General features: G+C 41.1%; 1 protein-coding gene across 4 annotated transcripts; it reads left to right on the top strand.

The window, feature by feature from the left end:
* Window positions 1–65,426: 65,426 nt before the first annotated feature.
* Window positions 65,427–960,798, top strand: CTNND2 (catenin delta 2). Of its 4 annotated transcripts, none has more exons than XM_032861875.1 (23): window positions 65,427–65,590; window positions 217,286–217,422; window positions 400,710–400,822; window positions 553,730–553,764; window positions 554,155–554,271; window positions 570,857–571,029; window positions 585,207–585,774; window positions 607,328–607,522; window positions 618,330–618,585; window positions 718,636–718,768; window positions 752,695–752,908; window positions 794,707–794,890; window positions 832,385–832,502; window positions 837,515–837,700; window positions 849,946–850,119; window positions 862,781–862,855; window positions 863,911–864,061; window positions 912,746–912,956; window positions 918,621–918,705; window positions 942,394–942,520; window positions 945,797–945,928; window positions 952,116–952,189; window positions 959,618–960,421. In XM_032861875.1, the coding sequence occupies exons 1-23, from the start codon at window positions 65,554–65,556 to the stop codon at window positions 959,876–959,878; spliced, it is 3,756 nt and encodes a 1,251-aa protein (XP_032717766.1). In that variant the 5' UTR covers window positions 65,427–65,553; the 3' UTR covers window positions 959,879–960,421. The 4 variants fall into 4 exon arrangements, with proteins under 4 accessions (XP_032717766.1, XP_032717768.1, XP_032717770.1 ...); XM_032861879.1 differs by lacking the exon at window positions 65,427–65,590 and adding an exon at window positions 65,606–65,805 and having other exon boundaries at window positions 959,618–960,798; XM_032861877.1 differs by lacking the exon at window positions 862,781–862,855 and having other exon boundaries at window positions 65,429–65,590.
* Window positions 960,799–1,038,856: the final 78,058 nt, after the last annotated feature.

Genomic DNA, 1,038,856 nt, shown 5'->3' with positions numbered 1-1,038,856 from the left:
GAGCACTTTTTCATGTGTCTGTTGGCCATCTGGATGTCTTCTTTGCAGAAATGTCTGTTCATGTCTTCTGCCCATTTCTTGATTGGATTATTTGTTCTTTGGGTGTTGAGTTTGCAAAGTTCTTTATAGATTTTGGACACTAGCCCTTTATCTGATATGTCGTTTGCAAATATCTTCTCCCATTCTGTCAGTTGTCTTTTGGTTTTGGTAACTGTTTCCTTTGCTGTGCAAAAGCTTTTGATCTTGATAAAATCCCAATAGTTCATTTTTGCCCTTGCTTCCCTTGCCTTTGGCGATGTTTCTAGGAAGATGTTGCTGTGGCTGAGGTCGAAGAGGTTGCTGCCTGTGTTCTCCTCAAGGATTTTGATGGATTCCTTTCTCACATTGAGGTCCTTCATCCATTTTGAGTCTATTTTCATGTGTGGTGTAAGGAAATGATCCAATTTCATTTTTCTGCATGTGGCTGTCCAATTTTCCCAACACCATTTATTGAAGAGGCTGTCTTTTTTCCATTGGACATTCTTTCCTGCTTTGTCGAAGATTAGTTGACCATAGAGTTGAGGGTCTATTTCTGTGCTCTCTATTCTGTTCCATTGATCTATGTGTCTGTTTTTGTGCCAGTACCATGCTGTCTTGATGATGACAGCTTTGTAATAGAGCTTGAAGTCCGGAATTGTGATGCAACCAACTCTGGCTTTCTTTTTCAATATTCCTTTGGCTATTCGCGGTCTTTTCTGGTTCCATATAAATTTTAGGATTATTTGTTCCATTTCTTTGAAAAAAATGGATGGTACTTTGATAGGAATTGCATTAAATGTGTAGATTGCTTTAGGTAGCATAGACATTTTCACAATATTTATTCTTCCAATCCAGGAGTATGGAACATTTTTCAATTTCTTTGTGTCTTCCTCAATTTCTTTCATGAGTACTTTATAGTTTTCTGAGTATAGATTCTTAGTCTCTTTGGTTAGGTTTATTCCTAGGTATCTTATAGTTTTGGGTGCAATTGTAAATGGGATTGACTCCTTAATTTCTCTTTCTTCTGTCTTGTTGTTGGTGTAGAGAAATGCAACTGATTTCTGTGCATTGATTTCATATCCTGACACTTTACTGAATTCCTGTACAAGTTCTAGCAGTTTTGGAGTGGAGTCTTTTGGGTTTTCCACCTATAGTATCATATCATCTGCAAAGAGTGCTAGTTTGACTTCTTCTTTGCTGATTTGGATGCCTTTAATTTCCTTTTGTTGTCTGATTTCTGAGGCTAGGACTTCTAGTACTATGTTGAATAGCAGTGGTGATAATGGACATCCCTGCCGTGTTCCTGACCTTAGCGGAAAAGCTTTCGGTTTTTCTCCATTGAGAATGATATTTGCGGTGGGTTTTTCATAGATGGCTTTGATAATATTGAGGTATGCGCCCTCTATCCCTACACTTTGAAGAGTTTTGATCAGGAAGGGATGCTGTACTTTGTCAAATGCTTTTTCAGCATGTATTGAGAGTATCATATGGTTCTTGTTCTTTCTTTTATTAATGTGTTGTATCACATTGATTGATTTGCGGATGTTGAACCAAACTTGAAGCCCTGGAATAAATCCCACTTGGTCGTGGTGAATAATCCTTTTAATGTACTGTTGAATCCTATTGGCTAGTATTTTGGTGAGAACTTTTGCATCTGTGTTCATCAAGGATATTGGTCTGTAGTTCTCTTTTTTGATGGGATCCTTGTGTGGTTTTGGGATCAAGGTGATGCTGGCCTCATAAAATGAGTTGGGAAGTTTTCCTTCCATTTCTATTTTTTGGAACAGTTTCAGGAGAATAGGAATTAGTTCTTCTTTAAATGTTTGGTAGAATTCCCCTGGGAAGCCGTCTGGCCCTGGGCTTTTGTTTGTTTGGAGGTTTTTGATGACTGTTTCAATCTCCTTACTGGTTACGGATCTGTTCAGGCTTTCTATTTCTTCTTGGTTCAGTTGTGGTAGTTTATATGTCTCTAGGAATGCATCCATTTCTTCCAGATTGTCAAATTTGTTGGTGTAGAGTTGCTCATAGTATGTTCTTATAATTGTCTGTATTTCTTTGGTGTTAGTTGTGATCTCTCCTCTTTCATTCATGATTTTATTTATTTGGGTCCTTTCTCTTTTCTTTTTGATAAGTCTGGCCAGGGGTATATCAATCTTATTAATTCTTTCAAAGAACCAGCTCCTAGTTTCATTGATTTGTTCTATTGTTTTCTTGGTTTCTATTTCATTGATTTCTTCTCTGATCTTTATGATTTCTCTTCTCCTGCTGGGTTTAGGGTTTCTTTCTTGTTCTTTCTCCAGCTCCTTTAGGTGTAGGGTTAGGTTGTGTACCTGAGACCTTTCTTGTTTCTTGAGAAAGGCTTGTACCACTATATATTTTCCTGTCAGGACTGCCTTTGTTGTGTCCCACAGATTTTGAACTGTTGTGTTTTCATTATCATTTGTTTCCATGAATTTTTTCAATTCTTCTTAATTTCCTCGTTGACCCATTCATTCTTTAGAAGGATGCTGTTTAGTCTCCATGTATTTGGGTTCTTTCCAAATTTCCTCTTGTGATTGAGTTCTAGCTTCAGAGCATTGTGGTCTGAAAATATGCAGGGAGTGATCCCAATCTTTTGATACTGGTTGAGACCTGATTTAGGACCGAGGATGTGATCTATTCTGGAGAATGTTCCATGGGCACTAGAGAAGAATGTGTATTCTGTTGCTTTGGGATGAAATGTTCTGAATAGATATGTGATGTCCATCTGGTCCAGTGTGTCTTTTAAGGCCTTTATTTCCTTGTTGATCTTTTGCTTGGATGATCTGTCCATTTCAGTGAGGGGAGTGTTAAAGTCCCCTACTATTATTGTATTATTATTGATGCGTTTCTCTGATTTTGTTATTAACTGGTTTATATAGTTGGCTGCTCCCACATTAGGGGCATAGATATTTAAAATTGTTAGATCTTCTTGTTGGACAGATCCTTTGAGTATGATATAGTGTCCTTCCTAATCTCTTATTATAGTCTTTGGCGTAAAATCTAATTGATCTGATATAAGGATTGCCACTCCTGCTTTCTTCTGATGTCCACTAGCATGGTAAATTCTTTTCCACCCCCTCACTTTAAATATGGAGGTGTCTTCAGGCTTAAAATGAGTTTCTTGTAGGCAACATATAGATGGGTTTTGTTTTTTTATCCATTCTGATACCCTGTGTCTTTTGATTGGGGCATTTAGCCCATTAACATTCAGGGTAACTATTGAGAGATATGAATTTAGTGCCATTGTATTGCCTGTAAGGTGACTGTTATTGTATATTGTTTCTGTTCCTTTCTGATCTACTACTTTTAGGGTCTCTCTTTGCTTAGAGGACCCCTTTCAATATTTCCTGTAGAGCTGGCTTGGTGTTTGCAAATTCTTTCACTTTTTGTTTGTCCTGGAAGCTTTTAATCTCTCCTTCTATTTTCAATGATAGCCTAGCTGGATATGGTATTCTTGGCTGCATGTTTTTCTCGTTTAGTGCTCTGAATAGATCACGCCAGCTCTTTCTGGCCTGCCAGGTCTCTGTGGATAAGTCTGCTGCCAATCTAATATTTTTACCATTGTATGTTACAAACTTCTTTTCCCGGGCTGCTTTCAGGATTTTCTCTTTGTCACTAAGACTTGTAAATTTTACTATTAGGTGATGGGGTGTGGACCTATTCTTATTGATTTTGAGGGGGGTTCGCTGAACCTCCTGGATTTTGATGCTTGTTCCCTTTGCCATATTGGGGAAATTCTCTCCAATAATTCTCTCCAATATACCTTCTGCTCCCCTCTCTCTTTCTTCTTCTTCTGGAATCCCAATTATTCTAATGTTGTTTCGTCTTATGGTGTCACTTATCTCTCGAATTCTGCTCTCGTGGTCCAGTATCTGTTTGTCCCTCTTTTGCTCAGCTTCTTTATTCTCTCATTTGGTCTTCTATATGGCTAATTCTTTCTTCTGCCTCATTTATCCTAGCAGTGAGAGCCTCCATTTTTTATTGCACCTCATTAATAGCTTTTTTTATTTCAACTTGGTTAGATTTTAGTTCTTTCATTTCTCCAGAAAGGGCTTTTATATCTCCCGAGAGGGTTTCTCTACTATCTTCCATGCCTTTTTCAAGCCCGGTTAGAACCTTGAGACTCGTCATTCTGAACTCTAGATCTGACATATTACCAATGTCTGTATTGATTAGGTCCCTAGCCTTTGGTACTGCCTCTTGTTCTTTTTTTTGTGGTGACTTTTTCCACTTTGTCATTTTGTCCAGATAAGAGTATAAGAAGGAGCAAGTAAAATACTAAAAGGGTGGCAACAACCCCAGGAAAATATGCTTTAACCAAATCAGAAGAGATCCCAAATCATGAGAGGGGAGAAAGGGGATAAAAAGAGGTTCAGAAAATAAAAATAAAAAAAAGAATTAAAAAAAGAAAACGAATAAAGAAAAATATAAAAAGGAAAAAATATATATATATATTAGATAAACTAGTTTAAAACGTTAAAAAAGAAAAGGGTAAAAGTTAAAAAAATTTAGCAGAAGAAGAGAAAAAAAATTGAAAAAAAAAATAAATTAACTGCAAGGCTAAAGAATCATGGGGAGAAAGCCATGAGTTCCGTGCTTTGCTTTCTCCTCCTCTGGAATTCCGCTGCTCTCCTTGGTATTGAAACTGCAGTCCTTGGTAGGTGACCTTGGTCCTGGCTGGGTTTCTTGTTGATCTTCTAGGGGAGGGGCCTGTTGTAGTGATTCTCAAGTGTCTTTGCCCCAGGTGGAGTTGCACCGCCCTACCAGGGGCCGGGCTGAGTAATCCGCTCGGGTTCGCTTTCGGGAGCTTTTGTTCCCTGAGCGCTTTCCGTAGAGTCCGGAGGACGGGAAGGAAGATGGCGGCCTCCCAGTCTCCGAACCGGAGGAGCCGAGAGCCCGGGGACCCACTCCTCAGTGCGCCCTCAGAGAACAGCGCCCAATTACTCCCGTCACCCTGGCCTCCGGCCGCGCTCCGAGCTCACCGAGCCTGCGACCGGTTCAAGGTAAACCCGAGCTGAGAGTCACTCCTCGGCTCCGTCTCTGTAGCCGGCTTCCCCGTTCTAATACCTGCGAGCTCTGCGACACTCAGACACCCCCGATCCTTCTGTGACCCTGCGGGACCTGAGGCCACACTGGCCCCACGTGGGCTTCACCCCGGTTAAGCCTCTGGAGCGATGTCCCTCAGCGGAACAGACTTTTAAAAGTCCCGATTTTGTGCTCCGTGGCTCCGCCGCTTGCCGGGAGCCGGCCCCTCCCCCCGGGGTCTGTCCTCCCGTCCCTTTGGATTCACTTCTCCGCCAGTCCCACCTTTCAGAAAGTGGTTGATTTTCTGTTTCTAGAATTGCTGTTCTTCTTCTCTTCGCTCTCCCGTTGGATTTGTAGGTGTTTGCAATCTTTAGATAAGCTATCGAGCTGATCTCCCGCTACCCGAAGTAGTCTCAGCTGCTACTTCTCCGCCATCTCGACTCCTCCCCCTGAAAATAAATTTTTAAAAAATAATAAAATTTAAAAAAATAAAAACAGAAAATATGGAAAACAATCAAGAAGAAAGGAAAGACTACAAGAAAAACAGCAGCCAGATAAAAGATAAATACAAGAGTTCAGACTATGAACAGGTAGATCAGGGAAGAATTAAACGGCAAATCAACTTGTGAAATGATGTCCATATTCATAAATGCAATAAATAAATAAAATAAATGCAAATCAAACTAACATGGAGATGCTGGTTTTAGAAATCAACCTGGCCAAGGTTAAAAAAGATCGTAAATCAAAGTGCATCTGAGGTGCTGGGAAACCGGCCCTCCCTTATATGGCCGATTAATTTGCCAACAGGGGTGACCATTTTGGAGGACAATTTAACATTATCTAGGAGAATTTTAAAAGCGTGTACTGGTTCTTTCAACAGTTTCCCTGCTAGGAAGTTTTTGTCTATTCTCCACATAGCACCCTAAGGATCTTTATTTCCTGAGAGCAGAAACTCCCTGAGCAGAGGGGTTGGGTTTATTCCCTGCCAACGTTCTAGAAGGGCCTGGCACAGACTTTTTTGCTGAATCAATGAGTTAGTCAATTGTAGTATGGCTTGTACAGCGAAAGCTATAAATAAGCGTTGAATAAATAATCGATGATACTTCATGTAACATCATACAAAGGTTTCATTTTGCTCTTTAATGAGAAAGACCTGCATGACTGATCTCCGAGATTTTCAAGTTAAAGGCAGAGCACTATATTAACTATTTATTGAAAACGCTTTACTCAATAGTGACCATCAATAACATTTTTTTTACTGTTTCTTCAACCTCTAATGTGGGCTATCTTCCTGTCTTGGATTAAAAACTCAAACAGGTCTTCATAACTTGTCCTGTCACTCACAGATAATGAAAAGGCCTCAGGTCATTTGCAGACAAGCCACAGGTTGTTTCTGAAATAAAATCCACACTCCAAAGTCATACTGAGCTAATTCCACCATCTTTCCGTTTGCAACTCCCTCTCTCTTGTCTGGAAGTCTTGGGAGCTTACACAGCGGAGGGGGAAGAGCAAGGAGCCTTCCCTCTCCCTAAAGCCCCAAAGCTTGCTCCTTCCCGTCTCCTCTCCTCTTCCCCTGGGGCACCTGTGCCTTCCTTGCCAGAGCCACCAGGAGGGAGGGAGGGAGGAGGGGCGAAGGGCAGGCGCAGGTGCAAGCCCAGGCTATACCCTAACTTAGCAGAGGCCCCTGCTGCGAACCTCTCTCGCCTTCTTGGAGGCTCCCTCGTGCTCACCTGCACGTGCGCAGGACCGGCTCCCACGCAGAGCCGCTGGGGTGCTCTCCCCCCTCGCAGTGAGTCCTACCCCCTGGAAAAGCTCTCCTGAAACATCTCCTCCCGCTCCTCACCTCCGCCTGGGGCTCCAAAAGGGTCCACTACTTGCTCCTCTTTGTCAAAGACTCCGATGAGACGCCTCATGGAATTAAATCTTCATATCCAGATAAAGTGGAAGAATGAAGTTTGGGGCAACTCAAACCATCTGACGTGAAAAGTGGTTTAGGAATCGCGGTGCACTGCTGAGCTACAGGAAGTCTCGCTTAGATAAGTTCCTTCAGAGCCATTTTTCCTATTTTAGGCTCAGTCAGGTTAAAACAATTGTTAAAAATAACGTGTTTAGACAGTGCTGGCATTTGGGGCAAAAAGCCACATAATAATAATTTTTAAAAAAGCCTGGAGAAATGCTGTACTTTATCCATTTTTATTCTAAAATACAGGTTTTGCTTTTTAAATTAATAATAAGCACTATGCTTTATATAGCTTTATATTTTTATACATGGTATTTTGATAAGGGTTTTATAAAAATAAATACAAGCACATTTTAGAATGCCAAACATTGAAATTTGGCAACCTGTCTAGTGGATATAGCTACAGACAGAAGTGTAGGATGGTATATGTTTAAAAAAACAACAACAACAACTATTTTCAGCAGCTCTGCAATAACAAAACAAAAAAAATGTCTGAAACTCTTCCCTCTTCTGGACAATCCCTACCTAGACTTAACTCTGATAGATTGTGTGTTTTCACCCGGTGACAGGTGTATGAGACCTAGTAGAAATTTACAATTTACTTACACTTAAATTTTCTTTCATTTATAGAACATTCTTAACAACTAAGGGACAGAGTCAATTAATTAATAAAAGAACTGATTGAATTTAGCAACATAAATATACATAGGCCTAAAGTCTTCAGCAAAAGAGTCAAAAGACAGAACACAATTAAATAATTTACAGATATTTTTCAAAAATTTTTATAATATTTTTTCTATAAATTCCAAATTATCTGCAATGAATTTTTATTATTTTCTTCTAAGGATAACATTTTCAAAGATTTATTTGATAGCTAATGTATAAGGAATAATGAAGTGGGCATAAGACCAACACTCATGCACCTTGAAGAAAAATATTACTAGGTAAAAACAGTAAAACATAGCAAAGTGTTTTCCTCATATTATATTGCTATTGATTTAATACTAACTTTTACCTTTTTTAAATTAAACTCTACATCGAATGTAGGAATCGAACTTACAAACCCAAGATCAAAAGTTGCATGCTCTGTGGACTGAGCCAGCCAGAAGTCCCTAAAACTAACTTTGAATTTTAATCAGCTCTAGTGTTTTAATGTAAAATGTGCTTCCTTCATAAATATAATGTAGAACTCCTATTTCTAGCAATGTGTCTATCAGGTGACATAATCCAGAAAATCCTTTCCAGAAAAACTGTGTCCTGAAATGCTAGATGGTACGTTCAAACATGAGTTTAACTGCAGAGCTAAGGAAGTAGAAGAAACTATCATGTACCAAAAATGTGTAGGAATTAGAACAAGAAGTGGGAAACTGAGGGTGTTGTTACTGCAGCCATTCTGTGACTTCATAATTAAAAGGCTGAAACTCAGGTGTCTCCAAATGTAGGTGACATATCTTTGGGCTTGCAGAACGAGGGCTTGGAATTGGAACCCCACAAAAGTTGATGTCTTAAGAAACGGCACCCTCAGTGAAAGGACGGGTTATAGGAAGAAAAAGAAGTCAACCTTCCAGAAAAGGAGATAAGACATTTTTTTTTTTAACCTCTAGAATCTTAGAGATTTCCTTGCCCTGTGCGAGATCTCACAACAGTCTCAGTACCTGGTAGAGGTTGTAATGTCCTTTGTGCTTGGAGAGTCAAACAGGCCTCTTGGAGGAACACATTCTAGTGTGGCCATATAGGGTTCCCATAGACGAAACTCCAGAAAGTAAGAGCACAGTAAAAATAAATAAATAAATAAATGCAAAACGTGGGAAATGTTTTCAAAAATAAAAGTGAAAAATGTTTTTAAAAAATACTACCTTACTGGAGTTGTGAAAAATTGAGCAAATGTTTGCTATGACCCATAAGTCATTCCAGCATGAACTCTAAGTTTGAAAGTCCAAAGTCTCATCTGAATATCATCAAATCAGGGACACCTGGCTGGCTCAGTTGGTAGAGTTTGGAACTCTTGATCTCAGGGTTGTGAGTTCAAGCCCCATGTTGGGCATGGAGCTTACTTAAAAATAAGTATCATCTACATCAGATATGGGGGAGACCCCAGGTGTCATTCATTCAAGTTAAAATTATTCTCCATTTGTAAACCTATGAAAACAGACAAGTTATGTGCTTCCAAACACAGACAAGGGATAGAGCTTCCCATTCCAAAATGGAGAAGTAGGAAAGAAGGAAGGGACTGTGGACTCTGAGCAAGTCCAAAATAGAGCAAGGCAAACTGGATTGCTTTAGATCTTAAAGCTCAAGAATAAACCTGTTTGGTTCAGTGTCTGTCTTACAGGCCCTCCAAGGTGACAGCAACCCCCCCATGGCTCTATGTAGCCATGCAGACAGTGTGCCTCACTGTGTCTCTCTCTGTGGGCCTTGCCCCTGAGGCACTGGGTAGAGACCTCCAGGCTCCCTGTATCCTCAAACCAGAGAGGAAGTCCCACACTTGGTGGGCACCAACCCTTTCCACTGGGCCCGGACTGGAAATAGCCTGATTATCTGTGAGCCAATTAGGCGTCATTCTTCTATTTTCCCAAGAAATTGTGCATTTCACAACCATGTAGATTTGGTCCTGTCTCATAGAATCCAAGAAGCCCAACAGGCTGCCTTCATTTTGTGTCACCTGCTCTGCACATTTAAATCAAAGGGACAGAGTCTCTGCTAGTATAATCTCATCTCTATATATGGCTTCTGCTGAAAACAACATAAAAATAAGGAGGGATAGAAGTTCAGAAGAAATACATTTAAAACTTGAAAGTACCCATTAACACCACTTTGATTCAGGACGTTCTTAAGATGCGAAGAAATGGAATTAGAGGGAAAAATGGAATGAAATAAAAGTAAGAAAAATGAAACTGGAACAACAAATTACCATTATTTGTCCATGCTTCACTATAAAACCGTCTACACAGAAAATGCAAGTTTCTAAAAATAATAAGATAACTGAGCAAGGTTATTGGTTAAAAGATAAATATACTAAAAGTAATAGCAGATTAATTAGAAAAGTACGATTTAATTTTTTAGAACAAATATGAAGATAATTTTTAAAGATTTATTTTGAGACAGAGAGAGAGAGGGTGCAAGTTGTGTGAAGAGGGAGAGGGAGAGAAAGAATCTTAAGTGGACTCCCTGCTGAGCGTGGAGCCCGATGCGGGAGCTCAATCTCATGACCCTGAGATAATGACCTGAGGTAAAACCAAGAGTTGGACACTTAACTGACAAAGCCACCCAGGCACACCTAAAAATTACTTATTTATTTATTTGTAAATAAATAAAATATTTGTAATATTTTATTAATTTAATTAATTAATTAATGTAAATAATAATGTATTTTATAATACATTAATAATAATAAATGTAAATCATAATACATGTAAAAATAAATTAATTATTTAATAAATGTAAATAAATAAAATAAATATTTATTTCTTTGACAGAAAGAGACAGCGAGAGAGAGAACACAAGCAGGGGTTGGTGACAGAGGGAGAAGCAGGCTTCCTGCTGAACAGGGAGCCCGATGTGGGGCCCGATCCCAAGGACTCTGGGATCATGACCTAAGCCGAAGGCAGACGCTTAATAACTTAGCCACCTAGACGTCCCTAAAAATAATTTTTAAATGCCACTTACGACAGCAATAAAACATAAAATAACTATGAATAGACATAACAAAAGGTCTGCATGCATCTTATAGAGATAAATCACACATTTTAAAAGTACCCGGGTGTCTCTGTTGACTGAGCTGCTGATTCCTTGTTTCTACTCAGGTCATGATCTCAGGGTGCTGGAACAGAGTCCAACATCAGGCTCCGCCCTCAGTGGGAAGTCTGCTTGAGGATTCTCTTTCTCCCTCTCCCTCTGCTCCTAACCCCCACCCCGCTGCTGTGCAAACTTTCTCTCTCTCCATGAAAAAAATAAATCTTTCAAAAAATAAAAAGAAAAAAGTAACTTGAAAGGTTGCCATATGCACAGATTGGATACTAACATCTGTTATCAGCCAAGCACAAATCAATTCATAATTATAGACAAACTTCTGAAAAAATCAGGATCTGGATAATATTTTTGTGGCCTTTAGATAGGAAACTTTTTTTTAAGAAGACACAGGCAAAACATGAACAATAACAATAAAATTAAAAACAACTTTGCCTACAAAGACGTCTTCAAAAATATAAAAATGTAGCCTGCTTGTAAGAGCGCCTGACTCTGGCATCCCAAACAGACCACATTGGCCACTTTCTACTGACAAAATCCAAAGGCAGAGAAATGAGCAGTGGTGAAACAAGAAAGGAATTTATCTCAGTAAGTCCAACATCAACAAACAACACCAGGAAGATGGCCCAAGTGTGGAAAATACTTGCAGGTTTATATAAGGAAAATATGGAGCAAAAGTGAGTGGGTCTGTGCAGGTCCACAGAGGAGGTTAAGTGGATTATTGTCTTGGAGTCAATCGCAGAAGGAATCTTGCTGGCTCTGGGCAGTCCCTGCAGCCATCCGGGGATGCCATCCGGGGATGCTTTGCCCTCAGGGTCTTCTACCTGAGCTGAGGCACCAGCTGGAAAGGAGAACCCAATTAGGAAGTTCAAGGTCAAAATGGAGGCAGCCAACGTCCTCTTTCAAAAAAGGAACTTTCAGACTAAGATATTTGTAATGTGTACTTCCACAAGTAATTTATTTCTCAAAATAATAAAGAACTCCTAAATATAGAACAATAAACAGTCCAATGGGGGAAAAACAAAGGACAAAATATTCATCGGTCAGTTCACAGAGAGGAAATCCAAATGGCTGAGAAACATTTGAAAAGTTGTTCCACCCCTCAGGAACCAAAGACAGGTCTAAACTAGAGAAACGTAATAATTTAATGCTAAAGAGATGGCCAAAGATTCCACATGTTATTGAGGATATAGGCAATCAGATCTCTATGTCGGCTGTTGGGAGTATTAGTGGATACCTGATCTTTGAGAGCCAGTTTGACAATATCCAGAAATTTTTAAATGTTCATACACAATAACCTCAGAAATTCTGGACATTGGTATGTCCTAAAGAATGTCTCAGTCATTAGTGACGTGTATACCAATGCTCATAACGATTTCTCGTCTTTGGAAAATATCAGAAACAATATTAGTGTTCATCAGCAGGCAAATGGATAATAAAATGTGTTATATACTTGCAAAATAATAACATAAGCCAAAAGTTAATATTTTGAAGCCACATGCACTCACTTTAATAAACATAATTTGAGAGGTAAATGGTAGAATGTAGAAAAAAATTATAAAGTTTTAATATATGCAAAAAATAAACATCTATGAAAAACTGACACCAAAGGTAGGATCTGGTTATCTGTAGTAGAGAGAAGAGCTTCAACTGTCCCTTAATGTTTAATTCTCAAGTTGGGCCTGAATTATTTCAAATTGTAACTCAACATAAGTAAAGATAGCACAACCTACATAAAATTAAAATTTAATAGATGATTGCACATCTTTCTAAATATATAGAATATATGCAAGAATTTAATGTTATTTGAAACAGGTAACCTTAAATTGTAACTTTATCTTCAGATATAAAAATGTAGAAGTCACTAAAATTTTAATCATTATTATTATTTTCTTCCAATAGAAGTCATGATCTCTCATCTTTTCTCCATGGATATTCAGGTATCAAAACAGTAAAATGGGGGCACCTGGGTGGCTCAGGGGGTTAAAGCCTCTGCCTTCGGCTCAGGTCATGATCCCAGGGTCCTGGGATTGAGCCCCACATCGGGCTCTCTGATCGGTGGGGAGCCTGTTTCCCCATCTCTCTCTGCCTGTCTCTCTGCCTGTCTCTCTGCCTACTTGTGATCTCTGTCTGTCAAATAAATAAATAAAATCTTAAAAAAAAAAAACACAGTAAAATGACTTCACTGTGAACAATACTGAACATGATTGAAATCAGGCTCTACTCTAGCTTCCCGGAAAGTAAATAAAATGCCCTATGATTTTGATAATTGCAAAATGAGAATTATACATTCCTGGAAACCAATAAATGATTACAAATTAAAGCCATTTTTGTATGCAAAATAATATAATTGTGTGTAATTTTTATAAATTTAAATTAACATCTATGAATTATGTAAATACTGATTATTTACATGCTGACTCAATTTGAAGTTTAAAGTAATATGTGAGAGAAAAACCTTCAAGGTATTAATTAAATGACATAATATGCACTTGAAAGTCCATTTATAGTTTTTCAGTTAAACATGGTAAGCAGAAAGTTGTTGCTTTAAAATCAATAAAACAGAGCATCTGTGTGGCTCAGTTGGTTAAGCACCTGCCTTCAGCTCAGGTCGTGGTCCTAGGGTCCTGGGATCGTGTCCCCTGCCAGGCTCCCTGCTCAGTAGACGTCTGCTTCTCCCTCACCCTTTACCCCTCCCCTCTGTTAATGCTCTCTCATGCTCTCTCCTCTCCCTCTGCTTGTGTGCTCTCTCTCTCTAAAAAAAGTTAGAATCAGAACTCAACTCAACCTGAGAAAAATGTGAGGAATGAATTAGTAAAGATTAAAGCAGAAAGTGGCAGAAAAATTAGTAAGATCAATACAAAATTCCCATGGTTATTTCTTTGAAATCAAACAATAGAAGAGAACAGATGAGATAACCAATCAAAAATATTTCCAGAAGAAAAGCAGATATAAATTCACATATTATAGTCAGATTTATGTATAAATGTTTTCAAGAAACACAAAATCAGGAAGCTACATTCAACAATGCACTTTTTACCTTAAAAAATGACCTGAACAAGTTAAGTTTATTCCAGGAAGGCAGAGGTAGCTAAACATTTAGCAATCTATTAACACAGTTAATCGTAATAACACATTAAATAGAAAAAACTCATGAAAATAATCATAATAAAACCCCCATAAGAGATGGGGAAATTACTTGGAAAGACAACAGCCATTTATGAGCAGTTGCAAACTACTAAGAAACCGAGGCACTTCCTTATGACAATAAGTATATTCATTAAAATCCATAGCCAAAACTGTGTTTAATGGGAAAATGTTGGAAGCATTTATTTTGAAGTCAGAAACAAAACAGTGGTGACCACTGTGCAATAGTATAGAAATAAATATTATCCTATACAGTAACATTTTAAAATTGGTAAAATATTGGAGACTGGAAAGAAAAAAATAAAACTATCATCATTAAGAGAAAATACGTTTATTCAGGAAAGTACTAGAGGCAAACTGAATCAATCCTATGTTTCAGAGGGGCTGCTGCTTAGACGATCAATATGTAACAATAGGCAGCATTCGATGAATCAACTGTAACAATTCAAAAATTTGTTTAATAAAATAAAAATCTCATCCGTAGAACAACATAAAGTAGAAGGTACCTAAGTGTAAATCTTAGCAAATGATGAACAAAACTCCCACAGAAGAAATTATGAAGTCCAAATGTAAATACAGATGAGTTTGACATCAAAATTTGTACTATCCTGGGGCACCTAGGTGGCTCAGTGAGTTAAAACCTCTGCCTTCGGCTCAGGTCATGATCTCAGGGTCCTGGGATCGAGTCCCACATCAGGCTCTCTGCTTGGCAGGGAGCCTGCTTCCTCCTCTCTCTCTCTGACTGCCTTTCTGCCTACTTGTGATCTCTCTCTGTCAAATAAATAAATAAAATCTTAATAAATAAATAAAATAAATAAATAAATAAAATAAATAAAATAAAATAAATAAAAAAAAATTTGTACTATCCTGGGATCTTAGAATTAGAAAATGTCTTTTACAAAATCAAGCTGCATGCCTTGAACAAGTCTATAATATAGGTTTTTGAGGCTAGTTTCAAAACATTTTAATTGTGTTTGCTGCTAGAAAATCAAGTATGTGCTAAGATTGAAAAAAAGTAGTACTCCAAAGGTAACAGGTTACATATTGTCTAATTATAGTGAATATACAAATGTAAATAAGAAGTATGTTAGTTAATTTATAAGTGGCATGGCTAAAGGATCTTAAAAGCAGCCCAGGGGCGCCTGCGTAGCTCAGTTGTCTAAGTGTCTGACTTCTGTTCAGGTCATGATCTTGGGTCCTGGGATCGAGCCCCAAGTCACCAGGCTCCCTGCTCAGCAGAGACTCTGATTCTCCCTCTGCCTTTCTTCTGCCCTTCCCCCATCCCCATTGGTGCTCTCTCACACGCACGTTCTCTGTCAAATCAATGAATAAAATCTTAAAAAAAAAAAACAAAAAAAAAACAGCCCAAAGACTGCAATACATTTCCTGCTGACAGGCAAGCCCACAGGCGCTAATTTCAGTTGTCTTTCAGACTCGATTTCAGCAAATTCCTAGATCAAACTGACATCTCTCGCGATGCTGGGTTTATCTCCAGCATAAAAGTAGTGTGTCTGCAATTCTTAACTCCTTGTTTTAATGTGTTTTTTTTTTTTTCTGTGTGTGTTTGTGTGTGTGTGTGTGTTTTAATGAAACTCCAAAACCATAGATTTTCCCAGGTTTTGCCTGCTGTGGGGTTGGCTACAGAGCCTTCTCTCAAAAACAAACAAACAAACAAACAAACAAACAAAACACTGTCTCCAAATTGAATTCCACACTTAATGAACAAAACTTCACCGGTCCTAAGTACTTAGGTGTTAGCTACGATTTTCACAGAAAATATATAGAGTGGCTGTTATGCATTGGTTTAAAAGGACATGGTCCAAAGGGAGCCAGTTTGGAGGGGACAAGACTTCGGATGGGTCATTTCACTCCAGGTCAACAAATTTTTGCGGAGTGCTTCCTGAAGGAACGCAATGAGAAATTCTTCACCTCTGCTGAGTGTCATTTTAAACTACATTATCTTAGAATCACCATTGATTTTTGCTCATTTAATTATTTGTTTAAATCTTTATGTGTTCACATTTCATTGAAACCAAAGTATGCTTGTTTGTAAAATGACATTTTGCTACAGAAAGAACCTGTGCGTACAGAATTGTGACTTTTTCTTGAATAGGCGTTACGCCCGACATGGGGCTTGAATTCATGACCCCGAGATTAAAAGTCACATGCTCTATCAACTGAGCCAGCCAGGTACCCTGGAACTGTGATATTCTTAAGTCAAACGTCGACTTGGACTAAAATCATGCATTCTGGAGTTCAAATATCTAAAGTCAAGTCAATTCCAATATTGCCATTCATATTTTCCCCCCTCTGGATGATTAAGATAGAACTCTGGGCTCAGCTAATGGAAGCTTTGGGGGTGATTGAAGGACAGAAAATCCCATGAGGCTCCTTCACCAACAGGACTTGCTGAAGTCTGCAAACCATTCCCCTAAGAGATCTTTCCTGAGAAAATGTCTCCTCATTCTCTATTCCTGCTATCACTTACACAATTTTTCATCCAAATAAAGAGAAATAAATGTCCTATTTAACTGGCTAATCTCAAACAATAAGGAACAATAGCAACTGAAAGAAATGAACTATAAAGAAAAAAACAACAAATACATAAGTGGTCTTAGACCATTGACATCTCCAGTTTTCAACAGTCCATTAAATGTTTTAATGAAAATCAAGAACCTTTTCATTGCATATGGGGTTTCTATAGTTTTATATACTTGCAATTCTAACAAAAACAAAATTCATGATTTTGGACTAAAATTTAATATAAATTAGAAAACAAAGTTTGTATGGATATACATTTATTTATATATATGAACATTAATGCAGCTCTTCACACCAAGGGATCATGAACATTTAATGTGTGTTAGGCCAGGGGATTTTCAAATTATTTAAAACCAGTTTTGCACAACTTTGAAAAGAATAGTCTTTATAGTGTGCTTCTTATTTTTTGTGAAGAGAACAAATTCACTCTTCACCATTATGGCATCTAAATTTTTGAACAAAGAAGTCTCTCAAACACTAACTCTTTTAAAAAATGTTCAGAATGGCTAATACTCAAAATACTCCAAAAAGAGTTGGGATAATTGACTTCTGTATTTGCATAAATGACTTTTTATGATTCCTTTGACATCATCCCCTGGTAATGTCTTAATGTGCTTCTTCCCTAAATAATAAATTGATGTTTATTAGGGTCTGTAATCAAAGGAGCGAGACTGATACAAAGTGAAGGTCAAGCAAAGCTTTATTTCGCGCCAAGCATCGAGAATCAAACTGACAAGTCAGCGTCGTCTCTTGCAAAGAGGTGAACCCTCCCAGCCTCACAAACTAACTTTTATAGAGGTAGTTTAGCCGGGCTATACACAGGTGGCCAATGAGATTGCAATACACAGAGAAAACTGCACAATCATGCTAAGTCTGCCACACACAAAAAAAACTGCTAGGTAACACGGGTGGCCAACTGAATTTCAATTTACCCTAGTAGATATATGCGCACCCCACTGATTGGATGTCTTCACCTGGCCTGACCCACCCTTGTATCTAGGCTTTGCAAGTAAGTTCCTCTGGGAGGGGCAGGGTCAATCTAATTGTACTGCATAGGGTCAATCTAAGTTTACTGCAACAAAATGGCTCCCTCTGATTATGTAGGCCCTTACAATGTTGACTTGTACAAGAGTTCCTTAGTTGCAAATACTCTTGCTCAAAATCTACAAAAGATATAATGGTTTACTAATTTTCTTTTTATGTTCAGTTTTCCTAATCATGTAAATATTATTTTTTAATGGAAGTATAGTTGACATATAGCGTTGTATTAGTTTCAGGTGTACGACATATTTCAATATTTGTATATATTGTGGAATGATTACCACAATAAGTCTAGTTAACATCAATCACCATATATAGTTACAAAATATTTTTCTTATGATGACAACTTTTAAGATTTGCTCTCTTAGCAATGTTCAAATACGCAATACAGTATTGCTAACTGTAGTCATCATTGTGTACATTACTTTCCCATGACTTATTTACCTTAGAATTGGAAGTTTGTACATTTTGACCCCCTTGACCCATTTCACCATCACCCACTCCCACCTCTGACAGCCACTAGTTTGTTCTATCAAGGAGCTTGGGGTTTTGTTTGTTTGTTTGGGGACTTTAGGTCTTATTGTATAGATTCCATATATAAATAAGATCATATGGTATTTGTCTGTCTCTGTGTGACTTATTTTGCTCAGCACAGTGCATTTAAGGTCTCCATGTCATTAGAAATGGCAAGATTTCATTCTTTTTTATAGCCAAAAATATCCCATTATATACATATATACTGCATCCTTATCCAATCATCTATCAATGGACAGTTAGACGGCTTCCATATCTTGGCTATTATTAATAATGCTGCAATGAACATAGGGGAGCATATATGTTTTGAATTGATGTTTTTGTTTCCTTTGGATAACATCCAGCAGTGGAATTTGTAGATCAGAAGTTAGTTCTATTTTTATTTTTTTAAGATTTTTATTATTTCTTTGTTTGTTTGTTTGTTTAGAGAATACAAGCACAGGGAGGGGCAGAGGCAGAGAGAGAAAAATCTCAAGCAGACTCATGCTGAGGATGGAGCCCAGTGTGGGACTCAATCTCACGACCCTGAGATCATGATCTGAGCCAAAACCATGAGTCAGACACTTAACTGAATGAGCCACCCAGGTGAACCCTGTTTTTAATTTTTTGAGAAATCATATGGTTTTCCATAGTGGCTGCACCAATTTCCCACCAACAGTGCACAAGTGTTTCCTTTGCTACACATCCCGCTAGCACTTTTTTCTTATCATTTTGATGACAGCCATTCTGACAGGTGTGAGGGGGGATCTCACTGCACTTTTGATTTCTCGTCCCTGATGATCACTGATATTGAGCATCTTTTCATGTTATCTGTCAGCCATCTCTCGGTCTGCTTTGGAAAAGTGTCTACTCAGAACCTGAATATTATTTTTGAGGCTGTGAAAAGTAAAACTTCTTCTTAAGTAATTTATTATTTCTTCATAGATAACCCATAATGATAATGAGAGCTAAGTGCACATAAATCATGCATACTTAACACATAGAATTGGCCACACTTATATTTACTTTATTGGTTTTATAGTCCTCTGATGTGATTTTTAATTTAGAGAGAATTTTGGTTTTCTCAAGAAAAGAAAGAAATGAGCAATATTCTCTTGCGATCATCTGATACCTATGATCAATTGTATTTTATCTGGTATATGTGACCTTTTTATTACAGCAGCAGGAAAATATTGTAAGGTATTTTCATAAATCTTAAAAATCAGAACATTTGTATGCCAGAAATAGTGACACCGCCCTCCAATGCAGCACAGGCCAGTGGAGTTGGCTGAGGTTTGGAACCATCACAATGATACGGAACTCATTCAAAGGGGAGCATATTAGTATCTGAAATATTAGTTGAAAACTATTACAATCAAATTGAAGTTATATTAAAAAGCGATGGACTACTATATATCTAGGTGTTTCTGAAGCAGATGAATCTTGTGAAAATTCAGGAGAGAATCTTCACAGAATCTTCTCATGAAGAATGTGAAAAAAGGTTTCATTCATGTTATCTTAAAAAATGGTGCTTTATCTCAGTACTCTTGTATTTTAAGGACCATTTATGAATCCTCTCATGTCTGTGCAGAATTATAGTAATGTAAACCTGGGATTTTTTTAAAAAATAAAATGCTAAAGCCATAATAATATTAACAAAGACATTAACAATTCTAGTTTTAAAACATGATAGTCTGGGGGTGCCTGGGTGGCTCAGTGGGTTAAGCCTCTGCCTTCAGCTCAGGTCATGATCTCAAGATCCTGAGATCGAGCCTCTGAGATCGGGCTCTCTGCTCAGAAGGGAGCCTGTTTCCCCTCTCTCTCTCTCTGTCTGCCTCTCTGCCTACTTGTGATCTCTCTCTCTGGCAAATAAATAAATAAAATCTTAAAAAAAAAAAAAGTCTGTAATTTGGTCAAGCTAAAATGGTCTAATAAAACCTAAGGACAGGCATTCTTATTTTAATGACAGCGTTTTTTGCATAACAACAGTATGGAGACCAGCATAAGAGTAAATATATAAATAAATTCCGATGGATAAGCTGAGATGGAAATTGAGAAATATAAAATAAATAGAATATGAGCTTTGTGAAAAGAGGGTTTGTCACATCACTTAAAATGTGGAGTAATGGTACGTTTTGATGATATTAAGAAAAAAATGTTTTTAATAAGTAGATATCTCTAATAAAAACAGCAAAAATGTGTTAACGGAATATCAAACATTCTGAAATGATAACAACAATTTTACTTTGCTTAGCTGCCTGGAACAAAGTGGTAAGGTATGGTATGGGGTATGTCCACCATCTCCTAACAGGAGACTAGTGGTCAGTTTCCTAAGACTGCACCCCGGATTCACATCTGTACTCTCCAGTTGTTTGGGTTTCACAATCTTTATGTGACTGGCCAGCAACTAAGAAAATCAATTCAAAAACAGAAATCAATTTTTTGATATACGGAAAGGACTGTTTCCAAAATGTATGCTGCTTCAGTGATTGTGAGTTAATTGATCTTTTTATCCACTGTGAAAAAAAAAAAAAAAAACAGACTAACTCCATGCTTTTCTCTAAGGATGCTATGAGAAGTATTCTTCTCTCTTTGTAAGTTCATATTTTAAGCCAATTTTCTGGGGAAAAAAAATTAAGTATGAAACCTCCATCAATTCAATTATATAGTTAATTTTCTCCATAATTTCATTCAAATCTAAACTTTAGATGTGGAGGCCCGAGAAAAATCAAGGCCATCCCACCTCAGGTTTAGCCTTAGTATAAGTACAGTCATCCTGAGATGTGTCACAGGGGTGATGTCACATCAACCCCTGTGCGCAAGGGCTGAACTTTCCTTACTTTACTTTAGTTCCAGGAAGCCCCACCCTACTTTAGTTCCAGGAAGCCTCACCCTGCTTTGGTTCTGGAGACCCCCACCCTGCTTTAGTAACAGAAACCCATAAATACCCCTGCCTTAACTGAGCTCGGGGTCCAAGTCCCTACTCTGCTGTGTCGGGTATACGTGGGCCCAAGCTTAAGCTTGTCAAATAAACCCTCGTGTGATTGCATCAGTGCTTGGCTCCTTGGTGGTCTCTCAGATGTGAGAACTCGGGCACAACATAGAAATATTCTTCTCACAAGGTGTTTTTAAGGCGAAATTTCAAAGAAAAAATTGGGGGAGAACAAACTAACCACAAGAACATAAAACTTAGATTTTTAGATTTTTAGTGTTTTCCCTCACGCTGCTTTTGTGGAAAGGAATGAAATAGAGGTGGTAGAGTGTTGTTTTTCTATTGAGAGTTTGGGTGTGAGATTTATATATTTGTTTCCTTCTTTTGAGCAGTTGCAATAGAAGGAAAGCTATTGGAAAAAAAAACTCTGTGCAGGGTTTCATGGGCAAGAATTTAATCTGAGTACCAGATAGCATCAGGCTTGCAAGTGTCTGACATCTCTGCCCCAGGCTCTTCGCGTAAGTAATCTTCCCTTTCCGTTTCAATGAAATTTAGCACACAGCCTTACACGCCCCTTATTATGAAAGGGAGGAGGGGTAAATGAAAAGTGTTTTCCCACCTAATTAGATGCCAAAGGTGAAATCACCAAAATAAAACGAATCCTGACTTCCATGCAGAAAAAAATGACATATTTTACAGGTACATTTTGTGATATTTAGACTCCCATTCTTCATAAATTTAACACTGTACGTGCAAATCATCAATTGGGATTGTTTACTTTTCTGTGAATTATCTAAGTTCTGTGAATTTTCTCATATAAAAATATGTGAAAATAGCAGTACTGGAATTTTATCTTTAATAATATTTGTGGGAAAAAAATACTTAAATACCCCGATCTCTTAAGAGGGAGGAAATAACACGATGGAAATGGATTCAGAGCCATATATAAAATGCATGAATGGCTTTCAGAAATGACTCTAACTAAATATTTCTGACATTTTAAATGGGGCCCTTAGACAGAAACTGTTCTTTGCCTGCAAAGACAAGAATTTCTCTGATATTTGTTTTAAAACACTTTTTACTGGTTTATTTCAACAGCAGGTTAAAGTTTTCTAAGAATCATCTTTTCAGCTAATGATGTAACCTAGTTAATTATTTGTTAACAGCTTCGATTGTTTATTAAGACACCTACTAAAAGGGTTTCTGAACCCAATTTCAACGCAACAAGCAGTTCATGGACACTAGCTTGGTGTCCTACAATTTAAATCAATTCTGACCCTTTCTACACAGAGATGGCATCCAACCCCACAGGTGAAGGGCTCATTCCTGCAAGACTGTCCCCTCCTACCACTTTGGATTCCCAGCCCCAAAAGAGACAGAATGGCTACGGTTTAGAGATACCCAAGACGTCCTCCTCGAGTTCAATTAATTTGCTAGAGTAAATCCCAGAACTCAGAGAAAGATTCTACTTACTAGATTACTGGTCTATTATAAAAGGCTAGAACTCAGGAACAGCCAGCTGAAAGAGGTGCACAGGGCAAGGTCTGGGGAAAGGACATGCAGCTCCCATGGCCTTTCTGAACATGCCACTCCCCCCAGAACTCCACATGTTCACCAACCAGGAAACTCTCTGAATTCATCCTTTTTTATGGAGGTTTTATTACATAGATATGATTGATTCCATTGATTGACTAACTGGAGGTGATTGATTCAATATCCAGCCCCTTTCCCCTCCCCTGATGTCAGGGGGTTGGGATTGAAGGTTCCAACCAGTAACCACTTGGTTGGTTCTCTAGGTAAGCAGCCCCCATCCTTAGGGGCAAAAGTCACCTCATTATCATATCAAAAGGCATACTTAAAGGCTCTCAAACTTTAGGACAGTCCAAGGGTTTTGGGAGATCTCCTCTTCCAAGGCGATTCCAGTTTGGGGAACTGTGAGCCAGGGACTGTAGACAAAGACCAAATATATATTCCTGATAAATCACAATATCCCATGGACACATGTTCACACATAAACACCACAGATGTTCCCTCAAAATAATCTGAAACCATCATTTTATTGGTAAGAAAACTGAAGCATAGAAACATTAAGCGACTTGAACTTGCATCTGGATAACTACTAAGAGATTGAAACACAATAAAGTTCTAGTACAATGTTGGCTTCATCGTTCCATGATAAAATATGGCCTACCAATGCAGTCCTTGCTATTTTGGTTAAGCGTCAATTGATAAGTGTCAGTGAGAATAATCACAATAATTTGTTTTATGCTGTTTACCTTTCGTAAGGTAAACATCCTTGAAATGATAATGTAGATTGTCTAATGTCACAGATGGAAAAAAATAAGACAGGGAAAAATTGCCCGAAAAGGAAAGCAAATAACTAAGTATTCAAGTAAGAATTACAACTTAAATCTCTTAAAGAGAAATTTTATTCTGAGCTTTCTATAAAATAGTGTCAATGTCTATAAAATTATTTTTTTAGTATCACCACTGTGTAAGAAACTCATTGGCCAGATTTGCTTTCCATGGATTGTACCATTGTTTTTTATTAAGGCTTCATACAATAATAGATGCAAGGACCATTAAAATAAACATTGCTTCTGTCTCATTAATCTGTTTGATAACTCCTTTTATGCATATCAGACTATGTGACCTTTCTTTAAAAAATGAAATTTTAAGTGCACGAACCATACCAACCCCTTTCACAAATACTGGCATGACATTAATGGAATTAATGGGATTGTTCCATGGTATTATTATCATTTTTCCAGAGTATTCATACAGTCGCACATTAAGACAAGAGGTTACAGAGATCTAAAAATAATAGTCAGCAATCAGTACAAAACCATATTTGGATTCCCAGGTGTAATGCTGCAATATCTTCTGAATCCAATTCCTGAAGGGATAGGACACATTTACAGCAATTAAACAACACTCCCTTTTATCTCATGAAAGGGTGAAAATCTATTTTCGCAATCAGCTGCAATTATTGGTCCATTACCCTATTTTCCCTCTGAGGATTGTTCATGATCTTGGACCTTTAAACACATGAGCTCCCCAACACTTCAGCCTTAAGGGAATAGCCATCCAGGGTAAAGACAGCTCAGTAATGGCCAGTCGTGAAATAAAGATAGCGCTCTCAAGATAGGTTATCTTGGAATATTCAAGCAAATATGTAAAGTTAATAAAACCATTCCGAAAATGCACACCACAAGATAGATGACCAAACGTGGACTGATTATATCACTAGAAGTGGTATTCTGGAAAGTTGTGAGATAAACGGTAAAAATTAAGATTTGATAATCCACGCATAGACAGTATAGGGAAGTGCCCAGCACTCTTGTGGACAGGGGCTGCAGTAGCCTCAAAGTTAAAAGCAGAACTCTACCTGCCAAGAGATTTAGTGAGGAGGTCCGACAGGTAATGACTTCAAGGTGAGATGTGATTAACGTCCTATAAGTGGGGCAAACCATGCTGGACAGTTATAGCCACTTAAATCACTCCTGGCTGGAGTAGCCAGGGAACATTTAATAAAAAAAGGAACATTTCATCTGACTTTTATCCTTTCTGGGGGAATCTCAAAGATATCTGGACAAGTAAAATTTATGCCAATGCATTTTCTGATCCAGGGCAGGGTGGAAAGGCATCCCTAAGACTTGTACACCTCTCTGTTCCAGGCTATTATGAAAAAGTATTGAGACATCAATCTTAAGAAGGTTGCATAGCTACAACTCTCAAGCCAATAGGTTTCTGGTGGTAATAACATGGTATCCTTTGGTGGACAGAGGCCAAAAGATTGCTCTGTCCTCCTCGTATGCTCTATTACTTGACCCACCTTGGGACAAAGGTGAGAATGATTGCTTAGCACCATTTCTTACCTCTAGAAAAAGTGACTACATTTTCATAAAATAAATTGAGCCATCTGGGTGAATGCTGTCTGGGTTCATGTGAGTCATAGCTATTTCCACATTTCCTGAAATGTAATCCCACTGGTTAAAAATTCCCAAGATGGAAAAACAATCCCAGATATCACAGCTATACATTTTGTTTTTACCCAAGAGCTTCCTCTCCAGATATTGATCTAACTGGCTTCTCATGTCTCCCTTGAGCCAGCCGCATTCAAAATCATTACAGGGCACAGTAACAATGGTTTATAGCACACATGAGAAAGCAAGCATTGTTAGGAAGACTGAAAATTCTCTTATTTTCATGGTAATATCCAGCTTGCCCATTTGTTTTACCAAGGAATATTCTGGTGACTCAAAGGTTAGTTAAAGAATCCTTTACAACGTTACTAAAATAAAGACGAAAGAAGATGAGGCCAATCTTGCTTATGTATTTTGTTTATACCAAAGTAAAATACAGATCTCATCAGCAAGACCTTAAAGCTCTAACTTAGAAGTTTTTCCTTACAGTACTCTCCACAATAAATAAGTTTTTACTTCCTTCCTGAACTTAGGTCAGGAAGAAACATATTTTAGATCCTGCTTTAGTCTCTTTCCATCACTGCAGAGTTCAAGTTATTTTTACAACTTTAATTACTAATGTTTATCACATGTAGTACAAAATATTTTGATTTAAATTACATGTTTGAATAATTACATCACTTAATTCAGACATTTTTCTCCACAGTTTATTGTGTTTTGTTTTTTTTTCTATACCCTTTTCAGTACTTTCAAAGGAAACAATGCAAGGGGAGAGAAATAAGGGGCTTATTCAATGATAATCAAGATTTTTCATTACCTTTCCATTTACCTTACCTAACATAATCATTATAACTGAACATCAAAAATTTCCTGAAGTTTCTTCCTCTCATTAACACTGTGTTTTCCCTTTTTCCTATGCAGAAATTCCTATCATTCATTCAAGATTCACCTTAAATTCAAACTCTGTTCAGTATCTTTATAGAAATTAACTACTATGATATCAGAGCATATAATTTTGCCACAATCATAACATTTATCAAAGTTTAATTTGCCACTATCACTGGATTTTTAATTATTCCTACATATCTGCTAATGTTTATTGACACAATTATTCATTTTGTATTGTTTAACCAGTACTATTCATTTTCCCAGATTCTGTAAAGAAGAAAAGATGAGACAGAAATGGATATGGTGCTCATAAATCTTCCTCTTCAACAAGAAAAATTGGACATGTGCATCGGTATCTTTCATATGGAGCTGAGCACTTAAATTAACAAGGGAGACCCAGGTTAAGAGTTATAGGAGCTCATAAACAGGAAAGAAGAAGTATTAGGTGATGGTGAAGAGTACAGGGCACCACAGAGCTAGGAAGTTTGGGGTTCACTCTGACTAATAAAAGAAGTAAGTGAAAGTTTTCAAGAGAAGAGTTAAATGATCAGATCTAGCATTAAGGAAAATTTACCTGATGGTAATGGTTACATTGAATCAGGCAGAATGGCTGGGACGTGGGAGAGCGCTCTCCTACCTGAAATTGAGTGAGAACTTAAATTAGAGAGTGTCAGAAGTAAAGAAGAAGAAACAGATTTAAGATAATTTTAAAGGTAGGCTTAGTTGCACCTAAACACTGACTGATCAGGAGTAGGGGAGGTAGGGGTAGGAATCCGTGGTACCCCCACATCTTGGGAACTGAATGACTGAAAGATTTGGAAAAGGGATCAGACATACAAGAAAAGAAATGTGGGAAAGATGGCAATTTCAGATGGAACACCCAAGAATGAAGATCAGTAAGACATGCCTCTAAATTTCAGGAGTGTGAGCATACTTCCATCATAATAGATGACCACGAATTTAAATTTTACATAGAGAGATGTGAAACCATGCTATAAGGAGACTTTGAATGAGACATATGGAACGAAAGACAAGGTAGACCAAAGATACCCTTCCTGTCAAGCAGAATTATTACAAGGGAATTTATAGCAAGTTACAGTTACCCTGTAACCATACGGGTTAGGGTTTATCCAGGCTGAACTCCTGGATATCAGAGATGCATAATATTGACTTTTGAGAGGTCTTTATAGGCCAGACTTTCCAAACATATTTATGATATTTGATTATTCCTCAATCTGTGCCAAAAATTTTTTGTATGTTGTTACAGGGCAAATTAAGAGGAGTCAATGCATGCTTGAAAATTTCTGCTCCAATATTTGCTTATTTCTTTGCAAAAAATTTCTTTCTTAGCAACATAATATCTTTATGATAACGTTTCTCATAACGATGACTGAGAGGCTAATTATACAAATGGACAGTGGACAGACCATGTATGACAATAGAACTCTGTGTCACAGACTCTACAGAAATCAGCTCAGAAAGCCAACACCAACTCCTGCAACATTCGACCCAGAAAGAGTGGACCCTGGTCACTGACTACCAGCTTTCTTATTCTTCTGACTACTTCCAACTTGCGACCAACCAGAGAAAGCAAATATGTTACCCAGCTGATCATAGGCAATGCCCCACTTCTGGTCAACCTGCCTCCACTTCCCCATGCCAGCCATCCCCAGTTAGAGCATACCTGCCTTTTCTCATTATAAATCTTTCCCATTCCCCTGCTTACCCTTGAATTTCTGCCAAATCCAAGTGATGGTGGCTCTTTGCTCCAGCAAGCTCTGAATAAATAACTTTTTTTGTTTTTTTTGTTTTTGTCTACTTTTTTTTTTTTTAAATTTGGGTGGACTTTGTTTATTTCTGTGCTTTCCTGGAGAAATGATCTGCACTGTTTATCCTTGGCCCCCAACCTTCAAAAAGGGGTAGGACCCATAGAATCTCTTGGTGTCTTGCTGTTCATGGCTTGTCAAGTCTGCACCAACATGGTAAGTCAGCACCAGGTCGGCAATCTGGTCTCTTTGTGTTGAGCTCTTCAACTATTCTCAAGATACTTGCAATATTATAACAGAAGAGACTAGAATAAAGATTGTCTTACCAGTTGAAAAAAAAAGAAAGAGTGAAGATATTGATTTGTTCAATCAAAAGCATCAACAATATTGTCATCCCTCACTTCCCAGTGATATGTAACGCAAATATCACCAATTCCTTTCAAGCCATTTGTTTCATTGCAGTGGATTGTGCCTTTTTCAATATGCCTTTGTATCAGTACCATGAAGACCTTTTGGGCTTCACTGGGTAAAGATAACAATATATCCAAGTAATTATGTTCCATTGGTTCACAAAGGCCCCTCTTATTTTTCCCAGGTCCGCAATCAAGACATAAGAGATCTAAATTTCCTTTGTGATTTGGTTCTGGTACAATATGTAGAAGGTGTCCCACTATGCTGAAAGAAAGAAGCCTATAAAAAGGATGCCTGTTTATTTGGTCTCAGCCTTAGATGAAAAAAGAAATAATGTTGCAAAAAATAAATCACATTTTTACCAATTTTACAGTCCATTATTTAGGTGATGACCTATCTATGGAGAGAAAAAAATCCATTCAGTTTTGATAGAATAAAGACTATTCGGATGTGAGAGCGATCTGGCTGCGACATCTGTCACACCATTGACCACCAAAGGTTGATTCAGCTGATCTGGCTGGCTAGGCAGTTGTCACCGTCCTCCTTCACCGCTCCATGTGTGTCCCTCCCGAAGCTGCGCTCGGTCTAAGAAGATGACCTTCCCGGATAGAGGAGAGGACCAGAGAGGACCTTTATTCCATCAAGGGTATATAAGTAGCTGCACTCCCCTGCTAGGACCTTCAAACAAGCTCTCAAGAACATTTGTATGAGAACATAGGGGAGTCAAATTTCCAAGACTCCAGACACATCCAAATGAGGGGCTTCACGTGGCAGTCTGCCTTTCTAAAAAAAAAAAAAAAAAAAAAAAAAAGGAATAGACACCATTAACACTTCTTCAGCTCTTACAAAAGGACAAGTGGGAGGATTTCTAGGCTTATCTGGATATTGCAGATGTTGGGGGTCAATGATTTTCTGAGGCTGCAATACGTCTCTATGAATTGACTAAGTCCCCAGTAAGAGAACCTCTGCTTCGGGACAAAAACATGGACAGGTCTTCTGGAACCCGAAGAAGTTTCTTCAAAGGTTTCCTAACTACAAAACACTTTTGGTGTCTATTTGTGCATGACTGATTTGGACATGATTTTTGCCCTTTTGGTTTATGGGAACCATCAAAAACTCATCAGTTGGGCACCTGGGTGGCTCAGTTGGTTAAGCCTCTGCCTTCGGCTCAGGTCATGATCTCGGGGTTCTGGAATCGAGCCTCGCATCAGGCTTTCTGCTCAGCGGGGAGCCTGCTTCCTCCTCTCTCTCTACCTGCCTCTCTACCTACTTGTGATCTCTATCTGTCAAATAAATAAATAAAATTAAAAAAAAAAAAAAACTCATCAGTTACTACAGCCTTATCCTTAACTCAGTTGTGAAGCCTTATCCTTCTCATCTTTGGGAAACAGCTGCAGATGAAAAACTGGCTAGTAACTCTCTTGAACTAGTTGTAGGCTCCACACTTGATCCCATGGTTGTCAGACAACTAACTGAGAACATATAACACTTCTCAGCTAGCTAAGTAGCTCTGTAAGATGGTGTTACTTCCTTCCTCCCACATGGCTATTCACCTGGACGATACCCTGAATCCGGTCCCTGCCTGAAGAAGACGAACCTGAGGGTTATTTTTCATCAGTTAGGGAACTTTTGGTACCTCAATCAGGTGAGAATTAGAGATTCTCATTGGGAAACCTGAACTAATATTATCTGTTGATGGATCATACCTCAACATTGAAACTGAAGGTAATCAAGCAGGATGTGCTATCTCTAACTTACGTTGTCCTTTAGAATATAGACCTCTACCTGAGGTAAAAGCAGCCCAGATGGAAGAACTTATTGCACTCGCTAGAGCTTCTCAACCAGCCAGTCTGGAGAGTCCATATACATAGTGACAGCAAGTATGCTTCTGGAAACAACAGGGTTTCTCCTTAGCTGGAGACCCCTTCAAAAGTAAAAATGGTCTGCAATTTAGGGAACATTCATGCACTCCTACTTCTAGAGAGCTGACTATTAGAAAGCTACAGACCCATGTAAATGATAATATGGATGCTAAAAGAAATTCTCTAGCAGATCACTACATCAAATAGGAGTCTTAATCAAGGTTCTTCTTCTTTTTTTAAGAAAGAGAGAGAGAGAGAGAGCATGAGCAGAGGGAGGGGCAGAGGGAGAAGGAGTAGCAGACTCCCCACTGAGCATGGAGCTTGATTTGGAACTCCATTCCAAGACCCGGGTATCATGACCTGAACTAAAGGCAGAAGATTAACCAACTGATCCCCACAGGTGCTCCTAGCCAAGTTTATTCTATATAAAACCTCGAAGGAAAATCGCTGGAGGGATTCAAAGAGGTCATTACAAAATGCGATGCTTAGTCTTTGACTTTGAAAAAGAAGAATTTAAATAATCTGGTTGCATCCTGTACTCAGATAATTTCTGGCTCTGCCAAGGTAGATGCTTGGTAGTATCAGATGATTTCAAGTGGATATTGGCTAAATTTCTCCATGAAACTACTCATGGTACAGACAGATTGATTGTGATCTTAAGTCAATGTTCGTGGAGAAACTTTAGAAAGACAGCTGAGGTTATTTTCATGGCGTGTGTTACCTGTTGGCAGTGTAACTGTAAAGGAGACAAACACATGGCCAGGAACCAAAGATTCAAGGTCCCTATGTACACCTTCCAGGGGGTTTTTATTCAGGTTCTATTCTCCATGGGAAAATGTGTGTAAATATAAAAATATATTTTAGCAATTATGTAGCTATTTTCAGGATTGGTTGAAAATTTTCATTTCTGAAGACCTATAGTTATTATAGTTACTAAAAAGTTGCTGAATTTTGTTTCCAACCAGAGGCATGCCAACTTTTACATCACGTGAGTGAGACACACTTCATAGGACCCATTAAAAAGAACCCTATGAGACCTAAACACTTTCTCAAAAATGACCTTGCCTTTATTTACCACAATCTTTTGAAAAGGTTGAAGGAACAAGTTACATCCTTACCTTAGAACTGGCAATGCTTTCAGAAACCCCTGAGCTTCCTCCTCCAAAGGAAATCCCATTAGCCTTTACTGCCACATGGCTCAGTTTCTTGGAGTCCCATCGGTTATCTCCCTATGAATTGGTAACTGGAAGGCCAGTGACCTCAGGGATTTCACCTATAATACTAGGGTCTTTCCTGCTACATGAAGACATAGCAAAACACTGCAAGAAACTCATGTACTATACCTGGTCCAATCAACCAACAGCATCATCTTCCTAAAGAGCCTTTTCATAATCTTCAACCACAAGGTTTCATAGACTGGAAGAGACATCAGACAAAAATTTATCTTAAAACTCAATGAAAGTAATCTTTAACACCTTCAAATGGATTCTATCCACTTGCCATTCTCTGTGGGGTTTGAATTTGTTTTAGTTGCTGTATTTTTTTCGTTTTGCTCCCCACCTACAATACCCCCTTCCTTTTGGGTTCTGCCACCTCTCAAATCCTGCTCTATCTCCAGGTTTCATTCCCCTGACCAGTCAGCTCTTGTCTTTTCTCCTATGTTCACTACATCTCTGACTTCTTCAAATCCTAGCCCTGATAGGGCTGCCTAGAGGAGGAGGAGAAGTTGGGACTGAACTCCAGCCTGTCACTCTTAGTCATTCAGTACAATATGGCATTGAAATTCCAGGGAGTCAATCTTTAGGTTCACATATTACAATCAAAGAATCAATTAGGAACTCCACACACCTGGGAGACCATTCCAGTAGGGGATCCCACACCGAAGATTCTCAGAGATCCACTGCCCTCGTTTTACACCACAGGATGAGCCAGGAATCACCGAGATAAAATTGCCATCAAATGAGGCTGCGGGGAGTTACAACTGATGACATTTCCACTTGCACCTCCATGGACCAATGACTTTACACAAATCTATCTATAACCAGAAGAAGAACAAATTATTACGTCCATTTATTTACCCTTACTTGTCATCCAAAAGACACTAATGGAGATCCAACTGTAACCAACTAATGTAAGGCCTTGGTTCTGACCTTGTATAATAAATATCTTTTTTCCTGGGTATCCATGTGCTCCTACCAAATACTATTTCCTTTGTGTCCAAAATGCCTGGACCTGTTTTTCTCAGACCAACACCTCCTGCACTTAGGATAGTATTTCAAGATTTATCTGTACACGGAGACACTGAGTCCATAAATAACCAAGGCTGGAGAATCCAACTCAGACATGAGTTGCAAAATAAGGCTATATTTGATTATTCAGGCACTCTACCTGGGAGAAACACTGATTCATTGTTTATGTGAATGATCAGAGCAGTGTTCCCAGTAGGGGTGTGGGGAATGATACAAATAGGAAAGACTAGGAAATTTACTGCTAACTTTGGCAAATGTTATTGATGATAACCCTTTTAGCCATAGATGGAATATAGATCAGTCTCATCTAGTTGGCAGAAGTCATGATAGATAATTACATTGATCTAGATTTCTTGTTGGCTAGTCATTCATGGTGGCTTCTGTGCCATTGTTGATGTTTTTGTTGTGTTTGGATCAATGAAACGGAGAGGTTAAATAGGCTATACATCACTTTAAGGATAATGCTGTCTGGCTCTCTGCAGTTGATCCTCGTGCCCTATGGGATTTGTTCTCTTGATTGGGGTTTGGCGATTGGGGTTAATGATTCCAAAGCATCTTACAGACAAAGGCATTTGTTCATATTTAAATTTTTTTTATTATGTTATGTTTGTCATCAGACAATACATCATTAGTATTTAATGTAGTGTTCCATGATTCATTGTTTGTATATAACACCCAGTGCTCCTTGCAATATGTGCCCTCCTTAATACCCATCACTGGGCCAACCCATCCCCCCACCACCCTCTCCTCTAAAACCCTCAGTTTCTGAGTCCATAGTCTCTCATAGTTCATCTCCCCCTCTGATACCCCCCTTCATTTTTCCCTTCCTTCTCCTAATCTCTTCCATGCTATTCATCATGTCCCACATATAAGTGAAACCATATGGTAATTGTCTTTCTCTGCTTGACTTATTTCACTCAGCATAATCTCCTCCAGTCCCATCCATATTGATGTAAATGTTGGGTATTCATCCTTTCCTATGGGTAATATTCCATTGTATATATGAACCACATCTTCTTTATCTTTTTGTCTGTTGAAGGGCATCTCGGCTTCTTCCACAATATTTTTGTCATAGTGGTCCTGATGCTGATCTGTTGCATTCTATCCCAGAATCTTAAGTTCTTCTGTGTGGTTCCTCTCTCAACAAGTGATCACCATGATGATGTAACAGCAAAAAGGTCAAGCAAATCTCACGATACAGTTGACTAGTGAGACAACTGGACAGCCCACAAGCAGTAAAGATCTAGATCTCTAGCCTTCCCTGAACTGGTCAGCTGCTTGCAAGCTCAAGAGAGTAACCTTAAGGGGAGGGCTGAGATTTGAATATACAAATGAATATTGGGTTATACCAAGAGACAGTGACTGTTCCTTATATAACACTAGCACTCGGACCCACAATTTCTGCAGCTACCAGCCCAGGAAGCCAAGCCATTCCCCCTCTGAAGCACTTAGAACATTCAGGGCGTGTTTAATATCTGCCAGTTTCCCTACTGTTTCCTTCTATTTCCAACTCAGAGTCAATCATTTCTAGTTAGCTAGCCTCCAGCTATACCATGCCCACACCTCCAATCAGCCTCTCCTTATTTCTCTATGGCTTTCCTATGTCCATCCCTAACTCTGAGTCTCTGCCAAAGGCAGCAGGGGTACCATGGGCCACGCATCTTTTTATGCAATGAATTAGTCTAGACCCTCTGAGAGGCAGGTGACAGAATGGGATCAGATACATAGGAGATTTAAGGGGAGGAAACACCTATGCAGGAACATAACAAGAGACCTGGAGCTGGCTGGGAGAGTTCTCAGAGAGTGTCAGTGGACTGGCCCCTGTGAAGGAGAGCAGGAAGCCAGGAAGGCAGGAAGGAAGGATGCAAAGGAGGAGGAAGGCAGGGAGGGAGGAAAAGAGGGACCGAGGACTTAGACTATGCCAAGCCTGTACTAGGAAATGTAGTCTTGAAATGATGGCCTTCTGCATTCCTGCCAGTAGGAGCCCCATGTGGGAAGTATAGCCTTGGAGTGAATGCATTTTGGATTTCAGAGTGCAGCTGCTTGGGCCTTTGGCCAATGATGCTCCACAAAGCAGGAAATCCAAGTGGTTTGTTATGGGTAAATTGTGTCCTGACAAAATTCATGTTGAATTTCGAATTCCCAGAACTTAAAATGTAACCGTGTTTGGAGACAGCACCTTTAGAAAGGTAATTAAGTTAGAATGAGGCCAATAAGATGAGGCCCTAATCCTATGCAACTGGTGTCCTTATAAGAAAAAGAAGAGACACTTGGGGTTGTGCATGGACAGAGGAACAAGGATGTTGGGGCACAGGGAGAAGGCAGCCATCTGCAAACAAGGAGAAACCCAACTGGTTGACACCTTGGTCCTAGACTTCCAGTCTCCAAAACTGTGAGGAATAAGCTTGCTAGTCTAAGCCACTCAGACTGTGCTATTTTGTTATGGCATCCCTAGCAAAGTAACACCAGGTGCATTTTCAGGATGGCCATAAACACTATAAAATGTGGGTGTGTGTCAAGAAGCAAGTGTTAGCGAGGATGTGGAGAACAGGAACCCTTGTGCACTGTTGGTGGGAATGCAGACTGCTGCAGCCACTGTGGGAAACGATATGGAGTATCCTCAAAAAGTTAAAAATAGAGCTACTCTACAATCCAGTAATCACACTATTAGGTATTTACGCCCAAAATACAAAACCACTAATTTAAAGGGTTACATGCTTCAATATGTTTATTGCAGAATTATTTACAATAGCCAAATTATGGAAGCGTGTCTATTGATAGATGAATAAAGATTTAATATATGTATATATTTTATATACATAATATGTATAATGGAATATTATTCAGCCATAAAAAAGAAAGAAATCCTGCCATTTGCAACTACATGGATGGAGCTAGAGAAAAACAAAACAAGTCAGAGAAAGACAAATACCATATGGTTTCACTCATATGTGGAATTTAAGAAAGAAAACAAGTGAGAAAAAGGAAAAAAGGAGAGAGAGAGAGAAACCAAGAAATAGACTCTTAACTCTGGAGAACACGCTGATGGTTACCATGGGGGAAGAATGGTGGGGGGACAGGTGATGGGGATGAAGGAGGGCACTTTTTGTAATGAGCACCAGGTGACGCATGGGAGTGTGGGTGGAATCACTATATCGTACCCCTGAGCCAATATAACACGGTATGTTAACTATACCGGAATTAAAATTAAAAACTTAATGAAGGAAGAGAAAGGGGGGAAAATGGGTGTATGGATGGGTGTGAGTCTGTATGTGTGTGAATGTATATGTGTGTAGATATTCATTTCGTCCTCACAAGCCCCTATGAGAGAGTTACTATCATTAGCCTCCTTTTCTGAGGCGAATACAGCTTAAATTTGTCCCACTTCACGCTGCTCATAACTGGAGACAAGATTTGCACCCAAACAGTCTGGCTCTAGAGTCCTCTCAAGCATATGGTACCGTGCTTAATGTCATCGCATTATATCTCCAAATCCCAGCATTCCTCCTTGTTTTTCTACGCTCTGTATAACTTACTGGAGGTACTCTTACTTTTCTGCAATTAATTTTTTTTGGAAAAATGTAGGCTATAAATAACAAATAAAGGAATCTTTTTAAAAACTATTTTTAATTTTTTAGCCATGTGAAAAACCTGTAAGATTAAAACAAAATTATTTGATTCAGCAGTTCAGTTTGGTTCCATTTCATGCTAATCTGCATATGCGTGAAGGTCTTGATTTATTGGATCACCAGTGTTTATCCGTTCTATGCATCTTTTTGCATGCTGCTCAAGAAGTCTTTATTCTGTTCAGATCCCTCACATTTTATAATATAACATAATATAATTTTATAATTATTTTATGACATAAAATTTATAATTGTATATATTTATATATAATATATATTAATATATATAATGTATATAATATAGTATATATAATATACTTATTTTAACATCTTGTAGAATGCATTAAATTTACATGATTTATGATGCATATACAATATAAAAGTAGGTATAATTTATAATATACAGGTAATACAAAAATTAATGTCACATTCATTCCCTTTGCCTCAATCATGTTTCCCCTACGAGGAGCTAAAGTGGCTAGTGCTTTGACTTCCCTGTACTTCTCCAGGATTTATTCTAATCATAGGTCTTAGCATTTTATAAGATGCTGTAGCGGAAAGACACTACATTGGAGCAGGACCCAAAGATCTCTCACTGAATACCTTCTTTTTAAAAAAAAATTTTAGAAGACTATTTATTTGAGAGAGAGAGAAAAAGCATGAGCAGGGGTGGAGAAGCTGGGGCAGAGGGAGAAGCAGGCTCCCTGCTGAGCTGGATCCCAGGACCCTGGGATCATGACCTGAACCTAAGGCCGACACTGACTGAACCATGCAGGTGCTCCTAAGTACCTTCTCGTCCCTGGGAAAATTTCATCCTTCTCTAGGCCTCTTTTTTTTTTCCATCTGTAAAACGAAGAACTGGGAATAAAGGGGCCTTAACACAAGACAAGCGATGGGCCTAAGCCAAAACAACACCCTTCCCAACCCATGCTACCAGCACGTTTTCCTACGAACTTTCTATCACTTGGCAACCTGTGAGTCTCACTGCTGACCCATTCATTATGCTTTTGCAACCTACACAACCATCTTCGTTCAAATGATGAGCTCTTCACCAAGGATTTCAAAAGGGCAGGGGCTTCAATCAGCACGGAAGCTCGTACAAAGGAAAAAATGACCCTCAGGTGAATGTTTCCTAATCAGGTATTAAAGATAAGGGGGAGTCAGACACATTTCTGCCAAAAAAGCCCTAGCATAATGATATCTGAAAACTATCATCTCTATAGTAATGAACTAACTTTAAATATGGATTTATAACAATTACCATGTGGATATTAAAATTTTATTTATCACAATAAACTTGTACCTTGCTAGTGACCCAGTGGGCATTATTATAGGTGTACATTTTTGCCATTCATTGTTCACTGGTATCAAAAATTGCAGAAACCTTTTCCGAAAGGTACTGTATCACTTAATGCTCATTTTTAGTTATTGTGACTATTTCATCAAAGTATATTAGAAGCATAAAGTTGCATAAAACCCAAAAATAAATTTCATGTGAAAAAAAATCTAAAACCTGTCGTAGTTTTATAAACCTTGGTTTAGTATCCATGTTAATAACAAAAGTCTGTGTCAAACACTTCCTTTGCTTCTAGTAATCACATTTCCTATAGAATTGAGAGCAAAAGGACAATACTAACTCGTTTATGATTTGTTCTAAGTGTTCCTGTTGATTGTGTTTCCTTCCATGGTAATTTATATTACGCTGTGGTAAGATCAAATGATACTAGAATCCAGCAGCTTTTCTTCTCCGGGTTGAATTTTTTTCAACTAATGCAAAGTATACTTAAGTCCATTAAAAAAAAAATTTCCTTACACAGTAATTTTTAAATCATTAAATGTGATCTAATTCTCACTTTTACATCAAATTCAAATATATGAATGCAAAATATGAGCTTCCAGATTGTCACCAAGTTTTGGTCATCTGGAAATCTTTATTCCCAAGCTAATTTATATGGTCGGCATATAAAAGGTGATAAACACCTTAGGATCTGGTAAATCATTCCTTGAAAATGACACAACAATGGTACTGATAATTTTTGTACAACTTAACATGAACTTAACATGAAGCACTGTTTAAAGCATTCCAGTCATGGGATCCTCCTAGCATGACGTGATGAGGTAATACTACTGTTATTCTCTAACAAATGAGGACGCTAAACTCCAGCAAGAATTGTTTACTAAGCTGTGGTCATGCATCCAGTCTACATAGTTGAGCCCAGATTTCAGCCTGGGTAATAGTAGAATTAAAGGTAATATTTGAAGTCTCTATTGTGAAGCCTGTTTATCTGTGTAATTCAATCTAAGCCTCACAAAAACAGGAAAGTTAGATGAAGTATTACAAAAATCAGGAATGTTACGTTCAGTTTGAGTAAGTTTGTTACCCACAGGTGTTAAAAGGCTCATTGAGAATTGGAACATCTGTCATCTCTTAGACTAGTTCATTCTAGTTTATTTCAGGTTTAAAAGAAAGATCCTGACAAAATGGGTTTAAGAGAACAGGCATTTGTATTTGTTTCAACATTTGCTTAATGGTTCCAGTGCCCCTGAGGCTTTCTGGTCTCCAAAACGAAACTCATTTAATTTCTCCATTATTTAAAACACACATACACGGACCTGCATGGCTCAGTGGGTAAGACATCTAAATCTATTCAGGTCATGATCCTGGAGTCCCGGGATTGGGTCTCCCATCGGGCTGCCTGCTCAGGAGGGAGTCTGCTTCTTCCTCTGCCCCTCCCCCGGCTTGTATTCCCCCCGCCAAATAAATGAATAAAAATCTTTCTAAAAAATTAAATAAAACACGCATCCATATGTGCACACACAGGCAGATCTTTTCTAAAGTTACTTTCCAGTTGCAAACTTTTTATTTGTATTAAAACTGTGAGCTATCTTTATAAATAGTAACAAAGTCACAAGATAATTTCTGCTTATGCCAATGAAGCAAATAATTTAATTTTTCCTTGAATTACTGAATATTAATGCATGTTGTTTGCTTTAAATAGCACCTGTTACAGAAGAAACACAAAATATAATTTAATTGCCATATTAAATTCCTAAAAGTGTGCTGTGACACTTTCAATTTCAACATAAACATCCCCCGACATGGGGACAGGATTTTTCTTTTAATTATAAGTTGCCCATTTGCTCTCCCATTGGTTCAGGAGAATCATTAAGCATAGTGCAATCGTAGCTTACAGAAATAATTTTGAAATTTCAGTGCATAATTCCATCATTATAATTGTTGATAGAAAGCCACAGTGGGGGCGCCAGGGTGGCTCAGTGGGTTAAGCCTCTGCCTTCGGCTCAGGTCATGATCTCAGGGTCCTGGGATTGAGCCCCATATCGGGCTCTCTGCTCAGTGGGGAGCCTCCTTCGCTTCCTCTCTCTCTGCCTACCTGTGATCTCTGTCTGTCAAATGAATAAATAAAATCTTTAAAAAAAAAAAAAAAAGAAAGCCACAATGGTTTCCAATTTTGTAACATAGCTTCTTTCTGTGCCCCCTTCCATTCTGTTACTTAGAGACCTGTGTTAGAAATTCGTACTGCCTCTCCTTGGGGAGAGGGTGTTGTCCATGGGGAAACAGCTCGAGCCCTGACCCAGGCTGCACTCATGGATGGGACTGGAGGACATGATGCTAAATGAAATAAGTCAATAGAGAAAGTCGATTACCTTACGGTTTCACTTATTCATGGAACATAAGGAATAGCATGGAGGACATTAGGAAAAGGAAGGGAAAAATGGAGGGGGGAAATCTGAGTGGGAGGGGAACCATGAAAGATTATGGGCTCCAGGAAACAAACCCAGGGTTTTAGAAGGGAGGGTAGCCGGGAGATGGGAGGATAAAGGAGGGCACGGATAGCACTGTTGTACACAAACAATGAATCATGGAACACTACAACAAAAACTGATGATGTACTGTATGGTGACTAACATAACATAATAAAAAACAATTCTTAAAATTTAAAAAAAAAAAAAGGGCTGCACTTGGGAGGATGTGGATCTCTATCTTATGAATATTCATTGGGAAGAAGCCGCTCTTTGGGAAATGCAGACATAGAAAAGAAGGGTTAATTTAAGGGAATAGATACCAATCCTGTTTTCCTACAGGGCCATTGAGTTGTACTTTTGCGGCCAGGGGGTTATACTACATGTATTTTTTAAGATTTATTTATTTATTTTAGAGAGGAAGTGTGGGGGAAGTGTGGAAGGAAAGAATCTCTAGCAGATTTCTCACAGAGCTCAGAACCATATGTGGGGCTCGATCCCAAGACCCTGAGGTCATGACCTGAGCCAAAATCAAGAGTTGGGTGCTTAACGGATGGATCCTTCAGGCGCCCCTAACCTATTTTTTAAACAGCTTTATTGAGATATAATTGACCAACTGTAAGATATACCCATTAAAGTATACAATTCAATGGTTTTCAATATTTAACAAAAATTTCATCACCTCAAAAAAAAAAAAAAAAAACAAACCCTTGTAGCAGTCCCTTTGCATTGCCCTTCCCTACACCCAAGTTCCCACTTCAAGCAGCCACTAATTTACATTATTCTTTCTGGATTTGCCCATTTTTCCCTTTTTAAATAAATGGTATCATACAACATGTGGTCTTTCGTGATGGGCTTGTTGCACTTCACTCCCTCTATTGCTAAATACTATTCTGTTGTCTATGTAGATTACATTTTGTTTGTCACTTGATGGGCATTGGCTATTTCCACTGTTTAAATTATTATGACAAATGCTGTTGTGAATATTTCTATACAGGTTTTTGTGTAGATACGTAGTTTCATTTCTCTTGGATACCCAAGAGTGGGTCTCCTTTCCTAGAGTCTTAGGCCTCTGGATTTAGTTGCTAGATTCTACGGTAATTCTGTTATTACTTATTGCACACAAACAATGTATGAGTGTGTACACCATGTGTGGGGGAGTGGTACCCGAGGGTGTAATGGACTGTTTTATGAGACCACAGGAATAGAAGAGTCGTCAATGGAAATTAATTATAAATAGAGTCATATCCATTAACAAGAAATGTGTTTATCTGATGTTTCTTTACACCCAGAATAGACTTACAGGCCTGGCATTTATAGTTTGTGATTTTTTTTTAAATATTAAGTTAAAAGCACAATTCCTAACTTTAGTCACCTAAACAATATCTCAACTTTAAATTTCCCTTATTCCTCATTTCAGTGAAAATAACAATGTTGTGACATTGAAGACTTTCTTATTCTTTTAAGCTACATGTGTGTTTGGTATTAGTCAACAATGATGCCCCTGTTTTCTTTCTCCTGCCACAATCCATTCCTGCTCACATGCTTCGCTGGCTGAGAAAGACCAGCCTGCCCATCGGCTGTGGAATAACATCAGAATCCATTAGCTCCAGAGAAGCCATGGCACGACAAAGGCTGAGGGAAGGAGAGCCCGCCTCACTTCGGAGCTTGTCTGTCAAGCCCCACTTGGCAAGTATCGTCTGCTGAGGACAAGGAATGCTTGGAACCAGCAAGGGTTAGACTACAGATGAGGAGTTAGTTAGGGTGCATTACTATGTTAATAAATTCACCACATCAGACAGCAGGTCAATAAACAAATTATATAACGATCCCATTCAAGTTAAATTTTCAGCAACAATGGGCAGGTTTTCAAATGATTCCCTCCTTTAGATCCTTTCACTTACCTGTTAGTTGAAAATGCAAATCCAAGTCACTGATGCTTTTTACTCAGCTTCGTCTCTCTCATGGTGTTCTACAGAACTCCATTTCTGTTCACCACCCACTTTGACTCTATTTTCCTACTTCAACACCCAATTCATATTTTTCCAGTTATTGTTACATAATATAGGAATGGAATTCATGAATTCTAAGTATGAGAAAATTATGCTTGAAGAACGGGGACTGATACTTGCCCATAAGTGAGAGATTATTCGTCCAATTGCTCAGTTATTCTGATTGGTCTGGAAGAAACCTATATTTTCTGCTCTGGCTGCCATAACAAAATCCCAGAGTTTGGGTGCTTAAACAACAGAAACATAATTTCTTAAATTCTGGAGACTGGGAGTCCCAGATCATGGTTTGGAGACATTGGTTTCTGGGGAGAGCTCTTTTACCGACATATAGACAGCTGCCTTCTTGCTGTGACCTCTCCTGGCCTTTCTGTTGGTCACATGTGGGTGTGCACCTGTGAGAGAGAGAGAGAGATGGAGAGAACTTTAGTGTGTCCTCCTCTTATAAGGACATGGATCCCATCAGTTCAAGACCCTCACCCATGATGTCATCTAACCTTAATTACCTCCCGGAGACCCTATCTCTAACTACCATCACGTGGGGGGTTAGGGCCTCAACGTATGAATGAGGAGGTCACAGTTCAGTTCATTACCAAACCTAAGAAGTTTTGGGTCATTATACATAAACCAAAGTTGTGAATTTTCCCTTTTACCAATCACACAACATCAAGACTATATCTAGAGCCATCTACACATTCTAACTATGTGCTGATTATCTTATTTTTTTTTTTAAGATTTTATTTATTTGTCAGAGAGAGAGCAAGAGTGAGCACAGGCAGATAAATGGCAGGTAGAGGCAGAGGGAGAAGCAGGCTCCCTGCTGAGCAAGGAGCCCGATGTGGGACTCGATCCCAGGACGCTGGGATCATGACCTGAGCCGAAGGCAGCCGCTTAACCAACTGAGCCACCCAGGCGTCCCTGTGCTGATTATCTTATTAATGAGACTTTCACACATGCTGATACAGTAGTATTCATAAACCCACATCAACATTTACTTAAATACATACAATTTTTATTTGTCAACATCTCAAGAAAATTGGAATAAATAAATGAGACAAAGAAGGTATTTCCACGAAGATGATTAATTTTGAATTTTTAAAATAATGTTAATCTTGCAAAATTGCTATTGATGAAATTATCAATAATGTTCACTATTATTTCATATTTGTATGTATGAAGTATATACATTTTTAGTTGTTTTGTACATTGCTTATTGTTCAGAATTGTAATTGATGTGTCCTTATTTTGCTTTTTAAATGATGGGCAATGATGGGGTGCCTGGGTCGCTCAGTGGGTTAAGCATCTGCCTTCGGGTCAGGTCATGATTTCAGGGTCCCGAAATGGAGCGTCAGGCTCCCTGCTCTCAGAGGGGAACCTGCTTCTTCCTCTTCCTCTGTCCCTCCCTCTGTGCTCTCGCTCTCGAATAAATAAATTCTTTAAAAAAAAATAAAAACAAGTGATGGGCAATGAAAATGACCATTTGAAGTTTCTGTGTCTTATGGAAAACATGGTATTTGCAAAGATAAATCGTATCTGATATGGAGAAAATGTCTACGCAATTGCTGCTTGATAATCAAGACAAACTGGCTTCTGTAAAGCTGTTGCCAATATTCAGAAATATCTGTTTACCCATGCACTTTCCTTTCTTCAGCAAATTTAGACCAGCAAATTTAAACCACTTATTTACAGAACTTCTGGTGATATTTTGGTTTCTGAATATGATGTGAAGGCATGAAATTTTAGGCTGAAATTTGTACTATTAACAGCAAATCATTATTATTTCCATAATAACCTTCTACTGTTATGACCAAATTTTAAATTTTTGCATAATCTTTTCAGCTGATGGCAGATTTTATTCAACAAGTGACCTCTATTATTCAAGAGTAGATCTATATCAATAATGGGATATGTGTCAGTATTGGTGTGGTATTCTTAAACTTGCATTTATCTTTTTTTTTTTCTTTTTAGTTAAAAACAAATTATAATTAAAGCATAACCTTGGGTCTGAGGTTTCTTCCTAACTTTTGACCTTGGACAGATAACTTGTCTTCTTTAGGTTTCAGATGCAAAATAATGGGGTTTACCCAAATGATTTATAATATCCTTTTTAGATAAGACATTCTAGGATAATCATGTGAAATTAAAAACTAATTTTCTTCAGGCAACAAACACTTTAATCAGATTGATAAAAAAAAAAAAGTCTGTTTAATGGCAATCCTGACAAAACAGTGATTTTTAATTCAACCCTACTTCCTTTCAAAAAAAAAAAAAATCATGAACACAATCACAGCCACACACACATGTATTGGATTTAATAAAAATGTCAGTCTAAAATAAACAAAAGAAGAGTAAGGTTTGATCCAAAACACACTTGGAATATCTCTGTCCTGTCTCCTACGGTGTGAACAGGAATTGGGGAGAGCTGAAGCTCCAACGCTCCCCTGTTACCAACCTAGGTAAGAGGCTTGGAGAGCCTTCAGATAATTTTCTTGCTTGGCAACTTCGGGTACTTTTATGTAAGTATGTCGTTACGTGGGATTTTGCCTAAATGCAGGGGTAAAACGGATGGCGGTATTTCTGTCATGGAGGTGCTACCAGGATCCCATGAGAAAGGTGCTTAACACGGTACAAGTTCAGGTACCCAGCAAAGGCAAGCTGAAGTGGGTTCTGCCATCGCTTTGGTACCAATGGATTTTCCAAAATAACCACAAAAATGGTTTCTATCCCACCGCTCTTCCTAAGGTGGGACAGGCACTCCTCCCACAGATGAGAGCCAAGAGCCGTCTACTCCTCTCGCTAAACTTCTTCTGACTCAAACAAAAACAAAAAAAAAACTTCTTCTGACTCCACGGAAGAAGACCACGGAAGTGATGCTGCTTTCCTTCTGAGGCAAGGCCATTCAAGAGGACAGCCCCGCCCTCGCGCATGTGCATGCGCATGCGCACTGTCTCTCTGCCAGGGTCACCCTTCAAGAGCCTACCGCCAGCGTGTGAGGAAACCCAAACCACAGGGAGGGACCGTGCAAATGTCCCAGCTGTCCGTGCCAGCCAACAGCCAGGGTCAAACCTGAGTGAATAAGCCTCAAATTGTCCCAGCCACGCCTTACCTTCGTCATGCCTGGAGAGGGGAGGAGCCGTCCTCCTCTGAGTCTACTTCACCTCCTGGCCTGCGGAATCTCTAACAGGTCAGAGAAGGGTTCCTGTTGTTTTAAGCCACAAATATTGTGACAAGTGACTATACAGAAGAAGAGACCTGATACGACCAATTTTATTTTCTAAAGTGGTAAAACTTTTAACATGGACAATTCCCCATCCCACCCACACCCTTGCTACTGAATAAATGTTGACTGCCTTGAATTAGAGCAATTTTCGTTTCCCAAGCAGAGACTAGAGTGTCCTCCATGCACAGTGACCAGATAAAACTCTGGCTCTAATAGTGGGTCCCAAAAGGGGGCATAAACGTAGGCACAATATAATAAGACAAAAAAGTCATAATATAACTGTCTTATCTTTTTGTCAAGGGTCACTGGAAATGAGTTTAGTAAAAATCATATCATTTCTATGCAAAAAAACACTCTAATATATATGGTTCATTTCTTCGATTTGGTGGGAGGGGCATCCTCACTGGGCCTCAGGAAGTAGTACCCTGTAACCACCTGAGATAACACATAACAGAGTGGGATCCACTTTGTAGCAAAGGAGGTGAGGGAATGGGGCCATTTTCATGGTATTGACCAAGCTTATCGCATTCCTCACCCCAGAGCGGACGGATCAGCTGGACTGATGGAGTACCAGCCCCGAGGTGGTATGTCCCAAGGATGGGCGCTAGTCTCCCAGGACATGGTCTAGACTCAAGTCAAAGGCTTTTATACACTGCTGCGTCCCTGGGAAGAAGGAAACATGGGTCAGGAACCAAAGAGTAAAAAAGAGTACAAACAGGGTAGTCTCGGCTTGCAAATTGTGCTTTCTGTCCCCTTAACGGTGGACTCATCAGGCTTAGAAACCCTGGTCCCCAAGAGGGATCACTTCCACCAGGAACCACAGCCGACTGTCTCTGTCTCCAGGCTCTTTGGGGACAAAAGGAAATGTATTCATTTCCTCACTTTGCCACGGCAAATTAAAACCATAGGAAAGTAGCCTCTCACAATTCTGGAGTCTAGAAATGTGGGCTCGAGATGTCTTCAGGGCCTTGCTTCCTCTGAAGGCTCTAAGGAAGGATCTCTCCTTGCCTCTGCCAGCTTCTGATGGCTCCATGCAATGCTCAGCTTGCGACTGTGTCTCGCTGACTCTCCCTCTGTCTTCCCATGGCCTTCTCCCTTGTGTATGTCTGGGTGCCCTTTCCTCTTATAAGGGCAACAGCCATTGAATTTAGGACCCGCCCTAACCCGGTCTGACCTCACCCTAAGTTCATTGCTTAGAGTGTGCAAAGACTATTTCCAGATAAAGTCTCATTCTGAACTTCCAGATGATGTGAATGCTTGGGAGACACCGTTCACCCACTACAAGGAGTCACTGTTGGGGCAGAGGCCATTGACTTTGATGGTTAGGAGAGTTAGCAGATGTGTTACACACTGAAACTAGGAGTAACATCGTAAATATTAGAAAAGCCCTAAATAGGTAAGCTGTAGTTTTATTACTGTGTTGTGAATATCGATATTTTCTCAAATATAGTTAACTCTCTTTTTTTCTATTAAGATATAATTTACACTCAGTAAAATTACTTTTGGGAGTACAGATCTATGAATTTTCACACAGTCATTTGGAAAAATTTGTTAGCTCAAAGAAAAATCTAACTTCCAGGATTATATAGGAGCACAACTCTGTCCTAAATCATCTTGGTAACCCATATGGTGTTTACTCTGGCGGCTCATAATATTTCAAGGCAGGAGGGTCATATTTCATATGGGTGAAGACTGCAAAAGCCATTTTCCAAATTACAGAGAATTGGTGTTAAAAACTGCATCTGCACATGGGGTCAGGCTTCTGGATAATACTGCCTCCAAGATAAGGGATAGCATCACAAGTTCTCCTCCTACATAGCAGACCGGTGAGTTTGGATGCCATAAATACACTCCCCTTTGCTCACGAACAGGAACTTTGTCAATAAGTTGCCTGACCCCAGTATCTTCAAAATAATGGTTCTGGTCATGTTAGCCATGTGCCCAACCTTCAGTGTAGCCTGGAACAAAACCCCTTCCAAAGCAAGGCACTAGAACCAATTCACCTACAGGTTCGTCTTAGAGGCTTTATTAGTCTTACAAGCAGCCACTCTGCTTAGCCATGGTCTAAACAGTATTTCTTTGCTCTGTGATTATTCATGGGCCCAGATATGAGTGAGGTTTAAAGAGGAAAGTTTCAGGACGCCTGAGTGGCCCAGTGGGTTAAGCGTCTGTCTTTGGCTCAGGTCATGATCCTGGGGTCCTGGGATCAGGTCTCCTCACTCAGCAGGGAGCCTCCTTCTCCCACTGCCCCTCACCCTACTTGTGCTCTCTCTCTGACAAATAAATAAATAAATAGAATCTTTAAAAAATTTTTTTAGATTGAAGTTTCTTTAAAATAATTTTGTAGAAAAAAAGTGTGAGGAGGATGTTACTAGAGAATACATAGGCTTTTTTGGTTCTTCTTTCAACTCTGAAAACCCAGAGTTTTATTTTTCAAGCCCAAAAAGAGAAACGAAACAAAACAATACAAAAGAACAAGGTCATGTTTCAAAGTCCTGCTTGCCATGAAGTGGAAAATCTACCACCTACGTACCCAGTTAGCCTAGCATTGTGCCTTTCCTCCCAACAATGCCATAAGGCAGTAATGCAACACTATACACCAATTCCTCTTTACCCTCACTCAACAAGTATAGGTAGGCCGTTCATTATTGCATTCAGGGAATTTTCTGGTTTCCAGGAATACAAACATAAACACATGGAGCATATTGCTGAGAATATTAGTTAACATTTTTAATTTTTAAAATTAACAAATTAAGGGGTGCCTGGGTGGCTCAGTGGGTTAAAGCCTCTGCCTTCAGCTCAGGTCATGATCCCAAGGCCCTGGGATCGAGCCCCACATCTGGCTCTCTGCTCCATGGGGAGCCTGCTTCCTCCTCTCTCTCTGCCTGCCTCTCTGCCTACTTGTGATCTCTGTCAAATAAATAAATAAAATATTTTTTAAAAAAATTAAATTAAACAAGATTTTCCTGAAGACAGCAAGAAACACTTTGCCAAGAAAAAAAAAAAAAATAGAACTCTGTCCTGGATCCTAAAGAAGTGGGAGTACTGGCCCAAACAACCAAATCAGGGGGAGCAGATCAAGTTGAGGAAAGACATTCTACACAAAGAGAAATGATGACAAAAGACAGGAGAAATTGTGACCCTGTAATGCAAAATCTGGTTTTTTTTTTAAAGATTTTGTTTGTTTATTTGACAGAGAGAAAGAGAGTACAAGCAAGGGGAGCAGCTGGCAGGGGGAGAAACAGGCTCTCCAATCAAACAGGGAGCTGCTGTGGGGCTTGATCCCAGGACTCTGGGATCATGACCTGAGCAGAAGGTCATGATGCTTAACCAACCGAGCCACCCAGGCATGCCTGCAATGCAAAACCTGATAGGAAAATCTCATACAGAATATCATAGTTTTCTATGATATTAATTATGATATTAATATTATATGATATTAAACTTAGAAGTATTGAAATTCAGTGCAATGAGATTTGAAAAGATATATACGAATTCAAAAGGGAAGACACCAGACTGATTATTTGTTAACAATACAATTGACTACTTAGAAAGTCCAAAGGAAAAATCCACAAGCAACCATTAGAACTCATTAGAGAATTTAGGCAGGCTCTTGTTTCATGCTGTTACTGTATGATCCATGGTTGTTGGTAACGTTCTGTTTTCTAATTTGGATCCTCCTTTAGTTCGCTATCTTCCCTCAGCACATTACCTGATCGCTAAAAGCTCCGTTTCCCCCTATAGAGTTCTATTTGGATATCACCATTACTCTAACTTTCTGTACATCATGTAACCATTTGTGGGATTTATGAATCCCTTTTTCTCTTACATAAAAGTGAAACTACCGTGCCCTAAATTATAAAGATATGTGCCTTATTACCTGACTTTCCCACCAGTTTCGACTTTGTCTCTTATGCCAAATAGCATTTGTTAATGGGGTTCTCCCTAGGAACCATTGCTCTGCAAATTCTGCATTTCACTGCGAATGGAGAAGGAAACACACTGAGTCAAGATTCAGCTTGACAAAACTGAAGCAGGTATCCACTTCCCTTTGGGCAGTGCTGTCCCACTCCCAACAAAATCTGTTCTAAATCTCACGGGTTTATCAGAATATTTCAGTTGGGTGAAGGAAGGATAGACTTCAACATAATCTGTATGGGGAACATTCTTACGTAAAAAATCACATGCAGTTTCCATCATCCAGAGATGCCCTGCCTTATGTAAGTGGTCCCAAACTGTGCTCTGCATCATGTACAGAATCCCATGTTCTTTCTTTAGGGCTGGGCTTAATGACCAATGACAGAGAGAACATAATTAGATCTCTGTATAATGTGTTCTCATATATACTGTATTAGTTTACTAAGACTGCCATCACCATCTACTATAGACTGGGTGACTTAAAGAACAGATACGTTATTTTCTCATAGTTCTAGAGGCTGGAAGTCTTGAGACCAAGATGCCAGTAAGGTTGTATTCTTCTGAAATCTTTCTGCCTATCTTATAGATGGTCATCTTCTCTCTGTGTCTTCACATGGTATCTCTCCTTTATGTATGTTTGTGTTCTAATCTCCTCTTCCTATAAGGACACCAGTCATATTGGACTGGGGCCCACCTTAATGACCTCATTTTAACTTTATTTACCTCCTCCTATGTTCAAATTTAGCCACCTTTGTAGGGGCTGGGTTTAGGATTTCAACATATGAATTTGTGGGGCTGGGGAGTACAGCACAATTCAGTCCATACCATATACCAAACAAGCCTCTCCCAAAAGTCTTGTAATGTACATGGACTTGTCATAGACTGTCGTCATGTTGACTGATTCCTACACATTCTGTACACTTCATTTTCCAATCTGCTGGATGTTTCCAGGTACGTTTTGCTCATGATCTCTGGAAGAGAAAGAACAGTGATAACTTATTAGACTAATCCCAACCTATTCCCGAGGTCCAATGAATATATCGTAAGTACTTAGCCTTGAAGACGGTCCTCAATGACCACTCATCACTGTCCATCCAGATAAGCCAAATTGAATTTGTCTTCAAAGTTTGGTGTTTTGGAGGCATTTTAATTCAGATGAATCATCATATGAATTTGTTATGTTTTTATACCTGTATTTATTTACCTTGACAAGAAATGAAAGGAACGAAATGAAAACTGTCTTAGAGCTGGATTCCTGTGCCCCCAGGGTGACGCAGTATTAGCAGATACTACCTGCACACGCAGAAACTTCAAAGTTATAAAACTCAGAACATACATCGGCAGCTATCCCACCACATCTCTCCAGAAAGAGAGAGAGAAAGACTCTGGCTTTCGAGTCTAAATGGTCTCCAGGGAGAAGAGGAGAAAGTCTCTTAACTTGGAATGTAAGCAAATGACTCGGGACAATACAAAATCTCTAACTTCCAAATCATGTTTTCCATTCAACCATCCTTTAAGCCAGGTCACCAGTAACTTTTGTTCAGAAAGCCTTGATTGTGCAGAAATATGTAAAGATTCTTGGAGAATTGTTTCCCAGTGACAGTGCTTCCCCCACGTTACCATCAGCGCCAGACGATGGCTGGCAATATCGTACGGTCCCAAAGGAGCATCACCTTACCGAATCCACTGCAGGGTTCCAGCCCTTTGCTGTCTCTTCCACTTGGGCCCACAATTTAGTCAGTTTAGTTTATGTTCTTTCCCCACAGAAGGAATAGTTTTAAGGTCCAACCTACTGCTACAACACAAGGAATAGATGAAACATGGCCACTGTCTTAGTCAGCTTGGGCTACGATAACAAATTACTGTAGCTTAGAGAGCTTAAAAATAGACATTCATTTTTCACACTTCTTTAGGCTGGAAGTCCAGGATCAAGGTGCCAACATATTTGTATTCCTGGTGAATGTCCTCTTCCTGGTTTATGGATGACTGTCTTCTCACTGTGTTCTCATATGGCAGGAAGAGAGCTAGCTGGCTCCCTGGCTGCTTCTTATGAGGACACTAATGCCATTCTGAAGAGTAAAATCTGAAACTTGCCCCCATACATGGAAGGCAAGGAAAAAAACCAAAGGAAAGGCGGACCACTCCAGGTGGGTGGATGACAGGTTTAACAAGCAAAGGAACTTACCTATGATGCCCGCCTGTCTCAGGGGCCCCAGACAAGTAGATCTCCACACTTGCCCACCAGAATCATAAAAGTTTAAGTAGAGGTCTTAGCTGTGTTTGGTTATCTATTCAGTCCATATGGTCATAACAACATCCTCTCTCCAGGCTGCATCTTTGAAACGGCTCCTAGTGTGGGAATGGTGGGCAAAGCTTACATTCCAAGAGAGGGGATAATGTGAGGAGTCTCTAACTGCTCAGTCCAGCTCATGGGTCAACCAGTGGCCACATCCTCTCAATGACTTCCCTCTTTCCATGACTTAATATTGTTCCTTATCTCACCCCTTGCTGCCACAGTGACTTTCTTGCCACTTTTCTTTCTTTTTTTTTTTTTTTTAAAGATTTTATTTATTTATTTGAAAGAGAGAGAGACAGAGCGTGCATGAGCAGGGGAAGAGGCGGTGGGTAGCAGGAGGGAGAGAAGCAGACTTCCCACTGAGCAAGAAGCCCAATGTGGGGTGGGGCTCAGTCCCAGAACCCAGGTATCATGACCTGAGCCAAAGTCAGAGGCTTAACTACTGAGCCACCCTGGAGCCCCTGTCATTCTTTTTTTTTTAGGTTTTATTTATTTATTTGACAAAGACAGCGAGAAAGGGAACACAAGCAGGGGGAGTAGGAGAGGGAGAAGCAGCCTTCCAGCTGAGCAGGTATCCCTATGCAGAGCTTGATCCCAGGACCCTGAGATCATTACCTGAGCCGAAGGCACGTCATAATGACTGAGCCACCTAGGTGCCCCCGACCCCGCCATTCTTTATATTTACTATGACCCCTCTTTCTTAAGGCTTTACTGTTGCTGTGCTCTCTGCTTCTAGGCAGATACACATATCCTGATACAAAACTTTTTCTCTGACTGTATTCAAATCTGCGTTCAAATGTCACCTACTAAGAGAAGTGTCTCCTGAATGGTCCTTCAAAAGCAGGACTCTTTTCATCTTGAGCACCATTTCCTTCTCTATTTCTCCTCAGAGACCTTATCACTTACCAACTGGTAATATCATATGGAAAAATGAATTTCTGTGTTAACTGTCTTTCTCTCCCTCCAAAATACCCTTTGTATGAGAGAACTCATATTGCTGTATCCTCAGTTTCTAGAACATGGCCTGTCACTGAATTGGTATTTAGTAATTCTCTGATGAGCTGATGAATGAATGAGTGAATTAATGGTCCAAGGAAGTGAAATTGGAGAGTGATGGTTGAGAGACAACCAAGCCCCCTAGTGTCATTACAAGCAGTGGTAGCCAGCTTGAACAAACCCAGAATTAGTAAATGAGGGCCTTATTTAGAAACACAGAGGTGAACGCACTAAAAATAGATGAAGGAACTGTACTGTTTGGTATATTAGGCACACGGAATCAAAATTTAAAATCTAGGGTCAAAAACTTTTTAATGAATTAAGGAAATTAAAATTCCAACAAAATTTTATCCAGAAATACAGAGTTTCTAAGTAAAAGGCATATTAATGACCCATTGTTAAATTTTGCTGAGGGGTTTAAAAAGATCTTAGCTTTAAATGAAAATTACTTTTTTTTCAATATGGACTGAATTATGGGCACCTGGGTGGCTCAGTCAGTTGGGTGTCTGAGTTTTGATTTAGGCTCAGGTCATGATCTCAGAATTGTGGCATTGAGTCCCACATTGGACTCCACGCTCAGGGCAGAATCTGCTTGGGATTCTCTTTTTCTCTTCCCCTCTGCCCCACCCCTCACTAGTACACTCTCTAAATAAATAAATAAAATCTTTAAAAAATATAATAAATAGAGGAGACTTAATTAAATAAGCATAAGTACAATTTGGTTGATTATTCCTATTTTGGAATAATAGCTACAGTTGATTTACTTATTAAAGTTGATAAAACTGAAGTTTTCCCCCAAGAATTTAGTATTTCCAAGTATTTCTAGTTATTTCCAAGAATTTAGTAATTATTTACTGATAGTTCAGCAATGCTGATAAACAAAAGTACTTTATGCTTGATGGAGCAGAATCACATCAACTGAAAAGTATGAGAATTACAAAACCTAATGTATACATGTCAACCTGAAAAGTCTCTTAAAAATTGGTATAAATTAATGAATTTTAATAATAATATTAAAACTGGTTTAAAAATAATGATATAGGAGGGTTTAATTGTGCTAAGCTGAAAATTCCAGAAGAATACACTAAATTATGAGAGGGTACAATTAATGAGAAGCCAAGTCACCAGTGAGCTTGGATTTTAGGTGGAGATCAGGGATGACAGTCCCAAGAGTCACCAACAAGATGACTCTACATAGGGTTCTGGGTGGTGTCAGAGGACTGATGGGCACAGGAGACTGTAACTGGTGCTTCATTAGATGAAGTTAGCTTTCCACGAAGGTGGGGCATTAGATTAGCTGAAGTCACTGTTGCTCATCTCTGAAGGCACTAGGGGCAGCTTCCAATAGTTAGGAAACTTAACCTCCCCTTCAAGGCACTGGAAGGAAATTTCACTCTATGGATCGAATGGGATAGGAAGCAACGGGTCCCATTAACACTAGGACTGGAAGCAGTGAGCGCAGCCCTCGTACAGGGGATCACGGTGTAGGATCTGCCTTCCAAGCAAGAACTTGTTCATGCTATTGTTTTAACCTAAGGAAGGGATTTCACGTTTCTCTTCACTGAATTTCAGTTTGTTAATTTTAGAACACTGTGTTCATGATCTGAAATAGGTTTTGAGAGTCCCTGCTCTACCTTCCAGTTCTTTGACTTTCTTTCCTTGTGTGGCCAACCTGATGCTACAGTTTCTATGCCTTCGTTTAAACTTATAAGCTATAAGTATCACACAAGGCAAGGCCACTTACAAATCACTAGGAGGCCTCTTTTCAGGTTGATGTCTATGCATGAAACAATCCTACAAATCCATTTCACAGCAAAGTCAAACTGCTCTGTATCTTTCATACTTTTTTTGTGTGGAAGTGGTTTGCAAAACGTTTTATTCTGTGTCCTGTAAAAAGAAAGGCAGGAAAGTCCTAAGGAAGCTTCCTGATCTCTACTAGTGCAGGGATTCTGTTAAAAGGAGATAGGGATCACGATTTTGCCTTGTTCGTGCGTGTGTGCACACACACAGGCGTGTAGTATGAAAATGAAGGCACTCAGGCCAATAGGGATAAGCTTTTGCTTGGACATGGCTAAAAGGTCAGAGGTCAAGGTCATTCAGTACAGGGCCTCCTGAGATACCGGAGACCATCATAGCAGCCTAACGCATTAACATATATTACCACTGTGGGTTCTCAAAGAAAGGCTGAACTGTTTCCCGTGCTCTGCGGAATAAAAGGAAAAGGGGGCTTTCACAGATTTTGCATTACATAGATGAAGTTCGGAATGTTTTTCCAAATCTTGACATACATTGCAAACTAGTCACTAAAAATGTTATAATATGCAGTTCATGTGCATTTCTCCATCCTAACCTATCCCGAATAGTAAGGGAAGAAGGCTCAGCAAATTTGATAGGGGAATATTGGCCTTGCAAAGCTGTTTTAATTGTTTTGTGTCTCAGTATAAAATTCTTTATGATGAATATGAATTTTTTCATATTTTATGTATTTTATACATTTATATATGGGTATTATAAAGATACCATAACCACACACATAATCAATGATTTTAAGATTAAATCAATATGTAACTTATTCATAAATTAGGAAGAATAAAGTAATAAACATGCATCTACCCACCAACCAGCTTAAGAAGCGTGACCTTAGAAAAGACTATGGGAACTCCCTGGCTAAACCAGTAAGGTCCTACCTGGGATCCTCTTACTGTTGATGATACACACTGACTTACCTAGGGCACCATTCAGTTTAAGGATGTCACTTTCTCTATAATCAATTTCCATATATGCTTTTTTTCCCCTAGAATTTATATCCGCAATAACAGGACAGTGATATAAGAAGAGATTTTCCTTCTCTATGCCCTTTCCAAATTTCCCCTTTCGCCAACCTTACAACAAAAGGCATAACACTTATTCTAATTCTTTTTTATCATCATGAAATGTCCCCCTTTATCTCAGCAAATTCTTTTTCCTTTAAAGTTTTTTTAAGAATCTGATACTAAAATAGACATTCCAGTAATCTTTTGCTTACCTTTGGCATGATAGATCTCTTTCCATCCTTTAATTTTGGTATAGTTGTATCTTTGTTTTTAGCCTCCAGTAGGCTAAATACCTAATGCATTTTTTATTATATTCTGAAATTTTCAGATAATATTTTAAGAAGACATAGTTACATTATTTTTTCTCAAAAAGAATTGAGTTTTATGTTGGCAGACAGTAAAGTACCAAAGGAATACATTGATCTGTTAGGCCTTGTTTTAGGCTTTCTTTAAAGAAAGCTATTACAGTTTTGTTTTGTTTTGTTTTCACTGTATTTCTAGGTTGTAGCCATCAACCCTAAAGTGTGGCTAGCTTTTTGTATTAGTTTGCTAGGGTTGCCACACAAAATCCCACAGACTGGGCAGCTTAAACAACAGAAAATGTTTTTCCTCATAATTCTGGAGGCTGGAAGTCCAAGGTCAAGGTGTCGGAAGGGTAGGTTTCTCTGAGCTCTCTCTCCTTGGTTCACAGATGGCCATTGTCTCACTGTGTCCTCACATGGCCTTTGCTCCGTGTGCACACATGCCTGGTGACTCTTTTTCTTCCTCTAAGGACACTGGTCCTGTTGGATTAGGGCCCCATTCTTATGACCTCATTTAATCTTAGTGATTTCTTTCAAGGCTCTATCTTTAAATACAATCACACTGAGGGTTAGAATTTCAATATACGAATTTTGATGGAACACAATTCAGCCTATACAATCTATCGAGATGGCCTTTCTGAGATCTCAACTCAATCTTTGACTTGTTCATAAAGATTCTCCACCCTGGCTGAGCCTGACCACCAAACTCTCCATAGTAATGAGGACATTCCAGACTTAATCAATTCCCTGCCTCCCAGTAGCTATTCTCTGCCTCGTTTCTTATGGCGTCATGGTGGAGACCCAAAGGAGATCTCTATGTAAACTTCTGGATTTCTCTCTCCATGGCTGCTTCTTCTCCAGTACCTTCTTTCCTAAGTCCCAGTCACTTTCATAACCCCAAACTCTAATCTCTTCCTTCTTTGTCTAGTAAAACTACTGTTCTTTCTTGTATTCTATATAAGTGCACCATATCCCAGAAAATGTTCCCAGGGAGAAAATCTACATAAAATCCTTTGTGTGCCTCCTCTCTCTCAAGGATAGTACCTTTACACTGGAGGTTGTTCAATGGCTGAGACTTGTGTTTCCCATATTTTGTACATGGCGCAATAGATTTTATAGATATCTTAAAAACTGTTTTGATTGTATGCAATAGGTTTATATATATATATGTATATATATGTTGTTTATCACTTATGTGAAAATAATTCAACTTTCTTAAGTCGATTTATTTTGAAATAGCATAGATTAAGTTCCTAGCAAGATGAAGTTCCTATTTTCTATTTCTTTTTGTTACTTATTATGATTACTATTTTTTAGAGATGGAGAAAGAGAGAGAGAGAGAAAGAAGGGGGGAGGGGCAGAGGAAGAAAGAGAATCTTAAGCAGGCTCCATACCCAGCGTGGAGTCCACCACAAGGCTCAGTCTCACAACCCTGAGATCATGACCTGAGCCAAAACCAAGAGTCAGATGCTTCCCCAACTGAGCCCCCCAGGCGTCTGTAATTTTTCAACTCTGATTTAATTCCACTGTTGCCTGAGAATTTACCCTGAATGACTTCAATCATTTCAAACTTGCTATGGCTTGCTTTATAATCCAGCATATGGTTGGCTTTGTAAAATGTTACCTGTGCATTCAATATTTTGTGTATAATGGGCTAACAGAAACTTATTACTAAAATTAACTTCAGTTATATTTTTAAATTCTGTAATTCCCAGTGGATTATTTTTCATAGATTCCAGTTTTCAGGTGAATTTCTCCAATCTCTCTTTTCTCCTCTCTCTTCCTACATTCTTATACTCTCTTGGTCCTATTATTACTGCTTTCCATATGTTAAGTATATGCTAATTCCAATAGCTGAATTACCTGTGGGTCTGTTTCTATTATATATTTTTTGATTGGCTATTGGTCATTTGTTCCTGTCCCTGCATAACAAATTTTATGTTGGACCCTGCACAGTAAAAAGTTATGGAAGTTTGCCTGAAAGGGTTCATTTTTCCTGTTAGGTACATGATAACCTGGTTATCTCTAATCCAATCAAGGACTGAGCTGAATGGAGCTGAGTCCGTAGTAATTGAAAAATGTCCCCCCATGTCTGTTTTTCCTAGCTCTTAGGGAACAAGGTTCTAGGGATTTTAACTGAAAACCTGTTGGGTTTCCCAAGGCCACTACTCATGAAGGTCCTGAATGCAAATTCTTTTCTTCTCTGTACAGCAAGACTGTTAAAATTGTATTCTGATTTTCAGAGGCTCTTTTGCTCAGCTTTTTAGCCCTGTGCAGCTTCAGAAATCAGCTAAATGATGAAAGGAAAACCAGCCATGGATCAGGTTCAGTTCTCTACTCCTCCCTTCTCACTGGGATCTTGCTCAAGCTTCAGTTTGAAGCCCGATGAGACCAACAAGACCTCCACTGGCATCTGTGTCTCAAACAGTGGCCCTCTGCCCAGGAAAAGAGTCAAAACTCAGCCTCTTTCACTGCTTCCCAAGTTGGCAAAGGGAAAGCGGAGATACATAACATCAGTTCAAGGTCCGCATCCTCTTCTGTCTGGAATCTTGGCTCCTCTAGTCCTTTCTGCTTCAGCACGTTTCTGATAGTTTAGAGAAATAGTTTTGGTTTTTTTGTTCAAGAATACTAATTGTTTTTAGCAGAAGCATTGGGTTTCCACAAGCTATTCCATTCTACACAGAAGTAGGAGTCTGGTCTATTTTTCAATTGAGATGTATATAGTGTCAAATAATTTGAGAAAATAAACTTCATTAAGCCTTTATTTATCATGGGAGAAATTATGTAATATGAGCCAAACTGTATAAAATGGAAAATTGGCTATATAAAGAATGATCTAACCTTAGAAAAGGAAGTGGAGTCATGAAAAATGGAATGGGAAAATCACAGAAATATAATTTTAACTGAATAAGAGGATGTGCATTTGTGGATTATAATTAAACCAAACTGTTTGGTTCTGGATGATGAGATCATATTTTTTTCATCATTTTCTGCATTTTCTAATTTATTTATGATTGAGAATTTGTTACTTTTACAATAAGCAAAACTAAATGATCGTCCAAATACTTACACAGACATAATATTCAATTATTTGGAAGATTCCTTAAGAAGTCCTCCTACACTGACACTACTGAAAAGATGAAAATAAAATGAATGTGATTGCAAGAAACACAAAATATATCTGGTCATGTACTTATTCCATGTATACTGAAAAAGCCAGAGGATATAGGAGTTATTTGGTAACATTATTATCAACAGATAAATGAAATGGATAAATTGTGCAGAGCAGCCATACAAGGTAAACAGCAGACTTATGAAACAGTATGCTTTACAAAGCATGTAAAGAAATATACCATCAGGAGGTACGACAGCTAGGAAAGCCACTTGACTTGGTGTGAATACTATGTGTCTGTGAATTCCAGAAAACTCAGTGAGAACAATAATCACAACCAGTGTACAAAGTGAAGATCGGTGTCAACTCTCGTCATTAGTCTGTAAGATATAATTATTTGCATGTGAAAGTAACTTGTTGATGCTTGTTAGGAAAAAATGAATACGAAAAGTATTCGTAGGCAATGTGGTATTGCCTCTGAGTCTTGATGACTGAATAAGAAATGTGCGATCAGGTAATGTGAGTGCTTTGGTATAGCAGGAGAGGGAAAACAGAAGTAAGAGGGCGTTTTAATGTCATTCCTAATAGTAACCAGAAGTTTTGAATTGCTCATTGTGTGCCAGGCATGGTGCCATTTTTTTTTTAACCCTAGATTGATTAACGATTTCTCGCAACAGTCTGAGAGGAAGGATTTTGCTTACCTTATAGGTAAGAGAATGGGAAATTTAAGAATTTCATTTATTTAGTTAGTTTCAAATATTTTATTTATTTGGGGGAGAGAGAGTGTGAGAGGGAAAGACAGAGAGCACACGAGTGGGCAGAGAGAGGGGGAGAATGAGAAGCACGCTCCCCACTGAGCAGGGAGGCCGATGTGGGACCTGATCCCAGGACCCCAGGATCATGACCTGAGCCGAAGGCAGACAATTAACTACTGAGCCACCCAGGTGCCCCTGTGGCTCTTACTCTTATGGACAATTCCTGTTTGCAGTGCGGCAAGTTCAAGTCCAGCCTGCAATGTGCATTTCAGAATATAGGAAGAAGGAAGGAGTAAGCAGGAGTGGGGAGCATCCCTTTCACGAAAGCAAATCGTTCTCTGAAGCCTTCCTCAGACCTTCACGTTTGTGTGACAGATTACACAGAGCAGCAAGAGAGGCTGGGAAGTAAGTGTTTCATAGCTGGTCACGTGCAGCTTGGGACAAAATTTGGGTCTTGTACAAAAGGAAGATATGGAGGATAGACATTGGAATGGCAATCAGCAGTGATTTGGGCTTTAATCAAAAACATTTCAGCTTAATCAGAAGAATGAATTGAGAAAGTAGTGGATAAATGAATCTGAAAAGCCAAATCAAAGTTCTAAAGCAAAACAACACAATAAGCTGGTGATGTGGACAAATATTTAGAATTAAGGGAAGAAGCTCAATCTGAGTTTGTAAGACTGAGGGAAAAAAATCAGCATTAACTTGTGGATTCATCCTATATGTGCAGACAGGTTTTGAGACTTGTATACATGATTAATAATTATTTTTTACAGTCTACCGGATTCTAAAGGCTTGGTGATGAGATCCAAACTTTTCTTAATAAAACCAGTTTTTCTTCTTGGAGCTACAGTGTAAGTGATGATAATATACGCTATCGATCTTCTTAAGTGAATCATTTAGGTGCTTCATTCTTAAACCCAGTGAAACACAGTGCCCCACTTTTATAACAGATATCTGCCCACTTTGCTATCCTGAGAAGAGGTTTAACTGGTTTTTAAAGAACTATACTATACCCAACCTAAATATAAGGAAGAAATGAAAAAAAAAAAAAAGAAGTGAAAAAGAAATAAAAGAATAAAGGAAATGTATTTAAAATAAAAGATTATGTTTTTCTTCTTGGCCACAACTAGACTAGAAAAGCTAACCTTGGAGCACCTGGGTGGCTCAGTGGGTTAAGCCTCTGCCTTAGGGTCAGGTCATGATCCTGGGGTCCTGGGATTGAGCCCCGCATCAGGCTCTCTGCTCAGTGGGGAGCCTGCTTCCTCCTCTCTCTCTGCCTGCCTCTCTGCCTACTTGTGATCTCTGTCAAATTAATAAATAAAATCTTTAAAAAAGAAAAAAAGAAAAGCTATCATTGCCCCTGCGTGTAGCATCATTGTGATGGTAACGGCTGTAACAACAGACTAGTAGGGGAGTGTCCTTTGGGTGAGATGTTGCTCTGAATTTTACGAACAAGACTTGGTCAATTTCTGATCAAAACAATGTTAAATCTTTCCGTAATTTATATCTTCATGGCATTTCCATGCAAAAATACTTCTTGTAAACATGTAAAATGGAGTAACGTTGCAGGCTTATGTACTTCTGAATAGGTTCTTAACGCCAGTGGATAACTGCGTTACTGCGTCAGGAAGGATACAAGCAATTCTTCCTCCTGGAGGATTGTCCCGTACTGCAGAATGTTTACAAGGCATGGCCTGTGGGCACTAAATGTTAGTGACGATTTAAAAAATACCTTTTCACACATTTCTAAAATACTTCTTAAATAAGCAGTAATGATTCCATTAAGAATTATTATCTAGATGTTTGGTGTAAAAATTGAAATTTTGTTGATGAATTTAATACTAAATCAGCTCTGCCTTAGAATCGATCTGGAAAGAATGGATGCATTTGATAAGAACTCCCCTGTTCCATGCTTTGAATCTCGTTTTATGCAGCTTCTTCTTCCTATTCCTGTCCAGAGGCCTCAAGTCAGTCAATGTGGGGAGTCAGTTTCGTCATTCACTGGAAGAAGCTCATTAAGTCTATAAACATTGCCGATACATTAAATCATAGCATAAAGTTTCCTTCTCCTTGATACTAATATTTGTTACCAAGATTCTGTGCCCAGCTCCATCGTTTGATGTCTTCTTTCTTATGTGCCATTTGTCAATACCTGTCGACTTAGACTTCTGACCCACTGTCCGGTTTTGATCAATAATGCTTGACCTTCACTATGCCTGACCAGTCTACATTGAATTTAGATGTTTTGGCACCAGCTTATGATTTTTGAAACAAGTAGAGGCCTCCACTGGACACCTCACTGGTGCCCAACTCCTCCTTTCCGTCTGACTCCTGCTTCTGTTGTATCTCCAAGGACTCCAGCTCTCACCAAACACGCCCTCTCTGCCCCTCTCCTTGCTCTGCTTCTGCCTTGAGGGCTTATCCCCTCACCACGCTACCTATTTCCTGGCATGAAAAGCAAAATCCCTTGAAGAGACAAAAAACAATGAGAAAATATTGAGGAAAAGGAATTGAACAGAAGAATCATCAATGCCCCAAAGCAAAGAGACAATCAGAAAGAAATAACAACATTTGGGTGTGGTTACCTCCTCAGTGTGCTTCCTCTTCTCTTATCTCATGACCCCAAATTATAAATTCCCCAAGGACAGGGATCTGTCATTCTGTCTATTGTTTGCTATTGAGTCTCCAAATTTTGCCCGGTTTCTGAACCACAGTAGGTATTCAAACATCTGCTGATAAATGAATGAATACATGAGTGATGTCATCCTGAGGGGCAGCAGTAGTAAAAAGCAGTTCATGTGAAAGTGGGAAGTTGCTCATCAAGTCGTGAAATGACCCACACATTGATCTTAACCAAAATGGTTAAGTCAAATCAGTTAACTACTTTGAAAGCCTTTAAAAACAGAGTACCATTGTCCCTAACAATCTTTCATGATCAGCAATAGTGTTTACTAGCCCCCAAATATGTATATATAATGTATACAATGACATTACTTCTTTTTAAAATTTTTTAAAAGATTTTATTTATTTATTTGTCAGAGAGAGAGATGGCAGGAGCTGGGGGAGCAGCAGAGAGAGAAGCATGCTCCCCGCTCAGCAGGGAGCCCGATGAGGGGCTCCATCCCAGGACCCTAGAATCATGACCTGAACCTCTAAGGTGGACACTCAACCTACTGAGCCACCAGGGTGTCCCACAATGACATTATTTCTGAAGAAATTATTATGAATTTGATTTAAAATTCAAACTTGTCAGTTTTGAAAGCATGTCATTATGTTCCCTATTTAAATGCTGGACAGCAACAGCAATCACTCCCATTGTTAATTTCCCAAGTTAAGAAATTTCCATTTGTTTATCAATGCGTACTTCCCTTTAAAAAGACAGGAATATTATCTTTTTATTTGAACCTCAACAACAAAATATAGTGCTATATTTAAATTGCTTTGAATCAAACATTTCACTCTTCTAAAATTGGCACATTTTGAACTATAAAATAGAATATGTGCATTTATAAAAATATTTTGAATTATGGGGTTTCATGCTTAAAAATTAAATCAAAGTTCCATATGAAAACATATTTGTACCAAATTTTGGTAAGTGATTTGAAAAACCAAGAGATATGGTACTTACTATTTAGATATGAATTTTATATCCTATAACTCTTTTGATACATAAACAGAAAATAAAGATTTCTCATTTAGTGCTGAGTGCTCTAATTTGAATATAATAAGCTAATAATTTTCTGGTCTCCAAGTGAATTAGGGAATTCAGAATGTTCCTTTGTATGCGAACTTTCAGAAGCAGGAGGCAAAAGATGGCAGCAGTGAGTCGTTCCAAGACCTAACACTACACATAATAATTTTACTTTATATGTCACTATTATCTAATTGTGCATTTAATAATATCTGAAGTTACGAATTATTTTAGATGAATAGAAATCATAAATGTTCAAATGAAATTAGGCACAGAGCAAATCAAAGTAGTTCAGGGCTTCACCACCCTTCTTAAATATCCCCCTCATCCCGCTCTAAGGAAGTGTATTGGGACTGCCTGTGGGTGGTTTCCAAGGACTACGGCTAGTGGAAAGGATTCACCATTCCATTTCAAGAAATAACTCTAAGAAACTTAAGAAAATTGTTTTCCTTAGATCTATATAGCATAAGAGACACATATATTTCACATGGATGATAACAATGCACATACTTCCAAGTATAACTAACCTCCCCTTAACACCTCCCTCCACTATGACTTCTTGAATTAAAAGACGTGAAGAGGAAGAGGACACGTAAAAAAACAATTCCGACCCCCGACCCCCGAAGAAAATCTGACCGAGGGTAAGGTGAGCCCAGAGCATCCTTTAAAATATAATGTGGCCTAATGGATACAGGGGCTGCTTGCTAATTTGTCTTGTACCAAGTACTCCACAGTAATTGAACTGCCTTTCTGAGGACTGAAATAAAAAATATAGTTTAACACCTGCTGAAAACGGCCGTGCAGTGTCTTCTCTCACAGGGTTCAGGGGTCTTTAATAGGGAGCCGGCTTTAAAACTTGGAGCCAGGCCGGAGCACTACCTCTGGAGGTGACGCGGCGCCTGTATATACACCCCCCTGTCCTGGGGTTCGGAGATTAAAAAGGAACATTTGCACTATTGTCAAAAGTCCTTGTCTTAATACGCTGCTCCTTGCATTTATTTCTACCTATTTAACCTGCCTAAAACTTTTTTTTTCCTTTGCTTTTACTTCAAATCAGAGTTTAACAGAGAATAGCCCCGGATAAATATTCAAGTCATTTAACTTTCTTGGGTAATCTCTTCTGACATAAAAGAGAAGCACTTTGTTAGGGAGAATAATAAGTCCCCAAATCCCTCTGATTACAATTTCCTGTATTCTTTTATGCTTATCTGTGTCTCAGGGACCAGTTCTGGGGCTGGCTGGAGTGGAGATCACAATCTCAGACCTTCTGGGATCTACAGGGTCAGGGGTAGTGAATTGGGGCTTAATAATTAGTAGGAAGAGCATTTGCCCCTGGTCCCCCTGGGCAGGCTGCCCTCCCCCGCCCAAGTCTTCCGAAGGCAGTAGGGGAGAGCCCCGTCGTGATTTCTGAAACAGGGACACGGGTGAAGGCCCAGAGGACTTCCTTGGCACATGACATGGGTCTTGCTTTCTAGCAATTCTTTCACCGTTCACCACGGTGATTCTGCTTGCTTTATTTCACAGCAAGAGAGGCAAAGAGAAGTCTCAATGGTCAATGAGGTGTCAAACCGTGCGGTGATCAGGAAACCAGTCTGAAAGTGGAGAGAGCAATGCAGGATCTATAGGAAAACTGTGCAGAAGGAACAGGTACAGGTTTCCATTTTAGCCTGGGAAAGGGGGACGAGGAGGAAGAGGAGGTGCAGAAGTAGGAAGACACAAGATGGGGCGCGAGAGGAGTTGAACTTGGCGTGGCCATCTACTCTAGTGTCAGAGCGGACAAAGGTCCTTCTCGAAGTAAGTTTACGCACATTCCAGATTCAAAACCAGAGGGATTTTGTTTAAGAAGAAAGTCTGTCCATCGGCGAAAACATGCCTCATCTAAGTGCTGGAGGTGACCAAAACTGGACCGGCGGTGGGGAAGAGCGCAGACGGGTGTCCTGCCCTGCCTGCTCTAGAACTGCAGGATTTCAGAACGTTCACCTCCACCCAGTGGCATGCACGCTCAGCCTGCCCCCTACCTCCCCGAACGCACCCCCAGGCTGTTCTAGAACCCCCGCCACCCTTGCCCCTTTGTTTGCAGGCTGACATCTGCCCCACCACAATAAAGGGTCAGCTTCTTGCACGTGAACGAAGGAACCGGCCCCTTCCCTCCCCGGGGTTCCAGGCCTTCCCCGGGTCCCTTCCAGCTTTCTCCTGGTGGCGAGCATCCACCCATCTCGAGGCCAGGCAGTGCGTTCGCGAGGATGCTCGGCCCTCTCCCAACCCGCGGCCTCCTCCCCTCTCCCCTGCTGCTGCTGCTGCCGCTGCTGCCGCGAAAACCAGGAGAAGTGGAATGCGCACGGCGAAGCGCCGCGCGGTCGCGGCAGCACTGGGCATGCTCGGCGCCCAGGGCAGGTTTGGGCGGCGGGGCGGACGCTGCCTCACTAGCCGGGCGCCCGAGCGGGCCGCCGAGGCATAGGTGGAGGCTGAGGCTGCCGCGCGCCGCGGGAGGAGCCTCGCCCTCGGCGGCGGCCGCGGCGGCGGCGGCGGCGGCGGCGGCGGCACAGGTGGCGCGGGCCACGCGCGGGGCGCAGCACGGGAGCGCTCGGCGCCCGGCGCCGCGGCGGCCCCAGGCTCGCGCCCGCGGCGGCAACCGGCCGAGCGGAGCGGCGGGCGCGGGGGGCGGCGGCGGCGCCCGGAGCCCCGAGGAGCCTGGAGGAGCCCGGAGCCCGGAGCCGGTGGAGCCCGCGGAGCCCGCGGAGTCCGCGGAGCCGGGCAGGGGGCGCTGCGCTCGCCGCGCTCGGAGGGGCCGCCGGGCCGGGCGCCGCGCACTCGCGTCGGGAGCCGCCTCTCCCCCGCGGCGCTCGCCCCTGCTCCCCGCCAGTATCGCCCGTCCCGCGGCCGCGCTCAGACAACAAAAGCGGAAGATGCTGCAGTTGGGCAAGGTCAGGACCTTGCCCTGAAGCCGGGCGGCGGCGCGCACGCCTTTTCCCGGACTGAGGAGCTGTCGCCGGTGGCGGGTGCATGTTCTCCAGGAAGCAGTCGGGCGCCGCGCCGTTGGGTGAGTTGCTTTCGCTCGGCTGCCGGGGCCAGGCGCATCCTCCTCCTCGGCGCCGTCCTCCTCCTCGCCCTCCTCCTCCTCGCCGCCGCCGGTGGGGGTTGGTCCTCTGCTCCCGGCCGGCTGGCGGCCGCCGCGCGCTCCTGCCAGCCGGGGGAGGACTGCGATCGCGCCCTGTCCCCTCTCGGAAGACAGCTCTGCTTGGAATGGGGACCGGGGTTAGTGCCTTTCTCGGAGCGGTTAGCAAGTGGCTTCTTGCGTGCTCCCCCTCCCTGCCACCCCTCTCCCCCGGCGGAGGCGTATATAGGGCAACACCAACAATACTGCTCCCCGCCACCTTCAAGAACATACCCGTTGCCTTCATGACGTTCCTAATATACAGAGAAGACGGGGTGGGGGTGGGGAGGACTTCCCTCTAGTCTTTTGCCCTTATGTTCAATGTCATTACGATGTTTGGCTAGAACAAAATGGAAATACTTAGTCATATGCGTCCATGGCCGTTTCTTCGGTCTCCCGCTGCTTGCCAGACCCAGAGCCCCTTTGGTCTATATTTAGCGGTTTCAGAGGAAGCCTTTTCAGCTCGATTCACAGGTTTCGGGGGCTTCTGCGTCCTGACAATAGATAGCGAGGCTCTGGAAAGCGCCGCCTGAAACCCAGGTTCGGAACGCTTGTGCATGTGTGTGGGAGATTGCGATGCGATATTTGGGTGATCGGTAATTAATGGCTGAAAGCAAAGCTGCTTTTCTTTTTCGCCGACCTTCCTCTTATTCTGGTGTGTAATGTGTTTTCATCGATTGCTGCTCAGCTGGTTCGAGCCACTACGTTCAGAATTAAGTCACTGGAGAGGTGGTGCAGCCTCCTTGGTCCTGTGGTAGGAAAACAGTCTTAGGGATTTTGGGGGTGTGTGTGTATATGTGTGTGTGTGTCTATGTGTGTGTTTCCAACAAAGAACAGCTACTTCCAAAATGCCTAAAGTTGTGTTGAGATGTAAATGGAGGGGAAGTGAAGGGTGTGTTATGTACAGAAAAAGAGGGGCAGGTTGTGGATCCAAGATGTTTTGTTCCCCTTGTGTGCTTTGGTTGAACTGATCTGATTTGTTTTGGCCCTGAAAGGTGTTGTTAACATGCATGCCTAATGTTATCAAGCAAATACGTTGGTGTAGAAAAGGGATATGTTATAAGCCTGCTCTCGGGCCTGACGTGCATAGATTTTCACTTTTCGGAACTATGTGACCAATATTTAAGATGCTTGCAATTTTCTGCACCGACTTCCATGAAAATAGGGAGGTGGTCAAACTACGAAGAGTTCTCTCATTGTGCATCTTTCCCTCTAGCTCCGAGTCCGGTGGTAGCCCAGTCCCTCTCCTCGCAGTTAGTAATTCACCTACCGGTTTCAAAGGCTTCCAAGCTGCACCACTTCTAAAATCCCAGGGAGAAGTGTTTGATATGACTCATGTGGAATTACAGGGATGAACCTATGCGTGATTTGGGGGGCTCATTCTGGGAGAGTGAGCAGGCATCCTCAAATAGGGACTGGATGCTTTGAACTGCCTTAAATTCTTTGCCACACGCAGAATCCATTTTTAATGTTTCAGGGGAAAATGTTAAGTGGCATCCGTACTGCTCTGTGGGTCACAGGATCTCAGGACTTGAATGAAGATGCTTGTATTCCGAGTTAGATGGTGAAATTGGGAAGGCCTGTAATTATACAACTAGCAAGTCTCAGCGTTGCAGGAAGGACTGGCAAGCTGCATAGGGCTGGAGCCGGCTGAACGGTGTGGTTAGCTCTGTGTTCTACTGTGTTAGTTCCACCTTATTCACATCTAGAAAAACTCCCCAAGAGCGCTTTGAACACATTGTTGTGCTCGCTGCTTTGTTTTAATATAAAATTTCTTTCAAAAAGAAGCACAAAGTGAGGGAGACGCTCCTTTTCTTTCTTTCTTTCTTTTTTTTCCTTTTTCAGTCTGCTGTTCAGTTTTAAACATGACTCTTAAAGGACTAGTAGATGTTGTTCTGTGCTTAGGTTTGTGTGCAGAGAGCCGCCGAAGAGCATGGAGAAAACTACATGTGTTGTGTATGTGAGTTTTATGGTATATTGTGGCTTGAACGTGATACCACCTGATTGAATGGCAATTGTGGTAAGCACATGAGGTTGTTGCTCTAATAAAATTGTCATAGTCTTGTGGAAAGGAGTTATTTAATTTGGTGAATGTTTGTGTAGTTGTACAACCTAATCATTATAGATGTCACTAATGTTTTCATTGTAATAAAAGTCATGCACTGTCACATTACAATATTTCTATCAACTCCACATCTTCCGCAGTAGAATGCAAGCCAAGACTTTCTCCCAGTGAAATGGTTCATTGGGGAGAAAATGAAATTCCAATGAAATTAGTAGGAAAAGGCAATTTAAAGTTTTGTTAAAAAATTTCTAAGGATAATGTCACTTTCATAATGACCTTTAAACTTAAAAATGAAGGTAATCGTATTCTCAAATATAACGTTAGTTTTGACATACAATTGAATATGCAGGGCTCTCCTGAAAATATTAAAGAACTCGTTACTTCCCGTGGTGCTTTATCAAATTCTCTGTGATATGGTATGCATTTAGGTGGGATTGTTGGTGAGTTCTGTAATTTGATCAGGTTTTCCTTATGTATGAAAACAGTAAAAGCTTCCTTTAAAATCATTTTTTGTAATTTGTCTGTGAAGTCAGCTATACTTTCTGTGGTCCAGTGTATCTGGTTGTAACAAGCCCGTTGGACTAAAGTGGAAACTGTTGCATTGCGAACTGCCAAATTTATTTTTTTTCCTTCTTCTTTTTCTCATGACTATCCACAGAAGGTTTGGACAGTCATTTATATTGTTTCTCTGTGGAAACATTACTTTTACTTCTGTGGTGGGGAATTAGTGATGCTAGTATGCTCTTCCCGAAAAAAAAAATTTTTTTTAAATAAAGATTTTTATCTTTAGAAGATGTCACATAGTTGCGAGTATTTCAGCTGGACCACCGAATTCAGAGAATGAGTTCCTTCTGAATGACCATTCAGAGCGTGACTACCAAGAGAACTCAGGCAGATATTCTTAAATCCAGTATTGTCACAGAAGGTGTGGTACATGGGGTTTTTAATGGCTGATTCACAGGTTAGAAATACATTTTCAAGCCAAATTCTTTGTTGGCTTCCATGATGGTTTTCATCATTCATATTCCAAAGGTGTTCTCAGGACTTCGATGGCTTTGTGATAAGTGTTATGTGGATGTGGGTGAAAAGTTAATTTGAGTGGGAACAGTTCACGATACTTGTTGCTGGCTTCAAGTTTATCTGATTATATGCCAAAGCCACAGCTTTTTGTATTAATGTAAAATATTAAATGTGTCATAGATAAATAGCTTCTATCACATTGTCTGCCAGTCTAACCCACTGATTAATACGTTGCCTGGTTGGGTTTCATGAATCTAATTATGTTCACAAACAGTGCCTCTGACACAGGAAACTCACTGAACTATTTTATCGTACTGTGTTTTTAGTCCATTAAAAACGTTAAGACTCATAACAAAAATATGTAGTGATGACACTTCCAATTGTTTATCTTTTGATCATATAGCTGTTAAGTATGATCTCAAGCTCCATATCACAGTTAATTGATTTGTAGGAAATGTCTTAGCTATATTAGGATATTGAAGTTATACTCTATATCAATTAGTTTTTGACAAATTGCAAACAGTACTTTCTAGAAGCGTTTCATCTTAGATACATGTTCACGTGTATCCCTTGGTGAGGTTCCTGAGAAGTTATTTGCAAGGTGAATTACATCTTTTGGAATTATTATTCCATTAATTGTCATTTCATGTCAGAAATATTATTTCTAGAGGAAGAAGTTGGGCTTCAACCTACAAAGATTATTTATATGTGTGTGTGGGTGGGTGGGTGTGTGTGTTTGTATAATGTATAACCTCTATATTATATATAAAATACATATTTAAAATAATGAAACATGTTTATATTATAGAGCAATGCTGTTTGGGATTCTGCTTTGCATAGGTGTAGACAGAGGTGTGGAGCGAGCTCTGGCTTTGGGTGGATCCCAACTGTGTCTGTTTTTAGCTGTGTCCTTGACCATTTATGTTAGACTTAGACTTAAGCTCAGTTTATTTATTTTTTTTTCAGCTGTGAAATGGGTACAAAAGGAAAGGACAGAATATCTGAAGAGATTGATTTCAGAATAAAGTAGATAAAAGCATAAGTGGCTTGTAAATTATAATCATTTACGCAAACAAAGGAGACATGTATCTGTTTATTAAGAAAGATACTTATACTTCATTTATGTATTACTAAATGTTATACAGGTCTCCACCCTCTCTAACAAAAGCTATTAAATGGATATATTCTTTCCCTATTCCTATTGTAATATTATTTTATTATGTAGATTTGCATAAATATATTGAGTTTTCTGGTCTACAGCATACCAGTCCTTTACATTTTAAAATATATATTAGTTAAGCTAAAAGAAAAGCCAGTTATATCTCCCACCACCATTATTTAAAAAAAAAAGATTCTAGGGGCACCTGGGTGGCTCAGTCGGTTAAGCATCTGCCTTCGGCTCAGGTCATCCCAGGTTCCTGGGATGGAGCTCTGCTTTGGGCTCCCTACTCATTGGGGAGTCTGCTTCTCCCTCTCCCTCTCCCTCTGCCTCTCCCCCAGCTTGTGCTCTTTCTCTCTTGCTACTCTCTCTCTCTCAAATAAATAAATAAAATCTTAAATAGAAAAAGATTCTAATCAAAGAGTCAGAAATTATAAAACTTTGATGTTCTCTGTTAGTGTTATATCATTTACCCGATTAATAGAAAATTTTCTATAAGATTCGTACAAACGATATTATAGAGAGTTGAAGAAACATGACCTCCCTTTCTATGAGGTCACAATTTAAACATGTGCTCTGTTGGGAACCACAGGGAATGAATCCCATCGTAATATCATTGTAACAAAAAAGAAAGAAACCTTAAAGAGAAGACCCACACCCCCTATTAAAATCAACTTTTTGAAATAAAAGTGTGTGCACTGGTACCTTTTGGACAACACATGGTAATTTTCACTTGTTACCTCCCTCTGAGTACATTCAGTAAAGTGCCAGCTCCTCTGGGTTTGAACATGCCCAGCTCCTACAGAGGAGAAGCATGATCTTTAGCAACATAATTCTTACAAAAATAAAGTTTGGATGTATCTTAGAATTTGTTACAAAATGTGACCTATGTAACAAGAGACTAATTTATCTTAAGCCAGAAAGACATTTTGACAATAAATACGGTTATTTATATTCAAATTTATGTGTTGTTGTGGGAAGTGCCAATTATAAGTTACCAGAGTAAAATACGTGTTATAATAAAAGACCTTTCTGTTTTTTGGCTCAAAATAAGTGGTGAGCCAATTGTGTTTGGTTAAATAAATATAAGTGTCAAAACTTCTACATATTTCACATGATAACGTGTTACCGAGTGGGATGCTTAATTTGTAGCATTAGATGATGAAGAATAGGTAGAATTTAATTCTATCATTGAAATTAGCTAATACATTTATCCTGCGTAGGTAAGGGCTAGAGTTTTCTCATTAATAACTTTTTTTTTTTTTTTTTTGCTTAGTAGCTGTGATTATCATAACTGTCTTTCAAAAGTTGATACAGTAGGTATATATTAAGAAAATGCATTTTGTATACATGTTTTATATAGCTTATTCTTTTGGTTTGGAGATTTCAAGTAATCTTACAATGCTTATTGTAATCTTTTTTCTTTTAAATGTGCAACAACATAAATCACCAAAAAGGCATACATTTATGTTAAATTATAAAATGTGCCAAAATGTGGATTTGGGGTATCCTTAGGAAAGCATCCCAGGACCCTTACAGTTTCTGAAAGAAGTTGGTATTTTGAGAGAAAAAGAAGTAAAGGAGTAGCCACTATGGGTGAAATGATCAGTTTTGATTAGACGTAGCTGGGTGTGAGGCCAGATGACAGACAACCCAGGACCTTGGCCTTCTCCCTTCTTCTCTCCCCACAGGGACAGAGTTGTCTCTGAGCCCTAGAGTCAAGCTTTGTCTCTCTGCAGGCAGGAAGATCTCTAGAGGGAGGAAGGAAGGAACTAGCCAAGATGCTTCCTTTATTTTTCAGAAACAGAGAAAGTGAAGGGTTGGAGAGAGGCCAGAGTGTCACATGAATTAAGTTCCCTTTACCTGGAAAAATATCAGAAGTAGGCAAGAAGTGTTCCTCACTGACATGGTTTATAAAGAATTCTAGTTGTAGAATTCTGGATATAATAGCTTCCACAGTATTTTGCTTAGAAGTTGAACTCTTTAAATATTTTATGGTATTTTGACACTATATCAGGAATTATCAGGAGAGTGTCTAATGTCCTGGCTGATTTATAGAGAGTATGGTCCATGAAATTCAGCTGATTTATGTATTGCCAACTTAAAAATAACTCATTCTCCCTGTTCCCTCCCTGCTCTCCACATTAGACTTTGACTGTCAGTAATTGGATGGCCTTGTAAGTGGTGAGAATTGGGCATAAAAGGGACAGTGTCATAATCTGACTTCCCAAACCACATGTAAATAACAATTCATGCGAGCTGTTATCTACAGCACTTTTTACCCCAGTGTAGATAATTAGAGTTTGGTTGGTATTTAATGTTTAAACTTTTAATAGGACCAAAAATGGACACCATCAGGAAAGAAGAAAAAAGTGAATTTTTAAGTAAACATGGTGTTTTATTTGACTCCGAGCATGACTACTCAACCTTAAAAAAGCTTACTTCTTAAAATAAATTTTATTCTTCTCTCTCAAATATTTTGTTTGGACTCTCAAACATTAGAGTAACCTAGCAGTCTTTACCTTCAGAAATGCAATAATTTAATTTCCAGGAAGAGCAACTTCTTTGGCAGCAAACCAAGTCTCCCAAATCTAAGAAAACCAAAATCCAGTCTCTTGTCTCTAACACAGTCCTCTCTGGTGCTGACTCTTGTGGTTTTTACATTTTTTTTTTTTGGTTTTTGTTTTTTTGGGTCGCTGGATAAGGAGGTGGAGCAGAGCTCCAGAAAAGCAGAACGGTGAAATGGGCATCATCTGAAAAGTCTCAGAGACAGTAGAAATCATGTCATGTTTACCCAGGTCGAGAAAGGTGGTGCAGGGAGCTTGGGGCTTGTAGTGTGTGGATCAAACTCTTTGGTTTGAGTTGGGTTGCAAAAGAGTAATAATGTTCAGTGCCACCATAGGTGCATAAATAGAGTAAGACACCTCTATCCAAAGGGACATCACACAGTTAGGGGTTATCTCTTCCAAGAAACTGGGAAGTGTTCATGATACCGGAGGTGAAGAAGGTTAAGCAGAAAACTGTACTGAATATGATACCCAGCACACATACCCATAGACACACCCATACAAACACAATAACATAGTGTTAATGACAAAGTTTCAAGTGTTTTGCTCTTTGTTTATTATCTGTCCATCAAAAACACAATTGTTTGTTATGTGTTACACCATTATACAGAAAAAAAAAAAAAAGCATGCCTTTACATTTTGGAAAGAATATTATATTTCTGCTTTGGGAAAAATTTCGTTAATTAGCTGAATGCCTGGCTGGAACTAACAACATATATCCTTTGAGTGTATATTACATATATCCTGTTCAGTGCTACAACTTGATTTTCTCTGTTTTTAAATTAAGAGATGTACTGAGTTGGTTTAGCAAGTTGGTGTCTTCCTGAGAATTGTGCAGTGTATTAGTGAAATATTTTCTCTTTTTTGAATAATGTTTTATTCTTTTTTTGTTTTCAAAAGTAATGCTTTAGAAATTTGAAAATACAGGAGTGATGAAAGGAAGCTAAAGTTCATGCATGATCTCAAGTCACAGAAATTACTATTTTTAGTAGAAATGCTAATCCATATACATTTTTAAATTCAGAGGATTCCTCATATTCTGTTTTGTTACTGTTTAACATGTAAAGTGGCTTTTTTCATATAATTTGCATTCATTTTTAGTGTCTGTTTTCCATACCTTTACATAACATCATTTACTTAAATAACTTCCTATTTTGGGAGATTGGTGGCATTTTCATTTTTTGGTGGGATATATGATGCTGTGATTAAAGCTAAATAGTTCTCATCAGGCTATTTTCGGTAGGTTACTGCATAGATATGGATGTTTTCAAGGCTGTTGATATATGTTGTCAATTTGTCCTGCAGAAAGATTATGTAATTTACATTTCCTTCAGCGAGAGAGGAGTGTGCCAGTTTCCCCGTGATTTCAACAACTGGGTATTATAATTAAAAAAAAGACAAAACCCAGGCAACACATTCCAGTTAGGGGGAAAATTGTGTTTTCCTGTGATTTAATTTCCTTCTCTATGAATATGGCTAATGTTAAATCTTACATAAGTTTATGATGCTCTCGTAATTCTTTGTAAATTGTCTTTTTGTATCTTCTGCATATTTCTTAACTCGTTTTTGCCTCATTTCTTACTGATTTATATTATTTGTCTAAGGTAGTTGTATTACCCTTTGCCATGTTTTATCAGTTTATTCCTCATTTTAAAAACACAGTTCTGAAGCTTATAGTTAAATGTGTTCCTTTTTTCTGGGGGGCGGTGTCCTCTTTAAGGGAACATTTGCTTGCTCCCTGACTTTGTGTGTACCAGTAGTGAATATGGCTGTGGAGCAAATGGTGGAGGGAGTATTTAATAGTCGTAACTTGACTTGATTGAGTCCATATCTTGTCTATTTTTTTTTTAAGCAAGTGGATAAGTTACTATTGAGTGTCAATATTGATAATGGGGGGATAATTCCTGTGTTTTCAGGTTGTTCTGAAGGCAGGTCAAGACACTGTGGATCTCGGGGCGCCTGGGGTCTCAGTCAGTTATGCCTCTGACTCTTGGTTTCAGCCCAGGTCATGATCTCAAGGTTGCGAGATTGAGCCCCGTGTCAGGCTCTGTGCTTAGCATGGAGTCCTTGAGAGTCTCTGCCTCTCCCTCCACCTCTTCCCCTCCCCCACTGCACACACACATGCTCTTTCTCTCTAAAATAAGTAAGAAAAAATCTTATTAAAAAAAGAGACTGTTGACCTCACCTACACAACAGAGAACTTAGTATATTTGTGAATCTCAAACACCTTATTGACTATTTCTACTGTTAAACAATAAAGATCACGTATCTTTTCCCCTAATTCTGGCCTTTGCTTCCTCCACATGAAGCATAATTACACACCTGTACGGGCTCAGGGACCTAAACGTGACAGGCCAGCTCTTTGCCCCACCCTGGGGCTCACGGGTGGAAGCTGTGTGTCCTCCAGGTGGCCGCACCCAAGGGTGTTTCAGCCTGTTTGGGAAGAGTAAGTTAGGACGTCCTTCTTAGGCAGATATGTGATTTTCTATTTCACAGATCCCACAGAGATACATACATACATACATATATATATATATATATATATATATATGTATATATATATACACATATATATATATCTTAAGAAGAGTATTTATTTTAGAGAGGGTAAGGAGAGAACGAGCAGGGGGCAGTGGGAGAAGAGAGAGTTCTGAAGCAGACTCCCCGCTGAGCACAGAGCTCCATGCGGAGCTTTGATCCCAGGACACTGAGATCATGGCCTGAGCTGAAATCAAGAGGCAGATGGTTAACTGAATGGGCCACACAGGTGTCCCTATATGTATATTTCTATATCATATCCTATGTGTGCCCCCAAGTACATCATGTTCCTTTCTCTCTGGTCATATAGGACCATGCGTCTCTCCACCCCACTCCAGACTGGTCATCTGTCTTTTTATCATTGATCCTCAAATCCTAGGATATTAATTGGTGTATAGTAATTACTCCATGAATCATGATGGGCCATACATCCAGGCTTCTTTTCTTTTCTTTTCTTTTTTTTTAAAGATTTTATTTATTTGACAGAGAGAGGTCACAAGTAGGCAGAGAGGCCAGCAGAGAAAGAGAGGGAAGCAGGCTCCCTGCTGAGCAGAGAGCCCAATGCGGGACTCGATCCCAGGATCCTGAGATCATGACCTGAGCCAAAGGCAGAGGCTTAACCCACTGAGCCACCCAGGCGCCCCTCCAGTCTTGTTTCATTGTCAAAACTGGTTCATAAACAAGGGTTTGTTTAGTTGCTTTTGGTGCATTTTGGGTACTGGGCCACGGTGGCATTCTGGAGGGAATGCTGACTTAGAATTCTGAATTCTGGGATCCAGATTATGGAATCAGTTGCTTTCTCTTGTGACCTTGTATCTGGACCTATTTTGTCATTTGCTTCTTAGGGTCAGCCAACACTTACAGTATTTTTGTGGATGTGGTATGATAATCACAAATGCAGAAAGGCTTTGGGAAGCATTATCATAACAAGCACTTACGTATGAAATAGATTCCCTGAAATTTGTGTTGTGTCTCAAAATCAGGGTATTTTTTTTTTTTTTTTTGATAGGCTGGAGTCAAAAGATTTTCTTGTCTGTAAAACTAAATCTCTGGCCTCCATTATTAATGTGGTTATGAAATGCTTAATCCCCTAATGGTTGTGAAGATATGGCTACATTCCATGCCATTGGGTATCCCTTAGAGGAGGATTTCTCTTTTATCCATCCCTGGAAGTAATTCCTGCTATTGCCTTATACCACTTCAAAAATTGTGTCATACCAAATTGGCTCCAAAAAAGTTCTCTCTATTTTTTTTCTTTTTTGCACAGATATGTGCTGCTTAAAAGAGTAGTAAAAATGAAGCCCTATTGTTCCTCAGAGATTGAAGTCTGTAGAAATGTCCCCAGAATATTATTTTTTCTCCTGGTGGGCTGCCGAGTCTGGCGCCTGGAAGGCTTTATCAGAACAGTTTTAGAAGTGTGAACTGTAGCTGGCTTCCATTTTTTGAGCATATTTCCTTAAATACTTTGAACAAAATTTCAGAGAATTCTTATCACTCTAACTGTAGGCTGCCAATAGGAAGAAATCAAGTGTAAAGTTATGAAAAAAGCCTTAATTTGTTCCCCGTTCTCCAAACTTTTGAAGGAAGTGCCAGAGGGAACTTGGTAACCCCTCAGCGAGTGTGTTGCTCAGTGAGGAGTAAAGTTTTAGGGACTCAGGCTGAGAGGCTAAAGATGGCCTCTCTTTTTAATTTAGCTTTTTAATTATTTTAATTATTAAAATTATTTTAGTCATGCAGGTTGCGTGATGAATTGTAGTGATTCTTTGTTTCTTGGGGTAGCAGTTGGAAGTTCCTAGGGTGCTCGTAGCTTGTACATGTGAACCCCCGAACGAAACAGAGTGTAAGAGGATTTGGGGGAAGAGGAAACTGACCCTTGGGGAAACTTGGTCTTAGGTGACATCCCTCCTTCATCCACAAATACAGATGGTGGAGACAGAAGACTGTGTTCTGGTAACTTCTGATAGAGGGGTAAGCGGTTAGTAACTCCTGACTAGAAGCGTGGAAATTTTAAGCAGTGAGAGGGAGCAGGAAGCTTAAACTAGTTTTGGCCACTGGAGTTTTTGATGGGCCGGCCAACCGGGCATGGAGGAATCCATTCCGTGGACAGACTGGGCTGGGTATGAATTCTGAAGAAGTTTTAAATCTTTTTTTTTTTTTTTTTTTTTTAAAGATCTTATTTATTTATTTGACAGAGAGACACAGGCAGAGAGAGAGGAGGAAGCAGGCTCCCTGCCAAGCAGAGAGCCCGATGCGGGGTTTGATTCCAGGACCCTGGGACCATGACCTGAGCCGAAGGCAGAGGCTTAACCCACTGAGCCACCCAGGTGCCCTGCAAATATGTTTTAAAGAGTAGCAAATGGCAGGCTACTCCAGGGCCAGATGATCTGCACCCCTTTGGGTGGTCGAGCCATTTTCTCCAGTTGCAGAGTAGCTACCTCTGTCCTGCTCAAACCTGGGTTTCAAGCTCAGGTTGCCACGCCCCCTTATTTCCTGTCATTTCTCCGAAATCCTTCCCCCACGTGTGTGCCAACCCTGTTAAAATGTATTCTGTAATTGCAACTAAGACTCAAGAGCTTTCAGTACTGCACATAAAGACTTTACATTTTCACGGTGGAATACTATGCGTTAATGTGGCTTCCTGGTGACTCCTCAGAATATATGTTTTCTCCCAGTGGTTCGACCTCCAGAATGGCAGGTGAGAGAGGGGCGGGGAGTGCGGGGGGAGAGCAGGGTGACAGCCTGACCCGAGGTGCTATCTTGAGCTGAACGGGGTGTGGGAGGAAATAGAAGCAAAGCTAGTCCTTTGAGCTTCATAGCACGTTAGTCATTACAAGTGCTTCCCCATGTTTTATCTTTTGAAAGTGTGGCTGAGAATTTTGAAAACAATGGAACAGATTTTAGAACCAGTAGTAGGTTGTGTCATTTTTGCTTGTTCTCAGAGGCTCCTTAGGTGATAGTCATCTGAGTTGAAATATACATGCTGTTCCTTGCCCGTCACTCGTCATGGGAGCTGGTTGAGATGTGGGGATTCAGGATTTGGTGGCTAGAGGGTTTTTTTTTTCTTTTTAAATTTTATTTATCTATTTTTTTATTTAGCTCTGACCCGAAGAAGATGCTTTTGACCTCAGAGTTATTTTCAGTTTCTCCCATTGTTTGATGCCCTTGCTTTTTCTTCCTCTTACTTTTTAGAGCAAAGCGCTTTGTGGTCTGTGAGGGATCCTTCTCTTTCCTCTTGGGTGTACCTGATTAATTTTCAATATGTTTGCCCGTGATTTACAGTCAAGAGCTGCCTGTATACCGTAGGAGTCATTTCAGAGTTTCTGCTTCCTGGCTTTCCTGTCGGCAGAGCGGTGTTACCCCTGCGTTTACCGCTCACGTATCTCTGAAGTTGGGGGTCACTGGTTGGACTGCTTGGACCTCCGTTAGGAGGCAGGACAGTGTGGCCAGGTGGGTCATCCTGGTGCACGCAGGGGGCGCCCAGCTCTTGGCGTTGATGCCGGTGGCGTGTAGGAAAACTTGGCCATCGGCATGCTGAGACGCTAAGCTGCACGCACGCGTTAAGCTAAAAAATACAGATGCAGTGTGAGATTTCAGGTGTTGTGACGTGTGGACGTGCACGGAATTAGAGAGCATATCGTCATGTCAGAATTTGTGAAGCTGCTTGTGCTGCCCCAGAAGAAGATGGTAGAACATTTGGGCAGCGTGTGTCTAGGCTGAGTAGGGCACACGGCGCCATGCGCAGTGGCCATAAATGTTACCTAAATCCAAAAGTAAGAAGGTGCCGTGTTCCCCTCAGTCATAGACGTTAGGGAACATGTCCCATGGCTTGTCTGCTGCGGTGGTGGAAGGACTTCACTACGTGAAAACCCTGCAGGGGGCAGTCTTGCTCGCTCAGGCTGCCATAGCAAGATCCCAAGAGCTGGGGGGCCTGAAACAACAGACATCGATTTCTCACACTTGTGGAGGCTGGAGGTCCGAGGTCAAGGTGCGCACCGGATGGGGTCCCTGGGAGAGCTCTCTTCCTGGCTTGTAGATGACCCCTGTCTTTCTGTGTCCTCACATGGCATTTTTTTGTGCGTGTATTGTTCTCTCTTCCTCTTCTCTTAAGATCTCTAATCCCTTTAGGAGGACCTCATCTCATGACCTAATCTAACCCTAATTACCTCCAATTCCCCAGCTCCAGATATCATCCCATTAAAAGAGTAGGGCTTCAGCATATGCATTTTGTGGGGATGCAAACTTGCCACCCATACTGGCGACCACAGGGTAAAGCCAGCAAGGTCCCAGTGCCCAGGAAGGCCCAGATTCGGGGTGGCGGGTTTGAGGTGTTGGATATTGCAGTAGAACCTGAGGGAGTGGGCATCACCCACTGATGATCTGAGTCATTATTTAAGGCATCTTAAATGATTTTTTTTAGTTCACTTTAAGTGTTTTTCTTTGATTTATAAATTATAGAATGTGACACACGGAACAGTACGCTAGACAGAATACCTGGGTACAAATTTCCATATCGATTAACATACAGTATTCCAAAAGTCTTTTTTAAATAATATTTTTGAAAAAATTACATGGATGTTCCTCACCTTTGTTGAACCTGTCACTTCTTATCACCTTCACTCTCGAAAACGCTGATCCCAGCCCCCATCCCCTCACCAAGATTTCTGTAGCAGACTCCTGGCTGGCCAGCCTTTCCTGTGCTTCTTTGAGGTTCATCACCACCGGCACTTAGGTGGCTCATTTGGTTGGGTGTCTGCGTTCAGCTCAGGTCATGATCCCAGGGTCCTGGGATAGAGCCTCGTGTCAGGCTCCCTGCTCAGCAGGGAGCCTGCTTCTCCCTTTCCCCACCCCCTCTTGTGCTCTCGGTCGCCATCTCACTCTCTCAAATAAATAAATGAAATCTTTTAGAAAAATAAATGAAGTTCATCTCCATAACAGCTGGAGAGTTCCCTCTGTGTCCACTTGTATGTTGCCTTTGCTTAGAACCCTGGCAATGACACACACAGAAAAAAGTTCAACTCCTTCCTGTCTTACCTGACCTCCTTCCTCTCCCATTGGTTTGTTCCCTGGCAGCCACATTGGCTGTCTCTCTCTGTCTCTCCCGCACATCTCGCTAAAGCTCATCCTCCCTCCGGTTTCTCACCTGATACATACCCTGTTTTATTTTCTTCCCAACGTGTAAGAGAATTGGAAATTTTCTCATTTACTTATCAGTTTGCAAGTTTGTTTTCCTGTCTTTCCCCATTAGCATGCAACCTCTTTGAAGGCTGGTCATTAAAAAGACTTTGAAATTCATCTTATACTGATGTGGTAAAAGTAGGAACTGACCAGGATTAATGCCTCCCTGGCTTCAATATAGATATCTTATGTAGGATAAATTTTTAATATGCAGTAATATTGAATCCTATCACAGATATATGTTAAAACAGGAAGACAAGATAGAAGATAGATCATCTATCACTGAACGAATGTCAGAGGCCAAAGTGATGACTAGTTAGGAAGAGCTGATGCGTTTTCATGTGCGGATCTAATACAATGCTTTCACCTACCAGGTCGGCTGTCATGTGATTTCCTGGCATTCTCAAGTATAGCAGGCTGTTTCTCAAAGGCAGATTATCTCCTAGTAAATGGAATATAAACATGCCAGGAATTTTGTCGCACGAGGACATTAAACTTACTTCTAGAACAAAAGAATAGACATGTACAAAGTTTACTTTTTCCTTGAACAATATTCATCATCTTAGAGAAAGCAGAGAATAGGAAACACAGGGAAATGTTGGATTTAGAGGAGAACTTTTAGGATACTCGTTTGTTAAGACATTATCTTAAGAGAAAGTATTGATGAACGTAGGCAAAAATGGGAAAAGTGATCATATAGGATTATCAGAAGTAGATTTATTTTCTCAAGGTGAATTTATATTACATTCCCTGTTATATTTAAATTGAAGATACATTCTATGATCTGGAATATTGTCAACTGAAAGAAAAGTAAATTATTTTAAAATTATGACAACATTATCTAAATGGTACTCTTAGCATAAGCCCTTGAATGATATATGTTAGAAATTCTGTGACTTAATAAAGAATATATGTTAATGTGTCATGAACATATTAAAATATCAGAAGCCAATTTATGTGACTTCAAGAGTGATTTTTTTCGTGATTGCATACTTACTTTTATTTCATCTCATATGGGAAATGCCTGTAACTTGGAGTTAACATTAACAGAAAAGTAAGTTTTTGCTTTTCTAAACTTTCATATCTCACATTTGGACTCTGCTATCATGAAATCCTCTTTAAATTTAAATTAGCTAGGTCTTTAGTCAAATTATGTCTTTGAAAAATATAAAGCCTCCACATAGAAAATTAGCTTAAAGTTATTAAACTAGTATCATTAGATTGAGGAGATTTCTCTTAACTAACAGGACTATTTTAAGGTTTTTGTTTTATTTTGTATTGTTGTTACCCATTTAAGCAAAAATATGGATTAAATTATTTCTTATTGTATTGGCTGCATCTGTCTGCTCCTTTAGCTTTTGAATCAGTCCGTAAATCATCTGAAAGTAATTGACATAATTTAGTCTTGGGGAGAAATTTGGCGGTGTGTAACCAAAAAGGTGTCGTCTGGGTGCATGTTCAGATGCTGGTCTCCTCAGGAGATCAGTGGAAGAGGCATTCCATCTCCTTCTCACATGTTTGGCTGTTGACATTCAGCATGCTAATAACTTCATCTCTTGGTTTTGAATCTTATTCAAGGAGAGAAGTGGTACCTTCACCTGCTTGTGTCCCAAGGGCAGTACATGCCTTGAGAAGGTTTTCGTTTATGAGTCATTCTGGGAAATCCAGGCCTACATGGCTGTATCTTTGAGAGTTGTATCCTTGAGAACCATGTGAAATTGCAGACATGCAACTTTCGTTGACCTACAAAAATGGCAGTTGAAACCCAATCATTAATCTCATTAATCGAGGCACTAATTAATAATTGCAAAGTAACATGTATACTTTTTCCTTCTGCCATTCACCATTTAGTAGGTTAATAACAAATAAGAGATTCAAATTCTCTTGTGTTTTCAAGTACTTAGGGAGATGTGCCAACTCTTGGGTCATGGGGGAAGCCGCTGATTGGATTAAAGTTGGCAGGGCTAGAAAGAATTAACTTAAATCCCTGAGAAACTTACAGAACTGTCAGCTGGTGTGTTTGGCCCTAGGGAGTGGGATGCAGTCTGTCACTTTCTGCCATAGACAGTTACTGTTATCTTCATCATTGATTCAATCTCCTCTGGGTTTTTTGTTGTTCTTGTTGTTTTTGTTGTTTTGTTTAGCTTAGCTCTAAGCTTGTAATTTTTTTTTTTTTAAGCTATATAGAATTGATTGATTTAAAGGAAAACAAAAATGTTCTAATATTTTCATGAGACTCTTTTCTAAGTTTCAATGATTATTTTGTTCTTGAACTTTAAAATGTGACATGATCATTCTAAATTATGTTAGAATTCATATGAAAATGTCATTGATTTATATAATTGAAGCTCCTGAGTCTTGTCCAAATGTTTTCTTCAAACTGGATATGCTGGTAATACTGAATTGAGGGCATTAAAATACAATTTAGTTTCTAAGAATATAAGTAAGCAGTTTATAAAAATTGTCAATTAAAAAAATCCATCTGATACCCGTGATGTGATGGTTTGAAAATGGCGTTTGTCTTTTGTGACTTCTTCCCCAAAACTTATAGTTCCAGTCTAATCATATGAAAAATATCAGGCAAATCCCAAATGAGGGATGTTGTACAAAATATGTAGCTCAGTACTCCTTAGAACTTTCAAGGTCATCAAAAACGGGGAAAATCTGAGACCTGGTCAGAGCCAAGAGGAGCCCAAGGAGACGTTAAGACTAAATTTGGTATGGTGTCCTGGATGGGATCCTGGAATAGTGAAAGGACAGTAGGGAAAAAATAAGTAAATCTGAATAAAGTATGGGCTTTAGTTAATAATAATGTATCAATACTGGCTCATTAGTTGTAACAAATATACTAATGTAAGATGTCCATAATAGGGGAAATAGGGTGTGGAATTCTCCCTACCATTTCTGCAATTTTCTGTAAACCTAAAATGATCCTAAAACATAATGGTTGTTTTTCAAATCTGATTTTTAACACTGTAAATTTTTTAAATGCCTGCTCAAAGATTTCAGTAAAGGAAAGGATGATCTATTTTATTTTAATAGGCTTGGATGATATCCTAATATCTTGAAATTGTTAATACAAATTGATTTATTAACTATTCAATAGCAAATCAGCACAAAATATTTTTTATCACCAATGTTGTGGATTTATGGTTAAGGTGAAGGAAGGGAGGGAATGTCTCAAAATTACCGAAAAAAACATTAAAAACCTTTTTATTCAATGATGGCTTACAGTTATAAGATATAGGTAATGCAAAATTTGCAAAATTTCTTCCTTAATGTATTTTGTTTAGTTTATGGCTTTTATAGGAGCTAAGGGCATTGTCATTTGTTTTGAAAATACTTTAACAAATGAAAATATTTTAACAGGGAATCTTTGCTTCCTTCCATTTACAAAACCAGAAGCAAATGTAACTAATATTCATTTTATGAATTGTCTTACTGATAACTTTAAGGCCTTGTCCCTGGTCCTCTTACACAACCTACACAATCCTCAGGATGTACCTTTGTACCTAGTGTTAGAGTTGCCTGATTTACCAAGTGAAAATACAGGAGGCCTAGTAAAATACGAATTGCTGGTGATCAATAGTTTTGTTTTGTTTTCATGATAAATATGTCTTAGATATTGCGTGGGACACACTTATACTAAAAAAAACACTTGTTGTTTTCCGGAAATTCAGATTCAGCTGGACCTACCTGTGTGCAATCTGTTGGGCATGACAGGACCTGCAGTTCTCTTGCTTTAATAATACTGAAAATAATAATTATCAACGTTCTTGAGCTTTTAATATGTGCTTCAGACTCCCAACACTTTTCTTGTGATAGAAGACCTTCTTTTGGGTTTACTAATTCTTCAACATCATTATGTTTTTTTGTTTGTTTGTTTTTAAGATTTTATTTATTTATTTGACAGACAGAGATCACAAGTAGGCAGAGAAGCAGGCAGAGAGAGAGGAGGAAGCAGGCTCCCTGCTGAGCAGAGAGCCCTATGGGGCTGGATCCCAGGACCCTGGGATCATGACCTGAGCTGAAGGCAGAGGCTTTAACCCACTGAGCCACCCAGGTGCCCCTGTTTGTTTTTTTAAGAGAGAGAGCAAGCAAGACAGAGTGCATGCAAGAGTTGGGGAGAGGGGCAGAGAGAGAGAGAGAAAAAGAATCCCAAGTAGGCTTCATGCTCAGTGCAGAGCCCGACACGGGGCCGGATCTCACGACCCTGAGATCATGACCTGAGCAGAAATCAAGAGTTGGACACTTCACTTCACTGACTGAGCCATCCATGCACCCTTCAGTGTCACTGTCTTAAATCCATTTTCTTGTGCTAAGCCATTTAGTCTTAACCTTAACCCCAAGTGAACTCTTTAGAACTTTTGTTTTTCATTCACAACGGACTATTTCATAGTTTGTCTTTTACATTAATCATCTGTTAACTTGTCAGACATTGACCTTGAAGAAAGAATCTGTCCTAATCCTCTGGGCGCATCATACAAATGAGCATAATGTATTAAAAATTTTATGATTGAGTAAGGAGACTGTGTATTCATTAGATCAACTCAGTTATGCTGCTTTAACAGACAGCAGCCAAATTTCAGCAGTTTAAAAAGAGTAAAAGTTGGTACATCTTCAGCATTGGTTGGTGAAACGTGAGAGTGGAGGCTTGGATAATCCTAGGCACTCCCGGATCATCATCTTAGTGAATTCTTCCGTGATCACAGAGGTGGGGAGAGGGGAGTGGAAAATTGAGTCACCTATCACTCAGCCCTGTATTATCAGCCAGAGGGAGTTGTGTGGCGGTTCTCAAGTTTCACCGCTGAGGCAAGCTCGTCCTACCATATGCCCGAGGACAGGGAGAACTGGGATATTGGGGAGCAGCCCTCAATACAGCACAGGAAAAAAATACCGGTGGGGTCTTTGAAGGAGAGTTGGACAGCTTAGAAATACTTTAATTTTAGGAGTTATTCATGAGCCTACAGTTTTTATTGGGAAAACAAATTTTGCTTTGGGTATTCTGGTACATAAAATAAAAACCGAAGAATTTGTATAAAAGAAAGGAAAAAAAAATAAATGTCAAGGTCTCATTAATGGTCCAGAATAGGGCATGAGTCATGATTGGGAATAAATATTATGATAATGCGCTTAGATGAAATCGTAGCATACTCCAAAGTGGCCTTGCTGTTTTTCAATATTTCCATGAAAATGAACGTTTCTGGAAATGCTATTCCCACATGTTAAGAGAAGGCAGATCAAACTCTTCCTATATATGCATACATATGCACACGCACATATATATGTATATGCAAATGCATGTATATATAGTTTTTTAAAAATAAACTTGCAGACCTGATTTTTACATTTCATTTTGGTGGGAACAGCGGGGACGCTTGCCCGTCTTCAGTGTCTCTCTTCTCTCATCTCCGTTTGTTTGCTGCTGTGTACTGCCGCCCTGTCATTGCCCGGGCCCTCCTGTCCTTGCTGGCGCGTCTGTCGGTCCGGAGGACCCCAGGAGTCGGCGGTGGGGCGGTCGCGTCCCACCCCTCCCTTGGCTTCCGTCTGGCGCGCCCCTCCGTGCGCCACCGTCTCCATGGAAACCGCGGGCTGCTGGGCGGGCGGCTCTGCCGAGCGGTGCCGGGGGGCTGGAGCTGGCCGGGGCCGTCAGAGAGGGAGGAGGCCTTGAAGAGCCCTGGAAGAAGCTTCCCGTGTATTGCGGAGACGAGACCGAGAAACGTTATTAATTTGAGACCTCCAGGCTCGTGGCGAAACTCCCAGGGGGCCCGTCTCTGCTCACACCTTGCAGAAGGGCGCGCCGCACGCCCCGGCTCCGGGCGCCCGCGGGCTGGTGATCTCTGCTGGGGTCCGAGGACATTTGAGGAGGACGGAGGGAGGCCCAGGGCTGGGCAGCGGCTCCCGTGGAGCAGACCGCCAGGCTCTAATGAAATAATAATTGGGGAAAGACTAGACACCGGATGTCCCGGTCAGTGGTTTTCAGACTGCGGACTTCAGCTCAGGGCTCTGCAAATAAGTTCTCGCCACTTTTGCAGGTTTACAAGCGTGGGAGGAGGTTTCTGGTGGAATTGTACCGTTTGAGATCTGGGTGATGGAACACTGCCAAACATTTGCTTCTTCTGTCTTCTCGAAGCATCGCTCCACCCTGGCGATGGGAGGTGAACAGAAGTACAGATTCCTTCTGTTTCTCGGATTGCAATGAATCCTGCCCTCCTTGGACCCGACCTTTTCTCGGGGGAGCTCATCCCGGGACACACGAGCAACCTTTTACAAGAAATACACATAGTGGTGTGGAGAGAGAACACAGAGGGCAGAGAAGAAATCCTTTAGGGAAGAGAACTGAGGAAAATAGATAATATTTATAATAATTTTTTATAACTGTTATACTATGTTTATTAATACACATTGATGTAGTTTTTCAAGTATAAAATGAAAAATAATTCAGAAAAATGTAATTGCACTTTTGAGTGTCTCTTTTTCCAAAATTTCTATTCCCTTGTGTGTGCCTCTGTGGGTGTGTAAAGTAACATGTTAAGCTGGTCTATAAGGCACTTTTAAAAGAAGAAAGCTTGGATAGAAGATAATTTTCTTTTTTTTAAGATTTTATTTATTTATTTGACAGAGATCACAAGTAGGCAGAGAGGCAGGCAGAGAGAGAGGAAGGGAAGCAGGCTCCCTGCTGAGCAGAGAGCCCGATGTGGGGCTCAATCCCAGGACCCTGAGACCATGACCTGAGCGGAAGGCAGAGACTTTAACTCACTGAGCCACCCAGGTGACCCAGAAGATAATTTTTTTCAGTATTTCTTTTCTTCTTTCTTTCTCTCTCTCTCTCTTTCTTCCTTTCTTTCTTTCTAAGATTTTATTTATTTATTTGTCAGAGAGAGAGAGCAGCAGGCAGAGGGAGAAGCGGGTTACCCTCTGAGCAAGGATCCTGAGGTGGGACTGGATCCCAGGACCCTGGGATCACGACCCCAGCGGAAGGCAGTCACCTAACTGACTGATCCACCCAGGCATCCCCAGTATTTCCTTTCTTTCTTTCTTTCTTTCTTTTTTTTTTTTTAGAAAGGATGATGTATTTTTTTTTTAAGATTTTATTTATTTATTTGACAGACAGAGATCACAAGTAGGCAGAGAGGCAGGCAGAGAGAGAGAGGGGTGGAAGCAGGCTCCCCGCTGAGCAGAGAGCCTGATGTGGGGCTCCATCCCAGGACCCTGGGATCATGACCCGAGCCGAAGGCAGAGGCTTTAACCCACTGAGCCACCCAGGCGCCCCCAGTATTTTGTTTCTTATACGCAAGATTCATTTATGTGATTCCACCACACGGAAAGACGCAGAAGTTTACATGCTGCTCTTTGGCGCTTCCATATTTTTAGTTATTAAGTGGATTTATATGTCATTTTTTTCTAATTTGATGCTTGTAATTTGAAATTATATTTTTCTTGCCTATTCCTATAGCACCTTTTCCCAAATGCAAAAAAACATTAGTCCTTCTCATTTGATTGTCTAATGTCTTTGTCTTAAAGATCAGGGATACTCTCAAGAGAATATGATGATAATAATGATGAAGATCAGAATTATTTTTATTGAAAGTGAGGATTTTTCTTCCCAAACCTTTTATTTTCCAGCTGCGGATTGGGCAGCAATATGAAATAAAAGCTACTTAATAGACATTTTAAACATTGGAGATGATCTACAAACATATTTGAATATTGGTGATATAGTTTAAAAACTATTACCATATCTTTTGATAGCTGCTTCTTTTACAATTTAAATATTCTTTATTTCTTATATGCTTGATTTATAATGATAATTCAAAATTATTTTCAAATGTTGACTTTCAGACATCATAATAGATTTTAGAAAATGTAACCGAATATCAATTAAAACAACAAATAGCAAATTCAAAGAGTATAGCTAGTGTAGTATGTGCATTTAATGCACATATTAGAAAAGAAGAATAATTGATCATTAATGAGCTAAGGCTTCATCTTAAGAAATTAGGGGAAAAAAGGCAACGAGCAAAGTGAAAGAAAGCAGATACAAGCCAGCTATTACAAAAATGCATACTATAGTCATTCCTCAGTATGCTTTCGTGCTAGGAATTTGTTTTATCAGTCACCCACTACTACGTATTTACAACAGAGGGGATTTGATATAGGAGGGTGGGTACATAGCTGAGAGAAAAGCCGAGAAGTCAGATAAGGAGGCAGGGAAGTAACCTAGAGACTTAGCCTCAAGGGGCATGACTGCCATTAGCCTAGGTCCGTCATGTTCAACCAGGGTTTCTGCCTTCCCTCTTCCCCACCAGGAGACACTTAGCAATCTTTGGAGACATTTTGATTGTCATGGCTGGGTGGGAGGTCCTAGTGCATCTAGTAGATAGGGGCCAGGGATGCTGCTGAACATTCATGATGGGCAGGACAGCCCACATAATGAAGAACCACTTGGCCCCAAAAGGTCAGTAGTTTTGAGATTGAGAAGCAGTGGCCTTGAGAGATGGGAGAAGGCAGTGCCACCAGGATTCAAGGCCTGGAATTCCCAGGGGGACAGGACCATCCAGCCGGAGTCAAGCCACAGGAGGGGATGCAGCCGCTGTCAGAGAGGCTGCTGGAGGCGAGAGGAAGGAAGAATGATATTCCGTCTCTTTCCTCCTTCCTTCCAGCCAACCTCTTGGCAGGACCTCCCAGTGGCTGAACTCAGCTGGAAGCCTGCGCTTACAGATGCTTGCAAACACTGCCGGAGGGGCAAGCCAGGACGCTGGGCAGAGTCAGGAAGGTGCAGGGGTGGTTCTGAGGGCAGAGGGGAGGCGCCAGCCAGCAATTCCTGTAATTCCTAATATTAACAGATGGAGGAGGGGCCAGTGATCCTTTCAATCGGTGTTTAAAAAATAGCATGTTTCTAAAACTAGGTCGTAATTAATAATCTGTAGTAAACTAAGACTTAAAGTATATTCTTCACTTAAGTAATACTGAAATCCTGGGTTCATAGTATCATTTTAATCACAAAACCAAAAGTATATTTGCTCTCACCACTTCTTAGACCACAGATACCACAATAAGACAAGAAAAGACAAAAGAAGCAAGGGATTAGAAAAGAAGAGGCAACATTTACAAGTTATTTGCAGAGAATATAGATGTTTACATTAACTAAGGATTAACTATCAAAACTATGAAGCTATTTCAACAAGTTTTCTGGGTAAAATATCAGCATGTTAAGTATGGTTATTTCTTTCATGCTTGATTTATAGTGATAATTCAAAGTTAACTTTGAGACACCATAAGAAATTTGAGAAAATGTTTGTAACTCAATGCCAGTTAAGATGGAAAAAGTGTGAAGTAAAGCAGTGCTGGCTTTGAACACTTGTTCGGTCCACAGCATTAGCAAATGCTCATGAACGTACGGTATGTTTTTCAGAGCACCTTTTATTCAAATCCAGCTTTTGGACTATTTCTCTCAGCTTTACTTTCCATGCGATGTTACCTTTCTGTTTTGTTTAAATCTTTATGTGCATTTTTTTAAAAGATTTTATTTATTTATTTCACAGAGAGAGATCACAAGTAGGCAGAGAGGCAGGCAGAGAGAGAGGAGGAGACAGGCTCCCCGTTGAGCAGAGAGCCTGATGCGGGGCTCCATCCCAGGACCCTGAGATCATGACCTGAGCCGAAGGCAGAGGCTTAACCCACTGAGCCACCCAGGTGCCCCAAAATCTTTATGTGCATTTTAACGTGTGTGTGTTTGTATTTACACACCCACATGCACACAGAGTTTGTTGAAGGAATATGATTCTATTGATTTCAGCTCTGTGATTAAGTGTTAACCTTTTAGACTTTTTAAATGGATTCTTCCTATGAAACGCATTTGTAATCCAAGTTACCTTGTTGAAAGATGATGTATGCAATCAATAAATTCACAAATCCATATATTTATAACTATATGATTATGCACGTGACATAGTCTTTCGGTTCTTTCAGGGTAATAGAAATAGCAAACTCTTGCCTATCTTGTCTCCTACTTCTTTGTAGGAATAGCCCCGAGTTAAATATTTTATACAACGCTATTCATGATATGGCTGTTATAAAAATGGAGAATTCATATACCTTAAGATTTGGCCTGTTCAATTTTTTATCAAGTATGCTCCCTTAAGACCATTGTGGAAGCGAAAACATACCTGACGGAGAGCCAGCATTTGGCTTTGATGATCTCGATTGCTTTCTTGCTAATGTTCATGGTTTGGAAACTTAATGTGCTAGTGATTCTAGTAAAACCCAGGTCTGTTCAATTCACTAATCCTGATGCTGAGGTGTTTTGGCATGTTTTTTCTCTGCAAAGCTCTCAGGATTTTTGGTTGAGTTGTGTATTCTTAGAGCAACAGCCACAAGAAGCAGTGCCCTTGGACAAGTTCAATGGTGAATTTAGGGGCTTAGGAAGTGACATTTGAGGGTTCAGGGTAAAGGGTGTATTCGTGAAGCTGGAGAACTTGATACAAGAATAGACTAATAGCTAGTGTCTGTCGAGTGTTGGAAACTTAGTAGAACATAGGTTTCTGTCAGAATGATTTCACAATGTGGAAACCTTTGTTCCTAAATAGGTAAAGATTTAGCAGTTCTATAGGAAAATTATTTCCAAATTACCGAAATGAAAGATAAAGCCGAGAATCCTGTAAGAGGTTAAAAATATTTTGTTTTCCACTCATGCAAACCTCTTTGGAATTTGATAATTTTTTCAAACTTGTTTAAAAGTATCTACTTAATCACCAGAACATACATTTTTTTACATGCCTAACTTAAAGGGTGTCTGGGTTATACTTCCCTTTGAAAATTAGTGACTTATCTTGATTTAGTACAGGTTATCTGGGTGAGGGATTGTGATGCTAATTTCCCAAAGTAAATGTTATTACACTTCATTGGCTCAATGACATTAGATATTAATACCATGTTTTTGTGTGTTGTGGGGGTTATGATAAATTTCTCACAAAAAGGTCATAAGAAGGAGAGAATTTTATCATAAAAAGTTGCTATAATAACTTAGAAATAGGATAGGGGTTTAGTGTATGGTTAATGAATTCCAAAGTTTGCTTTCCACGCCCCCTCTTTTCTCTTAAAGCAAGTCTGTAAAAGTGCTCAACGTTGCATTCCCCGCTGACTAGCAGATCTTGAAAATATATGTCAGTCATGATATGACTGTCATGAGAATGGAAAATTTATATATTTGTACACAAAATGATAATTTAACCAAACTTATGATCCTTTTCCCACAAGTGGGGAAAAAAATACCAAAGTTGTTCTCTTTGGGACCCAGATAATGTTAGCAAAAATGGAAATGCAAGAAGTCTGATTTTTACAATTTAGAAGAAAATAGCACTGTCAAATGAAAGGAGAAATGTGGGATCTTTTATGTAGGTCTTACACATCAATTATGGAAGAGTTTCCCTGCAAAGAGTCTTGTGTCATCACAAAATGCTAGAGGATGCAGCAGGGAAGGTAGGATGTGCGATAACCAACATGGATTAAAAGTAAGCACCTTGAATGTTAGCAAACACGAAGCTAATATCTTGTTAAAAAAAAGCACGTGAGATATAGAAAAGAAAATAATTTTCGTATATATCATAATTTAAAACAATTATCGCATTAAATTCTTGTTTAAGAATTTAATTTGAAGGACAAATTTAAGACTAGTTATCAAATTTAGGACTAGCTATCAAATTTAAGACTAGTTACTGTTACCATAGGTTTTTCTCCACATATAACATATATACTCTTAAAAATAATAAAACACCTTCATATTCTTCCATAAAAATTAGTTAAGTATTTCTCTAGAAATCTGTAAATAAGTAGCTTATAAAAAGAAGAATATCTTTTATTTCATTTTATTTTTTTCAGTGTTTCAAGATTCATTGTTTATGCACCACCCAGTGCTCCATGCAATACGTGCCCTCCTTAATACCCACCTCTAGGCTCACCCAGCCTCTCACCCCCCTCCCCTCCAAAACCCTCAGTTTGTTTCTCAGAGTCCACAGTCTCCCATGGTTTGTCTCCCCCTCTGATTTTCCCCAACCCACTTCTCCTGTCCATCTGCCCATGTCCTCCGTGTTATTCCTTATGCTCCACAAATAAGTGAGAACATATGATAATTGACTCTGTCTGCTTGACTTATTTCTCTCAACATAATCTCCTCCAGTCCTGTCCATGTTGATTCAAAAGCTGGGAATTCATCCTTTCTGATGGAGGCATAATACTCCATAGTATATATGGACCATATCTTTTTTATCCATTCATCTGTTGAAGGGCATCTTGGCTCTTTCCAGAGTTTGGTGACTGTGGCCATTGCTGCTATGAACACTGGGGTACAGAGGGCCCTTCTTTTCACTATATTAGTGTCTTTGGGGTAAATACCCAGTAGTGCAATTGCAGGGTTATAGGGAAGCTCTATTTTTAATTTCTTAAGGAATCTCCACACTGTTTTCCAAAGTGGCTGCACCAACTTGCATTCCCACCAACAGTGTTAAGAGGGTTCCCCTTTTCTCCACATCCTCTCCAACACATGTTGTTTACTGTCTTGTTAATTTTGGCCATTTGTACTGGCGTAAGGTGGTATCTCAACATGGTTTTGATTTGAATCTCCCTGATGGCTACTGATGATGAACATTTTTTCATGTGTCTGTTAGCCATTTATATGCCTTCTTTGAAGAAGTGTCTGTTCATGTCTTCTGCCCATTTCTTGACGTGATTATCTGTATTGTGTGTGTTGGGTTTGAGGAGTTCTTTATAGATCTTAGATATCAGCCCTTTGTCTGTACTGTCTTTTGCGAATACCTTTCTTTGTTTTGTTGACTGTTTCCTTTGCTGTGCAGAAGCCTTTGATCTTGATGAAGTCCCAAAAGTTCATTTTCGCTTTTGCTTTCTTTGCGTTTGGAGACATATCTTGAAAGAAGTTGCTGTGGCCGATGTCGAAGAGGTTACTGCCTATGTTCTTCTCTATGATTTTAATAGATTCCTGCTTCCGTTGAGGTCTTTTATCCATTTTGAGTTTATCTTTGTGTATGGTATAAGAGAATGGTCAAGTTTTATTCTTCTACATCTAGCTGTCCAATTTTCCCAGCACCATTTATGGAAGAGGCTTTTTTTATCCCACTGGATATTTTCCCTGCTTTGTCGAAGATTATTTGACCATAGAGTTGCAGGTCCATATCTGGGTTCTCTGCTCTTTTCCACTGGTCTATGTGTCTGATTTTGTGCCAGTACCGTGCTGTCTTGGTGATCACAGCATTGTAGTAAAGCTTGAAATCAGACAACATAATGCCCCCAGTTTTGTTTTTCTTTTTCAACATTTCCTTAGCAATTCGGGGTCTCTTCTGGTTCCATACAAGTTTTAAGCTTGTTTGTTCCAGCTCAAAAAAGGAAGAATATCTTAAGTCCATGTTGGTTTTCCCATCACCTGTGCTCCCCTGGAGGAGGTAATAGTAGATGTTCTCCTATGTTCATTCTATTGCCTGCAATTCTCCCTTGCCAGCAGCGGGGGCGTCTCACCTGCTGGGCCTTCTAGGGGTGGACCAAGATTTGTTGAAGTAAACACACAAGGTGGCTGCCAAACTGCTCATGTTCTCCTTCTCCTCGCCTTCTTCTCGAGCGGGTGTCACAGGGGTAGCCTCTGTTCCGATCCTCGCCCAGTTGCTGGAAGTTTTGGAGGGGCTGGCTGTGGCTTCCCGTCCAAGCTGACTGTGGCCTCTAGCAGCAGTAAGGCAGGGGCTGTATTTTTCATTCTATCTGGTCTCTCTCGATTGGTTGAGAATGGGAAGGTGACTTACATGCAACATGTTCATATGGATTTTAACTTTGTGATAAAGCGGTAAATTCATATCTAGTCCATAAAATCTCCGGTGACTCAATTCGCCTTTAAAGATAAATTTATAGGGGTTATTGAGAGGAAACCTCTTTACCCACCCTTCCCCAAAATGTTTAATCATTTCTCCTTCCCAATAATGGAGTAGGAATTTTCAAGTGAAAACTCTTAGCGTAAATGTCTCTTATTTTAACTCATCTTGGTGCTCAAAGTGCATTGTGAAGAGTTTTCGTTTTAAAATTACTAAGATATTAACATCGCAAGGAGGGACCACACAGTCTGTGGAGATCATGTAGACACACAAGTAAAGCCTCTAGAGGGTGCCAGAAAGTCTGTCTTTGGTATAGTTGTTAAGATAAACTGTCAGTTAAGTTTCTAAAGGTTTCTCCATCTTTTTCTTTTCTGTAAAGAAATAGTTGGTTGTAAATCTAATGGTCCTGAAAAAATGAAACAGTAAACAGAAAGAAGGGAATCCATGAAATGAGACCATATTGAATTCATTTTGTGTAGGTTTGCTTCAAAGTGATAAAGGGAATCAGCTGTTTGGAGGTTTAGAATGTAAATGTCACAGTCATGAAACCGACACTACAATCAAATGACTAACTTAGTCTAGTCCTATCACTTTCTAGTGTCATAACCACTTCACTCCGAGGTTTGACAATAAAGGCTATTATTTGGCCATAAAACTAGAGATATTGGTTTGACATTGATGAGTTTATTGTTTCAAATTACTGTGGACTTAACTCTGCTTGTCTATTACATGCAATATTAATATTTTTGATGCAAAGTGAAGAGCATTTTTTTAAAATTTTATTTACTTATTTGACAGACAAGTATGCAGAGAGGCAGGCAGAGACAGAGAGAGGAGGAAGCAGGCTCCCCGCTGAGCAGAGAGCCCGATGTGGGGCTCGATCCCAGGACCCTGGGACCACGACCTGAGCCGAAGGCAGAGGTTTTAACCCACTGAGCCATCCAGGCGCCCCAAGTGAAGAACATTTTTAAGGTTAAAATATTTCTTTCCCCCACGTTTTCAAATGTTCTTTTCCTTCTTGGTAAGAATACTTTGAGTTTGGTGTGGACTGTTTGGTTTCTGGCTACCCAGCATTTTCCTGTTAATAGTGGCTACAAATAATCTGTGGGACCTTGGGTATCGCATTCAATTTTTTGGGGCCTCACATTCCTTGTCTCTAAAACAGTGCAGTCAGCTGCCTCTAGCATTAAGTGGTATTTACAGTCTTTATTTTATTATTACAAATGGAGGGCTTTTGATGTGCCAGGCATCATTTGTAGTCATTTACGTCATTAGCTCCTTGAACTCCCCCAGCGACCTGTGAGGTAGGCACCATTTTTGTCCATTGTACAGATGAAGAACCTGGGGCACAAGCCATGGAAACACGGGAGGTGGTGTTTTCAGCTGCTGTGACGAACTACCACAGGACACAGGGCTCAAGCTGCAGACATTTATCTCTCACAGTCCCGGAGGCTGGGGAGTTTCAGATCAAGATGCCCGTAGATCCAGTGCTGGGTGAGAGCCAGTTTCCTGGTTCCTAGATGGTTGTCTTCTGGCTGTGTCCTCATATAGCAGAAGGGGTGAGGAAGCTCTCTGGGGTTTCTTCTTAAGTCCCCTCTGTGAGGCTTCCACTTTCATGGCCTGATCACCGCCCAAAGGTCCCATCTCTAAATACCAGCACATTGAGGGCTGGGATTTCAACAGACGCATTTTGTGGGGGGCATGCAAACTTTAAGCACATTGTGGGTGACTTAGATGGAAACCTCATTGTTGGGTCTCCAGGGAGGGTTCATTTCCCACTAATTGATGTTAGGGACTTCTGTCTTGATCAATCGTAAATTCTGCCTCTGTACCTGACTTGGAATGTGTGGCTTTCCCTCTTGGTACCAGCTTTCATTTTCCTGCCAGCTCTTGCACGAGCATGTCCTGGGGCCAGCTCTGCGTGACTGGATTGAGTCAGCATGGGGAGGGAGCAACAGGCAGGGAAAAACATCCTCTGCTCCTCCCAGAGATGGAGGTGACAGATTTTTCTTGCTCTGCCTTGAAAAAGCAAGCTTAGCACCCTTCATGCATTTTTAGCACTTCCTTTTTACAGGGCATTGAGCTTCGGGAACTTTCTGTTTGTCATCAAGCTAATATTTAAGTCAGGGACCCTTGCAGAAGCATATTCCTGGTCGAGGACTCTGCCTGCAGAGAGGTCATGAGAACCGCTGTCTTTCCGTCCTCACTGAGAGAAATGAGTCTCGAGAAGGGTCCCCTTTCACATGGAGCAGGGTGTCCCCATCTCAGCGCTGATGTTCCTGTGAGCCCTGAAACTCCTCATGGTGCCGGCTGTCCTGGGCCCTGTGGGAGGCTGGGCGGCAGCGCTGGCTTCCCCCCACTAGATGCCACTAGTACCCCACCCTGCCCTTGTGCCCAACAGTCGTGTCTCTAGAGCTTGCTATGTGTCTCCTGGGTGGAGACACCACCCATGGATGAGAACCAAGATGTAGATTAATGGGGCTTCCGGTGGACCCCCTCCTCCCTGCCCCTTAGCAGCCCCACGCTCCCCCGCTGGCCCTCCCCATGAGGCTGTTCTGGGGGATGCAGCAGGTTCCAACATGGCGGCTTTTCCTGTTCCAGTCACCCTGAGTGTGTTTGCCGGGTGGTTATTGTGGCCCATCAAGGTCTCTGAAGTGTTCTCACAGGGCAGACATCTTGAGGTTTTCATCCCCCAAAGGATTAGCTGCTCTGCCAGGGAATTAAACTCCTGCTTCCTTATTATTATTTTTTTTTCCTTATTTTTGTTCCTCATACCTCTGTGCCCCCTTCAGGAGCTAAAAGAGGGAGTATGCTTGTGTTTGGCCTGATTGCTTTGTCTCTTCACTCTCAGGTGCACTCTTGGGCAAGATGCTTTTTAAACATACTTTTCTATTGTGGCAAAATATATAAAATATAAAATCTACCGTTTAAAGTATTTTTAAACGTATAGTTAAGTGGCATCGTGTATATTCGCAATGTTGTAGGACTATCATAACTGTCCGTTTCCAGAACTTTTCCTCCTTGCAAATAGAAGTTATGGACCCATAAAACAATAATTCCTTCTGCCCTCCCCCTCCCTGTCTCTCCCTGCTACCCGGGGGCAATCATTCATTCAACTTTTTGTCTCTATGAATTTGGCTATTGTGGATGCCTCCTATAAGTTGAATCTTACGGTGTTTGTGCTTTTTGTTTGACTTATTTCCTTTCACATGATGCTTTCCGGGTTCATCCGTGCTGTGGCATGCCTCAGAAATCCATCCCTTTTTGTAGGTGAATAATATGCCATTGCACATATAGACCATCTTTTGTTTATACATTCATCTACTGATGGACACTTGGGTTCTTTGCACCTTTTGGCTGTTGGGAATAGTGCCACTGTGAACATGGGTGTATCTTCTTGAGTCCTCGTTTTCAGTTATTTTGGGTGTTTAATGTGGTAGCTGTACCATTTTACAGTCCCATAGGCATTGTATACGAGTTAGAATTCTCACCAACACTTACTGCCCATTTTTAAAAATTATAGCCATCCTGATGGATATGAAATGATATCTCATTGTGGTTTTGATTTGCATCTCCCTAATCACTAATGACATTGGCCATGTTTTCATGTGCTTCTTGGCCATCTGTATAGTTTCTTTTACAGAAATGTTTATTCAGGTCTTTTCCCATTTCTTAAAAAAGATTTTCTTTATTTATTTGACAGAGATCATAAGTAGGCAGAGAGGCAGGCAGAGAGAGGGGGAAGCAGACTCCCCACTGAGCAGAGAGCCTGATATGGGGCTTGATCCCAGGACCCTGAGACCATGACCTGAGACAAAGGCAGAGGCTTTAACCCACTGAGCCACCCAGGCACCCCCCTTTTCCCATTTTTGAATTTTGTTGTCATTATTATTAGATTGGATACTTCTGAAGAACAGATAAATGGTCTTGATTCTGAATATCTCATCATCTAACCTTAGAGGCCGTTAGTTTGCTTCATTTAGTTGATCTGGATTTCATCTACTATTAGGAGGTGTCATAGCAGCTCTGTCCCGTCATGAGTGTTTCCCACCTGAGAGTGCTTTGAGGTGGGAATCCCCGCCAACACCGATCACAGTGGGACACACGCGGGCCTGATGAGCGGTCCAGCTTCAGATCTTAGTGGTGGTCAATGTGATCATCAAGCCACATCCCAGGGAGAGAGGCTGCAGGCCCACGACACCTGCTGCTCAGACTTGACTTCTTACTGTGGCCGTGCCTGCAGTGGGCATCCGCCCTCGTTCAGACTGGAGCGCTTGTACCCGCATCCCACTTCCCCTGCACCCACTTGTCTGTGGTGGTGTACACAACAGCATGGTAAGCCTTGACATGAGTCATACTTTCCATTTCTTGGTGAAAACTGAACTAAAATAGGGCTTATCCTAAGCATGTCTCATAAATGTGAGCATGGCAGGCTTTTCAAATGGAGCTGGAAATCCTGTGCAAATGGAGGCAACCCTTATAGTATCGATGAGAAGAAAAGAATAATGATGGTGAAGTGACTCACAAGAGGTCTCATGTGACTGTGAGTCTCAGAGCCAGTCCCCACCTCAGGACTGTGTCTGTGCTGCTGCTCCTCTGGAACAGCTGGTTTTTCTGGGTTGATTAAAGATGGCACCAAGGCCCTTCATATGGCACCCATCCCATGACGGTTGGGGGAAAGAATCTGATTGGGGTAGATCATGAAAGAAGAAATTTTAGATGTCCAGTGCTGTGTAGATTCAAACACTATTTTTAATATATTCTTAGAATTTATAAAATATAGAGTATCTTCTGTCACTACAATGTAAGTTGGAATTGTAATAGGTATATTGATAGATCTGTGATAGTTCGCATCTTAGGATCACAGCTCTGCTCCTGATTTTCGGGATGATGTGGGGGTTCGTGTCTGACTCTTTGAGACCTGCACAGGTGCTACTGTTGACTGAATGAGTCCACAAGGAGTCTTTCTGTCTGCCATGAAGGGCAAAAGTGATTGTGTTTTCACGTTACTCTAAGCTGTAATACAAAGTAATTCCAAAGGTAATGATTGTTCATCTAGAGAGTAACCTTCATGTTTCTGCCAGGGTGACAGAGCATCCTATTAATGGAATAGAATTGGCATCTCTATAGAGGAGAAAGAGAAAAATCTTTTTTTTTTTTTTTTTTAAGATTTATTTATTTAAGAGACAGCCAGCAAGAGCAGGAGCAGGGGGAGGGGCAGAGAGAGAGCAAGAATCTCAGGCAGACTCCCCACTGAGTGTGGAGCTCATTGACACAGGACTTGATATCATGACCCTGAGATCATGACCTGAGCCAAAATCAAGATTCGGACACTTGGGGCACCTGGGGGGCTCAGTGGGTTGAGCCTCTGCCTTCAGCTCAGGTCATGATCTCAGGGTCCTGGGACTGAGCTACACATTGGACTCTCTGCTCGACAGGGAGCCTGCTTCCTCCTCTCTCTGCCTACTTGTGATCTCTCTCTCTCTCTGTCAAATAAATAAATAAAATCTTAAAAAAAAAAAAAAAGATTCGGACACTTAACTTAAGAGTCACCCAGGCGCCCCTGAGAGAGAGAAAATCTTAAACAACTCATTAAAGTTCTGATTGGCTGATTATAATAATCTGAGATGTTCTTCTTCATCTGTAATGTTTTCCGTGATTCTGTATTTTCTTTCCCCAAATAAAAACAAAAACAGTAATTATTTCTTGCCTCAAATAATTATTGGACATTTTCCTGAAAAGTCTGAGCAAAGGGCAATTTTCCTGGCTAGAATCAATGTAAAATTATCACTGCAGTCTCCAGCAAGTTCATTCTTCTCCGGAATAACTCAACTTGTTGAAACGATCCCTGGCTCCACCAGATATCTTGCATGAGCTGACCAGCTGGATATGCTCGGCAAGGTCATCATGCCTTGGCAGTCCAGAAGGCATTGAAGAGAGCTGGGATCAGCGTCATGTGGTATTACATACAGACTTGTGATATTAAAACGAGGCTGGGTAGAGAAAATATAATGCCGTATCATCCATTTGTCACAATGATAGATGTACTTGCAGATATCCAGAAAAATTGTTACAGCTTATCTTCTGCTCCTGATAAGGTGTCAGGGAGGAAGAGACTGGGAGTGAGTTCATGATGACTGGAATCATGTATTGATCGGGACCACACAGAATAGCACGCCGTTATTGATCATTCTAAAGATTCTAAGAGAGGCCTAACGGCACGTGATTTCTCCCTCTCCCTGTGCATTTTTCATGAGTGGTAGTATAACTCGCTATTAGGCCAGGACAGGGAATATTATTCCATTGTGGCAAAAGCTTTTCTATTTGTCTACAGGGAAAATGCAGTAGAATGTCCACGATAAACATGTATTTAGCACTTAGGATGTGCCAAGCACTGTGCTGGACACTTCTATGTAAAATGTCCTTAAATTCTCCCAGTGGGTCTCTGAAATGCTTTTGCTTTTTAATTTCCTGTGTCGTAGAGATCTGCTAGGGCCTCCTGATTTTCAAATATGATTGACTTTGACCCATATCCCCATTTAGATGGCCATCAAATATGGGCATCTTCCACTGTACAATTTCTGTAAATGCTGGAGAGGCCACCAGCTCAGGCTTTGCTGTGAGCCAAGGCCCATGTCCTTGCGTGCCGTATCAGTTACAGCTGACTAGCTGACTATGTTTGTTTTCTGTTGCTTTTGTAACAAATTACCGCAACTTGTGTGGCTTAAAGCAACACAAATCCATTCTCTTACAGTTCCAGAAGTGAGAAGTCCGACGTAGGTCTCCTGGGGCTAAAATGAAGGTGTCCGCAGGGCCTTGTTTCTTTTTGGAGGCTCTAGGGGAGAATCCATGTCTTGCTTCTTCTGGCTGTTTGAGGCCACCCACATTCCTTCACTTGGGGCTCCTTGCTCCGCCTTCAGAGCCAGCGACAGCAGGCTGAGTCCTCATGTCACTCACCTTCAACTTCCTTTCCTGCTTCCTTGTTCCTTTTTCAGGATCCTGGTGATCACTTTGAGATATTTCAGGATAATTTCCCTATTTCCAAGTCAGCTGATTAGCAACCTCAATTCTGTCTTCAACTTTAACTCTTTTTTTTTTTTTTTTTGCATGTGACATAAAATATTCACAGGTTCCAGGGATTAGGATGTAGACATTTCTGAGGATTTTTGTTTGTCTCCCACAGAGATTTAACCTGTAAGTGAACGTCTAAGTCCTTTGCTGGCCTCTATTAATAAACTGTTTATCTTAATTATATCAGGAGTTTATTTAGCTTGTTGAAGGTTAAAGAAGTTAATGATTATACCCCCTCTCTTCCTCTTTCTCTCTTTTCCCTTTCTGGTTTTATTGATAAATTACCCTCCTTTTTCAAACCAGATAGTTCTTCCCTTCTCAGCTCTTGGAAATCTCTTTAGCCTAGTAGCAGATGAGCTACAAAAAAAATAAAATAAAATAAAATAAAAAAACAAAATAAAAATAGAGGAAGTTCAGAACAATAGATAATCTGTCTTGACAGAAACATTATGAATATGCTTTTTGCCATCTCCTATTCTCCATTTTTCAGACTAATATCAGTAATTGGGACTAGACAGATTAGCAAAGCATTGTAGACCACTGGTTCTGACCTGGCGATGATTTTGCCCCCAGGGGTTAGTAAGTACTGACTGGAGACATTCTGTTTGTCACAGCTGGGGGTTGGGTTGGTGGTGTTCCTGGCATCTGGTTTGTAGGGCCTGGGGATGCTACTTGATCCTTCTACCCACAGGAGAGCTGCTACAACAAAGAGTTATCTGATCTATACTCTTAGCAGCCCTGTGGTTGAAGAACTCTCCTGGAGGCTGTTATGGCTACACAGGGGGTCTGGGAAGGCCTCCTGAGTGCCAGTCCCAACCCTGCCAGACAACTATGGCTCCAGAGAAGATGACACTTTGTAGAAACCTCTGACTCTTCTTAGTTCCAAGATTATTGTATCTGTTTGAAGTGAATCATGTTCAGGGACTTGGAAATACCCAGAATGCCAGAATAAACAGAATTGCCTGTTTGGTGAGGCTTCCAGATTTCTTGGTAGCATGATGATGATTTCTATGAAATTGCTGCAATAGACATCTTTTAGAAGAGCAGCAAATTTGTCTGCGTTTAAAGTTAAATGACGATTTGTCTCTCTGAATTAAACCTTCTTTCCTTGAATTAGAGGTCAGTGAAGGCCCTCGCTGGGGGTGGCCCTGGGTCAGCTCTCGGAACCATACCTCTCATGTGGGAGGAGTGTCTTTCTCTGAATGATGAAGACAAATGATGTCAAGGCATAATTAGGAAGTGGAGATGCTGACCTGAGCAATGCCATAAAAAATAGCCAATATTCACAATCCATTTATAGTGAACCTAGAGAGAAGGCCCCAAACAAGGAAAGAACTGAAATGTGTTTTAAGTGGACCAGAAAGTAAACCTTAGGTAAGTGGATGTTAGCTTTAGGTATACTTCTGCTGATCTCAGATACCTTTCATACCTATTTCGAAGAGAATGTTGAAGGGAAGTCTGGAATTTAGAGGTGTAAATCCATCCCTTTGTCTCAGACAAGCATAACTCTGACTTTCTTTCATTGTGTACTATCTTTTATATAATATACTGCCTTTAAAACTGTGATTATGATATTCTCATATTCAGTTTGGACAGAAGTGGTGTTTTGATAGAAGCAGCAAAGTGTGGCTGGAGATGACAATTCTATGCTGATTATGTACTGTAAGTATTTACTGAGCAGTTGTTAGGTTGAGCTTCCGGTGCTCAGATCTTACTATTTTCGTAAAAATCAGCACTGAAATGAAGAGCCTCTCTCCCCTCCTGCTTTGACCATTTAACACATACACAAACACCTGTTGTCCTAATAATTGAATTTACTGCTGGAAGTTATTAATAATTTCATTGTCCTAGTAGCATCCGTCCATGTCATGTTCTTTCCAATCAAAAATAATTGGTTTGGAGGCTAGGGAAGCTATATTGTATGGGATCCTATTGTGATGTATCTGGCCCTATAATTTGATTTATGCCCATTGAAGAAAACCCTTTGAGATCTATAACCCTCTAGTTGTGAAAGAGCATATTTTTCAAGATATATCATTTATGCTAGGAAACAGCAATTGTTTGGCAATCAGGAGTTTTATTGAATATGCCTTTGCATCACAATGTGCGGGGTACTTTGGAGAATGTGTGTGAACATCAATATAACATTTATTCTCTTTAAGAGAAAGCTTTCAACTCTATTAGGAAGACATGATTCAAACGTGAACATTTTCATGTAAGTTCAGGGGTTAAATGAAATATGAGAAAATAGATGTGATCAGGTCGCACGGCTGAAATGGGGAGTGTGGGACACTATGGAGTCTCCTAGTCACATCTGATCTGTCCCACGGAGTCTCAAAGTCTCACTAATCTTTATGCTTTATTTTAGCCCTAAACTTTCTATCAAATGGATACAGAAAACTTTTTATTTTTATCTTACACATACTCAGTCTGTGTCATTTGTATTTCATTTTGACATACAATACTGCCCTTGCTTGTGTCACCTTATATTTATTCAAAAATGGATTAACAATAAATAGAAGGGAGTTTGAAAATCGTCAGGAAGCAAAAAATGGAAGAATTAGTTATGTGTCAAAAGAAATAGGTTGAAGTATAAACAAGATACAATGTTCTAGTGATCATGATAAAACGAAAACTCCTTTTTGAGGGAAGAGTGGGGGGTTAGAAAGAAGAGGAAGTGGCAGTAAAATGATTATATTTTAGTGGCTCTTCAAAATGTCAGCTAATTAGGATTTTAAGGTAGCATGCTAAAACTTCTATTTTGTACTGATTTTTAAAAAGATTTATTTATTTGAGAAAGAGAGAAGGAGACAGGCAGAGAGTACACAGGTGGGGAGAGGAGCAGGGGGAGAGGGTCAAGCAGACTCCCCACTGAGGAAGGGAGGCCAACGGGGCCCATACCAGGACCCCGAGATCATGACCTGAGTTGAAGTCAGATGCTTAACCGAGTGAGCCGCCCAGGCAGCCCTCTTTTGTACCAATGTTAAGAAATTTCTTCAGTTTCCTAATGCCCCACTTTACCAATGTGCTTTCAGGGTGAGCTCTTTGAAGAGATGGAATATAAGTTTATTTCAGAACCATAAAGCCTTCAAAGTAGGAAAAGGTCACATTAGTGAATACTTGGACAGATTCCATTATTCTAAAGGAAACCTCTTCAAAATGTAACCAACGGTCCTTAAAATACCATAGCAAACATGAATTACCTTAGCAAATATGAAATACCTTCACATTTACTAGTTTATCTTAGCTAAAATAGAAGACTCTCTGAGAAAAGTTTTATAACAGTCAGTCCATGGTTTGTGATATAAATGTGGATATTTGATTATATCAGCGGTTGGATGAAATCTTAATTTTTATCTGTTTAATCCCATTTCACTTAATTATAGAAAGTGATAAATGCTGTGAAAAAACATAGAACAAGGCCAGAGGGTTTGGGTATTAAAAGATAAGATGCATTATCTGAAATTCTAAATAGGGTCGTCAAGGTTGGCTGCAATGAGAAGGTATCATTTGACCTGAAGTTTCAGGAAAGTGGAGACATTGGCCTTGTGGATATCAGGGTGAAAGAAAATCAAGGAGACAGCTGATGAGGTCCCAAGATGCCAGAATGCCTAATGTACTCAAGGAATAACAAGGAGGCCAATTGTGGCTGCAGACAAGAAGGGTAAAATGAGGACGTGTAGTCATGACACCAGACTGGCAACGGGAGGACCAACGCAGCGGTTCTGTAGACCACCATGAGTGCACTTTGGGCTTCCACTCTGCTGAGTTTGGAGTAGAGATTCAATTCACATTTGGAAAGAATTCTCTGATTGCCCTGCAAAATCATATGGGGGCCATGGTGGAAGCAGGGCGCTCAGTAGGGAGGGTCTTGTGGAATCCAGATGAGAGATGCTAGTTTGGAAATTGGTGCACGGTTGGGGAGAGAAGTGATCATATTTGGGATATGTTCTGAAGGTCAGAGGACTTGCTGGCCAGTTGGACAAGGGGGTAAGAGACAGAGGGGTTGAAGATGACACAGCGACTGAAAGGATCGATGGGGTTGCCATCCAGTGAGAGGGGAGAGAGTGAAATTGGCAGTAGATCCCTTTTGTTATTATGTTGTGCTATGACATGTTATGTGACAGCAGTGTATCAGACATCGAGGTGGAGATGTCCAAGAGGGAGTAGGTTAACAGAAGTCTGGAGTGGAGCATGGAGGTCTCCGGGGAACATAAAATGAAGCCTGAGAACATCTATTTGGTAATCATATTTTGTCGATATGGAAGTGGACGGCATGTGTGTTGAAAATGTGTGTGTGTTTGTGTGTGTGGTTTCCATTCAAGTAGTTTTCTATGGGTTTATAGCTAAGAGGGCAGTAATAGTAAGAAAGTTCCAGTACCTTTTAGAATACTGTTCTTAAATAATGCTAGTTCGATTGTGTTTTGCAATAGAGAGGCTTCTGAAGAATCTTAATTCTTCAGCAACAAAAAGAAACCTCATGTTTTTTGGAGAGAAAAATTCTACTGTGGTAGTAAAATATAAATGACAATTTAGGCAGACTCATTGCTATGCTCTGTACTTAAAAACTTATGAGATGATGTCATGTTTTATGTGAGATCTTGGATTAGTGGGGATTTGCCAATCTTCTTCAAGACCCATGCATTTAAATGCCACATCACAGTAGCTGAGGTCACTGCTTGAACTAAAATAAAATAAATTAAAAGTTCTAATTGGTTTCCAAATTACTTGATTTAGCCTCTTTATAAATGTGTTATAAAATAAATTATAGTACTTGTTACAAAAATAAATAACAAAGCAACCTCTGATTTCCTTCGGATGTAATTGTTACAAGCAGTGAAGTTCTGTGTATGTTTTTTGCTTTTTCCTATTTTGTAACTGGAACACATCTTATGTACATTATGGAATTTTGGATGTAATCACCAGAAATCCAATTAAGATGCTAGAACAGTAAAATTTACAGATGAGCTTAAAAGTACTTAGCTCTAATAGGGAATTAGTTATAAACCTCTGCATTAAACATTACTGATCATGTATCTTTTGAAATGTTACCAAGTATGATATTAAAACCGTAGCATTCACAATTGAGCTCTAAAATGTACTAAAAAGGGAGTTACCCAACAAATGTGATTACAGAATTGACTAGCGGTGAAAATATTAGTAAAGCTGTAAAAGGAGTTTCACAGCAGCAAGTGCGAGTGCTGTTTTGCTTAGAATATGTGACACTTCTTACCAGAAGAATTGAACATGAGATTAAAATAGTTGTATAGCCAGTAAGTCATGGTTACAATCCATTTGTATTAAAAAAAAAAAAAACTTTGTGTTTTATTACAAATACACCATCTATACATTCATGTTCACTAAGGATTCAAAAGCATCACCGTGCTCTAGAATACTTAATGAAATCACTTGCCAGTTAATTCCACTGTGAGTGAGCAAGTATAATAGGGTAAGAGAACTGCTTTTTTAAAAAAATCAGCTTTAGAGCCAGAATTGGTTGCAAGAAGTAGCAATTTTTTCATTCTCAGTACTTCTGCAATTTCTGTTTTCATGGGAAATTGAAGTGGAAATGCTGAGATATTGATTGAATCACTGTGGCTCTGGCTTTTCCTGGCAGATTAGAAACCCAGGACAAACAAAGCAGAGTCCAGACTTGGAACTTCAAATTTACTGGCCAGTAAAATTGCTGAGTTTTTACATCTTTTATTGTAGCATGATCTGATCGAGCCATGGGTATTTTTAGAGACTTAACCTGGTTGATGGTGATTTATATGATGAACCAATGTATGGTTGACATTTGTGTAAACGTAGAGCAACAATTCAAACTAGATTGTTTTTTTTTTCCTCCTTATGTGCCAGTTCCCTTGTAAATATGGCAGATAAAGGAAGGAAGGACTTGGGGAAAATCCGTTTGCCTATTTCTGGTGGTCTCTACCCTGTGCTTATACTGTGGTAAAAGTCAGTATTGAGGACAGGGTGCTTAATACAAAATACATACGCCACCTGCCCGCGTGATACTAGGTAGGGGGAGGCAGGTGTGTTGATGAGAAAAAGGCTGAGGGGGGGAAAGAAGCATGAGGAACATAATCATCAAGAGGTGGAGAGTTCTGGAGAGAGTATGCGCGAGGACTCTAAGAGAAAACTTGGACCCTTCCCTAAATTGGCAGAAGGCCAATGAGATGCAAGCAGGCGACCAACACAGCCCTCCAGGGCCCTTAGGGATTCAGGAGGGCCAGGTGGTGCCATTCCGTGTTTCCTCCCAAGAACTGGGAATCCACTCTTCCTGCACTATCTTCATGGTCGCTGGGTCTGGTGATGGAAGCAAGGATGTCTCAATTACTTCAGGCATTGCGGTTGTTTAGTACATCTGGTTGTGTTCTGTTTTTCCAGACCTCTTGCTCTCTGGAGGTCTGCATGTGGATCTTAGCCGGCATGGAGTTGGTGTGAGTTGCAGGACCGGGTGTGATGTGTTCAGTGTGACCGCTGTGGCACAGAAGTGAGCTGCGTTGCTCATGGATGGAAAGAGAAGTCAGTGGTTAAAGGAAAGGGAAGATTCCCTACAGGGAAGGAGCTCAGGCTGGGTCTTAGCAGACAGTCCTGAAGGAGACGGATGCTATTGGAGTGGGTCCGAGTCTGAGTCTAGGGTCAGGTTGGATTCCCAGCCTGTTAGCTTTGCCACCTTGGAGACACCCTTCACTGTAGAACGTCACAGAGCTCGCTTCATTAGGGTTTTCTAATAAATGAGATAATACATGTAAAGCACTTAACCCTGGGGTGACGTACCTAAGGTTATTGAAATTATTAGCACTCCTTGTTTCTCCTACTACTTTTATCATTTGATTAAGTTGGTTACAAGAAGGGTGGACAGGCACAGAATAATTAATGCCTTGGAGTTAAGGATATACGTCCATGAAAAATGATCAGTAAGCGGGATTCACGATTCATGTAGAGTAGATAAGATTAGAGATGTGAGTAGGTAAGATCAGAAAAATAGGACAAATATTGGTATTTTATCCCTTCTATCATAATCTTACACTTGCAAACAGCAGTTCTGGGTTTATTCACTCAACAAACACTTCATGTTCTCAAGGTCACCCCACCCTCTGCCCGCTTACCCCACTCCGATCAACTGGGCATTTAACTGTCTCTAAAACTGTGGATCTGGTATCTTTAATGACATCCTCATAAGAAGGTATTCAATAGAACCAGCCATGCCACCTGTTTATATGTTATTAGAGTTGAGAGTTGTTCTCGTAAATGTCTAAGAAGAACTTTGAGGGATGCGTCTGTAACTAAGGTCACGTTAAACCTGGAGACAAGCATGAGAAACAAGCACGAGCAAACCTAGTATAAAGCTGGGTTTGAGCCGCACCGTGATTTCGTTCCATCATAGTCGCTTGGAGGGAATCAGCCCAGCCACCAAGTACACGCTTTAAGGAGTCCCGGACTTGCTGTGGGCCCATAAAACAGGTGTTCCCACAGAACCAACTGTGCAGATTTCCAGCAGGAAAGTCTCTCTCTCCCTTTCAGCCCTGCGCTGACCGCCAACGCCGGCCTTGTCAGCCTTTTGTGGATCCCAGTTGGAAGGTTTGTGTTGAAATCGTAATAAGTTGTATTGTGTGTCCCTCCTTTTCCTACATGTTCACGTACTATCTCAAAACACGTAAGAGGGCAGACAGGCATAATTTCTCTTATAGGGAGAGGATATTTTTTCATTAATAGCCCAGGTAGTGATTAAATAGGCACATATGTAGCTTAGCTCAAATTTATTGACTATGACACTAAGTAGTTAACCCATACTTAATGTATATGAGCTCTTCTGCTCGTTGACCCCGGAGATCAAAGACACCCTTATGAGTCAAGAGCTTTTTATATTATTCTGGGTCCAGATGACAAGATTTGCATTATTCATTAGAACATGAGTATAAAACTCATTGGCAGAGGGTGGTCAGATCACATCATTCTCCTTGGCAATTCTGTGTACCATGAAGAGCGTCTTCACCATGGTTGACAAGGACATGGCCCCTTTGGCAACTGGGTCCCCGCCACACTCTGCATTTCCTTGTTTCTCACACAGACTGGGTGTGCCTCAGTGCCTTTGAATGTGCCACACGTTCCCCACAAACAGGTTTGACACAGTCGTATACCTGGATATGGCTGGTCCGTCCTTATCATCCTGGGCTCCACGCCGTTGGAAGGCTCATTTCTGTATCTGTTTTCTTGAACAAGATTTTGTCATATGAGAGTAGAAAACACTGACATGGAAACTGGTGCTTTTAACATTTAGAATGAGCTTTAGTATTTAGGGAATTCAGCCTTGATATCCATAGTATGGGAGTGTTTTTTAAAGTACAACTCTCAAATGAAGGGTGTGAAATTTTAAAAATGTGTGTTCTCATATCAATAAATTGGACATCAATGTCTCTTTACTCACTGAGTGATCGTCACTCTGTAAGCAGATTGTTTGGGAATTTGATCGATTTGGGAATAAATAGTCTCATGTAACACGAACGGGATTCCCATCATCACGTTTGCATTTTGGTTTGCCCCCCTAAAGTGCTGTGATTTGGGTTTTGTTCCTCGTTGCTGGTCATTTCCCTTATAAAGCTCAAATATACCACCATCCAGACATACCTTCTGAGTATGTTACAAGAGCTCAGCTTCAGCCACGTTCTCAGTATCGTATCCCGTGCCAGTATGAGTTGAAGGGAGACGTGTCTTGGGGTGTACTTCTTTCACCCCGGGGTTGGATTCGACTCCCCTTGTGATTCATTCTGCAGGTTTGGTGGATGGCGGGAAACACAGCCTTTTTCAAAACCTCAGTAACTGTCCAGAGAAGGTAATGGAGACCAGTTCCTTGGGGTGACTCTCAAGTGCCAGTTACGTGTCCAGCCTCCTCCCCAGCAGCATCCCACGTGACCCCCTTTCCTGCCGCCACCCCTGACCAGCTGCAGCCGTTACCATTCCTTGTGTCGTTCTCTTCCAGAGCAGGCTCACTTTTTTCCTTGTCACAGCAGGAGCTATGTTCATCTTTGTAGTTTTTTCTTAGTCTTCCTGGGTCTGAATACCTCATCATCTTACAGACGCCTGGGGGTCGAGGTCTGTGTACTATCCTTTCTGTCTCTCCTCCCTTAGCATGGTGGCTCCCGTAGTTACTGCCGGGTGGATCCTTGTGAGTTGAAGGTGCTGTGCGCTACCAAACCAAATGCTATTTCTCAGCGAACCCTGTATTCCCTCAGTGTTTTCTAAAGATCTTTTCTTGCAATCACTCCCAATTCATCCCTTCACTAAAGCACTGAAGAGTCAAGTTCGATTCTCCGTCAGTCTCTCTTCTCCCTTGGGAGTCGATGGCTGAGGGCAGTGGTTCTCCAGCTTCGGCTCATGCCCCCAGGATCTGGGGGCTTCTTATAATTCGGACTGCTGGGTCCCAGACCCACAGTTTCCGACCCGGTTGGTTGGGGCGAAGGGCCAAGAAGGTGTGTCTGACCCGTTAGCGGGTGTGGGTACCTCCGTGCTGAAGCTGCTAAGCCAGAGGACGCTCGCTCCGTGGAAAACCTCAACGTTCGAGTGAAACATTGGCATTGAGTTGTGTGTATTTCATAGACCCCTTTGCCTTTAGGTTTGGACTTTCCACCTCATGAGAGAAGGGGCTTCCCCACCGCCTCGCCACTGGCCTTCCCCTAATTGGCAGGGAAAATGCTTTAATTTGCTGGATGCCTGAACTGAACTGGGTTTTGTTGGTTCGCCTCTGCTTGGTTGCCCAGAAGCTCTGGTGAGCACAGGTTGTCTAAGTGTCCCACAGGGAGTTGCTCATTTAATTCTAAGGGTTGTCTTCATTTTCCCGAAGTGAGGCAGTGAGGCGGTTGGTGTGAGGCCGTATACACGGCAAAGTTGGATGGACCAGGGGTTGAACCCAGGAAGTCTGGCTCCGGGGTCTGGGCCCTTCACCACTGTCCTCTGGTCTCTCTCTAGATAAAACAAAAACAACAACAACAAAAAACTGTTTTTGTTCTGGTTTCAACATGGGCCTTGATGCCTTCTCCACAAATCCTTTCAACATCTCCAGTTAGTCCCTGGTTTAAGATTGCCTTCTGGGCATCAGGATTTTTACGCTTGATGGGAAAACCTTGTTAACCATCGCTCTTTAAGGGCCTGTGTCTTAATCAGATTTATTTTGGTCTGTGAGTATAACCGTACACTACAATTATGGTATATTTTTATCACTTGCTTTATAAAAAATGACAGCACACAGCAAATGGCCCAGTTCAGAAAGGAACGGTGGGTCCTCTTATCATATGATCTTGCACTTTTGATTTTATGGTTTTACATGCATCATCATATTTGCTCGTAAGCATAAAAGCAACAACAAGAAGCCATGAGACATTACCATGGTTTTACAGAAAAGGAACTGAGTCTCAGGGAGTTTGAAGAAATTCTTCAACACCAAGTCGCAAGAATGGGACCCAGCCTCAGCTCTGGGATTTTAATTCTCAGTTCGGTATGAATTTCACTGCATATTAGGAACTTGTATTAAATGGAATTTACATTGAATTTTGCAAATTTTTAGGTGAGGTTTTGTAAGTGTTGAGTATAATATTTAGGTTAGATTTTTGAGTATTCGCCTATCCAACAAGTGTTTATTGAGCCTCTCGCTTGAGCAAGGCATTCTACTAGGTGCATAGAATATATTAGCAAACAAAACACAAAGACAGCTGTTACTGTGGTGTTCATACCATGCTGGTGGGAGACAGTAATAAGTAGTGAACATAAATGAGTAAATTTATTATATGTTAGAAGCTGACAAGTGTTGCAGAAAATAAAAGTAAAGCAATGCAGGGAAGAAAGGTGGAAGCAGATGTCATTGGGTAGTTAGGCAGAGGGGCAGTTAAGCAAGAAGTCGAGTTGGTGAGGGGCTTACCCATGGAGCTGGTTGGGAGAAGACTGGTCCAGGTGCAGAGAGCCATGGCGGGACAAAGGGCCACATATGGGAGTGGGTTTTAGGAATGGCAGGAAGATATGGCCATGAGGAGAATACCAGGGGAGTGCTTTAGAGAACTGATGCTCATGCAGATTTTCTAGGGCCCCATATGCCATTGAAGGTGTTGAAATAAGGATTGGCATGATCTGATGTAGACCTAGTTTGGTACTCTATTAAAAATAGACTGTAGGGATCTACAGTGCAGACTGTATCAAGCCAAGGGAATGATGATGGGCACTCAGACAAAGGACAGAGAACAGTAGAGGTGTGAGAGGGGACCAGCTAGATAGATCTGGGAGATCGAGGCAAGTGAATTACCTGATGGATTGGGTGTAAGGCGAGAGAGAAAAAGCTGAGTCAAGAGTGATTCCCAAGACTTTGACCTGCACAATTGTGAAGGATGGAGTTGGCACTGAATGAAAAAAAGGAGAATGTGGGTGGAACAGGTTTGAGAGGCAGATAAGCTTAAGAGATCAGCCTTGAGTTCCAAAGGCATCCAAATGTCAGTGTTGCGAAGATGGGGGCGGTTAGGCTTGGGGTCCTGGCTGGATATGGTGACCTGGAGTTCTTCAGCATCTGTTGCTATTTAATGCCCCCAGGATGAGATCTTCAAGGAGGTGAGTGCAATAGAGAAGAGGATATAGGACGCATGAGCCCTGAGACAGGTGTTGTTAGGGCGTCAGGGAGAGGAGGTAATGAATGCCAGTGAAGTAGGAGGAAAATCAGCCGAGTATGATGTCCATGAAGCCAGATAAGATTAGTCAAGACTTTGATGGTAAAGAGACCTGAAAACGCTGTAAAGAAGGCAGTGCTGAGAATTGCCATGAATTTAGCAAAAGGATGGTCACTGGGACCCCTACCAAAGCAGTTTTAGTGGAGTGTGGGGAGCGCGAACTGTGTGCGGTATCTCCTGTAGAATGGGAAACTCTGGGAGAGGTTGGGGAACAAGTGGATCCTTCAAGAAGTTGACTCAGTTCTCAATTTTGAGATGCTTTGATTAGGTTTCCTAGGTTGGAAAGTGATTTGATGATGTTCAATTCTTAGAAGAGTAAGTTTAAAAAGGAAAAGTTTCAAAAAGAAAAAAAAAAGACTTTGAAAGAAAGGTATAGAGAAACAGATGAGATAAAGAGGGAAAAGGAAGGAGACACATGGCAGGGACTCTCAGAAAGATCATAGGGACCTTAACCCATGAAAGGGCCCAAAAGGTCAGACATATGATCCAATCAGTTTCCTGTTCATTTCCAGCTGCCTCTTTTCTTTCTGATGAGTAATTAATTGAGTCTTCTGTGAACAAGTAATCACAATACATGTTTTGTAGCCCTCCATTACATTTCTTGTCTGCCTGTGCTTCAGAGGTATCCCATGAGCTGTTTCCAGAGAGGGCAGTGCAATTCCAAGATCTAAGAAATACGGTTTTCAAACTCCATTTAAGCAACAATGTTGAAGGTTTTAAAATTTAAATGTACAGTATCTTTTCACTAGGTGTACATTTTTGAGCTTGATTATGTTGTATAACCCCAGGGTATGTAGACCTTTTCCCATAGCTTCTCTGAGCTGAGATACTGTTGCAGGCCCCTTTAGGACAATGAGCTCTCAGCCCTTTTCACTGCTTGTTGCTGGTATACCTGGAAATGCCCTATGTTTACTCAAAGAAGTTTCTCACATGGGCTTCTCAGTTCTCTATTGATTCTTGTTATCATTCTATATTGCCATTAGACCATCACTTAGTGTCAAGGGACCATGAGGAAATAATGGTTCAAAGAAACCATTCATAGCATCAGCACAGTGGAGGGAAGAAAATAATGGTTCAGAACTGTATGGATTAAGCGTTGTCTATTACTGTTCAACAAGGATTCCATTATTTTTTTTTTCCTAGCTTGAAGAATGCACTTTTCTTTTTAATGCCTTTTGGACTTTTATAATCATAATCACCTTTGATTATAATGAATGGTTTTACAGGGAGCATATTGAGGTTAGTTGCTGGGTGACATTCTTGGGCTGAGCCTGGGGCCATTGCTCTTGGTGGGCACTGCAAAATATGTAATTAATGACTGAATGCTAATGAATCAAAGAGGTAAAGGAAAGAGGGAACAAACAAGGAATAATATTGGATACAGTTAAGGAGGAAGCAAGGTCAAGGTATGCAAGCTAATTCTTAATGTGGAGAGGGAGAACAGCCAGAGACGGGGAGGGAAAGAAGGCTTATGGCTGACTTGAGGTGGGAGAAGACATGCTATGACTGCCTGACTAAGAATCATACTGAAAATATTTAGCTGTCCTTTCTGGAAATCATGGAATGCGTTCAGCTGCCCTCTGTCCTAACCAATTATGTACCACTGATTAAAATATAAATAGCTTGTTCTGGTTAGGCTTTTGTGTATGAAGACTTAGATTTTTGAGATTACTTTTATGATCAGCACCCTATGAAACATACTGTGTTTACCAAAATCACAAATGGTGTTGTCCACTGCCAAAATGAAGACTTGGCAGCAACATGTAGGCCAAGCAAATTCCCAGGAACACAAACACTATTGCTGGTTGATTCAGTATTACAAGCAGAACACACCACTTCCGTGAGAAGGTTCTGGTTAGACTCTGTTGAATGACATTAAAAGTGGGATCACTACTCAGGCTCCGTGTTGATTAACAAGGCAGCAGAGCACCGACTGGTCCTGTTGACTGTGGATGGATGAAACCAATTACCGTCAGGCCCCAGAGTACAGTTAGGAAATTCCTTTAAGAAATAACTAGAGCTGAGGAAACAGAGCACCATTTCTTTCAATCATGAAAAGACTTTCCTTTTCCTGAAAGGTAGTGTTTGAGCCAAGATCTTTTTGATGGCATTTAAATATAATAAATCTGCTCCATGATAACCATGTATCCCACTGTTTGTTATATTTTATCCCTAAAGGTGTACGTTGTCATTGGTAAATGTATTAGGGTTCTCCTGAGAAACAACACACACACACACACACACACACACACACACACAGAATCGACCCTTGAACAACATGGGGGTTGGGGCACTGACCCCCTCGCGGTCAAATATTCACATAGTGTGATGATGTGGGCGTTAATTTATTTTCCTAAACAGCATCATCAAACACACTGTGCTGATGCTATGAATTTAAATTATAGTTACTGTGTTTTGTTTTATAATTTTAAAATTTATTTCTGTAATTGCTACAAATTTAAGAACAGTTAGACTAGTTGTATATTGTCTGTGTTTAGTGGAGTTTACAATACATGTATTTAAAATTAGAGGTCCTCTTTTTTTCTATTTAAGACACGCCATTTTAGACTATGTCATGGTTTTTCCTCTCATTGAGCCTGACAGAGTTTGAACAGAAGGGAGCACTTTGGTGAATAATTTTACCATTCATCTTTGACCAAAAGAAATTAAAGGTAGAAAGGACAGAAGGCAAAATTTTGCCTTGTACAGGATGAAATCTGTAACAATTATGTTTAGAAGTATAGAAAAGTTCTTATCACTAGAAGAATCTTAAATTCTCTTTGGTATCTTAAACTATATTAAAGATAAGCATTAAATAACAGAATTCTTCACAACAGCTCACTTTTAATATAATTAATATTGTTATTGAAAGTTGCTTTTTAATATATCACTTGTAATGCACAAGTAATTCATTGAGGAAGGTACCTATAGATACGTTGACATAGTTATGCTTTTCATTTAAAATCTTCAGTAACTATTTCCACATTGTTTATTTCTAAGTCTCCCTTAACGACACAGCAATTTTGCCTTCTGCACAGCATGAGGCAAAAATTTGATAAACCGTTCTTTGAAATGTTAAGCATTTTCTTGTCATTGTACTTGTATTTTTTCTCAAGCTGACAACATATGGTGTATTTCTAATTTTTCTACTAGGATTTCTTTTTTAGTGACTGACATACTTGATTTAAAAAAAATCACAAAATTCTTCAAGGAGGAATGGTAAAAGAAATAGTTGCTTTTTATATAAACCTATTTCTGGTTTGGTTCTTAGCATTTTATTAAGCATGTTCCCCTATCTGCCACTGTATTTTGAATTATACTTCTCTGTATTAGCCATTCATTCATTCATTAAACAAATTGTTATTGTTTATGGCCATATGTTGGTAGGCTGTAATTTAGGTACTGGGGAATGTGTAAATGTACAAAATGAAGTTTCTTTTTTCAGAAGGCTTCATGTTCTAGATGTTCTCATTTAATTTAGTTGATCCTCTGTTTATGCTTATCTAAATATAGACTCAATGCAATTTTTAGGCATCTAAACATTAAATATAGAGGTAAACACCCCTTAAATTTCTTCTTGCTTTCATATTCTACTGAATTTATTCATATTTAAATTTTCCATATTTATAAGTGTCAAGGCATACGTTGTATTCGTTACTGTATTCCTTCGTATTAGTGTTATAGGGCTGCTGTAACAATTCTACAGACTGGGTGGCTTAAATAACAAATTTATTATCTCACAATTCTGGAGGCTAGAAGTCTGCGATCCAGCTGTCCTTTGAGCGTTGTGAGGGAGAATGTATTCCACACCTCTTCTAACTTCTGAGGTTGCTGGCAATCTTTGGCTTTCCTTTGCTTCTACTGCCTCACCCCCTTACCTGCCTTCACTGTCACATGACATTCTCTGTGTATGCACGCCTTTTCTAATGGCATTCCTTTTCGGAGGACCCCAGTCACATTGCATTAAAGGCTCACCCTACTCCATAATGACCTTGTCTTAACTAATTATATCTGCAGTGGCCCTCTTTCCCTATAAGGTCTCATGCTGAGGTACTGAAGGTTAGGATACCAATGCAGGAATTTGTGGGGGAGATGCTGTTCAGTCCCTAAGCATCCCATGGAGTGGATGGTGACTGTTGTTTTCATTCATTGAACAAATATTTATTATGTACCTACTAAATTGTAGCATTATGCTACAGATAAGCAAGGCAGCAGTTACCTTTTTCAAAGACATGTTAAGGCCCTGATTTTTAAGGTTGATGGGCAGGTCATAATTAGAGTGATAGTAAGACCAGGGTTGACACCCCTGGTTATTTCACATACTAAAAGTTGGGACAGAAAGCTGGTTTCCATCTTGGCACAGCTTTCCTAGCACAACAGTGACTCCTTGGCACATCCTTCGCCATCAAACCGTTGGAGAGTCAGGTCTTTGCCATGCCCCATTAGATGACCCAGTTCTGGGCACATTCCAGCTCTCGTTTGCCAAGGCAGTAGCTCCCTGGGCACTCAGGTATAGAATAGTTCCCTCATCTCGTCTCACCTGCCTACTCATACTTACAGTAAGCCTCGTGACTCGCAAATTTGACTCAAACACAGCATGCAGCTTGAGTGAGACACTAGTAAGACTTAACCATACATGAGGTTTATTGGTGGGAAAGTAGTTTTTTAGGTGAATATAATGATTAATAAGAAAAATGGCTTAGCTCTTGGGATTTTTTTTTTTTTTTAAAGAACCATCAATGCATCAGAAAGCTGGCAACAGGATAAACATGGGATGTCTAAAATAGCTGAGATTAAAGTAAACAACAGGTGCTCCATGAATCCATCAGTTCTACAATTAAAAACAAAGTGATATAGACATTCTGGGTTATGCTACTTTATGCTAAAACAGATTTCCCAATTTTCAGAATGAGTGAAATAATTATAGCTGGGAGATAGCTTTCATTTTAATGGGAATCTGCAAATGCAAATCCTAATTTGCTTCAGGAGTTACGTTATTAGACTTTAAAATCTGGCACGGAATGTTGTGCGTGTGTGCGTGCGTGCATGTATTTCAGGCTATCCACTCCTTAGGAGGATTCGTAATGCATTCAAGATAGATGGCTTTATAAATTTTAAAAAGTCTTTGGGGGAACCGTTACACATCCTTCTTAGAAATATGTATTAAAAATATTTCTATAAGGATGTTCTTAAATATCACCTAGGTTTTATTTAGATAAATGTGGGTTTTCTCTGGTTAAATAAGAAGTCTTGTTTTTTTTCCCCCTTTCCATTTAAGTAGAAATAGGTAAAGGTAGAGCAAGGGGAGAACGGCAGTACAACGTCAGTGCCCTCATTAAGCTCTGAGCAGGTGAAAAGCTCAGTAATTTGACCATGATGAGAGCTAGGACTCAAATGGAGTTCTTTAGATTCTAAATGTAAATGAGACAGCAGTGTCTGAACCACTTTGGGTTAGAGATGTTTCATAATTTGAAGATAGATCAAACTACTCTTCAGATTCTCTGTGTCAGATCAAATAATATATTCTTTTATTTTGCCTTCAAAAACTGGTTCCTTTAAAACCAACCAAATGACCCTTGAAAAAATTTACTGTTTGAGATTTCGTTGATCCACATAGGATCAGAGTCCATCTCTTAGGACCACAAATCATCATTTGGCAATTTTTTAAAAGATTTTATTTATTTATTTGACAGAGTGAGACACAGCAAGAGAGGGAACACAAGCAGGGGGAGCGGGAGAGGGAGAAGCAGTCCTCCCGCAGAGTAGAGAGCCCGATGTGGGGCTTGATCCTGGGATCCTGGGATCATGACCTGAGCAGAAGGCAGAAGCTTAATGACTGAGCCACACAGGTGCCCCATCATTCAGCATTTTTAAGGGGCATCCAGAAGATGAACTACTCAGGACTAGTGAAATGCGAACCCCAATTTTTTCTCCTTACATTGGAGTCAGTATCAGATAGTTAATTTCTTTGCTATTATCTGCAATAGCATAATGGTGAGATAGATTTTTTTTTTGCTAAACTTTCTTGTCAGTCTTGGTTATATGTTGTTGGGATCAGTACTATGGACTCAGAGAAGATTTACTTATTTATTTTTTCCTTCTGCAATACTGAAGCAGGCTGGCTGGATACTTTGACAGTCTCAACATAAGCAATCTTTGTTCTAATAGATGATGTGTAATTTGTCCATGAGGACATTTATCAAGGGTAAGTGGCATCTTCAGGAAAGTGTTCATCTGCAATCAGGGATGTCGTTTCTTCTGCTCATGTTATCGCCTGGACTTCCACCCCACCAATCATTCTCTAAAGAGAAGATAAAATGAACTGCTGTAATTTTTCTCTGGAGAAGAAGAGTATATTGGGAACTGCTCATGAGATACTATTTTTTGATAGGTAGTTAGGTTTTCTTGTTTCTTTTTCATTGCTGTATTTTCAGATTCTTCTGTAAGACAAGAAATGCAACCTTTTCATGACTCTTCGATTCAGTGATGAAACTGTGGGAGTGATGACATTCTCTACTGGGCATTTTGGAAAAAGAGAAGATCCTTTGTCTGCCCTTGATCATGTAACAACGTTAAGGCCTGGTTGTAATCCTTGGTTTCAGACTGAGCCAAATTAATATTTCTCCCATACAGTGGTACTCCACATTCTGAAAAGAACTACCTGCCTCCTGGGGTTGTCTCCAAAGAAGTACTGTTCAGTAGAAGTAAAATGGGAACCACACAGGCAATTTACAATTTTTCCAGTAGCCTCGTTAAAAAATGCAAATAGAAACAGGTGAAATTAATTTTGAATTTGAATTAAACCAACACATCCAATGTACTATTTCAACATATTAAATATAAACAACTATTAAAGAGATACTTCACGATCTTTTTTTAGCTAAGTTTTTGCACTCAGGGTTGTGTTTTACACTTACAGAACACATTAATTCAGACTAGCTTCGTTTTAAGCGCTAAAGACATGTTGCTGGCTAGTGGCTGCCATGTAATGAATAGCACTTTCTGAACTAAACATTCCCGGTGCCTTTGGATAGTCTTGATAGTTTTAGAGGTTTTTGCTTGTCTCCTGTCATGATCTAACTGATCTTCATCAAATTGATGGTATTCTTATAATGCAGGTGTGGTCTCTCTAGGCTAGAGACTCACTTCGTCTGACCTGGTGAAGGGCCTGGAGTGCTGCATGCAGAATCACCTGGGAATCTTTTTAATCTCCAGAGTCTGATTGTGAACGTTGGAATGGATTCCAAGAGTCTGCATTTCAAACCAGCTACCAAGTGATGCTGATACATAGCTGGCCCAGGGACAACACTTTAAGTAGCAAGAGCCTTGGGTGATTGTTTGGGGGAACCTGTTATTATTGGTTATTCCAACTTACACTCACTACTGCTAAAATCTGTAAAGAATTTTGTGTGTGTATTGCTACCAAGCTTCTTTTTGCCATTCTTGTTTACTTGATTTGCTATTCCTTTGTATAGAATTTTGCACTTGTACTCATTGGTATATTTTACTAGATTCAGCCCGTCAAACTGGGCTTACGAGGTCACTGTGGATCCTAGTTCCTTGATTGATGAATTCAGAATAACTCCTCCTTTTATATAATCCCTGCTCCTGATACCATTTGCTCAGTATCATCCTTCATGTCATTTAAAAAAAAAAAAAAAAAAAAGTCAGGGGCTGCATTGAAATTGATTTCATGACGTCATTGATTTCATTGAAATTGATTTCATTAGTATTTTTCAGATTATAAGAATTTGGGGAGTAAATAGTTTACCAAATTAGATATTTCTGTCTCATTAACAAGCCAATGTGGAATCCTGATTCCTGCATAGTGTTCAGAAATATTGTGTCTATGGTGTTTCTTCAGTAAATGGTGCTGGGAAGATTGGATAGTCACATGCAAAAAAAAAGAAACTGGACCCCTGTCTTACACCATACACAAAAATTAACTCAAAATGGATTGAAGACTTGAATATAAGGCTGGAAACAATAAGACTCAGAAGAAAACACAGGTGGAAAGCTCGCTGATATCAGTCATAGCAATGATTTTTTGAATTGGATTCTATAAGCAAAGGCAACGAAAACAAATGGGACTACATCAAACTAAAAAGCTTCTGCACAGCAAAGGATTTGGTGAACAAAATGGAAAGGCAATCTATTGAATGGGAAAAAAATTTGCAAATTGCATATCTGATAAGGGGTTAATATCCAAAATATATAAAGAACTCCTACAAAGCAACAGCAAAACAAAAACAAAACAAAAACCCAAACAGTACAATTCAACAATAGGCAGAAGATCCGGTGAGATATTTTTCCAAAGAATACAAATGGCCAGCAAGTATATGAAAAGATGCTCAACATCACTAATCATTCAGGAAATGCAAATTAAAACTACAGTGAGATGTTACCTCACACATATTAGATTGGCTATTATCAAAAAGACAAGGAATAACAAGTGTTGGTGATGATATGGAGAAAGGGGAACCCTGCACACTATTGGTGGGAACTTAAATTGGTGCAGCCACCGTGGAAAACATTATGGAAGTTTTTTTTAAAAATTAAAAATAGAACTACCATATGATCTAATAATTCTACTACTGTGTATTTATCCAAGGAAAATGAAAACACTGATTTGAAAAGATGTATACACCCCTATGCTTATTGCAGAATTATTTACAATAACAAAGATGGAAGCAACCTAGTGTCTACTGATGGATGAATGGGTAAAGAAGATATGCTATCTACATACAGTGGAATATTGAACCATAAAAATTGAAAATTTGGTGTTTATGATAGTATGGGTAGGGCCTTCAGGACATTATGTTAAGTGAAATAAGTCAGAGAAAAAGACTGTATGATCTCACTTATATGTGGGATCTGGAGAAGAAAAACCATCCTCCCAAACCAAGCTTATCGATACGGAGAACAGGTTGATGGTTGCAAGAAGTGGGGGACCGGAGGTGGATAAAATGAGTGAAGGGGGCCAAAAGGCATAAGCTTCCAGTTATAACTAGGTCATGGGATGTGAAGAAAGAAAAGAAGAACTATTGTGTCTGTTGAATAAGGGTATTTACTATTTGAACACCTTATTAGATTAAAAAGGAGGAGACCTTGCTTCTAGAGGGGAAAGATTCACAAGGGAGTATAGCATGGTGATAGACTGATATATTGGTTCCACTGGAATCAGAGGGTCTTTGGATTAGCCAGTGGCATAAACTCTTCACTGTAAGGCTTACTTCTGAATAAAAAGTCTCCCAGTCGTAGAACTTCAGTGTTCGAAGGTCCATTAAATGCCATTCTCGGCCAATCCCTAATTTTACAGATCAGGAACCTTGGACATAAAGAAGGTATGTGATTTGTCCAGGCAAGTAGGCCAGTTTCAAGTCAAGCCATAATAAGTAATGTCACCTCTGCTGAAATGTCACCACCCCCTTCCCCCCCACGAGGCCTCTCCTGCCAGGGTCCACCCAGCTTGCTCTCCTTAATTTCCTTTTTCACCACTGTGACTTGCCTTTGCTATTTGTTCTGTCCGCCTCGCCTCTAGCATGGAAGCTCCAAGAGGACAGGCATTAATTATTTTACTTCCTTTGGCCTGGAGTCTACTGTGTGGTCTGAAAATATTTTTCTGATTTAATCAAGTCAAGGCCTAAATTCAGTGAACCACATTCCAGGTTTAGTTTATCCTTTCACTACAGTAGCTTCTGGGGCTGGTGGCTGGGGGTGTGCATGGTCTCATTATTTTCTTGTTGTTATTTTGTCTGGGATGAATTAATGCTAATCTGGGAGTCAGATGTCCTATAAGGCTGACGGTCATGTTGAAATTTGGTAAGGAACTGGCATGAGAAGAAATGGGTTTCTGAAATGAACTAGCAAGAAATGAGAGGGTGAAGGTCACATGTTGCAAGGTTATTTTGCCTTTTCTTTCATTGTTGTTTGTTGTGAGGAGTTGAAATGATTCTGTGAGCGTTCATAGAAAATTGGGTGATTTCTGGAGTAGGTTTCTCAGGTCTAAAATTGAGAAGGTGTCATTGGCCTTACAGGTTTGTAGTGAAAATTCAATAAAATCATGTATTTCAGGCATTCAGGATGGTGCTTAAAATAAGGTTTGTTATATTAATACCATTAACATGAAAATATCTTAAATATTTCTCTAGGATAATGAAAAAATTCTTAAAGCTTGTCAATGGCTACCTGTTGGGATAGGTATGTACATTTATTTATTTATTTAAAATTTAATTTATTTATTTGACAGGGAGATAGAGAGCACAAGTAGGCAGAGCAGCAGGGAGAGGGAGTGGGAGAAGCAGGCTCTCCACTGAACTAGGAGCCCAATGTGGGGCTCGATCCCAGGAACCTGGGATCATGACCTGAGCCAAAGGCAGAGGCTTAACCGACTGAGCCACCCAGGGGCCCCAGGTATGTACATTTAAAAAGGAAAGTTTCTAAATCATTTTCATCCATAGCACATGGATAAACAGATTTTGGCTGTTTCTTGTCTTAAAGTTGAATATATTTTTTACTGACGTTAACGCCTATTAAATCTATCATTTCCCCATTTCCTACTGAATATTAACCTCAGAATACCACCTCTGAAGACTCTTTACCCAGAACAGCCTGGCTTCCGATGCACAGACACCCATGATTCTTAAATAAAGTGGAGTGACACAGAATTATTTTGATGGGTCCAGTTTGCAGCATTTGAAGCCATATCTTCAAGTCTTTAAAACCAAGTCTGAATCAGTTTTTAATGAATGACCTGCCCACATAATGGTTGCTTCTTTGAAAAATATCAAGCACATAGAGCATATTTATTGTTTTGACCATTCAAGTCAGTGGGCCTCACACTTCTCTGGATGCCATACATAGATAAGAAATAAAACCACCCAGCAAGCGGAGATAATTTCGAGGCACACCTCTCCTTTCATAATGATCACATACAATCATGATCTTACACAGTATTATACAATCTTATATAATGATCTTCAACACATGGTAGTAAACAATGAATATTTTATAAACATTTACGATTTTTAAGCAATATTGTTGAGAGGTTTTTGTGTTGACCAAGTTGGTATTTAGGAAAGACATGCATTGTGTATCTGTGAGTTTTGGGATTTTGATTATTTGTTTGTTTTGGGTTGTTTAGAGTTCTGTTTGTCTCAGCAGAACACTTACATGTAGTTATTTTTTCCTCCTAATCAAAAATATTGCAGTAATCACAGACCTGTATCCCTGAAACAAACAATGCATTATATGTGAATTTAAAGAAAGAAAAAGAAAAAAATTGCAGTAAGTTTTTTAACTTTCTTAAGAATAAAGATATCAGATTTTTCAGTGGTTCATTTTCCCAGTAGAGATTATTTAAAGTGGAAGACTTGACCTTAGTATTCAGAGAATGATAACTTATATTTAAAATTCCTCTTTCCCAAATGTCCATCAACTGAGGAATGGGTGAAGATGTGGCATGTACACACAGTGGACTATTACTCAGCCATCAAAAAAGAATGAAATCTTGCCATTTGCAATGTGAACGGAGCTAGACTATATTATGCTAAGCGGAACAGTTAGCAAAAGACAAATACCATGTGATTTCACTTATATGTGGAATTTAAGAAACAAATGAACAGATGGACATAGGGGAAGGGGAAGATTAAGAGAGGAAGGCAAACCATAAGAGACTCTTAACCATAGAGAACCTACTGAGGGTTGCTGGAGGGGAGGTAGGTGGGGGATGGGCTGAGATGGGAGATGGATGTTAAGGAGGGCACTTGTGTTGAGCCCTGGGTGTTTTATGTAAGTGATAAGTCACTGAATTCTGCTCCTCAAACCAATATTACACTGTATGTTACCTAACCAGAATTTAAGTAAAAACTTGAAATAAACAAACATGAATAAATAAGTAAAATTCCTCTCTTTGTGTCAGTTTTAAAACAGAACCACAAATTTAGTTGTTTTTCTCTTGAATAGAGACTGGCTTTAGTGACTCAGTTCTAACCAGTACATTGCAGCAGAATCATCACTACCTAGGCTAGGTCACAAAGAGCTTTCCAGCTCTCTGTGCTTCTTTGTCTTTCTTTCTTTCTCTTCCTTTCCCTGGAGACACCCCCTTTGGAACCCTGAGCCTACATGTTAGACATCTGACAGCCTGAGGACAGCTTCTTGGAGAGACCTCATGAACAGGCCGCATAGATTGAGAGAGGTGCCCCAGGAGACCAAATGTTGCGCCTCCCGGCTGTCTGGCTTCCCACCCTGGGCATCAGATCTGTGAGAGGCTTCTAGACGCCGTCACTCAAGATCTGACTGCAGCCCCCTCTAAGAACCTGAGTTAATGAGCCCTACCTAGTTGAGCCCAAGTAACCCTTGGAGCCATGATAGATAGTAATAATTTAAAAAAATCATCGTTGATTTATATCACCTAATCTGGAGTAGTTTGTGACACAAGTAGACCACTCTGGAACACTGTTTCCTGAAAGGTTCTCATGAGGAGCCTGAGTTTGGTGACCATGAGTCAAGATATCCAAAACTGGAATGTGGTCCACGCCCCACCCTTGCAGGCTCCTAACAGACCACATTGACCCTTGGAAGGAAAGACTTCACTTCTTCAGGGGAATAGAGACTAGACCACCATGATATCGGTTCTTCTCTTAGGCTTTCATAGGTAAATATTCTGGACTGAATTAAATCAGATCTTTTAATATTGTATCATTCTGCTACCTTATTTCTGTAATATTAATTGGCTTGTGGCTTTCAGCCTTGGGTTGGAGTAGGATTTTCTTATTTTTAAATGTCTACTTTTAAGATGCACTATTTGGTGCTAACGTGGCAAAAAAGATGCTGACAAACATTTTTAAGATGCAGGTTTTAAGGCATAATCCCGAATCAAAGACATGAAAGGGTGAAAAAGTATATCTCCTAAATGGATGCAATATAATATTTAATATTGGTATCTCATTCCAGCAAAGAATATTAAAAATAAACAACATTTCAAGATAGGCTCAGGAAGTGGGGCATGAGTTGGGTCAGTCTGTTCTAGGGCCTGATTTTTACTCTACAACATAGGACTTAAGTCATCATTTACTCTAAACTTTCTGAGGCAGCTTAATCATAGTACCCCAGATCCATGGGAGGTTCCTTCACACGTCCCCATGTATCAGAATCTTTGCTGGAAGAGCTGATAAAGCGTAAAAAAAGGCAGATGTTTGTGTAGAGGGCCTGGGTCTCTGCATTTTTACCAAATCCCCTGCCGACTCCGATACACGACTGTCTGAGACCCATTCCTCTGGGACAGGTTTTCCCCCATACCTGGTAGAGAAAATGCAAAATAAATGTGCTTGCTGTCTTCAAAATCCTGCAAGGGCAGCCAGGGGAATGTACAAGCGTGGAGCTGGCACAAGAGGAATCCCAAGAGGCACGAGCGAATCCAGGAATCAATGATGGTGGAAGCAAAGGCCTGAGTTGCAGAGAATCCTGAGGCTCCTCTGTGGGGAGAGGGGGGAGTAGGAGATACGAGGCTCCATCTGGGGTGGTGGTAAGTGCAGGTTCTCTGAGAAGGGGACAGGAGGATTCAAGGGAGAGGAAGCACCAGGAACACAAGTGGTGTTTTGAGGACAGAAGCTGCATGTAAAACCATCCCCTACTCAGTGAGGGACCAGGGTCAGAAAGGGCAGAAAGTGCCTGGTTGTGTCCCGGGGGCTGAAGGTGAGAACAGCTGGTCGGACAGTGGCCATTGTAATGCCCACGAGGAGAGGGCCTGGAATTATGACTAAGAGCAAACGTATATACATTTGACGGTTTTCAGAATGGATTTCTTCTCAAAATATGACCCGAAATGCCAGTAACCAACTAGACTCTGAGGATATTTGTGACCAGAATTTGTGTACATTATTTTCTCCTGCTAGAACATGTTCTTGAGTCTTTGAGCTGAAAAACAGATTCAAGGAATGATGAAAAATTCTTTGAGAAAAGCGGAAACAAAAACTTCTTACTTCTTGTCTATAGGATCTGATTGGTCCCCAAAGATCCCTGTACTAAGAAAACAAAACAAAACAAAACAAAACAAAACTGAGGAAACATGGGCAGTTCCAGTTACATAAAACCCAGCAGTGAGGTCGGTGGTCTAACTGTTTGGCTCTGCGTTGAGAGTCTGGATCGCCCCCTCTTCTAGTGACCAGCCTTCCCTCCCTGCTCATCTGCCGGTTAAAGCAAAACATGAAAAACCTGATTTGCTCAAAATTCCATAAAAGCGCTAAGGTCATGAGGTGTTATCAGTTTTGTTCCTCAAATATTGGATCACTGGGAAAAAATGTCCCTACTGCATATTTACAATTTAGAAAGCCTTTGAGAAAGAAGCCAGTCTTCAAAGGCTACCTGTTGTCTGGCTCCATTTCTGTGGAATTTATGAGAGGATAAAACCCTGACGGAGAACAGGTCAGTGGGTTCCAGTGGTTAAGGGTGAGAGAGAAGGGGGTTCGACAAAGGGCCGAGGACATTTATTGGGTGGTCGATAAGCTCTTTGTCTTTATTGTGGGTGGCGGTGGCCACACAAACTTATACATGTGTTAGAATTGCTAGAACTGTACATAAAAAGTTAATTTTTACTACCTGTTAATTTTTTTAAAAATGTGATATCTAGAAAGGAGAATGTGTACTAATGGCAGAAGTTACACAAAAACTTACTCTACGGAGGAGATAAGGATTCCTCAGGCGAAACCCACCGCCGTGAATTTCCAAACTTTGCTGAAATTACAGGAACAGTGTTGTGTGTGTGTGTGTGTGTAGAATATTTATGTATGTAATATGCACGTATGTATATACACATATGTGTAATGTATTTATAGTTGAATTACAGTTGACAAAAATGGTATGTGACTTGTGAAAGTGAAAATCATACAGTCAGTATCATCTAAAGAAACATCTTGTAACACTCCTGACAAGACCCCCTGCTCCACGAACAGATGCAGTTCATACACTATTTCCTAAGAATGAACCTGTGGCGTGAGATGCTCTGAATTCATGATAAATAATCTCAGAAAAATTCTCCACTCATTAAGAGGGACAATGCAAGGAGTAAGTGCTGCAGACGTTCTAGCAACTGGTTTTGGTTTTACTTCTACATAAGTCCGTGAGCTTTTCTTCACTGGTTTCTATCTTAAATATTAGATTAACTGAATTTAATTTATGTGAGCCCCTATTAGATATTCTGTCAGAGCAGTTGGCTGGAAATGAATTATTTTAAACAGGTAAATTAATTTATCTTCCAGTGGTGGTGGTGTCTTTTTATTCTTCCCAATTACTGATAGTAAATTGGCATTTGTTATGTGTAGTGTGCCCGCTGTACTGAGCGGATCCTGTGAGTGGGACAGTTGAAAGACCTGTGAAATGAGGAGCTTTGGGGGTTCTTGCCCGCTGTATTTGTGGCTCTGGTTTCCAGTGTGGGAGTCAGAATCTCTTTCTGTGTGATGTGATGAGAGGTCACTCGCAATGGTATCCAACCCCAGGCCCCATAAGATACAAGGGTTCGTGTTTTCCGGTTTAACTGAGGCCTTCCCGGTCACTGGGGGTCTTCATATTCAGAAATCAGCCCTGGACAGTTACTTGTTTTGGCTTCTCATGTTACCCAGGGAAGAAAAATGAGAAGGCTCAGGAAAACTCAGTAGATACTGGGGCTCACAGGTGTTGTAGGGGAAGAGTAAGCCTGGGTGACGTGGGCGAGAGAGAAGCAGAGGGAGAGATCATGGTGTTATTTTGTAAATCATTTGTTTTCAAATGCATAGCTTTACAAAGGGGACCGTCTCAGTATTTTTGCAAGCATTTTGGTGGTGCAAATATTAAAATTGTCAGTTTTTTGGTCACTGCGCCTTATTTTATTCCCCAGATTTCCATTTCTTCACATCCTCATTCCCTTATTTTATTCCTCTTTTTCTTGGATTTTACCTCAGGCTACTCCCTGGCCGCTTGGAGAGTGAACTCTCCCCTTCTCTCCTCCAGGCTTCTCTGTCTCTCCCACAGATGTTTAGTTGGTGCTGACATCGTCCTTTTTATCTGTCATGTGATTAATATTTTTCAAAATTCAAGTTTGTTTCACAATACATTAAGGATGTGGTGTATGATATACATACCATAAGCCTCATAGTTTTGGGTTTAAATCTAGTGAGTTTTGACAAATGTGTACAGTCTTACAGCCTCGACCCAAAGTCAGATATGAACCAGTTATCATTCCGCAAAGCTCTGTCTTGCCCCACTGGAGTCACCCTCTCCCCCTGATCCCTAACCCCTGGAGAACTTATCTGATTTCTTTTCCTGTAATTTTGCCCTTTTCAAAGTGTCCTGGAAGAGATTCTTGCTGTGTACATATAACCTTTCATGTCTGCCTTCTTTCACTCAACATAATGTATTTGAGTTCTCCTGTGTTGTACCTTGTACCAAGAGTGTAACACAAACTTGCTGCATAGTATTCTGATGGATGTAGTCACTGTTTGTCTACTCACGCACTAGTTCATGGACTTACACGTTGTTTCCAGTTCTTAACTATTATGGATACATTCGCTCTAAACTTTTGCATACAGGTACCAGACACATGTTTTCCTTTCTTGAGTAGGTAGATGCCAAGGAGTGGGATTTTTGGTTCACATGCTTAGTGTGTTTTAATTAAAAAACAAACAAACAAAACACCAAACTCTTCCAAAATTGCTGTGCACTTTTCCATTCCCACCAGCAGTGTATGAAGATTTCCATTTCTTCACATCCTCGTCAGCACTCTGTGGTTTCAGTTTATTTCTGTTTTATGCATTTTAGTAAGTAGATTTCACTGTGGGTTTACTTTGTATTTCCCTAATAGCTACTGATGTTGCCCTCAGCACTGATTGCTTCTTCGGTAAAGTGTCGGTTCAAATCTTTTGCCAGTTTATTTATTCTGTTGTTCTGCTTTCCAGCAGTAAGAGCTTCTGTCTCCTGGATGCAAGTCTTTTATCAGCTATGTATTTTGGAAATACCTTCTTGTTCTTCATGTTCTTGACAGTATATCTCAGAATGCAACATATATATTTTAATGGAGTTCTGTTTTTTAATTTTTCTCTTACCTTTCATGTCATTTGTTTGGAATCTTTGTCTAACTCAGGCTATAAAGATTTTCTCTTATATTTTCTTCTAGGATTTTTTTTTAAAATTTTATTTATTTATTTGACACACACAGAGAGAGATCTCAAGTAGGCAGAGAGGCAGGCACAGGGAGAGGGGAAAGCAGGTTCCCCGCTGAGGAGAGAGCCCAATGTGGGGCTATCTCAGGACCCTGAGATCATGACCTGAGCCGAAGGCAGAGGCTTAACCCACTGAGCCACCCAGGTGCACCCTTCTTCTAGGATTTTTTACACATTAAATTTTACAGTAGGTTTGTGTTCCTTTTAAATTGATGTTTTGTATATATGGTGTGAGATTCTTTTTATGCATATTTTTAATAGTATGTGTGGTTTCAGCATCAGTTGTTGAGAAGACTTCCCTATCTCCAGTGAATTATGTCAGCATATTTGTCAAAAAGCAATTGACCCACATATATGAATGGGCATATATCTGAATTCTCTTCTAGTCACTCATTCTGTGTTTCTGTTCTTGTGTCAAAAAGACATGGCCCTAATTATTCTAGCTTCAACTTGGGTCTTAAATGAGGTAGTGTAAGTCCTCCAACATTACTCTTCTTTTTCAAAAAAAATTTTTTTTATTTATCTTGATCTTTCCCTTTACCGTGCAAAATTTTGTGTCAACCATCAATGTCTATAGCCACAACTGCTGAAATTTTGATTATGACTGCATTGAATTTATAGATTAATTTGGAGACATATAATACTGTGTTTTCCAATCCATGAAAAAAAATATACCTTTTAAAAAATTTCTCATGTAGGGCACCTGGGTAGCTCAGAAGTTTAAGTGTCTACCTTCAGCTCAGGACATGACCTCAGAGTCCTGGGATTGAGCTCTGCATTGGTCTCCCTGCTCAGCGAGAAGTCTTCTTTTCCCTCTAACTCTCTCTCTGTGCTCTCTCTCTCTCTCAAATAAATAAAATCTTAAAAAAAGATAAAAAATTTCCCACATCATTGCTTTATAATTTTCACTACATAAATCTTGAAATTATTTTATAATGTTTATCCCTATATATTTCATATGCTTGGATATTTTAAATGGAATTTTTAATTTCAATTTCCAATTGTTCATTGCAATATATATATATTTATATAATATTTCTTTATTAAGTGGAGTCCTGCTCTTTTGCTAAGCAATTTACTAATTCTAATAAGCTTTATGTAGTTTCTTTGGGAATCAGTACATAACCAATTATGTTGTCTTTGAGTAATTACTGCTTCATTTCTGTCTTTTGAAACAATGTATCTCTTATTTTTCTTCTGTATTTTACTTGCTAGACTCTCCAGTACAAAGTTAAGTAAAAGTGGTAAGAGTGTACATTCTTTTTTTAAAAAGATTTTATTTATTTATTTGAGATAGTGTGTGAGAGAGAGTATGAGTTGGGGGAGGGGAAGGAGAAAGGGAGAGGCAGAAGCAGGCAAGCAGACTCCCTGCTGAGCAGAGAGCCTGATGTGGGGCTCGATCCCAGGACCCTGAGATCATGACCTGAGCTGAAGGCAGATGCTTAACCTACTGAGCCACCTCGGCACTCCAGAGAGTGTACATTCTTACTGTGCATTCACTCTTAGGGGGAATCATCAAGTCTTTAATTATTCAGGGTGATTTTAGCCATAGGCTTTTTTCTAGATCTTTTTCAGACTGAGATTGTTCCCCTTCTAAGTCTGCAGAAAGTTTTTATTACGATGTTGAATTTGGTCAGGTGCTTTTTCATCATCTGCTTCCTGCAGTTGGTAGGATAGAGGGTTACCTCTTCTCTTCCTCCTCAAAGAGACACTTTTTGTTTCTGCTGCTGCCACCCCCCCACCCTTCCATCCAACCCAGAGTGAAAGCATTTGCTGACCTTCTGCAGTGTTTTTGCATACTGCGTGAAATGAGTCTGGGGATGAGGGCTGTGTTCTGTGCCTGTCGACTGAATTTTTAACTGGTACTAAGGACATTTATGGAGTGACTTCCTATTGGCAGAAACCATACTTATGTATCACTCATTTCCGTTCCAGTCTGGATGGATCCTGAGGGACCTGGTGACAAGAGCATCTGTCTAATAATATTTTTTAATTTAAAAATTTTTATCAATACTTATGAATATGTTTTCTGAAGTTCCAAATGTATATGTTTTCTAAAATTCTGTCTATATATAGTGGTGACATTATACATATTTTATAAGACTGCTGAAACTTACAATGAAATGTATTTATCACCCGAACGTGCCTTTTTCCCCTGTGTCTAAGGGCAGTGTAACTTCTTCCTTGAAGTTACATACCTTCTTTCCCTACCTTAATGTTCTGAACTCTCCACCAAGCCAACTTGACATATTTTAAATTTCTGTGATGCAGCAGCTTTAAACACCTTTCACGTATACTTCTCTATCAACAAAATCAGTGTTTTAAAAATTTATCATTTTAAGCATTATTTAAACCATTTTTTCCTACTTGCCATACTTAGAGATAATAATTATAACTCACCAATTAACTATCTAAAACAGGCAGATAGTCAAGCAATACAAACACAAAACTTGCCAATGCCTTTCTGGTAATGTGTCAAGCAGAGAAACTCCACATTTAGCTTGTTCGGCAGGGTGTTCAGGTGGGAAGAGGAATGCTTGATGGCTTAGTAATTTTCTTTTTGGTGATAGCAAAATTTATATAAACTGCCAGTACTGGGGGCGCCTGGGTGGCTCAGTGGGTTAAGGCCTCTGCCTTCGGCTCAGCTCATGATCCCAGGGTCCTAGGATCGAGCCCCACTTTGGGCTCTCTGCTCAGCGGGGAGCCTGCTTCTCCCTCTCTCTCTCTCTGCCTGCCTCTCTGCCTACTTGTGATCTCTCTCTCTGTCAAATAAATAAATAAGTAAACTCTTTAAAAAAATAATTGCCAGTACTGTTTTTATTATTTTTGCTATTGATGTTATTGTGAAAAGTGCTTAAGAGTGCAAAACTGTCTTTATTCCACTTTAACTTTATGCTCATGTTGTATCTATAGTAATAAAGAAATCTGTGATGAGGATGCTAGTGACAGCATCACTATGTACTCTTTGGAATTTAGTATTTAGAAGTGCCTCACATGGTGTATTACACTTTTCATGGAAACATTTCCCTGGACGTCATTCATAATTTCTACCAAAGATTTAACTTGACGTACTGTCATATAATACAGCACTAAAGTAGTACCAAATAGCCTAGAAACATTTTATATTTTATTATAAGTTAGGCCTTCATCCAAATTTATCACTGGTATGGGAATATTATTCTACCTTATGAAATTTTTATCATGTGAACGTATAACTTTAATTTGTTTAATGAAAATAAGCCATATAATAACTAAAAAATTCAGTGGTTTTACAATGACTGGTTCTTATACTTTCATTTTTATTCTCTTCAGATATGAAAATGTCCTCAGTGATTAATAATTTGGGCAGGCTACTAGTATGTTTCAGTAACCATGGCTGAAATGCTTTAGAAATAAGCTAAAAAATAAATAATGAGGCATTTTTCTTTGAAAATATTTGAGAACAAAATTGAGCCAATAAAATTCCTGACCAACTGTAATAACCCTCCCAATGTAACTCAGCCCAAACTCAAAAACACAGTAATTGGGGAAAATTGCATGCTTCATTAATGGTTTTCCTCAATTTGATCTTTTCATCTTCCTTTTGGAGGGCACTAGCATCAAAGTTTGAAATCTTCACCATGTGTAGCACTTTAATCCTTCCCATATTAATCAGTCTTTTACTTCTGAACATAATCCCCATTAATTTAGTTTGATATATATTTGAATTGTGATACAAGTATTAAAATTACGCTTACGATATGGATTCATGGTGAGAATTAAAAATAACTATCAGTAGCTAAAATAATTGAATTGTCTTAACAGCAATATTGCATGTATCCTCTATTTTATAACAAAAAGTGCAAACTTAGCAGCTTACAGCACTATATATTCATCATCTTATGCTTTCCGTGGGTAAGGAATTGGGCATGGCTTAGATGGGTGTTCTGCTTCTTCGTCTTTCACAAGACCTGAGTCATGATCCGCAGTTTTATCTGAAGGGTTGACGGGGGAAGGATGCACATCCATTCTCAATCATGAGTTCTTCGTAGAATTGAATTTCTTGCAAGTGGCAGATTGAGGTCTTCAGATCCTCATTGGTTTTTGGCCAGTGAAGTCCCTCAGTTCCTTGGCATGTTGGCCTCCCCAGTATGGCAGCTTCCTTCATCACTGTGTGCAAGCAAAGAACCAGTGGAGAGTCAAGTAGCAATACAGATTCACAGTCTTTAGCCTACTTGTGGAAATGACAGCCTACCCATGTTGTGTGTTGTGGGTTAGAGGAAAGTTATTCATAGGGCAGGATTTACACAAGGCTGTGAATACTGGGGTGTGGGGCCTATCATAGAGGCCATCTACTGTACTGAAATTAATCATTTTTTACACAAACCAGGTATTGTTTGAATCTTTCGTTAGACTATAATTCTTTATCCCGGAATTAAGTTGCTTTGAAGAATTTGACAGTCAGACATTGTTCATCATTTTTTTATCATGTCACCAGAATTTGTTCTCAGCCAGCTTTCTTCTCAATTCAAATTGTACCATAATTTATGACATCCTTACAAAACATGGTGTTAGAGATTCAGATCTAGACAGTTATTAGGAACTTAATGGAAGAGGTATAACATAGAGGGCAAAGTATGATTTTATTCCACTTCTCTTTCTGCCAGTTACTACACATCTCTGAGACTCATTTCTTCTCTTTCAAATGGAGATATCGGTGGCATCCTATTTCCTAGTTTTTAAAGTTTACATAAAATAATAAAAATAAAGCACTTAATGTAGTACTGGTATACCTTAGGTGCTACGTGAATGGGTTTATCAGTAATACATATATCACTACTTAAAGAATGAAGAATCCTTCCTATTGAGGAAAAACTCTTAGCTCACCCTTAGTAAACTCAATTTGTTGATTTCTTATTTTGGACACTTGGTTTATTTAAAGTTGTATTTAAGTGAAAATAGAATTTAAATGATTATTAGCTACTGAATTGTGATTGACAGAGGAGTCCTGTTTTTGGAGAAGCTTTCATAAATCCATCACTGTGGTCATATATTCAGATTTAATATTGTTAAGATGTCCATACTATCCAAAGTGATATACAATTTCAGCGTAATCCCTATAGGAATCCCAGTTGCATTTTTTGCAAACACAGAAAAACATCCTGAAATTTGAGTGGGACCACGAAAGACTCTAAACAGCCAAAGGAATCTTGAGAAGAAAGACAAAGAGGGAGGCATCACATTATCTGATTTCAAACTATTCCATGCTTATGGATTGGACGAACAAATATTGTGAAAATGTTTATACTACCTAAAGCAGTCTACACATTTAATGCAATCTCTATCAAAATACCATCAATTTTTTTCAAAGAAATGGAACAAATAATCCTAAAATTTATATGGAATCAGAAAAGACCCCCAATAGCCAGAGGAATATTGAAAAAGAAAACCAAAGTTAATGGCATCACAATTCCAGACTTCAAGCTCTATTACAAACCTGTAATCATCAAGACAGTATCGTACTGGCACAAAAACAGACACATAAATCAATGGAACAGAATAGAGAGCCCAGAAATGGACCTTGAACTCTATGGTCAACTAATCTTTGATAAATCAAGCAGGAAAGAATGTCCAATGGATAAAAGTCTCTTCAACTAATGGTATTGGGAAAATTGGACAGCCACATGCAGAAGAATGAAACGGGACCATTTCCTTACACTACACCCAAAAATAGACTCCAAATGGATGAAAGACCACAATGTGAGAAAGGAATCCATCAAAATCCTTGAGGAGAACACAGGTAGCAACCTCTTCGACCTCAGCTGCAAAAACTTCACCAAAGGCAAGGGAAGCCAGGGCAAAAATGAACTACTGGGACTTCATTAAGATCAAAGTTTTTGCATAGCAAAGGAATCAGTAAACAAAACCAAAAGACAACCGACAGAATGGGAGAAGATATTTACAAATGACATAACAGATAAAAGGCGAGTATCCAAAATCTACAAAAAAATGTATCAGTCTCAGTACCCAAAGAACAAATAATCCAATCAAGAAATGGGCAGAAAACATGAACAGACATTTCTGCAGAGAAGACATCCAAATGGCCAACAGACACATGAAAAAGTGCTCAACATCACTTGGTATCAGGGAAATACAAATCAAAACTATAGTGAGATACCACCTCACACCAGTCAGAATGCCTAAAATTAACAAGTCAGGAAATAATACATGTAGGCGAGGATGCAGAGAAAGGGAAACCCTCATACACTATTGGTGGGAATGCAAGCTGGTGCAGCCATTCTGGAAAACAGTATGTAGATTCCTCAAAATAGAGCTATTCTATAACTCAGCAAAGGCACTACTGGCTGGGTATTTACCCTAAAGATACAAATGTAGTGATCCGAAGGGGCACATGTACCCAGGTGTTTATAGCAGCAATGCCCACAATAGCCAAACCATTGAAAGAATCTAGATGTCCATCCACAGATGAATGGATAAAGAAGATGTGGTACATATATACAGTGGAATATTATGCGGCCATAAAAATGAAACCTTGCCATTTGCAATGACGTGGATGGAACTAGAGGGTATTATGCTAAGTGAAATAAGTCAATCAGAGAAAGACAATTATTGTATGATCTCTCTGATATGAGGAATTTGAGAGGCAGGGCAGGGGGTCATGGAGGTAGGGAGGGGAAAAAAATGAAACAAGATGGGATTGGGAAGGAGACAAACCATAGAGACTCTTAATCTCAGGAAACAAACTGAGGGTTGCTGGGGTGTGGGGGGTAGGGATAGGGTGGCTGGGTTATGGACATTGTTGGGGGGGTATATGCTATGGTGAGTGCTGTGAATTGTGTAAGACTGGTGATTCATAGACCTGTACCACTGAAACAAATAATACATTATATGTTAACCAAATCAAAACAAAACAAAACCTATAGTAATCAGAACAGTATGGTACTGGCATAGAAATAGATGAGTAGACCAATGGAACAAAATAGCCCAAAATAAACTCACACTTAAAAGTCAACTAATCTTCAACGGAAGTGTCAAGAAAACACAATGTGGAAAGGACAATCTCTTCAATAAAAGGTGATGGGATAACTGGATATCTGAATGCCAATGGATGAATTGGACCTCATATTATACCCTATGCAAAGATCAACTCAAATGGATTAAAGACTTGAGTTTAAGCCCTGAAACCGTTAAACTCCTAAAAGAAAAACATAGGGAGGAAGATTTTTGACATTGATTTGACAATGACTTTTTGTATGTGATACAAAAACACATGCCACACAAGCAAAAATAAACAAGTGGGACTGTATCATTCTAAAAACTTTTGTCTAGCAAAGGAAACCATTAAGAAAATGAAAGTACAACCATACATCTTATCGGGGGCTAATAGCCCAAATGTATAAGGAGCTTCTCAACTCAATAGCAAAATAAATGAATAAAAAAACACAAAAAAACAAATCTGATTAGAAAATGGTTAAGCACCTGAATATACATTTTTGCCACAGGTACATGAAAAGATGCTCGAAATCACTAATTATCAGAGGAATGTATATCAAAACCACCATGTGATATAACCTACCATCTGTTGCGATTACACGTGTTATTATAAAAAATTCAAAAGGAAACAGGTGTTGGTGAGGATGCAGAGAAGGGGAACCTCTGTTCACAGTTGCTGGGAATGTACTTTGGCACAGCCCCTATGCGAAGCAGCATGAGGGGTTCTCAAAAAACTAAAAATAAAACTACCATATGATCTAGCGGTTCCACTTCTGGTTTTATAGGCAAGGGAAATGGAATCAGTACCTTGAGGAGATATCTTCATTCTCATATTCATTGCAACATTATTCACAGTAACTAAGATATGGAAACAGCAAGGGTCCATCAACAGATGAGTAAAGAAAATGTGAAAAAAATGTATATACATACATAATTAAATATTAAGTCTTAAAAAATAGGGAAGTCTTGCCATTTGTAGCAACATGGATGAACCTAGAGGACATTATACTAGGGGAAAGAATCCAGGCACAGAAAGTCAAATACTGTATGATCTCACTTATATGTGGAATCTAAAGAAGCTATACTCAAAGAAAGTGAGAATAGAACCTTGGTTACCAGAGGCTGGCTGGCAGGAGGGAGAGAGGCAGGTCCGAGAAAGCCAAAGGCTGAGGCCTATTGAGGGCTCTTTCTTTAGCAATAAGAAAAGCGCTGGCGGGGCTCCTGGGTGGTTCAGTGGGTTAAGCCTCTGCCTTCGGCTCAGGTCATTTATCTTAGGGTCTGGGATGGAGCCCCTCATCGGGCTCTCTGCTCAGCGGGGAGCCTGCTTCCCCCTCTATCTCTGCCTGCCTCTCTGCCTACTTGTGATCTCCTGTCTGTCAAATAAATAAATAAAATCTTTAAAAAAAAAAAAAAAGAAAAGCACTGGCTTTGCTTGCTGCCTATAAGAACAGTCTCATGAAAGCACATCGTGAGGCTCTTTTCAGAGTGCAGGCTTGTTTACAGCTCTGCTGCGCGGCGGTGAGATCCCCACCGCAGGGCGCCAGTCGGAGGCTGCCACGACAGGTCTGCTGAGACTCTTCCTAGACAGTTTGCCGGAGGCGTTGCCAAGGCCAGGCAAAGGGGCCGGGGAGCCGAGGAGGCACCAAAGATTGCCTTGGTCCTGCTTCCTCCAAACCTCGAGAGGATTGAGAACACCTGTTGATTTACCCGAGTCTGTAGGGAAGATGAATTAATCCCTCCTCTTGAGAGACTGAGAAGAGACTATAAAGTTTCCCCGGTGTCCAACTTGTGTAGCAAAACCCAACAGAATGCCGAGGGAGAGCACCAGCAACCTTTAGCTCTCCAGCAGATGAACAGCCCGGAGCAGGGACTGTCGGAGCGTTCAGAGAGTCCATGTCCCTGTCCTTGCACCCAAGTCACATATCAGCCGTGCACCATCTTGGGAAGGAACAGGGAAAGGCCAGACCCTGAAATACTGAGTATTGATTATAGACATACAGGTGAAGGCTGCATTCGACTATTTAAATTATTTAATCTGGCTGTAGTCACCTCATTATAGTAAAATTTAATTTTCTACCAACTGATGGCTTCAGCTCAGGAAAATAAAAATAGTTATGGAGAATAAGAGATATACATGTTTTTAGGCTGCCACATGTGAATACATCACTCCAATAATTTTCTTTGTCCTTTCTGTAGTTAAATTATTTAAAGTATATTTAGTGTAATGTGCTAAAAACTGTAGCCAGTGGGTTACATGGATACACCCAAGTCCACAGGAAACAAGGGAAATCCTTTTGAATTGTTTTATTTTTTAAGGATTTATTTATTTATTTTAGAGAGAGAGAGAGAGCACAAGAAGGGGAGGGAGAGAGGGGGGTGGGGAGAGAGAGAAGCAGACTCCCTGTTGAGCGTGGAGCCCAGTACGGGACTGGATCTCAGGATCCTGAGATCATGACCTGAGCTGGGCGCCTAACCGACTGAGACACCCAGGTGCTCCCCCTCTTGAATTCTTTGCTTCACCTCTCCCCCCTCATCAGTTTGTCTTCAGGAAGACTCTAATGGAGAAGAGAGTAGTAAAAAGTTGTTAGTTGCTGCCTCATTGCTGCAGAATCCTGAACGCTCCTGGACCCCCTAGAAATCAGATAATTCCCCAAAAGTATTGGGAAAGAACATTACTTGAGGTATTGCGTTTCTTTTTCTTCCATTAAAATAAAGACAGATTTTGGTTTCCTTAAAATTCCGTATTCCCCTTTTCCCCCTCCCTCTCATATTCACAAAGCCCGGTTCACCACTATTAGTTAAATATTTATGGAACGCCTGCTGTGTGGACGTGGTTTGAAGTAGGCTGTCCGAGGGATGCAAAGCCCTTGCCCACGAGCAACCAGCCATCCACAAGGAGGGAAAATACTTAAGCTCCTTCATAAGCCTCTGCACGGATTCTAAAACAGAAAAATAGCTCTTGGAGACAAATTGTATCTCTTTCCCTCTGCTCTTCACCTGCTCGTCTACAGTTACCTGCTGAGGAGAGAAGCCCCTCTGTACCAAATCCCTGGCATCTTCATTGGGAAGTGGGCCGTGTGTGTAATCACAGTTAAGGCTCACTTTTAGCTGCATATGAGTTTTCCCTTTCTGATGTGCATCACTCACACACATTCTGGGGTCCACTCTTATTTTGTTACTCTTGCTTTATTCCAGTACTTTCTTGCCATTTCAACCAGACAGGACTTTGAGGTTAAGAATGCAAACGTTGCATAACCTTTCTGTGGAGACATAGCGTGGAGACTCCTGGTCCCTTTCAGATAGAGAAGCTGTCTGATTATTTTATTTTTTTTATTTAAACATTTTTTAAAAGATTTTATTTATTGGTTTGATAGAACAAAAGAGCACAAGCAGGGGGAGTGGCAGAGGAGAGGGAGGAGCAGTCTCCCCACTGAGCCTGGTGTGGGGCTCGATCCCAGGACCCTGAGATCATGACCTGAGCCAAAAGTAGGTGCTAAACTGACTGAGCCATCCAGGCACCCCAGAAGCTGATTTTAATAACGGCGCACGATTTTCATGTTTTAAGTCCGGCTTGATTCTGAATTTCCATCATAGCTACAGGTCAAATCTCCCCCCTCCCCTGACCAGTGGGCTGGAGTCATTGATGAATCACCAGGTCAGCCTGCTGTCGGCTCTCCTTCTCACTCTCTGTGCTCTTGGCTTCTCCAGTGCTGGGACGCGGGGGAAGGCCTGAGGGGTGGAGCAGCTGTATGGATGGCGGCCAACTGCGGGCCTTTGGTGTGGCCAGCATCCCCAGTGCTAGCTGTGCCTGAGCCCCTGATCCCTGGAGTTCTCGTGGTGACACACTCATGAACTCCCGGGAGTCTCTGCTTTCGCTAAGCTCCTCTGTGCACCGAAGACCCCTGGGCACATCTTATTTCTGTCTTCTCCTTGCCTCAGTGCTCAGCCTGTGGGGCAAGAGGCCTCCGAAAGGCACAGGCTCATTAACTTTGGTTTCCTTCAGGAAGCTGATGGGAACCTCACACTTTTCTCATCAAAGAAAGGATGAGCAGACTTAATCTGGTCTTGCTCTCTCTCCTCACCCTGGCCACGATGGCTGCTCCACGCCATGTATGTTTGCAGATTTCTCCAGACGTGAGACATGCGCCAGCCCCCAGGTGCATGGGTGGCCCCCAGACCCAGGGACACCTGCCAGGGCCTCAGAGCCCTTTGCACTCGAGTACCAGGGTGTTGCTCAAGGGCCCCAGCAGCTCAGCTGGCCTGCAGGGGACAGTGAGAAGCTGGCTCTCCTTTCAGATACTCCCTCATGTCCCAGTGGCTATCTTGGAGACCCAATTCGTGTCAGGTATAGGAGGGGAGACTTCCTCTCTGCTCTCCCAAAGTTAGCACACCCCATCCCTTAGCTAGTCTTGGAGGAGGCGGATGGCTACTCTTCTCAGCTGCTCTCCCTAGAAGACCTGCTCTGGGCTTTTCCCGAAATGCCCAGAGACCAGGAAGAGCTCCATTCTTTGTCCTGTGTATAACTAATTGCTGGCAGGAGCCCTTTACCTGAATGGCATACTTGATTTGGTTTTAATTAACATTTAATGTTAATTTTAATTCATTGGTATAGAAACTTCATGTTTTTCTATGATTTTGAATTAATTTAAGCTTCATTTTCATTTCATTCATGGCAATGTTCGTGTCATTTCTACATCTGGCTGTATATCACTCCTTGGTGATATCTGTCCTCTCTTAATGAAGGTTCATTTTGTAGGGATTTGGGTTTTTATATATAACTCACAGGCATAATTTCTTTAGCAAGTAGGATCCTGGCATCCACACAATTCTCATTAATGACAATCCTGTAAAATGAGAGAAGAGCTCAAAATAAGTTCTCCAATCATGTTTACTTTTTATAATATAAATCTGCTATTAAGTCCATCCCGGTCAATTACGGCTTCGCTGCCGCTGACCGTGATAGTGGAAACACCAGTTTACTTGTCTGGTTTAGAAATCTTGAATATAAACCTACACTGTAATCTCTCAGCCAGAATCAGAGTAGTATTGCTGCTGTACTTTCATTTGATATTTTACTTTATTTTGATCAAGTGGAGAACACTCTGTATTTGGGCTGCATTGCAGAGTCCTTTTTAGAATGAGACCTGGGGATTTCAAGCAAGATCCTTGACATTTGCCCATTAAAACTACAGCGTGGATATGATTCAAAGTAGCTTAGCCTCGACCAGCAGTAGCTCATCATTTGCTGTTTAACTTCCTCTTTTCACCTGGCCGAGTGCCATTTACTTTGCTTTTCCACATGTACTATGCTGTTCTCCATCCCAGGAACCTACAGTGCTGTCACTATTGCTTGCAAACTTTAAGATAAATTTTAGACAGATCTGCCTTACTGTTACAGAACTGTTTAAATTAGCCATCCATTATAGTGTTGATATACCCAATAGTGATAGCCCACCCACGTGGACTTGAACTACTATCGTCTACCATGTCTTTTAATTAAATGTGTGTCCACTGGGCCATCGAGATGTCTTCACTCTTACATATGAGATTTCTGGTTGTTCTCTGTAGGTACACAATAATGCATTCTGTTTTAAACTGTAGACACATTTTACACACATTATAAAATTTGAATTGGCATGATTTTAAGTGTTCTAGGTAGCACCTAACTGAACTTTGAAATGGTTGAATTTCATCAGTGTTAAAATGACATATGCTGAAATCATAGATACACAAAATAAATAAAATATATAGATGATGAAACAAATTTAGGTACATAGCAAGCATAAATTAAAAGATCCCAAAATTTTGACAATAACTTAATTCTATTAGCAATTTTATGGTAGCTGTGATAGATTATACTTCTCAGATAATTATTCAAATTATTATAGGATTTACCTAGAACAGTGAATAAGTGTGCCCATCAGTGACTTGTGGGAAAGCATGCAAATTATAGCTTCATTTTAAAGGCTTGTTAACATTTTGATTAAAACACCTATTTAAATGTTTGTTCTAAAACAGATGTGGACTATTCTAGAAAGTGGATGCTGACATAAAATGAGGTATATGGGGTACCTGGGTGGCTCAGTTGGTTAAGCAACTGCCTTCGGCTCAGGTTATGATCCTGGAGTCCCAGGATCAAGTCCCACATCAGGCCCTCTGCTCAACAGGGAGCTGGCTTCTCCCTCTGCCCCTCGCCCCTTTCATGCTCTCTCTCTCTCTCTCTCTCTCAAATAAATAAAATCTTTAAAGAAAAAAAAAATGAGGTATATGTATCACTAAAAATATCAGTTGCTAGGGAAGTATTTGAATAAGCATGTCAGTTCATACAAGACCCAATTGACAACAGAACTAGTTGAATATACTTCTGTAACAAGTGGTGGGGTATGAGAGTTATTCAAGCAGTGAAAATGATAAATAAAAAAGATATTTCAGATTATGAAGACATTCCAGGACTTGCGTGGCTAAGGCAGAGCTATGCTATTTCATTTTATTCTAGAAGAATGTAGCACAAATGAAATTCTAAAAAAGCCAGTTGTAAGGCTTTTATTAAGATGTATATCTGAGTGTGTGTGTAACTTTTTAAAAGTTATTTATTTATTTGGAGTGGGGAGATGGCAGTTTCAGGTTGCTTTGGTCCTGTAAAGCAGGAAAAATTCCATGCAGGATCAAGTAATCCTAGGAATTAATTGTTTGACATGTCTGAAAATTCTACTGGTATTGTGGGTTCAAGCATGGTTTGATCAGGGCTCCATTACATGTCTATGTGATTGCCTTCCCTTTTCCTCTTCTAAGAGGAAGCTTGATTCCAGGCGTCTTCCATTATCATAAAACAAAGGCTACAACAGTGCTGAATGCCACATTTCTAAATATATCTACTGCAGAAAGGGACCTCCTTTTTCTTGATCACCAAACAAAAGTACTCAGCTTTGCTTTTATTTTTCTATCTTAGGTTTTGCCCACATGTGAGTTGGTCACTGAGGTCAGTGAAATGACCTGCTTGGATCAGCTTAGACCTGGGTTACTGACCAGTTACTACTTCAGTTTTGTCACAGTGTGGCGATCAAGTCAATTCAACACAATAGCCATGGCCTCTGAAAAATGGACTAGGAAAGGAATAAATACCAGAGAGAACCCTACAGTGTCTACTCACGGGGAGAATGTGAAATAGGAAACTGGAAAAATAAATACAGGCCATGTCAGCCTCAGGATAGTCTCTAGGCTTGCAGTTATGGAAGGACAGAGGGAATCTGGTCTCTTTCCAAACTGACCTCCAAACTAAAGAATATGTTTTTCGCAGAATTAAGAAATGTTCTAATAGAACCTGAGACTAGAAATGGGGCTGGAATTGCAAGGATTGCAAATACACAGTAATGATAATGACATGCAGTTCTAATTAATGTAATTAATTTGATTCCTGCCCCTCAGGTACCTTCTCATCTTTATTCAGATGCTAGTGATCTCATCAGGGAGGACATCTTGCTCCACTCCATTTAAGAGAGCAACATGCCACCCAGCAATTCCAATTCTCTTTCCCTGCTTGGTTTCTCCTACACAGCTGGACATCCCTAATGTACTGGTTTATTTCAGTGTTTACTGTTCACTTCTCTCCTGTAGAAGATAAGCTCCACAGAGGGTAGGGATATTGGATTGTTTTTGAACATTCAATTGTAATAGTGCTTCCATTTGGTAGGTGTCTAGTAAATATATCGAGTATAGATACATTACCACATAGCCTTTTATTACGTTGCAGTAGCCCTTCAAGTTTATGAGGATGGCCATTTCACTGAAGATTTTTAAAGAAGATAAAGGGATAGAAAAGCACCCATGCATCTTTCTGAGGATGCCCCGTCTCATGCTGTTCCTTGTCTTCTTCTGTTCCTCCAAGGACCCAGTATGTTAGGTGACTCTGGCTGCTATAACAGAATACCACAGATGGGGGGTTTCACCCAGAGAAATTTCTTTTGTCCAAGTTCTGAGGGTGGACATCCAAGATCAAGGTTCTGGTCAACCCAGTTCCTGGTGGGGACTCTCTTCTGGACTTGTAGATGGCCACCTTCTTGCCATGTCCTCACATAGCCTTTCCTGAGCACATGGGAGCAGAGAGAGAGAGAGAGAGCGAGAGAGAGAGAGAGAGAGAGCACGAGAGTGAGGGAGCACACGTGAGCTGGCTGTCTGGTATCTGTTCCGTTAAGGACACTGATCCTGTTGGGTCAGGGCCCCATTCTAGGACCTCATTTAACCTTACCTCTTGCTTTCCTCCAAATACAGCCACCATGGGTTAGGGATCAACATATAAATTTGGGATGGAGATTTGGGAGGCACAAACAGCCCATAACAGACAGCTAACCTGTAGATCCAGTGTCTAGAAAGAAACGGAGCTATCAAGCCTTAAATTATATGTGACTTTACTAATCAGACTCTCTCATTATTCAGATGGGAGAATTCATGAATACTTATTCCCTTTGTCTTTAAGTGCCAAAATGAAAATAGATCAGAAACTTAATTGACCTTTCAGCTCTGAAGCAACGCCTAATATAAAACTAGGAGTCAGTTGGACCCTGTCTAATGCACATTGAAATTGGGTGGGTCTAGTTTTTAAAAGCACAAAATGGAAGCATTTGCCACCTGATGTCTTGACTTAGGCGAAGAGAACTTTTGATAGCCTATTACGTTTATTTGTGTTAATACATCATCTTATTTCATAACGGTCTTTAAAAAAAAAAATCTAGTCCAGGATCAGTCATTTGTGCTATATATGTGCAATCAGGATGACGATAAAATGGCCAAATCCTACCAACAATCATACCGACCCCCTAAACCTAGCATTGGCGATGGTGCTGTAAGTTCCCCAAGGAGTCTCTAACTACCTTCTCTGTAGTCAATGCTATCTACTCGGTTGTCAGTTAAGCAGCCTTGCTGTGCGGTGGAGAGAGCATGGCATATGCAGTCAGAAGGCCAAGGTCAGATTTGAGCTTAGCTGTCCACTGTGTGAGAAAATTTGTACCTGGGGTTCAGTTTCCTCCATGTTCCAGACCCCTAGGGTGCCCGGTTCCTAGGAAATCCAGCAAATATTTGTTGGCTGAATATAAAATCCCCTTATGTTCCTAGTAATGTCTTTTAAATGCAGACTTTTCATTTTTAAGATGATTTCATATGGCTTTTAATGTATAATGAGTACATCTAACTCAACAGACACTATGGTAAAGTCCAGATGATCCACACAAAATAGCATGCTGTGCATATAGATCTAAGAGCCGTTTTTACCACCGCATGTCACAAAGTATGTCTTTCTTTAAAAATAGGTCCTGGAGTACCGACTCCAGGTGCTGGCTCATTTACCCTAGGATTTTAGGCTCACATTTAGAGTGGTGTGACAGTACTTAATTAGCTGATTTAAGAGGTTCATTGCTTTTCATTTTAATCAATAGCCCTACCTGTATATACACACACACCCACATAAACACACTAGTAATTTGGTTGCTCTCCAAATTACAATCATGACTTGTAATAAGCATTAGAAACAAAGTTGTTTTTCACGTTAATGATTTTTCTGACACAACACAATTGATGTAATTGCAAATTATATTTTATAGTAAATGAAAAAAATGCTCATTTTTAATTTAGAAATCAACATTTGTTAAAAGTAGCAATCCACATTTAAAAATTTAACGCAATGCACATTTAATTTTCAAAACATTGCTTCAGGCAGTGGCTTGCTTGGCATTTCTTACAGTTTATCAGATTGCTTTTCAAAATTAAGCTAAAAATTAATTTACTATAGTAAATCCCTGAAAAAATTATGAATATCATCCCAGACTCCACAACCATCCTTAATGAGGGCCTTTCTTCTTTTTCATCATCAGTGTCATACTTATTCTTAATTGCTCTTTAAGCTTATGTCATAATCTTAGCAATTTAACTCAAATTAACGTGATCGCTCAGTTGGCAGCTTTAGCAAATGCTCAGGAAATGTACATAATACCATTTAAGACTAGTGTGCTGGATACTAGATATGGATTTTCTGTATAAAGCATAGTATATTATATGCAGATATTTCATAGAGTAAAGAATATGAAGTTCCACTTGGGTGCACATGGTGTTATATTTGGTTCTTGTATTTAGGATGCCAAGTTTTTCTGGGCGCATGATATTCTCAGTACTTAAGTAGGGTACTGTCAGATTCCATGCTTTTTCTTCGGAGACTGATACTTTCTTTGATTCATTTACTGTATCGTTAATGCCAGTGTTTATAGCTGATATTGTTTCTTAAGTTCTACCATTCCATAGAGAACTAGTGCAAGTTCCTCCCCGCCCTCGAAGACAGTGACTTCCCTCAAAGCCTGTGCTCTTCAACCAATATTGATCACACTGTGCGTTTGATGAAAGATGCATTAATTGTTTGCAGTTGGTTTTGGTTCTTCCCAACTGAACTGTGAGCCTTCAATGAGCTATGACCCGTTCCTATATGTTGGTGTAGAACAGAGTCTACTTTATCCTTGTGTACCCCTGGGGATAAGTCAATATTTGGTGATGATGACAAAATGTCACTTGAAGTTGGAGACCTGAGTCTACCCTGCCTCAGTTCCTTGTGCCTCCTTCCCCTGGCATAGCATATGCATTTCTGTCTTGGCTCACTCTTCATCATTTCTTAGATTCATGCTTTCATGGGAAGAGTTGAGTCAATTCACGGTTAGGTAATGAAATTAGGAGCATGCTCCTTGGTTTTTGAAATAACCTTCTCAGTACAGAGTCTAAGAAAAGATGACTAAGTTTGAATCCTGCCGCTTTATTGTGTGACACACATATATTTTTAAAATTTAGACTGTCCCGAAAAATTCATGTTTTATGTTCGATTGTGTTATGTATGGCTTTCCATCTCTTTGAAAGTGATATGATTCCATGGCATGCTAGAATAAGTGGATAACCCATTTAGAACTCAGTTGTGGCAAGAGGCTTAAAATAAGGTTGCCATAGTTAAAAACCTGATCATGGAGACATCCAGATTTCCCATCTGATCACCAAAAGTTTGTGCTTTCACAGTTTGCGTCAACATTTAGAAATTAGCTCAGTTCTCAACCTGCATCATTCCCAGGAAGTTAAATTCTGGGAATCCTCCTTCCATGAAAACCACAGATTGAAGTGTTCCCAAGCAGTCTCAGTGATGATAATTCTGACAGCTTTCCCTTCTTATTGGACTTGGGCTATTAGTGGCTCAAGTTAATTCCCTTTGAATCTTTTCAGATGTTTTATTGGCGGTCATCAGTACTCCCCTTCCTGCTTTCAGTGTCTTTTGTAATAATACATATAATGCGATTTGTAACCACTGAGCTTCTGGCCATGTGAATGTTGTGACGAAAATATGCTTTATATTTCAGTACGAGTCAGTTCTGCTGAAATGTTTGTAAACTGTGGTCCAGTGGATCCATGTTATTTATTGGAATAAATAACTGAAGAAGAGTGAAATCATGTTAAGAAATCTCACTGCCAGAGTTGGCATGTGTAGGTGATCGTTCACGGGCCAACTGGTGTGACAGGTGCAAGTTCTTAGTACCTTCCCTGTAATTTGGAGACGCACAAGGCTCTGAAAACCACATGTTCTTTCATGTGCTCATGGAAAAGTCATTAGGGACAACATCTCATGTGGACTGATGCACAGTTAAATATAGCCATTGTTTATCTCACTTAATGTGAATACTCAGCGTTTTAGCTCAGAAATACGAACAGATCCAGACCTTTCTGGGAGTGGTAGATAAAAATGGTAGATGCAGGTTTCTAAAGCCAAAAGCACACGAACATGAAAACACATCCAATTCCAAAGATACAGATAACCAAGTAGGGAGACTATAAAAGATGCAGGTTAATAACGGGTCCTCCCAAGAAAGTGATGGGGTCATGAGCAGGTGTAGGAAATGTCACTCTGGTTAGGGAAATGCAGAGATGTTGGTTCCTGTTGCTAACTCTGCCGGAAACGGCTGTGACTGACATCTTCCCTAGCGTTAGTGCCTGTAATAGAGAGACGAAACCAGTGCAGGTGAGTCTTCGGTGGTGGGCAGACCAGCGAGGAGGGGAAAATATTAAGAATGTGCCTAATTGTAACAGAACTCAACTTCTGGTAGCTCTGGAAAGCACCACACAGCAGTTGGCCTGAAACTGTTTGAAGGCCCAGAGCTGCAGATAAGTCCTGAGGGGATCCGATTCTAAACTGAGGAATTCCCAGTGAGGGTTAGGGCTAGTTTAAGCAGTGACTGATCTTAGGACTTACTGCTCTGTGCTGTTCTTGCCTGTGTGTATCTCTGTGCCCCGCTAGACCGTAAACTCTGAGCATAGAGGTTTCCATCTCTGGAGGGAGGGCTTCTCAGCTCCTGGCACATGGCCTGCCAGGTGGTGGGTGTTCAGGAAATGCTTAGAAATAAGTGAATGGAGTATGTTAAGTTATGCTCCAGTAACTGCAAGTCCGCACATTATATTTTAAATCTATGATGTTTAATGTGGTGCAGTAGCGTAGGGAAAGGGAGGAAAGTGGCCACGTGTTTCTAGAATCTCTTTGGACAGAGAAGTGGGATTTATTTTCAGACCGCAGTGCTTATGCCTTCCCATCTAAATTCTTATATAGCACGGTACCCCACATCTGATGTGAATTTCTGCTGTGATTCCTATTTTTCTTTTGTACCAAAGTGAAACATAAGGGTGAGAACCACTATAGAAAGCAGCATATAACCTACTCAGACACAACCATGAATAATACAAGGCAATTTATAGGCTTCACAGTTCTAATAATAATGGCCGTCTTAATCTATATTTGATAGGAAAAACAGGGCATGCATTTCCTTTTGGTTAAGTAAGTCCATGGGAATACGCAGACAGTACTGGTATGCCTTTGCTCCCCGGGTCTTGGTGCATGCCAGCTGCAGACTGAGTCCCGAGGGGAAACACGAAATGCTTTACACTTGTCTTCGCACATGCAAATCTACAGTGATCACGCGGCTGGCAATTCTAACGTTGTATTAGAGGAGGCCTGCGCTTTCCTGCGTTTCCAGTCCATTCTCCATGTAGAACACAACTCCCGAGCTGTGGGTTGTTTTGTAGCCCATTCCTCTGGATTTGGTAACCTCAGTACCATGGTTGTTGAAGTAATGCTGGGCAACGTTGGTGGCCGTCAGTATTTTTGAGCACTTCTTTATTTTCCGGGGCTACGGGATGCTCTAGGTTCATCTTGCCCCATCCCTGCTGCAGTCTTTAGAATCAGTCATATCTCCAGAGAAACCCGGGGTAGCCTAGTTTTAGGCCCTTTCTGCTGACTGGGCCAGAAAGTCTATGTGTGTATGTGGAGTATGTATACTTGTCTATAACTGTTTCCTTATGTATCAGTCTGTATCAATATGAAACCATACATTAGCTCCCTTTGTGTCTACACTCTACTTCTTTAATTACCATGCTCAGATCCTTCTACTTCCTCCCCTTGCTCATGTGTAACTTCCCACTCCAAATATGAGAAATCCTCCAAACCACCTGTCATCCATTTACTTAATTGTTCAATTACAGTTTACATTTCCAGCAGGAGCAGAATTGCTAGCCCGTAGCCCTATGGAAAACAACAGCTAGATTACAGTGCTTCTGGACAAACGATTTTCTCTCTAGTCCTGCAGTCTCCACTCACTTCCAAAGTTACTGAGGTCACAGTGTCTTTACCCTGCCGCCTTCAATGAGGTTACCCCACATCTGTAACACTGATAGATTGCTTTGTCACATTCTGCATTCCGCTCTTAGATTCCCTGATCTCCTCAATGAGTTTTAAACCTTGCACACACTAAGCATCCCTCTTGTGCCGTAAAGTTCTGTGGGTTTGTAAAAAAAAAATCAGTATTATCACGTCTCCACCATCACAGTTTCATAGAGAAAGTGCTTTAAGATATCCCTTGAATTGCGCTGTTGAGCCCTGTTTTCCTTCCTCAGAAGCCTTGGCAACCACAGATTTCTTTACCATCCCTGTAGTTTTGCTTTAACAAATATCATATATAGGTCTTCCTCAACTTATGATGGAGTCCCATCCCAATAAACCCATCATGAGTTTAAAATATCCTCAGTTGAAAATGCATTTTAATTCACTTGCTCTACTGATCAAGCTTAGCCCGTCCTACCTTAACCGTGCTCGAAATACTTCCATTACCCTACAGTGGGGCAAGTGGGGCAAGTCCGTCGAATGCAAAGCCTATTGGTAGCGCAGTTTGGGCTGTCGCGTGTCATTTACTGGATGCTCTACTGAAAGTGAGAAGGAGAATGTTTGGTTGGGCACAGATGGTTGTCAGTGTATCCGTTGTTGAACCTCGTGATCACGTGGCTGGCTCGCTGCCACTGTACAGGGTCATGATAGCTTAGGAAACGGTCAAAATTCCTTATTCAAAGTATGGTTTCTCCTGAATCCATATTGCTTTTGCACCATTGTAAAGTGTAAAAATTTTAAGTGGAACCATTGTAAGTTGGGACTTTCGGTATTTCGAATCAAAATATGTAGCCTTTCCAGACTGGCTTTCTTTCCTGTAACAATAAGCATTCATCCATCTCTTTTCATGGCATTGTAGCTCATTTTCTTTTTATTGATGAATAATGTTTCATTCTGCGGATACCCCAGTTTGTTTATTCGTTCACCTACTGAAGGAAACTTTGGTTGTTTCCAGCTTAGGTAACAACGAATGAGGCTGTTCATTGCAGCCTTCCTGAGATACAGCTGACACATATAACCTCTTAGAAATTTAATGTATTCAGTGGGATGATTGGACATGTTTTAAACATTCCCATGCAGGCTTCCCCCCAGCTCTGCTGAGATACAGTGACATGTAACACCGTGTAAATTTAATGTATACAATGTGATGATTGGACATGTTTTCAAATCCTTAGCGGAGGTAACTAAGAATATAATTGCTGGATAGTGTAGGAAGACTGTATGTCATTGCCAAATTGTCTTCCATAGCAGCTGAACTATTTTACATTCCCATCAGCAATGAACGAGAGTTCGCTTGTTCTGTATCTCTAAAAGAAATTGGTATTTATTAATTTTTAAGCCATTCTAATAGAAGTGTAGTCACATGTCATTTTTGTTCTAATTTGTAATGTCTTTTTTAAAAGGAGCTATGGCTTTTACTCGAAATAGTATCTATCTAGAAGTCCCTGCATCAGAGTCTCGGTCAACCTTACCCCAGAAAGTAGGAAGATTTTGAAAAAGTGGAGAAGTCACTAGACTCTTCAGCGTAAAAATTAGCAATTAAAATTTGTTAAGATTTTTTTTATGGATTAGATTGGAGCACGACAGAAAAGTGTAAGAAAAATCGAGCAGGATCGGGTCTGGGGAAGGGTGGACACTGGCCATAAAACGTAGAATTCAGGGAGGACTGGTGTAAAATTGTATGAGCCCTGAGATCTCTGCAACAGAAACAGGTTGTAGAACGGGAAATGAGCTCACCTCATACTGGAAGGACACCCGACAAGGACAGCCAGCGACACCCTGGAAAATGAGCTGCGGGAGGCACACGAAACAGAAAAGGCTTATTTCCATCATGTTTCACTAGCTTTCAGGTGGGTGGCTCTTGCTCTCACCCCTCAACCACTGAGTCACCGAGAAGTCCTGCTGAGCCCACCTCTGAAATGTCACTCAGCCCCCAGTCAGTAACTGGATGATGCCAACAGACTGTTTATTCAGTCTTGTACTTTTTAGGTCCTTTTCTCTATTGGAACCAAAATACTCTTTCAGAAACACAAAGTTAATTGGCTCAATGGCTCTTCGTTCTGTGAATGTCGGGATGTCTTAATTTGACTAAAAGACTTGTGCGAACCCATAGCCTTCTTTTTAAACCTTCTGTATATTAAAATTCCATCTTCCTCCTGTATATGTTCTGAGTATCTTGAAATGTGTCAAGGTCCCTCGTATTTGCTCCTTCAGGGCAAATCAAAGCCCCTACACTGTAAGTTTTTGAGAGCAGAGATCGCGTTTATTAGGAAATTACGTATACCAAGGACTCAAAGGTTGTGAGGTGAATGAATGCATATTTGATAAATGATATTTGTTACAATACAATTGACAATAAAAAGTAAAATCATCCAAATAACTAACCATAGGATGTTGTTAAATAAGTTAGGATAGAGCCGTGTAGTGGACTACCATGCGCTGTTAAAATCACATTTGGGTTGTATCCAACCTGGTAAAATATGTGCACTTTAATAAACAGTAAATAAAGCTATTTATATAGTATTCCAATATCAGACACATATGGGTGTAGACATGAGTTTGGAAAAAAGGTGTTAAAACATCAACACATTCACATCTCATGAGGGTCAGGATTATTTTCCTTTTTGTGTGCTTTTTCTGTATTTTCCGTATATTCTATCATCACTCATGGAATTGCTTATTTTTTTTCAAAATTTGCTATAAAATATATTTTCATTATTTAGAACACTATGTTCAGCCCAAAATAACTGATTATTGTTTAGTGATTTGATGTTGTAGGACTGCTTTTAGTTTTGACAATAGGGAAGTGCTAGTTTAGAATAAAAGTTTCACTTCTAAGTGCACAGTACAGTTAAGGGCATATAAGCAGATGTGAAAACCAAAAAAGCCAAAAAATAATTGCTACCTATGGAGAGAACCCAATTATGTACCTGGAATGTGCCAGCCATTCTCGTTTCAAATGTTTTTAGATACAATGTCCCCCCAGAAGCCCTGCAAAAATGGAAACTATAATTGCTGAATTATCATAGGTAGGGCTAGCACTGAGTTTAGATATCTCTGTCCCTGCTCAAATTAGGTTGTTCACAACTGAGCGAAAGCCTGGGTTTTGTTATTAAACACAGAGCGAAAAACAGATGTGAGATTTAAAAGAGATACAAAGCAACTGTATCATCGATTCAATGCTTTGTTTTTAGTAAACGCAGTTATCGCTGTTCCTCACCCTAGGTGAGCAAGAGTTTGCTCATTATTCCATTTGTTCTGTATTGGCTCAGAAAATAAAACCACTGTGCAAACTTGTACAAAAGCTCCAGGCTTAACTGGTACCTATCAGCTACCAAGACATTTTGCCAGTGTGCAGTCTAATGCAGAGAACAACAACAATGAAAGAATGTGTTCATTCTGGAAGATAAAATAGTAAAAGATAATTACGGAAGAACACCCTTGAAAGTGTCTAAACCATATATTATTTCTGTAGGAAATTAGGTTCTTAAATACCTTCTTTCTTTTTAGCTCTGGTAGATACAAAGAACACCCTCATGAGAAACAGTCACAAAACACTGGTGTTCCTCATTAGGTAATTAGCGTGTTACTCCTCGTCAACGACTGTATTTTCTGAGAGTCAGGAAAGTACGAGAAGGGAATTCCAAAATGTGTCTTATGATTTATACATGCCATAAAGTGGATAATCCTTTATTTTTGAGCTATAAGTATAGTACTCAATTTTAAATAAGAACCATCAGGCTTCCTGTTAGCCGAAGGTATTATGACAATGCTCTTCTGCTGTTTCTGCCTGATTATCTCAGTTTATTCCATTTTTATCAATCATTTCATATGTTGAAGAAGAGACAAGTGAAAATACAGTCATAAAAGCGTCTTTAGGTGACTGAAGGATATGCCATTTTCTCCACCGTAACCTGGATACACAACAGAGTGTCTGGGACACAGTAGGGCCATAGCAAGTGTCTGATGTGTGGATGGATACACTGAGGAAATCACGCTGGTCAGTTCTTTCCTTGTTATTTCTGTTAATTAGATCATCAGCCTCAATAACGTCTTAACGTCCTTAGTACTACGATTCCAATACTTACTGTGTCCTAGCTAGATTGAATTTTGAAGTGCATGTCTCCAGGTGTTTTATGTCATTAAGATTTTAACCACACAGATAGTATCCAATATCATTAGAAGCCCAGATACTTTTATGTCGTACCACATTGAGTCGTCTTTGCCTTCAGCTCTGCTCAAGAATTCCGTATTTGTTAATAGGTGGCCACATAGAGAGAGCCCACACTGACACTCTGTTACATGAGTCGTTATTTGAAGATTTAAATTCCATTCAACATTTACTCAGCATCTAACGTGTTCCAGGCTTTTCTCATATACTTTGTATCTTTAAGTCATCTCAATAGCCCATGAAGTGATATTATTACTCAAATTTTGGGGAACATGTTACTGAGGATAAGAAAAATGAATTCAGTTGTCTTACTAAGTAGCTGAGTGTGTGGCCACTCCAACATTGTTTAATATCAAAGTCTTACCACCCTGGTCTGTCCCTCTCGGAAATAATTTATGAACGAGTTTGGGGTAGTAAAAAATGTATGCAGTGTTTTGATATGAGTCTGAATCTCTGCTTTGCTGTTCATTCTATGACTTTGAGTAAATCATATAAACTCTCTCAGCCTCATTTTCTTCCTCTGCAAACCATACCTTGACTGGCACAATTTAAGTGCCACGTAAGTAGCATCCGTTACTACCTATACTGTTAGGACACGGTTTCATGATAAAATATCAGTAGCACATAAACAGCATCATCAGTGTTGTTTATGGTCATGGCATAAACGTAAACAACATGATCCTGGGGTCTGGGGACTGAGCCCCGAGTGGAGCTCCCTGCTCATTGGGGAGCCTGCTTCTCCCTCTCCCTCTGCTGCTCCCCACTGCTTGTGCTCATTCATGCCCTCTCTTTCTCTGTCTGTCCAAGAAATAAATAAAATCTTAAAAAAAAAAGAAATTAAAGATAGAAACCCAGAACGGGAAGCTAAATCAATGAGGTAGAAGATAAAATCATGATACACCTGGGAAATATGGGGAAACATTAAAGAGATAGAACAAGTACGTGACAGATGATGTAGGACCCAAAGGAAAAAGCACAGAAGTCTAAACTGGTTATACTGGTTTCCAAAGTGACAGAACATATGTCACAGACTAATTGCTGAGTATTTCCAAGGTGAAAAGAGGAATTTGGGTTTTCAATTGGAGAGATGTTATAGAGTCCTAAGAAAAAAAATAAAAATAAACCAGGACAAAGAGAATTTTTCATTCAATTTACAAACATTAGGAGAACATTAGTATATGGTGTAAGAATGTATACAGCCATGCATATTTACATATATATATTCCAGTGTTATTTTACTGATATTATAAAAATGAAAAATTTACCTAAATGTTTCTCCACAGATTCAGGACCACTTTTATTCTTGAGTGGAAGGCTGTGGTGTTGTGGAAATGTAGGAATGATGACAGTCAGTGATCTGGGCTGCTTTTATGAAGACACCATTCATTATATGAGCATCTGCGGCAGCAGGTGAAATACTTAACAAACCAAGCCATAATTTAGCCGTATCTTAAATGTTAATGCTCAACATTAATGCTCATAAGGAAAAGAAAAAGGTGAACATTCAATGTGCTTCCCTTATGCCTGCGTTGGAGCCCTGTTTCCCCAGGGTGGTGGTATGTGGAGGTGGGGCCTTTGGGCCGTGGTTGGGATTAGATGGAGACCTGGGACAGAGCCCTCGTGAGAGGGATCGGTGCCTTTGTAAGAGAGATCTTAACTGCTCTTCGCTCTCCACTGTGTGAGAAACAGCAGAACACCCCAACCAGGAAGCAGGCTTTTTCCAGACGCCGGGTCTGCTGCCACTGGGTCTGGGACTTGGAGCCTCCAGAACTGTGAGACGTCAATGTTTGTTTAAGCCACTCTGTCTGCGGTATTCCGTTACAGCAGCTGGAATGGACTCAGACAATCCCTAGGAGGGACTGATAGTGGCATAAAACAAGCACACAACTTCTTCTGCATGATCCACTATGGAGTCATGTGGTGACTTAGTATGAGGCGTTGTCTGTAGAGGAAGGGAAGACAGCTCATTCACAGTGACTAAAATATGCAGTGATCTGTAATAAACTTTCATCCAGTGGACATTGAAGAGATTTTATTTGAAAATATGTGTGCTCTTTTGTTTGATTTTTTCCGGTGATCATATTATTTGTACTCGTACGCAGGTTTACTATTCTCTGATTATGTGCCTTGGAGAAAAGCTGTATGCGCTCAGGAAATATTTCTTGACTGCATGAATGAAGGCTCTGGAGCAGGGCCCGTTTCTTCTGTGCATAGCATTTCTGTTGCAGACTGCATGAGTTCATTCATCTCTGAATTCCTTGGAGCACATTTACCTGTGGCACGCATTTAGCTAATCGAAGAACTGGTTATTGTAGTTGCTATTAAAGTATCCTCCTAATAACAATGATAAAATTATAAGTACCTCTGTTTAGGAAAGTGAAACATAATGGAGACCTCACACACTGAAATCTTAAAATGTGAATTGCGTTGAAACCCAGGCTGGCTTTTTTAGGGACGAATTGCATCTTTAATATGAATGTAATCACCCTGAAATGTGCGGTAATAGTTTCAGTGTGTATAGTGCTAAGTTCCTTAGGGAACATTGATAAAAGTAAGACGCATGAGGGGACGCTAACAAACTCAGGTTTGAATGCTGTTATTTCTATTTTAGGAGAAAGTTTGTTTTCAGTGGTTTAATAGTATATCAGTTTTAAAAAACTTTTTGGAAGATAAGCTGATTTTTCTGTGGCAATGCATTTCTAAAATATGAGCAAGTTTGAAAATATGTTGTCCAGCTTTTCGGAATTATCTACCATAAACTGAAGCCTACTTGTGTTGAATTTTATTTAAGAAAAGTATGTTTCTATTTATTTTCTTTCTAAAAGACTTTTTTTTTTTTTTTTAAAGATTTCCTTATTATTTTAGAGAGAGCGAGAGTGTGAAAGGAAGGGGCAGAGGGAGAGAGAGAATCCTGAAGCAGACTCTTCAGGGATCTCGGAGCCTGATGGGGAGCTGATCAGTCCCAGCACCCTGAGACCATAACCCGAACTGAAACCAAGAGTCAGACACTTAAGTGACTGTGCCTCCCAGTGCCCTGTGATAAGTGTACTCTTAATTCCCTTCGCCCATTTCACCCATCCCCCTGCCTACATCCCTTCTGGTAACCATGTGATTATTCTCTATAGTTAAGAGAACTATTTTTTTTTTTTTTTGGTTCATCTCTCTCTCTTTTTTCTTTGGTTTGTTTTGTTTCTTAAATTACATATATGAGTAAGATCAAATGGTATTTGTTGTTCTCTAACTGGCTTATTTCACCCAGCATTATACTCTCTAGATCCATCGATGTTGTTGGAAACAGCAAGTTTCACTCTTTTGTATGGCTGAATAATGTTCCATTAAAAAAAAAATATATATATATATATATATACACATACACACCCCACATCTTCATTATCCATTCATCCGTCCATGGACACTTGGCACTGCTTCCATTGTTTGGCTGTTGTTGATAATCCTGCTGTAAACCAAAGGGTGCATTTATCCCTTCTAATTAGAGCTTTCTATTTCTTTGGGTAAATACCCAGTAGTGCAATTACTGGATCACACGAAAGTTCTATTTTTAATTTTTTTGAGAACCCTCCATAGTGTCTTCCACAGTGGCTGCGCCAGTTTGCATTCCTACCAGCAGTGCAGGAGGGTGCCTTTTTCTCCACATCCTCTCCATCACTTGTTGTGATTTTTGATTTTTGATTTTTGCCATTCTGACAGGTGTGACATAATATTTCATTGTGGTTTTGATTTGCATTTCCCTGATGATAACTGACGTTGAACATTTCCATGTGTCTGTTGGCCATCTGGATGTCTTCTTTGGAGACATGTCTGTTCATGTCTTTTGCCCATTTTTAATTAGATTATTTGTTTTTTGGGGTGTTGAATTTTATAAGTTCTTTATATATTTTGGACACTAACCCCTTATAGGATATGTCATTTGTAAATATCTTCTCCCATTTGATAGGTTGTTTCCTTGGCTGTGTAGAAGGTATTTATTTTGGTGGAGTCCCAAGAGTTTATTTTATTTTTTAAAAGGTTTTATTTATTTATTTATTTATTTATTTATTTGAAAGAGAATGGGGAGAGAGGCAGAGGGGAAGGGAGAGAGAATTCCAGGTGAGTTCCACACTGAGCCCAGAGCCTGATATGGGACTTGATCTCCTGACCCTGAGATTAGGACCTCAGCTGAAACCAAGGATCCGACGACGAGTCACCCAGGCAGCCCACCCAATAGTTTATTTTTACTTTTGCTTCCCTTGCCTCAGGAATCATATCTAGAAAGATGTTGCTACTGCCAGTGTCAGAGAAATTACTGCCTGTTTTTTTCTTCTAGGATTTTTATGGTTTTAGATCTCACATGTAGGACTTTAATCCATTTTGAGTTTATTTTTGCGTATGGTGTAAGAATATAGTCTAGTTTCATTCTTTTGCATGTAGCTGTTCCGTTTTCCCAATACCATTTGTTGAAGAAATTTTTTCCCATTGTACATTCTTGCCTCCTTTGTCAAAGATTAATTGACCATATAACTGTGAGTTTATTTCTGGGCATTTTATTCTGTTCCATTGATCTATGAGTCTGTTTATGTGTCAGTACTATTCTGTTTTGATTACTACAGTTTTGTAATATAACTTGAAGTCTGGAATTTTGATGCTTCCTGCTTTTCTTTTCTTATTTTATTTCTTTTCAATGTTATAGAATTCATTATTTATGCACCACACCCAGTGCTCAATGTAATACGTGCCCTCCATAATACCCACCACCACCACCAGCTTTGCTTTTCTTTTTCAAGGTTGCTTTGTCTACTCAGGCAGGGTCTTTTGTGGTTCCGTACAAATTTTTGAGTTGTTTGTTCTAGTTCTGTGAAAAATTCTATTCTATTTAGATTTTGATAGGGATTGCATTAAATCTGTAGATTGCTTTGGATAGTATAGACAATTTAACAAGATTTGTTCTTCCGACCCATGAGCATGAAATGTCACACCTATTTTTCCTTTGTTCTCTTCCTCTGAGCTATTCTCTAAAATCTAAAATTCTCTAAAATCTTTAAATTCTTTAAAATACTTTAAAATAAATAGCTTATCCACATTCTTCTGCATATATAATTTATATGCTAGCCCGCTCATATGCTATTTTAATCTCCATACAAATTTCTATTGCCCATATTTGTCAGTGATATTCTAATTAGTGCACATATTTAAGATGAATTGTTTCATGAAAATATTGAATCATAAGCATAATTTCCTATTTAATTTAATATTTAGGGTAATATATTTTATAATTTATATTACCTAGAAATGCTCCCTTGTAATAGTTTTACATTATTATTCAGATTTACAAATAAACGGCAATCCATTGAAGATTTGCAAATGAGTAAATTGAGGTTTATAGAGGTTAACTTACTCAACACTCAGTAAGGAAAAAAATATTGGAAAAGCAAGAATTAATCTCAGGTATTTCTGATTTTTGAGACAGCATTCTTTATCTATGACTGAAATTGCCTGTTACCTCCTTTAAATTCTGCAGATTAAAGTAGCAATTATTTATACTGTCAGAGGTATGAATATATTCTGTGATTTATACCGTATTTTATATGCTGCATTGAATGTATTCAGTATGTTTTAATGCAAAACCTTTTAAAGCAAAACTTTTCTGCTGAATACTTAATGCAGAAAGATGTTTGCAACCATATAAATCCTCTGTATTTGTAGAAAATGTAATTAAAAGAGGTGGTGTGAGTTTTTACACACACATACACACACACACAAACACACACACACAGACTAGTGGTTTTCACAGAAACAGAAGGATTCTAATATAAAAGAAAATAAGCATTTGAAATATTTAAAGAAGTACGTTAATGTCTGCATTATTTTCTGGAAGCTCTAGTGGGGAATGTAGTTCCCTGTCTTTTCCAGATCCTAGATGCTGCCCACAGTGGCTTCTCATTGTTCTTGGATACAATCGCATCCACTGCAAACATGGAAAGCCTTGCTTCCGGACTTTCATTCCTTCCCTTTGGTTTGTGTCCTCACCTGTTAGTTTGGTGACTCTATTGTTCTCTTCAGTGTTCAGCTTAAGTGTTACTTCTTCCAGAGATCTTCTTTGACTCTCTAAATAAAGATGACCTCCACATTTGTTATCTCTGTCAAATTTCCCAGAATGGTGGGCATTAGGTATATGTGGGCACCCTTGGATCACAGCCCATTGGGGGTTGTCTAGCACAGTAGAATCACTCTGTTTTTGCTTCCAAATTGAATGACTTAATGAAAGAATAAGTGAATATTTATTTTCCTTGAAGACTGTTTGGGGTTTTGTTTTTTTTTTTTTTTCACCCAGTTGAATGAGTTTGTCAAAGGGGGGAAGTCAAAAATATGTGAGCAAATATGAGACTGCTGAAATATATGAAATATCGTGTTTGGAAAGAGAATAATAGTGAATTTGTTTTCTCTGGGACTAAAGACATGAATTTTCCTGCATTGAGGCTATAAAAATGAATACAGACGTTTAAGCCATTACACATGCAAAAGGACACCCAAGTAGATACTCTTTTTTTTTTTTTTTAAGATTTTATTTATTTATTTGACAGAGAGAGATCACAATTAGGCAGAGGAGCAGGCAGAGGGAGAGGGGAAGCAGGCTCCCTGCTGAGCAGAGAGCCCAATGCGGGGCTCGAGCTCAGGACCCTGAGATCATGGCCTGAGCCGAAGGCAGAGGCTTAACCCACTGAGCCACCCAGGTGCCCCCAAGTAGATATTCGTCACCCAGAATGACTTGGAGACCACACAGAGAGGGGAAACCCACCTGCTTGGGTCCTAACATTGATTTCCTTTCCTGTCAATCATGCATACATTGGAGAAAATGGGATAAAATCTAATTTTGTAAATGACTGGTGTTTATAATTCTTGCTCTCCCTACTGGTTTACCATTTATCATCTTCCCTTCCTGTTGAAAAATCAGCATCCCTTGTGGACAAAGATGTTTAAATACTTGCTTCCATATTGTAATTAATTCTAAATACTTTTAAGATATTCTGAACAAGGACGAGTCTACAGATGACAAAGCAAACCAGAGAGAGAAATACATCCTCACACAGCAAGACTCGAATCCTCTGGCATACTCTCATTGATCTCGGCTTTCCTGATCTGTGTTAGCACATAACATCTGTGTGCACAATTTAGCACCTAATTACTCCGTGCCTTGTGTCCATAGCTGTTGTTTTTCCGGTTCACAAACTCTTTTTTTCTGTTTAGCTCAGTTACTAAAATCTCAACAGACTGATTAAAAAAAAATCCAGTGGATGTATTAAAGTGAGAAGTAATAGTGCTTCATAACTTTGAGGACTTTATTTGGCTTGTTTGCTCATTCCTGTTTGAGAAGGAAAACTCTTTGGAAAACAATTAATATTGAAAACTTGGCTGTAAATAAAGTCGAGTAGGATCCTGGGTGGGCTCATGAAAGCACAGTCTCCCGAAGGTGGGATCGCCTGGGGTGCTGACCTGCCTTGGGAGGACAGGCTTCCCTGTGGTCCGCCAGTGAGGGCAGAGGCTATAAGACAATAAGCTTCCCAACTTTCATCGTATCTGATCTGTCAATTTAGAAAAAGTACTGGAATCAAGGTGAAACTGATACTGTTTCAGTGAAAATTCCTTCAATGGAAGTAACATCTAGGAATAACCGTATGGTTTGAAGAAACAGATTTGCAAGTAATTTTACGAGAAAGTGGAGCCAGTAGGATTGGCTGATGGATAGAATACTCTTGGTTTGCTGGGCCCCTGGAGTGAAGTGCCACATACTAGGTGACTTCAAATAACAGCCCTTTATTTTCTGGAAGTTAGAAGTCTGAAATCAAGTTGTCACCAGGGCTGTGCTCCCTCTGAAGTTATCAGGAAGGATCTGCTCCAGGCTTCTCTCCCAGCTGCTGGGAGTTCCTTGGCTGGTGGCAGAATTATTCCAGTGTTCACCTGGCATTGTCCCCGTGTGGGTGTGTGTGTCTAGGTCCACTTTCTCCTTTCTGTAAGGACCCCAGTCACATTGGATCGGAGACTCACGCTACTCTGTATGACCTTGTCTGAACTAATTACATCTGCACTTGACCTTATTTCCAGATAAGGCCACATTCTAAGGGATTGGCGGTGAGGAACTCAACATCTGAATTTGGGAGAGGGATATGATGTAACCCATAACCAATACTGTGTGTGAAATAAGGGTCAAGAGTGAGTCCGGGTTTTTCGGACTGGGCAACTAGAAAAAGGGAATTTGCTGTTGACGGGAAAGGAGAGACTGAGAGGAGCGAGTGGACAGGCGCATTCAGATGCAAGGCCCGTAGAGACAGCTTTCTATGAGTCCTAGTGAAGAGTGTGTTTAGAGTGAGGACCGAGGATCCCCTACCCCAATGAAACAAGAAATCACAAAATTGTTGTCTAATTCTCTGTCTCTGGAAATTTGTATCAGTAACTGACTGTGTGGGGAAAAAATATATTGATTGCATAAAATAATTTTTAACTATCCAAAGCATTTATAATTTTTCTTAAAGTGCATCATGGGTTAATCATGATATGTATTAAAGAGTTCTGCAAATGTGGCCTTCTTCCCCCCCTAAATAAATGTAGTTTGTGCATTTTATCCCTGAGTTAGTTTATCATTTCAAGTCTTGGCTGGCAAGAGTTTATTGGCTGTGAATGGGATCTGGCCAGGAAGCTTTCCTTAGGGAATGAGGAAATGGAAGCACAAAAGCAGCATTGTGCCCTGCTAGAATATTCTTCTTTTAAGAGGACATTGCTGTTTTATTGGTGGAAGTAACCATGGAATTTGATAATTAAAAGAAAGAAAAAGCAAAATTCCAGGCGACAAGAAGTGAGAATTTTATAAAAAGCCATGTCAAGCATGAATAATATCTTGAATACTCAATTCATTGGCCTTGATATGCTTCCTTTTAGACCCCTGCTGTAATTATATTTAAATTTCTGAAAGCTTTCACGCTTGTACAGAAATATACAGAGAAGAAGTGTCTCAGGACTTGTTCTCTCTCTTAAAGAAAGTTGCATACCATGTAATAATAAAATATTCGTGTTTTCCTTGAGTTAACCAATATTTTTGAATCCTTTGAAAATGGAAAGCAAAATACATGTCAGAACTAATTTGATGATACCAGTTTTGTGCTAATAATCATTGATAATGGATTTGCAATACCTATACATTTAGACAATTAAAAAAGATACGCATGTATGTTTTCAAGAAAATTGAATCTTGGTATTTGAATTGATTGGCATTGTCCTACAATTTTTGAGGGTAGAACAGTGTAATAATTATTATCAGTTCTTCCTAACTATGCAATTAGAGCACTGAGTTTGGCAGGACTTCTCTCATTTAAATTGATTATCACTGGAGAATAAAAACTTTGAGACCGCATGGTCCAGAGAAAACTGATGGTGAGAAATTCTGGTTTCATTCCCAGATTTAGAATTGCTCCATCATATGACTTGGAGAGCAAGTCAGTTAATTCTATTTGTAGAACATTAAACGCAGTCACCCACTTTCTTGGCATGCAGCGCACATCTTTGATCCCACTTGACCAGAGTGAAACCAGCATGACTGCATTTGGCTTCTCTGGAGTGTCCCATCAGATATACTAATGATCAATTTAACTTTCATCATCAATTATAAAATAGGGAGTGATGAGAAGGATGAAATTCTGGAGGTTGAGATTGACACTACCCAAGAAATTGCAGATTGGAAACTTTGGCAATAATGAATTGATGGGACAAAGGGGAGTTACAAGGCAAGAGAGTCTCAGTGCCTGAGATGCTTTTCTGTGTACCATGTTTGTGGCAGAGTTGGATTGGAGATTATGACCTGTTTAAGGTCACTGTGCCCTAAGAAGTTGTGTTTCTTTGGCAATGTTAGTTAAACACATTACCAATATATTCTAGCCATTAAAATTATACCAGTTACCAAGTGAATTAATGAGCATCGGATATAATTTTAGTTACTCTTGACTACATTTCGCCATTATGGCATAAATGGTTGTATTCTCTGTCCCCCTTCTAGCCATTACCCTTTTGTTCTGCTCGGTGCCCTGGTCAGATCATGTTCCTATTTTTGTCTTGCTCAGATCACATTTGACTGAGAATCAGCATTTTTTGTTGCTTGTGTTGTGCCTTCTTCCTCTTGGTTTATTCCATTGACAGCCTGGATCTCCAAGTTATTCCCTGATTCTGATCCACAAGACACCCCTGGGGTAGCATTAAAAGTAACTGAAACTATGTTACTTAAAACAACAGAAGTTTATTATCTTAGAGTTCTGCAGACTGAAGTCTGTAAACAAGTTTTGGCACAGGCTCCCTCTGAAGTTCTAAAAAAGGATCCTTTCTTGTCTCTTGTAGCTTCTGGTAGCCCCATGTGTTCCTTGGCTATAGACCCATCACTCTGGTCTCTGCCTCTGTCATCACCTGGTGTTCTCTCTGTGTGCCGCAGTGTTTACATCATCTTTCCTCTTTTTATAAGGACACCAGTCACATGGGATTAAAAGCCTCCCTTACTCCAGTCCTCATCTTAGCTAATTACATCTGCCAATATCCTATTTCTAGATAAGGCCACATTCACAAGTACTGGAAGGAATAAGTTCCCAGCATATATTTTGTGGGGTGCACAATTCAATCCAGAACAATTGCCTACTTGGCCTGTTGGCCCTACCACATGATTTTCATTCCCTCCACTGCCCTAGGATCTGAATCTGTTTTCTAGCGCCAGTTTATTCTCATAAGACTACCAGGAAGCTTTTTTTATGAGTGATATTTGTCTATTTCCTGTGTCAACCCTATGCATCACTCGACATGCAAAGATCAAGACTGTCATATTCAAAGAAAATTTTCTGTTTATGTCTACATTCATCAAAAAACCAAGATCGCCATTATTTGTAGAAAACCTTGTATATATCAGACACTCGGAGCATTAACTACTCAGCCCTTATAACAGTATCCCAAATAGGTATATCCATCCACTTTACAGAGGAGAATGTGGATCTCAGTCCACGTAGTAACAGACCACATCAGATCTGTAACTGTGTGACATTGCCATTTAAACTAGAGGGCTTCTGGGCTACATATTAAAATGTTCTTTGAACAGGCAGTGATGAGAATATGGTGGTCACTAAATGGGTGAAACACAGTCTGGGTGGGGGAATGAGAAGGCCAACAAGCCAGTTACAATGTAACTTGAGTTGGTTAACCAAAGATAGATTATTTTTTAAAAAATTTAATTTTATATAAGCAATATGGGACCCCAATACCCATACCGGAAATGAAAAACAGTAAATAAAATTATAGTTCAGCTTCATTTTTAAGCATTGGAGCAAAAATCCTATATAAAATTTAATCATATAAGTATAAAATAATCATACAAAAGTGAGTTTTATTTCAGATATGCAAGGATGGCTTAACATCAAAAAATTAATGAAACCTAGTATATTAATATTAATCATAAGAAAAGCCTATGACCATCTCCACAGATGCCCAAAATATACTAAAAATACCCAATCATAATTAAAGGAGAATTCTCTTACAGTTTTCAGCTATGGAATAAATAAATTACAGGAATAAAAGTTAGAACATAGGGAATATAGTCAATGATATGGTACAAGTACTGTGTGATGACAGATGATAGCTACAGTTGGAGGGGGTTTAGCATACCATATAGCAATGTTGAATCACTATGATGTACACCTGAAACCAGCGTGACTTTGTGTGTCACCTAGGCTTAAATAAAAAAAAAAAAAATTAACAATAAATACAAGCCATGGGAGACTGTGGACTCTGAGAAAGAAACTGAGGTTTTTGTCGGGGAGGGGGATGAGGGGTTGGGTGAGCCTGGTGGTAGGTATTAAGGAGAGCACGTATTGCATGGAGCACTGGGTGTGGTACATAAACAATGAATGCTGGAACACTGAAAAGAAATAAAATAAAATGGGAAAAAATAAATACAAATTCCTAAAAATCGTATCTTAGCAAAACATAGTAAAGACAGACATTCTTTAATTTCTCAAGGAGTTTCCAATAAGAAGTATCATATTTAGGAGTGCAATATTAAAAACACTTCCAATTTCATGCCTTATTTTACTTGTAATGTTCAAAATTATACTTGAGATATTAAGCAATCCTAACCATAGGGGATAGAAGAGGGAGAGAAACAAGAGACTTGCGATTATTTGTAGATTTCACAATTATACACCCAAAATACACAAAGGAATAACTGACAAGCTCTTATAACTCATAGACTGCGTCCACTAAGATACCCAGATCCAATCTCAAAACAAAAAGCCATAGCTTTCCTGTGTATCAGCCATAAATGACCAGAAAATATGAAAAGAAATGCAATCCCATCTATAAAAGCAATAAAATAATAGATACATAGAGTGAAATTCTAATAAAAGTATGTAAAATGTCTTGGGAGAAAAATACTAAATTTTATACAAGCCAAAATGACCAGAGAAAAGAGACATATATTGAGCTCATGAATGAATGAGAAGGCTCAGGATTGAAGCCTTGCATATGAAGGAAGGAATGCATCCCAATATATACATTTAATGCTCTTTCGTTCAAAAACTACAGTAAGATTTTTCAGTAGTGGAAAAAAGTTGATTAATAAAAATCACATGTAAAAGTAAATAAGCAAAACAATGCAATTATCATGATCATTATAGTAATGATAAGACAGCATGCACAAGCCTTATGCTGTTTTTTAAAATTTATATTTATTTATATTTATTTATTTTTTTAAGGTTTTATTTATTTATTTGACAAACAGAGATCTCAAGTAGGCAGAGAGGCAGGCTGAGAGAGAGAGGGGAGGAGGCAGGCTCCCTGCTGAGCAGAGAGCCCAATGCGGGGCTTGATCCCAGGACCCTGAGATCATGACCGGAGCTGAAGGCAGAGGCTTTAACCCACTGAGCCACCAAGGCACCCCTGGTTATTATTATTATTATTTTTTTTACATGAATTACCTTAGGTTCTTAAAACAATAATATAAGGATTAGAAATAGACTCCTACATGTATGAGAATTTCATATTTGCGAGGGATAGACGGAAGAGACTTTTCAGTTAGTGCTATCATGTGAATGTTATATCATTGGCTGTCTATATGAAAAAAAGTAAAATTAAATTTCTGTCTGCACACCATAAACAAATTCTGAGTTGAGTAAAGGTCTAGGTATTTTAAGAGCCTAAAAATTAGGTATGGTAGGGGTGCCTGGGTGGCTCAGTGGATTAAAGCCTCTGCCTTGGGCTCACTCAGGTCATGATCCCAGAGTCCTGGAATCGAGCCCCGCATCAGACTCTCTGCTCAGCAGGGAGCCTGCTTCCTTCTCTCTCTCTCTCTCTGCCTGCCTCTCTGCCTACTTGTGATCTCTGTCAAATGAATAAATCTTTTAAAAAATCTTTAAAAATTAGGTAAAGTGATGGAAATGTTTAACTTTGCATGTTTAGTGTCTTTATGGACAACAAAATAAAGTTTGAGAAATTTGACCATATTAATCCTGAAAACTTCTGGAGAAGAAAAGTCTTCATAGTTAAGGTTAAAAATCAAGGGATGGGGCAAGTGGGTGGCTCAGTTGATTAAGCATCTGACTCTTGATTTTGGCTTGGGTCATGATCTCAGGGTTCTGGGATCAAGTCCCACATCAGGCTCCATGCTCAAGGAGAGAGTCTGTTAGAGATTCTCTTTGTCTCCTTCTGCCTCTCTCCTTGATTGTGTCCACTTGTGTTCTCTCTCTCTTTCTTTCTTTCTCTAAAATAAATCTTTTTTTTTTAAGTCAAAGAATATGCAAATTAAAGCAACAATGAGATCTCTTACACATCTACTAGAATGGCCAAATTAAAAAATATTGTAACCCTAAATTTTGATGAAGATGTAGAAAAAGAACTCTATTTTATTGCTGTTGGGAATGCAGAAATGGTACAGCCACTTTCGAAGACAGTTTGGTGGTTTCTTACCGAACTCAATACGCTCTTACCGTAGGGTCCAACAACTGTGCTCCTTGATGTTTACACAAAGGAGGTGAAAATTTATGTCCACACAAAAAACCTGTACACAGTTGTTGGAAGCAGTTTCATTCATAATTGACAAAACTTGGAAGCAACCAAGATGTCCCTCAGTAGACGAATAGATAAACTGTGTCCATCTAATGAATGAACATTATCTAACACTAAAAAGAAATGAGCTATTGAGCCATAAAAAGACATGAAGTAAGCATGAATGTATATTGTTAAGTGAAAGAAGCCAATCTGAAAAGGCAACATACTCTATAATTCCATCTCTGTGATGTTATGGGAAAGGCAAACTATGGGGACAGTAAAATGATCAGTGATTGCCAGGGAGACAATGAAGGGGGAGGAATGAATAAGTGGAGTGTTGAGGATTCAGAGGGCAGTGAAAACACTTTGTATGAAATCATAATAATGGGTACATATAATTACATATTGGTGAGACCCCGGTGAATTTATAGCACTAAGAGTGAACTATAAGGTCAACTATGGACTTTGGGTGATAATGATGTGTCAATATAGATTCAACCATTGTAACAAATGTACTACTTTGGTGGGGGACCTTGATAATGAAGGTATGCCTGTTATAGAGCAAGGAGTATATGGGAAATCTCTATACCTTTTGCTCACTTTTACTGGGAACCTAAAACTGCTCTAAGAAAATAAATTTTTGATTAAAAAAAAAAGCTAATGGAGGGACATACTTATAACAGCAAAGAATAAATACCATGAATATTTTAAGAACTCCCATGAGTGAATATTCAGAAGTCACATATACTAATAAATCATCATAAAATGTGAAGAGGAATGGAAAAGAAAACACAAATGGACAGTATGCACAAGAAGACATGTTCAACCTTGCTTACATTCATAAAGTACAAATTAGAAGGATACAGAGTTTTCCAGGCATCAAGTTGGCATTAATTGATGTTCGATGATATAAAGATTAGCTGTAAGTGTGGGAACTCTGGGACCCAAAGTATAGAATAGCCATTTGGGAGGGCACTTTGGCAATATTATTTTAAATTTGACATTTGCGGGAGGGCCTGCGTGGTGCCATCGGCTCTGTGTTGGACTCTTGGTTTCAGCTCAGGGTGATCTCAGGGTCATGAGATCCAGCCCTGCATTGGGCTTCGCACTCAGCATGGAGTCTGCTTGGGACTCTCTCTCCCCTTCCTTCTGCCCCTCCACTGCCCACTCTCTTTCTTTCTTTCTAAAATTAATAAGTAAATCTTTAAAAAAATGAATTTGACATTCACATTCCTCATTCTCCAACAGCTTTCTAGATCAATGATTAAGAAAGTGTATCTCCACTCTAGTGGCATCATTATTATCTGGGACTAGGTTAGAAATGCAGCATTTCTGGCTTTTAGCAGGTGTTCCTGGTGATCCAGATGTCAAAATTGGACAACAACTCTTGGTTGTGCTGTTGGAATACTACTCTACAATTAAGAAAATATGGGATAGATCTATATGTTTTGCCATACGCAAGATATATTGTTGTCAACAAAGCAAGCTACAGAGCAGGACATGGAAGTCAGCCATTTATATAAGTGGTTCAGATAAGACTTCAGTTTTATTTCAAATGATTCTATTTGTTACGAAAGAAAAAGTATTCCATATGATATATGAGCATGAAAATGAACAACTACAAAAAGCCTTCCTAGGAATGACTAGACAGTGTAAACCAAATAGAACCATCATTGCCAAGTGGGCCATGTCTGTCATGATTTCCAAATTGGGCTATGCCCATACCATAAAGTACATGTTGGGCTTGTGGAGAATGTGTTAGTTATATAGCTTAAATGTACAGTTTTGACACCCCAAAACAAGAAAAAATAAAACTTTATTAGTTTTAAGTATGGATTGATGCAGGGACCTTTGCTTGTTCTATACATCCGACGGCCTATGAAATTGGTAGTGCACATATAAACTGAAAGAGTTGGAATTGTAGAATGGAATAATGTGCCTCAGTGGTTGTACATTGCCTTCAATGTATTCAGTTTAAATGGTGTCATAGAACATGTTCTTTTAATATTATTGAAACTTGATGATAATTTGTAATGGCTACTAAGGTTAAAAAGATTATTTCAGATAAATGTGAACAGATTAAACTATCACTAATGGAAAAGGTTGTAAACTTCAAATTTATGGAATAAAAAGCTTTCAAATTTTCCTCAATTTTCCTGTGATGACAGGTGGCTCTCCACAGTATGCTGCATTTTTGAAAACATATTAGGAAAGAAAACCCATTTTTAAAAGTGGATAAAGTTTGCCTTTAAAAGTAAAGAGCAAGTTAACTGCTTTTATAAATGAATTATGCTCTAGAAAGAGCATTTTGAATGTTTGAAAGAGCTTGGAATGTGTGATTAATCATTACGTGATTTTGTTGCTAAAATCATGTAAGCCTTTGTGTATTTTCTTGCTTATTTGCTTACTTAACAAATCCTGAAAAATCAACGTTCTGAACATTTTTGATTACTCAAACAATTTTATTGGAATTTGTACCCATTTGCTTCAAAATAGTAACATGAAACAACTGGACAACTGAATGACAGGAGTGGAAGTAAAAATTACTACCTCAAGTCTAGCAAAATATTCCTTAATAACAATTGACATTGGTCAATTATAAATTATCAAGCATGTGCAAAAAGGAGCACTCTGTCTCTGACCGCTGCATGGTTTCCTCCTTTGCTTTTCAGCTCCTGTCTGCTACCCTCTTTGAAGCTAAGCCCTATAATTCTGTATTTAGTCTCCCCAAAGCTGCCTTTTACTCTCCTTGCCTAATCCTACTCATGCATCTATCATTTTGGATTACTAAATGGAAGATGTAGAAAGGGCATCGCTGTCCTGTCATAAGTCTAGTTCAAGGAGCTGACTCACAATAACCAGGGTCACCTCTTAGGACTTACACAACATCTTGCATTTGCTATAGGATGCAATAATCATTTAACACAAAGCTTATTTCATTCACATTTTCAGCAAACACAAATACCTCAGATGAACAAAATGTAATTCCCTCAAAGAACTGGTGAACTAGGGAGAAAACAAGTTAATACAAAACAGTAAACAAGTGATGGGGAGAGCCTGAGGCCATATGGCTTATGTGACTAGCCAGGAGGAGAAAGGAATTAAGGAACATTTTCAACAGAAGTAATATTGGCCAGGAGGAAACAAGGGACATTCTAGGAATAAGTAAAAGCAGGAAAACGTGAAACAGTACGGTGTTGAGGGAAAATTTCTATAGTTTACTTTGCTATGGTAGAAAGCCTATCAGCAGCTGAGGAATCCTCTTGGTTTTAGGAAATTTTTTATTACTAAATTATAAATTTATGGTTCTCTGCCCTGGCTATGCGTCAGAATTGTCTGGGGCCCAAGTCCAAGACTACTTTAGGTTAGAGCTCAGGCACTAGATTTTTTTTTTTTTTACAAGATCTGTTAATTTTGAGGGGCTGAGATATCTGTGTATAAAGTGTCTTTGTTTAATATTCTTTTGATGTTGCAAGGCCTTCCTACAGTGATGTTTATCTATTTCAGTAGATATCTGCTATACCGAAGGCAGTACTCTTGTAGATTTGAATAGAGTACTAAGGATTCTTAGCATTGTCTTGAACATAAAGCTGGAAGTTAATTTAATGTAGAGGAATTACATTGATAATCAGATTGTGGAAATTCTGAATACCTTGTTAAGTTATTTAAAATTTAAATTGGTTAAAAAGTAGATGATCTTTGAACAAAACTAACTACAGTTAGTAGTTAAAAATTAGATGTGGCTCATAGAACATTCTCCATGATAGATCACATGGCAGGTCAGAAAACAAGTCTCAAATTCAAAACAACTGGGTTATTGAAGAAATAAAAGAAGAAATTAAAAAAAATAACCCAGAGAGAATTGAAAACAGAAATGCAACTTAATGGAATCTGGAATGCAGCAGAAGTGGTTCTAAGAGGGATATTCTTAGCAATACAGGCCTACCTCCAGAATTAAGAAACATCTCAAAAACTCTAACTTTACCCTTAAAGGAACTAAAAAAAGAATAAAAAAATGAAGCTTAAAGTTACAAGAAGAAGGAGATAATCAAGATCAGAATGGAAATAAATGAAATCAAGACTAAAAAGACAATAGAAAAGATCAGCAAGATTAAGAGCTGGTTTTTTTGAAAAGGTAAAAAATTGACAAACTTCCAGCTAGATTTACCAAAGAAAGAGGTTTCAAGTAAATAACATCAGAAAAGAAAGAGAAGTTACAAGTGATAACACAGATATACAAAGGATTTTAAAAGACTGATGTGAACAATTGTATGCCAACAATTGGACAATCTAGAAGAAATGGTAAATTCCTAAAGATGTACAATCTGTATAAGACTGAATCATGAAGAAATAGAAAGTCTGAATAGACTGATTACTATGAAAGAGATTGAGTCAGCAATCAAAAACCTCCCAACAAACAAAAGTCCAGGACCAGATGGGTTCATTGGTGAATTCTACCAAACATTCAAAGATTTAACACCTGTACTCAAACTATTCCAAAAAATTGAAAGGAGGGAAAGCTCCTTCTTCTTCTTCTCCTCCTCCTTCTCCTCCTCCTCCTCCTCCTCCTCCTTCTTCTTCTTCTTTTTTTTTAAGATTCTATTTATTTATTCATGAGAGAGAGAGAGGGAGAGAGGCAGAGGAAGAAGGAGAAGCAGGCTCCCCAAGGAGCAGGGAACCTGATGTGGGACTCAATCTCAGGACCCCAGGGTCATGACCCTAGCAGAAGGCAGGCAACTAATCATCCTAGCCACCCAGGTGCCCAGAAGAGGAGGGAATGCTTCTAACTCATTTTATGAATCCAATTTTAACGCTTATACCAAAACTAGACAAAAACACCACACAAAAAGAAAGAAAATTGTAGGCCAATATCCTTGATTTGCATAGAAGTAAAAATCCTCAACCAAATGTTAGCAAACTGAATTCAACAATGTATTAAAAGGATTGTATATATCACAATCAAGTGGGATTTATATCAGGGAGGGACAGATGGTTTATTTCTGCAAATTGATCAAAGTAATATACCACATTAACAAAATGAAGGATAAAAATCATATCATCTCGATATATGCAGAAAAAACATTTGACAAAATTTGAAATCTATTTATGATAAAACCTCTCAACAAAATAGGTATAGAGGGAAGTTATCTTCAACATAATAAAAACCACATATGACAAACCAACAGCTAATATCATACTCAAGGGTGAAAGGCTAAAAGCTTTTCCTCTAAGATCAGTAATATGGCAAGCATGCCCACTCTCTTCACTTTTTTTCTGTTGGAAGTCCTAGATACAGCAAGTAGGCAAGAAAAAGAAATAAAAGACTTTCATTCACATTGGAAAGAAAGAGATAAAACTGTCACTATTTATAGATGACATGTTACTATGTATAGAAAAACCTGAAGACCACCAAAAAAACTGTTAGAACTAATAAATGAATTCAGTACAGTTGCAGGATACAAAATTAGTATACAAAAGTCTGTTGTGTTCCTATACACTAATAACAAAATATTTAGAGAAATCAAGGAAACAATACTGTATTCAGTTGCATCAAAAAGAATAAAATATCTAGGACAAATTTAACCGAGAAGGTGAAAGACTTGTACACTGAAAACTATGAGACATTGGTAAAAGTAACTAAAGAAGACACAAATGAAAGATATTCCTTGCTCATGAATTGGAAAATTAATACTGTTAAGATGTCTATACTACACAAAGCAATCTACAGATTCAGTGGAGTCCCTATCAATCTTCCAAAGGCATTTTTCATAGAATAGAACAAATGTACCTAAAATTTGTTTGAAACCACGAAGATCCCAAATAGACAAAGCAATCTTGAGAAAGAAGAACAAAGAGGAACCATGGTCTTAGATTTCAAACTATGCTACAAAGCTGTAGTAATAAAAACAGTATGGTATTGGCATAAATACAGACACATAGGTCAATGGAACACAATAGAAAGGCTAGAAAAAAACCCACATATAGGAGCTCAATTAGTTGTGATAAAGAAGCCAAGAATACACAATGGGGAGAAAAAGTCTCTCAATAAATGGTGCTGAGAAAATTGGGCAGCTACCAAGAAAAGAATGAAACTGGACCACTGTCTTGCACCACCTACAAAAATTAACTTGAAATTGATTAAAGGCTTGAATGTAAGACCTGAAATGATAAAACTCCTAAAAGGAAACTTAGGCTGTAAACTTCTCCATCTTAGTGATTTTTTTTTTTTTTTTTTTTTTTTTGCATCTGACTCCAAAGGCAAGGACAGCAAAAGCAAAAATAAACAAATGGAAATACATGGAACTAAAAAGCTTCTCATAGTGAAGGAAATCAACAAAATGAAAAGGCAGCTTACAGTTTTGGGTTCCTTTCTGGGTTTTCTGTTTTGTTCTATTGATCTGTGTGTCTATTTTTGTGCCAGTACTGTACTATTTTGATCACTAGAGCTTTGTAATAAAACTTGAAGTCCAGAAGTGTGATGCCTCCAGCTTTGTTTTTCTTTTTCAAAGTTCCTTTGGCTATTCTTTACTGGTACTGTAAAATTTTAGGATTGTGTGTTCTAGCTCTAGTTGAAAAATGTTCTTGGTATTTTGGTAGGGATGGCATTATATGTGTGGATTGCTTTGGATAATATAACCATTTTGATAGTAATTGTTCTTCCAATCCAGGAGCATGGAATGTTTTTCTGTTTCTTTGTAGTATCTTCAATTTTTTTTTTATCAGAGTTTTATAATCAATTGATCTTCAACAAAAGAGGAAAGAATATCCAACGGGATAAAGACAGTCTCTTTCTTCAACAAATCATGTTAGGAAAACTGGATAGCAACATGGAAAAGAATGAAACTGGACCATATTCCTATCTCAACCAAAAAAAAAAAAATTGAAAATGAATTAAAGACCTAAATGTGAGCCTTGAAATCATAAAAATCCTAGAGGACAACACAGGCAGTATAGTAACCTCTTTGATATCTCTGTAGCAATTTCTTTCTAGATTGGTCTCCTGAGGCTAAGGAAACAACAAAAACAAACTATTGGGACTTCATCAAAATAAAAACTTCTACATAGCAAAGGAAGCAATCAACAAAACTAAAAGGTAACCTAGGGAATCGGAGAAGATATTTGAAAATGACATATGTGATAAAGGGTTAGTATCTGAAATATATAAAGAACTTATAAAACTGAATACTCAAAAAATGAATAATCCAGTTAAAAATGGGCAGAAGTCATGAACAGATATTTCTCCAAAGAAGACATCCAGATGACCAACAGACCTGCGAAAAGATATCCAACATCACTCATCATCAGGAATATATAACTCAAAACTACAATGAGATATCACCTCACACCTGTCAGAATGGCTAGAGTCAACAACATAAGAAATGGGTGTTGGTGAGGATGTGGGGAAAGGGGAACCCTCATGCGCTCTTAGTGGGAATGCAAACTGGGGCTGCCACTCTGGAAGGCAGTATGGAGATCTCTCAAAAAGTTAAAAATAGAGCTACCTTTTCACCTAGCAATTGCATTACTAGGTATTTACCCAAAGGATACAACAATACTAGTTCAGGGGCGCCTGGGTGGCTCAGTGGGTTAAAGTCTCTGCCTTCGGCTCGAGTCATGATCCCAGGATCCTGGGATCGAGTCCCACATCGGGTTCTCTGCTCAGTGGGGAGCCTGCTTCCTCCTCTCTCTGACTGCCTCTCTGCCTACTTGTGATCTATGTCTGTCAAATAAATAAATACACAAACAAATAAATAAATAAATCTAAAAAAAAAATACTAGTTCAAGGAATGCACTCACCCTGATGAAGATAGCCACATTATCTACAATAGCCAAATTATGGAAATAGCCCAAGTGCCCATCAATTTACAAATGGATAAGGAAGATGCTGTGTACATTTACACAATGGAGTATTTCTCAGCCATAAAAAGAATGAAATCTTGCCATTTGTAATGACACAGATGGAGCTAGAAAGTATAATGCTAAGCAAAATAAGTCAGTCAGAGAAAGATGAACACCATATGATTTCACTTATGTGCAATTTAAGGAACAAAACAAAGGTATGAAAGAGTGGAGACAAACAAACTCTTAACTATAGAGAATAATCCGATGGTAACCACAGGGGAGGTGGATAGGGGAATGGATAAAATAAGTGTTTAAGAATTGCATTTGCTGTGATAAGCCCCAGGTGTCATACAGAAGCATTGAATCACTATATTGTACACCTGAAACTAATATTATACTGTATGTTAAGTAACTTCAATTTAAATAAAAGCTTAAAAAAGGGCAATTAGGGGCACCTGGGTGGCTCAGTGGGTTAAGCCGCTGCCTTCGGCTCAGGTCATGATCTCAGGGTCCTGGGATCAAGTCCCGCATCAGGAGCTCTGCTCAGCAGGGAGCCTGCTTCCCTCTCTCTCTCTCTCTCTCTGCCTGCCTCTCTGCCTACTTATGATCTATCCCTGTCAAATAAATAAATAAAATCTTAAAAAAAAAAAGGCAACTAACCAAATGGTAGAAGTTAGTTGTAGATATCAATGGGGGTTAATATTCAAAATATATAAGGAATACTAACAACTCAAGAAAAAAACAAGTTGACTAAACAGTAAGTGGAGGATCCAAATAGACATTTTTCCAGTGAACAAATATAGATAGCCAATAGGCACATGAAAAGGTACTCAGCATCCCTAATCATCAGGGAAATGTAAATCAAAACCAAAAAGGGGTCACCTTATACATGTCAGAGGGGCTGTTATGAAATAGATAAGTTATAACAAGTGTTGGTAAGGATGTGGAGGAAAGGGAGTCCTTGTGTACATTGGTAACAATATCAGTTGGTGTAGGCACTATGAAGAACAGTATGGAGGCTCCTCAGTGACTTAATTCTACACCAGTAAGTTACATTGTATGTTAACTAACTGGAATTTAAATAAAAATTTAGAGAAAAATGAAAAAAAAAATCCCACCTAAAAATAGAACTATTGTATGATCTAGTAATTCCATTCCTGAGTATCTATTAAGAAAAATGAAAATGGTAATTCAAAAAGACTTGTGCACCCCTATGGCCATTACAGTATTATTTATGTTGGCTAAGATATGGAAACAATTTAAATGTTCATGGACGGATGAATGGATAAAGAAGAGGTGGTGTATATGTACAATGGAATATTACTCAACCATGAAAAAGAATGAAATCGTCTTGCAGTAACATGGTGGGATCTAGAAGGTATTATGCCAAGTAAAGTAAGTCCAAGAAAGACAAATACCACCTGATTTCACTTGCATTTGGAATCTAAAGAACAAAACCAAGAAAAACCAGACTCAGAGATAAAGGGAGCAGATTAATTGATAGCCAGAGTAGAGGTGAAGAGGGAAGTGGGGGGATGGGTGCAGCAAGAAGTACAAACTTCCAGTTATAAAATAAATAATCCAAGGGCATGTAATGTCAGAATGGGAAATATAATCAATAATATCATAGTAACTTTATGTGATGACAGGCGGTAACTAGACTTACTGAGACGATCATTTTACAATGTATACGAAGATCACGTCACTATGATGTACACCTCAAACTAATGTAATACCATATATCAACTATACTTCCATTAAAAAAAAATTAGATGTGGCCATCAGAAATCCTCTTGAAAATATTTTAAAATATAGTTCGAACAAGAGAAATTATCACTGCATTTCCAACATATCTTCTTCAAAAGCAGTGAGCTTGAAGTTGTACACATGAGTATCTACTGTGTATTCCTTGGGAAACTAGTCATTAATCAGAGCCCTGTTAATAAATATTAATTCTTTATAGTTCAGTGTAAAAGTACATTAAGATTGAACACATTCTCAATAGGAATGGGAAGTGGAAATATTCCCAGAGCAAAATACAACTGCATTTTAGGATGTGCTTTCACTCTTCTTTACCGAAACGTAAAAGATCACGCAAAAAGTAATCTTCCTTGAAATAATCTTTCCTAACTCATCTTCAAACTAGTGTCCCTGTCATTCAGGCATGCATACACATGGTTGCGCCCCCCTCCCCACACACACACTGAGAGCCCTTTATTAAGTGATGGGAATTTGTACTAAATCCAATGATTTCTAATATAAACAGTCAAAATTTTTAAATGGAGTTCCAGTAATCCTTTCTGTTAATTAAAAATGTTAAAATGCTCCCAATCCAGCCTACTAAGAAGAGAAAGTAAACTTCACAAATGCTTTGCATAGTTAGATCAATTACAGATGAGATGAGAAATGTCATAACTAGGGAACCTATTTCTCCGTGTGGCTCTGGTGCCTGAATAACCTCTGACTTCCACGACCATTTGTTTGATGTCCTGTACGTTTCTGAGTGTGTCAATTCTTTTTTAAGTGTTTCTTTTATTTTCAGTTGGTTAACATACAGTGTTATATTAGTTTCAGGGTACAATATAATGACTCAACACTTCCATGCATTGCCTGGTGTTCATTATGACAAGCACGCTCCTTAATCCCAATCACCCATTTCCCCCCTACCCCACCCACCTTGCCTCTGGGAACCATTAGTTTGTTCTCTACAGTTAAGAGTCCGTTCCTTGGTTTGCCTCCACTCTGTTCTTTTATACCTTTATTTAGTAAATTCCACGTAGGAGTGAAATCATAGGGTGTTTGTCTTTCTCTGACTGACTTATCTTGCTTAGCATTATGCTCTCTAGCTCCATCCATGTCATTGCAAATGGCAAGATTTCATTTTTTATGGCTGAGTAATATTCCACTGTGTATATATACACAGCATCTTCCTTATCCATTCATCAGTTGATGGGCACTTGGCCTAGTTCCATAATTTGGCTACTGTAGATAATCTGGCTATCTACATCAGGATGCATGCATCCCTTGAACTAGTATTTTTGTATCCTTTGGGTAAATACCTAGTAGTGCACTTGCTGGGTCCTAGAGTAGCTCTATTTTTAACTTTCTGAGAAACTTCCACACTGTTTTCCAGAGCTGCTGCACCAGTTTGCATTCCCACTAACAGTGAAAGAGGGTTTCTCTTTCTCCACATCCTCGCCAGCACCTGTTATTTCTTATGTTGTTGACTTTAGCCATTCTGACAGGTGTGAGGTGATACCCCATTGTAGTTTTGAGTTGTATTACCCTGATGGTGAGTGATGTTGAGCATCTTTTCACATGTCTATTGGCCATCTGGTTGCCTTCTTTGGAGAAATGTCTGCTCATGTCTTCTGCCCATTGTCAACTCTTGTCATCATTTTGCCCGAGGTTATGTCTTTTTCAACAAGGCAACAATGAATGTTAATTAGCTCCATATTTGTCCACTGATCCCCAAAGAAAGTCTACATTTCCCCCAGTGATTTCTGTAAACTGTTTTTCTACACAGCCGTAGCTCTGTGGATGTTGTATGTATTCCGTCTACTGAACACGGCTGTAATGCCCTGCTGTCTAAGTGGTTTTCCAAACCTCTTCCTTTGCTCTTCTAGCTTCTCTGCTAAAGTGTTCTCCCCTGCAGCATGCCATGGAGAGCCATCACCCAGGAAGTCCTGGGACTGGGATGATGACACTGGTACCCAGGGTCTTCACTCCCCCTGGTGGCCCTGGGAAAGAAACTAGGAATTTCCTGAGCAGTAGGCAGGATAATGGATTTTTTAGAAATCGAGCAGAAGGCATAATTGCAGGTGGCAAATGGGAAGAGCTGCTAAGATGAAATAGTAGTGCGTGTTTGGCCGTTACTACTGGAGATCACGACCATGACGCGGTGTTCAGTAGACTTAATATGTGCATGCAGTGGAGGAGAAACTTTCTGCTTGGCTTTCTTTTGCCACAGGAAGGCACACCAACTAGGGAAATATCCCTGACTTCTCTCAGCTACTTCTCTAATCCTCCCTTGGGTGACTGGGAAGACTGGGAGAAAGAATCGAACATGCCTGATCCCACATCTCTCTCCTCTTTGGGATCTACCTCTCCACTGCCCTGCTTCATAATTCACTAAGTTGGCCCCAGACAGCCTCAGTTGGTCCGGCTGTGTGTGTTATTAGCATTATTCAGTATTCACGTTCCTTCTGGCCCACAGCTGTTAGGCCACATTCTCCAAAGTCCACTAGACTAGCACTAACTGAATTTTACTATGTCCATTTTCCAGAATCTTGCATCAGTCTCTTCCTTGGTTCTAAAGTTAGGCATTAAACAGAAGCATGATTTTCTCAGCCCCCTAAAATATTAACATCATAGGTGTTGGGGAATTGGGTGTAATCAGAAGAAAGATCAGCACATAGGAGAGAAATAAATTCTTGATATAATGGACTATGATAACAAAATATGTGAAGATACTGAGCTCTTCATGGTGACCCTGGAGAGTCCAAAAATGAAAAAAAGGTTACATTAGGACCAAGCAAATGATTCTTTTGGAAATGTCTCTGATGGTATGTAATCATTATTAAAATAGTCCGGCAGTAGGTAATAAAGCATGAACATGTATATGAAAAACACACCTATATACACTCTAGATTTCATGTTTCCACACGGACATAAGGTGTACTGGATGAGGAGTTTAGGGGACTCTGCTGTAGTCATTTTTTTGACCTTATGAGTGCATGGTTTAAGTTTAGTCTTCAATGTCATTTCCTGAAAAGGAAATTCTAAATACAGCAAGTTCACAATTTTTTTTTTCGTAATCACTGGTAGCTTCACCCTGTGATTGTAATGCCTGTGTCCCTCTCCTCGCTTCATCTCATCATGTAGGCATTTTCTCATCCCTCTGGATCACAAGAACTGCGAGTGCAGTACAGTAAGGTACTTTGAGAGATAGAGAGACCACAGTCCCACAACTTCTATTACAGCAAATTGTTGTAATCACTCTACTGTATTAGTTCTTGTTGTTAATTCCTTACTGCGCCTCCATGGGTTCCCTCACATTCTACCTTCACAGGTTTGCTAGGTGTGGGCTCTCACTTAGGGGTGATGAGAGATGCTATACAGAATGTTCACCATGACCTCAGTAGGGATGTATGTGTAGGAAGAAAATCATAGTATATATAGGGTTTGATACTGCCATGGTTTTAGGCATCCACTGGGGGTCTTAGAATGTAACCCCCACGGATAAGGGGGGACTCTTGTAGCACCTTCTGTTGAACAACGAGCATTTAGAAAGTAGAGGGAGTTGTGTGTACCAATTCTATGCTATATGATCAGATGCACTGTAAGTGTGATTCAGTGGGGAGAAATTCAAAGGGAAAAAATTGCAAATAAATTTTGTTTTTTTTTAAGCACAGAAGAGAAATCAGTTGTAAACCTGTGAAAGTTATCTATTGTGTAAATTATCTGTTAAATAGATTTTAGAGAAAAGCAGATGTTTGCTCTTAGATGCCTCTCTTCGTTTCAAAACCCGTCTCAACATAGATTATGTTCAGAAGGCACCCTGTGGTTTGATCAAATACTCCTCCAGCTGTAAAATTCACTGCAAAAAGAAGAAGTGCAATCAAAAGCAAAAGCGAAACCTTGGGGAAGAGGGATTCTCAGCAGGGGATCATAAGCTGCCTGAGGGCAGGGCTGGGTTTCCTTCATTTCTCCACTTTCCTCGCCTTCCTCGGGATTTCTCAGTCCTCCGTTGTGGCTTTGGTTAAACTGTCAATACCCGGGAAGTGATCACCGTGGGGAATTGGTACATTAGAATGATGTGGTGGAAAAGGGCAGCCTGAAAGTGGAAAGGTAATGGACTTTTTAAAATTCAATGGGTTGGAGTTCAACAGTGGTTCTGTGAGGTTCCCGGCCCTGTAAATGAGATGCCTGTTCTCTGTCTTATCTGCTTGCTGGGAACATTGACACAATATTCCTACAACACCTCGTGACTGCAATTGATGTACTTCTTCTCTTCCACACCTGTATGGAAAACATTATCAGTGTATTTCGTTGAAAACAAACAAACAAACAAACAAACTAGTTGGCTTGCAACAAGATTAAGGAGGTTATAACCTTTGAATTTGAAGGAAATGGTGAGCCCTCTATTGATTAAAGAAATTCTCGTAGAAATCCATGGCCCCAGGTACCTCACTGTCCTTGTTCTCCACCCACTTGGAAATGACTGGCCAGGTGGGGTGGGCTCCTCGAGTCACTGGTGACACCACTGGCCTATCTTCTCGAAGTGCTGGCCTTAGTGAAGTCACAAGGAGGAAAGGCACCACCTACTTCAAACATCTCTGGTTTCAACTTTTTGTGCCACCTTTATTGTTCCATGGAAAAGCCCATGTCAGCCTCTCCCAATCTCCTCATGCCTCCCGTTGTTGGATACCTTGACAGCTTGTGTGTATAAGTGGGGGTAGGTGTGCTTGGTGGGGTTTTCTCTGGACTTGGGGGTTGGGGGTCCATGGATTCACTCACATTCTACCTTCACAGGTTTGCTAGTTGTGGGCTCTCACTTAGGGGTGATGGGAGGTGCTATTTTACAGAATGGCCACCAGAGCCTTGGCACTCCTCCAGGGCAAAGGGAGGATGCCTAGTGGCTTTTGGGGGCAGAGCAGTGTGAGCTGAGGCAATCTTCCTGTCTTCTCTAGGCAGAAGCAGCCTTTGGGAAGGCTGGAGGGTGTTCTCTTCCTGAGGTCATCATGATAATCACTGGCAGAGCAGGGAATGCTAGCATACAGTCAAGAGCCACATGTCCTTCTCCAGGCTCGCTGAAGGTGACTGTGGGGAAGAAGGGTCGTGAATGGCTGGCATTGCATTGAGTTTCTGGTTTTTGAGGGGTATGAAAGCTAGGTCCAGCCTGTGCCTCGGGGCTCCAAACTGTGCTGCAGGTGGCCGATTAGGTGGGAGCTCTCAGGTCCCCAGTGGACCCTGTGGTATTGTGTTCCCACACATGTGATTTGAAGGTCTAGAGGGTGTCATGTGGAGGAGGTCTACTGATGCTGAAGCAGATGCTCTGGTTTGAGCACCTCTCTCTCACATGGTATAGGAGAGCTTTATCTTTCCCCGAGCTTAATGAATGGGGGCCCTTTCCAGGAAGGAGACATCCTTCTTAACGGGGAAAGTCACATGAAGGCTCCCTCTTTTTCTTTATCCTTCTTTATTCTTTCCCAAATCCTAGAGGAGGAAAAGAGAGATGAGATAGGTTATGGGGCATAGCTTCCACCCTTCATATTCTAGAGAGAGGGAGATTAACTTGAGAATGATGTTGGAGCCTTAAAATTGACAAGTATTAAGTCCTATTAAGTGAAATTAGAGTGTTTTATTAACCAAAAGTCACTAAAAGTTTAATAAACTTAAGCTATTTTCAAGGAAATCTGCTACCCAGCAGGAATGGGAAGATTGACAAATCACAGCAGGTAGATGTTACTGAAAAAATAAAACCATTTGATATTGAAACATCAACAAGTGGTGATTCCTCATATAACCAAAGAAGATATTTTAAGTCTGGGAGAAGCTGTGGTAATAGCTGACCTCCATCTTTGCGACTCGTCGGGTCTTAGTAACTCATAACTGAAGTTAAAACGCATATTACATATGGACTAATGTCAGCAGCTTCCAGGTGCTGGGTCTCACAGAAGCTGCCTAGCATTCTCCCCTGAGGGCTTGTTTGTCCTGTTGGGTTACATGAGTAGGTAATTTAGCTAAACAGCATATAAACCAATGGAACAGGAAGGCAAAGTGAAAACCATTGTTTCTGGGAGAGCTACCGTAAATGCTAGAAGGTGAGAATACAAAGATAGCTGTTGGATTAGGGTGTAAGGCAATAAAAAGTATGGTAAAAAAAAAAAAATCACATAAGTCCAGAATTGGTCTGCACTCAATCTGTTTCACAGTTTTGATGTTTAATTTCCCACACCTCTTACAATTAATTAAAATGTGAGCTCACAGAAGATGTACCTTACAACACGGACCATGCATAAAGATGATGTTGCCCTTTTTTTTCTTAAGATTTATTTTTTTATTTTGGAGGTGGGGGAGGGGCAGAGGGCAGGGAGGGAGAGAACCTCCAACAGGTGCCCCCACTGAGCATGGAGCCTGATGCAGGGCTCCATCTCCAACCCTAAGATCATGATCTGAACCAAAGTCAAGAGTCAGATGCTTAACTGACTGACCCATCTAGACACCCCAATGATGTTGCCATCTGATCTGAGATTCAGACTTCAAAAGGGCCTTTCTTTCCATGAAAAGACGGGAGATTGAGTGTTTATCATGTTGTAAGCTTAAAAAAGAAATTAAATGATGTATCCAAAAAAGTCAATTTTTTTTTGCTTTGACTGATTTTTTTTATTTTTTAGCCTTTTTTCTAAGTAAACTTTCTTATTTTAGAACACTTCTAGATTTACAGAACTGTGAGAAAACAGTACAGAGAGTTTCCATGTGCTTTGCACTCAATTTTCCCTATGATTAACATCTTAACATTCTTATATTTCATTTGTCGCAATCAATGAATCAACATTGGTACATTATTACTAACTAAATTCCATTGTTTATTCAGTTTTCTTCAGTTTTTTTCCCAATATTGTGTATATGTTCTGGGGTCCCATCCAGGATATCATATTACATAGAGTATTTCTGTCTCTCAGTCTCCCTTTTGGTAGTGCGGTTTCTCTGACTTTCCTTATTTTTGATGACCATTGATGACTGTGACAGTTTTAGGGAGTGACAGCCAGGTATTTTTTAGAATATCCCTCCATTGGGGTTTTTCTGAAGTTTTTATCATGATTCAACTGAGGTTATGAGGTTTGGAAGGAAGACCGCGGATGGAGTGCCATTCCCATTAAGATTACTTCCTGTCAACATGACTTATTTCTATTGATGTTGACTTTGATCCCTTGGGGCTGGGGTTGCTGCTCAGAATCACCTGGAAGATTCACTGACCATTCACATTCTTGGGTCTGGAGTTTTTGTTTGTTTGTTTAAGATTTGCTTATTTGAGAGAGAGAGAGGTGCCGTGAGCACAGGGGCAGAAGGAGAGAGAAACCTCAAGCCAACTCCCCACTGAGTGCGGAGCCCAATGTGGGGCTTGGTCCCACAACCCTGAGATCATGACCTGAGCTGAAACCAAGAGTCAGACGCTTAACTGATTGAGCCACCTCTGGGCTTGGAGAGTTTGATTCCAAAGTTAAAAGCTACATTTGACTGATGGTTGGTTAAAATAGTGCAAGTAACCACCATTAAGATCTTTGAACTCTGAAATTCATTTATTCTAGGACCTCCTTAAAACCAAATATTAGGTGCTGAAACTTACATTTATGGTGTGGATCAGTAGTTCTCAAATCCTTAGGTACAACAGAATCAGAATCCTCTGGGAGAACTAATAAAGAGTACACACGAGCCTGAGGTCATTGAGAAAGCCAGGGCCCGTTTTTTCACCAAGGGTTTAAGGTGAATTCTGGCACAAGTCACCTTTGAGAACTGGAATGAAAATATTGGATGCAGGATCCTTTTGCTGTAGAGGACGTATATTGTTTCTTCTGACCAAGCACGGAGTTCTGTATTTCATGCAGAGTCCCCAAGATGTGTGGGAGAAGCCTGTCCTTCCTCAGTTTTTGTAGCTACTCCTGTCTCAGATTCAGCAGTGAAGCTTTGGCCCAGTCCTGGCCAGGGAACCAGCTCCATTTTCCTTGTCTCAGAACTTGATCCAGGGCTGGAAGCACGAACCAAGTTAATCTCATTAACTGAAGAGAATCAAATGAATGGGAACTAGGAATATAGACATCGCATCTCGCAAATTCAGTGTTTTGAACATTGACGTATGAAATGCCAAGGTAAACTTGACTCAAGAAGTGTTTTGTAATCAATAGTCAATGAACTGATTATTTAGTTATGGGCAAAATGCCATCTTTGGATTAATGATAGATGGCTATTGTTAAAATAATTGTGTACAAAAGCCCTGTTATTGAAAAGAGAGGTGATTCATGTGTAGCTGAGAGGCAAATTCACATGCCAAGAGATGTTTCTTGACTCTTTGCTCATGTGAAGGTCAATTATGGTAATTTATTTAAACAATTCATTGAGTATTAAAACAGAGTAATTGAAAGTAAAGATGTGCTTATACAATTAAGTGTTTGAAATAAAATTATAGCACACCTATATATGTCACCTATTTATTGAGACTTACTTAATGAAGAGGAATGCTTTTTAAGCAGTAATCATCCCTGGGTTATCCTTTTTGACAATGTAGATTTTATATATTGTTTTTATTGGAAGCACTAATGGCTAATAATATAACCTACCTAATTTTTTATTATGGAATGCCTTCTAGTTCTTAATTATTCAGTTATCATGACCATTATCATTAAGGACTTAAAACTAGAAAATGTTTAAAAATAAAAAAATTTCTATCTTCTGGTGTTCAAGATTTTGCCTCCCCACCCTCACTTTTTAAAGGCACATGAATTTTTTTTTTTTTTTTCCTACTTGATTACCTTGGGATCATCTCCGTGGGATAAAGTGTCACGTCATAGCCACAATCAGGTATATTTTGTAGGAGGTCCCAGTTGAGTCACTCAGCCTTAGTGAAGTTGAGTATGTTAACTAATCTTTCTAAGTCACAGTTTTCTCATCTAGGAAATGATAGGGATTTCGGATATTACATTTCTGATTCTGTGGATAAAAGTGATACATGAACAAGTCTCTCACATAGTATGTGTTCGAGTTATGCTAGCCATTTGGGGGTCTCCCAGACCGCATCTGTTACTTCTCCCCAACTCTGTTTCTGCAGAAGCATTTGCATGCTCAGCAGAGGTTTAGGATTAGGAATTAAATGAGCAGAAAATATTCTCTAAAATACATTGTCGGGAGAACGGAAGGTGACTGAAGGTGACGATTTTGAGTCCAAATGTTTTCAGCCGCCTTTTTCTTGCTAGCTGGCTGAGGAGGGGGATGTTTTTCCCTCTTTGCTCTGCCTTGCATCCTTATGACCCCAGCAAGAGCAAGATTTGGGGGCCTTTCCCACTGCCCTGGTGTCTTAGCTTCCTAAGGTGTCTGTAACAAGTCCCTGCAAATGGAGCTGCTTAAAGCAATAGAAATGGAATCTCTCTCAGTTCTGTAGGCTACAAGTCCTCAATGAATGTATCAGAAGGGCCAGACATTCTCCCCTCCAAGGCTCTAGGGAAGACCCCTACTACCTGCTTCAGCTGGTTGTGGGTAATCCTTGGCGTTCCCTGGCTTCTGGCAGCATCTTGTAGTCTCTTCCCCCATCATCACATGGCTTTCTTCTCTCTCTGTGTCTGTGTCTAGATTTTCCTCTAATGAAGGACACCGGTCATTGGATTCGCTTGCACCCCAATCCAGTATGACTTCATCTGACTTGATTATATACGCAACGACCTGGGACACCTGGATGGCCCAGTCCGTTCAGTGTCCAACTCTTGATTTTGGCTCAGATCACGATCTCAGGGTCATGACATAGGGGTCCATGCTCAGTGAGGAGTCAGCTTGCGATTCTCTCTCCCTCTCTTTCTGCCCCTCCCCCTGCATGTGCACTCTGTCTCTCAAAATAAATATACAGATCCTTAAAAGAATATATGCAAAGTCTCTATCTACAGATGTTCCAGGTTGATATAACTTTTGGGGTCTACTACTCAAGACACGAAGGCTTCAGACACACACTCCATCCCTAGTCCGTTCGGGAAACCAGGGCTTCTGACAGGAGAACAACACAAAGCCCTCGTGACGTTCTGTAGGAATGGAAAAGGCCAAGCTCTGCTTGTGGTACTATCCATAGCAACTCATTAGGTAAAATATCACAAGCTATAAATCTTCCATGGGGCCATATTTTCCATGAGAGAGTGATATCAGATAGGAAGAGAGCTGGGGGAAATGCAATGGAGGGACCCTCAAAATGGCTATCGAGAGCTCACCAGTATGATGATCTAAACCCTCCCGTGTGGTTTATCTCATCTCATCCCATCTCAGGAGAGTACTTCGTGTCCTCTCAGTTTTACAGATGAGGAAATGGATGTGTAAGTTCCATGACTTCTCCAAGGTCCTACAGCTAAGACATGGCACAGGAGAATTTTGTGTTCCATTTTCTCCAATGCAAATGACCAAGTTCCTTCCTGTTTGCTAAGGATTTAGGATACGTATCTTTTTTCCTCTTCTAATTGCCCACCAAATTTCTGTTCTCTTTTCTTATGTGAAGTAAAAATGGTGGAATAATTCCTGAAAAGACGGTGTGGTGAAAATGACACTTTCTCCACCCTTTAAAGTGGTGTTTGGTACTCACACATGTCCTCACCATCCTCTTTCTTTCGCTGTCTTTGATATAAACCCTTTCTGACTACTACCTAATAGTCAGACAAGATGTGCATTTTAAAGGATAGAAGGTGAGCTGGAATGGATTTGGGTGTAAGAAGTGACGTACTGGTAGGGGTGCTTGGGTGCCTCAGTCAGTTAAGTGTCTGCCTTCAGCTCAGGTCATGATCTGGGTTTCTGGGATCGCACCCCACAGCGGGCTCCCTACTCAGTGGGGAGCCTGCTTCTCCTTCTGCCACTCCCCCTGCTTGTGCGCTTTCTCTCTTGCTCACTCTCTCAAATAAATAAATAAAATCTTAAAAAAAAAAGTTTAATAAAAAAGAAGTGAGGTGCTGGTGACTGCATTTCCAGCGAAACAATGTCGTAGTCAGAAAAGTGCCAGCATTTGAAGTCATTATTAGGGACTGTCTCTTCTATATTCAGGATAAGAGTGTAAGGTAAAATGGACCAGTAGTCTACAGCTGAAAGAGTGAATACATTCCTTCAATCAAGACTAGTTATATATTATTTCCATTTCGCAAGTGACAATATAAATGAGTACTCATCGATACGGCCAACACATAAACCAATGATTCAGGCAAAACCAGTGTTGTTTTGTTCTCTGTCTACAAAGGAGCAAATTGATTTAGACTTGAAATATATTCCAATAAACTGTTCTGTGTCTTTATTGAATAATAAATGACACAGTATCATTAAGGTTTATTCAGTTGTTTTTTTAACTAATACCTAAATTTCCTTCTGCTCAGTAGTTTTGATAACCAGTTTCAATCCTGCAGATTAATGTACTATCTCTTCTTGCTTGACAACATATTCGGTATTTTATCTCCTCTAGCAAATTGTTTAGAACAACAAATACAAAACTGAAAAGATAATGTGTACGGATCAACCCTATTGTTTGTTCTCTGGTGTTAAAAAAAAAAAAAAAAGAATTTAATGGCTTCTCCATAATGATTTCCTTTTAAAACTGATGGGTATGAATTTGCATGTTTTCCCTCTGGTCCTTTATTTAGGTCCTCATATGTGAAAACTAGCCATAAAGCTAAACAAAATTGTCAGAGCTCGGTCCTTAAAAAGCACTTGGGGCCAAGGCTGCACTCGGTGTAAGCAATTCTGCATTGCAAGAGTATCTAAGTCACATGGCTATGCTGTTCCTTAGGAAAAAACTAACTGTTTTGAGTAATATTGGTAGTGCACAAAATATGAACCCTAAAAAGAAAGGAATTTTACTGCTTGAAAGAAATCACTGTATTTGTGTGGGGTTGCAGACGTATTTAATTGTACATGGGGATGCGTTGTTTTTCCTGTGACATTTTAAAAATGGGGTCGTGAACTCTAGCAGACTTTCCAGAGAAAGAGTGTGGTGCTCGGTGGCTGACACTACTCTTCGAAGTCGATTTCATGGTGGGCAGTCTCGGTTCTCAGAAGCTCCCTCTGTGATACTCTCACTCCCAACTTGCCGTTCATGCCAGAGTCCAATAGAGGATGAGGACTGGGGTCATCTATAGTCAGCTCTTTGAGGCATGGGTGCGTCTTCCTCAGCTGACCCACTACCTAATTTATTTCAGATTCTGAGGCCGTGGCGAACTTGAGTTATGATCAGTCTTTCTGAGAAGGTCTATTGAAAGAGGTAGAAGATGAATTCATGACATGTATTTTACCCCCAGAACCATATTCGAATAAAATATTTTAAAATTCTGCTGCAGATTTCTAGGTGCTCCGATTCCTGGTCTTACAGACCTTTGCTGTTATCTATTGAGCTTTCTGCAACACTTCATTTAACCAAAGGATTCAGTGGCCAAAAGATCAGAAGACTGTATCTGTTCTTTGAAAATTAAAAGGAATTTACCACCATTTAAAAGAAAAGAACCGCTGTGTGTTTAATCTATATTTTACTCTTTCAGGCAAATTTCTTTACCATGTAGTTTATATACCTCTTTGAGAATTTTATGTAAGTTTGAGACTTCTTAGTAAAATTTACAAATGCACAGGTATACAACTTTTCAGAGGCAATTTAAAATATTCAGAGTTTACTATAAGCCCTTGAACCCCAAGTCAAGAACTTTTATTTAAATTTTATGTTATTATTTTATTGTTATTATTATTAATTCTACCACCAGAAAGCTGAGACAAAAAGCCTACCACTTGACTTTATATTCTTTATCAAAATGAATTCAGTAGAGTTACAATTTTAAGTAAAAAAATAATACTTTAGAAATAGTTAAGAGAATGTTGGAAAATGAAATGCAGAAATCACAAAAAAGTCAAAGTTTGAATAAAGATTAAAAAATAAAAAAATAATTTATTTTATTTTAAATTTATCTTATTTCAGGTTTTTAGGGCAACCGTCTCAGGTCCCTTCCTTGGCCAGAGTTTTGTACTAACACTTTGCTAATGCTCAATTAGCCTTGCTTTGCTGCCCACCAAAGGAAAAAACAAAAACAAAAACAAAAATCAACCAACCAATTAAACAAACTTCAAATTTGTAAATAGCAAAATCGTTGTGAAATACACTGTCTGTGACAGATAGAAAAAAAAATAACTTGATACATAACTAGTTAGAAAGTTCATCTTTCTCCAATATAAGGAACAGTCTATAAGAAAACCACTGTCATGATGGTAGAAAAATGGGGAAGGACCGTGAATGAGCGAATTATAAAATAAGAAATAAATGTGTTCAAGACAATGTTCATTTGCCCTCGTAATTAAAGTATAATGTAACAATTTGTTCTCCAGATCAGCAGACTTGACCAAAAACCCCTGAGACCCAGCCTGGCATTCTGATAGGCCTCCTGAGCCCGTAAATCCATCGGCCTGCCTAAAGTGAAATTTTTCAATATGTCTCAAAAGCCCTGAAATGGTACATGGCTTGAGGCAGTAATCCCATCTCAAAGAATTTATTTGAGAAAGTAGATAAGACAACAAAGGTTTCTGTAGCACCCGCTTTTAATAGTGGAAAATTGGAGACAATTTAAATATTCAATAAAGCAGATGGAGTAGGTAATTACAATACGTCAGCCAATTAGATGTGATTGAGTCATTGCAGTGACACCGCTTCAGGTGATTACTAATATAGAAGGGGGTCAGGAAAAGATACTAATTGAAGACTGTATGTTACAAAGTAGCTATGGAAGTTTGTGTGTAGTTGTAAACATTATCAGATTATATATATATATTTCCACATATTAATGCTGGTTTTCTTTAAATGGTGTTGTTTTAAGTATTTTAACTCTACTCTTTTTAAAATTGCATTGCTGACTTGTATTTTCTGTTTTCTATTGTCCTTTGCTAATGAGATTGTTTTTAAAGTGTATGTGAATTCTAAAAAATAATGCTAAAGACATGGATGTATGAAAAATGTAGTCACTTCCAAGATGATAAGAAGTTGAGACTCCCGTTCCTTTTTATATTGTAAAGCTTTTCATTACATATACATGTGATTTTAATATATACATATATCATAGTGATTTTATAATCATAATTTTGAGTATATTAATAGGGATATTTGATTAGAATCCAGCTCATACATGTTTAAGAAAAGAACAGGTTCTTGTTTTGTTTTGTGAGGAGACAGCTGGGTCTTTCCTTATCCAAGAGGAGGAATGTGACTTTGTCAGGAAACAAATGAAACTAGTCACCTCTCTGCTCCTTTTTGGGCACTTGCCATATTCTCTCTCTCTGTCTCTTTCTTATTCTTTCTCTCTCTCTGTCTCCCCTCATCTTTCCTTCCATCTCTCTGCCTATCTGGTCTAGATGACGGGAGATTCAAGCAATCATTCCTCTCAGGCTCTGTAGTCTTAGAGCTGCGGCCATTGGAGAAAGATCTGGGTAGCCCCCAGATGCATAATCCTGGGTCAGGCTGTGTCTGTGGCAGGTGTCCATGGCCCGCCGGTTGGCTTTGGGGAAGGGATGCAGAATGCTCCAAGAAGAACATGTCACTTTCTTCCCACTCCCTGTGGATCATGGCGCACACAAGAGCAATTCCTTGATTACTGGGAAATAGTCAACCAAATTAAAAATGTGCGTCTACCATATCGAGCAGTCTTTTTGTTTTTTATTTATTTTTTTTTTGCCGAACACCTGACCCACTAAATCTGAGTCTTCCCTGGGATTTCAAGATCCTCGTATATTCCAATTATGTTTTATTTCATGTAGTATTAGTTCATTACCAAGCATTTGGATTAAGATTAGAATAATAGGTTGCACTCACATTCCACAAATACTAGTTCTCTGCTTTGAAGAATATGGAGATGAGGATTCAGTGCATCTCTGCCTCCCTAAGTCTGGATGCCGCTGGGAGGAGCTCCATAACACCCAGCAGGCTCTGTTTCTTCCTGCCTAACTTGGCACTGTGGCTTCTCCTCTCCAAGGACTTCATCAACTCAGAAAGGGCAGGGTGTTCTGAACAATTTAACCTGTGGTGGTAGTTTCCTTGAACAGTTCCTGCAGGCTGATTACGTTCTTTAAAGTTTTTAGCTATTTAGAATTTCATCGTTTTCCCCTGAGTTCTAGCAGAATAGAGTCCTAAAAATATACAGAAAGTTATTAAACCTGGAATTAGACTGCCAACGTATTTTCAAATCGAATGTTTAATTTCATAATTGGGAAATGATACATCTGCCTGGAGAAAATCAGTGGGGTTGGAAAACAAATTACGTGTCGACAGTGTTGGTACAGAGAAATTATACATATTTATGAATGGCCAAATCATCTTATTACTGGAATTTGAAAATATAATTATCAATCATTTATGAGGTAATGATTTCAACCGAATGCCTTATCCTGGGGCATGTATTTTACTTGTGTGTGAATTGACACATAGATGCTGTTCGTGTGCCGTACCTCTAGGTACCATCTCAGTTAATATTTAAATTTTTATTAATAGATTTCAGATTCTAGGGAATTATGTATCTGCTTCAGTGCTATGGCCAATAGATACTTTGTGAAATGATTAGTAAAATAAGTTTCCACTTTAAGTTTTAGAAGAATGCTATGCTTCATGATATTTTAATATTTCTGTGTAACATATACTTGAAGTACATTGTATGATTGTTTAGAGACCTATTAAAGTGAGATCCTTTAAGGATTTAGCTTTGCAGTCATAAATATGACAGGACGGTCTTCTCTTGATATGCTGTTATTGTAGTTCATTATAAATATAAGCGTGTTACCCATGCCGTTTACTTTTCATACTATTGGGATTGGTTGACGTCAGCCTTCAAGAAGATACTCTGTGGGCACCACCACTGGCCCCCACAAAGTCGCCGTGGAGACAGCCTCACTGCAGTTTCTGTCTGGGCTTTCAAAGCGAGGTATAGCGCAAATGGTTCCTTCGGTGACCCAGGCCTGGATCCCTGAAGGAACTCCAGAATTTGTAAATCTGATTTTCTGGTGTGCTGCCCAGAATTCTACATTTTTACCACAGTCCCCTGTGACTCTGCTGCATATGGATGTTTGAGACCCACTGACTTTATTCAGAGGGGAAATGCATCCATTATGTAATGTGTGAAAGTGAAAGCACAGAAAATGTTCTTTCTTTCCCTTTAAGAGAAATTGACTTTATTTTGGTAGCTGAGTGAGCATTTTCCTGCAGAAACATAAATCTGGGCAGAATAACTCCCTGCATCCTTCTATCACTGAATTCTCTGAATGCTGGAAAGACAGAGAAAGCACCCAGGCAGGATCCCAAAGATGAGGGAATCAGGACCTTTAGCAATCGTTTGTTCCTCTTGGGAGCATCTCAGTGATTCATACCCAGTGCTGGTTTGTCCTCAGAAATGAGTGCAGGTAGTTTCTGTCCGTCAACTGGAGACAGTGTGTGTTTGCAAATGCAGGGTGGTGTGTGCTGCTGAGAACCCTGGTTGCCCAGTCAAGCAGCCAGGGTTTGGGTGCAGCTTAGTCACGCATTGGTTCTATGAGCTTTGGAAATTCTTAGGCCCCCAGGTTCCTGGCTCTTTTCTAACATTCTGGTTGAGAAGGGGCTTCCGGATGGCGCTCGCTGCCCATGATTTAGTATAGTACATGCATAATACGGTACAGTTGCTGTTAGGAAGGCAATAGACTAAAAGGCCATAGAAAACCTAGTTCGTTGCTTTGTGGGGCTTCGTGCAAGAGGTTTTCATGTTTTGTACTGTAATTAGAAAAAAAAAATTGGTATGACAAGTCATGTCCACTTCCATTTTGGGTTGTTAATAGAAACAAAGGAATCTGTAATTTCAATCTAGAATTTTTGTATTTTAGTTAAGAATTTAGCAAAACATTAGTGGAATGTTCTTCTCATTGACCAGTAAAACTGTGGGTTATTATGTACAATATCTGTATCTGTTATATGTTTCTCTCTTTTCTTAATTAGACAAATATTATCCGAAGAATGTACAATGAAGTAGGTGGGGTACAGCAACAAAGACTGTGTCAACAGAAAGCACAGTGTGGTTTATCAGATGTCTGCCAAGTAAGCTTGCTTTCACTCTGCCTTCAGGACGCCTACCAAAGTGATCGTCGGTGCCTGGGCACTGGGAAACTAGTGCAGACTCAGGGAGAATTGTACTTTATGGCAGGCTGCTTGATTTGCATCCTCTAGGAATCCATTTTCAGGATTACATAAAGAGAGGCTAAAAACAGCTTGGAGGTTTACCAAAAGACAGTAAGATAAAAACAGGCATTCATCTGACTCACTCTGCAGTGGGGATATAACTCTTATTTGTGGCTTACTTCTAAATCATCTCTTGAGTGTAGCATATACTCGGTAGTCTTTTGTCTTAGAGGCAGAGGTGCTCAGGCACAAGCTCTGCATTTTTGTAAGCAGAGTTGGAGAAATTCGTTGGGTGTATATGAACAGACAAAGGCACAGACACAGCACACACACACTCTCACACCTGCAGTCTTAAAGGAATTAGCAGACATTGTGTAGCCACTGGTTTTCCTGCCATTAAAATAGTTTTAGAATAGTGGTTATATGGGGGCTGCCATATACAGTTGCACAGGATGTACACTCTACAACTCTAGGGGATGCTAGTCATCTACATCTGTGCTTCTCAGATGTGCTTTTATAGTCCTGTTACAGTGCTGATTTCATTTGGTTTCACGTGATAACCAGTGCTGCAGGAGTACAGACTACATGAGTAGTGAGTACCCAGATAACAACATGGGTGATAACCTCCAGAGTTGAATGGAAGGGCAGCCCTAGGGCTGAGCTAGGCTTACAGTGAGACACCACACTCCTGGCCACAACTGCATGCTAGAGACTGGTCAGTTTCTTGGTCTTCTCACCATTGGTGCATGCTACTAGCTGACTAACAAATGTTGCCCCAAAATACAGGCTAGGTTTTGATTTTATGTTACCGTACTTGAAAAAGTGAAGAGAAGAGAAGTAGAATTTATAGCATCTCAGTCCATGGGTGACAGGACTAAACAGCTTTCCTCCATGACTTGTAGGGGGCTCCCAACAGCATCCTGGTCTGAACTGAGGGTCAATTAAATCGTCCCCAGGCTTCCCATTCAACATCAAGGAGCTCCGGGCCACTACTATTATTATTCTTTAAGTTGCATGATTATCCCTATGTAATGCTTTCCAGTCTTTTTCCCTATGGGATGTGCATTCCTTTGCCAGCCTGTGACATATTGAATACAGAAGTACCTGTAAATATTTATTAGTAATTCAAAGTAAGTGTAATAGAAAAATAAAAATCATGTATAAGTTGAGTTCTCATGATAGGAGGGAAATTGTTAAAATGCCTGGTGTATGCGCTGGGGGATTTCCCAAAATCGAATCTTCCAGTTCTGGCTTCATGGTGTGTCTTTTGGAAAATTCAAGCTTTCGTTTCTGTCTTCTATTGCACCTCAGTTATTAAGAAATTGTATAAAAGCCACCACGTATAATGGAGCTATTCTAATATAGAGAATAGATACGCTTTACTATTTGAGTAATTGTTTTTCATTGAAATATTTTAATAACTGATTGTTAATAAATTATTTAAATCACTAAGTAGTTTTGACTCATTTTGGAGAAAACCCATGTTCATCAAAATGGGTTTCTTGGTGTCGATTCCTGCAATCTCCCATCTTTCGCCTTCTTTCTATCTCATTCAAACCCTTCATACACACAGGTGACTGCGGTAGTCTTATAACTGGGCTCTCCCGCAATCCTATGCCTTTTGTCAATGTCATCTTTAGGCTGCCTTTAGCATACAGTTTTCAGAATATTAGAATCTGACCTCGAAGGTCATTACCCCATGTATAAGATCCTCTAATTCATCGCCAGTTTCTTTAAGATATCTATAGAGTGCAAGCTCAAAATTGTGGATGCAAGACCCTCTGTGGCCTGGACCGTCCTTTCTTCCCAGTAGTATCTCCTAAGATTCCTTTCTTTGGGCCTTCGCTCTACTTTTCTGACTGCTTTGGTAGCTTAGAAACGTGTGTATGATTGTCCCACACCAGCCTACATGGTCCCTACGAATGGAGCTCCCTCCTCTCTACCCTCCCTCGGCCTGACTTCTGCCTATCCTGCAGGACTCAGTGTCCTGTTCCCCAGGCAGGCTCTTGACCTTGCCATCTCCCTTCAGATGAACTGACCTTGCCAACTCCCAAGATCTTTTGACTTTGCTTCTCTGCCTATGAGTCCCTGTGCTCCATGCATAAAATAGGGGCTCCATGAACACTGGCTGTATGAGGAAATTGGAGAAAGGAAAGAAGGAAGGGAGGTAAGAAGGAAGGGACGGAGGAAGGACAGGCCCTACCTGAAGAGAGATTTAGTGACTCACTTCTTGAGGATGGATCTTAAAATATTCACAGTGACTGAAAGAATCTTGAGAAGCTTACAGTCTTGGTTTCTGCCAGTTAGATGATATTCCTTGAATTGTATCAGGACATGTTTTTCCTTAGTATGAATATGACTTTTATTTATATGAATTGGATCTGCCATGTTGGCTACTAGATGGTAAGCACTTTGTGTACAAACTGCTTTTCTTGTTGACTTCTTGAGCCTCAGTGCCTAGAACAGTGGCCCTTGGAAAATACATTTGCCATTGCACCGTCAACCAGTGGTATTGCTACAACCAGGTTAAGCTGACTGAATGAAAGGTGTCGGGATCATTGATTGCAAGTCAAAGAACCACTGGTTTATTGTAAGAAAGGAAGCATTTGTTGGAACTATATGAGATGCCCTAAAAGAAAAGGAAATGTCCAAAAGCCAGGGTTTAAGAAGGTCAGGATCGAGGAGAACTTTAGGAATATAATAAGCACCAGGGACTAGTACACAGTGACTTTAGAGTGACCCCAGTGACAGCATAAAACTCAACTATTTTCTATCCTTGTTTCTATCCTAAGAGGAGCCCATTAGATTAGAGACATTCCCACAATTGGCCAGAAAATCATGTGGTATGTTAGTTTCTTATGGCTGCTGCAACAAATTACCACAAATTTCGTGGCTGAAACCAACACAAATTTAATATTCTGTAATTCTGGAAGTCAGGAGTCTAAACTGGAGGTGTTGATAGAGCTCCATTGGCTCTGGAGGCTCCTAGAAGAGAATCCATTTCCTTGCCTTTTCTACTTCTAGAAGCTACCCATATCCCATGCCTTGTGGCCCCCTCACATCCTCAAAGCCAGCAGCCACATCATTTCATCTTTTTCTATAGTTCTATCTCTTCTTTGACTCTTACTTTCCTGCATCCCTCTTCCATTAATAAGGATCCTTGTGATTATACTGGGTTCACCAAGGTGATGCAGGATAATCTGACCAGTGAAGGGCAACCTGACATCCATCTTCATGGATCCCTTTGCCATGTAATGTAACATACTCACAAGTTCAGGGGAATTGGAATGTGGACCGTTTGGGGGGCCATTATTTCACTTACCATCGGTGGGAACCCTTGATTGTGAACCTGGGGAATTTCACACAACCTAAGATGGATAATTCCCTCCAGGAAAATCAAAGTTCAGTTAATAAAAGCAGACAGAAGGGCTAAAGAGACAAAGATAATAGATTTTCATCACACATGTTGAAGATCATTATGTTTGTTTATTTTTAGCACCAAAAGTACATTCTAAATATGTTTATTCTTGTAGTGAGGATGTCTGAAGTTAGGTGAGTAAATTTGCCATTATGAAATGTTTCAAATAGCCCTCAAGTAAGTCATTGCCTTCTACTTTATTTCTCACTTTGGAAGCTTTTGCAACGGCAATTGGCCAAGTTCAGCAGACAATTAAAGCTAAGTCAGCATTCCTTCTGTTTCTTCTACAAAAAAGTTGCCGTAGTCCTTTGACCCATAGATCGTTGGGACGTTAATAAGCCAAATAACTGGTACAGAACAGCTACCCTCCAGCAATGAAATGGTTTAAAGGATTTTTAATCAGTTTACTTGTTTGCATAGGATTGCTTTGGCTTGGGCAATGGGGCAGAGCATAATAGCTCTAGGAAGTGCATTTCTCTCATTTCTGTTGCCTTTTATGAGCCTTTACTAACAGCCAGTAGAAAGGGCTTCTGTACCCTAGGTTAAGAACAGTTGTCCAGACATGGTTCAGTTGATGAATTCCCTTCCTTTCGCAAATCCAAATGTGTGATTTCAGATTCACAGATAAGCAGGAGAGAACGTGACACAGGGCAGTGTCTGGAGTTGACTCTATTTCCTGTATGGACTTGCTCCTGGTCATTCCAGGACCGCTGGACTCGTAATTTCTGATACCCTACATTAAACCCACAAGGTCATTGCAAAGTACAGGAATAAAAGCAAGCAAAGGAGAAACACGTTTGAACACTGTCATTTATCTTAAAGCAAGCTGTCATTTGGAAATAGTAATGCACCTTCATTTCGTCTTCCATTTCCTTCTTGAAATAATTCTTTTTTGGATCATTTCATGTCTTGGATAAGCAAGTGTTTCATATCGCACTTACGAGGGTTGAATCGTGTCGGATACTGCCTTTTGGTTCATTGTGCAAGAATGGAAGACTGGGAGCTTGCTCTGGACGTTACAGTATGTATCTAATAGCCAAAACTTATGGTTTCATTCTCTGCTCTATTAAAGTCTCAGGGTCTGACCTTGAAAATGTTACTTAGTTCCTATGTGCCTCATTACTCTCCCATTTATAAAATTTATCTGTGAAGAGTCCTGGCTCTCCATTGGGCTGCTTCCTCAAGGGCTGCTCCTATGCCTCCGTACTTTTTGCCACGTGCCAAGAAGAACATGTAGAATGGATGTCCTCGTTCCAGGGGGCTCCAGAATTGGGGATGTGAAATTGAGATTTCACCAAGCTATCCCAACAAAGACATGTATACCTGTTTTCATTTTTAAAGGTACATTTTATCTTCCACATAAAAAAAAAGCATTAAACATGTTAGAAGTCACATATGTGATCCCTTTTATGAAGATGGTGCTGAAAGCTAAGAGGGAGGCCCCTGCCCCTCTCAAAGCCGAAGCCAAAGCAAAGGCTTTGAAGGCCAAGAGAGTGGTGCTGAAAGGCGTCCACAGTCACAAGAAAGAGAGGATCTGCAGGGCACCTGTGTTCTGACAACCCAAGACTCTGCATCTCCGAAGGCAGCCCAAATAGCCTTGAAAGAGCACCCCCAGGACAAACAAGCTTGATCACTAGCCGTTGTCAAATTCCCCCCAACTACTGAGTCAGCCATGAAGAAAACCGAAGACAGCAGAACACTTGTATTCATTGTGGATGTCAAGGCCAACAAGCACCAGATCAGACAGGCTGTGAAGAAGCTCTAGGACATTGATGTGGCCAAGGTCAACACCTTGATCAGGCCTTATGTAGAGAAGAAGGCAAACGTTCGACTGGGCCCTGACTATGATGTTTTGGATGTCGCCAACAAAATTGGGTTCATCTAAACTGAGTCCAGGTGGCTAACTTTAAATATAATTTTTTTCACCACCAAAAAAAAAAAAAAAAAAAGAAGTCACATATGCGTGCGGATAACAGCGTTTTTCCTGTTATTGAATTGACCAGAACCACTTAACTCCCTTTGTGAGTCTGTCCCTCGATGTCTTAGTTCCCATATTTTTCTAATCTTGGGAGAGTCCAGTTTTCCGAATTTGCCTATGATGTCAAGTCATGTGGTCAATCTAAATTTTAAATTGGAGGATTTCTTGGTGACCAGTATGAGCTACAATTTTTTTTTTTTCTTGGTTGGGGGGAGGCGGATATAAAACTGTCTGTTGGAGACCTGGGTTTTAGACCCTGTACATGTTGAAAAGGCAGCTTGGTGAGGTAAAAAGCAGTTTCTTGTATTCAGACAAAGCTCATCGTCCATCTGAGGTTGGTTGTTCCTAAGTCATTATGTCATGACTCTAATAACTTGACTTTATGTATCTGTGCAGTATGATACAAATTCAAATATATAAGATTGAGATTCCATACTTCATTTTCGGTTTTCTCTAGTTACCTATCCAGTGATTAAAGCATGACTCAGTATTGTATACTCTTAAAAATAAAATCTACAATTACTCTTTTTAAAGATTTTATTTATTTATCTGTCAGAAAGACAGAGAATGAGCCCAAGCATGGGGAGCAGCAAGCAGAGGGAGAAGCAGGCTCCCCTCTGAGTAGGGAGCCCAACGTGGGGCTCGATCCCAGGACCCCGGATCATCATCTGAGCCAAAGGCAGATGCTTCCCTGACTGAGCCACCCAGGCATCCCTATAAATTAATTTTTGATTAATGATCTTCACCCTGTTTTGTTTAATTCATTCAGTATATAAATGGGACTTTAATCCTGTGTTCAAAGTTCAGAGAGGTTTGTTTTTTTTTTAAACAGTTAATTGAGAGACATTTTTTTCCCAATTGTGCAAATTATATGTGTGGTACACAGAAATTAGATAATGATTTTCCAATAAGATGATGTGTAGATTTGTTATTCTAAATTGAAATTCAGTCACTTGTATAATTTAAATTTAGCATCGTGCTTAGAGTACTTACTGTTTCATAAAAGCAGGCTATCAGTCTGCATTGCCTCATGCAATGCCATGAGCAGACATAAAGTCACAAGGGACCAGAGGCGGAACCCATGCAAAACAAAAGGTTCTTTCAAAATCTGGCATCGTTTTCTTTGGTGGAATTTCTGACATCAACAAGTCTCAGTAGCCTCTTGTTTCTTAATTAAGTTAATAAATGACTAATTGATCCGGTAAGTAAATGATTCCAGGCAAAGCAAATGCTCATACAATGTGAAGACCAACTAAATAATCACGTAGCCGAGAGGATGGGTTAAGAATGATCAATTTACTTACTACTCACTCACTCATTCATTCATTCATTCATTCACTCATTCAACAAATAAGTACTGAGACACTGGTTGGTAAAAACTCTTTTAATCAACAGATTGAGAACAGTCAGTAGAGAGAAATCATTTAAAATAGGGAATCATTTTTTAAAAAACTATTTAAAGCTGTATTCATTTGGTTTCAATTTAATTGTACCAGTGTTCACTAACCTTATAGAATCTGGATCATTGATTTAAATATGGGTCTGCGTGTCAGAGTGCTAAGAAAACTTTCTTATAGTGTCCTTCCCTACCCTAGTCTGTCCTCCTTGCATCCCCCAGGATTTCCCCTTTCCATTTCTTTAAAGTAAGGAAGGAACTCTAAGACATCTGCGAAGCATTTTGAAGAAAGAAATCTTTGATGTGTTTATAATTTTTCCCTAGCCCTTTGTAATCATCTCATCTACAATTATTCCATAGCTTTTTAAAATGGGTTACTGGGGGGGCACCTGGGTGGCTCAGTCGATTAAGTGTCTGCCTTCGGCTCAGGTCATGATCCTTTGGTCCTGGGATTGAGTCCCACATCAAGCTTCCAGCTCAGAAGGGTGTCTGCTTGTCTTTTTCCCTCTGCCCCTCCCCCCTGCTCATACTTTCTCTCTCTCTCTCTTTCTAATAAATAAATAAAGTCTTTTAAAAAATGGGTTACTGTAAAGGAGTTTCACAAAGTGTTAAAAAAATTATTCTTGATGAAATTTATATCTTCTTGGTTTACATATGTTTAATTAAATAATATAATCACAAGTTAAACTCGAATGAATGGATTTGGAGACAACATAGCTAACTTCTGGTGAGGGCAGGAGGGCCCCAGTCACAAGGAGGGCCTTGTGGAGTGGACAGGTGACCACAGGTGCAGTGGGAGCCAGTCAGGATAGGACACAATGGAGCCACTTAAAATAGCTTCTGAATGAATGCTGGTCATTGTCATCGGCACTGGACACCAAAATAAGCCTTCTGAAGGCATCCCGACTCACCAACTTCACTGTTTTACACAAATCCACATTTTATTTATTTTTGTGTTTTTTTTTCTTTTTTTATTGAGATAATTAACATGCAGTGTTACATTCGTTTTAGGTATACAACATAATGGCTCAGCCATTCTATCCATTGCTCCGTGCCTACCCCCAAAAGAATAGTCATATCTGTTACCAAACAAGGTTTTTACAATCTTCATCTGTATTGTCTATTCTCTACCTTTCATCTCCGTAACTTATTTATGTTGTAACTGAAGCTTGTACCTGTTAATCCCCTTTATCTGTCTCACCCACCCCTCCACCCATCTCCCCTCTGGCAACCACCAGTCTGTTCTCTGTATTTAAGAGTCTGCGTATTTTGGTCTCTTTTCCCTTTGTTCATTTGTTTTGTTTCTTAAATTTTACATGTGAGTGAAATCCCATGACATTTATGTTTCTCTGACTGACTTATTTCACTTAGCATTAGACCCTCCAGTCCATCCACTCTGTTGCAAATGGCAAGGGCTCACTTTTCTTTATGGCTGAGTAATAATTCCGTTGTGTATATTTGCCCCATAAAGAGGGACACTTTTGATCCATCTTCTATATAGAAATTCATTATTTTCCCCAAGACTCTTCTTCGTCTTCCTATTTATCATTTGCATCCAAAACTCAATGCCTAGTACTGAGCCTGACCCACATTTTGGTCAGTGAAATATTTTTAAAATTAATGAATTATTTTCTGAAATGGTATCGGTATTAAAAGATGTTCTACAGATGAGCAGCACATAGTGATTGAGAACCACAGACTGTGTGGCTTTAAACAGTAGTTCTTCCCCTTTTACTTAGGGGAAGATCACCTCTCTGGACCTGTTTCATTACCTGCAAAATGGGGATAATAATATAAGTGCAGCACAAAGTTGTATTAGTTGTGTTAGTGATGCTTAAGAGCCTAGAAGATCACATAGGAAGTACATAATTAATATTATTATACTGTCTTATAAAAAATATTTGTTCAGTTGTAACTTAAATTTTTAAATATGCTGCCATAGCTGATACCTGATTTGTTACAACCATATATTCATAGATACTATTCTTTTGTACACCTGTGAAGACTGTTATGACACAGTTCTCCATTTTTTATTGTTTTTCACCTAAGAAATACTTAGTTGTAAGAAAGGTAAATATAGGGTTTTTCTAACAAATTTTATATACTTAAACAGTGTTTAGATAATTGAGATTTTTATCAAATATCATCTTGATATATCTTTGAGTATTATTTTCTTAAGGCCCTTGAACTTTTGTATTAAAAAAAACTCAACCTCAAGTGCTTTTTATTGTGCTTTTAATAATCCCTGCAGGTTGCTAAGGGTTTTTTTTTGTTTTTTTTTTTTGCTTTTGGTTCATCTTTTTAAAAAGATTTTATTTATTTATTTATTTATTTATTTATTTATTTATGGAGTGAGCAGGGATGGGGGCAGAGGGAGAGAGATGGACAGAATCTCAAGCAGACTCTGTACTGAGCCTGGAGCCCAACCCTAAGATCATGACCTGAGCTGAACTGGTAGCTTAACTGAGTGAGCCACCCAGGCACCCCACTAAGGTTTTTATATTAGATCTTTAAAACTTTTTTCTCCTTTTAAAATAATAATATCCTTAATTAATTGAAATTTCATCTTTTAGAGATCACAAAAGTTCATCAACAAAATAGACACATGAGAAAATAGATTATAATCCAGCTTACTTTTGGACCTCTCCATCCAGAAAGATCAATAACAACACCAAAATACTGATACATTAAAAAGTAGGAGCTTCCTACCTAATTGGCAGAAATTGTATTTTTCTGTCTGGACATAAGGCCTCAGTTTCTTTATACAAGAGTTAAGCTTATTTTCTTCAAGTTGATTTATATATCTGAACTCTTATAATTGACTAATTTTATAACTAAATATTAAAATATGCGACCTCTCATTAAGGAATGACTTGTGTATTAGAGAGTGGTGCCTGCTGCTTGTGGGAGATGTTGTGAATATTTAGAAAAAGGAGAAAGAAGAAAGTGGGAGGTGGGAAGCCCAGTGCTGGAAAGAGACTTTTTCTCAAAGTTAGAATAATAATTAAATTGTGAAAGAAATAATTTTAAAAAATAAACTAGAAACATGATGCACATGGACTTGAAAATGATAAATATTACCTTTTTTAGATCGAGAATATGATATCATTACAAACAGACCTATTTACTCATATCTGAGATTTAAAATATGATATGATTATATAGAATAAGTGGAAACAGAGAGAAGTTTCTTTTCAGACAGCTTTGTTGAAAATTGCCTTCAGAGATCAGAATAAGCTTGATCTAAGGGATGATGGACTTCACAACACAGAAAAAAGATATTGGCATCAGGATGCCTTAGAAACAAGGCTCCCTCTTTTTAAGATCTCAAAAGTAATTAGTATCTTAGTGACACAGCCAAATTACCCAAAAAACCTTTCCTGAAACTCATGAGTGTTGTTTTATAGTCAGATTTGCAATGTAAAAGAACTGTTACATTCAAACACTGAGAATCCCAAGGTTTAATCAAAATAATATATGACCTGTACCCCTGAAACAAATAATAATTATATGTTAACAAAAAAAATAATAATACATGACAAAATGTCAGACATTCAGGTGAAAATCCTTGACCACTGTTGACTTCTGTCTTCACAAACTGGATTTGCTATTTTTATTTTTTCCAAGAATCATTGTTGTCCACTTGTAAAATGAAGTTAGTAGTAATTCCTTTTTCTCTTCGATGGATTGGAAGATTTTTATTTACAATTGCAGTAAAATGAATAAAGTGCTATAAGGGAAGCATAACACTCACTTGGCAAGTCATAGAGTAAAAGATGACTCGTGTTTCTCTGCGGTTGGAATCAGCTTCTTGTCTGATGGATTCTTGTGTTTTTTGTTTTTGTTTTCTTAAGATTTTATTTATTTATTTGAGATAGAGAGCAAGCAAGAAACACCATGAGCACAGGGGAGAGGCAAAGGGAGAGGGAGAAGCAGGCTCCCCACTGAGCAGAAATCCAGATGTGGGGCTCAGTCCCAGGACCCTGGGACCATGACCTGAGCTGAAGGCAGACACATAACCGACTGAGCCACAGAGATGCCCCTTGTCTGATGAATTCTATAGTTTAAAATGTCATTTGATGGACAGAAGAACTCACTACACATTTTTCCAAAGAAGGCATACAAATGGCCAACAGGTACATGAAAAGGTGCCAGCATCGTTAGTCATCAGAGAAATGCAAACCAAACCTTCACGTTGTTAGAAGGACCATCATCGAAAAGATAAGGGATAACAAGTGTTGGCAAAGATGTGGAGAAAAGGGAACCTTTATGTGCTGTTGCTGGGAATGTAAATTCTTGCAGCCACCATGGAAAACATTATGGAAGTTTTTCCAAAGATTAAAAATAGAACTACCATATGACCCAGCAGTTTCACTTATGAGTATATTTTGAAAGAAAATGAAAGTAGAATCTTGAGGAGAGATCACTCCCACATTCATTGCAGCATAACTTCCAGGAGCCAAGATATGCGAACAACTTCAGTGTCCATCAGTGGACACTTGGATGAGTGGATGGAGAAAATGTGGTGTGTTTGTGTCTGAGTGTGTGAGTGCATGTGTGTGTAAAATACATTCAGCCATGAAATAGAAGGGAATCCTGTCATTTCTGACAACATGAATAAAACTTGAAGACATTATTTAAGTGAAATAGGTCAGATAGAGAAAGACAAATATGATACACTGTCACCTATATGTGGCATCAAAAAATGCTTAACTCACAGAAACTAGTGAGACAGGAAACAAATTGGCCAAAAAAACAGAGCTAGGGATTGATAGTCACTTTTTCATAATATCCAATCATTCATCTATTTAAAATTATTTATTGATCACATACTAACATATTTGAATTCCCAAGGCGTATTTAATAAATATATATTCCGAAATATAAGAGAGGTTCTTTGCTATGTAACCTTCACCAGTGCGATGAAACCTCTTTACACACATGATTTAGATTTACTCTTTAATCAAAGCTTTACCTTTTTCTTGAAGTGTAGGTTGTAGTAAGCTAACTACATCACTTAAAACTTCAAAATTTCTTATGTGTGATAAAAATGTCAACATATCCTGGTAACTATCAAAAATTATTATGACTCTATTCAGTTTTTGTTTTCTGTATTTTTTTTTCCTATAAGGCTAGTAGAGACATTTATTTAGAAGATTTCTAAGTCTGTGACAGCAGCTGAAGTTGCGTAGGAGTAGTTGAAGCTCTGTTCTAGAATTAAATTTAAAACACTGATGGGCAGTTTCCCTGCTTTGTTGGATTAAACATGTTTTCTAAGGAGTGCAGATCCTTACAGTGCAAGATTTTGTCCCTGACTGCCCACTGATAGTACTTCTGGGAAAAACAAAACAAAACAACGTGTGGTTGAGTCTGGCATCTTGAGAAATTGTCAAGTGGCAGATACGTATCTGGAATCAATATGTAGGGCAAATTGCCGTAATTTGAATGGACACTTCCAAGTACGAGGAAGTGAGACCATGTTAGACGCCAGCGTGGGGCCAGCATTTGGGGACTTCCTGTTTCATAGCTTGTGACAATCAGCGTTGGTCGTTCAAGATAGTAAAATCGTTGTGGACCGGCTTTTGAGCATGATTTTTTTTTGGGTGGCCAGATTTTTGTCATATCACTGTGATTAAATAGTAGAACATGAAATGGAAACCTGCATTTTCGTTTCCAGTGTTGTCTGTTAGGGAGAATGTCTGAGGGGCGCACTTTCGCACCTGCAGGCTTGGACACGGTCGTTGAGCATCTTGCGAAGACAAGGGTTGGAGATGGTGGTGAGGCTTCCGAAGCTGTGGGGGCTGGGGGCGGGACTCCAGTGTTGGGGCATTTGGCAGTGACAGTGTGTTCTGGGCAGTCACAGTGTGTGACCAGCGCTGTCCTGGGAGCCGTGCTAAGCACGCTTCTCTGAAGTTTTCAGCGGGGACAATAGTCAGTCGACCACTGAGCCTCTTTATTATTGAATGTTTTAGAACTTTTCCTCCTATTCAGGGGGAGCCAACATTTAAGGTATTGTGCCCGCTTCCGTTTCCCTTCAGCTTACTGTTACTGTGATGGATCTGTAATTGCGGAATCTCGGACTTCCCTTCTCTGGCATAAGGAGAAATGTCCCTCCAGCTTAACAAACCCTTGCAACTGGCTGGTGAAAACAGCCTTGTTGTGTCTGAGGAGCTAGGATGGTCATTGATTTCGGAAGTGGGCCCCTGATTCTCAGTGATGATGCGCCCCCAAACTTTATATTGTTTTTTGTCATCATCATGAATTTCATCCAGATATGTTCCTACTTTAACATTATACGTTACCCACAGTCATTAATTTGAATATTTCTATTTTCATTGTCCCACAGCTGCATTTCTTCTTCTCTGCAGTCTTTTTAAGCAATTGAACAACATCAAACCCTTCCTCCTCCTATTACCTTTGTAACATGAACCTTCCTCAGGCTGTGCCTTTATCATGATGAACTGTAATGATCATACATCTTCCGGGATCTTAAAAATCTTTTAATGTTTTTGAAATTGGGATGCTTCTTAATGTGACTGTTGCTCCCCTTTTCCTCTAAGCCATCTGGGATGGATTTTCTGTCACTTGCAAATGAAAGCATTATTAAGTCCCAACAGCAGAGCAACTACCCCCAGTGCCCTCCCTCTCAGTGTTTCCAGGCTCATCCCTGATGTTCCCTGAACGCCAACCCCAGTGCTGCCTTTCCTGCCCTTCTCACCTCACTTTATAGATTAATTCTGATTCTTTTCTCTCTGCCAGTAATCCTCTGTCTTTCCAAAGTCGACCAGTCGAGCCACTTTCTTCTCTCCGCTGTTCCCGTCACTCGGGTTTGGGCACCCTGATTGCTGTCAGGTGAGATCCCACTATTAGTATCTTACCCATTGGGATCTGACCTCAGCTCGAGTGGGGCACAGTACACACCCCAGTTCCACCTTCAGGTTCTAAGCATGGATGGGGCAGGAGGGGCAACTACTCACCATCCCCTGCTGGCTCCTTTTCCAAAAGCCCCAGCCTTTCATACATCTTAAGATTGATAAGTTGTTGACTTAATGTCATATATAATGTCATAACGGCGTCGATGAAAATGCCTGAGATCACGCTTTAGGGGACAGGACCCTGAGACACCAGAAGACCCTCTCCTGTCCTCACTGACCTCATTTTGTTAGAACTCGGCTGTTGATGCGTCTGTGCCAAACATGAGCTCTCCTCTTCCTTCTTGCTCTGTAGTCTCTACAGAGCCTTCCTCTTTATGTCCAGACACAATTTATGTCACTAAGAATAACATTCAGGTGGGCCTTAAGTCTGTGGTGATGTTTAGGTTGGTCCCATCCTCCCCAACGATTGACGGCTCATGCAAGAGCACGAAGTGGATTTCCTGACTCGCTGGTTATGTTGAACTTCCTACCGTTCCCACTTCTCTGAGCGCGGGTAGAACCATCCTCCCCTTGTGTTCGACATGAGACTCTGACTCTCAGATTCCACGTCTCTCCTCCCAGTCATCATATCTTTCTCTACAGCTACAAGTGACCTCGTGTCTCTGATTCTGTGAGTAACATCTCATCCCTCACTGCCGAAGTGTCAGATAGGATTGGGCACGTGTCTACCTCCTGGCTTTGCCTTGGGGTTGCATATTCTAAATATGACTCAAAACTTCCTTGCATGGTGCTTTCCATAAATATTGCCAGATTCTGATTGTAAGTTGTGAGTGGCCAGCATCGAGTCCCAGAAACCTCAGATCCTTGTCTGATTGATGCCCCGACGCAAGGAGCCAGCAACCCAAGGGTATATACCTTCTTGGGCATTCGGTTGAGGCCAAGCCATACAGTAGTCCCCATCAGGTTTCAAAAAAGCGGCTTTCCTGAGTTGAAATTAAAAGGTGTCATAACAAATACCATTCAGAGAAATGCTCCTAATGCCAAGCCCATTTTACTTAATGTTACATGCTCTGCTAAGCGACCATTATTGATTTTACACTAACAGTTCATAGATTACCTCAACAAATATTTATTAATGGCTGCTGTATAGTAGAGACTGAGCTAGATGTGGGGCATCGAACACAGACCAAGACAAACTGAGCTTTTGCTCTAATTATACTGAATTTTGACGGCTATTAACTATTATAGTCTGCATATCATTAGGACAAGCTGTAATTTTAAATTTCTCTGTAAAAGGAAGAAATAAAGATGGATATACTTTGATGTGTGAAGAGAGCATCTGGGAGACAACAATGCTGTGTCTGTTTCTCTGCCTGTTGTTGGGTTTTGATATTCACGACATCCTAGCTGCAAATACAGAATTGCAGTTTTGAAGACCAGAGTGATTACACAAATGAGGTGTCTGCTGTTGTTTTTCACGTCACTAATTTATACGAATCTGCACACTCCCTGCAACGTAATATAAATAATATGCTTATGTTGCTTCTGCAGTTTCACAAGATCATAAACTTACTCATATCACCTGTAGAGTGAGTGGAAGGTTATAAAAATTCCATATGTTCAATTATATTCAATGTTAAAACATTAAATTGGACACATAAATGTGTGTGTTATATATGTGTACATATACATATGTGTATGGATATGTACATACATGTATGCACATATGTATATGTGTATATATGACAGTAATGTCTGGGGTATTCTAATGGCCAGTTTCTTTACTCACTTGCATGCAACCATAATGGAAAATTACGAAAGTGATGCCCCATGATGAGGTAAAGCCTAAAGTCAGTCTATTGCACTAATATGTTTGTGTTTTAGAACATAGGCTCAAGAACAGGGAGGGGCACTGTCTTGAAGAGGGCGGATACATGAGGGAAGGAAATAATTCTCGATGTGGCCATACACATGTGGGATTTGTTAGTTTGGTGTAAGAGTCAAGGAAGTTAATGTCTGAGAGTCTGGGTGGAAGCCATTGGCTAAAGCTGAAGGAAGATGAAAAGAATTCTAGGAGTTTCTAGCAACTTTAAAGAAAAAGATAAAAATGGAGATGCCTAAAGAAAAGGAAAAGGGGGAGAAAAGATGTGATACGCAGTGTTTAGAAGTCATCAGTCTTTACATTGCCTAATTCATATCAGACTGTAGCTTCTGACTTGAGCTGCTTAGCTGCCGAGAATTTAATGGCAAAGAAGAGTCACAGATAGATGTGTTTTGGGTTGTAAGTTTGCATGTCAGGTCATCTTCCATCACCCGAAATAGGTTTTACTCAGTGTCAACATTTTGGCTAATGGCCGGTCACTTAGACTGAACCCTGAAATCATCTGGACTCTGCTCTCTTTGCCTTACTACAACATGCATACCTATTAGTAATCCTGACAGTTTGTCCTTCAAAATGTATTTATGATCTGACCCCTTTTCATGACCTACTGCCAAGGAGTAAAGCTGCAGATGAAAGATTACATCCGGGAATAGACTATTGGTTATAGATCGATAGAACTTTCTGCAATGATGAAGATTTTCTACATTTGCGCATTTGTACATTTCTACATTGTATGTAGAAATACATGTAGAAGAACAATGTACAAATTGTACATTTCTACATTTGTAATTATCCAGTACAGTAGCCCCTGGCCACATGTGGTCATTGAGCACTTGAAATGTGAATAGTGCAACTAATAAACTGGTTTTTTAATGTTATTGCATTGTAAATAGCCATGTGTTGCTAGAGGATATCATATTAGACAATGCAAGTCTAGCTAATCAAATATTTAGCGAGTCCCGTAGTATGCAAGGGATTTGGAGATCCTGGACTTTGAAGTAGGTAGGACCTGCTAACCTGAAAGAAGAAAGAAGCAGGTCTCTGTGACAACAGAGTGTAAGGGTCTGGGCGTAACAGAATGAGAAGACAGTTGAAAGGGTAAGAGGTTATTATGGGTTATGCATTGGGAGGAGGAAAGACTTCAAGAGGGGAAAGACCTCCTCAGGGCCAAAGGAGCTTATCACTGAATTAGAGAGGAGGAGGAAATCAAAGTAATGGTGACAGGAGAATGCTCGATAGCTCATTGACTTGGATGATTGTGTGACACCAGAGTCCGTCAGTTAATTGACTTTGGCCATTGGATATCAAAATCTGTTGGTTTGCAAACTGGTCTCCATACTCAGAGGGCAGGGAGAGACTGAAGAAAGCAGCAGACAACTCTAGACTGGTAGGCGGCAGGTTGAATAAGTAAGTGAACTTATTTACAAGGTTCAGCTTGGGTGGTTACACGACAAGTAGATTTCCGCAGCCACTGGGCAGAATCTTAAAAGTTTACACAGGCCTTAACTGGGTTCAGTCATATACCCAGTATGGATAACCTCAACACCACATTTCTACCTCAAGGCTATATTCTTAGAGCAGCTTCTGAAAGTGGGGAAGGCAAGCCCACACACATCCCAAGGACAGAGCGGGGAGTAGGGAGCCTCCAATGGCCCGGGTCCAGCTCTGGGGTTAACTGTTTGTCATGTGTTCTTGATGATCTCCAGCAAAGCCACCCATTGCTGGGCAGAAGTGGCCAAAGAAGGAACAAATTTGAATTATCAAATATAAAATAAGAATTGCACTTTCTTTTTTGTGAGATGGAAGTTCATAAAATATGGCATTGAATGCAGCGCTTGAATTGGGAGCAAGAAAGAGAGTTTGGCCTTTTAAAGTGCACATAAGATTTTAACATGTTACCAAGTCTAATGTAACTTTACAGCGACTCAGGTCTGGGAAATAAAGGTTTAGAATATTTATTTGGACCTCATGAAATCTTATCACATACAGACATAAGAGTTCAAATTGAGAAGGACACTCTGCATTTGCGGGGCGGCCTGCCTCTACTATTCGTGTCATCCCGGCCAACTTTTCTAATGTGTTACCGCATCGTCTGTGAAAGTACTAGGGGGCGGTTCTTAAGAGAGCATTTGTCCTGCAGGCTTACTTCACATCCGTGGGGCACAACCTGCGTATAAGCTTTCATTTTTACTTGTTGCTGACTTGCAGCAGCTCATGCCTTTCTCCGAAGCTGTGTTTCATCTCGGATGCAGGAGTCAGCAGGGCGCTGGACCGGACGGAACCCCGGCCCCCATGCTGCATCTTGCTACCGTCGGTTCCCAGGGCCCCCCTGTACTTGCCTCACGGGGAAGCTGAGACCAGCCCAGCCCTGCTTATAGTAGCCTTCCCAGGCTGCCACAGTAGGATGCCCCACCCAGAGGGGCTTAAACAGCAGGCATGTCTTTTCTCACAGTTCTGGAGGCCCGAAGTCCAAGATCAAAGTGCCGGGTTGGTGTGCTTTTGCTGGGAGCACTCTTTGTGGTGGCCAGCTTCTCTCTGTGTCCTCGTAGGAGGGAGAGAAAGAGTCTTTTCCTCTTTTTGTAAGGACAACAGCCTTATAAACCCCACCCTGATACAGGCATTTAACCTTAATTACCTCCCTGAAGGCCCCGTGTCCAAATGCAGTGATACTGAGCATTAGGGTTTCAGTGTACGGATTTGGGGCAGGGGTGGGATCTGGGGTGGAGGGAAGAGTCAGTATAGCTGCTCCTGCTTCTGAGCGTGTCGGTATCACCAAGTCCAAATTCCAGCTCAGGAATTAGCAGATTAGCATCCGCTCGCGGGAGAAAGACTTCTTACCCGGTAGTTGTATAAAGAGGATGAAGAGATGTGAGAATCTGCGGGAAAATATCTGCTCTGCTCCTTGCCAAAGAGATCCAAAAAGCAAAGGGATGAATTCTTCTATATGGAATTGGGGAAGCAAGAGAGGATCCTGAGGGCTGGTGGTGTTAACAGGGCGGGGAGGGGACTTCTCATGGCAGTGCTGATGGGCCGTGTGATGAACCAGCCTAGTGGCAGGAAAATTTGTTTGGGCTCTCAGAGTCTCAACACGCACCACTTCCTCATTCCGCCAACACCACATCTAGGAATTTATTGAAAATGTCCCCATAAAAATGGGATAAAAATGGTAAAAGAATGTAAATTATGATGCATTGTGAATACTAGGTACTCACTACACTTTTAGCGTATGCACTGCCCAAGTGAGCACTTCGTTATGTTTTTAAACTATGGAATAATTTTTGTTGACATAAGAAATAATTCATGCTGGGGCGCCTGGGTGCCTCAGTCAGTGTAGCGTCTGCCTTCAGCTCAGGTCACGATCCTGGGGTCCTGGGATCAAGCCCCCGTTGGTAGGTGGGCTCCCTGCTCAGCGGGGAGTCTATCTCTCTCTTCCTCTGGCCCTCTGTCTGCTCCTATGCACACACACTCTCTCTCTCAAATAAATTAAAAAAAAAAAAAAGTTCATGATATGTTGCTGAACAAAAATTAAAAAAAAAAAAGGTACTACCTCAGTAGTACTCCATCATGTAAATCTTATTATACAGAATGAGTTAAATCAGAAAAAAAAAAAAATCCCATCAGAGAAACCTGTACCAAATACCTAAGTGTGAGTATCTGCCAGAATTACTGAGGTTGCTCTTCTTCCTTTTTTTTTTCTTTTCTTTTCTTTTGTCTCCCTACATTTTCCAGATTTCCTGGATTTAACACGGATTAACTACAAATCTTAGTGGATTCGTTCTAATGAAAACTAAAGTATTTCACCATTTCTTGCAAAGTCAGAAAGCTTCCAGCTTTTCACACTTGCCATTGGGCAGCCCACGGCTTGCTTCTGGTGGCTTTCACGTGGTTCTCCTTCTCTCCTTGTGCCGTGAGCTCAGACAGTGGAAGTTGGGCCATCTGACCCGTTCATATACAGGGATGGCCAATGGTTGAGTTAAGTCTGGACGTGAAAAATTACGAGGCATGGGAATTATCCCAAGTCATTTCTGTTCACTCATAGAGGCTGCCTTGGGTGTAGTGGCAGCTCCGCGTGGCGGGCTAAGCCCTGAAGCATTCACTTTTGTTCTGTTACTGCAGAAGGAGAAAGGGGGGTAGATAAACAGACTTTCTCATTTCGTAGAGTGTGTGGGTTGGAGTTGTCCAGTGCCCAAGGATATGCCTTGATTCATTGCGTATTAAATCCCGTGTTTTATTATGACAGGTTATGCTCATTCTTTTAAAAAATAACATTTTATAAAAATTGGCGTATAGACTAAGCATTTATGAGGCAGCAGCCCAGATTATGGGAAATAGGCTGACACATCAAAGGACTCTAAAATAGAAATAAAAAGGAAGAAAACCTGAGATCTAGGCCCAATTATATAAATAACTTTGGGACTGTAGATAGTTTCTTTGTCAAAAAACAGGTTGTCCAGAATACTCGTCCAGAATTTGGATTCACATGGGCCCAATAAAATTTAGAAACATGAAAGTGAAAGTAATGACTGAAAACCTGCAAGACTCCTTTCATGGCTTCAAGCTGTCCTTGTGTAGAGAGTGTCTCCTTTGGAAGCCACTGACATAGATACAAGTGGAGACGCAGGGTTGGGAAGGGGGGAGGCACTGCACCCAAGACTGCCTTTCCTTTCTTCTTGCTTTCTGCCCTTGTCCTCCTTCCCCCCACCTCTAAAACATTTCCTAATTAGAAGGGCTTGGCTTTCAGGCTGTGTTACCTGGCCACACCATTTGTTAATCTGTTTATCTAAATCCTTATAATCTCGATCAAATACTGCATATGAAAGCAAGTTGAGTAGGAAACTGTACTTTCTTCTTATCTTCCCAACCCCACCACCATAATTATTTAAATCACTTTCTTTCATCCTGTTGGTATCCATATCCTAAAATACCTTCTGTTTTTTAGCCAAGGTTGCATTTTGCTATACTATGTTTAATTTGGTCTTTACTCTTTGCTCACATCCTGCTTACTAATACTATTTTCCCCAACCCTCCTATAAATTCTGTTTGTAACAGATTTATCTTTCCAATGCTATTCTAATCCTCATTGGTAATATTATTAAAACAACTATTTAAAAGACAAAAACAAATCAAAACTAAGTTGGAATGCACAATGAGAAAATTAGATGACCAGTCTTTTCATATACTTTAAGGACAATTCCAGAATAGAACCCTTTTCAATTAACATCACCCTAAATTATTAACTATTAACAAATATATCACAGCACTGGGGTTCCTATGGAAATTTTGTTGCTTACTGTAAAACCCAGACTGCCCAGTTACAATATAATAGGAAATAGTTTTTTAACATTCACATAAGTCCGGTTCCTGGAGGGACATGTAATATGATAGCTTTAGGCAAGAAAACAACTTTTTTTTCCTCCCAGACTTTTATTTGAAGAGTGATTTTGTAGAGCCCTGGTAAAAATTGTCCTCCGTTAATTATTATTTCCTCTGCTGATAAGCATCACTAGGTAATATTTGTATCAAGTACTTTGGCTTACTGGTCTTACTTGTTTGAGAAAGATAATAAGAAAAAATAACTTTTGGGATGCTGTTTTTAAGCTGTATATGTCTGTCCATTTATGAATTGGGCTGCAGTAAAATGGTAGTTCAGCTGGCCTTTTTTTTTTTTTTTTTAGACTCAGTACTTCTTCATTTCTTTACTCTTTCTTATTATTTTATGTGCCTTTTACTTCTTATATCTCTTCTTCCACTTATCTCACATATAAAACACAGAGTTGTCCGCAGATCCTGCAATTTGTTTGAATTGATAGAGGAGAAGCCATTCTGTTTACTTGTATTGTTTCCTGTTCTGTAATGACGTCACTTGCTTTCTATGTAGTTCATGATTTTCATTTTTTCTAAAGAGCACTGCTGAAAGTTGCCTGATAGTTATGTCTGGGTGCAGTGGCCACATCCTGTTGCATTAAGCATGTCCTTTTGCCTTGCAGGAGCTATGCCTGTCCCAGACCAGCCTTCGTCAACCTCAGAGAAGACCAGCTCCCTGAGCCCTGGCCTGACCACCTCCAACGGGGATGGCTCCGAAACGGAAACCACCTCTGCCATCCTCGCCTCGGTCAAAGAACAGGTAGACACATTCCACTTTTGTGACCTACTTATGGGAATGTACGAGAAGTTGTTCTTGCAGATGAACAAGGATGACTCAGTGATAATGGAAGGAAATCATTATTTTCTGGCAGAATGTTGGTATTTCTTATAAAAATACTAAAATGGGACTATAATTGCTTTTGACTATGTTTTTAATGATGATTTAGGCAGTTTTCCTTGAAAAATATTCCATACCGGGGAAAGAACACTTTATAGTCAGAAATGCCTACTGGTGAAGTTATGGTAGATTTGGTGATGGACCTGACATTTAGTACAGTTATAGGTATGAGGCCAAATAATTGGTCTTTAGGAAATATAAAGTCTAAAAAAAAAAAAAAGAAAAAAAAAAGAAAGTCTAATCAACAACCAAAATAAATCCAGAAGTATGAAAAATTAGTATGGTGACAGCAGATGAATACTATATTGGGTCAAGGGAAATTGGTCTTTCTAGTGTTTCTGAGATTGTTCTGGAAGAATGCATTTTAGAATTTTCCCTATAAAATGAATTGCAGTCTGAGTGGTTCTTCCTCCAACATTACTTTGGCCTTATAAATGGCTAAGTAAGTAAAATCTGAAGTCTTGGATTTAAAAAACAATTTTCTTAAAAGTTGTGTTTCTTGCAAATAAAAGGTTATGGTAAATAATCAAAGAAAGCTGGAAAATCAAGATTTTTCTTTTCACTTCTTTTAGCATGTGCCGGAATATAAATCATAATTTAAAAAAAGATTAAGAAATCATCCTGTGTGTGGGGTTATATGCCTCGAGGGTGTGAATAAGCAACAGCACTGGTCAGGCTATCAACGGAGAAGCTGAGGGAGGATCCCCTGACAAAGGGATCAGTGATGCTGTCAGTCAAATGTTTGTCACCAGGGAAGGAAGTGTGCTGCTAAGTAGGGACACAAAGGAAAGCTGAATAGAGTAATTGGATAATCTGGTTTGTGAAAATGGTCAGTAAGTAGGGAACAGGCTGTATTGCTGGATTAGTTTGCTTCCAGAAACCCACTCATGCATGTTTGCTGATTATGTTTGAGGGGAAATAGAAGGAAGGAGCAAAGATTCGTGCCAGTTCCCATACTCAAGATACCCCTTTGTTAAAGTTGGTTTATGTCATGGTTTCTTTCTCATATATCTAGAAGTCTCGCTGGGCCACTAACTTTAGAGTATGGACAAAATGTAAGACAGGAGGAATAAATTTAATAAGAAAATGACAAGACCTATCTGATGACAACTTTAACATTTTTTTCAAAAGACATAAAGTAATTACAAATAAATGACAAAGCGTACTATGATCCTGTGTAGAAAAGCATGGTTATCATGATAATGTTACTCTCCCAAATTTAGATAAAAACTTTAGGCTGTTGTAATAAGATCTTGTGGCTGATTGTTTCTTTGGCAAACTGGATCAAACTATTTTAAAGATCATGTGGGAGCATAAATCTATGAGAGTTACAAGGAAATTTTAATAGAGAGATTTTATCTTACCATTCTCAACACTGTAGTGTCCAGTTGGCCCAAAGTGGAAAGAATGCCCTCTCTGTAGGACGTAACTGAGGGTTCAGAATCACAAGGACATATTCAACATAAAATAGTAGAAAAAAATAGGCCAAGAGAAAATATGTGCCAAAATATGACAAAGTGTTGATATAATTAATATATTAATGCTTCCTAATTTTGATGGGAAAAAAAGAAAAAAGCGAAATAACAGAATAGAAAACTAGGCAAAAAATGTGAACAGTAGTTCGCTGAAGAAAAATGCAAAAAACCAATGACTATATGGAAATGTTTTCCACTCTACTAATCAGAGATATAAAATTCAAGATGAAAATGTGATTTTCTTTGTTCTACCAAATAGACAAGCCTTAAAAAAATAGTATACATTATAATCTAACTAAAGTTTGAGGAAATGCACATTCTTTGTCATTCCATATGAGAATGTGCAACGCTGTAATCTTTGTTTAAAATGGTATATTGCTATGAACTGGCATTCACAGTGTTCAGTAACCTTTGATTAGTCATGCTTAGACATATGTAGTATAGAAATGGGTTATTTCGACCATAAGATTTTATGTATATGGATGTTTACTTCAAAATTATCTTGGATAGAAAAAAAGGAGAACAATATTGATTGATGAAGAATTGAAAAAAATATATCTTTCACATAAAGCTATATCCTTCTTATGTAATTATTAATAAAAATGAGTTAGAGCTATATATTACACCTTTGAAAAATTTATATTATCCTGTTTTTAAAAGATAATAATAAATATTTTGTGTTGTTTAGCGTATTTATAAACATCTAGACGAGTGTAGGAGAAAATAAATCAAACTGTTAACATTGGTTACTGTACATGCATAGAATTAGATGGAAGTAGGAATGGGCAGAGGGTATAGAGGACAGGGAAGACAATCCGAAATGGGAGAAAGAACTGGGAGACTGGAATACCTACCAGTTGGATTTGAATAATAGGAAATACCACGTGAGTTGAGATAGTGTTATCTGTAGTTGAAAGAGTGGATGAGCTACTTACAGCAAAAATACATTACTGTGAATAAAATGGCCTCCCCAAATCGTTGATGAGAATTTAATAAAAACTTACTGTGAAGAGTTTTTTCTTTTAATCAGAATAGGTCCATTGTCCATTTTTGGTTGGCAAAGGTGAGATTCCTTGTGGCCGGTAACTAACATGAGCAGGCATGAAAGCCTGTTCTGGAAACTGAGTAGAACGGCTTGAGGCACCTGCATTAGAGGCCTAGGCATCAGGTTTTGTGGGCAGCATCTGCCCAGGTGAAGGCAAAATCAACGAGTAGGTATGTCCCTGGGCTTCAATGGAGTAGCCTACTGCAGACAAGCAATATTTTCCTTCCCCAGAGATTTTGTCCAAAACTATTCTTAAGGTTTCCATCATCTCTTTTCCTGAGGTCTAGACTGTTATCTATGGAACTAAAGCTAAGTTAAATATATTTGAAAAAAAAAATAGCTGAGATGAAAGAAAAGCAACTTTAAAAGTTAATATCTTTTATGATTTTTAATGATTATATACATAATATATTTATAAGTCTTCTCATCTGAATATTGCTTGCCTGGTCCTTTTTAGGTGCTAAAGAGAAGTAGCTTTTTTTGACTAAAAATTCTATTTATTAAGTTAGAGGAGTTCAAGGAAAAAATTTTAAGGCATCACTCTTATGTCCTACCCTGGTCCTGTCTTCTTGGGTACCAGCTCTGTGGGAGAGAATTCATTTTCTATCAGAGGAGGCATATATTCTGAGCTAACTGCCAAGTAATAGGTTGGGTAATTTATTTACTCATGCATTAAATGTATTGAGCACTTTATATATGGAAAGTACAATAGAGGGTAATAAAGGAAGTACATGTATAAAGAAAACTCAGTTTGATAGTTTACTGAAATAAATTGTTATGACTAAGAACATAAGTTTTTTAGGCAGGCAGTTAACATTGCATAGAAATAAATTCTGGTTTATAACCACAGAATGAATTTAATTTATGACAAGCCCTAAGTCATGAAATGCATCAGCATTACATGTATGGTGTGACTGAGATATTTGTAAACCGAGTCCTAGAGTCCTTAAAACCAGCAACCATGGCTTGCTCAATGAAAAGGTGTTTGTTGATTTTTTTTTCTTTGTTCTAATTTCCCATCTTGATTGCTTTTTAACTGGTGAATTTTACACTTTTATATCAACAGAAATAGAACCATGATTTGTGTTACATTCTTCAAGTAACTTTCCTGTATTTCAGACATATCTGTCTCACTACCAAGTTACCATTAAGAGAGAAGAACCTAATTCCTTTTTCCTCTCCTGTGAGTGTCCTTCACCAGCAGAGGAGGGGAGGATGGAGGTCAGGCATGTGATGACTCTGATCACATGATTTGGATACATAACTAAGAGGGGTGATTGAAACTATTCATTACAAATAGCAGCCGATAAGATGGGGTGGCTTAAAGGGGTAAAAATGGTGAAGGAATTCTATTTTAAGGATGGGAGAGATCCCTATGATGATGACAATGACCCATAGAAAGAGAAATTAATGATGTTCTAGAAAGGAGGAATAATTTCGGTGCGAAAAGTCACCAAGTAGTTGAGAGCAAATGGGACCCAGTGTATCAGTGAAGAGAGTGGCTTTTGGGACAAAGACAGTTCATCCAGGAGAATGGGAGAGAGGCAAAAAAGTACATGGTCTTAGGTCCACTGATGGCTTGGTGTTGGAAACTCTACCCTTCTCATCAGATGGGCACAGACAGCTTGTTTGAGTTGGGCCTATTGGGAGTCTGAGGTGAGCTGGGCTGAGCAGAGGTGGAGGGGGAGAGATTGAAGGTGAGGGATGCAAGACAGTGTTTATAATGATGGATCTTGGAATCGAGAGGGCGTGGAAGTAGGTCAAAGAAAACTTGGTAGGGACAGCGCATTCGCAGTGAGTGTGTATCGATTGTGATAGCTTGGGAGATTTGTGCTTAAAATCCAGAATTTAAAAGTAATTATTGTTAATGTTGAGACCTAGGTTATGACTCCGGGAGATGAGATCAAAATGAGGAAAGAGAGAGAAACCTTTTTGACTTTGTGAAAGGAGGTGGTGAGTGATGATGATGTCAGAATAGTGGTGATGAGCAGTGAAGCCCTCCAGTTGCCCTCGATGGGGAGGGGACCCTGATGTTGCCACGTGCCTGTGAGAAGCACACTGAAGTCGGCTTGTGGGTTGTGTGGGAGTGCTCATCCTGATCTTCACCTGTGTGTTTTCATTGTTTTAATTGTTACAATGTTGGTCTGTACTTCGAGACAGGAATTTACATTCTCTCAAATTATGTGCCCTTTGTCTTTGTATTTTTGTCTTAAATCAACATGGTGCTCTTTTGCTCTTAAGAAAACCATGACTTTCCTAAAAAATATTTATTTCATAATAATATTTCTTCCTCTTCAGTTGACCATTGTTTGGTTTGATCATCGCCTATTTCCAAAGTTGGCATCTAAGCAATCTTCTTACATAAGCTAGAAAAATTATGGAGCATTTTAAGAAAACTTTAGAGCTCATATGGTTTAGTGACATTTATAAATTATTGTGGCCCAGATAAATGCATTTTTTTGGTAATGATTCTACCAGCAGAGTTCCTTTATTTATTTATTTATTTATTTATTTTTATTTACATTCAATTAGCTAATGTATAAGACATCGTTAGTTTCAGATGTACAAGTCAATAACTCATCAGTTGCATACAACCACCCAATGCTCATCACATCACATGCCGTCCTACAGCCCATCACCCAATTATCCCATCCCCCCACCCACCTCCACTCCAGCAAGCCTCAGTTTGTTTCCTATAGTTAAGAGTCTCACGGTTTGTCTCTCTCTCTGATTACTTCCCATTCAGTTTTCCCTCCTTTTGTCTATGGTCCTTTGCACCATTTCTTTTATTCCACATATGAGTAAAACCATATGATATTTGTCTTTCTCCGATTGACTTATTTCAGTCAGTTCTATCCAGGTCAATGTAAATGATAAGTATTCATCCTTTCTGATGGCTGAATAATATTCCATTGTGTGTATCTATACCACATCTTCTTTATCCACTCATCTGTCTATGGTCAGCATGGCTCTTTCCGTAGTTTATCTATTGTGGACATTGCTGTTATAAACATTGGGTTGCCCGTGTCCCTTCAGATCATTACATTTGTATCTTTGGGATAAATATCAGTAATGCAATTGCTGAGTTGTAGGGTAGCTCTATTTTCAACTTTTTGAGGAACCTCCATACTGTTTTCCAGAGTGGCTGCTCCAGCTTGCATTCCCACAAACAGTGTAGGAGGGTTCCCGTTTCTTCTCATCCTCGCCAACCTTTACTATTTCCTGACTTGTTAATTTAAGCCATTCAGACTGATGTGAGGTGGTATCTTACTGTGGTTTTGATTTGTATTCCCCTGATGCCATGTGATTTTGAGCATTTATTTTAGTGTCTGTTAGCCATTTGTATGTCTTCTTTGGAGAAATATCTGTTGATGTCGTCTGCCTGTTTCTTGACTGGATTATTTGTTTTTGGGTGTTGAGTTTCTTAAGTTCTTTATAGATCTTGGATATTAGTCCTTTATCTGATATGTCATTTGCAAATATCTTCTCTCATTCCATAGGTTGCCTTTTATTTATTTATTTATTTATTTATTTTTGATTTAATTTTATTTTTTCAGTGTTCCAAGATTCATTGTTTATGCGCCACACCCACTGCTCCCTCCTTAATACCCCCCAGGCTCTCCTAACCTTCCACTCCTCTCCCCTCCAAAACCTTCAGTTTGTTTCTCAGAGTCCACAGGTTTGTCTCCCCCTCTGATTTCATGGTTTGTCTCCCCCTCTGATTTCCCCCAATTCACTTTTCCTTTCCTTCTCCTAATGTCCTCCATGTTATTCCTTATGCTTCACAAGTAAATGAAACCATATGATAATTGACTTTCTCTGTTTGACTTATTTCACTCAGCATAATCTCCTCCAATCCCATCCATGTTGATACAAAAGTTGGGTATTCATCCTTTCTGATGGAGGCATAATATTCCATTGTATATATGGACCATATCTTCTTTATCCATTTGAAGGGCATCTTGGCTCTTTCCAGAGTTTGGCGACTGTGGCCATTGCTGCTATGAACATTGGGGTACACATGTTCCTTCTTTTCACTACATCTGTATTTTTGGGGTAAATAGGTTGCCTTTAGTTTTGTTGGCTGCTTCCTTTGCTGTGCAGAAGATTTTTATCTTGATGAAGTCCCAATAGTTCATTTTTGCTTCTGTTTCTCCTGCCTTTGGAGATGTGTCTAGCAAGAAGTTGCTGTGGCCAAGGTCAAAGAGGTTACTGCCTGTGTTCTCCTCTAGGATTTTGATGGATTCATGTCTCACATTTAGGTCTTTCACCAATTTTGAGTTTATTTTTGTGTATGATTTAAGGAAATGTTCCACTTTCATTCTTCTGTATATGGCTGTCCAATTTTCCCAGCACCACTTGTTGAAGAGGCTGTCCTTTTTCCATTGGATGTTCTTTCCTGCTTTGTTGAAAATTAGTTGACCAGAGAGTTGAGGGTCAATTCTGGGTTCTCTATTCTCTTCCATTGATCTATATGTCTGTTTTTGTGCCAGTACCATACTGTCTTGATGATTACAGCTCTGGTGACTAATCCTTTTTAAAGTACTGTTGGATCCTATTGGCTAATATCTTGGTGAGAATTTTTGCATCCATGTTCATCAGGGATATCGGTCTATAATTCTCCTTTTTAGTGAAGTCTTTGTCTGGTTTTGGGATCAAAGTAATGCTGGCCTCATAGAATTGAGTAGGGAAATTTTCTTTCCATTTCTGTTTTTTTGAAACAGCTTCCAAAGACTAGGTATTAGTTCTTCTTTAAATGTTTGGTAAATTTCCCCTGGGAAGACATTCAGCCCTGGGCTCTTGTTTGTTGCAAGATTTTTGATGACTGCTTCAATTTCCTTGCTTGTTATGGGTCTGTTTGCCTTTTCTGTTTCTTCCTGTTTCAGTTTTGGTAGTTTATACATTTCTAGGAATGCATCCAATTCTTCCAGATTGCCTAATTTGTTGGCATATAATTGCTCATAATATGTTCTTAAAATTGTTTGTATTTCCTTGGTGTTGGTCATGATCTCTTCTCTTTCATTCATGATTTTATTAATTTGGGTCCCCAAAGTACATTTATTAGTGAATACATTATATAGAAATTTCTAGGTATATAACACTGTATGCAAATATGTCATTTCATTGTATTTGTTTGGTAGTGTTATCAGATGTCAGCTATGTGCATAGGACTATGTTTCTCTGGGTGATAGATACATAGATTTAAAGTTTGCCTTCAACTATTTAGCAATGAAGTTAAAAATATGTCACACTTATTTATAAAATATTTTTTTAAAAATCATAGATGAAATTTTAAGAAAATTCTCTAGTCCATTTACTTAAAAACTCCAGGTGCTATATATTGATAAAAACATTCCTTAAGTTGATAGTATTTATAACCCTCGACACTATTGCTACAGTAACTTCTCTTGTTCCCTACATTCCATGAGGATTGCAGTCAAGTTCTTGATTTTAGAGGAATTTTGGGGTACCATTTTTTAAACTATCAATGACTTCTAAGTAATAAAATAGAAATTTTCTTGCTTTTAATCACTTCTCTTATTATACTTAATAAAGGAAAATAGGAGTAAAGGCATTTCTGAGCTCCCACTTGGGCAAAACTACTGCACAGAGTACTTTACATATGTTATATCATGTGAAAGCATTAAGAAAGCATTTTAAAAATTCATCTTACATAAAATCTAAAGAAATCTTGATAATTTATATTAGCTCATTGTGAAGATAGCATACCTTTATTTTTATGTAGCTTCTAAATTTATAATGTTTAAGTTTCATTAGTTCTGTATAGAAAGAATTTGATTGGGAAGGAGCATATTATAAAATGCTCCTTTAATTAGTCTTCTTCCAGTGTCTCATGTCATTGCCACGTCTTTCAGCATTATTATTGTCACTGTAATGTGCAACAATAGTTTCTGGTAATGCCATGTGGAAAATGACCTATAACTATTAATCAGTTTCCAAACTATGTCTTGGAAAAACATTTCATGGAAGTAATGACAAAATTATCAGCCATGAAAAAGAAGAAATTAAATCACCTTTAGGAAAGGTCAAGAAGATAGGGAGGGATTATCTGCAAAGACTAGTGAACTTTATATTCATTTAGTCAGAGAAAAAAGAATTATATTTATCGTAGTACCACAAGTTGAACTCTTTCTGTATTTTAATAAATTTATTAAAATTAAAATTAAATAAATTTTAATAAATTGAAATAAGAACTGCTTGATTGATGATTTTTTGATTTATTTCTTGAAATGCTTTGTTGGAGGCCACGATAAGGCTTGAGACGAGGACCAAACCAGGCTCTGACTTGTGTCTCCCTTTAAGTCCAAATGCCTTAATAAAGGGTTACGGACAGGAAAGGTTGAGTAGCACTGAGAAAGGGCCTGTGCTATGTGTCCTGCGCTCGCCTAGGTGACTTCCCACGCGTACTCCCTACAGAAGGGAACAATGTGGTCAGGGTCATAAATTATTAGTTGGTCCTTGTTGTTCCTGTACCTCCCATAATCCACTCCCTGGTTGATTGTAACTTCTTAGTATCAATAGTAGCTAATGGCATGAGCCGTGACTACCTGGCATCGCGAGATTTGTTTGTAGTTAATGTAAACTTGTTATAGGAACTTGCGGTTATCTGACTAGATACTGATGTATTACTCCTTCTATTGTGGTCTGCCTTATAAATGCTTGTAAGATGTGGAATAAAATTGACACTGTTGGACATCCTCCTCAGGGCTCCTCCTGCCCCCATCTCTTTGTCTCTTAATTTCTTTTCACCATCCTCTTACCTTCACGTTCCTGGTCGATTTGTCGCGCTGGCCGCGACAATCCTTGAATATCTTTCTTTTTTTTTTTTTTTTTTTTTCCATGAAAGAAAAGCATGTAGTGTTTCACTTCTTTTCATTGTTAGAACATGAACTATGGTGGGAACTGTGGGGGCCTTTTTCGAGAGGTGGATTGAGATAGGAAGGTGTAAGCTAGGAGTCTGTAGAACTGGGTGTTGGTAGAAGGTGTGTTTTGGAACAAGGAAGGGCAGATCTCAGAGTCAATAAGGATCAGAAAACTTTGTAGAGATCCCATACACAGACAGGGTGCAGATGACTGACCAAACTGTGTCTTTAGATTGGCAGCAAAACAAAGAAAGAAACCAAGTGGTGTGTTTAGAACTGAGGAGCTCCAAGTAGGAAGGAAAGGGAGTGATCAGGAGGCAGCAGACTGATTGAATCTGGTGGGTTTGATTGAAGCATCTCTGTTTCTTTGTGGATTCCGGATCTTTTGCACCACAGAGGTGATGATTGGAAACTACAGATAAAGGAGCAATAAGGATCCTAAGCCGCTTGTGGGAGATCTTGGAATTAGTGCCAGGAGTTCTAGTGGTGAGTGAAGAATTCTCGAATTGTGGATGGATCGTCTCCCTCCCTTCCTCCCCGCACCCACCATGCTTTTTGTATGTATTCTGTTCTTGCCTGTAAGTTATTTTGAATTTTTTCCTAAAACTTAATTTTTGCTTAAAACTTGACTTTGTAAGTCTTCTCAAGACACATGTATACTTACTCACCCTTTTAATCGCCCCAAATTCTATTCCAAGAATTAGTTCACTTGGATGCTATCTGCTGTCTTCTCTTTGAAGCTATTAGGAGTTGGGTTTTCTGGAGACTGGAGGCTATGATGGGAAAAATAAAAATGGGCTTAGCTTTTATACACTAAATTAGAAGATAAGCTTTTCATATGTGGGATTTTGTGACATGACCTTAGAGTGCATTTCTAGTGCCTCTTTTATATTTAGCATTAGAGTTCATTGCTAAATATTCTTCTATGGGGATGCCTGGGTGGCTTAGTCATTAAGTGTCTGCCTTCTGCTCAGCTTATGATCCCAGGGTCCTGGGATCCAGCCCTGCATTGGGCTCCCTACTCAGCAGGAAGCCTGCTTCTCCCTCTCCCATTCCTCCTGCTTGTGTTCCCTCTCTCGAAGTCTCTCTCTCTGTCAAATAAATAAATAGAATCCTAAAAAAAAAAGTCATATATGAAATCATATTTCTTTTAAATGATGTTAAATATATTATATTAAATATTACACATAATATTAAATATGTTATTAAAAGATTCTTTTAAATATAGTTTGAAAATTTCTACAAATTTTTCCATTATAAAGTAATTTTATGTGCATTGTGAAAATGTCTAAGAACTCAGTAAGGAATGAAGATAAAAATTTTATTTGAAAGTAATATGGCAGCTAGAGGTTGTGGCAAATATTTGGGAAGAGTTCCTTCTAAGATTTTTATATGAATATATAATTATTTGTACAAAATCTTTATTTTCCTTTAAAAATATTTTATACTTCTTTGTGCACTTAATATTATATCAAGAGTATTTTTTCATATCACTATTATATTAAAACCTTTTTTAATGGCTACATATGTAGATACACTGTGAGTTATTCAGCATTATAATTTTATTGAACTTTTCTATCCTTGTTGATCTGTTAGGTTGATTCAAGTTTCTCAGAATGAAACAAAAATGACATGTCGTACTTCCTTGTACATAAATCATTGGGTCTACTTTGACAGAAGTTGCCTGGAGCGAAGTTTTGATAAAGAGTTTAAAGACCCTTACAAACTCACTGGGAAAATATGTCATAATTAGTTACTGATAAGAGCCATGGGCAGGACATATGAAGCAGGAGCTCCAGGGGTATAATCGTCAGTGCCCATGCATAGGGTTTGCACAGAGTAGGAAATTGACAAGTAGAATGTACTAGAGGGAATAAATAGGGAAAACATGTTTAGTATTCAAAATAACTGTACCAAATATGGTAGAGATAGTGAAGACAAACATACAAAATACTATAGGACAGAGGAAACATTATTAAATAGTATCTCAAAATAACAAAAATGGTTTTAAAAAGGTTAGATATTAAATTTCCTTAGAATGTAACTATTCTTATAAAATATACATGACCTATTTCTGTAAACTAAGTAAAACTTATTTCATCAGAAATATAATTAAATAATGACTTATTCAGTATCTTCTGTTTATGACCAAAGAAACTCAAACTTTTAAAAAAATTTAGTTTATTTACCTAAAGCCATATAAGAAATTACCATGGAAGTTAAATGAGAAAACTAGCTTATTTTATTCTGAATCCAGTGCTCTTTTCACTAAACTACACTCTCCCATAATTTAATAATAAGCTTCAATATATTGTCTAATATTTTTCACAAGAGAGACATTTCTTTATGAGCAAGGTTTGCTGAGGTCAAGTTCATTGATGTCCCTGCCTGTGTAAGCTCCTATTTAACTAGGAAAAGAGAGGCAGATAAGTTCCTATCAATTTGATCTCCAATTTAATTTTGGCATCTGAAGGAATCATTAGTGAGACTCTAAACAAAAAGAATTCTAGGAACTTACACACCTCATAGTTAGTTCGTCTGTAGAGGAAGTGCAGTAGGAAAGGGGTACCGTGAGCTGACTGCCACAACAGTGTTTTCATTGGATGTTCTGTTTCCGAGAGTCAGTGGCGTGGTGGAAGTTCTCTCCAGCATGCTTCAGCGACACAGGTAAACACGCCCGTGACAGCGCATCCATCATGTTCAAGCTGCCGTCACTCACCGCCGTCATTAAAGGAATGTTCATGTCCCAGTCTCTAAATGAGCTGGCTCTATGGCCTGCTGCCATTAAAGGGGGAAAAAAAAAAAAAAAGGAAAGATCAGCATCTTTCTCTTTGATGTCAAGTTCTGACTTTCCATTCTGCTTATGGCCTCCGGAAGTAGCTGGCCACTTGCCTAATTAGTAGGAGAGGGAAGGACTCAATATTAAAATACAAAAACAAACGAACAGAAGTCCCTTTGGACAGGTCATCCTCAGCATTTCGTAGCCAATACTAAGTAGCTACATTCAGCCCCTCAGTAAATTTAGTTACCTGGGGGTGAGTTTTGCAGCTTGCACATCCTAGAAGGTCTGCTCGATGAAGACGTTTTATGTTCCAAATGGAAACTTAAAGTTCTGCAAAATTCAATCCAAGATTCTTTCATAATTGCAGGCAAGTCTGTTCTATTTTGGGAAGTAGAACTCTGAGGTGTCAAACAGGGGTGTTTAACTCTCTGAGTTGATTCCGAGTTCTTAGAGTACACTTGGAACCCTGTAGGTCAGCACTCGTACCCATCACCTCTGTGCAGACAAAAAATCAGCTTCGTACTGAGCCTACCCATTAGCTAATAGAGACACTTTTAATAACGGATACCACATACTCTAAGTACTTGTCAGAGGCCTGCAATTACCTGCTGCAGACCTCCTGTCAAAAGCCAGAGGCAATTTATTCTTAAAATTAATAATCTAGATTGTAAATTCTTTCTATTTTGGGAACTCTGCCCGTAACAGGAACAGCATCTCAGCCCTCCCTGGGAATGCCTTCCAAAAACATTTGGCTTTAATAACACTGCAGCAGTATGATGACTCTGTCTTTATGGAGACCCAAGATAAGAGATCACCATCCTGGGAGCTTTTCTGGATTGTGTGAAACCTGATACTGGAAACCCTTCTTACACTGTTGTCACTTGACTTAATGGAAATGAAATATTTTAGAATCACATGCATACTCCTACTATAATAATAGTCATGATAACAGTAACAGTGATAATTACTAAAAATTATAATTCTTTTTCTGAAAAACACCTAATTAATTAACCTATGGAGTAGGTCTGCGGCTGGGTCTCCCTTCCTTACTGTTGCATCACTGGCCCCTCAGAATGGTGTCAGACATAGAAGATGAGTCCAAAGTATTTGTGTTGAGGGTATGAGTTCACTAAGGAACTTACTGTGTTTTTCTGTTTCATTTCAGCTGAAAAGCTAATGTTCTGCTTAATCATCATAAAAAGCTTTAGTTGTGTGGTACGAAGTCTTATGTCCATTGTTGCATTGATCATATCCTTTTACCTTTACTTTCATGGTCGTGTTGGATTTGTGTCTTCCCCTTTGAGCTTCCTGTGTCTCATTTCAGAATTAGCTATTTACTTTGATGAATCCCAGGTTCCCTAATTACAATTTCTTCTATAAACAACCTAAATTGAGACTCATTTAATCAAGTGAAATGTCATATATTCAATTTAAGATGAGGGGTATTAACTTAAACATATCCTTCATTAATAAAATAGATAACCAGATGTCTTTTTTTTTTTTTTTAAGATTTTATTTACTTATTTGACAGAGAGAGACAGAGATCACAAGTAGGCAGAGAGGCAGGCAGAGAGAGAGGGAAAAGCAGGCTCCCTGCTGAGCAGAGCCCAACGTGGGGCTCGATCCCAGGACCCTGAGATCATGACCTGAGTCAAAGGCAGAGGCTTAGCCCACTGAGCCACCCAGGCGCCCCCAGATGTCTTTTTTTTCTTGAACTAGACTGTGTGTCTTATTTTAGCCCAAAACAAAACACTCCCTGTTAATACGTGAATCTGCAACTTCACTTATAAAAAACACGTAAATATCCACTACCTTTTGTTTATATGCAGCTATCCCAAATTTATCATTTTTTAAAAGATATTTCTTCCAATGATTTTTTCCTTTTTCTTTCAATGATTTTTAAGTGTTCTTTGAAAACATACTTTCCCCCAGAGTTTAGAACAGTTAAATGTGTGCTTATTATTATTTGCTTATCTTGTTTTCCTTTGTGTTTGGGAAACTTTTCACATATTTGTACTGGGTAAAGCTTTTAACATTGTAATATTAAAAATTGAATTATTGTGGATTTTGAAGTTTTTCTTTAGTTGCTGTTCATTTATATATATAATGGTGGTATGCCATAAGTGTTTTATATTTGTGGAGTTGTGTTTGCTGTTGTTGACTTTTTTTTTTTTTTTTTACATAGTAGCATAAGATATATTTTGAGCGTATTTATATGGAAGTTTCTGGACACAGAGAGAGCTTACTTCTCCATAACTGTATAAAGGAATAATGCCAGCCTTATCTCCAGGTTACAGGAAACAGAGTCTTCATATAAAAATGTTATAAGGATTTCTGTTGAATAATTATAAGTGCTATTGTAGCACATCTTGTATTAAGTCTTCAGCTCATTTGAGGGTTTATTTAGCAACATTCTCTTAGGGGAAAGCTCTACAAGGTGAAGATGGTGTCTTAAAACAGCCAGTTAATGAAAGCTATTGCGCTAAAACATAAAATTTAAGTACACGTCTATGTCAACACAGGAAGTGAACAGGTTGTTTTTTATGCTTTATAAAATATTTTTATTTATCCATATATTTTAGAGAGAGAGTGCATGTGAGTCGGGGGAGGAGCAGAGGGAGGAGGGAGGAATCTCAAGGAGACACTGTACAGAATGCAGAGCCCCACGCAGGGCTTGATCCCAGGACACCTAGATCCAGACCTGAGCTGAAATGAAGCATCCATCATTCAACCAACTGAGCCACCCAGACACCCCGAACACGTTATTTTTGTTAGAAATATAGATCTAATATAAACATTGCTGCATGGTGGATTGAAACAGGTGATTTTGGCAATATATTTACCTAAATATTCACTGTGGCAGGTTGTTTGCTTGTTGTTATTTTTAAAAGATTTATTTATTGGGGCGCCTGGGTGGCTCAGTGGGTTAAGCCTCTGACTTTAGCTCAGGTCATGATCTCAGGGTCCTGGGATCGAGCCCTGCATCAGGTGCTTTGCTCAGCAGGGAGTCTGCTTCCCCTCTCTCTTTGTCTGCCTCTCTGCCTACTTGTGATCTCTCTCTCTCTCTCTCTCTGTCAAATAAATAAATAAATAAATAAATAAATAAATAAAAACTTTAAACAAAGATTTATTTATTTATTTGAGATAGAGAAAGAGAATGGGACAGAGGGGCAGAGGGAGAGGGAGAGAATCCTCAAGCAGATTCCATGCTGAGTATGCAGCCAGACGCAGGGCTCGATCCCAGAACCCTGAGATCATGATCTGAGCCTCAATCAAGAGTCAGATGCTTATCTGACTGAGCCAGTTAGCACCCCTGGGGCAGATTGCTTTGTTGAAAAGTGGCTACAATGGTATTTCCCATCTCGTGACCTTCTTTGTTCTGATGTGAGTGTGACATTTCCCTGTTAATAGGCAGGTTCTGTAATTCCCTCTCCCTCACGTTAGGTGGGCTTGTGCCTGTGGCAGAAGTGATACCATGTGACTTTTGAGACTTAGGCACAACACACAGTTTATCTTCTATCTGGTTCCCTTGCCACACTCATTCTTAGAAACCAGCCACATGAAGTAAGTGTGGTTACATGGAGAGACACTCAGTGTGTGGGCACATGGCACCATCTGAGCTCCCAGCTGACACCAGATTTAACGTGCCAGTTGAGCCGTTGACGGTCCCCAGTCAAGAGTTTCCAATGGATGCCATATGGGGCAAAGACAGTTGGTTCTCACTGACGTTTGGAGACTGATGACCAAGATAAATGACTGTTGTAGTTTTAAGCCGGTAAGTTTCCAGGTGGTTTGCTACACAGAAGCAGGTAACTGACTCATGCTCATAAACCTCAGTTGTCTTAGACCACTCCTGTACCTTAATCTGCTTCTAAGTTTTGTGATTCTATACATCCTGAAGTTAGTCTTAACAAATACGCTTATGGAAATATAATTCACGTGCCATATACTTCACCCATTCAAGAGGTTTTCAGTATATCTGGAGTTCCGCAACCATGTCCACAGCCTAATTTTGATACATTTTTGTCCCCTCAGAAATAAATCCTGCACCCTTTAATAGTCCTTCCCCATTCCCCCCAAACCTCACAGCCCCGAGAGACAACTAATCTACTTTCTGTCTCTATAGATTTTTCTATTCTGGACATTTCATAAAAAACAAAATCATAAATGTATAGTCTTTTGTGAATGACTTCTTTCACTTCTCATGTTTCAGGGTTCGTCCATTTTGCGGTATACATCATTATGTCATTCCTTTTTATTTCCAAATGAGATCCCATTGTATGGCTGTATCTCATTTCATTTAACCATTCCTATGTTGGTGGCCTTTGAGGTTGTTTCTACCTTTTTGGTTCTTGGGAATAAAGTTGCTATGGCTAGTTGTATCTATTTTTGTATTTTTTTTTCTTTTGGGTAAATACCTAGGAATGGAAATGCTAGGTCATATGGTAACTCTAGGCTCAACAAATAAAACATTTAAATATTATATTTAAAAATATTTAGCAGTGTGTTTATGCAATAGAAAAGTAAGTTCCTAAACACGAGTTGTTGTAAGCCCAGAATTCCTGGGGCAGCTTACCAAGGCCTGTGAGGAGTCTAAAAGCCAAGCTGTGTTAAGTGTCAGGTAGAAGAGTCATTGATATTTGGTTTGCGGACTGTAGTGATATAGGGTAGGCTGGGAAGGAGGATGGAAAGAGTTGCCTTGAAATACTATGCAGGAGAAAATTTCTATCAGATAGGTATTACTCAACTGATAAGAGAATAGGATAAGGGACCGAAATTTGAGGGTGGCAGGTTTCAGTTTTGTGTCAGAAATGATTCTTAGTTGCAAACTTGGGCAACTTTAAGCTGTAAAGGAATAACTCAATGACTTAAGTAACTCTTGAAATATTTGGAAGGTCCAAAGCATCAGGCTTGGGGTTCATATTGCTAAGACTAATGACCAGTTTTGTTGTAAGTCTACCCTGGGGATGGGTTCAAAAGGTAGACATTTGCAAACATGGAAGAAATGTTCTCAGTGATGCTGGCAAATGACAAATTTTGAAAAGTACTGAAAAGCACAACTCATTACTTCTTTCTGTCTCTTCAGGAAATTCCGTTAACAATGTTCAGTGGCAGACCTTTTGACCAGGGTGTGGCAGCCCAGAAATGTACATGGCTGCCCATAAATGGACGGGAATCTGATGCCTGCAGCCTTGGATGGGACTGGGGGTGGCCTTTTACTGCCAGCTTTATTCATTGCCTTTTCATAGGATGCCCCAGATATATATGAAACTAAGATATGGCAATCCTACAATACTAGGAGATGAAAAGTTGGAACGCCTATGTACTGTTAACATTACCTAACAGCAATAAAAAACAAATAAAAGTCAGAGCAGCCTAAAAATTCAAAGAAAGAAATAGTGAATCTTTAGTCATCAGAATTAAGGATAATCTGAATGATTATCTGTCAGGGACTCACACTGGATAAAAGGTTTAACTAAATGGACTCAAGTCTCCTCCAAATGTTAAATACCTTTAAGTTTGGCATTCAACTTGCTAGTAAATAAAATCTATTTTTAATATTCAATTACTAAAGATAAATATTGCAAATTATTTGTAAAATATTGGCATACTTTAAATATATGCAGATTTTTAATACCTGCTAAGAGTCCTTTCTCAATTGTCTGAGATGTTAATAGTTTCTAAATATTTGGTGTCTTTCAACATACTATTACTATGTAGCATTAGAAATTATTGCCTTCATAATGAGTCCAGTTAACGACTTGAGCTAAGATATTTGGTGAACCTTTGATAATTTGGGGAAAAGGCAGTAGGCATTACTAGACAGAAAATGTTTCTTCCAGTTTCAGGGACAAGTTAAATTTTCAGAGCTTCTGTCATGGCACAGGGTAAAGTAGTAGTGGCTCCTCCTGAAGGTAAAGTGTGTCATCTTATTTTAAGGATTTATTCATAAGTGGATATGGGATTTGGGCCAATATTTGGTATGATGGGAAAAGTGATATGTTTGGCATCAATAGATTTGATTCACATTCCTCCAGCATTTTCTTATTGAATATCCTTGGTTAAGGTATATAATAATGTCTCTCTAAAACTAAGTTTGATTAACTACTAAAATGAAGATAGTTATCTCTCAAAGTTACGATGGAATGTATGTGAACTATAACACAAATTACATTGGTTAATACATCTATTATTCCATGGAAATCTATGCTCCTTAGTTGTTTTTTTTTTTTTTAAGATTTTATTTATTTATTTGACAGAAGAGACAGAGAGATCACAAGTAGGCAGAGAGGTAGCCAGAAAGAGGGAGGGAAGCAGGCTCCCCACTGAGTAGAGAGCCCAATTCGGGGCTCAATCCCAGGACCCTGGGACCATGACCTGAGCAGAAGGCAGAGGCTTAACCCACTGAGCCACCCAGGTGCCCTGCTCCTTAATTAGTTTTTATCAGCCTGACGAACTGTTCTTCACCAGTCCTTCTTTGACAATTAAACATGTATGCAATCTCAAACTTTGGATGAATTCATGAAACCCAAAGGTAAATCTGGGGTTTTCTGTGGTTAATTATAAACTTGTCAGAGAAGAATATACTTGGATGAGGACAAACGATAACAAAAGAACCTTTAGAGTTGTACTTACTGTCAGATTATTACCTGTGATCTTGTGTAAATGTAATACTGAGGAGAGTGCGAGAGGTATTTTGAAGCTCCTAATTACACTTAATTATATTAAATTTCAACTTTTAGGAGAATATGTAGATCATTTTTCTATGTCACTTTTCTTTATAATTAAATCCTTTATAAAGCAATAAAAAACAAATGGGTCTAGAACCCTTGATAATCATGTCATTTGTATTGCTGTGTTTTAAAATCTTCTGAAACTGCTGGCATGCAGGCATGCCCCAGTGCAGGACGGTGACATCAAGGAGTCTGGGTAAAATCAAAGAAACCAAGTTGTGTATTCTCATCTTGGTCTGCTCCTGGGTCAGTTGTTGTAACTGAGAGAAGAGAGAGGTCTTTTCTTTAGAAGCATAGGAACTGGACACCTGGGTGGCTCAGTCAGTTAAGTGTCTGCCTTCGGCTCAGGTCATAATCCCAAGGTCCTGGGATCGATCCTGCATCAGGCTCCCTGCTCAGCAGGGAGTCTGCTTCTCCCTATGCCTTCTGCTCCCCCTGCTTGTGCTCACTTACTCTTTCCCTCTTGCTCTCTCTCTGATAAATAAATTAAAAAATCTTAAAAAAAAAAAAATTGTAGGAGCTTAGAGCCAAAGATGACTAGAAGAATATTAGGCCTCAGGGTTTGCATAAATCTTGGGCCAGTTGGGATTCTCACAAAATGAAATAGGATACTCCAGGTAGTCCTAATTAAAATTCAAGGACATTAGTCACTATTTGAATTATTGTATGGAAAGCACTTCTGTGTCCCTTTGATGTATGTTCCTTTTGTATACTATAGGAAGGGCATTCCATAATGCCTGGGATATGGAAGCTACTTTTTATGCAGTGATTATGATTTTTAAAATGAAATTATTTTGTCAATTAATAAAATGACTAACAATAGTAATAAATTTGATTCTTAAGCACCAAAGTTGATTTGATTGTATAAAATCCATTCCAGGAGTTCTTTGCTATTAGACTATTTTATGTAAGTGAAATGAACCCACCCGTTTTATTCAGGTTTTTGGAATATTTTAAAAAGTGTTAATAGTTTAATGGAACTTACTTGCCTTTTCCAAAAATCTCTATTTGATAACAGAATTCCTATTGTCAAGACTCCAGTACTTTCCAATTTCATAACTGGTGGTGATTTAACTTTAGACTGAATGAATGAATGAATGTATGAATGGATAGCAATGGTTTAGAATTGTATGTAAAGAGAAAATAGTAAGACGAAATTTAATATATTTAGATAGAGTCAAAAATTGCAAGCTCATGATGTGAATATTTCAGTAGCAATAATCCCTCACATTTAATTATAAATACTTTAACCTGAGTAAATTATCTTCTTTATTCATACTAATGTGATATGTCTTGGTATTTGCTTGAATTTTACCTTTTTATACTGTGTACATAAAGGAATGAGTGAGAAATTGCATTTTCACCTTGTTAACTTCCCTCATATATGGTTTCATTATTTAAACTAATTAGCTTTGTGCATGACTAAATTGCTATTCTTTTTTTTTTTTTTTGGGCTTAGGATTTACATTTGTTTTAAGCATTATGACTTTATAATGATGCCGTGTCACTTCAGGCCTAATATATAGTAATCTAGAAGTATACTACAGGATATGAGATACCTTGGGGGTCCTGTCAGGCTCACCCTAACCCCTACTCTGTGTACAGTCCCAGGTACCCAGTGTTTCTGCTGTCCATGGAGGTTTGATGGCCTAGGAGTAAGTGACCTGAACAGATGTGGACACATCAGCCCATTTCTTTGGGTCTTTTTGTCCCAGCAACACATATTGAGTAGTGTCTGATGGTCTAACCAAGGAAATTTGGATAATTGGAAGCCTTCTTTTCTGACCTGCGAAGAAAGACAGATGCTTGGTTCAATTTCTTGAAAAATTCAGTAAGATATTTCAGGATCATTCTATAAATCACTTCTTTGTGGGGGTGCGGGAAGGTCATTGTTTTTTTGCTTCAACTCGTTCAACTTGAGCTTCTGTCACTTACAACCAAATGAATCCTGGCTAAATCATGTACTTGGGAATTGATATGGAAACTTTTTAAAGGCAGGGTTATAGGTTTTTTTTTTTGTCTTTTTCTCTCTATCATGCCATATATAACATGGTTTTAAAAGACTGTTTATGAGTTGAAACATTCCACAACGTTGACTTCTGGCAAGACCTCTAAGAACTGAATTCCTGCTAAAGAGCAGAATGGAGAAATGTGCTGTCCACGTGCAGCGCTGATGCGGACAGACCTCTGTAGTTGGTTATAGGACCTTTTCCTTGGGTGAAAAGACACGATCGACCAACAGGAGAGTTCGCGAGTTAGCTGTTTAAGTCAGCTACTTGTGAATACTTGTAAAAAAGTCATCACCAGAAACTAGTCAAGTTTTACTCATAGGAAACCATTATAGCATGACTGTTTGTTTGTTTGTTTTAATTTTTCTTTTTTTAAAGAAGTAGATTGTGATACAGAGGGGAGCAGTGACATTCTGAAGATGCATTGCTTTATGATGTCAATAAAGCCTTTGGTAGTCTCTTGTGACATTCTTCTGTAAAATGAGGAAAGGAGGAGTCTGTGCATAGCAGTAAACTGTTACCCAGAGATATTCAATTGGGCCCTTTCTTTTTCTTAAGAAAAAAAAAAAAAATCAGTCCTTCTGGACTTATAACAGTGGAGAGAAATTCGATCTAAGACAAATTCTGTCTCCCAAAAACCTAAGATATTTTATTTTTACATAGCTACTATTGTTGCTCCTAATCGTATAATTGTAATCGTAATAGCTAAGACTTACGTGCCATGATTAAACCTAGTGAGTTTTTATTCTTTATTTTCTGGAGTCCTTACAATTTACATGTGAGGAAGATTATATTATCCACATGTTAAGAGGAAGATGAGACCGTGAGTGATTTTGTAACTCGCTCAGATCTATTATATTTCAGAGAGGGATTCAAACTTCATTGCCTCGCCTTTGAAGCAGGTTCATTTCCATACCGCCTTACAAATGTGCATAAATGAAGTGGGCGATCAAGGCATCGAATGTTACGCTTTGTCACTTGCCTGAGTAAGGTATTAGAGAATCTGAGAGAGTGAAATTCAGGCTAGGATCTTTAGAAAAATTCAGAGGTTTTTGTTAAAAATGTCATTTTTCCTAGGAAGATAAAAAACATTTAAACACTTATTCACTCATTTGTTTCTTTGTCTGGAAGATTGATTCCAGTCAGTTTTTGCTGGGGTTTCCCTTTCTCATATTCTATCAATTTTACCTCCACAAAGAACACTCCTCCAGTCAAAATTACTCACTTTGTTTTCAGATACAGTCACAAGAGAAATCTTTCAGGTTCTCCTTAAAAATAAATGAAGCCATCACTCACAACAAAGCATGACCTCCCCACACAAGGAAATTAAATATAGAGGGTAATTTACAATTAAGCTAATATTTAACTTACTGTCAGAGCTACAGCCTTGTTTCTGACTGAAGGATCTGAGTGGGTATAACTCAGAATTCCCACGGGTCTCCCCTGCCCTACTTCTAGGAGAGCAGGTCGAGATGGCAAGGTTCAGTGTCAATGATTGAGTTCAGTAAACCACTTATTTCAGTCATAAAATACGTCCACATTTTCTTATAATTTGTACCCTAAGAATGATGGAGAATCGTACCTCTATGTTAAGTTGTATTTTTTCCCCTTGGAAATGGAACTGATTTTTAAATACTGCGATGATACTTAGGTTATTGGTCTAGAAGTCTCATCTTCCTAGTGGAAGTGGTAAGAGATGAACTGCTTCGTGTATGCACATATTTGCATTTTTTATGCATCAGAGACAAAATATCTCTCCAAAGAATAAATCATTTGAAAGCCAACTTTTCTAGTAAACAGTAGTAATAATAATAACAACAACAAATGGTGTTGGTGAAATTGCTCATTCTAGTTCATTTCTCTCATCCTAACATAAGAAAATGAAATACTGTTTACTTTTTCTGTCTGGTCATATCCAATATTATTTTTCATAAATATAAATTTCTGAAGTTCTCATTTGTCTCTTCTTTCCAATTAGCAACACGATGCACACACCATTTTTGTAACAAATGGAATAATCACTTTAGCTTCAGTATGATTCCTAGGCTCATATAGAAGAATTTATTATCCAGAAATAACCCTACTTTCATACACTGCTATTTACTACCATTTCCCCAGTTTTCCCATATAATTAAATTTAAAAAAATTGATCTTATACAAACTTTCCTTCCCAAACTAGTATTTTTGGTTTTTTTAAGCTCATTTTAAGCTACCAAGTGAGATAATTGTGGAAAGTTCCTAAATTCCAATTTCTAGAATGAATCAGTTTAATGTTATTTTATTCTGTTTGCTGTATGCAAAAGCAATCCTTATATCCCAAATTTATAAAAATATTATTTAAATTATATCCATTTACTCAGCATCATTGGAAAATGAGTTTCAAATAAATAAGAGAATATATTTATTTAGAATTTAACCTTTATTCATACTGTAGTATTTTTATTTAAATTATCTTTATAAAGTTTTGTTTTGTTTTGTTTTGTTTTTTAAGATAGGGGTGGGAGGCACAGAGGGAAAAGGAGAGAGAGACTCCCAAGTGGGTTCCATGCTCAGTATGGACCCCAGTGTGGGGCTTGATCTCGTGACTCTCAGATCATGACCTGAGCTGAAATCAAGAGTCAAGATGCTTTGACTGAGCCACCCAGGCGCCCCATAAAGTGATTTTTATCTTAACATTGCTCTGTCTTGTAGCAAATTAGGAACAAACACCAAAAACATTTCAGTGTTTTCTTGATGTCTTGGTGTTGTTACTGAGAGCACTAAATTTATCGAGTTTCATCCATAATTGTAGAAACAGGGCTATGAAACTTTAGAGAGATGGGCCTGTATCTCAGGAAAATCTCTGAGTTGCTTTGTTGAAAAATTCCTCGATACTTTTTAAAAAAATTATCTACCATTATATATATATATATATATACACACACACACACACACACACACACACACACACATATATATATATATATATATATAAAATATCTCAAATTATATATATGGTGAAAACATTTAGCGATGTGAGCTTCAGGTCCCTGAAACTTTCTGAACTGGTAATTGCCAAATAAAAGGTCAAAGCAATTTCTCCCCAGGTGATTTAATAGAAATGTTAGTTCGTATGAGTGTAATTTATAGTTTACTGACAACTTCAGCAAACATTGGTTTGATCTTGCCCTACATGATATGGTTGGCAGGGGACATTAGCCCATCTCACTCTCCAGGTGAAGAAACTGGAGAAGCACAGGGTTTAAGCATCTTCTCCAACAATGCAGGCAGCAGAAGCTCTAGATCCAAGATGAGAAGTCAGTGTTTGAATTCCTGGTAATAATAATATTCACTAGGACGCCTGGATGGCTCAGTTGGTTAAGCGACTGCCTTCAGCTCAGGTCATGATCCTAGAGTCCCGGGATCGAGTCCCACGTCGGGCTCCCAGCTCCATGGGGAGTCTGCTTCTCCTTCTGATCTTCTCCTCATTCATGCTCTCTCTCACTGTCTCTCTCTCAAATAAATAAATAAAATGTTTAAAAAATAATAATAATAATATTCACTAAAATTCATGGAGGGCTTACCCTGAGCCAAATACGTGTGCCACATATGTTATCTTAGTCCTGTCCACAAGGAAGCATCTCCAGTCATGATGCCCGTCTGACCCAGGAATGAACTGAGGTCTAATGAGGTAAGTTAACTGGCCTAATGCCATGTGGCTGGTATGTGGCAAAGCATGAATGCTTAAGATGTAAAGGTTCTCTATAACTGAAACTGTTGGGAAGTATATTTTATTACATTATTTAACTTCTCTATGCTTCTGTTTCCTTATCTGTTAGAGTTAATACTACTGCCCACACCTTAGGGTTGTGAGAATTTTGAAGTTAATATATGAAAAGACCTTAAAACTGTGCATGATATATAGTAAACACAAAATAAATATTTGCTTCTTTAAAAAATATTTTATTTATTTATTTGAGAGAGAGAAAGAGAAAGCATGAGGGGAGGGGAAAGGCAGAGGGAGAGGGAGAAGCAGGCACCCCAATGAGTACGGAGCCAGAGGTGGGGCTTGATTCCAGGACCCTGAGATCATGACTTGAGCCAAAGGCAGACACTTCACCAACTGAGCCACTTAGAGCCCCAATACTAGCTATTATTTTTATGTGATATTAGCCCAAGAATATCTGCTTATTTTTTTAATTTAAAAGGCAATAGTGAAGCCTGAACATGTATGCAGTATTACCTGGTATTAAACCAAATGAAACTGGCAGATACATTTGCATGTGTAAGTTGCATGTAATAAAAGTATCCTACGAGTTAAAATTAGGACTTTGCCAATGAAACGAAAGCCAGTGTCATCAAAATAGGACTAGTCATTGGTAAGAAGAATGTAAATCTCAGTGATACCCCTTTAAGAACCAAGTCAGTGAGAAAGACATTGGAAGACACAGAGTACTACCTGTGCAGATAATGTGGAATAAATGGTGATCAGAGCTCGTTTTCCTTCATATGTTTCTTTGATGTTAAGAGACAAGGAATCGGGTTGCACTGTGTTTTGTTTTTCCATGACAAAGAGTAAGAGTAATTTAGCACAGCTTTAATGTTAATACTTAGCTCAACCCTCATCCTCTATCCGCTGATGTGGGTACTGGGATGGTTCCGTGCTGAACTTCACCTGTACTTGCTGAACCAGGGAGCATGCCAAGGATGAAGGAAGCAGCAGGCTAAGACATCTTAGATGCATGGAGTTAAAGTTTATGATTGATCTTCATCAGTTCCTCTTTCCCAGATTTACCTTTGAAGAATTCTCTTTGTAAGTCAACGAAGGAGAAAGTATAGACACTTTTCATGTTGGGTTATTTTATTTTATTTTATTTTGCTCTATGTGAGATCACAGAAAAACTGGTCTAGGCTCTTTCACAACTATTTAACCATCAACTCCATTTTTAAAGTAACTTCCAAGAAGTATTTAGCTTTTCCCATAGACATAGTCCTGGATTCATATCTCAAAGCTGGAGCACAAATTCTTTAGAATGGTGGAAGACACTACCCAGTGAATATTAGACTTAACCCTTCTAAGCTCTGCAGATTTATTGGGATAGGATTTTGAGAACATCGGCTGAGGAACTTCGTAAGAAACTTGATAAATGAGATCACATATCACGTAGGACAAAGGATAACGAGTTACCCCTCCAGTAGGGTCTTGAGAAAATTTATCTGTTTTTTTCATTCAATCATATATAGTTTCACCCAATCAACAAACACGTATCCAGCTATTATATGGCAGAACTGGAAAGGTGAATGAAAACTTGTGCCTCTTTCAAGAAGTGTAAATAGTAGAGCAACAAAGAATGTAATGACTGATAACTCTGTCATTCTGAAATGAAGAACTCTGAGAAATGGGTTATATGATTGCACAGAAAGGGGATAGTGAGACGTAGCCTGGATCGGTGGAGAAGGGAGAGTGCCGTCATGGAATCTGGGTCTTGAAGATACAGTAGAAGCAAAAAGTAAAGGTAGCTGAGAGAAAAAAGCAGCCTACATACCTCCCTAAATTGTTTCCCCTCTAGTCACCATCCAGATCATAAAGATTGGGGGTTTCTTTCGTATGGCTGTGCTAAAATCAAAGAAATAATCCTAACAATAGTATTTGAGAGAAGGTTTATTACTTTTACCTGTAAGTGAACCTGTTAGAAACAATAAAGCCGTATGTGTTTCTGATGGGTAACATCCCCTTGAAGTAAAATCGGTCGACTATGAAAGTTTCCCCCAAACCCTCTCTTCTTGTCATTGTCTAGTCATTAAAGTTGCCGTGTCTAGTCGGCAGAATAGAGGCAGTGAAGCGAACTCACAGATTGGCAGTCTAAGGATAAAACCTGCAGTCCCCGGAGAGCAAGCAGTCCCTTAGAAGTTGCCAGCAGTAATTGTGGGGAGTTTGCTCTTGGCATCAGGGAAGTTCTGGGGCAGGCAATGCCACCGTGGAACTGCATGAGGACCAGGAAGATATACTTACCCAGTGATAGAGGGCTTGGGATCTCCACTCATCCATTTTTGTGTCTTAGTCTTCTGGGCCATCCTCTCGATCACGCCAACCTGAAAACTGGGCCACTTCCCTAGTAATAGAGAAAGAAAGTGAGTTCAAACAGGAGTTTTGATTCTGTTTTGCAGTGAAAAATCACGTTTAGAAGTGGTGATATGGTGGTGATGGTGGTGGTCATTGGTTTTAAAGCAAGGAGATTCTATAATCAGATTATCCTTTAGGAAAACAATGGCCCGAGCAGCTTTGTTGAGAATCATGTCAAGAGGTTAAGAGCTTTCACAAAGCTCCAAGAGAGAGAAAATGAGAGCCTAACCCAAGAAAGTAGCCCGGGGAATGGAGAGGGATATGGGAAAGCTGAAGGCATCAGGATTTACTCACGGGTTGGATGTGGACAGTCACAGGCAGGAGCTAGGGCATCCTTCTGGGTTAAACCTTCATGTGATTTAGGAAACGGAGACAAAGCAAAACAGTTCAAGATCCAAATTAATTGTTCCTGGATCTGTAAAGTCTCCCCAAGGAATAATCATCTCTTGCTTGCCTACACCTCTCTTGGGACCCTTAGCACTTTCTGACGGGTGTCAGAATTATCTGTGTATCTCTTCCTCTTAACCGAAGTGCAAGATCCCTATGGGTTTAGCTAAATCCCTAAAACGAAAATATTTTTATATTCCATATGTCACAGAATACGTAGTCCTCATGGATATTGAGTGAAACACTACAGGCATTTTCATAAATAACCTCTTGGTAATAATCTATCAATATGATTTTTTTTTGGTATCTCCACTTAATTTTATTGAAATGAGCATATTTATTATTTTTAAAATATACTTAGATGACAGTTTCATTATAAGATGCTTTAACTAACAAAATATGAGTTTAAATGTTAAAATATTAGTTCTTTACAAAAAGTTTCTGCATTAAAAATAGTCCATCTTATTCGTACAACATTATTTGCATTCTTTTTACGTGACCTGAATACTTTGTCTACCGTTTCAAACATAATGGGAGCAACTCTCCTTGTGCTGTGATTTTTGCTTTCTGCTTAACTTTTAACTTTGTACTCATTTCTGCAGTTCACCGTACGTTCTTAGTAAGCAGGAAAAAAATAAATTAAAATCACTCAGAAAGTGCTTGGCATTATTGTGTACAATTTTAGATGACAGCATTAGTTCATCATCCTATTTTATCTGACGTTTTGACAAGCGTCTTAGCAGATCAGAGAGAAGAGAGGCTTTTACATGATTAAATTGTACTAAGAAACACACACAGTATGTCACAGTGTAGTTGAGAATTTTCTCAGAATCAGTAATCGTTGAGTAAGAGGTAATTCACATCTCTGTATTAACTGGGCCTGGGAGTTATCTCCAACTGCTAATGTCCTTAAAGAGTAATGACTCTAAAAGCACTTTGAACTTGTAAAGTCTCTGCCAGACACTGCAGATTGGCCAAGATCAACCACCTTCTCCCTTCCCCACTTCTGCTCTAAAAACAGGAAAGCTAAATTTTACCTTCCAGCCTCTTCTGTAGGCAGGTGTGCACTGAGGCACAGATCTTACACAGACAAGAGCAGAAACCTCCTGAGTTTTCCGAGACACTTCTTGCTTTCCTGAAAATGGTGGATGCCCTGCCCTTCCGCATCATCCCCACCTCCAATGTGGACCAGTGCCTTGAACTACACTAGCTGCTCATGGTCCTTAGCTGGCCAGGACAGGGTGGGGAAGCATCCAGAAAGATGGAGCCTGGGTCTTGAGCATCCTTGAGCCACACCACAGCCACACCTGGACCAAACTCCTCCAGACTCATCATGCAAGAAAAATAAGCCTCTAGCTTTTAGACATCGTTACTCAGTTTGTATGGATGGACACATCCTAGCAAATACAACAGTAAGTGAATAAGAGTCATGTGAGTGTTGTAATTATTAGAAATACTCAAATCTCTGTAATGTCTGGGGAGAGTCACAATTAAACCCTTGCAGCAGGATGTAATCTTTTCTTAAAGCCTCTCACTGTGGGAGACTTTTCCGCCTCCTTTGGTAATGTTTAATGGCTTTCTTTCCTTAATAAGCGGAGGCACATTTTATATTATTCTAAAAATGAAATACAGCCGATTATGTTCCACTTGCTGTTTTCACATTTTACCGCTGATGAATCTACACAGCTATTCCTTAGGTTAAAAACAAAAGAAAACACCTTTTAAAACATATTTTTAATAATTAATATATTTCCTCTGGACATTTATGAGTTATTATTTAGTGTCATAATTAATGTCCTTCTAGCAAAATACAGAAGTTTAGAGTTAGAAAGTTCTTAGAAATATTTATTTCTGTCTTTTTACTTTCCCCTCCTCCTTAATAGTTTATTTACTTCAAAGTGCCTATGATTGTCTACTTCTCTTTCCTTGGAGAGTCAAGGCCAAAGTGATCGTAGCTGAATCATTTAATCACATGATGACTCATTTTCAATAAGAAATTAATTCATATTATGCAGAGGATGAGGATCCAGGAGTTCTAGCTCTGAATTTAGAAATATTATATTATATTAAAACTCTAACTCACTTTTATTCATATAGATCTGTTAATATAAAAATATAAACAATAAATTGTGATGTTGTATAAAGGCGGAAAAATTATTTTCTTTAATTATTTTGTATGGACATTTATAACTTCCACGCTTAGCAAAACAGTTGGTAAGTTTTGTAATAAGCTTTGAAGTTTGCGAAGTTATTTCCCATAAATTGACTCCTTATGTCCTCACATTAGCCTTATATCCATTTTCCAAATTAAAAACTGACTCAGAGGTGGCTGGGTGGCTCAGTCGTTTGAGTGTCTGCCTTTCGCTCAGGTCATGAGGTCCTGGGATGGAGCCCCCATCAGGCTCTCTGCTCCTAGGGAGTTTGCTTCTCCCTCTCCGTCTACCCTTCCCTTGCTCATGCTGTCTCTCATGCACTTGCTCACTGTCTCTCTTTTTCTCACAAATAAATGAATAAAATTTGTAAAATAAAATAAAAACTGTGACTCAGACATGTTAAATGATGTGCCCATAAACAAATCACAGAACTCCTAGCTGACAGACTGAAATTCAGATTCCAGTATTTGTACCCTTTTTAAGCAGCATGGCCGACTGTGTTTTACACTAGATCTTAGGCATTATGTATCTTTTATCTGAAAATTTATGTTCTTTTACCAACCTCTTTTTCCCCCATCTCCAAGCCTCTGGTAACTTTTCCATTCTCTTGTTTCTATGAGTTAGAAGTATTTATTTGTTTGTCTGTTTGTTTTTAATTCCATGTATAAGTATTACCATGAAGTATTTGTCTTTCTTTGGCTTATTTCCTATAGCATCATGTCCTGAAAGTCCATGTTGTTGCTAATGGCAGGGTTTCCTTACTTCTTGTTATTGAGTAACATTCCGTTGTGTGCATGTCCATTGATGGACGTTGTCAACCCTGTAGTTCCACCTTTAGTATATGCCTTCAGTGGAGATGAGCTTCAAGTTGTTTTTCCACTATGGAGATGAACTTGCTGATCTGACCAGTTCTCTTGCCAGAGCTCCCTGGTAACAACAGCTTGTATCAGAGCTCGGTAGCTACTGCAGGGCCGAGGCTCTGGGGCTCCTGCAGATGGACGGAGGAATGTTGAGAGCGTCTGCGGCAGCCTGTGATGTGGGTCCACTGGCACCTGCTCACACCTGCAGAGCCTCTGGTGCAACATCCGGAGCACCAGGGTGCCCTGCAATGAGGTCTCACCTCTTTGGCTGGAGGCTGGTGGTATTTTCGTTTCTTAATACCTGGACAGGCCTAGAACTTTGACACTCCAGTCAGCTCACAGGGTGGGGACTTTCAGTGCCAGCAAGAGTGCAACTTTTGCCCTCCAACAAGGTCCCAGGGTTCGGATCCTGTGGATTAAAAGTAATTGAACTTCTACCATTTAGTATATTCAGTGGAAGTCACCTGTCCTTTGTTCCCGGTTTGGGGCAGTGGCCCACATTTGAGGTGGACGTAAAGAAAAGAGAAAGGGATATCCTGCTGGACTACAGAGAATGGAAACTTAAAAATACATTTTCTAGATTCCTTTTCATTTATACTTTGAATTTGTTGGAGGTTTTTACCAGCTGGATCGCTTACTTGAGATGAAGAAGGCAGAAATGAGAGGGGGGCCATCCTCCCACCTCTGTGTGGGGATGAGGAGATTTTCTGCGGGACTTCATTGGGTGTATGTACATCAAGAGGAGGAAAAGTCTAGCAGGCCTGATCTGTTTCTGAAGTCACGAGTTGTCACAAGTGACCGTGATGGGATGCCTACTTTTCACCTTCTTATTCTAGTTGGCATCCCTGGTGAGCAAGTTCAGAAATAAAAAGGAACTAGTCATCCATCCATGCAACAACTGGATGAACCTCAAAAGCATTATAGTACCTGAAAGAAGACACACTTACAAAGCTACATAATATAGGATTCCACTTATAAGACATTCACAAAAAGACAAAACTATGGACAAAAATCATATTTGTGGATATCTGGGAGTCAGGAGGGGATATGACAAATGGGCAGGAAGATACTCTTTGGAGGAAAAAAGTATTCTGTATCTTGATTGTGGTGGTACTTATACAACTCTGTACATTTGTCGAAAATCTTAAAATCTTATACCCAAGAAAGGTGAATTTTGTCAAAAATTCTTAAATTTTACACTAAGAAGGGTGAATTTAACTGAATGTAAATTTTACCTCAGTAAACCTAACTTTTAAAACATGTTTGGAGAACACAGGTCTTGAGAAATCCTTCGCATCCCCATTCCCTCACCTGCCTATGTTTTATCACCAAGAAGCAAATCATACTAATGGACATGGTTTTAGGGTTTCATTTTTATTCTGTTTTTGAACACACGCATGATTTCACAGTTTCTGTGGGTCACAAGTCTGGATGTAGGTTAGCGGGGTCCTCTGCTCAGGATTCTACGTGGCTGCAATCAAGAGTGGGGGCTGATTTGGGCTCTCATCTGAAGGCTCAACTGAGGAAGAACCTGCTTTTATGTTCAGTCAGGTTATTAGCAGAATTCATTTCCTTGCACCTCTGAGTCTGAGGGCCCAGGCTACTTACTGGTTCGAGGCTGGAGGCTGCTCTCAGCAATTAGAGCCTACCCATGGATTCTTGAGATTTCACAGTCTCTAACCATGTGGGCTGCCCCATTTCAGCTGCTTATCTCATCAAGCCAGCCAGCGGTCTCTCAAGAGAAACTGTTAGCAAGATAGACTCTTAAATAATGTAGTGGGACATGCCTTTACTTTGCCATATACTGTTGGTTAGAAATAAGTCACAGGTTCTGCCCACGCTCAACAGGGGAGGATTCCATAAAAGTGTGGACACGGGAGACAGACATCATCGTTGGCACCCTAAAGTCTGTTGATTACAGTCACGAGGAGAAGAGCGAGGGGTTCACTGGTTACCCTAGAGAATCAGTTCTGGGCATGGTGGAAGTGGTTGGGAAATGGGGGAAGGTGGGACTGGGAGCTTTCTCAGGAGGAGGGAAGTGCTGAGCACAGAGGATGAGGGTTTAGCAGGGGATGAGTAGGGTAAAGTTTCAAGTTTGACACCACATTTCACTGTTTGCCTGGAGAGATGTCTACTCTCTCTGGAGACAATCTCAATTCAGACTTAAAAAAAAAATGGTATTTCAAGAGAATCAGAATGTACCTAGATCAATTAAAAAGTAAAGAGTAGAAGCTTCACATTTCTTTTTCTATCTCACAGCTCAGATATGTACTGGTTAGATTTTCAGATGTCTCATCCCAAATATTACTATTTTTATATGCCTACATATGCATATATTTTTACACAAATGGGATCTGGCTACATATGGTTTTGCAGCTTACTAAATTGTTTCTCTCCTCTGCCTTTTGCTTTTTCATTTTATATTGCTTCATCTTTTCTTTGTCTAATAATTATTTTCTTTGGATAGAGTCTGGCCCATGTTTAGCTCAAGAACGGCACTGGGTGGTGGAAGTGTAGTTTTGGCCAGAATACCACTCAGATACGTTCTCCATAAACAATCTGTATCATCCTTGGGTGAGAGGCTAAGGAACCCAGCATCCTGGCAGAGGGGCAGTGTGGTATTTGCTTCTTGTAGGCACCGATTGGCTATCTGGGGACAATTTATTCCTGTACCAGTGACAAATTTCAGCTTTTCAAATGCTTGCAGCTCTTTTCTCTCTTCTCCCATCTAGCTTCATCTCCAGACAATTTCTCTAGTTTAATTGCAGAAAATGGACCATTCAGTGATACACTGAAGATTCTCTCACTTAATTCCAGAGAAAGCTGCCTTTTGCTGAGCTAGCTCTGGAGAGAAACACGTTGGCTTTGGGTATCCTATGTTGAGTTTCATTAGGTGTGCATTGTTATGAAAATTTCCCTTTTTGTTACATGTGGTTATATTGATTGTTTCCTTTCATTTTCGGCAGGTTTCACCGAGAAGGAGCCAAGTAAATAAATATACTTTTATTAGGCAGCTTTCCTCCTTTTCCTAACTCTGAGCCTCAACTTAAACCACCAAGAGCCATATCGTAGTCAGGCTGGATAGAAGGTCACCAAAGGAACAAGCTGAGTATAAGCTAAATATATATTCGTTTCAATGTGAGCTTAAGTGCATTTGGGTTAAAGGTTACAGTCATTAGAGCTGATATGAATGGACTCCTCTAGGAGCAACGCATTCATTTCCAAACGTAAATGACCCCCACTAATGTTTGCTGTCGTCTGGGAACCAGAATTTGAGCTGTGTCCTGATGCTCACGGCCTGGGTCCAGAATCCCTGTGTCACTGAAGTGTCTCCCAACTCCCTACCAAGGGAGGACGCAGAGGCACTCATATTTTCCTCAGGTCCATGTTAAAGTTAACCATCTGCTATTCTCTGTCATCTGTCTCTTGACCTGAGTGAAAAATGGTATGTGTCACTTTAGTTCTCATTAGGTAGGCATCTGTACTCTGAGAAGACTTCTTAATTAATCATCAGGAAGTGAATGTCAGCCAAGGCCATGTATGGAATTGCTCTGAAGTGTGAGCTGTCTTCACACCTTTGTAGGTGGTCCTTTGAGGTCAAGCCGGAACAAGATTGATAGGAGAAGCGCTGTTGAGGCTTCTTAGATAATTAATTTCAAAGGAGTTTGACTACATCTAGTCTCCTAGTCTTTGCTATTAAAACAGCGTGTTCAAATTTCTGATTCAAAAGTCATTTCCTTTCTCCTTTTATATCTTCCTCATGAAAGATGCAAAAATTGGGGGACTGTGGCCTAGGGATGCCTTGAGATGAAGAGTCCAGTACATGTACTAAGACACTATATTGTCTTTTAAGATTCCATGACAACCCCTCAGACAAGATATAATTCTTTTAATTTTCTCCCTTGAGAATAATAGTCCTTTGCTGCTTCTTAAGTATCTCAGTTACTCATTGGTTCTGAACAGACACTTGATTCTGATGAGCAATGTGTATTTTGCATATTTATTCCAAATTTTTATTCTTTGGCAAATACACTAGATATCCAGATAAAGAATTGAATCCAGTCTTTTAAAAAATTGCCTGTGTTAGACCTGAAAGACTGAATGTCATATTAATTAAGTCATTCATTCATTCATTCATTCAATACTCCTATGAAATTATCTGTCTGCTCCTTGATGATAGTAGTAGAGATGATGTTTTCTTTCACTCTAAATCCTTGAGACAAGTAGAGGAATACCTCAAGTATAGCATTTGCTCAATAAACATTAGAATGAAAATTAATATATTATTTCAGAATACACTTGATGTTGATAGAAAAGTCAATCTACAGTGACAATACAGGTTTGCCTGTGAAGCCTGTGAGTGCCTCTGGGTTGCACTCTTACTTTACAAAACCCATTTAAGGGCAAGATGGGAGTATGTTGTTCTCAGTAAATAGTATGGTTCAGGTACCTCATAGATTTCCTGATGGTAAAGACACTGTTTTCCTGGTGAAAAAATGCACCAAGTAAATCAGACTTCAATGGTTGCCATCTCCAGATTCAAAGTTACCAAAACTGTAGCCTGGTTATAAACTTTGTTTGGACCATGTTAAGATTAAAACAAACAAACAAACAAATGGTTACCAATTACATATTTTTTATTTCTTTGGAAAATTTGTAAGTGTCAAACCACATTTTTCTTAGGAAGAATTGACTAGAGCTTTTAGCTCTTACCACTTTGAATGGAGCTTGTGGATTTTATGTAATTCCAGTTCCAACCAGCCCACTGTGTTAGTGTGCTTTACCTACCTGAACCTGTAGGAATTTGCTCTTGTGGTTCCTGAATGCTTTATCCTAGAATTTCCCTGTTCAGGTTTCTCCTATTGCCATGTTTTGGGGGGCTAACATTGAAGCATCTGTGTGTCAGGGAAACTGGTTACCAAAGTCGACATGATCAGGTACCGAGGCTCTTCTCCACGTTAAGTAAGGAACTTGGCTCTTTGGCCCAGTGTGGGGTCCTGAAGTCAGGACTGGTTTGTATCTGCAGAGATGAGATCCAGGAGCAATGGAGGAAACATCCCATGAAAAGGGGGACTCAATACCTTTGAGTAGAGAGAAAGAAACTGAGTTAACAACCTCATTTTTCTGGAAGAATACAGAATGGAAGATCCCCCATCTAAAGGGATTGCATTCACATCTAGGCATAAAAAGCCAGACAAGGCCTTCCCCTGAGATTTCTAACCCCACGACCCAATGAAGCAGTCTCTGAGCTTTGGAAACTGGTTGAGGAATGGTGACATCCTGTCGTTGCCTTTGCAATTGTGTGTGGAAGGAGGAAGAGAAGAAGGGCACTTTGGGTGGGTCGGTAGCACTAAATGATGTGGGAAAAGAATAGAAGTGGGTCAAGAAGAATGACTGGCCTTGACATGTGCCTTTTTGTTGGCAGGAAACACAATGAAACACGCACTCTCTGAACACTTCTGTCATGTGTTCTGTGTAACTCTTGGGCTGTGGATTGGGGGAGCTGGCATCTATGTGTAGGCTTGATACTGATTTTAAATAGTGTCCTTCAAAACAGGGAAATCAACTAGGAACTCCAGTCAGATATCAGGGGTTGGTAACTGTATTAATTATCCATTACTGCAGTAACTCTGTGTAACAACGACCACAAAATCTCAATGAAGCATTTATTGTTTACAGCCCTGAGGTGGTTAGCTCAGTTCTGCTGATTGGTATTGTATGCAGGCACATGACTGGGTGCAGCTCGATGTCACCCGGGGCAATTGGGCACCCAGGTTCCACTCATTGTGTTTTATTATTCTGTAGACTGGTCCTTGCTTATACTCACAGCAATGTTGAGGCTCCAGAGAGGACAAACCCAACAGCCAAAGAGCTTTGCTTGTGTCATGTTTCCATTACTAGAGACCCAGTGGGAGGGCACTGCAAAATTAATCCTCATTAAACTCTTGTGGAGTTAAGCCATTAAAATTTTTAGGGTATTTTGACTGCAGCATAACCCAGCATAACCCTTTAATGATAAAATCATTAAATATTTTCTCATCATTATTTTTACATCTCGGATGAAAAATTATATAGATAACAAATAGTTATGGTCATATATTTCTTAAGGATTTATATATAATCACGTATAAAACTTATCAGTAATAATTCTTTATTTCCTAGCGTAGTTTCAACAGTTGAGCTCAAAGTTAAATAAACATAAATATCCAATACATAAAAATTCATTGAGATGTTTGTATAATCACTTTGTGCAATATGTCTATTGACTGATTTTGATGTTATCATTGGGCTGTCTATAAAGTTTAGTTTGGATTTATCTATACTTCACAAATTTTATCTTGTAGTCGGCTATCAGTTCCCTGTATCTATCCGGCAGACTGGCTGAAATGTAGCCATTGTCTCTGATATCCAGTGATGATGGAATTCTTTACATGGAGGGTTCCTAGATGTTGGCATCGTCCTGGGGGCTCCTCTTAGGAGATTTCCTCATGAGATCTTAGTTCCTCTTAAAGAAATGGAAACTCAGAAAGTCTGCTGTACCTTCACACAAAGAGGAGAAATCTTTACCTGGGGCCCCCTGATTTTTTTAAAAGCCCCCTTTCAGACTTTGGACAATTCAGTTAGACACCACAGAAGATTATCCAATGCAGAATGGTCTCAGGTCATCATGGAATATTTAACTGAAATGAACATTTGTTTAATAAAACGACTGCCATTTGGTAATGTATGACATCCGTGAAACAAAGATCTTTTTAGAGTAATGCTGAATTTGCAGATTCTGTTTTCACCAACTTCTTAAGTATTCTCTAAGCAGAATAAGTTTACAACACAGCCCTGACTCTCCCATTTCAAGTAGATCACTTGTTTCTCTCTCTTTAGCTCAGTTGTTCAACTGGACTCTATTTTGGGATCTTCTTTTCTTCATCTTTCTGGCACTGTTGCATTTTCTAGAATTCCTGAGATCTGAGAATAATCTTCAACTCAACCAGTACCTCTGTTGACCTTTGGCCCCAGTGAGTGGATAGGTGACAGAAAAAAACAATGCCAGTCCAAGAGGATGCCACAGACCACAGCTGTGGAGTGCACACCGAAAGCTCACAAATGAGCGTTCACCGTGTGGTGGATTTTCACCATGGGTGGTCTTCCAGTTGCACTTACTAAACCAGAGGTTTGGCTTTTTATGTCATTCATCCCATAGCAGTAATCTCCTAAAGGTCAGGGGGACCTCCTTTTAAAAACTAAATCTTTGAATCAGAAATTAACTTTCAGTAGATATTGGTATGATGTTAAACACACACACACACACACACACACACACACACACACACACACACACATTTTAAAACCTAACACCTGAGTGATTTGGATTTGGACAAAGCCTCCAGGACCAGTAAAAATGGAGCTTCTGCAAAGCACTCAACCACCTCTGCTGTAAAAGAACGAGGTTGTACCACAATGGAAACCACTCTAGGAATGTGATTAAATTTACAGTCTGGTGTGCTGTGCTCATTTCATGCTCACCATTATAATTTGTAACTTTGCAAAAAAACTAATTAAAATTTTCCTTAAGCAAATATTTTCATTTTTGGGAAGAAGCTCATGGACTATTCATATGTCCACATGGCAAGAATTTAAAGAGAAGAGATAGCAATAAGAGGAAGAGGAAGTGGTCCAAAGTATTTTTTGGAGACTCCTCTTTCTCATTTTGTTCTTTCATCTTGACCCTCTTCTGTCCTTCTCATTGTATCTTTGAAGAATGTTACCTTTTTCCCTGTTTTCACTTACATTGCTGTAAATTTGCCAGTTTGACCCAATACTCTTCAGTGATTTAGACTTTCACTCAACTGCTCATGCTCTAAGAACATCTTAAACTTAGCACACCTGTAACTAATCTCATTTCTCCCTTGCCCCCAACCTCCTCTTGTCCTCACTTTAAGTCCTTAGATGACTCAGACATCCTTCTGATTCTCAAGCAGAAGGCCCAGGACCATGCCACACTTGTTCCTTCATTTCACACAGTGCTGTGTTACTGATTCATCCTTCTTACATCTTTAACATCTGCCCTCCTCCATCCCTACCTCCACTTAGTTCATGCTTCTGTGACTCCTAATTCTCCACGTTGTTTTTCAGTGGGCTCTTGTCCTCTACTTTGATTTGTTCCAAAGTATCCACAGAATGGCAGTGATGTTTCTGAACTATAAACCTGACCCTGTTGTCTCAGCGCTTAATATTATGATCGAATGGAACAAACTGTTCTACAGATACTCATTTAACAAATATTGACATCAATTAGTGCCAACCTTAAAAAGGTTGCTCTCTTTTTAAAAGAATAATTATATACTTCTAAATTATGAGTGGGTCAAAAAAGAAATCTCAAGAAAATTTTAAATATTTTTAACTAAACGAAAATGAAGACAATGTGCTGTACTTTATGGGACACCATGAAAGCAGTGCTTAGAGGGAAATTTATAGCATTGTATGCATCTACTATGCATATATGTATATTCATGTAGGGATCTAAAATCAATTAAGTTTCTAAAGTAAGAAGATCAAAATAAATCAAAAGTAAGCAGAAGTAAAAGAATAATAAGAATTAGAACAGTAATCAATGAAATTAAAAATAGGAAATGAATAGAGAAAATTAGTGAACCAAAAACTAGTTCTTCGAAAGACCAATAAAATGGATAAGCCTCTAGTCAGGCTAAGATAAAAAGAGAGAAGACATGAATGACTAATAACAAAAATGAAAGAAGGGATATCACTATAGAGCCCATGGAAATTGAAAGGATTGTAAAGGAATACTTATGAATAACTTGATGCTGACAAATTTGATAACTTGGTTGAAATGACACACAGTCTGCTAAAACTCGCACAGAAGAGAAAGGTGATCTGAATAGGCATATGTCTATTAAAGAAGTCAATCAATAACTAAAAGCATTCCAAAAAAGAAAGTCCTGAGCCTGTAAGAGCTCATTGGTGAGTTCCACCAAACTCTTAAGGAAAAATTTATAGTAATTCTCTATAATCTCTTCCAGAGGATAGAAGCAGATGGAATACTTTCTAAATCATTCTATTAGGCCAGCATTACACAGATGCCATAACCAGACAAAGACATTCCAAGAAAACTACAGACCAGTATCTCTCATGAGCATAGATGGAAAAATTCTCAACAAAATATTAGCAAATTGCATCCCAAAATGTATATAAGAATTATAGACCATGACTAAGTATGCAAAGCTGGTTCAATCAATATTTAAAAATGAATTAATGTAATTTATCATGTCAACAGGCTAGAAAAGAAAAGTTGCATGATAATATCAATATAGTCAGAAAAGTATTTGACAAAATCCAGAATCCATCAATGGTAAGACCTATCAGTAAATGAGGAATTGAAGAGAACTTCCTCAAATTGATAAAGAGTATCTATAAAAAAAAAATCTACAGGTCACATTATATTTAATGGTGAGAAACCTGAAGCTTCCCCAACGTAACTTGAAACTTCCTTGTTCCTTGTGGAAGGGATACCTGGTCATCACACCGTTTCAATATCATGTTGGAGTTTCTTGCTGATGCAATAAGTCAAGAAAAGAAAATATGAGGATTACAGATTGGGAAGGAAAAGACAGAGCTGTCTTTATTCAGGGATGACATGGTCATCTACATAGAAAATCCAAATGAGTTTACAGAAATGTTCTGGAACTAATAAGTGATTATAGCAGGGTTGCAGCATACAAAAATTAATATACAAACATCAGTTGCTTTCCTATACACTAACAATAAACATGTGGACTTTGAAAACACAATACCATGTACATTAGCATCAGGGAAAAACAAAAGACTTAGGTATAATTCTAAGAAAATAGGCTACAAACTGATGAACAAAATTAGAGAAGAACTAAATAAATGGAGAGGTGTTACATGTCTATGGATAGGAAAACTTAGTATCATTAAGATGTCAGTTCTTCCCAAATTGATGTGTAGATCCAGTGCAATCTCCATCGAAATCCCAACAAGTCATTTTGTGGATATCAACGCACTGATTCTAAAGTTTGTATGGAGAGGCAAAAGACAAAAATAGCCAACACAATACTAAGGGACAAACTTAGACTTCAAGACTTACTATAAAACTGCAGTAATCAAGGTGGTATGGTGTTGGTGAAAAAAATAGACATGTAGATCAATGGAACAGGATAGAGAGTCCAGAAGTACATCCTCATAAACGCAGTCAGTTGATCTTTGGCAAAGGAGTAAAGGGATCACAAAGATCGTCTCTTCGACAAATGGCACTGGAACAATTGGGCATGCAAAAAGGTAAATCTAGATACCAGCCTTACACCTTTGGCAAAAAGTAACTCAAAATGGGTTATAGACCTACATGTAAAATGCAAAACTGTAAAACTCCTAGAAGATAACGTAGGAGAAAACCTATATGACCTTGGGTATACAATGCCTTTTTTAGATACAAAACCAAAGACATGATCCATGAAAGAAATCACTGATCAGGTGGACTTCATTAAAACTTAAAACTTCTGCTCTACAAAGGACAATATCAAAAGAATTTGAAGACAAGCTATAGACTGGGAGAAAATATTTGGGAAAAACACATCATGATAAAGGACTGTTATCCAAAATACATAAAGAACTCTTAAAACTCAACAATAAGAGAACAAACAATCCATTAAAAAATGCACCAAAGACCTTAACAGACACCCGTTTCTCATACAAAGAAATATGTAAATATAATCATAGAAAAAGACGCAGCACTTCTTGTGTCATCAGGGAAGCTCAGATGTCACTAACGCCCCATTGGAATGCCCTGGTTCTGGAACTCTGACAAAGCTGACAAGGACGTCAATGTCTGAGGAGTCCTCAGGCATTGTTGGTGGGAATCCAAAATGGTGCTGCCACTTTGGAATACATTTTGATGTTTATTTACTAAACTAAAGATACTTTTACCATAGGATCCAGCAATCACACTCCCTGGTATTTCTCCAAAAGAGCTGAAAACTTAAGTCCTGACAGAAAACTGCACATGGATGTTTATAGCAGCTTTAGTCATAATTGGCCAACACTTGGAAGCAACCAAGCTGTCCTTCGGTAGGTGAATGGACCAATGGACGGTGATTCATCCAGACAATGGAATCTCATTCAGCACCAAAAAAAGAACTGAGTTATCGAGCCTTAAAAAGACATGGAGGAAATTTAATATTCCTAAGTGAAAGAAGCCAGCCTGAAAGGCTACATACTGTATGATTGAATTACATAACATTGTGGAAAAAGTGAAACTGTGTGGACAGTAAAAAGTTCAGTGGTTGTCTGGGCCAGAGGTCAGGGAGAGTTAACTAGTCAGAGCGCAGAGGCTGTTTAGGGTAGAGAAAAATACTTTTGTTTAGGGTAGAAAAAAATATGATAATATTATAATGACTAAAAACCCAAGGGTGAACTATTTAGTGCAAACTATGGAGTTTGGGCGATTATGACATGTCAGTGTAGGTCCGTATTTGGCAGAAAAAAAAAAATGTTCCGTCTTGGTGAGCGATGTTGACAATGAAGGAAGCTATGCCTGTATGGGGGCACTGGGGTCATGGTACATCTGTGGGCCCCTACTTTGTTGTAAGTCTAAAACCACTTCCAAAAAAAATTAGGTCTTAAAAAATAAAAAGTAAAAGAATAAATAGCTAGCTAGCAAGTTATAATTATGTGCATGCATATTATATATATATGTATATATATAAACACACAGACATATATGTGTAGTTAACTAAACCATAAATTGTAATATATTTTAATCGCATTTTATAATAGCACAGAATAATACTGTGGCAAAAGATAAAAGATGGGAAATATATCTATTGATATAAATTATGCTTGAATAATTATAACATTTATAGTTTAGAGTAAATGATGGAATATATTTATAAATTCTCTGAAGCTTCAGTTTTCTAAAATTAAATAATCTGCATAATAGATTATATCTGACAGTTCTTGTTTTAAGCTTTATTGTGATACTAGCTCCATTGTTTTTGTGATGTTTTAAATGAATTTATGTCTGGCTCAGTAGGATAAGAAAGAGGAATTTGTTCATATTAAAATCCGGTCCCTTATTCATTTCCAGTGCTCTGTAGAGAGAGAGGTATAACCTCAAGACAAAAAGCAAGTGTGCAATTTAGTTTAGAATAATGCATTACTTTAATATGAGAAATACAATTATTTATCCTCAGCATCAAGTAGATTTCATGGAGGGTTAGGTTGAGGAGCATTGCTTGTGAGGTTTTAAACTGTTTCTTAAATACACTGTGGTGGTTTCTTTCTTTCTAACCTCAGCATTTACCCTGGTTTAAACTCTTGTTTCTGATCTTCAGCAACCCCTGGCTCATCTCACCTTTTACACTCTCCTCCCCAACCCTCATGATCAATTTCTTTTTTTTTTTTTTTCAAAGATTTTATTTTATTTATTTGACAGAGAGAGAGAGATCACAAGCAGGCAGAGAGGCAGGCAGAGAGAGAGGAAAGGAAGCAGGCTCCCTGCTGGGCAGAGAGCCCGATGTCGGGCTCGATCCCAGGACCCTGGGATCATGACCTGAGCCGAAGGCAGAGGCTTAGCCCAAGGCAGAGGCTTAGCCCACTGAGCCACCCAGGCACTCCTTATGATCAATTAATATGTAGCAACCAAGAGGCATTTAAAAATAAAATCTGACCTGTATGTCTCCTGCTTTCAACCTTGCCGTGACTTTCCATTGTCTTAGAATAAAAGGCGAGTTCCTAACCATGGCTTTCCGTGTCACGGTCATGTCAGCTTCTCTTCTTTCCAGGAAAAGAGAAGTGGCCTTCCAGACTCAGGCTGTCAGAAGAGCTCTGTTTGGAATGCTTGCCTTTTTGTCATGGGTGATTGCCTCCCCAGGCTTCAGTTTAAATTACCCCTACTGGGAAAGGCCTTCCCTGGCAGCCCAGCAAGTCACGCCCTCTCCCCACCCCAAAACTACTCCACCACACTTGAAAAGTACAGAGATTAAGAACACAAACTCTGGCTTCAAATTACGCGGTAAAACCCCAAACTACCACTTTAAGATTATAGCACATCAAGAGATTCTGTAATCCCTCTGTCGTTCAGTTTCCTCACTTAAAAGGAAGGGATCATATCAGAGATGACTTATCTGATAAAGTTGAGGTTTTGAATGGGTTGAGATATGTCATGCACTGAGGACAGTGCCTGGCACATGGAAATCCTTATGTTAGTGATTATCACAGTACGTTGTTACTATCTTATAAAATAGAAAAGCATTCTCGGTGCATTTTAATTGCTTATTTTTTATTCCCTCTTCTCTAGTAACTAGGCAGGGACCATATCTGCCTTTTTCCCACTATTACGTTCCCAGCTATTCGTGGCACATAGGAGAACATCAGCAAGTACTTTCGAAGAACTGTGAACTGGGATCAGACTTTTGCAAATTAAATTAAACCATGTCGCTGAGGCTCAACTTTTTTTTTCCTTTTCTTTTCTTTTTTTTTTTTTTTGGAACGGTAAGTGGTGGAACAGCAGCCACTAATGGTTAGAACTGGGAGAGACCTAGCCCCTTCCTGACAACATCAATATAACAGCCTAAAGTGAAAGCGATTCTCAGAACAAAGTCTGCCATGCCTGCAGACATTCATAAAGCAAACATTGATCCTCAAGCAGGTACAAAAGAGTATCCAACTGTGAGATCAGATAGAATCCTATCAGGCAGGGTTGATCTTTAGCTAAAATGCACGGATACAACCACATGAGTAGCTAAATACCAGCCCTTCCTGCTGGTTGGTGTGTCATTCCTTCCTTAGCATCTGCAGGAGCTCAAACTGGATGCACCCCGAAAGGCTAAAAGCTGGCTGTGAATACCACTAATTTTACCCACGAAAACTCATTCTGGTTCAAATGATTGAAAATAGCTCCTGTTAATCAGATGTAAGGAGAACTCAAATCCTGACAGTAGTCTTCCTCTGGAGGGAGGGGCTTCTCCTTGGAAAGGGAGGTGACCAGTTGCTGGAACTCGAGATCCTGATTAGGGCATTTGACTCACTTGGCACTGTGGTTTACACTGGGAATCTACAAACCATAGCCTGTGGGCCAGACCTAGCTACTGCCTGTTTTCTTATGGTCTGTGGGTGGAGAATGATTTTTCACATTTTTAAGTGGTGGTGGGGTGGGGGAACCAAACTACTGTGACACGAAAATTTTATAAAATTCAAGTTTTAGCATCTATCAGCAAAGTTTTGTTGGAACACAGAACGTTCACATTTGTGCACGTGTATCTCAACTTTGGCATTGCCATGGTGGAGGTGAGTCGTTGGCATGGAAACATGGTGACCCAGGAATCCAGAATTACTTACTGTTATCCCTTTACAGAGTTTGTTGATCCTGGCTTACCCTAACAATGGGCTATTCGTGCCTAATATTTAACATCAACTACAGATATCTATAAAAAGTATAAAAATACTAGGGGCATCTAGGTAGCTCAGTAGGTTAGTGTCTGACTCCTGATTTTGGCTCAGGTCATGATCTCAGGGTCCTGGGATCAAGTCTCCCTCTCCACCCCCAACCTCTGGCTCAGCTCAGTAGGGAGTTTGCTTGTCTCCCTTTCCTTCTGCCCCTCCCCCTGCTCAAGAGACTCTCTCTCTCTCTCAAATAAAATAAATTAAAAACAAGTATAAAAATACTTGTAATAAATGTTGCAAAAGCTTAAATGATTCAGCCATTATAAGCAATATGAACCATTTTGGAAGACTGTTTAGTGACAATGAACAACATTCATGTATTACATGTTAAGAAGCAATGCAAAACTATATAATGTGATCAGCCCTAATATTTGATACATGTGTATATAGTATTACATAGGTTTATTATGAGAAAGAAATGGAGCAGATTAAGGGCTTATAGAAAACAGTATTTTACTTCTCTGTATTTATTGCCTAAATAAACCTATACTTATTCTAAATAAGCTTGCATCAGTTTTAAAATAGCAAGACTGTGTAACACTATAGGACATCAGACTGATGCCAAAGCTAAGTAAAAGGAAGTTTGCATAGTCTTCTTCATCAGTGAAGTAAACATGAGTGTGCCATAGTTAGGGAATGAAAATATTCCAGTTTTTCTCAAGAGATGGGAAAGCATTGTTATAATATTTAAATAGGACAGTGTCTCTTAATTTCTTGTTACTTATCCCTTCCATTATAAAAGAATGAAAGAAAAAGAAGAAAAAAAAAGAGAGAAAAGTCCTAAACCAATACACAGGACACAGTGCTATCAAGACAATGAAATCTTTTCCCCTCATTGCTTGCCGCTGAACAATAGCTTGGGTAGATTATGATAGGGTATTAAGTTCCTCTAAGGCCAGTTGCTAGACATTAGTCTCGAACAATAAGGCCAGTTGCTAGACGTTTGTCTTGAACAATAAGCAATGTGACAGGATTTGACAGAATTGACATTTTTAATAACATACTACTTAAGCCAACCGTGTGCGATCTCTTCTTCTGGGCTGCCTCTTCCTGATCTGACCTTTTATGATTATAACCTCCTATATCCCGGATTGAAGCTAGTGATTTTCTATCAACTTTCTATTTACTCAACCTCATCTAACATATTTCAGGCTCTTCTAACTGTTACGCAACCCAGTAATATCCATTTAAGGCCAGGCCTTTGTAGGTAAGATCTTTCAAAGTGACGTGCTATATACAGTATCTTTTGGATGGTTGCTCCACCAAATATGTTTAAGATGGTAGGAAAAGGTGGCAGACAGTGATTGGGAAAAACAGTATTCAGGATACTATTGAACAAAGGAAGGGGGGAGAGGGGAAGAGAAACAAAATTAGAAAATGTAATCCTTATAGGAGTATCTTGTATCTCCTGTTAGATACATAGTCAGTCCTTACTACTTGCAGATTCCATATTTGTGAATTTGTCTACGTGCTAAGTTTATTTGCAACTCCCAAGTCCATATTCACCTGTCCTTCGCAGTCAGTCATGGGACTTGTGCAGAGGGACAGATGATTTTAGCTCTCTGACATGTGCATTCCCAGCTGAGGTCAAGCGAGGCAACTGCACTGCCTTTGAGATATTAGGTAGAGGGAACATTTTTTTAGTCGAAGTTTCACCATATATAAAATTATTATTAGCTACGTAAGCTTTAGCTTGTGGAGAGCCACTTTGAAGTAAATGTTAACATAGAATGTGGAAGAAGGCGCTGAGAACATTACAGAAAAATACAGTTGCATGATTGGGAACCAAAATATTTCTCACGTTTTACATTATATGCTTAAAGTTTCCTTCAAAAACAATAAAATTTGTATCTGAACTGTGTATCTTGAGGATGAAAGCCACTTTTCAAAACATTGATGCTTCTGTCCAGGGTTTGTGTGTTTGGGCAAACTATACCTTTCAAAACTCACACTAAAGACCACATTCCATGATGTGTTAGCTAAACATACCATTTCTTTCCTGATACTTACTTGATGCACGTTCCTTTGTCCTAATCTTGTGGCGATCCCCTGTCCCATGGATTTTTAAAAAAATATGTATATTTTTTTATCCAAATCGTGCAGTTGTTGTCATGGTCAGAATCCTTACATCTTGTTAACTAAAGGGCACGTTTTCTTTCCATCATGTTTTCAGATTAGTAAGCTGTGATTGTTCTACGTGGAGTTATTAATTTCGTGTTAACCCATAGTGCCTAGAGCAGTGTCAATGGTCAAGTGTAGTGTTTTGGAAAGAAAGGCAGTACAGAATTGAGGACACAGGTTTCTTAAGGCAGAGCCCCTTTTAGCTGGAGTGAGTGAGTAATGTGTGCTTTTGTACTTGGTTTCACTGCTCTGTGTTCCTCTAAAGATGAAACAGCACAGGAGGGCCATGCAATTTTCCATAAATGTGCTTCCTTATTCATTTGTAACCTTGTCTGACAGATTTTTTGAACGTTCAGTTGTACTTTTAGGCTTGCGGTGTTGCTGCGTAAATATTTGTCAACAGTTACACGATTTGGAGCTGACACATCGGATTCCGTTCCCCTCCAGCTCACTCCTGGCATGGCTTTTACTTCCCCATCAAAGTGCAATTTTCTTTGACTTTGTCATTTTCATTTAAGTCATTCTACAATGGCGGAAATTTGAAAATTGCTCAGCTACGAATGATAATCTTTTAGAACTTATACTCAGGTTATAAGTTTCCCCCCCACTGAGGTGTGAATGGTGCTAAATATTTTCACGATTTTGTGTGGGAAAGAAGAAAAATGGTGATTCGTTCACATCGTTCATTTGTTATCCTCAAGCCAGGGATCGTAAGGCTACTGTGACAAGGGAACTTTGCTATCTTACAGTATATACTGTTGAACAGAGATGATAGGCTCCGTCATCCTCATAGCAAGTAGGAGGAAATAAATTTCTTTCCTTTAGCTTTCCAGATAATTTGATGTAACTGTTCCCTTATTTCTTTATGATCACAAACTCTTATAACTTCTCCTTGTCAACTGTTATGATATCACCATAATAAAAATGTAGACATGGTGTTGCTGGATAATATCCCTGTTAGACTGTTGGTAATACAGTGATTATTAGCCACATGCAATTGTGGCAAATTACAGGCAGGGGGAAAATGTAAGTCTCACTGTTTTCTGCAATGACGTTCACAAACTGATGTATTTACTCAAAGGCAACATTAAGATATGAACGTAGAGTGGAGTTTATTTCTGGTTTTAAGTGTTGATAGTTATTTAGACGGTAGAAAAAGATCTTTAATAAACATTTTATAATAAATTAAAAACTTAGTAAAATATCACATAATTTTTTTAAAAAGATTTTATTTATTTATTTAAGGGGGGAGGGCAGAGGGGGAGGGAGAAGGACAAGCAGACTCTGTGCTCACCATGGAGCCCACTAGCGGCTCTGATCTCAGGACCCTGAGATCACAACCTGAGCTGAAATTGAAGGGTCAGATGTTTAACTGACTGAGCCACCCAGGCACCCCAAATATCACAAAATTTTAACACAACACCATCCACAGATATACGGGGAAGAGATTTTTTTACTGACTCTTACCTTCATAGAACACTTCATTGTTTTCAATGTTCTACCATATAATTCATCCTGTAACAAAGCTTTAGCGTAGTTCCCACTTGCATGTTCCAGAATCTCATAGGTTGTAGACACAGAGTCTCTCCCAGATCTGAGCACAATGTTCATGAACATTGGACAGGTGCAATGGCTGATCTGCATTATATACTACAGATGGTCCTGCTACGCATCGGAAGTTGATGAAAATACAATGTAATAAAATGGGGTTTGGAGACTACACACCACCGCTAGTAACTCTGGTGTCAACATGGTTCTTTTGAGTCATCTTGGCAGCTCCTGCCAGCACTGCTTGTTTTGTGGTCCTCATGGTCTCCTTCGTTCAAAGAGTGCCTCCGTGTGTGATTCGTGAGTGCAGGATGGACTCACTTCCTGGTGACAATCTCCCTCTTCATCCCTCCTTCCTGCCGCCACCACCCCCCACCCCAGCACAAGTCTTGGTTGTCTTCTCCGTCTGTTCTCGGGGGTGTTTGTGCCTCACCTCAGCTTGGTTCTGCTGGGACCCTCTGCCACACTCTCAGGTCTTAAGAAGCTGTGCTGTTCCATAGGAGCAGCAGGGCCCCCTCACAGGTCGTGGCTTTCTAGTTACAGGGCTGAGCCTGCCATTAGCTGCTTGTTTTGGGGGCGGGGAGGGGGAGAGCTCAATTTTCTTTTTTGGAAAATGGAGATACTTAAATCAGAAAACACAGGGTTATTTTTGAGGCAGATTTAAATGATACATGCAAGAATTTTGAAAATTATAAAACAAAATAATTTTAGCAAATTCATCTAGTGTCTCTGAACCTCACTGCTGATCGAGCTGAAAATCCGAACCTGATGATGGCAGGAGACATGTGCTTCTGTTCCATCTCTGTCTTCGGAATCTTCTATGGTATAACCATCTCACTATGGCATCCACTCTTTTCATGGGTCTTCTGATTCATTTCTTTCTTGAAAGTTGATTCATTCTTTGTTGACCTGTCCCTGCATGCTTGTGTGCACCCCATAAATCACTGGGAATACTGAGATGAATAATTAGGCCTTGTGAGGCTGCGGAGCTGGGGGGCTGCCATAGTACGTGCCCAGGTGGAGGTACCAGATGCCCCCTGAGAGCAGAGACAGCGGGCTTCCCTCCCAGCCTGGAAGATTGAGCTGAAATTTCCCAGAATGGTTAAGTGATCGTATCTAGCAATAGAATAAAAATGGCATCCATAACCTGGCCCTCAAACCACAGCACGCCCCGCCTGACCACAGCCTTTCTCTGATTTCATTCTGACACTCACCCAGGCACGCAGGGCTTCAGCCTCGCTGGTGTGCCTGCCGCACCCCAGGCTTGCCAGCCACGTTCCATCTCATGGTCTTTGCTTTACTCTCTTTTCCGCCTCAGTTCTCTTCCCCAGACGTCCCTGTGGTTCACCTTCTTGTCTCCTTCATGTCTCTGATCAAAGGCCACTTTCTCCATAAAGTCCTCCCTGCCTGCTCTGCCTAAAATAACACTCCTGGCTAGCCCTGCTTTAGTTTTCTTCATGGTAATTTTTATTTCCAGACTATCTGGAAGTAAAATATCCATCTTTACTGGAATGTGTGCTTTGTGGGTGTCCCCCCCAAACCTGTTAACAGAGTTCACAGCCTGAAGTAGAATGCATTCTTAGCTCTTCAGAATAGGGACCTGCAGTATTACCAATGCATGAGCCAAGCATGGTGTGGACAGCTTTATGTGCATTCTCTCACTTGATGCTTAGAGCTGAGCTGTGAGCTAGGTCTAATTACTTCCTTCATGTTGCAGCAGAAACCATGGCTCTCCGAGGCACAATAGCTTGCCCACACCTCAGCTGGTGAGTGGTAGAAGGAGGTTTTGAAGCTTAGTAGACTGCTGCTGAGCCAGTATGCTGAATCTTTACCCTTAAATCTAGAAAGGAAAAAAAAAATATGGCATATTTGGGGCGCTCCTGCAGCTCGCTGTGATCGGGGTGGTGAGTGGGTAGGTGGTGCCAGGAATTGAGACTGGTGAAGCAGCAGGAGGCCCTTTGTTGGCTTCGTGACGCAGTCTGGTTTTTATACGTGACAGTTATTGAAGGATGCTGAGCTGGGGGTGATATGATCAGACTTGAGTTTTAGGAAGACGATGCCGGCTGGCTACAGAGTGAAGAACAAATCAGTGTTGCCTTTGGGATGCCAGCTGGGAGGTTATCAGAACAGTGTAGGCAAAAAAAGTAACAAAAAAACTAAAGTAGGTGAATGGCAGTGGAAATGGAGTGAGAGGTTGGAAGGCAAAATGGACTGCAGTGTGTGAAGTACGTATGGAGGGCAGGTGGGAGAGAGTCAGATGGCACATTTCTAGGATGGATGGAAGATGAGAGGTGCCACTTTCTTACCTTCTGGACTAGGTCTGCTTTCTTTATACTAAAAAAATAAAAATGCATATTACTAGATTATATATAGTTATTATATATAATGTTATTACATAATATTAAATAGTATATATACATTACTTCCAACAATAAACTGTGTTGTGAAATCTGCAAGCGTGCTAACATTTTGGAATGTATCACCTTCACACAATTCACTAGCTATAGCTGCCTCTTGAGGAGGAGCCAGAGATAGGAGCTCTGCGAATCCTGTCTGGAGTTCACAATCGCTCCTAGGAGAGCCCTCTGAATATGGCACACATAGAAGTAAATATAGTTTATTCCTTAGTGATAGCATCATCATTCTTATTATAATTTAACGGCACACCCTCCTTCTCTGCCACCTGTGAACAGCTCACCCCTCCCAAAGTCTGTTTTCCTAATTCTGCCTGGAAAAGAAAGATCTCTAAATGTAAAGGCACATGTCGACAACCAATGCAGTGGCCCGCTGTTGGTAGGTTCTTTTGTCTTGCCTGGCAAGATGGTCTCTTATTACATACTTTATTATATTTCACAGAATTTTCCAAAGTGCAGTCCTTCATGTAATTTAAAAAAAAAAAAAAAAAACCTTTTAAGCTAATTTACATAATGGATGTAAATGTTAAGGGGACTTCTTTTTAGGGAGGGTGGTAATTTAATGATAAATACTTTCAGTGCCTGATTTCATCTTCAAACTAGGGAAAATAATGCTGGTGAAGGTCTGATGTGTGGGAATTACATGAGATTTTGTTTATAGAGTTTCTGGGAACAGATCAATAATATTGCAAGTGTTCTTCAAATAGCATTTACTAATAGGATTGGTATCATCATTAAAGCGATTATTGTATTATTTATTGATGTAATTTAACCTACAAAAACCTTTCAGTCTCTACATGCAAAGCTTGCTGTCTTTAAAATTTCTGTATTAGGAAGTAAATGTTGAATTTAAGAATATGATCTTTGTTTAGTCAATTAAGACATAGTGAGAATTTATTTGAATAGTCAAAAACCCAGAGTCTATATTGTACCAACTAGGAAGCCATTATGCTCCTTGTCTGATAGTTGACATGCATTCAAATATGACCTAGTACTGGAGTAACCAGAAAGCTCAAGTTATTATAAATCTATTGTAAGAAAGCTATGAGGGGTGAGGTTGTGAGCTGTCCATGTGTTTATTATGATAGCTGCCATTTTTATTTCATTTTTAATGAAACTGAACCAGTTTGGGCTGCCCATGTGTTCCTCCAGTCACTCTGGGCCCCATGCTCACCACTTGGCACATACACTTCATCAGCTCCCATGTTTGAATAAGTGACTCCAAGTTCAGTGAAGAAACATGTCTGAGGGGTCAGTGTGGGATTGATATTACTGTATACTATCTTCTGGTTTTTGTAACACTCTGCTTTTCTTTTTCCTCTTTTTTTTTTAAGTTTTTTTTTTTTTTAAAGATTTTATTTATTTACTTGACAGAGATCACAAGCAGGCAGAGAGGCAGGCAGAGAGAGAGAGGGCGGGGGGGTGGGAACAGACTCCCCACTGAGCAGAAAGCCTGATATGGGGCTCGATCCCAAGACCCTGGGATCATAACTTGAGCTGGAGGCAGAGGCTTTAACCCACTGAACCACCCAGGCGCCCCACAATATGCTTTTCTAAAAATAATAATGCACTTATGTTAGACCATATGGAATTACTGAACTAGATTGTTTTGGACCCACAGAATGGCACTTTTGTTAGGTTCTGTCACTAATAAGATGACAGCAATAAGTTACACACCATGGTCTAATGATGGTTTCATGAGAGTGATCAGTCGGTCATCAGTTAATAGGGAGGAGGGGGGAGGAAAGGGTCATTCTCTGTTCCTCCTTGTTGAACTGTAGAGAGCAGCAAGTATTTTAAGAAAGGAAGTTCAAGGGGTTTCAGAAATATAGACCATTTTCCTATCTGTAAGGCAGTTCAATAAGGAGATAATCCACATAAAAATCTTAAAAAGCACAGGTAAGTGCCTTGTCAGAGTGATGCTCCGAGCTACAGTAATGAGAGGTACAACCAATGGACCGTGGTAAGAGTACTACAGTAAAAGAGTACTGGGGTATTGTCATACTCTGCAGCATCAAGCCTTTTAATAGCATACCTTGATTGTATTTTATCTGGACATTTATGATAAACCTAACACATTGTTCCTCCTTTTTTTTCTTTATGTAGTTTGTTAGGTTGCTTCTTGGGGGTTCTTCTCCAGTCTTCATTCTTTCCTTTGGTTCTGGTGTCTCACTTAGCAAAATTAAAACTGTGAATGTATAAAGAAGTTGTTAGGCACTCCTCCTGATGTGTTGGTCAGTATAGTGATCATTAACTGTGGTTTCGAAAGCCGTCTCGACCTTTTGGGGGGCAGGGAGATCTTTCTCCCTGTAGGAGCATTCCAGTTCTATTGACATCACTCACAGACTCTAAGATAACAACTTATCTCTGAAAGTGGTGGGATTCCCGTGAAAAGCCCTTCTCTCCCTAGACCTGTCTCTGAAATCATGCAGCCTTAACACTTGGACAGTCATAACATGTGAGACCCCCTGAGAGCACAGAGTTTATTTCCCCCAAACCCTTCATGCTACACTTGAGGCAATGGAGGTAGACGCAGGAAGTAGTGATTGGGGCTTTGACCTCAAGTCACTCCGAGTCTATCACTCAGTCATCATAATGGAAATATGCTGTCATGCTGCCCAGAGCTCTGTGCGTTGTTTCTCCATGGGGTCTCAACAGAGTTCTAGTTTGCCCTCGGTGATTTCAAGCTTTTTGAAGGAGAGAGATGGGAAAGTCACTGCAGCTCGTTAAGCTGATCTGTCTTCTGCACACTTCCACTTCCTGGCACATGTTTACCCTCAATGAAAAATTTAAGAAGCTACATGCTCATTCTCCCTTTGTGCACTCTATTTAGAACAGCCTTGTAGAAAAGAGAGGAAGAACACTCATGATTGGCAAAGTATCGTGCAAATGCAAAGCAGTCTTCAGTAATTTGAGGACCGCTAACTTCGGTTGTCCTAGGAACCACTAAAAGGATAGACAAGGGTTTTGGGGAAAAAATACCATTGTCTTTATACTGGATTTTAAATATTCTATTGATGGCTTTATGATGGGTTATAAATCAAGGTTGAAATCAGTGACCAAGGAGAAAGTAAATCTCAGGAGTATGTGAAGCCTGTTCCCGTTCTGCTGTTTGATGAGTAGTTTGTACAGTGCTCGTAATATTTAAAATTCTCCTCCATGAATTTCTTATCCTCTTTTTAGAGTTCACGTTCTTTTTTAATGATTTCATTTATTGATTTATTTGAGACAGTGAGAGAAAGAGCACGGGGAAGGGCAGAGGTGAGGGAGAAGCGGTTTCCCCCTGAGCAGGGAACCCCACGTGGGTCTCGATCCCAGGACCCTGAGATCATGAGCTGAGCCGAAGGCAGATGCTTCACTGACTGAGCCACCCAGGCACCCTAGAGTTCACATTTTGACATGAATACTTGATATTCTGTTTAATACATTGCTAATTTAAAAGAATTTTTAAGTGTCTTGAATCTCCATTATGTGTCTGTGGATTCCTAAGTGATACACAGCGAAGGTCAAACAAGGTATGTCAAAACGAATTAGGTGCCCCATAAGCACGTGACCGGTTAGCATTGCGAACTAATCCATAAGACATTGTGGGGTGACATTATAAATCATAGCATGACTGACTGGCAGATAAATAATGTGGGAATATGTTTTAAATTGTGTTGTGGGGCTGCATATTCTGGTTTGAGAAATTTACTAGCACTCCTTATTCAATCGTTACATTTTCTACGCATTTTCACTATAAATTTTAATTCCCCCTCCCTTCCTTTTCTTTCTCATTGATAGGTGTTTATTATGGTGCTATTTCAAGTTGGCGGAGTTGTGTTGGGGGTTATTTGTAAATCCCATTCGCGGGGCGCCTGGGTGGCTCCGCGGGTTAAGCCTCTGCCTTCACCTCGGGTCATGATCCCAAGGTCCTGGGATCGAGCCCCGCAATCGGGCTCTCTGCTCCGCGGAGAGCCTGCTTCCTCCTCTCTTTCCCTGCCTGCCTCTCTGCCTGCTTGTGATCTCTGTCAAATGAATAAATAAAATCTTTAAAATCAATCAATTAATCAATCAATCAATCCCATTCGGACCTCAGACTACCTGCCAACATACTGAGCTTCAAAATCTGGTTCTTCATTGCATTTCTTAACCAACTGAGCCACCCAGGGGCCCCGTTTTCTTTTTTTAAAGACTTTGTTGCATTTCTATCCAAGAACAAGGACCTTTGTATTTCCTGCACATGACACAGTTCTGGTGCATTTTAGCTGTTTAGGAATTTCAGGGGTGCCCCTGGGCCCAAGAACCGTCTCCTTGTACTGTTCACCTTCCATTTCTTGTGAAAGGTGTTAGGACTTACATGACATCCAAATTGCTGACCTTAGTAAATATAGCAAAAGGACTCTGGAGAAGGAAATAAAAGGAGGACCCTCGTTTTTTCTGTGACTCTTATACACACATGAAAATCCCTCCAGTATACATCCCGTGGGATCTTTTTCACTCTCCAGCACCCTCCAGCACCTCCTTGTTCACCCTCCAGCGTTGACATCCTCACACTCTTAGAGCATATCCAGAGATCACTGCTCCAATATGCAAATGGTGCTGGGCCAGTTGTTCTTGGCTCATCCAAGGACTATCGCATGTGGTGGGGGAGGGTTGCGGGGGGCAAGGGCAGCCTTAACACCTGGGCCTGTCTCTGTCATCTTTCCCCCATCTCTTGGTTCTAATAGATATTGTCCCCAGCCGAGCAGAAGAGCGCAGAGCTTTGGGTGCAGAGGATAACTTTCATGTGAAGATCTGACTGTCTAGGAGGAGAATAAACAGCCACCACACGCTAAGCCAGAGTGCGGCCTCTGTGGGTCTTCTCCGCCAACACCGGAGAGCATTCAGATGTGACACGACTTTGTGCTGTGACTCAGTGGCAGGAAGTCAGAGCTAGGCCCGTGTGCTGTTCCCAGGGACTTGCGGGAGTACAGACAGAGCACTTACCTGCACAGAAGGGCAACAAGCTGTTTCAGTCATTTCAGATGTAGACAGCTTGTCTGTTTCCTACTAAATTGTGATAATGACTTCACACGGTGGCCATGGGAATGCTGCTGAGAAAAATTAACCCCTTCCTGATAGGTCAGTAGATTTTCACAACGGGTAATTAGTACCCTTGTAGGTAGCTGGCAAGATTGGCCTTTCCGACAAGCATAAGCGGACTCATTTTAAGGAATTATGCATCAAATTATAACATGTATCTACGTGGAATGGTCAATGGTAATTACCTTGTGATAAATGACTCTATAATTATGATTACTGTGTAGTAATGGAAAATTGTTGGCTTGTGCAAATAAATTAGTCTTATGCTTTCTGTTGCATTTATTCTTCCTTCATTAACTTTCCCTGTTGGAAACGGAATGAGAATGTTTTGTTTCCTGAAGAGCCAGGATGGCTTAGGGAGTCCTTTAGCAGGTGCAGGGTAGAAGCACCATGGAAAAGGTAGCAAGATCAGGTTTGTTAGAGACACCAAAGCGGTACTGTGTGATCTGACCTCCATGTGGAATCTTAGGAAGCCAAAAGCGCAGAAACAGAGGCTACGGTGGTGGTGGCCAGGTGCTGTGGGGTGGGGGGAAAGGGGAGATGTTGGTCCAAAGGCACAAACGTCCAACTCTAAGATGAATGAGTTCTGGGGATCTATTGTACAGCATAGTAATTACAGTTAATAATACTGTACCGTATATTTGAAAGGTGCTAAGAGGGTAGATCTTAAATGTTCTCATCACAAATAAGAAATGGTAATTATGTGATGGGAGGCAGATGTGAGCTAAAGCTATGAAGGTAATCATTTTGCAAGACATAAATGTATCCAGTCAACACAGGGTACGCCTGAAACTTACACCATGTCATAAGTCAATTATATCTCAGTAAAGTTAGGGGGAAGAGGGAATGAAGGCAAGCCAGGAAAGAAAGAGGCACCAAAAAAGGCAGGACTTCCAAGTCAATGCTTTTGATATAAGCTTTTGATTAAAAAATAATAAAAAAAGCGGAGTTTTTCTTAAGGTCTGAAGTCTGCAACGGCGTGGATTCATTCATGTGAATACTTCTTGAGCGTCAGCCGTGGGCGCGGTTCCATTCCCGTCTTTCTTCATCCGCAGACTCTCTTCTATGCTATCGAACACTCCATCCTTCTTGAAATACGTTTCCTTGTTGAGTACAAGTAATTCTTTTTCTCTGAGTTTCCTCTTAGCCCCCCTGGCTCTTCTCTCTGTTTCCTTGGTCGGCTCAGTCTTCCCTCCCTAACCTTTAAATGTGGAATGATTTGCCCAAGGCTTGGTTGGAAACTTTGTTTGCCCCGGACCCTGCCCTTCTGAGATGAGCCCATTCCTGCCCTTTACCAACATCTCCGTTGCGTCAACAGCCCGGCCTCTCCGACTTCCTTGAGATCTTTATCGTTTCTCAGGCACCTCAACCTCAACGTGACCAAAACTGAAACTGTGGTTTCCTCTCCAAAACCTGGTCCTCCTTGAGCACTGCTCTCGCTAGCAAACGGTATCTGTACCTCCCCAGTTTCAAAAACTTAAATGGTGGGAGTCCCTCTTAGAACCTTGTCTTTCCTTGCTCCGTGTGGCCCATGGTGAGCAAGGCTGTTGGTTTGGGCTCCTGGCATTTCTTGACTATGCCCACACCTCTCACCTCCATAGCCGCCACGCTCATCTGTGCCATCATCTGGCCCTGTCCTCCTGTACTTTGACATCCCTCCCTGTTGGACATCCCCACATCCCCTCTTGCTCCTTCCCCATGTTCCTTGTAGGAGGTTGTTTGCAAAGCATGTTGTAGCTATTTTAAGACGGGGTCTCTTCAACTCAGCACTATTGGTGTTCAAGCCAGACAACTCTGTTGTTCTCTCCTGGGCAGGGAGGGTGTTTGCATCATCTCCGGTCTCTGCCCACGAGGGTAGGGCCAGTAGCATCCCACCCCTACAGTTCTGACAGCCCAAAACGTCTCCATTCCACCAAACGCCCTAGGGTAGGGAGGGACAGGGTGGGGCATTGTGGTCAAATCGCTCTAGTCGATAAAGGGATGCTCTACTCTAGGGATAAAGAGCAAAAAGCCTAAGTACAACCCTAGGTTCTTGCATTGGGTAAGCCCTACTTTGGCACCTCAGGCTTGTTTCCTGCCACCCCTCACTGTTCCCGCTCTGACCTCCTCACCGTTGTTGCAGGGCACACCGTGGTCTTTATGTCTCAGGATGTTTCCCTGTTTCCTTTGTCTGGACCCTTCTCCCTCACTCTCCCACCCCCCATTCTCTTGACCCTAGTAATCCCATGTTTCCTTTCTATCACACTTCAAACCCTGCTCTCCCCTCCAAAAGGAGCTTGCCCTGACCTCCAGAATAAGTCCTGGACCCTTCATCGTGCTTCACAGGCAATTGTGTTTTCTAAAATTCGTGGCAATTTTTGTGGCAACGCTGTGTCTGGCGAGTCTGTTGACGCCATTTTCCCAGCAGCATTTGTTCACTTCATGTCTCTGTGCCACGTTTGGCAGTCCCTGTGATGTTCCACATCTTTTCGTTATTTTTGTATTGGTCTTGGTGATCAGCAGTTAGAATGCACTGGAAGCTCCAACTGACGGTTAGCACTTTTTAGCAATAAAGTATTTTTTATTTAAGGTCCGTTTTTTAGGGATATCTGGGTGGCTTAGTCAGTTAAGCCTCTGCCTTCAGCTCAGGTCATGATCCCGGGGTCCTGGGACCAAGCCCCGCATCGGGCTCTCTGCTCCACAGGGAGCCTTTTTCTTCCTCTGCCTGTCTCTCCCCCTGCTTGTACATTCTCTCTCTGACAAATAAATAAATAAGTTTCTTTTTTAAAGGTACATTTTTAAAAGACATAATGGTATTGCACAGTTAATAGACTATAGTATAGTATAAACATACGTTTTAAGGGAAACCAAAAAATTCATTTGTCTTGTTTTATTGCAAAATTTGCTCTATTGTGGTCTGGAACTTAACGCACGATATCTCCAAGGTATGCCTGGACTTGGATTATGCTCTTTTCGGAACCCTTAAGTAATTGTACTTAAGAACACTCATCACGATGTAATTAAATTAATATATAGTTGTTGAATTTCTCCCTCCCTCACTGGAATGCAAAATTCTATGAGGGTAGGACCTGGACTTTCCCGTTTCACCAGTGCCCAGCATACTATGTGTCAGAAATATTATGGGGTCAAATTCACCAAATCATTACAGAGTGCGGTAGCCCCCCTGCCACCCCCCGCCCCTCCGAGTATCCACATCCTCACTCTCTGGACCATGAATATTGGTTTATATGGCCAAAGAACTTTTACAGATGTGATTAAAGGTCTTGAGATAGGAGATCATCCTAGATTACCTGGATTATCACGGAATGTGTTTGTAAGGGGGAGGCGGGGGTGGGGGAGCTGTAAGAAGAAGGCAGCGCTCTCACGGAGGGAACACACGACCTGGCTGCCAGAGACACAGAGGAAGGGCCGCGAGCCAAGGAATGCAGGCGACCTGTAGAAACAAGCAAGCCAGGGAGCTAGAGCCTCATCTAGAGACTCATCTAGAGACAGTACTAGTCCTGCTGGTACTTTGACATTAGCTCATGCAGCTGCTTTTGAGCTAACAACCTCCAGCACTTTGAGTGTGTTAAGCCCCTGTGCTAGTTTATGTGCTAGCTTACGACAGCAGCAACAGCAGATAAGGCAACAAGCAAAATTTCTAGCCATGATGCAATCTATAGAGAGAAGACAGTTTTTGGCATCAAAGACCTCATAATCTCAAAGTAAAAAATACGCATAATTATAGACAAGCTAAATGGGTCATAATTGAGGTACAAAGAATGTGCTGTTCTGGTGCAAGGGAAGGAGGAGGGATATCCTGTTCGATCAGAAAAGGCTTATTAGAAAGTCTGCCATTTAAAGGGGGCATAGAAGGACACATGGTGTTTGGATGCACAGAGATGATTTGAGGGAAATTCAGGCACCAGAAGGAGCTCGCCTGAGGGAAGGATGACGGAAAGTGTGAAGTATATTTGGGAAAAGGCCTAGTTTACCCTGAGTGTTGAATGTGCTGGAATTCCTTGAAATTAACCCAGTGATCTGAGTTTGGTAAGGTGGCCTGGGACAGATCACAGGATCTTGACTGACAACGAGCCAGTTTTCCCTTGTAGCCCGTGAAAAATCACCCAGGTTTCTGACCAGGGGATGAGATGGTGGAGCTCTGCCTTGAAAGCAAATCTTGATGCATTGTATAGTGTGCACTTGTTTTAGAGAGAGGTTGGAGGCAGGAAAACAGTGCTGGTGTCTAATCAGTCTCTAGGTTAGAGATAACTAGAGGAAGAAGAAGGGTAGTAGCAGAGAGAATAGAAACAAAGAAAGCATCTTAGAGATACGTGAGAAGTAGGAGCCACGGTGGTGTAATAGAAGGTTAGGAGCTCAAGGAGATACAGTATGTGAGAGTCTTGAACAAATATGGGTGCAAAAAGTAGAGAGGCTGATAAGGGTGGGGAAGGAAAGGGATCATCAGATTAGCCCCTTTGATTGCAGTCAATAACACAATTATTTTAGACTCTAGACCTAAAGCTTTGGGTTGTTGTTCAAGTTATTAGCTCCCAAGAGAGAGAGATCCCACCTGGGTAAGAAGCCCCTGACTTCAGAGTTTTTAGAGAAACCTGCTAATAATATAATCCAGCATAATGAACCTAAAGATGGTATGAAAATGAGACAGTAATCCATTACAGTTCTTTCCTTGTGACGAGAACGGGAAGCAGCCTCAGTTTTCATTCCCATGTTTCCGGTTTCGTAGGGTTGAGCACGAGGCCTGGCCCATGTTAGGTCCTGAAAAAATACTATCTAAATTGGCTGAAAACATAATTTGTCTGTAGGAGAAATAGAGTGTTTGTGCAGCCTCTTTGTGAGGGTCTGTCAGGATGGATGACTCCAGTCGTCAAGGGTACGGAGGTGACTCATGGGTCAGCAGACCGGACCTCATCTCCCTGACCAAAGGGTTTAGTTCCTGGATGGGCATCGTTCCGGGAAAGGCCAGTCAGAGCCCTCCATGGAGTGTGACATAGGGATGCGGAAGAACCGGAGTCCCTCTGCCACAGACGAGATGTTTGTGTGCGGTGCAAAATTCGTATGTGGAGACCTAATCCTCAGTGTGATAGCGTTTGGAGGGGGAGCCTTTGGGAAGGTGAGTGGGCCATGAGATGGAGTCCCTGTGAATGGGATTAGTGCCCCTAGAAGAGTCTCCACGGGGATCCCTGGTACCCTCCATCATGTGAAGACCCATGGGGAAGGCGGCACCAGAGCCTGACCGTGCCACCACCTTGATCTCGGACATCCCGGACTCCAGAACTATGAGAAATGAATTTGTGTTGTTTATTAGCCACCCAGTCTCTTCCTCTGGCATCCCACACTTTCAGAATGATGTAATCCCGGGAGCATTGGTGAACGTATTGCCACTGTGTGGAGTGTATGTAGATGTATCTGTCTGTGTGACCAAGCACAGGCCACTCAAGGGAAGAAATGGTCGGCCGGGATTGTGGGCAAGGAGGAGGGTCACACCCGCATGTCTGTCCCGGAGCCAGCCGTGCCAGTAACACATGGACTCTGCACCTCCCGTTTCCGCGAGCCAGTACATTTTACTTTCTTCTTGGGATGCCAGGGTGGCTCGTCTTAAGCATCTGCTTTCAGCTCAGGTCATGATCCCAGGGTCCTGGGATCGAGTCCCACATCGGGCTCCCTGCTTAGCGGGGAGCCTGCTTCTCCCTCTGCCTGCCGCTCTCCCTGCTTGTGCTCTCTGTCTCTCTCTTTATCTCTCTGGCAAATAAATAAATAAAATCTTAAAAAAGAAATTTTTAGTTTCTTCTTTAATTAAGCTGTAACTTGCCACAGTCTTTAAAATAGTGCTACTTTTTACCAAAGGAAGAAGAGCCTTCCCTCTTCCCGTGATCGGCACGGTTTGCATTGTTTTAGCCAGATTAATGTGTGGGGCAGTTGTTAAGGACAGGAAAGCTCGTGTTAAACATAATCCACTTGCTCATATCCGTGGTCAGTAGTGCTAGAGGGCTCTGCCTTAATAATATTTAATTTCCTAACCTAGGCTGATGATTGTTACGGCATTAACAAATCCTCCTTATTTCATTTGAAACCTTTCAAAGCCTCCACCATGTGCATCGTGGCCTTCTGAGCTGTCCAGATGAAGGATTGCTGGTTGGGGAGTTTTATTTTAACGCGGCTCAGCAGAGTTCCATAAGCTCTTGCCAATTCTATTATTGTAAAATACAGTTGTGAGGTTCTGAAGTCGCCACTCAGAAAACCCAGTCCCCTCTTGATAGAGAATGGATTTGTTAGGAGGCAGCCGTTTGATTAGCAAGTGAATGCATGTTCTGGCCAGAGGAGGACGCAACTCCCAGCCCGCCTAGGGAGGGTTGATCTGATACATTCATTTTCTAAAATATCTATCCTGATTATTTTCCTGATTGTGAAGGGAATCCTGACATTCCTGATTTGCTCAAGAGTGCTTACCGTCAAACTGCTAATGTGATAGTTGTTATTCTCCAAGGATCTGGGGTACAGTGGATGTTTTTCCTGCTCTGATGAAGATATCTTTCCCCTCTTTTTAGTTTATTACTTATTTCTGGGATGTTGGGCCAGAGTAATATTTTGAAAGAAATCCATTTCGAAAGCCAGTAAGGCCCCTGCAGTGTCCTGCTCAAAACTTCCTGGTTCAGATTAACTTGACCTTTGCCCCAGATCTGGATTTTGTGTTAGAAAGGTCAATAATGGGGCGCCTGGGTGGCTCAGTTGGTTAAGCGACTGCTTTCGGCTCGGCTCAGGTCATGATCCTGGAGTCGTGGGATCGAGTCCCGCATCAGGCTCCCAGCTCATGGGGAGTCTGCTTCTTTCTCTGATCTGCCCTCTCATGCTCTCTCACTCTCTCTCTCTCTCTCTCAAATAAATAAAATCTTTAAAAAAAATTATTTAGAAAGGTCGATAATGTCATCAGATAAGCACCTGTGAGATGCACATGTTTTGTGAGGAAACTACCTTTAATCCAAGTAGAATGTTCTCTTTCACATTTGTGAACAGCAGCAACAGAAGGAAAAAACAAAACAAAAACCAAACTTGAATACATGGATTTGCATAAGACCGCAAGTACATTTTTTAACTGCCCACATTTCTTAAATACAATATTGTACACCAGAGTTCTAAGTATTTCTACTCAAATCCATTTCCTTTTCTGCGTCTTGTTGTGTCTTCATATTAACCTGTGCTTCTAGGGAGTGGCAATCACTGTACAGTCTGTGGGATGTTGCTCTACTGGAAAATCACTGCAAATCGAAAAGAAAGGCCAGTATCAGCTAGGCAAGCTGGTAGAGAAACGAAGACTGGTTTGCAGTGGAAGCAAGTAACAGAGCACCCAGTTTCGAATGATTTTTTAGAGAGAAAGAGGTAATTTGGAGGAAGTGAAATGTCTGGTAAACTTAATATAATTTATTGGCTTTATATTAATTTACACAAAAGGGAACCAGATTCAGTATTAATCAGAGTAGTATGTTTCCTAAGAAAGGTTTTGGGATTAAGGATCAGAAGTCAAGCAAAACAGAATAGTAGAAAATCAGTAGAAAACTATTAATAGAAAACCTTGAGAACATTAAATACAATTTATCTGTTGCACAGAAGACTGGCTCGCGAGCCTTCTAATGCTGTGATAAAAGTTCTATGACAGAAAGATAAAATAGGGCACGAACTCATTTGGGACGAATGTTTTTTCAGGTACGAAAAGCCTACGCTAGCTCAGAGAGACTTGAGAGATGTAGATCTTGTTTTCTTTCTCTTTGATGAGCACCCCAGGACTGTGTGGACAGTGTAGTACTCTAATTGCTGTCCTAAAACTTCAGAGATTTACATCATCCATAAACACTCATCCATTCGCGGTGTCTGGCTCCCCACTGCTGATCTAAGCACAGCATCTCTTCCCACTCTCCTCTTCAACTCCTGTCCCCCGTCAATTGGGCTCTAAACCCTCAGGATTGATGTTGCTGAGGGTGTGCAAAACATTTATTTCACTGCTGTATTTTACGACTCTCTAAGAATTCCCCACCTCTCTCCTCAGTGACTGTGACCCACTTGAGAGGAACACAGCAACAGTGACAATATTAAGCCATGATGTACAGTTCCTGGCCACATCTAACAAAGCCTGTCTCTTTAGAAAGCAAGCTGCTGTATAAAGCTGTCTTTATACCAGAAAGGTGACAGAGAAAAAAGGGGAAATTGTATGGAAACACTTGGAAAATGTTACATGTACGTAGGACTTCCATTCTTTTTTTGTTTTTGTTTTTAATTCATATTTAGTGGGTTTACAAATATCTCATTCACAAGGAGAAGTTTTGGTTGTTGCTACTTCAGCAATCTCTTAAAAATCCATCTCGTTAGAAATCTCTTCAGGGTCACCTATGATTTGGACCAACATGTGAAATGCAAGGGAGGATGGAAGGAAAAGAATGCAGAGAGATACAAATTGGAGGTGGGGAGAGAAAGTCGGGGTTCTGGAGGACCGAGGAATGGTATCTCCCCTTGGGCTCTGACCGCTGGTTTTCCTCCCTTCTGTCCATCCCACTCCCTTGGATCCAAAATGTCTGTACTTGCCTGGTGAATGCAGGCTTTATTTAGATAAGTGTCTCTTGGCCATGCCAGTGGATGCTTCCAAAATGGGATAACAAAATTAAAACACGGGCCAGGGCGGGTACTGTGGAAAGTTTCTCTCCTGCTACACTTCATTTTACCTCATTGGTTTATTTCCCATTTCAAGTAGGAGTGTGGAAGATCAAGGCTCCTCCCCCTCCTCCTCCTCTTCCTTCTTTTTTTAGTAAATGCTCTATTTCCTTCAGTTTGCTGTTGTACAGAAGAGTTCCATCTGCAGTCTTACTTTGAATATTTGAATCAACTAAAAAATTCTGCTTTCCTTATAAAGAACTTAATGAAACTTGACCCGTGTTGTATCCAGTAGACCCTCTTAAAAACCCACTTTAATTTTGGCAGAAGCTAATGGTTTTCATTAAGAAAAACAAGCTGTAGATATTATTCCACTTTAAAATCTACTGGTGTACCTTATATTTGATATTCAAAAGACCCAGAAAGAGTCAACACGAAGACTTAACCAAATTGTATGGTTGTTTGGGACTTAAGGAGTCATTTACTCATTTTAATGTACAGATGACTTGTTCTGGTAATTGGATGTTTATATCTGTTTCCCAAACCTCTGAAATAAATATGGATTCATTTTTTTTAATGGGAATGAATATGCTCAGATCTGGTCAATGTGACTTAAATTGAATTGTTCTTCCCTAGATCTTGAACTTATTCCATCATAATTATGGTCTGGGGAGAAACAGGAATCAAAAACCTCACTCCTGAGCCAAGGCGTAGGACACTTCACTTTCCCTTTCTGTGGTTCTGATTTAGGATTTGTGTTGATCAATGGATAGAGCCTCCAACTAACATCAAAATTATATATATATTTTTCATTTTGTATCCCATTATCTCTCTATCTGAAGTTATGAATAATGTCCTGCTTAAAGTATCACTTCACTTTTAATGTAAACATCAGCTAAATTCCTAATATTGAATAAGTAAATCAGCATGCTGATATCAACTCGAATTCTTGACGCTTCTGGCTGGAGGTTATTACGAAACTTCCAGAACAATGAGAAAATGAAGACTAGACTCATTCCCAAATGTAAAGCAACAGCATCCCAAGTTAATTTTAACTCATAAAATGAAAGCATCTGCATAATTATTTACTGTAATTTGAAGTAAGTCTGCGCTCAATGTTTGAAGCAGCTTAAAAAAAAAAAAGACTGCAAAGCCACAGACATGCATTTGTGATAGAGTGACATTTATATCTGTATCTCTCTATATAGTGAGAACTATATCAATAAACAGACAGTTAAATATATATTTAGAGAGACAACTACAGGCATTAAAGACCAGCAGCAAGTAGGTTCTGCTCTCCAGCGGCTTCCTACTTACAGCGGGAAAATCAGACTGATCCTACCTACAGACTGCACAAGTTCCAGATTTTCCAGAAAAATCTGGAAGGAATGATGTGTTCTCAGAACACAAGTCCTGGGCTTCTTGATTGTATAACCTGTGATATAATCAACTAAAATGTGAGAGGAGATGCAGCTTTGTGTTCATCCCAGATTTGTGGACTTCCTATCAGTTTCATAGAAATGTGATTCTCTCTTCAGTGGGAAAGGAAGAAGAATTCATTCACTTTTACATCACAAAAGAGTATAAGACTCCTCAGTGCTTTCCTTCTTTTGTTAAGGCAGGAGCAGGCCTTGCCAGAGTCTCTGTCTCTGCTGCTCAGATGCAAAAGAGAACAATTTCAATAATGAGGCACACTTAGCTCCGATTTATGATTGCGTTACAGTGCACTTTTATTTTTACCCAAACATATTCCTTCAACTTAATCTGGGAAAAACTCTGTTTACTTTGTAATCTCTGACTATTGAAATAATTCCACTTATGAAAATTCCTTATAAAACTTCCTCTCCAGAGGGTAGAAGGGTATGGTGATCTTTCCAGACAAAAGCAGTTCTTAGTCTTTATCTTTTTCTTAAAGTACTTATTCCATTCTGGACCTTGTAAGGTTTGTCTTCCCCTTTGGGCTGATAAAAGCCCACTGATTCCAGATGTTCCTTCTAGAAACACATAGCCCTAGACCAGGGTGCATAGTTCAGCCAATGTAGTGAGGGTCAGATTTCAGTCTCTCATTACCTCTTCTTCCATTTGCTTTTTTGACAGTGCACGAACTGTGCAGCTGGAGCTGGAGGCTATAGTTTTATCTCAGGTTGCAATCGTGTACCTGCCTTTATATCCCTAACCCTTAGATTTGAGATTTACCTGTCATCTTTCATCTTCATCCTTCTCTAGTACAAATTCAGTGTTTGAAGTAAATTTAATCATCATATGGTCACTGCATACACATTTGGTGAAGAGCTCAGATCTTTGGAAATTGTTTATATTTCTTTGCTGGTAATACGTGTGATTTCTAAGTGGTGGTTAAGAAAATATGCTGCATTTTATTTTCTTCTGATGTAGTTAAGCTGTTAAATATTCAGCATGACATTGTATTTGTGAAGCAGGAGGGTAACTGGTCTGTTTGGAAGGACAAAGCAAAGGGACTCAGCCAAGGTTAGGCAGTGAGGTTGAGGGGACTGACATGCCGAGAGTCCTCTTGCCACGTAGCTGGTCCCCAAGTATACTTTTTACTCAGTTCTCAATTTTGCATCAGTGTTCAGCTAGAGAAAAGAAGAAGTTGATACTTTTTATTTAACATATGTGCAGTTATGTACATCTTTCATTATGGAATGTTAAAAGTATCCAGGTAATAACCATGTAATAACACATATAGCATTAAAATATAAAACCAAATTGCAACTCCAGAAAAGAAAAAAAAAGCCCTTAAATCACTTAGTGAAAAGAGAGAAAGCTCTTAAATCATGTAGTCTACTTTCCCCTCCAGCAAAATACCTAAATTCAGCCAAATGGTATTTGTGGAAGTGTAATAAGAATTACACATAGGTCTCAGGAGTTCTGTGTTTATTAAGTGGCTGATTGTGTGCTATGCAGAACCATCCATATCAGCCTGTACAATAGTACTTTAATATAGCTGTCATTAAGCCCAATTCTAGCAAGGAAGCCACTCGGCGTGGCTTGCTCACCATCTCGTATCTGCTAAGGGGTGAAGCTGAGATTCACAGGCTAATGTCCCATCCATTTCTCATTACTCATTATCATTTCTGTGAGCCATGTAATTTCACTACTGAACCCTAGACTAACATACAGGATGCACAGTCAGAAATACAAACTCAATGAAGACATTAGTTATTCAGAGGAACTCGGGTTGGGGTCGTTAATTTCCAGTTCACCCTCCCCCTCATCGTCTAAAGGCGGCCAGCACCTTGCATGTCAGAAAACTAAGTGACATCAAATATAAACATCTCAGTGATTCCTCAACCACAGGACCCGTTCCTCTACCCGGGGTTTCTCCTTTAATGTAGGGAGTTCACAATGCAATTCATTTGCTTTCAGTCCACACTTACGAATTAATCCTACAATGAAGGGAGACTTCATAATTTACTCCCCGAGCAAGATCTTTTGGAACAGTTCATTCTGTGGTGAATGGAAAACTACGTTGTCAATTCCAGTTTTGCCCGATAAGTATCCATGGGGGGAAATAGCAAGTCAAATGAATTAGAGCTGATTATTTGGTTGAAAATGATCTCAGCCATCTGAGACCCAGGAAATGAGCAAATGTTTTTCAGTGATAATTTTTGTTAATTAATTCATGAGTTTATGTTATGAAATTTAAGGGAAGGTGTCTGTTTTTATTTTTAAATATTTCCTTCACACAGTTGGTCATGAGAGTTCTTTTTCAGTTTTTCTCAAACTATGAAAAAGAAGTGATCTTTTCTTCAAACGCTGTTTTGATAATGATATATCCTTGAGTATTTGATAGACATATGACATTTTGAATAAAGATATTAATGTTAGCAACCAATTTCTATTATTAAGGAAGAACATTTTCATTAGCAACTTCGACTGAGGCCAGATCTCAATGAATTTCAAGACTAAATCTTTTTAATTAACTACTCTGTTGCTTTGAGATATGTTGGCAGCAAATGGAATTTGAAGAAGGAATGGCATCTGGTCTTGAGTTGGTTTCTACCGTCTTGGCTCACTAAGAAATGCTTCTTTGGAATGAGGCCAATCAAATCCTTTCTACCATCATTAAAATTAATTCCACAAACTAATTTAATTCAAGGACATAATAACTTAAGTTATTTAATCGTATTAGCCATGAATGTACTGGTAAAATAAAGAGTATTTTAAAATATTATTATTCTATATATCTAGTATCTTAAAATTATTTTGTTATTCTTCCTGGGTCAAATTCTGACTCCTCTTCTGGATTATTTTATTAGAAATAAACTTTGATTTATACAGAGTCCTTGGATTGAATATGCATGTTTTAAGGTGTACAAGTATAAAACTTGGTTTTATTACCCTTGCATTTATAAATATGACACTAGAATATAATATTTTAGGATGGTAATTAATTAAGGAGAATTTTTATCCTGTGTTAATTGAAAATACATTTATACATATGCAAAGGTAATATTTATTTATGGAATTAGGAGAATATCTTATTTCAATAGTTTCTCTGATTGTCATAATAAAGAAGGAGATCATTTTATTTTCTAGGAATAGATATCTTTTCTTCCAGTAATATCTTCACCCTACCTGTTAAACAACTCACTTGTTAATTTGACTCTGTTTTCCGTTGCATACATTGACAAGTTGTATATATTAAAATATCAGTTGCAAATGGGAATGGAAACACAATTTCAAGTTTAATATTTTCTCTTTACTGGGAAAATGGGATTCTCTTTTCATTATAGATTAATTTACAGACAGAGAACATTAGGGTAGTGGAGAACATTAGGATAATCTAATTGTTTTAAGTTTTTATTTCAAATCAATTATCTAGACACATTTTCTATAATGTCATGATCGTTCTATTTCCAGAAAGTCCAAATGCATGGAAGGCCATCTGCAATGACTTGAGGGTGGTGTGTTGAGTCTTGCCTTAATTAAGAACCAAATTTGAGACATTACTTTAAAATGAAAATCTTAAAAATAGCTAAGTACCATTTAGTGCCTTCCTCACTCCTATAACTCCCTTTAACTCCTGCCTTAATAAAATCTTGACATAATGCTCCAGTGTTTTCCTTCTGAAGTGGATCTAGACAGGAAATATTTTGGCTAATTTATTTGTTTGGTGATGACTTTTATCTAAGCAATTGTCTAGTAATCATGTTTATGCCTGTAGGATGAATTAAAATAAAAGCCTTAATTTGCTTTTCTTATTATCTATATCAGTTAGAAGGACTTACCTTTCACTCTGAACTTATTTCTGTCTCCGGAAGGTAATAAGAAAAGAACAAGTATGTTTTTTGCATCTCTGAACTAAAAATCTAAAATTCTTTCTTATTTGGTCTTTCTAATCAGGAGGAAGGATTTGCTTTCTAAAGTGAGGGGAAACAGCTCTCTTTCCATTTTTAGTATCCATAATGACTGACTTTCTTAATAGCCTGGCAAAGAAAAGTTTGCTGGCAAATTTAGATATGTGCTCTTATAAAACTCTCCTGTTTGCACATTTCTCACAACACATAAGAATAATTTTGAAATGGGAGGTGGTCCAAGATGGCCACACAGGAAGAACTACCTGAACTACCCCCCACTCGTGGGCACAGCAGATTTACAGCTACATATGGAACAGTTCCCACTGAAAAATAACTTACAACTAGCTGAACAGCTTCCACAACAAGGGATAAGAAAGCCCGCATGGAGACAGGTAGGAGAGATAAGGATGTGGACTTGCAAGAAAGCCCACCCTCATGCAGTGACACACAATAGGGAGGGATGTCATGAATCCTGAACTTCCCTGTAAGGAGTGAGGTGTTCATGCCCCAGATCAGGCACCCCAGCTCTTGAGATCTGCATGGAAGAGATGAGACCCCCCCAAACATGTGGCTTTGGAAACCAATGGGGTTCATACCAAGAGTTCTCAGGGGCTGTGGAGATCTGAAACATTTCTATCTAGGGGCATTCATATAGACTCATATTATCTCAGCAGGACCCAGCACAAAGGCAGCAGTTTGGGAGGTGACTGGATTATATGTGAAGGAGATTTATTTGTGAATCTGAAAGTATGTATACAAGGGGCAGGGGCCAGCTGGGACTTTCTTCAGAGACAGAGGTTCTGGTGAGTGCCAGTTTTGCTCTCTCCCTTTACCTTTCTAGCACAGGTGGATGGGCATGGAAAGAGACTTGCTAGAGCAATGGGTATGCCCCTCCCATAACACTCTTCTACGTGACCAAAGCTGAGGGAGTACCCCATCCCTAATGTGCATCACAGGCCTTGCTAGGACAGGATTCAGGTTTAATGCACAACCAGATACTACAGAGGCAATCAAAGGAGCCATAGGAAAGGAAGTGCCGTCTTGTGCTCTACCTTGGCCTCACTACAGCTTGCTGGTAATTCCTAGAAAGAAGTTTATACACTTGTCCAAATCCCTAATTCTTGCTGCTGTCTCCCAGGCAACAAATCCAGATCTGGTCTGGAGGTCTAGAGGGTCTACAATTGTATATTTACGTATGTTAAACGCTGCCACCTGAGGATCTGGCTTCCAGTCAGCCTGAAACTGGGCGCTGACTGAGGTTAATCCTTTGGAACATTGACAGGTCCTGGCACACCCTCAACAATTGGGGCCTCTCAAGCCTAAGTCAGACTACTTAGAGAATCCCAAAGGTTTGAGAGGGCAAGGTTGAACAAGGTTCATCTCCTACACAAGGCCATTTCTTCCTGACTGGGAAAGGTAGCTGTTTCACCTAATATGTAGAAGCAAACACAGAGAGTCAGGCAAAATGAAGAAGCAAAGGGATGTGCTTCAAATGAAAGAATAAGACAAAACCTTATAAAAAGACCTTAACGAAACAGAGATAAGTAATTTATCTGACAAAGAGTTCAAAATAATGGCCAGAATGTACCCAATGAACTCAAGAGAAGAATGGATGAAAATAGGGATAACTTCAGTGAAAAGATAATAAAACTAAGGAGGTACCAAACCGAAGTCACAGAGGTGAGGAATACAATAGCTATACTGAAAAACACACTAGAGAGGTTTAACAGCAGACTTGATAAAGCAGAACAGATCAGTCACCCAGAAGACAAGGCAATGGAACTCACTCAAACAGAACAGCAAGAAGAAAAAAATAATTGTAAAAAGCGAAGGTATCTTGGGGCGCCTGGGTGGCTCAGTGTTAAGCCTGCCTTCAGCTCAGGTCATGATCTCAGGGTCCTGGATCAAGCCCTTTTATTGGGCTGTCTGCTCAGTGGGGAGCCTGCTTCCACTTCTCTTTCTGCCTGCCCCACTGTCTACTTGGGATGTCTCTCTCTCTGTCAAGTCAATAAATATAAATAATATATAGAAAAATAAAAATATAGGAAAAAATAAATATAGAAAAATATAGAAATATAAATAAATATTTATAGAATATAAATATCTATTATATGTAAAATATAAATAAATAAAAATATAGAAAAAATAAATAAAAATATAGAAAAAATAAAAATATAGAAAAAATAAAAATTCTCTATATAAAAATATAGAAAAAAATATAGAAAAAAATAAAAAATAGAAAGTGAAGATATCTTAAAATACCTAGGAGAACAGACCAGCAGATAACATTCTCATTAGAGGGGTCCCAGAAGGAGAAGAGAGAGAAAAGGGGAGTCGCAACTTATCTAATGAAATAATGGTTGATAATGTTCTAAACCTGGGGAAGGAAACAAACATCTAGGTCCACGAAGCACAAGAGAATTCTAGATAAAATGAACCCAATGAGATCCATATCTAGATACATTATAATTAAAATGTGAAAATTTAAATATGAAGATAGAATCTTGAGAAAAACAACCTGTTATGTATAAAGGGAATCCCCCAAGACTATCAACTGATTTTTCAGCTGAAACTTTGTAGGCCAAAAAGGAGTAGCATGATATAGTCAAAGTTCTGAAAGGAAAATATGGAAACAAACAAACAGAAAACTTCCAAACTAGAATACTTGGCCTTGCAAAGCTGTTATTTAGAATTAATTTAGGAGAGTTAAAGACAATTATCATATGGTTTCACTCATATGTGGAATATAAAACAGGGCAGAAGACCATAGGGGAAGGGAGAGAAAACAAATGGGATATTATCCCAAGAGAGAGAAAAACCATGAGAGACTCTTAATTATAGGAAGCACACTGAGGGTTGCTGGAGAGGAGGTGGGTAGGCAATGGGGTAATTGGGTGATGGGCATCAAGAATGGCACGTGATATGATGAGCACTGGGTTTTATACACAATTGATAATTTATTGAACACCACACCTGAAACTAATGATGTACTATCAGTTGGATAATTGAATTTAAATTAAAAAAAAAAAAAAGTTTTCCAGACAAGGAAAATCAAAAGTAGTTTATCACCTGGAAACTTAACAACCACATATGATAAAAATATTCACCAAATTGAATATTGAGGGATCTCAGCACAATAAAGGGCATAAGTGAGAAACTGACAGTGAACGTCATAGTCCCTGGTGATCAGGAACATAATCAACTAAAACCAGGAACAAGACAAGGATGCCTCTCTTGCATCCTTGGGTGGACACAGTCTTAGCCATGGCAATTAGGCAAGAAAAAGAAAAGTTATTCGACTTGGAAAAGAAGTGGTAAAACTGACACCATCTGCAGATGGCATGATACTGTATAGAGAAAACCTTAAAGACACACCTAAAAAAACTGTGAGAACTAATAAATGAATTGAGTAATTTTGCTGGATACAAAATCGATATACGGAAATCTGTTGCATTTCTATGTGTTACTAATGAACTCTCAGAGAAATTAAGAAAACAAGCCCATGTATAATTCTATCAAAAAGAATAAAATATGTAAAAATGTATTTAACCAAAAGGTGAACGACCTGTACATTGAAAACTGTAAGACATTCATGCAAGAAGTTGAAGAGACCCAAATAAATGAAAATGTATTTCATACTCATAGATTGAATTAATATTATTAATGTGTCTGTATTTCTCAGGGAAGTCCCCAAATACAGAGGTCTCCCAATCAGAATTCCAGTGGCATTTCTCACAGAACAGAAAAAATGACTGGATTCTTGAGTGTGAGGTGAGACTCGTGTAGGTCCCAACTGTCTGCCTAGGAGTGGTTTTTCCAACGCTGCCACCAGGAGAGAATGGGGCCATCTCTCTGAGCCAAGAAGCAGACATCAAGGTTTGGTGCTGCTGGAATTTGAATAGCCGGGTAATCAGAGAGGAGGAAAATGTAAAATTTGCATGGGCTGGTCCCCTCATGCAGAGGGTGAGACTCTAAAAGGCTCTCAATAGAACAGCTGCTGTGGAACTCAGAGCTGAATGGAAATATCTGAGGTCATGTGGTACTGAGTGATTCTGGAGTCCTGGTCCATCCAGAAGGAAACAGCCATGCTGAGCCCCTGGAACATTCCTTCAAGACCACACAAAAGCCACATTTGGAAGTGCGAATCACAGCCAAGAGTCAGTCTGATAATCCAGTCTTAAAGAGAACAGAATGTGTTGGCACTATCAAATCATAACATCTGGCCTGACTCTGGGGGTGTTTTCCAGCCCCAGCTACCAATTCTCTGATTCTCTGGATACCAACTGGGTGTTCAGTAATTCAGTTCTGACACTAATAACCCAGAGTTGACATAGACCCTACAAATTAAAGACTCAGTCCAACAAGTCTGCTCTTCACTTCAGATGCCATTCACAAGCCCCAGGAGCCACCTGTACTGGTAGCCAGCTAACTATAAATATTTTGGTTCCCATAACCCCCTTCTCAGATCTCATAATTTGTTCAAATGATTCACAAAAGTCAGGAAAATGCTTTGTTACTGTTACTGGTTTAATATAAAGAATGCAACTGAGGAACAGCAAAATGGAAGAGATGTGTAGGCCTAGGTATGAATGGGGGTATGAAGGACTTTCATGCCCTCTTGGCCTGCATCACCTTCCCAGCATCTCACTGTGTTCACCACCCCAGAAGCTTTCTGAACCCCATCATTTAGGGCTTCAGAGAATTTTGTTGAGGTTTCATTACATAGGCATCATTGACTAAATCTTTGGCTACTGTTGATTAACTCAATCTTTGGCACCTCTCCCCTGCTCCATTTCCCCCATCCCCACATACGGGACTGGGGATAAAATTCCAAGCTCCTAATCAAGGCTTAGTCTTTCTGATAACCAGCCAACCTCCTGAAGGTACCTAGGAGCATGGGTTGCTTCTTTAGAACAGTAGACACTTCTATCACCCTTACCACTAAAGTAGTTTTAAGGGTTTTAGGAACTCTGTACCAGGAACCATATGGAAAGAATCAAGACATTCTGATTGTAATTCAACTGTCTGTTGGAAGACACACCGTATTTATTGGGACACAACACAACTCACACTTACTACCATGAATCATCAAAAAAGAGAAAAATATAGAAATATGGAAGATTAAATCCAACGTTATTAAAAATTATATTAAGTATAAATGGACTAAACATTCCATTTTAAGGATAGAAAATGTCATATCGGGTAAATATAAGACTAAACAGCATGCTGCCTTCAAGAGCTGTTCCTGAACTATAATGCCAGAGATATTTAAAATAAAACTGAAAAAGTTATATAATGCAAACAGTAAGCATAAAAAAGCTGGTGACAGATCACTAATTTAAATAATTGGTTAATAATTGACAAAGTAGGTTTTGAAGAAATAAGAATTAATAGAGATAAAGGATATCTTTACATAGATACAGAAAGATTTAACAATCTTAATGTGTATACACACAATAGCAGAACTGCAAAATACATGAAACAAAACCTGATAGAACTAAAGGAGAAATAGAAAATCTAGTTGCAGATTTCAAAATCCCTTTCTCAGTAACTAATACAAGTAAATGAAACTCGGTATGCATCCTGAAGGTTTAAACAATGCATGTGGTATTGTTGGAAAGATGATGTATCAGTGGAACACAAGGAAGTTGAGAAATCCACTTTACCTTCATCATCAATTGGTTTTCAAAAAAGACACCAAGGTATTTTGATGATGACAGGAAAATCTGTGACAGATGGAGAAGGGAAAGTCAGATATTTGTATAGGAAAAAAATTGACTTGACCATACCTCACACAACACACAAACATAAACTCAAGATGAATAATAGATTGAAAAGAAAAAGCTAATAGTATAAGGTTTCTGTGCTTTTCTATGATTTTCCTAATAGTGTCTTTTAATATGCATATTTTAAAACATTAATAAAATCTAGGGATGTCTGGGTGGCTCAGTCAGTTAAGTGTCTGGCTGGTCATTTGTGGTCAGGTCATGATCTCAGGCTCATGAAATTAGCCTTGCATAGGGCTCTGTGCTGAGCACGGACCCTGGGCTTGGAGCATGGTTAAGATTCTCTCTCCCCCTCTACCTCTGCTGCTTCCCCCAACTCATGCTCTCTTGCTCTCTCTCTCTCTCTCTCTCTCTCTCTCAAAAAAAAAAAAAAAATCTAAGTTAGATTTTTAAGAATTTATATCTTAAGAGCTCTTCTGTTCTCTGTAAGAAATCCTTTCCTATGGTAAGATTATTCTCTTATGATAAAGATAATACAGCAACTAGACTTTTCATACATTAGAAGTTGGAGTATAATCATTTTGAAGAAAATTTTGGTAGTTTGTAATAAACTTAACCATACAGCTACCATATGGCCCAGCGATTCTACTCCTAGATATTTACCCAAAGAAACGGAAACTTGGGACTAAAGAGATAGTGGCACTAGGATGTCGTAGTAACTTTATAATAATCGTCCTGGGCTGAAAATAACAAAAATACCTGTGATAGATAAGCACATTGTGGTAGAGTCATAGAATGGTCTGTTGCCCATCAATTAAAAATATAGACTTCTGAAACGTATGACAACATAAATGAATCTCAAAATATCATTTTGCTGAGCAAAAAATCCTGGACACAATTTATGAATGATTCCATTGTACAAAGTTTAAGCAAGCACAACTATATTATACTGCATGAAATTAGATAGTGGTTGAGGGCTGTATGCAAAGCGGCATGAGGATACTTCTACAGGTGATAGAAATGTTCTCTATTTTGATTCAAGTGTGAATTACATAGTTGTATGTATTTAAGAACTGATCAAATTGTATACTTAAGATGCGTGCATTTCACTTTAGGGAAATTTTATCTCAGGTTTTTTAAAAAAAGAAATATACTCAATAAATACAATTTGACCTGGGAGGGGGCGGGGTGGGGAAGAAATGAGAAAAAATACCCTTGAACTCCCCTTCTCTGCATTTTTGTCCTGTTCTTTTTAATTTTTTTTTCCTCCCATTTAAATTTTACCAGTCTTCCAAGCCCACTTCAGATGGCCTCTCCAGGAATTACCCTAGATCATATGTGTACATTCATATAACTATCAGAAATTATGGTGCCTTAAAACTATTTGTGTAAGTGATATATTTGCAGATATAAATGTATACCTCTTAAGGCCCATGATAAACCTATTCATTCAAGAGAAAATAATTAAACCAGGCATTGTGCTCAGAGTTGTAGAATTTAAGAGGAAAAAATATTATCTTAGGGTTTAAGGCTGTTTTCATTTTGAATGATTCTGTTCAGTGAATCAATCTATTATTAGAATTTAGTCCTCAACATTCATTTGACAAATATGGAAATATTACCTTCTATACTCAATAAAATGTTCCTAGGCATTAAGAATAACAAAGAACTTCTGCAACTCAACACCAAAAAACCCAAACAATTTGATTAAAAAGTGGACAGAAGACCCGAATAGATATTTTACCAAGGAAGATGTACAGATGGCCAACATACACATGAAAAGATGCTTGGGGCACCTGGGTGGCTCACTTGTTAAGCGTCTGCCTTCAGCTCAGGTCATGATCCCGGGGCCCTGGGATCAAGCCCCGCATCAGGCTCCCTGCTCAGCGGGAAGCCTGCTTCTTCCTTTCCCACTCCCCCTGCTTGTGTTCCCTCTCTCGCTCACTGTATCTCTCTCTGTCAAATAATAAATAAAATCTTAAAAAAAAAAAAAGAAAAGAAAAGATGCTCAACATCACTAATCATTGGAGAAATGCAGATTAAAACCACAATGAGTTAGCAACTTACATCTGTCATAATGGCTAAAATCAGAAAGACAAGAAACAACAAGTGTTGGCAAAGATGTGGAGAAGAAGGAGTGCTCGTGCACTGTTTGCGAAAATGTAGATTGCTGCAGCTACTGTGAAAAACAATATGGAAGTTCCTTAAAGAATTAAAAATAGAAATATCATGTGATCAAATAATTCCACTACTGGGTAATTATCAAACGAAAATGAAAACATTAATTCAAAAAGATATATGCACCTCTGTGTTTATTGCAGTATGATTTACAAGAGCTATCCTATGGAAGCCACCCAAGTGTCCATCAATAGATAAATATATACCACATCCTTATCCTTTTGTCTATTGATGAATTATAATGGAATTAGAATGGAGGATTATGCAGCCAAAAAAGAGATGAAGTCTTGTCATTTATGATAACATGGAGGGTAATATGCTAAGTGAAATAAGTCAGACAATGAAAGACAAATACCACATGATTTCACTTGTATGTGGAATCTTAAAAAAATGAGTGAATAAGGAAAGAAAAAACAGAATCAGACTATAAATACAGATAATTAATTGATGATTGCTAGAAGGGAAGGAGGTTGGACATGGGTAAAATGAGTGATAGAAATACAGACTTCCAGTTCTGAATAAGAGGTAGATTATAGAGAGTGTAGTCAATGATACTGTCATGGTGCTGGTTGGTGATAGCAGCTACGCTTGTCGTGAGCATAGCAGAGAGATGTCAAAATACCATGCTGTACCCCTGATAGAGAGCGTCCTCCTGAAACTAGTGTAACCTGGTGTGTCAACTGTACTCAAATACAAAATTTCAAAGGAAAGAATAACAACGATGTCTAATAAAATGAGGCTCATGACTTTAAGGCACTCACAATTAATGTTCAAGTCAGACAACTGAATAAATAACTTACAAAAATCCAGGCAAGTATCAAATACTACATAAGTTTAAAAGAAGCAGAATGGGAGAATGTTCTGCTTGGGGTGGATGGATGTGGGGATCTAAGCATAGACCTTGTAACCCTAAGGGCCTTACAGTATTGCTGAGATTCCATTGCTTTTGACGTGTAGAAATGACATTTGCATATGGTTCAAGGTAATATCTGTGAGAAAAGTGTTTCTGGCAAGAGGATAGATGGAAAGACCCCAAGGAAAACAAAGTGATTCGTTCAAGGAATGGAAAATTTAGTTCAGTTCCAGTAAGGCGAAACCGTGGGGTGAGAACAGAAACTGGAACAAAGTACAGAGTCAAAACCAAAGAGAAGAAACAAACATTAGGGAAAGAGAGAGAGAGGAAAGCCCTGAAACCAAGCCTCAGCATAATGTGACGGCCATAACCCAAGCTTCATTTGGTCTTTTCATGTCTTGATATTTTGGAGGCACCACAACACCCATTGAAGGAGAATCCCCTGAACAGGCATCACAAGCCCTTGTTCCCATGTTCCCTTGCTGCAGTCCTGGAGTTTTTGTTGGCTGATGCTCTTGGGGAAATATACGCACTAACACTGAAAGCTACAATGCACTAGCAAATACGAGAATTGTGCCCGGATATGTATAGTTCACACCTAAACTCTGCAGGAATAAAGGATCCATTCTAATAGCATGTACTATATTAAGAATATTTGGACAAAAATGAACTATTGGGATTTTATCAAGATCAAAAGCTTTTGCACAGCAAAGGAAACAGTTAACAAAACCAAAAGACAACTGACAGAATGGGAGAAGATATTTGCAAACGACATATCAGATAAAAGGCTAGTGTCCAGAATCTATAAAGAACTTAGCAAACTCAACACCCAAAGAACAAATAATCCAATCAAGAAATGGGCGGAAGACATGAACAGACATTTCTGCAAAGAAGACATCCAAATGGCCAACAGACACATGAAAAAGTGCTCCATATCACTCGGCATCAGGGAAATACAAATCAAAACCACAATGAGATACCACCTCACACCAGTCAGAATGGCTAAAATTAACAAGTCAGAAAATGACAGATGCTGGCGAGTATGCGGAGAAAGGGGAACCCTCCTACACTGTTGGTGGGAATGCAAGCCGGTGCAACCACTCTGGAAAACAGCATGGAGGTTCCTCAAAATGTTGAAAATAGAACTACCCTATGACCCAGCAATTGCACTGCTGGGTATTTACCCTAAAGATACAAATGTAGTGATCCGAAGGGGCACGTGCACCCAAATGTTTATAGCAGCAATGTCCACAATAGCCAAACTATGGAAAAAACCTAGATGTCCATCAACAGATGAATGGATAAAGAAGATGTGGTATATATACACAATGGAATACTATGGAGCCATCAAAAGAAATGAAATCTTGCCATTTGCGACAACGTGGATGGAACTAGAGGGTATCATGCTTAGCAAAATAAGTCAATCAGAGAAAGACAACTATCATATGATCTCCCTGATATGAGGGAGAGGAGATGCAACATGGGGGGTTAAGGGGGTAGGAGAAGAGTAAATGAAGCAAGATGGGATTGGGAGGGAGATAAACCATAAGTGACTCTTAATCTCACAAAACAAACTGAGGGTTGCTGGGGGGAGGGGGGATGGGAGGGGGGGTGGGGTTATGGACATTGGGTAGGGTATGTGCTATGGTGAGTGCTGTGAAGTGTGTAAACCTGGAGATTCACAGACCTGTACCCCTGGGGAAAAAAAAAATATATGTTTATAAAAAATAAAATTAAAAAAAAAAAGAATATTTGGAAAAAAAACAAAACAAAACAAACCCTACCATTTGTGTACTATCTACTGAAGTGAATCTTTAAAACTTTTTATTGAAATGTTAAATGATTCCTCAATGCTCATCATTTTATAATATCTAATTTATTCCAGATCTTAAAGTACTTTTTGGTTATCCTTTATAAACTAACTAAAAATGTGACTTGTTTTTATTACACAAAACCTCAGTTTATAAAACTTCAATTTCTATACGTGTTTTTGAAACACTTAGCATCCAGTAATGCCAACTGTCAGGAAATGTATTCAGAGGGAGCAGTGTAAATTTTTAATTCACTAATTTGTCACTTCCTCCCATCAGCAAATCAGCAGTCATTTATGGAGAGTTTACAAGCTAAGTGCATGGAGCCAGTGGGCTTAAGTGACTTTAAGACATTGACTATAATGTTTTTAGGACCTTGACAAAGATGAAGGATGTCAGGGTTTTCCAGTTTAGTCAGTTTCTCACTGAATATAGCAATACAGGAGAGAATAGAGAGACAGGTAATTAGGGCTCTCCAATAATGGATTCTGGCTTCTTGTTGGTTGTCAGTAAGTTGACTTGACTCCTTCTGATCCAGTCTAGAATGGCAGATGAACTCAGAATGCACCATCCCCATCGAGCTACCGTAATATCCATGATGTTGGGACAAGCTTTTCTTAATGCATATTTACTTGTTTCTTCTTTTTGCTCTTTGTCTTGACCTTCACTTCCAGTCATTCTATTCTTTGTCATCCATGGAAGTAGTTAGACCAATTTCATATAGTGAAGACGGGTCAGTGTGAACACCCATACCTATACATATAAGATATTTTTAGTAAGTATGTGTTATTTTCACTTGAGGAAAAGATATAAGTTTCACAATCTTTATAAAACTTGAAGAGGAAGCTTACTATAATTTGTGGTTATAGACTAGAAAATAAATGTTGTATAATGACTAGAGGAAAGATAGATAATATTTTTTGAAGAAATAAAAATTTTTCCTTAGTAATAAAAATAAACATTCTCCCAGAGGATGATTCTGAGAAGATGATTTTCACCTACTTTAAAGATAATTATAAGCATCTATATGACAAAAGTCATAGAGTTAATCAGAAATAACCCAGATTTTTATGTCACTTAAAATATAAAACGTTAAATTTGTGAGTATTTGAATTTAAGAGCAAGAGCCTTGTCAAAGGAACTTCTAAAATATTTTGATTAGTATGGCAGTGAAAATAAAGGCATTTAAAATGTACTTATAAAAATATTGTAATCTGAAAAATGACTTTTTGTATTGTCAGTCTTTAGACTAATTATCACTGCGTGTGACTAAATATCAGAATCACAAATACCATTTAAACTATTGCCAAAATCTGGGACACTTTAAAATTAAGACACACCGTTATTTTCTGTACCACTAAGAGAGACAGATGAAAGGAAGAAAGAAGGAAGAAGATAAGAAAAGGAAGGGAGGAAGGGAAATAGGGAAGTGGGACAGGAGGGAGGTGGAGAGGGAGGAAAGGAGAGAGAAAGAGAACAGGGAGAGAAAGGAGAGAGAGAGAAAGGAAGGAAGAAAGAGAAAGAAAAAAGGAAAGAGAGAAAGGAGGGAGGGAGAGAGGAAGAAAGGAGGAGGAAGGAGGGAGGGAGAGAGGGAAGGAAGGAAGGGAGGAAGAAAAAAGAAGGAGGGAAGAAGGAAGGAAGACTAGGACACAAAGTTTTTTTTTTTATTTTTAAGGTATTTAATTTTTAAGATTTTTTTTCATTTTATATCTATTGGAAAAGGTCTTTTAGACTCATCTTGACATACGTCCTTCATTTTCATGTTGTACATTCTTAAAGAATGGAAGGTATTGTTGCACATTCTTAAAAAATGAAAGTCCAAGTTCAATAAGTTGGTTCAGTACTTCCCAAAACTTTTCCACAGTCTTTCTCTTCTGACTCACTTTTGATGGTGTGTCATCAGCATCTGTTTTCCGCACACTACCATCCTCAAGGACACAGAAGTGGCGAGGACTCAGAATCTTTTTAAGAAGTGTTTCCCAGTTGCTTCTGTGATTGTCTTTTGAGCTGTTGTGACACATTCTGCAAGTTTTGTTTTCTTGATTTCACCAGAATATGTCACTGGAAGGTTTTCAGACAACAGCCAGAACTGCTATTCCTTCCTCAAAGTCCTTCAAGAGCGCTTTGAGTGAAACAGAGGGGCCTCTTTCCCACGTGTGCTGGACTTGAGAATAGCACCATGACCACCATCTATCTGCCTAAAAGGGACTGTAAGAAGCTGCTGTCTCGACGATGCATTCTGGTTTCAGAGATGTTAAAATGTGGCAAAGTGTGCATCTCAGAATCATTGGAATGAACTACGTTCTCATTCTTCTTTTTGTCACTATGGTTACATATTTAAATTCAGTGATGAATTTAGTGTAGTGTAGTGTGTCTTAGGAAGCTCTGCTTTCAAGTTCATCTGGACTGGAGAGAGCTCGAAGGCTTTTCCTAGGTTTCCACAGTTCATGGGTCGGTAGGAGTAAAAATCATCCTTTGAAATGGGGAGCTGGTGGCTTTGCTGGCCAGGAGAGCATTGACGTAGTCTTGGAAAAACCTCTGTGGTGACTGAGACGGGGAATCCAGGAAACAAAATACCTTTAACAAATATTCTGAAGACCAAAATTGGGGTTGTGTAGTGGCCCTCATCCACATTAATATGGACTATTCCTCCGGCAGTGCTCAGCAGAAAGTAGAGAAGCAGAGACGGTGTCGGGTTGGCTAATCAAGGTGGAGGTTTTCACCAGCAAGTGTAGAAGGAAAGTCTGAAGTCCCACACTCCTCTTATTTCTTGGATGTTTTATAATGTTATTGCAAAGGGTAATACCGCAAACAGAATTACGGAAAGAGCAGAGACCTAAAACTACTTATGGATTATGTTTCTGTGTAACGTGTATGGATTAAAACTGAACAGGCATACATAAATGTAGATTAAAAACTTCTGGATTCATCTTGCTTGAGATGTAGGTCTTCTTTGACCACAATGCTCTCATGCCAATTTATAGGCGTTTGTCTTTTCTGTAATTATACCTAAGTTCTACAATCCTGAAGATTTGGAAGGGAGTGATTCAGAGCTCCTTTAAAAAGCTAAAATGATTTTTTAAGAACTAAATCAAAGAGGAACCTGCAGCAGGAACAACCTTTACAGTGCTGCGATAAAAATAAGTCAAAGATCATTGACTCAGTACCTCCCATGTTAAAAACCAGTGAGTGTGTGTCATCACTGAAAGGGCGGAGGGGGGGAAGACAAAACAAAACCCAGAAACTTAGAAGCCTTGGAGCCACATTAGCGGCCATTTCAATTACTGAAACCACAAGTGTGTGTCATGTTTACTTCCTGGGTAACCATATATGAAATGTACGAAAGCTACTTAGGGTTGCTTCTAATGTGTTTGGATTGATCTCATTTGATTCCTAAGCCCTGATGAAAATAACCAATGGATATAGCAAAGCTTTCTGCCATGTGAATTGTGATTTATTTCAGTAAGTACATGACCTTGAGCTGAACAGTGCATGTCTTTCTTTAAAGTACCAATTAGTATAATTTATTATGGAATGCTTTTAAGTGAACTGGGAAGGATTAATCATGACAGGCATAAGATGCATAAACCCTCCCTCACACTTCTCCTTTTATTTACAAATACAAATTGTGCATTCATAGTGTGCAAACAGAACCCTACTGGGTAATATATAGCTGTCTTCGCAATTGAATAGGTTAGAGCCCTATTTTTCAGGATGTGGGGGGGGGGAGGGTATTGTACTCTTTCATAATAAAAGGTCTAGTGAATGATAATCAGTGACTGAATGTAAGATTCTCAGTGCCCAGTGTGTCCTTAACAGGTTAGACAGTACCCACATGGGGGAAAAAATTGCAGAACCTCTCTTACTAGAGGCATCCCAAGTGAAGTGGAATATAAAACAGGTATAGGTATGTCTAATACAGAATCTAGTTAAAATTGTTCAGGAACAAAAAAATTGTTCAGGAAGTACCAACCAAAACATTTTTTAAAAAAGAACATGAAAGTGGTAAGTTTTCATTATTGAGAAACAAAATCTAAATTTATTTTGATAAGCTTCCTAAATAACCTAGGGTAATTAACTGATTTATCATTTTCAACAGGATGGCAGAATAATTACAAAAACCAATGAACGCTTTCCTGTACACTAGCAATAACAAAACACAAATGGAAGGAGAAAAGTTCCCAGTCACTAATATCAATGGTATATGAAGAGGTAAAATATACTTTATCTGTGATTTGAACAATAGCTGAGAGGTTAGTGATCAAAAGTCATGGGTTCTGAAGCCAGCTAAGTATAGTAAAAATGTCAGCTTTGCCACTCAACAGCTATATGATATGAAGTCACTTAACTTAAGAAGACATCGCTGTGCCTTTCTGTGAAATGAAAATTATAACTATAAAGCTAATGCCATATGGTCTCTATAATTATTAGTTATATTAATAGTATAAAACTTTAAGGAAGAACATAAATAATTGGATAAAGAATAATCATAATATTGAATAGAAAGTCTTAGTATTCAACACTGTCAGTTCTCCCCAAATAAATATGTTAATTTAATCTAAATCTGAGCCCAATTTCTGCAAGAGTTTATATGAAAGAAGCCATGCACTGTAGTCATACAGGGTACGTATTTTAGAATCCGGTGTCCTGGGTTCCTTACTTAATGGTTCCAATTTTTATTTTTCTGATCTAAAAAGCAAATTTAATCATGATACCTCATATGATTAAATTTGATTATCTTTGTGTCAATAAAGCCTTTATACAGTGCCTGACTCATAAAAAGCAAGCCATAAGTAATAGGGAACTGTTGTTACCAGTATGTTTGGGAAATAAATTTTACGAAAAAAAAGTTGCACAAACGTTGCAAAGTTTTGTTTGTTTGGTTTTTAATAAGAGGAAGTAGGGTGGGAGGGGAGATTATTCTCCTGGACATGAAAATGTGTTACCCTTCCATTGCAGTTAGAACTGTGTGGCACAGGTTACATAATGAGAAGCTGAATGGAGCTGAAGATAAAAACAGAAGACAGTGATTAATAGAATATTTCTGTATATCAGTACTGATTTAAACATTTTACATGTCAATTAACCCTGAAAGTAGGGAGTTTTGTTCCCCCTGAGTTACAGAGGCACAGGGGGTTAAGTGACCTGCCCAAGGTGTATTGAGTGTTGGAGTGGGATTAGACCTGGGGATTTGCTTCTGGCATCCACACTCCCCTCCAAGGCACTAGGAGATTTTACTATTTAGTTGAGTTGAAATTTTCAATTGTTGGAGAATATATGAAGGGCTTGATAATTAGTGTTGGAATAACTAACCAATTGGGAGATACGCACACACACACAGAGACATATGTCATATGTATGTATCATGTGACTAAGTGTAGAATATAACTATATGTAAAATGTAGCTATATATAGAAAGAATGTAACTATACATGTACAATGTGACCGTACATAGAATGTAGCTACTTGTAGTCTATAGCTATATATAGTTCTATATATAGTTTTATATATATAGTTAGATTCTAGGAACCCAAATTCCAGATCAATAGATGATTTCAAAATGCTTAAATACAACTAAATAAACTTGGGGGGGGTTGGTAATCATGGGAAAGACTTTTCAGATTGTGGCAAGGTGTTAAGCGGAACCCAGATGGATCTGAAGATTCCTCTCCTCTGAAAAATGGATGGGTCAGTGGCTTCATTGGCATCAATTATCAAGAGTTGGTAACCTTGGAGAAAGTGGCTTTTGCGGAAGATATTTGAGCAAACATCCCTAAAAAGTGACAGCTGAGACACAGAGATAAACAGGGCAGGTCAAAACAACCCAGCTTTGGTGGCCTATATTTAGAGAGAGAACCTAGGCAGAATTTAATTCCATTCCGTTCAGTTCATCTCAGTGATATGAACACTGCTGTGTGCACTGCGCAGTGCTGTAAATACAGTAGTGGAAAAAATTAGTGTTTTCTCTGTCCTCATAAGGCCAGTTTACAGTCAACTGAAGAGACTGAAAATTGTATAGAAAGTATAATACAGAGTGTTAAGTGTTATAAGAGAAGTCCAGGGTGCTCTAGGATAAGAAGGCACTTAATCTAGATTTACACTTGTAGAAGGCTTCCATAGAAAACAGTATTTAGGATAAGATCTAAAGTTAAGTAAGAGGGGTGCCTGGGTGGCTCAGTTGGTTAAGCATCTGACTCGTGGTTTCAGATCAGGTCCTGATCTCAGTGTCCTGAAATCGAGCCCCACGTCAGTCTGTGCACTCAGCATGGAGTCTGCTTAAGATTCTCTCTCCCACTCTCTCTGTTCCTTCCGCTTCAGCACGCTCTCTTTCTCTAAAATAAATCTTATTTGTTTTTGTTTTAAATTAAGAAATAGCCAAGAGCTATGTCTGTTTGTGAACAGAAATCTATTTTATACAAGAGTTGAAGGTAGAGACCTGGATTTCTAAGGAAATAGGAAAATAAACAATTAGATATATGGGATGAGAATCAGGAGTGGGATCTTGCTGGATGTGTGGAACTGTGGTATCATTAAGTAAGCAAACAGTGATGGAAAACATGGGAAAGATCGTCAAGGGACAGAGTGTAGAGTTAGCACAGGTCCTATTGCAACACCGTGGGGAATTACCAACAGTTATGGGTGTTAACACATAAAATTCAACTGAGAAAATTTTGAAGATCTTGTTGTCTTTATTCAACAACTCATGAATTGGGCAGCATCCTACCTAAAAGAGAGGAAGGAGCTCTGATGAGCTATACAAAATGGAAGGCTTTATAGGCAATAGGAAGGGGGCAAAGAAGTTACTAGCACAGAATGGATTGTATAAGGCAAAGTCACCTTGCTTTGGGCAAACACAGGAATCTGTCCAGTGGATTACCTTCCTGGTGCTAACCAGAACATCCCAGACTGACTGACTAAGCTTACATTCTGGGACAGACTGAAACTTCAGTTAGGTTACGTGTTAAGTCTTGGTGAGGTGGGCTTAGCACAAGTGACTCCATTTTGGGTCTGTGGTTTCTTCTTTAGTACAGGACAGAGAAACCCAGAAAGTGATGTGAGAAAAGGGGAAAATCATATGAGGAGAACGCTGGGAGAGTGGATGTCATGGACAGCCAGTGGGAGAGGATCTCACTTGTATAGGGCAGGTGACACACAGTTGGCTGGTGTGAAGGCTCTGTCAGCAGAGTGGTTTACAAGGGTGCCAGACTCGAGAGGCTGGAGCAGTTGGGGGGCTGGGGGACTAGGGGCATAGAAGGACGGTCGGTGGAGTTGGGGTTGGACTCCATGCAGCATAGGCTATTTTTTCCAGGAGAAATCTTGTTGGTGGAACTCATAGATGAAGTAGGCAGATAGCCTGATTGGATATTTTGCTGGGCTGGTAATGAAAGGAAAATTGACAAAGAAGCTGGGAGGTGGGTAGTACCTGAGAAAAGCCAGCTGAGGCTTTTTGGTTTTTTTGTTTGTTTGTTTGTTTGTTTGTTTGTTTTTAATACAGCCTGGGGTCCAGCTAAGGAAGGACAGGTGTGAATAGCACTAGAGTTTGCTGGATGAGCAGAAAGGGCAACGGGACACGGACCGCAGTCATGGGTCAAATGCCACATAAGTACAAGAACACTTTTATTAGACAGAATGCACTGGTGGTCCCGCATGAATAGGAGGCTGGAAGGGAACAAAATACATGAGAGGGGAAGTCTTTCTGTGAGGATCCTCTAGAGACTTGGTGCCCCGTGCACACGCGGCTGCTTCATTGTCCTGGAAATACTATGAGGCGTATTAGGAGAGAAAGGAGGAGAGTGCCCCAGGTACTTGAGGACTGAAGAGTCCCTAAGTGTCAACAGTTTCCTGAGCACGGAGGGCCAGCCCGCTGGAGCAGTTTGGACCTTTGCAGTTGGGGGTTGTGACTGCAGTAGCAGGACTGGCAGCTTTGGGAAACTCACTGTCCTCAGACGTCCTCAAGATGGCTGTGTCAGAAGGCTCGGTCCTCTCACATGCCCAGGAAGCAGGAGATAGGAAAGAGGATTCTTCCTTAGCAGAAGAGGAACAAAAAGATGAATTAAACAAAAATACTGTAAAATATTGAATAAGCAATACTGGGTCCTAAGAAGTGGGAAACTAGGCATTTCCATGCGTTTTTGGTAGAAGGTTAATTGAAGAGAATTTGAAAGTATGAATCAGAATTTTTAAATGAACGTTATGAGTAGAGCCATTGGTGTGAACTTTTTCTAAAGAAATGTTCAGGCAAAAGCATAATGCCACACACTGAAGAAGGTGTGTTTCAGGATCTGTCATGGTGAGGTGGTAAAAGACTAGCTCTAGAAACTGAGCCTTCTGAATGTGGATCTCAGCTTTGCTATTGTTCTTGATGACTTTGGGCAATTTCTTCACATCTCATTTCAATGATATGTAAAATGGGTGAACTGATAATGATTGCTCAGAGAGTTCTGAGGGGGGCTGTGATGATACAGGTAAAGCTGAACACAGAAGCTGGATATAACATGGTAAGTGCCCAGTCCACTTTAATCATGCTAAAAAGGTAAGAGGGAGAGGATAAGAAGTGAGAAAAAGAGACATGAGGACAAGGGCAGGAGGAGAGTAAGATTAATCACAGCCAACTGGTGACGTAAAATAGAGTATATCTCTACAGTGGAATACTGTGCAGCCATAAGAGTTGTGTTCTGTATTTATGCATATGGAACTGTGGAAGATATGCTCTTTCCCCCATGATTTCAGTTTGTTTATCATATAAACACTGCTTTTATTTTGAAATTACAGTCTAACAGATGTAATTTTTTTCTTTGTATTTGCTTTTTATCTTTTTAAATCAATTTGTTGATGTATAGGTACACACAGTAAAAAGAAATCATTTTATGTTATTTGTTTATTTTTTTAAAATTGAGTTATAATTGACATATAGCATTATGTTAGTTTCAGGTGTGCAGTGTAATAATTTGACGTTTGTATATATTGCAAAATGATCACCACAATAAGCCTAGTTAACATCCATCACTACACATAGTTACAATTTTTTTGTGATAAGAACTTTTAAGATCTACTTTCTTAGCAACTTTCAAATATGCAGTACAGTTTTGTAAACTATAGTCAACATGCTCTACATTACTTCCTCATGAATTATTTATTTTATAACTGGAAATTTGTACCTTTAAAAAAAGAAGATTTTATTTATTTGAGACAGAGTGTGTGCACATGAGCAGGGCAGGGGCGGGCAAGGGCAGAGGGAGAGGGAGAAGCAGACTCCCAGCTGAGCAGGGCCTCAGACTCAGTGCTGCATCCCAGGACCCTGAGATCATGACCTAAGCTAAAGGCAGATGCTTAACCAACTGAGCCACCCAGGTGCCCCTGGAAATTTGTAACTTTTGACTTCCATTTTGCCCATCGGCCCCCAACGCTTACCTCTGACAAGAATCAGTCTGTCCTCTATTATCTATGAGTTTGTTTTTTTAGACACCATGTGTAAGTGAGATCATACTATTATTGTCTTTCTGTAACATATTTTACTTAGCATAATGCCCTCAAGTTCCACCCATGTTGTTGGCAAGTGGCAAGATATTCATTCTTTTTTGTAGCTGATTTATATTTGATTTGCATATGTGTGTGTATTAGAATATATATTCCGATATTACATATGGAATATCATTTACATATTCCATTATGCATATATTCATATTATATATGCATAAGTGTATGACATGTGATATATATGGTATGACACATATATGATGTTAAATGTATATATATACTCATTCACACACATACACACACACACACACATACCACATTTTCTTTATCCATTTGTCACCCAGTAGACATTTGTTTCCGTGTCTTAGCTGTTGTAAATAATATGCAATGAAAGTGGGGGGAGTGGTGGTGCTTTATCTTTTCTACTTAGTATTTTCATTTTCTTTGGATAAATATCTAGAAGTAGGTTTGCTGGATTATATGATAATTCTACTTTTAATTTTTTGAGCAGTGTCCATACTGTTTTCCATCATAGTTGCACCAATTTATATTCCAACCAATAGTGTAGAAGGTTCCCTTTTCTCTACACCTTGCCAATACTTATCTCTTACTTTGATCCTAGCCGTTCAAACAGGTATAAGGTGATATAGCTCATTGTGGTTTTGACTTAGATTGCCCTAATGATCAATAAACATCGTTTTTCATTAGTTGAACATGTTTTCATGTGCCTGTTCTTTGAATATATATTCTTTGGAAATATCTGTTCAGAGCTTCTGCCCATTTTTAGATCAGATTGGTTGTTGTTTTTTTTTTTAGAATTTATTTATTTGACAGAAATCACATTAGGGAGGGGGGGGGGGGGGGGGGGGGGGGCTCCCCGCTAAGCGGTGCTTGATCCCAGGAACCTGAGATCATGACCTGAGCCAAAGGCAGGGGCTTTAACCCACTGAACCAAGATTGGTTGTTTTTTTACTCTTGAATTGTATGAGCTCCTTATATATTTTAGATATTAATCTCTTAGAAATAGCGTTTGTGAGTATTTTCTCTCGTTCAAGAGGGTGTTTTTCAGTTCGTTGGTGACTTCTTTCGCTGTGCAGAAACTTCTTAGTTTGATGTAGTCCCACTCATTTGTTTTTGCTTCTGTTGCCTTTGCTTTTGGTGTAAACCGCCCCCCCATCATCAACTAAATAAATAGTATAATACCATTTTTAAATTTATTTTAAATTCTAGCTAGTTAACACACAGTGTACTGTCAGTTTCAGCTGTACAATATAGCAACTCAGCCCTTCATGCAACACCTGGTGCTCCTCACACGTGCTCTCCCTAGTCCCCATCACCTGTTTCCCGCATCTCCCTGCCCACCTCCCCCGGTCACTGTCAGTTTGTTTTCTGTACTTAAGAGCCTGTTTCTTGCTTTGTCTCTCTCTTTCTCTTATTTTTTGCCCTTTGCTTTTTTGTTTTGTTTCTTAAATTCCACATCTGAGTGAAATCATATGGTATTTGTCTTTTTCTGACTGCAAACCATTTTTTAATTTGAAAATTATTAGTTTTTAAAAGGTAGTAAATGTAAATACAAATGAACTTGTCCACTAGTCTGCTGTCCACTGTGCTTTTTCAGATGATATAATGGTTATTTTCCTTTCAATAGTGTTTATTTTTCTGAATATTTTGCAGTAAGGAGTTAATACTTACATGATCAGTAAGCTCAAATTTTTATTTTCCTTTTTTAAAAGGAAACACCCAAAAGTCCACAAATAATACAGGAAATGTGTCTGAAAGTGTTATTAATTAATTATTGCACCAAAGAGAGTCCCATTTTGCATGTAGGCTATGATGATTATTGACATATTCAAATACCCAAGTAAATAATGGTCAACGTATAGATTAATTTATCATAAGTAACTACAGAAAATGATGTTACTATCTCTTCTTTTAAAAAGTGCTTTGACAATGAACAAAATTTCTGGTATAACAGTTTTGTGTTATATAGCCTGTTTTGTATTCTGTTGGGTCATATAATATAATATAATGTGGAAGGAATCATTATGACTTAAAGTTTTTATATCAGAAAACATAAATAGTTTGCTCTGTGGTGGTTCAAAAACATCTACTAGGTTTCTGCCGTCAAACAAAATTACTTCTCTCAGGTGTATATTCAAAAAGTATTCATTCAAATGTGTTTAATACTTATTCTCAGTTTGACTCATAGGCGATGAGCATCAGTTGTTAATTGTATACATGAAAGGGCAAAGTCATCGATGGTGTGATGGACAATCATGATTGATTTTCTCTGTCATGATGTTTTTGTAAAACCAGAATTTAAAAAAAAAAAATTGCTGGGTATCATTCACACGATTTAATTATTACTGTAGTTAGAAATAACAATTACAATTGTTTGCCTAAAACCATTCTAGCTACTGAAAGCAAGTAAACAGATCAGTTTATTGCCATAAATACAGATCAGGTGACAGTGCGGTTCCTGTGTCCTGCGTCTGGCATGAGGGCTCCTATCAGGCTCCCACTGTCTGTTATCTATGCTGTTTTCACTTTTTCTTATTGACTCATTTATTGATTCGGCTATTAATGAAACTTTCCCACTGTGGCCGAAAGTAATGAAGTCGGTCTCCAGACTAAGTGATTTTATTGTACTTCGTGCGTTGAATATTTGGGAAAGGAAATCAAGGGCCTGCTTCCAGTCATTAGCCTGCCTGGTGGATTTGACAACGGGAATGGGTCATTTTTAAACATTCCCTTCTCCATGCAAAAATTTATCTTCAATAATAAGTATGAAATCAAATGGATATAATGACCTGAAGAAGAAGAGATGAAAATGAAATTTCATTGTACTTCGTATGCATGTTCAAGCTGATAAAAGCAAATATTACAGTGGAAAAAGGAAATAAGCAAGAGCTCAATATTTCTTCGTACATTAGAACAATTTTTGGAAAAAATTAGAGGGACACCTCAGTGGCTCCCTCACCTAAGCATCCAACTCTTGATCTAAGCTCAGGTCTTCATCTCAAGGTCGTGAGTTCAAGCCCCGAGTTGAGCTCCATGCTGCGTGTGGAGCCTACTTTAAAAATAATAATAAAAAAATAAAAAGGTTTACCATAAAAAAAATTTTTTTTTGCTATGTCAGAGTAATGAGCAACATTACAGTTTAGTGAGAAGTTGCAGTTATATAAGAATAACAGTTGAAGGGGCGCCGGGGTGGCACAGTTGGTTAAGTGGCTGACTTCTGGTTTCAGTTCAGGTTGTGATCTCAGGTTCAGGAGATTGAGCTCAGGGCGGAGTCTGCCTAAGACTCCCTCTCCCTCTGCTTGTGTCTCCCTCCTGCTTATGCTCCCTGTCTCTTTCTCCCTCCCCGCTCAAGTAAATAAATCTGAAAGAAATAACAATTGAAACATTTTCTATTGTAAAGTGGTTATTGAAACACAAGTAAAATGTTGCATGTATGACCTGAAATTTTCACACACACACAAAACAGTACGCCTGGTGGTTTGCAATCTGCTTTGCTCTTTTAAATTTGAATTACAAATAAAATGCAAAGTGCTTCTGAATGTAACTCAAGATTGGTTCCTTTGCCATTATGGTAACTGTATCATTCTGACTTAATCTAAATGCAAGACTCTATAGTTCCATGAGGCATTGGAGACCTAGTGTTCACCAACGCAAGTTCAGACCATCTGGACCCTTACAAAATTCCTCTAGAAACAAAAGCATGTACTGAGTCCACACACCCTTATTGCCGGTGCCCTAGTGCTCTGCCCGGGCACCCTGCCTCCTCTCTCCTTTTAGTCCTGGCAAGGGCAGCTGGCCTCCTGTCGCTTCTTAGCCTTCATCTCCCAGCCCCTCGTCCTCGCTCACTATACCTAATTCCAGTACCTGTCCTGTACACACAAGTGCAGACCAGTTTTGTTCTACCTCAGGGCCTTTGCACTGCTTCTTGCTCTTTCCAGAATGCACATCCCTCAGAAGCCCAGTTAGCCGGCTCCCTCCCCTCTTCCAACTCTTTGTTCCACGTCACCTTCCCAAGGACACCTACCTGGACCAGGTCTGCTTACATGCGCAACCTCCCTGTCCCTCACACTCTACTATTCTTGTTTAAAATACACGATTGGCAGCTTCCAAGAGAATATATAATTTGTTATTTATTACAGTAATTATTATTTGTTTTCTGTCTCCTGCTACTAGAATCTAAGTTCCATGAGGGCAGGGGGTTTGTATGTTTCCCTCACTGATGTAGTCCAAACTTCTGGGCAGGATCGGCACATAATAAATGCTCAATCAGTATTTTTTTAAAATATTTTATTAATTTATTGGAAAGATCGAGAGACAGAGAGTACACAGGCAGGGGGAGGGGCAGAGGGAGGAAGTGAGGCAGACTCCCCACTGAGCTGGGAGCCTGATGCGGGGCTCGATCCCAGGACCTGGAGATCATGACCTGAGCTGAAGGCAGACGCTTCACCGACTAAGCCACCCAGGCGCCCCTCAGTCAGTATTTGTTGAACGTCTTCCCCTCAATGTTTTACTCTGTGGCACTGGGGTACATTGTTGCTTCCACAACTTTGTGCCTTTTTTTTCACTGTTAAGAAACCATTTCCCTGGTTTTACACGTCAGGCCCGACAGGTACAATTTAATATTCACTGAGAACAACAAGCAAGGTATCACCTGAAGCCTTCTGGGAGAAAGATGTGATCACGTTATGCAGCATCAAGAAGAGGCTTTGGGGAATGTGACGGCATCATTGAACAGCATTATCATTTTTAAACACATAAATTGTTTCGTAAACCCTAAACGAATTCTTTTGACCATCTTGTGAGCAAGGCGAAAGTGAAGATTTCCTTCTGCTCTTGTTCTGACGAGGAGACAGATGCTGAAAGAGATTAAGTGCCTTTCTGATGGGAGGGACCTGGGCTCTGGTAGAAGAACCAACCATGGAGTGTTGTTTTCCTTGTTCCCAGGTCATTGAAGTTTCCTGTGTGTGCATTTAACTCTTGCGTTACAAACATGAGAGCAAAATGTAGGAGAGAGCTAAAATGCACCTATCTGACGATTTTGTGGTGTCAGGGAAACAAAACCATCCTGTAATTTCACAGGCGATCATGAGAGGTGATCACCTTTGCCAAAATTCTGTACTCGGGGTAGCCTTCATGGTGACCTTTCGGAAAGCCTCTCCCTAACACCTTGAACTCACCATTGTGAGTTCATGGTAAACCCTTGAGGTTTTTTGGTGTTTTTTTTTTTTTTTTAATTTTTGTTTTCGTTTTTTGTTGTTGGCATTGTTCTCGAATGAACGCTCCTCTCAGTGAAGTGTGGCTCTGGCATTTATCCCTCCACTGATCAGCAGAATTGATTGGGCCCGTTATTCCTTAATCACACCATCGATTGACAGAGGTGATCAGGCTCACTTCTCCTTCAGAAGCTCTGGGCGAGAGAATGACTTTGATAAACTGAAATGGCTGTTCTTTACCCAATGATGTCTGAGTAGCTAGACAGCCTTAAAGGTGGAAATATTGGGGCACTGGGTGCCTCAGTCGGTTAAGCGCCTGCCTTTGGCTCGGGTCATGATCCTCTGGACCCTGGGATCGAGCCCCACACCGGTCTCCCTGCTAAGTGGGGAGTCCTCCTGTCCGTCTCATTCACACTACTCTCTCTCAAATAAATTAATAAAATCTTTTTTTAAAAATGGAAATATTAAATGAAACAGTAGTAAGTGCTGGCAGAATGCTGCCGTATTATAAACAAACCCCTGTGCTCTTCTTTCCACATGTCATATGCCTGGTGTCCCAGTGCTCGCAAGGGTGTGAAGAGGAAGGCACGGCCCTTCCCAGCATGGCCATGGGGATGGGAGGCCTGGGGAATTTGTAGGCCTTCCTGAGGAAGCAGGACTGAACCCACATATGCATGACTCCAAATCCTGTCTCTTCACTCTTAATCGCAGTTAGAAAGCTACATCTCTTCCCTTGATAATGTAACACTGTGTCTGTTTCTAGGTATCTACTTAAATGTCAGGGATTGGAAGTCAGTCTGTTGGAACCCCAAGGGTTGTTAATTGCTAAGGTTGTGGTTGTTTGTGGTTGTCCAAAGCTATCCACAGCATGGTAATTCTATTCATTAAGTGAATCTCAAATAACTTAATATAATAAGTAAGGAAAAGAGATGGTCTGTGACTGCATATAATTTATGTGTACAGTAAAGTCACCAGTGACACTGAATTACTTAGGTATGTTTTTTCCCCCGTTTCATGATTTATTTGTTCCCAAAGAGTGCTTGTTCAAGATTTTTTTTTCTTATTGCATATTAAAGGAAGGGTACCATCACTAAAGCAGTCAGATAATGTGAGGGAAGCATGTATTGTTTTAATAAGATTTCCAAAGGAAGAGAATTCATCTTTAGGCTTGAACTTTGTCCTTTCAACATACAACAGTGCCCAAGAGATTTTTCTGGATCTTTTAAGATTTTTGTGTGTAAGAAATTACCTCTGTGTGATTCTGCTCAGGCACAGACCTGGCACTGTTTTTCTCTTGCTGAGGTTCTACGGGATTTCAGTCAGACTCATTGTCAAAGCAGGCTGTGGGCTTTGCCTTTTGTTGAAGCCACATGTGTCTCAGGTAATAACTACTTCAAGACTCTGTTGAGAAGGTCTAAACTTTAATCATTTCCTCCCTAGTTCCTATGCTGAGAGAAGGAAATTGTCTTCTGTGATAACTTAGACTTATTAAAGGCTCTGAGGAAAAATAGATCCCGTAGTTAAATTATTTGGAGAAATGGTACATATGATAGCCTTTTCTGACAGATTCTTAAGGTGCATTATCCCATTAGATGTTCCAGTGCACTTAAGTCCTCCTTATATAGTTTTCCATATTATTGAGCAATGTTTTTTTTTTCCTTTTATATGTAACAATGTAAAATCCAGTGGAATTACTGGTAATAACCGTACTGTTGAAGTAGAGACAGGATGCTGGAACAGTGAGCCTGTTATTAAGTTAAGGGTTTTCTTTTGGGCAGATGATATTTTAGAACACTCGAGGATTGTCTAAGTGTGGTGTAATCTGTGCTTCTCACATTTGACGGTCTACCTGAATCACCTGGCCGTTTTCGTGTAGATCGACAGGGCTCAGGTTTCCAATAAGCTCCTGGAGGAGGCCAAAGCTGCCAGAGGACAACAGTCTGAATAGCAAGAATTTAGATCAAGGTTCTAGCCCTTAGCACTATTGATATTTTCGACAGGATAATTCTTTGTTGAGCTTGGTGTCCTCTGTGTCATTGGCTTCTGCCCCTTTGATGATGGAATGGCTAGGTAGCCCCTCCTCACTCCAGTCTGGGCAACCAGAAATGTCTCTAGATGTTGTAAATGTCACTTGGAGACAGAATTGCCTTTCTTGAAAACCAGTGATTAAAATGGTTTATATCGAGACGTTCTGTCTCTTTGGTTTTGCAAGTATCCACACTCACTTGTGGCCAAGACCAGAAGGCTATTTAAATTGTTGTAGGTCAGGGAAATTTCTCCTTTTTCTTATAAAGCAAGGGGAAACTAGCCTTCTTCCATAGTTGGAGCCTGTGGGAGCCCATGCTTCTATTCAGTTACAGGGATAGCTGGTGTGCACTTGTTAACTTTTCCAAGGAACATATTTAGGATTCAAAGGGACTTTCAAGAACCAGAGAACAAAATGAACACTGGATACTTTAAGGGCTTGTGTAGAGCTCAGGAGGAGAACCGAGACACCCAGTCTATCACTGGAGTAGCGGTGATTGCTTAGACTAATGCTTAGTGCTTCTGGCTGATTTTTTTTTAAGTGAAAGTCAAACTAAGGCATAAACAAAGATGAACAAACATAAAAGGAAATACCTCAAGTTAGTGTTGCTAGCTTTCTGAGGAGCTGAGTTTTCTAGTGCAAGAGCCCTGGGCAGAATGTTTGGGAACCGATCACTGTCTGGGGGCGTATACGTTATAGCTCCAGGAGAAGAAGCTGTTGTACCCAGGCAAGGGCACAAGCCAGTAACTCCCGGAGGGATAGCTAGTAACAGGAAACCTGTACCCCTTCATCTGGCTCAACTCATCTAAAGCTCTAAGAATGTTTTAACAAAACTTAAATAAATCTGAAACTGTTTCATTTGGGGAAAAAAAAAAGAGGCCATTATCTTTTCTCATTAAATTCAAAGACTCTACAGACCAGTTCTTTACATTAGATTTTGTATTTGACGGTTATAAGGTATTACTTTTCTTGAGCAGAGTAAACCTGTATCCAAGTTACATTACTTTTCTGAGCCCCGATGGTCTTATAAAGTGAGGCTATATATAGATGAGATGATCCATGGGTCTCCCTCGGTTTCAAGTTAACACGTTTCAGTAATTCTGTAATAGGTTTTGAATGGAGGAAGGAGAAACACAAGCACGTGTGAAAACTAAATCATAAATAATTTTTTAAAGAGTTTATTTATCTGACAAACAGAGATCACAAGCAGGCAGAGAAGCAGGCAGAGAGAGGAGGGGAGGCAGGCTCCCTGCTAAGCCGAGAGCCCGATGTGGGCCTCGATCCCAGGACCCTGAGATCATGACCTGAGCTGAAGGCAGAGGCTTTAACCCACTGAACCACCCAGGCGCCCCATAAATAGTAATTTTTAAAAACATAAATGTGTAGATATTATAAGCAGTTATTATTTGGTGACTAGATTGATCAGCTGGTTTTTGAAGTATATCTTTTTTTGCTATTAAATATAAGAGTCATGATAATTTTCAAAATAAGGACTGGCACTCAGTGAGTTAGCAATTGATATGCCGAGTACTTTGTGTATGCCGGTATCCTTCTCAGTAACATGGTTCTGAGACCAAGGAGTTGGAATTGTATACTAAGATATTTTGATAAACAAGAAAGAAGCAATTCATAAAGGAGCAACTTGTCATATAACATTTTGAAGGAAAAATCATTGGGAGAAAATTATGTGTGAGGTATTGATTTACGTATTCTCCAGATAAAAGTGTTTCTGGAGTTTGAGCAAAAGCTAGCCTCTCCACTACCATGGGGCATTTGTAGTCATTTTTTTTTTTTTTCCCCAGAAAGGCTATTACCAGCATGGGTTTTTAGTATAGTTCTTTACTCACGAGTTATATGTTCTATTAAAATGGTTCATTGACAAGAACTCTGTTTAATACACTTTATATTAGTTATTTAAATAAAACTCAGTGGGCATTTAGAAATAGAATTAGATGCGCCTGGGTGGCTTAGTCAGTTGAGTGTTCAACTCTTGATTTCAGTTCAGGTTATAATCTCAGGGTTGTGGGATTGAGCCCCGCCTTGGGCTCTGTGCTCAGTAGGGTGTCTGCTTTTCTCTCTCTCAAGTAAAGAAATCTTTGATTAAAAAGAAGAAGAAGAAGACAGAGGAGGAGAAGGAGAAGAAGGGACACTTGGGTGACTCAGTCCATTAAGTGCCTGCCTTCAGCTCAGCTTATGATCCCAGGGTCCTGGGATTGAGTCCCGCATCAGCCTCCTTTCTCAGTGGGGAGTCTGCTTCTCCCTCTCCCTGCTTATACGCTCACTCACGCTCTCTCTCTCTGCCTGACAAATAAATAAATAAAATCTTAAATAAAAAAGAAACAGACCAAATTAACTAAATATTTTCCAAGGTCATGATTGCATTTCAAAGGTGTTATTTCTCTTTTAAAAACTTCACAGCCGGGGCACCTGGGTGGCTCAGTGGGTTAAGCCGCTGCCTTCGGCTCAGGTCATGATCTCAGGGTCCTGGGATCGAGCCCCGCATGGGACTCTCTGCTCAGCAGGGAGTCTGCTTCCTCCTCTCTCTCTGCCTGCCTCTCTGCCTACTTGTAATCTCTGTCTGTCAAATAAATAAATAAAATCTTTAAAAAAAAAAAAAACAAAACAAAAAAACTTCACAGCCACTAAATGAAATGGCTGTCTTACTATTCAGAATTTGCTACTTATTTGAGGTAATAACTCCTTTTTTTGTGCTGGTCACCCTCTTTCCCCCCTGGTTTCTGGATCATGATATTATTTATTCTTACAACAACCCAGCTGCACCTTGGAACCCAGAGAAATAAATTCTAAATGCAGAGAAGCCCACGTGAAGAATTGCCTCCAACTCGCCAACGGAAGGTCATTGCTTGATATTTATGTGGTCTCCAGTGCTCTTTCTTCATGCTCCACTCAACACCAGCGCGCACGTCTTAGGCTTACTTTCTGTGCATATTGAGGAATAGATCTGCTCCAAATGGTTGCACTCAAGCTGGTTCCCAAGATGACACACTTTATAATGTTTCAGAAGTGTCTTCCAGACTTGAACATTGGACCTGATTTTCTTTGATTAACAGTGTTCCACTATTCCAGGCAGTAGAGGTAGCTTGCCAAGTTGTACTCGAAGATGGGAAATAATCAACAGGGACTAGAAATACTCAACTGAAAGTCGCCCGCATGATCTTAAAGCCCTCTTATTGGTGCATAGTTGTCATTTGTACAAATTCTCCCACCACAAGTCTATATTCTTTTTTTAGTAAAAGGCTTATTTCTATAATTACTGAGAACTTCAAGTCTCTTCTATAACCAGGAGCTAGATGGATATAGCAAAGCACTGTCCTCCTTCACAAAATATATCCCAGAATAGGACGAAGGGGAAGACAAAGCTGGTATTTTCTGTAGAAGTATCCTGGGGCAAGAATAGGTTTGAGATTGGTGGTAGTTACAGCTATAAAATATTCTTTTTTTTTTTTTTTTTAAAGTAGGTCCCACAACCGTTGTGGGGCTTGAACTCATGACCTTGAGATGGTGAGTCATGTGCTCTACCGACAGAGTCAGCCAGGTGCCAAAGCTGTAAAATATTCTGTAGCCAGCTTCTACACAGGTTGATCTGGTGTGTGTCTGTGTGTTTCTCTGTGTGTGTATGCGCTGTTTAATTTCTATTGGAAATATAATATACATGGTAAGTAGGTTATTTTCAAAGGATCATCTGTAGTGTTCATTTAAGAGGCAGATTTTTCTCATTCTTCTTTCATCCCCTCGAAAACTCCCCTAAAGTGACAACTGCGTCATAAATGACTGGGGGTTCAGCTCCTAATGCTGGAAGGGCTTCAGAACATGAGGAGTTGAACCCATTCCTAGAAGACTTCAGATTAACGGGAGAGCTGTGATTTATGACGTGATGTAGAGGGAAGAGAAGGTCCTATCCCTTGCCAAACGGAGCTGGCATGGAGGGGCAGCGTGGGGTGAGGGCTGATCCCCTGGCGGGACCCAGGGAGGCTTCGGTCCCGAGCAGTGTGTCTGCAAAGCCAGACCGACAGGAGGCCTGAAATCATGCAGTTTAAAAAAAAAAATAGCCAATCTACATTATGAGAGAAAGAGTATCCTCTTTCCTGTGAGGGATTCATGGGACCAATTTCCTGTAATACAATCATAAAAACAAAACCGTGAACAGTAGAAGTAACGTGCGTATCGAGTGTCGAACTGTGGCTGGGAAGTTGTGGTGATTCTGAAAAGGAATCCAGAGCAATTTGGAAAGCCATGGAAGTTAATAATAGAAATGTCTTGTCCCCAACAAGCCCTCAGAAATTATGAATTTCTCTCTTTTCCAATCACAACTGATCTCCAAAAGCTCCCGTGAAATGATTTCAGGAAATAATAAACACAGTTCCTCATGAGCCTTACTTCTCTCCTCCATGTTCTATCTCCCACAAGCTTCCTAGCTCCCCAGCTCCTCTCAGAGGAGATAAACCTACGACTCCAGCTTCTCACTTTGCAGTCCGGTTGTCACCCTCTCAGTGACGGTGCTTTCTTCTCTCTAAAGATAACATTGAAACACACTACCCCCCACACTCCTTTTTGTTCCATTTTCTTGTGAGTCTTGCTTCATAACCTATTTTCCTTCTTAAAGCTTTAATAACTGCCTACCCCCTTCCATATTTTTTGCCTAAAAACATGCCCAAATCATTCCATCCATTTTAAATTTACAAGGGAAAAAAAGGCTTTGCTTATTTTTTTTCCCCTTTTCAAATTGTCCCTTCCTTGCTGTCACCACCACATGGCTTGAAGGGATGCTGAGTACTTTTTGCCTCTAATTCCTCATTTCCTATTGATCTCTTAACCTGTTGGCTTTGTCTTCCGCCCACGGTATGACATTAAAATTGCTCAAAAGGTTCCTGATCTCCAGGCTACCAAAATAATAGCCTCTTCTAGTTTCTTGACTATTGACCTATTGAAAGCATCTGATACTGTGGGCTGCACACTTAAGAAACTGCTTTTCACCCTGGCTTTTCTAGCATCATGGCTCTTATCCTTCCTTTCCCAAGGTTCCTCTCATTTCCATCACTGGCCCATTTTCTCCCAATTTTCCCTTAAATATTAAATGCCCTGTAATTCCACCCTCAACCTTCTTGTCACTTGTCACATACTTTCGGGGCCATTTCATTGTATCCTGTGTTCAACTACCACCTACTGAAAACAGGAAAATATTCAACTTTCCTTATCTTTCATAATTCAGTGTAGGATTGCATTGAAACAGCAACCTGTGTGTTGAGAACTCAGATTCTCTTTTGAAGGTTCCCTGGCTGGTCATCTCTCCTGCCTCCAGAGAAAGAGTTAGAGTAGAAGCGCACAGACTGAGAAGCAACACAGGAGCTCGCGCACACCCTTCACATCCTTATGGAACCAAAGGGAAAGATGCTTCTCTGGTTTCCGCTCCCCAGTGTCCTGAAATCTGAATTCACTAGAGAATCAGTTGTGAAGTTCCTGAGTTTTCAAGAAGGGGAGGCAGCTCGCCCTCTCTGTGGTTGTGTGTGTGAGCCCTAGTTCCACTGAGGCTAAGAGAATGCATTGGAAAAATATGCACCCAGGTTTTTTTTTTTTAAGGTAATATTACCTCCTTCTGGTGAGTGTATGGTTTCTTTAAGGTAGAGAAGATGGATCCTTTTGATCCCAGGAGTTAGGAAAGGAGGCATGGAAGCTGTGTGGGACAGAAACACAAGCCTGATTCTAACAGCCGGATATTGGACTAAGAACATAGCCAATGTCACAAGGCATGCCCAGGGCCTGGCACCGTGTCCCTTATGAGCTCTCAGCATCCACCAACTTACACGAAGACATTTCTCAGGTTGCTGGATGTGCCATGAACACCAGCACAGAGGAGATAGCCATCTTTCCACTATCATGGTGAAATTATTCATGTGCTTTACAAATAATTACCCACTCTGAATGACAGCCTCATAAAGAAACATTTTTCTCTTCCTGTAGGCCTGCTCAAGGAGAAAGATCAAGTATAATAAGATGGACTACAGGGACATCTGGGTGGCTCAGTCAGCTAGGTGTCCAACGTCATGATTTCGGCTCAGGTCATGATCTCAGGGTCCTGAGATCGAGCCCCGCATCTGGCTCCTCACTTAAGATTCTTTCTCTTCCTCTCCCTCTGCACCCCCCACAGTTGTGCACGTGCAATCTCTCAAATAAACAAATAGATCTTAAAAAAAAAAAAAAGATGGACTACAGCCGTATCTACTGAAAGTTACAGAGCCTCAGATCCAGCCCTCATTAAAGGAAGGAAATTATTTGATTCCCAATGAAAAGTTTTAAAAAATGGACAGAACTTTAGCTGAAAGGCACTGTTTTTAATAAGCTAACATAACTAGACAGTTATGCAATCAGACTAAAATTCTTGAAGAAAGTCTGTAGCTAACAGGAAAGTGTCTCATAAGGAATTCCAGTGCTAACCATAAATGTACAGGTTTGTTTTTGGACTCACAGTTCTGTTCTGCTCTATATTTCTTTCTTTTTTTCTTTTTTAAAGATTTTATTTTTATTTATTTGACAGAGAGAGAGATCACAAGTAGGCAGAGAGGCAGGCAGAGAGAGGGGGGGAAGCAGGCTCCCCGCTGCACAGAGAGCCAGATGCGGGGCTCGATGCCAGGATGCAGGGATCATGACCTGAGCCGAAGGCAGAGGCTTTAACTCACTGAGCCACCCAGGCGCCCCTCTGCTATCTACTACCATAAGTGGGATATTGATGCCTTCAACCAATATTGCTGACTTTTCTGTCTTCAATTCTGTGTTTTTCCTTTGTGTCTTTTGGGGGCTCTGTTGTTAGCTACATGTATTTTTGGAAATTTTATATCTTCCAGATGAATTGACCCTTTCTCATTAAAAATTCCCCATTTTATCTCTAGTAACCTTTATTGTTGAAAGCCTATTTTGTCTGGTATTAGGATTGCCTCTCTTTTTCCCCTGTTTGTACAGTAGACCTTTTTCACATCCACTTGCTTTCAGTCTCTTTGTATATTTCAATTAAGAGGATGTCCCTCTGGGCAGCATAGAGCTGGATCTCGTTTCTGTTTTCTCCAGCGTGACCATCTTTGTCTTTTGATTGGATTGTATTCATATCTATTCGGTTTGTTGTAGTTGTGTTGATATCTGCTGTGTTTTTTGTTTTGGTTTGTTTTCTGTGTGTCTCATGTCTTCTTTCATTCTCCTGTTCATCTTCCCCACTTCCTCAAGCTTTAAGCTAATATTTCCTAGTGTAACATTTTAATTTCTGTAATGATTATCTTACTACTTACTCATGTATTTATTTTTAAATATTTTATTTACTTATTTGACAAAGGGAGAACAAGATAGCACACAAGTGAGGTTATAGGGAAGAGAGAGAAGCAGACTCCCCACTACACAACAAGCCCAACATGGAGCTCCATCCCAGGACCCTGGGACCATGATCTTAGCTGAAGGAAGACACAACCCAACTGAGCCACCCAGCTGTGCCCTTACTCCTTTTGAAAAAATATTTTCTTAGTGGTTGCTGTAGAGCTGAAATATACAATAAGGGATGCCTGGGTGGCTCAGTTGGTTAAGCATCTGCCTTAGGCTCAAGTCATGATTCCGGGGTGCTGGGATCAAGCCCCACATCAGGCTCCCTGTTTCTCCCTCTGCCTCTGACCATCCCCCTGCTTATGCTCTCTCTCTGGAAAATAAATAAATGAATTGTTTTAAAATGAAATATAGGATTAACTTATGAGATTTATACTGACTTAATTCTAGTAAATTGTAGAAAAGTTATTCTTATATAGCTCATTTCCCTTTTCCCATTTTTTGTGCTGATATTGTTCTACATTCCACCACCAACAATGTGTGGTTATAAACACACTTTATACAATTTATATCTTTAGAAGAAAAGAAAACATGAATATGCTTACAGAATTTGTCATATTAATCCTTTTTTTTTAAACAATTTCTGGTTCTCATTGTTTGTTTCTGAGTATTTAGTATACCATCTAGTGTCATTTCTTTTCTTTCTTTCCTTCTTTCTTTTTTAACATTTTATTTATTTATTTGACAGAGAGAGAGAAACAGTGAGAGCAGGAACATAAGCAAGGGGCAGTGGGAGAAGAAGTAGGCATCCTAACAGGCAAGGAGTCCCATGGGGAGCTCAATCCCAGGACTGTGGGACCATGACCCAAGCCCAAGGTAGACACTTAACAACTGAGCCACCCAGGCGCCCCTCTAGTGTCATTTGTTACTCTAATAATGCATTTCTCTGTCTTTGTCCATTGTACTGTTTTTGTCAAGTAGACTATATTTGTATATGCTGTATTAGCAATATTGCAAAGATATACATATTGTTTTATGCAGATGCTTTTAAAGTCAATTAAAAAAAGAACAAGGAAGAAATAAGCATTTACACTTTTACAAGTACATAACTCCTTGAATGGAAGTTCTTTGATTTCTTTTTTAATTTTGATTCACATTAATGTCCAGTGTCATCTGCTTTTATCCTGAATAATTTTCCTTAGTATTTCTTGCAAGTGGGTGTGCTGGCAACAAATCTCTCAGTTTTTATTTATTTAAGAATGTCTTTATTTGACTTTCAACTTTGAAAGATGGTTTTGCTGGATATAAGATACTTGGTTGTGAGTTGTTTTTTTTTCCTTCCTTCCCATACTTGGAATATTTCCTGTCACTCCTTTCTTGCCTCCATTGTTTCAGGTCAGAAGTCAGCTGTTAATTTTATTGATTAATCTTCCTTATAAATAGGGTGTCATAGTTTCTCCTGCTGTTTTCAAGACTTCTTACTGTCTTTCTCTTTAAATATTACAACTATGATGTTTCTGGGTATGAATCTCTTTGAGTTTACCCTGCTTTTTTATTGAGCTGCTTGGATTTGCAGATAAATGTTTAACATTGACTCTGAAAAAGTTTAAAATAATTATTTGTTTGTTTGTTTTTCTATTTCATTTTATCTCTCCTGTCCTTCTGGTACTCCTTTTACATGTAGGGTGGAATGCGTAATGGTGTTCCCCAATTCTCTGAGGCTCTGTTCATGTTTCTCCATTCCTTCTTCTCCTGAATCTTGGGTTGTGTCATTTTTATTGGTCTGTCTTCAAGTTTACGGCATCTTGCTTCTGCCAGCCCCGATCTAGCATGGATCCCTTCTAGTGAATCTTTGATTTCACTGACTGTACTTTTCACCTCAAGAATTTACATTTGGTCCTCTTTGATAATTTATATGTATTGATATTCTGTGTTTGATTAGTCATTAGCCATACATTCCTTTTATCCTTTAAGCACAGTTTCCTTTAGTTCTTTGAACATGTTTGTACCAGCTGCTGTGAAATCTTTGTCTGCAAAATCTACCATCTGGACTCCTTCAGCAGCAGTTTTCCAATGTCTGCTTTCTTCCTCCTTTGAATGGTTCCCTGTTTCTTTGTATGTCTCATAGCTTTTCTTTTGACATTTTAAGTAATATAGTTCAGTCATTCTGGATACTGCTGCCTCCCAACCCCACACACACCTAGATTTGTTGTTTCTTTTGTTTGCTTGTTTATTTCTTTAGAAACTTAGTTGGGCTATTTCAGTGATGTTTGTTTCCCCTATTTAGCATCTGATGTTATTCCCCAGAAATGGCCTCCTTAGACATGTACACATTTCACCCTCACACTGTGGTTGACTTTCTTTGATTTCCCTAGACTTTGAGATTTGCTCCAACCCCAGGAAATGTCTTCCTAGCTCTCTCTTTCCTGGATTCTCTCTGGCAAACTTCAAGGTGGTCTACCACATTATTTATTGCTGTCATGGAACTGCCAGCCTTCTCTTAATTTCTCTCCACCAAGATCTTCATTGTTTTCAGTAAGCCCTTAGGCTTGAACTTCTCCATGCTCTGTTTCAAATATAGTCAATCCCTTTAGGGAGAACACAGGGGCTCTCTTGTTCTTAAACCTGTGTCTCCCTTTGTGCAGAACATCTGCACCAAAGCTCTGGCGGTGGGGTCCAGGAGAGTGGAAAAATTCTGGAGTGACACTGTTACTCTGTGAGAGCGGTGCTACACTGGGATGGAAATTCTTGTTCTTCTCAGCCTGCCTCTCCCAGTATGGAACCTCCTCCTTATAAGTGAGCTGGGACAAGACCAGTCAGAGCCAAACATTGGCAGCTTGTTCCATGTAGAATAGAGCTTCCACCCTACAAATTGAACTAGGTAAATGAAGACTGCTTCTGGCACCCTGGTCACATTTGCGTGAGATAGAGCTTCTGCAGGAATCAGGTGTGGGGATAAATAACACTGGCATTTCAGTCTTCCGGGAAAGAAAACATGGCCTTGGACATGGAGGTGATGAGAGAGAGAGGACTGTGATTTTTGCCCCAGGCATTCAGCGTAGAGCTTCCATCAGACTTATCTGGAGGGAGGGGAGTGTGCTATGGTTCAGATGCTGCAGATCCTCTTTTTCCCAAGATTTAGTAGATGATCTTAAGTAAAGTAAATGTTTCTCCATTTGTGATATGCCTTTTTAAAAAAAAGATATTTATTTATTTTTTTATTTAAGAGAGAGAGAGAGAGAGAGAGAGCAAGCATGAGAGGGGAAAAGGTCATAGGGAGACGCAGACTCCCCATGGAGCTGGGATCCCAATGCAGGACTTTATCCTGGGACTCCAGGATCATGACCTGAGCCAAAGACAGTTGCTTAACCAACTGAGCCACCCATGCTCCCTGTCATATGCCTCTAAGACAGTTTCCAGAGACTTTATATTAAATGGTTGCTGTTTTTTAAAAATCACTGTCACCAGTTGTTTGTTTCTCTGGGGAAGGGGCTCCTGGAATTCTTCATTCCTCCATTCTTGGAAGTGTTTCTCTACCACCATCCAGTTTTAGACTCTCCATTGCCCTAAAAAGTTCCTTCATGCCCTTTTCAAGTTAATTCCTGTTCCTAGCCTCAGTTTTAGGGAATCACTACTTTGCTTTCTGACTCTATAACTTCAAGGCCTTTCCTAAACAGTTCATAAAAATGGCATTGTACCATATGTAATCTTTTGCCTCTGGCCTCTACCATTTGTCATAATACTTTTGAGAGTTGGCCAAGTTTTAGCATGTATCAGTAGTTCACTCCTTTTAATTGCTGACTAATATTCCATTCTATAAATTTTCTACATTTTTTTTTTTTTACCCATTTGCCAGTTAATGAACATTTATATTATTTCCAATTTTGGTTTATTATGAATAATGCCTCTGTGAACATTTGCATGCACATCTTTGTGTAGACATAAATCTTCATTTTTCATGGCTATGTTCACAGAAATATAATTTCTGGGTATGGTGAGTTTATGTTTAATTTTTAAGAAACGGTCAAACTGTTTTCCAAAATGACTGTGTCATTCTTCATTCATCCACAAGCGAAGTGTGAATGTTACAGTTTTTCCACATCTCAGACAACATTTGTTATTATCTGTCTTTATTGCAGCGATTCTCGGGAGTGTGTAATGTTGCCTCCTTTTAACATTGTGATAATGAAATGGCTACTTTAATGCCCCGAAGTAACATCTTTTACATTTTTGGAAACTACAATAGATATCCTCTAAAGTATATGAAGAAACTAAATTTGGTCTAATGGGAAATTAGTATAATTGTTAGTTACCAGTATGATCTTAAGTGATATTATATATAATATTATTTAAATAACAATAGGTACTAAAAACGATGTACCATTCTCTTCAAGATCACACAAAGAAATATTTCAATTTAATGTTCTATAATGTTTAGACATAGGAAAGTATCTTTTTACCCTTACATAAAATTAATTCTTTTTATTTTAAGATTTTATTTATTTATTTGACACAGAGAGAGAGAGAGAGAGCACAAGTAGGCAGACCAAGCAGAGGGAGAGGGAGAAGCAGACTCCCTGCTGAGCAGGGAGCTCAATGTGGGGCTCAATTCCAGGACCCTTGGATAATGACCTGAGCAGATGCTTAACCAACTGAGCCACCCAAGCACCCCCATAAAATTGATTGTTAAGGACATATTTGGGCAATACCAAATTTAGAAATGCCATTTTTGTTTGATGAAGCATGTCTAATCCTTTTAGCTCATATTTTATTAAATTGCTCATCTTCAGTCTTAAAGCGTGTTATATTAGTAGGCATTAATTTAACTTGAAATTTCATGTCCTATATTGTTTTTTTCTTTTAATTTTTAAGTAACATATTTGGGAATGAAGGATATTCTTCTGTATCTTCAGATGGTCTGCATACGATCTTATGTTTGAGACAGGCATGAGGTGAATGCATGAAGAAATCCTACCTTCTAGGAAATTTGTCTAGAAATAGAGACAGGGAAATTACCTATTGTTTTTTCACTAAAATTTCTATTTGGGTGACTTTTATAGGCTCATAAAAATTTTAGAGATTAAACAGACCTTCAACATCATCTTGTCTATTCCTTTATTTTAGAAATGAGAAAACTGTGACTTGGCATCAGATTTTAGTTGTATGGAACTTTGAACCTTATAAAACTTCCTCTTATATTAAAAATAAATGTTTATGCTTCAGTGTAAACATGGTGAGCAACGTCTTTATCCATGGTAATATGTGGATGTCTTTGTGGTAACCTAATAATGCATTCCTTCATCTAGCTAGAATATTGTCAAGAAATTAATGCTTCCATTTGATGTTGTGAAATATAGACTGGAATATTTTAAAATTAAGTATCTTATTTTCAATATATAATTAAAATAGTAAGGCCTCCCTTTACCATATAATAAGATAAATTTCATAGTAATAAATCCATGTATACTTGTTCAGGAAAATACAGACAGCTCACTGCTGCAGAGGATTCCAGAAAGATCTCCATGAATATATGTGCCTTTGGTTTGTGATCAAAGTAGTATAACTTGCAAGGAGACTTGGCTTACTATGAGCAGAACATATAAAACTTCTGATGTCTTAAACATTAATTGTGAGAGAAAATCCTATAAAATTATAGAATAAAATGTTGGTGAGTATCTTAATGATGTCAGGATAGAAAATGCTTTCTTGAACAGACTTTTTAAAAAACAAAACAAAACAAAACAAAAATCACCAGAGAACCAGTTGACATAAGACTGCATCAGAACTAATATTTCCTTATTAGGGAGAGAATAATATATATATCAAACAATATATTATATATTAAGTAATATATATTAGATATATAATTAAGTTAAATTATATAATAAAATATATAATAAATAACTAGTATTTCCTTATTAGGGAGAGATAATGCTGCATCAGAACTAATATTTCCATTTTAGGGAGAGAATCGATCAAGGAGATTGCCCACTGAATTAGGAGCCCAATATGGAGCCCAATGTGGGGCACAATCCCACAACCCATGAGAACATGACCTGAGCCAAACCCAAGAGTCAGATGCTTAACCAGCTGAGCTACACAGACTCCCCCCACCCCCGAGTTAATATTTCTATTCAGTGACAGACAATGTCGGAAGGTTAACAGGTGTATGAGATAGGCAACTGAAAGAACACATGATTATTTACCAGAAGAGAAACAATATCTAGAATATATAAGGAAATGATATAAATGAAATTGTATTTTATTTTCAAAGATTTAATTTATTTATTTGAGAGAGATCAGGAGAGAGAGCAGAGAGCACAAGCGAGGAGGGGCTGGAGGGGGCAGAGGGAGAGAGAGAAGCAGACTCCCTGCTGAGCAAGGAGCCTAATGCGGGGCTCCATCCCAGGACCCTGGGATCATGACCTGAGCTGAAGGCAGATGTGTAACCAACTGAACCATCCAGATGCCCCTGAATAAAATTTTAGTTGGAAGAGTTTATTCTAGTAAAAAAAATGGAAAAAGCGAGTCAACAGACAAGTTGCAGAAGTCGAAACTGGAAATCCTTGTTAGTAATTTGTGCATATAATTAAAGAAAAAGATTACCAGTCAGTTTTGCAAAAGTCAGATGCTACCAAGTGCTGTCAGAAGTTTGGGAAACAGAATCCCACCTGTAGTCCCGGCCAGTCCCCTCACAAGCCAGGGGTCTGAGCAAGATGCTATGGGGTCTGCATGTCACCAGTGTCCTGCACTGCACCCTCCAGTATGTTACCAGGGACATTCTCCTGGCTCACAAGGAGACATGCGACAGGCACCGATCATAGCAGGGTTTGGAGATCCAGGGAACAGATTAGCCAAGCGTGATTCATGGAGAGCCCTGAACCCAGAGTAATGAATTAAATCTCTGTACAAGCACAGATACTCAGAAGCATAGTGTTGGGTGACAGAAGGGAAACCATTATAATTAAAGACACAATGTATCTTTTTTAAAGATACACATATAAGGAGACAGCCACATAGAGAATGGATTAGAAGGACTATATCAAATATTCCTCGCTGAGTTACTATGAGGGAACAAGAATTGAACTGAGCTGAAGGGGAGGATAACCAGAGCAAACACACACACACACACACACACACACACACACACACACACACGAACAAAAGCAACCATGCAAAAAAGAGCCACCTTTCAAAGACCAAAAGGAAGAGTTTAACTGGGGGGGAATCACACAGTTGCATTTCCATTTTTTCTTCTATAAAAAAGTGAGGTTAACTGTTGATTAATTTTAATTAATTAATTATTTTAATTAACTTTCTCAACAGTTAAATTAAGGCATTGCGTCTCATAGCCTGTTTGATTTGGGGACCAACTATATAGTAAACCATATATTATAAAGTATATATTAAGAGTTGAGTGAATGTTCAGATATAAACAATGTGTGCCTACAAACACACCATAAAATGGGTAATACTGTAAATGAGCAAAACAGCTACTAATTGCTTGGTGCTTGGTCACTATGTTGGGATCTCTCCTAATTGCTGCTGGTTTTTACTTGCTAAGTTCAAACTGTTCTGTTTTAGAGGTGGAAATGCTTATATAATTTCTAAACAAATCCCGTGATCGCTTTTAGTAATGTGAGAACCCTGGAGAACTTGAACAGCTGTGGGAGGTTTCTGAACCACCTGTGGAGAACAGCTGTTAGACTATGCACCCAACAGATCTGTCCCATCTCCTTCTGTGTCTTCATTGGCTTCAGGCTTTTTGACTCTCATATGAATTTTTCACTTTTCCAGGTTAGGCAGTGGATATGTAATGTGCAGTAATTCAAACAAATGCTTGATATGCATTTTTCCAAAAATATTGACATTGCATTTTCAAATCATAGTTTTAGCATTTTCACTTATTCTGCTTACTAGGTGATTGGCGGCTGTAGAATTGTGGATACTTAGAATGGGAAAGGAAATTTGGGGTTACCTGGTCAAATTGTTGGTCTGGTCCAGCTCCCTCGACTGGCATCATCCACCCTTAAATGAACATTCTCCTGTATAGAGTAATTCCCTGTCTGTTTCTGGATACTTGCAATTGATAAATGGTTTTTCCCATCAGCTCTTGTTTCATCTTCTGGAGACATGCAAAAAAGTAAAAGTCCAATTTGTAAATGACAGGTCTCTAGACATTTCAAGATGGCAGTCATGTCCTCTTAAGTCTTCTTGAAAGTTGTAACCATTGGGCCCTTTACCACCCTGGAGATGTAATTTGAACAACCATAATTTTTAAGAAGTAGAAAATGTGGGGCGCCTGGTTGGTTCAGTTGGTTAAGCGTCTGACTCTTGATTGAGGCTTCTGTCATGATCTCAGAGTTGTGAGATCAAGCCCACATTGGAACATCAAGCCTAGCAGGGAGTCTGCCTGAGATTCCTTTTCTCCCTCTCCCTCTGCCCCCATCCCCTCTCTAAAGTATAAAAAGTGATGAAGAATAACCAGCCTCCATAACCTGGATATAACACATCTATTAAGGCAACATCAAGTCTTATTAATATTTTGAGGGACCTAGCCACACCTAGACCTCCTTGAGAACCAATACAGCATGTTGGTCAAGAGAGTGGGCTTTATGGGCAGAGAGCTAAAGATGTTGCAATATGTCATTTTGCATGTTATTTGTGTTACGTTGGGCCGATGACTTAAAGCCCTCCCAGTTCCAAGTGCCACATCTTTTCACTGCAGGTTCTGCTATTGCTGCATTATGCTCTGCCATGTGGACTGAGCCAAGTGAAACTCTTAAAGTGCTTGTCCTTCAGCCAATGCAGAGCAACAGCTCAATGAATCTTTCCCATTAATTGTGGTCTTTGTGTTATGATATTAAGCTTCAGTGTCTTGATCTGGGACTATAAAATATTTTTGTCTGAAACTATGTTTTTTTACTTATTCTGAGTAAATTTCACCTTCTAGGATTTAACTCTTTTTTTGCAGCATGGTGAAAACTCATTGATTTCTTCTGTCATCCAAGTAATGCCCGCCCCTATCGAAATCAGGAATTAAGTAAGGAAGTTAGTTGGACGCTGTTAGCTAACTCCTTGTCATTTGAAGTTGTAAATACCCTTTCCATGTTTTCATTAAGTATCTACCTATATCTACTGTTACCCATAGTAAACTTTCTTTATTTGGGCTTCAGGACTTCATCTACAGCTCTCCTTAAGTATTTATTGATACTTTAATGCAAGCCAAACCTATGTCATCTTCTGAATCATGTTCTAGTAGAGGAGGCTAGTGCTCAGACAAATTGTTAAAAGCCTGTGATTCGCACGTAACAAAAGGGCACAGTAGAGAACATTTGTGCCATGGGACCACAGAGCAGCTGCTGGTGGCTCTACCTGGATTAACTAGGGTCTGCTTTGCAGTGTCGGCAACATCTGGTTGGGTCTTGAAGAATGATTAGAAATGACGAGAGTTAGAAAAGCATTGCAGGATACTACAAATAGTCTTCAAAGATGTTTGACTAATGTCCAGAAGCATTGTTTTCACACAGTTCCCTAGCCCTTCCAGAGCTAACAAATCTATCAAAAAGACAGAAGATCTTCCTTATGGGACTTGCTCTTCATGACCCAGTTTTGGAGCCTAGAGATCACCAGTAATTTTTCAAACGCTTTCCGAACACCTCTGCAAATTAACCCAAATTTTATTCACTGTCTCTCCTCTACCTGGCAGCTAAAAATAGATGAAGCAGGTTCCTAGCTTAGCAGAAATAGTGAAAGAGCCTGCAACACACCAAATAAGGAGAAAGAACAATTGGACACAGTTTTTTTTTTTTTAAACTTAGATTAAAGCATATAGATTAAAGCAGTGATGTGAGTGTGTGTATGTCTCATACTTCTACTTTCCTATTTGCTTGAAAAACTTAACGCAAAGTCTAGAGCAAATGGAAAGCACGCACCAGTGTATTTTTGTGGGTGGAATACATGACGTCATGGCCTTTTGTATCTGAGGTAGTGTTCATCTTGCTGCCTTTGCTCCTCTAAAGAGAGAACATTAATTACACAGTGGCAGCCACCAGAGACAAAGTCAGAGAGTGTAGCAAAACTGAAAACACATTCCAAGACCCAACCACTTAACAACTTGTTAAGTGACTTAAACACCCTGACTCTTCAATTTGTGTTGGTTGATGGAATATAATTTTGTAATTAGCAATGTGTACATTCCTAATATGATGGTGTTTTATATCATCTCAATGAATTATGCAAATGACTTACCTGTAAGCTCACATTTTAGTTCTTACCTCATTACTAAATATCACACATGCTATAGTGTTCACTTTTAAGACAATGCAATTAAAAACTTTAAATGAGGTGATCAGGAGGCCACAGCAAGCAATCAGCCTGAAATATGCAATCAAGTGGAGTGAGAGGTAAACACTGCTGAGTGTTTGAGGAAAGGTAGACAGGTTGGTTTTGCCATAGAAGGAAGGATGTGGGTGGAGGGAATGTCCCTTTGCTGTGCTTGCAATGGGAAGCTCCATAACCATTCTTGGATTCTAGCTGCATTGCATTTCCATTATGGAAATGGTTTATTCATATTAGGTTTATTTTGTGTTAGGTATCTGATATACTAGTACTTTGCACTCAGTCTTAAAGAGACTGATAATGTCATTCTATACTAGTTAGCAGAATATTAAAAAAAGATTAGATCCTTTGACTTCACATTGCTCTGTATTATTATTTTCCGACTTCTGACACCTGTGACTTTGCATCGGGGATGAGTCTAGCTGATTCGGAGGCGGTCAGCATAGATCGCATTCATCTTTTACCATGCTGTACCTGGACTATAAATCTGGGGCAGTTACTTCAAGGAGACTGGTTCCTCGTCTGCTAGTACTTTTCTCCTTCCCTCGTATTCTTTGTTGCTGAAGAAAGCTGCGTTGACTTTCATATTGCCCTCCTTTCTTCGGCAGTAGCAGCATTTCAATGATCCTGACAGTGTTTACACAAATGAGTGTTTTACTCTGAATGTGCTCAGCTGCCTTCCTGGGGCTCCTCTGGAATATGCATTTGGGGTGAAAAGAGTATGTTAGTAATTTTAGTTAAGGTTTAAAAATTAATTTATAGTCTGTATCTAAACTCTTAGCAAACACAGGATTGAAATTTTTTGTTGGCTTTATGGAGGTATAATTTACACAATCTTAAACTACCCGATTTTAAGAGTGTAATTCCACGAGTTTTTAACTCATGTGTTCAGTCCTGTAATCGCCAGCCCAAGCTGCCTAGGAAACCTTGCCACTGTTCTGGAAAGTTTCCTCGTGACCCTTGGTGATCAGTCCCCTCTGCCTTCAGCCTCTCACCCCTGGCCACCAATGATCTATTTTCTGTCACTCTACTTGTGCCTTTCCTGAAATTTTGTATGCATGTTCTCATAGAGTATTGGTCTTTGTGTCTGATTTCTTTTAGTTAGCCCAATACATCTATGTTCCTGAGTGTATCAGTGTTGTATCCTTTTTCTTTTCTTCGGATAGTATTTTATTGTATCTGTTTATCCAATCACCAGGTATGTCCATTTTTTGTGGATTATGAATAATGGAGCTGTTATGAACACTTAGGTACAAGTTCTCATTCCCTTGGGTAGACACCCAGAGGTAGAGTGGCTATGCCATATGCTATGTGCATTTTTATTTATTTTATTTTATTTTATTTTTTTTAGGAATCCACCAAACTGACTTCTAAAGTGACTCTCCCTTCTTGCTTTCCCACTGGAAGTCTGAGAGCTTCAGTTGCTCCAAGTCCTCACCAACACTTGGTCTTATCAGACTTCTCCATTTTTAGCAATTCTAGAGATTTGTTAGGGTACCTCACTGAGGCTTTAATTTGCATTTGTTTAGGGACTAAATATGCTGTGAATCTTTAAATATGCATATTTATCATCCATATATTTTATCTTTTAAAGCACTCATTCAAATCATTTGCCCATCTCTTTAATCAAGTTGTTTTAATATTATTATTGACTCTTAAGAGTTCTTTATATATTTTGGAAACAAATCTTATATCAGATGTATGTTCCAGTCTGCAGCTCCCCTTTTCAGTTTTTTAAGTGTTTTTTGAAGAGCGAAATTTGTAATTTTGATGAATTTCAATATATGCTTACTTTTATTGTATATTTCATTTGCATATGTCATAATATTTTCTTGAGATTTTTATTTATTTTATGAAAGAGAGAGAGAGCAAAGGAGCAGAGGGAAAGGGACAAGCAGACTCCACATTGAGCATGGAGCCTGATGTGGGGCTTGATCTCATGACCCTGAGATCATGACCTGAGCTGAAACTAAGAGTGAGACATTGAACAAACAGAGCCACCCCAGCGCCCTGGTAGATGTCATTTTAAAGAAATGTTTGTATGACCCACAGTCACAAAAATGTTCTCATATTTTGTGGTAGATGCTTTATAGTTTTTGGTTTTACGTTAACTCTATGATTCATATCAAATTAAGTTTTTTAAATCGTGTGAAATAAGGTAGAGATTTATTTCCCTTTTTTAAATCTTTGAATATGGTTATTTAGTTGTTCTAGCACCACTTATTAGAAATGGTGTCCTTTCCCCACTGAATGAGGCTGAGCCCTTTGTTGGGAATCAGTTGACCATGTGATGGGGTCTTTAAGTTTTACATTAACATGCTTTCTGCAATCATTCTATTAAGAAAGCTGTTAGAATGAATTTTTGAGGTCAAAGGCCCTTCCCCATGAAGACTAAAACTTAGATTCATAGCTGTTTTGTAAAATGTCACTGGTTAAATATTTTTATCTCTTTTTATGTTCTAACAATTTCAGCCATGTGGCCATTTCCCTGGATGCTACATACAATCTATTTTTGCTGACGTTTATTGTAATTTTGGTTTTTTGTTGTTGCTGGAATTTTTTGGTTTTGTTTCAGAGTTGGATGCTTCTAAATTATGAACCGTAAGTTGTAGTATTTCATGTATGTTCAAGTATAGCATCTGGCATAAAGTAGACTGTAAATAAATATCTGTTGAATGAGCGCACAATTGATAGATAAAATTTTAGTTACATCATCAAATTTCACTTTGAAACTTTTTTGGTAAAAATTTGGAACACTTGGGAAGAGGCAAATGAGCTGTCATGGAATTCTTATCATTAATTTTCCTGAATTGGAGAAGAATCATTATGCTTTATTTTACTTTTCTAATATCTTATAAACCAAGATCACACAAACACACCAAAAAAAACCCTTTAAAAAAATTCTTAGTAATTTTTTTTCTAAATATTGCTTTTCCATTCAAGTCTCCTTTTAGTTTTGTATTTGAAATTAAATCTGTTTAAGAAAATCACATCTGAAATTAAATCTCTAACAAAATACAACCTACACAGTATGTTTTGACTAATTACTGTCAATGAATAAAATGACACTATTGTCACCAGCTATTAAAAGGAATTCCATGTTGTCTTATGGGAATGAAAACAGCAGGATTATTCAATATTTTTACTTTTCCCTAGAGAGACATTTTATATTTGTGCCTTTTCCTTCTCGATAAGCCATTTGATGTGAGCTATTTCTTTACAATAAGTAAATAACCAGGAGCTCCCATATTGCCGAATGTTCAGTCTTGGTAAAGACATGATCTTTTCTCTTAAGAATTGTTAGCAATTTAAAAAAAAAAAAAGAATTGTTAGCAATGTATTATTCCGTACCATTCCTACCTAATTGATCACATTATATTCCAAATGTATATGCTTTGTGTTATTCCTTATTATATTTTCTTTGAGTCTCCTGAGCTCCAGGTTTTTTTTTTTAATTCGTTCTTAATTTCAATTCTTATTATAAATTTCATCCATATTATCCCTGTGCACAGGGGCACACACATGTGCACGGACACACACGTGCACACACACACAAGTATACATGATTTTGCAGCAAGAGGACTAACTAATCCAGTTTTAAACTGGTGGAAATAAACATTATATTCACCCCTTCTCATCTTTTAAAACTCAGTTTATTTATTTATTTTTTTTAAAGATTTTATTTATTTATTTGACAGAGATCACAAGTAGGCAGAGAGGCAGGCAGAGAGAGAGGGGGAAGCAAGCTCCCTGCTGAGCAGAAAGCCCAATGCGGGGGCTCAGTCCCAGGACCCTGGGATCACGACCTGAGCCGAAGGCTGAGGCTTAACCCACTGAGCCACCCAGGCGCCCTTTAAAACTCAGTTTAAATGCTAACTCCTCAAAAAACTTTCTAGAAAAAATTCTCTTCTTAGTCTGGATCACAGTGACTTAATGACTTTCTCCCTAAAGTTATTCTAATGTGTAATTTAAAAACTATATTTAACTGTGAATCCGTGCCTTCCAAAAAATGTAAGTTTTCTGAAGGTAGGGACCATTTGTCTTTCTTGCTTTGTTATCCCCATGATGCAGAATTGTGCGAAACACATTTAGAGGTTTAATAAGCATTAATTAATGAAATTAAAAACAAAGACATGTAAACTTTCTGAATGTTAGCATCTTTGTCTGCAAAAAGGAGAGGATAGAGCCATTCTGAAGATTCAAGGGGATCTTACCTACAAGCCCTCAGTATCCAGCACATAGCAAATACTTTGTGCATGTAAGATCACATGCCGTTTTCACTTCTTTACTTCTACAATTAAATAAAAATAATCCAGTGCAAATTCATGAATGTATGCTTCCCCTAATTTGATATTTTCCTCTATAAAATAAAGAGCAGTCTGCCCAGAGGTCAAAAGTCTCATTCACTGTATGGAACAAGGAATATTTCCACTGCAAAGTTTTCAAAGACCAACAGGGTAATTTAAATTTTCTTATTCTCATTCAGTTGGAGCAACTTGCCAGTAAATATTATCCTTATGAAGCCAAAAATAAACCTGTCATTTTGTTAATGTTACTTTGAAGGACATAATTACAGTAGACTAAAAATATCAACAATGAGAAAAAAAAGGTTTTAAGAAGTGGAAATCTTACATGCTTTGGAGTAGGTGCCTGTTTTATTCATTTTGAAACTAATGTGAAAGGTATCAGTGTTATTTACTAGTTTGCTTTTATCCCTTTAGAGTTTTTTTTTTTTTTCCCTCCCCTGATATAACTGTCTCAACTCCATTTTGAAGGTTCGAGTATATATAAATGCTTAAGAAGATACTGTTGTATGAAGGTGGGAAAGCTTTCAGATCCATGCTTTTATGCGGACAGTGTTGCCTCTGTCAAGGCCATGTCTTTCTAGAAAGCACTAGAAAGAGCCATAGGCAGTATTCTCATTTTAGCCATTGTAGCTGCAGGGTCAGTTCAATCAATCGTGCCATTTAGAATGATTGGAATAAAACCGTATCAACATAAAGGGTTCAGTTTATGAGCTGTCATGAATACAACTGACTTGTCTCTTTTAGACAAGGGCTCTTTTCAAGAAAATAGTCATTCTTATGTTATCTCATTCTTATGTTAACTACAAAATTTCTTAGCTGTATTTGCTTTCTGTTAATGTTTTACATGAAGCTGGCTAGTCTTTTAACCTGAATCAATGATCCAGTCATCATGTTTTATGTTGGTAAGAAAATAAGTTCATTTAATTTCTGGTCTTCATTTAAGGTAGATCTTTGTTTGGGAAACAATCTATTCAATGTAAATTCCTATATTTAAAAAAAAAACACCATAATTTTAAAGGATATTTAGAGCTTGAGGAACAGGTTACATTATTCCTTGCCAGGATTTTGGGTAATAATTGGTAAATCTGTAAGAAGACGCAGGTGTTCTTTTCTCTTTTCACTAAGTGAGCATGATAATTTAAATCCAGGATTTGAGGCCACATTACTACTATTTAAAGACTGTTGGATTTTAAGGTATCCCTTTGAAAAATCTGAATTTAATTTTATCTTAAAATGATGATGACCATTTCATTTAAAAGGAATATATTTTGTTTGTAGATTTTATGTGCAAGCCACAAAGGCTTTGGGATAAGGGATGGGAAGGTGCTTCAAGGTGGTCATGGAACAAGCCAACGATGGCAGGCAGAACTTAATGTAAATATAACCAACTGGAAATTTTTGCGGAACAGATTTTTTTCCACTGCCAAAATGTAGGTACCTGTAACTATCCACTAATGTGTGTGTATATATCTCTGTTTGTGTGTGTGTGTGTGTGTATGTATATATATCAAAGTTATTTTCTAAGAAGTGCAAATATGGTAGTCAGAATCTGATATTTATTTTATATAATTTACCTAATATCGATTTTACGTGTTTGCATATAGTAGAATTAGCTTAGAAAGAAACGTGACCGTGCACACAGGTGATCGTGTGTGTGTATGCACGTACGCAGACACACATCCATGTGGACTTGAATAAATGACAGTAAACCGGGACCTACAGCTGGCCTTCACCCCTGGCATGTGGCAGTTTCAAATGGCCCAAATACTGGCTGACAGTCATGTTTTCGATAGCCATAAACAGCTACGTGGGGTCCATATTGGGGTTCATATGCCGGAGCCCCAATTGCAGGCTTTTGGCATCAGCAAATGCGAGCAGGAGGGTATCAGAGCCACCAGGCTCCATGTCATCTGCTATTAGGAAAAGCAACTTTGGGATCCAGATCCAGAGGATGTGGGATGTTATGGGTTACAAGCATGGACTTAGCAACAGATACTAAAACGTGGCCCCAGTGACCTATTGTTTTAAAGTGTAGGTTTTATTATTATTCAGGTCTGATGAATTCAGCAGATGAGGAGTTGCCTGTCATTGAAGAGATAGTACTCACACTTCAGATAGCTCTGTGGAGGAGGTCACATTCCACACCATGAATTGCCTTGCAGGAAAAGGCCAGGATCTGTCAGGATGCGGAAGGATCAGGCAAATGTGGGCAAGAGCCTTTGTTGTGATTTCTGTGGTAAGGAGCCGGGTAGTCAGGGTTTGCAGGTTTAGGATTGGCTAGCTTCTAGAATAATGTCAGTGGGCTTCTGGGGGCAGGGTCTGTCCCAAATTGTCTGGTTTGCAGCTTCAGGGTAAATAAGGCAAAAGAATTTCAGACCTAAACGAGAGAGCCTGATAGAGGAGACCTTAGGGGTGTGGACGCAGGACTAGTTCATTTTCATATGAAAGGCACCTTCCAGGGAGAGTCCTTTACTATCTCTAGGAATTGGCTAGCCTTGGGAGAGGCAGTCTTTCCAAAGTCTGAAAGGCGCCAAGATGTCCAAGTGTCAGAAATACAGAAAATAAAAAAGACCTGATTAATCCCCCTGTGATACATGATACTCTAGGGAAAAATGACAATAATAACACAGACGCTACTATTTTCAGAGATTTTATTTGTGATTTATGAGATTTAAAAAAATCTAAAAATGCAAAACACCATTGATTAAACTTTTGTTGTTGTTGACATCTATATGTGTTTGATACATTATTTGAGACAATTCTTGAAAACGTTTTTAGAAACAAATAAAAAGCTCCATATATTAAATTCAAATTAATATAAACCAGAAATGAGTTATGCCATCAAATACAATGCAGCAACAGGAGTGAGTCACACCGTGTAAGACAGTATAGAAATGTAAGACGTTGGGAAGGATAGTGCGATGATAGCGTCAAAATTCATATGTAAGATGAGTCATGTGATTTCTCTTCTGTGAAATACCCAAATCACCACGGATTCAGATGCCCATTCCTTGAGCACCAACAGATGGCACCAGTCGTTAATGGAGAAGGATTCTGATTCTCGCTAAGGGAAAGAATTAGAAGTTCAGCTACGTGTACAGGGTTAACAAATGTGGATATTCTGAACAGTGTCCTTTTTATATACCTGCTTAAGCCAAAATGCTTACACCCTCTGTTTGGAATGTTTCCCTAAACTTCTCTGCTGTCACCGAAACAAGTTCTGAAATATAAAATATAGTACTTAGGAACCACATTGAGAGAGCAGACAGGTTCTGATCAGGAGGACTCTTGTTCATGAGATTAAAAAAGGCTAAATAATGAAAAACCCACCAGGACCACAAATCAGCTATGGTTTTGGACCACACGCAGGGCTAGGCAAAGGGAGGAAAATACACTGAGAGTCTATTTTGAATTGTTTTCATTTTTCACGTAAAGATTGTAATGCTTATCAAACAAGCCATACCCCAGAAAACCCCAGAAAGAAAATATTGGCTTTTTAAAAATGCTTATCTACGGGGCGCCTGGGTGGCTAAATGGGTTAAGCCTCTGCCTTCAGCTCCGGCCCTGATCTCAGGGTCCTGGGATCGAGCCTCGCATCAGGCTCTCTGCTCGGCGGGGAACCTGCCTCCCCCTGCCTCTCTGCCTACTTGTGATCTCTCTCTCTGTTAAATAAATAAATAAAATCTTAAAAAAAAAATAAAAATAAAAGTGCTTGTCTTATTAATTTTGCCCAATTCTTACGTGGATTTGAACATCTCCTGAAGTTATATAATTTATGAAGAAGAAGTTGGAGGGAAGCATAAAAATAGTTTCCAGTTAATCAATAATATGTTTCCTAGAACTGATTCTGTTTTTCACGAAAAAAAATAACATTGGTAAATTTGGTATTGGTTATTGGTAAAATATCGTGCTGAAAAAAACAAGGGGGCAAATGATGGCAAATGAGTGGAGGTTCATCCAATTCCTAAGAGGAACTTTGGGTGATGATTGTAATGCTCCTTTTAACTGGAAGAGGCTAGAATGATTTGATTATTAAGAAAACTACCTTTTGTAAATTGTGCCACGGATCAAGACTTTTTTTTTCTTGTTAACATCTCAGATGGTCAGAATATGGAAAAAGTGACAGGTTTAAGTAGTATTTCTACCAAATTACATGTATTATCACTGAAGTTCAAAATCTATAAGGGGTGTGTGTGGATGTACATATATGGTGAATGCTGTTTTATGAATATATTTTCCTGAAGCAATTAGCAGTATACTGTTAACAAGGCGTTGGGGAAAGAAGTGCTTCTAACTATTTGAATCCATACATAACCTAAACTAACATGAGGCTACATATCATGTTATTAATAATGGTAAATGTGAGGGGTTGCACATATCTTTGTGGAAACTTCGATGTGTTGATTCTGAGGGCTTCTCCTTGACCCCATTGTGTATGTGTGTGTGTATATATATATATATATATATATATAGAGAGAGAGAGAGAGAGAGAGTAATATCTTTATATTCAACAATTCTTATTTCAGAAATACATCTCTGTCCCAGGGTATTGTATAAGGGATTGTTGAGCTGTAATTGGTAGAGAACATGCTTTACTGTTTTTCAAATGATATGAAATGAACATCAAAACTTAAGTACCTGGAGGATGCCTGTGTGGCTCATTCGGTTAAGTGTCTGCCTTCGGCTCAGGTCATGACCCCAGGGTCCCTGGATCGAGCCCTGCATTGGGCTCCCTGCTCAGTGAGGAACCTCCTTCTCCTTCTCCCACTCCCCTGCTTCTGTTCCCTCCCTCGCTGTCTCCCTATGTCAAATAAATAAATAAAATTTTTAAAACAAAAATACTTAAGTACCTGGTGTGATCATATATGACTGGGACAAAGAAAACCTGATAGGTTTAATTACAGAGGGGCAGGAAAGAAGACAGAGATATAGAGTAAGTTGTAAAAATCCTAAATATGTGCCCAAAAAAGGGAGAAAAAACTTTAGGCAGATACATTAGCCGTCATTTTACAGAATATTACTATTACAAAACTTGTGCTAACATTAGTTTTCCTATCCATAAAGTGGGGACAGTCATAACTACTCTACAAATCTGAGTTGTTCCTAGGTGCCAAGGGATGGAAACTTCTGTCTGGGATAATAAGTCAGTGGTTCTATACCTCAAAACCCTTTCTAGGAAATTTACAGTGTCCATCAGCACATTCATGGTTCTGAGAATCGTATAATGAAGACCTTTGTTTAACTTTGGCCCAATATGTGCCAAAATTATTTCCCCATACTGCTTGTGGAAATACTGTTTCCTAGCAGACAGTTTGGGAAATGGCTCACATTCTGCAGGCAGCACACAGAAGAGCTAAGATCAAGAGTCCTATTTTATTCATATTCATATAGTAATGTGCTCCTGGTCTAAAAAAACAGCCCAGCATAGCAGCTGCCCTATAAATGTCTGGTTAGTGATCACATGAAAAATATTCTTATCAAAGTAGTCTTATCAAAATATTCTTAAACATACTCCGTAAGTGATGGATGAATGATGGATAAGCTAAGACATGGCAGCCTAGATGGCAAAAGATGAATCAAGTTTAGGGCCTGTGATATAAAGCACCTTGTAGGTGTTGGATGAGATGAGAATGAATCCAGCAAGTGAGAAGTGCCCGGGAAGATCTCGGCAGGGGTGAGAAATAATGAAGACGGTGTCACTAGAGGTAAATGAAGGGTCATATTTGACAGCCCCTCTTGAACTTGGAAATAAATGTAGGAGGCAAATGATCGAGAAGAGTCAAAGCTAACATCACGTGAGGTTTTTAGCCTGGGTGACAGGAAGAATGTAATGTTATGAACCAGGATAGGGAAGCTAGAAATAGGAGCATTTGTGTAAGGAAGAAACACATTGTTAAGAACATGATTGTCAGTAACCCCTTGGTTATCCATGGAGGTAGTAGATGATTGGAAATATATTCCTGGGATTTTACAGAATATTGAGGACAAGGAATGATCAGAAGTCTGATACAAATAGATATGACTGATGATGCTTTGGGAACAGACAAAATAATGGGACAAAATATATGAAGAAGAATTGGTTCTTGTAGGCAACACCGAGAACGCCTGCATTTAAAGGGAAGCAGGAAGGGATGAGAATTGGCAAAAATAAAAAGCATAGGGGTAGAAATTAGGATAGTATTAACATCAAGGCCAAGGTGTGTGAACTGTGTCTAGAAGGATGAGTCATCAACAGTCAGGTATAGCAGACGTGTACTTAAGTGTCTAAGAAGACAGCCACACTTGGGAATTAGGAAACCATTGGTCATGGTCAACAAAGGGTTTCTGTGGAGTAACAGTGGTGGATATTTTTGCAGTGGACCAAGATAGGGATGGATGAGAGGAATAGAAGGAAATATTTTTTGTTGCTTGACAAAAGTTGTAGTGGAAAGTGTTTTGCTTTTTTCTTTTAAAGATTTTATTTATTTATTTGACAGACAGAGATGACAACTAGACAGAGAGACAGGCAGAGAGAGAGGGAGAAGCAGGCTCTCCGCTGAGCAGAGAGCCCAATGCAGGGCTTGATCCCAACACCTGAGATCATGACCTGAGGTGAAGGCAGAGGGTTCATCCACTGAACCACCCAGGCGCCCCTGTAATGCAAAGTGTGTTTTAACAGCAACAACAACAACAGCAACAACAACAACAACAACAACAACAACAACAAAAGAAGAAGAAGAAGGAGGAGGAGGGGGAGGGGGAGGAGGAGGAGGAGGAGGAGGAGAAGAAGGAGGTTAAAGATAATCGTAAAAAGTGAGCATTTTGGTAGGGAAAGAAGGGCCCAATGGCGAGAAGGCAATTAGATATGAAAGAAAAGATAGGGTTAACTCAGTAAGCCAGGCCCTAAAGGTGGTCAGCAGAAAGGTGAGCACAATCCAGAGAGAGGGAGGAACAAGTCTTGGCTGTAGGAGGAAAGGAGGGAGGCTGTCTAAAGACCCAGATAGATTTTGAAATCCAGAGAAGTAAGAAATTGTTGCTGAGTTAATCATCTTTTGATAGTAAGGGTGAGTTTGGAGAGGGTAGGAGCTGGGGAGGTGGTTAGATCTCCAAGTGAATGGGGTGCTCCACAAACCCTTCAGAAAGAGTCCCACCTCGGGGTCTTTGGTAGGCTGGACTAGACACCTAAGAAGTTCCTCCTGGAGATATCTGCAAGGTTGTCTCTCTCCTCCAGGACATTGTTTCCTCTGCCCATTAACCTCATGGCTCTCCATCATAGGGCACAAGGTCAGTGGTCTCATGTTTAGCTTGCACAGCTATTGTATTCCAAGATATATATATATATATATATATTTGTTTAAAATGAGTTTATATGACCTACAATAAAGAAAACCAACTAGCAGTCGGAACATACGTTTTTCAGTTACTGCCCTATCCGCAACACATGTGATTTTTTGGTATTATTTGTTAATTTCTCTGGGGCTCGGTTTTCATTTACTCCAGTTTGGAATTTTTAAAATATATTTCTGAGAAATATCTTTGTCATTTCTAATTTCAGTATTTAATTTAAAAATTTACAGTCATGGGACATCTGGGTGTCTTGGTCGGTGAAGTGTCTGCCTTTAGCTCAGGTCATGATCTCAGGGTCCTGGGATCCAACCCCGTGTTGGGCTCTCTGCTCAGCATACAGTCTGCTTCTCCCTCTGCCTCTCCCCCTGCATGTGCTTTTTCTCTGTCTTAATTAAATAAGCAAAATCTTAAAAAAAATTATAGTCATGCTAAATTGCGTTTTCAATGAGTGACCTTACATTAATGTTAAGAATAGAGAGTATTTTAAATATTAATCCAATTAGGACTAGAAAATGCTTTCTGTTGAGTGCCCATTTTTTTTTTTTAAGTGACTTAGGACACATAATAGTAAATATTGCCCTTCAGTGTTTAATTGTTGCTGCTCTTGTTCCAGTTAAATAAGCATATATCCAAACTACTTAGTATGTTAAATATAACAAATTCTGGTTAATGCTGTAAGAAATAGATCTGATCTCTTCTACGTGTGTTTAATGAACATGAACAGCTATTTGAATTCTTGTTCAGATCCTACTGTATCCTAGTAAATGGTGTAAATAGTGAGAGAAGCACATACCCAATGACATTGCCCATTCCAATTGCTCTGTACAGTTATACTCTTAATGTTCTCACAATGACCCTCTGAGCCAGGTATCATTATCCTCCCTCTAGAGATGAGGAAATTGAAGACAAAGAGGTTACAGAATTTTCCAAGGTCACACTGATATCAGTGCCAGGCCTCTTCTGCCTCCCTTATCTGAACTTTCAACCCTATCTAACCCTGTTACCACCACCCCACAAAATGATGAAACACAGATATAGGTATCTATGTGCTGTGTCCCACTGTACCTCATTGAATTCACTTCCCTTAGAATATTCCGTGATGTAACAGGACCACAATTCCCTCCGGTTTCTCTTGATGAGCACTGGGGTTGTTTCTGAGTTTTTGCTCTTATGAACAATACTGCCAAGAAGAGTCTTGTATATGTCCTTGGCTTTACATTTTCCAGGAGTTTTTCTTCATTGTATGCGCAGGAGTCAGAGTTCGTCTCAAGAAGTTAATGCCTAATTGTTTACCCGAGTGGCTCTGTGAATCGTGCTCCTCTCAGCAGTAGAAGAACGTCTGTCGATTCATGTGTTCTGCGTCACTTGGGTTTCTTAATCTTGATAGACTGAAGTGGAAATCATTCATTTGTTGGGAAAAAAGGGAAGCGGTATTTGGTACAGAGGAAAAAATAGATCTTTAGCATCAACAGAATTTTCTGTTTGGCATCTCCGTCCTTCAGACTCACCGGAAGTCATAGCTCATGCACAATTTTTAACCTTTCCAAACGTCATTATGTACTTTTGTAGATTAAGGATATTTTATTTAATCTGTTAAACATAGTCACTGCATAATAGGCAATCAGTATAAATTCACTAAAAATGTGAGTGGCATGCAAATAATAAGAAGGATAATTGTACACACAGTATGAAGGAATTTACCTGCAATGTAATTACTGTTTCCTCTACAACAAACATATGGGGAAAAAGGTACACCATCAAGCAAGAAGTGATCTAAACTTTTTATCGACGTAGTCAAACTTATCCGACTGGCACGCATTTTGTTTTTGTCTCCATAAATTCATGTATATTTAAAGTTCGGTCCGGTGAACTGCTGTAGGTGCAAAGATAAAGAAGACTTGAAGGAACTGATAAATCCAATAAAGTGGAAATGGGGATCCTGTTGGTGAGTCAGAGATGGGCCAGCAACGGTATTGCTACCCTGGGTAGTTGATATGAAGATAGATGGCACTGAAGGTTGTGGAAACACAGTTTAAGGTCTAACCTAATCTCCTCACCATCCCCAAGCTGAGGAGGATAGGAATGCTGGTGGGAAAGGGGTGACGTGAATTAAGATTTCAGGGCTTGGTTCCTTGGGCTTTGTACATATGGTTATCTCTGGGAAATGTGTGTCTGCTAGTATCGAATTCAGTTCAGAAGCAGTTAATTTCCTGAAACAGAAAGATCAAATTAATACATAAAAATTAAGTTCAGAACATGTCAGTTATGGTATTTTTGAATGCCCAGATTGGAACTCAGGTTCATCTAGCTACTTAGCTCCTAGCAGCACTTTTCTCTCCTGGATTCTGTATAGCATGGTGGTCTTCAGGATATTTTCATATCATTTTGAAGGAAGCATCAGGGTTTACTTACATTTTTCATAGATGTCATTAAGAAATTTTAATAAGAAGGACTTCAAAAAGATTATTTTAATTTAAGCTTCAAACAATGACATAGACATAAACACACATACGGGAACGTCTACACAACTGTGGGAAAGAAGCAAGTCAGTCTGTAATTTCATCCCTTGTGTGAGCTACTGTTAACAGGATAATTGCTATGTGAATGCCATGTTGACATTTAAATAAAAACAACTCCAAAGCAAAATGGATTTTGGTTAAGAAAACTTGACATTGGCAAAAATTTATCAGAAAATGTCACAAAGAAGCAGGTTGGTACCACCTTCCACGTGTAGCTCATTGACAGCTTCATTGAGTTGAGAGGGGAAAAGTTGTGTTCAGGAAACTGATGCCAAACCCAGGACGGAAATTCTGTGACTCTGTTAAATACGGGACTTCATGTAAGTTTTTGTTAGTTGACCCTTAGAGAATGCTAGAAGTTTTGTTATATTTGGTTTTGTTTTTAGAAATAGAAGATTATTAAGCATTATAACCTCTTTAAAGCCATGCTTGCTATGAACAGTTGAACTTTACATTCAGATTTACTATATGACATGTAGCTTGAAGAAATAGAAACACATGTAGCTACGATTCAGCATATCTTGGCATAAATCTGCTTGTTTATGTCATTAGTAATTTAAGTATATTTCAAAGATACTGAATTGTTTAATATAACTTTTTAAAGATGATTAACTATTCCTTCTGGAAATTTCTGGTTTCTGTAAAGACAAAATTTCTAATTGAGAAGGATTGAGTAATAATATACTGAAAGATAAGATTTGTATTCAAACAGAAAGTTTTACTTTCAAGGGTTCATTTTATAAAATCACATCTTTTCCTGCCCAAGGTCAACACCATTCAGGTGACAGAACGGAGTGCCCCGTCTCTGGAATTTAGGATTTCCTAGCATGACTGTTCTTATGTACGCATTGTTAGATAGAAAGCTCTGTATCTCCACATTTTGTGAATTTCCTTTGTGGTCTAGTCTTGGAGAATGCCTAGTATCGGGACCTATGTCAATAGAAATAAAAAGGATGTGTTTTTCCTTTAATGTCAGATATTCCTTGATCACCTGTTTGTATTAAGAACACAATTAGGAAAAAGATACAATCCTTGCCCTCAAAGAACACTGACTTTGGAGGGGACTGGCGGTTAGAGACCAATGTTTATCATACAGTGGAGTGAGAGTCACAACAGGACATCTGCCGTGTGAGCATGGGGCGATCCCGTTCCTTGGGAGGACCAAGGCAGTCTCCTTATGGTCGCTAGCCCTTGAACTAGACAAGAGCTAATGTTTGCCAAACTGGCAAGGGGAGCAGCTTGTCAAGGGATTCCAGTTGAAGAAACTGACCTGGCAAGACCTGCAAAGTGGGACTGGGTGTTCCTGTGAGTGATGTGTCATTGTGGAGACACTCTAGGTTCTCAGGGTCTGGGTGCTAGAGAGGGCCCAGGAAGAGAAGAGCTGGTCGAGGTGTCCACCTCCTCTGTTCTGGGTTCGAGAACATTTTTATCATTGTATCCTGATACGCATCATATAAAATGGAGGTGCTGTGGGATCATTGAATGTGACAGTCAAGAAAGAATTCTTGAGATGCTGTACGGTGCAACTTAGTTAATTTTAAGTAGCGCAAGGACAGGACCCCTGGGCAGAAAGAGCTGCACTTTTGCTGGACGACGCTGGTGGTTCTATGCTCACTGCTCAACCGGGGAGTATTAGATCATAAATATTTTCTTCAAATTTCTACTCACAAAACTACTCACAAGATTTCTCTGGTGCTTATCATTCAGCTTGATCCTCACAATGAATGACACGTACGCGCCCTTGAAGAATGTAGGCACCAACACATATCTGATCCTTATCGAAATCATTCAGGATATAGGTCAGCCTTCTGGGTTAAAGGTGAACATTTTTCTGCTTCTGTCCCTCATCAGAAATACATAGACTCCATGATTAAGTGCGGGCTAACAATATTACTCCTAAATCTTGCTTAATATGAAACTTTGAAGGTAGAATTGACCCATTTGGTTGTTAGAGAGGATTTTTCTACCAGTTTAGACCCTAGATTTGTATCCTAATTTTCAGGTTCAAATTCTAGTCTACCTCTAGTTTATTTGGCCTTAAATGTCTTATTTCAGCAGATAGGAACTTCCTTTGATAGCTTGCAATAGAGTTTTCCCTAAACATGTATGCACCTAAAGCTCAACCAGCCAACAGTATAGCTGAATCTGTACTGTGTCATTCATATTAAAAACATGAATTTATCATACTCTCAGATATATGGAACTCTGGATGATCAACATATTTTTACTCTGATTGGTTCAGGCAGCATTTATGATAGTAATGTTCTATTGCTCAAAAGTTACGGATCATTAGCTAGAACCCAAAGGGTTTGCTTTAATATGCAGAGGAAGGAAAGTGTCTTAGTGGGGGATGGGTGCCCTGGGCTGAAAGTAAAAATCAACATAGCCCCCTGGCATTAAGATGTAGTGGTTTATGAACCCAGGAGACTCAATTTTTTTAGGTGTGTTTCTCTTCTCTGAAATGGAAACGCTGTTGAGATCCCAGGCACTTCATGGGGTTGTGGTGATTATCACATCTGATGATGCCCAGCTTCTCTTTTAAAGTATCTTGGAATGTTCAGCCATTTTTATAAATAAAAAAGTTCAGCTCATCTTTTCAACTAAACAGTTTGAAATCCTTAGTATTTTAACATATACTTCACAAAACAAGATGAAGATTTTGAATGTCATTTCCTTAAAATGCTTGTTCTTCCCAACCTAAACAAGGCATTGGGTTTTTACTTAGGACCCATCTATGAAGGTCATTACTTTCCTTGGGCTGGCTGGGCATTCCTCACCTGCTCTCCAGTGGAATGGCCTGGCAACGTCGTGTGTGCATCTAGAGGGAGCTCAGTGTATGGCCAGCTAACGGGGACTTAGTGTCCAGAACTAGCCATAAAACTCTTTGTCATTAGTGCTTCTGTTGTTACCATAAATCAACATAACAAATACTAGGACTGAAACCAAATTGCTGTCAAATAAATCACTTCTAAATTTCTCCTCATGTTTAAAGGAGGTCATTTTGTAGGTTACAAGATTCTCAAAGTGATTTTGTTAGGAAGAAGTTGTACTGATAAGAGGTTAGTAAGAATCTGGCCAAATGCAGGAAGTTTATTCTGACTAGGTTATGAGGTCAAGATCCTAACGCTGGGAGTGAGGGTGGGGGTCTCTCAGTTCAAGCCTCCCCTTGGAATCTGGCTTCAAACTTAAGGACACTTGGGCCAGGTTTTGTCTAGACACATCTTCCCAGGACTCAAACACAGTCAGACCCACAGACAAGGCATTCCTTCCTCTCATTTCATGGGTCAGTATGAGGCATTGTCTATCTCTACTGGGTCAAAAAACAAGTTTTGAAATTATTGGTATTGTAAAATAGACTGTCGTTCTCCCAGAAGTTCGAGAGAGGTCATTCTCCCATTAGGATGTCAGTGAAGGAGTAATAATTCTCACTAAGGTTAAGACTATCACAGTGGCAGAGGGTCAACTGAGATCCACTGATTTGGAGAGAAATCAATCTCTTAAAGAGCACAAACTAGAAAACAAAATAGCTAGAAGCTTAGGTCATCTGTTCAAAATTCTCAGAATATTCTTCAAAAAGGAAAACCCCTTCATATTTTGTGGAAAGTAAACAAAAACTAAACTACAACGGCTTATTCTGGGGGAGACAGATAATAAACATGAAGGCAAAAATCAACCACCAAAGATAAAAAATAATTAAGTAATATATATGATTTCAGGTCACGGTCCAGGGTATGAGGAAAATCAAGCACAGGGGCAATGAAATGAAGAGTGGGCAGGGAACAGCTAGCCAAGATTAGCCGAGGAGAGCCTTCTCTTGATGAGCAATGTCTGTGTTGCTTGGAGAAGAGCAGGGAGCAGCCAGGTGAGGGCCTGGGGAAAGAGTGGTCCAGACTGATGGGCCAGCTTCAGGGCTCTGAGGAAGACCCATGCCACATGTTTGGGGCTTAGTAAAAAGGGGAAAGAGTGGAAGCAGATAAGTCAGGGAAGTAGACAGAAATCAAATCCGGGTTCTCTACGAATGAGATGGTGATGGTGATGGTGATGAATTCATGGGAAGACCATTTGAAAATTTTAAGCAAAAGAATGAAATGTGATTAAAAATTGGAAAAACCCTGGATGCTCTGGAAAATAAGATTCTGAAGGCAGAGGGGGATGGGGCAAGAAGAGAAGGAGGAAAACCGGGAGAGATGCTATTGCAAAAATGCACACTAGGGATGATGGACTGGGTGGCATCAGTAGCGGTGATGTGAGGTGGAGTTCAGGATGTAGATTATAGGAGAAAACAACCTACCGAAACCCACCAGTGTATTTTCATAGGGTATAGGGTAAAGAGACTGGCCCAGAATCTCTTCTATGTTCTTCTCCCCAGGGACTGGATCCATGACAGTCCCATTTACAGAGATAAGGAAAGTTTGGGAGTGTGATTGGGATGGGGATAATAAGAGAAATTTAAAAAGTTCTCTTCTGGTCGTGTGAACTTAGAGAAATCTGGTGAATGAATACCCAGTGGAAATGGAAAGTAGGTGGTTGACTAGATCTGTCTGGAGCTCAGCGGGGAGGGCAGAGCTGGAGATGAAAGCATTGGGAATCATCAGCATATAGATGATGTTTAATGCCTTGGGCCTGGGTGCGATAACACTGTATTAATTTGCTCTTTCCAGTCATGTTGTTTTCTGGGTTTTTATGAATCATAGTTTTTCAGAATTTACCCGGGACTCTTCATAGCTTCCATTCCTCTGGATAGGTTCACATTTTATTTAGCATAATACATTAAACGAGCAGCTTCTATTTCTAGGTTTGTTGCAAATTGTTGATAAAACTCACAAGTGCTATATTTTATGAGTAGTTTTCCTTGGGTTCTTTTTTTATGGCTGTTAATGTGCTTGAGAATTTCTCATAATGCATAGTGTCAACTTTAAGCATATTCCTTGCATGGGACCTCATTATGTATAAATTTCTGCTTATAACAGAAGGCATGCTTCTTTTTAAAGTCGGGGGGGGTTTGATACCTGCTGTGTTCATAGACATTCAGCCCAAGTTTTCAGTTTCTTCCACTTGGGACGTTGACAGTTTGACATTTTTCACAGGTCTAAGTTAAATAAAACTGTATTTGAATAAATAAAAAAATATCATGGAGAAGTGGGTTCACAACTAAGACTTTTGAGCACTTTCCATAATTTTTCACGGAGAATTAATATTCAAATACTCATAAGTTGTGGCAATTGAATTGCAATCAACTTTAATATCTAATAAAAGAAATTTTAGCTTCTAAGTGAATTTATATGTGTTCATTGGTTTTTAAAAAATTGAATAATTAAAATTGTGTGATTGCTGTTGCAATTATTATAATAGACCATTTTTCCTTGATATATTTCATCTTTTATTTTAAAAGGGGTGGTAATATTATATGTGCCAAATATGGAAACCATACTCCTCAAAATATATCTGTACGGTTGCCTGGGGTCAACTTCACAATATTATGTGTGTGATTTAGTTAGGGCTGCTTTAACAAAGGACCATAAACCAGTGGCTTACACAACAGAAATTTATTGTCTCTCTCTTCTGGAGGCTAAAAGTTGACAAGGTATTGTTTCCTTCCGAGGCTGTGAGAGAGGACCTGTTCTGTGCTCTCCCCTGGCTCCTGGTGCTCTGCAGAAATCCTTGGTGTTCCCTGGCTTGTGCAAGCATCATCCTGATTTCTGCCTTTGATCTTTGGTGATGTTCCCCTAAGCTGATGTCTCTGTCCAAATTTCCCCTTTTTATAATGACTGCAGTCATTTTGGATTAGGGACCAACCACCATTCTGGCTTCATTTAAACTTGTTTATATCTCTGAAGATCCCATCTCCAATTATGGTCACATTCACATGTTCTGGAGATTAGCATGCCAGTGTATCTTTTTTTGGGGGGGGTGGGGGAGTGGGATATAATTCAACCCACAAAAGTATGTAACCTTCTTTCCTTTGTAACATTCCTATTTTTGCTTAGACATTGTTAATGAACAAATCCTGAAGATATTCTGTCTCTATCTATGTATATCCCTAGGGCACATATGTAGCCCCATTTATAGTTTTATGACACATTTATGAAGCCAGTTTACATCTCTGGCCCTGACCACTTCTCTGAGCTTCAAATTTGTCTTTCTGCCTGCCATCTTGTCACCTCCAACTGGATGAATGATAGCTACCTCAAATTTAAGATGTTCAAAACAAAATTTTTGTTTTCTATCCCCTTCCTCAAATGTTCTTACATCATTCTTCTCCAACTCAGTAAATGATCCTTCCATTCCCCTTCTCCGTCCCAAAGAGCTGAGTCACCCTCATGTGTCCCTTTTCTTTCTTCCCATCCAATATCTGTTCCATTACTGTGTTCATTTCATATTGTTGCTGTAACAAATTATCACAACTGAATAGCTTAAAATGATGCAATTTACTTATGTCACTGTCTCAGAAGTCTGACATAGATTTCATTGGGCTAAAATCAATGTGTCAGCAGGGCTGCATTCCTTCCTGGAGGTCCTGGGGGAGAATCTACTTCCCAGTTTATTTGTGTTTGTTGGATAAATTCAGTTCTGCATGGTTTGTAGGGTTGAGGTTTCCATTTCTTTGCTGGTTGGTGGTCACCCGTCATTCTAGCGTCCAGGGTCCGTCCACGAGTATTCTTTGGCTCAGGCTCTCTTCTTCCGTCCTCAAAGCCAGTAATGGTGCCTTTGAAACTCCCTGACCTCCTTTTCTGCCTCATCTTTTGCTTCTTCTGCCTTATCTCTCAGACTCAATCCAGAGAAAATTCTGGGCTTTTAAGGGCTCATGTGATTAAGTTGAGCCAACCTGGATAATCCAGAATAGTCTGTGTATTTTTAGGTCAACTCCTGTATAACTTTAATTCTTCTTCAAAGTTTCTCCAAAATAGAAATTGGTTGAAGGTTTGATTGAATAATCAGGGGACAGGAATTGGAGGCAGGGGGAGGGGCCTCTAATCCCTGTCACTACCATGTCCCTACCTGTTACTGCCACATGTCCTTTTAGCTCCACTTAGGACATTTTTTTGCTTTTCTTCCTCCACCACTATCACCATATTCCCAGCCACCATTACTGTTCCTGGATTGTTACCATATTGTCCTCACTCGATACCCCACATGACTTGTATGTTTTACCAGATCCAAGCAGGATTATTCCTTTATAGCTTGTGTTTTTCAAGGTAGTTTCACCTTAAATTTAACATATCTATTAGCATAATATGATAAATCTTTTTAGCATATTGTATTAAATCCTTTTGAAGAAATAAGGTCACTTACATCCCTCCAATGGCTTTCTTCAGAATCAAGTGAAAACCTTAAAATGGTCTTAGAAGTCTCTGTTTATGCCTATGAAGGCCTGATCACTTCATCGGACAATTTTATTTTCTTCATATCACTTATCACTGTGAGAAGCCATCTTTTTCATTTATTATGGATGTTAATAGTCTGTGACTCTTGTAATATCCAGTCTATTTTCTTCAGCATTGAATCTTCAGCTCCTAGAATACACTGACATTGTGATCATTCTAAATGTTTCTGTCCCTGTACAATTTAAATGACTTTCTTATGTATACATTTATTCTATAGCACATTCCTGTCTGTTCTGAGGGTGTCACTCTGCTTGGTACCCTCTTCTATGAACTGTGAAAAGAACTCTCCCTGATGAGATCCTCCTCTAGACACCATGAGGAATATATTAGACAAGCCTGCAACCCACCAAAACTTGTAGCTTTAGTTTCATTGTATTTCTATAACCTTTCATTGAACTATGGTGAACAAATCTTATTCTAGTTTTATAAATAAAGGAATGTCATTTAAGACAAATTGAGTAACCCAAGGAAACCAGGTGCTTAACTAGAACTCTGAGCCATTGACCCAAATTCCTTTCTCAGTCATACCAGCAGTGGGATTTATCCCAACTTCCTTGAAGCGCAAGTAAATAAATTAATTATTCAACTGTTTTTTTTTCCAAAAGTGAGTATATATCCTTTTCGTGTTCTGGTTTAATGTTTCTCTTTGCCACTTTTATCACCAACAGACATTAAATTATACAGCTGATAATGTGAGGCCAGGTGACAGAAGACTTTCCCGGGGCAATAAGGAAGGGAGGTTGGAAAGAGAAGATGATGTGCTGAAGGGTTTGGGGTCAGCATCTAAGGCTCCTTGTTCCTTTCTCTACTTCACCAGGATCCTAAGAGGAGGCAGGGATTCAATTCTTTCTTCTTGGGACCCAAACCCAACTGTGGCTTCTATACTTGTCATTATACAATTCCTAATCCTTGGAGGAATGAATGTAGGACTCCAAGCTAAAAAGCTGACCAAAAATGCTCCTGAAAATCTCCCTGTCACACCTCCACTGGTATAGGTAGGGTTATAAATGCCTCACTTCATTTCCTGCTTGATGTGACAAAACTAAGTGACTATTTGAATCAGGTACTTTCTCGGATTTGGGAAATGAATGCTTTAATTGGGGTCCAGGTAACATTAGTGCATTGTACCCATCTAGAGAAGGTTGATCCCAGGTTTTTTAGGACAGAAAGGAGGAACTAAGATTTGGAAAACTAGAGAATGTCAGAGCAAGGGGAAGGAGAATAAATACTGTTTGCCGAAGAGGGGAGTAAGCATTACTCAGCCATCAGAAAGGATAAATACCCACCATTTGCATTGACATGAATGGGGTAGACTTTGCTGCAATATTCAACCTCTGTCCATCTACATAGCCTTTTGCTTTTAGGGAAAATCATCTTCCTGGGTTTTACATTTTATGTTGCAGGAGCATGATAATCAAGACAATGCAGTACCTCTGTAATTAGCCATTTACTCTGGACTCCTCTGGGGCCTCCAGTCCTTCCCAACAGTGTGTGGCAGAATAATCTTGGTTACTTAAGACCACTCCGGGTTTTTCAGGAGTTCTAGTGCTGCACATGAAGTCCTGACAGTAACATCAAGAAGGGATAATGAAATTGAAAAACCTACCAGCTACTGTAACCATAATATTTCAAAGTGTATGTTTGTTTCATCGTATGTTCTTGTTAAATATATATACTTGGACTCTATTTTGAAAACTAGAATTGACAACTTTCGTTTTGCAAAAGTAGGCAGCCACTTTATTAATATGTTCAATGCGGGTGACAGTATGTTCAGTAGGTTTATGAAACTATGACATTTAGGCTTATATACTGATGGTGAGTTCGTGTTAGGTTTTGGGGGTAAAGGCATATAGGGTCACCAGTTTGTTGGGTAGTTATGCTCATTGTGAATGACCCTCTTTGAAATTCTTCTTGACTCTGAAGTATAGTAGAGAATGACCCAAGAAGCATCTTTACTTTTAAATTAACAAATGAGTAATTTATATTGTATTTATCAAAATAGTTTAATAAGTCATCTCATTGTGTTATAATGAACTGAATTTATCCCCTCATTGATTTTAGGCTGCCACTAGCACAGGAGAATTCTAGAAGGATGGCTTCAATCTACCACTACACATTAATATTATTTGCTTGAAAAATGGAAAGCAGTATGCTAGATTGTTGATTTTGGTGGTGTTGTTAGTATTTAAAGAGAAGCTGTCTCTTGGTTTCTGCCTCTTTCAAACCTGAATGTTGTAAGGTGACTCCATTAGTGCCCCCACTGGCTCAGCATGTCCATCTGGACAGACACTGGATGAGATGCTCTGGTCTCCATGGCCAGAGGGCAGTGCCCTTGTTTCTTGCTGTGACTGCCAAGGAGGTGTTTGAATCATGCTATCTAATGTTATTGTGTTTATTATGCATACTGACACACGTCCACGGGGAACTAACCAGAAAAGAAATCCTCATTCGTGTTGCTTCGGATTCTCACATCTTCCCAGATGACAGAAATCGTGGAGTTACTCGTGGTGCCAACAGTGACAAGAAAAATGTCTAATATATCACTACCCATACTTTCCTAATTATGATAATATTAATATCGAAGTGGTGATGTAAGGTATTGTGATGAGCCATTTTCATTGTTAAAATTAAATTATAATGGCATATTTTATAATAATAAAAAAAATCAAAAAAGAAATTCTATCATTCATTTCCAGAGGGAAAGAAATGGAATCTCACAGTGCTTTGATTGCACCCTTTCAGGAAAGTTCCTGCCTGCTTAAGCTTTAGGAACAGAGGATAGCTTGGCAGGGGTAGGTCACTGTTTGCCATTGGAAAAACTGTCTAGAGAGTTGGGGATTAGCGGAGAAGGGAGGTGAAGGGATTCAGGTGAATGTTTTGAAACATAGCACTAAGTGCTCTCTTTACCTAAGTATATTTTAATATGTGCCTGAGCACTTTTTTGTGATTAGTTTGCTAAGTTAACTTCCCAAATAAGAACTTTGATATAAATTAGCTTTCTGTTATTAAATTCACAATATCTTTCTGGTTTTAGATATTAATATCTAGTTGAAAGATTATTAAGATCAAAAGTGATAATTTATGTAAAACCATTTTGTAGAATATAAGGCAATAGATATTTATGTGGTTATCATTATGACATATTTTCTCATTTAGGAAGTATGAGTTATTAAAATCTTAATGAGTTGTGAGAAGTGAACAAACAAATATTAACAATTAAATCTAAGAAAATAATTTCAATAGCCTTACAATGACTAAGAGTTTTCAAACAGATCAAATTAGAATTTAGAGATCTACATTTTATTTTTTAATGAGCTGAATTAAATCTGTTCCAATTATTTATGGCTTATTATGATGGCTCTTCCTTTCAGAGACATTTTCTGCAGAAGAAAATAAAATTCATCACTAGGAATATACCATTCTCCATAGTATTGTAAGAAAGATTCTGTGCAAAAAGTTGAGGAGTGGAATCTGATAATGCCAAGTAGGTCAAAACAGAAAAAAAGAGAAGAAAAGAAAATTACTGCTATAAAAAAAATTTTTTTAAGATTTTACTTACTTGAGAAAGAGATCACAAGCAGGCAGAGAGACAGGCTGGTGGGGAGCAGGCTCCCCGCTGAGCAGAGAGCCCAATGTGGGGCTCCATCCCAGGACCCTGAGACCATGACCTGAGCTGAAGGCAAAGGCTTAACCCACTGAGCCACCCAGGTGCCCTAAAAAGCAAAATATGTGTAAAACTAGCGTTTTCCTATTGTCTCAAGTATTGTGTTGCTCAACACTACATGCATGTGAAATATTTGTATGCATGCCTGTCCATCCATGTAGATACAAAGTTCCGTGTTCCTCAGTCATTCTTTCATGTCAGGGATGAGATAATCATAGCTATTTCTACATACTGTATGACCCTGGAGAAATGTCCTTGCTGCTTTACACAAGCTGATTTGTAGTATTTGTTGGATTTAGAATTCTTTACATTCTTTCTATTTACTTCTCTGTTTGTCTGCCAGCTCTCAGTCTCCCCAGGAGACAGGAGTTCATAGATGCCTTCACAGTGTGGTTCCTTAGTGCATTCTTATCACCAATACTCTCATTACCTTCGACTTCTGTGCTATTACCACTGAATTAATTGCTGACATTTCCTTCCAGATCAAACCTTTCATTACCAACATCATTGTCTGGAAATGTTCTGCCCAATAATTTTGAAATACAATTTGCTGTGCTCATCTTCCTTTTAAAAGATATGCACATGTATTGGGTCAATTGTCAACATATTTTCTCAAGTTAGAAAAATAAAATGCACAGTGTACTTAATATAACTGTAGAAAATATTCAATACTTTTCTACATGGATTTTTTTTTATAGTTGCTTCAAATTTAGGTGGCAAAAAATGTTTTTCACATGCCAATTTAAATCACACACACACACACACACACACACACACACACCCACCAATACTGTGCCCACATACTGATATTCTAATGTAATAGTAATGCCCTAAGTCAGTAAATACTGCAGTGATTGTCTGGGGCATCCAGTAATGCCAGTGAGGAAAATAGAGGTGGGAGATAGAAAACTGGAAGTTTGAGTCATGTATTTCAGTCACAAGTCTTTTTTTTCCCCTTCAGATTCATATTTACATCTGTGCTTCAGAATTGGATAACAAACATTTATGGTCCCAGTATTTGAGATTTCCTGAAAGTAGGTACAATGATGCATTTTTGAGCTACCTCTTAGCTTTGGAATTTGGTAGCATGTACTTAAAGTATCAATTTAATGGTAATAGAATGTCATCAGAATATCAGAAGAAATTTGTACCTATCAGTCCCCTGCTATACAGTAAGTTTAATAAATTAGATAGCCATACCCAAGTGTCATTTTCCATCACGAAAATAATAAACCCTGTGTCCTATGAACCCTAGTGGAAAGTCTAAATTATAGTTCTTAAAAAAAAAAAAAAAGATTTTATTTATTTATTTTAGAGAGAGAGAGAGAGAGAGAGAGGAGAGAGAGCACAACTGGGGAGAAGGGCAAAGGGAGAGGGAGAAATAGGCTCCCCACTGAGCAGGGAGCCTGAAGCAGGACTCAATCCCAGGACCCTGAGATCATGACCTGAGCCGAAGGCAGACACTTAACCAACTGAGCCACCCAGGTGCCCTTCAATTATATTTCATTAATCCCTTTTCCATTGCCAGGTTCATCACTGAATTGCACTCCCAGGCATATATCTCAACTCTGGTACACATTGTCCTCATAGATAAGTAGAATTTCTAACCATTTTGGATTTTAGGAACTAGTGGAAGTAAAACAAACAAAAAAAAGGCAAAACCAAAATCCTTTGCCAGCCATCCATATCACCTTTTGGTGGGGGAAAGCTGTATTTGGTAATAACTACTGTTGGCAAGTTCAAGATTTCATTTATCAGGGATAATGAAAAATAAAAAAATGTCATTAAATTAGTATATGTAAACATGTTGACACCTAAAAAAAGTTCTAGAAGACACAAACTCCCCTCAAGATCTACTAGAAATAAAATGTCTGCTTGAGGAAGAAACTTGCCATGAAAGTTAACCTCACTTTTTTAACCTTTGTTTCTATCCATTTTCTAGTAAATATCACTGTGTCCTCATGATCTACTAAAGCACATTGTTCCATACATTTTTGTTGCTGTTGTAAGCACTGTACTTACTTTTGATGTTTATAAAAGTATGAGTATGAATGAATTCATAATGAATTAATGGATATTAACTGGCACTTATTGGTAAAATGTTTTGAGTAAGTCCTGTACAATTGTCATAGTGACAAAAGATATATTTCTTCAGCTCTTGGTCTTCAATTCTTTTTTTTTTTTAATTTATTTTTATTTTTTTATAAACATAAAATATATTATTAGCCCCAGGGGTACAGGTCTGTGAATCTCCAGGTTTACACACTTCACAGCACTCACCATAGCACATGCCTTCCCCAATGTCCATAACCCCACCACCATCTCCCAACCTCCCTCCCCGCAGCAACCCTCAGTTTGTTTTTTGAGATTAAGAGTCTCTTATGGTTTGTCTCCCTCCCGATCCCATCTTGTTTCATTTATTCTTTTCCTACCCCCCAAACCCCCCACATTGCATCTCCACTTCCTCATATCAGGGAGATCATATGATAGTTGTCTTTCTCCAGTTGACTTATTTCGCTAAACATAATACCCTCTAGTTCCATCCACATCATCGCAAATGGCAAGATTTCATTTCTTTTGATGGCTGCATAGTATCCCATTGTATATATATACCACATCTTCTTTATCCATTCATCTGTTAATGAGCATCTAGGTTTTTTCCATAGTTTGGCTATTGTGGACATTGCTGCTGTAAACATTTGGGTGCACGTGCCCCTTCAGATCACTACGTTTGTATCTTTAGGGTAAATACCCAGTAAATGCAATTGCTGGGTCATAGGGTAGCTCTATTTTCAACTTTTTGAGGAACCTCCATGCTGTTTTCCAGAGTGGTTGCACCAGCTTGCATTCCCACCAACAGTGTAGGAGGGTTCCCCTTTCTCCGCATACTCGCCAGCATCTGTCATTTCCTGACTTGTTAATTTTAGCCATTCTGACTGGTGTGAGGTGGTATCTCATTGTGGTTTTGATTTGTATTTCCCTGATGCCGAGTGATGTGGAGCATTTTTTCTTGTGTCTGTTGGCCTTCTGGTGTCTTCTTTGCAGAAATGTCTGTTCATGTGCTCTGCCCATTTCTTGATTGGATTATTTGTTCTTTGGGTGTTGAGTTTGCTAAGCTCTTTATAGATTTTGGATACAAGCCCTTTCTCTGATATGTCGTTTGCAAATATCTTCTCCCATTCTGTCAGTTGTCTTTTGGTTTTGTTGACTGTTTCCTTTGCTGTGCAAAAGCTTTTGATCTTGATGAAGTCCCCATAGTTCATTTTTGCCCTTGCTTCGCTTGTCTTTGGCGATGTTCCTAGGAAGAAGTTGCCTCGGCTGAGGTCGAAGAGATTGCTGCCTGTGTTCTCCTCAAGGATTTTGATGGATTCCTTTCTCACATTGAGGTCCTTCATCCATTTTGAGTCTATTTTCGTGTGTGGTATAAGGAAATGGTCCAGTTTCATTTTTCTGCATGTGGCTGTCCAATTTTCCCAACTTGGTCTTCAATTCTTACGTTAAAAATCTAAGTTACAGAAGATTCCTCTCTCCCATCAACTTGTAAACCTTCATATAGGAGTCTTAATAAAGGGGGAAGTGATATCTGTCTCCTTTTATTTAAGGAAGCACAACTAATTCATTCAAATGTAAGCAGATAAAGAATTTTTTAAAAGATGTATTTATTTATTTTTAGAGAGAAACCTTGGAGGAAGGGCAGAGGGAGAGAGAGAGAATCCCAGCTAGACACCATGGTGAGTGCAGAGCCCAATGTGAAGCTTGATCTCACAACTCTGAGATCATCACCTGAGCTGTTATCTAGAGTAAGATGCTTAGCCGACTGAGCCACACAGGCTCCCCAAGCAGATAAAAGAATTTTTAAATGTCTATATACAATATCAACCTTAATGACCTTTAAAATGATAGGCACAACCATAGTTGGTGAGGGATTACTTAGTAGGTCAAGTAGACTTGGGGCAGCCCCAGGATGCTGGCTCCCCTAGGCACCTGGACGAATTTTGGGAAACTGATGTTTCTCATCAGAACTTCCTTTCTTGGTACGAATTGGGGGGGGAGGTGGGTGTTCTGATTCTTCAGAGCTATTTAAACCCCCTCAGAACATGACAGTGCTATGGCTGTGCCACATGACCCCAGAAGACAAACTTAAAACCTTGCAGAGTTATAGGGATCTCCAGGGGTTAAGAACACAAGTACTTTTTTTTTTTTTAAGGTTTATTTATTCATTTGAGAGAGAAGGAGAGAGAGTGTGTGAGCAGGAAGAGAGGCAGAGGGAGAGAGAGACCAAAAAGCAGACTCCCCCAGAGCATGGAGCCCAATGCAAGGTTGGGTCCCAGGACCCTAGATCATGACCAGAGCTGAAATTAAGAGTCGGACCCTTAACCAACTGAACCACCCAGGTGCCCCAAGAACACGAGTTCTGAAGTTAAACTGCTTACATTCCATTGCAGGTTCTAATATTTAAAATCTGTGTGATTTGGGGCACATTACTTAATCTTAATGGAATTACTTAATTCCAAATGTCTCTTCTCATCTTTAAAATGAGATAGCAACTTGCTCCATTTGACTGTGTGCAGAAACAATTGCAAGATTCCACTCTATGCTTAAGCTGCCATTTTGGTACAACAAAAAACCCAGCTAGCCTCCTCACATGAGTATATGGACAAAGGCAGGTTCATGGGTGTTGAAAGTGAGTTCTTATTATTCAGTGGTGAGTTACCTACCCAAGAAAATGCCAGCTCGTCTCTTCCACAGTATTATTATTTTTTAATATTCCACAGTCCAGTTGTGGATTGAGGGAAACATATTTTTGGAGGCCAAATTTTGAACTTCAAAGAATGAGAGAACATAACGTTTATCGACAGAGCGAGGTGAGCCTCAGTTTTTCAGTGTCAGGGAACCATTTCATGCCAGATTGGTTGCTGTTATGAAGAGAGAAACCTTGGAATTTAGGAACTTTAAAGAAGTATATGCAAAGCTTATAGGCATCCTGATAAACACTTACTTCAAAAAACACCATATCCGTTCTAGAACCAGCTGAAATTGTAGAATACAGTCAAGGCCTCCATTTTTTGATCCTAGTATTTAGGCAACACTCAGAAATAGCGACGTATTCAAAACATCTTGTAGAAGAGTCTTCAAAATTCTCAAAAGACAGTGTATTATTTCAACAAATGACAAGGCACTGATTCTATTGTGATTCTCATCAGTTTAATATGAAATGTTATAATCTCCGCAAGCAAGGTCCTTTTAGCAAAGGTCAGCCTGGACTCGTTTAAGCCAGCTTCCTCCCCTGCTCCACAGGCATCCAACCCCACCATAGGACAAACAATGACTTTAGAGATTGTTCTTAGGTAGTAATGAAGAAATAGAACATAAAATATACTACAACTCATGAAAGATTGCTGACCAAAATTTAAATGTTTCAGTTAAAATAAAATAAAACAACAACAGCAACAAACACTGACTAGCAAACAAAGAGCACAGAGGACACTAGCCTCTTGGAATTATGGAAATACTGAGAATATTGAGCCAATTCTCTCGTGTGTAATTCCCAGCCCCGTGACAGAGCCGTTGGCCTTTGTATCTTAACTTTCCAAGATACAACTTAAATCTTAAGTTAGAGGACCCAGAATGTTCCAGGCTAAATGTAAGAACGTGTGCTAATACCCAGGGAGAATGTATCCTACAGGGAAAAATTACACCAAAGTGTCTATAGAATTCTGATTTAATTTATTGAAATGCATAATTGCAAGAATTTATTCCTTTGTTTTAAAGGTACCCCTCCAATTTCTTTGAACCTTATTTTATTTATTTTTTCTTTCTTTATTGATTGCAAAGAAATATTTTTAAAGTATTCTCTTTGGGTAGCGTCTTAGCCAAACACATTGTGGGAAGAACTTAAAATGCTTAGTCATGCGCGTTTTCTTGTTGGTATTCCTTGGGTACCTCAGCCTAGGGCAATGATGTAATACCCAAGTCCGCCCAAGAAACAGGGCCCACTCTGTTTTGACACAGTATTATTCATGATCACCACTTTATATAAATGTTGGAGAATATCGACTAAAGACGGAAGCTAATTATCCAAAAAAATCGCAACAAATGCTACTCTTAATGCTGGGAGATTAAGATACAGTGGTCTCAGTAGTCAGATGAATTGAGTTATTTCTTAGAAGAGAATGTCTTAAATATGCGCTTGAGATATGGTAAAGGGTAAAACATGATAGACGTTGTCCATTCTGCCATAAAAAGACTCTTCTTTGTAATTTAAAAATGTTGCGTTCTTCCAAGGGGTGTGTGTGTGTGTGTGTGTGTGCGCGCGCGCGCGAGAGAGAGAGAGAAGGTGAAAGACCGCTTTAAAAATGGAAACTCAGCATTTAAAAATGAGAATTCTGGGTTTGTTATTATTAATATTACTTAGAAAGTGCATATATTCATAGTAAAACTGACACATTGTGGCATTTTAGGACTGTTCTATAGAACAGGTGTGTTTCCGCCTCTAATTAATTAATGCATTAAAAATCGTGGTCTAAATTCATTTCTTCTGGAGTCTTTGCGGTTGTGCATTCAGTAGCTGGGGATTCCTGTCTCCAAGTTTTGTTTATGCCAAAAATATAAATTCAGACAGATTTCATGGATTGATAGTTGGACAACATTAGGAATGCCAAAGGGCTTGCTGAACCTTTCCCGGATGGTCAACTGTGCGTCCTATTTGAGAAACCAGGAGTGCTTTGAATACAGTGAAATTAATTTCATGCCAGAATAGAGCACTGCCCCCGAAAATCCTCTGGTCTTCTTAATCCCTCATTGCATGAGCTCTAACTTAAGGCACAGAGTGAAGGAAGGCATGTGACTTGCCCAGTGTGAAAGGTCCCAAATAACTCGAAGGTTATATCCCAGTAGGACAAATAATGAACACGATATATTTTATTAGGGGATTTAGTATATATAGCCTACATTCCTAGTTACAGAGGTCAAATTTACACTGATTCGCTATCATGAGCTTGTGTATGATGTCATGCGTTTCCAGCCTCCAGTCCCCAGTGTCCTACTTCTGACTGTGTGTGACACCAGGTAGCGATGGCTGAGAAACGGCAGGAAGCCTGGAGTTTCAAGTTCATCCAAGTAGCTGTCACTACCAGGGCCCTAGGCAAAAGGCCAGCATTGTTTGTTTGAGTTGCTTCCTCTTTCTTTTCTCCTCTTTCCCCTAATATGTCCTGCCATCCATTCTGGCCATGGGCAGCCGAGATAACTGCAGACTGCAAATGAAAAAAGGCTGAGCTGGCCCTAAAAATATTACTCCTGGTAACTCTTTAATTGCAGAAGGATCTTTGTGCTGAAGCCTCACCAGGCCCCTTGAAGGGCAGACTTAGCAATTTGGCTGTCAATCATTTGTAATTTTATACCTTAGAATCTGGAGGGATAATAAATAGAACTACAGAGTTTTATACTGGAACGCTGATTCTGAGAAAGTAAAAAGCCAAAATTTCAGGAAAGAGTCAAGTCTTTAAAAAAAAACAAAACTCTTCTAAAGATAGTTTTATGGAAAGCATAAAACTATTTGTATTATACTTACTTGGAAATCATTACAAAATCTGTCACTGTTTATAATGTTAAAGCTTTCCTATATTAATTAGTGCTACTTATTCTTTTATTTTGCTGTCAGTATTAGTAAACAAAAGTGGCTAGAACATCAAAATTCTTGGAGTATTATAAGGCGGTTTCTTTCTTTTTGGCCCAAGAAATTAGATCATTTGTGTAGAAGGGCACAACATAGTGAATTATTTTAAAACTGATGAGGCTGCAACAAATAGTGATTATTTCTTCTTTCTTTAGTTCTGCTTTTATTTTGTAAGACTTAAAAAGCTTATATTTTCATTTTTAAATAAATTGGTAAGAATATTGCTGGAAACCCCTGAGTTTGAATTGGTATTTTATTTTAGACTCAAGAACGTTAATAGGTAAATAATGTCCCTGTTTTCATTCATGTCTGGTATCTAGGACTGAAAATAATTTAGGACTTTGTTTCTTAAGAATAATAAACATTCAGAAAAGTGCATGCATCATGAAGTACAGCTTGCTCAAGGTCATGTGTGTAAGACTCAGCTGTATACTGTGTTTGGTTATTGGTTTTTTTTTTTTTGTTTTTTTTTTTTTTGCTGATTAGTATCTCATTGTGCACAGAGGCCATACTACATTTATTCTTGTTCAGGGGCATGTTAGTAGTGTCCATTTGGGGCTGATTTGAATATTGCTGGTATGAGCATCAGAGCAGATGTCTCTGGTGTGCTTATGGGCACCTTTCGGTTGAGTGTATACCTAGAAATAGAATTTCTTCCTTTTTTATTTTTTTAATTAACATATAATGTATTATTAGCCCCAGGGGTATAGGTCTGTGAATCGCCAGGTTTACACACTTCACAGCACTCACCATAGTACATACCCTCCCCAGTGTCCATAACCCCCACCACCCTCTCCCTCCCCCCGCCCAGCAACTCAGTTTGTTTTGTGAGATTAAGAGTCCCTCATTGTTTGTCTCCCTCTCTATCCCATCTTGTTTCATTTATTCTTTTCCTACCCCCCAACCCCCCCATGTTGCATCTCCACTTCCTCATTTCAGGGAGATCGTATGATAGTTGTCTTTCTCCGATTGACTTATTTCACTAAACGTGATACCCTCTAGTTCCATCCACATGGTCGCAAAAGGCAAGATTTCATTTCTTTTGATGGCTGCATTGTATATATACACCACATCTTCTTTATCCATTCATCTGTTGATGGACATCTAGGTTCTTTCCATAGTTTGGCTATTGTGGACATTGCTGCTATAAACATTCGGGTGCACGTGCCCCCTTCGGATCACTATGTTTGTATCTTTAGGGTAAATACCCTGTTGTGCAATTGCTAGGTCGTAGGGTAGCTCTATTTAGAAATAGAATTTCTGAGACACAGAGGATGCACGTGAAGAGCTGTAGAAGAGATTGAAAACCATCAAATTCATTTTGCTGTCTTACAGTTCCACTCACAGTCTGTGAAAGTTCTGGTAACGCCTGATATTTGTCAGTTTTTGGCACTTTGTCTCCTCTCTTTTTTGCTTTAACCATTCTAATGTGTGTTCCATGCCATTTTAAAGGCATTCCATGGACATCTTAAATTTTGTATCCCTTATGAGTAATAAAGTTAATCATATTTTCATTTGTTTATTGCCTGTGTGGATAGCCTCTCCTGTGAAGTGCTTGCTGATGTATTTTGAGCTTCTTAATATCAGGTTGCCTATCATATACTGTATTTTGGACTTTTGATGATGGTATAGAGATAGAGATAAATACAGACACACGTAAGGAATGAGAATATTTTTTCCCTCCAGTGCCCCTTCACTTTCTCGAAGGCATCTTGATAAGCAGCATTTTCCAATTTCACTATAGCCCAATTTATGCCTTTTTAATTCCTCTTATGGCTAGCACTTTTGCAGCCTGCATAAGGAAGCCTTGGTTTCTATAAGGCCATTCATGTGTTCCCTGTTTTACTGTCAAAGCTTTACTGTTCAATCTTTCACCTCTAGAATGATTCTCCATATGGCATTGATTTTTGTATATTTTTTGAGATGGAGGCCCAAGGTGCATTTTTTACCAGATAGACACCCAGGTGAAAGTACCATCTTCCCACTGTGTGGCACTTCCATGGTTCTCATAAATTAGATAAAAGTGTGATTTGGTGTCACAGTCTCTTCTGATCTAAGTTCTGTTGGATTCTTCTTACACAGATGTCCTGTGGTCTTAACTACTACTGCTTTGTAAGTGCCCTCTTATCTCACAGGTTCAGTCAGTCTCTAGATTTGTTTCTTTCCTTCAAGACCACTTGCTCTTCTTGGCCCTTTGCATTTTCATGTAAATTTTATTTTATTTATTTTTTTAAGGTTTTATTTACGTGAGAGAGAGAGAGCATGAGAGGGAGAAGCAGACTCCCTGCTGAGGAGAGAGCCCAATATGGGACTCAGTCGTGGGACTCTAAGATCATGACCTGAGCTGAAGGCATTCTCTTAACCAACTGTCCCCCATACACCCTCATGTAAATTTTAGAATCAACTATCTACTATCTCAGCCCCTCCCAACCCAGAAAAAAATCCAGGTTTGGATTAGAGTATTATTAAACCTTTCAGTTAACCCAAGGAAGCTGAAATCTACAATACTTAATCTACCAACCATAGCATGGTATATTTCTGCAATACCATCATTTGGGTCTGCTTTAATTTCAATAGCATTGTATAGTGTTTAGACAGGAGGTCTTAGATTACCTTCATGTGGATTTATTCCTAGATATTGGATATTTTTCTCTGCTATTTGTAAATGTTATTGTTGTTTAATGTCTTTATTGCTGATACCAGAAAGAAAATTGATGTGTTTATACACTGGCTTTTTGTTTTGACTTTATTGTTGAAGACCTCCAGTGCAATGTTAAATAGAGTGATGATAGCAGTGAATAACATCTCTAAAAAAAAGTTTTCAATATTTAACTCTGATTGTAATTTTTAGGAAGGTTTTTTTCATTATCAAACTGAAGGGATTCCTGTCTATGCCTAGTTTGCAGAGATGGTTTTTTCAGTTATGAATACTGTTGAATTTTGTGAAAGTCACATATTTAGGCCTTTTTAGAATTTAGTTTAAACTATTAATTATGGCTATTCCACAACGTTTAGTTTATTCTATTTCTTTTCTGGAAAAAGCAAAATCAACAAAAATGCAATACGTTAGTAATATAGTTCCATTTACAATTATAGTAGGAACAGAACTGGCCACAAATTCATATAAAGAATGGACACAGAATGTAACTATCACTTTTCAGATATCATACATTGTACAAATTTAATTTTTAAAAAAGATGAAGGAAGGAGGGAAATATGGAAGGGTGGGAGGGAAGAAGAGAAGGAGGGAAGAAGCAACGGCCATGACTCAGACACCTTCCCAGACACTGAGCTCTGAAGACATGAGGGGACACAGAGAAACAGGAAGTTCTGTGGAGGACAAGCTCCAGCAAGAGAGAATCATGTTGAAATGGGAGATGTTACAAGCACAACATCTTTAACCTTCACTTCACTCACACTCAACACCTTTCTTCTCCTAAGCAATAGCCAAGCCAAGGTGCGTTGTCATAATTCCCAAGGGAGTGATAAACTGAAGAGTTTAAATATAAGACAACAGATTGACACTATTACAAAAAAGTAGGAAAAAAAGAAATCAGAAAGAGGAGAAAGTAACATACCAGTCATATACAAAATGCAGAGAAAGTGTAACTCCAGGAAAATTATATTACCCCCAAGTAATATAAGAGAACATCAGCCGTAATGTTTTTATAGCCTGAAGAAAGTTAGAATCATGGAAAAAAATGAAATCAAAGAAAGGATAAGACAGATGTCAGGAAAGAAATAATAAGAGTAGGCAACACTGATGGAAAAATAGGAAAAAGTAAAGCCACCGCTTCAGTGAAACCACATCCAAGTCGTGGAGAAGCCTCAATATTGCAGAAATAAAGAGGACTGGCATGAGGAGATAGAACAGAAGAGAGGGGTAAAAAGACAACAAAAGCAACAAAAAAGATGATAGATGTGGAAGAGAGAAAACTGGGAACCAACGTGTGGGTGGTTGTTGTTCTTGCCTGGAGAACTCTTTTCTTAAAAGAGAGTCATGTTAGCCTGCTTTTTAGTTCTCTTCTTCAGTTTTCAGTGTCAGAAGGTATCTGAATGATGTATTCACAAAAATTGTATAACCATCTACATAAGGCCATGTGTCGTGCAAGTCAGGGTGCATCCTCTGAAGGTCAATGAAGGTCAATGGTGTTTCCAGAGGCACCAGGAACACCCAGTTTTGGGAGAACAATGCCCCCAGGAGGTATGGATATTTGCCTATTTTGCACCCAACAGAAAATCTTATCAAATATGAACTGACAGAAAATACTGGCATCCGTGAGCCGTTCTTGTAAACTGTGTTAAAGACAACATTGAGTCAATCAAGACTAAGATCAAGGTGCATGATTTAGGTCTAGACATACAACTATATTAAAAATGATTGGTGTATGGAGGGTGTGGGATCAGAGCTGCCCTTTATGAAAGTAGGAAGTTTGAATTTTTAATAAGAAGCTTATGCTGTTTTAAAAATAATCAAAACCTAGTTTTTAAAAGTCACCTTCTTTAGCTCTTATTTGAGCTAACACCAAAGATGATTCTTTTCAAACGAGGACTCCCAGCATTTCCTTTCAACATCATCAAGTATTATCCTAACAATTATAGTTGTATATTGTTTTAGAATTGAAGAAAGTACTTCTTAAGCAGGTAACATCTTGTTAATATACTGCGTCATTACATTGGGGTGCTAGGTCTGTTTTAAATAAGTTACCCTAGATCATCTAATTATAAAATGTGGACCTATGGTCCATTGGACACACAGCTGATAAAAATGTCTTTAAAATACATGGAAATCGTGGCTAGAGTAGAATCAAGTGAAAGGCTCAAAGGAGTTTTTTGAGGTAGTGCAATGGCTGGGAGTGGGTAGGGTGGATATTAGCATATAAAATTTAGCTTTAAAGTCAGCATCTGGACAAGTTCTCTTTCCTGTAAGCCTTCAGGTGTGCTAGAGTTTGCCATATTTTATACTTCTTTCGAGTTGCAATCTCCTTTCAAAAATAAAATAATCTGAATAAACTTACGTTTTTCAAACTGTCCCTTTTGAAATAAAAACTAGACCAGCTTTGAGTATGAACTCTAAGCAATCTCGAATCTATCTCTTTGCTTTTGAATTCACCAAGGAAACAAAGTCTAGATTCAGTCTGAGACTAATTTTATGATTCCGTGGGGTTTTCTTCTTTTCTCTTTTCCTTTTTTTTTTTTTTCTTTAACGTTGTGGCACGGATAGCTAAGGATCCAGATACACATTTAGGGCAAAGGAATGGAAAATCAGAAAACTAGAATTTGCTAAGCAGGCTAGTGGGAGGGTCCTTTTGTGATGAAATGTTGCATAAATAATGCCGATGGGGGTCTAAATTCACCGTTGCCATGGAGACCTTTGTGCCTGGCTGAACTCAATTCTTTTCTCTTCTAAGACCGCTACCACTAGGCTTGTGGTGTCTCTGATGCGTCTTGCTTTGCTTTCTCTGCAACTGTTTGGCGAGTGAAAGAAGAAATTAAACTATGATAATTCGGCATCCTGACTTTTTCGAGACTGGTCTTCTACTCCCTTCGTGATTTTTGAGCTTCTCTGGGGTTCCTTTCAGCCCCGGTTCAGGGAGGGAGGAGCAGGTGGGGAAGCGCGTGGGGAAGCGTCTGGAGCCGCTGCCGGGAAGGAGGGAAAAGTCACCCTTCATCTTTGTGACTAGTCCACTTGTTGGCCTGGACCGCAGTCTCCAGTATTTAAGGACTACTGGTCGCCCCAGGTAAAAGAGAAACAAAGTGAAAACGGGACGCATTTGTCTTTTTGATGCTTTCACTCTTGATGTTGTTTGTGTGATGATTTGTAGCTAAAGTTTTAAAGCTGTAGGTTGGGAATTATGGGTGGAAAACCCCGGGGGGGGACTTTGTTTCCGGTCTCATGGTTGCCAGTCAGTTTATTCAGTGTATTAATGTTGAAATTGTAAAAGCCAAGTGACCGAATTCAACAGGACGCCGTGGTAAGGATCCATGTGCCGTTTCTCTCTTAGGCAAGCATTATAACTGCTGGATAATTCTCTGTAGTAAAACTTGGTGTGTCGTAGATACATACTTTAGATTTCATGAAAGTTATGATTAGCCGTGTCAATACCCATTTGTAATTGAGAATTAAATAATTAAAAGTTGACTTGGAAATTGTGGGCTGCTTCCCGCGCTTCCCCCCACCGCCACACACACAATTAAATGGAGAACCTCGCTCAGGAAGAAATTAGTTGTTGAGAGTAGTAAAGGCCTGAACATCATCCAGCCAGTGTCACTGTGTAAAGTAACTAAAAATTCAGTGTATTGGACAGCTAACTTGTTGCATTGCATTCCCTGTCTTAACAGAGTACTTGGTTCTCAGTGATGAGCGTTGTATTAGAATTGGAATGCAATAATTGCATGTTTTGATCATTCTAAATGGTGTAAATGAGATGCACAAATCCCCTAATTACAGAAAACCTTTACCATACAAGCGTTTCCAGATTGCTTGTATTCACATAACTCATTGAAAGAATCATTGACCCAAATTTACAAAGACTTCATAGATTTCACCTCTTTTGCCACTTGAGTTTGGAAAATATTTGTGTACTCAACAGGTTGAAAAAACAAATTGATTTCAAAAAGCTGGGGGATTTAACAGGTGGCATTCTCTGGGAATTGTCTGTTAGATTGCTATATATTTATGAGATAGGCGTACTCTGTAGCATTGTAAGTAAAATGGAATGAGGACTCGAAATCTTTAGGTTTTTATTTTTAGTGTTTTCAAATGGATGGTAAGAGTGACAGAATGATTTCCAACTTAACTGTGACAATCACAAGATAGAATTTCTATTTGATTAATGTTATTTGAAATTTGAATGAATTTGTAGCTCAGATACTGAGGGCAAATAATGACTAAGTTGACATGAAGAAATTTTTTATTTTTATCAGGTGCATGTTCTGGCATGTGTTTTAAGATTTTAAGTGACTTGCATAGGTATGATTTATTTTAGAGAACCCAACAAAGACTTGAAGACTTGAAAATACTCTGGGAGTACCTCTTAGTAATTATTTCATTTCAATTAAAGTTAAAATTAAAATTATTTTGATCATATTAAAGTTAAGAAATCTTTTCATTTTTAAGTGATGGAGGCAAAATTCAAGGGTATTCACTGAGAAGAGATACTAAAGAAAACTTTGACCTTTGAAAATGTTTCCCATGCCTTGATCATTATTTAATAACACTGCCTACATGTAAAGGTAAATGGTCACGAAGCTTCACTTGGAGAATACAGTGTCTAGGCACTCACCCTTTGTGGAACACTGATGTCATGGATTCAAGAGACATCAGGTTGTCAAACTAGAGGGCACAGTATATGCATGTGACCCAAATAGTTTTTAAATAAATAACAAGTTACCCAACTCCGTGGTGTGATTGCCATTACTTCACATTGGTTAAATAGAAATATTTTATATGGGAAGAAAATTTAAACTATTTTTAAATTTGTTTTTTAATCCTGGTATTTATATGATGCGAATGCATCTGAGAGCTTAGTAAATCAGATCCTTCAGGGGCCATCCTAAACCATAAGCAGAGATCAAACAAAATGTGATTTCAAAGAAATATGCCTTTTGAGGCTATTCAAAGGCCAAATTGCAAAATGTCTCCTGGACTATTTACTCATAAGTTTTATGCACACAATTAAGAAGAATAGTTTTAATTGTGGAAAAAAAACCATATATATATATATATATATATATATACACACACATATACACACACATTCCCAGACAATTCCAGGATTGGCCCAACTCAGGATTACATTGATAGGTCTCAAAATTACAGCTAATACGGTTGACCAAAAGTTCCAGTTCAAATGGTTTAGGAACAACAAGGCTTGGTGTTTGTGTTTCTACAAGAAGCTTGTTAACATGTGAATTCTGAGTTAGAGCTCTTTTGTAATTCTTCTGTCTTGCCTTACCTTAAGTTCAGCAAATTCTTGTTGAGGCCCTCCCATGTGCTAAATACTGTATGCCACGCACCAGAATGGAAAGAGGTATTCCCTGGAGTCCATGAACTGAAACGTCTGGTCTGGATACAGATGTGAGAACTCCTAACTATGATGCAGTGAAACACCTGTTTTAGTGGAGTCATGGCCAAGGAGAGTGTGCCGCAGCGCTGTGCGCTATACAGGGCCTTCAAATACGGCCATTCATCCTGCCAGCCTGAGATGCAGAACGGTTAAGGGACGTTCACAATGTAACTGCTAAACAGTGACTATAAGGATAATTTCTAAATAGCAGCCAGAGAATGTCTTTGAAAACATAAATGCCATCATAGAGAGTCCAAGTCAAAGCCACGCAGTCTCTGAAGCCCCCTGATGAAGTGCCCCCACCACCCTGTCTCCCCCACATTTCCTAAGTCTTCCCTCTTGTGCCCTTTCCTCAGCATAGCAGACACTTCGCTTTTCATAGAACATGCTCCCGGCATGTGGCCTTTCATTTGGCATTTTTCTCTGCTGAAAACAGTGCAGCAGCCCCCCAGCCCTAATCCAGCCTCGATAGGCACATGCCCCCTCCCCACTGTGTCCCTCCCACTGAGGTCACCTTGTCAATGAGTCCAGTCTTGATCACCGTATTGAAATGACCTCCCCATATTGTTTTTGTTGTTTTTTTTAATTTTATTTTATTTATTCAACAGACAGATTATAAGTAGGCAGAGGGAGGCAGAGAGAGAGGGGGAAGCAGGCTCCCCGCTGAGCAGAGAGCCCGATGCGGGGCTCGATCCTAGGACCCTGGGATCGTGACCTGAGCCTAAGGCAGGGTCTTAACCCACTGAGCCACCCAGGTGCCCCTGGCCACATTGTTTTTCTCCAGCGCCTTTACCACAGGCATTGCTCTAAGTAATGCACTGGTCCATCTCGTTCAATCTCCATTTTCTCTGCCAGAATATAAACTTTACGAGGGCAGGGATTTTTGTCTGTCTTATTTTTTACTGAGGGATTCCCAGCCCCTACACCCATGCTTGCCTTATTTATGGAAGGGAAAAATGAAGAACTAAGTATAGATTTCCAGCGCCAGACAGACAGTGTTCTACTATGTTGTTGTTTTTGCAGATTATAAAAACAAGGTAGAAAATACTCGAATTTATCACTGGCCAGCCAATATTCTAACATAAGTGTGAGAGAAAGTGGTCAAATACAAGAGTTGTGCTCATAATTGATTGTGTACCAACACTCAGCCAAGTATCACAGAAGAGGGGTTGAGAATTTCCCTTCTAATCCATGGTCAGTGTCATCGGATGGATTCTTAGTGAGAAATCCCCGGGGTGTTCTCCCAGCTTCCCCCCACTAGCTGTGGAAACTTGACCGGTACTTTCTGCTTCAGTAGCCATCTGTTGCTTCCACTGTAAACTGTGTGGCTTCTACTGTAGTGCTCCACTGTCTCTGAGGTTCTGTGATTTATCTGCATATTCTCCAAAGCATTTTGTAAGGAACACGCAAAGAATTATACACAATCTCTACAATACGGTATCATCTATTTCTTTGTGCTCATAATGCTCATCAAGATGAGAAAAGAGACACTGTGACCTGGATTATTTATGTGCTCATATTCAGTCAGCAGTTCTGTTAAATAAAGTTCTGCTCAAAAGTCAGAATGCGTTGTGAGGATCCTGAGAATTACCAATCCATATAAATTACGTCCATGGCGGTGTCTCATACTGTGGCCATACGTGACGTTGGCTCACCTGGAGAGCATCACAACGGGGAGTACAGGTTTGCCTGTTGTGCCGCTAGTCACCTGCCTCTATCCTGTCAAGTTGTTCTTACCTTTGACAAGTTTAATTAAACTTAGCACTTAGAGTTTTAAAAATAAACTTCGCAAGCTCTAAGAATTTAATAAACACTACAGTGCGGCTAATTACACAGTAACCTTCTCCAGCGTGCAAATAATTTTTTTTTTTAAATGTGAGAGTTACTTCCTCGAGGAATGAATGTGTTGAGTTCCTCTGTGGCTTCCAATACTACTGGCTCATTTTTCAAGATGAAAAACTAATCATAAGCATTGGTCAGTTGTCTCCTTACTTCTGTATGAAGCAAAGAGATGGTTGTTGGAACCTTTGTGTTTCCTTAGGTCTCAGCTGCTGGTAGCATGTAAGGGTAATAGTTGGCTTCCTGGGCCTCCCACGAGGATAATTCCAAATAAGATTTTTTGTTGCATGGCTTCCACATCATTCACACATTCCTTCTTCGTGAATTTCAGCCTCAGCTCATTTCATGCTCGCGTGCTCTTCTGAACCAGCTTCTGGTAATTTCCGTCAACGTTTAAATAGAGTTTCTGTGAGAGAGACTATATTCAGTGTTGAAACGGAAGAGCAGTTAAATGTGGGTGTTAAGGTTGGGGCTCAGCTGCACCCGCATGATCACACAGCACTTCCGCCAGAAAACAGAAACTGTAAATATGGAGGGGAAGATGACAAAGGTTTATAGAGGGACACTTTGAGTGAGCTGTGGGGCTGTGGCTACATGCATAGGCCCAGGGGTTGTTGGGCCGTTTGGTTGTTGGCCCTCATGCTGGACTGGACATTAGTTTGTGGACTCTGGCATATTCTGGCTTCTACTTGGCAGATGTAGTGCACAAATACTGCTAAATGTCATACATTTCCCTTGTAGGGACTCACCTAATTTCTAGGCATATGACCTTAAATAAGAACTTTGAATTCTTTTGCTTAAAAATGTGTAAACCTGGGGCACCTGGGTAGTTCAGTCAGTTAAACATCCGACTCTTGATTTCAGCTTAGGTCATAATCTCAGGGTCGGGGGATCTAGCCCTATACAGGACTTCACGCTCACTCGGGAGTCTGCTTGAGATTCCCTCTCTTTGTCTCTCTCCCCCTCCCCCTGCTCACAAGCTCTCTCTCTCAAATAAATAAATATTTTTAAAAATGAAAATAAAAATGTGTAAACCGAGGACACCCGGTAGCTCAGTTGGTTGATGTCTGACTGACTCTTCGTTTCGGTTCAGATCATGCTCTCAGGGTCCTAAGATCAAGGCCACGTTGAGCTCCACACTCGGTGGGAAGTCCTCTTGAGGATTCTTTCCCTTTTCCTCTGCCCCTCCCCTAACTCATGCTCACTCTCTCTCTCTCAAATAAATAAATCTTAAAAAATAAAAAATAAAAATTTTACACTTGGGCCTTTTATTTGTTATTGCTCTGAAGTAATCACTGATAGACGTATTGAATAGACTTATTGAATTCAATCCTCACAAAGCCCCTGTGTGGTAGATATTGTCCCTGGACTATAGATGAGAAACATTAAGAGGAGTAATTATTTCATTATGTGTTATGTCTGAGATCACAGAAGAAAACTGTGCAAGACTTTGAATCCGCATATGCTTAACTCTGTAGCTTCCTCCCCTTTCATCCTTCGTCCAATGGCACTGTTGAGTTTAAACATCTCACTTAGATTCGGTGTTGATTTTTGCCTTTTTGTAGAGCCCCCGTCCCTGCATGGCATCTCTCTCCTTGTGTTTCTCTGCCGGTCGCCTCTCGCCAGGTGCTCCAGGCTGTTCTCCCTATTACTGTAAACAGATGGTTCAGCGCGATCATTCAGAATCCTACAGGGCCCGGAGCTCAGGGATTGGGAATGGTGTGCTAGGAGTACCTCTCTCAGAATCAGCTCGAGCATGGATTGTACAGGCAGCTTCCTGGCTCAGAGTCTCAGAGGCTGGGCTGCACATCTGTAATTCTAAGAGGGCCCCTAGAAGACTGCTGGACCCAGGGGCATTTGAGAGCCCCCCTATCTGATCTTACAGATGCAAAAACTGGCTGTGAGTGAGGAGGGTGGGAAGACAAGTTCGAGGTGGAGCCGAGCGTTCCCTGCCCAGAACTGGGGTGGGGGGGCAGGATAGAGACTAGGGGAGTCCCAGCTGCCACAGCGGAAACCCGTGGGTTCAAAGTGATAAGAGATTGAAGGGGTCAGTTGTATCTGGTTGATCTCAATCTCGTATTTTTCCAGTCCTACTCTCTGCCATGCTGTATTTGTTCATTCGCAGGAAAGAGAGAGACCGAGACACAGAGACGGAGGCAGACAGAGGGGAAAGGACTCTTAGCCCGATCTGGTGATGTCCTCTCCTTTCCTCAGTTTCCTTCTCCCTTCACTGCTCTCATTTGCAACCATTGTGTGGCGTGGCTGATTGCGTACGCTTGTGACCCCATGCAATAAGTCCGCGGATGCTGATATGTCTAGAGCGTCTCTTAAGGCTGTTTTAAATTAAATGGCATAACATAGTTATTATATAGCACTATTGACTGAGCCTCTCCTACTCGCTAGTCCCTGTCCTCAAGTCTAGGAATGAAGAACCACAAGACCACTCCGTCTGTGGAGCTGCCCTTCTAGTTGGGGCCAGAGGACAAATGACCGACTGCTGTTACTCTCACTCCCCCTCCCTTCAAAAGAACTACAGGGTGGGAGTAGAGTTCCTTATGGTGACCTAGAAGCTCTGCCCAACCCAATGAGACCTGACAAGTTTGTCCTGGGCAGTGCTCCGTGAGAACTTTCTCTTTACTCTCATTCTTAAAAAGAAGCCAGGTCAACAACTTTATTACCATCCTTGTCTATAGGGGATGTTGATGCCTTGGGGTGACTTTGAGAATATGTGCTTTCAGTGGAGACAGAATTCATAGCATATCTAACCAGGTGTGAAACAAGCCTCTTAGCTATGGGGTAGCAGGAAAAAATATGGGCCTGGGGGTCAGAGGCTGAGATTTATATTCTGGCCCCAGTGTGCTCCAATCGTAGGACTCTAAGAAAATGTGGGCATACTTGGTGCATAACGTTCTCTGCATCAGAAGAGTGACCCTCATCCCCTTGGCATAGGTGCACTGGGATGTCATTCGCGAAGCATAACTTCATGTGGTAACTTCCTCCTCCGTCCATGGAACAGCATTTCACCGGCTCAGGATCATCAGTGGCTACTCCTGGGCTGTAAGCATTTAGTTATTTTTGGTATTGCGTTATTCATCTTAGAACAATGTGGATGTTCCCGGCTTTTGAAGACAGAATTCTAAAGGGGTTTCAAGTGAGGAGGTGACTGTGTTACCCTAAGCCATGCAGCTGATGGTCAGAAAGTCCAGGCCTGGCGCCGCTGCGCTGTGCATGGTGCGGTCACGGATCGTCGTCAGCCTGAGTGCACTGCCAAAGATGGTGGTGGGTGAGGCCTCCTCCCAACTCTTCTTTTTCTTTTCTTTTTCTGTTGTTGCTTTTGATTTTTGGTTTGTTTGTGTGTTTACTTCTTTATTGGGATATATTTTGAGAAAGAGCAATTGAGTGCAATCAGCTCCAACTCTGGTATTCATTTTATTTCATTTTCTTTCCTTTCCCTGGTGTGTCCTGGGAGGGCTGTGAAGCTGCTGTCTCTACTTACTTAATCCCTCTGCACCTGAGTTTCCTTACCTGCAAAATTAGAGTCTTCAGCTCTGTGATCCCTTCCAAATGAATGGGATTTTATTATCTCTCCTGTAGGGGCTTCCTGGTGCCGAGGTAGGGTCAACTTTTAGCTGGGAGCAAAGATTAGCTAAGGTGGGCTCTCATCCGGGTCCCTGGATGAGCCTGTGTGTGTCTCTCACCCAGGGACCTCCAGCCTTTGCTAATTTCACTCCTCTAATCGGTTAGACTTTTGAGCAAGAACATCCATTGTGTGTCCATTTATTTGTACATGATGTAAATGCACGACTATATAAAAATCCATATGTTAGAAAATATGATAAAAATCTCACAGAGGTGAGAGAGGTGACAACAAGAGTTTAAAATGTAAGTTCACACCTGTACTTCTCCTACCCCAGGGAGTTGCCTTGTGCACCCCGCCTCAGAGCAGTGTTGCTCTGACTGAGCCTCACAGCTCAACAGTGTCAGGAAGTTAACAATCTTTCAGATTCAGAAGCTGAGATATGAGAAATAGGAATGTTTGTTCCAGCTCAGCCGTCGGTCCTCGTAGGACCCTCCTGCCTTGATTATAACCAGATTTGAGATCGTTGATAAAGATGATCATGCAGTCATGAAGGATTGTTCCTAATTTGTAAATGAGCACATAATTGCCTGCAGGCATTCTGCACCTAGGGGGCCAATGAGACAATGTCGAGATCACAGTGCGTTGCCTCTAGGTACTAGAAGACCATCGAAGGCTTATGTTGATCTTTGTATGCGACTTGTACCGGGCATGCATGTGCTTATATGTCCCTTTGGATTCACTGTTTAGTCGATGGTTATCAACAGGAAGGGAGACTGGTGGAAAAGCACTGAGCTGTGTACTTTCTTTTCAAAGCTATAATCAAAGAATTGGGCTGGGCTGATGTCTTCAGAGCAAGCTTAGAGAATTTGCAGGTTTTCAAGGCTAATAAAATATGCATACACTTTGTACAGAATTAGATTTCAAGAAAAGTCTAAAATCCTGAAAAAATATGAGATAAAACAAAAAGTTGAAAATTTGAAGACATGCCTACCCTCGTCTGTGGGCTCAAAGGTATCAAACGCAGAGATCTAACATGTATGGAAGTCTGGTTTTGTAGCAGTTTAGGACAAAAGCACCAAAGGTTTAGTTGACTTCAAATCTCAAATCAGGAAACTATTTGGCAAAGTTATGAAAGCTAATGTAATCTTAGGTTATATTAATGGACAGTCACTGTAACTTGTAAATAAACACATAAGACAGAATGGGAGTAGAGACGTTAGATTCTTAAGTACATATTCATCCTGTCATAAACTCAATGGACATAACCTAAGTATACTTTGAATTCTGGTCCCTTAACTTAGCAACTCCAGGTGATCTATTCTTCTCTTCCCTCATCTGTAGAATAGAAATAATAGTCCTTATAATAGTGGTATTATTAGTATTATTAAGAGTAGTAGTTCCTAGATCCCTAAGGGGTATTCATGCTACTGTGGGAAAAGAAGGAGAACATTGCTTTTCTAGGAAAATAATGGCCTAAGTTTATCAAAATGGGAAGGTTCTCCATGCTGCCTTTAGTAGGATATAATTCATTTTTCTTAACTAAATTCAAGTTCTGCAGTATTTATTAAATATGCATATCTTGTTGACTATTTGATTTCTGTCTGGACTACTGCTTTTCCCACTTGAATAGCCAGGGAAAAGTGTTCGGGAGAAAATGGACCTAATACGTGCCCAACAGCTGCTGGAATCCTAGCGGCTTGCCGCCTGGCTCAGCAGCCAGGAACGCTGGTATTCATTAGCTCTGCCCTCTCCATCAGGTAAAAACTGCACCTGATGGAAATTACAGTCCCCAGTTTCAGGGGACACACAGATAATTTGGCTGTTCCTAAAAAGGCATAAACAAAATATTGGCTAAGCACAGACAGATGTTATGGTTATACTCTGTACATGAATTCATGTACTTGAATTCACTTTAATGGAGTTGAGCTTATGGTGTAAGATCTTGCAGCTCATTATAACTAAGTTGTTATGGGCTGCTAATTTGCTAGAAGCTGCTGTATCATGAGCTAGCCCAACTGCCTTGATGGGTCTCCTGGTAGTTAATATGGATTAAATGTGAATCTTTTATTTTTTCCCCTGTGGTCTCACATAATGATATTAGCTTGTCTACCGTGTGACAAATTCAGTGTACCAGGAGCATCTGGTACACTATTCTTTATGACTGAAAATAAGCCTGCAAACTTGATCATGCACATCCATTAAGACACTTCCACATATTGGGGAGATATGGAACGGTGATGACCATGGAGGGGATTTATTGGCGACAGTTCATTTTGCTTCATTGTATAAGAACTATCTCAACAGTGGTACATTCATCAATGCTGCGTTCCTGCAAGTTCTTGCTTGATTATCAGGATGCAAGTATGGATATATTCCTGGTTAGACTGAACTTAATTTATTCCCAGCAGAGGAATTTCAAAAAAGAAATAAAAGGAGAAGAAACTGAATTTCCACAGCTTGAAGATAGGTCTGAATTCAGTCTTTTGAAGTTGATCTAGAAACGGACCACACTGAAATGTTCAGGACATGAAGCTACTTTAGTAAAGAGGGTATTTTTTTAATTGAAGGCATGGTATTGTAAGAAATGAGAAGTAGATTCAGATCCTGTTGTGTGCCATTTGGATTGCAAGAAGTTGATATAAAAGTGTTTTGCATATGTCACTACCTTTGCAGTGAAGAAATGTAAAACAAGAGGTGACCTACAGATGCATATTCTGTAACTTACCAAGAACAGGGCAAACCACTGGGCTAGTTGTCACTGTTGTTATTCTCTCTGCTTTAGCACTACCTGAGTAGTCTTGAATTATTCACTTAACCTCTCTGACTGCTAGTTCCCTCTTCTTTGCACAAAAGGATTATACTTCATATCCTATGTTCTTCCCTGGGCCATTTGAAGATAAAATAATTATAGTAACAATACAGCTGTTATTATACAAAGAGTAAAAATGTTACACTATTAGAGTACAATTGTAATAATAACTCCCTCTTACCTGATACCAGCCCTCTGGTAACCTCAGGCCCCTCAATCAGCGGTGGATGTGGCATTAGCAATTAAAAACCACTCTGGAGGCAATGAGGAACAGGAACTCTGAAAGGTACACACACACACACACACACACACACACACACACACACACACTAAATCACCGGAAAGAGATGTCAACAGTATAAATGAAGCGGAAGAGAAATGAGACTGTTTCTTTGGTTGTAGGAGCCAATAGCTGTGTGTGTCCATGGTGCCAGAGGACTTTCCTGTGTCCACCTGGTTACTAAGAAGCTCTGCAATAGATGGGAATTTAGGGACAGGCAAACTATCATCCTAGTAGGGCGATGTCCTTGTGATGTCGCATAGGATCCGTGTTAACTAAAGACCTTCAGATGTTAAAAAACAAAACTAAACAAAACAACCACCCAGTTAGAAGACATTAATTATTTTCTTATCAAAAGAATTCAGTAACATTTCAGAGGGTTTCTTAGTTGCAGTATGGAAAGAGATGAAGGTGGTGCATCACATTTCATGAATGAGGAAAATCAGGATCATTGTTGAGTATCAACCTGTTACTGAAGTCAAAACTTCCAATGTAATTTGCTTAGTATTCTATCTGGTCCTACATTCCAATCAAACTGTACTCTAATTACTCCCTGAAGCACTTACACACACAGTCAATATTTGTCTAATTCTGTGCTTTAAATCATGCTGTTTCTTCCATTTGTAATGCTTTTGCTCTACCTTTTCACATGGTCAAATAGTAACCTCTCACTTCCCACCCCAGGTGCCACCTTGTGCATGGATCATTATCCTTGAATTCCTTCTCCCCACTCTCTCCCATCTTCCCTAATTGGATGTTGCCCTTGAAATTCATTCATATCCGTCTCATCACAATTTAGCATTTTACCTTAAATGCTAAACTCCTTTACTAGATGCTAAATGCTTTACTAAATGCTAAACTCCTTTACTACCTCAACTCCTTTACTAGACTTAAATCTATCAACAAGATCTCTATCAGGGGTCTCCAGAGTGATAAGCAATAGGGTATATAGAGCTATTTAGAAAGAGATTTATTATGGGGTCAGAATACGGATCTTGGAAGTCCTACAACCTACAAGTTTCGTGCTCCACGAGAGCCAATGGTGTAATTGCTGTCCAAACTCAAATATCTGAGAATGAGGGGAGTCCATGGTGTAAGCTCTGGGCCAGGTCCAAAGGTCTAGACAATCAAGAGTGCCAGTGACTGAGGGCAAGAGAAGATGGATGTCCCAGCTCCCACAGAGAGAAAAAATTTGCCCTTCCTCCACCTTTTGTTCTATTCAAGCTCTCAATTGATTGGATGATGCCCACAGCATTGATAAGAGTGATCCTCTTAATCTACTAACATTCAAATGCCAAAGTCCTCCAGAAATACTTTTACAGACATCCCAAGAAATGATGTTTACCAGTGACCTGGGCATCCCTTAGCCCAGTCTGGTTGACACATAAAGTTAACCATCACACAATCCATACCTGAACCAGTTTTGTACCCATGTCTTTTCCTCTCTTTGTCATCCAGCACTTTGCAGAACACTTTGCCCATTAATATCAGCTGCCCTACTGTTACTTTATTCATTCATTCCATAAGTACTTATTTGGCACCCACTCTGCGGGTGGTATTAGAAATCTGGTTGAAAAATGGTAGCACTGTTTTTGCCTTGGAATTTAACATCATAAAAATAGTAACTCTGAAATAATTGAGACCTGTGGTTTGCTGGCAGGCAAGCAAGTATTGATGGCTCCATCCCCATCTACGGTTGGTGTTAGTGAAAAGGCGGTATTCCTTTTGCATTTCATTTATATACCATAGAAATCTGATATTGTGGTACCGAAGAGATATTAAGCAGCAGTGTCACCATACTATTTGGGACCAACTTGTATTTCTAGGGATCTAATGAGAGAACTTGCTGGAACATTGGTGCCACTGAAGAGACTTAAGACATCTCCTTGTCCTGAAATACTGATAGATACTCAACTCAAAGAGCTACCAGTAAAATTCACTAGAGAATTTTATGTTAGGAAGATGGTAAATCATGGGAAAACTTATTATTCTACCATGGAAATGTTACAGCGTAACAGTCTATGAAAATGGCAATTTTATAATTGAGGGTTTTTTAATATAAATTTTTTAGTTTGGCAAGAGAACTTTTGGGGGCTAAGCCAATAGAAAGCAAGTATCTACTGAAGCTTTTTGCAAAATCAGAGAGTGTTCTTTCCTGCTCTGAAAAGTGCTACATTCTTTTCTTGGTGGCCAAGCAAAAGTAATAATATCTTTGAACATGTAAGTAACTAGGTGGTAATTAGCATATACATATTGTTTAATTGTAACTAAACACTAGTAAAGTTTGGAAGAAAATCTGGTGAGAGGATTCAGTTTTTGTTAATTATTTTAAGTCATGTCTGTAATTTCAAGTTAATAATACTGTATTAACTTGCAAAAGCCTGTGTCTCTATAAACCAAAAAAAAAAAAAAATATGACCACCAATCAGATTATTTCAACACATTCAATTCAATATCAAGGCTTAATAGAGATATCATGATGCTTGTGGCAATAAATATTTCCTTTACTGTTATAGACTATTAAGCCATTGAAAGGTTAAATGTTAATAACTATTCATTTTTATTCTTAGGAAATAAAGAGTCACTGCAATTTTCTAAGTACATTAATAACAGAATCACATGTGTTAATTTTTTTAAGGATGACTTTTGGCTACGTTATGGAGAACAGACTGAAAGCAGTTATGAACAGGGGCAGACACTCTAATTAGGAAAATATGTTCAGGTCTCCAGGCAAGAGGTACTGGTAGTTAGAATTGGAGTGGTAACCATGGAGGGTAATGGACAGATTGGAGAATAGACTTGGTGGTTACAACTCCACTCTCAATTCCAGTATGGGTTTTCCTCCCACACTAAGTAATCATCTACCACCACCTGATTGTCTTTAAATTCTGACACTTTCTACCCAGAGACAGCAGCGTATCCCACAGGTTAACTACTCTGTCCTCCAAGATTTCCCCTCCCCCTGCCTCACCCATTTCAGATGCCAGGGGCAAGTCCTGGTTGTCACCTGTACTTCTAACAATTGACCAACTATAGATTGGGTTCAGTTATTTTCCTACAGATGCTCACAGAACTCAGAGAAACATTTTACTTACTGCATTACTGCTTGATTATTAAAAGGACATGGCTAGCAAACAGAGCAGGGCAAAGTGTGAGGAAAGGGGGTCAGAGCTTCGTGTTCTCTTTGAGTACATCATTCTCCCAAAATTTCCACAAGTTCACCAACCTAGAAGCTCTTTGAACCTCATCATTTGGGTTTTTATGGAGACTTCATTACCTAGGCACAATTGATCAGCTCATTGACCATTGATGATTAAACACAATCTCCAGTCCCTCTTCCCTTTCTAGAGGCTCCAGAGTTTGGGGCTGAAAGTTCCTACGCTCCAGTTACATTGTTGGTTCTCCTGGCAACCAACTCCCATCTTCTGGTGTGGTTCAAAAGTTGAAATTTCATTAACATTAAAAAAAAAAAAAAAAAGACACCATGTCATTCTTACCCCTTAGGATATATCAAGAGTTTGAGGAACTTTCACAGAAATGTGGTTGAAAAACAAATATATGTATTTCTTATTATAAATTATAATATCACAGTGGTATTTAATGATTTATTGTGTATGGCTGGAGAGGACAAAGTGCAGAATCATAAACACATTTGGGGATTAGGTAACTTGGGTAAATGAGAGTACTATTGACTGAGATAGGAAAACAACAGGGTGAGAACAGGTTTGCAAATTGTCTCTGATGTCGGTTTGGGACATGAACCTCTGAGTTTTCCAGAGTGGATGTCAGTGGCCATTTGTATGTACACCATTATTGGTTACTGAAGCTATGGGGTTTGATGAGATTATTTTTAAAAAGTCTAAGAAAATAGAAATCTTTAAAAATCCCAATGAAAGAGTAGCTTAAAAGAATAGGAGTAAGGGCAACCAGAGAGGTGGGGAGGAAAGCAGGAGAAGAGTGTATTGAAAACCATAAGAATAATTTGTTTCAGGAAGAAAGGAGAAGCCAACGAAGTAAAATACTAACAGTAGTAACATAAGTAAGTAAAATACTAACAGTACTGTTGGTGTATGGTAATGAGCTCATAAAGAATTATTCCCCTAGAATGAATGTCTAGCTATTTAACTTCCACAAAAGCATTGATTGAGAAAGGATAAATACTGGCCCTTTGTCAATCAAACATTTCTGTCCTAAATAGAATTATTGCAATAAATCTTATTCTGTAATTCAAGTTTGTTATACAAAAGACATATAATATGAGAGAGAGAGTGAAGGTACAAGCACAACTCATGGAAAAGTATAGAAATTTAGCATTGGAAATACCACAAAATCACTTAAACTCATCTTTTACATTTTGTCAGACACCTGAGTGAGTTGGCTCTATGTCCATACACTTTCTCATATTGACCCAAACTGTATTTTTTGAGGTCATGTATTACATCATTCATTCATCAATCCATTCACCGTTTATTGAATGTACTATATATTAGGTGAGAGGAAGGTGATCACATAAAGGCATGACTCGTACCATCAAGACATTTATGTTCCAAGAGAGAACTCAAACAGGTAATTAAGTGAATTCAATAAAGCATTGTTGTGCTATGAGAGTGGTGGTCATTTCTTGTTGTGTGTCAGGAGTGAGCTTGAGGCCAGGAATGTATTCATACAGAACAGATGGTAATTAAGTAAACGTTGAGATTCAACACCATAAAACTGAAAGTCAAAAGCATTTTTCCTAAGCTTAAGAACAGGGGAAGAGTGGGGAGGAGGAAATGGATATTTGGAGCAGTGGGCCCAGAGCGAGCACATGCAAAAATCCATTGGAGGAAATGCAAGTCATTGATCTTGGCAGAGCCTAGAGTTTTAGTACTTCTCTTTCACCCTTAAATACTGGAAGGCTGTTTTTGTCACTGTGTTGTAAACCTAGGCAAGGACGTTTGAGCATAACTTTCCCCATCCTCATTGCCCTCACTGGGTGTATCGGAGTTTCACATTGGCTCTCTTCAAGTTAAGGATCATTATTAGAAGAAAATATTTCAGTTATAGTATGAACGTGAACAGTACAATGAGTATAATTCTTCCAGTGGTTGGACATAATAATTCTAATATTTTATTTCTACAAAAGCAAGGAAAACTAAAAAGAGAGAGTATAAAATGGTAAGCTACAGTCATTCCTCATTAAGGAAGTTTCTGTTGTTCCTGATTCTATAACTTCCAATAAAGCAATGAGGCTGAATAATGCTAGATTTTTGAGGCAATGGAGTTCTGAACAGTTATAGCTAGCCTTTGAGTTCTACTCCCATCTAATCTTTGGGGAAGCCACTTAATATCTTTAAGGTTGAGATGTCTCAGACAATGGAGTACTTTATTGGATCAGTGTGAGGAATGAAAAATTAATGCATGTAAAGCACTTAAAGGAATATGATACATGGTAAGTAAATACTTAAAATATTGGGTGTTGTTTTTATGTGCTACTATCATAAATAGAATGGTCATTCCTAAGGAGATATGGGCATTACAATCACTAGTAGAAACTTTAAGATGTATGGGTCAGGACCTCATTACCTATAAATTTTTATTCTGTAGCTCTGGGTTCTGTACTGGGCATTTAAAAAGTGCTAAAGGTGCCTGGGTGGCTCACTTGGTCGGTTGAGTTTCTGACTCTTAATTTCGGTTCAGAGCATGACCTCAGGGTCATGAGATGGAGCCCCACGTTGGGATCCATGCTGAGTGTGGAGCCTACTTAAGATTCTCTCTCCCCCTCTCTCTGCCCTCCCCTATCCCTGCTCATAGGAGCATGCGCTCTCGCTCTCTCTCTCTCTCAAAAAAAAAAAAAAATCTAGAGATTATCAGGATATAGTTAAGAGTCACCAATATAATAGTATCACTAATTTTTTTAATGGAGCCCAGTGAATTTTTACATCGTTTTATACTACCAAGAACTATGGCCTTCTTTATTTCATGGAGTCCTGTCATGTAGATGAATTAAGTAAACTGTGGTAAACATGCTTTATTTGGATAACAAAGCATTTGGTAAAATAACATGTTAGAACAAAGCCAATAGAATCCTACAGACTGAAGGAGTTGGTCAGAAAGAGGTGTTTCTTTATATTTTTTATTTTATTGAAACCATTCTGGAAAGGTGCCTATGATTCTGCTTCAGGGTGCTGATTCCTGTCATCTGCTGTCTTGCTAGATGACCCAGAATGACACTGTGGTTGTTTAAAACATTAATCTGTCAGTTCTGTAAACTTTCACGGACAGCTCTTTGCCATAGTTTTTGACTCATCAGTGAGGTCTCCACAGCCTTACAGTTGACATTGATTTGTTCCATTCCATCCTGACATCATGGCTTTGTTCCTTCCAGATTTGTTGGACACTTTGCTGTAAGCTTCCTATCATTAGCCTGTCATTTGTGCCACCTTCCCTTCGATTTGGCTTCAGAACGTGTCTCAAGGGGATGAAATTAACATTGTGTGGCTATGAAGTCAACTCACTCATCTGAAATGGGATTTAAAGGTGGTGTGGGATAAAAGGTCACCTAGGATTATCTGATGGCACACATTCTTGATGGATGCAGAGATGTGGGACACTAGGAAGCAAAAAGTCATCTCCACAGTGGAAAACTGGTCTTTCATCCTTGTTGAAAAAGGACTCCAGCCAGAAGATAGAGAAATACAGTCCCGGAAATTATTGCATCCTAGAGCCTGAAGAGAGAGAGTGGTGATCTTCCCTTCTCTCATTTTATAGAGAGCTAGAACGATTGTGTTGGCGTTGGTGCTTCTGAGAACCAGGTATTAACACCTGGTTTGGGACATGGTCATGCTTGGGGGGGAAGTAGGAAGACCAACTGGTACAACGTAAAACACTCTTGCTCAGGGCTTTCAGCAAAGGGTTAGGTACAAAGGCCAAGGGCATTTTAGGTTCACTCTTACTCCTTTGCTCTAAGTCTCTAATTTCTTTTAGAAAAATGAACTGACCTCCAGGGAAAGAAGGTAAATTGAACTCTTTCTTAATATCTGCTCCCTCGCCAAAATGGCAATAGAGTTTTTAAAAGGGATAACACCACCAACTTAGAGAACGGATAAATAAAGAATGATATGTCACCATGTTTGCATGGCCATCAACTCAGAATTACTTCATGTACCATTAGAGAAAGCAACAAGTACTTCTAATTAAACTATAACATACTATCCAATGTAAGTCATATCAATTTAAGAGAGAGTAAACCCAGAAGTATTAAAGTGTGAAAAATCTTGGAACTGAGCAGTCTTAGAACTGCTAAAATAGGGTACATAGACAAGGTGGTAAATAACTTATCATATCTAAGAAAATAAGTCCTAAGCAGTAGAGAAGAAAGAGCATAGGCCAATTTATAAGGAAACTCTTGCAGATGTTTGTGGGAGTCGGCATATGGGGCATGAAGTCTAGCTTACAAACGGGAGATTGTTTGCAAATCTGTTTAAATATCAGTCAACCCCTAAATTCCTGACCCTATCATACAGAGCTAGACAGACTGCCCCCCCCCAACACTGGCAAAGACTAGAGGTAAATTATCTGAAGATGATGAAATTAGAGTCTCTTAACTCAGGGGTACAAGGAAGAGCGTTAAAGTGGGTATTGGAAGTTGGTAGGGGGAGTAAGTGAAATTTTACTTACTAAATTTTGAGGCTCTCCCTTTCACCCTGCCCCCAGCATCTACCCCTATACGGTTTTCAGAACAGGGTCAAACACATGTTCAAACTCAAAGCTGGAGCTTGAGAGAGCCTCCTCTGGGAGTTCTGCATGGAAGAATCATGCAGTGCTTCTCCTAGAAGAGCACAGCTTACCAGCTTTACTCACCAAGAGTCTGATCAGCTCTCTGAATTCCCACTCAAATAGAAGTAGCCCTCTGGAGACCTTGATATGTTCTAAAGCCTATAACATGAAAGACAGAGTCTAAAATAAACTGAAAATCCTCATAAAATAGGAACTATGCAAAGAGAAGAAAACATAACATTAACATCACAGAGAGAGAAAAGTTGATTTCACATAAAATAAATACTGGATGATAATGGAAAGGACTATTCAGAGAACAAAAAAGTAGGTCTTAGAAATTTAAAGTATAATAACATGAACGACCCAACCACTTGTTAGAGACTTATATGATTAAATTGAGGAACCTTTTCAGAAAGTAAAAGCGAAACATAAAAGAAATGGGCAGCTAGAAGAGAAATACTTTTAAATAAGAAGCCTAGGTGACCGATATAGATCTTACATCTGAAGAGTTAAAAAAAAAAAAACAAAAAAACGAGAAAATTTTTTAAGAAGGGATAAAAACATGAAAAAGTTTTCAGTAGTATTATGGAATAGCCTAGAACTGAATAATGTGAGTTTCTGGATTGAAAGTTCCCACTAACGGTTCTGAAGATGTCTAAAAATAGATTTATATCAAGACATATCACAATAAAATTTTAGAACACTAGAGACTAAGAAAAGATACACTTTTTCTGGGGAGAAGTGAAAGCAGATCTCACACAAAAAGATAATAAAAATTCAGAATGTTTCACACTTTTCACCAGCAACACCTGAAAGGCAGGAGATAATGAAGCACTAGCTCAAAACTCTAACAGAAAATTATTTCCAACCTAGAATTCTCTTCTTCTGTAACCAGCCTTAGAACCAAGTTTGAGAGTAGAATTAAAACTTATCAGATATGCAAGGTCTCAAAAAACGGCCTCCCACTCTCTTTCTCTCTAGAAAGGCATTTTCTACCAAAAAAGGAAATAAAGTAGGAAAATGAAGAAAGCAGCAGATCTAGAAAGAGGAAACCCACGTAAGAGAAGGACGAAGGAAATCCCCAGGATGGAGATGAAGGGAGGGGTTCACGACGATAGTGGGTAAAGAGGCCAGACTAGAGCAGATTGGAAGACACCAGAAGAGATTTCTTCAATAGATGGAACTGATACATTATTTCCTGTGTTTGATTTATGGAGAGAAGTTTATATCAATCAAGGGAAGTTTTGGTTTAGATTCATGACAAGTACATAGGCAGCAGAACAAACAACAGTAACAAAAAAGACAAGCCACTCATTTAGAGAAAACAAAATGTATATTTATGTTAAAAAAAGGTCATAGTACGAACCATGCCCATTGTGATACTGTTCTACCAAACATCGAAGTTTAGCTGGATGGGGAACACAGGGGAACATGAGAGAAGTGTCTACACACGATGGCGGATGGGGAAATAAAGTGAAATCCTCGTCTTCCACTATGGGAAATTAATTGATGATGCCTATAACTGAAAGCTTAAGAAATAATAATATTGGAAAGTTAATGGAGATATGGATATACAAATCAGAAAAAGGAGTTAAAAGTGCTTGCCTCTGAAGAAGAAACTTGACAAATATTTTACCCATTTCAATTTGTATATGTACAGACTGATTTGAAAACAGCAATGACAATTATTTTCCTTATACAGATAGAAATACAGCGGCCATTAGATTCTCTTTCTGTATATAATTTTTATATTTTTATATCATATTCATTTGTGTATTATATAATATACGTGATATGTATAATTACATATAATTATGTATAAAACATGTATAATTATATATAATACATGAATTGTATATTTTATATGTGTATAAAATCAAAGAGGCACTGACTGGAAAGAAAAAAAAAAGCAAAACAAGGTTTAAACAAAAGAAACATCACCTAGATAAACCTTTAACAGCTCTTTCAAGTAAGGATTGCACATTTTTATTACCATTAACGAGCCTACTGAATTCTAAGAATAACATATGATGGAGACATTTTATAGAACTGCTGATTTTTTTGAAGTCCTATGGAAGTTTTCTCAGATTCATTTATGGTCATGAAGTACCCACTTTGAGAAAAATTATTCTGTGACAAGCAGTTTGGCTATTTCATTCCAGGAAGCTTGAAACCAGGATCTTGGGTCATTTCTCCATCATTTACCTAGTTCCAACTGTATATCAGGCATTTTGCTCACAGATAAAATGATGACATTGGACCTAGTCTCTTGCTTAAGAAATTCACAGTCTAGGAAGGACACAGACCCTTGAAGAGAACATTGTAATGGAATACAAAAAGTACAAGAACAAAAATGTAAACTGATTATCATTGGATCACAGGTAGTAGCGTTAGACACTCCTGAGAAGTAGAGAGGACAGCAGCTGGCCATAAAAGGAAGGTAGACCTGTTGCTCATTTATAGGTTTTCTATTCTCATCTAGGTTAACCTAACAGGCCTTCTTTGAGACCTCATTTAAGAGAACCCCGGAGGGGCACCTGGGTGGCTCACTGGGTTAAGCCTCTGCCTTTGGCTCAGGTCATGATCTCAGGGTCCTGGGATCGAGCCCCGCCATAAGGCGCTCTGCTCAGTGCAGGGCCGGCTTCCCCCTCTCTTTCTGCCTGCCTCTCTGCCTACTTGTGATCTCTCTCTCTCTCTCTGTCAAATAAATAAAATCTTAAAAAAAGAGAGCAAGAGAGAGAGAACCCTGCCTGTGGCCTTCACTAACATGGTCAAACCTTTCAAATGCCATCACATTTCTTCTCCTTGCCTGCCACCATTCTGTTGCACACACGAGACTGCACAGCACCGCCATTTTGTGTCTGAGTAGGTGCTGGTCCCCTAGTTTTTACCTCTACAGGAGATGAGGTTGACAAGTTTTGATGCCCGAGACTGTGTCTTAGGACATGTTCTGAGTCCACATTCCCATTACATGGGATTGGTATAGTCAGTCTGAATCTTAAGTCACTAGATTCTAGCAATCAGATCTACTCTGTAGAAAATGTCTTCCACTGCCTAGAAGCTCATCCATCTTCTCCATTCTCCACATCTGTCCAATCTCTTTTCCATCTTCTCGTATTAGTAAAATTGTGGCAAAGCCATACTTATTGAATTCATTATTCAGTCTAAAACTTTTCCACTTTTCCACTTTCACAAATCCAGCTTGTATAGTCCCCACTGATGCTATTTCACAATGTTAAGTAAATTATTTATTGATGGAATTAATAAAACTATGTTTTCTGATATCAGTTTTCACACTGAGTTAGCTAAGCCCCCTCAAGAGTCTTTATATGCTTTTATCATTTTAAAAACATTTAACAAACTACATTTAATTAAGCTGAATTAATTATTAATTGTTAATTTAGGCTCTTTAGGAAAAAGTTATGAAACTATATGATAATTTTTCTTATAATCCTTGTGTTTTATGTGACTCAACGATGTGCTATTCTAGGAGTGAATATCCTTTAGATTTGGCTCTTAGTAAATTTTAATGAACTTTGGTATCATATATCTGTTACTTTTATAAAACTTTTTCTCTAAAACAAGATAATTTCCACATAGTGGGGAGATTTATTTTCTCTATCACTAGTTTGCTTTTTCTTCCAACTTCCCTTACCAAAGGATGTCTTCTTAATCCACACCCTAATGTTAATTCCCATGAAGTCCCAATTTCTCTGAACAATTTCTGCATCACATTTTTGGGCACAATTTTATTTATGCATAATTGATATAAAATAAACTGCCTATTTTTAATAGGCACAATTTGATGATTTTGAACATATACATGCACCCATGATATCATCACCACAATGAAGGTAATAAACATATCGACCCCATCCAAAAGTTTAGGACCCTTTTATTTATTTATTCATTCTTTGGTGATAAGAACATTTCATGTGAGATATACCATCTTAACAAATTTTTTAAGTGCACAACACTGTATTATTAATTGTAGGCACCATGTTGCCTGGCCGATCGCTAGAACTTGTTTGTCTTGTATAACTGAAACTTTATACCCATTGAACAACTCCCTATTTCCCCCACTCCCAAGTCCCTGGCAACCACTGTTCTGTTTTCTGCTTGACTCTTTCCACACTTCATATAAATGGAGTCTTGTGCTTTTTCTCCTCTGCACCTGACATCTTTGAGTTGGTAAAATGTTTTTCCAGGTCTATCCATGTTGAAGTGGATGGTGCAAGTTCCTTCTTTTCTGAGGGTAAATAATATTCCATTGTAAGGATCTACCATGTTTTCATTATGCAGTCGTCTGTTGTACATTTGAGTGGTTGGCATGTGTTGGCTATTGTGAATACTGCTGCGCCTGGGTGGCTCAGTTGCATAAGTGTCTGACTCTTCATTTCAGTTCCGGTCATAATCTCAGGGTTGTGAGATCGAGTCCCATGTGGGGCTCTGCACTAGGTGTGGCACCTACTTGGCATTCTCTCTCCCTCTGCCTCACCCTCCCCTCCCTCTTCCTCTTTAAAACAAAACGAAACTAGTGCTGGAGTGAACACAAGTGCAGATAACCTCCTCTAGATCCTGGTTTTAGTTCTTGCAGGTATACACCCAGGAGTGGGATTCCTGGATCATACGGTAATTCTTTTGTTAATATTTTAAGGAACCTCCTCACTATTTTACATGGTGACCGCACCAGTTTACATTCATACCAACAGCATGTAGGCATTTGATTTCTCTACATCCTTGCCAGTACTTGTTATCTTTTGTTTTCTTTGAGAACAGCCACTCTAACAGGTGTAAAGGGATATCTCATTATGGTTTTGATTGGTATTTCCTTGATTAGTGATATTGAGCATCTTTTTACATACGTGTTGGCCCCTTGTATGTCTTGTTAGGAGAAATGTCAATTCAAGTACTTTGTCCCTTTTTTTTTTTTTTTTTTTTGTACTGAGTTGTATGAGCTCCTTTCGTATTCTATAGGTTGTCTTTCCACTCTGTTGGCTGTTTCCTCTGCTAGAAGGAAAGGAAGATTTTCAGTTTCAGGTAGTCCTGCTTATCTACTTTTACTGTTGTTTCCTGTGGTTTTGGTGTCTTCACTTTTTAGAGCCCTATTTACACCACCACTTCTGCGCTGAAACTTCCTAGAAGACCATGCTAGTGGTCATTGCCCTGCTATGATTTTCCTCTTTATTTATTTATTTATGCTTCTTTTGTTCCTTCTACACTCCATATCCAAAATCTCCAAAGACATTTCTTTACTCTTCTTTTTTTTTTTTTAAGATTTATTTATTTATTTGAGAGAGAGAAAGAGAACACACATGAAGTGGGGGAGGGGCTGCTGGAGAGGGAGAGGACATCTCAAGCAAACTCCACACTGAACGTGCATTGAGGTGGGCTTGATCTCATGACCCCAAGATCACGACCTGAGCCAAAACCATGCTGGACACCCAACCAACTATGCCACCCAGGTGCCCCTTTCTTCACTCTTCTTATCTTTCCTTAATATCTCCCCTTCACTGACTTAATTTAGTAACACATATTCACTTGTAACTGGTATTACAAATTTCATGAAATTTATCCACATACTTTTATTTTTCCAGTTGATTTCTTGGGTACCCACTTGGCTTTATTAGCAACATTTGTCTCCTGAATGTTCTACCTCAAAGTCTCTAAGAAACCCAGGGAATTATTCAATTCTGAGAGGTCGGTCATCCCTCCAGACGTCAAATTGAGTCAGAACTGGAGAAGGTCGTCTTTCCGCCTACACCACAGCTTACGTAGCCACAGTGGAGCGGAAGCTCATTCATTGTTGTGATGATGCCCTAGGTGATTTTGTGGGTGCTGTTAGGCCACACGCATCTCTGAGTTTGAGAACAGTTGCAGCTACTCTAGCTCCCAATTCTAAGGTCAGTTTCCAATTCCAAGCATAATAGGTCCTGAGAGTTTCCAACCTGTGATATATTATGGTGAGAACAGCCCTCCCCATAAGCCTTTAGACCGTTGAGATGGGGTAAAGTAGGAAATGACTGTAATGTGAGCAAAAAGCAGAAGGCATTTCAGATTCTGGTCTCTACAGTTCGAAGAAATAAAAATTCTTTAAATAACAGGTCTTAATCTGAGTATGAATGAAATTGATAGTTTATATTGGCATCACATGCCCTCTATGTTAATGGACTGCTATGGCCTCTGAAACAAAAGAATTGAAAATACAGGGAAGATTTAGTCCAACCAATATTCATTAACTTCTTTAATGTTACCCCTTCTGTATGTCCAGACCTCCTAAACAACATCCTTTATCTCATTCTCTTTGCTATTTTGAAGGAAGAATTTCTTTCTCGGCCAAGGCTAAGCCTTTCACCTTAACATTTTTGTAAAGTAAGGAGAGAAAAAAAAAAAAAAAAGAAACCGTAGGAAATAGCAGTGTTATAATGAATATACAAGGTAATACATGTAGAGCACTTGGGTCCATGAAGACGTATATAGTTAACAGGTATTGATTGAGCAGCAACTATGTGCCAGAACTGCTCTAGACACTAGATACATCGGCAACACAGCAGGGAAAATTTCTGCCTTATATATGGTCCTAGAAACAAGGCACACAATAGTGAGTACTCAATAAAAAATTATTTCCCATTTTATTTTTATGTTTCGTGTTGTTATATGAATAAAATACAAGATTTTAGATGAAGAAGAGAAACTTTCTTTCTCCTTGAGGACTTTGACATTTACTATGTATTCCTTAGCAAAGCACAGGGGAAAATTCACTTAATTACTTTCTTGGTTCATATACAGGATGGCAAAGTAAACATTTATTGAGTGGCTATTTTAAAAAGGGAACATACTGATACCCATTTCCTTAATAAAGAAAATGTCAATTCAGTTAAAAAGTCATCATAATAAATGAAACAAACCAGTCCCCCAAAAGTAGCTGTTTGTTTTTAATCCTATACTAGTGAAGAACATTGAAAAGAACATGTAAAAGCTTAAGTATTTGCCTGGTTAGTAGCTCATTTAATATGAGTTTTTAAATATAGCAGAAAATATCCTTTTATACATCAAACAGGAAGGAAAATTGTGAATTCCTAAAAACCTTCCAGGTTTCAGCTCATAGAATAACAGGAGCCTGCCGGTACCTTCCCATCTGAAACAACAACACATACAGAAAATATGCAACACAGCTTTCAGGACTCTGAACTCTAAAGAGTGAAGAAGGTGGTTTCTAAGAGACACAAAGCAAAAAAAGGTGAGCCTGCAATTTCCCCAGCTACAACAGTGTAGAAAAGCAGACCCGCAGAGTCCGGGGGGCTCCCTGCACTGGGGAGGCAGCACTGACAGCCAGGGAGGAAAAGGGACTAGAATGTTTGGGGTAAAATACAAGAAGGGTGGTCGCTGCTCAGAAGGAGAACCCTTGAAATCTACAGAGGATCCACTTCTATTTTCATCTGAGACCTGAGCATCCTGTCTGTAAGGAGGCCGCCGGGGGCAGGGAAAGACCCACTTGAAAGGATGGGAGGAAACACTACCAACCAGGGGCCACAAGTACGTGCCCACACCTACCAGCCTAACTGGAAAACCCAGAATCCGTTGGACGCTGAGTACTTAGAAGAATCCTCCTAGGTAAAGTAGAGGAATTTGCCGAGGACAAAATGCTGCTCTCTCTCCCCAAAACAAATCTGAAATGCAAGACCCAAGTGTACCAAATTGCATCCAAAAAACTGTGCCCCAGAACAGAACTTAAAATATCTGTAGAAATATGAAGATACCCAGAGCACAATAAGGTAAAATTCAAAATGTTTTATGTTCAACCAAACATCACCATACGTGAGGAGGAGCAGAAACAGGACCCGTTCTGAGGGGAAAAATCAGTCGGCTGAAACTGAGCCAGATGCTAGCGTTAGCTAGTCGGGACATTAAAGTAGTTTTTATGTGTATGTTCCCTGTGTTCATAAAGTTGGGGGACATGGAAGATATAAAAGAGACCCAGGTGAAACTTCTAGAGGTGTTTGATTCATCAATGTCTGAGATAAAAATATATTCGACAAGATTAATAGTGGATCAGATACTGTAGGGGGGAGGAGTGATTAACTCGACACCAATGGACGCTGCTATCCAAAATGAAACACGGAGTGAGGGGGGAAAAAGAACCTTAAAAATGGGCAAAGAATCCCTGAGCTGTGGGGCTATTCCAAGTGACCTAATATGTATGTAACTGTAGTCACTGAAGGAGGGATGTTAGTGGGGAAAGGGGAGACAGTCTGAGGAATCAACGACTAAACGCTTTCCAGATCTAATGGAAAAGAAATCCACAGATCCAGGAAACCCAGTGAACCCCAAGCATAAGAAACATGTGGAAAACTATAGTAGGGAACATCGTCATCAGGTTGTTGACCAGGGATAAAGAGAACATCTTAAATGGAGGCAGAGAAAAAAAGACACTGTATAGACAAACAAATAATGAATACCATAGGGTTTTTTTTTGTCAGAAACAATAAACAGGAGGACAAAACGTCTTTCAAAAATGAGGGCAAAATAGTGTTGCTAGGCACGTAAAGCTGAGAGAATTCATCACCGAAAGAACCACATTCCAGGAAACATGAAAAGGAAGTCTCTCAGACAGAGGAGTGATGCCAGATGGAAATGCGGATCTACACAAAGTGATAAGGAGCCTGAAAATTGTGACTCGGTGTTTGGAAGGCAGCTTGTGTGAGGGTGTCTCGTCACCTCCCTCCATAACCCTGATGTGGAGGAAACGTGCAGTGAGACAACACCCACACGCATAATGACTTTCCATCTACCTATGAGGAATTCTATATGATCTTTAAGTATTGTTTTTAAGGTGATACCGTTCTAAAGGGATAGCTTGGTTTTCTGTTAGGACAGATTCTAGATAAAATATAAAGCCCAGAAATGAAAATCACTTAGAACCTGCATATTTTTGCGGAAAGGAACTGCCAAAAAAAAAAAAAAAAAAAAAGCTGTAGAACTTGCTGGGAGAAGAAGCAGAGATTAGGGGCACAACATGCATTCTGACAGAGGTGTTGGTATTTTTTCCTTACAAATAATCTTTGCTGTCCTTCAGAGTATGTAAGGATAAAGATGTGAGCTCCCACAACAACATGCTTCCTTAGTTTTAGAACTTGAAAGGGAAAAGTTGAGCTCCTGTGGGTAACATGTTTCTTTTTTTAATATTTTATTTGTTTGAAAGAGAGAGTGTGTGAACGAGAGAGAGTGCATGAGTAGGGGGAGAAGCAGAGGGAGAGGGAGAACCAGACTCCCCCTGAGCAGGAAGCCTGACGTGGGGCTCCATCCTGGGACTCCAGGATCGTGACCTGAGCTGAAGGCAGATGCTTAACTGACTGAGCCATCCCGGGTCCCCTTTTTAAGTGTTTCTTACTTAGTTCCCGAAAATAATGTTAAGAGAAAAGAAATCTGCTCTTGTGGAAAAGAACAAGGGAATTTTTAATATATGTGGAGGACACACCATATCCTACTTTTTAAAGGTTATCACCCAAGAGTGTCTCAGGATAGCAAAAACAATAAACTCCTCTTTCCTGGGAAGACAAATCTTTGCAATGTTAGGAGTTTTCATTCTCCCACGCTGACCTTTATTGTCAGTATTTTCCAGCATTTTTGTTTTCCCATACCCCAAACAAAACTGTGCAGGTAATTTGTTTTTATTTTTTTTTATTTTTTAAAATTTTATTTATTTATTTGACAGACAGAGATCACAAGCAGGCAGAGAGGCAGGCAGAGAGAGAGGAGGAAGCAGGCTCCCTGCTGAGCAGAGAGCCTGAAGCAGGGCTCGATCCCAGGACGCTGGGATCATGACCTGTGCCGAAGGCAGAGGCTTTAACCCACTGAGCCACCCAGGCGCCCCAGTAATTTGTTTTTTAAAGAAATCAAATGTAGTTTGATTATGTTGTAAAAACTTCTTCTGAATTTTTTAGTTAAAATACATGCTTTGGGGGTGCGTGGGTGGCTTAGTTGGTTAAGAAACTGCCTTCAGCCTAGGTCAGTCTCCCTCTGGCCTCTCTCCTCTCAAACTCCCTTTCTCTCTCATTCTCTCTCTCTCTCAAATAAATTAATAAAATATTTTTAAAAAATACTTGCTTTGCTATAACGTTTATTAAAAAAGCTTAAGTGCATGGAAAAATGAGACAAAGATTAAAGTGTGGTACAAAAGTCCTATAATTGGAACAGCTAAGATACTTGACATACTGATTGAATTATTCTTCATTAACGTTGATCCTTTAACAGTGGATTTCAGGCAGATTTGTAGAAGTATTCTTCATTGGTTTAACTGGGTTGTTTTAAGGTGATAGAGCAAATATCTCAAAGGATATTCACTTAGTAATTAGGCTATCAAGGGTCAGTATCATTCCCATTCTGCTGAAATTTAAAGCCTACAGAAGCAGAAGTTTAAGCGTGATTTCTCTTCAGTCAGCAATATGTAACAAGTAATGTTAGGGTCGAATTAGTAGAGAGAGGCAGCTAGAAGGCCTATGGGGAATAAACACAGTATTCCAAATGATAGAAAAGCTGTTTCTTTTAACATTTTACTGAATGTTACAATTTTAATGGAGGAGAATTAATATCTGTCAGGTGCTGGCCATCCGCCAAATAGTCCAGGCTGATTTTTCATGGTCGGTGCCTCATTAAATCCTTACCCCGACGTTAGGAAATAAGTATTGTCAACCCATTTTACAGATGATGAAGTTGATACTTACAAAGATTAAATCACTTACTGCAGGCCCTGCAGCCAGCAGAACCCAGGACTCTGATACATACTCAGATCCGTCTGAAGTGCAAATCCCTCTTGGATTTCACAGTGACATCCCCGGCTTCTCAAATTCAGCATCTCGGCAAATGTCATTTTTCCCCTTTGACCACCACATCATTTTGATGTGAATTCCACGTTGCAAAGTGGATGATAGAATTAATCTTTTTGGTGGCTTTATTTCAGGAATTACAGTTTGAGAGACTGACCCGAGAGCTGGAGGCAGAACGCCAGATCGTCGCCAGCCAACTGGAGCGATGCAAGCTTGGATCAGAGACGGGCAGCATGAGCAGCATCAGGTACTGGGCACCCTGCCTCCTTACACTTCTGGGCTGGTTGCTGCCAGGGAAAGGAAATTGTGGTGTTTATCTTCTCCTTACAAACCTGGCAGTGGATTTGGAACATTCAGTGAGACGTTGGAAGGGAATTATAACCAATCTGATTTAAGATGTTCAAAAGGTGTCCAAAATGCCTGATTTGTACTTGAAACTCTTTTTAACAAAATTAACACCTGACCTGAATGCAAATTACGTGTAATTTTGCACAAAGGAAGGCTTTGCATTGAGTCAACTCTCTGGAAAATCAGGAGATGCCATATCACAGTCTCTCAGTTCAGTTCTTTTTTTTTCCTAAATGAGCCAGAGGTGCAGGTTCCTAAAATGAAAGAGAACATTTCGATGTCACCTGTCTCGTTTGCTACTGTGTGATACTGAGTTGCAAAATCGTACCTCAAATATCAGCCACGCATGCAACTCTCCTGGGTAAAAATATTTTGAATTCATAGACAGAATAATTATTCAGTGAGGGGTTGGTTTGAGGTCTGAAAATGTTCAAAAACAAAACATGGTCACTGGACCACAAAATAAATTATCGACTCTAGGACCATGTTTTCATGTTAAAAATGTGTGTGTGTGTGTGTGTGTTGTGTGAAAGAAACAAAGTTACACAACTGTCATTTTCAGTGATGCATTGTACTTTCCTGTTATCTTGTTCTATGTCATGTTTTTGAGGTTCACATTTTAAGGGAGGTGTCTTCGTGAAGGAAACTTGCTGTGGCAGGTCAACTCCAACATTGTAGTGACTTAATAGCTGTGTCTCATTCATGCAACAGGTAGAGGTAGTGGGTGGTAGTCAGGGGGCTGCTTCTCTGCTTTCCCTCCCACAGTTATTAAGGACCAGCTTCTCTCTTGAGGGCTCTGCCATCCCCTATGACCTCACTGTCAGTTGTTTTGTCCATTGCATCATTGCACGTACAATCCATTGGTGCAAACCAGTCATGTGGCCTCTCATAGATGAAGGTTGGGCCACGGTCACTGTGCTCAGAGAGGAGCATGAGTCTGGTGATCTCTTAGCCACCTGCTGTGACAAAAGAATTAAAATGTCCTAGTATCTTTTGCTCTAACATATTTTGTCATTGTAAGAGTGCAATTGTAGTCAGAATGTTTCCTATTCGAGTCACTTGCCATCAGTCTTTTAAACATTGTTCTTTTTTTTTCTCCTTAACAATGGTGAATCTACATGGTTATCACTGTACTCTTGTTAGACTAGCCTGCTTGGACAGAATATCATTTTCTATTGCAACATTATTTTGGACCCGTGGAAGCATATCTACCTCTGCATCCAAGGACCTAGGTTATAAGTAGCTGTGATTCCTCAAACTGACTGGCCAAACACCCAAATTAACCAGAGGAGAATGGACCAAAAGCAAAACAAAACAAAAAAAGTGCATTGTGTTTACTCGAAATTGTTTTCAGAAGATTGACTGGTTGAAGATGGTAAGACTGAGGCAAGGAGAAAAATAATGTTTATAAATGTGTATTTGATTCATTCCATATGGTTGGACATATTTGAAGAGCTTTTTTTTCCTTCTTCAAATTTTTATTTAAATTCTAGTTAACATATAGTGGAATACTGATTTCAGGAGTAGAATTTAGTGATTCGTCACATACATGTAACGCCCAGTGCTCATCATAAGTGCCTTACTATCCACTGGCTAACTGAACATCATTTTTTTGAAGAAAAAATACTAAGAATTTGTAATAGCCAAATTGTAACCACATTTTGGAATAAGACCAGTGTGCAAATTGGGTCTTGAATTCTTCTGTAATCCAAGGCACAGAGTATACACCTCCCCCCCGCCACCCCAATCTGATTCTTTTTTTTTTTTTTTTTAATTTTAAAAGCTTTTGGTTAAAGGTGAGGTTTTTTTTCTACTTCCTGAGAAGCTAAGACTGTTAGGTTCCTATGTCCACACACACCACTGAATCGACGTCTGTTTTGCTTTGAAACCCACTGTTTCTCTATTGGTCAGATTACCTTTTTCCATTCTTATTTCTACCTTTCTGTGTGATATTTTTGCACACTGTACATCTTTTATTTCATTTCATCCCCTCCCCTCCCCAGCCCCAGCTCGGCACAGGTCTAGGGGACCATATTACATCCTGTGCTTCAATTTCCAACTTCTGATTGGGTCAGAAACAAATAATCTGATTCATCCAGTGACAGACTTTTAAGAAATTGGTCTTAATCTTGAGAAGGTGAAATAAGTGTCCTAAAATGGGTGACCTCTGATGGCAGGCAGTAGGAGATGGTGGCTGTGTGGGTTATGAGCCAGTGGAGGGGACTGTGGTGACGGATAGTAGCCCAACAGAGAGGCTCTGTTGTTCTGAAGGATAAAGACGCTAGCTCACTTACCATTCGACCTGGCTGCATTTCCGAGGTTGCCTCTATGAGACTACCTTTTTATTCTTAAGAACTTTCCTCCTCCCTCATTTGATTTGATTGAATTGATTTCTTTCCTTCGGTATCTTCTTTCCATCCAAGGTATTTTGGATGGAACCCACGTTGAGCTACAGAAGTAGACAGAAAAATTAGCCCCGACAACTTCTGATTCTTTATTCTATATCCTGTACCCCTGGCTCTCAGCCCACGATACACGATAATCCTGGGTTAAAAAAAAAAAAAATGTATTAAATGATAGTGTTAAGTGCAGATGACACTACCTAATTATTTCTCCTTGCCAGATAGTGATATGATGTCAGTTTTCATTAAGCCTGATTATTTTGTATACTGGAAATCTCTAATGTATGAATCTGCACTTGAGTAATACAAGCAATTTACTGATAATTCACTGGAGGAAAGTCTAATACGTAGCTTCCACTGTTCCTTTATTTATCATAGCCTAGTTGTTTGCTTGGCTTCAGAAATGCTCCTTCGGAAATTCCAGTCTTTATTAAGCACAATAGACTAACCTGGTTAGCACATCAAAAGGAGTATTTTTAAAAATGTTAAAAATAGAATATAAACAATTTTTTTGAAAAGGGAGAACAGGTAAAGATGCCTTTGATACTTTAGATGTTGTTTCCTAATCCTTAGGGATACTAGGGAGGGGAAAAGAGAGCTCCTTAGAGGAAATGAAAGAAAATCAAGTGTCTTTCAGACTTTTTAATGTAAGTGGTAAAAATGACTAGTAAATAGAGTTTAGTGTTTTCCTGCCTTCTACTGATGATAGGAAATTCTCTATCTCATTCCTAAGACCTTCTTCCTAGGCTTCACATTGACCTTTGAAATTCTTTGAACAACTTTGATTAGTGTGCATTTGTAGCAGTCTACAGTGTAATAGTCCACGAGTGGACACGTGAGAACATGGAGAGGTTGGAGAAGGGGAGGCGGGAGCTGCCCGCGTCACAGCTCGTCAGCTTCTGCATCCAGGCAGCCAGGGCACACGTAGCACAAGTAGGAACATGGTGACCTCTCTGACTCTTCACAGACTTTGCTAAACATCCACGTGGGTACTGAGGCTTCCAGAATTCAGATCAATGAGCGGGTTAAGTGTTACTGTTCTTCTACAGAGGAATTACTGGTGCTTCTTCCTGCACCTGCAGACGACCCACCATGTGCCTTATATCTTTCGGATCTTGGCTTTCCTGTTTCCAGCCCAATCCTTTCCATGCTGTTGGAACCTACTCTCTTCCCATGAGAAAGTTTGGTTCCATCCTTTCTCCCGGATTCCTCAGAACCAGCCAGACCTGAGTCAGGGACATTACTCATCCAGATGATGCCCTTTATTTACGGTCATGATCAGATCCCTTTGCTTAGTAGCTCACTCTCACTCCCTGGCCAGCTGGGATTACGTGGCTCTGCCCATCCCTCAGGTCTCGGCCTGTGCATGCTCTTGGTCTGGCAGCACTATAAGCTGTCCTGTCCCTCTAAGGCTGGGGGCCATGCACTGCTCTTCTCTGTCCCGTGGCCTGAGGACTTGTATATGCCTATGCCTTGGCCATGTTCTCCGCAGACTCTAGTAACATTCTGGCTCATCCTTCTGCCTGCAGTCTGCCTAGATCTGTCCCCCATGTGGGGTGTGATTGAGCTGCATACTACATAGAGCAAAACCATGTCCCTGAAGAACTCTTTCCCACTTCCATAGCCACACCACTCTTTTCCGTCTCAGAGCGCTAACCATGTGATCCCTTCTGTCTAGAATGTCTTCCTTCTTTCACTTGGTCACCTCCTCCTGAGGATCCAGTTACCCAGCCAGGGCTCACATCTTTGTGAGTGTCTTCTTGATCCGTCCAAATTGGACCAGGTGTCCCCTGCCTGCGGGTCATTAGGACTTATCAGAGCATTGGGGATGAGACTGTATTGACCCTTCCAGGAGTTCCCTGCCGCAGAATGTTTAACCTTCACTCGAAGAATGTAAGGGGATTTTCTGGAGTGCTACTGAGAATTTAAGGACATCAAAGTAGGTGACCCATCATATTCCTGATTCCGGCGGGCAGCAAGAACACAATGGCGGAGATCCTGAGCTCAAATCACAATTAGACCTATCTTACAGCCTGACTTATGGCCTCAAAAGCCTGACTCTCAGAAACCCTGCTGATGATGATGGTGTTTTATAACAGTGATGTCAGGCTCAGAAACAAAGGAAGTCAAAAATCCAAAGCTAGAGAGATTTGCCATGTAAGAAATTCTCCATTACCAGTTTTAAAGATGGAGGAGCTATGTGATTAGCAATTCCTATGGCTTATAAGAATGTCCCTGACTGACAGCCAGCAAGAAGAAGAGGAACTTGATGCTGTAACCAAAAGGAACTGAATTCATCTCACAGCCTGAATGATTATTCCCTTGAACCTCAAAAAAGAAAAGTAGCCCAGCAGAAACTCGGATGGTAACAGAGAACCCAACCATGCTACACACCTGAATTTTACAAAACTTACAAAACCGTTAGTTAAAAAAAAAAAAAAAAAAAAAAAAAAAGACATTGCTTTAAGCTACTCAGTTGGGGATAATTAGTGATAGGGCAATAGAAAAATGTGTACGATGCTTTTCAACTGGTTGTGCTAGATATATACTACAATAAGCTGAATTACAAATGTTTTCAGAAAAATAAACCTTATTCTATGACCATCAATATTTCATTCAAAAGTTTAATATGTATGGCCCTTTTTTATTTTTTTATGCATGTATGTATGTGTTTGGATTGGCGTGTCAAAATCATCTAGGGCTTTGATTCTATGAAATAGAGGTAGAGGTATTGACTGTGGAGTAGAGTCGTTATTTACTGCGGGATAGGACTACCAAATAAAGCAGTTATCTTTAGCCTCACCATTTTTATAATATAGATACCCAAGACTCTGACTGGTGTTGAATATCCTTAAAAAGGCAAAACATAATATGTAATATAAACTGCTTGCTCTATGTAAGATGATGCTCTTTCTTCCCCACAGACCAACTTTTGAATTTCTTGCAAACAAGTTTTCACAAAAGACTGCCATTTTGGGGAGAGTAGATGCAGAAGGAATTAATGTTGTACATATTACCAAAGGTCATTCTCTTTATTAACTAACTTCTGTGAGCTGAAGTGCCAGCAATTCTATAAACAGAGTCTAAAAATCTTGTCCACACTTACAAAGAATTAAGGCTTATTTCAGAGAAAATGTTGATTTCTGGTTAAATTAGTGGGAGGTGAAGAAACATTAGTCAAGTAATCACATCCTTTTTGTCAGAATGAAATGTATTTATTTAAAAGCATGATCACTGAACTTTCTTAAGGAATTAAATCATATGTGAATATAATTATAAGTAAAACATGTGCATTTTTTCATTATCCTGCAGGATATGATATTTAAACAAGTACTCACACTTACTGTTTTAAGATAAAGAAGGAATAAATTTGCCAAAGTATTTCATTTTGGAAATCACATAGCTTAAATAATTAAGTAATTACTTTAAAATGTTTTTCAAATGAATTTTTTTATTATATAGATATTTCTACACATACACACACTCCCAGATGAAGTCATTTAGCCCAAGGTAACATTCACTCAGAGCCACAGGATTCTAGATACTTATGCTGGTGAATACATGTTTGCTAGAAGGAGGAAAAATAATAACATTGAATCAGTCTTAATTGCTTTTTTTAGAATTTTATTTTTTTCATTAAATATCATTTTATTAGTTTCCATACTAGGAAATAAGCATTTCTCACACAGCTGAAGTACTACTCCTCCAGTAAATAAAGCCTAGCAATTTATTTGAACAGAACATTTAATTTATTGAGTTGGTAATCAAAATTAACATTGCAGTGGTATTTTCTAATTTTTTTAGAATGTCCTTTTCATATAAAAGCAGAAAAAAAATACAGGACTATAGACATATTTTCGAGGTTTTTCTTTCTATTGCTAATTTCTTAAAAAAAAAAAAAAAAAAAAAAAGTGTTTCTCTGTTTCCTTCCAAACTAAATTCCAGAGCAGAAATCTACCTCGAAAATGCTCCCAATTTTCTCAGGTCCCTTTGTGAATGCTTGTTCTTTTCTTAATCCCTGTACTACCATCTTTCCCCTTGACCAATTTTTTCCCCATTTTCCTAGCCTTTCCTTTTAATGCTAACGTTATTCCTTTAGGATTTCCTATTATAGTCTCTTTTTTTTCCTACGTAAATTAAGAAGAATATTCTAGACCACTTTCTGGTCCTCCGGAATCATCGCCATGCAGTACCATCCCACTTCTGCTCATGTCTCTACTCCAGAAAGTCGTTGCTCCTTTAAAAGGGAACCAGCCTTTCCCATCTCACCTAGAGTCCAAGTCCACTGTGCTGAGCCACTTCTAGATGGCACCCTGGTGTACTGTGAATTCCTGATCCAGTAAAACAATGTACAACGTGGCTTAAAGCTGCTACCTCCTGCTCACCTGTACTGAGAATTTCCTGAGCTTTCTCAGCCACTAAAAGTAGAAGCAGATACTGTCCTAGACTCTCAGTAATTCCTGGAGGGCAAGGACTAGGAGGATATGCCAAAGTCTTGGCCAGCTTGTGCTAACTGGTCACTTGATGAATGTAGAAATGAAAGAGTGGATATGTAGGATTTCTCTTACTGTTGTTTTCATTGTTCTTGTTTTGGAAAAAGCACCAGGCTTATTAAGCTATAAGGATTTCTATCTCTATATATTCCAGATATATATAGCATGTATCTCGTGTGTCGAATGGTTTATATTATCCTGACCTTACCAGATCAGAATATCACAGAATATCACATTTCAGTATTCATTCTAGTTAGTTCTCCCATGAGAATAGTACTCCATATTCCAGGCCCCGTTGGTTTGATGTACTCTATGCATGGTGTTGACTTAGTCTTGTCTTTTTACTCTCATCTCAGGAAGATGATGGTAACAGTGATAACTTTAATAATAATTTTTTTTTAAAGATCTCATTTATCTAGTTGAGAGAGACAGAGACAGCCAGAGAGAGCAGGAGTAGGCAGGAGAGAGAGAAGCAGCCTCTCTGCTGAGCTGGGAGCCCGATGCAGGACTCCATCCCAGGATTCTGGGATCATGACTTGAGCTGAAGGCAGCCACTTAACCAACTGAGCCACCCAGGTGCCCTAACTTTAATAACAATAATGGTAGTATTTTTGAGCAATTTTTATAGACCTGGTGTGGAAATGATTTACATAGATGATGCAATTTACTTCGAGCTGTAGATAACAACACTGAGATTCAGAGAGGGAAATTCAGTCTCCCATCATCCAACAGCTAGGACCAGGCACTGAGTTTTGAACCCAGGTGTCTTTACTTCCCAAGTACACATGTTAATACACCTTACTGCTACTCAGTCTTAAATTATGTTGTAAATTATGCTGTTATTCAGTCTTAAATTACCTTGTAAATTATGTATGTTCTAAATAACTATCTAAATGTCTCCAGTCCATTCTCATCCTAGAGATACAAACATTTTGGACTGATTTTGTGCTTATTTTTTCTCTACCCCCCACCCCGATCCCAGCGATTACAGCTATTTTGAATTCCTTCATCTGAATATATTTCTGAGATTCATTCTTACACAAATGAGGTAAAGAGTGTTAATCGCATATGTTATTACTGCTTTTAATTATATCCAGACTGTTCAGCATTCTCTTGCAAATTGCCAGTGGACAAATTATACTAATATTTATGTTTATAAAATGCTAGTTGTATTGTCTTAGTCTTTCAGGCTGCTCTAGCAGAGTACCATAGACTGAGTAGCTTATAAACAACATGAATTTATATCTCGTGCTTCTGGAGCTGGGAAATCCAAGGTCAAGGGCACAGCAAATTTGGTAGCTGATGAGGACCTGGTTCTGGGTTCACAGACAGCTTTTTTTGTGCTGTGTCCTCACTTGGCACAAGGGGTGGGGGAGCTCTCAGAGGCCTCCTTTATGAAGGCAGGAATTCCATTAATGAAAACTCCACCCGGTAACCTAATCACGTCCCAGAGGCCCCACCTCCAAATACCATCACAGAGAGGATTAGATTTCAACATCAAATAAGAGACTGGGAGAGACACAAACATTCAGGCTATAGTACATATTAAACAAGGTTTGCTAGATTTCTACAGGATAACAGATCGTCAGCTCTCCTGAAGATTTGATGTAGGTCCTAAGAAGGGATCAGTACCTAATATTTATAATCATTTACTATGTTTCTTACAGCAACTACCATATTTAACACTTTTGAATCAATTTTGAAGCCTGACTTCTTTCCAAAATGACATATTGAAAAACTAATGTTAACTTTACACCTAAAAACAATATACCAAGAGTGCCTGCGTGACTCAGTTGGTTAAGTGTCTGGCTTTGGATTAGATCATGATCCCGGGGTCCTGGGGTCCTGGGGTCCTGTGATTGCCTTCCCTGCTCATTGGGGACTCAGCTTCTGCCTCTCCCTCTCCCTCTGCCCTTCCCCCTGCTCATGTTCTTTCTCTCTCTCTCTCTCTCAAATAAAAATCTTAAAAAACAAAAACAATATACTAAATTTTATTTAGAGGTTTTGTATTGTAAAGGATATTTGGGGAAAACTAATTTTACAATTTAAAATTCTGATTGGTATAGAACTGAAAATCTTTATAAATTCAGTCTAGAATATTCTTTGTATTTTCTGTCATCTTTATCATTTCCTTTAACTCATGGATCTGAAAGATGAAATGGCAGTTTCATAGTTTAGAGCTGAATCCCATCACCGTGTTTTTAGATATTGCCTGGGTTTGCTAATTGTCCCAAATTTCACTTTTTAAAAAATCTACAATAGTGGAGCTACCACTTTTCTATAATTTTGCCAAGGTTAAATGAGAAATGTAAGTGAAGTACACATCACCTCACACATTGTTACTAGCGAATCCTATATATTTTTCCTTCTTGATGAATAAACAGATAATCTTTTTGTTGAGTCTCTTTCTTAATTTTTCTACCAACGCTAATAGAATGGTTCCTCTCACGATGGGCTAAAGTGACATGTCAAGGTAGCAACCACATTCGCCTCCTTTATCTTATAGACTAGACAGCGTCACAGAGACTGACACGTCAGAGTGGAAGACACCTTTCTCACAGCACAACTTACTGGGTCACTGGGCCTCGTGCTGGAGCTGGAGCTGAGACTTGGGCGATGGTGTGGTTGGAAAGTGAAGAGCAGTAATGCACTAACAACACCGGTGACAGGAAGTGCTCAATCAATTACGATCTGGAAGCCAGTGACTCTTTGAATGGATATTTTTTCAGACTGGGAGCAGCAAGAGATGAAGGCATTGACCAGAACATGCATGCTCATTACTTTCTCTGGCTGTTAAATATGGTGAGAGGTAGAAGTGCCCATTGATGAAGGCATTGACAGTGATGAAGGCATTGACAGAGGCAGTGTCCTGCCTCTGCTCAGATGCTAAGTGTTCAAGAGCTTTTACCCACTTTTTTCTGTTTATAATTGTTCATGCTCTTTTCAGGGGATTGGCAACCAGTGATATTTCAGGGGACAAAATAACAACGAGCATTCGATTCACTTAAGAAGAAAGATGTTCCGTGGTCATCACTGGGATGGCAGCAGCTCGCTGCCCACCATGAACATTGTATGTTCCAATTATTAGGATGGAAAGGCAGTGGAGCGCGCGCAGGAAAAGTGTTGTGGTGTGTATTTGAGGATATCCGTGGTCTTGGAACTACCACATTCAAGAGTTGCCTCGGGAAGGTCATGTGGGTTTTCTGGGCCTCTGTTTCCTCCTCTGTGAGGCAGAAGCATTGAGTTGTTCCTCCTCTCCACTTCTGTGCTCTTCGTCCCATTGGCACCTTCCTCTGTGGGCAGTGAGTCACATCGGACTATTTTAAGATGGTGACATTATGTGAACTTGAATAACAGATCTAATTAAGGAATGAGGATAGCAAGATGGTACCAGATAGATCTGGTGCTTCAGAGAAAGGCAGACAGATGTCTGTATATCCGTGGAAGTAGTTTTTTCATTATAAGAATCTCCACTTAGGCCAAGGTATGGATTTTACATTTGGGAAAGTACAGTCTAAAAGAAGTTTGTCCGTATATAATGTATAAACTGCCTCAGATGCCTTCGGTGTTTTCTAGTTTGGCTAAAAACTATGGTGAAGCTATGAAACCAGAAGAGAGGGTCCCACACTGAGAGGTCATGGGGAGTGGTCCTTTTAAGCCATTATCATTAGTCCCATGGGAAAAAGTGCTTATAGGGTAATTCTAAAGGCCTAACAGGTTAGTAAGCCCTCTTTATGCTTCAAATACGAGTATGACAAGGCTCCTGGCCTCCAGAGGCTTACTCTCAAACACAAAGAGCCACGTATAAGCAGGTGAAACATGATAAGATATGTTGATTCGTGAAGAGAACAGGAGGTGGCCGTGGGGGTAGTTTTATAGTGTAGGACTTGTGTCAAAGGAGCCAGAATAGAATTATGAAATTATTACTTTTTTTTTAATGTAAACATTTGGAAGGCTAAACCAACACTGGGCTTCACTTCTGTTGCAAGCAGTGCCCATTTGCAAGAAGCAATCTTTGATTTTTTTTTTTTTACTTCATGGAATGTGAATATCTTCTAATTCCCCTTTATCCAGGAGAAAGTATCATAGAATTTTAAATTTAAGAGATTGCTGTGTTAGCAGCAGGCAGCAAAGATGTTGCCTGTTTGTTGACAGTAAAGCTGTATTCATAAGCCCCAGTCTTCCCAAACATCTGTGTACTTAGTACCTCAAGAGCGGAGGAAGTTTAAAAATTGTCATACATTGTTGCTTAGTCTTCCGCACGCATTTGCAAATGTAACTCTCAGCAAGATTTTATGGAAAAGATCTAAGGAATTGACTGCCACCTCTACGCCAAAATTTAGCAATTAACCTTTTCTCTCTAATGTGTGAGTGACGGGATCCACCTGTGGCGACTCTGTCATTTTGACACTCTTCATTTAAGGTAAAGGGTCTCATTCTGTCTTTTGAAACTCATGTGTTCTCGTCACATCACAAATGCCCCACAGACATCGAAGCTCCAATTGAAGCAGGTGGCGTAGTGTGGTGATTCACGCGGTGGAGTGTTGGACCAGTAGGTTTGGGATCTGGATCTCAGCTCTGCATATTGTGACCCGTGTGACATTGGGAAATGTCCTCTGGATGCTCCATTTATCTATAGGTAAATTGGGGAGAGGTTTGTAGTGAAGATTAAAGATGAAAATAGGTTTAAAGCAATTAGTGTAGTGTTTGCCACTGAGCCAAGCATTCAGTATGTGAGAGCTCATTCTCTTCCTATTAATTTATTATTTTATGTAAGCACTGCAGTTATGACTCACTTGTCATATACACAAATAGGAAATATCCTCATTTTCACAGAGAAATGTTATTTATACCTTCTCTTCTTTTTTGCTGGTTTAGGGGCGATTATGATGATATCAAATTAACTGAAAACAATATTCCAACTATTGTCAGTCTCTGCCAGAGAACACCACAGTAAAATTATGTTCTTAAATTAATGTGTGAGGGATATGTATGTGATCATAAGAGCATAATGCACTGAAATATCGGTGGTCAGGAAACGGTCTCCTCACCACTGGAAACTGTATTGACCCTCAGGTGGATAGTTGCTCAAGATCACTATAATTTTGAGCAACCGCGTTCTACTATTAATGAACTTTGCTTACTGCCTTTGCAGCCTGAGATGAAGGTGAGAATAGAAAAAATCCTCGATGTTACCTGAACACTGGAATTGTTAGCATTTTTATTAAAACATCGAGGGTCTTTAAGGGATTGTGGAAACTAATGGTGTTCCGATGTCTGCGTGTCTGGTTGCTAATTCAGAGATGAATTGCCCGTGGCCATGTGGGTAGGTGGTCAGAGTCAACAACATAAGGACAACCATATAGGGACATGAATTTGTAAAGTTGTCTGTTATGAAAGGATGGAGCTCATGATCTCATTCCGTCCATCCTTCCATCCTCCCATTCGTTACGTATAAATCGTGGGCTTAATACACATAATATATTGTAATTGACACTGGAGTATAGCTCAGGATGAGGAAAGCAAATTGCCTGTTGTTAGATAGCCTCCATTCTTCATGCTACCTGAAGGATGTAACTTTACGTAGTAGGGATGATAACCAGATCTTTCCCTGGTTAAAGTTGTTGCTCTCTTTACCGTCTAAAACAAAACGTGGGTCAAACTCACCTTTATGTACGCGATCAACCATTTAGTACTAAGATAACACAGCAAATGCAAGACCCAAATTCAAGAGAGAGAATTAAATTTGCTCGATTCTATTTAAGTTACTCATTGGGGTGGAGATACAGAGGTGTATTTTAGGCTTAAACCTGACCATTTCAAATACTTATTATATTTGGATAATGAACTAGCATTCCAGTGGGAGAAAATTAATCAGAACTTAGTTTCGTGTGCAACTCATGGAGTCAGAACAAAGGAATAATAAACTAATGAAGAAGTAATGCTCCATAGAATATTTGAAAGTTTTTAAATAAATATTAAAAACTTCAAAAAAGGGAATTTTAAGAAATAAGATATAAAGGAGCTGGTAGTGTTTCTGTCAAGGGATTTGATTCGCCATTTTTCACAGATTTAACTTGCATTATTATTCCCAGGGAGAATTCTTTCATTTTCAGTGAGAAAAGTTAAAAAAATAAAATAAAATAAAACTCTGAGATGCTAATTGAGCACAATGATAAGATACTTCCAAATGAAAGTATTCTGTTAAAATGGATTGATGCCCTACTTTTTTTAAGTTAGCATTTTTTTAAAGATTTTTTTTTATCTGAGAGAGAGTGTGTGCCAGTGTGAGCAGAGGGAGAGGCAGGGGGAAGAGGGGGGAGTTCCAGAGCAGACTCCCCATTGAGTGGGGAGCCCAACACGGTCTCGCTCCCAGGACCCTGAAATCATTACCTGAGCTGAAATCAAGAGTCGGCCGCTTAACTGACTGAGGCACCCAGGGACCCCCAAAGTTACCAGTCTCTTAACAGAACTTTAGTTATGAAATGAAGAGAAGTTTTTGAAGATTGTCATACAGATAAAATGTTCAGAAACAAATCTTATATTTCAAGAAAGTGGCATATATGGGTATAATGAAATATATGACATATACGATTTGAGAATCTAGGGTATTTTTTGGTGCAGGATTTAAAGAATGCCACAACTCTCTACGGAGGAAGTAGAAATTGACCCATAGTTCGTGGAGACTCTTCTTGCCTTGCTCTCACCGCCTCTCGCACTGTCTCAGACAGAAACACTGGCCCGCATTTTGTGTCTATTCATTCCCTTGGATTTCTTTGTATTTCCCCATGTGTCTGCATGCAAATCTGCAAAATATTATTTGGCTTGCTTGTTTTCGATTCTTGCACAAGTAGATTACATATTTTTTTGCAACTTGCCTTTTTTTACTCAACTTTGTTTTTTTTAACCTTTGTTCGGATTGATCCATATTGATATGGGCGCTTGGGACTTACACATTGTTTTCACTGAGGCAGCCTAGTTCACCCCGTGGCTGTGCCATAACTCATCTCTCCTTGGTCTTGAGTAGAACATTTGCACCCTTTGCAAGCTTTGCTTTCAGAAACATATGGCTTGGAACATAATTATTATTTTTTTAATTTAACTATGTATTTTTTATTAACATACAACGTATTATTTGTTTCAGGAGTACAGGTCTGTGATTCATAAGTCTTACACAATTCACAGCACTCACCGTAGCACATACCCTCCCCTCAATGTCCATCACCCAGCAACCCTATCCTTCCCCCCCACCCCCAACAATCTTTAGTTTGTTTCCTGAGATTAAGAGTCTCTTATGGTTTGTCTCCCCTCTCTGGTTTCATCTTGTTTCATTTTTCCCTCCCTTCCCCTATGATCCTCTGTCTTGTTTCTCAAATACCTCATATCAGGGAGATCATATGATAATTGTCTTTCTCTGATTGACCTATTTCACTTAGCATAATACCCTCTAGTTTTTTTTTTTTTTTGATGGCTGCGTAGTATGTTCATCACAGATGAATGAATAAAGAAGATGTGGTATATATATACACACAACGGAATACTATGGGACATAATCATATGGACTCCTAGTGTAGGGATGCAAGTGTTTCTCCTGGACATGCACAGAGAGAGTGTGGGCGACTTGTACGATTTGCACATCTTTAAATTCCTCCATAATGCCAAAGAGCTTTGAGAAGTGGCTGTGCCAGTGTACATTCCCATCAGCAACGAATGGTCCAACTTTCCATTTATGCAGCAAAACTTGCTATTTCCCAAGTTTTCCTTTGTCCTATTGTCGCAGATGGGGTGGGTTTGAAGTTGGCATCTTCCTGACTTCCGCACTGATAGAGTTTTTTACACATTTATTAGCTGTTCATGTTTATTCTTCCATTAAACGTATATCTGTGTCTTTTGCACATTATTCTAATGGTGTTTTTCCTTTTTTTCTTAGCTCCTTTAATTCTCAGTATATTCAGAAATTAATCCTTTGTTAGTTGAATGAGCTACAACCAAGTTCTCCCGGATTGCGTTTCTTCACTCCTTCTGGTGTCCTTGGGTGCACAGAAGGGCTTCCTTGGTGTTGTTAGGGTTGATCACTGTGTTTTAGGATTCCTGCTTTTTGGAATCTTGTTTGAGGAATCTTACCTCCTAAGATAGCATCGAGGTAATTTCCTGTGATTTAATTTAATAATTATAAAGTTTCATCATTTCACATTAAAGCCTTTAATTCATTTGTAGCTGATTTTTTTTTGACATGACAGAAGGTAGAAATTTCATTTTCTTTTTTCCATGTAAATGACTGTCTCAGTAGCTATATTGAGTAGAATATCCTTTGTCTCATAACTTACTGTGTCATTTCTATCATGTGTCAAATCTGCACATATGTATGGTGTACTTCTGGGAAGATGGAGGGAGAATTACAGCATGATTATTTTGAGCTTCCTGTCTGTGAGCTTGATGTCAGTCCCTTTTATTTATCATCTTTCAATGACGTTTATGCACGTGTCTTAAAGTTCTTGCACTGTTCTTTGTTTCATTTATTCTTAGCTCCTTAGAGTTTCTGCCGCTCATAGAAACATTATTTTTTTTTAACAGGGTGCATCTTCTAAAAGTTTCTTTTTTATATGGAAATGCAATTGATTTTTATATACTGATTGAATACTAAGAGAACTCGATAAAGTCTTTTAACTACTTCTGTAATTTGTAGATTTCTTGAGGGTTTTTATGAGTAATCTTTGAAGATTACTGTGTTCTCTCCTTTTAAAATCTTTTAACTTTCACTTCGTTTTATTTTCTTTTTGTACTGGTGAGAAGTGGGGGAGAGTAGGCAACCTTTTCCATTTAATGGGATTCCTTTCATCTCTCTCACTGTAAGAACTGCTGGGAGGTTTTTTAAAACAACAACTTTATTGAGATGTAAACCACATACCATTCAAGTCATTCCTTTGAAGTGTAAGATTTCATGGCTTTCGGATATTTATAGTCTAGCAACCACCACCACATCAGTTTTTGTCATCACCCCCCAAAAGTTCCCCAGCTTTACATATTTACCTTTTCTGAACATGCCCTATAAATGGAATCATGTAATATGAAGTCTTTTCTGATGGGCGCTTTGAGGTAGCATAATACTGTCACAGTTCACCCATCTGTTCCCTGTATCAGTCCTTCATTTTTTTTTTTTATCACCCAAGAAGAGTCCATTGTATGGCTGTCGCATGCCTTATGTGTTCATTAATCAGTATTTGGACATTCAGATTCTTCCTATTTGGGGACATTATGAACATTCATATAAAAGTTTTCATGCAGGGGCACCTGGGTGGCTCAGTGGGTTAAGCCTCTGCCTTCCGCTCATGTCATGATCTCAGGGTCCTGGGATCGAGCCCCACATCGGGCTCCCTGCTGAGCAAGGACCCTGCTTCCTTCTCTCTCTCTCTCTGCCTGCCTCTCTGCCTACTTGTGATCTCTGTCTGTCAAATAAATAAATAAAATATATTTTGAAAAAGTTTTTATGCATACATATTTTTTTTTTAAATCTCTCTGGTGTATATTGCTATGAATGAAGTTGCTGTGTTCTTCTGTGTCTAATGTAGTTTTTCTTAATAGACTCATTTTATCTAAGTTCATTCCTATTACTTCTTAATTTGCTAAGTATTTCATTGTAAAGAACTATAAGATTAACTGTTGGGGTTACCAATACTGCATTCCTCTTCGTTGCTGAGTATTATCCCTTTGTTTAAATAGGTCACCGTTTGAGTTTTCATTCACCTCTTGCTTGACACTTGGGTTGTTTGCAGTTTTGCCATCTACAAATGAAGCTGCTATAAACAATTCTGATGTACGAGTCTTTGCATGACATACACTTTCTCTTCATTTGGGTAAATACATGAGGAATGGCTGGGTCCTGTAGCAGATGTACATTTTACTGTTGAAGAGAATGCCAAACTATTTCCAAAGTAGTTGTACCATTTCTGATCCTATCAGCAATATTATGAGAGTCCTGTTAGTCTATGTCGAAAATGCTTCTTTAAGCTATATTATCACTTCTACTAGTTCAGTTTGTCCTTACTCAAATTTGTCTTGGAATATCGGATGATCTTTTCTAACTATTATCTAACTATTTCTAACTATTCATTTCAAAGTCCCCTTTATATCTCTAAATATATTAAACAGGCTTGTTTTATATTCTGAGTCTGACAATTCCATTATCATGGAATTGTTTTTATATTCTGAGTCTGACAATTTCAATAAATCTGGCTCCCAGGGACTTATTTTCTCTTGTGGTTGAGACTTTCTGATTGTGGATTTATGTTCCTGGCAGCCCCTGTGTGGGAATTATTTAAAGTCTGAGGTTGAAGTGTGGTCTTCCAAGGAAGGTGTGTCATTTCTTCAGCCAAGTGTGGGAACCCCTGTTGACTGAAGACCACCTCAAGCCAAATGATCACCCGAGTGTGGAGAGCGCATCACGCATGGTAAAAATGGCCTCAAACACCGAGGCACAGGATGCTTCTGGTTTGCAGTGCTCACGGTTCTCCTTTGTGCTGAGACTGAGCTGATCAAGCACATGAGCCATACTTATTTTGACGGCTTCATTCCCACCTGTGGCTTTAAATGGCCGCTACTGACATCTTCCATCATTTTATCAGTGAACGAGTAAAACACAAGAAAATAAAGCAAAGCAAGATGGGATGAGAACAGATCCTCAAAGTATTTAGTGATTACAAACATGAGTTGTACAAGTAACAGGGAGCCGGATTTTAGTTGTAAGGATTCAGTTAAAAGAAGTACCTCTGCCCTAAAGGTCTACCCACCGGCCTGCCTTGTCTTCCTTACATCAGGAGACGCTTGTATATGTGGAGAACACTTACCTTGGGGGGAAAGCACATCTCATCACCTTTTTCGTCAATTCCTTCCTATTTCAACATAAAGAAGCATTTTTACAAGGCTGGAATCTGTACAGACTTAATCAATGTAGAAAATGAAAAGAGGACCCTGCCCATTTAGGCATTGTCCCTGTGTAGTTTTTGAAGTCAGACCTGAAGAGAGCTCAGCGATTCCGACAGACGTTGACGGTACAGTCTCATCTGCAAAAGTTGATTCCACATACTCGCCGTACCTGCTGGCAGCCCCAGAGCCCAGAGGAGATGTATACATTCTTACTGAGTTCTGCAGGTGCTAGACAATCACGTATCTTGCTTCTCCCGAATTTTGGTGTGAAAATCCAATGTTCCCAAATGAGTGCAGGAAATCAGAAATGAAGCACAGGGACGTTCCATGCCCCACCCCCAATGTTCTGCCTCTCTTTTCTTTACATCAGGTTTTGCAGGACCCGCATAAGTTGGAGGGAGGATGATGTTTTCTTATATTCCTATAGATAAGGCTTTGTGATATTCTGGAAGAGGTGGGGTTTTGATTCGCAGATTTAAAGAGTAAAAATGGAAGGCGTGCCTTTTTTAAGTGTATTGATAAATTGCCCGAGTTAAGAGTTGTACAGTGACTTTTTCATTTCTTTTGCAAGTATAATTATAAAAACTTGACTGGATTATATGCCTTCTTAAGTTTATTATTAAATACCTAATCATTTCACTACCTTCCCATTATTTAAAGAAGTTAATACACACAAAAGCATTTTTAAATAGTGAAGCACAACGTAAACAAAAGTTGTTAGGGAGAGCAGTAAAGCATTTTGCCTTTTTAGTGGCTCTATATCGCCCACTTAGGTTGGCAGTTGTAACAGTCAAATCATTTATCTTAAAAGTAAACCAAATTAATGCTCAAAACCCTCCTTCTGAGCGTTTACTCAGCAAAGAAGCAGAAAATCTGGAATGTTAGTTAAAAGGACGTTTGAAACGATGAATACCTAGACTCAATTTCCCATCTATGTCCCTGCCCCTCAGTCAGAGGTGGCTTTCCCCAGACAGTGGGTCCCTGCAGCATGACACGGGGTGAGGACTTAGAATCTGGCACAGTCCACTATTGGTTGTATTTACTGATTCTGAGACAGGAGAGCATCCTCTTGGGTTTCCTCTGAAGCAGCCTCTGACAGCTCACACTCTCAGCTGATGGAGCCGTTGAAACTACAGCACGCGTCCTTTAACAGAGGGACAAAAAGGATTTTCTGTTGGGGAGGGCCAAAAAAGGATCGATATAAAAGGGCCTTATTGTCCTCCAAAGACCAAAAAAACAAAACCAGTTATACAGTATCTCTTACGTCTTAAAATTGCAGTGGGTGAGTAGAGGGATGGCTGATGGAAAGGTCTAAAAAGACTTCTAAGGGTATTGATAAATGACAGAAATGGACAGATACGGTTCATGAGGATCTGGAAATTTGTCTCAAATGAAACTCAGCTGCTGGGGCCTGATATGCACTTGGGTTCAAGTACCCTGAGAAATGTTTACTGTAGTCAAATAGTAGAATCGGTTGGGTATAGGCAGCATATCCAAACGCTCCCTCATCCAACGGGGGAAAACAATTTCCTGCCCTTTATTTCTAGCTCCTTCTAGAAAAGTATAAACATGTTTGTAATTCTGTAAAGCTCGAAGCTTAGTTACACTTTTCCCCTGACCTCTCAAATCTCGTCACGAAGTTTCAGTCACTAAGTTTAATTTAGCAAATGTGTCCTCTTCCTTGATATTCTTTCATGGTGGTGGCTGAGGTTTGAGGAAATAAAAGAAACAGGAATGGTGATACTTTCCTGATTAGGCATGACAGCCTTGAGAAAGAACTTCTAATTGAATAACTTTTCTTTACGGTTATTTACCGTTATCCCAGACGACTGCAAACAACACGTGTGACCCCAGGAGTCAGCAGTTCTCGGTCCTGGCTGTGCTATTAGGACCACTTGGGAAGCTTTTAAAAACCCTGATTCCAGGACCCCAACCTCAGGGAGTCTAATTTCATTGGTCTGGGAAGGAGGTTAGGGACCCACAGCTTTGGGGTTGCCCCAGCGGAATCCACGTGCAACCAGCGACATGGGCTCCTGCTCCTGATCTAAAGCAGCCTTGAACCTTCGCTAAAGATGTCACTGCTGGGCACACTGTGTTTCAGGTCAGACCAGCAGCTTCCTGTTTTGTGATTGAGTTCTCGGTATCCCCACGAAAGGGCTAGGCCCCGAGTCTGCAAGAGACTCTTTGCAGCATTGGTCATTTTGAAATAATAGCAGTAATAATAATAATGATAGCAACTTGTATCCATTCAACCCTTGCCTGTTCTGAGCACGTGCTGTTAACTTACTTCATCCTCACACCAAACTACGAGGCAAGGATAAGGTATTATTATTTCCATTTGCAGGTAAGGGTAAACCAGTAGGAAAGAATTACATTGGGGATTTGAACATGGGCATTATGACCGCAAGTTGGGTCATAATTGACGTTCTTGCTCTTAACCAGCCTCTTGACCCACAACCATAACAATTTCCCGCAGTTCAGTCTACGTGAGAAAGATCTCGGTCGAGAGACTAGCAAGTCCCCATGCCGGGAATGTCCCTGCAGATATTGATGTGATAGGATTGGCTGGAGTAGGGCTGTGAATTCCACCGGCCATTGACATCACCCATGGCATGCCAATTTTTTCAGCATTACAGGGAGACCATGCTTGCAACTGAATGACTTGCTTGTCTAGACCGGGAAGCTATACTGATGGTCCCCGAAACAGCAACAGCACAGAGGGTCTCAGAAATCTCTAAACCACTTGTCAAGGGCAAGTTAAAAGAGGTGGCCAGAAGAGGATGCAGACAGTGCTTCCTTGGGGCTGAGGGCCTGCTGCTGCCAGGAGTGTGGGAAGGACTTGGGGAACCGAACCAGTAAGGCAGAACACGGGCCTGGCCCTCTTTCCCGAGGCAGCAGTCCCCAGGAAGGGGTAAGGACTCAAGCTTAGGGACACTCAACAGGTGACTGTTGTAGCCTCCAACCTGGAGTAACATCCAAGTCAAAGAACAGTCTTTCCAGGTCCACAATGTTTGATGAAACTTGCATCTCATTTCTGCACCGGTGCGCACCTGCAGAGCAGGACCCCAACATTTCCATCTTCGAATGCCCCCACAACCTGAGCAGAGGACACCAAGAGGCACTGGACTCTTGCGAGTTGACTTGACCTAAAGTATGCATCTGCGCTGAAGAACGCACTTAGGAAGCAACGATTAATGTCAATGACACTAATTTTAATCCATCTTAATAATAACTTCGGGGCTTAAAAAAACAGAGGGTACATGCTACACATCATTTCCGTAAGAATTATCCGTGACTTTTGGATTCCATTTAGCTGACATTATAGGCAGCCAGGTGAAAACCCGATTAGCCTCCTGGAAAACTATTGACGATTGTTCTGAGAGCTTTCTCATTCAAGAGAACATCCTGTGGATTTTTGGAGAGCTCTACAAAACAGAACACACAGGCCTAAGTGTTCCCAGCCAGTCTGATTAGGAAAGACTTTTCACAAAAAGGTAACTAACAAGACACAGGAAATAGATTACTTGCATTTCTCTTCATTAAGCATCTATATCTCAAATAGAATGTCACAGAGTAAAGATGGAATATATAGAATCACGTTGCTCAGCTGCCCCGTGACTGGTTTTCTTGGCATCCGGAACATGTGAGGAAAATAGCCGAAGCAGCACCATTAACGGCAGCGATTAATCTTGGAAATTAAGATCAAGGAAAAAAAATGATTATAATAAATCTCTCTGCCCTGTTTATACAGCCATCCTTTCTTTGATATGCTAAGAATACTAATAAGGTTAGTGGCCTTTGGTTAAATGAGCAAACTATTAGGTTGATGAAAGTGTTGGAAGGAGTTTAAGTTGGATGAGCCTTGCTTGTCGATGGCAAATTATTACACAATAGGCATAATTTGTATGCTTTGCCAAGTGCCCTGCAGAAACCCAGTGCATTTTTATTCCTTTGCCTGTTAGATTAAAATCCTGACTTCTAAAGGATTCTAATATAATTGGAGACTAATTCTACTGCTTGTTGAAATCAAGGCTGTGGTCAGTCGGCTCATCCCAGGGAAGGCATGGGGTGTCTGGACCCACTGCCATGTTGCTACTTGGAACAAACCAGAACAGGAAGGGGTAATCTGTTCCAAAATGGTCCTCATGCAAGTAGAGTTTCTTTGGATTTAGTTCAAATGGTAGATGGGCTCTTGAGTTGCTTTAGAATGTCTTAGGAACGTTGTAGATGAACTTAGAGAATCTTAAGTTGGCGATTAATGAACTCAACGGTAGCGCTTCTGATCCCACACTCTATATAATATTATTTTCCAGGAGAATGTAATGAAGAAATGTTCTTAAAAGCTTATGAGTATGTATTTTACAGTTTTCTTTTTCTTTATTTTTATGTAGGATGTTAAGATACGCTTTCCATAATCCTGTTTACTAAAGCTAATACCATGCTTTAAGTATATATTCTCATTGTTGTTCTTGCTCTTGGAAAGTGTACCTCCTTCTGAATCTCACCCTGTAAGGCCGTGTCCATTCCCCCAACCTAAATGTACATATTATCACTTGGTTATTACTTTCCTTTTCTATGTCAAAACAGAATAAAAGGGAAATAACATTTTTAGGGTAACTACTCTATAGGATGTTAATGCCCAACTCAAAAGAATCACATAATGTCCAAGAATGAATAGATTTTCAACACTCTGAGTTGTACAATGTATGTAAGTTCTATTCAACCCCATGTTTTTTGATTAAAATAAGATTTCTAGTTCCAATATTTGCTCTTCATTTTGCATAGAGTTACACCAAAAAGGATAATTTCAGCATTATTTTTATAATACTTTGTCTAAGGACAGATTTTGTTTTACCATGCCCAGATATCATAAAGATCATGAACTAACATTAAAGATAATTGGGTCATCCCAAAGTAGTGCTTTATAGCTGCTAACCAGCCTTTCCCTCACCATTTCAAATTAATCAATGCCTAAAACAAAGCCAGAAAACCATTGGAAATTCCTATCAATTAAAAGGGCCAATGATCTCTTCTGCCTTTATCCCAGTAGTTTGCAACCTTGAGACTGTATCCAAATGACCTGGAGAGCTGATTAAAGACTGATTGCTCTGCCCACCCTTCAATTTCTGATTCAGTGGATCTCAGATCAGGTCCAAGAATTCGTATTTCTAAGTTCCCAGCTGACGCCAGTACTGTGGGTCTGGGAGCCACAGTTTGAGAACCACTCCTTTAAACTATTAAATGTGTTTTTAAAGTAATAAGAGCTGATATTTATTATAAGAGTACTTACTATGGATCAAGGGCTCTTGAAGCATTTTACATATAGAATTGCATTTCATTCTTACAGCAAGATCACCCAGAAGGTTCTGGTTTTTGCCCCATTTTATATAATAATGGAGAATTAGAATGTCATAGAGTGCAGGATGCTTTTCTAAGTCCCCCAAACAGTAAGTAGCAGACCTAGCATTTGAACCCAGGAATAGAGGTCCAGAGCTCATGCTTGTAATACCTGGAGAAAAATGTCTTTGTAATTTAACCCTTCTATATATTTTACTAATTGTGTAATTTTCCCACTCCACATTTTTCATATGTCACCAATTGCGTTTTTCTGAGATGTGTCAAGCATGGAAATACCATTTTATAATATTCTGTGAGATTACAGACACTAATGCTTTTTGTTTTCTTTCAATCTATAAATATCTATAAATATTCAAGGAATAAACAAGGAAAAAAGCTGTTTCTCACAAGATTACACATTTTGGAAATGCTCATGTTATCATGGAGAGTAAAGAAAGAAGGGCAAGAAATTTCACACTCAGCGTGATGCTACCTATAGGGATAAATATGTACAGGAAACAAACAAATTTGAGAAGAAAACATACCATAGTGCTGACATGCACACTAGAGTGTGGGGTATTTGGGGTACTTTGAAAAACATTTTATACTATATTGTAGGCCGGTTCTTGGACAAGGTAGTATAGTTTAGCGAATCATTTTATTAGAATTCTTTTTGCATCGTAAATCAGTATAAATTAACTAATGTTCCATTAGAAGTAAATGCAGTTTTACTATTGTTATTATTTCTATTATTAGCTTCAGTAACAAAAGAAGAGAGAGAATCAGTTGTCACAGAAGTCTTCGAGGAAAAGCCAGCTTATGCATTTCTTAGAATCATTAGTTCACGAACAGGTCCCCATACTTCAACTCATTTTATTCTGATAATGACCTTCTAAAGAGGGAGGTTATCGCTCCCATGTTTGCACAAGGAGCCTGAGACTCATATTTTAAATGGTTGTTAGAACCCGTGAGGATCTCTGCCTCCTATCCTATGAGATACACTGTTACCCTACCAAAAACTAGGGAAACTGTGGATGTCCACGGTTATATGCAAAAACCTTGGGATCTTCCATTTTTCCAAAGATTATCAGTACTCATCGAATTGATTAAGGAAAATGAACTGGTGTGCAGACTGGAAACAAAGGGAAAGTGGAGGCAAAGGCTGTTTTTGCACTCCTGCATTTGCGAAAAAAGGGTGGCACGGATTTGGAGCACAGTGTAAGGGAGAGGCCTGTTTGGGTAAAAATGATCCCGTAAAATTCACTGTTGTGCGGAAGCCAGCATGCTGTGAATGCTTTCGTTCTTGGTACCAGTATGAATTCCTGGACTTCTCTGTAATGGTGTGCAAACCTCCTCTTCCTATAGTCCAGACTGCTAAACCCTTGCTTCTCAAATGGAGGTGCCAGGCCCAGGAATATCATCCCCCCGGGAACTTGTAAGACCCAGAGAGTCTCAAATCTGGGCTAATGTGAACACACAGCCGAGTTTGAGCGAAGTTGCCATCGGTAACACTAATGTCTCCATGAAGCCAAAGTAGCGGAACTGCCAAAGTAGGAGAGGGTATGGAGGTGGGAAGGGGAGGTCTTTGCTCAGTAGAGGCCACCGGGGAGAGGGGAGTTGTGCTGGGTGTCAAGGCTTAACTGCAAATGTGCTTCTCGGCCTCCTGGCTCCAGCTGGACCTCTGAGATGCAGTCAAGGCCAAAGAGTGCTCACCGTCTTAGGAGCTGCTGGCTTTTGCCCATGATTCCTGATGGATCTGCCAGGAAAACGTGTTTTCCCTGGGACAGCTATGGGCCACTGATTCCTACCCCAGGTGGAAGGAATCACTGAAGCCAAGTCCCACTAGGACCGACCCTGAGCATGATTTATCTTATAAGGCCATTAACTGATGACTCAGAAATATGAGCGCACCCTATCATGTGTTTCCTATTAAAGATGCTTGTCTATATAGGTATTTAAAAGTCTTACATTTGATGCGAAAATTAATGTAATCCACTATTTTAGAAAAGATAGGTGACCTATTATGCATGTGAATGTGAGCTCTTTTTGACTCCTCTTAGCTCCAAGTGTCTTTGTGAACTTGGATTTCCGCCTTTCCTCTTCTCAGCCCCCTGGGGCTGCCACTTCTTGTAAACACTAGTGGCTGATGTTAAAGTTTCTACTAATTGCCTTATCATTTCATAAAGAGGCATTAATTGCTAACAAAATTTCCTCTTTTCCTCTGAATTGCATACTCCTTTTATGCAAAATGACTACTTCAAATGCTTTTCCATCCCCCTTCTTTTTTTTTTTCCCCCATCAGTGGAGAAAAAAGCAAACCTTGGGGGACTGGAGGATATCTTTCGCCTCAGCCTCAGACTCTTTCTTGATAACCTAAAAATTTATTTTGTGAAATATTACTTGAAGTTTTATTTCTTGAGCTAGATATTCATTTTCCTCAAGCCCCTTCTTGATTTTCTTTTGTTATTGTGAGACTCTAGAAATTATTTGGAATGATAGAATGAAATATTTTTCTACACTACTTTTCTCCCCGTTCATTTCACCAATTTCATCCCATTTTTTTTAAAAGATTTTATTTATTTATTTGACAGAGAGATATCACAAGTAAGCAGAGAGGCAGGCAGAGAGAGAGGGAGAAGCAGGCTCCCCACTGAGCGGAGAGCCCGATTCGGAGCTCCATCCCAGGACTCTGAGATCATGACCTGAGCCGAAGGCAGAGGCTTAACCCACTGAGCCACCCAGGTGCCCCTCATCCCATTTTTTAAATCCTTCTGTCTTTTATAGACTACTCACCTCAACTCACATATGCGCCTAGAACACACATGATGTGCCACACACCACATACACATACACACACACACCCGCACCAGTAATCTCCGTAGACTCTAAAGGGGAAGGACTATGCCTGTTTTATTCATGCATTTTCAGTACCTCGGAAGGTGGATTCTCTATAGTAGATGCTTAGTAACTTAATAAAAGTTTGGTGTATAGATAAATCAAAGGTCTTTAAATCTTTTTGATTAAAAGAGTCTTTTGAAATTTAAAAATTGGAATTGTCTTGTTGAATGCTATCCCAAAAATAGTTGGAGATTAAAAATCTTGTTTTTCTAATAAATGCATATCTTTCAGGTTGGGTTCCATAGGAGGCTGACTCCAGTATGAAGGGTAACATGCAAGAGGCATACTGGGGGTGCTGCTGGTGTCAGCGCTGTAGGAGGGAAGGGAAAGGTGGGGAAGGGAAGGAAAAAGAACTGGGCAGAGGGAGAAGTTGGCTGTGGTGCAGCCACATCAAAGGCCCCGGATCAGCCTAGAGGGGAGCTCTAGGGCTTACTTGGGGCAAGAGGGCTGAACCTTAGATCCCCATGGTCAACCAGCCAGGGGATGCAGAATGCTCCAGGAAGGGAGCTGGACTGCTGTCGAACTCCCACTGGGGCACCAACCATGGAGTGCGATCTGGCAGCTACATTCCCAGCAGTTGGGAGAATAGAACAGGTCCTTCCTGAAGGGCATCTGGGCGGAGCATTGGGGAACATACTACAGTTAGTTCTGTTTTACAGTAATGTCACTGGTTTATTTAGCAGAAAAGCCAAATCAGTGACCAAAATCACCATTAAATGATACTGGTTGTAATCTTTGGTGAAAACAGCAGAATATAGATTTCTATGTGCAATAAGTCAACTGTGTAAAATATTCATAGGAAAAAAAGACTGGAAAAGCAGATCTCAAAATGATAAATGTCAGGGCACCTGGCCGGCCCAGTTAGGAGGGCATGCGACTCTTGGTCTCGAGGTCATGTTCAAGCTCCATGTTGGGTGTAGAAATTACTTTTAAAAAATGGCTAAACTGATGAGTGTTGTCTTCGTTTGGTTTTTATTTTATTCTTTATTTTTTTTTCTGTGTTATCCCAGTTTAATAATTACTCTTTACTACTTGATGGTTAAAAAGAATCCACCATAACCGTGGCTCACCCTGACTGTTTGAGTTCACCCTGTTGTCCCTCACGTCCCCATCCCTACCCTCCTAGATTTGATGGAGTTTATTTAGTCCCCCTCTTGTTGCCTTTGTTCCTACACTGCTGCCAGGGCCCTACTCCCATTTTCCATGGCCAGCCTTGCTCTTTTGGAGACAGTTCTGTCATCCATACTAGCCTGAGCCCCCCTCGATTGGTCCCTTTTTTGTAAAAGTAGAACATACCGTTCCAACAAGGTACCAATGTTTTCCATCCCTTCTCCTCCTCCAGCTGGAGTAAGCCAGTAATGATGGTTATGTCTACAGGATATTATTTTCATTGTTTGCAGGAGAGAAAACCATGCATTATATTGTCTGTAGACTAATTTATCTTAAAGTTACTTCAGTGTAAGCAGGGTGCTGATTGTGTGTGTGTGCAAGTTAATTTTTCACCCTAGGTTTGGGTAATTAGCAATTAAGAACCCCAATCAGGAGTGCCTAATCTAGGAATGGTCACCAGGCCCTCCAAATATGGGTACCATACTAATGGATTTCGCTGATAGAAAAGGGGTGCTGGAGACAGGTAGTCCTGGATGAGATGAGGAAGGTCAAAATACACATGCTACCCCTTTGTGCCAGGGGTGTCAGATTCTGGAAAACTGTTCACTGTAGACCTTGGAATGCAGGGCTCAGGGCTCAGGGCTTGAGGACTGAAGCCCTGTGGGTCCCATACCTCCCCAGCTCCTGAGGATTCGGTCTCTTGGGTTCATTTGGACAATGGCCATCTCTGCCACGGGAATGCTGCTGTGTCTGTCTTGCAGTGAATCTCTCTCTCCTGGGAAGTGGTGACCCCCAGGCCTGAAAGCAAAGAAGGGGATACTCCCCCAAGCCACAGACACAGGCTTTGTGACTTCTGTGTCTCCTGGGCAACTGATGCTTGAATATGAGGCCAAATTGGGTCTGAAACTGGATTACCTTAAACCATGTGATATGTGCGGCGACAGGATTATTTATCTCGCACCCATTTCTAAACACCTGATACTGATATTGATCAAAAAAATCTTTCAGTCTTTCAACTGGTATATATAGCATGTCTTTAGATATTACGAGCCATTCTGGAATTCCCATCTCACGTTTCCTTCCAAGCTGGAATCGTGCCCACTGCTTTGATAAAGAAAACTTTGTGGTGGGCACTCAGGAAGTTAAAACTAAAAGAACTATTGTAGTCTAGGAGAATCTAGGATGCCCATTTAGTAGAAACATTTTGGTATCTAAAACTAAGCAGACCCCAAGGTGCAGTGTAGCTTAGAGTATAACTTTAAAAAGGAGAATTATAGCAGATAGTGTGTAATTTTCAAGATAAATTACTATTTCTAAATAATATAGGAATGATGGAGTTATCAGAACAAAAGGATTTTATAATTATGTTCTAGGTACCTAAGTGCATATTGTTCTGGGCGATTTTAAAGACAATAAACCAAAGCAAGATCTTTCAAATCTGCAATTTTAGATTGTTTGAAAATACCATTAATCTCTTTACCACGCTTTTTTATGAAAATATTTCTAAATCTATTTGGAATTTTGCTCTGAATAAAGCTGGAGCTATCTGCATAATCTTGGGTTAACTCAGAAGTCCCCATTCATATTCATGGTTTTGCTAAAGATCTAGTAAATCCATTGCATGCTTAGTATTTAGGAGACTACAAAACCGGCTTCCAAACTAAGCTTTATTTGATTATGCTCCCGTGAGGATATTGCTTTTTATTGAAGCATTTTTTCTCTGTAAGTTTCTCTTGAGCACCAAGGCAGAGTTAAAAATAGATCAGAGGTGGCTGGAATTATGTAGAACCATAGTGTATATTTTTTATTTATGAACTATAGAAGAATTTCCCTTCTTTTTATCTCCTTTTTTTTTTTTAATATCTACAAATGAAATGCACTTCATTGAAAGAAGGCTTTGGCCTTTACAGAGCATTTGATTTTTTTTTAACAGAAATGAGATAGTTTGCTAACGTTCTCAAACGTAACGATATCTCCTTTAAAAAAAAATCTGTTTTTACACACCTGATAGAATATTCAGGCTAAGCATCATTCCCTCCTTTGATGGTGTGTTCATAATTAACGTTCCCACTTTCACTTGGAAAGGCCCTAGAATGGAAATGAATGGAAACAAGTCAAGCCTTGATTTCCATCTGCTTTGGGACACGGAGAGGCAACCCTTCCTTCTCCAGATCTCCCAGCCAGTGACTGCAGATATGGCCAGGCATCCTTCCTTCTTTTCTGCATTGCCATTTACTGCAAGCACCTCTCTGCCCAGATTAGCCCGGGGCTTCTCTTCTCAAATGTTTTCATCACTTCTCTGATGTTGATGTCAGCACAGGTCTGCTGCCCCCCTCTTGTCTGAGGTTCAGAAACCCAGTTGTATCTCCAGAAGCCAAAAGCATACTCTACCTAGTGATATAGTTTTGATGTAGTTTTGGAATGTAGGTGAGGTTTGGTGGATAAGGTCCAGAGGCCCAGAGCCGATAGCCAAGAATGAACTCTTGAGGCATCTTTGTTGCTAAACGGTGGTTTTACTTAAGCACAGGGACAGGACCTGTGGGCAGAAAGAGCTACAAAGGAGTTGTGAGGAGCAATTGAGTATATACGATGGGGGCGGGGGAGGTTAGGGACAAAGGGAGGTGTCCAAGAGGACTTGCATAAAGAAGACCCTCGGGATCCTGGAGGCCTTGCCATTATCAAGCTAGGGTTGTTTTTCCCTGTAGCAAAACCCTAACGTGAAGAAGGTTCCCTGGAAGAACGTCACACACATCGCACCCAGGAGCTGGGGGAATGGGGAGGTCGCAGGTAGTCAGCTTGTACTTTGTCCTCAGCTAGCCTTCTGCTAGCTCTGTCCAGCTATACACTGGTGCCAAACCCTGCCAACTCCTCCTGAGCCTGCCTCAGGTAAGATGGCCACTTCCACCTGGAATATGGGGCACCTTCTCAACCAGGACCTGCCCTGAGACTGGTGGGGACATGAGGACCCTTCTTATCAGCAGGGAGGTGGCCTTGGGTGGCTGCTAGTGTCAGCAAAGTCAATTACTTTGACTTTCTAAAATCTCCAAACGTGGAGGACTAACTCCTGAATGTACTGAATCAGAAATTTCATTTTTCAAATGAACTATTGGGAATAACGACTCCGCATTTCGTAGGTTGCTGTGTTTCCCCTGATGAACCCAAAGTAAGTTTACAGATGGAAAGCTGGCAAATCACTCTGTAAGAGCAAGGCTTTGAGACTCAAGAATAATCTGCATGTTCCAGAAAACCTTTGTGCATACAGCCCAAGGCAGGCTTGGCTTGAATTTATCAGGGATGCCTCCTTGATGGATGATGTTGTCATTTGACACCGAGTACAATTGCAGGAGTAACAATACATCCATTCTTCCTGAACCGTGGATGAGATGCCTGGGTTTAGAGACCAATTGTGAAAATGATAGTGATTGATAAGTCCTCTGGGAGCTATTACATGTGACTTTCTTTGTATGTATGCCCCCAGTGAGTGGTTTTTGTTTTTTTTTTTTAAGATTTTATTTATTTATTTGTCAGAGAGAGAGAGAGCACAAGCAGGTAGGATGGCAGGCAGAGGCAGAGAGAGAGAGAAGAAGGCTTCCTGCTGAGCAGGGAGCCCAACGTGGGACTCGATACCAGAATCCTGGGATCATGACCTGAGCTGAAGGCAGTGGCTTCACTGACTGAGCCACCCAGGCATCCTTGAGTGTTTTTTTTTTTTTTTAAACCATATCTGTTAATATTACTATGTTATGATATTATCCTAGTTTGTTTACTTTTTAGAGAAATCTGTTGGTAACCACGTCATAAACTGTGGTGGCTATCTACACGACACCCTAGGGCACCTATTAGGAAGACATTCCTAATGCAAATGTTGACTGTGTGTTTCTGTGTCCACTGTTCCCCTAACTGCCTTGGGAAATACAAAGCATAAGGTCTTCCTCTCTTCTTTAAGAGAATACAGTGAAATTTAGAAGACAAGCTTACATGAAATGTTAAATATGGGGACATGGTGGCTTAGAAGAGTGTCATCCAGTGACAGAGTTCTTGATGAGAAACTATAACTAATGGAACACATTAGAATGTCCCACAGATGCATAGCAGAATATCGTAAAAGGAGGTGTTGGTGGAATGGCCACTGACTCCATCAGAGCTCCTACTGATCTTAAGTGAAACATGCAATAAATAAGAAAGGTCATCTTTAGAACCTGCAGATTTAGGGAATTAGCTGAAGTAAGACAAGTTCAGAGAGACCTTAGAGGTGGGTGGGAAGGAGGGCGAGAGCCAAAGACAGGAACCAAGGGCATACTTGCAGGCATTCTTTTCAAATTTTAGTCGAGGCTGGCCAGGGGTACCATTGTGAGTGGTAGCCAGCAGCCTGTGCCTTGTGTGTGCCTCTCGGTTCATCCCATAGCCAGCACTGATGACAGACCTGGGGCAGCTGGGGGAGTCCTGTAGGTTTGTGTCTAAGAACATGGCCTCTGGCACCAGCCTGCCTGAGCTCCAGCCCAAGCTCTGCCCTCTACAGACCCAATGACGGGAGCATAACGTTCTACCTCTGGGGGCACTAGTTGTCTTCTTTCTTTTATTCTATTGTGGGAAGATAGACATAACTAAAATTTGCCACACAAACATGTTAGAGAGTACAATTCAGTTTCATTAAGTACACTCACGGTGCTGTGCAGCTGTCACCCTTGTCCATTTCTAGAACATTCTCATCTTCTAAAACTGAAGTTCTGTGCCCATTACATAACAATTCCCCATTCCGCTCTCCCCTAGCCTTAGTAATCTCTATTCTACCTTCAATCTCTATGAATTTGACTCTTCTAGGTACCTCATGTAAATGGAATTTTATATCTGTCTTTCTGTGACTGACTTATTTCACTTAGCATGATATCTTCAACGTTCACCCATGGTTGTAGCATATATCAGAATTGCATTCCTTTTTCGGGCTGAATAATATTCCATTCCCTGAAAAGACCACATTTTGTTTATCTGGCCACCTGTCGATGAATGTTTGCATTGTTTCTACCTATTGGCTACTGTGAGTAACGTCTCTGCGAACATAGGTGTTCAAGTATCGGTTTGAGTCTCTGCGCTCCTTTTTCTGTTGTTCTTTTTATTTTAGTATACCTAGAAGTGGAAATTGCTAGTTCAAATGGTATTTCTTTTTCTAAAATGATTCATTTTTTGAGAGAGACAGTGAGTGAGCATGGGGAGAGGGAGAGGGACGATCTCACGACCTGGAGATCACAACCTGGCCAAAACCAAGAATCAGTCGCCCCACCAGCTATGCCACCCAAGCGCCTCTCCAATGGTATTTCTGTGTTTACCTTTGTCCCTTAGTTTTCTTACAGATGAAACAGGGATGACCATAGTTCCTAATGAGCAGGGCTGTTTTTGAGGATTCAGCACTAGCATATATGAAGGGGGAGCTCTGTTCGGAGAGTATGGAGTATGGCGAGCTAGAGGGAGGTATGGCTGGTTGATTTCACCTGAAGGCGCAGCCTCCTGCAGCCTGTGTGCTGATCGCCTGGAGCGGCGTCTGACCATCAGGCCTTTTCCCACCCAAGCAGCAGGCAGCTGCTGGTCACTCTGGACAAGTCTTTGGAGACACACGCAGCTCGTGACCGTACTGTTCTCCCTCCAGCTTTTGATCTTTCTGGTCCCTCACAGCGAGGTAATGGAATTTGGGATGACCTTTTCTACAAAGCCTCGGATCTTAAATCAAAATGTTTAAACTGAACCTCTTCCTAAATTCTTGGGGAAAATCAAATAGGACGCTAGGTTTTTAATTTGAAAATGTTCTCCCCACTTCAAAAAGACAGTGTATCCATTTGTGCTGTCTGTCGATTTCACTCCGAAATATCGCAGGTGTTGGCAGGAGCCGCCTCGTGAAGGGGGGAGATCTGGAGAGAAAGTTTCCTGAGAATCAGCAGTCACTGAGAATCGATCATCCAGTAACCAACTCACATTGGTAATTGTGCTCTAAGTGCTACAACTTGGGCTGAGTTTGAAAAATCTCCTTTGATACAAAATTCTATCGTTGTAGATGTTTGACTGTAACTAAAAAGCACGAAGGCCGTCACTGTCACTAATGTATCTCTCACGAGGAAGTTGGGACCATCAACGGGTTCCTCAGTCTCACTGGGCAAAGGTCATCTTATGATAAGCACAGAAACCACTTCTAGCTTCATTAGACATCCTGCTTTTTTCTAGATTACAATCAGTTACATATCCTGTTTAAACCCCTGTGTCAAATAATATCATTCAGAGAATTCTGGGCATTGTCAGCCACGGATCAAGGAACACAGCCTAGAAAGGACGTGGGCAAAAAGACACCATGGCCGTCTTGCTTGTTTGTTCCTCCGCTCCCTTCACAGGACGGGAAACAGAGATAGGTTTGCAAAATGAATTGATTCTGCACACATAGTTTGACATACGATACAAGTTCTAGTGTGTATTGCCATCAGAGAATGTCTGTGCTATGTTTATTATGTTATGGGCAATAATTTTGCTCAAGTGTGTAGCTGCTTTGTTGAGAAAAGAAAAAAAAGGCTTTTTTTTTTTTTTTTCTGAGAGAGAAAGTTAAGAAAACAGACAGAAGCTATACTCCCCCCACCCCACCTATCCCCAATTCACTTCTAGCACCAGTCTGCCTAAAACTGCCTAAAATCCTCTGGAGAGGGCTTTGTAGAAGAAAGACACTTGTGCCCAGGGTTCTCCACACCTGCCATAGCACTGTTGGCTCCCCCCTCCCGTACTAAAGCCTCAAGGACTAGAGGGTCATTTCGCTGATCCTTCTAGACCCAGAACAACAATAAAAATCCTCTGTTTGCTGAGGCTTGAAATTCTGTGAGCCAGAGAACAAAAGCTTTGCATTCCGTAACTCACAGCAAGAATACTTTTGGTTTAATGTCGTAGTGTGTTTGGGTGGAAATCCGGGTGGAATACGTCAAAAAAAGCATTAAAATGACTTGGTTTTGTTAGAAGGTGAAAGGGCAGGCGTTGTGACTGAGTTCCCGAACTAGGAGCGGGTCAGGCAGAGGGACTGTGGGAAGGTGAGGACCCTGACCGGGGTTTGTGTAGGGTGGGATGCCAGGGCAGGGAAGGGGTTAGGGGTTAGACTTCGGAATCCCTAACGGGGCTTTTCAGCTTCTTCTGTCTGTCATCTTTGCTTTGTCTGAGACAGTTACCAAAGGAGCTGGCCCTCCAACGACTTACAGTCTCTGCCCGTCATGATGGATGAGGATCCCTTTTTAAACAAGGCTGACCTTGTATAACCAGGGCACTAATTGGCTGGAGAATCACTGTGACAATAACATAGATTAAAGCCCCCGGCCTCCGGGGCATGGGTGTAGGCCTGGCCTCTGCTCAGCCGATGAGCCTGGTGAAAAGGGAGATGCTCAGCGCAGGCAATCTGTACCCTCCATTCACAACGAGGGGAGGCAGTGTGTGCCGATCTTGTCGAAGGACAGACGATCTAGAGCTGAGTCCGAGGACCTAGCCATGGGAAGGTGGGCAGGATCTGGGTAAGTGAAGAGGAAACATTCCAGCCGGATAGTGGAGAGAAAGGGGGAGGAGGAAGGAGACCTACAGACAGACAGAGAAAGAGGGAGAGAGGAGAGAAAGAGGCAGACGGAGAGACAGAGAGCAGGTGGGGGTTGGCCATGGAGGTGGAGAGAGTGCATAGCACACCGATGCAGGAAGCCTTCCACACACTGGATCTTTTCAGACACCAGAGAATGGACCAGTCCATTCTTCTCATTACAGCCCCTTGGTAGATGGCCTGGGATTGTCACTGGTTCCTCTCTCAAGATGTGGACTTGCAGCCTGCGGTTCTCGGCACCCAAACCACAAAATGTGTGAATAGCTGAGAAATGCCCTTTTGTAAGTTGGGAATTACCTTGAGATAGAGTGTTAAAATAGAAATAGAGGGTTGAAGTGTCCTGTGTTGGGTAGTAAGGTTTAGGATCATTAATTGTTGAGGGATTGATGGTTATGTAATTATATCTTTTATATCTACTGGGAAATTATTTTTCAAAGGCATAGAAACACCTCCAAATAGAAACCATAAATAAGCCCCTTAAAAAACAATCTTATGTGATTTGAAATTAACACCATTCAGATATTGTAGAATGATTTGCTTTAGAGCTAGGCCAAATTTGGGGGAAAACGTGTGTCATCCTTCATAATTGTGTTGTCTGTTTACTTTTGAACAGAACCAGCATTTGTGGATTAAGTGTGAAATTAGTACCAGTTGTGGAGTTTTTTGAAGCTACGTGTTCATAGCAAGTGACATGCAGGTCACTGCGTATCATCAAGACTGATAGCTCCGCTGTAACTTCCTCATATCAGAGAGGTTGGACCATGTACCTTGAAAATGTCCTAGCTTTCCCACAGAAACTTGACTTTAAAAGTAATTAAAATGTATGTGCATTTCTCTACACATACAATAGTATTTATTGCATTCTTAGGCTGAGAAATTTCTGCCTGCACCTTTATCATCCAAGAGTGGTGCCTGTGCCTGTGTCTGTGGAGAAACAGGATTTAATTAGTCCTGGATAATGCCATCTGATACCTGCTCTGACTCTGTCGGCCATCTTGTCACCAGTAGGTGGTGAAGGGAATGATCGGGAAGTACTGGCTAATGGTATCTTTAGACTGCAGGAGAATCTCATTCACATGGAGAAGGACTTGGCCGGCTGCGGGGAATCCTCGTTGTGAGTGCTGATTTGATATTGTCTCCCTGCAGACAGAGCCTGGATAGAATGTTGAATTCTAAGATGGAGAAGAGAGTTGATTGTAGTCTGTGGCAAGTGCTTCCGGAGGGTGATGCTAGCAAAACACCAGATTGTAATGATGGTTATTATTGGAAACTGGGAGTTTTATAATTGGAAGTCACTGACAGGTTTCAGAAGAAAACTAATTCCTGGATATGAGGTGACTTATCCAAAATTATGAAGTCAAGACTCTACAGATGAATTCCTAGAACTTCCTACCCAGAGCCCTTTCTCTCCAACCACATAGTTTGGAGATCGAGTAATAAATTATACCTCCCTCAGTCTGTCATGCAAATTTTATAATCTTTATTCCAACACACACAGAATCAAAACTCTGTTTGAATGACAATGATAAAGAGACGACTTTCTTTAACATTTACCTATCCGTTTAATATTTAATATATTTTTTTAATTTTCACAGTCTTGATGCCAGTATTATGAGCCAGCAGTACACACACTTTAACATTGCCATGTAAACTCATCTCATACAACTGGAAAGACTACAGGTTATAGCAGCATCCTTTATACATGTTATCAGTTATCAGTAAAGGGCAAAAAAGGAGACTTTATAAATTATTCTTATTGGGAGTGGATCCAGTGTCACTTGTCATTGTAATGGAATATGTCACTTTCTTCATTTCCCTAATGGATGTTTCTCATTGGCTATGCACCATTCATTCGTGAGATCCATTGTATTTTCTGTCCCCAACACTATGCCCTGCCTCAGAAGGGATGCAACATGATCTTTGCCTCAGTGGAATTACGAAGGGGATGAATCATGACCAGCACTCATGTACAAAGTACATTTACTGTATACCTAATTTCTTCCATATACTGTCGCAACGAGATTACTGACAATATGTGACCGGCTCTTTTGAAGAATGCTAAGGAAGTTCATAGTTAGTGTTGATTAAGTATGTGCTGAATGGTGAGACGCCTCGGTGGTGCAGTCGGTTAAGCATCTGATTCTTGGTTTCAGCTCAGATCGTGATCTCAGGGTCGTGAGGTCGAGCCCCGCATCTAGCTCCACGCTCGGTTGGGAGTCTGCTTGAGATTCTCTCTCCCTCTGCCCCTCCTGTTCATGCTCTATCCCTCCCACTTTCTCTAAAATAAATAAATAAATCTTTAGAAGAAGAAGAAGAAGATATGTGTCGAGTGGTGATGGCAGAGAGGATGATGATGGCCACGGATTGAGCATTTACTATGAGTTAAGCACTGTGCTGAATGCCTCACCTGGATTCTTTCATTCGTCTTCAGAAAAACCCTTATTTCATTATAAGAATGATAGGGAAGAAACAGAGGCTTAGGTAGATTAAATAAATTGCTCAGGCATAATCACGGAAGGCTTAGTTAGAAAGAAGAGTCTTCTGGTAGGCAACGTGATGTTAAGATAGGATTTATTTGGCATTGAGATTCCTGGGGGGCATGCAGGACAAAATTAAAAATACTATGGGAAAGTAAATAACACTAAAAAATGTATGGCCATTTTAATTTTGAAATATTGTCTCATTTTTCTGGAATGCCCAATTTTCCTTTGATATAAATATTTATTGTATTTCAAAGTGGCAGTAAGTACATCATCTGCTTAAGCATTCAAAGTAGCATACGTCTCCTTCTCCATGAATTGAAATAGAAAATACAGAAAATAGGAAAACAATGAAAATTACATTAAGTAAACTATAAACCAAATCGCACAACGTTATAATTCCTTTTCCTTTATTTCTTTGGGTTGATATAATCACACCGTTCCATGGTGAAATGCACATCATTACCATCGTTAGCATTTCTCCTAGACAGAAATCCTGACTACATTAAGTCTGTTTATCGCAGGCTGCTAGGTGCTGAGCTCCGGCATATGGCGGATGAAATAGCACAGCTTCCCCACCAGAGCGCTGAGGATCAGCTGGAGATCAGGGCTGCCCATATGACTAGGGAAAGTGGGAGGCATGGTGGCTGATGAGTTGGCACTGGATGAAGCCAGTCAAAACTACAAGGGCCACAATTTTAGTCTACCCGGCATCAGCCAGGACTCAAAGGAAACTAAGGCCTCAGAGAGTCTTCTGCGTGACAAGCTGCTGTGACTGAAATCAAGGCCGGATGGTGAACTGTAGGCTTCTCAGAAACACCTGGTAAAGGGATCCTGCTACCATGAACTTGATCACTTTCATCTCGCTCTGCCTCTGTGAATTTTGGGATCCCTGCTCGATGAGATGGTGGTTAAATCCAGCGTGATTTAGTTGTCCTGTGCAGGATTTATACTCACAGCAAGCATCACCTGGCCCTTCTCTTTAATTTAGTTGATTCTAGGATTCAGTAGGGTCAGGGCCATGAGAATACTTGGAGTCAACTATTCTGATGTAGATTGGCCTACAAAATGGAATGCAGTGGGAGGCAAAGTGAGGACAGCTACGGAAGCTTTCTCAGAAAAGGTCCTCAGTCCACAGCTCCTCCTTACCTGTCAGGTCACAATTTTCCCAGGAAGAGGGGATTAAAGTTTATGTCTGTCTCACACTCCCTTCCTTCCTTTCTTCCTTCCCGCCTTCCATGCATCCACTCATCCACCCACCCTTCCATCCGAAAAACACCTGCTACATCCTTCCCTTGTGACTCAAGGTGCTTATGTACTGGCGTGGGGAGACAATAAACCAGTAAGCAAGGAAATAAAATCCAGATAATTTCAAACACTGTCTTGTGTCTCCCTGTGAAAGGACAAATGCAGAAGTCAAGGTGCCAGTGGTCTAGGACTATAGCACTCTAACAGTGAAGCCAAAGAAAGGAGCCCACAAAAGGGAATGAAAAGTAAACCATTAGAGCCTTTAAGTCACAACTGCTAAGAAGAGAGGATTCAAGGACGGATCTGTCAGGCATGTTCAATACTGCTTTAAAGACATGTACGATAAATCAGGACTGCTAACTGTTGGATATGCTAACATGGAAGTCATTAGGACCTGGTCAAGATCAATTTCAGTGAGACGGGGAGCATGAGAAAGTCCAAGAATGGAACACCTAAAGCAGTAGCACTTTTTTGAAAAGTTTTGCTGTAGGAAGAAGCAGGAAATGGTTGCCATTAAGAATGGATAAATCATGGGGTGCCTGGGTGGCTCAGTGGGTTAAAGCTTCTGACTTCGGCTCAGGTCATGATCCCAGGGTTCTGGGATAGAGCCCCACGTCAGACTCTCTGCTCAGCAAGGAGTCAGCTTCCCTTCCTCTCTCTATGCCTGCCTCTCTGCCTACTTGTGATCTCTGTCTGTCAAATAAATGAATAAAATCTTTAAAAAAAAGAATGGACAAATCAAACGTGTGGTCTATCAAATTATGCTGAGCTGAATTCTGTCTCCACTGTTTATGAACCTTGTTGCAATGGCCTAAGTGCCTAGCCTGACCCACCCTCAGTGACTTCATCCACACAATGATTTTAATAAGCCCTATTAAGGAAGGATGCAGGGAACTAAATATTTTCTTTTTTTTTTTTTAAGTTTTTTTTAAAGATCTTCTTTATTTGACAGAGAGAGATACAGCTAGAGAGAGAACACAAGCAGGGGGAGTGGGAGAGGGAGAAGCAGGCTTCCCATGGAACAGGGAGCCCAATTCGGGGCTGGGAGGCTTGATCCCAGGACCCTGGGATCATGACCTGAGCCAAAGGCAGATGCTCAACGAGTGAGCCACCCAGATGCCCCTTTCTTTTTTTCTTTTCTTTTTTTTTTTTTTTTTAAGATTTTATTTATTTATTTGACAGAGATCACAAGTAGGCAGAGAGGCAGACAGAGAGAGAGAAAGGAGAAAGCAGGCTCCCCGCGGAGCAGAGAGCCGATGTGGGGCTTGATCCCAGGACCCTGAGATCATGACCTGAGCTGAAGGCAGAGGCTTTAACTCACTGAGCCACCCAGGCACCCCTCTTTTTTTCTTTTAATTATATTTGCATGTGTGTTTGGAGGTAGAGGAAAGGGGCACAGAAAAAAAAAAAAAAAGCTCGAAGAAAAACCAGTAGATGTTTTGGAGTGACATTATATTATCTTAAAGTTAACTTAGGTAATACGGAAGTATCGTTACTCTATCTTGGAGAGACTTTTTAGCCATACTGAGAATTGCCTTAACTTGATTTTATATGCAAGAAATTTCCCTCCATTAGGATGATGTCAAGGCTTGACTTACTTATATTTCTCCTTAGATTTATTCGTGAAGTATATACCTTAGAGTAGTTAAAGTAGATGGGCTAGCGGAATAATCGCGTGATTTGAGCACAGTTTGTGCTGGGAATTCGGCAGTGTGCCCTTGCCACGTCTCCTATGGCACGTACGCACGGTGTGTGTGCTGCGTATTCAGAAGCGTGAACTTCTTGGTATTTGGAATGTTGTCATTCCTTTTGATATTCCAAAGTAGTCATGGTAATACACTTGCCCAAGAAATATATATTTCATATGAAAGCTTCACTTTAGGTGGTATTGACGATGTGCACGGGGCCCACTGAGATAGCTCCTCCCATTAACAACAGCAGCTACTGTGTTCATGTAAGAGGGCCATGCCACTAAGTAGATCATATTTTAAATTCATAACACCTTTTCGAGGTAGGAATGGTAAAAGAAGATCCCCCCTTTTCCCACTGCCAGGTTAAGTTCTTTGGCGTGATTGTTCGGTAGTAGGACAAATGATTAAAAGCAAGGCTCTCTGACGATCAGCGTGACACTTCCGTCTCTAGTGAGGCATCTGCATAATTAGATTGATTCTGTGCAAGCAGGAAAATGTCAAACACAGCTCACAACATTGTGCAAGTAGTTAGTCTTCATTCTAAATGCTTCCTAATGGCAGCCAAAACATCACTGGCTCAATTTACACCGTTTTTCAATGAGCAGAAAATGAGAATTTCAGCTCTAGCCGTTTCTCCATGCCAAAGAGGAAGTGGTTCTATGGCTGTGAAAATGATTTTTTTAATAAGAGCTTCGTGGAGATTAAGTTCACGTGCCATAAAATCTGTGCTTAAAAATGGCCGTTTCGGTGAGTTTTAGTATATTCCCACAGTTGTGTAATTATCATCACGAATATTAGAACACCTTCATTAACCCCCAAGGAAATGTTGGACCTATTACCTATCACTCCTCCTTCTCTTTTCCTCCCCCACCCTTCGCACCCAGAGCTGCTTTGGGGTCTCTATGTATTTGCCTCTTCCAAACCTTTCATATCAACGGAATTATACAATGTGTGATCTTTTAGAGCCAACTTCTTTAATTTATCACAATGTTTTCAAAGTTCATTTATTTTGTACACATATGAGTACTTCGTTCCTGTTTATGGCTGAATAAGACTCCATTGGATGGCTACACCACAACTTGTTGTTGCCCATTCATCAGGTGATGGACATTTGGTTGGTCTCCGACCTTTGACTCTTCTGAGTATCGCTACAGGAACATTCTACCAAGTTTTATGTGGGGCGGTGCTTTCCTTTATCATGGGAGAGCCTGAGGACTGGAATCGTTGGATCATATGCTCACTTTATATTGAATAATTTGAGGAACTGTCAGACACTTTTCCAAAGTGAAAGTACCATTTTACATTCCAAGAAGCAACAAAGAAGGGTTCAGATGTCTCAACATTCTTGCCAACACTTGTTAGTATCTTTTGATTTTATTTCTGCCATTTTAATAGATATGAAGTAGTATTGCATTTCCTAAATGACTAATAGTGTTGAAAAACTCTTCATGGGCTTATTGGCTATTTGTATATCTTTTCTGTAGAAATGTCTACCTAGATTTTATGTTTATTTTTCTTTAAAAATTTTTTTTCAAGATTTTATTTATTTATTTGACAGAGAGAGAGAGAGAGAGAGAGAGCACATGTAGGCAGAGAGGCAGGAAGAAAGAGAGAGGGAACCAGGCTCTTTGCTGAGCAGAAAGCCTGATGCGGGGCTCGATCCCAGGACTCTGTGATCATGACCTGAGGTGAAGGCAGAGGCTTAACCCACTGAGCCACCCAGGTGCCACTTATATCCATTTTTCAATTGGGTGATCTTCATACTGTTGATGTGCACACATTTCCTCCCACTTTATGATTTGTTATTTTACATTCTTAATGGAGATCATTAAGGTACAAATATTTTTAATTTTGGTAAGGTCCAATTATCCAGCTTAACTTTTGTTGCTCATATGTTGGATGCAGTATCTAAGAAACCATTTCCTAACCCAAAGTCATGAAAATTTACTCCTGCATTTTCTTCTAAAAGTTACATAGTTTTAGCTGTTACACGTAGGTCTATGATCTATTGTGTGTTAATTTTTACTCAGTGTGAAGGAAGAAGTCCAACTTCATTCTTTTCAATCTGGCTATCTGTTTGCCCAAAGACCTATTTTTCTATTTATTTACACATCTACCTTTATGTCAATATGTCATTGTTATGAATACTGCAGCCTTATAGAAATTCAGAAGTTGGGAAGCATAAATTCTCCACATTTGTTCTTTTTTGACTGTTCGACTATTCCTTGTCCTGTTCTTTTCATGTGAATTTTAGGATTGGCTTATGGATTTCTGCAAAAAAAGAAAAAAAAGAGCTGAGATTGTGTTGTAACTACTGATTAATTTTGGGAGTATTGCCATCTTTTTTTTTTTTTAATTTTTTTTTATTTAACACACAGAGAGAGAGAGAGAGAGAGATCACAAGAAGGCAGAGAGGCAGGCAGAAAGAGAGGAGGAGAAAGCAGGCTCCCTGCTGAGCAGAGAGCCCGATGTGGGGCTCGATCCCAGGACCCTGAGATCACGACCTGAGCCGAAAGCAGAGGCTTAACCCACTGAGCCACCCAGGCGCCCCGGGAGTATTGCCATCTTAACAATATTAAAATTTCCATTCTGTAAACATGGTGTGTCTTTGCATTTATTTTTATCTTCTTTGATTGCCTTCAGCAATTTTTTTCATTTTCAGTTTTGCCTTTCTTTTGTTATATTTATTCCTATTTTTTGATGCTGTCATAAGTGGGATTTTGTTCTTAACTTCACTTTGAAATCATTCATTGCTACTGTTTAGAAATGCGAATGATTTTTGTACATTGATCGTGTGTTCTACAACCTTGCTGGACTTATCAGTTCTAGATGTTGTTTTGTAGATTCCTAGGATTTTCTTTATGCAAGATCATATTATCTGTGAATAGCAACAGTCTTATTTCTTCCGTTCTCTAGATGCCTTTTGTTTCTTTCTCTTGCCTAATTTCCCTGGATATGTTCTTCATCCATGTTGAGTAGAAGCAATAACAGTGGACATCCTTGTGTTGGTCTTGATTTTAGGGATGATTTAAGATGTGATTATTTATATAGATATATGTTGGTGAAGACTCTGAAAATACAGTTTCTCCTGCTAACTTTAATAATAATGAAATTACTGTACTTCATAAGTAAATATTTTTGAGTTGAGTCAAACTAGTAAGTTTTTGATAAACTATACTAAAAGACTTCATTATAGATTTTATAAGTATTTTGCAGCCTTCTAACTAAAAATCTTACCTTTGAATATTTAGATTTCCCATGTAATTAACACATGCACTTCTGCTGAAATTCACAAGCGTGTTATTTTAAAGTGCAGTGTGGTGCCATGTTCATAAGAAGACATATTCTGTAGTGCTATAAAAATTACGCAATTGCATATTTTTGTTTTGCTTTTACATCCGGGATTATAAGATAAAAGCAAATCCAAGGTATGTTATGGCAAAGAAATGTACTATAACTCAACCTAGTTTGTCCCTTGATAATAAACATCTTGAAACTTCTTAACCCATCAACTAAATAACTCCATACACTTCTGTGTACTACCTAGGGGTGTGGAGCCCTTGCTGGTTAAGATGCATCATACGCTGAATTTCCATCCGAGACTGTAGTCTTCTCTTTTCTAATTTTTCACATTGCATTACTCTGGTCTTGTCAGCAGAAAGAGGATAGTAGCTTCATTTCGTCTGCAGGGTTTCACATCATTAACCTTCCAGTGTCACTTTTATTATACAAGGAAAATAAATGGACTAATATTTGAGGAAAAGCACTGCAGTATTCCCCATGCTGAGAAAACACACTTCCAGGGTGTGATGACCGTGATGCTTTTGTACAGGGAAACAGCCCCCTTTCATGAGGGAATTGGTTTTATTGGTGGGAATTAATGAGATGCATGGTTTTGTTTGTTTGTTTGTTTGCCATGCTTTTAGGGAAATTTGATTGATTTCTGTTCATATTATGGGACACAACCATTAGAACACATTCTTTTCATTGCTGCAATGCAAAAAGTATTTGAATGAATTCCATAGAAATATCATTGCATTTGACTTTTTGAGGAGCGTGTGTGTGCTTTTGCAACTCATGCAGAAGGGAGGTCAGCGTCTAAGCAAATGGGTACTTTAGAGATTTGTTTTAATATTTCCTGTGCATATGCCTAAAATGCCAACTTCCATGCACAACTGTCACTGTTTACATTCATGCAGCATTGCTTTTAGAGGTCACGCTGTGACATTTAAAGATGAGGAAATTTTTATATTGTAGACAGTTGAAAGGACACAGTACAATAAGCTTGACAGCTGATCATGCTTGAAATGTGTTATGCAATTATATAGAGAGAAAATGATTTTTAAATATTTGTATGTGTTCATACTCTTAAACATGTTAGTAACCCAAAATCCACCATGGGAATACAGCCAGCCATCAGGGAAAGAACACAACTAACTTCTTCCCCGAATAAGACATTTGGATACAACATCATTTTTAGAGGCTGAATTATCTTGCTTGGATAGCCATGTAGTAGGTTTTATCCCAAATCTTTTCAAATCAAATCAAATCTATTTTTATCTAATAGCATTTATCAAATCTATCAAAACTATTATAGCCAAGTACTGGTTCATTTCTTAAGTTACTTCTTTATCATCAGTGCCTGCAAATGGAATTGCTGGGTCAATAGCAGGTTTGTCCTTAGCGCATTTGATACCTATACACACTTTCTATTGTTGTACAATTTATTTGTTAATATATCTCTCCCTTTTTTAGATTACTGAGTCATGTGTCTCTGGACCAAGCAAAATAGTTGGTGTGGACTTAATAAATGTCCAGCGAATGGTTCCTCTTATAGTTAGACACATTTGGAAATTAGGACATAACTGACGCAATTTAAAAAACTATAGAACTGGGGTGCCTGAATGGCTTAGTCGGTTAAGCCACTGACTCTTGGTTTCAGTTCAGGTGGTGAGCTCAGGGTCGTGGGATCAAGCCCCACTATGGGCTCCAAGCCCCACGTCTGTCTCTGCGCTCAGCGGGGAACCTGCTTGTGGATTCTCTCTCTCCCTCTGCCCCGCTCCCACCCATGAGTGCATGCTCTCTCTCACAAGTAAATAAATCTTTACGAAAAAGAAACTTCTAGAACTAAATTGCTAGAAAATCAAGTCCAAAAAGATGTTTCAATCATTGATACCTGTTTGGTGATGTTCAGTTATATATTTTTACTCATCTTCAGTCTTTTCTCTAATAGAGATGGTTTCTAATTTCATTGTGAAAATCATAACTTTTAAGTGAAATGGTGAGATGCTGAAAAACTGAGTGCAGTTAAGTATCTAAGATAGAGACCCAAGAATGTAGGTAAATGCTAATCCTTTCTGCATCACACTGACCAAACGTTTTGCAGCCTATTTTCTGAAATAGATGTGAAAAGATTCAGAAATAGCAGACATGTTGAAATAGACCATGTTGTCAAGGATTTCACCATTTGTTTTTAGTTCCGGGCCAGTTTGTAGAACAAGCATTGCGTCACGTCATGAATTCATGTGCACGTGTTCGGCCCCTGGATCCTCACAGAGAGAAAGGGAAAAGGAAAGGGCATTTTTGTGGACTGTTCAGACCTGTAGCCACAAAGAGATAAACTAAGGCATGTGCACAGCTGGAGTGTAACCTAGTGGGCTACATCCTCCTGACACGGGTCTGTATGTGTCCCGTGTGCCCCTTCCCTGAATGCCTGGCAATCCGGCTTCCTGCGAGACCAGCAGCTTGGTGAAGAAAAGCAGCCATGAAAATGAAGTAGACCATGAACAAAAGTGGATGAGTTAGTGCAGCCATCAGGGTGTTCTGCAAGGGAAGACACATGAGTTTTGTGGTGCAAGGAAGAATGAAGTGAAGAAAGGAAGGCCTGGGGATTTAAATGAAAAGACTAGCTTTCTGCACTTGAGGGAACATGCGGTTTGTTTTCTTCTCCCGCTGCCTTGGGTGAAAGCCAACGATGTCGCTAACGAACTGAACGCTCGTGTTGTCTGACACGTTCTCATCATCACGATGCCAGGGGAAACCAAGGACTGGGAGAGAGCTATACTCCATCCCCCTGGGGCCCTCTGTAAATCAGTTGGTAATCACTTCCCATGTCACTACCTTGACCTGGGTACAGGGTGTGGGACCATCTGGAGAGGTGATGAAAGGCGAAGGAAAGCCATGCACCATGTCAGTAAAATTGAACCGTGAAGGATGAATAAAGTTTGTCAATTACAGAATGGAGGAAGTGACTTCAGGCCCTTGTGATACTGACACAAACGCATGAAAGCTAACATGGGTGGAGGTAGAGAAGCACGGGGATTTATGCCAGCAAACTCATGGCAGTCAAGGTCCAAAGACACTTATTTTACCTTTACTCTTTAGGAAAATTGATAGCAGAATTTTAGCCTTTAAAAAGTATAATAATGTAGATACTAACTGCCCAGATTTGATTTGGGGCAATAATTCTAGCTAACATGTATAGAGGCAGATTATAGGGAAGGAGGACTAAGGACAGACTCTATAGGATTGGGAGATAGATTGCCATGTAACTCACAGGGCCCAATTCAAAATGATTATGTGGTGTGTGTGGTTAGAAAATTATGAGGACTTTTAAGGTGACAACCCAGCATAAGATTGGAGATTAAACCAAGCATAGGATTCTGTGCACCTGCATGGGGTCATGTGTCCTTGAAGCCAACCCTGGTTGGGGAATAAGTGAGAGGTGAGATTAATCCAGAATACTTCTGTGCTTATGTTTGAATGTAAGGCATCATCGTCCCATTAAAGGAGAATTGAATTTCAGGAAGAAAATCTGCTTCATGAGGATGTAAAATATATTTGCCTTGATTTTGAGCTGACTTCAAAAACTATGCCTTGGTAATGTCCAGGGGCATTCAGAAGTATGAATACGGAGCTCAGAAGTGAGGTGAAATTTTAAAATAAAGAGCTGAGTATCAGCAATACGGAGGTGATCTATAATACCCACAAGAAAATCATATGGAATGAGAATAAATGTGACCAAGGGCAGAAGCTTATGGGACACCAGAGTTCTAAATGGGGGAGGATTTCTTAAGATGTCTTTTTTTTTTTCTTTTAATTTTTCAGTATTCCAGCCTCAAGCTCAGTTCTTAGTATATAAAGAGGAAATTAATGGACAGGAGAAAAATGGAAGATGAAATAATTATTTGGCACAAGATTCAGGTGTCCACTGCATTTTTAGAAATTAGATGATTCTTCCATTAACTGTCCACAAATGGGCTTGTTCATCAACCCCTGAATTTGGAGGAAATTTAATTAAATGGGAAATCCTTGAAGCCAGAGATTTTATCTTGGCTCTCTATTCCCATCCATCCTTGGATCCATCGCTCACCTTTGCTAACCTACACTTCCTCCTTAAGACAACTTTGGCGGTGGTGTGGGATTCCTGCCATCTTGAATCTTCTTGCCAGACATGGCTCTGGCTCAGTTATTCTAATTTCCTGACACATCCTGGGTTAAAACTTTGGTTTTGATCTTTGCCTACTACAAATAGAAACCAAATAGAATGATATGTCTGTGACTCATTAAATGTTAGATATTTTTTCTTAAGAAAGTGAAATGACCTTTAACATTTTCTGAGAAAACATGACAGAAGGGCTGCGAGTAATGACTCCTTTAAAGAATAACTCCAATCACCTCCCAGCAAGACAACATGAAATGCCACAGGGCTTTCACTGAATAAGGCCTTATTATCATAAAGTTCAGATTCTTGGACAGAGCACCACATTATCAAAGTTTCCTGTGTTGTCTTGTAGAGACTCGGCTACGTGTTCCTCTTTCATGATAAGATGATGAAAGCTGGAGACAGAATTTCTAGTCAAATGCATTTTAACGTGAGGCTATTTACTTTTTCCTTCCTTTGAGTTCTGTTTCTTATATAGTTTTTAATGCCCATCACAAATACTATGTACAATAGTGAGAGTCCTAGTAATAATTAATGAAAGAAAAGTACAAACGAAGGTTATCCAGTTACATAAGCATAACCACAAGGCAAGTTGTCATAACCGACACCTAAACAAACACAGTTCTTCTCTCAGAACAGTTGTTTACATGAGTGCTTCATGGACTCAGGATCATGGGAACCAAGGATCTTGCTAGATGCAGATTTTGTGTGACTAGTTTGGGGATGGAATCTGAGATACAGCATTTTTAACCAGCTCTTTGGTGAGTTCCATGTTCTTATCAAAGACTGCACTAAAGTGGCAAAGATTACAGTCTTTTTAACTAATTAATTAATTAATTATTTTAAATTAACATATGATGTATTATTTGCTTCAGGGGTACAGATCTGTGAATCATCAGGCTTACACATTTCACAGCACTCCCATAGCATACACCTCCCCAATGTCCATAACCCAGCTACAGTCTTAAGGCAAAATACGTTTTTGTGGGGGTTTTTTTAATTCTCTTTTTTGTAACTTGTGAAGCTTTGATTCTGTTCCTAAAAATTACAATAAGCATTTCTGGTCTGGTAGGAAGGGGAACCCCTCTAGAGAAGGTGAAAAAAAAATTTTTAAAGATTTTATTTATTTATTTGACAGAGATCAGAAATAGAGAGGCATACAGAGAGAGAGAGGAGGAAGCAGGCTCCCCACCAAGCAGAAAGCCCAATGTGGGGCTCAATCCCAGGACCCTGGGACCATGACCTGAGCCAAAGGTAGAGGCTTTAACCCACTTAGCCACCCAGGTGTTCTGAGAAGGTGAAAATTTTAAACATATTCCCCAGTAATGCCTATTTGGGATGATAGCTATATCTGTGCTAAAATTTCAATGTTTTTGCTTAAAGGGATTATTAGATCTACTTTGATGATTTTTTTCTACTTCAGAGATTCTATATGTGTTGTACATTAAAAAAATAGAACACTAATTTCTAATGTTAAAGGATAAACCAAGGCATATAAAGAAATTTAAAAGTTTGAGTGAAAATACATTCCATTAGGGCAGTGCCATATTGGAAGTGGTTAGTAACACTCTACTGACATCAATCACTGGGAAGGAAAAATGGAAGAAAATTATCACTTGGCTATACCTTAAAGCTTTGTTGGCTGTTTGTGATTGGTTGTCCGTAGCATTTTGATTTGAAAATCTTGTGGCATTTTTGGGCTTCGGTGTTGGTTGGCTTATGTAAGCCACCATAGTATTCAAGATTAGCCAAATGGCACCTCAGTGTAATAGCCTCCTTGTTTAATTAATTTAACACCTATTTATTTACCTCATATTTTATGTGGACATCTTTGTTACCCTCTTTCCCTATTGCTCAAACTCTCCACCCTATAATTATAAATATTCTCTACCCTGTAATTTATAAATATTCTCCTGCTTCCAAGCTCTTACAGGGTCTAGTCTTTAAGCCTCAAACTTTCATTACTTTTTTCCATTATTTACTTTCTTTTCCCCAAAGTCTACCCTTAGATGGGAGGAATAGGCTAAAAATAAAGCTGTTTTGAGCTAGATAAATGTTATAAACTATCCTATGGGATGGCTTTTTAAATAGTTTCGTGTGTGTGTGTGTGTGTGTGTGTGTGTGTGTGTGTTTATAGTTCCAGAACGTGTGTGATTTCTGGCATCCTCCGTCTGTTTTATAAGCACCTTTTAGAAGTCTAAATGCTTGTATTTACAGAGAGTTGTTTTCTTTAGCTAATAAAACTCAAACCTGTTCCCTGATGGGATGCCTTAGGGAAACCAAGAGAATACCGGCCTTTGGAATACCGACCTACTGGAAATGTGGTCTTTCTTATTAACACTTAGTTACTTGATCTTCATAGTGCCCTTTTGTGTTTTAAAGCAGCCGGTTGATTTTTGTCCTTAAAGAAAGTCAAAGCCATAAAAATATTACCTATGTCAAAATCCAAACTTGTTATACCACATTAAAGTCACCCCCAAAAATGATATTTCTTGTGATTTTATTCAATTCTAATAATATTACCTGTTATGTAGTTTTAAAGACAACTTGGACACTGTGCTGCATCCTGGAGAAATTTTTTATGTACGTTTATTTTTCTTTTGTAACTCAAAGTGGTTTTTTTTCTCATTTCTGTATGAATATTAAAACTTTTTCAGAGTGCAACATAGAAGAGATTTTTTTCACTTGATAATGTGTTGATATATGGTGTTTGGGACCATGTTAAAGAAAACCAATTTTCTCCTTTGCGTTATCATAGTGGAAGCAGGAGGGAAACAGTTTCCTCTCCAGCTCTCCATCTGTTGTTTCAATCAGAAGTCCCAGGACCCTGGTGATTGTTTGCTTACCAGACCATCAACATAAGTGCAAAGGGAAAAGTCAGGTCCCATATCAACCTAAAGCTTTGTATTTAAATGTGTATGTAGAAGAGAGACCCTTAGCTACAAAACAGACCTGTAGGTTATCCCTTAGAAAAAAAGAAATCTTTAAAAGCATAGTTTTTCTGGCCAAAGAAACCAGCCATTTCCAGTAGCTGAATTATTTCCCTAGAATAACTCTTCAGAGATGGTAAATATTATTTCACATACTTAAGATAATTCTAAGTCCTAACAGCCACCATATAAAATTGAGGACCTCAAGACAAAGAGAAACAGTAAATAATGTCACCTTCCTCCATAGCTAATGCTGACAAAATAGAATTCCACTGTGTTATATGTCCTAAGCATCCTGCCATTTAAGAATTTCCATATCCTCACCTGCTGAAGGTCAGCCCGCTCAGGGACCCTAAGTCCTCCTGAGCATTGCACCTGGGACCTCCCTGCCTGGGTTGTGGACTGTATCCTCCAGGGCTAGCCCTTGGACTCCTCTTGTCTCTAGGCTGCTGTTGCTGCTGATAATGCCCAGAAATGTGTCATCTGGGCAACTCCAGGTTACAATCAAGTTCCCAGAGCACTGATTGTTATAAAGTGTTGGGAAATCCCATGAGGAAGGGCATATACCCGCTCTCAGAGCAGTCTTCTGGCTGGCTGGGAGCCTATGCAGTCTTCTCAGCAGCCTCATAGGGTGGGGGAGGGGGAATGCACCATGTGCCTCTTTGCCACTTCCCTGAATCTGTGTGGCACTGCCCCTGTGCCAAGGAGGAAGAAGAAATCCCTTCCCCACGTAAAAACTCAGTTCCTTTTCTGCCTCTGGTGGATGGAGGTAGGACATTCACTTCTCTGAGTGAATCCCCTCCCCACCCCACCCCACAAGGTACATGCTAGACGCTGTAGCCTAGACAGGAGTGTTCTCAATCCCTTTGGGTCTCTGGAACAAAGCGCCACAGACCATGTGACTTATGAAAAAACAGAAGTTCATTTCTCACAGTTTTAAAGACTCAAAGTCCAAGATTAGAGAGCCATCATGGTTGGTTTCTGGTGAGACACCTCCTCCTGGTTCATAGATGGCCAACTTCTTGTTTTATTCTCATGGCAGAGAGAGGGGGAGTGAGCATCCTTGGGTCTCCTGTTAAGGGCACTAATCCCATTCAGGAGGGTTCCACCCTCATGGTCTAATTCATCTCTCAGAGGCCTCCCTCAAATACCATCACATTGAGGGTTAAGATTTCAACATATGAATCTGGGAGAGACTTAAGCATTCAGTTCATTGAAAAGACCATCACAATATACAAAGAGATTTTCCATTTGGCTTATCATTGTCTTAACCTCCTGGGTCTCCAACTATCTAATACAGGTTGTGTGGACCAAACTCAGTCCAATTTCTGGTCATAGGTTTTTGTTTAAGGAGAGTTCAGGAAAGGATCAGGCCACCCTCATTACCCAACTCACTCTATACCTTCAACCGAGATTTTTTTAGAACTCTTTGCACCAATTATGGACATCTATCACAGGCATAGAGCACTTTCATCCTCTGCATAGGTATCATCCTAAAAATATACCCAGTCCATATTACTAAACAACACTTAAAGTCCTCAACTGAAGTACCTACAAAGTTCTTATCTGCCTACCATCCATCTGCATGACCAAAAGAGCTCCCCAAAGCGATGTCCTCCTCAAAGATAGAATCTCAGTGCAAAGTCAGATTTCATTTGTCAGTCAGTATAAAATGTGGGACCTGCCATGCTTAAAACAATACTGTTCCAGGTTGGAATATTTTGAGACCCTTTCCCCAACAGAACACCCATCATGATTAGCTCAGAATATGAGTTAGTCACAGAAGGAAAAGGACTGCATCTTCCGCAGGTGTCCAGCATGTGCCACAAATATGAATCAGCCATTTGAGGGTTCTGGAACAATTGTCAGGATAAAGAATAAGCAGTTATTTTCCAACGTGGAGTGCAGTCATTTAGATGGAATCAAGCCCTTCCTTTTTTAGGTAGTCATTCCACAGACATTTCAGTACGGATGAGTCTGTGGTGGGGATTTTAATAACAGCAGAAGATAGACTTAGGTAAAATATAAGCTGTTTTCATCCTGTACACACACAAGTGTTCTGGGAGTGGAGAGTCAGATGATTAATGCATAATGAGGTGGTGAATACTAAAATAAAGGTGCAATGAAGCATGGTGAGAGGAGCCTGAGAGCAGGTTGGAGATGGCTTTAAAAGACTCTTGTGTTAAATGAGTGTGGAAAGGTCGTAGTTCTCTGGCAGCACCTTGCAGACCTCATTGTATGTTGGTATCCATAAAGAGAATGGCTAGAAATAGAAAATCTACCCATATACATATATTTGTATCCATATACTTTAATCATGTATTGAATATTTTCTGAACCATGGACACAAATGAAAGACCATTCTTCTGCAGGGATCAAAATGAGAATTTTGACACTTCTTGTCTACATGGCTTTTGGTAAGCAAATAATCAAAGCAGTGCTTACTTTTCTCAGAGTGGTTTCTTTTTTTTTATTTTTTATTTTTTTAAGATTTTATTTATTTGACAGAGATCACAAGTAGGCAGAGAGGCAGGCAGAGAGAGAGGGGGAAGCAGGCTCCCCGCTGAGCAGAGAGCCTGATGCAGGGCTCGATCCCAGGACCCTGAGATCATGACCTGAGCTGAAGGCAGAAACTTTAACCCACTGAGCCACCCAGGTGCCCCCACAGAGTGGTTTCGAATCTTCTTGTCCTATGTTGTATATGATAAAGAGACTGTTCTGTAATACCAGGCTGTTGATATTCTCACCAGAGACTTAGATCATGTCAAAAGATTCCACATATCTGCTAAGGAAAGAATATCAAGTTCTGGGAGAGAATCTGGTCTCTGGAAATTTGGGTTGACACAGTTTGCTTGTCCTACGAATGCAGTGTGGAGAGGCAAGGGGCTACACCTAAAGGAAAGTCAAATAAAATTGCCACGTGGACCATCTCTAGACCAAGTACCTGAAGGGCTTATACAGAGAGGAAGAAACTATCACAAACCCAGTAGGACTGAAAGTCCTAAGACAGTGGATGTCCCAAGTGGAGAGATGAAGGACATGGGATAATTCTCTAATAGTCACTGCTTCATGACTTTTGCCTGTAGCAGGAATATGTGAGTAATCTAGTACAAAGTGAGCCTACGTCAGACTCAGTGGAAGTCTGATCTTTACTTTTGAACAAAAGGTTTAAATTATAAGAAGACATAATAAATGAGCCAGTGTTGGCTCACACCTTTTTTGGGTATTTCTTGCCACACATTTTACAACACATTTCAAAATACCATTACTTACAATTACATTTATATATAGTGGAATACTTTCAACCATTTATTCATTTATTTTTTAACCCATCTACCACTGTGTTAAGTAAAATCAAGATAAGTAAAATCTGTAATGAGAATGTGGTTTATTAGAAGAGATAGATAAGTCTTTATATCTATGTATCTCTAGATTTTTCAAAGATTAATTTATGTGAGAGAGTGAGCACGCACATACACCAGCAGAGGGAGAGGCAGAGAGAGAGGGAGAGACAGTCTCAAGCAGACTGCACTGAGCATGGCAGCCTGGCTCCACAGGACTCGATCCCACCACCTGGGGTCATAAGCTGCACCGATATCACCAGTCGGATGTTTAACCAACTGAACCACCCAGTCACCCCTCCTCAAATTTCTATGTGTAGAACTACTTTTGAAAAATTTCTGTGGTGTTTATCGTTCAGCTTGGTATTAACTTGTATAGATATTTTTATATATGAATAAAAATACATTAATTATTAAATGCGGAAAATACATCTTTTGTGATAATTATGAGGAAATATCATGGAATGGAGAACGAAACTCTTAATTCCAAAAAAATTTATTAGGGAGAACATCAGGAAAGTGACACATCTTGAAATATAGTTAGGACTTTCATGATCAGAAATGGAAGCAAAGCCTATTTATGCCAAGGGAACCCAGTGACTCGAGTACTGGAGACGTGGGAAGGAGCCACATGCAGGGCCACACAGGTGCCTGCCTGCAATGGGGTGACATCAGATCATTTGGTGCTTAGAAGCCTGGATTTGGTTCCTCAGGGAGTAAAGAGCCACTGAAAGTTTCTGAGCCATTTAAAGACGTTATTGTGTAGGAACATAATTGGCAACCCTATAAGGGTATTTTAGAAATAAAGGGGAACTATGATGGGCCAGTACTCTGCAAGGCAGTCCATGTACAATATCTCAGTGAGGAGCCCACTGCAGTGGTACAGATGAAAGATGATGAGAGGCCAAAGTAGGTCGGTGACTATGTGAAAATAAGGAACACAGCTTAGCTTTAGGATTTAATTTTTAGGTATTACAGGGGAGGGTGGGAAGGATTTGGCAACTGATTGGATGTGAGGATTGTTTAGGAAGTAGAAAAGGACTCAGAAATTGATTGTTGGTCTCAGTAACTAAAGCTGTGGTCATTTTGTTCCTGAAGTAGGGCACTGGGGAGGAGAAACACTTTTTTGAATTTTAGGTAATGGATTAAGTTTTGGCCAAATTAAAGGTGACATCAGTGAGGTGGTATCTGGTCAGCAGTTACACAAGTTACCATTTGTGGTGGGTTTTCTTGGAGCTGGGTACTTGACGGTCATCGTCTTTTTTATAGCATAATGTTTATCATTTTTAATGATCTCTGATATTTTATTATTCACTAATGGGACCTAGATAATGGAAGAGTCTTAGTTGAGTAAGTATCTCAGAGCCACATAACTTGCTAGCGTTGGAGCCAAAATCTCACCTTGTGGCCCACCCCATTGGCCACTGCCCTGTGCTACCCCACAGTATGTACATTTAGAGCCTGAGAAATGTCAAGACTAACACTATAGAATTGAAAGTTAGACATTTATTCACAGCCTTTTTTGGTCCCCTGCCAGTGGCCATGTGTGCTGCTCTGAGCTGGGGACACCCAGACACCGCTGGCACCACCCTAAAAGTGTGAGCTGAAGTAAGACGCATGAATCAAAGACTTGTGAGCAGAAGGAAAAGAAGAAGATAAAGCAAAGCATGTTGGCAAGTTGGGTCAATAAAGGCATCACTGAAGAAGAGGGAAAACAAATAGGGAAAATGGTGGGCATCCGTCAGTACTCCAGAAAATAACATGATGAAAGAAGATTGTGAGAAGCTGAGTTTTAATTTGATGGTGTTTACACCTGTGGACCCCAGCCCACAGTGACGTTCGAGGAGACATAATAGACTAACATATGTAAGATTCCAAACATGAACAACAAAAAACAGATATAGGAGGACGGCTTAAGGGAGAAGTCAAATTGAGAAGAGGATTTTGTTTTGGTTTTTTTTGCCTCTGATTTTTGTTTTATTTTGATTCGCTTTTGTTTTCCTTTTGTTTTCTGACTCCACAAGTTGAGGTAAGGGGACAGTATGACAATGGACACGCTCTCTTGTTACGAAGTCAACAATGGGAGTAGGTGGTCAGGCAGCTGCAAAAGCTGGTTCAAACAGAAAATCATAAATAGGACACATGTGAACATTAAACCTGTTAACATGAACTGTATAAATGTTGATTTCATTGCTAACTTTTTGTTGAGGAGCCAGACTTTCACTTCACATGTGGGCCTGCTTTTTGCATTTCCTCACCACACAGCCTTAGAAATACAGCATCTGCCCCCAAGTTCTGCTTTCTCTCTTTTTTTTTTTTTTTTAAGATTTTATTTATTTGAGAGAGAACATGAGAGGGGCAAAGGTCAGAAGGAGAAGCAGACTCCCCATGGACTCCGGGATCATGACCTGAGCTGAAGGCAGTTGCTTAACCAACTGAGTCACCCAGATGCCCCTCCAGTTCTGCTTTCTTTAGAGAGAAGGGGACTTAGAGTTACCTGAATATAGATACTTTCTTGACTGTTGTGGTTTTTTTTTAATTCTTTCCATCTTCTGCCATTTTCTTTCTCACAAGTAATTCAACAATTTTTAATAATGGTCTTCCAGAGCATTAAACCTAGTTTTCATTAAAACATCAATTCCCCGGGGCGCCTGGGTGGCTCAGTGGGTTAAGCCGCTGCCTTCAGCTCAGGTCATGATCTCGGAGTCCTGGGATCGAGCCCCGCATCGGGCTCTCTGCTCAGCGGGGAGCCTGCTTCCTCCTCTCTCTGCCTGCCTCTCTGCCTGCTTGTGATCTCTCTGTCAAATAAATAAATAAATAAAATCTAAAAAAAAAAAAAAAAAAAAAAACATCAATTCCCCTAGAGTGTTCTTTAAAACTATTCCAAAAAATAGAAGAGACAGGAAAACTTCCAAACTCATTCTTTGAGGCCAGCATTACCCTGATACCAAAGCCAGATAAAAACATCACACAAAAAAGAGAACTATAAGCCATTATATCTGGTAAACACAGATGTAAAAATCCTCAACAAAATACTAACAAAGTGAATCCAATAATCCAATAATAAATTATAAAAATCATTCACCAGTCAACTGGGATTTATTCCTGGGATGCAAGCATGGGTTAGTATTCCCAAATCAGTCAGTGTGTGATACATTGCATCACTAGAAAGGATAAAAACCATATGGTCATTTGAATAGAAGCATAAAAATAAACACTTGACCAAGTACAACAATCAATTTATGATAAAAATGTCAACAAAGTAGGTTTAGAGGGAACATACCTCAACATAATGAAGGCTATCTATGAAAAACCCACAAGATACATCATACTCAATGATAAAAAAACTAAGCTTTTATCCTAAGGTCAGGAAGGAGACAAGGATGTCCACTCTTACCACTTCCTTTCAAAATAGTACTAAAAGTCCTAACCACAGCAATCAGACAAGAAGAAAGAAACAAAAGACATCCAAATTGGTAAAGAAGAAGTAAAAGTCTTATTATTTGCAGATGATATGATAATATATATGGAAAACCTGGCAGACTTCACCAAAAACCTAATAGAACTGATAAATGAATTCAGTAAAGTTGCAGGATACAAAATTAATGTACAGAAATCTGTTGCATTTCTATACAATAATTATGAGGCAGAAGAAAAAGAAATTAAAGAAAAAAAATCCCATTTATGATTGCTTGGAAAATAATAGAGTACCTAGGAATAAACTTAACCAAAGTGGTAGAAGACCTATACTCTGAAAACTATAAAACAATGATGAAAGAAATTGAAGACAACACAAAGAAATGGAAACATGTTCTACGCTTAAGGATTAGAAGAACCAGTATTATTAAAATGTCTATACTACCCAAAGCAATCTACACATTTAATATAACCCTTACTGAAATACCAACAACATTTTCACAGAACTGGGACAACAAGTCTAAAATTTGTGTGGACCCACAAAAGACCTTGAATAGCCAAAGCAGTCTTGAAAGCACATACACATACAAGCACACACCTGGAGGTATCACCGTTCCAGACTTCAAGTTATGTTACAAAGTTGTAATAAAACACAATGGTACTAGCACAAAAATAGATACTTAGATAATAGAACAGAACAGTAAACCTAGAAATAAACCCGCAGTTGTATGGTCAACTAATCTTCGACAAAGGGGACAAGAATATCCAATGGGAAAAAGATAGTCTCTTCAACAAATGGTATGGGAAAAACTGGACAGCTATATGCAAAAGAATGAAACAAGACCACTGTCTTATGCCATGCACAAATATAAATAGAAAATGAATTAAAGACCTACATGTGAGGTCTGAAACCATAAAAATCCTAGCAAAGAGCAAAGGCAGTGATGTCTCTCACATGGGATGCGGCACATTTTTCTAGATATATCTCCTGAGTCAAGGGAAACAAAAGCAAAAATAATCTATTGGGACTACATCAAAATGAAAAGCTTCTCCAAAGCAAAGGAAACAATCAACAAAAGTAAAAGGCAGCCTATGAAATGGGAGGAGATATTTGCAAATGACATATCGGTTAAAGGGTTAGTATCCAGTACATTTAAAGAACTGTTATAACTCAACACCCAAAAAACACATAATCCAAATTTAAAAAGGGCATAAGACTTGAACAGACATTTTTCCAAAGAAGACATCCAGTTGACCAACAGACGCATCAAAAGATGTCCAGCATCAATCATCATCAGGGATATGCAAATAAAAACTACAATGAGCTCTCACCTCACACTCTTAAGAATGGCTAAAATAAAATACACAAGAAATAAGAAGTGTTGGGGAAATTCTAGAGCAATAGGGCCCCTTACACACTGTTGTCAGGAATGCAAACTAGTGCAGCCACTATGAAAAATGATATGGAGATTCCTCAAAAAGTTAAAAAAGGAACTACCTTATGATCCAGTAATTGCACTACTAGGTATTTACTGGAAAAAAAAAAAAAAAGAAAGAAAGAAAAACAAACATTAATTCAAAGGAATACATGCACTCCTATTTGTATTGCAATTTACAATAACCAAATTATGAGAGCAACCCAAATATCCCTCAATAAATGAATGGATAAAGAAGGTGTGAGGTATGCGCAATGGAATATTACTCAGCCATAAAAAGAATGAAATCTTGCTACATGCAACAAATTGGATGGAGCTAGAGAGCATAATGCTAAGCAAAATAAGTCAGAGAAAGACAAATACCATATGATTTTACTCATGTGAAATTTAAGAACAAAACAAATAAGCCAAGGGGGGAAAAAAAAAAACAGGGAAACAAACCAAGAAACAGATTCTTAACAAAGAGAACAAACTGATGGTTACCAGAGGGGAGGAGAGAGGGGATGGGTAAAATAGGTGAAGGGCATTAAAGGTACATTTATTGTGATGAGTACTAATGGATAGAATTGTTGAATTACTGTATTGTACACATAAATTAATAGAACACTGCATGTTAACTATACTGGAATTAAAATTTAAAAATAAAAAATAATTTAAAAATAAAATGTAAAGAAAAAAAAAAAGAAAATAACTATATTGGCTCTGTTATTTGCACAATGAGATAGCCCACGGGATCGAAATGGCAATCTGGCATTGGAAAGGAATCCAGAGCTGCTGTCTGGAGCCTTCTGAGAAATTACCCTCTTGCAGGTAAGTGGAAAAGGCACAGTGTAGCAGAGGGTGTCAGCAGCAGCAATGAAGACAACAGAGGAAGCCCCATGCTTCACAATGAAGTTGCAGAGCCAGAACCTTGAGCAGAGCAAGGGCAATTAGAAGAAAATTAACACCAGCTGATTTCAGCAGAAAAGGAACTATCAGGTTACCAGTACATAAAAACAAGGATGGGCAGGTTGATGAGCAAGATGGAAATGACAGAGAGGATGAGGAAATGGGCCTGGAGGGTGATGATTTGAGTTGATGTCCTAGAAGTCTCAGAAGGACCAAACCACAAATAGCAACGAAGTTGCCCGGATGTTCCAGTCACCATCTTTGGCGCCATTAGACCCAACAATACTGTAAGAGAGCTCATTAGTCAGAAACAGTTAATAAATGACAAAATCAGGAAAATCTAATACGAATTATAGTTCCTAGTGATTTTCAAAGTTTGGCCCACACTTTGATGAAGGTGCTTAGAATAGCATCATTTCATGAAGTCCCCTCTTCTGTCAAAAACAGTTAACATGAGCAAAGATGGGGGTTGGGGTAGGGAATGTAAAGGTTTTTTTTTTAAAGTTATCTGAATAATTCAGATATAATTCAGAGTATATATAATAATAATTCAGAGTAATCTGATCAATCCCAGAGGACACTAGTAGTTGCCTCCCTTCTTCCTCATTGAGAAATACAGATTTTCTTCAAATGTTTACCCTTTCATGTGCTCATGGAAAGGAGTAAACCACTGTGGGTTTATGGGTTTAGTACAATTATGGGAACTCTGTTCCTCCTCAACATGTGACCAAATCCTGGTCTCTGGGGGGGAAGGAGTTTCGGAAAGAGTTTTCCTTGCTAATACAAAGAAGATTACTAGAGGACAGTCCTTTATCATCCAGACATTCTGTATCTACATGAGATGGCTGGAACTGAGGCAGCCATCTGGTAAACAAGAGAATAGAGGCCTAAAAACCAAATCAATATGCTTAACATGCTAAGATTCCACCTCTCAAGCCTGGATCTTGAATGATTTTTGTGAGATGAAGAATCATTCTGGAACTGTTGCTGTTTTATTTATTTATTTTCTACTGTGTTATGTTAGTCACCACACAATACATCATTAGTATTTGATGTAGTGTTCCAAGATTCGTTATTTATGTATAACACCCAGTGCTCCATGCAATATGTTTTAATAATAGGAATCATTTTTATTGGCTTTGTTATTAAACCATCTCAGTTAATATATGAGAACAGCACTGAAGAAAACAAACAAAAAACACAAGTCTCTTTCCAAAGAAATATTTCACCAATTATAGGATGACTCAAGACTTTCACAGCCACCAGGCAAGAAACAGGCTGTGTGGCTCAGGATAGCAGAGCAGAGGGAGATGGGAGAGAAAGAGCTCTTTAGACTACAGACTACAGCGTGAAAAGAAGGCCAGGTGTGGCCCCTGAGGGTGGGAACTGGGTCTGTTTTGAAAGGAATTCCACTCAAGAGACTTGCCAGGACATCTCAACCAAGAAGTCTGCGGGGACACTGTCATATGCTAAGGCTGGGTTTGGGGTTGGATCTTAGTGGGGGAATAGCAGGGAGATGTCGCCCAGGCCCCACATCCAGACAGCGGCCATCTGATGTTCTCTGGGGAACGTCTCTCCCACAGGGGAAGAAATCAGCTGCCGAGATCCATCCCCATGGGAGAGCATCAAGGCAGAGCCCCCACATTGCTCCTCAAGTCACACTCTCCCGACTGCAGTGTTCAACCCCCTCCCACCCACGTAGACCCTGACAGGGTGGGAAGCCTCAGCCTGTAAGTTTGGGGTATAAAGGGAAAGAGATGCAAGGCAGGGAAATCAAAGAGGTGTCAGACGCACCTCACTTCACCACAGCAGCCTCCCCAACTGAGGCAACGTCCTCACTTGGGAAGAGACTTGATGAAATTTTTTATATCTTTAAGAGTTTAGACTCTTTAAAGAAACTGGACATTTTAATAGGTGAAATTATCTTCTTTTATGATAATAAAGGACTTCTAAAATTATGATCTGAGTAATTAACATAGTAAAAAGATGAAGACTAGGAAGAGGAAGAAGACAGAGGAGAAAGAGGAAGAGATGGAGGAGAAAAGGAGGAGGGAAGAGACCCCCTGCCAATGATTTCATCCAAGAAATAGGTATTGGGGTGGGGGTCAATGAAAGAGTCAAATGCTCCATTTGCACTTCTTGTAGTTCTCTGGTTCACATGTACAAGTTACAAATAGTATCCAAAATTTTGGTTCAGCTTCTAGAGAATGGCCATTATAAATACAATGGTTCTCTTTTCATTCTCATTCATATCTTTTATGCTTTGACAATTATCTTTCAGGAGGAGGTAATAGCAAAGTCATTTAAATGGAAATACTGATTTAATTCAGGCAGAATCTTTTCTCTGTGAGTGATTTCCATGTTGCACTCCTCTCTGAATGGTAACCACTCCCAAGATCAGAGACTGGAAAAGGAGCTGAAGGAGAAAATACTTAGGTTTAGATATTTTTTTTTTCCTACCACCTATTTATTTATAACATTCTTATTTGCTCCAAAAATAGTCGTCAAAAGGCAAGTACAAGACATTGTGGAGGGTGTAAGTATGGGTAAGCCAGTTCACAGAAAAATAGTGCCCTATCTAACTGCAAAAATGTGTTGAGGTGGTCAGCTCTCTCTGGCTTGCCTGGAGTTTGGGTGAATTCTTTTTGTGTTTTCACCCTGACTAAAGCTGTCTTTGTGGGAGTTTAATATACCTGCACAGACCTGTTGCTTTTGAATACAAACAATGTCATAAGTTGCAGGTGTCTCCTTATGCCATTTGAATCCCTAATAAAGATGCATTTTTAATTTTTTTATTATGGTGCATTTTTATTGGCTTATTTTTGAAAACATATTACCATAATTGACAGCTTAAAAATTCATCCAAAATAAAAAAGCAAAAGTTTAAAGTAATAATACGTAAACCTCAAAGAAGTCACCTGTGACATCTGGGGCCACCTACGCAACTGATCTTTCAACTGAGGCAGTATTCCCAAACTAAGTGTGATGGCCCAAAGGAAATAAAGAGCTTACAGTCATAGTTCTTACTGGAGTAGTATATACCAAGGAACTAAAACTTGCAAGTCTTATTAAGCATGAAAATATTTCTTACCTTGTTCAGACACTAATAATACAGGAGGTATAATAGGCTGTCTGTATGGCATATATATTTGCAAGCTGTCTGTGATTGCTGGAGGGACAGATGGCAATCCAAAAATGCTAAGGGGTGACGTAGTCTGACCCCTCTGGAGCCATCAGTATGCCCTGGCTGCAATTTTTAGCTTTGTTTCTACTACGATGTACAGTTTCATTCATTGATACTGTTTCTAATGTAAATGTAATAATTTAGATGACAATGACATTTTCGTACACTGACAAAGGACATCATGAAGCTTTCATTAGAGCTCCGATTTGATGTCGAAGTCCAAATCGTACACCAGCATCGGCTTTTGCATCTCCAGTACTCCATTCATCTTATTTCTGTGGTGTGAAATACTCTTGGTGTCCATTTCTGACTGTAAAATTTCTACCCATATTTCAAGGTTCTCTCTTTGATGATGTTTTCTCTATCACACCGTTTTGGGGATGGGGAGCTTCCTTCTTCATCTTTCCATGAATATATAGTGGAGGAGAACACAGTGCAAGGGTTTCAGGTGTTGGCAAGGGTGCAAGACGGATTTAGTCAAGGTTCTGCAAAGGCCCGTGAGGATGGTGATCTATTTGCTGGTGGTGGACTCAGAGTGTCTGGGCTTTTTGTGCTGACTGATGTGAACAGAAGTAGAAGCAAACAGAGGTTATCCCTGGGGTTTTTCAAAATGGATGGTGGTAGTGCAGCACGCAGTGCTCTTGTGGTGGGTATGGAAAGCAAGGATAGAAGTTATGTGTGTGTGTGTGTGTCTTATTGTAGACACACATAATTTATTTATTTATCATCTATTTCTTATTTAGAAGTAATCCACAGACATGAATGGTCTTCAGCACTCACTGTGGTAGCTAAGTAACTAGCCTAGCCATTGCTTATGTTCCACAACCAGCACAACTGATATTAAATCCCTGTCTTCCAGCTCCCAAATCAAAACAACCATCAGCTAGAGCTAAACATGCATTGTGGGTTTTCTAGGATTCTCTTCCCCCACTAGACTGAGTTTCATTTCTTTGAAGAAACTTATCCGTTAGTTTAGCACACACATTCAACGATGGAAAGCACCTAAAAAAAAAAAGATGCCTGGCGCATAGTAGCTGCTTAATAACTGTTGAATTAGATTGAACCTATGAGTGTAAAAGTGGCTTCAAATTATGCTATAAGACCCTCTCAGTATTCAGAGACAGGGCTTTAGTAACTTCCACTTTGGGCAAGCTTGGGTGGTCCTTGGTCAGGTAAGAGACTTGGCTGTCACTCTCCATTGGCCAGGAGTGGGAGCTCTTGCCAGGAGCACAATGAGGTGTCATTCTCTTCTGGGCCAGTACGGGTTCTATCTGGAGAGAAACAATCTTGGAAGGTCCCACCTTGTCCTTGGAGTATGTGAAGCTCTGGGGCTTCCCCTCAGCTCTCAGGAATGGGTTGAAGAAAGATGCAGAGAAGCAAGTGTGTTTGGGACAAGAGCTATGCCTTTTCTTGCTTTTCTCTAGTGTTAGCTGAGCTTGTAACCAAAGAGATTTCACAAGTTGTTTACTGGAAGATAACTCTTAAGCGACTGCTAGAGTAGTCCCTCCTTTCTAGGAGTATCAAAATATGCTTGAGAGGCACAAAAAGTTTAAAAAAAAAAATCAAGAAAATTCAATAGAACAGATGTTTCCAGGCAGTTGTTGATTAATTGCAAATTAGAAGGCATTGACGGCTGACATGCCTATGTTCTGCCTGATGCGACTTTCACATCAGGGTTCATTAGGGTTTGTCTATATAAATCATCATCGTCATCATCACCGTCATCATCATCTTTAGTTTTCTGCCACTAGTAAATTTTGACTCTGCCTGAAAGGGTACCAAAAATGAATTCTGTTTAGGATCTTCAGATAAAATCATCATCTACTTCAAAATACATGACATTGCATATTTCACCGTCCAGTGTTCAATACATATTTTAGAATATGTAACTACTGGGATAGTAAGCTCTGGTCAGTATGCGCATTGACCGACGGGGGATAATTCCATGGGACGGTCACCTTCCCTGCAGCCATGAGATGTGAAATTGACTGAGATGCTTATTTCCTCTTGCTAAGCTGTTATATTTTGAGTCGTCAGATTTTTGACTGGTTATTTTTGTTATTGTTGTTTGTTTGTTTTGGATTACCAGTTTTAGAGTACCCGATAAGAACAAAATTCTCTAGAAGCTGAAATTGTCTGTGATAATGAATAGGAAAGAGAATTCTTAGTCCTTTGCCAATACAGAGAATATTTTGGTTTACATTGTGATGGGTTGTGGAGGGTTTGTTTACCTTAATCCATGAATTGATTATATATTATAATGACTGATGTACTGTTATTTTGAGTGATAAATTAAATTTATTTCTGATCAGCTTCAACCGATATTTGGGGCCTTGCCATTCATTAGGGTTTGTGCTAGATGATTCCATGCATGTCGTCTAGGTGCAGGATTTAGAATATGCTTTATTATAGCCTACCTGCTATTTAGAAAAGGAACAAATGATGGAAAGGGAGAGTCTCTTTATCAAAACGGGCTTGTTCCTTAGAAGAGAAATAAATCAGTGAAATAATGAAACAGCTCATAGTATAGAACAGATGAGGGAAGGTCAGATTGAAAGATAAAAATATGTCTTCCATTGATCCTGCTCTCCATGGAATGAGGGAATTCTCACAGACTCTGCACTCTTTTTACATCAAATGTAATAGAACAAAAAAGAAAGATCAGCTTTCTTGAATTCTCCAATTTTAAGGCCACATAAGATGGACAAAAAAATTCACTGATAGTATAAGGGATTTATTGTTCAAACCCAGAATGTGGAAGATGTTTTTTCTTTAGGAAAAAACTTGGGGGTGACTGGGTGGCTCAGTGGGTTAAGCCTCTGCCTTCAGCTCAGGTCATGATCTCAGGGTCCTGGAATCGAGTCCCACAATGGGCTCTCCGCTCAGCGGGGAGCCTGCTTCCCCTCCACCCCCGCCTGCCTCTCTCCCTACTTGTGATCTCACTGTCAAATAAACAAAAAAAGTCAAAAAAAATTTTTTTTACTCCTTTTAGAAACAAATCAATAAAAGGATAAGTAAGGAACTATTAAATAGAAGAGACTTTCAAGATATAAAAAGCAAATTAAGTATGCACACTTTCTGGATCCCAATTTGAACAAACCAGCTGTAAAAAAAAAAAAAAAAAAAACCAGCAACAACAACAAAAAAACCTCTTCAAGGTAAGGGAAATTTTAATATGAATTTAGTAGACGAAATGGAGGATTTTTACTAATTGACCTGGGAATATCTGCTAATTAAAATGATGGCATATCCTTATCCTGTAGGAATGTGCATTGCAGTTTTCATGGATGAAATAATAGGACACTTGGGATTTATTTTAAAATATTTTAGCCAAAAAAGTGAGGGAGGGGGAATAGATGCAACAGGGGGGCCAAAATGTTGACAATGATTGAGAACGGCACTATGGATATATTGAAGCCCTGGAAGCTTCTCTTTAAATGAGTATGAAAGTTTGAAATAAACCACATGCCAATGGATACACAGTATCCTGCACTAACCCAGCCTCTCACCTTCTTTCGGCCACCACTGAGCCTGCAGGGAAGTGAGCAATTAGATGCATACGACCGGGATAAGGCTTACGGGGATAAGGCTTCTCATCCGGAATGAAGGCAAGACCAGAACTGTTGTTCTAGAGATCACAGATGGGTTTCAGAATGATCTGCACTCCCTGCATGGCTATACCAGATTTTGATTTGAAAATTTTTTTCTGGCGAGATAGTTCATAAATTTCACTAGCTCCTCAAAGGTATTCGTGACCCACAAAATCTGAGATACACTAGATTACAGGAGTTCTAAAGCCTGTGTCAGCTCTAAATCTTATAAACCTGTCTATCTAAGAAGATATTTAATGGTGCTATTTTAAGAACTTCCTGCACAGTGGAAAGGACTTGAGATTTCGTGAAGTCTGCATTTTAATGTATTTAAATTTTTAGGCTATGAGAATGCTTAAGAGCCATTAGATGTATTAAAGAAAAAAATCGCATCGAGGTCTTATGCTGGTTGAACCATTAACACAATGGCCACATCTATCAATGCAATTTTCTCCCTTTTAGATACCTTTCAGTGTCATCCTGGAGTCTTTGTAGCCAAACCACACTGTTAAAAGATCTGCTTAAAGAAAATCCTTAAGAAGTGGGAAACATTATATGTTAAAATCCCCCATAAGAAAAAAAAAAAACCCACCTATACACAAGGGAGCGATCTTACTGGCTGTAAAGAAAGAACAAAAAATGTGCTAGGTAAAGTCTGAGATTTCACTAAGCTGGGAACTTAGATCATGCATGTGCTAACTTCTCAGTGCATTTCTTTTATGCCATTGCTGGTTATTGGTGTTTTACCTTTCTTTAAAAAAATAATTTTGCAGTAACATAATGGGTTTATCATGAAGCCTAGAGCAGTGCAGTCTGTGACATCAACCTGGCTCAAATCAGTTACGAAGTCATGGCCCAAACAGCCATCACTCAGCGTTGTTAGCATTAACACTGGTTCACATGCTGTGTCGGCTCCTGGCCATTACATTATCTGCCTCTTTCTTCTTGCTGTTGTCAAGCCTGGTGATGTACCGGAGCGGGACCAAACCTGAGCGTGCCCGTGTGCGTATGCACACGTGTGCCTGTGTGTTTGCAAGTGCATAAGTACATGTTTTGGGGGGGCGAGGGCAGTAAAGAGAGCAATTTTTAGTGTTAAAACTTTGCATTACTTGGTGCTGCAACAAAATTGCATAATAAACCAGCCTCCAGACCAGTGGCTTATCACTCCAAGCATTTGTTTTCACACTCCGAATTGTGCACGTCACTCGTGAACGAGGGTGACCGGCTGGGCTTCCCTCCAGGCTGCTGGCAGGGCTCAGATCAGTTCGCTGTGCTGCTGTCGTGGGCAGAGGAGGAAGGGGCATGGATCTCTCCGGTGGACAGCCGGAACCCCTGATGCCCATGTCACTTACACTCCCTTCCTCCTGGCTGCATCAGGTTGGTTGGCCAGGCCCCAGGTTTGCGGGGCACAGAAGCCTGTTCCAGCACCGCGGGGAGGGGCGGAGTACAGATTAGCTGAGAGTTAATCCAGTGTATCATTTCTTACAATATTATGCAAGTGTGTTAATTTTCTTGCTCGATTTATGGGTTATTTCTGACTTAGAAACGCTAGATTTATGGGTGAGTCATGCATACAAATCAGTGTCCAAGGAATAAAGCCCCTGGATCCAGTGTGGGTCACCTATCTTTTATTTCCTAATATAAAATTCTTCTTCCGTTTTATAATACTCCTTTTCTTGGCCCTGCCTTTTTTTTTTTTTTTTTTTTTTGAGAGAGAGAACAGGGTTGGGGGGGGGATAGGGAAAGGCGTTTGGGGGGCAGAGGGAAAGAGATAATATTAAGCACATTCCATGCCCAGTGCAGACCAGCACAGGGCTCAGTCTCATGGCGCTGAGGACATGACTTGAACTGAAATCGAGAGTAGGACATCTTAACCAACTGTGCCATTCAGGTGCTCCTGGGCCCTGCCTCTTTTTGCAAACTCTCCTCCTGTTACTCTTCCTTCACTCTCCACCTCCAAGTGGGTCTTGCAGTTCTCCAAAATGCACCTTGGTGCCTCAGGGCCTTTGCTCATACTGTCTCTACCACTTTACCCCTGATTCTTTGCCACAGAGAAGTCTACTTATCTTTCTGATTGCAGCTTAAGTATTACTCCTGAAGTGGTCTTCACCCACTACCCAATCTAATATGCCTCCGTGATGCTCAGAATACTGGGCCCCTTCCTTTGAAGCCCTAATTATTTCACATAGCTCTTTTGTGACCACACCCACCCTTCCCAACAATTCCCAACAAAGTGTCATTGTTGCAGAAGTGACATCTTTGTTCCCCGTTGCGTCTGAAGCACCCAGCCTGGAATTCAGGAAGAGAGCTGTCAGATGGATGATTGAGAACAGAATCCTGGAGTGGGGGATTCCTCTTTTCAAATGTACTGAGTTTATATGTTTGGAGACACGCAGACAGACCAGCATGAGTGTGAACCCCAGCTGTAGTCGTACCTAGACCTCTGTCCTTCTCATACGACCTGAGTTCTTTGTGCCTGTGAGCCCTACATAACGTTCCCTCAGTCTGACCTTGGGTTTGAGGAGTGGTGGAATGGTGCGTGCAAAGCTCCTTGCCCAGTGGGAGAGGCGGTCAAGTCCGGAAGTCCAGGAGGGGGCGCTTGTCTTTCTCTTACCCTGGGTGTGAAGTTAGGACCTCACTCATTCCCTGTTACCAGCATTGTAGAAAGGCGGTCACACCTCCTGCATTGTGTGATCAAACAGTGAGTGCACGGAGGTTCCAGAGGAAAGCAATGTTATGGGTGGCGTGTGGAACTAGGGGTCATGTATCCTACCATTTCCATGGGAAAACAAATTTGGGATTCAAAACCACTGGCTGAATAAAGGACCTTTGGAACACGGAGCATAAACAAGGGGCTTCTATTCGTGGTGCGCTCCCTTGATTGATAATAAAAAGGGAATTCTCTGTCCTCCCCAGTGACCTAGTCCTCTCCCAAGTTCAACAGTTAGGTATGCAGCATTCCAGCCAAGTTCCCGACTTGGGGACCAAGATGGGGGGAACCTCTGGAAGCCCTGACTGCATTTTCTTGAGCAATATTGTAGAACAAGCAGCTGCTTGCCAGGGGACAGCCCTGCCCTCTGCTCCAGGAGACCAAAGCGCAGCTCTGATTGTCCCAGCCCCGGGAAGAAATCTTACAATAAAACGTGGACCTGGGTCAGTCCTAGGATAAAAACCGATGTGTTCTCAGTGTGACATTTCTTACCACGAATGCTTTGATGATGGGGGGGGGAGTTTGAGGTTGGGGTCGGGTTTGGGGGGTGCACAGTATGTATCTGACAGAGAAGACTGCTGGATCTGGCCTGCTTGTTCTGGGGTCTGTTTCTTCCCCATAGTCCTGAGATTAACACATGAACTTCATGGTCCCCATTGCTTTTTCCTTCCTTACAGCAACAATAGATACATAAATTTTAAAAACAGTCTTGGCTATTTTTCTATCCAGGTAAGGAGGTATCCGTGCGGAGGCATTATGGGAATTGTTTCGTGTTCCTCTCTCAGTGCAGAATAATCATGATACAGCATCCTGGGAAAGTAAATTAATGAGGAAGAGCCTGGGAGGAAGGATATGGGCGAGGAGAGGAGTTGTGATAGCATCATAGGAAATGGCTTAAGAAACTACTGGCCTTGTGGTGCCCCTTGGGAGAAAGGATCTATGGAACCCTTGGGCTATGGGAGCCATGGAGTAGGTGTGGGGAGTCAGGGCAAAGAAGGAGCTGGGGAACGGGCACTGTGTGTCCCCTCAGTCACCTGTAAGGGTCAGCAGAGGTAGAACTTGGGTGAGTTCCTGGTGCAAAACTCACTTAAATCTCTGTTTCCTTGAGTTCTTTGGAAGCAGTCTGTTGCTCACAATCTGGACCCACTTTCTTTAAACTGCAGGTGCATTTTGGAAACTCTCTAATTTAAATCTTTGGTATGTGATGTGTTTGACTTGAATAAATAATTAGTTTAAGGGATGGAAGAAATCCTGTGAATATCAGTGACGCTACTGACTATCTCTTAAGACCACTGCCCGGTTTTTAAAGTGAAATAATTGACATTTAGTATACCATGAATAGTATTTCAACTTGTTAAAATATTTTGACGAATAAAAGATAATCATTTGACTGAAAAAGGGTTTTCAATTTCAAGACAGTCAGTTAAGTGAAGTTGTTATAAAAGCATGGGGCCTACTCTTAATACAATTATTGATCAGACAACAACTGTAGTTACTACAGTGGGTAAATTATTTTCTTAAGCATGTCTGTTCCTTCAGCCCAAAGGCAAATTAATTTTGGGAGAATGAGAGAGATTTTAAAGAGCTTATAAGAAAAGCAGAGAAGAGAAACTTGGCCCCTACTGCATTTAGAGAGTGAAATTAGTAATAGATACTCACAAATATGAGTAATCGATGATGAGATGGGACAGAAGTCTAAACAGAGTGTTGAGAACAGAAATGATAAGAAGACATCTTTTCTGCTCTAGATGATAAAAAATTACTTTTTATTGCCTCGATTGCAATCATAAGCATAGTATTAATTTGTCTGAACCTCAATAAAATATGGGACATTTCTCCCCTTCTGAAATGGATCTTTTCTACCTCCCTGTTAATGTTTGGAAAAATTATTTCATATCCGTGAATCTTCCTGAAACCTACCAAAGATTGCGGGGGTCGTCCCAATAAGAAGTCCTGGCATAACGGACTTGCTCTGATACTCGTGTGTTCGTTCCAGGCTCTCACTAAGCATTTCTCATGACTTCAAGCTTTCAGGAATGAGTGTGTGCTTCTCGGAAGAGCAACCAAAAGGTGGCAGCACCTCTTTGAAAATTATTTATGTTTGTATTTCTTATCAACATTTTTTTTAAATACCACTCATACAGATTTGAGCCGAGTTATAATAGGCATTTATAGATCAGAAAGCCCCCCTCCTTTGCAAAAAAAAAAAAAAAAAAGATGAATGTAGTAATAGCTATTGATAAAAATGGAGTTTCAAAAAATGTTTGTTTCCAATGAAGACTGGTCCTTCTCTTTAGCCAAATGGTCCATCATTTGTGAATTATGTAGCAACACACCCATTCCTTCTTCAATCAGAAAATCTTCTTGGGGTGACCTAATCATTAGTAATGGAAGGTTTAGAATCTTTCTTACCAGGATATTATGAAACGTGATCTATTCGTAAGAATCACAAATACGGGGCGCCTGGTGGCTCATTTGGTTAAGTGTTTGCCTTCAGCTTCCAGGGTCTAGGGTCCTAGGATCAGACTGAGCCCTGGATAGGGCTCGCTGCTCAGCATGGAGCCTGGCTTCTCCTTTTCCCCCACTCTCCCTCCTCCCCCCTACATACAGCTTGTGCTCTCTGGATCTCTCAAATAAAGAAATAAACTCTTAAAAAAAAAAAAAAGAATCACAAATAGGTCTTATTCCTGAGGGAGAGACACTGAATTAATAGTTCTTTAAATATTTTTCTTTAAGCACAAATTCTACCAGACTTTTTCATAAAAGATTTTAATCACTGTGATATTGACACCCACTCAAAGTCAAGTTTAAATTTGTTTTTCAAAATAATTCAGACATTCAAAATTCTAAGTTAACCCAGCTACAATTCTGTGTTTACCCTAGATTAACCTTTTTCAGATGCTTAGCCTTTCTCATATACTGAGAATTTACAGAGAAAATTAGCAAAGCCAAATCCAGAATTTTTCTTAAAACAATAGTTTTCTTCTCTTTAGTATGGCATTATGTAAAACCTCATTGATTCCCATAAAAGAAAGTCTGAGGATTAGCATTCTGTTTAAGGGAATTTCATTACTCTTAAGTGCTTATAGTTAACCTAAATTAAGCTAAGGAAGGCAACAGCCCCTGTCAAAGTCTTGCTTTGATATATGTAAGTGATAACTAGATATAAATACATGACTTTTAGACAATTCGATTGTCAGCTCCATTAAAGCAACAATACTATACTTTTCTGTGTTTTGCACGAATGTATAGAGAGTCAAGATGACATTCTGTATACAATCACAATAAATTCTAACATCAGTTTGTCAATTTAAGGAATTAAGTGACAAAAATGTATAGCTCCAAGAGGCCTTGAAGATCAGGGTTTCACTTCTGTTTAAAGATTGGAGATTTTCACATATGTTTCCATCTGAAATTTTTAGTGAGACTTTCTTCAGTAGTCCATTCTAAAACTTAGCCCAAAGAGATGAAGGTCTAGTTGCTTGCTGGGTGGGGAACCTATTGTCTCAGCCCCCTCCCTCTGCAGCCAGCTCACCCTGAGACAGGAAACCAGGGGCTCTGCTGACCTCAGGCTCAAAGGCACTGACTTGGTCCATCCCTTTTGTGTTCCAAAGGGCACATCAGGATGCAAATGGTTCAAAGCCATAGAAATCATTCATTAAAACCCAGTAATTGTATGAGTAATTGTGTGAATGAAAGCATACCTTTCATGTCATTGTATTATATTGTATGTTAATCCATTACTTTTTTTTAACAACAACAAAAAGCGGGGGCAGGTAAGAGAAAATCTAGATATAGATACCTGAGAATCAGTCCACAGAGGGCATATAGATAAGCATATCTACATATGGGTATATATATTTTCTGGTATTTACACAAACTTACAAATATGTGTAAAGCACACCTCCACCGTTAGATGAAACTTTCCTGGCACTGAGACAATAAGAAATGAAGAATGGATAGCATTCTCTAATGGGAAGAATACTAGTCTAGAAGCTAGTTGGAGGTAAATAGCCAACTGGTATACCCAGTTTCCATTTCACACATAAAAGTACTCAACAGCTTATTTCATGATTCCTCACACTGCAAAGGTTATGATCATTTTTGACAGCTGTCCTTGTTCTTTTTGAAAATATTTTTGCTAAGCAAGTTCTCATGCATGAAATAGCAGTGTTTTGGTGACAGCAGAGTGTCTAGAGAGAACCAAATGTTCAATGATAATTAGAAAGTGCATTACAAGTGGTTGCTGAGCTCCTAGATTCTGTCTCAAATATGTTATTTAAAACACCGACTGGGTAGCTGCTCGGAAATCCGACTTGTCACTTCAGCATCTCTCCATTTGGACATCAGCAACTGCTTCAAGGGTCTCCCCCACTCTGTCAGAGAACCAGAGTGCTTGCAAAGAGGAGGGTGTTGTTGTGATGACGTTTCAAGAGAGCCTTCCGTCTTTCTAGAGAAGCCACTGTAGGAGCAACATCTGTTCTCTCCAGGAGCATGTTCTGCATTTCTGTGGGGAAGGGTGAAGATTGTGGACTCTGCAGCCACATTCCTGGGTTGGAAGCCAGCTCTCTGCTGCCTCCTGATTCTGTGAACCCAGATAAGCTCTTGGACCTCTCTATGCCTCAAGCTTGCCCATCCATACATTGAGGCTGGTCTTAATAATGGTGCCTACCTCCTAGTGTTTTGGAGAAGATTGGATAGCATAGTATAGGGAAAGCACTAGGAACAGTGCCTGATTCACACTCTGCTATTGAACCGCTTGCCCTTCTTATAATACATGGTCCATCCCACTGCACATTCCAAATCCTGCCATTTATGTGAAAATGGAGTCCTCGTAGTATCAGAGCAGGTGGGTCCTAGATAGAAATGATTGTCATGATTGTGTAGTTCTGTGGAATTTAAAAAGTTTTAGGCTTTTAAAAAAAATTCACCTTTTCCACTTTTTCAAAAATCAAGTAATTAATAGTCACATTTGTCTTACTCTTTGATTTCTTAATGGTTACAGTTTCTATCATAAACAGTATCTCTTTTTAATGTGTTTTTTTGCATATTTTATTTCAAGGAGGGAATTTTCCAAAAATTCTTCAAGGCTTGTGGTTAACTGTGGTTATGTCTCCTGGTATGTTTATTAACATTTGAGAATGTGAGGTTGCAAATTATCTAAGCAATGAAAAGAATTTTTTTTTAACTCTGTGTGTGTGTGTGTATCCATACATGTATATGTTCTATATTTTTTTTTATTCTACAGCCACCATTTGTTGTCAGGCACAAGAACTGGAATAGAAAATTCAAAATGACAAGACTTAAGATATGTATTCTTTGTTAAAATTGTCTGGCATTTCATGGATCTCTTAGATCTTTTGGTTAGTACCTAGTCCATACTTGCCCAAGAGTAAATGTGTGATAAATGTGCATTTAATTTCAAAAGCTAGGAAAGAAATGAAAGTGATGGAAGCTAAATTTGTATTTTGTTTTAATGTTTATGGTTTATAAAGAGCACATAAGGGGTCAAACTCAACATATTTCTCAAAGTGTATTATCATTTTTAATAGGTGAAGCACAATTGGGCACGGTTGTCCCATTCTTTGTGAATATCTTGTCTCAAAAATGCAGGTGCATCATTTTGTTTTTCACAATGGAATTTTGAAACCCTGGTAGACCAGAGGTTTTAAAAATGCTGTCGCAGCTCTGTGTAGCAAAAAGTCAAATATTAACACGATAAAGACAGGAAGGGAAACCCTAACCAGAAGTATAGGTTTTGCTTTACATTTTGAGATTCCCTCAACCACCCTTAGCTTGAATACACATCGGGGATTTGACACACCTTCAGTGTGGCCTGGGGTTGATACTGGGCTGGCCAGGGAGCACTTTCTAGAAAATGAATCTGAGCCATTACTAGAGCAGGTGGAGCCAGAAGGCGTTGGCAGCCACACAATAAACCTAGAGCAGGATTTGCAGAGCCTGCCTTGTCATTTCATACGCAGCTGGGCCTGCAGATGATAAAAACGCTTTCCTAATAACAAACCTAGTATAAAAAACTATAAATAAAACTAATAACAATGGAATGTGTGTTAGGACACCTCAGCGAGCAAGCACAGAAAATAAATTTATGCGAATGTAAAAGTTGTGCGGGCCGCCGTGTGCCAGTCACTTCCTTGTTGCTCATTAACTTTGTTCTTCCCTGCGTATTTGGTTACATTATCTGGAACGCACCTCCCAACCTGTCCTGTTTCCATTTCACTCAAAGGAAGTTAAACTGTGTGTTGGAAGGCTCCACTATTCACATATTTATCCCTATTCAGTGATTTACTGAACTTATAAAAGGAAGAAGAGTTGACAACATAAGAAATTCAAATGGATTACCCAATCCGGCTGTATTTTTATAGCCTATACATTTTATCTAGAGAAATGACAGAAGAAGTATCTCTAGAGCGTAAAGTAAAAAGGGACAGGGAAGTATTGAGTGGACACCTCACCCCGGAAGACAGAAGGATGGCAAGTAAGCCCAGGGGAACATCCAACATTATGAACCATTGCGGGGGATGCCATTGAAAGCTGTAATGAGATAGTGCTTCACGCTTACCAGAATGGCTAAAATTTAATATTTTTTTTAAACCCTGGCAGTACTAGGTTCTGCTGAGAATGCAGAGGACCCAGATCTCTTAAACTCTACAGAAAGGAATACAAAATGCTACCGACTCTGGAAAACCATTTGTCAGTTTCTTATAAAGGGTAAACACATACTTTCCATAAGATCCATGATCAAATTTCTGGGCATTTACCCTAGAGAATTGAAAATGTATGTTTATACCAAGACAGTATATGATATGTATATGACAGTATATGATCCCACTTGATTTGTGATAGTCAAAAGATGGAGGCAACCCAAATGCCTTTAAGTGGGCAAACACTTCAACTTTTGATTGTCCACACCAGGAAGTACTCCCCAGCAGTAAAAAACAACCACTGATACATGTAACAACTTTAATGAATCCAAAGACATGGCCAAGTGAGAAAAAGCCAGTCAGAAAAGATTACAAGTGTATAACTATTTGCATAACATTCTCCAAAGACAATATCCTGAAGATGGAAAACAGATCAGTGATGACCAGGTGTTGTGGGTAGGGTGAAGGAGTGTGCAAAGAAATTTCATGAGGAAGGTTTTTAGGATGATGAAGCTGTTCTGTATCCAGATGACATGAATCTATAGATCTGCTCAAATTCACAAAACTATACACCACAAGAAAAAAAAAATCCTGTTTTTATTATATGGTAATTAAAAAAAAAAAACTTTTTAAGAAAACTCTACCCCCGATGGGGGACTCAAACTCATGACCTCGAGATCAAGAGTCACATGTTTTACTGAGTGAGGCAGCCAGGCACCCCTTTAAAAATATTTTTAAAATCATGGTTAGCATATTTCTATCTAAGCTGCTTAAAAGCTAAAGTCACATATGGAAAAGGTCAAATCAAGTGCAATTTCAGAAACTTAAAAAATACGTAATGAAATTATATTTTTTGGTTAACATGTTCTTTATCATCTTTGTAAAAGAGAAGGAACTGCAACTCAGGCAGGGCTTTCTAAGTGGCGGGGGTGGGGCGGTGCCATCTGGGGTGGTTGCAGGTGGCTCACGGATGAGCATTTTTATTTGAACAGTTGTACGTTTATTTCCGTAGGTAAAGACGTAACTAACATGTCAGATCCATAATTTCACAGATAGTGTGGCTTAAGAGCCATTAAATGGAAAAACAGAATAATTTAAGCCTATTGTGTCTGTGCATGCATGCGTGTGTGTGTGTGTGTGTGTGTGTGTGTGTGTGTATGTGTATTCAAAGACAGCCAAGAAAATTGACTGAAATCTAATAGATACTGAGCAGGTCATTATTTTTTGGTAACTAGCTTTTTAGATCATATGTAGTAGAAAAGAAAAGATTAAAAGGAAGAGCCCATATAGTCAGATTTTAAAGTGTACAGTAAAATAGTACTTTGCTTCTGGAAAAAAAAAAAAAGGAAGAAAATGTTATTCTGTTTAAAATTAATTGTGTCTTTGTTAGTGTGTGTTTTAAAGGCAAACTCTAAAGTGCAAAATGGGCAAGAGAAACCTACTTTCACATTTTACAAAATAAAAACTACATGTATAGGTAAGAAGAAATTCAAATAAATGTTTTGCCTTGGTTTTATCTATCTTAAATTATTTCTGACATGACCATTTAAATCCTCTATCCCATGTTCAGTCATTGATATTTCTTTTTTTTTTAAAGATTTTATTTATTTATTTGACAGAAAGTGAGAGAACACAAGTAGGCAGAGAGGCAGGCAGAGAGATAGGGAGAAGCAGGCTCCCAGCTGAGCAGAGAGCCCGATGAGGGGCTCCATCCCAGGACCCTGGGATCATGAACTGAGCTGAAAGCAGAGGCTTAACCCACTGAGCTACCCAGGTGCCCTGGATATTTCAATAAAGAAAAAAAAGAAACTCTTATTAACATACAAGTGAATAAAAATGTTTAACTGGTTTCATATTTTCACTGAACCAAGTAAAGAATTACTTTTATGGGAACGTAAGTATAGACATTAAAATAATTGAGCAATTTTACATGTTATCCAAAGCTTCAGGTTATTACTATGTGTTTCAATTGCTTCCAAATAAACTATGAGCATTATAAACTCTATTTAAAATTTCTAATAAGCAACAAGTAGGAAAAATTAACTAACAAATAGTTGATTATTCATATTCAATTTTAAATTATTTGGTATATAGCTTTGGTACAATTTTCTCAAATTAGAGATGATAAAAAGGTAGTTTCAGGGTACCTGGGTCATGCAGTGGGTTAAGCCTCTTGGACTTGGGATTTCAGCTCAGGTCCTGATCTCAGGGTCCTGGGATCGAGCCTCAGGTTGGGCTCCACATTCAGTGGGGAGTCTGCTTGGGATTCTGTCTCCCTCTTCTCTCTCTCTCTCAGAAGTAAATATATAAATCTTTAAAGGATAGTTTCATATGGAAGTGATACTAAGAGACTCTTTACATTTGGTATCACAGGGGAAGAACTAGTGATGGTTGTTGAATTGCTCTTTTCTCCCTCATTCTCTCCCTCCTTTATCTCCTCCCATCCTCTTTTTCCCTCCTTAACTCCCTCTGATTCCTACTCATTTTCTCTCCCTTCCTTTCTTCCACCCTTCCCTCTTTCCTTCTCTTTTGCCCTTCCTTTATTTCTTCCCTCCTTCTCCCTATCTTCTTTCTTCTTTCTTGGCTTCCTAGACGAGGAATTTCTGGATCATTAAGTATATGGCACTTTTTTTTCCTCTTCTGTGTTTACTGACACATTGATTTCCCAAAAGGTTCTGCCAGTTTAACCCAATATTGTGTGAGTGCCCACCTTCTGCCACGCGGGTGAAGCTGGATGTTATCAATCAGGGATAGCGCATTCTTAGATAAACTTTCATTTCCTTGATCACTGCCCAGAATGAACATGTTTCCGTCTGTCTGTAAGGAATTTCTAATTCTTCTTCAGTGAGTTGCCTGCTCATATGTTTTGACCATCGTTCCACTTGGCAGATGTCTTTTTTTTTTAAGATTTTATTTATTTATTTGACAGACAGAGATCACAAGTAGGCAGAGAGGCAGGCAGAGAGAGGGGGAACCAGGCTCCCCGCTGAGCAGAGATCCCAATGAGGGGCTCGATCCCAGGACCCTGAGATCATGACCTGAGCAGAGGCTTAACCCACTGAGCCACCCAGGTGCCCCGGCATATGTCTTTTGCTTCTTGATTGCCTGGGCTTCTTTCTGCACTATCTTTATTAGCTATCAATTATATACCTTGCAAAAAAATTTTAGTCTTTCGTATTTTGAATTGTTTGTGGTATCCTTGGACTTAGTGAAATCTTAATTTAATTTACTCGGCTTTATAACTTCTGCCTATTGCATCTTGCTTAGGAAGACCTTACAAAATAAAAATAATGGGCTCATATTTCTTCAGTTGCTTTCATAGTTATTTATTTTCTTATTTGGGGTTATTTTTAATATCATATGAGACAGAGATCCATGTTTCATTTTGTTTTGTTTTCCGAAAATGAGCATATAATATTCCTAAAATTTTATTTACTAAAAAATATCATCTACTAAATGTTTACATGCTATGGGTTCTTTTGTTTACATGGTTGTTTCCTTATTAATATGTGTGTCTACATCTGAACTTGTAACAAGCTACTTGACTTATCATCATTTGGGAGTATATTTTGATAACTGTGATAGGGCTTTTATTTTTTCTCCAAAAAACTACTTTGCTGAGGTTTGCGGGCATTCTTTCAGATGAATTTAGACTTGACTTTTCAAGTAAAGAAAGGGTCCAAGTAGAGTTACAGGAGATTGCATTGAATATACATATTCTAGTAAGAAGCGACATTTAAAAAAATATTATCTCTTTTTAGGAATATAATTTGTTTTCTAGTTGTGTTAAATCTTTTTGTTTTTTTTTTCTTCTTCATTGAAATTTGAGAGTTTAACTATATATTTCTTACTTATACCTTTCTCTTACATCTATTTCTAGACATTTTGAAATTTAATACTATGGTAAACCCACCCCCACACCCAGTAATGTGCATTAAGTTGTGTTTTTGCCAACATACAGAAAACTTACTGATTTGGTGTATATGTCATAACCTACCATTAAACTGACTTTCTTTTTTCTTTTTGGAGAGGTAGTTATTAAAGTTTTTTTCAGTTGATACTTTAAATTCTCCTAGGTATATGATAAACTCAAGTGTAAATAGTGAGAGTTTTGTATTTTTTTCTTTTTTAAAATTCTAATTCCAATAGTTGCCATACAGTGTTATATTTGTATTCTTCATATCACACCTTGTTTAGAAAGTGTTGGTAGACCCTCTAAGAGAGGGTTAGATACCCCTGGTGTGGGTCCAGATTGCTGACTCTGTGTGAACACTTCCAGTTTACGTTGTGCTTTTCATGTCATAAACGGCTCCATTTGGCTTGCTACTATTTGAATTAGAATCTTTGTTCTTCACAAATAATTTTTATTTGTCTGGTTTCTATGAGTTCTTGCTTGCCCCATATAATACCTCTGGATACTCTCTGTCATTCTCTATGCTCTGGAATAGTTAAAACAACAGGATAGAATATGTAGAATTACGATGGATAAATAAAGTATCTGAGAGAGGAAATTTCTCAGTAAACTGGAAGTTCAGTAAACTGGAAAGTCATGGTGAGGAACAAACCTATAACCTGGAGGCAAATCAGGGTTTAAATTTCAGGTCTGTCATTGACTCCAGTTTGACCTTTACAGCTTACCTACTTCCTCTCTAAGTGTAGGTCTCTAAAGTACAGGTCACAATAACATAGTTTCTTGAACTGCTCTCTGTATCTCTTTGGTAGCATATCCCCTAACACGTGAATAGGCTGCCCTGCTGGTCCACATCCATCAATTTTAATGTTCTGAATTAGATTATAAGAATCTTGAGCATTTTATATTTATGTTGAATCCCCTGAAACTTGTAACCTACAGAGGAGGCAGGCAGTACACTGTCTGATTAATTGAATTCCAGAACCGTCTTACTCTTTTTTTTCCCCTCACTTATTTCTCAGGTTATGATTCTTAATTTTGCTGGCATAATACATTTTATCCATTTGCCCAACATCAGTAGACTCTGGGGAACTCTACTATACTAGCCAAAGTCAGGAAGCTAATTTTTAAACCGTAGCTCAAATGCCTTCAATGTTGCCTTCTAGAAATGGAGAATATATTTGTCACCAAATTACTTATCCTCCATCAAAGGTGATCATTTTATGTTTCCTGTAAGAAAAGTTAATAATAAAAAATTGCTTTGTGAAGATGAAGTTCAAAAACAAAGACCAGTCAAACATGGGGACGGGACAGAGTTGGTCTTAGGTGACATCATCTTGGCACGGTAGAGGTCCATGGACTATGCTCTCCAGGGTATAGAGTCTGGCTTTCACAATGAGTCACTCTTGGTTACCTTTGGATAGAGTGTGTTCCCATGAAAGTCTAACCTTTATTTCTCAGTTTTCTGCTTCCAGATTCTGTCTTACATTAAATGCAACACACATTTACTAGCTCCTACAGAGGCTTTGTACTCCTGCCTCAGGTCTATGTGAGCCAAACGATGACGCTAGACCCAGTATCACCTCTGCACACAACACCATGGGACAGGTTCTGAAGTTTGTCAGGTGTGCTGATGGCGCATGTTGCCACAAAGACACAGCTCCTAGGGGGGACTTTGAATACTGAGTGAGAGTCCACAGGTTGAACAATAGAGGAAATGAATGAAGAAGAGAAAAGGCAAAGCCAAGGAGATGCACAAGGACTCAGCGTGTCCGTGGGGCATGGAGTGGCCCACGCTTTGGCGGCTAGACCATGGAGAGTGTGGTTGAGATGCAACCGGAAATCTGTCTGGAGAGAGCCAGCGGGGAATGCCACCATGTTGACCCAGACTGATTCTGGTCTCTTGTTCAGTGCCCATGTGTTAACTACCATTCTCAGCTCCTGTGAGTTACTCATATTAACAATCCAGTGTTCCTTCCTCTGGGTCAGCCTGCGAGTGAGAGGTCCATTCTGGTACATTTCTTTCTCCTGAGACTGTCTCCTGCCTCTCTTTCTGGTCTTCCTGTGCACTCCTAGGAGTTGACTTTCTTTTAATCTCTGTCGGGTACTTTCAATTTTCTGCATGAGAAACCATTCATTTGCCAGACATATACTGAGAATTAACTCCATGCCAAGAACATGCATTGCTGAACCGTAAGAGCAAGACTGTCTTGAGGAGCTTAGGGGGAAACCCCAGCATCATGCCTGAGTGAAGTAGAAAAGGTAGAAAGCAAAAGAGAGTGATGTCGAGCATGGAAAATCAGGGGTTACATGCTCCATCTAACAGCACACAGATTCTCTTTTTAAAACACCGAGCAGCACAATGAACCATGTCTTCCAGTTGGGTCCACTCCAACTTTAAATGCCATCTGCTCTCTGCCAACTGCCAAATATCTATCTCCAGCTCAGATTCTCCCTTGAACTCCAAATAGCCCAGAATTTTCTTTTGAACTCCACATTCCCTGAACTCCAAGCCGTGAACTCTCCTGGCTGCTTGGATGTCTCCTAGGCCTCTCACCATTCCCAAAAGTGAACTTTCCATCTCACCCATGGCAAACCTATTCTTTCCGCACCATCTTCTCCCAGCTAGAAAATAACAGTTCTGTACTTGCAGCTGCTCGGAGATGAAAACTCAGGTGTTATCCTTGATTCTTGCTTTTCATCACAACGAGTGTTTAATTTATTAAACCCATTGGCTCTAATCTCAAAAATTTTCCAGAATTCAGATCATTCTTTCTGCTTATCTGCTGCCATCTTAGTGCTGGGCGCCACTCTCCTCCATCTGTTTACACCTTTGTCCCTGAGCAAACTCATTACACACTAACAGCCAGAGGAGCCTGAAACATGTCCATCTATTTCGCTCCTCTGACCAACATCTCTCTATGGTTTCTCATCTCAGGGAAAAGTCCATGGCCTTACAATGGCATAAAAGAGCCTCATACACGATTCTGCTTTCTCCCTCTGCCCATTACCCTGACCTTCTCCATCTCTCCTCCCTGGCCCTGCCCCCATTCTCCCCCCCCCCGCCCAGCCCACCACCATCCACCCCACCTTCCTTTGTTTCAGCACCTGGGTCTTCTGCAGATAATCCATTTTCCAGCCAGGCTCAGCATCAGGACCTTGCATTTGCTAGAAATTTCTCTCCAGCCCCCTATTTTATACTCACTCTCTCATCTTTTTCAAGTCTTTCTTCAAATGTCACCTTCTCAGTGAGACTTTTTTTGGTAACCTACCAATCTCAGGTAACATTGGCCCACGCCAGGCCATCTCCACCTTCTCCCAAATTCCTGTTTCATTTTCCCCTCTAGTCCTTATCTGCCTGATTCACTATCTGCTCTAGTGATCTATTTATTGACAGTCTTTTCTCACTACAGTGTTAGCACCTTGAGGGCAGGGATTTTGGTCCTTTTACTCATTGCTTAGTTCATAGTACCTAGATTAGTGTCTGACACATAAAAGGCACCCAGTTATTCTACGTTTAATGAATGAGTAAGTGAATGCATATGGGAAACTTTGTCTTCATTGAATTAAGTATTCTTGCGGTAGGTGTTCAAAATACCTTATCATTCCAGTGTTGTTTGTAGGGGGGTGCATTTCACAAAGGGGCCTTCTTGTTTCCTATATGCCTATCCATAGAGACATAATATATTGGAGGTAGAAACTCCAGACTGAGAAGCTGCCAGAGAGATGGGACGGACAACGGTATACAGAGGATGGACCCTGGAAAGCACACAGTGCTGACTCCTGATGTCTTGAGGACAGTGCCATAGAGGCCAGAGCAGAACCAATTTCATGAATGAGTCTAGACTTAAGAGATGGGAGAGAGTTTGACTTCCTAATACCTTTTGAACTGGTACAAAGCCATGTTCCTCAGACCCAGGGTTCAGGCACTTCCCCAGCCCCTGAAGCTGTGTGCTAGTCTTAACCACTTATAGTCAAAAGACTATGCCAAGGAATTCACAAGGAATTCACAAAGAAATGTCATAATTAAAATCTTTCCAGACAGTGCATCCTGCGACTTACAGAGGCTGCTTGATGTCCATGATTCCAGTGTCTGATTCTGGTCTCCTTTGGCCTGTGACTCCACAGCTTGTCTGTCTATGACCGCAGAAAGTCATACATTTTATAACCCAACCCTGTCCACACAAATGTGGCTGTTAAAATGTAGAGGAGTCAGGCTTCCTATGTTTGAAGCACCTGGATAATTCCTATTTTTCAGGCTTCCTATCTTTGAAGCACCCAGATAATTCCTATTTTGCTCTTTTTTTTTTTTTTTTATTACTACTGTTTTCCTAATTCTGGCTGACAATGAGGATTAGTGTAAGACACACGAGAAACTACCCAAAGGCATGCAACATAGGGGGTAGGCGGCACAAGTCACAGTTAATCAAGACAAATACTATTTTAAGGCAATATTTATAAAAATCCAATTCAAGTGGGGGGGCCTGGGTGGCTCAGTTGGTGAAGCATTCGGCTCTTTATTTCAGCTCAGGTCTTGATCTCAGGGTCATGAGTTCAAGCCCCGAATTGGGCTCCATGCTGGGCGTGGAGCCTACTTTAAAACAAACAAACAAACAAAAATTCAAATTAAGGCAAGCAAGCCATAATCAATAACATAAAGAGATTTTTAAATAAAAACAGGCATTTGCATATTAGACAACCCTGCGTTAGAGTGCACCTTTCTGTTATCGTGTCCTCGACAGTCAGCTGGTAGGTTTATGAGGGTTGACAAAGGCATGCAAATTAGGAAGCATGGGATTTTATAGTCATGCTTTTTCACTGTAGAACTTCTTTTTGAAAGATTTTATTTATTCATTTGAGAGAGAGAGAGAGCGAGGGAGCACAGCCATGGGGAGAGGCAGAGGGAGAAGGAGAAGCAGACTTCCCACAGAGCAGGGAGCCCCACATGGGGCTTGATCCCAGGACCCTGAGCTCATGACCTGAACCTAAGGCAGATGCTTAACTTACTGAGCCACCCAGATGCCCCCACTGTAGAACTTTTATTAACTTTTACTATTTGCTTCAAAATATGAGAGTGTATCTTGATGAATGGGTCCAAGGGCTTATTTCTCCTTTCGCCTCAGACAGCATGACTCAGCACAATGGTGCTGGTTGTCTGATCTCTCCCTTGATCTCCCTTTCTATTAGTTGGAAAAAATAACAGCCCTAGTCCGTTGCCTGCCTTCCTCGGGTGTGTGGCTTCTGCCAGTGTGGAGGGTTTCTCTGACATCAACAGCTTCCCCTCCCACCAGTCTCCTAGACAGCCTACTCCAAACTCGTGCGTGGGGCTCTGCATAACTCCTTCTCTTCCAGGTTGTCTTTTATATGATTAATCTGTCTAACTATACATATGTACAAACACACACAGATACTTCTGAATCATAGAAAAGGCATATTTTATTTTAGGTTTAGTTAACAGAACCGTATCTACGTAGTTTCATCAGAATGAAGAGCTATTACTGAATCAGCGTTAGACATGACACGCTGGGAGTCTGAAGGGAGTTGTCCGAGCACCTAACTTACATCAGGGGAGTAGCATGTGGGAGAAGAAAGCTTGATAATCTGTTCCTTGAAATGACAGCCCAGGAGATACAAAGCTTAAGATGGTCTTTACTTTGCTGGTGGAAATCTTAAACCATGAAGAGATGACTGCCCCACCCAAAGTTCCTCAGAGCTGCAGTGGTGAATTAAAATTCCACGTTTGTTTCCTGCCCTGGTATTTAGTGTAATAGAATATCCTCCAGTGTTTTTTAAAATGCTGTCCCTGTTAAGTTTGTGAGGACAGCAGCAAGATTCCAAGTGAGATACACATAGAACATAGAGTTTCTTCCACTCACCATCTCTGAGCTGGGGGTCTAACCACTTGTGCCATTCTTGATGTTCAGATTTCGGCTAAGCAGATCCAAGAGTGGAGCACTTCCAAGTTCACAGTGAAATGCCAAAGTGATAACTGCCGTTGCTTTCAGGGAGCTGAGTACTCAAAGACCAGTGCAAACTTCACAGGACTGGGGAGGAAAATGCAGAATTATCACAGGCCAAGGGGGAGTTCAGCCTGTCAAGGGGAACACTGGTGTGGACCTCTGGGAAGTAATCAGGCAGCAGCAATGTGCCTGATTTAAGAAGATCTTAAAAGAAAGTCTGTTTTCTCTGGTTCAAATAAATGAACAGATGTGTCTGGTATGATCTGTTTTGACAAAGTGCTCCAAAGACACGGTGCTTAAAAAGTGAAAGAGCCACCGCTCCAGCAATTTCCATCTTCCCAGTGCCACACCGCCAGATTTTTCACAGCTGTCACTCGGGGAAGGACGGCCGTCCATGGAAGTGCAGGGCACGTGGACACGTCCAAAGCAGTGGGTAAAATGCAGGATCTCATGTTCAATCAGCTGTGTCCTGATAACCGCTTTGGTAAACTAGAGATCGAATTCAGAGGTCCCCACGCACAGCAAGGACAGTGGTCCCGTGATAAAATGGATACAGATGGATAAAATCGGCTGGGAGAAAATGAGCAGAAACTACAGTCTTCTCCGAAGTAGAAGAAAACAGAATATGCACACCCACATTCGTGCATCCCTGCTGTGAGTGTCTCGGATAAGTCAGGAGATGGAAAATAATTCTAGTAGACTTATTAAGAATAAATATGTTAATTTTTACTGAAGATATATATATTCATATATTCATATATATATATATATATATATATATATATATATATATATATATATATGTATGTATGTATGTATTGGGGGTAGAAACCCCAGATTGAGAAGCTGCCAGAGAGATAGGACAGACAACGGTATTATATATATATAATTTTTTATTTTTTTGCTGACTGAGTTCATCTAAGTTAATTCTAGTACCTCAAACTGGATGATTTAATATATAATGTCTCACTGTTTGACAGGAATCATATTTATTTGCTTGATTCAAATCCCCCGAAATTAGACAGCACAAGAATACAGGTGCCAATTGCCAGTGGTCCTGTATTTTACCAATGTTTTCATTTTCGTTCCCACCCAGATATTCTAAAGAAAAAGTGAAAGACATAGCCTAATGAGAAGAAATTCCTCACAGACCATAATAACCATAGTGGAAACGTAAACTCTGTATTGTCAAGATAGGTAATGTGGATTCAAACCATCAACATTTTCCCTTGGGTTGAGTCAGCCTTCGGAATAGGTGTCTGTCTGCTCCGTCTCGGATTACCCTCTCAGACTTGTCAAATTGTTACACTAACAGCGACAATACCACTTGCCACTTGCCTTTCAAAGAACAGGTCCTGCAGAGCTAAGAGTGAAAAATGGTTCCCAGGAGTTAATTATCGTCATAATTATGGTATAAATCATGACCTGCTAATAAAACAATGATATATCAAAGATCTGCTTGTAAAGCCATGAGACCGAGTCCACACAAAACTCATTCAATGCAGTCTCATTCTTCTTGACATTCAACTTACTCCAGCCAAGTCAGGGAAAAATATCACTGAAGGCCAATTATTTCCCTAGTCAACCGTTCTTCAGTGTGACTCTCCCAATGTTCTTTGTTAAGATACCCTTACACAAAAAGAGGCAAGTTTCATTTCAGGCCATTCAGAATTAACTAAGACCCATTCCGTTCCTGTACAATGTTATAATTTAGTTGGCAGGACAAGGCAAGCATAGAAATAAACTCTAACAATAAAATTATTACTTCAATAGTACACAATTCCCTATTGTGTTTTGTTTTGTTTTTTTTTACTGTAGTGTTAAAACCTTACATTTATAATAGCACTTCACGTTTCTGAAGTAAATTGGGCTATGCATTCCTTTAATTCCAACAATGACCATGTGAGTTTAGTATCTATCTCTTGCTCTACCCAGAGACAACATCCTCTGGCCATATCCCTGTACTGGACAGGAGGGGGATGTTATTATTTACAGAGGAAGAAATGTGGGAAAAGCTGTGACTAGAAAGCTCATTGGCCACATGGAAGTGTGCGGTTTTGAATGTGTGAAAATGGTATGGAATCAGCCGAGATCGTGTTTGCATTTTCCTCCATCTGGCCGTGGGATCGCCAGAGACTTTCCTTACCCATCTGAACCCTCCCCTGGCTCGCCTGAGAAACTTGGGTAATGATACCTGCCTTGCGTTATCATTGAAAAGTTTGAGTGCAGTTGTGCATGGAACTTACACATCATGTCGCTTGGCACCCAGTAAATGGTCCAAGCAGTAACTCTTACTGGTAATTATAGCTGAGCATAGAATGGTCAAGCGGGAATTGAAAGAGATCCTGAAACTCTGGAAAGTCATTAATAATGTAAGACTATTGATAGAGTTACAAGTCCTTAAGTGGATTTTCCAAGTTAATTAGTTTCCTGAATCATCTGGTTTGAGTCCATCCGGGTCGAGCCACATAAAGTCATCTATTTCTTTCCTTTATGTGAATATAGGACGTAAGATGCCCAAAGCCATTCTGGGTTTAAATATAGAAAGTGGGAGAATAAAAAGGTTTCACTGTGCCAGTCTCTGCTTCCGCATATCTGTTGACCCTCTGCGCCATACTACAAATTCCACTGCTCAGGTTTCTGTGTCTCGGGTTCTCATTTTGCCTCACTGGCCTTGGGAAATCTTAACACATTGAAGTCTGGCTGTTCCTTCTGTCTTGATCAGCGTTCACCCTTTATAGTGTGCTTCCCCTAAACTCCTGAAAGCGAGAGTCTAACCCAGCATTCTGCACATCCAAATGAGGCACGTAGAAAATACCCTGGAACCCTAACGGGGCATTTTTATGCCTTCGGTTGTTCACTTCTAGGCTCTAGGATAGAAGACAGTAAGAATTAGGCATGCAACCCCTTGAGTGGCTGGAATTTAATTTCTGGCAATGTGGTTTCTCAAGCAAGCTTTGACAAGTCATTTAGCCCCTTGGTCTCACAGGACCAAAAACAAAAACGAAAGACAAAAAACAACTCTTGTCAATTCTAAGCTCTCACTTTCTGCCAGTTTCCAGGCTACCTATGTGAGACAAAGCTCAGAAGGTAAATTGGCTTCTTTGCAGTGTGGAGGGAGGATGGTGGTAACACCTGAAACATGGCGGAATCGATAACCTGTACCTTAAAGACTTTCCATAGACGTCTGAGTGATGGTTCCAAAAATTCTCTTTGTGGAGGCAGCGTAGCTTTGTTGATCACACCTCAGCTTTGCTAGGCAAATGCAAAAATGGGTGGCAGCAAGTTGGCACAGAAGCATGGCTCTAGCGTGCAGAGCTGGTGAGAGGACACCTCAAGGGCACTCTGGAAGGTAATTTGTAATAATGCGGACAAGACCTGGGACACAGCCATAGGCAACTTGTTGAACTAGTGGGACTTAATCTCAGGGTCTCAGTTGGAACTCATATAATGACTTCAAAACCAAGAAATTGCCATTATCATGGTCTTCAAAGATAGGTCATAAGAGAAAACTATTTTTCCATCCAGTATCCACGGTGCTACTTCAAACCAGCCCATGATTTTTTTACCAGACGTATGCCAGGTGCCTTCTCTGTTGGTGCCCTCTCTCTGATTTGGTCTCTAGGAAAACCTCTAGTCCCCACCTCTCTTTTGAAAACCGTCCATGTTCCAAGGCCAAGGTCGAGTCCTACCTCCACTAAGGTGCATTTTTGATTCTCAATTTCTGTCTTACTCTATTTGGGTGGCTACAACAAAGCACCTTAGAGTGGGTGGCTTACAAACAAGAGAAATTTCTTTCTCACGGTTCCGAAGGCTCTGAGTTTGAGTCAGGGTGTCGGGATAGTCTGACTCTGGTGACAGTTGTCTTTGAGGTTACAGGGAGGGGGTTCGATATATGAATGTGGGGATGGACAGAAGCATTCAGTCCATAACATCCAAGCAACTCTTACCTTCTCTTCCTTCTGGGTTCTCCCAGGATCATTTTTGAAACTTGATTCTTAAGGTTACAAAAATATTTTTTGAGTGACAATATTTAAGTGCTTTTATGTTCCTCCTAATACACTGGAACATCCTTGTAAATCTTGCTCATTTGGGGAAGATGGGAGGGGAAGACACAGTACCTTCTTGCACAGTGCGTGGTGTAGGAGCTTGTAATTACTTAAATTGTTAAATAAACAAATAATTATCTAAATAACTGATTGAGGTCTTACCCATACAAACCATGCTGGATTGTTGTTTTTCTAATTTCACAGAATGTAAAAACCTACAGTTGCAAAGGTTCAGAGTTTTTCTATAGGCAAATGTCAGTGTAAACCAAATGATCATTTTTGCATATGTTGTCTTCCCTGTCCTCCAAGCAGCATGGATGGTTTTCTTAATGCTCATTTGTTACTTACCAAGGAAGAAAGAGCTCTTTAATTGCAGTCAGATTTGGTCACATGTGTGTGCAGGAGCTTAAAATCTGTGAGAAAATCTATGAGGGACAGGGCTATGTCCCACCCTGTCCCTGCACTAGGACCAGCACAATGTCTTGCATCAGCATGCCCACCGGAACAGCAGCATACGTTATCCTCTTATCCACAGTTGTCCTTGCTAACTTCCTTTTCACTTCTTGATTCAGTCATTGGTCTTCTCACAGTGTATTGACTATGCAGATACTTGGTGTATCCTCTCCATTGTGCTCCAGGACAGGTTTTTAACTGTCCCTTGATATGAATGTCTTTCCCGCAGTGCTGATGAAGCCATCCGCAGCCCTCCCCTCCACACCCCGCACCAGCCACCACCACCACACCTTGAGTGTACCAGTGATTTCTTCTCAAGGCAGTAAGAGCAAAGTTGCTTGGGCTCCCTCTTTTGGAAGGAGGCCACCAGCAGTGCCACTCCATTCAAAACTCAGTATCCCCTTCTCAAATGATAAGATGCCCTTGGGATGCCAGGTGTTGCTTATATTGTTATTACTTGGTCTAGAGAAAGCTTATTACTTACAATAAACCATGTGGACATTCAATACCAGAGTGAGCTAGAAGATGCTACAAGTCACATTTGCTTCTTATTGATTTTGCATTTGCTCTCTTCTCCCCTCCCCTGCCACTGGCTGGCTTCTGTTGGATGCCATAAAATCTTTGAGAATGTAATTGTCATCCCTTCTTCTTAAGTCCTTTACTCAAAAAATCTGGCTATAATATGAATCCCATTACTTTATTTCTTGAGTTCTGGCAATCTGTTTTGTATTTTCTGCTGAAGATTTTGACTTGCCACTAAATTTTGAGTACAGGCAACAGTACTAAAACTTAAGCACTAAAGGTCTCTTGTCTTCATCGAGACTGAGAAACCTTTTGGTTTTATCCATTTCACTCTCTGTATTGAACTTGATGTCACATAATTTCTGGTCAGTCTAACACTTTCACACTGTACATGTTTCCAAATTAGAAAATAGATTATAATATAAAGGTCAATAGTAGCCATAACTATGTATAAGAACCTGTTAGGAAAATTTAACAGTACAAGATCTCAAATTTAGAAGCAACGAAACTATAACATTCTTAGAAGTTATTTTAACTGAAAGTGTTTGGAAACTCAATGCAGAAATGTACAAAATCAATACACATGAACACTGAAAAGATGTAAATTCTCCCAAAGTACACTTATGGATTAATACAATTCCAGTTAAAGAAACAATTCATTAGGGATGAGTCAAGAATATAGGAAAGGAACATTAATCTAAGGTTTATCTGGGAAAATGAATTGGTGAAACTGAAAAAATTTAGGAAAACTGTAATGAGAGGTAAAATTTCCCTTCACTGTAATAGCAAAAAGCTAAAATAATTAGAACTGTGATACTGGTGCCAAGAATATTATACAAAGCAGCGGCAAAGCATGAGATAATTCTGTTGAAATATACTGCTGGTTATCCCATCTATTGTGAAGTAAGAATTAGCATGTTAGTAAGGGTTCTGTTAAGTTCAGTGTTTTCCAACAAGCATAAGAATGAAAAGAAAAGCCACCCTAAAAAAAAAAAAAAAAAAAAAAAACCTGAGGATGAGTAAGTTCTTATGTAAAAAGAGAGCCTCACACTGCGACACTTTGCTTTGTCCGCACTTAATTTTTAAAGCAAGAAATTAAACAGGTTTTAGGGATATCTTTAGATATTACAGTGTTTGCCTCTGAAAATAAATTAAAAGCTAAATTGTTTTACATATGGTAACAGGAAGACATTTGCTTTTACCAGCCTGTATTGTGGACGAAATGGAACCAGACTTCACTTCAACAATTTTAATATTTAAATAGTACCAAATTCCAGGCTCTTGTAGCTTTACTTTGGAACTAATTCTATATTCGACCTAATTCGTTTTCGTCATGACAGTGATATTTATTATTTTTGGCTCTGGTAACTCCTACTTGGAAATTAAGTCTTTACAATGACAGGAAGTTCCCATATCAATTTTTCTCAGAATGATTTTGGCACGATATTTAATGGACCAGTTTTTGGCCTTTATAGAATGAACTGTCTGAGCTTTTAAAAGTCACAGTCAATATGTGTCTATCAGATAGAGAGGGGCACACTAATTAGTAGCATGTGCTCTCGATTTGTTTAGTATTTATTGTCGGTAAATACCTTTATCAAAAGCAATATTCTCTTCCTGGAATGTGTTATTTACAGACGTTGATAGCATCACTGTTTTAAAGACAGTAGGGAGGAACAGCATTCTGAGTATAATCCGTTTCTTCCTAAAGAAAAAAAAAATGGAAGAAACGTTTTAATGCAGTAGGGAAATGTGTTTAATGGGAAATTAAACCTGTGTTTAATTTCATTTCTTAGACTAGAAAAATGTGTAATAAGGTGTTATGAAAAGAAAATAGAACACTAGATTATAAATTAGAAAATGTATTCAGATTATCGATTTTGAGCCAAGTAGTAGTTAAATTAGAAAGAAGGATTTGGAGACTGAGAAATCTGGGTCAAAGCTTGGTTCTGCCCTCCTAGTTGTATAATTGGGAGGATTCTTTTGACCAAGCCCAATCTCAGTTTTCGGGGAAATCAGTATATGCCACATCCGGATGATCTGAGGCATAAGTGAAGAAAAGCATCTGAATGCTTAGGATAGGGCTTTGCAAAGACTTTCAGCCCTCACTCCCAGGGGGCTGTTACTTTTTTCATGCTCTTTTCAGATAAAGACAGTGAATTTCTTATTCTCCCCGTGTAGAATGTTCCATCGATGTTGGCTGTCACAAAGCCACCGGGACCAGCGGAGGCTGTGAGATACTTTGTCTCTAGTCCATAGTTCAGGAGTTGGGCAAATAATAATTCCCGATCATTAAAGTCGACACCTCATAGGCGTACCTGGCCTCTCCCTGCAGCCGGAACAAGGGAGCGCAGGGTAATAGTAGCAGCGCAGGCTTCGTCTGCTTAGATATCCTGGGGTCAAGGCCCGACCTTCCCGCTCACTTATTAGCTGTGCACATTTGGACAAGCTTCCAATTCTTATCTCTAAAATGAAGGTTATCTTGGCTACTCCGCAATGCTAGATAATTCTCTTGTTTTATTGTGCCCCATATGATAAGGAGACCATAGCTTGATGCTCGAGGTTATCTGCCTGTGGTCATGGAGCTCGTCAGTGGTAAAGATTTAACCCAGATGTGTGAGGTCAGAATCCTTGCCCTTTCCTCTCTGCTTCTCAAACTTTCCTGGGTTCAGTGTTAAAGAGGGGTCAGGGTCCTTGAACGTGCAGTGAGTTAAACAATTAAATTAAAAGGCATAATTGGGGAGGACTCACACAGAGACTGGATCTTAAAAGGCAAGGAAAGTACGGATATAAGGAGAAGAGGAATACCTAAGTCCATTTAACTGTAACTTACGTAAGTATGTTTTTATTAGGGCTTGCATTGACTGTGATGAATATTCATGAGTGATGAGGCATATAACTCAGCAAACAAACTAGAATTCAGTATCAGATCTGGGTTCTTAAGGAAACCATGCATTTGGTGATCTTAGCATCATGAATCACAGGCTCTGAAATGAGTATTTGCATGATGTTGGAAATCGGCTCACTACATGGGGAAGAATTCATTTCATCTCAATATCAAGTCCTATAATTTCATAATCTGGAAAGTATATTGGTGACCATGACGAAGAGAAGTATTTCTCAAACAAGATACCCAAAGGCCAAAACCTGAGTAGAGAATTTGACGTATTGGACTACATCAAAATAAAAGATTACTGGTTTAAATAAGAACATCGTAAACAACGGTGGCAGGTGGGACAAGGTAGATGGCAACATGTAAAACTGATGGAAAGATTCACATCCAGAGTACACCAAGAAGTTTCTTACAGCTGCTAGAAGGGCAAAAATACACACATACAAACACACACAATACAAAGGGACAAAGGCTAATGTGAGACTGTTCACAATAGGAGGAAAACATATGCCAAGATGTGTAAAATAAGTTAGGTCTCACTAACTGATGTGGCTGATTTTATGTGTCAGCTTGACTGGCCATGGGATACAGGAACCCCGATACAGCAAGAATCAGAAATACAAATTAAAAGGAAGATGGTCCACTTTATAACTATCAACATGGGGAAGGTTCAAAAGTCAAATCATATGAAATCCTGGCCAGGACATGGGCAAACAGCTTACGGGAACAGGTATGGCCCCTCTGGAGCCAGACGAAAGATAGCCCCAGCACCGAGCTTATCCAGCTGGGGTATATACAAGGGAGAAATTCCCCCCATGGAACCATAAAGAGACTCAAGCCTGACATTAACTGTAGCGTTGGGTGTGGACTCCGAGGCTAGAAGCATGCTAGGTTCCATTATTTGAATCATGGATGAAAGAAAATATAGTCCATGAGCCCGAAGGACTGTTAAGCAGTCACCAGAAATAATGTTCTCAAAACATAATGTTGTTTTAAATTTTTTAAGTGTAGTATAGCATGCATGTGTTTTTAAAGTTATATGTGCAAAAATACTACCTTTTCTCTAATAAGCAGAGAGATGAATAAGATGGTTATCTGTTTAATACATTAGAGTGTGTGGGGATAGAGGAGCAGGGAAAAAAGTAATAAAATAAAATGGAACAGAAGAATGACTTTGTTGAAAGCCTTCTTAAGTGAATGCCATGAACCAGCGTGTGAGCTGTACAGGTCAGTGCACCCAGAATCCTGAAAGGGGAAAAAAACAAACAAACATTGCCTCAGCTTGGTGGTCAAGGTCAATGTCCACAGTGCTCAGTCATGCACATACCCTTGTTATGATGTGATGAACTTACCACTTTACCTCTGTGGTCTTCCTCCCTGAACCCATAATCCCAGTCTTATCATGAGAAAAAGTAAGTCAAATCCTAATAATGGGATATTTTATAAAATGTCTTACTACCACTCAAGAAAACTGTCAAAAATCGTCAAAGGCCAAAAAATAAAAGTCTGTGAAACTGTCCAAGAGGAGTTTAAGGAGACATGACAACTAACTGTACAGTCCTGGTGGATAGGTTCCTGGGACAGAAAAAGGATATTAGATAAAAGCTAAGGAAATCTTGATAAATTATGGCCTTTAGTTAGTGATAACAATATTGGTTTAATAATTGTGCTAAATATGCCATACTATATAAAATATTTATAAAAGGGGAAAAACTGAATGTGGGGAACTATATTAATTTTCCTAGTTTTTCTGTAAAGCTAAGATTATTCTAAAATATATAGTAAATTAGTGGGGGCAAGTTTGGAGTAGGATAACAGAATTATTTTACGCTGTACTAAGCAAGTTGGAATATATTTTGATTGTCTTTGGGAACCCCAGAAGTGCTGAGTCATAAAATATGAATTCTAGAAGCCCTCCGAAGGCTTGTGTGCAGAAGGAGCAGTAGATCAAGTAGGAGATCTTGGAAAGCTAGGTGAGATAATGCTGAGTCCCTGGACCAAAGCAACAGAAGCGAGAATGAGTAAGAGGCATGAGGCAAGACAATAAAGCATTGGAGTTAATAGCACTTAATCCCTGATGAAATGGGGTGGGTTGGTGAAAGGAGGGAAAGGTCTACCCTGGTGGTTTTCAAGTTGAAAACAGAACATTGGGAAACGTTTACAAAAGAAGAGAAAATGGTCTAAGGTTGTATTTCTAACATTACCGAAAACCATCCAGTGGGGAAGGCATGCTTGAACTCTGCAAAGGTGGAGAACATCTCATGGAACTGGACTGTGGGTTTTCTGGTCTGAACCACACAGGACTTAGAAGCTGCCTTTTGTCAGCCACAGTGATGAGATCGTCTCTGTTTGTAACGGGCTGTCAGTTGCTTGACTGACGTCTCTGAAAATGCATCCAGGTTTCTGTCCCCTGTTGCTCCCATAATTGCAGCAACTTTACACCTTTCTGGGCCGAAAGTGAATTAAGAGGATCCAGGTTTAGTGACTTGCTTCAATATTGAGTCATCCAGCTTCCGGCAACATGGCTGACTGCACTGATGTCAACTGGCCTTCTTTCTGCATACTAGAAACGTTTAGAAGTCATCAATAAAATATGACCCCAAAATTAATACATAGCTTATCTCCAAGGAAAGAAAAGGATATCTCCAGGCCCCAGAAATGGAGAAATCAAAGCCAATGGAACTTCAAATCAAGGCTCTGAGTTTGAGATCCAGGTATAAACCGAGAGGGAAGAGGACCAGATGCTCTACCCCCATAGCGATAGGCTGAATGTCTGTGTTTCCCTCTCCAAAATCCCATGTTAGAACTTAATCCCCAATGTGACCGTACTTGGAGGAAGGGTCTTTGGGAGGTGATTAGATCACAAGTGTGGAGCCTTATGAATGGCATAAAAGAGACCCCAGAAGCCCCTTCACTCCTTCTGCCAGGTGAGGCTACAATGAGGAGGGGGCCGTCTTGCAAGCCAGGAAGAGGGTTCTCACCAGAATCCAGGCAGTCTGTCACCCTGCTCTCAGACTTTCAGCCTTCAGAACTGTGAGAACTAATTTTCTCTTGTTTGTAAGCCTGTCGCTCTATAATGCTTTGTTAGAGAAGCCCCACCCAGAGAGAAGGATGCCATTTTAGCCTGGATGAGGAGGGAGCTCGAACCTCTCAACACACAGCCTGAGACTCAAAGTCTAGCCCCATCTCTGGAAGGAGCTAGAAGCTCTCTGGCCACTGGTTTGGAATCAACAGGGTGGCCTGCCCACCCAGGGCACTTTGATGGGGAAAACACTCTCCCTTGAGAGACCCAAACTCTAGACTGCTTGGAGGGTAGCGTCTGAATTTACATCCTGTGCGTCGTGCAGAAACCCAAGCTGAAAAGATTAAACCGAAGAGCTTCTCCAGAGCCCTTAGGTCCCAGCGTAGGCGTTGTAACACTTCTCTGGAAGGCCCTTCCACAAAGCAGATCATGCAAGACTCTCACGGGAAAGAAAGAGAAAGCGCTGTTGAACATGAGCTCAGAGTTAAAAATGTCAAGTGACGAGACGTGGGAGTCACCGTGAAGGAGTCAGGGATTTCAACAAACAGAATGATTAGCAATCCAGGAATCTGAGTTACTAGAGCAAACTTAAAGCAACAATAAAATAAGAAAGTATAAAAATTGAAAGAGGACCACATAGAATTTCTAGAAATGAGGAAATATAGTCACTAAAATTAAAGCCTCATGGGAATGTTTGAGTAACCCCAGTATTGTCAACATACCCATTGGGCATTTCAGAATAGGGGTCAACAGTGTGACAAACATCTTGGAAACTCCGTCTAGACACTGACTTGAAAATTTGCTGGTTTTTGATGGGTTCCTGCTTTCTGTGGTTTACGCATCCATGGAGCCGTTGAGATGGTTTCATTCTTTCCACAGATTTTTACCCTGAGTTTTTGTTGATTGAAAAGTACCTCATAATCTCATTCAGTTATTTATTTTTACTGAATAAATTTGACATATAACATTGTATAAGTTGAAAGTATACAGGGTGTTACTTTGGCAGATGAATCTGTTGTAACATGATTGCCCCGGTAGGGGTATTTCTCACATTACACAATTAAAGTACAGAATTATTGGGTATATTCATCACACTGTGCAATAGTTCTCCATAGCTTACCTACTACTTCTTACAAGTTTGTGCCTTAAACACCGTACTCTTACCCCGACACCCTATTCCCTGGTAAAATCACCATTTTACTCTCTGTTTTTTACAGGTTTGCCTTTAGTAGATTCCACATATAAATGAGATCATAGATATCATTTATACATGGATACGAGCTCATAGAGTACTGCCTTTCTCTGTCTTCCCTTTCTTGCTTAGCATAATGTGCTCAAGGTCCATCCATGTTGTCACAAATGAAAGGATAGCCTCCTTTCTCATACCCAACTAATATTCTGTACTGTTTATGTACCACATCTTTTTTATCCATTCATCCATTGATGGGCTTTTGGGTCATTTCCATATCTTGGCTGAATGTGAAATAACATGATAAACATCAGATACCTCTTTGGAATCCTGTTTTCTTTTCCTCTGGAAACATACCCAGGAGTAGGGATGCTGGATCGTATGTAGGTCTATTTTTAATGTTGCGAGAAACCTCCATACTGTTTTCCATAGTTGGTTGGACTGACTTACATTCCTGCAAACAATAGATAAGGGTTCTCTTTTCACCACATGCTCGCTGGCCCCTGTATGATCCCCCTTTTTAAATCCAAAGTGTCATAAGTGGACTTATTGTTCAACTTAATGAATTTCCATTTTATGCTTACACACAAAAAGTCACTTTTCTCCTCTCACCTTTTTCCCCATCAGCTAAAAAGACCTGACTGATATTTAGGAACTCTGATTCCGAAGGATCCCATAACCTGTCACATTCCCATAATTCCCTCTTTTGTGCACTGGGGACCACCTTGCTGCCGGGATACCTGACACCCTGATCACAGGACTAGTTTTCTTTTATCATTACTTGTGCCGCTTACTCTTATTCTCCACTGCTTTTGCCATTTCTTGGTGTCGATTAGAATAATGATCCCAGCTTGGCATTTTACACCGAAACAGTTTTAACTCTCTAATATGAATAAAAGAAGAAGAAACTAACAAATACATAGTTAAAAGAGGAAGAATAGCATAGCCGCACTAAAAGCTATCACACACCTTTATATAAAGATTTGATGTATTCATTTGTGAGAGAGAGAGAGAGAGAGAAAATACATGAGCAGGGGCAGAGGGAGAGGGAGAAGCAGACTCCCTACTGAGCAGGGAGCCCATGCGGGACTTGATCCCAGGACCCTGAGATCATGACGTGGGCAAAGGCAGAGCCACCCAGGTGTCCCTAAGATGCACTTTTTATCCTATTCTTTTTATAAACTAAATATAAAAACAGGTGTACTTACGTCTATGCCCCATAAAAGTACTATGCATATGGTAGATGTTTAAAGACACTTATTAAAGGTTTGAAATACCTCTGCATATCTAAAAAAAAAATGAAATGTTAGTTGCACGATACAGCTAACTGGTCAGAATCTGTTTTAAGAGTTTCTACCCTTAATACTAAGATTAAATTCCAATAATCACTGTTCAAATGACATTGAATTTTCTTTACGTAGAAAGATATTACCAGGAACCCAAATATATTTTTATAAAAAATCTAGTAAAAAGTACTTATTCATTTAGTTTTATACATACATAACATAGAGAAAACAAACAAAATTATATTTCAAAACCCAGAACATATTAAAAAATGTTTTATGCTCATGAGTATTCGGGGCAGGGGCAGGCCTGAAGCCAATAGCTCCTCACTCCAGACACATCCTAAATGTCCCGACCTTGGACATGTACCGAGACTAACACCAACATGGAAGAAGGAGAGAGAGGCATCTCAAGGGCCAGTTCCTTCCAAATCAAGCCATGCCAAGCAGAAACCACCCCAAAAGAGGAAGGTGGGGGACGAAGTGGTCACAGGGTAGGTCTGGCCTATCGTGTCCAGAGTAGGGACAGGCAAGCCTGGGAGGGTCTAGCTGTCCTCACTCTCTTGACGGAGTTGGCAGCCTGTGCAGCTCCATGGACACTCGCTGCACATCTGGGCAGCGGTGTGGGCACCAGCCTTCTGGGTCAGCTTCCACACTCTTTGCATGGCATCCATGAATCTCCTTGTGAGCAAGCAAATTCTGGTCCTGGGCAGCAGGACCCTATTCCAAGTTCTGTACCCCTGCTTCTAGACCACACTCAGGATACCTGGTACCCTGAGAAGATCGGCATGGCACAGTTCTCTTTCATTGTTAATTCCACCTGTGGAGCATCCCTGCTCCTGTACATGCAGGGGCAGAAACCTGACCACATAGAACATCATTTCCCCCCAAAAGGAGCTTGTCACAAAGAATCAATTGGGTGGGAGGGGGGAGGGGAAGTAGATGAGAAGGCACAAGTAACTTTCATACCGATGGCCTCACAGAACCACCGCTAACAGGGGCCTTGGACGTGCTGTCATCTCCCCAGTATCTCAGGAGTCTAGGGATAGGTACTCTCTTCAGCAAGTGATTCTTTACTGACCTTTTTACAGGCATTCTTTTTTTTTAAGTACATCAAGTTAGGATGGAGGGGGTAGCTGACAATACTTGAATCTTCAGAGAACGAGAAGAGAGAAGATTAAATTATGTATTATTCTTAGTATTTTTTTTACACTGGAATCCATAGATTTTCCTCAAAATGAGATGTGTCATAACCTAGTGTTGATTTGATTATAGAATTTGGAAGACACTAGCTAGTATGTTTTGCCATATTTTCTTCAATCTTTTTTCCAAAGGCAAGAGATCCAAAGGAACTCAATAATCCAACAGATGAGTTTCAAGATACTGATAGAAGGTCTGGAACTCAACGTAACTCTTCTGAATGAGTACCTTCCAGATGAATGGCTGCAGGAGAGAGCAGTCGGTTTTTAAGCATTGCTTTATCTTTATAAATTAGAAAATAAAAGTCCCATAAACTCCATTTTAGTTGTACTCCTCATCTGTTTCCATGACGTCGGCCATACGGGAAGCTTTTCCAAAAATGACCATCTGCACCTGCGGATTGACGCTGACTCCTGTCTCTGACTGCTTTCTGCATGAGGAAGCCAGCCTGGGCGGTGGCAGCACCCACATTTTTATAATGAAATTCCCAAGGAATAATAATAAAAAAAAAACTCCAGATGGATTTGGTCATCTTCTCGCCAGTATTTTTGGAGAGGCTAAACCAGACCAGCCTGCTAAATTTATTTAACCACCTTAATTGGTTTTAATATTTTTAGGGCCCAAACCATTTGGAAGGGGAAACAGATGTTGCATGATGGCTGTGAGGTTTTCAGGAGCTTGCGGCAGAAATAATTATGCATCAGGAACTGCACAGTCAAACGTGATCTTCTTTCGAGTCAGTTTGGCAAAAATAAAGGTGACAGGAAAGCTGTCTCACTTTTATCCGCTTAGTCCTTTGGTTTCAAAATTGGGACACGGATTATGAGGATGCCCAGGTGTACAGTTGCTGCATTTATCATGTTTCCTGTTTTTCCCATTTGCTAAAACTTACGCATCTTCATTCGCAGTCATTGACAGCGACCTCTTAACTGTGAAAGTAACAACCTGGACAGGAAGAGAACGCCAAAAAAAAAAAAAAAAAAGTCCAGTTTTGGATGTTTTGTATTATTTCTAGAAAAACTCTGAAAGAGTATACATAGTGAAAGCGTGTCAGTTTTTGGAATATATTGTAATACACTTAATGGGAAAAGTTAGGCATATTAATAACAATGTGAACAGTGATTTTGTGAGAACATAAAATGTTTTCAGTCCCTTTTAATGTCATTATTTAAGAAAAATGTGTCTTCCAAAAGACAAAAAACGGTTATGGTGATCATGAAGTCTGAAGAAAAAAATGGGGGAGGGGAAGAAGAGAAAAATATCCTTCTAATTTAGAAAAACAAAGCACATGAGGAAAAATCATTTGCAGATCTCTACCTGTACTCAAGGTGACTAGAGAAGGCATCTCCTCTTCCATGTTTGGTATTTGTAGTAAAGATAGCCACCATGACTGAAAGCCTGTTCCAAAACCATGATTGAATATTTGTAGCATTTTCGTTCATAAAGTATGTGAGTCGGTCTCAGCTCCTTTTGTCTCTTAAACCCCATATTCTACCCAGCAGCCAGTCCTGTCCCCTTACCTTCATCATCTAGCGGGATCATCCACTTCTCATCACCTCCTTACTCAACTGGCCCACCACCCTATCACGCCTGAATCACAGCCCAAAGTTGCCTTTGGGCCATGACTGGCCTCTCAGCTTCAGCAACTCCACGGTCCATTCTGAACACAAGAGTCGGTGTGATCCTTCAAAGCTTACGTCAGCTTGTTTGACTCCTTTGGCCAAGTACTTCTTGCTTCTCAGGATACTCAGATTAAATGTCAAAGTCCCAGTTAGGACTGAGCTTACCTTCAGATGTGGGCCGTTCCCGGGGCGGGTGGCACACAGCCCTTGGGGTGCTGTCTCCCCTGCGGGACGTTGAAGATGCTCTTTCCTCTACCTGGGACTCTCTTTCCATATCTCATCACCTGCTCCCTCTTAACACCTGCTTGGTGAAGCCCTCCCAATACTTTATTCAGATCTGAACACTTACCCTACATATCCCTGCTTCCTCTTTCTCACCTTCCAACATACTATATACTTTTTTACTTGTTTATTCCATCTAAGGTCCTCTCTCAATTACAGAAGTAGACATTTTTGTCTGTTTGGTTAACGACTGAATTTCCCTAAACATACCTAGAGGCCTAGGCACCTGGGGTGGGGGGGTCAATACAGCTGGTGAATGAAACAACCCTGTTTGAAGTTTAGTTTTTAAATCATACCATTTAGATGCAATCTCAAAAGTGAATTTTAGTTCTCAGTCACTACTAGTTAACAAAAGTTAAATCAACATAATTAAAATTGCTTCTAAATGAACACATTTTGCCAGTCTCTATAGAGCCTGCCTCACGGATCAGTTGAGAATGGAAAAGAAAGGCAGAAATCTGTCTCTCTCATTTACAGATTCACTTTCCCAGCTGCCAAAGTTTAGCCGGACCTGTAGTTCATAAACACTTGCCTCCCCTGCTTTCTACTTCATTAATAATAATAATAATATTAGAAATTGAGATAGTGCTTGGGTTTTGCATGACAAAAAAAGGTCCTTAAAATACATATATTTTATATTGAAAACACATGCATTTATACCTTTTTGGGTATCTGGTGCAACTATGGCCGGGGGTTTGTGCTCTCACTGAATCCTGGCAAAGAGTCAGTCAAAAGTTGAGAAAGTGGAAAATGATGCCAGGAAGTGCTTTCTTCTCCCTGCTAGGACCGAGTCACCACAAGTGATTCCTCAAAACACATAACTGGGACCCAGGTTCCCACGACACACATGTTCATAAGCCTGAAGTCTCTGGTGTAAATTTTTTATTAAAAACACAAGTGAAAGATACAAAAATGGTTGTACAAAAAGCCAAAACACCCAAAGAATAAATAATTAGCCCTCCTTGTGGATTTATAGGTATTTACTGCACAATTTAAGAGATGGATGGATGGACGGATGGATGGATGGATAGGTAGATAGACAGACAGATTGTCTTACCTCAGTACACACTTATAAGTACATTTTCAAGTTTCGTGCATAATTAACATGAGAAATAGTCCTAACAGTGTACCCTATACCCAAAATAGGATTATTATTTGAATACATTTTCTAACTTGGCCAAAAGCAATACAATATAATTACAGTACACTTGAAATGAAATGTTGAAGCGGGAGCACTTAAATTGGCAAAGCTATTATGTTGGACTTGTGCGATTAATCTCTGAGAGGAATGGCAAACAGATTTTTAATGAGTTTTAAATGTAGGACTAAGATTGATGGATAGTCCACACTTGGTATCAAGGCTGAGGAGCGTGCAAATGCAGGGAAGGAGAGCATCCACGCAAGGTCCAAATGGGACAGACGCAGTTTCGGGCGCTTAGCTGTGTTGTCCTTCTGCCTGTCTCTTTACACGATGACTGTTTATTTGCTGTAGAATAAAGTTGAGAAACGGACATTTTGGAATTGCGGCAGCTCCTTTATTTGTTGACATCTTTAATTATTCAAACAAAACACCCTACAATGTAAAAGTTACTTTCCAAGACCCTAAAAATAGAGTTTATTTCCCACTTATGTTTATAACTTTACTTCTTCTTTTTTTAAAACACTGTATTTATTTGAGAGAGAGAGAGCGTGAGCACGCAGCGGGAGGGGCAGAGGGAGAGGGAGAAGAAGGCTTCCTGCTGAACAGGGAGCCCCAGGTAGGGCTCAATCCCAGGACCCTGGGATCATGACCTGAGGCGAAGGCAGATGCTTAATCAACTGAACTATGCAGGTGCCCCTACTTCTTAAGTTTTTGGGTTTAGTTTTTGTGTTGATATTTTTTCCTCATTATAGCCTATTTCAATCCAGTTTGTTATTCTGAAGAAAAAAGTCAGTAGAATATTTCTTCCATAAGTGAGCCTATAATACCCTAAACCTGAAGTCCCGCGTCACAAATGGTGAACAAGTGTCCACGGCCATGGCAGGAGATGCGCACTGAAGAGCAGGGACACCAGGAGAGACCAAGGTCAGGACTCAAGTTGAGAAGAAATGTCTGGCAGGTATGAGTGCTTTTCAGTAGATCAAATCCAACGTCGATGCCAAGAAGTCAGGCCATGCCTGAAAGATCACCCAAGTCCTCTTCCTGGAGGTCACTGGAAGTGAGGTATAAATAACCTTGACTTTTAAAACTGCAGTCTCTCGAATCCTCAGCTCTTTGCTCTGGGCCAGGAATCAAGCTCTCGAGTATGTGTGGGCACAAGCGACTCGCAGAAGTGAGCTTAGATAGGTCCCTGGGTTATAATGAAAAAGATGGGCCGTTGTTCATCAGTAAGGCCAAATCCCAGGGATCTTCCGTGGAGATCTCAAAACCCCCTGCTACAATCTGAGTGTTTTTGCCCTCGTCCCCCAAATTCTTGTGTTGAGATTTTTAACTCCCAATGTGGTGGTATGAGGAGGTGAGGCCTTTGGCAGGGGTTGAGTTCACAAAGGTGGAGCCTTCAGGATGGGATTAGTGCTCTTGTAAGAGACCCACAGAGGTCCTTCACCATCTCCGCCATGTGAGGATACAGTGAGACATCTGGGACCTGGAAGAGGTTCCTCACCCAACCGGGCCGGCCCCCTGATTGAAGACTTCCAGAACAGGGGAAAATCAACATCGTTTATAAGCCATCTAGTCTGTGGTGTTTGGTACAGCAGCCCAAATGGGCATAAGACACCCCTAGGGATGGGTCACACCCAGAGTGTCTGTCCCAGAGTGTCTGTCCCCTCTACCCTTATTTTCCTCTGTCACTTTTTGTTCAGTTCAGACCACATGGCTCCATATAAACTGGGTATCAAATAACAGTGAAAGGTGTTGCTAATACTGCTTTTTAATCATAAAAAATTGTATTGTTAAATTTTTAAGCTTTCCCAGAATGTACATGGGTGCTACAGAGTATCTTTTAGAAGCAACGTATTGGTCCTTGTCTCTTTCCGATCTAAAATTATTTCTTGAAAAATTACTTCTTGAAAAATAATTTCCCCAAACCTTGACTGCAAACGTTTGAATTTTTTTGAAATGTCACTCTATTGTTTCCTTGTTTATGAGGAGCGTTGGCTCAGTGATCCATTCCAGCTTTGAAATTCAGTGGTTGTATAATACTTGCTCATTAGAGCGAGAACATGGTCAAGATGAGTTAAGTCAGTCTTATCGAGGGGACAGGAGTAACTGATTCCCCAGTGACCTTGACCTGTTGTCTGTGGGCTTAGTTCATACCAAGGAAAAGTCAATCAGAGAGTTCTTGAAGCTAGACCAGCTGGAGATATACTTCGTTCTAGTAGCTGGAAGGTTGATGAGAAATCTCTCACTCGGTCTTATTGGACTTCCTGCCCACCCAACCTGTTTCTCATTCCTTGGGTCTATTTTTAGGTTTAGTCTCCATTTCCTGTAGAATGGCTGGGTTGAGGCTGAGGTTGGAACTGTTGTATCTTGTGCATTCTCTGTGCATATCCAAGAGCATGTGCAGAAGAGATCTGAAAATGTCTCACTTATTTATCCATGTTGATCCACTCAACATGTATTTATTTAGTGATGCTTTTGTTCCACACACTTCCAGGGGCATGAGATTTAGCAGTAAACAAAAACAAGCAAAGTCTCCACCTTAATGAAATTCACACATAGTGAGGGGAGAAAGAAAATGGGGAACCATAGGAAAAAAAAAAAAAAAAACAGAACAAGGGAGGAAAGAGTGAAGTGATGGTTGCCATTTTATATATATAATAGCTGAAGTAAAATTATATTTGTACAGAGCCATCAGGAAGAAGAAAGAATGAGCTGTGTCTGAGGATAATATATTGAGGGTAGGAAGTGCAAAGGCCCTGAGGCACTTGAAGGAGAGCAGCCTGCAGGAATGGCCTGAAGGAGAGGGCAGATCTATGAATAGGTAGAAAAAGGCAGAAGAGCCACCTTTGGGGGTAGAATGGTAATCAATTAACGGGACCAGCATAGTGGAAAATGACAGAAGGTGAAGGTTTGGAGTCCTTATACACAAACATCTCAATATTAACAGATGAGTGAAATCTCATATGTCAATACTCAGGTTATTCTAATGTAAATCAAATTCAGAAATTGACTGGACAATTAAGAAAACAGATAACAAATATTAGATATAAACTCAGAGCTTTGTTCTTTGCATATTCTCCACTGAATTTCTTCATTAGGTCGTCTATATTCTGTTCCTTCCTGAGGTATTATTTCCTGGAGTTATTGTTTCCTGGGCTAGCCCTGTGCTCTCAGCGAGGTGGGAGACCTTTAGCACACTGAGTGAGGAATGCCAGGGTTTCACCTATGTAGGAGGCCTCCTCTGAGCATTTACAGAAGGGCTGTTGGCAGCAGAATGGCCCAGAAGTAAGACCATTAAATCTGTTGTCAAAGGGGCCCAAGAGCTCTGTCCATTCCAGTTGCGTGATCTTGTCAAAACGACGAAAACGATGGGTAAACATTGAGAACAGCTCAGCTCCATCAAAATTCTAAGCATGAATTTTGCAATCGAAGAAGAGTCACTTTATCAAATTGCTGGAGGTGTTGACCATTGGACCTCTTCTTGGTACACAGACCGTGGGGTCTGTGCCAGGCGAGGAAAGCATGTCTTCTAGGTAGGCTAGAAATTACATTCAAAAGCTTTTATTGTCATTTGTTCTGAAGTTCTCAGTGAGCTATCTTGTAATATCTTCCCGCAAGTTTGGGAACTGGCGATCTGTGGAGAAGAGGCGCTTCTCCTATCTGTTAGAGAAATGAAAGATCTCTCTGGAAACATTTTCCTTTCTGAGGGCTGAGGTAGTTAGTGGCGAATGCTGACAAAACTCCTGGAAGTCGGACAGTGTTAAGTCTACCGCCTTCTTTGTTTTGCTCTTCTTGGCTTTTAGGAAGGACAAAAGGGATGAATATCTTTGTCTTTAATACATTGTAGCTGGTGAGGTGAAGCAGCACCTTTCCCTCGATGGACGGCCGCGAAGGCGAACTTCCCATGCCGGGGTGTTAGTACTGAGGGGACTCCTTCTTACCACAGGAAGTGGAAAACTTGACACTGACACGGTTTAGGGAGACGAGATTTCAGTGACAGTCTAGGACTGCTTGTCCGGCTTGGAAGACAGTGTCCTCTTCACCCCTCCAGCATTTTTCACTCAAGAGTTGAAACTTTGTAACTCTGTAACCTGCGGAGTAAAACCACGGGAATGGAGACAAAACTCGGAACAGCCGGTGATTGCGCCAAGCCCTCTGCCAAGCAGGGTCCGTGTAGCTTCATTTCATTCCCCACTTACTAGCTCTTCCTCATAACAAATCTGTGAGTGAGACTAGCGCTATCATCTCTGCCTTTCTGTCGAATGAAGTGAGACGGAGCAGTTAAGGGGGTTCACCTGCTGCTCATCCGGGTGAAGGGCTGGTTTTAGGAATCGAGGAACCCAGAGTTCTTGCATTACACATATGACTCCCTCATTCCAAATGATCTCTCTGCAAAGCTGAAGTTTCTAGAATTGCGCACTCTGGTAGATGCTTTAACACAGTCTTCTAGCCCATCGTTTTACTTATCTTCTCCGCAGTGACAATCTCAAGTCCGATCTCCAAGACTGGAGGGGAGGTAAGACGAAAATAAGATAAATAAAAGTTGGGAACAGGAGGATCGGCCTTAAACAGTTAAACCCACTGCTTTGCGGCAGGGCTTCTAAGAGATTTCAATATGTTAATGAGCTTTCGGAATCGCCAAGAGGAAAGTAGAACCTCTGGTATTTTCCAAGTACACGTGGCCACCTCAGGGAGCATCTGTTAAGGTCTTGCGGTGCGCTGTTTTTTCCCCCCTGGTCCCAGTCAAGAAATAATGAACTAGAGAGGCAGGATGTGCTCTCTTTCTCTGCTTCCTTCCCAGTCTGTTCATCTGTTTCTGCTCAGAGACTGGAAGTTTTCACGAAGGGGATTTCACATTCGCCGATCTGCCTGGAAATCCCACATCAGGATGCTTGTGTGGACATGAACTTTAGGACAACTCACTCCTGCTCATATTTTCAGAGATTACAGTGTCCCCAGTTTTCTTCTATCAGAGTCCAACAGCTATTTAGGACTTCGCTTCCAACGCTGTATGTATAAAACTCCATCTCTGCCTCCCTCTGGGCATCAGTGTTGGGATATGGAACAACTCTTGCAGAAGTTACCCAAAAGATTTCCACAGAAATGCTCTGCCATTCTCTCAAAAGTCCACAGTCACATTTTTGAGCTTTGAAGTAAGCAAATTCTCAGGGATTTTTTTTTTTTTTTTGAGTTAAACATATTAGTGAAGACTGAAGAGAGTAGAATGAAGGTCAAAAGTTGAAGGACGTAGTAAGATGCTATTCATTAAGCCCAAATGAATGTCAGACTCTTTGGCTTTTTACACATATTAACTCATTTAATCGGAACAGCTCTTTGGGGACCATTCTCTTCCCATGATGTAGAAACTTGCCCTGCTAGTCAATTACAAAACTGGAACTGGTCCGAAGCCCAAGGGCCAGATTCTAGAGCCCATGTGAGAAACACTGTGCTGTTTTGTCTCTCATCAGTTTGTATGATTGTTGAGTTTCTAAGGGAGTTGGGAACATAAAGGGTCATAGAGAGGTAACAGTCGACTCCAATAGGCAGCTGAAATGGAGTGGAAGTATGCATCCCAGCACTGGAGACAGACAAGGAGCCATGTTCTTGGGTCTTGGAGTCACCCAAAATGATGACAAGAATCTGGTATGGATTCTATGAAACCACATCCTGTGCACGAATAGAAAGGCAGCCAAACATGCTTGCATTTGGGGACAGTCAAGCTCCCCCATCCCCACCCTTAGGAGGTACAGATACATTACCTGTCCTTTACCAATAGGAATCAGTGGGCATCCCGTTTACCCAGAAGACTGTTTGGAAAGAATGCCAACTGTAGAGTCAGGAGTCCTGGCATCAGCACTCCTTCTGTGACCTTGAACAAAATGTTGCCACTTCTGCTCTTAAAAATGCAGATGAGCCTACAGAAGGTGTCACGAATTAATGTGATGACATGTCAATTGTCATGCAAATATCACGTGGTGAATTAATATTGTTTCCCCATTGTGCAGCTGATATATATAGCAGTTCTGCTTCTAGAAAACTGTGCCTTGAGATCATCTGTACAAAAGTGTTCCTAGACCTCTAACTCTGGATATTTTCAGAAAAGACGAATTGCTGTAACATTTTTAAATAACAAAACATATTTGAAGCTGCCTTCCCAAGAATTGGGGGCAAATGAACAAGTGTGCAACTAAGTGCATGAGAAGCATTTTCTCTACTTACAGGGGATCTAGCTCTCTGCTGGGTCACAGCACCTGTGTCTAGCCACTGGTGTAAGATTATAATCTGTGCAGAACTTCCTGTTGCTATGAATAGAATACTCATAAAAACTTGAGGGTTTCGCTAAAACGGATCTCTATTAAATGGCCACCACACCCTGTCTTACAGAGCAAGCTTTTACATATGGGTTAAATCAACACTTGTCTCCTTGATGCAGGGAGGAAAACCAAACACAATCCCTCCCTTGGGGCACATCAAGAAGTTGTAGAACCCATTAAAATCTATTACCCAGATGATTGAATTAGATCCTAGATGAGTGATGACAATCACTGTGCATGTACCCAAGCGGGTAAAGACTGACATGCAATATTCAGGCTCATAGATGCGACACTGGGCAGAGACTCACTCATAAGAATATATGAAAGTTCCATTGCCTTTAGTTATATTAATTTAGTGGTATTCATTCTCTTGCAATATAAAAGATCCCACTTAAAATGAATAGATAGATACATAGATACACAATAAAGAAAGAAACAAACTTCTCATTGCCAATGGGGAAGATTTATGCCAACAGAAGGTAAGAGCCTAAGTAGTCTTGTGTTGTGTCTCAGAGGTGCCTCAACAAGCAGGCTTGGTTTTGATGGAAAGCAAAATGTTAAATCCCTCTTACCTGTGATCACTTCAGTTCTCAGCAGAACAAACCTTCCTTGATAAGGATTCGTTACCATCTCTTAGAGTAAAAAGTCATCCTTTCCCATGCCCTTCTTTCTCTCCTGTTAGAAATGTATGATCACTTCTTGAATGACAAAATGATTGATTTTTAAACCAACACATCAAAAACTGAAAAGCAAAAAGGAGGAAGGGGGAGGGAATGAGTCCCACAGAACTTTCTAAGCTGTCTCAGAAAAGAGGCTTTAAAGGTCACCTCCTGCCATTTAATTTGAAATTCCCCGTGGATGCTTGGAAATCTAAATCAAGATCAAGCTCATCGCGAGAGGGTAGGGGTGTGCCAGGACTGTGGGAGGCGTGGTGCTTCACACAAATATACGGGGTTTGGGTAAACTCTTCTCACTAACAACGGGAGGACCATGGTTCTAACACGTGTGTCCCGCGATAAGGCGAACTAGAAAAAAATTAGAAGGGGGTCCAGAAAACTGTTTTTATCACTCTAGCTGGCAAAACAAATGAGGTTATTTGCATGATGCTTCATCTTGGAAGCAAACAGAAAATAATACCAATTTAATTTCCCTTCCCTTCTTCCTCTCAGTAAAGCAGCTTTTACGATTGACTTCAATTCCATACTTTAGTCTTGCACTTGGCCCTTTGTACTACCCACGTTTGAATGGTTCCTGTCTACCCTGTTCAGCCTAGACCTAGAATGAGTTCAGCACTTCCACCTTCAATGTCATGATGCAAAATGGGAGTTTATCTGCCAACATTCAGTTTTCTAATACGGACGGTCCCCAACTTACGATGGTTCAATTTATGATTTTCTGATGGTGCGAAAGCAATACACATTCAGTAGAAACCATACTTCTTCTTACCATACTTTGGAGCTTTTCTCAGGCGCACAGTGTGGTGTCTGGTCCTCTCTTGTGGCGCGACCCCTGTCAGCCACGCAGTCACGGGGATCAACAATCTGTACGCTGACACTCATCTGTCCCCACACAGCCATTCTGTTTTTTCATTTTTAACAAACTACATGAATCAATACTTTGTTGTAAAATAGGCTTCCTGTTCGATGATTTTACCCAATGGTAGACTAACGTGGTGTTCTGAGCACATTTAAGGTAGGATAGGCTAAGCTATGGCATTCAGTAGGTGAAGTGTATTAAAATGCATTTTCCTCTTTACTTTCAACTTATGATGGGTTTCTCAGGATGTAACCTTATTGCAAACTGAACAAAATGCATACCCAGAAGTGTTCCATTCGTAAGAAAGAATCTGAAAGACTCCTCAAAAAAAAAAAAAAAAAAAAGAAAGAAAGAAAGAAAGAAAAAAATCAAGACACACAGAAAACCCACAAAACTTTCTGTTCTAGATTTTCTCCTACATTGTATCTTAAGATTATCTACGGAGAAATCAGAAGATTTTTGTAAACCGAGATTACATCTGATTTGCACACAAAATTGATTTAGAAAGTGTAAAAACAAAACAAATATTATGCTAATCATATTTTATTAGGTTTTTGTAAGTAGAATCCTAACGTCATCTAAGGCTTGTTACAGAGAATATGGGTTAACCTATGTGGAGAAGAATAAAGTAAATAATTTGCTACTAAACAGCTAATTGGGGGGTATCTGGGTGGCTCAGTCAGTTAAGTGTCTAACTCTTGATTTCAACTCAGGTCATGATCTCAGGATCATGAAATCAAGTCCCAGCCAGTGTTGGGATCTACACGGGGCATGGATCCTGCTTAGATTCTCTGTCTCTCCCTCTCCCTCTTGCCTTTCCTTCCCACCCCAGTTGTGCATGCTCTCTCTCTCTAAAAATAAGTAATTAGTTAATTCATTAATTAAAATAAATAAATGGATAAATGGTTAATTTGGCCTCTGGTTCCTTTTCAATGTGTTAAACCCTATAAAGTGTTAACGCTGGTTAGGTAAATTTCTATTTAGAACAGTGCTCCAGAAGCCGTGAAACGATCGTATTTCCATTTATTAAAGAAAATTAGGTATCATCCTATAGAAAATGACTTTCAAGCAGAGTAATATAAATCTAGCAGAAACCAATACAGTGGTCTTCACGAGGAAGAGTACAAGCCTGAGGGGAGGGAAAAAAGGGGGGAATTGTGTTATATCTTTACCTAATGAAAAACAAAATGCTTTATTTTTATTTATTTATTTTATTATTATTATTTTTTGGACAGAGAGAGATCACAAGTAGGCAGAGAGGCAGGCGGGGGGGGGGGAAGCAGGCTCCCCGCTGAGCAGAGAGACCGATGTGGGGCTTGATCCTAGGACCCTGGGATCATGACCTGAGCCGAAGGCAGAGGCTTAACCCACTAAGCCACCCAGCTGCCCCAACAAAATGCTTTAATTACACAAATGTAATTCTGAATTATTAATAATTTTATTTGCTTATTTGAGAGAAGGAGAGAGAGAGAGGGAGAGAGAACGTGTGAGAGGGGGAGAGAGACTGAGCAGGAGTTGGGGGAGGTGCAGAGGGTGAAGGACAAGCAGACTCCCTGCCGAGTGGGGATCCCAACGCCCGCCTTGATCCATGGAACCCAAGATCATGACTTGAGCCAAAGTCAGACGCTTAACCAACAGAGCCACCGAGGCGCCCCTTGGATTTGTTTTTAAAGAGGTGTTCCTTTTCGAGGGGAGGAGTAAGTACCCCATGGCTGGAAATGCTGGGGTGTATATTCTTTCGCTGCTATCCTAGAACCAGAATAGAGCCTTGCCTGGATGGAAGACTCTCCTGTTGGTGATCAGTAAATCTCGTGCTCCCTGACATTCTGAGTCTTATCTTCTTCGCTCAAACTCCACATAATTTACAATAAGCAGTGACGAATTAGCCAGTGATGGAAGCTGTGCAGGGCAAAGAGAAAGAAACTGCCGTCAGGTCCTCAGTAGACCCAGAAATGACACAGTTTCACCTTCCTGCAGTGTCCTTTCTCCAAAGAGAGCTCAAATGCTCTGCAGAACAGTTGGGGCAGCTTATAGCTCTGCGAATACTGAGGACGGCTTTAGGAAGACGGTCTTTAGTGGCGGAAATCAGCCTTTGTTATTAGCGATCCTAGACACGGCGCATTACCTCATGACTGGGTTGAAGGCTTATTAGTCGAGCGGTTGTGTCTCTTGTAAGAAGTGGCTTTTTTAGGAGAGAGACACTGTGGGGAGGGCACAAGTTCTGACGTCCCCGGCATCTTGTTTTAAACTCCAGCTTCCTTTGTCACTTTCTAGCTCCATAGCCTTTGGCAAATCCCTTTGGTTCCCTAGCCTGTAAAGTGGGGATGAGGTCTCCTGCTTTTCAGGGTAGTTGAAGGATTTCCAGTTGCATATGTGGGAGCACCTGAAACAGGCAGGGACTCATCACGACTGGCTGTCGACAAGTAGGAGCCACTCATGCGAATTCCTTCTCCGGGAGTTTCTTTCTTCAACCCAAAGTTGATCCATGTAATATACATGTGTTATGATGGAGTTCAAACATGTGCAGCTCAAACAAGTATATGCCCATAGCTTGTGTGTTTTAAGCCACAAAATTCTTAGATTTTCAATTAAATGAGCTATTTCAAAGCAAGTTTAGGTTTCTCCTTTGAGCTTTCTTTCTTTTTTTTCTTCCTGAAACCAACTGATATTATATACATTGTCTGGATACAGGTCAACATGCTTGTTGGCGTAACAGGCTACAGAGAATGAAAAGAGAACAAATAGGTCTTGAGAAATCTCATATCATCATGAACATCTAGATATATGTTGCTTTAAAAAAAAACAGATATTATTAAATCATGGTATTTGTTACTAGAACCCAAAACAAAGCCTTGAAGTTTCCTTAAGAGTTGAGTTGTAGAAAGTGAATTTCTTGGGGAAAGGAGCAACTTTACAGTAATTTCCCAGCTCCTCCCTAATTATCAGCATTTACAGTCATGTATATATATGTAAAGTTATTAAAATTATATGACCTAAAATAGTTGCACTTCTGAGAAACTTGAGATTCCTCGGCGTTTTTATTTTTTATTTTTTTAAAGATTTTATTTATTTGACAGACAGAGATCACAAGTAGGCAGAGAGGCAGGCAGAGAGAGAGGGGTGAAGCAAGCTTCCTGCTGAGCAGAGAGCCCAATGTGGGGCTCGAGCCCAGGACCCTGGGATCATGACCTGAGCGGAAGGCAGAGGCTTAACCCACTGAGGCACCCAGGCGCCCCTCCTTGGCATTTTTAAAAGGTTAAATCTCATTCATTTTTTGTTTAGGGGATTTTTTTTTTTTAAGAAAAATTATTGCTTAAAAGAAAAAGAAAAATCATAACATTTTTTAAAAATTTGGGGTTATATTTTTCCAAAGCAACTCAATTTTCCTTTGTAGAGCATTAAATGCATTTCTGTTTACCAATATATTCTCTTCATTAATTCAGAGACTTGCAATAAAACCGTATCAACCATAATAGTTGAAAGACTAAGCTAAAAAAAAAAAAAGCAAATATTGTATTCCATTTGCTCTTTTTATTGATGTTCTACAGCCTGGCCTTTCATACCATCTATGCCAGCATTGGGAGCTTAGCCCAGGGGCACGCAATAGCTCCTCCCCACGCAAACATTTAACATCACTGAAATAAGCTAATCCATTAAAGTTTCTTCCCGAAGCATCCTTAGCTTTAGAATTTACAGAATATGCCTGAAATTATCCTTGTAATCACCATGGGAAGTATCACTATTGGGACAAACAACAGACGAAAGCAATCTTTGGAATACTGCGGTTGCCAGTTGTATTTATTTGCACATAAATAATTAAAGGATAATCCTAAGTGGAAAGATATGCCATTAGACTTATTTTTTTTAATGAAAAATTGTGTTATTTACATGTGCTGTTTAATCTGAATAAGTCTTAATTTTCTGTTTCAAATTTAAAATAGACGTATTATGGGATTTAGAAAAACATATTAGATCATTAATGTAAGCACTATAGAAAAATAAGTTGAGAATGTCTTTCACGAGAAATAATACATCATTAGAATTTAGAGTCTTAGTCTGATGCTCTTGTAATACTACTAACCCTAAGATAATTGTGATGGAAAGTTTTCAAAGAATACAAGGCCTGTACCTGGCTCTGGCATGCACAACTGGGGGAGAAGAATTACACTGTACTGGGATGTTTCTAAAGCACTTGATTCTAGCTGTAGCTCTGCCACAAAAGAGGATGATGTTGGGAAGATATAACGTCTTTAGCCTTCAACTCTTATATTAAATGTGACTTTTGTACTAGATGAGCAACAATGCCTTTTTATTTTTATTTTTTGTGGATCAGGTTAAAGTCTTACATACATTAAAGCTATGGCTATTACACTTTAAAGGTAGATTTCTAATCCAGAAGTGTGTCAGTATCCTATGCACAAACCTCTCTCTATCATAAAAGAGACTCTGGTCCTAAAGTTGTTTTTTGTTTTGTTTTGTTTTGTTTTGTTTTTAAGCTTCTTTAAACCCCAGAATTTTTGCAACAGTAAAGTATTCTTTGTATTAAAGACCACTCTTATATTTTCTTCGTATGTCTACCCTGTATGACAACTTGTAGCAATGAAACTAGTCTATTAAGACTGATGTTAGGGGGCGCCCCTCTGCCTTTGGCTCAGGTCATAATCTCAGCGTCCTGGGATCCAGCCCCCCATCAGGCTCTCTGCTCAGCAGGGATCCTGCTTCCTCCTCTCTCTCTGCCTGCCTCTCTGCTTACTTGTGATCTCTGTCAAATAAATAAATAAAACCTTTAAAAAAATCATTTATTAAAAAAATAGATGTTAGGTATTTGAAAAAGAATAATGGATTATTAGTATATTTAATAATGGAAGAGTACTTATAAATAATTGCAGAAAAATACAAAAATCCTAATGGAAATGTATGCAAAGGACATGAACATGTAATCACCATGAAAAGAGTAAATATTTACAAGAGAAATAAAAATGGGGTCAAATTCTTAAAAATCAAAGAAGCCATAATTAAAAGAAGTGTTTACCAATTGAACATGTGGGTCCCTCAAAGCTTACAGATTGAAATCCTGACTCTAGTAGGATGGTACTGGGAGGTAGAGCCTTTGGGAGGTGATTAGGTCAGGAAGGGGAGCCGGCATGGATGGGATCAGGGCCCTTAAAAAAGGGCCTTAGAGCTTAAAAAGAGCTTAGAAAGCTCTTGCTTTCTCTCTATCAACTAAGGCTGTAAGAGGTCCCTGTGCAACCAGAACCAGATCGTTCTGGCACCCCAGTTTTTTATTTCCAGCCTCCAGAACTATGAAAAATAAATTTCTATTGTTCATCCACCATCCAGCCCTTATATTCTGCCTTAGCAATCCAGATCGAGACAAGAAGATACACCAGTCTTACCTACAAAATTGAGAAGTACATATTTTGAAATACTCAGTGCTAGCTTGGGTGCAGTGACCTCCATAACATTCACAAACTACAGGCAAGGAGAGAAAATTGTCTCAATTTTTCTTCTAAAAAAGTAGCAATATGTACAACACCCTTAAAAATGATTACAACCACAGTGTCATTTAATTCAGTTTGCAGACGTCAATTCGAAATTGATTTATATTTTAAAAATATATAAAACCATCCCTCCAATAAGAGGTGAGTAGTTAAAAAATTACAATGCATCCATTGATTACAGCATTATGCAACCATTAATTTTCAATATGATGATATCAGAAAAAATGTTGACAATAATGATAAGGAACAATACCACACATGCCTATTATAATACACTCTTGATGAACAGGATATCTCTACTTAGGTTGTATATTAATATAATTTTATATTTATATCTTTATCTCTGAAATATGGTTAATTTTTATCTTATCTATAAACTTATTATTTCTAAAACTTCAACAATAGCATGGATTGATTTGATAATCTGAAGAAAGGGCAAAGCCTGAACAGAATTCTCTCTCTAATATCGATAAATAAAGACATTTTTTGCCCCCCAAATATGAAGGAACTTGTTCATAAAATTGCTGCTTTGGAACATATTTCTAAATTTGAATCAGTCTCTTTCCAGAAAGACATGTTTTGCCTTGAAGATTTGATAATACAAGGTCCCATGAAGAAGCCCACCGCGCACTGGGGTTAGTGGAGCAGATGGGAGGGCCCGCTGGCTTCCCTTCCCTATACTAACATACTGGATGGATGGATGGTTGTGATGATTGACGATACGCCTCTCTCCAACAGTGTCAGCTCTTTTGAAGAGCTCTAAATGTTGCCCAGTGACACCATCACGGGAGGCATGACTGTTCCATTGCAGGTCCTGACAGTGCAGCCCAGCCTTTAGTCCTAGAGTATTGTAGGGCAATAAGGAGAACAACGTCTTTTGTACGTTTTGTGACAGGACTTGCCAGCGGCACTTTTGACTGGTCCAGATGACATGTATAGTGACTGGCCCAAGGAAAGAATCTTCTGGTGACATTTATAATACACATTACAGAAATATAAGAAGTGACTCATTTTATAAAAATGGCAGGTAGGTTGAGAAAGGTGCTGAAGCCAAGAGCTGCAGAAGGCAAGGAATGTGAGTATGTGAGATGCACAGTCCAGTGTAGACTAACCAGCCCCTTATTAATTCCGAGAAAGGATTTTCTACCACTCAGTTTTTGCTATTTCCATGAAAGGAAGGGCTATTTCCAGATTTCTTGGAGTAAGACCTTGCGTCATACTATCTGGCAACTGTAAAGATAATGAGTTCCTTGGAATGACGTTAAATTCAGTGGATCCAACAGAAGCTGTCTTACGTTCAGTCAACATTTACTGAGTGTCAGTTGGCCAGAGGGGTTGGTAGATATTGGGGATAGAGCAGTGAACAACACAAACTATCTTTACTCTCTTCATCAAAATAAAAAACTACACAGCAAAGAAAACAATTGATGTACCTAAAAATCAACCTGTGGAATGGGAGAAGATATTTGCAAATGACATATCTGATAAGGGGATAGTATCCAAAATATGTAAAGAACATATAAAACTCAATACCCAAAAGATGAACAATCCGATTAAAAAGATGGGCAGGAAACTTGAACATTTTTCCAAAGAAGATGCAAACAGACACGTGAAAAGATGCTCAATATCACTGATCATCAGGGAAATACAAATCAGAACTACAAGGAGATATCACTTCACACCTGTCAGAATCTACAACTAAAATCAACAACACACCAAACAACAGGTGTTGGTGAGAATGTGGAGAAGAAGAACCCTCTTGCATTATTGGTGGGAATGCAAACTGGTGCGGCCACACTGGAAAACAGTGCGAAATTTCCTCAGAGAGTTAAAAATAAAACCACCCTACAGTCCAGCAACTGCACTACTATTCACCCCCCCAATACAAAAATGCTAATTCAGTGAGATACATGCTCCCCAATGTGAATAGCAACATTATCTACAATAGCCAAAGTATGGAAGCAGCCCATGTGTCCATCAGCTGATGAATGGGTATAGGAGAAGTGGTATGTAAATACAATGGAATATCACTCAGCCATAAAAATGGAATCTTGCCATTTGCAACAACAGGGATAGAGCTACAGAGTTTTATGCTAAGTGAAATAAGTCAGTCAGAGAAAGACAAATACAGTCTGATTTCACGCATATGTAGAATTTGAGAAACAAAACAGCAAAGGGAAAAAAGAGAGAGAGAGAGAGAGGCAAACCAAGAAAAAGACCCTTAACTCCAGAGAACAAACTGATGGTTACCAGGGGGAGGTGGGTGGGGGATGGGTGAAAGAAATGATGGGAATGAAGGAGGGCATGTGAGGTGATGAGCCCTGAGTGTTGTATGGAAGTGTTGAATCACTATATTATACATCTGAAACTAGCATTACACTGTATCTTAACTAACTGGAATTTAAATAAAAACTTAAAAAAGAAACTATCTTTACTCTTGAGGAAAGTGTATTCTAGTAAGCATTACAGTTAATAGGTATCCCAGCAATAAATAATATAATTTATTAAATATAATGTTATTAATGAAACAATACAATTTCCAATAGAACAACGGAACATCTGAAAAAAGAATAATAACAATAGCCCATCAGTTAGGATGGTTTCAGCTGCAAGTAACAGGGAAACCAACACAACAAATTAATATCTCACTTTCTTGAAGTGACCACCAGAGCTGATTGTGACTCAGTGAAGTCATTACATTAGGGACCAGGGGATCTCAGAGTCTGCTTTTGTGTTCCCTGCTATCTTTATCCTCTCAATACACTACCCCCTTTTCCACCCTGACACTCAGATGGCTTCTGGCTTTTATAAGGCCGCCTGCTGTTTACCCACATTTGATGAGAGCTAGAAAGAGCTTCCTGATGAGGGCTAATCCAAACCTTATTGGCATCACAACGGCCAGTAACAATGTGGTTTTTGGCTGGAATGCTAGCTACAGCCACATGAGCTCATTGACAAAGCCTAAAGATGCTGAATTCTTCTGTGAATTCACTATTCATTTGAAACAGTTGATCAATTAATTTGCTTTCAAATACAAGGACAATGAAATGCTCATGAGACAAAAGCTTAGGTTTCTCTCATAAGTAATTGTATTATATCTGTAAGTAACTTTAAAATAATCAAATGCATTTTTATAACAGCATCCAAAACATTTATTTGGCCTCACCCTAAGCAGTAACAATGAATCCTTTGTGTTTTGATTAAAATTAACTTTCAATGAAAAGTTTAGATACCTAGACAATTTTGTTTTTTCTTTTTCATTCTTTGGGATTTATTAGCATCAGAACTCAAGTTCTAGGATTAAAAATTATGTGTTAGGCAAGATAAGGGTATTTTCTACCTTTCAATGAGGTGTTAGTATAGGAAGTAAGAACTTAAAATTAAATTAGATTCTTTTACTTGCATTTTTATATCTATTTTTAAATTAGATTCTTTTACTTGCATCACTACCTAATTCTTTTTTATTTAAGAAAAACAAAACAAAGCAAAATTAAACACACTAATAAAATGCTAACAAAGCAGTCAAACCTAACCCCTCTGAAGTGTTTGAAATATTATAATATGGTCTTATTTTTTTTTCTTGGTTCATGTTTAAGGATGGATGTGGCCCGTCTGTTGCCTACTGATTTTTTTAAAAACTAAATTTTAAAATAATTCCAACTAATCATTTAATAAACTTTACACATAAATCCATAAACTGAGTGTTCAGACTGATGGTATTCTAGATCCCATATCAATCATTATTGGAGTTCTACATTATTGTTAGCTATTATGAATCATTTGGTATAAACACATTTATCAGCAGTAACAGTTGAGCAGCATGGCTAATCTTCGAATGTGCACAGTTAGGATATAATTTTATTATTTTATGATTCCACACAGGGACTAATCCATCACCTCTTTTTTTTTTTTTTTAAGATTTATTTTAGAGAGAGAGTGTATGCAAGCACAGGCAGTGGCAGGGGGCAACAAAAGATGGAGAGAGAAGCTCAAGCAGGCTCCCTGCTGAGCACAGAACCCAAAGTGGGGCTGGATCCCATGGTCCTGGGATCATGATGTGAGCTGAAATCAAGAGTTGGAAGCTTAACCAACTCAACCATCCAGGTGTCCCTCCATCACCTTGTATCACACCATTAAGAAGATTCTGCCTCCTTCCTCCCTGACTTCGTCATCAGGAGAATTGAATATAATATAATTGTGTGTATTGGGAACTCTCTAAGTGGCTTACTTAGTTTATAAATAACCAGAGAGTCAGGATTCCTGGAATGCAGTCACAAGCAATTTTATTTTGTTCTCACTATCCCTTTAAAATGTATTCAGTGGGAGAACTCTTTCTTTGGCCCCTGTTTTTAACACAGCCCTTGTCAGCCAGGTGGCTGGTGAAAATATTTGTGTACTTCTGTTTGGGTTGATAGCAGCTGTCTGCCCTAACTACACCTCACCCAGCCACCAGCCAGTGACAGACCACCCAACGCCTCCCCTGTAACCGCCCTTCTTTCCAGCGCAGCAGTGAGAAGGCACAACCCGGAACCCAAGGGCTCTGCTCCGACCTTGACAATGGTTGCTCTCAGTGATTAGTGCCTAAGCCATACTGGTTGTTAACTTTTTTGACTATTTGGTTAATAAGTGGTTTTAAAGATTACTTTAATTTTTAAAACAGTCTCATTTGATACTTAGAATACCAACTCTCATAATCAAAACTTCATTCACAAGCATAGTTATTTGCTGTCCTTCTAGACAAGGTGTCCTATAGGAAGGGTTTTCTGCTGGCCGTCTGGGAGGGGAGTTATGGAGCCCCACAGAGGTGGGGGGGTGGGGCATGTGGCTAAGTGGGGAACAGGGAGGAAGGGACACCAAGGAGCTCTCCTGCAACCTTCTGCCTCTCTCTGTGGAGGTCGACCTCTTAAGATGCCTCTCATCCCTGACTCACTTTTATAACCCACATCAGGCTCGAGGAATCCACATCTCTTTCCCAACCAGTCTTGCAAAGTACAGCTCAACTTCTCTGCAGTCACCTTGCCTTCAGACCGCCCGTCAGCAGACAGGCAACCTACTTCTTGCCTTTTTTAACTTTTCCAGTTCAGAGTTAGATGATGAGTCCCTTGTTTACCCGCACAGTCTCTTCATGCTTGAGGCATGCAGAAGCGTCTTCCAGAAGGGCTCTGAGCATGACAAATCGTATACTGGCTTGTAAAGCTTCTTCTTGTAGCAAACCACACCCCCACCCCATGCCATTGGCCAGACGATGCTGCATGACTGATCTTAACCCTGCTGGGCATGAAATCTAAATCCTCCCCTACACCTGAGAGAAGGACTGGGATACTTGCAAGTCACAGAATTGGGTCCATTCAAAATTGGCATCTGAGTTTATATCTCGATTTGTGTTTTTGTTTTTGTTTTAGTTTTTGTTTTTGTTTTCGTGCGTGTATCTCACTTTGGTATGTGATCCCTGCCATTTTATGCCTGTGCCCAAATGTCCATTGAAATACTGTTACATTTACATTTAATTGTTTAAGACTGCATTTCAAACTGACATTTTATTTCAGAAAACTGGTTTTCTTGTTTTTATTTATAGAATTTACTGCCTAGCAAATAACCTATGTGTATTATAGAATGCTCACTTTCTTGTTTTAAATTCTGTTTTCCAGCACCTCTACCTTACCAACCCTGTTTAATTACTTTGGACAAAATTCTCCCCCCTGTAACCTCAAGGGCCCCTTAAGTGGGCCTTTACTAATACTGTGGGTTTTTTTGTTTGTTTGTTTGTTTGTTTGTTTTTGTTTTTTTCTTTTCGTTCACTGGAGTTCAGTCCTGTTATTTGGTTATCATCAGGATAGGGATCTTAGGAATGGGTGAAGAAAGGCAAAGAGAGCCCGTGTGGCAAAGCCAGGTTGTCTGACCCTGCTAAGGCACCTAGAGGAAGCCTCTCTGGGACCCCAGGACTCTCACAGATGGAAGGAGAGTCAGCCTGCCATTTAGTTTCTGTTATGGGTTCAGGCATGTCCTCCGCAAAATATATGTTGAAGTCCTAAACCCCAGAAACTGTGTGTTGCCTCATTTGGAAATAGGATCCTTGCAGATGTAGTCAAGTTAGGATGAGGTCATACTCCAATAGGGCAGGCCATCACCCAACATGTCTGACGTGTTTATGAGAAGAGGGACATTTGGACACACACACATGAAGAAGAAAATACTGTGTGGTGACCGGAGGCAGAGGTTGGAGTGATGCCTCACTAAGCCAAAGAATGCCCAGGGTCACCAGCAACCCCCAGAATCTAGAGGAAAAAAAAAAGATAGGATCCCTCTCTAGAGTCTTCAGAGAGAAGCTGTGCTTCTGATAACTTGACTTAAGATTTCTAGCCTCCAGAACTCTGAGAAAATACATTTCTATTGCTATCAGACACCCAGTTTGTGATACTTTGTTATATCAGCTGGAAGAAACCGTTCCCTCTTAGCTTTATGGGACAAACAGACCCTCGTACTCACTCAGAGTTGAAGGTGGTTCTTGACCATGAGCTCTCTGCTGGGCAATTCTTCACATTGTTCACACACACACACAACCCCCCCCCCCATCCTCACCCGATCCCTGCACCTGAGTACCAGCACTGTCCACAGGACCTCAGGGCAGATCAAGGCTTTGCCCATGCTTTGATCTCCCCAAGTCCCAGAGGGTAAGAGCAAGGGCCCTACAAGCGATCACATTCCCAGAGCTGGTCAATTACTTGTAACTACTGTTCCCGATACACGGACTGGTCCCATCTCACACTTCCTCATTTCCTCATTGCTCTCGGCGTAGACCTTGGTGCCTTGGTGCTGCTGAATTTGGGATGCACTGGACATCTCATTGAGCAGTGATTTAGAGAATCGCTTTGTCTACATGAAGATCCACAATTCTCTCCTGTTTTTTTTTGTTTTTTTTTTGCTTTAGTCATTTAAGGCAATTGAGGGAAAAAATCATGTTTCTTGTGAACATTTTTTTGTGTATATAGTTCTGAAGGGGATAAAATGCTTTGTGTATTGTCCACATCAGTCCCAAAAGTTATCAGGTGATACTAGGTCTCCTATAGCCCAGTGATTTACTTAGAACCCATATCACTTCCACAGTGCATTAGACCAGTTTTTGAGTTGTCTGTTATCTGCTTGGAAGTGTCTTAATCCTCCTGAAATCTGGCATTAAGTCAATGTCAGGGTAGACCAGTTAGCTTTTTCTAGTTACTGTTTCCAAGCTGAGTTAAACAAAGCCAATATTCTGCACAGCAGTGATGGAAAGTAATTAATCACTATATTTATCCATATGTGTAAATGAAGTAATGCCATTGTTAAGCAGCCAATAAACAGTTGGTGTCATTGTGGAATAAATGAATTAAGTAGAAGGAAACAAATGTTTATCCAATACATACTTTTTAATTATGCCCACCTAATAAGGTTGATACTATAATTCTGTCTCGGAAAAAATATCTGAAACTCACACTGTGTTTAAAAATCTTACTCAAGTTATTTCTTAACACTGTTGAGAAAGCACAGATTGAATTTGAGCCTGATTGTATGTGATTTCAAATGAAAAATGCTTCTTCTGGAGTAAGGTTTTCTCATTGTTTGGAGTGTTGGTAAATGTCACATTTGGTTTAGTCTGTCTTAGAGTTAACAGTGTATAACTTAAGAGAATGTAAAGGCAAGTAACAAACTACAAATCAAAATAGAGAGGAAAATAAAGATAGAAGTTTGGAAGAGAATTTTTAACTAGAAAAATCTTAATTAACAGTATCTCCCTACACATGCTTGTATAAAGATGCATATACATGTATTTGGAGACTGAAATCCAAGACTGGACTTGTTTTTTAAAACATAAGTGGCCTTCGTTGTATGCAATGTCGTCATACCAGTGCGTTTTCCTTGGGTCATGTCTATGGCTTTTCCTCCGTTGTATTTGAGGTAGAATGTGGCTATAAGCCAATTTGCTCTTTGGATAAATATTCCCGGTGTGTATTGTAATCACAGTCCCATGAGATGGAATGTATTACTCTTCGACTATCATGCTGATTCTTCTCCTAAATTTCATGAGTGATAAAAGTTCAAAGCCAAAAGACAACACATCTGAATTTACCCTATATTTGCCTCTCGGGCACCAAGAAAGCCTTTTACAAAGAAAAACACATTTCCCAAAACTGCTTGGGGTACTCCCCATAAGGAAATCTTTGAGTTTCTTCAAACTCACTCTTCCTTCTTCTACAGAGAGTAAATGAATAATTCTTTAGCCATCATGTCATATGTTTCCAATCAGTATTGACACAGTTGATTTTCTGTGCTTATTCAGTGTTATTGTTGATTGTGTTTTCATAATATTGAGCCACTAAAGCCAAATTTCCAGCAAACTAATTAGATAATGCTTTTGGGTATGCACAAGGAATTCTAATTTGTCAGTCTATCTGACATATACCTGTATCTGTATCTATATACTATTTTTTACAAAAAAAAAATGAATTAGAGAAAAAATACCAGTGCCCAACTTTTTGATAACATACCCATGTTCTGTTTGTCCATTGTAAGTAATGGAGATACTTGTACCTGTATAAAATGTATCTGTTTGGTAGATAAGTAATACGTTTTTCATGATTTTTCCTCAGAAGATATAGTAAAATACTGCATGGATATCTTTTCATTAAAATAAAGAAAAATTGGGGCACCTAGGTGGCTCAGTGGGTTAAGCCTCTGCCTTTGGCCCAGGTCATGATCTCATGGTCCTGGGATTGAGCCTCATGTTGGGCTCCCTGCACAGCGGGGACCCTATTTCTCCCCCTCCCTCTGCCCTTCCCACTCATGCTCACAGTCTCTTGCTCTTTCTCTCAAATGAATAAATAAAAAATCTTAAAAAAAATAAATGAAAAGAAAAGAAAGAAAAATTAAGCTATTGTTAAACAAAAGATGAGCTGGATGGAGTTTTTACATTCCCATAAAATCTAGATGCAGATTTGAGATGCTTATGTACAATTGTAAAACCAGAAAAGATTGAACACTTAATGGTTCAATGCCAAATGTTTACATAAAAGCATTATTATAAGAAGGGAACAATAAGTCACTGAAAAAATCTAGTTATTCTTTTGGTAAATTCAGCTGAATTTGATCAGAACAAAACAAAATAAACCAATTATATATAAACATGCAGAGTTTTAATATTTGAGAGAATTGCTTTTATAATTCTCCTGAGGAAAATAGGGGTAACAAAAAGTTGATTTATTTGTGGTTTACAAAGGGTAGAGTAGTTTTTCAACATTTCAATATGCTTGAACTTATTATTCATATATTTATGAAATTAGGAAGTTGATTTATTGAAAATTTCCAGTTTGTATTTGAGCATATAATTAAATCTTAATATTAAATTCAGATTTGTTTAAAAAGCTCTATATGATTAATACTTGAACTTTACCAAACTATTTATAAACACTGTTTTTGAAAGGAATTTATAAAATTCAGAACACTAAAACAGTTTTATTGTTTGTCCCTACAATGCCACTTCTAGAAATCTACTCAAAGACAATAATCAAAATGTTATAAAGATATTTATTACAGCAATATATATGCATTCATATATATAATGACATAGCTATAACATTTATTAAAATAAACATTTAACAAAAGTAAATTGGGAATAAACTAAATGATCAAAAGTGAGGTAAATTTTAAATGCTAAACAGTATATCCATATGGCTTGATATGTAGCCATTATAAATTATTTCTTCAGGGAATAAAGACAGGGAGAAATGCTGACAAAGGTGGCAAGTAAAAAAAAAAAAGTAGTATGATTTTAATTTTGAAAAATAAAAAGTAAGTATCTATAGAAAATACAAAATAAAAAAATAAATATAAAATAAAAATAAATATATAGAGGCACCTGGGTGGCTCAGTTGATTAAGCTTCTGCCTTTAGCTCTGGTATTGATCCCGGGGTCCTGGGATCCAGCCCTGCCATCGGGCTCCCCGTTCCACAGGGATTCTACTTCTCCCTCTCCCTTGGCCTGCCCCTCCCCTCTGCTTGTACTCTCGTCAAATAAATAAATAATCTTAAAAATAAATAAATATATATATAAAAATATAAATCAATAAAAATAAATTATATAAGGCATAAAATAAAAAAATAAATATATGCAATGAAACATTCATAATGATTGTCCCTGACTTACAGGACTAAGAGTGATTTTTTTTTTAACCTTTACTGAACTTCTAAATTTTTACCGTACATATGTAGTACTTTTATTTCTTTAAAAAAAAAATCTTGATAAATAATCAAAAGAACCTGGATTCGAAGGTACATAAAAGAACATCATCCCTGACAAGTTTGGGAAAAAAGTAGATTAGAAAACCTCATGGGCCTATTTGCTACTGCAATTTTTGGTTCAGATATTTAAAGATGAAAAAAAGCATAAGATAATTAGGGCCCAGAATTATGCTAATGGAAGCACATATTGGAGAAAATATCTTGTTAATAGTCACATTAACTGATGATTAAGGGAGAAGACAGTTTGACTGATAGACTTTCCTCCAGACACGATAATGGAGATGAGCTTTTGCCCAGCACCATCCCTGAGTTCAGTGTGAGATGACACCCATCCCTCATTGGAGATTTGAACAATTTTCCTTGTTTTAATTGTAAATATAATGAGCTCAATAATAAAATGGCTTACTAAGTAGTTTTTCCATTTGTATCAACTCTGTTGTGTACAACTGAAACTATACGTTGCAAGATTATACGTGGTTGAAAGAAAAATTCTAAAATGTCCCTAGTTTATTAGTTATTAATGTTATGACAGACTACAGTAACAAAAGTGATTACCAGACATGATCCTAGTGTAGTATTTTTTAAACTTTGCCTCAGAGCAAAAGTACCACTCTTGGGGCTCCTGGGTGACTCAGTCCTTAAGTGTCTTCCTTCAACTCAGGTCATGATCCTGGGGTCCTGGGATCGAGACCCGCATCAGACTCCCTGCTCAGTGGAAGCCTGCTTCTCCCTCTCGCACTCCCCCTGCTTGTGTTCCCTCTCTCACTGTCTCTCTCTGTCAAATAAATAAATAAAATCTTAAAAAAAAAAGAAGTACCACCCTTAAAAAAGAAATCTATGTAATTTATAATACATTGTGTTTTCAGTTCTTGGGATGAACGAAAACAGTCTTCTGATTCCAAAATTCTGTGTTTCTAACAACTATGGATATTTTCTATAAAGTTTATCTTTTCATGAAAAACAATCATGGACTAATTTATACTCTCCCTTTACATGATTCTTTTTTTTTTTTAAGATTTTTATTTATTTATTTGACAGACAGAGATCACAAGTAGGCAGAGAGGCAGGCAGAGAGAGAGGGGGAAGCAGGCTCCCCGCTGAGCAGAGAGCCCATGGGGCTCGATCCCAGGACCCTGGTCATGACCCGAGATGAAGCCAGAGGCTTTAACCCACTGAGCCACCCAGGCGCCCCTCCCTTTACATGATTCTATCCACATTGTATTTGTATATGAATGTGTTCAGCATGTGAAAGCTACAGTATACTTAGTTACAAAGTATATATTGACAAGTTTCTAGGTAATAGAGCGTCAGGAATAACTTTATCCATACTATCTGGAAGTTAAATTTTAATTTTTGGAGGGAATACATCTGTGTATATTTTCCTAAGGTGTACTTTATCATAAATATGTAAAGATATACATATTGGCCCTCTCACATTGTTCTCACATTGAATATAGGTACCTATATTTTATAATGTTGGTATTGTGAGCATTTCCAAATACTAGTTGCAAATCAAAATACACGTTAGTGTTCTCACTTTCTGATCACAAGGCTAGATTATTTCTCAGTAGTTCTCATTTGGGGATTTCCAACAGTCAACATGTTCTCATCCAATAATAGTACATAAGAATTTGGAAAAACATCTTATTTGCTCAGAGCTTTTCAGAGGAGTTGCAATATTCCCAAGGTAAATTGCCTGTCTTATTAATAGTTTTTAAAACCTGCACCCTAGGATCGTAACATATCACAGTTAAAGCTGCTAGGTGACTAAGAAAGTAGAAATTGAGCTTGAGGAGAATAAGAATCTACACAATTTATTTTTAAGTTTGAGATGAGATGCAACATGCAGAGAATTTTGATGCAGTGAACAGCACTTCTCCAACTACTAGAATCCTTGCCAAGTCACTATTTAGGATGCATTAAAATTAATGAGAGGATATGTAGAAATGAAGGGGGAAATGTTACATTGAGCAAATAATCCTCCAGATACTATTTTTACTTCAATATTAACAATGGAATATTTGAAATACCGGTTTGCTGAGAACTGTATGGTTCAAGGCAGTTGTCCTGGTATAACTGTTGATAGACATTCCCCCCACCCCCAATCTTTCTCTCCCAAAAGATGTACCAGTTTGGACCATACCATAAACTATTCCTGGGAAATTATTCACTCTTCATTTATCCCATCTTCTTCCATGGAGCCCATGAACAAAATCCTAAAGAAATAAAAGGGAAAGAGTGTTTGACTTCTTCTTTACAGCTAATGCGGGTGCCACAGAGCTTCTAGCTAACTCGTGGACAGAACTCATGGCCCCTCTCTGCAACTGGTACAGTCTATGGGATTCTCTGTCCCCGCCATCTCCAAGGAGTCCTCCAGGCTGTCTGCGATAATCCCCAAGAAATGATTTGATGCCAATTTAAGTATACTGAACGGTGACTGGAAAAAACATCATATGACCTCACTTTGAAGTTCAACATTATGAAAATGTGGAGCTGGTCGCAGAGACCCAAGAAACTTGTATTTTGCCACTAAGGCTTGGCTAGCATAGGAGTTGAGACCTCATATGGGGCTGCTTGCTTTTTCTACCAGGTCAATTCCATACTTGGAAAAGGCCTGTCTGCTGCTAGTTGTAGATACACACCTATCACGGTGGTGTGATTTACATCTCAAAGTCAACCCTGGATATTTCATTTGAAACTATTCTAAGTCCTTGAACATGTGTAACTTTAAGTTGCAATCACTTTTTAGCAGCTATGTTCATTTCCTCTGGGGAAAGGAATCAACACTAAAAAGAAGAATTACTTGTAGATTAGACTTTCATAAAAGAGGCATGTCCCTTAAGCAGGACTATGTGCTGTATTTCTTATGAAGTTAAAATTGAAGCATTTCTTTTGGAAAGAACTGAATCATGTTTTCCTAGACATTGATTAAATCATCTGATCTCAACTGGGCTATGGAGTAGGGACGTCAGTGATAATGCCAAGAAATCATTCATCTTGTATGAGACTATCCAAACATTCTCCCTTCCTAGACTATAGATCACTAAGACTAACTGTTGTGTTCAATTCTTGGTAGTTTGCTTCTTCTTACATTCTTTAAACCATATAACTCAGAATCTTTTGTCCAGGGTGATTGTGAAATTACGCACACATTTTTAACATAGGATCATACGTTTTTCTCAACACCACGTGTAGTAGTTCATATATGAGAACTTGGAAACTCCCTAACTCCTCCTGGAACCTCTCCCAGACAGCACACCCTATCCCCCATGTCAATTCCATACTCACAATGGCGACTCCTTATAAGTTCGCCCCCTGAATCCCCAGTCTCCAGAGGAGTACCTGGTACATTGTGGACACTCATACATATCTGTTGATTGAATGAATGAGCGAATGAACTGGAAAAAAAAAGTCTTTGAAAGGATTTTCGTAGTTGTATATGCTTGATGAGATTGCCTTTACCATGCCAGGAGCCTTGTGAGGATCCAGACTCCATTCTCCCATTTTTCGCACAACTAGTACAACCATAGGCAGCTGGCTATTTGGGGGGTACCTTTGAGATCCTCTCAGTGTTCCTCCCCAGCCAAAACTCATTAGCATCAGGTGTAGCTGGGCTGTGGGGTCCTCCAGTGTTGTCACGCAAACTGCACACACACCCTGAGATTGTGGAGCTGAGACCCTGCCCCACAGCCTGTACTGAACCTACAGGGAGCCACCCAGGTACTGTGTTTGAGACCCACCACCTCTGACCAAGCTATACTTGAGATAATTGTGTGAAGATGCTTGTGGGACATTCTTCCCACCATCTTCTTTAATCGGGCCATTCTACTACTCAGAAACTTCCAAGGGCGCCCACGTTTTTCCAGAATAAGTGCCGAATATTGGCAGTTGGGGTCACTCACAAATGGGCTTCAGCTTATCATCTGGGGCCATCTCTTACTATATCCCTTCGTTTCCTTCTGGAAGGTACCCTCCTTTGCTCCAGGCTACCAGGATAGGGTCTTTGCTACCCTTGGGTTCACACTCATGTCCTTAGTCGTCCTCAAACTCTCTTTCCCACTGCACCCAACCCACCTACCCCCAAATCCCACTTCCACTATTTGTTTCTCAGAATCCTCCTCAGCCTGTGCAGTCTGGCTCCCACGCCATGTCTCCTTTAGGTATTCCGCAGTTTCCTCCTTCACACGCAATCCTTCCCATCACTGAGCTTCTGATGCCTGGGGTCTTAGTCTTGGTGCCCACTGCAAGCCTGTCTTCACCACTGAATCCAGTGCACCTCGAGGACGGGACTGCTGATTGTCCTCTCCTCTCTCCGGTGCCTGGCACAGGCGATACCCAGATAAGGCACATGGAGATCGAGCCCCATGATCATGAATCTCTTGAGTCCATTTGATTTCTTATGCAAAAAGTGGAGAGTTGCTGTCGTGAACACACAGGGCTCCCCAAACCCAGAGTTCAATAAAACAAACATAAGCAGCTTATGGCTCAGTCTTTGAAGGGCTAAAATACCTAATAATTCAGCCAGTTTTGCTCTTGCATACAATGACAAGTGCACTGTTAGGTTTTTAGGGTGCTTCAGTATTTCCAGTAGGCACTCCAGAACGTTTCTTAAAAAGTGGTGGTTTTATTTTAAACTATTAAGAAAATATGTGGCTTCAAATGTGCATAGGTTTAGTGTGGTAGGCTAACCCATATTTCTGGATATCCATCATTTCCGATTGTAATTTAACATTTGAAGTCATGAGTGATGAGCTAAAATAAAATACAATGTCAATTAATTGAGGTGCTGTAGGTATTTAATTTCTATTACTTTTATCTTTCAATTTATAAGGGAGTCAATACCAGGAAACTAAAAGAGTTTAAAAGCATTTGTGTCATTTGTGTCATTTTGGAAGTCCACAAAAAACATGTGAGATTTTGTCAAATTCCATTTTCTAAATAAAATAGCTTCTATTGTGATCTTTGGTCTGAGATAAAGGGACAGATGGTTTACAAATGTTTCATTCTTTTCTGTGAACTCATCAAACCTAAGGAAAATTTAATGAACACTTTTGGAGAAGAACTGACCATTGCAATCTGCTGAATTCTAGATAAAGAAAAAGTAGGTATAGGGAAAAAATATTTTTTAAATGGTGTTCACAGGGGCACCTGAGTGGCTTAGTGGGTTAAGCCTCTGCTTTCAGCTCAGGTCATTATCTCAGGGTCCTGGGATCGAACCCCACATCGGGCTCTCTGCTCAGCCCGGAGCCTGGTTCCCTGCTCTCTCTCTCTGCCTGCCTCTCTGCCTACTCGTGATCTCTGTCTGTCAAATAAATAAAATCTTTAAAAAAAAATAAAAATAAATAAAAATAAATGGTGTTCACAGTGAGTCAGAAGGCCCTGCTAGTAAGTATGTTCTGTACAATCTGATTTTCTCTCTTCCAATAGAAATTGCATTTGTCACTTTTGACATTATACATCAGATTCTGGGTTTAGTCTTTCTCACTGAGGCATTGCTCTAATAAACATGCCTGACTGCAGATTATTTTCTTTTACTTGATTACTTCCAGGGAGGGTGAGCTTTCTCACTCTCTAGAATAAAATTCAACTCAGATAGCTCTATATAGAAAGGTCTTTATAACAAGTGAATTTTTCTCCCATTCACCTGTTGTCTATTTGTCCTATACCTACAAGTCACCGGCGGTGAAAGAAGGGAACTGTGTCTTGGAAGGGTTTGGCTTCACTCAGGGAGCTAGGAAATGGGAACATTTCACCTCCACTGAATTGGAGAGCAAGACCTGCTCTCCAGAGCAAACCTGGCCCAGAAAAAAAGTCCTGTAAGAAATTCTTCCATCCTTGGGCACCTGGGTGGCTCAGTAGGTTATGCCTCTGCTTTCGGCTCAGGTCATGATCCCAGGGTCCTGGAATCAAGCCCCGCATCGGGCTCTCTACTCAGCGGGGAGCCTGCTTCCTCCTCTCTCTCTCTCTGCCTGCCTCCCTGCCTACTTGTGATCTCTGCCTGTCAAATAAATAAATAAACTCTTAAAAAAAAAAAAAAGAAATTCTTCCATCCTTAAAGTTATTTGAATTACAAGACTTGAAAAATATAAGGTCAATTGACCTTCTTTCTAGCTGAATGTATGATCTGAAACCAATATTCACCCTATAAATACTACGAAATCTGTGATGTGGGGTCACACAGTAATTCAATGCATACTCCTTCAGTAGAACAGGCCGAACCAGTAAAACAGCGGGCCAAATCTGGCTTGCTGCCTGTTTTTATAAATAAAGTTTTATGGGAACTCAGGCCTGTTAGTTCGGGTGTTGTCTTTAAAAGCTCCTGCACCTGTGTACCACAGGCGAGTAACTACGACAGAGACCTTACTGCCCACAAAGCCTAACACAGCTCCCCTTTACAGAAGACGTTTGCCAGCCCCTAACTGGAAGATCAACCAATGCAGGCGTTCTCATCACACTGAGTAACTCAGATATTTCTGTAGTAAAATAAGTATTTCATTTTAGTTGAGTATTGGAGAAAGGCAATCTCAAGCGTGTTGTCAGTTATCGAGTGTGTATGTGACACCTGCGCACGCTCTATTTTCTATACAGTTACCCAGTTAGAGCAGGTTATATACGCTCCTTACTTGGGGAATTTGCTTTTTCCAATCACGTGAACGGACAGCATTATTGAGCCAGGAATATGGAATGCATTCTTTCCCCAATTGCTACTGCTCTAGGTAATTGTTTTCCAGCATTTCATTCTGGAGGGGCAGGGGAGAGACAAACTAAACACACAGGGCACCTGGGTGGCTCAGTCGGTTAAGTGTCTGATTCTTGATTTCTGCTCAGGTCATGATCTCAGGGTCGTGAGATTAAGTCCCATGTCTGGGAGCCTGCTTGAGATACTAGAAAGAGAGAGAGGAAGAGAGAAAGAAAGAGAAAGAGAGAGAGAAAGCAAGACAGGAAGAAAGAAAGAAAGAAAGAAATAGAAAGAAAGAAAGAAAGAAAGAAAGAGAGGGAGGGAGGAAAAGGAAGGAAGGGGAGAAAGGAAGGACGGAAGGAAGAAAAGAAGAGAGAGAGAGAAGGAAGGAAGGAAAAGAAAAAGTTAAACAGAAAAGTTGGAAGAATTTTACAGTGAATGTCCATATACCCACCACCTACCTCCACCAACAGTTTGATACACTTGATTAATCACATATGAATTCATCTATGGGCCACTCTAGGGTATGCTGTTTGTTATATAACAAATACTGTTTGTTATATGACAAATGTTATTTGTTGATGCATTTCAAAAACAAGTCACAGACATCAATACACAGCCCTCCCAGAAACTTCAACATACGTATCAATAACTAGAGTTTGATATTTTTTCCCACTTTCTATTTTTCCCCTTTGACGTACAACTTTCATATGAGGAAATGCACAAATCTCAAATGCACCATTCAACAAGGTTTAATAAAGGAAAAAAGTGGGTAACCCAAACCTCCAACAAGATGAAGACATTGCCCGTCACCCAGGAAGCTGGTCCGCGCCCCTTCCCTGCAAACCTCACCCCTGCTCTCTCACAGGAACTATTGCTTTTTTGGGTTTCTCCTCCCATACACTAGTTTTGCCTACTTGAGAATTCCGTATTAAATGGAACCAAGGGTATGTGTCATTTGCTGTCTTTTTTTTTTTTTTAAATGAAGAATTTCGGATTCATCATGCTTTTGGATATATGAATAGTGTTTTTGTTCACCATTTAGCAGCCTTCCTTGTATAAATATGACACAGATTACTTATCCATTCTCCTCTTGGTGAGCATTTGGATTCTTTCAGTTTGGGGCTATTATAAAAAAGCTGACAAGAACATTCTTGTACAAGTCTTTTTGTATGTGTATGTTTTGTATTTCTGGGGAAGATATCCAGGATTGATATCACCGGATCACTGAGTAGGTGTTTGTTTGGTTTTGTAAGAAGCTGCCTGAGTTGCAGGAGTCACACGCTCACCCAATGAGCCAGCCAGGCGCCCCCAAATATCACCATTGAATCTAAATTATGCTCCCCATCCCCATCCCAGCCTTTCACCACCAGCCCTGCAAGGGAAGAAGCATTTCTCCGGCCGAATTACATTCTGCAGAGCTTAGCTATAGTGTTTTCTAGAAATGTTTAACTGACTTAAATAAGTTATTGATTTTTATTTTTCTTTCATCTTCAGTTCCTGTTAGAAATCTGTCATGTCAATATTCCCATGGGATTCTCCTCCATTCTCCCATTCAGTTCTCTCCCATCATTTCTTGCAAGATCAGGCTCAAATCACGTTTCTACCCAGATATCTTTCTTGGTGAAATTCACTTCATTTTTTACCAAAGTCTTTGCCATCATATGCCCAGTTTATCTTAGCTTGTAACACTCTGTGTTACCTACTATTAATTTATAGTTTTATACATCATTTCCATGGCAAAGTGTATTTTTTCTCAAAGTCACAGGCCCTAAACATTTCACTTCCTTTTCAATCTCAATTCCAGAAACTCATGGTTTGGAGCATAACAGGTATGTATTCACTTTAACTCACTGAAGAATGAAATAAAATAGAAGATTAATTTACTCAGGATATAACCAAGCAGGTAGTTAAAGATTTCACCCTGTGTTTCTTTTTTCAATATTTATTTATTTTAGAGAGAGTGGGAGAGGGAGAGAGCACAAGTGAGCTGGGAGGGAGGGCAGAGGCAGAGAGAGAGAATCCTGAAGTAGACTTCCCGATGAGCACAGAGCCAGACACAGGCTCAATCCCAGGCCCCCCAAAAGCATGACCTGAGCTGAAATTTACAAAACATCGTTTTAATGATTCTGCTGCATTTTCATGGACTAAGCAGGTCATGGCCTGTCCAGAATCAAGGAAAAGGGTAGAAAGCGAACCCCCCCGCCCAGTGAATGAAGTGGCAGAATTTGTGGGTAACTGTGCTCCTCACATGCATTCCTGACATAAGTATATCTAGTTTAACTTGCTAGACTTGTTTAACGAGGATTAGCTGTTAACACAGGTGCTGCTGGGTATCAGTCCCAGAGCCAAGGGCTTGCCCTCTCTATGGACTTAACAGTGCTTTTTAAGTTGAATTCTCTTCGAGAGCTCTTTGTCATTTTACCTCAGCCTGCAGAGCGCAAGCTTGGGGGAGGCGAGCAGTGTAACACTTTCCACCAAAAGAGGACTCAGAAAGAGAAGAAGAAATTCTGCAAAAATCCTCTCCGAAATGACGTAACATCCATAAAGAAGAGCTGCCTAATACTATTTTATGTTATATAAAGCTGTTTCTACCGACCAATTCTCCAAAGGCAGTGTATATTTATTACTATTTTTTCAAGTAATGAGGATATCTTTCAAGGACCCAGGTCTGTTAAACTGCTCAATCCCAGTGAAATACACAGCCCAAATTTAGGACATGATAGGGTGCAGTTCTCGAGTGGTTCTCTAGAAGGAGAAGAAAAGTATGACCCCTATACTTCATTTTATTTTTCTAATTTTTTAAAGTATTTTATTTAAATTCCAGTTAATTAACATATACTGCTCTATTAGTTTCAGGTGTACAGTATAGTGCTTCAACACTTTCATATGTCACCCGGTGTTTGTCACTAGTACCCTCCTTCTTCCCCGTCACCTATGTCACCCGTAACCCCCACCCACTTCCTCTCTGGTGACCATCTGTTTGTTCTCTAGAGTTCAGAGTCTATTTCTTGATTTGTTTCTTTCTGGTTTTTTCCCCCTTTGCTTGTTTTGTTTTTTTCAAATCCCATGTATGAGTGAAATCATGTGATATTTGTCTTTCTCAAGCATGCTACTCTCTAGCCCTTTCCATACTGTTACAAATGGTGAGATGTCATTCTAAAATTTCCATTTTCCTATCTTATGCATAAGGTAAAATATGGGCATTTCTGTTCTCTGTTCTCTGACACACAATACTCTCTTAACTTCCAAATTAGGACAGAAAGAAAGTTATTGCTGTCAGTGGTTATGGTGGGATGGGGCGTGTCTGTGAATGCGTGTGTATATGGGCGTACATGTATACTTATGTTAATGGAAAAGGAGGTCTAAGTCGATGATGACGAAATAAAGAAAAGTGTTTTTGTCAGTTTTCTAAATTGATGTTCTGAATCTGGCTTGTCCAGTCACTTTGGGGAAGAGCAAGTCATTTCCCAGGATAGTGCATTAATTAAATAAAATTCTAAGTTTGGGAGAATTTGATTTTTGGTATTTTCTTAAATGTTGAATGTCAAAAAAGAGGAAAAGGAGTATGATTTTTTTTCTTCTTTTGACTTTCAGCCTGTATGAAAAAAAAAATCATACCACCCTTACTTAAACTATTTTAACTACTTAAACAATAAAGCAAGAGAAAATGGTGCCTGGGTGGCTCAGTCGGTTAAGCATCCGACTCCTGATTTCAGCTCAGGTTAAGATCTCAGGGTTGTGAGTTTGAGCCCCCGCCACCGCTGTCCAACTCCACGCTGGGCATGGAGACTGCTTAAGATTCTCTCTATCTGAAAGACAATTATCATATGATCTCCCTGACATGAGGAAGTTGAGAGGCAACGTGGAGGGTTTGGGGAGTAGGAAAAGAATAAATGAAACAAGATGGGATCGGGAGGAAGACAAACCAAAAGAGACTCTTAATCTCACAAAACAAACTGAAGGTTGCCGGGGGTGGGGGGGGTGGGGGAGTGGGGTTATGGACATTGGGAGGGTATGTGCTAGGGTGAGTGCTGTGAAATGTGTAAGCTTGATGATTCACAGACCTGTGCCCCTGGGGCTAATGATACATTATATGTTAATTAAAAAATTTAAAAAAAAAAAAGATTGTCTCTATCCCTCTGCCCTGCTCTCCTCTCATGCTCTGAGTACACATGCTCTCCTCTCTCAAAAAGAAAAAAAAAAAAATTAAAACAAAGCAAGAGAAGTATGTCTTCCCTGACTCTGGAGGAATGAGTTTATTATATTTTATCCCCTATCCCAACATTTTACTTCTTTTTGTGTTTTTTTATATTAACTCATAATAGTTAAAAAAAAAAAAAGTCACTTTACTTTTCAGTAGTGAATATGCAGATAAACACCATCAATTACAAATATAAAAAAAATTACATTTGTTTTTGTAGTTCTTTCTTTTTGAATAGGAAAAGAAAATGAAGAAAATCTCTACTCTGATTGGGGTGTAATTTTCCTCTGCATTGACAATGACCTGCAAGGGGGTGATAACCCATTTTTCTGGACTCTCATCATTTCACTTTTTTTTTTTAAGATTTTATTTATCTACGTATTCATGCATTCATTCAGTCATTCATTTGAGAGAGAGAAAGCAGAGAGAGAGTGTACAGGGGGAGAGCAGAAGGAAGGAGAAAAGGGCAAGAATGCCAAGCAGACTCCACGGTGAGCAGTGGGCACGATCTCACAATCCTGAGATCATTACCTGAGCAGAAACCAAGAGACAGACATTTAACGAACTAAGCCACCAGATGCCCTGCATCATTTCACCTTTTTAAGGCTTTTGGAAAAATCTATACAAAATGCCAATGTCTAGTTTCTGTGTTGCATTTTCTGCAAGAGGGGCTCATTAGAGTAATTTATCAGGGGCTCCTATGACTTAGAAATGGGTCCCATAGAGGCTAAACCAATACCACCAACTCATTTCATTTAGACCATTAAGCACATTAGGTGATGAAGATTTTGTCAGTTCCTCTCTAGCCGGATTAAACCAACAAATTAAAAATGAAGGATGTCCTCACTGCCTGTGAATTTCCTGAGCTTCTCCATCAAGGCTCCCTCTAGAGTCCTGATTTGCCCTATTGCCTTAAACCAACACGTAGGCCTCCGAAGTAGAACAGAGACATGCTCATGACAACTGCCCCGATGAGTTCTGATTTATCTGTGTATAATTGTCCCCAATTAGAAACCACTAGGAACACATCGTAGAACATTTATAAGTGAAAACAGTGTTTCATTTAGCAGGAAGCTTGAGTGAATGAAATATGATCATAGGCTTAATTAAGAAGAGGAAAATTAGTTTGCTCAAGTCCATAGGATGAACGGAATTTAACAATTAAGAAAAGGATTATTACATAGTGGTGAAAGATGTAGTGCTACTTGAAAATATAGATTTTTCCTACCCCTCCAGGGGAATAATTTTGCCCATTGCGGCCTTCTCTTGAATCCAGATATATACTGAACTTAAGAAAAAAAAATGGTAGTATGTAAATTTAGGTATATACAAATATAATTAAAGCTTCATTTTACAGAAAGACATGCTTTGATAATTTCATACATAGGGTAACTGACAGCAGCTGATTAGTGCTTGTCTTTATTCCAGTCGTGGTCATACAAATCGAAACACTCACTCAGGAGATTACTTTATTCCTCTGATGTTTTATGTTAGAAGTATAATAAAACTGCTTTAGTCTTTTTTTGTCACTATGCCTTTCTAAAGAAGAGAAAATTCAGTGAAACAAATAAAAGGCCATTTAGAATCTGAAGTGGAAGTCTTGACTTGTACTAACTGTGTTGATCTTCATTCACAAACAAATGTTTGATGAACGCTACTGTGGAATACAGAGATGAATACTGTTTGGTTTCTTGTCCTCAGGGAGCTCGAAGTCTAGCGAAGTATTAAAAACAAGTCATTGGGGGCGCCTGGGTGGCTCAGTCAGTTAAGTGTCTGCCTCCAGCACAGGTCGTGATCCCAGGGGTCCTGGGATTGAGCCCCATGTCAGGCTCTCTGCTCAGCGGGGAGTCTGCTTCTCCCTATATCCCTCCCCCCTTGCTCTCTCTCTCTCTCTCAAATAAATAAATAGTCACTGTAGTGCATTTTGATGAGGGATAAGGCTGCTCTGGGATCTGAGACGATGTAGAGCTTTAGTCAGCCTGGACATCTAATGCAGGTGGCTGAGGATGGGTCCTCAGAGTGGGTCAGGGGAGTCCTCACAGACCAAGCAGTTAATGCAGAGAAGCCTGAGTTTCAGGCAATGGGAAACCCTGAAGGCTTTTGACCTAGGGACTTCCACGATCCACTTTCTGCTTAAGGATGTGATTTCAGAGACATGGCGGATAACTGACGGGATCAAGAGAAGACAGCAGGCGTAGAATGGGAAAGAATTAGTTGGGTGGAGTGAATTGGGGGAGAGAGAGCAAGGACTCGTTGATATTCTCTTTGTGCCTAGGACTTTCACGTATGTTTTCATTTAATCCCCACAATAGCAGTCTGCGGTAGCTCATGTTTAAAGCCGGTTATATAATCTGCAACAATCAGTCAGAATGAAAACACGGCGTTTATTGTTTAAAAATCAGGGGGTGGACTGCCATTAAAGGTACTAAAAAGATAAGAAAGCTTTTTCCTTTCTCCCATGCATTCTCTCTCTCTCTCTCTTTCTCTCCCCACTCTGTGTCGTGATGTGTTTAATTTACTATGTAATGTCATTCTAAGTAAAGAAAAATTAAAAATTTAAACTATTGGCACAGATTTTACCGTTTATCTCTATATAGAGCAGTGCCAGATTTAAATGCAAAGATGGGAGAGCTGAATTTGTATGCAGAATCACTGAAATGATAAAATTACTATTTCATAGCCCATAGATGCATACGTACTTGGTTCTTAGCAGATCTGTGGAAACACCACACAAATTTACCTGGGTTTTTTTTCCCACTTTTCAGTATACACACATTCTACCAACATTTCTAACTGAACAGTAAGGAAGGACTGAGAGGAAATAGAACTCTGGGTTGCCCTATCTTTTCCTTTCCTTCTCGGTCATCATTTTCAGCATAAAGAGTTGGCAGACATAGGAGAGTAGCATGAGTAAGAAAGGATGCGATAGGGTTCCGTGACTATACATGGTTCTTAGAACATCATTGCCTTCTTCTTTCAAAGCAAGTTCTGGTTGGAAGGGTGAGCATGGCCTTTTCGGGCAGTCAGCACGCCTGCTTACTCCGTCATAACCATAACATGCTTACCTGGGACTCAGCTTGAGTCTTACGTAGCTCCCACAACACGGCACAGGTCCGATAGAACATTACAAGCAGTCTGTGAATGAGACAGCCCAGAGCAGAATGACACACATGTTGTGCATGTCCACTCCACTCACACACATGTTCCAGTGTTCCACTGGCAAAACACGGGGGCCCTCTGAGTGTGGGATAGTTGTAATCTGGGACCACGGCAAGGTCTTCCGCCCATGAAGCCCACCCTGGTAATGTTATCTCAGAACCTAGAAGGAGACTGAGGGTACAGAGGGGTGTGACTCTGCATGTTCCCCTCGGGCTGTGGGGAGTCTGTGGTGGTAATGAAAAAGTTAGTGATATTTGTGAAAGAACAGTATGGCAGACTTTATTCGAGGTGGGGGGCTGCTACAGTGGGGTTTGCAGTAGGGGGGAAAGATGGTACCCAACCCAGAATACTACAAGGAAAAATGGAAATTTAAAGCCAAGGAGCAGGGCAGGGGTCAGTGGATGGAAAGTTACTCAGAGGAACCATCAGGAGCAAGCGGGGGCAGGGGGATTCTGCCTACCTGACTGAAAAAGATTCATGCTGAAGGCAAGCTAGGTGAGCAGACATCACCTGGGATGCTAAGGACCTCAAAAACGATTTGGGGGAAGAGAACGCTTTAAATGTCTTAAGAACATTAATAGATATTCCAATTCATGGATTTTAAACCGGTTTTATACATTTGGCAGGCAGTACAATTGTTTCGTGAGCTCTCACGTTGAAATGCTCATTATTTCTTAAAAATAAGACTCAGAACAAATAAAGGCACCCTGTGGGGGCACCTGGGTGGCTCAGTCTTTGGGCGTCAGCCTTCGGCTCAGGTCATGATCCCAGGATCCTGGGATCGAGCCCTGCATCGGGTTCCAACCCCACTTCGGGCACTGTGCTGTGGAAAGGCTGCTTCTCCATCTTCCACTCCCTCTGCTTGTGTTCCCTCTCCCACTGTGTCTCTCTCTGTCAAATAATAAATTAAAAAAAAAAAAAGGCATCCTGTGGCGGGAAGATGGGGAAAAGATAGGGAGGCTGATCCAGCATTTCAGTTTCAAGCATCAGATAGTAAGTGCTGGAAAGAAGGCAACACTACCATAAATATGGAGAGCAGCACACAGAGGTAACCAAGGAAACCAATTTTCAGGAGTCGGGATAGTGGGTAGGGGGTTGCGGAAGCAGATTGGCACTGGGGCGGCTCCCCTGTGAATTAGCGGGAGGAGCGGGAACGTGTCTGCCAGGTGCAAGCCTAACTTTAATGAATACGCTTGCAGAGAGCCAATGAACTGTATCATGCGACGTCTCCTGGACTCACACAGAATGCACTCAGACTTGTATTTTGCTCTAGTATTGTAAGCCAAAATACTATTTTTAATTTTCCCCAAAAACATATGGCAGTGGAAGAGAACACAGGGTCCTGATGAGCAGGGAGCTTGGATATAATGGATGAATTTTCATTCAGAAGCAGCACGATCCCTTGCCTCTGATTGGCAGTGGGCAGTATGATTGGTATATTCTGCTCCAGGGATAATGCCTTCATTCACAGAACAAAGCAGAAAAGAGCCCAGGGCAGAGTCGCTTGAGTTCTGCCTACCCAGAACGAAGAATAAAAAGGATAATCAGAAGTTCGCAGTGGTTTCTTTTCTTCTTCTTTTTTTTTTTCTTATTTCCTCCTTCTGTCTTTGTTCCTTCTCTCCGTTCCCTTTACTCCACTCTTCCCAATGTTCTTTGAATTCTAGTTTAATTATTCATGGGAATAAATGAATGGCATATCGCATGTAGAGAAGACAGTTCAAGGAAGAGAAAAGAAAGCATACTGAACCCTACCCCACTATTTTTTTAACCTTTTTATTTTGAAAGGATTATAGAGTTATGGGTAATCACAAAATGAAATACACAGGGACATAGCCTGTAACTTCTCCCAGTTCCCATCAATGGCAGCATCAGTGGTGTGACTGTGGAATACAATATCACAACCAGGAAACTGACATTGGTTCCATCCTGTATTTCCTCCGTTTTAATTACCTGCATTCCTGTGTGTGTGTGTGTGTGTGTGTGTGTGTGTGTGTGTATGTAGTTCAGTGCAGCCTTATCCCATCGAAGCTTTGTGTAAGCACCACCACGAAATGGAGGGTGATTCCAGCACTGTCCTCTTCCCCTTTGTAGTCACACCCACACTCACCCTCCAGCCCAGAGCCCTGGCAACCACTGATCTAGTCTTCAGGTCTATAATTTTGTTATTTCAAGAATGTTATTTCTCTTTTTCACTCAGCAGAATTCCCTTCATATCCCTCCAAAGTGCCGTTGATACATCATCCATCAATAATCCATTTCTTTTTATCGCTGCCTTCTTCTCCTTGGTATGCATGTATTAGCTTCTTCAACCATTCACCTGTTGCAGAACACTTGGTTGTTTCTAGTTTGGGGCATTTGTGAATAAACTATCAGCATTTGTGTACCCATTACACGTTTGAACTGAACTTCAAATGGCTTCAGAAACCACTGCTGCTCATAGGAAGTGAAAGCTCTAGAAGGCCATGAGAGTTGTTCATGAACATTACGTGACTTCTGCTCCATAAGGACACTGAAATTGAAACTTATTTTTACAAATCATCTGTTGTTACTCGAAGACAGAAAACAAAAGATTCAGACTTCTCTTTTCTGTGAAAGAGGCAATGGTTATTTGCATAAATTTCCGTTAAATACCTAAGGGGTGTTAGCTTCTCTTATAGTAATAAAATCGTATCACTTTCAGTCAAATTCAATACCCAAGGTCTGACATATCTGTAATAGACAACACACTTAGGAAGAAGGAAGGCTGAAGAAAATCAGGGCATTTTATTTATTTATTTTTTAAAGATGTTATTTCTTTATTTGACAGAAAGAGAGCACAAGCAGGGGGAATGGCAGGCAGAAAAGGGAGAAGCAGCCCCCTCGATGAGCAGGGAGCCAAATGTGGGGCTCCCTCCCATGGTCCTGGGATTATGACCTGAGTCTAAGGCAGATGCTTAACCGACTGAGCCACCCAGGCACCCCAAATCATTGAATTTTAGAGGAACAGAGGAGTAAGGGACATCCCTCCACACACAATCTCACACAGGACCCCAAGAAGCTAAGAAAACATAAACTTGACCCCTCCTTTTGTCCAGAGATGTCCCCAATGCTAAGGAGCTCCCTTCATGGATCAGACCCTAACAGCAGAGATAATTTTGGAAGATTGAATACAAAGACTGAATTTTGGAACATCTGAGAACTTTCATATACGTACCACCTCTCAGCAAATAAAGCCACTACTCTTCTCTTCTTCTCCTGCCTACAAAATCAGTTATTAATGATCAAAGTGCAAAATGGCCATTGAGCTCTCTGTTCATTCTCAGGCTCCGTGAACGAAGCCCTGAGATTCACCAAAGATCGAGCCGTGGGCTGTGGCAACGTGTAATTCAGTAGAGGTATACACTTAGCACATAAACTGCATAAACGATTCAGTTTCTGGTAGTTTGGAAGACATTTCCAAATATTACAAGGTCTCAGAGTTATTTAATTAATAGTGTCCCTGGTCATCTACAGGGACATTTACTACCTCCCGGTTTATGGAATGCTCACAGACAAAAATATTCCGATAACTTTATTGTCTAACATGGCTGGCATTCAGAAACTTTGCTTCAACTCCTTCAAAATTCTGATGTGCTAGTGTAAGCATTTAAAAAACTATCTAACTCAGGCATGAGAAATCTCCCAGAAAAACCACAGAGGGGAAGCATATAATGCGAGAATTTTCTAGTTTGTAATTTACCAATTGTTCCTTCTTCTGAGATAGAATTCCATACACAATCAGTCTCTTGTGGCATAACTACAATTTACTCCAAAACTAGAAAAGCACGCGAAGAAGAGAAACTTGGAAGTACGTCTTTCCCATGGCGAGAGCTTGACTTTGTGTAGATAGTTTAGGGTGTTGAGCCGAGGGCTGATTCTTTGCGGTTCCCAGAAACTGTTAGTGCGTATTTTTGAAGGAATTAAAACAAAACAATTCTCGGTCGCTCCCTGTTGTGTGGCTCTGGCTGGCCAGCGCACAAACCTGACATTGTCACGGGACTCTGTGATAAATGTTGAGACCCGCGTGGGTCCTGGCTACAGTGTGGGAGCCTCTCTGGGTTGTTTCCATCATTTGTTAGTCCCCAACTCCAGCAAAATTAACTTAGGAATGTGAATTTCCCCTGCCTCAAACTAAGAAGAAATTAATAATAGCCACTTGGGTCTGATTTATTTTCTTCCAAGATTTTGAAAATAACAAATGGACTTTCAGGGTTTTGGGTATTTTTTGTTTTGTTTTGTTTTTAACTGTGGCAAATACAGGACCAGGTGCCCGCAGAGAAATTCAGTACAGGACTGATGGGCAAAATTATGGTTTCAAAGTGAATCATCTTTCGGTGGAAATCAGAGACTGCCTTTTTTTTCTTTACAGTGTTAGTGTAGAAAAAAAAAAAAGGTGAACAATTTAAATTGTGCAAAGCTTATCACGCACTGGTGTGATGGTATTTATTGGTATTTATTGGTCCTCAGCCCGGACGAGTTGAATTTCATGTGATGGACCTATCGAACTTTCGGTTCCGAGTTGACTGTGCTCCCAGCCTTCTGCTGTGCATGTGATACTGGCGCTTCCTTTTTGTTTATATTAATGTCTCCTACGCTCCCGCACTGTTCTGTGGGTTTTACGTACGTGGGTTTTCATAAGCTCCCTATGGCAAAGTCTAGTAAATCTCCATTTTATAAATGAGAAAACTGAGGCTTAAAGAGATTGAGTGTCATGCTCCAGGTCCTATGCACCTGTGCGCAGAAATGCCTCAAACACACTTTTTCATGCGATGGTTCTCCCAGCTTTGAGTGCTGGTCCCCCACACCCCCATCGGACTAGAGTCCCGAGTAGCTGACACTGCGTTCCCTGTTCTGTACACCCAAAGCCACCTCGGGCACTCACCGAGAATGTGTGATGACTTTGTTTCCCTTTTTTCCAGGACTGGCTGTCACTGACAGCCTGGGCATAGATGCCACCATGCCTGGGTATCTTCTTAATGCCCACTGTTCCCTTTTCCCCATGTCTGTTCCCCATTCCAACCTTCCCATGACAGACGGCAATGGCTCCAAAGGATAAAATAATCTACAGGTTATTTTAATATAATAAAATATTTTTTTAGTTTATTTTTAATGTAGATCAAATAACCTACAACTAAGTCATAACCTACAAGCCATAAACACCACTCTAACGATATGTAAAATTCCATATTTGCTCAAGACCTGCCAGACCCTGTTCACCTGATAAATACATCACTTGATACAAACTAATTTATTGAACTCTCCTGGTTTGGGAGCTCTGTGGCCCTCTGGCTATCTGTTGTAGCCCTATAAACATTTTTATAATAGCTGTAAAATATATTTCTAATGAGAGTAGGTAAAGCAGAAAGAGGTTGTAGGATCTAAGAAAGAAATCAACATGCCAGTTGCATGGCGGAGAGATTAGGACATTCATTTGGGAATATACCACGATACAGATAGCGACCACGAGGCAGTAGACTGAAGAGAAATCAGTTGCTCAGAAAATTCTGGGGGAAGCAGAGTTACTCAGCAAGCCTGACAGATATGGTCTGGGTACAGTGCACTGAGCTAAAAAGGCGGCACCTGCCAACCACCCAGGTCCTCGGGCTACCCCTTCTCAACATTCTCACGGAATGCGTGACATTTCCGCAGTAATGGGGAATTTGGACCAAGGTTATTCTGTCTTGCAAACCAGTGCCCTTCTTGTGATGTGTCTGCATGCAAAACTGTATATGAGGAAGGATTTTACGGTAGAGTTTAATTTTAGGTCACTCAGACGTAAACGTAAGGCCCCGGGTTCCCCCAGGCTAAATATTAGTTCTGAAACCATTCCCTTCACGCTAGTTTCTCTGGCTTCTGTTTTAGGTACATCGCTTAACTTGAAAGCAAACCAACAACAAAACCCTCATAGTTCCTTACCTTTATTTCATTTTGAATCAAATTGTGAGCAATGATAGGCCACGCGACACAGTGTAGGGACTGATGCTCTGGGCGTCAGAATGCTGAGAAAGGAAATCAGGAAAGATATTTGCGCCGGTTCATGTCAGACGGTCGAGCTCTGGAACTGCTTGGCTTCGTGTCTTTTCCTGATATTAAGTGAACTCTCTGAACGATCATCTGTTTGTTTGTTTATTTATTTATTTATTAGACGTAGCCTGGAGGTGGATATGGAGATTGTCCTGCTGGAGATGATGAGGGTGAAAATCACTTCTCGAGGATCTCAGAGGTTATGCTTTGGTTTAAACTAGTTTTTCCCCAACATCATACCCGCAGAACTTGAAAGTTATTGGTTGCTTGCTTGAAATGTTTAAGCTCATATCAAAATAGGAAAGGTGATCCTGTCACTTTTATCGCCTGAAAAATGGAGACAAAAATAATTAGATCTCTAAATCCGTTCTTTCCCTCTATTATTTGGACTTACCTCTTTCAGATTTTTTTTTTTTTTTGGCATTATTTGAATTTCAGCTGTGAGTGATTCTAACAGTGATGGGAATATTGTGTAGAGCTGAGTTACAAGGAGTTACCTAAGCATTTAACTAAACATTTAACTAAGCTTTTAACTAAACATAAATGTAAGAATCATGATGGTTTCCTATTCCAAGGACCTAAGGCATTCCTAAATTAATGTTAACATTTTCCCTCATTTTTCATGAGGCAAAACATGAAGGATAAAAGAGAAATTCCCTTTAGAAGAAATTCTCTTTCTTCCTTAGAGCTACCACCATAATGAATTTTGGTGTATCGTTTTAATCTGTATTTATATGATTTCCCTTGATGATAGATAGTTGAAAAACTAGTTTAAACTAAAAAAAAAATCTTTGTGTGTGTATATATATATATATATATACATGTGTATACATATGTGTATATATATATATATATATACATGTGTATACATATGTGTATATATATATACAATATTGTTTAGTCAGTGTTTTTAAGATTCACATGATTGGAATCAGGCAATACATGTGTGAAATTTGCATTTTCCACGCTATATTTTGCTTTTGAGACCTATATTGATACATTATGGTTTGGGCTAATTTAACTGCTGAATAGTGTTGATCCCATATATATGTCCTATATGCATGCAATCATATTATTATATTTGTCCATTCCCTATTACTGATCTCTTAGGTTGTTGCCATGGTTTTGCTACTGCCAACATGTGAGCGTGCACTGACGTGTCCAGGTGTCCAGGGCACAGGGGTATGCCTTTCCATGGAAACTCTGCCAACAAGCAGAATTACCGAGTGACCAGGCCTCTGCATATAAATCATTACCAATTATTGACTCATTGGACACCCAAGTGACTGATTTCCTCTTTCACGTGTAATGCGTGAGAGTTCCTTATTCCCCCACATCCTCTCCAACACAGAACACTGTCCGACTTTTTCATTGTTTGAACCCTGTGGAGAATAAAGAATTGCTGTCTGTTTAGTTTATATTCTTTCAATGGGTATAATAGGTTTGAGTATCTTTTAATGTGTTCAGTGACCATTGCTTGTTGATTTTTTTTCTTCTATGCATCAGCTATATGTAAATGTATGCATCTCTCTTCTATTTGACCTTTAATCTTTATCTTAAAATGATCTGTAGGAGTTATTTTAATGTTCCAGAGGCTAACCCTCTGTAAGTTACATGTCTTGCAAATGTCTTCTCCCGGGACATGGAAAGTTTTTTCAACTTGGTTTGTGGTTTTACATTTATTTTTTTGTTTTCATCACATAGAAGTTTAATTTTGATGTCACCAGATGTATGAATAGAATGGTAGTTTTGAATGCAGCCTCTAGAACAGGACATCCAGGGTCATAATCCCGTGCCCACTGTTTCCTGCAGGTGGGACCCCCCAGCAAGTTCTTGAACATCTTTTTATCTCAGTTTCATTAGCTGTAAAATGGGAAAGCAGTATATCTGTCTCAGAATATTGCCTGGTTTAAACTGAGAACAATCTAAGTGTTAGCTATTGGGATTTGCACTTAAAAAAAAAAAGATTTAATTTATTTACTTAGCAAGTGAGAGAGAGAAAGCATGAACGAGGAGGGGGGAGAGGCAGAGGGAGAGGGAGAAGCAGGCTATCCACTGAGCAGGGAGCCTGATGGGGGCCTCGAGATCATGACCTCAGCCTAAGGCAGACACTTAACCAACTGAGCCACCCAGGTGCCCCAGGATTTGTGCTTTTAATATATTATATATATATAATATATTATACTTATATAATATATTATATTTATATTTATATAATATACATTATATAAATATATTTAATATAATATATTTATACTTAATATAACTCTTCCCTAGCACTACTGATTTACACACATATATATGTATATGTTTAAAAGTTAAAAGTTGGTAGTCTTTGTTATAAATATGCATTTTGCTCCTAATAATTGGGTTCTGGAAATTGTACATAGTTATGTTTAAATACATACCGATTACTCTAAATTATATCTCTACTTTATTAAATTTAATTCTTTACAGATTACTTCTATTTCAAGAAACAGCATTCTGATAGCAAAGCAAATTTTATTTTCTAAAATTTAACATGCATAGAAGTTACAACTGCTTCAAAAATAACTTTTACATTATACTAAATTGAACAATACAATTGAGAGAAAGTTCACCATGAGTAATTCCTAAACAGCTGAAATAAGAATGTGAGGGATACAGGCATAGTCTGTGTTTATCGGATGAGTAGATAGTTTGTTTGCTTTTTAAAAAATCATCCATCCAAAAGCAGTTTTTAACAGAAGGAATCAAGTGTATAAGATATACAATTGCATAAATTTCCCTAACAGAGTGAAAAAAGCATGCACTTAATGGAAATAAAATCCAATCCAGGTTTCTCTTGGGACTTCTATTTTCTCTGATCAGTTATACTTTTAATGCATTTTAACTGTGCTAAAGGAATCAGGAAACCTTTTAAATGATTAATGCTCTTTTTCTGGCCAAAAGGAAGGTTTCCGTGCTTTGAGAGGCTAGTTTCATAGTCACTGGGAATGGCATTCTTTCAGTCGTGATACAAAATATCTCTTCTTGTTTCTGTTGCATCATAAAACAAACACTTTTGAAAGAGTTGAGCAAAAAAGTAAATATTATATAAAACTGGGATGTGTAGTCTTACACATAAAATCACCCATTATTGCGGACGAGCAGATACATCTCACAGGATGACTAAAAGCTGTCACACCACCTTATTTGTGTGAGAGTGACCCCGGACATTCTCTCCCTACGCAACACTGTGGAAATGGAAGGCAGAGAAGCAAGAAATACCTTACAGCTTCAAATACTGCCACAGTTCTGTATTACTCAGTGTGACATTTAGTCTACAGAAACAAACCCCCCTCCAGCGCAAGAGTTTTCACACAACAGTGCTTTATTTCTCACTCATGCTGTGTCTTCCCGGGGCTGGCAGGCATCTTCCTCCCTCCTACTCAGGGACCCATCTCAGCGGGGATCGGGAGAGAAAGAGAGCAGGAGGCTCTCACGCCTGCCCTTCTGTGCTTGGGGCAGGAAGTGGCACTTGTCACTTCCTCTCACAGGCCTTAACATGGCCCCCTCTGCGCGCACCGGGCATGAAGTGCACTCTTCCATGGGCCTGCAAGGAGAGGAGTGGCGAGTGCAGCGTCTTCTGTTGACTTCCTCTTATGGCTTGAGGTGGGAAGTCACTTGAGTGTGTCCCCCTCCATGACTTTTTATGGTGAGCTAGGAACATGAGCGTTGGAGTGGGACAGTTTCATTTAAGTCACTGTTGAGCAACTTGGGATCCGTGTGGTCAAATCATTTAACACCAATAACCCTTTATCTGCCATCTGTCAGAAGAGCATTGTGGTCAACAGGAATTAGTGGAGCCAAGGTATACAGTCCATCCTTTGTGAAGGGCTGTACTGGCCAAAGGAATGTAGCAGCTTAAAGATAGTAAATCCTGGAGGGTGGAAGGAGAGACCATTTGTATCGTATCAGAAAACTATTGTATCAGTTTCCCGGAGCTGCCATAACAAATTACCACAGCTGAGTGGCTTAAAACAACAACAACAACAAAAATGTAGTCTCCCAGTGTTGGAGGCTGGGAGTTCAAAATCAAGGTGTCAGCAGGGTTGTGTTCCCTATAAAGGTTTGGGAAGAGGAGAGGATCATTCCTTATTTCTTCCAGGTTCTGATGGCTCTAGAAATTCTTTGATGGTTCCAGCCATGTCTTGGCTTATAGATGCAGAACTCCAATCTCTGTTTTCACTTTCCTATAACCTTCTTTTCTGTGTCTTTCTCCATTTCTATCTCTTAGAAGGACAGATATCATGGGATCTAGGATGATCTCATCTGAAGACCTTTAACTTAATTACACCTGCAAATATGTTTTTTCCAATAAGTAGCCACACACGGTTTCCAGAGATTTAACGTGATCCTATCTTTTGGGAGAGGGGCACCATTCAGCCTACTACGAATATGAAAGCATTTTCTATTCCTGTTTAAAATGCCTCTTACTAACTGGCCGTGCATGCAGTTCTTAAAATAATGACTTTAGGATTACATTTCTGCTTTAAGTGTGAAACTTTGTAGTTCTATATTATCACTATATAGCTCACACCTTTTTGATACAAGAAGAAGTTGCATTGGATTGAATTTGTAAAGTCATCGTTTCATGTATCAGTCCTGTCTATAGTTTTCACCGTGGTGAAACCATTTCCCAGTTTGCTAAAATGGATTGGTTGAGGAGAAAGATCCCCTGTAAAAGTCACTTGTCCCTTAAAGGACGATCCTTGTGTTCATGTATATCAGTTATAACTTTTTCAAACACTGATTTATTCCAGAATTCCCTTCTCCTTGTCCCTCTGTAAATGTATTCAGAAGCCGTCTCTGTGGTAGAGATTAAAGGTCTCAAATCCACTTGCTGTTGTGGAACTGATGAGCTATTCACAGAAGCTCTTGATCAGAGTAAAGGTTTCAGTGAAATGAGTGTAGAAAATCATTCTCAAAATGATACCTGTCAGTAAGGGTGTCTAGATTTCTTACTGATTATTGACATCTGAAAAGGGGGCATGTGGAAAGTATTTGTATATATAATGAAAGAGTCATGCATATTTAGAAATTTTAAATTTATTTATTTATTTAATAAATCATTCAAAAGTTACCTACGTTGCCTCCATAGATGAACCCTGGGTAGTGTCTTTGACGTATCATGTATATGAACCACCCTTTCTACCTACGTCACCGTATCAGATGTATTGGTAAAGTGAGATTTTGGGAACTGTATATTCGCTGGGTGATAAAATGTTAAAATTTTTAAATTACCTCATTTAAACTAATAATCAGCTGAAAGGAAGTGCTTGTGTGACATGTCTGGAAGAAGGTATACATTTATCATATCTTCTTTGTAATGAACAAGGAGGCTATATCATTCCCAGACTACCTGACAATGTCTAATGAAACTAGTCAGCCTCATATTTTAAAGTAACTAAAATTGGGTAGAACAGCATTTGTGTAGAAGCTATTGTAAGGGATGAGTAGAATAGGTTGGGCTTTGTGAAAAAAAAAAGGGGGTGGGGGGGACCTAGCTACTCTCTGAAAATTACAGAACGGTGTCCATTTATAACATGCTAGTACCTGTGATAAAAGAGATATATATCAAATGGATTAAAGTTAAGATTGCATCAGAACAAAATCTCTTTTCTCAGTAAAGATTAATAATTAAGTAATTAACAAAAGTCACGCCTTGGAGCTAGTAGTGTTATTACTACTCTTACGCACTTCTGTGTCTCATAGTCCTTGGTTTCTAACCAGTGCGTTCTACCTGTGTGTTCTCTTTTTTACAGTTCAGCAGAAGAGCAGTTTCACTGGCAGTCACAAGGTAAGGCACGGTTTCTTGATGAAACTTACACTTATTTCTACCTTGTGTCTTTATTGATTGATTCCCTTGTGAACTTTAGGAAAAGACTGATAAAAATGGACACGATAACCCCACAACACTAAAGTTAAATGATGTTTTGATAGCTCATCATTTCCAAGAGTTAAGTTCTCTAAATTCCCTAGAAACTTTTATGTTTTTCCTGGATACATGGAATCGGCTGGCCTTGGCTTTTGCTACTGGTCGACCAAGAGTTACAGTGTGAAATGTAATGAGAACTTCACGGAGGAAATGTTTTTGGTTACGATACTTTTCGTTATTAAAGAGTAGCCTAAAGCTTTACTAATAACAATATTGTGTGTTCATTTATCACTTGAAAATATTGTATTTCAGATGGTCAAAAAGACATCGAAGACGAGCTTACAACAGGTCTTGAGCTGGTGGACTCCTGTATCCGATCACTGCAGGAATCAGGAATACTTGACCCACAGGATTATTCAACAGGTGAAAGTAAGTGAAGGGATAATTATGCTTGAAGACAATGAAAATATAAGAGTGTTCTTTATTCTCATATAATTGACACAATGAGTCATATCTAATAGGACCTCAGCCTGTGTTTATACTTGTTTTATTCATTTCACTCCACTCTTCCCTAATTCCTCCCCACATTCCCCCACCCCAATTCACATTAATTACAGGCTCTCTTAAATCAGTAATTGGCTCCTAGATCTCTCACCAGTTATTGCCGTAGTGGTGATTCTCACCGATACTCTGATCTCCTTTTTGGCATGTATCAAGACTCTCACCATGTATTTGTTTAATCAATACAGTGTCTGCTTTAAAATTAACCATGAATGCGTTACTTACACGGATCATTTTTGGTAGAGACCTTAACAGTATGACAATTATATAACAAAACAGAAGAACTCAATATAATATATGCAGTACTAAATACTTAACATTATGCTATAGTACTGTATGATAACCCCTTATATTTCTATATGTGGCCATCTTGCATTGCATATTAACCTCGGCAGAATATTTTAAAATTTTATTCATCTCTTCCTAATTATATATTTTTCAACCATAGTGGTTGAGGCATAGGAATAAAAGTGCTATGAATTGAAACGAGCTTCACTTTAATAAATCATAAAATTCTCTTGACTTAGTTTAATAAAATCCCACAAAAAGCCAAAAATTAAATCATTAAAACATATATTACCCCAATCATTTTCTATACCAGAACTCATTGGAACATTTTATTTCTTCATTTAAAAAAATAAAATTTCCTTGAATACCCACCAAGGTTTGTTATTTAAAAGGAAGATGTAAGAATAAGATAGTATTCTGGTTTTGAAACCATTAAACTTACACATTAATTCACTTTCTCTATGATTTTTATAATACCACTACTCTCAGGATAACATCATTTTGAGTATCTAACTGTATTTAAACCCATAGGTGTTCCCTCAATAAAACTCCTAAAATAAGATGCATGATTTGTAGTATCCTTGTACTCTGCATTTTATATTTAAAAATGTAGAATTATTATTTATCTTTCAGAGTCAATAAATATATCTCCTTTTAGGGGTAGGTACAGTTAGAGTTATACTTAATTAAGATACTTAATATACTTAATAATTAATAATAATAATATAATAATACACACACGTACTCACTTTGTTCAAGTAAAGAAAGCAAAGGTAAAATAAAATGTGCCTTGGGAGCAGGGGTGATATTAGATATTACATTTTTCCTATAATAATAGAGAAGCATATTCTATTGTGAGTTTAGGAGAGGGGATAACTTCAATACCCAGAAGGTGCAGAAAAAAGAAGGAAAAACTAAAATAAGAGACAAACCAGTTAATATGGAAGGAACGAATAGGTGAGCACACTCAATTCTTTGAAAAGGATAAAAATGCAAGTTTGTAATAAACAAAGATAAAATAATTATGTTTATAAGGGACACACTTGTATTAATGAAATAAATGTTGAAGTTACAGGAGCAAAGTAGCAACAGCAAATACCACAAACATGAACTGGGACTGGGAAGAATTTGTGAGATGAAGTGGAATTTAATGCAGAAGCCCTAAGCAGGGTCCAAAAAGAATTATTTAAGTGAAAGTGTCTTAACTTTTAAAGACACACTAAAAAGTGAACATGATGTACCAAACAATACAGTGTCTGGATATTAGAAAAAAATTACTGAGAATGAAAGGAGAAATCGGTAAAAAAAAAAAAAATTCTATTGTGAACATGTCAGTGCACATGTCTCAGAATCAGACAGAATACTAGAAGAAAAAGATGCATAAAATTGAAATAAATAATTAACAAACAAATGTAACTGATATATTTAAAAAGTTAGGGGTGCCTGGATGGCTCAGTGGGTTAAGCCTCTGCCTTCAGCTCAGGTCTCGATCTCAGGGTCCTGGGATCAAGCCCCACATCGGGCTCTCTGCTCAGCAGGGAGCCTGCTTACCCCTCCCTCTCAGCCTGGCTCTCTGCCTACTTGTGATCTCTGTCTGTCAAATAAATAAGATCTTTAAAAAAATAAAAAGATAAATCCACTGAATGATAATATATATTTGTTATACATGTTATACAGGAGATACTTATTTACTTTTTTAAAGATTTTATTTATTTATTTGATAGAAAGAGACACAGCAAGAGGGGGAGACACAGGCAGAGGAAGTGGGAGAGGGAGAAGAAGGCTTCCTGCCAAGCAGAGAGCCTGATGTAGGGCTCAATCCCAGGACCCTGGGATCATGACTTGAGTCGAAGGCAGATGCTTAAGGACTGAGCCACGCAGGCGTGCCCCAGGGGATGTCTATAAAACCTGATCAGCTGTTGGGCAGTAAAGAGAATCCTAAAAATTGAAAATTGTAGAGAGGCCGCATTCTGTAATAATAGTCCAGTAAAAGGAAAGGTAAATAAAATGGTAAAATATATTCACATTGAAATTAAGAAACAATAAATTTGGATCTACTAAATCAAAATACCAATAAAACAGAAAATTACATGCTATTTAAAAAGCAAATTAAGTAGCAATATTTTATAATGAAAACATAAGGGTATGGGGAAAAAACTGCACTCAGAATAAATCTTAACTTTATTATTAAAAATAAAGACAAGGTAAAGGAATGTTGTACTCGTTGGGGGGAAACCTTAAAAACAGCTAAATAAGCCAAAAGAAGCTAGGAAGATGGGAATAATACAAGCAATGTGGAGGGGCGCCTGGGTGGCTCAGTGGGTTAAGGCTCTGCCTTCGGCTCAGGTCATGATCTCAGGGTCCTGGGATGGAGCCCCGCATCGGGCTCTCTGCTCAGCGGGGAGCCTGCTTCCCCCTCCCTCTCTCCCTGCCTCTATGCCTACTTGTGATCTTTCTCTCTGTCAAATAAATAAATAAAATCTTTAAAAAAACAAATAAAATAAAAATTAAAAAAATAAGAGTAATGTGGAGATAAAGTAATATAAAGCAAAAGAGTAGAAGAGATAAATATAAGGAGAAAAGGAATAAATCTATGAACTTTTAAATAACTTCAAATCAACTAATAATCCTGAGCTTTCCTAATTGAGACACTGTGCTATGCGTGAGAGACGTGGAATGAATTTTTAGTGTACACTTTTGTTTTCCTGTAATACATGTTCAAAAATTATTTACAAAAGACATACCTTTGTTATAGGAACATTAAATACTCCAGTAGGGTTGGTTTTTTTTGTTTTTGTTTTTGGTTTTTTTTTGGAATGTATTTGGCAACTGCTGAATTTTTGTCTTTCAGAAAGATTAGTTACTTCGTTTTATTATGCACTGGGTTATCTTTTTGAAGACTCGTAGGATTTTAGCTGATTATTTTTCTTGCAGGCCCCTACCTCCTCGTTTGAGATAAGAAAAGTAACAAAGCAAACAAAACAAAAAACAGGTGATAAAATCACCACCCACAAATTTTATGCCAAAGGATCTAAACCACTGTGAGATGCGGAATATTGTTATTCTTACAATACCTTTGTTAACATTTCCAGGGTCACTTTGAGACTGAACTAATTGAGTAAAATTTAGGAGGTTCATTTAAAAATAGTAAGTGGGGAACTATCATTTCAGGGATCAATTATGACTAATTTTAATTGTTTAGATGGTCATAAAATGAAAGTCTCAATTGCTTTTGTATTTGTACCCAGTCGGGAAATCGAGTCTATTCAAAAGAGTTACACCAAAGAGACGTTAATTCCGGGACTATTGACAAAGGGGTGGGCAAGATTAAGGGAAGAGACATGTCTGGGGAGGTCCTCGGGTCGCAGCCGCAGAGGGAAGCCCTTACCACTATTGGTCCTGAAGGAAAAGTCCAGGGTATAGTCCAGGCAGAGCGAAGAGGCAGGCAGGAGCAGAAGAGTAAGTGTCCTCACCTTCTCCTCCCCCCTTCTGACGCCCTCGTGCCCCTTCTTGGCCAAATCCAATCCTAAACCAAAGAGCAGGGGACACCGTGAGACAGTGTATATGGAGACAAGGTCAGAGAAGACTGTGGGGAGCAAAGTAAATAATCAACACAGCCTCCCATTAAGCAGTGGAACAGCAGACCATGTTTATGCTCTTGTTGTATCAACTGAACACATAGGTAGTGACTTTCTGACACATCTCATATAATGAGTGTGAGCCCATCAGATTCTGAGTCCCCCGTTACAGTGATAACTCGATGGGTTCCTTCCTGGAAACAACATGAGGTGGGTCATGTTGAACTGTACCCGACACATGGCCTTTAAGAGCCAGGCTCTTAGCTCTCTCTCAGAACAGCACTAAACACAGTCTAAAATCCTTGAAAGGGACTGGACGACCAGTCTCAACCCCCAAGCCCACAGTGTTGAATTTGCCATGCTTAAAGGCCTTTGTTATTTTTCATTCCAAGGTCTGATTAAAATAAATGTGAAGCTTAGTAAATCCATCCTCTTGACCCTAAGGCAAGCAGTAACTGCTCTCCCATATTGACTATAGTTCATGTACTTATCCGTGTTTTCTAACACTTTACATTTTTTAAAAAGTGCTATCCTAAACAGTATGTAAATCATGTGTACAACCTTCGCCACCCTGACACTATTTCGTGGCTGCCAGATGTGTAATTTCAGTTCTAACAAATGCATGTCACAGAGTCACTGGGAGAATTTTTATTGCTTTCCTGGGGGTGAAAAATTACTGATAGAAGCTCAGGGCCATTAGGTTCTCACATAATATACAGCTTGACCTGAACTGCCATGGACTAAGCACCTTTTTTAATCCATGCATCTTGGGAGATAGAACCTCAGAGATAGGGTGATATATCTTACCCCAAAATTAACAAAAATATTTGCCAACCAAAATCAGAAATAGAATGGACAACTTGGGAGAAAATGACTTACATGTTTGTAGACAATGTTAATTTGCTTAAATATTGTATTTTGAAATAGTTATTATTTCTATCAATAGCATATTGACAAATTAAAATTCCACCATGTTCTCAAAAATCCCAGCATTCAGGAGGAAAAAGAAAAAAGAAAAACTTAGGAACTTAATATATTCTGAATGTTATGGTTAAAAAAAAAAAAAAGGAATGTTGTTCTGAGGTTTCAAATCATAATATATTCAAAAAAATCCAGAATCAGTCTTGTAGGTTACTGTTCTGTGCAGATAGAATATAAATAGAATAATCATACATAGTTGGACAGAGGTGAATGTATTATTTACTGTTGATTTACAATCTGTCATTTTTATTTAATTGCTGTGATTATACTTAATTGTTATGTAGTGAGAAAATTGTTGAGGGATCAAGTTACTATGATGCTGGAAGTATGACTCAATATATTCTTATTCAGTAATAATAGTAAAGGTAAGAGCCATCCTTATGAAGTGAATATTTTCATAATTCCTAGTAAGCCAAAGTGATTTAAGAGTATATGGTTTTTATAATAACTAAAATAATCAAAATGATAAATATATTGACCTTGTGGCTCACAGTATTGATATGCTCAGGGAAGAGAACTTGTTTGTTTTATTTCCTGTTATGGTGGAAACTAATCCTTAGTTAAACCCAACTTAGAGCTTCTGGGGAGGGATACAAGGTTACCCATCCCACCTTGGAGTCAGAAGCCCTGGGTTTAAGTCCTGACGCTCCCACCCCCCATTCTACCTGTGGTTGAAGACTTTCATCTGGACTCTGGAGACCCCAAGTCTTTCCCTGGAAATGCATTTATTCAAGTTATTTGAGTTCATCCTTGGATTGCTCATTTCCTGTGAAATCACTTTGGATTTTGAAATGCAAATGAGACAACCTCCTTTCCAGACGTTTGTCATGGTTCCAAGTCTAAAATTGTCCTTAGATACTATGTGCATCCATTTGTTCCCTCTCAGAATTCACTCACGCTAACTTCCTCCACTACCTTTGGTGTTGTAGGGCCCACAGGGAGTCAACAGTAGCAGAAATGGAAGACACTAGCAAAAGTCAAGGGAAAACACCCGGGTGGCACACAGGACATAGGAATACCCTCCTAGAAGCTATAAGTAGTTTCCCTTCTGGATACTACCTCTACCTGATTTTCAACTAATGTTCGATTTCTTTTTCTTTGATTTCCTTCTGTCACAGAGATGTGTAAAAAAATCTCTGGACTCTTCCAGTGTTCTCCTGTGGAAGGAGGGGATTTAAAATTTTATACAGCATATGTAGAGTTCTAAAACTTTTAATTGCCTGTATCTTAAAAAGAATATAGATGAATGCAAGACCATAACTAACTAACTAACTAACTAAATAAATAAATAAATAAATAAATAAAGGCAGGTTATATTTTTTCCAGAGAAGCAAATGTGGGAAGTGAAGGGATAGACAGGCATAAAGTACCAAGTGTTCCTTCTCCATCCCTGAAGCAAGGGAGAACATGAAACAAATTTCTCATTAAAAACATCATTCTCTGGAGACCTGGGTGGCTCAATCGGTTAAGCATCCAGCTCTTGATTTCAACTCAGGTCTTGATCTCAGGTTTGAGTTCAAGCTCTGAGTTGGACTCTGTGCTATGCGTGGAGCCTACTTAAATAAAACAAAATAAAACAAAACAACAAAACAAAAACCCTATCATTTCCACCTGTGTTCATAGGGTATCCTGGAATCAAGCACAAAGTTTAAAACCTGATGGAAATTTTTAATTTAAAAAAAAATTGGGTTTTGAAATTGTCAAGTTACCTCAGGTGCCCAGAACACAAATATGAGGATCAAACAAAAGCCAGTGAAAGTGAGGAAAGTATCAGAACTCGCGTGAGTATGAGAAAACTCGCATGTGTACCTCTTATTCCAAGTAAGTTTAAGCTGACAAATTTATCCGGAAGCCATAAGGAAGAAATGACCACTATAAATGGAAGAGATTAGTAGTTCCATTTAAACAAAAGTCAAAAAGTCAAGAAAAGGCAGAGAGGCTGAAAGCTCTCATGAGAAAGTCAGAGCCAGCACACTTTTTCTCAGGGGACAGTGGAAGAAGGGGTATCCTGGTAATACCTAGCGGAGACGTCTTGTGGGATTCCCACAGAAGTTCCAGCACTAACACGGGCCATGATCAAACAAGTCACTTCAACTGCAACTGATGTAATCAGCTCTTAACATGCTGGGGTTTTATTGTATCACTGCAAGCACAGTGGGCGTTACAGTCATTCATTTTTAAATGTATGTATTAAATACTTTTTCAAAGCACCACAAAGAGTCTCTGCCCTTGTGGCATTTGCGTGCTAGGCAGAGAAGGCTGAAATCAAGCAATGTGAAGGCTACAAGGCCAAGTAAACAATTGCTATAAGCGATGACAATGTCAGTAAGAGGCGGCATAGAATAGGGTTCTCAGTGTGTACTTGGGAATCCTGGGGCGTCCTGAGACCCTTTCAGAGGACCTGCAAAGGGATAAATTTCCACAGTAATCCTACGACCGTTACTTGTCTTTCCATGGTCATTATACCTGAGGGTAAGAAAGTCTCACAAGAGCAGAGTCAGTGGAGCTTTTCAGAATCTCCATTTTGGTGATGGCATCATTGCCATCTGTTTTTTAAACATTTTTCATTTTTAAAGCAGTAAATAGCGTTCTATACCACCCATATAAATAAAAGCTCTTTGTGGTCCTCAGTGATTTTTAAGAGCACGGAAGTGCTATGCGAGCTCCAGTTTTGAGAGCATAATCAAAGGGGCCAGGAAGATGTCCATGTGAACCGATGTCAGGAACAGGGACCTGAAAAAATGCACAGGCAAGCCACGCAGATTTCTAAGAAAAGGTCTGTGATTTGTGGCAAATAAAATGCTGGTTCTTAAAGTCAGTATATTCCACAAATTACAGTGTTTTCAGGATTTAGTTTTTAAATCCTATTTTCTTCTGAACTGATTTTTCTATTTCTTTTCACAATTATTGATAACAAGAAATATGAATCTATTATCTTTGGACAATTAATTTATGAAGAAATATGAATGATGCTCTTCCTCTCTGTGCTACATTAATTTTTTAAATGGTAAATACTCTGAAGATAAAAGTTTACAAGGAAATAGTTGGAAATTGTAATGAGCTATAAAAAATGCTCTTCTGTGATTATAACATCATATAAAAAATCCCATGCATAATAAAATTCTTGAGCTACACATTTTAAGCTAAAGTTATACATTTGAAGTTCATTTTGTGATGTCATTTTGTTCATTTCCCTCTATTGTATACAGATGTAAAGAAACTAAGTGAGTTATTGCATAGTGTGAATGCAGTAACGACCTTCTACTTATCCATATACAATAGACAAACTTGAAAAAGCCTACTAAATAAGCCAATAGCCATGACTGAATCTAAATCAGCTTAAACACTAAATGAGTACTTCTCTAATCCTGGGACCACTAGAGTTTTAATTTTCACATAAAGCATTACACATGGAAAGCAGGTGACCAGACAAAATTGATATTCTGCAGACAGACTAAGAAATGAAGTCTAGAAACACACCTGCGCATGGAACTGACACGTCACTCGGAGCTGCCTTGCATAATAAGCCTCTCGAGCTTTTTCCCTCAGTTGATTTTAGGGATGGTGGATGGACTTAACCACTATTTTCAGTGAAATTCTTTGGTGAAACTCCTACTTAGGAGCTGTTAAAGTTACTAATGAAGATTAGAAGAAAATAACCAGTTTAACACCACCAAGCACCTTAAGTTTAAGCTGACAAATTTATCCGGAAGCCATAAGGAAGAAGTGGCCTCTATAAATGGAAGTGATTAGTAGTTCCATTTAAATAAAAGTCAAGGGGTGCCTGGGTGGATCAGTCATTTACGCAACTGACCCTTTGTTTTGGCTCAGGTCCTGATCTCGTGGGTTGTGAGATCAAGCCCTGTATTGGTCTCCCTGCTCAGTGGGGAGTCTGCTTGAAGATTCTCTCCCTCTGCCCGTCCCCCCACTTGCTTGCTCACTGTTTCTCAAGTAAATAAATAAATATTTTCAAAAAATAAACAAAAGTCAATATTTTTACTTGTGCAATTAGATATGACTAAAGTGCTTTGAGCTTATTAAAATCAATTTGGTAATCTGACAACTTTTCTCATTGACAACTTTTCTTATTGATTTTGTGATCTCTAAAGCCCATTTGTGTATGTATATATAATTTCCACCAACTACTTCCTTTATTCTAATGCAATATTTTCTATAAAAAAAAAAGATTTTCTTTTTCTGTTTATTTGGTGTTGCTCTAAAAATTTGCTCTCATTTATTTTTTTTTAAGTTTTATTTATTTATTTGACAGAGAGATCACAAGTAGGCAGAGAGGCAGGCGGGGGTAGGGAGTGGGAAGCAGGATCCCTGCTGAGCAGAGAGCCCCAAGTGGGGCTCGATCCCAAGACCCTGAGATCATTACCTGAGCTGAAGGCAGAGGCTTTAACCCACTGAGCCACCCAGGTGCCCCATAAAAATTTACTCTCATTTAAAGCACAATAATACTTAACCTTCAAATCATTTTTTTTTCAGACATAGAGCGTGTGCATAATGGTGGGTGGGGCAGAGGGGGAGGGAGAGAATCCCAAGTGGGCTTCATGCCCAGTGTGGAGCCCGACACAGGGCTGGATCTCATGACCTTGAGATCATGACCTGAGCCAAAATCAAGAGTCAGATGCTTAACCGACTGAGCCACCCAGGCACCCCAACCGTCAAATCATTATTTAAATTAAAAAAAAAAAAAAGATTTTATTTATTTATTTGTTCAGAGTGAAAAGAGAGAGAGCGCACAAGTACGGGAAGCAGCAGGCAGAGGGAGAGGGAGAGGCAGACTCCCTGCTGAGCAAGGACCCTAACTGGGGGGCTCCATCCCAGAACCCTGGGATCATGACCTGAGCCGAAGGCAGCCACTCAACGGACTGAGCCCCCCAGGCGTCCCAACCTTCAAATCATTCTTAACCTTCCACAGATACTGCTTAGCGAGAGCATGGAAATGAACGCAGACTCTGTCAGTTATAGATGAATGTTGAATCTCGTTGACAGTTCTCACGGTCTACAAAAAGATAAGTTTCTGTAACATTTTGACAGAATCGATTTAACCTAAGAGTAAATGTTTCTAAATTTCCTGCCAAATGCACGTCTAAACAAAGCTACCAGTCAGGAGTCCGGTCCTGGAAGTGTCCCCCAGTTTGCGTGTTTATTATTCCTTTGATAATCCTGAACTAACAGCCTCAACAAAACCTTCATGGAGTCCCTGTTTGAGGCATTGCCTGATTCTAATAGTTTATCTTAGCTCATTCCTCTTAGTAGCACTTTTCTCTTTCATGGTAAAAATGATCCTTTGGAATTAAATCGGTAACTTAACCGCCCCTTAGACTCCCGGTCTGATTCTTGCGGCTTCAGCGCCCACTATTGGTGACTTTGGTAGCTACATCTCTGTCCTAAATCGTCACTTTCACATAATCAAACTTGGATCTTGGAAATTACCTAAGACCTAGGAAGATTCAGTTTGTCGGGTGATATTTGAGCCAGTATTGAAATCAAGCCCTTTCTACCTATGTAAATCCCCACCATCTCCTCCAACTCTGTAATGTAAAAAGTAAGCCCATCTTGCTCCAAAACAACAAGGCCACAACCCACACCAATTTTCCTTCTGGGGAATGTCGCATCGCTGGGAGTTTCTGCTTTCCCACTCTCGTTTGTGAATATTTGCTGGGTTCTGGGACAGGTGCTCAACTAAAGTTGGCCAGAGTTAGCAAGTCCCAGTAAATCATCTTAACTTAACTTGTAGAAAGAGAAGGCACGTGCCTGATGATGACAAGGGGGTCCTGTCTGTGGGGTTTTCTGAGGAGCCTCCCAAGCTCCGTGGCAGTGCTCGCAATTAGCCGAACAGTGACGTCACCTGGGCTCTCCTTCACTCCTGCCCACTTAGTCACCAAGTCCCCTTGAGCTTTTCTTTTAAGATGTCTCTTAACTGTGCGCCTCTCTCCCCCTTCCTAAAGTAGCCACCAGTTAAGATTTGCTCAGTTACCAAGAGTTTCCTTTCTCCTCCTGCTGCAGGAAATCCCTGGTGCTCGTCTCTCCCTTATCTTCGTAGAGCCCTGCTGCCTTCATTGCAAATGTTCAGAATTCTGCTTGCATCCTATTACCCTCTTTCTGGAGAACCTGTTGCTGTGTAATACTGTACAAATCTCTGTTAAGTCACTCAGATTCCTCTGAGTCTGGTCTGTTCAGAGGGTTATAGCAGCATGGTGGGGGTAAGGTGGATTTTCTTGGAGCTCTCAGGCATCAGGGCAGGCTGCATGGAGGAGGTGGCATTTAAACGGCTCTTTAAGGATGAGCTTTGAGGTTGACAGAGAAAGGGATCTCAGGCTGAGGGGACAGAGAGAACATTTGCTTTCTTGTCTCTTGGCTCGGACAACCAGGTTTTGTTCAGGTTTGTTTTTAATTTTAAGCAGGCCATTTTAATGATCTATGCCTCGAATGTCTCATTTATAAAATGAAAGCTCATGAGGTATTGCAGGAGAATGTTAAGTGATATATGGGACCGTACTGTAATAAGGTTTTCAGGACAAACAAATCCCAATCAAGGTTTTATTATGATCAGACCATGTGGCTATGTAATTAGATAATTAGATACTAGTACTAAAAACTGACATTTGTAAAGCAGTTTATAGTTTTCCAAGCGCTTTCACATCCATTATCGCATTAGGTGCTCAAATTTGCCAAGATTAAAATTTGCAGAGGCAGAATGACAGAGTGTGGTTAAGAACACATGCTCTGATGCCAGACACCTGGCTTGCTCGCAGCCCACTGTGTGGTCTCAGTTGGTGCGACCCTCAGTCCCGTAGAGGTAAAGGGGGATGGTGGCACCTTCTTCCCTGGGCCTTTGTGAAGATGCGGTGAGCTAACAGATATCAGCTGCTCCGGACAGTTCCTAGAACTTAGCAAGTACTCAGGGAAGGTCAGCTGGTATCATGAACCCTTCTCCCTACTCATCATATCCCTTTCATAAACACAGAGGTCTACTGAGTCCTAGTCCTGGATTTTGTGGCCTACAGAATGACTTAGCAATGCCATACTGTAGGCTTCTGGCCTTTTCCACGTTACTGCAAGATGCAAAAACGTTATTGCAAAACTTCATCCATAGTTGAATGAAGGTTCAGTTTTCTGGGACCGATATTTAGTTAAAGCAAGCATGGATTAGCAATTCCAGAAGTAGTCTTTTTAAACCTGTGCAAACAGAGTAAGAGTGTATCATCATGAAAACTCTCAAATTTCTAGCTCAGTTAGGAAGAAACAATATATTAAAATAGCGTATATATACGCTAATACGATCTATAAGTGAGTCTGAATTTTTATGTAGAAAATTAGCCTTTCAAGCTTTCTACCTGACGAGGCTGACCTCTGTCCCACTGATGGTGGACAGTAAGCTTCCCCAGCCAACAACCAGAGTCTCTAAGGAGAGGTTCATTGGAGAAGTACCCCAGCCTGGGGCATGAAGATTTCTCCTGCAAACAAATTCACTTCTCTTTAGGGGAGAATTTTTCAACCTTAAAGTATCGGTCTGTGTCTAGGACTTAATGCTGCTTGGATGGCAAACAGCAGCTACTCCTGGACTTGGGGATAGAAGATGAGGACTCGAGCCTCATTTTCATTTTTTCCAAGTGTATGACACTGGCTGACCAACCACTCAGCCTCTCCACGCTTCTCTTTGCATTTCTGAGAAATCACGAAAATGACTCAAAGAGAATTTTTTTTTTTTACAAGTTGCTATGTGGTTTCTAGTCAACTGATGATGTTGGAGACACTGAGATATTATCGAGATACTGATATTACAGAAAAGAGACGTGGCTACAGGTATCTTTCTAGGGTCCCTGGCTTGTTTTATGCCCCTCAACTCTGTCATTCCCTTAGACATTCTCCTCTCTGTCCAGCTGGAACTATTGTGTCTTGATCAGATCAAGGACAGATACTGTCTTGAATTTTATCTGTTTATCGGACAATTGTTTCGTCTCTTCTTCCTGGTGCCCTTGGACTGAGTCCTATCGAGCAGACCCCTGGGCTCAGCTTTGAGGACTGTCCCATAATGGGGAGGGGCCAGAACGAGCAAGGAGATCACAGTCAGCGTACTCACACCAGAGGGTGACTTGCTTTCCGTGTAGAACGTGGTGATCCACTGCTGCTCATACTTCAGGTTTCTTCTTGGAACAATTAATTACACTAAAGGCAACATTCAGTTTCCCTTCATGGAATTGGAAAGCCCAGGCTCTTCTCTCCGCAACTTAAAAAACCCTCTTCCACCACCATCATCCCCCAGGAGATAGCCTTCGTCTCCTCACGACTGTGGTCTAATATTACCTCTGGCCCAAGCCTCTAGCCAAGACTTGATGGAAAGTCAAAAGTTCCAGAGAGGGGGAAAAAAACACACCATAATTTAAAGCCCAAGACTGTAAGTGCTTTCGAAACCTCTGGAAAATTTGTATTTTCTACCTCAATGCACAGTAATGTTAATAAAGGTCATCAAGAGTTAGTTATATGTAAATTTGACTTCCATTATAAAGTAATTAAGGATTATCCTATAATTTTAACCTTTTCATATTCTCACATAGCTTTTCTCTCTAAAATTGGATTGAATAAATGCTATTCATCTGAAACCTAGTGAGCAATGGAAATCATTCGAAAAGGCACACACTGTTTTGGCTGTTGTCCTGACGGTTTTGCCCTTGCCGGGTGACATGTCAGTGCTGTAGTATTATGATACATTGCTCATTGTTGCAATTACCTGTGTCAGACTGCATCTAGGTCTCATGCTTGAGATGTGTGAACGAAGTAATGAGATAGAGAATCTCGGCTTGTTTTCGTTGAGTACGGATCAAATACACGACTGAGTCTGTAAAAGATGAGCCGACCTGATTATTTCATGGTGTATGTTTCAGGAGCACATAAATCACCTTTTTAATTGAAATGCCCTTGGAAAGGGACTTTAAATTGCCACCTTAAGGTCCTGCATGGAAAGCATTTGCAGGTTTCGTGATAATTTTATGAATCTATTTGGAATTTACAAAATTGTTGGACTTGCTAACTACAGAGGCTAGAAAGTTCATCAGAGCAAAGACATAGAGTCTTCTTAAAAGACAAATAACCAGGACCCACGGTTCTCTTGCTTTACAGATTATGTCCCACTACTGAGGCGCCTGGGTGGCTCAGTCGGTTAAGCATCTGCCTTCGGCTCAGGTCATGATCCCGGGGTCCTGGGACGGAGTCCTACGTCAGGTTCTCTGCTCATCGGGGAGCCTGCTTCTCCCTCTCTGCCCCTCCTAACTGCTTCTGCGCGCGTGCTCTCGCTCTTTCTTTTGCTCTCTTTCAAATAAATAAGTAAATATTATTAATAAATATTTATTATTTATATTAATTATACATAATACATTATCCATAATATATAATTATATAATATGTTGATTATGAATTATTAATATTCATTTATCAAAATAAATATTTTTTTAAAAATATCATGTCCAACTATTTAGAAGAAGCCAAAGATTTTGCTTTATTTGATTTCATTTTACTGACATTTCCAAAGTTCTGTGCACTGTTGTATCTGTTTGAACTTTCACCCCCCTGGAGATGTGCTATCACAGGGGAGGGGGCATGGCCAGGGAAAGCCATTACCTCAGAGGAGAAAGAAGCAGCCAAAGGAAGTCTCAGTGGGAAGCTGCCCATTGTCAGGTAGAGTGGTGACCCGTGACTTTAAAGGGCCTTTGCTCTTTCAGGAGAGCCCACTCTCCTCCACTGGGCTGTGATCTTCAGGAGGGTAGTGACCAAGGGGAAGGCCTTTGGCCACAGTTTGTTACTGGTTCCCCAGTACCTCCCTCTTCTTCCTCCTCCTTGCAGTGTCACCCTCTGGCCCTGCCCACATCACCCCGGCTCCTCTTCCTCCCACAGGCTCTCCTCTCTCTCAGCCTGGCCCTCGCCTGGGTCTCTTGACTCTGTCTCTGCACCTCGAAGTTTCCCCAGCAGCACCACCATTGTGGCAACCACAATGGAACTTTGACTGCACTCCCCATAGCGACGTCGTATTTCTGGTGATGAGGCCTATAATACTATCAGTATGGATTCAACGATTTTTTGCAGGCTATTGCAAACTTCACCATCTGTTATATACTGTTTGCTTCGGACTTTATTTTCTAAATTACAAGAAAAAGGATTGCAATTGTACTTTTGTTATGCTCTTCATGATGAAACTGGGACTGGATGGGAACATTTTTATATCCTTGCTTGACTTTTTTCCAGATTTCAAAATACCCAGTCTTACCTGTTTCAGTTAATTGGCTTATTATTCAGTATCTAATGGTGAGAATGTATGTTTGCGTTGTTCAGAAGCCTCACCAGGGAGTTAGAGGGAAGGTGGGGGAAGTTCTTAAATGGCCATCGCTACAGGAACTGATGCTTTTTAAGGAAGACGCCTTATTTTAATACAAAAAAGAAAAGGGCTCTTGCATGTTGAGTCTGTGGTCTCATTGGAAAGAAAGCCATGTTATAGTCTTGAGAAGAAAGAAGTAAGGAACTTGAAATTTGCCCACATTGATTAGAAATGATACTATGGTCTAAAACAGCCAACAGGGAAGATTAAGGATGGGTTAATGATTATACAATAGTCTATGTGTATATAATTATGCTCTTTCAAAAAAGAAGCAGCCTCATATGGTTAAGAGAGCATGAGAAACTTGGGTGCCAAGTCCTTCCCGCCCAACTCCCTCTACTCGCTCGCCCCAGACCCCTCTCCAGCCACACAATGGCATATAGCAGGTGCATACACGCTTTCTACTTCTCTGAACTCCCATAGTGAGTAGGAAATGAGATTAAAGAAATTTGCTTAAAAAGACAATGGGCAAACTTTTGTGAGGATCCCATCTAAACGGAAGGGAAGAAGATACAGCACAGCCTCTTATACAAAATATAATTAAATAGTACAGCCAGGCACTGGATCGCATTTCTCCTTCACTCACATTAACAGCACCAGCTTTAACACTGTATCTTCTCATTGTTCTCCTACTGTGCACTGCTGTGATGGCAGAGATAACCAGCCGTCAGATACCATGTGAAATCAGGGTGAATTCTCCATTGTTTGAAGACCTATTAATATTTTAAACACTGTCTACCCTTCAGGCACTGAGGTATTACATCACTGTACAATACAATCTGCCACTGGTGGGAAGGTTTCGAGTGTTTTAGCATCCTGATAATTAAGTAGGAGATATAATTATATTAATACAATTAATGTGAACCAAAAGATAGACTTTGGAATTATTTCAAATGTTTCTGATATTGTGTAATCCAGAAATAACTACTGGGATTAACCAATTTGTCTCAAAAGAAATGTCTCTATGTAGGTCAGGATGAGATCATTTGAAAAAAAAAAAAAACAAAAACAAAACTACTCTTTTTGAGAACTTTTAAACCGCCAAAAAAAATCTCATTTAAGAGCCGGAGTCAAATTATATGGTCATTTTAGTTCTCAGAATTCAAAGCATAGATGGCTGGAATCGTGTGCGTGTGATAATTCTAGGCTACTCTCAATAAATAATACATGTCATTTCTGCTTCACTGAGGCTGTCACTTACTGCTCTAAATGACTTTCAATGCAGGGCCCAGCCTGCTCTCCCAGAGTGCGCTTCAGCTCAATTCCAAACCCGAAGGGTCCTTCCAGTATCCGGCCGGCTACCATAGCAACCAGACCCTGGCCCTGAGTGAGACAGCCCCTTCGCAGCTCCCCGCCCGCAGCACGCAAGCCCGAGGTGCCGGCCAGGCCTTCAGCCAGGTACGTGTGGGGATGGGGGTGTCCGTGGGCTCCTAGGGAGCAGGTGGGGGAGCAGGGGCTGCCGCCAGCCGGCGGTGGTTCCCTCCTGCCTTTCTTAGGCATGCCCCGGAACTTGGAACTTAGGAGAGATGCCTTCAGGGCTGTGAGTGAAGGAAATGAGTAATAAAATAAGCTGATCGAGTAACACTGCATTGTAGATCTTCTCTCGAGGAGTTTCTGTGAATCGCTCGCGCTGTACCACCTTGTACCTACCGATCTCCGTGAATGTGTGTCTGGTTACTATTTCTGTGTCTCCGTGTGGCATAACTACTACATGCATTATGAGTCTGTGAGGGCACCGGGAACAAAGCTTTTACTCCTGGAAAAATAAAATAAAATAATAAGCATGACATAATTTGGGGGCCTCATCGCATCAAGGACCATGGTATTAATGGCTAATCAAGTATGCAGAACTCTTCTGAAGATAACTGATAGGGGTTTAGAAGTAGTTACCCTTTGCCGAGTGGGATTTTGAGATGTGCCTGGCATTGTGCCCTTACTCCTGTGGTTTCAGAACACAGATTTATCAGGTGCCGTTGAGATCGGATCTTGGTGAAAAGAAGTAGCTACGAACCCTAATTTTTTTTTTTTTTCAAGAAAGATGTAAATGTTGTTTGCATGCTAATTTGGGCATGCAGGCTGTATTGGATCGACCCACCAGAATTAATATATTGATCAGAGGGCTATGTTGTTTTTTCAGCTATTTTAAACTTACTTTAATCTCTGCATTTTTGCTGCTGGGATGAAGAACCCACAACCCTGAAAGTATCCCTTCCAGCTAATGAGCTGCATTTCATACTTTCTGCATTAATGCATAATCCCTCTCCCAGGAACCCTGCCCCAGCCTCTCTCCCCGTCCCGGGCTTCTAGAACAAGCAGACCCACCCATCTCTGTCACCAGTTTATTGTGACTAGGCATCCAAGAATCTTTCCAACTAAACTAAAAGCTACTTGAGGGCAGGGCTGTTTTGATCCTTTATCAGCAGCTCCTGGCCCTCTCCATGGCCCCCAAGAAATGTCTGCAGACAGGTAGGCAGCGAGATGGGAGCTAGGAATGGCATAGCTCACTCCGTCATCGGGAGATGCTTAGTTTAGGTGACATGGGCACAAGTGAAGCATAAACTGAAAGGTCTCAGGGCATTTCAATTATTAAATGATTGCCTCAGCAAGGTACTAAAAACCTGAGCACCTTCTTCAAGCAACACTCTTGTCCATCCGTGGCGTTCTAACTTTTACCTTCTTGTGATGCCAAGCTATAGGGTGTGTGAGTAAAAGGGAGTGGTAAATAATACATTCCACGGAGCAGAATGGCCTGATCCCTTGTTGTGTTCCAGTGTGGACCCTGGCTCAGGCGATGCATCTGTTTGGATGGAGAATGGAGGTGTGTGGGGCTGGAGAACGATGGTCCCTAAGTCACTGAGGGCAGGTCACATACACAGAGGCGACCCCTAGATCTCTACTGTTTCCCAGATCCCGGATCACTGTTCTATAAAAGCACTGGTCCGTTCTACCTCCCTGAAAGAAATGTGAAAGGGTATGTGAGGGAATACCCAAAACTGGTTTTTAATTTATTAGAAAAAAATTGTATGTACAAGTAAACATGCATTTATCATAAACACAAAATAGTCTTTATTGCTTCATGACAGAACACTATATGATGTTTGAAATATTGGGTGTTATTAGCATAGGAAATACCGTCAGATTTTTTTCAATCTAATTTTATTTTATTAAAAGATGAAATGGAAGCTGTATGATTTCATTCTGTAGGTTTATATTCCTTTTTCTCAAAAGTTCCCATTCTTTTTTTTTTAATATTTTTATTATTTATTTATTTGACAGAGAGAGAGAGATCACAAGTAGGCAGAGAGGCAGGCAGAGAGAGAGAGAGAGGGAAGCAGGCTCCCTGCTGAGCAGAGAGCCAGACGCAGGGCTCGATCCCAGGACCCTGAGACCATGACCTGAGCCAAAGGCAGAGGCTTAACCCACTGAGCCACCCAGGTGCCCCAAAAGCACCCATTCGTGAAAGGAAATATTTTTCTTCCCATCTATATGGACTCTTTGACCATGATACACTGGTTGTGGCAGAACATACATGATTTTGAATTCTTTGGAAGCACACAAGTGGGTGATAGCCCTTCATTTCTCCTTGTATCTGGCTATACTTCTAGGTCCAACAGACCACACTCAGAAATAAATATTTTATATTCAAATTAACCTCTGAAAGCTATGATTTGGGCTTTTACCAGTGTTCTAGAACTTCTAAGACATATAAGTAGTAAAACAATAAACTTCTACTTTGTTTTTTTTTTAAATCTTGAACTCACTTATTACTCATGTTTGGCTTTTTTTTTTTCCCCCATAAATATCTAAGACTCCGGTAATTTGAGTGGAAAACATTGAATCAAATATTTTAAAAATCTGAATTCCCATAGCTGAGCACCATGGAAAATAGAAATGTCAATATAAAATGAAAAATCAGTTAACTTACCAACTCATCTGTGAGCATCTTGTAAGCTCAGTTCATACATAGCTCTGTATGACTGACTGTTAAAGCAAAGCTTTCTTATACAATGAATAGCTACCATTTATTGAGCATGAAGACGTAAGCTGTTTCACATACATCCTCTTATTCTCCACAACGGAGCCGTATTAGCTTCTACACCTTAAAGATGGGGGGACTCAGGCTCATCACACGTAGAGACGTTGTCACATGCCATTTTATGGCAGCAGTAGTGAAAATGGGCACAAAATCTTGACTGAGTTGAAGTCTAGTGATTCTGGCCGTGTTTCATAGGTTTCCTTTTACTATTGACCATTTTAATTGAATTCGTCAGCAGCTCAAACCTATTAACAAGTCTATAAATGTGGACAAGCAATATGGCGGTTTATCTCCTTCCGTGTGGTAGGAGCTCTTCTTGGAGCTAATTCTGTCATCCACTAATTAACACGGGAGGAAAACAGTAGAGGCTCAGAAGGACAGGATGGGGCCTCACATTAAAAGTCTGTTTTAAAGTTTAATCAGAAAGTGTAACAAAGCTGTAAAGATATCAAAGCTCTGTATTTGAAGTCATCAGAGTTAATAGTTTGGAGACATCTATAAATGTTCACGTTCAAGGTGATATCGTAAGCTCGAGCGAAAGTGACTGGCGTGCTTGTTTACCATGGCAGGTGATGGGATGGAGAAGTCTGAACCTTTAAAGCAGGGGGTTGTTCCAATCCACTCGATGAACAGGATTGAGGCTGTTGGGCGAATATCTAAATACTATTTATTTTACGAAGTGGTAGATGTTGGTACCGTGATTTACTGTTAGCTTTCACGTGCTGCTGGATGAAAGGCATGTTTTATGGAACACCCCATGGGCACTGTGACTTCCCAATAACGTCAGAGAAGGGCTGAGCAAGTAAACCAGTATGTTTCTTCTGTATCTAGCATTGTACCTTGAAAGTAGAGAGGCCACTTCCCATCCTGGTGACATCTCCTTTGTTCAGATCATTGTGGGAATCCCTCTATTCCAGTGGTTTTGCTGAGCCCCGTGACACATTCTTTTCAATATTCGGAGTGGTGTGAAAGGTCATTTCTTCAAGGCTGGATTAATTTTTAGAATATCTTGTAGTTAGAGAGCGCCAAAAGGGCTAGGGAAATTCAAATTATTGCCAACCGATGCCAGACCAAGTTAATAAGGTCAATAATCAATCAACACAAAAATATTTCTTTTTTTTTTTTTAGTCTAAAAAATATGTGTAATTCTAAAGTAAAGCAAATGGTTTTCTGTCTGGCTCATAAATCATGTCAGAATGCAATTTCAAAGGAGTATCATGCATGTTGAAAGATTCTAATTTCAACTAAAAAATACTCTAGTTTATTCAACATAATAAATATTTGTGGAATAATTATCACCAGGGTCTACAGGAGGCCAATTGCCCTATCATATCAGTCCGCAGGTAAAATTATGAGGCATAGAAGGTGCAATAAAATATTAATTCTTTGCTGTTACCCAAACTAAAATCCTTGAAAGTCATTCTCCTCAGACTCTAAGTTGAGTACATAGGGCCGGAAGACACAAAAGGTAAGACTCTTCCCATCAGACCCCAAAGCCTTTCAGGGAAGTAACATGAGACAATTTATGGTTATTCATTCCCCCATCCTGCAAGCTCCGTACCCCATCCTCAAATACACTGTGCAGATCACCCCTCCTTCTCTCCGTCCTTTCCCCCTTCTCCCTCCAAGTTAACCTTGGCCTTTGTGTGACTCTTGTGAGGTCCCACAATTAAAGTCGAGCTGCTTTTCTAGGTACTTCTGTGCATCTGTGGGTTATTCTTTAATGTATCCAAGATGCTCTGTGTGTTTGTTGCGTGCTGTGAGCTGTCGTGGGTTCAGGATAAAGAAGTCAAGAAAAGGGGCACGGTCCCCACCCTCAAGGAACCCTAATTCTAGCAGCAGCCATGGAAACTCAGAAAACTGACCCTGGGAATAAGTAAATTACATAGCTCGTCAGAAAGCGATGATGTCTTTGAGGAGGAGATGAGGCAGAACAGGGTTAGGAGGATCCAAGGTGCGGAACGGGATGTGGCCTGGGGGGCCTTGTCCAGAAGGTAACAGCTGGGAAAGACCTGAAGGCGGAGAGACATCCAGCCAGGTGTGTGGCTGTCCTGGGGACAGTGAATGCAGCAGCTCCCAGATGAGGTGGCCCGGCATGTTGACAGAACATTTTTTTTTTTAAGATTCTATTTATTTATTTGACAGACAGCAATCACAAGTAGGCAGAGAGGCAGGCAGAGAGAGAGAGGGGGAAGCAGGTTCCCCGCTGAGCAGAGAGCCCGATGCAGGGCTCCATCCCAGGACCCTGAGATCATGACCTGAGCCGAAGGCAGAGGCTTAACCCACTGAGCCACCCAGGCGCCCCTGACAGAACATTTTGCAAGGAGGCCAAGGTGACTAAAGTTGGGCACAGGAGTTTTCGAAGGGCTGGGACACCCTGTGGGTTATTGTGAGGGTCTTGTCTTTTCCTGGAGGAGGCACAGCATGGCCTGACTCGTGGGTTGAAAGCATCATTCTGTTCTAGCGGAGGTAACGTCCTAAACTTAGTTTCATCGGGGTTTCTTCCCCTCAGATGGCCTCGCTGCAGGAGCAGAAACCAGACCCAGCTCATCTCCACTTGGCAAATATCTGGCCCGGGGTTCCCCAAGTGCTCATCAGGCTCCTCCATCCCCAGCCTTATTCTGTATTTTCCTGCCGCAGAGGTGGTGGGGAGGGAGCATACCGAGAAGCCCGCCCCCCTCCAGGCCCTGCCTGCTTCTGCTCACATTACCATTTCCAAGGGTTGTATGAAATGCTGGATACAAGACTTCAGGCATAGAGGAGTCCCTCGAGAAACGCTAGTCTCTCCCCCCGTGCACACATGCAGCAGTCTCACCAGGCACTTCTTCCCGCAAAGAAACCAAATATGTGAGAGATACGAAAGGGTGCGCCTGTATACAGGGGCACTGGCAGGAGCCTACAGATTTTAAAACCACTCTCACGTGCTTCAGCAGAATGGGAGTAAGTGTGTGCACATTTATAATCCCAGAAAATGCCTGCTTGCTACCAGAAATGAAGAATTGTATGATAATTTTGCAAAATAAAACTGGACAACAGTGGAGAGCCTAGAACAGCGGTAAACTTTTTCAGAAGGAACTTTGCCATTTCTTTTTGATCTGGCCTACTTTTTGGACGTGGCTTGACTTTTATGTCTTAAAAGTGCTCACTTAGACTATATCATTATTATAAATATACCATCTGCTCACTGGTGCTCATGGCGGGGCGTTCATTGAATTTGGATCATCACTAAAGTGGTGCAGTTTCATGTCAGGTCATTGTGAAGGTCAAGGGGATAGAGAGTTCTGTGGATGGTGGCTTGGTGGACAGAGATCCACATGGTGCAAAGGAGGAACAAATCCCCAGTAAACACCTATGTATTGGCCGTTGAATGGAAAGGGTCATACAGACATGTGGGATGACAGCCCTCTGGTTTGCTTAATTATGAGCGAAGTTGTTGTTTGGTAATATTTAGGAGCAGTGAAGTCACAGTGAACTTGGAAAACACAAAATCACAGGAACGTATTTAGTGTAGAATATATACTGTACCAAGCATTCAGAGGAGAAATCATGCCATTTTGTATAGTTTTCTTGGCATGTTTGTGGGAAATGGGCGGTTCCTTTGTTTTTAAGATAGTTTTCAGATGACCACTATTAGAAATCCTTTCTGGGGTGCCTGGGGCGCCCAGTGGGTTAAAGCCTCAGCCTTCGGCTCAGATCATGATCTCAGGGTCCTGGGATCAAGTCCCGCATCGGGCTCTCTGCTCAGCAGGGAGCCTGCTTCTTTTCCTCTCTCTCTGCCTGCCTCTGCCTACTTGTGATCTCTGTCAAATAAATAAATAAATAATCTTAAAAAAAAAAAAAAAGAAAGAAATCCTTTCTCCTTACTCTGCTTTAAAATCTTCCCCCTCCATTTTCTGCTTTCAGTATAAATATCTATAATCTGGCTTCAGTAATTGAAACATCTCTCATGGCAGGGAGGGTATGTGTTTGTTGTACTAGAGCAGTTCCTCCTCTAAGCAAATATTTGGCTTCTTAAAGCAAATACTGAATGAACCTCTTGCTGAAATAAAAATTTTTTGTAGTATATTTTTGCCAAGGCTTATTTGTTTTTTTAGAAAAAGTTGCCACCCAGAAATCCCTCCTTATATATTCTTTAAGATAAATTTATATAAGACATGTCCCTGTTTTTGTCTGTTTTTTCCATTGGTAGAGGCTTTTTTTAGAAGGATTTATTTATTTGCAAGGGGAGCTTGTGAGCAGGGGGGCGGGAGGAGCAGAGGGAGAGGGAGAGAGAATCTCAAGGAGACTCCCCACTGAGCAGGGACCCCCCCCCACCCCGCCGCCCCCACCGCAGGGCTCAATCCCAGGACCCTGAGATCATGACCTGAGCCGAAATCAAGAGTCAGACGCTTAACAGACCGAGCAACCCAGGCGCCCCTCCATTGGTAGAGCCTTTTAATGGCCATATGACAGCATCTTCTGAATATTTATTGATAACTACCCTAATCATACCTTTATTAAAGGGAGGGCAGAGGGTAGGAAAAACCATCCCCCAGGATGTAAAAATCGGAACCACCGGGTTTGTACTAGTGACTGGGAAACCCCGAGAAAATAGATGCAGTGTTCCCTCCTTCTCACTGCAGTGAAGGGCTGATAGGTTTGCAAGTGCCTCTGCTCCCTCCCTCCCAAGAAAGCAGTGAGAGTGGTCTCCATTTTTATCTCAAAGATTATAGCTCTTATGGCCCTTTTAATTGAGTTGTTCTCTTCTGGGGAAGGAATTCCTTCCAGACTCCTTGGTTTTTCAATTATGTTTTCTTTGCTCTGGGCACTACCTTTCAGTGTTAGTACAAGGTCACTGCCAGGTAGACCCTGCCCTTCTGTCTTCATCCAGCACTGATGACTCCAGGGATAGCCTGAACTGTGAACAGAAGCTGTCTCTTTGTGTTTCATGTTAGTTTTTCCCAAAACCAGTGTTCCTCGGGGAAATTGCTGGACAAGGCTCTTGATTTTATTTGGCTATTTCCAAAATCAAACCTTTCTCACGGTGCAAGGATTTTCTACCTTGGGACTTATTTTAAAGAGTGGCATTCCTTTTAAAGTTAATTTCAAAAGAGAAGATAACAAAACCGGGGGGGGGGGGGGGGCAATGATTGTAGTGTTCAAGCAAGTACATTTCATCCCAGAGGGTAAGTTCAAGGGCACAAAACTTACCTGGGAATGTAGATCCATTTTAATTGTGTTGTGTTGTAGGAGCATTTCAGACAATACCTAAATGAGACTGTTTGGCATTTGGAGGCGTGATTTCTCCTCATTTCCAAGTTGTCAGAGTAAAGGACTCTGTCCCCCGGAGTGTGCAGACTCACTCTAGGAAAGTTCTACATGCTCTCAGATGTTTTAACCAACAGCATGTAGCCAGTATTTCTAAATCCTGTTACCAGCTTGTCCTGGTTTAGAAATGTATTTCTTCAAAGATGTCATCTTAAAACCATGTCCAGTTTTTCAGTAGTTAAGAACTATTCAGGCTTCATAACTCATCGAACAAATATTCTCCAGTCATCGCTTTTATTTTCTTAGTTGCATTCCCTCAGACAGCTGCCCAGCCCCTTGCTCATCCAACCAGTGTCACCTCCCCACGTCGCTGCTCTTCCACGCCTGGCCGGACTCGCCCTGTTGCCTCTGCCTTCCTTGGAAATGCGCTTTCTGGCTTTGCCTCTCGTGGCATTGTTTTTGCCCAGGACCTCCTTAGCCTCCACAACCAGGAATCTCTGCGCCAGGAATTACTAGGCTCACCAGTCTGATGGTAATCCCAGGAAAATGAAAACGATGAGACAGCTGGTGGGGAACAGACAGCTGACCCCATGTCATCAGGCTCCCTCGGGGAAGCCTCGGAGAAGCCTCGGAGCAGGGTGTCCCGTTGCCCATTCCTGACAGCGTGGGCCTGGCTGCCCGGCATTCTGGGCAAATATTCCTCCTGACCCAGAGTTGGGGGCCTTGCTGACAATTCCGGGAAACTTGGCAGGTCTAAATGCATCTTCACGAGGGCTGCCCATAAATCATGGACCTGCTTTATACAATGTGGTGCTCACCACGGTGACACGGCTTACTCATGATCTGAAGTCAAGGTTCCCGACACAGCCTGAGCTGTCAAGTCTTCTGTTAACTGGCTGCCGCATAGCAGGCCTCTGTTGGGCTGTGTTTTTTATTTTGTTTTGTTTGTTTGTTGGTTGGTTGGTTGGTTCTTGTGGGTTGGTTTTGTTTGTTGTTGTTTTTGTGTTTGTTTGTTTGTTTTTGTCACTGACAGGTCTCCAAAGAATGAACATTAAGTTTCTGAGTTTGGGGAATTTTTTTCCCCTATGTCGCTCCATGCCCATCCCTGGACGGAAGATAAAATGTGAAGGGATGAGGAAGCAACTGCGCTCGGTGTTGAGGCCCATGCCACGTTCTGGTCCAAGACCGCCATATTTTCAGGGGCTCAGACTTCCAGAAAAGAACAATGTCATAATTGTAGGCCTGAAATTATTCTGTACAAATTATGACAAATCACAACTGTAATATGTTCTAGATCTGCCCCAACTGAAACTTATATGTAAAATCTTAGGCAAATGAAATATCTAAGAGCTTGGATAAGTTGTATGTATTGTTCATGTCTCCTTTTTTAAAAAAGATTTTTATTTGACAGACAGAGACAGTGAGTGGGAGCACAGCAGGGGGAAAGGGAGAGGGAGAAACAGGCTTCCCGCTGAGCAGGGAGCCCAATGTAGGGCTGGATCCCAGGACCCTGGAATTGTAACCTGAGCGGAAGACAGGCACTTAACGACTGAGCCACCTAGGTGCTCCCTTCATGTCTCATTTTTTTAAAATCTCTACCTTTTTTTTTTTTTAAACTTGAGATATAATATACATAAAGTATCCATTGGAACTAGAATGTTTCTTTTTTCTCTTGATGAATTTCCACAATGAGAAGTAAGGAAGGAAAGACATTTAGTGTACACCAAAGTCAGCCTATTGGAAACTATTTAATCAAAGTATTTACTTGACAATGTTCTACTTCCTTGTTAATTTCACATAGGTGAGTGTCCCATTTTGGAGGGGTTAGGAAAAACAAAGTAGCCCTTTGTGTTGGTCTCTTCCAAAGAGCTGAGAATGAAAATACCAACAGAAATTGTCCTTCTCAAAGGACAAGAGTATTAGGGGGCGATCTGCTCCAAGTATGTAGGAATTTTTATATTATTTTAAGGGTCCCATCATAAAAAGATTATTTCACTTCTTATTGCATTTTCAGATATCCTTAGGGAAGAAGGTATATAGTAATTAGTTTTTTGTTCATGTTGTTGTTTTGGGTTTGTTTTTTGTTTTTTTTTTTTTAAGTTTTGGAACTCTACCTTTAAAATTAGATTTACAGTTTTACAGTGTTAACATACTTTTTTTTTTAAAGATTTTATTTATTTGACAGAGAGAGATCACAAGTAGGCAGAGAGGCAGGCAGAGAGAGAGAGAGAGGAGGAAGCAGGCTCCCTGCCGAGCAGAGAGCCTGAGGTGGGGCTCGATCCCAGGAACCTGAGATCATGACCTGAGCCGAAGGCAGAGGCTTAACCCACTGAGCCACCCAGGTGCCCGTGTTAACATACTTTTAAAGTAGAATTGAGCTTTTATGACAGTAAAGTGGGTGACATTTTATCCATGTTAAAATCTGTTTATATTCTTTTTAACCCAGTGACCTAGGTAGTAATAAACCTAGGACTGAGGCATGGATTTTGTATCCTTAACTAGCTAAGAATTGCTAAATAAAATTACATAATGGAACAAAACAAACACAAGAGTGGAAACAAGCTCCCAAAAGACTACTCCTTTTGTCCAACTGATAACGGTAATAACAGAATTCTCTTTGTAACCAAAGAATAGTTCCTGGGCCTTTAGGACTCCATCCGAAGGGAGCCTAACACCCCTAGGTTATTTATTATAAACTGCAAAGGAGCTTATATCACAGTCCAGTAAGGTGGCCCAGCAGCCACATTTACCTATTGAAGTTCAAATTAATTAAAATATGTGTTAAAATCCAATGCCATTTTTAAGTACCCACTAGGGTCCTGTGTCTACTGGCTACCATACTGGGCAGTGCAGATATAAAACACTTTGAACAGGAACAATACCAATCTTAAAGAACTTGTAAAAAATTTTATTTCTTGTGTTTTAATTTTTTTCATGTAAAAAATGGCAAAATGTCACCAAGATCCTACAATATTTAAAAGATTTCTGAACTGGATGCTAGAGCCTGTCAAAATACCGGGAGCTGATATGGCAGTTCTCAAAACTTCCACAGCGTTGGGGGCTATTAAGGACTCTTTGGAGACAATAATATTTAGCATTTAGCGCTCCTGAGACTAGGTGTTCCAACAGACTGAAAGGGAAATTAAATGTGTGCCAAGGGTTATCAGCGGTTTTCCTAGGACCCGCATCATTCTAATGTTTAAATCCTAGAGTTCTACATAGCATTACTTTAATTTATATTACATATACTTTAGTATAGTTTAGTATTTGTATACTAATACACATACTAATAAGTATACTTTAGTATTTGTTGTATTAGAAATCATGCAACTTGGTAATGGAATAATTAATGTCACATAGGGTTATCATGAATGGTACATTTCCAAGACATAACACAAAGTATTTGTCCCGTTATAAGCAGGGGATTCTCCTTAGAGCCTCTGGGGTTCTCTCTCCTCCTTCTCCTGTGGGAAAGGTTTAGAGAAACTTCCTATCGTAGGCTTTTCTGCTACTTGTCAGCTGGGTTTTGCACAGCGGAATGTAGCTCAGGCCCCAGGAGGGCTTCAGGAAAAAAGTGAAGGAAGAAGGTCCCTGTCTGCTGCTATAGTGGTGGTTCTCCGTCACCCACATCCGCCTCCCTGGGGAGGTTGTTAGAAACTCAGGCTCTCGGGCTCACTCCAGACCCCTGCATCAGATCTAGATCTTCTAGACCGGGGGCTTTAAATTAGCAACCACCTTCAGAATTGTTAAAACAGCCCCTGGGCCCCTGTCCCAGAGCCTCCGATTCAATTAGGGTGGGCTGGTGCTGACTGTGGTGGGACCACACTCAGAAAACCAGTGCTCTGGGGAGAACTTGTTCGCCTATGTGGTTGCACATGGGAATCACCTGGAGAGCTTCCTAAAAGCCTGCTGCTGAGTCCCACCTCCAGAGATTGTGTGAATGGCTAAGGTATAGCCTGGATACTGAGATTTTTTTAAAAAGCTCACCACTCATGATAATACACAGTCAGGTTCGAGAAGCCCGGCCTGTGCATTTCTTGCTCAGAACTTCTACTGGGATGGAAGCAGCATTGGAAGTAAGCAGCTCCCTTCTGACGATTCTGGCAGATGCCGGAAGATATCTCAGGGCTCAGGAGGAGCTCTCGGGTTCTATCAAGCTTCTCCACCCATATAATCCTCACATAAACCCAGCCCCATTGCCAAAGACTTAGGACCGGCCTCATTAACTGTTCCTTTATTCTGCAAATATCCATGGTACCTCTACCATGAATCAGGCCTTACTGTAGTGTCTAGAGACATCTTAGTGAACAAAGATGTGGTAGTTCCATTTTCCTTTCACTCCTAATGTTAAATTCAAACTAATTCCTTCAGTGGTGTTAAAGGGAAACTAGAGCTGGACAGTAAAGTGGTGAACACAGATTTTATTCAGGGGAAAAAAAAAATTCCCTAGTAGAAGAAAAGAGACCTCGGTAGTGAACTAGGCTCTATCCTTACTTCAACAAGGAAAAGTGGGATTTGTGGCCAAGGGGCAGGGTAGAGTCAATGGGGAGAAAATTGCTAAGAGGAAACATCTGGGCAGGGGGCTCTGATTAAATCTCTGTCACAGGATTCTTGCTGAGAAGGCACCTGATGGTTGGGGCGGGTGGAGGGGGCATGAGGAACCCGGTGGGACCTGCAGGGTGATCCCCCAGCAAAGCACGGGGTGCCTCTGGGTAAACTGCCTCAGCAGGATTCTTGCTAAAACCAGATAACTTAAGAGATGAGCACAGAAACTCCCCAAACCAGGGGCTAATGGAGTAGAGAGTTCAAAGGAGCATGACTAGAGAAAATCTTTGTCAGTGCACTTATATAAAATTTACATACAGAAATAGGTAGAATACACATGTCACATATAATGCATACACACGCACACACACACACACAGTCTTTCGTCACTCTATTTCCTCTTATCCCACTGTCCTTAATAAAGGATTTTTATTTTACTCGACTAACTCCCTTGGATCTTCCCATGAACCAGACATCCAGATAACATTTGGAATGCGCTGTGTGTGCTGATGGCGGTGCCCAGGCTGTTCATTTGCCAATGGTCATTCCAAAACGGGTGGAGAGGCAGCGCTCAAACTTTTAATGGACGGCATCTGTTGCGTCTCTCTCCCCCCTCCCGCCACCTTACCCAATGCCTCCTTCCCACTCCGTTCCCACCCCTAATTTCGAAACCTTCCTTCCCAGTTTCTCTCTCTCAGCGCCCAGTCCTACCCGCTTTTCACACCAGTCTGCTCTCAAAAACCTTTCTGCTCCTCCGGGAAAGCCTGGAAGACCCCAGACCCCCTGCCCAGGAGTGTCTGACAATGCAGTGTTTTCATTCGGATGCAAATTTGTCTCTGGACAAGATTCAAGGAAAGTGCTTTCCCCTCCAGCCGTCTCTCCAGTCCACCCCAGCCCTTCTTGTCTTTTGTGTTCTTGTAAATAAATGAGAGGCAACTGGCTTTCAGTTTGAAGACACAGCTGCAGGGGGCTCTTAAAAGCCAGCTAGAGAGAGAGAGAGAGAGAGATGCCCAAAGATTTGTTGCCCACCGTTAAAAACTAGAAAAGGGAAGCTTTTTTAGTCTTTTATTTGCAATTGCTCTGATTCCTCTAGAAATGCTTTATTTATTTATTTTTTAAATAATTTAAGACCAAGGGTATTTATTTTGACTTGGAATTTTTCCCTCCTTTCAACCTTTCTGGTCCCAAAAGAAGAATCACCACGACAATAGCAACAGAATAAACTCTGAGAAGTAGGTTATTCTTGGTGTTCTCCAGATAAGTATGCAACTTAGCCCATTTTGGAGGTAGACACTGTATCCAGTGACATGACCGTGGGGGTGGGGCGGGGGATTTGGCGCCTCGAAGTCTCATCAGAACGAGCGGATCCTGACTGCCTTCAAGCAGATCCCCATGGCCCTAGGGGTGGCCTTTTAAAACCTTGAGGTGCCTAATGCGATGCCTCTGCTATTCCAGAAACGCCTTAGCTATGCAAGCAGCACACTGTCCCGCTCCCAGACGTGATTCCCGCCCCTCTGTCGGCCGGCCCAGGCCGGCCAGGGGTCCCTCCCGGGGGAAGAGACCGGGCGCGAGAAGGTCGTCCTGCGTCCCGCTCCCGCGGCGGTGCCGCCGAGCGCCCGAGGTGCCCCCTCCCTGGCCGGGGGCCGGGCCGCGCGGGGAAAGGTTGCGGGGGGCGGGGGAGGGAGGAGGCGGGGGGCTTTGCTTCCCGCTGGCTGAGCGCGCGTGTCCTCTCCTCTCCCGCGCACAGGGCACCACGAGCCGCGCGGCGCACCTGGCGGGGCCCGAGCCCGCGCCGCCGCCGCCGCCGCCGCCGCGGGAGCCGTTCGCGCCCAGCCTGGGCAGCGCCTTCCACCTGCCCGACGCGCCGCCCGCCGCCGCCGCCGCCGCCGCGCTCTACTACTCCAGCTCCACGCTGCCCGCGCCGCCGCGCGGGGGCTCCCCGCTGGCCGCGCCGCAGGGCGGCTCGCCCACCAAGCTGCAGCGCGGCGGCTCGGCCCCCGAGGGCGCCGCCTACGCCGCGCCGCGCGGCTCCTCGCCCAAGCAGTCGCCCAGCCGCCTGGCCAAGTCCTACAGCACCAGCTCGCCCATCAACATCGTCGTGTCCTCGGCCGGCCTGTCCCCGATCCGCGTGACCTCGCCCCCCACCGTGCAGTCCACCATCTCCTCCTCGCCCATCCACCAGCTGAGCTCCACCATCGGCACGTACGCCACCCTGTCGCCCACCAAGCGCCTGGTCCACGCGTCCGAGCAGTACAGCAAGCACTCGCAGGAGCTGTATGCCACGGCCACCCTCCAGAGGCCGGGCAGCCTGGCAGGTAACCGGCTCGCCCGGCACTTTCCGCGGCTTCGCCCGCGGGGGCGGGGGAGGAGGCGGGAGGGGACGCGACCCGGGCGCTCCGTAGGGGAGCGTGCGGGACGCCGCGGACCGCGGGCCCTGAGCCGCTCTCGAGCTGGGCGTGTCTCGGGGCCGGGGTGCCGCATCCGCAGGACGTGGGGAGAGCCGGGCGTCCCTAGGCTACGTTAGTGTCTAGACGAAAATATGCCCGTTACTTCTTTGAGAAGTAATGCAGTCTCAAACTAACGGCCTCTCAGTCTCTCTCTCTCGTGCCCCAATCCGAAGTCTAAGACATCCATAAAATTAAGTCAAGTTTAACAAAGACCCACGCACACCTGTTGATGATATCCAGAAGAAGAGCAAAGCAAATAAAAACTGTAGAATCTCTGTGATCACCTGTAGTTACCCACATGCTTTGTAGAAAAATGGGAGACTTTTCCCAAAGCAGCCATTCAGTTTACATAGATTTGCAGAGTAGTGAAAAAGTAACCAACGATTAATTGCCTTGAATTGGTACTACTTTGTTATGGCTCTAATTTCTTCAAAATTTTTAAAAATATTTTGTCTAAATTTAGTTACTGGGAGAAGCAAAGGACTCCCCCATATCCGTTGCATTTACATAGTATCCAGCAAGGGGGGAAAGTAACCATAAGGAAGTCCTTGAACTTGTTACCTGCTTACTATAGGGAAGAAGGGGTTGGGCTGGACGGCGTTTGTGATAAGAAACCTGCTTTTCTCTGCCAGTTGGGAAGAAGTGACATTTCTGTGGTCCTTATGCCCATCAAACACCAGGCTGAGCTGGGGATTCTCTGCTGGTATCACCATCTGCTCAAGCAAGCCACTGTGATTGAAAGACTAATGTTTTGTCTCCTAAAGCACCTGACAGCGAACCCAGATTTATTGTTGATTTTTTTTTCCTCTTATGAAAGTATTTGGTAATTGTGTCACTCTAGTAACAGATGCTGTGCTCATATGTTTCCTTTCTTGACATAAATAGATGACTGAAGATAAATAGGATAAAAAAAAAAAAAAAGGAACTTGTTGCATACAAGAGGCAGGTGTCCAAAGGCTGCTGTAATTCAGCACAGTAATTGCCAGTGTGGACCGGCCTGTTGTAACAGGATGCAGGCTGGAATTCCACTGCCGCCAAATTAAGCTAGCTGTGTTTTACTGAAATGAAAATATTCTCTCTCAGACTCTTTAAGAGCGTTTTGGAGGTAGCTGATTATTAATGCCGACCCAGCGGCTGAACCAAAGTTAAGGACTGGGGATTAGCAGTCTGGATGGCAGAGGTGGCTAGGAGACACACAGGGAAACTTTGTGTATGTAAGTTTGGAAGCACTGTTTCATGCACTTGTAAAATAAGTTACTAGATCAGGCAAGGAGTGGGGAGCCAACCTCAGAGCTTGTAGGGGACTGAAACCGCCCTCCTTGCCCTTCTCAGTGGCCACAGGGGGCAGATCCTGAGTCCCAGAGGGCCCTGTGGCTTGCCAACAGCCCTTTCATCTCCTGCGCAAACCTGGGGAAAGAAACCAAGAGTTTAGCTTACAGCTCTTTCTCCTGCTGATTATATATATATCCTAACCACGTGCTAGCTCCCCTCAATTGTCTTTGTGAAAATACGGAGTATGGGTCTGTTGGAGAGTTTGGGGAGTGTGAATGGGGCAGAAGGAAAGCCTCGCTGCTCTTTACATCACTGAATTTAGGAAGAGATTTTAAAAGTAAATATGTGGTGAAAATCGCTTATCCTCTGTAAAATCTTAAATGAATGTTTGAGAGTTTGATGTCGGGGTGTGTGTGTTTGGGGATAGGAAGGTGCTGGCCAGAGAGAGGAGCACTTCCCCGAGCTCCCACAATTCCTTGTGGCTTCTCTTGTCTCTTCTCTTGTCTCTGTTCCTCAGATTTTCTGACCATATTTCATCACGCCACCGGGTGGGGGGAAAAATCAACGTGCCATGGAGGATTCTTAATTTTAGAGCTACAATGAACGCTTTAATGTTTGAGTTATTTGTTCCCAATGCATGCTTTTAAATATGCATTTAAAGGTTTTTCTCATGCAAATTGCTGCTGATGGTTTTTGAGTTTAAAATTACTCTGTAACTCCGCATAAATTCTTGAGTGGAAGAAGATCCTATTGCCCCTTTAGAAATTAGAAAACGATGGCCCCGGAAAGGTATGGGGACAGACTCCAACTTTTGCAAGAAATCAGGAATAGTGGAGTTTGGGGACCCCACCCCTAATCTGCGTGCCTGATACCATTCCAGGCATCGGAAAGGTTGGGGCCACCCGGTTTGCTAATCGAAAGCACAATTGAAGTCAAGGCTGAAAAATAGCTTTTGGGTGTTCGGGGTTGTGATTTTGGAGATCGGTCACTGATAACTGTGAAGTACAAATATGGGCTAGAAAGTGACTTTCACTATTGAATGAGTTCATTCATTTAATAATAATTCAGCACCTCTTGCGTTCCAGCACTGATGTAGACCCTGGGGATACAGCAGTGACCAATACCAACCCAACTGCTTGGCCTCATTTCAAATGGAGAAGACAGAAAATCAGCAAGATAAGTAGTTTTGGTAGAGCGGCCAGGGAACGCTGTAATGCGAAGGTGACTTTCGAGTCCGTCATGAAGGAAGTGAGGGGGCTGACCATATTAATACCTGGGGAACCGCATGCTGAACAGAAGGACTAGCAAGTTCGAAGGATGGTAAAGGCAGATGCTGTTGATATGTTTGCAAAACAGCAAAGAGTCCAGTGGGGATGGATCAGGGGGAAGGAGGGCAAAGAAGTGACATGAGGTCAGCCAACAGAGCAGCCCGGTGGGAGTGAGCGGGAGAGCCTCGGAAGTCTTTTTTTTTTTTTTTTTTTAAGATTTTTTATTTATTTAACAGAGAGAGAGAGAGAGAGATCACAAGCAGGCAGAGAGCCAGGCAGAGAGAGAGGGGGAAGCAGGCTCCCTGCTGAGCAGAGAGCCCGATGTGGGGCTCGATCCCAGGACCCCGAGATCATGACCTGAGTCGAGGCAGAGGCTTAACTCACTGAGCCACCCAGGCGCCCCAAGCCTCAGAAGTCTTGTTGAGGACTTGAGGTGGCCGGCTGTGCCAAGTCCGTGGGAGCCATTGAGGACCTGAGCAGCGGAGTGACACAAGCTGACTTCATTTCTAACAGCGTCTCTCAGGCTGCTGTGGAGAATCCATTGTAAGGGATCGAGAGCAGAAGCCAGATTACCAGTAGGGGGTTATGGCAGTAAATGTAAGCAGGAGAGGATTATGACTTGGGTCAGGATGGTACAAAGGGAGGTTATAAAAAGTAGTATTCGGCCTCATATATACAGTAGAGCTGACCAGATTGTCTCATAGGCTAGACTGTCTCACAGACCCAACACCCAGAGCAGAGTCCCTGTGGGCTGAGGTGGGGCCCGCTAGAGGATGTAGTTGGATTAGAGGCGGTGCTAGTAAGTATGAAGATCTTGGTTTTGAACATGGGCTGTCTGTCCAACAGACTCAAAATATACATGAACTTAGACAACTGGATTCGTAGGTCAGAGTTCAGGGGAGAAGCCCAGGCTAGAGACTGACACAAGGGAGCCATAAGCAGGTGGATGGTATTGAAGACCATGGAGCTGCGGGAGATCGCCAGGGAGAAAGTGTAGAGAGAAGAGGTCCACGGACCAAACTGATTGGCCCCACAGATGCAAAGGTCTGGGAGCTGAGAAGGAGGCAGCAAAAGAGAGAGATAAACTGAAGTGTAGGTCAGTGTCGTTTCTGAGAAGCCAAGAGAAGAGTGTCTTGGAGCAGAAGGTCAGGATACTATGTCGAGTGCAATTAAGAAGTCAAGGCAAAGGAAGACTGTTCAGTGACTTTGTGGAAGAGTTTCAGTGAAGGATGGCGGGGGAACCCTCCCAAGGCAGAGGGATGGGAGGTGGGGATGGGGGATGGGGCGGGGCTGGTCCACAAAACAGGGGGAAGAGGAAAACTGGAGACTGGAAAAATGTGCACACTCTTTCCAAGCAGTTTTTATTGCTTAGCTACAATCGTCTGCAGAGATTCAAGGTTCTATCTGAGGATTTCAAACCATCAGTTGTAGGGGGCACTTGATAAAGAACATTCCCCTCCATTTTCCGCTACATCTTCCCAGTGGCCAAACTTCATAAAGTACGGGCAGAAATCTGGGAGTTCCAGCTGTCTGGGAAAACACCAAATTCAGATTAAACCTAGAAAAGTGTGATTTCTCAGGTGTTAGGTCATCAGGATGTAAAGCCGTCTTAAAATGTTTTCTTTCTACCTCCTCCTTTTCCTCCTTGGTAGGTCTTTTCATCATACAGTGGTGCCCCAGTGGAAATCCCACTCTGCCTTGTCCACGGTGTGCATAACACACCTTCTTGAAGTTGTTCTCCCATCTAGGGGATCACAGTAGTGTCTCTTTGTCTAATTTAGACGTAAATAAGGTAGCATGTAGAAGGTACTAGCACATTACTGGCCTCAGTAAAAGTCAATTTGTTTTATTTAATAATACCGCCATACTAACTGGGATGTGTACGGAAGAAGACATTCATTTTTGCTTCAGACACAAAGGAGATCTTTTGAGTCTGAAAACGTATTCATGTCTGTGTTGGACAAACATGGATGAGAGATCATCTTTGCCCTCAAGAGACCTGGTTTCAGAACAGACATGAATGGACAATCTTACCCCCTGTGCTGGGATCCAGTAGATGTTGGTTCTGGGGGACCCTCCTACAAGGGACATCTTACAGTGGTGTCAGATGTGGGCTGTGGACGCCTCCTTGATGTGGTAGCTCCAGAGCTGAGTGGTGTAGACGGAATAAGTGTGGAATGGTAGCTGGAACCAAGTCCAAGAGTAGAGAAGGTGGTGAGGGAGGGGTAGGGAGGGAGATGGGTAGAGAGTGCCAGCAGATCAGGGTTTCCTGTGCCAGAAATGGATGGTAGAGGTCATGGGGGAGAGGGTGCGGGGTTGGGGCGGGGGTGGGGGAATAGAGAGTAGAGGAGATGAGTAGAGTAGTAAAAGGCGTGTAATTTCGCCCCTCCCTCAGACAGCTGACATGATCCTGTTTGCACGTTAAAAATTCCATTCCGGGAACAGAGTGGAGGGTAGATTTACAAGAAGCAGGCAGGGAAACACTCGGGAAGGCATTGGAGTAGCCCATCCCTGCTCCTGGGGCTAGTTGTAGAAACTCCTCCTGCCCCCCACCCCCCATCCCCTCCACACACCTGTTTTGCAATGTGGCTGTTCAACAATCATGACTTACAACTGGTAGAGGAAGAAAACTAAATAAACAGCATAACTAGTTCTTAGATCTCTCCCTTGACAGATAGGTTGCTTAATTTTTTTTTCTTTTTGAGAGTTTAAGAGTTAAATTTATTCCCTTAGTGCATGATGAATAAAAGTATGTTTTGAAAAACCCCATACTGCCGTATGGGCATTGTGTCGGACACTTTGCAAACTGTATCTCGTGGTTTCCAACAACTTAAGGAAGAAGGTGTGATTTTTACGCATCCTACAGATTTGGAAACTGAGGCTTTTCGGTAAGAAATTCCTTACCTGGAGTTACTTGGCTTCGAAGTGAGGGGGATGTGATTTGAACCTAGATCACTTTTGAGTCCAGCTTCTCTAAACTCTTAAATGTGCATGATACAGGGGTAGAGGCAGTATATTTTTTTGTTATCAAAGAGAAACAACAAGAATATCGAAATACAGTGCCAGTTTTTAACTTATTTAAGTAACTAGCGATTTTGAAGAAAGCAAAAAATATCTCAACAATGTCTCAATATCCTGTTCAATATGACTTTACCAGTACCTGTTTTTTTGTTCTCTTTTGTAAAGGAAACAGCATGAGACTTTCATTTTCTGCTTTAGATTAATCCTATTAGAAGGAGAAATCTGAGTTGTAAATACATATTAAAGTTAAGTCAAACCTCAGACGCTTATTTTCAGGCAAAAAATGAAATGAATTAAAGGCAAATTCTTAAACAATGATTACAGTCAAAATTGGCTTCATAGGGACAAGAGTTTGGTCAAGGCATGTCCATCTCTGACCTCTGCCAAGTGGACTTAAACTGAGTATTTAGAGTCTCACATACTAGATAGAGATCCCAAATGCCGCATATTTGGGGATTTCCGCTCCATTCTTCGGCTTGTTAATGAAGCCAGGTGCACCTGTTGTAAGAAACGGAGAAGCCCTACCCAGTTCCATGTAAAAGCTTTGCAGGTTTTGCTGTCAGGTTTCAGAGGAAACTGGAATTCTATCCAAATAATGAGCAAGTTTGTTTAACACACAACCCTGGGGGCGTGGGCTGAATGCAACACGGTTTCTGGCTGCCACTGCTCCTTTCAGTAGCATTTCCCGGAGGTGATCTTTCCCTGACAGTGGACAATCACTCCATCAGTTTTCGTGAACTTTCTGCTCACCTGTAAGTAAAACAAAAATTTCTAGTTTAGATTTACTAATTTGAATGTGATCAGCCTGTGATATAAGTCAACATTTTAATCTTCTTTCAAGGGCGGCAAAGGCTAATTTTCAACCAGCACTTCCTTGTGGGGTGGGGTTGGACATAGACCTCGCTGGGGTCTCCTCCCCAGTCTCAGAAGTTCCAGGGCATTCCCTGCTGGCCATGCCCCTCAGGCTCAGCTTCTTCCTCAGAAGTTCTGGCTCTCCAAGCCCAGTCCCAGTCCGGGCTGTGTTCTAGACGAGCACCTAATATAGTCTCTCTCCTGCCTCCCAACCATCCTCCCCTGCCTCCGCCAACAAAGTGATTGTTCCATCAGCTGTTTGGCCTTTAGAGTTCTGGAACCTGTTTTTAAAAGCAGGGAACTCACACCCCAGTGGTCTCGTGGAAGCCCACTGTTTCCACACTTTCCCTCGGAGAGCACGGAGATGAAAATGTCTTCAGCAAATGTCCTTTGTACTTGTGGACCCCTGCCTCCATCTTCCTAGAGCCCAGGATGGACAGAAATGGTGATCAGACAGTCTTCATAAAGTCACTCTTGTTTTGGCGTCTGATTTCCGTCCTCTCTACGTCCACGCCAAAGTGGCAGCAAGGGAGACTGTCATTTTAGCATCCCATTATAATAAGTTAGTGGCTGGACCTGGAACTAAGTGTTTGGGATGCTGGGTGGCCCAGAAGGCCTACCTGATGTCTTTTCTTTTGATCCACAGAAACTAATACCTTCCCTTCCCACCACATGGCAGCCTTGTTAGTTAAAGTGGGGCAAACAGGTCTTTTTTGTACCTTTGTAGGAAAGTGACAACTTTATGTAGAATTCTAACAAAGCCTTTCCAGTATCACCGACACTTATATGACTTTAATTAGGAAAATATAAATTAAAAAATGAGACTGAGTCTTGGACAGTGGTTCAGGATGGCACACTCTGTCCATGCATCAGGCTCCCCTCTGTCCAGACCCTCAGAAAAAAAAAAAAAAAAAAGTACAAAATTACAGTGGGTAAGCCCTAAGAGAGACAAAAACACAGAAACCAGCAGGCCATAAATTTTCTAGAAAGCAAAATAGATAGGACTGATGAGCAATTAAAACATAGAATTTTCTCCCAAGAATCAGCTCTGTCATCATGGCGGTCTTCTGTGAGTTCTTAGACAGGCTCAGTTGTCAGAGTTGAGCTGGGATCTGGGGAGAGACATGGGGCTAACGATGGAGGGATTCACTGGAAGTCGGTGCTTGCCCCAACTTGAAGTCAGCTTCTTCCTCCCACTCACATACCCTCTCTGCTACCAAGATGGTGACCCTGCGGCCAGTGCTTACTCCAAGGGAAGCACAGGCGTGGTCTCCTGAAGAAACTGGACAAACTGAGAAAGTTAGGCTCTGGCTTGGCTGCGGGTGGCCTAGACGAAGTTTGAATTACACAGGCATGTGGGCGGTGTGCTGGAACAAGCCTGGGCTGCCCTTCTCCCCCTCATGCTCAAGGAAGGACGCCAACCCTCCCAGTCATGAATTCTAACTCAGGGTTGTTTAGTGGGGAATACTTCCATTTATGTTGTAGTAGGAGAAACAACGGCCTGGTTTTTCTTTCTCAAATATGATAAATTAGTAGGGATTACTGAGGAGTTGGGGAGAATTAGTGACATGAAAAAAAAAGAAATAGGAAAATGAACCACCTCTCAGAAGAAACACATAATTTACAGAATAAAAGAGATTAAAGGAAACAAGGAAAAACTTTAGAATCGGTACTGAGAAGGATTTAAGAAGATTTTGTGTTTGTTAAATAAGAACTGGCTGATACATGAGAGGATCAAAGAACAAGAAAATCTTTATAGGCTGCAAAAATATCGCTTCCCAAATAAAACATTTGATAGAATGAGTGGGAAATAGTCAAGGAAATCGAGTCCTCAGAAGGTAGCCATATAGGGAAGGAGACAGAAGCTCTGAGAGTAATGCAATGATAATGCACACAAGACACAGCCAAGAAATCTAACACTGGAGCCCCGGAAAGAGAATGGAGGGAAGCAAGCTACCCAAGAAGTAACATGGCCACCGTTCCTCAGGGCTGAGGGACCTGTACCTTCATAGGAAATGCTCTCCTGCTCAGAATAGGACATTTCCCCATTCTATGCCATGAAATTTCAAAGCCCCAGCATAAACACCCTAAGGCCACTGGAGGTAAATAAAACAGATGCCTCCAGATTTGCATTAGCAACACTGGTGGAGGGGGAGGGGTAAAGAACAACCAGGTGATGCCCTCAAAGTTCTGAGCAAAAGTTATTTTTAACCTGAAATTTATACCTAGATTTACCCATCTAAATTATCCATCTAAAGGCAGAATCAAATATTTTCAGCCTTGCTGGTACCGATAAAATGGATTTCCTATGCCCCTTTCCTAGAAAGTTGCAGCATTCGGTGGATGTGTCCCAGGTGAATAAGGGCATAAAACTCGAGAACACGGTGCCCAGGAAACAGTGCATGCTGACCAGCAGGGTGGTGCGGAGAAGTCTGGGGGTGGGGGGCGGGGGGAGGACATAGCTGGGCAGTAAGCTAGCAAACAAGGAAAGGTGGGACCTGCCACCTACATGTTGACAGTTGTCAATGTTGGCCTAAGTCCCAAAGAGTCTGGGTAATTTTAGTATCTGAGGGCTGAACGAGTGAAAGAACGAGGAAGAATAATGAGTGTAATTGCAGATGAGGAAAGAAGAATTGCTCTTGCATTGCTTTGGGTTCTACAAATCCAGGAGGCGATGGTTAAGAGCATGGTTGAGGCCAGGGAGACATGTGTGTGTCTGTTACTAGTTGGTTCCATCAGTTACCTTAGATAGTTGAGTTCAATTCAACAAGTCTTTCCTGAGCTCCTGCTTTGTGCTGAGTGTTCTAGGTGGTGGACACACGTCTGTAAACAACAGAGGCCAAAGGCCCTGTCCTCTTGGAGGTATGGTCTACTGTGGGTCAGATATCCTATAGTATGAAGAGTCATGGGGAAAAAGAGTAGGGATGTTGGAGGGTGGGGCAGGTGGGAAGCTCTCCATGATAGGGTGTCTATTGAGCAAACCCTTGAAGCAATGAGATAGGAAGCTATGTGTGTATCTGGAGAGGAATGGCCCAGGCAGAGGGAACAGCTAGTGCAAAGGTCCTGAGGTGAAACCATGCTTGGCCTGTTTGGGGAACAAAATGGGCCCTCTCTGAGATTGTGTATCTTTCGGTGGGGATAACAGTACTGTGACAATTACACAAGACATCACAAGGATCCTATGAGATGGAGCACTTCCTACCACTTGTTCATTGACGCACCCACAGTAAAGGACTCAGTGGATTTTAACTATTGTTACTGTGGACAACCATGGCATCAGCCAAGCTCTACTGGAATGTCAGATGTAAATAAGATGGAAGTGATCATTTCAGGGGTCTTTTAGGACTGGAAGGAGGGTAGGAGTGCCATTCGTTCCAAAGTAGCTTATAATGCTATGTCGTTGTGATACGAGCTAGGGGAGAGGCCCAAGGCCTGGAGCATCCCAAAAGGCACATCCTGATGGGGAGATCAGGAAAGGAAACAAGTCTTGGTGGAGGCAGCATCTGAGGTTGGGTTGAACAGAACACCGCTGTGACAGATGCAAACACAAGAGACCTATAGCTTGGGAGGGTCGGGTCTCAGTTATGAATGAACTGTCCAGTGGTGATGAGTCCTGATGGCTTTAAGGTCAGGCGTGGGCGCTGACGGCATGCCGGCTGCACACTGTCCAGGGTCTGCTCTCCTGCATTCCCTCGGAGAAGGTCTGACCACATTGGGGAGGCACTGGGGAGCTAGTGACAGCTTTCCTGAGAAGGATTTCTTTATCCCACTTTAAAAAAAATCTTTTTATCATTTTTCTGAAAATTTTACCTATATATCTATTTGAGAGAGAAAAAGCATGAGCAGGAGGAAGGGCAGAGGGAGGAGCAGACACTCCGCTGAGCAGGGAACGTGACGCTGGACTTGACCCCAGGACCCTGAGATCATCACCTGAGCCAAAGGTGGCTGCTTAACTGATTGAGCTGCCCAGGTGCCCTCACTTTTTTTTTTTTTTTTTTTTTAAATAAGGGGTCATGAGACATTTTTTGAAAGCATAAATTATCTGGAAGGCCCTGTAAGCTTCTTTTCACTTGAGGTCAAGGATCCCAGAAGGTTGCACGTGGACATTTGAGACATTGATTGGAGGCAGGGTGAGGGTGTGGGGAAAGTTTGAAGAGAAGCAGATTAAAATGGGACCAGTTCTGCTCCCCCCGCCCCTGAAGTGGACCAGCTCACGGGCAATTCCCTTCTCCCTCTTTGAGAACCAGACCAGGCTATGTGCCACCAAAAGCTTTGCTGGTCCTGAACCCTGAGAATCCATCTCGTGTTTCCTCAGCACTGCAGATCGGAGAGGTGGCAAGCAGAAACGGGTGTCTACCGGGCAGCCGCTTTGAGATATACTGTGCCATTGGGGGAGGGGAACGACAGAATGCGAGGAGACTATGTTTGGAGATGCACACAGAGTAATTAGGTCTGGAAGCCAGAACACAGGTGTACTGTTTGTTCTTGGCCATGCCCACGGTGCTTTCCTGGCCAGGTCCCCAGGACTCAGCCATGGGGAGAGCCTGGCGGATGTCCCACCCGGGGTGAGGGATTTCTCCTGCTCTTCCAGTCTCCGTGCTGCTGAACTTCATGTCAGCAGGACAATGGAGGTAAAATATTCCTGGGTCAGTTTTCATTGATAACTCCTTTTAGGTTCCAGGTGTCAGTTAATTTGAGCAAACGGACATCCGTGCTCGCCACTCACTTCACATGGGAGCACCAGTTGGATGGTGCATGTTAACGGAGAGGTCTACCTTAATAAACACAATGCGTTTCAGTATTTATTTTCTTTTTATCTAAGCAACCGGGATTATGTGGAGACCAGCTATTTTAGTAGATGTACAAATAGCCTTAAATAATTAATAACTTAAACATCTCTCAAAACGCAGTTTGCAGCCAAGGCTACATCAAAATCCCTCCTGCCACTGTATTTAACTAAGGTGCATTTTGCAGTTGTTAAGAATTTGCCCTGTATTTACTTCATGTATATATGTTCTAATACCTACATTTTTGCTGATCATATTTTGCATATTAAAAATAGGACAAAAATTACTATACGTACACTTATACACTTATATATTTATATACTATAAATACACTTATGTATTTATAGATACATGTAAAATTTTGCATTTCTCGTGGAATAACTAACACGAAATACCTGGACTCTCTAAAGCCTGATCCCACATGCATTTGTATGTATTTATTGTGGTGCTGGGTATTGCCAAAGAACTGATTTTGATACGAAGCAGAAAATACCCTGAATTACCTCGCAGTCCAGGCGGAGCATTTGAATCGTGGGCCTGTGGGCTCTCCGAGGGAAGCTAATGAGACCCCTGCATATTTCAGAACTCCTCAGCAAGCCTCTTCTAGTAGGTATTCAACAAATGCATTTCTCAAGATTTTAGTTTTAAGTGACCTCTCCACCCAACGTGGGGCTCGAACTTACAACCCCAAGATCAAGGATCATGTGCTCTACTAACTGAGCCCCCCCCCCCCCAGGAACCCTTCCACAGATATTTTTGACTGACCACTGTCCGGTGCAGGTGTTACATCCCACTGATAACCGGAAGTCGTCCGTAGCCTAGAGAGGAGCACAGCGATTCCAAGTTCTCAGAATGAGGGAGCCATTAAAAATGTACCAACAACTGCCAGAGAGACTCAGTTCAATGCCTCTCAAACATCTTTAAGATAAAATGTCTGTTTCCTCATCTCTGAGTTTCCCAAATCTTTAGAAAGTGGCTTCCTGGTATCTTTTAGGCTGTGGTTGCTGCATTCACAGAGGCAAGGACAGCAGTTCGTGGAATGTCACAGGCCGACCTATAGAGCAAACAGCTCTGTACACAGCTCTCGAGAAGAGATCATAAAAAACAGATTACGCCTATTCTGTGGAGTCTGTATACTGAGGACCTGGCCAGGATCCTGCAGGTAGAGAAACTTGGCAGCAAAGGGAACCCAAAGAAAACTATTTAATTATTTTGGTTGAGTGGACTTTAGTGGTCCCTCAAATTTCTGCTTGCTCTATAAGTATCTTCAAATAAATCTGATAGCATTGATTTTTGTCCTGTTGGGCTTCCTAGATGGTGTCTGGGCACACAGGTGCTGTGCCATTACAGAGGTCCCTTGCCCACATTGAATCTCAGCTGTTGTCTGCATTTCCTGGTGTTTCTGACTTCAGCCTTTGAGCTCCCCTAGAATGGACTGACAATGTGATAAAGTCAAAACCTCCTTTACAAGATAAGCTTCCCTTTAATAACTGATGCAGAAAAGGGAAGTCTGTATACATTTCTCTTTAGAATGAAGAAAATACACACACACACACACACACACACACACACACACAGGTACTCGGGTCTTACACTCATACACTCAGCTGGTTAGAAGCTTATCATACTACGGTCCCTCCATGACTGAACCAATTAGTTGGTCATTGTTGACATGACCAAAAACAGCCCCCATCACCTTGACAGCCTTCTAGCAAATACATAGTATTTGTTTTGCAATGCATGAGTCAACACAGATCGATTTCTTTACTGGGAAAGCATTACCTACATCACTACCAAGCCATACGAATTGGTGGTGCAGTCGTAAATTCTTTGGATAAAGAGAATGGGTGAGAAATAGGGTGGGAGAATTATAACTACACAGAGGTCTCATCAGAGTTGCTTTGTATGAGGGAATTAATTTTTTAATAAATGGAACGGTATTCCAGTGATAATTATGCATATAGAACGTAGTTACTGATTAGATTCTAAAACACACAATTATTAAAGCTTTTAACCAGAAAAGAATCAAGAAAAATTTTTAATCCTCCTAAAAACTATTTATTACACAACAGAACGTCTCTTCTCAGACTCTCTTCTTACATGCCAAATATTATGTCAAGTAAAATGATGAAAATTAAATAAAGTGTTGATTCAAGGGACTTAAAAAATGTAAATATAGAGCATGAGTAATCTGTGAAGCAGTCTACTTGCATCCTCCACCCCCCATAAATTATGTTGAAAGTCAATGGTATCTTCTTCTGGAATTACCAGCAGAGCCTCTTTGTGGGTGTTAGTCAGATACATAAAGGAGTAGGAGAATGATACAGGGAGAATACATTTTAACTTTGCATTATAAAAGCTAAATGATCTCTGGAAAGGAATTTGTACAGCCTCTCTGTGGTATAGCTAATTCAATCTGATTTAAAAAAAAAGACCTGAGTTTGAGATGCTGAGATGCTAAACACCTTAGTTCATGTACATTACAAAATATTTAAAGCACTTAATGAAGACAACTACTTAAGCCCACTTTTGTCTGATAAAGCCTTTTTCCTTATCTATCCATTGAGAGTTCCTCCTGTGCCCTTCGATGCGCACATACAACAAACAATGAAAACTCTGCTTCAGTTCTGAAGACTTGTGGTCTTTAGAAGCCAAAATTAGTCTGTCTGTCCTGCTTTGCCTCTCAACAAAAAAAGATGGGTCAGGAGCACCTTGTTTTGGCTTCTTTCCATGGAAATATCCATCGTTACCCATAGTAATTAGGTCCTGAAGCCAGACCACAGATGTACTGTTCGTGTATTGCACTGATGGGGTATTGAGAAGCAGCTGTCGAGAAATAAAATGACACTCATTGAATTTTATCTGCCTTGTTGATAGAGAAGAGCATCTATGTGAATATGAGACTGGCCATTAAAAACTCTGGCGAGTGACTAATTAATAAAGCACCAAATCATACACCGCTCTGCATCACTAGTTAATTAGGACAATAGGTAGCCATGCGTCCGGCTGCTGTCAGTTCCACCCAGAACAGGGCTTTCATTCTCCCGGCGGAAATATAGTTAGATGCAAATTTTAAACAGGAGACCCCCTCCGGGGTAAAATTAGCATTCACAGATTAAACTTGTTTACAAGTTAATGTCAGAAGACTTTAATTACAAGTCTGAAGGCAAATTACCGTTGCCCTTCTATACAAAGGTGTTACAATTCACAGTTCACCCCTGCTAATTTCTTATCTGCTATGTGTCTGCTGAGGACTTGAGGTGTCCAGGTGGAGTGTTTCTGGATGTCATTCTGTCAACTTCTTCCCGAACGTCTCTTACTGGGATCGTTGTGGTTACAGTGAAGTTACTGTCAGAAAGATTTCTCAGTGTTCACAGGATTTGTGATTGTCACTGCAAGGGCCCCACGCTCACTAGAGGTAGGAAATCCGGCATCCCCCAGCCCCAGTGTCCCTGCCCAGACATCACATGGCGTTCAACCGAAAGACATTTTCTGAGGACCCACAGAAATGAGAGGAATGGGAGAGGCAGGAAATGCCCTGCAGGGTGTGCATGTCTGTAGTCTGTGAACTTGGCAGGGGGGTCCTTCCTGCAAAGTTCAGAAACTCCACCTCCCTCCAAGAGGGGTTACTCCCTCCCGCCACATTCAAGAATGGATACTTCTATGAATGTTTTAAATCTCCAGCCTTAGGGACTCTGCTGAAGACCAAATCTTGACATGCATTCTTCAAGACCCCAAATCTGGCCCCAAATCTACCAGCTCTGACCCTGACCATTGAGAGCTAGAGCCATTCCTAGAGACACCTAGGAAGGGTTTGAGCCCTTTCGGTCCCTGGGCTCATCCCCTCAGGTCCTACTTCAGTAGACTGGAGTGGATCCCCGGCAGCAGTACTGTTAAAAAGCCTTCCAGGTGAACGCCACGTATGTCCTCCCAGGGTTGAGAAGCACCGAGCCGAACCCGTACATAGGCAGGCTCTGTGGCAGGCAGGGAACCTAGATACCTGCTTCCCCAGAATCCACCGGGAAGCATAGCAAAGCAGGAAACACACTCCAGCCCACCCAGATAACAAAAAGTCTGCCCTCTGCAGGAAAGATGTTTTTGTGGTTTTTTGGGTTTTTTTTTGTTGTTGTTATTGTTTTTGTTTTTCCCTTAGAAGCTAGCCTTCTCACAAAGCCTTTTACACATCCCTTAGTGTCTGGGCCTTGGGCACCTAGAACTAAGATCAGTCACTCTGCAGCATCCCACGTGGGGAAGCCTGACCCCAGCCAAGGCAAACCAAGGCAGCCAGTACGATGCCCACATGTAGCGGCCAGCACAGCCACACGCTGAAGCCAGGTTCCAGGGTCCATCATCTGGCTACACCTTGCACCTGCACCACTGTTGAGACACTCATGCTTGCTTCCTAAGGCTGGGAAAAATCAGGAAACCATATGGCTGCAGAAGGATGCCAAAGTTGAAGTCCTCTAAGCCATCGAGATAATGTGTCCGCAGCTAAACCAGGATGCCCTGGCTTCTCAAAGGATGGTCTGCAGACTAGCACCACCAGCATTGCCAGAGAACTTGTTAGAAATGCAGAACCTCAGGGCCTCCCCAACTGCCGCTGAGTCAGAACCAAAATTTTAATCAGGAGACCCATGACGATGGCTTTCGAAGAAGCCCTGAAATACATGGCTATTTCATTTGGAGCTACTTTTTACCCTGAAATAAAACAAAAGCCGGCAACGAGGACAGGTGCCAATCCACCATATTTAGCTGCCGTGTGTCACTGGTACTGGTCCCCATCTTAGGTGTGTTTCGACAGGCTCTTCTTTAACTTGGTGCTGGGTGTGGTTTTTGCCATAGTACTCCATCCTCTCCACTGCTGACACAGAATCCACGACAGCAAAAAAAACAAAAAACAAACAAACAAACAAACAAAAAAAAAACAGAGAAACGGGCCACCCTAAGAATGCAAAGATATCAGACATCACTCATTATACCCTGTGACCACTGTCTTGCTACTTTCCACACACCAGCCTGTCACGAAAGGAATTAGACAAAAGAAGCCTGTTTTTCTCACAGCTTGGGAAGAAATGCTCGTGGTTGGAGAGGAAATCCAAGAATGAGGGACACCTGCTATTATAGGGGACCAACTCCCATGGGCACCTGTATTGCTGCTTCCTGGCCAAGTGATTTTCACTTTTAAGTTATTCTCCATGGAAAATACTGGGGTCGCAATAGATTACAGTATTTGGTAAGAGGTGTGCGGAGGTTTCATAATTACATTAAGTTAAAAAGCCCATCACAAAGTGACTGGAACAAATCCTGTGTTTTATACCTTGTCAGAAACCGCATGAGCATTTAAGTCATTTGTGATAGCAGCAAAGTTTCCATTGTATACGAAAATCTAGGATTTATGAAGTCGATGAAACAGGGGGGCATCTTCCAAAGCTTTCCAAAACAGACTTTCCACGGAATCAATTTATATCATAAGATGGCCTCTTACGTTGAAATTATTAGGTTCCAATGCAGATTTTATCATTCAGTTTATATGAATTAGTAGTCTCCCTTCCAGACATCTGTCTGAAATATGGCTCATAGCCGGTATAGGAAATGTGTTCATATATTTTAACATTTGCAACAACTTAAGATGTCAAACTAATTCACTGAATTAACGATCATTTGAAAATGAAATTTAGCACATGGATGTAACTTGAGGTACATAGGAAATCTTTTGGGGCTCCTTTAAATACTGAAATTAACTTGTGAATTAGCATCAAAGTAGGGAGTAGGTTTTGGAATTTTGATTTGCATCAAAAGCAAAAACCAAGAATTAAACAAGCTAAGTCTTTATTATGGCAAGGTATCCCTCAGATCTAGGATGTAATATTTGTATCTTTCAGCAATTTACTTAGCACACATTTATAATACTGAATTGTTAACCAAAATTGCTTTTTATTTCTAAAAGTGCTTATTTCTTGGTATCATTTTCCCCTCTTGAATTTCATCATGACAAAACACTAAGCCAGAATTTTTAAGAGTTTCAGAATCCACAGAATAATTCTTCCATGGCCATAAACTACCCAAGAGCGCAGGCCTTTTGCCTGCATGGGCCAAGCTGCCTGGCCTCGTCACTCAGAGATGTCAATGTATCGTCAGGGGTCATATCCCTGAGATCAGTATTTGGATAAGGAAGAGATGTAGTGGCAATCTGCGAGGGGAAAATCTCTTCCCATTCCGAAACCACAGCTCTCTTTGGAATTTCTATTCTGCCCTTCCGAGATGCAGTTTCACTAATAAACATCGATGTATGAACTAGATTCACAATTTTTAAGAAAACTGAATGCTGAGATTTTACTTTGGACTTTCCTGCATAGCCCAGGAAGTTCATAGCTCTTTTTCTGAACATAGTTCTTTATCTCAGAAATGAAAACCCTTGTCTCGCCTCCGGTTCACACTCATGTTGAGTCGGCTTGCTCTGGCCAGCTGAACTTTGTGTCATTTAGGTCTTCATTTTCTCCTTCCATGTCTTTGCCAGTGAGCTCCTGCAGCTGGCTCCCGGATTGGAAGAGAAGAGACCAATGGCAGTATGTCCTTAAGAACCTAGTATTAATATATCCAAATGAAAACATGCAGATGCTTTTTTCTTTGCAAGAGCAAGTGAATTCACATGAAAGGGGAATAAATTAGTACAGAGATAGAAGAATGCAAATGGATCCCAATGGAAACCAGAATGCACTTCTTCCATTCTGTCCAGTAAAGGAATTGGTATAATGTAGTAGTAAATTATATTATTTGGAAAAAGCAAAAAATGATAAATTGAGTGTTGCAATATATTAGCTATTTTTCTCTCTCTTTTAAATATGCCTATCTCCTTTCTCCCTAGTTTATCTAGAACAGGCGTCTCTCAGAATCATGAAGTGAGGTGTTGCCCATTAAACACACATTGCCTCTACCTGCTTAGAGGGACCAAGTGTGAATCTTATGGGGTTGTGTCCAGGAATCAGTCTTTCAAAGGGTTTTCCCCAGATGATTCTTGGGGAAACAAATGAAGATTTGAGAACTAATCATGTTCTAAGGAATGAAAATTCAAAGACTGTGTGTGTGTGTGTGTGTGTGTGTGTGTGTGTGTGTGTGTGTAAAATTTGGGCTGAATACTACGTTGTGCAGTTCTCATGAGCTTTCCAGGTGTGATCTTCCATCGAATATTCCGACTCCCCTTGCTAATGTGGTTGCTAGTATTGTGAAATTGAGTTAAAAAGAAAATCTGTTCAGCTCCTACAACCAGTTGTTGTCCGAACTTACGAAGTGTCCATACACTAACTGTGTTTCTTTTTAAGGACAATATGGATTAAGTAGGTCCTAATAAGATCACTTCTATAAATACCATGAAATGAATCTCCTACAGAGGGCCTTGCTCATGCTGCTGATTCTCTCTGAGAAACACGTGGGTCTTCCTCCACTATGGCTCTTTCTCTGGCCAGGTTAAGTTTTCTGCTGAAATGCCAGATAAGCAAAAGGAACTTTTTTGGGCCACCTTATCAAAATAGTAGTCCCCCCACCAACACCTTGTCTGTTCTCCCCTTACCCTACTTATTTTCCGTACCTCTATCTCTGCACCTCCTTGAGTGGGATGACTTGTTTTCAAGGCCAGGGACCTTGTTTGTCTTAAGCATCCTGGCATCGTCCACTTCTTGAGGTTCCCCAGACACCTGGCCAATATGTATTGAGTGAATGAATCTCTTGATTGGTAAGGATTAACCGGTGCATAGGAACAGCACATATAAAATTCAGCATACAGAAATTTGTTTGCACCTCAGTCTAGAAGTGATAAAGGTCTCATATTCCTGGTCAGATGAAAACAGTGCCTGCCAGACTCTGACCCAAGGAAGGTGTGGTGTGGAGGAATGAGACAAGCCCTTCCAGCTCCATGATCATCTCCCGTGTCAAGGACTCCCTACAGATCTGTTGCTGGCTTCCTCCTGGATCAGCAAATGTTTGCAAGCTTTAATTTGCAGATTTAATTTATGCTTTCTAAAAAGGATCACACCTCTTCTTGGACATTTCAAAATTTCTTTGCCTTTTGGACTTCTTTCCTGAGATCTTTCCAATCATCCATTAAAAAGCAACACTAAGGTAAACTTTAAGATTCTTGCTCCTTGCCTGGGACCCTTAGTCATTAATGTCTGATTCGTGGTTCTAATGTAGATTTCCTCAATTGCAGTTAATGCTTATAACAGAAGCCCTCAGATCACGCCCTCAGATCACGCCACCCTTCAGAAGATCATCTGATCCTTTGGTTGCTTGTTTTGGGTGTTTTTAGAGACTTAGACTCAAAGAATGGTGATAAAGTTACAACTCTAAATCTACCAGTGATGGATAACTTTCATTTAACTCTACGACATTTGGATACAATGACTGTTTCCTTGCTTTTACACTCGTTAAGTCTTTGGCAATATTATCAAACCCTCCAGAAGAAGGAAGAATTGACAGCAGGAACTCAAGGCATCCCGTCCTTAAATATATTCCTGGAAACTATGAACATGAGATAATATTCAGTGTGATGTTGGCATTTGATAAATCAGATGCAATGAACCTAATTATGCAAAACAGTTATTTTGAATCTATCATTCATCTGAACGCTGTCTAAAACAGAACTTATTTAATTACTAGGAAACGGAAAGGTAAGGAACTTGCTAGCTCTTTTCCTTCCCTTTCCTCAAAACATTCTGTAATTTTTATTAACACTGAATTCGTAGAATTCTCAGCACTGTCTCAGTCATTCAGACGTGCTCTGTTTTGTTTATTTAAACAACCTGTGTAAAATCTACGGTTAAAATGGATTTCTCTGCCAGCAACTTCGGAACTCTCAAATGGGTTTTTCCTCAGAGATTCTCGGTGAGAGTATTAAAATCCTTGGGGTCACATGATCCCGAGGAAGCAGGAGAGTCGCTGAGCATTGAAGAATTTGATGCTAATGTGGTCACTAGGGAAAACCTTGGACCAGCTCACAGAGACAGAGCTGCCCACAGACACCAGCGACATCAAGGAATTCCACAACCCCGTTGCTTCAGACTGGAAGGGAGAGCTCCGAATTCGGGCCGTCCAGAGGCAGCTGGCAGCTGAATCCCAGCATGCCTTCTGGATCTCAGCTTTGAAGACTTAGCCGAAGGGTCTTTCCTGGCACCAGCTGTTAGCCGCACTGGGTTCTTGTGTGTGCTCTCCGCTCACCATCATTCGATAACCATCTCTCCTTGCTGTCCCACATCCTTCCTGGTCCCTCGGTGTCCTCCAGCCCAGCTGGCCCGGTGGAGAACATTCTCTGGGCACTTCGGCTCCTCTGATTCTGACAGTACCTAGGGGAAAATATTGGCTCTCAGTCAGCGTCTTCCTGCCTGGGTATCAGGTCAGCCTCTTAGCCCTCACGGAATGCTCTTTTGCTCATGTCTGCAGAAGCTCCCTGGCCCACAGCGTCGCTTCGAAGTGACACCTCTCCCCATACAATGCAACGAAGTGACACAGATGATGATTTACAAAGACTACCAGGTCCGGGGTGCGTAGCCTCAGCTTATGAATTAAACCAGTTAGGGACGGCCCTTTGTGCCTTTTTCAGAAGAGGGTAAACTACACGCAGGCACTTCGGTTTGGAGGCGGTAAGAGTAAAAATGTGACTTGCGTGTCTGTTCCTTTAAACTCTGCTTCTCTCAGGGAATTAGGCCGTTGTAGGTCAGGATATTCCAGTCCATTCATTCTCCAGGAGGAAACTGCTGACTAGAAGGAATTCTGCTTCACTTTTCAGGAACACCACCAGAACGGCTTGCCGTCATGGCTTATTCATTGGGTCATCCTTTCAAATTATCATTTCTGCAGCAAACTTGAAGGTGCAAGGGCTCTGGGATAATAAGAGGTTTTTGGGTCTGAATGGTCCGCCCCGTTCCTTTAGTGAGGAAGCCGGCCACGTTCGGTAGGCCGAGACAAGCCGGCCTTGTGCTGGGTGGTTTTATCTCCGAATCATTATCATCCTTATAGGGAGATCAGGTTTGGGAGCCGAGCGAGGCAGCTGGGTGATGCTGATAAGCCGATTAGCTCGACATATTGCTGCCATTTCATGTTATTCATTTGATTTTCTGCAGATTTCAACATTTCTGTGCAAAAAAAAAAAAAATTCAAATATGGCTTTGCTAAAGCGAGTTCTGTTTGGACGTCGGTCGGGGCTCAATGTCGCCTGTTAATTTCTTTCAGCTGGGTCGCGGGCCTCGTACAGCAGCCAGCACGGCCACCTGGGCCCAGAGCTTCGGGCTCTGCAGTCCCCGGAGCACCACATAGACCCCATCTATGAGGACCGCGTCTACCAGAAGCCCCCTATGAGGAGTCTCAGCCAGAGCCAGGGGGACCCTCTGCCGCCAGCACACACGGGCACTTACCGCACGAGCACAGGTGTGTATTTAAGACACGTCTGGGTGGCCTGTCCGTAGGGGCGGGGACATGGGGGGCAGCTCGGGACCCCATGAAAGGGCTGTGTGTGTGTGTGTGTGTCCCCGTCCACATCTGTGCCCTCTCTGCTCACAAGCATATGGTCTGCTTCTATCATTAACGTCTGGGATGATAAAGAGAAACCAAGTACGACTCGTTTAGCTACCTGAAGATATTTTAAATGCAAGAAGTTTAATGAGGGTTGTATGCTTCTGTTATCTAACAGGCACACTGAAAGAAAGAGTACTGATTTTTTGTATGTCATCATCCACATATTTAATGAATTTAAGTACTGCAACAAAGCCTCGTCATTACCCGGGATATAAAAGGCATGTGCCTAAGGCGTCTAAGTGTTCTTTAACAATAGCCTCACTAGTTGGCAAGCTTGGGGAAACCGTAGTTACTAAAAATGAAGCATGTCTTGTAGGGCCAACTGAGAATTTACTTCATAGACGCTATCAGGTGGAATCAGATGGAATTATTATTTAAAAGTCGAATATTGACAGTTGCCTATGATTCAATCAACCACAGGGCTCTCCTGGGTTAAATATGTATTTTGAATTGAGCACAGCCACAGGCTGGGCGAAGAAAGGCAAGTGTTTTCCAGAATATGTAGCCATTTGCAAAATAACCGGTCAAATGTCATGATTAAATGTGCTAGAGAGCCTTCATCTAACTACAAAATTGATATAATTAAGATGTTGAGAACTACACTTATTACAAAGCCTCCCATGGCTAAGTAAACTTAGAAAATATGATGCTGCCGGTTTGCACACAGCAGAGCTCTGTCCCTCACTTCAAATGACCCGTGTTACCCTGGAACAGGGCCTCGGGCATGGGAAAACTGAAGCTTTGATCCAGAACTTGGCACACACCTCCCTGCATCTTCAGACCATGGCAACTTCCAGTAACCACAAAGCAGAGCATAGCAATTTTGTTAACTGCATTATGATACTAAATTACACGTTTTGAAATGCAGGCCAGCGAAGTTGCTTTTATGGTTGATTATTGATATGTACATTTCAGTGTTTTACTGCATCATAAGAAGAAAGGCACAAAATGGCTTTCTTTCGTTTTTGACATCATAAATGCCATCCAATGTTAATAATACGTATCTTGGCTCAGATGCAAAAGAAGACCCATTTATTCTTCTGTCAGAATTTTCTCATCCTTTGGCCTGCTAGAACCACTCCTGTCTGAGGTTGGGCTATTTTAATGTAGAGCTGGCCACATATTAGTCACAAAGGTGGTTTTATGTCCACGGACCCCTTACAAGAGACAGAGATAACCTCAGCGATGCTCAGTATGTAATTTGTGAAGACACGGACCACAGAAGGGATTATGTTCATTTCTCTCTCCTGTATTCATAGGCTCTTAGAATTCTTTTCTTAATAAACTTGGGGGTTTTGCAAAAATTTATCTACACTAAGAAAAGAGTACTTCATTCTTCTATGTCACATTAATGACATGAGATGTTCATACTTTAAAAACCAATTAAAACAAAACAAAACTGGTGTTTTCTCTGAGCTCAGGGTCTGAAAACTCCAGCTCTGGGCCAAACCCGGCTGGACCACCTGTCTGAATCCTGCTCATGAGCTAAAGATGATTACTACCTTGTTAAACGGTTTATAGATGGAAGACGGGTAATATCTTCTGATGTGGAGAAGTTATAGGAAATGCAAATTGCAGTGTCTATAAAGTTCCTGGAACGCAGCCACTCCCATTTGTGCCCGTATCATTTCTAGCTGCTTCCAGGCCATCACAGCTAAGGTGTAGTTGTGACAGAGACCATATGGTTGGTAAAGCTGAGAATGTTTACTTTCTGGAAAAGTTTGCTGACCCCTGCTCTAAGCCATCAGCAGAGCACGGCGCTGAATGAAAGAACAAGGGCTTCATCCTTCCTATGAGGGAAGGCAGCAGGTCCTCTAAGTGTATCCGAGAAGAAGATTTGTTTGCCCGAGTTTTCTCAGGAACAGTAATCTCTGCCCCAGCAGAGAGCTGCTGAGGTCATGACATCTGGATATCCAAGACCCCACCCCAGCCTGTCCTTTTGAACTTGAGGCATTTTTGAGGACATCTGCTGATTTATGTAATAATATGGAAATTTCCAGAAATGCATGGATGGATGGGATGACAGGTGGGGAGAAACCGCCTCTCTCCAGCTCCCAAGTATAAAGCCACAGGTTCTTCCTCTTCAGCTCAGGTTACTCCCTGTTTCTACACTTAATGTATTTTATTTCATATCCTTACACTTTCTTAGCTAACCCCGTCTCTATCAGAACCCACATGTTCGAGAATATGCCGTTACCATGGAGGTATACCCTTTCCTTGTAAATTACATAGGTCTTAGACAATATTATCAAATTATATTTAGTAAAAGTCAAATTAACAGTTAATATCAAGGAACTTTCTAAGATTGTTTTCCTGTATTCGGGAGGTCATTTTCCACATCCGGTATTGTACACACCGCACACTCGAGACCTCTGGTGCAGGACTTTAAGAGGCTTCTGAGGCCAGAGCCGATACCCCGGTTTCTTTGGAGGAGAGGACAGTTTCTTATAGACCTGTTAGACTTGAAGTGTTAAGGGCCACTGACTTCTGGCTCGCATCCGTGGCTGAGGTGGTTCGAGGCACCCGTCTCCTGTCTTAGCCCTTGGGTAGCAGGACACTGACTGGATTCTCTTCAGTTTGACCCCTCAAGCACTTCCAGATGATACCTCAAGGAGAGTAAGCCAAGGGGCTGAAGGTTGCTTGCTCTTGTTCAAGTCTTGTTCAAGACTCAGGAAGGAAGACAAATGGACTTGCCTAAAAATATTAGGAAATTACAAGATGGTGCCATAGTATGGAGCGGGTGAGACAGGAAGACAGAGCACGTAGCGTGGTGCTGCTTCCGGGAATTGTTCCACATTCTTTGAATGTATTTACAAATCCTCAGAACCACCCCTTAAAGGAGGTACTGATAGGACGCTCACCTTACAGAACACAGAGGCAAGCAATATGGGGTCCTCTTCTCAAGGCCACACAGCTTATGTGGAGTCCGTCTTCAAACCTTCACATGCAGGCAGTCCTGCCCTGGGTCCTGGGCTCTTAACAGCCATCTTGGTTGGAACTGTGTGTGTTAAAGTCATCATTTACAAAGAAAATAAATACCCATCCATGTTCATTGTGGTTTTTGTATCCTGTCAATCAAAGAGTATCTGTTGAAGACTCACCATGTGCTAGATACACGGGCAGAGCCAAAGAAGCTTCTACTTACTCCTTGTCATCAAGCCCATTCAGTCTCATTCCATAATGGAACATGAACATAAGGAAAATTAACTGGCCATGGAAGGTAATATCTTAAGGGTTAGAACATTCCAGATGAAGCTGAAGACAAAGTGTGAATAAAAACACTAAACAATACATAGTATCTTTTAATTCCCAGATAACCCATAACTCCTGGTTGTGCCTTAGGTAACCTCCCCAACCCCCACCCTGGCCCAAAACCACGCTCCCCTGTTATCCGGCAGCAAGTAGAGGCTTGGCAGGTGCATGTACTTCATCCGAATCTGCCCTTGGCCATTGGGCACTGCAGCTGTGCTCCCCGCTGGCTCTGGTTCCCGGACACTGTTCTCAGCTCTGTGGCCTCTCTCCTTTCCCTGTCCTGCCTGGCCCTGTGCTGACCCTATCCCTGCATCTCCCTTACCCCAAACACCATGAAGGCTTTCCTCAGTAACAGACTATTCTAGAGCTGAGAGACATGGGGAGATGGATACATGGAGACACTCAGGACACAGCTGCAGGAATTGAAACTGAGACCTGTTAAAGCTTCCTAAACTTCCCCGCCAAAGGGGGTCCACTGGGAGATGCCTTCGTTAGCTTTCCCCCTCGGACTCAGCCTGCCGCCATCCTCATCCATCCTCCTCTCTGCCTGCCTCCTCCATGTCTCCTTGGCCGCCAGAGCAGCCACTCACCCCTGTTACTTACTGAAAGACTGATTTAAATCTCAGACACCCAACTCATACAAAGACAACGATCCACCTTTGGGTGTGCCGGAAGGTCTTCTGGGCTTTCTCAAACCGAAAAGCTACCTAACCACATGGTGAGAGGTCTTACACACGTGTGCTTACGTACATGTTAGGGAATCGGGTGCTACAATCCTGCTTCTGGCCTCTCTTCTGCTCCAGCCTTTGGGAGGTGAAACATACAAACGTGGTCCAGTACTCAACTGGAAATCTGTAGTACTTCATTCTGCAGAACGGGCAGGGCTGGGCCAGGGATCATGGTCTGGAGAGGGTCTTCTGCTCCTGACACCGACATTTCATGCTTCTGCACCCCAGCCTTTGTGAGATGAGACCTTTTCCCCCACCTACCTCCAACAGAAGGGAGCAGGCTCTGAGGGTGGCCTACTGGCCTTCCTCGGCCCAGACATGCTCTAGTAGGAAGGCAGAGGGCACGTAGAGCACCTGCCCGCATGCCTGAGGACAGGATTGAGAGAGAAGCCAGCATCGTGGCCCCAGAGATCCAGCAGCCTCCGAGAAGGTAAAAGAGTCACTTCCTGAATCAGCAGCATTATCTGCTCAGCAGGGCTCCCCAGAGAGCATCCCCTCACCAGACATGACAGTCACTCATTTCTTGTGGAGCCAGGAAATGAGGGAGGGGAGGCCACCATCATTGTCCCCTCCGTGTGCAGGGAGGCGGAATTGTGGGAGCTACAGCAGAAAAGGCAGGCCAGTGAGCCCGATGGTGGCAGGAATATGCCCACTTGCTCTTACGGGATCTCTACCCAGCATCTGACGCTTTACTTTCTGGCATGATGAAAATTTAAAGAGGCACACTTTTAACTTGGATGTCTGTTTAAATAAAACATACCTTTCATCTGGGATAAGGCTTGTCAAAACTGGAGCTTATATAGTAAGAGGCAGAGCCAGACAAGGAATATGGGATCTTCTTGGGCTTGCTGATGGTGAAGTCTATTAAGCAGAAACTAACATGAATTTTTGTTTCAAACTCAAACATACCAATAACTGTCAACTTAGGAGTCATGTGATTAATACAGATGCTTGACTCTGACACTCCCTTCCTCCCCCCAAAAAACATCTTTCTAACCTAATGAAAATGGCCAGTGTTTGCTGGACTGATGGTCACAGGAATTCACTTTGGGATGAATGGGTTTCTAAGTGAGTGGAGAAAACAGGCTTTCTGCGATGAACGTGTCAGTTTGTTTTTAAGAAAGAATGAACGATCAAAGGTATATTGCAAGGAGAAAATCTAAATATCTTTGAGGTTGACAAATACTACAACAGAAAAAGAAAGAATGTGATGAAAAATTTGCACGTATGGAGAAAATATTTTTTAAAAACTGAATTTTCTGCAACAGCAGCCAGTGTTTCATAAAGTTAGAGAGGCATTTCATAGACTCTTCCTATCCATAAAATTTTACTACTGTTGTTCAGTAACATAACAACATTTTCCATTAAAATCATCATTAGGGTCCACAAAAACGTGGATTATTAGCATTCATTACTTCTTAAATGCTTTTACTTCAAACTGTAAAAATGATTGCTTCCTCTTAGAACAAGTCAAATTAGATCCTCCAAAACCTCTTGTTTTTGTTTTGTTTTGACTTTTTTTTTTTTTTTTAAGTCTAGAAAGTCAGGAGCACATTATTACCCAATTGGAAATTTTTAATGAACCCAATGATAAGTATCATCTTAAAACCAGGAGAAGCTTCCAGATGTTTCCCTGTATCAAGCCACCTAAAGTGTAGTAAATAAAAAGTGTGATTGAGCTCAGCCGAAGGAAGACATCGTGTTTGCCGTAGAAATTGTTTATTGGCAAAATCCAGAAACATCCACATCCACACCAATCATAATGATTCTGTAACTACCAAAAATTCTGCAACGCCTCTTCCCACAAAGGTGACCATTGATGAAGTTAAACGGTGGTGTTAATACTGAGATCTGAGTAATATATAGAAGTGTTGATCACTGTATTGTACACCCGACTCATCTAACACTGTATGTGACCTATACTGGAATTAAAATGAAAATAAAAAGATTCCATTAAATTTACCCTGGAATATTTTCCCTCTGAGTTTAGCATGGATCAGCTTGTGCAGAGGGCAGAAAATTGGAAGATGTTCACAATCAGTTCTAGATAATAATACTGCTGGGGGTAGAGTGACTTGAGTATCAGGGGCCCCTGAGTCCTAAAATAACAGACTTGAACTCTCCTTAAGAGAGTTCATGGCCAAGTTCTGGGACCTGTTGTCACCTAAGCCATCCTTACTTTCTGAGCGTGCTGAGGAAATACTGTTTAATTGGCTTATTGTGTGCTCATTTTCTATTTATATAATGAGTAGAAACTTAATTTAGGTTTTCCTACCTCCGTATATGCAAATATACAGAAAAGCAAAGATAAGTAAGACAAAAACAAAAATTAGTGTTTTTTTTTCTTTTTGGTTGAACCTTACCTTATATCCGCCCCCCAGGTTTCTTCATGTGCCAGATTCTTATATTTTATTCTGTTCTCCTTTTTTGATTGTCAGTGAAGGATGGATGTAACCATCCATCATCATCAAAGTAGAAAGCCTGATGTATTAAAAAGCGTCCTCTTCCCCTCTTTCAAGCGAATATAGCAAATAAAACATCCCCCCCTTGTACAGTAGACCTTTATTTGTGTAGCTCTAAGGAAAACAGGAAATTTCGTGAACTGCATAGATGTCAGGGGAAGTATCAAGTCAGCTGCTGAAGAGGCTGCTTTTAAAATCTCCCCAAAGAGACCAGCAGCATGGTTCAGCGAGCGCTAAGAGCTTCTTGAGAGGAGAAGGGGCAGTCTGCGGAGCAGGTGGGAGGTGTTTAAAGAGCTGACGAAGCTCCTTCCACCTCAGTGGAAGATTCTGTGGAATTGAGCCATCCTGTAACACGGGTGAGCTGGTCAGCTGAGCTGTGAAGCTCAAATAAGAGAAAATGTGTAACCAGACAGAAATCCAGGAAGCGTCGTGTCCAGGGAAGTCTTTAATAATGTGGCCAGTATCTGCTTAGCCATACCAGTGGATAGCTGTGGTTTGCTGAGCCACGCTCAGGGCACAAAGGGAGAATTTACTGTATAATGTTAAGTCATTTTCCTGTTTCACCCTTAAAAAAAAATGACGCTGTCTTGTTACATGACACGTGGCTAGTCTGAGATCTCTTAGATTCTCACACATTTTCAAGATGATCCCATGACCTGCGCTTGAATATGGGGTGTTTTTCTCCCCATTTGTGCTGCCATTTTACGTTATTTTCGTTGCACTGATCAGTCTCGTTCCTTTTTTTTTCTTTATTTTTTTTAATTCGGCAGGACCAATTTGAATTCTAATTTTATGTTTTTAAATTCTCATCAGGTATCCTGCTTAGAGTGACTTAAAAGTTTAACCTGGGGATCCAGGAATGATCCTTCGGCAGGGCCATTTATCAAGGACCACGAATGCGATTGTGATTTTCTAATAAGATCTTTTTGGAATTTGTTCACCCCCTTAGATTTCATAGTCCACCCTCTTTTTTGTTAATATAGTGATACCAGTGATGAAACTAAGATTCAAACTGCTTTAAAATTAGAATAACAATAGGTATCCCTATTCTTCGATTTTTCTAGAAATGAACAAAGTTAGATTTTTCGGTGTAAAGAATTTTTCTCAATATTTTTCTGCCTATCCCAGTAAAGTCAACTTAAGGAAGAAATGGTGAAAATTTACACTCATTTTAAACAATTCTTCAATATAATATTCATGTTAATTCCTGTTATAAACCCGCCTCTCCCTTGTGCCTTTACCAGACACTTCCCTTAATTTTAAGCCTCTTATAAATCTTCTCACAACGTAAGTAGTTCCTGAACATGACGTTTGAAAGTTTTAAGCCTCAGTCCAGTTTACATGGTGGTTAAAAGTATGAACTCTGGAAGCAGGGTACGAGGGCTTGAATCCCTTCTCTAATGATATACCAGACAAACTCAGGCAAGTTACATAATCGTTCCGTGCCTCAGTTTCCCATCTGTGAAGTGTGAATGACATGTTCACTCTCATATAGGGTCGTTGGAGGGAAAAAAGCCCTGGCAGGAGCTCTGCACTCTGATACCCAGTGGCAAGGGTCTTCACCCCAGTACAGTGTGGACAATCTCTTTTTCTAATGTTAGCTGATTTCAACATTGTTGATAGTAAAAACAGCCAGAGCTCCTTTGTTCAACACTTTCTGCATATGAGATGCTTAATGCCTCTCGTGTGTCTTTAAAGCCAATAATGGTCCCAGAGGCCCTTTTGTTCTCTTTGTGCCGTAGTTAGGAAGCTGGAGCTTACAAAACTCAGTAACTCACTCATCCGATCCCAAGAATTGCCCAGAAGGCCTGGATGGGAACCCAATATGCTAACTACAGAAGCCAAGCTCTGAGTGCATTCCATGACCTGACCCTAAACGGGCCAAAGGGAAGCGCACAGACGAGCTTACCTCTACTCATAAACTCACCTCCACCTTGTCTTTCTCCTCCTCTACTGGGATGTTGCCTTCCTGGTTTTGCTTGATAAACTGCATCTCACAGCCCGCTTTCCCATTTGAATCCAGTGTTTTTAGAGTCTTAGCTGCTGGGAGTGCCTTTTTTACAACACTCATAATATTCTCTTTCGGTTTAAGGTCCCTTGAGAGTTTTTGGGCAGGGCTGGTCAATTGGTTCTCCTTATCTATACTATTTTTTTAACAAGTATTTTTTTTTTCCTAAGATTTCAATATTCTTTCCTGATCTCTGCTATGTTGTCCTCTTTTCCTGTTAATCGTACTTACTGAATTAATGATCAACACTTTCATATAGAAAAGGGTTTCTTTTCTGATATTAGGAACCATTTTTGGCAAGCTTAAATGTAGATATTACTTTCCTGAAGGAAAAAGAAATGCATTTATCTGGAGAATATCAGGTGTATTTGGTTTTCCCCTCTTGCCTTGGATTTGCTGCCTAGCTTGTCACAACTCTTCTAGAAAATGAAATTTTATTTGCCTCTGTGCATTTGTTCTTCCAAAAGCAAGGTTATGCCTGGCCTAAATTCTCAGCCCCTGTCACTGTAATATAAAGTACGTTGTTCATAAATTTTTAAGACATGAATTTTAATTACACATGTTTGTACTATTTTGGAGAAAATATAACTCTTCCAGAAATTGCAAATGAAGTAAGACACATTTTCTCTTTCCAAACTTAATGTTCATAGTCTCGGGTGATCATTTTGAAATCGAATCCATCAGGACAGTCGTCATCATTTCGAAGACTGCTTCTCGGAATATATGTACATTTTTTGTTTAGAAAGTTTTTCCTGAGTATCTTTCTACACTTCACCTTGTGACAGTGGCTCGTCTCCTAATCTGGGTTATTGTAAGGTTAAGTATTTCTGTTTGTTGGAAATGAGAAGCCTTGACCTCTTCATTAAAACTCAGTTCTCAGCCTGAGAATGTTTTCCTCCAGTTCACCTTACAACCTTTTTGTCATTTGACACAGTTTCCTTAATTTCTTTTAAAACATTGTTTGCTCAGTGTGACATCGTTTTGGATGTGTTTGATTTGGCATACATCCCCTAAAGTGACAGAGGACAAAATAAGCTTTACTGTCATCCTAAGCGTTCAGGAAGTCAGATTTGAGGGTTTTGACTTATAATTGAAACCTTCTTCCATAACAGAGACCCCATGGTGTAAGCAGCTGCACACAAACACTGGCTGCCTTTTGGCTGTCTTCTGGTCTGCGGTGCCAGGAAGCCATCGTACTGTCTAGGATTGGGCCTGGCTCGCCATTATTGCAACAATCCAAAACTGGTCACATGCCGTTAACAAGAAAAACACTCTTTCCCTTGTATAAGTTCATTACACCTTCATGTCAAATATTTTCGAGAATCAGATACAAAGAATGCCGTGAAACGAACTGGAAAGAATCCACGCAGCAAACAGAATTGAAATTCAGTTTGGAAACTGATCAAACTGACTTTAGCAACTGATGCACAAAATCTTCTCAAAACAATGCAGACGTTTTGAAAAGATGCAGATACTTCTGGAAAAGGCACGCCGGCTCCTTCATTTGTCTGTGTTGCTGTTGGGCAGGTCTTTGCCTTCTCCCACATGCCGGCCCTTCATGGAATTTGTCACCCTGACAGCTTTAGTCGAAGGAGAGGGCTGTGAACATCTTGGGGGAGTTGCTTTCCAGGAGCGAGAACAGCCCTGTGTTTAACGCCCCAGGACTAATTGTGGAAATGGGAGACTTGCCTCTCCCTCTCTCCCTCCACCCCCATGCGTGTGGTTTTTTTTCCCCTTTTATTCGGGAAAATTAACCACGTTACTGAGTTTGTTTTACACTCTTAATAAAATTAATGTAACATCACCTGAACGATCACACTTCCTGCATTTTCTCCCCTTGCACAACAAAGAACCATCTCTCCGTGACCCCTCGTAAGAGATTTCCAGGGATCCTCTGGGTTTGCATCTTCCGCGGAGCTTACGTGTGAGATGAACAAAGCTTCTCTGGGGTGTTGGTCAACAGTGAACACACAGGGTTGCATTTTCCCGGCCGCCAAGAGGCTTCTTTCTGAGACGGTGTGCTGGTGATCATGGTACGGGGTCGCCCTGAATGTATTGGTTCAAATATGACAGATTATTTTTTTTATTCTTCCAAACCTTCCCCCCCTTTTTTATCTTATGTGTGTAATTTTCCCCCTGCCTAGACCTGGTTAACCATTTCTGTGAGCAGGTCCTCAATTTTTTACTTTGTCCCTACTTTCCTGTCGTAGCCCCATCTTCCCCCGGTGTCGACTCCATCCCCTTGCAGCGCACAGGCAGCCAGCATGGTCCCCAGAACGCCGCCGCGGCCACCTTCCAGAGGGCCAGCTACGCCGCCGGCCCAGCCTCCAATTACGCCGACCCCTACCGACAGCTGCAGTATTGTCCCTCCGTCGAGTCTCCGTACAGCAAATCCGGCCCTGCCCTCCCGCCCGAAGGCACCTTGGCCAGATCCCCGTCCATCGATAGCATTCAGAAAGATCCCAGGTGGGTACCAAACCTTTTCTTTTCCCGACCTTGATGCCTGAAGCGCTTGTCCAGCCTGATATTGCTCCGGCGTTATTTCATTGACATCCCATTGCGACCTTCGTGTCGCTGGCTGAGCGTTAAAGGGTTGACTCCACGTTGGGTTCTATAATCTTTGGTTTGGTCTAGAGTAGGGGCATGGATCGTGGGCCTCTAGTATCTTCTGTGGCCCTTTGATCGGAGCATCAGCAGGTGCCGGAGATAGGAGCTCTTTGAGAAGATCAGGTGCGGTTCTCTTGTGTAGAGTGAAAATCGAGGATTGGGGGGTTGCGTCACTTGACTTCAGGTGGCACGGTCTGGGTGCTTGCTCGTCTCAGCGGGACCCCGCTTTGTCCCCGTGCATGCGTGTTTTCCGGTAGCAGAGTGTCAAGTGGTCCATCTTCCAGGTTATACCGAAAATGGAAAATTTAGAAAATCCGATTACCTTTATTTTTCTATGTCTGAAAGTAAACGTGAGGTTGAAGGAGTTTGGGTGTTGATAAAAACTTGGGCCTAAGGTGTCAAAGAAATTCTTCTCACCGAGCTGTGTTTCTCTTGGCTTTCTTTTCTCCTGCAGGGGTGAGAAATTTAACGGCGCTCTGCTTGTGAAGTTGGAATTGGTTAAATGATGTTTTATTCATAGCCGTTTGATTTATGCTGATAGAGTCGCATAAATATATATCTGCATCTGTGAATTTTATAGATATGTCAGATTTTTGGTATTTCTTTATAGCCGGGCATGTCACTTGGCTCTGGTAGGATACTTAAAATTCGTCTCAAGGAATTTTCTCTGATAGAGCACACGAGTGCGTGTATATTGTATTGGGTTTCATAGATTATTTTGTGAAAAGAAATCCCTCCTACAAATGTAAAAGGCTGAATGAGACCGTTTTATGTTTTTTTTTGTTTTGTTTTGTTTTGTTTTTTTTTTTGAGATAGCTACTTCCGCATTATTCAAACTGGCTTGGAGGGTCCGTGTTACATACTGTATTTGGTGAAACCTCCATTATTATAAAAATAAATTGTAACAAATACTCACTCTTAACTCCTGGAAATAAGAAGTATACCTGCATTTATATTGTGTAGTATCTGCTTATCCAGGTTTTTCAGTTTCAAAGGTCCTGAAATCTGCCCCAAATCCTTAAGTACTTTCGGCTCATGTGGATGGAATGTTCTTCAGATAACACCTCAACAGTCTATTTTTAAGTAATTTTTCTCTACATGCTCCTGGAAACCGATAGAAATAAAGGAATAGGAAACACAGGAATTGCTAAATAGAAAAATACATGATGAAATTGGCATTGTTGTATTTAACATTTTCTGTTTAAATGAGGATAAACATTTTATCTCTGAAGGAAAGGCTTTACATTTTCCTATTAGGGTAATAAGAGGCCAAATTTATTTTTTTCTCAAGCCACAGCTCAGTGTCTTTATTTTGTACTGCATATTAAATGCATTTTATTTTATTAAATGGTGTATCCTTCCCATTTCATATTACTATCATTTTTATAACCTTTTTTCTTCTTTAGTGAATTGTCATAGCTCTCTTACCTTTTTAAGTTACGGATTATAGCAATTATATTTACTGCGTGCCTACTATCAAACAAAACAGGATAACCAGTTAAAAATGTTACCATAAATAAGAAAATATTGACTACTAATTCTTTGTATGTGTAAAATGTATATGCAAGTCGTTGCATTATATGAATTACAAATTCACTCTTGTTTTCAGGAATGCTAATCATTAGCCTTAAATATGTGTTAAATCTGAAAAAAAAAAATCATACCACCATCTTAAGCCCAGAAATATCAACAAATGGGAACCATACCTGTAGAACCAGAACTGTATTGTTGTGACTTAATTAGTGCAAAAGGAACTAATCATCCAGCATCACGCAAAATGGATGGGGTTTAAAATATAATAATGCGGTAAGAGTTGTCTTAAAATGAGGGAATATGCCAACCTGTTCAGGTTTAATTGACAGACATTTCAGATCTAAAATTCAAGTCCAAAATCTAATGCTTCTTTTATGACAAGATTTTTGTGTCTTCCATTGGATAATAAATTTTGATTGTTATCAGGTGACCAATACCAGAACTAATAGGTTTAACCTCTGGGGTTCAAAATTGTTTATTTTAGCATTATGACTTATGATTTACACTTTTGCAGTCTTTACCCTTCTTTCAAGCTTCAGATTTTAAAGAGAATTTATTGTTTTATTTATCATTAAATACCAGAACATCTAAGTCTCTACTATTTCGAACATATGTTTCCAGCACATTATAATTCTCAAAGTTCCTTTACTTACATCTTTGATGTAATTCTCCTTTGAGGAAGGAAACTGATAGGTTTAGTGCTTTAAATAAATGGAGAATCCTAGTGGAAATGACACTGGAGATCACGTTGCCGGCTGGTGGGTATGTGGGCTAGAACCCATACTTTTAGGACATAGCAGCATGCATTGGCATGAACATTTTCATTTTTTTTATTAAAAAAAAAAAAGGAAAATGAAGGGATAGACTCCCATCTTTTATAATTTTTTTTTTTTTTCAGAAGGTGAGTGAATGGTGGTATGGGCGTGTATAGGAGTTTGGAATGATAAAGGAAATGATACAAATTGCCTAAATTGGTCTCCTTGCTCTGCTAATTGCTTATTGGGTCTGGGTTCTTTGTCTTATTTTTTATTTCTTTGACTTTCTTTGCTAATACCCACCTTATACATCTTACTGCAGACCTGTGTGTTTTCTCTATGGACGAATTTTAGTATTACTTGATGAGAAGTTTTCTAGAAAGTAGTGTCTTTTAACATAAGATTTTGAGATCTAGATAACCCCATTTCAGGGGTGCCTGGGTGACTCAGTCGTTAAGCATCTGCCTTCAGCTCAGGTCATGATCATCAAGCCCCACAGCAGGCTCTATGCTAGACAGTATGCCTGCTTCTCCCTCTCCCACTCCCCCTGCTTCTGTTCCCTCTCTCGCTGTGTCTCTCTCTGTCAAATAAATACATAAAATTAAGTTAAAAAAAGATAACCCCATTTCAGTCATTAGACTTAAAACCAGAAACTTCATTATCTCTCAATTCATCTAGGACACAAGATTTAAAAACTTGATTCCAAAGGCTTGGATTTTTCTGGCTTGCTTGGCTCAGTCATATACAATGGCAAAACTTAGGTCTTTTTGCTTTTAGGCTGCCCCCATGGTGTGCTCCAAGAAAGAATGCACAGATACCTTTTTATGCAGAGATGATAAAATCTAATTTCCTTTTTAAAGTCAGCAACAACTGAGGAAATTTCCATATGTATACATACATATATATATATATATATATATATATAAATTTTGCAACATTTGTCAAGAAGTTTTTATTTTTGAATTACATGTTATTTTCCATGAAATGTGAATTTCTTAAGCATTGTTGACACAGCTAATATATTTTCAATGCTATACCAAATGCTGAATTTTCTCAGCTATTGTTTTTAGACATCTAGGTCACATATAAATCTTAGCATCGATTTCGGCTCAGGTCATGATCAGGGTCCTGGAATCGAGCCCTGTGCTGAGTTCTATGCTCAGCATAGTATCTATTTGGGATTCTCTCTCTCTCTGCTTCTCCCTGTGCCCCTCCTCATCCTGGCACACGCGTTCTCTCTACATAAGTAAGTAAATAAATAAAATCTTTTAAAAAATAAAAATAAAAAAATGAAAGTACTATAAATGTTCTTGCCTATGAAAGGAAAGTTAGGACTTAGACATTTACTGACAGAACTTAACGTAGGTTCTGAATCGTAACAGGAATAGCGTCTCTTAATCCTGTTCGATTCATCACTTTCCAAGATAACTGTAGTTCCTGATGTACACCATCCCCAGCAATTCTGCAAACATGCTAAAAGGATCCAACTTATTATACACATGGTTTAAAGTTAAACTCCATCTTCTCTCTGTTATTCAACGTAGCAGAAATACACCTCTTCAGTGCCAAACTGGGGCCCAGATTTGTAACCGCCTTTCTGTTGATGCCATCAGATTTGTAGTCTGTAGAATCTTTTGTTTCAAGTCACAATATTTAAACAATAATATAAAAATATGCATTTTCTAAGGAATTGCCTAATTGCATTTCGACTCTATTTTATCAGTTATTTTAAGATGTTTCTGAAGTTATTTTACTACTGGGTGTTGTATTAGTAAATGTCATTACATAAGCCTGCTTATAAATATCTCATCAGTGGGTAAGCCTAGATTAAGACTGTTTTCCAAATACCGTCTCTCCATTGCCCACTACGAAACCAAACATACAGCATACATCGGGAAACAAAATATACCACAATAATGTTTTATAAAAGGTGAAGGTTTGAAAAGTATTTTTTAAAACTTTCTTAAAGTTTAAAGCATTATTATGTAACTTACGCAACATGGCCAAAGTGTTTCTAGTGAAGCAGTTACCTGGTTTTTTCATTGTCCAGTTCTCCCGAATGGTGAGATCTCTGGGGAGCTCGGTTTTCACTTCGACTGCTCTGTAATCTTTCATCTAACTGGGGGGAAATGCAGCATTCACAATTTAAAGACCATCAGAAGGTAAAGAGCACTTGGAAGCCATTTGCTCAGTGAGCCTAAAAGCAAGCTTAACAGTTGGCCTGAATGCCTCTCGCCACAGGCCTCTCACCATGTCTTGAAAGCGTCTTACTAATTCTTTGAGTAACTCGAGCCTTGTTTTATATTGATATAAAATCGGCACCTCTTCTAAGCTCACACCCTGATCTTCTTCCTGACCTTTGAAATCACATGAGAATACACCTACCCCTTTTCTCCAGGACACCCCTTGAGGCCAGTTCCAGCCTCCCTGCAGGACCCAGGCCTGCTGTCCCTGTGCTCACTGCGTCCCCTCCCTGAGTAGTCATTTCTGGGACCCTCATCTGGGAGTTGTGCAATGGCCTTGCTGGTCAGCTCCAGCATCCCCAGAAGTGCAGGAAGGGAGTGAGGGTTCCCTTGGGGCAACCTAGTCTCCTAGTACGTTTTCTTGGGAGTGAGATGAGAATGATGTTGGTGGCAGTGACGATGATAACCATGATTGTAAAAATAAATAATATATTTTCTACACAACGTTAAACATTTTTTAATATTTATTTGATTTTATTTAAGTTTTTGTTTAAAATTCCAGTTTGTTTAAATTCCAGTTAGTTTCTGGTGTGCACTATGGTGATTCAGCACTTCCAGATGTCACCTGGTGCTCATCACAAGTGCCCTCCTTTGGCCCCATCACCTATTTGCCGCCTCCCCCCATCCTCCTCCCTTTTGGTAACCATCTGTTTGTTCTGTATAGTTAAGAATCGGTTTCTTGGGTTTGCCTCTCTCTCTTTTTTCTCTTTTGCTCATTTCTTTTGTTTCTTGAGTTCCACATATGACTGAGACATGGTATTTTTCTTTCTCTAACTCACTTATTTTGCTTTGTAGTATACTCTCTAGCTGTATCCACGTCCTTGCAAATGGTAAGGTTTCACTTTTTATGGCTGAGTAATATTCCATTGCATATACACACACCACGTCTTTTTGTTGAACGGTCATAATTGATGGACACTTGGGCGGCTTCCATAATTCGGCTATTGGAGATAATGCTGCCGTAAACATCAGGGTGCATGTATCCCTTTGAATTAGTATTTTTGTATCCTTTGGATAAATACCCAGCAGTGCAATTGCCAGATCATGGGGTAGCTCAATTTTTAACTTTTTGAGGAACCTCCATACTGTTTTCCACAGTGGCTGCACGAGCTTGCATTCCCACCAACAGTGTAAGAGGGTTCTGCTTTCTCCACATCCTCGCCAACACCTGTCGTTTCTTGTGTTGCTGATTTTAGCCTTTCAGACCGGTGGGAGGTGACAGCTCATTGCATGTTTGATTTGCATTTTCCTGATGCTCAGGCTGTTTAGCATGTTTCCATGTGTCTGTTGGCCATCTGGATGTCTTCTTTGAAGAAATGTCTGTTCATGTCTTCTGCCATTTTATAATTGGATTATTCATTTTTTGGGTGTTAAGTTTTATAAGTTCCTTATGTATTTTGTATACTAGCCCTTTATCAGATGTCACTTGCAGATATCTTCTCCGGTTCTTCAGGTTGCCTTTGGGTTTTGTAGATCATTTCCTTCACTGGGCAAAAGCTTTCTATTTTGCTGAAGTCCCGATAGTTTACTTTTGGTTTTCTCTTGTATCAGGAGACATAGCTAGAAAGAAGTTGCTATGGTCAATGTGAGAGAAGTTGCTGCCTGTGTTCTCATCTAGGACTTTTATGGTTTTAGGTCTCACATTTAGGCCTTTAATCCATTTTGAATTTATTTTTATGTGTGGTGTAAGAGTGGTCCAGTTTCATTCCTCTGCGTGTTGCTGTCTGTTTTCCAACACCATTTGTTGAAGAGACTATCTTTTTCCCATTGTGTATTCTTTCCTGCTTTATTGAAGATTAATTGACTGTAAAACAACATTAAAATTTTTAAACACTCATTATTTAATTTAATTATCCCTAAATCCCTATGATACAAATCTTTATAGTGCCCATTTTACATATGAGGAAACTAAGGCTCAGAGAGCTGGAAATTGAATCCAGGCCTGTCCGAATTCAAACCCTATGTTTATAACTTCCATGAATACTGATATCAGTATTAACTTTACAACGAAATAAAATGCAGTCTTTTCACATGTGAATTCTGCAAAGCTATGAATTAATGATCCTTACCTTGAATTTTTAATTTTCTTTTTAACTTAAGTGAGGGCTTTACTTTTACTTCTTGTTGGCTGGTTCCATTATTCAATACTTCAGAAATCTCAGGGTCCCAATTTTGTTACCCAGTATAACTACTGTAACGTACTGCTCCATGTCCCTTGGAAGTAAGGAAGACACACATGTATGTCCTCAGCAAAGTTTTGTCAAGACATGGCTGGAGCTGGCCCAAGGGGAGAACCTTGTAGCTCTCATTCCTTGGACTCCTCCCTCCACGTCCATCTGAAGGCACCTGTGCTCTAGGTGACTTTCCAGTCATCCATTCTAGGATCCATTCCATATTCACCCATCCATTCTAGGATGAGCTCTGTAGGTGTAGGGACAGCATGAAAAGAGCTTCACTTTTTAAGGCGCTTTCAAAGTTACGTGAGAGAGAAAGGCATATCTAGAAATGACTGCAATGCCCTGGGTAAATAAGACAGACACAGTTAGAGAAGCGTGTTGGCGAAACTGAGTATTTGGCATAAACCTTGAGCAAGAGGTGATATTTACCTAAATGTGGTAGGAAGTTTTGAGACAGAGATAAGAGTTGGAAAGGAAAGGGGGGGCTGATGATGGAGGGGCAGGGCCCATTTGAAGCTCTCAGGCCTTGGGTGGGTTGGGGGTATGGAGGCTCTGGTGAGAAGCTATCTCTGAGTATTACCATCCACCCACCCAATCAGAATGGAAAATTTGCTTGCATCCCAAATGTGGATTCGTTCCTTAGAAACTATAAATATAGTGCATGAATTTCCTGTGACTGCCTTCACAAATTTATCACAAACTGAGTGGCTCGCACCAACAAAAAATTCATTCTCTCATGGTTCTCGAGGCCAAAAGTCCAAAACCAAGGTGTTGTCATGGGCCCCCAGGCCCCAGGGGACAGTCTAGCAACTTGCAGACCTGGCTGTCCCATGGATTGGGGCAACATCCCTCCAGTCTCTGTCCCAGTCCTCACACACGGTCTTCTCTCTCTCCCAGCCTCCTCTCCATGTCCTATAATGACACCAGTCATTGTGTTCAGGGTTCACACCAATGCAGTGTGGCCTCATCTTCATTATATCCACCAAAACCCCATTCTCCGAGAAAGTCACCTTCTGAGCTTCCACAGAGACATGGATTCTGGGGTGCCGGGGAGGGACCTTCTTCAACTAACTACATGTGCTTTAGTACACACTTACACTCTTTACCCTCTACAATAGTTGTACGCTAAAGATAGAACTTAAGACAGGCTATGTTAAGGGTAAAACAGAAGTTTTTAGGTTGGCTCATGGTCTTCATCAGGAAGACATTTTCTTCAAAAAGAGCAATATGGCCAATGTGGAAGGTCTGAGCTTGTCCCCTCTGTTCCTACGGCTTCAGAAGGCGGGTGTTCACTGCTGCAGGTATAGAGATGGGTGAACCGAGCTATTTTCTTGGCTTTGGGGCATGCTTGAGTGCCATGTTGTGAGAGTTGTTTTCAAGCCAGATAATATCATCCAAAACTTCACTTGGGCCAACACACCCCAACAGCTGCAGAGGGGCCCTGGGTGTGGGGCTCCTTTTTAGAAGGAAACCACCCACTCTCCTCCTGGGTAAAGCACAGCCTACACAGGGAAAGGGATTTGCAGCAAGTTGCCATTCTGGGAGTGATGCTCATGGGTTCTGCCCTTAGCATCCTTGTATGTAAAACAAATAACAAAAGTGCCTTCCTCATAAAGCTGTGAGGTAAGATGTGTTGACTCTAGCACCTTTGGAATCATTCCTCATGTGGGGAGGGGCCCATGGTCAGCTGCCTCAGTAAGGCAGACTTCCTGCCTCAGCCCCCAGCCCACCCCCTGGCCTTCTGCCCCCCACCCCCATCATCAGGACATCAGAAGATGGAAACATGGGGGAGGGCAGAGAAACTGGGGCTGTCTGGTTGGAAGGACAGGGGAGGCCCAGGAGCTGGGAGGCCAGGCTGGAAGGGGGTCTGGTGAGCCCAGAGCTGGAAGGCTAGGAGTAATTGAGAGCCCGGCCCTTGTAGCAGGAAACAGAATTGGAAGATGGGAGGGGAGATTTCACTGCAAAAGGATTTTTTTGTTTGTTTATTTTACAAAAGTCTCCTTTTCGGGATCCCTTTCATCAGTTTAAAGGAAAGCAGTGTTCTCACACAGTACTTGCGTGTGCCAGTATTGGTTTTCCCACCACCCAGAATACTCATTTTGCCTCCTGTCTTAAAAACCACTTGTAGAAGTTAACAGCTGCATTTTTACAACAGCAGCTCATTTCTAGTACTGCACCCCTACCTCGTTTATACCGAAGCACCTTCCGGCCAGGGCCCTCCGTGATACTGCGAGGTAAAGAGGGATGAAAAACCGGCAGTTGTGACCAACGAGCAGCTGTGCCCAGAGTACTAACGAGTTCATCATTAACGGAGAGCTCATCAGTTGTGGTGGTGGAAGTCTGTTTCGTGCTTTTCTGGTGTACAGTCTTGACTCTTGAGAACCAACTGCTTCTTTCCCCTCCCTCCACATGCTTTTGGTGAAACAGACTCTGCCCCAAGTGCAAGGATCAGCAGGCAGCTGACACCCTGCCGTGAGAGCTGACCTCCTGTAGGGCCCCCACCCAGTAGCCAGGCCTCCGGGTGTATGAGAGTCTGGGGAACCCATCTCTCTAAAGCAGCCCACATGCATTCTGGATGTCCCTACCTCGTTTGGGTCAAAAAGCCAAACCCAAGCTAGCTAGAGTCAGCAAATGGGAGCAAAATCTATTATATACGTTCTTCTCTGTGAAGTTTTCTGCCGCCCCCTCCCTCCCGCCCCCTGGCCAGTGGCCAGTCTCTCTGGAGCTGGCTCTGATGGGAAGAGCCCTGACCCGGTAAGAGAAACCAAGAGATCAGAGTGACGGAGTTAGCCCAGTTAGTCAGTCATTTCCCAAGGATGTCATCCTCTGCTCTGGGGAGGGTACTGATACTCCCAGTTATGCTGTATGGATTATGGGTCTGGGTACACATAGATTCTGTATATGTCTGTAGATACAGGTAGATAAAGTTTATGTGTGTATACACATACACACACACATAGTACATGTCTATATGTACAAATTATCTGTTTATTGGCTCTGCACATACTTAACCAGAGATAAGACCTACAGAATTTCCATAAGCATACACCATTATTACTGTGACAAAAGACACACAATAACAAGGAACTGATTTTCCTTCTTATCTCTCCGTGGGTCTGCTCTTTCGGCCCCATGCATTGGTTTTATTTTGTTTTACCACTTTTTTTTTAAGTCATTCTAAAAATATTCCATTCTTTGGAATATCCCATTCTTTAGAACCAATGGAATGTAATTTGGAACCGATGGAATGGAATATGCCATTGATATTCCATTGTTGATATCAATGTCGATAGAGTGTTAAAAATGGAAACTATAAATTCACAGAACCAGAGAAACTCAAGATTTGTTTCTTTTGCCGAAATATGGATCCATCGGAGTAGCTATAAGAACCTTGAAAAACGCATTCTGGTTGTTTGTGTATGTATTTAATAGGCATGCAGGAGGCTAAGCTCAACCTTTTGGAACTACGCATCGTTTAAAATGCTCTATGCTTCTCAGAGAACTCAACTCATTCTTTTGTGTGTGTATGTGTTTGTGTATTTTTAAAATTTTTTTTATAAACATATAATGTATTTTTAGCCCCAGGGGTACAGGTCTGTGAATCGCCAGGTTTACACACTTCACAGCACTCACCATAGCACATACCCTCCCCAGTGTCCATAACCCTACCACCCTCTCCACACCCCCACTCCCCCCCCAGCAACCCTCAGTTTGTTTTGTGAGATTAAGAGTCACTTATGGTTTGTCTTCCTCCCGATCCCATCTTGTTTCATTTATTCTTTTCCTACCCCCCAAGCCCACCACATTGCATCTCCACTTCCTCATATCAGGGAGATCATATGATAGTTGTCTTTCTCTGATTGACTTATTTCGCTAAGCGTAATACCCTCTAGTTCCAACCACGTTGTCGCAAGTGGCAAGATTTCATTTCTTCTGATGGCTGCATAGTATTCCATTGTGGATATATACCACATCTTCTTTATCCACTCATCTGTTGATGGACATCTAGGTTCTTTCCATAGTTTGGCTATTGTGGACATTGCTGCTATAAACATTTGGGTGCACGTGCCCCTTCGGATCACTACGTTTGTATCTTTAGGGTAAATACCCAGTAGTGCAATTGCTGGGTCATAGGGTAGCTCTATTTTCAACTTTTTGAGGAACCTCCATGCTGTTTTCCAGAGTGGTTGCACCGGCTTGCATTCCCACCAACAGTGTAGGAGGGTTCCCCTTTCTCTGCATCCTCGCCAGCCATCTGTCATTTCCTGACTTGTTAATTTTAGCCATTCTGACTGGTGTGAGGTGGTATCTCATTGTGGTTTTGATTTGTATTTCCCTGATGCCGAGTGATATGGAGCATTTTTTCATGTGTCTGTTGGCCATCTGGATGTCTTCTTTGCAGAAATGTCTGTTCATGTCGTCTGCCCATTTCTTGATTGGATTATTTGTTCTTTGGGTGTTGAGTTTGCTAAGCTCTTTATAGATTTTGGATACTAGCCCTTTCTCTGATATGTCGTTTGCAAATATCTTCTCCCATTCTGTCAGTTGTCTTTTGGTTTTGTTGACTGTTTCCTTTGCTGTGCAAAAGCTTTTGATCTTGATGAAGTCCCAATAGTTCATTTTTCTCCTTACTTCCCTTGCCTTTGGTGATGTTCCTAGGAAGAAGTTGCTGTGGCTGAGGTCAAAGAGGTTGCTGCCTGTGTTCTCCTCAAGGATTTTGATGGATTCCTTTCTCACATTGAGGTCCTTCAACCATTTTGAGTCCATTTTCTTGTGTGGTGTAAGGAAATAGTCCAATTTCATTTTTCTGCATGTGGCTGTCCAATTTTCCCAACACCATTTGTTGAAGAGGCTGTCTTTTTTCCATTGGACATTCTTTCCTGCTTTGTCGAAGATTAGTTGACCATAGAGTTGAGGGTCTATTTCTGGGCTCTCTATTCTGTTCCATTGATCTATGTGTCTGTTTTTGTGCCAGTACCATGCTGTCTTGATGATGACAGCTTTGTAATAGAGCTTGAAGTCCGGAATTGTGATGCCACCAACTTTGGCTTTTTTTTTTTTCATCTTTCTTCTGGCTATTTGAGGTCTTTTATGGTTCCATATAAATTTTAGGATTATTTGTTCCATTTCTTTGAAAAAAATGGATGGGATTTTGATAGGGATTGCATTAAATGTGTAGATTGCTTTAGGTAGCATAGACATCTTCACAACATTTATTCTTCCAATCCAGGAGTATGGAACATTTTTCAATTTCTTTGTGTCTTCCTCAATTTCTTTCATGAGTACTTTATAGTTTTCTGAGTATAGATTCTTTGCCTCTTTGGTTAGGTTCATTCCTAGGTATCTTATGGTTTGGGGTACAATTGTAAATGGGATTGACTCCTTAATTTCTCTTTCTTCTGTCTTGTTGTTGGTGTAAAGAAATGCAACTGATTTCTGTGCATTGATTTTCTATGCTGACACTTTACTGAGTTCCTCTGTGAGTTCTAGCAGTTTTGGAGTGGAGCCTTTTGGGTTTTCGACATATAGTATCATATCATCTGCAAAGAGTGATAGTTTGACTTCTTCTTTGCTGATTTGGATGCCTTTAATTTCTTTTTGTTGTCTGATTGCTGAGGCTAGGACTTCTAGTACTATGTTGAATAGCAGTGGTGATAAAGGACATCCCTGCCGTGTTCCTGACCTTAGCGGAAAAGCTTTCAGTTTTTCTCCATTGAGAATGGTATTTGCGGTGGGTTTTTCATAGATGGCTTTGATAATATTGATGTATGTGCCCTCTATCCCTACACTTTGGAGAGTTTTAATCAGGAAGGGATGCTGTACTTTGTCAAATGCTTTTTCAGCTACTATTAAGAGTATCATATGGTTCTTGTTCTTTCTTTTATTAATGTATTATATCACATTGATTGATTTGTGGATGTTGAACCAACCTTACAGCCCTGGAATAAATCCCACTTTGTCATGGTGAATAATCCTTTTAATGTACTGTTGGATCCTATTGGCTAGTATTTTGGTGAGAATCGCATCTGTTTATCAAGGATATTGGTCTGTAATTCTCTTTTTTGATGGGATCCTTGTCTAGTTTTGGGATCAAGGTGATGCTGGCCTCATAAAATGAGTTTGGAAGTTTTCCTTCCATTTCTATTTTTTGGAACAGTTTCAGGAGAAAAGGAATTAATTCTTCTTTAAATGTTTGGTAGAATTCAACTCGTTCTTAATTCAAAGAATCCCCCCCCCCTTTTTTTTTAATCTCCAACTTATCCTGCTATAACTATGCAAACCCTATTTCACTTTTGGCATATCTCAATTAATCAATCCTCAAAGCCTTCCTTGTTGACTCCACGGCATGCAAAATCTGAAATCCCTTTTGGTCATTTCATGTACAAACCAGTTTTAATATTTTTTCATGATGTCTTTTTTTTTAAATTTTATTTATTCATTTGACAGACAGAGATCACAAGTAGGCAGAGAGTCAGGCAGAGAGAGAGAGGAAGAGAAGCAGGCTCCCTGCTGAGCAGAGAGCCCAATGTGGGGCTTGATCCCAGGACCCTGAGATCATGACCTGAGCCGAAGGCAGAGGCTTTAACCCACTGAGCCACCCAGGCGCCCCTTTTCATAATGCCTTAAGTTACCTTTCTTCACCATCTGACTTTAAACATTTCATCGAGGACAAAAAGGGAGCATTCGGAACTTTATTGTCTTACAAGGCAGGTGGTAGTTGTCTGTCACTTTGTAACTAATGGGAATTAATTTTCGTTGCTTCTTGAGATATTCTACAGCTAATAGCGCTCATTAATTTGGGGGTACTGACATCGATAGAGATAAAATTAGCATTTTATAGTAAGAAAAATACATTTTAAGCTGAAATTTCTGCTTCTCGTGATACATTCCAGCTTGACAAATCTAGTAACCTAAATTCTTTCATGGGCTGGTGATCATGTTCCACCGTCTGAGCTGGATTGCTGAACCAAGTATGTTCTAGAGCCGAGTAATTCTATTCGGAAGAGTAGGAGGATAAAGAGGAGGAAGACCAGGAAGAGAAGGAGGACAAGAAAGAAACTGAGTGGGAAATTCAGCAGGAAATGCTCTTGCAATACACAATACATACTAAAGTACATCTCATTGAATGAGATGAAAGGTGTGTCTTCACTTAAAATTTCGTCCTAAAACATGGCCCCTGGGCCACCTGTTTTGGGATCCTCTTGAGAGAGGAACCCACTGTACCAAGAAAATCTTGGCCAAATATTTGCAGGCCAGCCCCTCAAGCGAGGGCCTTATTCTCCCCTCAGTTTCTCTCTCCTGAAGGATGTCACGATGAGACCAGAATGTTTCCTGTCAACTTTGGAACCTGGTTCAGTGATCCCCAACATTTTTGGAATTTGTACGCTAGTTCCATTTCAAAAGATCTGCGGGGTACCACTGTAGAGTGGCCAGTCTCCTACCTTGTGAATGGTCTCCTCCAACCACTGCTTAATACTTAGGAAAAGCCAACACGGAATAACCTTAGAATATAGGACGGTGTTCTCAATCAAATAAAATGGGTCTTATTTAAAAAACCAAAGTGGTTTGTAAATAGATGTTTGACAATCAGTGGCTTAGAAGCCGCAATGATAAAGAAATCACTTCTCTGAACACACGAGCAGTTTAAAATTAGCTCAAGATACTCACGTGCCTTCCAGTGAAGGTAGGACAGAGATCCTGGCTCTTTGCCTTACTTTGCTCTAGGTACTACTCTGAGTATATTTGCTGCACAAATGAATGACTAGAATGAAGGTATTTCTTCTGAATATTTTCACATATTTCAAAGCTGCAATAGTATGCTAAAATCATCATTTCTGGAAAATCTCCAGGTAACTAGCACCGTCTCTGGAATGAACAGAAATAAGGTTTGTGGTAACCAGCGCCCCGGACCCCCATCTCCTGGTGGCTCACACCTTCGTGTGGTCCCCACCCGCACCAAATCCAAGCCGGCAGCATCCCGCAGGAGTGACGGTGTGTGACTTCTGTGGGTAGGGAAGCCAGTGCAATGTCCTGAGGCGTTTAAGCAGCCCTGCGGAGAGGCCTCTGTGGAGGGGAGCCAAGCTGCCCACCATGCGCATAAGTTTCCTTCCAAGCACGTGACTGCCCGTGCCCTCATGCCTTTGGGCTTCTGGCTTAGATCCCAGACATCGTGGGGAAAGGACCCATCCTCCCTGCTGTTCCTTGTCTGGAACTCCTGACAAAGAAACTGTGAGATAATAAATTATTCTCATTTTCAGCTCCTAGATTATGGGATGATATGTTATACCTAATGGGACTGGTCATCTCACCAAAGTCAGCTTTCCTCCCAGTATCTCGTGTGAAACTCCCTTTCCCCTTTGTTATTTAAGAGAAACAAGCCAGGGGCGCCGGCTGGCTCAGTCAGCTAAGCGTCTGCCTTCGGCTCAGGTCACGATCCCAGGATCCTGGGATCGAGCCCCAAGTCGGCCTCTCTGTTCCGCGGGGAGCCTGCTTCTCCCTATGCCCCTCCCCCCACTAGTCCTCTCACTGTCTCTTACTCTCTCTCAAGTAAATAAAATCGTTAAAAGAAAAAGAAAAGAGCCAGAAATCGGAAACAGTCTAAGCGTCCATCAACATGAGTGGGTACATACACGTGCAGCACAGTATCAGCCTCAAGAAAGAGAAATTCTGCCCCACTCTCCAGCACGGATAAACCTGAAGACATCATGCCAGGGAAGCCAGTCACAAATGGACAGATGCTGTATAATTTCACACAGGAGGTACTCAGAGTCCTCAAAATAACTGAGACAGAAATTAGGATCATGGCTACCAGGGCGGAAGGGGAAATGGGGAGTTCACGTTTAATGAGTACGGAGTTTTGTTTGGAATGATGCAAAACATTCTGGAGGTGGACGGTGGTGACGGCTGCACAGAAATGGGAAGGTCCTTAATGCCACTGAACTCTATGCTTAAAATGGTAGAAATGGTAAGTTATATGTACACCTCACCACAACAAAAAGAGCAAAAAGGAAATGGAGAAAGGAAAGAGCCAGCTAAAGGCCGAGCCAGCTAAAGGCTGTGGAATGATCGCATTCCTGATATCCGGAAACTAAGGCCATTCAGAGTGACAGCAGGTGGGGGCCACAGAGAGGAACACGGAGCCGCAGTGGCCCCGGGGACTTGAACATGACTGCTTTCAAAACCGCGCCTTCCGCGGCTGCTGGGTGGCTCAGTCAGTTAGGCATCCAGGTCTCAAGTTCTGCTCCGGTCCTGAGCTCAGGGTCCTGGGATCCACGGAGCCCTGTGACCAGGCTCCGCGCTCAGCAGGGAGTCTGCTTGAGATTCTCTCTCCCCCGTCCCTCCTCCTGCTCACATGCACGCGCTCTTTCTCTCTCTGAAATAAATAAATAACCTTTAAAATAAAAACAAGACATCCTTAGTGCCCTCCACTACTTTATGGGCTCTCAGGCCCATTTTTAACATTTGTTTTTTCATTTTTTAAATTTAAATTAAATTCACCAATGCATAGTACATCAATTAGTTTTAGATGTAGTGTTCCACAGTTCATCAGTTGCCTATAACAACCAGTGCTCACCCCATCACGTGCCCTCCTTAATGCCCATCCCCCAGTTATCCCATCCCTCCCACCCATCACCCCTCCTGCAACCCTCAGTTTCTTTCCTAGAGTTAAGAGTCTCTCATGGTTTGTCTTCCTCTCTGACTTCTTCCCGTTCCATTTTCCCTCCCTTCCCTTATGGTTCTCTGTGCTGTTTCTTATGTTCCACATGTGAGTGAAGCTGTAGGATAATTGTATTTCTCCGGTTGACTTACTTCACTCAGCATAACACCCTCCAGTTCCTTCCACGTCCTTTCTGATGGCTCAGTAATATTCCATCGTGCGTGCATGCCTGTGTGTGCGTGTGTATGTGTGTGTGTGTACCACATCTTCTTTATCTGTTCTCTCAAGCCCATTTTTAAGTGGAACATACACCACATCCTACCCCATTTATTATTTGCCAAATATGTTACCTACATTTTATTTAATCTCTTGTCCACATTTTCTTAGGATTAAATAACATAAACATTACCTAATATATTAGCTATAAGACTTTGTTAAAAGAATGAATGTGAAGTACCTTTTTCAATGAGCTGACACAATATTATTCCATAGAACAAAAATAATTGTTAATATTATTGAGAACTAGTGCCTTGTGGTGATCAGTTTTAAGTATTTTCATTCATTTATTCTTCCCTTCAACAAGTATCTGTTGAGTACCAACAGCCAGCCAGGCAGCAGCATTCCGGATGCTAGAAACTTTCGGATAGGAGATGAGCTGGCAATATTAACTAGGAAAGAAGTAGGAGATTATGTCATTTAAAATCATATAAACTTAAAACTAAATCAAATTTAAATGAAACCTATCTGCTACGTTTTATTAAAAATTGCCTTTAGTAACTCATTCCACATAATTCTATGGTAATAACCTTAGGCTCTCCTACTGTGTTTTTTTCCTTTCAGAGCCCAAGTTCTATTTCATGACTTTTACTGGGGTTAATTTCCCCTTGCACTGAAAATGAAGGCAGTAACTCACACCTCAGAGGCCCTAAATCGGGAAGACTTCAACCAACATAAAGAAAGCAGACATGGAAAAAACATCCTGCTTCTCCCAAGAACCAATAGTATTCCTGTCCCTATCTCTCTTTGACAAAGAAGTCTGCTATATTTCAAGCCAGGCCATTTTATATTAGAAAAGAACTCATTAAGATAAGTGGCAATTAACATCTACGCCACAATAAAAGGGCTTCTGACATTAAAGAAGAAAATATAAAACATGGGCTCTTTTAGATAAACCAAAATGTTTCTGTGGGGGGCCTCGCAATGTATTTGCTGTGCTTTGTTTTGAAGATTACTAGAACATTAACAGATTTAAATTTGCTGTAAATCAGCTTCAAAGGCAATATTGTTGATATTGTAGAAGTGGCCATCAGCAAGACGTGCAGACACTGGGCGTGTCTGCTTGGCAGTGCACAGAGCACGAACATGCACACACGTGTGTACACACACACACACACACGTTGGACCTGCTCTGTTTAAGTAACTGCCAACCCTCGATGACTATAAATTTCCACTGTTACCCATTAGAAAGGAGAGGAGTTCCTGTTGCTTTAATAAAAATGAAGGCAAAGCTTGCAACATATAACAGGACCGTCCTGTACCTCGGCATGGAATGGCAGATCGTTCAAGCCGTCTACTGAAGTGCTTGTATGTAACATGCAACATGAGCTCATTCCCCAACATGAGAACTTACAAACGGCTACAAATAAAACTGCGCTCTGGTGATCGCAGTCAATAGGAGCTTGTAAGTTCCCAGAGGGCTGCGGAAGAGACGGGAAGCTGTCGCCACAGCCTCAGCCAGCAGGTCTCATTGAAAAACACATCACGGAGACAGATACAAAAGCTGCTTTGGGGCCACAGCAGGAACTCCGAGCAGGGCACTGAGACGTGTTCGCTGGGCCCTCGCACGGGGCTTTGCGGTGTGGGATCTTTCTTCCCCATCTCTGCTTTCCCTGACCTCTTTTCTCCTCTCCGTGTCTCTCAGCGCTCGCTGCCAGGGATGCTCCTGCGCCAGCTTCTGCCTTTCTGTCTCTTCTCTCTGCATCTCTCTCCAATTGTGAGTCACTCTGCAGTACCTTGAAATCGAACTTGCTCAGGATGGTTGTTCTAGAACGAAGTGGGTATCCCCCCCCATTCAAATGTTGAAGTCCCAACCCACCAGGACCTCAGAATGTAACCATATTGGAGAGAGGAGTTCACTGAAGAGATGATTACATTAAAAGGAGGCCATCGGGATGGGGTCCTACTCTAGTATGTCTGACTGGTGTTCTAAGAGAAAGGACCACGTGGGGACAGAGTGAGGAGGTAGCCATCTGCAAGCCGAGGAGAGAGAAGTCTTGGGAGAAACCAAACCCACCGACACCTCAACCTTGGATTCCTAGTTTCCAGAACGGGTAGAAAAGAAATGTTCAGGCTGTGGTAAAACTTTCTAGCACCTTCTGTAGAGCTTTGCCATCTAAAGTGTGGTCCAGGACCTTGGTGCTGGTTAGAAGTGTATATACCGCAGAGGGATCTGTATTTTAATAAGACGCCAGATGATTTCTGTGCACATTAAGACCTGCATCACTAATCTATACTGAGAAACTTTTCGCAAATACCACATCTGGTTTATTGCAGAAGTTAGAAATCAAGCCTTGACATTAAGGTGCTAGTCATATCTGACCTTATGAATGGGCTTTTTATTATACGGTAAAATTGGTGCCATGATAGGATCATTTGACTTTTGCAGACTTTGAGTTTTCTTGTATTTGCTCAAAAGTCTGAATTTAGGAACGCAGGTGTCCAATACAGTTGATAATGTGATCAGCAAAATGTAAACTCACTTTTTACAACATCACAGTATAGATTTATGAAAATATCACCTACTTTTTCTTAAAGTTCCCCACCAGGATTGATTCCCCTTATTTTTTATTTTTACAATAATTGTATTACATCTTTATCATTCTGCAACTTTTATTCACATAATTTGTCTTGGTGGTGCTTTCTGTCAGAACATGTAGACTGACTTTATTCATGTAACCACTGTGTCTAAAGCGTGAGATGTAACATGACTTATGTCATCACCGTCTCGTGGATTGTTTTCACAGACTCTCTTCGGGGAGCATTTTCTTTTGGTCATTTATTATCTGAGTATTGGAATTTATGAGAGGCTGCTGCCCCCTTTAAAACGTCAAAATTTTCAATTTGTCTCTCAAAGATAATCAGCATTTCTGACCCTCCCCAACCATAGCCAGATCCCCGTAATGTCTCCTTTTTTCTCCTGCTGAACCTGTCTCAGTGAGCAGAGGTCCTCGGAACAGATCCTGCCGCCATTGCTCACACTTGCTCAGAGCCTTGATCTTCCCCCTCTCTTTGCCCTTGACCTCCGTCAGATCTAATGCAATGTTCAGCCACATCAGGTCTCTGACTCACTTTAGTTGATGCATCTCCTTCCAGCCGCGATCCCTCAACACAGTTGTAGCTCTTCGTGCTCTGTCGTGAGCCAGGAAGAGCTTTGATGGTGTCTCTGTGAGTGCTTCGTACAAACCAGGTGGGCACACCCAGGCACGCTCAGCCTTGCACACCTCTCTGGCATGGGGACTGATTCAAGACCCTTCTCTGTGAACGAAGCACATCTCAGAGGATGCCTAGCCTCACAGTGCAGTGTGGAGCGCTTCAAAATGTAGAATCTGGGGCGCCTGGGTGGCTCAGTGGGTTAAGCCTCTGCCTTTGGCTCAAGTCATGATCCCAGGGTCCTGGGATCAAGCCCCACATAGGGCTCTCTGCTCAGTGGGGAGCCTGCTTTCCCCTCTCTCTCTCTGCCTGCCTCTCTGCCTACTTGGGATCTCTTTCTCTGTCAAATAAATAAATAAAATCTTAAAAAAAAAAAAAGAAATGTAGAATCCAAGACCTACTGCCCAGAATCTTCACTTTAATACGCTACCTCAGTGATGCATGTCACGTTGAAGTTTCAGGAGCCCCAATCAGATGGTCGGTGCCATCCAACTACTTTCTTTCTGCCTCATTAAGAAAGCACCTTAATATTTCTCACATATGGTTGCAGAGGTCACATCCCCCCAATGAAGAATCTGGGGTTTAGCTGTTAGGGAGCGTGGGGCTCTGGAGGGTGGGGCCACACAGCTAATCAGAGCCCTTGGGAGAGAGAGAAAGACTCACCTGGAAGGAGGCGATAGTTTCTTCTCTCTGATCATGATGCTTTCTGGGCTTTGGAATTGCAGTTGTATCCCCCAATTCTGGGCCGTTGGCTTTCAGGCTGAGATAGCGTGTCCCTGCAGTGAGTTCACTGAGCATTCCAAGGCAACCAATTTCAAGACACTCATTTTTCGCCAACATCTATCAGCTCTTTACCCATTCTGCCTTGTACCCTCAGCTCTCACGGTTTCTCATCACCTTCTTTACAAATAAAGGCCAACCTTCTCCTCATTCGGAGCCTCATGGCTCATTTCTATGAACCAAGTTTCTCCATCCTTGCATCTATAAAAGCCAGCAATAGAAAGATTAGTACTGACCTGTCTCATTCTAGCAAAACAGTATTCACTTGTGGATTCATAAACTTAATTTTTAAAACCCCACAACCATCTCATTAAGGGATGCATTTCCAAAAAATCGTGTTTCATGTTTAATAGCAACCTATCAGATTTTGTATGCATTAATAACCCTCTGTTTTGATCAGTTATGTCCTGACAATACCCATAATGACTCAAAGCAAAAGAAGAAATTCATAGTTAGATGTTCATGGGCATAGGAAATAAAGGATAGAGGTCATCTGGATAGGGTGTATGTGTTTATGTGTTGTTTTTTGTTTGTTTTTTAAGATTTTATTTATTTATTTGACAGAGAGACACAGCGAGAGAGGGGACCAAGTGAGGGTGGGGGGGGGGAGGGAGAGGGAGAAGCAGGCTTTCCGCCGAGCAGGGAGCCTGACTACGGGCCTTGATCCCAGGACCCCAGGATCATGACCTGAGCCAAAGACAGATGTTTAACGACTGAGCCACCCAGGCTCCCCTATGTGTTGTTTCAATGCAATATCAAGGTGCTGTCTTTTAATCTCCAGTAGATGGTTATTTTAAAGAGAAAGACCATGGAGGTTTCTTCAACAACAGAGAGTGCTTCGTAATCTAAATTTTATTGGGTCAAGCTCAGAGCCTTTCATTAAGACTGCAAAGGAAAATAAAACTTCTGAAGACTTCCATTAGGCTTGACCCCTGAACCAGTTTCTCAGAAGAAAGGAAATGCCTAGTGTCGGCTCTTGTTAAACACTAGTTCAGGCAAAGAGGGTGAGTTCTTGTGCTTCAGACTTTGATTTCCATTTAAGGCTTTCACTCTTCAGATAAAAAGGATCATGTGTTAGTTTGAAAGCTGGAAAAATTAAAGTTGGCCCCGAGTTTTCTGAGAAATCAGCACCCATTTTGTAGCAAATTTCAGAAGCAAACTATTTTAGCTGTAAAACAAATGGTTTCTTTCAATTAATACACAGCAAATGAGAATGTCTGGAGTTCTTTATAAACAATGGGCCAACTATAGTCCCCCCCCATCCTGTTACCCTCTCCATGGGCACAGCAGTGGCAGGCTGCCCTCCGGCTGAGAAGTGTGGGGCATTGCATCTTTTCAAGAAAGCCAGAATTCTCCCCTGCCAGTAACCTGAGGTGCCCCCAGCCTGTTAGGAGAGCCACCATTTGAGTTTTCTCATTGTTGTGAGAAAAAAGAGAAGCATGGGGAAACAGTCCCAGATCCTTCCTAGACTGTTAATGCCCGTGGAGAGAACGCTTTCTTTCTGTGATCATTGCAGTTGATGGGAAAAGTCTCTTCAGTAAGTTGTAACAACAGAAAAGGGCATGCAATTGCTTTTTAATATATGCTCTATACAGTTTCTATACTGTTTCAAGTGGCAGAGAACGACGGGCAGGCTGTCACTTAGAAAAGGTTCGACCCTATGCAGGGAGTAAGTGTTGCATGTTGGTATTACCCTGTAGGATTTCGACCTGATGGGGGAAGATTACCTGTAAAATGCTTCCAGCATTAGTCTGAGGGTTCTTCTCCATCATTTTCATCTCACATAAATATCAGCATAAGAAGAGGGTCCCCTGGGCTCACCCAGTCCCTCCTGCCTCCTACTGGGAGGTTTAGCCTCCTGCAGATCCTGTGCCTGTCTAGTCCAGAGTCAGAAAATATCCAAGACCCTCGTCTTCGAATTACAAGGACCCAGCATCATGCGGGGCCACCTGTCACCTAGGACCTGGCCTTTTCTGCATTGTCAATTTCCATTTTGTCCCTTACTTCCAATAACCAGGTGATGGCATGTTTCCCTGGGCCTGAGCCACACCTTGAAAACACAACACCACATCTCAGCACCCCTAAGGCAAGGTGCTTATGCAGCATCTCAGGTGTCATTCCCTCCTGGGGGCTGGAATCCTGTTCTTGGAACTTGATCCTTGCTAGTCAGGATTCTGTGCTGCCATGTGCTTATTTCTGTTGCCAAAGCCCACCTGCCAAGTTCTGTCCCCAATGCCAGCCCCTTTCCCGAGTGCTATATTGGCGCTTACTGGATAATTGTTCTGGGCACCTAGAAAGCATCGTATTTCATCTCTAAAGACACAAAATCCGTTCTTATTCCTTGTGTCTGCACCCTATGTAGCCTTCCACTTCCTAAGTTAAAAACCTCAGCGTGGTCGTCAAATCTTCCTTATCCTCCTCCTCACAAACGACAACACTGGCTATGGACTTTATCTCTGCAATATCTCTAGATGTCCTGGTCCACTCCCACTGCCTTCCCCTTAATGCAGACCCTTGTCATCACTTAGCCAGAAAGATGTGAAGCCTCTCACCTGGTCCCACAAGCCCCATCTCACTCCAGCATCTCACTCCACCCCATCTCACTCCACAAGCATCCCCCCCGCCACACCAGAAACACCATCTTCAAAACTAACTTGACTGTGGCATTCCCCTTCTTGGGAGCTTCCACTCATGCCTTGTCACCTACAGAGTTAATCTGCACTCTGAAATAAAACTATGTCCCACCCAAGCGTCTAACCCTGCCCCCACCCCCGGCTTCCCTGCCCTATCTGCCACATGGTCCAGCATACTGCTGTTATGTGACGTGACGTGTCCTTACAGCATGACTTTTTCCCAAGCTCACCTCTCTGTAATCCTCTTGCCCACCCCTTCTTTTCCTTCTGGAAGATTCAAACCAGCTTCCAATTTCAAGTATAATCTCTTTTGCCTCTCTCTGTGCTCCCCCTGGAGGGTCTGCCGAAATCTGCACATGTGTCTGAGGGAAGGGAGAAAGGAAGAGGAAAGAGAAAAACCCAGAGCCTTACAGGATTTGAGAAATCTTGAAGCACAAAAAAGATGTTCCAAAGGAACAGAGACTTGGCAAATGCCCAGTTTTTACACAAACATGCACAAAGATTGATTCTGGAGACAAGAGACCAGTATGGTTGAGATTTCTCTTTTAGGGAAAAAAATTCTGGAAAATACTAAGAGCCTTGGTCAGAAAGGGCGCCTGGGTGACTCAGTCAGATAGGCATCTGCCTTCGGCTCAGGTCATGATCTCAGGGTCCTGGAATCCAGTCCCGCATTGGGCTCCCTGCTCAGCAGGGAGCCTGCTTCTCCCTCTGCCCCTCCCCCGCTCATTTGCTTACACTCTCTTTAAAAAAAAAAAAAGGAATGTTGGTCAGCACATTGAAAAGACGGGCCACTAACAATCATCATATTTTTACTGAGATTGCATGATGACAAGCTAATGTAATTTAGGTTTTTAATGAAGTAATTCAATTCAAACATTAGGAGATGTTCATAGGTATGCCATATGTTTATTTCAAAAAAGCCCTTGAAAAAGTTTCTTATGTGTAAGGAAAAGTGTGGAGGAGGCATCAACTGGTGGTCATCGAGTGTGACCATCCGAGAGTCAACATTATATTCTTTAAACTAACACGGTCTTCCCTAAGAACGTCTTCCTTGCCTCTGTCTGGATCCATTTACCAATGGTACAGGCAACTTGATAGGTTCTTTGGCACATCACTTTCCTCGATCTTTCATTTGACAACCTTCATACTTTTTAACAATAGAACAGTACGGAGAACTCGTGATTCTCTTCTCTAAATTCACCGTGGTGTGTGAGAGGACCTCCCCCAAAGTCCAAGCCGGCGAGAGACAGCTTCGTGAAACTGTTCCTTCTCCTACAGAAGAGAAACCGAGAGGCTATCTTAAAATATTTGAATCTGAAAGAGAACTTTCTTTATTGTCTCACATCCTCTAAAACTCTCTTAAAGGTAAGGACAACGCAAACAAAAGCATGAATCACATGAAGTGAAAGTATCAACCGGGAGCCTTATTCGAGGCTCTCCGTGAGTTGCCAGGATGGGATGTTTTCTTCCTGGAGGGCGAGTTCAGAAACGAGGGGGACGGATCCATTCTAAACCCCCCCATTGCGGCCGGGTGGAGGGGAGGATAGCGTAGTCAGTTACCTGCTTCCTGCTTCTTGCCGTGGCGGAGTGACTCTTTCCTGGCTTATTGTTTGCCTTCGTGGGTCATGTGACTCAATGACATTGGAGAGGCTTTGAATTTAAGGGTCCGTGTGTGAAAAAGAAATCAGAAATAAATCGCCTGTGCTAAGAGGGTGCCTCGCATGGTCGTGAAATAAACTATACCAGGGACACAAATTGTCAACTTCTGGCCACAAAACTAAAGACTGTGTTACTTTGTGTCCTCTAATTTGTAACTGTGCAAGTAACCCTTTTAACAGAATACTCTGTAGCCATCTCTTGGGACGGAAGAGTAGGCACATACACAGAGTGGGTTCACAGAGGAGATTTTTAAAGTATTTAATTCACTCAAAAAAAAAATACGTACATGTGCTTTGTCTCCAGCTGAAGGAGAACACTCATACTTTGATAGAAACTTATTTGGACTTTGAATATAAATTTTGTCTTCTACCGTGCACATTTTTAAGTCTCTTGCTTATATAAAATACCTTTTTATCCTATAGCTGTCAAAATGAAAAGAGCTTACATAGGAAATGCATTCGCGAGGCCACTCAAAATACATATCATTGAGTGATTCTGTAAAATATTGAAAACATTAATCACCCCAGTGTAACTCTGCCGCTTTCATATATATACACAAATGACACTTCAATGAAACTCTCATGTGGGATAATGTATTTATGTCTGTCGCCAATCTTTTTTGGAAGCAATTCACAAGTGCTTATTATATAATATTATTATGCAACTACGCCTTCATTATGTCAAGAGATTCTCTGCAGCAAATACTGTGGTAACATTAAAATTACAGAGATGAGTAAGATGTATCCACATCTTCAAGGAACTTCGGGATGTCTGTGGGAAATGACAGATCTCCAGTTTCGGTCCTGTAATACACGCTGTGAAAATGCTAAGCACGGCTGCTCTGGGAGTTTGGGCAGGAGCGTTAATGAGCTTGGGAGATGGGGGAAACATTCTGGAGCTAATGGCATGAGGAAGGATGATTCCTAAGTCAGGCTCACAATGAGTTTCCCTCAAAAGGTGTGATGCACAGAGGAAGCACAAGTTATCTGGTATGGGAGATGCAGATTGGGTGGGGGAGGGCAGGACGGGGTGCCACCAGGGGACGAAGAGTGTGTGTGTGTGTGTGTGTGTGTGTGTGTGTGTGAGTGAGAGAGAGAGAGACAGAGACAGAGACAGACAGAGACAGAGAGAAAGACTGCGAGAGGCTCAGGAGGGTTGGGAACTGGGAGAGGCAAGTTTAGATTTCTTGTGTCTCCAATCCAGACCTAGTGGGAGTGTGGAAATGGGGTTGGAATCTGGAAGCTGGCCTCCACTTTCCCATCAGACATGGGAGGACAGTGCCATGAGCCAGCCTTCCCTGTTTAGAATCTCTTGACCAATGACCACATCCTAACCCAGTGCTTGTGTATCGGAAGGTGTGGGAGTTGGTATTTTTCTACCATCTTTGAAGCAAGACAGTCTGTGACCTCACACTTCCTATCATTTCTCTTTCAACTGTATTCCTTTACAGGTTTTATGAACTTTTCATAATCCCAACCTCCTATTTTTATTACATCATTATCAAAATGTCTTGTGGCGGTAAGGCCACAATTCTGGATGTCTTTTGCAGTGATCCCAGGACTTTCTTAAATGGCAGTATGTGCAGGCATGATGGGAAAGATTGTACTATGAGCAGTAAATCCCGGCTGTTGTCTCTGGCTTGACCACTGTTGCTTAAGCCTTTAAAGATGTCTCCAGAAGTCCCTGTCCCCTGGGCAAAGCAAGGTGGTAAACCAGATGACGGGTGGGCCGGCCTCCACCATGGGGAGCACAGTAGGCCTTCTGTAAAGTGCAATGCTGATTTGATGTAACAGCCTTTATTATCATATACATCTGCAAGTGACAAAAATGGAAGAGTAAATACCTTTTTAATGAGACAGCAGACATTGTAGAAAATCCCAATTTTAAAAATATTACCCATTTTTATGTCTATTTTTTGGATGGTTCGAAGTGTTTTAATTCTCTTTTGCTTCATGGTGGACACATTCCCATTTTAGTTTTATGTTACATGTGTTAGGAAAATAACAAAACTGGTTTTTAGGATGCATTGTTGATCCCTGCATTTATTTGAGGGAAAAAAGGGGATATTAGATGCAACTTTTCACATGGGAGATATCATTTACTGCATGAGACTTAGAAGGCATCTTCATTTCATCAAGCTGAAAGACAGATTGCATGAAACTGTGTTAAGTTCTGTTTCTTTCATCTTCCGAACTGATGCCACTTTTCAGCATTTCAGAAGATCAAAGAGTGCCTTTTTTTAGTTTCACCTCGAGATAATTTTCCGTTTCATTTCTTGGGCTGATTAAACGTTCAGTGTTGTGTACTGTTTTTTCCACCCACGGAGGTTTTTTAAAGTCTTAACTCAGTCACTAGTTTATGTGAGGGCAACAATATTTAGATTAACAAAAAAAAAAAAAAAAAACTGGCAAAAATACAAACAAAAAAGGAAGCGACTTTTCTTATGGGAGCAGAAGTGAAATATATTAAGATCCCCCCAAAAAACTCTTTTCCTGCCCAAACCTGTCAACAGAATTTACAAAACCAAAGAAAAAAGAGTCACATAAAATGGTGTATTTGACCTTGAATGTAGCTTCCTTTTGAGATTTGCTTTTCTTGTAAGTGGACCGACCAAGCCAGCTGAAGGTGATTTAGCGATGCCTGTGACTCTGGGGCTTGAATATCAACTCCGTGCAGAGCAGCGCAGGCCATTTCACAGGCGATTAGTGCCCTGAAGGATGAAGTCATTGTGCGCGCGTGTGTGCGTGTGTGTGTGTGTGCGTGTGTGTGTGCACACGTGTGGCTTCTGTCTGTAGGGCCGCAGACCTGACGGCTCTGTGGAAATAGGACACACACTACCCATGTTGAGTAAAATATGATATACCAAAATATTCTGATCAATTGAAGAAAATTGAAATAACGAGAAATTAAATATAGCAGTGGACTTAATCTGTGATTTGTCACACAAAAATAATTTGCGAATGACTTGGCAGGATTACTTTTAAATGGCATGTCTATGGAAAATACGTTTTAATTTCTCAGGATTTATTTTGCATACTCTTTTTAAAAAATATTTTATTTATTTATTTGACAGAGATCACAAGTAGGCAGAGAGGCAGGGAGAGAGAGAGAGAGAGAGGAGGAAGCAGGCTCCCCACCAAGCAGAGAGCCCGATGCGGGACTCGATCCCAGGACCCCGAGATCAGGACCTGAGCCGAAGGCAGAGGCTTTAACCCACTGAGCCACCCAGGCACCACTATTTTGCATACTCCTAAAAATATGGTTTATCACACAGAATCACGGTGTAAGTATTTAACTGTATTTGACAGATGCTTATCAAGCATCAACCATGGACCTGGCTTTGTTCCAGGTATTTGAAAATAGACACAGTTTCTATTCTGCTGGAGCTCACATAATAGTCTGGGGAAAGCGACATTAAACAAAGAAATACAGGTAGAGAGAATGTTCTGAAGGAAGTAAACTGAGATCAGGAGATTGAGAACGAAGAGGTTTGCTACTTCACACAGGGTATGTGGGGGAAAGCCTTTCCGTGGAAGCGACATTTGAATAGAGGCCCAAATAAGAGGTGGTGTCATCCAACAGGTGTCTGGGGAAGAGTCTTAGAGCTGGAGGGAGAGGGAGTGCAAGAGTCCTGAGGCATAAACCTGACTGGTAGATCTGAACTAGTTTATTGAAGGTGGAACCCATAGGATTTGCAGATGAAATGAATTTGGGGTTTTAGAAAAAGGGAGAAGGCAAGGACAACTGGGGTGGTTTTTGTCCTGAGTGGCTGAGAAGAACAAGCGTTCCGCTTGCTGAAATGGGAAATTCCAGGAGATCTGTAGGTTGGAAGGCAGGGATAGCAGACATGTGGAAGCAGTTTAGGGCTTGTCCATCCTGAGATGCTACTTTGTATCTAAGTGGAGGTGTGAAATTGGAGCTCCGGGGTAGGTTGGCTGGGGAGAAAAAACTTGGTGAGTCATCAGCATGTCAATCCCAACAGACTCCAGACTCTCTTGACAAGCAAGAAAAGATGTGCCAGAGCCAGTTCTCAGATTGTAAAAGTTTTGAGGAGAAGGGAATCCACCCAAGAAAACCCCGAGGAGGTGTCCAGAGTGAAGGAGGAGACCTAGGAGAGTGCTGTGTTCTGGAAGGCAAGAGAAAAAAGTAGCTAAGGGAGGAGGAAATAATCCTAAGTGCCACATGCTGCTGGCAAGACCAGTATGATGAGGACCAAGGATCGACCTTTTGATTTTTTTGTTGTTGTTTGTTTTTTTCTTTTTTCTTTTTTTTTTTTTTTTAATTATAAAAAATCAACCGTTTGATTTTGCAGCATGGGTTGTGGAGGGGAGAGAGCATGAGGTGCTAAAACTCTCAATTCTTGGATTCACCAAAATCTAGATGAGGAGCACAGACATCAAGTGACGATAAAATTCAGAGACGCAGTAGAGTGTGCTGTTGAGAGCATGTGAGCTCCCTTAGTGCCGTCCTCAGCTCATCTGGGTCCTGGCTGGCATGACCTTGGACAAGTCATTTCATCTCTTTATGATTCAGTTTGGTCAGATATAAAAATGAGGATAATAACAGCCCTTCATTATGATCACTTACAGGATTTCCACGTGGAATAATTAAGTTAATATATGCAAAACACTTAAAACAGTACCTAGCATTATATAGGTGTTTGCTGTAATGATTGATACTGTTATCCTCATGGGCATTTCTAGGAATTCTGCTCTAAAGGAGGGCAAAGAAAAGAAAATGGGACAGTACCTACAGGGAGGCATGGGGTCAAGAGTGTTTGTATGTCTGTGTGTATGTATTTTCTTGCTGTGTTTTATTTCAAGTAAGATATTTTACAGCACTTTTTTTTTTAAGATTTTATATATTTATTTGACAGAGAGAGAGTTCACAAGTAGGCAGAGAGGCAGGCAGAGAGAGAGGGGGTAAGCAAGCTTCCTGCTGAGCAGAGAGCCCAATGTGGTGTTCGATCCCAGGACCCTGGGATCATGACCTGAGCCAAACGCAGAGGCTTAACCCACTGAGCACCTCCGAGGCACCCCTTACAGCATATTTTAATGTTGGTGGGAATGCCCCCAGAAAAAGGATTAAAAGGTATGGTCCTTGCATCAGGGAGAAGGGATGGGTTTAGTGGAATCAAAGGAAACTGGGACACTTTATCCATTTTAATGGAAGAAATGGCTGAGCAGATGAGTACAGACATAGTAGGGCTGGAAAATCTGTTGAAGAGAGGGAGACTGCTTTAGTTCTCTCACTGAGAAAAAAACCCAGGAAGCTGGGTGATCAAGGAGCAGGGCAGGTGCATGGACCCGAGAACAGATGGGGGAAAAGAGGAAAAATTCAAAAGCTGTGTATTTTCATTGCCCAGCTACAAAAACCTATTACTCCCTGAATTTTCTGTGTTTGCTATAAATATATATCTTTATATATTTGCATATTAAAAATACTTTTAAATGAAAATAGCATCAATTCTAATTTCTCAGTCACTCTGAGGTTGTGATAACAATGAGAATTATAGAATAAAAACTGTCTTGATATCCATTTTTGTGATGAAAGAAAAATGCAAAACAAATTCAGCAGTATTTAATTATTCATAAATTAATATTTTAGAATCATGGAGTATAAAATAATTTAAGGACTCCACTAACCTCTAAATTGCATCGTCCTTAAATTAGTAAAATGATAGCGGAAAACTATACTCCTCCATTAAAGAGGTTGCCATATGGGATCATCCCTTTATCTACTCTACTTTTTAATAGTTCCATGTGGTATAAAGAGGAGCATAATTTTGAAAACATGAAACTGATGTCTCTCATTCCCAGTGAGCATCAGGTACTGGAGATGGCTGTTTTTACTCAGGGTTCTCATTGTGACCGCAACTGAGAAACTGGGAAATTAGAATTGTTAGTTATTTGTGTTAATCCTTTAAAATATGTACTCTCTAGTTAAATCCAAATTTCAGATAAGCGGTGATCCATGCAATACTTTGGACATACTTACAGTAGAAATCGATCTGTTGTTTATCTGAAATTCACATTTAACTGGGTGTCCTGTCCTGCGTTTATCTAGCAGCCTTGCAAGGCACACACTGGTAGCCTCCTCCCCCAGGATGGCCAAGTTATTTGTTTTTTAAGTGGTGAGGGCAGAACGAGGGGATCATTGCTTAGCTTTAAGTGTCAAACCGACATTTAAAAATAGTTGGTGGGTTTGGGTATGCCAGCAAGATTCCTCGCTTTTAAAAAGCCAGGCTGTGATATAGGTGCGCAAAGACTCATGGGGTCCCCACACCACAGCTTGGAGATGGACCAGAGAGCAGGCAGGAATCCAGAGAGAACCCCAGAGCAGATTTCGTGAATTTTCAAAAGAAATGTAAAGATGGAACAAGAATCAGAAGTTGAGAGATTCAGACGGGATGAGTTTGGGGTTTGCTTGCTGTTTGCTCCCCCCACAACCCCCCCCCCCCCCGAGCTTCAGCCAGGGCAGTAGGAGTTGAGACATGAAAACCCCAGGAAGGGGTTGGTGACTGCTCCCATGTGGAATTCTGGGGGGTTTGGGGGGGGACCCAAGCTGTGGTGTAGGAAAGCAGCATGGCAGCAGGAGACTTCCTCTTCCCCTCAGCCTTTGGGGCTTCAGATGTTTCCACAGCATTCCTGCAGAAGGGCCCAGAGGGTCAGAGGCTTGGAAGAGGGTCTCAGGACCAGAAAGGCTGAGAGGGGTGTGGACCTTATTGCTCGGGCCTTGGACTGCCCTTGACCTGAGCACTATGGCACTCTGGGGGCTTGCCGATGACCCCGGTTCTGCTTGGGGAGAAGATGCTCTCAACAACAGAGTGTTTTCCTCCTGGGGACAGAGTCGACTCTAACAGGAAAAGCACTAGACTCTGAACAAAATGGAAGAAAGTTTCAGGCCCAGCAGACGCAGCTCTGGGACAAATGGGAGCTGGTTCAGAGGGCAAAGGGAGTCACGTTTCTGCACCAAGGATCAACAGTGTGTGGATTCGGCCTGCGACAGTGGCAAGTGACAAGGGCAAAGGAGCTGTAAATCCCAGGTGCTGACAGGACGTGGTCAGTCTCCACAGAGGAGGTGGGGCGACCTTGGTCCTATTGGTGTTTTGAAATGGAGATGAAATTCAGTTACCAAATCCTCCAAGTCTGTGAAAAAGGCAGGTCAGGGTAGTGTGGGAGGATTTGAGAGTGTGTGTGTGTGCGCGCGCGCACGCGTGTGTGTTACAGGGTAGGGGAGGCGTGAGAGGGACCCGGCTGGGACCAACAGGGGAAAGTCAGAAAGAGAGAGGGAGGACAGGGAAGTTTGGGCCCCGTGGATGCTCTCCATGTGGAGGAGCAGTGGGCGTTGCTCGCGAAAGCACAGGCCGACTCCGCAGGTGTTAGGAGCGAGGACTGACAGAATCAGAGCCGAGTTGTAGGAAGATTACAGTGATTAGAGCGCGTAGGACGCAGTGAAGGGCTGGGTCCATGAGCTGTCACAAAAGATGACTTCGGGGTTTCAAACCTGAGAAAACAATGTTATAAATAGAAGCCATGAAGGCAGAAGGAGAAATTAAGTTTGAGGGGAAGATAAGGATTCACTTTAGAGGCGTCAGATATGATGTAGCGATACAGTCAATCAACCAAGATGTTTCGAGCACCTCCTGGGCACCGGGCCTGGCTCAGTGCCGGGTTACAGTGAACACGGCAATGAAGGCATTCGGACTCTGCCAGAGCAGGAGCCTCGGTAGGACTTAGTTTGGTGGAGTTTGGTGCAGCCTCTCCCCAGCACAGGTCCTATAGCCCATTGGAAGGGCTCGAGTATTTGTTAATAAAGAGCGTTACGACCACGCTTGTACATCCAGATGGAAAAGTCTAAGCAATTGTTGATGCTGGGATCGACATCAATATTGATTCCTTCTGGTTACTTCTGTCTTGAATGAAGCTATATTTATTTTTCAAAATAAGAGTGAAACCAACACCTACTTTTATAAAAGAAACAGACTTCACGTTGCACGTCACCACTGATTTTAAGTTTGTGATGAAAGGATCCTGGGGATAAGAGAGCCTGCTTTCTCTAAATCAGGATTAGCAAACTGCAAACCACAGGTCAGGTCCAGCCCACAACCTGTTTTTTAAAAAAGGTTTAAATAAAGTTTTATTGTAACACAGCCCCATTCATTCGTGTATGTATTGCCGTCAGCTACTCTTACACCCCAGGGGAAGGAGTAATTGTGAGAGACTGTCTTGCAAAGCCTAAGATGCTTACGGTTCGGCTCTCTAAAGGAAGCTGGCCCACCCCTGCTTCTAAACCCGTATGTGGTAAGTTAGCAGTAGGTTTGGAAACTCAGTAGCCTGACAGCTTTCTTTAAAAAAAAAAAAAAAAAAAATAGGAAGTATGATTGTAATCTAAGCAGAGGGTAATGTTGCTTAGACATACAATTTAAAACGCTAATTACACATCTGTACAGTAATTAAAACAAGGCTTTTAACAGGCAGCGCTCTGGATCCAGTGTAATGAATGTACTTAAGAGGAATACATTTTCTTTATTCTGAAAAGTCTTTTATAATTCACATTTTTTTATATAAGCAAATCAAGCTACTCATGTCTTCTATGGAATCACATTGGTTTTTTGTTTTTTTTCCCCCTAGAAAATGGTTCAGTGAGCGAGCAGTAGTTTAAAATGAGCATGAAACGATCCTCTTAAATAACGAATTAATATAATACAAATTGTTGTCAGTAAGAACAAACTTAAAAAGACAGACATTATCCAACTAGTTGAGTCTCCCTTGGCCCCTTTTAATTAATTAATTAATTAGTTAATTAATTAATTTTTGGCAATACATCTGTTCCAAAAGTGGGCCTCACGTGGTCTGTCTCATGCTGGGAATAAAAGGGCTCCCCCTCCAGCAGGTTGCCCAGACCAGTTGGCCTCTTTCCTTTGTGTTCCGTGCCCGTGAACACACACGTGCACACACGGGCACCAGTAGACATGGCTCTTTGTGGTTTGGGTGTGATCGGGGGCATAGGCCTCTGATCTCTCACTTCATTACTGACGTGAAAGCAGGGAGAAAAAGGCACAAAAACACTGAGTGTAGGATGTGTAAAGAATTCCTCTAGCCATGAAGACTCATTTGATCCAGGGCCCTGATAGAGGACTCTGGAAGGCAGTTCAGAAAAGGGGCTTCGAGAGCCCACTTTGAACAAAGTAGCCTCATTTAACTACCCTGTGGCCTCCTCAAGGGGACCGCGGTCACGTCTGTGCACATGTCCTAGCCACTGGTCAAAGCTCTGCTTCTAGGCTTCAGAGGTGAGCCCACACTCAGACCATGCGCCCTCTCCTGGAGTGGCACTCGAAAGGGAAATGCATCCCCAGGGAAGGTGGCAGTCTTCGATTTCAAGGCTAAATGCGGGAGTTGTCACTAGGGACAGAAGACCGGACAGTATGAATTGAAGATCAGACTTGGTTCTCCACGCCTTTCTTTTGCCACAATGCAAGCCAAAACCTTTGAGGTATTTTGGCATTTTGACTCAGCAACATGGTAAACGTTCAAGGCACCCCGCAGCCCTGTGTATGCGGTGGATATAAAACATACCCACCCATTTTAAAGAGACCCGGGCCTTGCCTTCCAGGGCCCAAGGTGAACTGTACATTCCAAAAAGATAGCAGATCAAGAAAGCTAAATTCCTTCTGTTTCCAAGGCAACTGAATGACAAATAGCTTGAGTCTTAATCCAATAGATGAGAAGATGATTCTGGTACATTTTCAATTAGAAAATGATGCTGGGAAAACAGACATTCCTGAATCTGCCCCATGCTGGCTCAAGGAGCCTATTTTCCTAATAGCCTTCTGAAAAGATGCCCTAACATCATTGATGGAACATTGACTCAGCCTCTGATCTGTTGCAGAAAATGAGGGCAGAAAAAAATAGAGAATATGATAACTGTACACGTTGCATTCTCACACTCATTTTATGAGACTGGTTGCAATGTCCCAGTGCCTTTCCTCATCAGTTTATATGCTCTTGAGAAAATATGCTGCTGGAGGAAAGAGGAGACCGGGGGATCAGAGCGGCTCCAGATCAGACATTTCCAACCAGCCTTGAAGGGTGAGTAGACTGGGACGGGAAGAGGAGGGACATTAGTCCCAGCAGACACGGAGTGAGGGAGATGGTCGGTGGTGGCAGCCAAGCGCTGCTTCGAGGAGGGCTACACGTGGCGTGGCCATGACAAGGAAGGACCGGGAAGCTGGAGGACAGTGCCGAGGTTTGGGAGATCCTCATTCTGGGAAATATGGACGTTATCTTGCAGGCAGGGTGATCTCAGTCACACTGTAGAAGTAGAAATCCAGCAGCGTGGATGAAAGGAGGAGGAGATGAGGCCGAGAGCCCATTCTTTACTTCACATGCACCTGTCGATCGAGAACAGTCATTTGTCCAGCGCTCCCCTCCAGCTGTCGCGTGCATCCATTCATCCGCGGCCAGCCGCACCTCCGTGTCAGCTCACGCCCCCCTCCCCCGCCTGTGCCCCTGTGACAGCCTCCTAGCCACAATTCCGGGCTCAGTCCCTTCTCCCCGTTCTTTTCCCAGCAGATGGAATGTTCCTTTTTCTGTTATGGAGGTCAGCATGCCCCTCCCCCACGCAGACCATCATAGTCTGCCCTTTACCTTTAAGATCAGGCCTGACGTCGTCCCAAAAATGCCCCATCGGACTGCGAGTTTGTTCGCCTGCCTGCCTCTCTTCTCGCCCCGGTGTCATGTACTCCTGCCTCCTGTGCATTGTGGGGCAGCCCCAGGGGCCTTTTCTCAGTGTCCTGACCGGGCCAGCAGGTGTCTACCCAATGGCCTTCCCATGTGTGCAGTAGGTGACATGGGGACACACGTAAGAAGATAATACAGGGTTAACCTGAGAGCTGGAGCCACCACCCTCTACTCCGGAAGGAAGGAGGGAGCACAGGAGGGACAAGGGGACCCAGCACAGGTGTCAGAGACTAGATGCCGTGATCGCACTCCTGGCTCTACTCCTCCCTTGCTGCGTGATCCCGGCGCATCTACGCAAATGCCGTATGTTCTAGGTGCCTCCTCTGTCGGGTAGAGATGATAATGCTGGTACCCGCCCCATTGAGCCATCATGAAGATGAAAGGAAGCAGTGTTCGAAACAGGCTTAGGACAATGCCTTGTCTGTAGCAAGAGCTGCGTCCATGTGTTAAATCAGCTCTGAGAGGGAGCAAAGATGTGAGGGAAGGAGGCGGCCAGGGCAGGCAAACCCAGGGACCGGAGATGCTTGTGGGACTGCCGACTGTGGCTAAGTTCACAGAATGCTGAGACTCATTCATTCATTCATTCATTCACTTGACAAACACATAGTTGCTGCATACTGTAAGGAACTAGGGAGACAGGGGGTCCCCAACTCGAGCTCAGTTCTAATCCTCACCATTTGGGCTGGTGGGAAATGCAGATGGAGAGATTGGCTGGATGCATGAAATGTGTTGAAAAAGAGGATCTGATTTCTGACCTCAGTGGACAGGAGGCAACAAGTGCACCTGCCAAGATCCTACTGGATGAAGGACAGGGGCAGGGGAAGGGGGTAGAAGGCAGGGTTGGAAGAAAGGGGGAGTGAGGGGTAGTGTTAGAGCTGAGACCCCTGCCCCTCCTTTGCAAGGAACCCTCCCTCCCATCACTACTTCTTGCCACTGTTCTCGTTGTAAGTAAATATCCCTTCCAGAAGCCCAGTCTTATATTTGCAGTTTCATATTTTTTATAGCGGGACCCAAAATTATTATATAAGTTTAGATCCACAAAATCCTAGATTTATCTGGGGATGGGAAGGCACTGCTGAGCATCCTTGAGGGACTAGAGAGGGAAGACAAACCTGTGTGGCAAGGAGTGGGGTGTGCGTGGGGCAGCCGACCGTGTCTGTGTGTGCACATGCCCGTGGGAGAAAGACTGATTCAAAAAAAAAAAAAAATCCAAAATTGTCCATTCAACATTTCACAAAGTATTTTAATAAAGTATTAATCCTCAGTGACCAGTAGATCAGGTACCATTATCTCCATTATCTCCTTCAGTCCTGCCAACAACCCATCAAAAAGAGTAATTTTATCCTCATTTTCACCTTTTTGAGGAAGCTCCACAGTTTTCCAGAGTGGTTGCACCAGCTTGCATTCCCACCAACAGTGTAGGAGGGTTTCCCCTTCTCCACAATCTCATCCACATCTGTCTTTTCCTGACTTGTTAATTTTAGCCATTCTGAGTGGTGTGAGGTGGTATCTCACTGTGGGTTTGATTTATATTTCCCTGATGCCGAGTGATGTTGAAGACTTTTTCATGTGGTATTACACTAAGCGGAGTAAGTCAATCAGAGAAAGATAATTATCATATGATCTCACTGATAAGTGGGAACTTGAGAAACAAGACAGAGGATCAGAGGGGAAGAGAGGAAAAAATGAAACAAGATGAAACCAGAGGGGGAGACACACCATGAGAGACTCTTAATCTCAGGAAACAAACTGAGGGTTGTTGGAGGGGAGAGGGGTGGGAGGGATGGGTTGGCTGGGTGATGGACTTTGGAGGGTGGTATGTGCTATGGTGAGTGCTGTGAATTGTGTAAGACTGATGATTCACAGACCTGTACCCCTGAAACAAATCATATATCATATGTTAATTAAAAAATAAAAAATTTAAAAATTTAAAAAATTTTAAAATAGGCTTTCTGTTAGAGGATTTTGCCCAAAGAACATAAGGCTGACAGAAGTGTTCTGAGAACATTTAAGGTAGGCTGGGCTAAGCTACAGTAGTGTAGTAGGTAAGGTGTATTTTCAGTTTACAGGACTTTCAATTTATGATAGGTTTATCACAATGTAACCCCACCATGAGGAGAGCTGTAGTCTCTTTACCCACACCAGTCCCAGTTTATATCCCTAATACCAGACTAAAGTTCAGGTCAACTGTATTTTTGAAAACCTGCTGAATACCAGACACTATACTAAGCATTGCATGGAAAAGAAAGGAAGTTTCTGGAACATTCCAATGGCTTCAAGATGTTCACCGTCTTAAAGAGAAAAGACACAAAGGAAACAGTAATCTGCACCCCCCCACTAAAGATAGAGTGATGAAGACAGTGCATTCAACCAGGGCTCAAAGCAGCCATCACTCCGGGTGTGGACGCTCAAAGACGACTCACTGGGCCAGAGAAGGGGGGATGGGGGTTTGCATCTAGAACAGCCTTCCTGACTCCTTTCTTTCTTTCTTTTTTTTTTTAACACTAAATGAAGTTACTTTTAATTCCCCCCCCCCACACACACACAGGGGAGGTACAATGGAAGGGTCGTAGTTAAGAGAAGATTTTAGGGATACTGGCCTTACCAAAATGTTCTGGTTTGGGGTGACTTGTATCTAGGTGGGTTTTTTTGTTTTGTCTTGTTTTGTTTTTCAGCATAACGGTATTCATTGTTTTTGCACCACACCCAGTGCTCCATGCAATACGTGCCCTCCCTAAGACCCACCATCTGGTTCCCCCAACCTCCCACCCCCCGTCCCTTCAAAACCCTCAGGTTCTTTTTCAGAGTCCATAGTCTCTCATGGTTCACCTCCCCTTCCAATTTCCCTCAACTCCCTTCTCCTCTCCATCTCCCCATGTCCTCCATGTTATTCGTTATGCTCCACAAATAAGTGAAACCATATGATAATTGACTCTCTCTGCTTGACTTATTTCATTCAGCATAATCTCTTCCAGTCCCATCCATGTTGCTACAAAAGTTGGGTGTTCATCCTTTCTGATGGAGGCATAATACTCCATAGTGTATATGGACCACATCTTCCTTATCCATTCGTCCATTGAAGGGCATCTTAGTTCTTTCCACAGTTTGGCAACCGTGGCCATTGCTGCTATAAACATTGGGGTACAGATGGCCCTTCTTTTCACTACATCTGTATCTTTGGGGTAAATACCCAGTAGTGCAATTGCAGGGTCATAGGGAAGCTCTATTTTTAATTTCTTGAGGAATCTCCACACTGTTCTCCAAAGTGGCTGCACCAACTTGCATTCCCACCAACAGTGTAAGAGGGTTCCCTTTTCTCCACATCCTCTCCAACACATGTTGTTTCCTGTCTTGCTAATTTTGGCCATTCTAACTGGTGTAAGGTGGTATCTCAACATGGTTTTAATTTGAATCCCCCTGATGGCTAGTGATGATGAACATTTTTTCATGTGTCTGATAGCCATTTGTATGTCTTCATTGGAGAAGTGTCTGTTCATATCTTCTGCCCATTTTTTTGATATGATTATCTATTTTGTGTGTGTTGAGTTTGAGGAGTTCTTTATAGATCCTGGATATCAACCTTTTGTCTGTACTATCATTTGCAAATATCTTCTCCTATTCTGTGGGTTGCCTCTTTGTTTTGTTGATTGTTTCCTTTGCTGTGCAGAAGCTTTTGATCTTGATGAAGTCCCAAAAGTTCATTTTCGCTTTTGTTTCCTTTGCCTTTGGAGACATATCTTGAAAGATGTTGCTGTGGCTGATATCGAAGAGGTTACTGTCTATGATCTCCTCTAGGATTCTGATGGATTCCTGTCTCACGTTGAGGTCTTTTATCCATTTTGAGTTTATCTTTGTGTAGGGTGTATGAGAATGGTTGAGTTTCATTCTTCTACATATAGCTTCCTGACTCCTTTCTAGATCGTCACCAGCTGATGCCTATGGAACAGGTAGCATAAGTTGGACGAGTTTACCTCTTTCATTTGCCCAGATTTTCCACCTGCTGCTATCAATAGCTCGAAGCAGCTTCACAGAGCTGGGATGCAGAGACCACATTCATGCTGGCCTGGTGACTCTGTAGCATGGTGTCTTCTCCAATGTCCGTAGGGAGCAGGTGGAAAAATCACTGAGCACCTGGGGAAACTTTGCTTTCCTCTGCAGCCTTTCTCTGAGTATCCTGAAGCCGTCAGCTTCTTGTGCCCACATTCAGTGTTTATAGGATATATCGTGTGCCTCTAGCATTGCCCCCTAGAAGTCAGTGCACCATCCCTTTCTCTCCCATGGCCCCATATAGATACATAGCACAAGCAGGGGCTATGGGGTATATGAAAACAATGACTTCTGTTGAAACAAGCAAATGTACCTCCAAGATTTCAACCAAGGGGAGCCCAGGGGGGCTCTCTTCAGGGGAAGAACAGCCATCTCCAGGGAGTGGTTTTCCCTCTGATTAGGGCTGACAGTCATACCTAGCTGTTAGGATCCACCACTTACTCTGAGAAATACAACCCCGTCCCTTCACCCTCTCAGGGTAGAGGAGATGAGCCAGTCTTTGGGAAAGATATTTTCCCAAAAGGACGGAGAACAGATACCAGTTAATTACAAAGCCAAAGCCAGTCATGCAAGCCAAGGAAAGTCAATTTCGTGTAGATTTCTGATTCAACAATGATCAAATTTGCTGTACAAGTCCCAGCTACAAATTCTCTAAGGATCCAGCTCCCACATTCTGACTTAGAATATTCCCTGCCCTCCTCTGATTTGACCAGTTTGCCTGGGGACACGTTCTGTCATTCACGTTGAAGCCAAGACAATAGAACATAACGGGTCAGTAAACGGTCAGCGTGTTCCAGGAGAAGTGTCATTTCCATAGAGAGATGATAGAAAAATCTAGGACAGTTGAGTTTCCAAAACAGAATCTTTGCTTTTTCCCTAGGGTACAAGGGGGGCAGAAAAGGGTAAGGCTTCCTATGGACATGGATGTGATTTTAATATTAAAAATGTACACTTTAGGATTAAAAGTGTTTTCACCCACTCCCTGTTCTTCTGCAAACTGTCCTTTATTTTAGTGCTGAGCAAAGAGTAAGGGTTTAGAAGTATCATTTCTTCTGTCTCAATGACTCTTAAGGGAAAAGAAATGCTTTATATTTTTTGAGGTGTTGAAGAAGAACAAAAAGAGTGGAAGATCATAAATTTGAGGGATTCCTTTAAAAACGGACTGCTTGTGGTTGTTCGTGTTAAATTTTTAAAATGATACAAACCCTCTGTGGTCCATGGTCCCCAAATAACCTTGGAACCACACTCTTAGGAATCTGTTGTGTTTTCTTCGGTCGCTCCGGTTGAGAGGACCAAAGCGGTTTCTGTTTGCTGGGCCCTCGCTAAAGGAGCAGGTATGGGAGGTCCGTATACTAAGATGTGAGTTCCTGTTGAGTTGTCTTCTTCTTCTGGCCCACCAGCATCTTTTTCTCTCTGTGACCTCACGGCGACACTTTGTTGCTGACCCTCCTGTCTGAGGACAATGTCCCTTCCTGCTCTCCATCTCCAGGCCTGCCCCTTATGAGGATGGGGCAGGAGTTGGGTATCTCAAAAGAGGGGCTGCCCAGGAGAGAGTGGGGTAGGGCAAAGAATGCCAGATAAAATTCTGGACATCCAGTCACATTTGAATTTCAGGTAAACAATGGACACACCATGCTTCCTTGGTTTATGTGGAATTGGGAGTAAAAAACAAAAACAAAAGCAAAAACTCATGTTCTGTCTCCATTCTGCTTCTTAAAGCTTGGCCTCATTTTCTCCCACTGCAGAATGAGGGTGACGGTATTAAGGTCTTAACCTTTTGAAACCAGATACATTACAAGAGCTTGGAATATGCTTGCAAATGCTAAATACACAAGCAGTAGTGAGGCTTTCCTAAGTTGAATAATGAAATGGTACCTTTAGACAAGTTGATGCAGAAAAGTCCAAACCCTGGGAACTGGTGGGTAAACAGAATGCAGTTGGCCCTTGAACAACATGGGTTTGAGCTGGACACGTCCACTTCTAGGCAGATTTTTTTTTTTTTTTTTTGATAAACAGAGTATGGGACTATAAGTGTATTTTCCTTGTGATTTTCTCAATAACATTTTCTCTGGCTTCCTTTATTGTGAGACTACAGTATATGACACATATAACATACAAAGTAAGTGTTAATCGATAGTTTATGTGATGGGTAAGACTTCTAATCGGCAGTAGGCTATTAGCAGTTAAGTTTCTGGTGAAATCAGAACTTAGGCATGGGTTTCCAATGGTGGAGGTTGGCACCTCAGCCCCAACATTGTTCAAGGTCCAACTCTAGAAAATCAGTTCAGAAAAGAGACAAGTAGAAAGAGACTTAGAAGAGTTGATGCGGAGCTGGCTTACACGTGTTGCTATCATTTTGTTCACTAGTAGAACAATTCACTGAAAAGACTCTCCTCAACTCATACCCAGGGTTAGCATGTATACGTTTGTACCGTACGAGTTCCTGTGCCATCGTGAGAGGAAGATGACCCAAGTAAATGCATTTACCAAGTGAATTCTAGTAAGTGACCAAACACCAGGCACTGTTCTCAAGGGTTAACCAGATGCAACTCATCGTAATTCTCAAAAAACACTGTGAAGTGGATCATGAGCTCCATTTTTCAGCTAAGGAAACTGAGACCCAGATGCACGTGTAACCCACTGAGCATCATCTAGACCATGGGAATGAAGCCTGGGTTCAAGGTAATAGTCCATGCCGTGAAGCACATCTTCAGTGCTAACTGTCCCCATGGCGCCTAAGCAAGGGAGAAGTTCCTTTTAAGGAACATGTTTGTAGATACGACTGCCAGAAACCAGGATCACAGAATTAATAGGACTAGATCAATAAGAGACAAAACTCAATGAGTGATATTACTTAGACATTTTTTTTAAAAGCAAAGCATGAAGGGTTTAGGAGAAAAGGAATTTTACTTTCCAGACATACACATTAATTTCCAAGCTACAGCATCTAATTGTGAAACAAAAGACAGCTATCCATTTCCTGAGGATTTCATTATAATGTAAAAATTGTCACACGTGTGGCAAGGCATGACGTCTTGATGACTGGGTGTGATAACAGTGGCCTAGATCCTTATGTAAAATTTGTGGGCTTTGAAATGCCATGTCATGGGGCACCTGGGTGGCTCAGTGGGTTAAGTCTCTGCCTTTGACTCGGGTCATGACCTCAGGGTTCTGGGATGGAGCCCCATGTTGGGCTTTCTGCTCGGCGGGGAGTCTGCTTCCTATTCTCTCTCTGCCTGCCTTTCTGCCTGCTTGTGATCTCTGTCTGTCAAATGAATAAATAAAAATCTTTCAAAAAAAAAAAAAAGGAAGGAAGAAAAGAAAGAAAGAAAGAAAGAAATGCAGTGTCACTTGGAGAAAGTGAAGACAGAGAACACTATAGGGCTATGCCCACTGCCGAGGCACTTTATTAGCTAACTTGTCCAGTGGGTAAGGCGCTAATTGATGTTGTGAACATGAGGACAGTGGAGTTTTCATTTACTCTCAATTATCGCTGTGAATTTTGAGGTGATAATAACCAAAAATGTGATCCTTGGCACATTTTTAGATGATGACAGGTGGAATAAATTTCTGCACCTGGGGGTGAAATCCAGACTCATGCCTACTTGGGCCTATCATTTCCTTGTCCCCTCCCCTCCCACTCGCATCCCCTGGGACAGAGGTCTTCAAACTCCTTGGTCTCCCACCCTCCCCTCCCCTTACATGCTTAACAGTGACAGGAGGTCGCAGGTCTTCTGTCTAGACGAGTCACATCTATCTGTATTTACTGCACAATTGAAAAGTGCTTAACCGTTTAATTTAATATATTCATGAAGAATTACTTTTAGAGTCATAATAACAAACCCATTACCTATTGATACAAATATTTCATTTAAGATAACTGTTTTGATGGTAGCTACAGTCGTGAGCTTAGCAAAAATATCAACATATCCAATCACTATGTTATAAACCTGAAACTAACAAAACTGTGTGTCAAATAGACTTCAATTAAAATTAATAAAAATAACTGTCTTTCCAAATACAGCATAATTTTATAACTTCGCAGATCTCTCCTGTCTAGCTTAATGGAGGACAACTGTGTTCTCCTATCTGCTTCTTTGTTCAGCCTGTTGTAAAATATTTTTTTGAAGTCTATGAAGAAAATCTGACCTTACGCACATACGTTCTTGGACAAGAAAGGAGGAGTATTTTCATAGCTTTTTGGGTAATTGTGGATCTTTTTTTATATGACACAAAACTAAGCTGTAGATTCGTAAAGCTTCGTTGAAATAAACAACTTAAAAACATAGCAGCGACCTTTCTGAGGTTTGGGGTTTAAAATCTATTGCTCGGTCTTGAATAGATTTTGAATGCTTTGAAGAGATCTTTTACCCTTGGGTGATATCGGCAAACATTGTGCTGAGTTACACAGATTTTCTACATATTGATATATTCATTATATGTTATATCTTTATATTCACTCTATAAAGTCAGATTTGTCATTGTTACCAACAGTCTCATCAGCAAGTCTTCAAGTACCGGGAGATTTTTAAATGCAGGCTTTCCCACCTTCTCATGCTTTTCACGAAAGTTGAAACTAGCCCTGGCGGCGCATTTTGTCCGTCATTTTCCTGAAAGTGAGAAGCTCACTTTGCCCACCATTGTCCTTAAGAAAATGCCTGCAAATCCCCAGGCCTAAATGACCATAGTTGGTCAGTCTTTTTTTTCCTAAGATTTTATTTATTCATTGAGAGAGGGGAAGAGAAAGAGAGAGAGAGAGAGAGAGAGGGAGAAAGATAGCACAAGCCGGGCTGGGGGAAGTATGGGGGGAGAGAGGCAGAGGCCGAGGGGGAAGCGGGCTCCCTGTTGAGCGAGGAGGAGTCCGATGCAGGACTCAATCCCAGAACCCTGGGATCATGACCTGAGCTGAAGGCAGACGCTAAACCAACGGAGCTGCCCAGGCACCCCTCTCTGTCAGTCTCTCAAGTAAAATTAGTGCCGCCTGAAAAGGCAGGTAGTTCATTTCACAACTCAACACGCACGTGAGTACTCTTCCCTCTTCTAGGAGAAGCCTGGAAGACAGAAGTGCTTTATGTGTGTTTGCATTTTATCCCCCAGAATATTAAAAAGATGTGCAATCAAGGGCCAAGCTTTAATCAAATTAATAATTTTTACTGCTGTGTCAAGGACATTCTTAATTGGAAGTGGCCTTTTTTTTCTTTTTAAAGGGTGAGTGTGTGACAGTGCAGCGTGTACTGGCTGGAGAGCAGTTTGATCTCACTGTCTCGCTCCCTTCTAAGATGCCAGCAGTTCCAGCCACAACTTCAGTGCCCACGTCAACAAAATTGAAAGTGCAAATAACATCTTAGTATCGTTATAAAAAGCATCTTAGCCGTGCGGATGTCCAGAAGGAGTCTGGGGGTTCCTGGACCAAATTTTAAGAACTTTTGCTCTAGATTACCCCCGGTCTGAGCCATTCCATGACTGCTTTGGATACAAGGAGAATTTTATAGAACAATTCACAACACTGCCCAAAGAAATTTTTTTTTTTTTTTTTTTTTAACAAACACCACCCATTTCTTGGATCGCGGTGTTTACTTTGCTTAATGCTTAAAGAAAATGGCAGTTACATTCTGCGGTGCAGTTTACGGAATTCCTACGAATAGCAAGGAGGTGTTTGAACCATTGGCTGTTTTTCCACTCAGCTGTATGCTACATATTAAGAGTAAATACAAACTTGGAAATGTTTTCAGAATTTAATTTTTATTTGCACACAGCGTGATCTACAATTTTAATTTCTTCGAGCGATGGTAATACTTTGCTTGCATTATAAAATAAATAGTTCTAAATGTGCAGCCAAGCATGTTAGATTTGTTTATGAGTCATTTTATTTTAAATAACACATTGGATAAATTAGATAAAAATAAGGTCCTTTGGGACGTTTTGTAAACATGGTCTTGTCTAACAGAAAGTGAATTATTTTATGCAAGTTTCTCTTTCCACAGAGTGTGCCTCAGCGATATCTTGAACTCTGCAGAGGAGCCCACAGGAATGGGGCGGGAGCCAACTGTGTGACCTTGTCCCAGTCTGGAAAGGTGTGAGGACAGGTCCTTCAGAGGAAATGACTGGAGTGGTTATGAACTTGGGTTTTAGGATCACAGACATTTTGGTTTGTGCTGCTGTTTATTATCTGGGTGATGTTGGACTCAGTACTCCATTTTTTTAAGGCTTGTTTTCACAGCGTTAACATGGGCTAATACCTGTATGGACCCCCAACTCTAGATGACTCCATAGCTACTCTGAGCATTCAGTGACTATAGGGCTAATAAGGGTGTTGGCCCCTTAGCCGGCACTTAGCTTATGAGTTTGCTCAGGCTGCCAAAGCTAAGGACCACAAACTGAGTGGCTTGTCCGGTGGAAATACACTGACTGACTCACAGTTCTGGAAGTGGAAGTCTGCAGTCAAGGTGTTGACAAGGTCACGGCCCTCCTGAAGGTGCTCGGCAAGGATCTGCTGCAGGTGTCTCAAGGACTTCTGGTAGTTCTTTGGCTTGTGACAGCAAAGCCCAAATTGCACGTGACATTTTCTCCCTGAACTGCCCCGTTATTAGAAGGACCCCAGGCATATTGGGTGAGGGGCCCACCCTACTCCAGGATGACTCCTCGTCTTAACTAATTATTCTCGCGATGCTCTGTTTCCCATAAGGGCACCTTCTGAAGGACTGGGGGTCAGGACTTCAACATCTGCATTTTGGAGGGTTACAACTCAACCTACAACCTTTAGCAAACCCTCAGTGATCGTAAGATTTTTTTTCTGTTGTTTTGTTGTTCTGTTACAATGCAGACAACTCTAAATGGAGAGTAGGAGAAGTTGGAACTAATTCTGAGGTTTCCGGTTTGGACAGCTGGAAAGATAGGTCGTACGTCCAGGAAGCAAGAGAGGACTTGAAAAGGGGAAAGCAGGGTCTGTGTGGGTGCAGGGAACAGGAGTCAGGGTGTGCATTTTTTTTTTTTAATTTAGGGAAAGTTTGTGTATCCAGTTGGTATATCAAGTCAAAATTGTAACTTCAAACCGGGGGGGAAACATGGGATTAAGATACGGTTTTGTCAATCGTCAGAAAACAAATATTTTCCCTGTATATTACATACACGTGTTTTCACTCATCCCACAGACGTTGATCAACTGCCTGTTTTGTACCAGGCGTTCAGGTAATTTTGTCCCAAGTTATCCAGTGTTGAAGGGGTTTGGGAAGCTGAGAATTCATAAAACTAGAGATGTTTTTGGGGAAAAAAATGAATAGATTCATCTGACAGTAGCCACCAGGGAATTCAAGAGATTCATCTGTAGAGACAGGTTGGAGCAGGTAGAGGAGGACCAGGGTTTTTTGAGTTTAAGATTTGTTTTGTTTGTTTGTTTGTTTTGTTTTGTTTTTTCCTAAAGGCAGTGGGACACTGTTGAGGGCTTGGAGCAGAAAACCGGCATGTGCCGGGCAATGTTTGTGGAAGAGCAATCCGGAAATAACCGTGCCCTGGACCGGAAGCGGAGGGCACTGGGACGGGGAGGCAGAAGGTGATGTGCTTCACCCACAAGAAGGATACAACGTGGGGCAGTGGTTAGGACAGAATCCGTGGAGGGAAATCATGAGACGCTGAGTGGGGACCACATAACGGGGAGAGGACAGTCACAGTCTACTACTATTACAGGATTTGTAGCCTAAGACAAGGGGAAAATGTGGTATGGCTGGGAGAAAAAAAAAAAGGGGGGGAGCTTGGGAGGGGAAGGATTTGTGGGAAGAAGTGGCTCTCAGGGTCTCAGGGTTAGACGGCTCGTCTCAGCTGGCAGCAGGTGCCAAGGGGAATAATCTCGAAACTGTGGTGAACCCGGGTCAGGAGCAGTCGCAGAGTGTCAGGAGAGCACGTGAGCCCAGCCAGGAAACATCACCGTTCCCCGCAGATGGTTAGTCTCCGCTTACTTTATCTGAGCCGCTCTGCAGGTATCCTGCTTCTCTCTTCCCAGTAGCGTAATCTGTCAAGACTCTCGTGCAGTTGAAATGTTAATTCTCTAGGACTCTGCTAAAATCAACAGTTTAATTAAACTTCACAAAACCAACTGCTGTCCCATGTCCCTTGTTCGGGGCCCCGTGTATCCCGCTTTGCTCTATGAAGGGAAAAAAACAACTAAGATTGCTTTCTGTTAAAACCATAAGGATCTTTTTTAAAAAGACCCAGATGCTGATTCATCTCTTAAAGTAGAAGAGGGATCTGAGCATGAGACTCAGACCAAAGTACCAAGTCGACTTCAGAGATCATGCAAAAGGACTGATAATGGGGGAAAACAGATGTTCTCAATGAAAGATATCCTTTTATATAATCCTTTTATAGTTTTTTAAAGGTCCTCTCTGAAGTTAATGATAGTTGCATTCAGGATTATTTATTCATCTGACATGGTGAAATTAGAGGTATTTACTCAGAGGAGGTCATTCGTATATAGATCAAACATTCTCAGCGTGAAAGTGACGGTTATTGAAAGGAATAAAACATGGTGGAAGTAGAAATGGTGAAAGGCAAGCCGTGATTTTTCTTGTTGAGCTGGAAGGCGAGTGCGAAAAGCATTGCCTGTGACTGTGAGCAGATCACAGGTGCTGGGAAGACACCCCCACGTGTATGTTCCGTGCAGCTCCTCTTGTGGGATGAGCTCCCAGCTGCACAGCTCACACGTAGTTCTCAACAAAATTAAAACCTATTTGGTTCTCCTATAGCTTAAAAATGCAGCTTAAGGCACAGCGGGTGCCCAGTCAGCCCAGGGGGTAAGGCACGCAACTCTTGATCACAGGGTTGTGAGTTCAAGCACCATGTTGGGTGTAGAACTCACTCAAAGCACACACGCACACAACTTAAGAGTCAGGATGCAAATTTAAGTTACTTAAAGAGACTTATTTTGCAATAGTGAATCATTGCTCTGAGTGGGGGAAAATTGATACAAATTAATATTATGGATGTAAAAGTAAAGATATTCTCTAGGAGCGTGCAGTAGACCTCCTTGGGTTTGTGTGTCCAAAGTAGCAGCTCTTTTACTTCTGAAAATTCATGTTTCTCCATACTCTCTCCACGTGGTTTTAATGGCTATGGCCATTTTTAGAGGCCATATGGTCATGGTGGTTTTCCAGAGTTGACCCATGGTTGTATCCCCTGCTCTGGGGTCAGTCCAGGTCGTGACACCACCAGGATTCAACACCTCACCCAGTCAGAGTCCCCAAGAGTCCTTCCCTGGCCCTTTTGGGCTTGGAACCAAAGAAGATGGTCTGCATTTATCTCCAGTGGTGAGGGCTGGGAAGCTGGAGCCCAGAGTGGCCTTGGCAGAGATGGGAGAAGCAGAGACTGGAGCAGGAAGGAGGGACCCTAGGGCTTCTTCCGAGCCTGATCTTCGTATGTTATGGACGTGCATGGGTTCCGGTGGAAGTGCTGCTGTTGTTGCTTGCTGCTTTTTCTTCACATGTTATCGCCACTTGCCTGTATAGGATCTTGACTGATCCAAACAAGGCCTCAAGAGCTGGAGCTGTGGGAGAATGCATCTGTGCCCGTGAGCAGAGCATGGCTTCGATGGTGAGGAGCGGCTCTGTTGTCAGTAGACTATGAATTACTTCCCCCAGTTCTCCACTGTTACTCTTTTAGCCAAACTTCCTTTGATAATCGGCTAATTACAAAATGCACAATGTTTTCATCTGGGTTACTAAACCATTGCTCTGTCCTGGAAAAACAGCATCAGAACCCAAGGTCAGGGTATGGGGGTCTACGACCATCTGATGGAAAATACAAGAGGGAGAATGTATTTTGTGCCTGTTGTGGACATTTGCTGATCCCTTGCAGGATGGGGTCAGGTGCTGTGTTCGGTGCTCTGCATACTAAGAAGAATGAAACAGGTTTCATCTTGAGCTCCCCCCAGCCCCAGCTGTGGGAAGAAATGGCGGCTGGGGATGGGTGGAGTAGACTGGAGCCGAGACGGGTGGGTTGGCGCCAGCTGCACAAGGGGCCCATTGCATGTAAAGGCTTGTGGTTACTCCTGGGGCCACAGAACAAGAAGCATGTGGTATAAGGAGCAGAACAGACAATTGGAAGGGGGGGAAAAAAGGCTCAAGTCTATAAGGGATAAAGAAATTGAATTGAAGCTATAGTTCTGCAACTCTTTGACTTTTAATGCATAGTCTGACTCTGAATATGAAACTATGATATTACTGAGAGGACAGACACCATCTTAGTAAATATTTTATGAAAAAAATAACAGGACACACAGTCTTTTACTTACATTGTCTTCTGTTAACTACGAACAGTAAGGGAATATGGAGCGTAGCATCTGATATTTTATCGTGAACTTGACATAGAATCACAAAAGTGTCTGAGAGGCAGGGAGGACTCCCACCATCATTCGTGTCTACTTCGTTATTTACCATGGAAGATAGGGAGACACAGAGAGGAGGTATGGGTTCTTCAAGTTCCCATGATGGCTAGTCTAGTGATTTTTAAACTGCAGATTTCAACCTATTAAGTTAGGGTCGTGAAATCAGTTTTGTGAAACATAGTGAGTGCTGAGAGAGAGAGAGATAATAGCAGAATGGGAATGCCAGATTGTATCTCATGTAGGAGGAGTAAAGTTTTGTGACCCTTTTATTCGTTTAGATATCCAATAACTATCTAGTAAATACAGATAAACATATGTATATGAATGCACATGCATATGCCTCTGGTTGCCAAGTAAAATGTACTTTTTAACGATAGGTTGCAAGAAAAAAGTCGTGGGGGATAAAATGGCAGCTAGGTCCTGTGGCCAGAGCCCCAGCGGAACTGTGGTCAGCTGACCAGTCAGCTGTTTGGCAGACATCAGGACTCTGGGGAGTCCGGGCTGTTGGTCTGCCCGTGGGGAACCCTCACCCCCTGCTGGCTGGCATCTTCTTACCTGGCATCTCCTTACCTCTTGGGCCGTGATTCCCCCTGCTTCTCTTCTCCTCTGTCCACCCTACTTTCACCGTGCAGCCTCATAGGTTCTTTGACAGTCTCTCCTCTGTAACTCTGTCCTAAGTCTGGACCCCTTATAGCAGAACCTGAGACAAGAATTTGGGTGCAGATCTTGTCTTTAGGAGGTGATCCCAGAAAGCAGGGGTGAGTGAGACAAGGAAGGAGGGAAGACTAACCTAAGGGTCCACCATCAAGGTCACTGCCAAAGGTATGGAGTGAGGGCCCGATCTGCTAGTCGTTCTCAGCAGCGTGAGCAGTGCCTGCGGTCGTGGTGACTCGGGGGTGGGGGCGAGGGCCATGGTGTGTTTACCACGAGCTTCCAGAGGCTGCAGGTTGCCTGGGAGCGTTAACTTCCTGCACTTCCGGACTGTGTGTGCCCGTAGCAAGGGGGCTGGCGTGGTTTTGCTGAAGGACCTCCGCACAAAGCTCCAAGACCACGGCAGCTGCCCGCGTGCTCCTCTGAGCTCCCAGTGAAGTGTCCCCTGCAGCGGAAGCTGAAATCAGAGGAGGCCACGAGGCATAAAATCTTCTGCTGTTCCCCCATGGCACCCAGAACATCTGTTCCACAATGGGGGCTTGGGCGCTTTTGACCTAGTAAAGTAAGAATGGCCAGAGGGCAGTCAGGACCCTGAGTCCTAACACAGCGTGTTCCTTCCACTGCCCCCTTCTCCTGCCACCACAGCAAATTGCAGTTTACAGATTCTTTGGCATATTCTTCTTTCGTGAGACTCATTTATCTGCTCTTCCCTTGAGTGCCCTTGTTTCGTGCTGTTGAAAACTGTATTTACAAGTGGAAATTATTTGTTTTTGACCCAGAAAAGCCATTTTTTCTATCTCATTTGAATTATTTATTTTTCTTTGAAGAATGCTCAACATAAAGGTTCATTTACATCCCCAGCTTCTCATAACTGATCACGTCAGGAATCCAGTAGTAAAGGCAGTCTGGAAATTCTGGGAGCTGCCGACAGGCAGGAGAGAGCACCAGGAGCCCGCATCCCTCCTGCGGCAGAGGCCGTGTTCAGATGGGCTTTCCCAGAACACTCATCTATCAGGCTTGTCTCCTGAAATGAGGACTCAGACAAAAGTGTTTTCATAAATGTAGGAAGATTTAGTGCCTTAGAACCTGCCTCTGCTCTTGCTTAAACTTTAACGTTTTCTTCTTCCTGGGAGGAATTTAGAAGTGCAAAATCCTAATTACAGACTTTTCAGATTTATAAACAAATACGTGTCATGCACAGTTGTCCAGAGCTCACTTTTTTAGACAGATGGTTCTTTCCTTATATGCAGATAATGGAGAAGCAGGGGAATTTGGTTACCCCTGTTAACCTTCATGTTTCCTGGGACTCAAGCTGATGTGTTGGACTGATGTCTGTCGTGGACGTAAAAATCAGCATTTGGCCTTCCGCTTGGATCCCCGATTGTCAAAATAAGGGTTCTGTTGTGGAAGAGACAGCTGATCTGCTCATTCCTTTTTCTTCCCGTGCCATGAAGATGACGGTTTAGGAGCCCATTACTTCTAGACCCAAGGGCTGTCTCTGCCTTTCTGTCCCCGCCAGGCAGCATCGTGCTGGAAAGCAGGGTCTGTGTCTTATTTAGCCGTGTCCCCAGAACCTAACACAGGGCCGGGCAAGTGACAGGGACATTTCCACTTTTAGCAGCAGGTGAAGTCATGGCACCCTTGACATTCCCAAGTAGCCCTTCTACCTTACAGCATAGACCCTGCTGTAGTTTTACATCTGCGTTCATTGTGTGATCCCATGTCATCAACCTGAAATACGATAGCATCCAAATTGCCCTAACCACTGTTGCATAGTCCCTTTAAAAAGCTTGTTCTTAACCCTCAGTCCCTTTCGGTCTTCCGGGCCGTTTCATTTCCATAATGAACATCAATTAGCTTACGTCTATGGTACCTTAAATGCTGGGCTGCCTCCCTGAATCCGTCCAGTGCTTGTGGCCTGTGGAACTACGTAGGCCAGAAGATCCGTACACCACCAAGCCCACTGCACAGATTCATGATAAAGTTCCTAAGTACCTGATGGCTGCCAGCCTGTATAGTAGTTAACACACGTAGGCTCACACAACACACAAAGAAAGACGGATTTACATCACAAGGATTTTAATTAGAATTTTAGTAGCATAACCCACGTGGTGTTAAAATTAATTAGCCATTGTTTCTCCCCAGTCATCATTAAGGAAATTACCTGAAGACACACTAGAAAATATTTCATGAGCTGTTTCTGTACAAAAAGAAGAACACGAACATAGATGATTTTCAATATAGCCACGTCATTTAGTGTTTGTGTCGCTTTCGGAATCCTGATCTCATAGGACCTTAAATACAGAGCAGGTGGTCTCCATGCCACATCCCCTGAAATTATTGGCATAATATTTTACGCAAAAAGAAAAAACAACTTGCAGCCATGGCTCTGCTGACAGTAGCCTAATAACTTAGAATGCACTGAATTATTTGTCATACCTGAATGATGTCTGACATGGTCCAAAAATCAGTACAGCATACTTTTCTCTAATTCATAATGAAAAAACACATTGTACATTTTAATACACATCAGAAAATAAATTATTATCTGTTGCAAAATAAAAATAAAATACGACAGCCTGAGGAAAATGGGTCATTTGCATTTATTGTACAACTGACTGATACGGAGTTTTTATTCTGATATAAAACTTTGGTATAGTCTTCGGAACTGGTCCAGTGATTCAAATTCTAATTGAGGAAAATCGACTCAACTTCTTATACTAGAAAGTGAAGCATACTCACTTTCTTAAAAAAAATGAAGCTCACTTTAGATGTAACTCTCAGAATTGTCTTGGTCTGTCCCCCAGCACTCTTTTCATGTTAATATGACTTTTTAAGCCCTGCCTGACAGCGCTGTCTTTATGCACACTGTCAGTTAAGCAGGAAACTATCTTACGCAGATCTGAATATGTCATTCACACCTGCATGTGCCCATTTACTGCTTTGTGCATTTCAAACATTTACATCTTCAGCATCTCTCTATGTCAGGCTTCTTCCAAGACGCAGAACCAACAGGGTGTCTGGCGAAGGAGAGAAAGACTCTTTATTTTAGGAATTGGTTCATGCATTTGTGAAGTGTTGGCAAGACCCAAATCATCAGGATCAGCCTGGAAATTTTGTAGGTTGTAGACCCAGGAAAGAGTTACAGTTTGAGGCCAGGGGAAGTCTGTTGGCAGAAGTCCCTCTTCATCCCAAAATGTCGGTCTTCTTAATCATGCCTTCATCTGATTAGATGAGCCCCAGCCACATTCTGAAGAACAGTCTGCTTTACTCAGTGTCTACTGGCTTGAATATTAATCTCACCTAAAAAAAAAAAAATACATTCGCAGAAACATCTAGAATAATGTTCGACCAGATATTTGAGTATCATGGCTTAGCCAAGTTGACACATAAAATTAACCATACAGCATCATATTATATCAGTGTGGGTATAGCTGGAGACACAGATCCACATGAAACTTCTTTTTCTGATTGAACATCCCCGTGGATGTGTGTGTATGCAGATTTCATGCATTTTCTCTGCTGTATAGTATTCCATGCATGTACAGACCACAATGCTTTTATCAGTTTCTTGATAGATGTTTAGATGGTTTCCATGCTCTTCTTGGTGGATATTTAGCAAATAATGACTATCCTTGCATGTGTGTCCTTGAATAAATGTGGGGCATCAAAATCCCTGGGCCAGAGGGATGTGCATCTTCAAATTTAAAAAGTGTTATTGTTATCTAAATGGTTGTGCCAATTTTCACCCTGCTATCAGTTTACAGCAGTTCTTTCTCATTCCATATGTGTCAACACTTGCTATTGTTAGCCTTTTAAATCTTTGCCCCTCAATGTTTCAGTTCTCTGTTTCAGTTTTCATTTCCCCAGTTATCCCCAGAGTCTAGCATGTGTTCAGAATTGTCCATTGTCTGTGAATTGCCTGTTTTATACCCTTTCCCATTTTACTCTTGGATTGCCTGTGAAGGTACTGGAATCAAGCCCCTGGATGAGGATCTCAAGTCTACTAGTCATGTGAAACTGTTCAAATCTAATCTTTATTATCTGTAGCTTCACTGAATCTTCAAAATAAGACTAATATCATTGTCAGAATTGTTGTAAATTCTTAATCAGTTAATATAGATAAGGTACTTAAGTGGGGTTAGTTCAATAAATGAAAGTCATTATTAATATATAGAGGAGGTATTTATATATTCTTGGTATTATCTAGATTCTAACATAGTCTCTCAATTCGTAACATGTTTTTTTTTTGTTTTTTTATACTTTTAAATTTTAATATATTCAGATTTTGTTCTTTCTATATTGTTTTTAAGAAATCACGCCCTTTGCTAAATTCATTGTATCATCCTCCTTTATTTTCTTATCAGAATATTTAAGATTTAATCCTTCAGATTTGTTGTCTAATGTATCTCAAACTTCTGGTTGGGTATGATGTGAGGTAGGGATCTAACTTTTCTTCTTTCATATCAATATCACTTCCTAGAAAAACATTTTTTTAGCACCTTTCCTTCTTTAATTTGTAATATTACTTTTGCCTTTATAATGCACCGTCATTATCTATATCCAACTATGCTATCTTATACACACTTATATTAAGGTGTGCATCCTTGATCATTTTAAGATTTTTTTTTTTATTTGACAGAGATCACAAGTAGGCAGAGTGGCAGGCAGAGAGAAGAGGAAGCAGGCTCCCCGCTGAGCGAGAGCCCGATGCTGGGCTCAATCCCAGGACCCTGAGATCATGACCTGGGCCAAAGGCAAAGGCTTTAACCCACTGAGCGACCCAGGCACCCCATCCTTGATCATTTTAAAAATGACCTTGGGTTTAATACATATGTGCAGGTCCAGCCATCCCATTCCCAGAAATACACCCCTGCCTGCTTCCAATCTTCAACTCCTTCTTCATTCCTATGGGGAACAGGAAAGCCCCAGGGCTCATAGAACCTGAGGAGGACTCAGGTTGGTAGGAGAGGAGGAAGCTGGAGCAAGGAGCAGGGGTTCTCTTTTATTTAGCTCTCCTACTGAAAGGCCCATTGTTGCAGAGTGACCACCTGCCTGCTCTCTGAAGGGAGGAGGGAAAACCCCCTGCTGTTTGGGTCCCTAAACTTAAAGGGGGCAGAAAATGCAGACTAGCACCGCATGCTAACATCCATGTACTCTTGTTATTCTCCTCCGGCCTTTTCCAGAACTCTTCTCCCTGGTCCAGAGGGAGTTCTGGTCTCCTCCCTCCCACCTTGAAGGCAGCCTGCGTTCCTCCCACTCCTGTGGCTCTTGGTAACTTCTCTAAACCAAGCTTGTGTTTGATTTACAAAACCAAGTTTTTCTTTAAAACTCCAAATTTAAGAGTTGGGCTTTTTTTTTTTTTTTCCTGTCAGAGCTCTTCTGACAAATACACTATGCTTGGGCTGTTAGACTAATATCTTCACTTCAAAAACTCTTCTTTGAAACCCAAAACAGGTTGGAGCATAATTGTACAAAGGATGTGATGTGTGCTCCTTTCCTTAATGCTCTAAGTACCTATCTTCCAGTATTTCCTAAAAGTCAGGAATGGCCAATGCAAATTACCCTAAAATTAAATAATAACGACATTCATAAGAATATATTGCAAAGAGAGGAGGTAAAAGGCATCCTAGAGGAATATTAGAAACAATACAGATTTCATTTAATAAAGGAATCAGACCAAAACTATTATCACACATTATATGGCTTTCCAATTCTGATTCGTACGAGCTGATTCTCAGATGGCATCTTCTGATTTAATCCACATGTACCAGCAGCTTCTTTACACATCAGTAGGGTGTTTAGGCCCAATTTAATTTCTCCTTCCAGTCACATGCTCTAACAATAAAGGGAAACACCAGTGTGAATAGTAATTCCTTTTTCAAAATCATGTTTTGAAGTTCAGAGGAGAGAGACAGGTTAAGTCCAGAATGGGAAAACCACTCAGCAGATAGAAGGCATTCCTCCCTGATTGGGTGGAGGGGACTCAGGAGGTTGTACGTATGTGGATGTTTAATAAGTATATGGTGCCCGTGAGCTTTGGCCTTTCTGTGCTCTTGTTCAGAAAGGCTTTTAGACTGGGGTCTGTCAGAGAGAACCAACTCTGGACTGTAGTTAAAGCAGCAAATATCCAGAAAAGATTGCAATAGGGGAAGAGAGGCCCATGTGTAAAACCCAGCTCCATTCTGAGTACAGACAACTGAGTGGGGATTGCCAAGGAGTGGGGCTGGGGTCAAGGAACAGAAGTTTCCTAAGAGCAGGAACCTAGGGTAGAGGGCTTCCTGCCAAACTGACATGGCAGGATCCTTGCAGAGGGCAACCAGGGTGCTCAAATCTCACCTGGTAGGGTGTGGAGAGGAGGAATTTGATCAGATATCAAGGGTGAGGTATTCTCTCCAAGCTGAGGAGCGGCTTCTTGCCAAAACCGACTCGGCCAAGGTCAAGGCCTACCTGAGAAAGGACTCAGAGAAGATGGACTTGAGCTCCATCAAGGAGTGTCTCTGACAGTCTATAGATGCTTGTGACACAAAGGCAGCCCAGTACTAGTTTCTGCTGTCACCCCGGCTCAGCCAGTCAGTGAGAGAGGCAGCATTCCCACCAAGGGCACATGTGTGCCTGTCTGCTGGAGCCTGAGAGGGAGGCCTTCCTGTGCAACCTCACAGAGGCTGGCATACCTACACCTGGCCTGCTCCCTGCCTTGGCCCACACCCCTGTGGCCCACATCAGCCCCTTTGAGCCCCCTGCCCCCCAACCTGCCCCACCCCCTACCTTGTGACCCCCCACCTGCACAGCTTACACCCCTCTCGGCCCACACCACCCTTGGTCTGCACCCCTGCAGCCCGCACCAGCTCCCTGATCCACATACCTTCACCCGACCCCCAACCTTGGGGCCCACATCCACACAGCCTACACCCTCCTTGGCCCACAACCCCCCACACCCAGCCTGCACCATCCCCTTGGCCTGCACCGCTGTGGCCTGCCCCAGACCCCCTGGCCCATACCCCTTCTTTGGCACACCTGCCCTCAGCCAGCACTGGTGGTAAAGGCTCTGCGCTGCCTCTTCCTACCATCAAACACTACAAAGGGCTACCATGTACCACATGCTCTCCATGAGGCCGAAGAACTCCCACAGCACCTGTTAGACACCATCCCACTGGCATTACCCACAGCGGTGGGGGAAAGGGGCGCAGGCCCGGCTTTTGTGCTGTGCTCTGCGGTGGGAGCCTGTGGGGTTTTCTGGGCAGACTGCCTCCATGTTAGAGGAAGAGTTTTATGGTAAAGTGTCCCAATAGCCTGTATTCCCAAAACTTGATTGGAAACCAACAGAACACAGTTTTGTACTAACCAGAGGAGGTGAACAGGTGCATGAGGCCAGTATTATCTAACTGCCAGCTTAGTCTGAGGCATTCATTTTCTTTAGTTTGGTAGAAATCAACTCAGTACTGATTTTTTTTTATACATGATTTAATTCTCCTCCTCCTCCTCCTCGTCCTCCTCCTCGTCCTCCTCTTCTTCTCACCCCCTTCCCTCCTTTCCCTTCCCCTCCTCGTCTTCCTCTTTGTGACACAAAGGCAGTGCAGTCCTAGTTTCTGCTGTCACCCTGCCTCAGCCAGCCAGTGAGAGAGGCAGGCTTCCTCCACTCTCCTCCCCCTCCCCTCCCCCTCCACTTCTTCTTCTATTTTAATCCCCCTCCTCCCCCTCCTCCCCCTCCTCCCCCTCCTCCTCCTCCTCCTCTTTCTTCTTCTTCTTCTTTTAGAAATTAATAAGCAACCACAGATGTATTTCTTTAAATTGGTCTCTTTGAGTTCCAAATGTATTGCTATCACTCTCCCTTTTTCCTCCTGTGTCCACAGTGACAGGAAGCAGGTACTGCTTTGCAGGTACTGCAAAACTTTGGTTTGCAGGTACTGCAAAACTTTGGTTTGCTAACTCTCTTTATACAGAAGGCAATACTGAGAATTTCTTTATCTGTACACTAGGCATGGACAAGTTATTACAGTTCCAGTACAAGACAGGAACAAAATCCATACCGTATCTTTACTAAAAACACAGGATTTTTCTAAAAGTTAACTAACGGATTAAGCAGTCCGGTTAAAAAAATTGCTCAGAATTTCTCCAGTAAACCTGGCTAAGAATAAGGGCTGCTAGAAGAGCCAATGATGGTTGTAAAGGTAGCAGCGTTTGGGGAAGATTTTAGGGCCAGCTTCTGAGTACTCAATTAGGTGAGCTTGCTGTGGTGCCTCTAGGGCCTTCAATGATCACTCTTTGATCTTGAAAAGATCTGAGGAAAAGGGAATGCTCTATGGGGGCAATATTTAACATGGTTTTCTGAGTTACGAGTAACGGTTCCCTGCCAAGTTGTATGATATGTGGATGGCACAGGAGCAGAGACATGAATTGTTGTTGGTTAAGGTTGTGGGTAAACCCGTATAACAAAAATGAAACAGTAATAATTTGTAAGTATTACATTTACTCATGGTTCATTGTTGTGTAAATATTAAGTGTAGGACTTGCATTTACTTATGAAAGCCTAGTTTTTATCCTAATTAATTGACTGGAAAAAGAAGTGGAAATCATATCCACCTGGGTGACCTAAGTAAATGTTAATTCCCAACGCTTAGGAAATGCACAACAGTTACACCTTAACAGTGCGTGTGTCTGGGCGCTCACCAGCAGTGGCTGTGTCGTTTATCCATAAACAGAGGCCACAGAAATCATTGGGGGCTTGCAGCCTATCAGAACCACTTTTTATCAATGCTTTACAAAAAGCTCTGTGAAGGGACACATGATTCTCTAGACCAAACCAGCCCTAAGAGCAGATATTTCTTTCCAGTGAGAAAAGGTATCAGTGCTCAACCCTTTGAGTCTCACTGTTAAGTACCTCTTCTTTGGTGCTTTAAAAACCAGTATATTTAGGGAAGTGAAATTACTTTATAAAATACTTTAATTGTGGATACCTGTCATTCTACATTTGTCCAAACCCACAGACTGTACATAACCAAGAATGAACCCTTTTTTTGAAGATTCCATTTATTATTTGAGAGGGAGAGAAAGAGAACACAAGAAGGAGGAGGGGGAAAAGGAAAAGCAGACTCCCCACTGAGCAGGGAGCCCGGGACCACAACCTGAGCCGAAGATAGGTGTCTAAACAGCTGAGCCACCCAGGCGCCCCAACCAAGAGTGAACCCTAGTGTAAACCTTGAACTTCAGGTGATCATGGTGTCCCAGTGTAGGTTTATCATTTATAACAAGTGTACCGCTCTGATGAGGGTGTTCATAATGGCTATGCATGTGTGGGGGCAGGGAGTATATAGGAAATTTCCATACCTTCTACTCAATTTTGCTATAAACCTAAAACTGATCTAAAAAATTAAGTCTCTTTAAAAAAAAATCAGTATTTGTTTAGTCTCTGCTTCAAGCCAGTCCCTCCTCTGGGTGCTGGGGTAGAAAGGTTAGAATCATCAGGCAAGAGGCTTGAATTGCCTCCTTTTGTGCTCACAAGATGTGGGCTGATGGTGCCTAGCCCACAGCCCTCCCACACACATCGAGTGCACAGCTGACAACCAGCCACGCTAACTTACCAGGTCCAATGCAGCTGAGTGGCCCCACGTTAAACAGCCTGGAACAGAGGGGAGCAGTCCCTTCTGAGCCCTGCCCATTTAGGACTTCCACATAAAATAAATGATTGTTGTTTTAACCTACTAAGTTTTGGAGCAGGTTTTTGGACTGAATGTATACCCACACAGTTCATGCTTGGAGGCCTTAACACCCAGTCCCTCAGAATGTGACTGCATTTGGACATTGGTCTTAAAAAGGGTGATTAAGTTTAAATGAGGTCATTAGTGGGCCCTAATCCAATATGGCTGGTGTCCTTATCAGAGGATATTTGAACAGAAGAGAGGCACCAAGGATGGGCATGCCCAGAAGAATGACCATGTGAGAACACAACAAGAGGTCAACCATCTGCAAGCCAAGGAGAGGCTCAGAAGAAACCAGTCTTGCTGACACCATGGTCTTGGCTTTCAGCCTCCAGAACCTTGAGAAAACTTGTGTAAGCCATCCAGTCTGTAGGATTTTGTTATGAAAGCCCTTACAATACCGATATACATGATTGGAAAACAGATCCAGTCTCCAAACATTGACTTAATTCTTGGAATCCTTCAAGTTTTCGCTATTGGCCATTCATTTCCTATTGCTTCGTAGAATACTTCATCCGAACATCGTCTGGTTTCAGTAGCACTCACATCTTTCATGGGGATAACAGTGTCAGTCAGTTAAAAGAACATTTTATAAAAGCTGATGGGTGTCATGAACTTCTCCTAATACATGGCTTACCCAAGTCTCTTTCAGTCTGCAGTGTAAACATACATGACCTTTCCTTTTTTCTCCAGCTTATCTTCTGTGGAATTTACTGGGCTTGTGTAATTATTTCTGAAAGGTGAAGAAAACATTTCCCCCAAGGAGCAAAGAGCCGCTATTATAAGGCCAAAAAAGATACAATGTTTGATATAGTTGGGGTTTGGGGGTGGATAGTGGCAGTTGACTAGCTACAAGTCCACTAATTCTGATTTACCTTGATAATTTTGTGTGTGGTGAACATCTTACCTACTATTTGAAAGAAGATAAATCCTCTTTTTTGTTGTTGTTGTTTTGGGTTCTTTTTTTCTTCTTTTGCCATCACTTTTCGGACAATGCAAACTGTTGCATGTGCTCCCACCTGGGTCAGGAATGAGACTTTCTCCACCCACTGCTATCCACATCTCTTCCGTGATTGCTCATTGTTGTACCCAGGTAGCTGAAGACGCACTATTGAACGGGTCAAGGGGTGGAAGGAAGAGACTTGGCTGGTTAATTTCACGGAGGGAAATTTTCGGGGGAAAATGGGGGAAGAAGAAGCCCGAGAAACACAACTGGAAGACATCTGGGGATTGCAATGGACTGTGGAAGAGATATGGGCAAGTAGAAAATTTCTTGCTATGGTCTGAATTGTGCCTCCTCAAAATTCATGTGTTGAAGCCCTAACCTCCTCCAAGTGACTGTATTTGGAGGCCAAGCCTTTAAACAGGTGATTAGGTTAAGTGAGGTCATTAGGGCAAAGCCCTGATCTGATAGACCAGGTGTTCTTTAAGAGAGGAAGAGAGGGGCGCCTGGGTGGCTCAGTGGGTTAAGCCTCTGCCTTCGGCTCAGGTCATGATCCAAGAGTTCTGGGATCAGGCCCCCCATCGGGCTCTCTGCTCAGTGGGGAGCCTGCTCCCTCCTATCTCTCTGCCTGCCTCTCTGCTCAGTGGGGAGCCTGCACCCTCCTATCTCTCTGCCTGCCTCTCTGCTCAGTGGGGAGCCTGCACCCTCCTATCTCTCTGCCTGCCTCTCTGCCTACTTGTTATCTCTGTCAAATAAATTTTTTTAAAAATCTTAAAAGAAGAAGAGATGTCAGAGCTCGCTCGCTCTCTCTCTCTCTCTCTCTGCAATGTGAGGTCACAGCAAGAAGGAAACTGTCTGCAAGTCAGGAAAAGAGCTCTCCCCAAAACTCAATCATGCTGGTGCCTGATCTTAGACTTGTAGTCTCCAGAACAATGACAGATTATGTCTGTTATTTAAGTCATTGAGTCTGAGATACTTTGTTATGGCAGCTGGAGCGCAGTAATTGATATCTGGTCTGCTTTGGGTAAATCAGTGTTAACCCCTCCTGGCCAATATTCCTTTTTATTTGCCATAAGAGATGGCTGGATTGTAAGTACTCTGAAATTCACAATGAATGCTGCTTGTATGGATGAGAAAGAAAAAAGCAGAAATTAATGATATCATTGAGGGCATCAGACTTTACATTGAGTGTGGTTGAGGTGTGGACCTCGACTCTTCCTACAAGAGAGATGGGGAAGCAGCAGAGGGGTTGAGCATGGGAGTGGCAGGATCTTAGCTCTGAGATGGATCACTCTGGCTACTTTCTTGAAAGTGGACTAGGGAGCAAGATTCAGAGCAGGGAGACGAGCAGAAAGGCTGTTGCCATAATCTGGGACAGAGGATGGTGGCTCAGGCCAGTGTGGTACAGGGTGGAAGTAATGAGAGGTCAGACTACAGATATATTTTGCAGGTGAGGCGCAGACTTCATGGACAGATCCGTGTAGGCTCTCAGCCCATGGTTCTGCATGATGGAGTAGTCATTAACTGAGATACCGAAAATGGTAAAAGGAGCAGTTCTGGAGGTGATGTCACCGCCGTAGTTTGGTCATGTTAAGTTTGTAACATCATAGACATCTAAGCCATGGTAGCTAATTCAGGAAGACAGCACATAGAATCAAGCAAACGTACGTTCTCATATGCCCAAGACAGTCCGATGTCTGCCTTTTCCCCAGTTTTGACCCCAAATTATATTGTCACCTTGTCTGCACCCTAGTGTGGCTGAAGTCATGGGACAGGATAGGAGCCCATGGGAGCAGATGAAGGTGAGGAAGAGAGAGACCGGGATGAGCTTGGAGCTGCTGTCATTTAGAAGATGAGCAATGAGAGAGAACCAGTCCAGGAAACAGCAGGGGCCCGTGAGCAGGACAGCAGCAAAGGGTGGGCCCCTAGAAGTTGCATAGAGGGACCTCTGGAGAAGGTCGCTCGGTGAAGGGAAGCCCCAGCACAGCATTTGGCCTCTTTTCTGTCCATCTTCACTTGTTTCCCTGGTGCTTTCACATGGACTGAACGCTTTAATCACCATCTGCGTTACAGTGATTGGACATGTATTTACCCCTACTTTGGCCAGGCTCCCATCCCCTCTCATGACAGCAGCCATAACCTTTCTCCTATGTCCCCTCCTCGTCAAAGTCCCTCTGGATACTAGAACGCCTTTTCCCATCTCTCCCTGCTCATTCCCTTGAGCACTTAGGACAACCAAGCATATTTTTATCCTTCCTGTTGCTTGGTTCATCACAGAATGCAAGTTCCATGGTGAAAGGACGACTTTTCTTTGTCCCGTGCCTGGCACATCTAGATGCTGCATGACTGTTTGTTGAATGGATGAATGACAGAAAAGGAAATGGGCCCTGTGAGCACTCAGAGGCAGGAGGGAGCTGAAGATTGTCTGGAGACAGACACTTGAGAGGGGACGCTCCTTAGTGTTGCCAAGAGGTTTAGTAGACTGACCACAGAGAAGCAGCTCTGGCTTCATATGTCACCGATGACAACCAGTGAATGTGTCCGGGGCAAGTGGCACAGAGACACCTGAGTTAACAGGAAGCTTGGTGTGGGATGTGGGGCCTTCATGAGAAGATGCTGATGCAGAACAGAGACATTGGTGTGGAGGTGAAGTTAATAAGAAAAGAGACAGAGAAGGGAGGACAGTGACTTTGCAGCACAAAGGAGGATGTGAGAGTTTGCTGAGAGGGAGAAGAGTATTGGTGGCATAGTGAGTCTCATAAGGAGTGTGTGCCTGGAAGCCACTGTCCCCTGAATCAGAGGCAAGGAAGCAGAGGGGACCAGGACAGCTTCATGGCGCCTAAAGCAGCATCTGGAAGCTGCCCCGTATAGTTTCTTGGACCAAAGCTATCCTGAAGTTCTTTTGTTTTTTTCTAATTAACAAGTGAGAAGAGAATGTTTTCTCTTCCAAGTCGGTTACTTACTCTTCCTTAAAGAAGGACATTATAAAATCAGGAAAAAAACACAACAAAACAATAATTTCTGTTCTTAATAAAATTGATAGTTTTAAAGGCTTCCATTTTCTTGAATAATGCTAGAGAATTAGAATTTCTTTTGAGCTGTGCTTAGATTGTGCTTTTAGCATTATTTTTTAAAATCTTTGTTCTCATTGGTCTAGAAAGGAAAACAAAAGGGAGGGGGGCACTTTCAAGTTGTTCTTACATTAAAGAGGATTTTCAGCGCTGCTTTTCTCTTTCTCTTCAAAAACATAGTACATTAACATCCTAGGGCTGCTGTAACAAATTGCCATCTGTGGCTTAAAGTAACATATTTTTTTTTCTCACATTGTGGAGGCCAGAGATCTGAAACCAAGGTGTCAGAGGGGCCTCCCTCCTTCCGAGGGCTCTAGGGAAGGATCCTTCCTCTTCCAGGTCCCCATGGTCTCAGGTGTTCCTTAGAGTGTGGCTGCCTCACTCCTAGCTCTGCCCCCATCTTCATGTGCCTTTTCCTCTGTGTATCTTTCTGTCCATATTCCCCTTCCTTCCTCTTACAAGGACACCAGTCCTTGGCTTGAGGGCCCAAGATCATCCAAGATGATTTCATCTTGAGACCCTGAGTTTAATTACCTCTGCAAAGACCCAATTTCAAGTAACGTCACATTCACAGGTACTGGACACTAGGACTTGGAAATATATGTTGGAGGGGGGCACTTTGCAACCCACTACATGTAATTTTGTAATTTGGGATGGGATTTATTTTGGGGGTTTATCATTACTTTTTGTTTTGGAAAGTCACTTCAGTTAAAATAATAATAGAGATAAATAAAGTTGTTTCAGTTTCAAAGAAACAATGGAGATCATTCTTCAATTTCATTTTTTAGATCATGCACAAGTAATGGATGACTTGGGAATTAAAATCAGATATCCAGCAATCTACAAATTGTATGTTTCTCTTGCTGACATTAAGTCGACTAGAAAACACAATTAGTAGAATGTCTTTTGAAGAAATACATTTTGTTCAGTGCATTCCCTCATGGATCAGCACAAAATAGAATCCTGATTAATTTGAAGTCATGTCAAACTTTAATTCTGGTTGTTTTGAATGATTGTTTCCCTTGAATATAGAGCTGTACGAGTTTATAAACAAGCGGGGAACAGAGGAGAGTTTACGATACGGGATGTAAGGCGGGAAATGATGTTTGTTTACTATCTAACTCGATTAAAACCCTGGAATCTCACTGCAATCAAGGGGAACCACTCATTAGTAGGGCAACCCAGACGGATGGATTACATATTACCTGTCTTATAGTCAGAGGCACTGAGAAGCAGGACACGTGCATAAAAAAAGCCAGCACACAGCTAAGAATCAATGGAGGCAGGATTTGAACCCGGTACCTTTGTCCCATTCCTGTCTCAGTACGTTCTTCTCACAGGCTTGCAACATGAAAATAGAGCAAGAGTCAGGAGCCTGGCTCTGTGCTGACTTCACCACTAAAGCTCTTATTGATCTGGGGCACCAGTCAAGATATGGTGCTCCATCAAGATGCAGGGTTTCGGGACACCTGACTCAATTAGTGGGGCATGAACTCCTTGATCTCAGGGTCATGAGTTTGAGCCCCATATTGGGCATAGAGATGACTTAAAAACAAAAATATGAGCCAGGCTTTGAATCTTCCCTCTGCTATTTGCTAGCTGCATGACCTGGGGTCCCTTACTTGTGCCTTCGTGCCTCAGTTTCTCCATCTGTAAAGTGGGGTTAATATTAGCCTCTGTCTCATAGCCTTGTGGGAGGATTACGGGGAGGGATTTATAGGTAAAGCACTTGCAGTGGTGCTTATGAAGCCCAGTGGAGGAGATCTGTTCCTCCCCTCATCTCACCCTGTGTGAGACATTTATTTATGTAGCTGGACTTCTCTCTCACCCCCAGCCCCCCCTCAACCCCAATAATGAGATCGCTCATGGTGCTGAAATGCCCTGAGAGGGCCAATGCCACTTAAGCCCAAAACGTACTTTTTTTTTTTTTCCAAAAGAAAGATTTTTGAAGTGTGCATTAGCTGTATAGGCAAAGAAATTTTATCATTTTGTTTTGTTTTTGTTTTTTTTAGATTTTCTTGTACATCTGTGGTTCTAGCTTTGCCTCATGCTTTGTCCTTGAAATGAAACTCTTTGGTAAACAGAAATAATCTTTGCTTGGAAAAAAAACCAACAACATTATTTTCATCAGAGGCTTAAGAACAACAATGAGCTATAACATGTATTCAAGGGGAAAATAATCATTATTAGACTTGATTGTTTGAATTTATAATCTACTTCCAGATAGCTCATATATTATTTAATCTATGTGGCAAGAGTGTATTAAATAAACCTTGTTTCAGGGAAATTCTTAACATGCTTTATTACTGTCTTTTTTTTTTAATCAGCCAGTTTTTTGTGGAAATTGTTTTATTTCTTTCTGCATATTTGTTTTCTAATTACTTTCCAAAATATGTTTGCAATTTGATACTGAACATTTTTTTCTACCTTAGGCTTGTCTAACATTTTTACTGATGAATGCTATTTATTTCACTGCGTGTTCACCTAAAATGGGGATTTAATAAGCTGGTAGTTTCACAAGAAAAAGTTATTATTTATAGCTAGAGCAGACACACATTCCACAAAAATTTTATGTATATATTTTTTAAGTAGGTTCCACGCCCAGTGCGGACAACCCTGAGGTCACGACCTGAGCTGAAATTAAGAGCCAGACGCTTAACCGACTGAGCCACCCCGGCGCCCCAACAAAAGTTTTAAAAGGGGCCAAAGCAGTCATACACATTGCCCCACATTAACCCAAAAGCTTTAAGAACAAGGCTTTGATTAATATATGTCCTGTGAAAATTAAGTAAGATTTCCAAAAATGTGTAAAATATTGACTACCGGATAAGTAAAACCATCACGATTATACCAGAAAGGTAATATTGGCTCATCCCCTAGTTAACAAGAGGACTAGTGATGAACACTGGTGGGGATTATTGTTTCCTAAGCATTTTCTAGAGAGAAGACTTATGGCAGTGGGAAAGGAGAGAGAAGAAGCAGGGGTAGTCAAAGAGGGAGGTAAAACATGGTAAAAATCGAAAGCAGAAAACAATTCCCCAGAATATCTATGTATTCATTCAAATTATGTGTTTCTCATGTTAAATTCGAAAGTCTCAACTTCCAAACAGGCAAAACCACTTTTTTAGATAAACACTCTGTGTATCAGAATGGGGTAAAACTTATTTTTCTAGTGGAAAATATACACAGAGAGCTAAATCATGCTGCGTTGTATCAGCCTAAAAACACGGAGGACTTCTTAAACGTAATAGATTCAAGGTTGTGCAATAATACCATTTATCTGTGCCCAAAAGTGGCAGTTACTCCGAACGCCATAGCCATTGCAAGGAAGACAGGAGCTACTCGTTTTCCTGAGAGATGCTTATTAAGTCGAATGTCTCCCACTACGGTCTGGCACACCTTCCCATCACACTGGGAATTAGGTGAAAAGCAATTTCATTGAACGAAAAGCCCAATTTCCACTGAGCTTGTGGCTCTTAATAAAATAAAAAGCAGAGTTATTTTTAACAAAAGCATCTGGCTTCCTTGGTGAAAGAGAAGGACTCATCTTTAGAGGAACAACTCTCCCAGGAATCAAGGGGACAGTTTTGCACCTGGAGCAAGGAGAGAGGCTCCTGTAGGTAGCTGTCAATCATACACCCACTGTGTTTATCGCCTGCGTGCTCAGCTGGTCACTGGAGTGTGGTTAGGGTTGCGATCAGATCACTACCTGAGCTGACAGGTGTGCTCATTTGTAATGACAGCAAGTTTTAAATGATGCTTTAATGAATGCATGGGTTGGCAAACCTTCTGTTAAGGGTTATATGGTCAATGTTTTAGGTTTTATGGGCAAAAGGCAGTTAGTGAATAATAGGTAGCTACTACAAAATTATTATTAATGAATTCTAAAATACAATAATCAAACACTAATAATGTTTATAATATGGGCTTTTCAGAAAGAATGGGGTTGTTTAGGAGAGACAACATTTTGCCTAATCTGAGTTCAAAATTAGTGTTCCCTGTCATTAAATCTACTGTAAGCGTTCATTTGTAAAAAAATCATTTTTACCTTATAAGCCACACAAAAGCAGAAGGTGGCCGAGATTTGGCCCAGGGGCTGACCCTGCTCTAATATATTATTGATTTTTTTGTGCTCACATGTATAATTCTAGTATTCTTCCCTGAGATACAAAGGTAGATTCTTTGTCTGACTATGTTTTAGTAAGGTAGCCCTTTGAGTCAGTGATTAAAATGAATTTCTACAATATTTTTATGAGATGTGTTTTGTCTCATAGATAGAATTCACGAGTCTGTGGCCTGACTGAATTAGCACAATTCTGTTTTCCAGCTGGGGACCACCCATGAGTGAGTAGTAAAATCAAGAGGATATTGACCAGCATCTAAAGGAACGATGGATAAAACAAAATAGAATAGAATAATTACAATTCCTATAGTAAGGAAGTTTGGTTTGCTGTTTTGGAAAAGGAGTGCTAAGTGTGTGTGCGTGCGTGTGCACCTAAGATACATTTTCATAATATATTTTTAAATATATGCAAAACACTGACAAGTATTTCCCTTTTCCAAAATAACATATTAAAAAAACGAAATAAAATCTGGATGCTGACAGAGGAACATTATCAAACACCTCCAGCTAGTGGATGCTAATAAATTACATCATAATTGGTGGGTATAAAATATTTTGAGTGTTTGTGGAGTGTTTGCCACTGTAGATGGTGAATGGTCAGATGAAGAAATAACATATTTCTGTCAGGACAGTAATCTCACATTGCTGCATTTTCTGATTTAAAGCATAAATTTTAGCACAAAAATAATCTAAACTCCTCCTCTATTTATTTGTCAGGAATTGATATTTTAAAAGTGATAACCACTTATCTTTATTAGTAAATGGGAATTATAGCTGCAAAGAAAATTAGTTTTGTAATATTTTAGCTTGCATTCTGAAAACAACTTAGGCATTGGTTGTATTACAAAATTTATCCCTTTCCCTCAAGTAAAAGTTGTTTTCTTCTTATGTTGAGTGGCATGGTCCATATCTCAGAATGAAGTCTTTTTTCTCTGTCTCTGTATTTCAGCCTCTCATTCGTTTCTCATTGAGCCAGTCCTTGGCAAGGACGCACCTGGTAATCGGACCCAAAGTTGCAGATGCCTAAAGGGACAACATGATCTTTCCCCAGGGATAATCTAAGGCAACCTTTCCCTCTTCATTTGAATATAAAATATTTCAGAAGGGCAGTGGGCCCACCTGAGAACCAAGATGAGTGTCCAGATAAAAGTGCACAGTTTTACCAATACACTGTTATCCTCATCATCTTCACGTGTCTCTGAAAAGTAGATCATGTGTATGGAGAACAGGAAAGGGGGAAAGGTTGAGTGAAGCAAGAGTTTAAATGAAACAATTTTAAAAATGAAAGCTTTTCCCCCCAGCCTAATTTTAGCCTTTAAAGGTAATTTTATGCAAATTGTCAAACAGTTTATATTTGATATGCAAAATTTTATATGTGATAAGTGAGTATGTATGATTATCTAGCTCTCTTATATTAATATATATGCATAGATATATACATACACTCGCATATACATATGTGTGTATATAAGTATCACATACACATATAATTGTACATATGTGTATAAATAAGTAAATTTTGTTACATACATATAAAATTTTTTAAACTGCAGATTGTGACACATCAGTGGATAGTAAAATGCTTTTGTTTGTCAAGACCTGTGTTTTGAAAAGAACTTAATGGAATAGAACAGAGTAGATCAGAAAAGGACATCTTTCAAAAGACATCAGCCTTAGTAAGGACATCTTTCTTTCGCTCTTAACTATACATATATTAGTACATGTGCTTGGGTCTGTGAGAACTGAATTACAGTAGAAATATCTCATATTGTGGCTCATTGCTAAAAACTTTTGAAAAGTGGTGCTAGAGTCATAGGGACGACAATGATTCGCATGTTCCTTTTATTCCTGTAGATATTTTATATTTTATTGCCAAATGCTAGAGCATTATAATTAGTAGATTGCTTCCTGGAAATGTATCATACAATTTAATTGAGATAAATGTTTTTATGTTTGGTTCCACATGGCATTCACACAAACTATTACTTGGTTAGCTTCTTCTATTTGCTGGTTACTGTAGGTTTCTCATCTGCTGTTTTAAGCTTTCTTGCAGTAACAAGGCTGAGAATTGGATTGCCATCATCCAATAATGCCAACCAAGGAAAGTCTAGAAGTAGAATATAAGACACTGATTTAGAGAGAAAAGAACTTGATACCTCCCTGATACGGCTTTCAAAGTTACCATGTGTTAAAGCAGGGATCTTGTATTTTTTATGAACATTCCATAATCTCTTGTCTCTCTGTTGAATAAAAATCGAGCCAGCCAGAAATCTGACACTGCACAAACATGAGAATTCTCACAGTTTAAATGTCACAATGGCTGGATTTATTTTATTACCATATTGTTTTCCTTTGAATGTATGCAAAAAGAGGGCTTTTAAAAATATGGTAATACACCTGACAAGTTAAAAAACTATTATGCATGATATTTCATCATTCGTTTTTAGCTAATGTATATTAACTACATGTAAATGCATTACTTACCGTGTGGGTCTCTGGGTATATAAATTAGTAGTTGCTTGCTAGAACTTTAGAAGTAACCTAGAAGTAACATAGTGGCAAAAATCCTACCGTACTTGCACTTTTTTTGTTTGTAAAAAAAAAAGAACCCCATATTAGTGAACAAATTCTAGTACATTCCAGTGGGAACAAATTCCAGTACATTCCAGCATTCATGGAAGGTAAACTCAAAACTGAGGGTTTAGATACAAATTTTATTCAAGTTCATTGTGAAGAATTTGTGACTTAGAATTCAGGAGGGGAGAAATAAAATGTTTGTGAATGTCCATGTTTTCCAAACATGGCACCTTTTGAAAAATAATTGTTATGAGATTAACATTCCCAATATTAACATAATTTTGAAGTTCAAGGCTCTGTGATCTATAATTTACAATCACTAGTATAATTTTTGTATTCTGTAGTTTTTAAAGGTTTCTGCCTTTTAGTTTCTGTTCTGTGAATGTAAATATTGATGATGTCCTACGTATTCTGAGGGGGAGGGCTTACTCCTGTAAAAATCATTCTGCAGTGTTCCAAAGTGCAAGTCTAGAGAGGACTCTGGCAGCAATTTCTAAAAGAGGCACTTTTTTTAAGTATTTACATTAATGGCAAACGTATATTATGAACTTCGTATGCATATAGTCATTGTTGAGATCAGAGCACGGGTTCCTTTGTATGAAACACACAAATCCATGTCTGATCCTTTGATCCTCTTACAATACTATAGGACAAATATGTGCTGTGGCTCAGTTAAATATGAGGTATGGACATAATGTGTATTTAGGTTGAAATTCTTAAGTGAAGAAATAGTGTGCCCTTTCCAAATGGAAGACTATTTTGATCAAGATCAGTAAATTGGAGAAAACACTTTTCCAACATTTCCCTTATAGCACAGAATGGATTTCAAATTTTTCAGATTTAAGGGCCCCAAGTGTTATGAAGTCATTTTCTTATATCTCTCAAAGCTTGGGAACAAGGAAAGGTGAGTGAATCAGCATCACTTGCTGGGGTGGGAATCGTTCTAAGGCCTGTCCCTGCCATTCCTCCTTCACTCCTCTGCATGCCTGTAGGCTAGATGCTGGCATATCCCCACTTTGCAGGTGACCAAATTAAGTCCCTGTACCTTGCTCATGGTCTCACAGCCATTAAGTGGAGGACCTGAGCTCAACCCAAGACAGGTTGCCTTCAGATGCCACACTCTTATCTATGTTGTATTTTTTTAATGAAACAGTTTGATAAAAGAAAAGACACAGAGTAAGCATTAATGCCATGATCAAAATGAATTCAGGTCAGTGCTGTTATCTAACATCCCATATATCTTCAGACACCTGTAAGAATACTACTGGAAAAGCTTTGGAACAGTATGAAGGTGGAAAAGGTCAATAGGCACCTTACTCACTGTTACAGAAATCCTATTTCCAAAAAAGAAACTAACCCATCATTTTAAAGAAATAAGTAGAAATCTAAGTAACTCTTCACACAAGACACATGAGTTCTAAATGGTTGAAAACTGACACTATGGAAAAATGCATACTGTGACAGTATAAATGAGCCTTCATTATATAATTTTTATTCCATTTAGTGTAAATAGTGTGATAATGCTTTACATGCCTTCATTGTTCATTTCAAATTGTACCTTTGGTGATGGAGGGAATTGATTAGGGACTTTACGGAAATGACTCTAAGTTTACTCAGAATTTTTTTGGCTTTAAGTTTCGGATATACATCTAGAAAAGGAAATACAGAAATATTTGAGATAGGAGACACATGTCCTGTGTCTCAAGGAATACCTGAACTTTCCAGAAGAACACCGACATCAGGCATGTCTAAAAGCCCCCATTTCATGCAGCGTCCCTGAATCCCACCTTTTGCCGTTACTGGGAGCACATCCCAAGCAGTGTTTCCTTGGGTTTCGCTGCCATTGGTTTGATAATCTGCTTCCTTTGTTGTTCTCTTATTTTTACATTTTTCTGCCCAACAGTGGCCATTTCTTACTCCCCTCAAGGCTCATTTTCTTAACTGTTGTTAGGATGCTGTTTCTTCTCTTTCCAAGTTGCAAACTCAGAGCAAGCAAATGCCTTGTTCTTTCCTCAGAATAACAAACAGAACCAATGAAGGGCTTGCTTGGTTAAAATGTTAAACCAAAAACATGGGCAGACTTTTTTTGTGAAATCATCGTAATAGTTAAACGTTTATGCAAAATATAATGACCTACTAGAACTGTTGATTTTCCTTTAAATCAGATGATTTTTATTTTTCTTAGGACAGATTTACAATACTTGCAAAATGTGTTTAGTCTCATTAAGTCACACTGTTAAGTGTTTGCCATTTCGGGGCCAAGCCAGTAGGAAGTCTCTGTCTTACTGTCAGTTGGTCTCCCACAAGGGAGCTTTGGAGAAAGGTCCTAGTTGCTTAAGATCCTTCAAGTTAATAAAAATCTCTAAAAGGTCTCATGTATCAGTGTCCCAGTTAATAACTAATGACATCTAGTGGTGGCAGGATTTGAGGTACCCAAAAGGCCATTCCCTGGGGGGTACAGATCCCAAATAAATTGTAGAGATGTTTTCATACCTCGGGCTAGACACTTAAAGACTAATGAGGTCGACCCCCCAGTACCACATGGCACAACTGACCCATCACCCGGCCCTGGGTAATGATGGAGGGTGAGCCCCCTGCTGTTCATGCCCTCTGGACAGTGGCGGGGGGTGGGAGTGTCCATCACATCGTTTCGTCAGGAGAGACATGCCCTTTCCAACATTCTCATTCATCGAAAGTAGACTTCAGATCATATGCGTACATTTGTGGCAATTCACGAGTAGGAAGCATTTGTCTCTCCTTGTGGTGTTTCCTTGAAGAGTTTCGACATGGGAAGCCAACCCATAATGGCAGCTTCTTTATTAAAATATGTGCAGTGGAAATTATGCTCATTAAGCTGGAGTGTAATTATAGACTAGAAAGATTCTTTGCAGGCTGAAGTGAATTGTTGTAGATAAATGTGCATTAACTTAATAGTGTGCAGCTAATTATGAAAAGTAAAGGAGAGGAAGAGAGGTGATCAGTTATGCGATGATTTAGAGATGCCGTTGTCCCAAGCGAACTCTCCCATTAAAGCGCAGGTATCCCGCCAATGAGAATTCTCCTACCGTTTATCGTGGATTTTCAATACCACAATTAAAACAGCCACCGGTGACTAATTAACCCATTTAACTCTGTTTGTCTGTGGCATTTATTACAGCAGAGTTAAATGCAATGACACTCTGCACCTTTATGTCCTCTTCTAAGCGCATTCGTGAAGTTAATTCCTTATTCTTTATTTGCGCTTCTGTGTACGTTTATGATAATTATGAAAACAAGGCAGGGATCCGTCGTCCCATTGTGATTTGCTGTGCTCAACTAAAGCTGCATTCTGGGAAATAAGTTCTTTTTACTTAGAATCAAGTAAGTTCAAGTGGTAGTCCTGTGTCTTTTGTTCCAAAGCGATCGGCTCCCGCAGTTGGAGACAGATGGCCATGATGCTGGGGTCCCATGAGGACAAAGTTGGTCATTTGCTCCTCGCAGCTAAAATTTCAGAAGTCTGGCGGTAAGGCGGGTTTCCTCAGTGCTACCTCTGCCCGCGACGCGAGAGGTAACTTTTATCAACACTGAGAATCTGTACAGTGACGCAGAGTGATTTTTCAATGAATTTCAGAAAATTTGGTTAACTTGGGCCTTTGATGTAAGCCTTTTATGTTAAGTACTTGTCTACTGTTGCTGATCTGGGGAGTCACTAAGTTGTTTTAAGGCCTGATCCTAGTATTTCAACATCAAGTTGACTTTCAGGAGGGGAAATTGTGAGTATATTAACTCGCTGATAGAGCTACAAAATCCAGTGGATTCCACACTGCTTTCCCTTTCTTTCCCATTTACCAGTACTAGTTGTGAGCTGAAAAGACGAAAGCCTGCTGGGGGTTCCCAGCTTGCTTGCTTGCTTTTTTAAATTTTTTTAATTTTTTTAGATTTTATTTATTTATTTGACAGAGAGAGATCACAAGTAGGCAGAGAGGCAGGCAGAGAGAGAAGGAAGCAGGCTCCCCACTGAGCAGACAGCCCGATGTGGGGCTCGATCCCAGGACCCTCGGATCATGACCTGAGCCGAAGGCAGAGGCTTTAACCCACTGAGCCACCCAGGCGCCCCCGCTCCCAGCTTCCTACAGCAACCTCAGAAGCCCAGAGGATTCGCCCTTAGGGATTCCTGCTGTCCAGAGAGAGGGAAACAAATGTCCCTTGGTTTGTTCAGTGGGATCCTGAGAGGCTGCCTTAATATCTGGAAGCCAGATAAAAATGCTAAGTGATTCTGTCCTTGGGAGAGTTCACTGCCTTTTCAGCGGTGGATTTTATAACTAGGTATTTGTCAGTCTCCATTGCACACCCCCGGGGAGGACACCGGGTAGCTTGCCAGGGCCTCAGCTCGGTGTCAGCATGCTACAAATAACGAATTATTCCGTCAGCAGGTTTGGTGAGGGGAACTCCCAGAATATAAAGAAGCTCACGCCCGCCCGCTTTGCCCACTTTGGGGCAAAACCAAGAGACCTGGCCTGTACACACAAAAGGCCAGGAGAGAATGCACACCCGTGGCCCTGTTACTTTCTTCTTTTTTTTTAAATTTACTTGAGAGAGAGAGAGAGAATGTGTGCACGCGCCGGCACACACATGAATGGAATGCGCGGAGGGTCAGAGGGAGAAGATGCCCTGCTGAGTAGGGGACTTGCGGGGAGGGCTTGATCCCAGGATCCCAAGGTCACGACCTTAGCCAACGAAGCCTCCCAAGCACCCCTCCCATTACCCTGTTTCTAACGTGTAATGGGTCACTTTCAGAACCTTCATTTTAGTAATTTTTAAACTTTTTGTCAGAGAGAAGGAAACCACCTTGAATCCCTTCTGGGCCAAGGTGAAGTACAAGTACACATAGGCAAGTGCGTGATTGCGGCTGGGTGTCCCACGGAAAATGCCCCCCCCACCGCCCCGCATCAACTCACATACAGAGCAAGACCCTTCTTTCCAAGACGTGTGAGCCAGTGACAGTTAAAATATCTAGAGTCCTAGTCTTGGGCTAGTTGTTATTAGAGAAGTATCAGAATGATTTAATAACCTTTGCACAGATTAATTCTTTGCCTACTAACTCATCCATTACACGTCTTGCTAACACCGAATTTAATGTTACTTCCTTAACAGTCACCAGTAACGTCAAAATCTTTATTTGTCACCTTTCCTTTTTTTCAGATTATTGGCTGCCCTCTTTATACAAAAATCTAAATTATGTGGCATTTGAAAATATTTTTATATTTCAGAAAAATTATTGTATCGATTTGCATAGGGTTTTCACTTGAGACTGTGTTTTCTGAACATTATACATTATAATGTATAATTATTTTTATACATTATGTTGGGAACATGTTATTTAATAGTGTCTTCTGGACCAGACCTTCCACAGAGTCTCACTACCAGGAAGTATCACTGTGTAACTTTTAACCTCTGCCTGAGTGAGTCTTTTTAAAACACGTTTGTATTCTTGCTCTGTTTTCTTCTCATTCTGATCTTTGTTTTCTACTCTTTACTCCTAACTACAGCGTTTCAGACAGTAAATATTAGACATGAACACAACTCCCAGGGAAGAGCCATCTCATTTTGCAGTGAAACAGCCCAGTGTAGCCCAGGGCCAGAGAGTGGCAGAGATGAGGGAAGTGGTATTTGCAGTATCTGTATTTTAGGGCAATTTCCAAGTGGCTTAAAAGAGTGTTTTGTATTCTTTTACGAGATATTTAGTCAGACGTGGCCACAAGAGGACACAGAGGCTCGGGAAAACAAAGTTTATTATAGTCCCAGGTCTTGGGGACGGGAGGCCCAGCATACCGTATGGAGTCCATGTGGGAGAAACCAGAGTGGTCAGGAAGCAGAAGATGGGAAGGGGAGCATAGCACTCGGGCCATGGCCTGTGTTAGAAAATGAAATTCAACTGATTAAATTGGATTTATTAAACAATTCATACATTGGGTGACATCACCCCTAGCAAGCAGAAAGGAGTTCTCCGGAACTGTAGGAAATGGAAGGATTGTATAGACAGAAACAGGGTGCAACAGTTAGCAAAAGAAACGTAAAGGATTGTGTGAGGTGAGGTCAGCTTCCCTGTGGGGAAGTTTGGGGGTCTCCTTAGGTGGATTGCCTTGTCGTCGTCCCTTGGAGGATAGAGAGGGCCCATGTGACAGATTACCTCATTGGTCCTGACCAGAAATTCCTCTCACCTGTTAAGACTGCATTTCTGGAAGAAATCAAAACTACAGTTTGGTTAGATTCTAAGCCCCAGGTTGGTGATTCCATTTTGGAGCTGTGGGAGGTTTTGTAACACCTTTATTGAGGTTCCTGTGGGAAAGTTAAGCAGGGCAGGGTGAACAATTGGATTGACGAGTTTGAGCAATTCCAGTGGGTTCTAAGTCTCTGGCTTCCTGATACCTGGCCCTGAGACGATGAGGTAGAGGAATTCTGCCTTAAAATTAGTATCCTGGGGTAGACAACTCAGACAGAGGAGGTATGGCCTTGGGTTGGTTGGTTTGCTTATCAAAGCCATGCTCCAGTCTCCACCATTTGCTTTCTCTAAGAAGGAGCCAGCCCTCCCACGAAGGAGCAGTCTCTCCGCAACCAGAAAGGTGTTTGAGACATCAGAGCCTCATAATATACAGAAAAATTTTAAAATATGCAGTGCAGTGTGTTTACCCCTTTTAAAATATTAGCAAAAATCATCAGAGATGAGCTCCCTGCTCGGCCACAGTCTTAATGCAGATGAGCGAGAACCATTCAACACCGTCCTGGGTGTTCTTAACAACAGAGTGTCTCACATGCTTCTTCGGAGACCTATCGCTGTTGTCTGGTGGTAAAGAATTTGACAACGTCACTGTGTCATTTGGACACATTGCGTTCTGGGTAGTTTCAAAATTCTTGTCGCGTGGGTGTTTTCATTAGTGTGAAAAGTGTCCTTGGATGAAACACCTGCAGAGGCCTTAAGAACAATGTAAGAAAACTCTTCCTACGGGCTGTAGTGATTTATTCCCGTACAACCATCCCCTCAAAATCTGCTGGCTTCCCACGACAAGGTGTTATAACGTCTTCGTTCTCTGAGTCCTTGGGGCTTGGCTGGGTCATCCTCACTTTGGTGTCCTCACAGGATGTGTAGGAAGCTGGCAGGACTGCAGTCCTGTAAGGGCCTCATGGGATGGGACATGGGAGGCAAGAAATGGTAATGTTCCCATTACCCTTCTGAGTTTTTGGCTGACACACGCCTCCCACCCCATAATAAAAGATAGATGAACAAGAGAAAAACAAATAAGTTTATTAACATGTATACTCATGGGAGAAACCCAGGAATACTTAACTCCCCAAGATGGCCCAAGCCCCAGTGTCACCTACCATCTCCAACTGAGGATAAGGATAGAGGAGGGGTGTGGGGAGAAGAGCTTGGGAAACTGTGGGAGGGTACCAGGAAAAGCCTGGTAAGCAAGGGGAAGGTTTGTGATGCGGATTTAAGCCCCTGTCTCCTCTGTTGGCAAATGTCTTGTAACTTACAATCATCCTCTCTTCCTGGTACAGAGAGGGGAACTTAAAAAGAGACACTTCCCTTCTAAATGTAAATTTCCTTCACCAAAGGGTAACTTCTACTCTGTTTTCAGAGCTTCTCCTGCATCTGCAGTTTCTCAGAAATAATCAGCTCAAATAATCCTAGGTCAAGGCAGCCTGTTCTGAGGCGGCCCATTCGGCGGCCCCCCAGGCCTCTGAGATGGTGCGCCATCATGCAGGCCATTGGCGCTGGTGGCCAGCTGGTAGCTGGGACACCTGACAGGAACGCATACTCCATGTGGCTGAGGTTCAAGGGGGACAATTGCAGAGTGAACGTCCCATGAGACTGAGGTGGAAGCCTCGAGGCCTCTGTTAGTTCAGGCAAATCCCTTAGCCCAGCTGGATTCATGGGAACGGACTCCAACTCTTGACGAGGAAGAGGTGTGAGGACTGTGCAGGGAAGGACCTGGAAGCTTCTTTGACTTCCTGTTCTACCGGACAGAGCCACCATTCAAGAGCTTCAGTAGAGGGCTCTCAGTTTCTCTTCGTTCTTGTTTTTATATTATACATCTGTATACAAGTATGTGTGTGTGTGTAAGTTTGCATAGGTATGCAAATGGGTATATATGTGTATGTATATATACATGTATGTACACACATGGAGCAATTTTCAGGAATTGTCTCATGCGATCATGGGGCTTAGCAAGTCTTCAATCTATAGTACAGGCTGGTGGGCTGGAATCGTAGGCAGGAGTTCATCCTGCAGAATTTCCTCAGGAAAGCTCACATTTACTCTTACAAACCTTCAGGTCCTTGGAGGTAGCCCGTTTACAGTTGGAAGATAATCTCCTTCCCTTTAAGTCAACTGGACTGTCAGTGTTAACCACATCTACACAATACCTTCAAGGCAACACCTAGACTAGTGTTTGATTCAATAACTGGGTAGTGTCACCTCATCAAGCTGACATTTGAAACTAACCATCACAACATCTATAAAAAAGACACACTAGTTCGTATAGTGCGATACATGAAGAGCGGGACAGAGACCCAAGAATCTTCTCACTGGCCGATCTTCTGTATGATCTTTCTGGGAAAGATCAGTAGGAGAAAAAGAATAAATGAAAATTATAGAGAATGTACAGAAAGTTTCTGTTTAAATAGACCTCAGTCAAAACTTTACAAAATATCAAAATAGGAATGTTTATAAATATGATCTAAAATTCTTGGGATGGTTGTAGTGTTTTTAATTTCCCGAATTTTAGAAGCATGATGGCCATTTCTCCTGGTCATGGTGAAGTTGACCTTCCTTCTTTCTACTTTCCAGGTATCTCAGATGCAGTGATTTCCTCCAAAGCTGAAAAAACTTAATACTTCTTGTAAATTATTCAATTAAAAAAAAAAGGTGTGAGTGTGCATGTGTGGGTGCATGGGCATGCACATGCACATGAAAGTGAAAAGAGCAGGCAAAGTGATACTTACTTACCATGATTGGCTCGTTTTATTTCCATAAGGAATTAGTGATTACCAGATTCTCTTGTCTTGGAGGAGGAATTGCAACACACAGGGCGTTTTCTGAGTCTCTTTAAGGTTTTCCTGTGTGACCTTGAATAATTTGCTTCCCCACCTGGTGTCTGAGCATATGCTCATCGTGCAGTGTTGACAAGTCAATGTTTTAGAGGGCTTTGGGGTGACCAGATGGAATCCACTGTGTTTCTGGGGAGAAAGGAGAGGAAAGCAGGGTCCAAGCCAGCCCCTCCAAATGTTCTTGCTCTGTCCGCTCTCCAGCCCCGCCGCCCTGCATGTCTGTCGCCTGCCTAACCGGTGGACCTTGTTACAATGTAACATATGCCAGGTTCCCTGATGGGAAGGGTTTTGCGCTGCTCTGATGTCTGGGGTTTATTAGAGAAAAATCTATTAAGCCTGAGGTATGAGGCTGGCTTCCTGCCGTCTCAGTGCTCGTGGAAGCAGCTCTGAAAGGATCTGACTTCCAGTGAAATCTAAGTTTGATTGAGATGCCAGATCAGTGGAAGAGCATTACTCTCCCCAGGAATGTAAGGACTGAAAATGCTCCACCAGCTCTACTCTGTGATCGAAAAGCATGTGGTGGGGTAATAGGAGAATGACGAAGACGTTAAAATACATGAGAAGAGTCATTTAGTACAGGGATTCCCAGACACTGCTTCTTGCAAATATGTGTGCTGACTGCAGAGCGACGTGTGAGGAACTGGCATAAAATAGTCATCTGTTCTCCAACAGTTTTATCAGCACGAAGAAGGCGTGACGTGCCCTGGAAGGCTTGTCAGCCAGCAGGCTGCACTAGGGTGCCTAATGACCTTCTGGAGTATCACACTTTGCCCGCCACCAGGTGGCCTGGGGTCCTCCAAACCTCATGCCGGGCTGACCCCTCTCAGTCACTTTTGTACCCGACACATAAGGTAGCAAGAGGGAACCTCTCTACACCCTCGCCTGTCTTTCTTTCATGTTCACAGTTCTAGACCAGGAACTCACTGGAATCCTTTCAGGAAACCTACTCTGCCTTTTGGCAGCCTTATCAGCAGAAAAGAAGTCAGCAGAGACCCATTAATGGGACCAAAAAGATTGGTCTGCCTGTGAGCTTTCTGTGGTACCATCAGAAATAGTCTCCTAACCAGTGGTTCTCGACAGGGGGGTAACTTGGGACCCTACCCACTGGGGATATGGAGCCATATCTGGAGACATTTTTTGGTTGTCAAAACTGGGAGGGGGATGCTATTGGTGTCTAGTTAGAGAGATTATCCAGAATGTCACTAACCCCAAGGATGAGAGACCCTGTCTTACTTGTGTGTCTCTTCCCTCTTAACTCCACCCTCAACTTCGCAGATGGAAACTTCTAGGGCTGTTCCTCACTATAGCAAATAATGCTTCATTGACACTCACTAAATACTCAGGGAGCAAATGAGTGAATGAATGGGGTCAGGGAGGGACGGTAGACAAGAGAACAAATAACTGTCAAGTTAGCCCTTAAATGATATTTGCATAAACAATCTGTGCTTTCTATTCTTGTTATTGCTTTTATCTTTGAAATGTTTTTATCCTGGAATCGTATCATCTGTTCACTGAGCACCTGACAGTAAAATAAGCCAGTATGCAAGCCACCGGGATCATAAAAATGAGTTGAGCATGGCATGACTCCTGCCTCCGGAGTCTACTTGCCTAGTGGAGAAAGCCATCATCAACCAATTAAACAGATCCATGTGAAATTTCAGCAGGAGCAGTGCTACACGTTCTGCTGACTCACCACAGAAGAAGCCTGGGAAATTTCCAGAGTGCCAAGAACTAGACAGTGTTTTCTCCAGAATGCTGTGCCCCACAGATGATATCATCAGTATCTGTGTTCCCATTCCAGTATCACCTATGGATATTATCAACTACTTTGTCATTGGGAAAGAGCTTTTAAGGTCCTAATTCTCAAGCAGGAGAGCATTTCAGCAGATGGGAAATGGCCCACGTGAGCAATGGAAGAAGTGACAGACCTGTGTAGGGACCTACACACAGTGCAGAAGGAAGAGGGAGGAAGGAGGGGGCAGCATACGGGGCTGTCCTGGAGCACAGTTTTCTGTGAGGCCCCGAGTACAATGTAGAGTTTCTAGAAGGTCAGTAAGACAGTCTAGTTTGCTTTAGAAGCGTTGCAGCAGTGGTGGTGTGCGGGATAAACTGGGGGCCAGTGGTTTCTCCAGCCTGGAGAGAGAGAGAGCCCATTAGGAAATATCACAGTTTCCAAAGCAAGAGGTAATGAGTCTGTGGGGTGTGGCTCCGGCGACAGGACTGCCTTGGAAATTGAGTTCACAGTTCCCGTGTCTGATTGTGTGCAGCGTGGTCAGTGAGAGGGAAGAACTGGGATATTATTCTATTATTTGCAGTATCATTTTTCCCAACACCTACTGAAGAACAGGTCCCTTAGAAGTATTTATGGTCTCCCGAGATGACAGTGTCTGTCCTTCCTTCTGTCCCCTTCTTCCCAGACTGGGTCACTTTTATGTTCACGACAACTTTATGGATTTTGCATTTCAGAGAAAATGAGACAAGGTTGAATTTTTCTTTAGGTTATAATATGGCGATTTTCCTTCCAAGAATCTTTTCCCAAAAATATATATTTCCACCCTAGCTGCACAACAAACACTAAAAAGGCCAGGATCCAAAGATGCTGCTTTGTCTCGCACTTGCCTCCCGAAAGCTCTGGTGGGGTTGTGTGTGAAACCAGGAAATACACATTTTCTTTCTGGGAACGATGTCTGGCAGTAGCAAGAGGCCCACCAGTAGCAGAAAGGAGCCTGGGAGTCCTTGCTGCCATTGGGACAAGGGCACATTCCCCAGAAAGTAAGGTTGTATTTCATCCCCTCCCCACACTGTTCATTCAGAACTCTTCCCCATCTTCTATTTAACCATCAAGGAAGTACTGAATCACACAATAGGCAGTAAGTGTAAAGTCTCAGATACTGCAAAGACTCAGAACAGAAACAGGTCAAGGCATATGTAGGAGAGCTCAGAGATGGCACACATAAGAGGAGAGGAAGGGAAGGTGTTTAAAACATATCCATAAACCTCTAGCTCTGGTGTCGTCCAGAATAAAGAACTTCGCAAACTCAGCAACCAACCAACCAAACAAACAAACCAAAAAACCAGTCAAGAAATGAGCAGAATACAGATTTTGAAGGATAACAGCAACTCAAGCCACCTGCCACAACTCTGAAATGGAGATGCTTGGCCGAGTTGGCGTGTTTCTCACCTAAGATGGTGCCTTCTGCAGTTTCTGCCTGGACTACCAGAATGTGCGTTGTATTTTAACCAACATTTTAACCAATTATATTCAAACCTGCAAAGGAGGATGATACCTGCTTTTCCTAACTCAGGAAATATTTTTAGATCTTACACACTTCTACTTGAAGTTAAAAAAAAAAAAAATTAGACCAAATCTCTGCTTGCTTATTTTTGTAACCACCTGCATAGAAGGAAGCTGAATGATTTCGCAGCTTAAGGAAATACACGTTTTCCATGACCTTAGTGGAAGAGAACCTTCCTGGAGATCTTGCCTCTGAGCATAGTCTACGCCTCTGAGCATAGTCTACACCTCTGATACTTACTCAAAGTCAGATTCTCTCTGAAGAGCACCAGGAAGTTCAAGTGTGCTCAATTCTGTTATGGCAAAGAGGACAGCATTCTGTGCACTCTGTATGATTAAATTCCTCCCTTGTGCCCACCAGAGCCCGCCTTCCTTAACCATCCCTGAGAACCACAGCCATGGAAGGGAGGGGCTCTGCTTCCTGCAGCCAGCGCAGGCTATGGACTCCCTGAAACCCAAGGTGACCCTCCATCTTCCTTCCAACAAACTGGGAAGGTCTCTCAAGTTCTCTGAACCACAATCTCCTCACCTATGAAGTAGAGATAATCACGGGCCCTGCCTCACAGGGTCATGGGGAAGAAAACTTAATTGCCCACCAATGTTTATAGAACGATGACAAGGGCTTATTACTCTGTATATTTGTTAAAGATTTTATTTATTTATTTGACTGACAGAGATCACAAGTAGGCAGAGAGGCAGACAGAGAGAGTGGGGGGAAGCAGGCTCCCTGCTTAGCAGAGAGCCTGATGCGGGGCTCAATCCCAGGACCCTGGGATCATGACCTGAGCCAAAGGCAGAGGCTTTAACCCACTGAGCCACCCAGGTGTCCCTATTACTCTGTATATTAAAGTTGGTTAATGTATGTAAATTTTATAAATCCAGTCAAAGTTTTAGCTTATTCGATTTATACAGGCATCATTTCCTGGATCCATTCAATGGAAGGCATTTTGCTGGCCATCAGGGGATCTTGATAGAAAATACTAAATAGTTTTGGGACGAGGTAATATATGACACCAATAAATACAGATGAATATAATGTGAACACACTGAAGATATGGAAAGATAATTGTTTTATACCAGACCTTGTTTAAAGAAAAGATCTGTTTTTAATTCCAACCAGCAGATTTTGATTGGTATAGCAAATCCCTATGGAAAACTTTAAAGAGGAAAACACTAAGGTTAGTAGAATAACACAAATTAGGAAAATGTTTTCTATCTGGATGGTGTTATTTATTGCACTTCAAGCAGAATAAATCTTTACAGACGTAAACCTCCAGACGGCCGATTGCATTTGACATCATAGTCATTAATTGAATGAATCCCATGTGACTTGCAAAAGCCAGAGAAATGCAGAACCTAATACGTTTGGAAGGAATTAGGAGGAATGCACCCCATGTGGGACCAAGTAAAATTCAGAGACCAGGTCAGGAAAGAAAGGAGAAGGATTGTGTTTCAGAGCTGATGGAGAACGTTGATCTTTCTCCAGGTAAGACTGCCCCTTCTCTGTTCCACCGCCTGACTCTGGGTCCTGGAATCCTTGGAATGAGGTTGCATGAAGCTGTAAATGGACAAAACATAAGAGAGATGTTTGCTTAAACATAATGTCATTGCTTTACCAAAGTCAGCAGCATAAAATGTTTCTGGGTCTTACCGATAATTTTCAAAAGATACGAGCTCTGATTTAAAGACAGAAAGCCATTGCCCTTGAGACATACATAATCGACGTGGGGTTGGTGCTAAATTAAATGAATTTTATCTTCTGATGAAATTTCTGAGGGATAGACGTGCATTCTAACTTCTAGTTGTTTGTAAAAATGACAATGAAAGGTGTTTGGTTGGACAATGCCGCCTCTTGGTGGGGAAGGTGGGTTTCAAAGTGAGTCTGCCCGAATGTTAGTTCTGTCTCCATCCCTTGATTGTCGCTGCGATCTCGGGCAAGTTGCTAAGGCTTCTGTGCCACAGAATAGGGGATCTGATGGGATCTGATGGGACCACCCTTGGGCGTAATGTGGTGGGTGTGAAGCAGGCGAGGCCCCCAGGGCCGTGGGGGGCACAGAGGACTCGCTTGACAAATGGGAGCTCCCACCATGTTGACTTCTCCTCGTACTAACAAAGTCAGGTCAGTGCTTACCGTAAAGTCCCGTTATTACATCTGTAATTCCAGCGCACACCAATCTAGAGCGCCTATTATGTTCACCTGAGAACGGTCTTCACGTCGCTGAACTTGTTTGCTTTCTGTGGGCCTCGTGTTTCTCCCGTGACCTCTTTCTCTGCGATCTAAGGCCATAGAGCCCCACAAACCCGGGAGAAAAGGCTGGAAGTGGGTATGAGAGAGGTCCCTTAAAATTAAGTTCAAGAAGGAAGACCTTGACAGTCATTTCAGACGGTGAAGGGCACACCAGATGTAGTCAGTGTTTTCAGTAATTGTGCTTGCCACCAAAACGGGGTACTTTTGTCGAGAACATCACATCCCATCCTACTGTACTCTTGCTAAGGTAAAAGAGAGAGAGAGAGAGAAGGCAAGCTACATGCTGGTGCCTTCCCCGAATTCCATTGTCAGCATTTGTTAACTAGGTAAGGAACCATTAAGGAATGCTGTAATTTAGGTCCTTAAAAGTCCTAAAACACTACCTTTCCAAACACTTACCAAAGGAAAAACTGTTACAAAGGAGGAAGAACCTTTTCCCAAATGACCAGAGTTTATGTTCACTGAACTTAACTACTGTTTTGCTTCATTGAAATCCTGAATTTAAATCTTACAAGATAAAACCTCCGGCCGTTAACATTGGGAAGGACCTTCATTTGCCACTCTTCCCAAACCACATTCCAAGGTGGCCCAGGACAACCAGGCAAACTCAGAGGGGCTCCTCCAGAGAGTCTCCGTTTTCAAGAGAAAGAAGCTCTCTGCCGGACACCAAGAGAAACATGAACTTGAGTTAGTGAGAGTTTCAAAATTCTGTTCTGCCAATGTTCCTTTTGATGACGTCATAACCGTGCAGACCTTCCATCCAGAGCATCACGAATGATTTACAGAGGACCCCATGAGCCAAGCAAGTTTGGGAGCCTCTCCGTTTACATCAAGTCAGTCTCTGCCCAGTTTCTGTATTCTGTCCCTTCCCACGATGAAAACATAAATGTGCTCAACAATTAGATATTAAATGAGCATTCTTCAAGATCCAAGTGATTTGTTTCCTTGTGGCTTCAGTTCACAGCTGTGGATGGAACTTAAAACATTCTGCTAGGGAATGAAGAAATGCTTAATGAAGAACTCATAATTCTTCATTAGTAAAAAAGAGAAAAGAAATGTTGTGGCACTTTTATTATTTGCATAAGTAAGACTAAACTTATCTGCCCCTTGCTCTTTTTTCCAGTAATCAGACGTATTCCATCAGCCTTGTCGGCCATCCTGCCCATTTTAAATTATAAATGTCTATGGCAGCCATAACAGAAAATATCTTTAACCTCACTGCAAACTTTTCAATTAATTTTCAAATTAATCACAGCCATTCTGCTGAGAGGTAGGCAGACACAGAGGTAATAAAAGCCGAGTCTAAGACTTTATCAATGGATAGAAATTAAAGGTAATGGGATACTATTATCTGGAAATGAATACCATCTCTCTCTCTCTCTCTCTCTTTTTTTTAAATCATGGCACTTTAAAAAGAAGTTTGCTAATGCGTTCATTTGCACAGATACGGAATTTTCCACGGTAGTGGTATACAGGTGCTCTGTCCGTATTCTTTTACCCATGACCTGCAGGGACTACCAATGAAACTCCGTTGTTGGTTATCTTATTCAAAATGCAGGGTAAATATGTATGTATCCCCCCCACATTTTATATTTAGGAAAATCCAGACACAAAAGTAAAGTAGAATATGGCAAAAGAAAATGCCTGCACGTGGGATGCCTTTGGATTTAATGTCTAGACGCGAGAAATACATGTGAATGGTCACTGGTCAGCGCACTTCTCTTTTTCTAGTATGAAGACTGTGCCCGAATTTATTCATAGCTTCTTTATGCTTCCTCTAAGGGCAAATTGAAGCAAACCTGTCTAGGTGTGTTTGGCTTGTGCTTTGACATAGGTGCTGGTGACTAACTGTTTGGAGTTGACCACTTTTGTTTTTTTCCTTCTCTGGCAGCTAAACAGTGACTATGCCCAAAAGCTTCCCTCCCATTCCTGATGCATTTCAGCAGCAGCAACAATAGAAAAATGCAAAGAGATGCAACCCACGGAGTCACTTATCAATACTTACATACGAATGTCAGACTTTCTGTCTCTGAAACTTTAAAATAACCAGCCAAGTATACAAAATAAATAAATAAATAAATAGGTAGCCAGAGTGTGGCTTCATGGGGACAAAGCAACTGGCTCCTTCTCTTCTCTTCCCTTCTCACGTGTGGTTCTGGCATCACGTTGACAGGGTTCAACAACGCTGCTCTGACCCCCAGAATGCCACTTCTCCAGAGGCGGAAAGGAAGATTAGCTCTGGCACCTTCGCTTCCTTTTCTGAGACCCCCTGAGTCTGCTGATTGGGCAGCCACTGGGAGCCAGGAGCTGGCCCGGCACCCACAGCTGGCCCGAGTGTTCTTTTGAACAGAAACAATTTCACAGAACACCAGCATCACACAAGGCCACACTGACGATGATGGGTCAAGGCAAAATCAAGACCCCTCCTTAGTCAGGTCTGAACACGAACCACACATGAATGTTGTCCACATCACATCCAGGCTGACTGGGATGTGTGACTGGCATGACGGCTCCTTCTTCACCAATCACAGTTTGAGCCTTGCTTTAGTCTTCCCTCCTAGATCTTTAAGAATCTTGAAGATACTGGGTCACATCCGGCAGCAGCCAATCCAGAACCAGCCCCTGCCCCAAAGTGGCTAGTGCAAGCCCAGATTCCCTAAATCTGCTCTAACACCATCTTATGGAAATACCCTGCAGCTCCGTTTGGGGTGGGGAGTGGGGGGAGTGTTCTTTCTTGTTGTTAGGAACAATAAGGCAACAACAATAAGTTGTTCAACCCCTGATGTGATCCTGATGGTCTTGGTTGGATCACGTTGACCTGGCTAATGATGTGATTTTTAAAGTTTACTCTTCTTGGGGTGCCTGGCTGGCTCAGTCCTTAGAGCGTGTGACTCTTGATCTTGGGACGGAGAGTTTGAGCCCCACATTGTGTATAGAGATTACTTCAATCAATCAATCAGTCAGTCAATCAATTAATTTTAAAAATTTTTTAAAAAGCTTACCTTTCTTGAATACCGTTCCCTTTTACCACATGACCCTGTGCTTATCAGGAAATTAATCCATTAGGCCATTTGAATAAGGGTCTTCTTCCTTCTTAAATAACATGCTTTCTCTGTTAGATAAGTCTGCTCCCATGTTATTGCCCACTACAGTCCAGAGGCAAAAATCAAGATTTGGAACTAGAGTCTGTGTGCATTGCTGAGCAGACTGATGGAGGCGGTATCTTGGCCAAATGTAACTGTGAATAAGCTTTGAACCTTGATAATTGACCACAAGGTCCCATGCACTAATCGGCTTCTGACCTTGGTCAAGTCACCAAATAGTCTGACCTGAGTTTCTCAGTCTACACAATAAGCATGGGAGATGCTAGCTGAAGTCCCTTGCGGTTCTGAAGTGTAAAGAAAAGCAAATAAACATGCATAAGGAAAGAAGACAGAAGGGCTTTAAAAGCAGCTGTGGCTTTTGTTGTTGTTGTTGTTCCCCTAGAGAGAGAGAGTGGGGGAGTCAGGAGAGAGGGATAGGGAGAATCCCAAGCAGGCTCCATGCCCAGCCCAATGCGGGGTTCCATCTCATGACCCTGAGATCGTGACTTGAGCCAAAATCAAGAGTTAGATGCTTTACTGACTGAGCCACCCAAGTGCCCCAGTTCTGGCATTTTTTGAATTACATCTTTTATTTGATGTATGGTTATTGCTTACTTAGAATCTGTCTTCTCTGCTAAATTATAAACAATTTGAGGTCAGGAGTCAATATTCCTATCCCCAGGACCTAAAGCTTTTCCTGATTCATAAAAAGACTTCTTAAATACTCATGGAAGGTGACGGTACGTGGGTAATATTTTCAGATGATTTGTTACTTCATTTTAAAGAATATCTTCAAACATCTTTCTCACTTGGTACCTCTTCTGGACCAAATTTTGTTAGATTCTTTTGAGATTTTCTTTAAAGGCAGTACCTCTGTTCAGTGTTATCTCCAATAAATTGAGTTGTCATTCTTTGGAGGACTAAAATAAGGTGACAAAAATGAAATTGTATGTGTGAAACATGCTACCAGCATTTGCAGGGCCAAAACCAACAACGAGTATCACTAGATACCACCGCTGGACTCCGCTTAGCAATCACCCCTCAAATATATACTCACAGTTTCCTTTCTAAAGACTCCGAGATAGGTGCCATGGACTATTTCTCACTTCCAGAATCATGGAGCCTAGCGTGCAGTCTTTGCAGATGGTGTTCTTGCTTATAGAATGTGTTTACCGGTATAATTATGGCTTTTATCAGAAGTTCAGAATTTTTCATAAGAATCATTAAAAGCTCCTTTTTAAAGATCTTTTTTCACAGAGAACTGTCAGGTGATATCATTACCTAATTTATAAGAAAGCGTGCTATGTTCTGTGATTTAGGCACAGTATATTTTTAGGTCATTTTAAATTTTATTTAATATTACATTTCCTTTAATACATATAATAAAACTTTTTTTTAAGATTTTATTTATTTATTTGACAGAGAGATCACAAGTAGGCAGAGAGGCAGGCAGAGAGAGAGGAGGAAGCAGGCTCCCCACTGAGCAGAGAGCCCGATGCAGGGCTCAATCCCAGGACCCTGGGATCATGACCTGAGCCGAAGGCAGAGGCTTTAACCCACTGAGCCACCCAGGTGCCCTATAATAAAACTTTTTGAGGGTGATCAAGGCCTTTCTGGCTTTTTCTCAAATTCCTAATCTAACGGTGGGGCAAAATCCTGATCGCTGCCGGTATTGACAAAGTAAACACCATTGGTCTAGAAACCTAGACTCACACACTCCTCACCTGGACTGTGAGCATCAGATCCCTCCCTGTGTTCCCACTGGAGGTGTGACAGGTCCAGGTGATTTTTCTAGGAAATATTGCAGGCTATTAATTTTAAAATGGGTACATAGGCATAGAATATAAACATTTTCCGTAAAGTCATTATGGCTTACAAGGAAAAGTTTATGGTACTAATTTGTCCTTTGTTCCCTTGGGCTATTACCACCATACACAGCCTGTTAGAATTTCCAGAGCAACTAAATGCTTATATGTAGGAAGTTGATTTTTCATTGTGGAACATATTTTATTGAAAAAGTCTAGTTGTGTTCACGGATAAAAAATAGTGTTTTGAATTTTATTGATACTGAATAGGTATTACAATGTAATTGATAATATTCTTTGCGATCTAACGGACTAATAGAATATTGAGGCACTTAATAGAAGCAGAAATTCCCTGGTACTTAAAATACATGAGATTTACAATGATAAATAATAGCATAAATTTTTGCTAATCATTTCTCATTGTTTCCCCCCTTGGTCCTAATCAACTGAACTCTGAGAAAAAGCCCATTGCTTGGCTAAGATTTATTTAAGGGCCTCTCACCTCCTGTCTGACATGCCCCACACATTCCTGCCTGAGGGTCTTGTCACTGTTTTCCTGTTCTGGAACATTCCTTCCACCCAGGACCACCTCCAGAGTCAGCTTCTCAAGGAGCTGACCCATAGCCACAGTATTCACAGTAACAACCCCCACCTAGCCCATGGGTCGTAGCTTGGGGCGCGAGCGCGCATATACCAGTATTGCCTCTCTCTGCTTTACTTTTCTCCTTACGCTTGTATTAGTGTCCTGTGGCTGCTGTGACAAAATACAACAAACAAGGTGGCTTAAAACAGAAATGAATTCTCTAACAGTTGAGGAGATCAGAAGTCAAGTCAAGGTGTCAGCAGAGTTCGCTCCTTCCAGAGGCTCTGAAGGAGAGAATGTTCATGCCTCCTTGCTTCCTGTGGTGCTGGTCAACCCTTGGCACCTGCTGGCTTAGAGCCACATCACGCCAGTTCCTGCCTCTGTCTGGACATTGGTTTCTCCTCCCTGTGTCTCTGTGTGTCCTCTTACGTGTCATATAAGGACTCTGTCATTGGATTGAGGGTCTGTCCTCATCTAGTAAGATCTCCTCATGATACATAATTACATCTGTAAAGACTATTTCAAATAAGGTTCCTTTCCGAAGTCCCATGTGGACCTGAATTGTTGAGGGGACACTCTTCAACCCAACACATGCTTAACGCCATATGACAAATAATATATTTTGCATTTAGTAAATTGCCAATCGCCATAAGAAAGTCGTTTCCAAGGACTGGAACTTTCACCATGTTCAGTATGGGATCTCCAACAGCTGGGTGCACGGTGGCCCCTCAGCGAACAATGGCTGGAGAAGTGAGTGGTTTAGAGCCAAATCCTTGGACAGAGCCAGAAGCCAGGCAGCCTGCAGGAATATGGTGGGATGTGAGGGCTGCTCAGGCTTCCAGAAATAAGCCGCAGGTCAGAGAGGTGGCGGATTCAAACATACAACCGAGAGACGGTGGTTGGTAAGTCACAGTATATCCCGGACCATCCATGATCACAGGGAGGACTCCCAGAGGCAGGAGTTGGAGGTGGTGCCTCTTGGGATGACCCAGGCAGCTCCCTCCGCCTTCCTGGAGTCTCGCCAGTCACGTGGTCTCTTGTCAGCTTAGAAAGGCCACGTCTGCATCTGGCTTCCTGGGGCTATAGCAAATTAACAGAAAGTTAATGATTTACAATAACACACACCGATCCTCTCACGGTCCTGAAGGCCAGAAGTCTGAAATCAGGTTCCCTGGGCCGTCATCAGCGGGTCAGTAGGTCCTGAGGTTCTAGGGGAAATTCCTTGTCCTTGTCCTTTTCCTCCTGGAACTGAGCTGCTTACATTTTGCGGCTCCTGGGCCCTGCCTCCGTCCTCCCAGACAACAACATAGTTTATGTCAGTGGTATGTTGCTTTCTTAGTCTATGCAAAGTCCATGGTGCCAAATAAGGTAGCATTTCACGGGTTGCAGGGATAAGAACCCGGGTCCCTTGGGGGCCCTTAATCAGCCTACCACGATATCCTAACCGGAGACCAGCCACAGATATGGGGACAGGTACAAGGAGTCCCAGAGTCTTCCTTCCTGATCTCCTAGTGCAGGAAGCAGTGGGATCCTGTGGTTCCGCTGAACTACAGGAATGGCCCCTTCTCTCCCCTATGAACTTCTCTGCTGAGGGCAGGCCTATTTGTAAGGAAAGAGTCAAATCTGAAACAAGCAGGTGTGCTGACCTTGTGCTCCCAACATTTGATTTCTCCCTCTTTTCGTACTTGATTTTTCATATGTTTTATGATATCATCATAGATGATTTGTGTGAGTTGCCTCAATAGTTCGTGAAAAGAGAAGGTATAATTAGTCATGCAGATCTTAGATAAAAGAGGATCGCCCCCACGGGGGAGGAGCTGGCTGGGAGGTCCCCGAGGGTATCCAGTCCCTGGGAGCAGAACGTGTCTACGAGCTGTATTGCTGTTCCGTGCGGAGAAAAGTCGAGAAATCATGGTTGAGTGAATTAATGCTTATGATGCTGTTTGGGGAATTACACGTTCCCCAAATGTAAAGCTTGGAGAGAGCCATTTTTTCCTAAAAACTAAAGCGATTGAGCTTGTTTTCTAGATAGTCCTAATTCCAAGGCTGCTGTTTATTTAAAAGCTAAGATGTGCTGTTTAAATATGATAAACCACAGAGGGCAGCTTTTGGTGTGTGCTATGAAATAGCCAGGAGCGAGGACGAAGGCTTTGATGCTTCCATGTGTTTCTCGCTGCATAAGATCTCCTTTGTCAACAATTAAAATATCTCCATTTTGTTGTAAAAATTTCCACCTATCTGACTTTCTTCAGACCACCAGCTCCGCTCCCCCAACCTTACCATCAAGACCAAAATCGAAAACAAAACAGTTGGTCTCACGGCTCTGGATGCAAAAGTTCAAGCCAATAGGGTCTTTAAAACTTTTGGTTAGAGTTCCAAAGTTTATAAATGGTGGGGATTTTCCTACCTTTAAGCAATGTCCAGACAGCCGCGCCCCAGTGGAAATTATATAACCTACAGTGAATGTGAGTCATGACCCTCCAACACTCTGAACCAAGTTGAGGCATGTTCCTCTGATTTTTGCTAGAAAATCAAATCTTGAACTCCCAAAGACTCTGGTTGTCCAGGGGCTCTTTTCAGTGAGGAAGTAAATTTGCTAAAATGTTGTGACAGTGTATCAACTTTTCAGTTTCTCTGCCAGCCTATCATAGAAACGGATTTCAAACTGTTTGCTATTTAGCTCTAAGCTGAGTGCTTGTAATTTTAACAACTCAGATAGTCCATATAAGAGTGAGGATTTTGTCACAATATTGTTGGTCTATGTGACAAGTTTTAATGGAGAAAAGGTTACATTTGCATATTCTCCAGTTCCATTAACATTTCGAAAGTGAAGCCCAGTCACAAACGAGAGAGGCGTTTGCTCCGGTAGAAAATGGTAGATGGTTCTTATTTCTGGTTCTTCTCTTCTTCCTCTAGTTGTCTATAATACTGGACTTTTCTCAAGCGTCCACACTGAATGCCCAACATTGCTCTAAGGAGTTCATATATAATATTTCTGATCATCCTATCAATCCTCTGTGGTTAGAATTATTACATCATTATGAGAGATGGACCCAATGAACATTTACTCCAAACAAAGAACGTGCCAGCCAGTGGAAATCCAGCAGCAAATCAGACACAGAGGGGAGGGGCCCAAGGCTACAGAGAGAGTTCATGGTAGAGCAGGATTGGAACCAACCCTGACTGCATCCAAAGAACTTTTGCCCACCAGGGTATTCTGCCGCTGGAGGGCGATCGGGGGCAAAAAAAGAAAAAAAAAATCATTTCAAAATGGCACCTTTGCATTAACAATTTTTACGACAAGCTAAAGTAGTGTCTGTCTTTATCCTTATATTCCTTCAAGTAAGTATCAATAAACACCATCAGTAAATGGTTATTTTTAAAAAATTAAATGGTATTGTATAAATTTCCAAAATACAGATGAATTTCCTTTAGGAAATAGTCTTAGGGTAACTATCTCTAGTATATTTCCAGCTGTCAATACCTTACCAACCACTTTCACATTTATTAGTTCATGTGTCATTTAAGACCATATCCCGTGAAATAGGTGGTGTTATTTGCTGTATTCGATCCATGGAAATCAAGACCAGCAAACACTGGGGGGCTCTCCTGTATTTATGGGCTAGAAGGGAGAAAGTCAGATGTTCAAGTTCTAAACGCTTTCTCAGTTAATTTTGACACCAAATCCTGGGTCCATTCTACTAAAATAATCAAGGAATGAAAGACTTACAACATGCTTACTCAGCATGAGGGGTCAGATCCATTCCGTGTTTAGACCAGAGTTTCTCAAGCCTGGCTCTCATGACAGTTTGGGGACAGATAAGTCTTTGTTGGGGAGGGTCATCCCGTCCATGATGAGCCATTGAACAGGATTCCTGGCTTCTCCCCTCTGGATGCCAAGAGTATCTTCCAGTTCAGTTGTGACAACCGAAATTGTCACCAAGCATTGCCAAATACTCCTGTGGACACTTTTTAAAACATATTTCTTTTTGAGACATTGTCTTTAAAAAATCCCCTGGTTAGACATTATTTCACGGCACTGATCCCAGCAGGCAACATAGTTGTGGAGTTAAATTTATCTATTTGAAAGCAGACTGCTAGTGTTATTTCGTCTCCACCACTTAAGTTTGTACCATCTGTGAGTCAAATTTCGTCCTCTGTAAAATGAAAATAAACCACATAAGACTACTTAAGGATGAAAGAGTTAAAGGTGCAAACAGGGAACCATGGCAACTGACGTTTAGTGCGCTCACATTATTACTTAAGGTGATTTTTCTGGCTGTTCCATAAGCCAAAACAAACCTGGTATTTCTTAGCTTTCTTCTTCACAATCCTGACTACAGACCAGAACCAGAATGTTTGTATTTGAATGAAAGGCCCTTTATGATCTCATCCTGGACTTGTTTTCCCCTTTGTCCACCCGTCCCCTCTCCCAGCCAGCCTTCCTTCCCACAGCCTGTTCTTAGCCATGCCCCAGCCAGGCTGAGCACACATCTTTTCCAAATCCCCCACCCCTCCACGAGCCCATGTGTCCACCCGTACTGCTATTCGTTGGTATTTGTCTTTTCCAGAGCTTGTCTTATGAATCCTTGAGGATTAAGACCTTATGTGAAGAAATCATATCATATACCAAACTCTGGCCCAAATGAGATGAATGTTTTATTTCCTCTGGGCCTCTGGTTCTTTCCCTGGAGTCTCTCTCCATGGGCAACAAAAAATCCAAACAATCTCATCGAAGTGAAAAAAAAGCCATTCCAGAAAAAGAGACTTCAATATGAATCATTCCCTAAACTTTGTGGGGAGGGGTGCTCCTTTAGCATCTCTCTTGTGAAACTGAAGAGAACATTTGAAAACATTAGTATCCTCTTCGACCATACCCACTGCCATGGCTGAGGCCGGGGAATGCCAGTTAGAAGAAACCAGAAGCAAATGTCCTGGACGTACCACTCACTCCAGCCCAATTCCTGGAAAGCTGGTTTAGGCTGGGAGACATCAAGTCATTTTAAACACTAACTTACTGTTGTCTTCAGTCTTTACCTGACTTTCTGACCTCTCTTGCCCCCTTTCACTTGGTCCCAGAGTACCCCCCCCAGAACCCCACTTTCACATGATCAGGACATGGTGGCTCCAGGAATTCCTTCACACTGTGGGAAAAATCATTTTCCCCGTGGAGCTTACAACAGAGAGAGTATGGGAGTGGGAATTAGTCACAAAAGTAATGGAAGAGAATTTCAGACAGTCCTGAGTATTGTGGATAAAATAGGGCAGTAGGTAAGATGACTCCAGGGGTCAGGCTTGTTTGGCTGGAAGTTTCCAGGAGTTGCCCTCCAAGACATATGACCTGTGACCTAATAGAGGCAAGAGAACACCAGGCAAAGACCCGAGGCAGAAGCATCCCCAAAGAACCAGGATCTTGAGAGGGGGACGGGAGTACCATTCTCAATAGGAAGGAAACTCTTTGGGGAGGTTGGGCTGGCAAGTCAGAAAAGGAAAGAGTCCTCCGTGTGGGCCTCCCAAGCCCCATGGAGGAGTCAGCTTTTTTCCTAGGTATAATGGGAAGCTGATGGAGTGTTTAAGACACAGAGATATGAGACTGATACATAAAAAGATTGCTCAGATGGGCAACATGGAGAATGATCGGGTGTGTGTGTGCGTGCGTGTGTGTGGGGGGGTGTGTGTGTGTAGAGGCGTGTCAGAGGAAGGGAGAACATTCCAGAATGACCAACTGGCCAGGGAAATGACCTCAGTAGAACAGAGGTAACACTCTCCCTGCCAAGATGCCTTCTTCACTCATTCCTTTGTGCCTTCATTCCTTCAGAGCCCATTTATGTCATCTTCGTTTAGTTCCAGGGTTGCCTTACGTGCTAGTTAACAAACATGACCATAAAGTTGTGGCCCTGGCCTCCTGGAACTTACCACAGGGTGGAGAGGGGGTAGTGCTTAGTCACAGTCCACAACACAGCCAGGGCACTCCCACCAGGACTGTGTGGAAGGGACTCACAGAGGGCTTTGCTGAGGAAATCCCAAAGAACCCAAGGCTCTGCATTTGAGTGAGAGGCCCCCAGAGCCAAGACCATTCCAGTTGGCAGGAGCAGAGGTGGGAGAGAGCACCACCCAGCTGTCAGCCAGTGTGGCCTGTGCAGGGAGCCCAGGGAGGCCATGGAACACAAGGCTGGCAAGGTGGGAGATGGCAGATCCAGCAAAGCCCGGCGAGCCATGGGAAGAGCCTGGTCTTTATGCCAATGACACTAAGAACCAGTGAAGGGTTTGAAGCAAGGAAGTGGCACAGTGAGGTTTGGGGTTTTGCCTATTTAGATACCTTAGAGAGGAAGAAGGGTAGGTGGAAGGTGACCGGCTTGGTCAGTGCAGTGGAAGGTGAGGAATAGATTTGGGAAGAGTGGTGGGGTAGAGGGGATGTCTGGGATTCTGGAAGTTACAAGCAGAGGCTGACAACAGCCTTGCTTTTGACCAAGAGTGAAGAGCTTAGACCCCTCCTGGACACATGATTCTTTAGAAAGTTAATCTGTTATGAGTTTGGGCTGTGTGTGTGCGTGTGTATGTGCACACGTGTATATTCATGCCTTTCCACAGATGAACCTATGTGCGTGCATCCGTGCTGCCCCAAAGACTAGAGCTCTTGTTCAAAAGACACTATTGATATATGCCATATAAGCCTAGTAGAGCAGGGTGCCTGGGTGACTCAGTTGGTTAAGCGACTGCTTTCAGCTCAGGTCAAGGTCCTGGTATCCCGGGATCGAGCCCTGCATGGGGCTCCCAGCTCTGTGTCGGGGTTGGGGGGGGCTGCTTCTCCCTCTGACCTTCTCTCCTGTCATGCTCTCTCTCACTCTCTCTCTCTTCTCTCTCAAATAAATAAATAAAATCTTTAAAAAAAATAAACCTAATAAAGGGGTTATTATCTGGTTAATAAAACAGGCTGAAATTAATTCTTTGCTAATCACTTTCTAATAGCACAGGCACACCTGAATTCATCTTAGCCATCAAGGGTCTATATTACACTGCTAATCTGAATTTGTAGGTATTCTGTAGATTCTTATTTTATTTGAACAAAGAATAGAATTTCAGTTGGCTGCTCTTCTAAGCAGAGGGACTGTGCTCTCTTGATGTTGCCGAGGTGGTTTAGATCATACCAGAGAAGGAAATTAAATTAAAAAGAAGAAGAGGCTTCCTGTGTTTCAATCCATAATTGTTTTTTTTACTTTGATCACATAGCTAAAAAGTTTCAGTAGTTTGCCTACTACTATCAGCAATCACTTATGGATATTTTGTAGCGGAGATACTACTGTCCTTTATGTCCTTTTGGAGAATATGTGTGGCTGTCTAAAATGTTACGTGAATTTATTAAATACTTAATGCACATTCAGTTGAATGCTGTTTTTTTCCAATAAAAACTGAGCCAAATCCAAAGGAGTCCTGTTGCCTATTGTCTTCAGAGCCCGTAAAGGCAGTGCTAACACGATTCAAGGTTTGCTGGACAACCTCTGCTAGTTGTGATAAAGGGAAGATAAAGAGAACAGGTTAAAATCTATGAGGACACTTTTAACCTTTGTCTGTTCCTTCTCTGCCCCATTTTTCATGACTTCTCTTCTCAGATGACAGCACTGACCTGGTATCAACAGGATGTACGCTTTTAAGTTGTTTTTCCAGGAGTAGAGTGGTTATTGTAAAGCCATCTCATTTCTCTCCCGCCCTCTCCGTTGGATAAATAGTACCCTTCTGTGGCATGTGGGTCAAGTTTTTATCTGTGGTCTCAGAGGTTGCTTTTTTATTTCTCTGTTAAAAATTGGTTCCTTGCTGCAGGATTGGAATCCCTACAGTTGGCCTGGTTACCTCCATGTCCTAGAGGGCCGAGCTGATTTATTTCATAAAACAATATTCCTTTGCATAATGGTACCATCAATCTTGTGTTTTAGGATGGACTTAAATGTCTCAGAGCATATTTGTTACATTAAATAAACAACCAGCTTCTTGGAGTAGCTCAGATGTGAAAAGGGGAATACAGGAGAAGACTGTGTAATGCAAAAAACTGATGATTAACATTGTATGGATAGACCTAACTCTTGAATTTCCTTTTATGACATCTTCCTGTTGCTCTCCTTTTATTCTGAGAGAATTGATTATGGAATCTGTTTATTTTTCTAGACGAGATTATGAAAACAGTAGCAACAATACTAATCATAAAAATAATAAAGATGGTGTCAAGTGCTATCACAACATTTTGGTTTGGACCCATCCAGTTATATATTCTCTGGTCTGGTAATTTAGCTAAATGCTGCACCTAAATCAGACCATTGAAATCATATATTAGGAAATTAACATGACCTTATAAATTCTCCATTTAGGCCCCAATAAAAAATGTATATATTAATAAAATCATGTGACACTTTAAGTTACTTTTTTGGTAATCTTTGTAAACATGTAACTTTAGTTGATACATTTAAGAGTTCATATGTATATATGTATATATATTCTACATATGATACATATGTGTATACACATATACACGTCCAAGCCATCTACTTATAGAAGTCATTTCCAGTGCTTTCAGTGGGTATGTGTGTAAGAAGACCAGAACCACCACTTGTGAAATAGTTTCTCATAAACTCTTAAGTGCATTTCATAAATGGGTTAATGGTGTGTTAACACCATGGGAAGATTCCTCTCTCATGTTCTCCTGCCTTCCTCTTGTTCAGAGAATTTGGATGGAGAGACCCGGAACTGCCGGAAGTGATTCAGATGCTCCAACACCAGTTTCCTTCGGTCCAGTCTAATGCTGCAGCCTACTTACAACACCTCTGCTTTGGAGACAATAAAATTAAAGCTGAGGTAAGCACTCATTGGATTCAGACATGCCTGGTGGCAGACTCATCATCCCCGAGGTCTTACAGGGTAGTGTTGAAAGGGGAAAGAAGAAGGAAAACTCAAGCTCTGTTTCCAAAGTTTAGATCCATATTTAAAACTGAAATGGCAATTTCTCTCTAATTAATTGGCATGTGTATACATGTAGTCTTCTTTTTTAATATTTGAATACTGAGGAGTAGGTGACCCAAGGTCACTGCAAGCATTAACACTAGATTTTCTGTGGGATTTGCCTCCCTCCTCCCGATTCCATCTCTGGAGTTATCTCTGCCTTGAAATCTTCAAGAAATACAAAGCAATCTTACTTTACAAGATTACTACAATCAACCTATAGTGTCATCTGTCCTTCCTGGAAAACTCACTTAGAGGAGGAGAACTTTAGGCAATAAACAAGCTTTGTGCTATAATCAAGAATTTTGAGCCATTTACAAAAGTACTAGTGAGTGTAATATGGATATATGTGGTCCACGAACGAGCATATTGTCTGTGTCCATTATGTAAACAATTGTTCACGTGCTTTGGTACTTGGAATATTTTGTATAATTTTGCCGCATGATGCTTCTGGAAAAGCAAAGTGGTCAGCATAGCTAATTCTGATTTTTTTAGACAAGGGACAAGTGTTTGCATATAAGCTGCTGAATAATCAATTTTTTAAAAAGATTTGCTAAACTATGAAGAGTCATCTCCATAGCATGGAAGCAATTTTGAGGATGAGTTGAAATTAGTTTAAGAGTGGAAAGAAGAACTTTGGAGATAAAATTGCAATTTATTATAGATGTTGCTTGCTTGCACTGGGATAGGAATAGCCTAACAGCTTTTCATTGTTTCTGTCTGTCTTCCACTGGGACTCAAAGGACTTACCAGAAAAGTTGCCTGTCTTTGTGGATTGAATATAGGGCAGTGGTTCTCATTCAGGTGTGATTTTTGCCCAGCTGACAACATCTGGAAACATTGGCGGTTGTCATGATTGGCGAGGGCTGTGGTGGGGCGGGTTAGGGCCGCTGGAACACCCTAAAGTTCACATGCACGGGGCAGCACCCATGACAAAGAATTCTTCAGTCCCAAAGGTCAACAGTGCCAACGTGGAGATAAAGAAAAATATTATTTATCTAAGATGCATTTAAAAGGTCAGAAACTGCTATTACAATTATATAAAATGATGTAAAAATAAATTAAGGTTACACAGCTTCTGTCCAGATGGAAATTTTCTCAGTCCTTCTGTGCCTTTAATAGAAAACAGAATAGCCACTCAAAGTGCCAGACAGATTTCTGATTAGGGGATTACATACCATCATTTTGCAAGGTCACAACCTAAAGGGCTTCTTGAAAGGCCACAGAAGCATTTGATTCCATGATTAGCATCAGGTTGGATCCAGGAGTATTGTGAGACCCCACCAAAGTGAGAACATGGTTCTGAAGTCAAGACTGCGGCCACCATGCATACACCCATAGCGTATGAGAAGGATTGAGTATGTGAGTATGGATTACTCACATAATGAGGCTTGTTGGAGTGGTCTGGGGGGTGGGGAGGCTCCCAAGCAGGACTGAAATTGACTTGAGAGCCAGAAAGGAACTTGGCTTGGGTTTTTATGATGATTAGGGGGTGGAGCCAGGGTGAGGGTTCTCCCATGTGGCTCGGGACTGGTGTGGTTTGAACTTCCTACTGAGGCCAAAGGAGGAAGACTCGAGCTTTCTTCTCACCTCGCTTAGATGTGGGCAGAGGTAAAGTGAGAGGCTTGAAAGTTGTCAGAAGCCAAACATCTCAACACAGAGTCTGAATCTTTATTATCAAGAGTCGTGTAGTCGGTTAGACAGTATAGACGTTGTGAAGTCACTGGTCCCACTGGTGTCTCCATGATCCTTGGACTGGCCTTGAAGCCTCTCATTGGCAGGGACACCCAGTGGCTGGCTGTGGACTTGGGCATCGGTCCCTGGGGCCGACAAGACAAGGTGCAGTGGAGGGGGGTGGGGGAGTGACTGGCACAGAGTCCCTGTCACACAGACACATCTTGCAGACTTGCTTCCCCGCTCACCAGCTGTGCCTCCTTGAACAAGCTGATTGTCCTCTCAATCCTCAAAATAGAGATACTGAAACCTCTGTTGCGAAGTCTTTGTGCGAACTACCCAACTTAATGTGTGCAGACCACTTAGTGCTCCCATATTCATTCCCCCATTCGTGTTCTTTTTTGGCCAGGAACACAGAACATTCCAGTTACTTTGTATCTTTTTTTATGTTCATCTTAAGTTCCTTTCTTTTACTTTATTTAAAATACCAGTTATTGTATTGTATGTCTGTGTGGGCACAAGTGATTATTTTTCCGATTTCCTTAGCTGCGGGTGTCCTCAAGGCTGCCGGGAGGGTCCTGCAGCAGCCGGCACATTACAGCAGTGGCTCATCTCATGGAGGTCAGCCCTTCACTGCACAGCCCTGCTCCCCGAGGGCTCCACACACAGCCAGGGCCTCATGGTAATCTTGTCCTGTCCCCTGGGAAGCTAGGATGAGGAAGTCGGGAAGAATGGTGTGGGACTGAGATCACCTGAGACCACGTGGGTAAAAGGAGAGTGAAGTTGGCAAAGATAAGCCAAAGGGACAGGGACGGTGCACACGCCTAAGTAAAGATTATTTATTTATTTATTTATTTGGGAGAGAGAGAAAGCAGAGTGGGGTGGGGGGCAGGGAAGAGGGAGAAGGAGATCCCCGCTGAGCAGGGAGCCCAATGCGGGGCTGGATCCCAGGACCCCAGGATCACGACCTGAGCCAAAGGCAAACGCTTCACGCGGTGAGCGCCCCCCACCCCGGCATCCAGCACACACCTAAATAAAACACCAGGTGAGCCATCTAGAGATTGCCTTTCTCGCTCCCTCAGTCACATGGGTAGCTCAGGTGCGTATAGACACACACAAACTCACACACGCACACTTACACACACATTACCCCTGATAGGGACTTGGCACAGTTGTGTCTTGAGTTGTCATCCCAATTCGGGCCCCAAACCATTCGCGATGGTTCTCCCTTCGTGAAGGATGGCTGCCTGTCATGTTTTCATACATAGGTATTGATTTTTGTAATTACCTGTTGTTCAGATACTAATCCTGCGGCACTCACCTTGCTGCTGTGCTCTGGCTCCTAGCCTTCCACTCGCATTTTATTGAACTGATTTCACTCTTCAGCCTACATTTCATTATTGGTATTGACTTTGCTCACACAATGGATAGACCATTGGACAAAAGGCAGAATTAAATCTCCTTTATGTGGAGGGTCATAAATCATGCCTTTCTACATTCCTCATTCCAGGGCTTTGTACGGTTTTCATGTAATGAAGCTAAGAAATTCAGCTCTGCTCCAAGTGATGCCTGATCTCATTGGTACAGAGTTGAGAATTCACTTCCGTAAATCAGCAGGTGAAAGCCCCGTCCCTAACTTTTCCCCTCGGTCTGGTGAACAAGGATTGGCCACAGCCCCCCAGGAGCAGATGGAGTCGAGGGGAGAGATCTGGGTTGGGCTAGTTGGCAACCACCAGTGACTGGGGGGTCTGCACACACAGGGTGCACAGACCCAGGCCGGAACATTCAGTTACAAATGAGACAAACAGATATTCCTCAAAGAGCTCCGAGCCAGACTGAGATGAGATCAGAACAAAAGCAGTTGAGGAACCACTAACGAGGCCTGGCGAAGGAGAAGGGGTAAGGATAGGGTCTGGACTGTTCCCGCAAACACACTGAGTTTGTACCGCTCATTATTATGGACCCCATGAGCATCTGATATTTGGGTGTCCTCCTGCTTCAGGGCAGAGACCTCAGTGGCCCCGATGGGTGTCGGTAATATTTGAACTATGTCTGCTACTACACTGTCTCCTACATTGCTGGGAACGTCACAATCCATTGAGCTTTACATCACCTACAGACTTGTGAGACACAAAAAATTTGGAGAAAAACAAAACAAACAAAACCCCCAAACACTCCAAAACAAAACAAAATAAAACTTGCTCACATGTATGTCCTACCAGCATCATTTAGGAAGTGCCTACGTGTTGATAATCTCTTAGCATTTTTCATAATCCTTTCTTTATTCTTTCTGGGAATTCCTTAGCTAGGAATATTAACAATACCCATTGATTTGGGGGTAATCCCAGGTACCTCTCATGGATTGTAATGCTCTGAGTTTGTTTATGTTCTGCCCATGTGCGAGTTAGGATGGCGCACAGGTGGGCACCCCATCCTCACACATGAACAATCACACACAGAAAAAGATCATGAGACACATGCTGTACGGCAGCATTCAAGTTCATTTGTCTCCTAGAAATTTTTTTTTAAAAAGTATTTTTACAGTTTCAAGTGAGAAGAAGATTCTCCTTAAAATTCAAAATCTTAGCTATTTTAATTTACTTTATAATAAACTAACAGGGGTGCCTGGATAGTTCTGTCAGTGAAGCATCTGCCTTTGGATCAGGTCATGATCTCAGCATCCTGGGATCGAGCTCAGCAGAGAGCCTGCTTCTCCCTCTCCCTCTGCCCCTCCTCCTGCTTGTGCTGTCTATGGCACACTCTCTCTCTCAAATAAATAAGTAAAATGTTTTTTAAAAATTAAAAAATAAACTAAGACGTGACATTTAATGGAATTTTAAAATTAATTTAATAAAAATTAAAAAATTTCAAACAATTTTTAAACGTATGTTCTTTTAAGCAGAGGACCATTCCTTTAAACAACATGCCGGTTCAACAGAACTGGAACTGTTTTGTAGGACTTTGTTATTAACGGACTCTGTCCACTTGTCTGTGATGGAGGGGACCGCTGACCCCTGCTGATGAAGATTTTTAGGGTTTTGACCAGATCACCTCTTCTTATAGAAGTTTATTAAATTGGCTTTGACTATCAAATTTGCAGCCAAAGTGTTCGAAAATCTCACTCAGTAAACTTTCACATTGCAGTGATCGGCACGATTGCTCGAGGAAACCACTACTGATTTTACTCTCTTAACTCCGGGCTTAACTCTGGGGAGTCTCCTTAGCATCCTGACACCAATGAAGCTATTTACTTTGTCATTTTTAAAGAAGGGGTGTGTTCATTTCCAGTGGGGAAATAAAGGAATTTACCAAATCCTGTTTTGAGTTAGTAGGGGAACCGAATACTGATAATATATAGATGCTATTTTTTTAAAGATTTTTATTTATTTATCAGAGAGAGAACATGTGGGGAATGGTGCAGAGGGAGAAGGAGAAGCAGGCTCCCTGCTCCCTGCTCCCTGATGCCAAGCTGGCTCCAGGATCCGGAGATCCTGACCTGAGCTGAAGGCAGAAGCTTAACCCCACCGGGGCCACCCAGGCACACCCAGATCCTATTTTGAAGGAATCTAAAACCTACAGGACAGACAGTATAAACCATGTAATATGACACCCTGTGTTAAGCACAACGGAACACCCCCCACCCCAGCATGTTAACAAAAGGCTCAAAACCAAGCCTGGGGAGTCAGAGAAAGCACCCTGCTTCCTAAAGTGATTGCATTGAATTTTAAATTAGAAGATCCCAGGGGCACCTAGGTGGCTCAGTGGGTTAAAGCCTCTGCCTTCGGCTCGGGTCATGATCCCAGGGTCCTGGGATGGAGCCCTGCATCAGGCTCTCTGCTCAGCAAGGAGCCTACTTCCTCCCTCTCTCTGCCTGCCTCTCTGCCTACTTGTGATCTCTGTCAGATGAATAAATAAAATCTTTAAAATAAATAAATAAATAAAAACTAGAAGATCCCAGAAAAATGTAGCCTAAGCCATATCCACTTAGAATTAACAGAAGAGGGCTTGGATTTAAGAATATCAGTCCTTGGGTGTGTGTGTGTGTGTGTGTGTGTGTGTGCACATGTCCATGTAGTTGCAACATCTTTATACCATTTACATTAATCTGTTTTTCCAAATTAGCACTATCTTTCTTGAGTGATGATAACAGAGATTAGTTTTTCTTTTCTTTTTTCCTTTCTTTTCTCTTCTCTTCTCCTCTCCTCTCTTCTCCTCTCCTCTTCCCTCCTCCTTCTCCTTCTTCTAGAGAGAGAGTGAGGGATGGGGGTAGGAGCAAAGGGGGGATGGGGAGAGAGTTCCAAGCAGACTCCACGCTGAGGGCAGTGCTCAATCTGAGGACCCAGAGGTTATGACCTAAACCTAAACCAAAACCAAGAGTCGGACGCCCAACCAACTGTGCCCCCAAGGTACCCCAGAATTTGTTTCTGTATATATGAATATGATCCCCCTTCCCCATAATTTTTACTTTATTCAGAGTGATTTAGAACATTCCATATGTTAAGAAAAATTTGACTTGTTCCTGTCTACTACACTTAAAGAGCTTCGTAATTTCTATTTTATCTTGGTTCTTTCTACCTCATCTAGTTGGAGAGAAGGTGCTATCCATCTTTTCAGCTGGTTGCCTTTGAGCCATTTCTTCTCTTTTCTTCATCATAAATTGTTCTGCATTGTTGAGGACAGAGCCTCTATTAGTTGCTAGATGTGAGTAGACAGTAAACCGCTGAGTATATGGCGTGGGCTCTGGAGCCAGGCTGCCTGCCCTTGAACCTGGCTCTTCTGCTCCGTAGCTCTGGGATCTTGGGCTAGTTTCTTTACCTGTCTGAGCCTCAGACTCCCACACCATCAAATGACATGGAGAACCCACAACACTCCAGAGAAAAAGCACACAGTCTGCCAACCAGAGTAAGTGCTTAAGGAAGGCAAGTTATTGTTAGTCTATGTTGAAAATATAAATTAAGGCAATCTCTTCCAAACCAGTAAATGTAAAACCGGTCTCCTAGTGTTACAGACAGAACGGTTTATGTATGCTGCTTTACGTGTATTTTTATCATTCACGTTTTGAAATCTGCTGTTGTCAACTGAAGACACTGGAGGCACATGCTGTGTGTGGGCCTCCACTGAGCCACTGTCTAAACAAGTAGATTCAACCACAGGCCTTTAGGAAATTAGAATCCAAAAAGTGTTTCTGTATGCCAACAGAGCAGAACACAGAAACGGGTCCAAATGCTTAATACGCTGCTATTAGATGAAGGTGGAATTTATGAGTATGTGCATTTGACAGATACTCACAAATCAGCTGTCCCGTTCCAGGCTCTCTTCCTGACATTACAGCAGTGAATGTGCTAGACTTAGGTGAGCAGTGGGTAGACGAGCACTCAGAGACAGAAACCCGTGCTCTGTCAGATGACGTCACGGAGAAAGCACAGCACAAGGATGAGGACAGAGGGTGATGGGGATGGGGAGATAGGGACCACTGCTATCTTCCATGAGGTGGTTGGGAAGGTCATCTCCAGGAAACAGGGTCAGAGCAGTGCCTGAAGGCTGAGAGAGAGAAAGGGAGAAACAACCATGGACTTAGTTCTCCGAGCATGAGTAATTATGCACAAAGCAGACACGCCCAAAGCAGGAGTATGCTTGCTTGTGCAGCAAGAGTGCATTAGTTTCTTGTGGCTGCTGTAACAAAGAACCACGAACAGGGTAACTTAAAACAACACAGATTTATTCTCCCATAATTCTGGAGGCCAGAAGCCAAAGATCAAGGTATGGGCAGGGCCAGGCTCCCTCTGAGATCTGGGTAGAATGAATACTCCCTTGCCTCTTCCAGCTTCTGGTGAGGGCCCTCAGTCCTTGGTGTTCCTTGACTTCTAGCTGCATCCCTCCAGGTTCTGCCTCTGACATGACAGGATCTCCTCTGTATACAAATCTGTGTCTCTATTTCCAGATAAGTTCCATTCATAGGTATAGGGAGTTAGGATTAACCTCTCATTTAGGCAGCATAATCCAACCCATAACAAAGAGTAACCAGGAGTGTGGATGGAACCTAGAAAGAGGGGTAGAAGATAAGATCAGAGAAGTCAGCATCCAGGGTTGGATCATGGAAATCTTGCAAGCCAAAGGCCTTGTCACCAACAAGGAGAAATCTGGACCTGTTTTTTGGCCAAGTGGTTGAGAAAGTAGCACATTTCAAGAAAGAATGCACTAAATGGTCATCAAAGATGGTAGCTGGTGATATGAATGATCAGGAGAAGGTGAGTGGACAAATGAGGTCGGTAGGACTGCCTGGATGCTTCGAAGGAGCTGTCAGAAAAGGAGGAAGGTGGCCTCTTGTAGTGATCTTAAAGTGATTAAGAAATTGTGATAAAAACCAAGTGGCTTATTATGTCTGAAGGAAATCTGGGTAGCTTCGGAGAGGCCATGGAAGCGTTTGGAATGACAGTGGCATAAAGAAGAAAGACTGGGAAAGCAGTAGTGTCTTGTCTCTACAACCAGCTGGAAACTTCTGGATGACAGGTGACAGGCCTGCATAAAGAGAAGGAAGGAGGCGGCGGCTCTAAGACCCGTTTCCAAAGTGCTTTGGGATCTTGTTATGTTTCATTATCATCATAGCAGAAGGAGGAAGAATGCGGACTGGTACCAGCTGTGCATACCAGGGGCAGGGGGAAGATTGGCTCTGGGTCCCAGGGAGCAGGTGGCCATGAGGAAGTTAAGGTTTTTCAGGGATTTCAGCTCTTATGAACACAGGAGAGGTGGTATATGATCCATGCCTGAAGGAATGAAGACAACCCAATATATATGTTTTTCATTTTCATGTAGGTTTGGCTTTTCACACATGAAAAGTGATAGAAGTGGTAGAATCATGAGTTATTGGGCCAGTGGTTCTGGTGGAAAGGGCCATGAGTCAACCTCAGTGGAGGATCGTAAGTGGGCAGTAGTGCTAATGGGCCGGGACAGACTTACAGCTAAGGAGGGCAGATAGGATTGCGCGGGGGTATACATCAACCGGGTGCCTAGGTCCCCATGCTGTGGAAGCCAAGTCAGAAGTACAATGTTTTTGGAATATGTGGGGAGAAGCATAGACAAAGGCATCCAGAGACATCAAAAGGTGGGAAAGCAGTGGCCTTCTTTATTTCAAGGAAAATGGGACTTGATGACACGGCAAAGATGTCTGGAGCGTGGTGGCCCTCTGTCACTCCCTGCCATGTACCTTTCTTTCTTCCACATTTCATGCTTCTCTCTCTCTGCCCTGCCAGCTCCATCTCTTGCCCCTTTTAGCTTTTCACCCTCCTCCTAAACCTGTGCCTGTCGTGGCATCTGTCAACTGTCCGGAAGTTTGTCCTGGCCTTGGTGACTTTCTCCAAGTGTTGAGGAGACTGAGGCTTTCTCTGACAAAGGTCTCTCCTCCTGATTGTCAGGGCCATCAGACATCAGTGTGACAGCTCTGTGTGACACACTAGATAAGTGCCTTCTCCTAGCCCCAGAGGTCACTCAGTAGACACCTCAGTAGGTATAGCTCCCTGCAGGGAAATAAGTTGATCATTACCAGAATCCAGTTGAAAGAGAGCCCAATTCTTGATGGGAGACGCCAGCCATAAGGACCTCATTAGTTTAATGACCACTTCCATTGAGAAGTTTCACAAGAGACCTGGGAGACAGAAGGAAAGGATGTTGGGAAAAGACTGGACATAGGACAGGAACAGCCCATAGTTTGTAGGTGGCAGCAAAAAGGAAGACTCACCTCTCATTCCCAGCCTGTCTACCCACTCAGCTTCCAAGCTGGTGAATGACCCAGTGACACCAGAGCACAGGGGAGATAGAGCACAGAGGTTCCGTCATATCTAATGAGCAAGAACCCTATTTCCTCAAGTTTAAGGCCCTTCGAGGAAAACCAACTGTGACAGGAGAGAAGAAACAGCATCAGAATGTGCAAAGGGAGCAAGAACCACCTGCTGCCCCAATTCTGTAAGTGTAGGTCAAACAGGCAAGACAGTCTTGGAGCCCGATTTTGTATGAAGAAACCTCTTTTCTCCCTTCTCCCCACCCTCTGACAGCAAAAAAGAAAGAACAAGGAGGGAGGAAGAAGGTGGGAAGTGAGCCAGGAAGCTGGAACTGGGTCCAGCCCTTAGGGAGAGTGGGATGTGGAGGAAGGGGGAGGGGCAAAGATGGAGGTTGTAAAGATGGACAGGCTTCATTCTTTATAACTGGAATGAGACTATTTTCATAAAGTAAAGTGAATGAAAGTTGAGAAATCAGACCGATGTGTTGAAGTGTAACCAGCCTACAGTGAGAGTCCTGATTAAAACCACCAGGTACAGAAGGTTGTCTTTACAAGACAGTGATGAGTCAGAGAGCAGGCTCCAAAAGTGGGTCATGACTTGGGAGCAGTGATGTAGCAGGTGTTTTTTCTAATGTCTGAAGTTTCCTAAAATTCACGTTGGGTTGTTTTCACTTTATTTGATCTTTGGGTCATGCTCTCCTGCTATTTTAGTGGCTTATCTTCTCATCAACCCCCATCCCCCAGCCAAAATGGTTCACTTTCTTTCCAGTAATTAATGAAGGAAACAAATAACCCATCTAAATGCCAGTCCGTTCCTGTATGGATCACAGGTAGGGGACCAGGATCTAACCTAGGGGTGCTCACCATGCCTTTTTTTTCTTGCACATTTCTGAATGGGATCTCCTGTGTCATGTTTTAGAGAAGACCTATAGCTGAAGAGCCAATCCTTCCTTCAGGGGCGTAGTCCAGGATGACCTCAACCTCAGCTCAACCTCAGCTTACCTTCACCGTTACGGTAGCTTTCTTTCTTTCACTCCTAGGAGAGGTCTCAGACCTCTGTCCTCCTGCTGACTCTTGGCTTCTCAGGGCTGGTGATTTGCCGATTAGCCTTCCGAGTGAGAAATCTCTCAACTGTTGAACCAAGGAAGATGGGTCTCGTTGATCTGTAGTCCTTTTTTGATTTTTCCCTTCCAGTCTCCAGGTTTTCTGGCTCACAGACTAGAGAGAAATTTTGTCAGAACACTGATAGGAACAACATAAGAACAACCCTGCACATCATGTCTGTGCAGACGTGGATTATAATGCACACACTTCTCCCTCTCCAGATTTCATGGCAGCTCTGGGCTTTCCTGTATTTTCATAACCTCTAGGGCATTGATCCAGCCTGAGTAAATGACCTTGCACCTGCCCTCCGAGAACCTCTAGCCACTTTTTCAACTTCACCAAGGCTATTTTTCCATTTGTTTCTAAATCCAAAGCTTCAGATCTCCCTGCAGTGGTGGCATTTACGAGTGTGTTAATGACACGCTCCCTTTGTGCTTGCATGTGCCATCTTGGAAGTGTTTAACGCCACTGGAGCCCGATACCATGGAGGACAAGAACCCCCTGACTTGAGTTAGAGCCTCAGTTGACTTAAGTGTAGGCAAATTTCTAATCACCCACATTTCAGTCACTCAAAATCAGATTCTTATCGGAAGAAATATGTCTTTACACCCAAACTCTCCCATAGGTGTTTTGCCATATCTCTTCCCTATTAGGGACACTTCATTATTACAGATGTTTCAAGAAAAGCTGTAGGTGATCATTATATGATGACTGTTCCTTTTTGGTAACTCCAGTGCACTTTTTAACCAAACCTCTAATATAAGTCAAAGAAAAAAAAAAACATTTATTTTGTTAAGAGCCCTTCAAAATTCAGATTGCTCTCCTGTATTTACAGTCATTTGTAATTAATGAGTAGGTATTAAATCTTTTGTTATTCATATTTAATTTTATGTATGGAAAGATTTCTGCATTTCTTTTGTACCTATACAGGCTGTCTTCAGTTTCCAAAGACTGCTTGAAAGAAACAGTCCTACAATTGACAATGTATTTTCCTTAGAAACAGTGGTATATAAGAAGACCAGGCTCCCCGGGACAGCTCACAAAAGCCTCATTAACCCAAAGCATCCTTGGACTATAGCCGTGGGTGAATAACACCATAATACCCAGTCTCTTTGTATTCATGGGCGGAAGCAAAAAGTGTTCCAGTCGGAATGGTAGGAACTCATCTCTAGTGCTTTACTGCTTAGAAGCCAGTGATCCCCACACAGTCCCCGTGGGTTCTGGGGTTAGAATAGAGACCATCCTTGCTGCAAACCATAGGTGATGGAATCTGCCATCTGGGGCAGGGGCCCAAGGAGGACAGAAGCAGACAAGAGAGAGCAGGGAGACCATGACAGTGCCATTTTTGGAAGGCGTGGGTAAGGTTTGAGAGACTCTATGAAGTGGACTGAATGAAGAGGGACTGGGGATGAAGGCCAGAAACTGGAGACCAGAAAATCAACCACGTGAGGCGTGGAAGCGCCTCAATGCATCACCCACAAATCTCGCTGACACCCCCCCAGACCTCACGGATGCCCTGCCACTCCCTTCATTTAATTCCGCTTTCCCCACTGTCCTTTCTGGTACTACCACTTACAGCTTTTGAGCCAGTTTCTCTCTTTTCTGGTCCACTAGGGAAGAAGAGACTTATATTCCCAGATGTCCTTCTATTCTTTTATTTATAATGCAAACACACCCGATTTTGATGATTCACAGAGATTTTTTTTACTGCTTTCTCAGGTGATAATAGTCATACAGGGAATAAAATGTTTCCCTCATAAATGTCACCCTTCTATTTTTCATTTCCATCTTGAAGACACAAATAATACCCCATTGGCAAATGGTAAAACAGTGGCTTGTACATTTGAGCAGAGAGCTTCCCTCAGATTGTCTCGTCGAGTTCTCCCTTCAAGGTGGAGCCATCCAGGGACTCCCAGGGAGAAGCAACTTGGAGCCAGGGAGGAGGAGTAAGAACTGGGTCCCCTGTTCGCAGACTGGAATAACCCCCATCCTCTTCTAAGGAGATACTGAAATCAGATCACAGGAGAAAGAACTCTATCAACAGAGACTCTAAAATTCCATCAACGTTCTTTTAGTAAAGGGTGAATCTGAATTCCTGTTCACTGGCTATTTCTTCCTTCTGCCGATAAAGATATTCCAGAATCATCCCTGGCACCACCGCATATACAACTAGATCTTTCCGGTGGTCCCCTAGAAGGCATCTCTGTTCAGAAACACACCTATCAACTCTGGCACACGAGGCAATAATATTCCTTTCCTCTCTTGCTGCTGATGAGTGCTTCATAGTGAAGGGACCTCATACCCATGGAGGCAATGATGGTGCCCATAAGCAAGCCACGACTTTACCAGTTGCTACCTCTTGGCTCAGCCTGCCAAGCACACCTGACACTCTATCACAGGATTTCACCAAACTCTACCACCTTTCCCAGGCACCATTGCCCTTTCTAATGGGTACCATTTTACCCTTGCATCAACCATCACTCATATGGTGCATGTGATCTTTAAAGCCTAAGAATATCCAAAATGGTGAGAACATCTCTGTACCACTCCTGATTTAATGTTTGTGTTTTTTCATATGAACCAAAACACACACACACCAAAATAAAGCAAAGACCATTTATTTTACTTATAACCTCCACATTTTGTATGGTCCAGGTAAGACTCCAAGGCAGACAGATCCAAGAGTTAAAAACCATGTTCTGTCTAGAATGATCCCTCTTCCTAACCAGTAAGGCTTTGCTACTGGATCCAGCTGCCTGGCTCACCCATTTCTCAGTTCCTCTTACAAACACATTTCGGAATCTAGGCCTCAAAGCTTGTTTGGCATGCCCAAAAAGGTCTTGGGAACAGCACTTACATCATTTAGGCTCAAATCCCTTGCCATGTACTTTGATTTACAAAGAAACTTAGCTGTCCAAAGCAGAAGAACTTGTCTCATCTCTAGTAGGTAGTGACTTTTGCTAAGTTCCCCAGCCTCCCAGTTTCTTATGGGGGAGCACACACCACTATTCCTATCAACCATGCAGGTAAGGGTCGAGTGGAATTGATACACAGACTCCAGACTCTGTTAAGGTGCTTTTGGGCAAACATGGAAACTGGAAGGAAAGGAGAGGATTCTGTAATGTCATCTTCTTAGTGTGAGACCATACAACCTTGTATCTATAAAGGAAAAGAACTTTCAGGGGAATATGTCCTTTATCCCCTGATTGTGAGTGGTTTGCAACATTATGTTGTATAGAAGTAATAATCCAAAGAAAAAGGGTTGCTTGCTTGACTCTTACCAGACAAGCAGGGATATCTGATGTTTATTTAACAAGGAAATAAAATCTGACACATAAAAAATATGAAAACTCAACTTAGCATGTCGATATCTACATTGCAGACAGGTGAGTCAGAGATGTGATGGGTGAACTTGCCTCCGGGTAGAATGTTCTCTTGAAATAGTAATCTGCCTTCCTTTACTCTCACCTGTCATTATTAGGCATGACCAGAGGGCCATGGATGTGGGACTGTAGAGGTTTGAAGGCAAAAGAACTGGGCAATTTTTCCAATGAATATAGTCAAGGATTCAGTTAAAAATTATTGCCAGGGATTTTGAGACCATGAATCAAAGACTAGTCTCCAGCGAATAGTGGCGATATCAGAGTTTGACGGAAGAAGTAGTAGTCACAGGTGGCAGCTGTGCTGCTGTAAGCTTTTGCATCCAATCCAAGAGCCTGTCCCTGTGGGCTGGGTAAAAACTGTGGTATGTGCAACTTACCCCAACAGGTAGAATCATCTGTATTCTCTCCAGCCCCATCACTGCCCCTAAAGAATGGCCTTATCGAGAACGGAAGCCAGCTTGATCAATCTGTGACCATGCCCCAAATCAAATGGGAGTGAATATCTTTTTGACTCAGACAGTGGATCGTAGGGTGATTTAGGGAGACCTCTCTAAGCAGACTCGCATATTTCTTAATTTTGTGACTAGGTGAAGATGTCCTAGAGAGAGCGAAGGCCCTCTAGCCAGACTTAACCATAAGGAGGGGCGTGTGGGTTAAACTGGCCTAAGCAGCCATGAGAAAATGAGGAATCACAGCTGTGGAAAAGATGGACAAATATGAGGCAAGGCAGCCTAGAATAGATTGGATTAGGGAGCTGTTTGTACGGTCATTAAAGAAAGAAATGGCAAAACCGTTGAATACGGGTTATATTAGTTATATTAGCTTCCTCTGGCCCCTGTAACACATCACTACAGACTTGGTAGCTTACGACAACAGAATGTTATGATCTTACTCTTCAGAGGTCAGAAATCTGAAATCCGTTTCCCTGGGCTGGAGTCAAGGTGTGAGTGGGGCTGTGCTATAGAGCCCTGTACGGTCTGTGCTATAGAACCCTGTAGGGGCTGTGCTGTAGAGCCCTATATGGAGAACTGGTCTCCTTGCTCTTCCAGCTTCTAGAGGCTGCCTATATACTCCTTGGCTCTGTGGCTTCTTCCTCCACCTTTTTTTTTTTTTTAATATCTTTTCAGCGTAACAGTATTCATTGTTTTTGCACCATACCCAGTGCTCCATGTAACACGTGCCCTCCTTAATACCCACCACCTGGCTCCCCCAACCTCCCACCCCCCGGCCCCTTCAAAATCCTCCGGTTGTCCACCTTTTTATTGTCATTCCAACTTCTGCTTCCGTCATCACGTGTCCTTTCTCTGACCCTGACCCTCCTGCCTCCCTCCTATAAGGACTGATGGGATTACGTTGGACCCGCACAGATAATCCAGAATAATCTTGCATCTCCAATTCCTTAATTTAATTGCAGTGGCTAAGGCCCTTCTGCTCTGTGGGGGCTTTATATATAATATATTCACAGGTTTCAGGGATTTTCACATCTTTGCCTGAGGGAAATTATTTAACCTACCGCATAAGTCCTTGTCCACTGATAAGATAAACTTAAATGTCTTGGAAGAAAAAAAAAATCAGAATAGGTGTTCTTCCCTCTCTTACAACATCTAGAAAATGTCATGTATTTGTGCTTAACTTCATTGATCTGGAAAAGATCCTGATGGAGGCTGAGAGAGAGAGGAGACACGGTGATCTTGGAAAAAGACTTGGATTCAACTCTTGCCGTAGCAGGAAGGGCAGATGTGAGTAGCAGGAATCAGTGTGAGGAGGGGTGAGGAGGATCTGGTGACCAGGTGACCCCACTGCAGGGAGGGGAGGTACTCTTGTCACATTCCCAGCAGAAGAGTTGAGGCCATAGGCTGAGCCTCATTCGATTGGCAAGAGGCTGGGAAACCATAGTTTCTGAGCTTCATCAATACGATTTTTTACCTGGCCATTGAACTAAAGAATTGGAGGTTGTTTGAAGAGAGAATGGGAAGGTAGCTGTTTTAAAAACAAAAGGTAACTTTTCATACCACTGGCTCAGACATAGCACATGAACAGATACAGCGACTTTATGCTCCCGTAACACATGAGGGGAACAGCTGTGGTAAAAATGTGCCATTAAGCCAGTTGGGATTGTGTAAAGTAATGAGAGCCCCTCAGCCAGCCAAGAGCCAACATCTCAAAACCAAACCAAGAAAGATTTCTTGGAGAGGTTCTGGCAATTTCTGCATTAACAATTAAACAATTTCTGCAGTAGAGACTGGTACCCTCATCCACAACACCTTATATGAAAGACCTATTTGACCAAACCAGTTAGCTTTTCTAGGTTGGCTTTATAGATTATCAGGGTCTAAACAGAATGGCTCTCCCACTGGCACTGACAGTATCCAGTATAGTTCAGGCTAATGAGGAAGCTCGATAGGCACTAGAGATTTCGGTGCTATCATTGATCTGGAATCAATCCATTGATATGGAATCAAAAAATTAGAATTTTTTCCAATTCCAGGTTCTGAAAGGAAGTCAATCTTGATTTGCCTCTCCCTGAAAGACCATGTAATCTATTCGAACAGTTCTCAGGCAAGGATATGTTACTGCCCTTACCTATGACCAGAACTCATATAAAGGGACTCAAACTTACCAATATAAAAGATACTCTAATCTATAGCTTTGATTATTAGTGATTACTGGGCTTATAAAAGAATGCGCTGACAAGATTGGAGCTGGCGTGGATTCATGACAAAATGAGACTGACTTATAAATTCTGCAGAATTATAAGGGATAACCCGACAAGGAAAATTTCAAGAATTGGGGATCTTTCCCAAATGATGAAAAATATTCCCCCACATGCCCCCCCTGAAATGAATAAGAAATATAATGTTTGGTAGAACTCCTTGGGTCCTGGAGAAGTCATAGCTTATCTGTGGGATATTATTAAGTCCCATTTAGGGAAAAAAAAGGGGGGGGGATTGAAAAGAAAGGAAAAAAAGAAAAATAAAGAAAGTCACTTTTGAAGATGATCCTAAAGAGCAAAGACTTCTTTAGATCTTCATTTGATAAGAGTTGAGTATAACCCTGAATGCCTAAGACCCACAAGCTGCTTTACCCAAACACTGACAGATGCTCAAAGAGGTCCGAATTCATGGCAAAAGCCAGTAGTGGCAACAGAAAACAGCCTTAAGACTGAACATACCGACTGAGTTTCCACCATCAGGTGTTTACTTTTAGAAAGACAACCAGTGGTTTGCTAACAGTGATTGCTTGCGTCTCTGAGAGTTATTTGAAACCCAAGATCCCTGTTAGACCTTGGAGAATATCAGAAAACATGGACATAAGAGAGTCTGGGTCAGGGATTTGCTTTAGGAACACTCTCAAGCTTGGTTATCCCAGAAGATGTCCACCAGAGGCATGAAGAGGAGCCCTCAGACCTGAGATTCTCCTTCTTTATCTCTTGTGGGGCTTCATTCTCTACGGAAGAGATCCCAGCCTAGGAGTCCTTATCGGAGCAAGTCCAGCAGTAAAAAGACTAGCAGAAAAGAGCAAGAAACAATGAAGGGAACACCATTGGAAGGCTGTTTCCTTCCAACCTTGTTTATGGAAGAGAACAGAAATCAGAACCACAACACCAGAGCATGTCTTCCTAGTTGACCAGGTTGTATTTTCTCCAATGATCTCTTGAGAAGGGGCTGGTGATAGTGAGTCATTCATGACTCATACAGACAGGGTCAACCATCCAGTGTGCAACCTGCCACATTAGGACTTTTTCTGTTGACTAGTTGGTTGGCTTTGTCTCACGGGTCCATTTCATCCTGATGCCCAGCTGTCCTCGAAAGCAAGTGTGCTGGTCATATGTTGGGAGAGCACCAACTCTCATGAAAATCTCCTTTCAAAATTTTCAAAGTAAATCATAATTTCCTCATTCAAATTTGCCATTTCCCCACCCCTGCAAGCATGGATATCCATATTAATAAATACCACACTGTTTTTCTATATTATCTTTAAGAGTTTTCCAAGCTAATGTTTCCCCCCTTTTTGCAAGTCTCCAGGATCTAGATTTAATTTTTCTGCAATAAGAAATGAATCTATAGATGATAATTTGTTTTGCAATTTAGATTTTTTTTCATTTTAGTGTCCTAAACCCTGAAGAGTGACAGCAGAATGTGAAGATTTTGAATTATGAATAATCTTCCTCATTGTTCTGACTTTTATCTGTTTCTCTACCACTGAGCCCAAGTTTACCTAATGGAAATTGGGTATTCAACCGTGGGCCTGAGAGCCACACTATTTCACATGATTTTATATCTTTTTTGCATTAAGGAAAACAAGCCATCTGCATATCTATAATTAGCTAATATATTCAGCATTGGCCCCTATAAACAAGATGCCAGTGTAAGGAATGCTGAAGCATTTTGTTCATAGTGTTGGCTTTCACTTGTGGGAAAAATTACTCTCACTTCATGAAATAAAAAGATATAAGAAAATCATTTTAAAATGTGTATAATGTTTGCTGAACTAGTGTCCTATTTATAGCCGTATAATATTCTAAGGCTCTCTGATCTCTTCTTTGGCACCAGAAATCTTTGTGCTGAAGTACTAATTTGCTTGGCACGTGACATTTGTCCAAAAGGGTAGACTGTGAAAATCGGCTTTATTTCAAAATTTTATTTTTTATTTTATTTTATTTTTTCAGTGTTCCAAGATTCATTGTTTATGCGCCACACCCAGTGCTCCATGCAATTCGTATCCTCCATAACAATCACCACCAGGCTCACCCAACCTCCCACCAACCTCCCCTCCACAACCCTCAGTTAGTTCCTCAGAGTCCACAGTCTCTCATGGCTCATCTCCCCTCCAGTTCCCCCCAAATCACTTCTCCTCTCCTTCTCCCAAAGTCCTCCATGTTATTTCTTATGCTCCACAAATCAGTGAAACCATGTGATAATTGACTCTCTCTGCTTGACTTATTTCACTTAGCAAAATCTCCTCCAAACCCGTCCATGTTGATACAGAAGTTGGGGATTCATCCTTTCCGATGGAGGCTTAATACTCCATAGTATATATGGACCACATCTTCTTTATCCATTAGTCTGTTAAGGGCAAATTGTGAAGTTTTGGTCAAAACAGCTTTCTGTCAAAAAATATGTGCCAAACATGGTACACCTGCTACGTACCATGTACTCCTCTTGACCCTGGACATTCAGCGGTGAGCAAATTAGACAAGATCTCTGCTCTCACCATGCGTATATCTCTCTAGGTGGGAACAGGGCATAAATCAACAGACAAGTGTGTGAAATAGATCAGAGGGTAAATGGGAACGAAGGAGGAATACTGAGAAGGGGAAGTAGACCAGCAGTAGAGGAAATGAGCCGCGGGGTGGATGGACTACTTTTGATGGTTAATCAGGTTGAGTGGACACTGGAGTGATAGAATGGAAGCCATTCTGTGGAGTCTGGCAGAACACATCTGGCCACTAAGGAAATTCCGGAAGCCCAGAGGAACAGAAACCAAAAGTGGATAAGAAAGACTGATGAGCAGTGGAAGCAGAAAGAGGACAGGGACTGATCACATAGGACCAAAGGCCAAGGTTAATGATCTTCTCAATGTGATGGGATCATTAGGAGATTTTTAAAAAAGATTTTATTATTCATTTGAGAGAGATAGAGACAGAGCACAAGCAGGGGGAGAGGCAGAGGGAGAGAGAGAGAGAGAGAGAGAGAGAGAGGCAGACTCCCCACTGAATTGGGAGCCCAACTAAGGGTTCAATCCCAGGACCTGGAGATCATGACCTGAACCTAAGGCAGACACTTAACCATCTGAGCCACCCAGGTGCCCCTCATTAGGAGATTTTGAGCAGGAGTGACATGGTGTTATAAAACCTGTTTTATACAGATTTAAAACACATATGTTTAAAAACGAATAAATGATTCTGCCGACTATGTGTGCAGAATTTTAAAACAAAATGAAATTATTCCCTAAGTCCCCTGCCTCTACCAGCCTATAAAAAAACTGAAAGTGTAGGGGCACCTAGGTGGCTCAGTGGGTTACCATCTGCCTTCGGCTCAGGTCATGATCCCAGGGATCTGGGATCGAGCCCCACATTGAGCTCTCTGCTCAGCAGGGAGCCTGCTTCCTCCTCTCTCTCTGCCTGCCTCTCTGCCTCCTTGTGTTCTTTATCTCTCTCTGTCAAATAAATAAATAAAATCTTAAAAAAAAAAAACCAAAATTATAATTATCGCCTTCCTTTTATCTGGAAAAATTTTATGCAAAAACACACATAATTCATTTGAAAATTATTAAATAATTAAAAATGCAAACAAAAGCATGTATGTATTCAGTAGTTTTTAAATGCATAATTAGAAAATGATAAATAAGAAAATACAGAAACGTGAATGTTTTAAGTCGGGAATTTCATATGTTGAAGATTTTTTTTAAGGCTTATTTATTTTAGAGAGGGTAGGGAGGGGCAGAGGGAGATGGAGAGAAGGCCTCAAGCAGACTCCCTGCTGAGCAGAGACCCTGATGCAGGGCTCGATCCCAGGATCCTGCCATCGTGACCTGAGCCAAAACCAAGAGGCAGATGCTTAACTGGCTAGGCCATCCAGGCTTTCCATGTTAGAGATTTTTTAAAAGAATCTAAGTGAGAAACTCTGCTGAGAGCTAACATCTGAAAATGGAGTAAAATCAGAGTATTTATCATTTGTAATTGGGATGCCAGCCTTCTAATCTTGTATATGCCAGGACTGCAGATATTTGAACTGAAATTATTAATGTAAAGAAATAACAATCTCCTGGGGTGCCTGGGTGGCTCAGTGGGTTAAAGCCTCTGCCTTCAGCTTGTGTCATGGTCCCGGGGTCCTGGGATCAAGCCCCACATCGGGACTCAGCAGGGAGCCTGCGTGCATCCTCCTCTCTTTCTGCCTGCCTCTCTGCCTGCTTGTGATCTCTCTCTCTGTCAAATAAATAAATAAAATCTTAAAAAAAAAAAAAAAGAACGATCTCCTTCAATCTCCATGGCTATTTATTGGAAGATAGAATATCAACAGGGTAGGTCCTCCAAACCCACAAGTCTCCAGGAGTTATAAGAAAAAGAAAATTATCATTACTACACAGTGTAAATTGGAATAAAATTATTGAAAGAAGTGAGTGAATCACATTTTTATGGGAGAAGGAAGAGGAGACATTCTGAACTACTTTCTCTCTTGAATATATACATATGCAGTATACTTGTTTATTTATACACACTTTTTATTTTATCATATGTATATTTATTTATGCATACATTATTTATTGTTACATATGTGTCTCATTATAATATATGTGCATGTAAATGTAGAGACATATGTGATTTAGTACTACTCTCTTACTAAAATCACCAAGAGAGAATTTCTGAGTTAAGCGCCCATGTGATACCTAGAATATCCAATTCTCCATCTCCATCAGGATGACACAGAGGTTCAGGATACATTGCACTGCCCTTGATGGGATTTCTTAGAACATAATTTTTTAAAATTCAGAGGTCACAGATGCACCAAAAACAAGTGTATTTTCTTATTATGCCAAGATCCAAGTGTCATAGAAATGTTCTGCTTGGGCTGATGGACAAAATGAAGAGTGAATAACATTTAATCAGCTGAAAAGTATTACCCAATAACTCGGATTTCAAGATGCCGTGTTGCAGACGGATTTCCCTGGTAACAGCTTTCTTTGTGTTCTGTAGAAATATGTGAGAAAATAAGGTTGACATGTTCCAGTTTGTGGATGCTCAAAAGAGCTGGTCACAGTGGTTGCATCTGACGGACGACTGGGGGGAGCTCTAGGGAGCTCTGAGTAGGGGCACCTATGGTTTTTCCTTCTACTCAGCTTCTAGGATCCCCTACAGCCTCCACCCACTGGTTCCATGGGGAGAGCTAACTGGAGAATCACAAGATGGAATTCTCCAGTCGCCCTGCGGGGACTCAGAGCACAGAGCTGTTGGAATAAGAAAAGCAAAGTAAATTTAAACAAATGACTGAGAGTTGTGGAAAACGGCATAGGCGTGTCAAACTATTTATGAATTTCCCTATGCAGGGAAAATGGTCAAGAATGTTTCCTATATAGGATACACTTCTCTACTACCCAAATGTCTCCTTTAAATGTCTCTCAAATTAATTCTCTTGCCTCATTGCCGCAACTTCCTATCTCATTCTTCTGCTCAGAAACTATGAGTGGATCCTCGCGTTCTGTCAATATTTCTTCAATATTCCTGTCAAAATATCCTGACCTCCAATATTTCTTGTTACATGGTGCTCCGTGCTGGCCTCAGTCTGGCCTCTTCCTGGCATCCCACAGCATTCCTTGCATCCTGCCTCTAGAAGAGGCTCTATGCAGGGAGACGCCATTCTCTGCCTCTTGTCTTCTCCAGCCTCGTGCTGGTCCATCTTCAGAGCCCTCATCCATGCAGGCTGCAGGAATTCCGGATGACTGGCCAAAGAAGCTTTCTGCAAACATTCTCTTCAATTCTGTGCTTTTTTCTTTAAAATCCCATAAATCTTGAGGTGCCAGGGTGGCTCAGTCAGTCAAGCTTCTGACTCGTGATTTCTTCTCTGGTCATGATCTCAAGTTCCTGAGATCGAGCCTCGCATGGGGCTGTGTGCTCAGCGGGGAGTCTGCTTGAGTTTCTCTCTCTGCTTCTTCCTCTGCCCCTCCCTCTGCTCACACACACATATACACTCTCTCTAAATAAATAAGAGCTTTGAATGAATAAATGAATGAATAAATAAATAAAATCCCATAAATCTTATATTCTATTTCATAAAGTATCTAAGTCCAATTATAAAAAGAATAATAATGTTTCTACCCACATACCCCTAGTCTTTGGGTAAACTTAAGGACAAAGAAGTTGTCCCACCATCCAATGTATTGATGCTTATTCTTTTCCCCCAGCCATACTGTACACACACCCCACCATAAGAAGTATGGACCCACTGCATCTCAAACATTTGAGTTTAATCATGTTTTAACTGTATGGTCCACCAGTTTTCAAACTTCTTAAAATCAGTTCAACTGTTATCTCTTCCAAACTAATTATTTAGCCCACTCTCACTTCTCAAGGAGGCTGGTTTCCATGCCCTTCCTGTGGGCTTTATAAGAAAACTTATTTGTTATATTTCACCTTATTTGTTCCTGTGAGTTTCTCACTTACTAGTCCATGAGATCCTCAAGGAACACAGAACAATGCTTATTACTAAGTATCAGTTGAGCTGAACTAGACTGAAATTCTTTCCTCGATCAGCCTTTAGTCCAGTAAATACTGGCTATTACTACCGCAGAAGAGTGTATGAACAGATACAACTTCAGAACATACGTACAGGTGACTTCATAACCTAAAATAAAAAAGACATTTGCATGGCAAGAAAACACTTAGGCAAATATTATATTCCATACAATTTTAGATGTACAATGAAGGTCTTACTTGGTACAGTTTAAAGGTTCAAAAATGTAGGTATTTAATTTTGAAATAAATGCATAGGAAAGTTTTCTTTACTTATCTATTATAACTCCTTTTGGAGAAATGTATTACATTTACTTTAATACTTATTATTTGTTATAACCATAGGCTATCTAAGATACAAATAATTTTTCTCTTTTTTCTATGTCTATATTTAGCATAATTTTATATTTTAGAAAGGTGTTATTTTCCATTTTGCAGTAACAAAAGAATAGCAATGTTTTAAATGTGTCCTTTTATAATGCCAATGAAATGGAAATTTAAATGAGAGGCTGTGTCTTTCATAAATGCTTTGCCATCTGTCAGTCAAATAAAAACTACTATGTGATGATTATCAACACATTTGTTTATTAAAATTAAAGGCCAACAGTCTTAGTCAATCACGATGCTTCCAGTTATATTTTCTTCCCTACCTGCAAAACAGAGCTAGAATTTGACTATTTCTTAGCACTCAGACTCCCATCAGTCCCATCTAAAGCTACCATGTTTCTTGCCCCTGGACCATCTCAGGCCTCTACCTGGTGTCCCTTCTTCTGCCTTTGGATCCCGACCATCTTCTTTCCACATGGCACATACAGGTGTCTTTAAACAAGTGTGTTCGGTCACCCCTCTTGGTCTCATCTTCCTCAGCATCAACCCAATGCCCTTAGAGCAGCTACAAGCCTCTGCCAGACCCAGCGCTGCTCTGCCTGGCAATCCCTCTCACCTCCTCTCTCCTTCACTGCACTCTAGCCACCTTGTTGTCCTTACACTTTCTCGGGACTTGCTGTCACTCCTTCATGGCCTTTGGTCTGTGTCTGAATGTCCCCTGACCATGGTACCCTGACCCACCACCTTCACGCCATCCCGCACACCCCACCCTTTTCTCCTGCTCTTTCTTCTTTATTGTTCTAATCGCTGGAGAGGATCCCAGTCTTTGAGGAGCTTAAACTTTATACATTGTGGTGGATCATCTTTAAGGATCCACATTATAACTAGAAAATTGCTAAGTCCTTCTCCAGATGAAGCTACCTCTGTTCTTCACTACTGACATGGTCCCATTGGTTGGTTCCTTTACTTCTGATTCCTCTCCAGGTATGTGGGCTCCGTTGAGGGAGGGGTTTCATTCATCTCATCCGCCTCCCGACAGACTAAGCGCTCCATAAACGTTATCCAGTGAGGGACTACCTCATCACTACGACAGTGAAAGTTTTGGGGGTGATATATGTGAGCTTCTGATGTGCACATTCTAAGATATTTTAATAATTTCCAAATAATTGCCTTACAGGGTTTGCATTTTCAGAATTGATGTGTTCACCTAAAATTCTCTTTGAGATGTGGAACAATATATGAATTTAACTTTGTCATTCGCAAATAGATTGACTGAATTCAATCCGGACTGTAGTAAGGGAGACTCTTATGGCAGGCATTGTCTGTGACTATCGCTGCGGTATTGTATTCCGTACCTACAAGGACAGCACAAACATTACGCCAGATAACAGAAACCATTAGACTTCTTTGGAACATGATGAATGTGTCTGAGTGAGGTCTTCAGAAAAGGAATGTATGGGATCACTTGAAATTCTTTCTTGTTAAAAAAGAAGAAGAAGAAGAAGAAAAGAAAAGTGGGGGCCTTTCTGGGGTGCTCTTGAAAAGGAGTGTAGAAGCTGGCCTTTGGAACACAGCTGTTCTGAGAATCTAGTTGTGATGCAGCATGTCAGCTTGGCCTCTGGATGGAAGGTTCTGAGGCTCTTTGGCCTCCATGCTGGCCTCTTTGGTGGGCAGCAAGATTTTCAGTGTTCATCCGTGTAGACAAACTGCACTTCATTCTCAGACAGGGAGATGTCTAGAAAACTTAACTGTTCGTTAGCAAAAAGGGGGATGGATAAGGCCAAGGACTGTGGGAAAAGTAATGTTTGTGGTATTTCAGGCAATTTGGTTGTTTTTTTGTTTTTTTGCTTCTTGGTTTTGGTTTTTGTTTTATTTTTTGGTGTCCTGTAAAATGCATCACTGTGTGGTCTCATGATTCACATGAGACCAAAATAAAGGTCTTTCTTCTCTTTTATGTCTTTAAAGAATGGGATCATGAGGATGATGAGAAGTGGAAATGTTGAATTGCTATAAAATAGATCATTTCAGAGATTTTCATGAGAAATGGTTTTCTTTAACCAGGAACCTGTTACCAAATCCATAACCAAATACAATATCAGCAACTTCTCTAAAATTGAGGATAGTAAAAAAGGAAAAATGTCCAGAATCACCCTTCAAGATGTTCCTGTTGTTAGAGGTGTAGGCAGTTGCCTTGGTGATGGTCCTCAGTGCCATCTGAGGACATGTTGAACGGGGTGGGAGCTGGGTTTGGAAATCCGTACAGGGTGACAAAGATTCTTGAACGTGGGGGTCTTTGCACTGGGAAGAATAAGGGAACATGAAACAACAGTAACAATGTATTCGCAGACTTCTTCATGTTTTCCATATGTTCAAAACCCAAATAGCTTTCTGCTAGACGTAGATGGAGATGAGGCTCAAACCCCTCCACACTCTACATCAGGACACATGAGTAGCACCTGGGAAATCTACATGAGACCAGAACATTCCTAGCCATTTAATTTGTTACCAGTTAGATCTTTTGTTACCAGTTGCATCATTTGCTACAAGTTGCATTTTTAAATTTGTTTATTAGAAACTAACTTGTTAAATCAAAACATGGTCTTTCTCTCTCTTTGCTTAATAATTCTCTGTATTTCAGAAAAGGATTTTCTTTTTTTTTTCTAATTAGTATCACCTCAGAATTATTTTTCAATGCCTTTTTTTTATCAGTAAATTTACCATAGCAAGAGAAACCACTGCACTTCTGTTCTTTTTAAAGATACAGATTAATTCACTCCTGTACTTCCTTGGAAATAAACCTAGCAAAATATGTCATGGGTACAATATTAATGGAGTACCTTTTGATATTTTTTAAATGACAAAAAAATGACTACAGTTCGTTCTAGAATAAATATATTCCTTATTTAATCTCATTAGTTATACACCAGATGAGATTAATTATCAGATAATAAACAGTCTACACACTAAATAAAATTTATAAAGCTATAACTCGGAACTGACTCTATCATACATTATATATCGTTATATTACTAAGTTAATTCATATATTGATCAGGCAATAAGTCAATTAGGAATACCCATTAACGAGTTAATACGGTGGGTAGTTCCTTGACAGATAATATTTGTTGAGCTCTTTGTTAAATAATTCACATTTGAAGTTTCATTGACTCCTGAAAACAACCCATGAGACAGGTTCACATTTTCCTCATGTTTTATAGACATTTAAGTAACGTGCCTCAGGGGACACCATCTGAAGAGAGGGAGAATGATGTGAACCTTGTTGCTCCCGCCTCAAAGCCAGCATCCCCCTCCAAACACTGCAGTACACGTGCTCTCTAACACGTTATAAAAGAAACATAATCTATCTTGGTTCACCTATGGAATGGAGAAAGCAGATCATTTTTCACAACTAAAGAGATATATTTTCTCTCAGAATTCCCCAAAATAATTTCTACCTTAAAACTAAAAAAGGAGGTGCCTGGGTGGCTCAGTGGGTTAAAGCCTCTGCCTTCGGCTCGGGTCATGATCCCAGGGTCCTGGGATCGAGCCCCACGTCGGGCTCTCTGCTTGGCGGGGAGCCTGCTTCCCCCCGTCTCTCTGCCTGCCTCTCTGCCTACCTGTGATCTCTGTCTGTCAAATAAACGAATAAAATCTTAAAAAAACAAAAACAAAAACAAAAAACAAAAACAAACAAACAAACAAACCTAAAAAAGACTTTGGCCTTTATCAGTTGTCCTTCTGGGTTGCTTGGTGGAAACTACAGGTACGCACATCAGTTCAGACTGTGTGGAAACACTGACCCGTTAACTGGCTTTACTCCAATGGCAAGGGGTGGAATTCACTGAGGTAAAATGTGTTTTTTACAAGCTGATAACTTTGCAGTTTCTACATTAAAATAGAAAAGTGAGTTTCAGTTACCTCTGGTTCAGCCTGTGGCTTCACATCCACCAACTTTGTATCTTCCAGTAGTTTCTTAAGCAGAGAAGATTTTTAATTTTTAAATACCAATAGGGAATAGAAAACAACTATATCTATTTTTTATTGTTTCAACCAACACCACTGAAAAATAACAGTTACTTAAGAATTGACTAAAATCACTGGGTCCAAATTACCTGTTTTCAGTCAGCTTTCCGTGAACCCTCTTGCAAACATTGTGAATTGATTGCTTACTAATTAGTAATGTGAGAGGAGGTGCTGTACATTACTAATCCCGCAGTCCATTATTAAAATTTACAGATCCAACTTAGTTTCTCTTAACACTAAACCAGAAACCCAAAGACATACCCACTTTAACACCAAGTAGATCCCTGAGAGGTACAGAAATATTTACCCAGGTCCTTAGCTATTTAGGGATCTTATTTCATAACCTGTAGGTTAAAAAATAGACTACTCCAGCCTCTTCTTTCTTCTCCTCTCTAGGTCCAAATTCCTACTCATTTCAGATGCAGAGTAAATGAGGAATCTCTTATTGTCAAGAACACCTGTAACCCATGCCCTCTGCATCTCACTATCCTCAAAGCAACTCTTCCTAGCATTTCTCTAAATGAAAATAGGTACCCCCCAAAGAGGAATTCTATTCCCTGGTAAAGTACTCTGTTACCCACTATCCATCATCATCATCATCATCATCATTGTATGAAGACTGCCGTGAGCTCACAGACACTGCTGTGATTGGATATGTTCTAGATTATTCATTGATGTTGATATCAATTTAAGGATAATAGCTAATTCATTGGTAAATACATTTTATTCTAAATAAATGCAGGTAATGGTAAGAGTGACAAGTTCTCCAAGTGGCAAGGGCCCATTTTTTTTGTGCAACAGGTGATATTGCATTACCTGCATTTTTCTTGTATTTAACTGCCCATCCGTTTGTTTCCTGATTTAAAAGACTTGTATATCTTCTGCCTCATCATGAAAAGGCAAGGAAGAAAACTCCTGCATCTTACTCTTGAATGATTTTTAGATACTTTTCGTTCCAGAGTTTAAATTATGAAAATAGGAGGTCCCTGTATGGCAAGGGTGTGGAGGCCACTTTCACTCTCCCCCGATACGAACTGGGTGAGCTTCATTGAGCACTGTGCCCACGCATCCCAGCCTTCATCCCCAAGAGACTGTCTGTGTCAGGTTGAAGAATGCTCTCTCTCTAAATGACCTGAAAGGACAGGCAGAAGGGCATCGTTTTTGCTTTGTTTGATTGGTTGATCTTTTTATTTCTTCTGCTGTGGGTTCATCAGCTTCCATCTTCCTTACTTCTAGGAGGCCACTCTCTCAATCTAGGTACCTGAAGTTCACAGCAAGGCATACAAATAAGTGTGAGCTGCTCACTTAGGAGCAGCTGACTGAAGTGGACCATCGATCAAGGATCATTCAGTTAATGAATTTATGGTTGTCTACTCCAGTTACGTATGAAAAGGCCTCTCCGGTCATTCCTCGAGTCTATTCAGTTCAGAAAAGTAGCAGATAGGAAATTTGTTCATTCCAGATCTAATTCAAGCCATTGCTTTGCCTGTGTATATTTCAACATTGCTGGTTTTTATTCAGTCATTGGTATTAATGTAAGCAAATCCAAATTGCAAGTCAGTTTTTTTTTAAAGATTTTATTTATTTATTTGATAAAGACATAGTGAGAAAGAGAACAGAAGCAGGGGGAGTAGGAAAGGGAGAAGCAGGCTTCCCATCGAGCAGGGAGCCTGATGTGGGGCTCGATCCCAGGACCCTGGGATCATGACCTGAGCTGAAGGCAGACGCCTAATGACTCAGCCACCCAGGTGCCCACACAAGTCAGTTTTAAAAGAGAAGGAAACACAATGATATACCACTATGAACTATTAGAATGGCCAAAAACAAAACAAAACAAACAAACAAACAAAAAAACAACCCTAGCAAACCTAAATGCTGACAAAGATGTAAAGCAACAAGAACTTTCATTAATTTCTGGTAGGAATGCAAAATGGTACAACTACTGTGGAAGACTGGCAGTTTTTTTACAAAACTAAACATACTCTAACTATACAATTCAGCAATTGTGCTCCTTGATATTGACAAAAAGGATTTGAAAACTTAGGTCTACACAAAAACATGCAAATGATTATGTATAGCAGCTTTATTCATGATTGCCAAAACTTGGAAGCAACCATGCTGTCCTTTAGTGGATTAATGGATATATAAAGTGCACTACATCCACACCAAGGAATATCATTCAATGCTAAAAAGAAATGAGCCATCGGGCCATGAAAAGACATGAGGAAATCTTAAATACGCAGTACTCGGTTAAAGAACCCACTCTGTAAAGGGTAGGTACTACGTGATTCCTACTCTGTGATATTCTGGAAAAGGCAAACCATGGCAGAAAAACATCATCAGTGGTTTCCAGGGGTTAGGGGAAGGAAGGGATGACTAGGAGGGCACAGAGCATTTCAGGGCAGTGGAATTATTCTGTATGATACTATAATGCTTGATACGTGCCATTATATGTTTTTCAAGACCCAGAGAATGCACAACTTGGAGAGTGAAGTCCACTGGAGACTGTGGACCTGGGATGATTATGATGTGTCATCATTTGTAACTAATGTACCACTCAGTACATGTGATAATGCAGGAGGCTGTGTATGGGTGGGGACAAGTGGAATATGGAAATTCTCTGTACTTTTTGCACAGTTTTGCTGTGAATGTAAAACTGCTCTAAAAATAATGTCTGTTTTAAAGTAGTAAAAATAACAGGGAGAAGGAAACTAACATGACAACCAACCACACTATTCTTCCATTCGTCTGATAAATATTTACTAACTTACTACCATTCGCAGATGTTCTTCTTCTTGTGCGTGCATTTTATTTGATTTTACATATATTAGATCTGATATTATATGACATTGGATTAGCATTGTTTTAATAAATATTAAACGTCACTTTTGAAGCACTTTGCATGAAGATGATGAGGAGAGAAAGGGGAACTCGCCTGGAATGATAGCATGTGGGCTAGACCACAGGCCCTACCAGCTGGGTGTGGAGTGCCTAATGGGGAGCATAAATGGAAAAGAGATCACTGGCCAGTTAGTGGGAGTAAACATGTCATTTCAAAGAAAAGAGTTCCCCCTGATCATTTTTCAAAGAGAAGTTGTACCTCATTAATGTTTAACGTAGGTTTCTTTGGAGTCTTTTAAGAGTTTAGGGCTAGTTATAAGAAGAAACAAGAAGTGGGAGCAGGGAGAAGTTAATGGGAGGCACGGTCCAGAAGAAAAGCAAAGCAGTGGGGAGGCACAGAGGACAGCATCCGGACCCACCCACAGCAACCCACAGCGCCTGGAAGTCCTGCCATGGATAGAGACCCTGCAAGGGACCTGAGAGTTCACTTGTCGCCTTCCTCCCTGATCCTTTTAGGATGGCAGGGGCAGCAGGAGGTGGCAGGACCAGCGGCCTGACCATCACATTTCATGTCTATGAACTCAGTTTTCACTCAAGTTTGGCTTTAGGATTCCTAAATTCTTAGATAAAATTCAACCCAAGAAAACTATAGTTATATATATATGAAAATATATATATATCCAGTGATGCCCCCCAAAATAAGCTTATCATCTTAGTTGTGTTTCTGTAAATATATTAATATAAAACTCAAGATTTCATTATAATTTTAGATGTATGACATTAACTAGGATCACACAGCAAACACTGTGTGTTTGGTTCACATTGTACCATTAAGAATTGATACTGTGTTTTGAATTCATTTTTCTTTTAATGCTTGAAATAATATTTTAATAGCTTAATGCATTAAGTCATGTATGAATAGGAAAATAAGTTATAAACTGGGGATACTAATTGTAGTATACAATATAGCTAAATATAAAGATACAGATAAGATAGATTGATTGACTTACTACACCATCTGCTTTTAATATATAACCAATCAGTGAACTGAAAAATAGCTTCTTTGCCTCTTTTTTTTTAAAGATTTTATTTATTTATTTGACAGACAGAGATCACAAGCAGGCAGAGAGGCAGGCAGAGAGAGAGAAAGGGAAGCAGGCTCCCTGCTGAGCAGAGAGCCTGATGTGGGGCTCGATTCCGGGAACCAGAGATCATGACCTGAGCCGAACCGAAGGCAGAGGCTTAACCCACTGAGCCACCCAGGCGCCCCTCTTTGCCTCCCTTTTTAATGGCTTCATCATTATGGAGATCATTAAACCCAAATATTTTTAAGTAAAGCATACACATGTAAATACACACGCAGAGAGAAAACAACACTCATAGTTTAAACTTCTGTACAAGTAGAACATCCTTTCTGAAGTATTACCCTAGTGTGGGTGTGGTTACAACCTAGGTACATGTATGGGACACATGTATAATGACTACAAACTGCATCCCTCTTGAGTGGGTGCCAAGCAAACACTGGTGAAACTCTACATTGGGGAAAAGTCGTTTTCTGCTTCTTTCTCACTTTTTTTTAATGGACCCAGTAACACCCGTAGCCACTTTCCCTGCGTGCACTCACCAACACAGGCTGTGCAGACACCTCACAAAGCTAACGTCCTCCTCCACAGCCCTGTCCTCCTGTCTTGCTGTCTGTCCTTCCCTCTTCCATCCCTGGTCCTTCCCACGGGATGTGAGATACATGAAACGCCATATTCATGTTCTCCAAATCAGGGACTCAGCCCAGGAATTCTGTGAGAGCTTCAGCTTTCTCTCTTTCATTTTGGGGGTGGATGAAAGTCAGTCCTACAAGCAGATTCTGAATTCTCAGATGGCCCACATCACATGGATGATGCAAGCTCCCGTTTTATCTGGAGGCTGTTGTGGGAAGTGCTGCAGTAGCCACCTGGAGACGGTCCTAGCCATTTGCAAAAGGGGATGGTGCTCCTGAAAAGAGAGAGATCACTTGATTTTGAAAAGCCAAGTTCCAACGAATCTTAGAAACATCACTGTCACTGGTAAAAGAGTCTCCCTCTCCATTCACTCAACAAATTTTTGTTCAACATCTGCTATGGGACTGGCACTGCTCTTGGGATTGGGATAGAGATCTGGGTGTGAACAAAAACAGACTTGCCCTCCAAGAACACACATTCTAACCAACAGTCAATGACAGTGAACATAATAAAGAAATTAGGGCAGGGATATGATGGATATGGGATATGATGAATTCTCTAACAGATTAAGGTAAAACAAGAATGCCGGCCTGGGATGAGGGTCTGGCTCAGGATTCAGTTTTAAATAGTGTGGTTGCAGTAACTTCACAGAGAAAGTCACATTTTCGCACCTTTGAAAGGGTGGGGATGTAGCCATGTGTCCAGCACATCTGTGGGATGAATGAGTTTTCTGTGATAAGAAAACTAAGTAGGGAAAGTGCCACATTATAACCATTTGCAATAAACCATAATTTTTTTTTTTTACAAACCATAATTTTTCAATCCCTGAGGGACATGGAAGTTAAAAAATGAAGACACTATTACTGAATGAATCATGTTATTTTTTTTCCATATAAATGAGAAATGTTCAAATACAGCTTTGCTAATGAAAGCTCCATGAAATGGTCAGTATGGTAATAGCCCACTGATTTTCCATTTTAATTTAAAAATTGATCTAAACATTAAAGGATAGCAAAGAGAAGACTTATCTAGAGACATATTGCAAGGTGGGTTTTTTTTTTTCCCTTTGCTTATTTTGAAAAATCAAAACTATTTTGGGTAAAAGGAACATCAAAATTTAATGTGATTTTTTGGTATTAAGCAGATACCTGAGTTAAGCATAACATGCGTTGGTCTTCGTGGTCTGTCTGTCATTGTGACTCTCTTATCTTCCTGGGCTTCTTAGATGAAAATCCTTGTGTTGGTTCTTCCAGTTTCTCATCAGCTTCTGGATTCTTTAAAATGTTGGGAGAATGTTCTGATTAAGCATAATTTTAACATGCTGTACTTCAGTCCCACAGCCCTTTAAGACAGTGCTTAAATTTAATAAGTCTCAGGAGCGAGAAGCTTCTCTTGCTCCTCCGTCTGCCTCATGCCATGAATATGGGCCATATTTAATAGAGAGAAATGTCCGAGACCTCCCTTTTGAGTGAAAATCACCTTTTCAAAATCTGTGACTTGAGGTATGTTTGAAATGTTATCAGTAGGATATGAAAACATGTGAAGGCAATTAAATCTAAGGAGAACACTGGTTGGTTTTCTTTTTTCCTTTGTGTGCTCTAAGTCAGTTCAGTGACATTAATTGTAGCCATGGCTCCGTACGAAAAACCTGTTTGGGTCTAAATGGTGCAAGCTTCCTCTCTAAGGCCAAAGTTGTTTCCTGTGCTCTTGCAGATAAGGAGACAAGGAGGCATCCAGCTCCTGGTGGACCTGCTGGACCATCGGATGACAGAAGTCCACCGTAGTGCCTGCGGAGCCTTGAGAAACTTGGTGTATGGGAAGGCCAACGATGATAACAAAATTGCCCTCAAAAACTGCGGTGGCATCCCAGCGCTGGTGAGGTTACTCCGCAAGACCACCGACCTGGAGATCCGGGAGCTGGTCACAGGTTAGAGTCCTTATTAACAGCACACCTGCCTCCCAAGATAAAGTCTCCATGATCCAACATGGTAGCAAACATGCTGACCAAGGATGGTGGTTGCAAGGCTTCCCGGGGGGGGCTGATACCATGGACAGTCCCAATACGCATGAGCTGAATGAGAGAATAAAAGGATATCTGATCTAACACCTATGGATTGACCAAGTGGGATCATTAGAATGCAGCCAACATAACCCTTCTAAAATTCTATGACCTGGTTTCAGTTTTGTCACTTGATTTAGAAGTAGCCCAGCACTGTACAACACCTACAGGTGATCATGAAAATGGCATTAAATAAGAATTGATAAAAGGATAAGATATGTGAGTTGTTATTAGTAAGGTGTATTTTCTGGTTTATAATGTGATTAAGAATGAGATCTCATCATACTTAATAGCTAATTTCTTGAAAAACATATTTATGCCTACTAGAAGTCCCTAGGTTATAGGATTACGTATTACATACATATTACATGTTACATACACATTACATATGGAATTTCTCTCACATACATGTATATATTTATGTATTATATATGTACATACATATTATGTTCATATACTATATTTGCATATATGTTTATAGTCGATATTTATATATTTACATGGAATTTTTCCAACGTGAACATGACAGCAAGCCTTTCTGTGAACACAGAACTCTTGAGTGTTGTAAAGAAGAGATCACTAGCACCTCAGGACGCCATGAGGATTTGATGAATGAGAACAGTGAAGCATTCAGCAGTACCTTTCCTGGCATATGTATGAACATTGGAATATCGTGTAAACATTAGCTTTCACTCTTGTCCCTAACCTTCTAAATGTGCACTTTTACTTGCTAGAGTGCTAGCAACATGAGTGGCCTCAGTAAGGGCTTTCAGAGTACTCTTCTCGATTATCTACATTGTTGTTTTAGGTGACATTTGGTTTTTTGTTCATCAACGTTCCCCTTTAAGTGTTTGGCAAATAGATTGCAAGACTGATTCTCAAAAAAGGATCTCTTAATTTGTCACGATGCCACTGGTCTTCTGTCTTGATTCCATAACTTTCTTGAAGCTATGCTTATGAGATACACGGGATCTTGTTATTTTTTTAAGAAAACACATTACTCAAGCTGAGAGTCATAAATATTTATTCAGGCTGAGATGAAATCTCCCAGGTGCAGTCTGTTTTCTTAAATTTACACCCTTTAAGATTATTGTCCCATCTCTTTCCCACTCTTAGCTAAATTAGAACTAGACCCCAATTACTTTCCTTTTGCTTTCTTTTTTGCATTTCTCTAAGTGGAGAATTGTCTTTGTAGAAAAAAAAAATTAGCTGTTAAGGTTATAGTGTTAATAAAGTGATGTTTCACACCAAACTAATATGGATCCGTTAAGGTAAAACTATTGTTACGTACATATTATGATTATAGGATAGTTTGGGGGGTGACGTAAATAATTGAAAGTATATGCTACCATTTGGGTTAGTAGACCCCATCCCTACTTTCCGATTGAGAGAAAGGCCTCCATGTGTGTGATGGAAAACATACACTGTGGTGTTTCTGTGCGTGAAGGCCTTGTCAGTGGGTGCCTGAGGCCCACAGAACTAGAGGAACACCGTCTCCCAAGCACATTTGGCTATGCGGAAGATGGAGTACTTGACATACAGACAGAGTACACGTGCCCTTTCTCCTGCTCCTTTGGGGAAGAACGAAGGTTCCTACCCATTGTCGCGTGATGACCCAGTGCTTTTGCGTCAGCATGTGCCAGTGGCCAAGACTCATTCCACGTCCCCTCCTGACTTCTGTCATGCTCGATCTAAGCCACTGGGCTGACTGGTTCCAGGGCGGCAGTCGCTGCTACTTCAGCAGATGTTTTATGCCATTCCAGAGGCACAGTCTTACTGTGCGCGGCTGCACTCCAGGCATGAAGTTTAAGTTTTTCAAAGACACAAGTTGTTAAAACATTTCAGTGGGTTGAAGCTCACGGTTTCTGGAGTTGCCGTGGTGGGCACTATTGAAACATGATAAGCACCTTAGCCGAGCTTCCGCTCTAGAAAAGGAAATCAGAACCCTCCACGTGCTAGTCCGTAGCAATAAAGCCTTCGTAACTCCCGTGCTGGCAGAAATCTGAGGGTGCCTGGAAACCAGTTCTGCTAACTTCTGTGTAGACGTGGCATGAATGATGCAGATCGAGCCAAGGCTGACTGCACGCTGCCTGAGCAAAAGTAAAATGAGGCAAATGAATTCACCTCAAAGAGCCTTAGAGGGTCATGTTCACCTTCAGCACCAGCCCAGCCCTCCTCTGCCCGAGTGAGCTATGAAAGCCTGGATTCTGTTGGCTCCGGGGGAGCTTTGGGAATCCAGCATTTTAGTAGAGCTAACTGATTTAACCTCGAGGACATCCAATCCCCCATTTGTCTTATCTGTCATTCTCTTTCCACTCCTCCTCTGAGACTCTTGTCTCCCCCCAAGTCTGGTAAATGCTTTGCTACGCTAAGCTCACACTGTCCATTCATCCTTAATTTTTCATGTGCTTTGGACTTTCTGCGGGTGTCCAGTGTGTGCTCATCCGTGGACATCTGCACGGGCAGCGCTGACGTCCCGCGGACCCACACGATGCTTCCACCAGAGCCCAGTGGGATGCTCCGTGGCGCTGTTTGGAATTGCCCCACCCATGCCTTGCTGGAGGCTAAATGTGAGAAGGGCTGTTGCTGACACACGTGTCTACATTTTAGAAACTTAATTAGATGAGCACTGAGGCTCATGATGGCTCTGGAGGATGGAGCCGTAAGAGTAAAAAGCCTCTCTTCACTGCTGTTGTCACTTTGTCACAGGGACACTTCTCAAAGCCTTTTCGGAATTAGGTTAGATATGCATGCATGAATTAATAAAGCAGTGATTTAAGTGAAACAACTATCCTCTTTACTTCCATTGTAATTCTGCAGCAGACCTAATAGAGAGTCTAGCAAGGACTAAGGACTCAGTATGTGACAGAACCCCTCAGTACAAGGGAGCTTACGCTCCTACCTTCTCCACCCTGAATACCAGCAAATGCATGAAAATCAATGTGTGTTAAAAATCTATATATATATAGGGGAAGGGAGGGTGAAGTACCCTTTGAGTTTCTCTTTGAGGTATTTACAAACTATGATGTCTTATAAACAGATATCAAAAAGAACAATGTTAGTGATTTTTAAAAAATAATAAAGCATGTTTCTAAATGAGATTTTAGATTAGACCTAGGCTATATAACCAGACAGATGTAGAACCAAATTATAAACAATAAAAGACTAAAAGAAAGAAATGTTCCTGCAGAGCTTTAAATTATTTACTGAGTATGCCTTGGCAAACTGTTTGAACTATAATAAAATGTAGAAATTTAGCTCTTTACATGCATTTACATTCAACACATAAGCACACACACTTAAAAAAATCTGCCTGTTTGCACGCAGTATCTATTCACAGCAGAATGTATTTTGCTTCTGCCTGGTAGGCCTTGCAATAAATAATGTTCTTCCTGTGCAATAATTACTATGAGATGATGATCAGAATTTTATTTAAATCCAGTTGAAACTATTATTACTCGAAACATCCTAAGCAAATAAACTTTGGTTACAAATGCTGCATGTCTTTTGCGCTTGACTAATATAATTTTTCTCTCTCTAAATATGGAAATAATCAACCTAAATTTTGAAGTGCCCAACTAAAAATTTCAGAATGCTTCACAAATCATAATAAACCACTTTTTATTAAACTATAAAACTTAATAAGTAACTTATATTTCTGTTGAAAGCAAGGGTCCTTAAGAGTTCTTATTCTCCAAGAGCAGAGTATATTCTTGCATTTTGTACATCAAATGTCCTTTTAATTAAAGAGATAGGCCTCAGTTTAACTATTTTACTTACTAGCATTAGGTCAGTTAATTTAATTTCCAGTCTAAGTTGAATTACATGCCCCCCAAATTCATATATTGAAGCCCTAATCCATAGCCCCTCAAAATGTGACTCAGATGTAATAAGTGAAGTTAGGGTACTAAAGTAGGGTGGGCTCTTAATCTGATATAGCTGGTGTCCTTACAAAAAGAAGAAATTTTAGACACAGCTACACACAGGGAGAAAGACATGTGAACATGAAGGCACAGATGGGGTAATGTTTCCTTGAGGCAAAGAAGGCCACAGCTAGCCTGAAAACACGAGAAGCCAGGAAAGAGGCAAGAAGCAAATTCTCCTCACAGTCTTGGAAGGAACAAATCCAGGTGTCATCTTGATCTTTGACTTCTAGCGTCCAGAACTGTGATAGTAAGTTTCTGTTGTTTTGGACATGCAATCGATGGTACTTTGTTATGGCAACCCTAGGAAACTAATATATACCCAGATCCAAAGGTCCTTCATCTTTTTCCAGATGTGTGCAGACACATTTGTTGGTCAAGGAAATAAAGCAGTGCAGATAAGTGTAAAACCATGAGGGCTTAATAGTTGGCCTAGAGATCAGTTGGCCTGATTTCTTAATGCATCTTTTTTAAAGTATTTACTTGTGAAGGATTGGAAGTGGGAAAGATGATAATTAAATGCATTTTCATATTTTCAATCAAAGTAATGGCTGTATATGGTCAAAAGGTGAAATCGGGGGCCCCTGGGTGGCTCAGTTGGTTAAGGGCCTGCCTTCAACTCAGGTCATGATCCCGGGGTCCTGAGATCGAGCCCTGCATCAGGCTCTCTGCTTAGCAGGGAGCCTGTTCTCCCTCTCCCTCTGCTCCTCCCCCTGCCTATGCTCTCTCTCTCCCTCTCTGTCAAATAAATAGATAAAATCTTAAAAAAAAAAAAAGATGAAATTGTATAAAGATGCTTATAAGAAAACAATAGTCCCCTGCTTCATCTGTCCTCTGGTATTAGGCACTCCCAGTCCCTAAGAAGTTTTCAGCCTCAATTTTTGCTTTGTTTTTTAGTTTTCTCATAGTTACTCCATGTCTTTAAATACTATGCTTATTTCACTCTATGTAAATCAATTATCATGGGCTTTTCTTACTGACTTTCCACTGTGATGGAGAGGATTTTTCACATATTCACTACTCATGCCTTCTCCTTTCCAAAATGGTGGGATTGTTATCTTTAGCTCCTCTGCAAATGCATCAGTACATCAAAGTTAAGCTTCTGTCCTTTGCATCTAATAAAGACATTATCTCATCACCCATTTTATAAGATAAGAATATTAGTGTTCTACGTCTTCACCCTTCTCCACAACCTCTGTCATCATATTTGACTTCTACATTGTCAAGTTTGAATATATTTGCAATCTATTCTATAACCATAGTTGGTCTTCCAAGGTTTTCTATAGCTCAATTCAAAAGTTGAAAGCCAGAGAGTAGCTTTTGCTTTATCATGGAAGAACAGAGCCATGTGGTACCCAGCCATCACATTTCTTTCCCAGCGGGTCCAAAGTGATGATTCTTGTCAAAGGAGTCATTTCTAGGATCATATCTTACAGATCCTTCATCGTCTACAATGCCTACCAACTCAACTTTGTGATTTTGGTCATCAGTTCCCTGGTTTTCCAAAAATCTCAGGAGCAGAATCCTCTATTTTGGGGGTAGAATTCGATGATTGCAACTGTTGCATTGCTTTCCAGAGTTGGGACATCTGTCTCCTAGATTCCAGGCCCTCCTCTCTCTTGGTTTATTCTCCTGTAAGTTTCACATGTTAAATAATTGACTAAAGTGATTAGGAGATAAAATTCTGAGTATGTCAGTATTAAATCCTAATACATGATTGATATTTATTAGATATGACTGGATAAAAATTATTTTTCTGAGGACTATTTTCTATAACTTAATTTTATCCCTGATGTATAATTTTATCCCTGATGTATAAAAGTCTATGATGAGATATCTAGGTTTGTGCTTTTTAAAAATTTCCTGGAATTGGATATTTCCATTTTAAAAAGTCATAACCTTCACTGCCAGAAAACTATCATTTTTTTAAATTGATTCATTTTCTCTATCCTTTCTTTTTAGAATTGTTGATAGGCAGATTTTGAACCTCTTGGACTTCAACTCTCATATCTTCATATATGATTTGGAGCCCTTTGTCTTTTTACCATGAGAGATTTCTCCAGCATCCAAAATTTCTCTCAACTTATCAATGAGGGTTTTTTTTTTTTTTGCAGGGATCTAGGGAGATATTACTATTATTAATATTAATAGATCATTATTTTAATTCTAAGAACTCTCTTTTGTGTTATTTTTTATAACCTCTATTCTTATTTTATGAATGTACACTATTCTTGCATTTCTCTAAGGATATTATTTAGAACCAAGGTTTGTTTTCCATTTATCATAAATCATCTCACCTTTCTCGGGTGTCATTTCTTTCTGTTTATTTTTACAGGAGTCTTTCTCATTAATTTTGCATGCTTTAAATGTGGATAGACCCTCAGTTCTGTTCTTTTTTTTTTTTTATGAAAGAAGTTTTTACTTCAGTGAAGGTTTATACACAGTGTAATTTCAAGTAGTTGAACACATTGCTATGCCCATATGCTTCTACATATAAGTTTACAAAACCATATATTTTTAAGGAACAATACTCTTGAGTGATGGTATATACTCAGTGAACTTTCAAATTGTAGAAACAGCCCAAGTGCCCACCAACTGGTGAATGGAGAAAGAAGATGTGGTATACACACACACACACACACACACACACACACAATAGAGTGTATACACACACACAATGGAATATCAGTGTTAAAAAAGGGTGAAATCTCTGCTTATTTTTAAAACAGAAAGAGTAGAGAGTTTGAGCTCTGTGCACATCAATGAAACTTATTAACTGTGAGCTTGGCTTCAGGTGAGCAGGTAGGTATGAGCTATTGTAATGGGGAGCCCTTCAAGTATCTTCATGAGGAGGAGGGCTTTTCTCTTAGGCTCAGATATCCACAATATCATTTCTGTTCTCCCTAGTGTGGACAGTCTCTTTGGAGAATAGTCTTTAGGGTTGTTTATATGTCTGGCCTATAGGGAGGAGCCAGTCATTTTCTGACTGCCAGGTGTTCTTTCCACCTGGGTAGGAGTGGATAGTGAGAGGGCAGGGCATTCTCCATGCACAGGCAGGAGTGGAGAAGGAGAGGGTGGGCAACTGCTTCCTTTCAATCAATCACCCTTTGGTAGTCCCCCTTCTCATTTCTCTGAGGAAGAATCTCCTTTAGGTTCCATTAAGACAGTCAGCCACCTCCTTGGATCACTGGGATGGAGTCCCCTCTGTGTTTATCCTGGGCTGTGCTGCCTTCCACTACCACTTCACCAGCCAGCTCACCTCCATCTGTTTTACATATTACAGAAATACAATATCTCATCTGCTGGATTGCTCCTTCCATTCTCTTCTTTGTTCCATAATGTTCCTATTAATAATCTCTTCCCTGCTTGAATTCTGAACAGTCTCGCAGATACCACAAAGTGTCAATATTATTAAGCATGGCCTCTTTTACTGACTAGAAGCCAAGTTGGAGGCATTCCGTAAGGTGTGTTAGCCAAGTGAGTTCACTGTTTCGAAAGGAGTCTAGGGTGTAACATTGACTAAACACCCTTCATGGAAAGAGACCCTGGAAGAGAGGGGAAGCATTTTCCCTATGGGCATCTTTCAGTCTGTTTTCTCTTATCCCTTTTGCTGTGACCACCTACAGGGCATGGCTCATCTCTGCAAAGCATCTCTGCAAAGCAGGTAAGCATTTTGTCAAAGGAGCATCTCCTCTACCTTCCGGAGCTTTTTGGAGATCACCTGGGACTCCTAGTGGGTGTTTCATATATTATATTAAGAGGTGCTGAAATGGGTCAGGATAGCACACCATTTAAATCAAATTCAGGGCCACTGTGTTCCCAAAGTATAAAATTAAATCCCAGATTTATTTTATATCCCAAATAATGTCCAGCCATGTTGACCATCATAGCATATCAGAGGTTCTGCCGTAAGATTAAACAGCATCACAGAGATAAAACTGAATAGAGACATTTTCAATAATGAAATGTCAACAATGTCGAGATGCCTCAAATGTGAATACAAACCCCACCAAATAGTGAATTCCCAAAGAGAAATTAAAAATCAAATTTCAACCCACTTTATGTTGAAGTCCAAAAACTTCAAAGGGATTAAAGCCTACAAATCAATGTCTTGCCCTTGTGTGTTAAAGTTCAAAGTCCACACTTCTTAAGTTAACTCAAGTATGAAAATCATCCTCCCCAGCTTTTCTCTTCTGCACAGCCTCCGCCAGAAGTTTCTCCGTCCTTCTTCCCTCTTTAGGTAGCCTAGGACTACCTCATGCTGGAATTGTTGAGGTACTTTCCAGGCCTCAACAGAAACATTGCTTCAGTGTCAACTGCTACCCATCTAACTGTCCAGGGGTGTGAACCCTGGTCCATGCCCATCACCGTAGAAAAGAAGCCATTTTAAGCCCTAAGAGCAATTATCCCAGACACAGATGTGTACCCCAAGGCCATGACAGCCACTCACTGAAGTCTGCTGTAGTCATGTATTTCTGCTACAACATATTTTTAAAAATCTAGTCATGTAAAACAGTGCAAGTTTATTACCTTCCAGTTCTGGAGGTTAGAAGTCCAACATAAGTCCCACTGAGCTAAAATTAGGATGTCAACACAGCTGTTTTCCTTTCTGGAGACTGTAGGGTATGGTCCTTGCCTCTTCCAGCTAATAGAGCTGCCCACATTCCTTGACTGGAGACCCACTTTCACTGTCTTCAAAGGTGGCAGCATTACATCTCTATTTTCATAGGTACATTTCCCTTTGACTTAACACCAGGAGTCGTTCTCTGCTTTTAAGGTCCTCTGTGATTAGGTGGGCCCATCTGGATAATCCAGGAGAATCTTTAGGATAATCCGCCCATCTTAAATTAATCACATCTTCAGTAAAAGGTCACATACCCACAGGTTCTGGACATTAAAACATGGACATTTTTAGAGGACCATTATTCTGCCAACCATTGTATTGGAGGGAAGATGAGTAATTAGAGACGTTTTTGGATTTAATCAGTTAGGAGGGGTCAGTCCGGTGGTGCCTGGCTTCCAGAATCCACCATTGGTGAACTTAAAATGAATGAGGAGATAAAATCCCAGCAAAAGGTTAATTTTGTTACTATGTATTTACCAGTTGAAGGGAAGATGAATCCACCCATGGAATTGGAAACATTGCTGCCATCTTGCAACATTTAGTTCCTGGCAGTGGAAGCAATCCCATGACTAGGCATCTCAGTGGGGCTTTGACTAGAAAAGCATGAGCAGTATAGGTGGTTGGGTAAAAGGGACTTATTATCAAGCTGAGACCTAGTTCCACGGTAGGAGCTGATAAAGTAGTCCAAGGAAGCCTTCACCTTCCTTGAGCGGGAAGTTGACATAGGCCAGGAGGCAGAGATCAGGAAGACAAGCTGGATAGGAAGCAGGGGAGAGCAAGGACCAGTAGGCACCCATGAGGATAGACAGGTACTCTCTTCTGCCTCTCATTGGCTGCATATTGGCTGCATGAGAGAAACACAGAAGCTGGCTCCTTTGGCCACAGAGTTCCACATGCTCCTGGCCCAGGATGTGGGGGAAGCTGTTTAAGAAGTGGGGGGGAGCTGACCACTCTGTGGCTGCCATTATCCCACCTGGAGAAGGGGAGGCAGCTGACTGATCTGACAGTTCCCCAATCTGTGGTAGGGCCTGGTGCCCTGGACCTACAGCTGTTAGAGTCCAGCGCCTGCTGCTTCCCTAGCACTTGCCACATGGCCTGCAGATTTCTCCTGTGAACATCCTTATCCCAGAAACCAGGAAGAGAATTCAGGAAGGTGTAGCTCCACCTCAGCTAGGGTGACACACTACAGACCCCCACACCGGCTCTTACTGCAGTGACTTCTTTCCCTCAACAAACCTGCAGAGTGGCCCTCAATAGCAGCTGGGGCTCTGTGCCACTCCAGTCTCCCTGCTTGTCAACGTTCCAGGCCCCAGGATCAGATCTTCCGTCAGCCCTTTCTGCCGCTCCCACTGGAGGTGCTTCTGTGCTCAATTTCCCTCTGTTGCTCTGCTACAAGTTTCGGGGAAGCTCAGTTGAGCTTCCGCCTGCTGGCCCTGCTTCTGCATTTGCACTCTGTTGTTTTGTCTTTTTGGGTTTTTTGGTTTTTGGGGTTTTTTTTTTTTTCGTTTTTTGGGTTGTTCTGTTTTGTTTTGTCTTCAGGAGAGCAGTGTTTGATGGCACTGAGTCCTGCCTTCCTTTACTTTTCCTTTGCTGAACGCATTGCTCTGGCGGCAACACGCCTTTCCAACTTTCTCCAGATTCCAGAGTAGGAGTTGTCAAACTTTTCCTGTGAAAGGCCGGATGATAACTATTTTAGCTTGCAAGCTATAGGGTCTCTGCTACAACTACTTGATTCTACCTGTATTGGGTGAAAACAGCTATAGACCGTACATAAAAAATTGGTCATAGCTAGGTCTCAATAAAACTCTGTATAAAAGCAAAAGCTAGCTCTCAGTCCATAGTGTATAGAACCCTCTCCTGTGCCCTCTTCCACACCAAGTTCTGAACAAAAATGAAGAGGAAAGCCACATTATCAACCCATTACTCTTGGAAGTCAGGTTGGAGGCCAGGCTGTAGGCCTGTTGGCCAAGTGGGTTGGCTAATACTGAAGCCCAGGATTAGGTAGAGGTGCCCACCAGCAGCAGCAGCTGGGTCAAGGAAGGCTTCCTCTTCCTCTACCAGCCCTGCAGGATGCATTCCCATGGAGACCGTGGGAACCAGAGTTTCCTCTGGCCACTCATTCCCAAGAGGAGGAAAGACAGACAGAGCTGAGCCAAAGCCATGCTCTGTAAGTCCCTCCTCCTTGCAGGGGAAGAATGAGTGAATATGCTCCAGGAAGAGTGCTTCACCCACAGTCTGGAAACAGCAGGCCTGGGGAAGGAGCAGTCAGCAGCGCCCCACTGAAGGGAAGAAGAGACAGTTGTCCGCAGTTGGTCTGCCTCTTGACCCCACCTCAATTCCTAACCAGCTCCCTATCACACATTCTTTGCAGAGATGTCTGCTCTTGTCTCCTCTAAATGGTCATTTTAACCATTATAAGGTTTTCTCGCTATAGCAGGTAGCCCAGTTATATCCAAAAGCAAATGGGAAGACTTAAAACCCTACACAGAGTACCACTTCTATTCCTCATTTCCTCCCCAGCCAGGCCAAGTCTAATCAAATTAGAAAATGTACACCATTGACTTCCCACTCACACCATTCTTAATTCCAGAGTTTAAAACCACTCTGGAGGCTTTAAGTCTAATTCATTCATCAAACAAATGTTTGTTGAGCATCTACTGTGTGGCAGCGAGGTTAGGTGCTTGGGCTACAGATGATTGGTGAATACCCAGGTAATCTGTAGCCATAGACCATAGCCATACCATAGGGTATGGCACTCTTCTTAATGGCCAGGATGCTGGTGCCTGTGTTCCAGGGAGCCAGGTGGAGGAAGGGAGAAAGAAAGGGCATGTTTGGGAGCGTCCTGCATTTCATGGAAAGAGGTGGACTGTATCGAAACTTTGAGTGTAGTTTTAATATCTATTAACAGAACCCTTGTGGAATGGTAGGGCTTAGGTTATGAGGGACAACACAGACAATAAACCTATAATTTCAGGGAGTGGCAAGTACTAGGATAAAAAATGGAGCAGGTTATGGGGATGAGAAAGTGACTTAGAATGAATCTCAGGGGCACCTGGGTGGCTCAGTCAGTTGAGTGTCTGACTCTTGATTTCAGCTTGGGTCAGGGTCTCAGAGCCCTGGGATCGAGCCCAGTGTAGGATACCAGCAGATGTTTACAGAGCTGATGTGTTACATTCTTTCTTCTTTTGATGTTCTCATTGCTCCCCAGGGTGCCTAATCTGAAAATCAAGATATTCTCTGCATTCTTATATTTCAAGAAGGGATGAGCAAATGATCCTGAATACTCACTCATTGTGCTAGGTGCCCTAGATCCATCCGCCCAGGCGACCCCTGAGGCGGGATTTAACTTGCTCTTGCTCTCCGTGTCACAGCTGAAATGCAGTACCTTCCCTAGTCCTGTTCCCAAAACCCATTCGTTTTATACCAATGATTTCCCAACTCCCCCAATCAAATTAAGATTTCTGGACCCCAAATCTCTAAGATAATATCCCGGGAATCCATATATTTAACAAGCCCCCTGGCAGTTGTCATGATCATGCCTGTTGGAGGAACATTGCTTTCTGCTCTCTCCAAGCCAACAATTAACCCCCTTGAGCAGCAGAGTGGCGAGGGGTGGGGAAGCACAGATATGTTTAGAGAGATGTCACTCTCACTTGTTGCTGACGGTAGCCAGATTATCCCAAGAAAACATCTGGCTCTTGTGTCACTTCTGCATAGTAGAATGAATTTGAGGTTACTGCTTATTTCCGTGTACTTGCTTGCTCATGGGAGAGAGAGAAAGAAAAGCGACTTCTAACAAAATAGCAGTAGTGGCTTGTGACAGTCCCCTTAGTGCCGCCCACTAAGCAGCGGTTACTGATGATGCTGTGGACTGGGGCGGGGCTTGCAACTCTCCTCTCTCCTTCCCTGCAAAAGCCACTGGGGTTTCACTAGAACCTCCGCACACTCATCGCCACACATGCTGTCTGGCACGCTGCCCAGGTAAATGCTGGATGTTCCCGGACCCCCTGAGTCTGCCTTCATCGCCCACCTCTGCTGTCACGGGTGCCGATGGTGTGAAACGGACCTGGGCTTCCCTACAATTAAGTTTCAGAGCCTGCCCAAACATTGTAGAGGTTCAAAGGCAAGTATTGCCAGGGGTGTTTTGTTCTGTTTATTTGCCCGGATGGAAATGTACAGCGCATTTGACTTGTTAGGTCTGACAATGCAGAACTGACTTGTGGCTCTACTTTGCGACTCACGAGTTACAAGTTAATTAGAAACACTTTTCCCTAATTATATTTGAGAGTTTGCTCTATTTGCTCTACAATTATCACAAAAATTACATTAACTAGTGTTAATGAACACAACATGGAAATCCCCACTGGATCCTGGAGGAAAGGGGAGAATTAAAGAATGCGTGCGTCCCCTGCCCAACACCGGGCTGCCTTTTCAACAGATGTTTTTATTTGTTATTCCCAGTGAAGTGTTCAACATAACTTCCTGGTTGTCCCTTAGAGGATGAAACTCAGCCTGCCGGGGGAGCAGGTGCCATCTTGCTCTGCGTGTGCTAACCTATGTTCCCTAGGGACTCCGTCTCCCAGTGGGCTGCCCATCGTGACCCAGGGCGTTTTTGCCTTCCCAGAAAGCTGGGCGCCATCCTGGCGGTACCCTCCCAAGGGAGGGCTCAGAAGAAGAATCTCTATGAAATGATTTCCGAGCTCAGGGACCTGCACCATAGAAACTGACACCAGAGAAAGAAGGAAGTTGCCCTGAGGAGCCGGCCTCCCTGTCCATCTCTGTTCTTTCCTGTGTTCCCCAGTATATATCCAAGCAACACTGCATGGAGAGTGGAGGGGAGGTAATAAAACAGAGAAATGATGTCTCCATAAGCTCCTTCCCCAAGGAGCTGTCAGTCAAGTATGAGAGAGGCTACACATGGATAGCTGTCCTACAAAGTAAGCCCTGAGAAAGGGCCAGGAGAGCTTAAAGGAGGAAAGAGAACTCTCAGTCAAGGAGATCAAGAAAGGAAGAAAGGCTTAACGAAGAAATTAATATTTATAGTGGGTTTTAAAGATGGACGTTGAGTTTGGCTTTCAGATAATGATAGCAGGAAAATAAAATATATTACAGAATCGCTCCTCGTTTTGTAAGAATGAGTTCAGTTGTGTCACTCCTGTGCATGTGTGAGGAAGCATATGCAGTCTTGCCCACATGCTCCTGCACAAAATAGACGCCTTCTGCATATCTGCTGTTGCTAACCTTCCTTGAACGCTGCTGGCTTCAGACAGTTCTGGTCTCTATCCTTCCCTATTTGCCTTTTAATCTAATACCCTTGACGAAGCCAAGCGCCTTTTTGGGGAAAGCAGTCATGGGGACGGTGCTTTATAATTATCTGCACAACTTGATTTGCTTCACACAACTCTTACGAGAGATAGTCCCAGGGTCACACGCTATTTTTTTTTCTTTTCAGCATAACAGTATTCATTGTTTTTGCACCACACCCAGTGCTCCATGCAATCCGTGCCCTCTCTAATGCCCACCACCTGGTTCCCCAACCTCCCATCCCCCACCCCTTCAAAACCCTCAGATTGTTTTTCAGAGTCCATAGTCTCTCATGGTTCCCCTCCCCTTCCAATTTCCCTCAACTCCCTTCTCCTCTCCATCTCCCCTTGTCCTCCATGCTATTTGTTATGCTCCACAAATAAGTGAAACCATATGATAATTGACTCTCTGCTTGACTTATTTCACTCAGCATAATCTCTTCTAGTCCCGTCCATGTTGCTACAAAAGTTGGGTATTCATCCTTTCTGAGGGAAGCATAATACTCCATAGTGTATATGGACCACATCTTCCTTAAGAGGAAGATGGGGTCACACGCTATTAATTTACCATAGTGAGCCAGAATGAACTTACTGTACAAATGACAGTTGTCCGACTTCAAAGTTTGGGAATTTTTTCAACTAATTTTAAAAACGTAGAGACTTAAGCAAGCGGTATTCAGCACTCCACATACAGCAGTTCCTTAACAAACACATTTAGTACTTAAAATAATGATACACGTTGGCTCAAAGTGCCCCTCGCTGGACACTCCATTTGGCTTTCATGCCTGTTGGATCGTGTGTGTGTGTGTGTGTGTGTGTGAGAGAGAGAGAGAGAGAGAGAGAGAGAGAGAGAGAAAATGGATTTTAATTCATAAACTCAATTCCATTTTCAAATGTCATACCTGCTCTGTTCACAAATATACCTGCTGAAGCCTATCTTTGCAGTTATTTAATTAAAAAATAGCCATGGACTCCAATCTGGATTCCAGATCTATTTAATACTTAACCACACTTGACATTCATTTAGTATCCGCGCAAAGAGTCTACTTCCATTCCTCACATTTTATGTTGAGATTTTTCTTTTTTAGATTAAAAGACATTGTCTTCCATATTTTCTTTTTCCCTCAAAATTCGCTCTCTCAAAAGTTAGTGAGAGACAGTTAAATGCTCAGAAATTTAAGGCTGGGAAATGGTGGTTACAAAGCAGTCAGAAATCACTTTTAGTAATAAAAAGAAGTCTTTAGTATTAACTGTAGGGAACTTTGTTTTTATTTTTGTTTGTTTTTTAAGTGATTTTTTTAGGCTGGATGGAGCAAATGTTTATTTTTTTCAGTTTGGTTATTTTTTAAATTGAAGTACCAATTAACATACAGTGTTATATTAGGTTCAAGTGTGTAATACATGACTCCCCCATTTCTATGCTTTACTCAGGCTCATCAGAATAAGTGTTCTCTGATCCCCATCACCTGTTTCACCCATCCCCCACCCACCTCCCCTCTGACAACCACCTGTTTGTTCTCTGTATTTAAGAGTCTGTATTTTGTGTCTTTTTTTCTTTTTGTTGTTTGTTAAATCGCACATATGAGTGAAGTCTTATTGTATTTGGCTTTATCTGGCCTGTTTCGCTTAGTGTTATACCCTCTGCGTCCATCCCTGTTGCTGCAAATGGCAAGAGTTCATTCTTTTTATGGCTGAGTAATATTCCAGTGTGTATGTTGTGTGTGTGTGAGAGACATGGAAGGACACTTGGGTTGCTTCCCTATCTTGGTTTTTGTGAATAATGAATGATACAGTAAACATAGGGGTGCATGTATCTTTTTGAATTAGGGTTTTCATATTCATTGGGTAAATAGCTAGTAGTGGAATTACTGGATAGTATGATAATTCTATTTTCAATTTTAAGGAACATCCATACTGTTTTCCATAGTGGCTACACCAGCTTGCATTCTCACCGACAGTGCAAGAGTGTCCCCCTTTCTCTGCATCCTTGCCAACAGCTGTTGTTTCTTGTCCTTTTGATTCTAGCCATCCTGACATGTGTGAGGTAATATTTCATTATGGTTTTGATTTGTATTTCCCTAAGGATTAATGATGTTGAACATCTTTTTATTTGTCTGTTGACCATCTGCAGGTCTTCTTGGGAAAAATATTAATTCAGGGCCATGGCACATTTTTAAATCAGATTATTTATTTTGGGGGATGTTGAGTTGTATAAGCTTTTTATATGTTTTGGATATTAACCCCTCATCAGATATATCATCTGCAAATACCTTCTCCCATTCAGTAGGTTTCCTTATTGTTTTGTTGATGGCTTCCTCTGCTGTGCAAAAGCTTTTTATTTAGTATACTTTTTTTTTTTTTTTTTTTTGCTTTTGTTTCCCATGCCTGAGGAGACTTCTATCTAGAAAAACATTCCTATGGCCAAAGTCAGAGAAATTACTGCCTATGTTTTCTTCTAGGAGTTTTATGGTTTTAGGTTTTTAATCCACTCTGATTTTATTTTTGTGTATGGTTTAAGAAAGTGGTCCTATTTCATTCTTTTGCATTTGTTGAAGAGTCTGTCTTTTCCCCACTATATATTCTTGCCTCCTTTTTCATAGATTAGTTGATCTTATAAGCATGGCTTTATTTCTCTCTATTCTGTCCCATTGATCTGGCTCTGTTTTTGTTCCAGCTTCATCCTGTTTTGATCACCTTGGCTTTGTATGTAGTGTATCCTGAAATCTACTATTGAGATACCTTCCACTTTGTTCTTCTTTCTCAAGACTGCCTTGGTTTTTCAGGAACTTTTGTGGTTTCAAACACATTTTAGGATCATTGGTTCTAGTTCTTTGAAAAATGCACTTGCTCCTTTCACAGGGATTGCATTAAATCTGTAGATTGCTTGGGATAGTATAGGCATTTTAACAATATTGATTCTTCCAACCCATGAGCATGGAATATCTTTCCACTTGTTTGTGTCATCTTCAATTTTGTTCATCAGTGTTTTATAGCTTTTGGAGTACAGGTCTTTGACCACTTTGGTTAAGTTTATTCCTAGGTATTTTATTCTTTTTGGTGCAATTGTACATGGAATTGTTTTCTCAATTTCTCTTTCTGTTACTTCATTATTAGTGTATAGAAATGCAAGAGATTTCTATATATTAATTTTGTATTCTGTGACTTGACCAAATTCATTTATCAGTTCTAGTGGTTTTTTGATGGAGTCTTCAGGGTTTTCTATATATGGTATTATGTCATCTACAAATAGTGAAAGTTTTACTTCTTCTTTACCAATCCAGGTACATTTTTCCTCTTTTTCTAATTTGATTGCTACAGCTAGGACTTCCAGTACTATGTTAAATAAAAGTGGTGAGAGTGGACATGCTTGTCTTATTCCTGATCTTAGAGGAAAAGCTTTTGATTTTTCACCATTGAGTATGATGTTAGCTGTGGGGTCTTCATAGATGGCCTTCACTATGTTGAGTATGTTCTCTGTCAACCTCCTTTACTGAGAGTTTTTATCATGAAGGGTGTTGTACTCTGACAGATGCTTTTTCTGCATCTGTTGAGATGATACGCAGTTTTTGGCCTTTCTCCTGTTGATGTGATGTATTACATTGATTGATTTGTGATTATTGAACTACCCTTGCATCCCTGGAACAAATCCCACTTGATCGTGATAAATTATTTCTTTTAATGTAATGTTGGATTCAGTTTGCTAATATTTGGTTGAGGATTTTGGCATCTTTTTAAGTGATTTTACAGTCTGGATGGAGCAGATGTTTAATTTTATATGAGTTCCAAGCTTGCTCACAACAATGAAAGAAAAGAAACAAAAAAAGAGAGAAGAAAACAAAATGCATTTGCTTTTCTTTGGCAGTGGAGTCTCAACTTGGGGGTATCTTTCTCAGACAGGGTATGTGTAGAAGCTTTTCTCTTTGCTTGTGACCCTGGAGGTGTTTTCGGATACATGTAATCACATTTAACACCCATCACATGTAACTGTCATTAAGAACATTCATAGGCAGGACAGTGTTAATTTGCTTTACCTTCCATGCCACTTTCCGTAGACTTCTTAATGTTTTGTTAAATTAACAGGAAGTAGAAATTTGTATTTAACACACAGTTGTGGTTATGGGATGAACATGAATCATTTAGGATTTTCAAGCAGTTTATCAATTTAATAATTTTCTGCAAAACTGCCCTTGCTATTAACTTAGCTATTGGAGTGTGCAAACACAGATGTGAAATTTTATTGTCATGTATAAACTTCACATTGAGCCCAACTAAGTATTTATAACTTGAACCCAGTGAAAATGGGATTGCAAAGGAAGAAATGATCACATGACCCCAGGATGGGAATTCTCCCACAAGCAAGCAAGTCTGATTAAGGAAGCCACACCATCAGTGAAAGGAAAGGAATTGCTCTCTACAGTTTGCTGATGAACCTCCACCAGGGTCTTATTAAAAGTCCCTTAACCTCCAAGGAGTCCTCTCAGCATCTCTAGGTAGCTCTGCTAAATGTAACACTCTCTGAGTTGCTATGGAAACAGCTATATCTATGCAAATTACTTTTTAAGAAATCATTAGGCCACCAAAAGTCTGCCTGATGTGTGAAATTTGCAAGGACTCCGGCCCACAGCTACCCTTGGCATTGTCTCTCCTCTCCCAACTCTCCCCAGCTTCTTTGGCCATTGCTTGTTTTCTACAAATACCACTGAATCCTTTCGAGAGATCACCAGCTATAAGAGCTGAGGGGTGGTGAGTGGAGGGCTGTCCCTTCCTGTCACGGTTTTGAGGGTTGTGGGTTGTGGAGGAATCAAATTTCCTGGACACAGATGGGGGAAATAAAGAGACTGCAGGTAAATCTATTTAAAATGCCAGCTGTCTCCCAACCACTTTCCTCCTCCAGTAAATAAAAGAGAGCGGCATACACATGCAGGCATTCCCGTGGAACGCATGTGCCCAAACATTCACTGGCACGCCGGTGGGCTTATACATGCACAACAGGCACGTAGCCCCTGTGTCCATTCCTCACACAGTCTCGTCTGCCACCCTCCTGGGCACAGTTCTGAGTTAGAACGACTGCTGTCCCCAGCTTCCTTTGGTGTATCTGCTTGATACACTGACTTGGCAGGAACCTGCACTGTGCTCCAGCTGGGTTTTGCAGCTTTCCCTGCTGGTCACCCTGCGCTGCTCCCCTGAGCATGGCCTGTCTGCTGATTGTCACAGTGTCACCTGCGGCTCACTGGGCAGAGTGCCGCCACAAGTGTCTGCCTTGAGCCCCCAGGAGGCTAGAGCTAGGAGGCGGTGTGTGACGCAGACAAGGAGCATGGCCCCGCTGCCCTTTGCATTATGGGTTGTTCTGGAATCCCTCAACAGCACCTCTTACACCCCAGGCATTACAAAAAGAGCCTTTTCCTCTTTACCTCTGTGCCTTTCTATGTCATTGGGCTGGAGACAGAGTCAAGTAGCAGCTCCCATCCAGGTCCCGAGTCCATATTTCCCATCACTGCGCTGTGCTCACGGGACCTGGTTTTCACTCAAACCAGCTCTCTCCTGGAGGACTTCCCCACCCCACCTGTCAGTCACTGCCTAGCTCTCCCGATCTGCCCAGATACGTCCAGATCCCCACAGTGCACAGGGCTTGAGCCCTTCCCCAGGACCCGGGGCCCACATCCTTCCAGCCTCTGCCAGCCCCAGACCTCCGGGCTGCCGGGAGTCCTCAGTCCTGTCTGAACTCAGCCGTGAAGCAGGGGTCAGCTCAGATTCCAGCCAGCGGTGCTGCCCAAGCTGAGCTCTCAGGTAAAGATGGAGAGGGGACTAGAGCCTCGGAAATCAGCCCACCTGCTTGTGGGCACCGTGATGCAGACACTACAATACAGGAGATGCATGAGCATCATTTATGGTTCAAGATGTAAAATTTATAAGTGAGTTCTCAACCATTATCTGTTTTTCTTTTAATGCTTTAACAATCAACCTATAATTCTATCTGCAAAGTAACACGTTCAGCCCACATTTTCCTACTTCCTTTGCTAGTAACAAAATCAGTGCCCTAGGCTCAGCCTTCCTTCCAACAAGGTCAGTGTTCTGAATTTTTTTCCTCTAAGAACAGAAACCTTACTGAGTTCATTATTCCCAGCAAGTGAAAAGGACAGTCATGGCCCCATGTGGGGTTGAGGGGAAAACATCCAAGGACTAACATCACCTGTCCCAAGCCAAAAGTGTTTCTTTGTTCCTGGTTTAAACAGAATCCATTTAGAATACAGATATGTGCTTTCTCCAACTGTGTGTGTATGTGTGTGTGTGTGTGTAAAGTTAGAGGTCATCCAGGCTTACTTATTTGAGGAATACTTTAAACTTTTAATGAAAGGATGTGAACTAGGTGAAAGGTCCCCAGACCTCGAATTTAAAGATCAGAATGTGATTTTTAAACACTACATCTCTTATAATAAAAATCCCTTCGTGAAAGTAATTGGAGGTATCATAGATTGTCAGCGTTCTATATGGAAATACATATATTTAAAGGCATAACCCATATTTTAAGTGATAGCCTTATCTTAGGTAATATAATGCACTGCTCTGCTTTTATCTCTAAAAAGAAATATTCATGTGATTTATCTTGAAACGTTTAAGCGTGCAGGGAAATGTGGCCTTCTGAATGAGAAAATTTAATCAAGCCATAAAAAATGGCTTATTACCAAATACACCAACTCCATAATTAATAAATAAATATAAAATGTCATCTCAATGAAAAGAAATTTTAAATAAGAATTTTTGAGCTATGAACTATTGTAGCTTTGGAGTTTCAGAGGATAAGTAAGACATAGGTCTTTCTTTTTTAAGAGATCTTTCTAGCAGATAAATTTAAATATAAGATCTACAGTGTATTTATCTTTGTTGTACCCAAAATCGGTAAACTCCAGGTAGAAATGATTAAATATGATTCCTCTGGGTCTAATTAATTTTAGTGATAAAATTTTATATACGATAAATTTCTAATTTTACAGACGCTTCTAAAAATAGTAAAATTCTAGGCTCTACTGACTTCCCTCATTTCAAATACTTTAGGCTTCTTCATTTGCTCTCCCCTTCATTTTATTGGTACATCTTTCAGCAGGAGGCATATTAATCATACTCCCCCTCCAGTATCGATATGGCAGATTTCCCATTCACGTTATGTAACAGAGACTGGATATCAACCCCCGTCACGAATATTCACCCATAAGCTCATCAAGGGCAGGGACAGTGTCGTAGTCATCTTTGTCTCGGTGATGCTCAACCTGGTACAAAGACGAAGTTTGGTAAATTTCTCCTGGATTAAGTTGTCGGAAACTCTGTTCCAGTTTCCCTCTTATTTTTTGAGCTGTCTATCTAATATCCAGACCTCACACCTACTCAAATAGGCAGCTAGCGACCACTGCCGTGTCCCCTTTCTGCTTACTGAGAGAGAGGATGACAATAGCGGCTGATGTGCCTGTTCACTGACTGCTCATCCATCTCCGATTTCATAATGAGAGCTTATGTCAGTTGTCCTGGGGGGCAGGTGTTAACGTTGCTGTGCAGAATGCCAGAACATGATTGCAAGGCTCAGAATGGGCAAAGGAGGATCACTTTTCCTTCTCCAACAGGAGGAACCTATCTTGAATTCAAGGCCAATTTTTTTTGTCTTTTTCAACTCTTCCTTTTCTACTTTATTACCTTCACCTCTACAAACACCGCCATTACCACCACCTCTACCATTTCTACCACCGCCGTCATCACCAACATCATCACCACCATCACCCCCTCTGCCACCATCGATACCTTCACTACCATCATACCAGTAGCTACCAGGAATTGATGTTACCTTATCTGCATTTATCTGATATAAATAACAGAGTTTTTTAATTAATTGATACATGTTTTCCTATACTTGAGCTGAGGATACTTTTCAACTAATGTGTGCTCTCATCACAAATGATAACTCAACTAAAGGAATCATTGACAGCGCTAATTATTGCCATAAAGAACAACTCAATATCAAAGATCACAAAGATTGTTTTTGCAAGATATTTTTCAGAATTTTAATGGAAGATATATGCATTTCTACCTAATAATTAATTGTATGTCACTTAATGAAGGCATTCATAGATCTAATAGCTCCAAACAAGACCAAAAGAAATGATGTCCCTCAGACTCTTACTTCCCCTAAATATTTTTTTTCTACTCTCTATGAGTTGATAGGTGAAAGCTGTCATAATCACTTATACATTTATTTTCTACATGCATGGGTAGATATATTTTGATTTAATTTTTCTATTGAGAAAATCTAGAGTCTCAAATAAATAGTACCTTAGATTCTGGAGTAAACCAAGAATTTTTTGATATTTTTTTAAAATAACAGTGTGAGTCCTGACTATAGATAGCTTGTTGGGTATCACGATGTTGTATATATAGAATTGGTAAGAACCTAAAGATCAAATGCCTTTAGTTTTTTTATTGAATATCAGTTTTCCTATCTAGACACTTAGGAACAAAAGGACAAGGATTTCCCTTGAGTGTAAGGCACAGAATATCTACAGCCCACTGTCTGCTTGGAACCCTAACTTCAACTTGTACAGTCCTCACTGAAAATGGAAGTGTTTTTGAATTTGTTGAGGTTAGCTACGGGATATAATATAGATCCATTTTTACAGGTGTTACAAAGTCCATCAGTTTATAACATTTAGCCACAGGAATGGGTGCCCAGACCTCATTAGCTCAGACCCAGAAGAGAAGTTCTACTTTATTGTTATTATCCTTTCTCTTAGTAAGAGTTATATAACAAACTTATTTGAAAAACGTTATCAGCGGATTCTACTACCTTAGTCTTTGATTATGTCATTTGCTCTCAACGGTGTCATTTGTTCTTATATCTGTTGGTTATGGGGAGAAACAGATGGTTGTTGAGTAGGACATGAATCCCTACTGTGGGGTGGGAACATTAATCTGACAGCAATGACATGATTGATTGGAATAAATAGCCTGGTTTGGTATAAACAAAGGTGGTGAGAACAGTTAGGGTATTGTGGTCTTTCAGGCTGGAAATAACGCTTCAGAATCATGAAAACAGAATCCAGTTCAGATGAGTTCCCTTTATTGCAAGCTAAGGAAACTGGGCTTTTGCAGTAGTGTGGTTGGAGAGAGGGGTGAAAATTACTAGATAGAAAAGTAGGAGCTCATGCCTTGAGTGAGTTTATCCTCCTCTTCAACTCTATCCATGTTACTGCCCTCAATCAACAAACACAATGGGATGGGTATACTTACTGAAGTGGACGGAGAGAGCTTTATGCTCTCAGACTCTGGCAACAGGGAACAGAGTTGGCCTTTGAAACTGTGTAAATGTTAGTATCCATTGTCAACAATGTATATGTCTGTCAGCTACAGGTTTCCAAAACCTTTATATACACTCTGTTTATAATTGTTTAAGTTTGCTCCTACCAAGAGAAAAGGTAAAGGTGGGAAATAGGAAGGACAGCTGTCACCTGGATTTTAAAAGGCAAGATTAGTCCTAGGAAACAAATTAATTAGAAGACGTCATTAAAAGTGGAATGTACGTGTCAGCAGACAAAGAGTCACAAAAAGCATAAATTAGAAATAGGAAAAAGAAGTAATGCTTGTAGGCATCAATACTGGTTCAGATAACTTCTGAATTCTTTAGGGTCTTCCTAACTTGGCAACTTTTAGTAGCTTTATTATGTGTTTATTCCCATGTGTGACCCAACTGGGGAATAAAATAATAACAAAAAATATGAACTGGCATTTCAGAAAACAACAGGCAAGCAGCTAATATGCTCATAAACAGAAGTTTAATTAAAAGGAATGCCAATGGGAAGGAGGCACCATGTTTGGCGTTCAGTCTCCAAAGATGGCGTGCGGCCTTGGCTGGGGACCACAAAGCCGTCTTGTTGGTGAAAGTCATGAGTTCTTCCTGGAGAACATTTTGGCAATGTGCCTCAATATTAAAATATGCAGACTCCTTACCCAGCAATTCAAGTTTTAGGAATTTATACTGAAGGCCTCCAGAGCAAGTGAACTAATGGAAAGCATTTAAAACATTCTCTGGCACCCAGTAAGAGCTGATGTTGGCAAAACAATTAGATACAACCTAAATATATATCAGTCCAAGACTGGATAAGATAGTTCATCAAACAGAACATGACCACACATTAAAAATTAAGATGTGGCTAGATATTTGTATATCAAAAAATATCTTTAGCATCTGTTGAATGCCGAAAGCAAATTAAACAACAAGTGTGCTGTGGGTCCATTTCTGTAAAATAACACATATCAGTGTATGATAAGCTTAGAGAGATGTACAAAAATGTATTCTTTGGGTGGATTTATTTTTTCCTTTTTTTTTTAAAACTTTTTTGTCCTTTTTACATAGACTGAAGATTTTAAGGTTATCATGTGTTAATTTTATAATTAAAAAAATAATACTATTAGCATCTCAGAGAATTTTCAAATATACACCAGAACAGGCATTTGGGGAAACTTAAAATTTGATAAAAAATTAATTTTTTTTTTTTTTTTACTCTGTATCCACACAGAGAAATTGTTAATGTCAAAAAAACCCAAAACAGATGCATTGTAAAATATGGTTTGAAGTCAAACCTAGAAATTCCACAATTTTGGCATAATGACTAAGTAAAAGTCGCCTTCAATTCTCGGGAAACAATGTAGTTTTTATACTAACCTGAGTGTTAGTCAACAGATAAATGCATTATATATGTTTTCCGCATATTCAATAATCTCTGTAAAAGTCATTTTATCAATTTTGTAATTTTACCTGAAGGAGCAATGCTGAATGTCACCTAGCATTTAAATAAGCAAGATTGTCACTTTTCCTAAATTGTTTTCTGAAAATCCTATTACACTTTACATTGCAAACATAATAGAGGCTTTGCCATCATGCATGCTTTGCGGCGCTCTGGTTCTGTTGCTGCTGCTTTGATTCCAGAAATACCTAAAATAAGTGATTTTATCCCCTCCTTTTGTTCATTCTGCTTATAGTCTCTGAATACAGCCTGTGATGGTCGGAACCATAACTCCTTTTCCTTTGTCCTCAATCAACCCATTGATGGGCCTAAAACAGATGCTTTTAAATGAGAACCGCAGGGAGGCAATTCATGAATGTGCATAAGAAAAGGAGAACCTAACCTTTCTGATTACCCGTGATATAAACAAACAAACAAACAAACTTCCGTGACTAACAGGAAGGTGTCAGCCCAGACTGAAGAGGAGCCCTGTTTCTCAAGGTTAACAGTTTGTGCAGCTAAAATTTTTATAGCACTTTTCTTCTTTATGCCAACCCACCTTCAGCATCAGACTCTTGAAGGTCCAGCCCTGGGCTTTTGGGTCTTTATTGGAATTCTGTTTCTGTGACTTCATCCCAGCCCGCAGCTCCGAAGACCATCTAAATGCAGAGGGCTCTAAATTTCTCGCTCTCGCTCTCGCTCTCACTCTCGCTCTCTCTGTCTTTCTCTCTCTGCTGTGCCCAGACTCGAGCATCCAGCTGCCTCTTGACATTGCCACTGGCTAACTGGCATCTCAAAGTTAGCACATCCCGAAGTGCAATCCCCGATTTCTGCCCCACCCCTCCATCCAGCCCCTGCAGTCCTTCTACCCGGCCAAAGGCTCTGTGTCATGCATGGTCACTTCCCTCTCTGCAGACCCGATGGTCTTCTCCCCGGTCAGCTCACTTCTTCCCTCATTCCACCAGAATGGTATCTTTAAAAACCAATCACCCTTTTCGGGGCAATGGAAATATTTTGGAACTAGAGGAGAGGAGATGGTTGCACATTCTAGTAAATGTACAATGGTTGTGGATTGGTGCGCTTTAAAATGGTTTATTGTAGGTTATGTAAATATCCTCTTAATTTAGGAAAAGTTTTGTTGTTTTTTTTAAAGCTCTCCTTGTAACTGGTGACTAGTTGGAAATGTGTCTTATACTTTGTTTTTTAGCGCTGTGAATGCACCAGGAAGGAATGAAACATAATAAAATATGTTGTGATGGTCACCCCACTGCACTTACGGATAAAAACAGAAATTTCTGGCCAAGGCATCTGAGGCCCTTCTTGGGCTGTGTCCCCTGCTCACCCACTTTAATCAGGGTTCCAGCAGGACATGTAAGGCACACTCAGCTAGGATTCTGGAGAGAATTTAATGAAGGTCCTTTTTTCCAAGGTGTGGACGAGTAAAGGGACCAAGCCACGGGTGGTCAGGCAGCTAGTGACTATCACCGGTGGAAGCAGTGAAGAGGAAGCAGTATTTCCAGAAGTCAGGAGTCATGGAGATGGGGTGCTGTACCCACAAAGGGCCTTAGCCCTATGGGCATAAGTGAGGATGGGGAGCATAGGGAATAGACACATCCCAGCACTCTCTCCTCTCGCTCTACCAGCAATTCTGCCTTTGGCTGAACCCAGCTGCAAGCCAGAGGGCTTGGGTGCCTGGAACACTCAGCCCAGGCACAGTTGGGTTTTGGGGGGTTTTGTTTTGTTTTTTTAAGAGCAATGATAGGGGTGCCTGAGTGACTCAATCGCTTAAGCGTCTGCCTTCGGCTCAAGTCATGATCTCAGCGCCCTGGGATTGATCCCTGCGTAGGGCTCCCTGCTCATAGGGGAGCCTGCTTCCCTCTCTCCCTCTGCCACTCTCCCTGCTTGTGCTCCTGCTGTCTTTCTCTATATATCAAATTGATAAATAAAATCTTAAAAAAAAAAAAAAAAAGCAATGGGAGTTGGTAGGAAACTGGAAAAATCAAATGCCTTGAATTCATAATTGAACATCAGTTTTCTTAAGACACCTAGAAACAAAAGCACAAGGGGTTTCCTTGAGGCTAAAGCATAGTGTCTACAACCCACTCTTGAAGCCTTAGGTTCATCCTTGCTGAAAATCCAGCTAAGCACAGAGGGAACAAGTAGAGTGTCCATTCCACCACCCCTCACCCTATCTGGCCATGCAGACCTTTTTTGTACTTCCTAATTAGGCTGTTCTCTCTGCCTGATTTAACTTTTATAAGAGATTTGCTGTCCTGATCTCAGCAGTCCCATGAAAGTTCCTTCGAGACCTGAGACCCCTGCCCCTTTGCCTACTCTCTCCCTAGCTGTGCAGAGGAGTTTCACCAAAATCTCCAAGGATTTGTGGAATTGAATTCTGGGCTGGCTTACTCTCTCTAAGGCTTGAAAGTGTCCTGCTAGACAAAGAATATCCTGTTTACTGAACGGATGAATGATCAAATCAATGAACAACTAAAGGACTGAGTGAAGTAGTTGGGTCATGACGACATCAGAGCACAAGATCTGAGGTCAGGAGCTCACTAATCACTCCCTTCTGTCAAAACAGGTAGTTTTTCTGGGTTCTTCACAAAGAAGTCACAGTGCAAGAAGGTGATAATGATGAACTCAGTGGAGTTCTCCATAGCTGAGATGTGATAACTTCCACTGGTTCTTCACCTTGCTAGTCTTACAAAAAAAAAAAAAAAAAAATTAAATTAAATTAAAAATGCTAGTGGCAGGGCCCACTTAGACCACTTATACCAGAATCCCTAGAGATGGTCCCTACACATACATATTTTTCTTAATTTCTCCATGATGGATAGGAAAACTACCATCTGGTGTAAGACCATGATTGCCCAAATGATATTTCCTTCTGACTGTTGAGAAATGCATTTTTTTTTTACTCAGTTAACTTACTAGCGGGCATCTACTATACAGCTGATCCTGTGGACATTAAGACTATCTTCATACCTATAAGTCCTTGTGCTCTCTCTCTCTTTCTGGATCCTTGGCTGCCTCACCCCCATTCCATGTCTAATTATTCTCATCCTTCAAGGGCCAACCAAAGACCCTCCCCTCTTCCAGGTAGACTTCTGAGATCCCTTCCCTTGGTGATCTCTTGTTACGTGAATTCTCATGGTACATCTTTTCTGACCATTGGTGGATTTTATCATACACAACCCAGTCATGTGAGTTTCACTTTTCACTGGACAAGGGCATGCTTTCTCTCTCCTCTCTCCCCAGGTAGACTCTGCTTTATTCACAGTTTTGTTTTCATAAGCATTCACAAAATATCTGCTGAAAAATTAAAACCATAGAAATGGCACAAGGAAATGGAAGTTTCCCCAAATCTCTAACTTGGGTAGAAGATTAGCATGGGGACTATGAGGGGGAAGGAAATATGTTTGGAGGAAAATATGCAGTAACAAATTACAGATGGTATTTATGTGGAGTTCTAGAAATGCAACTCAGAAATACAAATCTGAGAATGGTCAGCAGAGATAATAGTTGAGTCTTAATGTTCTTATCCACTGTCATCATATTTTCCATGAAAAATAACCTCGGAATAGAGTGTCTCTAAAAGGCAAGATAATCTGGACAATGAGAGCCTATATTTATATCCCAGCTCTTTCTCTCTTGTGTGTTACCTGTCCTTGGGAGAGTTTTGTAACCTCTTAAATCTTGAGTTACGAACCTGTAAAATGAAATCAATAGCAATACCTCTCTCCCAGGATTGGGGTAGGGAATTAATAAAACAATGCATGTGACATGGTAATGGTTCAGTAAATGAGGACTTGTGATTACCATTGATATTGTTATGATGGGGCAGCAGTATGAAACAGTTTTGATTTAATGGAAAATAAGACCTTGTTTTAAAATTAGTGTGGTAGATACAGAAAGGATTTGTTTTAAAATTGCCCTTCATCTCAGTCTGGGTTTTGTTCAGTATTTTCTCCATGGACGATTATAGCTGCAATTTTTAGTAGAGGTCAACAGAACTAAGGTTTGCTAGAGAAATCATTTGCAAAAGTTGTTTCAAAGTGGAATATTCTTCATTCTATAAACCCAAATGACTTCTTAAAATTTCTCAAGCTACATGACCCGAGGCTAAAAAGAAACTGGTGAAAGATGAAAAGCAGAACATTCTCTTGTGTTCATGTGTGTTGTGCTTCAAAGGACTGCAAACCACATCTCCTCTCTCCAATTTCAAGTAGCAGATTTACGTGCCTGACATCTGTCTGATTGTTCCTACGCATCACGGCCAGACTGCTGACCTTCACTTTCACCTCCATGTGCAATGCCGTTAGATGAGCGATTCACCACTCTGTGTCTCAGTTTCTTCATCTGTAAAATGGAAAGTGTCGAAGGTTTACATGAATTAATGCATGCAAGATGATAGCAAAAATTCTGGTGTATAACAAGAACTCAAAACTGTTAGGTATATTTGGCTATTTTTCTTTTTCTTTCTTTTTTTTTTTTCATTGTGCTCTTATTTTGGATGCCCAGTTCAGTCACACTGTGAAAATATGAGATCCCTGTATATGAACATCATCATGACTTGATAATGTCATTCATTCCATATTCGTTCATTCAGTAGCCCACTGGGAACTGAGCTCTCTTTAATCCCGATTATGTGAAAGCTGAATTAAATTTCCAGTATGATTCCCAACTCCTGTTCTTCTCACTCTGCCACCAGTTTTCATCAAGGCAACTTCTTGGTGAGAACCATAGGAACCAAGGCTGCACTTTAAAATGGCCCCGATATAGAAGAATGCCCCTAGGTATCTTCTTTGCAGGGATTCTTAGCTAAGGATGCTCCCACAATTCAGTTTGAGTCTTTTTCTGACCCCTGGAAGGAGGAGTGGGGAGGATATGTTTGCTACCTGTAGCGTAATAAAGAAAACCTCAAGGAGATAGTCATCTTTATCTTTGTACAAGGTTCTATGATCTCATATTTGCCTACTCACTCTAAGCCCAGAGAGTTTGGAATGGCAGCCTGGGGACTTACCAAGAAACATGTAGGGCTTTGTAACTTATAGGTTATGGTACTTAATACAGGTGAAAACAGCATAATACCCGTGATCATCCACACAAATAAAGTCATGGCCTTATGGACAGTGGATACCCAGCAAGTTCAGGAATTTGCCAGGCTCTGTGTTTACTAAAGATGAAATTAGCTTAACTACTCATTTTGAGTAATATGCATGGTTTGCCAACTGTCCTCTCCTCCAAAGACCACCAGAAAATCCTATAGATCAAGCAAAGCTAAGTTTATTGGATTTACTATAGTACTGGAGAACACTATCTTGTGGGAGGAAAATTAGGTAGCATATTTATAAGGCTGTAGTCCTTGGCTGGGTGATTTTAAGCTGGGTATTCTCAGGTTGGAAATAACTGGGATTGGGCAGAGTTTATAACATAATGGCTCTGGACAGGAGGCATGGGGAGACAGGGGTCATGAAGTGAATTTTGATAAGCAAACTATTATTTTTGATAAGCAAACTGATTAGTTTACAGTCTGAATTCCAGAGGCAGATGTTTTCTGGAGCAAGCAGTTGGATTAGTCTGTCTCCATATCATTTAACCCAGGGCCCGAAATTAGGGTGCTTTCACCTCCCACATTCTTAAAAATCATTATATCATGGAGCTCATTGTCTCTGAATTTTTCTCTTCCTCTCCCTCTCTGATCCCTGTCTTTTTTCTCACTTCCTTCCTCCCTCCCTTCCTCAATCATTTTTGCAAGAGGCAAAGGCAAACTTAACTTACTTTAATACGTGTGATTTGGACTATACAAAACTATACAACCAAAGTATAAGAAATCATCTTTATTACTACACAGAAGAATATGACAGTTGTCAGATAAAAGGACATATTTTTTAACTGCAGTCACTTTTAGAAAAAGAGGCCCAGGGCCAGGTTCCAGAGATTGTAAAACTCAGCGTGGCTACTTTGGTGACATTGTTTTCAAGGTCTGGCTTACCCAAGGTCATTGAGGAAGGCTCTAGTTTCAAGCAAGCCCAATTTTATATTCCTAACTCTTCATCTCTTGGGAATTGAAAAATAAAGAATTCTGTGGTTCATTTACAAAATGCTGTGTTCTAGCATGAACCCATGACTTTCACAGGTTGTAACTAACAGACGTTGACATCCTAGAGGGGAGGAAAATATATCTTTTTTCCCTCTAACCCTCTTAGGTTCTCAAGCAGGGGTCCTGTCATTTATACAGGCAGAAGACAGATTAGCGAGAAAAATACAGAAGTCTATTAACACGCATAGGGCACATACATGCGGGAGTACCCAGTGATGGGTAGCTCAAAGAGGTGGTTAGAGCTTGTGCTTATAGGGCATTGGCTAAACAAAGGAAAAAGGGCTTGGGGCTTCATTCAGGGAGGGGGAGAGAAGTTATGGAAAGGTGATTAAGAAAAGTATGGTCAAACAAGGTTACATGCTAATCTTTGTTTACTAATTTAAGTTGGTGCTTTCTTCATTGGTAAGAGTCCTTAAGAGTCCTCCTCTTCCTGGTACAAAAGAGGGAGAGATCTTGACAAATGGAAATTTCCTTTATAAATGTAGATTTCCTTTACAAAAGGACAAGTTGTGAGGACTGGAGAGTTTTTTCTACCTGGTGGTTGGTGCTCAGTGGTCTTTGGCTCGAAATTATCCATATGTCAAGGAACTGTATTTGGGGGTGGAATATTTTGGTACCCTACACCTCCAAATTATTTTCAACTGAAATTTACTTAAAAATAAAATACCGTGGGAAGAGCTTCTTCCTTCTTAGATAGGAGTTGCACTGCCTTGTCCCAGCTGAAGATAAGCCTCATTTCTGATGACTCAAATCTGGCTTGTTATCCCTTTATTGTAAACATTTACTGTAATTCCAAAAATTTATATCTACAGAATCCAAATTGAAATGGAAAGAGATTCACAGACACACCTAAGTTTTGATTCTTTCTTCAAAAAAAGTCACCATCATTTGACTATAAAACTACCTTGTTTTCATCAAAATTAGTTGCTCTGAAACCAGTGAAGATCATTTCTTAAATTATTAATAAAAAATTTAAATGAATATGGGCCTCTTGCCTGTACTAATCTATACTGGAATAAGTGTGCACTGCTGGTGCTCAAATTTGAACAGCGGAGTGCTGCTGGGATCATTTTAGTGTTGGAACAAGACAGCACCTCAACATCCATGGCTTTGTCAATAACCAGGTTGTTTTAGAACTTCAGGAATTAGAACCTCAGCAGGGCACAGGCAGATGTTAATCCGATCAAACCAGAATTTCCTTCCTTTGTAAAAGCAGATCTGATTTACTTGCCAATGTGAGGAACAGCTCACTCTTCAACTGCTCTGGAGTTAACCAAATGCTGTTCCTATTTTGAAAATAAGCAAGGATAATTCTGCTTGATTCTCAGCATCTAATGCATGTGTGATGAATTCTGTATTGGAGCTAGAAGCCGTCAGTGGCAATCGTAGGGTGACAGTTTATGGTTATTGAGTCTGACAATCCAGTTCTTCTGCCTACTCCCCCCACACATTTATGAGCCATTGCAGCACTCTCCCATCTCCGCACCACCTCTGTGAGACTCTCAACTCAGAAAGATTGGGTGAGTTGAATTCTAAAAGGATTAACCTTCACCTAAGCCCTGTGGTCACTGCAGTTTCTTCTCCTGGAATATTAAAGAGGAGAACTCAGAGGTCATTCGTTCTGGCCAGCCAACGCCTGGAACTCCGGAAAGAAAACCTAAGGAGTTTTGGCTTAAGGAATGACCCATTTTCTTTTAATTTTTAAAATCCTTTTTCAAGGTCTTTAAATTTAAGTTCTTTATAAATTAGGTGGTAAGAATCACTTAGCATCAAAAAATGGATTGCTCTTGGGGAAAGGTGTGCAAAGTAAGACAAAGCTTCTGGGGAGCCTGGGTGGCTCAGTGGGTTAAAGACCGCTTTCAGCTCGGGTCATGGTCCCAGGGTCCTGGGATTGAGCCAGGCATCAGGCTCTCTGCTTAGTGGGGAGCCTGCTCCCTCCTCTCTCTCTCTCTGCCTGCCTCTCTGCCTACTTGTGATCTCTGTCTGTCAAATAAATAAACAAAATCTTAAAAAAAAAAAAAAAGTAAGACAAAGCTTTCAGTCCTGACAAAGAATTTTTTTTTGCCCACGTAGATCCCAGAAATACTGAAATTCCATTGATAAAATCCACAAAGGCTCTGTCACACTATCCAGCATCCAATCCTAATTTCCTAAAACAATAATATATACAAGTACTTAGAAGATTTCCTATGATGTGTGACACCGTTTAAATTCTTCTCCATAGTACTGTTACAACCACCTTTATTACATGTGTTTTAAAACACTTTTCCACATGCATAACAGAATGACTGTCACATCCACTTCCTCAAATTACTCTTCTCAAGGTAGCATTCACATAGCACATTTTTTAAAAAATAATTTTTATTGTTTTTGAGATATAATTGACATAATGCATTGTGTAAGTTTAAAGTGCATAAGGTGTTGATTTGATACATTTGTATATTGTAACAGGATTACTACCTTAGTGTTAGCTAACACACCTATCATGAGACATAACTATCATTTCTCTTTTGTGGTGGGAACAGTTAAGATCTAGTCCCTTAGATGGGTGGTTCAGTCGGTTAGGTGTTTGCCTTCAGCTCAGGTCATGATCCCAGGGTCCTGAGATCAAGCCCCATGTGGGGCTCCCTGCTCTGCAGAAAGTCTGCTTTTCTCTTTCACTGTTCTGCTGCTCCCCCTGCTTGTGCTCTCTCTCTCTGTCAAGTAAGTAAATAAAATCTTCAAAAAAAAAAAAAAAAGAGAGAGAGAGAGAGAGCTAATCTCTTAGCAACTTTAAAGTTTATAATACAGTATTGTTGTGTATGATCATGAAGCTGTGTATCAGATCCCCAGAACTTATTTATTTGCTCATTGCATTTTTACACCCTTAAACAATATCTTAATTCTCCCACCTCCCAGCTCCTGATGATTACCATTCTACTCTGTTTTTGTAAGTGTGGCTTTTTAGATTGTACATGTGATGTCATGGTATATTTGTCTTTCTCTGGCTTATTTCATTTCACATAATGTTCTCAAAGTCCATCCATGTTGTCACAAATGGCAGGATCACCTTCTTTCCTGTGGCCATGTAATATTGCATATATATATGCCCCATCTTCTTTATCCATTCATCCACTGTCAGAGGCTAGGGTTGTTTTTATATTGCGGCTAGTGTAAGCAATGCTGCAATAAAGAGAGAAATGTAGGGGCACCCGGGTGGCTCAGTGTGTTAAGCCTCTGCTTAACTCAGGTCATGATCTCAGGGTCCTGGGATTGAGCCCCACATTGGGCTCTGTGCTTAGCAGAGAGCCTGCCTCCCCCGCTCTCTCTCTGCCTGCCTCTCTACTACTTGTGATCTCTCTCCCTCTCTGTCAAATAAATAAGTAAAATCTTTTAAAAAATAAAAATAAAAAAAAGAGAAGTATAGATATCTTTTCTGTATCCTGTTTTCATTTCTTTTGGATATGTACCCAGAAATGGGATTGCTGGATACTATGGTATTTCTATTTTGAACTTTTTGAGGACCCTCCATACTGTCTTCCATAATGACCCCGCTAATTTACATTCCCCCCAGCCGTGAATAAGGGTTCCCTCTTCTCCACATCTTCACCAACCCTTACCTCTTGTCTTTTTGATACTAGCCATTCTAACAGGTGTGAGGTGAGATCACACTGTGATTTTGATTTGAAGAGTAATGTCAAGTATCTTTTCATGTACCTGTTGGCCATTTGGGTGTCTTCTTTAGAAAAATATCTATTTTGTTCCTCTGCCCATATTTATTCAAATTATCTTTTGTTACTAAGTTGTAGGGGTTCCTTACCTACTTTGGCTATACCCCCGGCTCGATATATGGTTTGCAAATATTTTCACCCATTCCTTAGTGGCCTTTATTATTTTTATTATTTATTTATTTATTATTTTATTTATTTATTTATTTATTTATTATTTATTTATTTATTTATTATTATTTTTTTCCATTTCTTTTTTTTTTTTTTGCTGTGCAGAAGCTTTTTAGTGTGATGTAGTCCCATTAGTTGCTTTTTTTACTTTGAACTACCTGTTGTTATAGCAACATTTTGGTAAAGTTTATCATTGACTTAAGGTCAGTGGTTTTATTTTTAAAAATATTAAATGAGGGTGGTATGCAAATCTTGTTGAGGCTACCCCCTATACCAACTGGGAGGACTTTCAAGGCAGTCCTAATTCAGAACCACACCTTGAGGGTCAAGACAGGGAAACTTGTAAGTGTTTCTATGATGTCCCCAAAGACTCGGATGCACACACATAGGTACCTGCACGCACACATGCATACACACACACACAAATGCACACACGTGTGTGTGCACACATGCACACACTCATGTACACAGCATAGAACAAGTGTAGACACAGTGTTATCGGCCTCCAGATTTCAATCAGCCACCCTCCACACAACCAGGACTCCAAGTGTGAACAGGTGGTGATAGAGGAAGTCCAGAACTCATTTGCCCCCATTCTTCTGTCTTCTCTCCCTTCTCCAGGTGCATAAATTTACACTCTCAGAATAAGATGAATGACGGATTCATTTGAAAATAAATATTCACAAATACATGAAGTTAATTTTTAATTAACTTAATTAAAAGTGTTTAAAGCATTTACTTAAAAAGAATTCAGTACAATTTGTCTTTGGTTTGACCCTTACCCATGTTTAGGGATTATGTTTTAGGTCTAAAAATTAAAAGCAAATGAGGGGGTCACAGGAAAGACTTGCATAGCCACAGGCAATGTTTGCTTTTGTCATGATTTAAGACTTAAGATTATTAAAATACATTTTTTGTCAAACTGAGTTTTTTTAAGGATATCCTGTACCTCTTTTAGGAAGAAAAAAACCCCCCACAATTACCCTCGATTAAAATAAAGTAAGGGATCCAATGAAAGTAATTAAGATTTTATTAAAGAAATTTTAATAAACCAATTACTGCTCATGAATATGGATAACCTCAAGGAAAAGAGCCACCCTGTGCCTGAAATAAAAATAAACTGTATTTTAAATATATTTAGTATACATAATTAGTTATTTAAATGTCTTCTCAACTGAACCTACTGTCAAAATTATATTTGGAGCAGTAATAATTTTATACTGTGAAGGAAAGCTATTGAATACATATAATTAAAGGAAAGAGGCTATAAAACAATTTTATTGGAGATTTTAATCTCAAAGAAATTAGCATATTTTCATGGGGTAAATTGAAATTTGCTAGTGACCATCAACCAAAATACTAAACTTTCTTTATGTTACTTTCAGATAAGAATAAATGAAGTAGTTATCATGGATAATAAATACCACTGTCAACTGAGTTTATTCCATTTTTTCACAAATTGGAATTTTAGTACTACCTTGGCTAATTTAGAATTATCAGGAAGTTCATAGAAGATAATTGCCTAGATGAAGCATTAGAGATAAGCCTTCTAGTGCTAAAATGACTAATGTTTTCTAGTGATATAAATTTTTCTCTACTAGCTAAAAGTAGAATTTCCGTAGAGTCAAGGGTTATAATCTCATTGAAGTAACATTTCATATTCTCATTTGGATTTATTACTTGTAACGTCTGCTACTTTATTTCTTTAACTCATGACTTCATTTTGCCGCACTGTAGTACTTAAGGAGTGTACAATGCTTGGAGCACATGTCATCTTATAAGGGTCTATCGTCTAGTTATTGAGTCTTGTATTTATTTAGCACCTGTTTGGTGAGCACCTGCTATGTGTCAGACTATATTCTATGTGCTATATGTGCTCTATATATTATGAACATTCAGACGCCTTGCTTTCATGTCTTGGCTGGGACCTTTTTGTGGGGAAGAACAGTGAGCAAAGGGCAGAAGATCAAATAATAAAAAATCATGGACAATAGGAAAATTAAAATAGGAGATCTGATAGCAAGTGTCTAGGGAAGTAGTTTAGAATGATCCAGAAAACTTCTCTGAGTTTTGCACATGTAAGGTACATGTGAGCAGAAATAACAATCAGCCTTGGAAAGGTCTGGAGAAGAATGTTCCAGGCTAAGAGGGCAGTAAGTCTAAGAGATCTGAACTACAGATGAGCTTGTATGTTCAAGGAGAAGAAATATGGCCATGTTGGCTACAGTAGAAGGACTACTACAACAATGGAAGGACCCTGAGGGTAAGGAACTTTTTGTTTTATTCAGTAATGTAACCACAGCATCAAACAGAGCCTGGGACCTAGGTCCTTCCTATGCATGGAGTGAATAAATGAATGAGTGATTCAAGATGAATCTGGAGATATAGAGGAATGCCTGACCCTGAAGCTATAATAAGATGTTTAATTCTATTTGAAGCATAGCAGTATTTTTAACAGGTTGTGTGGTATTGAATATTGGCTCCCTAAAGGTGTCCGTGTCTTAATTCTCAGAGTCTGTAAATGCTATCTTAGATAGTAAAAGGGGCTTTGCAGATGGGATTAAGTTAAGGATCCTGAGATGGAGAGATTATCCTGGATTACCCAGGTGGGCTCAGTGAGATCACAAGTATCCTTATAGCAGGGAGACAGGGGCATCAGAGTCCAGGAAGGGAATAATGATAATGGATGCAGAGGTGAGGGTGAGATGGTCCTCAAGACAAGGAGCATGGGCAAGCCTTTAGAAGTCAAAAAAGAGGGCGCCTGGGTGGCTCAGTGGGTTAAGCCTCTCCCTTCAGCTCGGGTCATGACCTCAGGCTCCTGGGATCAAGCCCCACATCGGGCTCTCTGCTCAGTGGAGATCCTGCTTCCCCCTCTCTCTCTGCCTGCCTGTGATATCTCTCTCTCTTTCTCTGTGTGTGTGTATGTGTCAAATAAATAAATAAACAAATAAATAAATAAATCTATCTTTTAAAAAAAAAAAGGAAGTAAAAAAAGACAGGGGTCTGCCTTCAGCTTAGGTCATGATCTCAGGGTTCTGGGATCAAGCCCCCTGTCTGGGCTTCCTGCTCAGTAGAGAATCTGCCTCTTCCCTACTCTCCCTCTGCCCCCTCCCCCCACTCTTCCTCTGCCTCTTCCCCCCAACTCCTGCTTGTACTGTGTCTCTCAAATCAATAAATAAAATCTTAAAAAAAAAAAATGAAAGGAGTTAAAAAAGACAAGGAAGTTCTCTTAGAGCCTCGAGAAGCACCACCCTGCTGATCTATTTTAGACTTCAGGCTCGCAGAATTGTAAGATAATAAATATGTGTTGTTTGAAGCCCTAAGTCTGTGGTAAAATAAAACACGATTATTCCACATTCCAGAAAGTGGCCGTTTAATAAATTGCAAACATGAAGATGGATACATTTTTAAAAGTTAGTCACTCAGCGTTCTCCCTTCAGCAGCACGGGTAGTAAAAATAATTCATCACTTATAATCTAAACTAAAATGCATTTTTTATTTAGTTGCAGTGTTTAGCCGGATCCTCCTTCCCAGATCTTCTGTTCTTTCACGGTACACTTTATGAAGAGGAAAGAGGGCAAGTGGATCTAAGTTCTAATGACAGGGGTAACTAGGAAATAACTAGAAAGTTCCAACACAGGGTCAAGCACTGTGATAAGCTCTCTGGCACGTGAAACACAGAGGAAGTCAGCCTGGAAAGGCACAACGAACGGGGAGTAGGAGACTTCTGACCATGCTCGGTTCTGAATGAGGTTACACTAATTAATGAATAATGAGGAAAGTAATGGAGAGAAGAGCCCAGTAAAGAGCTATCTTGGACCATCTCCTTTCCATCTGTTCACTTCTTATCAGGTATTAGATTAGGCCATTCCATTTCCTTTGATTTTCCCCTCTCCTGATCTTTTTTCCCTGATTTTTAGAAATTAGTAGGGGCATCCAGTCAGTTAAGGGTCTGACTCTTGATTTCGGCTCAGGGTGCTGAGATCAAGCCCCACATTGGGCTCCATGCTCAGTGGGAATTCAGCTGAAGATTCTATTTCTCCCTCTCCCTCTGCCCTCACTCCCCACTGCCACACTCACTCATTCACTCCCTCTCTAATTAAAAAAATAAAACAGCAAAAATTGTTTTATTATCACAGAGTGCCTTTAGATTCTTTTAAAATCATTGCATGTGGGCTGCCTGTGTGGCTCAGTGAGTTAAAGCCTCTGCCTTCGGCTCAGGGACCTGGGATCGAGCCCCGCATCGGGCTCTCTGCTCAGTGGGGAGCCTGCTTCCTCCTTTCTCTCTGCCTGCCTCTCTGCCTACTTGTGATCTCTGTCCGTCAAATAAATAAATAAAATCTTTAAATAAAATAAAATAAAATAAAATCATTACATGTAAAAACGCAAAAATTTCTCCTTTACTATTTAGTTTTTTGAGGAATTGTATTTTACAGCAAAACATATCACCCATATTTTAGAACATTTGCATGCCCCAATTTTCTTTTTTTAAGATGTTATTTATTTACTTGAGAGAGAGAGAGAGATCATGAGCCGAGGGATAAGCAAACTCCCCACTGAGCAGGGAGACCAACACGTGACTCAGTCCCAGGACCCTGGGATCATGATCTGAGCTGAAGGCAGATGCTTAACCATCTGAGAACCCCAGGTGCACCTACATGCCTCAGTTTTCACGGGTTGGAATTTTCAAGTCAGGATTTCAGAATGAAGAAATTTTAATATTCTATGTGTATGCGTGCATTGTATACTTAAAAGAATAGACATAAACCCTTGAATGTGATACTTTGGAAAGTTATCCTCAAATATGGGGTAGATTTTTTTTTTTTAAAGATTTTATTTATTTATTTGACAGACAGAGATCACAAGTAGGCAGAGAGGCAGGCAGAGAGAGAGGAAGGGAAGCAGGCTCCCTGCTGAGCAGAGAGCCTGATGCGGGACTCGATCCCAGGACCCTGAGATCATGACCCGAGCTGAAGGCAGCGGCTTAACCCACTGAGCCACCCAGGCGCCCCTATGGGGTAGATTTTAATTTCATTTTCATGTGCTTTTTAGTTTGCAAATCTTTTTATTGGAAAAAATTTTTGAAAGATTGCAAATCAATGTATTTTGATTATCTAAAATTAATAAGATATTTATTAATAGAATGAATACACAGCTGTACATATCATTTAAAACAAGATATATGTATATGATAATATTGCCAGCATTTCAACTCCATCTGCATCAGGATATATTTGGGGGCACTTTCTATGTACAACGGAGAATTTTTTGTGTACCCAATTTACAATACTAGTGGCAATGCAAACCTGCACACAGAAGTTTCTAGAAAATGGTCTATACGCTAAAGCAAGGTGGGAAAAATCCTTTCTGTAAAGGGCCAGATGATTAATTGTTTAGGCTTCGTGGGTCATACAGTTCCTGTCACAAATATTCAATTCTTCTCTTATAAGCCAAAGACAGTATGTAAATAAATAGGGAGAGCTTGTTCTAATAAATCTTTATTTACAATCTTTATTTGCCCTCAAGCCAACCCCCTATAGTAAAGGACTGATTTATATATACTGGGCACCAAAAACATTTTATTTCCCTTGCATTTACCTCAATAAAATTCTTGGCAAATGTTATTTTGAAAGAAAGTTGAAAATAGTTTGTCTCAGGATGGCTGGTTGGTTAAGCATCTGCCTTTGGCTCAGGTCATGATCCCAAGACCCTGGGATCAGGCTCCTTGTTCAGTGGACAGCCTGCTTCTCTTTCTCTCTGCCTGCTGTTCCCCCTGCTTGTACTCTCTCTCTCTTTCTCTCTCTAATACATAAATAAATAAAATCTTAAAAAAAAAAGGTTTTGTCTCTATAGTCACATTTTTATAGAACTGATTTAAAACTGTCTCTTCAGTGATTAACAGTCCAACATTATCAGCTTTCAGATTAATATGATTAATGCCCTCGAAAAGTTCAATATATGCCATGAAAAATACTAATAAATTTCAGAAATACCTGTGTTCTTTTTGTTCTACTCATAACACAGTAGATGAAACACAATCTTGTCTTAAAATTTATTGAAAGCTTATTAATAAACAAGTAACGTGGAAGTTGTGTTTCTAAAGACAACTATGATATTTTATTCTCAGTATTTGGAGTGATGATGTCTATTTAGATTAATCTTGAGAGACAATACAATCTTTCTTGCATAAAAAAGTAGAATATGATTCTGTTTCTTTTACCTGTATGTGTTCTGTTTTGAACAATATCAAGAAATACTTTAAAAACATTTTCAAATATTATAACTTCTATGCAATATTGATGACCTTTTCTAAACTTAATCCCATTTTCAGGTTTTGTTTAAAAATATATAAAAGCCTAAAAAATTCCACCCGACCTAAGACTTTTGCTTTTACTCTGCCTACATTAATGACTGCTATAGTCTGTGTACTGCAGACGTGCCCTCCACTTTCTACTGCTCTCTGTCCTCAAGTTACATCAGCAAGACCAATCTCCAGGTCTTCCATGAGCATTGCTTGTTGAGAAGAACTGACAAAGCTGTCACAAGTGACAGTAAATTTAAATTGCTTGTTGATCCCATTGTCATCAGACCTGGTTCTGGATGTTACTAAGGTCCCATGTCATGGTGGCTTGTTCTGAATGGAGGTCAAGTCCATCGGAATGTCCGTATGTGCATTCCGAAGTCTAGGATAAAACTAAGATGTCCTACTGGTTTGTAGCTTAGAGAACTTTTGCAGCTCTAACCATCTTGGTTAGATTTTGGATACTTGGTCCAATTGTATTAATAGTAAACAGAAGTCTGGCTGGTCCATTCAGATCAGAGTTCAACCTTGTTACTCATCAGGAAGGGACCAAGACAATCATAACACAAGTCCTCTGCCCACTTGTCAGATTTTCACGGCGCCCCTTCAGTGGGTTCTCACAAATGTCCTAAAATTAAGGGTATGCTCTAGGGCATGTACTCTCGCTGTTTTCATCCGTCCTGTCCATGCTGTTAACTTGAGGAGGGAAAACCCTTTGGAGAGGAGAAGAGTGGCCATCCCAAAGCTGTGTGTCTGTGTGTCTTGCAGGAGTCCTTTGGAACCTCTCATCTTGCGACGCACTCAAAATGCCAATCATCCAGGACACTCTGGCGGTGTTGACCAACGCCGTGATTATCCCCCATTCTGGCTGGGAAAATTCGCCTCTTCAGGATGATCGGAAGATACAGCTGCATTCCTCGCAGGTGCTGCGAAATGCCACTGGATGCCTAAGGTGAGTCCCATCCTGGCGGCCTCCTCCCACTGTCATACGCTTTCTGTTTCTATAACTTCAACTGTCGTTTCACTGAGGATCAGACGGTCCCAGAAGGATGAGCGTTGATGTGGTAATAGAGGATAAGAACTTAGCAAAAACCATTTCTAAGGAGGTACGAAGGAGGGAGAGGCATCTTCCACTATAATTTTTTTACTTACTTAACATGTTTTCTTGGGTCTGCGGCAAAAAATCAACATTTCATTCCCACCAAAAATAGTTTTTTAAAGACAATAGTTTGCAGTAATTTCTCGTGTTGTATTATATTATGCCTATAGAACATCCAGGCAGGCCAACTGGTTGTGGGAGGGTCTATGTGTACACATGGGGATCTAGTTAACTATCTACATTAGTTTTGTTTTTTATTTTTAAAAAATTTTCTGTGTGACTGCCAGAACATATAATTGCTTAGAGATAACTTTTTAATAAAGCCTATTGTACGAAATGTTTTCTTTAAATAATAAGAGTAGCAAATATGTTCTCATTCTCTCTCAATGTGTTTTTACAAAAATCATCCCCCAGAAATCTCTGGAGATGTCTTAGAATCATCTTTACTTCTGTTTAATTTTTGCTCTTAGAAAAGAATGTAATCATCAAGGTACGGTTTTTCCCATCTCTGGAAACGGTGCTCCCAAGGATGCTGTATTTTTTACCAAAGTTGGAAATCTCTGCTGGATAAACTTAATGATGAGTTGAGGGCAAAAGGGTGACTCTGAAGAACACCCAGTCAGATAATCTATATTTCAAACATAAAATGTACAGGATTGTTTTAGCTGGGCTGCCTCAAAGCTGTCATTTCTCCTACAGTTGATTGGTTTCTAGGTGCAAAAACCAGTCTCTCCTGAGGAGGAACAAAATCACCTTGGTGACATTAATAATAATTATCTCATGAATATTTATAACAATGCTCCCAACCTCTGGTCTTGAGAGGAGTGGTGTGTTTGTGTAAATGTGCGTACATAGAGGGAGATAAAGTGAGTCGGCCTCCCTAAATATCGACCTGCGTTCACAGACAGAAATAGGAAATCCTCTAACAATTTTGCTTTTCCTCAAGGTCATGAAATAATGATCTCTGAACATGATTTCTATGGCAAAGCTTTACCATAAGCCAAATTTACAGTTCTCCAAAACTCCCTGTTCAGACATTTATTTTATAACCTCTTACATTCTGTTATCCTTCAGAAACCTCCTGCCCCACCAGAAAAATTATAACTCCTTCCAAAGCTAAAACTGTAGGCCCTTCTCGCTTTTTATACCTGACTTTTCTAGTTCAGTTATTTGTAATTATTATAGTAGTTTTTTTTTCCCCCCCCCTTCTGAGCATCTTTGACTTATAGTCAGGAGGGGAGGGAGGGAGGGAGAGAAGAAGGGAGGGAGGGGGAGGGAAAAGAAAATAGTCTATTGTTCCTAATCATGGGAAAAGTGCCTCAGAATCGATTGTAGAAGTATGGTCAGGAAAGACCTGGTTAACTCTGTCAGTTAAAATTCTCTCTGAATGATACAGTAATTATCATTATGTAATGTCATTACATTATGCAATGATACATAATTACACATTCAAGATGTTTGCCTAATGGAGGTAGGCCACTGCCATTAAGAGTGTACATTCAGCACTATTTGATGAAAAATCAGATGAAGAAGTTAGACCGAGGAGGTTCATGGGGCCACCTGGCAGGTCATCTGGCTGAGTTTAGCATCTGGACTGTGACCTAGAGCAAAGGTAGGTCAGATCAGGCTGACTCTCTGTCCCTCTCTGTTCACCCACACAGTTAGATGCTTGGCTTCAGCTGTTGAATGTGGCCAGCAGCAACCACAACATAGGAAGCAAAAAAGGGAGACATCTCATTTAGAAAGAGTTTCATGTAGCCAAGTTGGTTTTCCTTAGTCAAGGTGCATAGGGGTTCATCTCTTAGTTCTGAGTTGCCTTGTGACTGGCAAAACAAAATCCATCAGTATATGGTGAAGGGTGAATACTTAACTTCCGCCTTAATCTGTTGACCTTCTGCCCCTCTACAGAAAGAAAGAATAATTTCTCCTCTTGTTTGAATGTGTTTGCGAGTCATTCCACAGTGATAATAAGCAGGTTGAACTGACAGGAAGAAAATAGCCTTGGGAAAGGGCTAAATGGCATTTGCCATATACTTAGTGGATACAAAGTTTCCAGAAATTTCTACTAATACTTGGTGTTGGTAACACACCGGAACAGTCACAAATGTTTTTTTATCATGATGGAAGTTTCTAGATTGTAAGTTTTGAGGTTATATACATTCTTGATTTTTCCAAGAAGCCTTAGCTTTTTATTTACATTAAAGATATGACTTCTTGTGCTGCTCCTGCCTTGCAACAGTGTTATCCGCGAGCATTTGCTGAGAGTCTGCTCTGTTCCCGGGAGGGACCTGGGAGGCAGAAAAAAACAAGTCCCAGCAAAAGTCCTCCCAGAACTGCAGAAATGATTTGAATACACTCCTTAAAATGTAAATTAACAACCAGATTGTCTGAATTTATAAACTGGATCCGGGCTTGTACCTTGCAAGGAACATTTTCTTCTATCAAAATATTTAGAAAGAATTTGGTGCTTTCATGCTTCTTAAAGAAAAAAAAAATCACAGCAATTGTCCTTTTTCATTTACTAAATGTATATTGTATATAAAGTGATATGGTGAGTTTGTGCACAAAACGATATAGCGAGGTCATATAACCTTTGCATACTTTGATCCAGATTGTTAATTTATAGCTTTGATTTTGAAAGTTGCCTAAATTGTATAAAATGCCACATTTGCATGTTATCATTCTTTTTGAATGCGTCATGACCATCTCCATCATATCCCATGAACTCTGGCTAGAGCGTTAAGTATATGATTCAGAAACTTGTTTAGCTGGTAACTGACAAGCAGCTGCTTTTGGTCTACAAAACAGATCTGCCTGCTCATGGGTGTGTAAGGAATTCAACAGATGACTCTGGAAAGAATGGTGACTAAGTTGGTACAAACCACGTTAAGTGTCACAATGGGCAAACAAGCCAGTTCCTTTCATGTGGTTTCTGGGTATTTCACTGTGAAGACAAAGAAAATGAGTACTCTTCAAAAAAATAATATAAAGGGACGCCTGGGTGGCTCAGTTGGTTAAGCAGCTGCCTTCGGCTCAGGTCATGATCCCAGCGTCCTGGGATCGAGTCCCACATCGGGCTCCTTGCTTGGCGGGGAGCCTGCTTCTCCCTCTGCCTCTGCCTGCCATTCTGTCTGCCTGTGCTCGCTCTCTCTCCCTCTCTCTCTCTGACAAATAAATAAATAAAATCTTTAAAAAAAAATAATATAAAATATGCACACAGTATTTCTTATTCTCTTACTTTTTTAGATCTTATTCCTTATTAGGAATAAAAAAGGGAAACATTTTTAAAAGCTAAGGTATTATTGTTGAGGACATCTGGTTGTATTAAAATTCTTTTCAAGTATTTACTTTTATGTATTTCAACTTCTAGAAATCCTCCACAGCCTTTAAGAATCAGGAGTTACATATAATTGAATCCTTGTCATAATTATACATTTTATAAATTTATTTTGAGACTGTGATTTTCTCTTTACAATTCATTATCAAATAACACTTGGAATTTAAAAAATTACAAGTAGCAATGTACATGAGTCACTATTTAAATATTTTTGATATGTGAGATATCAGTTAAATTTAATTCTGTTAGCTGTCCTTGGGTGATATTTTCACTAATATTGAGTTGGAATGGAAACTCTCCTTTCTCATGAATTCTAGAGAAATTGGAGAATTGGAGCTGTTGTGTGTGTCTATCTGTTTTATGTGTGTGTGTGTGTGTGTGTGTGTGTGTGTGTGTGTGTTCGTTCATTCCAAGGTTTGACCAGGCAACAAGATGTTTATTAACAACTTTTATGCATTGTCAATTGAGACAAGATTTTCAAATAAAATTAAAGAAATATTTTGATTCCTAAAATCCCTCTCTTCCAAGGACCAGAAATTTCTGCTTCGAATACATTGCTTATTCTTGTATTTATTTTATGTTCAATAGCTCATGGTTAGTCGGTTGGGAAGCCAGTACTTGAACTTGCATCCTGACTCCTGGTCCAGACCATTCCCCTCTGTTTCCACACGGAAAGGAAATACAGTGCCCTGTGGGGTGACAGGAACCGATCTGTTCTCGGAGCAACTCAACCAACCACCCAACTGGTGGATGGACCCACTCCTCTTTGTGTTGGCTCCTTTACTTTGCTTCTCAACGGCTCCTGAGTAGCGTCCACTCAGCCAGCATCCATCCGATTTGGCTTAAGTTGCCAACTGTCTCCCCCTCCTCCTCCTTTCCTCCTCCCCAGGCTTCTCTCCACAGGGCTCAAGTCGGAGTGGGAGGCACCCTGGAGAGTTAGTCAGGAGCCCCACGTCAGTCCCTCCTCGTCAGTCCTTCTCTCCACCTCCACCTTAAATCTTAATTTAGACAATTAGTCAGAGCAATGGATGCTTTTTTTTTTTTTAAGATAAGGCTATATTTTAACATACCCTGGATAATAAAGTTGATGTTATTTTTCCAGTACTCCGACTCTTCTATTCTCTTACTGATCACTTAATTCTCTCTTACTGATGTCTCCACTCTTTTCCCGGGGTAGTATTTCCTACCCCAGGTGGCTTTCAGCTCCAGTAAGAGCTTCTGGTAGCTTCTCACTAATGGAGAGCATTATTCTAAATTTTTGTTTCTAGCAGGGTTCCAACTTGTTTGTGTCGTTTCAGGGTGGGAAGCCGAGATTAAGAATTTCAGCAATTACTATTCTAAAAGAGATCACCTTTTCATCTTTCAGAATGAAAAAAAAATATTATACCTGCAAATTGTACTAGTCATAAATGTTCAAAAGCTTATCAGAGGGAAATTTAAGTTAGATAAAAAGCCTAAGCCTTCCTAAGCTAAAATCTGGAACGCTAATGCTGTCCAACCTTTGGATAATTCCATACAGTCTTACTAAACTCTGTCCAGTTTCCCAAACCTTCTCTTTGGCAATGATGTTATACCCAAACCGATGGTGGTACTGACCCCTCCCTGCCAGCCTCGATCACGGGGCACACTCACGAGGAGTGTTCCAAAGAGAAGAGACTCTTGCCTTTGCCTTCTCTAAAAAAGCCTGGTAAATCTTCATGGAAAGATGTCATATCATGTTGACATAGCAAAAATTTAAGCACATACGGAATAGAAAATGAAAAGTTAATGCCCTTCGTCCTTTTCCATTTAAAATTCATTTTGGGGTATGAAATGGAATTTTTCAAAAGTGAATCTCTATTTGTTCCTAAAGTATCTATCTGTCACTGAGGAAAGGATAGAAATGGAAAAAAAAAAAAAACAACCTCTTACATTTTGTTGGCGGAGCAAGTTGATAAGAATGATGGTGGCAGGATGGTGGGGTTCCAGGTGGCAGTGACAGGTGGGGCCAAGAGAAAATACAGCCTATGGCGATTAGTGCAGGGTAGGCTTCCTCTCTGCAAGCTTCCTTCTTGGAAGGAAGTGTCCACCCCTGATGCACACCTACACTCCCCTTCTTCCTCATCCCTTCCTCTTTTCCAGTGTTTGTCTTTGCTCCAGTGCTGTGCAATTTAAGCTTTAATTTTTTAATGAAAGCCATTTTAAAATATGGCCTAAAATGAATGCGATAGAATGTTAGATAAGGCTTAGGCCGGAAGTATGCATGAAGTTACTGGGTTAGTTCTTTTTCCTTAACCCTATGATTAGAGTCCTCCAGGAAACTACTGTCCTTTGGCCTCAATCAGGCAGGTCAGATCTTGAAAGAAATTTAATTCTGTATTCACGATTCACAAAGTGTAATCAAATATTTTTCCTAACTTTTGTCCAAAGTAATCACTCTCAACCGGAATACATATTGGCCAACCACAGCCTGATTGCTGAACAGTGAAGGTCAGCCTGGCTCAGCCTGTGGACAAGCTCTTTAGGCTGAGATCATTGTAATGGGTTAATTAAGTGCTCCCCCCCAAATTTATCTCCACCAGGAACCTCAGACTGTGACCCTATTTAGAAATAGGGTCTGGGATGCCTGGGTGGTGCAGTTGGTTAAGCATCTGCCTTCAGCTCAGGTCATGATCTCAGGGTCCTGGGATTGAGTCCCGTATCGGGCTCCCTGCTCAGGGAGGAGCCTGCTTTTCCCTCCTCCCCGCTTATGCTCTCTCTCACTATCTCTGTCTCTTTCTCTCAAATAAATAAAATCTTAAAAAAAATAGGGTCTTCGCAGATCAAATTATTTAAATTAAGATGACATCATACTGACTTCACGTGGCCTTCTCCTGAGTGGGTATGTTGTCATCTTCTAAGGACACCATCCATTAGATTTGGGCCCACCGTAAGTCAGAGGCAGAGATCAGAGTGAGGCAGGGATAAGCCTAGGAATGTGCGGGCATTACGGAAAGCCACTAGAAGCTAGGAAAATGCAGAGAAGGAGTCTTCTCCAGAGGCCTCAGTGGAGGCATGACCCTGCTGGCAACCTTGATTTTGGACGTCTCATCTCTCAAACTCTCAGAGTAAGTTTCTGTTGCTTTAGCCCTCCCCCACCCCATTTATGGTATGTTATTCCAGCAGCCCTAGGAACCTCCTACAGTCACCCTAGGAAGTAGGCCAGAGGGGGACCTCCAAAGCCAGCGAGCCACCAGGAAACACAGCAGAGGAGGGGAAAAATCTGCCAATAACTGAGAGAAGCTGCCCCTCCCCAAAACCGTGTTCAGCCCAGGAACAAACCACCCGTTTAGGGAGGGTTGTTTTTCTTCTCTAGGCCATCGTCCTCCATAGCTCAGGTGCAAGGTCAAACGTCCCTTGCACGGGATCGGGTTCTGTGAGCCCAGGTGTGGCTGCCTCAGCCCAAGGAGATTCACCTGAAGCCTCTCGACTGAGTAGCAGTTGAATAAGGATCTCCCCACATGTGGACCTGGTTTCTGGGTTTTCTACTTCTATTTATGAACCCACGTCCTATTTCCTCCAGTCTTTAAACTACCTTCTGAAAGTTTCGTGGCTCTATGTGATGCTCTGGACAGCCAAAGTCATTCTGGGCTCTTGAGCAGGGCTCATGACACGATGGAAGGATCATCTCAGGAAGCTGGCTCCTGGAGCTGAGTGCAGAATGAATGCTTTCTAGATTTTGCATGAAACATGACTGTGTTTCCTATTTAAAATAGCACAAATCAATATCTTAAAGATCCCAGTCGTTGCCATTATCCTAACTTCAGAATGAACTATAGGTGAAGCCTTGCTGAGTATCCCTTTTTACCATTTCATCTGCCAGCTCAGTCAGACAACTCCAGTCTGTTACTGTATGGCTGTGTCCCGTTGAGTCATGCATGCTTAGGACTCTCTCTCCAGCCAGAGTATTTGCAAAAAGCTGGCTTTGCTAACTTCCACAGCTCATTTCCTAGAGCCGCTGACTCATTTATTTATTTTTATTATTCTAGTCCCACTTCAGCATCTTGTCGTGAAGGACAACAATATACAACCCTAATTTTTCCATCTATCTTGCGTGCACGAGAATGTTATTAAGCCCATCAAAGGAGCTGCACTGTGCCTTTGCTTATGAGTATAATTAAACTCAAACCCTCAATTAGTCATTTTAACCCATATAATGGATGAGCATTTGGTCCCACGGAGCCACTAATTCTGGAGTGACCTTGAGAAAACCCGTTCACAAAGTAATACCAGCAATGATCGCACTCCAGCCGGGAAGCTCCAGGGACGTTTATTTTATCTGGTTTACCTCCTGCATTAGCCACAGGTAAGAGGAGGAATTATTACCACTTGTATGTTAAGTTCAGTTGGTTGCCGGAATTATTCAACCACTAAAATAACCTGTTTTGGCGCCGTGACTCATTCATGCCATAACTGAAAGCCTCTCCCACTTTTCTTCAGCCGTTCTGCCCATCCCCCACACCCTGCCCTCTAGCAACCACCCGTTTATTCTCTGTATATATGGGCTGGTGGCTTCTTCTCTTTTTGTTTGCTTGTTTGTTTAGATTCCACTTGTAAGTGCACTCATATGGTATCTGTCTTTCACTTTCTGACCTACTTCATCATGGGGCATATGGTAAAAAAAAAAGAATGTTTTAAAAAGGTTTTTTTTTTTTTAAGTCCCATATAATGAGTTCTGGATTTATCCCAGTCTTGTGTTGCCGCTGAACTGAGCACTCTTTATCCGGGCAGTTAAAATGGGACTGACCTAGTCTGTGTGGATGCTGCAAACAGAGGAGACCCACTCGCTCACTCACACTTCATTTCCCCACACCTGGCCCTAAAGCAGATAATATTCCTCACCTGTGCCGCTCTCTACTTTTGATCACTGTGCCTGTTATGGATGCAGAGTGAATAGTTTTCTTGAGTCATGACTCAGCATTGAAGGTCCTCTTTAGAGGAAGGGAACAGAGTTGGGGATTGGGGAGTGGCAGAGGAGTAGGTGGTCTTAGGGTCCCATTAGAGAGGACAGTTGGGGGGCACCTGGGTGGCTCAGTGGGTTAAGCCTCTGCCTTCGGCTCGGGTCATGATCCTGGGGTCCTGGGGTCATGCCCCACATCAGGCTCTCTGCTCAGTGGCGAGCCTGCTTCCCCACTCTTACGCTGCCTGCCTCTCTGCCTACTTGTGATCTCTCTCTGTCAAATAAATAAATAAAATCTTCAAAAAAAAAAGAGAGAGGGAAAGAGAGGACAGTTGGGCTGCCCATCTCAGAAGCTCCCTTGGTAACAAGGGTTTTGGTCTCCCAGGGAGCACCCCAAGCTTCTAGCTCACTCCATGCCACCCAGTTGGGACAGTTTATACTCTAGCAGTTTATTATACTAGGTCTGTATTATATTAATAGGTTTTAAGAGGTTAATCCTTTATTAGTTTCCTAGGGCTGTAATTAATAAAATACCACAGACTGGGTGGCTTAAACTGCAGAAATGTATTTTCTCACAATTCTGGAAATTAGAAGTCTAAGATCAAGATGTCAGTGGGGCTGGTTCTCAGAGGCCTCTCTCCTTGGTTTGCAGAAGGCCATCTTCTTACCATGACCTCACATGGTCTTCCCTATGTGCTCCTGTGCCCCGATCTCTTCTTACAAGTCTCCAAGTTGGGATCTCCGAATGACACGTCCCCAAGTGGGACACTACCCTTGAATACCACAAGCTCTAAGGCCTGGCCTTTGGCCTTGCCTGGTCAGAAACTAGACCTTAAAGCTGCAATAGCATCAGGAGGAAATTAGCTTTGGTTTAGCATCTGTGAAATGCTGTTTGATACAGTTGTCCCTATAATCTAGTGAGGTAGGATTCCCTATCCCATTTTATAGATCGAGAAGCTGATGCTCAGAAGGATGGGAGTAGCTTGACCCAAGTCATACAGCTAGGAAGCAAAGGAAAGGTGATAGACATCCTGGCTTGTATGATGCCTCAGCTGCATTCCTCCCACTCCACCACATTCCATTAGGCAGAGACCAGGCGCAGCCCAAGTACAGCTACGTTTCTTTACACTGAGACTAGGGAACAGATCCCAAGAGAAGCAGACACCAAGACAGAATTACAAGTCCATGCAAGGTATTTAATTAAGAGCAACACTCGAGAGGAAAATTGGAGGAAACCAGAGGGCCTGGAAGAGCTTTCAACCATGATGCAGCAGGTCTGCCCCCAAGGGTAGGGGAGCAGAAAAGAAGGAAGGAACGTTGGTTGGTTGGGTGAAACTCTCTTACGCCCTCAGGGAGCTCAGCAAGACCACTGGAGAGTTCTTGGGCCCAGATCTCTTCTAAGGAGTCTTGCATCTCCCAGAATCAGGTTTATCCTGTAGTGCTGCTGAGCTGGGTCACTGGCAGGGAGCACTGTGGGGAGCGAAGCTGGAACATGAAGGCAAATACGGTGATAAATCGCAAGGCACGGAAGCTGGACCATCAGTCAGTGATGCTCCTGCAGTGAGAGATTTGAGTGGGAGCATTTTTATGGACATTACATAAGCCTACTCCTTTCCCAGTGCTTTCATTCTCTAGAGGCGAGCCGCGAAGAAGTCACTATACAATCAGAAAGTTGCTTGGTATTATAGAATCCAAACCAGAGGAGTTAGTTACGTTGACGGGAAGTTTCACTTTCAGCATCTATTCCCTTGAGTCCTTAGCATGTGCTTGGCCCTGTGGTAGGCCTGGGGGCTGCGATGAAGACCAGATAGACACAGTCTGTGGAGTTTGCTGCTGAAAGCAATGCATAATGTCATTGAGACAACCTGATTGCATCTAAGTCTCATTAGGCTGCCCCAGAACTAGAAAGAGTGGAGTGAGTCTTTCTTAAATAATGCCTCAGAAGGCCATCTTCTTTTTTTATTTTACTTTTTTTTTCAGTATTTGTATGGCTAACCTACCTCTCTCTAACTAATAGATTCTTTCTTTATACATACAAAGCTGTTTACTGTTAATTGATTTGCTGCTACATCTTGTAGTCTTAAAGCTTTCCCTCTCTTCAGGATTTTGCATTCTCGTATCTTATGTTCCATGAAATAGTAATAGGGATCATTTCTCCCCAAACATTGTTTTGTTTCCCTAAGCTAGAAGAAGTGAGACTACAATGATTTCACCTTAAATATTCATTTTTAATGTAAGATACCCTATCAGGTTATTCCTTTTTAAAGTTTCCACAATGTATTTCTGCAAAATTTGATCTACTTAATTATGAAAATTTGCAGGATCTAACTAAAACTTGTTTTGAATTATTTATTCTATAATTTGATTGCAAATATGGGCTCCTTTTAAAAGGACAAGCAAATGTTAAATTTTATCTCTTCAGTATGAGTAGTCATTCTTCCTATTAGAATATGAATATTCAAATCTTTCCATTAGTATGAACAAATTACTTCCTTTAGAAAAAGATTAAATAAAAAAGCTTAGTTAATCCCCAATCAGAAGACAATGGTGTTTAATATTTATCCCTATAAAACATGGGGTTGTAGGGTGTTAACTCCCTGATAAATAGAAAGCAAATTGCAAGAGTTGGATCATTCTTCAGATCCTTCATAACTTCCTGATATTAAAAATATAATTTTTCCTCCCACTGCCCTCCCAAATTATATTACATTGCATCAGAAGTAGCTTCCCTGGAGAAGAAGCAAAGAACAAGTCTATTATCCATAACCTGAAGAAGAAAGAGCTCACCAAACAGTTTCACTTACAGGCTACTCCTCTCCAGTATTTTAACATGCCTATTTTCAACACCATTTCTCCTTTCCCTTTTCAAAGTGGCACTTATTTTAAAATAAATAAAGCCAGTGTTTGCCAGAGTTGTGACGCCACCACCAAAGAGATGAGGACAACTCACAGGAGAAGCCGCAGAACGTGCATGGAAGCTAGCCCACACCAGGTGGCAGGAACAAAGATCTCAGCTTGCAGTTACGATTCCTCTTGGAGGAAAGGGAAACATAACTGGTGAGAGCCATGCATCGCGTTCTCCAAAGGACTGGTGCGGAGAGCGAGCCTCCTCACTTCATCCTGGGAATTCCAGGTGCACAGCTCTGCTCCCACAGCCAACTTCTCAACTCTTTTTCTTGGGTCTCGGTGATCCTTTGTTGACCAAGAACATCTGAAGTAAGTTTCCCTTGTCTTTCAGTTGACCAGGGGACTCTTTGGTCCGACACTTCCACTCTTCCTTCTCTTCCTACTCATCCTACTCTGGAAGAGCAGGCTTGAATCGCCATCCTCTTCTCCCTGGCACCATTTCCCGGGGCTATGGCTTCCTCCTGTCACTGAGCCAGCATTTGGAGCCAGTCCATGACTGTTTGCTTCAGGGCATTTGATGGGCAGCTGTGGGTCGAGGCTGAGCAGGGTGGCCCGTTCCCTGAGTTCCTCCCCATCGCCCTTCCCTTCAGAGCTATGACAGTGGGGGTGACAGGCGGGGTCTCTGACTCAGAGAGCTATGGCAGGGTGGGGGGGTCACAGGAAGCAGAGTTGCAGGGGGGGTGAATAGAAGCATCCCATGGTCCCCTGCATGAAATCCTGGAGCTCCTGGTCACCTGTCTGTGGCGGGATCTTTACCACCTCCTAGCAAGTTGCTTGTTCTAGAAACTAAGAAACTGGGGAAGCTACAAAATGTAAGAATCATCATTTCTTCATTCTTATCCTTGTTCTGAGCTGGCAGAAGATTCTGGAAGTACGAACTCACATGTTTTCCTAAGGCAGAGAAGAGCCAAAGGGAGGACAGCCCTACCTAGATTTCATGCTTTGTCTACATTTGCTTGCCTCCTCAAGACCGAAGCAAGAGGAGCAGACGGTAGTAAGCACCTCCATGTGCTAATGGATTGATGGCCTTCAACACTTGATTTTTAGGTTATGGTGGTTTTCTGTCCACATCATAAATTCCTTTTTCAGTTTTTCAGTCTGCTTAAATAAAAGGACAGACGGTCAAGACTTCAGATTAACCCTCTGCCCTTCATTGTTGTCCCGTGGAGGTACAGATACATCCTTATTCCCCATCAACACGCTCTCAACCAACAAGGAAGATCCCGAGCCAAGAGCACTGACTGGAGCTAATGAATCCCAACAATGAATTGCATTTCTCTTAACATAACTGGTTACCAGAAAGTAGCTGCATTAGCACTGAGATTTGACGTGAGAGTGGCAGTCCTCAGGAAGAGGCCAGCTGATTCAACATCCCCCATCATTCTCCAACATAGTCCTGTCTTGGACTTTTGTGTCCAGATCGCTGTTCTTCCCGGGGTTACACTGGCCCTGACCTGATTTTGGACCAACAATATAATTGGTCATTACAGGTTAATTTATATAAACAGACGAGGCTTCTGCTAAGTGAAAGCATCATCGCTGTGATTGGTACCCACTGCTCCAAGAGCGCTGTTTGGTACAAGTTTGGGTCAAGTGGTCAGAGCCAATGAAGCTTACTGCAGAAAAAAAAAATGATTATTTCAGGTACAAAAAAAAAAAAAAAAAAATCATGTCCTTTTAAGGCCTGCCAGGAAGCGTGGTTGATGGTCTCTTTCATGGAATGAGTGCTCATATGTTTTGGAGAAAACTGGTTTTGTCCTTTGCTTTGAATCTTGACAGGACGTGAAGGGTCCTTTTCCTTAGCATCTAAGAGAGCAGCACCAAGAAGTGTCTTCCTAGAGCAGAAAGGAACATTACTTTCTCCTCTGCAGGCAGCACTGTCATCCTGACTAGCAAACGAGATTAAATGTCATTTGTCCTTGACCCCTGTCACTCCTAAGCATCGGAAATGGATTAAGAGGCTAAAGCCTCCCAAATCTTGATGGGGCCGAGTGTCCTCAGCCCAGAGCCGCAGTAAGAGCTCATAAAGGAGCTGGCTCTGGGGTTTATTACCATTTTTCAGGGCTCATTCCTATTTGAGGAGAGATAATTGAAACAGATTGTCCTATTGTTTCCTTTCAAGCACCCAGCCAGGATCCCCTCTAGGCTTAGAGGGACACCTTCAGAAGAGGTGGGGGAGGGAGGACACTGTAGCTCAGAAAGGCAAAGCTGTGGGTGTCAGGTAAGGACAAGGACCCTGTTGGTGAAAGGGAATCCCTTACCTCTTACCTCCCAGGGCCTGGAAGCTTCCTCCTTTCTTTAGAAACTTTTGACACTCTGAAGGCTTTAATTCAAGTGAAGCTGAAGGCCAAGACATGCAGTGAACCACAAAAATCAGATTAACCTGACCCACGGGTCAGTCTGTCTGGCAGCAAAAACGTGTCTGTCTACCCAAGGGGCCCCTTCTGTCTGACGCTCATGGGAGCCCCCAGCTCCCTGGCATTATCCCCCCTATTCTTTTTTTTTCTTTCATTTAAAAAAATTTCAGACCCAATGTACATAACATAAATACACCATTTAAAAGTGAACAGTTCGGAGGCATTTAGTACATTCATGACGTAGGGCTGTCCCTTCTATCTAGTTCCAGAATTTTTTCATCTCCCCAAAAGGAAATTCTGCATGTATTAAGCAGTCCCTCCCCATGCGCCCTCCTTCGGGCCCTGACAGCCACCAGTCTATGTTCTGAAATGACGTCATTCTGCATATTACACTGAAATGGAGTCATGGGTTATAGGGCCTTTGGTGACTGGCTTCTTTCACTTAGCATAACACGTTCAAGGTTCACCTGTGATGGGGATTCCTTTTTAGAGCAGAATAATATGCCATTGTATGGATGGACTACATTTTGTTTATGCATTCACGCGCCGGTGGACATTTGGCCTGTGTCACCCCTTGTCTATCATGACTAGGGCTGCCATTGGCACGTATGTACATATAGGGGTCTGGGTCCCTGTCTTCAGTTCTCTGGGGTGAGAGAATACACTTAGGAACAGCGCTGCTGTATCATATGGCTCCTCGATCCAGGACTTTTGAGGAACAGACTATTTTTCATAGCCCTGCTCAATTTTGTGCATCTCTCTCAATTATGTTTTCTGGCCTCAATTATTTTCTCCCTCCCTTCCTCCCCTCCCCCTTTCTTCCTTCCTTCCTTCCTTTCTTTCTTTCAATTTCAATTCTACTTAGTTAACATCCAGCGAGGCTGTCACACTTACCGCCCTCCTGAATCCCATCCCCCATCTAGCCCAACCCCCCGCCCATCTCCCTCCATCAACACCCAGTGTGTTTTCTGTAGTTAAGAGTCCCCATGGTTTGTCTCCCTTTCTGTTTTTATCTTTTATTTTTCCCTCCCTTCCCCTATATTCCTCTGTTTTGTTTCTTAAATTCCACGTAGGAGTGGGGCACCTGGGTGGCTCAGTCACTTAAGCATCTGTCTTCGGCTCAGGTCATGATCCCAGGGTCCTGGGATTGAGCCCCAGGTGGGGCTCCCTGCTCAGCGGAAAGTCTGCTTTTCCCTCTCCCTCCGCCCCTCCTCCACTTGTGCTCACTCTCCCAAATAAATAAATTAAATTAAATTAAATTAAATTAAATAATTTTTAAGTGTGTCCAACTCTTGGTTCTGCCTCTCCCTTTGCCTCTGCCCCTTCTCCTACTCACTGTCTTTCTCTCTCTCTCTCAAATAAACAAAATCTTCAAAATATAGTTATAAAAAATATTCCACATATGAGTGAAATCATGCTATATTTTTCTTTGTCTGACTAACTTATTTTGCTTAGCATAATACTCCCTAGATCCATCCATGTCATTACAAATGGTAAGATTTCATTCTCTTTTATGACTAATATTCTGTTGTATATGTACACCACATCTTCTTTATCAATTCATCAGCCAATGGGCATTTGGGCTCTTTCCATAATTTGGCTATTATAGATTATTCTTCTGTATATATCAGGGTGCAAGTGACCCTTTGAATCAGTACTTTAGAATCCTTTGGGTAAATACCTACTCGTGCAATTGCTGGGTCATAGGGTAGCTCTATTTTTAACTTCTTAAGGAACCTCCATGCTGTTTTCCAGAGTGGTGGCCCCAGTTCGCATTCCCACCAACAGTGTAGGAGGGTTCCCCTTTCTCCACATCCTCGCCAACATCTGTTGTTCCCGGTCTTGTTACTTTTAGCCATTCTGACTGGTGTAAGGTGATACCTCATTGTGGTTTTGATTTGCATTTCCCTGGTGATGCGTGTTGTTGAGCATCTTTTCAAGTGTCTCTTGGCCAGCCTGGAGGTCTTCTTTGGAAAAATGTTCACATCTTCTGCCCATTTCTTAACTGGATAATTTGTCTTTTGGGTGTTGAGTTAGATAAGTTCTTTATAGATTTTGGATACTAACCCTTTATCAAATATGTCATTTGCAAATATCTCCTCCCATTCTGTAGGCTGCCTTTTAGTTTTGTGGACTGTTTTCTTTCGTGTGCAGAAGCTTTTTATCTTGATGAGGTCCCAATAGTTTATTTTTGCCTTTGTTTCCCTTGCGGCCTAGATTATTTTCTTTGTCTCAAATTATTTGCCTTTTCTTTGTCTTTTTATGTCAGGCAAGTTTTCTCTCTAGCTGTTAGATTATTAAGGCCATTTGTCTTTATATCACTCTGCATGAGTGCTTAGAAGAAAGGTACTATATGAACGTTGCAGGTTTGCTTTGAAATTCTAAGGATTGATGTCTACTCATTGCAGCTTGTGGTCAAAGCTGGTCAGATCCTCTGAGTCGCCAGCACTGTGCTGAGCCCCTCTGCCCTTGTATTTGCAATACTGGCCTTCTTTCCATTGCTCTGTCCACTAGGATCTTTGCTACCTCAGGACCTTCCCATGTGCTTTCTGACACCTAGAGGACTCTCTCCTCTCCCCTTTACCTTTAGATCTCAACTTAAAAGTGTCCTATCCAGAGAGACTTTCCATGACACCCTTTCCTACCATACAAATTAGTCCTTCCCCAATGCCTTTATAAAGCATTCTGAGCTTTTCACATGACCTTCTGATGATATGGAGTGACGTCCTTGCCTATGTGCTTGTGTGTTTAAGGCCAGGAAGCTACATTCTCATGAGATTAGCTCTTTATCAGCCTGGCTTACTCAGCCCTAAACAACAGTGGGCACCTGGTGCCCCCCCCCCCGCCCCCGCCCCAAGAACCAGGTCTTGATGAGGGAGTAAATGAGAACCAGTGAGCAGCCCTTCCCCGGCTGCCCTTCCAGCGAGCCTCATAACTGTCCTGTGCTAATCTTCACCAAAGCAAGGAAACTGTTCATTCTCCCAGTTATGAGTAAGATCCCCCCAGTCACACAGATAACGTGTTTACTGTGCATGATCTCCAGTGCCCACATGAGACCCATCTCCTGGTTACAGCCCCGTGCCTGCTTGTTTTCCGGTGCATGTGTCTGTGATATTTCTGCTAAATACAGCCCCTGCCTCTATGTGTGTCACCATCGACAGCAGAATCCCTTTTTTCTTGGACAATCGTCAGAGGCCCATGAGGTAGTTTCTGTCCTTGAACTCTGCTTATATTGACCTTGGTTCTCATGATACCAAATTCGTCGTCTGCCTCATCTGAAGATGCTGTTGGACTCTTGATTTATCAGCACAGTCAAATAATAAATGTGGACAAAAACCCTTTAATAATACCAATCAGCCCCTATTCTCATAACAGCTTTATAAATTAGAGGTTATTATGGCTTTTTTTCTCCCCAATTTTAAATAAGAAGAACCTGAAACAGGGAGAGGTTGAGCAGTTTGTCCCAGAGCCCAAGGTGGGGAGTCATGAACCTGGATTCAGGCCTGGGCTCTCAGAATCCAGATGGAGTGCAGCCCAATGGCGTCATGTGCCTCGGAGTCAGCCCATGAGCACCAAACCCTGCAGCCAGTCTGTCCTGTTCTAAATAATGAGAACAGCCACAACCATTGCATTATCTCCTTCTTGGTCCAGTGCTAAATCAACCCGCTGGTAAAATGGATGGCGTCTCTTATACCACACAAACATACAGTGAATTTCTGTTACATGCCCAGGACTCTGCCAGGTACCAGGGAAGAAAACACGAATAAGACATGATACTTACAGCCTAAAAGGGTAGAAGGAGATCTGAGCCACGGTGCATGATGCATGTACCTAGTGCTTTCATTTCTTCACCCCAAAAGGATGAACCCCAAGGTTTCCACATCTCCTGTGTTGGTCACCTGTAAGAACCCTGACCCTCACTCACTCAATCCCTCCTGCCCTAAGACACAAGAAGGGTAACAGGTGGGTCCTTAGAGGAAGCAGTAGCCAACACATCTGAGTGGGAAAAATGAGGCTCCCATTAGCAGTCTGGACTTGGACAAGAGGCAGCAGAATGTCTGGCAACAACCCTGTGTAAGGTGCCCTGAGCCCCTGTTGTGTCACTGATACCTCCTTGAGGGATTCTGTTAGGATGTGAGGGCCCAATAAACATAACCCTTTTCTCAGAACAAAATGAAAAGGAAGACAAAGAAAACTGGTGGATGGAAGCCAGACAGGTCGTTTACCTCCGAGAAGGCTGAGTGCAGATCCTGCCTTCTTATCTTCAGCCGAGAGGCAGGCTAAGGGCCGGCGGATGGCACTGTGTAGATTGTCGGTGTAGACCAGGGGACTGACCCCATGGAAAGGTCAGACCTGAAGAGCTGATAAATACAATCTACATCACTGCCTCCCAGTCCTTGGCTGGTCTGTTGGTGGGTTAACTCCACCAAGTGAGAAATCTCAACCAGGGGATGGCAGAGCTTTGTCACCTGCCAGTCACACAGTCACTCTGCTGGGGACTGTTATGGGTTAAATTTTGTAACCCTCCCCCCGAAATTCATGTATTGAAGTCTTAACTCCCAGTACTTCTGAATGTGACCTTATTTGGAAATAGGTCATTGTACATCCGATGTACATTAGATGAGGTCTTTCGGGTGGGCTCTCATCCAAGATGACTGGTGTCCCTATTGAAAGGGGAAATTCGGACCCAGAGACACACACAGCAAGATGCCACGCATAGGTGAGGGCAGAGCTGAGAGGGACGCTTCTCCAAGCCGAAGAACATCAAAGATGGTTAGCAAACCCCAAGAAGCCAAGGGGAGCAGGGAACAGGTTCTCACGACCTCAGAAGAAACCAGTCCTGCTGATATCTTGACCTTGGACTTTTGCTTCTCCAGAACCAGGAGAGAATAATTTCTGTTGCTCAGGCCACTCAGTTTGTACTACCTTGTTACTAAAGCAGCCTGAGCAGACTCATACAGGGGGAAAGCATGTGGAAAGGGGAGTAGAAATGCTGGAGAGAGTCATGGAAAAACAAAGCCAGTAAAAAAGGCTCCCCTCTTCCAAACACTAATATAGTAGTCCTCCTGTGCACTACACCAGAATCTTCTTGCACTTAGTTCTTATTTTCTCTTTGTTAAAATAGGTCCCTCTCTCCTTTGCTCAGGTATCAGTGAGCAGATGGCTGGGGGAAAAGGCAGTGGATGGCCATAGGTCTGGCTCCTACGTACTGCACAGACTTGGCCTCATCTGATCCTTCCAAAGCATTAGCCCACTTTACAGATGGAGAAACTGAGGCTCAGAAATACTCATATGCTGCCCCAGGCCAGGCTAATAGTAACAGAGTTAAAATCGAACACCAAAAAGCCTTTCTACTCCCCTGGATGGTCTTTTGGAGTATAAGATACTTCCATTCTTTAGAAGCGAATGCCAGTACTCGTAAACACTATATTATGCAAATCAGGACCCGCTAAGGTAGGATGTGGCAGTATCTCTGGTATGTTCTTCCCACTGTTCTATCCTTCTCCCCAGGCTCCTCCAGAATCCCCGCTGCTTTCAACCGCGGAGTCTCTTGCTTGAAATTCCTTTAACATGCTTGCGATGAGAATGGCATCTGCTCCGTCTGTGAACTCTTGTGGAGTAGGGCTGGAGAAGGAGCAGAAAGTAGAAGGCTGTTGTGTTGCTGGCTTTGAATTATATTTCCTTCCTTTTTTTTAATTTTAATTTTTTTAAAGATATTATTTATTTATTTGACAGAGATCACAAGTAGGCAGAGAGGCAGGCAGAGAGAGAGAGGAGGAAGCAGGCTCCTGCCGAGCAGAGATCCCAAAGTGGGACTCGATCCCAGGACCCTGAGACCATGACCTGAGCCGAAGGCAGAGGCTTAACCCACTGAGCCACCCAGGCGCCCTATGGTTCCTTCTGTGGCAAGAGTCTGTTCGTGTCCCTTAGTCCTTCTGTCTCCTTGCATTCTAGCAAGTTTTCATCTCTCTGACAAGCAAATAAATCAATCACAGGCAACCGTGCATATTGATTTGGCACAGACCAAGATTGGCCTTGGATGAAAACGTGGAACCATCGAGGGCTGCCTGCTGCCAGCCTGGGCTCCCCAGTGCAGACTGCTGGCCTCGGTCCCATCTGTCTGATTCTGCCTCCCCCTGATTTGAGTTTGCCCTCACTTTGTCCATTTGCTTGGCTGCCCATTCACCCCTCGGCTTGCCTTCTTGCCGGCCAGCTGCCAGTCCTCTCACTCCTCCCCCAAGCAGCCTGATGCCCTGTGATCTGAGTGCAGAATGCTGGTGGGCAGTGAGCAAGTGATACGGGGGGTGGGGGCAGTGAGATATGCCCGTGGACCTTTACTGAGCACAGGACATGGTAACCTGCTCAGGGGGACAGGGAAAGGCTTCCTCTGAAAAAGACGTGGAAGGATGTGTAGACGGCCAAGTGAACAAGAGGAAGCATGTGCTGGGCATGTGCTGTGCTCAGGACATGGAGTTTGAGTGAGATGGAAAGTCTTGGGGTAGAGGACTGGTGCTATGATGCACAGTTTAGAAGAATCACAGGAGCTTTCCTAGGGGGACGGGGGATGAGGGCAGAAGCACAGGGACCCAAGGAAGAAACAGGACATGGTGGTATGGACCTGTCAGTAGCCATGGGATAATTCTGGAGATGCTTTGTGGTCGGAGCTGCCTGGGTGTGCCAGCTGAGTGGATGCAAGTGTGCGAAAAAGATGGAGTATTTGTCCAGCAAGTCAATCAAAGTGTCTGGAAGCAGAGCAAAATGTCTTTTAAAGGAAACTCCCAAAGCAATTTCAGTTAGCACTCTTTTTCTTTTCCTCCATTTCACTCTCATCTCTTTTTGCCTTTTAATTATCTTCTTACTCACTTCTCTAGATCGCTATGACCACAGCTATGCTGTGTGAAGATCCCTTGTCCCCCTCACTGTCACTCCCATTCTGGTCCTCCCCAGGAGAATTTAGGGACTCCATGGGGAGAGAAATTCAGCATTGAAACCAAACCAAAAAAGCTAACCAGCACTCATTTAGAGACTGGCTGGCTGTAACTGCTTGACCTGCAGCCCACGGCGTCTCACCACATGGTGAGTGGCCAGCACTGCTGGGAGAGCACCAGGCACCGGCCTGTATCCCCCCGTGTGACCGCGTGGCACAAGAGGACATCATGTCCTAAGACCACAGCAGTTGTTTTTTTGGCATTTGGGTAAACTAACACTCTGTGTTTGATTTTTAGCACATTCTGTTGCAAACACTCTATGGTGAGTATTTGTGATTAAAACTAAAATAGTACATTGTATCCCTGGGGGGAATTTTAGGGAAATAGTGGATTATTGGAAACAGTGGATTTGATCAGCGGACCCACTGGCCTGATAGCAGTTTGCATACTCGATAAGGATCCTCTTTCTGCTTCTATTTTGTACAAAAATTGAATCGTTCTACTCCATCTTTTCCAAAACTATGTTTTCTTTACTGATGAACAGATCTCCCAACCTTTCCATATCAGCACGCGTAAAAGGACAGATTATAAGAGTAATTGTATTAAGATGAGCTTCAGAAAAACCTGGCATTTCCAGACTGTATCTTCCAGATAATTTTCATGGTGCCTGGGTGCCTTGACACCTCCCCCAGGAACTCATTTCCTGTGGTCTGTTCCAGAGTTTCAGAAACCGTTATCACTCACAAAGAGCTGAGAAGCCAGCAGGACCCATGCACCCTGGGGCAATGGTGGAGACACAAGCCTTCCCGTTTGGCTTCTGCTTAGTCTCGATATGTCCACTGAGTGGGATAAGTGCACAGTTTTTAAATGCAATCTTTGACACTTGCTCAACATCAAAGAGAGTAACCCCAGTCCCACAGCAGGCAAGAAAGCTTTTATCCCAGCACTTACTTAGTGTGACGAGGATAAACAATGAAGCTAAACTCTTCATGGCCAACTTGTGACCTGGTTTTAATGATGCCGTGAGGCTCCTCGAAATGTCCTTGTTAGGTGACTTCCCTGTGCAGTACTATAATTCTTACATGTTTGAAACCTTACTCCCTCCGCAGCTAAAGCAGTAAAAGGAAATTGTGCACCCAGTGGTGCCGTTAGCCTACACTTGTGTTAAGCGCCAGCCATCTGGTCGTAGTAAACCAAGAACAGTCATTCTTGGGTTACCCGGAGTCAGGGAGAAGCCCATGGCAGTCAACATGCCAGCAACAAGAGGCAGCCAAAAGGCCTAATGACATTTTCTCTTGTTTCTCAGAGCATCTAAAAACATCTTCATTTGAAGGTGCAGAAAGCGTATCTGAAGGTTTGGAAATGCTTTAGTAGAAATATTAAAAACAAGCTTTGATGGAAAATTTTACAGGGAGACTTTCTGGTCTCCTGGGCATGCGCACATGGCGTGCTCCACACTGGATGGGCTGGAACAGCTCAGGTCTCACAGCGGAGCGCACCGGAAATGCGGGGGGCGTGGCTGGTCTCCCAAGTTCAGAATCAGGGTCTCTGCCTGCAGGAGGCTCTGGGGAGAATCTGCTCGCTGGCTTCTTCAGGAAGGTTGGCCAAATTGAGTTTCTTGTGGCTGTAGACTAAGGACCGCATTTCCTGGTTGGCTGCTGTCTCGGGGCTGCTCTCAGCTTCTGGTAGCCTCCACATTCCCTGTGGTTCCTTCCAGCATCCTACGGAGCCAGCAAAGTCGGGGTTTCAGGCCCTCTCCTCTCACCTTCCCTCATCACTCTGCTCCCTCTTCAGCCACATGTCTTGGACTGACTCTTCTGCTTTTGAGGACTCATGTGATGACACAGGGACCCTGGATAATCGGGGATCATTTCCCTATCCTTAAGGTCAGTGATTAGAACCTAATGCCATCCACGAAGCCCCCTCACAGCAGTGCCGACATGAGTGCTTGACTCAACAGCCCCGGAGCAGGAATCTCGAAGGGACATCTTTCAGATTTTCCCTTCTGCCACAAAGAAGAAAAAGTCCAGTCACGACAACAATGGAGGCAGACGAGTAAACGATAGAGTCCTAGGTGCTAAGCAGCCCTAGTTTTAAAATGCAGAAACTCTTCGGACAGCTTTGACTTTTCCACTTCTTCCTAAATCGCAGTCCAGACTAGTGCCTGAGCCGCTGCTTCTTGCAGAAACTGGCACACACTTTCTTTCCGTAAGTCTTCCGGAACTTTCCTCCAGAATGTAAAATTATATTTCAATAATTAGGAATAAATGTACACTCTTCTCCCTTTCAGAAAAGAAAGAGCCCGAGTGATCTTAGTTTTATGGAGTTTTCTGTGTATTTTTTTCTTAAAGAACTTGATAGGGATTCTTACAGTTTCCTGTCTGGTCACCCAGCACCCCCACACTAGATATTTTCTTTTCAAAACAAGGAGAGAACAGAGCTGTCCACAGATACCCTCTGTAGCTTTAATTCATCTTGTGCCAAAGGTGGCTTTGTTTGTTTCATCTGGCTCGAACTACAGTAATCTCTGGCCTAAGTAATTGGAGTCTGGATTTTTTTTTTTTTTTAATCCTGTTCTTTGGCCCAAGTGAAAAACTACTAAGTGAGCCATCAAAAATTCTAAGTTCCCAGGACTGCAGTTAGGAAAGATGGGAGCATTTCTAAGAGATTCAAAGAAAGGTGGTTTTATTTTTAATTCTTTCCTTGCCGTTTGCTCACAAGGCTTCTGCTGTTTTGACCCAGGGACTATTTTTATTAGCGTTGTGGCCACAAATTTCGGGGGACTTTTTCCAAAGAAGAAATTTAAAAAGCAAAAAAAAAAAAAAAAAAGACACAGAGACGGATGGGGTGGGGGCCAGCCTGGAGCAAGAGAACGATAGGAATTTGCCCTTCTCCCTTTCTTATCCTGTGGCAGCCTGTTCCCATCACTCATCCTACTGTGCTGGGCAAGGACCTTGAGCAGTCAGTTGGGAGAAATTGTACTGGGATCAGCCCAACCGTAAACCCCCAGAATAAAAGGTTACCAGGGAGGGGCTGGGGAATTGCAGAGAGCAAGACTGAGGGAGAAGCAGGGGGAGGGGATGAGATTCAAGTGTGAATGCACTTCTTTCCTCCGAAGATACTTTCGGATCGGGGGTTGTTATTATTGGTGCCCAACAAGGTATCAGTGAGTGATCAAAGCAATCACGAACATGAGAAACACACCTTGAGGACAACTCATCATTTAAATAAGTGAACTTTCAGAAATCACATTCATTCCCAGCTTTAATAAGTCTTTGAAGTATGATTTGTTAAAATTTCCTGCAAGTAAATAAATTGAAAGATTACATGAGTGCATATAGGGAATTAGGTGATGAATTGAAATGCAGTTTGAAGGGTTACTCTAATAATAGCTATTAATAATCCAGAACATAAGGCCAAATCTTGAAAGTATTCAAACCCACAATCTGACATTTAAAAGGCAAGTAGCCAATTACCTGTAATCCCTTACTACTCAGGTTTGTTCTCCTATTTCTTAGAAGACAGAGGTCTGAAAATACCAGGAAATGGATGGCCTCAGGATGGCTCATTACTTATGTAGCTACAATGCTCATTTTCCTGGAAACCGTCCATTGGTGAATTGAATGTTACCTTTCTAGTTTGCAGCGTTCCCTAGCATGTTAATTTATTACATGTATTTTTATTTTATTTTTTTAAGATTTTATTTATTTATTTGCCAGAGAGAGAAAGAGCACAAGCAGGGGGAGCAGAAGGCAGAGGGGAAAGCAGGCTCGCTGCTGAGTGAGGAGCCCGATGCGGGACTCGATCCCAGAACCCTGGGACCGTGACCTGACCCAAAGGCAGACTGTTAACTGACTGAGCCACCCAGGCGTCCCTATTGCATACATTTTTAAAGCTCAGGTTTTGTGACTTATTTTCATTTGTGTCTGGGTTGATAAGGAATAATTTAGCCTAGCAGAAAAGGGAAGACAACACTGTGTTATTATTCATTTTTTAACTTCATTTACATTTGACCACGATATTTTTTCTTTGCTGTTGCATCTGTAATCGGGCCATGGCTGGCCCGCGGTTTTGTTTCGGGGGGATTCCTGCTGCAGGGGTGGTACCTACCCCTGACTGAAAGCCCCCTCGATGGCAGACAGAGGTACCAGGACTGAAGTTGGATGCGGGGCTCGCAGAAGGGAGCAGAGATGCTCCCTGGTTTTGAGTCAGCACAAAGGGCCTGCCACAAACATGCCAAAGGGAACTGTCTGGGGCATCAGTGGAATGATGGGTAGCTGGACATTGGCTCAGAAGCTTGGGCACATGGCAGGGCTCCAGACTTGATGCGTGGTCTAGGTAACTCCAGATTCGAGGCACGGTGCGCACAGCTAGCTCCTAAGTCCTGCAAGTTAGGAAACAACAGTGATGTTCACTGAGCACAGAGGACCGTAGGCACAATTAGGTTCACAGTTAACGGCCTTAGCCATGCAACACTCACTTCTTTTTCCCTGTGATTTCCTTGTAATTTAGCCCGATGGGAAACTCGCAGCAGACATTTCATAGAGCAGTTAACTCTGTGGCGTCCATCAATTTTAATTGGAATCATGAAGCTAAAACCCTAGGTAGTACTTGCCAGACACAAGGCATCTTTTAATTCGGGTATTTTTGGTTCCACTCTGGGCTACTTTGGAACAATGTGCCCGATGCATGGCTAGCTCCAGAAGGCACGGATCTAGGCATTCTTAAAAGCCTGGGTGACTCAGTGGGTTAAGCCGCTGCCTTCGGCTCGGGTCATGATCTCAGGGTCCTGGGATCGAGCCCCGCATCGGGCTCTCTGCTCAGCGGGGAGCCTGCTTCCTCCTCTCTTTCTGCCTGCCTCTCTGCCTACTTGTGATCTCTCTCTGTCAAATAAATAAATAAAAGGGGGGGCAGTGTTGAATAGCCAACAAAGGAGGAGTTCATCCATCTCTCTGCTGATTTCCACTTAAGAGGGTGGGTGGGGTGTGTGCGTGTAGGGACCACTGCTCTGAGGGCCCCTCGGGAGCCGAGTTCACGGCCAGCCGGGTAGGTAGTTGGTCTTTAGGCCACTGAAGCGTTTTGTCCCTGCAGCTCAACAAAGCAATTACCAAGCCATCACTGTCCAGATTTATAAAGAAATTGCCTTCCTTGAGAGAAGACAAGAAGGTGCATAGCAGGAATCCAAAAGCAAGACTGTGCTAATCTTTTTAAAAAAAGGGGGGGGGGATTTATTTCTCTGGAAATTGTTCTGACTTGGCTGTGATAAAGTGCCAGCTAAGGAAACCCATATGTGTAAAGAGAACTCAAGAGCTTTTCAAGTAAATTCAGCTTTGTTATCTGTACCCAATCAAAACGTTCAGAGGTGTGGCTCATCCTAAAACGGGGTCCTCGGTTTTTGAAAGTTTGCATTAGGCCACTTTGCTTTTACCAATGACGAAACAAAACAAAACAAACCTGCATGAGGAGCTGTTTTCACAAACAAAAAGAAATCCATAGAGGATTTTGGTTTTACAGAAAAAACATGAAAAGCAAAAAGAGCGTTGTGTGTTGGTTTTGCAGAGACCTGGGGTAGAGGCAGGACACCCACAGCAGCGACAAGGGTCCCGCCTAGCTCCTTCCCTGCACCACGCCCAGCATCTCAGCGTCCAGCCCCCAGAGCTTTGAACGATGTCTGTGAGCACGTGAGCATCTGGGCTTTATGTCCAAGTACTTTGTGCATCTGTTAGCCGTGTGCCCTCAGGCGTCAAGAGAGCCTAAGAGAGGAGATTTGGGGTCTGGGATGGCCCCAAAATCATATCCATATAAATTAATGGTAATTGCTTCTTTGCTTTACACATCCACTTGTGGGAGGTTTCCTGGGAGCCCTCTACTTCTGCACAGCAGAGGAAACCCGGACCATTCATACCGATTGGTACTTAGGGTGGGCATATCCGATAATGCTCTAGGAATTCACTCAAATAATGAGTCCCCGCCAGAGACTTCACTCTAGCAGAGCTAGGACATCGCCTGTTCCTCTCCCTTATAATCCAGTGTGCTCATTATCCCCCCAGAATAGACTACCACCCGCTGCCCACTCTATTCACCGGAAGCTGTGAAGTCTGAGGTTTTCAGGAGCCCCTTCTATAGGAAGAGGGCTCGCAGGAGTGGAAGGTAGTGACCAAGCAGGAAAGCAGTCTGGTCCCAGCTGATGCCCGCATATCTGGTAGCTCTCTCATGGCTGATCAGATCAGAGAGAGGGCAAAATCAATGAAAGCAATGTACTTTTTTTTTTAAGATTTTATTTATTTATTTGACAGACAGAGATCACAAGTAGGCAGAGAGGCAGGCAGAGAGAGGGGGGGAAGCAGGCTCCCTGCTGAGCAGAGAGCCCAATGCGGCGCTCGAGCCCTGGACCCAGAGACGATGATGTGAGCCAAAGGCAGAGGTTTAACCCACTGAGCCACTCAGGCGCCCTGAAAGCAATGTACTTTTGTCTCAAAACATGCATCATCACATCACACCCGTGTTTCCCATGCAGAGCATTCGGAAGTAGCTAGAGCACCGCCTGGCCCGGCGTCGTTAAGGACAGATGCTGCGTGTGCCACCAGCTCACTGTGTCTCCTACACACATGCCCCTAGGAAGAATTTTGAACCTCATATAGGTGGCATTTCGGTCTTGATCAAGACAATACAATTTTTTTTTTTTTTTGGTCATCTGGAAATACGTTGTCAAAACTTGCATGAGTCCACGACAGATAAGCCGTCTTCCAGGGAAAGGCTGGGCTGTGAAATGCATAAGCGTGTGTCCAGAAGATTTTCATTTACCGTTGGGTAAAACAAGCAAAAGTTACTGTACTAGTTTCCAACTGCTGCTGTAACAAATGACCACAAACTTAGTGACTTAGGACGACACAGACTTAATATCCTATGGTTCCTGTGAGTTAGAAGTCTGACACCATTCTCACCAATTTAAGATCAAGGGGTCGGCAGGGTTGTGTTCCTCACTAATAGCTCCTGGGAGAAGATTTGTCCAAGCTTCTTCAGGTTGTGGCCAGAACTGAATTCTTTCCGGCTGTGGGATCACGGACCCTGTTTCCTTGTAGGCTGTCAGCTGAGAGCTGGCAGCCTCCTCTCAGCCTTGCACATGGCCCCCTCCGGGTCACAGCCAGCCATGGGGAGTTGAATTCTTCATGCCTGAGCTCTCTCTGACTTTCCCTTCTACTGCATCGTACTGGGTCCACCCAGAGAATGCACCCTGCTTTTATTTTTTTTTTTAAGATTATTTATTTATTTATTTGACAGACAGAGATCACAAGTAGGCAGATAGGCAGGCAGAGAGAGAGGGGGAAGCAGACTCCCCACTAAGCAGAGAGCCCGATGTGGGGCTCGATCCCAGGACCTCAGCATCATGACCTGAGCCGAAGGCAGAGGCTTTAACCCACTGGGCCACCCAGGCACCCCTCCTGCACCCTGCTCTTGATGCTCCTTGGGTCCACAGCGATCATCCAGGGGGGAATCTCCCTATTGTAAAGTCCATAACCTTCATGCCCTCTGCAGAGTCCCTTCTTCCATTTATAGTAACCTATTCATGGGTTCCAGGCATTAGGACATAAACATTTCAGGGGACCATTAATACTGAAAGAATAGCTTATCTGCTCCTGACAAGCGCTGGTGGGACAGGCATAGGATGATAATTAGAGACATGCCAGTTCCAGAAGGGGAGAAATGGAAAATAAAATAGAGAACTGGTTCCAAGCTTGGAAATCCAGCCCAGCACACCCCCATGAGGTTTCAAGGCCAGGGATGTCTCTTCTGGCATCCATGGCTCCGCACTGAGGGTACCACATCAGAAAATGGCAACACTGGAAGAGCCTCTTGAATGACTTGAATTCACCAGGCGGGTGAGGGGAACCTTGCTTTGGTTCCCTCTTGATAGCTGGAGGTCAAAAAGGACTTAGCACCAGTCATGTGGCTTAGGCAAAGAGCATCAGGAAGATTTACCCCGGTGAAGCAGGAGTCTGTGGTTTTGCTAAGCCCAAGGGCTGGCTTACCATGCCAGGCTTAGTGAAGATGGAGATGCACATGCTGGAATTGGCAATTGCACAGACTGCCACCTCTCCCGACGCGTCCTCCCTCTGCTCATGCCTAGAGTGGCCTGGAGCCCCCACACGTCATGGATGTACTTGGTTGGTATTGACACAGGCTGTTCACTGGAAACCTCCCCTGAGCCTGTATGTGTGATTTACATCTTGCCCTTCAAATTCAAGGTCCATTCCACTAAGTATGCATAAAATGCTTTCTTGCTAAGAACTCATTTACTATACTCTGTGTTCTTAAATCCAACCCATGGCATGCTCTACAGATGTTAAGGAAAACAGTCGATATCCAAATTGACAGAAGTACAACCTCAGCAAAGATTTTAGTCACAACTTAAAGGTGAGTAGTAAGACTTCCATCCATCTCAGCCAAGGTTTATTTTCTAGGCACACCCAGGCATCGTTTCCAAGGGAGATTTGTTCCCATGTCCTTCATACCGCTGGTTTCACGTGGATGAGATCCTGGCACACCAGAGATGTGTCTGCTTCCCTGCCAGACTGTGAGCTCTGAAGGACAAGGGCCAGGCGTTCTTTTCTTTCTATCCCAAGACTTGGCCTTGAATGTAGAGCAGTGTCAGTACCCGGTCCAAGTGGATTGGTTTGTTGCTTTGAACTGATTGATCTGTTATCCTTTCTTCTGGTTCCATAGGGTCCATCTCACAAAACCCATAACTCCTCCAAATCCCTGTTCAATGTTACTTATTATAGCCAAAAATTAAAAATGACTTGGATGTCTTTTAATAGGGTAATCATTTCTTAAATTAGAAGTTATGAAATATCTATACATGGAATATCCAAAGTCATTCATTGAATAGAGTAAATAGGTAGGTACAGTCTTGAAAAGAGGCAGAGATAGGCTTTTAAAGGATAAAAGAAGGGGTGCCTGGATGGCTCAGTCAGGTAAGCATCCAGCTCTTGGTTTTGGCTCAGGTCATGACCTCAAGATCATGAGACTAAGCTCCATGTCAGGCTCCACACTGAGCATGAAGCCTGCTTGAGTTTCTCCCTCTCTCCCTGTCATACACCTGCTTCTCTCTCTCTCTTTAAAAGAAAATATGGGATAAAATCAAGCAAGATGTCTGATGAGCCACTATGGTGAAAAGCAAAAACATACCTACACAGTTTATTTGCAGGAATAGAAAATAATGTTGAATGTTAAACCTCACAGAGTCCCTGTGATTCCCTTGGACAGAGGGGAAGAAAAGAGTGAGGATGTTCACTTTTATTCATTTATTTTCCCCATTGTTTGAATACTTTTCCAATAGCTTCAGATTTTTTTTAAAAATTAGTGATGAACATGTAAACAATGAGGTTGTCACTGTCACCATGAAACCTTCCAGTCTCTTCTGTGCTCGCCCCTTATCCTCTCCATGTGCCTGCCGTCCATGTTCCAGGTAGGGGGTCTCTCTTGCTCTTGTGTGGATGTCTCTGAGTGAGAAGCAGCTGGAGTGGTTGACATTTACTGTGAAGAGTCGGCGCCAGGTCCGGAGCACTGGGCTGTGTGACCGCACGAGCTAGTGACTCAGACATCCCCATCCACACATTACAGATGAGTAGACCCAGGCAAGGCGCATGCCTTCACACCTGGGGAGCCCCAACTACGAGACCATGGCAGGTGCACGAGAGAATCCATCTTTGTTGAAGTTATTGAATAATAAGGAAATAAGCTTTCTCTTTCTGCAGAGAAGCTATAGATGAAGAGGATGAACTCTAATGTTTTCTGTGGTGGTCACCCCTTCTCTGTGGTGGCTGCTCTGAGACTCGGCAGGGCTCACACTGTCCCCATGGACCCTGTAACTGCTGACCTGGAGTGAGTGGTTGGGCTGGACATGGGTCACTGTGTTGACCCAGCTGACTGGCCAGAAGACCCCTTCCTCCTCAACCCTGCACACTCGGCTTTCCCACATGGAAGAAGAGATCTGGGGTTTCTCGGTCAGTGATTTTGGAACCCACCCACAAGCTCTCCCAGGGATTTTTGAAGGACAGAAGAAGGAATAGTTACTATTTACCCATGGAGACAAATGTGTCTGAATCTTGAAGCTAGAGTTCTAGATTTAGAACAGCAATGTTCTGCTCAGACCAAGGGCACTGCTGATTTTGACTAGAGGTTCTTGGAATTTCGGGGTCCCAGCCTCAGAATACAATGAAAGTCCTATTCCTTTATCACAGAAAAAAAAATGCACATAGCATTTGTATAAAACTATATGAAATTTTGAGGATAATATCAGGGCTTCAGAGACTCCTCCTGAATCCTATAATGGGGCTTCCGATGAGAATCTAGGTCAGGGGTTGGCAAACTAGGGCCCATGAGCCAGATCCCACCCATGATATGATTTTGTATGGCTGTAGATAAGAGTGGGTCTTAAATTTTTAAAAGGTTCTTAAAAGAAGGAAGAGGAAGAGAAGTTACAGAGACCTATAGGGTTCCCAAACCTGAAATATTCACTCTCCAGCTCCTTACAGAAAAAGTTCTCAACTCATGATTTAGATGTGTGGATGGAAGGATCTCTTTAAAATGGAATGTTTTTAGCTAAAGCAAAAGCAAGCCTAAACTTCATGGGAGCATGGCTTGAGCATGATTGCTACTATTTCCCATTCTCATGCTTAATGCAGACCAGGTCATTTATGAGAAGTTACAGAGTTCCTTGGTCATCACGTGGTCAGGAAGTTGAGATGATGCACATTTGTGCTTTGCTTAGATTTCCCCTCACACATTTAGTGTTAGTTCCAAGATTTTCATAGTCTGCCTGTTGGGACCCTATGACAGTCGGGCTGAATGCATCGCTGCTGGAGGGGAGGTAGGTGGAGGGATGCGGTTAACTGGGAGATGGGCGTTAAGGAGGGGACATGCTGTAATGGGCCCTGGGTGTTGGATGCCGCTGATGAATCACTAAACTCTACCACTGAAAGTAATAATACACTCTATGTTAATTAATTGATTTTAAAATAAATGTATGCGTCATTGTGGGACATGTGCCCACCCCCACCACCCACCCCTGCCCCTGTTAGGAAGAGGACACCTTTAGGAGTATCTTTAAGAGTTTATGTACCATGTAGCACACAGTGGACAGTTACACGGTCATTTAACAAATATTTCAATTTCCTGCTGTTGGATTTCCTGCTAAGAGAGAGGTTCTCATGCTCCGGCGTGCAGGGCATCACCCAGAGAGCTAAGAGAGCACACTGAGGGGGGTGAGGACCTGGGCTTCTCCGTTTTAATCCAGTTGCAGAGATGATTTGGGTGCCGTGGAGGTTTGAGAACTTCTGGGCTACGCACAGGTCTGGTGTTAGGGAATATACCAAAAACTAGGCCCTCAAGGAGCCCAGCTAACTTGAGCAGGCTTCTCAGCCTTCACACAAGACATCGTCCGTTAGGGAGGCCTGTTTGTGGGAACCACAGCGTTCCTGGACACACAGACATTGGCCTATGTTCTCAGGTAGCCACATGGCTTCAGGAAACAGCCACTGGTCCAGAAGGAGGCAGGCAGGCCTGCGAACAGCTGTGCACGGTTGCACTTCCTTATCATCCGCTCGGTTCCTACTAAGTGCTGTACCGCAGGAAGCGAGGGGCAGCCAGCGAAAGAAGCTGATGCTGCCCGCATCACTGGGGGACCAACCTCAAACGTCCAGTGTTACAGGTGTCCTAGAAGCTTGTGCCTGGAACAACAAAGAGGGGATGAAGGGCCAAGGCAGAGGTGGAACCAAGTGTAGACCTTTGAGTGTGACTGCTCAAAGGCAGTGGGCCTAGATGCAGAAAGGAAAGCATTGCTGGTGGGGGTGGCAGGTCGGGGTCGGCACAGCCTCCGATCCCCAGACAGACTCTCCTTATCTGTGGTTGAGGGTACAGAGGCTCAAGCCCCTGGGAGTCCCTCATATCCCCAGACCCAGCTCTGGCTCTCCTGGTCTACTCTGTGCCATCATCCATGATGGATTCTTCCTCTCCCCCTGCCTGCCCTGCTGTGTTGGCATCAAGGCCTTCTTTAGTGTGTCGCTTTGTATTTCAGCTTTGGCTTGGGACCACCGATATTTCTTGAAACAGTCTGAGCTCTGTTCTCTGAAAATCCTGGCAACCCCATCCCACTCCTCACACTGGTGTGTGGTCTCAGAAGCTCAGCCCAGGGCCCCAGAGACCCAACATCTGGACTCTGCTGGTGAGATGAGACTAAGTAGCCCAGGGACCCCCAGCCCAGAGCTGGGCCGGAAGGACCTAGGTCTCAAGGTGATGGGGATGGACCTGGTATGATGACCCCAGGTGGAGGCAGATCATAAAGGCCAAGGAGCAGGGGAGTGGAGAGGCAAGGAGGTAGCAGAGAGCACAGGAAGAGAAACTGAGCCAGAAACCTCTTCCTGCAAGCCTGGGGTGAAGATAGCCGTGAATCAGGAATACCCGACCGGCTCTACGCAGCAACATGGTGCAGTTCTCTCCAGTGCGTGTATGATCGATATCATCAACAGTCCTAAGAAAGCTTATATCTCAGACTGGTTTAGTTTGAGATATGATACTGGCTTGAGAGACCACATGCTATTTTCAGTTGTCTTTTTTTTTTTTTCTTTCTTTCTTCCCAAATTGAGGCTGACCTGAGTAATCCAGGGTGGGGACTGGAGTGGCAGAGCACAGCCACAGCATAAGAAGCCCTCATTCTTGATGTAACTGACATCTGATATGATCTGAAGGGTACGGAGGGCAGAGGGAAATCCATCACATGAATTCCAGCCCAGTGGAAGAGCTGAATGCACATGTTATAACCAACTTGCCCCAACACCTAGCTGGGGTGGGGCACTCAGCTGCCTCCTGGGTGTACAGACAACAATGACATGCCCTCTGCCCTCCAGAGGTTCCCATGCAGCAAGAAGGTCACAGCTGAAATAACTCTAATCCAAAGTTAGGGGCGACCAGTAAGATTCACAGAGCAAGGGCAGTGTGGAGAAGCGAGGCTGATTTCAAGTTGAGTCATTGCTAAAATCCTCATCCGTGGGTTTTCTCTGCAGTTTGACTGTCTATATCCTGCCATCAGAAGTAGAGACACATAAGATGAGGTCTTCCATGTGCCAGGCAGCATTCATTCCTTTGAACTTAGGGAACAAGGGCCACTTGGGATCCTACGAGAGCTGCGTATATTGAATTTGTTCTTAATAAGCTCAGTGAGTGATGGAAGCTGAGAAACGAGATGTCAAACAGCACCGAAGATAGGGAAAATAAAGCAGTTTAACAAGTTACACTGGAACAGAGGAGATCGTAAGAGATTTTATATCTTTTAATTGTAAGAAGTAAAAACAAATTGTTTCTTTTTTTTATCAATTAGATAAAAAGATGGTAGAAACTACTTTAGGCAGAAATTTCCAAATAACATGTAAACTGACAATTCAATCAAGATTATGAAGATTATTTCTAAGGAAAAGCAATCGTAGCATCTTTGTGCTTTTTATAAATAATCTGTTAAGTGTTTGTTTTAATGGCATGTTTACATGTGGAATTTTGCTGTACCAGTTTCTCATCAGACGTCAAGAAGGGCAGAAGATGGTTTTAAGTGCAGCAGGAGGGGGGAACTTTGTAGGTTGAACACTTGCTCATCGTCACTTACTTGGGACCATAATTACAATTAATTGTTACTGTGACCAACACACAAAGTTGTTGGTTTTTTAAATTTTTAACCAATGAAACATGTATAATGCAGTAGATCTGTTTTGTGGGGGGAAAGGAGAAAGAGGAAACTCTCCTCCCCTCCAGAGTATAAAGCCAGGGGTACCCTTCTGATATGTTTCCTCATTCAGGAATAGTGGCTTAAACGTGAACCCAACCCCAAAGGTTTCTGGGACATCATTGATTAAAAGACACGTGCGCACCTCATTCTGTTTAAAAATATGTACTGAGCATCATCATACCAGTAGACACTGTGGTAACTCCTTCCTTCCCTCTGTATCATAGGGGTGTGTGTATGTGTGTGTTTACTTGGGTATGTTGTGTGTGTTTACACATGTTTGTGTGTATATGTGTTTGTGTCCCTCGTTTCTCCTTCTCTATGGGGACCCTAACTTACGAGTCTTTCTCATTTCTCAATATTTTACACATTTTTTAAAGATGTTATTGTTAAGTAACCTCGACACCCACCATGGGGCTCGGGAACGAACTCACAGCACCAAGTCACCCGTTCCACTGACTGGGCCAGTTGGGCGCCCTCAACATCCTGCACATTTTAATATAGCAGATGGGTGTAAGGTTTTATAGGCGAGATAAACACGACACCAGGCGAAGTGGGTGCAAGGCAAGATTTATTAAAGGCGTCTCCCGCGAAGTTTCAGGGCTCAGGAGAAGGGGAGCCAGGAAAGTTGTGCCGGGAGGAGGTGGGCACCCTTGGGTGAGGTTCCTCGACTCCGGAAAGGGGAGGGGGGAAGTCGCACTGGGAGGGAGTTGGCGAGGGTCTTTTATCTGTTTCCTGCATAGGTATCAGGTTACCTATGGAGCCGTGAAGGGGCAGACATCCTTTTGGCGGGAGAGTCAAGGGTGAAGGAAAGTGGGGGGAGGAGGCTGGAAGACTGCGAGGACCCAGCAGTCATTTCTATTGTTCCTCCTGCACTCCCAGAGCCCACTGACCCAACAATGGGTAATAACTTTTTAATTTTGGAGGTGACTAGACTAGAATCAAACAGAATAAAGAAGACTGCTCAGATTAACACTCACAACTCGTAAAGTTGACAGAGTTGTGAGTTCCTGATTTTGCTCTCGGTTGCCCACCTGTTCATTGATTACCAGTGAACATGGGCTGATCACTTCCAAGTGTGTTTGTGAACCAGGTTGCAGCCGGTCCTGATCGTCAGGCTACGCAGGAGAGAGACTGAGCGCTCCTCGGCCAGAGAGGAGGGATTTTAGACTGGGGTGTCCAGAGCTACCCCTAAGGCACTTTCAAGACTGAATGCCATCATTCTGTTATTGGAAACACGACCCCCTCAAAGTACGGAGGCAAGATTTAAACACACAGGCACACGTGGCCATCCAGCATTCTTCTGCCCAAAGAGGTCTGAATTTCTGACAAGCCTATTACTCTGACAGCCTCAGTGCTCAACTTGGCGAAAATCATTTCAAGGAGGAATGGTCTAAAAACGCTCTCTCACAAAGGCCATCCTTCAGCGTAGAACAACAATCTCACAGCTTCTTCCTGCGAAAAGTTCTTCCTCCCTCCCGGTCCTGTCAGAAATGAGGGTGGGCCCCCCCAGGGGTTGTCGTAACACTTTACATAAAAATACCATTAATGTTTGCCCAGTTATATTATCTAAGGAACTGAGAAATTTTGTTTATATTTTAAGATCAGCAAATGCCAAAAATACTAATTTGAATTGAATAACCTTTCCCAGTCTTACATTCGAATGCAGAGAGATCCTATTTAAACACATCCTGCAGAACCTTCTAGATAATCGAAGAGAACATTTATGTTCAGTAGCATTTTAGCATTTAGCATTTTAGCCTTAGGCCTATTTTACTTTCATTCCTTAAAAAAAGTGGTGTGTCCACGTTGGGCATCAACCTGAAGGCGTCGCCGCCTTCCTCTCTTCCAGAGACCGGGTTCTGGTCCAGCCGCTCCACTTACTGCCTTGGGGCCCTCAGCGCCTCAGTGTTCTCATCCGTAAAACAGAATGAAGTGTAACTTTGAAGGACATTTTGAGAATGAGACGGGAAGACTTGTGTCAATTACAGTGTGGGCGTGAGACTCATGCTGGTCAGTGTCTCCTGCAGGCCCTGCCCAGGGCCTGATTCTTGAGTCCAGCCACGTGGCCGCACCCAGCAGTCAGCAAAGAGCGCTGCCCTCCCCAACCGAACCCTCTCCCTAGAGCCGGGGTCCGAGCCGTAGTTCCCAACCTCAGCGTCACCAAACAGGAAGCTATCCAGCTCCGCCCAAGAGCCCAAAGTGGGGCCTGGCAGTCTCCTCCAGGTGATCTCCAGCCAGGCTGGAGAGCCATTGCCCTGCTGGGTCATTCTTGAGAGATCACGCTTCCCCGTGGTCTCTAAATTCCTTCAACCCCTTTGCACCTTCTCTTAACTCACCTCCAGCATCCCTCCCACAGGCTGTGTTTCTGTGAGTGACTGCAGAAGTTCTCTACCTAAACCAAATCCTAACCCTGGGTAGGAGAGGGAAAACATGCTCTCAGGTGGCGGGGTCACTAAAAGCACCCCGACCCTTGACGAGACTTGTCTCATGTCTTTTGTAGGGGTGGGAGATCTCTCTGCTTCCCCGCTGCATCCTCCCTGACCATCCCCTCCTTCTGTTGGCTTAAGCTCAACGTCCACTGGTACGGGAAGGATCGTGGGCCACTCCTGCCCATCAAAGGCGCCATGGGCATCCCAATGTTTAAATTTTCACAGAAAACCCTCCCTATGTTCTTAGAATAAAATCCTAGAAGTTTACTGCTGGCGGGACCGAGGTAGGTGTATCGAGGCAGGTGAAATCAGATCGCTAAAATATTCAAGTAAGTTGGGAGCTCTGACTCTGGAAAACATTCTTTCACATTTCTCAACAAAGAAGGCTTTGATTCAAAGAGTTTCTGGTTGCCCTCTTCCACTGTCAGTGGAGTAAACCTCGAAGACTTTCTAAGAGTCTCCATCCTCCACGGTCACAGGACCGTCCTAGATCACACGTTCGGAAGTCTGTCTCCCCATGTCGCTAGCTGTACAGCAGATGCCCGGGATTCAGCCGGTTTCCGGGGTGCATTGGTGCCAGCCAGCCATCCTCTTCACGCTGTGTTCTTGGTTAAACATTCTGGAGGCGGGAGTGGAAGAAGGTTCTCTGGGGGACCCCCGCGGAGGTCACTGACGCCGCTTTTTGCTTTGCAGGAATGTTAGCTCAGCCGGAGAGGAGGCCCGCAGGAGGATGCGGGAATGTGACGGGCTCACAGACGCGCTGCTCTACGTGATCCAGTCTGCGCTGGGGAGCAGCGAGATCGACAGCAAGGTTTGTTGTGTTTGCATAGATTGAACATCTTAGAGACTAAAGATGCCCAGGGGACTAAGCAATGACTAACAACAGTGGAGCGCTAATGCTGTGCTTAATGCCTTCACTCTGGGATCTGTCTTGGTCTCCCCATAGGAATCCAGCGTCTTCTGGATGACTTCTAATCCTAGCCTAGAACTAGACACCTACATCTCGATTAATAATGAATAGAAACATGGATTGTTCTGAGTTCCTCCAACCAGATGAGTGTGTAAACATTTGCACACCACATGACCCACTGTGTAAAAGCTTCCAGTTTTAGTTTATAAAGTCTGCTTTCAAAAGACAGAGGAATATTAAAACTACCTGAGCTTTGAATAATTCTGTATTCTTACAAGTTAGCTTTTTACAAATGTTAATTGTATCAAATTCCATTTTAAAAATGCCTTAAGACTGAAGAACCTTGGTCACAATCTAAGTGAATGGGAATGTCCACATGTTCACTCAGAATCTAGTCAGTGTTTCAGGTCAGAAACTAGAATAGAATTGGGTGGGCTTTTCCACTGTGGCAGGTATTTTATTTTGCCTTCATTTGCCTTTTGTTTGGTTTTGATTTGATCTAAAATTGTCAGGAATAACATCCCGATATAACCACAGACTTTACTGATGCTTTTTAAGTGACCCATGCGATACATACAAGACCTCAATGAGAATTTCTCCAGAGCCACATTTTGGCATTTTGGGCCAAGTTATTCCACGTTGTGGGGCCGTCCTGTGCCTTGTAAGAAGTTGAGCAACAACCTTGGTTCTTCCCACTGGATGCCAATCACATCTCCCTTCCCGGCGATGTCAAACGAAAATGTTTCCAACCATTGCCCAGTGTCCCCCAGGGGAACAGAACTCATCCTGGTATAAACCCCCAGCCATGTGCCTAGACCCCGTCACAGCCCTCTGACTTGGAGGGTCCCCCTCTGCTCTCAGATTTGTGTTCCTTTAAAAGTTCATCAGGTGATTTGTCGTGTGTCCTCCACTGAGAGCCCACGTCAGCAGATTAGCTACAGCTTTGAAATGGACTCTGATCAGGAAGACGATGAAACGTAATTAAGTTACAAAGTCAGGTAAAGAACAGGTAAGAGTGGTTTTATCCTGTAAGTTACCAACGGGCATGCGGAAAAACTTCCCAGTTCTCCACCTTGCCTGCACGGTGGAATGGCTGAGAAAGTGAGACAATTGCTGATAGCCGAGCCCTCCTCTCTATAATCATGGGTGCACACACCTTCTGGAACTCCAGCCCTCTGAGTACTAGTCTGCTGCAGTTATGAACGCGGTTTGTCATCCGGTCACCACCGTCGAGTTACACGTTACACGGCATCCGTGAACTTACTCTGCAAGTGTTACCAATTTCAAAGACGGAATATGAAGCGCTAAAATTTAATCAATCCCTCTTGTAAACACCCTTTACAGCCATTTTAGAACTTTTAATATCATTGATAAGAAAATTAAGTCCCTAAAAAAAAATGACCAGTCAAGATGTCTTGAGTATTTACAGATGCTTGTTAACGTAATAGACCAAAGATCTTTAAATGAGCTGCGGGAGGTAATTTAGGAAGGCTGCCATGCCCAGGATCTCCACATTCAGAGCAGTAAAGACTACAGCATCGGGACCCGAAGCCTCCTACTGGGATGGATACAAAGAGAGCTTTAAGACTGGACCTTGGGGTTGAAAATAAAATCAGACTCCACAGCCTCTTGCTTTGGCCAGGTGCCCAAGCCAACACTGGTGGGAAGGTAGCCTTCGGAAGCATGGTCCCAAAACAAAGTGCTGTGAGCCCCCACGCCTCTTTTCTGATGTGGTAGATGGCTAGATCCCTGGAGCCCCTGGGAGATACGCTCGTTTAATGTCCACCTTATATTCAAAGGAGGAACCTGGAATCGCTTGGAGTGTTGAGGGCGAGGGAGAAGACACGGTGATTTCTGATGAAGCTGCAAGAGCCCCAGGCTTGTGTGGGTGTGTGTCACCTCCAGCTCCTGCTCACTGGGGACTGTCCCCAGGTACCCCCAACTTCAGGATGAAGAGGATCGTCACCGCTTCTGAATGGATCAGAAGTCACAAGTGACTTAGTAGTGACTTTCTGGCCAGAACGTTCCATGAAGGTCTACGTATTATGGTCCCCCAGTGTCCCACCTGGCTCTCTGCCTGGTCCCGTATTAGCTTTTACAAGGACAAGGTAGAGGAGGAAGGAGCGCACATTTTCTTAAAGGCCAGCGTTAAAGGGTATGGAACCCGTGCAAACTCAGCTCAGCGCCTGTAATTGGGACTGTTTGCTGAATGGGTTCCCCTACGGTAGCGCAATCCACAGACAACTTCCAAATTAGCCCTTTGTGATAGAAAATAAGGAGTCAAAATGATGCTTGTGTCCCAGAGGAGCAGCTAAAAGCACTGGTGACAGCAATGGATGTCCAAAGAGAGCCACCAGGGGCCGTGTGCCTTCTACTGGTGTCCCAGAGAAGGGCGGTAGCCGCCTTGCTTTTCTGTGCTCTTTCCCCACTCCCACAGAGAGAAGAGCTTGAGTGGGTGACCCTTCCACAGCAAGCCTGGTTAGAGAGAGCAGGTCAGGGCCGGTGACTCCCTCGCCCTGTCCCGTCCTCTCCTCTGCACCCCCTTCCGCCGCCAACCCCACTTCCTCTCCCCCTCCAGCTTCTCCCACATCATCCCCCAGCCACAGGTAGATTATAAAGCATTTCTGGAAATGGCTGTGGATGTGTTCCCCGGTAGTCATTTGTTAAACAGAGGCACGGAGATGCCCCCGGGGAAGACGAACAGCAGGATGAGAAAGAAGTTGATTCTCCCAAGTCTTTGATGTAAGAAAAATCAGTTTGAGCTGATTTAAAAATCGTTCTGACTTATGCCGTAACATTTTCCTTTCAGGGAGAGACTTTTCTCTCTTTCATGCATCGTCCTGTGTTTACCTGCTTTCATGCCGGTTCCTTTTTTGATGCTGAGAGGATGCTTGAAATAGAAAATCAAGTTGACTCAAAGCCTGTGGGATTAGCTGCCTTGAAACCTTGAAAAGCTGACAAGACAGATCTGGAATGGCAAAGGCTCCAGAGACAGATCCTGGAAACCAGTTTTCCTGGTTGATTGTCATGCCCCCAGTAGCCAAGTCAAACACACAGGCTCAACCTTTGCCCAGATTCCTGTCCTGGGAGGAGAGCAGTGCGGACTTTGCCCCTCCCAGGCTGGACCCAGGACCAGAGAGAGGTGGTCCTATGTGCCAGGGGTCCCGTCCCCTTCACCTGTGAAACGGAACTATGATCTCTGTCTCACTTGCTGGTGCACACAGCAGAAGCCTGAGAAGCCATAACCAAACTGGCAAGCTTTTAAAAATAAAACTTAGCTCCGTTCAATTTCTTTCCCCATTGGGATTTTGTTTTTGTTTTTGTTTTTTTTTAATTGGGTGTATTTTTACTCTTCCCACCGTTCATCAATTGTGGGACAAAGGTCAAAAGGTTGATCCGAAGTTCATGTGTGAAGCCTCGCCTCCCGTGTGATGGTATTTCAGAGGAAGGGTCTTTGGAAGGACCTGGAGGTACAGAGAGATTAAGCACTTGGCCCCAAGGTCACATAGCTCCTGAAATGGCAGAGCCAGGCCTCAAACCTAGAGTCGTGGGCCCTGGTCCTATGTTCTGGATTTGCCAGCAGGGCCGTCTGGACTACTCTTTGTGGTCTGAGCACTCATATGGTGTTTACTGTGGGCCAGGAGTACTTCTCAGTATGTACACACTGGGTTTGTTTCCCATTGCTGCTGTAGCAAGTTGCCACAAACATGGTGGCTTAAAACAACCCAAATTGATTATCTTACTGTTTTATGGCTCAGGAGTCCCCAGTGGGTCTTGCTGGGCTAAAACCAGTATGTCGCCAGGGCTGCGTTCCTTCTGGAAGCTCAGGGGAGAATCCATTTTCTCGTCTTCTCCAGCTTCTAGAGGCGCCCACAATTCCTTGGCTGTGGCTGTGGTCCCTTCCGCCATCTTCAAATCCCGCAAGGAGAGGTCACACCTTCTCCCACCACTTCACCGCACTTCCTCTGCCACCCTCTCACGTGTAGGACCCTCAGGGGCCCACCGGGATAATCCAGGACAGTCTCCCCAACAGAAGGTCAGCAGATGAACAGCCACCATTCTGTCTGCAACCTCCATTCCTCCTGGCCACACAACCCAGGCTTTTCACAGCTCACAGACATGGATGTGGACCCTGGGGCAGGGGGCACTGCTCATTCATACTTGGCTCCCCTGATCCACACAGCAAGCCAAGACACGGGTGCTATTATGACCATCTTACAGAGGAAGTTACTGAGTCTGAGTCACACTGTGACTGTGTCCAAGTCACACAGCCAACAGATGGAGATCAAGGGCCATACAGGTGTCCAGCCCCACAATGTGTGTCCTCAAGCACTGGTTAAGCCCCGTACTAAGAAAACAGGAGCACCAGCCATCTCCAAACAAACCAGGAGCATGGAAACGTTCATGCCCCCAGTGATCCTGGCACTCGGTTTGCCTGGGACCCCCCAGCTTTATATCCATATCTCCTTTTACTCCCAGAAAGCACCCTAGTGGGTGGAAAATACTAGGGTCTCCCTCCCTGAGCTGATGGGCATGTGAGTATGCCCGCTCTGGATGATTCTGAGCCCCAGTCCCCAGGGGTGAGCAGGGCATGCGTGCACCATATCTGGGACCTCTCTCATGTTGTGGATTCTTAACCGCTCACCTGAACTTCAGTCAGCAATGACAGCTGTTTATAAAAGTAACTAGCATGGATAAGAAAAGCTTTTCAGGACCTTCTCAGGCTTCTCTCAATTCTTTCCACCGTCGCTATCAAGGGAGCCTGCAGGAGTCAGGAGCTTAATGTCTCCAGAAAGAATCAGGGATGTGGAAATGACTGCTTTCCTGGGTAGAGGAGTGCTGGTTAGTTTTTATTCATTCCTCCTTTGTTTCTTTTCCTTTTTTTTTTCTTTTTCTTTTTTTGGGTTCTCCAGACCGTTGAAAACTGTGTGTGCATTTTAAGGAACCTGTCGTACCGGCTGGCAGCAGAAACGTCTCAGGGACAGCACATGGGCACGGATGAGCTGGACGGGCTGCTCTGTGGGGAGGCCAATGGCAAAGACACAGAGAGTTCCGGGTGCTGGGGCAAGAAGAAGAAGAAAAAGAAATCCCAAGATCAGGTAAGGCTGGCGGCTCGCCACGGTGTGCAGTGATCCCTTCCCTAATGACAGCGTTACTGTTTCTTCCACTTGGACAGGTACAGGGCCCTGTACTTCCCACGCGAGGTAAAATCACACGCGCATCTGCACAGATGGGGCTCTCATGGTTCAGATGGGCAGCATCACGCGCCTTCCCCCTGTCCCGCAGACCAGCCCAGACAGGAACTTCGAAAGAGTCTCACAAGTCCCAGGCAGGCTCTAAGGTCCCAGCTTGTAGCGTCCACCCTGGGCACGGGTTCCTCCGGGTGCTGGGCCGCACACTGATGGAGACCCTTGCCAGGACAGGCGGGGTGCCCGGCAGGTGTACAGATGCGCACCACCGGTGCGGCGTTGGAAGGGAAGCTGAGCAGAAATGCACAACAACCCAACCCACCGTTCACTGCATTGTTTTGAACCATTTCGGTGTGTAAACTTGCACCTGTTGTTACAAGCGGGGGAGCTCAGAATCACAGTTCTCCGACAGAATGACGTTAGGAGCTAGGCCTTGGGGTGCAATTCTGATCAATTCACAAAACCGTCCAGCTGGTTGGACTTCATCTCGAGCTGCCGTAAACAGGCTGCCTGCAGTGAAGTAAAGGCCAGTAGGCAGCCACTCTTCGCCTCAGCAGAATCATGACAGCCTCTAGCCCTTTCCCCGGAGCCTCTGGAAGGCAGAAGCTTTCACCCAGTGGCCCCCCAGGTAAAGGAATAACATGAGTAGTAGCTGCTGGCCCCGAGCTCCAGCTACGGAGGTTGTCCCGTCTTCCTGTGGCCTGGACAGTGTGGTCACCGGTCCAACCTTCCTGGACAGTACGACCAGGTGTCCAACCTTCCCCTGGACACCGTGTTCACATCCCAGCCACTAAGGGTCCTATCGACCCAAGATGCGACTGTCCTCCGGAATCGACAAGTAAGAAAGCAGGACAGAACTCACAACACTCTCTCCTGGCAGGTTTTAATTCAACATAAATATGCAGAAGTATCTGTTCAGATCACAGCACCTAATTTTTCAAAGTATGTTCAAAATCATTTTGCTCTGAGGAAGGATTGGAGAAGCGATGTGGTTCGGAGTGAGGATTCGTGGGAATCCATTCTTAAACATAACTTGAATGCATCCGTGTTTGCATTTTTTTAGGCTCTAGTCCTCTTGCTGTTTGTGGCCCCTGAGGGCTCCTCCAGGAACATCTACAACTTTTAGATCTGTATGTTCCAGCATAAACACACCTATAATTTAAAACACACATGCTGTTTGCCTTTCTGATAGTAACCATCCAGTCTGAGAGGCTCCAACCCTGCTTTCTCTCCCGTCATGGAAGAGCTGTGTGTCCACTGTCTCCCTGCGTCTTCTAAAAGGATTGAGCCATAGTTCCTAATTCAGCCACTTAAAAACCTCCCGTCAGGTGAATGCAATGGTTAACAAGCAGGTATTTATTGAGGGTCTACTATGTGCCAGGCATTGTACCAAATAATGTCAGATACCTCAGTCTTCCTTCCCAGCACTACCCAGACGGTGATGACTTCTGAACTTTTTCAATATCAGAGAAGTGATACGTGGCCTAACAAAGGTATAATGGGTCCTTCTCACAGTTTCCTGCTGCACTGCTGTATCCCAGAGGGCTCTGACCTTTCACTGCTTCATCCCAGAAAGTGAATGAGCAGAGTAAACACTGAAAATGGCATATGGGCAGGGATGTGGTTCTTCCCCCTCTGTCCAGTGATCATAAGCCCCCAGGGTCTCACCCACCTCCTACAGACTCAGAATCTCCGGGATGGGCCCAGATAACTTTGGAAGGCAGATTTGGGAAATTGTACTAACACGTTAACCCTGGTTTTAAAAAAACAAAAGCAAACTTTAAACTGAGCTTGATTTCACGGTTTTCTGTCCAGTCTATTGTTTGAACTTTAAGGACCGTCCTTCCAAGGACCCCCACACCAGTCATTGGTGTCACATCAGTAAAATTCGGCCCCACACACCCAACCCTCTCTCCAGCCCTGGCAAGGTGTGCTCACACAGCCTGAAGCCCTTCAAGTGACAGGCGGGATTAGGCATTGATTGGATCCAGAGAAGTCAGGAGTCAGAAGAGAATATTCATGGACATCCCCCCAAAAGACAGCCCTCCATCCAAGCTGGTTAGCTGCTTCCATAGAATCTTACAATGAACAACTTCCCACCTTAGAATGTTATATTTTGAACCATATTTTATGACATCGATGAGTTATTTTCTAAGTTGAGTAAGATGAAGAGATTAATGCAGTTTTATTATTTTTGCCAAAAGTCTAAGTGAAGATTTATAAGGGTCATTTATCCCATCTTTTTCTCATGATATTCTTTTAAGGAAACAAAAAAGGATTTCTTGGAAAGTTCTGCCAAAACAACCACGTTAAAATACAGTAGAACATTGTTGTTTATAAAGAAACTTCAAAGTTATGGTTTCAGTCAAGTGATAGTTTTGTAAAAGACTAAACTGTGCTCTAATATAATACAAACATATCTTTCTGAAAAATTTTAATGTAAACAGATAGGAGCTATGTCTGTTTGCAAGTCATTTCGTGTGTCTCTCAAGTTCAGTATATTTAAAAAGAGTCAAGATTAAAAAGCATCTTGTATTTAAAACCGATGGAAGAGGCAGCACTGACTGGTCTGGAGATGGGGAGGAGAGCATTGGACATGGAGGACTGAGATAGGGTGACACGGGCACACCCCTTCGCCTCCCCCCACTGGTGCCCTGGAGAGAACCGAATCTAGATGGCGCCACCTGCTGGGCAGGATGGGCACTTGCTCCAGCCTGGGGTTTCAGCGGGGAGACTGTGCTTTGCACTTCCGGAACGCAGGCGGCCATTCCAAATAGTCTAAAGGAATTAAAGGCCAGCTCTCTCAAGTGAGAGGAGGAACCAAGGCCCTAATTCATCACTGTTAACAGGTTGCAGCAAGGTGAGAAATGGAAATGTCCCCAGGCCTGTCTAGGACGAAAAGCATCCCCATCTTTGCCTTCAGAGCTTGCAGACCATGTAACTCACCTAGAAGCTTCCAGAAAGTTCTAAGTTAACAGCTTTCAAGATGGTCAGATATCCATTCTCTGGAGTCTCTGTTGCTCATAAAGTCAGGTTTTCAAAGAATATCTAGTGACTGGAGAGAATTATATATTACAAAGTGAAATGAAGAAAAATAACAGAAAAGCAAGAATATATATAGAGAGCAATAGGTAGGATGTTGGTAAAACCTGGCCGATTTTGCCAAATGTGTGTCCCATGCAAATATAAAATATGTATATTTTTATATATTTGTATCTGCATATATATGTATGTGTTTCTAGAGAAAACACAGTAACATCAAAGAGCGAGGATAGTGATTCTCTTTGTACTTGGGTATTTACGAATTTTCTAATAGGCATTACATTTGTGATGTTTTCAAATACTATTTAGAAAATAATATTTTCGAAAACAGGAACTGATTAAGTCAATGTTTGCTTATTCATTCTCTTCTCTTAAATTTAAGATACCCAGAGAGAAGTATCCAAGAATGGAGCTCTGTAAGATGAGAGGTTGTTAAATCCACAACACATACTTCCTAGGACAGAGGAGCCAGAGGTTTTACCAGGAAGTCAAAGTGATAAAAAGCATAATTAGTTTAATGATTGCCTCTGGAGCCTGCAGTATCCCAGAAATTTATGTTGATTCTTACCTTTGGCATTGTTAATTCTATACCTGAGGAAAATGCTGTGAGACTATAAAGGTCAGATTTAGTTACAATAAAAAATCTCAGAGACTTTATACTTTAGATTCTTAATTAGAATAATTCAAGAAAATACATGATACAAAGATAGGCTTCCTTTATGCTCTTAATTCAAGAAATGGTTGCTATTAGGGCACCTGGGTGGCTCAGGTGGTTAAGCATCCAACTCTTGATTTCAGCTCAGGTCATGATCTCAGGGTTGTGAGATCGAGCCCAACATGGGGTTCTACGCTCAGTGAGGAGTCTGCTTGTCCCTCTCCCTCCCTCCTCGTGTGGGCTCTCTCTCTCTCTCAAATAAATATATACAATATTTTTTTTAAAGAAAGAAATGGTTGCTATCGAATCATCCTGGAACCATCTGACTATGAGCCCCCAAGTGTAGAAGTATTTAACATTTCTGGGCATCGTATTCTGACCCAAAATGGCTTTACAAACTTATTAATTTCTGACTCTGTGTTCAGTGCCTGTTGCCAAATTATAGGAAATTGCTGGTCTCTCTGGCCCTTTTCAAGCTGACCGCATCCCCACCCCACCAAACCATCTACACGTCACATGCCAAGAGGCACATCTCACCTGTAGGGTCTCCACTGCCTTCTAGCAGGGCTCTGTGCCAGGCACTGGGCACAGCAGGGACGGGGACAGCATTACGAAGATTGGGGTCCAGGGAAATGCAAGTAGACCAAATTGCTACATTTACTTTTCCACCTTTTGTAGAAATAAGCATCTTTTGTTTCTCAATTTGGCATATGGCCAAGTTTTCTGGGATGATATCCTGGGATTGGTGGTACTCAAAGTGGATTCAGGGTCAAGAATACTGCTGGCTGCTGGCCAGAGCAAACCCGAGCCTTCAAGACCCACTCAGTGTGAACTTGACAGTGCAGAGGAACTGCTGAGAAAAAAGAAAAAACAAAGCAAGACAAGTAAGATGTCCTAGAACCTAGAACTTCTCTTTTCTGCTTGAGTATCGCTTCTGAATGTTTTAGTTCATGTGGATATGTGTGTATCCACGTGGGTGAGGACATAAACCTGTCAGAATTCAAAGATGACTCTGACCTGGTATTTTTGTAGGGTCGACTTTCGCTCTCCTGATAATCTTTGTTTCACAGTTTAGTGAGTTGTGCTCAATTTAAGAGTAAGTATTATTGCTGTTTCCATCTCTTGCTTACATTGTGGTTGCCAAACGCATGGAACAGCAGGAAGTTCCATTCATCATATCATCATGATATTTTAGACGCAAAAGCATAGTAATGGGATTCTGCAAAACACCTTTAATGCCCTCTTATTTTTTCCATGATAATGGACAAGTCTTGGCAGAACCTCCAGGGCTGTCCACCTGCATGCTTTCCTGGCCTGTCCTTTGTCCCACAGACCAGCCTCTGAGCTTTTGTACATGCTCTTCCTCTTTCTGGCCTTCTACTCCCTTCTTCTACTACTTGGAAGATAATCCTCTAAGACCAAATAAAACATCACCTCCATCCTTCCAAGACTTCTTCCAAGTAAAGAGTTACTCATCCTCTAATCGTTCACCTGGTTTTATTGAACTTCCCCTTTAGTGCTGATCTGCTCTAGTAGCTGACTCCCACAGAGAAGGGATCTGCTGTGGGGAGGGACTGGGTGAGTCTCGTTTCTGTCATTGACCTCTAGCCCAACACCCAGAATGAGCTGTGCTGAGTGACACTTAGTTTTGGGTTCACGGCACCCTCTACCCCTTGCTGGGGAGGTGTTTCGAGTAGATGTCCATAGCTGTGACTTGTCCCAGCCTCGTCCGTTTCTTTCTTGATGACACTTTACCTCCGGGAGCCACTGGGGGCCCAGAATATTCTGTAGACCTTCTCTTTTCCATTTGTGGTTCAAACTGTTACCCAGGTTCTCATGACAGTGCTGCATCTTATTATGTTAGTCAACTTTCTGCCTCTAGAAGGACCACCACACCTAACAAGCATTCTGTATCATGACAGTCATCTGAGGACTTGGGATTCATGTGCATCCAGGTGCGTCTCAAGGTTCTCCTGGAGAAGTAATACTTCTGACTGTGCCTTGTTCTGAAGGTGTTAGCACATGACACCTAAATCGTATTAGATGCCACGAAATCCCATTGCCCAAAAGGTTTCCTGGGACTCCCAGAACTTTGTATCTGGTATCACTTCTGCGTGAACATCATATGGATGCTGTTGGCCCAGAAACCAGACCCTGACACTCAACAGTGATCAGTATCCCAAGGCACACATGTGAATTTTCTAGCTGGTTTGAATCACACTGGAGATTAGAATTTTAAAGAAGTTTCTCCTTATTTTGGACAAAATGGATGTTAATTATAAGCAAATATAAGCATGCATATAAATGCACAAATATATAACATGTAAATTATATATGAGTAAAATAGCAATAAGCTGTAAGAGGAAAGGAATATGCAAACCTCTACCACCCGCTCCTAGACAGAGCCACAATTGCGATTTGTACCAGGCAGATATCCTTTCCGATCTTCTCTCTCCATATTTATGTACAGCTTTGCTTATCCCTTCAAAGTACAGGTTGACTACATTGATCTGAGTATGAATTAGGGTGCGTGTCAGACAGCCAAACTCTTAGAGTTTCTAAGTGTCCTGAGAGTAGATAAGTGTCCTTCCCACTAATGTGAAGGTCGATGCTGCTGGCAACCCTGATCTGTGGTCTTCAGTGGCTCTAAGATCTATCGTATTCTTCTCTTTGGGATAATTCCTCCTTCTGATGGTCCACGATGGTTTTTCACATCCATCGACCAGGAGCAGCAAAGGCATAAAGAAGACAGGGTAGGGGGAAGTGTTCTTCTCCGCACCTTTCCCCTTCCCATCATGGTCTGTATGGGGGTCATGTTAAAACCCAGAGTGCAAACGAGCACAGGAAGTGTAGCATATTTGTTGCCCCACCATGACCCCAGGGAGTTCTCTTAACTAAGGGAAAGGGGATGCAGTGGCATGCCTCGGGGTGCAGCAAGAGCTCTCTGTCCCTGGGAGGGGAAATCCTTTATTACTGAATTTATTGAAAGTCGTCTGCACACAGTAATGAAAAGTTGGCTTTTAGTTATTTCACTGTTGGCAAGTTGTCTGCCAACAGTGCAGCCCCTGATTACTTGCCCTCAGTGACTGCCCCTGCCGCCCACCTTGGCACAGCACGGATGGGGAGAACAGGTGTGGGCGTGACACCCACTCGTCTCACTCTGCGTATTGTCATACAAGAGTTTATCCCGTGACTCAGCATGACCTTTCTCCTTGCCAGCAAATTGTCACCGGCAGAATGGAGAGAGGGCTGCCAGGAATGGCACTGTGGGGGTGTACCGTGATGTGTGAACCACTTCCTGACGATCAGAAAATGCGGTTGCTTCCCAGTTTTAACTAACGTAAACTGTAATAAACTTGCATAGCTAAATCTTGCGCACACCCTTAATCGCTCTTCCAACATAAATTCTTAAAAGTGAACTCTCGAGACCAAATGAATCTGGGGACGTAAGCCAAACTGTGTCTGAATCACACCGGGTGGCGGTGACAGCTGATTCAATTTACCGTAATGGATGGATCTGCCCTTCATGGCATTCTTGGTGCTTTCTAAGTTCTCATTTCTTAATATCATGGGTTGACTTTCTTCCAGTTTCCATTTTATTAGTAAGCATGCTTTTTCCTTCACTGCTTAATACCATTTCTTCACCAACCATCTGCTTATTTGAGCTGCTGCTCATTCCTCACGGCTGACCTCACTGTGCCTTCATGTCACCGTATGCCAAGAGCTTGGTGACTCAAGACACGAGATTTCATGTCCTCCAAGCAGCAAGTCACACAAGCCCGCAAGACCAGCCATCCATGTTTATGCAGCAACTCTCCTTCGTCACTGTCCATGGATGAATGAGATTCTCCTCCTGCGCTGCACGTCTCCTCTGAAATACATCCTATCACCTAAAAATGCGGTTCTTCTACTTTGAGTGACTTTGCAGACTTAAAACTCCAATGTAGGCTTCCCATTTACTTTCCCTATTGACATTTTACCCTTCAGTGCTTCATGCCATTAATAAATACTCTGTGCCTGCGTAGCTGTGACGGTTTGCCATTCGACTCTTGATTTGGACGCAGGTCATGGTCTCAGGGTCATGGGATCAAGTCCCGCGTGGAGCTTTGCATTCAGTGGGGAGTTTCGTTGGGATTCTCTCTCTCCCTCTCCCTCTGCCCCACCTCCTCCTCTCTCTCTTTCTAGAAGAAATAAATAAATCTTTAAAAAAAATACTCTGTTTTATACTACTAGATCAGGGTTTCTCAGCCTTGTCACTCTTGACATTTTGAACTGACTAAGTCTCAGTTGTGGGGGCTGTCCTGTGCACTGGGGGTTTTATCAGCATTCCTCTACCCAGTAGATGCCAGTAGTACCCCTTCCCCCAGCTGTGACAATCCACAATGTCTCAACATTGTCAGTTGTCCCCTTGCACGATAAAATCCTTTCGTGGAGAATCTCTGTATTATACTGGCTTTTAGGGATGTATAACCAAAGATATAAACAAAACAAGACTACGGGATTACCTGAGGGGGGCATTGGCATGTCAAGGACAGAGCTCCTTTAAAACGTAGGTAATGGAAAAAATAAGTGAAAGGTAGGTAATGGGGACATTCCTGAACCAAGCTTCCTGAGATCTGGATGAGAAGTTAGGAACAGAGAGAATTCTAGAGGGCTGTGAGTGGAGGTGCTCAAGGACCCTACGATGCCGAATTCACTTAGTGCTTACCGTGATTACTCCTTCATCTGCTCAGGCTGCAATAACAAAGCAGCACAAACTGGGAGGTTTAAACAACAGACATTTATTTCTCCCAGGTCTGAAGGCTGGAAGGCCAAGATGAAGGTGCTCACAGATTTGGTGTCTGTGGAGAGCTGTCTTCCTGTTTCACAGATGACCTTGTCTTGCTGTGCCCTTACAAGATGGAAATTGAGAAAGCTCTGGTCCCTTCACTTCAAATTTTAGGATACATGTATCTCGTATTTACATTTATAAATGATGTATGTCTACTTTGCTGCAAAAGTTGCATATCCCATGACTTCTCATGGATCCTCACTCTAGAAGAAGCTTAGCACTAGAAATTTGCATGTGTGGAATTTTTACCAGCTAAGTCAGATCCCGATGTCACCTGCACCCTGTGGTCCCATTGATGTTGATTTTCCAGGCAATGTAGTGTTGGGCATGCTAACACTCTCTTTGAGAAGACTTCTGGTCTTTTTATAGGTGGTGAAAATCTATTTTTCATGGACAGTTGATAATTCTTTCCCTATTAACTCAGCAAAAGTTGGAAATAATGTACCCAGATAAAGGCCAGATACATTGACTGGCTTTGAAATAACTCTTCGTCTCCAGTATTGACATACCAGCGTACCATCAACGTTCCGAAATAACAGAGACTTCCCCTTTGAACTCCATTTCTAGTTGCCATCAAAGATTACCCGTATTCACATCAGTATTCCTTTTATTTCCTTCAGGTTCTCTCTGTAGCCATTAAGAAAGGACCGTAGTGAAAGGTATTTAAGAGCTACATAGATCACATGTCAGAGCCGAAGAAAACTGTCTACTGATTCAACCAATTATCCTATTTTATTGGGCAGAAGTTAGGAAAGGAGAATAAGATGAAACCCAGCAAATGACACACAGGACTTCTTGCTGCTCTTCCAGTTGGCCCTCACGTTCTGTGATGAGCGTGCAAATACCGCTTCTGCCCGACTCCTGCTGTTGAGGGAGCTTGCCCTGCAGGAGACGGAAATGTCATCCCTGTTGAGTTCTAAGTGCATAGTCTGATTTTTCTGAATATTACCACATCTTTATATGGAAGCCGTAGCTTTAAAGTCTTAAAGAGATGATAATATAAACAATGGAAGAAAAACCCACACGAAATAATTTCCCATTTCCAGGGCGCCTAGGTGGCTGAGTCGGTTATGCATCTGCCTTCAGCTCAGGTCGTGATCTCAGGGTCCTGGGATGGAGTCCCTCCTGGGGCTCGCACCTGCGTGGGGAGCCTGCTTCTCCCTCTGCCCCGCCCCCTGCTCATGCGCACATGAGCGCGCACTCTCGCTCACTCTCTCTCTCTCAAATAAATAAGTGTAAAATCTTAAGATAAAAAAAAAAGAAAGAAAGAATTTACCCTTTCTTGTTGTGCCAGCAGAGAGATTCAACACCCAAGCTGGTCTCCCTGGCCAAGCCAGCGTTAGCCCTGCTTTATCCAGGGTAGCGAGCCCAGCTCCACACGTGAGCAGGGAGCCACGTGACAAGACCGTTCACATCCCATTCTGTTGTTTTCTGTATTTAAAAGAGACCTGCTGGTTTCACGCTTGCGCAGGTGCAGAGACATTTCAGAATGGTTTGAAGTGGCTTGGGCTCAAAGAACAAGCAGATTCCTTCACCTTGAGGGTCCTTGTTACAGAGTTAAAATTGAGGGACACTCTCATAGAAAATGACCTTTCGTGGGATGTCCAACCTCTGTCCATGGGATATCCATCTCTGAGCTTTGGCCTTAAGTTGTATCATAAATGAGAAAAAGAAGACGTGAGTTTTTAATTTTTCTCATGGAAAATAATGAATATAATGAATGTATATAATTTTTATAATGGATATATATAATACATATAATGAATAATGAAAATGATGACTTGTGATAGTTAAGTAACTTTACATTTTCATCAACTCTTCCATTTTTATGTTACAAAGATATGAAATAATCCTATAGTCCAGTAAAGTTTTCAGAACCAAGAAACACAGATTTTGAAATATAGCTGTGATTTTTGTATTTATACACAAACACACTCATGCACGTGTATGTACCTACACGAATATCTGCAGGAAAGTTTAGTATATGTCATTTAGACTATATCTTAAGTAACCATTAATAAACACAAATAAGCAGTTAAATAACTTGATGCTCCCGCCCTGAAATTATAAAGGATTATTTTGTGTTACATGTTACTATGATTTTTCTCAGCAGTGAATGTTGGAGTATTTTTTCTGAACATATAGTTTGCTTCATTTCTACCCTCATTATATTTGTTGGCTCCATTTTCCCCCAAAGACAAAGACTATATTTGATCAAAGATCAGACTCACTTTTTTTAAGATTTTATTAATTTGTTTGACAGAGAGAGGCACGGTGAAAGAGGGAACACAAGCAGGGGAGTGGGAGAGGGAGAAGCAGGCTTGTCACCAAGCAGGGAGCCCCATGCCAGGCTCTGTCTGGGAACCCTGGGATCACGACCTGAGCCGAAGGCAGATGCTTAACAGCTGAGCCACCCAGGTGCCCCAAGAATCACTATTTTTAAGTAGATCAGAATCACAACATTTTATTTTATTTTATTTTTGTAAAGATGTTATTTATTTATTTGACAGAGATAGAGAGAGAGATCACAAGGAGGCAGAGAGGCAGGCAGAGAGAGGCGGGGAAGCAAGCTCCTCGCTGAGCAGAGAGCCCGATACGGGGCTCGATCCCAGGACCCTGAGATCATGACCTGAGCCGAAGGCAGAGGCTTAACCCACTGAGCCACCCAGGCGCCCCCAGAATCACAACATTTAAAAAAATAAAAGTGTAACAAAATTTGAAATGTAGAAAAAATGAAAGACATAACCATTTTGTTAAGAAGATTTTCTGGTCATACATGCTTCCCTGGTGCATTTGACGTGGTATAAAGCCCACACCCCTCACTACTCTGCATCCTGCTTTATTCATTTCACTTTTTATCATAAGTATTTGTCGGCGTTGCTACAGCGTGGTCTTCATAACTATCGTTTTAATGGTCTACTGATGCTCCCTTGCTCAATAAGCGATAGTTTTTAAATTATTGGCATTAATTTTTAATTACACGTTCTCCCATTATTCATTAGATCCAATTCAGAGCAAACCGAACTATTAGAACTGCTGTAAGATCTAATTTGTATTCAGCTAGGTCAATGCATCTAATAAACCACAGCAATTTTCTCTTCTGTGTCCATTCTGACAACCGTTTGATGCCTGTAATGCAATGAGAGAATTCAAAAGCAAACAAATAGGTATTTTATAAGTTATATAAGAATTTATCAGTTGGTATTTAGGCTTAAGAAGTGAGGGTGTTTGATTATTAATGTGTACCGTGTTATGCTAGTAGTATGCTAACTGTAAGATACGTTGCCTTGTTCTTTAACGCTCTCCATTCTGCCCACCAAAATTAACATATTTCTTCTTCCTTTTATAGAAATGTGCTGGCACCATTCTTAGAGAACTTATGCATTTATTCTACTGTCAATTACAGTTACTTATGTACATGCTGTACATTCCACTTTCCATCATAGGCTCTGGGTGGGCAGGCGTGGATGTCCTGTTTTGGGTCTAGTAAGGCTTTACCCTATCTGCCATAGATTTTCACCAAATGTTATGACATCTTGCTTTTGTTTTTGTCTACATTTACAGAAGACAAAGTTGGGAAGTGTAACGATGTTAAAGGTGTTTACTCTCTTATTTTTCTTCCACCAGTGGGATGGAGTAGGACCTCTTCCAGACTGTGCAGAACCACCAAAAGGGATCCAGATGCTGTGGCACCCATCAATAGTCAAACCCTACCTCACACTGCTCTCTGAGTGCTCAAACGCAGACACGCTGGAAGGGGCAGCAGGCGCCCTGCAGAACTTGGCTGCAGGGAGCTGGAAGGTATGACTAGTTCATTACCATAAAGAAGAGATCTGGAGTTATGAGCACGTCCTTAGAAAGGATTAGACGTCCAATTTTGAGATGTGCAATTCCAATACAGGCTTTGAGAATGTTAGGGAAAGACCAGTTACGTTGGACTCTTGGACATAGAAAGGTATCCCATTTAAAAATTCTCAAGGGCTCAGGGGTCCTTGAAAATCACTACAAAATATAGATGGATAGATGTAAGTATAGTCATTGAAAATGCTGTGATATGCTTTCCATTCTAGGTATGTAACTGAGCTATTTTGTTTTCAGGGGAGATTGTGACATGTTGATGCTTTTCAAAACTCTATTGTTGACTGTTAGGGGAGCTAATACCCAAGCATTTTGCATCAAAAGCCATGTGAATCCCTATAATGTTGTAGTTGGTCCTGTCCTCAAAGGAAAAGAACCCAAATGTACAATGGGGAAGGAGATTAGGAGGGCCTTTTTCTCTGAATTCTTATAAACACAGGCTATCCCTGATTGGTTTTAACAGAAAATTTCCATGACCTTCATTTTGGGTAGAAAAGGATTCACCCTAGCAAAGAATTCTTGAGTTTGGTCACTCGCCATTACATGAGCTAACTTGTTTTACCACATAAAAAAGTGTAAACATCTAGAATGAGGGCATATAAGGAAAATATCAAGAAAGGAAATTATCAAAGGGCCCCTGCCATCCATTTTTCACTCATTTAATTCAAAGCCTGGGCTTTAAGATATACATAAATCACTATCTAGAGTTCACTTTCTTCAAAACAATGTTAATAAGATACATGGCTGCGGAGAATTCTCAGCCTAGGACCATAGGCACCGTACATACTGCCCTCAGCATTGTCATGCAATTGTATCCTCCCTTCTTGTTAGAGCTTCCAACATCTGCCTTCATGTAGCCTCTCACTTATCATTCTGTTTCCACTGCTATGGTCTCAGCTACAGAATTGCCTTCTTTCTCACCTGGGACATCACAGCTCTTGGGGGCCAGCCCTTAACAACCCCTCCCAGGAGCTGGCTGCTGATGTATGTGTGGACCCATTCTTTCTTTTGAGAATCTTAGGAATGAACGTCATCGTCCCTTTCCTGTCTGCCCATAGGTGTCCCTGATGTTGTCCTGAAAGAATTCAGGTTGGGTTAGCCTTGAAGGGAAGGTATCTCTTGCTCTCAATTGGAGAAAAGCTTCAGAAGAAGAATCACATCAGGCAGAATTCCAGAACAGGGCCTTGCAAGACAAGGAGAAAGATAATAATGGAAATCACTTCCTTGAACTAACCCTTAGATCTTCTCTCCCTCTAAATTTAAGAGGCTTTGATTCAAATCACAATTCAAACCTAGTCTCTGCCTTTTCCGATCCCTGTGACCCTGAGCAAATTATAGCACTTCATTGTCTCAGATGGGTCCTTTTTAGACAAAAAAGACTGTGCCCACCTCATGTCACAGCTTGCAGATCAATCATGGCACTAGATGCAAAGATGGAAGCAGGATGCCATAGGCCATTGGATTGTCATTAAGTTGGGCCAAGAGTTTTGTCAACCTTACTCTATAAGAAGCATTCACCATCCTAATAACCCTAGAAAAGTGAGATAGTCCTCAGGCAGGGCAAGGGGTTGTTAAAGAATATTTGTGTATAGTTACATATATGTGTGTGTGTGTATATATATAAGTTATATATATATTTTTTATTTACGTAAGAGTTTTCTTATCAAAACACAATACACAAGCATGAGTAATAGTCACATTATCGTCATTTATTGTATACATTATTAACATGCCATGTTAAATGGTAAGGAAATATATGAAAAGGTAAGATAGATAATCCATAGGGTTGATTTAAGAAGGTTATCATTAAGCCAAATCGTTATAATTTTTTTAAAAATTGTTTATAAATTGATAAATGGTTATAATTTTTTAAAGACTGAAAATAACTTGTACAAAAACCAAACAGAGAAATCCTTCCTTTAAAAAAATATTTTATTTAAGAAAAAATCTTGAATGATTAAAAGATAGATTTGGGCACAAAACAGCACCAAGTTTCATGTGGACAGTGCTATCATTTGAAATCTAGAGTACTAAGAATGTATTTTTATAGCTACTGTTGAAATTTAGTGGCCTTTTTTTTTTTTTTTTTTGGTGTCCTTAACTTTTTATGACCCAAACAGAAGCACAAATGTGAGAAGGTAAAAGACCGGAATTTTACATGGAAGCAGCTTTTTATAGACCTCATCATCTGAAACAATAACTTTTCTTTATAGGAAGGTCATGCAAACTCTTCTTGCAACAAACTGACTAGTAAACTAGATCTTCATAATGGTCTTAAATACTTTTTAAACTTTAAGAGACTCATTATTTGGTTTATGAGCATCAGAAAAACATAATGGTATTATGGCAGAAGCAAAGTAATGTATTTTTTTCATGGCCAACGTGGACTTCAGTTACTTTTTTTTCCCATGTACAGTACAATTATTTTGTTTGTCACAGATTCTTAAAACGATTGGATATAGTAGTTTGAAGATTTCCAAAATGTGAGCAAATGCTCTTTCAAAAACCACTTATGGGTTATTTCTGTTGTAATTCAACTTAGTGAAAACTTAGGGTTTGAACTATAGAAATATATCTGTATTTATTATCAAGTCAGATATATTAGGTATCTTTGTACAGTCCAATATCCGCTAAAATGTGACCAGTTTCAAATGACCTATTCTTGTGCCCATTTACTTTTGAAATAAGATAGAATAAAGGGACATTTGGATATTAAGCTGTTAATATTTAATGAGGTAACATGATAGCAACATAGATGTAGTGTAGAAGGAAACAGAATCTCTGGCCATGTGGCCAATATGAATAAAAAATAAGGAAACTGGGAAATTTGAGACTAGAGTCAAGGCAACAGCCATGAGAAGGACAATGAATTTAGTGTAGCTTAGCAGTTGGAGTATCCCATAGACGTGAACCACAGGGTATCAGTGGAATGCAACAAATAAAAGTAGAAATCATAGTTTGACAGTTGTCTTTGTTCTAGCTAATGGTGTGATGTAAAACATAAGGTTTAAATAAAAAGAAACAAAGTTTTAAAAGAATATGGTGAAAATGAGCCCTGAAGCATGATCCCTAATGGGTTAGGAATTGGGCCAGAATACACACAGAGGTTATCTGAGGACCCCGCCCAATCAGCAGGCTCCTAGAGACAACACACCAAGTTGGATATGATGACCAACCTGAAGCAGGACATGGATGGGCCAAACCTAAGAAAGAAGAAATGGAGAGAATCCAGGTCATAACAAAGTCATTGACCCTAATCACACATGACTTAGTGATGTCTTCCCCACAAGACCCCAGTAAGTAGTCCTGATAGCAAGGACTGCACTTTTACTGTAAATGCCATATGCGTCCAAACTGACTACAGAATAAACCCGGTTTGTGGCATTACTTTCATCATTGTCATCGAATAATCTGATTTCCAAAGCTGTGAGTTCTAGAACTCCATTCTGAAGCTGTAGAAACAGCTACACCTGAGGGACTCCTACTTCCAGCAAGATGCCAAGATGGAGGAACAAGGTCCAGATTTTCCTCCCTTTATGGCAGAATAATAACAATAAAATAACCTAGGGAAATATAACCATGGTTTTTAAGACACCAAGCATGAGTCAGTAAAGGACAATTGTCTCTGATCATTGGAAACAATTATCCTCAGCAAGGATGAGCCCTCTGATTGCCCCAGCTCACTACCTTGAGCCAGTTTGCCCACCATGGCACCAGGAAACCCCAGAGGAGTTTGGCAGACTCTGAGCTAAGGAGATTGGGCTGGGAAGCTGGGGAGATGAAGGTGACTGGAGTTCATATGACAGAATACCAGAGAGGAGAAAACCACACACAGAGAGAAGCCTAGAGATCTGCAGAGTATCCCCCTCAAATATTCTGCAGGGAACTCTTGGATGCATGCATGTGAGGGAAATGCCCACGCCTAAAGAAAGAGCCTCCTGCAGTTAGAGAGAATGAAACTTGGCATTCATGTAGGGATGGGTATAGTGTGCCTTCCTGAGAACCAGATAGGGAATCCTCGTAATTCATGGGCTCCTGGGTAGAGTGCTCAGGAGGGTCTTGTCTCCCAGTACTAAGCGTATAATTAGCCTTGGACTAAATATGATCCAGTCTTTTCTATCAAATCTTAGAAGTAGGATCCAAAAATAGCAATCGTTTCCAAGTAAATTAACCAAAGCTTAAAAAATCTAAAGGAATACAAAAAATATGCAGCACCCAACAGATTAAAATTAAGAATGTCTGGCATCTACTTGAAAATAACCTTAGAAGCCAATAGAGAAGATAATGTAATTCATAATGAGGAGAAAAATTAATCATTTCGGAATCAACTCAGAACTGACACAGATATTAACATTAGCAGAGAAGCAGTAGCTGTAACTGTATTTCTTATGCTCAAAAAGTTAATTAGAACATGGAATATAAGTAAGAATCAAATAAAACTTCTAGAGTTATAAATACAATGTCTGAAATGAAAAACACATGGGATAAGATTAGTGGTAGGTTAGACATTGCAGAAAAGATTAATGAACTCAATAGAAACTGCCCAAAACAAAACACAGAGAAAAAAGAAGAAACCTCAAATCATCAGTGACCTGAATTGACCACGTCAGTTGGCCTGATATATGTGTAATTGAAATCCCCAAAAGAAAGGAGAGAGAAAGGAGAAAGAGAACAGAAAAAATATTTGGAGTCTTAATAGTTGAAAAATTCCCAAATGTAATGAAAACCTTTAACTCACAGATCCAAGCAGGGCAGCTCAAGGAAACCCAAGTGGAAGAAGCATGAAGAAGCTTCTCTAAGGTACATCTTAGTCAAAGTGCTCAAAATCAGTAGTAAAGGGAGCATCCTAAAATCAGCCAGAGAATAACATTGTATGTCAAGTGTACTAAGAAACATTGTGTGTGTGTGTGTGTGTGTGTGTATATATATATATATATATATATACACACACACATATGTATAAAAGGAGCTGGAGGGGAAAAGACTTGTACATACAAAGAGAAGAGTGACAGCTGATTTCTCATAATCAACTATGCCAGTGAGAAGACAGGGAGACAACATATGGAATCTGCTGGGCCCCATTACATATAAAGGTGATTCTGGGTTGGTGTTTAGAAGGTGCAGCTTGTTCTTAAAAGAACCCCGGGGCACATATTAGACCTACAGCAGTTATAAAACGATCAGTAAAAACAATCACCATTTGAGCTCAGGTTAAGACACGGGGCTAATCTGGGAACTGGCATTATTAATTACCTGAGCAGTTGGGGCAGAGGGGATTCAAGCATTAAAAACTTCAGATTAACTGTCCCAGCATGATCAGAAGTGTGGGGCTCAGGATATGCCACTCAGTATTCTCTTCTTCTAGTCCTGAGGACAAGCAAGTGTTCATAGTCTCTGCATCAGGTTATAACCCCACAGACAGGGACCACAAGATTCAAGGATTAGTTTGGCTTTAGAAGAGACTAGTTAAGGAGCATGTGATCATTTCCAGGCCTAACAGCATTTTTGTAGAAGTGGTTAGAACTTGTGGCCCTATGAAAAATCTCAGTGGCTTTGATCCTTTTTATATAGTTCATTTCAGTGGAGAATGCTGTTTTTAAATAATAAGCATGGATTCTAGAAATCAACCTGATATTATCTTTCATCACTTAAACATGCTTTCATCTCCAACTATGAGCTGTTAGCTGGAAGACAATTGCCATAAGAAGCTGAGTTTGACTTGGTACCTTCCCCCTAATACCTTCTAGTACAAAAACATGAAAGCAAAAGGTTCAAAAACCATTATTGATGCTATGATAAGAATATATACACAAGGGTGTATGTATAATGCTAATGGCTATAGCAAAGAGACCCTAAATATGTAAGGACTAAAACAAAATAGAAGACAGAAGTTATTTTCTCTAATGTAACAGGTGAGGGCAGGTGTGTGAGGAGGGAAGCTCCCCTCCATGAATTAATTCACCTACGTTCATGGCTGTTCTGCCATCTTTAACATTGACTTCCAAGGCTACACTTGTGGTCATCATCTACCAGCAGGAAGCAGAAAAAGAACACAAATTCACAACCAGAAATATTCTCTTATGAGAGTCAAGGTCACACCTCTCTCATTATCTGGGCTTAGCTCCTAGCCTCCAGCAGACAGATTATTTCCATACACTCGTACACCACTGACAATGAACAACAATTCTGTCATTAGGTAGTCTGAATCCAAATTCAAGAAAAGCAAAATTCTCCATTGTCAAGGGACAGAGATTTGCTAATATATTCAATTTATGTTACAAAATAAAACACTTAATATCCTAGTAAAAACTAATGGTACTCCCATTACCTTACTACCCAGGGCTTCAACAAAAGCTATGCCTGTATTTGCAAAAGTGTTTATATCAGCATGGTCCCCCCAGGTTATCATCCCCAGAATGACGTGTTTTCTGGCTCCAAAGGAAAAATATGAGATGTTAACTCCCTCTCCCCATGAGGTACCATAATTAAAAAGAAAAAAGGGAGGGATATATTAAAGGGATATATTAAAGAAAAGACTTTCTGAGTTGGGGTCTAATAAGTGAGGATGAAAAACAATTAAATTACTTTTATTTTCTAACATTGAATAAAAAATCAAGTGCACCCTGCTTGCATTTCTCATCAATCCTCCTCATTATTGAAAAAGCAGGGGTGTAGACAGTTTCATTTGAACCCCCATTCTTGTTTATCTCCCCTCATCCATGGGATGTTTACATAGCCCTCTCATATAGGAGTCTCAGAATAAGATCTGTGGCATCCTTTCTCTCAGACATGCCATTCTGTTGCCCAGAAGGCATTTCTAAATGCTATTTGCACACAGTGAAGACATATTTGATAACATTTACCAAAACAAAACAAAACAAAACAAAAACCACCTTTCTGTTTTCGGAAAAGTCCATTCTTAAAGGTCCATTTTTTCATTGAGAATCACTGATCCTTGAGATAGTTTGAGAATTAGGATTTGAGAACTAGAGAGTGTTCATGTTGCGGTTTGTTGAATGAATGCTTCTCCCACATCACTTTTACGTGAGCTTAACCTTCTTTACTTGTTCCTACGACAAAAGTATATTTAAATGCTTTTCCCCCCAGGAAGTTCTCTTGCCTGGCCATTAATATTTTCAGCATTGCATAGACACTTGCAATAAAATTCAGTTTTTGCACTAATCTGACTTATATTTTCAAAACACACACACAAACAAAAAATAAAACACAAAGAAACAAAACACAAAATAGCTGCCATTACTGTCACTAAAAACTTTACTTACTAAAATGATTTACTTGGTGCAACGACACGAGGGAGTTCTTTCCTAGTCCTCCTCATGACAGATATAACTTTTTAAAAGGGATTTTGAAAACAAAAATATGTAATCCTGTAACAGATAAAATACATCAACAGCAGACACCTAAGTCCTATGTTCACCACAACAGAACCAAGCACGTGAAGGGCCTTGTGGTAAAGTTGCCCAGTTGCTTCATAAATCCAACCACAGCCCTAGATGAACACAGTAGTTTAGATAAAGATCCACGCTAGAGAGAATAAAGTGAGGTGTGCAGCAAAAGCCACACCATTTCTGAATATCTCAAACATTCTTATTATAGTAAACTGACAGTTAAAATGAGATTGAATAAATAAAACTTTTTTGGTACTTTCTGCCCTCTTACCATGAGAATTCTACACCATGGTAAATAACATGTTATCATAAACGAGTTCAGAAACAAATTTCAAAATCCTGTGTAATCTGTGTGGAACTCATTGCAATGTGTTCCTCATTTTACAGCTGTAGGATTTTAGCACATTGTGGTCCTGTGACACTACAGAATGCTAAAATGCTTCTGAAAGGTAAAATTATGTTTGGAAGAGTTTAGCTTGAAAATATGAGGCTTTTTAGCCAATCAAAGGAAAAAGTGGGGAATTCAATGGGACAACAGTCAAGCAACAGAGAACCACTTAATCTCAGACTATCCTCCTAAAGCAGGAGACCTTGTAAGATATTAATCAAAAGTATTAATATTTAATATGAATAAAGGTGTTAATCAACAAATTCAGAAGTTTAGCACTATCATGCGTTCAGCCACTAAATATAATATTTAGTACTGAAAAAAGAACACTATCCCTAGTCATTGAGCAAATTATTGAGATTTTAAGAGGGAGAAGCTTGTTACATTATAGTGTTGATCTCCTTTTAGGAATGTAAATCAGCCTTAACCAAATCAGCTTAAGCAAGGCAGAAATTTTTTTCCTGTTTATGGATGGGCTGGGAATTTAAAAAGTGAAGTTCCAGGGGTACCTTTGAGGCTCATTCAATTAAGAGTTTGACTTGTGGTTTCAGCTCAGGTCATGGTCTCAGGGTCATAAGACTGAGTCCCATGTTGGGCTCTGTGCTCAGCAGGGAGTCTGTTGGAAATTCTCTCTCTCCTTCCCCCTCTGTCCCTTCCTCCAACATGCATGTGCTCTCTCTCTCTCTCTCAAACAAATAAAATAAACAAACAAGTAAATAAATAAATAAATAAATAAAAATAAATCTTTAAAAATGAAGCTCCTGAGAATCCACATTGGATTGACGGAGTCTGAAAGGGTTAGAAAGTGTTGACTTCACTTTATTACCCAACTCTCTGTATGGACAACAAGGAACATTATTATATAGAAATTCATGTAGCTTTATTTTGGGTTAATTTCTGAGCTCTCATTTTGTCCAATGCAAAAATGAAAAAGAGGAAAACAAACTCTAGACATTGCTAGGTAAACTGAACAGTATGCAGCTATTTCTCAGTCTCTTCAGGCTTACACTGGGCTGTATTGATGTTTATCAGGCTTCATCCACTCCTGTCCTCTGTAGTTGATGCTAAACTTGGAGCGGGGGCATGTTTGCAGGCATATTCCTTCAGGGACAGGGATTGGGTGTCCATTTCTCAGTGTGGAGCTATCTCTTGTCCTAAGCCACCTCTCATCCAGGACAAACTTCCTTGTCCTGTTGGGGTCTCAGATGGGATATAATGACAGGTAATGGGGCTGTCTCTGGTCCAACGTGCTCTCCTGGCCCACACTTGCCCCTCCAACTATTAAGCTTCCCTGAGATGCAGCCACATCCACTCCTTAACCCTGGCAGGCACTGTCCACACCTTTCACATGGAGTACCTGGGTGGTTCAGTTGGTTGAGCATCCAACTCTTGATGTCTGCTCACATGATGATCTCAAGGTGGTGAGATCAAGCGCTCTGTCAGGCTCTGTGCTCAGCATGGAGTCTTCTTGAGACTGTCTCTCTCACTTTCCCTCTGCCCTTCCCCCTGCTCACACTCTCTAAATCAATCAATCAATCAATCAATCAAATTGTAAAAAAACAAAACAAAACAAAACAAAAACACAAAAACTCAGCATTCACTGTTTTGTGCTCTGTCCCATCCTGACAACAGCAGTTGTCATTGGACCAGACAATGGTGGAGCCTTTCTCCAGGAAGAACTATGAGCAAGGAGGAGGAGGAACAGCTTTTAGTGGCTTGAACTTCTGTCCCATTACATGTGTAAAAGTGATCCTTTCCTGACACAAACAAGGCCTTTCTCTTTATAATTCCAGTTATAGACAACTTCTTTTTTTGGTCTGCTAAATTGGGGCAAGCTGTTTCTCAAGGCTAGGTTGAAATGTCCAGGAGCTCCACTGACAGCACTTGAAGGCTCTTTTTAACCTAGGAGTTTCGAGGTGTGCCCAATCAGTTATTGCAAGTCCAAAGTAATAACATCAATTATTAAGCCAAAATTAATGGGTGCATTTGTAAGAATTATATCAACTATGAGTGCAGATGTGTATAACTTATACTGCCTTTCTTAGAGGCAGATGAGAATGGTGGTCAAGCACACCGAGTCTGGGACAGTGCCCTCTAGGTTCGAGACCTCACTGAGCATCTACAGGCTGTGAAGTCTCACTGTGGCTCCCTTTCCTCTGTAATGGATAGAAGGAACTGGAGTGCCTACCACATAGGGTTGAGATGGGAAGTAAGTGAGTTAAATCATACAGTCATTAGAGCAGTACCTGACAATTGCTTAAAATGTCACATTTGTTTTGCTTAAATATTCTGAGGACTCAAAATTCTCCTGAGATCATCACTAGGAAAACATGTCACTGGGAACAATTTGAAACATGTCTGTGCTCTTTTTTCCTGGACAAGATCCTCTTCCTTTTCTTCTTCCTCCTCCTCCATCTTTCCTTTGTCATTCTTCTCCTCCCCTTCCTCCTTTTCTTCCTTCCCCTCTCCCTTCTTCTCTTTCTGAATCACAAAACATCCTCTCTTCATCTCATGGACCATTTTTCTTAGAGTTATCCCAGTCCACACCCTTCCCTCTAGAGCAGTGTGCTCAGTGCATAATGTTCTCATTCCACTTACAGAAAGTTAAGGTTCCATCCAGAGATTTCCACCTCAGCCACAATGAGTTATGATACATTTTTCTTTCTTGTTCATATTTTTATGCCAGTGATACTCCTACTTTTGTTTCTATTGCAAAACTCTTGGCAACCCATATACCTTTCTACCACCACCAAGACTGCCATGCTTTCCAAGGCAGATCACTACCCTTCTGGAAAACCTGTATATGAGCTTTGTGTTTCTGTATTCAATGCACCTATGAAACAGTTCCCATTTCCTGAATACCTTTTTCTCTCTCAGCCCCTGTAGGCTTTTACTCCTTCTTGCTAGATTTCATGTAAGTTACATGCATGGGTTACACATGATCTACTCCAAGACTACATAGAAACCATCACTGTTACATAGATTTGCATGTCAAGAAAACTTGTGGAAACTTGCAACATGTTTTGTGTGAAATGTAAATAATTTATTCTGAGTTGTCTCAAATTGAGCCAATATTGGGAATTTTCCATATGCGGTTGAGTCTTGAACAATATGAGTTTGAACTGTGTAGGCCCACTTAGTCATAAATTTTTTTTCAACAAATACAGCAGTACTGTAAATGTGTTTTCTCTTCCTTATGGCTTCCTAAATAACATTCTCTTTTCTTTAGCTTACTTTATAAGAAGAATATAGTATAAATACATAGGACATACAAAATATGTTTTAATCTATTGTTTACATTATTGGTAAGGTGCAGGTCAACAGCAGGCTATTAGTTGTGAAATTTGGGGGGAGTCAAAAGTTTTATGCAAATTTCTTGACCACACAGGGGGCCAGTGTCCCTAATTCGTGTGTTGCTCAAGAGTCAGTGCTACCTGCAAACCCAAAGAACTAAACATTTCAAAACAAGAGTTACTGTCTGTGTATCACTAACGTAAGATCACATCCATTATCTGATTATCTCTTTCCCCTTAGGGAGAACATACCACCTAACATACCTTAGGGAGAACATGACCATTTCTGCATTCCAAAAAGGCATATCCATACTTCATACACATTTTCAGCCACACACAGACATTTTTTGTTACCCTAAAATCACTTCCCAGAAAGCTAAAGAATTGTCACTATTTTCCAAACACCAAGTCATCTTTCCACCCAACTTGGGAGGGATATAATAGCCAAGCTTCTAAGAAGATAAATTCAGAGCCTCCCTTTCTTGGCTCATTTCAAATATGGCCAGGTTCCCCCTCTGTCTACATTTGGAAGAATGGTGGGGAGGACAAGGCAACGTCTGGGGGACTGAGCACAGAGGTAGAGGTGAGAGAGAGGTGAGGGCAAAGGAGTGAGTATCCTTACCATCATAAAGAGAAGCAGGTGTGGAGTAACAAGCCCAGAATCAATCTACCCTGTGGGCAGATTATTAACATGTTTGTTTATAGATTTCCTCATCTGTAAAATAAGACTACTAACGCCAAACTCCCCAGGCCTTGTGGGACTAGACGACATCCCTGATGTATAAGCCAAAAGCCCTGGCCTAGAGTAGGGTGCTACTACAAAAGAGGTCCCCTGAGGGCTTATGATTCAGCCTGCTCAAGTTACTGAGGATGTTCCCTGCGGTCTCTTAAAAGGTCCTGACTATCTCCCCAGCATTAAAGTTTGTTTGGTGTTCATCTTGCAATATGTAGACACTGACCCTACATCTGATTTCCATTCGCTTCCCTTCTTAGTTTTAGGGAAGAGAACCAACCATAAGTGGGCTGCACAAGCTCAGGTTTCTACTCTTTTCCATGCACTGGAGACAAGAAGGTTCAGAGTTAGTGGAGGAAGTGGATGAAAATCATATCTCAGCATGTCGAATTGCAAGTGAAATTTCTAATGACACTAAAGGAGGTTTTGTACCATTTTCATGAAGGTCCTTCTTCCCTCAGAGGGGGTATCCTATCCAGACACCCAAATTCCAATAAGCAGCTTCCAAACCTCGAAGTTTCCATGTCTAGGACTTTCTGACTATGGATTTCTTTGCTCCCTGAGAGAGGGGCTGGGAAATGGTTCCTGGCAAGCAGGACTTGCTTTAGTGAATTCTCTCTGCTTCCCCACCCCCTCAGGTTTCCTAGAGCTTGAGGCACAGAGCGGTGGCAGGAGAAAAACAGACAGCATGAGTGGATGGTGATAAGAAACTATGTGAATGTGACTTCTGACGTAGGACAGGATGAAGTTGTGTGTTTTTTTAATCTCATATTTCATGCAGGGCTGGGCTGAGGATGTGGCAGGCATGGCGTATGCCCTACGTTCACTGCCAGAGGGGGCTCCCTGCCTGCCACAGGTGAGAGCCAGCTCTGGGGTGCCTGCCCCAATGGGGAAGGGGGATGGAGGGGTCTGGTGGGGGAGGGGTGGGGACTTACCTCTGCCTTCCGTGGTCCTCTGGAGGACTCTGCCACAGAAGATTCCAGAACTTCATGTCGTGAATGTCATTTTCTTAGATTGTAAATGAAACTGCAGCAGGCTGAAACCCTTCCACTGCTCGATGTCTATCATGTACCCTCTTCTCTGGAACACCAGACGATAGTATAAAGTATATATATAAATGTCCAGGAAGTCTGGGCCTACCTGCCTTCCGTTAAACGGATCTGAATGCTGTATCATCCTGGTGGTGCAAGTATACTTCCGTAGTAAGAGGAGGTGTTTCCATTGAAGCCAACCACCCCCAGTCCAACACAAATTGTCTTACCTTATAAATTGGATGCTGAATGATGGCCCGAGACATAATACATTTTGATCTAAATGTTTTCTTCAAAATCTCTTACCATTTTTCCTCTTGATTTTAAAATTTTAAATGTCATATTTACTTCTCATCACCCCTGCCTTTTTCTGCCTCCTGTCCTCCGTGTTATTTAGCCAACAATGTATCGGCAGTACGGTCGCCCACTCACCTCCATGCCCCACCTCCAGACACAAGTCTCTTAAAAAAAAAGTTATCTACTCTCACATTTTTATCACTCGCTACCATTTCTGGAGCTCTTTTTTATTCCTCTTCCCACCAAAACCCAGCCCTTCCTGTCTTCCACCTCCAAATCCGAAAGGGTCAAGTGCACACGTCATGCAAAGGGTTTGCAAAGTCAAGGACAGTGGACGCCGGCAGCAGAGAGATGATGCACGATTACCTGATTAACCTGGAAACCTCTCACGCACGGAAGGCAGAAAGTAAAGTTAAGACATCTCAGTACGTGCCTACCACATTGAACCCATCCCACCACGAGGTCTTTGAAATACAACCTTCTCGGCTCCTGTAAACAGCAGTCTGAAAACCCACACGTGCTTTTGCTGATCGGTTCTCTCCCCACTCAGCGTCTAAGGTCTTTGCCTTCCGTCTTGTTGCAGTGGTCAGTATATATCCGGGCTGCTGTCCGAAAAGAGAAAGGCCTGCCCATCCTCGTGGAGCTGCTTCGAATAGATAACGACCGGGTGGTGTGCGCGGTGGCCACGGCCCTCCGGAACATGGCCTTGGACGTCAGAAACAAGGAGCTCATTGGTACGTTCTTGCCACATTCACAACATCTCAGATTTTTAAGTAGAAAGTATTTCCTGGAGGGCCTATGTGGTGAAATCCATGGGCAGGACACCTGCATGTGCAGAAATGGTGCGTTTACCAGAGGCCGCGTTTTCCCAGCTGTTGCTTCTGCTTTAAATCCAATGCACTGATTTATCCCTTAGAATTTAGAGGAAAATGTGATGTTTGTTGACATTCCTAGTCCTTGCAAACTGAAAGGTACCTCGATCCTCTGCACTGGATACCACCGTCCTGGGCCTCTAAACCTCTGTCAGGTTGTTTGCTTTCCATGTGGTGGACTGGAATTCTAATGAATGCAGGCCATACTGCCCTCCCACCCCTCCCCCGCCACCGCTGTTTTAAGATTCAGTATGGATTAGACCATACAGGCTCTCTAAGCCTGTTTTAAAAGACTCAACTCCCTCTGATTCGGTATTCAAGAAATAAGGATATTTTATTAATGAAGCATTCAGGAGATCATAGATTCATCTACTTATTCAACACAGATTTATCCGTGACCTACTTTGGTCCAGGCCTGTTCTGGGCCCAGAGAGTGTATCAGTGAGCCAGACAGAAGCCTTGCCCTTATGGGGTTCACATTCGGGAGAGGGGGGAGGTACAATGAACAAAACATACACATGAACCCTGTGCGAGTTAGGAACCTTCCACAGGGTAAAAGAAACTGTAGTCGTGAGGCTGCAAGTGTTTCTCATTGAGATGAAATCGACCCAACGTTTATCAGGACTTTATCAGTCGTGCGTTCACGACTTCAGAGTGCGCCATCTAGATGGTATTTAGCATTTGCATGATGTCCTACAACCGCCATATCCGTCAAGTTCTAACACATTTTCCTCACCCTAAGGAAAACCCTATAGCCCTTAAGGAGGCACTGCATTTTCCCTCCTCCGAGTCACTGGAAGCCACAGTCCCCTTTCTGGCTCTGCAGACATCCCAATGCTGGATCTTTCATGTAAACGGAATCACATAATATGTGAGCTTTCGTGTCTGGCTTCATTCACTCAGCCTAGGGCTTGTGATTTTAAGTGGGAGGTCAAGGTCAAGATAGGAGTTGTGGAAAGGTGACATTTGAGCAAAGACCTGAAGGAGGCGAGAGTGGGTCGTGTGGATATTTAGGGGGGAAGTAGCAAACAAACAGCTACTAGCAGCTTCTGCAGGGAGCGCCTGGTGGGGGAGCTGGGAGCTGTGCAGTGGGTTCAAGGACTTCACGGGGTCTCATGTGAGTGGGAGGAGCCCAATCAGAGAGGCTTCCTCGCTCCTCCCTCTGCAGGTGAGAAGATCCCAGGCCAAGGCCAATGGATGCTTGGAGAAGTGGTCAACAGAGGGGCCTGCCCAGGGAGAGGCACAAGCCTCCTCACAGACATTTGTCCCACTGCTGGGGCATCTGGGATTAAAGAGATGATTCCAGTAGGGTCTGTGGTCAGTGCAGCATGAAGCCTGGCAAACCTGCTTGCAGGTAACAGGTGTCATTCGAGTTCCAGAAGCAGGAAGCTGGACCAACCCCCAGGCCAAAGATTCACATTATGCAGCCTCTGGGTTGGGGGAAAGGGTGAAGCAGGCAAGGACGGGCAAAGGGGTTAAGATTCTGCTCCGGGGACAGTCGGAGCACCAAGCATGGGTCCTAACTTCATACACAGATTTCACATAAATACATGGGTCTAGCTCTGCTGTCCTTGTTCCTAAGTGTGGCATTCTAAGCCCTCTGGGATCCGGAAACCGGCTACTTTTTCCTGCCGTTTCATAATACCCATCATATCCTCCAGTAAAAACAAAAGTATTTGCAGACCTTCATCCATTTATTTATTTACAGGGAAACCAGACTTCCAATCTGTGTTCAATAAATGCAGTGATTTGTTTAAGTTCACGGCATATGATAAGGCCTGAAAAATAAACTCACAATTTTATATTTATACTTAGTTCGAATATGACTTAAAAACTGTCATGGATTTTGTATATTTAAACTAGGCCATTAACTCAGAAGTCTACCTTCTCCATATCTGCTTTTCCTTTCCTTACATGGTCGTTTCAGATGGGACAGAACTGGGGCTTCCAATAAAATCCTGGTGCTCCTGTATAAAATAGAGGGGAAAAAAATCAATAGCTAATCAGTCTACTGCCTGGATACTAACTACTAGGTATTGTGCGTTTGCGTGTTTTATTTCTTTTGGTGGATTAAAATATAACAAAATAGGGAACTATTGATTGCTTTTCTAGCTTGCAGGCATCTCTTTCTCAGAAACCAGTTATCTAGTACTCTCTCTGAGGCAGGAACATTTGGAGCTCCATATTGCCCTTGTTAAATTAAGCCTTTACTATCAAATGTCACCAGACAGGAAAGGGAGCCAGCTGTTTAAAAATAGAAGTGAAAATATCCAAGTCACCGACTTTATGGAATCAATAACTTTTTTCTTAAATGAGAAAAGCAGAATTTCACAAAACAAAACAACAACACACCTTTCTATTCCACCTAGGAGAAAGGAAACGTGACCTCTGCCAGCCTTTTACTTGACATGCTGTATCGACATAGTGATTTTTTTTAGGAAATGCCACACAGAACTTTGTATATTGAAAAGGAAGCTGCAGTGTCTTTGAACAAAGAATGGCAACAATGACAAAGAGTTGAACTTGGACTTCTCTTTTCTATCTCTTCTGCCCCAAAGCTTTGATGACCTCCTATGGTTTCAGGGTGTTAAAGATCATCTATATTCTGATGATTCTCGGATGAGGTCTGTAGCGCGAATCCCACACCTCTGGGTCCAGTTGTCTGTCCAGCATCTCCGCTGGATGTCCATCAGCCATCCCAGATACATCTCCAGACTTGAGTTCCTTAACTTCCCCTCCGACCCCAGTTCCTCCACAGTCTTCCCCCGCCAGAAAACAGGAGTTTCTCATTGCTGTGGGCCAGGCTAGGCACCTTGCAGTGCTCTTTGACTCTTCAGTCCCCATATCCAGTCTGTTAGCAGATCTGATCACACTTCTGCATTCTCCCCGAACCTGCCACTTCTCATCTTCATTACTTTCCCCCAAACTCCCATCATCGCTCACCTATCTAGTTATTATCTTGTGCACCTGCCCAGTTTCCCTGCCTCTGCCATCACCCCCTACTGTCCACTCTCAACACAAAACAGGACTTCTGTCCACCCCAGGTTAAGTGAAATCTTTGCCAGGCAGATAAGGCTCTACTTGACCTAGATCTCTGGTTCCCCTCCACACTCGCCATCTCCCCTCTGGTTGTCACTAATGTGCTGTGGTCACTGGTTCACTGAGGTTCCTTTATCACATGAGCCATAATCCTGCCTCAGGGCCTTTGAACTGGCCACGCCTCTGCCTGCAGTCCTCTTTCTCCAAGTGTCTGTGAGCCTCTGTTCTCATCCCACTCAGCCTTTATGTTCCAGTTTCTGGCCACCCTTCATTTTGCTTCTCTCCACAGCACCAATCACCTCCTAATATATAGCATAGCACTTCTTTATCTTGTTTTTTGTCCATCTCCCTGCCACTGGAAAGTATGCCCACCAAGGGCAGGAGTTCAGGCTTGTTGGTTCACTGGAGTAACTCATGTACTTAGAAGGGTGCCTGGGTCGATAGTAATGACTTCATAAACTTTTGCTGAATAAATGGCAAAAGTAAATTTTTTCCTGTCTGGCCACCGTTTTAAAGTGAACCGCAATCAGCAAAACATTAAGTAAGCAAATTCAATTAAACATTAAAGAAAAGCATTTTATATTAATAAAGAAAATCATGAAAAAAAACTAGCTCACCTTCCTCCTAAAATATGCTAGATGTACGCAGACACTCACAGTTTTGGAAGAAACCGCATTTTTCCCCATCACTGGTTTAGGGTTTCCATTTGAATTGCAACTCTTTGGAGATGGTTCTCTTAGTTAAGGTGGGGGAGAAGCCACTGCCACATTTCGGTAAAGGTGCAGTTCATCTTCTGGGATTCCATTATTGGGAAGACTCCCAATAAACTGTTGGACAACCGTCTTCTTACCCCCTCAGCTCTAATGAGGATCATCTAAAAAGAATGTCCTCTTCTCATATGGGTTTCCATGGCTCTGTGTCTGTCTCTGCCATTGGGCAGTAAGTATCATCTACTTCTTTCTGTCTAAACAGATAGACCTTCTTGATCTTCTCAGTGATGTGGTTTGACCGTCCAAATTAGGGCACATGCATGCATTTCTTTGCCGCCTTCCAAAAATGTTAATTATCCTTCTGAGTGAAGGGTTATTTCATCACTCAGAGAGGTTTTTATAAAGACTGGTAATAATTAGCTTTAGTAAAAAGAGCAAACAATATTATATCCCTTTAACAAGTACAATAAAATGCCATCCATTTCAGCACATTGCCAGTCCTGATAAAGACGGCGGATACTTATTTGAGCCAAATCTCCACCTTCTCTGCTAACAAACAAATGAAACTCCAAACAATAAAAAATTGCAAGTGTATATAAACACCAGAGGAGAGAGAGAGCCATCACCTGGCAAGCATTGGTCATTTTCCCATTGCTATCCGTCCAAGGAAAATAATCCTCAAGAGAGTAATTTCATCGAATGTGCAGTTTTGTTTTGCTGTGTTTTTAGACAGCCCAGAAAGTCCAGGATACATCAGAGCCATTGCTGCAGATAGCATGGGCCCTGCTAGGCTTCCCAACAGGCAGAATCATCTAGTCTGTAAATGCTTCTGTGCCCAGTTGAGACCCCGCGCATGCCACCCCATACTGCTTCTTATTTCTCACGGCTTTTTCATAAATCCCTCAGCCGCACCAGATTTTGTACCATCATTCCCACTTTGGCCCTTATGGACCTCCCACCTGCCATTCAAAGCTCAGCTCAGAGTGGTCTTCCCAATGTAGGCTACTCCTTGAACTCAGAGCAGAAGTGGGTAGCACCTACCTGATAAGAAACCTTTTAATTTATCTTAGATTTCTATCATGTAATTTCATGTTTGCGGTGCCTTTTAGGTTTTCATGTATATGCGCGGCATCTTCTCCTTACGAGATAAGAGACAGGAGTCAGGTACCATAATTATTTTTATGCCCTCCAGGGCCTTTGCTAACATTTTCCTGTGCCCATAGCAGGGACTTGGCACCTATTTGCTGAACTAATTCCCTGTGGGTGAAAAAACACTGGTATTTATTCTAAAGAATGATCTGGAGGAGGTTTGGGGATTCCTAGATAGAGAGAGGAAGGGGTAGGGGAAATGTCTGTTTCAGCTTCTTTTCACGGCTTCCAGGGAATAGAAAGAAAGACAGCTTAAGATGCTCCCTGAAATCCAGGACTCTTGTCAAGCTCAAAGTCATGCTGCTGCCTCCTGGGAAGGTTGGGCAGGAAACAGTAACATTTTCTGTGTGTGCCTTCATCACCGCCAGAAGCTCGTGTTGGCAGAATGGCTGCACCCCCTTCGGGTCGCATTGGCAGAGCTAATGGAGCACCCTCCCTTCTCTTCCTGGGCTGTGGCCACTTGCCCCACTTTCCAGCAGGCGATCTGGAAGCATCCTGCCTGCTCTCCTGAATCCCTCCTTGGACTGAGGGGAAGGACCTTCCACTGCCTCATGAACCTGGCCCTTCGCTGATTTACCTCACCCTCTCTGCTTTGCATGACGCTTTCCCTTGATTATCACTTGGATGGTTGGGTCACCACATCTGGAATTGTCTATAAGAATGTTTCTTTGACTCATGGCCCCACACATTCATATTACAAAATCCATCTTTCTCATTCAGCTAAACTTCTACTCACCCCATCATCTAGCTGAGCTTCTGTCTAAGCAACATGCTGTCCATCGGTTCCAAGTTCTGAGGGTACATCAGACAAAATTTGACTCTCCAGGGTCGGGAGGGGCCATCTCCTTAAAGGAGTCTGCTGGCTCCAAACACAGGTAACCACCAGGAGAGATGGAGATGAAAGGAACCCTAAATTTCCAAGTATACCTGCGGGTACTTTCCCACATTAATGAAATCATGAACAGAATAAGGATAGTTTCTTACCTGGGAGTTAATTGTTATTTAAGCAGTAAATGCATTGCTCTTTCTCTCCCCTTTTGGGGTTTTCAGATTATCCTTTTCATTCATTTGGGAAAGTAGGAGCCAAGGGACTGCAGGCATCCCTTCCTAGCTTTTTTTTTTTTTCTTGCCACAATGTTTTAAATATTTAGGTCAAAGATTTTATCCGACCACTGTAAAGACTTTTATAGACAGTTGTTGCTGGTTATATTTAAAGGACAACATAAAAACTTCCTTTTAAGTGAAAGTAACACCTCAATAAAGAAAAGGAGAGTCAATTCTATCAATAGAATGACCGCCTCCATGCCAGATTGTTACCTAGGGAGCAGTGTATTCTCTTTTGGAGAACTCGAAAGAAAAGGGGAAATATCTTCATTATGTCTGGACTGTCCTGAATGTTGCATAGCTTTGTAAACATTTTCTTTTATTTAGTGATCTCAGCTGAATTTCCTGAGATGTCTATCCATGGAATTGTCAACCTGCCAGTACTGATCTTCATCCAAACTTTGGGATACAATTTTACTCAGTTCTCTAATCACAAGAGTAGGTTCTCAGGGAAGTAAAGAGATACCTAAAGCAGGGTCTCCATCTCCAAGAAGAGGCATTTCAGACATTACTCAGGAAGTTGTTTCTTGAAGTTTGTCTGAATTCTTTGGCCCAGGAGTGAAAGACATCTTGGTCATCATCCCCTGTATGATGAAAATACCACTTTGCACCCATAGTGTCTCCTAGCAAAACCAGAGAACAGTGGGCTCTAAAACTGTATGGCCCACCCATCAGCTAAAGTTGCAGGGGGCGCCTGGGTGGCTCGGTGGGTTAAGCGTCCAACTCTTGATTTCAGCACAGGTCATGATCGCCGGATCGAGCCCCAAGTTGGGCTCTGCACTAAGCCTGGATCCTGTTTAAGGTTCTCTTTCTCCCTTTCCCTCCACCCCTCCCCTCCCTTCTCCATCTTTAAAAAAAAAAAAAGAAATTTGAGCGTATGTGTGTGTTTTAGTTTCTCATCTTGTGTAGAGATCGTGCATATGGCAGAACATTCTGGGATATGGGCCTCCCATTCTGGAGGACAGTCCTCTCACAGGTCAGTCATCACCAGTGCTGAGGACATCTTCTTTACCCATGTTCTTGACCCTGGGGAATCCCACCTTTGCCCAGGGAGAGACCAGCAGCTCTGGAGACCTCAATGCAACTGGGAGGCCAGGCGATATTTGCATTCCTGGGCGTGTGTAAGGCTCACTTTATTAAGTAGTTTCGAGGACATTTTAGAGACATACCTTCTCTACTTTTCAAAATGTTTCTTCAGACCCTAGCAGATGTTGTTTTAATTAAAACACATGCAATTTCAATTAGTATTTTAAAAAGAAGCCCGGTTTCCCAGACGAGGTAATTTTCAGAGCACTCTTTGCTGGCTCTCTTTAATAACTTGATTTCACAAGCGAAAATCTAGGCAGCAGGAAAAATGTGTGCTTTGGCCAAGCCTTGGTATCTTCAGATTAGGTTCATGTTCCAGCCCCCAAACCCAAGAACCTAATCTCTTGAATGCTGCCTTGGTTTCCAGCTAAGCCTTGGGTTCTTCGCTAATTAACTTTGGGCACCTGTTGGGGAATTTTGGTGTCTGGGCCTGGCAGATAAGAATTGCTTGGAAGGGGAGTTGTAAATAAATCGAAGAGCCAATAATTATTTTATTAAACAAGACTTAATGATTCCCCCCTTAGAACTTCTCCATGCGGGGAAAAGCAGAATTGACTGAAATTTCCAGTTGATCCAAATTTCAGGACCTCAAAGAAAAGAGGTAATAAAATCCACCTAACTTCACTCTGATGGGTTAGGTATTCATTTTATGCCTAGCCAAACAGTTTCAGAAGAGAACGCTTTCAGGAAGAGAATGCATGAGAAATGAAATGGATCTCCTCAAATACCCCAGTCTTGAGAATCTAAAAGAAGGAAAGGGGATTTTAGCAGGATAAGGTTTTTAAATTGTATTTCTTCTCTATGTAGACTACCATCTTCTCCCCCTTACCCCCTCCAAAAAAAAAAAAAAGTTTTAATCGTGTGGAAAGAAATTATTTTTACTATCTAATACTAAAAATGGCAGATTAGAAAGTAGTTTAAGAGCTTAAAGATGAACACTCTTTGCACCACTTGGGCTTATGATTTTTTGTATTTGTTGCACTGCGTGTTGAAGAATTACAGAGCGGGCAAGGGCAGCCATAACGGGGGTTCTGCTAAGGAAAAGGTGCTGTATAATGAATGCGCCAGTGGTTCTGCCCTTGAGGGCATCTCAGGCAATAAAAGAAGACAGAAACTGTAACAGTGGAGCAGCCATCTCTGGGAAGGAGAACACAGCAAGCTCCAGGCAGGAGTCTGGGAACCCAGGAGGCAGATGGAGGTTGGCGGTTCAGCGCCCTAGCGTCTGGGCAGTCTGTGAAGGGGCATAAGCTGATAGAGCAGAGTTTGCTCCTTGAGAGGAAGCAAGCTTGGGAAGAAAAACTTATCTGTTCATCCTGTCAGACTAAAATCAAAGGGATGCGTGGTAAGAGGCGAGGGAAAGCAGAGAATCATTCCCAATGGCTCCTAGCCAAAATATCCTGATTTCAAGAAACTTGGTTGAAATTCAGAGATTTCTTCTCTTACAACAAGAAAGTTCATTTATTGTCTATCGGAAAAGACTGGTGGTTGTTTTTTTTCCCAAATTTACAGTGACATTTCCTTGTTCCTTTTTGTCCATGCTAGTGTCTTTGAACAATGTCACGTAAAATAAAAGGCTTTGGAGAAGAATGCTAAAGGACAAGTGGCTTGCCTCCCAAAGCGCATAATATCCTTCGAGCACCACATTTTATCATCCTTATTCTTGAAGATGGGTGACTGAACTTGACACGTTACCAGCGAGGATGGCTCAGGCATACAGAAATGTGCAACGTGTTGCTTTTACTTAGGAGTCACTTGTACTCTAACATCAATACGAGAGGGTATTTGATATATAAGAGAGATCAAACGACAAAAAAATCCCCCTGGTCCTCACATGGAGACTTGAACAGCTTAATTTGCTCGTCAGAAGGGAAAGTTGTAGCCATGAAATGGAGAGTGGTGGGGTTCAACTTTTTAACTGACGGTTAATTAACTCCACAGACTGATACTACCTAGTGTCTGTGTGAGTGTCAGGTCCATTCAGGAATGAACTTGTTATTCCTAAAATGTTAGAATGTGCTGTAAGTGTGAAAGATGACCCACAGGCTTCTCTTGCCAGCAGATGGTTACAGAGGGCCACTGGGTACTGCGACCACTGGGAATACTGTGGTGAGCAAGGCTTCTCCTTGCCCCTTTGGACCAGAGTTCCCGTGTGCACCAGGAATGGGTGACAAGTGTGCTGAAATTGTGATGCCCTCCAGCCCCAGGCAAGTCTGGGAGGCACCTGAGTCTCCACATCCTCCTGATCTGTGGCCTCCAACGGGGCATAGCTCTTGTCCAACAGAGCTCCAACGGGGCATAGTTCTTGTCCAACAGAGCTTTTACCCCAGCACGTTGCAGGGCTTCTGTCCTCTATGTGCACCAGGCCAAGGACACGATCGGGAAGTTCTGCCCGAGACAGGACTCCCACCATCACACTCCAGCACGATTCAGCCTCACCATGTTGCTCTCTTTGAGGCTCAAAAGGTTGGGCTTTCAAGTCATCGTCAACCCAAACCCTAGTCTTTTACCCGCCTTCCTGTTTCCAGTGATAGAAATGGATAGAAACTTTGGGGATTGTTTCCTTCTTTTGCTTTAGCCTGGTAAATGCATTACAATGCCTTCTTTGTACTTCTTCCGGGAATTTCTTGAATTCTCTGTGGGATTCCTGTGCATCTCACCTTTGAGTTTCACCCATAGCAGGACAGGTCCAGTGTACACCGTGGCTTCCCACCTAGGGCACTTTGCCCCCTTCAGCCTTCCTGGGCTCCCACCCCTACATCCCTGTCACCTCGAGCTCTGGATAAGCACTCCAACTAAGGACTATTCAGTGTTTCTGTGATGTGAATGACACAAAATGAACTCGGCTACCTGATTTTTTTTTTAATAAACCATTTTTATTAAGCCCCCCCAGGAAGCTCCATTCATTCTCGCGTGGGCGTGTCTCTCTTTGGATCTTGCTCAACCTTCCCAGGAGCATTTGATGTATTCGTATGTCATGGTTTCTGCGACAAAACTTTCCTGGTTTTCTTCCTTCTTCTCCTTTTCCCTTTGACTCTCTCTCCTCCACTCTGTTTCTAGACTGTCTTTGGTCAATCTTCTATAAAGCCCATCATAGAAATTCTTTATTTCTGATACTGTGTTTTCCAATTCTAGAATTCCCATTTAGCTCTTTGTTATGGTATCCATTTCTCTGCAGAATGTATCCATTTTTTTTCATGTATGTTGTCCATGTTCCCCTAGATAGCATGTATAGCTCCGATAAAGTCCTTGTCTGCTTATTCTACTCTCTGGGTTATTTGTAGATTTGTCTATACTGGCTATCTTTTCTCTTAATTATGAGTCACATTTCCTTGCTTCTTTGCACATCAGTGATCTGTTACCTAATAGAAGCCAGACATTGTGCGTTAAAGAATTAGAATTGACTAAGGTAGATAGTACATACCTCCAAAAAAAGAACACCCCATTTCTTTCATCAGGTTGCTAAGGTGGAGGGCTGAGGTAATCCAATATGTATTTTAGCGATATCTGGACTTCAAATTCAGCTTAGTTGCATCTTTTAGTTAAATTCAGTTTTCACCACTGAGTTCAAGTGTTTCAAGATGTGATCAGGATTTAACCTGTAGTTGGGCCGAGAAGCTGAGCACCTTGCTCAGATCCCAGAGGGTTCTCTCTAGTGTTAAGACCCTGACATGGATTTTCTAAAAGGATCCCTCTCTCTTCCCCTCCCATCCCTCATTCTCCCTTCCCACCCCTTTCTGCTCTAAAGCTCAGCTGCCAGCTGCTTGAATCATTACATTACCTACATTTTTCAGATCATTTTACTCTCGCTTTCTCTCGTTATTCCCGTACTTGCTGTTGCTAAGTTCGCAGCTTTCCTTCCCAGTCGGGCACACTCCCAGTGGTTCCCACTGTTGCTTTTCTCTCTCCATCTCCATCCCTTCAGCTCTTCTCAGTCCCCCACCCCCCCCTTCACGTCCTCCACTCCTTACCCGTCTTCCAAGACAAGTTCGGCTTCCCCTGCCATCTTTCGCAAAACTTCCCCCACAACTCCACATTTAATTTTTTTGCCCCGTTTGAACTCTTTCGTGGTTATCTGGGCACCCCCCGAATTTAGCACATAAGAGGTCCATGTCCAAGATCCGTAGTAATGCATAATGCATCCAGTTAAGTTGGTTTATCTCCTTGGCCAAGCTGATAGCTTTTTGGAAACAAGAACATCTTGCTCTGTTTTCTCCTTTTCTGCTTCTTTGGAAAGCCCAGACAATGCCTAGCATTGTGTTAATGGGGCAGCAGTCACAGGTGGGTGTTGCGCTGTTACCGTTCTTTGACAACAGGAGCTCTAGGGGAATGTTGTCAGTATCATCCTCGTTTGCTGTGAGCACCTGCAGAACAGGGTTATTTTGACATCTGAGAGATACTCACTTTTATTTGAACGAATAATAGGTTGAAGTTGTATATTGTGGTTTCAAAAACCAAGTTCCCGCGGTCATGTGTGACTTCCCTAATTATTCAAAACCGGTTTGTAGTTCTAACCTATACCACAGCATCTTCGGCAGTTGAGACCTGCCTGCCCTCATCCTCTTCCTCACCTTGAACATACCACCACCAACCACTACACCCCTAAAAATAGTTCTACTTGCCTTACTTTTATTAGGTAAACCAAAGCAGATGAGAAGCACTTTGTGAGATTGTGGTTCTTCATCTCGGTTTTACGTTGGAGTCGCCTGACCCCATCCCCAGAGAGACCCAGGTATTACCATTTGTTGTGCAGCTCCCTGGGGGATTGTCATAGGTAGCCACGGTTGAGAACCACTCCTCTAAAGTCCAGTAAAGCCCGTCATAAATCAGGCAGCCTGCTGGCCTCCTCCCAAGCTGTCTTCTTTCAATTTTGAAATAGTTTGTAATGGCGAGCTTAACCCTAAGGATCTTTCTCCAAGACATCCCATTTCTTTGATTGGAATGTGGAATTGTTCTCCAGAAATTTTTCTGTTCCAACCTTTCCCTTATAGTATTTTATGTCATGAATAATGGCTTTGAAACAGCCCATTTCAGGGAACAGTGCCACTAATGGCATTGATATCTAGAGTCAGACAAAGCACAGGAATGTCCAGTGGGCATTCGGACTCCTTTGTTTTAGTATAATTTTTCATACCATACTTAGGTGAACAGATCATGAGCTTCTCCGGCTTGGCAAAGTGCTCTAACTTCACCTTTTCGCTTAATAAAGTTTATGCTTAAAGCCAGATGTAATCAAGAGGATGAGTGTAGAATGAAAGGGTAGCACTGACAACAGAGGTCAGTACTTAGAGGACCACAGGGAGTGTCTCACATTTTCTCGTGTTGGGGGGCTGCCTGGATGGCTCAGTGGGCTAAGCCTCCGACTCTTGGCTTCGGCTCAGGTCATGATCTCAGGATCGTGCTGAGGTTCCATGCTGGCTGTGGAGACTGCTTGAGATTCTCTCTCTCCCTCCCCCTCTGTCCATCCCCCCATATTGCATGCATTCTCTTTTTTAAAAAGAAATTTTTTTAAATTGTGACAGGGGTCAGGATTTTCCCTTGATGTCACCCTCACTCACTCAGGGCATCCGAGCTCCCTGCCCTCCAGGCCCCTGCATGCCTGGGACATGGTTAGCTGAGAGGACTGAGACGCTGAGCTGCTCTCTACTACCCCCTGCCCTCAGCTCCAGTCTTGGCTAATTTTGGGAACCTGAAACCCCGGATCCTTGAAGCAGCATCCAGATATTCCCTGTCCTACTTAGGTCTGTGGCCTCTGAGATTGTGTCTGCCTAGGTGTGTAGGTTGAGAAAGAAAAAAAAGATGTTAGCAAGCAAAGCAAAGGAGAAGAAAAATAAACAGGAAATACACAAATTCATATTTTGAGATGTAATCCTGCCTCACAACCATCCTTCAAAAACGCTAGAGTATTAGGATTACCTTTTTGAGAGCGATTTTTCTTGAACTAAAGCTACTTATCTCTTTCCAAATATACTGTTCTTGGCTGCTACCTTATACCTTATGCCTGAATGATTTTTAAAATGCATTCTCCATGACACTCAGAGGGGATGCTAGGCAGTGTGTGTTTTCAGTTGCTTTTGAGTCTGTTGTGACAGCATTCCTCAGATGCCTCTCCATCTGGTCCCCTTCGCCACTCCGGCTATCAGTGTGTGTTGGTGCAGGGTTCTCTGGGGTTTGGTGTGGAGGCTGCATCAGGTACAGGGACAAGTATGGGTTCCCTCGAGGACCAAACTTTTGACCTTTGCTCTTTGGGCAGGATGCTAATCCACCCAACTGAGGAGTGGCAGGCAGTGGGGAGACCCAAGGAGTAATTCCATTGGCCACACTGAGCCTTCCTCAGTTGACCTGATACTCAACATCCCAGTGTGAGTGTCACCTCCCTCTGTGACACCTCACTTACGTACAGGAGAGTGGTACTGGAATTGTATTCTGTTGTCACTAGCTCTTGCTATTGGTCCAGGCTGGGGGATAAAAGAGGTCAGATGGGGGTGTCTTGAGTGGCTCAGTGGGTTAAGCCTCTGCCTTCGGCTCAGGTCATGATCTCAGGGTCCTGGGATTGAGTCCCGTATCGGGCTCTCTGCTGAGCAGGGGTTCTGCTTCCCCCTCTCTCTCTCCCTGACTCTCTGCCCACTTGTGATCTCTCTCTGCCAAATAAACAAATAAAATTAAAAAAAAAAAGAGGTCAGATGGATAAAAATAGGTCAGGTAGGGAAAGACTATTGGCAAGGATAGTTGTTGATGAGGGAAAATGGTGTTGTTTCTAAAACATCATCATAGGGAAAAATGTACCTTCTTCCTTGAGACAGAGGGCAAGAGCTAGCCAAAAACATTTGAAGTGCAAAGCAGATGGCTTCCCCTGGGTCTGTTGTTCTAAGTGGTACACATGTGACCATGCTACCCAATTGGACAGTAAGGATCTATGAGCAACAAACGACGAATACCAAGCACCCAGTAATTAAGTGTAACGTGCAACAAAGTGCACCTTAAATGGGCGAGTGAGCTCCCACTGTAAACGTCATTGCATCCACAGTCATTGGGCGCACATAGGAAGGGACAGACCAACTGAGTCATGCTTTGCCATCTTGCCAACTCGGCTTAAGGCGGCATGCCAAAAACACTGCTTTCCAGTTTCCCACTGGTTCCAAAGGCAACCCAGCTGAGCCTGCCAGGCTCAAGGCAGAGACAGAGGAAAGGTTTTGGCGGGTGTTGGAAGGGGAGCCATATCTGGAGAGCAGTGCTGCGGAAAAGAGGAAACCACAGACAAGACAATATTAATGACACGAGTGAGTAGCACCGGTACTCCACCGGTCAACCTGTGCCCACCTGCTCCCTGAAGCCCAGAATAAACCGGACGTAACATACACAGACAGTACCCCAGGCTAGCTGGACTAACAAATCAGTTGGTTGGTCTCACAAGGAACAAGGGCTTTGAAATGTAGCTGGACTTCACTAAAATTTGATGAACTCATTATTTTTCTCTCAATATTCTGCTAAATTTTTGAAACAAATATTGCACTTCTGGGTTGCTTTGGTGAGAGATTGTTAACTCATGGGATGGACAAAGTCAGGTGGACGCAGGCCTGGGGTAGGAATTCGGTCAGCTGTGGGCTGGCTGCAGTCCTATCCTCTGGGAGAATGGACTAACGTTCCAGCGATCTCCTACTTAATGTGAGGGGAGCGGAGGAAGTGGAAAAGGAGGGAAATGTGTGTGGAATGGACGCGCCCATCATGGAGACACATCTTCTGGGACCTGCCATGCTTCCTTTCATGGCTGTGTCTTCTCATCTTACCGGTTCTCTGTCCATGGATGGTGGGAGCAACCGCCATGTTGTTTGGAAATCTCCAGGCTCAGGACCTTTCACAGATTATACTTGTTATCTAGTCTTTGCTCAGTCTTTTCTCTCTCTCTCTCTCTCTTTTTTTAAAATTCAGAGACCTGTGAGATTCTTTATTTGAAACACAGAAAAAAGAGGGTTCAAATCCATGCATAAATTTAACTCTATAACTGGGCCGAAGCAAGCTGGTACATTTACTTGGAGGTCGGAAAGGGAATGAAATGGGCCCTGCCTTCCTCTTAGGCTTCCTTTAAAAGCCTGGGGAAGGACTACATTCCTCTTTTCTCTGATGTTCCCTGAAGTTCTCTCTCTCTCTTCCTTTTTCCCCAAAGAGTATATGGGATTTTATTTAATTCTTAAATTCGGAAATTTAACAAATTATAAGAATCAACAATTTGTCTTCATTCTCTCAAGTATGACTGTCATAGCCCCAGTGCAACTGTTACAAGACTTTTGGGGGACAGCCTGACTGTCCTTGATTCCAATAGGTTAGGAAAGGATGTTTATTTTGTTGTTGAATTGCTTAAGGAAAATTTAAGAATTTTTTTTTTTTTTTACGAAAGCCATCCACCGGTATTCATTTATTCATTTACCTTTCTTGAAATATAAAAGATTATATTTCTTAATTGCAGTTCCCTGAAGTTCTGAAGTCCTTTTATTCTGTTTCCTAATGCCACTGGCATTTCCAGGGTCTGGTCTTTCCACTATCCCTACTGAGGATGGTAGACTCCCTGCCTGACAGGGGTTTGATCACTGCGGACTGGAGGAGACATTTTATTGATAGAATCAAGGAGATAGAAACATTACTGGAATTATTGAGAGTCAGGGGTCTGTTACTTTTTTTTTGCTTGTGAACTTTCTAAAAAGGCTTTGGAATGACTATTTACCTCCCTCACACTTTTAAGTTTAAGTTGTTGTCAAGGATGTAGTTTTCTGTGTGACATTTTAAAAATAAAATCGACACATCCCTCTTCTAAATCTAGCTAAGAAATCTGAATACCATAGTGGTTTAATATCCACCATTATCCCTTTTAATAATGTATGAACAGGTTCTTCATTAATGTTAGAAACTGTACATCATTCCTTTGCTCTTTAAACACGTGACCACTCCACATTTCCTCGAGAATTTTACACTGATTGAAGTATTTTATGCTTAAAAGTATCTCATTGATCATTCTTTCTGCAAATAAGATATATATATATATATATATATATATTAAAATGTATTTTTAAAAATGTCTTTATAATATTGGGTTTTAAGTTAAAATTGTCTTATGGATTAAGTTGTTACTCTAGTTATTAGCAGGATATAATTGATCAAAAGAACATGTATAATAAATCTTGGTTAAAATTTCTAATATAAAAAGTAAAATCGTATTGGAAATTTTTTCCCTAGATGGATGAACCCCCTTATCCCAATCAATTCACAGAGTCAGAAATGAAGATTACTTATTTCATGAATGAACAAGATTCAGTATCAATCATTTCTCAATTCTTAAAATAGATTTAAATACTGAGAAACATTTCTCACATATATAAGGTGGAGGGAAGAGAAGATCTTTCCTTATAGCAATATCACTCGATTCTTTGACCTTCTTACACATTTTAATTTCAAAAATCTCATTGGGATTGATCATCAGAAGTTACCTTTAATCACCTCTCAAATGACAACTCGATTAGGTTCTCCTTCAGTGTTGAAGGGGGTAAAGAATCGGGGACTGCCTTGTTGGGGAAAAAGATGAACCGTCAACAGTTAGAGTTGCTTCCTTCTCAACCCAGACGCTCGCACTCTGCAAGCAGCCTTGATCTGGACTCTGCAAATGTTGGCCACTCTAGAGAGATTTGACTTGGTTTTGCTCGTGGAGAGAGAAGGGAGGCTATAAATGTGCATGTGGGAATGCCTTCAAGCAGATCAGGCTTGCTGTAACCGTGCGTAGGGAAGCCAAGGGACTGCGAATGGGTTCCCTGAAAATTCCAAATCTTGCATCCCCTTTGGAAGCCTTCATGAAATGACGGGGTGCACAGGGCCCGGTTTGGGGCGACTGCCCCAAGGTAGCCTGACACTGATGGAGCTTTAGCTCTGCATTGTTCTCACATGACTGTGGGTCGGTGGTAGGAGGATGTGCTTCTTGATGAGTTAGCTGCGTTTCCACAAGCCATTTCTATATGGACCAGTTTGGGGCCACAGTTCCCCAGAGGGAGCTTACCGCCTTGAGAAAAGCAGCCAACTGTGTGGTAAGAAGCACCAGGCAAGATTTAAGGATTACATTTGGAGCTAATTAAGACTACAGTATGAATTTTACGCTAGACCGTAATTTCTTATCTACATATAAAAGTATCATTATTGGGACAATGAGTATAGGATGTTTAAAACTTCCTGGGGACTAATTAACATGAAGTCCAGTTCTCGACTAGAAGCTTCACGATTCAGTTCTCATACCATAAAAATCTAATATGATGTTTAATTACAGTCTCCAAGATATTGAAATAAGAACTAGCTGGATATTTCAAGAGGTTAGCCTAATTTGCTCCTTGTGTAGTGCCTTCCACGTGCAGAATTAATTTATCTCTTTATTCATTCATTTGACCAATCGTCGTTGAATGTCTCCTATGTGCCGATCTCAACAGACCATCCGAGTATCTGCTCTGTGGGGCTTGTGGTTCTAGAGGTGGAAACAGCTTCCAAAAGAAACTAGCAGTATTTACTAAGTGCTCTGGACGTGAACAAATGAGTCTAAGGGATTGTAGTGTGAAGACAGGCGGTCAGGAATGCCTCTACAAGGTCACATCCAGCAACTCCTGAGTGATGGACTATAGCCCAACATTAAGCCATCTGGAAAAAGAGCTTCCTGGGGAAAGGGAACAGCCACAGCAAAAAGCCTGCTGCGGGAGGGAGCTTGACCTGCTGCGGAAACAATGGTGAGGTCAACATTGTTGCAATCAGCAAATGAGACAGGAAAAGTCAGAGAGGATGGTGGTGAGGGAGGAATCCCTTTAAGCCTGGATAAAGAAGCTGAAGGTTGTGGCAAGGGGAAGAGTGTGGTGGGATTTACAAGACTTAGAGTCCTATCTGGCTGCTGGTTGGAGACTGTAGATCTTGGGAAGGCCAGTGGGGGCTTGATTTCCATAGTCTGGGAAGGAGATCATGCTGTCCTGCAAACAGAGCTGTAGCAGAGGGCTGGGGAAAGCATTTCGAAGGTGGAAGCAATAGGATTTTTTGATGGATGGGGTACAAACTAGGAATAATAATAGTAAACAGCAAAAGGACAGAGGAGATTGGCTGGCAGAATCCAGAATTTGGTTTTGGACTGCAAGTTTGAAATGTCTGTTGGACATGAAAGGGAATATGCCTCATATGGAGTTGGAAATATACGTTTGAAGCTCAGGACTGATACATTAATTGGTTCATCATCAGTGATAAAAAAAAAAGATATTTAAAGTTACAGTCCAATTATTTCAATTCTCTAAATACAGAAACAGCTCTGGGAAGCCTTATCTGAAAATAAAATGCCTAGCCGCAGGTAGACAAGCATTTCTTGGCTCATTAACTAAAGATAGGTTTCTTACATAATTTCATTCTTTTTTTTTTCTCCCCCTTTGAACAGACAAGAGATAATGTTCTTTCTTTGCATGAGTGCGATTGAAAAATATAAACCCACATACGTTCAAATAATTCTAGCATTATCTGTAGGTCATATTGTGAAGCAGTCTTACGTTTGTCTTCCTTGTTGAAGGAGAGTAAATCACTCGTCCCTACACTACAGGAGAGGCGACGGTGCCTGTTCATCCCCCGCCAGGGGGAAAATTAGTCGGCTGGGGAGGAGGGGTGGGACAAGGGTCAGCCCCTTCAGACTGACGAGAACCTTGGGTTTCCATCCCTTCTCGAGTATTATTTGTTTTACTTTTCTTTCCTGAGGCTCATTACTCTGCACGGTCATATTTTACTAGTGAAATCTTCATCTTTCAAGTCATGTGTGCGTGTGGAGTCATACCCTATTATGCGGCTTCTGGGAATTGACGGATCCCTGTGAACAGAACCTCATACCAAGTCATCCTGTCTCCTTCTGTTCCCCACGTGGCAGGAATGATTTCCGGGGCTCTACATGTTACTTAGCCCAAGAATATGTTCTATGGGAAATGCTGCTAGTATATTTATAAATGCGACAGGGGTAGCTCCCTCCCCTCGACATGATGCATGCAAACGCTGGGGTCGTCAACTTATCTTCCATTTTTCAGCTGTGCACAGGTCCTGGCAGGAAACTTTGTCAAACATTTAGAGGTGACAGTAGCCTGCAGTGAGGCGGACGCTTGCAGGAGATGGAAATCTAATTGATAGAGGACCATTCGAGACACCTTGTAGTCCAACTTCTTCTTTTTCAGTTTTAGGGACGGCTCCACAAAATCACAATCTCACTTCTATGGCTTGATGTGCATATAGATACAGACATAGGTGTAGATACGGAAATTGGATGCAGAGAATTCCGGGGATACTTTTTCCTAGGACTTGAATACTTTGTTCCATTCATTGGAATTTTGGTTGGCTATGGGTGAATGGTTTTCCTAACCTTGTGTATCCCTGGGTCTTTGTATGCCACCTGAATTTTTATAAACAAAGTGATTTTGGGGGCCCAGGACATTTTCAGAGATGTATGTGACTCGTGTGCCTTGGAAAATCATGTTGGTTCTGCCTTCATAGTCCCAACAAAGATTGTTCATGTCTTTTCACTCACGACCGAGCCCCGGCTCTGGGATGGTCCACAAACCCACCCTGGTAAGCAATCACTATCCCGCACTCCCTCTTCCCACTTCCTGTCATTTCCTGGCTGCTTTAGGACTGGAGAGTCTTTCTGGTTCTCATAACGCAGCATGTCAGCCTTGGGAGAGCTGTCCTACACTTAGAGGCACGAGCCAAAAGACAGACGTTGGCGAAGGCATGCGGTTTTCTGGAATGCAGACTAAAGGACACGCGTAATTATATAAAGAGACATATGTCACAGCAACAGAACACAAGGCAGGGATTCCACACACAGAGATGAAGTGAAAAATGCTCAGCAGGAAATCACCTTCAGAAATCTTCAGAATGATCCACGTCCTGACCTGACCCCGAAGCCCATGTCTGCGTCTCTGGAATGGAGCCTGAGCGAGCTTTACTCTGTTTTCAGAGCTCTGCAGGCAGTTCTGAGGCATGGTCAAGGTTGGGCATCATATCTGTTGTATTGTGCTAATTCTCACTAGGCCAGCCATTTCTGCTTATGAACACATACGGCCCTTTCCACTCTTCCTGGGCCATTTCTTACTGAGCTCTGAATTACTGTTTACAGAGCGTATTAGCACCTTCAACAGACTCAAGTCAAGTGCCATGAAGATTGTGCAGTGAAGCCATGAATTTAAATTACACAAGCAATTTGGAGGAGAGATGATGTCATTCTGAAATAAGTTATGGGAACCACCCCAGGTTGCATTATACACTGAACAGAGGACTACAGCTACATTTTTTTCCTGGACTTATTTAAACTCATTTATTTTCTATCTCCTTTGTCAGTATTTCTCTAGGAAGAGTCTAAGTCCGTTGACTCAGTGAACACAAACTGAATGATGACCACGTTTAAGGCGCCGTGCTGGGGGCTGTGACTCAGGGACAGGTGTTTATTGAGGTTCCCGGAAGGAGATTCACTGACAGACCTGAGATGTGAAGGACTTGTTCTCAGAAATGAACGCCACCGCTCACACATCGAATTTGACTTCAGATACGTACCTAGCAAAGGCCCAGTAGTGGGAGACACCCATGTCTCTCTCCTCCATGGTCCAGAGTCCCAGCATGAAACTCAGTTGCACTGAGGGGTGCATCTCAGATGCCACACCACCACATGGACTGCACCCACAACTTACCTCAAACACAACCCAGGGCCAGCTACTTGGAGCCATGCATGCCCAGCTCCTGGCTTCTGGTGCTTGAGGGGAAAACTTTTGTCTGCCCACTTGGGTCCCAATGATGTAGTGATGGGGGAGGAGGGAGAGTGGTGAGTTCACAGACAATAGACGAGTTAACAGGAAAAAAGATCGAAGTTTATTCACGTGCAAGTGGGCTATTCAGTAATCTGAATATGCCACTGAAAAACTCGGAGGAACTGTTTACATACCAGCTCAGTAAGGAGATTGGGGGACGATAGGACTTCTAGGGGACACAGATGGAGGGTACTTCCGTAAAGTTTATTTATGCAACTTCTCATCCCAGTGCTAATAACCAGGCTTCTTCTTGGGCGGGGTTGGGGGGGTCTTCCCAGAAAGAGATTTATGGCATCTTCCTTCTCAGAAACCTCTGCCTTTCTTCAGATAAGGGGAGGTCAGAGAAGGCTTCTTTCTACATCTGCTGTGTTTCAGCTATCTCCAGTTTAGAGTAATCTTTATGTCATTCCGTTGGGTCCCTTCGAGACCTCGGGAGTTCTTGTTCAGCCTTCCTTATGGCTGCAGTTCCTATGTCCTTAACTTTGTCCTTTTCTCAGACCCTTTTACTCTTTCCATGCCTCTGTCAAGCCTGTGGAGTATAAGAAAGGAGTTAGGTCTTGCCAGACCCCAAGCAAGCATTCATGTGGCAGGTAGAAAATAGGCCCATTCACACTGTTGAGTTTCAGCTGAGCACTGAGCAGCCACGAAGCCTGTGCGTTGTTCTGAGGAAGCACGTCGAGGCTCTCGGTCTGCCCTTAAACACTGGAGAGGATACCAGAAGTAAGAAGCCGGAAATTAACAGGCAAAGTTAGAGGATGAAAATGTGACTACTCTTCCTATACATATCGACATCAGGGTTTCTGGGACCACTTCGTGGAAGGCACGCACAGCTCTTCATAAGAATAGGATTATGAAACACAAAGACAAATGATGCCCTGAGCAGAAACCGTGAGTCATCTAGAAGGGGTTGGGTTATGTTGACTATCCTGTCTAGCAAGCCTTCAGCTTTAACACAGAAAGGGCTCTAAAACTTCACCTACAGCAGTGCTGGTAAAAGGCAAGTGGTATTTTTGAGAACAAGCTAGACGTGACGTTTGCAAGGTTTGCAAGGAATCAAGGAAGGCAAGAGGAAGTGTGTCTCTTACCTGCTCCCTTGTTAAGCTGATATGCCTTTTATTTTATTTTTAATTATTATTACTTTAAATATCAAAGACTGATGATATACCATTTGGTGACTAACATAACATGATAAAAAATATATTATTGGGGTGCCTGGGTGGCTCAGTGGGTTGAGCCTCTGCCTTCGGCTCAGATCATGATCCCAGGGTCCTGGGATCGAGCCCCACATCGGTCTCTCTGCTCAACGGGGACCCTGCTTCCCCCTCTCTCTCTGCCTGCCTCTGCCTACTTGTGTTCTCTATCAAATAAATAAATAAAATCTTTAAAAAAATGTATATGTGTATATATAATTACTTTTTTTAGTGAGAGAGAGAGGAAGCATGAGCAGGGGGAGGGGAAGAGAGAGACAGAATCTCAAGCAGGCTCCTCTCTCAGCAAGCAGCCTATCACAGGGCTTGATCTCACAACCCTGAGGTCATGACATGAGCTTATAACAAGAGTGGGACACTCAACCACCCAGGAGCCCCACTGATATTCCTTTTGGTATCTTTATCCTTGGCTTATCTTTTATTTCCGGCTCAGGGACAGGTGGTGGTGTATATTTTCTAGCTTGAGTCCCTTAGGCAGGTTATGTACCTCTGCCTTGGTTTCCTCATGCAGCTGAGGACTGTGTTGGCCCCATAGAGCTGTCCTGAGAAGTAAGTGAGGACACACGGAATGCTTAGAACAACACCAGGAACGTGGTGGCCCTCATGGTTCGTAGTTCCTCCTCTGCCTCGGGACGAGCTCACTCTAGTCCTAGCAGCACTTTCCTACTTGCTTCGGCTCCTTCCTAGATTTCTCGTGGTTGCGTGCGGGCTCCCACGTGTTCCGAGCCCCGTTCCATGAGAAGGAGGTAAAGAACTTGCCGTGCGATGCTTTTGCGTGCCTGCTAGGATGAGGACTCTCTCCCATAGCACGTTTTTCGTTTTAGTGCGGCACAAATCTTTGTTTACACAGATGCTTCATTTTTCCCGATAAGAAATGTACTCCTTTTTTTCACCAAAATTTTAAAGCTTGGGCATCCTCTCTCTATTCTTCCAAGTAACCCTCTGGTAAATAACGGAACAGTGAGAGGAAGTATTGACAATAATGACCTTTCTGCACATGACACAGGAGCTGGAATCCCAAATACCTATAATTATATTCTCCTACACGTGTGCAGACTTTGATAAAAAAGAGGGAGCCCGTTCTGTTATTCCTTAATTTTAAGAGGAAGAAACTGCCAAGAACTCCAGGCGTTAATTACCAAAACTAGCTTGCTTGAAACACATCCAGACGCATGAACACAAACTAGAAGATCAAATATATTTTGTGACCTCATACATGGACCCTTGTCAAGGGGTTCCCTCCTTCCAGGTCTGTCTTTAATATGCCACAAAGGCTGTCTAAACGGCGTGCCAAAAAAACAGCCATCTCATGGAGTCTGTGGGGAGCAATGAAACACCTTAGGTAAAAAGTACCTGTTTTAGGCAAATCCTTTGAGACAAGGATCCCAAGGAAGGATTTGAGTGCATGATCCAGGTGGTCGAATTCCTTCTTCAGCATTAAATACGTTTTGCTTTATACCAAAGAGATCATACTCTTCCTACAGATGTGGCAATTCCTGTTTTACTCATGGCATCGTTTTTAAGTTTTTTTTTCCCCCACCTCTGGAACTTCTCTGATAAGCTTGCTTCCACTTATAAAAACATCAAAGCCTAGAAATAAATTATGAGAAAAGATGAAAGGAAAGCACCTGTAGTTTAAGCTTCCAATGATACCCACCTGAGCATTCGCCTGAGATCAGGTGGCCCGGACATAAGCTTACAGCGGCTCCTGTCTCTCACCCTCTTCTTGTTCTAATTTCTCTCTGAAACTGTGCATAAACTGCCTACAGCCAGTCATCTCTTTAAGAGAGGCTGTTTAAGTCTGAACCTAAACTAGCTGTTGCCCTATTCGAGTCTTGTTCATTTAAGAACATGAAGATCAACAGAGAAAGCACGCCATAGGCACAGACCAAAATAATGCCTCCTTAATTAAAATATACCAACCTTAAGTGTTATACAACAATTTTTATGGCATATCTAATGAAGGGCAAGATAAAAGCCTTGTTGCCTCAAATGCTCTTATCAACTCGTATTTCTGGAGAGAAAAACAGTGGTCGTCAGTGGCATGTCATGGCGGCTCCCCAGGCATCATTGGCACAGGCTTTGCTAAAACGATGCTAGTTTACTGCACACCACGGTGAGGGGAGACATCACTCAGGGAGCTTTGCCAATGTCTGAGAGGGGTGAGGGGCCACCCGAGTTTCCAGGGAGTCTGAAGTTGGATGTAAGGTGGGGCTTCCAATGCCAAGACTTTCTGAGTGGTAGAAACAGGAATTCGAAGAGTGACAGAGTACAAGGCCTCTGTTGATGCTTTCAGTTGAAGACTCGAGAGATAGGTCTTTCCACAAGTTTCCATATTGAGCAGTCAAGTTATCTGTCTAGACAAGATTCTCTTGGATAGTGCTGTTCATTAGGACAGTGAGACAGTAAGGTGCTGTCAATGAAGACAGGAGTCTGTGCGTGTCTCCTCCTTGTCCAAGCTGTATGCAGAAAGGGGGATGGGGAGGTAGTAGGGGGAGGGGGCTTCCGTTCTCCATGGCCTAAAAGGAGACATGCGTCTTGAGAATTGCTCTGTTTCCTTATGGACAGATAGCCAGGTGGCATGGACAACTCACAGAGGCGCCGAAGATGCAAAGTTATGATGATCCAAATTCATTTGCATTTAACTTTAACAGGATTTGGGCTCCAAGGTCCCCAGCTCTCTACCCGCACGCAGTCACTCCCTCCCAAATTGGTGTGCGAAGTGTGCCTGGGGATATCTGCTCTCAGGGAGTGGGTCACTCAGCTGGGGACCCAGCACCAGCCCATTTCAGACCACACCGATATAGTCACAGATGTGAGAATAAGGGCGCACACTTCAAGTGTTGTTGGAGTTCACAGAAAGGAAACAATATGGGGTGGCATTACTTATTCAACTCACAGCTTTAAGTTGAAATTGAGTATTTTTTAAGAAGATTTTTATTTATTTATTTGACAGAGAGAGACACAGCGAGAGTGGGAACACAAGCAGGGGGAGTGAGAGAGGGAGAAGCAGGCTTCCTGCCGAGCAGATCCCGGGGATCATGCCCGAGCCGGAGGCAGATGCTGAATGACTGAGCCACCCAGGCTCCCCTGAAATGGAGTATTTTTAAGTAAAATTTATTTTGAAGTTTATTCACATTTTCGGGGGGACCATAGGTCTCAACACTTCGTTCCTATTTGCCTGTTGATTAAGTCCCAGAGCGACAAAATCTCAGATTATCAATAAATACCTGCAAAATGAACACACAGTTGGTATCCGTGCTTCAAATTCACAGAGACTAGACATTGAAGGATCTATAGCTTTAAAAGATCTATTTCTTTAAAAAGCAGGGGGGAAAAATCTCTAGCAATTCTAACTTCCCAGTTATGAGAACACTTTCATATATCCTACAAGCTTATTTATTAGTGTCAAATGTCTACATTTTTCAATCTATTACTTGTTTTCTCCTGGAATTAGGCCAAAAGAAGGTCCAAATGCATGGACTGAATCAGTGGCTCATGATGTGATTAAAGCTCCTCTCAGGGTTGTTGTCAATCCATCTTAACTGGCTACCAACACGGAAGTTAACTAGTGGGATTGACTAGGGAGTCACGTCTCCATGTTTTACATGCTTATTGCCCTGGCCAAGCTGCCATATGGCTGATTGCTCGTACCCCATCCAGAATTCTCTTAAATGTCAGTGAGCTTGGATATCTCTCTGCAGGTCCTACTCCCCGTGGGTGCCCACCGGTGCTCTTAGCCAATGGGTAGATGTTGTGCCGCATCCGAGAGATGGCAGCAACTCTCAGTAAAGAGCGTCCTTGAGACCCACGAGAAGGAAAGCCACCAGCCAATCTAGACACATGCACACATTCTCTTGATGGTGGTGGCAGGGGGAGAGCAAGATGTGGAAACAGACAAAGACCAAGCAAATGGGAAGAAGCAAATCCTATCTGTTCTGAGCTCCCTCTAGCAAGGGAGTCAGCCACACGACCTACTTGCATTTGGCAGAGAGTCAAAGCAGGCAGCAGAATGGAAAGCTTCATAGTCGAGAAAAGGGAAGGATCAGATGTGTCCTGACTGCCTATTGGCAGGAGAGTGGGAGGATTAACAAGGAGAGCTTAGTGGGGGGAACATATTTGGCTTCCTCTACTTGATCCAAAACTGATCGCTAAATTAAGGAACCTGACAGTTATTAATCAAGTACTGGCCATCTGGGGCCAATTATTATAAATTTACTGTTCAGCTCCCTAGATTGTCACTGGAGATAGCTCCCTGAAAGTCTGACTTGTAGCAGGCTGGTTTCCTGAGTTTACTGAGGATTAGGGGCTGGTTTCCTGGGCAGGCTGCTGCAGGCTGTGGACCAAGTTCTGTTGTTTTGTTTTGTTTTGTTTTTTTGGGGGGGGGGTTGTTTTGTTTTGTTTTTTAAGATTTTATTTATTTATTCGACAGACAGAGATCACAAGTAGGCAGAGAGGCAGGCAGAGAGAGGAAGGGGGAAGCAGGCTTCCTGCTCAGCAGAGAGCCTGATGGGGGGCTCTATCCCAGGACCCTGGGATCATGAGCTGAGCCAAAGGCAGAGGCTTTAACCCACTGAGCCACCCAGGTACTCCCCAAATTCTGTTTTTTACATGGTCTGGCCATTGTCTGTTCATAAATTCAATCTCTCCATGGTGATCTGTGGGAAAGTTATAACGTAACAGAGCTCTGATTCTAAATTATACTTTACTGTAAATTAGTCTTTCGTTAGAGTTGTAATAAAATTAAACATAGCCAGGTTATTTGGAATCAATTATCTACTCTAGGTTTTTCTCCCTCTGATATTAAGTGTCTAAGCCAGTCAGTACAGTGGGCACGAAGTGTAAAGGAAAGCACTGGAAGTGTAAGAACCAGGAGTTGGCCAATGGGAAAGACTGACCTAACTCCATGTCTCCTTGGATCTGTTTTCCATTGGGGCCTGAGCTGATGCATGCTGTGTTTCCTTCTTGGAAGTGTTTGTGAGCTCTGGTCAAAAGGTCTAGGAACCAGCAGACCTGAGTGGAGAAAGAACCTGGCTTTGTAGAAAAAGGAAATATATCGGAAATTGATAGGGAAGGAAGGAAGAGGAAAGAGCAGAATTAACATTTCTTGGACTGAAAAACACATACAGAATTCTACAGTGTGAGCCATTTAAATAGCAAGTTGCTAAGAAGAGATCATTCAAGTGCTGCTTTATCCAACCTGATAGATTCTTTCATTGAACACTTTCTGGGCCCTGCGATGAGTCTGGCCCTAGAAATATCTCTGTTATCATCTGTGAACAGCTGTTTGTAACCACACAAGAAAAACAGCGTGTAGCTTCCCTGAGACAATACATTGCTCATGCCTTCCAAACCTGGTATTTAATTGGAATGACTGACTCCTAGAAGACATCGAATGGCGAGCGATTTCCTCCTTAAGGAAAAACACTCTTTATGTTGCTTTTTCGTACAGAGAGTAATGAAACCAGTTATTTATGGAATCCGTATGAGACACAAGGGACTGGGTTGGGTGTTTGGAGGATGGCACATATTTCCGGACTTGGAAGAATATGGAGAAGCCTCGTAGATAAGGAATAGACCCACATCTGCCATGCATTGCTAGATGGCAAACATGGCTCTTGAGTGATGTCAGTTCAAGTGCTCCCAGGCTCTCCCTGAGAAGGGGGCTGTTTGCTTGCCGCTGGTGAGCTAGGGAGTCGTCATAACACCTCTGACAACTCTTCCATTCTCATTTGTCAGGTTGAAAGTTAGTACGCCAGCCATGCCAATGCATGTGTAGACTTTTTTTTTTTCCCCGTGTGCCTGTTCCCATCATTGCACTCTGCAGAGAAGTGAGAGAGGAAATTTGACAAGCAATTTGTGTTATGTCAGTTACACCAAATCACATCCCTCATCTGCCCCTCTAATCGCACGAAAGCCTCCCAAAGCCCATGAGCCGTGAAGTCCCAGGGACTTATGAGGTTATTGAGGCAAAGTGAGAAGTAGAGAATAGACATGAGGAGACTTCAGCAGGAAGAGTCCTCCTTTCAGCTGCTGACGACCACTGTCCCGTGACTTTCAGAAAGTGACTTACTCTCCACCTATCTCTAGCCATTACCTGGTGTAAATGTTTTTGTCCCCCCCCCCCCAAAAAAAAATTCATATGGTGAAGTTCTAAACGCCATTGTGATAATATTTGGAGGTGGAACCTTTGGGAGGTGATCAAGTTTAGAGAAGATCATGAGGTTGAGACCATTATAATGGGACTAGTGCCCTTTTGTAAGAAGAAGACCCATAGGCACTGAGAAACCGCTAAGTGAGCACAACCAGAGAAAAATGCTGTCTACAAGCCTGGAACACCGAGAACTTAATCTGCTGTATCTTGATCTTGAACTTACCATCACCTGGTCTTCAAGGAACAAATGTCTATTGTCTGAGCCACCCAGGCTGTGGGACATTGTTGTGGCACCTTGCTGTGAATCTCTAGAGCCACACCTCTCAATGAGGGATGGTTTTGCTCCCCTACCCCAGGGGGATGTTCAGCAACATCTGGAGAAAGTTCTTCTTGGTATAGTGGGTTTGCTAGTTGGCATCTAGTGAGTAAAGGCCAGAGATGATGCTAGCCAACCCACAGGGCATGGGATGACCCGACAGCCCCTTAACAAAGCAGGATACAGGCAGAATATCAATTGTGCCAAAGTGCAGGAAGCCAATTCCAGATCCTACGCAGCTGTCTGCGTAGAAGCCTTGGAAACCCGAATTTCCCATCTCTTCCCAATAACAAATTACTTCCTAACTTCCTCTGCTGATTCAGAAAAGCACCCCCACCAGGAAACCCATCAAAGCATGACTCTTGGCAGGCCAGATGACTTCATCTGGAAAAAGCACAGGTGGGCCCCTCCAAATGATGGTGCTGTGTCCTCTTGCACAAACACAAGACTCCACGCCTCCCTGTTCCTGCTGGTTCACCACGGAAACCATGCAGGGCGGGGGAGTCCCAGCAGCTCACAAAAGTAAGATGTTCCTCCTGGGGCTGGTGCTTGCACTGTGAGAGAATGGTCCAGAAACAATGCGTGGCCAGTTCTCTCCAAACTGGTTCTCTCACTCTGCATAGAATCTTTTGGTTTCCCAGGCAACGAAATGTGTTACTGAAAAACACATGCATGCAAGATTTTTATGATGAAAATAAAACAAGCAGCTACTTTCATTTGGGGAATAGCTTAGGCTTCGGTTTTAAATACTGTCTTGGGAGGCCTGGCTGGTGTTTGTGGCGGTTGGGGTTGGGTGGGGCTGCGTGAGGCTCTGGTGGGTTTGCTCATGGCTACTTTCCAGATGCAGAAATTGGATTATGCATCCCTTAGTGCAGTGTTTGTGGAATGAATGCCTACCTTGGTCCAGGCCTGTCCCAGGCGCTAGGAGCTCGGGTGGTAGGCACCTGTATCCCTCGCCTCCAGGAGGTGCCTGAGGTGAACAGACCCTCACATTCTGCTAGAGACAGGCCTGCACTGGGGGTGCAGGGGGGCAGCTAAAGCAGCTTCAGGAGACGGGGAAATTGGAATACTTGCCTAAATGACATGACCCCTGAGCTGAGCCTGGAAAAATTGGGAGTTCACCAGACAAAGGGGCAAACAGTGCAGGAAACAAGAACAAAGGGAGTTAAACCCGAGCACTGAACTCCTGTATGATATTCACAAAATTATAAGCAGGGCCTCCTGATGGGAGGGGACAGGCTCCCATGACCTGCAGAGGCTCCAAAGAACGTGTGTTTTTTCTGGTAAGCGAGCAGAGCCACAGACGTGGTAAGCAGGAGTGGCACGCCCAGCCCCATGCTCCCAGTTCACTTCGGCTAGAACAAAGACATAATTCATTTGTAGCTTTTAGGGCACATTCAGACCCATACCACAGTATCACACAATGACATCGATGTATCTTTCTGTTTTTATTGACCTCCCAGTGAGCAAAGTCATAGTATTTATGTATGTTTTCCAATTTCTCCACATCCCTAAATCTGTATATATTCTGTCCCTCACTCAGGTAGACAAGAAACTACCTTGGTGGATAATTGCTTGCCTTGTTACAAACCCAGAGCCCAGCACAATGGAGGAAAACATGGAAAAACCCAAAAGCATTTTATTATCGTTGCTGTTGGTGGCAGAGACTGTGTGTTACATGACTTATTCCCTGTGTTCCTTCAGAATCGATGTCCCAGCCCCCTTCCTGTGACGTCACCTTTCTGGACAGGTAGAGGTGCGTCCTGGTTTCTCTGAAGCATGCAGAGCTCTGCGTGCTGGTGGTCTTTGATTTCCAAGACAGAGATCCTACTCAACCACTCACTTCCCTGAGAGAATTACACCTTCTCTGCAGTGGTGTTAGCAGTGATGACATCTGTCTAGTTAGCCCTCCAAAAATTCATGAAGAGACTGTTGAAAGGAGTAACTTATTTTGACAGAATTTGAAACTTTATTTTCTGTTCTCAGTAACGTTGGAGATTATCCTTATATGGGAAGACTCCTGGACTCTATGTTGCTGTTCAAGACTTTCTAGAGAAATCCGTCTTGAACTTGCCAGCCCATCAGCACTGGGTCTGTGTGTCATTGACACTGGGGAATGCAAAGCCAGTTGTCTTTTTAGCACGTTAGGATGAAGCAGAATCCAGTCGTAGGACTGCAGTGTTTGCAGCCGACGGTGTGGGCTGATCCATCATCATTTTTACTTAACTAGTGTTTATTTACTTTTGTTATTTTGTCTTACATGCTAATGTTAGAGACCCAGGAGGTGGGGATGTTATTCAAGGAGATGCCCAAATGTTCTTGACGTGGCATGACAAATTACATGGGACTGCCTATGACTGATGCCATGTGAATATTTGTCAAAGAAGACAAAAGCCAGTGAACTGTCACTTGTGGTCTCTTCAAAGTTGCTATTCTAAACTTGGACCAAACCAAGTTGTTGAACAGCGTATCAGTTCACGAGGGCTGCCGTAACAAAGCCCCACTAACTCGGTGGATTAAACAACGTGTATTTCTTGTCTCATGGTTCTGGAGACTAGACGATTTGGGCAGGTTTCTTCTGAGTCTCTACAGGAGAATCTGTTCCTTGTCTCCCACAGCTTCTGGTGGTCTGCCAGCAATCTGGGACATTCCTTGGCTTATAGAAGCATCTCCTCTTCTCTGCCTTCATCTTCACATGGGTGTGTGTGTGTGTGTGTGTCTCCCATTTCTCCTTTGTATAAGGACACCAGTTATATTGGATTAGAGACCTGCCCTACTTCAGTATGACCTCCCTTAATAACATCTGCAAAGACCCCATTTCCAAATAAGGCCAAGTTCTGAGACACTGGGGCCCAGGACTTCAACGTATGAGTGGGGGGGGCACAATGCCACCTTGAATTCACCCCCATTCCACACCACGTAAACAGTCAGCTGCTCTTCACCCCAGGGCTGGGTGAGCCACTGAATTTCTCTGGTTAAAACCAGCAAGGATGACAGGCCTGAGTGTTTGACTCAAGAGAAGAAGGAAAGGAGAGAACGCAGAAAAGGGAAAAGAACACTCATTAGGAAAAATGAAGGTTGGGGAAGGGAAGGAAGGTAGAGTGAGGTGAATGGTGGCCCCAAAACAGATGCCTGCATTCAAATCCCTGGAGCATGTGAATGGGACCTTATTTGGAAAAAAGGTCTTTGTAGATATCATTAAGTTAAGGATTTTGAGATAAGCTCCTCCTGGATTCCCCAGCTGGGCCCTAAACCCGAGGATTAACATCCTCTTAAGAGGCAGACTGGAGCTGGCAGAGATGCACGGAGAAGATGGAGGCAGGGACTGGAATCGTGCTGCCCCAAGTCAGGAAATGCCAGAAGCCACCAGAAACTCGAGGCAGGAAGGAGTCTCTCCAAGCGCTCTCAGGAGTGTGGCCCTGCTAACACCCTGATTTCAGACTTCTGTCCTCAAGAACTGTGGGAAAATTAATTTCTTATTTTTAGGTTTTTTTTTAAGATTTTATTTATTTATTTGAGAGAGAGAGAATGAGAGAAAGAGAGAGAGAGCATAAGAAGTGGGAGGGTCAGAGGGAGAAGCAGACTCCCTGCTGAGCTGGGAGCCCGATGCGAGACTCGATCCTGGGACTCCAGGATCCTGACCTGAGCCAAAGGCAGTTGCTTAACCAACTGAGCCATCCAGGTGTCCCTAATTTCTTATTTTTAAAATCACCTCATTTGTGGTGATTTGTTAAAGCAATCACAGAAACTAAGGGAAAAGGAAAGAAAAAAAGCCCCAGGGAGCCCAGGTATCACCGACGGTGGCCGAGGTGGGCATTGCCCTGAAGTCCCCAAACCCTCTGAAGTTGTGCTCTAGCCTGACTTCCTTGAGGAAGAGCAGATCCACCAGAGGAATCCGGGCCCCGTCCTTGAATATCACTATTTATTCCAGTCCCTCCGCATCACTCCACTCCTGTCTTGACCTTCCCAATCTGTCTCCGGAAGGAAAGCAGTTGCTGTGAAGAACTCTCTGTAGCTTCACGGAATTATGTGAGGCCAGACAAACACCTCTAATCTCCATGCTTCCAGACAAGCTAACAGCCCATACAAGCTTAGAAGCGCACTCGAAGTTTCTACGGACTGGGAGAGAAGGTAGCAGAGACTGCTCATCGCAGATTACAAAATGTGCATAGAAAGCATTTTTATAATGGGAAGGCTCCTCGTTGTTTTTGTTTGACGCTTGGTTTAGATTTGCACCGTTTGGATTGTTTTGGTTTGATCTGGTGATGCTAACCGTGATCCTTAATTACAATAATTAAACTGTTTGTAGACCAATGGTAGGCTCCTGGGTGATCCTTTTGGATCAGGCTGAATTAGGCTCAACAGGGTGCCTGGCTGAGTCTGCAGAGCATGCTTCGTGTCTCTGTCTTAGAAGTGACACTGCCAAGAAGTCATCCCTACCAAGTGAATGGACCCACGGCGCCAAACCTCACTGCGGTGAGAGCGGCGCCTGCCAGGAAAATCACATTCCTGCCAGGCAGAGGGTGCTGTCCATGGTACAGGCTGTGAGCCCATCCCTCCCAAAGGAACACGACAGTCTTTCTCCCTTGCCGGGGCACCGTAGTGTGTGAGATGAATAGGCATTAGAGTCTCCAAAACCTGTGACAGTTTAGACAAGAAAACTCGAACAGCAGCCTCTTTGCTGGGCTTTAGGACAACCTGGTGCAGCTCTGGGTGTAATCGTTTCTGGCTTTTTTAAAACCTTTGTGCAATCGCTTCTGTTTGTCATATCTTTCTCCTTTGCTGCAAATGAAACTCCATGACAGTAAAGAAATTGCCAAAGGACTATCCAGCTTTCCCCCCACCTTTCCTAGAATTTTATAGTATTAAATGTTGCTTGCTATAAATATGTCAGCAGCTGCGTTCAGATCTAATATTGAGGGTTTTTTTTTAAACATTTTTTTAATTTTTTTTAAAGATTTTATGTATTTATTTGACAAACAGAGATCACAAGTAGGCAGAGAGGCAGGCAGAGAGAGAGAGGGGGAAGCAGGCTCCCTGCTAAGCAGAGAGCCCAATGTGGGGCTCGATCCCAGGACCCCGAGACCATGACCTGAGCCAAAGGCAGAGGCTTTAACCCACTGAGCCACCCAGGCACCCCTAATACTGAGTTATTTTGATTGAGATTCACGGAAACAAAATTTGGTCCATTTCCAGTTTTCTAGGCTCATTTTTTGTTTTTGTCTTTAAATCTTCTTTGTCTTTTTAAAACTCTTTATGTTCATGTCTCATTTCTATTTATTGCCTTGTGAATCATCCATATCATAGTTACTGTTGCTTCAGTATAGGACAGACACACTCACCAAAGTTTTCAAACTCATCAAAATATAAGTACTTTAAGTTTTAGTTTTATACACAAAACATAAGCCTCCAATATGAACACTGGCATTCTGAGTACATTAGAGAGGCCAGAAATCCATATGAAATGTTTGCCATGGTTAGTTAATAAAGGAAAACGGGCAATATTATATAGCCCAAGATATCTTTACAATTCATCAGAGAAATGTTTTCCCTACCCAGGGAATTTAGAGAAATAGCTAAAACACAAACCAATTTTTATTAAAATAATTTGTCAATATCTTTGGGTTCTGATGTTCTTTTTGAAATTGGAATTCTGTGCACAATAAAAATTCAAAACACGCCACATTTCTTTACTCTGAAAAAAAAAAAAATCCACAGACATAAACTAGAAAATAAGCTCTGGCCCAGAGCTTTTGTAAACTAATACTATTAAGAACCAGCCTCAAGGTGAGGACAAATGATGAGAAGCTTTTTTAAAGCATAAGTATTCTTACTTTCATTAGTAAGGACTGCTCTGAGTCCTCATGTGTGTAATGAAGGACATTGTCTCCTAAATATAAGGGAGGCAGGAATTTTATAAGATCTTGAACATGTTCAGGCCTGGGCATATAATTTAGAGCCCATGATGTGTGTTAGAGGGATAGACTGACTTATGATCCAGACAGCCCCAAGCTGCCTCGAATTTCTTGTCGTCTGAGATTCATTACAGCTGTGAAGGTAGATCATCTAAGCAAAGTCAGACCCTAGCGAACCCATCACCCAAAGCCCCTTAAGATCCATTGGCCTCCAAAGCTCAGCTTAGTAATTTAAATTAGAATTAGAATTGCCAAGTGGAAATCAGCACTTGGGTTGGTGTGTCAGTACTAAGAAGAAAAGCAACTTGGGAAACAAAATTAAGTGAATTTCAATCCGTGAACCTCTTCTGTTTGAGAACCTGTACAGGGAATTCCTCCAGAAGCAGCTCATTGGTTGAGAGAGAAGGTGGATTAAAGCTGAAGAAATGTACCTCCTTCTTCTGTGACATTTATCTCTCCTGTTTATGAAGTCCTCTGTGAACAAAGTGTGGGGTAGGGGGAGTATGAAATCAGAACACGATGGATGCAGTTAAGAATAAGGTGTATGCAGGGTGAGCTGCTCCTATTAGCCAATACTTAAAATATACTAATGTGCATCGTCTCTCTCCACCCATCTCTTTTATGTAACCAGAGCGATTCTTTACTTCTGATCTCACCAACATTAATCAAGTTGTTATGAAACTGGGATTTCTTTGCAGCTGAAGATCTGGGGGTACCAGTGATATGTAAGCCTAGTAACAGGAAAGTAACGTCACTGCCCTTATTCGGCAGGCCCACCCCAGGTGAACCCCCCAGCACCCCAGTTCTCTGGGAAGGGAATGGGTGGCGGGTGCAAAAAGATTTCCTTCTCCAGATACATTGGAGGAAACTCTCTGTTAAATTACGTCCACCCAGTGGCTTCAATTATCTAACGGCAGGACTGGCAGAGCCTTTACTTTGTTAGTGTAGATCGTAAACCGCTGAGTTGAGTGTCAAGCACCGCATTTCCCATGCAACCCTACAGAGAAACCCTTTCTAGAGCACAGTGTCTAGAGCACAAGGATTCCTGGGGTCTGTCATAGAGGAGGTAATAGAAGCAGGATGGGTGTGAAGCCATTTCTCATCTATCTGAGCACGATTGGTCCATCTTCTTACATTGTAGAGGCAAATGTAAATCGTTCGTTGATGCATCAGTTAATGTGGTATTACAGATCACTGTCCTCGGTTTATGTTATCGCTGGAAAGATCGGGTACGTGTGCTAGTTAACTAGACACAACTCCAATAAGTGTGTGTAGAATGACAGAGTAAATGAGTCTCAGGGCAGGTGTCATACGGGGGCGAAGATTATACTGTGACATGATTAGACCTCTCTATACACGTATGATGGGCACAGCATAACATACATTGTGAATCCCTAAATTGCACACCTGAAAGTCATGTAATGTGTGTCAACTAATGGCCAAAATTAGCAAGACAGGAAACAACATGTGTTGGAGAGGATGTGGAGAAAGGGGAACCCTCTTACACTGTTGGTGGGAATGCATGTTGGTGCAGCCACTTTGGAGAACAGTGTGGAGATTCCTCAAGAAATTAAAAATTGAGTTTCCCCTATGACCCTGCAATTGCACTACTGGGTATTTACCCCAAGATACAGATGTAGTGAAAAGAAGGGCCATCTGTACCCCATGTTTATAGCAGCAATGGCCACAGTTGCCAAACTGTGGAAAGAACCAAGATGCCCTTCAACGGACGAATGGATAAGGAAGATGTGGTCCATATACACTATGGAGTATTATGCCTCCATCAGAAAGGATGAATACCCAACTTTTGTAGCAACATGGACGGGCCTGGAAGAGATTATGCTGAGCGAAATAAAAACTTTTTTTAAAAAAAGGATGATTATATCTGTGGAAAGAGTTCAGAGGCAGGAGGGAGGAGGGCCAGTCCGAGCAAGGAGCTTCTAGCCAAGTATTTCTAACCATAGAGAGGTACCAACCCCAGAAGACAGCTCTGTAACCTTACCCACATTTTCTAAACTCTTTGGACTGCCTTTGTCTTCTATATAAATTAGAAATGCACCTGCCTTTGTTATACCCCTAGGGAGATGCAAAGCAGAAAAGGAAACAATAGATGAGACTTTTCTTGAAAAACATAAGCTACTCTAGAATATAACTATAAGCAGTAGCATGGGAAGAAAACCTGAAAAAAAAATAAAATGAAAAAAAAAGGGTTAGATTTCAATGTATATCAAAAAGAGACTGCCATAAACACAAAGAGGAAATTTAAAAGAAAGAAAGAAAGAAAGAAAGAAAGAAAGAAAGAAAGAAAGAAAGAAAGAAAGAAAACCTGTAGCTGACTTCCCCTCTTTGTGACCTTTATTGAAACGAATTTCTATTTTGCCAGAGGTGGCGATGAATTTGAGAAGGCAACACCAAGGGAATGGAGTGTTGTAATCCATCATTATCTGCATTAATCAGTGTATTATTGTGATTCCAATGTGCTAATGTCAGCTAGGAGGACTACCTTCAGCTTCTGTTCCTGAAAACAAACTTTGCTTATGAAAATGCTGAACTCATCTTGTCTCACGCTCTTGTCTTCTGAAATTTTCATCCTGGGAGTGTTCTTGGGTCTTTGTTGGATGACAATCTTGACCTAAAAATAAAACGTCCTCCAAGGTTTCTCCCCTGAGGCTAGAATCCGTGAGTTTAAGTTTTCACCTTTACCTCCTTACTACTAAAATTAGACAGTGAATTGAGATAAAAAATTTTTTTGGCTATCATGCTTAATATTTAATCAAATTACTTAAATCCTGTTATAATGTGTCTTATCAGTTACTTGACTCATTTTCAATATTTCTCAAAAATCAGTTTATTTCTAAATCAAAAGGTATTTCAGCAAACTTCCTTTTAATTAACTGTCATTTTTATTTTTAGAGCAATTCTTACACAAATTAAATATGCTTATCTTAGACACCTCCTTGTCCATATTTCTACTCATTACCTTACTTCTCAACAAGTATAAGAATTTCTCAGAATCTCATTCAGTGAAATCCTCTGGATAAGATCTCAAGGTGCTAAAAAGTACAGCTCTTCTTTTTGTCTTCCAAACAGATGGAATAGGTTATTTATTTGGAGGTGATAACTCTTGAGAGAACTACACACCATACACTATAAACATATAAAATTCTACTTTTTTATTTCCATTCGGAGGGTTGAATTATCATTTGAATCATTTTCTCAGACCAACTGCTTACCAATCCTGGCGTGTGAAATTGGTCCTTATATGTGTTTTAAGTCTGCATTTTTTTAAAAATCATAGTTATTAGAAAAAAGCATAAGGAATTTTTGTGTTCCTTCCAGAATTTGTCTCAACCTCTGTTCACAACAACTACTCATTCCTTGGCTCCAGCTGGTCCCGTTCTACTATACCTTCTCTCTCTCTATTTGGATAAATCTTTAATCAATTAAAGCAACTGGCAGATCCATAAAATAAGGTTCATTATGGTTCTTTTTTTAGAAAATCAATGCATCTCATTAAATATTTATTCTAACCCAGCAGGAGCAAAGGGACAGAGGTGGAAATGAACAGGTCCCATTCTGGGAAAAAGGGATTAGACAAGAGGGCTAGTGTTGTCACAACTACTTTCCATTCTGTGCAAGGAAAATGCAGAGTCCATTCTGTGAGTCTTCACCCCCACTACCTAGAACCTGGATTATTCCATCTCTCTGAGCTGTAACTTTTCAGTGCTGTGGTCATGCTAGCTGAGAACAGGGTTCCTTAAGTCATACAGCACAAGTCAAGCCTGGGAGGTTGTTGTGGACATTAATTCCACCTACGAAATGCACTTATTTGTTTTAATAGGCTTGTCATGCCTAATTTAATTATATTTGCTTTTAAATCTGACATCTATGGCATGGTTAGGGATACAGATTTGATTTTTTTCAATTATGTTCTACTAGAAAGGAGGATAGATTCTAGTTCAGTCCATGAAAACCTAGGGTCAGAGAAAGTAAATCGATTAGTCAAGGCATTTTTTATATTATTTAACTACCATTGTTAGTTGCATTGACAAGATCAGTCAACATGTGTTGTTATATTTACAGGATTATCATTAACTTTTCCTGATAATTTATTATCTTACCTATTTTAAGAATTTTTAATGTAGGTTTTTCTAAATTTGGAAGGATTAATTAGAACAAGATCCATTTAAATAATGTTCTATCTAGTTTTTATAAACATAACCTATTAAATTAAGCATTAAAGATGGAGAAAATAGAAAAAGGGAAGCTTTTGTAACATGCCCAATTCAAAACAGAACATCAGCCACAATTAAATTTGTTTCAGTTAGCCTAAGTAATTAATCCTTGTTCTCTTGATCGTGGCTTAGTTAGCAGCCTTTCAAAGTGAATGAGTTCTGGAAATCCTGACTGACTCTTCTAACAGTCTGAGAATTGTTCATCCGTGGTGATGATACCACTTTTACAGGGGCACCTGCAGGCAAGAGCCTATTTATTTATTGCCTCAAGTGTTGAGAGTACCTGTTGGAGTTCTTTAATCGGGCTATTTTGATGTTTCTCCCAACTGACCCAATTATAGATCTGTGGCTCTGGTGGGTGTCTCCAGGCAGGCATGAGGAAAAATAAGAACCCACCTGTTGATGATAAGGTTGAATGGCTCTGATTACTCATCACAACCAGTAATAACAAAATTGAGACAAGTTTAGTTTTATACGGGGTTAGTAACTAGCATGAACCTAAGTACACATTATGAACAATGAGGCACTGAAAAACTCTGGGATCTCATGATCTATCCTGTAGAGATTATGTTAGGATTACCACCAACTGAAAAGTCTCTTTTAAACCTAGAAATGGAATCTTTCTTTCAAAAACTTGTTGACCATTAGCATGCTTTTTTTAAATTTTTTTATTTTTTCAGCGTAACAGTATTCATTAATTAGCATGCTTTTAACCAAAGTGGAAGGTTCATAAGGGCTGAGGCACAATCATATTATTTACCATGATTTAGTGGAGGTGGAGTTTCTCTTGTTCTCAGTTGCCAGGTCTTTTTGTATTTGGAAGCTTGGTAAATAGGCCGTCTTTCACACTAGTATTAAATAAAATAAAAACCTGAAGAATGGCATTTCTAGCACCTTTGCTTCATAAACTAAAGAAGAAAACTCTTTGATACCACCCAACAACAGTCCAGGAAAGCCCTAAGATGGTTTTAGATGTAAAAGACTTTTTTTTTTTTTTTTAAGATTTATTAGTTTGACTGTGAGGTGAAGATTTGGGGAAGGCAGTTTCAAGAAAGAGTTCTCAGGAGACACAAGATATGAGTACAAGTCCTTAGTGTGTAAAAACAAGAAGAAACTGCAGCTTGGTTCAGAATTTTCCCATGTGAGCAATATTCAAACTTTTTCAGTAGCCAAGCAATACTCCTGAATGTTTCACCTCTTGGTCTGTAAGCCACATAAATCAGTTTTAAAATACAGATTTTTTTGTATGTTTTCTCCTCTTTTATAATAAAGTGTTTATATTAAATACCCTTATAGTTACACAATGACATTCTTATGTCACATCAGCTCCAAAAGTTCCAAAAAGGAAGAAAAGGTGCAGGCACATTACAGAAGGAGCTATGGCTATTGACAGAGCATTGTAAAAAGACTAATAACCTCCCTTTGGCAAGGGGGAAAGGCTCTTTTCACATTTACCTACAGACATATAATCACCTGGAGATCAGCACCTCACTTTCATATCTTCAACCACTGATCAAAAGTAACTTCAGACTGGGGAGAGGATTCTGGTGAAATGGCAGAGCAGGAAGCACAGGTATCTGGTTCCCCAGATTGGCAGAATGTGTCTGATATATCTTGGAACTCTGGAGTCTAAAGAAGGCTTGCAACTTTCAAGGGAAAGCTTGGAGGGTAAATAATGATTAATTTCGGTCCATTTCAGTTCTTAACATAGTGTCAGCTGCCAGCCCTCACCCAGATCAACTTGGCTGGCAGCTGTGTATGTTCCTGAGCAGCTTGCATGCAGCTGATGGGAACAGGATGGGAAGCATTAGCCCTGTCCTCCAAATATCAGGGATCTGCATTCTGATCACTGCTGCTTTTGGTCATGGAAGTGCAGACAAGAGGACGAGAGCCATTTTTGCACACCTCTCATTGTTGCAAGCCCCTTCCCCTCTGGCTGAGGTGACTTCTAGGGAAATTAAAGGGTTGGCATCCTCCCTTCCCCTTTGATTTTTCTCCCCTTTTGGGAACCAGACTTTAAAGACTAGGACATTCTAAAGCAAATGGATAGGCAAAGGAGAATAACAGTCCTGCATGTGCCCAGAGAAAGGCACAAGTTCAGAAAAGACTTGAGAAGACCTTAAGTTTATACCTTAGGCTGATGCTCTGCACAGAGATAGCCTACCACAATCAAAAACAAAACAAAAACCAAAAACAACAACAATAAACTTGGGGAAGGGGATAAATCTGATTTACAGAATTACGTTATTAGATTCCACTTTCTACTATTACACACACACACACATATAATCATAAGGCATACAAAGAAATGGAAGTATGGCTCATTCAAAGGAAAAAACATAAACCAACATAACTGTCCCTGAAAAAGACCAGATGGCAGACCTACTAGATAAAGACTTTAAAACAACTATCTTAGAGATGCTCAAAGAAGTGAAAGGTGATGTAGAGAAAGTCAAGCTAATGATGTCTGAATAAAATGGAAATATAGTTAAAGAGATAGAAAACCTAAAGGAAGCTAAAAAAAAAAAAAGAAATTCAAGAGCTGAAAATGACAGTAACTGAAATGAAAAATTCACTGGAGGGATTCTAAGGCAGATTTGAGTGGGCAGAAGAATCCATGAACTTGAAGACAAGACAGCTGAAATCATCAAGTCCTAGGGACAGGAAGGAAAAAAAATAAAAGTGAACAGAGTCTGAGGGCTCTGTGAGTCACCATCAGGCAGACCAACATATACACTGTGTCAGTCCCAGAAGGAGAGAAAGAGAAAGGGTCAGACAGATTATTTGACAAAATAATGCCTGAATATTTCCCAAATTTGATGAAAGATGTGAATATAAACATCTAAGAAGCTCTACCAATTCTGTGTAGGATAAACCAAAGGGACCCACACTGGGACACATAACCAAAATGTCCAAAGACTAGGACAGAGAAAATCTTGAGAAGAAAAAAAGAGAAATGACTCATTACATTAAAAAAGATCTCAATAAGATTCTAAGCACATTTCTCACCAGATACTTTGGAGGTCACAAGGCAATGGGCTGTATTTTCAAAGTGCTGAGAGGGGGGGGGGGGAACCTGCCAATCAAGAATCCTCTATTACAAAAGTGCAGAAAAAAGAAAGATATTCCAGGTAAATAAAAGCTGAGGGAGTTTGTCACTAGAACTTCCCTGCAAACAAAGGTAATCCTGCAATTTGGAATAAAGTAACTAGAACCGTGTCAAGAAATATAGAGCTCAGTCAAGATAAATACATGGGTAACTACAAAAGTACTATTGTCATGACAGTTTGTGACTCTTATTTTCCGTGTTTTATGAGTGATTGAAGAGACAGATGCATTTTTAAAAAACAATTATTTTTTGTGTTTAGACATGTGATATTTACAAAGATGGAATTTTGTGACATCCAGAACTGATAAGGTTGGGGATGAAGCTATAAATAGAGTTTTTATATGCTATTGAAGAAAGATGGTATAAATTTAAATCAGAATTTTATAACATTAGAATATTAAATGTAATCCCCATGGTAACCACAGTGAAAATAGTTATAGAATATATACAAAAGGAAATGAGAAGGTAATTAAAACATTTCACTACCAAAAAAAATCATATAAACACAAAAGACATAGGAATGCAGGAAATGAGGGATAAAAAAAGCTACAAGGTATATACAAAACAAATACCAAACTAACACAAGTAAACCCCTCCTTGTCAGTAATTTTTCCCCATTTTTTAAAGATTTATTTATTTATTTGAGAGACAGAGAGCAGGGGAAAGGATATAGAAAGAGGGAGGGAGTCTTCTAAGCAGATTCTGCACTGAGGGGCTAGATCTCATAACCCTGAGCTGAAAACGAGAGTCAGATGGATCAACTGATGAGCCACCCAGGCACCCCAGAAATTATTTTAAGTACAAATTGATTAAACTCCCCAATCAAAAAACAGAATGGCAAAATGGATTAAAAAACATGATCCAACTATATGCTGTCTATAGGAGACTCATTTTAGATCCAGATGTTATGGGAGAGAGTCTGCGTTATATGGTTGGAGATCTTGATCCTTGAGGTCCCCAGGAGTAGATTTCTGTGGGCGTTGGTGCTCAAAATAAAGATAGCCAGAAGGAAAGCAGCAAGAACAGAGCAGTTTATTAAAGTGAAAGTACACTCTCAAAGTAGGAGAGCTGGACAGGTTCCATGAGGTGGAAATGTTCCCTAGGTTGTTTTGGGATTAGATATTTTTGGATCTCTCTGGGCTGGCAGGAGCTGTGACTTAACAGTGGGGTGGTCTCTAATGGAAGCTATTTCCAGTCATTTGGGAAACTTCTCCTACAGGTTGGAAGGGAGAGTTTTGTTACCCTACAAGGTTTGACAGGAACTGTCATGGCCGCCTTCCTCCATCTCTCCAACTGCCAGGGCTGTTCCCACAATGCAAATGTATTATAATGAGTCTAGGGGTTACCATGGGGCAGAGGTGGAAGAGGAGAGTGCATACTCCACACCTGTGGCTCTTTGGTTCATCACGTCCAGGGTCTTGGACACCATAAGGTCACGATATTGTGTCCCTAGGCTTCCAGTGTGTAGTGGATCACCATCCTTGCCTCCAGTTTGTGTCTCTTTCATTCCCTTGCAGAGACTTGAGACTCTGCCTTGGGGTGTTTCTTCCACCACTCCTGTCTAGCTTCTACTTAACATAAAGACATAAACAGATGGAAAGTGAAAGGATAGGTGTACACCCATTTTCACAGCAGCATTATTCACAATAGTTAAAATGAGGGAGCAACTCAAGTGTCCGTCAGCTAATGAATGGAGAAGCAAAATGGGCTATACAATCGAGTAGTATTCTGCCTTAAAAAGAAAAGAAATTTTGATACATGCTACAATATGGATGAAGCTTGAGGACACTTTATTAAGTGAAATAAATCAGTCACATAAAGATACATACCTTATGATTCCACTTATATGAGGGACTTAGAGTAGTCAAAAATCATAAAGAGTGACTTCTCTGTTGTCTGCCACCTTCCAGAGCTCAGGTGGTTAGACCACAAACCACTACTCAATATCACTGCCACCAATGTGGAAACTAAGTGGTGGCCCACAAATCAATACCAGAAATAGGCTACTAGAAATAGAAACAGAGTCATAAACAAACAAAAAACACAGACGTTGAAGAAGTCAGCAAGCAGAGCCCTGTTGCACCATCCCGAAATTTCTACTGGCCCTTGTCTACGTGAGAACTCTGCTAAGTATGTCCTTCTAGGGGAGCACAGTTGGTTAGATCTCCTGAGGCCATCTGTACCTGCATGGGCCTGACTCTTTAAACAGAAGGCTCCAGAAAGAAGCATTATAAAGAGAAAATAAGTGTTATTTGCAATTTTCCAGAGGTTCTGGACTTAGAAAGCTGGTTCAACCAGTCTTACATACAAGTATTTAAAAGATACACACACACACACACACACACACACACACACGTATGCCCAGAGGAAAGGGTAGCAGAGGTACAAGGTTGCAGTTAGTCTGTCATTGATGGATATACTATATATTGTTCACACAATGACCACAGTGACAGGATCTCCACTGGTGTTCTCATACCAGTACTGCTGATCAGAAGTAATTTTAATCAGAGACTAAGTAAGTCAGAATAAAGGACCTAAATATTCATTTCTATTGGGAAATTAAGCAAAACAAGAGTGATCCGTTGGTGGTGCTGGTGGCGATGAGGTTGTTTTGTGTTGTTTTGATATGAGGGAGCATCATGCTTTTCTTTTTTTAACATATTATTCCCTGACAGTGGATGATGGCGAGCATGTTTCTTGCAAATGAGGCCAAGGTGTCCACTCTGCTCACACAAATCCAGGTGTCTTGTGAACTTGATGAGCAGCTTCTTGCCTTAATGGGAATTCGTTGTACTACTCTTTCATACAAGGTTAACGCATTTTGCATGGTTTTCTTGTCCGTGAATAATTACAATAGAAACCTCACTTGTCCATTATTATTAAATTCTAAAATGCGCTTGGTTTTCACTACCCACCTCATTGTCCCAGCTAGAGACTCCTGAATCCTCGCCTCCATCACCCCCAGCATTTCACTTGTCAGTTTCATCTTACAGTTCTCCTTCATGGCTGCTATCCTGTCCCTGACCCTGGGCCACCTCTGTGGTCACAAGTCCTTGATTTGTCCTGATATACTACAGTTGCTTGTTAAATGGCATGAATCATTCTATGACTTTCAGTCTGTGCCATACTGTTCACTTATTTTTAAACCAATTAAATCCAGAGAAAGGGGGGAGTGGTTCAGTCTGCCATGGGTGCTGGTGCCACTGGCCTTTCTGTGGGCCTCAGCAGTTCATCCTGAGACAGGAAGCTCCTCTGCCTCCTGCCAGACTCAATCTCAAGGTGAGGCCTGTCTGCTTATGATCTCCTTGCATCCAGACAGCATCCCAATGTGCCACAGGGGTGCTGCTGGGCTCCGGCGCCCTTGATGCCCCAGGGCCTTTGCAGAACCTCCAACATTCCTCCTCTTGGTTCCTGAAGAGATGGCATCCATCTGACATCCATCTCCTCCTTAGCCAAAGAAGAAATTACCTCGATTCATTTCTCTCTTAAACCAAACCAAACCAAAAAACCTTTGATCCCCTTCACGGTGTTAGGCTGTGAAAATTGCTGTTGGACTCACCCACCTTGGAACTTTTCCTCATCACCCCTGTGGCACAAAAAGGGAATTAGTCCCTAATGAGGGAGAACTCCTTTTACCTCTGAAGAACTCTCAGACTGTAGAGACCCGAAAGCTTGAAAGCTGGGGTGGCGGGTGCCAAAATTCCTCTTGTTAGTAGCAAGAATGGCTTTTTCGCTCTTTCAGTTGTTTAGAAATTTAAGGAACAAAGGAAGTATGTGACATAGAACAATTATGGGCACAAATTATCTTGAATTATAATGCTTACAATTTAAGTAGAAGTTCAGAGACAGAGGATTTTATTGTAAAGAAAAAGACCACGTGTTTCTCCAAACTTCAGTCTTTCTATTCTGGAACCTTCCTTCATTTTTTGTTTTTTGATTTTTTCTTTTTGTTTGTTTGTTTGTTTGTTTGTTTGTTTTGAGAGAGAGCACATGAGTGGGGAGGGGCAGAGGGAGAGGAGAATCTTAAGCGGAATCCACGCCTAGCATGGAGCCCAACGTGGAGATGGATCTCATGATCCTGAGAGCATGACCTGAACTGAAACCAAGAGTCACCAGGCGCCCCTGAAACTTTCTTCTTCTTGAGGCATCAGAATTCTCTTTGTAGATATTGGGGCTCCCCTGACCTATAGAACAAATCCGGAATGTTCACTTCCTATATCAAGCCTTCCGTGGCAAACCCAGTCCAACCTGATGTCTCCCTTCCCTGGACTCCTGTCATTATCCTGCCACAGAAGGTCGCTTGTGGCTGTAATTATTCTGTGTTCCTGTTTTCTTTTTTTCCCACCCAATTAGCCTCCAAGTTTATGAACACAAGAAAAAAAAAACAACTATTCTTGCTACCCAGATTTCACATGAAGATAGGATTCTATTACTAGTACGAGAAGACAGCTTTTCTCAGCAACAGAATTGAAGGCTAAAATGATTGTATGCCCTTAAAAGAACGAATAAAATTTGTCCAGAGGTCTTCTGCTCTATGGAATAATTTTGCTTGATTTGTTTCTCCAGTTGGATAGTCAAAAATATAAATTAAAGTGTATCCTTCCAAATAGGCTAATAAAGAGACTAAATGAAAAATCTCCACTTGTCCAGTAAAATGTCAGTGAACTCTATTGGAAATATTAGAAATAAAATCATTCTAAAGGGTTTCTTGGCGGGTTATGACCGGTTATATACAGTAGTGACTCCTCTCATTTTCCATACCAGTACGGCACCCCAGGGCAAGTTGGAGAGGCCACTTTAGGGGAGGGGGAAGCAGCTGCCTGCACCCCCGATGAGGACACCTCACATTTCATTCACTACTCATGTATTCAGAAAACATGCAGGTTGCATCCACACCTTCAAATTTATCTGATATAATTCTTTAAATGGCAGTAACAGCAAAAACTGAAGAAGGCTACAGCTGAATCTTCTTTCTCTTTTCGTTTTTGCTTTCAGCCTCAGTGATGACCAGGGTCACAAACCAGTTCTCTGTACTCGATTGGGAGCATGAATGCCCCCCGATGCATAGTGATCGAAACAGTTTTCTGTTTCCTTTCTCTCTCACTTCCCTTAGGAAGAAAAAATTTAAGACCCCATTCATCCATTTACTCACGTCCATAGAACTCAGGTTTGCCCAAGAGAGTCTGTGCAGGTTAATGAACTGATGACGTCCCAACATGCTGAGCTCAGCAAAAGTAAACTCTTAGCCAGAGCTGAGTGTGATTTCATGATAAACAAATACAGTAAGTTGCTCAGAGGACTGCCCAGGCACAAAGGATCGTCTCCAAACCATTTTAAGTATTGTCTTTAGGGGGGAAAAAAAGGGCTACATTTGGAAGTTTTCAGGCAAATCATTTTTGTCAGAAACCAAGTGAGTGAAGATACTTTCCTATTTCAGTAATTTAGACATCAGCATTTTTTTTTCTGTCCAAGCTAAAATAAGCTACCTAAACATAGGGTAAGAGCAGATACCAAAATTACAAGGGTCTGTTTTATTTATTAATGCCTGGAATGGAGATATCCTTGCCTTCCCCTATGAGTTTCCTCAAGCATCACACACCAGAGGATTAGATAGCCAATGAGTCTCTTCTTTAGAGACATGTATGGAGGCAAAACATTTCAGATGGCTTTCAGGAACTAGCTAAACATGTCCGATTAGGGGATGGGAGACAAGGAAGGACTTTAGCTTTGGACACACGCCAGTTCCATCTGAAAAATTTAAGCACAGCCAACTTTGCTGAAGGCACTCATTTACTTAGTTGCAGAAGTAAATTAATGGAACAGAATTGGAAGCTGCAGGTGGAATGAATTAATGTCTTGCAGGGTTATTGGCAATGCCCAAAATGCTTTGTAAACGAAAAGTACTCCATAAAGATATCATCTTAACTACCTTTATCACTGGGAGTAGCAAGATTAATAATGATGAAGCAAGTCAAGGAAGCAAAGTTGGATATTATTTTCTGTGTTTTTCATGCAAAGGGGAATGTGTCAAATTAGTAAATGTTATATGGTAGAGCCATACGATAAATCCCATCAAGGAGACGGGCAGCTCATTGGGTTATCCTGGTTCAAAGGACACCTAGCTATACATTATTTGTAAAACCTCTCTCCCTTGCTTTAAATGTTTCTCTTTGTTTCATATGGGCCGGAACTCAGGAGTTATGTATATGATCATGAACTACACATATTTGTGGTTTGACTCTTACTTGTTAAATAGTTCACCTCCCAGCGTAATTCCCATCGAGGTAATGTTGAAGTTATGTCAGTAATCCTCGTGGGTTACATGCTGTCCACACATTTACTCATTTCATCTTTGGAACAGCCTTGTGACATAAGTACCATTATTGTTCTTGCTTTACAGGTTTTAAAAAGCTGGGGCTTATAGGCATGATGTAACTTGCCCAGAAATTCCATCCCACATCCATCTAGCCCCAAAAGTCTACACATTCACTGTGAGGAACATCTGTTCTCTGTGTGTGTTCACAGTGACCCAACAGAGAATATTAAGTGATGAGAAATGGACAATACTGCATTCGTGTGGCCTTCCGTGTCCTCTTTTTCTCCCCTACCCCTACCTTCCTCCCTGCCCTCTTCCTCCATTTTGGCCTCATTTCAACTCTTCCCTTGACTTTTTTTTTTTCCCAAAGGCAAATATGCCATGCGAGACCTCGTCCACAGACTTCCAGGTGGGAACAACAGCAACAATGCGGCAAGTAAGGCCATGTCGGATGACACGGTGACAGCCGTCTGCTGCACCCTACATGAAGTGATCACCAAGAACATGGAGAACGCCAAGGCCTTACGGGATGCTGGCGGCATTGAGAAGTTGGTTGGCATCTCCAAAAGCAAAGGAGATAAGTAAGTCGGACAGAGACTTCGTATCTCTGTAGAATTTGGCATTGGTAGAATTAGTTGTAAGTGTGCTCAACATCCAATTGGTTGTGGGTAACATGACTGAATGTCCCTGGAAAACACCTGTCTCTGATAATTAAGAGAAGGGAAATAGCATATGGTTTCCAGTCTTCCCGCCCCATGATGAAAGCTGATCTTCCTGATAATTTCAATTTGATGAATAACTCATGACTTGGTGACTCCTGTGTTACTAAGGTAAGAGAGGCTTGACATTCCAGCATGCACACACTAGTGTGTTCCTCCAACACGGACTAGACAACCAGCTTAACCTGAGTATGTGAAGGTGTTTTGTGGTTGCTGTTCCTTTGTGGCTGCAGGTCCAAGTATGGATGACAGGTCCACATCCTTTTGCTCTTTGCTTCTTCAGCTGTGCATAGCAAGTCATGCAGGGAGAGTGAGGGGAGCAAATGGTTGGGGGTAGTCAGCGAGATCTCAGTGCTGACCCACCATCCTCCTGTGTTAGCTGTACATTTGGGGCAAATTGTTTAATTGAACGAGGCACTATGCCTATACTTTCCAGTCTAAAACTGAGGAAAAGGCCATCATAATATCCTAGAAGAAGTGATAATCAAATCTTAAAGGATGAATAGAAGTTTTCCAGGCAGAGCGGCCGGTGGTGAGGAAGGACTTGTTTGCAGGTGGCATAAAGAGAGATAAGGCTCTGTGTCCAAGCAACTGCACCTCCAAGAATGGAATTGTCCCCAGTTTGATGTAAGAATCAATGGTATCTTGCTACATGCAACCTAGACATATCTACAACAGCCAGAGTGTCTTTATATCAGCAAGCTGTCAGTGTTACAGAAACATTCACAAACCTTAATTAAATGTTGCCTCCTAGAAATCCCTCAATGTAATCAATGAGATTAAGAGGGTAACCTTTTGTTATCAGAGGTCTACTTCTTGACTTTTCATTCCCTGCCTCCCTCATTTCTTTACATCTAAATGCCAAATAATTTTTCTTCTGTTGTTCAAGGCTCTGACTGGGGTGCTTTGAGACTTTTTGGAAATTCTCACATTATTTCATTTGATTCAGGATATTACCATTGTTTTAGAAAAGAAGTCTCAGCTTTCTATATAAGCACCCTGATACCTCCCACTAAGTTCTATCAGCAATTTAGTATTAGTATTCAAAAACTTTTTGATACCAAGTAGAGGAGCCCCATTGGACTCGTGTAATAATGGTGCAAGATGGAGGGTTGATTTGAATTATACGTTCTGTTGGACATCAGATAAATGGCTGTTCTACATAGACAGCAGACCACATGGTCTTCTTCTTCACATACCTTCAGTAGAACCTTGGAATCTCTAATGAAATGCTTCCCTGTTTTGAGCATTAAGAGCTTAATGTGTTAATGCTTTTGTTAGCAAATACACACAGGCAATGAAACCATCGTCCACAGAAATGCTCTGACATATTTGTGCATATTGGTGAGATATTCAAAGATTGTTTTCTCTGAACTGTAAGACTAGAGAGTTTGAGGGGTGGTCTGGCATATATTAATTTCTTCCACCTGTTTGGGCATTGCTACAGCAGTAAACATCCTTCAGTGGGCCTTAAAGAGAAGAGAGGCTTTTATCAGTCCTGTGGTAAAAGAAAATTACTTGGTGAAACTAATTCAAAAGTCATTTGAGGAAACCATCCATGAAAGAGCGTATATCCATGTTGCCAATCCAGAAAATGGTCCTATTAGGTCTTGTGCAATCTTGATTAGTGTTAATGAGAAGTTTCTTTCACAATGGATGATCTCATAACTGTCCGCTGATTTGACTGGAAGTTTCTTTAAAGAATAGTGACATGTTTCATCTCATTGCTGCTTGACCATTTTTTCCAATGTTAATAGTCAAGATTTACACCAAGTTTAATGAGAAGTGTTGAATTGGGTGGAGTTAGGCATCTTCCCAGTTCTCTTGCTTATCTCATCCATTCTTCGATGTGGCTTACCTCTTTTTCCAGGATTTATTTATTTATTATTTTAGAAGGGCATGGGGAGAGAAAGTAGGGGTAGGAGCAGAGGAGAGAGAGAAAGAGAATCCCAAGCAGACTCCATGATCCATGCAGAGCCCAACACAAGGTTTAATCCCATGACCCTGAAATCACAACCTGAGCTGAAATCCAGAGTTGGTGCTCAACCAACTGGGCCACCCAGGCGCCCCTTAACTCTTTTGTATATAATGACTAATTTGAGGATCAAAACAGGTTTTTATAACTGCAGATAGCCTCATCTCCTGCCTACACTTCAATTTGTTATTGCTTCTCAACAGCCTTAAAAGGAATCCAGAAGAATTATTCTGAATCTTAACACAAAACTCACGACTTCACTCAATTCTGTTATGACATGGGTCACTGAGATTCCCAAGGCCTTCTGGACACATTTCAACGAAATAGGAATTCTTTCTTGAAAAGAGAGTTTTTGAAACTGGGGATTAGTTAATAACTAGAAAAGGGAGGGATAGCACTTTGCTCTAGTTAATTTATAAAATCCTTGCAAATATGTGCTCCCTAAAATGTCCTTAAAGAACTATTATCAGACATAAGTTTAATGATTTTAAAATTTCAGATAGCAGGATAAAATGCAGGGGGAAAATGTGCCTATCTTTGGTTCTCCATTTTTAATACGTTTGTGTGTTTCATTTCTAAATATACACAAACTTAAATATGCCATGCTATTAATGAATCAGACTAGTGAGGTGCCAGCCCCAGTCTGTTTCAACTGTAGCTTGCTAATACAGCCTCCAGGACTGGGGTGAACACCCATTACCAATTGCAACAACTGATATCCTCAGTCACCCCTAATTTCACAACTTAGTGAAGATCAGATATTGTGATCTTGTAGGAATCTTATACTACCATTTTCATGTCTTGATAACTTAAACTGTTCTTTTCACATCATTTTAAATACACATTTATGGACATTCTGTCACATCCATTTATTTCAAAAGTACATTTGTGTTTTTTCTAATTTTAAAAATTATATAGGAAATAGTGTGTTGAATGTGTCACTGTATTTTGTCATAAGACTGAAAAGCTGTTAACATTCTCAACTGTTACTTGTCAGTAAGGAACTGTATATTGTGGCTTCGGCTATAGTCACTTGTCACATTAGAAACTCTCAATTGTTGAAGTCCTTCAGTCAACAGTTATAGTTGTTCAAGCAGAAGTTGCTATGGTACCAGTCTAGTGATGGACTTTTAAAGTCTAAAAAAAGCAATGTTTGTTTGACCTTCACATGCTAGTATGACACTGTAGTATATTGGCATTTTAATTGAGAGGTTAAAACCCAATATTCATTACACATTCATAATCTTTTTCTATTTTGTAACTAAGCAAGAAGTAGAACAAAAATTACACTGTTTTCAAGGAATTTTTGCATACTAAGTATGTCTCAACTACCTTACCACTACCTGAATATTCATGTATGTTCCTCAAGAGTTGCTTGACTATTGTCATGGATAAATAACTAGCTAACAGTGATAAAATACAGCAAAACATAACAGCATTGTTCAGCATCGATTTCATAAGATTAACATGTCCCTGCAGCTGCAAACATGAAAAGCTCTAAAAGTCTGTCTTTAAATCAAAGGAATTTAATACTACATTTAGAGCATGACACTAGCATAAATTATACAGTCATTGAGTGGCCATCCATTTTAGTAAACGAAAATACATATGTTACTTAGATATAGTTCATCTTTCATAGAGAAAAAAAGTTTGGAATTTACTTTCTTTTCTCCTTTAAAAGTACATGATATATACAACAAAGCATGAGTTGTTGAACACTACAGCTGAAAGTAGTGATGTACTATATGTTGGCTAATTGAATTTAAATTAAAAAAAGAAAACCAAAAGTAATGAATGAATGAATGAATGAATGAATAAAAATACATGATATGACTAGCATTTTCAAACACAGCCAAGTTGAATTCCATCTCAGCAATAAAAATAGGAAGAATGATTGTTAGTATTACCAGTAAGTAGATGGAGGAAGGAACCTTAAGCTTACTTGGTCTAAATTGCAAGCTCGAAGATCCAGGAATGTAGACACACATCATGGACCATTTATTAACATCGTATAATTCCAACCCAACGTGCATAGCTTCACAACAGCCACTTAGTCTGGCTCTCGAATCCAAGCTCAACCTCATCCCATCTCACCATCTGCTCACTTTCTATTTCAAAAGCCATTTTATTTCAAAGGCATTTTTGGTCTCCATTCAGATTTTCCCTTCTGGGAGTCCTTGGGCGGCCACAGCACTGGTCAGCTTCAGGGGTGGACTTTACATTGGGGTCCTTGTGAATGGTTATGTCCTGCCTGATTCTAGGCATCACCATACACATAGACCGGGGATCAGCAATCTATGGCCCAGGGGCCAAATCCCACCCACCTCTTACCTATGTAAATAACATTTGTTGGGAATGCAGCCATCTCCACTCACTGACATATTATTTATGATACCTCTCATGCTACAGTTGCAGAGCTGAGTAGCTGCGATCGAGACCATATGGCCCCCCAAAGTGGAGAATATTTATTATCTGACCCTTTAGGAAAAAAATATGCCAGCTCCTGAGACAGGCCGTGGTGTCACTAGCATGTAGAGTTGTGCAGCTGGTTGTGGAATGAGCTGTTAGAAGAGCATCTACAGGTAATTAACAGTTTCCCTGTTCAAATTCCAAGGATCTGATCAAATGAAATCAACATTACTTTATGGACCTCATGTCTTTTTTTTAATTAATTATTTTTATTAACATATAATGTATTATTTGCCCCAGGGGTACAGGTTTATGAACCGTCAGACTTACACACTTCACAGCACTCACCATATCACATACCCTCCCCAGTGTCCATAACCCAACCACCTGGACCTCATATCTTTTTTAAGACACAGACACTGACCCCAAAGTCAAAATATTGAGCTAGCATTGCATAGCGATTTTAAAGCCATGACTTGAGAAAATGCTAAGTACCACTAGTCCAAAGGTTTATGTGATTTCGTTTCTCCCCATGATCCACAAGATGGAACTTTAATTGCACGCAGGGCTTTATCTATAGATGTTCCTTTATCTATCCTTTATCTATAGATGCGTTTCTCTGTGTAAGTGTAAGAGAGGATGTGCACACCTCTTCCTCTGCTGCCCATCCCTCAGGCAAATGGAGAGCAGTTCCCCATCACCTTGTAGGCATGTAGAGCCAACACTCTATATGCCCTCCTGCTTCAGTTGAGAAAATGAGTATTTTGTTTTCTTCTTACTACACAGATGTTACACAACATAGCCATTAAAACACCCAACCCTGGCCCTTACTGATCACTATTTTTCTCTTCTTTCTCTTCTACTACATCTGTATTCAGACTCAAGGCTCTGCTCTTCCTTTTGCATTTGGAAAATCCTTTGCCAAATTGAATGCATTCCTCTCTCTTGCCCTCATGGGTGTGTTGAGGAGAGTAAGGTTGCAGACTAGTAGACCATCCCCTGCACTCCCCCGACTGAGGAAGAGCCAGAGGCCATCAGGACATGATTCCTATAAATTTTGTAAATTCCTGATGGGTCAACGTCTGTCTGAACCCCAGCTGCCCCACTTCACCACCTTACATGTCTTGTTGTTTCTTTTCCAGACACTCTCCAAAAGTGGTCAAGGCTGCATCTCAGGTCCTAAACAGCATGTGGCAGTACCGAGATCTGAGGAGTCTCTACAAAAAGGTAATGTTTGTCTTACCTTCTTGCTTCATGGTTCACACAGGCCCTGAGACCACAGACCCAGTATTGGATCATAACAAGGTGCATCATAGATATGGAAAGGACTTGTCCAACAATCTGAGTAACTGAAACACAACTAAAACAAGACAATCAATGAAGAAGCAGAAGCGAGGGTCACTAAGTGTCCCTGGACAGACACTAAAATCCATGAATCTTCTGGATTGGACAGACCCATGCTCATAGGGTCTTACCCTAGATTGTCCTATGGAAAAGGAAATAAGCATCTTTTCCTCAGCGTCCATATTATACAATAGACTAAAAATTAATGAACTGAGTAATTTTGCAAAAAAAAAAAAAAAAAGCATAGACATTGGCAATAATGTTGGCGAGAAGGTGAAAAAATATGTATATATACGGCAATTCAGGAAGCTGAGAAGTATCACAGCCCAAGAATAAGGAGGAGAAGACTTGATAGCTGCCCTATATGCCTAGCCCTGACCCTCACTGAGTCACTACCCATGGGGAGAGAGCTGATGTTCCTGATGGTGGCTGCATATTAGGGAAAGAAGCTGGGCATTTGTCCAGCACACTCTCAGGAGTCAGGAGGGAGTTTATATTATACATTTCACAGGGATGTTCATCTCCAAAATGGTTTAAAAATAAAATCATCAAGGAAAAATGTCACATCTAGACACTTTTATTCTATACCTCATTTCCAGGGGATGCTAAATAAAGGGTATGTAACTCTTTTCAGTTAGAAGGGGAGAATTTTTTTAACAGTGTATCCAGAAGTTGTTTTTATTGTGATCAGACTGGCAAATGTGGGTAGTTTAAATGACTCATGATCACATGATAGATTTGAGGGAACAGATAGGCACAGAGAGCATCCCTAGTCACAGGGAGCACCGTGTAGGCTTGGGTCTTGGTAGGGAGTAGAAAACCTAAGCAGGTCTGGGAGAGGGGCCTGGGCTTCCTCACCAACTGCCCAGAGCACCTCCTTGCAGCCCCCTGGCCACCTCCATGGAGGAGGAGAGGGAGCCAAAGTCACTGCTTCTTTCATCCCCTGCCTATGAGTATCGAGGTGGGCATATGGGAATGCTACAAGAGGTTCACACCATAAGGAGTAAGACCCATCTTGCCAGAGGGAAAATCTGTCTTTTTCTAAGCCAGTGGGAAACAGTAAATATTTAATAATGGGTTTTACTAAGTTAGAGTCTTTTTCTAGACTTTCCCCTAGGCCTTTCTATTTCCCTTATGCTCTCATTACTTTGCACTTTTTTTTTTTTAACAAATTTAGCCTATATATTTCTCTTTCAAGATTCTCCCATTTGTTAAGAGCAAGTATGTTTATGTTGAGACAGAGATGGCAAAATATAGTGTTCGGGGAGTGTTGTCGATAGATTATATTCTTTTCTAAATATTTTGCATGTTGGGATAAGCCCTTCTCTCAGATGTCTTGAGTCACATTTTGTTTTGCTTGAAATTCGCATCCCAGTGTCCCTACTTAGTTCCTTCATGGACTCCCCCAGGAGCCGAATGAATTCTTTCCCAGGGCAGGATCTTTCAGCTCAACAGGCATCTGGACAAGAAGAACTTGATATAAATGAGAAGGAAACTGGTTGTTCTGAGTCACTGGCTCCAGAAGCTCGAAGAAATATTACTGCCTCAAATAAGCTCCACTTTCCCTTGGATCTTGAACAGTTCTTTGCTGAAATACACCTTACCCTACTTATGTGCATTGAAGGGAAACTGCTTTTAGAGACTCTGCAAGTTATTTGTTGAATGGTAGTGTGAGTTTTCCATCTTAGTTTTTTTTCTAGGTTGGTAGTAGAGTTCAAAAGTGTAATTGTCTTTTTGTTTTCATGAAGAAAAAGAATGTGTTGACAGGAATTTAATAGAGCTAAAAATCAAGAGCTCAAGATGGTTTAAAATGTGTTTCCTGTGAGGACGTCCAAGGAGGATGATCTGGAGAAACCAATGCTGATGTTTTCAATGGACCCATGGTGATGTTTTTAGTTGACCTTTGATTTAAAAAAGTGGAGAAAGAGCCGTTCTTAATAATTTCCAAATTATGCAGTTGTGAAATGAAATGAGGACCTTTATGCTCAATATCATAATAGCAAAGTTCAAAATTCTCAAAAGCTTTTCTTTTTGAAAAATCCTTTGGTAAGAAGACCAAATTCATTCATCCTTATGAATTGTTGTTAATCAGTGGGGAAATAGATTTCCTTTTTGTTCTTCCGTGACAATTTACATATCATTGAAAAAAACTTCTGATCCATATCTTTTAATTCTCTATGCTTCAAATCTGTTTATTAAACATCTATTATAGGCTTAAAGAAAGAATAGTTTCAGGGAAAACCTAAGACAAGGAAGCAGTGAATGTGGGTGAAAATGAAGTATGGAATAATTACTGGTAACTTCATTAGTTTCAGAAACATGTTCTATAGACTTACTGGATGAATTAGGGGTAGGAAAATTATCGAGCAAAATCTCGACGAATTCATGGAGGTTGCATAAATTAGGAGGTAAAGCTTAAGGGCATTATGCATAAGAGGAAAACTTGAGTAGGGAGAAAGAAATTGAAATGAAAATGGCATATCTATGGGACAGAATTAAAGGTTCCATCTGTCACTGGCTAATTTCCTCCCAGGACTCAGGCACAGTGGCCAGAATCTCATTTCATTAGCTCAATGACTTTATTTTACTATGAGAGACACATTTAAGAAATCAGAATATTCTTCCAACCAGGTGTGTTGACCAATACAAAATTATGTTTGATTCCTGAGACATGGTGAGCAAAACATATTTGTGTTGTCTGAACCTTCAATTTCAGGGAGGCCTGGACTTCTGACTTTTCTCCCCTAAAGGAAAATATATAATTGCAGAAGAATGTTATCACATGTTTCATACACCACCTGTTGTTGTTTTTTAACAAGTCCTTAAGTTTGGATAACCACAAATACAACCTTAAAAATTTTTTTCAGCTGCATCATCCCAAAGACTGTTTTCTAAAGGAAAATAAGATGACCCTTAGGAGCAGACTTGATATAGGGATGGAAGAGAAACTGGAGGTCTCGACTTTTGGGAAACTGTACTTTAAGAAAATGAGGTCACTGATATAATGGAGTGCTTATGTTTGACTAGGCTGAGGACTGTTGGGAGAGCTGGTTTTGGAAGAAAGGAGACAAAAATCAAGGAGAAGGAGACATAGAATTATAAGATTACAGAAATCATTGTTTGTAAACCCTTATATGAAACCTTGCCTTTGTAGGAGAAGCTCCCTATCTCATTCATCTCTCATTCCAGCCCACAAGGAGAGAGAAAGGGGAAGTGAGGACCAGTGATGTCCTTGTAAGCAAGTGATACAAAAAATTTCTGGGCTCCTGCCCACATCCCTGGACCAAGAACTCAGTCACATGACCACACCCAGCTGCAAGGCAGGACAGGAAGAGTGGGCAGCCAGGTTCCTTGCTGAACTTTATGGCGGTAGGAAGGTGTTCCTTTACTGAAAGAAGAAGGCGGTATCAGCTCCTATAGTCATTTCCTTGTGTTCAAATACATTTAATATCAATTGCATTCACCATCTAATGAGGCCTATTATTCCATTTCAGGATGGCTGTAGTCATTCAGAACTTCTTACTTGCATTAAGTAAAAATCTCTTTATCAGCAGCTTCCGCCCTCCAGTGCCATTCTGAAAAGTCTAATTTCTCTTCTCTGTGATAGCCTTCCTGCATTTGAAGTAGCCATTCTGTCTCCAAGAGGTCATCCCTGTTCAGGCCCGACATGCTCAGTTCTAATATATCAGCATTTCCACAACCTTCACCAGAGACACTCATGTTTTGCTACACCCATGCAGGTTTGTCAGATCCTTTCTGAAAAGTAGCACCCCAGGATGAGTATACTCTTCCAAGTTTAGTTCAAGGAGAAGAAAGAGAGGGACACTGCTTCCCTGATGCGAGGCACTCACCTGCTAATGAGGCTTGAGAGCAAGTCAGTGCCGGAAGGATCCAATGAAGTACAAAAACCAAAGGACTTAGAATCAATGGCCAGAGATTCAACATACAGCATAACTAGGCAAGCTCCCTGTCTATCAGTTAGGGACTGACTTTGGGCAGCCTGTGGCACCTTCCTGCTGATGGACAGTGGGTAGACTTTTGGTTCACTGGATCTCATTGTCAGTGCTCACAGATGTGCTGGGGCATCTGGAATGTCCTCAGAGCCCTGTGGATTTGGGACGCTGGGGCCTTCTTGATGCCTGCCTTCTGCTTTGCATACCAGTCTGTAACTTTCAGCCTGGGTGTCAAAGATCCTTCACATCCTTTCATGGACATGGCGGGCATCTCCCCATCGGTCCCATCCCTGTCCCTTGCTTTTCTCAATCATGAAGTAAATGCCATGACACATGGCCCAGTGGGATTGGTGGTTGTGCCTGATGGAACAGTCATCATCAAAGAACTTTGTAAACTGGAAAGTCATGTACCAATGGGAGCTCTTGCTGTTAGTTCTGAAAACCGTTCATGCCATTTGGCTGCCAAATGCTCTCTGCCATCCTGTCCACTGAGAGCTGGATATTTGGATGCAGGGGTTTCATTTTGTTGTTGTCATCACAATCATCATTATTCACTTCCACATTTTCACAGCTCTCTCCCCCTTGGTTTCTCCACCCTCTCTCTCGCCAACCCCCAGATGCCTCTCCAGTGCCCGGCTTGCACTCCAGGGGTATAAGTAATCAGATTACATAGGCTTTTATAAGAAGGCCAGTAATGACAATGCTAGTTGCCACGGTTTTAGAAGAGAATTATATGCTATTATTTCATATAGTGTGTGTGCGGGTCAGCTATGCCAAAGGCTAATGTTAAGGAGGATCACAGAGACGTCTAGGACTGCAGTAAGCAGTATGACTTAGTGAAGAGCATGCCATGTTTCCCTGATAAGAGGTCCTGCTGTGATCCTGTACGTTTCTAGTCTGAACACCATGTAGTAAAATCGCCTATTCACAGAAATAGCCTTCAGGTGACTCCTAGGACATCACTGTCCCCTGAGTTACCTCAAATTGTCTGATGGCTGCTTCTCCATCCTTCTTGGACTCATCTTCCCATTCATTCTCAAATGTTGACATCCCCCTGGGTTTTGTATCTAGATCTTTCTTATCTCACACACGACCTCCTCCCCTGGCTTCAGTTACCACCTACGTCTACGAGTCTCCCAAATCTGTTTCTCTATATATCTGGTCACCTGTCAGATAACTTACTCACATTCCCAGAGCACCTTGAACAAAACCAGATCTCACACCAGCCTACGGTTCTGGGTTCGAGTCCTCTTCTTGCAACCTCCCTCCCCTAAACCCGTACTCGGGAACCATCACTGGCTCTCACCTCTCCCTCACATGTATGCATCCAGCCCCCCAGAAAGCCCCACACATCTGCCTCCATCCACTTCTCTCTATGGTCATGGCCAGGAAGCGGGCTTTTTTCCTCTGGATCATTGCCACAGACCCCTAAGTGGGCTCCCCACCTTCAGGCTCCCTCCTCTCCAGGCCAGTCTCCAAAGGACAGCCAGGGGGAGCTTTTTAAAAAGCAAATTTGACTAAATGACTCTTTGGGACCATATCTTCCTGTGGCTCCCTTTGCCTCAGGACAGAGTCCAAACATCTCAACAGTCCATGAGACCTTCCAGGAGCATCTCATCCCCAGCCTATCCCGGGCCTTCTACCTACATTTGACCACCAGCTATACTGAATCTCTGTGTCCCCTGTTCAGTTTCCCTCCCCCTTCCCTGCCACCCTCCATGGTCTGCCCCACCAGTACTCCAGTCAGCACCCTACTTGCCCACCTAATCTTCTTCATTTTTCCTATATTTTTATATTACCTCCCCTGGAAATCATCTCCCTGACCTCTTCACCAGGGCTGCATTAAGGTCATTCCTTAGTAATCTAAAATGATGGGAAGGTATATTCATTTGAATGAATAAAAAAGGTTTCATTCACACTTGTAAAGAATGATTTTTAAGCATTATGAATAGAATTATGAGCTTACAGCAAAAAATGTCGCCACAGAAGGTGCTATAATATTTAACATCTAGGTAGGATTTATTTGTACTATTATAGAAAACAATTTTCTTCCTTGGTTCAAATGTTAATTGTGGGAGGATTTGAATTATGAACTTCTATTACAAGTCATTTCTTAAGAGAAATTGCAATGAAATTTGCCTCCAACTCTAGTACAATTAAAATACCAACTCCTAATGAGCAAAATTCTGAATTCCATGCAAAGTGAGCAAACACTGCATGAAAGAGCCTGCTTTACTATGTGCTAGAAAATAGGAATAAAGAAAATGAAATAAATCATATCTGGCCCACTGGCAAAAATAAAGTAGAGGACTTAACTTTTTTAAAAATTGAAGTTCTCAGTTTACTTGAACTATTTTGATTACTCTGTTCTCCAAACTTCTAATTCCCCTCTTGGCTGCCAGTGTCTGAAGGTTTTGAATGTAACATGCAGCTTAATGACATGGAAAATTGGAATTTATTGCATTCCTAGCCAGTAGAGATCATTGTTTTATTGGTCTTCATGAGGCGTTAGGTCTAAGACCAATTTGGGGGATCTTCCTGAACACAAAATTCAGTAACAGGATTTGGCTTTAAAATGTATGTGGCCTGTTTTGCTTTCAAGTGTTATTTACTTAGCCATCACTTAAATCCTTAGCTTGTTTACCACTGGGACTCAGATTTGAATGTGTTTTAGCACACTGTTTTTAGGCTTTGGATCCAGATCTTTCTCCAATTATAGTGAAATAGTATTACATTAATATTTAATCATTAAAAAAGCAAATGAGATCTTCATGTTGGCACACATATTGGGGCAAAATAACCTCTTTATAAGGAATTCTAGCTAGCAAGCCTGGACATTTCATTGGCTGGCGATGAGTTCCCACCTTGGTTGTGGTTGGTCCCTCGGTCATGTTGCCAGCCAGGTGGTTCCCTGCCACCTGCCATGACATCGGTCTCGTGTCGGACTCATTCCTAGAGCCCCAGCTCAGCACAGCAGGTCCTTGTTATTCTCCAGTGTCTACCTGCACTTCTAGAACCACGTGCTGGTCTCTGGGTCTTGGCGGTCTCAGCTGGAAAGGCGGCCCCATAAAGACTACCCCAGAGAGTTCTGAGAAAAGCATCAGTAGCAACCTGGAGTCACCCCAGGCCATCCTGTGTGATGCTAGGGGACCTTCCTCAGGGTGATTACTAAGTGAGACATGGATCTCCAGGTACAGCAGACCTGCTCTGTCCTCTGAGACACAGACATGTCCTGAGATGAAGGGAAGATAGCAGGAAGGTTCAGGGCACCATAGCAGAAATGCCTCTGAGTACTGGGTACTGAAAGAAGGAGAGCAGGAAGGTGGGAACTTTCTGCTCTTTCATCCGCTTTCTTCTGCCTGGATTTCCTGCTGAGAAAACATGCTGGGCTCTTAAAACAGACCCTGCAAAGTTACCGTGGAAAGTGTAGGGCCGTCCCTACTGGTAAGTAGGAGGTCACAATTTTTCCAGTCGAATCAAAGCCAGATTAAATGTCAGAATCACACTCCTGCTGATAATCTGGGTTAGAAAGCAAACTAAGTCTTCTCCACTAGTGTTCCTTGCCCAGTGTTTTACAGCTGTGCTCCTATAGCGGCCCCCACCCAGAACATCAGCGTTTTTCACAGTGAGCTTGTGTCTCGAAGAAGGTCAGGCTGCTTGGGCTTGAGACCGAGTTAGGTCACGTTTCTCTGGATAGAGATATTGTATTCATTCTTGCCATTTGGATGAAAGAAGCAGAACATAAAACTATCTTTAAATTCCTTCCTTTTATTGTCAGGAAGATAGACTCTCAGGTTGCGCGCGCCATTCAGCCGGTGACTAATGAGCTTGGGTAGGAGTGGAGTCATGCCCTTCACAGCCTGTCTCACATGGGGCTCCCTTCTCTTACCGCTACTATATTAGTTTCTTTGGCTCTTGCCACCACCGCACTCACAAAACAAGAAATCAGTAAGTAATTATGGAGAGGTGAGAGATGCCTGTGGATTTCCTCCAATGTCCAAAACCATAGAGGACGAGAGAGAGTGGACACAGCCTTCTTTCAGAGGCCATGACACGCAGTCTTGATGCCCACAAACGGAAGCCATGGGCTCATGCTTATCCTTTCATCACCCTCATCTTCTGAACACAAAAAAATCAGTACTGGATCCCACTGAGGACTGGACAGATGTTCTGGAAGATTTGTCAAGAAAAAAACACAACATGGTCAAAACTCAAAATTTTGACCTTTAAGCTTTGTGGTAAAGAGGACTTTTCGCATGTTGCCATTTTGAGAATTAATAGGTTTTCGCTTTGAGAGTATCTCAGATGATGTTGGAGAAGCCATAAATCCTCTATGATCATAAATTAAACCACTGAATGTAGAGCTGTCATTTTACCAAGGAAATTGCTTGCCAGGAATTTATTAATCTTTCTGCTGTGCCAGAAAATTCTTCACCATGAGATGACTGGAAGGACGTAAAGACGTTTGGCCAGATTTTAAAACAACCCAAGGCCGGTGTCCTGAAGACTTATCATAGTAACTCCTTGGGTTCTTTCTGTTCTAAATCACTTGATGTCAAGTTGGGGTAAAAAACAAAAAGGCAGAGGTTAAACTCAGCCCTGGTACTGTCTGCTCCATAAATCCAGGTGTTTGCTTGTTGACGTTTGTATCGACAAATAGGTCTTCCTTCATGAGGTCCCCTGACCTCTCTGAGATACTTCTCAGACACTCATCATATGATATCTGTCCAAAAACAAAGGCACAAATGGGAACAGAAGCAAAAATCAATTGTGCAAAAGTGGAAATCGATGCACATGGCAGTTGCTAAATAAGAAGTGACTAAGTTATAGCTCTTCTTGGGATGAATCTCCACGTTGGGCAGTCCTGCAGAGCAGCGCCCAAACTGAACATTTCCTCCATGCCTCCACTTTTCCACAAGGCTTTACCCATAACATTTTATACCAAAACCTATGAAAATACCCCAGAGACAAAACACAGGGCAAAAGGATTGAATCAGTTGCTAGAAAACTCACAAAGTTTAATGTAAGTCTACAAGTATTCTTGTTTTGAACTTGAAGCAATTAACTGTAACCTATGCCACTACCACCACCCCCTACCCCACTTTCTCAGTGGATGGCAGTAGTTGGGATAACATTATGTTTATGTGAGCCTTCATTGCTTGAGCAGGAAGAGTGTGCTTGGTTTCTTCCCCTCTCCCCACCCTCACCTAAGCTGTGTTCCAATGTCACCCACCCACCAGGCTCTGTCAGGGAAGGAGGAAGAGAGGAGAGCAGAGTTGAGCCTGCCCCATGCATTTGTAGCCTGACATTGCTCCACTCTGCTTTCAAGAGATGCTCATGTTCTAGTTCCTTCTTTCATGGGAGCAGTGGTATGGTTTGCTTAGAAGTGCCACCTCCCAACTGAGAACCCCTGTTCTGGAGCTGTCTTCTCCAGCTACCACTCTGATTTCTCCATCAGCCTCAGCCAGGGGGATGCAGATTTTGTGCCCCTGTCACACAAGTAGTTTTGGAAGAGGAAGAGTACACTTTGGGAATACACAGTTCTTCACAGGCCTTGGAAGGGGTCCAGGCAGTGGATAGGTCTGAAACAGAAGGTGTTTGAGCTCCATGGTTGGTCCACCCCTGCCACAGAGTTTGTGTGTCCCCCTGCCAGGGGGCACTGAAGACACCAGGCCCTGCAACCCCCACCCTCCAGAGAGTTCATGGTCACAATGAATAGGTAGTTCACTCTCCATGCTTCAGGAGAGAGAAGATCAGGAACACCCAGTGTGCTGACCACCTCCAAGGAAGCTCTCCCCGCTTGCAAGTTGTTTGACTCTTTCTCAGCCCAATTTTGTAGAATCCAGAAATGAGACGTGTGCTAATCCCACAGATTCTATTTTGTCTTTTGTCTCACCTAAGAGTGTAACAGTCCTGGTCTGATGTCACACCTCCCAGATCAGGGATTCTAGCTCCTTCTATCAGTACTCACCATTCTGTGCATTCTCCAGCATTGGTCGGCACTCTGTCCATGCTCCAAGCAGCTGGAAAGGAAAAGAGCAGAGGAGGGCAGAGCTTGAATACTCTCAGGTCTTCATCACGTGGTCTGATCTCCCTGTGGGGGAGCTGGGAATGAGCCTGACTGAAAAAAACAGTTTTTGTTGCAAAGTGGAAAAAAATGAAAGAAAGGGTCTCTGAGATGCTTACACCTACTACATTCACGTGATGTGGGCACCAACACCAGTGGTCCTTTTGGTATCAGTTTTTATGAAAACCACATTCTTGAGAGATCCCCCAGTGCTTTCATTTAATTGAAAATGCACCTACAGTAACCTCCAGTTGGCTTCAATTATAAAAACTGTCCTGAGTTCATGAGTGTCCTTGGTCCATGCAGAGAGACCAGTTCAGTGGGGGAGTGAAGAAGAACTGTAGGTTTTCAGACTCTTTTTGTTGCTTGAGCAGTAGAAAGTACATGAGTGGTGCCCCAGAGAAGAAGTAAGGAGGAAACAGGATGGGGATACACCTCAGATGTGTCCTGTGGTTTCTCCTTGACCTGCGGTAGGTACAGAGCCCCTAACGGGCTGTCCACAGTCCCCTGTGATGAGGCCGAAACCCATAGCATCAGAAATATAACATGCACACCAATAGCTTTTTCCTCTGTGCCCACACCCCCATTGTCTCTCCCTCCTTGTATAATAGCATGCGAATCCTCTTGGAGCCATCTTCTTTGTTTAACATTGTATTTTATTTAAATTCATTCAATTAACATATAGTGTATTACTCGTTTCAGAGGTAGAGTTCAGTGATTCATCAGTTGCATAGAACACCCAGTGCTCATTACATCACGTGGCCTCCTGAATGCCCATCCCCCAGTTAACCCCAACCCCCGACCCATCTCCCCCCAGTAACCCTCTTCTCCCGCAATGATGTGCATGGGTAGAATTAGAGGGTATTATGCTAAGTGAAATAAGGCAATTAAAGAAAGGCAATTATCATATGATCTCACTCGTGTGGAATTTAAGAAACAAAACAGAGGATCATAGGGGAAGGGAGGGAAAAACAAAATAGGATGAAATCAGAGAGGGAGACAAACAATAAGAGACTCCTAACTATAGGAAACAAACTGGAGCCATCTTCTTAATGACCATTCCTAGTTACTTCATTCATTCAACACATGTTTATTGAGTACCTCATTGCCCCGGCCGGTTAGCTCAGTTGGTTAGAGTGTGGTGCTATTGAGTACCTCGTCTACCTTAAACTCCATTTTAGGTATTGGAAATACAGAAGTGAATATCTACATATCAGAGTAACTTTCCACATACATACTAGCACTTTTATGCATTATTTCTTGGTTGCTTTATTTTATGCTTATCTTTCTCTGGTTCTATTCTAAAATATTAAAAAAAAAATTCGTAATATCCAGGTTTTTTGAAGACTTTTCCTCTTTGAGTGAGAACTCTTCTGTGTTGATTTTCCTGTTGTTTTTTCTGCCTCCCCCACTCGTCATTCCTGCTCTGTGGGGACACATTCTCTTTGTACTTCTGTCTTAAAAACGAGAAATACCCTCTCCTGACCATCCTCCTCCATTTCCGCCTTCCCACTTCCTGTCCTCACATTCCCCGCACTTCACAGACACGTTTCTGGAAAATTTGGAGTTCTCACTTTCCATTTTATGCTTCAACCCCTGAGGTCTGACATGATGATGCCTGTCCCCACGCCTCTGTTGAAATTGCTCCTAATTGCGGTGTTCAACTAGCTCCATTGTCTATATTAATCAGGGAAGGCTTCCAGCTGTAACAAGCAGACCTAAACATGCAGTGATGCCACGTGATAGATTATTTTCCTGCTCATGCAACCATCTGGACAGGTGTCCATGCAGGCAGCTCAGCTCTTCTCTGCACATTCAGGAGCCCAGAGTCCCCACCGCCTGCTGTAAGGTCCGCCACCATACCTGGTGATGGCCCATCCCCATCCCCTCATGTTCCATGGGTGAGACCTCCATCACATGGCCATACACAACTGCAAGGAAAGCCAGGACATGGGGCCTAGATGTGTGTCCGGGAACAAAAGGAAGGATTTGGAAGAGCAGTGAGCAGTCCTGGCCACATCCTCCTTCCTTACGTGATCTCCACCAGCCCTTCTGCCACCATGCTTTCCAGCCTGGTTTTTCTCCAACCTTGCAAGACCCTCCACCTCAGGTTTGTTTTTGTTTTTTTGTTTTAGTTTTTGTTTTGTTTTTTTTTTACAGACTCCTGATCTTCCGTGAGACTTCTTTGTTTTCCACACTCTACCTTCTATTGTAGATGATCTCATCTGCTCCCATGCTCTTAGAATACAATTGAATGCCAATGGCGTCCGCGTCTATCTCTCTATATGGTCTTCACTCCTGAATTCAAAGCTTGTATTTAGAGTCACGTGTGATGTCTCCACTTCAGTGGATGACATGTTCTGACAGGGCACACACCTGACAAGCGGCTCTTCAGACCTTCCCCGAATCCGTTGTTCTCGCTTCATTGCCCATCTCAGCAAATAGCACCTAGCCTACCTGGTTGTTCTTTTCAGAAATCCAGTAGTTATCTAAGTGTACATCTTCCTCCCTTATCTCCACCATATTTTGCACCAAGACCTGTGGAGTGTACCTCTCCTGTCTTTGTTTCCATCATCATCTGTCACTAGTGCTGGTCCGATTACTGCCTGATTGTTATTGTGGAATCTACTTTACCATCTTCAATCTAATTTTCCATTAAGCATTCCGAATCCACTTTGATAAATCCAAATCTAACTTCATCAGTGTCCTGGTTAAAAGTCTTCAGTAGCTTCCAGTGTCTCTCTTACCCATCTCTTTAAGCTCACCTCCCTCTACCCTCCCCTCAATCACTTTCTTTCAGCCACACTGTCTCCCTTGTTCTTCCTGGCAGACGCAAGGCTGTGCCAACCTAACGGCCTTTGCACTGCCCAGGCACAGAAAAATGCCTTCCCTACCAAACCTGGCTCTTTCCATCTCAGTTTAACTGTCACTGGTTCAAGGAAATCTCCCTCTCTCCAATCCTCTAAGGCTGGGAAAGAGCCCTTAATGTGTACTTCTTCTTCATGGCTCTTACTGAAAATGTAACATGATGCGATCACATTTTAAATGTCCATCTCCCCTCCATCTCCCTCTCAGGAGTCCTTCCTACCTCCCTCTGCTCTAGCCGCATTCCCAGCACAGTTCCAGGTACTTATTCCTATTTCTGAAATAACTCCTCCAACAAGGCCACTACCCCAGGGTTGAAGCTTAGCAGAAGACACACACAGTGACTCTTCTTCCTTGTCCATGGTCTGCAGCGCTTTCAAGTAGGGTGGAATGTGGAGACCTCGAGGTTAGGCCCCGGGGTGAGCTTTGAATTTACTGACCACTGATGAGTACAGATATAAGAGACTTGACTTTTCAGATGTCAGAGTGGGGCATTCTAGAAGTGAGCCATTTGGATTCATTAAACCTAAAGACTGGACTTTCTTCTATTCGCCCCAAATTTAACTCTGCGGCACTAACTAGAACACAAAGGGCATTCATTCTTAAAGATCATCCACCTCAGACCTTTGTTTTAAGGCCTCAGAAGTGACATCATGAAACAAAAAACCAAATTGGTCTTTATTCCATTTCTTGTGTGTTTTTTCCACATTCCATTGTACCGGCTAACTCCTGGTAGTTAACAATGGTATGCTTTCTTTGACCAAATTACATACATTTCTTTCCAACTTATCAAATCTTGGTGATACTGATTCTTTAGAATTAGGCCCATGGCAGTAAATTAAATTCCTGAAATGCATGTACGTGGTATTTGCTTTTTGAAAGATGGTACAAGTTTCCCCCAGATCCGAAAGTAGAGTGCTCCTACGAAACTGTTCTAAGTGAAACCGCGTAAAGCGAAGGAGCAATTATCATTTCATAAAAGCCAAAATCCTCATCAGATTTCTTTCAGTTAGTGAAAACAGGTTACTAAAACAGGACTTTCATAAGAGAAAAGTGGCATAAAGTGAACTTTCGGATAGTGGGGAGAACCTGTACTACGGAAGACTCTTTCCACATTTACTGTACCTTTAAGCATCCGAATCAATTTAATTAAATTCCATTAGAAGCACCAGAGCTGAAACAAACTAATATGAAAACAACTGGTACGCCAGGAGGTATTTATTTCTGTATTAAACTGCAAATACTCCCTCTTGGCCCTTAAGATTTCACTTCAGTATTTAACTCTACCAGCTTTTGCTGTAGAATTGTTGAAGGAATTCATTTTAATGAATCTTTAACAAACATTTCTCCTGAGAAAGAGGCGGAAGCTTGTTTTATTAGAGCAAAGGGAAGCTGAAGTTTCACTGACATGGAAAAATCTGGCTTCGGTTTCAATCGCAGACTGTGGATACTTCAGCTTTTTTTCTACATAATACCTTTTACTGAAATAAGTGTGTCTGCATAAGGACCACTAATCTGGAATCTCTTCTTTCTTAATCTGGAATCTCTTCTTTCTCTGCTTCATGTGTGATGACATTAATAGGTTTCGTCCACTGAAAAATGACTAGAAAACCAGTACAAATTGTGAGCAATCAGGTTTTTCATAAGTGAGCCATAATATCTTAGCTAGTTACCTTTTTCAGAGGATGACAACACGTCTTGTTTTGACTTTCATCTGAAAAATAGGTTCCTGATGAAGAAGTCCCGTTAGTGAATGCGGTTAACAAGCTCTAAGAGTTCGAGTTTGAATGAGTGGATGAGCTTGGGTTGCTGAAAGCCCAAAGGATTTCTACCACACTTTCTTTCTATCTCAGGTCACTCACAGCAAATTAGAATTGACAGGCTTTATGGACTGAGAGCCTTCAAGGACAGCTAACGTCAAAAACTTGTGTTTGTTACTCCAGAATCGAATAGGCTCTGTGTGCCCACTGAGAAATCCTTGTCTAGAGGAAGAGAAAATCTCACCAGATTAAGGAGGTTCTGGAGGTGTTTTCAAAAAGGAGGAAAAACGCCAATGACCATATACTGTGGGACTCACCGTGTCCTATTATATATTTTTGGTCCCAACAGAGATCTGTCTCAGGGCAAATCACAGCTCTTTTCCATTTTCAAGGTTAATTATTTATTGAAGCTTTTGTCCAAGTCAGAGATGTCACTTAGCATGAGAAAAGATTCGTTAACTCTGAACCCTAAGCGTAGAAGATAAAACCTCCAGAACGCACTTTGGAAAGGGACCTGTAAATGGGAACGTCACATTTAACGTATCATTAAATGGACATTCAGGAACCCCGTCACCCTCCACCCCAAAGAGCACCCTCTTGCAGAGGTCAGAGACCACAGGGGAACTTAGGAGAAACTCCATTTCCTCCTATGACATCTCCTAAAGCCCATGACTGAGGATTTAACCCCTTTCTCTTTCTCTAATCACCAAATCCTCTGGACAGCCCCTGAGGTGTTTTCTCTCTCTGCCTCTCCCCCATCTCTGTAAACCCAAGTATACAGACAGAGCAGCCTCTCTCCCTTATCCTTTCCGTCCTCTTCCCTCTGCCTCAGGACAGTGTCTTTCTGTCCTGTGCCTCACTTCTCTGATTCAGCATGGGGGCCTGGGGCATGGGGGCTCAGCTGGGTGACAGGATGCTCCCTGGCAGTTCGGGTTAGGGGGACCTGGGCTGGGGGGGGCAGTAAATCTGTGAACACTCCCCATGGTTCCACGTCATTCCATCTTACCAGACTACACCCCACAGCCCCCGTAGGCACGCCCTGCATCCCGCTTTCTTTCCGGGGCAGTGACTCTGGGTGCCCGTCTTCCGAGGCCAGGAATGTCCCCACAGGTGACCCACTCAGACACCAGCCCTTCGGTCTGGGGGGGGGGGTCACGTTCCAGCAGTAGGCGTGGACTTTGGCATCCAACTTCAAAAGAAATCAGAGCAAAGCTAACGGATAACAGGAGGCACTCTTCCCTTCTCCCCTTTCTTCCTGGCTCTGGGAAGGATTAGCATTTGCAGGGACTGGGGCCTGAGCTGTGGAGAGGGGCTGGTGTTGTCTGAGCTGCAGGATGCAGACAGCAGGAGACATGGGAGGTGCAGTCCATGCTCAGGTGCATGCTGTGATGGGGTCGGCTCCGATCAAGCCAGATACGACAGGTAGGATTGTGTTTCAAATTATCTACAAGACTGCGCAATGAGCAGGCAGTTTCATAATACCTCACCCCGAAACAGCAGCAGCTGAGGGAAATGTTATCGTTGAATGGAGCAGGCAAGCCGGAGGCCCTTTTTTTTTTTTTTTAAGGACCATTTTACCTGAACTAAGCCAACCTTCAGCGCAGCAATGAGCATGTCATAAAAGACAGATATGCCCACAGCAGATGATGATACTGGCAAGGTTGCTCAAAGCTAAAACTAAAAAAAAAAAAAAAATCGTAAAGTTCTGATCACCTTCGTTTGTTATGGGACAATAGAGTAGAGGAACTATAGAGGCCAGCTGCAAAGCCAATGACATGATCATTTGTTTTCCAGTAATTAATGCAGGCATTTTAAATCACTGGATCCAACAAGAATTTATCGAGCATCTCTGTGTTGCAGGCATTGTGCCAGGGACCAGGGCTTCAGAACTAAATAAAGCCCAAGAGTGCTTCACCGACTACAGTGGTCTATAATGTGGTCTCCAAGTGGTTTGTTCACAGTGGGCGGGGAAAAAAAATGCAGCCAAAGCTGCCCTGAACCTCGCGGGCATGATTCCTTGAGCAGTAGGGATTTAATGAGCATATAGTGCCGGCTTCCTGTTTACGCAGCACGGAAGTAGGCAGGATAAGTGAGACTCAACCGGGGGCTGCAGGGTAGGGGCGGTGCGGAGTGGCAGGGCTGCCCGATCAGAGGTGTGGACGTGTGACGTTCAATCACATGGCCCGTGGTTGCTGGGTCATCAGGTATGGTTGGGGCTCAGGGTTGTGTGTATGTGGAAGCTCTCTGCTCGGAGGCTGGGACCTACTGTTGTTACTTAGAAGTCAGCCTTGAGAACGCCTTACCTGACATTCCCCAGTGGACGCAGACACTTCAGGGCCTCCTAGGATTTAGCACTTGAAAATGCACTCTCGTTGGGTACAGCGGCCTGTGCACGGAGACCCCAAGCCGAGGGGTTCTCCGCCCTGTTTTTCAGTCACATCACCCCTGGGGCTTTTGAAAACAGAAACTCAGAACAATCCGGACAGGATCTCAGGGCCTGAGGCCCAGGAATTACTGTTTTCAAAAGTCTCCAAGCTGATTATTTTTGCCCTTGATTTATGAAAAAGAAACCAAGGCAGAGCTCACCGGTAATCGTGATACTGACACTGACCGGGAGAGAAGGGCTGACTATCCTGGCGGCCTTTTCATCTCAGCCCTCTGCCCACAGAGACACCCAAGGCCAAAGCAGTTTTCAGCGTTGGCCCGCAGCTCTGGCTTGTGTCTGCGCGCAGCCCTAACGGATTCACGTGCGATCTGCACTCAGTGCCCTCGGCATTGTCCAGAGTAAGAAGCCACGGGGCAAGTGTGTGTCATGCTAACCTCATGTGGACCAGTGTGGAAGCCGCTCTGTCCCTTTGTCTGAAATCTTCCCGTGGAAGTCTTTCCTGTAGCACAGTCTTGTTGGAGATGTTTCCAGAAAGGGCAAAAACATAAAATGCTGCACATTCGGAGTCCTTCCAGTACTTAAGGGGAAGATGCGTAGGGACGGAACAGTGACCAGCAGGTGGACATACGGTGAAGACCAAACCATTTCGAGCCCATGAAGAGCAACTCTACCTTGATTCTCACACCCCCTGGACCACTGAGCGCACCGACGCGGAGGGTCGTAGCTTTGGGGAATAATACAGTTTCAAAGAAGCAGGCTGGGAACTTTAACACAGAAGCTGAAATGGGCTGGAAGGACAGTAAAAGGAGAAGATAAAGAAAATCAGATTATTCCTGGTGGCAATTTAAAGTTCAATGACTTTGAACTCCTCTTCTCTTTCGGATTTCTATCTCTATCTACTCAGAACAATTTAACAACCTCCAGTTTTAAGTTTAATGTGTTAAAAATAAAAACCAATTTGAGGTGCAGATATCATATCACATTTTTGACAGCTTGGCTGGATCTTAAGCTGAAGGGCACCAACATCTCGGTCATTCTGCTGGAGGTGAAAGATAGATATTAAAAGGGTCCCTTATCATCCATATTAAGGATTAACAGCCCTCTCCCAGGTGCTGTGACTATTCTTCATTCTGTTTTTTCTTCCCCGAGGTTTCTTATCGAACCTCTAGAAGGCAAAGGGATGAAGTGAAGGGGGTGGTGGGTTGAGCAGCTGATAGAAAAAAATTCAGGAAAACGCTTCTAGTATACAGTGAGTTAAGCTTTTAAGAAGAAAAACTAGGGATCAAAGAGGCAAATGATGTAAAAAAAAAAAAATGTGTGCCCAAGTTGTCTTTATTTATGGAAGCCACTTTCAAGCCTTCCTGAGTGACACTGGGACATAAATGAATAATGCATTGATTGCAAGCCAGCTAGCTTACGAGTATGTACATGGCTAGTTGGATAAAAGGAATGTTAGCTTAGCAATAACTTCCCAAAAAAAATATATCTTCATATCCCTTCTTCTTTGGAAAGCAAAGCGGATTTTTCAGTTGAATGCCAAGAAAATTCACGCAGGAAAAGATGCGGAGGGTCCTGAGACTTATCCTCAAGGTAACTAATTATTCAGTGTAACTTATTGATTGATCTGCACTTTCCTGTCTAGCATCAGATACACTGCTTTCCATAATACTGGGGAATTTCTAGCGCAGAATTAAAACTGCGGGGCCCCTCCTGGGCATTGTTGAACATAGTAGCAGGGTGGGAGTTCCATGTTTCCATCAGGGTGCCTCTGCTCTGCATCAGCAAATGAGAGGAAAGATGGCCATAAGCAAGAGTCGGGTTGAAACTGCTCTCATCAAGAACCTTCATTGGGTTTCCACTTGGCCCTGTTCCGTAAGCCCCCCCTTGACACCTCCATTAAAGTCTCTGTGCCCACATGCATACAATCAAGGGCCACATGCAGAGGTGTCAGACCCGGGTGGCATTCTCGATACCTCTAAACATGCTCTACGTCATCCTCAAGTATGTGGTGATCCCATCCCTCACAGACAGGTCATCTGCAAGGTCGCCCTCTGCCATGCCTTTGTATGCCTGGAATTGGGTCTTATGAAGGATTTCTTATGAGGGTCTTATGAAGGAGCATTTTTGGTGCATCTTATTAGGGTTTCTTCCTTCGTAAGCAGTTTTAGTATTATACCCACCTTCCTGACATTTCCAGAGATGGAAGTACTTGCATGGTCCTGGTGTAATCGAAGCATCATGGAATCCGAACCGCTGAACGAAACACATCTTCCATCATCTGTGTAAGAGATGCTGACTCATCCATCGCTGTCTCGCCAAGAAAAATCAAACCCAACCTAAAGTCATGCCACATTGATGCCTAGAGTCTCGTTTGGTCTTAGAACATATGAAATATTAGCTGATGTTCTTGTCATGAAAACACTTTGCCCTTGATGACATATGGAGTGTCATGACTTATTCGTGACTAAAGAAGCCAAGGTTTTGATTAAAGCAGTTCCCTGAGCCATTGCTTGGAACCCCAGAGCGTATCTTCTAAACAGTGAGACAAACCTAACATGATCCACTTCTGTTGGTCATATTTAAGGACTTTTTGTGGTCAACTAAGCATTACCTTCAGAAGAAAGGAACGCCTGTTGAAATAATTTTTCAAATTGTTCCCAGATATGAATAATGGATGCACATACACTTTCTAAAAAAGATGTTATTTATTTATTTGACAGAGAAAGAGAGAGCAGCAGCAGAGGGAGAGGGAAGCAGGCTCCCCACTGAGCAGGGAGCCCAATGCGGGGCTCAATCCCAGGTCCCTGGGCTCATGACCTGAGCCGAAGGCAGGCGCTTAACCGACTGAGCCACCCAGGCACGCTGCATATACATTTTTGGTTTTGGTTTTGGTTTTGTTTTTTTTAAGACTTTATTTATTCATTTGAGAAACAGAGACAGAGAGAGCATAAGCAGGTGGAGAGGCAGAGGGAGAGGAGGGAGAAGCAGATGCCCCGCTGAGCTGGGAGCCAGACATGGGGCTCGATCCCAGAATCTGGGAATCATGACCTGAGCTGAAAGCAGATGCTTAACCATCTGAGCCACTCAGGCACCCCCCATATACACTTTTGAAATGGTTCCCCTCCTGCACATGCTTTTGTAAGACCCTAGGCTGTGGTCACCTTGCCTCGCCAAGAACCATTTCATACCTTTTCTTCTTCCTCTCTCTGTCCCCTTCCTCCCTTCCCTTCCTCCCTCCTATTCTTTAAGCTCCAATCTTCCTCACACTCAGCAGATGACCTCACTTCTCACCCCACCTGGAGAACATGCAAAAAAATACAAGAGAAAATACAATTTGCCTGCTACCAAATCTCCGTGTTCTTCCTATGGCTATGGCCACACAGCCCAGCTGGTCCAAGAGCAGACCACGTGGTCTTCTCATGGTCCACGAGCCCCTTGTTCCCTAATCTTCCAAGCAGTCCTCCCTGAAATTCCCTCCTGCAACTGCTCGCTTCCTCTGTGGCATCGCCAGCTCTTTGGTCCTATCTGTTGAGTCACTCCCAATGGCGAATGAAACACTCTATCTCCCAGGTGATCTCTGAAGACATCTCTTGGTCACTCAATCTCTCCAAGCCCCATTTCCTCACTCTCTGTAATAATAAAACTCTGTCAAAGTGGCTAGATCTTACTCTTCCTTTCATCAATTTTCATTATCTTTGGACCCCACCTGAGTTAGACATATGCCGACCTGACCAAAGAAAGTACTTTTGTCCCGTCATGATGGCTTACATGTTCCCCAGGCTGGTGGTCAGTTCCTGGTCCTGCCTATCATCCAGTTGGTCTCCTTCTCCTTTATGCATCCGCTTTCCTTGTCTTGCCTGACCTCACACCCTCCTGGCCCTCCTTCCAGCTCTCTCTGTCTCTTCTCAGGCTCCTCTGAATCTTCTTTTGCACACCCCTTACATATTAGAGTGTCCCAGGGCTCGCCCGGTGTCTCGTGCTTGCCGTTATTTTCATTCATGTTTCTTTCCGTTCCCCTTGTTCTAAATAACATCTCTATGCTGAACTCCAAAATGTTATCTCCAGCCCTGACATTGCTCCTGAAATCCTGATTTGCAGATTCTGCTTTATTCTGCATCTTCTCTTTCATGTCCAATAGACATCTCTACCCATCTTGTCCCAAATGGCAGTATTGATTTCACCACCGAAAGCTATTTCTCTCCCAAGTATTCCTTATCTCAGTAAATGGCAACTCCAGTCTCCTGTGGTTCACACCAGAAGCCTGGGGTAAAGCTTGATTTCTCTCTCCTTCACCCAATAGCCAAGTCATCAGCAAATCCTCCAACACAGATGCCAAATCTGCCCATAGCTCATCATCAGCCCCCATCCAAGCCAGGATTGTGTCTCCCTCCTCCAGTGGAATAGCTTCTTATTTGGTATCCCTGGTTCTATTCTACTCTCCCCAAACTCTTCTAGACACTCAGAAGGCTTCTCGTTTCTTGGTGCCCCTTGGTCACTCCTCAGCCATGGAGACTTCCGATGGCTCTCATCTGGCGTAGCCCGTGTCCACCTGCCTTCACATCTGCTCTTCCCTTGGCTTGGGTATCTGGGTCCTTGTCATCCTCCAGGTCTCTGCTGCAAAGCTAATTGATCCCAGAGTGACACACATTCCATTGCCACATCCCATAATCTAAAAACACTAGTATTTTCCGACCTGAATTCCTTGATCCGCTCATCTTCAAGTACTTGTAAGTGTGCCACATTTCAGTATCACTGTTTCTCTACTTGCTTAGTGTTTGACTTTAGGTGGCCTATTAACTTTCTAAGCCTCAGTAAAATGGGATGCTAATAGCATCCAGCCCATGATATTGTTGAGAAAATATCGCCTTGTAGTAAATTCTCAATTAAGAGCTAAGTAATAGCTTTAAAATAGCATACGTCTAACCTTGGCTTTGTCCTACCAGACAAACAGAAGAATCAGAATTAGAGAAACAAAGACACAAATACTGAAATGAGTATGAATTTTGTTCTTCATTAACTTCCATCTATTTCTGCCTGCAATGATTCTTTAATAGAACGTTGAGTCCCTTAAAAGTCTAAATATAACCAAAAAAAAAAAAAAAAGGCCTGAAGAGTTTCACTGGTTGCCTTTGTGACGCAGGAATGGGTTGGGGGGTGAAGGAACAGACAGGTCTTCTCTTCCTTGGGGTAGTGTCACTGCCATTTGACATCTGACTTTGATATATATAAATTGAATTAAAAAGGAGAAAACACTGGAAGGAGTTATTGTGGGGTGTTAACAGGAGTTCTGGGGCAGGGTGGAACTACTGACAGTTTTTTTCTTCTTTATGGTTTCTAAATTCATGAAATGGTCCACAATGTATGTCTTTGGTTTTTAAAATGGAAACCAGTATATGTGTCTTACTGCATATTCACTGGATATTAGAAGGCTTAATACAGGGACGCCTGGGTGGCTTAGCCAGTTAAGCATCTGCCTTTGGCTCAGGTCATGATCCCAGGGTTCTGGGATCAAGTCCCATATCAGGCTCCCCACTCAGTGGGGAGTCTGATTCTCTCTCTCTCTCTGACCCTTCCTCCTGCTCGTGCACTCACTAGCTCACTCTCTGTCTGATGTCTAACGAATATATTTTAAAAATCTTTATAAAAGAGAAGGCTTAATGGAGGATTAGTTGGTAAGACAATTTTGTATGGACTCTAAAGTGAAAAATACAGTTTCTGGATTAAACCAGAGAACATACCATACCCCTCTGGGTTTGGGTACACAGTGACGGTCTTGAGAAGAGGGCCAGGCAGAGCTGGAACCGGATCCATAAAGAATAGACAGTTTCATCCACGTCATCACGAGGGTATTATGCTTAGTGAAATAAGTCAATCGGAGAAAGACAACTATCATATGACCTCCCTGATATGAGGAAGTGGAGATGCAACATGGGGGTTAAGGGGGTAGGAGAAGAATAAATGAAACAAGATGGGATTGGGAGGGAGATAAACCATAAGTGACTCTTAATCTCACAAAACAAACTGAGGGTTGCTGGGGGGAGGGGGGTTGGGAGAGGGGGTAGGGTTATGGACATTGGAGAGGGTATGTGCTATGGTGAGTGCTGTGAAGTGTGTAAACCTGGTGATTCACAGACCTGTACCCCTGGGGATAAAAATATATTATATGTTCATGTTAGTAAAAAATAAAAAATTAAAAAAAAAAAAAGAATAGACAGTTTCAGGGTCATCTCACATTCGGAGCACCGTATTTTCATGTAAATAAAGAGACCGTTGATTCAGCATCTGGAAAGGAAAGCCAGCCCTTTAAAAGCAGGCTTCCTCGTGGCAGACTGTCTAGAGGGAGCGAGGTGGGTCTCAGTTCACACCCTCCTCTCCACTCACCTTGAAGATCAAGCAGGCCTCCGAGATCTCAGGCTCATGATCGCTTTTGACAGACAGTGGGAATGTTTTACAAAATCAGATGTTGGGAACTTCGAAATGTCAGGGGATGAAGAATCACTCTACCTTCCCCGCTTAATGGGCATATGCGGTCTATTGCAGGATGGATGGTCACAGTATCACTTCGTAGCCTCATCGTCGACCATCGAGAGGGATCGGCAACGGCCCTACTCCTCCTCCCGCACACCCTCCATCTCCCCTGTGCGAGTATCTCCCAACAACCGCTCAGGTAAGAGACGCCCAGAGTCAGCCAGTCCTCATTTCCCCTGGTGCCAGGGCCTTCCCTTCAGCCCTGGCTGATCCCCACAGAAGGAGAGCCGTCCCAGTTGGACATTGGCTAGAAACACCAAATGAGTCCCTTTTTCTTTCCTAGGAGTGGTAACTTTGTGTTGTGTTTACACAGACTCACAACACATCTAACAGATTTCTAAAGATCTCTAATAGGTGTTATACACACGAAATGTATGTCATGTGCCTGCATTCATCAAACAACAAGAGTAAAGATAGCTGTTAGATGTTTGCAAATCAGAGTTTTCTGTGCATACTTTCCAATTTAAAATAGTTTGAGTTGCATTGTATTGATTGCAATTAGAATAACAGAGTCAGGGAGAAAGGGCACGCTTTTCTAGCTATAAAATGACATACATTTGAAATATCCCATTGAGGGTTTCGTTACTACTCCAAACCTGATTAGCCTGCTATTATTACCTTTAAACCAGCCAATAAATCATTGATAAAGTCTTATCACAACCACCCAGAACTATTAAGTCACTCAGTTGAATATTTTTCTAACTTTGTCCTGTTTCTATTGCTTGAATTTTCAACTAACTGCTCTTATTTACTTATAAAAATACTTCATTTTTATACCCTTTTCAGTCACATTGGATAATGCCTAAGATGAAGGAAAAAATTAAGGGCCAAGTAGGAGCCCATCATTTAATATATAAGTGGCGTAGTCTCCACTGTTTTTATTCCAAGTATAAGTCTAAAAACTGAGCTTTTGATTTCTGCACTTGGAGTTTTGTTGTGAGAAGGAAAGCTGAATAAATAAATATATAAATACCTAGATGGGTGTGTGTGTGCATGTGTATGCACATACATGTGCACGTGTGTGCGCACACACGTGTGTATGCACACACCACTATCTAGGTTTTTACTTAAGAAGAGTTTCTCCTTGCTCTTCACTGCCCTCTGTCTGCTGGGGAACCGGTCCCAGAGGGCATGGCAGGAGAGTGCCCATCCACATTGAGATCACTGGTCATTGAACTTTACATTACACTTAACTGTCAGGATGATGACGAAAACCAGACGTGAATGGGGAACATTTGACTGAAATAAATGACTTTCTCCCAGCCGCAAGAAATCTTCTGTTTCTAGTGTGGTGTAATGGCTTCTAACGTTCCATTCTGCACTAGACGAGAACCGGAGACCACCGTGAGACGAAGAAATTTCCACCTTTGGAAGCACAGGGGTGACCTTTCATGTTTCTTACCCCCATACATCTTAAAAAGATAGGGGCACCTGGATGGCTTAGTGGGTTAAGCCTCTCCCTTCTGCTCAGGTCATGATCTCAGGGTCCTGAGATCGAGTGCCGCATCGGGCTCTCTGCTCGGTGGGGAGCCTGCTTCCTCCTCTCTCTCCCTGCCTGCCTCTCTGCCTACTTGTGATCTCTCTCTCTGTGTCAAATAAATAAATAAAATAAAATTTTAAAAAAGATAAAAAATAGTGAGTGTGGGAAACACGAAGATGGTGTCTTTTTAAAAGCCCTAATTATTACGACACATCAGTGTTAGAGAGATGAAATGACGCAGTAGATCAGAAGGTGCTGGAAGGAGAAGGGACAGAGTTCCAAGAGCTACCCCAGCCATTCCGCGAGGGCAATGCCTGCTACTTCCTCCTGAGGCACATCGAAGACACCAAGTGAACACTTGTTTGTGTGATTTGATTTTTTCCAGGAGTGTAATCTTAGTTTACCGGGATTCGGACCACTGTGTGTGAGGTCTTGAAAGATAATTACACACTTGACATACTTTAATAAACCCCACCATCTGCACACTATTAGATGCTAATTTTGAAAGCTTTGGTCAAGAGCCTCCAAAATATTGTACCTTCGTGGTTGCCTGGCAGCGACTTGTAAAAGGCTAAGCTTTACGCAAAAGGGCATAGAAGCAAAGGAGCAAGGGGGAAAGGACTCTCCCAGGAGAGGGTGACAGAGAACGGAAAAGAGGAGAGAGAGAGTGGTAGAGGGTGGATGCGGTGAGTGAGAGCCAGCAGCCCACATGCTGAGAACACATGTGAAGTGGACACATAACCCAGTCCAGTTATGTGGAGCAAATGCCCTTTTCTTCTCTGTCTTCCCAGTAGACTTATACCCTGAGCTTCTGATCCATCTGGTTCTGGGTGGGGCTCAAGTATCAGTATTTTTTAAAGTATTCCAAGGATTTAATTATAGCAGGAAGCCAGGTTTGGGAACCTCTCGGGGTTTTGATAGCTGAATGGCGAGCCTGGATTTTGTTTGAGTAGGTGTGAGAAGTCGGCAGGCTGCCTCTCAGGAAAGGATGGGTAAAGGCTCCCTCGTGCCAGCGCGTGGCTACAATGTGTACTACTGTCCATCCCACCACCACCCTGCTTCTGTTTATTTGCATGTCCGTTTCCTGTCCTCCACAAGTTCAGAAAGTGACATGATTCATGTTTCTTTTCCCCAGTGTCTAGCATAGGGATTTGCTCATAGAAGATACTAAACTTAATGACAGGGACCTAAAGAGAAGATGGGGCTCCCTCCCCGGGTCCAATAGGCAGCAAGTGGCCAGGGTGCTATGTGTCGGGGAGAGATTGATGGGGACATTCATCAGGGACAGCTCATTGGGGAGCGAGCTCTTTGCATGCCCTGCCCAGCCCACGCCATGAGCTGAACTTTGTGGGCTGGGTGACTTCAGCCCCACAAAACATCCTAGGTGTTCATCTTGCTTCCTTTAGGACAGTTTCTGAGTCACTCAGTATTCAAGCAAGACTGCATTTATTTTAATCAGGGATTCTCCAAAATGAGTAACAGCTCCTCTGAAACACATCTGATTTTTACAAAGGAACAAAGGAAGAAAAGAAGCAAGGGGAGAGGGGGGAGAGTGGAAGGGAGGGAAAGGGAAAGAAAAGAAAAGAGAAAGAGAAATAAAGAAAACAAGTCTGATCTCATTCTTAAAACTATCCCGTACACCTTCAGTGGGTCATATCCCCATCAGAATACCTTTCTAAGAAAGATGGCCCCAGGAGATAGTCTTTAATTACCAGCCCCCAAGCTGAGTGCCCCCTTCACTGCAAAGCACCGAATGAGAAGGAGTTCGGGAAGGGGTAAAGACAAGAGCCCAAAGAACAAAGAACCAGCAGGTCCGTGTACACACACTGGTACAGGTTGAGCCATGTGTCTTCGTGACCTCAGCTCTTTGTGCGGAAAGCTATCCGGGCTGTGGAATGAGACACAGAAGGTCTTCCTTTTCATTTCTTTATGTAGCAAGTGCCCCAGCTTCACCTCGGGAAATGATCAGCCTCAAAGAAAGGAAAACAGACTATGAATCCACTGGCAGCAATGCCACTTACCACGGAACTACAGGAGAACACACTTCCAGGAAAGACACCATGACAGGTGAGCGTGACCGTGTGCCTCTCCTCCTCAGAGCTGGTGACGTGATCTGGGACAGGGCCGAGGGCTGGGACATGAGACTTCAGGCCACGCTCAGCAGCTCAGCTGGACTGAGCAGCTAGCAGCTCACTTGAGAGCTTGACAGCAAGGAGTCTCAGGAATTGGGGGCAGGGAGATTAAGCTAGAGGAATTAAAGCGGAGTATCTCATACCTGAAAATAACTAAGGATTCTCAATGCACACTTTATTCTGTCTTTCATCTCTCACCTCCCCCTTTCCTTCTTGCTTGCCCGGCTCATAATGTTCCCTCAAATTAGAAAGAGGAGTCACGCTAGAGCTCTTCTTAGCTGCCATAATCTGGAGTGGAGAGGACTCAAGATGGTGGGTGCGATGTAGCCAAGCTTGGCCATCATGAATAGAAGGAAGGGGAAATGGATGAGAAAAGAAGGGAAAGCGAGGGGAAAAGAACAAAAAAAAAAAAAGGATTCCAGGGCCCACAGAACTCCTGCTGAGACATTTTCTCTTCTTGACATGAAACCCATCTTTTATCATGACAGACTCTCAAAGAGATTCATGAGAACCAATAATCACAATTTCTGTATGGATGCATTGAGGTCTTAGGCCCTCCATCCCTCACTACCCCAATCATACCCCTTGTCTCTCCTTCCTCATCAACTGTGACTCCAGCAAGGCCAAAATCCGTACCCACTGCCACCCATCCAACATGCGTTGCCCAGCCTTTCTAATAACCAGCCTTGCCCCTAACTCCTTTCTGTTCTCTACACTCTCCTTGTTCCCATTCATCATCCCTTCCTTGCTTTCCATACACTTCCCCCGCCCTGGTTTCTCCCTTCCTCCAAAAAGCAGGACTTGGGGGTATTGGGTTATGCCTTGAAAGCCAAGCTGCCAGAGCTAACAGGCTCTCTAATAGGGATGCCACTGCCTTTTCTGCCACGTGGAAGTGCAGATGGGTCTCTCATGAAAATAGACCATGAGGAACAGGGTTTTAACAGAACATAGCCAGATGAGGCTGTTCATAAAACTGGGAAATGTGAAGGCCATAATCCTGAACAGACACTGAGACCTTCTTATCAAGAGGATCTTAAAAGTTTGAGTTTCTCAGATATTATTTAGGTGTAGACCTACAGGGAAGCAGAAGAGAAAAAGAATTGGATGATTTATTAAGCTGTTTTCCAGTCCCAGGCCATTTACCCCCAAGGCAGTGTTTTCCATAGTAGCTCTTCATGACTGCAAGAAAGAAAAGCACAGTAATAAATAAAATCTTTAAAAAAAAAAAAAAAAGGGGGGCGCCTGGGTGGCTCAGTGGTTAAAGCCTCTGCCTTCGGCTCAGGTCATGATCCCAGGATCCTGGGATCGAGCCCTGCATCGGGCTCTCTGCTCAGTGCAGAGCCTGCTTCTTTCTCTCTCTCTGCTGCTTCTCTGCCTACTTGTATTCTCTGTCAAATAAATAAATAAAATCTTTAAAAAAAAAAAAAAAGAAAGAAAGAAAAGCACAGTAAACAAGACGTTCCTGATGCACAGCCCCAGGGTCAGCACTCTGCCCTCCACATATACACCTCCCAGGGAATGTCTCAGCCTCACGCCTGCACTCATTACACAGAGCATACCTTATTATTCTTATTCACTGTTTTTCCTGCCTTCAGTGTTGCCCCTGTTGTAGACGAGCATGAACAGAGGAAGCTGGGAAGCTGAATGTCGAGTCCCTAGAGTCAACACATTCAGCAGAGAATCTAATTTGTACCAGTTACTCTGGAGTAGTGACACCTAATTCCCCTGGTTCATTCATTCTGCAATTATGATCGCCCCTGGTAACCACATCGCTGGCACTCTGGGATAGCCAGTTGAGATTACAATTACAAAAACAATTCTGAAGTTGACTGAATTGTTATGTAACTTTTCTCTCTTACCCAGTAGAATCACTCAGAAGGCTTTTGAATGTGGGAGTGTTTCTGTTGGCATAGTTCCAATGGTACATAATCATGCCAGACACACATAATAACTGAAAAATAAAATCCAACCTGTTTCTAGATGTTTAATGACAGGGATCTTGATAATTCCAGTATTGAGATATATGTCACTTTTTGCACTTATTTAAGAGGCTTAAGCATCTTTGCTCTGACTTACTTTAAAAAGCAATTAAAAAAAAAAGGAGTTCAAAACTACACTACTGATCATCTAGCAAGCCTGAAAAAACATTGAACATATGTGTATACAGGAAGGTTCCCTTTAAGCCAACGAGTACTGCGTAAAAGTCAGTTGTTATTATCTACTGTGTTGGTGGTAGTGATCGTAGTGGTGGAGGTGATATAGTGGAGATGGTGGTGGTGTTGGTGGTGGTGGAGGTAGTGAAGTTGGGGATGATGGTGGAAGTAGTGGTAGAATGGTGGAGGTGATGGTGGAGATGGTGGAGATGGTGATGGAGGAGGAAGTGATGGAGGAGGTGAAGGTGGTGACATGGAAGTAGAAGTGGTGATGGTGGAGGAGGTGATGGTAGAAGATGGTGGAGATGATGGAGGAGATAATGAAGGTGGTGATGGTGGAGGTAGAGTTGGTGATGGTGGAGGTAGTGATGGAGGTGGAGGAGATAATGGAGGAGGTGAAGGAAATGATGGTGGAGGTAGAGGTGGTGATGGTGGAGGAAGTGATGGAGGAGTTGGAGAAGGTGATAGCAAAGGAGGTGATAGAAGAGGTGCAGCTGGTGATGGTGGAGGTGGTGATGGGGGAATTGATGGAGGAGGTGAAGGCAGTGATATGGAAGTAGAAGTGGTGATGGTGGAGGAGGTGATGGTAGAAGATGGTGGTGATGATGGAGGAGACGGTGAAGGTGGTGACAGTGGAGGTAGAGTTGGTGATGGTGGAGGAGGTGATGGCAGAGGTGGTGATGGAGGAGATGAAGAAGGTGATAGTGAAGAAGGTGATGGAAGAGGTGGAGGTGGTGGTGGTGGAGGAAGTGATGGAGGAGGTGGTGAAGGTGGTAATGGTGGAGGTAGAGTTGGTGATGAAGGAGGTGCTGATGGTGATGGAAGAGACAGTGATGATGGGAGAGGTGGTGGAAGATGTGGTGATGGAGGAGGTGGTAATGGAGAAGTTAGCGGTGGTATTGGTGGAGGAGGTGATGGTGGAGGTGGTGATAGTGGAAGTGGTGATGATGGAGGAAGTGGTGATGGTGGAGGTAGAGTTGGCGCTGGAGGGGTTGGTGATGGAGGAGGTGTCTACTTACTACCTTCCACAGTGGCATGAATAAGCGCCCAACTAACCGGTGGAAGCCCCCGTCTCACACAGGAATGGGAAGGATGAATGTTCAGCTCTGGCTCCACAGCACTTTTGCACGTGCCCATCATTTCAGTGTTGACATGCACATCAGATTTCTCGTGTCCTCCACATCAAGAGCAGTACTTGTTCCCATTCAAAAATATCCAGGGGACGCTTACGGTATAGTACATTGAAAGATACCTGAAAATTGCCGTCTCCCTTGTTTCTAAGACATGAGAGGATGTCCTACCATTTCCCCCAAAGAAAACACTCCCTCTGCTATGAGAAAGTCGTGGGAAGCTTCACCCTCAAAACACCATGTGGGACAGCTTAAAGGGAGAACAGGTTCTTGCCAGGTTTGAATCTCCTCTACTAAGCCCTTAGAAATGCAGATTCATCTAGGTTTTTTTGTGCCAGGCTTCCCCCACTCACCTTCTCTGGATTCATTATCTAGCTGAGACAGAATCTTTCAAAATGTCTTCTCCCTTAGTGTTCTCTTGCCATCATGGAGCCCTCAGAAGGCCAGAATCAGCTGTTCATTCAGGCATGCAGGCTGGCGAGAGCTATTGCTCATGGTCATGATTCTCCAGGAATATTACGTGTTCAGAAGCATGCATCAGGGGAGGGCTGTGTGATCCCAGCAGCTACATGGCGTGACTTTAAAATTCACCCAGGGGATTTTGCCCTCCCATCTGAGCTTCCCAGATGCCTTTACATCAAATGGTCTAGCCCGTTTGTGTCAGTCTCTCTTATGCCTTATTAAAGCCATTCTCATCTTCTGTGTGTTGATTCAGTTGGCGATCGGGGCTTATACAAAAGAAGAAAGGCATTTCCTTACATGTGTCCTCTTAGGTCAGATGTACAAGGGCAGAGTGTCCATGAAGACACCTGCTTCATGTGTTTGCAAAAGCTGCAAGTTCAATCTCAGCTACACACCCTCTCTTAAACAGGTGAAGTGGACCAAAGGGCAGGAGGGAAGAACTTCTAATAGAAGCATCTTTAGCTTCTAAGGAGACAGAGAGAGGGGCACAAGGCTCTAATAGTACCTGTTCCAGCAAATAAAAAAATGCATTTTGTTCCAAGTAACAGAAAAGAGAAAACCACAAAATTTCACCCTGCAATGACATTTATCATCAGCACATTGCAGTGCTTGAGGACATATATTCTCAGGGTTACGCTTCACTCATTGCCTCAGCAAATAAAGCCCTGACTCTGTGAGCATCTGCTGAGGCCAGGTGCTGTCCCAGAAGCCAATGTACTGGTGAAGGTGACAGGACAGACCGATTTCTGACCTCCCGGTACATCTGCTGTCGTAGGTGAAGGGAGGTGCCGCGCGAGGTAGACAATAGAATGAGCTCACCACCAAGGTAGTACCATGTGGGGTTGTGTATGATGGAGAAGATAAACAGGTTCAGAAGACACGGGGTCCCGGGTGGGCAGGGCTGCTCTCAGGAGCTTGAGCAAGAGACTGAACCCCAACAGGGAGAGGCAATCCAGAACCTGGGGGAAATGAGTTCCAGGGAGAAGGATCAACAAACCCACATCCTGGAAGCAAGTCCGGCTTGCCCAGGTCCAGCAAGGAAAGAGGCTGGTGTGGCTAGGACTCCCTGGCCAAGAGAAGGGAGGGAGATACTGCAGGAAATCAATCCGGGCCCAATCCTGCGCCTCATACCTTGGCAAGACACTCACTGCAGTGACATAATCCTGTCTGTCCAGCAAGATGGCTTGGCTCCTGGGAATGGCAAGGGTGGAGGAGCAGGGTCGGTGGGGTGGCCACTGGGCTGTTAGGGAAGATTCTGTAGCTGGCAGGGGTCCAGGAAAAATACAGACAGGAGCTACACACACCCAACCAGAGAAGATGTCAAGGGGGCCTTTAAAATTCAGAAAGGACCCTCAGCTCCCACTTTCTTAAGCACAGATTTCCAAGAGGACTTTTCCTGCACAGGAGTTAGGTGCTTTAATTAATAGTCATGGGTAGAGTGATCGATATTACTGACCTTGGGTCTCCAGGAACTGTATCTGTAAGAGAGTAGCTAGGGTGCGTCATCCTAGTTTACCATTCCATAGATACTAGAAGCAAAAGATAAGGCTTTCTTAGTTTCTGGAGTGTTTTATACCCCCACTGACACTTGATAGTTCTTTCCAGAACATTCTTAAATCATAAAAATGATTATGAGGGGAGTAGCATCCTGGGCCCTTCCTCTGGGCCTGTGGCATGACCCTGAAGATTCTGAAGATTCTAGGGGAAGAAGGGGACAAACCCTGCTCATGCCTTTTAAAGCTGCTGGCCAGCAGAGCAGACCCTCCCTCCTTTTAGCTAGCCTGCAGGCCAGTCTCAAGAGAGGGGTGGCTCCTGTCCCCGTGTCTAGCTGGGTTCCAGAGTTGCAGCCCCCCAGGCGTGCCGGAAAGATGCCGATGGTGCTTCCTGCCCGGCCTTTGGGCCTTTGAGAAATGAACTGTCTGCGTGATGATTAAGCACTCTGTGAGCCCAAATTAGAAATTTCATTCTTGTCGTTCTCCAGCTCAACTCTAAGTCACTCATAAAGATGCCCACGTGCCTCAGTGCGGGAAACAAGCTTTTATTAGCCGCCGGTTCTCACCAGAGAAGGAGGCGAGAATCCTGGCAAGCTTCCCATCTGTTTGCTGACATGCCCCAACCCTGTCTACAGTCTGAACGTGACTGCAAGAGACTCCCGGGCTGTGGGGATTTGATAGAACCCCTAACTGTTCTTCTTTCTTATATCTGCATATAAAATGAAGAGTCCAGAGCCAAAGGATTCTCCCGTGTGCCATGGCACTTGGAATGCACCCCGAGAAACCAAGCTCTTTTAGGACAAGAACTTGCCCTGATCACCATTATTCCTCACTTGAAACCTTGTCTTCTTTGCTAATACTTTTTGTTTCCCTCTTGTTTTCAGCTCAAAACACTGGAATTTCAACTTTGTACAGGAATTCCTATGGTGCGCCCGCTGAAGACATCAAACATAACCAGGTAGAGGAGACGGGCACATTTGGGTCCATTTTCCCCTTTGACTTGCGTGAAATATCCTGGAATTGGAAAAAAATAAATTAGCTCCTACATAGCCTATGTAAAGGACTGAAAAAAGAAAATCACATTCCCTGCTGCTGTCCCCTCATGTTTGCCACAGCGTGTGTGCATGGGGTCCCGGCAGTCACTAGAATGGCTTCAAATTTGAAAACGGTCTTTGATTTCACTACAACCACTTGCTTCGTTTGGTGGTAGCAAGCAAGTTGTCTACTATGATCCAAAACAAAAAGCTCAAATACATGAGTAGAAGAGCCTGGTTTCTAGATAATGTTGTGTGATTACTAGACAGGGATTCGTTTGCTCCCGTAACCCAGCCAGTTCTTGTTTGGAGGAAAGCATTCATTATATATGATAGTTACTAATAAAATAGAGATGACACATTCAAGAGTGAACAACTAAATGGGCGCGTTGAGGAGTGTCTTGTTGCTCAGTCTAGTTGGGGAGACTGGCAGCATCAGTGCCCCAAAGGAGCTTGTTAGAAGAGATTTTTCTCGGACCCCTACCCCTAATCTATCTGATGCAACAAATGCATCAGAGTTGCCTTTCATCAAGACATTTAGGTGATTCGTGTACATGTTTGAGGAATGCTAAGAGTAGCCCCTTCAAGAACTGGGCTAAGTGTGTGTGTGTGTGTGTGTGTGTGTGTGTGTGTGTGTGTGTGTGTTTGTCTTCTTCGGCAAGCATTCGTTGGAGGCTCTTTTCTCTCTCTCTCTCTCTCTCTCTCTCTCTCTCTCTCTCTCTGTGGTTTTGTGGGAACTGTAGAAGCAAGTGGCACAGCCATGGCTGCCTCACTGATGGATAACTTCATTCGTTTGTCCCTTGTTGTGGTCACTACAGAAAGACAGGCATTCCTCGTAACTGTTGGCTGCCAGTAACCACTGCCAGAGCTGGCTTCTGTAGATGCTCTAGATTCCCGCCCTACGTCAGGAAAGTTGGGCTGAAAGATACATCTGAAAGCTGTTTGTTGATCAAAATAACCAGAAGACAGTAAACATGGGGGGAAATGTGCTGGTTTTTAACATTTCTCAACACCTGGCTGGGCAGCATCTTTGCAAAGGAAAGGGACCTGCTCCAAGTAGATAGAGTATCTTGTGTAGGACCATTTCCAAGAGAGGAAGGAGGAGGACATGGAGAGTATCTCCTCAACCTTAAATTACCTTTTTTTCTGATCACTCATCAACAGGAGAAATGGTAGTAGGTAGAGGGGTGATGCCATTGCTTTGAATGTTCCAGGCCATACGCAGCCACTCTGGAAGACATCTGGTGTTGTCTGCAAGGCCTTGGTGAAAGCCCAGGCCCCGTGGCCTGCCTGACACGTTGCTAACATCTACTTTACCTCCCTCAGTTCTGGTCTTTGCTAAAAGCAAAGAGGTCAATGAATAAATAAATAAGTGCACGAGCGCTAGACAAGGGCTCACCAGGGGTGGCCAGCAGCGATCTGCATATCAACATGCCTGCTCAAACACAAAGGAAAACAGGAACAAAGTGTATGGGAAATGCCAGTTTCAATTATGAAAACCAACATTTATCCTTTAGTAAATACCAGGTACAGTGAGAATTGTCTATAGCTCTTAAAGATATTGGTCAGGATGTGATCGGACCCTGACTTTGCATCCAAGAATGCAGGAGTTTTCTTTAGTCTCCGCAGGTTGAGAGAAGCTCATTCCAAGAATTGGCTTATTCTGTATCGGCCTTTCTCTCCCTGGATTCCATTGTCGTTGGCAGTGAAGACATGCGCAGGTGTGGCCCAGAGGTCCTTGGCAACTTACAGGATGGCTTACTTTGGTTTCCTTAAGACTGCTTGCAATCTAGATTTATAGGATGGTCCCCCAGTGGCTCTAAGGGGCACATTCTTTTTACCTGAGCCTATGATGAACAATTAAGCAAATTGAAATTAATGCGCTAAGATGGCATCCCTGCTGGGAAAGTAAGCACAACCTAGTGTGGCCTTTTTCCCAGGGTGCCCCAGAGTGTACTCAGACTCAGTGGGAATTGTCAAGGCCACGGTGCCTCAGGCAAATGCTGGGAAGCCTGGCCTGGATGGAGTTCAAGCTCGGCACCCCTTGTCAACACAGGGGAGATGCTAACTGGCAGGCCACCAGTTGAGCTGAGCTCCAAGGTGATAGCTCAGGGCCACCATTATTCCCTGAGCAGTCCAGCAGAGGGAAGTAGATGAGTGGACTATTAACCCCATTCTAATATCAAGCAACATTTTAAAATATCCATTCGAAAGATCTGGTTTTTCCCTAAAACAAGTTCCAAGTAAATCCTTATGACACTGCAGGCAACTCTGGTTGGTGACTGGAATCAACTTTGGCTCTCCTTTTAGCTCTCCTTGCTGGGAATCTGGAAGGTATGACCACCCTAACCATTCGAAAGAGGAGGAGAAGTGGTTCTCTTCCAGTTGGGCAGTTCTAGAGACAACCTTGTGCACAGCCTTCATGATTTACATTTTCTGGCCATGTGGGCAAGGCCAACACTCTAGATGGTTGGAATGCTTTCATTTTCGGCACTTTCCCAGGTTAAAAATGACCTCCCAACCTCACAGCTAGTAAAAGACCAGCCTGAACAATCTAACCAGGAGGGGTGTGCCAGGGTCCATTCCATTTCAGTGCTTGATGTCTGTCCCCTGCTGAGGGCTCCAGTCTCCTGGCTGACTTGGTCCCTAGCTGGGCCTGACCAGCTTCATAGAGGAGGCTGGACAGCAACTCATCTCCAAGAAGAAGCATTGCACTGAGGGAAACGGGCTTGAGGTAGACCTACAAGAGGAGACAAAGGCAGTGAGAGCTGGGAACGAGACCCCAACCCAGAATGCAATGGCCAAGTGAGGGTCCAGGGTAATAACTGCGAGCCAGGCTTTCCATGACTCAGTGGAAAGGGAGCCAGGCAGCTACTCAGCTGCAACACTGCCCATGACACCACCTGGGACTCCAGCCTCATTTTCATTGAATTCTGAGCCTCGGCACTCTTAGAGGAAACAGCCATGAGTGTGAAGTAAGCTTCATGGTCCTCAATTTGTAGGTCTCCAATCAACTGGTTGCAGGCATCATTTTAAGAATTAACTACCTCAATTCTCCCAAAATCCTACTGACCTTCTACTAGTTTATCCCCTACTTATAAAGAAAACGTATGCAACTATATCTATAACTTAGTTATAATGTAGATAACCATATCTAGCAACAGAATTTTGTGTTCATAAACTAGAGATAAAGGGGTTTGGTGTTTTGATGACAACCATCAAATTATTACATCAAACAGGATCTTAAGGTCCTGGTTGGTGTCCTCAGTTTCACTGCCAAGTGGGCAGAGCAGGTAAAGTTGTCCCCAGAGATGAGGAAATTTGCATCTCTAACAAGCTTCTAGGTGATGTTGAGCTGCTGGTCTCGGGACTAGACTCTGAGAACCATGAATCCTTACCTCGTGACCTTTTTCGTTGTCTATTAACAGCCTGAGTCTTCAGCTTTCACCCTATGGTGAAGTTTGAAGATCTGTAATGGGCAGCTGTTTTCCTTGTACTAGTGATCAGTCCAGTTTGTAGGCAAACCCAGTGAGGAATAAACACAGTTTTCTGTGTGTGGGTAGTGAGGGGTAGAGAAGTGGCAGGGTCCTTCCTAATTTAAACTAAACATCCTCCTATTGGGGAAAAAGTTCAATAGCGATGACTTTATGGGAGCAGGAGTCATAGGAACAGAGTGCCAAGAACGTGGACCCCAGCCAGTATCCCTACGTGAGCTGGCTGGTTGCACCCCCGACCCCAAAAAGGACGCTGCCTTAAGGCAAAAGCAGGCAATAGCCTCAGGCTCCTTGGGTGTGTCAGGGCTTCTCTGAACCACAGCAGACACGCAAATTCGGAATATACCACTGCTATACCTTGTTCTGCTTCCTTCATAGAAATCTGCTTTATGCGAACAGTGGAACATAAAAAATGCATTTATTTTTAGCTCCTCCATAAGGAGCGCTTATGTTTGAGAGCATTTTATCTAATTTTGAAGACAGCCAACATTCCTACAATGCAAATGTACATCCACAGTGAACATCTACACCAGGAGGCCAGTGAGCGAATTCAATCCCTCCAGACAGTGGTGGTATCTGTCACCCAGTCCTGGAGAGTCTGTTTACACACGCTCTCGTGTGTAACTTTAGTTACAAAGTAACTGTGTAACTTTAGTCCTTCTGCAGGACTAAACCTCAGAAGGGGTTGACACGAGACTTTACAACCAATAGAGGTGAACTGAAAAGGCAATTCCTCAAGGTAAGAGATTAAAATAAACTTGTGCCCAACCTAAAGACATCCACCAACCAGAGAGAAGATGGTGACACTAAGAAATGTGAAACAGGTCATGCAAAAAGCCTGAAAGAAGCAGCCACTGTGGGGGAGAGCCATGAGCCTGCAAGTGATAGCCCCTGCAGACCTCCCCACCCCCAGCCACTGAGACCGACACAGACAAGTAAGAGCTCTCCTACGGTTCCCTTGTCCACTGGCCTCCCTTCTTATTATAGAGCCTGGAGTCAACCCAGTGGCCCCTGAGGATCGGCCAGTTTGGCTCCACTGAAACTGTGCTCATGTGGTGGAGAGAATGTGGACTTCAGAGTTTCCCGGACACGGGTTCAAATCCCGGTCTCACAACCCCACTAGCTGTGACATCCTGGACAAGTTTCTTTACCTCTCTGAGCGTCAGTGTTGTCATCTATAAAGGGGGGATTGGATGGATGGATGGGCAGACAGATGGATGGATGGATGGATGGATGGCTGGCTGGATAGGAAGATAGAGAAAAGAGGGAGGAGGAAAAGGAGATATAGATGATAGATACACTTACATACATACATACATACAAATATACATATATAGACACATATGTACTTACGTATTGTTTAACCTTTAAATAGTCAGAAACATAAGAGGAATCTGTTAAGTGTTGGCTATAGTGCCCACTGACAGAGAAACACAGTAGACACTAGCTCCTTCCCATGGGATTTTCCTAAACCACCTCGCTCTAGCCCCCTGTACGTTCATTGTTTCAGGTGCAACATGTTGTTGGAGTACCGTTCAGCATAGCACCCAGATCTTCAAAGAACAGCACAGGGCACCTCAGCCTAGCCAAGTAATTTCATATACCTGGTCTTGTTTAATTACAGACGCTAAAGATTAATTCCAAATGTCCCTCTCGTGGCCAAGCTCTTAGGCTAACAGAGGTTTCGCAGGTAGCCCGACACCTCACTCATCACCCTCCGCTAACTGGAAGTGTGGGACATAGTGGAGGGCAGCTATGATGAAGTTCACCATGTCTTTGAAGAACAGGTCAATTACTAGTGTAAATCAATTACATGTAAAAGAGGGAGTTTCACTTACTTGAGAGAAGAATTATGTGCAGGTCATTAGAAGCATTCATTTACAGGCAACGTGCTAATTACAAATCATTACCTATTAACTAGGACCAATTTCTATAGGACATTTCCATGCTGAGCCTTAGTTAAATTAATAGGGAATTACGGAATCTGCTCGGAGCTGATCAAATCGTGTTTTGTTAAAAGTGTTCCATCATTCACACCAGACCTCTTCCCCAATTATTGCCACGAGTAGAGCTTCATGCATGACTGTATGATCTAGCTGTGGGGCGGGGGGTGGGGGGTGTTCTGCTTACATTAGAGGCACGGTGCTTAAAAAGGGACCCCAGAGGATATACAGACCCCCCACATATAAGTGCTAATTGTCAGCCATGAACACTCTTGGTCTTACTGTCCTTAAAACCAAGCAGAGGGAACTAATTCTTGACCATACATATCTCAGAGGCTCCTGTGACCCCGTTAGTCTTTTAAGGGCTCTGACATCAGAGAGTAATGTGCAAAGGACAAGAGGGCAAACAAGGAGTACAGGGGTGGGCTGAGGATCTCTGTAGAAACCTGAAGGCCCCTTTCTGCCAACCAAGAGCTTCATAATCCCACAGTATTCTCAAATTCAATCAGTTCTTAATTAAACCAAGTTGGGAAACATGTCAGTCCTTCGGAGTATGTTATATTTGGAGTGGAGGCCCTCTTTTCATCATGTGCTTTTCTGTGTATCCTTTTGAGGCCATGGTCCCTGCTCACTTAGGTGGGTGTAATGGAATGGCCCTACCAATGGGAAGCCTCCATCCTCCAGAGAGGTATTGATCACAGCCCACTGCGCCGGCAGGAAGATCCCCAAGTGACCATTAGACCTTGTACATCTTCATTGTCTCTTTGTCTGGGATTGCAGCACCTTAGTGTAAGAAAGCAAATGCAGGAAAGGAAAATCAACCACTTATGTTCTACAGCTTCTAGTCTGTCCTCTTCCATTTAAAACAGATTTGTAGCCAAAAAGTCCAGCGCTTAAGTCAGTTCCGCAATTCCTTGAAGAGTTAAACACTGAATTAACAAAGCATCCAGCAAAACCATAAGAGACTCTTAATCTCACAAAACAAACTGAGGGTTGTCGGAGGGAGGGGGATATTGTCGGAGGGTGGTGGGGTTATGGACATTGGGGAGGGTATGTGCTATGGTGAGTGCTGTGAAGTGTGTAAGCCTGGTGATTCACAGACCTGTACCCCTGGGGCTAATAATACATTATATGTTAATAATAAAAAACAAAGGGTCCAGCAATGCCACTTTTAGGTACGTACCCCCAAAACTGAAAGCAGGGACTCCAACAGGTACCAGAGCACCCACATTCATTATAGCATTATTCACAACAGCCAACAGAGCAAACAACCCAAGTGGCCATCAACAGGTGAACAGATAAAATGTAGTGAAATGATACAATGGAATACTGTTCAGCCTTAAGAAAGGACGAAATCTTGTCCCATGCTACAAGGTGGATGGTCTTTGAGGACATTATGGTAAGGGAAAGAAGCTAGACACGAAAAGACACATACTAAATACTTCTCTGAGTTGTCTGGAGTAGTGAAATTCAGAGACAGAATGCAGATGACAGCTTCCACGGGCTGAAGCAAGGAGGAAAGTGGTGAGTTATGTTCCATAGGTGTCAAGTTCCTGTGTGAGGTGATGAAAGTTCTGGAATCGGATACTGGTGATGGGCACACATCACCGCAGATGTACTGAATGCCACCAAATTGTCCATTTCAAAGCAGTCGAAATGGAAAATTCCATGTTCTGTCTGTTTTAGCATAATCATAATTTTTAATAAAGATTATGCAAGAATGCTGGCGTGTGGACCCAGGAACCAACTTTTGAAAGGAAGGGCAACCAGCAGCTCGCAGTGTTTGCAGACACGCGGTGCTGGTGGTCGCGAGGGTGGAGGCCCAGCCTTCCTGGGAGGCTCGAGCACCTTGGGCATGAGGAGGCTGCGTCTGGGGAGAGCGAACCAGCCCAGGTGGATCTTCTTTTCTGTGCAGGTTCCAGCACAGCCTGTCCCACAGGAGCCCAGCAGGAAAGACTACGAGACCTACCAGCCATTTCAGAATTCCACGAGAAACTACGACGAGTCCTTCTTCGAGGACCAGGTCCACCATCGCGCTCCCGCCAGTGAGTACACCATGCACCTGGGACTCAAGTCCACTGGCAACTATGTCGACTTCTACTCAGCTGCCCGTCCCTACAGTGAACTGAACTATGAAACGAGCCACTACCCCGCCTCCCCCGACTCCTGGGTGTGAGGAGCGGGCGGCGCGAGGCGCTCCGGGAACAATGCATGTGCATGCATACCACAAGACATTGCTTTTCTTTTCCCCCCTGCAAATTTAGTTTGTTAAAGCCTGTTCCGTAGGAAGGCTGTGATAACCAGTGAGGACCTATTACGAGCTCTTTTAGAAAGCTAAATGAACCGAACGTTAGCTTGGAAGTCCATAGGAAGCTGGAGTGATCCTGACCAGGACACTGTACAACACCTTTCTAGTTGGAGCTGTAGGGTGTGCTGTAAAAAAAAGTGCTTTGCCTTGAACGTGGCGGAAGGCAGCAGAGGAGACGGGCGGGGTGGTGGGGCGTGAAGGTTACCGTTAAGCACAAGGGGCGGTGTAGTTCACACACGTTAGAGGGACGGCTTCTCACGCTTTGTTTTCTCTCTTCATCCGTTGTGATTCTAGGCTTCAAGTTGCATTGGGGTTCCTCTGTACAGCAAGACGTTTCTTGCCTTTTGTTAATGCATTGTTGTAAAGTATTTGATGTACATTACAGATTAAAGGAGAAAAACGCATCGTGTATATTCTACCATGCGTAGTGTTTCCTCATCTACGGTTCTAAATATTGCTTCGATTTCGAACTTTTGAAAGATGTATGGATTTCCAGTTTTTCTTCTCTTTTCTTTCTCCCAGTATGTTTTAACAAAAAAAAATGGGAAAAAAAGGAATATTTAGCAGTATTGTTCGTTCTGATCTGTGAATTTGTTTGTGGCAACTAAACAAGGCATTCAGCAGTTTCTGACAATTAACATCCATCATTCCACACTCCTTGTCAACAAAGTGCTTTTTCACTGCCTAAAATTTTAGATGTAGATATTTGAAATAGATTTTTTCATTTATACCAGTTTTCTTTATGATGATACAGTGTTAAAAGAAAATAAATTACAATTGATCTGTCATCCATATTTGCTAAGAATGTCTATTTCCAAGGACCTATCTTACAAAATACACATTCTTGCTTGTGTGTCTGTGCGCGTGTGGGTGTGTGTATGTCCTCGTATGTGTAAAAAGGACCTGTGTGAGATTTTATTTTGATAGAAGCTATTTCATCCGCTGTTCATCTTGTACAAGCTTTGTTTCTGGTTTTTGGTATCAATGTACATCGGTTTGTTCCTCTTGTACTGCATCTACTTTCTGACCATCTAGTGACTCAGGATATTAGGCCAGTTGAAGTGAAGTTATAGGATTTTCACACATTCACACATTCTTGGATACCACCTCTTTCTACAGGTCCATTTCCTTCCACGTTTTATGCCCTCAGAACACAATAAACCATGGCCAACTCAATAATTTCACTTTGGGGCCAATTACTTGAAGTATCAACAGAAAATGTAAACTGCTCGCCTTATTACCCCCAAACTTTTTGTTCATGTGGCAGGGAGCAGTGGACCATTATGGATTAGATTATTAAAATTGAACTTGAAGCTAATGTTAGACTAGTGGTTAACAGAGCTAAGAAATAAGGCTAACCATTTAAAAGAACACGGGCTGTGGGTAAATTAGCTTTGCTCTCTAGATGCAAGTGACTGAGGCCAATAGGTGCCTAAGTAAATGTTAACTGTTCTTGGAAAAAATAAAAATTAAATAACAAAAGAAATTGGCTGCCATCTTCCTTTAAAACTTGCTCCCCTTCACGCTACACAGCTTAATTCAGCTCTAAGTCCAAAATCAGCGGTTCCTTCCCCAAATTTAACAACAATCAAAAGATTTTTTTGCTCATGTGTGTTTTTGCAAGCAAAAAGCTAATTTCCTGAATAGAGCAAGAGACGGAAATTTACATATGAATTTTCCTACAAATTACCAGCAAGCTGGACCTTGTTGCACCGTTTCCTCCAGGACTCCACATTTTGGTAGGTTCCCTCACAGGAATGTTCCAGCCCCCGTGGAGAGAGAGAAATCTACAGCACTGAGAACAACGTGTCCACTTCATTCATGTCATAGAACGAACTAGTGAAGTTCATCAAGGCAGATAGGACTCATGCATAACCTCACTGAACTTGTCCAAAAGAAAACAGTGGGACTCCTTCCTGGCTGGATTGTGCACAGGGGAATTACTACATGTCCTAAAATGTCCTTCTAGCAGGAATTTCATGTTTCCTTGATGCTTTTGAGTCCATGCCTTCCCTGCATTTGTGACCTGGGAAGACCAAAGATGCCTCTGCGGCCCATGATTCTTCTGATAGCATGTTGTGTGGGGCTGGGATGACCAATTCAGCTGGGAGCCTCTGGCTTCAGAGGTAGAAGTAGGAGGAAGAAAATGAAAAATGTTTGCTGTTATTCAAAGCAATCCTCTTATTTTCATCCATACACATATACATACACACAAATAAATAAGGAGAGAGAAGTGATTGATAGAAGGTGATAGATGATCTAGATATATGAGAGATAGGTAGGTAGACAGATCCTAGACAGATAGATGAGATGTCACATAAACTGTGAAATGACCTAAAGCCCCCAACAGGCTCCCTTGGTAGTAAAGGTTGATCAGCTGATGATTTGTTATTCTTAACAAGGGCTGTATTGGATAAAAGCTTGCAGTGGCAAGAAACTTTTGTTTTTGTTTACATGGTAACTAAAGTGACCAGGTCCGACACCCCCCACCCCATCCCTGGCCCCCTGCAAGTAGTTGCCTCTTGGGTCTACAAGAGCCTCCAGATCTTGAATTCTCTACTGAGATGGGAATGGTGTTTTTCAGAGCAAAGTAAGGAAGAAAAGGAACTAGAAATTTTTTTCCTTTCAACCCCTGTAGTGGGCCATATACATACACCCAATGCATTTAATAGGTTGCAAAATCTTGACATTATGTATGAAAAATAGACCCATTTTTTTTTTCACTTGAGAGTTTTGATCACCAGGGACTGATGAAAGGAATACTTAAACTATTACCACCTTGAATGATATTAATATTTAAAAATAAGATCTTTTAATATTGATTCAGGTTTCATACCACACACTAATGCTTTAATCCAAATTATCAATTGGGAGTTTGACAATAAAATATCAAACAGGTTTATAAGAAATAGGGTGACATAGAATGTTGCATCACACTTGGTGCCAACTAGGTGAAGGTTAACCACTGATGACTCATTTCATACTAGCAAGATTCATATATTATAGAAAACAGCTGTTACCAAAAAAGCAATGTTAAATTCAATAGCAAAATAAATTTCAATTTCTTTGGTTTGTTTCTTCCACTTACTTCAGCTCCTCTTTGAGAACCAATTTCCTTTCAACTGATGATTTGGTCCCTTCAAAGGGAAAGTGGCAGCTCTCAGGTCAGGATCTTCATTAAAATGTGATGGTCTCCATTCCTTGGACAGAGCTCGTTGGAAGACCTTATGCACATCACCGCCTCTCAAGGCAACATACTGTTTTGTAACATGTAGAGTTAAACAGGAAGAAGGATCTGAGATGTGGGGACAATCCTTGGCCTTACAAAGTTGAGAGACCAAGACCTCCAGTTACTTACAAACAACAATGACCGTGCTCCTAAGCGATAACCTGACATTATTCTCCAAACCAGAGAACTAATACAAACACCCAGTTCGGGTCTGGCAAGGCAGACACTTGACCTCAGTGTCTCCCATCAGTTCCACAACAAGCCACCAGGCTTTACCTACTGTCTCAGCCACAGGGGAAGAAGGAGCTAAAAAAACAAGCGAACCAACAAAGCACACTAGGAAATGGTGAAAGTGGGGTCTTAAGAGTTTAATCTGCTGTTAAGACAATGGAATTCTTGACATGAACTCCAACAATGGCTACATTAGCATCACACATTGAACACATTTCCACAGTATGTCCTTGCTTGTTTCCTCAGTAAAATGAAGACAAATGCTTCGATGATGTGCCTGGTACTCTATTAGAACATGCATACATAAGAGAGACCCATGCATACATAAGAAAGACCTGTCATCCCTGGTGATGCTGACAGCCATTGTGAGAGATGGTAGAAGATACACATAGTGCTCCAGACCTATTTCTCCACCAATGCACTCTTGGGGTTTGGGTTGAATAATTCTTTGGGGGAAAGGTGGGAGGCAGGGTGGGATACTTATCAGCATCTCTGGCCTCGACCTGCTGGAGGCCTATAACATCACCATCTGCAGTTGTGACAATCAAAATTGTCTCCAGATACTACCAGATGTCCCCTGGGAGGCTCAAGCAGCCCCAGTTAGAACCACAGCCCTAGTGCAATGCACAAGATGCTTGTTACAACTGAGCACAAGGATGCACTCCCCGCTGGGTGACCTGAGAACACCACGAAAAGAAGACAGTGTTTGGCTAGAACGTAAAGAATGGATAGACTTCTGATGCGCAATAATGGAAGCATTTCTTGAAGAACATGAGCCAAAAAGATGTGGGAAGTATAGGGAAATGGACAGGGCACAACGTGCAACAAAATTAATTTTAAAATGAGGAAGAGGGGGAGCTTGGAGAGAGAGAGAGGGGTCAGGCTGCAAACGAAGTTGAGGCTCCTGAAAGCCATATTATAGAAACTCTGAAGATTTTTCACAGCATCTTTGCAGACTTTCTGGGGGTGCATAGTGGTTGTGAAGGTAAAGTCTAGATCAGTGGCCCTCATACCAGCCATCAGAATAACCTGAAGTACATCTGAACAATGTGTTCAAACATTCAGTATATGATTGGATATGGCTGGGACTGGCTGAGAATTTTCATTTCTGACAAGTTCCCAAGTTGATATTGATATTACTTGCCTAGAGACTATACTTTGAGAACCCCTGGTCTAGAAAGAGATCACTTCTGCATGATTAGAATAATCTAGAACCTTATTCTCAAAGTATAATTGAGACTGGCATCAACACCACCCAGAAGCATAGCAGAAATGTCTCACTCCATCCTTTCTGCATCAGAATCTGCATTTTCATAAAATTCCTGGGTGATTCTTAAGAACGTTGATGTTTGAGAACAGTAATGCAGAAAACGTAATAATCTGAGCTAGGAGAATGGCAGATAAAATGAATAAAACTAAGACAAAATGTTGCAGATGTAAAATCCCAGCACTTGGTGACCACTTGAGGTGTGATGGAGGAACCCAATGATCCCTCTAAGACTGGAGCTTGGGTGATCAAAAGCCCAGCAATGGATGACCCACTGGTGAAAAGGAAGAAAGATCTTCCTGGCAAGGAAAATCCACTCCATTTTGGACATGTTACAGAGGTTGATGGTAGATCCAGGGAGAATATCACAACAGGCAGTGGAAATGCAGCCAGGACTCTGAACGAGAGTCACAGAATTAGACATCATCATTTCGGGGTTGAGAGTTGGAAAGTGGCATGGATAGAGCATCCATAGAGAGGGGGATATAGAGAAACAACCATGCTGGGGATGGTGAAGGTTCATGGGCAACCAGCATGATGCCAAAGGACACAATAGCATATTGGAGGTGGGGTTCGGGGAGAACAAGACCAGTGCACTGTTGTCCAAATCAGAGAGAATGTCATAGGAAGAGAGTAGAAAGTGTCACTGGTGAGCACAGAGAAGGACAAGGAGGAAGACCACTGAGAAGAAGCCATTGAGTACGGTAATTTGGAGACCATGCAGGGCCTCGGTGTGTCATTCCAATAGCAGGTTAGGGAGGGTGAATACCAGGGGAGGGGGGCAGAAGCCCGAGAAGCGTGGCAATGAGCTATTGATTGTGATGAGACTCTGGCCTGAGACAGTCACAAATGGAATGACGGCTTGTTTCAGGATAGCACTGGAAACTTGTAAAGCAAGGGCCCATGCTCAGACAAATGGTTTAAAAACAAACCCTTCCATGCATGCAGCATTTTCTTGCTTTCACTGTGTTTTAATAGTCATTCGGTTTGTCCTACCCACTACCACTATGTAGGTTCTTATTACAACCTGCCCTGTTTTTGAGATGAGGGGAGTAAGATGCAGTGATATCATGTAGCTAGCAAATTTTGCTGCTGGACCTAACATTGAGGCTTTTCTACTAAAGACCATAATACCAGGATGGCTCTTTGAAGAAAGGTGACCTTCCAGCAGTGGCTTCAGATAGGATCAGGAGTCCATAAAGCAAAGGGGACAGGTGGAGGAAAGCCTGATTCCCCAGGATCCACCCTTTACCCAGCACTAGTCCCACCATGTCTCAGGCAGTGGGACTCCAAAGTCCAAGAGGAAGGCTGTCTGTCTGCTGATCCCACAGTCTGGTGGTTCATCTTACATCCTACACAACCAGTGCCTCCCATGTCAGTTACTGCTGCCATTGATTTCACTTCCAGATGTTCGTCCTTAATATCCCACCCACCTCCATCTGCTCCAACCTGCTTAAGCCTGAACTTCGTGGAGCCAACAAGATTTTTTTTTCCCAGAAATTCTAGTTTGAGAGCATGTCCATCCCATGACCACAGCCTCCTTTATTGACCAGCACAGCAGAGAAGTCTGGCGCCCATTTCCAAATGGCTGCCTGTCTTTATGCTCTCGTACTAAAGAGCAGACAGCTATGAGATAACCACACAGCTAAGTCACAGAGCAGAGGAATGTGAACTGGCCATTATGGGAATTAAACCCAAATCACTGACCATGTGAAAAGTGAACTTGAACAACATGAACTAACTTTTCGTGAATGGAAAATTATCACAATACCACTGACTGTGTGTACATATATGACTAACTCTTAATTATGAAGGATACAGTTGCAAATCACACACATAACAATTGAACAATTGAACTAAACCACTCTAAAAGTTAGTGGTTTTTCAAAAAGAGAGAGAGAGAAGGATTTATTTTGTTCAAGAATTTGCAGTCTGGACTGGGCTCCATGAAGACAGCTCAGTTCCATTCCACTCAGAATCAGCCACAGAGGTGCGAAGGCTGGGTTAGAGCCACTTAAAGGCTCAGTCACTTAAGTATCTAGCACTTCTGCTGGAAAAACTCAAGTAGCTGGGGGCAGGAAGACCTGCAGCCCCTCGGGAATTTTGTGAACTATCTCCTCATGCCTGTCCAGCAGAGATGCTTCATGGGGTCAAACTTCTCTATTGTCTCAAGTTGCCCAAAGTCTGTCCCAAGAGAAAGAAGCCAGCACAAAATTCAAAATGCATTCTATTAGTCAATGCAGTAGCAAAATATTGCCCAGTTTCTGAGGGAGGGGGGAGAAAACAGATTCTATCTCTTGATATGGGAGGGAGGCAAGATTCTGAAAGAGCATGCAAGATTGGAAACACTATTGTTGGCTTTTTGAAAAAATCTTCTACGAAACTGATAACACTTTACCTTTTAAACTTTGATCAGGATTTCTTAATGGCAAAAGCAGTAAGTTTTACTATAAAAAGTTAAAAATTAATACTATAACTCACAAAATTGGGATAAAACAGCCATGTAATTTTGTCAGAAGGAAGGGTTTGGATCTTGGGTTTGTGTTTCCTCCAGCTGAATGAGAGCAAGAAAGCATGTGATGACTCTTGTTCCTGGCAGCCATCTTGGGACCATGAGGGGCCCAGAAAAAGCTGAAGTTAAAGCTGAGGAAGGCAGGGTAGATATATAGAAAGAACCTGGCTCTCTTCTCAGAGCACATGAGAACCACCAAATTCCCCGGAATATTCCACAACAGGCAATCATTAAGTACTCATATCCACATTCTAGAGATTCTTCTCCTGCCCTCACATAGGAAGTAAACAAAGGCTGATCTGATGAAAGCAATCTCATGATAAAGAGTTAAATATTCCCATCACCATTTCCTTAGAATAAAAGCTTACATATCCTAAAATTTAATAAAATAGAATTAATAATAAAAAAAAAACTGAAGCATCAATTTTGGTAAGCATAAAGGCATTCCACAGACACTTTTTCTAGCCATTGTCCTAATAGATCTTATTTTTTAACTCTAGTAAAATAGGCTACAGATTCATAATTGAATGGGTTTGACATTTATGTCATTGCCTCAATACACTATCAATATCAGATGACTTGGGGGTTTTAAGCAATTATGTTCTTCATATGTTCATGATCTATAACAAAGAGAGCAAACGGAGGATGATTAAAGGCTTGGAAGAGTGAGGAGGAGCACAGGTCTGGTGTACTGAGCAGTGACACAGCTTTTCTCTGGGTTGGGCTGTCTTTGGAAATGCACAGTTTTGAGAATGGGAATGTCTCCAAGTTATATGGCACTTTACCAGTTCTTCTTATGCTAGCAGACACCCCTTCCATTATCAATGCAATGTAATTATCACCTTCCTTTTCCCAATTCCCAGCCCCACAACTTCTGAGATGAGCTCCGGAACACTGGTCCTTGGGACCCTCTGAAGATAAAGAGCATCCAGAACCTTTGTAGCAAATGAAACATTGATATAGATGAATGACTTCATCTTTTAATTGCCAGGTGCCCAAGGATAGGAGCTCCCCTGGGTCCACCAATAACTACTTCCCTGGTCTTAATACATTCAGGGAAGATTTCCAAACAGATATCCTATTCACTCAAAACCCAATATTCTGAAGGGAAGCATTACTTGTTTTCCCAAGATTTTTTAAACTTAAAAAGCAAGAGCTGGCAATAACAGGACCTACACCAGCATGTGCTAAATGGCATTGACAGGGTGCTATCAGAACCTAGGAGAAAGGTCCAGTAAACTGTTATGAAATGGACATAAGTGGAAGAGAAACTTTTTTAAGTGGCTCCATTTTGTTTTAAACTATACCACAGATGCTGAAAAAAAGTCAGAAACGAGATTGGCAGTACCTTTTAGGTGGAAGTTCACTGGGGATTCAAAGTCACTAACCCAGTTACTAAGTAACCTGAGCAATTGTATGCTGTTAATGTTGACCCTAGCAAATTTGGAAAGATAGAGCTGACCAGAGTAAGTAGGAGAGAAGATCAGATTTTGTAAACTGAATTGGACTATAGCAAAAAATCTTCCCATCTTGTTAATAGGTAATATTTAATTAGGGTTCCCAGATTTAGCAAATAAAAATACAGGGCATTCAGTTAAAATTGAATTTCCAGAAAACAGCCAATGATTTTTTAATATGTCCCACACAGTATTTGGAACATACATATACTAAACAATTTTTTCATTGTTATCTGAAATGCAAATTTAAATTCAGCCATTATTTTTCTAGGGAGTAATGCTTCATAGAAAAAGTGAAAATAAATTCAAGAGAGGGAGAGGAGCAAGATAGCAGAGGAGTAGGAGACCGAAATATCACTGGGTCCCAGGAGTTCAGCTAGATAGTTATCAAACCATTCTGAACACCTACAAACTCAATAGGAGACTGAAGAGAAGAAGAGTAACAATCCTAGTAACAGAAAACCAATCACTTTCTGGAAGGTAGGACGAGTGGAGAAGTGAATCCGAGGCGATATACAGGAAGAAAGACCACTGGGGGAGGGGCTGACTCCCCACAAGCAGTGGAGCAGTGGAGAACAAATTCAGAAGTTTTAGAACTCTGCTCCACCGAGGGATGTCACTCCAGAGGCTAAGCGGGTGTGGAGCCCTCACAAGGACTGTGTGGTCTCAGGACCCACGGGGACACAGAAAGACTAGGGGTGTCTGAGTGTGGCAGAGCTGCCAGGTATCAGAACAGGGAAGCCAGAGCAGGGAGCCGAGGAGTAAGCTCTCAGTTCAGGGTTACCTTACACTGAGATCTGAGGCCCAGTTGGGCCACTGCCCTTCAAGAAGGGACCACACAAGTGGCAGATCCAGAAAGACTCCTTCCTTCCTCCTCTGGGAGGGGTGGCACGGGAGCACTCGGCAGAAATCTACTGGGTTTGGAGACTCCAAACAGGTCCATGCACCAAGATAGAAGTGCTGTCATAGGCCAGGTGAGTGCAGAGTGCGGGTGGAGACCCGGAAGATGGGAGGGATCGACTGCTTTTCTCTGAGGGTGTACTGAGGAGTGGGACCCTGAACTCTCAGCTCATCCAGGCCAGAGATTGGGAGTCCACCATCTTCATTCCCGTCCTCCAAAGCTCTACGGAAAGTGTTCAGGGCTCTGATAGCGAACCCAAAAAGATTACTTAACCTGGCCCCTGGCAAGGGAGGTGCAGTTCCACCTCAGGCAAGGACATTTCAGAATCACTGCAACAAGCCCCTCCCCCTGAAGATCAGCAAGAACATCCAGTCAAGACCAAGTTCACCGACCAAGGAGAACAGTGGAACTCTGAGCTAGCGGAATACACACATAGAATTCATGGCTTTTCCCCCATGATTCTTTAATCTTCCAAAGTTAAATTTTATTTTATTTTATTTTTTTATTATTCCATTTTTCAAAAATTTTCCTCTTTCCTATTTTAACATTTTTAACTATTTTATCTTATCAATACCTTTTAAAAAAATCTTTTTAAATTTTCCTTTTTATAGTCATATCCTATCTTTTCATTGTATTTAACCTTATTTTTTGTATACACATAAGTTTTCTTTCTTTAAAATTTTGGGATATAGTTTCTTCCAACAGATCAAAAGATACCCTAAATCTAGCACACGGTTTTGTTTTAGTCTCCAGCCTGATCACATTCTTTCCTTTTTTTTTCTTTTTTCAACCAACTTCTTATCTTATCAATTCCTTTTTTAGAATCTTTTTAAATTTTCATCTTTACAGTCATATTCCATCACTTCATCGTGTTTACCCTAATTGTGTGTGTGTGTGTGTGTGTGTGTGTGTGTATATATACACATATATATATATATCTTTTTCTTTATTTCAAATTTTGGGAGGTAGTTTCTTCTAACAGACCAAAATACACCCAAAATCAAGTGTGTGGCTCTGTTCTATTTACCAGTCCATATATATATATATATATATATATATATATATATATATATATATAATTTTTCCCCCTTCTCCCCACCCCCTCAGTTTTGGGTTTCTTCTGATTTGGTTAGCATATATTTTTCTGGGGTTGTTGCTACCCTTTTAATATTCTGTTCTCTCATTAATCTATTCTTATCTGTATAAAATGACAAGGTGGGAAAACTTACCTCAAAAAAAAAGGACAAGAGGCAATAAGGATGGCTAGAGACCTAATCAATATGGACATTAGTAAGATGTCAGTAAGAAGTAAGAGTTCAGAATGACAATTATAAAGATTTTCAAGGTGCTAGCTGGGCTCAAAAAAAGCATGGAAGATACTAGAGAATCCTTTCCTGGAGAAATAAAATCCCTTTCTGGAGAAATAAAAGAACTAAAATCTAACCAAGTTGAAATCAAAAAAGCTATTAATAAGGTGCAATCTAAAATGGAGGCTTAGGGCACCTGGGTGGCTCTGCCTTTGGCTCAGGTCATGATCTCAGGGTTCTGGGATCGAGCCCCACATTGGACTCTCTGCTCAGCAGGGAGCCTGCTTTCTCCCCTTTCTCTGCCTGCCTCTCTGCCTGCTTATGATCTCTCTCTCTCTCTCTGTCAAGTAAATTTAAAAAATCATTAAAAAAATAAATAAAAATTAATAAAAGTTTTTTTTAAGTGGATACTCTTACTGCTAGGATAAATAAGGCAGAAGAGAGAATTAGTGATATAGAAGACCAAAGGATGGAGAATCAAGAAGGTGAGAAAAAGATAAACAACTACTGGACTATGAGGGGAGAATTCAAGAGATAAGTGATACCATCAGATAAAACAATATTAGAATAATTGGGATCCTAGAGGAAGAAGAAGAAAGAGAGAAGGGGGGGCAGATGTTATATTAGAGCCAATTATAGGAGAGAATTTCCCTAATTTGTTGAAGGGAATAAGCATCAAAATCCAGGAGGCACAGAGAACCCCCCTCAAAATCAATAAAAAGAAGTCAACACCCATCATCTAATAGTAAAACTGACAAGTCTCGGTGACAAAGAGAAAATCCTGAAAGCAGCTCAGGACAAGAGGTCTGTAACATACAATGGTAGAAATATTAGATTGGGAGCAGACCTATCCACAGGGCTCTGGCAGGCCAGAAAGGACTGGCATGATATATTCAGAGCACTAAATGAGAAAAATATTCAGCCAAGAGTACTATACCAGCTAGGTCATCATTAAAAATAGAAGGAGAGATAAAAATCTTCCAGGACAAACAAAAAAGAATTTCCAAACACCAAACCAGCCCTACAGGAAATATTGAAAGGGAACCTCTAAGCAAAGAGAGAGCCTAAAAGTAACAGACCAGAAAGGAACAGAGACAATATACAGTAGTAGTCATCTTACAGGCAATACAATGGCACTAAATCCGTATCTTTCAATAGTTACCCTGAATGTAAATAGGCTAAATGCCCCAATCAAAAGACACAGAGTATCAGAATGGATTTAAAAAAAAAAAAAAAGACCCATTCATATGCTGTCTGCAAGAATCTCATTTGAGATCCAAAGACACCTCCACATTTAAAGTGAGGGTGTGAAAAACACTTTAAAATGCTAATGGACATTAAAAGAAAGCTGGGGTAGCAATCCTTATATTAGAAAACTTAGATTTTAAGCCAAAGTCTATAATAAGGATGAGGAAGGACACCATATCATACTTAAAGGATCTGTCCAACAAGAAAATCAAACAATTTTAAATATCTATGCCCCTAACATGAGGGCAGCCAACTATATAAACCAATTAATAACAAAATCAAAGAAACACATCAACAATAATACAATAATAGTAGGGGACTTTAACATCCCCCTTACTGAAATGGACAGATCATCTAAGCAAAAGATTGACAAGGAAATAAAGGCTTTAAATGATACACCAGACCAGATGGATATCACAGATATATTCAGAACATTCCATCCCAAAACAACAGAATACACCTTCTTCCCCAGTGCACATGGAACATTCTCCAGAATAGATCACATCCTGGATCACAAATCAGGTCTCAACCAATACCAAATGATTGGGATCGTTCCCTGCACATTTTCAGACCACAATGCATTGAAACTAGAACTCAATCATAAGAGGAAAGTTGGAAAGAATTCAAATACATGGAGGCTAAATAGCATCCTACTAAAGAATGAATGCATCAACGAGGAAATTAAAGAAGGATTTTTTTTAATTCAAAGAAACAAATGAAAATGTAAACACAACTGTTCAAAATCTTTGGGACACAGCAAAGGCGGTCCTGAGAGGAAAGGATATAGTGATGATACAAGACTTTCTCAAGAAACAAGAAAGGTTTCAAGTACACAACCTAACCCTACACCTCAAGGAGTTGGAGAAAGAACAGCAAAGAAAGCCCAGCACCAGCAGGAGAAGAGCAATAATAAAGATCAGAGCAGAAATCAATGAACTAGAAACCAAAAGAACAGTAGAACAAATCAAAGAAACTAGGAGCCAGTTCTTTGAAAGAATTAATAAGATTGATAAACTCCCGGCCAGACTTATCAAAAAGAAAAGAGAAAGGATCCAAATTAATGAAATCATGAATGAAAGAGGAGAGATCACCGCCAACATCAAAGAAATACAAACAATTATAAGAACATATTATGAGCAACTATATACCAGCAAATTTGACAATTTGGAAGAAATGAATGCATCCCTAGAGACATATAAGCTACCAAAACTGAACCAGGAAGAAACAGAAAACCTGAAAAGACCCATACCATTAGGAGATTGAAGCAGTCATCAAAAATCTCCCAATAAACAAGAGCACAGGGCCAAATGGCTTCCCAGGGGAATTCTACCAAACATTTAAAGAAGAATTAATACCTATTATCCTGATACTGTTTCAAAAAAATAGAAGTGGAAGGAAAACTTCCAACTCACTTTATGAGGCCAGGATTACCTGATCCCCAAACCAGACAAAGACCCCATCAAAAAGGAGAATTGCAGACCAATATCCTTGATGAACACAGATGCAAAAATTCTCACCAAAATACTAGCCAATAGGATCCAACAGTACATTAAAAGGATTATTCACCACCACCAAATGGGATTTATTCCTAGGCTGCAAGATTAGTTCAACATCTGCAAATCTATGTGATACAATACATGAATTAAAAAAAAAAAAAAGAACATGAACCATATAAGATTCTCAATAGATGCTGAAAAAGCATTTGACAAAGTACAACATTCTTTCTTAATCAAAACTCTTCACAGTGTAGGGATAGAGGGTATAAACCTCAATATCATCAAAGCCATCTATGAAAAACCCACAGCAAATATCATTCTCAATGGGGAAAAACTGAGAGCTTTTCCCCTAAGGTCAGGAATATGGCAGAGCTCTCCACTATCACCGCTGCTATTCAATATAGTACTAGAAGTCCTAGCCTCAGCAGTCAGACAACAAAAAGAAATAAAAGGCATCTGAATCAGCAAAGAAAAAGTCAAATTCTCACTCTTTGCAAATGATACTTTATGTGGAAACCCCAAAAGACTCCACTTCAAAACTGCTAGAACTTGTACAGGAATTTAGTAAAGTGTCAGGGTATAAAGTCAATGCTCAGAAATCAGTTGCTTTTCTATACACCAACAACAAGAGAGAAGAAAGAGAAATTAAGGAGTCAATCCCATTTATAATTGTACCCAAAACCATAAGATACCTAGGAATAAATCTAACCAAAGAGGCAAAGAATCTGTACTCAAAAAACTAATGAATACTCATGAAAGAAATTGAGGAAGATACAAAGAAATGGAAAAACATTCCATGCTTATGGATTGGAAGAACAAATATTGTGAAAATGTCTGTGTTACCTAGAGTGATCTACACATTTAATGCAATCCTTATCAAAATACCATCATCTTTTTTCAAAGAAACGGAACAAAGAATCCTAAAATTTATACGGAACCATGAAAGACCCCAAATAGCCATAGGAACATTGAAAAAGAAAATCAAAGTCATTAGCATCACAATTCCAGACTTCAAGCTCTATTACAAAGCTGTAATCATCAAGACAGTATGGTACTGGCACAAAAACAGACACATAGGTCAAAGGGAACAGAATAGAAAGCCCAGAAATGGACACTCAACTCTATGGTCAATTAATCTTCAACAAAGCAGGAAAGAATGTCCAATGGAAAAAAGATAGTCTCTTCAACAAATGGTGTTGGGAAGTTGGACAGCCACATGCAGAAGAATGAAACTGGACCATTTCCTTATACTACACACAAAAATAGACTCAAAATGGTTGAAAGACCTCAATATGAGACAGGAATCCATCAAAATCCTTGAAGTGAACACAGGCAACCTCTTCGACCTCAACCGCAACTTCTTCCTAGAAACATCACTAAAGGCAAGAGAAGCAAGGGCAAAAATGAACTATGGGGATTTCATCAAGATCCAAAGCTTTTGCACAGCAAAGGAAACAGTCAACAAAACCAAAAGACAACTGACAGAATGGGAGAAGATATTTGCAAATGACATACCAGATAAAGGAGTAATATCCAAAATCTATAAAGAACTGTTCAAACTTAATACCCAAAGAACAAACAATCCAATCAAGAAATGGGCAGAAGACATGAACAGACAGTCTGCAAAGAAGACGTCCAAATGACCAACGAACACATGAAAAAGTGCTCCACATCACTTGGCATCAGGGAAATACAAATCTAAACCACGATGAAATACCACCTCAGTCAGAATGGCTAAAATTAACAAGTCAGGAAATGACAGGTGTTGGTGAGGATGCAGAGAAAGGGGAACCCTCCTACACTGTTGGTGGGAATGGAAGCTGGAGTAGCCACTCTGGAAAACAGTATGGAGGTTCCTCAAAAAGTTGAAAACAGAGTCATGACCCAGCAATCACACTACCGGGTATTTACCCCAAAGATAGAAATGTAGTGATCCAAAGGGGCATGTGCACTCGAATGTTTATAGCAGCAATGTCCACAACAGACAAACTATGGAAAGAACCTAGATGTTCATCAACAGATGAATGGATAAAGAAGATGTGATACAATAAAATACTATGCAGCCATCAAAAAAACCCTGAAATCTTGCCATTTGCAATGACATGGATGGAACTAGAGGGTATTATCATGCTAAGCAAAATAAGTCAATCAGAGAAAAACAATTACCATATCATCTCTCAGATATGAGGAATTTGAGAGGTAGGGCAGGGGGTTGTGGGGGTTAGGGAGTGAAAAAATAAAACAAGATGGGACCAGAGAGGGAAACAAACCATAAAAGACTCTTAAACTCAGGAAACAAACTGAGGGTTGCTGGGGAGTGCAGGGACGGATAGGGTGGCTGGGTTATAGACATTGGGGAGGGTATGTGCTATGGTGAGTGCTGTGAAATGTGTAAGCCTGATCATTCACAGACCTGTATCCCTGAAGCAAATAATACATTATATGTTAATAAAAAATAAATAAAAACTAAAAATTTTTTTTAAATAAATTCAAGAATCAACTACTTGATTAATCTCAATCATCATAGATGTGGCAGAAATATACATATATAATGGCGAATAAACAGGAATAGAACTCAGAAGCCCTACTTGTATAAACTAGTTAACTTCTGGGTAACATTTCCCTAGTAGCACATCGGGGTGATAATACCTGTTCTGCTTCCATTTTGCAGTTTTTGCAAAGATCACACCTGGCTAATAACCAATGGCATGGTGGTAAATGTTTAACAATGGAGTCTCAAGGGTGCCTGGGTGGCTCCATCATTTAAGCGGCTGACTCTTGATTTCAGCTCAGGTCCTATCTCAGGTGGTGAGATCGAGCCCCACGTGGGGTTGGCTTGAGATTCTTTTCCCCTCGGCCCCTCCCCCAGCTTGTGCAATCTCCCGCTCTAAAATAAATAAATGAATTTAAAAAAATAAAAATAAAAAACATGGAGCCAAGAAAGAAAGGGGGATGGTGAGGGAGAGGTAAAAGAAAGAGAAAGGAAGGAAGGAAGGAACGGAGGGAGGAACACAGGAAGGAAGGAAGGAAGGAAGGAAGGAAGGAAGGAAGGAAGGAAGGAAGGAAGGAAGGAAGAAGGAGGGAGGGAGGGAAGGAAGCCGACCTCCTTGATCTATAACACCTGTCAGCGTCTGTACGTAAGTGCACACAACACCACCAATTCCGTACTGCCGATTTGCTGCCGCTGAACGCGAGACAGGAAGTGGTACTCAGTAACAGAGCAACACATTGTCTCCAGGGTACAGTAAACTCTGTTATGAAATGGACGTACGTGGCAGGAAAACTTCCAAGAGCACAGGCAATAAAATGTAGTAAAAATAATCATACCGTGTATGGTACTGAGTATTTATTACCTTTATTTCTTAACTTTATTACCTGTATTCTTTAGTATAATTCATTTAACCCCAAGTTTATGTAATGTGATAACTTAATAATGACTGTATTTAACAACCGGCTTGCATATTCCTGAAAATTTTACCATCTGGTCTTACAAGCTGAGCGTTACAGGCCAGCAGCCCCTGCACAGCCCTGCGATGATACCAGAAAGGGGCAGCCCGAATGTGTGTTGCTAACGCTCACTCACTCAGCCAACCTCTACTGAAGTTGCCAAGTGAGGGGCATGATACCAAACTCCTTGGGAGATGGATGGAACCAGGAAAGCAGTGCTGTGAATAACCCCCCACCCCCACCACACACACCAAGCTCTCTAAGGGGGCAGGTCTGCGAGGAGGAGAAGAGCACTACTACGTAGGTAGAGAGCAGTACAGCCATGACCCAAGCTCGTAGGGAGCGGCAGGGATGGGGCAGAAGCCCTGCCCCAGAAGTCAGACTCCCTGCCCAAGGAGTCAGACGCTCTGCCCCGGAAGTCAGATGCCCTGCCCCGCAAGGAAAAGCCAAACTGAGGGTGATGGCTGGAAGACCTTGGGGTGGGGGTATAGCAGTCAGCCTGGCTGCAGGCTCTGCGGGGGACCGAGGAAGGGAAAGGCTTCAGGTGGCAGGAGGGGAAGAGGAGTTCAGGAAAGGCTCCGTGTTACAGAGGGACTGGCAGAGGAGAGGGCAAAGTGTTGCCCAGGGAACGCCTCTCTGCCCCTCCACCCTACCACTCCATGCCAGCAGCCAGTGGAACAAGGACAGGTCCCCAGCCTGAGCCTACCCATCCTGTAGGGCTTGTAAGCCTTGGATTCTGGAACAGCCCACAGAAGAGAAAGCAATCACGAAAATGACATGCCACGTTTCTTATTTTAGAACAATAAATAGAATAGGGTTTGCAAACTTGAGGGTGTTGTGGCCATTGCTTGCAATACCAGCAATGATGTTATGCATCACAGCTAAATAAATTACCCAAGTGTATTTGTTTCCTACAGCTGCTGTAACAAACTGTCACATGTTTAGTGGTTTAAAACAACAGGTATTTATTAGGTCCAAAAGTGAGAAGTCCAAGATAGCTCGGCAGAGTTGTGTTCTTGTGTTGGGGGACGGGAGGGACCAGTGGTTATTGGAAATCCATTTCCTTGCTCTTTCCAATGATTACAAGCCGCCTGTTTTCTTTGGCACCATCTCTAAAGCCCAAAGTAGCAGCTTCCATCAAATCTTTCCTCTCTCTGCCTCTCTGTCTCTCTGTCTTCCACCACCCTCTTTTCTCTTATAAGGAACTTTTCGATGACACTGATAATCTTCCTGACTCAAGCTCTTTAACTTACATCTGCAAAGTCCATTTTGCCATGTAAAGTGTCATATTCACCAGTTCTGAAGATTAGCACCTGGATATCTCTGGGGGTTGGCGTGGGGGGGGATGTCTTTTAGTTGGTCCATCACATCAAGATTTTGCTATATTACCATCATAGAGTTCATGTAAAAGACAGTCTTAAAATAGCTTCTTGCTATATTGGTACCTAGATTTCTAGAATAAGGGCCTAAAATAATCTAGTTTATATTAAATTCTTGGGGAGGGGGTAAACTCATTTATTTCCTGTAGTGATATACTTCCAGACTTCCTGAACAGGTGGCAATTCTTAAATTTCTGGTTAAAAAGAAGAAAGACTTCTGTTGCTAAATGTATTTATTTTAATTAATATTCATGCATCTTGAGGTGCGGGTGTAGGATAGATTAAAGCAAATAAAACAAAAGGAACAGGAGGTAGAATGAAAGGAAAGCCCTTGCATAAGTGTAACAAAAGGTCCAGCACTTGAATTCTTTCCAGTGTTATTGAGGTGTAACTTACAAAATTCTAAGATATTCAAAGTATATAATGTGATGACGTATAATCTGTGAAAGGATCCCCTCCACATAGGGTTGAATAACATGGCTTGCATTAAATTCTGCTCAGAACTGGAATCATAACTACAATGAGGAGTCTTCCATTTTTAAGGCTCAGGCCATGAAATCCGCTTATTTGCAGTCTGCTCTGCTGACCGCAGAGGTGGATGAAAGTTCCCAGTATGGGCAGAAGTCAAGGCATAAATGTCCCAAGGGGATCCCTCAAGCCTGGTTCTCCAAGAGAAGATGGCAAGAAGCTGGTCTCACAGCACCCTGAGGTAACCCCTACCACCCCCCACCGTTCCTGCAGTGCTTTCTGACTGGAGGCCTGATTCTGGGGCTTCACTCTGGCTTTGCCTCATTGCCCTACCATCTCATGTCTAAATGCTTCTTTGAAAGAGAACAGCTTCCTACAAGAGGAGCATGTCAGCAAAGAAGGGGGTAGGATACATTGGGCTCACTCAGCACTGTGATGTCAAAGAGATTGCTTTGCCCTGAAATCTGCCTGCCATTCATATACTGAAGCCCCAAACCCCAGTATCTCAGAATGTATCCTTATTTGGAGATAGGATTGTTAAAAAGGTAAGTAAGCTTAAATGAGATCCTTGAGGTGGACCCCAATCCACCTTGTTTCTTATGACTGGTGTCCTTGAAATGCGAGGAAACGTGGACACGGACAAGCAAGGAAGGAGGTTGACGTGAGCCCCCAGGAAGAAGATGGTCATCTGCAAACCAAGGAGAGAAGCCGCAGGAGAAACCCACCCTGCTGACATCTCAAATGCCAGCCTCCAGAACTCGAGAAAATACATTTCTGCTGTTTAAGCCTCTGGTCTGTGCTATTTGGCTATGGAAGCCCGAGCTGACTAATACGAGAATCAAAGGTGGCAACAATGAAGCCCATCAGCCTCTGGAAAATTCTAAAATGAAACATGCCCTCAAGCAACATGTCTTAGTGTTGATGGGGTACTCGCCATGAGAACTGTATTTGAAGGCATGGCTGGCTGACAATTCGTCCTGAGGCCATTCAGCAGGTGACAGAGGATCCTGCCAGCTTCCCAAACTGGGCTTCATGACGCTTCCCCAAACATCACAGCATTCCCTGACCCAGTCTGGTTCCTTGCTGGGAAGTCAGGCCAGAAGGGTCCCCGATGCTCTCCATCCCCAGCCCTAGGTGAGCGCTGAGCCAATGGTATCCACATCTCTCCCTTGCTCCTTCCACTCTGCCTCTGTGCAAACCCTTCCATTAGCCCCCAGCCCTCTCCAAGGATCATGCCTTTCCTGGGAACCCCAGGAGCCTCGGAACCTTCTCTCTAGTCCCATTTGGGGATGCAGAAGTTTTGCCATGTGATAAATGTGATCAAGAATGTGATATTTTTAAGATTTGCTAACAAAGTGCCTTAACTTTGTGTACTGAGTTGAATAGTGCCCCTGAAAGTTCAGAATGTGACCTTATTTGGAGATACAATCAAAGTCAGGGTGGAGATGAAGTCATACAGAATTAGGGTGAGCCCCAAATCCAAAGAGCGTGTCTTTTTTATTTTTTATTTTTTTAAGATTCTATTTATTTATTTGACAGAGAGAGACACAGCAAGAGAAAGAACACGAGCAGGGGGAGTGGGAGAAGGAGAAGCAGGCTTCCCACTGAGCAGGGAGCCCAATGTGGGGCTCTATCCCAGGACCCTGGGATCACGACCTGAGCTGAAGGCAGATGCTTAAAAAGACTGAGCCACCCAGGCACCCCAAGCATGTCCTTTTAGAAGATGAGCACAGAGAAGAATCCATGTGAAGGTTCCAGCAGAGACAGGAGGGACACAAGCCAAGGAATGCCACCCATCACCAGCAGCCACCAGAAGCTAAGAAGAGACTTGGAATAAATCCTCTCTCCCAACATCCAAGAGGAACCACACTGCCCACACATTGATTTCTGACTTCTAGCCCCCAGAACACCAAGAGGACACAATTCTGTTGTTTGAAGGCACTCAGTTGTGGTCATTTATAAGAGCAATCCTAGGAAACTAACATACTTTGTTTAGGAAAGATTACATCTAATAGTAAGGGAGAGTCTGACCTCATTCCTGACCTTTTCACTGCTGACTCCCTTTTCAGTCTTACCCTCCCTTCCAGATCAGTGGGAAGACCCTGAGCTCACACACTCCTTTGAAACAGTGAGAAATTCAAATCTCCTGTACTTGGGAGATTTTTTTGTAATCCCAGCCTTTAGCCACTTATTAATAAAGCCTCAAACCCACTCCCTCTGCTCTGCCTCAGTCAACCTGGACCTGCTTGTGCCTACCCAGATCTTCCTGGAAGACCTTTGAGTGAGTAATAAGCCTCTCAATTTCTCTCAGTGCATGGGAGTCATCAACCTCAATATCCAAGCCAAATTTGGGGTGGTGGGGTGTCCTTGGTGCTTTTGCGGAGGACACTCAGCACTAACAGAGGGGAGAGGCTTCTCTGGGAAAGATATGGCACTGATTGACTGTCATGTGCCAAAACCAGTAGGATCCCAAAACTCTTTCTCCAGCACCTGCACCATTAGCCTTCAAGTGCAAGTCAAACATAGACCTACCTGTCTCCTTGGAGTTCATGAGAAGAATTCCAGAGGTCATTAAATCAAGCTGACACTAGAAAGAGCTGAAAGAGGGGCTCTGACAACCTTGCCCAACGATGGCACCATAGACCTGGTGTCATATCAAATTTAACAAAGTTAACTCAATTAGTAAGCAGATGATGGCAGCAATGTGACATGAAGAAGAAGAAGAAGAACAAGAACAAGAACAAGAAGAAGAGGGGGAGGGGGAGGGGGAGGAGGAGGAGGAAGAAGAAGAGGAAGAAGAGGAAGAAGAGACAAGTCCTGTAAATCTATTTTGTGTCTGAGCACATCTCAGCATTTCTGTTTTTGTTCTTGGCATTCTCCTCTTCGGGCCAGATGCTAAATTAAGTTTGAAGACATTTCAGGTCTTCATTATTGATCGGACTTTTTGGCACCTGGAGGAGGAATTAAAGAAGCAGCAGCTGTGATTTCAAAGGTACTATCTCTAAGCTAAGAGTCACCAAAAATAACAGGCAAACTTTTCAGGTCTACGCGTCCTTGGTCCTTGATATGTCAAAGTTGGCTGTCCTGAGATCTAAGCACAGATGATTAAGGAAAGCGGTGGTCTCCATGACTCCATAGATCCTTGCATGGAAGAAAGGAGTGTCTTCCAGGTTGAGGCTTTACATTAAGCAATAATATTAAATGTCCAAATATGGGAGAGTGTCCCTCTCCTGAACGGCATCAACAGGACTAAAAACCTGACCCAGGCTTCAGTTAGCAAAATGGAATTAATTTACTCATGTAAACAAAAGGTCCAGAAGACAGCAGACTCAGGCCTGGTTGGATTCAGGGACCAGATAAAGTAATCATGGGCCTGTTTGTCTGGATCTCTCCACTGTCTCCCCCTGTCCTAGCTGTCATATCCAGGTTTAGATGTAATAAACTCTAGGAAGTTTGTCTTCTCAGCTTTAAATCCACTAAGCAAGACTAACTCTAAGAAGCCACGGCAAAAGTCTTGGGGCATCTCCATAGTTGTTATGGAGTCACATGCTCATTCCTGAATGAGTTATTGTACATGGAAGAATGGAAAGTTCTGGAGACACAAAGTTTTTGAAAATTATCATGTCCTCCCCCCATTGGCAAAATAAAACTACTGTACTAGACAAACATCTAAGGTCCCTTCTCATGAATTTATTCTGATACCTACAGTTTTGCTTTTCACATAACCAAAACCTCAACGATGTGTTCACTTCTTGCTACAATGCCTTGGTTTTGAATTTAGACACGATTTTGAAAATACCATCAATTTCCTGCAAGCATAAACAACCACTAGTTCAGCACCTCACCTCTCACATTCACAGCCCGTCCATTTATTTGCTTGTTTTTTTTTTTCATTCTTTCTCACCCACTTTCAAAGCTCTGCATAACAAACGTAGCTTCTGACCTGTCCATAAAATCTCACCAAGTAATTCCTGGGGATGAGTGAAGTGTACCTTTCAGATATTCGAATATATACCTCTGCCCCAAGCACTCCACATCAGAAACTCCAAGTGTTTTGCTTTTGATTACAGGCCAGAAATAGGCTATTTTCTGTTAAAAAGAGGAAAAAGTCAATGGTACTCTATTAAAACAGCATTTCCTATCTTCCATGACCAGATCTTGTCTACTTGACTCCTGGGAGCTGCTTGCCCCACTTGCATCCTGGCTCAGAGTTGACACACTTGAGAGTCTGTCAGGATTTCCATTATAAGCCACCACTACCCAAGCTGCCTTCAAAGGATGAGCCTTTATCCATAAAAATGGCCCTCATCTCTGCACCATGCCAAGTGTGCTCATCTTTCAAAAGAATGAATTACAAGTGCAGTGGGCACATGTTCTGAATGTCAAGGAATGAGAAGTTATAAAATTAATGAAACCAGATGCTGTTTCAAATCTCCTATTAGAGAAAGCCATTTGTCAACTGAAGCAGTCCCATACCTTGATTACAAATTTCCATCTATGGAAGTGTTTATGAAGCCTGGAAACTTGTTCAGAAAATATATGATTTGTATAGTGCTGACACAGTCATTAAAATATCCAATAACAATCACTGACTAACAAGAGGTTTTATTTCAAACAGAAAAATTCGTACAGTTTACAAGAGCATGAGATAAGATGCAGAATAAGTAATGCCTTCTCTTTTTTCTGATCTTCAGCATTAGTCCATGACATACACATATAGGTAAGGACTCTGATCTACTTGGAAGAAGCTTTTTAAACTTAACCTTCCTTTGTTTAATAAAGCAATATCCAATTTTTTGTGTACATCTTTGGTAACAATCTACTGCCCAGTCAAATAATAATACAATCAAGACAATGAGTTTTGTAAATAAGTGTAGCCAACTCTGGCCTTTGGAGGAGAAATAGAAGGTGTTTGCAGGACTGTTGGGAGGACTAGTGAAATGGAATTGTGAGTAAGACTTGGGATGCAATGCTTAAAACCCACCCACCAAGCTGCTGACGAGGAACCCCTGCTTCTGCTGCTGACTCTGGGCACAGAGGATATGGCTATGATGGCACAGTCTACCCATGCAACTTATGCACCAAGGAGGGACCTTGTTAGACAGCTGTGCAACCCCCTCATCTGGGAGGATGGATTCTGCCCAGAGCCTCCTTCCTTGGGTTAAACACTTCCCAGCTGAAACATCCCATGGCAGAGGCTGTTGGGTTGAACTCAAGCCCCATGTCTACACTGCTACCTCAAAACCTGCTCAGGGTTCTAATGTTTGGGTTTCTGCCTTAAGAAGGCTTGGACTTAGATTTAGTCCAAAGAAATCTCTCTTAATAGTGCTTTCCTCCAGAAAAAATGACAAAGGCCCACATATACCCACAGGCATTCATCAGCAAACCAGGAGAGCTCTGAGGAAGACATCCAGTGGTCAGAATTCTATAGGCAACCAGATTTCCCTGCTGCTTCTGCCTATTCCATGTGTCTCCTAAGGCCCAACCTCCTTCCCAGCCAGATGCAGTGAGTCCACTGTAAATATCCAGGACCAAGAAGGAGTAACAGTGGCTGGAATTACCACCCATGCTCCTAATCTTAAATACCTAGAAGACTGGACCAAATATATGCAAAGAGTTTGGACAAAGGTCTGCACAGGATTATGGTCCACAAGAAGAAGGAAACAAGGTGAGCCCAGTGATTCCATCAGCACACTGCCAGGGGGCAGAGAGGAAACCGGAATTGGATAAGTAGAGGAAATCTCCAAGTCTAGACCTGAATTTGTAGGACAAATACAGGAGACAAGGCAGTTGCATGGAGTTAGGTTGGACAGTGCCTTTCTCCCATTGATCCTGAAAAGTTCTGGCCCTTTTTCTCCCTTCCTAGATTCCTCCTAGACCAATCCCCTTATTTTCATAGTCTTCAGACATGTTAGGAAACAGCTTTTAGGCTAGAGATTCCCTTCATTAGCACAGTGTGGCCCAAAAACTGTACACCTTTTGACTGGACATGGGTGTTTCCTGAGCATCTTAAGACATACTTCTAAAGAAAGATCATCCCTCAATCTACTTCTTCAAATGTATTCATTAATTCAGTCTAAAATGGTCTTGTCATCAGCCCTTCTGAACCAAGCATTATGCTAAGTGGAGAAAGTAAGATGACATCCTTAACCCTTAAGGAAAGCAGTCTAGTAAGGAGCATAGCTCTGACTCATAGTCTATAAGGGAAGTTTTTGGTGGTCATATTTTCAGAGGGTAACCTTCGCTCCATATCCTAGGAAAAACTTCTTTCTCTAGCATTTTCTGTTAACTGCAGGCATCTTGACTATCTGCAGCACCCACCTGCTAATTCACTCTGGGAATTTTCCCTTTGTATTCATCTGTACAATTAAATTGCTTTAAATATGTACAAACACACATGCCGGCTAATGTTTTCCTTTCCAGTGCATTAGATACTTGTTGGGTTCTGGTAGCAAAGCAACCACTCACTCTGCTTCCAGTTATACCACTTTCTCTCCCACCCTCTGATGGCTTGCACTGGGTGCAGGTGGCCCAGGCCCAGGTCCCAGGACTCAGATTTGACCAACTAGAGTATGGTATCTCCCTGGTCACTGTGATTGGCTTAGAAATGATCACATCATCTAATCAGAGCCAATGAAATGCAAGAAGACTTTTCCCGAGTGCTCTTTAGCGATAAGAAAGATACTCAAGACAGTTGCTGGCACAGATCACCACACAGAGTTCTGAGGATGAAACCAAAGTGACCAGAAGTCAGAGCCAGAGATGAAGAGAAACTTTACTCTCCTGGCTATGTTAGAATGACTTGGCTGGGGCACGTGGGTGGCTCAGTTGGTTAAGCATCTACCTTCAGCTCAGGTCATGATCTTGGGTTCCTGGAATAGAGCTCCCCCCATCAGCCTCCCTGCTCAGTGAGGAGTCTGCTTCTCCCTCTGCCTGCCACTCCCCTTCTTATGCTCTCTTACTCTCTCTGTGTGTGTGTGTGTGTGTGTGTGTGTGTGTGTGTCAAATAAATAAATAAATAAATAAATAAATAAAATCTTACCAAAATAAAAAAGAAAAGAAGAGAAGTATGCCGTGGCCAATCTCACCTTGAGATTTTTAATAAATGACCTAATCTTGCCCCTTTTCTGGCTTAAATTTGAGTTGACTTTTTAAAATCACTTGTTATTTAAGAGCCAGGTCCCACATGAAATGGATCTAACTCAAGTTTTTCAATACATGAATGTATAATATATAGTTTGGGCTGTATTTTCCAAAACTTGCTATTAAAATCCTCCTAACTGATACACCAAACAAGTAACTTCTCTGCTTCATTTTGTCTTGATTCTCCCCAAAATGCTTCAATGCCTGCTCATCACTGAGGAAGACAGTTCATTTTTCTTAATTTTTTAAATTTTTTATTAGCATATAATGTATTATTAGTCCCAGGGGTACAGGTTTGTGAATCACCAGGTTTACACACTTCATAGCACTCACCATAGCACATACCCTCCCCAGTGTCCACAACCCAACCACCCTCTCCCTCTCCCCCTCCCCCCAGCAACCCTCAGTTTGTTTTGTGAGATTAAGATTCTCTCATGGTTTGTCTTCCTCCTGATCCCATCTTGTTTCATTTTTTTCCTTCCCTACCCCTCAAACCCCCCACATTGTCTCTCTTTTCCTCATTTCAGGGAGATATGATAATTGTCTTTCTCTGCTTGACTTACTTCACTCAGCACAGTACCCTCTAGTTCCATCCGTGCCATCGCAAATGGCAAGATTTCATTTCTTTTGATGGCTGCATAGTATTCCATTGTATATAGATACCACATCTTCTTTACCCATTCATCTGTTGATGGACATCTAGATTCTTTCCATTGTTTGGCTGTTGTGGACATTGCTGCCATAAATACTATGGTGCATGTGCCCCTTCAGATCACTACATTTATAGCTCTAGGGTAAATACCTAGTAGTGCGATTGCTGGGTCATAGGGTAGCTCTATTTTTAACATTTGAGGAACCTCCATGCTGTTTTCCAGAGTGGCTTCCCAGCTTGCATTCCCATCAACAGTGTAGGAGGGTTCCCCTTTCTCCACATCCTCACCAGCATCTCTCATTCCTGATTTTCTAATTTTAGCCATTCTGACTGGCATGAGGCGGTATCTTATTGTGGTCTTGATTTGAAGACAGTTCATTTTTAAAGATCTTTTCTTTTAAGTGTAGTCTCAGAGTGTCCCTGGTTCTTTAAACAATATGATGGAACGTAATGAATAATATTAGACAAGTTATTTGGGATATTCTGTTTTCACACATGCCAATGTACATCATGAATTTCCAAGGTTTGTTTGGCATCTCAACATATCTTTCATACGACAATTATCACATGCTAGGAAACTGTGTTCGAAAGAATCCTACTTAGGGGTGCCTTGGGTAGCTCAGGGAGTTAAGCATCTGACTTGATTTTGGCTCAGGGCAAGATCTCACCATTGTGAGATGGAGCCTCATGTTGGCTCCAGGCTCAGCATGAAGTCTGCTTGGAATTCTCTCTCTCCCTCTGCACCTCCCCCTGTTCATGCTTGCTCTCTCTTCCTCTCTCTCTCAAAAATCTTTAAAAAGGTAATCCTAGTTAAGATATTATATTTCCAGTCATCCCAGGAAGAATAACAGAATAAGATACACTGACTAGAACTGGGTTACAAAATGTGTGATAATGGGAAAGAATGTGACAACTTTGCTCTCCAGCAAAGATCTTCAAAGCTTCATGGAAGGTGCTGGAGGAGAATTGAGGGGAAGAGAAAGCCCAGGGGAGGCTCTACATAATAACACTGGACATCTGAGAGAGTGGGGATTAAAGAGCAGGAAAGGGAAGGTGAGGAAACACTCCACATTGTGTTGTTCTGTGGGAATAACAGACAAATGGAGATTTCCTTGTTCTAGAAATATTTATTGGTAAGAGGACCAGCAACTCTCTTTTTGGACTTCAATCTCATTAATTCCAAGTCCTTGGACTTAAATGACTTTAAAAAAAACAGATATTTATTGGCAAAGGTCTTTGTCATCCCATTAGAAACTCTGATAAATAATTGGTGCTCTCAAATCATCAGCGCAGGAAGAAATTTCTCCAGCAACAAGATTTTGTGTGATTTTAAGAGCGATTGCTCTTAAACTGAACCAGAGCTTTTATGCTGTTTACTAAGAAATGAGAGAAACAGGATGGATAGCTGAGAAGTCAACTTGCAAATAGTGATAAAACCTCCTACTTCTTTTTCAAGATATTTTAGGAATTTCTTTGTGTGTTGGAGTTTTAACTTATTTCAGTTGTACTTGTAACATTAAATATGCTACTTGAACAGATGAGATTTTTAAACATAAAAATCAATAAATGCATTTGCTCTGGGACTGCAGTGGAGATGTGGCCTTGTGCTACTTGTCATGCTGGCTGCCAAGCGCACAATGGGGTATTCATCAGGCCTCTATGATCCCCGTATCCTCGCCTATCTTGTCTCATTATTCATCCCAATTTGAGAGTTCATACTATCATGTACAGGCTGTATATTCCCTTGAAATATTGAAGGTATAGCATCATTACTCCTGCTTAGGTCCTCTTAACATGACTGAACAGAAGATGCGAGCAGAAGTAGAAGGCAGAAGCAGAGAGAGATGGAGAATATAGGTGGCCTCTAGAAGCTAGTAAAGGAAATGGATTCTTACCTAAAGCCTCCAGAAAGAATGCAGTGATACTGATGCATTTGGTCCCTATAAGGTCACTACATGCTTCTGATCTCCAGAACTGTTAGATCAGGAATTTGTCATATTTTCAGCCACTGGGTTTGTAGTAATCTGTTATAACATCAGTAGGAAACTAATACAGACTCTAACCCACTTGGGCCCACTAGACTTCCTCTCATATGTGCCTATTTTATAGATTTATTTATTTCCTTCAGAGAGAGAATTCAGAAAGAGAGCAAAGGAGGAGCAGAGGGAGAGGGGAGAGAGAATCCATAGGCAGACTCCCAAAATGAGCACAGAACGCTACGCAAGGCTCCAACCCAGGACCGGGAGATCATGTCCTGAGCGAAAATCAAGAGTTAGCCACTTAATCAACTGAACCACACAGGCACCCCTTGTGCATGTCTATTTAACTAATAATTTACCTAGAGTACATTAAAGCACACTTAGTAACAGTGGGAAATATTTTTCCACCTCTATTTTGAATTTTACTTAACTCACTCTGTTCAGGTTAAATACATTGGAATGGGTAAGTTTTCTGAAAGGGACAGAACTATCTTCAAAATAAGACTGTGATTCACAATAGTTATACAATAAGGTGAGATGTATTAAGGTACATTCTGGTAAGTTGTACCTGAGTGTCTTTATTTGTTTAAATTTTCCCTAGGAGGACCTGGGTAGCTCAGTCAGTTGAGCGTCTGGCCTTCTGCTCAGGTCATGATCTCACTTTCCTAAGATGGAGCTCAGTGTTGGGTTCCCTGCTCAACAAGGAGCCTGCTTCTCCCTTTCCTCCCTGCTTATGCTGTCTTTTGTATCTCTCTCTCTCTCTCAAATAAATAAATAAATAAATAAAATCTTTTAAAAAAATGCTTTCCTAAACTGTGTACCATTCTTTAAAAATATTTTTTGGTGATCAGAAATGTGCCTGCCCAGTTTGTTACTGTAGAAGGTAATTTTAATTATATCCCAAGTCTAAGAAGTGGACTTCAGGCATAGAATTGAAGACCTGCATACTCACTAGGTCATTGACAGGGCCTATTATGACAGAGAATGTTAACTAAACTTGAGGACTTGTATAGTGAAAAGGAAATATTTCCATTGTCCTTGAGAAACTCACAAGAGGAGAAGAAACATAGCTGTCAGTAGGAAAGAGAAGCACGTCAGCTCCACAGGGATTCATCTGGGATAAGAAATGGAAGTTCTGCTCTCTAACTCCCCTTGTCCTCCATACTATTTGTTATGCTCCACAAATAAGTGAAACCATATGATAATTGGCTCACTCTGCTTGACTTATTTCACTCAGCATAATCTCTTCCAGTCCCGTCCATGTTGCTACAAAAGTTGGGTAATCATCCTTTCTAATGGAGGCACAATACTCCGTAGTGTATATGGACCACATCTTCCTTATCCATTCGTCCGTTGAAGGGCATCTTGGTTCTTTCCACAGTTTAGTGACCGTGGCCATTGCTGCTATAAACATTGGGGTACAGATGGCCCTTCTTTTCACTACATCTGTATCTTGGGGTAAATACCCAGTAGTGCAATTGCAGGGTCATAGGGAAGCTCTATTTTTAACTTCTTGAGGAATCTCCACACTGTTCTCCAAAGTGGCTGCACCAACTTGCACTCCCACCAACAGTTTGAAGGGGCGTGGGGTGGGAGGTTGGGGAAACAGGTGGTGGGTATTGGAGAGGGCACGGATTACATGGAGCACTGGGTGTGTTGCAAAAACAATGAATACTGTTACGCTGAAAATAAATTTAAAAAATTAAAAAAAATATGTAAAGAATTTACAAAACTCTACACCCAAAAATGAATAATCTAATTTAAAAATGATCAGAAGACAAATAGACATTTTTCCAAAGAAAACATAAAGATGACCAACAAATGTATGAAAAGATGTTCAACATCACTGATAATTAGGGAAATACAAATCAAAACTACAGTGATATCACCTCAGACCTGGATAAAATCAACAAGATAAGAAACAATGTGGAAGAGTGAATTGGGGGAAACTGGAGGGGGAGACAAACCATGAGAGACTCTGGGCTCTGAGAAACAAACTGAAGGTTTTGGAGGGGAGGTGGATGGGGAGATGGGTGAGTCTGGTGGTGGGTATTAAGGAGGGCACATATTGCATGGAGCACTGGATGTGGTGCCTAAACAATGAATCTTGGAACACTGAAAAAAATAAAAGTATTATTAAAAAAAAATGGAAGTTCTTGAACAATCCTGATCCTCCCTGTAACTCCCCAACAACTCCTTTCCTGGTGTTGCCTCGGATTCTTCTTCTTCCATTCACTTCCTAAATATTGCTCATCCTCAAAACTCTCCTATTCTTGTCGGTGCCATCCCTTCATATAAATCAATAATTCCAACCATCAGCAAGTGCTGAGTACCTGTATCTCCATATCTCCAGTCAAGACCCATGCCCCAAGGTCCAGACTTAAATGTAAGTCTGCCTTCATAACTTCTCCCCTGAATTTCTTGCACATACATGTTCATTTGCATCCCTCTAACCCCCTGTAAATCACCCCTTCTCTACATTCCCCAGCTCAGAGGATGGTTCTACCACCCAGGCAGCAGTGGGAGTCATTCTAAACCCTTTCTCTTCACCCCTGCCCGCATCAATTACCTATTCAGTTGTCTTGATATTTCTCAGTCTACACTTTCTTGTTCTTCCACTGTCTTTTCTTTTATTTAGCCCTTATTCTTCCTTGGATTTCTGAACCAGCATCCTCATTGACTTCCCTTTCTCTAAAATGGTTCCCCTTCCCAACCTGTATCCTATAATTTGGCCAGATCTATCCTTCTGTGACATAAATCCATGCATATCGCTGCCTTCTTCAATTCAATTCAATTCAATTCAATTCAATTCAATTCAAAAAAGAAAATTCCTTTCTGGGAATTTTCAACATAAATCTTGAATTTCAAGACCCTCCACAATCAGCAATTTCCTCTGTAGCAGCTCCTGCACTTCCTACCATTCCTGTCCCTCCATCCTTCCCAATCAGTGGTCATTATGCAAAGTCTTCATGACCTGCTGTCCTTTCCATCTGGAATGCACATTGCCATTTAGCTCCCATGCATCCCTCAAGGTTCAGACTAAATATTATCACCTTTAGCAATGATTCTCTGATGCTATGATCTGATTTGGACCTCTCTCCTCACCTCCTGTTGCACCTACTGTGTGTCTCTAGTATGTCCTCCCCACTCTATATTGTAATCATTAGTTTGCTTTGCTGTTTCCAACAGAGAAGGCAACTTGAGCTCCAATCTGGGCATACTGATGTCTTGAGCTCTTGGTATGATTCCTGGTACATAATGGGTCCTCAATTCATGTGGTGATAAAAAGGTGCTGTATAATTCTCAGGCAGGGAATTTACTGAGATAAGGGACTGATTACAAAAAAAAAAAATGAGGTGGGTCTCTGCTCAGAAAGTCTCACACTTGGGGGTGCCTGGGTGGCTCAGTGGGTTAAAGTCTCTGCCTTCAGCTCAGGTCGTGATCTCAGGATCCTGGGATCGAGCCCCAAATCGGGCTCTCTGCTCAGCAGGGAACCTGCTTCCTCCCCTCTCTCTGCCTGCCTCTCTGCCTACTTGGGATCTCTGTCTGTCAAATAAATAAATAAAATCTTAAAAAAAAAAAAAAGAAAGAAACTCTCACACTTGGAAAAGACTTTGACTTATTGAAGGAAACAATCAGCAAAGGATTTTTGTACTGTTTAATTGGAAGTGAAGTGTCTAAAATTTGGGTAACAGGAGCATCCTCTGACAGACAAATTGGCCAGGTAGCAGTTCTTGGTTCTCTAAAATAGGAAAGATTTCAAGAGAGGTAACAGTCTGAAAAAAAAAAAAAAAAGATGATTTAATACTTTGGTTAATTTCTTTTTACTTATTCTCCATTTTACTCATACTGTCTCTCAGAGATCACATGTGGAGGTAACACCAATAAAACTAACTTCCATTTTATGAATGAGATTCTTTTATGAGACTTTCTAAGTAATAAATAAATTTTATTAGTGTCTGCTCAAATAAGCCCCAAGTACCACTGTCTCTATTTGAAGGACACAAACCTCTCCTTTGAAGACACAACATATCTCCTATTAAAAACCATTGAAAAATTCCATTTTTTATTGTTTCTTGATATGCAATATATTGTCATCCATAAGATCTTTATTTCTCCTGACATAAGCATTTACCCCAGAATATCTCAACAAGTATGAAGAGACCAAAAAACCCTGAATGCAGTATGGATCCTGATACAGTTTTGGTGGTTTAACTGTTTCTCAGTTAGTACGAAAAACTCGCAAACCTTCCATGCTTTGGGGGCATGGTTCCAAACTTCCATAACCACCAGGACATCCAAGCCATTTCTTTTACACAGTTGGTAACCTCACACATCAGCACAGAAGAGTTCAGACATTAAAACTCCATTAAGATGACTTTGGCTGGAAGATTCCCACAGGCTCAGCAAATCTGGACCTAATTACTGCCACCTTAAATGTGAAAGGAGGATATTCTGAAGTTGCTTACAGGAAGGACTGGCACAATTAAAAAAATGAAAATCAACAGTGAGACAGTGGACAATCTTAACTTAATTAAAAAATAGCTCCTGGTGAGAAAAGCAACCTACACTCAGAACTGCTGACACAAAGACACAGAACCACCAGAAGTGGCCTATTAATTAGGCTGAATCAAGGCTCTTTAGCAATCCTGTCTTCTCCCTCTACCATTGCAGGAGAGTGACACACTTCACTTAACACATAGAAGAGGAACCAAAAAAGAACATGATCCAAAGAAAATGAGTTTTGAATAGGAGGGGTGGCTCGGAAAAGGACCTATGAGGAAAATCTTTGACCCTTTTCAAGAGAGACTGGAAGAGACCACAACTGAGTTCTTCTTAAACCCGTAGCCTTCTTCAGTCTCCCTCAGTACTACATAGACCTGGCTTCTTTTGTTCCTTCCTCTTTTTGATCTTTGCTTTTGTACCTATTGACTCCTTCATTCCTTCCTCATTTCTTATCCTTCTTCCATCACTGTTTGTGCTACGAGTCACAAGGTTGGGAGCTAGAGTGCAGAGGTAAGTAATGTGGATCTTTCCATGGGAATGTTGCCTTGAGAGGAATAGCAGAGTTTGAGTCAACATTCTCATACAAGCCATTCTCTCTTAGTATATTTCAAGTACATTGTGCTTTGAGTCGGAATTAAGTTAGATGTAGAGAAAGAGTTCAAAGAACCTTTGATTAGTGTGTCAAATCTTCTTGGATCTCCATTTCCAGATACCTCTGCATGTCCCTCACTTAGTCAGGTTTAGGGTGCACTTATAGGTTTGGGAAAATACACAATTCCTGTGCAGCCTAGCCATTGCTGAAGAAGTTGTGACCCTCTCTCTCTCTAGCCCCTGAGCCTCTTTGAGACCTCCCCACTCTCCCCCCATGGAGCTCAGGGCTATTGCAAACAGTCATGTTGTAACTCACCCAAGGGGTCCAATACTTCCTATCGCATTTTCTCTTCTAGAACCTAGAAGGTGCACTGTAGAAGGACCATCCCTTCATGGTCTACCAAAATCTCCAAGCCAGCACACCAGACCACTAAGTAGATAGAGATGGTGTTCAAGAACTGTAACAGTTTTTCTGCATCCAACCTGATTTCAACTCAAAGTTCCCTTCAATTCCTCACAGATGGTGGTGGAGGTAGCCTCAGTCTTCAGGCTGCAGAATATCACTACTCTCTGGTCCATCTTGGGGACAGTGGAATCAGAAGCGGGCGTCAGGGTTGGGGAGAAGAGTGTGCCAGATCTAGTCCTGTCTCCCCAAGGATGAGAACTGCATGCAGGCTCATGCCTTAAGGGTGCTCAGTGAAGGAAACAGAGCCTGCAAAGACAGACTGCAGTCCCTACAAGCAGAACCAGAGTCTGGTTCTGGCCCCACTTTGAGGGACAGCCCTAGGCAGCTTTGGCCACAGGTGAAGAAGGATGTCACTAAGGGGAATGTGGCAATTCAGATGTAAAGGAAATCTGAGCCTCTCTGCCTGATAGGTTGCAGGTGCCGTGAACTGTGGCTCCTCCAGCTCCCTGGGTCCATATCAGGATGAATTCACTAAGTGGTACTTGTCCATCGTGCCTGGCTGGCCAACTCCAGCATGGTTGGGGTGTTCCAACCAGCACCCCAGAGCATGGTAACTGAAGAGGTGTGTTATTTTTTATTTCACTGAGGAAGCAATATTACAAGCTTTATGACAAAAAAAGGGGGGGGAGCTCTTTCATAGGACGGTTAAGAACAAAGGACTTTAGAGGCAGAAAGAATGTGCTCTTATCCTATTACAGTGCTCATGTTACATGTGCTCATATCCTTCTACCCATGTTACAGTAACATCAGGTCCTTCCCTGCATTACTTTCTGTCTTGAAACCTCAGTTTTTCCATCTACAAAATGGGAATGATAATAGTGTTTACCTCTTAGATGTAGTATGGAACAAATTAATGGAAAGTACCTAGCATCTAACTGGTAGTAAACATACAATATGTAAATTATAGTTATTCTTAATAAACAAAAATATCTGAGGTTACAAAAATTTTACATTAACTTTAAGGTGTAATTTATATACAATAAATTTGTACTCATCTAAGGGTACAGTTGAGTACTTTCAACAAATATATTCACTCATGTAATTACCACTGCAATCAAAATATAAAATATCACCCCCCTAAGGTCCCATCTTGCTCTTTTGCAATCCAGCCATCTGTCATTAACCCTTAACCCCAGGCAACCACCCATCTGCTTTCTGACATGATAGATCTGTTGGCCTGTTCTAGAATTTCAAGAGATAACATCGCACAGTATGTCCTCTTGTGTCTTTTGTTCAGCCTACTGTCTCTGACACACGTTGGTGCATGTGTCAGAAGAAGATCTATTTGATAAGAATATTTTGTTGCTCGAGAAACAAGGATTGGCAAATAGGGAGACCTCCAAACAGAGACCAGTAGAGCTGTGTCTTCCCGGTTCCCACTCAGTTTATAAAGCCTGAGTGAAGAAGCACAGAGCTTTCCACTGTAACTGGCAACCAGAAATTGACAGTCCTCTGGGGGCAGTGACACAGCATAAACCTCTTGCCTGTAGCCAATTGGCTGGGAAGAAGCTTCAAGGTCATGCAGGCATGAAGAAAGTTGAAGTTTTGTTGACGATCAGTCAGCACTTTGGGGAAATCAGGTAATTTAAGTTTTGGTGATGTGGCTAGGGGTGGCTGGCTTAGGGGTGCACTCAAGCTGTGGCCTCCACTTTGGTTTTTCTCCAACGCATGCCAGAGACTTCATTCTTGCTGTCCCTGAGGAGTATTCCATTGGAAGGACACACTGCAATTTGTTCCCCCATGCACCTGTTGACAGATGTTTGGCATGATTCCTGTTTGGGACCATTATGAATTAAACATTTATGAGTATTGCGCAATAGAGGTTTTTTGAGGGGTGGGGGATGGTGAACATATTTTCTTTTCTTTGGGGCTAACACTTAGGAATAGAATTTCAGGGTTCTATTGTAAGTATGTGAGCAACTTCATAAGAAACAGCCAAATTATTTTCTACAGAGGTTGCTGGTGTAACCACGCACCACGCATCCAAGAGCCTCAACTGTCCCATATCCTCACCAACATTTGATATTGTCTGGTTTCAAATATTAGCCATTTTAGTAGGGGACCAGTCGTATCTCACTGGTTTTAATTTGCTTTTCCCCGATGAATAATGATATCGAACAGCTTTTCATGAGATTTTCAGCCAGATTTTACTGGCTCTTAGGATTTTTTTCCCCCTTTTAGGAGACAAATGAAATATTTGATCTTAATTTTATTGGGTTGTTCATCTTTTTGTTAGTGAGTCATAAGAGTGCTTTACAAATTCTGGATGCAAGTCCTTTGCTATGTATATACACAGAAATATTTTTACCAACTTTGTAGTTTGTCTTTTCATTGTTTAATAGTGTCTTTTGAAGAGCAAATTTTTTAATTTGATGAGATTGATCAGTATTTTAATTTTGTGATTAGCATTTTTGGTGTTCTAAGAAATCTTTGCTTACCTCAAGGCTGTGCAGATTTTCTCCTGTGCTGCTTCTCAGGGTTTTACGGTTTTAGCTATTATATTTAGGTTTTTGATCCATTTCAAGTTGTTTCTGTTTGTTTGTTTCGGAGGCTTCTTTGTTTGTTTGTTCATTTGGGATGAACATTTCCATTTCCTTCCATTTAAGATGAAGATAAAAGGTTAAAGCTCAGTTTGCCCCTCTAGGGTATTCGGTCGTTAGAGTACCTTTGTTAGAAAGACTGTGCTTCTTCACTGAACACTGACATTAGAGATTTCCACTTTTAACCATGATGGAGTAATAAGGAATGAAGTTGCTCTTAAGTAACGGAAAAGCTGGACAACATAAATGAAAGAACAGACAACCGGCAGTTCAGGATCAGGACTACGGGAGAAGAACCCTACAATGGCACCAGCTTACTGCCTAGAAAGCTTCCGGTCTGCAGGAAAGGGGACCCAAATAAAACCAGCAGTCTCCCTGAGTTGACAAGACCAGGGGTCCACACCAGGAAGCCAGTGCTGCTAGAATTTACAGAGCAAAATATCTGAGTCAAAATGAAGTCGAGGTATTTGTTCTCAACTCCCACCCATCATCAGCTGAGAGGTGCCCCTACATCCCCTATTCACAGAATTTCTGACCTGTACAGGGAAGCCAAGAGAAAGCCCTCAGGCTGAAACACACATGCTCACTTGACAACCCTCTGGCACGTTCTGGAATGGTAAGGGTAGAATTCATATGGGCAGAAAACTGGCAGTTTTCTTGAGAAACCAGCCCAATGGGCATGTCCTGATGAGTGAAAACTTTAGGAGTGATTGGAACCCTCTTATCCCATCTTGGCAAGGGCTGAATGGTGGAGCCAAAATTTTCCCTAGGAACATGGTAGGTTCTACCACGGGCAGTGTGAGCCCGAGCCATAACAGGAAAGGCAGAACTGGGTAAATTTGGTGTGGGGATGGCTGTTGAAAACCTGTGCAGACACCTAAGAGCCATTTCAAGGGATTTGCTCCCAGAAATAACTAGGTGTTTTTGGAGGGAGTGACTAGAGGTTTGGTGACTACCAAAGCCAGGGCCATGGAGCTATTTAGTAGGGGAGCTCCCTGAGTGGAGCCTGAGTTCCTTGACCCAACCTGTAATAGCCCTTTACCATTGGACCCAAGGTATCTCCCACATGTCTGGTAACAAATGCTTCATACCGACTAACATTCTTGGAGCACTGTCACTTGAAAGAAGCTCCAGAAAGGGATGAACTTGTTCCTCTAATTGCTGCTGTGTCCAGAGGTTAGGATGAGATTGGGCATCTAGTTGACCATGATAAATATTTGTTGAAGGAATAAATATCAAACAGCCTCACATCCATGTGCTTGTTCCCTCTGTGATGTATCTTTTCCCTTCCCACCCCATCCCTCACCCTACTGTGTGAAGCTCATGTCAAAAGTTGCTCCTAGTTAGCACTTACCTCTTGTTCCAGAGAGATTATAAACCCCATCACTGGTCACGAAGCTCACTTAAAGATGACACATATCACTCTCAAGGCAAAGAGACTAAACCTCCATTTGATCTGCCTCCAAGATGTGTCCCCATTTTAGACCCAACTGAAGTCTTCTGTATCTACACCAACAGCCAACAACTGATGAGGGCTATGTGCCTGGAGAATAATGAAAATGACAGGTCCTTTTCCACATCCTAGTTAATAATTACAATTATTTATTAGTTAATTTGTTAATAATTACAACAGCCTTCAAGTGACTGTAAGTAACAATAATCACAGGTGACGACTTCGCCTGGAAGAAATGTCTTGGTGAGTGTTTCACTCCCGGCTCCTGAAAGAAAACATTTCATTACTCAAAGAGCTTCTAGCAATAACCCAACATATTAATTTCAAAAGCTTATTCTCAAAAACCTTATTCTGTTGGATCCTGTGTTAGGCTGCATAAAAGGTTCATTAAAAAATTAGAAATTTTAGGATGAAAAATAGCTAAGAGGTCATGAGGTCCACTCCTTTTCTTTAGGTGAGACCTGTTTTAGCCTCTGTGCACACAGGAACTGGCTCCGTGTGGTTCTTAAAGACCTTCTGAGCAAAACATGCCAGCACTTGCTCTAAGCAATTTCAGTGAGAACAGGGCTTCTCATATCAAAGTAAAACCAAATCATCTCTTCTTGTGCTGTCATCTTTGGTTTGGGCACTTTCATTGGTCACAAAAACTTCAGATGCTACCAAACTAGGGAACCTCACACTAATATATTTGAGGCATTCACCAAGACTCTATAAAATTCCACTACAGTACGGTTCAGAAGCAGATACACTTTTGTCCAAGACTTTGGTTGGCCTAAAAGTTCCAGAATAGTCCTAATGTAACATCATTCCACAGGTCTGCATGCCAGTGGCGTGCAGGGTCTCAGTGAGGATGTAGAACATGCAGTCGGCCACAACACCAGAGAGTGAGGAAAAAGGAGGCACAAATCCTCAGATATGGGATTAACCATCACACTTGAGCAATAAGGTTCCCAAGGACAGAAGCAACACGGAGGTCACCCCCTCCTTTTTCCTTCTAGTTTGACTGTCCTACCTACCCCTGATGTGTCTACATCAGACACTTTCTGTGCAGTTTTAGGGAAGCATTCTCCTTTTCTGAGCCAAATCCACTGTTTATGAAGAAGAAGAAAAGAAGGAGGAGGAAGAGGAGGAGGAGGAGGAGAAGGAGAAGAAGGGAGAGGGGGAGGAGGAGGGGAAGAAGGGGATCTTTTAAAATTTAGCCTGAAATCTCCTAACTTCATGTCATGATTTCTTTGTGACCTGAAATTAAAGAATCAATAACACGTTCAACTGCCCTAATTGGTAGATACAGATCTTATCTACAATTCATACAGACGCTCTTCCCTGGCATATCTCAAAGTCAGACTTCACGGTTCACTGTGCAATTTGCAAAAGATGCTTTAAGTAACAATTGTTTTGTCTTGGTTGAGGCCTTTATCGTGTTTGCCCTGGATCCTTTCAAACCTTCCAGGGTGCTCACTCAGCTCACATGCTGGCCTGTTCTTATCCTCCCTCTCCTCCCTGAAACAGACCAGCCTGAGTGGTCACTCTGGTTATGATCCTTCAGTGACACCACTCAGACTTGGCTAGAAAGTCCAAGCACTTTATAAAGGTCTTCGTCCCACTGTCAGCACATCCCCCCACCCTCCCGTCTTATTCTTGCCCTTCCTTCCATCAAAGTCTAACTGCTGCCTACACAGCACACGTGACCCATTTCTGATCTCCTCCCCATGCTCTAGCCTCTGCCTAGATTTTCTTTCTTGAATCTGAAGTCTTGGATTAGCCACCATCTTCTCCCAGGATCAGTCCTCTGCACAGTATCTCCCAACCTCCCAACCTCCCACACTCTCTGCAGTGACAGAGAGAGGACACTTGACTGGTGCCATATCTTGAGAGGATTGAGATGAAAGAGGGGCCAGTGAGATCAGACCCTCCTTGTGGTCCCTCCAGGCCCCATCCAGCCGCTGCTAAGGGGAGGAGGGCAGTGTCTCTGTGCCCCTGCCAGCCAGCTGGCATTGGCACACTCACTGGGAAACCCCCACTCCACTAGGCACTCCACGTGTTCTTGTCTGCTCCTTCACATCCTTAAATGAATGCACAAAATGAAGCTGTTGAACCATCCATTATAGACAAGTGGATCCCTCCGCACCCTCCATGAAGGTGGGGGCTGTGGTCTTTGTGGGCAGCACAGTCACCCTAGCAAGGTGTCTAGTGCACCACTGACTCTCAGTAAGTGTGTGTTGGTTGCTTTGCCAGCATGAACAAATGCTAAGAAGGAAGCTGGTAGCCTCGCTTTGCGGTCATGCAGTCGCGTGGGTATGTGATAGGAGGGACAACTTAGCAAAGCAAACCGTGTGGCCTTTGCTTTCCTGGTTGGCTACAAACCAACTATCGGCCTTGCTGGTGACCTGGAGCAGGAAGAGGAACAGTCTACGTAGAAGGCACACAGACCATCCGCTTTACGTTGTAAACAGAAGAGTTCTCCCCTTCACAAAGGAGTGGATTTTGTTCCTTCTTTTTTATATTCAACAGACTCAGTTTCTCTGAATTTGACACATATTCTACAAATTGCCAGAGCTGTTTGTGATGATTTTTCTTGGACTACCAGGGCACCAAGCAATTCCAAACCCTCCTTGGAACGTCTGCGGCCACCAGGTTCTATCTGGAAGATGGCCACCAGCATCCCATGATTTCCAAACTGAAATACAGTCTCCTCCTAACTGCACAGAAATAGCCTCAAGATAGAGTGTCCTGACATGTTCTGTCTCAGCTGCAGTGCCAAAAGTATTTTTTTTTACTCCTAGGGACCACCGCATAGACATCTTATTCCATGGCCCTCGTTTTCCCATGGATTATTTTTTCCTGAGAGCTTTAATTTCAGAATGAATATCCGAAGACATTTATGTGGCTCCCACACAAGCCTGAGCCCATAGGAACCACAAAAGAGAGAAGACGAGTTTGTCGAAACCAGAATGTATTCAGAAGAGACAGATGCTTCTCTCTCTCTCTTTCTCTCTCTCTTTTTTTGTAACTTACCTTGAACTGAATGCTATTTCAAGAGCTAAAATTACAGACTTGCTTAGCTGCAGGCCAGAGCAGCAAATGCAAACAAAAGCTTTCCCGGCAGCCCCAGAGCAACCCCTCGACCCCAAGTGCCTGTCACTTCTAGAGGTTGTCATTATCACTCTTTTCTCCATAAAGAAGTACATTTAGGAAAGGACAAAAATAGGCAAGTAAAGCTGTCCGTCATTTTAATTCTTTATTTTTCTGAATAGCGTCTTTTTCTTGGTCTATTAAAAAACACATGACCACTCATTTGGAATCCCTTCATTCATACAAAGCATTAAGTCTAATCCATTTTGCCTTTTTGAAGAACTGTCTTCTGCTCATTTAAAACCCTGCTCTCATGATAAGGTTAACACCTGCCCCTCTGCATACTGTTTCATTTGGCACAAGTTCCCGACTTCAGTTACACAAGGCATTTTTCTTGTGTCACCCTAATTTACTTTTGAGCAGAGCTCATATCATACCCAAGAGATTAATGCACGTGATGGCACTTTAAGCTCTAAAGAAGAATACAAACATTACCTCCCTTTATCATCCCTTCGGCACTTAACGCATAGTAAGAACTCAATAGAATGTCTGCAGGATGAACCTAAGCATGGACAAAGAGGAACGAACAAAAGGAAATGATTTCGTGAGGGTCAGGATAAATCCAAAATATAGAATCTCCAACAGTGCCAACATTGCCGACCCTGAGTGTTGGTTGTGGGCTGAAGGGGGGCTCCTGAGGCTGAGGGTGTGGCCACAGATGCAGATATGGCTGTTGTCCAGCTTCAAGTCATCTGAACTCAAGAGGTATTCAGTGCTCACATTCCTCAAAAATAAAATTAACTACACCAGACATTAGTGAGCGATGAAATTTTACTGAAGATTCCACAGGGAGTCTGAGGATGTCATTCACATTGCACATTCCCAGGAATGCTCACCCCCCACCACCACCCCGCTGTTCCTGTGGGCGTTCTGTTCTTGATGCAACACTGTCGTTGGAGAGGTAAAAGGCCGTCGCACCAAGACACTTACCAAACAGGAGTTTTCCAAACTGAGGATAGAGAAAAAGAGTTATGGTAAGAGACAGGAACAAAAAGGACAAATTCCAACACAGAGCTATCGCAAAGAAGACAGACAACATGGTAAACCTTGCCACCATGAAAGTATAGCTAACGGGCCCAGAATGTCACCCAGGGATGATAGGCAGCACGCGGAAAGAGCACCAGAAACACCCATGCCTGTTGCATCATGCAGAGAGGACAATCCAAGAACGTGTTTCTGCAGGAGAACAGATCATGCATGGGACGTTGTTCTCTGAAGCATCATCAACCCTGGGAAGAAAGACAGGTGGGTGGGGTGAAAAACACAAAGACATTCCTTCGGTTAGGTAGGTGATGGCTCCTCTGCACAATGAGATACTCTTAGTTTTTTATTTATTGTTTTTCAATTTCAATTCCACTGCTCACACGCAATGTGATGTTAGTTTCAGGCATACAATATAATGATTCAACGATTCTCTATATTATCAGTTAAAAATAAAACTACGCTACAGTCCAGTGATGGTACTACTGGGTATTTACCCAAAAAGTACCAAACACTAATTCAAAGGGGTACCAGCACCCCTATGTTTATTGCAACATTATTTATATAGCCAAATTATGGACAGCCCAAGCATCTATTATAGATGAAGAGATAAAGAAGATGCATATACACAATACACATAATATATATACACACAATATACATAAAAATATACCACATACATATACATAAAATGGAATATTATTTAACCATAAAGAGATAGTCTTCTCCAACTTAAAAATGCAATTTAGATGGCCACCTCCAAATACAGAACATATTTATAATCATATTAAGTGAAAAAAAAAATAGACCTTGATGACAGCTCCATTAAATATATGTTTGGACAAAGGTTTGGAAATCTTTTTGGAATCTTTTTTACAATTTATTTATTTACTTTAAGGATGGAGACTCATGGAGCCCAACATGGGGCTCAATTTCACAGCCCTGAGATGATGACCTGAACTGAAATTGAGAGTCAAATGCTTAACTGACTGAGCCACCCAGGTGCTCTCATACCAGGGCTTTGAACACATGCCCTAAACTCTTTCCTCTGGAGAGCATAAAATAAAGATGTAAAGCGGGGTCACTGGGTTATTCATTTTGAGTTTTCTGAGCAGCTCTTTGAAACATGAAGCTTCTAATTCCATCCACACAGAAATAAATTATTTCACATGTTGGATAGGATGTTTGTTTAAGTCCAAACAACAATTAACTATCTGCTTATGTGTACATTTTTTTCTTTCTGGGATAATCTATCCAGGTTGGTTTGAAATGATCAAAACAACTGTGGAAAGACCCAAGATGCCCTTCAACAGACGAATGGATAAGGAAGATGTGATCCATATACACTATGGAGTATTATGCCTCCATCAGAAAGGATGAATACCCAACTTTTGTAGCAACATGGACAGGACTGGAAGAGATTATGCTGAGTGAAATAAGTCAAGCAGAGAGAGTCAATTATCATATGGTTTCACTTATTTGTGGAGCATAAAAAACAGCATGGAGGACAAGGGGAGTTAGAGAGGAGAAGGGAGTTGGGGGAAATTGGAAGGGGAGGTGAACCATGAGAGATTATGGACTCTGAAAAACAATCTGAGGGGTTTGAAGCAGCGGGGGGTGGGAGGTTGGGGGAACCAGGTGGTGGGTATTGGAGAGGGCACGGATTGCATGGAGCACTGGGTGTGGTGCAAAAACAAGGAATACTGTTATGCTGAAAAAAAAATAAAATAAAATAAAAAAGAATTAGGAGTCAAAAGAAAAATAAAAAATTAATAAAAATTAAAAAAATAAAAAACAGTTCTATCTGGTATTCAAAGGAAACCATACAATGACAGTCTCTCCCAATCTTGGTTGAAATTTGTTTCCTTGAAACCACTATGAGAACTCAGGAGTTAGTGTGTCGAACTGTGCTTATGAGAGCTCCAGAGGTCCCACCTTCAAAAGCCTTGAGCAGTCACCAAGAAAGTATATTAAAACTATTGGTGTCTTACAGATTTGATGAGAAACATTCCTATTTATGAGAACTAAGGGAGGCTGGCTGTGTTCATACAGTGCTACCCTTGGCAAGAGGAATTTTCTGGTAAGAGATTGGAATTGGAGAACTCCCTTCCAGGCTTCTCCCAAGAGCCTTCAGTGAAGGAGGTGGACTTCTCTTTGTGATGGGTGTATTTAAAGATATACCCAGGAACAATAGAAACCTGTACTTCCATTTTTCTTCTCCATTTCATTTCCATCTATATAATGATTAATTGTTAGCATTGCAGTATAATTTCAGTCATTGCATGTTCTCCTGTGTTGTATCTGGTTACATTGGGCCAGTAGCTAACAGTTCTTCATCAGTCCTTACTCCTTTTAGCCAAGGATAGGCTTCACTCTCATCATACTTCATCCTATTGCCACCATGCCCGCCATTCATCAAGGAAATCATAACTGGTAATAAACCCTTTATTTTTCAGAGAAATTTAAAAATAGTTGAGATCTCCCTTTCTTTGGGTTCACATTAGATGTTTCTTTAAGACCACTTTTGGATTGCCAGGTGCATTACCCTGACAAAGTGGTATTATTTTAGAATAAATTTTTTTGAGAAACAAAATGGAATCTGCATCTGAAAATGTCTTCACTGCTATTTTCCTTTAGACTGGTGAGTTCATTGATCTTCAGGGAGGTTCAGATAGAGGATTTGGGCTGAGAACTTCAAAGACTCCATGTGAAAGCATGTCATTACAACACATGTGAATATTTTGTCCCTATGTTATTTCCTGTGCCTGTTTGTTGAGTATTACCCTGTTAAGTTTGAGATGATTCTTACATGTGGAAATTGTTTTCCTTTAAGTATCAAGTAAAACTGCTGTATCAAAACTTGTTTGGGATCCATAACTAAATAGACCAAAAAAAAAAAAGAAACTTTTTTCAGTATGGCCAAATATTTTTGTTCTTTTTTAACTCCAAAGTTGGTGAAGTAACTATTGGATAAGTCTTCTGAAAGAGAAACTAAACAAAACTTAACCTGACAGTCTTTTCATGGTCACCATTCCAAAATCCTAAAAGCAAAACAGGCAGCACATTTACTTTGTAATTTTTTTTTTCCTGGAAGCAACTATAAAGCACTGCAAGCCTTGCCTAAATCCAGTTTTCAATAAATAACAGCAAGACTTGGATTGTTCTAATTACTCGTCTCTCTACTGGCAAACCTACCACTGGCAGTAAGAGATACCCTTGCAGTGTTTTTGGAAATCTATTCTATGGCATTAACTGTGCAAAATTCTCTCTATTCAAAACTAGTGTAATTTGTTAACCTCCAGAATTACAAAAGCATTATGAGCCTGGGTAGACATTCTCCCACTTCTTCTATTGCTGGGGAGATGGGCAAACCACATGTTCCAGTGACCACTGGTAGAATAGGACCTAGCAAATCCCTTGCATCTTATCAACAATGACAACCTGTTGCTATATCAGAAAAATAAACCTGAATGACTAAGAAATGTACAGTGTGGAAAATATAGCTCTGTCTATACATTTCTGAACATTTACTATTCTGACATACAATCCTAAAGAGAAAATTCATTACTCCAGAACTTGAAAATGAGAAATGTACATCTGATTACTTTCCTAGGGCTGCTATAAGCAAATATTGCAAGCTGAGTGGTTTAAATAAAAAAAAAAAACATAAATTTATGTTCACGGTCCTGGAGGCCTGATGTCTAAGATCAAGCTGTCATCCAGGCTAAGGAAGAATCTGTCCCATGCCTCTCCCAGAACTTCTGGTGCTCTTCTAATAAGCTTTCATGATTCTTGGCCTATAGAAGCATCACCTTGATCTCCGCTTTCATTTTCACAGAATGTTTATTCTCCTTATGTGCTTGTTTATCTCCATATTTCTTCTGTTTATAAGGACACCAGTCATATTGGATTAGGACCCACCCTAATGACTAATTTTAACATGATTGCCTCTCTAAAGACCTTGTCTCCAAAGAAAGTTACATGCTGAGGAGCTGGAGGTAAAGTCCTCAACATATGAATTTTGGAGGACACGATTCAACCCATAACAGTAGGCATTTATAAGAGGTAGAGTGGGAGGTTGGGTTTTGCCATTCAGCCAGGCCTGGGGCTTGCAAGTACATTTACTTCTTAGATGAAATCACTGCTTTATGCAGCAGATGGTAGAACCATATCCAGCACTGTGGGGAGCCACCAGAGTTGGCATTAGATGAGGTTAAAGAAGTTCCTCCAGCTGATGTGAAACCAGCTTCTAAGTTAAGCCAAGCTTGGTAAGAAATTAAATATTGTCCAGCGCATTTCCTATCAGCAACTTTCAAGTTGCTATAGACAGTCTAGGGAGAGTAAGATTCTTAGGCATATACCATGATCTTCCAGTGGAGCATGGGATGTTGACACATTTGTTGACATAGATGTTCCATAATTTAGTGAGTGCAGGGGATTGAAGAGTATCCCCAAAAATGATATGTTCAAATCCTAACCCCACGTACCTGTGAATGTGACCTTTATTTGGAAGTAGAGTCTTTGCAGATGTGATTAAGAATCTCAGATGAGATCATCCTGAATTTATGGTGGGCCATAAATTCAAACAACTGGTATCTCTATATGAGGAAGAAGGAGATTTGAACCACAGGCCTACCAAAGGAACCAGTACTTGAGAAACCAAGATCCTGGAATGAAGGAGAGTAAAGACAACTGAGTACAATAGTCTCAGCTACTTTTCCCTCTAAACACTCTCTCAATGTAAGATGTGCAGGCCAAACAAGGTGGATGACAAAAAATGCTTGCAAAAGGATAAGAAGTTAGGTAGGGCTCTTGGATGGTATTGGGGAAGTAAAACTCAGGCATGAATCCCTGCCCAATTAGAGGGGTCCTGGAAAATATTGTAGGGAGTATACCTAGAAGTAAGAGCAAACTAGAAATAAACTAGATCTTACAAAGACATCAGACTATAATCAATTTAGTCCCCATTTGGATAGAAACGATATGCTCCTACCCTCATTGCACATCAAAAAACCTTTCTCCAGAATAAGGTAACATCATTCAGAGTCTCTAACAGTTTCTCATAATATCTATGAATGTATGTGAACTTCCAGCATTCAGTTAAAAACTAGAAGATATACCAAGAACTAGGATATGTCAAGAGGCAGGCCAAAGGGAAGAAAATAAAATAAAAACATACCCACAGGTGATCCAAGCTAAGTGAAGTTAAGAAACCTGAATTTTAACTGTTAGGTTTCAAGAAAACAGATGACCATGTGGAGAATCTCACCAGAGGACTGAAATCTATTCAAATAAGCCAATAAAAATTCTAGAACCAAGAAATATAATAACTGAAATTAACAATAACAGATGTGTTTCAATAACAGACAGAAAGAGTAGAAAGAGTAGTCATGATTTTGAATATGGGACATTTAAAATGTCCATCCTGAAACCCAGAGGAGGAAAAAGAGGATACATAAAAAAAGAATAGTGAGAGTTGTGGAATACAGTGATAAGGCCTGTCATATATGTACCAGGAAACTCAGAAATGGAGGAGACACAGAATGGGACAGAAGTAATATCTGAAAAAATAAAGGAAGAAAATTTTCTGGAATTGATAAAAGAAATCAAACTGTAGATTTAAAAGATATATGAACTCAGCAAAAAAAATATATACAGAAAATTATTTAAGTACATCGCAGTTGAAAATCAAAGACAATGAGAAAATCTTAAAAGCAGCTAGAGAAGGAAAAATAATTAACTTCCAAAAAGCAAAAAGATGGACTAGAGGTAAAGAGAAACATTTTCTAAGGAGAAACAGGTCAATCCATGAGTTAGATAAAGCAAATAAAAAATACATACCTGATAACATACCTTCACAGCATATAAAGCAAAAATTGGCAGAAGTGAAAAGAAAAATACACATATGTGCAATCACAGTGAGAGATTTTAACAACTTCTTTTAGTAAATAATAGCACCCATGGTGGGGGAAGGATACAAAGAGAGAAACAACACGATTAACAAATATGAAGTAACTGTCATATAAACTACACTACACTACATGGCACTCTTCACGCACTTTTTGGCACATGCGTAAGAAATATTTACCAAAAATGTTCGTATGCGATGCTATAATGAACATCTCAACAAAATTGAAACTATTAAAATTATATAATCTGTGGTCTCTGAACTCAGTGAAATTTAACTAAAAGTCACTAACAAAAAAATAACCAGAAAGTCCCAGATTTTAAAAAATTAAGCAACGTGTACAAATAATCCATGGTCATCACTTTGCATTGTGTATGCTCTTTACTGTGCATTCACATAAGCTATGGAGCTACAGGCTTTTTCTAAGCTAAGAAAAACCATAAAGTCTTTAATTCACATTGTACCAATAATGAATATTTAAAAATCATGTGAAAGCACTGCAATAACATTTACTAAGCCATTCTTTGGAAATTTCTATTTTCCTTTAGCAAAGTTAAAAGATAAAGGTTGTAGTACAACCTTTACAGGATTGCAGTGGAATTCTTCTGGAAATAGATCTTTAATTTTTTTAACAAAACAAAAAATTCTACATTTTCAAGGTCACCCTGAATACCAATAAGCTGGCAGCTAGAATAGATGACCTCACCTCTAAGATTCTGATTATTCCTAAATCCTAATTTGGCCTATTTCTATATTTTTTTGGATTAATGATCACAGTATAAAATAGCCCTAACCCCCATGCTAAAACTGTGACAACATGAGGTTACGTTTCTTTTTATTTTCAAGTCTTTATTTAAATTCCAGTTGTCAATATACAATGTAGTATTAGTTTCAGGTGTACAGTATAGTGATTCAACTCTTCCATACATCATCACCCTGTGCTCATCACAAGTGCCCTCCTTCATTCCCATCGGGGTTAAATTTCTTCAAGAACAGGCTTGGAGAGACAAGTTTATTCTTCATATCTGAACATAGAAAAGGGATTAGACTTGATCTAATCTTAATTTCATTGGGCAAAGCTAGAAGCAAATGTGGCAAATAATGGGAAGAGCATTTCAAGTCAAAATTAGTTTCCCTTAATTTTAATGTAATATTAATATAATGACATTAATTTAATCTAATAGTATAGTAAAATATTAATATAATTATATCTAATTATATTATAAGTGATTAATATTAACATACAATATCAGTATTATTAGCATAATATTAAAATACACAGAGCCTGCAGTTGGTAAGCCCATGACCAGACCCCAGTGTTTCTGAACCTTTGACAGCCTGAACTGGGATAAAATGCCAGCAATGTACTTCCTGTGCTTCTAAAGGTAAAGATAGTATTTATCCATAGGAAGAGCTCCCAGTGTAATTTCTGTAAGTAATTTTAAGGCAAGTACCCATTTGTCATCCTTGCGCTAGCCTTCAACTTTGGGATGTATTCCAAATGCAATGCTTCAAACAGAGATGTTAACTCTTCTGCTTATTAATGTGAAAAGCTACCTTCACTGTAGACATCTTTAAGAGAGTCTTATAAAGGAAGTGGGGGGAGAGACAGTGAGTGGTAGCTGTGGCCTCTGGAACTCAGGGAGAGCAGATGATGAAGTGAAATTTAAGCTGGAGTGCTGGGCCCAGCAAAATGGCAGCACACGGGAACCGATGAAGGGCACAGCCAGTAGGAACCTGAGGAACTACTGGAGTACTAAGCCATGGCAAGTGGTCCTTCCAGCATGCTAATTCCCTTATGTCATTCTCAAATCCTTGGTAAAGTTTTACAACTGTCTGGATGGTACTGTGTTTTGGGAATTGAGGAACGGTCGGTGTCCAAATGTGACATGGAATGAATCCAAGAGAGCTGCAAGCATGGACAGGAACACCAAGATGGTACATGGAAAATGGTGGAAGAGGTTGGAAGCAGGCCTATGAAGTAGGAAGTGAGAAGTGAACCAAGAAGAATGTGCACAATCCCAGGGTTCCTCAGAAGTATTTGAGAAAGGGACAGGACTCTTGCTGTCAGCCAGGATAAAGTCCTAGGTTCTGGGTATTTGGAGATTCCAAGGAGGAAGGTTCCCTGGGAGTCCAGAGGCCTTGGGACACTGGGGTCCCTCTTTTTTTTTTTTTTTAAGACTTATTTACTTATTTTAGAGAGAAGGCAGGGGCAGAGAGAGAGAGAGAGAGAATCTCAAGGAGACCCCACACTTATTGCAGGGCATGATGCAGGGCTCAATCTCAGGACCCCAAGATCATGACTTGAGTTGAAACCAAGAGTTGGTTGCTCAACCAACTGAGCCACCCAGGCACCCCGGGATCCCTTTTATGCTCAATAGCATGTGTGTGTTTGGGGGGAAAACCTAACTATAAAATAATAGATAGACTGCCTCAGCAAGAGAGAGGTTCCTGTTATGGCGTCCAAGCAGAAACTGATGGCTACAGGGAGAGGTCTCCCAGGCAACCTATTAGATCCTATATGCTCAACATTAATAGAATCCTAAGCTTTTAAACTGCAGCATAGAAAAGTATTTCTGAAATATAAAAAGGAGGTCAACTGCATGCCTTGAGAACTTCTATGACAGTCATCTAGCTCTCTCCACCCCCATGACTTGGGGACATCAGTCCAGGACTGCCCCACAATGGCACCTGGTGTGAAGACCAGCTAATGGGAGGTGTATCAGCACAAAGGGCAAGACCCCAGAGCAGCTGTTATTCTCTGAGGAGTCAAGTTCAGCATTTATGCTGGAATGCTACCACCAGAGATGAGTCAATTAGAAGAGTATGTCAAAGCTTTTGGACACAGTGGATCTTGAACATGGAGGAAAGAGAAGATTGGTAAGGCCCGGGAGAGCAACCCTCCTTCTCTGAATAAGAGTCCTATTTATTTTAGGACACATACAATTTCAGAGATGGTAATTTTTAAAATGAATAAATACACAAGCCAGGCATCCTTAAATTCTACTTTCAATGATCTAGCCTATATTTTGGAGAAAATAAATGGATAAAATGAAGAACTAATTGAATTGATATTAATGGAAAGAAAAATTATCTACAAATAACCACATTAATGAAATATCCCTGAAATTTTTCTAAAATTTCTCATCAGGAGAGCAGGACTCTTTAGATTTTAGCTTTTTGCTTAGTGCTGCTTTTGATTGCTCTTCATGATTTTTCTAGCTAGGTTCCACAGAGCCCCTCATTTTAACCTACTGTTACAATGGAGCCCTGTTATATTTTGTGAAATAAATTGCCAATCTGCCTTGAATTACTCTGAGAATGGTTGATTTAGCTACTCAGAACTGTAAAATTGAGAACCATACCCCAAAAGAGAATTTTATCAGGCCTGTATTTTAGGTAAGAAATTTCTTTTTTCCTACTGGCCTATAGTACACTAATGATGACTGTTCATTCCCTTGAAAATAAAAAAGATCCTGGGTGGTTTTCCCTGGGTGGTATGCCTGCAGCCAAACAAATTTTGAAGATAACTATTTGCCCATATCTTTTTCAGCCTCTACAGTGAATTACATCACCTGACCTCCAAGCCAAGGAAGTACTAAATTAATCTCCCTCCCTGTATCCCCCCTTCCTATTCCAGTAAGTAGTTGCCCTGGCAAAATTGTAAAATAAATGGATTGTGTTTCCATGGGCCTTTTCTCCCTCTCTTTTCAAATCTTCCTTCTTGTCTGCCCTGACTTTCAACTTCGTCTTCTAGGACCCCTGATGTCCCAGAATCATGGGCATTTTATCTCTCACTTTCCTGTTCAATCCTCCTCAACCTCAACCACCTGTCTTAAGGAGCCCTAGGCCCATCTCCTGCCAGAGGCTTCCAGCAAAGGCATCAATGATTTTGATGGCTTACCGTGACATCATGTATTTCCTCTGCCAGAAAATGTTTCCCTTTAAAAGAAGAGATTAATTGAATTTCCAGCCCTGCACATTAGAATCATTGGAAGCACTTCAAAAATTATCAAATGCCTATGCCCATTCATAGATATTCTGACTTAATAGTTCCAGGGTGGCATTTAAAAAATCCTCTCCACAAGACTCAGATGTCAAGTGGGGTGTTGGAAATCACTGCCTATCCCAAGAAGGGGAGAACTGGAATAGTTGACGGGCCTGTGGTGAGTAGACAGGGGGAGACAGGATCAGAAAGAAGCCTTTGAGCTCGCCATGCTGACAACTGGCTACTTCAGCCAAAATCTAGTTGTATCCTTGTTTATTGATAGAAGTAATTACCTACATGTCTCATCTAATGAGGGAAAATCAAACAGCTATGCAGAAATTCTCTTTTTCTGACCAACTGCCCCAACCAAGATCTTTGAACTGGCAAAATATGATCAACCTCAGGACATGGCACCTCCTAAGAGTTCTTTCCTTCTGAGACTCTAGCCATTCCTTCTCTCATCCTCAGAGGACCACAGACCTTTCTACCTTCTGAGGTCTGAAAGAAGCAAATTACAAATGTTTTTGTTTATCTCTCTCTTTCCAGAAGTGGGTATAAAGACAAACACCTGTTCAGGGCAAGAGAAACCAGTAGGTCTCAACTGGTATCCCTAAAAAGAGATGTATTAACAACGGGACGAGAAATGTGGTAGAGGAAAAGAAAGCTAAAACTTCTTGGCATCTCTGATTCCAGCAGGCATCTACAAACTCATGTAAGTAGACTCTATACTTTCAGGGACCTGTCATCTTTACTAACAATTAGATTATTTCTTGTTTAGGAGATGCCTGTAAATTTTCTTCTCCCATGTCTATGTCAGCCCTGCCATCACAATATGTGAATGTAAAATGTGGTAAAACTAAATTCTTTTTCATGTTCTGAAGAAATTTTATGCTCTGGATTTCCCTCCTAATGATATTGTTTCTGTTCCATATTGATGTCCTTTTAAACTGAAATTACACACCATCCTGTATCAGCATGAGGTGGCAATTAGTTACAAGGCATGTTACAGTCCTGAAATGTTTCATGGCAGGAGAACTTGCTCAGTGGCTCCAACTGGGAAAACATGAGGGGTGTTAAGTAATCATATATTAAGTCCATGCATCCAAGAAGTCTTTGTCTGTAAATAATAAGAACAGAAATAGTTCCCACAGAAAACAAAACAAAACCACAAGAAAGGAAATTTCAAAGAAAACAAAAAAGCCAGAAGATTTCAAAACAGAAGAAACAAAATCCAGACAATGACTGATTGCTGTCCCTAGCATTCTCCTTGAGCAAGGAGCCAGTGAGGTACTGAATTGGAACTAAAGTTCTGAAGCTATAAATTCCTTGGGCCAAATCAGATGGGGAGACATTTTGGCAGGGGTATTCCAAACATCTTACTGATGTCTTCCCAGACCCAGCCATGTTCTTTGATGCCGACTCTGGATGTGTATTTTGGGAACCCCAAGTAGCTTCATAAAAGACCTGGAATCTCCTTGGCCAAGAAGAGCCCCTTCAGACATACCCCACAAATTCTGTAGTGTTCTAGAGCCCCACTGGAGAGGCACTTACAATCTCTAAGACTTAAGAGTTTGGGGGAAAAGGAGAGGGGGTGAAGACAAGGTAACTCATTCCCACATTTGATCACTGCACCCTATGTACATGAACTTTTGTTTTAAAAAATATCATCTTTAACAGGCAGATTGGCGAGGAAATCAGAAATCCAAATAAATGCTGAGAACATTCATTAAAATAGCTAGCAGAAAAATAAGACAGATGATCAGGAATTTCTGGTCCCTTCATTTAAATCTACCAAAACATGCTGAAATGCATCCTTTTGAGCAATCTTCCACTCTCTCCACAGTCTGAAACCTTTTGGCTCATTTTCAAATGTTTTATGAATTTCTGAAAGAGCCATTTTCTAAAGGACCTTTTATATGTTATTGCTCTACTATATCTCATTATGGCCATACTGTTGACTTGTTACAAAAAAAATATGTTTGTATCTTCTCTTAAATTTTGTGAAGTTGAGCTGAGTGAGTTTGGGGAAACTTAACTGTTAAGTATATTGGCTTTAAAAAATAATAGTGGGGGCACCTGGGTAGCTCAGTGGGTTAAGCCTCTGCCTTCGGCTCAGGTCATGATCTCAGGGTCCTGGGATAGAGCCCCACATCAGGGTCTTTGCTCAGCAAGGAGCCTGCTTCCCTCTCTCTCTCTCTGCCTGCCTCTCTGCCTACTTGTGATCTCTCTCTGTCAAATAAATAAATAAAATCTTTAAAAAAATAATAGTGATAATAGCAATAAATTGTCCAACTTGTGGGCCTAATTAAAGTCAACAGAATGAAAAACAAGACCCTTAAACATCTCATAGCTTAAGGCCTACAAAACTTGTCAAAATATGATATGTGTTGTGATATGGGCATTTGCTTTGTGAGTATATTTATGTTCAATCTGTCCCACTTTTCTTCCATCTTCCCTGAAGTTAAGGGAAAGGGAAACACACATTTAAATTACACCTCACAGTTTGGGTTGGATATATGCTTTTCTTTTGTGTCCTCGTGGACTCTCAGGGTCCCTAGTTGAAAAGCATAAGGCATAGGGACATATATTCAATCACTTCATGGCATGTGGACAAACACAGACTCTGAACAGAAAAACAGGTGCCAAAGGCCTACAGACAAACCACTAACATCGCTCTGATCATTTTTATGTATTGGCTTTAGTTCTTTGTTTACTTGACGCTATGCCTCGTCCCCTTTCATCCGGGTCCTTTTCCTTGCAAGCACTTAGGTTGTTAAAGGTTTGTGTAGGTGTTTCAGTACTGAGCAGTGAAGAAGCAAGCTAAATTAATGAGCTGTAGGGAAGATAAACCAACCAAGTTCAAAGGGAAGGGAAAACAGCAGCGTCTATTTGAGCACCTAAAAGAGAAACACCAAGCTTGGCCATTATTCCCACTACCAATACTCTTCCTTTTTGTTTCGATGAAATATCATCAAAGAGACATACCAACTTTCAGATTCCTGACACCATAAACTGACTGATCCAAGAGCTTCTGATTGCTCATTCTTCTAACATTTTCCTTCTAATTACCAATCTCCTTTTTATCTTCAATTTGAATTTTCTTCTTTTCTATCACCTGAGTGGAATATGTCATCCATTTAAAATGTTCTTTTGGAAATGAAATCTTGCCATTTGTGATGATGTGGATGGAACTAGAGGGTATTATGCTTAGCAAAATAAGTCAATTGGAGAAAGACAACTATCATATGATCTCCCTGATATGAGGAAGTGGAGATGCAACATGGGGGGTTTGGGGAGTAGGAAAAGAATAAATGAAACTAGATGGGATCAGGAGGGAGACAAACCATAAGAGACTCTTAATGTCACAAAACAAATTGGTGGGGGAGGGTGAGGATTGCGGGGGTTATGGACATTGGGGAGGGTATGTGCTATGGTGAGTGCTGTGAAGTGTGTAAACCTGGCGATTCACAGACCTGTACCCCTGGGGCTAGAAATACATTATACATTTATTTTTAAAAAGTAGGAAAAATACTGTTGAAGCTACTAAATAAAAAACTATTGTTGTTGAAGCTATTAAATTTTTTAAAAATTTAAAAATTAAAAAAATAATAAAATGCTCTTTTGTAAGCTTGTGGGTCAATCACATGTGAAGGCATGGGGGCTCTGAATAAGGTAGGTATTCCTTGGCATTAGAAGAGAAAACTGCAGTCTGTAAAGTACTTTTATACCCAGTATATTGATTCACACCAAACCCCATGAAATAGATAAGGAAACCACTGGAGAAACTGAGGCCCAGGGAGTTTTGTCCAGGATCACGTGGCTGACTGATATTACCTGTTCCTGGTGCCCTTTCTGTTGTGCCAGTCTCCCAACATATTAAGGCAAAATTGTCTGAATATTTGTCAGCTGCTGCTTATTAATATCCTGCTGAAGGCCCAAAATAGAGACGAAGTAAGCCTATAAATGACTATATCAGCGATCTTTATTTTGCTTTCTCTGAACCTAAGAGAACTTTTCATTTCTTGGTAATGAATAAAAATTTTTAATGAAGATAATTAATTTAAACCTGTACTAAATTTAAAAAACACAAAAACATGTTTAGAGTCAGTCATCTGTAAAATAACACATTTCATCAGTGTTTCCTCTACAACCTTTTAAAAGTCATTGTCCTCGCAAAAATTCACAGTGAGTTCACTCCACATATTTTGCCAGCAAAACGGCTAACAATTCCCATTGTCACTGAGAGAAAGCACAGAATCTCCTTGGACTGAGTGTGCTCTAAGTTCCCCAAAGAACAAGGTTTCTAACTCTAGTGTGCTTCCTGTTCAGCTCATTGGCTCTCTTTCACTAGGCCTGCACAGGGAGGCAGAAGCTCAAAACCTGCCCATTAGCCCATGGATGTAGGCAAATAGACTGACATCCAAGTCAGGACCCAAAGGGACAACATCAGGTTAAGGCCACAGACTGGACCTCGGAAAGAGCTGTCATGTAGATAAATATAAGTTCCAACTCTGCGAAAGAGCAATTGCTCAAATTCAGGAGAAGAAGACATAAATCCACAGGAGTAAGTGGGGAAAAAATCCAGACTTTCAAATCAACAGTGAAATCACAGTAAGAGGCAGCCTCCTGTGAGCCAACACAGCATTAGCCTGTCTAGATGGAAGTCATATGTCCTAAACATGAAAGGCAAGTGTTCATTCCCAATATGAATTGTCCAAACTATACTGAGGATGGGGCTCACTCTTAGATACACCTCTGAGGAGCAGTATAGACAAGACAGGAAGGGATTCAGGGAAAGAACCAAGCTGATGAGCTCAATCAGGCTGTGCCTGGCATGTTGGAGATTGAATGAGTATTCATCGAATGATTGATGCATGAGGAGTAAACATGAGGAATTGTAGAAGGGATTGGGCCTGCTCATTCTTCATATAAGACTTGCGGAAACTCAGTAAAGGAATGGTGCTCTAGACCCTTGACAAGCTGTTGTAAACACAGGTATAACAGGCAAGGATCTGTTTTGACCCACTTTGATGTGTGTTTTTTCCAAAAGCACCAAAAAATTAACCCAATTCTGACCTTATCCACCTAGAGATAGCATCACATCTCAAGGTTGAGGGTTCAGATCTATGAGACTGCCCTACTCCCCTACATCAGAGACCAATCACAAGTCTGTCTATGATTTAGAGGTTTCCATGACCTGTCCCTGGGTTCAAGCAATTTGCTAGAGTAGTCCCCGGAACTCGGGAAACTAGCTTACTTACTAGATTATTGGCTTGTTATAAAAGGATATAACTCAAGAACAGCCAAGTAGAAAAGATCCATAGCACAAGGTATGGGGAAGGACAAGGAACTTACATGCCCTCTTCAGGTACACCACACACCCTGAATCTCCACATGTTCACAAACCCAGAAACTCCTCCAACCCTACCCTTTTGGGGTTTTTACGAAGGCTTCATTATAGAGACACGACTGATTAAATCATCAGCCAATGGTGACTGAACTCAGTCTCTAGCCCCTCTTCTGTCTCAAGAGGTCCAGGGTGGGAAGGCAATTTCCAACTCTCTAATCACGTGTTTGGATCCAATGGCAACTAGTCCAGTGCCATTATCACTTAGGAAATTCCAAGGGTTATAGGAACTCTTGTCAGGAAAGGGACTTGACCAAATACACATTTCTCATAAATCACAATATCGCACCTACCTTGGGGAAAGATCCTTCTACAGTCTTTGCCTTCCCCCCAGTTTTCCCCTGGGTAACAGACATCTCCTCCTGGAGGTCTCCAAGGTCAGAACAGCACTTCTCAAATGCTGCTCCCATTAAATTCTTATAGCAGCAGCAGAGTGAATTATAACCCCAGATAGTCTGAGTCTGAAGCACAAAAAGTCCCAAACTTAAAATAAAAATTTTTGTAGTCTAGTATTTTATGTTAAGATTTCATGCTCCTAAGGTATTTGTGACTGTAATAGAATAACAATGTATTTTTCCCATACTTTGATCAAAATGAACTCCCCAGAAATGTGTCAGATTTATCTGTAACTTCATATGTCTCTGCACAATGCTAAGGGTTGGAGGCCATAGTTTGAAAAGCATGGAAATTGGGAAATAAATTTCTCTCTCTCTCCCCTTTTGTTCCCCAGTTCCAATTTCTCTATGACATTTTCCTATATCATGACTTCAACTCATCACCGTCTCTTCTCTTTCCAACCCACATCTTCTTTTTCTTTTCTTTTCTTTTTTTAAAGTAGGCTCCACACCCAGCATGGAACCCAATGGGGGGTTTGAACTTACAACCCTCAGATGGAGACCTGAGCTGAGATCTAGAGTTTGATGCTTAACCAACTGAGCCACCCCAGGGCTTCTCCCCAGCCCACTTCTGAGAGTTTCTGCCTCCTCCATAGAGAGCTGTCCATCTGCCCAATCCTCCTCATAACTCTCTCTGAACCATATGTATTCTAAGTACTTTCCAATACAACAATCTCCTCAAGTCCTCTTACTCTACTCCTTCTAGGGGAGATAATTTGTTTCTAGATTCACCCCACTATCTAAATAATTATGCTAACATTTGTATTTATTAACTTTGGTTAAAAATCAACAGTGACACCCAGTAACTATTGCATAAGTCCAAAGATTTTTGGACTGACCCTTTCATTTCATGCCCAAGATTTCCTTTCAAAATTTACTTGTCTTTACTCTGAAATATTCAGATTGGGCATTGTTATGAATACAGTGTGTGCTAGGGGCTAATGCTATGTATGATACAAAGAGCAAGATGGACCTTATAACAGAATAAGGGCCATGAATATGCACACAGATCACTCTAATTCAAGATGAAAATTATCAGTGCTTTAGTGGAAGGACAAACAACAGACCAAAGGGGCCCCAAAAGGGAGCTCTTATTTCTGGCTGTGAGGACAGTAGTGAGCTCTGAAAGGGATATCGAATTTTGAATATGCTTTGAAGGGTCACTAAGATGCAGGCATTTGCAGATCTAGAAAGAGGGCCAGGGTGACCACTAACACTCAAGTATAAAAGCATAGAGGCAGAGTAGTGAAATCTAAGTTCCGCTGGGCTGACCAGAGAACATGAAGCATGGTGGTGAGGAACAAGTTCAGAGAAGCAGCTTTGGGCCAAATCCTAAAGACCCCTTGTCTTCTCATGGAAGGACACTAGCCAGATAGCACATCCTCCTTGCCAGTATGGAGGCTTTGTCCAGACGATGCCTGGGATACCCTCTCTCTCTCTCCCTGGCTTATCGTTAGAGTCTAAACACAACTTTCCAAGTCACTTTGCTCTGTGAAATCTGTTAGCTGCTCCAACGCATGCTTCACATTCAGGGTCATGTGCTCAAACAGCCTCATCTACTCGGGCAACTTGCGCAATCTCTGAGCCTCAACATCCCCATCTGTAAAATTTAACAGTGCCTCCCATCTGAGGTGTAAGCTTTACATGAGATTGTTGTGCTCCATTAAAATAAATAAAAGGTATCCTTTTCAGCAGTGATACTAAAAATATTTGACAAGCAGATTAAAAGTGGTACCAATTAATCAGAATAAACACCAGCCATAAATACCTCAACCGCTGTAGCAGTGTCTCCCAGATGAAGGCCAGCCCAGGTTATTAATATACCCTCTTCACATTATGCATACATACCAATCCATCACTTTTCTCCATGTCTGTAAATTCCCAATAAGAGTTCTCGTAGCCCAGCAGTTAAATTACTATTCGGTGCAAAAGTGTTGAGGTGTGTGAGGGGTATTCATGTCTTACAGAGCTTTGTATTTTCTGAAATTTTACTATGATGTTAGGAAATATTTGGCAATTAGCTTGAGCCAAGAGAGATTCTATTCCCAGGAAGGCCCTCAATTTGTCTATATTTACTCACATCAAGTCCACAGTATTTGTCAAAAAGAAACAAAAAGATTAAAAATGAACATACAAGTTTTTTCTTAAGTAAAAGACACACATATCTCTGAGCCAGCATTGCCACTCCTGGACATTACCTGTTAGAAATGAAAGAGTCACTGCACAGGAATGTAGGCAAAGAGGTGATGTTACAACTTTGTCCAAAATGGCAAATGGCCAACATATCCTTCCAAATCTGGATGACTGAGTGCACTGTGGAGCCTCCATCCATGGCTATTATGCAACTGCTAAGAATGAGGTCAACAACATCCATTATTTTCAAGGATGCTGTCTCAGTCTGCTCAGGCTGCTGTAAGACAATACCACAGACTGGGTGGGTTAAGGTAACAAACATTAATTTCTCACCATTCTGGAGGCTGGAGGTCTAAGACTAAAAGTGTCAGGTCTGAGATCAAGGTCAGGTTCTTAGTGAAGATCCTCTTTCTGGTTCAAAGATGGCCGCCTTCTCACATAGTGGAAAGAGAAACCTAGGATTCCTTCATTTCCTTATAAGGGCACAAATCCCATTATGAAGGTAGAACCGCCATCAAAACCCGATTACCTCCCAAAGGCGTCATCTCCAAACCATCACATTGGGGGTTAGGGTTTCAACATATGATTTTTAGGGAGACACACCAGTTCATAGGAGATCCTTATGATGTGGTCAAGTCAAAAGAGTAAATTAATGAATACCATATGTAGTACGATAAAACATAAAAAGAATATGCAAACATATGTTTGTATGAGCAAAGAAAAGAGTGTGGAAGAAAATGCATCTCACTGTTAATTAATCGGGGTAGGGCCAGAAGGAAAGTTGGGGGCATTTTCAGCTTGACTTTAGACTCTTTTGCAGTGTTGGGAGTTTTTATGAGGAATCTGTATTACTTAGAAGTTCCAATAACTGACTAAGAAAAGAAAAAGAAGCATAAACCTGTAATTCACAACTGTGCTGTTCATGTCCAAGTAGTATACAAGTCCTATATATATACCACATTGGTGATGTGGCCTCTTAAGAATGTACTTCTCCAAGAGCAGTGGCTGAATAATGTCTATACTCCAAGTACCATGATGGGGGGCCAGGGAAGGCTGACACTCCTGGTTGACCAGAAGACCCATCATGATTCCTGTCCTGAGGTGACGCAACCCGCCCATGATGGAGTTAGCAAGCAGACTGCAGAGGCTGGAAGTAAGGCTGCACATCTCAAAGAGAAGTATCCTCTAAAAGTTGAAAGAGAGCCAGTGATGAGGACTGTCAAAGTAATTACAACCTTCCAATAAGAGGAACTTAGGTAATTGCAGTGGGTGAACCATTCTATTTAGATTCACAACTGACTCATGATTGGAAATGGTTGGCCACATAATTACAAAGTTTGGGTTCCTGAATGATTAATTAGATGCAGTGGCTTCATTTTATGTAAGTCCTGCTTAAAGCCACATTGCCTGAAATAGAGCCTCTTTGAAATGAATCACACTGTACACTAGAGACTGGAAAAATAGATTACATTGAAAATGAATCCAAAAAATCTATTTTTTTTTCTTCTGACTGAACTTGCCAAACCTTTAAAAACTTGCATCCATATAGGGCTTTTGAAGTGCTCTTGGCCTAAACTCAAAATATAGGTTACAAATCATGCTAGGAAAAAAAATCCCTTTCATTAATTGAATTCTTTTCAAGAATGACAAAAGTATTCTAACATTTTACAGATCGGCAAAACTAGAAAAGACCTTCAGAGGATGTCTGTAGAATCCCCTCGTCCCAGTGACAACTTGACCTTCCCAGTTCTTCCCAGAAACACAGCTAGCTAATATTCTCCTTCTTTCTTCTTCTTTTTTTAGATGTATAATTGTGGTAGAACACACACAACATAAAATTTACCATCTTGACCAGGTTTTTAAAGAAAGAGAGTGTGCATGAACGGGAGCAGTGGTGGGAGGTAGAGGGAGAGGGAAAAAACCTTAAACACACTCAGCACAGAGCCCCCCTCTAGGCTCAATCTCATGACCCTGAGATCATGACCTGAGCCAAAATCAAGAGGCAGATGCTAAGCTGACTGAGCAACCCAGGTGCCCCTCCATTTTAACCATTTTTAAGTGAACAATTTGGTAGTATCAATTATGTTCGCATTGTTGTGCAAGCGATCTCCAGAACTTTTTCATCCTGGTAAATTGAGAGTTAATACCTATGAAACAATAGTTTCCCATTTACCCTAGAAACCACCATTCTTTTTTTTTAATTTATTATTTTTTTAATTTCTTTTCAGTGTACCAGAATTCATTGTTTATGCACTACACCCAGTGCTCCATGCAAAACTTGCCCTCCATAACACCCACCACCAGGCTCACCCAACTTCCCACCCCCTGCCCCTTCAAAACCCTCAGATTGTTTCTCAGAGTCCATAGTATCTCATGGTTCATCTCCCCCTCCAATTTCCCTCAACTCCCTTCTCCTCTCCATCGCCCCATGTCCTCTGTGTTATTTCTTATGCTCCACAAATAAGTGAAACCATATGATAATTGACTCTCTCTGCTTGACTTATTTCACTCAGCATGATCTCTTCCAGTCCCATCCATGTCGATACAAAAGTTGGGTATTCATCCTTTCTGATGGAGACATAATACTCCATAGTGTATATGGACCACATATTCCTTATCCATTTGTCTGTTGAAGGGCATCTTGGTTCTTTCCAGAGTTTGGCGACTGTGGCCATTGCTGCTATGAACATTGAGGTACAGATGGCCCTTCTTTTCACTACATCTTTATCTTTGGGGTAAATACCCAGTAGTGCAATGGCAGGGTCATAGGGAAGCTCTATTTTTAATTTCTTGAGGAATCTCCACTGTTCTCCAAAGTGGCTGCACCAACTTGCATTCCCACCAACAGTGTAAGAGGTTTCCCCTTTCTCCACATCCTCTCCAACACACATCGTTTACTGTCTTGTTAATTTTGGCCATTCTAACTGGTGTAAGGTGGTATCTCAATGTGGAAACCACCATTCTACTTTGTTTCTATGAGTCTGACTGCTGTAGGTACCTTGTGAGTGGACTGATATAATCTTTGTCCTTTTGTGACTGGAATATTGCATTTAGCATAATGTCCTCAAGGCTCATCCATGTTGTAGTAGGAGTCAGAATTTCCTTCTTTTTTAAGGCTGAATAATACTCCATTGTGGGTATAGACCATATTTTATCTATACATTCATCCATTGTTGGACGCTTTAGAATGCTTCCACCTTTTGGCTATTCTGAATAATAACGCTACCCTGAACATGGGTTTACAAATATCTCTTTGAGACCCTGTTTCCCAATCTTTTGGCTATATACCCAAAGGTGGAATTGCTGAATTATATGGTAATTCTTTTTTTTTATTATTTTTTTTAAATTTTAATTTTACAATTTTTTTAAATATCCTATAATAATTTTTTTTAATTTTCAGCATAACAGTATATCTTGTTTTTGCACTACCCCCAGTGCTCCATGCAATCCATGCCCTCTCTAATACCCACCACCTGGTTCCCGCAACCTCCCACCCCCCACCACTTCAAACCCCTCAGATTGTTTTTCAGAGTCCATAGTCTCTCATGGTTCACCTCCCCTTCCAATTTCCCCCAAATTCCTTCTCCTAACTCCCCTTGTCCTCCATGCTGTTTTTTATGCTCCACAAATAAGTGAAACCCTATGATAATTGACTCTCTCTGCTTGACTTATTTCACTCAGCATAATCTCTTCCAGTCCTGTCCATGTTGCTACAAAAGTTGGGTATTCATCCTTTCTGATGGAAGCATAATACTCTATAGTGTATATGGACCACATCTTCCTTATCCGTTCGTCCGTTGAAGGGCATCTTGGTTCTTTCCACAGTTTAGCGACCGTGGCCATTGCTGCTATAAACATTGGGGTACAGATGGCCCTTCTTTTCACTGCATCTGTATCTTTGGGGTAAATACCCAGTAGTGCAATGGCAGGGTCATAGGGAAGCTCTATTTTTAATTTCTTAAGGAATCTCCACATTGTTCTACAAAGTGGCTGCACCAACTTGCATTCCCACCAACAGTGTAAGAGAGTTCCCCTTTCTCCACATCCCCTCCAACACATGTTGTTTCCTGTCTTGCTAATTTTGGCCATTCTAACTGGTGTAAGGTGATATCTCAATGTGGTTTTAATTTGAATCTCCCTGATGGCTAGTGATAATGAACATTTTTCATGTGTCTGATAGCCATTTGTATGTCTTCATTGGAGAAGTGTCTGTTCATATCTTCTGCCCATTTTTTGATATGATTATCTGTTTTGTGTGTGTTGAGTTTGAGGAGTTCTTTATAGATCCTGGATATCAACCTTTTGTCTGTACTGTCATTTGCAAATATCTTCTCCCATTCCGTGGGTTGCCTCTTTGTTTTCTTGACTGTTTCCTTTGCTGTGCAGAAGCTTTTGATTTTGATGAAGTCCCAAAAGTTTATTTTTGCTTTTGTTTCCTTTGTTTCCTTTGGAGACATATCTTGAAAGAAGTTTCTGTGGCTGATATCGAAGAGGTTACTGCCTATGTTCTCCTCTAGGATTCTGATGGATTCCTGTCTCACGTTGAGGTCTTTTATCCATTTTGAGTTTATCTTCGTGTATGGTATAAGAGAATGGTCGAGTTTCATTCTTCTACATATAGCTGTCCAGTTTTCCCAGCACCATTTATTGAAGAGACTGTCTTTTTTCCACTGTATATTTTTTCCTGTTTTGTCGAAGATTATTTGACCGTAGAGTTGAGGGTCCATATCTGGGCTCTCTACTCTGTTCCACTGGTCTATGTGTCTGTTTTTATGCCAGTACCATGCTGTCTTGGTGATCACAGCTTTGTAGTAAAGCTTGAAATCAAGTAACGTGATGTCCCCAGTTTTATTTTTGTTTTTCAACATTTCCTTAGCGATTTGGGGTCTCTTCTGGTTCCATACAAATTTCTGGATTATTTGCTCCAGGTCTATCCTGCCACGTTACTGAATTGCTGTATGAGTTCTAGTAGTTTGGGGGTGGAGTCTTTTGGGTTTTCCATATAAAGAATCATGTCATCTGCAAAGAGAAAGAGTTTGACTTCTTCATTGCCAATTTGGATACCTTTTATTTCTCTTTGTTGTCTGATTGCTTGTGCTTGGACTTCTAATACTATGTTGAACAAGAGTGGTGAGAGCGGTCATCTTGTCGTGTGCCTGATCTCAATGGGAAGGCTGCAAGCTTTTTCCCATTGAGGATGATATTTGCTGTGGGTCTTTCATAGATAGATTTTATGAAATTCAGGAATGTTCCCTCTATCCCTATACTTTGAAGCATTTTAATCAGGAAAGGATGCTGGATTTTGTCAAATGCTTTTTCTGCATCAATTGAGAGGACGATGTGATTCTTCTCTCTTCTCATATTAATTTGTTCTATCACATTGATTGATTTGCGAATGTTGAACCACACTGAGAATTTATAACCACTCTCCCATCTTTTTCTTCCACCAGTGTTTCTGTGTTTTTGTGTTTGTCCTGATAGTATATAAATCTTACACTTGGGGTTCTTTTTGACGAGGTTCTTCCTTTATTTGCTTATATATATATTTTTTTCTCTTGTCATATACTTTTATCAGTCTTTTTGTTTGTCTGTTTTTGTTTGTATACTTCATAAATCTTACCCTGGGACCCTTTTGGGCTGAAACTTCTCTTTTATCTTCCCTTTCTTTCCTGTCTCTCTCTCTCTCTTTTTTTTTTCTTTTTCTTTTCTTTTTTCTCTCATTTGGGTGGGGAATCCTGATTGCTCAGAAGTGTTCCAGGGTGAACCCAGACTGCACCACGGTTGATACAACCAGCTACATCTGTTCAGTCATCTCTCACTAAAATGACTAGGAGGAGGAATGCGCAACAGAAGAAAAATACAGAGGATGGACCTTCTGCAACAGAGCTAATGGCTATCAACATAGACAATATGTCGGAAAGAGAATTCAGGCTAACAATTATCCAGGCAATAGCTAGGTTGGAGAAAGCCATGGATGACCAAATGGAATTGATTAGGGCCGAGCTGAAAGCGACCAGAAATGATGCTCACAGTGTTAGGGCAGAGCTAAAAGCTACCAGGGCTGAGGTTCACAATGCTCTCAATGAGTTCCAATCTAATCTAAATTCTCTCAAAACTAGGGTGACCGAGACAGAAGATAGAATTAGTGATCTGGAGGACAAACAGATAGAAAGGATCAGGAGGAAGCCTGGAACAAACAGCTTAGAGGCCATGAAAACAAAATCAGGGAAATAAATGATGCCATGAAACGCTCCAATGTCAGAATTATTGGAATCCCTGAAGGGGAGGAGAAAGAAAGAAGTCTAGAAGATATAGTGGAACAAGTTCTTCATGAAAATTTTCCCAATCTCACGAATGGACCCAGCGTTCATGTACTAGAGGCCGAACGGTCTCCACCCAAGATTATAGATTCCAAAAAAACATCAAGGCACCTGATAGTCAAATTGAGGAATCATAATTGTAGACATAATCTCTTGAAAGCTGCTAGGACAAAGAGGCTCCTTACTTACAGAGGAAAGCCCATCAGAATAATGTCAGACCTGTCCACAGAGACCTGGCAAGCCAGAAAGGGCTGGCAAGATATATTCAGGGCACTAAATGAGAAGAACATGCAGCCAAGAATACTTTATCCAGCAAGACTGACATTCAAAATGGATGGAGAGATAAAGAGTTTCCAAGACCGGCAAGGCTTAAAAGACTATGCAACCACCAAGCCAACACTGCAGGAAATATTAAGGGGGGTTCTATAAAAGAGGGAAAATCCTAAGAATAGCATTGAACAGAAATATAGAGACAATCTACAGAAAGAAAGGCTTCAAAGGTAACACGATGTCAATAAAAACATACCTATCAATAATCACTCTCAATGTGAATGACCTAAATGTGCCCATAAAATGGCACAGGGTTGCAGATTGGATAAAACGACAGGACCCATCCATATGTTGTCTACAAGAGACCCATTTTGAACCTAAAGATACACCCAGACTGAAAGTGAAGGGTTGGAGAAGCATCTTTCATGCCAATGGGCCTCAAAAGAAGGCCAGGGTAGTGATTCTCATATCAGATAAATTAGATTTTAAACTAAAGACTGTAGTCAGAGATACAGAAGGACACTACATCATTCTTAAAGGGACTATCCACCAAGATGATCTAACAATTGTAAATATCTATGCCCCCAATATGGGAGCAGCCAATTACATAAGAAAACTGTTAATCAAGATAAAGAGTCATATTGATATGAATACATTAATAGTAGGAGATCTTAACACGCCTCTCTCAGAAATAGACAGATCATCGAAGCAGAAAATCAATAAAGAAACAAGAGCATTGAATGACACATTGGACCAGATGGACCTCATAGATATATGCAGAACATTCCATCCTAAAACAACAGAACACTCATTCTTCTCAAGTGCACATGGAACCTTCTCAAGAATAGACCACATACTGGGTCACAAATCAGGACTCAACCGATACCAAAAGACTGAGATTATTCCCTGCATATTCTCAGATCACAATGCTTTGAAACTGGAGCTCAATCACAAGGAAAAGTTCAGAAGGAACTCAAACACCTGGAAGCTAAAGACAACCTTGCTTAAGAACGCTTGGATCAACCAGGAGATCAAAGAAGAACTGAAACAATTCATGGAAACCAATGAGAATGAAGACACTTCGGTCCAAAACATATGGGATACAGCAAAGGCAGTCCTAAGGGGGAAATACATAGCCATCCAAGCCTCCCTCAAAAAAATTGAAAAATCCAGAACACAGCAGCTGTCTCTACACCTTAAAGAACTGGAGAATCAACAACAAATCAAACCAACACTCCACACATAAGAAGGAAAATAATCAAGATTAGAGCTGAAATCAATGAAGTAGAAACCAGAGATACGGTAGAACTTATCAATGAAACTAGAAGCTGGTTTTTTGAAAGAATCAATAAGATCAATAAACCATTGGCCACACTAATCCAAAAGAAAAGAGAGAAAGCCCAAATTTATAAAATTATGAATAAAAAAGGAGAGATCACAACTAACACCAAGGAAGTAGAAACAATCATCAGAAGTTATTATCAACAGTTATATGCCAATAAGTTAAGCAACCTAGATGAAATGGATGCATTCCTGGAAAATTATAAACTCCCAAAATTGAACCAGGAAGAAATTGACAACCTGAATAGACCAATATCTAGTAACGAGATTGAAGCAGTGATCAAAAACCTCCCAAAAAACAGGAGCCCAGGACCTGATGGATTCCCTGGGGAATTCTACCAAATTTTCAAAGAAGAAATAACACCTATTCTCCTGAAGCTGTTTCAAACAATTAAAGCAAAGGAAAACTTCCAGACTCTTTCTATGAAGCCAGCATTACCCTGATCCCCAAACCAGGCAAAGACCCTACCAAAAAGGAGAATTTCAGACCAATATCACTGATGAATATGGATGCTAAGATTCTCAACAAGATCCTAGCAAACAGGATCCAACAGCCCATTAAAAAGATTATCCACCATGACCAGGTTGGATTCATTCCCGGGCTAAAAGGATGGTTCAACATTTGCAAATCATATGGTAATTCTATTTTTAATTTTTTGAGGAACTACCATACTGTTTTCTATACTTTCTTCTTTCTTTTTAATAAAAATAGATTTGCTTGAGTTTTATTCTGGCAATGAATGTTATATATGCTCATGGAAAAGGCTAGCAAAAGTGGAAAGTAAATATGACCAATAATACCACTATCCAGAAAAAAAAACTAAAGTTAATATAGAACATTGCCTTCCAGATTTTATAATTTTTCCTAGTTTGCTACCTTATTCCTCATAATCAAAATATTTTAAAAACAAAGTAATTACCATAACTAACAATAACCACAAAAATCAACTCATGAAGTGACCACTTATGAAACTGGTCTTCATTGAGATTCCCTCCTTCATAACAGTACCTGTCTACTGAGAATGTTTGTTGGACAGTCTCTTACTGGTTGTGGAATATTCAAATAAAACACAAATTGATTCTAAACTAGAAGTAGAAATATGGCAACAAGTGCCAAATTTCATTACATCAGTGCACTGATTTAAATGACCTGAACTGTGTCTGAGTGTGGATATTTTTCAAAGTCCCCTTGTGATTCTAATGTGCAGCCAGACGTGAGAAATGTGGTAAGTGTACTGTCCATCCTCCCAGCTAAGGCTAGCCACACTGGGCCCTAGATCCATTCCTTCCTTCTACTCTACGATGTGGCTCCAGCTGTGTTCTTCCCCAAGGTCAGGAATTTTCTTTCTTCTATTGGATCATTCCCATCAGCATGACTCAATCATGGTGTTATTTCTCCCTCCTTCCCCGAAACATGCTTTCCTGGTCTTATCACTCTTATCTCCAGATTCTGTCTGTTTCTCTGTTCCTCTTTTTAGGAAAACACCTTAAAGGAATTGTCTACTCTTATCTCCACTTCCTCTCTCATTGCAATAAAGCTTTCTTCACCACCTCTCCAGGGAAGCTGGCCTCATCCAGCGACTTCCGAGCTGCCAATCCAATGGTCTTTCTCAGGCCTTCATTTACTTGATCTCTTGGCACAAAGTTATCTCTCCCTCCCTCCTGAGATACTTCCTCCACTTGGAGGCCAGGTGACCATTCTTTTGGTTTTCCTCCCTCACAGACCCCTTCTTTTCAGTTTATTATGTTTCCTCCAAGTGTCCCCGTACTGGTCTAGCCATGTGGGATGCCATTGTTGCTCCTGAGACATGTCAGCATCAACGCTGGCCCCCGGTCTTTGCACCAGCCTTTCCCTCTGCCCAGAACCCCCTCTTTCTGTGGGTCTCCTCTCAACTTCCCCTGTCAGACAGTCCTTCCCTTTCCTCTCCCAAGGATTTTCTATACCATCACCTGGATCTATTCTCCTTTCAGCATTTACCTGCTTGTTGGGTGATTTGCTCCTGTCTGTCATCCCCTCTAGACAGGAGGTCCAAGTAAGCCTTTATTTGGTTAGCTGTTTGCTGTATCCTCTGTGTTTACAAAGTGCACATAATAAGCCGCTAATAGTTTTTATTCATACACACTTTGTAGGGAAAGTTATGCCAATACATTCTAGTACTCATTGTTTTAAAAAGTACAGCTTAGTTGCCCTTCTATTTTAAACTTTTTAAAGACTAGAATATAAAATTTGTCAACAGTTTTAGGTCTTATCATTAAGATAAAGTCATAAAATACCTTTCTTTATTTCTCCTTTTTTTACTTCAAATTTTTTTTACAACTCTAAATGTCTACTCTCTAGTATTTATGTCAAATGTCTACTCTCTAATATTTCTTATCCTGGTGTAACAAGACTTTATATATTTCAGAAATGTATTCTTATTACAGATGCTATTTATAAATTGCATTTTCACCTATAGTATATCTTGGACATCTTCCTGTGTCAATTTTGCCTCATCTTTTCAGTGCCTGAAAGACTGTACAATATGAATAGACTTTAATAATAATGACAATGACAGTAGCAAAAATTTATAGAGCACTTATAATACATCAGGTATTTTGTTAAGAATTCAACATGCATTGCTTCATTTAATCCTCACAACTGTAAGATGAGGTTAATCATATCTGTAGTACTCATGAAGAGACCAAGGCTTAGAAAGTCATGTGCTGGGATTCAAACCAGCCCTGTTGACTCCCAGTGTCCACTCTTACATACCTCACTCTCCTGCCCACACATTTCCTCCCATCTTGGTTGCCCTGGTGAAGACTGTCTAGAAATAGAATTTCTGTGTCAAAGGCTGTACACATTTGGACTTTTTAAGCATATATAAACTTTCTTCAAAAGTGTGTTGTGAGTTTACATTGCTGACTTCCCATAACTTAACCATCTTTGGTTATCTCATTGTTTTAATACATATTTATAACTGAAATTTTTATAATTCTTTTATAAATTGTGAACTTGGCTTGGTTTCTTTGTGGTGGAGGTCTTGTTTTTTTATTGAGGCATGTATTTTCTTATATCCATAGAAACTCTTTGTTTGGACTGTTAACCCTTTATTAATATTTTTCTTTGTTTGTCTTTATATGCATAGGTTTTATCATTGAACTAAAGATTTCCATTTTGATATAGTCAAATCTTCTCCTTGTTGACTTCTAGTTTTGAACCCCTGAAGGTTTTCTTTTAATCATTTTATTCTTTTTTCTTTGTTTGCATTAAAATGTTCAGTTCTCTGAATTACGCATTTGTGCGTGTGTGTGTAAAAATTGTGAGGTAAGGACCCAAATTTGTTTATTTCTAAATTGCTAGCCAACATTCCCAAGCAATGTTTATAAAGTATATTTGAAATGCCATTTTTTTCATGTATACTTGAGTCTTTTTCTAGAGTCATTTCACTGATCAATCTTTTTGCATCAGCAATGTACTCTTTTAAATGCATAATAAAATAATTTATAATCTGGTAGGAGTAGTTTTACTCCCTCTCACACTTCCTTCTTTTAAAAAAATCATGGCTATTTTCTCATGTATATTCTTTTTTTTAATTTTATTAACTTTTTCATTTTAATTCCAGTTTGGTTAACATACAGTATTACTTTCAGGTGTACAATATAGTGATTCAAAAATTCTTACATTACTCAGTGTTCATCATGATGAGTGTACTCCTAATCCCTATCACCTATTTCACCCATCCCCCACCACCCATCCCCCCTCTGGTAACCATCAGTTCATTCTTTGTAGTTAAGAATTTATTTCTTTAAAAAAAAAAGAACTTATTTCTTGATCTGTCTCTCTCTCTTTTTTTATTTCTCCTTTGTTCATTTTTCTTGTTTCTTAAATTCCACATAGGAGTGAAATCATGTCTTTCTCTGATTTATTTATTTTACTTAACATTATGCTCTCTAGCTCCATCCATGTTATTGCAAATGGCAAGATTTCATTCTTTTTTTTTTTAATTTATTTGACAGACAGAGATCACAAGTAGGCAGAGAGGCAGGCAGAGAGAGAGGAAGGAAAGCAGGCTCCCTGCTGAGCAGAGAGCCCGATGTGGGGCTCGATCCCAGGACCCTGGGATCATGACCTGAGCTGAAAGCAGAGGCTTTAACCCCCTGAGCCACCCAGGCGCCCCAAGATTTCATTCTTTATGGCTGAATAATATTCCATTTTGTATCTATACCATATCTTCTTTATCCACTCATCTCTTGATGGACACTTGGGCTCTTTCCGAATTATCTACAATTTGACTATTGTAGATAATGCTACTATAAATATAGGGGTGCATATATCACTTTGAATTAATGTTTTTGTAATTGGGGGTAAATATCCAGTAGTGTGATTACTGGATTATAGGGTAATTCTATTTTTAACTTTTTGAGGAACCTCCTTAGTGTTTTCCACAGTAATACATTCTTTCAAAAAATTGAGGAGGAAATGACTTTAAGATTTGAATTTATAGAAAATTTTAGATAAAAATGTTATCTTTCTAATTTACGATCTTTGCAGGGAAGGAAAATATATTTATCATTATTTACTCAAATCTTGGCTTACAGTCTTTTAAGAACTGTTTTAGGGGGCATCAGGGTGGCTCAGTCAGTTAAGCATCTGCCTCTTGGTTCCAGCTCAGGTCATGATCTCCGGGTTGTAAGATCCAGTCCCCTTACAGTCTCCACACTAGGTGTGGAGGCTGCTTGGGGTCCTCTCTCTCCCTCCCCCCACTTCCCTCTCTGTCTCTCTGAAAATAAATAAATAAATAAATAAATAAATAAATAAATAGTGTTTTGGTTTTCTTCATACAAATCCTGTGTGATTTGTTGATCTTATTCCTAAGAATTGTATCACTACTATTGTGAATGAGACCTTTTATCGCCATTATATTTTCTACTTATTTACTGTTGATAGAGTAAAAAACATGGTTAACAAAACAAGGGATTGAGAAAGGATGTGAAACAATGAGTATTTGTATATACAGTGATTCAAACTTGAATTCAGCACAATTGACCTCTGTATAGAAAAAGTGAAGATACGGACTTCTCTCCAATTCTTGGTGCAAACTCTAGAACACTGGGGTCTATAGGAGCATTCACATTTGTAAAAAGAGAACATGTACATGATTGTTTATGACAGCAAATAATGGATTAAGTAGAGCTATATTCATGCACTGGAATAATACATTGCAATGAAATGCACATACTAGAAGCCTATGAAGCAACTCTAGTGAACCTCACAAGCAAATCAAAAAAGGACCCTTTCCATAAGATGCCACCTTATGGAGGCATCATACAAACGGTAAGGAATTTAGGAATACAGATAGATTTAACAAAAGTGTTAAAAGCTACACAAAAGTGATACACATCAAATTCCTAATAAGGATTACCTCTGAGGGAAGGATGTGACTGGTGGGGAAGACACAGGCTTCAACTGCAACAGTAGAGTTGTATTTCTGAAGCCAGATGGTGGATACACAGATGTTCATATAGTTTTCTTATACTGTTCTGTGTGTCTGAACTACATTATATTAATTTATAAGTCAGTTAATTTATAAGTTGTTTTTGTACCCTTGTTTTGTAACCAGGAAGTTTATTTGGGTTTCCTCTTGTTTCTAGGAGCTTTTGTTGGATTCTAGGAGATTTCGTTGGATTTTCCAGGTAGATGATCATATCACCTGATAATACTGCCTTTTTCTTACCCGGGTATGGAACACTGATTTCAACCTGAAGTATGATGCATACACACGTGATTGATGTGTATGTATAATATGATGAGCACACATGTGGGTAGTGTGCTGTAGGATGACGTTTTGTGATTACCATGTGTATAATATCACATGCACGTCACTGGTGTGTGTGATGTGGTGTGTTCACACACGTGATTGGTATGCTTATGATATGCACATATGTGTGCTCGATGTATGTTTTGTGGTGTGTGCCCACACACCATTTTACAACATGTGTGATATGGTGTAAACATACATGTGTTTGTCACATGTGTTGTATAAGGTGCTCACATACACATGATACAGTGTGTGTATGAGGATGGTTGATATGTTTGAAATGTTATACGCATGCATGTGGTTGGTGTGTGTGCAACATGTGTGTATTATTTATTGTTTCATATCTCACATCTTACAGTAAGACAGCCTGTCATCCATTTTAATGAGAATTTGGGACCAGTATACATGTTAAATATCATCCTTTTTTCACATATAATATAAATAAAGCTACTAAAAGGGTATACTATGTTAATAGATTTTCTCATATTAAACCATACTTACATTCCTGGAGCCTGATCTCTGGGCATTCTTTTTCTAAATATGCTGCTGTGTTTTATCTGCCCACATCATAGTGAGGGTGTTTGCTTCTACATTTCAGAGGAAGTCCACTGTGTTCTCTCCATTGGTGACAGGGTCAAACTGACACCAGGAAAGGAGAGAGAAGTTTTGTTATTTCTGTTCTACAACAATTTATACAGCCTATGAATTGTCAGTTCCTTGAAAATATGAAAGAACTCTCCAAGGAAAGCATGTATTCTGCAGTGGGGGGTGGGGGAGTCCTTCTCTGACAGTTCCTTAATTTTCTCCTTTCTGTGATAGTCTTTTTATCCTTAGGAATGACACCTAAAGGTGACCTTGTCTTACAGTGTAACTGCAGTTAAAACACCCCACAGAGTGGGGTGCAGAGAAAATGCTACAGAGAAAATCATTCCTGTATAAACTGAAGGCATATTCAACCTCCACCTTATGATGTGTGTCTTATTTGTGGAAACTGGGTTTTTTTCTTCTCCAGACTTTCCTTTTATAAAATAAAACCACCTCCTTCGGTCTTCCTGTTACGATTACCCAAGTTAAAGATAGCCGACTGGAAAGAAATTGCCGGTCTTTTATCCGAGTTATGACAACCTCAGTATGGTTAACAATATATTTTCAGCTGGTCACAGAACCATAGAGTAACTAGCTACTTTCTTGCTAAGACAGGAAAACTAATGAAGAGATTTCAGGGGAAATATTATAAAGTGCAAATAGTCTTCTTTACAGCAGAATTTTTAAAAGGTGACAGTAATAACCCTCACAATTTTTAAAAAATTAGTTTCAGATGTGCATCTTTATAATTCGACATCTGTGTGCACTACAAAGTTACCACCACCTTTAGCTGCCATCCATCACCACACAGTTGTCCCGCTTCACCCACCTCACAACCCCTTTTCCCTCTGGTAACCATGAGTCTGTTCTCTTTATCTACGAGTTTGTTTTTGTTTTATTTTGTTTCTTTGTTTTCTTTTTTTAGATTCCTCATAAAAGTGAAATCATTGCTACTTACTTTTCTCCACCTGCTGACTTCACTTAGCATAATACCCTCAAGGTCCATCCATGTTGTCACAATTGGCAAGATTTCACTCTTTTTTATACCTGAATATATTCCATTTTATAAATATAACACATCTCCTTTCTCTGTTCACAGTCATATTTCTTTCTTATTGTTGACAAATTCCTGCCATGAGGAAGAGAGTAGAGGTCAACTGGAACCATTGGTTGGAAAAGTTTCAGGCAGAGGCATAAAAAAATCCAATTATCTCAGCCACAGCAACAGGGTCAAAGCTAACCTGTGGAACATTCTGAACAACGACTTTCTGTGCAGTAGCAGAAAAACATTGATGTAAACAATTCTTAACTTTTTAAAGTGGCCTCTTATTGTTTTACAACACAGTCTTTGTTAACAGTAATTATGAAGACTATTATTATTTTGTAAATTTGCCAGTTAATATTCACTAAAAATCTTTATCTTGTTGTTTAGTAATTCTAAGAAATGATAATAAGACCCAAGCTTCATGTAATTGGAGGTTCATTATCACTTTTCAACATGTATTTCTAGAATACTGACTGTGAACCTCTTTAAGCCTGAATGAATATTGGATGTGCTCGGAATTGCATTAAGATAATCAGCTTCTCCTTCTCCCTTTGTTTTAATTCAAATTTGGGATGTCAGCTTTCTTGGGCCCAGTGCTGTGGGGTAACACAATGACTAGTAGGCAAAGGCCAAGTATGACAGAGAAAACAGGTTCACTGCAGTCTTGAAAACCAGAATCATCCCAGCTCTCACTCTAGGGGAAACATCCCACTGTCCCTCCCAAGGGATGCACTGGACTCATGGGTGACAGCTGTGGCTTTGCAGGCCACTAACCTGAAGATTCTTGGTTCTTCCACTTACTTCAATGACGTTTGGCAGATTAATCTTTAAAACTCGGTTTGCCCATCATAAAGATGTCCCCAGCATAGGATGGTTCTGAGGATTAAAAAAAAAAAAATACCATTTATAAAGGGCTTAGCATAGTGTTCAGCATTTTGAATGGTAATTAGACAATATTTCAAAAGCCTTGACTAATAACTCTAAACAACATTTTCTGCTCTTTGCCTGAATTCCAGGAAGAGTGTATTTCAAACAAGGGCCACAGTCTATAAGAATTTTACGTTCTTGATATATTTATTATCTCCTAAAAAGTATCATTAAGTGAAGGAAGTTGATGATGTAGGACTGCATGGTCTGAGGCTGGGCACCTGTTCTTGTGTTGATATCTGTGCCAAGGGAAGAACAAATCCCCGGGCAGAAGACCACACGGAGATTTTACAGTAGTTTGAATAGAGAAACATGGGGACAGAACGGGATCAGTTTCACCTTCTTGGGACAATTCATTGGCAATGACATAGTGACAAATAGGCAATGATGACTTTTTCATTACATAGTATCTTTACTTCTCATCATTATATTTGGGGACACTTTTTCATTAATTGGCTCACTGAGATAATGCATCATGGATGTAAAATAAGATCATAATTTAAGAAGAACATTTAAACAATCGTAATTGATACTAATAGTGTACTTGCTTAATGCTCTGTACCAGACACCCTTCCATGTGCTTTGTATAATTATTTATTCACATACATACTTCGCATCCTTTAATTCTGACTAAACCTATAAGAAGTAAGCCTTACTATTTCACCATCATTTTGCAATTGAGGACAGCAAGGAACAGAGAAGTTAAGCAACTTGTCCAAGGCTGCCCATGTCCTGAGTGGCAACCTCAGGCTTTCACACCCATGATTTTAATCACGATGTAGCTGACCTTCCACAATGACAGTCACTCAACTGATGGTCCATCTTGGGGAAATTCATCAGACAAGTTGATGAGAAAGAACCATAAATGCTTTCTTAAGTTCCCTGTAAGCAATTTAGTTTCAGGAAAACATTGCCCATCAAAGAAAATTAAATTAGATGTGAATATTATTGGTTTCATAATTTAGTTCATATATATAATTCATAAATGTGCTACTCTATAATCCTTAAAAAATTATACTTGGTTTTGTGTTTATATTAAAGTAGCTTTATAATAAAAATAGTTTAAGGGGCGCGTGGATGGCTCAGTGAGTTAAAGCCTCTGCCTTTGGCTCAGGTCATGATCCCAGGGTTCTGAGATCAAGCCCTGCATCAGGCTCTCTGCTCAGCGGGGAGCCTGCTTCCCCCAACCCTCTCTCTGTCTGCCTCTCTGCCTCCTTGTGATCTCTGTCAAATAAATAAATAAAATCCTTTAAAAACATAGGTCAAGCCAAACCTGGAGGGCCAAAATATTTTATACTGGCCATCCACCCCAAATTTGAGTACATGGCATTATAATACTTCCTGTCTAGCTCACTCCCTTAGGCACTTATGATATTCTTTCTGCTCCAAGGCTTAGTAAAATTCTCTCTCTTTCCCTAAACCATGGCCCTAAAATAATGTGGAATAATATACTGGCCATGCTCCAGAGTGGAATCCCAGAGCTTTGAACTCCAGGTGTCCCCTCTCCCCCAGTAATTTTCTTTGCCTTTTTTCACTCCCTTGCACCATGTATGCATCTATCTCCTCAACAGAGTGTTCACCACAATGACGACAAGGGCAACGCCCTCCTGCCAGTTCAGTCCCTCTGGAAAGACCACACAGGGTTTGGGAAATAGCAGGTATCCAAGGAATGTCTGCAGTTAAAAAGACACCCAATCAAAGACTGAAAACACTCTGCATTGTGAATTCAGCTGTTGTTTTTCACAGCCTCCTGGGGGATGAGGGCAAGTTCTGTAGTCTCATTGCAGCATTCCCACCAAGACCCAGCTGCTCTGAGCCTGCAGGGATGAAAACTCACTGCAGGGTGAAGCAGCATGCTTCTGGCAGTCACGCTGAGTGGTTAAGAAGTCCCTCCCGAGGCTGTCCTGGAGAATCTGCCATTTTGCCTCACTCAGTCCAGTTTTGCTCTCTGGTGTTGACTCAAACCTGCTCTGCCCAATAATTCAGGGAGGCACACATCACAGGTGGTTTTGTTTGTTTTTTTTTTAATTTTTTCCCATTAATCTCTACACCCAACATGGGACTTGAACTCACAACCCCAAGATGAAGAGTGTCATGCTCTTCCCACTGAACCAACAAGGCGCCCTGTCACAAGTGTCTTTAATCTCCATTTTGCTGAGGAAACTGAGGCCCAGATGCTTTAAAAGATCCTCCCGTGGTCACACTGTTAGTAAGGATGGAAGCAGAGATTGTGTCACTTATTTCAGTGTGAACTGGTCTATTTGCACCTCTCCTACCACTTGGCCTAGTCCATAGTAGATGTATAGTAAGTGCTCCTTCAAGGAGTGAATAATTGCATAAA

This window comes from Lontra canadensis, unplaced genomic scaffold (assembly GCF_010015895.1).
Source record: "Lontra canadensis isolate GAN:19392208 unplaced genomic scaffold, GSC_riverotter_1.0 scaffold22, whole genome shotgun sequence".
NCBI classification, from domain to species: domain Eukaryota; kingdom Metazoa; phylum Chordata; class Mammalia; order Carnivora; family Mustelidae; genus Lontra; species Lontra canadensis.
This window is presented reverse-complemented; position numbering and strand designations above follow the sequence as displayed.

What these genes read in the sequence shown, in the direction of transcription:
- CTNND2 (XM_032861875.1), top strand. Translation starts at nt 65,554, where the DNA reads ATGTTCTCCAGGAAGCAGTCGGGCGCCGCGCCGTTGG. An exon ending in GATCCGGGAGCTGGTCACAG is followed by an intron (nt 752,909 to 794,706) that starts GTTAGAGTCCTT and finishes TGTGTCTTGCAG; the next exon opens with GAGTCCTTTGGAACCTCTCA. An exon ending in ATCTCCCAACAACCGCTCAG is followed by an intron (nt 942,521 to 945,796) that starts GTAAGAGACGCC and finishes TTCTTTATGTAG; the next exon opens with CAAGTGCCCCAGCTTCACCT.